Source organism: Thunnus thynnus, chromosome 11 (assembly GCF_963924715.1).
Source record: "Thunnus thynnus chromosome 11, fThuThy2.1, whole genome shotgun sequence".
Classification (NCBI taxonomy): domain Eukaryota; kingdom Metazoa; phylum Chordata; class Actinopteri; order Scombriformes; family Scombridae; genus Thunnus; species Thunnus thynnus.
In genome coordinates, this window is record NC_089527.1 from 6,623,349 (window position 1) to 7,762,720 (window position 1,139,372).

Consider the following 1,139,372-nt stretch of genomic DNA (forward strand, 5'->3'; position numbering starts at 1 on the left):
TTCTTCATATATGTTATGAATCCATCCTGTCTGTCCGTGTTGTATTTCTGTTATTTTGATATTTGGTATATTCTGTACACACAACATCTACTGCATGTCTGTCCACCCCCCTCTGTTGCTCTGTCTGAGGTTTCTTCCTGTTCATTTTTTTAGGGAGTTTTTCCTTATTTGAATGGAGGATCTGAGGATAGAGGATGTTGTATTGCTGGACAGATTGTAAAGCCACCTGAGACAAATTTGTGATTTATGATATTGGGATACATGAATAAAATTGACTTGAAAGATGGGCTGCTATCAGTGGTGGAAGAATAATTCAGATCTTTTACTTGAGAACACGATATTACAAAGCAAAAATACTCCGTTACACATAAAAGTCTTGGATTCAAAAGTTTACTGAAGAAAAATAGGTATTATCATTAAAGTATTATGCAGAATGGCCCCTTTCTGAGTGTTACTATTATAATTTAACAGCGTAAACAGCATTTTAATGTTGTGATTGGATGCTATTTTCTATCTATCTATATTTTTATCTATTTATCTTTTATCCTTTGTGTAATTTTGTGTAGTTAAATCTCTTATCAATACATCATATTGATCATAGGTTTTGTATATGAAATCTAAATTTGCAAAGCAGTAACTATAGCTCTCAGATGTATGTAGTACAATGTACACTATTTAACTCTGAAGTGTATGAAGTAGCATAAAATGAAAAAGAAAGTCAGTTGAAGGGCAAGTATGCTAGCAGCTACTGGTGTAAATGCACTAACTGTGCATTAATTGTTCTACAGGTTTATTGAATTCAGTAGAGCCTCTCTCTCTCTGTCTATGTGACAGGTCTTGAGTCACCACCCACTGTGGCATTTTGCCACATTAATATACTTATACATGCAGTGCTGGAAGAAGTATTCAAATCATTTACTGAAGTAAAAGTACCAATACAGCAATGTAAAAAAATGACAAGTAAAAGTCCTGCATGAAAAATCCTACTACAGTAAAAATACATGAGTATTATGAGCTTGATGTAGTTAAAGTATTGCAGTAAAAGTAGTGGTTTGGTTCCTCTGACTGATATATTATTATATATGACATCATTAGATTATTAATAGTGAAGCATCAGTGTTAGAGCAGCATGTTACTGTTGTAGCTGCTGGAGGTGGAGCTAGTTTCAACTACTTTATATACAGTTAGCTAGTTTAGTCCAGTGGTTCCCAACCTAGGGGTCGGGCCCCTCTGAAGGGTCATCAGACAAATCTGAGGGGTCGTGAGTTGATTAATGGGAGAGGAAAGAAGAAAAAACAAAGTTCTGATACACAAATCTGTTTTCAGTTTTTGGACTTTTTCTCTAATCTTTGATTTTTGCTGAAATATTGGATCTTTTGAACATTTATTGAAATGAAAGCATGTGAGAAGTTTAGAGGGAAAAATCACTATTTGGTGGAGCTGTTAACAACTCATAGACATGTGAAATGTGACCCCGACTACACACTGCTTTTTGTAAGACGTCAAAAGCCAAAAAGGTTGGAAACCACTGGTTTCATCTTTAACAATGTGTGTATTTTAAAAGCTTGTTATATTATCCATTGTGTCAAATCTTCATCTGAAAAGTAACTAAATCTGTCAAATAAATGTAGTGGAGTAGAAAGTACAATATTTCCCTCTGAAATGTAGAGGGGTGGAGGTATAAAGTCAAATGGAAATACTCAAAGTAGAAGTACCTCAAAATTGTACTTAAGTACAGTACTTGAGTAAATGTACTTAGTTACTTTCCACCACTGAGTATATGTTATCCAAAAAAAAAAAAAAAAAACTACATCTCAGGCACCACGGACATCTGAATAAATCCCTCCGCAGCCCCCAGCAAGGAGAGTCACTCTGCTGCCAATAACCAAACATTACGCCATCCTCCGCTGGGTTTTTTTTTTTCTGGACTGACAGCGGTTGCATGCTCTGCCCAGTCAGATTTTGAGCATCTGCCGGCACTGGTGGGAGGACGTCGGCACTGACTGCAGCGCATTGCGATGCAGAGAGGGAAGAATAACGATGCGATGCCTGCATGAGCTGCTCGCTTGAAGCCGACAGCAGCAGCCTCCTGTGCGGACAGAGTGCAGGAAGGTGGTGGTGCTGCTGGTGGTGGAGGACTTTATGCGCACACCTCTGGGCGCTGCTACCGAAGAGGGCCGAGGTGTCTCTGCAGCGCCGCAGCTTTGAGGAGGGATACCGTCTCGATACGTGATTCCGAGTCCAAAGCTGCCCTGGCTCGGGATCTGAGAGGGAGGGGGGGCCCTAGCGCGGCACCCCGCCCGTCTCGCCTCATTTGGACTGCAGGGATAACGACCTAAACCGTGATATCCCCGCGCAGAAAGCTCTGAGCAGGTGTTGGTGGCAGCGCTGTCATCATCCGTACACCGTTTTCCTCCATCCCGCACCTCTGCGCCAAAGGTAAGCTCTGCCACCCAGTGCGCCGTCAATGAAAGTAGGTGTTCATGGCTTCCAGCAGCGATGGTGATAATGATAATGATGATGATGCTCAAAGCAGCAGAATCTGTCATTAAAACAACCGCAGCATCGTTTCATGTTAATTCTGCGCTTGTTGTGGTTTTGCGCTGAAGGGGTTAATTGATTGATTTTGGTTTCAATGCATGCGTCTTGTGAAGGAGATGCATAAAAAGAAAATGACGTAGGGAATTCCCACAGTAATCCAATAGCGAGCGATGACACCTGCACATTCACACAGTGCGGTCCCTATATGGCCTGCTCAGTCATGTGCGCAAAGCGGCCGTGCGCGGCCTCGGCAGCGCACAGATTGATTTGAAATGATTAAAACTTGGAGACGAAGTGTTATGTAACGTGATTTTTTGCTGACGTGATTTTTGCCACAAGCGGGGGTTACCTTCACGTCTCTTTTGCTCTGAGATGCTGAGATGCCCACTAGTTCAGAAAGTGGCCTATGTGTTTACACATGAACACATCACTCAGTTCAGACTTGTAAGCCCACTGGCATTCAAGTAAAATGAAAGAATTTTTTTTGGCCATATTTGGGATTGGTTGCTAAAATCCAATCACATGGGCCTGCAGTGTCTTTTGAGATCTTGCAGTGCATAAATTGCTTTTCACTGCGATCTGCTTTCAAGGTAGGGTAGGTTGAAATCTGAAAAAAAAAAAAACTGCAAGCATGCACAGCTTTTCAAAAATATGATACATTAAGCAAATCTGTTATCTGAGATCAACTGGAACAAGCAAAAATACAGTTTTGCTCGATTTTTGTCCCTGCGGATCATCACAAAAAAAACAACTTTCCTCACTTGACAGAATTTGACAAGGGAACGATCTGAACCTGTTAATGTTTGGTTCTGACTGCTGTCCAGGCTGTACGCAAAACCTCATGTCAGCTGCTGATGAGTCTGATAACTGATGAGTAAATATATGTGTGAAGTTTTTGAGTCATGGATGGGTAGATTTAATGAAGCAAAGGAGATCGATGTAGAAATCCTCTTTGACCCTCATCTTTTAATATTTAAAGAGCTGGCTGTACATCTGAACAGACCTTCAATTACACACTACTTCCTATCTGCCTACAGTATGTGCTGCACACTCATGTTTCAAGGCAGGTTCAACACCTTATAACAGCAGCTATCCTCAGCCCTGTGCCACCAACATACTCCAGTACCCATACAAAAGCGGAAGATTAAAGCAGGTGAAAGGTCACTTTGAGAATCCATCATAAGCTCTGCTAACATGAAAACCAGCTGTTTTCTAAATGAGCTGAGGTTGAATTAGGTAGAAAAGATGTCTGTGTTTGATGTGTTTGACTGCTTGTAAAGACAAAGCACATACAATACCAAAAGCACAAATGTTAAGGAAATGCGCTCCGAATTGTAAAATAAATAAATGGATAAATTTATCCAAAGAGGAATTCAGGGTTTCATAACAGCACCATACAACCAAGAGATAGAAAGTAACATGTAATAATGTAAAGAGAAAACTAAGCCTAGTAGAAAATTTTTTAATACATAACGATTTAGCACTGTGGAGTTTCACTGCAAATGAAAAGCACAGTACAAATTAAATGCATTATTATAATTATTATTAAAAGTGATGATGCTATTAGTGCAAGACTGTCAATGCCGGTCAGATGACTGGATGTGACTTCTAGGTATATTATTTGAAATAAGTAAATTTGTTTTAAAGCATAAACATTAAGAAAAGTGTGCTTCAAATGTAAGAAATGCCACAAATACTAAATCACATTTAAATGTGAAAACACAAGCATTAAGAAAAGAGCGTTCCCGAACAAGAAACAGCTGCAAAAGGTAAAACACATACAAAAAAAAAAAAAAATGCTACAAAAAGACTTGATAAATCAGAAGTTCGCCTGACTGTCTGGAAAGCCAGGAGGATCAACATGTTTTATAGAAACTATCTCTTCAAGAGAGAGATTTTTATATTACCAGTTGGATTTTGCACTATCCAACTACTGAAATAAAAATCTCTCAAAATAAATTAAAAGTTTCTATAAAATATCATGTTGTTGATCCTCCTTCCTTTACAGGCGAGGTGAAATTAATCTTGAACTAGATAACGTTAACACAGACTACATAAAGTTAGTTCTACATTCAGTGAGAAATGAACTGAATGTCCCCAACGATCACTCAGGAGCACGAGTTAAAAACAGAAGCCTCCCCCACAAAAGCAGCATAAAAACGATAAAGGAACGTTAGCATAACAAGTAAAAAAAAGTAAAAGTGGTACAAAAAGTAAAAAAATAACATTGGCATAAAAAGTAATCTTAGTATAAAAACTAAAAAAAGTAATGTTAGCATAAAAAGTAAAAAAGTGACCCAGAAATTAAAAGTAAATTGACTCACTCTATAGATTTTAAAATCAGTTATCTCAACCATAGACTGTAAAAAATATGGACGTAGTCACCGTGATGTCACCCATTGGTTTGTGAACTGCTGTTTTGAAGCCTCGCATTAGGCGATGTGACCATCGCCATCTTGGATTTGACTGTTGCCATGTTTGATTTTTGGAGCCAGAAGTGACCTTATTTGGATCATGGATGTATAAAGAGAACTGGATACAGTGTCGGAGGCGGGGCCCCGTTCATTCCTATGAAAGTTGCTCAGTGGTGCATGAAGCAAAAAAAAATCAACTTCCGGGTATGGAAGTATCTGGATCTTCCGCGTTGTGCGGCCCATAGAGCATGTGCACTAGTGACTTTCGCTGGCCGAGCCGGCTACCTCCGGTTTAGCCCTCCGGCTAACTTGAATGGGGATAAAACAATTCAATCATGCGGCTCTTCTAGGCTTTTGAAATGTGATCGGACCGAATGGATTTAATTCTGATAGTGAGACAAGTTATTTCGCGGGGGTTGTGACGCTCAAAAAAATGTATCCGCTGATTTACAGACGTCTCTTTCACAATGTAAGTCTATGGGGAAAAGTCTTTTTGGGCCAGTATGCATCACGTGACGTTGTAATTACACGGTTTGGCTGCTATGTCAAATTTGATTCAAAGCCTGGTGCTCTTCCTGTATCCAGTTCTCTTTATACATCCATAATTTGGATGGGAGGGTGGAGCTGACCATAGCGCTAGCTGCTAGCTTGGTTAGCAAGGTGCATTTACAATCTAAAACCAGCTGAAATGAGCATAATAGGTCCTCTTTAAACAATGTACTCACCGGAAAAACTGACCATCTGACTCCTTAGAGGGTCTTTTGAAGTTTTTTGTCTTTTGAAGTCTTGTGAAGTCAAGTTTTTTGAACAAGACTTTTTTAGGTGAACAAAATGTTACAGTTAACTTTCATGAACTTAAAACACAGCAGCTACACCTATACTCTGTGAATCTGGGGTTATACCATAGTTACGTTACATAATCAACGTTGTGGCCGTGGTAGCAACTTGTCATTCACAACATAGCCATGCCATAAAGCATACGCTGCTTTATCATCTATTTTACTCTAAATTGGACTATAATTTACGAAATTAACATCATGCAGTATTGAAGAAAACTTGAGTAGCTTGAGTAGTAACTAACGATTGAGACCATAAACTCATTAGTTTACTGAGGTAATAAATCAAGTGAGAAGTAGGGTCATTTTTTCATAGACTTCCATACAATAGGACTTCTTTTTGCAGCCAGTGGAGTCACCCCCTGCTGGCCATTAGAAAGAATGCAGGTTTAAGGCACTTCTGCATTGGCTTCACTTCTCAGGCCAGGAGCTACCCGCTTGATCTTAACACTGCTATCTTTAGCTTATGCCCACCATTAGTGGCGCATGTGACCAAATTTGAATCTTGGCTGTTTCTTGCTGAAATGCACCTTGGGAGTAGTAGTTAACTTCAATCCCAAAATCTTTATGTCCACAGTCTTGTACCTTTGACTTATTACCAAAGAACCAGATATTTTTTAACACAGTTGTTCGTCTTTTGCACTGATGATTTAATCGGGAGAGTTTTATGCCGATCCAAGCCTTAGAAGAGCTCAAACTGTGAGTAATGTAACATGGTATATGGGAAAAATTAACAGGATTTGTACTTCCTTAACCGGGCGCTTCCGGGTGCTTGTCTAGCTCTTCCCACTTTGCAACTCTATGGGATAGGACTTTATTTCTAAAAATTTTGGGGATAGAATTTAACTATGACTCCCAAGGTGCATTTCAGCAAGAAAGAGCCAATCACCAAGCTTAAAATTTGGTCATGTGCACCGCTAATGACGGCCAGAAGATTACAGCATTGAGAAAACTGATTTTACAATCTACAGATTGAATCAGTTTACTTATAATTTCTGGGCCACTTTTGAGTGAATTCAGCAACTATGGCATTGCTTTTTGCTTATAACTTCAATAAAAAAGCATTTTGAATTTATCACACTCTGATTTGTGCCCATCTTCACCATAGCAACAGCGGCAGAGGCTCATGGGTATTGTAGTATTCCCAGCCATCTGCCAAAATCACAGACAAAACTTGATTTCTCAGAAACAAAGTTGAAATAACTGAAACTGGTGGTGTTAATATAATCCTATAGGATTGTTACGTTATCCGGGAGAGTACTGAGTTTCTATGTTCAGTAACACTGAGGAGATCATTTCAAGAAATATTTGAAATAGGAATACAGAATGACGGAAAACAATTCGGTAACCAGCAGTCCCTCCTACTTTACATCCCTATGTTAGCATAAAAAACATGCCAAACATAAGCATAAAATGTAATGTTAGCATAAAAAGTTAAAAACATTAGCATAAAATTTTAACAGTAACGCTGTCATAGAAAGTAAAAAGTAAGGTTAGCATAAAAAATGCTCTTTGCTGCACAGGACAGACTCAGTCATTCTGATAATTATATTTGTAACATTAACAAAAATCCTGCTATGTCAGTACAGGATTTAATCAGTCTTATTGTTCAGCTACACAGGGTCATGAAGAGATTCTAATCACTTGTTGGATTTTTTTTCTCTGAAGGATTATAAACATAACAACGTGATGCATTTTCCACCCAAAGCCATCACTTTTAAAAGCACACTAAAACTAAACTCTAACTGATCACTGTAACAGACTGAGCTTTAGAGTGACCTTTAAACAAGCGTTTCCTCTGCAATATCAGTGTAAAATCATCCACTACCTTCATAAAATCCTGCATTCTGACTAGATGTCTGAAGCTAACGGCTAATTCTGCACTCTAACTAACCAGTAGATTTCCTTCTTGGAATACGAACATTTTCCAGCCATTACTTCTGAGATTTGTACAGTTTAAGGCACAAAAACAACTTCACGTTGATTTTCTCATAAGCTCTTAGTGATTCTGGTTTGTTGGTGGTTTTGATGGACGATGTCGACCAGAAAAATGTCTATGAATATGTCTTAATTATGGGTTAAAGAAAATAAAAAGAAATGACCAGAACAATCAATGACTGGCGTGATAAAAGAACTGAAATAGTCTGTTTAGCAGCTGAAATATCTCTTGAAGATCTGTCAGAATCCATTTTTATAAAACGGATAGTTCTGGTCCTTGATTATGAGTGGCTGAGCTGCGTAGGAAGCCGTTGTACAATACTCTATAAACAAACAACTGTGACCACATTACAACAGTATTACTGCACCAATTAGTCCCCTGTACAAATTGTTTCAAAATGTCAGATTTTGTTGTGAATTTTGGTTTACTGGGTGGTTAAGCATGGATGAATGGTGGACAGACATGGACAGGATAGAGGAGGAAGATAAAAAAAGAAAGGAGACATGCTGAAATTAATGAGAGAAATTAAAGAGCTGGAATAGTCAAGGAAGACAGGTCCTGACCCACCATGCATCGTGGAAAGCAACAAAGGCATAGTGAAGGTCCAGTTTTTTGCCCAAAATCACTTAAATACCATCAGTACACAACGTAACCTACCTGACTCTCCCTGCCGGAGGTAGACGCTGTTTTCTGGGGGGCAGTGTGCTGAAGAGTCAGCAGATAGGACTGACCACATTGCGGCGACTTTTCCCTGTATAAAGTCAGTGCACCTGTCCAGAGTCAAACACCCCTGTACCAGCATAGCAGAGTGCTAACATTGAACACTACTTCAACAATTGCACAATTAATGGTGATGTCCAGATAAATGTTGATAATAGGGGTGCAACAGATCACAAAACTCACAGTTCAGATCATATCACGGGTCTGAGTCATGGATCGGATCAGCAAAAAAAAAAAAAAGACAAAAGGGGGAAGACAAATAAAACAATAAAAGGAACTTTTTCCCATGGTCTTAAATGAAAATGCATTCAAGATGTCCAATGTTAAATAAAATCTTAAAATGTATAAAATATTCAATGCTCAGTTGTTAAATTAAATTGCAATATGAGGCATGATACCTTTCTCCTTTAAACAGGGTAGTGAATGAAACAACAGCCTGTGTCCACATCATCAAAGCTTGATAACTTACTAACATGAGCACACGTCTCGTCCTGCAGCTTAGTTTGTTGAACCAAACAAACATTCACAGGAAAAGTGCACCGCTAACATCAGTTAGCAGCTATGTAGCTAATTAGCTGCTCAGCTGCAGCACATTGTAAAAATACCTGCCGATGTTACTTCAGACCTGTTAAATACTGGTTTGGTCGTTGCTATTCAAAATCCCCGTTAGCGACATGCTGTCTGTCCATGACTTGTAGCTACAGCAGTTTGTTTATTTTGTCTTAAATGAGACATTAAATTTTGCAATTAATCCGCGGTTCACATGCGTGCTGAACCGTGGGAGGCAATCCGTACGGATTACAGATCAACTACGATCCGTTGCACCACTAGTTGATAATCATCCCAATCTTTAAGCATGCTTGACTAGCCTGATTAGCATGCTTTCCACTGCGTCTATGTGTTGCTTGGCAACCATTCCGCTAAATTTAGCTGAAGAACTACATTGCTTGGTGGAAGAATGATTATTTGTTATCAATAAATAATTGCATTTTTTGTTGCTGTGTGTTTATTTTATTAAACCTTTCCAAGTATATGTAGTAACCACTTTATAAAAGCAATAAGCCCCAAGAGGCTATGGTTCACAGTGATGTTAATACAGCTAAAGGGGTTTTAGCCACTCCATGCCCCTTAGCTGTTCTAAAATCACTGTACACCACGGCCTCTTGGGGCTTATTGCTTTAGTATATGTCTGTATACAGTCTGTGTACACAAATGCCTGTCATAAATCCATATACAACCCACATTCCCATTATAGAAAGGTCAGTGTTCTAAACTTAGACAAGGTGATATCAATCAGTCTTCCAGCGTAAATGCCATTTTCGACTCGCCGAGGCCTGTCATGGAGGGATACCTCCCGAGGAGTGACTCATTCCAGACATATACTCCCAGGGCGATGTGTTTAGAGAAATGCCCTGAGTGGGACTGAGCTGCACTTTTCTAACAATTGGGAACACTCTGGCACCAACACTGTAGCCTGTGTTCTATCCGAATGACTCACAAAACTGCATCTCCAAAGTGTGAGGCCTCACTGCAGCAAGTTGTCGCCATGCAGGTGGGCTGCTCTGTCTTCATCCACCTTTAGGTTAATGTTAGAGCTCAGTGAGGAAGAAGAGTGTATTTTCATCTTCTGAGTGTCTGCTTGGTTTTATCGACGGGTGGTGGATTTGTTATAGCAACCCTGTCTCCTTGAAATAGGGTTAGGGTTAGAATTAAGGTTAGTTACGTTCATATACAACTGAATTGCATTTCCAATTACGTTGCGTTGACAAATGACACCACAGACCTGGGTTCATGTGGTTAGGCTTTGGCAATGAAAGCACTTTTGTTAAGGTTGGTGAAAGATTGTGGTGTGGCTTAAATGTTAAACCAACACCATGATCTTTCCCTAACCTTAACCAAGTGCTGCCAGTGCCTTAACATAACCGTAAAAAGTTTAATTTTGCTCTAGCGAATATTGTACTGTAAGATAACTTACTTTTGGTGGGGAGAAAAAAGAAGTTGGTACATTTTATGGACATTTATCTCATATGTTCAGTTTTGCAACTTGCCAAATGCATTAATCAACATCATTTTCTCCTTATGTAGAGAGAAAATGTAAATCAGCCAGCATTGCATTTCTGGCAAAAAAAAACGTATTTCCGGTTGCAATCTAGTTGTATATGAACGTAATTTCTAGGAGACAGGGTTGGTTTTAGTGTGTGAAGCTTCTTTCTGCTGGTGGTGTGTTTTTGTTCCTAACTTTATTTGTCAGTGAGGCACAATAAGACCTCAGTGCCACTCTGTGTGTGTGTGTGCCAGCTCCCCAAGGTGCCCGTTCTGTCAGGCTGTAAAGTGCTGCAGTCACCTCCACAGGGGCACAGAGGGGTCCCGCTGCTGACACCAACACCTATACACATACAGAATCAGAGAGGAAGTGAGTGAGAGAAGGAATCCCTTTACCGACATCACAGCACCCGCAGCTCACACAACTCTGTCTCCTAGAAATTAGGCTCAAATATTACTAAACTGTAACAGCAAATATGTTTTGAGGACAACATGATGCTGGCTGAATTATGTTTTCTTGTCAAAATGATGAGACAATGTTTTCATCCTATGTATGTATTTTTAAATTTATATATGTGTGTGTATGTGCAGTACCAGTCAAAAGTTTTGACATCTCATTCAAGTGAATGGGAAGGTGTGTTCAAACTTTTGACTGGTATTGTATGGGTGTATGTGTGGTTGGAGGTTTGGACACACTTTCTCATTCAAGTGGGGGTGGGGGGGGGGTTGAATATATATATATGTGTGTGTGTGTGTGTGTGTGTGTGTGTGTAGGTAACACTACTGCATCTTTAATGTGTGTTGTATAGATTTTGTATACCTCACCTCTGTAACATATACATATATAGCTACACCTACCAGAACTATTCCTATTGCACATGTTTTGCACAACTTTTCTATTTACAACCCACAAGTCAGGTCATGTATATAGCCCAAGTAATGTCTGTAATGTATATAGATTGAATTCCATTTACTTGACTTTTTATTTTGTTATTTTGTTTGTGTTATTACTCCTGGTCCTTATCGGTTTCCCTGTTTCCCTCACTGCTGTAACTGCGAATTTCCCCTCTGGGGATCAATGAAGTCTTGTCTTATCTCTTATCTTAATGTAAGTGATGAGTCGAAAAAATGTTGATGTTGATTTCCATTTGTCTCCAATTACTGAAAGCAGCCTCTCTAATCATTAAATTACTAAAGAAAAAACCTTTAATTGTACCATAAGTTACAGCAGTTGCATCCCGGTTGGCCTATTGTTACACATAGACATGAATTTCAGTGTTGTTTTTGTGTTTTGGGACATAATAATCTGTTCTTTCCTCAGATATACCCGGGCCTTTTTCTTTCCAACTGGGCCGTTTAAAGGGTCAAACTCCCTTCTTAGCATTCTGTGCTCCACTGTCTTTATGCACCGGGTCTTTTTTTGCCAGAAAGGCTTGCACATGACAGAAAAAAATGAAATCTTGCAACAACACAAATCACCCTATAGGATGCCCCAACCACCTGGAGGCGAGGGTGGGAGTGCTGCAGCAGTCCTACTTTCCACGTTTATGAATAAAATGCCTTAAATCATTTCTTCCGAACCTTTTTGGGGTTGTAAATGTCTATTTATTACCTCTAACAAAGAGTGATTGTTTTCTTTATTTTAATTTCAGAGGCCTGAGAATGTAAATTATCCAATAATTCACTTCAAAAATGAGAGGAAATTCTAAAAAATAAACATCATTTTATGTAGCAGAAATATGTTTTTTTCTAAATTGTGTTTATTTCGTGACTCCTCAGATTTATTTTGTGACCCCTTGTGGGCATCCGGACCCCCTAGTTAAGAACCACTGCCTTAAACAATAAGTCTTGCAATGTTTTATATTCTCTTTACTTTCAACAAATCCCACGAAAAGATCAAAACCAACAATACGTATTGTCTGTCAATCAATACTTTCTGACTTCCTTACCCTGTCAGTCCCACACTCATTCTTACTGAAGACATGAATCTTTAAAAACGTGTCACAAATATATGATTTCACTTTTTAAAAGGCTCGGTTATTTACTTAAACAGCTGGGCACTGTTGTGTTTAGCAAACATAACTCAAACAGAAGGGAAAAGTGCATTTGTTTGGGACTATTTTCAGCAGCAGATTAATCCAGATTTGATACTCTAGTGAGTATTTATAGAGCTTAGTGGCACAGAGGAATAAGATCTAACAGACAATACTTGTTGGTACTAATACTAGTTAAGAAACATATTGAGCCTTGGCCTATCATATCCTTAAAATAGTGGATTTACTTTTCGATCAAGTATAGATTATTTGTTAAAATGAAAAGTAAAAAAACACATTGAAACACAAACATGCACAGTCTGGAGATGTATATGATACTGTACAGTGTTCACAAAACAAGATTTTCAACACACATATATATCTGTGTGTGTGTGTGTGTGCGCGCACATTGAAATTCCCAATACCTAGAAATCATCTTTGCTATCTTGTTCCATGAACGTTCTCTGAAAAAAATGCTCTTTGACAAGACGTGAGAAAACAACAATCCAGCACATTCTGCCATACTCCATCAGATCCTCTGCTGCAGATGTATTTCTTTTTAGTATTCACTGCACAGTGGTGCAGAATATAAAGTATTTGGTGCCTAATAACAGAATAATACTCAAATGACAGCCTTTTCAAGATAGGTGTGAAATTTATCATCTCAGAAAATGTTGAGAATTAGAAGCACAATTTTGTTTTTGGGTTCTCATATAACACCTTGTTTATCCCTTGGCCCTTCCTGTCCATCTCCTGAGAATCAATCACTAATCCCCACATCAGGTCAAAACCGTGCAGAGCAGTTGAATTGGGATTATAATGGGAAATGGGAGTCTTTTCGGGGGGATAAAAAAAAGCACTGGCACGAGTCCAGATTGTTGAATGCCCTTTCTTGAGGTCATGTTTTGGTCTGTGCTGTTTGTAGCTGGTAGACAGACTCCTTATCCCCTCTGTTTGGAGTGGGACGGGTGGAGCCAAGACGTCGCCAACTCCACATCAGGGTTAGACAATGCTTGGCAAACATGGGGGGGTGGTGGAGAGGGACGCTTGGACCAAAGGAACACTTACATAACAACTCAGCAGTTACATATACTCTTTGTTTCTTCTTTAACTGAGCAAGCTTCTGCTTGTTTATGGAAAGCATCCGTCCCTACTGGTGCTATATGACTGTGTATGAGGCCATGTGCACACGTGAGCAGGATTTACGTATTCCTGCATATGTGACATCTGTGATGAAGGTTTTATTCTGTCATAAATCCCTGTATGCGGTGTGTGTGTGTGTGTGTGTGATGGAGCTGTGCTCTGGTAATCTTGTCGAGTCAGGGACGTTCAGGCTTTCCTCATGTCAAATGCAGCAGATCTTATTTCAATATCAAGCTTGGGTTATCTGGAAACACAGCCAATCCACATACATCAGCGCAGAGGCCTGTTCATCATTTCTGTTCAATCAGTTCAAAATGCAAAGTGAATCGATTCAGGGGCCATATATACATTATATTAGACAATTCTTCATGTAAGTTACGGCATATGAATCGCTTTTGAAATTATTTTCCATCTTTGCATGGTGAAGAATTTCCTCAGTCATATAATTTCACATACAATCTACCTATTATCTCGCTGCATGGAAAATCATTTCAAATCATAAATTGGACTCCGTACCAAAAAAGTTGAACAGATATTACTGACTAGAGCTGCAACAATTAATCGATTTATTGATCGACAGAATCGACTATTTTGATAATTGATTAATTGTTTAAGTAATATGTAAGAAAAAACTATATATATATATAGCTATATAGCTATATATATATATATATTTGATGGTTCCAGGTTCTCAAATGTAAGAACGTACTGCATTTCTGGGTCTTCCATTATAATAAATTGAATATTTTTGAGTTCTTGACTGTTGGTCAGACAAAACAAGAGATTTCAAGATGTCACATTGGGCTTTAGAAAATTGTGATGGGTTATTTTCACAGTTTTGTGATGATTTATAGACTGTTTAATCGATTAGTCAAGAAAAAATCGGCAGATTAATCGATAATGAAAATAGTTAGATGCAGCCCTATTTCTGACGGGAAGAGACATCTGCAACACTTGTACCCACTGTGAAGCATTTATTGAAGTTACGTTGATAGATGCTGCAGAGCGTGCTGTGGGTGGGTGTGGAGGGAAGTCAGAGTTTATTGACAAAGTAAAGAACAGAAATTACTTCCAAAGTACACATTCATATCAAAATATAAGAGGAAGCTGTGTCAGTGGCAATTATGTCATTTGAACTGGAGTGATGTCTTGCTTGTAGGTTTTCAGTTTTGCTTATTTTGAATGCTATTAACTTTACAATCCAAATGAATTTATTCAATGCAGTGACACATACAGTGCACATCGCATACTGAGGCCTGCAGAGGAGGCAACGGTTTCAAAGCATCACTGAACAGCTCAGCTTTTGAGACGTATATGCACTTAAAATGCCAAAGATATCAGGGCTTAGCTCAGACTGCAGCCCACATCATTTTCCAGTGACTGCACCAGCCACATATTAGCTGAATATTACCAAACATTTCTCCCTTCTCTGCTTCTTAGTCCATCTAAACAACAGCTCCCTTTGGCTAGATTCTGAAATCACACGCTATCCCTCCTTTTTAAAACAAAATGGCTCTAGTGGAGACTGTGACAGCACTCCCCAGACAGCTCCCAAACTGGCAATTCCTGATTGAAGAGCTTCCTGGGAGGCAGATACAGCTGTCTGTCTACCGATACTGACAGAGAGCATAGAAACCCACTCACAGAGATGTGTGTGTCTGTGTGTGTGAGGGTTACTACGATGAATCAAAGATGTCTTTTTCCAATGGTCGCATAGAGATAATGGATTTAAAATGAGATAATTTCAGTCTACTCTTCTCTACAGGGGGTAGGTCTGTTTGTACCACTGAGAAGAACATACAGTATAAACCCTAATTAAGTGTTTCATTAGTCATTCAAAGAAGTAAATAGTGTTTACTCCTTACCGTTCTGATCCTGGTAAGCAATAAACTATTAAAAAAAACAACTCAAAATGAATTATAAAGATAAAAGGAATTGTGCAAACCTGTCTCACATCAATTTCCTCTGTCATTAGAGGGGTTGTCACAGAAGAAAGGATGGAGTGAAATGGTTGTGCAGGGTTATTTATGTTGGTGACAGGTTCTTTGACGGGAAACAACCCCCTTGTGACTAATGCTTGTTCAGTCGTTTGTTGATTGCAACTTGCTGCATGCAATCATTGCTTTTGTTGTGTGGGAGTGATGTCGTAGCTTACTGATTTCTCTCTGTCTCTCTCCTCTTTCCCCATTTTCAGGCTCCCCTTGCCCTTGGATAACACGAGATAAGAGTGGCAAAGAATTGTTGGATATCTTCAACCTCTGCTATAGCCTTTATGGTATGATGGGAGGACCAAGGGGCCTAACAGTGGGAGCCTCTGTGGAGAAGGAATCAGCACATAATTTCTAAGACTCCCATATGTTTTGTCTCATGACAACCTTTTCTAACCTTTTCACTGTCATAACATGAGGATATAAGTTGAGTCAACATGGATAAATCATCAAAATGTGTCATCACTTAAACAACCAGCTCAATCAATAAAAAGCCTCTTATCTCTGCCTCTTCTTGGGCCTTCTCATCAACAGTTTTCGTAGCTGCCTCTTCATCAGCCGTACAACATGCGCCCTTCCCTCGCCACAGCAGTCCTACCACCCAGGACACGTTCCCACAATGCACCCAACCTGGCTGTGGGGAGCCGTGAACATGTATCAGCTCCACGAAGGCGCAGCCCTCACCTGCGGCACACCCTCAGCCCAGAGAACCTGCGAACCCTGGCGGAGAGGGGTGGGGCTTCTGTTGATAGCGTCTCTGTTGTCAGCAGTCCTATTGGTCTTCCACGGGCTAACAGCGACACAGATCTGGTGACCTCCCAGAGCCGGTCCTCACTAACGGCGTCCACACTGGAGTACACGCTGAACCGGGGACAGAACCTCGTCATATCCTGGGATATCAAGGAGGAAGTGGATGCTACCGACTGGATTGGGCTGTACCATATTGGTAAGATTTGCTTGCATGATACCTGATAATGATTGTATAAATGGAGTTGCTAGCAGAGCTGTTTTTTAAAGGGCTGGCATTGTTGAAAACACGAAAAATGAGCTTTGGGATGGATTAGGGTGATGGTGAGGCTCTCCTGTGCTGTTAAATTACTTTTAAGTTATTTGAAATTTTGAAATTCGCGGCTCAAGAGGTAGCGGTGTTGAGGAGGAACCTGTTAGTACGTCACATAAGAAAGTCAAATCAAATATGCTGTGAAGTTCAAGCAGGACGCTGGAAGTGTTGCTGGTTGTTCAGCAGCAGCAAAAGTCTTTACAGCCTTCCAGAGGATGGAAGTTTACATCAGGAATGGCTGGAATTCATTTTTGGAGACAATCTTCCCTCTGTTATGAATTGTTGTGTGTGTGTTTAGCACATTTTACAGCCGACTGCCTGATTAATGAGACTCACTATGCTGCAGGATTTTCAACTGCTTGATCTTCAATTTTTAGATGAAGTTTTAAAACAAGCACTCTCGTAAGCGTTGTTTCTTTCTGTTACTCAGCTAAAGCAATATAATATATCTGTGCTAAAGCTAAGCCAGCGACCTCCGGCTGTATTTAAAAAATACTTTTACATTGCGAGGAAACACAATCTCACCCTTCTGAAACATCTTTTTGAAGTCTCAACTGTGCAACAGCAGGTTCTTCCCCTTCACTCAGGATCAGACTCCAGTTCATAGACCGCTATATACTACTACTAGCTAGCTACTTACATCGCTAGCTGCAGCCATTACCCAGGTAAAGATGCAGCGTAAGGGAATTTGCATTATTCATTAGGTGGCCATTAATAATGCTGATTTTATATAAATAAAATTGGAAACAACCTGCTGGAGGACAGAGGGGAATCTGGGCTGTAAGGAAAGATTTAGAGAAATCTAAATAGATAGATAGATAGATAATGTTTGAAATAGACTCAGTATTTATACAAATGAGTCAAAAAAGGCCATTATACCAGATCTTGAAGTATTTTGGGGAAAGTCAGTTTTCATGACAGACAAGTCTGAGTGAAGTCACACATCTTCATAAGCCAATTGCAGGTCAAGATGTTAAAATGATGCAACATTTGAATAGTTTTCTTTCAACGCTAATAATGGTGTAATTACAATCGATGCTTTGTCCCAATAATAAATATTAAAAGTATTCTGCTATTCAAGGCCTGCCTATTAATTTATTAATGTTCTGGGATTTGTCTTGGTCAAAGAGTCTGTGGGGTGTCAAGTCTCACATAAAGGCCCATACACACTGTGCTAAAACAGTGATTTTTCAGGTTTAGGCATGTCACACTGCGCAAGATGGTCAAATAAAATCTTGGTACCAACCTTTATCAGACTGTGTGATATTAATGTTGAGGCATGTCAGATGCAATAAATGTCTGTTGAATCATAGCAATACAGAGGAAATAGAGAAAAAAACATCATTTCTATCTTTTATCCGAACTTTCTCATGTGCATGTTTGAAAATGCCGCAAAACAGAAGTAAAAAAAAAAAAAGCTTTGACAACACAATCCCCTGTCCCACTTAGGGTCCACTTACAAGCTTTTTCTAGAGCTTTTAACATATCTCATGGTCTTCAACGGTGGATGGCGTTCACTCACTTGTAGCATTTTTAGGACTTCTTGCACGTATTGGCTTAAAGTTGAAGAATAAAAATGTGTAAATTAACTTGGAAATAGTATTAAAAATATATTATTCATATGGTATATTATAATATATAAATATTATAATATATTATAATCCTTAAAGTGCTTTGGATGAAACCATATCCTTGCATGACAACAGCTGCATCTCCATGACAGCTGAGCAAACTCTGCTACTCTGTTGTTGTCATCCAATTGGATGGTTTGTAGATGTGGGTCATAGTAGCAGTTAAAATTGTGAAAATTGGCCCTAAATTTCAGACACTTTCAGATTTTTGATGCAGGCTTATGATCACCCTTTTGGATTTAAAAGTATTTTACCAAAAACCAAAAAGTACACAGCGTATAGGAACCTTAAGTCAACTTTCAGAGATGCCTGCAAGTTTCTGAGTTGACTTGACCCTACCTGTCCTCAAAGCTTTCCGGCTGACCCCAGTGTTTTATTTTTGGGAGTTGAGAATAGCCAAGTAGAGTCTTGTGCAGAAGCTTCCAACTCAGAGTCAATACTGAAACAGGAGCTGTTGAGACTTTACACAGGACTGGAGGCTGAGTCAACATGTAACAGCTCTGCCTCGGTATACGATAACACACACACCATCACAAACCATGCACATCTCTTAGGCGAGCCTGGGTGGTCTCCAATAATGTATGCTAATCCTGCTTAGAGACAGGAATTTGACAGGGGGGAAATACATTGACCTATGTGCTGAAGAAGGCTATCAGGCTCAAACTGTCAGGCAGATCTGTCCATCATGGTGAAAAGTAATACAGGAGCAATTGTGTACAACCAGCACATTTGTTATCAAGAATCTACAAATGAATTTTGTGCTGTTTTGCTCACATACTCACATAGAGCTGAAGTCCTGATGACACCTTGGAGCTAGCGTCTGTTTCATTAGCTTCTAGGGTTAACTTTCCATGAATTAATATTTACTACTTGCTATTAGAAGTTGAACCCTTCATGATTTTAACAAAGTTAAACAACCAATCATTGGCATACAAAAAAATACAGCTGCCATGAAAATTTACCAAATTTACCATCATCGTAACCTGGTTTCCTTCATATCCATAATATTCTGTGGCTGCAACTAACAATTATTTTCATTATTGGTTAATGTACCGATTATTTTCTTGATTAATTGATTAATCTTTTGGTCTATAAAATGTCATAAAGTTGTGGGAAAAGGGTGATCTTGATGAGGTGTTCAAATGTCTTGATGTTTTGTCTGATCAATAGTCCAAAATCCAAAGATATTCAGTTTACTGCCATAGAGAAGATATTCACATTTAAGAAGCTGGAACCACTGGAATTACTTATACAATAAAAAAATTATCAAAATGGTTGTAGATTAATTTTCTGCTGATCGATCTATAATTGCAGCTCTGTAATATTCACCAACTCTCACCAACCTTTTTTCAACTGTTTATCTGTAGTATCACTGTATATACAGCCATGTCTGAACTAGCTGTGGCCCTTTGAGTCTCCCCTGAACATGCCTCACAGCATATTGTTGTTGTGCTGGATTTTTGGTAATTTACATTACTATAAATGTCAGTGTGATTTTGAAATAGGTTTTTATACTTCTGCAGCAGAACCAGGAAGTTTCACTTTGGCTCTTTGAACTACCATTTTATTTAATCGAATATGAATGAAATATGATGAAAACCCGACCGGCTGAACATTAAAGCGCTCAGACAGCTCGTACAGACATGCAGTTGTACTAATAAATATGATTAATCTTTTTTTTAATCTCTATCATGTTTTTCCATAATAAGATTTTTTAACTGCAGAATCAATGTCGTTGTTCCACTGTCATCAATGAGTACAGTACATAATGCATTATGCAGCAAAGCAAACAATTTGAATTGTTTCTTTACACCAGATATTTACTGGTACAATACAGTGACGTTGAGGGAAAATTGTCATCTGTGATCTGTGCATCATGATGTATTATGTTAGAAAGGGATAATTTAATTTAGAAAACAATGGGTGCCTTTGACTTCTTGGAGGTCGGGCAAACCTGCAGTACAACAGACTTGATTCTGACTTCTACAACCCTCATGGGCATTTATGGTAATTGGGAAAAAGTAAACTTACACCTTAGGAAGAGCTTCAAAAGGACACCATGTAGTTATTTATAGCAGAATGTAGTTTTTTTAACTTGTTTACCAAATGATCATGACCTCCAGGTCTTCACCTGTCTTGATTAGTGGATTAAATTGTCCAGACATTGGTATTGGAGAAAGAGATAGTGTAAACAGCTGGTGCCGGGTGGGGCGCCGGGTCACTTCATATTGATCAAAAGGCCGCCAGGACTTCATTACCTTCTCCAGGGTCTTATACCCCAGAGGGGCTACCGCTTTCCTCGACTAAGCAGACATTCAATGATAAGCAACTTGCCCTCCTCTCATCCACACACATATACAGTACACACACCTCCCTCCACTCTTTCCACCAGTCAGCTGAGTTTGGTGCTTCATTAATCTGTGTGCGAAAGTGCTAGGTACAGCGGAATTCCCCTCCCTGTTTTTAACTCAGAGGAAGTTTTGTGTTTGTCCTTCTGGTTAGAGGTTGCAGGGAAGCTATTTTGGGAATGGTTTTCACTGATTAAAGGCAAACTTGTGTTTTGGAAAACAGAGTCCGCAGACTAAACAAACTGAAAGGCTGAACAAATGCAGCTTAGTTGCATTTTTGCATGGCGAGAGAAGAATCCAGAGCTTGAACACTCTCATGTGTTGTTTGCTTAAAATGCTGCTATTTGATTTGACGTTCTTTGGTTTGAAATCAAGGGGACTGTCAACCCACCAATAGCATGATTTGTCTCTGTCTTATCCCAGAATCAATACACACACACACACACCTAACAGTTGTACGCTCCTCCAGATGAAACCAGTCCATCCAACGTGTGGGATTGTAAGAACCGAGGGGTGAATGGCACCCAGAAGGGTCAGATCGTTTGGAGGCTGGAGCCCGGGCCCTACTTTATGGAGCGTAAGTTACACCAGGAAGTCAAAAACAGACAAAAACATCCATTCTTTAAGAAAAAAAAATGTTGTCATATTCTATCACTTAATAAAAATACTCTTCAATTATCAAAAGTGTAATGTTTCCCTTGCAAAAAAGTTAAAATGTATTACAATATCATGTTTCATAAAGCTTCTATAAACAATGATCTCATCAATGCAGTATGTTTACCTTAGAATTCAGAATTTGTCTTATTATATATATATATGAGACCTTTAAAAGTGATTGTATAGCAGTTTTGTAGCTAATGATAGGCAGATAACGTTTGCACTGCTTCCTCTGCAGCTGAGACCAAGATCTGTTTCAAGTACTACCACGGCGTGAGTGGAGCCTTGAGAGCCACGACGCCCTGCATCACCGTGAAGAATCCAGCAGTCCTGGTCTGTGTGTGTGTGTGAAACAGAGAGAATCAGTTTGAGATTCATTATAGTTTTAGCATTTAGCATTATGGTTGAAACTTGTCAGAGGTGCAGATCACACACAATTAAAATGAATTGACATTCATCTTGTAGAAAGTAAGTGATGTTGCTTGAAATTCAAACCTAGAAGACAACATGAAGTTGACTGATTCTTGCATTAAAGTCTGTTTTTTGCCTTCTACAGCTTAGATATCTTCTCTGTAAATCACTTACCCTTTGTTCTCCTTTGAGAAAAAAAATCAGAAACCAAAAAGGGAGAAATGTATGTTTTATGGTCTTTGATTTCATGATTGCACCTTCTACTTTTGCATTTATTTGTTTAAATATCTTTCTGTCATCCACTTACATAGCTGGAGACCTTATTTCAATACAGCAATCAAATTTGCATAAAGCGATAATGTGTTGTTCTATCAGAGGCAGAGCAGACGGTCACACTGAGCCTGATAGCATCCGGCTACACAACACAAGAGCTACAGACTCTGAACAACAACCCACATTAGCTTTCCTGCTAAAGTCTCCTTCTTATCTAACTTACAAACATGAACACACGTCTTGCCCTGCACCTTAACTTGTTGAATAAGCTACCAAATGAACATTCACCAGGGAAAAGCACACCGCTAACGTCAGCTCGCAGGGTAGGTAGCTAGTTAGCAGCTCACCTGCAGTACATTAAACAACATGTAAACATACATGCAAATGTCACATCAGACCTGTTAGATGCTGGTTTGGTCGTTGCTCTTCAGAATCCCTGTTAGCATTTGTTTACTTTGTCTCCTTTCTTTCAATCAAGCAATTCTTCGATATGCTCCTCCAGCTAGCTGAGACAAAAAGGAGCATTTCTGATATTTCCTTTTTTCTTCATTCTAATCAATTCTTCAATCATCAAAACTATTACTAATACATTTGTACGTCTTTGAGTGCAAACAGAGATAATTAAATGTGATTTCAGTTGGACTTTAACAGTTTGTTGTTCAGCAGCGGACTCAAGAAAAAAGTTTCTGCGAGTTAATTTTAACACCAAAATGAATATAAAACCAATGTAAAATGTAGCAGTCATATAAGTTATACACAATTTGTGCATAATTTAGCTTTGCAGTTGTTCAGCCAGGCATGAAAGTATAGTCACATGTCCATAAATCATACCTAGATGGTTCATATTGTATAAACAATTTGGTACATATTCTCTTTGCTCCACCAACACTGAGCAATGCATCCTTGCAGCTACACCACTGCCTGCTTTCAGCAAATGTAATTCTCCACCTTCCTAGTTGTCTCTCGTATTAGCATTTAGATTTATGTGAATTTAGTTGGACTAATATAGGTTAGTGTTAGATCCCTTGGAATACAAATGTGTCTGTGTGTTGTTTCTGAGTCTGATGTTGCCTCTTCTCTCTTAGGTTGAGGGGTTGGCAGAGCAGGTGGGTGTTGAGCACCCTCGGAAACTGATCAGCTTTACTTTGACAGGTGAGTTGAGAGATTTACGTGTTTTACATGTTTTTTATGTTAGAGGACATTTTGAATATGCATTGTTAATGCATTGTTATATAATGCATTTTTTAAGTAGCACACTGCAGTTCAGACTCTCTTCTTGTAATCATCTTCAATAATAATTTGGAGCAAGTAAAACACAAACCAGACATTTGATTTTTGGCTGAGTGATGCAATCATGTTTGTCTCACAGTCCTTTCGGGAAAAGCCAGAGTAAACTTTAACAGCTGTTTTTCAGGAAGCACAGTGATCTTGGAATTTAAAGAGGCGTTTCCTGTCAGAGAAATCCAGGGAATGTTTTCTATTTAAGTGGGGTGATATCAGAGGGGTTTTTTTTCAAATAGGTTTACAGAAAAGTGCCAGACTGCACTTTTACAGTTTGTTTGCAGCAGTCTTTTGCGACAGTATATTTGACTGCAAACTCAACTATAATGTAAAGAAAACCATTCGCCACTTTGTAACTTCTCTGAGTTGAAAACAACAAAACAAACCATCAGAAACAGATACTACAATAGTTTAAACGCTATGTTTTAACACAATGTTGAGTAGTGTTCACAGGCAACTAATCAAATAATGAAACATAAATAAATCAAATATATGATTTGATTGGCTCACACTCACAGTCTTTCTACTTGAGAAACAGAAGAACAGTTCATTTTAACAGGAAATAGAGTTTTAGTCTTTCTCTTGTCCAGGGTGGATACAGTATATGTGGTCCTCTTGTCACAAACAGGATGTCTTTAATATCTTAAATCTCATCTCAAGACCTACTTTTCCTCAAAGTAGGTCTTATTCGTAGCTCTCTTTGTTCTTACTATTCAGAGAAAAAAAATACTTGTCTCTTCCTAAAATATTTATTCATATTCTTTTTATTGTTGTTCTATTTGTAACTGTGACTTTGTAGCCCTGGTTTTGAAAAGTGCTGTAAAGTTTTACTTGATGTTTTGTTGCAGATCTGCGTGCAACTGGCCTGAAGAAGGGCATGTTTTTCAATCCGGACCCATACCTGAAGATGTCCATTCACCCAGGGAAGAGGAGCGTTTTCCCCATCTTCAGCCATCATGGACAGGAACGACGATCGGCCATCATTGCTAACACCACCAACCCCGTCTGGCATGGAGAGGTGACATTTAGGCGTTTACACACACACACACACACACACTCACTCAATTGTCATTATCAGTCAGAAGACATACAGTATCCAAACACGTTCACTTGGATGCTTTCTCTTCACTGACTGTATTTTTTTTTTTACCTCTCTGCAGAAATACACATTTGTAGCACTAATGACAGACATCCTGTACATCGAGGTGAAGGACAAGTTTGCGAAAAGCAGGCCGATCATCAAACGTTTCCTTGGTCAGCTCACTATCCCTGTGCAGCGGCTTATTGAGAAAATACCTGGGTATGTGACAAACATACACACACAAACAGAACATACTCAGTCAGCTCCAGCTTCAGCTCAGTCTGAAGGACTTTTTTTTATGACTAACTTCATTACTTCATTACATAGAGGGTCATAGAATGTATCATGGTGATGATGTGTCCGTTTTCCTCTTTGTTTGGCTGTCCAGAGTCCAGCCTGTGAGTTTCCCTTTGTGTCGGCGCTTGCCCACCGAACACGTAAGCGGCCAGTTGCAGTTCAAAGTGGAGCTCACCTCGACTGGGCCTGATGGTAAATCTGCCTCTAAATTGTATTTTCCACCACTACAGAATTTATTTTCTTTCATTTGTTTTCCTCAACATGCAACCTTCTCTGCCCAGGTGCCTCTCCTGATTCTATCATCGGCATTTCGTCCTTGAATGGAGCTCCGGGGACTCCATCTGATGACGAGGACCTGCCCCATCACCTTCCAGGGGTGGTCTCTTCAGGCCCCTCCCCCACCGGCTCCCAGGGCTCCCAAAGCATGTGGGAAGGTGGGGCCACGGCCTACCCAGAGAAGGACCTGCCTGTTGTTGGAGCTGAGGGTCAATACATGGCGGCTACGAGCATGTCAGGCCATCAAATGCTCCAGAGGTCACTCATTGAGGGCCTGGATGCTATCGAGGCCCCCAAAGGTCCCGGTGAAAGACCGCTAGGTGCCGCTTCACCTAAACTACGCTCCAGCTTCCCCACACACACGAGGCTCAGCGCCATGTTGCACATCGATTCAGACGAGGATGAGGAGAGATCCGGGGCCAATGACATCATTCCGGTGCCGCTGTCGCCGCTGTTGATGAATGGAGACCCTCCGGATGTCAGTGGCCCCGATGAGGATGACCCGTTTCCTGAGCTCCAGCAGGAGCCCGAGCAGCTGGAGCCGTCAGTGCTGGAGGAGGAGCCCGAGGGTGCAAGAGCTCTGACAGAAGACGTGCCCCCTGGGGCCGACGAAGTCCTGGATGCGGAGGCAGGCCTGGACTTGGAGGATATTTTGGAGCCAGACGTCTTCTCTGAAGTAGAGGACACTCCCTTCATCGAGGCTGTGTCCCATAATGCTTTGCCAGAGGGTGGAGAGGTGCATGAGGAAGGAAGGGGGCCTGGTGAGGACCCTTTGTCAGAGATTGACACCTGCTCCATGGCAACAGCCCCTCAGACGGTTGTCTCATCATCAGAGAGCTGTCCAATCACACTGACTACTGCTGTGGTGAGTTCACTGTCCTTTTATACTGTCGGTGCAACCCAAGATTCAGCCTTTTGTTCATATTTGTCTCTCCAAAACTACCAATGTTCTTATAAGGGCTGCAGCTAATGATTAATTTGATTAGTAATTAATTTTTAGGATTAAATGTATTGTATAATTTGTAAAATGTCTGAAAATCCTTAAAGAGTAACTTAACAACAAGCTGAAAAGCCTTGTTTCACTGGTTTTAAGTTTAAAGCCTCTTTGACAGCTGACCACACCCAGCATCACTGATTGGTGTGGTCAGAAATTGTGCTTTGTTGCACCTGTAACCACACCCACCACTGATGTCACAGGGTCCTGGAGTACACCTATACATCACTGCAGCACGGTGAGAATTAAACCACTGCAGATCAGCAAAAACAAGATTTTCATGGGTGTGAAGTTGCTCTTTAAGGTGACGTCTTGAAATTGTTTAGTTCAAAAACCCAAAGATATTCAATTTATAATGATAAAAAAACCCTCAAAACATTTGAGAAACTGGAAACAACAGATGTTTGATAAATGACTCAAATGATTAATTATCAAAATATGTTTGATTTTATGTGGATTAATCGATTAATAGTTTCAGCACTAGTCCATATTGTCTAGTTGTCTGTTGTTGTCCATTTCACACACAGATTTCTTTCCAAGCAAATTAAATCAGCGGATGTCTACAAGGAGGCCTCAAATTTCCTTTTGAAGAATATATTGTACATGTTTTATTTATTAATAACATAAACATGTCTGTTTTTATTAGCAAATTTAGATATTTGTCCTGTCAAGTTTTCTTGTAAACAAACAAAAGTTATGATTACATTCAGAGTTTCTCACCAAAATACATTATGTGAATCCTTGAGGTCCCTCCACAGAAAACATTTGCAAAGCCATTTTTTTATATTATAACACGCAAATATGTTTACATTCATGTTTGCTTACTATCAGTCTTCTTCCTCACTGCTTTATTGGTGCATTGCTTTGTTTGTTGACTCATTACCACCAACAGGCAGGATGTGAATCATCAGCTTGCACTTGTGTATATGTGTCCTTATACCTTTACTGTAGATACTACTGTGAATTCTTGCAAACTGATGATGATGATACTGCTGATGACAATAATAGTGCAATAATAGTTTCTGCTGTGCAGTGTGCAAATTGTAAATTTGTGTAACTGTGCAACTTACTGCTGTTTGGCTTTCATTTGTGTCTTCAATTTGGTTTTAATCTTCACTTCAGTTCAATGAAAATTTTACTGCTGCACCCTTTTTGGTAGCTATTTTCTTCTTTAGAAATATTTCCATGCTATATATTCGTATATACAGGTGATTGGGGGAAATACAACTTGTATAAAATCTGCCTGTAAATAGCACAGAACTGTAGGAGTGAAACTGATGATTATTTTCATTGTTGATTAATTGATTAGTTGTTTGGTCAATAAAATGTCAGAAAATACTGAAAAAGATATTAAATTTAATATAATAATATAATATAGTAACTGAAGAAACAGAGAAAAACAGAAGTTTGGATCTTTACTTTTAAAAAATGAGTCAAAACAATCAATTGATTATCAAAATAGTTGATTAATTTTCTGCCGATCGATTAATTGAGTAATCAACTAATCATTGCAGCTCTACAGAACAGTAAAAACATCAAGGCAGCTGTGAGTTGATCAGTTGTAACACCACCACGAGTTATTATGTCAATCTCTAAACGCGCAGCCTAATAAACATCACAGTCTGTTCAGCTGGTCGTAGATATGTCTACACTGTGGTGATGAGTTCTAATAATATTTTGCTTTTGTCACTTTTCATCCTACCGTTACTTTATCTTCTTTATCTTTGGCTGAATGTGCAGCCACAATTCACTCTGCTGTGGCTGAGTGTCATTAGTGTCTCCACAGTGCACACATTGTACTGAGCAGCAGTCTCCGCTGGGCCCTAGCCCCATGCTGTTTACACGTGTCTTGTGATTCTGGAGACTTATGGACTTTCATTAAAGGACGCTGCACCACAATACTACTGCAATCCATCATTCCACCTCCAATATACGATGCTAAATACATTTTCTCAAGATATCTGTCTGCTTTTTATGGGATTTTTCAACGAATATTTGATTGATTCCTTTCCTGTCGTACCTACACACCAATGCATATTTGCATGAAGTCATGTGTTTGTTTCCTTGGTGATGAAGCTAATGCCGCCTCATGTCATGAGCCACAACTGGGATTGACTCACTTCTTGTAATTCACAGTTTATTAGAAGCAGTTCATGTGAAATGCTCTGCATGTCTGTGAGTGATTTACCCAGTGAGCTCAACTTGAACTTCGGCTTCTCCAACAGCACTTGACAACATAAAACACCGTCAGGCTCAATTAATGTCTTGTGATGATTATAATTGCATCCATTGTTTTCACTCTTTCATTTTTTTTTATTTTTGGGGGGGATGTTTTATAGGAAGCAGAGGAGGGTGCAGAGACAGCCATTGATCCAGGGGGAGACATAACGTCTGGTACCCCACCGATTAATCAAGCTGTAGCTGATGAAGGTGGTGGGCAAGTCGTCACCGTCACCGAGGCTGAAGTAGAAGCTCCCTCAGCGGGCGAGCAAGAGGAGGTGGAGGAGATCAGCGTGAGGAGGCTGAGCCTGCAGGCTGCCGGGGGCGTGGCTGTAGAACAGGAAGGGGAGGAGACAAAGCCACCTGAGGAGGCGGTATCTGCGGATTCAGAGCAAGCTACCACGGAAACAGATGGAGAGGAAGGTACTCAGCTTTAAGCACCTTTATGTTCACTTTTTTTTTCGTTCCCAAGAAATGCATCTTTAGAAATAAACGATTTGGGTTTAAGTTGGATTGTACAGCTTAAAACCCAAGTGAACAACACTGCCGTTTAAACAATATTTTCATAATGATCACGATAAATTAAATCAAAATTCCCTTTTTCTTGCATGTGTTTTCTGTGCGAAGGTACCCACGTCAACGGCCATCCTGTGCGTTCGCTTCCTTCTGTGCGTCACGACATCCACCGTTACCAACGTGTGGACGAGCCACTGCCTCCCAGTGAGTGTGTGTGTCTGCATGAAACATACCATGAGTGTCTTGTAGCTGTGTACATCACTGTCTGTATAGCAGTATGTGTTTGTGTTTCTGTGTTTGTCTTTATATGTGCATTTTTGTCTACAGCATGTCCATGTCCTACTAATGTATCGAAAGAACAAGTCCATTGTGTAGGTTAGGCACTCAAACCTGCAGGGAGGTGTGCTTTACTACGCATGATGAACAAGTATAAAGAAAACTTGTAAAGAAGGTTTTCATGGAATAAAGGAATAAAGTCTTTTCTGCGTAATCGTCACCTCACTCTGTAGTGTCTTCTTATTAAAATATGTGTACTTTTATCTGAAGCTTTGCATTTCTTCTTAACAAGCTGACTCTAGAGATGGCAATGTTGATTGATCAGTTGTTCAATCCACTGACCTCAAATTTCCCAACAACTATTAGATGGATTGACATGTAATTTGGTTCAGACATTAGTCTTCCCCTCAGTTTTAATTATAATAACTTTAGTGGTGGTTCAACCTTTCATCTAGCAAAATTCCAGTTTGTCCAATAGTTTGGTTCAAGACCAAATACTTGAAAAGGTAATCACACTCAGCCTCAGCTGTACTTAGTGTTTAGTGCTAACTAGCAAATGTTAGCTGCAGCTAGCATGTCTGTTGACTCTTAGTTTGGTTAATGTTAATTTTACACTGATTGCACTTTTATAAAATTAGTGAAAAAAAATACAGTATATCATATATACCATATATATATATATATATCATATATATATCATATATATATATATATATATGTCTTGTCAGAGTGAGGTTGTATGCGCTTTAAGATGTAGTTGCTGATGTTATCATCCGTCATTAACTGTGAGCTAGCATCTATTTTTACAGTTTTGTTCCTCTGAGGCATTAAACACCTACTGTGTGTCAATTATTAACTGCGTCTCAGACTGGGAGGCTCGGATCGACAGCCACGGCAGGATCTTCTTCGTGGACCACGTGAACAGGACCACCACATGGCAGCGTCCCACCGGACCTCCTGCCCCGCAGGGCCTGACTCGCTCCAACTCCATTCAGCAGATGGAGCAACTCAACCGCAGGTGGGCTTTCTAAAGATAAATGTCCTGTCAATAACCATGTAATAGTGAATACTGCTACGTATAGGTAAATATTTAATATCTCACTAAACCGAGGGTTACCTTTATCAGTAGACTAGAGGAGCAAAACAGAACTAGCGTGCTTATAAAAGTGTTTTCTCAAAGAGCCATTTTGTCTGTTATGTATTCTGCTTTAATGGGACATGGCCTGCAGGTTTCTCATTGTTTCTCTGAACTAATGCACCTTTGAATAAATAAAGGTGCACAAAGACTTTCAGAAGGGACACGCAAGCAGCTTGTGTATTAATCTCTCTTCACTCAGGATGCTTCACTTTTAGTTTGTCTGCATTCTTCGCTGAAATGGTGTAAAACTGAACCTTCACTTGATCACAGATACCAGAGCATCAGGAGGACCATAACCAACAGTGATCGGGCAGAGGAAAGCACGGTTGACCTGCTTCCTGAACCAGAAGGCGAACTGATGCCTCACTCCATTTCTGGTCAGTTTCAATAGACCTTTATTCTTTATTCTTTATCTGGATCCCCAGCAGCTTCCACAACATGAGCAAACAAATAAAACAAACAGTGATTTAAAATCACAAGAAAACAAGATGAAGCTAAACACGCCAAATATAGAGGTCAGAAAATAAGTTACATAAATCTGAATTCTGAAAAAGCAGACAATACAAACTGACAAGAAACACAAAATTGTCACGATAGAAACAAAAAGAGAATAAAAATAATCAGAAATGTTCCAAAACGACAACAACTCAAAGTAACATCTTTGTAGGATTCTTCAGATTTTGATTAGTGAAAATCTACTTTTGATGTCTTATGTCTCTATTAATGTAATTAATTTATTTATTTCTAAGGAGACATTAATTAACATTTCTGTAAATGTGCCATTATTAGCCAGATGGCTAATTTTCAACTGTGGTCCTTTGATGAGATGCTCTGAAACCAATGAAGTGATGGAAACAGTGGTGGAAGTTTTCAGATGCTTTACTTAAGTAAAAGTACAGAAGTATTATCAGCAAAGTATCAAATACACAAAGGTCTCAGCAGAGCAGTATTCTGTGGAGATGTTTTCTCTAAAGGAAGGGTTCACAATTTCTCAAGTCTGTCTTAAAACAACATTCAGGAGCCCAAATGAACATTGACACATGTTTTTCTTGCTGTAATCATTCCTCCTGTTCATACTGACCATTAGAGGATCCTTCATAATACACTTACAATGTAAATGATGGAGGACAAAAACCACAGTCCTCCTTCTGTGCAAAAATGTATTTAAAAGTTTATCTGAAGCTAATATGAAGCTTCAGCATCCAAATGAGTCAAATCTAGTAGATATCTTTCAACGTTACAGTCTTTTTAGTGCCAAAGTTCCTCTTCTTGTTACTATACTTCCACCGCAGCTCAACAGGGAAACACTGTCCGAGGAAACACAAAGAGAGAATTTGATGCTAAAAAGACTGTAAATGTGTCAGATATCCACTTGATATGACTAACTCAGACTGATGAAGCCTCATATAAGCTTCACATCAACTTTTAAATGACTGTGTGGACACACTGTGGACTTTAGCCTCCATCATTTACATTGAAAACACTTTGAAGGATCTTTTAATATCCAGTATGAACAGGAGGAATGATTACAGCGAGGAAAACCTCTTTCACTGATCATACGGACACCTGACTGTTGTTTTAAAACACACTTGAAAAATTGTGAACCTGTCCTTTAAGCTCACTTATAGAAAATACTAGATACAGTATGTGATTTTGTTTGTGCCACAGTCTTGGCATATTGTACCAAAATAAATATTTCTCTGCTTTCTCAGTGTCTGACTCGTGTGTGTCGATTCTGTTGCAGAATACAGACGAGAAAGTGCAGTCAGTCACTCCAGTGGTCGTTCGCGGCTCTCTCTGCTGCTGCAGTCACCCAGCGCCAAGTTCCTGTGCAGCCCCGACTTCTTCACCGTGCTGCATTCTAACCCCGTCAGTCGAGTGTGCTTCACCCCCTCTGTCACCTTTGACCCTGAGCTCCATTAACATACAGTATATCTATCCGTCTACGTATAAACAGACGTAGCTCTAAACTCAAGAACCACTTCTATTTAATAATATTTTGGAGTACTCATCACAATAATCGGACTCAGATATAGTTATAGCTGTGTGAACGAACCCGCTGAACCTTTTGTCAGTTCATCAACGCTGCTTCAGTACAGTTCGGTACAAAAGTGTCGTCTCAGGGCGTTTATGACTCAGTGCTGTTGGAGCAGGGTGCTGAAATGGTTCATCAGTTAAGTGATGATTAATGATGACAATCATTATTAAGTCGTGAGTAATTTAAGTGTTATTACATGATAATAAAGTAATGTATCTAGTAAAAATACCAAACATTTTTAAACTTACAAATGTTTGGCATCTCAAAGACGTTCTTACATATTTCTGTTTCATATAAATTGAATATTATAAGCACAAAGGTTCAGTTCACCCAAATTACCAATAAAATAACCCAAAACAAACATATTCTCTTACTTATCTTTAGTATTATTTGGCCCTGCGGATAGTTTCTGTTTATGTGATGGATGGATTTTAATGTCTGAACACATAAAAACACAATGACTAGAGGTGAGAAGATGTTGTTTCTGGTTTGTTTATTTTGTAGTTTTGATGAACTTATCCTTTGCTTCATTGCTGCATTTCTCTATTTTTCTGAATTACTACATTATTTTAAAGTAAGAATTGAGAAATTATTAAATAATAGTCCTCACCATGAAGTTTTTGAGAATAAATAGAATAGCTGCACTCAAATAAAATGTCTCATATTATGCAGATATATTTTTTTCTAAATGTGTGAATATAAAATGATAGATTGAAAAGAAAAGACTTACAAAGTTTAATTACTTAAGAAAATGTACATTTTAACCGCTTGTCTAAGAGACAAAATCGACTGTATGCAACACTGATTCTGTACTAATCATGACAAAGATGCCGTTTCGTTTCGCTTCATTCATTCAGTTTGAATCGCTGAACCAATTAAACATCTAAAGGTCTCAAACCAGGCTATTAATAACCTCATTCACACACATATTACCAGCATGAAATTTAAATTACTTTTAATTCTGGAGATTTCTATTGTTGAAAAAATGTCAAACCATCCACACACATCCACTTCCATTTTTATTGAATGAACTAATGCTGAATGCTGTTTCTCTAGTCTGCCTATTGTCTCTTTCTGATGACATCACCTCTCTCTGTCCAGAGTGCCTACCGCATGTTTACGAGCAACACCTGCCTGAAGCACATGATCAGTAAGGTGCGTCGGGATGCTCATTACTTTGAGCGCTACCAGCACAACCGCGACCTCGTCACCTTCCTCAACATGTTCTCCAACAAGCAGCTGGAGCTTCCTCGGGGCTGGGAGATGAAGCACGACCATACTGGGAAGGTGTGTCTGTGTGTGTGTGTGTGTGTGTGTGTGTGAGACCCCTGACATGTGACTCTTGTCATTACATTAATCCTGAAGGTCGTGTGTGTGTCCAGTGATTGTTTCCTCTGCTCAGTGGCCCACAACAGCAAATCTTAGATTAAAACAAAGACTGAAGTGTGTGTTAGAGGTACTTGTACTCTTATTAGTACCATTCATGCTACTTGATACTTCCACTCCACTACACTTCAGATGGAAATAGGGAAATATTGTACTTTTACTGCACTACATTTATGTACCATCTTGAGTTACTTGTTCCTTTTGTGGTTAAAAAGGTTACATAAAAAATGATAACCCAATAAAATATAACACATGTTTAAAGATTAAACTAATAGATTACAACTTTTTTAGCTTATGATCCCTGAGAAAAACATCTCACATGGTTTCATTTAAATCAAAGACTAGAGAAAAGTCCAAAAATAATATTAATTTATGTATCAGGGGCCCTGTTTCACCTAAATTCACAACATGCAAGCTGCGACTTGCAACATGAGATCATTTCCCCTCGTGTTAATTCGGGACCCGTGCACAAGCATGTGAGAGGAAATACACAGGACATTCTTCAATTTGCCAGTGATAGTCATTTGTGACACAGGGCACTGGAACCAATTTCCTGGCAAATTGCTTCTGTGAAACATGACTCAGAACTTTGTTTTTTCTTTGTTAATCATCTCACATCCCCTCAGATTTATCTCGTGACCGTCTTGAAGGGTCCCGACCCCTAGGTTGGGAACCACCGGACTAAACTAGCTAACTGTATATAAAGTAGTTGAAACTAGCTCCACCTCCAGCAGCTACAACAGTAACATGCTGCTCTAACACTGATGCTTCACTATTAATAATGTAATTTATCATAATATATAGTATATTTTTCTATAAAATTAGTTCTTTGAATACTTTTAGTAAATTTAGCTGATAATACTGCTTTATTTTGACTTAAGTAGGATTTTAAATGCAACACTTTCACTTGTAATGTAGTATTTTTACATTGTCGTATTGGTGCTTTTACCTAAGTAAAGGATATGAGTACTTTTTCCAGCACTGGTGTTTGTTTCAGGGTGATGTTATCTTTATAATCCTTCCTGTCAGTGTACTGTATGTGATGATATGTTTCCTGTGTACACATAGTGGAGATCATGTGACCGACCGTGAGTGTTTCTTTCTCAATCCTCAGCCTTTCTTTGTGGATCACAACTGTCGCTCCACGACCTTCATTGACCCGCGGCTGCCCCTCCAGAGTTCTCGCTCCACCGGGCTGCTGGCCCACCGCCAGCACCTGAGCCGCCAGCGTAGCCACAGCGCCGGGGAGGTGAGAGACTAGCCGCCACTGCAGCACTCATCACTGGGAGTCAGCTTAAGACTTACAGAGAAACTGCAATGTTTATAGAGGCTAGTTTGAAGGATAAAAAGGCCTTTTTTTTTCTTACTGCTAAAACCCCCACAGAGAATGACATCAGTGCTTCTTAAAATGCGAGTCAGGAGTGCAGCAGTAGAAAATTAATTATTTAATTTTGTCAGTACTTAGAGTCTGCAGTTCTTCTTTTTCCAGTATTTGCTGCTGATTTAGGCCCTTAGTACAGTGAAACATCACCTAATTTCAAGGCTTTAACAACAAATCCAGTTTCCTTAATCCTTCTTTATTCCCTGCTTCATCTTCATATACATATTGCATGTCATATAATTGATCTTTTTTTATGTTGATATAATTGGGAAGATAGACAGATGGACATTTGCTCCCATCTTGTTTCCACTCATCTCATCCAAAGCTCTATGTAGGATTGATTTAATGTCATTAAATTACCACCGATACCTTCGTGTTAATTACCATAAACATCAGAAGCCGTAGTGAACATGATAGATCGCTACTGTTGCCCCTTTCATCCACACAACGCGCACCGGTATCGAGTTCAATTATCTGGTTAAGGTCATGGATTTTGGATAGGTGTCCTATTAGTAAAAAAAAAAAAAATGGAGGCATTGCATACTAATGCAGCAGGGAATGTTTTAAAAAATATCTTCCTTGCTTATTTATTCAAATGCTTTCAGGAATATCTGATTTCTGAGACTGCTGAAATATATGTATATATTTTTACACTTTTTAAAACATCCAGATTTACACATACAGTATTTATCTTCTAGGTTTGGTGCTTTTTTGCAGCCATCTTAAATCTTGAATACTGAGCTGACTAATTCAATGTGAGGGATTCCCAGTTTCAATGGCAGCCTGTCCGATAGTAAATCTATGATAAAGTATATGGTGTGTTTTTGGAAAATGTATGACAGAATCATACAGATTTATAAAAACTAGTGTTTTGGTTGCATCGGCTGATGACCGGCCGGTGGATCGGTCTCAGAACTAGGATGCGACCTGAACTGTAGTGCTTCTTTTTGTCACAGGTGGTGGACGACTCTCGCCAAACCAACCCGCCCATCATGCCCCGCCCATCCAGCACCTTCAGCGGCTCCAGTCGAAGTCAGTACCACGATGTGGTGCCTGTGGGTATGTCAGGCAGGATCAACAACACATTCCCGCACAGTATAAACACACATGATACAGACTCAAGCTGCCGTCTGAACGTTGATCATTCGAATTACCAGTCAAGAATTTTGTCATTTTGTCAGTAAAATCACCTTTTTTTTTCTAGCCGTGTCATTTATCCAGAGTAACGCAGGGTGACAGCATGACAGGCTGGTTAACTTTTACACACTCTTGCCTCAAAATGACCTAAATACATAACCGTGATGGAAACGGAAGGCAGTGTGACACAGAGCAGAGCGGCTCTATTTCCTGCTCCGACTATGACGCTCTCAGCTGCCGTGTTGAATGTTAGCGTTAGCGTTGAACGGTTAAACTACTTTTGAACCAGATGCTGATACAACCTCGTCTTCAGTCCGGTGTGATTGACTCTTTGGCTGACAGCAGCCCAGGCAGGAGAGACGCTCAGGAGGTGTGCTAGGATTTTATAACTGAATAACTATGACCAGGATGCAGACTTTTTATTTTTCTGACTGTGTAAAAATCGGTAAAACATGAGACTCATGTAGGCTGTTACAGAATCTGAATAAGCTTTATTGGCCAAGTATGTTTACGTATACAAAGAAATTGACTTGGATTTCTAGTGGCTCTCAATGTGCTTACACACAACAATCTTCAGAAAGATACACAAGGACAACAAGTGGAACACAGATAATTAAATATAAGACATCACTGTTATGTACAAGCAAGTGGGTTAAAACATACAAAGTCTATATACAGGTAAAATTGATTTTATGAACTGTAAACATGATACAAATAGTGCAAAGGTGTGAAGGAGTGCATGGTTAAGAGGTTAGTTTGGGGCGGCTGCTCTGCAGGTGTACTGGATTAACTGGGAAGAGGCTGTGAGTAGTATTAGTATAATAGTATTTCTCATAATCGTAGGTCAGGTTGAAGAATGAAACATCAGTAATAATATTGAGTATTTATAAGAATGAAAAATATGTGTTGATAAGAAGAAACATGCATGAGATACAAGCATGATGAATTAAAATATACCTATTTATAATTCTCTCATCGTCTCCCCTCCAGCCTACAATGACAAGATAGTGGCGTTTCTACGGCAACCCAACATCTTTGAGATACTGCAGGAAAGACAACCGGAGCTCGCCAGGAACCACCCGCTCAAGTACGTCTCTCTCGCTTCCTCTTACTGTTTCCTTTTTTACTCTCTCCGTCTCCCTCTCTAGCCTCGCTCACCTCCATTATCATCATCATCATCATCATCAGTCAACGTGAACACACAGTTAACCTTTAGTCCTAATGGATTGTATCAGTTTACCGCCTGATGTGTGTATGTGTGTGTGTTTGCAGGGAGAAGGTGCAGTTTATTCGCACTGAGGGAGCCAGTGGGCTGGCTCGTCTCTCTAGTGACGCTGACCTCGTCATTCTGCTGAGGTGAGTCCTGTTTATGTGTGTGTGTGTGTGTGTGTGTGTGTGTGTGTGTGTGTGTGTGTGTGTGTCATTATTGGTCACAGGTGAAAATTATAACTTAATGTTTAATCAAGTTACTCCAGATTGGTACCATCTGTCCCATTTTGAGTTTAGTATTCTTGTTCCTTGTATTACTTTGCTTTGGGGGATAATCATGCTCTCAGTTTTGGAACTACCATTCCCATAATGCCTTGGGGGATGTAAACAGGAAGTATAATGTTGCCATAGCTGTGGGCCACAACTTAAACTTATACTTGTTTACACTTTGGCAAATTAGCACCATTAAAAGTATGCTGAATTAGCTATTAGTAGTTGCTGTTTGAAACGTAGCCATGGATGCAGAGACAACTATCACTGGATGAGTTTGATCCCGAAGAAAACTTAAAAATTGAGTCTTTTTTTCTATGATTTCTAAGCAGATTTATCAACGTGCATCCGCAGTGTACACCAGGGATGATGATATCATTCCAGACATGTTTTAAGATGTATATGAAATACTCTGTTTTGAATAATGATTTGTTTCTGATATGGTTTTACCACAAAAAAAAGTTCAATTGTCTCATCTTGTCACATCTCTTCCTTCTCCCTCATTGAAATTCCCTGAATCTATGAATATGCAAATATTTTTCATTTCAAAAGTTCAACTGCTGGACACAAGATGTCTCCTACTTCACTGAAAAGCCTTAAACTCAGATTTAAGGTAAAGGCAGAGGAACTTTCTGCACAGTGAAGCTCAAACATCCAAATGAAGGAACTTGAGTGGGAAGTCTGAATCTAAAAAATATGTGTATCATATCTGTGTGTTCTTTGAGTTATGACTCAAAGAAGGAGTACGAGTTTTAAGTCAAATTGCTGCTCACGTCTCTCCCTCTGCGTCTCTTCCCTTCGACTCCCGACTCCCTCCCTCACTGTTTGGAAATCTTTATCTTTTACAGTCATGATTACCTGCTGAGTCATGCGATGCAATGTTCTTGGCGGCTTTAACATCTTCACCAGATGCCCTCTCTTAACAAACCTTTTCAGACAGAGTTGCTTTGTTTTTACAACCAGCAAAATCCATTTTTAATCCAGTGCAGTAACTGTAATTGTAGTAAAGATATTCTTTAATCAGTTACAGCTCTACAACTATCAGTAATACAGATCTAATCCTTACTTTTCTTCACCTATGCTAATGCTACGCTGCTCTAAGGCGTATAATTTCCTCAGTGTTAAATGTCTTTTCCTTTCTGATTGTATTCTGATTGTGTTTCTTCTCCTCAGCTTATTTGAGGAAGAGGTGATGTCATATGTGCCACCGTTACTCCACCCAAGTTATTGCCTCTCCTCTCCTCAGAGCTCCCCTGGTAAGTCTTTATCTGTCGCTCTGTCTCTCTCTCTGTGTACATCTCCTCCACTGCAACAGCTTTACTGGCGTGATACACCTTTTTCTCGCCTTTATTAAATTTTCACCCTTTAATTACATTGCACAGTATGTCTTCCATCAAGAGGTTTGGCTCGCTATATATCTAAAATAAGCAATTTCATAACACCTTCATTTATAACATCGGTTCATGTCAACACTTCCCCACCCCAACCCGAAACACAGACAGATAAATAGATGTGTTTCTGTCTATTTTTCTCACAAATTTATGAAACTGTCTGATGTAAAATAACAATCCAGGATTAACCTGCATACAACACTTCTGTTTCTCTGATTCTACACCCATTCAGGCTTTACCCGGTTTCCGCTTGAGATCATTAAAATTTCATTTTATCTCAATCTCCTCTGTCCCCCTTTTCTTTGTGTGTTTACCTCTCTGTTGTGCCTTCTGTTCATCGTCTGTTCATTTTTGCCCCCTTTCTCTCTCTCTCTATCTGTCTGTTTCCTTTTCTCTGTCATGTAAATCTCAGGCACCCAGCGAGCTAACGCCCGCGCTCCTGCTCCCTACAAGCGAGATTTTGAGGCCAAACTGAGGAACTTCTATAGAAAGCTTGAGACCAAGGGTTATGGCCAGGGACCCGGGAAAGTCAAGTAGGTTTAAATCCTACAATTTAAAGTAAGAATCTGCAATATTTGTGTATGTAAGAACTGTCTTATTTAGTGCTGATCTGTAGTAGCGATACAACTTATGGCCACTTCATCAAAGTCTGATATATCTTATTCCTCTGTGCCGTAAAGCTCCATTGTTGTCCAAAAACTATTCATTGTGATTCAGTCCCACACACAGAAATACTCTCTAGAGCACCAAATGTGTAGTAATCTAATGCACTATTTACTCCTGTTTGAGTAACATTTGCTAAAAACAACAGTGGCCGGCTGTACTAGGAGATTATTTAGACTTTTTTAAAAAGTGAAACAATGAACAGTACATATATATGTATTTGTGACCTCTTCAGGACTTGGGGCTGAGTGGCACAGACAGGGTAGTGAAGTTAGAAAGTATTGAAAGATGAACCAACACAGTGTTGATTTTGGTATTTTCATGGGATTTGTTTGGGATACGCACATTCAAAAAACCCCTACAGGTGCTAGTGTAACGGTAGCCAGAGGTTACAGTGCTGTGTGGCGAGTAAACGTCACTCCCCAACACCTCAAGAGACGTGCTGGCGACAGATGCTAGTGACCATGGGTTTTGGCCTCCTTGCTAGTGGGCCAGCCTCCCATGTCCGAGGTCGTGAGTTCAAGATTTTACAATACATGATAAAAGACCAACATGTTGCTCTTTGGGTTATTATAAATTCATTATAAATGCAAACAAATATTCTTCTAAAGCCGAGGTCACACATGACGAATGTTGAGCAGATTATGAATATGATGACTGATGGGACTGAGTCGGAGCGGGTCGGCGTCAGTCTGAGTGAGTCGCTGCTGACAGTCGGCAGATAAACTCATTTAATCTGTGATATGTAAAGATTGTAATCTTAAGTCTTCAGATCCAGTTGCTGCAAGTCGTTCTCATAAAGATTTTTAAAACATGTTTGACGTCACTTGTGCGTCGCTCCAGTGAGACGTAACATTAAATAGATGAAAGACGGGAAAAAAATGGCAAGCAGAAGGTTTGCTGTTTGATAATTAAAACGGAGGAAAAGTTGATTGAGCTGTAAAGAGAATGAACGTTTCTACAACATGAAATCAAAGAGCTACACAGCCGACAACAACCTGAAGTTTTCATTCTTCATTTTACAAACTTCACTCACTTTCTTTTTTTGCCTTTTCAGCTCTAATTGCACTGCATATAAACCTTTAAGCAGGTTGCCGTTCATGTTTTTTGTTACAAGAAAACACGATAATTCTGTTCTGGCGTTCTTTCCAGTGGTTACAGATCAGTGGTTCAGTGTGTTTATTCTTTCCTGATTGTGAAAGACTAAAGAATTGGTGCCAGTTGGTGGAAACAATCTTTACATGTGGTCTGTCCAGTCTTTGTAGAGTTCAGCTGGTCTTCAGGTTTGTCCTCAGCTCAAGTTGAGTATTAACACTGTGAAAGTAGATAATGAGTAAAATATGAACATTAATATCATTCTTCAGCAGGAAATATCAGGTCTAATACTAATACTGGACTGTGTGTGTGTGCTTCCAGGCTCATCATACGCAGGGACCACCTTCTGGAGGACGCCTTTAACCAGATCATGTGTTACTCTCGAAAAGACCTACAGCGGAGTAAACTCTACGTCAGCTTTGTAGGGGAGGACGGGTGAGAACGACACAATTCATTCCCAGTGCATTTCATTATCATTCTTTTAGACAGTGCGAGTGTGAAATGTGTGCATTTTCTAACTGTAATTGATCCGAGGGAACTTTGCCAAGTATTCATTCTTATCTTAAGCTTCAAAAATGTTCAATTACACACATATCTGATTACATCTTGGTAAATCCACAGTCTTCTGATGAATGAAAAGCTGGAGCAAGTGGGTGGGAAGAGAACCACACAGAATATTTTAACATCATTAGGTAGAGTTACTGTAAACAAACATTACACAGATGATTGACAGCTTCTATTAGCTTGTACATTGTTTCTGCAAATTTGGTTTTGTAGATGGTGGGAAATATATCCTTTGTTATCAGTTAATTTTATCATCTTCTGTCATCTTTTCTTGTTGCAAATGCACAAAGGATGATGATTGCGGTGGTGTATCTCTGCTCAAGTAACCACCAGTTCTCCAGATTATTCTTAGATTGTTGTCTACACCAGACATTGCTATTTTAAGAACAGGAGAATATTCACTGATTGAGGTAAAATACATATATGTGTATAATCTGTATTACAGGCTGGACTACAGTGGGCCCTCCAGAGAGTTTTTCTTCCTGGTGTCCAGAGAACTGTTCAACCCGTACTACGGCCTATTTGAATATTCAGCCAACGACACGTACACTGTCCAGATTAGCCCCATGTCTGCTTTTGTAGACAACCACCATGAATGGTGAGGTTTCTATTGATCTATCTATCAATCGATCTGTCTTATATCTGTCTGTTTATATGTGTGTTTGTTGAAGCTGAGACACCTGATGCTGTGCTGACTGTAAAGTGTTTATTTTGTTTGCTCTGACTGCTGAGTGTGACTGATCCCGAAATAGAAGTAATTTGCGGGATGCTGTGTGGAAATTTGGATCAGCAATCTGTGGCTCACCCGTCAAATCCGCCTCAGTGACAGTGATCGAGTAGATGGATGGATGGATGGATGGATGGGTGGATGGACGATAAGGCCAATGAGCGGATGGGGAGACAACTAGACAGAAAAATGATAATATCATGGGCTGAATGAGGAGAGCAACAGATTTAGCAGCATAAACTAAAGCTTTCATTAAGTTTGTTTGTTTTGTTGGACAAAACTAGAGGTAATTATCAAATTGAAGAACATCAGGCAGCACTTGTGTTCTTGTAGAGACGTGGCTGGATTAACCTACTATGGGCCCGCAGGGCAAACATTTGTTGTTGGGCCCCGATTGACTCCTTATACACATGGTATGGCTCTCTAGCTTCAATGATTAGATTATTAATACAGTAAACTGTCAATTATTAACTTAATTTATAATAAAGTGTAAAAAAGGGTTGTTCCCCTTGTGAAGGAACACAGACACTTGTGTGATATGTTTGGACCTCATGTAAACTTTGTTTGTACCAAAGGGAAAATTCTGAGTCCAAGAAAATAGTTTAATGCCACAAATTCTCTTAAATCACTCGTTCAGGCCACTTGAGAATGAATCTGTTGGTACAAATGGTGAGCTGCTTGCATGAGGTCCATTGTTTACAAGATATTCTCAAGAAAGCTACAGTAGGATGGAGAAGAATCGTTACAGTTTGAAGCTGGCGTGATGGCAATAGATCATTTATGAAGCTACACAGCTCCTCATCTTCCCGGCTGGTTCTGTTTGTCTCTGTACAACAACAGACTGAAGTTTAAACACTGTTCTGACTCAGTGCATTGCTCTCACAGTAAATCCTGGTAATTTGTATTTCTTTTCATCACCATCTGGTGCATCTTCAGTTTGGAAAGTGAACCTAAGCCCGTTAAATACCTCATGAAACAAGTACACACAAGCCGGTTGACTTACACAATGTTTATACATCTGCAGGGAAAAGTTTCAAAATCAATTTGCTATCTTATGCTGTTACTTTCAAGGGGACATACCAGGTTTTTTGTGAATTTCTGTTGTTTATACACTGCTCTAATGTCAGATGTCTATGTTAAACAGAGTCAAAAAAATGCCACCTTCAAGTCAAAAGCCAGGGCTTCAGCCTGCTCTGAACGCTCCATTTGGAAAATTACCTCTATTTCCCCATCAAACTGATGTCAAATTGTTGGCACATGCCCGCAAACGGCCGGCCATTCTGTAGTCTTTGTTCAACGGGATGTTCACATCATCCACTCGCATGTTTTGAATCAGATTCAAGCTCAAACATGTACAGATGTATTTGAGAAGTTGACATTTTGAGTAAAGAACAAGTAAAAGAAGTGAAATCCTACTACCGTTGTTTGTTTACGTAGTCAGGAAGCTTCTTGAAGCTGACCAATCAGAACAGAGTGGGCTCATCAGGAGGCGGGCCTTAAAGAGACAGGAGCTAAAACGGCCTGTTTTAGACAGAGGCTGAATTTAGGGGCTGCATATAGGCCAGTATAAGATAAATAAGGAGTTTTTCGAACTGATGACTCATGCAAAGATATTCCAGTAGAGCCCTAGAATATAAATATAGACCTGGGAATGTGCACGATATGTCCTCTTTAAACATCTGTAAGAGTGAACCTCCTCCATCTGGTCCTCAAAGCAGGTTACATCCGACACTGAGTAATTATTTGAAGGTACTGTACTATTCAATCCACTTCTGACTCAGATGACTGTATTCACCTGCATTTTTCTGTGTTGTGTCTAGGTTTCGCTTCAGTGGGCGTATCCTGGGGCTGGCTCTAGTTCATCAGTACCTGCTGGATGCCTTCTTTACCCGACCCTTCTATAAGGGACTTCTTCGCATGTGAGTCCCTCCACCTGCTGTTTCTCATCTCAAGTCAGCCTGCAGGGCACCAGCACTTAACATCAGATCCCCCTCACTAACTCTATGAGACCTTGCTGTGAATATGAGTGTTTCAGTTACATCCTCTCAGCCAGCAGCTGGCTTGGTTTCATATCAGGAGCAGCACCCTTATTAATAGCTTTGTCCAAACAACTTAAAACCCTGCCAAATGTCTGCACTGAGGACAGATGTTTATGCAGCTTAAAAGGTTCTGAACCTCTTTGACAAGGATTCTTTCTTGGCTCATTCAAACAACCATTTATCAAACACAGAGAACTTTATTTTAAAGACTAATAAAAAATCGTGTATATATCATGCTGAATATAAAATGATGATGCACAAGACATGCGGTGTAGAGCTGCAACCATTAGTCAATTAATCAATTAGTTGATTGACAGAAAATTAAACAGCAACTATTTTGATATTCAAATAATCATTTTAGTCATTTTTTTAAAGGAAAAATTCCAAACATTTGCTGGTTTCAGCCTCTCAAATGTGATGATTTGACACTTTTATGTGTCATACAGGATAGTAAACTGCATATCTTTGGGTTTTGGACTGTTGATCAGACAAAATAAGACATTTGAAGACGTCACATTGGGCTCTGAGACATTATAATGTGCATTTTTCACTGTTTTCTGACATTTTATGGATAAATGAATCATGGAGAAAATAATTGGCAGATTAATTGATGATGAAAATAATCCATCCATCCATATCTTTCATGATGCAAATTCACCAAAATGTAAAGAAATATAAGATTTTCAAAAACATCTACAAACAGCTAACTCACTGTCTCCAAGACAACATTAAACTTCCTGTTCACATCACTCAATGCATGACAGGTGGTGGGAAAATATCAAAATACATTCAAGCCACATAGAAAAGAAAAATACAAGGAGTGTCGACTTCCTGACAAATTATCTTTATCAGTACATTCATTGATATTATCAAAGCCCAGAATGCACTGACGCTCTCCTCTGTCTATTCATATACAGCTTTATGTACTGTGGCAAAAAAAATCTGAATAATTTCAAGTTGTGTAAGATTTTTTTTTCTCTACAGCACTTGTAAAGCTCCACCAACATACTAGAAATACTAATACATGCCATCCATGTAGTATCATAAGGTTAAATATAAAGGCAGTGAAAACTGGAAAAAAGCAGCCTGGAATTCAAAGGGTTAAAGAGACATTTAGGGGAATAATGGGGATATTATACTGTAGGTCAAAGTTAAGAACAAGATATTAAGATTATTACCTTTTAATAAAATGCATTTAGTATTAAAAATTGTATCCTGTAAGTGTGTTTTGTCTTCTACCTTTATTTATTTTTTATTGGTGCAAAACTACAGAACCTTAAAGACTTAAAGACAAACGTAGACAGTGATGCAATATACGAGGACTGAGAAAAGACAAGAATGACACAAACTATATACTCAAAATAAGCAAAATACTAAAAACAGAACAGACAGCATAAGGGAAATAAAAGCTAATATATAGTAATAATAAGTGTTATATTAATAATAGTAACAATAATGATGGTGGTAGTTCCAATAATAATAAGATAATGTTTTTATAAGCCAGACATGTTTATGTGTATGAGTGTAAATAAACATAAACATGAAAGAAAAGAAGTAATAAGACAACGGTACATCTCAGGGGGTTTGTCCTGCTATGTAATAAATTTAAGTAAACATATTTCCTCGCCTTGCATTGTGCTGTGTGTTATATTTTACTTGCACTTATGGCAGAGCTGTCTGATGCTGTTATACGTCAGTTAATTAACCTTTAACCTCCCTTCTTACAATCAGACATAGTTTATGAGAAGGGCAACCCATCAATACCTTGTTGACCCCTCTGTGACCTCTTTGTAACCTCTTCCTGCGATCACGCAGCCCGTGTGACCTGAGCGACCTGGAGTTCCTCGATGAGGAGTTCCACCAGAGCCTGCAGTGGATGAAGGACAACGACATCGAAGACATGCTGGACCTCACCTTCACTGTCAACGAGGAGGTCTTTGGACAGGTAAACGCAGGTCACAGAATTTAAAAAAAAGTCATTTTGTGAAAGATGAATCTGGTGGTTAAAATGTGAGTTTGCATGTCTGCGTGTGACTCTGCAGATCACAGAGAGAGAGCTGAAGCCAGGCGGGGCTGGTATCCCCGTGTCAGAGAAGAACAAGAAGGAGTACATCGAGCGTATGGTCAAGTGGCGTATAGAGAGAGGAGTGGCCCAGCAGACAGAGAGCCTGGTCCGAGGCTTTTATGAGGTACAGCACATGATATCAGTGTTTAAAAGATGTTGTTAGTGATGTTAATTATGAAAAAAGTCAGATTTTCTGTATGACGGGGTTGTTGATCAGCACCAGTGATGCCACCACATCACGTCAGTGCATCAGGTGCTGAGAAGTTTCTATTTTTGAGTGTTACTTTATTATATTTTATATTATATTGCATCAGTTTAACTTCACCTTTATATTTCTATGGTTATAAGCACAAAGATCAGACGTCTGGTGAAGAGTTAATACGGCTTTTGTCATTTGCTCTTTTAGCTTTGATCAAAGCTATTTTTAGTCTTTGTGTTTGAAATGTATTGTGACACTGAACGCATCGTCATCCACCACTGCAAACGTCAGACGCCAGATGTCAGTCGGAGGGTGTGTGTGTGTTATTATTCTAATGAAGGTACAGAACAAACTTACATAACTAACAGCATGTTTAGATTTTGTTGGATCAGATGTTTTAAAAACAAATTCCATTTCAACACAATCAAATCCAAAAGTTAAACATTGGAAATTACAAATGATCATCAAATCTTGTGAAAGATAAATAGAAAGGACAAGAACAAGGACAATAAGTAGAAGAAGAAATACAATAAAATAATACATTAAAATAAAGTAAAAGCAGATTAAGTTCTAAATGTGTTCAGAAATGTAGTTATAATAATTAATTGTCTTTTTGTTTGAAGAATTTTTAGAGTTAATAAAATATATGAGGAAAAAAAAAATGGTGATGTTTAAGAAAAAACCTGAAGTGTGAATAATAATCTGAATAATGACAATTAAACCTTTGTGACAACAAACTTCACACAAGAGACTGTGCGAATATTGTTGATCTCCGCTAACTTTTATTTATTTTTGTTTATTTAACGTTTATTTAACCAGGTGAGTCCCACATAAATAAAACAATACTGGAACCAGGTGACAACGTTAAACAAAATAAGCTACGAGCAGAGAAAATGACAAAAACAAATAATATGAAGACTAAAATAAACTAAAAGAGACAATAAAGGAGTCGTTCACCACAGAATTTAGAGGAGCCTTAAATTCACAGAGATCAGTTTAACTTTTTCTTTTTGTTCCCAAATTTTTATTGGTTGTTTTTTCTTCTGGCTGCAGGGTGGGCAGACATGAGATTATTTCATTTTCCCGTAGTTATATAAGATTAGAAAAATAAATAAATGGAACTCAATAAATAAATAATGACAAACAAGCAAACAAACAAGCAAACACATACAAGGACATATGAGGTATTCTGACACATATATTTAGAAAAAAAAGGTTCCTACTCTGAACAAGGTTGGGCCTGTGACAAGATTAGAAAAAGATAATAAAAATAAAGAAATAGAACTAAATAATAATAATAAATAATAATAATAAACAAACATGAGCATTCACATACAAGTATGGACATATACATGTACTACTATACATTACATTACTACTACTATAAATATATATATATATATATATATGCACATACTATTACAAATTCTGACAAATATATTTAGAAAGTTAGTAAAACGTCTTTCTTTCACATCTCTGTCTGTACATCAGGGACAGATTTAGGGCAGATTCATGTCTTGTGATCTGAGATAATGATTTGAAGGCGTGAAATAAGTTAATAAAGATATGATGGATGTTTGCCCAGAACGGCTTTATATATAAAACTATACCAATGTCATAATCTGCTTGTGTTGTCATAACAAGTACAAACAACACCTCCGCTAAAATCCCTAATCTGGCAGGTTACCAGGTTTTGTGGGCTACATTAGAACATAATATTCGTCCATATGAGTTTACTGACTTCAGTTTGCAAACTGTAAACAAACTGAGTGAAACTTCTCCCACCATGATGTTTATCCCGCCATCTGTGCCGCTGTTTATCTCCACAATAAGAATCTGCTGTAACTGTCTTCTCTCGATGCTCCTCAAACAATCTGATGTACGTGGGAGGACTGTGATAAATGAATAAGCCGTGCCATATGTTTATCCATGTGTTCATCCATGTGTGTGTGTGTGTGTGTGTGTTAGGTGGTGGATGTGCGCCTGGTGTCAGTGTTTGATGCCAGGGAGCTGGAGCTGGTGATTGCTGGCACCGCAGAGATCGACCTGGCAGACTGGAGGAACAACACGGAGTACAGAGGAGGTATGTAAAGCTGGAGGGAAGCGATGAGGCAACAGAGAAGAAACCTAGATTAAAGTGTTGGTGGCACACTGACAGCAACACCAGATACTTCAACCTGCATTAACTGATTTTTTTTTGCTACTTTGGAGCAGCGGAAAACAAGTTGTCAATACAACACTGACATGTCATCACCTTTTAAGTTGATAATGTTGAACTTCCACAGTTATTGAGCAACATCATCATGTATTTGGAGTCATGATTCTGTCCACCTGGTGAGGTCCAATAGTCACTTTCTTTTAGCTCTGTTTTTTCTCTTTTAGCTGCTAAATCCTCAACTAGCTGTGTCTGTTTGCCGTTTGGTAGTGTACAGCGGCTTTTTAGAGCTTTTTCTCTGAAAACAGCTGCCTGCTGCGGCTGAAAATGACGCTATGAGAGCGCTGAGAGTGAACCAGAACAGTAAAGTTGCAGCCGGACAGATAAACAATGAGCTGAAACTAACTATAAAGCTCCGTAAAGCCGAGAGGAGCTGCAGAGTCTCTGATAATCCTCTGTAGGTTCATCACTTGTTATTATAAATATATTGATTATAGCCACTTTAAACGTAATAAGTGTAACCCTTGATGTCCACTGGATGTGATTGTGTTGCTTTCCAGCTCCATGAAGACAGCCAGTCAATGTCCATTCAGTTGTGAATACAGTAAATTTCAGTATTTACTGACATGTGACACAAAATGAATCTTAAATGATTCATTTCATCCGTTACTGACTTTGTGTCTGTATAAATAGAACAAAACTAGTTTTTATGTTTTTTAAGATAGTTTTTCATTAAACAGCTGACAGTATAGAGACAGACACAGAGGCACTCCACTGATTTCATACACCGAGGAAACACCCTCCCTCTCTATCCCCCTTTTCTGATGTTCTGTAACTTCCCGAAACCGACAATCAGTGTGATCGGCCAGCTGTGAGGAGGTGAGGATGGAGGCAGGGTTTTCACTTCTCTCTCCAGCTCTCTTTTTTCACTCTTGAGAAAACTATTTCTGTCACTTTTCATGTGAACATCAGTGACGTTTTCCCAGCATTTAAACAATATTACGTCCCCACCTCCCTGATGATAAACAGCTTTTCACTCCGTCTTTGAGTGTAGCCGTTTGGAACAACTATAAACACTTTCAGACCTGGACACACAACACGACCATAAACAAACCCGTAACTACTGAACTACTAAATAATCTTAAAATCAGACAATGTATCACCGCCTTTAATTATTGCTGTTATTGTTTTAACTACATGTTTTACAGTAAATAGTGATTCTTAACTTTGAGAAATAATTCAGTTTAAACTTTTGGGAGTTAAAAGAATTTCTTCATAACGACCATTAAACAATAGAGACCGGAGCCGAAGTATCAACATTAAACAGAATATATTATCTTGTGTAAGAAGGAGCGTTTCACAGTGCAACACACAGGATGAGGTTAAGAAAGAAAAAGGCTCCTGGAGGAGTTTTTATACAGTATAGGTGGGCGTTTCACTTCTTCTCTCAATCTGTCAAGTACAGACTTCATCGATAACGTCAGGACCGTTTTCAGTTCTCCTGTTGAGGAGCCAACTTGCAAAACTGACCCCTGGATGACACGTCGCATCCTGTCTCCTACGAATTTTGATTTCTACATCTTCCTCTTTACAATATTAATGTTGAAATTCCTTTAACCTTCGCTGATGAGTCTGCTGATGTTGCAGAGTTGCATAACAAGACAGGAACAATTCATCATGATCTACAGAGTATACAGAGTAATCCTAGTTTTTATAACAATTGCTATTTAATTAGTGTAATGCATATTGTATCAGCAGTGACCCCTAAACTGACCCCCATCTAATAAGATTTTTGCTTTTAGATGTTTTATTACAGAAAGTGTATGAAACCTGTGTCATATATTCTGTCACTGTGTTACTTACGGATGGAGTTATAGTCAAAATAAATGATTCCCCTTTTTGCTCTTAGAACCGATGTTATACAGCAAAAGGATGCAAAGGCCAGTGTCCAAACCATTTATAAGAGATCACATTAAAAGGCTTTTTAAGGGTCTGGCCAATACAGTTGAAAAGCGGCCAGCAGCAGAGAGGCAAGAGAACTCAAACTGACAGTCGGCTATGACTCAGTGTGAGGCTCTTTTAATAGAATCGACTCAGACGAACATTAAACATTAACCAGCAGAACCCATTCAAAAATCACATGGAGGAATAGTGGGACGGGGAGGTGGAGGAGCGGCCCGAGGAACAGGGGACTGAGGCCTTATTTGTTATTCATCTGACTCATGCGCCATCATCATTATCATCTATCTCTTCCTCAGGTTACCATGACAACCACATAGTGATCCGCTGGTTCTGGGCAGCTGTGGAGAGGTTCAACAACGAGCAGAGGCTGAGACTGCTGCAGGTAAGGCAGGCACGTGGGTGACCGCATGATGCGCACAGGCCGCCTCCGTGTGGCGGCACGGTGCCCTGCAGGCACTGCAGAGTAGGAGCGTACTGCACATCTCAGATTGTGAGCTTCATTGTGAAAAAAAGTCGTATGATGATGGTTGAGTTTTTGGTTTAGCTTCAGATTGGAAGATGGTACTTTGATCTCTATTTAATCCACATTTATCTGATTTTCAGTTTTTTTGTGAAGTTGTAAAATGAGATTCTGAGTTTCAGCAGCACAACTTGTTGAAACTCAGATTAAACATACAAAACTAAAATTAATCATTTACATCCGTTTGCAACACTTTATTGTAAGTTAGCGTTTGTGAGCAGTATATAAACATTCAATGAATGGCTCATAACATACTATAATGTAGTATAATATAGTAATATAGCAGATATATGGATGTTTGGACATGTGATTATAACTTCTCCTATGAAGACATATTTTATATTATTAAAAATGTGTTTTACTATATTGCCATCATTATCTGTTTATACACCAGCATCCAGTTACATAACACATAAACACTTAATATCTGCATAAAACTACTTTATAGTGTGTTATAAACCATTTTTACATACTGCTTGTAAAATGCTAAATTAAGTGTTCCCATTCATATAAGTCAGACGGTTTTCAAGGCTCTGATCACAATATTTTAGGGTGCTGGTTATGTAATCTTCATTACTTTTGTGGCCTCCTCTCTCTCTCTCTCCAGTTTGTGACAGGCACCTCCAGTATTCCCTACGAGGGTTTTGCTTCTCTACGGGGCAGTAATGGACCCCGCAGATTCTGTGTGGAGAAGTGGGGAAAAATCACCTCCTTACCCAGGTAGGATCACTGTGTGTTTTTATATTATATCTTTTTGCTTGTTTGTTTTGGATTTTGCCTACATTTGCCTACAGTTTCCTGTTTATTATAGGCCAACAAAAAAACAACAAATATATGATATTAAATATTTTAAAATATGACAATCTTTTCTGGAATTATCTCCCAATTAAAAGATTTTTTTGTATTTTGTGTATTTGTTTCATTAGTAATATAAACACTGTAAAAGGTTTAATTGGCTTTAATTGTTTCCAAATGATAAATAGGGACTTTATTTTGCATATCAGCTAGTTTATGTTTATTGGACTTTAAAGACCTGAATGAGGCTTTTTTTTAATAGGCAGCATATTAGTCACATTTTGCAAATAATCTTTACAGTATAAATAAATAGATAATAATTTACCTTATTTATGACACTTGTTGAAAATATAATTTTGATGTTTCAGGAGATCCTACATATTAATTCAAAGGTCCCACCATGTTTCTTTGACATGTTTTCTTACTGTCGCCTGTATTTAATGGGACATTAACTATTATATCATGTATAACAAAAGCCATGCAAGTTTATATTGAGGGAAAACATAAAATCTCTCATGTGTTATTTTTATTATATTAACACTGAACTCTCACAGATGAGACATCGAGACAATTTGATAATCATGGTTTGTCTGTGTGTGTGTGTTTGTGTTTCTCCACAGGGCTCACACTTGCTTTAATCGTCTGGACCTCCCGCCCTACCCGTCCTTCTCCATGCTCTACGAGAAGCTGGTCACTGCTGTAGAGGAAACGAGCACGTTCGGTTTGGAGTAACCTCACCCAGATGACACCCAGATTTAACTCGGGGGAGAGAACAATCTGGAAATCCACTTTTCTCACTTAGGAAAGACATGGAATATAAAACTAAAATCCTCAAAAGGCAACTAACCCCTTCCCCCCTCCCACCCGTGGATAATTCTGCTGTTTATTCCCGACTGGTTTTTTGTCACTCAGCATGCCGGTTTCGTTCCGATTCTCTGCCTTTCTCTCACATTTCTGACAGAGCTCGATCAAGCGAACACCTGCTGGAAGAAAGGCGGAGAATCGGAAATGGTTTGAAAAGCTGTACAGTACAAGTTGTTTTCATGGTAACCTTTATTCATCGAACCACATGTGTGCTTTATCTCTTCAGTTAATGGCCTTGGTTACGGGATTTCTAGCACCTCCCCTCCTCCTCCTCCTCCTCCACCTCCTCCTCCTCCTCCTCCTCCTCCTCTTCCAACCTGCACCTCAGAGACAGCTGCTCAAAAACCACTACACTCCCTTCTCCCTCTCTGGACCTCTAAACTGTGTCCTTTCTGCACTGGGGCTGCAGCGTTATAAATTATAACACACACACACACTCATCACCTTTGCACAAAACACACACATAAACATACATGTAACATCTTGTTTTTTTTTTCGATGGTGCAAACCAGTGTTTCCCCCCTTGAGATTTTTTATCAGAATGGAAAAACGTGACATTTTAGACGATCCTGGCTAGTCCTCCATGCCTCTCTGATAGTGGGGGATACACTGGTGTGCACAAACACACACATAAACACAGATAAACCCACACAAATCAGTTGCTTTAAGACTGAAAATACACTTCTTTTCACCATTTTGATTCCTGAATAAGCCAGACAAAGAGTCACCAGTGACGTATTTATGGACAATGTCAATGACCCATCGTGATCATGTTAGCAGGATCTGGTCAGGACTGTTACCTTCAAAACTGCGACATCAGAGCTCCTAGATGGGCAGGAAAGATAAAGACACATCTGAGAAATGCAGTTTCTGCATACACTCAAAACATGGACAGCCAGTATCACATGCATACAGTGTGACAGCATTAGCCTTGATGCTAGAGGTGCACTTTCTTACAGTGTAACAGGTGCACTCACTCCGGTATACAGATACATTAACTGTACTGACATAGAAACGCAGGGTTCCTGTCTTTCAAACTGTTCCACACACATTTATCACGAGCAATAGATGCACTTTCCTCACACAGACAGATGACGCCCGCTCAGAAGTAACGACACACCAGGTCCTTCTCACTGATGTTATCGCCTCCCACCCAATGAAAGTGATGAATGTACCAAATCAGTGACTGAATGTATGAACCTCAAGCAACTCTGTTCGGCCCCTGAGGGAAATCTCAACACAGGCTGAAGAGGAGGAAGCCGAAAGCTCGAGGAAAGGAAATTAAATGCGATGCAGTTGCTTGAGGAACGAGCAGGCGTGGCGCCGGTTTAGGCCTCGTTAGCTGAAAGACACTAGTCTATAGTGTCAGGGTGCAGTGGTGGGATTGTTTTTAGTGCCTCTTGGGTTTTCCTGAACTTAAAGTGAAATTTCATAAGGGAAGCTGTTTTATTTCCTTGTAAAAATGTGACCATCTCCATGTGTCTCACAAATTAAAGAAACTTTAGCTGCTTAAAGGCAGAATGAGTAGGATTTCCCTAAAAAAACAACAACAATGTATAGACTCATACAAAAGTAATCCATCTCAATCATCATTTATGACCCACTAGAAGTGTGTGGTGGTGTCTGTATGTGCAGAGACCCTGCCCTCTGCCTGTATTTTCTTATTTTGCTGTGTTCGGGACGTTTCTTGGCGTCAGCCTTTGGGCAGTGGGTGTGTAGCCCCCAGCCAATAGCAGCGTGTAGGGTGTGAGGGCGGGACTCTATAAAAACATAGCGACATAGCACTGCAACGTAGCGCTTCTGGTGTCGTTGAGCCAGGACGAAGGGGCCAACTTTGAATATTGTGTTTACAAACCACAACCGACGAATCCTACTCATTCTGTTTTTAAAGGTGCCCTGTGGAGTTTTCTTGTAAGCAAAAGTTATGTTTACATCCAGTGTTACTCACAAAAACTCATTGTGTTTATCCTTCAGGTCTTACACATCAGTTTCCTTCCCAAATAAGACATTTGCAAAGCAGTTTAAATCCTGCATTGTTTACATATTTGCAGTCTTCTTCTTCCCTGCCTTTGTTGAGGCGTTGCTGCATTTACAGGTGCGTTACCGCCACCTGCAGATCACTGGAATAATGTGAAATCATTGGAAAGAATGTGTGTCAGGTCACCTGCTCATAAAAAAAACAAAAAACAAAACTGCATCATCGTGCTACTAGAGGACAAAGACTCCACAGGGTACCTTTTTATTTAAATTACCAAAACAAACATCAACACAAGGGGGCGGTAAGGTGTGCTATCATGGCCATGCAGAGCAAAGAGCCAGAGATTTGGTCTTTACTGAACGGCCTGACCAGGTGTGATGGTGTCGTCAGGAACAGGCAGCGGCCTTTAGGGCTGTATGAGTATTGTACTTTCGAACTGTTGGCATACAAGTCCATGCCAGACAATACTTTTGTCTTGAAAGCATGTGATAAAAACTGACTCTCTTAAGTGCACAGCCCAAAAACCCAAAGGACCCTTTCACTCTGTCTCACACACTTTCTAACATGCACACAAAAACACACACACAACAACACACACACATACTCATTTTCTATGGGGTGCATGCACGATTACACCTACTGTACAGAGTCCTGTTGGAGCTAGACCACAGGGGCTGGAATAATGCTAGAGAGCCCCACATGTAATGCAAAACTGCAAGATGTGGAGGCAGACTTTCATATCCCAGCCCCCGCCCCCCCCCTTCTCCCCCCCAAGCCCAAATAATGCATGCGGGATCTTCTCGGTCGGCTCTGTGAGCTGTGCTGGGGCAAAAACCCCTAGATGGCGTTGTGTTATAGCTCGATATTGCATGCTGAAATAGTGCAACACACTGTCCTTACTAGCTTTTTTTGCATGAGGATAATGTTATCCATTCAGAAAAGGGGTGAGGGAGCTGGTGAAGTTGTGTCACGTTGGTTGTGGTGCTCACTTGAGGCATGCGGCCTTATGCTTGCCTGGCACTGTCATACCTCGAGTGTTAAGCTCATGGGAACAAGGTGTATGAAATAGGTGCTTCAGTCACTTAGATTTAGCTCTGGGAATGGACAATGTGTGTGAATGCAATAGCTTGTTTTCTCTATGACAGTGTAATTATGGCGAGTATCTCGGCAGCATGTTTCAAAAGTGTTGTTACTTTCACATGTGCGTGTCTGCCTATCTTAGTAATAGGTCGGTGGTTATGGTTCATTGCTCGTGAGTCGGTGATGAATCAATAGGGCTGTTTTGATTTTGTGAAAAAGTGAGAGCACATGTAGGTGTACCTTGTGTGGTCCTGTTTGTCTCTTTGTATATAACTGTATATGTATGTCTGTCCTGTTGTGTGTATAAATATATATTTTGCACCGAATGTACCAAAGGTTTGGGGCTTGCAAAGTCAACCATTAGGCCTGCTCTTAGTTTCAGTCTAACAAACACATCCCACTTCTGGCTTTTGCCAAATCCTTACAGAACATCACTTCATGTTTGCTTGAGAGGCAGATTTGTGGCATGGGCAACAGCGCTTCACGTTTAGGATATACATCACTCTGTCAATTTTCCATAACGAGGCTTTTTCTGCTGCAGAAGACTGATAAGATTGATTACTTGCTTCACATCCAGATGAAGACAGTTGCACCTCTCATCTTTCCTAGTACATTTCTGACAGGACCCGGCTCCAGTTTTCAGAATTCCACTCTATGCAAAGCTCCTGTATGTGTGTCTCCATTTCACCCCAATGATTGTAATAAAAGAGAACAAATGGCAAATTTTGATCAGTGATACATGACTCTTATTTATCTTTTACAAGAGGTTTGGATCCATCGAATGTTTAAATAACAAACTGTATTGTCTTTATAGTGCATTATAGATCAAATTATAGATCAAATTAGGAAACACTTCATCATCAAGTTACCATTAACCCTCCTTGATTAAACAATCCTCTCCTAAATCCACAGTTCTAATCTTTTCCAGCCAAATATGTAAAAACAGGGATCTTGTAAATATCAAATCATAAAATGATCCCTTTGCATACTTTGTGCACTACAATTGCATGTTGCAATTAAAATTTGTTGTTTTTACGGGTTTGATGCTGAGGTCAGTGAGGAGCTTCCAGTGTCCTCCAGATGCTTTGACAGATGTTAATGAATTTACATGCACACAGATTTATGTGGATGCACATTTCTGCCATGAAAAGGCAAAAAACGATACAGTATTAGACGTGATAAAAACAAAAATACTCTTGTTTAGTCATGCCATAAGTATAACATGCACATAACATATAACATAAATAACATATCCCAAACTAAACAAGAATTTAGACTTTCTACATACGAAGTAGAGGAATTATGAGATAACAAGGGAAGTTTTGACCTTTTATCTCATTATTTTTGATTTGCTATCTCAAAATTAGGACTTCGTAACTCATAATTTTAATTTATGAATCAAAATCATTATAAGATATATATATATATATATTTTTTAGATATAATGTCATAATGAGAAATTAAGTCAAAAGTATCATATTAAGGTTTAGATAATAATTGTGACATTTAAAAATATAATCTAAAATTTTATTTTATTTAATATTTTATTGTATTTTATTTTATTGTATTGTAAATGAACTTGATGCTATAAAGACTGTGGCAGATATCCACTTGATGTGACTAACTCCGACTGCTGAAGCCTCATATAAGCTTCACATCTACGTTTAAATGCATGTTTGCACATAAAGAGAACTATAGATTTTGGACCCCATCACTTATATATTGTAAGTGCATTATGAAAAGGATCTTCTAATGGTCAATATGAACAGCAGGAATGATTACAGCAAGAAAAACATGTTTCACTGTTCATATTAACACCTGACTGCTGTTTTAAGACACGTTTGAAAAACTGTGAACCTGTCCTTTAAATATAGTTGGAGGGTAAATCCATATTCGCGTTTTCAAATTAACCTGACCTCGCTTTTTTCAAACTCAACAGCAATGCGCATGCGCTATGACGCACCGTGACGTGTCCGGTAAGTGTCAAACAGAAGGATGTAAAAAAAAAAAAAAAAAAATGATCGAAACGTCTCCGGATGGATAAACTCACTCAGTTATCTCACCGTCTCCCGCACCGACAACTTGGACTGTTTACTCGCCGGAACCACCTGTACGTGTAGATTTTATAGACTAGCTTCTCCTTCTCGCTTGAGTTCAGGAAAGTCGGTTTAACTCACTTTTGAACGTTGACCGTCGAGCTAACGACGGTTGAGCTAACCGGAGTCGGTTAAGTCGCCAAAGTAAACAGCAGCACGGTAACCGCCGCAGCCAGCAGTAACATGTTTAACTAATGTAAAAGCTGGCAGCGTTAAAGTTAGCTAGTGTCTTAGGTTAGTATTTACCGTCAGTCTCTTTACTTTCTTAGCGTTGGTTATCCAGCCGGTGTAGCTGCGGGCAGCACGGCTGATACCGGAGGGGAGACGACGATGTCTCGGAGGCGGTTGGACAGTCGCAGCGGGCTCTCCGCCGGGCTGCTCGCTGAAATTCAGACCCCGATCAGCACGGAGGCGATGGAAAATGTGTATGAAATCACCGGAGAGCTGGGGAGGTGAGTCAAACTGGTATGACTGCTGTGCTGGGAGGTTCAGTGGGATCCCAACCCAGCAGAAAACTGTCTGCTGGAAGTTTAAAAGTTGTTCAGCGATGCACAATTACACTAGAAATTCATAGGACTGAGATATATATACTATACTAGACTATATATAGTGTTAAACTTGTATTTGACACTTATGTGGATTGTTAATAAGGAAGTCCAGCTGGTATATACTAACAGTTAGTGGTGGAACAAGTATTCAGATCCTTTATTTAAGTAAAAGCACCAATACAATAGTGTAAAAATACTCCATTTCAAGTAAAAGTCCTGCATGAAAAATCCTACCACAGTAAAGGTACATAAGTATCATGAGCTTGATGTAGTTAAAGTATTGCAGTAAAAGTAGTGGTTTGGTCCCTCTGACTGATATATTATTATATATGACATCATTAGATTATTAATACTGAAGCATCAGTGTTAGAGCAGCATGTTACTGTTGTAGCTGCTGGAGGTGGAGCTAGTTTCAGTATAACTTATACAGTTAGCTAGTTTAGTCCAGTGGTTCCCAACCTAGGGGTCAGGACCCCTTCAAATGGTCAGCAGATAAATCTGAGGGGTCGTGAGATGATTAATGGGAGAGGAAAGAAGAAAAAACAAAGTTCTGATACACAAATCTGTTTTCAGTTTTTGGACTTTTTCTCTAATCTTTGATTCACGGTAAAATATTGGATCATTTGAACATTTATTGAAATGAAAGCATGTGAGAAGTTTAGAGGGAAAAATCACTATTTGGTGGAGCTGTTAACAACTCATAGACATGTTAAATGTGACCCCGACTACACACTGCTTTTTGTAAGACGTCAAAAGCCAAAAAGGTTGGAAACCACTGGTTTCATCTTTAACAATGTGTTGTATTTTAAAAGCTTGTTATATTATCCATTGTGTCAAATCTTCATCTGAAAAGTAACTAAAGCTGTCAAATAAATGTAGTGGAGTAGAAAGTACAATATTTCCCTCTGAAATGTAGTGGAGTGGAAGTATAAAGTAGCATCACGTGGAAATACTCAAGTATAAATACCTCAAAACTGTACTTGAGTAAATGTACTTAGTTACTTTCCACCATTGCTAACAGTACAACATAGACAGTATTGCATTATACAGAAGTCTGATGGCTGTATAATCACACTATAGACTGAAATTTACAATTACTGTATAAAGTTTGGCAACTATACAAACTGACAGTTCTTAGGAAAACCTTATCAATACATTGATCCGACACCCAGGAGAGCCTGAGAGTGTGTCGGGCATTTATTATGGCATTCAACTTCACAGAAGTATATATTTCCATGAAGTGTACTACTGTTCATATATTTGATACTAGTGCTAAAATGATCAGTAAGTTTGTTTGTTTGTTGATGATTGTTGAGTCATTTAACAAGATGTCAACAATCCCCAGTTCCGGTTTCACAATTGGTATGAGTTGCTGCTTTTCCCTTTTTTTACATCTTTGTGAAATCAACTTTTTGGACTGTTGTTCAATACAAGCAGTTTGAAGACATCACTTTTTTGTCATTTCATTGGTGTAAAAAAATGGATAGATAAATAACTAATAACAGAAATAATCTGTATTTTCAGCACTGTTTGAGACTCTGGAATTAAACATTTCCTAATTCACTGGAGGAGGTTTTCTTAGCAGCTTATAACACAAAACAATACAGTACTGTACAAAATAACAAAAGCAACCAGATGTAAGATTAACGACCAGATTGCTGTTGAAGAAAACGTGTGGTGAACACATGAAATTATTTCCTGGAGAACATTGTACTGAGCAAAACAGTTTCTGTATCCTGAAAAAGAAAGTTTGGAAACTAAACTGGACGACTGAATGAAGTAACATTATTATTACAGATTCAGACATGAGAGTAAAAACAGAATAATTGCCACATATGGATAACAGAAATACTTTAAAAAAAGACTACAACATTTCCTTTTTGGGCAAATGTCCCTCATCTAACCAGTTATAGTAATAAATACTTATTAAGTCTGTATTTTCTGTTATTTCTGTACTTGCTTTCATGAACAGCACAAGTGATTTAGTGCACTAACATTAACAGCATGTGGACTCTGGACTGTAAGCTTGAAACACTAAATACATGAGTGCCAGGTGACGTGAGCCCGCCTTGCTACCAGCAGACCTTTGTCATGTGTCTGCCGCCGTGCGTGAACCATGGCAACAGCTGATGGTGGTTGATGATCATATTGTAAGATCTCTGAGGTGTGTTTGAAGTAATGTATCATACTGCACGCACTATAATTCTGCTTTAAAAACAGGAGGAAGGAAACAAGTACATGTGTTCAGCAGACTTTAGAAAGAAGAAATGGCACAGACCACTTCTGTTTGGTTATTTGTGTGTGAGTTGCCAAAAACAGGAAGTTATGAGATGCAGTATTTTAAAGAACATGGGAAGGGCAGTAGTGTTAGGCTGAAAAAGTACTTTGCACCACCTACGATCAATCATAGTCTTAAATTAAGACGGTGACCTTTGAGAGTGGAAAAAGTCAGATATATTATTAATTCATAATAATATGCCTGATATGAATAGGTAATCTATAACGAGTCTGTTGATTAAGGAGTTGATTAATCAGTATTTTTAAATTGACACTGAGTGAAATGACGGTGTAATGTGAGAGTGGTCAGTTGTAGTGCTGAAATGACACCCAACTCTGCAGCTATTTTAGCTTATTGTTTTGGTTGCACAGTTGGCACATTTACCATATAGTCTCACCTACTCTGATAAAACCACTGTACATCACCTGCCCAGTGCTGGTCCCTGAAGGACAGACAAGTTAGTGAAAAGCTGGAAACGTAGCATTCAGCAAGCTAAAGACCCAGATATAACAACTTTTTAAGGTGATGTGTGGTCGCAGTGTAACTGTTAGCTTGTGTTGATGTTTTCTCAATATGATAAATCGATTATCAGAATAGTAGGTAATTAAATTAATAGTTTGCAACTAATTGATTAATGGACTTATCGTTGCAGCTGTAATTGTTCTACAATTTAAAGCCTTTATTAAGCACAACAAGCTGTAAACATACCATAAACATAATATTGCCTTATAAAGTTGATATGGCAAACAGTTACCTATTTACACACCCAGCAGACACACAGCAGCAATTCATGAGGGAAATGTTCCAGTGCTCCACTATGTTCATCAGCTAGTCGCTAACTTTGTCTGTCTGCTGTTTGCTGCTGGACGGGTCGTGTACAGTGAGTTTATTACTTGGACATTTTTCACTTAAAGCAAATGCCTGCTGCTGCTGGAAAAAGGTTGGTGAGAGCTGTGAGACTGAACCAAAACAGTAAATTTGCAGCTGTAAAACCAAAACAATTAGCTGAAAAACGCTAAAATGCTCCACAGAGCTGAGAGGAACTGCAGAGTTGGGTGATTTTTCTCTTCAAGTGACCCTTTTACTTTACATGTAATAGCTTTTATCAGTTTGAATAAAAAATTATTGATTAGTGCGGCTTTAGAGTCAAGAGCAATGACTCTCACATGTTCCTATAGCCTAAAGTGATGTCTTACTTAGCCTTCCCACGAGCTAAATAAAGCAAACTTCACATTTCTGAGCTTGTAACAACAAAATCTTCTCTTTTCACTGGATTCATGACTAAAATGCATTTTCAACTGTCAGATCACTGAGTCATTTTTAATCACTAACCCATCTAACATTTTCTACCCTGTTACTGAATTACTGCCAGATAGTACAGCAATATATGAACATTAAACACCATCATGCTCTGCTACCAGTCTTTAATTATAAACATATTTTGAGTATCATATGCTAAAACTCCATGAACATATAACTTTTTACAGTGGTAGGAGTACGATGATGTAGCTGCACCATTGTTCCATTGTTCCTGCTGGAGCTCTGACCTTAACAATCATTGCTCTTGGGTGCTTTAAAATCTGTTATTTATGGATTTCAAACTTTATTTCTGTTGCTGCTGACATTGCAAGGCCTTGTGGAAAAGTGTTTCCACTAAATTCATAAAATAGCTGAATGTCAAAAAGCTTTTCCAAGTGAAGGGAATGTTGTAAAATGTTGGTTTGGTTACCTGCCGGTTTCTAAGAGCTAAACTTCAACCATTTTGGAAAAACTGTAGACTCAAATGAATACACATGAATCATCAACACCATATAAGCACTGCATGCTTTTGATGATGTTAATCAGCCATGATGAAGTATGACACTCACGTCCAGTAGCAGGCAGCCACTTGTATCTTCAAATACTTGAATAACACCAACAATTACTGCAGTGATCAAGTCATGACAGCAACGTTAACACTTAGTTATTTAGGAATGTACTGGCAGTAGATAACACATGGATGTCTGTTATTATATAATGCCAGTCTTTGTATAGTGTCACTTACAAATAGCCATGTGTTAGAAAGGCAGGGAAATATATTAATTGATATAATTTATCGTGTTTTATTGGATAAATTAACATTATAAAGCAAATAAATTATCTTCACATTAGAGATAAATGTCTTATCTCTAATGTGAAGCTTGAACTATGATTTCTGATATCTGAACATTTATTGTCAGGCATATTGATATAATAGCTCTATATCACACAACTTTATGTGTCATTTATTAGAAATCAAAGCTCTGTAACTTGACTATCAGGGTGTTTCCACCACAGGAACTTTCCCAGGGGACCAAGAACCTTTTGAGGAACTCGGGGGACTTTCAACTAAAGGAACCAGGGACTTAATTTAGTTCATGTAGGCCTAAAAAAATTCCCTAGTCTGGGGGAGGTTTTATTTTGCAAAGACACAGGAATGTTAGGGGCGGGGCTCGCAAAGATGGCACAACAGCTCCTTTAAAAGAAGTACTCTGGTATCGCTATTAGGACGAGGGGAGTACTTTTCTCATCGTTTGTTATTGTTAAGAGTAAAGTTAGGCTTTGCTGTTGATGTCCCGACTCATTTTTTTTAAAAAATAATGAGAAAAAGAAGAGAGAGCGAGCGTGAACGAGCGAGCTAGAGATTGAATGAGGGAGAGGGAGCAGCGGTAGAGAGAGCAAAGCAACTGACTGAGAGAAATAAAACTTTATTTTCTGATAGTTTCATGTTGTTCTGTTCTAAACGTCCAGCAGATAATTTACTGTTTTGGAGAAGCTCTCTGAGTTTTCAGTCCTTTATTTCCTCCTCTGAATTTCGTCTTTTCTTTCATTCAAATAAAGTAAAGTAAAGTAAACACAAAGAACAACAGAACAAATCTTGTCTTGTTGTTTCTCTCAAACACCGCCTACGTTTTTTAAACTCGTCATGGGTCCAGTTTGTATTACCTACGTGGTTCTTCAGATGTGGTTCCTGAGACAAGTTCCTCTGGTTCCTGAAACCTTTTAGTCAAAACAGGGGTTTAATTGGATCATGGTGATAGAAGAGATAATAAAATAGTTGCATTTAAGGTTCCTACTTTTTTTTTTTTTTCATTTTTTGTTGAAGCCGACTTCTGATTTGCAGTTAAGGTTTCACTTTAACCGCGTGTCCACTTTCTTCTTCGCAGGGGGAAGTTTGCCGTGGTGAAGCGCTGCGTGGAGAAGGCCACAGGCAAAGTGTTTGCTGCCAAGTTCCTGCGCAAGAGGAGGCGAGGTCGCGACTGCCGGGCGGAAGTCATTCATGAGATGGCCGTCCTGGAGACGGCCTGTAACAACGCCCGAGTGGTCAACCTGCACGCTGCCTACGAGACAGATCACGACATCGTCTTAGTGCTGGAATAGTGAGTTCACCGCAGCACCAATAACGTCTCTTTACTGTCTGTCTTTTGTTTTTTTTGGATGCACAGAACACTGAACCCTCATTGGTTGAAAAGGTACAGTATGACATGTAGCTAAAACGTGTCAAACTAGCCGTCTTTCCTGTGAATGCCAGGTTTAAGGGCAAAGTCCTGTTAGTCTGATCTGAAGTAGCTGTCAAACAATCGTTTTTTTTATGTAATGCCAACAGCTCATTCTTCCTAACAGGTTTATCAGGATTTCTTTCAAGACTGAAAGATCCACGTTGGCTGAATTACAGCACACAGCTCGAGGCTGAAACTCCAGATCACTCGACTGAACATTTTCTACGTCATCATCACGTCTTGACCTGCGTTGACCTTTCATGTTAAAGTCATGATTTCATAGGAACCGTCCTTCTACGTCTGGCATATCGTTCATCTCGTTTCCTCGTGACATCAAAAAAGAAAGTAGATGTCAAAACAAGATCTGTAGTAAAGACTTGAACACACAGTGACTGTTTGAAGGTGAATTGCTGTGATTTTCCAACTACACACCCTGTACTTGTTGTCAAAGACATTTCAATGCTTTTATGAGCATTAAGACAGCTTGAACAATTTAATGTGCTCATCTAAGACAGCCTGGACAAGTTAAAACAAGGCTATTAGGGTAGCACCAAATTACACACTTAAATAACCTGAAATGTAATAAAATCTGATTCACTTTGTTCTCTGTGCACAATTTTAGGGCTTGGCCCAGCGTGTGTGTGTGTGTGTGTGTGTGTTTTAGTCAGTTTTGGCTAACGATCCTACCTAGAATGAATCACAGTACAATGAGTAAGCAGGAAGGACTTTGCTAGGACATGCAGCATCAATCTACTAATCCTCCTACTATGGGTTAGCCTCTGAAACCACCAGTCCACCATGCAGTCCATTTATATGATATATTTTTGTTTTCCAAAGTCTTCTTCAAAGTCCTTCACATACAAACTGGTCACATACTGGAAGCCAGCGCCTCGCCACTCATTCACTTCGCCTCACTCAGGAAGTCCGCTTTTGTTTTACAGCGAGTCGAGTCAAGTCAGTTTTATTTGTATATCACGAATCATGCCTCAGGGGGCTTTACAGTCTGTACAGCAACACAACATCCCCTGTTACCGAATCAAATAAGATAAAAACTCCCTTAAAAAAAACCCTTGAAGAAGCGCCACATCATTTCCTGTTATTTCTCTGCTCTTTATGACACTTTAGGAGATGAACGTTTCATAAACAGCCTGTGTGTGTTTATCTATACTGTACATATATATATATATATGTGTGTGTGTATATATAAACAGTGTGCTTGTGTGTCTTCACAGTGCTGCAGGTGGAGAGATATTTGACCACTGTGTGTCTGATGAACTGCTGCCGGAGGCCCAGATCACCCGTCTGATCAGGCAAACACTGGAGGGAGTCCACTACCTCCACCAGAGCAACCTGGTGCACTTAGACCTGAAGGTCTGCATGCACGCGCACACACACACACACACACACACACACACACACACACACACACACACACACACACACACACACACACACACACACACACACACACACACTGTAGGAGTCATGAATTGTAAATGGGTAATTTTCTGATGGTTTATATTTAGGTTATTTTGATTGCTGTATTTCTTATATTGTTACTGGTTATTGCACAGTGATTGATATAATGAGGTCACATGGTCATGGGCGGTGATGTTCGTATAGTTTATATAAGCACCTGTTCACCTGCATGGCGGTAAGAAAGAGAGAAAAGGTGTTTTTGTCTCTGATCACTATGATTATTTCAAGTTGATCTTCTTCGTTAATAATAGTTATTAAACATAATTTTTGATCTCAGCGAATCTTTTCGTTCGCGTGTCAGACGATCAGCAAACAAGGCGCTGCTTCAGCCTCTCAGAGACTTTTTGCTTTGTTTATTGTAGTCGCCACACACACACACACACACGCACAATCACATGCATGAGTGTCGCTGGAGCTGAGGGAATCTATTTTTACATGTTCACTCGCTTCACCACAGACTTCACCCTCCAGAACTTGCATGTGGTTTTGCTTTTTCAAAATAGTTTTGCACTCAAAAGCCCAATTTCCTATTTCTATGACACAATTAAAGGATGAGATCACAACAGTCAGGTGCCCATGTGAACACTGAAAGAGGATTGGCTCTTGGAAACAAGTTGCTGCATTGTAGGTTGAGTGGCAGAGAATAATACAGTTTATTAATAGTAATGTTTATACAGTGTCATATGGTCAATATGTTTTCAGCACCTAAACAAATAATCGTGTTCTTACAGAAAGGCAGACGCCTCCCTTTATTGAGTCAGTGTTCAAAGAGAACTTGAAGTTATGGTTTATATAATAAGTTTTCTACCTGATGTTCACACTGTGTTCCCTCTTTGTGTGTCTCAGCCGCAGAATATTCTCCTGACCAGTCTGTCTCCTCCGGGGGACATAAAGATCGTAGACTTCGGGCTGGCACGCAGGCTGGGTGCGGTTGGAGAGCTCAGAGAGATTCTTGGCACACCTGAATATGTGGGTAAGTCGATGTTCATGAAACACACTTTCATTACACAAACATATCAGACCGATGCAGTCATCACTTGAAAAAAAAAAAACATATGAAAGTTACAGTCTGAAAGAAAAAACTCTCTCTACAGTAAAGCCTGATTTATGTGATGCTGATAGAAATGACTCTGCAGGTCTCAGGAACATATTGTCACTTGTTTATAGCTATTGAGAAACCCTTCGCTTTAGAATGTCAACATTAGCATTTCGTAAACACTGAAAGGAAGAGGCATTTAAATGTACAATCCACTGTCACTAAAGAGATGTTGGAAAGGTTAGAAGTAATTAAACAGACCTAAAGAATCCTCAGCTGTAGCTAATCAGTTATGATAAATACACAACTGCAGTAAACTTAAAGGACAGTGGTGGAGAAACAAACAAAAAACATGAGGTATGAAATGATACAGGACATCACAAACAGTCTTTCAACATTGTATGACAGCTGACTTTTCTTTCACATTTTCATTCAGCTCCAGAGATCCTCAGTTACGAGCCAATCACAACAGCGACCGACCTGTGGTGAGTCTGTCCTTGAAACAGTGGAGTGACTTCATCCTGGAGTCTGTTCAGCATTTGTTCAAGGATTCATTATAGTGACTTTAATTTAAAATGAAGTTATGGGTATGTTTATATGTTTTCATGCTAGCCTTTGTTCTCACTGCTGTGGTGGAACAAGTAATAAAAATATGACAGATGTTTTCTTAATAATTTATTTAATCAGCAGCTCTGTACGCTCGATTGCTCGTATTTAGCCCGAAAGCTCTCAAGTCCTTATTTTAAGCTCATCCATGTGTGTCTCTCAGGAGCGTGGGCGTCATAGCCTACATGCTGGTGACGGGCGAGTCTCCGTTCATCGGGGACGACAAGCAGGAGACGTACCTGAACGTGTCCCAGGTCAACGTGGACTACAGCAGGGAGTCCTTCTCCAGGGTGTCTGAGCTGGCTGTTGACTTCATCCGCAAGCTGCTGGTCAAAGCGCCCGAGTGAGTAATGACAGCGTGCGAACTCATCGCAGAAACATCCTCAGAATAGAAACACAAGTCAAATGATTTATATGCGATTAGATCAGATTGTAATGTTTGCACTGAGCTGTAAATCCAACGACATGAACCGCACAAGACGTCATGTTTTATTTTAGACTGATCACACATCAGCCAGCAGGCCGATGCACACGGCACACACCGGAGTCAAGAGAGCTTTTTATCTTCTTTACACAACAGTGTTTTTGTCCATAAGAAAACACTGTTGTTACTATTTAGAAATGATAGGGCTGCAGCTGACAGTTATTTTCTCGATTTAATCTTTTAGTCTATAAAATTAATTATTTCTCAGAGCGTGCAGTAATGTCTTCATTTTCTTGTTTCTTCCGACCGTCAGTCCAGAACCCAGAAGAAAAGCAGCAAATTATCACGTTTGAGACGCTGAAACCAGAGAATATTTGGCTTTTGTTACGTCAGTTTTTTTTTTTTTTTTTTTTTTTTTGGACAGAAACGATTATTAGATTATCAAAATAATTGCAGATTGATTTTCTATCGATTGACATTGATTAATAGTTTAATCGTTGCAGCTCTGGTAATTATCCCACCTCCATTCATCATTTTGACTTTCCCTTCCCCTTTAATCAGGTTATAGATTGTAAACTACGTATAAATAAATCCACTTAAAAAAGAAAAACCCTTTTAAACAGGATTTACTGCTTCACGACATAAATATAAATCTTTGTTTCCCTGCTGGAAGACAATAGTTTTCTGAACGTTGTCCACTGAAAAAAAAAAAAAGAGTTTCACTTAAAGGAGTATTCCACCAATTTAGCATTTCACTCTTGTAACACTGTCGGATTCACGTCGGACAGTTAAAAAAAAAAAAAAAGGGATTAAAATCGACGCAGCAGAATCAGAAATATCATTTTTATATCATGCATTCTTCTTCCTTGTCAAAACATGGCACCTACATTACCCACAATGCACCACAGACAGTTGGTGATTTGGGTGTGTTGTGCTAGTCGATGAATCAGCAGTTTTGTTTATCACTTTCACAGTTTGAGTCATTTTTCAAGTGTAAACATTTGATGGTTCCAGTTTCTCAAAATGTGAGAACTTGATGCCACCCTGAGTTTGAGGAAACAGTGACGAGCATTTTTTACAACTTCCTGACATTTTATGAAAACAATCATAGCTGCAGCCTTTAGATGAGTCAGCTCTTGATATCTCCAGGCTGGTGTTTAAACCTTTAACGTCGTGTTTTTTTGTCCACAGGGATCGGCCCAGCGCTGCCGAGTGTATGAGCCACCCCTGGCTGTGGCAGCAGCAGTTCTGCGTGAGCCCCGAGCCCACCGCCACCCGCACCGTCCGCGAGAGGAGCTGCGGCACCAAGTGGGCGGCTCCACCCGAAGACCCCGAAGACAAGGAGAACTTCCTGGAGTCTCCTCACTCTCACGCGAAAAGGTTTCGCTTCGACGACGAGACGCTCGCCGCAGGAGACGGTGACATTTGAAAACATGAAACAGGAAAGAGGAGGAAGTGACGCGTCACGCAGGGGGTGCCCACTTCTTCCTCTTGAGCTTTTAAAAAAAAAAAACAACCAGCTGTTCACTGCCCTCTACCCCAAGAGTACTTATTTATATTCCATTTAATTTGTCAATTACAAGATCGACCACTCAAACCAAAGATAACCAGCTACATTTTGTAATCTGTCACTGATTCGTTACTGTTAAAAATGTTAAAAAATTGTGTGGAAAATTGTACAGTATGTCTCAATCATGTTTAACCTAAAGTATTTAATATTTCATGGTTATAATCTCTGGTATTTTCAAAGGGCTGCAAATACTGTAGTTATTCCTGTGCTGATGAAGGCTAGTTTGGAGTATTTCAAGGGAAATCTATGCAATACTTGTGCATTTTCACTATCTCTTCACAAGAAACCTTAGAAGTTAATGATGCTCTGCCTTAAAAGTCGGAAGTTAAGTTTTAGTCAGCAGTGCTGGTTATTATTGGTCACACTTGTGCTTCAGCAGAATTTTCTGATAACTAGATAAGCTAACTGCAATGAGGAAGTATGACAACATCCTTATTTGCATGTTCAGGAGAATTAGAGACGGCAGCATTAAGGAGAAGCAGGCTTTTGTCTTTTGTGCCGCTGCGTTTTTTTTTTTTTTTTTTTTGAGTTAAAAGTCGGTAAAAAAAAGAAGCTGCTGACCGTCTCATGGGTTACCTGCAACGTTGCTGTTCATTATACTTCACATCCAAGCTGCACTTCCACTTTAAAACAACCAGCAGAAACGGCACACAAGCATGTTACTGTACATTCCTTCTGTATTTGCCTTTTATTCAAATCTGCAATATCTTGAGGGTTTAAATTTAGCTCAGGGTTTTTAGATAAAGCTCATTTTAATAGCGTATTCCTCTTCACAAGAACCGCACGTTAAGCGTTTATCAGCTTAGATTAAAATGTTTCTATTTTTCTAGAAAGGAAAGCTGACGAGGAAGACTTAAAAATAAAATGTAACAACATCTACTCGCGGGTTTTTGAGAGTTCAGGGCATTCCTGTTTTTAGTAAGCCAGAAACTTGAAACAGTAACGGCTCGAAAAAACAGTGACTCATGCAGTTGTGCACATGCCACACCCGCACTTACTCAAATGATTTCCTCACCGAAGCTGCAAGTTCCTCCTTGTCAGCTGGCAGAAAAAAAAACACGACTTTAGCACTTAACTTCACAAGTATCGAACCGATAAGCAAAAAACTGGAGTTATTTATGAAAGTTTATACATTTTTTTTTGTGTGTGTGTGTGTGTGTGCGTCCTTGAGCGGTTCACCGGAGCTCATCGTTTGTTTTTTCAGTCCCTCACCAAAGCCATCCAGTCTGCTCTCTCACTCTCTGCATTACAATATACTCTCGTCCTCGTCTGGGTGCCTGAAGTGATATATTCCTGTTGTTTTCATCTCAGGGCATGCTGCTCGCTCTCTCTGCTCACTGTGTTTTGTATTCTTAATCTTATTCTTATAGGCATATTATTATTATTATTATTTATGTGCTGGACTTATACTTTATATTTTTTATGTAAATAATGAGCTCACGTGTCTTATAATAAAGTTTTGAGATTATGGTTGGAGAGAGACGGGTGACACAGGATGACTTTTGTTTTAAAGCAAAAAGATGCTGGCGAGGTTTCAGTGTGACGGATGATTATTGGAAGATGAAAGTAAGGGTTTGTTTTAAGGTGGAACTAGGAAGTGAGACTACACATGGAAAAGGAGAGATGAGTCAGATGGTCAGGAAGGAGATGATTCAATACTTTTATGGATTTGGAAATGTGATGAAAGAAGCATTTAAAGGAATAGCGGATAACAGTGGAGCTGTTTAAGTTGGGATGTCGAGTGTTGAAGATACGTGGACATGAAAGGCTTTTTCTGGGTGATGAGAAAGTGAGAAAGAGATGATTTCACTGTAAAGGTTAAGAAATAGCTGGATGTTTGTTTGAAGAAGGCCCAAAGCGTGACAGAACCTCTGAGCAATGTGAAATATGAGGTGCTGTTGACTCACAGGATTTGCCATCTTTTTGTTCAGGTGAGACCTGAATAAAAAAACAAAACACCTCACGTCTCCTGAAACGCAGCTCCGGAAACCCCGATCGCTCTTTAACCTCTAGTGAAACATTCCTCTGTTTGTTCCCGAGGTGCCAAACCGAATAAGACCACATTGTGTTTGTTTGTTTGTTGTCCTCACAGCTGGTACAATGGCCTTTGTGTAGGAGATGGGCGTCTGCAGCCACGACCGTGTTCTCATCTGTATGCTGTCATCCTTTTAAAAAACAAAAAAAAAACAACAAAAAAAACACAACTGGAACACCACACTGTAAAAGATTTTCATCTCAAGTAATTTAATCTCACTGAGCTAGCAGATTCCACTTCAGCTTTTTTCTCCAAACAGCTGACGAGTATGTCTCGTTATGATAGCGTCAGGTGATTATAGGAACCGACTGTATAAGGACATAAGCTTGAATCTTTATTTCATCTCAAGAGTCTTTTTCTACTTTGCTTTTTTTTTTTTTTTTTTTTTCCTAATACCTCATACAAACAGGTGGCTGTCTTGAAATCAATACGGCTGAAACGATGCAACTTCACAGAGGAAGTTTCACAAGTTTTAAATTTCTCAAGCTCAGCCGACGCTGCCCTCCCTGTTGTTGCAGCAAACAAGGTTTCAAGACTTGACAAATAGATCCGGAAGAGAGAGAGACTTGTTTTTGCAGTGCGGTGACGTCACGCGAGCCCAGCAGGGATCTCACTTTGCAGGATGACGAAACGTTCGAACCCGTCAGACAAAGTGGCTCGTGTGTGTGTATGTGTGTGTGTGCTGGCGTTTGTCTCCGTGTCACTTGAAACGTGACTTAATGCTGTGGTGTTGATATTGTTATGCAGCTATTGTACTGTGTTATTTTCAGTCACTGTGTGTGTGTGTGTGTGTGTGTGTGTGAGAGAGAGAGAGTGCTCATTGTGTGAGCAGGGAGGCGCTCAGCTGGCAGTCGAGCTGTTATCCTCACTAACTGGTGCTCCAGTTAACGTCAGGCCGACTGATGTCAGCCAACATTCCTGTTTGTTTCTCCTCGAACGCAGCGAGACTGAAGGAAACTGTATGTTAAAGAGTCAAACCAGCCACAAGCACAAGCAAACACATGTTTCAGAGATGTATGTTTATTATGCATTTTATATATATTTTTTAATGTATGAGCGTTCTGATTGCATTTGAAATGACTAAGAAAAAAAAAAAAACCATAATCCGTGTTGTATTCTGATCAGCTGCAGGCTAATATTTAGGCATCAAACAGCAAAGTGAAAAAGCTCATTAAAGATCGTAGAAAATATGTGAAGTCTTCTTTTTGTTTCTGATGTTCTGACTCAATAATACAACATGGTTTTCTCTTTTGACTTCTCTGTTTTTCTAATTTCTCCACACTGCTGCCACCTGCTGATTCAAAACAAAGCTTGAAACAAACCGCACGTCTGTCTGAACACAGTCAGGTGTCCAGGTGAACACTGAAACTAGTTTTTCTTGCTGTAATAATTCCTTCTGTTCATTCCAAACATTAGATCCCCTACAAATATTCTTACAATGTAATCACCTACATGTTATGAACAGATGAAATGATTACAGCAAGAAAAACTGGTTTCACTGGTCATTTGGGCTCCTGACTGATGTTTTAAGACAGACTTGAAAAACTGTGAACTCGTCCTTTAACTAGTGATGTTTTTCTATTGTTGGTTAAAAGAACAAATTTGCAAGCAGATGAAGTTTAAAACAACGTGCACATTATGTTAGCTATAAACTAGCTACAACTGTAAACAACATAACCTGAAGCGAGTAGTAAACATAGTGGAATGATTTGAAGTTACATTCAGCAGAAATGATTAACAGCCATCACCAAAAGTGCAAAGATTCTGTGTAAGCTTACATACAGTAGAGATCATAGACTGGAATTAAAACATCACAGATTAATACACATGCTGCCCACACTGACATATCTAATATAAACAAACCGCTTGATTTCACAGGACATTCAACAACAAACTATCATGTTTCTGATAACACACATTGCTGCTGTCAGACAGTAAAAGAGAAAAAGGTTCAGTATATCACACATTTCTGCCTCTATAGAAAAATAAAACAGACATGAATCTTTCTAAATGTTTTTCTCTTAAAAGGAAAAATATGATAAAATAATGATAAATTATTAGTAAAATTATTTGTAACAAATCTATTTTGGACATTGAAAGAAATGAAGGAATGGAAACTAAGCTTAATTAATTGGCCACACATTTGAATACAATCATGAATCATTACCAGCTGTTTTAAGTTCAAACATTCAGTCATTCATGTGTGTAAAAGTCGCTCGATCACCTACGTAACGAGAATGAAAGACGACGTAAGCTGCTCTCAAATGCAATGAAAACTCTCAACCGAAACAACATGAATCATTCATGTTTCTGCAGCGACTCGAAGCTTCAGCCTGAATCAAAATGTAAAAGTTACACTGAGCGTAAAGAGGAAAGAAGAAAAGACGACAGCGGATGTTAGAAGTATCCATCATCCATGTTTCATACCTGCGTGTTCCTCCTCGGATCCTCTCACAGGCAGCAGGGCCGAAGCCCCCGGATCATTCAACCTCGGATTAAGTGCATTTTGCAGCGGAAAGAAAGTACAAAGTCCAGCGCAGCAGCATCTGTCACATGCTCTACATTCTCAGCCCTTAAAAATCACAATAATGAGGTAAGACCAGCGAATAAGACACTCAAGATGTATTCTTAATAAATAATCTAAAGCGCTCGGTTCGGCTCAGGCGTGTGCGTGTTGTGTCTGAAGTGCTCGCTCGCTCTAAAGCAAAACTCAAAACTCCTGGATGACCCTGAAGTGGTTCTCGATTGACGGGGGCTCGTCCTCGAAGTGCAGCTGCTGCTGAGGAGAAGCCCCGAACTCCTCCAGGGTCTTGATGAAGTGTCCGTGCTCGCGGCCCACCCAGGCCCGCATGGGGTCACACACCTCGTAGGGGGTCACGTGGGCGTGAACAGACACTCCGCTGGCGGCCAGCTCCTTCAACACCTGCTTGTCCGTCACCCAGGTCTCGCTGCCTCCCGGGTGCCCGCCGTCCAGCCAGAACATATCCGAGATGGTTTTAACGAAGTGAGACATCTGCGGGTCGGCGCGCGCCCCGGCCAGCTCGTACACCATCTGGTTCAGCACCACGCAGCCTTTGCTGAAGCCCACCAGCGTGAGTGAAAACCCTGAGGGGATGCCGTCAGGGCCTCCGTGAGACCGGAGGGGATTCGGTAGGTTGGCTCGCTCCATACCGTGACTCAGCAGGGCCCTGCAATCAGAAGCGGTTCAGACTTCCTGTAAAACAACAGGCCTGCAGTACAAACTGATGCGGTAAATCATTATGTGTTGTCAGAGGTGATGATTCAACTCCAAAGCTTCTGATGTTTTAGCAAATCTCTTCAACCTCGATGATCTTTTAATGGCAGCTCTTTCAGTTTTTCTGTATGTGACAAAAGTATTTGGACAGTTACACGTTTTGTTCTTCAAAACATTCAATTTGAAATTAAGTAATGGATACTACATTGAAGTGCCAAGTCTCAGCTTTAATTTGAGTAGGTTTACATCCATATAGAAAGAACTGTGTGGGCGATTTGGCCCTTTTAACACATACTGCCCACAGTTAAGAGGTTCAAAAGTAATTGGACACTTGGCTACTAAATGTTTGTTGGGCAGCTGTGTTAGTTCGTGCAGAAAAGTGCTTAAACGTGGCTCAGAGTTGATTGAGGGTTGTCTGTCTGTCGATATGAGGAGTAAAGACCAAGAAGGTGGAGAAGATAATAAGATAGCTGCTTTATCCAAAAGCCTCAAAACAGAAAAAAGCTGCAGTTCACAAAAAGAAAGCAGTAAAGTTGTGGAACAAAAAAGTTCTTTGGACTGAAATCAACCGTTATTAAAATAATGGAAAGAGGAAAGTGTGGAGAGAAAAAAAGGTCTTTCAATATTGATGTAAACCTTCTCAAATTAAAGCGGAGACTTTTCCATTACTTTATTTCAAACTGAACGTGCTGGACCGTGTAACTGTCTGGACTTCATGCTGCCAAGATTTCTGAGACCTCGACACATTACATCATGTTTAGTTTATAACTGATGCACGAACAATTCAGAGCACTCGTACAGTCACTGTAGCAGCAACACAAGTCATATAAAGTTTAATATGTTAATGTCAGCTTTAGTAAAAGGTGAGACAATAATCATTTTAAATATATGAATTTATTGTAAGGTGTTTCTGTTATTTTGTACATCCCCTTCTACATATGATGGAGACTTCACAACTGTAACTTGTTGAGTTTAAACACTTAATAAATAGTATTTGGTATATAACTTACATCTCTGAATATGTTAGATATCTTTTTATAGTGCTGCTGATGCACTTTAGATACATTAGTGTGTAATAAAACTGTCTCTGTGTCTGTCTCACTACTTCTTGTATTGTTGGATTTGTTTGTTAATGAGCTGAGAGATAAACAACAACACACCTGATAAATCTGATCATGTTAAAAGTTTCCAGTCGACAAACCTGAGGTGATGAAACGCTCCGAAGTCCTGCGAGTACGTCGAGTGCTCCGGCGCCCCGAACATGTTGCTCTCCACAAAGTTGTGGTAGCAGCTGAACTTGTGGAGATACATGCGGGAGGCTCTGACCACCCACACGTGGTGGTCGGGGAAACGGCGGCCCAGCGTGAGGGCGACCTGCTCCAGACTCCAGCAGAGCCACTGGGCTCCTTCCGGCTGCAGAGCCATCTCCTCCTGGAAGTTCTGCACAAGCACACACAGTTTAAAGCTTCAAGATACAACGTTTACACACTGGAACAACATGAAAAGCTGGATATACACCCAGTATCAAATATTATTATTATATTTGTCTGTGTCCAAGCGTATGTAGTGTGTGTGTGTACATCCCTAAAACCCTGAAAGTAGGTTTTTAATCAGCAGGTTTTAGAGCTGCAATGATTAGTCTTTTGATAATCTGATAATCGTTTCAGTCATTTTTTAAAGCAAAAATATCAAATATTCACTGATCACTGTTTCTCAAATGAGAGGATTTGAAATTTTTGTGTCATACATGACAATAAACTAGAGCAACTAACGAATATATTCATTATCAATTAATCTTCTTGATAATAAATAGAAGATAAAAAAAATGGAAAAATGTAATTGACAATATCTCAGATGCCACAGTGACGTCTTTAATTTACTGGTTTTGTCTAAGAGTCCAAAATGTTAAGATATTTAATTTACTGTCATATGAGAAAGAGAAACAGCTGATCATCACATCTGAGAAGCTGACAAATGACTGAAACCATTTATCAATTATAAAACTAGATACTGATCACTGACTAATCGTTGCAGCTTTACAGTAAACTTATTATCTTTGGATTTGGACTGGTGACATTTGAAGACGTCACCTCGAACTCTAAAATATCTTCTGATGTTTTATAGACAAAACAATTAATTGATAATGAAAATAATCTGTAGTTGCAGCTCTGATTATTTCTGCATAGTTCTCATGTAAAAGATGTTGATGTTGTGGAAACATGCAGGTCAAACACACTGAACTCTGTTTCAAGTCTGTTTTCATGTCTCGATCTGAGTCCAAAAACACAAACTAGACTATAATTAATATAAACTTCATTACAGAGGAATGTGTGTAAAATGATGGTTAAAACATTTATAATCCTCCGATTAGTTGATTTGTTGATAATTTGTTGGTTTTAAATAATTTGAGAGGTTATAAAGTTAAGTCAGTTTTTATTTCTCCCTACATGTGATGCACCACATTTATGGGAAAAATGGTCATGTTACACTATATGCACATTTTATTTTATTGACAAAATGATTAGTCAGTTAATGAAAATTAGTTTAGGAATGAATTCTTTTCCCTTTTTGTGCAATTTTTTTGCAAAATTGTAGAAATTGCTAATTCGTGTGTTCTTTGATTCTTTGCAGATATTTCCTGTTTTTAATCAGGAAACAAATACACACAAAGCAGTAAAAACACTTGTGTGGTTACTGTGTTTATGTGACTGTATAATAAATCTTCTATCAGCATGAAGTGAGTTATCCTCCTTAAACTGAATACAATCAGAGCATAATAAATCTAAATCTAAAACAAAAACATGATGTTCGCAGCAGCAGTTATTTATGGGTTTTTCTGACACGTTGGCTTCGATCTGTGAGCCAAATAATAATAATAATAAAAAAAGAGTTCTTTATATCCGCTCCTGATAACATCCATGGTGAGAGTCTGTCTAAAAATCAGCATGTTTTGACTCACTCAATTAGTTCCATCAAGCAGCATCTTCTCAGACTGTCGCTGACACTGTGTGGTCCTGAACACAATGACCTCTTTCATTTTATTTACATGGAAACATCAGTGTGACAGCATCCTGCGCACACACACAAACGTCTCCTGGGAAATACCACCACACTGTGGGAATATTAACACTTGCCTGGAAAGTTGCCGGATGAATAGCAGAGACGAGGAGAATGAATAGACGGACAGGCCAATAGAAAAGTTATAATAAATGAGGGCAGGTCTGGAATCCTTGAAAGCAATTAGAAAAACTAATGAGTGAGATTTAATCTGCGTTTACTCCTCCGTATTTATTACACTTGATTAGTAAGAGCCTCTTCAATTTACTGAGAAAACAAACAAAAAGCCTCTGAGAGCTTTGCATAATCTGACAGCTGCTGCAATTACAGGTTTGGCACAAGCTGAAGAGACACTGCAAGAGCTGCACACATGTGAAGAAATACGCACACACACACACACACACACAGTCTCCAAAATGTGTCTGAACAAAGTGTCTGTTCTTCATGATACCTTAAAACAGCCGTTCTCAGACTTAAGAACGCTGCGGCCAACAAACCCTTTAATCTGAGATGAATTATTTGCTTTTATATAATTTTTTGAAGGTGAGCCTACAGCAGTGTAAATTAATAATCCATCCACATTCATGTAACAGTCTGCAACGCAACAAATGTCAGAGATTCAGTGCAAATATTGAATTGTTCAGCCTGGATAATAAAACACTTTCACATAATATTTCACAGTATTCAACCAAATATCAACATGAAGAAAAAACAGACAGAAAATATCTAAAGCCTGACTGATACTGGATCGTTGGGGTTGATGCTGATACCGTTATTAGGGAGTAAACTAATTCTGATGTCGATATATTGGCTGATAATCTTATATATACAGAATTTATACATACACTTTTTTTTGCAATGATCCCTCAAATGTGGTTATCAAACACTTGTGACAAAGATATTTGACTGTTTAACAATAAACTTTATTGTATAAAATGACACCGAAACAGTAAACTTCACTGAGAATTTAATAATTATAAATTACTATTAATAAAAAAAACACATAGAACAAAAAAACATATGTACATATATATTAAACTTGAATTAAGAAAAAGGATCAAATATACATAAAATGCTGCTATTATAACTTTAAAAAATAAAAACAAATATCAACACCGATACTGATACATCTGTGATAATATTATCAGCTGACCGATGTGTCAGTCGGGCTCTAAAAATATCATCTGAAGGTTGAATCAGGCCGACACTTGCATAACTTACTTGTAATTATTAAAATCCATCACAGATGGGCTCGTTAACAGCACGAAACAAAGTGTTCATAAACTGACATTAACAAACATCTTCTCCAGTCTCTGTGAGACCAGCTGCAGTTCATCTACATACACTGGATATCAATCATGTTGAGTAACGTTTCATTGTGTCACCTGCAACTCACTGTGATGTTGCTGCACAGCAGCTGTCAGAGTCTTGATGTCGGACTGGAAGGACGTCAGCTTTAAGCAGAGATCAGGATCAACATCCAGTTTATTCCTGTAACTTTGTGCTGAAAATCCAGTTTCACACAGATACAGTAAGAGGCAGCAGAAAGCATCAGAAACATCAGCGCCCTGTTAGACAGATCAATATATTCTGAGTAAACATGCTTCTATGTAAAGATCCGTTTCAAAGCAACATCTCAAGACGACTCCACAAGACCGTCCTGCTCCCTGGACCTAAGACCTGCGATGGCATCATCATCATCATCATCATCATGGGGGTCAATGGATTCTGTATCCAGCTGTGTTGCTCACTGAGCATGCGGAAGTTTCCCCTGAGCTGCTTCCTCAGGGTCTGCAGGTGATCTCTGATGGCACGGAGGTCAAGATCCTCTTTATTGAGAAATTCACAGATTGTCAAAGGACCCGTAGTCGTTCTGAGATGTAAATCCCAGCGATCGGTTCTCTCACTTTCCATGAATCCTTCTTTGTGTTTTCAAGGATTCATTTTGATCTTCTGATGATTAGCTTGTTGAGGTTGATTCTCCAGTAAAGGCTTGATAACCATCGCTCCATTTTAACTCTTTCTCCACCAGTGACGAGATAGAAGATACGTTCCGGATCAAAGACAGATCAGATAAATGAAGAATAACACAAAATTTAAATCTAATGGCTTTATTTTATTAGTGCTGATTACTTTTTTAAATGCAAATATTTAATAATAAATATTTTATGGTAATTTCAAACTTAATTACAAAACTGAAAATTAAGAACTTTTATTATTTATTGTAAACGACCCCTTGCGGCCAACCAGCAGTACCTCCACGGCCCATCAGAGGGCCACCGCCCACACTTTGGGAATCACTGCATTAAAGGATAAAAGCTGGTGATTTTCTATATTTTTCTTATTGTAAACAAATCTCAAATGGACTTATTATTATATTATTAAACTTATTTTCATTATTGATTTATTTGTCAGTTGTTTGATCTATAAAATCTCAGAAAGTGATGAAAAATTTGTCCACAACCCAAAAATATTCAGTTTACTGTCACAGAAGACTAAAGAAACCAGGAAATATTCACATTTAAAACATTATCTTCTTATAATAAATGACTCAAAACAATCGATTATCAAAATAGTTGGTGATTAATTTAATAGTTGGTAACTAATCGATACATCGTTGAGGCTCTAATATCGTTGTGTGTGTATCCAAAACCTGATATATCTTATTCCTCTGCTGTTGTCCAGAACTATTAAAAACTGGGTGACATGTTCCTTCATCATGAAGAGTTTGGTCACGTTAGTTTGTTTAGAAACGTCTCAACAGACTAATAACAGCGATCAGGTTTTCAGTCTCAGGAGAGTAGTTCTGTGTGAGGCAGACGCTACTGAGCATGTGCAGGAACTAGCTTGTTGTGCTACCTCTTGACTTTGTGCTACATTATATATTCCCAAATTAAATTTCCCCCCAAAAAACACAAAATTGATCCACATCAAAGGATTTGCTGCAGACAATTTTAATGTTGGAACAAATATAGAACCACATCTCTGCAGTGCTGTCGCTAATCATGATCCTAAAGTGGAAACAGGAGTCCGCTTGGCAAAACGTACCCTGATTCATACTATTCTGCTTGGAAAATGCTGCTCTCAGTTAAATTCTGTGACTTTTAATGAGCTCTGACGAAGGACCATATAAATAAACTGCAGCTGAGAGCAGCCAAGTGTGACGAGGTCAGATAGCTCCACTCATCTGAGGCTGATTTTAGTTTCCTGTATTAAAGTTTTGAGTTGCAGTTGATAAGAAGCATAGACTGTATAACATAATGGACGGAGCCACAGTGACGTTACCCATTAGTTTATGGACTTATGTTTTAAAGCCTAAAGTTTACATTATGATCGTTGCCATCTTGGATTTTTGGAGCCAGAAGTGACCATATTTGGACGAGAGGGTGGAGCGGACCCTAGTGCTAGCTGCTAGCTTGGTTAGCACGGCGCATTTACAGTCTATGGTTATCTGTGATAATGCTAATGCTAATTTTAGCGAAAAACGGGTTTAAAACCATTAAAACAAAATGTATTTACCGGAAATAACTGAACATCTGACTTCTTAGAGGGTCTTTTAGTAAAAACCAAAATGTTAAAATTAACTTTCATGAATTGAAAACACTGAAATAGCGACGGCTACCACTATGCCTATACTCGGTGAATCCGTTGTTACACCATGGTTACGTCACCTAACTAACATTGTTGCCCTGGTAGCAACTTGCTTGCAACCATGCCCTTAATTATGCATAACTTTAAGCCTTAATTAAATTTAAACAGAGACCAAAACTGTTTTTTGTACCAGGTTGTAAACATGTTTATTTCTGCTGTAAGGTTGGGCAGTTTAACATGGAGGTTTATGGGGATTGACTTGCTTTTGGAGCCTCAAGTGTCCGTTCAAGGAACTGCAGTTTTGGATACTTCTGCATTGACTTCATTTTTCAGCTGCTTGATAATAACTTGTAAGAGGAAGAAAACTTTGCCCACGTGACCAAAACAAAAGCACAAAGTTTGTCCTTTACTGTATATTATGTATGCAGATTTCTACATATTCTATTAAGAAAGTTGGAAAATGAATTCTAATGCATAAAGGAAGCAGAAGTGTGCGACTCCATGCAGGTGATTTCTTCAGTTTACTGAGTTGTTTTCATGACGCAGCAGTAAAACAAAAGTACTTACTCTGCTGATGACCTTCCTCACACCAACGTGAGGCGTCACATGCTGTACACAAGCTGTTAAAAGTTTTTACATCTGCAAAATACATGACCATTTTCCCATAAATGTGGCAAATCACATGACATCAAGAGTTCATGTTACTGTCGGGAGTCTCATGGCTGCAGATAAAAGACATGTGAACTGACATAAACTGTGTAGTTCCTTAAATTATTATAAAACAATCAACAACAAATCAACTAAATGGAGGATTCTGAATGTTTTAAACATCATTTTACACACATTTCTCTATAATGAAGTTTATATTAATTATAACCTAGTTTGTGTTTTTGGACTTTGGGACGTTGACTTAAATCAAGACTTGAAAACGACTTAAAACAAAGTTCAGTGGGTTTGATCTGCACGTTTCCACAACATCAACATTAAACAGGTTGTTCTTTTTCTTTTCTTTACAACAAGCAAATTGAAGACATCACTGTGGCCTCTAAGAAATTATAAATGTAATTTTTTCACAGATAACATTTCATTGACTAAACAATTACTTGATAATAAAAACAATCATTAGTTGCAAGAAGCAGATTTGAGGCTTTTTTTCTTTAAAAAAAAACAAAACTAAAACAATTATTTGATCATCAAAATAGTTGCTGATTAAATTTCTGTCTATCAATTAGTCGACCAATTGTTGGAGCTCTACATCATCTTTTTGTGGGCTACCTGGATATCCTAAGACCCCCTCCCAGATCAAAACCCCCCAGGACCCCCCCTGTGTCCCCACTCAACTGGATATCGCTGTGGAAAAACACAGCATGCCTGTTAATACTGCTGTTGTCTGGAGAAACACAGAGTGATAAAAGGTAAACATTAGGTATAGATTCACCATGTGATTACAATAACTTTTTCTTTTAGACATGTAAACCTTCAAAAATTGCTCTTTTTGTTCTGTACTGTAGATCCCCTTTCCCCTGTCTGTCCATTATTTATTTATTTATTTATTTATTTATTCTGGATCTGATGTGTACATGTTGTGTTCTACATTGTATTTGTCTATATTATAATGAATAAACTGTATTTTTTCTTTCTTCTGTCAATCAACTAATTGATTAATCGTTGCAGCTCTAAAAATACTCCTCATGTGATACTAGCTTTAGACTCAGACTATTGTAGATATCAGTGAATGAAGATGTTTTGGAAACCTGCCCTAAAATAATTGATTAATTGATTATAAGATATTCAACTTACAATCATGGAAACCAGAAAATATTCACATTAAATGAGCTGGAACCAGAGAATCTTGACTTCTTTTTCTTAAATAATAACTCTAAATGATAAGTTGCTTATCAAAATTGTAGGTGATGAATTTAATAGTTGGCAAGTAATCGATTAATCGACTAATGGTTCATCTTTCTGCGGGCTACCTGGATATCCAGATCAATAAACCCCCAGGACCTAGCGTGTCCCCACTCACCTGGATATCCCCGTGGAAAAACACAGCGTGCTTGTTATTTCTGCTCCGGTCGTGCGGGTTTGAGGTACCCTGATGACCCGATGCATCAGGCCGGAGGAGCAGCAGGTCGTTCACTCGGTTCGGGCTGAAACCAGGCACCGCCGGCAGCCTCTGGAGCCTCCGCAGCGGGCTTCCAGAGTGAGCATCCCGGCTGGTTGATGCATGCAGCCCCCTAGGTTCAGATGATGTCGTCGCTGCCACGGAGGTCATCGCTTTGGCCACAGCTGTCAGAGCAAAGCCCACTGCAACTACTCGGGCGGCTATCATAGACTCTAAAATAAGAAAATGATTTGGCGTTTTTCTTTTCTCCACGCACTCAGTCCATAATGCTGCTGCTGTCAGCTACGCAGCTAACTGACGATAGCCGCATCACATTAACGTCAGCGCTAGGCCCGGGCGAGCTTTATGTGCTAGTTTAACAGGTATACTTATCGTTTTACGTCGTCTTCTAACCGACTGTCTCACATTGCAGCAGTTTTAAATAGAAACTCTATATCACTCTTATTTTATTCAGGCATTTTTTGGTGTTTTTTTGTCCACAAAGAGGCGCTGTTTGTCAAAAACTCCTTCACCAACAGCACCAACCGTTCCTGTCAGCAAACGGCACTTCTGCGCATGACAGTTTCCTCTGACATCAAAGAGAGCGCGCATTGATGACGGCGAGATGATTCACTGCCGTTTACTTCCGTTTTCGGACAAACGTAAACAGTTGAGCGCTAAATGCAACAATAAACGTAAATGTAATACATTCTATGAAAGAGGGAAAATTACTCCAAGAGGAAAAGCTTTAAAACAACATTAAAGAAGTGCACATCAAAGTTTACACATTATATATCCAACAAATCTATAATTCTTCAAATGTTTAGATATTGAAAACAAATGTAATTTTTGCGATGATGAACCAGAATCTTTAACGCATTTATTTTACGATTGTTTTTGGACTCAAATGGAAGATTATATGTTGTGTAAAACTAATCGTGATATTAAAATTCAGTGTAAAAATGTCATTACACATTTTGAACATGATAAAAATAGCATTGAATTCATTGTAAACTTATTGATTCTATATGGTAAATTTCACATACATAAATGCAAAATAACAAAAGTTACCCCAAATTTCACTATTTTTTCATGTCAGTTTAAAGAATATATTAAGACTCAAACTTATGAACAATTTAAAAAAAGCAAGTCAATACAATACCAAAAAAACAAAACAAAATACGTCCTGTATCACATCTCAGATGATCACACCTTGCAGACATATTAAATTATAGGTTCACAATTTTTTGAGTCTTAACACAACAGTCAGGTGTCCATATGAACAGTGAAAGAGGTTTTTTTTCTCGCTGTAATCATTCCTCCTGTTCGTACTGGATATTAAAAGATCCCCTTCAAATGTGCTTTCAATGTAAGTGATGGAGGCCAAAATCCACAGTGTTTCCACACAGTCATTTAAAAGTTGATGTGAAGCTTATATGAGGCTTCAACAGTCTGAGTTAATCATATCAAGTGGATATCTGACACATTTACAGTCTTTTTAGCAAAAAATTCCCTCTTTGTGTTTCCTCAGACAGTGTTTCACTGTCGAGCTGTGATGGAAGAGGGTTAAAGAGGGACTTTGGCACTAAAAAGACTGTAAAGTTGAAAGATATCTACTTGATTTGACTCATTTGGACAACAGACGTTTCAAATCAGCTTCAGATAAACTTTTAAATACATTTTGCACAGAAGGAGGACTGTGGATTTTGTCTCCCATCACTAACATTGTAAGTGCATTATGAAGGGAGCTTCTAATGGTCAGTATGAACAGGAAGAATGATTACAGGAAGAAAAACATGTTTCATAGTTCATTTGGACACCTGACTGTTGTTTTAAGAACTCGTCCTTAAAGACAGTTTGGCCAAAAAGACGCAGATATTTAGTGGTTAAGCAAAAAGGGGGGTGAACCATCTTGACATGAAGTCTCAGCTCTTTAGCCACAAATGCTAAAGTCTACTTGTGTACGTTTTCGTGAATGTGGACGTGCACGTCTTAACATTAGTTAATGATAGTATCGGTAACGCTCTGTAATCACTGACTTGTGCATTATCCACGTGGTACGACATCAGATAATACACTGCACATGTCAACGCTGAAAGTTAATTCAATATAACGCAAGTATGTTGTGCTTTAAGGACTGATGTTTTAGGTACCACATTTGATTTGCATGCCACAGATAAATGCAGTTAGTTGACTCCAGGTTGGACTTTGACCATGTTCTGTAACTGTTCAGACCACCAGCACTGATATGGAGCAACACTCAACACTGCTTTAACATTTCACATACAGACTGCGCTGCTCCTCTCTATAAAATCTATAAACTGTCAGATTCAGGAGACACTTCTCAACTACTGAAAGGTAATCTAGACTCTCAAACACACCTCACAGATCACACCATGTGGAGATGTTGTCATGTCATTTGGATATTTTCTGGAGCTGCTCTTGGAGTACAATGCAAGTATTTTGTTACTTCGTTGTAGAGCAGCTCCACAAACTGTCTGTACATGACATCATCATGAAGACAATCATTATTCTAAATTAAATGTTGGCATTCATCAGTTTATTGTTAGTATGGAAGCAATCGGTGGTGGAAGAAGTATTCAGATCCTTTACTGAAGTAAAAACACCAATACAGTAATGTAAAAATACTCCATTACAAGTAAAAGTCCTGCATGAAAAATCCTACCACAGTAAAAGTACATAAGTATTATGAGCTTGATGTAGTTAAAGTATTGCAGTAAAAGTAGTGGTTTGGTCCCTCTGACTGATATATTATTATATATGACATCATTAGATTATTAATAGTGAAGCATCAGTGTTAGAGCAGCATGTTACTGTTGTAGCTGCTGGAGGTGGAGCTAGTTTACACTACTTTATATACAGTTAGCTAGTTTAGTCCAGTGGTTCCCAACCTAGGGGTCGGGCCCCTCCAAAGGGTCAGCAGATAAATCTGAGGGGTCGTGAGATGATTAATGGGAGAGGAAAGAAGAAAAAACAAAGTTCTGATACACAAATCTGTTTTCAGTTTTTGGACTTTTTCTCTAATCTTTGATTTTTGGTGAAATATTGGATCATTTGAACATTTATTGAATGAAAGCATGTGAGAAGTTTAGAGGGAAAAATCACTATTTGGTGGAGCTGTTAACAACTCATAGACATGTGAAATGTGACCCCGACTACACACTGCTTTATATAAGACGTCAAAAGCCAAAAAGGTTGGAAACCACTGGTTTCATCTTTAACAATGTGTTGTATTTTAAAAGCTTGTTATATTATCCATTGTGTCAAATCTTCATCTGAAAAGTAACTAAAGCTGTCAAATAAATGTAGTGGAGTAGAAAGTACAATATTTCCCTCTGAAATGTAGTGGAGTGGAAGTATAAAGTAGCATCAAAAGGAAATACTCAAGTACCTTAAAGTTGTACTGAAGAACAGTACTTGAGTAAATGTACTTAGTTACTTTTACTTACTTGCTTATGAATTCAACTTTTTACTTGTGAGAGGAAGAATGTCTTATATCTTCTGTCAGAAGTTGAATAGTCTTGTGTTAAAGGTACCATGTGGAGTTTCTGACCTGTAGGAGGATATGAAGCAGTTTTTTTAATGAATGTGACCCCGTTTAGCAGGTGACATGATACATAGTCCTGCTAATTGTTTCACACTATTCCAGCGATCTCACAGGTGGCTGTAATGTACCAAGAAACACAGCAACTTGCCAGCGAAGGCAGAGAAGAAGAAGACTGCAAGCTAGCAAACATGGATGTGAACAATACAGGGTTTAAAATAGAGCTGCAACGAATAGTCAATTAATCGATGGCCAGAAAATTAAACACTAACATTGTGATGATGGAATAATCATTTATGTTTTCTTTTAGCAAAAAATACCTAAAATTCCACAAGTTCCAGCTTCTCAAATGAGAGAATTTGATGCTTTTCTTTGTCATACATTATAATAAACTAAATATCTTATATATTCAGTTGGTCAGACGAAAAATTTAAAGATGTCAACCTGGGTTGTGGGAAATTATCACAGCCAAACGATTGATCTGTTAATTTTTTTATTGAAATACTGAAAATGTGGCTTTGCAAATGTGTTATGAGGAAGGAAATGCAGCCAACATGTTTGTTAGACCTCAAAGATGCATAAAAAGGTGTTTTAGTAATAATTTACTTAACCTTTGTGTGTGTACAGGAAAACTCCACATGGCTCCTTTAACACTGATATTCATGTACTTGGGTTTACTAATTAATTATCCTAGCAACAATTCTGAAGTCTTGTCAATTCACATTTCAATCATGTAAGACATATTACTGCTGTTGCAGAAACATGGCCTCCACCTCCCTGGGAAGACGACTGGTGGCTTGTCTCCTCAACGTGTCCGAGGCTCGCAGGAAAGACCTGGTGGAGACTGTGGCCAAATCCGCCTTATATGACCCTGCAGGCAAGTCTGATGTTAAACTGCAGTAAGAGACGTATGAGAAGCTTTACTGGACTGATGCAAACAAACCGTTTACATCTGTTTAAGTAGCTCTGAAGTGCACATGTACATGTTTGCTATAAATTTCTGATTCTTAAAATATTTAGGATGTCACAGCTTCAATTCCAGATGAGTCTGTGGATAATTAATGCCAAAAAAAGGCCATAATTATTAAACTTCTTTTGATTTAAAGATGTCAGAGATGCTGCAGAGGTTTGTTCAGTTGGTTCAGAGTAGATTACAGATGATGACTGCAGAACAGAAACAGACAAACACACCTCTGTTTTCTGTGTGATTGTACTAAATATCATTGGCCGTGATGAATAAAACATCACTGAAGCAGGATCATTAAGAATAGAGCGGTTTTAGACTTATTTACATTTAAACATTTAATTGGATGTTTTCTTATTTTTGGCATTTATCAGGGAAGCAAACCAAACAACAAGAATAAATCTGCATTGATTTTGTTTACACATCACTTTCTGAGCCTCTTCGTTTTCTGCTTTTGTCAGTGTGGCACCAAACTTTCCTTATTATTTAATTATATTATATTTCTTATTATTACTTCCTTATTATATGATTTCTCTGACGTACCTCGTCCACCAACAGCAGGATGTCTTTTCAGCCAGTTTCCTATCATTTCATCCCTGTTTTATATATTTATACATTATAAATATATTAGATTGTTGTTAATTTCACATGTTAATTATCCCTGGAGATTCAACTTTTAAAAAACATATGATTATGTGTGTTCTTGCAGAATAACACACCACTGAATAAGCTCTTAGGATTTAAAAAAAAAAAAGTACAATATGGCAGATGTAGGGTCAACCCTTCTCTCTGATTGGCTATTCCCTCATGTGATCACCTGCAAGATGCTTTTAAAAATTACTTTTATACTTTACTGTAAGTAGATGCGAGTCACTTGATAAATGTGTCTTTTTCTCTATTTATAGTATATTTAATTGTAATTCTTTGATAAATTTGGGGTCTGATCATGAGATAATAACTGATGAGCTGATTCTTGTGGAGCTTCACTGCTACTTGTTACACAGATGAACACTAAAGACGATATTAAAGACAGTTTACGGAGTCGCAGACGTGGTTCCTGTGAGTTTAATGACGTCACCGTAAAGCCTCTACAGCGGTGAACTGAGGAGACTACGCATCTAAAACATTTTAATTTTTCTCCTTTTTTATAATCATCCACATCAGGTGTCAGACGAGAGGCGACCACAGTGCTCAACATCTTCAATGATCACGACTACAACCGTTCTGTCATCACCATCGTGTCCAGTATCGACTCAATCGGTAAGTTTTTCACTGAAACCTCATCGTGATTTATGTTCGTTTTTGCCAGCTGCTTGCTCACAGGGGGAACGTCGGGTCTCTGTAGATTAAAGAGTAGAGTCTAGACCTGCTCTATATGAAAAATGCCCTGAGATAACTTCTGTTGTGATTTGGTGCTGTATAAATAAAACTGACTTGACTTTTCTTTCTTCTCCTGAGGGAAGAATAGAGTCAGATACTCTGCTGTAGCAGAGATTCAGCTTCAGTGTCCTCTGCTTTCTGATCTTCTGAGAGGAAAGAAATCCTTTAATAAGCTTTGTCAGGGATTTAAACACAAAAACTTCCAGGGAGAACATTTTTTTTTTTTTTTTTTTCATGTGCAAAGATCCCAGAAAAGTTTATCCCATTGAACGCTTATTTGAAACACGACCTTCTGAGAATACAGACTAGTTTACAGCAGGATGTCGTAAACCGACACCGAAAGACAAAGAAATCAGGTTTATTGCAAAGTAGGTTTGCACATACGTGGGATTTGCTTCGGTGTTGTGTTGCATAACAGTCAAAAAATACATAAAAATCAGGTAATCATGAATAATATAAAATAGAAATTAACATTAAAATATGTAAAATGTATTCTAAGCGAAAAGAGCAGTTTAAATTGAAGAGAATGTAATGAATCAGGAATGAGCAAATGTTCATAATATACAGTAAGATTATACATAATGTGCAAATAATAATAATACAAGATGTGCATTAATGTAACATGTTAGATGTGACGGGTTCAGAGATGTGCAAATATAAGATTATAAGAGTTTATGTTAATATAACATGTAGAAATCAGCTTAATATGCACAACATGACTGAAATTTTTATCTTTATTTTGTATTGAGCTCAGTTTTTCCAGAGTCGGATCAGGAATTCTTCTGATTAAACACAAAATTAAGAGTTTATTTTTCCAGTCTGTTTATACAAATTCATTTTTTCTACATACATAAACACATGAAAAAGGAGACGGATACTTAAATAAAGCAGCTCAACACAGCAAACAAACCAACTAAAGTCTTTTTTCTTGCAGTCTGTTATAAAGCTTATCATGCCGACCTTTAAACACAAAAGTAACTTCAGTCAACAACTTTGGATTTGTACTTTTTTGAGATAAAAAAAAAAAAAAAGTTTTTATTTCCCACTCAGCACACACTCAGGCTTTACTCTGACAGTATGTGTGATGTATTGTTTGATGTATCGCAGGGGAGGCGGTGCTGTCTGCATGTGAGAAAGCCTGCGGGCTGTTCGACATGCGCACTCACACCGGGGTCCATCCGTGTATGGGCGCTGTCGACCTCATACCCATCTACCCCCTGGGGGAGGAGGTGGGAGCGGAGGAGTGTGCTGAAGAGGCTCGGGGTGAGATGTGTGTGTGTGTGTGTGTGTGTGTGTAGGAATATTGTTTGTCTGAGTTGATTCAATATATCAGCTTTCAGGTCACAGTCGTCGCTTGTGTGTCTTGTTTTGTATTCAGAGCAGCACCTGACAGAGACGAACATGTTTTGACTCTTTATGGCTCAAACTAAATTAACGTTGGTTGTTTGCAGGCAGGATGGGGGTTGGGCTCCGAGACAGGAAAGTGCATCAGATGTGACTTGGAATTGTAATTCTTTGTTTTGCACCAGGCAGCTGCGATCATCAGGGCCTGTGTATGTTTTTTGGCTTTTATACAACAGATATCTAGAACGTATCAAAAACTAAACTAATACGTGAATGATTTGTTTGCAAAGCAGGCAACAAAAGCTCAGGTTTGCTCCAAATCATTTGAGTCTAAATAATTTAATTAATCACACCACTTAAATACCATCTAAACTATTACAGGTCCTCCGTCCTCCATCCTGTGTGATTCATTCATTGTTTTAGTTTATATTGAGCTCATTTGTTATAAAGTTGTGTTTAATGCACACAGAAAACCTGGGAGAAAGTAGTATTACTGCATCATCGGAGCACTAGAAGGCTGCAACCAAACATCAATATGTCTGACAATTATTTTGTTTAATAATCAAATAGAAAATAGTGAAAAAAAAGGCCAAAGACCAAATTAACATATTCAGAGGACCAGCAGTGAAAAACCCAAAGATGATGAAGATGATGTTGAGTTTACTATAACAGAGAACAAGCAAATATTCACCTTTAGAAGCTGGTATCAGTGAATGTATTTATTCATTTATTTATTTATTTATTAATTTATTTATTTGGATCCCTGTTAGCTGTTACCAGCACAACAGCTGCTCTTCCTGACATCCTTAGAAAATAAATAATCATAATAATAATAAATATAATTATTTCATGTGATAATGTGAATCAAAAGTAAGTAAAAAATAAATTTGCATGCACACATATATATATATATATATATATATATGCACAAACATAAATACATGTATTTACATATAAAACAGGTAATAAAATGTGTCTGTAATATGGTTAGCAGCACTTATTTTCATTATCATTATTTTCTTTAATAATCAATAGATTGTTTAGTGTATGAAATGTCAGAAAATTGTGAAAAATGCTAAAAATGATTCCCTGAAGCCCAAGTGAACATATTCAGATGATCAGCAGTCAAAAACCCCAAACATGTTGAGTTTACTGTGATGGACAACTTGCAGATATTCACTGTTGGAGACGTTTTTTGAGCATAATTTGGTCGTAGTTGATTGGCTGAGACCAGCCAATGACATAGTTAGTTTACATGCGGTGCAGCAAGAGGTTAATTAAACCTGGTGCGACAAACCGCAGGCTTCTAAGTTTGTCGATTATCTTTAAGTACCGTGTGTTGTTTTGATACTTTGAATTCATATAAATAATTTCCTTTAATCTACGTAAAGCTACTTTGATTTGAACTTGACATAAAGCCGCCATAGATGCACACATGTATATAACAAGGATCCCCAAGTACAACCAGTGCAACAGCTACTCATCCTGGGGTCCTTAGAATAAATAAATAAATAAATAAATAAATAAAACAATAGATTAATGTGATAATGTGAATCCAAAATAATATTACATGCACAAACATAAACACATGTATTTACATATAAAACAGGTAATAAAATGCAGTAAAGAAGGAACAGTACTAGTCTGTACTACAGTCAGCAGTAATGCAGCACAGAACATTTTTTTTAAAACAATCAACAGTTGTTGCCAATTAATTTCCTGTCAACTGACTAATCATCTAACCAACCAATGATTTCAGGTCTAGAGTACTAACATGTATAGTGGAGGTCATTGGGAGCCTATAGGAGGTTAATCCAGCCGCTGCCAGAGGAAATGAATGAAGATGCTCTCATGGTTTCACTGCGACCTTAACGTTGTACCTTCTATACTGAGCTCATCTATAGTGTCTATAGGAATGTGTCCAGAGGCTGATGATGACTCATTATCTCCTTCTTCTTCTTGTGCTGTTGATTATTTTCACACATTCACAGCTGGTTTAGCAGCCATGTGTCTTGCTAATAATGAGCAGTAATCCAGCATGCGGCTCTGTATGCCGGAAGTCTGCGCTCCAATCTGTGTGCTGTGTTTGGAGAATCATACTTGGGAAAACTCGTTAACAAGCACTTCTATTTATGCATGCGTGTAATAAGCCGTCCATGTGTTCATGTCTGATTTTCATCACCTCAGGTGTGTTTTGTCTGTCACGCTCTTACTGCTCTCGTGTTTCTGAAATTGTGCACATGTGATGACGTTTGCTCCATTTGCTGGTTAACCAAACATGCCTGCCTTGTTCAGCTGTGGCTCAGGGACTTACAGAGCGGGTCCAGGGCACCAGTGCCTTCCTGTTTGGCTGGGCGGACTCCCCCCTTCAGAGGGGGCTGGCGCAGAGGAGGAAGGAGATGGGCTGGTTCAAGAAGACTGCAGACTTACAGGCAATCAGGCCCGACGTGGGACCTCTGCCACAGAGACGATTCGGCCTCACAGGTGAGCCTCAGCTGGCAGAAAGAGTGGGCTGACATGTATATCAAAATCAGATTCAGATTTATTCACCAAGTAGCAAGTAGAAGGAATTTAATGTGGTCCAGATGTCGACAGAAAGTGCAATAAACATAAAGTAAGAAAGAGGCTTTGTGGGAGTTATACCATCTGTTGCATTGTTCTTCCTGTAGGTGAAGATAGTTCTCTATGACTCTGGCTGGATGTTTGGGGTCGTTGTCAGGCTGCAGAATAAATTTGGGACCAATCAGACGCCTCCATGATGGTGTTGCATTATGGATAAGAATATAAACAAGTGCCTAAAACCTTGCACAGTACTTTATGTACAGTTAACAATTACAAAAAGACTTGTGAAGACACAGTATACGTATGAATTTGAATGAGATGGGGTGAACTGGTCATGTTAAAGAAGCTGTGGAGGTGGCGGGTGGTCCTGGTTCTTGGGGCTGTTTTGCTCTGAGAGGGGAACTTTGAAGGGGTGAGAAGGGAACTTTTAGAAGAGGGATTTGAAGGGGTGAGGGGGGTCAGACGTTATCTTACCCACTCTCTCTCTGACCTGAGTTGTAAATGTCTGTGAAGGAGGGGAGTGTGAGTCTGATGACCTTATATGCGAGACATGATTCTGTAGGAGAGTAATGTTTGAGCCTGTAAGGAAGGTTAGAGTTTCCAGGTTGATACAATGCAGGTGACTTTGTCTCTGTATTTAAAAGCTATGTTTTTTACAGCTGAACACAGACTTTTCTCTTCTTTGACCTTTTAAAGGAAAAATCCACCCTGAATCATTTCAAAAAACTGTCTCACCTTAAAAGGATAGGTGCAGTCATCTCTCTTTGTACTCCCTGTAAACAGACTTCAATGTGTAATATCTTTGACCAAACCGTCAGCGGCCGAGTTGCATTGTGGGTAACGTAGGCGCCAGGTTTTGTCAAGGAAGAAGAATGTGTGGAATAAAAAGATCATATCTTTTAGGAGTGCAATGCTAAATCAGTGGAGTACTCTCTAAGGTGCACTGGGACTCACAAAGAAAACCAAAGAAAGGTCTAACAAGCTCTGATTGGCTCATTTCTTGCAGGTGTCGGGGCCAGTCCATACGTCATGAACTGCAATGTCACTATCGACACCCAGGATATCGCCATGGGACGCAGCATCGCCACAGCCATCAGGGAGTCGACCCCGGGGGGCCTGCCGGGGGTGCAGGTGCTGGCTTTGCCACACGAGGGCACTGTGGAAATCGCCTGTAATGTGGAAAGTGTGAAGGCGCCTCCGCCTAGTCACATGACTGCCGGCGAACCGTGGCCGTCTTTCAGCATCGGTGGTCAGATGTACTGTCACGCTCCGGCATCTCTCATCACGGCGAGGGTGTCGGAGCTGGCGGGGAGGCACGGAGTCGGCACGAAGGGCACCGCGCTGGTGGGGTTCACCCCCCACCAGTGCAGGGGTCTGGCAGAGTTCGCACTGTCTCAAGGGATCGCTGAGTTCTGGAAAGAGCAGCGCAGGATCCATATGTGAAAACTAATCCAAAAACCAGTGACGCCACAAACAAACAGCTATTTGTGATATTTTAATTACCATAAGAATTGACCGTGCCTAAGCTCCATCCCCTTAGTTACCGTTGCTAAGCCTGTCAAGTTTTTCATTCTAGCGCTGCATGTATGCAGTTTACAGTAACAGTGGCAGATTTACTCCTCAAAACATATAGTAATATCACATAGAAGTGTGAAAAGCAGGCTTCTCATTTCTAGCTGATAACCGTTAAAATGACGACTGTCGCTAGCAGACTTCATCAGCTGTAGCTAGCTAGAATTTGCTAATAAGCTAACGCTAACTCGGTGAGCTGACTGAAAACTGATTTTAAAATGAGAACACTAAACGTACACACAGTGGTTACATACATTATATCTTGCTAATCTAATGCTACTGAAGCTAAAGCTACATGTCCCAGGAAAAAAGTCAACATGGCCGCCGGTTGATGAGGCAGATAGAAAACATGGAAATAAGGAACAATTATAATTGTTAGTGTATCGCAGGGTTTGGCCTGTTAGCTCTAGTATTTTACTACAGTATTTTAAATGAAAACGTAGTTAAAATGTTACTCGTTCTAACAGAATCATGTTGGGATTTTCGTTTTATTGTTCATACATTCAAACAGTATTTCTTTAACAAACCAGGATGAGAATAAACTGATGTGTTTGGAAAACATAATGCTATCTCAGGTAACACGTCTTGGCTGGAGTCGCTGGAGAGTAAACTCTCCAAACCAAATAAAGAAGAGCAGGAACTGAGCTGTTTATTGTTAATCTAAAATCAGTTATAGCAGCATCTTGGCTCCCAGGCACTGGATGTTCCAGTCCTAAACAGGGACAAAGTAGTAGTCGGGCATGCTAATGTTTGCTCTTGTATTTTTAGTCTTGGGGAGGCCATGTCAGTATGTGGATGATCCAAACCTTGTTGGTCAACAGTGTAATGCTCCTTTGATTGTTTACAGCATTAGAGATGCACTTACAATTCAGTTTTTAATGGGTCCATAAGCTTTTTAATGATATTTTTCAGTTCATTTCCCTTATTTATTTGATTAACACATAGATTTCCTAATGTCTGCTCTTTGCTATCACTATTAATACTTAATCACAAACTGCATTCACATAGATGAATGTTTTATGAGCCAATGTGTATGGTGACCTTTTTAATAGAAATATTTCATTCAATAAATGATTTATCAGTTAAATTTCTTAATCCTGTTTTTTTTTTTTTTCATGAGGAGAATCGAGTGAAACTGAAGGAAAATTATCTGCACATCCTCTTTAATGTAAAACACCTGCTTTCCTAATGTGACACAAGCAGTAAAAGAGATCTGAGCTCTTATTCCCTGATTTATTCTGAGACTAGAACCATAAATCACAACATTATTGTCCTCTAGAGAAGTTTGCGGCAGCACTTTTTTAATGTGTGTGTGTGTGTGTGTGTCATTTCCTGTTTGGAGCAAATGGGACACTTGTGTTTACTGATGAGTCTCTGCTGATGAGTCTTTTCCCATCATTTTCCACCATCAACTTCACCATGCCTAACTCTGTGGGAGAGTCACCATCTGTGTGTGAAACGGCTATTTTTAATCAGTCTTCTAGAAACATTCAGCACTCCGGCAGCGTTTCAACCAATATTTTTGATTCGACTTTAAATACGACCCAGTTCAGCTGTTTACCATGTAGTTAAGTATATTTTCTGATGAATCCTATACACGGTGTACGCTCATGATGCACAGGATTAACCATTTGCTAACATGGAGGAGAGTTTGGCCAGAGGACAGGTCAGGAATGAACTGGGGCGAGATGATTCCACTCATTCCTTACATAAGGCCAGTATAATGCATTGAATAGCAGCACATTCATGCAGTGAGGAGGTATGGATTTGAGTCATTATTAATAACTGGGACTATATGGATGTGGCACAAAGACAAGTTTAAAAAAAAAAAAAAAAAAACCCACTGAAAAATGTATAAGAGCTGTTTAATTTTGCAAAAGAAGCGACTGATTCCAGAGCCAATAACCGCCTAATCTACATTCAGAGAGTGGGTGCTAATCTGTTAAGCTTTGCACACCAACTGAGTTAGCATGATTCACAAAATCTTCCAGTGAGATTGGTATGCTTTGGCGTCAGTGTCTGAATTTACTATCCTTTCATCATGTTGTGTAATTTTTTTTTTTTTTTCATTTTTCTGCATTTTCAGTTATGTAAGGTTTCCCTTTGAGGCAGAATCTGTGCAGTTTTCATCAATGTGTGCGCGCTTCTTTGGATAAGTCTTTTGTATGTGATCCAGCTGAGGCTCTTAGTCACACAAGCGACGCAGCTGTGCAGCTTCATCTCATGCGTACTGTACATACAACTCTCTCTTTCACACACACACACGTATCCTTTCTCTCTCCTCTCTGCTGTCTTCCTCTCTTTTCTGCATATAGACACACATGCCTTTACTCTATATGGATGACACACACACACACACACACACACTCAGCCTGCCAGGCTTGAGAGCATCAAGGCCTAATCTAGGTCACAGCATAAACCCAGAGGTATCCTGGTCTCCACACACACACCCACACACACACTCATATGCATGCACGTTTTTAAATTTGCAACCCCGATTGCATATCTCGCTCATAAAATCCATTTTGGCTTTGTTGGTTTTCCCTCAGCAAGCTGCATCAGATTTTCAATTTGACAACGTCACCTCCCAGGAAATAAACAAGACTATAAATAAAACAAGTGAATTTCATATTTCCCCAAAATCCCCTCCCTCCTATCTTCCTCTCCTTCCTCTCCCTCCCGAATAACCTCATTGGTTATATGACTCAGTCTTATGATTGTCACAAGGCCATCATTTCCTTGATTAATTAACTGCACTTTGCTAACATTCAACAGCAGATTCACTGAATGAATGAATGATGCCGATGACGGTGAATACATTTATGTGTTTGATGTTGGAATAAAGGAATAAAGATGTGTATCTTCTCCCTGCATGCTGCTGCGGTTAATGTGCATCCTCGCTGCAGAAGCACGATAGGATTGCTTTGATATGACTTCGCCTGACAGCGTATCATCCGAGATGCGACCAAGTGTCACAGCACAGAAATAGAGGAGCTTATTTCTTTACATCAGTCTCCAGCTTTCTATAAATATTCCAAGGCTCTCTGTTCTCTCTCTCTCTCTCTCTCTATCTCCCTCTTCCTCTTTCTTTCTGTCTTGCTGCTTTCCCTGTTCTCCCCCCCTCCCTCTCCCTTTCCCCCCCCCCCCCTTCTCTCTGTTTGTCCATTTTTTTCCTACACTCACTGCCTCCCATATCTTCTCTTTTCCCTCTGCTCCTGTCGTATAATGTAGAGATGTTTCTCTTGTCTGTCTAAAAAGAAGAAATAGTGTTAAGCTGGAACAAGAACACTCTTGTGCTGCAGAGGGTTTGTTTTTTTTTTTACCCTCTGCTGGTCCCGCAGAGGGCAGTTTAAGCTGATCTTATCATCACAACATATAGAAATCACCTCCCTCTTCCCTCTCCTACTTCACTGCCCCACAGATTCGAAGTCCAGTGTGACAATTAATCTCATCTAAGGCTGCTCAAGGATTCAAAAACAGGAACATTTACAAGAAAAGAGGCCAAGCAGATATTAACAAAAGCAGCTGCCAGTTAGACGCTGCCGCTGTGCCCAAAAAAAAAAAAAGCAAGTGCACAGTGCTATCCTCTCCTAACCTATCGGTGTGGGAAGTAAGCGTGCCACCTATGAAGTCAGCAGTCCCCAACCCCCACCCTGAACACATGTTCAACATCCTCTGGGCACGGGCTGAGCAGAACACTGAGACACAGCTGAGAATTAGAGGGGGAGAGAGAGAGGGAGAGAGCAGCGAAGTGGAAACATGGGTGAGCATCAGAGAAAAGACAGAAATAGAGCGATAAAGCCGTGAATTAGGCAGAGGCAGAGAGGAGGAGGAGGAGGAGGAGGAGGAGGAGGAGAAATAGTGACAGTGCAGGGATGCTTCGTGCAGACAAGGTTATATTCTCGTAGCAGAAAGCTCCTCTCGTCGTGTGTGGATGTGAGAATCTCATGGATTTTCCCCTCGTCTGAGTCTCAGTGGAATTGACTGCATCTGGATCCGAAGCAGCTGCGGACGGAGGATGCGACCGTGGATGCTGGATGCTAGGATCCATGTGGGCCTGTGACGTCTGCAGTCCCCTCCGCGGCTACCTTCTTCCCCATAAGGATGGCTCCAGCGGCAATGACCCAGATTGTGGAGTCCTGGCTCTTCGCTCTGCGCTGCTCCTCGGGTGGTCTGTGAATGTGATGCGGACAAGGCATGCTCTACCTCTCGGCGGAAACCTCTCAGCCTGACGCCTCTGCTGACATCTGTCTCCGTGGATACACACAGCAACTGCCAGGGTAAGGATGCACTGCACTCTCAAACATCAGGGCTTTGTATGTGTGTATATGTGTGTGTGTGTGTGTATGTTGTGGTCTCTGTATGAATACATTACAAATCACTACAACCATGTGGATGATATTTCTATTCCTCACACATGTGCATGCTCCTTCTTGTTGGACACATAAGCAGAGAAACAGTTTTGAAATGATGGTGAACTGATGCCATATTGTATGCATTCAATACGCAGAATAGCTCCATGAATAATGTATGATCTGGGAGATATCATGGTGAGCAACAGGTAACTGCGAAAGTAGGCTAGGATGGCACAGGAAGAAAAGACCTCAATACATTATTTATTAAAGTCCTGTTGGTTTCTGAAAGCATTTGGCTTTAGTCTGAATGATGGACATAATGGGGGGGTGGGGGGGGGGGAGGCTTTTTGTTCCTTCATAATGGGAAAGATAAATATTAATAATTTAATTCATCAGTCCAGTTCAGACAAATTTAACCTCAGTCTGGTCAATTCAGTTCTCATTCAATGTCCTCAAAGAAGTCGATTAGACACGTCAGCAGTCTTCCGCCACAGAAAACAGTAGTGGGTGACATTTGATAGGAGGTCGGGCACTTTGACTAAAGGTCAGACTGAGGTCAGTAAGCTTTCTCCTTTCATTTATTAATGACATGCATGTCTTATGACGGCAAGTGGAGAAAACTGACTTCATCCTCTCAGCTGCAAATCTATATTTCACTTCTTTTTCTGCTCGGATGCTGCTTAATTAGCCAGGAAACTTCAAAAAGACATTTTTAATTCCAGGGGGATTGTTTACCTGAGTAAAGATGAAATATATACTGTTATTATAGTAGATTGTAAATCTGCTGAAGGTAATCTTATCAGTATCTGCTGCCTATCAGGTTCATACTTGTACATTTACATATATGTACGTTGGTGAGTCGGCTCACGATTTTAGAAATTCAGGACCTGAATCGTGTCACTTTAAAGATGTCTCAGCCTTTTTACTCATTTTGTTCAATATATTTTATTAACATAGACATTTTTGGTAGGTTTTACTGATTTATCTCCACAGGTTTTCTGTGCCTCTAAAATGTATTTAATGCCTTTGTTAAATAATCACCTCACATCTAAAAAAAATGGTAAATCTGCAGGTAAAGACTGAGACTGAATACTGTGGTCCAAATCTTGTTTCTGGATCAAATATTATCATCAATAATCTGACAGCATCATGATTGACATCTTAAAGAAGGTGCCACCAGTGCTTCAAATGTTCAGCTCTTATGTCTTATTGCAGTTTAAGCCAGCAACAACATGAATCCAAATCTGCACCAGATTTGTCTGGTTTGTGGGTATAAATGTGTCACAGTCATGTCAAACATGGCTCCACCTCAGACTGATGCTACACAGCATCTCCAGAGCTGAGCTACAGACCGTCCACTGGTCACAAAAAAATCATTTTTCACCAACAAGTGTCTTGTGCTCTACTGCAAGCTGTTTGGCTTTATCTCATCTAGCTTGGCTACAGTATAGATGTGTAGATGTGTTATCATTTACATACATAGTAGCAGCAGAGGTCTAATCAATAAATCAATCAAACTTTACTTGTATAGCACCTTTCATACAGTTAATGTAATTCAAAGTGCTTTACAGATGACGGACAAGCTGATAATAAGATGAAAAGCTGAAAAAAAGATGAATAATAATAAAAATCTGTGATTTTTGGTCACTTTTTATCTTGTATTTGGAAAATGCACAATGAAAAAAAGTAGATGTTTTGTTATGAAAAATATTGTTTAATGGATTTTTGGTAAATACATCATTTTGGCTCACTGTATATAATTGAAGCGCTGTTGTTGTTCGTCTGTCTGTTTGTTTGTGGCCTGGGATGGGGGGAGTGATGAAATGTGTGGACTGCGTTGCTTATAGTATCTACAGTTTGATAAAATGGAAAATAGTAATAAAAGATATATTGTAACAAAAAAAATAGATCTAAAACTAAAAATACCTCCTCATGGTTTTATGCCTCCGCCAACCAGTCAAGTTGGAGTTTTCATCCATGTCTGTCCAGACTCATATAATATTTGTAGTGAAGACTTTGAAGGCGTTTAATAAAAGGTATTTTCCTTGTATGTGTTCACATGTTCGGCCATTAAATCAGATTCTGATAGAACACAAAGTTGTTGCCATGACAGTAAACGATGCTTCAGGTATGAATGTTGCTGCAAAGAAGCTACAAATTCTAAAACATGGAGGCTTCACACACATCTTCAACCCGCCAGCAGAAATATGGTCACAATCTCCCCTTCTGCTCCTGAGATATGGCGTTGACTGATGGTCAGAAAGTGTTTTTGCAGAATATTACAATGTCACAGTGAAGTTGACCTTTGACCCTTTGGATATAAAATGTCATCACTTCATCATTTTATCCCATTAGACATTTGTGTCAAACTTAATAATTAGCATAATTAATTAGCATATGACTTCTTGAGTTATGGCCAAAAACGTGTTTTGTGAGGTAACAGTGACCTTGACCTTTAACCTCTGACCACCAAACTGTAATCAGTTCATCCTTGAGTCCAAGTGGACATTTGTGCCAAATTTGAAGAAATTCCCTCAACATGTTCCTGAGATATCGCGTTCACGAGAACGGGACGGACGGCCTCGGCTGTCGCTGGCGCGGAGGCGTAATAAAGTAAAACCGATACAAGACAATGACAGTTAAAACATTTTACAACATAAACACAATAAAATAAATGATTAAATAAAATAAATAATGGTCATAAAATATTCTAACCAGAAGAGGTTTTAAGTTTACATTTAAAAATATACAACACGAATACTGGAAAGGTCTTCACAGAACATTAAGTACTGAATTTATATCTCTAAACTTGGAGACTCTTTTTATCTGGGTCTAGTTTTGTTTGTGAAACAGAGGAGGGATATAAAGCTGCTGCAGGCCCTTTTGGCAGCAAGTAAAAAAATCGATCACTGGCTAAATCCAGTTAACAGTCAGCTTACATTAGAAGAGTAGCGCAAAATTATTTTTGACATATTTAAAATGGAAAAGTTGACGTACTCTTTGAGAATCCAAAAAGACAAATTTCATCAAATTTGGGATAAATGTACTGAATTTATAACTCCAACGTGAGCAGACTTTATATGACTCTACTAATGTTTCATGCTCCTTTCCTCTTGTTGAATAGCAGAATATTAAGCTCCCTTGTTTCTAATGTATATAGTTTAGTACCTAACAGAGTGTGAAATGAGCATATGTAGGAAAGTTAAACAGGTAAATTGGTGACGGAGTGAAGTAGAAGTATGTGTTTGTTGAATATATGTGGTCATATGGGTGAATACAGATATGTATGTGTGTAGATATATAACACCTGTATATGCAGGACTGCATATAAATGTTTATATACAGTTTGTCTTTTCTGAATAAAAGTTAAAAAGAATAAAAGAATGATATCAACATTTTTAGCTGCTCTCAGCTCAAAACATCAAAACTAAAAGCTGCCTCAGCAAAATGCAATAATCCTACAACACTAAACTAAAAACACATTTTAAAAAGCATCCAGCAGTCTGGTTATCATGAGAGAACATGCGTGATGCTGTTGCTTATTAGCTGAACAGAAAGACTCCAGCTGAAAGAGTTAACATGAGAAGTGGTTCAGTAGAGAGCTGACGCAAATATGACAGCTGTGAATTACAAATGAACCAAGGCACTGTCCAAAAAAATTACCCCCTCAACATGCCATTACACTTAGGGGTCAATTGTCAAGAAAAGAAGACATCTGAAAAGTATTATTGTATGTAGCGACACGGCTGACTTGACCTCGACGTCTAAAAAGAGGCCTTTAAACAGGAATGGATGTACAGTAGCTCAAGGCAGGGGGATAACCATTGTCTGATGCGGCATCTATTCCATGTTTGGTGCATTGAAGCAGTTAGTCTAATGCATTCGATTGGGAGACTGGATGAGGGCATTGTGCAGCCACATAAAAGGGGTCAGCAGTAGCCTAAGGGTTAAAGAAATGTTTTGACAGGGAGGGCTATCGCTTGAGTCTCCATAGTGGTCAGGAAAACGTGAGTAAGAAGTGAGTAATGCCTCCCTTTCCCAAAAAAACAAGTATAGAGGGGCTCTTAAGCTTGAAATAATCTATATTTTTGATACTAACGTTGAATCAAATAACTGCAATGTGGAATGACACTCTGCAGCTGTGATGTTGTTTAGCTTATTAGCCTCTTTTAGCTTATTGTTAAAGTACACAAAAAAGACTGAACAGTCAGCAAATGGCAGATATTTTTCTCAGAAGTTGATTGAGAGCAAATTAGAGCTAAAACAGACTAAATATTGACTTAGGTGGACACAAACACGACTCCAAATGAATGATAATTGTTTCTCTGTAACTGCTGAATGAGTAAACAGGCGACTGTTTGCTGCTAGCACGTTAGCATAACTGTTAGCTTGTTTCTGTGTTTTTCCTTTTCTGTTTTAACTCTGTCTTTAATGTGTTTTTAAAAACTGAAACCTTGAAAACACAGTTCTCTTCATGAGAAGCCGTACAAATGCATATGATACACAAGAGAGATTTTAAGCCATACTAACATAGAAAAAGATGGATTTTTTAAAAAGTAAATAATAATAATACTAAGAAAAAACAAAAAAACTTTGTCATTAAGCAAATTGGTGTCTCCATAGAGGGTTTGTCTGTATTCTGTTGCTATAATCAAGAGGAATTAACAAGAGTAAATAGGTCATTAGAAGTAAAGGTGGTTGTAGTTGTTGTATTTATCAATATTTCAGTTTCTAGTCTGGTTGAAGTGATTTATAAAAAAGGTGACCATATACAGAATTTACCCTTGTGTCATTTTAATGAAAATATTATTAATTATTATTGATAATGAATGACAATATAGTAAAACACAGTTGTAATAATATAAAATATGTCTACACAGGAGCAGTTATAATCACTGACAGATACTGTACATTTATAAACACCTATATATGTTCTAATATATGCTTATAACTGCGTTATAGCGTGTTATAAACCATATATTAAACGTTTATGTTGTGCTTACTAATACTAAATAGGGGGACTCAAAGTAAAGTGTTACCCAGCGACTTTAAAGATGCAAATCATACACACATATTGCATTGTTATTGCTGACATGTTGGCAAACAGAAGCCAATTATTACATTCCAACTAACATGGAGAAAAAGTAGCAATAATTTGGGAGTTGTGGTCACCGAGTAAACGTATGTATTCACTCTCCAACAAACTCAAAAGGAAAATGTTTATCTTGCTATGTGTTCGACTTTCTTCACCAGCTAGTTGTAGTAGTGCACAATGAGTTTATCTGAGGTTTATTTTCACTGCTAACGGACCCGCTCGGGCTGATGAGAGCAGCTCATAGTGAATCATTGACCATAAAACCAGAACAACAAGCTACTGTAAAAGAGCCGAAAAAAGGTATGTAGGGCTGCTGCAGAGTTGGATGATTTCTCTGAGGGTTTGCCACTGTAAGTCACTGTCACACTAGACAAGTTATTTAATATATTAGTTTTTCTTTGCATATTTGCTTTATTCAATTGTACAAATTAATTGGTGATTGGGTGGTGATGGTGGTGATGCTTTAAATGCTGTTTAAGGGGCTTTCCAAAAACGACAAGAAGAAGAACTCTAGATAAAATATAAAATGCTGCAATTGTGCAATGTAATACTGATAAATTTACTCTTAAACTATTAATATAAGTATTGACCTGCAGTATCTTGTACGGTTTAAGTCGAATTTGAACGTTCAGCAGGGTGACGCTGAGAGAGAGACATGTGATTAGCTGAATCATTCCTTAAATAAATACATCTGTAATAAATAGCTCTTCATCAAAGACTGAGTTTGACTGTTTTGCTGCAGATCCAGATTAGAGACAGAAAACGACAGAATGGAAACAGCATTTCAGTGAGTTAGAACCTTTGCAACATCAAGGACGCATAAAAAAGAGCTGTGTGCTAAAAATATCTCGACCAGGGACTATTTATAGACTGAAAGCAGAGAGGGATGCATAAAATTTCCATGTTTACCAGATAAATTAAAACCTTCTCAAACACTGACCTGAATTAGCTGAGTGACTTAGTGAATTTGAGTATATTTGGTTTTTCTGGATATTTCTCCATCAGATACACTATAGTGGTGTTTTGTCAAAGAAGGCTCGGTGACTTTGACCATTTCATCAAATCACTGTATTTGTAATTTAGTTTTATTCATTGTTGTTTTAGCTTCTGTGCATATTCAGAATGAGCAAATCTGTCTTTTATGAATTATGAGTCTTCTTGGTGTTTAGACAGTGTGACAGATGTTATTGCAGATACGGTTGTATATGTGTTTTGTTTTACACATCCCCCTGCCACATTTACTGGCCATGTGTTTTCAGGTTTGTACATACAAAGAGCATAAAATACTCATTACCCCCCAAAACCACCTACTGTAACAGCACTTTGCAGGTTCCTCACCTCCAGGTGGTAGGCCACTACATCAGACTAAAGCTGAGTATTAAAATAGAGTCAGGGAAATGGACTAAATATGTAGAATATCTCTTTTTTGAAAGGGGACACAAGATGCTTTTTGTGATTTTTACTTATCTTAAACTGTTATGATGTCAGATGTCTGTGTTGAATGTGGTCAAAGATCCAAAACTTGAGGTGAATGTATGTAAAAATACTCCCTGCAGGTCAAAAGCCAGGGCTTCAGCCTGCTCTGAACACTTTACAAAGTTACCTCTACTTCCTCCTCGAACTGACATCAGATTGTTTGTGCATGCCTACAAACGGCCGTCCGTTCAGTAGCCTTTGTTGCTAAGGTTGTTGCTAAGGTTGTTGCTAAGGTTGCATATTCCGGATCAGATTTTGCTCAAACATGTACGGTTGTATTTGAGAAGTTTCTATTTTGAGTAAAAAACAAGAAAAAGAAGTGAAATCCTGATACTACTGTTTGTTTATGTAGCCTCCAGAGCCGCTGTAAGTTAGCTGAGAGGCAGCTTCCTGAAAGTTGACCAATCAGAACAGAGTGGGCTCATCGGGAGGCGGGCCTTAAAGAGACAGGAGCTAAAACGGCCTGTTTCAAACAGAGGCTGAACTCAAGGGCTGCATAAAGGGCCAGTATAAAATAAATAAGGAGTTTTTTGAATTGTAAATCATGCAAAGATATTCCAGTAGAGCTCCAGAATATAAATATAGACCTTGAAATGTGCATAAATATTCAAAATGTAATAGCATAATCTAAAGGAGTTGTAGCAGTAGTACATAAACTAAGACATTAAAGGTAGAAACTCAAGAAAGAAATAGGTTTCAGATTAACACAGACATACTCTGTCTGAAAGTGACAAAAATACGTAACAGAAGTCATTTGGGTTGTTTATTCTTCTGGTGTACCAGCTTGATGTATAAATACCTACAAATTTCCTGCACTACTCATCTCCCAGTGCGAGTTGTACAATGCAGTCACAAGACTGGCTCGCCAGTATATCAGCAGGATGTGATTTGGGGGGAGAAGTATGTATTCATTAAATACCCAGGGGGCAAAAATCTCAGTGAGGCCCTGTCCTAATTCATTCTAACATCAATGCCAGAGGCTGAACTGCTGCCTTGATTATACCAATTTACCCTCCCTCCCACCCAAAAGGAAGACATGTAATTACACTATTTACACTGGAGTGCTTTCCTCTCTGAAAGGACCCCAAGTAAGCACACGCCAGCTTCGTTTTTCTCGTGCGTTTGAGTCATTGTGATTGAAAAGTGCAATAAATGTCCGAGAGTTTGTCTTTGCGGCAGTCATGGAGGGAAACATTAACAGCTCTCATAGTACATTAAAGGCTGTAATAATAATGTCTCTTATGTGGACTGAATAATGTTATATAATGGGAGAGCAGTGGTCAGCGTAAGTTTGATTGTTACATCATAAAACATAGATGATTCAGGCCAATATCTTTAGCGTGTATAATAAAAATGTAATATTTATTGCATGTTCTCTCTCTTTCTGACTTCATGATATGATTCAGAGCATCTAAATATAGATGAAACTAATTGAGAGACTTTGTTAGAGTACATTTTGTGGAACTTACCCCCTATGTCATATCTTTAACAACTTTGTCTCTCTGATCAACTATTTCTAGAGTGTATAAAGCTCTTCTGTCATGTCCACCTCTGAGCCTGAACCAGATAAATCTAGGACGAGATAGGAGAGAGATTTGGGAATAAATCTGGACGTGAAGTTATGGAGCGACCTGCGCAGAGACGGGGTTACATCTACTCTGATTTCGCAAGGTTATTCAGTTAAACATTTTACATCACCTCTCTGCTTTAGATGTGGCTTAGATGAAGGTAAATTCCTATAGTTCCACCTGGTTTTGCCCCAGTATATAAATACATTTTGGCAGAGTGTATGCAGTATTTTATCACACATCCATGGGATTAATTTCCCAGTGGAACCTGACATTTTCCTGCTGGGTAACTTCACCAGCTTGCTCGTCATGGCAATGCTGTTAAAGGACGGGTTTATAATTTTTCAAGTTTCAGGTGTCCAAATGAACATTGAAATAGGTTTTTCTTGCTATAATCATTCCTCCTGTTCATACTGGCCATTTGAAGATATCGTCATAATGCACTTACAATGTTAGTAAACAGGGCCAAAATCCACAGTCCTCCCACTTGGTTAATGTGTGTCCAATATACACTCCATCGTGTTGTTTGCAGTTAAGTGCTGAGCAGGTGGGTTTTTAGAGCTTTTTCCTCTGAAAACAGCTTAAAACCGAAAACGTTGCTATGAGAGCGCTGAGAGTGAACCAAAACAGGGAAGTTGCAGCTAAACAATGAGCTGAAACTTGCTGTAAAGCTCCATAAAGCCGAGGGGAGCTGATCATTCTCTGTAGGTCCATCACTACGAGCCACGACCAACCCATTACTGATTGTCATTTCATACATGTTGTTATAAAAACATTGATTAGAGCCACTTTGAGAACACATATGTTCTTTGTATATGTAATATGTAATTTGACAACACATATGCAGCTCAAAGAAATGAGCTGCGAATACAGAAAACACAAGCAAACAGAGAAACGCTGTAAGTCGTACAGAACATAAGTTTTATCAGAGTCACAATAAGCAGAAGTTAACTACTTGTCAGTGATACTACATGGCTGCTTTTAAACCTCAAGACTCAGAATGTCTTGGATTTTTAAGTGCATGACGTATGGTTGGCTTTTTATTGATTCATTGATTGACGGTATTATCTTTCATTGTTTTTGTTTTTCTTAGTGGATAGGATCTGGACTAATGTCCTCTTAGAATGTGTTAGTGTTGTTGTGGGAATATGTTTTGTTGTGAGCTGTTTTGCACTTGTGTATCTTTTGTTATTGTGCATCCCATTTGGGGATTAATAAAGTTTCATCGTTTTGTCTATTTGCTCGTGTTGTCCAAAGCGTTGAGCTTTCTCAGCTATAGTTTTGTCATTTTGTCATCTAAATCATGAGGTGGAAAGTAAGATTTGCACTTGAGTTAATCAATCTTGAGTTACTATTCATATTATGCTACATCAGTACATTTCAGATGAAAATATTGTACTTTTTATTTCACTATATTTATTTTATTTTACAGCTAGCAATCATTGTTATGCAGTAATATAAACTGTATGAATGAATTTGTATTTTTGAGAAGAGATGCCCTGCCCACATGGGCTTACAAAACACTGCTTACATTACCTTCAGAGTCAAGAACAAAACAAAAGGAAAGCAAGTCAATACATGGTATTTTAGACACCTGTGTCAAACACACAAAATCAGATATAAACTTAACAAATTAAACATACTCATACGCTGATGGTAAGCATCCAACAAAAACTGAGCAATGCCAACGACCTTGTATGTAAACATGTACAAAATATATATAATCTGCATGAGTCCTGACTTTTAATACTCACTTGTTTTTTGTGGGTTTTTTTTTCGTGTAATAGAGTATTTTAGACTGTGGCTTTGTGTCACTATTTAGATCCTTTACATTTGAATGTCTATTATGAATGAAACACTTAATTTCACTGAATGACTGAATGACTGAATGAATGAAAACTACCACTGTGTTTAGTTTAGTAAGAACAAAACTGACCTCTGTTGGTAATTGTTACATTTGTACTCGGGCCAGTTGTTACCACTGTGTATATATATCAATAGAAAATGAGGTCTGAGAATAGAGACCTTTCAGTGTTGTGGGCTCATAATGTTGTGTAAATAAATGAGTCCTTTATTTGTCCCTGGGGACACATAGAAGAGGTTGACCTATAGAAACAGCATCACCATGGGTATATTTGAAGGCTTCTAGTGAGATATTCAATATTCAAGACATGACACAGTTACTCTTTACAAAATAATTAACAGCACAAAGAAGCCACTACAAGGATTTATTACAAAACGCGCCTAATTTTAAAAGTAAAATAACTAATTTAGGATTTCACACACAGATCAATGTATCTAAAAATAACACATCTTCTAAGCAACTCAAGACTACAGCAATTATTTTCATTATTGATTAATCTGATGATTATTTTCTTGATTAATCAATTTATTATTTTGCCAATAAAACCTCAGAAAACAGTGAAACTCTACTCAAGACATTTAAAGCAAGAACAAACCTTTTTCTATATCATTTCAATTTGTGTATTTTTCAAATAAGACCATTTCAGTTCTTTTTTTGACAAAATAGAAAACACCTTTACAGTCTGGATCTTTTCTCGTCAAGGTATATGTTCAATTCCTCTCAAAATAGACGTATTGTTAGAGAAAAGAAAGTCATATGTGGTGAGAAGTACCATGTGACTCTACCCTTTTCCTCTTTTCTACAGTATCTCTCCTTTCAGTTAGCGTGGCTCGATGGAGACACAGAAAAATAATTTTAAAAAATAACAATCTGGAGTCAGGTGATAAATTCAGATGATGCAAGACTGCAGGAGGAAAATGAATGAAGAACTCCATCTACTGGACAAATACTGAGAAACACATTCATGTTGCCACACAAGGCCATTAAATAAACAAAGTGTAAATAACTAGATTGAAATCTTTAACAGAAATCAGTTCAGGTTCAAACTTATGAACACACAAAATGTACAAAAATACGAAATAACAATGTGAATAGCCACATATGGGTAAAATATTTTAGCATTGCTTTCAGACTTTTTAATTTGGTGTCTATTCTGTGTTGTTGAAGTTGGACTAGATGGTTCTTCATGTCAATAGTATCAATTAAATCTAAAAACAAATCAGGTAACTTGATTGACAGTCTGGTGGCTACTTTTCTGGAAACCTAAAGGACAGTCCAAAAGATAGTGATGTAATCAAGGGGAAAAAAGAAACAAATGCTAGTTCAACTAAAGAAAAAATGTAAAAAAAAAAAAAAAAAAACATAAACAAGGTAGGACCAAAGATAAAAGGCTTTCATTGGTTACATGCTGTAACAAACTTGCTTGTGACACAGAGGGAGTCCATGCAAGAATATACTTAAAACAAATGACATTTATTAAAACTAAGATTAAGACAAAACAATCAATAATAAGGTGTTTAGAACAAACCAAAAGAAGATGATGCAGGGTGGATGTCAGCAAGAGAGAGACAGTGAGCACATGAGCCAGCTTTTATAGCCTGGCAGGCTCAGGTGAACCACATTACACCGATGACCCTCGACTGTCAGCCAGTTGCCAGAAGGCAGCCTCCGAGACAATGGGAGAGGCGTCACAATGTCTGCTTCACGAGACATAAAAACAAACAACCATTTCGACCTTGGTAAATTTGCATGATTTAAAGCAGGAGACATGGCCTTATTCTGACCTTTTTATACTTCAGATTAAATTTTTTAGATTAGATTCCACCTTGTCTTTGCACACAGTACGTACCAGTACAACAAAATGCATTTAGAATCTAACCAGTGCAAACAGTGGCAATTATATATAAATATATATAATATGTAATTAGATGAGTAAATGTACAGAATGAGCAGTATGTGCAGAATATTCAGGATGAACAGCACATCAGTGGTAGCAAATCAGAAGGGATGTGAATGTGATATGAATAGAAACCAATTAACAAGTACAGTGAAAGCATGTACAGCATTAATAGCAGCTGAACATACTAGATGAACAGAGTCAGTACAGTTAATTGACTTCTGTGAATGTCGGTAAGTTTACCATCAATACTAGTTTAGTTTTTCTTGATGTGTATGTGTGTTACTAGTAGTATGTACATGTATAATCATGTGCATCTAAGTATGCAAAAATGGATCCGTGAATGTACAGTGGTGTTTTTAATTTATTTATTCATGTAAGTTCTATTTATAGCCTGTTCTTATCTAGCACATTTCAGGAAGCTGCACATTCAATGTCTTTGTACTGCCGTACAATGACAAGAAAGGCATTCTGTTACTCTAGGAAGTAGCTATGCCATTTATAGTGTGCAATAAATAGACTGAACAGTATGTACAGTAGTTATATTGTGTAGTATAATCAGCAAGCAATTACATAGTGTACAGTGTAGAGCTTAGCATGATTTTGGCTGTTAGCTAGCTTGTTGTTGGCTAATGGTGTAAGACATAGGTGTATGCTTTGAATGTCAAAATGAAGTATCTTTTTTATCTTTTTTATTTATTTACAATAACTCAAACAAAACTACAACAAGAAAAATAAATAAATAAATAAATAAAATGAAGTATCTTAAAGGATTGTTTGATTATTTGGTGGCTCAGGCAGTATATCTAGTTAGTTTAGGATGCTAGTTATCTTAATGTGCCAGTTAGCTTAACAGGTTGTTTGTGCTTGGTTCATTTGGTGGCTCAGGCAGCATGTTAGCTAACATATTATTAGAATGCTAGTTAGCTTGATGTGATGTGGTAGACAGGATGCTTTGTTGCATGCTAAGGTGAGTTAGCTGAGGGTGATTGGCTGTTGCTTGGTGGTTGAGCAACATGCTGGTGGTGGTAGCAACATGCTTGTTAGCTTGACATGGTGTTAGCTGCTAGTAGTTGCTTAACATGCTGTAAGCTGATGATGTTAGCTGGTGATACTGTCGACAAAAGTTAATATAACCTGCTAGAGTTTGTGTTGAGGGTGCAGGTAAAGACTTCTGGGACGCCCGAACACTGTTGAGCTTTCTTGCTGTCATTGGCCCAATGCAACAAAACACCGAGGGTGCCCACCTGTTGACCTGACAAACACTTTCTTTTCTCTTGTAATTCAATTCAAGAGAGATTTCTCATACCAAAGGGGTTGCTAACTATGGCTAATGGTAAGACCAGTGGAACCAGTTATTCGATGATGGTGGTTGGATAACTGAGTGGACCATGGCATTCAGATAAGGTTGACTATCAGCCAGTGGGGCCAGCCACTGTAGTTTAACCTAAGCTGATACAATGTAGATATAAAGCTGGATCAAGCGACCGAGTATGTGATCTTTCCTTGGATAAGAGTAGGTTTAAAGGATGCTTTAGGTCAGAGAATGGTGTTAAAGATTTTGATAGTCTAGTGGAGCTATAAGCAGGGATGATGGCTGGAACACTGAGTGGGCCATGGCATTAAGATGATACTGCCTATCAAGCCACGACAGTTTACCCTAAGCAGATGCAGTGTAGATATAAGGCCAGGTCAAGAGATGAGTATCTGCTCTTTGCTTGGCTCAGAGTAGGATTAAAAGGCAGTTTAAAGCTTGTTTTGGTCAGGCCTAGAATAGTGTCACCTGCCAGAGGCCTCACCCTGGAATGCTCACCCAACTTCAGTCCTGTTGTACTGCGTACTGATAACTGACATCGTTCAATATAGATAAGACTGCAAGATTAGGCAATGAGTCCTATCTATCAGCAGCGGTCGTGTAAAAATGAGCAGTGCAAAAGCTAGATGTGATGCAAGTCCTCATTGTGTCATCACTGGATAACTGGGTCAACAGGTGGCTGGTACTGAGTATCATTCTAAAAGTATTTCCCCAAAACTCAAAAACCAAAGGACTGTTAACACACAAAGCAAGAGACTATGTGTTAGGGAACAAAAAATAGAAGTAAACAGAGGTAAGCAACTGAAATAAAAACATGTACGTGAGTCTATGATTGATATGATATGATTTATTTATGTATTACAGACAAAAACAAAGATCCAAGGGATAAGATGTTAAAGTGAGAACATGGTTCCATGATGCAAAGAAGACAGAGAAACATAAAGAAACACAAGATATTCACCATAAAAACTAAACAATACAATCATTAAATCCAAAAAACATCACCACAATTTAAGAAATGAAAAATAATAACTCCCACATCAAAATACAAGAACAATTTGACAGCTAAAGTAACGTCATTGCAGATTTCATTACAAATCTGTGACCCTGTTCCACAAATAAGTCCTAACATGACTTTTATAAGCCCCCCCCACCAAAAAAATCCTAACAGACATCCTAATCCTTAATAAAGAATAACTACTGTTATGTGTCACTGGATAACCCATGCTATGTTTTTTTATAGCATGTTTGTGTTCAGAATCTTTCTTTTTAACATGTATAAACATTAAGTGTTCCAAATAAGATTTCTCAGACTTTTTTTTCTTTTGGAGAAATATTTCCCCACAAAGATCCATTCAGAGGCTGTTCTTGAGATTTTGATCATATCACATGGCCTTCCTCGGCAGATGAATGTTTACCTGGTTCTCATGGAATTGCAGGAGTTCAAATCTTCATTTTTTTTGAGCACCTTAAGGACTTTAAAAGTTTAAATTAAAAGTTAATTCCTGATACCACCATGGATCTTGTAGTGAGACTATGTAATGAATGTGTAATGATATAATGGTTCCAAGGTCAGAAATGAACCTCCTTCCTCTCTTGTTTAAACTACACAGTGGTAGTGATCTGCAAACACCACTGGATGGCAGCGTTGATTCAGATTTTACATACTTGCCAAGTCCTTCAAATTTATTTATTATTTTTCTTTTTTAAAGTAAAAACACCCTGAAGGCCTGTAAAAGATTAGGTAACATTTTTAGAGATCATTCCAAGCATATCAGCTCATTTGGACTCCTGTGTCTCTGTATGATTTAATGGTCTTGTCCCTTAGTTTGTATCTAAAGAATGAAAGTACTCAATTTATTTTTATCAACTTAAGTGCAGACCTGCTTTTATTCATTGTTTTTATAGCACTTATGGGTTGAAGGACAAGCAAACAAGAAGCACAAACAGATTAATATATTCTTTAAAATAAAATATATATATATATATATATTACATAGAAAGTGGTGTTGGGTAATTTAAAAACCCATCAGTTTTGTCCCTTTTGTCCCTGGCATGAAGGGTGATTCATTGGTCATCAATCAATGGGAGAAATGTAATAGTGTCTTACTTTTGTAACAATCATTTTGCAACAGCAGTTACTTTCCTACAACAGCAATGTGTTCATCTTCAAATCAGCTCCCAGACTGATAATTAAAATACATTCAGTTAATTGAATGATCTTTTGTAATGACCCTGTAGTCTAAGATTGCCATGTGTGGGTGTCTTAGCTTCTGTGACTGAAAAATGATGAGCAGAAGAAGAAATCTTAACATTCCAGTATACTAATTGGATGAAGTCAATTGGAAATGCGAGTGGGTGCGACTCTCTGAACACACCTCTGTGTGATCTATTTTAGCTCAGCAATGGTGAAGCAAATCTGTTTTTTTTAACCATGTTTAATTGAGATAAATATCCACACAGTCACTATTTTCTGTTGTGACTCTACTGTGCTACTTAAGCTTTATAATGATAAAATATTTTACATGAAAAGTAAACATTCTGTTAAATGTATGTAGATAAATACAGTACATACAGTACACTATTCACCTCCTATGTGGCTCCTAGGACAAAAGTTTGTTTTTGGGCCCCTATTGACCCTCATTATAGTCGTTTAGAGCTGAAGTAATTGGTTGATTAATTGATTAGTAGATTGACAGAAAATTAATTTGCAACAATTTTGATAACTGATTAATCATTTTAGTCATTTTTAAACATGAATGCCAAAAATTCTCTGGTAGCAGAGAGAGACTTGTTTAAGTTACCTGTAAAGCAGTTTAGCTTTGTGGCTATTTTGTATTGATTAATACAGTCTAAACAAATCGATCTAAATAATCTATCATGTTTACAGTTAATCTGATTGTGATCACGGCTCTCCCATTGGATGACATTATTCAGTCCACATTAGAGCCATTATTACAGTCCTCACATATCCTAATGTAACATGAGAGCTGTTAATGTTTCCTACATGAGTGTCACAGAGACAAACTCTGACATTTATTGTGCTTTTCAATCACAAGAAAAACAAAGCTAGCGTGTGTTTAATGGGGGACCTTTTAGAGAGGAAAACACTCCAGTTGGGTGGCAGAGTGCAAACAAGCACATTTACACTGACAGTGAAAGCAGAGATGTTTGGGTTCATTGCGGACGGCAGTCCTCCAATAAGTTACAGTATTCAGTCTAAAAGTATTAGTCTGATTTTGGTTATGAGTTGACACAGGCTTTTCGGGAAAAAACATTAATGTACCTCTTCTGTCCAACCTCTTCAGTCTGGATGTGGATTTAGTGGAGATTTATGAGTAAAATAAAGTAAAATATATTTAATGGAGCAGAGGCTTATGGCTTTTTCTTTCTTCCAAACTTAAAGTTCACAGCTGGAGCAGCTGATAAGAGCACAGAACAGAAAAGACGTTTTGCCGTCTCACCAAAGGTTAGTATATAACCTTTATTTTAATGGCATTTGATGACTATATTTTCAACATATAACCACTTTTATGGGTTCTCCTGGACATATTTCTTGGAATAAAACCACTCAAAAAGTGAAATCTTTTACAGAAATTAGTGGCTTGTCTTCATTCGCCTATAACCAGGATTCGTCTATGGGGAGCAGTGAATGAGTGAACGAGGAATGATTTCAGACACAGTCTGATTCATTGTCAGTGTTATTAGTTGTGCTTTACCTGCTATGACATGTAAATAATGAAAGAGGTCTATAGTGGTGGTAACAGCACTAGTAATAGTGGCAGTAGTCTCACAGTAAAACATTTAAATCATGCAAAAATTAAACAATGCTCACTTACATTATTGACCAAAAAAAGCATTTGTGTGCTCCAATTATCTAATTATCCATTATTAAATTGATGTGAATATGATTCGAAATCCGCAGCAGTGAGTCCAGAATGACACATAAAAAGTACAGCACAGCAATTATAACAATGGTAATTAGTTACATGCCTCCATAAAACTCCACAGCTTTTGTTTCTGTACTGCAGCAATGTGTGGTGGAGAAGAAATGATGTAAAGCGATTGGTAAAGTGAGTCACAGGGAGCCAAACCTGTAGCAAAAGGCTACCAGAGCAGATTAAACTCACCCAGACTGATTACTTCTGAAATAGTCTGGGAACTATTATCATTTTGATTGGCACTTCAGCTGGCCTCTTCATATCACTCCAATTGACACTAAAGAAAGAATTAGCCTCTCCTCATAAAAATTCCTATTAAGTTGATGCAAAGAAAGTATTAAGAGGCACAGAGTAATTTATAGAGATACGGTGAAGACTCATATTAATGTCACAAATACAAACTTCAGAACAAGAACAAACTTAGTAGAGGAGCAGGAACATTTTGATTAAAAAAAAGACTTAGTTAGTCACACAATGTGCTCATGATGATTAAAAAACTGGTTTCAACCTTGGCAGCTCTTCATCGAGGTTCAAACGAAGAGACAATACCTGAGCCTGACCCTTTTATACATCCATTCAGGGGTGTTTCCTCACTGGGTAATTGGGACAACAGGTGTGAGATAATGAGTGTCATTAAGAGATTACTTCCAAGATTTCACAGCCCGCCCAAAAAACAAAAACAAAAAACTAACTCCAAAATAACTAATTAAATCATAAACAGAAAATAAGGGGTAAACAATGGTTGCACTTCAAAACCCGACTGGCACAGTGCTGATTTGTGCCAGATGGGTGTGATTTCTGCTCCATTTACATTTGGCACACACTTGCAATTTGTGCAAAGTATAAAGTTTGCTCTCCCTGATAGTTGCATACTGTGTAAGCCATGGTTTAACATGTTGTCCTGAGTGATGTCTGAATATTAATTAGAAATATTATGTTGAACTTCATTCCTTGACCTTGATTGTGTAAAATCATGATTGAATGAAATTAAATAACCAAATATCACATTTGATATTATGATAGTGTCTTGGTATCTGGGCTCTTTGGGATAATATTCAATAATATTTCAGTGATATTTAATGTATTCCCTTTTTGCAACTCAGAAGCAGAAACATATGTTGCTTAATGAGATAATGTTAGAGTTGCTAAAATGGCATTGTTCCGACTGATATCTGGCTCATCCTGTGATATCTCGTCTTCAACGAGAACCACTGCCATCGCTGTTTTCAATTTATCATCCATTGTTTATCAGTTGATGAAGATCAGCGTCATATCAGCCGCTTCATGTGCCACCTGCACTCCATTCAAGAGGGTTTCAAGTGGCACGTGGGCACGGCCAAATAGAGCGCAGCTATGGTTATTTACTCAAATGAAAAACATACAATCGAAATAAATGTTTCACAAAAAAAGGGTCTGAAATCAATTTCAAACTTCATTTAAGCCTAGATATATTGTTGCATCAAGTTTGAAAATCTAAAGTCCCTCTCTGGAGAAGTGTGTGCAAAAATTAAAACAACCTTAGACTCGACACAATCAAAAGAAAAATGATCAGTTTATAAATAACAGTTGGTGATAACTTTACTGAAAACATATGTAATTTGTTTTTAAAGAAAGAAAACAATTTTAAATAGGAAGTGGCTATTGGTTCCTTCATGTTAATAGTCAGTTTATTGTCGGTACAGAATTAATAGGCATGCACATTGGCACTGATTGTGCAAGATCACATGACCAAATTCAAATGGTTTCAAAATGGAGGAACTTTTTTGTTTGCAGGTGATACACCAATCCTTTCCATGGTTTGGGTTTAGGCACAAAAAGGGGTTAGGGTTAGGGGAAGATCAAGGGTTAAAACAGTAAAATGCGGGAAAAATGTCCTGTTTAACGGCACTAAAATGCCTGATGTGATGGTAAAACATGTCCAGTTAGTGGTCTATAAGAGGTCCGGTGTTGTGTCGAAGTCTGTTCCCCCCTTGAATAATGTCCTGCTCCTGTTAAAAATGTGTTTATGTACCAATAGAACAAACTACTGTCAGCACGGAAAACCAGTCTAGACAAACAGCCTGTGGACTATTGGCACCGAATCCACTTAGTCGGCAAATTACTTCACCGGTTTGGCGGCCGTAGCCGGTGCCTTTTAAATAAGCCAAATGCTGACAGAGAACAAATATTTACAGGTAACTTATTCCAATCAGAAGCCTGAAACATGAAAGCTTTTATACCAACTTCCTGAGACACAAAGGGGACCATAAATGGGGAGTATAAGGAACAAAAACATTTAAACAATAAGGAAAGTTAATAAAATGACAGAAGTTAAACTGACGTATGTATTAAGAGGGAGCTATTTGACTGTGTCAAGCATTGTGCAATGTGCATAAAAAAGACATTGTATGAATCTTCAGAATCTGACATGACATTGATAGGAAGAAGATTTTTTTAAAAGCAGTTTGATAAACAATGTCGGCATTGTAACAATTGGTAATTAATGGTTTTACCCATTCCAAACCCTCAGTTCTCAATAAACAATCCAACGCTTTGACATTGAATAGTCCACATTTTCCCTTTATATTGCATATATTTGTTGAGACAGTCTATCCTTCAGACATGTTTTTGTTCATCCTACTCTATGTACAAAATGTTTTCAGCCCTACACCAGCATTTTTTGTTTTCCTGAATGCATCTAAAGATTTGCCCGCATTGAACACACCACCTGTCATTTTCAGACAATGTTAAATCTCTTTTGAATGTGGCTCAGCTTTTTTCAGTTCAGAAATATCCAGACAGGTAAACACCTGAAGGACGAGCCATGAGGTCATACGGTTATTATAATCTTTACAACATAAGGGCATCTTTGAAGGTTTTTTTTGTTTGAAACACAGGTATTTGTTTCCAAAATGACAGTTTAACCAAGGGCTCTGTTTAAATGTCATGAGGAGGGAGTTTATCTAACTCACAACCTGTCAGCTGTGGGGAAAACATGGATTTCGATGCTAATTCGAAACTACATTGTGCGAGGTGGAGAGAGGAGGGGCTGCACACTGGTCCTGCTCTTTCCCAAACAAGTAAACTTACTGACAAACTGTCCTTTTAGGGGAAAAAGGGGGAAGTGAACAGATGTACTGTATTTTTAAAATCTTCAGTGGGATTATGATATGCAACATTAACAACAAACTAACTGTGTTCACTCCTCTCCCCTGCAGCTACGCCACCAAGACTGATCCATAATAATAATCCCCAGCTGGAGAACAAACAACATCTGGGCGTGGAGAGAAGGGAGAGGGTGAAGTCTCAGCAGGGTGGACGGCAGATGGTGACACTGCAGCAGCACTTCTCCAGGTAGCACTTTCACCACACTGACAACCAACCCACACACACTGAGATACTGTAAATTACTCCTCTAGAGCCTGACTGATATATTTATTTACATTTTGTCATTTGGCAGACGCTTTTATCCAAAGTGACTTACAAGCGAGGTAAGACAATAAAGTGTTAGAGGACAGTGAATCAGAGAGAGCCATGTACAAACTCTCAAGTAGCTGATGCAAGCGGGTAGCTCCGGGTCTGAAAAATGAAGCCAATGTGGAATTGAATTAAACCTGCTTTCTTTCTAATGGCCAGCAGGGGGCGACTCCACTCGCTCCAAAAAGAGGAACTGACCCTACTTCTCACTTGATTTATTTTCTCAGTAAACACTGTCCTAATGAGTTTATGGTCTCAATCGCTAGTTTCAAGTCTTCTTCAATACAGCATTATGTTCATTTAGTAAATTATGGTCCCATTGAGAGTAAAATAGACGATAAAGCAGTGTATGCTTTAGGGCGTCAACGTTGGTTAGGTAACGTAACCATGATGTAACCCCAGAGTCACAGAGTATAGGCGTAGCCGTCACTTTTTAAGTGTGTTTTCAGTTCATGAAAGTTAATTGTAATATTTTGGTCACCTAAAAAAAGTCTTGTTCAGTGTTTGCTTGTACTAAAAGACCCTTTAAGGAGTTGGATGTTAAGTTTTTCCAGTAAGTACATTTTGTTTTAATGGTTTTAAGCCTGTTTTTCACTAGAAAAAATTAGTATTAGCATTAGCATTATCACAGTTAACCACAGACTGTGCATCGTGCTAACCAAGCTAGAAGCTAGCACTAGGGTCAGCTTCACCCTCTCGTCCAAATATGATCACTTCTGGCTCCAAAAATCCAAGATGGCAACGGTCAAAATGCGAACTTGGGGCTTCAAAACGGGAGCCAACAAACTAATGGGTGACGTCATGGTGGCCACTTCCATTATTTCTTATAACAGTCTATGAGCTGATGCCAGACAAGAAGTTTAAAAAAAAAAAAAAAAATTAAAGGAAGAAACAACTGGAAGTAGACAAGAACACAAGAAATACCACAGTGCAGCAATCAACAAAGTGCTAAAAGGTTAAGGGGCTCAAGTGTTGAGACATTTCAGGCATTTGTTGAATGCACCAAGTGAGTCAGCAGATCGTGTGGAGCTGCGTAGCTCAGTCCACCATCACGGAACCACAAAAGAGAAGAGTGTGGATTGTGATTTCGTACCAGGCAGTGATGGTATTATCAGACGTCATTCATTTGCTGACCGGAGTGGAAGGGAGGGGAGGGGACATATGGTCTGATGAGTGACTCACTGTAGGAGGCTGCAGTTTCATTGGTGGCCTTGAAGGAAGGCAAGCATGATAGATTTGAACTTGATGCAAGCTGCCACCGGGAGCCAGTGGAGGGAGACCAATACTGATATCAATATTTTGGAATTTGATAAAATCAGATGATGATATGTCAGACAATTTATTACTGTCTTCTTTGGAATACAGGATTTTATTCCAAAAAAGGCAGTTGGCCAAAACATTGATCTTCATATATTGAAATAAATTCAACAGTTATGAGTGTGTGGCATTTCCACTTTTTGTAACCAACACCTCACTAGAATAGGTCTGTTTTTTATATGTGTGATAACATAATATCGGCCAATAATATTGTCCCCACTGTATTGGTGAGACGCTGGAGTTTCCCTTAAACAAAGAACTTATTTTAACCAAAACCATCATCTTCTCCTAAACCTAACCAAGTGATTTTTTTCTGCCTAAACCTAAGCAGACCTTAACCATAGCGTTGTCACATCATAAAACATTATTATTTATGTTTTATATTTTTTGTACACAGTCATTTCTCCAGCAGACCTCCATAGTATTGATGGGGTAAAAATGTCCCGTGATCAAGACGGGGACTCACAAAAATTCACATCATTTAGTGTGTTATTGTAGTCAGTTAGGGTGACATGAGGTTTTTTCTGTGAAGTACAATGTTTGAAAAAGTTTCCCCTCCATCACTGCACTTTATATGTTGATATATTCAAAGCCGGTGGCCACAGCTCAATGACAAACCGTCCAACTGAGTGACAAACATAACGCATAGCACACATCCATCAAAGGCCAAACATCAAATATGTTAAACTACTCAGCCTCTGTGGTGACATCCAACACTTTCATTAACTCGAGAGCCCATCACATGTAGAGATTGTCTTTGAAACAAAAAAATGTACTTGTTTTATTGGAGTGCCCGACACTAAAACTTGATAAGAAGTGTCAACTCTTATTGATCTCCCCTCCCAGCATGTGATAAAGGGAAATAATAACCAAGCATTACGTCTAGCCAACTGTTAGGCTGCTGACGGCCCCCCATGATCGAAGTTCGATCCCATCTGCATAAGCTCAGCGAGGTGTGAGATTAGACCCACAAGGATTTGTGACTGTGAGTTAATTCTCGTCCGCCATGCAGAAGATATTTGAACTGCTGCCCCATATTAAGGAAAATTAGATTTTTTCCCCTCCCCTTTGCTAGTTAGCACAGAGAGGGTGGGATGTGATGTGACAATCACCTGCAGAGTACTTTCAAACATCTAAAAACATAACTACGCTTTCAAAAATGTGGAAAATAGTGGTTAAAGTTTCCATTAAATAGCTTGTTTTGTGTAAATTACCTCATTTTACCAAGGTCAATTTAATCATACATGTAGCATCTCATCCAATGCAGCTTTTAGTGGTGCAGGTGAAGCTCTGGATATTTTAGAGAACAACTTTATTACTAAAAACTTAAAACTGACTACTCAGTTTTTTAATACTTTCCACATGAAAAGATCTGGATGGTTTCAATTTGATTCTCTGTTGGTTGATTACTGCTTTTTATACCGTTAACAAACACCGAATGATCTCAGAGTAATTTGTTGATGCACCATTTGAGATCTTCTTTTTTTTTATAAATCTTCAATTCTTTTCTTAATTTCTTTCTCATCATTCACCACATTTGTTTTTACAAGCATTAAAACAATGTTCATCTCAAACAGAAAGAAAATAATAATATTTTTTAAGCATTTTCTTTTAAGCATCTACACTAAGATTTAAACTGCTTCCTCTATTTGTGTATATTACATAAATGCATAGAGAGTATGTACATACATGTCTTTATGTGCATTATATCACTAAACAATGGATTAGTGTACTGATTTTTCTGTGGGGAATGTCAAATACACTTCCAAATACTGTTTTATGTGTTTCTAAATAAATTAAAAAAAACATAAACCTGCATTAACTGATTTTTTGGCCACTAGTTTTCAGCAGAAACAAATAGTGAACACAAAATGACATATAATCACCTTTTAAGATGTTGAACTTGTTGTGTTTCTGTCCACCTGGTGAATGTAAGTCCAATATTCACTCTGTTTTAGCTCTGTTTTTGTTCTCTACCACTTCCTAAGAGAAATATCTGGCTCTTTAGCTGCTAAATGCTCCACTATGTTCACCAGCAAACCAAAATGACACTATGAGAGCGCTGAGAGGGAACCAAAACGGTAAAGTTGCAGCCAGACAGATAAACAATGAGCTGAAAAAACATATACACATAAATAAGAGGTCCCAAATAATATAAAAAGAAGAATTTTACAATAGAAGAAAAATGTAAGATATAAAATAAAATATATTCTGATGAGAGGAGCAGCTACAGATTAAAATGTTCAATATTAAATATTAAATAGAGGAGAATGAGATGAATGTACAGGGTATTGGCCAGGAGTAAACAGTGCATGCACAGTAAGACTGTGTCATCCACATAAAAATGAATATTAGAAGTCTGTGTTGGAGTGATAATATTGTAGCACAATATTTAGTATATTTACAGATGGATTATATGTGGACAGCCAAAACTACCTTTGTTTTAGAAACACACTTTGTGTAACATTGTTATGAAGCGGCTGCTGTGGGATCCAGTACTTCAACTCTGATAGTGACTAGGGCTGCAACTAACGATTATTGTCATTATCGATTAATCTGTCGATTATTTTCTTGATATACTCGTTTGATAAGAGATCAGAAAACAGTGAAAAATGTCCACTACAATATCCTAGAGCACAAGGTGTCGTCATTAAATGTCTTGTTATGTTCAATAAACAGTCCAGAACCTGTACATGTTCAATTTACTATCATGTAAGACCACGTAGACCAGCAAATTCTCACATTAAAGAACCCAGAACCATCAAATTTTGGGCATTTTAATTTAATTTCAATGAATTTTCTTTTAATTGACTAATCGATTCATCAACTATTGCCAAGTGCCTCTCTTTTACTACTCAATATTTAAATAAACCTCAATGCATCAGTGTGTTGTAGATACACAGATGAATAGCAGCGAGGTGCTTCCCCACACAGCTCAGGCTCGCTTCAGTTTTCAGTGAAATGGGGAAAGAGGTCACGTTAGTGGTGGAGTGTGAAACTAGGCCATTCATTCATACATTGTTGGACATGATGAGCTGCTTTGAAAAGTGTAGCCTGTGGTTAAATGTCACAGAGCAGCAGAAACCCCTCTGGTAAGAAGGAAGGGTCATTTCCATTTAAGACAAATATCTATGCACGCTTACTGGAGCATCATATACATACTGTAAACACATGCATGGGTGCACAAATGTGTATACATATGATAGTAAAGTGTGTATGTAATGAAGAATATAGGGTTAAAATATATATATTATATTGGATTTGTCAGTTGGTGTTTGTAAACGCTTAGCATTCAAAGTTGGTCCCTCCTCCCTGGCTAACACAGAGAGAGCAGCAGTTGTCGAGTGAGCTAGAGTGTGAATGAAGAGAGCGAGTGGTGCTGGCAAGAACAAAGCCATAAATCTGATGAATAAAACATTATTTTACGATTGTTTCACAGTGGTTTTGTTCTAAAGCACAAATAAACACTCCCACACCTCCACACCTCAGCACAACCCTGCAGGAAGGTGCAGCACTGCTGGATTTCGTGTGAATTCAGAGCTTCGTTCTGTCCTCTGTGGCCTCTCTGCTCTCTGCGTGTGTGTATCTCAAGCAGACACACAGACCTGCAGCTCTTTATACATCCATGACACAGAGACAGAGAGCAGAGCGGAGCAGAGGAGAGACACGGAGACAGTGATGTAACCTGGTCACTACGCTACGAGTCCCGACCTCACATCCTGCACGCTCTTATTAGCTGGAGGCTACATACCCACTGCCCAGAGGTTAACGCCCAGAAACGTCCCGAACACAGCAAAATAATAACAAAATATGAAAATACAGGCAAAGGGCAGAGTCTCTTATTATTTTTTTTATTTAGGGATTATTTTTGTTTGAGTATATACATTGTTTTTAAGGAAAATCCTGCATATTATACCTTTATGAGTAACCTAAGCCAGTCTCATAATATCTCTCCCTTACTCACTCATTCACTACTGTTAATATAGTGTCTATCTGTCCTGCACTGTGTAGATGTATATAGATTTTATTTTTTAATTGTTAACTATATAACTATATACAGTTTTTATTATGCCAATATGCAAACACATAGTCCACCTCCACTACACAGAATCTTTGTAATTTACTGTCCCTTTCTTACTCTATTATGTTTGTGTTTCCTTTTACTGTTTAATGTTCAAACAATAGTGAGCAGCAATCAAGATTTTCGGACACTTAGTAACCATTCAACCAACAGTAACTTTCAGGATTGTTAGCAGAAAATAGTGTACATATCATGGACACTCCTGCCTCATAACTGTCTGCAAACCACGTCTCTGTTGTGGAACAGTTTTAACTCCGACAGAGGAGATTAAATAAAAATAGATGATGCAACACAGCTAATAAGCTATGGGGCCTAAGACCCCCACTTTTCTTACAGTTGTTTTGGAAAGAAAGACTTTTTGAAGATACAAACACTCATCCTGTTGTGAAGGTTTCCCTGAGATACTATAAATCCAAGAAAAAGAGTATCCTCATCTTTGAAGCTTTTTCTGGAGTAAATGTAAAATACTCTCATTAAAGCAGAACGTAAATTGCACATTTGAGTAGCTTTTCTATCGGTCACACACTCACTCTCCTGTCAGACTCTTGGAAGAGTTCAAAATTATTTTCTCTGGCAATTAACATTTTTCAGACTGTCTCTTTGAGCTCCTCATCATCTGGCTGCTTGACAGATGATTTAATCCTGACTGTTTCTGCAGTAAAGACATCGGAAGATGGTTTGGACTTATTTTCACTCGTCATGAATTTATTTCCTCTGTGGCAGAAAAAACATGTTACTCGAGCCTTGAGAAATTCCTCCGGGTTAAACTGAGCTAAGGAAACACTGTTAGTGCTGACTAACTCTAAAAGACTTATCACTAACCTAGCAACATTAAGGCTACAAACAGCCCATAATGCAACACTCTCTGTTGGAGCCGGTGTTACAGTTGTACTCGCTCCACTCAAAAAGGATCATTTTCAAGCGTAATTTTGGGATAAAAACATTGTTTTATATTCAGGCCAACATGATAATTTGTGGTGAATGTGAGTTATGCTACAATTAAAAAAAAAAAACCCAATACAATCAGAACAATTTTATCTTTATGCAAAGGTTTTACTGTAGCCAGCACCATAATGGAAAATTTTGCCAAATTCTGTTTCTAACCAGCTGAGAGCAGGGGCACAAATCCAGTGTTCATTGAATGGCACCTTTGAAATGAGGTTGAACACAGACGTCTCTCCTGCCAGATTGCAGTCTGGAGACCGGGATGGCATGGAGAGTCCAAGGCCTTGTTAGGGAACAGCCAGACAGGGTGGGAGCTTGTTTTTTTTTTCCTTTTCGGGGAGCACTCAGCTGTGCATTATTTCCCACATGGTCCACAGAGAGTCTAGGAGACCCACTTTCCCTTCAGTGCCCAATCAAAAACACAGAGCGATGACTAACTCTGAACCGCGGATGCCGAGAACCCATGTGGCTCGGCTAACGACCGGCGTCGGTGAGAGTCAGTAGGAAAGCAGCATGGGGTGAGTGATGACTGAGTGGAAAAAGTGCAGGCAATGAATGAATAACATGAATTTCGATAGGAATCAGGTGGACGTGTGAGACTTCATGAGGAGCGAGTGTGATGAGTTTAAACTTTTAAGGAGGACCAGGTCTAATCTAGTGTTGTTGAAAAAAAGCTCCATGATGCATTGTGACAGTTGCACTTAGTGATGCAGAGATGTTGAAGCTCAAGTGCTGTGAGATGTAACTGAAATATGCAGAAATCTCTGGTAAAAACTACCACATCTGACTTGTAAACTCTTTCAGTTTTGGAATGGCACATATGCAATTTACAGTGATAATGTTGGTAGATGTGCAACTCAAAATTCACTGTTTTTTTTTAACAAATGGATGTTATATACTTATGGTATTTACAGAAGTAAACAAAAGCAGGCCTCTCATTTCTAGCTGACACTAAAACACTATGAGCTGGCTGAAAACTGTGTCTCCAGCTGACTTTTGTATGTTTCTGATTTGTTTCAAAACTGGGGGCTACAAAATCAGTTATATAATGCTGAGAGACAGAGGCTAAAGCAACATATCCTGTGCTAAAAGTCAGCATCCTCACCAGTTAATAATCTATGTACAAGACATGGAAATAAGGAGCAGGATTGTTCATGGATGCACGGTCGTTAGCCCTAATATTATAGTACAGCATTATAAATACAAATGCTATTAGTCATGCTGTTAGTCAGTCTAAAATAACTAGATGGTTTGGATGCTTACTGCAGAAAAACATGCTTTAATGTTTGTATTTTTAAACAGTATTCTTCACTTTAACAAGAGAAAAGGATTTTAGGATGAGGAATGACTGATTAATTATGGCTGGAATTTTGGCTGGAGTTGCTGGAGTGTAAAATTTGCCAAACAAAATAACGAGCAGTACAAAGAGAGAGTCCATATCGTTGGTCTAAACTCTGATGTACTCGAACCAGCATCTGTGCTCATACAGGGTGGATGATCCAGTCCTAAACGAGGATTTGTAACTTTGAACAGGGCTGAACAGAGTTACTTAACCTGTAGCCTCAGAAAATAATGTAGTTAGCTGATGATATGCTGCATGGCATTGGAAGTAACCATAGACTGTATATAAAGATGGACGTAGTGAGCTGTGACCTATTGGTTTGCATCGGAGCCTGTTTGAAGCTCAGAGTTGCAGCTGATGGTCAGCGCCATCTTTTCCATTTGGAGCCAAGACTTTTTCCTTTTCCTGTTTCCTTTCGCTCTAGTGTCCGTCGGTGGCATTGCACTTTAATTTACTGTACTTTCACGTTGGCCTCAGCCTCAAGTCGTGGTAGTTGCTGCTTGAAAGTAACACTAGGTCACAGCGGTAGGTAAGCTAATTAGCCGGGCGCTGTTCAATCCATTTCTTACAGTTTTGCTTAAAAAAGAAACCACCCACTCTTCTAGATAACATGCACATCGCTTCAACATGTGGAGAAATGGTTGCTAAGCTATGATTGAACAACCGCTGTTGCAGAATGGCTTTTAGTGAACGGTCAGGTGGTGGACTAAGTGGCAGTTACTTGTAATTTTCTTAGTTTTTCTTTCCTTTCAGCCGCTGTAACTTAAGTGGTGAAATGAATAATTTTCAGATGAAAATTTAACTTGAGGTGATTGTTGCAGGGGAAAGTGAACGGCAACAAGTGTTTGATTCAGTCAGTTGGGTGATGCACAAGTTAAAAGACAGCATGCCAGACTCATTGCTGTATTTTAATAATGTAAAGAAAATATATTTTCACACAATAATCATATTTTCTAAGTAATAACTGGAGCTTGAAGTTTTGTGACCTGTTTTCTGTCGCCGCAGAATTATATTTCCTCCTCATTGCTTTAGATAAACATGTCATATTTAGTTGAATGAGTGATAATTCACAGATAGTTGAGCCCAATAGGAGAAATTCAGTGGAACAAATCTAAACATGAAGCCACGTTTCATTAAACTTTTTCAAGCATTATCATGTGCCATCATTTAAACTTGCACATTTACGGCATTTAGCTCCATGACAGAGTATCTACTGCAGTAGGTCTTCCACATCATGGCATATTCCATTTGGTGGACACGTTCAGATCCAAAGTGCGTCCGTCACCGTACGCGTAGGCTCTTTTAATGCGGGGTGGTCCTGATGGGATTCGAACCCGAACCCCCAACCTTGACACCAGATGAGGTGCATTACACATCTGGCCTTACAGACTGCACATATTCACATCTGATGAGTCAACTTGACTTTTTATGGACTTTGAAGTCAAAGAGTACTTGAGAAGTATCCCTCCTACCACTCCCACTCCCACCACCACCCGCTGGTTTCATTTTGGCTGGGTTTGTTTCAGGTCAGTGGCAGTGACTTGGGGCAGGAATACCAATGGTGTGCTCACAGTCAGCAATGGCTGCACCACACGCATCAAGTGGGAAAAAGCTGCTCTGATGGTGACAGGGCAAAATGTCACTGAACACGACATTATGTGAAGCATACACAGCTCAGACGGAAAACAATTACAAAATCAGAACGCAAGACTACACTAATACAACTAACGTCAGCTCCATTATCATGGCTGTTTTGAAATCTTCATAACAGTGAAGAAACTAAGTTTGGTAGTTGTGATGCACTTTATTGTGAAAAAACAGTAGATTATAGTCTATGTATGTTATGTCAGTAATGTTTATTGCCTACATGATTGTTAGGTATTTTTCTAAAAATGTGCAGATTTAATTCAGGTCAGATAAGTCAAAGTCAAACATTAAAGCTGCGTTCATCAATATTCGCCCGACTTTGCATGTTTTATTCTCTCTTATCTATTTTATTTGTCAGTCTTTTGTCTGTTGTATCTAGTTTTTATTTTATATATATTTTTTGAAATCTATTTTGTTGTTTTTGTTACTTTTTATTACATATTAATTAAGTCACTGTTTAGATGTATTTAAGGTCCACTGTTGATGTTTTATGTGATCTTTATGAAGGCAGAAACATGTTGGTTTCATAGAATGAATGTTGCTCTTCCTAAAGTTTATTGTTAAAGGTTTATTCATCATCTGAATCAAGGGTGTAATAATTCAAGGTGTGTTATGCTGAACAGAAGCTTCTTGTAATTAGTGATTTTGACCTATATAGATAAAAATTTACTTTTCTTGAATCGATTAAAATGTCATGCAGCTGAACTCTCCTCCTATATCTATATCTGCCTATAAATGTTACATGTGAAACACAGTATATACTGTGATTAAATATATATAACAGTAATTTACAATTCACCTTCAGCTTTATTCTCCACTCTGTGGGTTTTTTATTGAGTACATTCATCCTTAGAAACCACAGTAAACCACAATTCTTATTTAATGTGATTCTGTTGATCTTGTCTTGAGTTTTTAGGAAAGGTCTTTGTTTACGCATTAAGCTTCTTAACTGTCCTGCACAAGTGTTTGTTCACTTCGAATTCATGTATAGCTGAGTATTTATTACTGGGACATAGAGGTATAATCACATCACCCCCTGCTTGCCTCCCTCCATTGGCTCCCTGTTAAATTTCGCATCGATTTTAAAATCTTATTACTCACTTTTAAGGCCTTAAATGGCCTCGCACCTACATACATCTCTGACTTATTGACCTGGTATGTGTCCTCTCAGCCATTAAGATCTGCAGATGGAGCCCTGCTGGTTACTCCCAGGTCACGGTTGGTGAATAAGGATGATCGGGTTTTTGCTATTAGAGCTCCTCTACTCTCTGCTCGCTGAACTCAGACACACTAATTCAATAGCTTTTTAAATTTCTTCTTAAAACTTTTCTCTTTGTAAAAAAGTCTTTGGAAACGCTTGTTATATACTTTTATTATTTGATCCTATTCATGTCAGCACCTTCTTTTTATCGGCCTTGTCTGGTTTTATTTTCTTTTTGTAAAACACTTTGTAACACTGTTAAGAAAAGCGCTATATAAATAAAGTTTATTATTATCATTATTATTATAAGTAGTAGTAGTAGTATGTAGGTAAAAGTGTGTTTTTATAATATGTGGATGTCCGTGTGCACAAACAAAAGAATAATGTGGAACAAAACCTGTCGTCAGCTGTCGAACAGGATGTTAACGTTTCACCAGCAAGTTTGTTTTTTCATTCCGTAGATGAAGTGTTTGTCAACAACATTTGTCAAATAATTATCATCCTTAAATTGCTTACTGTTTCCAATCATTACATTTGCTTCACACACCGTAGGTTAGGTCATCTCAGGTCACGTCAGGGGCAGCTAATCCGATTATGATGTCAAATGTTCACGCAGTCACACAAACGGTGCAAAAGATGAAGTGTGAAGATGTTCTATCAAAGTGAAATGTCCCTTTAACACGAAAACTCCATCAACAGGTTTATCAGCTTCACATCCCCTCAGTTCTGAACCTTTGCATCCAATTAGCAAACTTCATTACTGAATCCACTGGGCTGGAAAAATTACGTCGCACTGAAGACATTGTTAGTTTCACCATTCAATGTCTGCCTTGTCATAAACTATTACATAATGGCTCAGTCAGTGATCCAAATGTAAACTGGTGTAGCCGCACCACCGTAATTAAAAAACAGAAGACTGGGACCTGCTATCGTTCCCAAATTGACTGGCATGTTGTTTAATATATGAACAAACAAGATAAAGAACTAAAGAGGCCAATAGTATAGAACGTTTCGACTGAATATACCTATAATATTTACTGTTTGGTGCTTCAAATGATATCAAATGTTTAACTCAAGATTCACTATTCTTCCATTCAGTGGGCTTTAGTCTGACCAGTTTTCCTGTTTTCTTTTTGAACACAGCATGGAGGAGACGGTGCGAACGCTATTACAGAACCAGGACTCACTGGAGGGCCCAAAGGTGGACCCACTGGACCTCATGAAAGCATACAAGGTACCAAAGCTGAAACAGCCTGGGGCAGTGTTGCCAAAAAGTAGCCCAATCTTCATAAAAGTCTTAAAAAGTAGATAGATAACATTAGATCAAATGTTAAAAGTGTTTGATATTTTCTTGCAGAACTTTGACTGAATAATAAGTGGAATAGGCGAAGAGATCTACTCAGTTGTAATGAGCTGAAAAGACATTCACTTTAACTCAGTTATCATCATTGCATCAAGCTGAGCTGACTGAACCGAGTCACTGTCATCTATCTACTCGGTTGGCCGATTTATTTGGCTATAGCGTAACATTTCGTAGGTGGAAACCAACCAAACATTACAAACAGGAGCCAAAAGTATCACAACCCACCTAAAACTATTTTAACCTCCCCAGTTAAATAGGCCCTCGGGTGGCAGGGACCCAGAATGCCCAGAAATTCTGTGTGGCACTTTGTTTGTAGTTAGCTGAAACTGGTTGCACCAGCTGTTTGAAAGTTCAAACTTAGCCTTGTTATAACATGAGTGTTTACTAAGTGGAGATTTACACATCACTAAATTAAAATGGTTGCACCACACAAACTAGTTCTTAGAGTTTTTACTAAATATTCACAGCTACTAACTGTCAGGTAGAACTGTTGCGTTAGCTAGCTGAATGAACCAACTGATAAAGCTAACGTTAGCTTGCTAATACAACCCATTTAGACTGAAGAGTGAAGGAGGTTACATGGAATATGGTCGACATATCTGACCTGACACTTTCACAAAAAAACACACTAAACCTCAAATTACAAAACCTTGAATTGAATTGGATTTGAATCGTCTGAAGTCTTGTCTGCAAACCTTGAATCAGAATTGTTCTGACCTGAAACTTAAAGTAATAATATAATCATGTGACACATTAGTCGGAGCCCTGCTTTTTTGCACCAATGTACAGTAATAAGAAACTATGTGAACAATAGGGTTTTTTTCCACTTGTCATCATCTAAATTGCAGATATGACATGTTAGAAAACCCCAGGGATGATTTACCTTCAAATATACTATTAATCTCACCTTGGAATTGATTTTAAAGTCCAAATGATGACTTGATGTTTCTAGTCAACTTTCACATTTATAATATTCCCTGTGAAGATTACAGTGTATGTGGCAGGAGTATATATGTTTTCTTGTGTGTCTGAAACATTTATGAAAGAGAGATTCTCTGGAGACTGTACAAACTGACTGCTGGATGCTGACTAGCTGTAATTAAATTGATATTTTGCCATGAAAGTGTATTGTAGGGAATGAAATGGATGCTTACCTCACCATAAGTTGGTATAGTCTTCATTTTTAAGCTTTCTTGAGAGCTTTTTCTTCTTTTTCTTAGCTATTTACATTAAGTTAATGATAAAACATTGCTCATATTACTAAATTCCAATATTATGTTTTACAGTGTAATCTTAGCCAAATATTGTTAAATGTAAAATTTAAAGATCTCCTCCAGAAATGTTTTAGAATATGTAATGATAATTTGTATCTGAGTACAATTACCTCATTACAATTTCTTAAAATTATATCTACTCCTTCTCCCTCCCTGATACAATATCTATCTATTTAGATATAATATCTATCTAAATACAGAATCTATGAAAATGCAAATATTTTTCATTTCAAAAGCTTAACTGTTGAACACAAGATGTCTCCTACTTCACTGTTAAGCTGCATACTGGACCACGACTGGCTCCAAACTTATCGTGATGTTGCAAATCATGCTTGATGGTACGCCCCTTAAACTTTTAAGATTTTTAAGGATGAATGTACTAAATAAAAACCCACTGAGTGGAGAAAAAAAGCTGAAATTGAACTATAAATTACTGTCATGATATATATATTTATTTTATGACAGTATATACTGTATTTCACATGATTTGACACAAGATTAATAGGCAGATGTAGATAAAGAAGGAAAAATAAAGCTCAGCTGCCTGAAAGTTTAATTGATTTGAGTGATTCAGATGATTTAAGGTGAGCAGAGAAACTTTCCCCCTTCAGCTGATGAATGTGAGAACAAACTCTGCAGATACATCATTCTGCACAGTGAAGCTAAAACATCCAACTCAAGTCACAAAAAGAGGAAATGTATTTTTTCGTTTCCGTTTACAGAGCTTTGTTAGCTTGTTGTGCTCCATAACACGACCTCTTGACTTTTTACTACATTATAAATTTCACTTCAGTAAATTGATCACTTTGTTAAAGACAAACTATGCAGGATTTTGTCAGTTGCACAGTGTTCAAGGTTGAGACAGAGAAAAAGACCGAGAGAGAGAGAGAGAGTGGTGGTTGAGTGAGCAAGAGAGTGAATGAAGAGAGGGAGCAGCACTGGCGAGAACAAAGCAGTAAATCAGATAACTAAAATAGTTTCACGGCGGTTATGTTCTAAAGCACAAATAAACATGCCCACACCCCCGCACAACCCTGCGTGAAGGTGCAGCACTGCTGGATTTTGTGTGAATGCAGAGCTTCATCCTGTCCTCTGTGGCCTCTCTGCTCTGCGTGTGTGTATCTCAGCTCCGCCCTCGGTCAAGCAGACACACAGACCTGCGGCTCTTTATACATCCATGACACAGAGACAGAGAGCAGAGCGGAGCAGAGGAGAGAAACAGTGATGTAACCTGGTCGCTACGCTACCAGTCCCGACCTCACATCCTGCGCGTTGTTATTGGCTGGAGGCTACTCGCCCACAGCCCAAAGGTTGATGCCCAGAAACGTCCCAAACACAGCAGAAAAGGGTCGAGCAGGGTCTCTGCAGATACCGCCACACACCTCTAGTGGCTCATAATTGATGATTGAGAAGGATTACTTTTGTATTAGTCTATACATTGTTTTGTTTTTTTTAGGAAAATCTTTTAAGGTTTAAGAAACATGTGGTGTGAGTTACAGTTACTTCTTTCTTTCGTTCCTTCCTTGTCACGGCTCCAATAATAACCACTGGATTAAGGTTAGAGGACGATCATAGTTACTGTTTGTAAGAAACTCTCCTCACTCATGGTTGGAAATGTGACACTTGCAGTCTGAAACAGGAAACAAACTGCAGCCCACTTCTCTTCCTTTGAATTAATCAACATTTATAGACATCATCTGAACTGCACCACTACTCCGGGTCATAATTACTACAACTGCTGGATGGCAACTGTCACTCAAACGTAACTATGTGTCATTTTGGGCAACTGACATCACAACCTATTGTGTAGTTTTTCTTGGGAGGACAGTCTTATAAAAACAAAAATAAATACATTTTTGGATATTTTCCACTTGACAAATGCAGTCTGCTGCAGCCTCATATTAGCTTTAGATAAACTTGGAATATATTTATTCATCACTTATATTAAAGGTGTATTAGGATGGGATCTCTTTGCTGCCAGTATAATTACAACTATTATTTTAAGCCAGACTTGAAAAACTGTGAACTTCTGCTTTCATATCAAAACTCTTGGTTATTGGAACTTTAGGTTTTATTTATTCCACCAGTGGACCACCATGCAGTCTTGGCAGCATCCTGTGTGTTGTATATCAGGATTTATTTCTGTTATACCTGGAGCACACTATAATATAGAGAATTTTTCTTTCATTTCTTTGTAACTTTGAGGCATGCATCTTTGATCCACTCTCTCTCTCTGTGTTCCAGGACAAACTCCTGGAGGAAATGTGGAAGCAGCAGGACAGTCTGGAGGGTCCCACAGCCACAGTGGCAGGGATGCCTCCCTCGCCTGAGGCCGGCGGCGGATCGGAGGAAAATACAAAGGACAGCAATCCCCTGCTAGAACGACTCAGAGCCCTGGAGGTAAATTAGATTGCAAGGTCCATTTTTTAACCTTCCCACAACTATTCCCCATTTCAACACCGCTGTTCCTGTTCCCCACGTCCCTTCCTTTCACCTCTGAAATGTCAGATTGATCGATACAGTGAGGGAGCCTGGTTTTATTGTGTATCACTTGCTTACAATAAGCGGTCAGCTGAAGGACAGCACAGGAGGTTGTTAGTTGTAGGACTGAACGATGAAGTACTGATATTTAACTGTAGTACTTTCTGTGTCTTTCTTATTAAGGATGGATTAAAGAAATGACATGGTACTTTGACTTTGAGTGGCTGTCACAGAGATCAATAAACTAATTATCACATTTTTATTACTCTCGCAGAGGTCAGCAAATTGTGTCCTGCGGGCAAAATTTGGCCCTTTACCAAAATTATTCTGCCCTCCGAGTGAAATCTTAATTTTTTCTTACACTGGCTGTCATTGAAACCTTTGGGCATGTTGCAAACCCTTGTGTTATAGCTTCAAAATTGCTATTTTTGTGTTGTCAGACTGGGTTATGTGGCGTTAAAATGTGAAATTGGTAGCTGAAGGCTAGGTTGTATGAAATCATTAGGGAAATCTACTGTAATATACATAAAACAATTCAAAAACTGCCTACGGTAAATACATAATGAATTCATCAGCTTCTTCACATTATGAAATAAAACGCATTCACGTTCGAATTCAATAGCTCTCAAATGTTGTGTGTCATTCACTGCACCTGAGCCTTTATGGCAGCTTCATTTGAAAATACCAGAGAGATGTGTAGATGACAAACAAGTACAATCAGAGTTTCATTATACCTCTATCCATCTCTGAATATTACAGAAAATGAGAGGCCATCATGTTGAAGAGTGGTCCTAGGGGCAAGCAAACAGCAGAAGACAAAGGAGTTATTCATATCCAGGAGGTGATAATTAAAATGCTGACAGGGTAGTTAACATTTGGAGTCAGTGTTCCAGTGAATTTAGTACGCCTCTCTGTCACACCTTCTTGCTAAAAAGGTAATAGGACTTCCATCTGTTGAGAGGTCTCAGACAGCCATTACTGATTGCAAAGTTACATCCACTGCAAAGTGCAACCTAAAGGAAAAATCCACCTTGTTGTGCCTGGAAAGAGGAAATTCACCCTTTAACAGTTGAGGATTATTCACAGTTAAATGTTACTTTACTGCTGTTATCATTCATTTTTATAAATATGGTCATTAATAGCAATTTTGCTTTACTTTAAAAAAGGAGTAGGGTCAGTTACATTTTCCATTTAAAAAAACTCAATAGAAAATTTTCTAAAATTGTATTTTCATTTGTCAGATCAATGTATAATTAAAGATTTTGGTGTTTTTTTTAAATCCAAAGGCATTGATTCAGGAGTAACTAGACTTGTGGTAAATTCTCTCACTCAAAAGGCTAAAAATATGGATGTAGTTACCGTGACGTCACCCGTTGGTTTCTGAAGAGCGGTTTTGAAGCTCAAAGCGAGACGCTCCGGCCGTTGCCATCTTGGCAGTACGTGACTCTGCCTAACTCCCAGCCGATCAAAAATGGGCAAAGAGGCGGGCCGAATGGCTGAAACAAGCCACCTAGCGACTGGTGGACCTGTCACTCAAAGCAGCCATGTCCTTCATTATGCATAACTTTACAGCTTAATAAAATTTAAACGGGTGAGTTATAAAAAAATGCACCCCCCGTACAGTTGTCATGAAAGGAGAAATTAGCTTTAGAGACCCAAACCATTTTTTGTACCAGGCTGTAAACATGTTTATTTCTGCTGTAAAGTTGGGAATTTTAACATGGGGGTCTATGGGGATTGACTCACTTTGGAGCCTCAAGTGGCCGTTCAAGGAACTGCAGTTTTTGGCACTTCTGCATTGGCGTCATTTTTCAGCCCCGGAGGTTGACGCCTGGTTTTGACTGATTGATTGACGGATCATTCACACCTGGACTCACAACTGTCACATGACAGACAAGAGGACTAACGAACCACATGTGACCTCAACAACCCTGAAGGTGTAAACGACCCTACAGAGGTTAAGGTCCCCACCAGTTGACCAGCCAATCAGAAACAAGCTAAATTTGGCACTTAGAGCTCGCCTTTCAGACAACCTGAAGCATGTATAAAACTAAAACTACTCAGAGTTTCTGACTGTAATTTTTCAGTTTTTATTTCCAACAGTCTACAGGTGGAAAATAAAAACAAAAAATGAGGGGAGAAATTGATTAAATACGTTCCATCATCCTCTTACGTAGCTGGAGCTTTCAATACAGCAACATGGCGGTCTCTGTGGATAAGGAACATCTCTTTATGTAGATATAAAGGTTTCATTCAAAGGTAACGAAACAACATTCATAGTTTCAGTTGATTATACACTAATTAAAACATACTTATGAATATTATATTCCATCTGGTTCTTTAAAAATACAAAAAAAAAATCATTGTTTCCTTATCAGGAGAGAACTCAGATTTATTTTTAATTATTGTTGGTACTGGTGTTCCTGCAGGTGGTGACAGTAAATGAGACAGATGTGAAGAGAGATGGTTATTAGATGTCACACCTACTAATCTCTGGAGATGTTGGGGGCGTCATTTAATCAAACACCTGCAGTGGCTGAAAGGCAAGCTGTCTGAGAAACACAAACACTGACAAAGATGCTAAATACTGAACTCCTGCAATGATTTATTACAGTTAGAGATTCACACTTCTCTTTCCTTGTATGTTAATGTGCCGTAAAATTTACCAGCTTTAAGTCATTTGACATCAATAAAACGAAATAAGAGAAAAGGTTTAACACAAATCAGTTTAATATTTCTACATTACATACTTGTTTATTGTTATTTCATTAATGTTCAGGAGCAGTTTTATTTACAGGTGTTACATCTCTTGGTGGGCAAACGGAGGCAGTAACACAACAACCACAACTGAAACAGAGTCAAAGTAGAGAAACGGAAGAATGACCAATTTATTTGAACTATTTACAATAGTGACAATTACACAAAAGACTCTTAAAACCCAAACAAAAAGACTTGCTTACTTGCTTCAGTGACTTTAACAAAAAAAACCATTAAAGTGGAGGCACCAACCAAGAAAGTGTCTCTAACAGAAGTTACCTATTGTGTGAGTGAAAGTGTACAGGATACCCCATCTTACCTAATGTCTTTTAAGGATAAGGCTGGTGATTTTCTATATTTTTCTTAATGTCAACAAATCTCATGTACAGAACCAAACCAACAATGAACTCATCCTGCTTACAAGTATTGTGTGTGTATCCAAAGTCTGAGAGTTACAATCTTATCGCTGTTATTAATCTTTGGAGCCGTTTCTAAACAAACTACAGTGTCAACCAGTGCAGATGTGTTACTCAGTGATGTGTTTTAATAGTTTCTGGACAACAATGGAGATCTACAGCACAGAGGATTAAGATATATCAGACTTTGGATACATGTACAATACTTGTAAGTTGATCAATTCATTGTTGGTTTGGCTCTGCGCATGAGATTTGTTGACAATAAGAAACCAATCCCACCAAATATCTTTTTTATTCTTTAACAAGTTTCACTTAACAAACAGCTCATACACAGAAACGTCACATAATGAGAGGCCTTCATGCCGTATTCACATCATATGGGATGGATGGGAAAGATTCCCATGTTTATGTCTTGCAAGCGTTCATATCATGTTGGCATAATGGGAAGAGTTGTTTCCATAGTAACAAGTCGGGAGCGTTACCATACAGTGAAAATTGTGTAATTAAAGATAGTCTGACAGTTGGGGGTTAAACGATAAATTAAAGCAGGTGTGAAAAATACTATCTAAATCATTTCAGTCTATTTTTAGTTTTTATTTGTGTATAATATCAGGTTTAATTACCTCCAACTGTCGAAACTTGTAGCCATCTTGGCATCTGTTTTGTTGTCACTTCATAGATGTTTCTTTCATAGCCATCAGAAATTCCTGATATCGCTGACTTGAAATCACAGGTCGGAGGTTGAGGTTTTTCCCACTTGGAGAGAGAGAGAGAGAGAGAAACAGAGAGGGAAGTAAATACAAGACAACATACTAGCTTTATGATAGAAGGTCAGTAATGACGACTTATTCCTGGACAAACACATTGTGACATTTTCAATATTTTTATTTAAATGATTACATGACACATACCGCATGTAATCTGTGTGCTTTAATGTTGCAAAATGTCACAGTAATTGAGTGCAAGCTCCAACTAATTACCTGCCGGCTGAGTTATTGGAAATGATTGGTCGTGATTTCAGTTGATATTTCAGTGATATTTGACTTAGCAGTACTTAAGAAAGCTGCAATAATCACTTTGTCATTAGAGATGGTCGTTTGGGGAGAAGTGTTGGCTTAAATTACATCAATTTTCTTGTCTACTTTGTTGACCCTAGTGGATAAATCCGAGTGTATTTAATGGTTTTCATGCAGTTACATCTTCATGGTGGCTGCATTTATTTTATTCACATTTGTAATTAAACTTTAACGCTGGACTGGAGGAGCATTACAGGCTTTTCCATTTAGTTTGAAACTACTTTCCAGTCATGGCAGCACACTTGGGTACTTTCCATATAATCTGCCATGAAAAATGAAAAAAAGAAAACTTCTCAGAGAACCACAAATAAGAGCAAGAAGATAAATAATAAAAACAGACTGAGCTCGCTGTGCTTTTTGACTCTCAGCACCTCAACCAGAAAGTAATTTTCAGTGGAATTTGACAGTTAAGCCTACTACACGGATTGATGTGATGCTCTCTGCAGATCAACTGTGCAAAAACAAGGATGAAGGAGCATGGCGGTAAGCACACTGCCAAACATTTCCATCTTAGCGAGTGATTTATTTCTACGTTGAGTGAGTCTCGAGTGGTGAAGAAAAGGGGGGGGGGGGGGGCAATCCTCAGTGATGTATTACATCCTCTCTATGGTGGACATGAGTTGTTTCCATCAGAACCGAGGTGCAGAGTTCTGCCTTCCCAGACGACCCGAGTTCAGAGATGCTTCATACCTTCCAGTACATCTCTGTTTGTAGGATCCAAAACTTGGTGAAGAGTAAACTTTAGTTAACACGTATTTCTTATTCTATATCCACACAGCTCCTTCTTTTAGATGGAAGCAAAAAGGGTTTATTGATCCACTTTCCTTTGTACAAAATAAACTTGATGGAAACAAAAAATATTATATTCAAAAAGTCCAAACAATATCTACAAGTCCAAAAAATACAAGTGGAAAAACTGTGATTCCCTCTTCTCGTACAACTAACTTCTGAATGAAATAAAACATAATTGTAAGAATTCAGAGTAGACTTGGATTAAACATAATATTTAAACCTGCATTAACTAATTTTTTGGCTGCTTGGAAGCAGCAAAAACAAGTTGTGAACACAGTATTGACGTATCATCACCTTTTAAGCTGATATGTTGAACTTGTTAGCAAACAGTTGCTTATTTCCACATCCAGCAGTTACAGAGCAACATTATCATTCATTTGGAGTCGTGTTAGTGTCCACCTGGTGAATGTAAGTCCAATATTCACTCTGTTTTTGTTCTCCACCAACTCCTGAGGGAAATATCTGGCTCTTTAGCTGCTAAATGCTCCACTATGTTTCACCAGCTAGTCTACAGCTAACTGTGTCTGTTTGCCATCTGGTGCTGAGCAGGTAGTGTACAGTGGCTTTTTAGAGTTTTTTTCTTTGAAAGCAGCTGCCTGCTGTGGCCGAAAACGACGTTATGAGAGCGCTGAGAGTGAACTAAAACATTGAAGTTGCAGCCGGACAGATAAACAATGAGCTGAAACTCACTATAAAGCTCCGTAAAGCAGAGAGGAGCTGCAGAGTCTCTGTAGATTCATCATTTTGATTGTCAGAGCACTATACTGTTTGATGCCTGTCTTTAACTGTAATGTCCTTTGTGGTTGTTTTTCTTGTCTGACATTTGCAACACACACTGACAGTCTGTCCTAACAAAAATCCTCCAAGAAAAATCTTTTGTGCAGCTGATGCAAAAATCCCCAAAACATCAGATTTTAATAGAATATTAGTTGACTCCTCATTCAGAGCAGATTCTGTGTAATGTGCTGTGTCACATGTTCATCGATAAAGCTAATTTGTAAAGGCGATGTCCTGTCACATCAATAATAAAAAGGTGATGTAGTGTTTGTAATCTCACGTACCGTATAAGACTCAAACACTTAAAGTTCAGACTCATAACTTGGACTTCCCTGACCTTTTACACACACACTGGCTGCGAACCTTCAGGCTGATCTGTGGCCTTTTAAACACAGTCCTAAGATTCAGAACAATCCGTGTGGTTTATACTGACATGTCTCAGGATATTAATCAGAATCCGTTATCGGAGCAGGTTGAAATACTGTGGTGACTTTCTTTAGTCAGTTTCAAGATGATATTGAGCTGTGTGAGGTGAGTTCTTTGTTCATCAGGCCTTTTCTGTGATTTTCTGTGAGCCTGTTGTTGAGAAGAGTCGCCCGCAGCACTTAACTGAAAACAAGACAGCTCAGGTAGCTCAGGTCCTTTTAAGATTTACTGGATTAATCATTTCAGTGGAAAGTCACCTCCTGAGTTCACAGAATGGTTTCTCTTCCCTGTTGGGCAAAACCTCTGTCACTAATTGAATTATAGCTGGAGCACCTAAAGTGAGCCTTGCAGACACAGGGAAGGTCTGCAGGGATTAGTTTGGATGCCTGAAATTTAAAGCATCATTCATTTAGAACCGTCTTTCTGCAGAGAACCTGCAAAATCCTGCAGCGCTGCGGGGAGAGAGCCTCATCTGTCTGACTGTCTGTCCGTCCGTCTGTCTGTTTGTTTTCCAGGCGAGACTGTCCCGGAGAGACAACAATAGGATCAAAGGCTCACGATTGTCATATTCCACATTTGGTTTTTCATTTAATCCCATGACCATGTTTGTGTATTTGACTGTCGGCTGAAACATGAGACCTTACCTCTACAGGTTTTGTTAAAGATTCCCTCTAGACATGTAATATATATAAAAAATACTCTGCTTGGAATAATAACATGTGTTTAATCTGTTTTTTCCTCTAAGAACATGAGAATATTTTTCATTTAAAAACTGTAAAGTCCATTTTCAGTGTTCGTGCACTGGAGGCTTCAAGTTTCCACAACAAACTTGTTCATGTTGCACACTGGACCAAGAGCACAAATCGTGCTCATAGATAGTCGAGTTGAACTCAGATTTAAGGTGAAACTTTCCTCTTTCTGCAGATAAATGTGAAAAAAACAAACTCTGCCAATACGTTATTCTGCACAGAGAAGAGAACAACATCCAAATGAAGGTACAAGAAGAAAAAGTTCATCTGTGTTTGCTTTCCTTCTACAGGCGGAGAACTCGGCTCTGTCCTTGGAAAACGACAACCAGAGGAAGCAGTACGAGCGCTGTCTGGATGAGGTGAGTGTTTCAACAACAAGCACGTCATGTAATCACGTGATATACGGAAAATATCATGTTTGCGTTTACTCTATATGTAATTCCACCACAGTCAAGTCAAAGGCAAATATTCACATGGAAATTAATATTTATTTTACTGGCTGTTCAAAATGATTCTTATTCTGTCCCTATACTTTATGTCATCCTTTATTTCCACTCGCAAACAGTCATTTTCATAGTTCCAGCTCTCTCTAAAATTACAAATTGTTGTTTTTACATTTCTGTTTGTTTACAGATTAAACAAACAAGGTGCAACTTGTTAATTATTCATGCTGCACTAAACTAAACGTATCCCAGCTCCACAATGCACAGACATGAGATTGATGTTGATATTCGTGTTCCCACAAAGAAAGTGAATGATCGAGACCGTCCTCCCAAGAAAAATCAGTTGTTTCAGTAAGTACCCCAAAATGTCAAACACTCTCTAGTTGCAGCTTCTCAAATGTGAGGATTTACTGTCAAACATGTCGGTAAAACGAAGTTCTTTGGTTTTTGGACTGTTGATCAGACCAAACAAAACATTTGAAGACAGAACCAGTGGCTCTAAGATATTATATATAAATCGATTTAATCAAGAAAATGTAGGTTCAATAATGAAAATAACGGTTAGTTGCAGCCCTAGAGTCAACTTTTTTTTTTTAAACCATGACCAACCATCCTCTGAGCTTAACCACGTGTTTATTATTGTAACTATGACAACGATATTTCTCTAACCATAAAGGGGACGTATCATGCACATTTCCAGCTCTATATTTATATTCTGGGGCTCTACTGGAATATCTTTGCATGAGTTACAGTTAAAATCTCCTTATTTATCTTATACTCGCCTTTTATGCAGTTCAGCCTCTGTCTGAAACAGGCTGTTTTAGCTCCTGTCTCTTTAAGGCCCTCACTCTGTTCTGATTGGCTAGCTTCAGGAAGCCTCTCCTGGCTCCAGAGACAGCCTAAAGAAAACAGTAGTAGGATTTCGCTTGTTTTTATCTCAAAATATAAACCTCTCAAATACAACCGTACATGTTTGAGCCTGAATCTGATCCGAAATATGCGACTGGACAACGTGAACAACGTGTGCAACAACGTTAGCAACATAGACTACAGAGCGGACGGCCGTTTGCGGACATGCACGAACAAACTGACGTCAGTTCGATAGTGAAGTAGAGGTGACTTTGCAAACAAATTGTCAGATAAGGCTGAAGCCCTGGATTTTGACTTGCAGGCATTTTTAAACACAAACTTCAACTATATTAACATCCAACATCATAACAGTATATAAATAACAAAAAAACCCTCAAAAAACATGATATACCCCCTTTAAGGAAGTACTTATTTTAAGCTAACCAGACCTTAACCATAGTACTGTCAGAAAATGCTTCCCTGTGTTCTGCAGTGAACAGACCAATGACGTATTTTGTTGTTTAATTTGGAGGACTTGTTGAAAATCTTGAACTTTAACTTTCAACTTCAGGTCAGAAAAAAAAAAAAGATCTGGACTCCAACAATTGGAGATGACGATCCACTTCTGTAGCTAACACACACACACACACACACACACACACACACACACACACACACACACAAACACACACTCAGACTATTATCTATAGTGTTAGTGAAGTCCACAGAGGACAGCCAGTGGAAAGGTACATCTCTAATTGAAGCGGACAGGTAACAGAGCCCTGGGCGATATGAGAATGAGAGCCTCACTGCTCAGGAGGTCCGCCTCCCACCTCCAGCATGTTGTCTGCCTGCACTCCTTCCCTCTTCTCTTCTCCCTGACAACACTTTGATTGTCTCTCCATCTCATTCTCTGTATTTCCTCCATCTCCTTCCAGCTGGCAAGACTGCTCCTCTTTATTTATTTTTTTTTAGCAATCCCCCTCTAATAGGCTTGTTTCTATGGAGATCGCTGCCCTTATGAGAATTTAACATATTCAGGCAGAGGACAGAAATTTCAGAGTGTGGGAATAATTCCTCCTCTTCTTCTTTTCAGTCTTATCATGCACATGAATCTCTTTTGTGGAAGCATTGAGAAGGCTTCTTGTCATGGTCTGAATGAGCTGAGGCGAGTCGTTCTCATAGATAGATGACAGAAGTGGAGGGAAATCATTTTGCGGCACATGAGTGCAAGTGAAAACATAGTTATTATTCCAGTTTCAGGGAATAATGTATGCTTCCACTTCAGAAATCAAAAATAATCAGTAAAGAAAGTGTTTCAGAACATGCTGTTTTATATCTACAATAAAACTTTTTACTCTCTCTGTAAAGATTTTTACAGAAAAGAAACAGTTATGGATCTTATTATTCCAGTTATTCCAGTTTCATCAAGGCGAGCTAATAAATTGTGTAGGGACCAAAACAGAAACATTCTCTTAAAAAACATTTGTTTAGATATTTATGACTGTATTTTAGATTATTTATGTGCTGAGAATAAAGTTAAATATACTAACTGCAGGCAACTGATGTGTGATTTCACTTAATTTGACTCAGTGATGCAACATGCTGTCAATTTGTCCTCACAGCATCTTACATGCCTTTAGATTCTCTCTGATGGTGTTTGCTGGTCATTTTCAATTCCAGTCTCGCCGCACCTCGAACAGAAAGTTTTGAAATCTGTTCCAAAATAATGACACACAGCGGCATCATGGAGTCTTTGAGGGAACACAGTTTCACAATGCAGTGAGTGTTCACACCAAACCAAGTTGTTACCAGTAAAGGTGGCTGTATACTCCTTCAGACATGCTTGTTGGATGGTGGAAATGCCCATTAAACCCCCACTTGCACCTTTCTGATGGCGGGTAAAGTGGGGTTGTGCACGGCTTTACGAAACGGACAAGCCGACATTCTCACCCACTTCATGCACTGATTGGCCGGCTGTGCGGTGGTGAGAAAGGAGTCTGGGTTTGAACTTTTCTCTCTAGCTCTCCTTTATCATTCATGACGCAACTATTTCTGTCACCTTTAATGTGAACAGCCGAGTGCAACACTATGACTGCCTTCCGCTTTTCACGCCGCCTTTGAGTGAAGCCACTATAAACACACTTGATTTCTGACGTAGTTGGACAGCGTATCATTAGAAACATTTCTTTATGACCATAAATCGACCTCAATCATCTGCTTTGATTTCTATGTTTATGATCAAACCACCCACCTATCAGTAACTATCTACGATTATAACTAAATGACACTTAACACTATATTACATTTAATAGCATATTGAACAAAAAATCTTATTAAAAAGGCTTTAATCTCAGCTCTTATCTCTTGACTGAGTAAAAAGTTTCCTCCTGTCCATCCCCTGTTTAGTTTCAGTGCTGCAAATTTGTTTTGACAAAAACAACAACTTAACTGCTAATAATAGCAAAGGACAACAAGCTAACGCTAATGCTAATGACTTGTGGATTATACTTAAAACCACTGATGCTAAAGTCAGTTTAAATAAGAGAATTATGAAGCTCTAAGTAATTTACAAATTAATGAAAGTCAAACTGTTTTATGTTGTTTATGTTGATTATTCATATCTCACACTGCAGTTATTCTACACGACTTGAGCTTTTTAACTGGAAGGGACCAAGTAGCCGAAACAGAGTTAAATGTGAATAACAACATACAGAAAAGTGTCTTTTGTTTATAGACTATTTTATCAAGGCTAATTAAAAACTGTTATTGTTAAAATAGAATTTAATAAATTCTAAAGCCATCCAATTTCAAATATTTGAGGGTACACGTGATATTCAGTAATTAGTTTGTAACACTAAGGATAAAATAAAAAGAATATTATTAGAGATATAAAATTATGCTTCCTATGTAAATTGAAAGAATGAAAACAAAATAGATCACAGAAAAATAATTGGGATGAATATGTTTTGAGTTCGCACTACATTTCCCATGAAGCTTAGGGGCAACTGAGATAGGGAAAGTTGTTGGTATGCTTTGTGTAAGTGAGATGAACAGGAGGAATTATTATGGCAAGAAAAACCTTTTTCAATGTTAATTTGGGCTCCTGACTGTTGTTTTAAGACAGACTTCACATCATCATTGCAGCTGGTTATAAACTTAAATAAACAATGTTTTATTATATTTAGATTCTCTCACCTTATTTTTCCATCTTATTATATAACACGCGTCTGGCTCTAGAAAAATGTGCAGGCTGGTCTGAAGTCTGCGTGAGGTGCAAAATGCCAAAAATTCACTGGTTTTAGACACTTAAATATGAGGATTTAATGCTTTTCTTTTTTATATGTGACAGTAAACTGAATATCTTTGAACAGCCGGTTGAATTAACCAACATTTTAATATGTTACTTTGGGCTGAAATTATAACAGGCATTTTTCCCAATCTTCTGACATTAAAATGATTCATCGAGAAAATAATTGGCAGATTAATCAATAATGACAATAATCAAATATTAATTACGTACAGCCCATTCCCGTTTGTACATCTGGCTCCTGACACCTATTTACATATTAACATATTCTCTCTTTCTCCATGTTTCTTCAAGGTGGCGAACCAGGTGGTCCAGGCGCTCCTCACTCAGAAGGTTTGTCTTTGTCTCTGCAGTACTGAAGCACCAATAATCCATTATTAGAATCAGTCAGAGAAAAGATGACTGTCAAGTTGATCAACAGCTGCATGTCACTAACATAGAGAAAGATTAACAGCATATGTCTAGAAAATAAAAGAAAAAAACTACAGTACTTTGAGGTTCTGTGGTTGTCAGACTGACTGTAAACGTTATCAGTTCCAGTTTTCATTGTGAACCAGCGGGACGCATTTCACAGAGAATGTGCTTTTTACAGTCTACACTTGTTCTGTCTTATTATCGGCTTGTCAGTCATCTACGAAGCGCTTTGAACTGCGCTAACCTGTATGAAAGCTGCTATACAAATAAAGTTTGATTGATTGAGCATGATGCCGTTTCTGTAGAGTTCAGGCTTTCAGATTTACTTCACACTTCACAGGAAAGTGTGAAGTAAAATAAATGCAGTGAAAATAATCAGCTTAGTAAAAATGCTCTAAACTGTAAATGTGAAAAAAGTTTCAAAAGGCTTTATTTGAAAGAGGTATTGACAGAAAAACACATTCAATATCAAAACAAAACGATTAATTCTGAAAGCTGGTTCCTTTTACTTGTTCTATGAATGTTTTTCTTCAATGCAGTGCTTGTGTAGAAGACAAATAATTAGTTGTCTTGTCACTTATTAATGCTTTTAAATATATTTAAACCAAGTTAAAACAGAAAATACTACTGTGCAGCACTATTAATGTTAGTTTTTCATGTAAACTAAAGATGCAGCTTTTAGAGCATTGTCATGTACGTCTTGCATAAATACATCATTGTGTCCTATAGCTGTTAAATTAGCATCTGATACATGTATAAACTTCTGAAATATCCCCGTCAGTCGCAGTCATCTGTCCGTTTTTCTCCTCTGTTGTGTGTTTCTAGGACTTGAAAGAGGAATGTGTAAAGCTGCGGACCCGTGTGTTTGACTTGGAGCAGCAAAACCGCATACTGAGTGTGCTGTTTCAACAACGTGTCAAAATGTCCACAATTCCTGTCTCCCAGGTAAGACCACATGGTGCAATGGACACAAACAGACACTGACAGATCTACCCTGCTTCAAGGCTGTTTGAATTTTACATGAGCAGTGCTCTACTTCTAAAGGTTACCAACTTTAAAAGGGACTGCAAAGAGAGAGAAATCTACCCAGGATGCAATTTAATTAAAATTGTTAGGATGTACAGTTTTGCAGTCGGATTTAGAAGTAGGAATGGATTAATTTGGGCCTTATATTCCTCCATACTTAATTAGTGCAGTCAGTGTCACAGTGGCTTGCTCGAGTGCACTGTAGGACATCAAACAAGCATTACCATGCCTTACTTTTATGCTAATCATGTCAGAATTTAGCCTAACAGTGAGCCAGACCTCTCATCCAGCTGCAGCTGCAAAGCGACGGTGTAGAAATCGGAGACATAGCTGAACATGCTCCTCTAATTGGAAAGCTCTCAACCGTGGAGCGTTAGGGATAATTGGTTAAAACCCGGGGACTTCTTGTAGTACTGTTAGCCATCATGACAAGCAATTGTTCAGCTGTTCAGTTTCTGTTCAGAGCTTTAAAGCTGCCCTAATCAATATTTTTATATCAACGATGGATAAAATGACTGCGTGTGCTTTGGCAGGTGTCATTGCAGTGACAAACCCACAGAAAATGATGATGCAGTTTCCCTCTGCTCTACATTGTGTTTTAGCATCTTTTGTCTCATTGTTTGAGTTTGCTGGCTTGCAAACCTCACTCATCACTTCTAACTTATGAAACTTGTCTCCAGCAGTAGTATCTATTTTCAAAGAAAAGCTCAGATGAACCCAATGTACACTACCTGCGACTAGCTGGTGAACATGTTGGTGCATTTAGCAGCTAAAGAGACAGATATTTTTATCAGGAGTTGGTTGAGACCAAAACAGAGCTAAAAGGAGAGTGAATATTCATCAAGTTGCCAGAAGCACAACTTTAAATAAATGCTAATATTGCTCAGTGTCTGCTGGATGTGTAAATTAGCAACTGTTTGCTAATGGTAGCCATAAAAACTTGTTTTCTCTTTAGCCTTCTCTGCTGCTCCCAAGTGGCCAATAAAAAGCAATGTGACCTGCCAACATCTAGTTTCTGATTATATTGTGCCTCAAAAAGCAGCATGTTTTTAAAGCAGTTATTTATCTTGATTCCAAAAGCCTTGGAAAAAAGGTTTTGGTTGGCAGATATATCATTGAGACAAGTGTTGGCAAAGTCATACACCCCAGCTGTTATTAGCTGACAGCCCGCTGATTGAATCAGCGTTTCTTATCAGTCACAAACTAATCAAAGCCATCAACAAGGCGGTCCATTTAAATATGACTCCCTCCTACACTGATCCCTGCTATACCAGTGCTGTCACACTCACGCTGCTGCTGCTGGCTAAGCTTTGCCTCCACCACTCCAGCCTTCTTGGTTCAGAGTCTTAATATGGCTCAAGGGTAGGCTTTGGGCCCACTCTTGTGTACCAATGGGGGTTTCTGTATTGTGCTTCCTGGTTTAGCTTAGCATGCCGCTTGGCTAATCCAGGGCGCATCTTAGAGCGGAGGCATCAGTGCCAAGCTAAACTGGATTTCCATTTATTGCAATAAATGGTTTAATCTATGACGAGAGTGTTCCTGACTGATATTCAGATTGACTTTGGGAGAAAGAGTCTGTTTAGGAAAGCAAAAGCCATAACAAGCGTTGTTACTGTTGTCAGACAAAATATATTCTTGTATTGTTTCAGTGATGCCTATGTGCCTTTTAAAATGCTCATGTTCCACTCTTAAAAGGAGGTAAACTGACAAACTGCAGTTATATGATGTGCAACAGTGATGTGCAGTATGACAGCACGCTGTAAAGTTTAAATTTTCTTTTAACCTTTTCCTCAAGCAATGCTTTGATCCACAGGTTGGCGTTTCATTTTTTTTTCATTACAAGAATTTTGAGGTTTGTTTACGTAACCTTGCTGACGGGCTCGATTTGACTGCTTTGATCACTGTCTAATTAATGAGGTAGCACTCCTCCCCTGCTGCACAGTGCTAGCTGGCTGGATAGACACATTTTATCTGATCAAATCCATTTAGATCTGAAGTGTGTTCAAAGTGTGAGTGGTGAGCTGGCTTGTACTTTCTATTCATTCATAATACTAGGTGAAGAGTTTTGGTGTACAGTGTATATACATTATTATCTGTGCATATTTCATTGCTCAGTCTCTCTAAAATATTGAGGATCTAGCTTTTCTCTCAAAAACTGAATGAAGTTGAGTTTAATTTGGCTGAGCATTTGGAATAAAACAGAGAAACCATACAGCAAAAAATGACAAAACTAATTTGCTAACAAGATTACTCTTATTCCACACAACAGAGATGTGTTGCAATGGAGAGAAACTTACTGCTCCAGTAGTCAAACTTACTGCATAAATCTTAAGTAAACTGGTCAACTTCACCATGAATAATTGACGATGGATGGTACTTTTGATGGACAGATTTTTTTTTTTCATTCTGAGCTGAATATTGAAATAAAACCCCTGAAATGGATGATTGAGCTCAGCTTGTTAGGACTTGATTTTAGTTCTGCATTCAAAAAAGTGTAAGCTCGAACTGACAGAAATGTTGGGTTATTAAACTGCAATGAGTATCAGTCACTGTCTTCATACCAGCAGGAATTATGCTTGTTGAACTGAAACACACAATACACTTTAAGTGTGTGTTGTGCTATTATAGACTGGTTCAACATTTCTGTCCTCATTCTTTCATAATTTGTGGTTGGTTGCAGGAATTTACAGGGTCTTTCCATGACTTTTGGGACAGTCGTGCTGTGCTATTGTAGAATGGCACCACTATTCAACCTCTACTAATCTGGTGATAAACACATTTCATTTCCTATATCTTCTTCACAATCAGTTTTAAGATGGAGCAGCAAAAGCAGGAAATGTTGGGTTTTCATCAGCAGTAACTTAACACGACTCTGAAACAGTAAAATAAGGCAGATATCTGAAAGTACAAACAGGAACACAGGAGAGAAAACTTCAAACCACAAAAAAATAATTTAGAAGCTACGAAGGTACTGAGAGCTGAACACAGGGAGACTTGTTAGAAACATAGCTTTCTCTTGCAGCACACCGGTTGTTTGAGGAGTTGTCAAATATCTCTAAAACCTTTGAATAGATTGCTATTAAATGTTGCACATCTATTTATGATCCCCAGATAATGAATCTGATGGACTTTAGTAAACCCCTGTCTTTTCCTCTAGCACCACCATGAGGTCGTTCAGAGTGAAATATCTCTACAACTATTAGATGAATTGCTATGAACTGTACAATAAATATTCAAGATCCCTCAAGGATACATTCTAACCACCTTGGTGATCCTCTGACGATTCCTTGAGTTGAATGGGCATGTCACCTCTGCTGGTAGCCATGTATTGAATGCCTCATGCATGCAAATTGAGAGCATTTATGAAAAACAACAATATATGGCATGTTTGGCTAAGTTTGTTTGATTGTAAATGATTCGTCTTAGCCACAGCTGAAACTCAGATCCATCATTGGTCTTGATATGAGCACCAGCAGAATTTCATCCAAAACTTTCCTTAACTACTCAAATTGTAATGAAATCACTCCTCTCTCATAATCATGATGCAGAAAGCGGGCGAGAAGCTTCAAGTTGCTTAGTTTCCAAAGGTCTCTTTGAATTGTCAGGGCTCTCAGCATGGTTTCTCTCCTGACAAATTCAAGCTATCTGTATTCAGCGGACTAGTTTGCTATAAAAAAAAAAAGACAGAATTGGTAATTAACAAAAATCTTGAATTATTCCCTTTTCCAGCTCCATGAAAGTTGTTTTATGGAAAATAGAAATTCTCATAACAAGTCATTAAGTATGCTGTGAGCCTAGCAGAGCAGGAAATGCTGTCCTTCATCTTTAACCTTTTCTATAAAGGTCAAACATGCAGACTCTGCTAAAAGATGGATTCTGTCTTTGTAGGAGATCTGTATGTATCACTATAGAGATGCTAAGCTGCTTCTGCTGAAAAGAAGTATTGTTCATGCTGACATTTTACTCTCAGAGCCTGATTAAACAACGTCAATTTGCTGTTAATCAGACATGTTTCTATTGTTTGTCTGGTTGTTTATTGGAAAGCTGAGTGTATATATATGTGGTGACAGAATATGAGTATGAGGTTTTTTTCAAGTCTGTCTTAATACAATCCTGATGTGCCATACGTGGAAATGAATCTTGGTTGGTCCCACTCTCCATACTGACCCTGAAGTGGGGTTACAATCAACATCCCTCCTTTATGCAAATATTGTTCAGGAACACAGAAGGGAGGTCCACACAGTAACAGCTTAAGTAACTGAATAATTTATTAAAGATGACTCAACATTAACAAACTATGAGGTGTAAAGTCAGTAGTGAAGAACGAGTATTGGATGCTATGAAGCTGTGGGTGCTAATCTAAACTATTTGTAACACAAACCAAGGGTACACAATCAAAACCCAAACAAAACCAAATTGAGTGCCTGAAAGGTATCAGCCTTCCAAGAAGGAGATAGAGGGAGCCATCTTGGAATCACCCAGTTTTTAAAGGTTCCCAAGCAGGTGACACCAATCCCATGATGAGGTGGGAAGGGCCAGACCATCAGGGAGAATCTGGAAAGAGGGAAGCAGAGGCAGGAAAGAGGGAAGGCCCAGGGTGGTCACAATGTGCTAAATTGAGTTGAAAAAATTCCCTGTTTTGTTTCTCCAGAACATTACTTGCCAAGCTGCAGTGGAGGGATACATTCTGGTAATCATGTGTACGTTTGTTGTCGGAACTGTGTCACATGTTACAGAGAGAACCACATACTATGTATTTATTTACACTTACCAACTTGTCAACTGTTGTCAGCTCAACTGGTGAAATTTTCTCACAGCCCCTCTTCTACTGAACCTTTCAAACGGTGTATTTATGTCAATTTCACCAGCTATTAGCCACAACCTGGTCCTGGTCCAGGATCTCTCAGAGGAAATCTCTGGAACACATTTTCCCCCAATGCTTGTTTCTTTCACAACACTTCAGACAAACACAGATGTGAACCATATTCCATGTCAGGATCAGAGGAAGGAGCAAGTCAAGGTGGTCTGGAGGACGACAAGAACAGCTGGGGCTGATGGCTGAAGCCTCACTTTGGGATGCATTTTTGCACAGAACAAGGGCTGTGGATTTTGTCCCCCATTTCTTACAGTTTAGTCTTGTTCAGAGAAAATTTCCCCAGTATGGAGAGTAGGAATGGTTACACAACCAAGACCCATTTCCACTTATATATTGACACATCAGTATTGTATTAAGACAGACTTTAAAAAACCCAAACATATCATTTAATTGGCTAAATCTCTTGAGTTTTAGACAGTCCTAATATGAGTCATATCACAGAACTTTTTATGTTTGCGTCATCAGGTGTTTCTAGTATTTGATTCAGTTCTGATATCAAATCTATTTCTTAATGGAGCTTTAACAACTTGCTGTGTCATTTTTCAGATACATCTGTACATAATTATTAAAGAAAAGGAGATTTGACCTGCTGATTCTCCACTCTGTCAAAACATTTCAGCTGAGTTTCCACTGATTAAACATTCTTTCTTCTAATTTAACACTCAGTAAAATAGTCATTAGATGATTCTTAGGCTAGAAATTAGACTTTATTGTCATCTATTTGTTATTGTGGAGGGTGAATTCCAAATTTTACCACCTAATTTCACTGTTTCACCAGGCAAAATTGATCTCAACAGCAGAAAAAAAACATTCAAACTGTTAATAACAAAATGTTGATTGCAACATATGAAAAAAAAGCATTTAATGTGCCAAATACCGAGCCTTTGATTCACTGATGCAACATTCCCAATTATCCAGGAGGCTACATTAGTAGTGTTAGATAATTATCTCATGCCTAAAGCTTGAATATTAACTGCAGTTTATAGTTGTCTCCAGTAAAGTCACCAACAAAAGTTTGAGAACAAGCTTTGCATTTAAATGATTGATTTAGAGATCTGGGGAATTTGATTGTTGTCTTCCTGAGAAAAGTTACAGATGTGATTCCCTGCTGTGACCACCTGCCATGCAGCTAAACAACATTTTGGTTGTGATTATGACTAATGGATGAATTCACTCTCAGCTGAAAGGTTAGGGGATATGTAGGTGAGAACAAGATGTACTGTAGAAGATGCTGGTGACTGACATCTAGACATCTCTCCACAACTGTTCACATAAATCATTATGAAACAAATCTCTCTCCATATAAAAGTATTTGTTAGTGCTTCCCCATTCAGAACCCAATTATGCTCCAAACAAAAAAATATTGTAATGATGGATTTCTACTCTAAATTCACTCATAAATCATTACTAATCAAAGAAAAAATGATTAAAATACTTTATTATGTGTTCTTTTTTTCTGTCCATTGGAATGGACAGAGAAACTGAATGTGTGAAACCACCTATAGTAAAAATGACAATAAAAAGTCTTAAGAGACCTTTTTTCAACAAAAAACATGAGTTTATATATTTTTCATTAATAGTTAAATCATATCAATGAATAAAGTGATGCTTTAAAACAAATTGCATATATTATTTTAACAAACATTCAGACCATTCCAATGGTACATTTATAGTAAAAGCTTTAAATCTTTCATATATTTTGACATGTATAAGTAATAAAATATATCATGTTTACTTTAAACACAGTTTAAACACAAGTTATGTACTTTAATACTATCATGAATAGATTAAAATCTGCCATACGTTTCCTCTTTGTCTCACAGTTGGCCATGCTTGCTGAAACGGGGTGTTGCTCTACTGCAGCCCACTTTAGATGATGTGGAACACTGTGATTAGCTTATAGACATCCAATTAAAAAAGTTTGTGCATTTGGGTGGCGTCAGATGACAGTAATCATAGATTTACACATCCTAGAAAAGTTATGTCCATTGGAATGGTTGGGGGATCTGAACGGGTTAAAGCAGCACTGTGTAAGACTTTTATATGATTATAGCATCAAATTATTCTGATGGTATAAGTTTGAATTTTGTTTTTTAAAAATCAATATTTTTAAAAATCCTGATGAAAATTGGTGCAGTGTTTGTGGTGCTTTCATCCCATTCATTCTCAGTGTCCTTGGGTCCTTGGAGCTGGATGATGGAAACCTGGCTACACAGTCTCTTTCATACCATCTATCACCTTATTGGCGCCATATATAGAACACATTGTGGATTTAATGTTCTTTTATTGCAGAATGCTTTTCATTCCCAAGTTTGTTCAATAAGATTGAAATCAGCATCGAACCTACTGCCACAACAACCTTTTTGAATTCATTTCACACTCAGGATGAGAAGCAGCTCAAACATTGATACAAAACTTTAACACTTTCATCAAAATAGACCTCAGCAGATACTGAAATGATTTCTACCAGCTTTGAAACATTAAAGTCCGCAAGTTCTCTCCATGCGGAACTCATTCATTCTGCCATACATGGTATGTGGTTAACATCATTGCTCCTCACAAGCCCCTTCTCTCTAAAAACCCTCCTATCTTAGTCATGAATCTGGCCTGAGAGAAGATGAGCAGCGTGACAAGAGATCATGGCTGTTGTACGTCACAAAGTGGGAGCATAGAGGCCAAAATCCATCAGGCTCTACACGCTGTTACAGCTGCGAAGAGCACTCAGAAAAAAATGAAACACGTCCCAATCACTGATGGGGAGACGATCCGTGTCAGGGAGGTGGAAATGATCAGTGAATGGTTTTGATACAGGAGACATAACGCTCTGGTTGTGTATCAGTTTACCAGATAACACAGAGGTAATTATATTTGGATTATTGAAATGGAAAATTTGTTTTTCTGAGTTATGCTTGTTAGGTTTCTTAATCACTGTAACAACACACCTGTTCCTCGTCAGGTTGATTGACTCCGAGTGAGGTTAGAGCAAGGCAGCTCACACAAAAGATAAAAAGAGAGAGAGTGGGAATCAGTCTCTAGTTGTTTCCAGTCAGTTTTTATTTGTATCTGTATTTTGCAGAGGGTATATGCAATAAACAAGACGTACATTGGAATAAGTAGAGGGTGTATGAATAACTTTAATATTTCCATGTTCTGTTTGGGAACCCAGCTTGATGTGTTTCTATGACCATTAAATGTTATAATCAAAGAGTCTTAGGCCAGTCCACTAGCTAGCCATGAATAAGCATAGTATCTAATTTTACTTTTATATAATGTTAGCTTTAACATCACAGTTTGTTATCAAATGCAAAAAAAGTACCTGCAGTTCTAAAGCCAGTTTTTCACCAAACCCCTCTCTCAGTCTGTTAAACTTGCTGTAGTGAGAGCGAAACTCTGCATTAAGAGAGTTTGGAGGGTAGTAGCTTCTCCAAAATTATCTGTTGTAACGTAAACTGCGAGTAGAACCTAATGCTAATTTTACTTAAGGCCAAGGAACACATCATTAAAGTCCAACTGAAATTAAATTGCATTTTTTGACTACTACAGAAACACATCTGCTCTATAAAACGTTGTCCTGTGTTCTCCTGAGAAAAAGTCAAAAAACAAAGGAGAGAAATGTCTATCTTAAATTCTTTGGTTTCATGATGGCGCCTCCTAGTTTTACATTAATTTGAATAAATATTGTTCCATCATCTGCTTATAGCTGGAGTCCTTATTTCAATACAGCAAATCAAATCTCACATAAAGCGATAACGTGTTATTCTATCACAGGCAGAGCAGACGGTCACACTGAGCCTGATTGCATCCTGCTACACAACACAAGAGCTACAGACTCTGAACAACAACCCACATTTGCTTTCCTGCTAAAATCTCCTTCTTATCTAACTTATAAACATGAGCACAAGTCTTGTTCTGCACCTTAGCTTCTTGCACAAGCCACAAAACAAACATTCACCGGGAAAAAATGCACCACTAATATCAGTTAGCTTGCTAAGTTAGCTAATTAGCTGCTCAGCTGCAGGACATTAAACAGCATGTAAACATACCTGCAAATGTCACTTTGGACCCATTAGACCGGTTTGGCTGTTGCTCTTCAAAATCTCTGTTAGCGTCACACTGTCTGTCCATGAAACAGTTAGTTTACTTTGTGATAATGTTACAATGAAATTATAATCTAATGTTACATTTATCCTTTTCATTCTTACAATATTCAGACTAACATAGTTCCACATTGAAATACAAGAGCAATGCTGCTTCTTAATTTACATGTCTTTTACATGGGTCATTAATTCTGACTTTTCCCATTGGACATGCAGCTTTAGCTTTAGTCTGTTAGCATGATATCATGTGTGTAGCCATCAAGTGCATATTTAAGACCTTTTTAGACTCTCGTTTTAAAACCAGTTGGCTGAGACAGCTTTTTAAACCAACTCACGAAGCTGATGTTTGCTCAGTTAGCCACAGCTGATGAAATCTGCCAGGGACAGTTTTCATTTCTGCCAGAAAAACTGTCAGTTGCTGGCTAGAAATGAGACGCAGCTTTTGTTTACATCTCAACATCTGAAATCAAGGACCTGTTGTTTCAGAAATTACCAAGACTTTCAAGAAGTAAATCTGTCACCATTGTCATTGTTAAACACATATGTGCTGTGCAAGAACAGAAAGCGTAAGGGGAATATTTAGGGGATATTTCCCTATGCTTAGCACATGAATTGGCTCATCATGACATTATACTGTATAAGGTACAGATCTTAAAATGATGTGTGATAATGTGTTTTGTTTGATCAAGAAAAGAGCTGTAAAGTCTATAGATTTTATTTATATGGTTTGATTGACTGTACTGAGTGTTTCAGTAAATGGTCGGACTGTTTACAACAGCAACATTGTCTTGCTGTGTCTCTGTGCCAGAGAGAGCCCAACTGTTAAATGTCTGCTGGCTTTGTGATGGGGTTGTCTGTCACAATGTTATTGGAATTCAGTGGCAGAGCGATAATCGAGAGACCAGGGACAGTGAGGTTTTTAAACAGCACCAAGTGCCTCTTTCCTCAGATAAACTTCCTGTGAGGGCTGCAGTGAAAGATAAAGGCAAATATATAATAATAATAAATATATAATAAAGTCATATTTATTTACCTTTTAAAGTGTTTTAAAATGCATTTGATTTTGCTGTTGTGTGAAAACACAAGTCAAATTCATTTTTGCTCTTTTTAAAGTGTTTGAAAATGCATTTGGTTTTGTCTAGCAGGGAGATTCACAGCATAGGTACAATATACAACAAAAACAACAGCAACAACCTCATCGGCCTTGTTTACATCAGGTTTGCAGTCATAGATTGCTTGAAACTCACATCTGATTTAAAACAATAGGTTGATCTTCAGGTTAAATTGTGATAACTAAATAGACTTTCCTTATATTGGCTATAATCAATATTTTTTACAATAACAAAGTCAATATGCATGCAGAGTGCAAGGTCTCGCTCATAGTGATGAATTTACAGAGAATTATCAGCAACTCTGCAGCTCCCCTCAGCTTTATGGAGCTTTATAGCGAGTTTCAGCTCATTGTTTAGCTGTCCGGCTACAACTTTACTGTTTTGGTTCACTCTCAGCGCTCTCATAGCATCGTTTTCGGCCGCAGCAGGCAGCTTTTTTCAGAGGAAAAGCTCTAAAAGCCACTGTACACTACCTGCCCAGCACCAAACGGCAAATTGACAGTTAGCTGTAGGCTAGCTGGTGAACACAGTGGAGAAATTAGCAGCTAAAGAGCCAGATATTTCCCTCAGGAGTTGGCAGAGACCCTTTGAGCATGTGGTCTCAGTCCGATCCCAAACAAATTCTGGAGTGGTTTGTTTGTGGTGGGAACGTGATCCAACCTCAATCCGACCCAATTAGGCGTTATTAGGTGTACTCTGCAGGTTTGAACTAAACAGCTCCCATAGCTAGGTGTGCTTTGCATACTGGTATGTGGATGAGTGAAATCAGTCATTGCTAGCTGCTAGCCAAAGACTGAACTGAGCTCTGACACGGACGAACAATGAAGTATGTTGCATTTGGCTTGAGAATCTTCTTCCCGCCCCAGACACATCTGACCAGTGAGCAGATGCATTTTGGTTTGCTTGATTTTTTTCTGTGTGAAAAGAAACTGAACCAAGGAGAAAACGCAAAAAGTTTACCAACTCATCGACTGATTTGAACCCGAGAAAACACACTATTGTTTTGAACACACCTTAACTTTCACGAGCCGGCCAGAAACACGACTCCAAATGAATGATAGTGCTGCTTTTGTGACTGCTAGATGTATGAATAAGCAACTGTTTGCTAACAAATTCAAAATATCAACTTAAAAGGTGATGATATGTCAATGTTGTGTCTCATAACTCCAATGCATTAATCAAATAAAGAGTTTACCTTCTTCAGGAACTTCACGAATCAACAAAATCAGTTATTTTCGGTTTAACTTCAACTTCAGATATAAATGTTACACATTTATATCAACATATTGTCACATATTTACATCAGTCAACCCTTTTAGACAATTTGTATTATAGTCGGTAACACATTCAGTTGTATTCCACCACTACAACCACAGACCTCACCGTGCAGAGGTGCTACCTAGTGCGGTCTGCTTGTTTTCCACCATTTCACTCCTGCTTCCCTCTTTTGTCAAAGTGCACAGCAGTGCATGTAGTTAGAGCTCACTCCAGCCCACCAGGCAGAGCACCGAGCAGCAGCGTGGAAGGAGGGCAGAGGAGGTGAAGGTGATATGTAGAAAAAAAAGCTGTAGATTGGTGAGAAGTATTTATGACCAGAGGACTGAAGACAAAGAGGTGGGTGAGGTGGTGGTAGTCGGTGCATGTGATAGTGAACGAAGTGAGAGAAGTAACTGTTTCAAAGACTTGAGAGGAGAAAACAGGCGTTTGAGCAGCGGTTGAATGAGTGTGACCTTGCTTTGGGCAGCTCAGGGGGATGCATGGACGAATTTTGATGAGATTGTGAAATTTTAAGTGAACTTAATAGTCCATGGAAGCTTAAGAACATTGTCCTTGCGTCTGAATGCTGAATGGTCTGTTGGTCAGCAGCCTGTTTCAGTAGCAGTGAATCTGAAATGGGCTCAATAGTTAATTACCACGTCAATATATTTTTTCCAGCGTTCGTATTTATCAAACTTATGAGAATTACACTAAGAAGTTTGTTCTTAAGTTCCAATTTAGGAGTAAAAAAGTTCTTAACTGAGTGATAAGACACATTTATCAAGCGACTTACTCGTACTTACAACAAAGTGTAAAATTAACTTTTAAGATCAACAATCACTCAGTAAACCAAGGTGTGTTTGTCTCTGTTTCTGTACTGCAGTCATCTACGATTTACTCTTAACCAGCTTAAGAAACCTCTGGAGCTCTCATGAATTCAAGAATATTTTTAAGTTGGAATAAATTTGATAAAATGTTTTTATTCTTACGTTTGTGAATAGAAGTAAAAGCGAAAGATTTTTACTTTTTATTGTTCACTTAAGTCCAACATTTCACTCATAGAATTTGATAAATATGGTTGTAAGTCAATGACTGACCAGAAAGAGAAGTAGAGCAAAAACCACCAAGCATGTCTGGTGTGAACATTGCTGAAATGCACACAATAATGTGACTATTGACACTTCTGCAAGTCATTCAAAATATAATATACTTACATGTCTGTGTAACCCTATTTAACATGAGTACATACGTAGTTTGATTAGACAGACAAAAATTTTAGAAACAATTGTTTTACTGCTAAAAAATCATCATGATGGAGGTCAGTGTGTGTGAAGGAGTGTGTAGTGTCAGTGCTTTTCCAAAAAACAACAAAAAAAAAAAACAAATGTCAAAATATGTGTATGTTGTTGTGAAAATGTGAAACAAATGTTGAATTTCATAACACAATCAGCTGGACACATGTATGTCTGAATACTCTACATACTTTATATACTATACAGTGATAATCTTTCAATCAGTTTATAATCTCAAATTGTGATGTTCATATACTGTGAAACTGAGACTTTTCCCATACTGTATACAACAACATGTGGCTACCGTGCACTGTTCACCATGTGAATGTTTACTCGGCACATCAGAAGTGCAGGTCAGTTGGTATAGAAATCACCAGCACTGCCAGGGTTTGTGGTTAAATTTCCATCGCCTGCTAAAAATGTATGAAGCCATGGTGCTGTGAGGTGCCTGGAATAAAAGCATCGGTGTAATAGCATATGCTCTGTGGAGAACCCTTTATAAGCTGTAGACCCACCAGCTGAACGTACTGTATTATTCTGACTGAGAAAGCTGGACGCTATCAAAGAAACTATCATTTATTTACACAAGTCTCTGGTCTTCATGAGAGTGTGTCTGAGACCCTGAAATACACACAGTGATGATTAGTGGACATGTTACAGGCTCAGAATGACCCTCAAGGTCCAAACTAGTGCACCATATTTAATTATAGGGGTTAACTCTGCAAAAACAGACTTATGATAAATAATCAGCAACACCGTCCATATCATCGGCTGCCATTCGCTCATCTTGCGTCAGCTCTGCTATCGCCCCTGACTGTAATAATTTTAACTGACAGTTCTACTCTAAACTTCTCATACGACTTCACTTTAAAAGCTATATGTAGCTTCACAATCCTGTTTTTTAAGATTCATATTTTCACACACACTCAACTGATATTTCTCCAGAACCAGTCAAAAGTTTGGATACACTTTGATTTATTGTACTATCAGCTCACTGTTACTTTGCTTCAAGCAGAAGTATTTCAGTATGAAAATCATCATTTTGATCAACAAAATATTCAGCATTACACAAATGTCTAGTTTATGAACCCAAACCATTGAAGACTTGATTGACAATTCGGTGAATTATGATAGCTGTAACATTCAATATACTTGTATGTATAAAATGACTATCAGCGGCTAGTGCAGGACCTTCATGTATACATCTACCGGTTAATACAGTCAGCCTACCTGATTAGTTCATTTTCCACAGGCGGACAGGTTTAGCTTAATTTTGATGGCTAACTGCCTGTCTAGCAATATTCTCAACTGTTACACACTCTAAATACACAAAACACTGCATGTCACAATAAAAAGCTGTAAAACTACACTGAACAAACTATTATGGTTGTTATACATTAGCGAAACATTTTACCAGGCTTTACTGACACTAAATGACCAAGAAAGAACAACAATCATAACAATAACAACAGCAACAGCAACAGCCAGGGAAGGATGCCAACAGGACTGCGAAGGCTCGGCCTGCATCCCAGGGTTTCCTGCGAGATGAGAAAGCACAAAAAACTCCGGGGAAGAAGCAAAGTTAGTGACATGCATTGATGTTACATGAATGCATACAGATGGAGAGGAGGAGGAGGAGAGAGGAGCTCAGTGCATCATGGGAAGTCCCCCAGCAGTCTAGGCCTATAGCAGCATAGCTAAGGGCTGATCCAAGGTGAGCCTGGTCGGCCCTAACTATAAGCTTTATCAAAAAGGAAAGTTTTAAGCCTACTCTTAAACATAGAGAGGGTGTCTGCACCCCGGACCGAATGTGGAAGATGGTTCCACAAGAGAGGAGCCTGATAGCTGAAGGCTCTGCCTCCCATTCTACTTTTAAAGACTGTAGGAACCACCATCCAGGTCTTTATGTCCTTAAGGCATGCTTGGAGTTTGTTTAACTAATTGGTTTCATCTGGCTTTATTGATAAATAAAATTAGGTATCATCTGCAAAACAATGAAAATTTATGTCTAATAATATTACCTAAAGGAAGCATATACAAGGTGAATAGAACTGGTCCAAGTACAGAACCTTGTGGAACTCCGTGTCTAACTTTTGCCTTCACGGAGGATTCATCATTAACATGTACAAACTGAAATCGGTCTGATAAATAGGACTTAAACCAGCTTAATGCAGTTCCTTTAATGCCAATTAAATGGTCAACTGTGTCGAATGCGGCACTAAGATCTAACAGGACAAGTATGGAGACAAATCCTTTGTCCGATGCAGTAAGGGGGTCATTTGTGACTTTCACTAGTGCTGTCTCTGTGCTATGATGCGCTCTAAATCCTGACTGAAAATCCTCAAATAAACTATTGTTATGTAGAAAGTCACATAACTGATTAGAGACTGCTTTCTCAAGGATCTTAGAGAGAAATGGAAGATATAGGTCTATAATTGGCTAAAATGCCTGAATCAAGAGTAGGCTTTTTAAGAAGAGGTTAATTACAGCTACTTTAAAGGACTGTGGTACATAGCCTGTTACTAAAGACAGACTGGTCATATCTAGTGAAGAAGCACTAACTAAGGGTAAGGCTTCCTTAAGCAACCTAGTTGGGATGGGATCTAAGAGACATATGTTATATTATTACAGCTGTGTTTCATTATACTGTCATCCATTATCTGTTTAAACGTCAGCATCCACTTCTGGGTGCCAACATATAGTTGATGACTAATACGTTAATAAACATTTATATGTGATAGTGTTTACAACTACATTAATAGAGAGACTTAAAGTAAAGTTTTAACAATAAGACGAATATACATTAAAAAGCCACAAAATTCGATATGTTTGCTCTAGAATTGTCTCAGATTTTCCACAACCAGGCAGAAAACTACTTCAAAACAAATGATTTAAGTGCTTTTATTTATAGATGTGTCATACATTTATTTATTGACTTTTAGTCACGACACAGATGTACTTTTGAAATAGAAAAGAGCACAGCACTGGGCTTTTAAATCTTTTGTGAATCATGTCTTGTGCACTCTTGGGATATATTCTGAGCATATAAATGGCTAAAACTGCAGAGCAAACAGCAAAGACATGTCAATATTGATGCATCATCATCACCACTACATTGATGATGGTTGTAGAAGACGGATGCATCCAGTGCGGCACCGTAACCTGCAGAATGTAAATATAACTCATTAAGGCATTACTGTATGTGTCCAGGGAACTGATGATTTCTACCATCCGTCAGATAGTGTTTATCCTCTATCTTAATAGGCTTTTTCACCAGTATTCGAATGTGGCTTTGGTGCCACTGCAATGAAAGGGATATTATCTTCTTTCGAAATAGTAATATGTGAATGTTACGGAGCAGAAATGAAATATGAACAAAAGTTATTTTACAAATTCGGAAGAAACTGAAGGTATGAACAGAAGAAAAGTCCACAGGCCTCAGTTTTGCCCTTGACTTTAAGCACAGCACCACTCTGATTGAGGGTTTTGTTAAACTGTATCACTTGGGTATCTCAGATACCCCTTGACATACTGACTGTAATTAGTTTTAAGATTAATCTGCACAAGCATGCTCAAATGTGGCCATCTCCCTCTGTGCTCGTGAAATAAAGGCTAGCACGGATAATCAAATAATAGGTGAATATCAATGAATGGTCCAAATCACTTTAGTCCCCAGCTCCCTTATGCAATTATTTCCTATTCACATTAATTATTGCTAACAGATGACACTAATGACTTTGAGGGGAGTCTGGCTATGGCAGCCCTGCAAACGATCAATGCTATTTTAAATGGGGTCACAACACTTGACACCTTCGGGTCCCTCGGATTGGAAATGGCACCGATGCAAACAGCATCAGCGGAATCCAGTGAACAGCTTTCAACACGGAGCTCAAATCCTTCACAGATACAGTAAATGGACATACAAACCACGAAGCCGAAAACATTAAACATTGGTCTTTTGTGAGAGAATTGTATCTAATGGCAAACTTTTCAGGACATTTTGATATCTTTGAGTTCGTTAAATCATTTTATTATTATAAAGTTTAAGGCTTTAAGGGAGCTAACTGTTTAATCTTAGAGTCCCGACAAATGTTTATTTTCGAACACTTCTTCTTGGGGCATTAAAATTTTTTCAAGAAGTGAAATGAAAAACTGATATGCTTAATATGCGATGGTTATTATGTAATAAGATCTGCATTTTGTATTGATTGGCTGTCTCTGATCTTTGAAAGACTTTGAAATTGAAATGAAAGACCATGTCACCGTTTTTATGAGCAGAACAAAACCATTAAAACTAAAATGATTAAAAAAGCATTGATAAACTATGATAATACAGTATTAACACGTTTATTAAAAAGTATCAGACTTACTATGAAAGCAGGGTTACTTTCTCACACTGTTACCATCAGTCATTTTAAATAGTTTAACCACAGTTAAACATTTGTCACTGTTTACTTTTACCCTTTAGCATTTTGTGCTGGGCTGATATTTAATACTCCGCTGCTTGTTTGCACTTGTTTGCTGGAAACAGTCTGTGGTTCCAATATGGAGGATTGATGAGAGCAGTGAGACTGCGTCATGTCAATCAGTCTACAGTATGTCGGCCAGAAAATCAAAACAATGAGCTAAAAGTGACTAAAACCTAAGTAGTGTCTGTATGTGCAGCAGAGCTGGGTGTTGATTTTCAGTTGGTCTGGCAGTATTAGTGACCCCTCTGCAGTCAGGGGGTAACTGATTCAGTGTCGATAATCACTGGAGAATTAAGTGCCAACATTTTGTTTAATGTACAGAAGTGTGTGAGACCATTTGTCCCATGTACACTTTATGTATTTCTTACTTGTCATTTGTTTGTTTAGCCAGTATAACACCTTTATTTGTAGCATTGCTAGCGCATACTATCCCGGGTTTGTTTATGTTTAGCATTATGTTTTGTTGCAGTTACCGTCATCATTTTCTGGTTAAATCAAGACTTGTATTGCACTTGAGTTAACTGTTTCTATTTAACTGTTTCTTTGCGCTAACTTACCATACTCACCATGCTTTCCCAAGAGTCACAGGGGCTGGCATCCAAACATTTCCTGCTTTAATACTTGAATATGTCATTGGTTAACCCAAATATGGGGAGACTGCATTGAGTTAAATGTTATTGTTAATTGGAATTTGTGTGATTTTAGGATTGTTATTTGGGGTGGTCATGTGATTTCTGGCACAGTAAAACAAGGCATCAAAACATGTTGCAGTGATACTTTTGCTTTGAAAGGCTGATACTTTGTTGAGTAGTCTGCTTTGAGCGTAATATCACTAGTTATTTGTCAGTTGGACAGAGAAGGATTTTTGTGTGTGTATGTGAGCATGCGGTACAGCTGGAGTGCAAGACTTTTATATATAAATGAACGTCCGTTACATTCAAGCCCTTGCCAAACAAGTTCAGACAAAGCTGATTAAACCTGTCACGGCCAAGTAAATGTCTCTGTACTTCGCAGTATAACAGAGTTTTCAAATCTTGTGTCTGTGGTGACTTTCCCATGCTGGCGCACCAGTAGTGATGTGTTTTACGCCAACAGCAATGATTGCTTTGCAACTGTCAATTGAGGCAGACTGTCCTCAGTGCACCCCAACTAAGTCACGTTGTGTCGCCAGGACGGAGGCTGACTCACGTAAAAAGTGACAGGGGTCTGAGACAAAAGTTCCACACTGCAGGTTTAAGTTTGATGTATTGATTTTTCCTCAGTTAAGCCAAGTTTCGTTTAGTTCAGTGGTTTTTCTTTTCATTTTTTGAGACATCCGTGTTACTTTGGTTGCATGACGTAAATCACCTTTTTCTTTGTCATTGACCAAGTCTCTTTAGTCTGCCTCTTACCCCCTTCCTTGACACTCTGGCTAGGCTTCCCCACAAAAATCTAAAAGACATTTAATGGGACTTTTAAGGATGTAAAACACTGCAGTATCGGAGAACCAATCAATCAATAAACCTTAGATGGCAGATGGCAGCTGGTCAACATCACAGGGAACTGCTGCTTCAGACATGAAACAAAGGAGTGCACTCCAAAATACAATGCATGTGATCAAATATGCAGTGAATATCCTCTGTCATCTCTCCTAACCTTTAACACAAGTATTTTGCATTAGCTGAGGACATCTTTGTAAAAAAAACATTGTGTTTTATTGATATCTAGTTTCTGCAAGAGTGTGAGTTATACTTTTGCTTGCTGTCAGACTAAACTTTTCAATTAAGAGGCCTACTGTGTCTTTCTTTCCTGTCACTTATCACGAACAAGCACAGTGTGGGCACATAGTAGCTCTCTGGCAGATCGTGCTTTGGACAATGTAACCAAAAAACTCCAGCCAGTGAAAGATGAGATTAAGAACTGACTGAGTCAGAGGAACAGAATGTGAATGCTGATTCAGTTTTGAGACTCTAACAAGCACAAGGGAATCATCACCTAACACTAGTTAGTCAGTAGGCAGTTATGTTTTAAATATGAATGAACAGCAGACATGCCAAGAGGCTCCATGCTCAGTGAATATCATGTGAAAACGGAGCCATCGTTCCTCATTCACCAGCTCCCAAAAAGGATTCATTACTGTATACCTGCAACACATCTCACTAGTGGAGAAGAAAATGTCGTTCCATTCCTTGACTGGCCTTTGGATGGAAAGAGACAGTTATGTATCTATCATATTAATTCTTTGATATCTGTGAAAGAAACAAAATGAGAGCCATAGGACATTCTCATAGACTCTAAGAGAATCTATTGAATGTAATGTCAGGAATTAGATGGAAGAACAAATGCTGCAATGATACTGTGTGAGTCATAGTTACAATATTTGTCAGTACTGATAAATTAAATCGTATATCATATAAATATCTCTTAAATGGTAGAGGATACAATAAATAAGAAGGTCTTTATGTGGAGTAAACCACACAGTTCTTAATGAGTAAACTCAGTTTCTGAGGAGGTGGGTATGCTGTAATATTTTGTGTTGTAAATGTTAAATTAAGGACATATGCGTACATCAAACAATCGTTTGGCCCTGAATCGGTTGTTATATCTTGTTTTTCTTGAAGCCAAAGATCTTTAGTTGCACTTTAGTTGTTTTTTTTTGTTTTTTTTCCTCTGACCATTGAGTTTGGTCGAGTCAAAAACTTTCAGGATGAAAACTGATTGTGTGAGGTGGAAAGTGAGTCCCATTTTCTTTTGTACTATACAAATCATGATGAATTAAGAGGGTTTATTTTCCACGAAATGGCTCAACTATTCTGGTGTACAGATGATCAATAACTGGGATGGCTGCTTAATTGAGATGTGTTAAGTTTGTCAAAAGCCTAGAAAAGAAGACAATGGTTTATTTGATTAGAGTTTATTATTATTACTGATGTCTTCCGTACAATATAGTGTATATTTTTTTCACTGATGTATTAATTTTGTTGTAGAAAATGATGACCTAAAGGTTTGATTGTGAAAGATGTTTAAGTTGTTGTCTATTTTTGGACTTTCTCTATTGTTTGGCCTTGGAAATGCGGCACTCTGGTCCTGACTTGTATGAGTTTGTGGTGTCTTATAGGTCCATGTGTGCTGGGCATAATTATGTAATAATAATAATAATAATAATAATAATAATAATAATAATAATAATAAACTTTATTTGTATAGCACCTTTCATACAAAATGCAGCTCAAAGTGCTTCACAAAAAAATAAACAAAAATAAGAAAAATAAATAAATAAATATACATATATATAAATATATATAAATGTATATATATATACATACATACACATACACATACATACATACACATAGATAGATAAACAAATAAATAATTGAGAACATTAACAGGAAGAATAAAAGGAGGCAAACAAGAAAAATGAGAGATAGTGCATTACATTAAAACAGAGGAGACAGCTAAAAATCTTAAGTAAAAGACATAATCATTCATGAATAAGAATACAAAAGCCTTAGAATAGATTAAAATGTCTGAGAATATGATATGGTGTAAAAGTCATATCATAGAAAGGCTCGGTTAAAAAGATATGTTTTTAAGCGTCGTTTAAAGCTTTCAAGAGAGACTGCTTCTCTAATGTCTTTCGGTAAGGTGTTCCAGAGTTTGGGAGCATAATTGAAAAAAGCTGCATCTCCAATTTTCTTTTGGGAAAGTATATGGATCTCAAGCAGTCCTGCAGAGGATGATCTAAGGGATCGTGAGGGAGCATAAGGAATCAGGGAGTCTTTGATGTAACTCAGCCCTGACCCATTGAGAGCTTTAAAAACGAGTAACAGGACTTTGAAGTCGATTCTGGAGGACACAGGGAGCCAGTCTTTTTTGTTTTTGTTAATAGTCTGGCTGTGGAGTTTTGAATGAGTTGTAATCTTTCAATTGACCCTTTAGGAAGACGTGTAAAAAGTGCATTGCAATAGTCTAATCTACTTGAAGTAAAATCATGAATTAGTTTTTCAGCATCTTGTTGAGTCAGGAATGGTCGAACCTTGGCAATATTTCTGAGTTAAAAGAATGCTGTTTTAGTCATTTTGTTTATATGGGATTTAAAGCTTAAGTCTAAAATGACTCCTAGGCTTGTTACCTCTGATTTGATTAAGGGAGTCAGGTTGCCAAGTCTTTTAAAGATCTCGTCCCTTTTTGCTTTGGGGCCAATTAATAAGATTTCTGTTTTTTCCTCATTTAATTTTAAAAAGTTATCTCTCATCCATTTATTGATTGCGGACAGACAGGCAGTCAGAGAGTTTAGAGCGAGTGGATTGCTTGGTTCTACAGATATGTATAATTGTGTATCGTCGGCATAGCGTGTGGAAGTTAACATCATGTTCTCTGATGACATCACCTAGCGGAAGCATATATAGTGAAAATAGCAGAGGCCCGAGGCAGCTCCCTTGTGCAATACCAGAAGTTATGTCATATTTTTCTGACACATGTTCCCCAAGACTAATGAAAGATTTCCTTCCTGTAATGTATGTCCGGAACCGGTTTAAAACGCAGTCTGAGAGGCCGACCCAGCTCTCAAGGAGATTTATGAGGATTTCGTGGTCGATAGTATCAAATGCTGCACTTAGATCAAGAAGAACTAGAACAGATACTTTATTAGCATCAGTGCAGGAGTCAATAATAAAAAATGTAATTCATTCATTCTTATTGTCACTGTGGTGTCAATGTTAGCTTTGTTTTAACAGTGGTTGTATAACTTGAAGTTTTTGCTACTATATGCATCTCTTTATCATATTTTATTAATATCTGTTTATTGATTACATAATTGATTATTTTCCAGGAGGTCCAAAGGAATGGAAAAGCGGGTGTTCCTGCAGGACGGTGGCCCAGCCTGCTGAGTCTAACATGCCCGCGCAGTAGTGGTAGCGGCAGTAGCAGTGAACTCTCACTATCAAGTGCTTGTAGTGAGTACTCTAGTGGCTCCCACACTTGGGCAGAGGGACGTGGCTTCTCCAAACAGGTGGGTTTCATTCATCTTCAATTTGTCTTCCATCAATTTGAAGTATGAGGAAGTTTGGTTAAAAACAAGTGGTCCATCTACAAATGCTGTGTCAGTAATTGTAAATATCTTTTGTAATGCACAGGCCACAAGCCGGGACAAAAGGATGAGCACAGGCTCAGTATCTAGCAATCATTCAGCACCCACTGAGCAGACAGACCTGGGATGGAAGGAGGGCCATATTATAAAAGGTCTAAAGCGTCTCCAGATGTGCAGCTCCAAAGAGGCATCCTCACTTCCATCTGTACCACACTGCAAAGACTGTATGACCTCCAATGAGGGCATATACTCACTTGGTGTCAAGTGTGGTCTACAAGGGACCACAGCCAAGCAAGTAGCCCCTGCAAGTAAACCTTTCAAGACTGGAGCAGGGATTGCTGCCCTAGACTCTGATGATGCAGAGGATGATTCATCTAAATTACAAAGCAGAGAGTCCAGTGACAACCCAACAAAAGAGCCTCTTTGCTCGGAGAAAATGGATGTCACCAGAGATGATGACAGCAATTTTCAAGAAGACTCTGTAAAACCTGCTGGGAATACTGGCCTTTTCCCCTCACCTGTCACAGACAACTTCTTATTTTTGGAGGGCCCCACAGTAAAACCTGGTGTAAGCCCAACAGATAGCCTTACACATCTGGAGGAAAAGAACAAAGACTCGCTAGAAAAACACAAGCCTTCAGGCATGAAGTTAAGTGACAGAAACAATAACCAGGAAAGGTCTACTGACCGTAAATCCAGACTTGATCATGTCAAAAGACAACAGGGAAGACTTGCAGGGACAATTGATGTGAACTCATCCATTCAACATACTGCAACAAGAGCTCTGAGCTGTGTGAGTGAAGCCAGACAGCGAAGCTCTTCAATGGAGGTTCCTCATTGCAGAGACCAGGCAAGTCAAGCTGGCAGCGAAAGCCGGAACCACACCATGTCAGACTCTCCTCAGAGAAAACCAAAACCTCAGCCTTGTGACTCAGCAAGGAAGGCTTTCATCCTGCGGAGCAAGAGTGCAGATGGAGGACCAGAGCAAACTAAGCATATACACTCTCCGTTACACCAAAAGCTTATTAAAGGTCACAGGTCCAAAGGACAATCCAACCCTCCAGGGCACAGTACTCCTAGCAAAAGGACACATCTCAGTAAAACACATGGTTCAAGCAAGGTAGCATTGTCTAAAGGGGACAAAGATGAGGATACTGCAGTGACAACAGGTTCCAAGTCTCTCGAGAGTGTACAACAGCGCTCTCCTCTTGCCTCCCCTGTGAAACATTCAAAGGCATTTAAGCCTCCAGCGGTCAGTGAATGCTCAAAGAGCCCGACAAAATCACCTCTGCAAATCACCAGACTTCAATCCAGCAAGGAGTCTGTGGAAGAGAGCATTTATGACAACTTACCCTGCTCTCCACGAAAACAACGACGCCAAGAACAGCACTGTGATGTTTCCTCTTCAGAACTTAGGTCCCCATCCCCCCCACCACCCCCAGGTCGAACAACTTCTCTTATCCTTAGCTCTTTACCCAAAGCTCAAAAATCCGCAGGTCAGCCTCAAAGCTCTACTACTGGAAAGATAACATCTAGCACCACCAAGCCACAATCAAATCAGCCTTCTTCTGTTTTGCAGCCTCAACAGTCCAACACAGCTAAAGACAATCAACACACAGCCCCACAAATTGATCCTGAAGGTATTAAGCCAATGAAAAATGTCCCTGCCAAAGTCTACCATACCCACTCATCCAAGATACCACCATTCCCAGTTCTAGAATCATATGATTCTGAGTCAGTCCAGTTATCCATGGACAGAACCGTCACATGCCATGATGGAAGTGGTGCTCCCTCTATTTTGCCAAGTCAGAGCATCTTACAAAGAACTCAGCAGAGCATTAGTGAGCCAAAACTTTCAGAAGTCTTGCCTCAGGCATATTCTAATGTTTACTACCACGGGATTGCTAATAATCCACAAAGTTCAACCTCAAGAGCTGCAAAAATGGCTCTCCCTGTAAATGCTAAATCTAATGAGGCAATTGCTGGACAGGAAACCAGTACCTTCCTAGTTTTTGGAAGACAAAGCAAAGATGATACAAACCCTGCCACAAAAGGGCTCCAGACCTTTCAGACTTTCACATGTGATCCCCAGATGAGACATGAATGTGCCCGCAGAAAGATTGAGACCCGCTGTAACTCGCTGGACTCTGAGCCGTCAGTTCAGCCTGTTGCATCAGACAGCGGTGTGATGTTAGATTGGGGATTTGATGAGGAAGGTTGGCTGTTTAAACGGTCTGTGTCTGTGTCAACCAGACCTCCCCTTAAGCCAGTAATGGGCATGAATGGGGCCAAGGCTCGAAGCCAGAGCTTTGGTGCACGCTACATGGACAGGCCAACCTTCAACAGATCTGGAAAGGTCCGCACACAGATCAAAACACACTCAGGGAGCTCCTTGAACTCTCTCGGTGATATCCTTCCAGGAAGTATGAGTTGCTCCAGTAGCTATCATTGTCCAATGAATCGATCACTTTTGAACAACTTCTTGATTGAAGAGGGCCTGACAGTTCCCCCACATCTGGGGTCCTCCAGTGAAAGACTTCAAAGTCTTAAACACCAACGAGAGCAGGCTAGGCGCCTTCAGATTGAACAACAATTTTCAAGCGCCTTTGGTGAGCCAGTTTCCGAAGAACCAGAAAGACAAAGTACTATAACCACAATTGAAGAGAAAGTGATGCTCGGCATTGAGGAGAACTTGCACAAGTCTCACGAACAGGAGAGAGGCATTGAAGTGAAGCAAAAATCTGGCTCAACTTTGGCAAATTGGTTTGGTTTTCGTAAGAGTAAGCTTCCTGCTCCAAGCGGCAAAAAGACTGATCCACCGAAAGCAAAAGAAGACAAAAGGGAGCAAAAGATTACATCACTTCTGGGAGGAAAGCAAACAAAGTCTGACAAAAAGAGAGACAGAAGAAAAAGTGATGGAAAAGACTGGTAAGAAATTAAAATAAGTTGACGACATGAGATCCTCACAGGGCAGATAAGAATTACAGCTCAGAAGTAATAAATATTAATTCACTGAGACCAGCACTTGCAAATTGATACACATTAGCTTTATATTTAATGCCATACAAATGTCACCCATGATTTTTCCTTTTTTGTGTTATGTTCATACTTTGTGTGTATTTTATGTTTGGAAAAATATTGGAAAAACATTTTCTAAACACAAAAAATAGTATATTACTTTATTTTATAGTTATTAATCATGATAACAGATAACCTACTTCAATTTCAACATTTTTCCTAAACCAACACCATCAGTAACAAATGTCATGTATTAGGTTTGATGCACATATCACAACCTGTGTTTTGAAGATTCTTCTCTTTCATTTCATCACTTCATAGTTTTTATGCCAATGAAGTAACTACCTCAGCTGACTTGGGTCATTTTTATTAAATGGTCTTAGACATGTGTATCCTCTTAGCCCTGAGACCAGTTGGGGCCCCCTTTTCTTGCAGAATATTCCAGCCAGGTTACAAGAGATATAGGGTAATTCATCAGTCGCAGCACTCTGGGCATGCTGAGTCAATATCAGAAGATCTCAGTATGTAGTGGTTTGTTGACAAACTGCTTTCTTTCAGCTCTGTGGGGAGAAGAGAGTCTCATGATGCAGTGCGGGCATGCATCTCAATGCCCTGCCCAGGAATGTCCCTGAATGAGATACAAAGACACACTGACATCACTGGGGACCCAAAGGTAAATTAAATCATTACCAAATCCAAAACGGTCAATTTCAGTTCTAATCACAAAAATGTCCCTTTACAACAACTCCAGTCCTGTTTTTATGTACAATAAGTTTGTTAACATGAAACAAGAATTGAGCCAGGAAGACACCTTCAAAATCAAAAAGGGAAAATAGAAAGAGATTAGGGATGCACTCAAGACAATCATAGAAATACATGCTGAGGGATTAAATAGCAGAGAATCGCATAACTGTTTTAACAAGTGAGATGTACTTTAGGTTAATTCCATCAACTGTCGCTCAAACCCTCTTACACATAGTTTCATCATTTCATCCTTTATTACCAACCCTTATTTTACTTTTAAATTTATCATAATCTTACATTCGCTGGAGGAGTAAATTGGCACCAGTGGTATCTATAGTTGTGCTGGTAAAAAAATGAACAAACAATTCTGCTGAGGTCCGACAATAACAAAAGCTCTCACCTTCTACTTTACATTTACAGTTACCAAACTAACTGCCAGCCGTATATTGTACAACCTCAAGTAGTGTTACAAATTCCTACCTACTTCTACTCACCTACAGCATAATATTTTGGGAGGATAATGAAGCATAAATTGATTTCCTACCATTTGATACCTGCATATCCTGGAAGTGTGTCCAGCACTCTAGTGGTCTGAAAGGTGCACAACATCAAATACTTGTAACACTTGAAAGACTTAGAGGTGTGGACCTTAGACTGTATATAAAGATGGACGTAGCAACGTGTGATGTCACCCAGCGGTTTACATTGGAGCCAGTTTGAAGCCCAGAGATGCAGCTTATGGTCGGCGCCATCTTTTCTGTTTGGAGCCAGGACCTTCCAAATAAGGAGTGCAGGGTGTCTTTAACGCCCTGGAAACACACCCCGCTACCTCAGACTGAAGCTAATGCTAGTTTATTGGGAACAATACCAATACCACCAGCGCACTTATTAGAGGGCCTGAATTTGAGCAATTAAGACCATAATGAAAAAAAATATTCGTATTTCTAGAGAGAATTTGAGGCTTTTTGAATGCGAGTCAGTAGGAACCAGCATCTAGTGGACATCAGTGGCATTGCACTTCTGCAGTGGCTCCAGCCTCAAGTGGTGGTAGTTGCCTCGTGGTGCAGACCCGGGTATACTGAGGCATCACAACACTTGAACTTACCGGCATTAATCAACAATCCAGCAAATTATCACTTCAAGTATTTGAATGTATCTGGTACCTAATTTAATTTATCTACTTTATTTTTTCACTAGCAGTCTAATACACTATGTTGTACTTTGATTATTATTTATTTATTATTATTATTATAAACACTTCAAAACATGTGCTAATGTGTGCATTAGCATCTCCATGGAATAATGCTTTTAGAAAACATGACATCCCTCCTCCTACCTCCCAAACTCTGAAGAGCGTGTCGAGCATGCCTCCGGTGCTGCGCATCAGTCAAAAGAAAAGGTGATGATATAATGATGTCAGTGGAGCGACCGAAAGATGAAAATGAGGTTATAAACAAAAGCACACAAGCAGAATATGGATTTAGTGGGCACATTATGACTCTAGGTATTGCCAAGGTGTTCATTGTCAGCTGGAGCCACACAGGGATTATTACCAGCAGTCTATTAATGCGTCATAGATAAAACCAAACAATGACACTGTACATGTATAAGTATGAAAGAACATGAAGGTCATTTCTTTTTTGTCCCTCTTCAAAAACACACAGATGCAGATGATGAACCGGAGAGCTGATGGTGAAAATGGATCTGCAGTGAAGAGCCCCAACCAGGATGCAGTAATAGGTCAGACTTGTCTATTCTCTTTATTCTGTGTTGGACAGTAAATAATTCCTAACAGTCACTGCAAATAGTAATGGATCCCTTTTGAACAACTTGATATCAGAAAAACAGAACTAAGCTCACTTACTAGAAATGTTAGCTGTGTCCTTTTAAGCAAATTACCCTTAAGGTTTTATCTGTGCTTACCATTTTACAGTTTGCAGAAAGAAGTGAAGACCAAATATGACAAATATGTGTAAGTCATAAACACAATGAATATGCTGTGAGCAGTCAAACAAACATGCAAAATGCTTAATTTTGCCAGTGTGTGCTTTTTTTCCTCCACATTTATGTTCATTTTATTTGTTCTACCTCTGAATTTATTTATTGCTTTGGGTGGCAATTTGAATCAGGGCAAACAGGAACCATTTCACGGTTGTATTTCATGCAATCTACCCTTTAATGGGGGTATTATATGTAGGCTTGACCGCTCATCTTCACAGATCCATGCACTGAAAATTTGCATGCACAGGCTCATCCAATCAGGATGAACCTATTCATCTGTAAGGGAGTCCGAGCTCCCTCCTGGTCAGGCTTAGCTGAAATAATGGACACACACTGATGAGATGGAGGCGAAAGATGAAAATTTTCACCCATGTACTCTGAACAGAATTGAAATTGAGATTAGGGCTGCAGCTAATGATTATTTACATGATCGATTAATCTACCAATTATTTTCTCAATTCATTAATTATTTGTGTGGTCTGTAAAACCAGCAAACTGTGAAAAGTGTCCATCATAATTTCCCACAGGCCATGGTTACATTTTAAAAGTGTCTTGTTTTGTCCGACCAACAGTCCAATACCCAAAGATAATTGATTTATTATCATAGAGGAGGGTTAAAACCAGAAAATATTCACATTTAGGAAGCTGGAACAACTGAATTTATACCATTTATGTTCTAAAAAATGCTTAAACGGTTATTTGATTATCAAAATCATTGCCAATTAATTTTCTGATGATTGATTAATTGACTAATCATTGCAGATCTAATTGAGATTGAAAGTTAATTCTTGACTTTTCAAACAACAGTTGACAAAAACAAAAATCAATTTGAACTATAAATTACAGAATAGCTTGTGCTGGAGGTCTTGCAAGTCACCCAGTTGGGTCAAAGAGGGTATTGTGTTGTATTGCTGGGAATTTCGGGTCAGTGTGTCAATAAGTCTAAATCCCAAATGGATCCCAACAAACTCGCTATCAGCTTTGATCATGTGGTGCACCATAACAACTCTGTCTCCTAGAAATTAACTTTATAAACTGCTTTATTGTTTTCACACTTACACTGTGTTGGCAAACATTATTGCTGCCTGGATTATGTTCACACATGAATGAAGTTAAGAGGAGGTCGGAGTGGATGGCAGATGGAGTTCAAGACACAAGACTCTGGCACCAGAGACCAGGATTCACATCTTAAGCCCCGATTGTGGTTAAATTTAGGCAACCTTAGTTAAGGGTAAAGATCATAAAAGATGGTGGTTTCACTAAGACTTTGTTCTGTATTAAACCAAAAACATGCTATTTCCCTAATCTTAACCAAGTGCTACCAGTGCCTGAACATAACCATAAAAAGTTTACTAATGCTGTAGTTTCTACTAGCAGATATTGCAAAATCAGATATTTTGGTAGCAAAAAAACAACGACTGTAGGTACTTTGTCTCTGAACATTTCACTCATACATTTTTGCAGCTTGGCAAATATGTTAATTAACAACATTATGTTCCTTTGTTGAGAGAAAATGTCATTCAATCAGCATTACGTTTCTAGCAGAACGTATTTCTGTAGCAATTTTGTCGCATATGAACGTCATTTCTAAGAGACAGGGTTGATCATAATCATCACAGGAGCAAAATGTTTTTGAGGCGGACAGAGAGTCAAACTGTGAAGTTCAGAGAAAAATAACATGTATTGCTACTTTCTTGACTGTGACTGGTCACTAATTGGCGTCGCATCATGCTGCTGCCAGTGTTCTCTACCGATTTGAGTCTAATTATTGGGTCTAGTCTGATCCAGGCTGGCTGTTTTTGGGTCCCTTGGGTCTCTTTTTTTTTTTTCTATAAATCAACTTATGCACATCAGGTTTGGGTAGGTTTTCAATCTGTCTGTTTCTTATTGAGTTCATCATTTTTGGACCAGAAAATATTCAGAATATGACAAAATTGGACCTGGGTTGAGTTAACTCTAAAAATGACACTTCGGTGAAGATGTGAGCTCTGTCACTCACTCATTTCTCCCTCTTAGTTGAAACTAGTGGTGGCAATCTAGTTAAAAAACAGAGAGTGGGCGAACAAGTGGGGGAAACCAGACTGGGAGTAAAACTTTATTTGATCCTTATTTCATTGCGGTCACTTACCAAATTAAAAGGAGCAGATAAAACTCTCCATGTTGCTCAGGTAGGGCACTGGTGACAGACCCCGCTGAAATTTCATTGGCCAGAGTGACACCATCGGTAAGGCGCTGGCTGCAAATATCAGGCATGTTTGACACGGACAGACGCCTGCCCTCAGGGGTTAATCACCTCATTAAAATTTCAGCTCTGCACCAGCTAAGCACGCTCACCCTAGCCACTACTGAGTGAATTGACTTTGCCTTCAACTGTGAGCGCACTAGATTTATCCAGACTTGGTGTAAACTTGTTACCATTATGTAGAGTTGATTTAAGATAAGGTGACACAAACAAAAGTATGTACAGTTCAGCCAATACTGAGATAGCATGTGTTGTTTTAGACTATATTTTGGAACCACATTTGTATTTGTGGCGTTGTCAATTGTCACTTCTATTATCTTTTATTAGAGACATACAACAATATGCAACATACTGCCGGCATTTGTTCTTATACACATGTTGCTGCTGTATTTAAAATATTAAAACGATTGAGTTTGATACGATAGAGAGGGGATGTGAGGAGGACAAAAACCTCATCGTCCATGTTAAAAGCTTGTTGAGATTAATCAATTCTCAGACTCTGTGATTCAGGCTTCCCAGGCAACCATGTCACAGCAGTTCTTGTTAAATTCCAACTAAAGACCAAACTAATCAATAACGTCTCTGTTCTGTCTTCTCAATTCAATTATATGTTCTTGTTTACAACAGGATAAAAATAACCATTTTCATCTGTTTCAAGTCGTGCTTCACTAACTGACATAGGTAATAAGGCTGTTTTTATAGAAATACGTGTAAGAGATGTTGCCACAATCATCCTCTAAATTAAGATATACTGAGCTTGTGATATTTGCACTGCTGGATAGATTGATATTTGCAGCAAATTTAAAATTTAATGCGGGTAATTAAGGCAAGGCGAGTTTATTTGTATAGCACATTTCACACACAAGGAGTGTTTCACATAATGCAAAGTAATATAAGAGCAAGAATAAGAATAATAATAATAAAAACAAGACTGAAAGAAGCAAGTAAACATAATATAACAGTAAAACGATTAGATAAAATAACAAAGCATTAAAAACACAGCAAAAAGGATCAAAATTAAAGTACAGCTCTAAAATTGTATTAAAGGATTTACTAAACTAAATTAAAGAATTTAGCTAGTATGTTGTTTATAACAGAAAAGCCAAAGACTGCATTTCCATGGCAACAAATAGTTTTATTTGTAATACATTTTAATGTATGGTAATTTAGCATAATACCAATTGTAACATGATAATTTTGAAAAACACAAGCAATTTGAGGTCTCTAGTTTTATAATGAAATGGAGAAAAAGAAGAGGAGAGGTGTGAAGTCTCATGTGTGTATGTCTTAATTAATAAAGGGGGAGCAGCTGTTGCTTTTGCTCCAGAGTGTGACTGCCTACAGGTTTCTGCCACAGGGTGCATATTAAAACATGAACATAGCTTCAGGATGTCTTTTCTTATTTTGATTTTGTGCCCAATGGACAGATGGCTGTCTTGATGCATCTTGTTTCTAGATTTCTGCAGCTTTACTGGAGAACAAGAGTTACAAAAAAATAAATGTAAAGATCGTTTGTGTTGATTCATCTGGAAGATTTCTTTTGAAAGACAGTTTATTCTCTGATCAAAATGTAGCTGAAAAGGATACAAACACTACGCATTGGAAATATACAGAGCTTCAACACAGGTTTATCAGTTTAACAACTATGTGATTTAAAGGCTAAAGCTGGCAATTTTCTATATTTTTCTCACTGACAACAAATCTCGTGCAGAGCCAAACCAACAATGAATTGATCTACTCACAAGTAGGGATGTGCAGAGAGCCCATTATTTGTATTTGTATCTATATTTGTTGAGGCAGCAAAATTATTTGTATTTGTATTTGAATAAAAGTGGAAAGTTTAAAAATCCTGTTTTTGTTTTTAGTACACATTTAATTTTAGAGAATTAAAGTGTTACAATAAGTGTTCATGAATAAACTACCTCATGAAGGAGGAGCACTTTGCATGTGTCAGTAGTTCAGCTTTATCTCTGGGGAACACCCCCAACTCCAGGAGTGATGTCCTAATTAGGAAATATGCGTCACGTAGCAGGTGGATGTGACTCCCCTCGTTGAGACCTGCTGATAGACGTAACAGCGGAGCTGAGGAGAGACACTGAGATAGCAATGTAACCGACCTGTGTGCTGGTATTAGACATGTTTTTTTTTTTTTTTTATTCCCAAAAATAAATCATTTTTTAGGCATGTAGCACAACAAGCTAGTAAAGCTGTTAACGGAATCGTGTTCTCGCACATGCTCAGTAGCATCTTCCTTACACAGAACTACTCTCCAGAGACCGAAAACATGATCGCTGTTATTAGTCTTTGAAACCAGTTACTGAACAAACTAATGTGACCATAATCTTTGGGGTGAAGGAACACGTTGCCTAGTGTAGCAGTGTGACTCACTGAAATGTTTTTTATGGTTTTTGGACAACAATGGAGGTCTACAGCACAGAAGAATAAGATATATCAGGCTTTGGATGCACACACAATAATTGTAAGTAAATCAATTCATTGTTGGTTTGCCTCTGTATGAGATTTGTTGACAATAAAAATATAGAAAATCGCCATATTCTCTAAAATTCTGGAGGCACAATGTCAGACTTTTGATTGAACAATGCAAATTCTGCATTTTTTTTAAGTTAAGAAATAATACATACAACATAACTAATAGTTATGATTGGTATATTGCTAAATTAAATACACACATCTGCGGTGTATTTGAGTTTCATTTCATGTGCCATTACATGCATTTCATGTTCACTATGTGATTGATGCATGCTACAGTAGTAGACGCACACCCATTAAACAACATCTGTAACATAAAGCAGTGGTTCAAGTGGGCTTGAATTGCATTGTCTGAGTCGTTCTCTGCGGCAGTGCTATGGTGTAATTAGCAACAACAACAACAACAACAACAACAAAAAAATCATTACCCTGCCTCACATTTATATGTACTTAGATTGTACTGAACCACGAGTTCTCGACTTGGCTCTTAAGAGGAGTGAAAGAATGAGTGGGAAAAAAAAAAAGAACAGCATGTCTTCTTCAACACTTGGATCAGTTGCTTAGAGCTCAAACTAACAGTAAGGATAATGTGGCAGGAATAACAAGTAGGCGTGAGGGAAATAATCAGATGAAGCAAAGAGAGGATGCATTATTATTTATTTGTGAAGCTGAATTCACATCCTCTGTTATAATTTCTACAGTAGCGCTTTATCAGAACGACTTTATTCTGTGAGTGAAACAGTTTTACACAGATTTTTCTTAGAGACACTGGTGCAATAGAGATAATAGACTACACAACATTATTATGTATATATATTTTAGTGTTTTCTTTGGCGCCACTTCAACCATGGTTACCCTGTTGTTTCATTCCTGATATGGTCCCTCTGTTTCCCGCTACCATGAGCCACTTCAACTGTTCTCCTTGTGCCGCAGGCTCCGGCTGCAAGATGCGAACGTTGGACAGTGGAATTGGGACCATCCCCCTTCCTGAATCCTGTTCCTTCTTCTCCTCCATCCTGCACCTCCTCCCCAAATCCTCATCAACCCCAGAACAGTCCCTCAGTCCTCCCAGTATCCCCGGGTCCTCCAGCGAGGAGGTGTCTCCTTCCCCATTACCCCGATGGAGAATACCCTCCGGCTTTAAGGACAGCAGCCATGCAGGGGTGCCGAACTCCCTGTCCGACTCATCCATGACCCATATCCAGTCAGTGCCTTTCCCCACTGTGGCCTTCCTCCAGCCCATCCAACCCCAGTCTGAACCCATTGTGACCTCTGCCAGTGTGTGTGATACCCAGAGCAGGCTACCCAGAGCAACACAAGGTACAGTAAATCCACAAAAGCTCCAGCAACAAGTATAATGTTCGGACCTCAGCAGTAACAATGATGCCAGTAGGGTTTTCTTCTCTCAGTGCTGTGGACTCATCGGATCTCATGCAAGAACATTTTTATGTGCAACTTCTCTCACTTGTGTGAAGTTTGCTCAGTCCAGTGTCAGACGGCATTACACTCTCTTAACTGCACAAACTTGCCATAAATTGCTTGTTTCAACTTAATGAATACCACCTGTACATGAGTACGTGTACATTCATGAGATTTGATCATTAGAGGCCCCTAAATTGCCATATAATGCTACCTGTTCTGCTCCATTTGTGGGTAAATTTCATAAAAATGTTAACCAAGAGTGAAAAGAACTTCACACTGCAGCGATTGAAGTCTCGCTGTTGGAAATCAGCAGACAAAAATGCAGTGTCACACACACTGTGTCTACGCAGGCTGCATAGTGAAAGCAGCACGTTTGAAGAAGCTATAGTGCTCCGTCTGTCTTCCATGATGCGTTCAAGCACAGTATTGGGTGTAGGTCACCTGCGTTTCAGCAGCACTCAGAGCTCAACACACAATCACTGTAGTTACCTGCATAAAATGGAAGAAAATAGACTTGAAGCGCAAAAAAAAAACGCTTTGGTTGACACGTGTAGTGTGAGTGAAACACGAGCCGTCACACATCGATTAAAACAGAAGTGTATTTGTTCTATCAGACGCGTGTTCAACAAACTGTAGACAAGCTGTCATCGTACAGCTGTACCGTGAAAGAAATACATAAGGAATGATTAGACATTAGGCAAGTTAGATACTAAAAAACATGTTGCTAAAGCAAAGCGGTTTATTACATAGATGTGAGGCGGTCATAGGGAATGTGTTAGTCACTTAAATAGACGACTGAAAGCACTCTATTATGGGTGATGAAGACCATGAGGTAGCAAATCTTAGAGGTGTTTTTTACCTGCTATCCTGCCCTGTAAGATAAATATTTGCATGGGGCAAAACTTTAGTATAAATCTACTTTTTCCACAGACTTGCACAGCCCGAGTAGCAGACTTACTGTACGTTAAATAAAGCAGACATCTATAAGTTTGCATATATACCTTTGAAAATTCAACCCACTGCTGGAAAACAGGTAAACATGCTGTATAATACTTTGAATTTCCTCCAAAGTTTTGCATAGGGAACACTATGTGACTGAGTCACAGAGTAATGAGTGCTGAGGTCACAAAAGCGGTTAAACCTGCAACTACTGTCAATCATATGAGTTATCATGCCAAAATTTGTCATTTTACATAAGGGTTTTGTTATTTACATACAGTATTTAAACTCATATTGTGGAGAAAGCCACAAAGTCTATATGTGACTGGAAAGAGAGGCCTGGACCACGTGTAACTTTCATTCATACCCCAAAAGAATACAAATAAACCAGATTAAATGTTTGAATGTTGTCTTTAACCAACAGTACGTGCCAGTTAAGAACATCTTCATCAGACTGGTTCTTGCATGAGGCCAGAGGACTTTCAGGGTTGTAGTCCGATGCTAATACATGTTACACATTTGGATTCATACATTTTGTGGCCATGTTAGAGTTTCCAGTCTACAAAAGTTGCAGTTATTTTGTCAAACTTGTTTTTTGTTTTGGCTGTAGTTGGGAAGGAATCTGCATCCTATTGAAGACAGACATCAGTGACAGAACATAACCTGATATGTAGTTACGAGCTTCAGTCAGTATATCTATGAATTAATACATTAAAACACTTGTCGTTATACATGCAGACAGTATGAATGGACTTCAAGATGTGCTGAATGTTTCTGTATAAGAACAAGCTGTAAATCTTCTTAACGTCTGTCACTCCCACTTCCTTTCAACAACCAAATATCTAATGGAAATCCTGCTCGGATGATTTATTATTAATTTAACCGTACTAAGAGCACTTCAAAGGAGATGGAGATGCTACATTTTCACATTAGGAAATACATTTCATGGAGACTCGGCTCATGTCGTGTTTTTTCTCCATGTTCTCTGCTTTAGTTAGTACGAGGGTGCCAGAGACATTGCATGAATATATTTCTGTATGTATAACTATATGTGATAGATTCCTGAAAGCATCCGTGATCATGGTGTAGTATTACAACGACCAGAGCCTTCATCACTGCACTGATAGCTTTCATGCAGCAGACTCCTTGCAGACATGACCTGCTCAGAATGCTAATCACACAGACTCTGCCCAACAAAAACACTCATTTACACTGTCGAGAGGAAAGATGTATTTTGTATGTTTGTATTTCATCTGCACACTTTCATAAAGACTATAGGAGGGAGATGAACATACATTGATTAAGCTGGTTGCCTCCTTAAAGCAGCTGTGTCGTACTTGATTTACCTTATTATTTGAAATTGATTGACAATCTGATTTCATTCCAATTTTACTTGCTACTTATGTCTACAGGATCCACCTGTGTCGCATTCTGGCTGCTTCACAGCTCTGTTGCAGCTCTGCTCAGTGTTGCCAGATGGGACTGACAAAAAGTAGCCCAACCAAAGCCTAAAAAATGCCCAATCGTCATAAAAAGAGACCAATTTTAAACCTGCAGTGCAGAACTTTCACATATAAGTCAAGTCAGTTTTATTTATACAAGTTATCTCAGGGAACTTTTCATATAGAGCAGGTCTAGACTGTACTCTTTAATTTACAGAGACCCAACATCCCTCCATGAGCAGCCCTTGGCAACAGTGGCAGGGAAAAACTCCCCTTTAGTAAGTAGAAACCTTGAACAGAACCAAACTCTAGGTGGGCGGCCATCTGCTTTGACTGGTTGGGTTGACTGAAAATCCTCAAATAAACTATTGTTATGTAGAAAGTCACACAATTGATTGGCAACTGTTTTCTCAAGGATCTTAGAGAGAAATGTAAGATTATATTTAGGTCTATAGTTGGCTAAAACGCCTGAATCAAGAGTAGGTTTAATTACAGCTACTTTAAAGGACTTTGGTACATAGCCTGTTACTAAAGACAGATTTATCATATTAAGTAAAGAGGTGCAAACTAAGGGTAAGACTTCCTTAAGCAGCCTAGTTGGGATGGGGTCTAAGAGACAGGTTGATGGTTTAGATGAGGAAATCGTTGAAGTTAGTTCAGGAAGGTCAGTTGGAGAAAAACAGTCCAAATATATATCAAGTTTTACAGCTTTTTCTAAGGTTACTGTGGATAAATCGGTGCCTGTTGAGGGCAGGACATGATGAATTTTGTCTCTAATAGTTAGAATTTTATCATTAAAGAAGCTCATGAAGTCGTTACTACCGAGAGCTATTGGAATACACGGATCAGTAGAGTTATGACTCTTTGTCAGCCTGGCCAAAGTGCTGAAAAGGAACCTAGGGCTGTTTTTATTCTCCTCTATTAATGATGAGTAATAGGCAGCTCTGGCATGACAGAGGGCCTCCCTATATGTTTTATCTTGCCAGACTAAGCGAGATTCTTCTAGTTTGGTGGAACGCCAAATCTTTTCCAGTCAAGTGTCATTCACAGTGAACCTGCAGCACTATCAACAAGATTATCAATTTGAGAGGAATTAAAGTTCATCATAAGTAAATTAAATTAAATTTAGCTACAGCACTATCAGATAGACATCTAGTGAAGACAATGGTGTGTAGTCCAGTAACAGGAATTCAAAAGTTTTTAAGTAATGATCTGATAAAATAGGATTTTGTGGCAAAACTATGAAATGTACAATTTTAATGCCGTATGTCAGAACAAGATCGAGGGTGTGATTAAAACAGTGAGTGGGTTTATTTACACCCTGAGAGAAGCCAATTGAGTCTAATAAAGAAATCAACGCAGTGCTAAAACTATCATTATCAACATGCACATGAATATGAAATCACCTACTATAATTACTTTATCTGGACTAAGTTTGATAAAAACTCTGAGGAGGACGGTACACTATAACAAATAGAATTGGCTGTAATGTTTTCCAGGTTGGGTGAGAAAGACTAAGAACAAGGCTTTTGAATGAGTTATAATTAAGTTTAGGTCTGAGTTTGATAATTAGGCTTGAAAATGGCTGCAAGGGAGTGGATTCATTTAGACTGACGTATTCTTCATGACACAGCCAGGTTTCAGTAAAACAAAATAAATCAATATGATGATCTGAGATTAGATCATTTACTAAAACAGCTTTAGATGATAGTGATCTAATGTTTAAGAGTCCACATTTAATTCTCTTATTTTGTTGTACTATTGCAGTAGTGGTGGTTAATTTTTATTAGATTTTTATGTATGACTCCTCTTCTGTTTACTTTAGATTTAATTGATTTAAGTGGTCTGGGGGCAGACACAGTCTCTATGTGGTTTTGGGTGGGTAACTGCTCTAATGGAAACGCAGAGAAGCGTGTAGGACTGCAGCTCTGCCTCCTGGTCTCAACTCTGGATTGTCATGCTTTTGGTCTACTAATAAACTCAGCTATATTTCTAGATATGAGAGCATCTCTCTGATTAAGAGAAGTGTCCATGTTTGTTTAGTTTTCAGGCAACTTCCTGTATTATTAAGTCTCAAGTCAGATATGAGGGAGCTTTCAGAAAATCAGATTTTCCCAGTTGTAGTTGTGACTTGGATGTTGATGTGAACGATATTTACAAGTCAGAAACTCGTAATTCTGATATGACATGAACGCAGCGTGAGCCGACTTAACTCTGTCAATCTCAATCTTCCTCGGATAAGAGGAGGGGCCGATTTATTGGAATATAGCCAACCCAAATGGTGCAAAAAGTACCAAAATGATTTTAACCTGCACAATTAGACAAAAAGTAACCAAACACTGCCTTGTTGCCATTGATGTCCACTGGTACCGTTTCAGAAGTGGAGCATCTGATCTTCAGCAGCCATATTTATAATAGTTTTGAGTTGTTTTGCTGACATTTGCCTTAATTTACAAGCATATTGAATATGCATTTGGTAACAGTTTGTTACCTCTAACTTTCTTTGTGATCACTCATTTATAGCTGATCTCACAGAACAGCGGCTGTTGTTAACCTGCATTTTGTCAGATGACGTAGTGATTATAAAATAATGATTTTAGTTGCAGCAGCAGCTTGGTAATGACTGCTGGTTAACAGGTCATATTTATGAGCAATGATCAAATTTCAAATTACTTATGACGTCTGACAGAAACAGAAACAGAGAAATATGTGAATTAGAGCAACTTTATGGGTGAATCTGGCTGCATTAAAACAATGTGTGTGTTCACAGGAGGAGGCTGAGTGTCAAAACAAATAAATTAATTCAAAACTAATTTTAGTCAACTGTCAATAAATACAGGCATTTATATACATTCAAAAAGTGAATTTCAGAGATGTGAGACATTCCGGGAAAAACAGACCTTGTGTGTAAAGATAGCAGAGTGGACAAAAGAGCCAGAACATGATGCAGCCGGATGATGTGGACACTGCAGGTTAGAAATGCCTCCGGCCACAATGTAGTCCATCAAATGGGCCATGTTGTGGTTGTAATGGGATTAGAGTTCTAATGGAAAAAATGTAATTTAAAATTTAATGATAATTTTACTGCCTGAAAAGAAAAAAAAACATTTGAAAAACAGTTCATCTTTGGGAAAATGTCCAGAATTAAGGCACCGATGCTCCGCTGGACACAGAGACAGTCCAGATTAATAACCTTGCATCAGATTGAGTGCATTTCTGGTTAAAAGTACAGTTCCAGTCAAATGTTTAGACACATCTTCCATTACATTGAATGAGAAAATGTATCCAAACATTTGACTGGTTCTGTATATTTCATTGTTTGTATCCAAAGAGAAAATATTTGGCTGTTTGATTTAAGAGCCCTAAACTGCAAACCTGGCAAACAGAACTCTGGCTTTATTTCAATTCAGTTGTCCCATTAAAGTCAGAATTATAAATTTGTCTTCTTTCAAGATGTCAGCGCCAGCCTCCTCGAGTGTCACTCAGATCTCCTGCCACTTTGAATTCAGAGTGATGGTCCTGCTCTCTTTGAAGATGTCAGATCTCAGTCTGTCAATGTCACTTTGTTCTCCAAACCCCTCTTCATGACAAGAGATAGGATTAAGTCTGACTGCTGAGAAAACCTCGTCTGTGCTTTTTCCAGGTGGAATGGAACCAAAGAAGTTGACCTACATCAAAACAAAAACAAGAGCCGCCCAGAGCCAACAGAAAGAGCAGACGAGACTTCAGCTCGCAAACTGTAAGACACGATGAAACCGACGGCTTTAGGAAAACTTTAGGTTCAAAACATTGTCATGTTCTGCGCCCACTCATCATCAATCACAGTGTTTTTTTCCAGTCTCCACATTTTCATCTTTAAACTTTATTATTCAGCGTTTGACACATAATTTCCTTCTTGCCAAGATATTGAAAAAAAAACTATTCAAATTATGTTCAGGTTATCACCTCTGAGTGACTCAACTCATCTACTGAATGGCAGCAATTTCTAAAAGTCCTGATTTGAAGTGTTAATATATCATTAAAACAGATGACTCTTCTCTCAAGAATTGCTTTGAAGCTCCAACCTTGAAAAATACAGAAGAACTACTGCATTCAATTCGGTTCATTCGCATTGCAACTTGAAAACTCTCTTACTGTTGGTGTCAGAGGGAAATTTTGGGAGCTAAAAACAGGGTCACAGTTTGTTCTGTGGGTTAAAAACGACACCTTTAGTGAATCATTTGTTGCACTCTGAAGGGTTATATTGGCAAGGTAGAACCATTGTAGACTTCTTTTCAAAACTGTCACTGTAGCTGGAGGCAATAATATGAAGAAAAGTGCATCAATTTCACTTTATCACATTACCAACACCGTGAGTTGCAGTTTGCCTCAGAACTACACTTTTTGCTGTAAAACTCATTTCCATCCCCACTGAGCAGAAAGCAAGTTTAATGGTGGTGACTAAACACATGAGTAGCAAACATCATTTACATCTTACTACAGTACATTAACACTGGCATTTACAATGTGTGTGTGTGTGTGAGAGAGAGAGATCATAAGATATGCCTGTAGGTTAAAAAAAATACCCACAGTACAGACACACAGTCGTGTTTCCTTAACTTCAGAGGAAATTACTTACATTTAGAGCTGCAATGAGTAATTGGTTGGTTAGATCAACAGGAAATTAATTGGCAACTATTTTAATAATTGAATAATCAATTTAGTCAATATTTGGTGGTTTCAACTTCTCAAATGTGAGGATTTGATGGTTTTCTGTGTGATAATAAACAGAATTTCTTTTCATTTTGGACTGTCGGTTGGACAAAACAAGAAGTGTGAAGACATCACCTCGAAATTAAAATGAGCATTTTTCTCTATTTTCTGATGTTTTATAGACAAAATGATTAATCAAGACAATAATTGCCCTACTTACATTAATTTCTGACTTATCCTCACTAACATTCACACCTGAAAACTGTGCTGCATTAAAACAATGCAAGGGGCTGCGTTGGCTGTTTAAGGTACTGGTGAGGCAATGAAATACGATCCGAGGAGTCCAGCTACAGATTAATGCGTTTGATGGCTCATCAGGCACCAAAACACTGCGCAGCAACTCTGGAAAGTTAACGCAGTGGCAACACTTTTATCTGTCGTCGCAAGGATCGCGAGGTACAACACAGCATTTTGCTGGATGACGTCGCAAAGCGGTGCAGCAGAAGTTGAACCTGGTTCAACTTTTTTGGCAGACGACGCTGCGTTGTTTTTGCTGGAGCTCTTTGCACCTGCACACCTGCTGTGTCATCACACTGCCCCCATTCAAATGAATGAGAGGACTGCATCTAAACCTTAACCTTAAACCAAGTCACTCAGTATTAATGATTTATGTTATGGGGACTTTGCTTTTTCCCAGAATGTTTCTGTCTAAACACATTTATTTTCCCACAACATGAGTAATACAAGTACATAGGACTGCAACTAACAATTATTTACAGTATTTATTAATCTGTTGATTATTGTTTTGGTCCATAAAATGTCAGAAAATGGTGAAAAAACGCATCAATCACTGTTTCCCAAAGCCCAAGATGATGTCCTAAAATGTTTTGTTTTGTCCAGAACCCAAAGATATTTAGTTTACTGTCATAGAAAACTAAAGAAACCAGAAAAGATTCACATTTAAGGGGCTGGAATCAGAGAATTGACTCCAAATGATTAATCGATTATCAAAATAGCTGGCGATTAATTTAATAGTTGGCAATCATTATCATTGCAGCTCTACACCTACACTCACACATGTAAAAATGTACATTGCTCTGTGTTGCCTTTGGGTCCGGTGGTTTTATTCAAACCTGCTTCTTAACAGAAATACACTCAAATACAAATGTATAACACTCTGTACAACCTTATAACATTTATAATATTCACAGTGACCATCTGTTGACTATGAATCAGATCTGGTGACGGTTTATGTGGGAAAGTGGTGTCAACATGCAGGGCAGCAGGTTTCTACTAACATCATCTCTGTCAAATCAAATCACAAATTGTTTATTTCTACTTGCAGTGAAACCACAAAGCTCATACAGCTGAAATGGTTACATGTTAAATGTACTTACAACACTACTTTAATACAACTGAAATCACTATAAACTGTAATTTCATGTGCTCAACAGTCAGTGGAAAGAGCTGATGACTCTCCTTTGAATAAAACTGTATGTACAGCTTGTTGGGACACATATTGAGGAATCATCTCGGGGGAAATACACACAAGCACATACAGTAAACATCACTTTCTAAATGTTGCACTGCTGTATGTAAATCCATTCATAACAGCTAGTGTTACTTGTCTTTAAGTGGGAGATTTTTCATTCTGGACACTGTTTGCATGGTATGCTGTTTTAGGATCTCACTCTGCTTTACATCTTCCATTTCAGAGTTTATAAGCTGAATGAGTCGACCTGAAGCGGGGAATCAAGCAATCAGCTGGCATTATCACTCAAACACCTGGAGGATCAAATCTACCCAAATCCTACAGTTTGGACACTGCGTCTGTTTATCAGGATGAAACGCTCAGAACTGGACAACAAGTGAGCTTGGCATTGTAGGCTTCCACCTGTGCTCGGTGTACTGTTGAGATACTGAGTATAGCTTTTCAGGTGTTGTAATGAACCTTCTGGCAGCCATTTTGGAGGTCTGCAGCTCTTTGGCGTCAGCGGTGAGCAGCTGGTTAAATTTCTAAATGTGAGTCAACAGAATTAACATTTTAACAAAATAATACATGATTTTGCCTTTGTCTGATATCACTCCCTTATTCACTCATTCACTACTCCCTGTATAATAGACACGAAATAGTTTACTCTATAGTGAGCAGCAAATAGAGACTGGAGCATTGCATTGTGGGATTGTTAGCAGAGAGTATCGTACATGTCATGGATGCTACTTTTTTTGTTCCATCGTGGAATTTTTTAGGGCGCTATATTGTGGATTATTGTGGATATTATTACACAGACCATGGATGTATGAAGAGAACTGGATACGACGCCGCCACTCAGCCTTGCTGCCAGTTTTGCCCAGTGGTCACTGGCGGTATTGCAGCAAAAAAAATCCCCTGCAGCCCAAAAAGCATTTTCCCCATAGACCACCATTATAAAAGAGATATCTATAAAACTGCTTACAGGACACCTCTAACTGCAAATAAGGTAAATTATGACTCTTTCTGTCATAAAATTTTGATCCATGAAGGTTTTATATTTGTAAAACTTTCCTCGAGCCTAGAAAAGTGATTTTAAAATCTGTGACATCATCCCAATGTAAAGCCAATGGGCCGAGCGGGAACTCGCGGGTGGGGCCAGCGGGAGAAACACTACTGCGCATATTCAACAGTCCGCACACCCCAAAGTAAACCTGGAAGCTAGAAATTTTTTTCTGGCTCATGCGCCAGGTGAGCAATTCTCATTGAACAGGCACCATCTTTGAGTCCGCTATCCGGTTCTTATAATACATTTATGATTCAGACACACAAATAAAATCGCGCATGGTAAATGTAGTGCATTATATAGTAAAGGGAGGGATTTCAGACTCACAGCCTTTGTGTTTTGGTAATGTCAGGTTAGCTACTGTAGCACTATAGCTACCTGGAATTATCAAGGTGTTCACACAGAAAGGGAAACTAATTTTTGCCAACATAATTGCTGGACCATTTTTTAAAATTCACCCCCAAACAGCCACTTTACTGACTGTATAAACGTTAGTTGTAATTTAGCTAGCAACACATGCACTAACTGTGTGTGTTTGTGTTCAGCTCAGCCTCTGACTGAACTAAGAACTCACCAGAAACTCTCTTATTTTCCTCCATTTTCCTCTTTTCTCTGTACATTCATGAAGATGATTCATAAAGCCTGGGACACCTGAAAGTTTTGAACATTTACACGAATTTGCATCTAACCACGTATTTCAATCGACGTGTTCTGTCTGAACACACACTGTCTTATAAACACATCTGAGTTGTTCACCTAAAATTTGCGGCCAGTAGCTACATTTTAAACATACTCGCTAACTAGCCAAGCTAACGGCTCTCAAGCTACGACTAGCAATGAATGTGGAGAACAGAACAGAGCTAAAGACGAGACAGTTTCCAGCAGGGCTGCCAAGTCTCACGCATTGACCGTGAGACTTTTCACATGCTCTCACACCGTGCATCTTTTTTCTCATGCAGTGAAAACAAAATAACTGATAACGCTGCAGCGTGAAAGGAGGACACTGACAGCGCACAGACAGACAAGACAGAGCAGCACAGCACAACAGCAGCACCGTGCAGCAGCAAGTTATTCAGACCAGAAATATACACAAATCTATTATATTGTAACGTTTTCCCATGCATGCTGCTCAGAGTAATCTCAGTCAGTGGCTCTTCTGGCAACATCTCAGTGCCTCTCCCTCTCTCTCACGCCGTGCACACGCAGGCAGGTGACAGCATGAGTTACTATGGTTACAGGCATGCTCTGTGTCTCTGTTGCTCTGAAACTTTCTTGTGATTCTAGATAATAGGTTTTTAGGGTAGTTGTGAGGCCATTACATTCATCCAAATTGTTTGTACTTTGTTGCAATTGTTGGACTTTGAAGATGGCCTTGTGAATATTGAGAATAGCAACCTTGAGGTTTAACAATCCAAATCATATTGTGATGTGTTGTAAGGCTATTTCATTTATGTAAATTGTTTGTCCTTGATTGACCTTGAAGATGGCCCAGTTGCCTGCAACCTACTACCATTGCTTGTCTTGGCAAGAATTTTTTAAGATAGTTTTTTCTTACAAATATGAAGTCTATGATTGGAAAAATATCTTATTATGACATTTTTTTCCTCCAAGTAGGATAAGTAAACACTATATGTGCATTGCTTTAAGAAACACTCTCCTTTTATCTCTGTTTTGGTCTCCACCGACTCCTACGAAAGTTTTAGGTCTTAAGCTTGCTAGATGTACAACTACATGAATCAGCCACTCGCTAACTTTGTCTGTCATTTGGTGTTTGCAGTTAGCGTACAGCTGGTTTATTTTAGTACTTTGGCCAAAGCAATGAGCTAAAAGATGCTAAAAATCTCCAAAGACACCTGAGTTGGGTGTTAAATCTCTGTGATATCTGCGTTACTGCTCCTTTCACATTACAGTCATTTGATTCCATTTTAATATCCAAAATATTTTAAAGGCTTAATTTTTTTTTAACCACAACCTGTTCTCCAGCAGACCTCCATGATGGCACCAGCTGTGATTACTATTAGACATTAATGAGGCAAATGTAAAACGTCCACCAAAACCCTGCAGAACAAAGGTTAAGTAGCTCATTCATTTACATTTTCCAGCCAATGTATGAACATTTATAACATGTTTATGTGAAGATCTACTGTAATTCTGCGCTGGTGTGGATGCAAATCTAAACTATGTCAGTAATATATATTTTTTGAGCAGATGGAACCTGATAATCTCAAGATTACAAACTATGACTTCCATCCTGAATATATATCTTGTATATGTACAGCACTAACTACTGATTGCCGTTCATGAGCTCTACACACCTGACTGAGTAATGTGATTCTTTAAACTTTTTTATTGTCACAATGTTAATATCAACTTGCATGCAAACACCCTTGGGCTTATTCTATCCAGAGAAATGAATATAAATCTGATATTCATCATATGAAGGGTTTCATTTACAAGAAGTGAAAAATACTGATGTGTGAAACTTGCCGTGACATATTTCACATAATCTGTCACCACTTTGCAAGCAAAGGTCTTGAAAAAAAAAGAATCCCTCGTGAGTCTGACTTTCACGCTTGCAATTATTTTAAAACAGGTGTCACATTTTAAAAGCAGTGTCATCTTGTAATGAAACTCTTCATATGTGAACTGCATTCTGTATTTTCTTTTTTTTTTTTTTTTTAATGTTTTTTCCACAGTTATGACATCAAGACAAACCAGTGAGTTTTGCATGTAACTTTAGTTATAAAGCACCTAGTAGACACATAGTTGACATTGTTGTGCTAGCTCAGGGAAAAAAAAAAAATGTCTCTGATAGATGCTGTGGATTTAAAGAGTAAACCTCAACGTTACTATGTGCAATCGTTTCATTGCAACCAGTGAACACACCAGATTTCACTGTAATGGTTTAAAGATATTACCTGAACTCAATATTTTCCTCTTGTCATTTTTTTTGTCTGTACATTTAACTGTAATATATCGCATCATGGTTGCTCAGTTTCTCTCTCTATTATGTATGCTGTGTCCTTTCTAGTAACGTTTTTTGGTGTTATGAACGCATCCCGACATATTTTCACACTTTTTAGCTGCGATGTTTCCCCCTCACGCCCTTGTCAACGCGCCCTGCCTTTCATGTGTAGATATTTGCCAAAATGCATATTGCCAAACACTGCTCTGAGCTAAACACATATACAGAAAATGAATGCAACCGAATCTACATATCAGACTTGTCATGGTGACTATAGCCATATTCTTTTCAAACACCAGAGACAGTTTACAGTTTCACGTGATGTAGCATTAGTCATGTCATCTTATTTACCTCTTCTTTAAATCTTTGCTCACTCGCTACTGTACATGTATATGTTGAAGGTAATACTTGTAAAAAATAAAATAAAATAAAAAATGCAGTGGTGTTCATGCCAATAGCAACACACAGGTCTAATAAATGAAATATGTAGCGTACAGGTGAGACAAGGGATCAGGGAACAGATTGGCTGTACTGATACGGGTAGATGGAGCATGGCGTCTGTGCTTTTAAAATGGCTCACATAATGAAGAGCATCACTCTCACAAGAGTATTGTATTTTTCTAACATTTACTCTAATGCCCTGTATTTGTACTCAGCACTGATGAGTGTAATTTACCATTTATTGCACATATTGTTACTCACTATTACAGTAATTCTCCTTCTAAATGTTTTTTTTTTTCATAACCCAATAATAACAGTGATGTTCTCGTGTGACAGTCACCTTAGCAGTATTAACTGAGAATTGTATATTACTGATATTCTTTGTTTTATGTAAAAGAAGAAAGAAAAAATAAACTATTTCAGTACTTATACAACATAAAGGATATTGCAGCGTGTTTTTTTTAATTTGACTGAATCGTTCTTGTGGTTAAAAGGTGTGATTGTTTTGCTAACAGGGGTGACAGGAGCTTGGTTTCCATTCGAATGTAGCACAAATTTTAACTAAATTTCCAGAAAATCTGCAAAAGAAAATTAAAATGAATGCATGTTTCCATCCGTTATGCAAATATTAGGAGTTGGGTCTTTGAGATAAAGAGCTGGTTGTGCTAAATTTCCAGTCGGGCCATTAAAACCATTGCAGAAGAAGAGGTTGCAACAACTTGATGTAATTAAAAGAAAGAAAGTCAAACCTCAAACAGCGAAAATCAAGTTTGAATGTGAGTCGTGGATGTATTAAGAGAGTTGATAAGGTACCACCATTAAGTCAATTTTTCCCAGTGGCCACTTGCTGTATTGCAGCAGAAAAATCCCCATAAAGTAAAGTTATTTAAGAAGTAAAAGTATTTTTCCCATAGACAGGACATCTTGAGCTTCCAACAAGGTCAATTGTTATTAATTATAAGGGCTGAGTTTCTCAAAATCAAAGAGTTGATGGGAAGCAAAAATTTGAGTGGGTTGCAATTCTGACAAAGCACTTTTTTTTAGAAGAAAGACTCTGTGAATAATTTTGGGAAATGCATTGTGACAACATAGAAAACATGATGGAAATATGTTCTATATATTCTGTTTGTTTCATGTATTAATTTGAGGGCCATGACGAGACGCTACACTCAAAAACTTACTTTGTACAAGGGACACAAAGACTACTACTGATGATGAGGGCTACTCATCGCTCCACACAGATCTGATGTTTTCAAATGCGTACGTCTCTTCAGCGGATGCCTCGGTGGACGTTTAAGTTGCATGCTTCATGTATGTCATTATTCACTAAATCTGTTTCCATTGTACTTTGCAATTTTTGCTTTTATCAACACACCGACTTCAATACATCTCAACCAACCATAAAAACGTTTCTTCAAATTTTCTGTGTCCACAGGTTTTTTAATGCACAAACTGAGTAAAAACAGGTGAATGGAAACATCTATTTTCCTCCCAGTTTGAGTATCCACTCCAGGCTCGGACCCAATCTCTTTGCTTGCCAGTATGAAAGATGGAAGCTCCTCAGAGACATTTCTGCAGGGACTCCAATTTGCTTCTCCAACTCTGTGACAACAACAAGGAAACAAAATAAACAATAGAGAGAATACAAACCACCATGTCTCTTGGAAGCAAACTCTTGCTCGGCTGCCAAACAGTGTTGTCTGATGAAAACCAGAGAGGGAAAATCATTAATAAACAACACTTATCATCGAAATGACAGCCATGTATTTCTGAAATCATACAGTGAGGCTTATGAAGCGCATGAATAGATTTCCTTCAGCGAGAGTACAGCAAGTGCTCAATTATCAAACTTCAAATAATCACATGTGAGAGTACTCCAAAGAACCAACTCGTTGAAAGTTATTGGCTAAAAGTGAACAATAAGACTCATTAATCAAGTGACTCACTCCTGCTTACAGTGAAGTGTAAGAAACCAAAGAGCAGCTCTCAAATAATTACATGATTAATTACGTGTATGATCAGAGCTGGAACAGCCACACAAGGGTTTACCCTACATCTGCCATATTAGTCATTCTTCAGAAGAAAAAACAACTGCAATTTTAATTATTTTAAGTAATTCCATTTTTCTTTAATATCTCCGATAGCAATTACGGTGCCAAATAAGCAACAATCTAATATATTTAAACTCAAAAATGTATTTTGCTTCTTGTTACTTCAGGTGGGTGTTTGAGTTTCACTTCCTATTCCTCTTGAATGAGAAAGTGTGTCCAAACTTTTAACTGGTTCTGTATGTGCATAAGTTTCATATTCATTTTCTGAAGGAGGAAAGTTTCTCTGTGATCACCTTAAATCTGAGTTTAATATGTGTACAAACGAGCATGATTTGTGACATCACAATTAGTTTGGAGCCAATCATGGTCCGGTGTGTAACTTACACAAGTGTGATGAGAATTGACTTCTCAGTGAAGTAGGAGACATCTTATGTCCAGTAGTTAAACTTCTGAAATGAACCATATTTGCATATTGATAGATTCTGGATTTTCAATGAGGGAGAAGGAGGAGGTGTAATTTTAAAGATTTTAATGAGGTAATTGGACTTTTTTTTGTGGGAAAAAAAAAATATCCAACACAATTTGCTATCCTAGACACAGTATTTTTATACTGTGAGTCAGTATGGAAGGGATTTTTATATATAAATATAAAAAACTGTGGAGAAAAATAGGGAATTGGCTAAAATGGAATCAAGAAAACCAAGCTGGAGCAGGGAGGAGATTCTGCTGCTGGGTACTTGGTGAGTACTGCTGCATAAGTGAAAAAAAAAAAAAAAAAAGTGTGAAATCTGAGAAATTGCCTCAAGTGATATCATTGAGTCAGCATTGTTTGGGGCTGAAGTTTGAAAATAACTTAAATTCTGGGTGTAGGGAGTTAGAAAGAAGTGAGGAGACCAGACCTCTGTGTAGCCTGCTCCTCGGTCCTGCTGGAGGCTAGCAGCTCCAGGCTACACTAGCTGCTACTAGCATACCTAATCTGTGCAGCCGAGTGAACGGAGTCGGGTTGCATTATGGGTAATGTAGGTGCCAGGTTTTCACAAGAAAGAAGAACATGTGGAATAAAAAAAAAGACGATATCTCTGGTGTTGCTGCATCGATTTTGTCCATCGTGAGTCTGACAATGTTATAGGAGTGCAATGCTGAATCAGTGGACTCTTTTATCTAAGTGGTTTCAGTAATCTAACTGTAATCACACCAAAACCATACTTTGGTTGCCATGTGCAAATCTTAAAACAATGCTAACATGCCCAAATGTGCAATAGAACAGTTTTTGGTCATTTTAATGGTTCCTCTTGTCCTTACTGGCCGTGGAGTGATTCCTCCTCAGAGCAATTCAATATAAGTAATGGAGGAGAAAATCCATGATCTCTGTTCTGTGAAAAATGCTTTCAAAAGTTTATGATGCTTCAGCAGACTGAGTTTGTCCAAGCAAGCATCTTCCAAAATCTTTTCACTTCAAAATTCTCTGTTTTTGTTACTAAACCCTTGCTGTGACTCAGCAGCGAAACACTGTCTGGAAACACAAAAAGAGAAGTGAAAGAGAAGCGAGAGTGAAAACACAATTTTAGTTTTGGTAGAAACTAAATTGATTTGACTGCAGGACCCTCAATCTTAGCTTTAGTTGAACTTAAGAATGTGGTTATGCAAAGAAGACTGGATTTTGTTTTCCGTCACTTACATTGACAGCGTTACATTACAGCCTCCAAGTGTGACTATTGTTTTAAGATGGACTTGAAATAAATTCCTCCTACATGTATTTTTCTAATGCATATACACATAATTCATAGGTGATCATGTTTGCAGGAAACAGGCTCAAATAAAACCTCAAAACTGCAGCATTGCAGGAGCATTTCTCTTGGTCTGGTTATGGAAAAACATTTGGACATTTGAGGTCTGCAGCCATCTGTTCAGACCATCTCTGTACTCAAAACTGCCTTGAACTCTGTCTTTGATAAAACCCAAATCCAGGACCTTCAGGGCACCAGCGCAGTTCAATTTGAATAAGGGTGTCACATATGGGAAACCAGACAGTGTTGGCTGTCTGTTTATACTTTTGCAAGGTTTCAACCTGTGAACTTTGAGCCACCAGACTGTCCCTTTGTTCATTTTGGACATTTAGATTTATGCGTCTCATGAAAAGGTCTCCTTGACGATTATGAGCTTCCAAGGTCTCATTTACTGCGCTGTGCTGTACATTATTCCAAGATGTACATTAGGTCTGACTAATAAATCATCTAGAATGTGGCATGTAGAATATTCATTAAGAGTGATTGAATTTATTATGAGAGAGATCAACTGAAATAATGTCTCAGAAGTATGTACATGCGCACATAAAATGGGTGCACATACATACTTTTCCCACCACAAAGAGACTGTGTGAAGTAGATTCAGCTGCTGCTAAGGGGCGTTGTTAGGCATGATGCTCTGCAGAGTGCCTAACAACCCATTAGCAGGATCTGTCAGACCCTCAAGGATCTGACAGACACAAACCTTCAGTGTGTTCTCTGACTGAAAGTGAAAACACTCACAGTTTCAAATGTGCTATCTGCTAAATCTGCTAAGGGGCGTTGTTAGGCATGACGGACGGACTCTGCGGAGTGCCTAACAACGCCCGTTAGCTGTTCTAAAATCACTGTAAACTACGGCCTCTTGTGCCTTATTGCTTTAATTAAGGTTAGTTAAAGATTGTGGTTTTGGTTCAATATAATAAATATGCCATCATCTTATGCTTCAAGTCACTGAAGTCTTAGGTTAATCAAAGACGATGATCTCAACAAAGTGCATAACCATGAAAAAGTTTAAAGATCCCCTCCGATCATGTTTTAAAACATAAAAATCCTCTGCTTGGAACAATAAGTTGTGTCTGACATGTCTTTTTTTCCATGAAAAAGGTCAATTACCTTGTTAAAAACCCTCAAATCAACATATACTCCTCATCCCTCATTAAACAATCCAGAATCTTTGAATAGTTTAACTGCTGGACACAAGATGTCTTCTACCTCACGGTAAAGCCGAGCGTCTAGGCGCGTGTACTGGACCACGATTGGCTTCAGACTAGTCGAGATGTCACGAATCACGCTTGTAGGTACACGTTTTAGAAATTTTCCTCCTTCAACAGATGAATGTGAAAACAAACTCTGCACAACCATCATTCTGCAATTACTACCGGTAGATATTGTACTGCAAGATCAGATATCTTGGCAGAAAAACAAAAACTTAAAAATATTCGTCACAGAACATTTTACTGATACGTTCGGTGTCAACATGTTTGTGACTTCCCAGATACGTTAATTACCAACATTTCCTCATTATGTCGACAGAAAATGTCATTCGGGTGGCACTATCTTGCTGTTGCTAATTAAAAACACATTTACTGTGTACAACCGAGTGAAACAACATGAACATTTTCGCTGTAAATGTTGGATATTGACTTGGTCATCTTTATATCCATCAGCATATACAGATATTGGTTCGTCTCACTCAGGGATCCTTTAAAAAGACTTTTTATAGAGGCATTTGAATCTGTGAGTGTTTTCACTTTCAGTCAGAGAACATACTGAAGGTTTGTCTCTGTCAGATCCTTGAGGGTCAGATCATTAGGTTCGGATTGAAGGAAATATATAGACATTATACACAACAAAACATCGTCCTTGATGACAACAGAGGAATTTCTCTTTATAACGGACTGAACTGTCTCTCTGGAAGTATCCAGGTTGCTGTAACCTTGTGCAGAGTGAGCTGTCAGAGCAAATGATTTAAATCTGGATAAGTCTTGACATGATGAATTCCTTTAGATTTAGAGGTGCTAATTGAATAATAAGGCATGCATTTGGATCAGTCTTTCAATTATAAATTAAGCGCATTTTGGATGTTTTGTTACTTCCTCTTACCGGGCAGATTGTGTATGCAGAAGGCTGATCTGATGGTCAGTCGTCCTTGATTAAGCTACATGCATAATGTCTCCCAGTATGCCGTCAGTCATGTTACGACACTCCATGAAGAGAAAATCTAGTGCACATTTAGACAAACTCTCTTAAATGCATTAGTCCACTCGATGCTGATGTCTGACTGAGAGAGTGTTTTATTTTAATGCAGAGAAAAACTAAAAGTGAAACAGTCAGTGTATGAATTCAGTTGAAACATTTTTCCTCCTTAAAGTTCAACAGTTTTTGTAATCAATTGACATTTTCGTTAGCTGCTCTTTATGTCTTTACTTTCATACCGGCGTGGTTTTAACTTAAACTCTCTTATTGGACTTCTAGATTAATAAGCTCCTCGCTTGTCGGTGTAAATCTTCTCAATGCCTACAATGTAATGTAAAATGACCGGGAGCTAATTTAAAGTTCGACCAAAGTAGGGATTCATAACATCTAAGTGTGTCCTAATGTGCAATTATCCAAGTTCCAATTAAGCTGATTAGCACACTAAATCACAAACAACTCCTCGACAGCCCCTTGATGCGGCGCTGACACACTGTTTCATCCGCTGATTAAAACAGGTTGATCATGACCGCTCTGAATGAAACTATCAGAGTTTAGACAGAGGATTGAAAAGGACTAAAGGGTAAACAATGACAAAGCATAATGTGCTGCAGATCAGCAGTTTGCCCTCATCTCAGTTTGTTTGGCTCTGAAATCCTCTTATTCTTTATGCAGCAGTGTGCTGGTAGGTGTAGTGAGGCATATACAGTATAAATTAGTTTGGGGTCTGGAAAGAGCAGGTTGATATGGTGTCGGGCGCAGCGCTGAGGAACACAGTTGTGAAGCAGAAATTGTTCAGCCAGGTTTCAGCTCTAAATGATATATTAGCCTACACTGCACAGCACTGAGGAGACTAATCCATCTTTTGAATTTGTGAAAGAGTATCCAACCGTTTTTTTTACCCCCCGAAGTGTCGCAGACAACGTTATTAGTTGTTTTTTTTTTGGAAAGTGCCTCAATTCACAGAGACTTATCGCAATGGCCTTTTGTGGCATATTTTTGTGCCGTTTTGCCACATGCTGAACCGGAGAGCAGAGAGTCTCTCTGTTTACCTCAAACTTATGATGCATTTCACTGCCTGCAATATTTTCCTCAGGCACTTGTTGTTTTAAGTCTTGGTTTATGAGTCCCATGATAAAAGTTTTGTTTCCATTAAAAGCTCAATGAAACTAATTACACGTAAAAGCAATTTGAGAGAGTTTAAAGGGGACATATATGTGATTTTCTGTTATTCTATACTGTCAAAGGTCCAGGGCTTCAGCCTGCTCTGAACGTTTTGTTTGCAAAGTTACCTCTACCTCCCCATCGAAATGTTTTGGTGGGAATCCAGGCTCAAACATGTACGGTTGTATTTGAGAAGCTTACATTTGGAGTAAAGAACGTCTACTTCTATAGTTTGTTTACGTAGCCGAGCTTCCTGAAGCTGACCAATCAGAACAGAGTGGACTCATCAGGAGGGGGGCCTTAAAGAGACAGGAGCTAAAACAGCCTGTTTCAGACAGAGTTTGCCCTGAGGGGCTGCATAAAGGACCAGTATAAGATAAATAAGGAGTTTGTTGAACTGTAAATCATGCAAAGATGTTCCAGTAGAGCCCCAGAATATAAACATAGACCTGGAAATGTGCATAATATGCCCCCTTCAATGGTACCCTGTGGAGTTTTTGACTAGTATGGAGTCTTTACAAGTGGGCGCACAAGAACCAACTTTGTCTCCTAAAAATTACTTTTGTATACTATTGTTTTCCCAATTATGTTGCATTGAAAAAAGCATAATAATTATGTTCACAGGCAACTTTTTTTTTGATGAATGAAACGATATTTTGATATGGATCTACCTCACTGGAGTCATAAAAAGGTGATCGGGGTGGATGTTGACACCAGAGAATGAATGAACTTTGCATTCAGAGGTTAGTTGAATCACTGCAGACTTTTTTCTATACTTTTTTCTGTATTAAATAAAGAACATGATCTTTCTGAAACCTCAACCAAGGGGGGGTTGTACAATTTGCAACGTTAATTAAGTTACATAATTTCAGGATAACCTTGTTTACAACCCCTCACTTCAAACGAAGGCTCAGGGCTGAGCAAACAGCCTGGAGTGGAAAACAGCCATCGGGGGTGCCGGTCAGAAAAACAAAAAAAGAAGAAGCATGCCAAACATAAATGTATTTTCTGAAGTTTTGCTATGTTGCTAGCTAGCTCCTAATGTAGTTAGCTGGCTAGCCAACATTAGCTGCTATCGCTAGCTAAACTACATTGGAAAGTGCAAGGTTAGCTAGCTAGCATGAGCTCAGTATCTAACCTTGATGTAAACTTAGTTAGCTACGTTAGCTAACCACAAAAAAATGCATTTATACTCCAAGCAGGGGAGTGCAGCTATTACAGTCCATCACTTTTGTGTTGATTTTGTTGGAAGCTTATGTAATAAGAGTCCTGCCGTCTGACGCTCAGCTCTTAGGCTGCATTAACCAAGCAGCTGCTTCTGTTAAAGATGCTAGTTTAGCATTAACATGAGCCTCAGATAGCTAAACCGCACTGCAACCAAACAGCAACTCCATGGAGTTTTCACAACATTTTACGTTTAAGAGTTCAGCAACACGACACAGTGAGCAGATCGAGGTTCACTTACACATCCCTCTTCTTCTGCATTATCAGTTAATATAGTTTTAATCAGTTTAATTATTAACGGTAATTAACCAATAATCGATGAATAATTGAGATCCATAATTTATATCTATTTTCCCTGCACTAGTAGGCCCAATCTGCGACATAGTCAAGCCTGAAGTTTCTTAATAACCTAAACGTGGGTGGATGTGTTTTAAGGTCAGATAGAGACAAAATAAATCCTGTTCTCTATCAAAATGAAACTTATTAATATAAACCCACATGCAATATATTTCTGTATTATAACCTTTTATTTTCTATCATGAAATTATGCAAATTAAGCAAACTCATAAAATAAGTCAGAACAAATATAGCAGCTGTGTTGTCTTCCCTTAATCTTATGTGTATAATAATAGTGAATTAATAAGACAAATAAAAACATGTGAACAGAAAGGTCATGTAGATGGTTGATTATTTGAAAGACTAAAAATTTATTTTTATAGACTGAAAAATGGCATTGAAATGGCAAAATAGAACGTGGTGCTGAAATCTCATCATTTTACATATTGTTATATATGTCATTTGTTTAGCAGGCGTCAAGTAACGTAACTTGTATTATATTTTACAAATTGCAGACATCTCTACCAAAATATAACATAAACTGTGTTTTCCATTTGATTTGTCAGTTGTTGTGCATATATAGTTGTTGTTTTATTTGATGAACTTTATTGTATAGTGGATGCAACATACTTAAATACAATTTTGGACCCAGCTCTCTTGACTGTTTTTTTTTTTTTTAAAGTGCCCTGAACTATGTCCCTCTTACATGACTTTTGTAGCAGAAGGATTACATTATTTCTAGGGTGAGTTTTTTCCCCTATATCCTCACGCTGAAATCGATTCTTCCAGTGGGGTCATGCCCCTGGACCCCCCCAGGGTGTTCGTATCTTTATCACCTTTTTCACCCCTGTTATATAATGACCTGTGTTCATGTGTGAAGCTCGTGCGGACGTGAGGTGAGAATAAGTGTAATAAGTGTATTATCTGCCCTGCAGGAGCACCAGATACAGCTTCCTCTGTGCAGCCAGTGGAGCTGCACACACCCAGAGACAGATGCTGATGCTGCTGACTGACCTTCACATCTGATAGACGTATACAGACGGGTGACAAATTAAAGGAAAAAAAAACAGTACAGGTCTGAACACTTGACCCCTGCAGTGAGGGGATCTGGTGGCTGTGTTATGCTTTGGGGGCTGTTTTGCTGGCATGGTTTGGGTCCACTTGTCCCCTTAGAAGGACAGGTCACTGCAAAGAGTCATCACCTGTATCCTATGATGAAACATTTCTATCCTGATGTTAGTGGTCTCTTCCAGGATGACAATGCCTCAATTCACAGGGCACGAGGGGTCACTGAATGGTTTGATGAGTATGTTATACCATGGCCTTCACAGTCACCAGATCTCAACCCAGTTGAACACCTATGGGAGATTTTGGACTGACGGGCACTCTAAACCACCATCATCAAAACACCAAATGAGGGAAAATCTTTTGGAGGAATGATGTTCATCCCTCCAGAAGAGTTCAAAGACTTGTAGAATCAATGCCAAGGCCAACGAAACACAACTCCAAATGAATGGTAATGATGTTGATATGATAGTGATACTAACAAGTTCAACATATCAACTTAAAAGGTGAGTGTTCAAAAAATTGTGGCCAAAGTAAAAAAAAACAAAAAAACAAGTAATGCAGGTTTAAGTTTAAGTAAATTGGTTCTGTGAAAATATTAATTTATTAACAGGAAAAGACAATAGATGCCAAATTTTATAGATTCATCTCTTGGGTCGCAGTGATGAAATGTGGATAAAAGTGAAGCATAGTAATAAAGACATAAATAAAACTCTGACTGGGGACTTTGGAGGTCACAGCAGTAAAACTGCTCAGTTTAATGAGGAGCTAAAGCAAATAAAAATTCTGGAGTCGTTTCTTTGGAGGGAAGGAAAGATTAAGGTAGTCAGAAGAGCAAAAATAATGCTTAAATGCCTTTTAGCTTATTTTGACAATTTAAAAAACTTTATTGAATCCAGCAGTGGGAAAAAATAAGCAGGACGTATTCACAAACACAATAAATACATCCACAGTGATAACAATGATAATAATAGAGAAGAAACCAGCGTCACGCACAAAACTGACTTTTTTGACTGCGCGGAATGTGCACGCAGTGTGTGTGTGTATGCATGTGTGTGCGCGTGTGCAGATGTGTGTGTGTGTGTGTGTGTGTGTGTGTGTGTGTGTGTGTGTGAGTCAGCGGCGGATAAAAGAGATGGAGCATCGCAGGAGGTGTGAGGCTCACCATGCCAGGCTGCCAGCTGCTGCGTCTCTGCGCCTCAGACCCGGCGAACATCCATCTCTCATGTTTCTGCTCAGCGCCACAATAAGCGGACGATGCGGCTGTTCACTGTCACAACTTTGCTCCTGTTCTCCTTCAGCTCAGGTATGGACACACCGCTTTTTTTTTTTTTTTACTCCCCGGGATTTAAAGCGTCTGTTAGGCTGCGGGTTGACGGCAAAAAAAAAACTTCCAAACCCGCTTATTTCTGGAGAAGAAGCGCAGTGAAGGTAAACTGGGAGGCGCAGCGCGCACTGCTTGGATCCCTCTTTTCTTTTACTTTCGAGCATATTTCTGATTTTGGCTCCTTATTATAATGATGGAAAGCTCAAATTTGGATTTACTTACAGTAGATTAGAGTGTCTGGCGCCACACTTTTACTGTTGATATGAGATTTTAGTCTCGCTGTGGCGCTGCGCTCCTGCGCGTCTCAAACGATCCAGGTAAGTTTTGCAGATCATTCTGAGTTAAAACTGGCAAATATCTCCCAGAATTTGACCTGCTGTAAGCCTCCTAATAATAATAATGATCCGCAGAGAGGCAGAGTGATGAGGAGCGTTTTTCTCTCTGTGACAAGTCTGCAGATGTTTTTTTTATTGTATGTCTCGGCCGTGGTGGATGAAGTATTCAGGTCCTTTAGAAAAACAAGAAGAAGAAATTAAAACACTCAAATGAAAGTCCTGCATTCAAAATTTAATTAAGTAAATGTGCAGGAGTTTAATCAGCAAAATATATGAAAGAACTAATGAATATCAGTACCTTTCAGAATGATATAATTTTATTATGATTAAGACATGAATGTGTTTGCAGCGTTTTAATCTTGTCGTTCATTGTAGCTGCTTTATACTCTGTTGGGTAGATTAATGATAACAATGCATCATATTTTAGAGGCTGATCATGTGTTTTGGATGAAAATTGTAAATAAAAAAGTAAATAGTTGTCAGATAAATGTAGTGAAGTAAAAAGTACAATATTTCCCTCTGAAAAGTAGTGAAGTTGAAGTATAAAGTGGCATAAAATGGAAAAACTCAAGTATTTCCATTTTATTTTAAGTACAGCTACATACAAATTGTACTTTTTTACCTTCCACCACTGAAAATATTTACCTTAAAGTCTGTAAACTGAAACTGAATTTCATATATTTTCTGGTTGCTGTTACATGTGAGATAACTGGAATAACAGTGAAAAGCTGAAGATACTCACCAAAGTGGTTAAAATCTCTTCCTGTAGTCCTTCTTTTCACTCCCAACAACATGATCGGTTTGCAACAGTCACCCTCATTTCCATTATGTGACCCTTAAAGGTGACTTTTTCTCTGTCATTCTGAAAATAATAAGAGCTGCTTATTGGACCTGATCATCCTGTACACTGTTATAATAATGAATATACTGTACATGCTGTAATTTAATCTTAATGGCATTGCAGAATATATTCTAGCCTGTTGGTGAAACATAAAGGATCATAAAAACGTAGCAGTGGTGAAACATCAACCGTCAAAGATGTGATGAAATGTTGCAACAACATGCTGCTGAAATAAATGTGCCACCAGATTCTCAAAAAGCAGCTGAATAACTGAACGTGTTTGTCACATCGATGTGAAATGATTAGAAACCAAAAGCATGAAGATTCACCAAAATCAAACTTTGAGGGGAAACTTTCTCAATAATTCCTCATAATACAAGAGAAGATAAATGGAATATGTAAATAGAGACAGTGGTGATTCCTTAAGTACCAATACAGCAATGTAACAATACTACCTACTACAGTAAAAGTACATAAGTATTATGAGCTTGATGTAGTTAAAGTATTACAGTAAAAGTAATGGTTTGGTCCCTCTGACTGATATATTATTATATATGACATCATTAGATTATTAATAGTGAAGCATCAGTGTTAGAGCAGCATGTTACTGTTGTAGCTGCTGGAGGTGGAGCTAGTTTACACTACTTTATATACAGTTAGCTAGTTTAGTCCAGTGGTTCCCAACCTAGGGGTCGGGCCCCTCCAAAGGGTCAGCAGATAAATCTGAGGGGTCGTGAGATGATTAATGAGAGAGGAAAGAAGAAAAAACAAAGTGCTGATACACAAATCTGTTTTCAGTTTTTGGACTTTTTCTCTAATCTTTGATTTTTGCTGAAATATTGGATCATTTGAACATTTATTGAAATGAAAGCATGTGAGAAGTTTAGAGGGAAAAATCAGTATTTGGTGGAGCTGTTAACAACTCATAGACATGTGAAATGTGACCCCGACTACACACTGCTTTTTGTAAGACGTCAAAAGCCAAAAAGGTTGGAAACCACTGATTTCATCTTTAACAATGTGTTGTATTTTAAAAGCTTGTTATATTATCCATTTTGTCAAATCTTCATCTGAAAAGTAACTAAAGCTGTCAAATAAATGTAGTGGAGGAGAAAGTACAATATTTCCCTCTGAAATGTAGTGGAGTTTGAAAGTACAAGTACTTGAGTACAGTACTTGAGTAAATGTACTTTGTTACGTTCCACCACTGGATAGAGAATTGGGAAATACAACAGAACAGAATACAAACACATTTTGCACAGATAATGTGCTCTAAATAGATAAACATCTGAATATTTGCAATAATATTTTTTTTTGAAGGTTGGGTTCAAATACATTTCATTATCAGATGAATTCAGGTACATGGTAAACATATTATATTATATTATTGGCTGCTAAACATGTAGATGTTAGTATAAGGGGTATAAATGACAATAGAAAGCAATTTAACGAAGGAAATGAAGCAGATTAGACCGTTTCTAACGACTTTCAATGCAAACTAAGCCAGGTATGATGAGAGGGACCTGGCTGCAGCAACATGGCGGATGTCAACCACAGTGGTCATCCATAAACAGGAAATTAAGTTACGACAACAGAAAGCGGAAGTGGTTCTTCTTCACAGCTTTTTGTTAGACATGTATGTGTAGGAGGAGCATGAAGAAGGAGACACCGCCAGTGTCTGCAGCAACTTTAACATGACGGCACCATGATAGTGAACACATGTTGGAGTGTCTGCTTTCTTCTTGGCTGCAATGAGTGATATCAGGAATTTGGTTTAACTTTTAGACTTTTATTAGGTTTGAAAACTGCCATTCTCTGTCACTTTTTTAAAAATTTCTGTTAATCAAACTACTAAATGCTGTTGTGTGAAAATGTTGCACAGCTTTAGCTTTAGCCGTAGCAGCTATTTGTTAGCTGCAGCTAATGTAGCTGCCTCCAAATGTAACGTTGTGAGTAGCATCCAAACATCAAACATCCCATCTGTCAAAAAATGTCTTTTAAATAAATCATGTTACTTCTGTTGTATCAATTAAGGAATTATATAAACCAGAGATGATTGGAAATGCAGAAAGAATCCTTCTGGCCTGAGCTGTTGATAGTAACTTACTGAAATTATGTTTGCAAACAAGCGGGAAGAAAAATGTTCTGATTCTGCCATTTAAAGTTTGTCTTAAAGAAGACAACTAAAAAAAAGGTGACTACTTCAGGCCGGCTGTTGATGTCACATGACTTCCTGTATACATCCATGGTTTGTCCACCATTCTCTTGGGTATAATCCGAATAGAGAGTTAGTTACATCCCTAATAGATAGACGTGTGTGTGTGTTGCAGGACTGGCTCTGCAGATTCAGTGCTACCAGTGTGAGGAGATGACACACGACTGCTCCATGCCAGAGTTCATCGTCAACTGCACCGTGAACGTGCAGGACATGTGCCAGAAGGAGGTTCTGGTGAAGGAGGACGGTGAGTCTCCATCGTCAACTATTTTCTTAAATAACAACACAGAGGATAGTTTAGTTTGTTTTCCTGTCAGTGTATCTCAGAACAGATTCCAGTGAAATTTGGACAGATTGGCCTTAATCCAAGAACTATGGATTATATTTTTGGCGTTGATGTGGATCTGGGATTTGATTCAGAATCTGAGGAGGGGTGTTTGTTTATTATTTGGCGTGAAATCAATATAAAACTGAAGTAATAGGAAGGCTGTCAGTGTGTTGCACACTCCGAGCGCCATCTACTTGTTCACGAGCGAGATTAATTTGTTTGTGTTGAGCATCAGTGTGGATTATTGCTCAAGATATTATATTCTCTGAATCATCGACATGTTTTTCTCAACAAAAGGATGTTCTGAAATGTCGGAGGAAGGAAACTGTTTGTATTGTTGGCATGTTTTTTTTTATTTTTTTATACAAAGACAAGTAAAAGGAGCTCTCAGCACACTCCTCGCTCTCTGCTGTGAGCAGAAATCAAACTGATCTGAGGTCAGAGAAGGGCCCTTGAAATCGTAGCTGTAGGTCAGTACTTTGAAATAGCAGTCATAGATATGAGATATTCCATTTCCATGTGAAGAGAAAATGTTTCAGCTCATGCAGCGCATACAGTAGCCTTTCACAAAACCTCAGATCCTGATAAATACAGCAAATGTTTTAGTCAATATCGGCGTGTATAAGATTAATTGGTAACACTGCACATGTTGGCCAGTAAGTAATGTCAATGAACGTCATGTCTTCTGTATTGTTTCAGGGGAATTTTAACAGGAGAACAAGTGGTACATATAACATCGCTGTAATCATTCCTCCTGTTCATACTGAGCATTAGAAGATCCCTTCATGATGCATTTACAATGGAAGTGATGGAGGACAAAATCCACAGTCCTCCTTCTGTGCAAAAATGTCTTTTAAAACTTTATCTGAAGCTAATATGAAGCTTCAGCGTCCAAATAAGTCAAATCAAGTAGATATCTTTCAATGTTACAGTCTTTTTATTGCCAAAGTTCCTCTTTTTGTTACTATTCTTCCACTGCAGCTCAACAGGGAAACACTGTCCGAGGAAACACAATTTGATGCTAAAAAGACTGTAAATGTGTCAGATATCCACTTGATGTGGCTAACTCAGACTGCTGCAGCCTCATATAAGCTTCACATCAACTTTTAAATGCATTTTTGCACTAAATGACTGTGTGGACACACTGTGGATTTTGGCCTCCATCTTTTATAGTGAAAGCACATTTGAAGGTGATCTTTTAATAACCAGTATGAACAGGACTGCATTTATCTAGAGAGCCTTCAGAGTCTTCCGACCACTCAAAGCACTTTACACTACATGCCAACACTCACCCGTTCACACACACACACTGATGGTACAACAGCCTTCAGGAGCAATTTGGGATTCAGTATCTTGCCCAAGGACACTTTGACATTCGGACTGGAGGAGCCGGGGATCAAACTTCCTCTGAGCCACAGCCGCCCCCAAACCTGACTGTTGTTTTAAGACAGACTTGAAAAATACTTTTTTTTTCTTTATTTTAAGTTTCACATTTTGTTTCCTTGCATGTACGCGTCTTTATGTGCTGTACTGGTACACTGTAAAACAATTACACTGTAAATAGGGAATCATTAGGCTGTACATTGCGGTCCCTGATGTAAACTGATGCTGTGTTCACATCAAATCAGAGTTATCGTAATTATGAGTTCCTGACTCGTTAATAGCGCTCACATCCAGGTTCCAATTACGACTGGGAATTTTCCTCTCAAAGCTCAGATATATCCAACTCTGCACTTAATAATACAACCAATGACAACCAAATATACATGAATGCCTCAATGTGATAAAACCCACATTTAATTGATATGGTGATATAGTGTCTTTAATCATATGCTAACAGTCTAACTATCTAAACCAAATATAATTCTAGTTAATTACAACTGAACTGACACGTGTTTCCTGTTATTCATACGAGTGAAAACTTTGAATGTTAAATGTAAAATTATCTAAAATCTACAAATGTTCTGATTTCTTTTAGTTTTTCACTTGTGTAACTATGGTGTTGAGTTTGTCTGATGATAAAACAGAAGACTGCAGGCGATCGGATGGTCGGATGTAAAACCTGGGCTACTTTTATGACGATTGGGCGTCTGTCCTATCTGACAACTCTGTTACCAAACCTTTAAGTTTGAAATATATTTGTGAAACTGGAGCCACATACAGCAGTTAATGGGCAACATCATGACAGATAAGAATCCACACCTGAAAAGACATTTTGAAACCAACCAATGGCGGAAATTTACACCTGGCTGCTTGTATTTCATGTTCTGCAGCTGTAAATCAGCCTCATTCTTTCTAGATTCTGTCACTCTGATTGCTTTTTTCTTATTTGGTAAAGCTTTATACTCTCTGTTCATGTAGGTTTGGAAAATTGCTCAAGAGAAATTCTGTGCACATCTGACACTCAGCTTCCATGATGTTCACCAGCTTTTAAGTATGGGTTATTCAGCCTTTGGCTTTGCAGGTTTTCATGGGGTTTTGCAGTGTATTGCTGCTTTCTTACTGATGAATAATGTGTCTCTGCTGTATTTACGGGGTTTACTTGCTGCAGGTGGTTAGAACTCAGACACGAAAGGTCACTCCTGTTGCCCGAGGCCGGCTTCGTTTTCACACCCAGTGAAAATTGGTGGTTTTTTTTCTTTTTTCTCTTTTTTTTCTTCCTTGCTGCTGATGAGCAAAAGCAATAAGCTCTTGTCTTTGGAAATGTGGTTCCTCATTCAAAGGGCAGACGCACCGCACTATAGAGTCGACAGTTCTTTAATAAGAAAATTTCCGCATGAATGCTCGTGTACTTCCGAGCCTTTATCTCCCGGTGTTATCATTATTGCTCCTCCGCATGAAAAGGAGGGCTTAGAAATCCAACTGGCCGCGCTTTATCGCTATTTCAAATGCAAAAGATACAGTCACAATTACGCTGCCACCTCAGTGCAATGTGCTTAAGTGATGAGAATAAAAAAAATCAGTGAGGCTGTTTGATTCTTCCTAAGTATACTTGCCCTCTGATTGCCTCTATAAGCCAGTGACTTTGCACGCAGCTCTGTAATGTAGATGTAAAAGATGTAGAAGCGTTGAAGTGCATCCTCAGCTGGGGTATTTTCTGTCCCCTGACTCTGAGATTAGTCCCTCTGATCCTGAAGGCGTTATACAATCTGTCTAGGTTTGCTCCTGCTTCTCTCCAGCTGAGAAAAAAAAAAAAAAGAAAACTGGCTGGCAGAAACCCTGAGATATCGCTCAAGAGCGAACATCATCTGTCAGACACACACATCCCATCAGATGATGGCTATTTTTCTGCTGGGCAGCCTGGCTTCCAAGCCTATTACTATCATCATCATCACCATCATCACCATCATCATCATCATCATCCCCCTCTGATTATGTCTTGAGAAATGATAAAAGAGTGTGCTTTTATCTCCTCCCACTGTCTTTAAAGGAGGGATGATTGCCACACTCCTTTCATTTTAACGTCCTCTGTCCTCTGGGGGAGGAAGATGCACAGTGACGGATGAAGGAATCGGCCTTCAGTAACCACGTTAGTGTATTAACACACAAACAAGCATGAAATTGGAGATAGCTGTAATAATTCCTGCAGCTTATAATGGAGAAATCATTTGCACCACAAAGATATTTTGGTGTTTTTCGGATTTTAAAGCTGCGCTCAGACCAAATAACTGCAATGTGAAAGGAGTCGTTCATAGTGACGAACCCAGAGAGAATCATCTCCTGATTCTGCAGCTTTTTTTTTTTCTTCCAGCTCATTGTTTGTGGTTTTACAGTGGCCCCCTGTTTACTGATTTTGTTCAGTCTCACTGCTCTCGTCAACCTTGTTTCCAGCAGCAGCAGGCAGCTGTGATAAACCTTCTGTACACTACCTGATCAGCACCAAACAGCAGATGGACACAGTTAGCAATTAACATCATTTAGCAGCTAAAGAGCCTCGATAGCTGGTCGAGTCCAAAGAGCTGAAAGAAGAGTGAATATTGCACATAATATTCGTCTGGTGGCCAGAAATACAACTCCAAATGAATGCTTGTGTTTTATACCCAGTATTACTATTTCAAATATGTTTCTGGCAACAGGATGAATTAAAGTGCAATATTCACACTACCTTTTGTCCTGATTTGGACCATTTCCAGGAAAAAGTATTCAGGTCTTTAGCTGCTAGACTTTCTTCAGCAGCTTGTCACATAAAATATATTTTATAGGCTGTAAAATTTGTTGATAAAAGCAGAGTTGTGGGCTGGAAAACCAGAACCATTAGGAGAGCAGCAGTGTTGAGTGATAATTCTCTGTGTGTTTGAGAGCGGGACTCTCCATAGTTCGTACTGTTCATATGAAAAACATCGACTAGTGTAGCTTTAAGCAATAGTTAGATGTTCTTGCTTCATTATGTAGCATCAGCAGTAATGAAGACGTTGTACCAGAAGGCGAAGCTCTCAGTTTAACAGTCGTCTCTGTGTTCCAACCTTCATCGATGGTCACGAGCTTTGAGTAGTGACCGAAAGAATAAGATCGTGAATACAAGCAGCTGAAATAAGTTTCCTCTGTTGGGTGTGTGGGCTCAGCCTTGGTAGAGATAGGGTGAGGAGCTTTGAGATCTGGACAGAGCTTGTAGTAGAGCCACTGCTCCTTCGCATCAAGAGGAGCCAGCTGAGGTGATCTGGGCGCCTGGTTGGGATGCCTGCTGGACGCCTCCCTCTGGAGGTGTTCCCTCTGGAGGTGTTCCCTCTGGAGGTGTTCCCTCTGGAGGTGTTCCCAGCACGTCCAACTGGTAGGAGATCCCAGTGTAGAGTCAGAACACGCTGGAGGGATTATATACATCTCTTCTGGCTTAGGAATGTGTCGGGATCCCCCATGAGGAGCTGGAGGACGTTAACGGGATGGAGGATGTCTGGGTTACTTTACTCAGTGTGATGCCAGCGGTCCTGGATAAGCAGCATGAAATGGATGGATAGATTTTCTTTGTCCTGTAATTTAGAATCAATAGAGAGGCGAAGTGAAACCACAACTCCTGGGTTCTGCTCCAGAAACAGGAAAACCTCATTCAAACTCCCATTAACATCTGTAGATATAAATCCAGCTTTAGAACAGAAAAAAGTATCTCATGTTGTTGAATCCATATGTTTAGATAAGATGTTAACGTTTTTTTTAAAAAACAGTCTTATGTCGTTGTTTATTCAGTTCGCTTGTTTTTAGAGCCTTTGAGGAACATCATTTCCCATAAACCTTAGACCATCACAGCTTGATAAAAAATGGTTCAGACATCAGACAGCAGGACAGAGAAGACTTAATGCTGTTGCATGAATGTTGTAGACAACAGAGATTAAAAGCCAGAGAGTTGGAAAACTGACTTTAGATGAGAAACCAAGTTACGACATTAGTTATGACATTAAGTACCTCCACCGGTAAGATTTTCATGGGAGCTTTAGTTTTTTTATGCTAAAATAAAAATTTTAAAATCTATTTCAACTTCTAAAATCAGTTGTAGTGATGCCAATTTGTCTTAGAATATGATAAGTAAAGACAAATATAAGTACCGAACACATGCTAGTAAAGCTACAAAGCTACAAAGCTCTGTTTAGAGATGGAAGATTTTCACCTGACAGCAGCAACATCATAACCAACAGTATCCCAGAATTTAGGAAGCAAATTAAAATGCACAGTTCGGTTATACGAGAGAGGACTCAGTAAAATGTGTGACAGCCTTAACAAGCAACGCTAACTTCATGATACCGTAGGCAGCTCTGTCACACAGAACCGGCTGCATTAAAATAAATGTTTAATGGCATACAAATGAATATGTCACAGTTGCCTTCTGTTGCTGCAGCGTCTCTCTCCCACAGTTTGTCTTCACACTGAAGATGTAATTTCATCACAGCATCCACAGAGAGGCAGCGATGACAAGACAAATAAGCGTGATGATTCCTCTCTGGTTTCCTCTGGAAGGGCTTTTTTTCTGAGAGTAGCGGTTGATGTGTCACAGCGCGACGTGCTGCAGGTGATGCTGATGAAAGCTGATGAATAGCATCTTACCGGCTGAGCAGTAAAATGATGTTGTGTTTTGTTGTGAAGTCTCAAGATATTTTACTACAGATATGAGACTAGAGAGTATAGTGAGTGAAGCTTGATTTCATCTCCTGAAACTGCTGCTGAAATATCAAGCAGCTTTTATGATCAGGACGTCTGAAGCCTAATTTTGGATTCATTCTGCAGGGGAGGTGACTTTAACATTGTCAGTGAGTAATTTTTCACCCCAACCTGAGTAATAATTACAGTACAGCTGTAATTAACTTCTGTTTTTCAGGCAACTTCCTTCTGTAATTTAAATCCCATCCTCGTTTTTTAAAGTGAATCATTGAGGTTTTTCTGCAGGAGAAGTTTCTCGTCTGACTCAGTGCGAAATCTGACTTTTGTTAATTTAATAGATGGAAACATGCTAACACCAACATGTGGGACCATTTGGGAACCAATATGACGACGAATCATCAGGAGAGCAAAACCCTATAAAAGCTCATCAGATGGGCTGTTGTATTGTCAGCTACAAGTAGGGACTGTTTTAATTAGTTTATTGATTATTTCTCTATATTTGTTTACATTTTGGCAAACCGGCTCCATTAAAAGTTGGCAGAATTAGCTGTTAGCAGCTCCTGTTTGCAGTGTAGCCATGAATGTACAGACAACCATCACTGGATGACTTTGATACTGAAGAAAACTTAAAAATGTGATGATTCGCAGGCAAGTTTTGAAGTGTCTTTATTTCAATGATTTCTAAGTAGATTTAGAACAGAACACAATACAATAGAATACAATATAATACAATATAATACAATACATTATTGTCCACCAGGCTGGAAAATTGTCTTTGGCTCACTAAAACATTAAGATGCACTACACATGATGGTTACAAGAGAGAGATAATGAAGCAGTATAACGAACCATTCATGTCATGTCTGTGGCTTCTTTAATACATATTTAGTTGTTGAGGGACTGTTTAGAGCCTCCCAGAGCTCACAGGCTCAAACTGGCTGAATAGAGGATGGCAGCTCTCTGCTACGATACTCCTCGCTTTCTTCTTCACCCTTTACATAAAATGTTGAATCAAGAACTTTCGGGGTTCGACAACTATCCTGCTGGCTTCATCAGGGTCATCATAAAACACCTTACAGACAACATTTAAATAAAGTAAGTTGGGTATGAAAAAAAAAATATAGAAGACAACCAATCATATACATCCAGACACATATCAGCCAATGGGGCGTCTACAAAGATGGGTTGGATATATGGTCATGTGGCTTCAGGCCAATCATTGTCCAAGATTTACCTTTTTTCATACCCAACCTACTTTATTTAAATGTTGTTTGTAGTGTGTTTTATGATGACCCTGATGAAGGCCACAAGCCGAAACGCGTCGGTCAACTAATAAAGTTGTTCTTCATACTACAAGTGTTGCTTTAGACTTCCTTATCTTCTCCGTGCACCTTGGAAGTAGGTGACGTTGTGCCAGAGACCCTCACTCTGCATCAGGACAATCCTGGAAAGTTTATTCTTAGATCTACAATTTGAGTGACCGTACCAGGCGGGAAGATCAAAAACTGAAACACTCTCAACAAGAGTTTTGTACACTGGTTCTAAAATTTGCTGACTAACACTGCGGCTGCTGAGTTTTCTGTGAACATAAAGTCGCTGTGAGTATTGAAAATATATTCTGTATTTTCAGAAAAGCTCATTTAGAAGTCAAGAGCTGCACCAAGATATTTATTTAAAGCTTTCCACAGTTTCAACACATCAGCCATCAAGTGAAACCGGCTGTATTTTTTAAATCTTGTTTTTTACAGATAATTAATTCTTTTGTTTTTTAGCCACATTGATTTCCAGCCGGCTGATGTGACACCATGTTTGAAGAGTGTAGGTCTGTTTTCTTCAGGAGGCCAACTAAGGCCATGTCAACTGCAAACGATCATGAATTCATTTGTAAAAAGAGAGAATAACACAATGAAAATAAGCAGTCATGGAGGTTTATTTGCATTGTACATCAGAGATAATGGTATCCTCCATCCTGAATGATATCAATATGTGTTTCGTGTGTCTGTGTCCGAGATGGAGAACGACTCAGATTCACCTCACGCAGTATCTTTGCCTCACCTTCAACTCTCCCGCGACCCCCCGGAGAGGCTTATGTCTCTGTCTTTATGGTTAAAATTCTCAAATAAATAAATAGTTAATCACTTTGAGTTAAATTACAGAGGAGCACGGTGAATATTTAATACCCCACCTCCCCCCCCTGTAGTGTCGATCGTGTCCAAAAGGGGCTTCAGATGAAGTCGGACTCGCAGCGAGAGGTGATGAAGTTTTATATATTGACCCTGTTGATGGCGAGATTCTCAAAATTCATCTTGAGCGTCCGGGACACGCCGCAGCTCTTCCTGTTTCGACAGGACGAGAGCAGGATGAAGACAAGATGAGACTGCAGAGGTGTCTCCTCGATTTCACGGCTTATCTAAATTAGCTTTTGCAATTCACAAAAGTTAATTTACTGTATCAGGGAAAAGGAAATGAGAATGTGATTAGTCACAGTAGTTTTCATTCATTTGGATAAATAGAGGGACTGTTCATGGCTGCTGACGTTTGTTTGAGCGTGTGATTTTGAATGTTTATGTAGAGGAACGTTTTATGGACTTTAGATTGGTTTGGCAGCTCAAAGCTTTTCAATCATAGTTACAGGTATGTTTTAAAAGTTCAGAATTGTTTCTGAGCTAAAAAGCTTTAATTCACTGACATCCTGACATTCATCAATTAAATTGTTTGGCACCTGTAACAAGAGGAGGGTAGAGTAGTAAAATAGTCATCAATAACTACTGACAACAACTACTGGAATAGTGAGTAACTATTTATTGATGTTTATTTTATTGATGTTTATATCGTTTTGCCCACAGATGGTTTTCTTCAGGTAACGTTAAAGACATGAACACACACCTTGTGTGGCTGCAGCTAACGATTATTTTTAATCTTGATTAATCTGATGGTTATTTTCTCGATTAATCAATTAATTGTTTGGTCTATAAAATAGCAGAAAATGGTAAAAAAAAATGTCGATCACTGTTTCCCAGAATCCAAACTGACGTCTCAAATGTCTTCTTTGGTCCCGACTAACAGTCGACGACCCAAAAATATTCAGTTTACATGAAAGACAGAAAGAAAATATTCACATTTGAGAAACTTTTCTCATTTTTTAAACTCAAAGTGATTAATCAATTATCAAAATAATAGGTTGCCGTTAAATTTTCTGTCAATCTACTAATTGATTAATCGACTAATCATTGCAGCTCTACACCTCTTAGTCTGTTTGTTATGAAATGTCACATCATTAGTTAAATATTGAACAGGACAATAGTCCCAGTCTCTGTCTCTTACTGTAACTGTAATAACAAAATTACCATGTCATAATACTTCCATATTACTTTGTTATTCTACTTTCTTCCGGGGCGCCACGCTGTCTGTGACCTGTGGCTTACAATCGGCTCCTGTGTGTTTGTGTATTTTGTGTTTTTAACGTCTCTTGGAGGACTCATGCCATCCCCTGAATCATCACTTTGAGCTCCAACTTCAGGGAGACTGTACAGAGTCCTTGTATAAAGAAAAAATATCTATAAAGAATCATTCATCCCACATCAGTTAAACCGGTAATTAATGGACATGCCAATATTGCTCTGACTATATATTACACTGAAGCTGGTGGTCAGATGTCGGGGTGGATGGTGAACATACAAAACCAGGATTCTGACGCCAGAGACCCGGATTCACATCCTGAGTCTGGTTTGATTTAGGCAACTAAAGCGTTTAAGTTAAGGTTAGTGAACAAACACATTGTGTCTCATGTTTCAAGTCACTGCTGACTTTTATTAAACAAAGACTGTGATATTTCTTTAACCTTAACAAAGTGCTGCCAGCACCTAAACATAACCATTAAAAGTTTAATAATGCTGTTTGAGCAGATATTGTAATACAAGATTGGATATTTTGGTGGATAAACAAACAACTAAGTATGTTGTCTCTAGACATTTCACTAATTTGTTCAGTATTAATGTTTTTGCAACTTTCCAAGTACATTAACTAACATTTTCTCATTTTGTTGACAGAAAACATCAACCAGCATTAAGTTTCTAGAAAAACGTATTGGTTGTTGCAATCTAGTCGTATATGGATGTAATTTCTAGGAGACAGAGTCGGAGCAGGTGGTTTCTTATAATATCACCTGGTTTCCTGTCGTACTGTATTCATCTGTTGTGTTAGGAAGCTTTGGACCGGACAGCTGATCCAGCACCGTCACAGAACTTTGAAATGAAATTCTGGCTTTTATTACCAGAAATTCCCGCTGTTCATTTTATCATCCCTGCTGAACATTCATCTGGATGACATCTTTATGTCGGCTCATATAACAGCCGCCATCTAATTTCACTGCTTAGTCAAGTTTGATTTAGACTGATAATAAACCAGATTGAGATGATTGATAAACGTCCACCAAACTGCAGGTGAAACACAACTGGATCCAAGAAACAGTTGACTTTTCTCCTTGTCTCAAGGACAATAGAGTCAATGTTATTATAATGCTTTATTATTCAAAGCAAGATACAAAAAGCTACTGTATTGTACTGTACTGTATATAACAGTACAGTACAGTAGTGATACTAAACTGTATATAAGTTTCGACATATATGTAGCATGAATTTTCAGTTTGACAGCAGACATCAAACTATTAAAGGACGGGTTCACAATTTTTCATGTCTTAAAACAACAGTCAGGAGCCCAAATGAACATTTGAAACATGTTTTTCTTGCTGTAATCACTCCTTCTGTGCAAAAAATGTACTTAAAAGTTTATCTGCAGCTAATATGAAGCATCACTAGTCCAAATGAGTCAAATCAAGTAGATATCTTTCAACGTTACAGTCTTTTTAGTGCCAAAGTTCCTCTTTTTGTTACTATACTTCCACCTGCAGCTCAACAGGGAAACACTGTCCGAGGAAACACAAAGAGGGAATTTGATGCTAAAAAGACTGTAAATGTGGCAGATATCCACTTGATATGACTAACTCAGACTGCTGAGGCCTCATATAAGCTTCAGATGAACCCATTGTGGATTTTGACCTCCATCACTTACATTTAAAGGGGATCTTTTAACAGCCAGTATGAACAGGAGAAAACCTCTTTCACTGTTCATATGTGCACCTGACTGTTGTTTTAAGACACACTTGAAAAACTGTGAACTCATCCTTTAAACCAAATGCTTGTGTTGACTCTATTTTTTGCTTCTTTTTTTTTTTTTTTCAAACCCACAGAAATACAACCAGTGTCAGTTATTGCTTGATTTATTTGGTAAAAAAAAATCTCATTTAGCGGAGCAATCAGCGGTTCTCCAGACACTCGGACGTATCGGACTCACTCTTCTTTCGTGCAGCTGACCATGTTGAGTCTCATTAGACTTTTTCTGTCAGTGCTTCAAAGTTGATGAGAGATTTCACTCTTGCCCCCATAAATCTACTCAACAGCATCATTTATAATTGAAGTGCTGAATTTTAGAATTCCCACGCACAAATTAAATGAACTCCGAGCTCTTTAAACAAGTGTCTCCCCTCTGAATCACATAACTGGTACAAATAAAATCACCATGTGTTAGACCGACTGTATGATATTTGAGTGTATTTTGTCGTGAGAGCAGTTCCTCTGGCGATGCATAATCTCAAAGTAATGAATCACATATTTAACAGTTAACGTCTTTTTTTTTTTTTTTGAGAGGGCACAGTTTCACAATGAATATGTAAATGTTCACACTCAACCAAGCTGTTACCAGTAATTATCCGCGTCCTTCAGTTTGATGTTTGAGCTTCACTGTGCTTGAGTTTGACAGTTAAAAAAAAAGCTGCTTTTCACAAACTTTCTTCATGTCTGGAAGGGATCTTTAATGATATCTAAACCCCAGAATTTGAGGGGGCAACGCTATGAACATCGTCATCTAATTAGGCGGTTTTACAGTTGAAAAATACCCCTCTGATTGTGTCTTTTCAACCTTTTAAAGTTTTATTATTTACTTGATCTGTACAACAACACAAAACCAGGAGATACTGTAGTTCGGTATCAGAGCGGCTCCACTGAAATCCTCTCCTGAGTCTCTGAGAGACGTTCAGCGTCAGCAGGGTTCAGGTGTTTGTGCCTGAGCTCAGTTTCATTGTATGTTAAGTGCTGCACTGTCTCCACACATTTATCTGCTGGGACAGCTCCAGTTTATTTGTGGATGTAATACTTCACTTCGGTGGTACATTGTCACTTCATTGTTACTATGACACTGAAAGTCACATTTTTTAACACATATAGAAGTATTTTAACAGCCAATAATCTTACATTTTAGCATTTATAAAGAGTTTATTAAAAAATACATGTAAACTATTAGTGATCAATTATTAGAGCAATCAAAAATGGACATGATGTAATTATTTTTAGATTAATTTCATGTTAATTAAATACATCTGCATGTAAAAATGAACTAGCACACACCATTTAAATAACAATAATAAAACATTTTTTTGCAGTTTAAATATATTTAAAGTAAATTAAGTTATTTTTTACTGGTTTTAACCGACAACATCACATCACCCCGATTCTGGCTTCTCTCCGTTGACTCTCTGTTCGTTTTAGAATTGATTTTAAGATTTTACTGATCTCTTTTAAAGCACATCTGGGTCTGAAGCTCCAAGCTACATAACAGATATGCTGACCCCCGTATGAGCCAGCCCGCAGCCTTCGATCCCCCAGGTGGGGCCCTTCTGGCTGCTCCAAAGTCGAGGCTTAAATCTAAAAGGTGCTTTCTCTATCAGGGCCCCTCGACTCTGGAACGACTTGCCTGAGGAGATAAGGCTCCGCAGAATCAATAACTTCTTTTAAATCACTTCTTAAAACTCATTTTTACAGACTTGCTTTTATGTAATGTTCTCTTTAGATCATCTTTCTTTTAAACTTCTTTTCTTTTTTAACTTGTCATCTTTCTTTTAAACTTTTTATCATCTCTTTATTGTCTTTCTTTGCCTTTGGCCGCCATCTTTTTTAAGGTCAGATCTGTTATTGTCTGTCAAAGCACTTTGTATACTTTGTTTTTAAAAGGTGCTATATAAGTAAAGTTATTATTATTATTTCTAAGTTAATATAATGCTATTAAAATTACTTAATTTGGTATTTATTTGTCTCCATTTCAACTGAACATTTTCTTCAGTTCTGTTGGAGTCAGATATTCTTCGCCTGTTATTGAAGCGTATTTGCTAACAGGATTTAACATTGCGTGCGTCGATATGAAAATTTAATGCTACACTTTTCTCGGCCAGAAGTATCTTGGTTGGAAATAAGTTTTAAAAATCATCTTCAACAAAAAAAATGTAAAGCTTTAAACAATATTCTAAGCAAAAAAAATCTGGAAAAGCCAGTAAAGGATTTCACACCTTTTCTCAAAGACACCTGCAGATTAAATAAACCTTTAAGAGAAACACAGGTGGAAAATGATCCAGTTAAAGTCTCCTCAGTCACCATGTCAGCCTGCTGAATGTGATTTTAAATCCTCACACAGCGACGGTAGAAGATGCAGTTCATACAGTAATTCTAATAAGTCAACCCGAGGCGAGCTGTGCAAACTGTTCCTGCCTTTGTTGGAGTGTTTTTCTTCTTTTTTTTTAAACTTTTAATAGAGCTGCAGTAGGAGGACTCCTCGTTCCGGAGGTAAAAATCTCATTAATTTTTCCCAAAGACAATGACTCACAGTTGGAACTCTTTGACTACTTGGATCAACATGAAACTCTCCTTTGTTAAATAATTAGTACAAAAGTGTTGGAAAATATCTGATTCTGATTGATTTTAAAAAACAAGACTGTGTAACTTCAAAGAAGAAGTTAACTACGACTCCCAAGCTGCATTTCAGCAAAAAACATTCAATCACCGAGCTTAAAATTCCTTGATGTGCGCAAATTAAGATAAATATTCAGCTTAAATCAATTCAATTTGTAACAACGAAGCATTTTGTATTCATTATCGCTCTAATTCGCACCTCTGACTGGCTTTGGCTGCACAGGCTTATGGGTATTGTAGTATTTAGAGCCGTCTGCCAAAACGGTGAACAAAACACGATTTCTCAGAAAGGAAATAAACTATGAAGCCATAACTTAAATCTATATGATCGTACGTTACCTCAAAGAGTCTCGAACACACCTGGAAGTGTTTCTACTCGTTGAGGATATCGTTGAAACAGGAATACAGAAAAACACCAGCAGCTCCTCACACTTCACAACTCTATTACAATACTGACAGTGTATCAAAGCTGTTAAAAGCCGCCGCGCAGTCATGAAGCACAAACAGGTGAATTCAATTATTTTCAGCTGATTAGACCTCTTCAGGACTGTTTGTTCATGTTCAAACTGTGCTTGAAAACAACTACAATAAGTGGGTCTGCGGGTCTTTATAGGGCCTGAACACAAGAAACAGCTTGTAGTAACACAATATTGTAAAACATGAGAAGGAAAGAAAAGACAGACTGAAGGGTAAATCTGTCTTCTTAGCGGGATGCTGTGATAAAGATGTGTTGATCCAAACCTCTTTTATCAGCTCAATTATTCGGTATTCCTTTAAGTTTCCTGACAGATGTTTCAAATAGAAAGTAATTGGCATCAGTCTGCAGCATGTCTCTGCACATTTCTTTCCTGTTCTGTTTGTTTTTAGACGTCTCAGCTGCTACTGCTGAACTCTAAAAGACATGAAACACTGTATTAAGTCTCAAGCTGCTGTAAGACTAAATACTGTTAGATTTTCATTGGATAAAAGCTGCACTGGGTAAATTATATGCTTCCAGTTAAGTTATGTGCCTGAGTTTATGTTACCTGCCTCACGTAGTGCGCAGTATTGGTGATGAAGATGAATAGTTTTATTTTCTTGTCTGGCCATTTACGTGACCCATTATCTCAAGAAATTATTCAGACACGTTAATCAACAGCAATTCTGGCATTTAAACCCACAAACATCCAACAGCACAATACATCAAAATCATCCAAACTCGATAATAAACAGCCCACAAACGACGCTCCAGAAGATATCCAACAATGGAAATACAACAAATATACAAACACAGCCCCATAAGCATAAAACACAGTAAACAAATACAAACAAAATCTACATGTATGCATCCATTAATGTTGAAAACCGTACATCTGATCCTGTTCATAGACACATAGTCTGCAATCCATAAAGAATAAAAGTATGAGGATTTTATCCATTAAGTTATTTATCTCCCCTGTCCCATCCCAGCACTTCTGAAACATTTCCAGCGGACATTGAAACAGCGACTGAGCCGGAGGATCCTGTAGGCGTGAGGAGTAAGAGTTGAAATCACAAAAATGATCAGTTTAACTGTAAGAATGGAAGCAATTAAATGTCCTATTGATGTTGAAGCATTAAAGCAGCAGAAGCATTTTGACTTGCAGGGAGCATTTTTTCATACGTTCCCCTGACATCTGACATCACGACAGGATAAAAATAACAGAAAATCATAAAAAGCATGATGTGACCACTGAAAATAGTTAAAATGTCAATAAATTCAAGAGCTGAAGGGAGATTGTGTGATGTCATTTCGACCAATAAACACTTAAAAAAACTTCTGACAACTGAAAAACTATGACAGGTATAAAAAAGCTGAACTAATATGAGTATGTATGAAGGTTGGTGAATGGTTTAAAGTTTCTGTGTGAAACTATGACTGAGAATAAAGAGTTTGAACAGGAGTTCGCTTCGCACACAGAGAAATGTGGTTGGTAAGTGATTGTTTGAGGTGATAGAAGCCATCAGATCTGTATTCTCTGTCAGCGGCACGTTTACCGCACCTCATTTTCCACTGACTACCCGTGTTATCACCTCATGCTATTTTCCAATTACTGTTTGAGATAAAAAACCAACAGATTACAGAGCCAATTATGAAAGTAGGGTTTTCTTACTTTCAGTTATTTCACATATTTGTTCCACAGTTTCCTTTTTTCTCCATAATGTTAATGATCATTTTAGGGTTTTGAACTGAAAACGTCAGAGATCCATTGAAACAGTTAAAATTAGAGATTTTATAAACACAATGTGAGTCAGCGTTTAATCTCCAGATTTTTGTAATATGATGGGACATTTCCTTCCAGAGCTTTGCAGCATTTCACACTTTGTTACTGCTGGATTACTCAACATCTTCTGGGAGCCCCGCTGATATTTCTTGGCTCAGGAGGTAGAGCAGGTCGTCCACTAACAGCAGGGTTGGTGGTTTGATCCCTGGCTCTTCCTGTCAATCTGTCGAAGTGTCCTTGAGCAAGACACTGAACCCCAGGTTGCACCCGATGGTCAGACCATCAGTGTGTGATTCTGTGTGTGAATGGGTAAATGAGAATTAGAGGTAAAAATTGTAAAGCGCTTTGTCCGTTAAGATAAAAAGGCGCTATATGCATAACTGCAGTCCATTTACCCTTTGCAGTGTCTGGGACACGGGAGGATGCACAATTTAAATGGACATGTAGTTCTGCTGGTGTTACTCTGCTTCTATCTGTTGCACTCGGGTGGAGATGAGAGGGAAACATTAAAAGGGTTATTGGAAGTTCATGAGCTCATATCTAAATTTCTTTGAAGTTAAATGTCAGCTTCCCTCCAGTAACCTCACAAACAACTTTGACATGTTCCAACAAGCTTTTCAAGTAAATCATTACTTTACAGAACAAATTAGGATTTTAAAAAAAGGAAGTGGCTGGTGGTACGGATAGCTCTGTGCCAGTAGTCCTTTTATTGTTGGTGTTTTTTGGAATTAATACACATGCACATTGGTATTGATTGTGCAAAATCATGTGATCAAATTCAAATTGTTTCAAAATGGAGGAACATTTTTACTTGCAGGTGATACACCAGTCCTTCCCATGGTTTGGGTTAAAATGGTTTGGGTTTAGACAGAAAAACCACTTGGTTAGCGTTAGAGGAAGATCATGGTTTGGGTTAAAACAGTAAAATGCTGAAAAATGTACCGTTTAACCGGAGTAAAAAGCCTGACGTGATGGTAAAAAATGTCCAGTTACTTGTCTACAAGAGGTCCGACAATAAATTCCAGAAACCCATTAAGTACCAGTAAAACAAACTACTATCAGCACAGAAAACCAGTCCAGACTAACAGCCTATGGACTACTGGAATCCAAAGAACCCCATTCAGTGTCAAAAGTTGATAAATTATTGCACCGGTTCTGTGACTGTTGTCTTTAAAAAATGACCCATCATTTGAAGAACTTCAAATATTTGTTATATTATATATTTGCTTCATTCCCACTTTTTTAAAATCTTCTCTTATTCACAGAATCACGATGCTCTAAATGTGGATCATCAGATTTCTAAAATACTAAAAAGAAATTGGAAGGCTGTTGTGAAAAAGAACAAATAATAGCAAAGCAATAATCTGATTGATGAATGTGATTAATACTGAGCAATGGGACTCATAAAACAACTGCTTCACACATGTAAATATAAATATGTTAAATAAGACTCGTGTTGGAGGGAATGTGGGGAAATATATGTAAACTTCACCCACATATTTGGCCCTGTGAAATATTAAAATCATACTGGATTGGTGTGAAATAAAATGTATTATGTTCATTTCTGTGAGTTCAGATGTAATTAGGTGTGACGCCTCCTGAAATAACAGATCAAAAGGACACATATTTACTTAGAATATTCACAATAAGTTCTTTGAAAGTAATAACAAGAACTTGGAGGCAGAAGTGAAGCCCAAGCAGAGATATTGTACATGGAAATAATGAGTTGATTAAAAACATGGAGAAAATCACATAAAAAATCTGAGGCAATATTGAATGTTTCAAAACAAGACGGGCTAAATGGCTGAGCAATCATGGTGAAATCATGGAGATAATAGATGAAATCAAAGAAGACATATTGTGCGTTTTTTTGGTTTTCTGTTCATTGTATACTGTTATGACGTCAGATATCTATGTTAAACATCGTCAAAGGTCCAAAACTTGAGTTTAACATACACAGAAATTCTCCCTGCAAGTCAAACACCAGGGCTTCAACCTGCTCAGAACGTTTCGCTTGCAACGTTTTTTTTCTACCTTGCTGACGAGCTGCGTCCGCTCTGTAGCCTTTGTTGCTAAGGTTGTTGCTAAGGTTTTTGTTGTTCAGGTTGTCCACTCTCATATTTTGAAATGGTGTCAGGCTCAAACATGTACAGGTGTATTTGAGAAGTTTCCATTTCAAGTAAAGAACGAGAAAAAGTAGTGAAATCTTACTATTACTGTTTGTTGCATGATTTGTTGACGTAGACTCTGGAGCCGCTGGAAGGCGGGGCCTTAAAGAGACAGAAGCTAAAACTGCCTGTTTCAGACAGAGGCTGAACCGAGGCGCTGCATAAAGAGCAAGTTTAAGATGAATAAGGAGTATTTTCAACTGTAAATCATGCAAAGATATTCCAGTAGAGCCCCAGAATATAAATATAGACCTGGAAATGTGCATGATACATCCTCCTTTAATGTATATGGGTACATGTTGATGGGTGGATATGTATTAATGTGATTATATGTTTGGCATGCCTACACAGACTTGTGTGTGTAGGTATGTATTGGACCCATTTTTCTCTCTCTCTTTTGAGTTATATACAGCTACTTATATTCTTGATGATCAGACTTATCACTATTGCATATAAAATACTTGAAACATGATTAACTGGGGGTAGTGAACCCAGCATGAACATTGTCGATGAATTTAAATAATGTTCAATAATGTATTTTTAAAACAGACCCCTGCTCTGGCAATTGAAATGGTCACAGCTGCTATTCAGAAGAGTTTTGAAAATGGAAATGGATTTTAATAAAATATAGTTCTGAGAATTTTTCTTTCACCAAAACTACACATAAAAGCCTCACATTCATTTTTGTACATATTATCTGTAAATAAATCAGAGTCCAGTCAGAGTCTGAGGAGAAAAATGTTCAATCATAAAATATTTATGCACAAAAACTCACAAAGCCTCAAGATCTTTGGAGCTTTTCATGGCCACAGATGGATCCACAATAAATCAAGAGGTAGCACTGTGCACAAATATGCACAAATGTAATAAAGAACAAGTTACAAACAAACTTCTAATTAATAAATAGCTAGGTAGTTGCTGAATCAAGGATAATGATATGTGATTGATAATAAAAGGTTACTTTGTTATCTATTTATCTATCTATATTCTTGTCATCCTGTTTTTCATGCTGTATTTCTGTAATTTTGCTTTCTTGGTCTCTTCTGTACAAACATCTATTTTATGTCTGTGCGTCCTGGAAGAAAGATCCTTCCTCTGTACGGAGCCAGAACAGAACAGGAAGGTTTTGGCATTGAAAACAAAACCTGAACTGAAAAAGGAAACATTGGCATTGAAACTTGTAAAAGTTATATTTGCACTGAAACAAGTTCCACTGAAAAATAAAACACGGATAGTAAAAAAATATAATTTTATAATCTTATGATCTTATTGTATTTTGATTTTTTTTTTTTTGCATTATGATGGTTTTCAGTGTCAATCTTCAGATTTTTTATTCATATCTGTCTTTTTGATCTGATTTTTTTTGTTTGTTTGTCTTTTCCACCATTTAAGGATTTTTTGTGGAGTTTTTCCTTATTTGAACTGAGGGTTTAAGGACAGAGGAGGTTGTATGTTATTGTATGTTATATGATACTAAAGATAAACAAGGAAATGTTAATGTATTTGGGAAGTCGTAAAATGTTTATACTGAACATATGAATGAAATGTTCAGTGACAACATATTTTATTGTTTGCTGCTGCGCTGATACACTGCCGTACTGATCACCCGACCAATCAGAATGCAGTCATCCCTCTTTGTCTCCCAGTAAGGCGACAGAATTACAGAATTATTAAACTTTTTATGGTTATGTTTAGGAACCGGAAGCATTTGGTTACAGTTACAGGAAAGTTTGTGGTTTTAGTTTAATACAGAAAAAAAAAGTCTGCAGTGACTTGAAGCAAAAATGTATTGACATTTAAATGAAACCATGATCTTTCACTAATCAAAGGGATTTTGTTGCTTAAAACTAACAACAAGCAGGATTCAGACTATAAATGTAGAGCTTCATTCATTTAAAAAAAAAAAAAAAACATAATCCAGGCAGTGATAAGCCAATGCAATGCAGTTAGGAAAATAATTTAGTATTCAAATGTAATTTCTACTATAGGAGACACAGTTGAGCCAAGTGGCAGTCTGACACATGAAGAGCAATTCTCAGTCCAGATTTCAAACACCAAACTTGTGTATCTCCAGTCATGAAACATGTCATGAACATATGCACAGTGTTCAGGATGGACGCTGCTGTGGGACATAACCAGTCCACACAGTAAATCACTACACTCTAGTGCTGGTTACCACTTTGGCTGCATTAAACCTGAAGTTAAGTTTTATCTATAAATTTCTTCAGGATATAAGAAGGGAGGTCCACTGAGACCAGCACTTATTTCCATTTTATTTACCATGTTTAAATCATATTAGCTGCTCATACCTTTAATCTTCTCAATCTATTTAATTTCCTTCTTGTGTCTATATGTTTATTTATATTTGACATAGTTCTTGAATAGTAATATTTGCATTCTCTCTCTTTCCATATTGTTTACTCGTATCAGCCAATTTTTCACAGTTTTCATAAATCTGGACATTTTTCTTACCTCTCAGGTTGATCTATTTATCTAAGTTTGTTCTTTTTATCTATTTATCTGATGGTTTTTCATTTAATTTATTTATTTATCCTCTGTTTTTTGTAAATACTGTACTTATTGTAAATAATATACCCAGAAGACACATCCAGTCATGTGACTGTCAGTAACAGTTTTGCACTAATAGCATCAAAGTATCTAAAACACAAGATGTAAGAGTTGTAGTTTCCCTCATTCATGGACTGATTATACAATAACAATTTTATGCAAATTCTTTAAGAGCTTCTTGAGTGTTTTACAGACAACAAAGACAGCTGAGTGTTAGGACTGTTAACGGAGCCCAATGATATGGAGATGTTGAAAATCATGTTTCCCTTTAAGCTTGGATCCCCTTGATGAAATAATATATCATATTTATCCTCAATTACAGGCACAAATCTCACAATTTCTCTTTGTTCTCGCTCTCTTTCACACACACACACACACACACACACACACATTTACAACCTCTAATCCTCTGATTATGAGCCTAACGCTCCCATTTGTGTCGTTTTTTTCTTTCAGGGATACACTACCGCAAATCCTGCGCCTCATCAGGAGCTTGTCTCATAGCTTCTTCTGGCTACCAGCAGTTCTGCACCGGCAAGCTCAACTCAGTGTGCATCACCTGCTGTAACACGCCGCTGTGTAATGGACCACGCCAGAAGAAACGACCCCAACCGTCCGCCGCCATTACCCTGACCAAACCGCAGCTCCCTGTGTTTTCCCTTTTCATTCTCCTCCTGCTGTCTTGCAGTCTGTGCTGACAGACCTTCACACACTGAGATGAAAATGTTGCACCTCTAACGGTAGAGAAGACCCGAACTGGAACTGTATTAACTGAGACAGATGAAGAATGCATACTTTGAAATGTGAGGACGCTTTGTATAGTATTTGTTCTCTTCAAGCTTGTTTTCCAAATGTCAAAAAAAGCAACAAAAACAACACTGCACTGGCAGGTTTGATCATCTCATGCTGGAGCTGTGTGAGGTGAGGCGAGGCGGAGGACGCTGCTGTGGATGAAACTTCTATATTTTGTTGAGAAGCAGTCGACTCGTTCTCGTTTGTCTTTATTTATTATACTGTAAGATGAAATAAGACATACTGCAGGGAAGAAGAATTCATCATTCATTCTCTGAGCCTTAGAAAAAATATCTCCAGAATAAACAACTCCGTGATTTATTCTGTATAAATACAATTATGTGGAACAATCAACAGTTGTATGAGTATTTATGAACTGAAAAAGATGTATGATAATGATAATGTGTTATATGTGAGACTGGTTAAAGAAAACTGCAGTCTGGATAAATACTACCAGATAAAGAAAAACATACCAGAGATTATATTAAAGCCACCTACAGCTATATTATATTATATTATATTATATTATATTATATTATATTATATTATATTATATTATATACCACCTAACAGGTATAATAACATCATGTTTGCAGCTTTTCTTCCACTAGTTCTGTAACAGCTTTTGCAGTCTGTTCAAAAATGCTGTAGATAAAGCTTGTTAATACACGCAACCTCTTTGAAACTACTTAGCACATCTTCTTTACACCCTCTAATAACTGAAATCAATACAGTTTGCATTGAGGTGGAGGGACAGTAGTGCAGTAAATGTGATAGTATGAGGAATTTTGGGAATTTTGCACTGTGGCCACTTTGGACTTTATGACTCTGAAAGAAGTTCTAACGTTATCCTTTTAGATATACGTGTTACCTGTGATTAGGGAACCAGGTGTGTTTTGTGCAGTGATTTGGATGTACAGAGATTATTTCAGGGCCAAACATATGAGGTGATGTGATGTGCTAAAAAGTTGTATGTAATCAAAAAAAAAAAAAAAACAGTCTGCTTTGCTGATTTGAGCAGTTAATGTAGATAAGTGATTTGATCTTAAAGGTACTCTGTGGAGTTTTCTTGTAAAGAAACACGGTTTTGTTTACATTTGGTGTTCACAAAATGATGCTTTTCTTTCCTCATAAAAGATTCACAAAGCCAGTTTTTTAAATATTTGCTTGGGTCCATGTTTACATTAGCTTACTTGCCCGTCTTTGCTGATGCATTGCTGCGTTTAATGCTTCACCGCCACGACTGTCAGTGCTATGATGTCACATAGTTTACATACAGACAACTGAATACTGTGATCAAAGACGGCCCTAGTTGATGATATGCTTATGGTTTTGTCACTCTTTGGGCGTTTTCAAACCTAAAGTTAACTTGCTCTGGTCCGAATCAGTTGGTTTTTGGTTCGGTTTCTTTTCACACAGCGAAAAATCCAAGCGAACCAAAATGCTACAGGAGCTGTTTAACTCAAACTTGCAGAGTTCGCCTAATAGTTGTGTCGGATTGATGTTGGATCACATTTCCACCACATACAAACCGCTCCAGAGTTCATTTGGGTCCAGACCGAGACCACCTCCTCTAAAGGTCCTCCTTGCGGTTGTTTTGGTCCGGACTGGAGTGCGATTACTGTGTTCAGATCTGCTCAAACAAATTGCACCACAGAGGAAGACAAACTAGAGTCCGATACAACTGAACTAAAGAGAACAGGTCTGAAAACGCCCTTAATGTCTTAATACCTTCTCTACATCAACAACATGCAGTTTACTACTCCTTTATTTTTTACATCCATCAATATATCAACTTCACATACATAACTGCATTACATCATTGGGACACTGATTGGTTATTCACTCAAAGCATAAAATACCAGTTGATTCCAGTGAAAGTTGCTCACCGAAAATGTTTTTCAGGCTTTTGCATTTTTACAGACGTCATCTGGCTCCCCGTACACATGAAACTGTTTTGAATGGCTCTTCAAGACTTTTTATTGGACCTTAAAGAAAGTTTTATTCATCATTTCACAGACGTTTTCTTTTGTAATGATTGTTTATAGAAAAAAAAAGGTTTCGGGCTGGTGTACATCAGCGATGTTCCTGAGGCGTCTTAATGTTTCTGTTACAAACAAAACCTGCACATGAAAACATTGTTCTGTAGTCCCTCTAGTGGTCACAAACTCCACCGAGTATCTTTAACTTTCACCTTTAAGCTTCATTCCTAACTGAATATTTGAGCTTTTGTACAATCATGTTCTGACAAATGTCTCTCTGAGAAGTCCCATTGAGCTTTCTGTTGTGCCAAATTGTCAGCTGAGTGTGATCTGTTATGGAAATTTCTAACTTAACTCTTTGTAATGTGTTTACTGTGTCTAAGGAATATCTGTATATTTGTTGCAGATGGCACAGCACAAGAGTCCTTGGAAAAAGCTATTTCTGCCATCTTTGTTTTACTGTTTACTGTGTTGCATTAAATTGTACAGCACATTATACTTCAGTCTCTGATGATAGATCTGTCCTTCCTGTGACAGCTGAATCCACGTCTTCCGTCAGGCTGAGAGATTGAGTATTTGAATCCATTCCTGAGTCCCTTTGCGTCTGAAACGTTGTGAAGGTGGGAGGAGCTTTCTCTTGTGAAATCGTGGATTGGTTCCCCCGGCCGCGATGCAGCGACTTGAACAGCAGGGGCCGGAAGGAGCGTGCAGAGGCAGCGCTGGAGCTCTTCACAGTGCGCTTGTTGATGTGTTCGATAGTGAGGTGGCACCGCAGCACCTGCATAAAGACCTCCCTGAACTGCCTGGAGGACAGGTTGTAAAGGAAAGGGTTGAGGACCGAGCTGATGTAGAAGAAACTGTCGGCCACAGGATGGAGGGTGATGTAGCTCAAGAAGAAGGAATCACTCCACTCGGACTTGGGCATGGTGGCCATCATAAGACGACGGATCTGATTGGGAAGCCAGCACACCATCAAGGACAGTACGATGAGACCTGAGTCAGAAACACAAAAGATGAAAAGCAAGTCAACAAAAAACGTGACTTTAAAAGAATTGTTTGATATAACACTTAGTTGTTTTGTTGCCAAGAGTTACATAAGATGATCAATATTCAGGTTTCCATGTTCAATATGAAGCTCGACCTAACAGCTGGTTAGCTTAGCACAAAGATGGGAACCATAGATGTATTGTAGGAACTGGATACCCGGCACAAAGATGGCACCCATTTACTCAAAGTCCAAAGTTTGAAGCATCCTGTCAAAAGTTTTTCTTTTTCATATTGGTCGTCTATTGAGCTGGCAGGCATTGATACATCATACATAACTGCTGTAGATACACGTCATGGACAGACAGTGTGTCGCTAACAGAAAAGTGACATTTTCAGGTATGTTTACATGCTGCAGCTGAGCAGCTAATTAGCTACTGCTAACTGACGTCAGCGGTGCATTTTTACCCGGTGAATGTGTGTTTGCTCACTCATTCAACAAGCTAAGGTGCAGGACAAGACGTGTTTTCATGTTTGTAAGTTAGATAAGAAGGAGACTTTAGCAGGAAAGCTAATGTGGGTTGTTGTTCAGAGTCTGTGGCTCTTGTGTTGTGTAGCAGGATGCAATCAGGCTCAGTGTGACCGTCTGCTCTGCCAATGATAGAACGCCACGTAATCGCATTATTTCAGATTTGATCTGCTGCATCGAAACAACGGTTCTTTGGGCAAAATCATCAAATCACAGAATTGAAAATATAAATTTCTATTTTTGGTTTCATATTTTATTTTATTTTTTATTATAGGAGAACACAGGACAGGTGATTTACAGAACAGATGCTATCGTACACAGAAGATTATATTTCATTTGTTTAATCTGTACAAGAAGTTGTTTCATGGAGGGTTTTGCGATGGACTCTTTCTTAGTCTGCTCTGGAAAATTACCCGGAGTGCCTGTACCACACACCTGTGAGTACACTGTGTACACACTGTGCACCAAGTACATTTTGTTTACAATTGATTTAGAAAAGTGAAACACAGCTCATCGACCTCCAGGACACAGGATGGCGTCTCTGGCTGCTGAGCCCTCCCACTGATTTATCTGCCGCGTTTGTTAGTCTTTGAAAGGACTAACAACATCCTCCTTCTATAATGTGGTGTTTATCTCTTTCCCTGCAGTGTTTTTAAAGGGAATAATGCTGTGACTAAACATCCTTTCAACATTCACAAAATTATCTGGCTTGAGGCATCATTTCTGCTGAGGAACACAGATATATCAACACATTTATTTATAATTATTTATCCCAATGTCATTTAAGGAAAAAAGAATAAGAGTGAAATGTGGGTGATAAAAATCTCTCTTAGTGTTTGTTTTCACTGGTGTTTATTGGGAGTTATAAGCACCTGTGTGAAGATTTTAGAGGAGTTGCTATTCAGTTGGAAGCAGTGATTCTCTCTTCATGCTAATCTCAAGCGTCAGCAAGCTGTGATAACTGCAGGCCATGTCTGAGTTTGTGCTTTTTCAAAGATGCAAAGTATTCAGTGGCTGTAGTTAACACTGAGTTCTCTAAAGACATGTCCTCAGTATTTTTATGGAAATTTGAGAATTTTAGCAACCTGAAGGGCACTTAAATTTGGGTTTTTGAAAGGACCAAAACAACACTTTTTAGACTGATCTACTGTAATGTCTCAAAAGTGCAACTAATAGAGAGGTGTGAACACTGACTATGTTGTCAATGAAAAGCTTTCCTTGCAGCAAGGGAGTTTTAATCAGCCTTAGTGGGAGTAGTATTAAAAAAACAAGGTTGCAGGCCAGTATTGATGGTATATTCAGGTTTTTTCTCTCCTTCTGGGCAGAGCTTCCAAGACTGTCCTCCCAAGGAAAAAAGGACAGGATCAGTCGTTTATGCGAGTGCCCCAAAACAACATATGTTTGTGTTCACGTTACAGAAGCCCTCTTGCGGCCGGAGTGATTATGAAAAAAGAGGAAATCAGATGACGTTATTATAAAGCAACAAAGTCCATGTAGGGAGGAGGTCGGGGCGGATGGATGGGTCAACAAAACGTCTGACTTTAACACAAGAGAACGCTGCTCTTTTATCTTTTTGACCATGACGACTAAGGTGTCCAAAGTTTAAACTGCTATATTTTTATTCTGGGGCTCCACTGGACTATCTTTGCATGATTTACATTTAAATGCAACAAAGCGTTAATAGAGGGCTGCAGCCCTGGTTTTTGTCTTACAGGGAGTATTTTTACATATGTTCACCTCTAGTTTTGGAACTCTGACCATGTTATTTCATAAAAGTACATAAATGACCGAAAATCACAAACAGCATAAGGAAGTAGTCATTTTAACCCAAACCACAATGTTTTCCTAAACCTAACCAAACATGAACCGTAACATTGTTTCAGGTAAAAACCAAACTTCAAGTCCCCTATTTAGTGTTTTTAATCAGTATACAAACATTTAATAAATGGTTTATAACACACTATAATGTCATTATAAGCATATTTAAGGACATTTTAAGTGTTAATTAATGTGTAGTATTTGTCAACAATAACTTCCACTATGAAGACTAATTAAATTGTATATTATTCCAACTGTGTTTTACTATATTGTCATTTTATCTGTTTATACAGCAGCCGGTGCCCACAGGAGGATTTATAGTTGTTGACAAGTACCAAACACTTATATCTAACAACAACAACTACATTATAGTGTGTTTTAAAGCATTGCATTTTTATGGATGTTACAGTTTCCACCATTTGGTGCAACACTCATCTTTCACAAAGCACTGCAGCCACATGACAGGTCTCAACATGTACAAACACAGCCTCACTGTGGGACTGTGGGGCCAGAGGCCGGTTCCATCAGCACGCTGCCCTCTACCAGTTAGAAAACATCAACCATCAACCGTTACCACAGCGATGCATGTTGTTGCTTAGCAGGGTCACTCGCAGTTGCCTCATCATCACAGATTTAGTTTTGGACCAGTGGCCTTTAAACAATGCAAACAGGAGGTAATGTCCATCTTTGCCAACACATCTGCTCTGCTCCAACATGTGATTTTGTGACAAAAATAATCTTTGACCTCTCTGCACTGTGACATGAAAACAGTCGACTAAGTATGTATTTATTTTTAATTTTGCGAGATTGCTTCTTTCCATTTCATTCAAAAAAATACGATTCTATATACTGTTTATGCAATCAGTACATCTGGCGTTGGCAAGGCAGGTTTATTTATTCAAAGTGCAAAAGAATGAGAGCAGGAATAACAACAATAAAAATAACAAAAGGACTAAAAAAAAGCAAATAAAAGTAATAGAAAAGTAAAATAGATAAAATTCGATAAAAGTAAAAAAGCTTTTAAAAGGCAGCGATAAGGATAAAATTATGAAGTGCAGCTTTAGAATTTAATAAAAAAGCAAATAGATGCATTTTCAATAATGATTTAAAAGCAGTTTGCATTGTTTCTAGTCTGCAAACTTCGGGTAGTTTGTTCCAGATGTGAGCTGCAGCACAGAAGCTAAAAGCAGCTTCACCATGTTTAACTTTAGAAACCACAAGTAGACCAGAAGCAGCTGACCTGAAAGCTCTGGAAGCTTCATACTGTATGAGAAGATCTGATGAACCATTTATGGACAAGCAGTAATACTTGACAGTCAATTCTTTAACACACTAACAACCAGTTTAGTGACTTGAGTACTAGTGTAGTGTAGTGTGTAGCTCTAATTTTTTTAGTCTTTTAGGAGTCAAGCAGCAGCGTTCTGGATCAACTGGACCTGTCCAGAAGTCCAGCAGTCCGTTACAGTAGTCCGGCTTGCTAGAGACAAAAGCACGCATCAGTTTCTCCAAATCTTCACTGATTAAAAATGTCACCCGTTGAAAGCGAAGAAGCAAGATGTCGCCTCAGATGGCAGCCTGGGTGTTGTGCTCTCTAGTATTTCTTCTGTTTTTGTTTATTTGTGTGGTCTTCAGTTCTCGCTTTCATTTTATTCACCAGGGAAAAAACCGCTGAATATTCAACAGTTCAGTCTACAAACTTTTTCAAAGGTCTTCACACCCAGAAACTTTTTCTGAGATTTTAGTAGGAGGAGCAGCAGCACTCACAATCAGAATCAGAAATACTTTATTGATCCTGAGGGGAAACTGGGTCATGTTACTGTTGCTCCTAGAAGAGAAATATATATAAGCATAGAGAAATTATAAGAAAAATAGAAATAAAAAATAAGAAATGTGTAAAAAAAAAATATGTGCATCATATTACAGTGTATGTATATGTATATGTAACAACAGTGTAAATAATAAGGCTCAGAAATGGGATCTGTAAATGAGTTCAAGAGCAAGAATAATATAAATAAATAAATAAGAAATATTAGATGAAATATACAGTGTTAATGCAGTATACATATAGAACACTAGAGTATTGCACAGTTGAATTATTGCACAACATTATTGTACTATTAAATCAGCAGTTGGAAAGTATAAATTATTAATAAATTATGGGGTTATGAAGCTGCTGACATGGGTGAAGTAAGTCTAAGGGTCAGTCTATTGACTCAGAGCGTCTGACACTCTGAGGGAGGAGTTGAAAAGTTTGATGGCCACAGGCAGGGATGACTTCCTGTGGCGCTCTGCGGTGAAATAAGTCTTGCACTGAATGTACTCCTGTGCTTGCCCAGTACGTCATGGAGTGGATGGGAGACATCGTCCAAGATGATACGTGACATGGACAGCATCCTCCTCTCTGACACTGCCGCCAGAGAGTCCAGCTCCACCCCCACAACATCACTGGATCAGTTTGTTGAGTTTTTTGGTGTTTGCTACCCTCAACACTGGCCGCCACTGACTCATAAAACATCCTCAGCATTGTCTGACAGATGTTGAAGGACCTCAGCCTCCTCAGAAAGTAGACACAGCTCTGTCCCATAAAGGGCTTCAGTGTTCTTAGCCAAGTCTAGTGTGTTATTGATGTACACTCTCAAGCACTTGTAGTCCTCCACAATGTCTACATTGACCCCCTGGATCAGTGGGGAACTTTGTGGGGGTTTGGAGGAGATGCAGAAGATGGAAGCGTGCTGGAGCGCTGGTTAAGCTGCAACAGCGATGGTTCCGAACACCGCTCCCGCTCCTTTCCAACAAAACGGATGAACTGCTGCTCATCAACAGAACAAACAGGGATTTTTCTGGATCTGCTGCCCCCAAAACCTGGCTTGGTGAGTTCAACCCTGACAGTATTGTACATCTGTCAGGCGTCCAACTCCACCAAGAGGACCTGGAGTTGATGCGGAAAACGAGGGGAGGCGGAATCTGTTTCTACGTAAATGAACGTTGGCATACAGATGTCAAAATGTTAAGGAAAATATGGGCCCCTCACCTAGAGAATATTTTCATCAACTGCAAACTGTTTTATTCACCGCAGGAGTTTATACTTTTATTCTGGTCAGTGTTTACATCCCACCTCAGGCCTGTGTTAGTGAGGTCTTATAAACACCTGGCTGACCAGATAACCAGTATGGAGCATAATCATCCCTAGTCCCTTCTCATTGTCCTTGGGGATTTTAACAAAGTAAACCTCAGCCATGAACAGCCAAAATACAGATCCACCAGAGAATAAATGTCCCACCAGGGATAAAAACACACTGGACCACTGATACACAGTATCAAAGGACGCATATTGCTCTGTTCCTGCTGCAGCTGGAGCTGCAGGCCTGCTTTGACTGTGGGGATTGGAGTGTTTCTGAGGCTGCAGCTACACACCTGGACCAACTTACTGACATTGTGACATCTTACATCGGCTTTTGTGAGGACATGTGTGTTCCCACCAAAACTTTCTGCACCTTCAATAACAATAAGCCCTGGTTCACAGCAAGGCAGCTGGCCCTGTGGTGTGGTCACACCAATCAGCTGAACACACTCAAAACTGTGGAGATGACACTTCAGGAGGTGCCCACGAACCCCCCCTGTCTCAGCTGGGATTTCACAGCTGAGACAGTGCTGTGCTTTCTACAATCTCCTAGGACCTGAAGTGGGAGTCCAACATCAACACAGTGATCAAAAAGGCCCAGAAGAGAAGGTACTTCCTGCGCCAGCTCTGGAAGTGCCTCAGGAGCTGCTGACATCCACATCACTGTCTGGTTTGGATCGGCCACCAAACTGAAAGGGAGCAGACTACAGCGAACAATCAGGTCTACAGAAAAGATTATTGGTGCCAATCTTCCCCACGATCCAGGACTTGTACACCTCCAGAATCAGGAAACGTGCAGGGAAAATCACTGCAGACCCCTCACACCTTGGACATAACCTGGTCCAACTTCCCCCCTCTGGTAGGGAATACAGAACACTGTACACCAAAACCACCAGACACAGGAACAGTTTCTTCCTCCTCGCCGTCACACTTATGAACAGTTAACTCGCTGTGGCTCTGAAATAACCCTGGAACACTATAAGACCCACTGCACCTTCAAATTATACATATTTATTTAGTTTAAAATACAAAATGTGCAATAAATTTCACTCATTACTGTATATTTGAACAGGCTGCATACCATATGCATATAAAGTACATTTTTTACCATTTAATATTTATCTCAGCACTCTTCACTTCTTTGCACCATTTGTATCCTGTTTATAGTTCACAGAAACAGTTTCACCTGTATATAGTCATACCTTCAATATATCCCCTGTATGTATAAACTACTTGGCCAATAAAGATAAATCCGATTCTGATATAGACGAATACGGCGGCTGATTTATGTGCTGTGCTGCGGTGGCAGAGTGCAACTGAACACATTGACATTGGCAGTGAAAGCAGAGATGTTTGTGTTAATCGCGGCTGGCAGTATATTATTATTATTCAGTCCCTAAACACTAGTCTAAAATTAATTAGGTCTCGACCCGACCTCCACAGTCTGGATATGAAAGTGCTGTGTGCTAATTTTACCCAGCAGGAATAACTTGCTGTCTTATGATTTAATTCATCAAATACCATGATTTCTTGCATTTTAATCAGAATAACCTCCGCCTTCTACCTCCGCCTGGAACCCGGATTCGTCTGTAGAGGATTGTTTTATTGATTGTGTTGAGAGGCTTCATTATGAAGTGAGATGTGTGAAAATCAGCCAAATGTGGGACAAATACAATGACTGCAAGCCCAGGCAGGGACCTCAACAGCTGCCTCTCAAATGAACATCACACTGACATCTCTCTCTATTCACACACACACACACCATAAAACCACAGTAACATAAATCACACACTGACAATATACCACAGTGTGCTACAGAAAACTGTTCTAAAGCTCTAAAATAAAAGTTTCAAGTGCTCTCAGTGCTGTAAGATAAAAGGAGCAAATGAAAATTCACACAATAAAGAGAAGACTGTTTATGTCACCCGCTGAGCACAGAAGAAACAGAAAAGTCAAACAGAATAAAATAAAATACGTGCATATGTTGTATTGTACCAGTTGTACCATACTGTCTTGAAATCAATGAAATAAAATGTTGTGGATGATTACTGCAGCGCAGAGTGAGCAGACCTTGATCGCTGTTATAACGACAGATTCGGCTCAAAGTTTGTCGGAACAATAAAAAAGGAGAGAGAGATATTTAGAGTGAAGGCACAAAGACGGGGGGGGGGGGGGGAAGTGTGTGAAAATTGAGATGAAAACAAGGCAAGAGAGGGAGAGGAGAACAAAATGGGAAAATGAACAAGTCTGGAATACAAATGCGCTTCGCAGGAGAGAAAACTAAAGAGGAATGAATAAGCAAAGACAAAGTGTTCAAGATAAAAACTACTTTAATCAATGTTGCCATGCTTCAGTTTTCCTGACGGATGGATAAATAATTAAAGCAACTCTGATAATTGGACGAGTCTTTGTTTGTCGGAGTGTCTAAATGTATTCTCCTCATGACCTTTTTGAAAAACCCAAACACTTACTGGTAAGCCTGGCCAATCCCAAGTTTACAGCTTAATAAGCAATTTCTGTATTAAATGGGAAATGCCATTATTTTTATATATATGGGTCTAACGGGAGGTAATATTCAGGTTCTAGTTTAGCATCCTAACTGTAACTACCCTTCAAATCCAACAAAACACATCCTGCCAAGCACCAGAGTGTTCTGCTGAGTATTTAATGGAGTATGACAGGCTGCATGATGCTTTCATTAAATGCTTTCTGAGCTTTCATGGTCTTTAAGGGACATTTACAGCTGGAGCAGAAGCCTTTGGCAGAGAGGTGTCAACATTAAAATGTCATTGAGCATTTTATAAAAAAAAAAAAAAAAAATTCAAATTAGACAGACAAGCATAAATTAGATTCTTACCAAACTTAACTTTTTATTACTCATATTCTCAAAAGTCTTTGGGATTTTGATGAATGAAGCTGCTTTCACACGTTACCATCTAATCAATCTTCAGATAGTACTGACGACAGCTGGATCAATGACACAATCGTCATACTGAGTTCCAGCATTAAAAGGGGAACAACACGCTAAGTTATTATTAATTTTGCAATGTACACATAATCACGTAGCTTCATGTTGGCGTTAGAGATGTGACGTATTTACCGTTTTTACTATATACTGTGATGAAACATTCTGTTGGTAACAATACCGCCAACCGTTTCCATTACCGTCATTATCGTCGTTTTTCCGAGGACGCCTTGAACACAGCACGGCTCTCCTGTCTTTACTCGCCGTTTTGAAAACACATTTTTACCGGTGAAACACAGACACAGTTGCAACAGGCTCCTTGTTTGTCTAGATCTAACTACTGGGGCCATGACTTGCTAAGCTAACACTAGCTAATCCACCTAATGACATGCGGCAAGTTTATGGTTAAGTGAGCTATTAACACCCAAAACAAATCAGAACACGTGTACGATCTAAGAGAAAGAGACAGTGAGCTGCATTTAAAGTAATTTCCAATCAACTGTCTTAAACTTTAAACAACTAACCTGCTTTTGTTTGTGGTGTTTTTGGTGGGTTTTTTTGTGTGCGTCCATTTGCAGGATTCAGCAAAATACAGTTCATTGTTCAGTTTGTTTGATACGATTAAATCCAAGCCAATCATGGTGTTAAGTGTTATGGTTTGGTCTGTCCCAGTCTGGCTCTGTGTCCCTCCACCAGTTCCACCAGATGCCCTCAGACTTTTTTTCCCTGTTTGTTGAACCACTTGAGATACTTGAGATACTGTTGCTCTTTGCAGTGAACCTTTGTCCGGCCATTTAACTGCCTAGTTTGTAATATATATGCTTTTGGAAGAGCAAACAGAAGTGAAAGCTGAAATACTTTTGAGAGAATGTTTGTTTAATGACGAGATTGTTTTGTGAATGTGTTTCACTGAGCTGCAGGTTTAGTGGTTACGTATCAGTTTCTGGATAATGCAACAGATCTGTGTTTTAGACTTTGAGTTTATATGTCTCTCTGATTATTTTGCAGCCCACTTAGCTCTGTGGCACAGAGTTGTTTTTTTTGTTCGGCCTGCTGGCATTTAAGGCTTTTTTGAAACTACTTATCATGTTTTTCGGGTTTTTGGTTTTCTGTTTGTTCTGCGTTTCCCTCCTGTGTTCCTGTGCTTGCTTTTCCCTTCACACCTGCCCTGCATCAGTCTCGTTAGCCCCGCCCTGCTCCCCTGTGTCTTCCCCAGCCAATCAGCTCCCAGCCTGCACTTGTGTCTTGCCACCTGTTCCTTGTTGTTTCATTAGTTAAGTTTGTATTTAAGTCCTGGTTTTCAGATCCTCTCTTCTGTTTGTTCAGTATTCTGTTTTGCTCTGATCTGCCAGCTTTGTTTTTGCCTGCATGGACCCGAATTAAAGACATTATTCTTCAGCTTTGCTCTGCCTGCAAGCTCCTGCGTTTGGGTTCACCTGCTCTGCTCAACCCTAAGACTTAAGTAATTTCACTATATAGTTGTGCTTCAGAAACATTTGATGATTGATTGATGACTGTAATATTTTTGGCCACAATAATCGTAATATGAAAATTTGACAGCTACATACTGACACACACACACCGACCGGAGAGCCTCTTGTAGCTCTGCTACAACACAGGAACCCTACAGAAACTTTTACAAAGGGCCATCAATGTGTTTCTAGTGACTGTCAAAGCTCCAGTGGACTCTGTGTTTCCAGCACGGAAGCACAGAGAGTCTTACAGCAGCTGTTCATGGCCGATTAGCTCTGACTACCAGCTCTACATCGCTACTCACACTACACTGAGTGGTGGTCAGTCGATGTCCCCTCACCCTCTGCATCACACACTACACAGCCACAAGGCCACAACCCCTACAGTCGTTGCCCTCCACTCTGTTGCATTTTTAAATATGCTGGGCGGGAGGGACATGGGTATAATAAACACTGGATATGGTGCCACCGCTCAGCCTTGCTGCCAATTTTATGCAGTGGTCATTTGCAGTATTGCCGCCATTTTCACCATAGACCACCATTATAAAAGAGAAATCTATATAAAACTGTTGACAGGGAACCTCGAACTGCAAATAAGGTCAATTATGACTATTTCCATTATGAATTTTTGACCCATGAAGGTTTTATATTTGTAAAAGTTTCCTCAAGCCTAGAAAAGCGATTTTTAAAATCCAGAATGTCAACCCAATGTAAAGTCTGCAGGCTGAGCGGGAACTTGTGGGCGGGGCCAGCGGGAGAAACACTACTGCACATATTCAATGGGCCACAAACTTTTTTTGGCTCATGTGCCAGGCAAACAATTCTAATTCGATTTGAATAGGCACCATCTTTGAGTCGGGTATCAAGTTCTTATAATACATCCATGGGGAGGGAGCCAGCAGAGTTTGAGTGCGTAGTTACCCTTTAAAAATGTCACTGATTGGACAAATGGGGATGCTATAATTGAAGGCATGATGCCCCATGCTACTGTTATGACACGCTGTGGGAGGATGATGCATTTTGGTACTGTGCTTTGGCATTTTAAAAACTTGCATGAGTTGACGCGAGAGGAGGAACCATCATTAAAGGTCAAGTTTTCAATCATACATCTGTATTATATTTTATTTTTAAACCTGTGATATTTTTTTATATTAACATTGAATGAAATGACTCCCTGATGTGAAACCAGTTGCTCCTACTGCTGAAACCACATTACTCTGCCGCTCCACGTTGCTTTCAGCTTCTTTTTAGCCTCTTTTAGCTCATTATTTTGGTTCTACATCCCAGATGCAGACTTGCTTATTGAGTCTCACCCTTCTCATCAAACCACACAGAAAGAAGCTTGAGTTGAGCTAAAAAGATCAAACCAGAATGAAGCTAAGAAGGTAAATATTTGAGTTGCATTTGTCATGTGGCCAGAAACACAACTTCAAGGAGAACATTGTTTGTCGCTGTGTTTGCTGGGTGTAAGTAGACAATGTTTGCTAAGAAGCTACTGTTAATACTTGAATAACCTGGATGTCACATGTGTTTTTGTTTTGGAGACTTTCTGCCTTCTAGCAAGGCTGGATTACCAACTGCCCAAAGGCCAGAAACCTTCAGGGGCTCTGAATGCCGCAGGTTTACTGTCTGGCAATTAGTTTGTGGTCATTTTAATTTGACCACCTCTAACAGCGGGATGGCTTCTTCCAGTTACCTTTCTCCACACAACAGTGTTAAACCAAAAGAGAAGCAGCCAATACTTGGATGAAACAGCTGGAATCAGCTAATGTTTTTTTTCTTGTCTCGGTTTGCTGGTCTACAGCAGGAGGCATTATGTTTTCAGGTTGTCCAACCGTCCCGTTCTCGTGAATGTGATATCTCAGGAACGGGAATTTCTTCAAATTTGGCACAAAAGTCCACTTGGACTCAAGGATAAACTGATAAGGATTTGGCACACTAATTATGACAAAGTTTCACACAAATGCCTGATAATGATGATAATGATGACATTTTATATCCAAAAGATCAACTTCACTGTGACATCATAATGTCAATCATAATAACAAAAACACTTTTCTGACCATTATTCAACACCATAACTCAGGAACTGAAGGGAAGATTGTGACTATATTTCACATTTGGTCAGATACTGACACTAATCTTGGGTGTCCACCTTGAAACTATGATTTTTACTAAATTCCTTCAAAGTCTCAAATATTGTGAGTCTGGACGGACATGGATGTAAACTGCAACTTGACTGATTGGCAGAGGCAAACAACCATGAGTGTTTCTAGTTTCTAGTTTTAGTCTATATTTGTTCACATTTTTGGCAAATTGGCACCATTTAAAAGTATGCCGAATTAGCAGTACACTAGTTCCTGTTTGCAATGTACCCGCGGATGTACAGACAACTATCAGCTGATAACTTGAACTAAGGATTTTTAAGGATTTCTAAGCAGATTCACAGATGTTTATTTGTGATGGACATTGGAGATTGTCACCCAAAGCACCCAAAAACGACATAGTTATGTTTGAGTGACAGATGCCATCCAGTAATTATGACAACAGTTTTCCACATTCAGAGGAGGACAGGTGGGCGGAGGTATTAACCTGACAGTGGACTTTGGCCATGATTGTCCCCTTATCTCAACCCCCGTGGTTATTATTGTACCCACGACAACGAAGGTCACCTAACCTTAAAGGACGTAGTAACTTTAACCTACACCACATGTTTCTGTAACCTTGACAAACTGATCATTTTAACCCAAATCATGATCTTTCCCTAAACTTAACTAAGTGGATTTTGTGCCTAAACTTAATTAAACCTTAACCACACCATTCTCACACCATAAAACATCATTATTAAGTTATTTGTTGTCCTGCTGATTACTGCTGATAGAGGCGCAAGGTTAGAAAACACTCCTGTCATTCTTGAGTCACATGGTCAAATGACATATTTGGTCATGGAGGACTTATTGGTTTATCATTTCCATGTGTTCTGATTTTAGTTATGACCCTGAGAGGGAGTATGAAATTTACTGCAATTAGGCACTGAGGGTTTTAAAGTACTTTAATTGCCTTAATTGAGTTGTGTCACAGCCACTGCTGCAGCTCCAACTGCTGACTATTGTTAAGTGGCCGAATCAGCAGCTAAACTGCAATAACTTAACTTATAGTTCATTTAACTGATTATTATAAATTTGTTTGATAATATTCAAGACAAAGGGTGCATGTTTGCCTCAGACCCTGCTAGCGGGTCAATCCAGCTCTGCTCCCTGATGGTGAAACATCACAGCTTTTTAAAAAGTTCAGTTTTCTACTCTTTAAGCCCAAGTGATAATAACTTGCCATCCTTATCCTGCCATCCTAATAAATGACACTGTCCAAGCGAATGTGTTATCAATATCACACACTCCACTGGTCCAGCTTAAATGAAACTCGGAGGGATGATGCATTTTGGCAGTTTGTTCTAGCGTTTTTTAAAAATGTAAAAATCTATAAAGTTTAACATTTTTAATAAGCAACTGAAAATGAGGGATGATACAGCTTGTTACTGATCAGTCAAGCAGGCTGACTTTTATTATCAGTGGTCTCGTTCTGATCAAGGCAACACATCATGTATGAAATGGCAGTATCTCTCCTTCAGATGGATTTTTTTTTTCCAGTTAGGTTCTACCTGTCACGTCAGCTCATTGCACAGTCTATGCATTCGTCTGGAAAATTGCCACTGAGTCAGCACAGATCAGTAAACGTCCCCAGAAAAGATTAGTGTTATGCAGATGAAATTGTGAAAGTGTGTTCATTTCACCTTTTGGGGTACGTTTGAAGCACTTACATACTGTTGATAAATTTCTTCAACTTCTAACTTTATTATCATTATCATCATTAATATTATTATTATTATTATTATTATTATTCCATTCTCGTGCTGAATGTATCTGCCTCAAAACTGCAAGCCAAGCTTGACGGTCTCATCAGTGATGCTCCAAGCTTACTGACACACACACACACACACACACCCACGCTCCCTGCCATGGGCAAAATATAACTGTCTGCTAATTAGAAAGCTATTAAACCAGATTATTGGAACAATTAATTCCCTGTCTTTGCTGTAATTGGAGTGTGTTTGATTGAGCTTCTCGGTTTCCTGGTGCAGCACACAGTAGAGAACAGGGTAAGTTGAGCCATTGTTTCACGCTGACATAATTTACATTGATAGCATTAACACAGAAAACAAACCAAAGAAGGCTTTAAAGCGGCTTTGACTATAATTTTATAATAACGTATCAAATGACAGCGTGTAATGTGAGAGGCGTCTGTCGTAGTGATGAACTTGCAGAGAATTATCAGCGACTCTGCAGCTCCTCTCGGCTTTACGGACCATTTTACTGCTTGATAAATGTTGTTTCTGCTGCCAAAAGTTGCAAGATGCAGCTTCAAGTCTTAAATATATTTGTGACAAACTAAAAAAACTGCCATTACATTTATTATCAGCAGAGGCTGTAACACAAATCAATAAATAAATATAAAAGTGCTTTTAGGATGGATTTTTTCAATAAAGACATTTACTTAAAAACTGGTCGGATTCCAAGAACATATCAATACTAACTGATGAACAGCAACATTTTTTCTTAAGAGAAAGACATTTCCCTCAGGAGTTGGTAGAGAGCAAAAACAGGATTTACATTCATCAGGTGAATGAATGATAATGTTGCTCCGTAACTGCTGAAAGTGTAAATAAGCAACTGTTTGCTAACAAGTTCAACGTATCCACTTAAAAGGTAAAGATATGTCAGTGTTGTGTTGAAAACGTGTTTCTGCTGCCCCCAAGTGGCCAAAAAGTCAGTTATTGCAGGTTTAAGATATTTAAGTGCTCAACATAACCTTCTTCATATTTCCTCTTCCTCATCTGTGAAAAGCATCAAAAGTTACACAAGTTAAAGGATAAGCTTTGCCAAATGGCTAAGTGCATTTTCAAACTTGCGTTGTTTAGTCAAGTTGAATCGGAGTCTTGGTCGGATTTGTTTTAGCAGATCTGAACACAGAACACATCATACTCAGGTACAGACAAGTGGCCTCATTTATAAAAAAGTACATAGGATACATATCAAAAGTGTACGTGTGCATAAAAGCTGCAAATGGTGTAAGCCAAAAAAATAATCAAGATTTATAAAACTGTGCAAGCACAAATGCACGTATTTTTCCCTTTATAAATCACAATCGACTTCAAAATGTGCACACATGGACAAACCTCATATCCCACCCCTTTCACTCGCTCAATTAACTATAAATGGTCAATGAAAAGACTTCATGAATACTGATATACATGTTCCTGTGGAGAGCAGCAGCAGTATTAAAAACAGAAGAAGGTTTGAGATGCTGACGGCTGCAGCAGCTGGAAATGCAGCCGGTGCAACAAACGAAACAGTTTACGAAATTAAACAAAGTGGTCAGACATAAAGATGCCAAAAATACACTGACAGTGCACATTTCTACACAGTGTATGGACTAGTATAGGCATGGAGACACCGAAGCTCACTGCTTGGTTTTTGTTCAGCATTTACTGTATATAGACACATGCATGACTGGTGAGACCACACACTCAACATCTAAAATAAACACTGTATTCATTTATATTTACTCCAAAATCCAGCATACAGGTGTTTCTCTAATGTACGCAATCCACATATGAGTGCAGGTGGTGAAGATGTGCTGGTGAGGTGAATGGAGAAGGCTGTGTGTGTGTGTGTGTGTGTGTGTGTGTGTGTGTGTGTGTGTGTGTGTCGGCATAGTTGTGTTCAATGCAGCAATTTTACACACAAAAACTGCATGAAAACTTATTAAAAAGCTATCAGTGCTCTGTTCTGCAATTCTTTAAAGTTATTTTAGTTTAGTTAATCTGGATTTATACAACCGATGATGATGATGATGACGATAATTTCATCAGTTAGTTGATGTGGTTTTGGTGAAAAGGAATCAGTAAACTTTCAGGCGGCACCGTGGTGCAGCGGTTGGCATTGTCGCCTCAGACAACCGACCGGCTGGCTGGGGCCCTTCTGTGTGGAGCATATTCTCCCCGTACCTCTACAGGTTCTCCAGCTTCCTCCCACAGACTAAAAACATGCAGATTAAGTTCATTGGTGACTCTTCATTTCCCATGAACGTGAGTGTGAATGGTTGGTGCACTATAATACTACTGACTGGCGACCTGTCCAGGATGTACCAGGATGTACCTCACTCAGTGTCAGCTGTGATGTCGCTTTGCATGCTGGGATGCGGATGAGGAAAATCAACAGTTGCTAGCAGCTAGCCGGAGAGTGAACTGAGATCCGATGACAGACTTTCTTGATATTTGGCAGATAGGACCTTCTTCAGGGTTTTTTTTCCTGTGTTTACGTGTTTTCTCCCACTAACCAATGAGCTGAGTGAATGTTCTCTTGTGTGTTTTTAGTGATGCATTTTGGTTCACTTTACTTTAACGACTTCACTTTACCAAATCATGCTCTAATTCCGACCAGAGCAAACAGATTATAGGTTTGAAAACACCCTAAAGTTGTTGGAGATTTGGTAAACTAATATATTAATATTTGACTGTTAAATCTTTGATGAAATATAAATTGTTTTCCCTTTGGAGCTCCCTTGAGATCAAGTTCTCCCACTGACGAGTCGAGGTCGACACCTGATTAGGATGTAACGGGATGAATATTCAGCAGAACACGCAGCAGCTCTAAAATTATCACTTTAAATATTTTGCAGCTGATTTGCAGCATTCATTTGACTCTTTTGGAAGCAGACTGTCTGCTCTGCTCTGCTATATGCTGCATAAACCTGCACATAAATGTTCAGCAGGCCTTTGGTAAATGCTAAATCTCTTTTAAAACTCAGGGAGGAACTTTTTAAATAGAGGGCATCACCACATAATTGATGTCCTTGATTTCCATGATTAGAAACGGCTGCGTAGATTCAAACTGAATAATCAAGGGAAGTGAAATATTTCCTCCAGTATCTATAAATACCGCCTGACTAAAGACTGGATCACGTCAGCCATAACGGTCTTGATTGCATATTGATTTAAAGCATATGTCATATTTGCATGATGAGTGGAGAGCCAAGAAATGAGCTTCTTCACTTGTTTGCTGCATGATTATAAAACTGATTTCGCCCACAGACGCTGTTTATTTCAGTCTGCTTCAGTGTGCAATTTAATGTAATGCGGACCGATAAAATATATTTATCACTTCTCTAAACACAAAACAAAACTTTCTCTTTCACTAAATGGAAGCTGCTACCTAAATTATCACTTTAATCTTACATTTACATTGCTGTGGGCAGCAGAAAGTTGTGAACACAACACTGACATATCATCACCTTTTAGGTTGATTTGTTGAACTTGTTGGCAAACACTTGTTTGTTTCCACATCCAGCAGTTATGGAGCAACATTTTCTTTCATTTGGAGTTGTGTTTCTGTCCACCTCGTGAATGTAAGTCCAACATTAACTCTCTTTTAGCTCAGTTTTTAAGATAAAATATACTTTATAGAGAAATGTTTCTTGGGCTCATCACAAAGCCTTCTATCTCCAGACATAATTAGCAGCATCGTTACACTCATTCATACATTAAAAAGTTCATACATTCAACAGAAGAAAAACAGGAAAAAAACACACACCCAATAAGACCAATATAACCTGATAAAACCAGTAAATAATATGGCACTAGTATCGCACATTGTACCAGAACATTCCTCATTCGGCATAAAAACAACCATAGTAAAACCTTACTAAAACACACCATGTAATGTTCCACCAATACAGCATTTAACCTCTGTTATTTAAAATCTTAATGGAAGATGGAACAAATGAGTTTTTATAGTGGTTCAGCATTTTGGATGGATATTATTTTCAGCCGAACAGCTAAACACTGATCTGAAATCAAAGACTGTATATAAAGATGGACGTAGCGAGGCGTGACGTTGCCCGTTTGTTTGCATCGGAGCCCGTTTGAAGCCCAGAGTTGCAGAGTTGCAAATAAAGAGCGCGTTGCCTTTCACGCCTCGCCGCCTCGGTGCACACTTGGGCTAACATTAGCTACTTTAGCTAAATTGTGCTCACAGGGAAAGCATTGTAATCATGTAATATTAAACTTAATGAAATATTGCGTGGTAGCGTCCTGTGAGGGTCTTGTTAGTGTAACTCCTGAATCATAAACACAGTAGAACTGAGTGTCTGCAGAAAAATCTGTTTAATCTTTAAACAGGAAGTCCAACTCAACTGTGAGTCAACTGTCAATCACAGCTGTCAATCAACATCCACATGGCAGACATCAAAGCGACTGTAAGTCCTCAAATCTTATTAATAGAGTGATCATTTCCAAACCGACCACCAGCACACTTATTAGAGGGCCTGAATTTAGCGATTGAGACCATAAAGACATAATTGACATAGTATTTGTAGAGAGAAGTTGACACTTTTTGAATGGGAGTTAATGGGAGCCAGGGATTTTTTTTGGAGCCAGCATCCAGCAGCAGTTGGTGGTATTGCATTTTAAGGTATTTCTGCACTGACCTCACATCAATCGGTGGTAGTTGCTGCTTGAATGAAAGCTCTGTGAAGCCGAGGGAAGCTGCTAATTCTCTATAGATTCATCACTACAGACGGCACCTCTCATATTACACACTGACATTTGTAAGATTCTTTTAATAAAAATATAGATTATGGCTGCTTTCACATCAGAGAGACTGCATAAATGCACATTAATACAAACCATCTCCGTACTGGTGAAGGAAATGAAAATATCAGATACACATCCTAGCGCTCGTACAGAGCATGAGGATGAAAAAATAATCTATGAGCAGCCATCCCATTGATCTGTTAGGTTTTCTCTTCAGACTTTGGATAAAGTTGTACAGAAATCTGTCCTGTGGATAATAAGCAGCCTGTGATCAAGGCAAACATTGTCAAAGCTTATGACAGTGAGTACAAATATCCACTGAACCCACACACACCATCAGAAGAGCGTAGTCTAAAGCACCATGGATGATTTACACCCATAGAGAGAATAAAGGAGCTTTTTGTAGATTGGGATTTTGGCATATCAATTGCATAATAATGAGCATTTGGGGTGCCAGATGGATGGGTTTAAATAGCAGGCTGATTCAGATAGTGCCAGGTAGGCATCAATCACAGAAAAAAAAACATCCTTACTTTAAAATAGTCAAACACTGTCTGGTAACTCTTAAAATACCCTGGCATAAATTGTGTTGTCCTTCATGGCAAACACTCATCTGATACCAAGAAGTTTAAATGACACCATGAAGAGTAATTGCGAATTGTTTTTCGACAGAGGATCAATTAAGATTTCTGTGTTATGCAAGAAAGGCTCTCACACTGGGAAAATCTAAAGTATGAGTCTGTCAGGCAAATAGATTGATTTCCTCTCCCACTGCAAATGGAGAAAGAAGTGACTGTTGGTAATGGGCTGAAATCCAGGAAGAGTGTGAACGAATTAATTTGAAGGCAAACAGAAGATCCTCCCTCATTAAACCACTTGAATAACTCGAGTAAATCACAGGGGGGATATTATTCATGATGGAACTAATCTAATAATCTTGGAGATTTTCTCATGGAGACTTGGATGCCTGCTGATAGATAATCCAGCTCTTGAGATTCATGTTTGTTATCTTGGAAACTGGAAAAAGGATCCTGTTGAATATGCACAGATGTTCTTGGGAAGAGCTGTGGTCTAATCGTAATGCGGATGATTTTCTTCACATATTTACAATCAACATTTAATGTTAGCATTCATTAGCAGTCATCGGCAGTGTTGAAGTTGAAGTTCAACATGTTGCCAAATCTAATTTTCGTTTTCTTTTAACCCTCAGATACTGCGTTCAAATATGGCACTCAATTAATTCATGAAAGTTGCTCACTTTCACTGAAAGTTTTTTTTCAGGCCTATAGAGCATCCTCAGAGTCCTTATGTAGTCAAGACGGTTATGAGCACTTAAGACTCCTCTGGCCAAGCCGTTGACTTCCTGTTGGCTCCCTGCACACATCTAAGGGATAAAATAATCTGATAGTAAAAAGAGTCATTTCACAGGGTTTGTACTCACTGTTTCAAAGACACGCCTTTTCTAATGATTATGTTTGGAGAAAATGCTTTTTGTGCCGATGTGTGTCTTGTGATGCTGCTACCAGACCCAGCCTCCATTGCAATGGACATCAGGGGCCCCCTGGTGGTCTAAAAACTGGAGACGTAGTGTGAGTAGCACATCAGCAGAGCAGCAGCAGCTAATGCTCCGTTTATGTGCTCAGGCACACTCGTAGGTCACCAGCGTTTTGGAAGAGCTCAGAGCCCAATACACAATCACTGTGCTTAGTACGTAAAATAGATTTGAAGCTTAAAAATACCATTTGGGTTGTGCATGAGATGGACGACTAAAAAAACGCGCCTGAAGCTGCTTTCCAAATCCAAAGGGCGAGGTAGAAAGACAGGAAGACACGGTGGCAAGAGCGAAATAACTGAGAGAAACTTTGACAATCTGGCTAAATGCTGGAGTAACTGAGCAGGTATATTTACTGTGGGCTAATGGAGTGATGAGAAGCAGGTGTGCAGGTGGGTGGAAACAGGGAGCAGAAAGTTCCATAACTAAAGCACAGGTCAGTTGGTTTGGTTAAGTTAGCACGAAGACTGGAAACAGCTTGCCAACTTTGTCTAAAGGTAACAAAATCCACCTACTAGCACCCTTTATAGCTTACTAATTAGCATGTTAAAACTTGGTTGTTTAATCTATGCAACGACACAGTGACAATACTCCATTACTGTAAAGATAAAACCAGTCAAATTGACAATGGAGATATCTGTTCTCCTACTATAGCGCCCTTTCAAGAGTGATTGATGTGCGTCTTTGCTGTAAAAAAGTTTTCCTTTGCTTTTAAGGTTTTTGATCCAATCAATCATGAAGTTTTTCATAAAAGTTGGCAGGAGGAAACAGGGCTACTCATATTTTAGTTGTTGGGGCAGTTAAATACTTGTAAGAACAGCTGTTGGCAGTGTTTTTTGTAATCCCATTAATCACTCTATATATGTAAAATATGTATCTATATTCTGCCCGCAGAGCTGGTCGACAACAGCTGTTGAGTATAATTTCACAATATGGTGCTGGCTCTGACACAAGATTTAATGCTGGAAAGAGAACTGCGATGATAATTAGATGTAAAGAGGATAGAAAATCTGTATTTCAAGGGTTCGACTTGAGTGGAGAAGCTTTTGAAGTGAGCGGTGAGGTCAGATATCTTGATCTTGGATGATAGCGTACTCGCAGACAATGTCATAAAATGATATGCGAATGGTAACACACTTGTACTTTCATTTGTGCTAAATTGGTATGAAGGTCTGTCTATTCAGAGCTCACTGCCATTCTCTGTATACTGCTCAACTATGGTGTGTAGGTGTCAGTTCTGTTGGTTGTAAATTCTTCAGCATTATGCACTCTAAAAGAGCTTAAAGGGATGTTTCCTTCTCATGATTTTGAACATTTTCTACTCATTACATTTGCAATTTGCACAAAAGAAACTCCTAATGTTTATCTCTCCATAACTTCTCAGTCGTTCTGATATATTTTGTCCCGTGTGCATGTGGACACGTCTCACAATGACGTTGCACAAAAACACAGATATACTTTGTCATTTGTCTTTTATCACTTAGATGTATTTGTAATCTTTGTTGTCAGTAGATAAAAAGCCTGAAAGATCCTGGAAGTTTGGGTTTCTCTTCTTCTCCTCTTCTCTGTGCCATTTCAATTGAAAAACATCAATTACAGACTTCAGAGCCAAAATAATGAGACCGAGACAAATCCAAGATGCCAGGAAAATGTTCTGAGGCCAGTCTCAAAACCAGCAGGAAGTACTTCAGCTCTGAATAACACTCTGCTGAATTTGATTATTTTCTATGAATTCACTTAAAAGCGTACAAGCACCAAGCGTGCTTACACACATCCCCAATCACCGAATCTCACATGGGTCTGCATCAATCACACTAATGCCGGAGCAGATTCCAGACTGAAGCAGATGGTAGTTTTACTCTTGATTAAATGGAGGTGTCATAACAATACTTCATTTATTGGGTGAGTGGAGAAACAAAGAGCAGGCTGAACACAATGTCTCAGTTTCCTCTCTCTGTTCATCATGTCAGTGTGAAAAATAACTTGGCAACACTAGCTGACTTAAAGTCCCAACTGAAACTTAAATTGTTTGGTTTTTTTTGTCTACTACAGCTACATACCTGCCCTGTAAATCACGTGTCGTGTGTTCTCCTTTGAGAAAAAATCAGCAACCAAAAGGGAGAAATTTATATTTTAAATAGTTTATCTTCTTGATGGCTCCCTTTTTAGTTTTGCATTAATTGTAATGATGATAAAATAAATGGAGACCTTATTCTGATACAGCAAATCAAATCTTTGCATAAAGCGATAACATGGCGTTCTATCACAGGCAGAGCAGACGGTCACACTAAGCCTGATTGCATCCTGCTCCACAACACAAGAGCCACATTAGCTTTCCTGATAACGTCTCCTTATCTAACTTACAAACACACGTCTTGTCCTGCATCTTATTAGCTGTTCAGCTACAGCACATTGTAAACATACTTGAAAATGTCATTTCAGACTGAAGCTAAGGAATGGTCTAATGAAAAGATGCTACCAAGATGCATTATGTAGGATCATGGTTATTGGAGCTTGACCCATACCGGGCACTTAAAGTCTATATCTTAGCCTCTGCTGCTTCAGTTTTGACATTATTATTATCATTATTATTTTTATTAATAAAAGTACCACAACTTTATTGAAGTAAAACACTAAATCATTGAAGTACCGCTTAAACAATAACCAAGCGCCCAGTTTGGCAATACACTGATATTTGTGTTCAAACTGACATGGATCTCTGGCCCACAGATAAAAAGGGGTGACTATGAGAAATTATAGTATTTTCATGATATTTCTGACACCACACACAGTCTGTGCTTTCATTTAGTTTGTTCGACCCTTAAATACTGCACTGCATTTCTTGAATTACCCAGTTTTATTCTGAATGCGTGCATATTAGCCATATTGCATGCATATTCGGAAAGTCTTGCTTTAAAAATTTCCCTAACATTTCACATTTTACTAAAGTAATTGCAGAGTTTATTTGTGAAGACAGATTTCCACACCAGCATTTATTTCTAAATGTGATTCCCAGCAGGCTGCAAAATACACAAAAGGGGAGAGAAAAGATGAAAGAAAGTGTTTGAGCTTATTTAGTTTGTATAGAGACCAATTAACTGGATGAATCTACATGAGCCTTTTTTACTGTTACAAATTAACATGCTAACAGTATAAGGACAACCACAAGTATTGACTATAGTGTGATCCATTTAATGATGGATCACATTAAAGGTTGACCCAGGTTGGGTTTGTTCTTCCATGAGTTAAATCACTTTAGTCAGAGAGGCTGAAGACCATAAGTTTGAAAGTGAAACATATCTGAGGGTGTGGAGTTAGAAAGAGGTGAGGTAGCACGCTCCTCATCTCTGCTCAAAGCTAGAGGCTCCAGGCTACATTAGCCGCTACTAGCATAACACACCTGAACCATAGATGTATAAAGAACTGGATACCGGACTCAAAGATGGAGGCGTGTTCATTTCTATGAAAGTTGCTCAGAGGTGCATAGAGCCAAAAAATCACCTTCTGGTTGGCTCTGAGCTAACTTGAATAGGGATAAAATAATTTAATCGTGCAGCTCTTCTAGACTTTCCACATATTATTGGACGGAATGGAAACTCTGATCATAAAATGAGTCATTTGCAGGGTTGTGGCGCTCAAAAAAATGTATTCATGGTTTCACAGCCGCTTCTTTTCCGATGATTGTGTCAAAGAAAAATGTTTTTTAGGTAATCACACCATTTGGCCACTATGTTAAATTGGTTTCACAGCCCAACGCTGTTCCTGGGGGTTCGAACTGAACCTGTATAGCTGAATAAATCGAGTGAAGTTGCATTGTGGGAAATGCAGGCGACAGGTTTTGACAAGGGAGAAGAATGTGTGGAATAAAAAAGATATGTTCTGCTGTGTCAATTTTGACTGTTTTTGTTGTCACTGTCCATCGTGAATGTGGCAATGAAGTTAAAAAATTCAACCAATAATCGCGAGTGTATGAGTATTACTGTGGGACAGTTCCCCTTTTTTAATTCACAGCTACAGCATATCTGTTCTCAATTGCAATTTGTTACATTGTCTTAAAAATGATTTTTTTTAAATCCATAAAAAATCTAAATGGACCTTATAGGTTTAGTCAATGAAGAAGCTTCAACTGTAAATTAAAATACAGGCCGAATGAATGATTAATATCAAATCCAACATAAAAAGTTGTATCTGTGTCTGTATGCATAATGGTGAGCTAGCAGCAACCCTAATTCATCTTGTAGATGTTGCTGCAACAGAAGAAATATTACAACAAATGGGGGAAAAAATAGTCCTTTAGCAACAATCTCGTGTTCATGTGATTCATCAGTCATCCTGCAGGGCACATCCTCTGCTCTCATCTCCTGCTTTTTAATTGCTTTTTAAGAGTGAGCGTGATAAAACATGCCACTTTGTTTTGATTAAGGCAAAGCTCCTTGAAGCACTGAGTCCCACAGGACATTAAAGAGCTTCTCCATACCCACCTGCTCACTCTTGTGCCTGCAGCCTCACCCTCAGCTACATCCAACATGACAAAGGCTTCTCGTTAGAGAAGAAAGCAGTTTTCAAACTTCAGGTGTGCTGTGAGATTCCTGAAGAGAGGAGGCACAGCTGTGTTCAGGGGTTGTATTAATCCAGTGTCTCAGAGTAGAGATCATTCCAGTGACGCATTTTTGGCCCTACATTTCAGACTAGAAATAAAAGCATTTTATCAACTTTCTTAAAGGATAAATGTGTCTTAAAACAGCAGTCAGGTGTCCATATGAACAGTGAAGGAGGTTTTCCTCGCTGTAATCATTCCTCCTGTTCATACTGGCTATTAAAAGATCCCCTTCAAATGTGCTTTCAATGTAAGTGATGGGGGACAAAATCCACAGTGTGTCCACACAGTCATTTAACACTTTATCTGAAGCTTATATGAGGCCTCAGCAGTCTGAGTTAGTCATATCAAGTGGATATCTGACACATTTACAATCTTTTTAGTGTCAAATTCCCTCTTTGTGTTTCCTCGGACAGTGTTTCCCTGTTGAGCTGCGGTGGAAGTATAGTAACAAAAAGAGGGACTTTGGCACTAAAAAGACTGTAGAGAGTAGAGTGCACAGAAGGACTGTGGATTTTGTCCCCCATCACTTACATTATTAATGCATTATGAAGGGATCTTATAATGGCCAGTGTGAACAGGAGGAATATTACAGCACAGACTTCAAAAATTTAACTTAGGGAATGTTTTCTGTTAATGCAGGGAAAACCCCACACCAAACACCCCCCTGCTAACCATCAACGGTACCACTGTGGAACAGGAAGCAGCACCAAATTTCTGGGTGTGTATATCACCGAGGACATCTCCTGGACAAATAACACTGCATCACTGAGCAAGAAAGCCCGGCAGCGTCTTCACTTCTTCCAGAAGCTAAAGAGAGCACCCATCATGTGCTCCCTCTACCGAGGCATCATTGAGAGCACTCGACCAGCTGCATCACTGTGTGGTTTGGGAGCTGCACTGCATCCAACCACAAGACCTTGCAGTGCATAGTGAACGCTGCTGGGAATATCGTTGATGCCTCACTCCCCTCCCTCCTGGACATTTATAACACCCTCCCAGCCTGCTCAGCCACCAGCATTGAGAGCGACCCCACCCATCCCTCACTCAGCCTCTTCAGTCTGCTGCCATCTGGTAGAAGCCTCCGAGCCCGCTCCACCAGACTGTTTAACAGCTTTATCCATCAGGCTGTCAGGATGCTGAACTTACCCATCCCTGCCCCCCCTACACATCCAACAGCACCAGCCATAAGGCTTTTTTTTATATACAGACATATACAGACACACACACCTACACTCAGCGGTAGCCACTTTGTACAGAATACTACAGAACCTGCTGCTAATTACTCATCCTGTGGATGGCATATTACTTGCACATCTTTCAGCTCTATTTACACTATATTTATCCTATTTACACTATACTGTCCCCCCTCGACTCCCAGTCTAGCTTAGCTTGTAAATATTTAAATTCTTGGTCCTTTTTTTTAGTATTTTGTTTCATCCAAGTATTTTTAAACCCTTGTTGTTGTGTTTACTTGTACATATGTCAGAATTGACAATAAAGTTGACTTTGACTTTGATGACCGTAATCTTCATAATGAAGTTGTTTTCAGTAATTTTTGGACAATAACTGAGGTCTATGACACGATAAGATTTATCCGGCTTTGGATACAGACATAGTACTTGTAAGTAGATCAGTTTGTGTTGGCCTGGCTCTGCACATGAGACAACTTTATACGGTGATACTGGTTTATCAGCTTGTTCTGCAAGAGTGGGTTTTTGTTAAATTTGAAGTAAAACCTTCCTTCCTTGTTACAGCAATTCTGATTTGTGTCACTTTTGTCATTTTGCAAAAGCAACTGAATAACAATTAGTAGAATAAGACTTGAAACTGATCACCTCGCACCATCAAAACATCACTCGATCCCAGCAGGCAGGCACTGCAATACTGCGGTCATGTGATGCCAACCGCAGAGTTGAACTCATTGTCGTCATCGCCACATTTTTTTTTTTACAGTAGTCTAATGGGCTTGCACATATATTGTGTGATATACAGTAATACAGTATAGATGAGACGTAGGAGGCTATGTGACATGTTGGAGAATCTGCGTTGCCTCCGCTTGCTCCAGGCTGCAAGACCTCAGCATCACCCCACAAGAACAACCACCCAGGGGGATGCCAAAATCACTGCGCGAGGAAGCGGAAGTGCAGGCGAGCGAGCCGGCATCCAAGCTAGACTAAAGGCTAACCCCAGTCGACCAGCTGTCCCATCAGTCTTCTTTACCAACGTCTGGTCCACTGACAATAAACTAGACTACTCAAGACTGCTTCTGACCTTCTGAGAGATGACAAACTGTGGTGGCCTCATCTTCACTGAGATGTGGCTACACAACAGTCTCCCTAGCTAGCCGGGCTAACAACCTCTCTCTTGTCAGACAGGACTGCTTCATTGTCTGGTAAGAACCGAGGCGTTGGCCTGTGTGGTAAACCTGTAAACCACCAAACTGCGGGGATACGTTGCTTTTTCACCACAGAAAGAAAAAATCCATACTGTTACAGCCCTACTACAGTATATCAGTGTATGTCCTGCTGTACAGTATGGTGTTGTAAAGCAGGTAAGTAAACACATCTGTGATTTCCCCTCCGAGCACTGAAACACTCTCCCAGGTGGCTCGATGAGAGCAGGTTGTCACTCGCAGGAAGGCTCGCCTTTAGCTATGTTGGCTGCCGAGGAGCCACGGGGCTCTGGGGCTTATTACTGAACTATGCAGCTGTCACTCAGTGCGAAATAGATGCCGACAGACAAGAGAGGTTAGAGAGGAGAAATTGTGAGACACATTCATCAACCTACCCAAAGAGCCCAAACAAATCCACCCAATGGGAGCCGATGGGAGTCAGGATCAGCAGTCAAACACATAAATAAACTCCATCGATCCGAAGAAGAGAGGGTTCATGGGGGGAAATTGGGCTGTCGCTGCAGTTCATGAGCTACGGCCACGCTCTGCCGGGCTGATGGGGACAGGTAGGACGATGCAAGGCCACAGAAGTTATGAATCCTCTTAAAGGAAAAAAAAAAACAACCTGAGATTCTCCTCCGCTGTTAGAAGATGGTTAATTATGTTTAAGTTCAACTATTTGTTTGATTATTATTGTCATTTCCATTTTCGCTGTTCCTGTTTTCAACCAGCCCGTCTGCACTTGACTGGCATCACAATGGCGCCTTATAGTTCAAGGAATCCCCCCCCCCCCCCCCCCCCCCCATGAGTCTGTGTTCTGTGTGATACACTCACACACAATAATTAAAGTCAAATAGACTGAACGTTATCTCTGGAAAAAGTATCCAGTATTTTAAAACCTTCTGAATTTTCTTCCATTTAATTTCCACTGCAGGCTCCATAATTATCACTCAGTACGGGAAGAAAAAAGGAATCTTACAGACTCCAGACTTAAAAGTCTTAAAGCTGCAGTGATCAATAGTTTTATATTTATTTAAATGGATCAAACGACTACATGCCAACTCTGCAGTTCCTCTCAGCTCCAGGAAATGTTTTAGCATCTTCCACTCATTGTGTTTTTGTTTTGTTTTGTTTTTGACTGCAATTTTACTGTTTTCTACTTTCATCGACCTTGTTTCCAAATGGTTAATGAGAGCTTATTTTAGTATTGAGGGAAAAGATGCAGTGATAGTCAAGTCAAGTCAAAATGTATTTGTACAGCACATTTAAAACAACCACAGTTGTTCAAAGTGCTGAACAGGCTTAAAATACCAAATACGTAAATATTAAAGTAAATAGCAAATAAGAATAAAAGAAGAACAATAAACATAATAATCACAAAATAATTGTCGTGGTGTCAAGCTCAACTTGAATTGAATGTTAATGAGAAGAGGGCGGGTCTTCAGCAGCGACTTAACAGTTCCCAGGGTCTGAACAGTTCTTATATACATCGTTTATGGGAGTGAATAAATCTACAGCTGTTCTGGAAGATGTTGAATGTAAAAGACATTACTCTGCAGAAATCGCTGCTGATGGTCTCGAGGATAATTGCTCTCCTATGGAAGAACATGGACAGAAAAACTGGCAGAGAGACAAGAACTTTGCTCGTTTATGGAGCCTTAACATCGAATGTTTGGAAATCATCATTTAGAATTGACTTGAAACTACACACTGCTGTGATTTTTATGTTTTATTTTCTTTTACTGGGGTGAGGTAAGTATACACAGTTTTGTTAATATTTGTGTTTAATGTGTTTAAAATTAAACTTAAAAAAATAATACAAACATTTAAAAACACATTGTTTCCGGTCCTGTTTTCAGTAAAAACCCACTGTACACTACCTACTCAACACCAAACAGCAAACAGACACAGTGAGCTGTAGACTAGCTGGTGAACATAGTGGAGCATTTAGCCGCTAAAGAGCCAGATATTTCCCTCAGGAGGTGGTGGAGACCAAAAACAGAGCTAAAAGAGAGTGAATATTGGACTTTACGTTCACCAGGTGGACAGAAACACGCCTCCAAATGAATAATAATGTTAATGTAACTGCTGGATGTTGAAACAAACAACCTTCACAGCAACACATTCACCAAATTTTACTGCTTGATCATTTCTGCTGCCAAAAACAAAGTTGACGAAGCTTCAAGTCTTGAACATTTTTCTGACATCAAACTAAAAAACTGCCATTACATTTATTTTCAGCAGAGGCTGTAACACAATAAATAAATGTAAAAGTGCTTTTAGAGTGGATTTTTCCATTAAGACATTTATTTAAGACAGGTCTGATTCCCAGAACGTATAAATATTAACTGATGCAGCAACATTTATTCTTAAAGAGAAGTTAAACTTTCTATTGTCAGTGAATTGCTCTGTTAGTCTCACACCGTAGTTGTTTGTGAGTCCACTTTTAAAGCACTTTGACATATTAAATCATTTTAATAAGTCATGTTGTGTTTGTTTGTGTGGGTGTTGTTCCAAAAAGTTCAGACAAACACAGAAAATTATTAAATGTGCTTGTTTAACAGATTTCTTTACTAACAGTCCACTGTTGGGTGATAATGTTTTTATTTATTTATTTCCAGTGGACGCCTGATAATTAAATTTTGAATGATACAAAATGTCTGATACTAATTAGCTGCTGTTTAAAGATCCCCTCCAGATATGTTTTAAGATTTATACAAAATGCTCTACTTTGAATAATAATTTGTATCTAATATGGTTTCTCCACCAGAAAAAAAAAGGTAAATTATCTCCTTAAAATCACATCTCCTCTTTCTACCTCATTAAATCTATAAATATACAAATATTTTTGATTTCATAAGTTTAACTGCTGGACACAAGATGTCTCCTGCTTCACTATAAAGTCCGTTCTTTATGCACTGGAGGCTTCAAGTTTCCTCATCACACTTGTAGAAGTTGAATACTGGACTATGATTGGCTCCAAACTAGTTGTGATGTCACAAATCATGGTTGTAGGTAAACGCCATAAACTCAGATTTCCTCTTTCAGCAGATGAATGTGAAAACAAACTCTGCACAGTGAAACTGTGGAGACTTTAAATTTCCTTTTGAAATGTGTCTAATTTGTAATCAAACCGTAGTCGGTGTTTTTGAATGAGAGTAAATTCATGATTTACACTCTGAAGAAACCTCATCCATGTATTTCATGTTGGCTGCCTCAGTATTTCTTTCCTTTTAATGCCCTTTTTGTTTGGTTGAGTTCATGCAGGATTAAAGAGCTGCATTTCACTCTAGCTCGAAGGTAAATGTCACATTCACACACACACACACACACACACACACACACACACACACACACACACACACACATTTTTACTTTAGTCACTTTTGGGGTATTTACATAGACTTACATTCATTTCCTGCAGATTTATCCTAACTCTAACCATAACCACTGACCCAAAAATCAGTGTTTTACCAATTAGGGACACAGCTTTTGTCCTTAATTGCACAAGCCATCCCCAATCAACTGGTCTTAAGTCTGGTGTCCCTGAACGTGACTTAAGTCATTCTACACACACATAAACACATACACACAGACTACAAAGGTTCAGGTGATATTGTGGTATCTGTGTAACAAAGCGTAAATAGCATTTTCTGTCTGGATCATTTTGCGTATTGCTTGATTCTCAGGCGTGATAACACAGGTGAAGACTACAGGATTATCACAGCACACCTCCTGAATGAAGAATAACATCATATTACTCCCGTCCTTTTCGCATCTCTTCAGCCTCACTGATCGTTCCCATCACGAAAATGGCCTGCAAAAGTCAAAGGTCATAAGCCAAAAGCTGAAGGCGGCAAAAAAGAATTAATATTCATTTCACAAACGCCCGGCTCCCGGTGACTGACAAAAACTAAATCTAAAGCAATTAACCTTCTGTCCTGGAAGTGATGTGTGGGAAACTTAACAGGGATCTTCTCTGCTTTTAATTACTCCTCAAAGTTGCAGAGGATCCCGATCAGGATTTAAAGTTATTTCAAGGGAAAGCGTAGCAGCGACAGGGACTTGAGCCACTTGAGAGATAACTGACATTAGTGATATGCAGCAGGGACGACTGTTTTCGAGCGAGCGTCACACTCGGTGCGATGTGCAGCTGGTCTTTTTGTCTGCCACCTGCAATAATTCAATTCATATTCAAATTCAAACTCATGATTCCTCCGGCAGTCAATAAAAAGAGTGAGCGGATACTGTTGATGCCAGCAGACTGTGTCATGAGTCCCTCCACCCCAGTAATATCCAGTAAAATGTAATATTCCATTATGGAGATGATGAAGTCCAGTGCATTGCTGATTGAGTTGTTGTTTATGAATTTTCAAGTAGTTATGATGGATGTGATCATGTAAGGAGAGGATGCAGGTGAGGTGATTAGACATTTCCTATAACTTCAATTATTTTGCATTTGGACTTATATCAACCATACAAAACAAACACAATCCGCTCTGTGTCTGTGCTCATCAATATTTATAGATACATCAATATTCAAGTCTGTCGGTTATCAGTAGAGTTATAAACCTTGAGCGAAGGGGTGTGGAGAGAGGAGCAAGCATCCCACGCACATCCTGCTGAGAGAAATCACAAGCAAACTGTTTGCATAAAAGACGTTCGCACACTGCGGAGCGTCGTTACAACCAGTAGAGGCTTTCGGGTTTTAATCTGAGACTTCAATTTTCTGTGTTTGACAAAAAAGATCAATTTCTAGACACATCAGTACAAACAGTCTTGGTTTTCTGCTGTGAAATTACCCTTTAATATACTACAAAGTTCCCAAAGACTTCTGCTGAAAACTCAATTATAACAAACCAAAACTCCAGATGTATTATTACTGAAGGGTGGGACTATATATACAGAGCTAAAAACAGCAGTAACAGCAGCTTTAATACGCATTGATATTGTACGTATCATTGTGGCAACAGTTATTTCTGTCGGTCAGTTTCACTGTACTCTGTGCCAGAAAGAAGAATTATTGCTCATAACTTTATTCTGATGCTGCAATATCAGCATCAGAACAGTATTTCTGAATATATGATTCGGAAATGCAGGGTCGGCTTATTTTTCAGATAATATACATGCCAGCAAAGATGAACCTGATGAATGTGTGACTTATCACAGTGAGTCAAGAAAAACATTGATTGATTTCATAAGTTATCAGCTTTTTGTAGCCTACAGAGTCATATTTTGGGAGATACTGTAAAACTAGCAATACTCAATACCTTTAGAAGTCCATACCTGGGTAATACTGAGACAACACAAACACTCACTATGATCTCTAGTTAGCTGCTAACTTTTGTTTTTCTGCCATTTGGTGCTTGGAAGGTGGTGGACAGTGGATTTATCAAAGCTTTTCCACTGCTGCATCTGGAGAAGAAGTTAATGGGAGCTGAAAGACACTAAAAGTCCCCATTCACCTTACAAATTGTCAGGTGATCCATTATTAATATAAAAATTATGATTAGTGCAGCTTTAAGTAATTGCATTTACCTACTGAACAAGGAAGGTCAGCATGTACTTAGGAATTTACTGCCACTGATTTCTGACCCCTCTTCATACCTCACTAAAACTGGGATTATGCTTCTCCAAAGATACACGTCAACATCTCTGCAAACGCACACAGAGAAGGGGGTTATGGGTAACCACAGGTCACAGAGGGGCCAACGTGCACACCTTCCAAACACTTTGTAGTGCGGACGTCAAAAAAGTTGATCGCTGAATTAAATTCTGAGACAAACACGACTGTAAACACGCTACACGCATGAAAATATAAAGAACGGCTGCAGGAACGTCTCCTGTGCATGAAACATAATTCTACCTTTAAACTCTTCATCATCATATTATCATATTCTTCCTCACCTGGATCATCTTCACCATAAATCACCATCATCATCAACTTTCCTCTTCTGCCTTCTGCCTCTGTTCCCTGTCACTCTCCTCCTCCTCCTCCTCTTCCTCCTCCTCCTCATCTTCATCATCATCACCATCATCATCATCATCATTATCAATACAGTTTTATTTTTTATTTTTATTTATATAAAACAAAACAAAAATCCCAGATTGACTCTTTACAGAAATAAACTTACAAATCTACAGATTATCTGTATATTTGTCATCCCTGCCCTTCTTGTTTCCATCATGACCATAATAGTCATCATCGTCATCATATTCATCATCATTTCGCCATCCTCGTCGGTTAAAAACAACACCTGAATATGTGTAAGCAGGCTCAGAAATTGTCTCCATACAGCAGGACAGAAACAATTACTTTCTATCAAGCAATTAAGCTGCACAGTGATTGCGACTAATGGATGAAACCCAATTTTATGCATTAGTTGTAATGCAGCTGACCCCTCCTTCCTCATCCATTTAAGGTCATCAGAGCGCCGAAACTCAATTTAATTCACATGCCGTTAATACTGAAGTCATAATTAGAACGGTGAAGATGTACGATTGACCGGTAATTGAATCAGAGCACGACTGGAGTGCAACTGTCCTGGGAAAAGATACACAGGAGTGTATAAGTGTGTCCATTTGTTCACATGAGAGTAAATGGAATATAATAATCAGTCATTGATTATTTTGCATAAGAAGAAGCAACATTTAGTGTTAAGTAAAAGTTGTTTCTTATTAAAAGATAAACGGCAAAGGAGTTAGCAGAAAGTCTCCATCATTAGTGTTTCTTCTACAGGAAGCTGTGAGGATGATTAAACGTCTCAGTGTGGCTAATACATGGCCGCCCTGGGGACTTCAGCTTAGTTAGTCGCAGTGCCAAACCTCTCAGCAGTATAAAAGATGTATGCTATAGTTTTTGTCATGGTGAAAAACATCTTTTTAGAAATGAACCTTCCAAAATTAAAAGGAAAGCTCATGGATATTATCGGGATACAAAGGGCTGATGTGTCTTTCAGGCACAGATGTGACGCATTCAACCCAAAACACATGTGCTATAATCAAGACTTTCTATAATAATGATGTATCAAATGTTTTTTTAGCTGTCTGACTGCAATTTTTCTCTTTTGTGTCACTCTCAGAGCTCTAATAGCCTTGTTTTCTTCCACCACAGGCAGCTATTTTCAGAGAAAAAGCTCTAAAAACCCCACTGTACATGACCTGCTCAGTACCAAATAGCAAACAGACACAGTTAGCTGTAGACTAGCTGGTGAATACAGTGGAGCAGTAAGCAGCTAAAGAGCCTGATATTTCCCTCAAGAGTTGGTAGAGAGCAAAAACAAAGTGAATATTGGACTTACGTTCACCAGGTGGACACAAACATGACCTCAGATGAATGATAATGTTGCTCTGTAACTGCTGGATCTGGAAATAAGCAACTGTTTGCAGGTTGTAGTGGGGGAAATACATGTGCATTAAAGTATTTGTTTCATTGACCTTACAACCGCAGCAGCAAACAGTCTGGTTACGAAATCAATACCCTGAAAATGTGAGACAGAGCTGTAAATGTAAATACATAATGAATTCCAATGCTGTGATTCAGACCAATGTAGTTGTTTGGTGTTTGCTCAACGCCAGACTGATCCAACATGACATCATGGGTGACTGTTCAAACAAAGAGTGATCTGTGTGTGAGTTAACAAACAGGATGTCCAAGTAACTTCCTCCCCCTCTAACTGTGATATTGGGGTTCCTCAGGGTAGCATTCTTGGTCCTTTACTCTTTGTCTTGTATATTAATGACTTACGTACTGTCTGTGGTTATTCTACTTATCTCTGATATGCAGATGATACTGGAAATTACTTCTCTGACTCAGTATTGATGTAATAAACACTAACCAGCAAACACTGACAACTGGATGTTTGTATTTCCATTCTCATAGGAAACATCTGTCACCACACACTTCTGGCCAACAAAAGACCCGCTGTAATCAGGAAAACACAAATATTTTAGTGTTTATCTTGATCTTTAAGAGCATATTCAGAGACTTATGAAAGAGCTGAATAATAAACCGTATCTTTACATGACAAAACTAAATAAAACGTAATGTTTGAAAATGAGATCCATGACGAAATGTATTACATTTGTCATCAACAAAGGAAAACTAAACGATAATGTTAAAGACGGACAAATGGAGAAATTCCTAATATAATCACATTTAGATTTAGATAATTATTACATTAACATTCATTAGTTGTGTTTCTAGTTACCTGATGAATATACAGTCAGTCCAATATTCACTCAATGTTTAATCAGATTAGATTTAATTAGATTTAATTTACATATGTGTTTATGTGTGTAAATGTATGATTATGTATATTTGTATTTTAGGTTATAGTTGTCTCATTTTTTGCTTTGGCCTTTGTTTTGAGTGTCTCTAACAAAGTCAGCACTAATCAGTGTCATCAGCACCACTTGCACAGGTCACATTGAGTAGGTAGAAATACCTGAGGTGTCATATACGATTTGTCTGCAATGAAAAAGGCGTCTATGCCGAAGCGTCTGTCTTTGTGCTCAACCATGTAAGTTAATAAAAAGAGAGATTTTTGAGACATTTTTTGACTTTTGAACTTTAGTTTTGGTCTTCATCAACTCCTCAGAAAACAAATTTTGGCTCTTTAGTTGCTAAATGCTGCACTATGTTCACAAGCTAGTCGCTAACTTTGTCTGTCTGACGTCACTAACACACACAACTTCTTGCATGTGACACTTATGTTAATATAAAAATATTGATTATTGCAGCTTTAAAGTTTCTAAATTTCATTGTGCAATCATGAAAGTGAATTAAATCTGTTTATTCATTGGTAAAGAGTTGTCAACTCAACCAGTTTAAAAACAGTGAGTTGACATTTAACAGTAGCTCAGCTTCCTTTTCCAGTTCCTGGAATTTAGTTTGTGTGTGGCTTCCTGTCCGTGTGTTGGTTATTCATGTGGTCGCTCTCTGTGAACCGGTCTGCTGTCGCCTATGACTCAGGGACTTTGGGAGTTTGTCTGCTGTATGTATCGCTGTGTCTTCTATCTCTTTCCATTTCTGGCTGCCTGCAGCGGGGCGTACCAGCATCTGTTATCATCTCCTGAGTCCCTCCCTTCTCATGTCCAATGCTAAATGATGTCCATTAGACCACGACGGTGCTGATGTCTGCGGGATGTCCATCGTCAGGCTCACGTACTGTTTATTCTGCAAATTCCACCATTAAAATTTTATCTGAGCTTGCTGACTATTGGCAGTCGTTGCACGCCTGACTGCTTGGAAGGGGAGTCCCTCTGGGTGCGGACCTTAGAGAGGTTTCTCTCCCCTATTTTCCTGATGAGGATTTAACTACAGCTTTTCTTTGTTCTCGTTGAGACTGACTTTTAGAGGAGATGTTTTTCTCTCAATGTTTTTGAATTTAAGATCTGGACCTTTTTGACTAATTTTAAAAATACTGAGTCTATTTTAAACATATCTGTGATTTTATTCATCAAAAGTTGTTTAGATTTCCATACAGCCCAGATTCCCGTCTGTCCTCCAGCACGCTATTAGATTAGATTAGATTAGATTAGATTAGATTAGATTAGATTAGATGTATTTATTGGGAAATTCTTGTGTTACAGCAGCAGGTTATCCATTGCATGGGAACAGTAAATACATATCATATTCCTACATATTTGATTTGACTTTCTGGTGTGATGTACTAGTGGGTACCACCTCAACACCGCTAGCTCTTGAGCCATGAATTTCAAAATTTCAAATAACTTAAAAAGACAGAGGAGATAAAATTGTGTAATTTTACAGTACATGAGGGTCCCCACCATCACCCTAATCCATCCCAAAGCTCATTGGTTTCCACAATATCAGCCCTTTAAACATAAGCATGATGCCCTTCGACGCTCGAAATAGGAGCGACCAAAGAAAACGTGTCAACTTTACCCCTGTATCACTAGAAAAACACACATGTGGAAGGTCCTAAAATAGATCTTTGTGGTACACCCTAAATCTGATGAGAAAAAACACACTGACGATGGTTATGAAGATAAGAGTTAAACTAAAATAATGTTTGTTGAGAAACAGCTATAGTGTAGCTAGTTGAATTTTTTGAATGAAAGTCAGATTGAGACGGTGATAAAATATTAAAGACATTATGTGCTGTGATAAACGATTGAAATTTAGCTTCTCAAATGTTTTAGCTGTTGTACAAATAATAGAAATTGGTCTTTCAGGTCACCACCTTTAAAGCAACTGTGACTAACTTTGGTTGCTAGAGGTGAATGACTAAGTGAGACTCCAAAACAAACTCAGCATAAGCCGCTCCTCGCCCCTCCTGTCCTGTTTCTTGAGCCTACGCCCTCTGAACTACAGATACCTGGGTGCAATAAACAGTGTGAAGCCCAAAGTGAACTGGAAACAGATTATCACTACAGTATTCCTCAGTCATATGTCAAGTAACAAGGTTTATCGTACTATCCTATCGTACTGCTCAGTGATACAATCAGATATTTATTTGATCATTAGTCTAAAATCTTAATTAATGCACCTTTTTAAGAAGTGGAGTGACTTTAGTACATTTACAAATAGATGGAAGTTTAAAGGTGGATAAGGACGAATTAATCAGGTCAGCAAGTGGGAAAATAAGAAGTTAAGAAGCTAATTTTATAAACTTCTAGCTTCTCATCCAAATGTAAGGACACAGTGATCTTCAAGGTTGAAACATCAAACAACTTAAACAAGCAATAATTAAACAAGACAGTTTATCTGCTCAACTCTATTAGCTCAAGAACACACCCTAAACAGATCAGGGTGCATATCAGGGTGGGTGTGTGTGTGAGTGTGTGTGTGTGTGTGTGAGAGAGAGAGAGAGAGAGGGAGAGAGAGAGAGAAATCAATCACTTAAAGGGTCATAACATTACGACACATCGCCTGGACTTGTCTTTTCCACTTCCACTTGTGGCACAGGTGGTGTTTCCACTGCTGGTGTAAAGAAATAAAGAGTCTGTCTGACAGCCAGCGGTGGTGATATAACGACATCACACAGACACACACACTGCACAATATAAAGCGCGCCAAAGATAACACTCACTAACACTTCTGTTGACTCTTTTCAGAGACTTCCAGTCTTACTTACATAAATCCCTTAAAGCAGCGGTCGGTAAATAGCAGCCTGTCGGCCAAATTCAGCCAAATCCAGCAAAAATATTTGGCCCCTGATGAAAGCTGAAGTTTTGTTTTTCATAGTTTACATAACTTACTGTAGCATAATTCATCACAAATCTACTGTAGACTCAAAAATAAACACAAAGCTCATGTAAATCCCAACAAATATAAACCTTATTGCATCTAATACTGTCCACACACCAGGAGAAGCACTAAAAGAGCTGAAATAAAGTCTAATAAACAAACCAGAAATTAAATTTTAACATGTGAATTCTGACATTTTTAGTTTCTAGTAGGACTGCACCTAACGATTATTTTCATTATCGATTAATCCAACAATTATTTTCTTGACTAGTCGATAAATTCTATGAAATGTTAAAAATTTGCAGAAAAAAAAAAGTTAAGATATTCAATTTACTGTCATATATGTAAAGGGCAAACAGCAAATCTTCACATTTGAGAAGCTGGACCCACCAAACGTTTGGTGTTTTTGCTTGAAAAATGACTGAAATGATTAATCGATTATTAATAGTTGCCCATTTATTTTCAACTAATTGACGAGCTGTTGCAGCTCTGGTCTCGAAGTGCAAACACAGATCGTATATTCAGACATTTTTAGCCAAACGAGTATTAAAATAATACTGTTAGCATTAATTTACTAATGTCAAAAATGACCTCAGATAGTGTTAAACTGAACAGTGTTATAAATTTAATTTAAATAAAGAAAGAAAACATTTAGGCCATCCCAAATAAAAACCTAACAGCTGACCCCTGCCTTAAAGGACACGTTCACAATTTTTCAAGTCTGTCTTAAAACAACAGTCAGGTACTTAAATAAACACTGGAAGAGGTTTTTCCTGCCGTAATCATTGTTTTAAGACACACTTCAGTGTTTCCCCCGAGGATGAGTGGTTTGGCCTGGCGGTGGGGTTCTTGAGAAGCTGCAGCATTTATTGACTGTTGTCTGTTCTGTACATTTACTGCCTGATTGATGACTTATTGCTAACCTTTTCCTCTGCTCCGCTCGTTCTCTTGCTTAACCACTCACTGGCTTACGCTCCGCCCTATTCCTTAAAAGGAGTTACGCTACCTGGAGTTTCCCAGGCAACGACACACACGTTGACTCAAGTTTCAAAACAGCGCTGCTCAGAGGCTCCCAAATTATATTGATTTCCGTATGAATGGATATTTGGTGTTATTTTCAGCACTTAAAAAAAATATATTTTTGTACTATTATAGAGGAAACACTGCACTTGAAGCATTGTGAACCTTTCAAGTATAAAAACCGGGACACACAAGGAGCTCTAAGATAATTTGTTTATCCTTTAAGATATTGAACCAACAACCTACCAAGAAAAATGATGGTCTGCTTCCTGGCCGTCTTGACCTTTAAACTCTCGTGCTTGGGTGCTCCTTGGTCCCTGTTGATCCCGCTTTTCTGCAGGACCCGGATCATCGCCCGGCACATGAAGCCCACGCAGATCAACACAAGCACGTAGACGAGGAAAGCCACAAAGATGCTGACCCTGTACATCACCCAGTGCTCCTTCATGTTGGTGCAGAAAGTCAGATTGTAGACGGTTTCGTTTGGTAGTTGGAGAGTGTGGCTCTGCGTTCCCGTGGCGGTCAGCAGCGGCAGCGCCACGACCACGGACACCAGCCAGGCAAAGGTGATGAGGGCGGAGGTGCGTTTTTCTCTCAAGGCTTTGAAGCGGAACGGGTGGCAGATAGCAATGTAGCGCTCAAAGCTAAGCGTGGCCACATTGAGGATGGTGGCGTAGCTACAAGCCTCGAACAAGAAGTTGTAGATCTTACAGGAAGCGTCGCCTGATGCGGAGGTGAACGGGTTCCAGATGGCGCTGTAGAGCTCTACTGGCATGCCGATGATGAGCACCAACAAGTCCGAGCAGGCCAGGCTGACCATGTGGTCGGTCACGTTCTTCTGCAGGTAGCCGTTTCGCTTCAGCACTTGAGTCACTTTGATTGTGATCGAATTACCCATGATACCCGTCACCAAGATGAGGGTGTAAAAGACCGTCAGGAAGATTTTGACAGGATAGTTGGGTTCAATCAGCCTCCAGTCTTTAGTCTGTGCTTCCTCCATTTCCTCACTCATGATAGCCGACTTGTGAGCTCAGATTTTCCAGGTATTGATTTTATCCTGTAGCTCGTCAGTTCTGCTGGGTGCAGTCGCTGTGATTAGAGCCGAGACCCAGAGGTGAGCACTTCTCCCAGATAACAGCACACACTCAAGACTTTTCTTTGTCTAAAATGATTCCTGAGTCTTCAAGAAGATGATTCCGGTGGCTGAGAAACTCCAAATCACAGTGATTTCATGATATTCCACAGCAGAAAAATATAAAGACTCTACTGAACTTTCTGTGAGGCTCTAAATATTCAGTGTCTTAAGCCCAAAAGTCCAGTATGTGACCCCGAGTCTGGTCCTTCTTATCTCTGACGACCATCTGGGATTCCTGAGAGTCCTCACAGGTCCTGGTCTGAAGTTGGTTGGTTTCACCTCAGTCTGGTAGAGCAAAGTGTTAGCCAACACTCCCCTCGCTCAAATATCCTCCTCCCTCCCACGAGGGCAGGGCAGTTAAACATTAAACACACGACAGCATGAGTGCTCAGGTCTGGTTTCATTTCTTATCATCGGCACTAACGTGCTTCCCTTTCACGCACATGCTTGTTTTGTTTTACACTGATTTACAGTTGAGATTAGAAATACGGTTAAAAGGTTTGTTAAGACAAGAAAAAGAGAGAGCAACAACATGTCTGACTTTGACTACAATAAATCTAATATGTGTGAGATTTACAACCTTGTAGTTTTGTTTGGAGATAATGTTAAAGATAAAGCAGCAGATATGAGCCTCAAAGAACCTGAACGTGACATTGACATGGCTGAGAATGTGAACTTAAGAAATAAAGACAAAGAAGAAAGATTTGGGAAAACAGAGAAGTCAAATGTGGACAAAAAAAATGCAGGTTTTTGATTTTTTTTTTTTTAAAAAGAGACTATGAGTGCAGAGAGGTTGAAAAGTTCAAACAGGGAAAAGGTTGAAATAAACCAGGCTTGAGATGAATATACTTTCCACTGAGTTCATGCCTGTGAGAGATACAACAGGCCTCATGCAAGAACATTTTAGATTCTTATCTTAAAACACAGATTTTTTTTTTTCTATGAGTTTTGCAAGTTGGATGCAACAAACTGTCTTTGGCTACATTCACATCACATGCTGAAAATGGCCCAAATCAGATTTTTTTTTACCTCTAAGTGATTTTTTCTTTCATATCAGATCTGGGCTACTTGTGTGCATATGTGGTCCTGGATCTGCTTCATATCTGATCTCTGGCTGTGCGACCGCTGTCAGAACAATCAGATCGGACCTCATGTGTTGTTTTTTTTTCATCATCATTCAGTGTCAGCAGCTCACAGCCTGATAGAAAATAAACATGGAAGAGAACAACAACAACAGCAACGACACGGATCGATGGAGAGACGAGGAAGTTTCACATTTGTTGGACATTTATGGAGAAGTTTCTATTCAAGCCAAACTGGAAGGAAGTTATTGTAACCGAATGCTTGAACAGCAGCCATGTCGTCCATGTTTATAATTTGACTGTTGCACAAATGATGTTATTGTTGTTATCCATGCGGCTCACGTTTCAGTTAAATCTGCACGTGTGCACGGATACACGTCACTTGGATCTGAATAAAAAATCAGAATTGAACATTGAGGCTTGTAACGTGAACGTAGCCTTAACTGCCCGAACTTGTCGTAGATCGCTCGTTTCACCCTGATGAACCTGATGAACTGATGTCACCTGTTAATGAGCAAATATCTGTTAGATTTGAACAGGAGGAATGATTACAGCGTCCTTAAAACTCCAAATTCATTTAGATTAAAACAAACACGTTCCTCCACTTGTGAAGAAAGTCAGACTATCTGTTCCTGACTCGTATGAATTTGTACATTTCATTCATACTTCAGATAAAATTCTTAAATACAAGAAAATTGATGAATGCCACAATTTTTCTTAAATCCCTCGTATTTCTTATCTGTTCATATTAGTGGTTCTTGCATGAGGTCCACTGTTGATATGAAGAAACTTCCCAGCAGCCCTCTCACTCTATCAGCACATGTTACTCTGTTAACGTTACATAAACAAGTGTCCCCCTTAAACAACGGCAGGTAGGAACTAAAGTGACTTCCTATTTAGAAAAGGGGACATGAATAATCAACTTAAATGTTACACATATATAACAAATGAATAAAATAATAGTTAAAGTGCTTTAAATGACGATGAAACAATATTATATAATAAATAATAACATTTTGGAATTATTCCTATGTAAAATATATAACTTACCCAATACTGTAAAGCTTGTGTGGCAGATTTTTAACTGAAATAACCCAAAAATGTAACGTGTGCTACAGTTATTATGCTTACAAGGCCTTTTTTTCTGCTCTTGTAATACGTATCTTTTAGAAGCAAAAACCCTTTAAACACTCAGAGGCCATTATTAATCTTAAAAGCATCTGTTTTTCATCCCCTAGACAAAGCTGAAATGATGTCAACATGTTGAACCTGATTAGATAAAAGCTCTGAGTGCCCTCTCACTGTGATTGAACGCATTTCCAGCCAGATGTTAACTTACTGTCCCCAAAGTGAAGAAAGTAAAAATCGAGGCTGATGTTAATCATGATACCGAAGATCTGAATTATCCGTATCGTGTTCAGACGGCTGCTTGTAATTAAGTTGCATGAGACAATACATTTGTTAGACGTCGATAACGAGGTGCTCGTGCGTAAGATTGCATGAAATTGTCTTTGTGACTTTGAAATAAACACATTACGGAGTGTATTGTGCTGCGTATGCTGAGCTATAAACCATCTGTTAGATGTTAAAAAAAGACATAAAACGGATGATGACAAACATGAGAAGAGCTCATGTAGCTTCACTAATGTCTGATTATTTATGTGACAGAACCAGTCATGCATTTGATAAATAAGGATAACAACTTGTGTGTTGTCAGAGCTGGTTGTTTTATTTCTAAAGAATAAAAAGAGGAAATGAAAGGATGTCAATGGAAAAGCCTTAAGTCAAGTCAAGTCAGTTTTATCTGTATAGCCCAATATCACAAATTTGCCTCAGGGGGCTATACAGTCTGTACAGTTTTACAACATCTTCTGTCTTCAGACTATCGATTCAAATAAGGAAAAACTCCCTAAAAAACCTTTAACAGAGGAAAATAAAAGGAAGAAACATCAGGAAGAGCAGCAGAGGAGGATCCCTCTCCTATGACGGACAGATGACTAGAACACGGCATTGAACAGGATAATAAAATGATTTATAATATGTATGAAGAATGTGATGAAGAGGACGCGGAGCAGCTTCCAGGGTGCCACCAGAACAAAACAAAACAGGAGCTACTGAGCCACGAGACCTTCATCACCATGGAGACCTGGCAGGAGACACTCACACATCTCACCGTCCACACGCACACACAAAGGAGGAGAAGAGACAAGAAAAGACATGATTCACACAGGAGAGAGAGAGAGAGAGAGAGAGAGAGACGTGAGGCAAGGGTGGAAAACCAGATCCAGAACTTCAGGATGTGAGCAGCTCCAGGATGGATGCTGATCCAGCAAAAAAGAGAGACAATAGGCTGAGAAGAAAGAGAGGAACAAACAAACAGAAGGTTATTTACTTTAGTCTCCACTTGAAAAGATTAAAAGGTCTACTTGAAACGTCTCGGGGGGAAATATATTCTATACAAGGTCTAAACTATCTGTTGCGTTATATAACGACGGGTTCTAGTCAACATTCAGGCCACTAGACTGATGGTGTTTGGTTGTTTGCAGGCACTCAGCAGCACAATCAGCGTTCTACACTTTATAGAGTTTGTTTGGCCTCTATTATCTGAATATACACTGACAGGAATGTAAAAGCAGACCTGCAATGTTTACATTCAACATTATAGAGAATGTTTTGTGTCTTTGTTTTGTCTTTTCTGACGAGATGAGCGACCCTGAAGAGGTGAATGTGTGTGAATATAAAGCTCTGCTGCTTCCAGGAGACGCTCCTTTAAGCAGTTTATAACATTACAAGCTTCTCTTTGTGTGCAGATGTTCTTTTTTCTTTGTCTTTTTTTTTTCATTAGTTTAATAGACAACCACAATAAAATATAGTTTTTCAGCTTTTAACAGTGATAACACAGCCGGCGTAAAGTTGTTATATACCTGATGAATGCAACCTGTTCATGAGCAGGTGAACATCTGTCAGATTTGATTATTAGCATAATCAATACTCCTAAAATCTCCATATAAGGCAACATGTTCTGCTCAGTCTGTCAGCTTTCATTCACAAAAATGTTCCCAAAGAGTAAAAAAAAAACAAGAATTTCACACTGCAGAGCTTCGAGTCCTGCAGTTCTGCAAATATCGATCGAAATGTTTTAGTCTTTCTTCACACAATTATTTTAATAAAATATAACTGTATGCAGCGATTCCTGGGTTCAAGCAACACAGACTGTTAGAAGTTGAAAGTTTCAACAGCTTAATTAAAAATATCCACCAAGTTTGGTGATATTTGGCCTAATTTGCAGGTGTTTGGAGCTGTTGGCACCCCCTATTGAAAGATTTCAGAATAGTTTTACACACATGGTTCAACGTTGTTATGAAACACATCCTGTGAGTTTTATAATGATCAGACAAACAGTTTCTGACTTGAATGAAACTTTCAGGGTTTGTTTCAGGGACTTCTGTGGACGTATTCTGTTAGTTTTGTGATGATCAGCCCGACAGTTGTTGACTTTGGTCTATTAATGTGCTGAGTCATGTCCTTTTGAAGTTCATAGGTCAATATCTTGAAAACTAGATGAGATATCAATAAGCTTTATGCAGCTTTTGATAAGATTGGTCCAATAACGATCCACAGAAAATTTGGTAGCAATCAGACCAACAGTTTAGGAGGAGAGGAAAAAAAATTAAAAATGGTGGAAAATCTACGTGGACGCAAATGGGCGTGGCTTATATGGGTAGATTCATCTGGACCCATAGAATCCAGGAGAAACCCTAACCCTGATTTTGTTTTTGAGACTTAGGGTTCAGAAGTTATAATCCAAAACATACAGTTTGTTGTTGTAGCGCCCCCGTGTGGCCCAGTGGAGTCGTATTTCTTGGGCAGCATTTGCACAAAACTTCTGATCAATGAGCAAATTCTCATTTCTCTCTCGTTTAGCATCTCACAGGAATCTGTTCCAATATTTCTGAATATTAGTCATAATAAAACAGCACAAAAACAACAAGGATTCATCCCTTCAGGCTCGAACACCTCATTAGACGACATAGTCCGGAGATAACACAGCAAATACATGCAAATATAATCTCAGAGAAATAAACACAGTTTCAACACATCTTAACATTTAAAATGTGTTTTCAAAAGTATGATTCTGTAATGTAACATGAAATTTGACACACAGATTTAAAAAGATATGTTTTAATAGTGCAGTGTAACTATGAAAACAGGCTCGCAAAATAAAAAGGATAATTACAAGAGCTTAAGTTGATAAAAGAGACGTTTCTATTACAGCTTTTCTCATGAGTTTCTTTAAGATCGTATAACAAATTAATTCATGAAACTTAAAAGACAAAGAAACCATTCAGATTTTTTAAAAAAACAAACAAACAAACAAACAAACAAACAGAACAAAGTACCTGAGAAAGAAAAAAATCATATCAATGATTCCACAAGCACCAGTGATAAAGTCAACGTGGGGAAATATCACCACTTGTAATGTGATGATCCTTGAAAAGCTTTCATACTCGCAATCATGACAGAAGGTGGGATGGAAACAAAATAAACAAACAAAACAAACAAAAAATGTAATAATGAACATGAAGTAGACGAGTTTATGTGTCTCACTTAAAGTGCTCAACCTGTTAATTTACCCTCACAGGCGGATTATTACTTCCTCCACTTCATGCGTCCAGTCAGTGACGAGTGCAGTAAAAAAACACTCCGTAGATGATGAAGATGTACAAACAAACACACACACACACACACACACACACAAGTCTGACATTTAACAGGATGAGAGGAACAACATGGACGATTCACCTTCAAACTGTAGTGTTTACATCCTGGATTACGTGACAGACACTGAGGCTACTAAAAGAAATGCTTTTTATCTCATCACAGGAAATCACAAACAGGGTAAATAATTTTTTTTTTTTTTTTTGCTTTTGAAAAATGGAAAAAAAAAAAAAGGATCATATAATCTCAGTTGCAAGTTAAATTTGGCTGATACATAAAACATAAAATAACACATAATCTGAGAAGAGGAATCTTTAGTGGTCATCTGAATTTCACAAACAAAAACATCAATACTTGTGTTAAATGTTCACTGTGTACAGTATTTACACCCATTTATGAAAACCGCTCGTTTTTTTCCGAGCAGACGACCGTTATTGCAGCAAGGCGGTTTGTAGCTTATAGCGGAAGGCTTACTATCAGTTCATATTCATTAAAAAAAACAACAAAGACTATGTCTCTATCACAGTTTGTCTTCATGATCCAGCACTGTCGAGAGGAAGAGGAGGAAGATATGAAAGATGCTTTCTCGTTAACGGTGGGTTGATGTCGTCGTTCTTCACATCCAAAAACATCAGACTAACAAAGGTTTCTCTGACGGAAGAAAATCAAGACGAGTCTCAGACTTGAAGGATATTTTCTGTTAGAGCTGCAACGATTTGGTCGATTAATCGATTTGTTCATCGACAGAAAATTAACCAGCAACTATTTTGATAACCGTTCAATCGTTATTTTTAAAGCAAAAATGCCAAAAATCACTTGTTCCAGATTCTTAAATGTGAGGATTTGATGCTTTTTTTGTCAGATATGATAATAATCTGAATATTTTTGGATTTTGAACAGTTCAGTTAAATAAAATAAGCAATTTGAATATGTTACCTTGAACTGTTTTCTCTATTTTCTGACATTTTGAAGACGAAACTCTTCTGCAGATTAACCGATAATGAGAATTATCATCAGATGCAGCCCTAAATTAAAATATTCAACCCTGTCAGGAAAGTGTTGGCGTCACCTGGAGGCCTTAAAGAGATGAAAAATATCTCACAACACACACACACACACACACCTGGAGGTCACTCTGAGCAGCAGCTCCTGTAGCTGGTTGATTCTAGTCGTACAGATGTGTCACATGGACAATTTGTAAAGAAAGAATCACGGATGAAACGGAAGGAAAATTAGTGCGATGACACTCCAGATGGCGCTAATTTCAACAGATGCAGGTGTTGAAATTAGTGACAGTGCTGCTGTATGTAATTCAAGGAGGCGCTTCACTGATATCCTGCCTCAGTGTGTGTGTGTGTGTGTGTGTGTGTGTGTGCGTGGGTGTAAGCAGGGTTTTGGACAGATTGTCCAGAGCTTCATTGATGAGAACAATCTCCTTTCCATCGATTCAGACCTTTTTTTAAAAAAAAAAAACAAACGCTCCACCTCTATTAGTGTTCTGATCAAGTTCAACATGTACCAGTTCATTTGGTCACATGACACTATTAGTAATCACTGATAATGTCCAGCACCTTGAGTACCATAAGAGTTTCTTTTTTCTTTTTTTCTTTTTTTTTTAAACAGACGCGTCAAAAAAAAAAAAAGAAAAAAAAAAGTAAAAACAGCTCCTCGGTCGAGCGTGTATGTAGAAATGGATGGGCGGTCTGAACACTGTAGAAAATAAATAGCTTTAATCGTAGGCACTGCGGTAGTTCATCGTCTCTGAAAGCTTCCAGATTGTCAGCTCAGCGAGATCCACGTCTGCCACCTTGAGACACAAAAAACAAAAAAAAACAGGATGAGAAAAGTAGAGCCAGACAAGAATTATGTGCAGATTTTATACACGGAAATATCTACAGATCAATTCTTTTAATACTGTTTTTACGTGTATTGAGACACGCTGGTGTTATTTTGCACTTTAAATAAATAAACTTTGACTTTTCTCAACAACATTCAACTGATAATAAGTCATAATGAACATTAACAAGTAATCTATATCACTCTAACAGCTTGATGAAGCCAATAATGTTACTATTAGTAGTTATAAATGATGTACCAGAGTTAGCTCAAAGCTAACTTACATCCGCGGTCATCCCACGATCAAAACATACAACAGCACATCACACACCCACAACGTCAACTAGAAATTAATAATGTAAACTTGTCAAATTAAAAGCAAGACTACCTGCGCTAATAAGTAGAACACAGATGAAATTTACAGAGCTGAGTGGTTTTTAGTAGATTTTATACATATTTTTATACATATTACACGTCTGAAAAGGGCTCAAGTGACAGGGGCTCCAGTATTTTAACATGAAATATATTTAAATTTGAAGTCTTTAAAGGCGTCCTGCTGGTGAACCGACCCATCAGCGGTTAACGTCCAGCCTTACGTTCCCCCGTCTATCTCTCCTCCCTTCATTCCCTCAACTCTACCTCTTTAATCAATAAAAGCCATTAAACAGACGCATTAAATAATTTGGCTACTTTAAGGATTCATTATTCCTCTGCTAGAATTTTATTTCTGTCATTGTAGATAATAAAAATAAATAAATAAATAAATTTTCCTTTTGGTGTTTGAGCATAATATTCAGAGTTGATGGTACTAATGGTTCCAGTATTAATAACATCCTGTTCATTCATCATTTATAAATTCAAAAAAGGGTCTAACTTCTCTAAAATAAGGATTTCTCTTTTTATATTCTTATGAATTGAATATTTTGGGGGTTTTGGACAAAACAAGCAAAGTGAAGATGATAAATTCGGCTCTGATTGGTGTTTTTTTGACACTGTATAGATGAAACAATTAATAAGTTAACTGAAACAAATAATCAAAGAGTGGATCCATAGTGAAATAATCCTCAGTTGCAGCTTCACTTCTATGCATGCGGATCCACAGATGTGACAGACACAAACTCATCTCCTCTGTTAGACGCAACACACCCAGCAGACAAGCTTAAGTCTATCCTAAATTGTACTGTTTTCATTCCCTCCCTCTAACTCCTTTATTAGAAGCCACATGCCGAGTTCAGAAATCTCTCTCTGCCCTGCCGGCAATTACTTTTGCGGCTTTGGGAGGCAGATGAGCAAAGCCTGACTAAACCTATGAATAGTGAAGAGACGCAGACTTTGTGGAGTGGGTGGCCAATCTAAGATTTTAAAATATTTACGTGACGATCATCCTGTCCTGCTCGTCTTCTGTCTCTCTTGATCATCACCATGTCCAAACACTGAGGGCGTCTGACAAATGCATGACAGATGTTCAAAGAGAAACAGCGGCCAGAGAGTCTGAGTTCTCGTTAACTCGTCTGGTCCGGTTTGGAAAACAAGTCTATTCAAAGTTTATCATTAAAGATGCTTTTTAGGGGGGCGTTCTGGGAAGCAGAACAAGCTAAAAATAAAACTTATTATTTACATGAATTACCTTAAATCACCTATTTAGACATCCAGAAAGCATGAATCAACATCATCTTTAGTTTTTGGTTTAACTCCTGAGTGATATATTTGGCTCTTTAAGCTGTTAAATGCTCCTCTGTGTTCAGCAGCTAGTTGTTAACTTTGTGTGTTTGTTGTTTGGTGCTGAGCAGGACGTGGACGGCTGGTTTATTGAAGCTTTTTCCCTGAAAACGGCTGCCTGCTGCGGTTGGAAACGAGGTTGATAAAAAGCGACTATTGTAGGCTGGAAAAGGCTTTAAAGCTGAGAGGAGTTGAGAAGAACAGGAGAGTGATGACTGTCAGAGACTCATTTCATATTAAACATTTGATCCATTATTAACATTAAAAACATAGAGGCTGCAGTTAGTTCAACTGTCACCAAATGAGTCAACAAAGGGCTTTTCATTGGTCTTAATTATATAATGAAGTTGCAGATTACTTAAATCTAGAGCTGCAATGATTAGTTGATTAATTGTTCTTCAAGTTAATCAAGTTTTTCCTCATTCTAATCAAGGATGTAAGAATAGAGGACGTTGTGTTGCTGTACAGATTGTAAAGCCCCTCTGAGGCAAAGTTGTGATATTGAGCTACATAAATAAAAATGGACTTGGCCTGATTAGTCATTGGACAGAAAATTAATTGATTAACTATTTAGATAATTGATTAACCATTTTGAGTCATTTTTTTAAGAAAAAATGTCCAAAATTCTCTGGTCCCAGCTTCTTAAATGTGAATATTTTCTGTTTTCTTTCATCTTCTATGACAGTAAACTGAACATCTTCAGGTTGAGACTGTTGTTCAGGACAAAACAAGACATTTGAGGACGTCATCTCAACATTTTTCACTGTTTTCAGACATTTTATAGACCAAACAATTAATCAATTAATGCAAAAAGAGGCAAAAATGATAAAAATGTCTTGTTTAGTCCACAATCCCAAATATATTCAGTTTACTGTCATAGAGGACTAAAGAAACCAGAAAATATTCACATTTAAGAGTTTTATTATTTTTTTCTCTTAAAAAATTGCTCAGAACTACAGAGCCCTGGAGTGGTCATAGAGAGAGAAAAAAAAAAAAGTATATATCAAGGCCACGTTTTACTACATCGAGCACTTAAAATGCTATGGCGTGCACACAAGATACAAATTCATTCCCATGTTTTTGGTTGATTCGTATGAAATAGCGTTTTGAATCCTCAATATAGTAAAATGTGGCCTCGATAAATATATTTCTTCTCTCTATGAGCAACAAACGATTTATCGATTATCAAAATAGCTGCCGATTCATTTTCTGTCCATCGATTAACCGTTGCAACTCTTCTTCACATTTACACACTAACACACCAGTCACACCAGTCACACCAGTCAAAAGCAGGAAGTAGGAACAGAGTGCTTTACTTTGTGTTTGACCGTTGGATCACGAACAGAAGCTTCCTTCGTTTGGGGAGACGGTGTGTAGAGGAATAAGGCTTTCACACTGCTCGCTGTCTTCCGGCAGTCTGGGGGGGGGGGGGGGGGGGGGGGAAGGAGGGAGGGGGGGGGAAACGAGGTGTCAATCATCATCACAGTCATCATTTTGACAACCATCATTATTATAATCATCCCTCAGCAAATGGGAACAAGCGTTCACAGAAGAATGGAGAGCGTAACTGCCGCAGAGGGGATATTCAGTCAAGCATGTACATCTGATTACAGACTTAATGCGGCGAGGCTGTGAGCTACAAATGGGAGTCTATTGTCCTTGTAAAAATGTCACAGAAGAAAAGACTTTAAGTGTCTGTCAGCGTTAAGGTCAAATCATCTTTTAATGGGTCACATACTGTAACACAATGAAACAACAACAACTCGCTCTCCATTTAAAACTTTGGAAGCTCTCAATTGAAAAACGTTTTCATCACAAAATCACTTCCTGTACAGATTCGAGTGCAATCTCACTTAGGTCCCAGATGTGTTTGTGTATAGAAATAACTTCCATTTGCTTTTAACAAATTCCTAAGAGCAGCACTTCCATCCATTAGGCTTGCACGCCTGTTTACACTCTTTTCTCAATTGCGTCACCAATGCCATAGTAACCGCATTCGATGCTACAAAGACAGATGACTAATAACCTATTGAGAAAAAGAAAGACACCTGGAAGTGACAGTTTTTGGTGTTGATATATTAATGTGATTATTCTGCAGTAGTCAAAGTAATACAGGAAACCCTTTTTTTGTCTCCATTTACTTAAAACAGCAGAAAGTGGCTTTATTTTTTTAGCACCAGTGGTTATGTATTCCTTAAGCAAGTCAAGTTTATCCTTTTAGCCTTATATTATATTATATTATATTAGGCTGTTCATAATCAGGTATTTTATGAACATTAAGTTGCAGAGATTTGAGACTTTCTTGTGATTGATAATCCCTCAGAAAGAACGCTTCATCGCCTTTATGTTTGTTAAAAGTGACACAGTCATGACCTTGTGGTAAAGTTGTATACAGGGACTGAAACCAAGAGTTCAGCATCCCGACATCTGCTCATGTGTCTGGTCGGGTTCGGGATATTTTTTTGTCGGTTGGAGTATTTCCAAATGCACCGTATTGGCCCGAATATGAGACGATATTTCTGAGAAGTGTGGGTTGTCTTTTATTTGACGTGCTCACAAGATCCTTTTCAAATGAAAGTATACTGCTGTAACACCTACAGAGAGCACTGCATTATGGGTAGTTTGTAGCCTCAGTGTTGCTAGGCTAGCGAGTTTCTTCCAGTCTGTTTATGGTGGGTCTGTTATGGTGTTCGGGGTTGGTCGTGCCGAGCCATGCTGGGAGCACTTGAGTCAAGCTGGCACAAGCTGTGATTGTTTTTCCACAGCACAGCACGGCAAAGTAAAACAAGTTGTTTACCTGTTGGAGGTGAGCTGTTAGCAGAAATGCAGAGCCTGTTGTCTTGCAGCTCTTCATCGAACATCTCACTGTGTCCTCTCTACGACTGATTTACTGATCCAATAGCTCCAAATATCTCCAGATCTTGTGTCAAATGGTTTTTTGCATTAAAACAGCACTGTTAACGAAGCTCTTCATATAAATTCTTCACGATTAAAGTCTCCCATTATTTTATCATTTACAAGCTTTTAATTTGAAACAGCAAAACAAGGAAATGTTGGGTTTTCATCAGCGGTGACTTAACACGACTGTGATATGACTGAAAGCGATCAGGAAACAGGACGTTTTCACACCTATAGTTCTTTCGGTCTGGTCAAAATCAGTTGATGAGTTGGTGAACTTGGTTCTGTTTCTTTTCACACAGAGAAAAATCCAAGCGAGTCAAAATGCAGCACCAGAAGCCACGTGAGAACGTTGACTTCACTCATTGATTAGATGTGTCTGGGGTGGGAGCAAGAACATTAACACAGGAGGAAGGTCCTGAAGGAGGTCCACTAACCAAATACAACATACTACAATCCACTAGTCCAGGTTCGACTTCGATTTCCTATAAATTCTTCACGATAAAAGTCTCCCATTAATCACTTTATCATTTAAAAGCTTTTAATTTGAAACAGCAAAACAAGGAAATGTTGGGTTTTCATCAGCAGTGACTTAACACGACTCCAATATGACTGAAAACGATCAGGAAACAGGACATTTTCACACCTATAGTTCTTTCGCTCTGGTCCAAATCAGTTGATGAGTTGGTGAACTTGGTTCTGTTTCTTTTCACAGAGAAAAATCAGAGCGAGCCAAAATTCGACACCAGAAGCCACGTGAGAACGTTGACTTCATTCATTGGTCAGATGAGTCTGGGGCGGGAGCAAGAAAATTAACACAAGAAGAAGGTCCACTGACGAAATACAACATACTACAATTCACTAGTCCAGGTTCGACTTTGATTCAGTTTCTGGTTGATCAAGGTTGGGTCACGTTCCCACCACAAACTAACTGCTCCAGAGTTCATTTGGGACCGGACTGAGACCACCTCCTCTGAGGCGTCTAGGTGCGGTTGTTTTGGTCTACGCCCGAGTGCGATTACTGTGTTCACACCTGCCCAAACGAATCGCACCAAGAGGGAAAATGATCCAGAGGTCGAGTTAACCAGACTAAAAAGTTAAGGTACAGATATCTGAAAGTACAAACAGGGACGCAGGAGACAAACTAAACATCAAACCACAAAAATTCAGTTAGAAGCTACAAAAGTACTGAGAGCTGAACACAGAGACTAAAATAAAACAGCTTTCTCTCTGATCTCCAGCAACGACGTGAGTTGAGTCAGCTTGTCTGAGGGGAGGAGAGGTGTCACATCACAGGTCGGTCGGCCGCTGTCAGCCCTGCCAGCGAGCACGACTGCAGCAGCGCGGCTTGGTTATCCCCTGCTGTGAGGCTGTAGTGGCGACATATTTTATCATGGGTTGGCCTAGCATGGCACAGCTTAACTCAGCACTAAAAGTGTTTTCTTAGCTCGGTTTAACCTGCAAGAGTTTCTGGAGGTTGTCTGAAAAGTGGTGTCAGCTGGAGAAAATAATTTCAACACTTGTAACAGTCTGACTGGACGGAGTGTCAAAGCTACATAAATGAGGGTCTTACATTCTGCTTTAATGATATTATTTCCTTCAAGGAGGAAAACTCTTCAACTTGGATAAATAGTAACTCTGGGAAACTTTCCCAACAGGACAAGTGTGAAGTGACAACTGTTTGAAAAGCGGAGTCGTCTTATATTCAGGCCAATACGGTAATTCATCAAGAAAATCATGAGAAAGCCTTTCCATAGCAATTATATAACTTTGTCTTTTAAAAAGAAATAACATTAATAATCACAAAATTACAGCCTTGTGTCCCAGGTTGGGTCGGGTCCAGCAGGTGCTTTAACTTTTGAGAATTAGATGCCAAATGCAAATTTTTTTTTAACTAACAAAATTACTGTTTGTACCTCTGAATGCGATGTTTCCTCCAGATGAAGGCGTATACTCTCCTCAGCCCCACCAAGACAGGGTCCCAGTTGTTATAGTGACATAAGAGCGCAGCGATGAAGAAGGAGAGGAAGACAGGAACCGCCCCGGCAAAAAATAACCACGAGAAACGCACCTGTCAACACAAAAAGCAAACGGTAATTTTTTTTTTACACTTTCATTGCTGGACTTCAGATTATTAGAATAAGTTATAAAAGTATGTTTAAATACGACAAATTATATGATCCTCTCCTTGGAAAATATTTACTATAACATTAAATTGATTAAATGATGTGTAATGTGTATTTAATGATTTTCGTGTAAAATAACATGACTTCCAGTAATCCCAAAATGACTCGTAACCAACATATTAACCAACACTGGGAAGACTGGATGAAACACTGGGGAGTTTGGTTAAAACTAACATGACAAACATTCATAAACATTTCAAGATAAATGTTTAAACAAACTGAAATTATCAGGACTTTTCTTCATTTTGCAATCTGCTCTGGTCTTCTCTCCGCAAAACTGGAGTCTTGCCAGTACCAAACAAACAACATGGTGAAACTTATTTCAAACTATGATTGCTAAGTAGCTCAAGTGGGGAAACAAACCTTCTGCATACAAATATCTGCTATAATAGAGAGCGGGATGGTGAGGCTGAGAGCCAGAGTCCCGATTAGAGATGATGTGAGGAAACAGCCCCTGTGGAGAGAAAGAAACATTACTGGTCACATTGTTGAAATTGTGTATATAAGTCCAACAAATACAACAGTTTAGACTTTCAGTATAGAAAACTGCTCCAGTAAAAGCACCAAACGTCCTTATGAAGATGTAATTCGGTGTCAGGAGTTGTGACGTGAACACATTATGGGTCAGGTGCTCACCAGAGCCAGAGGAACTCCGAGAGAACGGTTCCGATGAGCCCGTTAATGAGGATGTACGTCCACACCAGCTGGCTGGGAAGCTCGAAGGCCTCGAAGCCCGTGTAGTGCAGCAGGAGGAAGCCGGGCCACAGCAGCAGCAGGTTGAACAGACCCACAAACCCTGGAACGGAAACACAGGAGTATCACATTTAGACCGCTCTGAACACGACCTCCGTCAGCCACAGCGGTGGCGACAACAGAGTATCTGCTTACCGAAGAACATAGGAATGTCGAGCTTATCCTCCCGATCCACTCGTCTCTTTATCATGACGATGTAGACGGCGTACAGTATCGCCCCGGCCAGTGACCACAGAGAACCTTCAGGAAAAAAACGTTTAGAAAGAAGGTTTAAAACTCTATTCATTCAACAGTATTTAAGAAACCGGTGGTGACGTGACGTGAGCAGATACCTGAGACGCCTTTCTCATCGGGGTTGTCCATGCTGGAGAGGCTGACGAGGGCAACGCCTCCCATGCTAAACAAGAGAGATACAAACATGAACAGGCAGGTAAACAAGACTGTTTGTTCAGGGCTGCTTCTGCCAAAAACCAGCTCTTCTCCGTTTTAAAGTCCTTAGCTTAGCATAAAGACTAGAAATGGGGGGGGGGGGGGGGGGGGAATCAAAATCAGCCAACCAGAACCTGTACCAGCAGAGTTCTGTAAAAAGGAATTGTGGTTTTTACACTGGATTTAACAAATGAGATATAACGTGTTAATTAGTGAGCTTTAAAAGGTGTTGGTGGGCTTTTTGAACTTTAGAGAGAGCCACGCTAGCTGTTTCCCCGTTTCCAGTCTTTATGCTAAGCTAAGCTAAGTCTCCTGGTTGTAGATTCATATTTACAGACATGAAAGTGGTAACGATCAAGAAAACAAATAAGCATATTTCCCAATTTCCCCCCATTTTAAAAACAGACCTTACAGCCTTATACAAAAATTATGCCATGCTGCAATAGGACAAGATGATAGGGTCAATAAAGGGTCAATACATTAAATCCTGTGTTCAAAGTTTATATTTTAGTTCTGAATGTGGCGTTAGAAGAAAGATCAGGACATCACAAAGACAAGTATCCTCTGGCGACCATGAATACTGTATCTACAACATATTTTAAGGAAATCTGTCCAGTAGTTGTCAAGATGCTGCACTCCAACTTGATCTGAACCTTATGCGTCTTTAATGGGGTTAGAAAAAAAGAGATTTCCACCTCCTCCAGTAGAGACGTCATTAAATCATGTTGATTTATTCTGTCACAAATCATAGTGCATAACCAGAGATGCTGTTCTGTGTTTACACTGCTTAAACTACTTATCACAGCTAAAGTCTTGTGACAAAACAAGATTAGAATAAACTGATTCATGCTTTTATCTCCAGCAAAGTTGATCACCGCAATCGACTTGTGACAAGACTTCCTAAAAAAGACCATCAGACACCTGCAACTTACTCAAAATTCAGTTCTGACCAAAACCAACAGGACAGACCACATCAACCCAGTCTTAAAGTCTCTACACTGGTTTCCAGTAACCCACAGATATTTATTACTCATTTATAAATCTCTACATGGAATTTGGCCCCTGAATATATGACTGATATGCTTGAGCAATATAACCCCGGATCACCAGGGAGTGAACTGATAGTAAAATCTAAACAAAGGGGGGAAACATTTTTCAGTCATTATGCAGCACTGAGCCGGAACCAACCGCCTGATGGTCTCAGGAAGCCTCGAAATCAAGACTATAACCTCATTGTCCTCAGGAGCTTTTAACTCAATGCCCTTAAAATTCAAGGTCTTAATATTGTTGTAATATTTTTAATCTTATTTTATTTCTATATCGATTTTATATCTTTTACTTTGCTTCTGTTTTAACTTTGTGTTGCTTTAAATGTAGATTCAGTGATTCTGGAGAAAGACTGTTCAACACACGTTTTGTTAAAGTCAGTGAATATCTCCTCACAGTCCGCTAGCTGTCCCTTCTGTGTGTTCATACACAGCAGCAGTGGCAGTGGCTCTGTGAATGGGGAAACAAACACATGCTATTCCAGCCAATCAACAGCAGGGGGCGTTCATGCTCGTGCTCGTGCACAGGACAGGACAGGACAGGACGGGGAGAAGTCATCAGAGCAGCTGTCTGTGTGAGGACGTGACGAGTCTCCCGTCTCCAGCAGCCATTGATCGGTGGGAGAGAGAGAGAGAGAGGCTGTGGCCAATTCACATAAGAGTGTTTACTCACAGAACAGATACGCTTCCGTTTTATTAAATGTATTAATCCACACTGCATCCAAAACAGTCTCACAGAGAACCCCTGTGTTTTTTTTTTACGCTCCGAGTCTGTTTCTGACACGTTTAGCGAAGCGTGATCAGAGCAGGCAGCTGTTTAAATCACACAAATATCCTGCTGTATATGTGGGTTTTTTTTAACTTATTAACTGTATCAGTGAATCAATAAATACAAACACTGTTGATTTCTTCCCACGGAGCCAACGTGCAAACTGTTTTGGTTCAGTAAGTGTCTGCTGTCAGTCGGCACGGTGCAGGCAGTTTGTCCGGCCGCTGCAGCTGACAGACGGCTGCTTCTGTGGACGGAGACGAGAAGTTGGGGGAGGCTGCAGAGAGGCGGAGAGTCTGGATGGACTGTTCCTCTCACACGAACATGTGTGAGAGGAACAGCTGACGCATCACTCTGGATTACAACATATTTCTTGTTTGGTCATCGCCATGGCAATGCACGTCCGTGAATTTGGGTGGCGGAGCTTCTGATGGGGTGTATTTGTTTGGGTGTTTAGTTCAAATATCAACAGTCTTTCTCCAGAACTACTGACTCTACCTTTAACTTCTCTGTGCGACACCTTGAATCTACCTCTGTGTAATAAATAAATAAAACCGCCTGATCTCTGACTACTCGGTGAGAAAATGACTTTGAGAAAACGACCATGTCGGGTCAGACACTGATCACCGTGATGAGTTTGAACAGTCTGCTAACAATACTCAACAAGAGAGATTGGATTTTGTGGACCCACATGGCGTCAAATGTACTCAGATGTAATTACCACAAGCTGAGAGGAACGAACCGCGCCGACTGTGTTCATCATAATGAAAGGATAATTCACCCTGTGAAACAGTGCAACTGGATCCACAGACGATACTTGTTAGCACAGTAAATCCATTGTTAGTTTGAGTCTTTTCATGAGATTTGATAATAAAAAAAGATAAAATACCACCAGCTGTATCTTTTAAGCTCTTGGTTGATACAATAACACTGAATTTCAACAGCTAAAAAAACTTTTAGAAAATAGAAAGCATGGGAGATACATTACAGAAGCACAAACAACATAAAACAATACATCAACTCATGCAAATACACTGAACAAAGTACTGAAACTTCCCAGCATGCCCTCCTCCCCTCAAACACCAGCACTTTCATTCAGCAATTTCATTAAGCACTTACCTCAGAGCCACGGCTAACAGTTTGGACAAGGTGAAACGGTCACTGCTGTTACTGGGAAATATGGCTGCCAAGATGAGCGTAAACAGACCTGAAGAGGGAAAGAACAAGAGTTCAATCAGACAGCTGATAGTACTTTCCTTCAGGTTAAAATAACGTATGATGGCCAACAAGACGTAACCTTTTTCAATCCATTTTCACTTCAGTCTTCAAGTCAAGTTTATCTATAGGGCTCATTTAAAGAGGACATATCATACTTTTTGTAATTTCCTGTTATTTTTACACTGTTATGATGTTGAATGTCAATTTTAAACATCGTCAAAGTTACAGAACGTGTGGTGGACGTATGTTTAAGTAGCCTTTGTTAATAAGGTTTTTACATAGGTTGTTCAACGGGTTGTTTGTGTCGTCCACTCGCATATTTCGGATCTGATTCGGGCTCAAACAGGTACGGATGTATTTGGGAAGTTTATATTTTGAGTAAAGAAAGCTGGCAGAAGTCATGGATGTATAAAGAGAACTGGATACAGCGTCGGAGGCGGGGCCCCGTTCATTCCTATGAAAGTTGCTCATTGGTGCATGAAGCCAAAAAAGTTCGACTTCCGCGTATAAAATTACCCAGATCTTCCGGGTTCATTGGGCCCATAGAGCCCAATGTGGCTCTTTTAGGCTTTTGGACCAAACGGATCAAATTCTGGTAGTGAGACGAGTCATTTTGTGGGGGTTGTTATACTTAAAAAAAATTGTCCGCTGATTTATGGACGTCTCTTTCACAATGTCAGTCTATGGGAAAAAGTCTTTTAGGGCCCAATAGCGTCACGTGACGTTGTAATTACACCATTTGGCTTCACAGCCCGGTGCTGTTCCTGGGGGCTTGGCAGAAGTCTGCTGAGGGGCAGCTTCCAAGAATTGGCCAATCAGAATAGAGCGGGTTCATCAGGAGGTGATCATCTGTTTCAGACAGAGGCTGAACTGAGGGGCTGCATAAAGGACCAGTATAAGATAAATAAGGAGTTTTTACCTGTAAATCATGCAAAGATATTCCAAAGAGCCCCAGAATATAAACATAGACCTGGAGGTGCAGCAGGTGTTGACTAAAGTGCTTTACAGAGAAATTTTAAAATAGAGGCAAATAATTATATAAAAAAATAGTGACTGTAGCAGACAAAATTTAAACTATTTTATCATTATATTAAAACTAAAGGGGACTCAAAGACAACAGATCTTTAGCTGGAATTTAAAAGTGGAGATAGATGGGGGAAGATCTGACTAAGAACATTAAACATGGAGGAGTAACTGGATGCAGAATATGGGCTGAGGAGATCAGAGACGTAGGCTGCATAGCTTTAAAAATAAATAACAGAATCCTAAAATCAATTCTGTATTTCACTGGTATCAAGGAGACGTGGTCTTTCTTCTTGGAACCAGTGAGGAGTCTCGCTGCTGCATTTTGCATTTTGAGCTTGTAAAACTGTCTCCAGATCTCCAGATGACAGAAAAGGTTTTATTTTTTGCTGTCAAAGAGGTACAATAGTCACCTGAGGTGGATGACAGAATGTTGACGATGGCGACCTGCGTGTCAGACAGAGCTTCCTGATACGACAGGTTAGCCAGGAACCACTGGAGGAGGAACAGAGGATAGAAAATGTGACATACGGTATATCAGAAACATCTTATAACTTCTGACACAGGAACAAAAAAAAAAATGTATGTAACCTTTCTTTGTGGTTGTTTTGTCTTGTATTATATACTCACCAAGCACTTTATTAGGAACACTTGTGCAATCTAACGTAATCCAACACAACAGCTCTGCCAGAAATCGTACTTTTACGAGGCAGAAAGTTGATAATTCTACTTTACATTGGTTTCAATCCTCAATCCTCACCGCTAGATGCCACTAAATCCTACAAACTGTACCTTTTAATTCAAAAGCGAACTTGTACTCACCACGAAGCAGAAGAAGAAGCTGATTTTGGCTACATCGGTGACGGTTAGCTTGCCCACCGTGCGCAACATGGCCTCATGGTCCTTGGCGGCTGGGTAGGACATACGGGACAGTTTGGCCTCCAGGGCTTGAGTAGAGGGCAGCTGACGCACCTCCATTATGTTACTAAAACGCACTCGCTGCTTTTTGGAAGCTGCTGGAAGGTAGAAAAGGAGAGAGAGGAGTGAACGATGGAGGCAGAGAGAAACACGTCTTATTGTACTGATGCACTAATGTTGCACTAATGCATCAGTTAAGTGTGATAAACTGATATCCAAAAACAGTTTTTTCCACTGCTCTGCGAAGGGAAAACAGTGTAATCCTCATGTTTGGTTTGAAAGTATGACGGTATGTGAAAGAGAACAAAGTTTGATAGTCAGAAAGCTGTTTCTAATAGTAAATACTGTATTTTCATAGCTCAGCAGCGCCTTCTGTTGGTCAAATGTCATATTTCAACAATGAAATGAAATGAATGAATGAATGAAAATACTCATGAAGTCTTTAAAACAATCAGAAGTGCTTCATGTTCTCTTTTAAAACAGAGACGACGTCAGCCGTGTACTCACAAGATTCACAGTCTCCAATTAAACAATTTGAGTGATCTGCAGGGACGTCCTGGAACTTCACCGGCACATACAGCGGTTCACTCTGCACCACAGGGAAAGAAAGTCGGTTATTTATAGCTGTTAAAAGAGTTGGAAGCTGCTGCTGCTACACCAACCCTTAAAAAAGTGACTCCTCCACTGCCGACAGATTAGCCGTCAACACACGTTACACCTTCAACTAGTAGAGTCTTTATTTAAACTACGTACCAAACAGTTGTTCACAGTGGTGTCAGTGGTGCAGGAGGCAAAGTAGGCCTCAGCATCAGCAAACTGTAGAAAGATGCAATTAAAAAAAAAAAAAAAAATCAACTTACAGATGATAAACAAAAATCTGACTTCATAGGACGGGTTCACAACAGTCAGGAGCCCAAATGAACATTAAAACCTGTTTTTCTTGCTGTAATCATTAGAAGATCCCTTCATAATGCACTTACAATATATAAGTGATGGGGAACAAAATCCACAGTCCTCCTTCTGTGCAAAAATGTATTTAAAAGTTTAACATCCACATGGGTCAAATCAAGTCAACATCTTTCAAAGTTACAGTCTTTTTACAGCTAAATTCCCTTTTCTTGTTACGATCCTTCAACTGCAGCTGAATAACACTGTCCTTGGACGCACAAAAAAACCCTGTAAGATATCCACGTTATTGGACTGACTCAGACTGTCAAAGCTTTATATTATCTGCAGATAAACTTTTAAATACATTTTTGCAGAGAAGGACTATGGATGTACATTGTAAGTGCATTATGAAGGGATCTTCTAATGGTCCGTATGAACAGGAGGAACCTGTTTCAGTGCTCATTCGGTCATCTGACTGCTGTTTTAAAGAAGACTTGAAAAACTCGTCCTTTTAACTATTTACATTTTGTCTTAAAGGACAGATTCACTGTTTTACAACCCAAGCTCTGTTAAAATGTTGTTTGCAATCATTTCTGAATGTGAATAGCACAAAAAAATCATTTTATTTGCAAGAAAAGAACCTTTTAACTGGACTAAAACACGGTCCAACGTGACAGTCTTTTAGGATTTGAAAAAACAGGATCATCTGCTTATTGAAGTGTAGCCAGACTGACTCACCGATCACAAAAACAGTCACTTCTTATAATGTTTTCTACAGCTTTCAAGCAGATGTCACAAGAAAGAAAGAAAGGATGGTTTCTTGCAGCAGGACTTCTCAAAATTACACCTATCAGATGTTGTGAAATGCAAAGTCTTAAATAAAAAAAAACACATTTAGTAAGGAGTGGGTTGAAAAACAGTGAAGTTATCCTTTAAGAGAGTAGCGCCCTCATGTGGTGAGAGTGTAGTTTGACTACTTACAAACGCAGAGTGCCGGCGTTTCAAAGTGCCGGTACACTGCTGCCTCCAGGGCCGCCACAACAGGAAACCCAGCAAATACAGCACAAACATGGAGGTTTTGGTGAAGGTGCTGAAGAAGGGTTTGTTGTACTCCTGTCGCTTGAAAATGTACTGCGGGAAGAATAAACAGGAGAAAGCAGTTTGTTTATTAGTCGACCGACGTGCGTTGCAGGCTGGAAAGACTTCATTTTTATGCCTTCGAGCAGCAGGTTCGGCTCCACAGGTCTGCACTCTCAATTTAAATATGTTTAACCTCATTTTCCCCTCACAGGGCTCTCCTGCTGTTTACTGTACTGTGTGTTCTTTTGCATTTCTAGTTTGTCCAGTTATATTTATAGTATAGAGCACAGGAGGAAAGTAATATAACCTAACACTTGATACTTTCATTCCACAACATTGCAGAGGGAATCGCTGCGTTTTTAATCTAGTAAATCTCTCTGATTGCTTTGAGATGGTCTCTAACTTTAACTGTCCAGCAGGTAATTAGAGCACCTATAATGTTCAACACATCAATAATTTAACATTATAAAAAAGGGAACACTTAGCATTTTATTACTAATATGAGTAAACTTACATATTCCTCAAATCTCAAACTGTTTATAGTTCAAAATAATTCTTATCGTTATAAATCCTCAGCTCCACTTTTTCCACAATCTTTAACTTTTAACTGTCTTTAATAAGAATTAACTTGTATGTTCATTTATGAAATGTTATTTCAGCGCTAAAATGGAATGAAAAAGACTAATTCAAGCATTTATTCATATTCTAGACAGTCTGAACATCTTCATTTATGTTTCAGTAATGTGGATAAATCTTCATTTAGATAAAAAGGCTGTTTTGTGGAATTCATTCTCTTTCTTCTTTACTTTGAAATAGACTTTAAACTCCTCATTAGTCTCACTTAATGTAATTCTGTTTATCTTGTCTTGAGTTTTTAGGAGAGATCACTTTGAATTCATGTATAGCTGAGTATATGCAGTTTTTTTTTTTACTAAAATTAAAAAATATCTTTTTAATGTACAAATAAATAAAAAACAATTAATTAAACATAAGTAAAAATTTAGATTTTGGACTTTCACGTCTAACGGCGCTGCAGTAGTGATATTCACTAGTTAAGGCTTTGAGTACTTTATCAACCACATGTTCGAGGGCAGAAGGGCAAAGTTATGTCATCCAAACGGTTCAAACACATAATCAAGTTCCTGATCCCAGAACATCTCAACACACTCTGGTAATTGAGTACATCTGCACCTCCTCTCTCATTTCATTACTGTAACCCATTTTGCACCAGCAGGTTTGGGAAAACTGAGCGACTGTGACTTACCGATGTTAGCTCTGAAGAAGCTACCCAGATGACATCCACCAGCAGGAGTATCACCACCCCGAGCGCCATTCGTCTCCGCTGGGCTGCCGAGCTGCCCTGAGAGCTCATCCGGTTCATAATGAACACCCACTCCATCGGGACGCTGGTGATAAGAGATGCATGGATGAACACATGAATGACTTCATAGGTTCTAACAGTGTCACAGTTAGTCAGCTCTGTGTCTCATAACGTACTCAAAATACAGAAATCATGCAAATATGATGTATAACATGTTGCAGATATTCTGTTATGGCAGCACATGTCAACAACTTAAAATTTGGGCTGAAACATTGTCAACTATTAATTAGATTAGCCAATTGACAGAAAATTGATCACAAACTATTTGGACAAATTGTTTTAAGCCATTTATCAAACTCAGAAACCAAACATTTACTGGAACCAGCTTCGAAAATGTGAGGATTTCCTGCATCTCTCTATTTTATATCTTTGCAAATTTAATATCTTTGTGTTTTGGACTGTTGGTCTGACAAAAAAAATGCAACTCGAAGACATCGGCTTGGCTTCAGAGAAATTGTGATGGGCTGTTTAGCTCTGTTTCATTACATTAAGTAGTCTAAAGTGACGATTAACAACAGCCTCTCAAAGCCTCTCTGATCGTGCGGGACTGTGACAGTGAACACAACAGCCAGTGTCAACACAAACCTGTCATACTGGTCAATAATCCAGCAAGCCAGAGTTGTAGTAAAACAGCATAAAAGTAAAAGATACAATACTCTAAGAGCAAAAGCATTTTCACATTGCAATACGCACCTGTTTAACGAGTAAATTTACACTGAAATGTTCTTTCCAGATGTCAGCTCAGTCAGTGTGAGTCAAGACCAACCAGGCGGCTCACAGTGGACATAAACCTGCCACAAAAAGAAAACAGAACTGATGTCACTCTGTACTGCACTGTTTCTGCAACGTCTGAGCAAACAGCAGTGGAAATGCTACGTGACTGTAAAGCCACCAAAGACTTATTAAAGAAAAATATGTTTGCATGTCGACTTTCCTGGGTGATAAATGCAAGTATTGCAATAAGTGCAAAGTGGCTAAATATCAGCTGTGGATGGCTGCAGGTTTAGCAGAGTGTGTAGAGCTGTACTGTAAGAAACACATCATAATAGTCAGTAAATATGCAGTTTTCCATCTGGTACCGTGTAGCTATGAGTAAATCCAGATTAAACTTCTCGTGGTGAGTTGAGCTGCCTCCTCAACGACTGAAAGCTAACGAAATAGCTTGCAAGCTAGCTGTTTTAGTAGCAATTTAACTGTTACAGACTAGAGGTCAGCAACTACTGTTTAGTGTTTAAATGTAACGTTAATAGTTCATAGAAAGGCGTCATGCAAGTCCAGCTAATCTGTCTAGTTAACATGAGTCAGTCACGTTAACATTGTTGTGCAACGTTTAGTTGTTTATCAATGTCAGAAAACTAACGTTGACGGGCTAGCTAAGCGCTAACCAGCTTGTATTGATTAAGAAATAAAAAAATGCTCAATTAAGGTGCTTTTCTTACCTGCATGCGAGAAGAAGTCATTTAGTTTGCGTCATTGTTTACTTTTCTTTTCATCTATTGCTCAAATATCGACAAAATCACAGTTACTGCGATAAACTTATTGACAGCCCAGTGGTTGTAAACATTAGCACACCCTCTTCTTGATCAGGTGACATCACTTATGTGGTGCAGAGATTTCTGGGAAATGGTGTCTTAAAGTGGCGAATATTAGATAGATAGATAGATAGATAGATAGATAGATAGATAGATAGATAGATAGATAGATAGATAGATAGATAGATAGATTTAACTGTGTACTCTTCTAATACAGGACAAGGTAATTTAGCAGAGAGTGAAGGCTCAGTGAACATAGCTTGTGTTCATTTTTTAAGTTTATGTCTTAAATAACAATCTTGACTTTAAAAATAAGAATTACATTTAGTCATTCTCTTCACAGAAATTGATGAGATATGATATACTGTATTTATTTAGTTTTCTTAGACCCCTTCAAATCAAGAAGGCCTTGTGGCCCACTGTGAAGCCTCTAGTGGGGGGCGGGACCCCGAGGTTGGGAATCAGTGTGTTTGAAGACAGACTTGAAAAAATTGTGAACCTGTCCTTTCATGCTGCATGTTAAATTCAGTTTTAATTTCAGTTCAAAGGGGCTTTATTGACATAGTAAACAGACGTTGTGAAATAAAAACGACAACAAAAAATGCACATAAATAGAAGAATTTTTGCTATTAGAAATGTATATACAGTGGGCTCCAAAAGTTGGACACCACTAGTCAAGATACTTCTATTTTGCATTTGTTTTGAATGTAATACTTTTTTTTCATTACAAATGATAATATCAGCTTAACAATTTGAGTTGAACAAGTTGAATCTTGTAGTCTTGTGTTCTTTATTTAGCAAACTCTGTATCTATGAGGATGTTGCTTTTTTATTTTAAGATAACTTAAAATAAAATAGAAAAATGTAGACTTGCATTTAAAAACTGGAAATACAAATAAGTGAGAACTATATAAACACTGCAACAATTGTTTGTTTTTGTTGTTGTTGTTCATGCCTCCAGCAGGTGGCGGTGTAGTGTGGCTGCGCTGTGAGTTCAGAAACAGTAGTAGAAGAAGAAGGAGGAGGAGGCGTAGAAGAAGAAAGAGGAGGACGTCGCTCTTTGAATTAAAAATGGCGCAGAGTGGCTATACTTATTGAATAAATTAAAGCTTCTACATTAACAGGTTTGTCACACAAGCCGCATCTTTTGGTGTCGTTACGACGAAAAGAAATCTCCGTGTTTAGCGGTGAGTAGCTTTCACACAGCTGTCATTAAAACGTGTAAACAGCTTGCAGGTTAGCATGAGTGTTAGCATGTTGTTAGCACGCTATCTGAGGGCGAAGTGTTTCTGATTATCACAGTTAAAGCGAGTTATTAATGGGTTATAGCTAACTTAATTTATATTTTAATAGGGTAGGAACATCTAGCATTTAAGTCATGTACATGTAGCAGGCTAACTTAAAGCTAACCTCTGTTTTTGCTAGAAGTCTGATAACATTGGGATTCATTACAGCGGGTTTTAATGAAATATAACTAAATTGTAACATTTGTCGCACAGGTCTCAGTGTTTAATAGGATTTTGAAGACCATGTCATCCACACAGTGAGGGAAACAAAGCAGCATCATGGAGGAGGAAAGTCCAACTCCCCGGGTCATCGATATGACCACCAGTGAAAAGGTTTGTTTACATCCTTAAATTCTTTTAACTTACAGTGATACAACAACTAACGTTACGTACATTTTTTTAAGGACTGTACTTTTTTCGTACTTTACTTGAGTATTTCCATGTGATGCTACTTTATACTTCCACTCCACTACAGTTCAGAGGGAAATATTGTACTTTCTACTCCACTACATTTATTTGACAGCTTTAGTTACTTGTCAGATGAAGATTTGACACAATGGATAATATAACAAGCTTTTAAAATACAACACATTGTTAAAGATGAAACCAGTGGTTTCCAACCTTTTTGGCTTTTGACGTCTTACAAAAAGCAGTGTGTAGTCAGGGTCACATTTCACATGTCTATGAGTTGTTAACAGCTCCACCAAATAGTGATTTTTTCCCTCTAAACTTCTCACATGCTTTCATTTCAATAAATGTTCAAATGATCCAATATTTCACCAAAAATCAAAGATTAGAGAAAAAGTCCAAAAACTGAAAACAGATTTTTTAGTTTTTTCTTCTTTCCTCTCCCATTAATCATCTCACGACCCCTCAGATTTATCTGCTGACCCTTTGGAGGGGCCCGACCACTGTATCTGGTTTTGGGTTGTACTCTGGTGTAGTAGGCTCTCTCTAACTACTTTCTTCAGTTCACCATAAGGGGTTCAAAGAATAACGCATCATTTAATCTCTCTACTGAGCTCTGGGGACTCTTTTAAGTTGGATGTACCTGCTAAACCTCCACAGGGACGCTGTTGTGCTTGTTTCTTTTTCCTCAGAGACAGTTTCACCCACTGTGGGCTTTTTATTAAAAACACATACCCAAAATATTCATATGATAGTATCAAGGCTGCTAATGAATTAAGCTGCAGTCTCTGTCAAGGTGATGTGTGGAGCTGCTAGGTTGAACTGACCAATAACCAGTAACATCTCAGTTTAAAAAAAAAAAAACCTCACATGGCTCAGTTAATAAAGGTTCATTTCTCCTTATATTTGGTTCTGTTGCACAAAAGCTGTGTCCACTATGAAATAGTGTAGAAAGGGTTTGTTTTTAAGATGATAAGTTAAGTGGAGACTCAGTCTACAGTACAATTAATCTGAATCATTAGAGTTGAGCAGAAATGTATGAAAGCAGCTGTTATACTTTCCATGTGAACAATAAGAGAATCAATACGATTCTTTTTGTTAGATGGCAGCCAGACTTCTGTTTTCATTTAAAGACAATAAAAATAATAAATACATAAATAAGGAAAAGTTCATTCAGTTTGGTTTTCCATTGCAGGTTGTGGATCTTCTGAATCAGGCCGCTCTGATAACCACAGATGAAAAGCTCACGGTGCTCAAACAGGTTTGTAGTCTGATCTCTTTATAATTTACTGTCAGGAATAAAATGCAGTTTCATAATAATTTATAGACTTATTTAACTCAAAATCGGTTCTACATTCTTGTGAATTAATGTATTTTCCTTTAATAGACACTAAAGTTTTCCAACTATTATTCAACTACTTTGCATTGTAATGTGCTGCGACTTAGCCCGGGCGTCTCCCTGCTTTCTGCCCCGGTGCATGCTGGGATGTGATCCGCCTGGTCACACTGAATAAATGCACTCATGTAATCCTCAGGTCCAGGAGCTGATCATCAACAAGGATCCCTCTCTTCTCGACAACTTCTTGGATGTAAGTAAGCACGTCGGCAGCTTTCTGTTGTTTGAACTGAAATATTAAAACTATTTAAATTCAGAAGCTGTTTTCAGCATGAAAGGACACATTGTGTAATTGACTTATATCAAAATATCAGACTAGAATCAATAATTATTCTCCCACTGGCCTTTTCACCCTGCAGGAGATGATCGCCTTTCAGACCGACAAGTCTATCGAAGTGAGAAAGTTTGTCATCGGCTTCATAGAGGAGGCATGGTGGGTTATCACACACACACACACACACACACACACACACGGTCTACTCATATCATGGTTGTAAATCTGTGAAAGAAAACGTTTTGCCATTTTCTCAAACTTTTATGTATTCTCCAGTAAACGGGACAACGAGCTCCTCCTCAGACTGATCGCCAACATGAACATGTTGCTGAAGGACGACAGCGTGAACGTGGTGAAGAAAGCCATCCTCACACTCACACAGCTGTACAAAGTTACTCTACAGGTACTGAATATTCTCATGTTATAACCTTTTAAAGAAATCTACAACAAAATCGAGCTGCTACTTGTATGAACGTGGCCCAGTATGTGTAGTTTATCCACTTCCTGTCTCTCTTTCCTCCCAGTGGTTGGTGCGAAACAAAGTGGTGTCAGAGATGCAGGAGGCATGCTGGGATATGGTCACGCAGATGAAAGGAGATGTTTTGGCATTGCTGGACTCTGAAAACGACGGCGTTCGCACTCACGCCATCAAGTTCACAGAATCATTAATCGTCACTCTGTCACCACGGACGTCAGACTCTGACGTCCCCAAAAGACAGGAGGGCGACATCAGCCTGGACAAAGTACCCAAAGATCACTCGTACATTCGCTACGGTACAGAAATTATAATCTATCTGTTTAAACTGAAGTTTAATGTTTTTTTTTAAATCATAACGTGACGCTCATGTCCTGATATTTTCTACATTTAGATGTTCTGTGTGAAGAAGGGAAGACTGCACTGGACAAGCTGCTGAAGTTCATGGTCCACCCGGCCATTTCCAGCATTAACCTCACCACAGCACTGGGATCACTGGCCACCATCGCCCGTCAGAGACCCATGTTCATGTCAAAGGTGGTGCAGGCGTATGAGACGTTGCATGGTGAGTGTCATTTAAAACAAGCATGATGTCAGCCTGATGTTGACACCAAACTATTTAGGGCTGCAGGTATATAAAATAAGAAACAAACAGAAATAACAAAAATTCATACAGTTTCAAGCTAATTTGTAATTTGTTTCTGTAACTTTGCTCAGCAGTAAATGTTCTGAGGTTTTGTTGCTTTCAATGTTGCACAGGAGAGCTGCAGATGGACGATCGCCATTCTTTTATTGATAAAGATGTTTTTTTTTCTACTTGAACCTTTTCAGCGAACCTGCCGCCCACTCTGGCCAAGTCTCAGGTCAGCAGCGTGCGAAAGAACCTGAAGCTGCACCTGGTGGCGGTCCTCAAGCATCCCTGCAGCCTGGAGTTCCAGGGTCAGATCAGCACTCTGCTGCTGGACCTGGGAATGCCCCAGAGTGAAATAACCCGCTCCACACCCACACTGCGCGAGCAGCGCAAGAGACCTCGCCATGAACAATACACAGAGGGCAAAAAGGTCAAGATAGGTGAGTAGAGATCTCAAATATTCAAGAATACTGGTAACTTTTAGACATGAATGTTATCCTGGTGGAAAATATCTTGAAAGAGGAAACTGCTGCTGTTGTAAGCAGCCATTATTCATGACCTTCATCCCTCTGCGTTCAGAGCCGGCCCTGATTGAAGATGATGAGGACAAAGAGGAGCCAGCCCCTCTCTCCGTCCCTAAACCACCCGCCGTTCCAGTAGCTCAGTCCGCCATTGACGTCACAGCCGAGTTCCTGCGTCCGCTGCTCAACCCCGAGAACGTAGCAAACCTGGTGAGCAGCAGCAGCAGCAGCAGTAGCAAAGGACTGTTTCTGTGTTTCTCTCACTTCAAGTCCGACTGTGTGACGGTTCAGCTCTTACTAATCTCCGTCTCAATCGTTCAGGTGCTCATCAGCATGGTGTATCTGCCCGACGTCATGCCAGCGTCCTTCCAGGCCACATACACACCTGTCGAGTCAGCAGGCACCGATGCTCAGATTAAACATCTGGCCAGACTGATGGCCACGCAGATGACTGCAGCAGGGATCGGTCCAGGTTAGCAACTCTTTTATAGGCAAGAATTGTATGTACATATGACCCTTCTTTTTCATTTCATCAATTTAAGTTTAAAATAAGTTTGCTGTGTTTGACAGATTTTACTTCATCTTTTAGAGCTGCAGCAATAAATCAAATTAATTGGCATTATTTTGATTATAGAATAATTGTTTTAGTCATTTTCTAAAGGAAAAATACCAAAAATGTGCTGATTCCACCTTCCCAAGTGTGAGGATTTAAAGGTTTTAAGTGTCATACATGACGGTGAAATAAAGTATCTTTAGACTGTTGATCCGACAAAACAAGATATTTGAAGACATTTTATAGATGAAACCATTAATCAAGAAAATAACGGGCAGATTGATCAATAATGATTATTAGGTGCAGCTCTACATCCTTTGTTTGCTGTTATTGTAAAATATTCTGTCAAGTACATATATTAGTCACAACTCATCATCATTTTTAGTTACTCTCAATATTCATATCACTATCAATCTTAGAAATGTTTTATTTGTTGGTCTTTAATTAAAAACACATAAATATTTCAGGACTGGAGCAGAGCAAAGCGAAAGAGGACGATGCAGGCAAAGAGGAAGGCAGCGAGGAAGACTCCAGTGCGAAGGACCTGCTCATCAAGCGCAAAGTTCCAGCAGTGATGATGGGACAAGCGATCTCTGTGGTGGGAGGTTACGCTAAGAAGACTCCGACCGCAGAGGCTCCCACAGCAGTCAAGAGGCTTCCTGAACCCATCCTCCCCTCCGCACAAACCAAGTGAGTTCAGGCGTTAAAGGGCAAGTTCAACAAGTCTGAAGTAGCTTTTTATTGCTGTAAGCGACCATTAGAAGATCTGTCTTTAACACAAAGATGGCAGAAGTATTGTAAGCTGCATCTTTTGTGTACATCACTTAATGTATTTTTCTTTTACAGGCTGGCAGGAGCGAGCGGGAGAAAAAAAGTGTTTCGATTGTCAGACGTCGTCCAGCCTTTATCAGACACACAGATTGAAAAGATGACCTCCAGAACAGTCAAACGCATCCTGCATTCAGAGAAGGCGATCGCTCAAAGCGGCATGTCCCACGTAAGTGATCTAAACCTTTGTATGTTGTCTCGTTTTGATCGAGTGAGAAACACTCACACGTTAAATCTGTGCGGCAGGTCAGAGTGAAGCTCCTCTCCAGGCTGGTGACGCAGTTCGAAGGGATGATGAAAGACGACGTGCTGGAATTCATTCTGGATGACATCAGGACGAGGAGCGACCTGGCGTTTTCTCTCCTGTACCAAGAGTACAACACCTACCTCGGCCAGCTGCCCACCGGACTGCTGGACAGCTACGACCACTGTCTCTACACTCTGCTGTCAGGTCTGCAGGAGAAACCTGAGCAGAGGGACGGGTGAGGAAACATATTAATAGTTGCATTAGTGAAAAGTAACTAAGTACATTTACTCAAGTGAGGGAAATATTGTACTTTCTACTTCTACTCCACTACATTTATTTGACAGCTTTAGTTACTTTTCAGATGAAGATTTGACACAATGGATAATATAACAAGCTTTTAAAATGCAACACATTGTTAAAGATGAAACCAGTGGTTTCCAACCTTTTTGTCTTTTGACGTCTTACAAAAAGCAGTGTGTAGTCGGGGTCACATTTCACATGTCTATGAGTTGTTAACAGCTCCACCAAATAGTGATTTTTCCCTCTAAACTTCTCACATGCTTTCATTTCAATAAATGGTCAAATGATCCAATATTTCACCAAAAATCAAAGATTAGAGAAAAAGTCCAAAAACTGAAAACAGATTTGTGTATCAGAACTTTGTTTTTTCTTCTTTCCTCTCCCATTAATCATCTCACGACCCCTCAGATTTGTCTGATGACCCTTCGGAGGGGCCCGACCCCTAGGTTGGGAACCAGTGGACTAAACTAGCTAACTGTATATAAAGTAGTGTAAACTAGCTCCACCTCCAGCAGCTACAACAGTAACATGCTGCTCTAACACTGATGCTTCACTATTAATAATCTAATGGTGTCATATATAATAATATATCAGTCAGAGGGACCAAACCACTACTTTTACTGCAGTACTTTAACTACATCAAGCTCATAATACTTATGTACTTTTACTGCAATACTTTAACTACATCAAGCTCATAATACTTATGTACTTTTACTGCAATACTTTAACTACATCAAGCTCATAATACTTATGTACTTTTACTGTAGTAGGATTTTTCACGCAGGACTTTTACTTGTAATGTAGTATTTTTACATTACTGTATTAGTACTTTTACATCAGTAAAGGATCTGAATACTTCTTCCACCACTGAATAGTTGCCTTATTTTTGTTTTTCTAGCTCTTATTTTCACATTGTGAACCTGTTATTTGTTCTTTAATGTAAACAAGTTGTTCTTACCTGATTCTGTGTTTATTAGCTGGTACTATGGAGCAAAAAAGTGAACCTATTATTAGCCTGAAATTTAAAAACTGATGATTTGAGGGTTTATACATTAGACTGAATACATTGGATGTGAATAGAATATATATTCTGTACTGTCCAACAAACCTCTCGGCCTTTGTTCAGCCTTAAGTTATCATATTTGACAGTATAGATTAATTATAAACTGAGTCATGTTTTCACTCTCTGTCTCTTCCAGACTTTTCACCAAACTGGTTCTGGAGGCTCCCATTATAACAGAATCAGCGTTGGAGGTGATCCGGCGTTACTGTGAAGACGAGGTAACTCACAGGATGAAGACGCAGCTTATTTAAAATATCCTATCACTTCCTGACATGTGGACTCAACTGTTCGTTGTAACGTTTTTGTTTCAGTCGCGGGTTTATTTGGGAATGACGACTCTGAAGGAGCTCATCATCAAACGACCCTCGAGGCAGTTTCAGTATCTACACGTGCTGCTGGACCTCAGCTCACATGAAAAGGAAAAGGTGATGTCATTTCCTGTCCGTAGTCTTTGTCTGTCCTCGATGAATCCTGCAGAAACCTTCATCTATGAGTGTGTAGCTGACAGTTTGCTGAGCTGATGTTCTGTCGTTGTCATATTTTGCAACAATTCTGTTTTTATTTCCAGGTGCGCACCACCGCGTTGGGTTTCCTCAAGCGCATGTATGAGAAAGACCACCTCAGGGACTACATCGAGAAGTTTGCCCTGAACTACATGCAGCTTCTGGTCCACCCGAACCCTCCATCTCTGCTCTTTGGAGCTGATAAAGACACAGGTGTGGAATATATGTGGATGATTTCAATATGATGTTATTTGTTTAAACTTCCCTGAAATCCCTGAAGCGCACAGTAACATGTTGTTAGTAGCTGATACTTTTGTTCCTTATATTATGATTTTACAACTAGAAATCAGAGTTTATGTATGTTGGCTAGTTGTTGTTATGACTGATGTCCTTCCAGTATTGTTGGGGTGAAGACAACCACTCCTGCAGGTCTTTAAAAAGCACTGACTTAGATTTCCTCAAAAAAAAAGGCCTCAGAGGGTATTTAAAGGACCAGTATGTAGAATTTAGCAGAACAGACTTGGCAGAAATTGAATATAATATTCATAAGTATGTTTTAATTAGTGTATAATCACCTGAAAATAAGAATAGTTGTGTTTTCATTACTGTAGAAAAGAGCCCTTTTATATCTACATAGGGAGCAGGTCTTCTTCCACCATGTTGGACTGCCATGTTTCTACAGTAGCCCAGAATGGACAAACTAAACATTGGCGTGTGGACTCTAGAGAGGGTCTTTTGCCTTTTTTTTTTTTTTTTGCAAGTTTTGAAGCCACCGTAGCTTCTCCTAAAGGCCTGGAGGGGGAGAGATTGAGAGGAGTATTCAGTTGGTTGCAATCTGCATTCTCACCACTAGATGCCACTAAATCCTACAAACTGGTCCTTTACAAGTCTTCAAGTTCATTCTCAAGGGTCTTAATATCTTGCATATTTTTTCTAGCTTGCTACAGGCAATAATATTAGTTATAAAATGTATTTTTTTATGTGGTTTTTAGCAAAACCTGTCTGGAAAACCCCCAGTTCAGTTGTTCCAGACCTCTGACCTTAAATTAATATTTATTTTTTAATTGGTTAATATATCCATCCGTTCTTTTTCTGCTGCTTATCCACATCCAGGTCATGATTAATGAGTAATTAGTTTTGAAATAAATTAAAATAAATATTTATTTCACATTGAACTATGTAAATAATTCAAAGCCTTATTGACTTGAATGGTTTTTAATAATATCTGTGATACTTTATATTAAATTTCATTCAGTGTGGTGTTGAAAATATCTTTAAAAGTCTTAAATGTATGTTGGTGAAGGCTGCAGAGAGCCTGTCCTGTAAGCTCACAGTGTTTGTGTGTGTGTTGGGACAGAGGTGGCTGCTCCGTGGACCGAGGAGACGGTGAGACAGTGTCTGTTCCTCTACTTGTCTCTGCTGCCTCTCAACCACCGGCTGGTCCACGAGCTGGCTTCCGTCTACACCGAGGCCATCGCTGACATCAAACGCAGCGTGCTCCGAGCGATAGAGCAGCCCGTAAGTCACTCCTCACTGCGATTTAAAAAAATCTTGATACTGAAGCACAGCGTACCAGCAGAAAACACAGATGCATTCTGGGTCTCATGTCCTCATTCTGTCGTCGGTAGTTCGCTTCGTTTTGTCTCTGAGACGGTCCGGTCAGTTCATCAGTATTTGTGAAGATCAACAACTGCGTCTAGAAAAATAAACCAAGGTTTGAGTTTTTACCAGTTGTGATGGAAGCTGTCCAGAGGAAAAACCAGTGACGATGACGGTGCCAAGAACCTGAAACAGATTTCAAAACATACGGTTCTGTGGATGTTATGCACGTCTGGAAAACCTGCCGTGACAAAATCAACAATCTGGACTATTGGACTATATGTTTATTTATTTCCTCATGTGTGTTTTCACTGGTTTGTTAATTAGAGCAAACAGTAAACACACCTGCATGTCGTCACAACGTAAAAACAGCAGAGAACAAAATACTGAATGAAGTAAGAAGAAAGTTCCACAAAACTGACACACGTTGAGCAATGTTCTAACTGAGCTTTGTTGTTTTTCCACCACTATCACAGATCCGTGGGATGGGGATGAACTCTCCTGAGCTGCTGCTGCTGGTTGAAAACTGCCCCAAAGGAGCAGAAACGCTAGTGACTCGCTGCCTGCACATACTGACAGATAAAGGTATAAAACATTTAAAAAAGGTGGCATTTAGGAGTTAAACATGCAGATCTGATCATAATAGAAAACAGACACATGACAAACATTTATGGTTAATATAACAGTCTCTCTCTCTCTGTCTGTGTGTTCAGTGCCTCCGTCTCCAGAGCTGGTGGAGAGAGTACGAGACCTTTACCACAAACGAGTGCCGGATGTTCGTTTCCTAATCCCCGTCATAAACGGCCTGGAAAAGGTAATTTCTGAATCTTAAATCAGTTGGTTAAAGTTAAACAACATAACTGTATAAGAACAGTATCTACTCGTCCATTAAAAACACACGTTTCTTACTGTTAATGTTTTATTTTTGTGTTTCTCATGTAGAATGAAGTCATCCAGGCTCTCCCCAAGCTGATCAAACTCAACCCCATCGTAGTGAAGGAGGTGTTCAACCGTCTGTTGGGCACTCAGCACAGTAAGACTCATTTATGTCTCCAGCTGGTTATATCATGTTTACATCTCACATTATTTCTAAATTTAGGAGCCTTACTTCCAAATTAATAAAGACTTAACGTCAATTTTGTTGTTATTAACGAGATGTATCGTCAGCTTTGGATCAAGGACTCTGATGTGTTCGCTGTGTTGTTGTTGTTGTTGTTGTTTTTCAGGTGAAGGAAGTTCGTCCGTGTCACCTCTCACCCCAGGAGACCTGCTGATAGCCTTACACAACATAGACTCAACCAAATGTGATATGAAGTCTATCATAAAAGGTCAGTGTTCAATGATAAAGCCTTCAAGCCCAAAATGAGCTCTAAAACACAATGTGTGTTCAGCAGGGATGTGATGTCCCAGTCAAGCTTTTCTTGCCCCAATTCAATACTTGTATAACAGCTACTTCATCCAAATACTGAAGGTCTAATTAACAAAAAGTTTAACTGGAAATTGAGACTCCTGAGATTGATGTGACTCGATCGACTAGAGAGAAGACGTCTCACTCTGTCGGAGTAGTTGGAACCGCAGAAACACTCACAATTGTCCGGCGGTGTTACAGACAGAAGGTTCATCACTGTCAAATGATCGCTGGCTGAGAATCAAGTCAGATTATTTATAAAGCACATTTTAAAAGCAGCAAACAGAGAGATGAGAATTACAATCACATAAAAACACAGACATAAGTATGAAGATCAAAAGAAAATGAATACAAATGTAGAATAGAATAAATAAGTAATAAAAACAGAGTGTGACCAGTACATGATGACTGTTAAATGAGTCTTAAAACACAAATTTTCTACAGTTTGGATTCATTAAAGGAAAACATTCGACCGTCCAGGGTTTTAAGTGGGAGCGTGGAATGAAGAGCAGTGATTGGTCAGCAGATTTCAGGGGTCGTGGGACGGTAGAACAGAGGATGAAGAGTTCAGAGATATAAACTGGTGCCAGTCTAAGCAGTGCTTTAAAAACAAAAGAATCATAAAATCACTGGTTTGTGTTTCACCGGTCTCAGGGAGAGGAGGCTCTTAGTGTTTCCTGCGGTGGAAGTATAATAACAAAAAGACTAACTTTGAAAGATTTCTACTTGATTTGACTCATTTGGACTGAAGGATTTTGTCCTCCAACACTGACATTATAAGTGTGTTATGAAGGGATCTTCTAGTGGTCAGTATGAACAGGAGGAATGATAACAGCAAGAAATAACATGTTTCAATGTTCATTTGGGCTTAAACAGACAGAAATTATTTTATTATTTTTGTTTTTATTGTCATTCAGCTAAAAAAGCAGAAGGAAATTACGAGAATAGGTCTAGTTAAAAACACAGATAAATACAAAGATCTATATAAAAACAAAACTGAATATTAAATAACACAATTAAAAATAAATAATTTCTGGACATTGCACAGGTGTGAGGTGTGAGGAATGTAAACATAAAAAGGGAACTGGGAGAGTTTTTGCACATACATAAATAAATAATATTGCACTTCTGTATAGCAGCTGCCTGGCTGCAGATGAGAGAAGAACACAGTCAGCGGTGTGTTATTTCGTTGAGCAGTCTGATAGCAGCCGAGTAGAAGCTGCTCGCTTTAGCCAGTAGGCGTTTTTGGGCCAGATCCTCTATAGGTGGCAGTGTGACCCCCAATAGTCCTTTCTGCTGTCCTCACCACTCTCATCAGGGCCTTACTGTCTGAGGTGTTAAGAGCTCTCATACCAGAGAGACATGCTGCAGGTCAGAACACTCTCAATGGTGTAGAAGGTGGTGAGGATGGATGGATTGAGATGAGCCCTCTTCAAGCCTCCACAGGAAATGTAGACGCTGGTTTTCACCAGAGAGGAGGTGTGCAGGGACCAGGACAGGTTGTTGACCACATGAACCGCCAGGAACTTAGTGTTCTGTACAGTCTGTTGATGAGGATCAGGGTATGAATGGGCCGTTTCCTCCTGAAAGTCATCTAAGATGAAAGAAGCTAGTGCAGACAGAGTGTGAGAGAACACACCAACCCAACAGGAAAGTCTAATTTTTGATCAAGTTACTCACAGAATTAATTAGATATGATCCGCCATCGTCGCCGTTTATAATTTTAACTGTTGAGAGTGACGGTCAGCGCCGGCTACAATGAGAAGCTGCTGGCTGAATGTTTTGAATTATACTTGTTTGCCAAAGAAAGAGTCAACATCTCATCATCTCCACAGTTCAGTTCCTCACAGACGACCTTTGTCAATCATCAATCAGTCTGTTACATATGTACCACTGCTGGCAATAATAGTATTTTAATGAAAAATGATAAATAACGAGCGTGTCTGCGCTGCAGCGACCAACCTGTGCTTCGGGGAGAAGAACGTGTACACATCGGAGGTGTTAGCAGTGGTGATGCAGCAGCTGATGGAGCAGAGTCCCCTCCCCATGCTGCTCATGCGAACCGTCATCCAGTCCCTCACCATGTACCCACGACTGGGCGGCTTCGTCATGAACATCCTGTCCCGCCTCATCGCCAAGCAGGTCTGAACCAAACTCTCCGACCCAAACCCCGGAAACCTTTTTATTTTTTCCATCATCTCTTTTAGAAACGCTGTGTAACGCTGCTTGTCATCTTCTCCTGTAGGTGTGGAAGTATCCCAAAGTGTGGGAAGGATTTGTGAAGTGCTGCCAGAGGACGAAGCCTCAGTCGTACAGCGTCCTGCTCCAGCTGCCGCCCGCACAGCTGAGCAGCGTGTTCGAACGCTGCCCGGAGATGAGAGAGCCTCTTCTTCAGCACGTCCACTCCTTCACACTTCACCAGGTAAGAGCTGCTTCCAGCTGCACTGACCTAAAATCGAACACAAGATTCTCCGTCGTCACAGTGAAACTCTTATTTATACTGATAAATATACAGAAACGCCTATTTACAATATTCAGTAGTTTATTTCTTCTTATTAAGAGCTGGTCCTCATTTACAATTATGTCGAGTACAATAAAATAATAACAAAAGATACAAGATAAAAGAAAACAATCAATTAAAACAAGTATAAGTACAGTTGATAAAGGATACAAGATATAAAACAAATCAATTAAAACAAGTGCAAACAGAAGATAAGAGGTTGGTGATCATAGATTTAAAAGGTCCAAAGGTTACTAAAGATCGGAGCATAAAAACAAAACGCAGATCTTTCAAGCTCAGTACGAACTGGAAGGGACTCGAGTGTGATGTGATCCAGAGGACCAGTCAAACATAGATGTGATATAAAGGCCTCGTAGATAAATAAACACATGTGCTCGTCACTTCTCTCAGACGGAGACCACCCAGCGTCTTCGTACAGAACACGACGATGAGTGTTGTAAACATCAGCAGTAATAAACCTGAGTCAGGCTTATAAATCACATCAATAACAGCTTCAACAATCTGTCTCCTGCAAAACATGAGAGAGTTAGTTCTGTTTCTATATAAAAAGCAGTTTTTTATGTTATAATTTGTTGACAAAATTGTCTTAATGAAATGTGAATTTGTATTTATATGGTATTTATATTCTGTAACTCTCTCAATAATGGATCCTTGTACAGTGGAAATATATCATAAAATATAATAAAAAACAGGAAATTCAAAGTAAAATATACCTCACTTTGCTGTATCTTGTGATTGTAAATGGATTTGAATAACAATCGTATTCAACATTTTATAGTTTTCTGTTATCATCCATCGTTCTGTCTGCACACTGAACGCTCTCTCTGTGCTGCGTCATGGTTCTCTGACCTGATTTCCATCCAGCTTCGTTTGGTCCTGTATTGTGTTGTGAATGAAGCTTAAATGTTCCCATACGACCATCCAAACATCTTCCAAACATCCAACACTTGAGTTCATTTTGTCTTAACATTTGATTAATTACACGGCTTTGAACTGCAGAAATGAATGAAGAAAATAAATGATTGAATATGTCGCTGTGACTGAAATGAGGTCAGTTAGAGAGTCATAAAGTCGCTCTTGGTTCTTGTTTACAGACTGTTTATCTTTTTTCTTTATATAACAGCAAGCTCATATACCTGCCTCCATCATGTCGGTCCTGGAAGTCAATAAGAAACCGGAGCCAAAGCCTGTGGAGCCTGTCGAGGAGAAAGAGGTAACAGATAAAGATGTTTCACACTTTGCCCTCCATAAATCATTTGTGTCCTTCAGCGACATTTTTTTAAAAGTCTTTCCAGAACTGCTGCGTCATTCCTACTCAGCCAACTCTTACTTAATGACTCATATAAAGTCATTTATCACGGTCCACTTGTGTGACACAAAAACAAAGCCTTCACCTATTCACTCTATTGATTATTTGTTTCTGTCCTGCTTTTTATAACACAGATTGAACCAGTTCCTGATCCAGCTGGCCCAGTTGAAGCAGAGGTTTCCGCTGCTGCAGCAGCAGAAGAAGAAGAAGAGTCAGAACCAGCAGAGCAGCAACATCCAGTCGCAGCGAGAGACGAAGAGGAGCCGATGGAGCAGGAGGAAGCTGATCCAGTGACACAGGAGGAGACTGGTGACGCTGTTTCTCAGGTAAAATGACTTTGGATTGTGAGACGTGAGACCAGTTGGACTTCCTGTATTTACATGTTAAATACAGTTAAACTCAGTGCACACTATCTCATGAGTTCAGCTGGACCACTTATCCCCCATTCATAGAAATCTGGAAAAGTAGGTCAGAAAAATAAAGGCCTTTAAGACGTCTAAAGGTCTGTTTTTTAAAGATATTTAATGATTCTGTTCAAAAATAAAGTTGTCAGGCGCCCCGAAGCACATACCACATGATTGCAACATCCATGATTCAACTCCTGGCTGCAAGACTCTTGATGCATTTCATATCCCTATCTCTCTCCTCTGACTGTCAAATAAAGACAAAAATGCCAAAAAAAACACAGGCATTAATTCAGAATGAGCCTGTGGCAGATCACAACTATATAAAGTATGAAAAATAACTAGTTTTTTGTATTTATGTGCACCATAATCAACATAAAACTACTATATGCCTCCCAATTCCATTTTATCAAGGATGCAGTTTTCTTAAACACAACTGGATTTAAATTTTGCTGAAACTGGCACGGATATCTGTAAGCTCCACTTTGATTCTCCTCAGGTGGAGTCGGCGGCAGCAGGAGGAGGAGGAGGAGAGACACTGTCACCTCAACCAGAACCAGCCGAGGAGCCGATGGAGGCGTCTGAACCTGAGCCGTCAGACCCGCAGGAGCCGCCGAAAGACGCCGAAGCTGACGTCACGGGGCCGGACGCTGGAAGCAGCAGCGAGGACGTAGAATGACTGATCAAGACAAAAGCACTCGAAACAAAAGGACATTTCTATCCCGTGCAGACATCCGACAGGTTTCTCTGAACCCGCTCTTTTCTTTTTGTACTTGTAGAAAACATATTTTGCGGATAATTGTATATGAAAACGTTCCGTATGCCTTCATGTCATGACGAGTTGGCAAATAAATCGACAAAAACACAGATGTTGTGTCTGTTTCTGGTTCTGTTTATTTCACAGTCGCCCTGTTGTTCAGCATGAAATCTGTTAATTACAGCTCAAAGATGGATGACAGTGTTTGGAGACGCTGTTTGGTTTCAGGAAGCTGAGTCATGTTTAAGAGAAAATGTCCAGATTTGAACGAAAATAGAGCAGAACAACTTCCACACTCCTTAAGATGGATTATGTATGTTGACTTTACAGCAAAAGAAGACAAATGTAGAAGAAGTGGTTACAGAATACTCATAAGACCATATCACTGCTTTACTGGTTACTCAACCTGAGGTTTTGTGCACTAGCTTTGTATATTTGTTCCTTTTCTTGCGGTACGAACCAGTTTTGTGAAACTCAGACTGTTTTTGTTTAGATTGTCAGAGTTGTGTATTCACTTCTGAACTTTTAAAGCCTTCATTGTTGTCTATAGTGATATGTGTCCATGTGTCACTGTCGCTGTACATATGCATCACTTTTAGGGCTGCAATTAACTTAATTTATTTTTATTATTAATTAATCAGCTGCTTATTTTCATTATTAAGAACATTGAGAGTGTCCTGACCCAAGAGGAGATTGTGGAGTCTGAGGTGACGTCTTCAAATGTGTTATTTTGTACAAGCAGCAGCTCAAAACTATGCCGACACTTTTACCCAAAGCAATTTACAAGCAATGAAAAACAGTCAAGCGTTAAAGGACAGTGACTCACAAACAGCTGAGTCAAATTCTCAGGTCACTGACTGGGTACAAATGCAATGAGAAACAGTGCTGGACAGGTTGGTTTTGGGTTTTTTTGTTTTGTTTTATAATTAACATAAGAAATGACTGGAAGTACATAAGAAATCCCATAAACAACAAGAAAGTAGTGCAAATAAATTTATACCAACAAATTCTCACATTTGAAAGCCTTGAACCAGCGAAAAACTTAAACAATAATACGATTATCAAAATAGTCGATTAATCAGTCAATCAACAAAATGAATCAGCAACTAATTGTGGCTCTAATCACCTCATGATCTATGCCCTATTTGGATATTAAGTAAATATTAACATGATAAGTTTGCACATGTAAGGAATGTCACTGGGAAATACAAAGTTAACTGATCTTTAGTAATCAATACCAAGATAATACAGTCATTGCCGTTTTTATTTTGAGTCGGAGCACCCAGCAGGTCTTTCTCACAGCAGACATTCAGAGCTGTCAAAGCAGAAAAAGCACAGGTGTAACTGATGATATTAACGATGGCTGTTTATTTCAGGTCTCCCAATAGTTATATTTTTCAAATATGTTTGTAATAATGAAAAAAGACATCAGCTTTATCCTTGGAAAAAAAAAAAACTAAACACCTCTTTATAGGTCTTTTCATAAATCATTCTCACCACTTCTTAATTTGTTGTTTTGTTGTTCTTTTTCTAAACACTACACTTGTATGTATGGAGCATGAAAAATGACATAAGCATAAATAAATAAATGTAGGAATACATAAATAAATGTAGAAATACCGAGATGTAGAAGTAAATAAAGGTAGAAATACAGAAATAGCCTAAATAAAATATTATTTAAAGAAATATAGAAAATAAATCCAAGACATTAATTTAATTCATTCATTTTTCATAACCAAAATGTATTTATTTCCTAATTATTTATGAATTTAATTATTTATTTCTCTATTTATTTATGCTTGTGTCATTTTTTGGTCCATACACTTCAGTTTTCTTGGGAAATCACGAAAGTGCACCCGGAAGCGCTATTAGTCCGAAGCTAGATCTCGCGTTATCAGACTTTTGATTACTGGCCGTATGTCACTCCTCGCGAGAAGACACCAAACTGCTACGGAATGTTTCCCAACTGCCCGTTTTGGGTCTCTGTTACGTGTCACCTGTAATTAATAACCGTTATTGACCTTCCTGGTAGAAAGTAAGTCTCTGAGCGGAGTTTAAAATGAAAGCTGTGATTCTCGCCGCCGGGTACGGAACCAGGCTCCAGAGGGATGTGGCGGCCGACAGCAGCGGGAGGTTCGCTCACCTGGCCGGTACCGCCAAGCCGCTGCTGCCGGTGGGACGCTGCGCCTTGATCTCCCACTGGGTCCAAGCCCTGACCGCCTCCGGCTGCGTGGACCAGATCTATGTGGTAGTAAGTTACAGTGTAGAGAGGGGCTGAGAGTAACTAAGAGCTTTATTTTTTCTTCTTTCCTCTCCCATTAATCATCTCACGACCCCTCAGATTTATCTGCTGACCCTTTGGAGGGGCCCTGACCCCTAGGTTGGGAACCACTGGACTAAACTAGCTAACTGTATATAAAGTAGTTGAAACTAGCTCCACCTCCAGCAGCTACAACAGTAACATGCTGCTCTAACACTGATGCTTCACTATTAACAATCTAATGATGTCATATATAATAATATATCAGTCAGAGGGACCAAACCACTACTTTTACTGCAATACTTTAACTACATCAAGCTCATAATACTTATGTACTTTTACTGTAGTAGGATCTGAGTACTTCTTCCATCACTGCACTATAGTCATTGGTGGAAGTACTGCTCTTATGTACAACTTTGAAGTACTTTACATGAGTATTTTCATTTTGTGCTACTTCATACTTCTATTCCTCCACATTAATTCCTGAGTTGGACATAAAGGAGACAGTTTGATATGATCAGATTAATATATTTTTAAGGCGGATGGTGATATTTTTGCAGCTAATGTCAGAAACTTTCCAAATCTTGATGTTTGAACTGTGAACTGAGAATAAATGACCCATTATGTTCCTCTGTTCTCCTCTCCGCAGACCAACGCTCTTTACCGAACGGCATTTGAAGAGTGGGCGGCACATTTCTCAAATGTCAAGATTCTCAGCGATGGGACGAGAAGCAATGATGTAAATAAAGTTTTACAGTTCCTGTTTTCACTGACATCACCACTAACTCACCAGCTAATCCTGGACCTTGTCTCTAGTGATCACAACCTTTTTCAAAACTTTGATCAGATTGTTTGGATTGATCAAACCTCTAAATCCAGCCAATATGAATCATCTGGTCCCACTAGGAGCGTCTGGGCGCTGTGGCCTGTCTGCAGCTGGCGGTAAAGCACTTCAAGATAGAGGATGACGTCATAGTTATCGGAGGGTAAGTTTACTGATCTGATAGTATCGATACTCTGCTCAGAGAAAGTTCCTGAAGGTGTGAAATCAATGCCTGTTTCTGACATATTGATGCAGCTTCTGTGACAGGAGACACGTGAAGTAGAGCTGCAACTAATTATTTTCATTATATATTAATCTGCTGATTATTTTCTCTATTTATCATTTGGTCAATTAATCAGCAGAAAATGGTGAAAAACACTCATCACACAATATTTTGTAGCACAAGATCATCAAATGTCTTCCTTTGTCCAACCAACTCATCCAAATCTGACATTTTAAAGCCTTGAACCAGCAAATTTTGGCATTTTTGCTTGAAAAAGAGTGTTAACTTCTTAACATCCACCGGGTCACCAGCGACCCTCTTAAGCCAGTTGTAATCGGTAGCATCACGCAGTAATGAGTCAAAGCACAGTTTGGCCAGTTGGAGATAACTGGAGAGGTTCGGGGACACCAGTGCTCCCATAAGGTTAGTCCTAGAGGTCTGGGATTTTATACAGGTTGACAAGATGTAGAAGGTTTATGGTGTTCTGCATAGTTGTGGCATAAAGCATGTCCTAATGATTGTTATTCAAATGTGACTCTTTATAGACGAGGACCAAAAACACTTTGTGAGCCTTATATTTGAACTGATGTAGTTTTCTTTGTGTTTTAGCCACATGCTAAACAAACACATCACCAGAAACTAGAAGACGTCACTTGTCAAATGAAGCCTGATACATTCATCACAGCCTTACAGTTCTTCTGTTAGAAGCTTTTCATTTTGGTGTGCCAAATAGGCAAAAATTCTATAAAAAGGGTGGATGTTAAGGGGTTAAAGACCTTTAAATGACTCCAGTGTGAAGTGTGTTGGACTGTTTGTATGAGCAGACTGTAAGAAAACCCTCATGTGGGACACATGTGATCCTCAGGAGAGTGTATGCAGCACACTATATTCAAGAAGTAGGATGTGAGGAAGTAAACACTGGAAAAAAAGTTGATATTGGTTTGATGGAAGAACAAACGCTGTCATCAAATCTGAGATTAGTACTGAAAATGATGTGAAATATAATCCGCGTGTGGTATCTTCTTCTTATTCTATTTGTAAACAGGATGTTATGTTGGTAATGAAGCATCAGCTGAGTTTAATATATAAAATTAAAAACATTCTGTTTTATAATAGTGTCATTTGTTTTATAATTACAAAAAAGAGAACTAAAAACAATGACTTTCTTATGAAAGATGATGAAATAGTGAAATGTGTGTATTTGGATGCCTGGTTATTAAGAAAAAATGTTTTGTATAATTAACTTTTATGTGTTTTTTTCTTGTGTGTAAAACATGTTTTTGTTTGCAGCAATGATTTCAGTCGCCAGAAGTTATTTATTTATGTCGTATTATTGTGTCATTTAACACCATGTTGGATTGATCATTTTAATGGGACAACATGAAAGAAAAACAAAATAATAATTCATTGATTCAATCCTCAACAGTGACACTCTCTTCAAAGAAGATTTCAGCCTCAGTAAAGTTTCAGAGAGATTCTCTGAGCTGCAGTCTCAGTGTGAAGACAACAGTCTGCTGCTGTCGTACCAGTGCAGAGACGATGGTGAGTTTCTCCAGCATCGTGGTTCTGACATGATGCTCAGAACTGGAGCTGCAGCGATCAGTTAATTCATCAATTACAGAAAAATAATCAGCAAATATTTTGATGTTTTCAGTCATTTTTTGAGCTAAAACACCAAACATTCACTGCTTCCAGCTTCTCTTTCTGTTAGTAAACTGAACATCTTTGTGTTTTGGGGTGTTTGTTGGACAAAACAAGACACATGTTGATATCGTCTTGGGTTTTAGGAAATTCTGTTTTCATTTTCCACAATTTTTCTGACATTTTATAGACCCAACAATTGATTAGTTGCAGCCTTACTCAGACGTACCTTGATGTGGAACCTGATGGGAACTTTTTACTGAAGGGATAAAATGTCAAACATGGCTTTACCTCAAGCTCACAGTTTACTATTTGTGTTTTTTTATTTGTACAGAAACTCAGAAATACGGGATCCTGGAAGTAGACGGTGATCTTCGTGTTCTCCGTATGAAGGAGAAACCTCGTCCCTCTGAGACGACGTCTAGAAGAGCAGTAAGTGCTTAATAAAGTCACAAGGACACACGAGATTTAAGATTCTTGTTTTAAGTCTTTGCAGAAGAAGGGGAAAGAAATAAGGAACCACCAGAAATAATGTAAACAGGATTGTGTCTCTACAGTGCAGAAATCATTAAGCACATGACATATTTATTGTCATGTTAGCCGTGTATGCAAGATTTTAAAATGAAACAGCGACTTTGGGGATGAATGGCTCTAATTTGCTATAATTAAATCATATTTAAATCAATCTCTTTATAGTCAATGACTGAAGTCTATGATGCATAAACATCAGCAGACACTTTGATGAAGAACATTCAGCTCTTTGTCAGTAAAACCAATAGTTGCCTTCACTCAAAGAGTCATTTTGTTGCTGCGTTGTCCTGAAACAGGAACTATTTATACATCAGAGTGTAATGATTAGTTTCATTATCTATTAATCTGACAACTGTCATATATGATATAACTGATCTATTGATCTTTGCAGCTCTTCTGTGTTTAAAAAGGGCAACAAGTCCTTCACTGTTCACCAATCACTGATCTGAAAAACCCTCAAACATCCTGAAAGATAACAGTCAGTTTAACCTGAAAGTTAAAGTCTAAATGTCTTTTCAGCATGTTGACGGTAGCACGCAGCATCCACCAACCTGTGATTCTTCTTGTTTGTCTGAAACACACATGAAGTGAAGTTTCACGGTTCAGATCACGTCTTGATTAACAACGAACCCTGACAGTGTGACAATCAACAGACCTGAGATTAAAGTCCAGAGTGAAACTTTTAGCAAACCATCACTTTACTAATTGCAGCAATAAAGCAATTAAGACCATAATATTTTATCATATAACACAAACGCAGTGTATTTAAAGTATAAATCACTTATTCTGATGTTTTATATTTAATATTACATCATTTCACCCAGCAAAAAACATGAAACTTCTCAGAATAATTTTTGAAATTGTGATACTTCAAGTAATAACAGACATGTTGTTTTCCAAACTCACACATTGTGATACATAAACTTATGCAACTGATGATTATTTTCATTATTGAATCTGCAGATTTTTTTCTCAATTAGTTGTTTTGTCTATTAAAATATCAGAAAATAGCATTAAGTTATAATTTCTCGGAGTCTAAGTCTTCAAATGTCTTGTTTTGTAAAAACAGTCCAAAACCCAGATATTCACTTTACTGTCATGTAGACACAGAATCATCAGGTTTAAAAAGCTTCAACCAGCAAATTTTTGGCATTTTGCTTTAAAAAAAAATGACTAAGACAATTATTTGATTATCAGAACTATTGCAGATTAATTTTCTGTTGACCAGCTGATCGTCGCAGCTCTTTATATCTTTGATCTAATAATCATTTCTGTTGTTTTTCAGTGTCCTTGTTTCTATGTGTTGTCAAAGAACATCCTTCCTCTTCTGGATACTTTCCTCGAGGAAAAGCAGGTAAATGTAATAATCAGAGCCTCCACATGTTAATGAATTAAAAACACTTCATAGTTTCACTGATAAACTGAATGTTTTCATCTCACAGGAAGCTCCTATTGAAGAGAAAGACGCTCCAGGAAACTTTGTGTCTTGGCTCATTCCAAGGTAACGTCTGCTGGATTTGGATTCATTAAAGTATCTGTCCATAAATTTAGTTCATACATGTAAAATTATGAAGATATTCAGCTAAAACTGGCACACTTTTTATACATAATGTCTGCATTTCTCCATGAATGTTTGTTTTTCCTTACAGGAAACCAGTACATGTTCATCAGATCTCCGGGCGTTTTGATGTTGGGAACCTGCCGTCATATACTGAATGTGACCTTTATTTCAAAGAAAAACTTCAAGATATCGAGTCTTACATGGTGTAGAAAAACATTATTATTATCTTTATTATGCAATGTTTCAAAATCATCACAGAAAGTAATCTAAACCTGAACTGAATGTACTTTTATAATGAATGTTTTCTATTAAAATGATTTTTATGTTTTTTTAAATTAAAACCAATGATCCGTCTACCCAGTGAGGAGTCTGGTGCATTTGTCAGACGCTTTTTCGTGGCCGTCCTCCATCTTTGCGATGCGGGAGCCGAACTGCATGGCTCTCTTGGGCAGGACGGCTGACGGGCCGAGGCCCAGCTGCTTAGCCGTCAGTCTGAGGAGGAGTTTCTCCCCGACTCCTCGAGGGAGGGACAGGTCCGCCTTCTCCCACACAGGCAGAGAGTTCAAGTAGCTCACCACGTCCTCGTCCAAGTAGGGAAACCTGCACATACGAGAGAGATATGTGTTAAGAATTGACTTGATCTTTTAACGTACACAAACGTCCCGATTACTCTGGATATTCTACAGAACTCAGACGACAATTTGAATAGAGACTATTTGTCCCAGCTTATATTGCATAGATGTGTAATTTGTCTCACTGTACCAGGTTCAACAAAGTTACCAGGAAAGTGGAGGAGATGTCAATCAAGCAGAGTCTAAACAAGCCTCCACAGTCCTGATCACAAGTCTCATATTCCATAAATAAGTGAGTGGAGTGTGAAGGGTTTTTAAATAAATACTGCTTAATGAGACTTAAAGTCCCCCTCCAGTCAAAAATGTGGTTTTCTTCTTGTTGGATGTTTGAGCTTCAGAATGATGTATGTGAAGTGTTCGGGGGGAAAGTTTCTCTCTGATCACCTTCAATCTGAGTTTAAAACGTTTACCTACAAGCAGGATTTGTGACATCACAACTAGTTTGGAAGCTAATCCTGGTTCAAAACGCAACTTACACAGCAGTGTCCAGTGCACAGACACTGAGAATAGACTTTACAGTGAAGCAGGAGACATCTTGTGTCCTGCAGTTAAACTTTTAAACTTTGCATAATCATAGATTTTTTTTTTAACAAGGTAAGACATTTTTATGTCTTGAAGCATGTCTGGAGGGGAACATTTAAGCTACATGAAGCCTATCTCGTACCTATTTAAGATTTTATCTGTAAGAGCTTTTTCCTTTCTACTCTGACATAATAGGATTTTTCTCATAATAAATTTTGACACATCAGTAGGAAAAGCACAAGTGTGAAATTAAAACTCAGTGTCAGGGTCCTCGTCTTTACTGGGACATTCAAGTTATTCTTAACACCTTTGCTTTTCCTACTATGACCAGTCAAAATGTCTGCTGTGAAACAGGATTATTACAAGCCTGAACTGGAGGCTGCTGGAGTCGTTTCATACAAACAACAGTTGCTCAGATCAGATATTTAACTGGAGGAAACTCTAGTGAATACAGGAAGAAAGTGCAAACGCCACACAGAGAGATGTAATACGGCTGACCAGAACGATGCCAACACAAAGTTATAATAACCAACGTGTCCGATTGAGCAGAGCCGGTCTGAGGCCCAGTTTTTAGATTCTGCTTTCACTTTTTATTGGCCTATGAATCATTTATACAGTGAATCCTTCCAGGCATCAAGGTACTGAATATTAACACTGAAACAACTGACTGATAGAAAATGATTCTGTCAAGTAAATAATGTAAAAGATTGATTTTCTATGTTTCATATTAAAAAAACCTAATACCGTTTATGTTTTATTACAAAATAAGCAGTTTCAAGACTTCGCTATGGGCTCTGTTAACTTGTGATGGATATTCGTTATTATTTTTGACATTCAATACAGTAACTGACAATTTAAATATGCATTTGTTGCACCCTGATCACATGTGACACGAGCACCACACCTACCTGGCTTCCTTCCCGTGGTCTCCTATCACTCTGTCGTCTCTGCCCATGTTCCTGGAGGAGATCCTGCCCAGCTCCATGGCCAGTTCCTGGATCAGTCCTTCATGTCCGGACGTCTTAAACCGGACTCTGTGTCTGGAGTAACCTGCCAGCTGCTCGTCTGCTCCGATTCCTGTCAAAATGACCTGCAGGCATGAAATAGCGACAGTGAAAGCACATTATGAGGAGATGTAATGGTCAGTATGAACAGGAGGAATGATGTCAATGTTCATCTGGGCTCCTGACTGTTATTTAAGGACACGTTTAAAGAACTGTGAACTATAATAGCAGCAACTGTCAGCGCCTCAGGTGTCACCCCGGTCAAACAGCCCAGAGTACAGGTACATCAGGTCCTCTGCACGGGTAAAAAGTTAAATAAAGCTCTTTGTTCCTGGAACTGTACAAAGTCTGATGTAGGTACTTCACCTTTGCTGTGGATGTGAAGATCTTCTGGTCGTTGTCCTCGGTGATGAACCCCGTCCCTCTCGCCGCAAACCACACAGAACATCCGATGCTGTCGTCCAGCACCGTGTCCAGCGGGTGCACCAAATGACAAACACGCTCACGCCGCTTTTTCTGCAGCTCCTCGTGAGTTACGTTGACTTCAACAAAATTCCACCTTCTGTCAGGATTCAAGTCTTGTAATTCTTTAAGCCCAGCTTTACCGCTAATTCTGTCTGGAACATCAAAGGGTCTGAATGTTTGAGAGTCAGTCTGTGAATCTGAGGGCTTATTTTTATGCTTTTTGGGTTTCTTTGTAGACTCTTTCTGCGTCTTTGGCTCCTGCAGTTTAAACGCTACATTAAGAAGGTCTATTGGTTGATGAGCAGGTATGTGACGGTCAGCCAAGGCAGCTAGAATCATTGAATCGATTCCTCCTGAGAAAAGTATGGCGACAGCCGCCTGGTCGTTAGCGGGAGGGGAGTCGTTATGCGTCCTGAAAGGCAGAGACTGAACACGTCGCCTCACGGCCTCGCTGAGAACATCAATGAGATCGTTCACTTCATAGTCTTTCTCTTTGCTCGCTAGCAGCTGCTCCAGGTCTTTGACAGATAAATGTGAGTTTGAATACATTTCTGTCTTGTCTACTGATTTTGGGATTGACGTGTTAAGACGGCACACAGGTGAGGTGAGGACAAGACCTGATTGGTTCATCACAGCAGTGCAGCCGCTGGGGACAGATATAGTTTCACTGCAGTTAGAGGGGAGATCTTCTCCTGCGTGGGCCCAAGGATAAACCTCAAATGTCACAGAGCCGGTTTCTGTAACCGCCTGCAGGTCGATCCTGAACACGCCAACTGCTGGGACTTCTTGCCAAGCAGACGTAACAGATCCAGAGGTGTGAGCTGCCACAGAAGTCAAGGTCAAGGCCTCTTCATCATATTTCCACAACAAACTCCGCCTGCCAAAGTAGTCTCTGCCAAACCAGAGGTAGTCTCCGTCCTTCTGGTAGTAAATGAACCCCCACGGTCCCCGTAAAGCAGACAAGACAGACAAAATCTGTGAAGGGCTGTTGCAAGAGGACAGCCGCTCAGAGACAACAGCGGTGTCGTTCTCTTCCGGCATCAGCGGCAGACCTCCGAAAACCTCCCCGTTCCACGCCAGGACATTTCCATTTCCGTCCTGAACAGGCTGAGGGGTGAGAAGACCTCTCATGTGGAGAACGTGGGCGGATAATAAACACCGACATGAGAGGTTTGAACCTGTGACTGTGAAATCTTTGCTGGAGTTGGGCCCTCTTCTTTTCAAATGTTCATGAACTGTTTTGTCCGACTCTAACTGAGCCGGCGACAGACTCAGCAGACAGAAGATGCCACACATAGCTGAGGTCACTGAAGGTCAACTTTACAGATCCTGCAGCTCCTTCTTCATGTTATCCAGTTCCTCTGCAGACAGACAGTTATATCAGTTAAGTTCATCGACAACATCATGTCATGTCAAGTCAAGTGTTATAATTTTATTGTTATTTTTACTCTTTGGAGCTGTTTCTAAATAATCTACTGTAACCGCTTTCTTCAGGGAAGAAAGGAACATGTCGCCCAGGGCAACAGTGTGGCTTATTGACGTGTTTTTATACCATGATCTGGATGAATACTTGATTCTGATTGGCTGCAGGGTGTCCATTAATTCCTTAAACTGGGCACCTACTAAGTGGTTCCAGTGAAACTGTCTGTTCACCGTTCTAAATTAATGTGCTGGCTTAAATGAGTAACCATAGCAACAGGGACACAGTAAAAGCCTCCATTTACAATTTATTACAACACGTTAAAAGGCTAACAAATTAAAACAATCAGTGACTTCAACATTTGATGACTGTGATGCACAAAAACAGAGTTAACACCAGGATAGCTAGCTAGTCTTGTTGTTGAACATACTTTCAATTATATTTACTGTTTGTCAACTGTACGCAATGTTATTGACTTTGAATGCTAGCATAACGTTAGCTTTCTGGCTTGTAGCCGAGCCAAAAGGTTCTATGAGCTGAGTAGAAATATCTCCCGTTGCCAAGTCATAGCTAAGGTTCGTCCTATTTACTGGAGTAGTGAACAGCGTTTCCATTGCATAAGAACCTTACAGGATAGTAATGATAGTTCCAGGTGTTAGTCAAACCCTCAGGTGTTACCAGAGAAACAGTTATGGCTTCTGAAAAACGTTAGATTTTAATTGCAGAACACATGAAAATTACTTTCAGCTCTCAACTTACTTTTGCATGAACCCAAAGTCTGACCTCTGTCTGCCAGGAAGAATATGTTGCTGTTCCTCTGCTGGATGTAAACTTTCTGTCAAAAAATACATAAAAAATATACATAAATACGCACAAAAATACACAAGTTCCTGTAAAAAAAAGTGAAGGGAGGAAGAAAAAAAACTGCTGGCTTCTTTGAAAACAGAAGATTTGTCAGACTCACTACTCAAACGTTCTCTCCATTTATAATATTAATATACACTCACTGAGTACTTCATGAGGAACAGCTGTGGATCTAATGTAATCCAATATATCAGCTCTGCCATAAATTATACTTTTACAAAGCTTATACATTTTCATTTCATTCATTTTCCTGATATTTAGTCCATCCGTTACTCTTTCATCTAGGGTTGCAACTTTATTTCCATTGATTATTTTCCTGATTAATTGATTAGTTGTTGAGTCTATAAAATGTCAGAAAATTGTGAAAAATGTTAAAATGTGTTTTCCAGACACCGAGGAGACTTCCCTAAATGTCTTGTTTGCCCACAACCCAAAAAAATTCAGTTTACTGTCATAAAGGACAAAAGAAACCAGAAAATATTCACATTTAAGAGGCTGGAATCAGAGAATAATTTTCTTTTATCTGCTGGTTTTACAGCCAGACAGTAAAAGACAGAAACAGCTTCAACAGCACTGAATTATTTTTGCAACCAAAAAATCTTCCAGAAAGCCACAAATATTTTAACCTCATCTGGACATCTGAACATGTTCCTACATGTGACTTTAATCTGTTGCCATCAGGGTGTCGTTATGTTTTACCTGCTTATAAAACTAACCGCTAAGTCATTCATTTCCTCTGCAATCGACTACTAAATGCTCCGTAGTTCTACATACAGCTGCCTGGTGTTTTTTATTCCTTTTGCCTGTTGTATATTGTATTATTTATGTTTGTTTGATATGTTATTGTGTTGTATGAACAACAAGCTGCTCCAAACAAATTGCCCCTAATGGGATTAATAAAGTTGTTTGTATTGTATCAATTATCAAAATAGCTGGCGATTAATTTAAAAATTGGCAACTGTCCTGGGGTTACGTTAAAGGCACTCAAAATCAATTAGCATTATTATTAATAATAATTAAATATGTTCATTTCAGGCAGATTGCGTTTCTTCAAACACAAGTGTACTCATCCTGTCCTTTATTATTTATTTATTTATTTATTTATTTATTTAATTTAGACCTTATGGTACAATATCTAGTAGGAATGTTGATATTCCTCAAGAAATAGAAACAAACTGAAACAACAACTATACAAAATATACATATATATATTTAAATGGCTTAAAAAATAATCTTTACATTCCAGGAAACTCACCCTGTTCTTCTTCAGGTTGGAGAGCTCGTCCACAACGACTTTCTGCTCCTTTATCTGAAAGTAAACAACACAAACGATTTCACTGATCTGACAAAATTAAACATCTTCAGTCCTCAGTGTGAAGATGCTACGTGAGACAAGCTGCTAATGTTGTCTTTTCATCTCGTAACTTGAATCATCAACTGATAAATTTCACCACAGGTTTCATTTAACACCAGTGGAAGCACATCATGTGAAAAAGGTAAAAACTACACCAAATTGTAGCTTACATGTGTTAAATATGTCAGGAACTTATTTCAATACGATGTGGGATTATCATCCAATTAAAACATTTTGGCTCGATGTGACTACTTCTCTATCTAGTGTGACTGACTGTTAACTTAAAATCCTGAACTGATGCTCCTAATCAATGACTCCTCCAGTAATATGATTCTCAATCAGAAACGTCTCTGGCTCACCGGTTGTACAGCAGCAAAGAAACTGCTGGCATTAAGATAACAGCTCCCTCATTCTCTACTGATACATCTGTGGGTTTATAATCTAACAGACATTTTAATCTTGGAATATTAATCAGATAAATTAAATGGGGCTAATACAGATACCATTGAGGCTTGGAAAAGATATACAGGCATGGTGCTCTAAAATTATTATTATTATTGTTTATCTTTTTAATTTAAATGTATTTGTATTTATATAGCCTAATATGCATGTGTATTGTCAGTGGTGCAAAGATGATCTGATTGCATTGAAATGTGAGAAATAAAGTAGCAGCCTATAAACTGCTATACAACTGGGGGACAGAAGATGTTTCTGTGTGTGTGTGTGTGTGTGTGTGTGTGTGTGTGTGTGTGTGGTCTGTGTTTCTGTGTGAGTGTTTGTGTGGTGTGTGTTTGTGTCTGTGTGTGTGTGTGTGTGTGTGTAAATGTATACAACAGCAAATTCATGTAACGTGTGTGACTAGGTACACATGTTCACATGTATGTATTTTCTTTCCTCTCCTTATTAAAATACAAAAAAGTAAGACAAAAAGAATAGCTGCTAATAGAGTCCGTATATGTAAAGTTATACATTACCATAACTGTAGATATATTAAAACATCTAACTGAATACTGAAGTCAGGTCCTCTACAACTACAAGCTAATGTTAGTAGCTCGAACATTAGCAGTAGCAGCTGTTGCTAGGTTACCTTTCTGTTCATTTCCTCCTTCAGCACAGACTGTCCTTCGTAGTTATCGTCGTTGTCTCGGCTTTTTGAAGACATTTTGGCCAAAAGAAACGCAGACAGAAACAGGTGAGAGTTTTCATTAAAGTAGCTGGAGCTGGCTAACGGCTAACTGCTGAACTTCACGCGACAGTAAAACTCTTCCGGGTCGGGAGGTGCATCCGGTTTTTACTCTACTGCCCCCTGAAGGTGAGGAGGACTCTAAATGAAACACACTTTTTTTTAGGGCCCGAGCCCAAAGGGCGAAGGCCCTATTGTATTTCGTGTGTTTGTTTCTTTCTTCTTACTCTTTCTTTATTATTACGCCACATAAACCTTAAATTTGACCCCTTAAACATGCTCAAAAACTCACTAAATTTGGCACGCACATCAGGTCTGGTGAAAAATTTGATAAAAATGTAAAAATTAACCCCTAAAGTGCCAAAATGTGCTCGATAGCGCCACCTATGTAACTAAAATGGCCACCACAGCTTGTAGGAATGTCGTAGAGAGGTCGAAATAAAACTCAATTATTAGTATCATCAAGACTATAGATCAAGACCTACAAATCATACGCTGACACCCCTGACCTAAATCCAACAGGAAGTCCGCAATACACACATGAAAGTACGAGTTTTCCCCAATTTTGGACCCCGAACAACCTCCTAGGGCGTTAATGGTATCGATTTCAAACTTGAGTACATGAATTATGACACTGTGCTGAACAAAAGTTGTTAAAATCTTTGTAATAACTCGAATGGTTTAGGTATTATAAGCCCTGAAAGGTGTAGTGCCACATCACACCTTACAATGTAAACCAATGGGGAGGTAATCTCAGGGCATGGACTTTGTGTCAAACAAATAGTTCTGACGTCAAAATTACAAGCCTGACCACTTTCAAACCTGTATCAATGGATTCAGGACGAAATTTCCTACTAAAAAATGTGATTTTTAATGTAAGATGTGGCCAAAGTCATGTGATTTATGTGGAGATTTCACCAGAAGTGTACTCCTCTCCGACTGCCCCTCGTTATGTGACTCCCTCAGTGCTGTGAAACACTCTGCAACACACACTCATTATAAAATCACAGGAGGAGCAAGAAAAGACTTTAAAACTCAGACTCTAATATCTCAAAAACAGTAAAAGATTAAAAAAAAAACATTTAAATTCAAGATTTTTAGGTCAAAGTCTCGTGACTCATTTAAAGTTCAAATGAAGTCTGTATCTAAAACTATGTGGAAGCAGTAAATGTTCAACAAGGTGTTGGTTCGCTCACACTCTCCATTCAAATATATGAGTATTTTTATGTTTCCAGCTGTAGTTACTTATTGTCTCTACACACCTGACAGTACACATTTCAATCAAACTTTGACCAGGTCATGTGGGTTAAAAGTCTGTACTTTTCTAAAAAATAGACTTGATGAAAATTAGGAAATTAATTTTTTTTTAGACACAATCTCACTATGCTTCCATATTGTCTGTTTCTCATATTGTTACCTACTGTGCACAGGAAGTCTACCTTACAACACACATCATCAGGTTTGCATGATATCACATAGTATGTTCTCAACAACATAAACTACAACATGCCTTTATTTCGCAGGTGTGTTTGTTACTTTGTGGATGTTTTCTAGCTCCAAATAGCTTCACCACTTCATGCACTGTCCAAAAAAACGCCTGCGTATGAAGAAGTCCACGTGCAGACCCACCGACCACGTCACAGCCCAACGTGCATGGGGCACGATTTTTTTAGAGATTTTTGATATGAAACTAATCTCCACTGGTGGAGGAAGTATTCAGATCCTTTACTTAAATAAAAGTACCAAAAAAGCAGTGTAAAAATACTCCATTACAAGTAAAAGCCCTGCATGAAATATCCTACTACAGTAAAAGTACATAAGTATTATGAGCTTGATGTGGTTAAAGTATTGCAGTAAAAGTAGTGGTTTGGTCCCTCTGACTGATATATTATTATATATGACATCATTAGATTATTAATAGTGAAGCATCAGTGTTAGAGCAGCATGTTACTGTTGTAGCTGCTGGAGGTGGAGCTAGTTTCAACTACTTTATATACAGTTAGCTAGTTTAGTCCAGTGGTTCCCAACCTAGGGGTCAGGACCCCTCCAAAGGGTCACCAGATATGTGAAACTGTGAAACTGACTCGAAGCTTCTCCCTTGTGATTCTCCTGTCACTACACGAGGTTTAAATCATACTGTAAGAATAATTTCCTTATTTATCTCATCATCTGATTCAATTTTCTACCTTGATGGAAACAACAGCAACATGGCGAAATAAACTCATGTGACTTGAACTAACTGACAAAAGTCAAGTTTTATTTACTGGAGACTTGACACTGTTTCCTCACAGCAGGAAGGTTCCTGGGAGTTTATGTGTTCTCACCATGACTGTGTGCTTTTAGACATGCAGGTCTGGTGGATTAGTCACTTTCAGGTATGTAAATGAAGGGAAGGTGTTGACTCGGATGTGTGAATCTCTACACATCAGCCCGACACAATCGAGTTGCTGCAACTTATTAAAAAGGTTGAAGCCTCATCTCTCCAGAAGTTGAACTGGACTCTGATAATTGGTGCATATTTAATGAACATTAATTTATACTTTGTGCTGTAAATTTGGGATTAATCTATTGTATTTGGAACTGGTAATTATAAACAATAAACTTTGTTCTTTATTTCAGCTGGAGACTTGACTGACTTGGCATTTAATCAAGTTTGATCTGGCCTCCTCTGAGGAAAGTTTATTTATATTCTCTATGAAGTCTATTTTTATTTGACTGGGTTTGAAAGCAGAAACTCAGAGGATGCCGCTGTAAAAAGTAAAGTGTAAGCAAACGTGGATGATTACAATTTTCTGACAATTTATAGACAAAATGATTAATCGATTAATCGATTAATCAGTAATGAAAATAAGTGTTAGTGTTCAGATCTTACTTTCTGGTTCTCTTACCAAGTACCATTAAACTCTTTCATCTTAGGCTGCAACTTAAGTTTATTTTCATTATCCATTAATTATCCGTTGATTATTTTCTCGATTAATTGATTAGTTGTTTGGTCTTTAAAATATCAGAAAATGGTGAAAAATGTTGATCAATATTTCCCAAAGCCCAGGATGACGTCCTCAAATGTTTTGTTTTGTCCACAACCCAAAAATATTCAGTTTACTGTCACAAAACGCTAAAGAAACCAGAAAATATTCACATTTAAGAAGCTGGAACCAGAGAATTTGAACTTTTTTTTTTCTTAAAAAATTACTTAAAACGATCAATCGATTATCAACTTAGTTGGCGATTAATTTAATAGTTGATTAATCAACTAATCATTGCAGCTCTACTTTCATCTTTTCAGCCGTCTCACTAAACTCTGAGAGAAAACAGTGTCTACTCAGGACCAAAAACCTAGACATCATTACGTTATTCATATACTTATATTGAAACTATTTTGTTTCACATCGTTTTAATTTGTGTTTTCTGCTTTCTTTTTTACTGTTATGTTGTTTTAATCCTGTGTTACACTGCTACACAACAAACTGCCCGTCGGAGACAAATAAAGTAACTGATTGATTGTTAGTTGCAGTTTTTGATATTTTCACCGGATATGTGGAAACTCTGAACTGCTGGTTGTACCAGATGTAAAGTCAAACGTTCTCCAAAGTCACTGGGATTCATCCTCTGGGCACCAAATGTACAGCAAGAAAACAGAAAATGTCGACCTCATGGTGGCGCCGGAGGAAAAGTCAGGGGATCACCAAACCCAGTAGGATTCAGCCAATTTTTGTACACAGTTGTTGAGATATTTCTGTCTGGACCAAAGTGGTGGCCCGAATGACCCCCCTAGAGCCTCGCCGTTAGTCATTACTCAATCACTTCCCCAGTTCAGATTAGTTGGAACATGAAGGTATTCAAACCAGCAACCTTCCAGTCAAAAAAATGCTCATTAGCCTGCTGCTGGTCCTCAATATATTCTCTCTGAGCTCACACGTGATACAGTTACATTACAGAGATCATTATGAGCATCGGACATCCTCTGACATGGCCTTTGGTCAATATCGGGTAAAGAGAAACGACCCAGGATGACACAAGTGTTGATCTTTCTCCAGCAGAACGCACCTTTTGGACCTGCAGTGTGACAGAAAAACACACCTGCCTGCGGGCTCACGTTGGTTTGCTGCCCACTGTGCTGCGATGTCGTATTGATCCGAAACAGCTGTCAAATGTTTACCGTTTCATTCCCTGGAATCAAGGGCTGTAATTTTGGGAAAGGCAACCAGGTTATCGCAGCCAGACAGTGACCTTTGATGTTTATCATTCTCTGGTTGACAAAGACGAGCTGGAATCAAAGTCTCAGTGGTAGATATCCACAGAAACAATAAGACCGCAACACTGTTATGTTCCTAAAATGGGTAAAGACAGTAATTATAATCATTGTTTCTTGTGTGTGGTCATTCAGATAGCTGATAGTCTCATTGTGTCCAGTGCCATGACACTCTGGGAGACCTCAAGAGCCTGGCTTCAGTTATTCCAGCTAAATATCAATGAGATGACTGTAGCTGTAATTCCTTTTAGCTCTATTGCAACAGCACACAAAAAAAGAACAGAATGCCTGCATGAAAAATAGAACAATAATCTGATCCAGCCTCACATACACCATCCTTCAGGTAAGATTTTACACCCTCCCTCCACCCACTATCCCTTCTTTAGCTGCGGCCTGTGACTGTCACACAATTTAAGGCCACGGGAGGCAAGTCATTCCCATATTTTTATCCCGAGAAGTACAAATTTAGCCGACGTAAACACAGCTTGTTGTTGCTGAAAAGGGATCCCGCCAAGGGGCAGACATACCTGCATGGTCACATGGCCACAAAATGACACAGCAGCCTGTCTGACCGCTGATGACAGGTACCTGAGCCTGGCTGACACACCGGCCCACTAATAGTGCGGCTGGTAATCTGTTTGTACCAGCTCAATGTGTGCAGACTGTCAAACGGCTGACAGCTCTGTGTGATCTTTGAATAGATCACAAAGGGACAGAAGTGCCTATTGTCATCACCTCGCTCAAAATATGTGCTTATGTTTCCTCTTGGGGTCAGTTCTGCTCCCTCATGCGATGAGACGGCACAGAATAGGCCTACGTGTTTCTCAGAGACTAAAAGAAACCAGTGCTTTGTATGTTTATTTACCATCTATATGAGTATAAATAATACGAATCATATTATTTATCAGTCCAGGCCTTCACATTGACTATCCTCAACAACCTTTTTGTGCACCCACAGTACTACATGCTAAAATATAGCGATTATTTGTAGATAATGACTGAAGTGACACATGTTAAAAGCTAAATTCAGGGCTGGATTGACCCACTATGGGGCCCCTGCATGAATATGAGCAGTGGGTCCTCATTAAAACCCACATTTCCCCCACTCTCTGTGCATTGTGAATGTATTAGTTAGTCATTAGTAAGAAGTTTATGCTAACTTAATGAGGCTTATTTAGCTCTCCTATTGTGTTCGGGTCAAATTTGACCCATTTTTCAAGTTAAGCTGTGTGAAACATACTTTTAAATCTTTCTGATCAAAACAAGGTTTCATTACATCCTCTGCAAAGGCCGACTGAATATTATGAAATACATTTTGATCATTTTTGAAATGCCTATAAAAAAAAAGAAAGTTGTGTTGTGGGACAAATTTGACCCGGTGGTAATTATGGGTTGTTTATGCAGTGAAATACATATTAAATGTTACCAAACCATCATGTAAAACAGAAATTACAACAAAACAACAATAATAGTAATGAAATCCTGTAATAACATTGCGTAATAATATTAAAATTGTGTTTCATGCCAAGAAAGTGTTTTGACTTGAATTCAATTGTAGAGAAGCATGCAGCAAATATGATCCCTCGCACACACACCCCACTCTCTCTTTCACACACACACACACACACACAGACACACACACACACCACACACACACACACACACACACACCACACACACATAAACATCTCCTGTCCCCCAGCTGTATAGCAGTTTATAGGCTGTGGCTTTCTCATACTTTATTTCTCACATTTCAATGCACACCTGGCACAACACACACACACACACACACACAGACAAACACACACACACACACACACACACACACACACACACACATCCTTGTCTTAGGTCACTTTTGGGGACATTACATTCATTTCCTGTAGACTTACCCTAACCTTAACCATAACCACTGACCCAAAAATGTGTCCCTGTACACTATGAATACAGACAGACACACACACAACTAGGCCTTTATTATTTCAGTAAATTGTGCGTTAAATGGTGCATTTTACTAACCCTTAGTGTTCAACAAGCACTGAAAAAAACACTAATTATCATCCGGTAAAATGTTTTATCTGCTAAGTGACATATTATTCAACCATAAGCATAATAAATATATGCTTACTTTGATATTTTATGTACCTTAGACTGCATTTAACCAGTGCTGATAATGACTTCATTCCAGTTCAGTCAGGGAAGAAGAACACAAGTAGACATAAATTGAAAAGTCATTATCAGCACTGGTTAAATGCTGTCTAAGGTACATAAAATATCAAAGTAAGCATATATTTATTATGCTTATGGTCACTTAACAGATAAAACATTTTACCGGATGATAATTAGTGTTTTTTTCAGTGCTTGTTGAACACTAAGAGTTAGTAAAATGCACCATTAAACGCGCAATTTACTGAAATAATAAAGGCTTTAAAGGAACAGTTAAACATTTCGGAAAATATGCTCATTTGCTTTCTTGCTGAGAGTTAGATGAGAAGATTGATATCACACTCAATCTTCTTATCTAACTCTCAGCAAGAAAATAAATACATGTATTTCCAGAATTTCTCTAAAATGTGAACGTGAAGCTTTCATGTCCTCTGAAGGCCTGAAGCCACAGAGCAGCTGCTCGCCTACTTTTCATCCAGTCCAGCCTTTGCTAAATATTGACCCACTCACCTTGTTCTTTATAAGTAAGTTGGAGATGATTAATCTTAGAATATAGACTTGCAATAATATGTATGAAAGGAAGAAGAAGGAGAAACTGATTAACTTATGTTCTAGTTCATTGCCTCATGCATCAACTTAAATACATTTTTAGGTTAAATATTGTATGTATTTAAATCTAAAAGCATGAAAAGCTGCATAAGCCTGCTTTCAACACCACACCCTTTAGAACTGGCTGCCTACTTTGGTGGACTAGATTCTGAGCTGATCTCATATTTCACAGTGTGTTGCAACAGCGCTGGATATAATAATGAATGTTTATTGGATCAACATGACTGCAACAGAAATCTCTCACAAAAAAAAAAAAAAAAAAAAGAATCAAGAGACTCTTGCTTCAGCCACACGTCGTTTCGGTGGATTCGGCCGAAATTTTTGGCGTGTTTGTGAGAGTCTCTGCGTGCTTTTGTGCCTTGCGCTTGAGGGAGTTTAGACAACAGATGGAGCACATTCTTGTTGACATACTTAAGCTTTCACAGCACTGTAGGGATGAGTTGAAAGAGAAGACCATGAAAAGCTACAGAAACAATCATAACTTTGACTGCTGAGCTCATGAACGAATGTGCAGTGCTTGTATAGGCTCAGACTAACAACAGAGCTCCACCTCTCATATATTATCCAATTATTTCACTTTCTATCATCCAATGATCATCTTAGCTGAAGAACATTTAACCCACCTCACCTGTTTTGTCTGTCTCTGCTGTCACTCTGCCATATCGCTGCTTCCCAGTGCCAAGGTCCTTTGGGGGGGAGAATCTGCAATTGGATGCTATGTATGGGGCGCCGTCCCTTTATATCCATTTAATCGACGGGTTCAAAGCCAAAGACTATAAATAAAGCTTTTGAATTTAGGCCAACTTGTGTCTTCGCTGACTGAACTGGAGTGAAGTTATTATCAGCGCTGGAACTTTGAAATGAGCTGAACAAAATGATTCAAATCAGCAAAATGATTTGTTGTTTCCATTTCTACACCCCAACTCAGACTGTTTATTTCTGTTATTTTACCTTAATTTAAGATTCACAGCTCACATCAGAGCTTTAACTCTTAAATTCTCTCATCTGACCTATTTATTGTGTGAACTTTTAGCCTTTATTTACAGCGGCATTAATATGTCGACAATATAATCGCTAACAATGATCCATGCTACGTCTCAGGTGCAGGAAGTGTCTGAAGTGTTTCCGTCATGGTATGCATTGTTTGGATTTTAATCAGCGAGACCATCTGACTCCTCTGAGACACACATATATAAAAAGACACGTCGGCCTCCCTCAGGGTAACTTTGTACATATCAGAAAAAAAGAAGGATTTCTGGAGGATTTTAACCTGAACGCAATGCATGCTGGGGAGCGTATGCCAATCAGCTGACAGTATTTCTAAATAACTTAATTTGATGAGTTCAGTAAACGATCTATTGGATATTTAGTCAACTGAAAGTGACTTGAGACTGTCAAACTCATCTAATCACACTGAGTTAATAGTAAAAGATTATATAATATATGTTTTTATGAGATTTTACAGTGCAAAAGATAAAGTAAACACTGATTTTTCCTGCAAGTTGACAGAGTTTTCTCACTTTGTAATGAATCACAGATCAAAGTTATCAGTTACAATTTCAATTTTTACTTTAAATGCTCATAATTTAGGTTTCAAACAACTAGTAATTTTATTTATATCAAAGAATATAAGTTTTTTTTACAGTGTATTGTTGTGCATGTGTTGGCATTATTCATCACACAGTCACAGTCCAATGAAAAGTCCAACACACATCATCACAGACATGAGGTTTCAGTTTAGAGTTCATTGTGAATCGAGACACGTCGTAAAATTAAAAAGCAACGTATTCTCCGTGTGCTCACCGAGCCACTGTTGTTATTACTTTTTATGGATGCGGGCCAAGCAGCTCTGATCTGTGCAGCCTGTAATTATAGCTGCGATCCTGTTCTGTTGACATAGGTGAACAAATGCAAGTCATCCAACTGTGTGCTTTGTACACAATTTGTCTTTGTTCGCTGCCAAGTTCGATTGCAACAGGCTCATTCTTGGTAAACAGGTCACAGGCATTTCTGCAGTTATTCCTGCAGAAATGCCCAAAATGTTCGAGTTTAACTTGTGTAGTGTAGCATCACATGCACATGCAGATCCGGTTAATCTTTAAACTTTGCAATCAATTTGCTCACTTCTGTTTTCTTCTTTTTTATCACTTCAGTATTTCTAAAACTCAGTGTATGTATCTTTAAAAAGAAAGTTCAGAATATAATCTGCAAAAAACTCATTAAAGTGCGTGAAAACATCTAAAATGTTTCCCAATTTAAGCTGTTTTATTGCAGTAAATCAGTTATTGAATCTCCACTGATAACAATTGAACACTGTTTTAGTGTAAATCTGAATTAATGTAACCTGAATTAATCTGCCTGTAAAAGATTATATGGTTGTATTTATGTTAAATCTATAATCTACTCTTACAATCAGTCAGTGGTGGAAAGTACGATACATTTACTCAAGTACTGTACTTATTCTGTAGTATTTTGAAGTACTTGTACATGAGAACAACTACTCACAACTACAACATTTCAGAGAGAAATATTTTACTTTTTACTCCTCTACACTTATCTGACAACTATAGTTATTGTACAGTTTTCCATATGAAACATATAATTATTTAATAAATGTCCAACAATATAATATATTATAATATAAGACTCATGAAAGGGGCCATTCTGCATAATAAGTACTTTTACTTCTAATATTTTAAGTACATTTTACTGATAATACTTTTGTACTTGAGTAAACATTTGAACATTTACTTGCAACTGAGTATTTTTACATTGTGGTACTTTTACTTAAATAAAACATTGAAGTATTCCTCCACCACTGATTTTATGTTACTTTATACTTCTGCTTCAAAACACTTCAGAGGAAAGAGGAAGAGAATATGATATATCATTATAATAACACGCTAACAATACATAATGTGGATAAAATCAGCTCCACCTCGACCAGCTACAACATTAAAATGCTGCACACACGTTAATGCATCAGTAATTATAATCAAATAATATAATATATAACAATATCACATGCAATAATAAATGCTTTTGATACTTTAAGCACATGTTTATACTAATATATCTTCTACCTGAGAAACATATTGAATATCAGACTCGTAATTGAGCATTTAAACACTATATTCTTTAACCTACGTTAATAATAATTCCTCCACCACAACAGTTACTAAACAATTAAACCTTAAAGTCTCCCTCCGCTCAGAACGATCTATGTGCAGAGTTTGTTTTCACATTCATTTGCTGAAAGTGGAAAATTTCTCTGAGCTCATTGATAATCAGATTTTAAGGGGCGGACCTACGAACATGTTAGAAAATAAATAGTTTGGAAACCAATGCTGGTGCAATATTCAACTTAGTTGATGTGTGATGTTGAAACTTAAAGCCTCCAGCGCATAAACACTGAGAACGGACTCAGCAGTGAAGCAGGAGACATCTTGTGTCCAGCAGGAAAACTTCTGAGGTTAAATATATTTGCATATTTATAGATTATGGAATTTTTAATGAGGGAGAAGGTGTCATTTCAAGAATGTTAACAAGATAACAGAATTTTTTTGTGTGGAATAAACATGTCAGAAACATTCAAAGTGTTTTGTTTGCATCCAAAACATGTCTGGACAGGATCTTTAAGCCTTCAGAAAACTCAAGTAACCCAAAAAAAAAAAAGGACTTTTCATTGAAGACCAGATTTAGATTGGAATTTAAAGATAAACAGATAGATGAGAGAGCTAATCCAAAAAAAAAAAATGAGGCATTTATAAGTAATGCTGCATGATTTATGCACAAGCAAACATTCTCTCACGCAGGTTCAGTATGTATACGTCTCTGTTCAGAGCAGGTTGTACATCACTCTATACTGCACACTTGTGGTCAAACTACAAAAAAACAGCAAGCTTACAGAGACTTCAAGTAGCTTATAATGATGCCATGAGAATATTACGCAAGACATGTCAATGACTCCTAAACTGACACAAGATTTTTGCTTTTAGATGTTTTATTACAGAAAGTGTATGAAACTTATAACCACATATTCAGCTGTTACACATTGATGGAATTATAGTGAAAATAAATGATTCCTCTTTTTGCGGGGGTCCTTGAGGGGGTCCCCGGACCCCACTTTGACTTACAATAAGAGACCTAGATGGTGTAGTGCAAGTAGAAATATCATGTATGACCCTGTTAATGAAATGGCTACCAACCCCAGCTGTGGAGACACTGGCACAGTTGTCTCTTTGTAAGACATTAATATGTGTATTAAAACAAACAAACAAACAAACATATTAATAAAATCACTTTGATAATATATTGAAACATCCAGACAGCAGAAATCACTCATGTAGGGACTTTAAAACATGGTTACTGGTCATATCTATACAATATCCTGACAAGTGAATCTTCTACAGATATGACAGCTGTCCATCTCTGACTAGATATTTCTCAGAATATGAAATACTTCTCATATCGTATCTGTGAAGACATGAACTCCAGATTTTAGCAGGTCTCATTCAGGAGTTGGCTGAGAGTATCCACTGTGTATATATCATCATATGTGGATCATATCTTAAAATATTCAGGCAATAATACATCTGTATTCTTGGGTTCTTTTGCGCAGTGTGTATTTCTATTACATGTCATTAATTCTGTGTAATGTTCTGTCTTTTATCTGGACTGAAATAAAGTTTGAATTGAATTGTAAAGCTGTGTTGAAAAAAAGAAAAAAAAAGATGGCCTGATTAGAGTATTTATTGCTAATAATCACACCTTTTTACACAGGTGTGGTCCAACCCCCTCCTTTTTTTTTTTTTTTTTTTTTTTTGGAGCGCGCGTGCAGTGGGAGGACCTCCATTTGTTTTTTGACATAATGTAAATAACGGCCGGTCACGTGACAGCGGGGGTATATTCGAGGCGGGACGTAAACACCGAGCAGCAGAGCAGCAGCAGCAGCAGAGCAACCGTCCTCCGGAGCAGCTTCAGCAGCTCATACAGCTCCTGGCATCGCGGGGGTTTCTTTTTTTTTCTTCTCTTTTGGAGACTAACCGTTCCCCCGTTTTTTAACAATATTTCTTTCCAACTTCAGCTACAGTGATAGCTAAGTTTGGAAGGGAGAAACGGGGAGAAACGTCGCTGTTTTTGTTGTTTTTGTGTCGGTCTTTTGCAGCGGTAGCCGAGGTCGACCACCCCCCTCCACCCCCCCTTTTTATTTTTTACATTACAAAAGACTAGACAGCGTAAAGCTAAAAAAAAAAAAAAAAAAAATCATAATAAGCTAAATTCATCTGGTTCTTTTTGCATTTCGGATAGCTTTAAAATGGAAAACTCTGGACGTCAGAGGACATGCTGTGGTAGGTCGTTTTTTTTTAAATTATTTATTTATTTATTTTTATTTATTTACCGCATATTTTCCAAACGGACCCATCACATCAGGGAATAAACATGCTGATAAATCAATGTTTTCTTCACAGAATCTATCCGAGACTTCTTCACTTCAGCTAAATTCCTTATTTATATGGGACATGCACTGTCAACATGGGTAAGTGACACATTTCAACTGTTACAGGTTACCACGTTACTGTATCTGCTGCCCCCCATTCAGATAGACAGATCGATAGATAGACAGATAGATAGATAGATAGATAGATAGATAGTCTCTGTCCCCATTTAAATAGACAGATCGATAGATATATAGATGGATAGATAGACTGATTGATCCCAAAGGGTGTTACAGCAGCCACTTTGCATAAATCAGAATTAAAAAAACAAAAAAACAAAATAAAACTGTGAGGTAGGTAAAAGAAATAAATACAGTAGAATAGAGACTAGAGATATAACCCTAATTATAATATACTATTTGCTTAGTATTTTTTGTTAATTAATTAATTAATTAATTATTTTTTTATTTATTTGCACGGTAAAACAAAGCAGCAGAAACGCAACAACCAAAAGAGAAGTAGCAAATTGTGCAGGTGAAATTTAGAGGAAAAAAATCCCCCCTAGAGGCTTTTAGAAGGAATCTCACCTCAATATAAGTAAAAGTCATTTAATCCACAAAAATAAGCAAACAAACAGCTGTAGGATCAAAAAAAGCAAACATAAAGTAGGCAGCATAAATCAAGCAAAGACATAAAATCAATAAAATAATGTAATGAGGGTGTATCTGCTCAATGCTGTAGTATCATACACTGTACATTAGTGCAGTCACGTGAATATCGCTCTGGTAGTGAGGTGCATGAGAATTGAGTGCACATTGAAACATGATTCGTTTATAATAAATGAGAGACAATCATATATTTGGAAATGTTCATCATGATGACAGTGTGTTCGGTGTTAAACTGGATGTTATACACATTATTAATGTGTTATTGTTGCATAACGTGTTGTTATTACCATCATGACAAGACAAAAAAATGACATGTTTTCAATGTCGCAACAGCTCACCACGCAATACCGGTGTTTACACATAGTTACCATGTCTACAAGGGTGTCAGTTTTTTTTTTATTTATGCAGCATCCACACAGCATTTCCTTGCGGCCCCCAACGTGGATACCATGAATCAACCAGGCCTTTAAATAATGAGAGTTTGTCATTGACAGGGTGACCGAATGTGGAACTTCGCCGTGGCAGTTTTCCTGGTAGAGCTGTATGGAAACAGCCTGCTGCTCACCGCCGTGTACGGGCTGGTGGTGGCGGGCTCCGTGCTGCTTCTGGGGGCCATCATCGGGGACTGGGTGGACAGAAACCCCAGACTCAAAGGTAAAACAACACAAAATCAAGTATAAGCTGCCAAAACGTTTGTAGTTATCTGGAGCACTTTTATAGTGAGGGATATTACTGTGCCATGTACAGCGTTCTCCTGCCTCATTTACACAGTTAAATGCACCTCTTGTGGAATGTTTATCCACAGGATATTTGGCAAAGATGGTGTAATAGTAGATCAGAGTGCAGGAAATCTTGTGGAGCCGCTCTAATGAACTAATTCATCAGACAGAAATCTGTTGTCTTTGGTCAGACTTGTGTCCCTAATGCTCGATCGTGGTCTTTTCACAGTGGCTCAGACATCGCTGCTGGTCCAGAACAGTTGCGTCATCGTGTGCGGGATCCTCCTGATGGTTGTTTTCCAGTTTAAAGAAGAGCTTGTGAAGCTTTACGATGGATGGGTTCTGGTAAGATCTCCCCCCCTCCCAGTCTTACACATCAACGTTCATTGAAAGTGTTTTTAACCTTTTTCCTCAAGTGCTAAACTCTGACCCCAGGATACTTGCATACATTTACTGATATGAAGCTCCACGTCAATCCGGTTTATGACCACTTGAACTGCTTTTACAGAAGAAGAAATGAGTGTAGTTAACTCCCAGAAGACCTTTGACTGCTCCACTAACTTAGATAGATTTTTCTCCATGTATCAAACTTTATTTTCTTGAGATCATGATGTAATTAATTCACAAGAAAGTTGTCTTCTTATTTCATGATCTCAGCATACATTGCTATGCAACTGGCTGGTAGATTTGCTTCACTTATAAGCCAAAAAAAACAATGATAATCTATTGAGTAGCTGGTAAAATGTGAACATTTACAAGCCGTTTGGCCGACGGACAAAAAAAAGGTTAATTTTGCATCCTGCTTCTAGTTACGATAATCAATTTCTGAACTTGCAATTGTTGATTTTGAAAACAAATCTCAATTATGTTCTCTTATCACGAGGAAACAAAGTATGAGAAGTAATTGCACAGACGCCCTCGACACCCCGATGCAGAAAAACAAGAGTTAGTGTGCCGGAGGCTTGTTTACACTTGTCGAGCTATGTGGCTTCATGACAGCTCGGACTTGATCCCGCAGCTGACCCCGAGCCTGACATTGCAGAGTTGCAGGTTTCCCTCCGTCATCGGAGCGATGTTTGAGGGGTGTCGGGTTAAAACACAAAAGCGTTTCTGTTGAGGGGGTGGGGGGGTGGGGTGGGGGGGAGGTCTCCTCCTCTGGGACGCCTTTGGATTTCCAGAGAGAAAGAAAGAGAGAGAGAGAGAGAGAGGGCAGTGGGACAGGGGGGGGGGGGGGGATTTTCACCATGTGAGAGAGTTTAGAGGGACGGCTGGTGTCGGAGTGCTTGTGGAGGTGGAGAGAGGTTGGTGGTGAAACAGGAGATTGAGTGTCTGGTTGAAGGCTGTGCAGTCAGCAGGTTCTTCGAGGTCTGTCACATGACGAGAGAGAGAGAGAGAAATGTGGCTCGGCCTGTTGAGGCATTTCTGCTGCTATTCTGATGAGAGCAGCTGTGTTTCAATATGCATATAAATCATCAAACAATGTACCAGGCCAGTGTGCTTCATAACTGAGACATTTACAGACAAAATATGCGATTTGTTCACTTTTTTTTGTTGTTGTTGTTGTTGTTATGCTGGATTTCTATACCGCCGCTGTTATTGAGGTCACATGTCGAGTATTACATTAGCTGTCATGCTCTTTCTTTTAAGCACTTACTTTGTTACTGTTTGAGATTATTTTTTCAGCAGAAAGTTGCTGATTTTTTTCCGTTTAGACGTTTGGCTTCACTTTTAGTTTATTAAGTATTTTGTCATCAACATCAGGTGAAATCTGTACTGTAAAAATAACCAAAAACAGTATATCTTATATATCTTTATCTTTAAAGAATATGGCTGGTGTTATTTCATATTCTCCTCACAGTCAACAAACCCCATGAAAAAGACTTTCCAGCCTCTAGAGCTGCAACGATAAGTCGCGTAATCGATTTAGCCTGGATAGAAAATGAACCTTTAACGAGGTAACGCCAGGCTGCTGGTGAAGATGTGGGAGTTAGAAGCCAACCACACCCAAATGTTCTTATCCTTTCCTGTCCGGTTTCACAGTAATATTAGATGGAAATAAGTGAACCTATGGACCCCATATTTCAGTACACATGCTCTACTTTTATTGGTTGAACACCACATCTGCTCACTTAGCAAACAGATAAGTTTCTTCGTAGAACTTATAGCGCAGCTGCACTTAAGCAGATAACAAAAAAAAAACTGTTGAGACCAGAGACAGTTTAACGGTAAATAACTGAACTAAATGTATAGAATAGAGATAATCAATCACTGGATCAGGAGTCGAGCCAAACTGTCTAAAAAACTGTACACGCTAAGATCCCCCCTGAGCCAAACTTATTATCTACTCTATATTATTATTATTATTATTATTATTATTCTTTTTTCATTATTATTTCATTACTTACATTTCTAAATCAAATGTATTACCATCACTGTTGTTGCCACTATATTTTTTTTCCTCTTAGTTCCGTCTTTTAGTATTTTATTAAAAAAGAAAATGAACTGGCAACTATTATGATAATCAATTAATTAATGAAGTCATTTATCAAGCAAGAAATGCACAAACATTTGAAAGCTGCAGCTTCTAAAATTGTAGAATTTTCTGCTTTTTTTTCAATCTTCTGATGTTTTATGGACCAAATGATTGAACAATGAATCGTTAGTTGCAGCCCCCCCTACTGTCTGTATCTCACATCCTCAAGCCCATTCATTCCTACTAAAGATGTGCATTTTATTAACAGCAGGTTACAAATATATAGTTTTTCTTTTTTTTAGAAAATAATACTCAAACAGGAGTGAAAAGTGGATTAGTTGGGGACTATTTTCAGCTGCAGATTAATAAATCTAAGGGGGTCACAAGATGATTAAAGGGATGAGAAAACTATATTTCTGTTAAGAAAAATTTATATATTTTGTCAGACTTCTCTCAAATGTAGCTTTTTTTCCCTGGTGAAATACGGGACACTGATGTCAGCCTTTTCTTATTGATTTGATTAATAAAAACATACAAATCTAAAATCTCCTCTCTTTTTTTTGCAGACTACCTGCTACATTCTGGTGATCACCATCGCCAACATCGCCAACCTGGCCAGCACGGCTACATCCATCACCATCCAGAGGGACTGGGTGGTGGTTGTGGCCGGTCAGGACAGCAGCAAGTTGGCAGGTCAGTGTTTTCCTACCAGCTGCTTGCTTATCACTCAATGTAGGCCTCACGTGTTCCCTGCTATCAGATCAGTCCAATGTGTCGGCCTTTGGACCCCGGATGCTGAATCACTCTTGTCTTGTTTTTACTTTTTTATGTCCCTGTGGTTTTCTGCTGATTGTTATAAGCTATTTAAAAGATTTGCTCACATGGTGCGAGTCATTCTCAGCACTTATGAACTTGATGACCGTTATCATTCTGCTGTGTAGTACCATCGTTCTAGTAAAACCTGCTGCCATATGAATGTAAAACCTACAAAAAATATAAGAGCCAGCTGACTTTTCCTTTGACATCAATCAATACTAAATCAGTTATGAAGAAACTGTCGATACTGACAACACTTCCCTCCACTCTCCAACAGACATGAACGCCACGGTGCGGATTATCGACCAGCTGACCAACATCCTGGCTCCCATGCTGGTGGGCCAGATCATGGCCTTTGGCTCCCATTTCATTGGCTGCGGCTTCATCTCCGGCTGGAACCTGTGCTCCATGTGTGTGGAGTACGCGCTGCTGTGGAAGGTCTACCAGAAGACGCCGGCGTTGGCCGCGAAAGCCGGACAAAAGGAGGAGCAGCAGGAGCTCAAACAACTCAGCCCAACGAAAGGTGTGTGTTTGATTTGTACCATCTGAGAGCTCAGAATACAACTACAACTCATTTTCATCATCAATATTTATTGTTTAGTCTATGAAATGGTAATAAATAGTGAAAAAATTGCCTTCACAGTTTCTTAGAGGCCATGGTTGGTGTTTCTGTCTGACTAACAGTCCAAAACATTCAGATATTCAATTAAGAAAAACTGCAAATTGTCACATATGAGAAGCTGGAACCAGGAAATGTTTGTCATTTTTTGCTTGACAACTGAATCAGCATAGTTGTAGATTAATTAACTGTTGCAGCTCTAGTTCAGAGTGAAAAAACCCTGGTAGACGGTTATATTTGCTTTTTTATTTTTGGTAACAAGCAGCCGATTCATTGGTTGAGTTTGGAAAACTAAACAAACCTCTTCATCATTCTGTCATTTTTCAGACCCGGAGAACGGCCAGAGTCCTGAGGAGTCGTCCCAGCCGCTGATGAATGAAACCTCAGTGGTGACCAAGGCCGACTCTCCCAAACAGCAAGGCTGTTGCTATCAGGTGTCTGAACCTCTTCGCACCTTGAAGGCCGGCTGGGTCGCCTACTACAACCAGAACATCTTCTTCGCTGGCATGTCCCTGGCTTTCCTCTACATGACTGTTCTGGGCTTCGACTGCATCACCACGGGCTACGCCTACACTCAGGGCCTCAACGGCTCGGTGCTCAGCCTGCTGATGGGGGCCTCGGCCGTCTCGGGCATCTGCGGCACCGTCGCCTTCACTTGGATTCGCAAGAAATGCGGCCTGATCCGTACGGGCTTCATCTCAGGCATCGCCCAGCTCACCTGCCTTATAATGTGCGTCGTCTCCGTCTTCGCTCCCGGGAGCCCCTTCGACCTCACTGTCTCGCCCTTCAAGGACCTTTACACCCACCTGATCGGAGAGAAGACGCTGCCCGAGGCTGACCACAGCCTCACCAGCTTTCTTACCGGCGGCAACGCTACAACTACTCCTGCACCGGCTGAAGAGCAGCCACCTCTGCAGTCCTACCTGTCTGTTAGTCTGCTGTTCGCTGGCGTCATTGCTGCTAGAATTGGTGAGTAACAGTTAGAAAGATGGTGCTAAAGGATTGAATTTTACATTTTTTCCAGCTATTTATGGTATCTAAATAGAGTGATGTTGCACTGAATTACAGTTATTTTGTTTTGGAACAAAGCAGACGCTCATTATTGAAAGAGGATGTAGGTGTTACAGTGCTTTGTTGCTGTGCTTCACTTCCTTTCATAAGATTATGAAACGCTGTTTTCTAAATCATGACTCATGACTTATACAGGTGACCTAAGCAGGTCCACAGGTTCATCTTTTTCATAAGCGACTGGAATGTCACTGCAGACCTCTACGTCAGCACAATTATTTCAACCTTTGATGCCAATAATTTTGCCTGATAATTCCAGCTATAGCTACTGTTGAGGTCTAAAGTCATTTTTAATGCTGCTGTAAAAATACCACCAGTAAATGACCGTTGATCTCTGTCCTGCAGGTCTGTGGTCTTTTGACCTGACAGTGACGCAGCTCATCCAGGAGAATGTGATTGAGTCGGAGCGAGGTGTGATCAACGGCGTCCAGAACTCCATGAATTACCTCTTAGACCTGCTGCACTTCATCATGGTGATTCTGGCTCCTAACCCAGAGGCCTTCGGGCTGCTGGTCATCATCTCTGTCTCCTTCGTGGCCATGGGTCACATCATGTACTTTCGGTTTGCCTTCAAGAGCCTGGGCAGCCGCCTCTTCCTTTGCTTCTCGCCGGAGCAGAAGGTGGAGACGGACAGCCCCTCACTTCCTACCACCGTCTAACCCCATTAAAGAGACTCTGTCCTGGGTACATATTTCTCAAGCCTTACCCTCCCCTGCATCTTATTTATCTAACTGCTTGTAGCCGGTAGACTGCTAATGCTAACATAAACCAGAAAAAGGTAACGTAACAAGCTATGCAGTGCCATTAATAAAGCATTAATCATTAGCAGATGGAGGTGAGTAGAAACTTACAGTCATAGGTAACTAATCCAAAGTAAAACCTTAGATAAGGCAGGGTTTCTCTAACTTTTTTCAGTCTAGGAGTCAGATGAGAGCCTCTCATCCATGGGTTCAGGATCCTCAATACATAACACATGTATACTGTCAAACAATGATCCATCACTTCTAGGCTTGTGACCCCAATTATGGGTCCTGTTAAAGAAATCAAGGGATAAGTTACTGTAAAATATTCTCCTCCTAACAGCCTGGATGCAGCTGAGAAGATTTGTAAAAAGGTGCTTCAGCTAACAGAAAGGGCAAAACGAGGGAGAACAATTTGCAGGGAGGCAGGCGCTGAGATCCTCAAAGACAGAACGTCACCCATTTTTTTTGACACTTGCCTCTTGGTGACTTCATTGGTGCTTTAGCTGCGTCTGCTAGCTGTTCTCTTGTGTCAGCTTACATCTTCATGCCTGACGGGCGGGTCGTGGATGGATCTTCCTCCAGACGCGGGAGGAAGATACTTTTTATTTAACCAAACACAAAACTGGGATCTAGTCTCTTTAATACGTGGTTATAAGGGTTTTTGCAGTTTGCTGTATTCATTCAGGAAATGCAGACGGTGGTTTTTATAACAATTGTTTCATCAGTATTGTGTTGCGCATTTGAGGTTGCGCCACACTAAACAAATGAGAAATCCTATGCACCCTTGTCAACAGCTCTCTCATTTACCAAAGTCAAGCTCCATATGTGGCATAAAAGGAAGTGAGGGAAACCAGTTATCTGTCTGAAGCATTCCAAATATATATTTTTTACATCAGGTGACAGTAGTTGTATACTATAGGTTCACTAATGCTTTCATGCACCCCTAATATACCTGAATATTTCTAACCAACTCTGAGATTGTACTTAAATTTTTTTTGTTTTACTGGTAGTTTACATCAATACCGTCATTTTGTCACCTTTTTTTTTGATTTTTATGTTTGAGGTTGATTTTTCAATCGTGATTGTTGTTACACAGGCACTTTAAGTGATTGACATCTGTCATTACACCTAATGCGTGATCAGGCATTTGATCAATATTTTTGCACAAGGCTAAAAGTCCTGACTCCTCTCTAAACTCCCCCCCCCACCCCTCCTCTGCACAATCTTTTTTCAATCATTTTGTAGTCTCTGTCAGGGTGGTCAGCCACTGTCAAAGGGGGGAGGGAGGGAAGGGGGTTGTGGTTCAAAAAAAAAGGCACATATTGCAATGCTCAACACCACATGTTCATGAGTAAACACTGCACCAGCTCCTGAGAAAGTCTGAATAAAGCCCAAGTTTACCTTAGATACCACCATTCCCCCGAGAAGTCAGCCAGGGAGCTTAGTCAGCAACTCTTATCTGATCTCCGTTTACGCTGCAGGCTGCCAACAGACTCTGGACTGAGTCAAGCTTTTTGTTCTTATTGCTGTAAGCTTCAGCAGAGGTGGAAACATTTGACTCAAGTTAGATTTGACTTCTTTGGCTTTAGAGTACAAGTCTTGAAAATGTGTTTTTAAAAGCACTACATGAAAGTTCGTGGCTCTTTTGCATGCTGCTGTTCCAAGGGATTCAAACAGATTAAACATCATCTTTGCAAGTAAAAAGAGAATCCTCCAAAAAACAGTTTCAAATCAAAGACATTTGGAAAGTAGCTTTGCTTTTAAGGATAAGGCTGGCGATTTTCTATGTTTTTATTGTCAACAAATCTTGTGTAACCAGGCGCGCCAGATGGTTTGTTACACAGAACCATCTGAGAAGTCGTCCTTGGAAACTGTTTGGAAAAGGGCAGGCGCTTTTCAAAAAAATACGTAGCGAATGATTGGATGACCCATCACCGTCTACCACTGTCTTAACCTTGAGAGGCGGCTGGATTTGCAAGATCATGCGAGAATCCTCGTAGGACGCTGATCGGTCTGAACCGCCGGTGGTTCGGACACAAGCACAAACTTGAACCCTGACGAGATGGATTCTTGTCGTGATCTTGCAAATCGAGCTGCCTCACAAGGTGAAATCTTTGGTGCAGATCAAACCAACAATGGATTGATTCTACTTACTGTAATTGTGTGTGTATCCAAAGCCTGATATGTCTTACTCCTCTGTGCAGTAGACCTCCGTTGTTGTCCAAAAACTATTAGAAACACATCAATAAGCCACACAGCTGCACTGGGTGACACAATCCTTCATTACAAAGATTTCAGACATGTTAGTTTGTTTAGAAACGGCTCCAAAGACTAATAACAGCGACCACGTTTTCAGTCTCCAGAGAGTTGTTCCGTGGATGCCACTGAGCTCCAGAGACTGAAAACGTGGAGCTTTTTCTAAACAAACTAACATGTCCGTAATCTTCGTGGCAAAGGAAAATGTCACCCAGTGCAGCGATGTGGCTTTTTGACGTGTTTTTAATAGTTTTTGGACAACGACGGAGCTCTACGGCATAGAGGAAGAAGATGTATCAGACTTTGGATACACACACAATAACAGTAAGATGATCGATTCTGCACATGAGATTTGTTGACGATAAAATCTCCTCTCAAGACCCACCCAAAAAAAAGTAACAAATCCTCCTTTCAAGCTGCCTGACCTACAGTGATTTCTAACGCCTTACTGAAAATGAGCCTAGTCAGCTGTTAAACGCACACATGTGGCTACATCACGACGGTCACTAGCCGCACCCTTGAATATGATTTTGGCAACGGCGGGGGGGGGAGAAATATTTGGGTTGGAAACCGAGGAAACCGCAGCAGATGTAGGAGAACAGTAGTCCACTTTTTAGCTGAAACCTTGACGAGGGCGTGTCGCTGAGTCAGGGTGTCTGCAGGTGTGTGCCATGAGGCGCAGACTTTTCATGTTCCACCCGAGTTCAATGTAAACCTCAAACTTGAGACAAGAGAACAAAAACCAGCTTTTACAACGGTTGGTGTGCTGATTCAGGAATATTTCACATGGCCATAAACTATATTTTTACATTTTTAATGTAAATAACATTAGCTGTCAGTCAACATAAGCCTACTTAAAAAATACAATTGGAAAAATGTAAAAAAAATATATTGTGTATACTGTTGTCATGCTTTTTGTCTGGAAATGTTGGCCTTTTTTATGTGTTTTTATATACCTAGTGTTAACATTTTGTGTCAAATTGAGGTTTCTTGAAGATTTTTTTTTTTTTAATTTGTGTTTAAAGCGATTACTGCATTTCATTTGAATACATCTGTATCATACTGCTTTAATCAATATATATCTCTCTGTATATATATATGTATATATATATCAGTGTTATCGTAGTTCAATAGACAAAAGCATCAAATCATAGAGAAATCAAATTCATTTCTATGTTAATAATCGCACTCCATTGAATAGAAGGACATTGGTACTGGTTGTGTTGCATGAGGTCTCTTAAATAAAGAAAACCTTCAGGATCTCCTGCGTACAGTCTTTTCTGTATGTGTGTGTGTGTTCATACTGTATTATGTTTCTTAAGTTTCTTGGCCTCAGTCTCAGGCTTGGCTGCTGCTGTGTGAGGTCACATACCACAGCAGAGTTAGCTGCTAATTTCCTCCCCAGAATCCCCTTTTTTTTTTTCAGGCTGCCAGTGTTAAACTGACTGACTTTAAGCTGAGCTGGATGATCTGGACTCGCATGCCTGCTGAAAAGACAAAGAGTGACCTGGTTTTGCACGACACGAGCGACAGAAAGGCTCAGCCTGAAGTTCTGTAGTCTGAGGCCAGTTTTTTTTTTTTTTTTTTTTTTGTACTTTAACACTTTATGCATCTGTGTTTCTTTATTTTCTTCAGAAACATGTGCTTCATTTTTACAATTATCAAGATAGAAGCTAGTACCACTTTAAGAGATTTACATAACACCAAATACCAATGAACTGCTAATCAGTAAGAAAGCTTTCTTTCTTTCTTTCTTTTTTCTTTCTTTCTCTCTTTCTTTCTTGTTTTTTTATATTGTTTAGGCTTTTCTGTTAGGATTGCAAGTCTGTGTGAAAATAACTTTGACAAAACATTTTTGACTCACATTGAGCAGTTATTGCTTATTAAATTGTATAATTATTTCAAGCTGTCTAATTTAATTTTGTACCCTAAAAAAAGGTTTATTCCATTTTGAACAACAGTCAACAGTCATAAAAAATAGGCTGAAACACACATAAAACGATAGATTTGGCCTGAAGATGAGGTTGGGTGCATTTTTGTAAAGGATAGGTTCACATTTACTATAGCACTAATGATAAAAAGAAGATTAAATTACTTTTTAAGTGCCTTTCACGTAACCCAAGGACATTTTACATACAGAGAAAAAGTTGTTGGTGTCTACAATTGTTCCTGATCTGTGCAGATTCCTTCCTAACAAAACTTCAATGTAATTAATGGGCGACTGAGAAAACCTACAGTCCTTTTCTGTGCAAAAATGTTGGTATATTCCAAAATTGCTGAGGACAAAATTCCCGCTTTCTCCTTATTCTACAGGCAGTGTTTCCTTGCTAACAAAAGATAACAACACAAATAGGGAAATTCATAGTAAAAACATGGTAGCTTTGGAAGATAACCATTTAATTTGCCTAACTGAGAGCGCTGAAGCCTCATTTTTACTAAGGACTGTGAATCACTTACAGCAAAATTACTTGGTTTTCGAATAGATCTCTTAACCAGTATAGTTAAGCTAGACTTGAGAAAATGTGAACATATCCTTTAAACAAAACAGAGATCTTTCCAGCTTCCCATTTTATGTATTTGGATGTTCTTTTTTTTTGCATATTGTCTTGTTTTTAATTATTTAGACTTTACATTGACACATGCCGACGCACTCTTCTTACACAGAGACACAAAGATTATTAAATGAACTCACTGTTTTTGCTCTACACTTTGGGTGTGTTTTTTTCTTTCTGACAGCAGGATTTGACATAAAACACTTCGAACATGAGGAACAACATGTTTTCAGGCCCCTCCTCATACTTGAGAAGGAAAAGGCCTCCGATGACAGCGAAAGTCCATCATCTACAAACAGGAACTGGGACTCGAGACAAGTGTGTGCAGTGGAGATACATTCCTCATAATGTGGAAGATTTCTAGTATCTTAACTAAAAGATAATTTAAAAAATTCAGCATGTTTAGTCATGCAGCATCTCACTTCAAGTCCTTCTTCTCTTGTTTTGTTGAAACTGAAGTTTCTGAGAAAAGCCCTTAACTGTAAACTCAAAGGTGCCATCAGGAATAATAATATAAGTGATACCACAACTGATAGAGAAAGTCAGTAAGAAGCCCAGACATTGCTCAATTTTACAAGACAGTTAAGACACACCAACTGTTTGTAAATCCATCAGTTTTTGCGTCAAGTCCTTCCTAAGTTCTTTAGTAACACCCAGCTGGTGTCAAACTAGTGATTTACTAAATAAGGTTGCACCATTAAAACTTAAGAGATGTCTGAGCTAGGTAACACTTTAGTAATGTGCAGGAAACATAAGTAACACTGTCCAATAAGAAGCAACCAACTATATAAACAGAAAGTCACTGTTGCTGAGCTGTAATATAACCTCCAAAAATAACAGTTTTAGGGAAGAAAAGATAAAATAAACCTAACACCCAAACATTTGTGAACATAGGCATGTACTTTTGTTTTATTTATATCTGCATACCTGAAGAAATGTGTGAAATATGTTTTAGAATTTGTAGTATTCATATAGTTTACAAAAGAGAGGGAAATTGCGCAATTATGCTAAGCTAACACACGTTATTTGGTCATTTAGTCTTAAGTTGTTGGCAAGTTTTGTAATTTTAAGTTTAGTGTGTTTAGTGTCAGGTCAGATATGTTGACTGTATTACATGTTACCTCTTTTACTGTTCAATCTCAGTGCGTCAGATATTAGCAAGCTAATGTTAGTTTTGTCAGTTGGTTTATTCTGCTAGCTAACGCAACAGGCCCACTTGGCAGTTAGTAGCTGTGAATATTTAGTAACAACTCATCTTTACACAAGAACTAGTTTAGTGATGTTTAAATGTCCACTTAGTAAACACTTATGTTATAAATTCGCTAAGTTTGATGTTATGAACAGCTGGAGCAACTGGCTAGAGCTATACATTGGGCACCTTCATTACAGACAATTTACTAAGTTGGTTTGTCCCATGCGGGGTAACCTTGTTTAGTCTGAGAGATCACATTAGAGGAATAGTTCGTCTTTTCACTTATTTGTTTTCTTATTTTCTGGAAGAGAATTAGAGGAGAAGATCAATACTACACTCTTGTTAAATATGAAGCTGCAGCCAGTAGCTGTTAGCTTAGCTTAGCATAAAGACTGGAAACGGGGGGAAACTGTTAGCCTGGCTCTCTCAAATGGTCACAAATTTGGCTTCCCAGCACCTATTAAGCTTGGTTGTTTAATCCATTCAAATACTTATGTATGACAATAACATATTGTGGTTTTACGGTGGTTTATGTGTTTGACTATTTCTTGGTCGGGTGCAGTCACTTATTTGAGTTTCTGCTGGTTACCTGGAAACCTCACAAAGACAACAAGACTACACCCAGCCAAGAAATAGTCGCATAACCTGGCGTGAATACCACATATGTGTTGTTTTTGTACTGAATTATAATGTGTCAATGAGTGAGCGTCCGAGGTGTTGGCAGGTGGATTTTGTTACCTTTGGACAGAGCCAGGCTAGCTGTTTCCAGTCTTTATGCTAAGCTAAGCTACTTTGGTGCTGACTCTAACTTTATATTGATTTTCAGCCTTAAAAATTCTGTTGCATTGGCTTTGATTAAATGGAGAAAAGAGAGTTTGTTGAGTTGAGGTTTTTTTTTCTATAAAGGATAGTTTGTTGCTGCTGCTCAAGGATAAATGTAAAGAAACAGGTGAATTTTTCTTTTTCTTTTTCTGGCACATTTCAGCTGAAAGTTGAGTTTACAAGATTTAAACAGGGCTTGTTTGATTTGATTGGATCTACTTTACAATCTCAGCTGGTAATAACTCAATAAAAGTGGAAGATAAACAGCTCCGGATTTGATAAGGATATGTGGGGTGACCCGGTTTAATCACCCGGCAGTGGAAGCACGCAGGAGCTTTGATAAAAACCCTCGACATTTGTCACAGAGATCATGACATGCCAATGATAACAAGAATTTTCTGGCAACTGAAAAACGCTGAAAGATGAAAGTGCATTGTGTTATCCAACCATGGAAGCAAAAAGTGACCTTCTACTTCTGGGTCCGGTCACTCATGACTCGGGGATTTGTTACTCAAGAGCCAGCTGAATCCTGCTTCACATTACAGCACCAGTGTGACCTTTCAAAGTCCTGGTTGCCATAAATATCGAGGGCAGGGTTTTCAGGCAAAAATGTGTTTGCTGTTAACATTAATCTTGCATCATTTGTTTATTATCTTTCTTTTGAAAGCAACAGGCTGGCTAGATGTGGGTCATAATTGGCCTGCTTATACAACAGCGTGAGAATAAGCGTCCTCTTCATATCTCTATTCATAACCTTCAGTCTTACTTACATCATTATACTGAATTACAACATCAAACAGCGACAACAGACAAAGGCAGCAAGTTTGGACTCTGGAAGAGACGACGTTGTGTAAAAAGGTGAGGAATGAATGAACATGGCGGACAGCTTAAAGAAAGGCTGACATGTTTTTATTAAATTGTAGAAAAGTGTGTGATTACACATTTATGTGCTTGAATACAATGTCTGTAAAACTTTGAATCCACTCTTTGACTTTTTAAACATTGAATCAAAGTGGGTGTAATTGGATTTTTGACACTGAACAGAAAACTAACAGTAAAAATCTCTATGAATTTATCACAATTAGTATTTATTCCCTCTGCTATGACATATGTAAATCATGAATGGTGCACGTTCAAGTTGTGGTCACATGCATGTAATCAAGGCGTGACGATTGATTTAGGATTAATTTAACTTTTCCAGATCCTGCTTTTACTTTCATCCCACCACTGTAACTCAAGAGAACATGAAAAGTACTATTTTTTTACTCAATTATATAATAATTGGAAGTAAAAAATATATCCACTGTTGCATTTTATTAAAAAAAAAACAACCACACGCTGTAAATTAAAAATGCAATAATTCGGTCAGATAGACTTTATCAATCTCGTTGACTTCAGTCTAACTGCTCTTAAGTGTATCACATTCTTGTGATTATATCGTATCAGGCTGCAGCTGATGATTATTTTCATTATCAATTAATCTGCTGATTATTTTACAGATTAATCGATGAGTTGTTTCGTCTGTAAAATGTCCAAACAGTCTCCAAATAGTAAAGCTTATGTCTTCATACATCTTACTTTGTCTGACCAACAGCCCCAAACCCAAAGATAATTAAATCTACTATCCTGTATGACGGAGAAAAGCATTAAATCATCACATTTGAGAAGCTGAAAGAAGCAAATGTCTGAACACTTGAAAAATGACTTAAACAATTATAAAAATAGTTGGTGATTAAACTCTAAAAAAGTATTGTGTGTGTATCCAAAGCCTGATATATCTTCCTCCTCTGTGTCGTTGTTGTCCAAAAACTATTAAAGGTTCCTTCATCATCAAGATTACAGTCATGTTAGTTTGTTTAGAAACGGCTCTAAACATGATTGGTTTGAAATTAAGAACTTGCGTCAACATGTTTGCACCTGGATAAGAGTTAACTGAGCTGCTTAGTAACCAGCTTCCTGATACAGGTTATTCAGGTTATTGACTGAGCCGAACTGATGTCAGCCAGGTAAACTGAAGACATCCACACTAGTTGAACTTGCTTCGAGAGACTTGAAAACAGACGGTAACAGAGCTGAAAATGCAGGAAGAAAACCTGCTAAAAGTCTCCAAGACGACTTGACTGTGACTCAAGAGAAGATTTATAACAATGACCCCCAAAACATGAAACAAGAGTCCAGACCTCAAGCCAGTCCTGTTTGTGGCAAGACTTTAAAACTGCTGCTCACACACTTTCCTCATGAAACATAACAGTTTTACAGAGAAAAATGTTATTTTCATCCACACTGATAAAGATTTGTCAGATGAACAAAACAATACTGTTGTGAAAAGGACGAATACTTTACTATCAAGTATTTTCTGTTAACATATTTGCACAGATTTGACACTTTTTTTTGCTTCTGTATTTTTTTATCCAAATGAGATCCACTGTTGTAAAACAATAAAACATAAAAAAAAATCCATGGTGGATGGTCACACTTCCTATAAGCACTGTATCTCTGCAAGTGTCTTTTTACACGATCATGTTTAGCAGTCCAGGACGCTGCTGAGCCAGCTGTGGTCGAGTTTCTTCACCCTCCTCAGCTCTCTGACCTGAGCTTTTGTCAGAGGGGGGGCTGCAGACTCCGCTGCTTGGCCTCCAACTGACGCCTGCTTCGGTCTCGAGGTACTGGACTCCATTTCCTCCTCTGAATCCTCTTCCTCTTTCTCGCTCTCCATTTCCTCCTCCTCCGCATGTTGTTTTTCCTCCCTGAGGCCACAAAGGCACACATCGGGAAAAGAACAAAAAAAAAAAAAAGTTTAGCGTGACTTGACATCTTTTCAGAGACCAGAAAATAGAAACTCCACATTTTCCGATGTTGACTATTTTAGTTTTCAAGTTGCTGAGTCATGTGAGACCCTGTGTGAACCAGCAGCGTTTTGTCAACTCACACTAACACTATCTCGACCCTCGATGATGAAGTTAGTCAAACAAAAACACATGAAAAAGGGAACAAACGGTAAACGGACTGCATTTATATAGCACATAGTCTTCTGACCACTCAAAGCGCCTCACACTACATGCCATACTACAAACATTCAGACATTTATTCAGATAACGTGTTGAATTTCAGGAAGTTTTCGAGGATAACTGACCTGGTGTCTGTGACGGAGATGAGCAGAGACTGTACGAACATGGAGCAGAGGAAAGAGGTGGAGGGCAGGACGTGTGCCGGCGTCTGCAGGAGCTGTCAGCAACAACAACAAAGTTTAAAGAGCTACAAACTAACAGGGACAAACTACTAATACATGTGTGTGTTTTCATCTTTCACTTAATGATCAATGAAACAATTTATAAAACATAATCCATGAAGGGTCAAACTACTGACCTCCTTGACAGCGACGGAGCCCTGAGGGAGCTGCGCTCGCTCAGCGGACAGGACGCTCAGCGAGTCTTGATTCTCCTCTTGTTGCTGCCGGTGTTTCCCCAGCAACAGGTAGAACGGCGTCATGGCGACGCTGTCATCAACCACGAGCTTGAATGGAGGAAAAAAAAAAAAATCACAATCAATGTCAGGAAAAATAGGAAATGTATGTAAGTAAAGATTTATTCTTACAGCGCTTGTAAAGAGCTTGACGTTAAAAGCATTTAATTTATATTTACAGAATAAAAAATAAAATAAAATTTTAAAAAGTGAGGGAATGTAAAGGCTGATTTACGGTGGGTTGCTCGACACTTTTGATAAATGTCACTCAACAGAAATTAAAGAGTCACATGACGTTTTCAATTTATGCTTCGGCGAAAGGTATCAGTCGTCTCCATGGTAACCAGACGCTATCCTCCAGACGGCTTGTTTAGTTGCATTATATCATCCCGACCAGGACTAATTAAACAAGGTTACAGACCAAAATATCAATAAGGAATGGTCACAATGGTCTCCATGGCGACGTTAGTAACACTACCCAAACACTCTGTGTGACAAATATGACGGTGTCCAAAACATAACTTAATTTTCCAGGTGCGCGACATGAAAGGAAAGTGTCAAGTATCTCTTTTTTCTGTTGAAAATACATCATTTCTGTCAACCTTCCTTAAATCAGCCTTTAGTGAGTTTTGAGGGGTTTTTTTGAGCTAGATAACCGGTTATTCAAGCCTCCTGCACTTCTTCTAGGTTCAAAATGCTGCTAATTGTCTTTTAACAGTCTGCAGACGAGCTACAGCTCCTTGACTGAGGTAAAAACTAAAACTAAATTCTCGTTTACTCTGCTGTTCTCAGGGCAGATCATCATCATCATCTCTGTTTTATCCTTTTTTAAATTTTTTTTATGGTCACATTTGACAGACATGTACAGCTGTGTGTCATCTACATAAAAACGACAAATTAAAAAGGCCCATGGTAGCATATAAATAGAGAATAAAACAGGCTCATGTCTCACAAAATAAAAACAGTGTTCAGCGATATGATGGAGGAAAAGCTTCAGCAGTGATTTTTATTTAATAGGAGGAACAAGACGGGACATCCGGATACTTTGTGAGAGAACAAGGAACTTCTGCAACTTTAGCCAAGCACAACAGACTGCATCTTCTCCATCAGCCTTTTTTCATTTTAGAAGAAAACATTTGAAGCAACAACTGAATACAGGCATCAGTCCAGCCTGCAGTTTTCAAACTATTAAATTTTATGTGCGGCTTTGCAAGCATGAGGAACGGCCAGATATCAGATATCAACTTCAATGTTTCTCAGAGTTCAGAAAATCTGCTCTAAACATGTTCAGTATGGAACAACAACAACGTGTTTGTTAGTGTACATGTGTGTGTTTTACCTGTTTGCTGGACGCCATCAGTCGCTCCTCTTCCGCCTTGGTGGTGAAGGTCATGAGGTCCTGAACAGGAGAGTCCACATCAGTCAGAAGAACACAACAGCACACACACAATGTGCAAAATGTAACAATGGAGCAAAGTCCTTTTTTATCAAATCAATGAATTAATCAATTACTTTATTTGTCCCTAAGTTGTGCAGCAGTGTAACAACACAGAGTAAAAACACAAATCACATGAACACAACAAATACACATACTATCTTCACGTGAACAGAAACATTTAAAAACAAGAAGTTACGACATAAAAAGAAGAAGAAATTTTTAAAATTCTGCAAATTGAAGCAAATTTGTAGCATTGACCAATTCCTCGGTACAAAAGGTCAGATTTCCTCGAGTTGTATCTCTAACCACTGAATCATGTGTTTAGATGACACTCGGGTGGATTTGATCTAGTAATCAGAGGCTCGTTCTAGTAACTCAACATGCAGACGGTGTTTTTATCTGCTATAAATATGGCTGTGCATCAAGTTTCCAGTAGATCATTGCTCACTAGGTAGTGTTGTGATGGTGGCAAACATCAGAACTAAGCAGCATAAAGTCACGACTAGACTAAAAGTTTCTAAAAAGGGGGCGTCGCACGGAGCTCTAAAACGCTCTGCAAAAACCGGATCAGTTGTATCCAAAGCTCAGGTCAATACATCAAGCTTAGTTCCCTGAGAGATAGAAAAGCGACTTCCACACAGATACAGAGTTTGCTAAATAAAGAACACAAGACTCCAATCAGCAGAAGCCATGAGGAGGCTCACAAGAAGCTCTTTGGAACAATGTCAAAATCATGCTGAGGGAACATGGGTCATCAGGTTTCGCACACACTAGCGGAGTCTGTGCCAGCTCCACTGCATGCTGTCATTAAGGCAAAAAAAGGGGGACGAATCATGGCTAGACTGAAATTCACGTCCATTTTTCAAAGATTTAACTGAATCGTTAGGCTGATATCATCATTTGTAATGAAAGAAATAGTCATCAAGTAGACTTTTAGACCCCATACCCCAATACAAATACATTACATAAGTACAAAAGAAAGGAAAGTATACTAGTTAAAAGAATTTAAAACAAACTGCATCAATACAATTATAGAAATATGTTTAAGGTGTCTAGGTTTTCAGTTGAGAGACGGTTGAGGAGGTGAAAGAGTTTTAGCTAGCAGGACTCTAAGAGGAGGGTGAGATCTGATAACTCTGGATGTAAATGATGTGTGCGTCACCCTGCATGGACTCTGCTTTTATGGCAGCATTATGGATTTTATACAGCACACTGTAACTACGATTATGGCATAACATTACACCGTTACATCATCATGTGATGTGGATGTCACGGCTGAGACATAAAACAGACTGAAAACTGGAACGAACTGTCTGAGTCCGTTTGGTTTTGCTGAATTCAGCCGTTTTCTAAACGCTGCAATCTTTGGTGTCATCATTTTTTGTTTTTATTAAAAGGATACGTTCACAGTTTTATCAAGTCTGTCTTGTTTTGATAAACTTTTCAATAAATGTTTCCACAGATGGAGGGCTGTGGATGTTTAGTTTTAGCTTTAGATGTATATAAAATATTCTGAGGTGGTTTTTCCACAAAAAAAGCTCAATTATCTTGTTTAAACCCTTAAAATTACATCTACTCCTTCTTCTTTAATTAAAATCCAGAATCTATAAATATGCAAATATATTTAATTTCAGAAGTTGAGCTGCTGGACACGAGATGGACAATTTACTCCACTGTAAAGTTTATTCTCAGTGTTTGTGCGCTGGAGGCTTCAAGTTTCCACATCACACTTGTCAAAGTTGAATATTGGACCAGGATTAGCTTCCAAACTAGTTGTGATGTCACAAATCTTGCTCGTAAGCCCGCCCCTTAAAATGTTATTTTCAATGAGCTCAGAGAAACTTTCCACTTTCTGCAGATGTTTATACAAAAAACGGCCTTTTAGTGTCAAACTCTGCACAGTGAATCTAAAACATCCGACTGCAGCAACAACAAGTTAAACGTGTTTTTGAGTGGAAGGAGACTTTAAATATCAGGGCCGGGGTTATGTGCAACAAGGGGCAAAAATCAAAAGACATCTGATGTTTTTATAAATAACACAGTGATCCTGACTTGGCTAATCAGTAACAAACATAACAGCATGTAAAAACCTGTAAGTGTAGCGCCCCCTTTGGACCAATCACTGTAACTCTACAAAAGGAAGATGACCAAATAAATCATAATCCAAAAGACAAAATATCACTGTCTGTGTTTGAGGTAGAAAATAAACATGAATTTGAATGATGGTGTATGAAAGAGCAGTGACCAACCTATCAGTATAACCAGTTCTGCCAGTTTGAAACTGCCTCTGCCAGCCAATAAAAACTGTCCTACTTGTATGTGTAGCTTCTCTGGATGAACACAGCAGTAAAGTAGACATCTACTCTTTGCTTTTAAATAAAAATCAGACATATCATGCACATTTCCAGGTCTATGTTTATGGGGCTCAACTGGAATATCTTTGCCTTATTTATCTTATACTGTCTCTTTATGCAGCCCCTCAGTTCAGCCTCTGTCTGAAACAGGCTGTTTTAGCTCCTGTCTCTTTAAGCCCCGCCTCCCGATGAGCCCACTCTGTTCTGATTGGTTAGCTTCAGGAAGCTAACAGCAGACTTCCAGCGGCTCTGGAGGCTACGTAAACAAATAATAGTCGTCGTATTTCACCTCTTTTCCTGTTCTTTACTCGATATATAAACTTCTCAAATACATCCGTACATGTTCGAGCCTGAATTTGATTCGAAATATGCGAGAGGACAACAAACAACAACCCGTAGAACAACCTTAGCAACAACTTTAGCAACAAAGACTACCAACAGACAGCATGTGTGAACAATCTGACATCACCACAAGGAGGAAGTAGTGGTAACGCTGCAAACAAAGCCCTGACTTTTGACTTGCAGCGAGCATTTTCACATACGTTCACCTCAAGTTTTGGAGCTTTGACCACTTCTAACATAAATATGTGACATCATAACAGTATAAAAATAACAGAATAAAGCACAAAAAGCGAGATATGTCCCCTTTAAACATCAAATGTGTTTACCATGTACTGAGTGAGGAAGTAGAGCTGGGAGCAGTTCAGCCATTGGCTGCTCTCCTCGCAGCTCTCCAGCATCTCGTCCCTCGGGGCAAAGACGGCGCGCGTCACTTTCCCCGAACACACGGCCTTCTGGGAAAACAGCGGCCGAGGCTCGCTTGGCTTAAAGACAAACACTGAAAATAAAAAGAGAGAGAAACATGAGAAGATTGATTCCTATAGATTAAGCATCTTAGCTGCTGGATCAGAACAAACATAAGCGTCAAAGCAGATTAATCATTCTGACAACGACACTAATGATATGTATTCTATAAGCTGCGGCACGTTGTTCACTGTCAAACCAGCGTTTCAACGTAAACTTCCTCTTTCACAACGCCAATAACTTTCAATTCTTGCACACAGGCAGCAGCCGCATCTCAGATCGAAAGACAAACCTCTGAACAGTTATTCATGGCTTTATATGGAGTGAAATATTTTGGAAAAATCATAAAAATAAAATAAATCACTTGTCATTTTTAATAGTTATTTGATGTTTTCTGTAAACTCTAATGCTTTACACAGTATTCCTACATATAGATACGGAAGAAATGTGATTTCCTGCAACTTTAAAGAGGTCTGATTCCAACTTGCAAATGTTAAAACTCATATTTGGGCTGCACGTGTGTTTAAATCTTACAGTCGGTGCATCCTTCCTGGAAGCAGAAGGCAGTGATGTTCTCAGAGACGGGGTCAGCCAGCAGCAGGCTGACGTCCATGGAGGTGCTCCACTCCACTGCCAGAGCAGGAAAGCAGACAGAAGAAGAAGAAGAAGAGGGAGAAAAGAGAAAAGGGGAAGGATACGTATAGTTATATACTTGATGAAACCAAAAATATACACTTAAACAAAACGCATGCAGCTGCAAATATGAACTTTTAGCTTACAGGAGCAGGTGAGCAGATTCCAGCAGCAGAGCAGGTTCTTCGTTGTAGTTCCCAGCAGATATTTAGAGCAGCTCAGTCGCCCAAAACAAAGATCCCTAGCGGAGGAAAAAAAAAAAGTCTAATTTATTTTCCTGTCGCTGTAAAGAATCCCCCTAAAGAACCACCAGCTCCTTACACAACACATATTTCACAGGATTAGCTTTTTTTCTGCTTTGGGGGCTTCGATTGGGAACATGTAAGCACCCACCAAGAATAAATCAGTACCGCTCAGCCTTTCTGACTTTAAACTGCTGCTGCATGAACAAACATATCATTCATAAATGACTTATATTGACAAAAAATGTAAATGTGAAGTAGTTTCACAGCACTCGGTGGGTGAACCAACGTCTGAGGCTGCATGTAAAGAGTCTGAAGTTGGTTGAAGTTCGAGGTCAAGCAAATCACCCACCAGGCTCTACGCATCCATAGGTGGGAGTTATGTAAGGGGCACCGGGCAGCTGTCAAAACAGCAGACCATTAACGTCTCCCAAGTTTTCCCTCCTTTCAACTCTGAAGTCTTATTATTATTATTATTACGAATAGATTCCCACCGTCAGCTCCCCCAAACTACACAGGAAATGTCTGCTCATTTGAAGAGGTTTTCTGAGTATGATTGAGTTTTTTGAGAGGGGAAAAGGCAGCGTGCCAGATACGGAAATTAGTTCAGACTAGCAGAAGGAACACAAATAAGTGTCTGACCAGCACCTTTTCTAATGTTATTGAATGACTCTTTAAAAAAAAAAGAAGAAGTTTCTTGATTGTTAAAATCTTTATGTTCCTTCTGCTGGTTCCTTTATTTTAACCCTTATATAGCATTAATACTCTGAGGTTTCACTGTGTCCCCTCATAATTAGTCTCTCTACCAAGTGTCTGAACAACACATCTTTTTTTTTCATTCATAAATACTCATCAGACAATAAATGGCTGATTATACTTTAATCTTTCAGAGAACAGAGATTGTGTATTCTTTAGGTTGTGCACTATTTGTTTATGGAGAGAAAACATTCACAATCGCACTTTATTATAGTTCTATGTTACATTAAATAGTAGAATTTAACATCCATCATGATTTCAATTAATAATTTGAGTGGTGATTTTTGAAATTTTTGAATAAATATGAGTCAAAGTTAACTCCTAACACTTTTGTATGAACAAAAATGCACAAAAAACTGAGATATTTCCATTTTTTTAATATTTTGGTCACTTTAGCAGTTTTCACTGCTCTCAAATATATATATAAAAAAAATGGCCAAAGGGTGAATTTTATGTCATCTTTCTATATTTTGCTTGCTGAATGCTGAGTTTGTGTTGTGGTGCTTATTTCCAAAAAAAAAAAAAAAAAAGTGGTACAGAAACTAGCAACTGAAGTTTCGCGTCCTCAGTGACCTGTGGGGCCCCTTCTTGAGCAGAGGGGACATTTGCCAACATTTCTGAGACTCGAGCAACGTTGCGAAACTGCAGCCTGTTCCTGCCGTCAACCGGCCGACAGGCAGCACTTCTTCTCGGTTACATCCTCTGAGAAACAACACTCCTGGACCTCTGCCAGAACGGCGACAAGGTCGTTTAACTGTTCATGGTCGTCCACTGCTGCGGAGACTTGACAGCGAATAAACGGTCCTCTGTTACTGGTCTTTGTACAGTTTCTACTTACCAGTGTTGGACAGACTAATGAGCATTTTACAGATATTAATGTTGTGAAGATACAGATGGTGATGGTTTTCTTTCTCTCACTTTTAACAAGTCACAAGTTATTAAAGTGTTTGCACAGACTGTCTTTCTCTCTCTGCTAATAAGCACTTGATGATCTTTTGCTGGATGATGTTGCTATACAGCGTATGAATCAGTGTTTGGTGAATGCCTGCTGTAGATCATTGTCTGTTAACATCAACGTGTGCCAAAACAGATTCGGAAAGTTAAAAATAGAAGATTGGAATGTGATGAGCGTGCAGCTTTCTCCTCGATCGTTTATCAGCCTGCACAGAGAGATTGCAAATGAAAAACTATCTATTTATCTAAATCTACTCCTCTGCCTCTGCTTTAAGAAACAGCTTCACACTTTGGGAATAACATTTATTCTCTTGCTGAAAGGTAGATGAACAGATTGATATCACTATCACGTCTGTACGGTAGATATGAAGCCAGCAGGTGGTTAGCTTAGCTTAGCACAAAAGGCAACAAAATCCACCTATCAACACCTCTAAAGCTCACAAATTAACACGTTAGATCTCGTCTGTTAAACCCATACAAAAGGGACTATTTCTTGGCCGGGACTAGCAACTTCCTGCAGTCCCCTCTGGTTGCCTGGCAACGGCTCAGGGCCAGGAAATAGTCTGGCACATACCCCCCCCCCCACCCCGCTCATTTTTGCACTTTGGTTTAACATATTATTTAGTGAGCTTTAGAGGTGCTGGTAGGCAAACAGTCTAACCTTCAGACAGAGACAGGTTAGCTGTTTCCAGTCTTTATGCTAAGCTAAGCTACTTAGCTGATGGCTCCAACTTCATATTTAGTGTGCAGACATGAGTGTTATTGATCTTCTCATCTAAATCTCAGCAAGAAAGCCAATAAACAGCTGTTCAAGAAGGTGGCTAACTAAAAAAACAAAATAAAAGATTGTGAGCAAGCATTCAATGATCATTTTCACTACTTAAAACTGCTGCAAACATAATAAACTCAGTCCTACAAGTATTAAATGTTCGACACACACACCCCTACTGAATGTGTGGGTATTTGTGTGCTCTGACCTGATAGCTCCCGGCGGCTGGGACAGAGTTGTCAGGAGCTCCCAGGAGGCCGGGCTCCACACAGTCACCACCTCCTGAAAGCTGACGGCCAACAGAGAGCCATCGGCTGAGAAACAGCAGCATTCAGGCGCCAGGCTGTGATAGGCTCCGACGAAATCACACGACCAGGATGGACCTTCATCTGCAAGCCAGGTCGAGAGGAAAAAGAGAGAGAGAGAGGGAGACAGACACCAAGAGTTCTGGATTACATAATAAATAATAATACATTTAATTTGTGCCGCACTTGTCATTCATGGCGTAACTCAGCGTGCTACAGTATTAACACAGAACATAAAGAAAATAGCAATATAAGTTAAGATGAAAAAGCCTTCTTGAATAGAAAGGGTTTTTTTTAAAAGAGTCTAGGGTCTGAGCTGCCCTCAGTTGGTTAGTGAGGTGCAGCAGAGCAGAAGACTTGATCCCCCATGGTGCATAGCTTAATACCGGGGGCCCAGACGAGCGAGCTGCCGGCAGATCTGAGAGTGCTGGTGGAGGTTTGTAGTATGATCAGTTTCTGTAGGTAGGGAGGTGCATATCTGGTGATGGATTTGCATGTGAGTAGCAGGACTTTGTGGTCAATCCTGAAGGAGACAGGGAGCCAGTGCATTGAAAACAGAATTGGTGTTATATGTTGGTGTTTTTGCACACTCATCAGGATCCTGGCAGCGTTGTTGTGAATTGTGTGAATTCATCTGACAGGGTTTACAGATGTTTTTGAGAGGTTTTGCATAGTCAAGTCAGCTGAGGGTCAAACCAAACCCCCAGATTAGTGGCTGAGGAGGAAAGGGGGATGGATGTCCTGGCCGTCAAAGGTGTGAAGTGCCAATAAGAAGAGGATGTAACAGGAGGACGTTTGTTGCTCATCCAGGCCTTTATCTCCTTCAGACAGGTGCTGAAGCGTGACATGGCATCATAAGGGCTCGGGGCAGTTTTGATGTACAGCTGGATATCATCAGCATAGCAATGAAAAGACATCCCGTGTCTGCTGGGAGCGTGTAGAGGGTTAACAGGATGGGGCCGAGAACCGATCCTTGCGGAACACCACAGGTGACAGGGAGCGATCTAGACCTGCACCCCCCCCCCCGCCACTGAGACATACTTCATCCTACCAGAAAGGCAGGACTGACTATCATCGATTAATCGTTCCATCTGTACAAAAATGAAATGCAGAACTTTAAATCACATGCCAACTGGCAGAAACGCTTGCTCATGTCTATGTGCCAAACCAGTGTGTGATGTCTGACATGACAGAGTGCACTATCAGCTCACAGAGAGCTTCCCGTTTGCTTTTTAGGAGTTATTTTGAGGAAGTGAGGGAGTTGTTGTTTTTTTTTTATTGAATGACAACGTGAAAATCCTGTTAAAGCTGACACTGCATGTTCATATAGCATCTTAATCATCTTTATTTATTATAGTTCCCTGTTAAAACTATTCCTCATGATGGGGGCAGTAATGTAATTGGTGTATGCCCCTATATCACCAGCACCAAGTTGTGGCCTGTTCTGTGAAAAAAAAACAACCTCTTAATCTATAAAATCAGTGTCAGGTTTACCTGAAACTCCACTAGGGCGTTGTGGTAGTGCACAGTATTAAAAGTATAAGAGAAGTCCATGAATAAAATCCTAGTGTAGGGGTGTGCTGAGTCCACGTGTCTGGCCTCGGTATCAGTGTCAAATGTTATAAAGAGAGCAGACAGATTCACAAAGCAGGTGCAGTCACAGCTGATCTACTCAAATCTCAGGATTACACACACAGTGATGCATGTCTAAAGTGAGAATTAAAATCGGTACATATAATGTCCGAACAACAACAACAAAAAAAAAACAATGAGGTAAAGACGACACTGAGCCAAAAACCTACTAAACAACAAGGTCACAACAAATTAAATAAGGTCAGTAAATGTTGTTGCATTGCTTAACTAAACTCCACCTGTTGGTCGACCGGACTGGCAGAAACCGAGCTAGACTGCTTACCCTCTGTGTGGGCTGGGGCGGCCAGCTGCCAGGCTTTGAAGTGCCCGTCTTTGCTGGCGGAGACCAGCATGGTGGTCTGGCTGTCGGCAGCGTGGCAAAAGCACATGGCTGTAATCCGGGCCTCGTGGGGGGCCGAGATGGTCGTGTTCAGCACAAAACTGCAGGTGATAGGAAAAGCATGTTACAGGGTTGTGGTTGGAGATCAAGGAAAAAAGAAAAAAAAATCACTATTTAGCATTCGTTCCTATTACATAATGGAACAAAAAACACTACTAGACTACATTATTTTCATTTCATGTAATCCTGTTTATCTTTAAGCTTCCCACCTCTCCTGCACAGGCTTCTCTTTACTTTAAATTCATATATATCACAGTATATGTAGGTGTAAGTGCATCAGAATATATGCAAATATATCTTTTATATAATAATTGTATTTTTGTGCTTCCTCCAGTGAGCTGACTTCTTGTAAACGAGAAAGCTGCTTAAACATAATTAGGGAAGAAACCTGGTTGTCTCAGGTAGATCTCTCTTGGCGAACGCTGATTTCTCCGACATGTAAACATGTAGCTCGGTGTCCAAACAGTTTTTTTTGTTTTTTTTTAACAAGTACACACGTGCAGAATAACAGACTGCAGACTGAGGAAATAACAGTGTGGAGCAGCTGGATGAAATAAATCATTACACGCAGCAATGCGCCCTCATATTCACAATTATTCCGTCCAGATTTCAACTAAAAAGTAAAACAAAGAAGCCTGTAGACGTATAAATAAGTCGGTTTTCACTGCTGTGAATATTTGAACATTGATTTGTTAAATTCAGGCACTTTCTCGCTCTGAAAGGAATTTAAAAAAAGCAGCTTTTTCTATCACTAATAAAGTTTCAAATCAGTTAGACGTGATGCCAAAATAACATCAGGGGTAGAGGAGAAATCTGGTTGCTGATGAGCTGCATGTATACTTAGATTTACAGTAACCTGGTTACTACAGTGCATGTAAACTTCATTCATTCAAACCTTTATTTAGACAGGTTGGGCCATGTTGAGCAACCTCTCTTTCACAAGGACACCTTGATTACAACACAAATATAAAATACACAAAACAATAAACATAAATCGGCAAATATGAACCTTCGTAACCTACTTTCTCTGAGTAAACTGGTCACTTCGGTGCATGTAAACACACTGATTTAAACTAAATAAAAAGTATAAACAGATACCTCTGTGTTTGTTCATCGAATGCCCACAGTTTTAAATTCAGCTCCAGCTCAGCTGCTTTCTGTTTTCTTTCTTCGACCGTTGCCAGCCAGTTGCCAGAGGCATCGAAAGCCGCCTTCACCACCTCGAACTGCTGCAGGCCCGACTCATGAATGTACTCCTGCTGTACAATGTCCAGCTGTGGGAAACACACAAGTTGGCCCAAGAATTTGGCTATTAAGGCAAATTTACACCGAGTTGTTGTGGTTGTTGGCAGTATTTTTAAAGTTTGTGTTGGAACTTTCTGTTCTTAAAACTACTCGCATCGGTTTTTAATTCAAATAAGTTGTTTCCAAGTGCTCATAATCGTATTTATGCACTCTGGTAAGACAATAAAAGCCTCCACAAACATAGTTTTTTTTCTTTGGTTTATGTGTGATATCTTACGTTGAACAGCAGTTTGTCTCTTTGGAGCGAGTAAAACTGCAGGTGGCCCGGTTTCCCGTTCAGCACCAGGGCTTTGCTACGCGGATCCACCATCAGGTCTGATCTGACACTTTCTCCTGAACAAGGACAGAGAGAGAGAGAGAGAGAAAAAAAAAAAAAAAGAAGAGAGAGAATCAATTGCTACATTCAGGTCTGATTAAGAGGAAGTCGTCCAAAGTCAACAACGTTTTCCTTCCCACAGGTGGAGACGGCTGCCAGCTACCTTAACTGACCGGGAGCGGTTTGTTAGGACGTGTTTTGACACATTTTAAAAGCATAAATCTGTGTCAAACAAGGCCAAATATTTTTCTTTTGATATACCATATGTAGACAGTTTGATGCAAAGGGACAGAGAGGCGCAAATGTTCAGAAATCTGCATCATCAATGTACACTGGAGTGATTGTGTAACTGTAGACCATACATTTTTTTTTTTTTCCCAGGAAGTGAATCTGCTGAGACGTATAAAAATACGAAAAAACATAAAGATAATCTGCATGTCACAGCATTCAGGCTGTAATGCAGCAGGGGCGCGACCGTCAGTTTCTTTTCCTGATTTGGAGCCATGACCGATGTTATTTTAACTTTTAGTGGTTTTTATCCTGCGTCATGCTTATATTTCATGCATAACACATTGTTTCCTGTGCTGTTCACTTTTTTTTTTTGTGTGTTTGTGCATGTGTAAAAATGTCATGTGTCAGCTGTTTTATGGCAGTTTCTTGTTAAATATAAGATTTCCCTGCGACTGATATGATGATTCAAACAGTGTTAAGACCTTTATTATTTGATTTAACACTGCTTAAATTAAATTATGGATACAATTCTCTGCAAACTTTTAACCTGGAGTCTATTTTGTGACGTCTCTGATTGTTTCTGATGCTGTATGTGCGTTTGTTCGTCCGGCTGTGTGCGTTGTAGGTCGTTTCCCTTTTTGTTATATATCAGTCTATGCTTGTTTTCCTTTTGTCTGCTGGACTCAGATAAAAGATCTTGATCTTAATTAAATAAAAAGGTTATAGTTGTAGCTTTCTTGGCATAAATGAAGATTGCACATAAAAGTGGTAACAGCTGATTCTCATGCAAGTTTTTATTCCAGACTAGAAAAAAAGAGTTTTTCTCCCTTTGATTTGTTTTCTAAATGTCGGTGAACACATTTCATTAGTTACAACAGAGATATTTCTAATCACAGTGAACACAACCTAAGTGACTGAACAGTTAATAAATCTAAGTGTTATTGACGAGCCCGTACAGCATGTTTGTAATCCAGCTACAGTCTGTACTCACCTTTGACCAGACCCTGAATGACCGCCGACACTTTCACACAACTCTGGATGATCGTGATTTCTAGAGCAAAAGAAGAGAACAGAGATTAGTTACTGCAGCTTTTAATTAATCCTGAAATCAAGTCTGTATAAACATTCCACAGCTGCAGATATTACTGCAAGTAGCTTTCTCATCTGTCAGAGGAAAGATCTGATGTACGAAATGTGCGAGTTTAAAGTTTGAGGAGTTTAAACTAAGCGGAGAACAAAGTGTATTAAAAATACTAAAAACCAGAAATAACTAGTTTCCACCAGTGGAAACTAGATGTCGGCTCCAAAAAAGATTAAGTACACACAACTACAGTGGTGCTTCAATGTTTAGATTTTTTCTACTTTTGCATAAATATATGACCTAAAACATGATCAGAAGTCCTAAAACTAGATAAATGGAACCCAGTTAAACAAATGAGACAAAAACATTTAACTTATTCATTTATTTATTGAGGAAATTTATCCAATCTTACATATTTGTGGGAGGTGAAAGTATGTGAATCCTTGCTTTCAGTAAGTGGTGTGGCCCCCCTTTTGCAGCGAGCAATCACTTCCAACTAAACGTTTCCGGTAGCTGTTTATCAACCCTGCACATTGGCTCGGAGTCCGTTCCTCCTTACAGAACAGTCTCAACTCAGGGATGTTGCTTGGCGACCACTGAGCTGCTCACTTCAGGTCCTTTCACAGCATTTCTATACGTCAGGACTTTGACTCGGCCGATCAAAAACATTATCTTTCTTCTGCTCCGACCATTCTTTGGTAGAACGACTTGTGTGTTTCGCGTCGTTGTCTTGCTGCATGACCCACTTTCTGTTGAGCTTCAGTTGACGTTTTCCTGTAGAATTTGCTGCTACAGCTCTGAACTCATAGCTCCTTCAATGATTGCGAGCCGTTCTGGTCCAGAGGCAACAAAACAGGCCCAAACCATGATACCGCCACCATTGTTGTGCTGGAAGGCAGCGTTTGCTCGTCGCCAAACATAACGCGTCATATTCAAGCCAAAAAAGTTCAATTTTGGTCTCATCCATCCACAGAACATTTTTCCCAAACAGCATTCTGGCTTATCAACGTGGTCTTTAGACGAGCAGCAATGTTCTTTTTGGAGAGAACTGGCTTTTTTCCTCGTAACTCTGCCATGAAAACCATTTACGTCCAACGTTCTCCTGATGATGGACTCATGAACATCGACTGTAGCCGCTGCAAGAGAGGTTTTTAATTTCCCTTTGGACTATTACACGCCTGCTCCTGGTGTGATTTTTGGTGTTCAACCACTCATGAGGAGGCAACAATTGTGTTGAATGTCTTCTATTTGTACATGATCTGCCTGACAGTCGACTGGTGGAGTCCAAACTCTTTAGAAATGGTTTTATAACCTTTTCCAGCTTGGTGAGCATCAACCAATCTTCCTCTAAGGTCCTCAGACATCTCCTTTGTTTGAGCCATGACACACTTACACAAACCTGTGTTGTGAAGCTCAGAGTTTGATAGTAAAGACCCAGATTTCTCTTCTTTAAATAAGGCAGAACCTCCCAGAATCACACTTGATTATCATCCCATTGATTGAAACATCCGACTCTAATTTCCCCTTGAAATGAATTGATAATCCTTGAGGTTCACATACTTCTGCCTCACACAAATATGTAACACTGGATCATTTTCCTCAATAAATAAATTAACAAGTGTGAGTTTTTTGTCTCACTTGTTTAACTGATGTATCTTTATCTAGTTTTAGGGCTTGAATGAAAATCTGATCATGTTTTAGGTCATATTTATGCAGAAATTTTCAAGCAGCTCTGTATTTCCACTATTACTGTTATTTTCCAGCAGCTTGTAATTGTTCATTGTGTTTAATCTGAGGGTACGGTACAGGTTTACAGCTTCTTACTGTTGTCTGCGTGTGAGGTACAGAACAGAGCTCCGTCAGGTGAGACAGCGATGTGTGTGATGGTGGCGCCCAGGCGGGGCAGGAAGTCCCGCTGGCTCTCTTGATTGTATCTCCACTGGACGAGCACCGACTCCACGCCTCCGCTCAGCAGGTTGGTTCCTGGTAAAGCAAAGCAGAGAGAGAGAGATGGAGAGGCGGGACAGTGATGTCGGGCACAGAAACCCTTCTGAAGGACTGGTAGACATTTAATACACTGTGGGAGACCCGAGTTCTACTGCAATGTATGACAAACACATTTCAATTCACACTAACACTGCAACTAACGACTATTTACATCCTTGATTAATCTGCAGATTATTTTCTTATAAATTGATTCATCTATAAAATGTCAAAATATTGTGAAAAGTGCCTGTTACAGTTTCCCAGAATTACATGAGACAAATTTAAACGACCATCAGTCCAAAAACGTATAAATAAAAATATAATCAGTTTATTATCATGTTTAACAAATAAAGTATAAAATCACATCACATTGGCTTATAAAACCAGCCAATGTTTGGTATTAAAACCTTATTAACTCAGACGTCAGCAGTAAACAGGTGATGACGTGTTTGTACCTTCTGGGGTGAAGCGCAGCGAGCTGACGGCGCTGTGGTGCCAGTGAAGAGTCGAGTACGTGTACTCCTTCTTGTGGTTAAAGTTTCTCCTGGAAGGACAAACAGAAATATAAAGTTTCACCTCAACACCTGATATTTATACAAACATGTGAAGGATTCTCCGTCTGCAAAATACCTGAAGATTTGTTAAACTCAGACGATAACGAATCTCTATCCTCACTGTTTTATTAGCAAAGATCAGCGGTAAATAAATAGGTAGCAGCTTTTTAGCCGACAGTCTCTGCTTAAAATAATAAACTGTGACGGCAGATTACAACAAATACTGTTAATTAACAAAATATGTCGCTGTTCTCTGATTAATATGCTCTCTGCTGCTGGCGTCTGTATCCAGATGAGGATTATTTGTGACGTCACTGTACGACCGCCAGAGGATCGTGTGTTTTTGTAGTTCAACAGGGACCAGTTCAAACTTAATGATTCATATCACATCAACATTTAATCTGATCAGTTTAATCGATCTGAATCAGGACCTCAGATACAAGACAGACATAGAATATGCTGCTCATCTCATTATCAGGTTGTGAGCCTTAATTAGATGTAAACTCTACTGTTTCTTCCTATAACATGTGATTAGACATCTTTGAGTTGTACTCATTGTTTGTACAACTACACTGGTTTCTGTTGAAAGGTAAAAATATTGAGTCAAATTTAATAAAACTCTGTCGAACCCCATCCTCGCTTTATGAAGAAAAGGAACAGAATAAATAAGCTGAAATAGTGAAATAAGAAGGTTACAGAACAATAATAAACGTTTCTGTCACATCATCTGCAGGGAGGGATGTTCAATGGTGCAGCTATCAGCAGAATAAACGCAGGACACGTGAGCCGCACATGTTTAGACTAAACGGGAGCGAGCGTGCACGCTTCAAGGCCGTGTGGTTACGACACTCACCACAAGCGAATCTTTCCGTCCGCGTGGCCCGTGGCGATGCAGTCGTCTTGCGGGTGACAGGCGACGCATGTGAACGTGTTCTTGCCTCCCTTCTTGTTGTCTTCTTTGAGGGAAAACCTTTAAAAAAAAAAAAAAACGATCAGACATATGGTGTTAACGGCCGTCCTGCTGACTCATGACCTCGGTCACGTATATGTTGCAACTTCTTGTGTCTAATAAAGCAGAAATGTTTTGTGGTTTTGCGTGTAATTTAAAGCTGTCGGAGGTTTGTGGTTTTACTTAAAAGTTGGTGACAAAAATGGGTGAAATGATGAACTGATGTTTAATAAAGTATCATCTAAACACTGTGGCTCACCTGTATGACTTCTGCTTCTTGAAGAAATAGCTCTCCAGCTGCAAACCTTTAGCTGAGGCGATAAATTCCCCCTGTGAGGATGAGAACGTTTTATCACACGGGTCAGGAAGGCTACAATCAAAGTGTAATTCAAACCTGTTCTTGAGACATTTACACAAGAATCAAACCTACAATAACTGGTTTTATGGCCATTTGCAGGCAGCAGAAACAATATATAACCCTTTAAGTTGATATGTTGAACCTGTTAGCAAACATATTTCCTCATCCAGCAGTTACAGAGAAACATTATTACACATTTGGAGTCGTGTTTCTGTCCAATATTCTCTCTCTTTAAGCTCTGGTTTTGGTCTCTACCAACTCCTGAGGGAGATATCTGGCTCTTTAGATGCTAAATGCTCTACTTTGTTCACCAGCTAGTTTGCTGTTGCTCTACATTAACTGTGTCTGTTTGTTGTTTGCTGCTGAGCAGGTAGTGTACAGCGGCTTTTTAGAGCTTCTTCCTCTGTAAAACATGCTATGAGGGCGCTGAGACTGAACCGAAACAGTGAAGTTGCAGCCTGACAGCTGAACAATGAGCTGAAACTCACTGTAAAGCTCCGTAAAGCCGAGAGGAACTGCAGAGTCTCTTATGATTCTCATCACTACGAGCGACTCGCAAATTACACGCTGTCATTTCATAACTTGTTATTAAAAAAATATGGATTATAGCCGCTTTAAGAATGAATTTTGAGTGGGGTTCATCCATCATCTAACACCCAGGAGGGAAGTTTACTCATTCAGAAGGCTTTAATTTCAGAGCTTTGATGCTCAAACTGCGGTTCATTAGAGGTTTTCTGAAGACAGACAGATAGTTTGAATTGACACCCAACAATTACTGTTTCCTCACATCAGTTTATGTTTTCATGGCAGCAAACAAACTAAGTGGATGATTCACGTTTAGGAAAGTGAGAGTTCCAGATGTGCGTTGGTGACAGTGGTGGCGGCGGAGGCGGAGGCGTACGTACCCCTCTGCCGAAGGCGATGGCCTCCGGGTTGGAGCTAACGTCGCTGAGCACGGCAGAAAACTCTCGGGCCTCCACCAGCTGATCTCCACTCTGAGGCAGATGTACCGCCACCAGCTGGAACAGCTCTACACACACACACACACACACACACACAAAGGCAAACATCAGCCTGTTTGACATTCTTACCCAGTGACCTTTTACACAGTTTCTAACTACACACATGTTTAAGCACCTATGAGTGTGATTTGATTTTTTTGTCTCTGGCGGCTCCTAGTGGTCGTTTTAAAAAGCACCTCTCTGATCCGCCTGAGAGATATTAGAATAAACACATTTTTACCTGCTTCATCATTATTTAACAAACAAAAACCTCAAACTTCAGATTAACTTCAACAGATGTGAAATGAACAAAAACATTCTGCACATAAAAACTATACATACACGAGTCTGTTTCTACCATCTGCAGGTGATATTTAATTATGAAGTATTCGAGCTGTGAGTTTACAAGAAAGAACAAACAGGCTCATGAATGTGTTTAAACATTCAGTGACATTAAATTACTGCAGAGAAACACTGAGACCCAGGAGAATCCAGACAACACATACAATGATTGATTATCACTAGACTGCAGCTAAAACTTTCCTTTAAAGTAGGACTGAAGCTAACAGTTACTTTTGATTAATCTGAAGATTATTTTCTCAGTTAATCGTTTAGTCTCTAAAACATCTGAAAAACTGTGGAAAATGTCCGTTATATTTTCCTTAAGTCCAAGATGACGTCTTCAAATTGTCTGTTTTGTTCAACCAACAGTCCAAAATCCAAAAATATTCAATTTAGCAAATCATCATTAACGACTGGCTGGAAGTGTCATAAAATGACATGAAATGATTAATCGATTATCAAAACAGCTGCTGATTATTTTTTATGTTTTTAATGTGTACAGCTAGCATGCTAACTAGCATCGCTCTGCAGGTTGATACTTTTTCAGCATTATTATTGATGACTTCTGGTTTGGCTCCATGTAACTCAATAAGGAAGTTTGTGGTCTACTTGCTTTAGATTTTAGTTCAGACCTCAATGAAATCATTAAACAAACATTAAAATCAATACATTTACAGCAGCTGAAGAAACACTTTAGATCAGAAGATGAATTTATCCTGTCAAAGCACATCCTGACTGTCTTTTCTTTTCCTTTATTTATACAGAAAGATCTCTTATTCATAGACACCCTGATTACAATACAAGTATCAAATATTAGAAACATTATGAACAGATAAGAAATAAGCAATATCATATCAAAACTATATGTAAAAGCACATAACATGAAACATATTAAGGAAATAAAAGCAATATATATAATATAATTATATATATATATAACATATGCAAAGTTAAAGCTCAATTAAAACACACATTCACACTGTTAAACCTAAACAGTCACTACAATCAGACAATATGTCAAACCTACCGGATCGTTTGTCAGTTAGCACGGGGATAACGATGAAGATGACTCCCTCATGGTTTGCTGAGGCGTAGATGGAGTAAATCGGGCATCCAATGACATAAGTCTGGAAGAGATCAAACAGCTGTCAGACATCAGAGAAACAACACAAACTAACTAACTAGTCCTTCAGTACATTCAGTTACACTCACAGCTCACAGGAGGCTGTAAATATCTAATCAATCTCCTCATCTCATGACATCTGTCACCATCAGGGCTGAAACTATTATTATCAGTTAATCTGTGTGTTGTTGTGGATATTTTGGTCAGCACCTCAGTGGAGAAAAGAAGACACCCGCCTTTGATGTCTTAAAGCTGAAAAAGTTTATTGAAGTACTTGATCAAGGAGAAACTGAAATAGAGAACAACTAGGATGCTGTCTTTTTCTGTTCTGAGTCTTCATCAGCCTACAATATGAACAATTAGTCTAATTGGTTCACTAGTTTCTAAACAAGGACCTGTGTTTTACTCGTGTCAGTTCAGGTCACGTTGCATTAAACTTCAGGTCACTTTCAGCACATTCTGGTTTCACATTCCACCTATCTGTGTTATCTAGGAAAGCCTCCTCTGACCTCGGTAACCATGGTGATGCTGATTACTCTCTATCAGAGGGGTTTCTGCTTTCCCCAAAACATCACAGACAGCTGGAGTCTAAAGGAGAGGAGAGGAGAGGATGCCTCCTTCCTGCCTCCTCCTCCTTCCTGCTTAACAATTACAGTGTGACCTCGAGGCCCAGACCCAATGTAACCCAATCTGTAACCCCTAAAGATGGAAAATTCCACAACACTGTGGATTTTCTCCATTAAAATTCCAAATTCCTTTTTTCTTCCGACCAACAGTCCAGAAACCCAATAATAATAATAATAATAATAATAATAATAATAATATCTGTGTTATTATTCTATATGACAACAACAAGCATCAAATCCTCACATTTATTGAGCTAAAAATCAAAGAATGTTTGACTTTTTTGCTTGAAAAGTGACTGAAACTATTAATTAAATTAATTAAAGCTGATTAATTTTCTTCCAATACACTAATTGATTAAGGATTACAGCTATAGTCACCATGGATACTAATTAATACATTAAATCATTCAGCTGTTCAGAATGTTCATCCTTTTTTAATTCATTGGTGTGCATGTTGGTTTAATACAAATTTAAAAAAGTGACGTTTTCTTTTACTTTACTTCGTGTTCTGTGATTTTAAACTCAGCATTAAAAGGTTGTTTTATGAAAGTGTAGCTATAGATTTATATTTATGATCAGAATAATATTTTAAACAGTAGCAAGCAGGAACATTTACGACGCTTCCTTCTTTGTGCAGAATGACAACAGTCAGCAACCATTTCACCGTCCAGTCAACACTTACTGGTTTGGGACAGAACTTAAAATGGAAAAACCGCCCTCACACACTAACGTGTAAACAGAGGTGGAGCAGATACAGAGAGAGTCTGTTGGGGGGCAGCAGGTTCAGCTGAACTAGAATGACTGTAAACAGTTGAACCCGTCTGTACCTTAATGAGAATCCCGTCTGTGAAGTCCCAAAGGCGGACAGTGCCATCTGCTGAGCAAGAGTAGACCTGCAACAACACAGGAGAGGAAATAAGAAATGTGACAATAAAATACAAATATAAACAACGAGCTGAAACAACTGAAGCACCTGAACACACACTGATCATATGAAGAGTAAAACAGTTATAAAACAGACACCTACAACACAAAGATACTGTATATTTAATATGTTGCAGACCTGCAACTAACAGTTACTTTCAAATCAAATTTTATTTATAAGGCCACGTATCACATATTTGCCTCAAAGGGTTTTACTACATACGAAACTCAAGACAACAAACTCCCAAAAGATTCTGTAACAGGGTGAAAAACAGAAGAAAGAGAAACAGAGGAGTGATTCCTCTTCCAGGACAAACAGACATGTAAAAGATGTCCATCGATGTCTTTTACAACCAACAGTCCAGAAACCCAAAATATTACAGTTACAGTCACATAAAGCAAAGAAAAGCATCGTCTTGAACCGGCATATATTTGGCATTTTTGTGATTAATCAGTTACTTAATTTTCTGTTTATCAACTAATCGTTGCAGCTGTAATGTGTTGTAAATGAAACAAAAACAGATTTAGAGCTGCAAGTAACAATTATTTTCATTAGCAATTAATCTACAGATTTTTTTTGATTAATCGATTAATTAAGTCTATAAAATAAAGAAAAGTAATGAAAACTAGTCGCAAGTTTCCCAGAGACAAAGATGATTCTTCAAATATCTTGTTTTGTTCGACCAACAATCAAAAATGATTTTTGGTGTTTTTTGCTTGAAAAATCACAGACAACTGATGATTATTTTCACTATCAATTAATCTGTTGATTATTTTCTCTATTAATCGATTAGTTGTTTGGTCCATAAAATGCCAGAAAACTGTGAAAAATGTGGATCACAGAGCTTCAAATGTCTTCTTTTGTCTCAACCGACAGTTTTCAGTTTACTGTCACAAAGGACTAATAATCACATTTAAGAAGCTGGAATCAGAGACTAAAAACTGACTCCAAACAAACTAACTTATCAAAATAGTTGGAGCTCAATTTAATAGTTGGCAGCTAATCAATTAATCGACTAATCTTTGCAGCTCTAGACAGGATATCAAGCTGAAAGATACTTATCTGATATGATATTTAACAATCTAATTTAGCAGAGACACCAAGCAAACAGAAACATCATGAAATTTGACAGAAAACACACATATATACATTTTCAAGCAATTTTGTGAGTAAATTACAGCTGTACACTTTAACCAACTGTGAGGTGAGATGACTGTACCTGCAGGTGGTTGGAGGGTTTGAGCAGCACACCTGTGACCAGGTCTGTGTGACCCCGCAGGTCGTGGATACACTCCTCTGTGGAGGTGCTGAACACCTTCACACATTCTCCTGAGGCGCATAGCAGGAACCTGCAGCACCACAAAACACATGTTTTCAGTGGTGGAAGAAGTGCTCAGATACTACTACAGTAAAAGTACATAAGTATTATGAGCTTGATGTAGTTAAAGTTTTGCAGTAAAAGTAGTGGTTTGGTCCCTCTGACTGATATATTATTATATATGACATCATTAGATTATTAATAGTGAAGCATCAGTGTTAGAGCAGCATGTTACTGTTGTAGCTGCTGGAGGTGGAGCTAGTTTACACTACTTTATATACAGTTAGCTAGTTTAGTCCAGTGCTTCCCAACCTAGGGGTCGGGCCCCTCCAAAGGGTCAGCAGATAAATCTGAGGGGTCGTGAGATGATTAATGGGAGAGGAAAGAAGGAAAAACAAAGTTCTGATACACAAATCTGTTTTCAGTTTTTGGACTTTTTCTCTAATCTTTGATTTTTGCTGAAATATTGGATCATTTGAACAATTATTGAAATGAAACCATGTGAGAAGTTTAGAGGGAAAAATCACTATTTGGTGGAGCTGTTAACAACTCATAGACATGTGAAATGTGACCCCGACTACACACTTCTTTTTGTAAGACGTCAAAAGACAAAAAGGTTGGAAACCACTGGTTTCATCTTTAACAATGTGTTGTATTTTAAAAGCTTGTTATATTATCCATTGTGTCAAATTTTCATCTGAAAAGTAACTAAAGCTGTCAAATAAATGTAGTGGAGTAGAAAGTACAATATTTCCCTCTGAAATGTAGTGAACTGGAAGTATAAAGTAGCATCATATGGAAAAACTCAAAGCACAAGTACTTCGAGATTGTACTTAAGTAGAGTAACGTTACATGTGTAAATGTACTTGGTTACTTTGCACCACTGCATCTTTTAGGCTACAAATCGCAGTTGAAGCACTCAAACGTGGTTATGTTTAGTCGGTATGAATGTTATTAAATTATCTTAACAGATAATTGTCGCAGAGGTGAAACAAACTGGAGACATTTTATGTAAACAGCAGCAGTAAGTTTCCTAGCAGCTAAATGCTAACGGCTAACAGCTAGCGCCGGCTTTAGCTCTCCGGCTAATAACGTCTTCCAAACAATATTAAACATTATCGGACTGAAAACACACACTCACTTCGAGTCGGTGGTGATGACAGGCTCCCTGAAGTTTATTTTACTGCCACCTCGGTGAACCACGCGGATGTCCCCGTGTTCAACCATGTTTTCACTTGGTTCAACTTTCACCTCTGACCTCTGCCTCCGCTTCCTCTTCTTCTTCTTCGCTCCTTTATTAGCGGCTGTTGCTGAGGCAGCTTATATCGCCCCCTACTGGACTGGAGTGTTGACTAGTAAATTACCATTTACTGTGTAAAAAATAAAGAAATTAAATTATGTCTGGTAAATATGTGTCTTTGAAGCAGTTAATTAAACGGCTATACACTCATTCATTCACTAATTATAAATCATTATACATTACGGACTACATTCCACTTATGGACATTAATTAATTAGTGAATACACTATATTAATGTCAAATCTCATAATCTTTTATTTGCACATCAATGATTTTTGATCTAACATGGCACGTTACATTAAAACAATTTGTATTACTATAACTATTATAATTGTTGTTGTTATTATTATTAGCACACCACATATACTGTTATACATTTTTTTAAATTGTAAATTTCTTTCTTTCTTTTTTATATTATTTAAAATTACTTCATCTTGTGTATATTTTGACTGTTATGCACAACAACACGTGCAAACCTACTTGGCAATAAACCTGTTTCTGATTAAAATAGCACGTGATCAAGTGATTCTTGTTGTTTACAGTGTGTTTGTTCCTCTTTTTAGTGTCTCTGTGAATCGAGTCATGTATGTCCCGACATTAAACAGGCCATGTGACAGACCTCCATTTTGTCAGCATCAGGAATAAAATGTGGACAGAATTACATAAATATTCACAATTTAATGTTTGACAAATGTTTAAACAAGTGGGAGTTCTGAATAAGGCTCATTTTCACTAAATTTCACGCTCAAACATGAAAAAAAACATTTAATCTTTGCAGCAAAACATAAATGACGCTTCTTTATCAGTTGCTTTGGTACAATCTGTAATTGTTTGGAAAACTTTCTCTTTATTATTCTTATTATTATTGGTGGGACTGCTGTGCAATGACTAAACCTCCCGTCTGCACCCATGTTATCGAGGGTAAAACATCTCAAGCCAGAGCTCCTTTATTTTAAGGAATACATAAACATAAAACACATCAGAGTCTTCAGTGAAGCCTCGTGCTTCTAACAGAACAAAACATATTTCGATAGGACTTATAGTTTTGGAGATACAAGCATATATTTGACAACTGGTTTTTGGGTTAGAAGCAGTGTGTGTGGAGTCCAAAAAACAGTTCCTTCTCTTTTTATTTTATGTTTTATTTATATTTAAAACATATGTATGTTATTGTTTTGTTATTAAAAACAAACTGCCCTGCTATAGCATGTTTAATCTAATTATTGATAGATTTGGGGATTGCTGATCATTGCTGGTAGTTGCATTAGATATTGGTATAAAGCTTTAATAATCAGCTGATAATGTGATAAAGTCAATAATGTGCACGTGCAATGTTGTTAAATCCATTTAAATGGACACACACACCGACCTGTTGACTTCCCTATGAAATGTCCTGATCACATAAGAGAAAAGATCAATACGATGCATGAGTCTATAATGTTGATGTTTATTAAATTAACATCTTTATTTTCACTTCACTAATAAGCTCCAATAAACCTCATAAAACAACTTTAGTCATGTTTGCTGTGACGTATTATTTTTCCGAAACTATTACCGACATAAGCTTAATCTCTTCCTCTCTCACACACAAAGTAAACTCAGTGTGTGTGTGTGTGTGTGTGTGTGTTTGTGTTGAATGTCTGTGGCTTTTTTTAATGCGCGCGCGCGTGTGTGTGTGTGTAGGTGTGTGTGTGTGTGTGTGTGTGTGTTCAGTGACAATGATTGAATGGGTAGATTTCCAAATACCTTAGAACAGCCCAATGAGAACAATGAGAGTAAATGAGATCACTTCCTGAACTGACAAGGGCAATAAAAAACGAAAGTCAAAGAGAGAAACAAGTGCACATGGTGAATGAGACTGACGGGAGAGCAGCGCACACACACCAATCAGGTAAACTAATTAATGAATAAAACAAACTCATTATTAAAAAGATGGGGGGGGAAATCAGATAAATAAGTTACTTTTTTTTGTCACTTTAAGAATAACCATTTGGGATAAAAGGAGAAAATATGAGATTATATTATGGAGAAATCAGTTGTGGGGACTCAGATCCCTTATGGAGACAAAAACAAGTCCCCTTAACGTAAATCATTAATTTTAGGGTGAAGACTTGGTTTAAAATTAAGGTAAATTTAGGGGTTAGGATAAGTCTGCAGGAAATGAATGTAGGTCAGTGTCCTCTAAAGAGTGTGTGTGTGTGTGTGTGTGTGTGTGTGTGTGTGTGTGTGTGTGTGTGTGTGTGTGTGGACTACAGCATGAGTCAGTGGAAGCAGATTCAGCAGCTGGAGATCAGACTCCTGGAACATGTGGATTATCTGTATGATGACAATTTCCCCATGGACATCAGGCAGGGTCTGGCCAGCTGGATCGAGTCTCAGGATTGGTGAGTCGTGCAGTGTGAAAAAAAAAAAAAACGTTTAAAGAAGAAGAAGAAAAAAAGTTCTGTGGAGTAACAGGGACAATATTCCTGAGAAAAAAGAGTTTTTAAACCTCTTTTAACCTCCATTTTTGTGCACAAGCATGAAAATAATGTACCAAAAATAAGAAGGTTACTGTTCTTCAACCCTGGTCTCATTTAAAAAGATAAATCTTTAACTTTTACAACCAAAAAGTCAGAATCAGTGTAACACTAACTAAATTTTATTCAACTCAATTGTACTGGGATGGAGACAGGATAATCAAAAATAGATCTTTCAAAATGGGTAAGTGAGAAATTTGCCTTTTTCTGGTAAGTTCTGAGCGTCCCGACCCTTTAAATTCCAACGTGGGGCTCCTGTACAGAAGCATGTCTGATGTCTGTGAAGTTACTGTGTATGTAAAGGTTTTTGCAAGAGGACAACAAGCAGGCGAGTCTGTACAGGTGTAGCTTGCAGAGGAGAAAAAGAAGCCAATGACTATCTCCAAGATATCAGCGACACATATTTTGCATATCAGTGAGATCATGTTTGTCAAATAATTTGCTGGGAAGGAAAGAACATTTGTAAGAATTCACCAAACCGAGAGTCGGCAGACTTTACTGTTCACTTTTAGATTTTATTGAGATATAACCTACGGGGTTGGTGTGGGTGTTTCATTGAAACGTCAACCTTTTTTTATTTTATCAATGGATAAAATTACACTGTGAAATGTGAAAGAGGTCACTTGCGGTGACGAACCCACAAACAATTATCATCCAATTCCGCACTTCCTCTCAGCTCCATGCAGTACTTTAGTCTCTTTCAGTTCTTTGTTTTGGTTTTTCTCGCTGCTATCAACCTCAGTGAAAAAGCTCTTATAAACCCACTGTGCACTAGAATTTAGCCTCTTAAGAGCCAGACATTTTAATTTAGGAGTTGGAGAGTGAATATTGGACTTACATTCACCAGGTGGATAGAAACACGACTCCAAATGAATGATAATGTTGCTCTGAAACTCCTGGATTGTTATAATTTCAGCTTGTTCTGCTGCCCCCATGTGGCCAAAAAAAATCTACTAATGCAGCTTCAAGTATTTATTTTCTTTCTTTGTACTTTCCGATTTGGTAAATGTGTAAGTATGTCAGCAGACTTACAGACATCTGTAGGCTACATGTTTACAGGCTTGTAGGTGCAGGAATGTGTCAGGCCTCATTTTAAATTGACTAGTGAGCTCATTGGTGTTATATGTGGCTTTTTTTGGTATAATGTACCGCAGAGTGCTTTTTTTTTGTGATTTCTGGGTAATAACCATTAGTGGTCACCAGTATGGAAACTTATTCTGTGTGGCTTTAAACCTGCATTAACTGATTTTTAGGCCACCTGAGGGAAGTGGAAACAAGTTGCAAGTACAACATTGACATATCATCAATTTTTAAGTTGATATAATTAACCTGTTAACAAACAGTTGCTTATTTACACATCCAACTGTTTCAGAGCAACATTACCTTTAATTTGGACTCGTGTTTCTGTCCACCTGGTGAATGTAAGTCCAATATTCACTCTCTTTTAGCTCTGTTTTTGGTCTCCACCAACTCCTGAGGGAAATATCTGGCTCTTTAGCTGTTAAATGCTCCACTTTGTTCACCAGCTAGTCTACAGCTAACTGTGTCAGTTTGCTGTTTGGTGCTGAGTAGGTAGTGTACAGTAGGTTTTTAGAGCTCTTTCTCTGAAAACAGCTGCCTGCTGCGGCCCAAAGTGACGTTAGGAGAGCTCTGAGAGTGAACCAAAACAGTAAAGTTGAAGTTGGGGGGTAGTGCAACAAGCTGTAAACACAACACTGACATAATATCATCTTATGAAGCTGATATGACGAACAAGTTGGCAAACAGACACAGAGCTCACTGTGAATTTGAAAGATAACACAACCACAAATTTACTATATCAGTCTTTTTTGTTTACAACAGTCATCTTCTTCTTCATTGCCTTTGTTGGTGATCCCCTAAACATCACACAGTGTTTTGTTGTTTTCAGGGACACAGCAGCTAACGATGAGTCAATGGCGGCGGTGCAGTTCAACAATCTGTTGTCCCAGTTGGAGAGGGTGCGCTCGCAGGAGCAGAACTTCCTACAAAGACACAACATGAAAATCATACAGCAACAGCTACAGGTGCGTCACTCTCCTCTCGTCTTTCAGTCTCAGAGGCACTCAGTCCATTTTCAACCATAAATCTGCAGCATATCTTTTCTTTCACTTCACTGATTGTTTTATTGTTTCATGCTGATACAGCACTTCATACATGGATAAATGATAGACAACTTTCACTATACATGCACTAAATGAGAAAGCAGCGTGTCTGGCTGCATCACAAAGAGTAAACAAAGGAAGTGCCTTCGCAACAGTCGAGGTACAGCATCTACACCTCTACTGTATGAGAAAGTGACAACACTTTAAAAGGTGTTTCACAAAGTTTCAAAACCAGAAGAAGGTAAAGTTTATACAGCAGAGAATAAGAAGCAGTATTTGCTAATGAAAAGAGGTTTTAAATTGTGTTTAGCATGTTTCAGCAGATTCCTGGGATTTGGAATAATTTACAATACAGTACAACAATAGATTCCTCTTTATCTCTGATTGTCTATTTGCATGTGTGTATATTATCTGTATAGAAATGAGTCATCATTCAGGTGACACGTTCACTAATCAGAAATAACCTGAAATGACTCACTTTTACATAAATTTCTCTACACTTTTCCACTTACACTTTTAAAGGTGTCATGGATCTTTCTAGTACAAAAGACAGTTGTGTGCTTCAACAGTATGTATTGAAAACATTTGTAATAAGAGGAAGTCGTGTGGTCTATGGTGTGAGTGTGTGTTTACAGGAGGTGAAGGGGAAGTGAGGTATAGTAGCTGTACTCAGCTGTAGCTGTACTTCATTTTGGGAGCCGCTTGATTGAGTTCTACTTTCATGATATTTTTAGTTGGTGTTCAATGTTTTTTTTTTGCTTTGTTACCTGAGAAAAGCCTGTCTCAAATGTCAAATGAAGAAGGTGAAGGCCATGCAAGAAGTTTTAAGACAGAAGTTCCTTCTTTACGCGCTAAAGGGAGAAAAAGTATTCCACTTTCGTGTAATGACGATCTGGGGGTAATTCTTGAAAGTAGATGAGCGAGTTTGGTCCAGGAGTGGTACAGGATGTTAGGTTGAGGTCAGAGCTCGCCGATGTCATGAGCTTAATTCTGAAAAAGACACATACCTTTGCAGAACAAACCGAGAAGGTTCATACCGCCGTTTCCTGTGCATGTATGTGTGTATCAAAGTCAACACTTCACAGAGGAAGCAGCTACTCCTTTGTGGTAGTTAAGGGTGTTTGCGGCTTGTCGTTGTTATGTTTGAGTTTGAAGTTTGTATCGTCGATGAGAGAAAGTCACAGCCATGTTAAAGAAAGCTTTTCCATTTGTTTGTCTTATCACACAGTTTGAAGTACAATCTTTCTTGGGAAAACCCCTCACATCAAAGAAAGAGATGCATTTTAAATTATTCATTTGGATCTTTCAAAGCTTTTCATCAGAAATTCAAGCAAATGTCAGCACAGTGTTGGTTTGACTGACAGAATTGAACTCTGACATGTGTAGTGTGTAAAAACCAAAGTAGTAAGAGATAAGAAGTCAAACACAAAGAGTTGACAGCTTGTGATTCAAGGCTTTCAAACCCTAGAAACACTAAACTAAACTAAACTAAACCAAACCAAACCAAACCAAACCAAACCAAACCAAACCAAACTAAAACTAAACTAAACTAAACTAAACTAAAACTAAACTAAAACTAAAACTAAACCAAACCAAACCAAACCAAACCAAACTAAAACTAAAACTAAACTAAACTGAAAACTAAACAAGCTAAGCTAAACTAAACTAAACTAAACTAAATTAAACTACACTACACTACACTACACTACACTACACTACACTAAACTACACTACACTACACTACACTACACTACACTACACTACACTAAACTAAACTAAACTAAGAATTAAACTAAACTAAACTAAACTAAACTAAACTAAACTAAAAATTAAACTAAACCAAACCAAACTAAAACTAAAACTAAACTAAACTGAAAACTAAACAAGCTAAACTAAACTAAACCAAACTAAACTAAACTAAACTACACTACACTACACTAAACTAAACTAAGAATTAAACTAAACTAAACTAAAGTAAACTAAACTAAAAATTAAACTAAACTAAACTAAACTAAACTAAAAGTTAACTAAAACTTAAACTAAACTAAACTAAACTAAACTAAACTAAACTAAACTAAACTAAACTAAACTAAAAGTTAACTAAAAATTAAACTAAACTAAACTAAACTAAACTAAAAATTAAACTAAACTAAACTAAACTAAACTAAACTAAACTAAACTAAACTAAAAATTAAACTAAACTAAACTAAACTAAACTAAAAATTAAACTAAACTGAACTAAACTAAACTAAACTAAACTAAAAGTTAACTAGAAATTAAACTAAACTAAACTGAAAACTAAACTAAATAAAGCTAAGCTAAGCTAAACTAAGCTAAGCTAAACTAAACTAAAAGTTAACTAGAAATTAAACTAAACTAAACTGAAAACTAAACTAAACAAAGCTAAACTAAACTAAACTAAACTAAACTAAACTAAGCCACGCTAAGCTAAGCTAAGCTAAACTAAACTAAACTAAACTAAACTAAAATAATCTAAAAGTTAACTAAAAATTAAACTAAACTAAACTAAACTAAGCCACGCTAAGCTAAGTTAAGCTAAGCTAAACTAAACTAAACTAAACTAAACTAAACTAAACTAAACTAAACTAAACTAAACTACACTAAAAATTAAACTGAACTAAGCTACATTACAACTTATATTGAGCTAGGCTAAGCCAAACTAAGCTAAGCTAAGCTAAGCTAAGCTAAGCTAAGCTAAGCTAAGCTAAGCTAAGCTAAGCTAAGCAAACCAAACCAAATCAAACCAAACCAGAGATTCAGCAGTGACAGCTGTCTTTAAATGCTAAATGTCATGCTTGTCACAGTCATGAAAGTGAGCATGTAGGTGTTGTTGCATCCTCAGTCATCATTCTGTTGATGCTGATGCATGAAAGTTTAGTCACACATGGAGGCGAGAGAAAAAGTTTCCTCTTCCCACAGCAGAATTTTTTTGTACTTTTCTAAGTGGGATTTTGAATTGTCTGAAGAGCAAAGAACCACACGGTTCATGTAAATTTCATGCAGTGTATTCAGCGGTGATGTAGAGGCTGTTGTGGTGGCTGGAGGGGAAGTTTGTGTATGTCGGCACAATAAATAGCTGAACAGAAATGCCCGACTAGGGGGTTTGAGGTAATTTAGCAACTGTGTCATCAAATTAAATTAAATTACATATTCATTTTTTTTATATTTTTAATTGAGTTTATTAAGAAATTCCACCCAAAATTAACCTTCCAAACACACAAAATATTGACTGCAATGCACAGAGTCTAACAAAGGGAATCCAAAACTCTACACATACATACATAAGGTCTATAGATCAAGATCTACTTTTTAAAAACAGTTTGTATCCAAAAAAAAAATCAAAATTCACATGAAAACATAAAATAAAACAAATGTAAGAAATCCATATCAAGATTTCTTGTTGATGTTATGTGTTTATGTGGGTTTTTTTTTTACAGTTCTCAGTATGTATGAGTAGCATCTTACTGTTGTAGCTGGTCGAGGTGGAGCTAATTTGAAGTATTTAATGTATCGGCGGGTAGTTAAACTTATAACAGCGCATCATATATTTTAAGATTATCAAATGTTTTGTATGTAAATCTTAATCTGTCAAGTAACTCAAGCTACCTAATAAATGCAGTGGAGTGAAAAGTGGATAAGAAGTATAAAGTAGTATACAGTGGAAATACTTAAATAAAGTACTTTAAATCTGTAAATAAGGACAGTACAAATATACTCACACTGTCCAGAGCTACAACAGTATCAGTCTTTAAAATATATATATATTTAAAATTCAAGAAGCTGCAAAACACTTGTGAGGTTCACACCCTTACTTCCTGTCTTTCTTACTTTTTTTCTTTCTTTGGCTATTCTTCCTGTAGTCCACCAAACACACACTTATACACACTATCGCCACATAAACACAACAAACATCTCATTCAATTAACAATCAAGTACATACATTCAATTATGGTTCCTGAAATGTTTGGAGATACTGTTTTAACTAAATTTTGAACCGATCTTTATTATTCTCTTGAACGATATGCACTTGCAGTGAAAACCACCCGACCGTAGTTCTGTACGCGACTGTTTTCTGTTTCATACGTAGCTTATTGTGTTTGATAATTGTGTTGAGCAAACTGAGAGAATAACCTTTCATATAATATCTTTGGTGATCGTGTCACCAGCACATTTCTCACACTAGATTTAACAAAGCATAAGTGGATCTCTGACTGACAGTTAGCCAACTCAGACTGTCGTGTCTATCGAATTAGTTATGTAAGAGCACAACATGCTGCTTTATTTTGAGCTATTTGTAATTTCTTTTATCATCACCATCATCATCATGAAACAGTAATCAATCTGTGACAAAACTCAATCATTTATAACTTGTCTAATGACATCTGGTGGCATAACTTTTAAAACTCTTCTCACGACTGACACAACTTCCCATTTTACTTACAATGTTATCAACTTTTTTAGATCAGGATCGTTTAAACTCCGAGGTTATACCCAGAGATTTTATCTCTTGTGCTTGTTCAATAGGTATATTGTTCTCCAAGTTTCAAATGAACGTTATGGTTACAGGCTGTAACGTCTTTGGGAAAAACTGGTTTTTCTCCAAGTACCAGTGCACACCTTTGACAACAGGTGTCCTTATCACACTGTTATGTAATCACATCTGTTATGACTGGAGTTTGGTCCTTTTATTTCTTGGAAGAATCAAGGTGAACTGCATTCCTTTGCAGATAAAAACACATCAAAGCATTTCCAGTAACTGCTAGCACATCTCAGAGAAGATCCATGATAATGATCTTTGTTAAAGCTACTTCCTATTCAGCCGGGGCTTGTTCTCCTGGTTGGCAAGATAAACACTGTTTCATTATCTCTTTAATTCCTTTGTTTTTCATGTGTTTTTGTAACCTGTGATATTCTCTTTGTATGTCACGTGTGTCTGTGTGGGCGTGACCTCCAGGTGAAATACACGACCAATCCCGCTGTCATGGCCAGAGTTATCTCCACCTGCCTCAGGGAAGAGCGGCGTATCCTCTCCAGCGCCTGCATGCAGGAGCAGGTTTGTCACATCGTCTCCCTCAGTGGGAAAGTCCCTCTGATTCCTCAATAACAGCTGCTGCTGGTAAATCAGAGCTGCTACCAGGAAGACAGCACAGTGTTAACGCACACCCCCACATTCCCAAACGCTTCACTTCATTCCCAAGAAACAACTTGGCTTGATAATCATTTAAGTACTCCAATAACCATAAACAAGGTAGCAGTGTATATGCAGATACATGCTGTAAAACAAAATGATAACAAGGAGTAGTTTACGTAAGGTTTTACAGCTACAAAAGATTTATTTGGTTATTATCAGTGTTTTTATATCAATAATGGATCTTGTTGACTGTAAAAGGTGTTACTCACTGTGATGAACCCACTCATAATTATCACCAACGCTGCAGTTCCCCTCATCTCTACCGAGCTGTATCGTGTCCTTCAGCTCATTGTTTTGGTTTTCTGTATCACAACTCTCACCGCTATAATTTCCACCCACAGCAGGCAGCGGTTTTCAGTGAAAAAGCTCTAAAAGCCTCAGCAGACAGAGTTATAGAGACTAGCTGGTGAACATAGTGGAGGATTTAGCAGCTAAAGAGCCAGATATTTCCCTCAGGAGTTGATAGAGAGCAAAAAGAGAGCTAAAAGAGAGTGAATACTGGACTCACAATTCACATTCATTAAAAAAAAAACTTATATATTAAAAATATAAATTAACTTTGATGTCCACGAACTACCCATGTTTTGTATTTGCAGCTTTTAATTCACATCAGTGTTCGTTCCAGTGTTGTTCGGAAAATAACCATCCAACGAACTATTTGAAGTATTTTGGAAGAACACTTTAATTGACTCTGCCCACTTATGAGAAATGTTTGTATATAAATCACCTCATATAAAGAGTAGTTATTTAATTTATAACTTATGGGTTGCCAGTAGGGCTGGGTATCGTTTAAAAAAATTATGATACCAGTACCGATACCAGTACCCTTAAAGTGACACCGATACCAATAGAGTACTTCATTCAATACCTTTTCTTTTCTACTTCATTCGATACCCATCATGTAAACGGAAACAACCAGTTGCTTAAAATTCCACCAATCCTCCCCATCAACATGACTTTTACACAAATACATTTTGATATTAAATCGAACGCTGCGGTGATCGGCTGCGACCAAAACCATACCAATGGTCTTTTTTACTAGATCTGGGTACAAAAAGGATTGAACGCAGGTATCGTTTGACTGGAGAAGTTTTGACACTACTTGGTACTGGGTTATTTCGTTCGATACCTTAAAGGTTTTGAGTACCGATACCAAGCCCTGGTTGCCAGGTTGTTGAAAGTCATCCTGCATTTAGATCTTTAGTTCATCAGGACGACTCCTTTAATGGACTGCTTGACCCTTTACCTTCTAGAAAAGGGAGGCATTTACAGTTACAACTACAAAAGAACCCTTTATTTATTAATTTAGATTAGATTTATGGCTTATTAGAAATTGATAAAGACCTTTATTAATGTCATCAATTAATTAGCCACTCTGGCAGCTCTAGTGACTCTATAGAGTTGGCAGTGCCAGTAGATGCGTCCAACACTTTGGATTATAATATTTTGAGTATTGGACGTAATTCTATGAAATTTAGTACAGACGTTTATGGTTCCCAGAGGATGAAGCCTACAGACTTTGGTGACTTTTCCTCTAGCGCCACCAGCAGTAGCTTGTCCAACACCTTCATTTATGACCAAGCACAGTCAGAACTAATGACATTCCCATCAGCCTCAGCTCATAATAATAACAGTAATAATAATAATAATAAATTAGATTCATATAGCACCTTTCAAAATACCCAAGGACGCTTTACAGAAAAAGGAAGAGAAAAAAAAGAGAAAACTAAGCCGATCTTAAATAATAAACAACTGAGAGGTTAACTGGGAGTCGAAAGAAGGTGGGTTTTGAGGGCTGATTTGAAAGCGCCCAGGGTAGGAGCGTATTTCGGAAGAGAGAGAGGTCCAGAGGGTGGGGGCTGCCACGCTGAAATTCTCTAAAAGTGCGTCGGCAGGTGCGGGGGATGGAGAAAGTGTGGGTCGGTGGAGGAGGTCTGAAAGGTACTGGGGGGACCAGGGAGTGCTGGGATTTGTAGGTGAGGAGGAGTTTATAGGAGATGCGGTATCTCACAGGGAGCCAGTGTAGGTGACTGAAAGTGGGGGGTGATGTGCTGATGTCATACAAACATCAAGGAGTTAACATTGTCTTTGTGAGCATGATAGCATGCTGATGTTGTTTGAAAAGTTTTTTAAAAGAAACCTTTTCAACAGGGTCCTCTGGAGAAATCTCTGCAGAACTCAGTGGCCTTCGAGAGGCAGAAGAACATGGACAACAGAGTCGGGATCATCAGAGGCAGCGTGCAGGTAACTAAACAGAACTAAGACATTGCTTTGACTCCAGTTACTGAATTATATCTTGTAAAAAGAAAAAAAAAAAACTAAACAAAACTGTGTCTAGTTGATGGACCAGGCTGTGAAATACATCGAAGACATGCAGGACGACTTTGATTTTCGCTACAAGACCCTACAGTCTCGAGGTGAGGAGTATTTAAAATGAGCACACAGGTTGTTATGAAATGAATTCACTCATGTTATTTTCCACTACTGTGCAAAAATCTGCACAGACAAAACTATATATATATATATATATATATATGTGTGTGTGTGTGTGTTTATGACAGATCCGGCAGAGAGGAACTCTGAACTGATGAAACAGGAAGTAACAAGACTACAGGAAATACTCAACAGGCTCGACTTTAAAAGGAAGGTATGCTTTTGTACCAATGTGAGAATGTGAGCGATTCTCATGTGAGAGATGAAGGAGTCGTACAAACATTTTCAAACATAAAAGTGACAAAGACTCCAACACATCATGGGTGTGCAGATGCAGACTCGTACCTCACAGACCATCGTATCTGCTCTTCAAACCTTTGTTAGGAGATCCTGTCAAAGATGGACGTTGTGATCAAGGAGATTGACGACCTGATGACCTCTCAGCTCAACCCCGAGCTGCAGGACTGGAAGCGCAGGCAGCAGATCGCCGCCATCGGTGGTCCGCTGCTCACCGGCCTGGAACAGCTGCAGAGTTGGTAATAAACTGAAACCGCTTCTTTGAATTTGAATTTATGAATAGGATAGTCCCTTGAGATGTAGCATCTCGTTTTCAAAGGGGTCCTAAAAAACACAAACTACAGAATATAACACATACTTACAAAGACATCGTTACATAACAAACATAGACTACAAATACACAGATACAGACAGCTCTCTCACCATCTCCCACACTCAGCAGTTGCACAAGAAACCGGATACAAGAAATGAGAAATGATCCGTGAAATCAGATCAGTTTCATCAGTACCGAAAGCACCTGAAACAATTTATCTTCTAATTGCAAATACACACAAATTAAAAGCATGAACAGGTTGTTTTAATATGACAGAATAAAGAAGTCGTGAAGCAGAGAAAAGAGTTCATAGATCATAGATAGTCGACTAGAGCTTTATATTGAAAAGACCTGCGTCCGACCTCTTTAAAAATTCTGGGGACAGTTAAAGCTACAGTATGCAAGATCTGGCATGAGCCTCAAACACAAACCCCTCCCTCACTTCCCTTCTCCTCCTTGCTCCGTTATGTTCCACCCAACGTTTCATCTGCATCCTCATGACTGAACGCACCCTATGCGTAAGCCACAGCGACGTCTTCCAGCAGCTAATGCTAGCTTGGAGCGTCAGTATGAGTTGTGGGGTAGAAATGTCTTGATTGACAGCCGTGAGCTCCCGCCTCTGACTTCGGCCTTCACCTATCGGTTAAAAGGGTGAGGCTCGCTTATAAACTTGAGCCTCTGACAACAAATCTCCACATTAAGATACGCTTTGAAACATATTTCAACTAATAGAAATATGAGAAAAAACTTGCATACTGTAGCTTTAACTATAAGGACTGCGTTACACTAGCAAGCATTCACACACAAACATGCAAATGATCAATTTCTAGATTAGATTAAACATTTAACAGTGATCCCTGCAGGGAAACTGGGACATTTTCACAGATGAGAACAGGACAGATGACACCAAGAGACAAATGACAATAACAGAAATTAAATTTATATTGCTGTACGTTCATAAATTAATCCAGATAATGAGGATTGTCAAATATAGTTACATAGTTACATAGACATATGTAGCTGACGAGCTGTACAGCATGTGCAGAACATGTTGATATGCATTGTTATGCATTGTGGGACATTAAAGGGGCACTTTGGTAATTTAATGTCGCACTTCTGTATATTTGGGGGACGAGAAATGGACAGATTTAAGAAGTAGTGGTCAACATGGATGCAGCAGCGGTTTCCTCAGTTTTAACCCCTCGTATCGATCTTAAAGAACTTCCTCATCATGCAAACAACAATATATATATATTTTTTTTTTCCGTAGACCATCACATGTCCTTCAAACTCAACGCTCCCAGTTTGTAACTCAAGATTTCTGCACTAAATTTCCTTCATCAAGCCCTGAAATCATCACAGTTATTTTAGCAGACTCGATAAAGATCCTCTAAACCCACAGAAGACATTAAAAATGTGTTTTCACAGGATGAGTAATATTTGAATAAACCTTTACATGCAGAATCAATGGAGTTCCCTGTAATTGTTACTAACAACATCAGTTACATATTTCCATAACTTGTGGGTTGACCTTCAGCTGCTGCATTTACCGAACAATTATTCCACTAATAATCATAACAAGGGCTCAGTCTGAATGATAAATGTCTGATTTAAATACTTTGATCAGAATAAACTGTCTCATTTGGAGAGACATGTTATTTTGACTGAAAGAGCCGGGATTCATAATTTGTCATGGAAACATAATGTTGAGTCAAAGATGTTCCCCGTAGAAGATGAACCACTCTCTCCTCTTTTTGTTGTCATTTACAACTTTCCTTCCTTTAACCTTTTTTACAGTAAATCCAGCTGTTATTGTGCTTATTGTGCTATTATTACCAGTATTAACAGTAAAACTCTGGATTTAACTGGTTAGTGACTGGATTTTAATTGAATATCGTTTAAGGTCTAAAAAAAATGTTCAAGGAATTATTCTGATGAAGTTGATTAAACAATTATACAATAGTAGAACATTAAATTGATCATAATGACAGCTGTTTATCATGTATTCCACAGCAGTATTGAGTTTAGGTATAAACTGTTGTTATTATTACTATTAATAGACTTTTTAACTGATCGTTGTATTTTAACTGTATTCAGAAAACATTTTAGTAAAATCAGTGTGTTTAGTAACACCACTGAAACTAAACTACATCAACATTATGATGTTTTTACTCTTTTTTTGGCCCAAACAGACTTAAAATGTTCAGTCAGTTTGAGTCGAATACAGGTATTTTATTTATTTATTTATTTTTGTAGTGTTTTACAATTCAAATACAAACAAAAACACAGTGGACATAACATAATACAGAGCAAAACATACACCCAACTCAACAACAATTAAAATATATAATAATAATAATAATAATAATAATAATAATAATAATAATAATAATAAAAGTGTTGTTTGTTTTGCTTTCTTTTTAATAATTCATTCATATACTAATCTATTTTGTATAGATTTTTTGTTAGAATGTGTGTATATACATATATTTTTAAGAATAATTTGCCTTTACATGTTTCCTTTTATAGTAACTGTTTGTTTATCTAAAGTACTGAGACCAATAAGGAAAGGAAAAGAAAGGGATAAATAATAAATAAATAAATAAATAAATAGATAAATAAATAAATCAGAGTTTCCGTTCAAAATCTTTACAAAGATTTTGCCAACGACATTTCAGCCCACAAACTGCGGTCGACCACATGACGGAGCAGAACATGAGGTTTTCCTCCAGTGTGGGAAGCTGCAGTCAACTTTACCGCGTAGTAGATCTGCAACCATTAGCTGATTAATTGTTTATTAGCCAACGGTTAAATTAATCACCACTGACACATTTTGATTCTCTATTAATAGTCATTTCTAAAGAAAAAAGATGTGAATATTTCCTGGTTTCTTTACTCCTCAGTGACAGTAAACTGAATTTCTTTGGGACATTTGAAGACGTCATCTTTAGGAAACACTGATCAACATTTTTCACCATTATCTGACATTTTATAGACCGAACAACTAATCGATTAATTTAGAAAATAATCAACAGATTAATTGATAATGAAAATAATCATTAGTTGCAGCCCTACTGTAAAAACAGTCAGTGTTTCCCAGGAACATGAATCTCACAAATAATCCTGATACACATGTGGAAATGTCAAACTCTGCTCTGACCAGCATGAATTTTAACCAGTATGATGAAAAACCAATTTAATTGTAGGTTATGTAAATTAAATAAATATAAAATCTCTCAATCAATCCCCTCATCTTCCTCTCATCTGTCTCCTCTCAGGTTCACTCTGACGGCTCAGAGTCTCTTCCAGATCAAACGCCAGCTGGACAAACTGGGGGAACTTGTTTTGAAGGTCACCTACGAGAGCGACCCGATCCCCCTGCAAAAACCTCAGATGGAGGACCGAGTTAAATATCTCATCTATCACCTCATCAAGAGGTACTCTCCCAACGCCTCGCAGCATCTTCATGTACTTAAAAATACAACATAACGCAGATTGTTCTCTTCTCAGTGTTCCTGTTATAAGTTGGTTTAATTATCAGAAGCTACACATTTATGTTTCTAGTTGAAAATGTTTCCATTTCCAGGAAAAAGACAGAAGTCATGAGTACAAATGTAACTGTCAGCAGCTGAAGGAAGTAAACAACTTGTTACAGTTGAACAGTGACAGGAGGTGTGATCTGGAAAATGTTTAAAAACAGTATGAATCTAAGTCATTTAATCCATTAATGCTTATTATTATAAATAACTAATTTATGACAGCTTATCATCGTAGTATTTTGTACTGTAAAGTGGAACCAAAATATATTCTGATTGTGTTGTTACTAAATGCAGTTAATGACACAAGTAACTGAAGTCTTTGAAACCAGTGTTCAAATTTTGCTTTGTAGTTTCAAATTTGTGCAGCATAATCTGTTTTTTTTGTTTTTTTCATGTCAGACATGCAAAACTGTACATAGAAGACTAAAAATGCTGACATAAACAGACGTAAACAGATGGCAGGATTTCCTCCTGCAGGTGCAGCACCGACTCAGCTCAGCTGCTGCTCTGAGAGTCATATTAAAGGCAATAAGTTTAAAGTGAAAACTGTGCAAATCATATAAGTTTTGGTGTGTTTTCAGCTCATTTGTGGTGGAGAAGCAGCCATGTATGCCCACACATCCACAGAAACCCCTCATCATCAAGACCGGAGTACAGTTCACCACCAAAGTCAGGTATCATTCCTGTTTAAATCCTTACTTTCATTAACTAATGTCAAGTGTTTTCATTCTTATCTGCAGGTTTAGTTTATTGTTGGACGGTGAAAAAGTAGTAAAAGTAGTCGTGATGCATTTTTTTTATCTTCCTCCCAGACTCCTGGTTAAACTTCCTGAAGTGGATTATCAGCTGAAAGTGAAAACAACATTTGACAAGTGAGTTAAAAATGTTGTTACTGGATTTCATCTCCAGGCTAAAAATAATAATAATTTCAATATAAACACATTTATACATTTACATGACTTGAAAGTATTTTATTTATCTGCAATGTAGAAGTTTGATCCTGCAGTGTTAATCATTTTATGTGTGTGTGTGTGTGTGTGTGTGTGTGTGTGTCTGTGTGTGTGTGTGTGTGCGTATCTAGGGACCTCCCCCCCGGCAGAGTGTGAGTACAAACAACCTCCATACAGCACGTACTGCTGCTGCTGTTTAATTACAGATAAAAGAAGTGTAGCATGAAGTTAGCGTGGGTCGGAAAAAAGAGGCAAACGTCACTTCGCTGCTTCAATAAATTAACTGTTTCCTTCCAAAAAAAAAAAAAAAAAAAAAAAATGGCTTCCTTCTTTCCTTTAAAAGCAGGAAACATGTAAAACATCTTAACCTGTAGCTTAAACATTACAATAAATCTTAAAGTCTCCTCCTCCCACTCAAAAATATGTTTTTTTCTTCTCGTTCCTTCGGCTGGATGTTTGAGCTTCACTGTGCAGAAAGACTTTCATCTGCTGAAAGTGGAAAGTTTCTCTGTGATCACCTTGAATCTGCGTTTAAGGCGTTTACCTACGAGCATGACTTGTGACATCACAACTAGTTTGGAGCCAATCGTGGTCCAGTATTCAGCTTATACGAGTGTGATGTGGAAACTTGAAGCCTCCGGTGCACAAACACTGAGAATGAAGTCGTGTCCTGCAGGAAAATATTTGTTGATTCATAGATTCATAGAGTCTTCTTACATGTCTTAAACCCACCAGTCCACCAGACGTTTCCCCTGTTTGTTGAACTGGACTGAGTTGTCGTCGGCCCTTGACGTTGACATTGAAGTTTATTTTCACACTAGTAGTTTTTCTTGAGGAAATGTCACATGTGTCGACCGTTGCTCGCTGCATATACTGACCCTCCTGGAAACTATGTGAGAAAGTGAAGTGAAACGTGCAGCCGTGAACTTACTGTTTCACGTTTATGTCAGCAGCAACGTATGTTTGAGTTCTGCTCAGTGTGACTTTAAGTTATATTCATGTATATGCTGGGTTTGTGTCTCCAGCCTGTGTCTTCTCCAGCCAATCAGCTGCCAGCCTGTCTTTGTGTCTTGCCACTTGTTCCTTGTTGTTTCATTAGTCCAGTTTGTATTTAAGTCCTGGTTTTCTGCTCACTCTTTTTGGATCCTTTGTTCTGTTTCTTCTGCTCTATGTTGTTGTTCAGTTTTTTCTTTGCCTGCACTCAAGCTAAATTAAGAAGCTACTCTTTAGTTCATACCGCCTGCGTCTCCTGCTACTCTTCATGATACAAACATCATGCCTTTGGTGTCTTAAATTATTTCTCACTGAGCTTGAAAATGTGCAGAGCTGGAGATGACCGAACTAGTTGTGATGTCACACATCAGTCTCGTGGGTACAGGATCACAGAGAAACTTTCCTCCTTCGGCAGACTGATGTGAAAACAGCTGTTTAGTGTCAAACAGCGAAGGTCAAACGTTCAGACGAAGCAGGCGAAACACGTTTTTGAGTGGAGCGGGACTTTAAAGAAGTTTTTTTTGAGATTGGAGTTTGAAACCACTGTCGCATCATCTAAAAACAGTCAGCAGCGACTTCCTCCGATGAATTCATATCATCTAATACACGGATATTAATAGAGGTTTACAAAGCTGTGAGGATTTGTGTGTTTTAACCTTCTTTTTCTCCTCAGAAGTCGGCAGTTTTTCATCCTGACAAACAACACTAAAGTTATGGACATTGAGGATTATTCCAACGGCTGCCTCTCAGTGGAGTTCAGACACTTGGTACGACAACCCAACCGCCGTCTGATTTTATTTACTCTTACTGATACTAAACGTTAATTTTACCCAGTTTAACCAGTTAGTCTTTCTGATTTTGACACTCAGTTTATCTCTTACAGCAGCTGAAAGAGAAGAAATACATCAACGGCACGAAGGGCAATGAGGTAAGAAATGCAGATGAGTTGATCATTAATACCATATGTACCTTTGACTCTCATGTTTTTCTTGCTGTAATCATTCCTCCTGTTCATACTGACCATTAGAAGATCCCTTCATAATAAACTTACAATATATAAGTGATGGGAGACAAAATCCACAGTCCTCCTTCTGTGCAAAAATGTATTTAAAAGTTTATCTGAAGCTAATATGAAGCTTCAGTCGTCCAAATGAGTCAAATAAAGTAGATATCTTTCAATGTTACAGTCTTTTTATTGTCAAAGTTCCTGTTTTTGTTCCCTGACTCATTGGGTGTGAATGACCCCATTGCATAGTGTGTTTCCTGTGTGAAAAGTTTGCAACACAAAGAGGGATTTTGATGCTAAAAAGACTGTAAATGTGGCAGATATCTACTTGATATGACTAACTCAGACTGCTGAAGCCTCATATAAGCTTCACATCAACTTTTAAACGCATTTTTGCTCAAAATGAGGAGTTTGAATCAATTATATTGTAAACACATTAAAGAGGAGGAGATCTTCTCATTGTCAGTATGAACAGGAGGAATAATTATGGCAAGAAAAACATGTTTCTATGTTAATTTGGGCTCCTGATTGTTGTTTTAAGACAGTGTTGAGAAATTGTGACATTTAAATCAGGCATCCTTCTTTGGAAAGCTGAAAGTTTAGGTGTTTAGTAACTGTATTGGTGGAAGAAGAACTATTAATGTAGGTAAAATAATAGTTCATATGTGCACCTGACTGTTTTGAGGTGATTATTGTTATTGTTCGACCCATTAGTCTTAATTTCTTCTATGCATTTTTTAAAGTTGTGCTAAGAAGGATAAACTCTGACATGAACGAGTGTTTTGTGTGTTTTTCAGGGTCTTCTCTCCGTGACAGAAGAACTCCACTCTCTCAGTTTCGAGGCCTGTTTCACGGTGCAGGGCCTCGCCATCGATCTGGAGGTCAGCAGCAGCGTTTACATTTGATCCGCTCTTTTAAGCGCCCGCTGTTGCTGCTACATGCTAACTGTGTACTTTATTACCTCTAGACGTGTTCTCTTCCGCTGGTGGTTATTTCCAATGTGAGCCAGCTGCCTGGAGGCTGGGCCTCCGTCATGTGGTACAACCTCCTGACTGATGAGCCCAGGGTGAGCGAATGAATTTTAAAATGTCTTTGAAAGCTCTACACAGAATCAGTCGCCAGTTTAACAGGTTCATCAGCTAATAATAATGTGTATAAGTTGTCTGTAAACTGTAATTTAACTGTAGTCAGTTGAGAAGACTTTGCTTAATATTTTTCATGTCACACAAACTTTATTCCCACTTTCCCCCCAGTGTGGAAGAAATACTTAAATACTTAAGTAAAAGCAGCAATGCCACAATATAAATATAAATACTGTATTACAAGTAAAAGTACTTTTACTTGAGTGAAAGTACAGTAGAGTACAGTTCAGGTATTGCAACCCTGTCTGCTAGAAATTATCCATATACAACTAAATTTTAATTGATTATGTTCAGAGGTAATGTTTTTTTTAAATGAATGAAGCACTTTATTCATATATAAGTCAGGGTGGGTGGGCGGGGGGGTGTACAAGATTCAAGACTCTTGACACCACAGACTCGGGTCCACATCCTGAGTCCTGTGTTAGTGGTTTGGTTTAGACAACACAAGCATTTTGGTTGAGGTTAGTGAAAGATCATAGGTTCACTTAAATGTTAATAAACCTCGAATCATTCAGGACCTTTTTCTGTATTAAACCAAGCTGATCTTTCTCTACTTTAACAAAGTGCTGCTGATGCTTAAACACAACCATGAAAAGTTCAATAACGCTGTTATCAGCGGAGATTTACTGCAACTAGTTAACATCGTCTCTGAACATGTCACTCATATGTTCATTATCAACATTTTTGCAACTTGCCAAATATGATAATGAACATTTTCACATGTTGTTGACAGAATTTCAGCAGCATTACGTTTAACGCAAAACATATTTCTGTTGCAATTTAGTTGTATGTAAACATAATTTCTATAAGATAAGTATAAGTAAGGGTATTATCAGCTAAATTTACCTAAAGAATTACTAGTAAAAGTGCTCGTTTTGCAGAAAATCTTCCCCTGTGACTGATACATTAAATATGTTTAATAAAGTCCATCCTATCCTAAGATTATCCTAAGATATATCTGAGATGCTGGAGAGTTTTCTTGAACTATTTGTTTATTTGAAACCATGTGAGAAGTTTTGAGGGAGAAACAACATCTGACAGACAGAAACTGAGGTTTGAAACTACTGGTTTAATCTTTAACAAGGCAAAGTACAATATTTGCCTCTGAATTGTAGTGAGGTGGAAGCATCAAGCAGCTTTAAAAGACCCTCTTCCTTGTACTTAAATACAGTACTCGAGTAAATGTGCTCATGTTACTATCCGTCCACAGAACTTGGCATTCTTCGGGAACCCTCCTCGGGCCAGCTGGAGCCAGCTCTCCGAGGTCCTCAGCTGGCAATTCTCCACCTTCGCTGGTCGAGGCCTCAACAAGGAGCAGCTCACCATGCTGGGAGAAAAGCTTCTCGGTGTGTTTGGCCTCAGTGTTGCCGTAAATTAAACAAGGAAACATGTTTGAGGTTGCTGCTTTTTCCTGAAGAGCGACACAGGCAGATGTTGACAGCTGGTTTTATCTTCAGGTTGCTGGGTTACAGTCATTTATGATATTTACTTTATGTGTCTGCAGGTCAACACGCCTCCTGTAGTGACTGTCATGTGTCCTGGTCTAAGTTCTCTAAAGTAAGTGTATGTGCTGTTATGCCATCTAGTGGCCACAAGTGTGTTCTGTCTGTCAAAGTTGTATTATTTTGTTGTTTTTTATTTATAGACATGATTGGTTTAGTTTTGTGTGTATATTTCTAAATGCAGTAACTGACACAGTAAAACCTGATTCAAAGTATTATTATTCCAGGATCAGAGTACTGCAGGGCTGCAACCAACGATTATTTTTATCATCTGTTTATCAGTCTGACGGTTATTTATTTACCTATTTAAAGTCTAAAATGTTAGAAAATAGTAAAAAAAAAAAAAAAGCCTATTCTCTGTGAAATGTCTTGTTTTGTCCAAACAACAGTCTAAACTCTTAAAGACCTTCAGTTTACTGTCACAGATGAAGGAAAATGAGCAAATATTCACATTTAAGAAGCTGGAACCAGTGATTTTTTTCTGCATTTGCTTAAAAAACTGTTTAAAAAGTGATAGCTTATTAAAATTATTGCTAGTTAAGTTTCTGTCAACCAACAAATCAGTGAATGAACTTATTGTTTCGGCTCCAGAGCGCTGGACATCACATTATTAAAGCGCTAATTGTTTCCCTTTTTATATTTTGTCCATTTTTAAAGGAGAATATTGCAGGAAAGCCCTTCAGTTTCTGGATGTGGTTGGACTCCATCCTGGAGCTCATCAAGAAGCACCTGCTGCCCGTCTGGAACGAGAAGTAAGTAACCGGCTCATTTTACTGCGTCTGACCCTCCGTCCCACTCAACCCAGTAAAGCTGCTCCTCTTAACACTTTGCCACGACATTACTGGATAAGATGAGTCTGTATCGAGGCGCCGGATTCACACTTGTTTACCTCAACATGGATGTTTACGCCCCAGTGACCTTTTGAATATCTTTGTTTTCACTTTGCTGAAAAGGACAAACATGGGAAGTGTTTGAAAGAAATGAAAGAAACAGTATTAATATGCTTCAGTTGACATTTTAAACCTGTAAAATGTAAACTGGAGCTCAAAACACACACAGAAAAAGCAGCTATAATCCACAGAAGAGTTTGAGTAAAGATTCATAGCAAAGCATGAAGAAATGATTGTTTTTCTTCTCTTTTTACCGCCTCTCGTCTCCACCGTCCGTGCAGCTACATCATGGGTTTTGTGAGTAAAGAGATGGAGCGCACTCTGCTGAAGGACAGAGAGCCGGGAACCTTCCTCTTACGCTTCAGTGAGAGTCACCTCGGAGGAATCACCTTCACCTGGGTGGAGCACAAAGACAACGGTGAAGCATCTTTTATACCGTTTCCACTGTGGAAACCTCACTCTGATCATGAGTATATCTGTTGTGTTTATCCTCATTATACCTAAACCATGACAGGTCATAGGTTAACATACAAACAGTGCAATTCTGTTCAACTTTATACTGTATAAGTTCTTGATTAAGGCCATTTTAATGTAAAAAAAATATGAAATTCACTGTTTTATCGCTATAATCTAGTGTTAAGAGAACAGACACCTGACATGCACCATGTGCTGTTTGAATAGTTAAGAAGAAAATGACATGTTTGTGGGAATAAAGTATGTTACAGATGAATACTACACTGAAAACCTCATAAATGTGGCTCATAAGTAAGACACAGAAAGTATTTATTCATGGTCGGTTCCAGTTAAACAGTCCAGTCGTCCTTGTTTGTTTGCTAACGGTGACTTTTTCCAACAGGAGATGTGAAGTTCAACTCTGTGGAGCCTTACACTAAAAGCCGGCTGAGCGCTCTGCCGTTTGCCGACATCATACGAGACTACAAAGTGATCTCGGACGGGGTCGTCCCCGAGAACCCGCTCAAGTTCCTCTATCCAGACATCCCCAAAGACGAGGCCTTCGGACGGCTCTACAACAGTCAGCCCAGCAAAGGCAAGACAGCGCAACCTTCTCTTCTTTGTGTTTTTTTTTAAATGCACATTTTGATTATTTGTCTGCTGACTAGATTGTAAACATCAACACTAATCTCTCTTATATCTTTGTTGAATTTCCAGTCCATCCATACATCCCGTCTACCCTGATCCCCATCTCCGAACTGCGGTGAGTTCTTGATGCTGGACATTTGTAAGCTACAAAGACTTCTATTTAACTTACTTTGTACTAAACTATCAATCAATCATTTTGCTTTTTCATTTAATTAATGGGCCACATTTAGAGAAGTATATGAGAGAAAAATGAAACAAGTAACATTTGAGTTAATTCCCTTTGCTGATCAGAAGCAGTTCCCTAATCTATATTATCAATCTGTCATTGCTGTTGCAGCTCTAACACAAGCACCACACCGCCTCCTTGTCAGTCTCCTGAGCCTCCAATGACCCCCGGAGAGTTCGACATGCTCAACGAGCAGCTGTGCTTCGACATTGAAACCGTAGGTTTTTATGCACTGGCATTTAAAAGACTTCTGCAATGTTTTGTATTTTTCTTACTGTAAATAAATTCTATGAAAAGACTCAAACCAACAAGGAATTGATTCTAATAACTAGAAATGTTTGTGCATCCAAAGCCTGATACCTGTACATCTTATCCTTCTGTCCAAAAACTATTAAAAACACATCAATGAGCCACATCGCTCGTTCCCTCATTACCAAGAACACACACACACACTGTAGTTTGGGTCAGTCCCACACACACCCTTTATATCTACATAGGAAGAGGGTCCCCTTCAGTACAGCTACGGTAGCCCAGAACAGACAAACTAAACTCTTGAGAGGGCGTTTTGCGTTTTTGGCAAGTTTCACCGTAGGTTCTCCTACATGCTTGGAAGGGGAGGGTGAGGTGTTTATTATAGGTCCCGCTGCTTTTCGCAAGCATGAATCCTAGTGCTTGAATGCTACACACTGGCGAGTCTTGCCAAGAAAAGCAGTGGGATCCATAATAAAGCGAGGACGAGGGTTGTTTGCCATCTGCAATCTCACCACTAGATGCCACTAAATCTTACACATTGCTCCTTTAAATAATTTACTGCTAAACACAAGGTGAAGATTATTAACCTCTACTAAACCAGGACAAATGTTTCCAGAAAAGTCTGCTGCTAATGTCGTTCTTCTCTTTGTCTTCCAGATGAGTTCTCCATATTCAGAATAAAGCGAGATGAAACGTGCCACATTTTTGATCAAAGGTTTCTTGAATCCTTCCATGTTTTCGCACTGACGCGACGCCAAACCTAAAAACATCCGTCCATCCATCAGCTGTACCGGGGCTGCAGCCAATCACAGGAGACGCTGGACAAGAGGCGGGCGACAACCTTAAATCGATGTTTTCATTTTTCCGATTATGAAACTGTGTGAAAAGAGGTTTTTGTTAAGTTCATTGCTTCTGCTGTTGTTCCTTATTTTTCATATATTCATAATGGGGTAATACTTTATTTTACAGCTGTCTAAATGTTATAGTAATTTCCTGAGTAATTTGCAGGTAATTTAACATTTTTAGGACATTTTACAGAGACGATGGTGGAATTTAGTGCAAATTATAAGAAAAAAACAGAAAAAAAGTGTTCAGTTGGTTTAGTTGGTGAGTGATAAGTTGTCAATTTGCAAACAAATATTTTCAGTGTGTAGTTTTGTGTATCAAAAGATATATTTGGTTTATAATATTAGGTTTTTCAATAAAAGTGGCTGCTGTGTAACTGTTCATTCTTAAGACATTTCTTTATAAGGTTTATGTAATTTGGTTACACAGGAAATATGCTCATTGTAGAGTTTTTAAGAAACAACTTAATAATGTATAATAGATATTGTTTGACACACAAAACTGCACGCTGAAAAAAGTATCTTATGTCACCTAAAGAATTGTAAAGAATCTGATTTATTAAGAATTCTTGCAAATTAACATGAAATATAATGAGCTGGCACTTTTCTTATAATTTGCACCTAATTGCACCACCCTGTCTGCAAATGTCCTAAAAATGAACCATTAAATACCTGCAAATTTCCAGAAAATGTGTATAAATTAACAGACCTGTAAAATAAAGTGTTACCCATAATTGTTGTTTTTAAAAGAAATTCTGTTGTAGTTTGTTTTCACTGTAAGTGTATGATTACTTGTTTTTGAGTTGATTTTCTACGAGGTTCTACTGTATATAAAGTCATTTGAATATAATTATTTTTGTCTCTTATTTTACTTATTGTCTTTTATTTTATTTCTGCATCAGTAGCTTCTACGTCTCTTTCACTAAATCATTCAGTTGCACAACGTTTGGATCCAACATGTTTTGTTATATTCACTCATTTCCATCTTCACTGATCCAGTCAGTGTGAGCTTGTCTGCCACCTGTCAGCCATGATGAGGCATAACAAGTAGTTTACTCTGAAAGAAGGTCTCTAAGCAGGAAGTAAAGACGGCTTCGCCACGACTGCTACCAGCTTGATACACAGGCGTGGGCGGTGAACCATGTGATTCCCGGTGAGTCAAGAGAGGGCTGATGTGTAATTGACCTGGAAAAACCATCTGAACCATGCAGGTCTAGTCCAGTCTGCTGTTAGTTCGTTAGATACATGTTGATATTAGTCTAATAGGATTATCCATTATGCTTTTTGTGTTTACATGCACACTAGTATCCTGGTTATGTTTTGCACATGTTAACAGCTTATCTCGGTTTCAGAAATCTTGATATACTACCTGGAGTACTCTGATAGAAACCTGATACTGTGGCATGTAAACACCACCTCGTCCAGGAATCTGAACCATCTCGTAGTGGCTGAGATGGTGAGAAATCGAGACACGCCTGCAGGCAGACGATCAGAAACCTGGATACTGTTATGATCATTTATACGGTTTCATGTAAACGCCATATCCTGAATATAATTAAAAAAAGGACATGATGCACCGTGTAAACACATTCATTGATTACACCTTTGTGCCATTTAGTGCCTGTATTTGTGCACGTATTGAGCATATTCTCTCACTTTTTTATGTTTTCAGTGGGAACTATTGACTACATCCAGAATACTACACAAAGCCCCCCTTTCCATGCATTTGACAGCATATAATATGATGCATTTCAGTACAACAGCCTTGCAAACAGAGCCACCCAAAGGAGGTCCAGTAGGTCCTGACCTGCACCTTCAGCCCCACGTGTCAAACAAACGTAACAACACACATTTAAAGGACAGAAAAATGGGTTCAAAACAATAAAAAAAACAACAGTCAGGAGCCCAAATGGACATTGAAACAGTTTTTTCTTGCTGTAATCATTCCTCCTGTTCATACTGACCATTAGAAGATCCCTTCATAATGCTCTTACAATGGAAGTGATGGGGGACAAAATCCACAGTCCTCCTTCTGTGCAAAAACATATTTAAAAGTTTATCTGAAGCTTCAGCATCCAAATGAGTCAAATCAAGTAGTTTAGTGTCAAAGTTCCTCTTTTTGTTAGCTCAGCTCAACAGGGAAACACTGTCCGAGGAAACACAAAGGGGGAATTTGATGCTAAAAAGACTGTAAATGTGTCAGATATCCACTTGATATGACTAACTCAGACTGCTGAAGCCTCATATAAACTTCACATCTACTTCTAAATGCATTTTTGCACTAAATGACTGTGTGGATTTTGTCCCCCATCACTTACATTTGGAGCACATTTGATGATAAGATGAGCACATATGAGAGGGGATTACGATAAAAAGGCCACATACTGATAAAACAAACAATAAAAGTGAATTACAGTGATTCAGTCTTTGTGACGCAATCACACGAATCAGCTTTTCAGAGTCTGATTCACGGGAAACACCTCCATATATATTTCTGAGATGATTTTAATGAACTGCTTGTGCGACTGACGCAACATAAGAGTGTACCAAAAGCTGTTGCCTCATTGTTCTAGCGGGAACTGGAGCAATCTTTATCACTCTATTGTATTCTTTAATCGAGCAGTTATGATTAAATTCAGCACAAAAATCTCCATAGTTTAAAAAGTTACTAAACTAATCGGCTCGAAGGTGAGATTTATGCTTTATTATTAAGTGTTTTCTAACTGTAGTTTTTGGGTTATCAAGAAAAAAAAACACTTTAAGGATGAGAACTAACTTGTTTTGGCAAAGGTACACGTGGTTAACCATATAACTATATATATATATATATAGTGTGCATATATATATGTATATACATGTATCTACGTCAATGCACACTGACACTTCCCCAAGTTATTCTACTGGAAAGTCCCTCACTCACAATGACCCCAATGCGTAGTGTGTTTCCTGTGTGAAAAGTTTGCAAAACAAAGAGGGATTTTGATGCTAAAAAGACTGTAAATGTGGCAGATATCTACTTGATATGACAAACTCAGACTGATGAAGCCTCATATAAGCTTCACATCTACTTCTAAATGACTGTGTGGACACACTGTGGATTTTGGCCTCCATCAATTACATTGAAAGCACATTTGAAGGATCTTTTAATAGCCAGTATGAACAGGAGGAATGATTACAGCGAGGAAAACCTCTTTCACTGTTCATATGGACACCTATGAGACTTGAAAAATGGTGAATCTGCCCTTTAACACGGAGCACAGAGAGAGAAACAATAAGTCCAAACTGGTTTTACTGTAATGGGAGTTTTGCTCCAAGCGAAAGTGTCAACAAGGAAGTTTAATAAATAATTTTGAGCTTATTTTATATGTTGTTTGCTAACTTTCTGGTGCTAACGAGTTACTAATTACTGTAATGCTAATGGAGTTTTAAATTATTATTTTACCTTCTGTCTGTTTAGTGCAAGAAAACAAATTAAACATCCTCCATTTTTCTTCTGGACGCTACAACGCAGCTAGACTTTAGTATTTTAGACTTTAGTTTATTTAGACTTTAATACCTTTAGTATTTTTCCCCAATTAGTTAGTTATATAATAAACGATAATAATTATAACAATTGTCATAACTCACACGGTTCCATTCATATTTTTCTGCGCACACAGACGCTTTTCCACAAGTGCTCACTAGTAATCAAACATGGTCACTCACAGACTGATAACAGACTGATAAGAGTGTGTGAGTGTGCTGTGCTGTGATCTTATGATCAGTACTTAGGCCCTGTTTACACCTGCTATTAACATCCGCACAAGTGCACAGCTCTGAACAGAGGTGTAAACGCACCCAAGACACATTGAGATGGATTGAGATCCGATCAATCAGACCGCATTCGGAAGCGGTCTGGGACGCAGGTGACCACATTTATTTTAGTAATGTAAACGCGACGCGTCCTGGACCACACTGAAGGACGCCTACTCAACTGACGTCCTCTATCTTCCAGCAGACTTGGCAGGGAATTGCTTTCCCGTCTCCGGATCCAAAGCTGTTTAATAACAGGATAAACAAATTAATTTGTTCTTCATGTGAATTAAAAGACGTAATCCACCTCCTGTTTGTTTTTCCTGTTTTTCCTGTTTTCATATAACCGCTTTCCCTTTTCAAATCTACAAATAGAATAATAATTGAACCAAAACCAGAAGCTAACTTGTTTTTCGCTTGTCTGTCAGAAGCTAAACGTTGCTGGATAGTTTCTTCTTTCCTATCAAGTTGATAATTTTTAGTTTTGCTGCGCTGCTCGACATGATAAGCTCAGGATTTATCGGGAGGATGACTGCTTCACTCCAAACAGTATGAACCCGGACTGTGTGTGTGTGTGTGTGTGTGTGTGTGTGTGTGTGTGTGTGTAACAGCTGATCTATTGGATGTGTAGAAGAAAACAAGAACATTATTAACATTAGATCTTGACCGCTGCTGTCAATGAAGTTATGCTGCTGTGTGTCTCGCGCGTAAATGCGCACAGCTCCTCTCAATGGAGAGACGCAGCTCTCTCTCTCTCTCTCTCTCTCTCTCTCTCTCTCTCTCTCTCTCTCTCTCTCTCTCTCTCTCTCTCTCTCTCTCATACAGAGCGGCAAAGTGAGATGTCCTGACCACTTGTGATCGGATCAACCAGAGACGGATGTCAATACCAGGTGTAAACAGGGCCCACGCCCGACTTTCTGAATCATTTCCTTGTCTCACCGGTACTTTAAACGACATGTCCACACCATCACAGCCCCCTTGTATGACTGTAAATTTCCCGCGGAAGCCACATATTTAGGAATTATTTCTCTTCTTAAGCATTTAATGCGTCATCTTGCCTTGCGGGAACTCCTCAACCCATTTTGAGAACTGAACTATAAAAACCAGAGGATACTTATATCCCTAGCATATGTACAAAAGGTCCTGACAGTGGTGATAGATGTTTTTGTTTATGCCATCACTCCACGCGGTATGTGGGCCGGATCTGGGAACCGAGTGGGAATGAGGTTTTAGGCTTTAGGGTTGCTTTCTCTTCAAACAATCCCGCCGTATAAACCTGAAATCTGTGTGTAGCGGCTGACATCTTTATATCCAGTCAATGCTGCATTAATTACCGTCAGATCCTGACCGATCAGCTGTTAATGAAGTTACCTCTGTTGTGCCACGTGCGTAAAAGCGCACATCACTTTCTCTCAATTTAAAGACAGTTTCAGCTGCTGTGTGATGCTGCAGTTGTTTAATAAAGTCAAAGGAAAAAAGAATTTGACACAAGCAGCTGTGGGCAAAAAGCAGAACATCAGTGCTGATGTTTCTGCAACATCCCGGATCACATTCAGTGACTCCTGAACGACATTAATGTAAAATTCAGACGTTAATTTAACATGTTTCAGACCCGCCTGAGTCACATTAATAGCTGTAACCTATTCTGACGGACGTTTCAGCTGATTATGTTATAGATGCGAAATACTAGAGAAGTAAAAAGTGCATGCAAGTTGGAGCTCTGCTGATTAAAAGACGCAATTTGAGGCTTTTGTGCTCTCTGCAGTTTTCATTATGGATCAATCTGTGTGTTGAAACGCGGAGAAAAGCCTGAAAAACTGTAAAATAAACTTTACTACATGTAATACATTCATAGTCTGTATGTGTCTTGTTATGAGCAGCACTATATTCTCACTCTTAACTGTTATTTGTAATTATTTGTGCTGTTGTTGATGTTGTTTTCTGGGTTGAGGTGTTATAATCAATATATTTTTTGTTATGATTTATATGTATGGTGTTTCAGTGTGGAAATAATAACACCCAGTAACAGCACAGCTCTTTTATTTTGAAGGCGGAAGTTAAGAGTGTGTAACCCTGCAGCTGTAACCGGCTGCTTGACGCAGCTGGATTTCTGATTTTTCGAGAATCACGTGATCTGTGGGAGGGTCAGTTAACTATAAAGCCCAACCTTTTCTTCTTCTTCCCTGTCAGACACAGTGAAAGTCACTGCAGACTATTTTACTTTCTGTCCGGAGTTACCAGCCTGCTGCTATAATCGGACCGGGAAACAACAACCACACAGTAAGTCTGAAGGAAATAAACATTTTATTCATGTTTTGTTGTTGTTTAAAAGTGAATATTCAGGCAGCAACTTCAGGATAAATCATCCTACAACTGGGAATAGTCTACATTTCATATCCATTGATGGTAATTATATTCTTACTAACGCTTGTCTTCACAAACATCATATTGTATTTATTAAGGGAAGGCAAATAATAAGTCTGTGCACATTGCGTTTCATGTATTTATTTATTTATTTATAACTTTTCGAAATGTGAGGCAGCAAACAGCCCTATTCCACTGCTGTAGTAATCCATATTATTACATACTTATTAGTATTAAATAACTATATTAGGTGCATTGTTATAATCTAATTCAAATATATTTTCAAATTTGATGCTATTTGATGCTAAGACCTACCATTGAAATTATGGATCAAAACTGGTAAACTGTCAAACTGCCAACTAAGTAACCCGGTAGTAATAGTATTACTCAGCATAACCGCCTTATTTACAGTGATGGTTTTCAGACTTGTCACTGTTTTTTTGGGGCTTTAATCGCGCAGATGGCCCAGTGGCAGGAACTGTTGAGGCTTGACTCAGCACTGCAGGGCCAGGTGAGCCGACTGTATGAGAGGAAATTCCCCCGAGAGATCCGTCACTGTCTGAGCGTCTGGATCGAGAGCCAGGACTGGTGAGTCTGGGAATAATACACGGTTGCTTTTAAGATTATTGCACTTGACTTATTACCTGGAATAGCATACGATACGCTTATAAATGACGCTGTATTGTTAAAGATTAAACCAGTGCTTCCAGTTTTGGCTTGTGACACTTTATAGTATCTAGTTGTGGCTCCTTGTCATGTTCTTCTTCTTCTGTTTTGAACATATACTGTATGTCAAATATATAAAACATGATCAGAAAAGATGACAAACAAAACTAAAACCCCCACAAAAGCAGAATGTATTCACACACACACACACACACACACACACACACACACACACACACACACACACACACACATATATATATATATATATATATATATATATATATATATATATATATATATATATATATATACACACACATATATATATGTACAGTTGCATTTACGGTAAACGGTAAAAAAAAATGTCGATCAATGTTTCAAAAAGCCTAAAGATATTCAGTTTACTAATATAGAGAACTGAAGAAACCAGGAAATATTCACATTTGAAGCTGGAATCAGAGAATTTAGACATTTTTTTCCTTAAAAGAACGACTCGCAGAGGTTAGAGAGGAATAAGATATATCAGGCTTTGGATAAACACACAGTACTTGTAAGTAAGATGAGTTATTTGTTGGTTTGGTTCTGCACATGACGTTAATTGATGATGAGAAAAATAAAGAAAATCATCAGCCAAATCTTCTAATTGGGCAAACAAGAAAAGAAAAACTACAACAATTATCTGCACAGAAACACATAAATCTATATATAACTACAGTATATAATGTTTATTATTACTATATAATAAAAGGAAGGAGAGGAATATCCCCAAAAAACATGAAGAATAAGGTAAATATGTGTGTTATTGTTCGGTAGGCAAGGCAACCAGATTAATATCCGGTGAGTCAGAGGAGGAACTTCTCCCAGAAATGTGTTAAATTGCTGATTGATCGTCTATCATGTTTTTGGTTTTTTGCTTTTCAAACTCGTCCCCTCCTGAGATCAATCACTCTGTTACTCTGATCAGTTACGACAGTCAACAGTCACAATCCTTAAATTAATTATATATATATATATATTTATCTGTTGATTTGCTTTTTTTTTTTTTTTTTTAGGGATTCGGCAGCTGGGAATGAAAATACAGCGAGAACTTGTTTTGATGCACTACTGAAACATTTGGAAGAACAGTGGAACATTTCTATCCAGGAGCACAAGATTTTACAGGGACCTGATTTTCCAGGATTAAAGAACTACTTACTGGTAGGCTGTTATAGTATACCGGTATACCAGTATACCAGTCAAACGTTTGGATACACTTAACTTTTTGACTGGTTCTGTATGTGAACTGAATATTGTTTTGTTGCTGCTTTTGAGATGATGTTCAGTTTAACTTCATCTTATCTTTTCTCAAAGTAAAATAATTACGACCTCTCCTCTCTTTATGTGTCTTTATGTCCCGTGTAGGAGAACTTTGGACATGATCCGCTGAACTTTGCCGTTATCGTCTCTGAATGTCTGAAGGAGGAAAAGAGAATCCTTGTTTCCACCTCTGTGTCACAGGTGAGATCACAACGATATCAGTAAAGATGATCAGCACAGTCGATTTTTAAACCGGTTTTGTCGGTAGAAGAGATGAAAAGTCTGTGACGGCGTTATGTCAAGACTGCAGATCAAACGCCTGAATAAAGATTTTTCAAATTTGGCTTTTATTCAGTTTTACTATTTTATTTCTACATCTAAACTTTCAGATGTGTTTCTGGTTGTTGTAGTGTTTCAGATCTGTTTCATTCTGTTAAAAAAAGGAACAAATACACATTATGTGGAGCTTTTTCTTCTTCTGTTGTGTTTAATGCCGTGTTTCTGTGGTGAAACTTGCACTGTTAGCGTGAGAGTCTCTTTTGTTAGAATCTAGTTTGAATGACACCATGCGGCAATTAAAGCAAAAGCATGAAATGAATCTCTTTGTCAGGGTTGCAGTCGTCCGACCATGGAACAAACATGGAGAGAGTTGTACAAAAACGTTGAAGAACTGAGACGGCAGACTTCGGTAAACTCGCTCGGACTGTCTCTCTCTCTTTTCTTTTCTTCTTTTTTTTGACATCACACGGTTTATTGGTTTGTATTTCACTGACTTTACCATTTATTTAACTCTGATGCAGGATGTAAAGAAGGAAATTAAGTCACTGGAGGCCCTGAATGAAAACCTCGACCATATACAGAAGACCTGGCAAAGCGAAGGTTAGTAGGAGAGAGAGAGAGAGACAGAAACAGACGACTGGTTTGGTTTGACTTCCTGCTTCATCTGTGTCTCATTTGTCGTCACCAGTGGAGCAGCGTGTTGGATTGGCTGAGTCTCGTGCTTTTGTGGAAGATGAATGTTTGAAACGGGCCAAATTTATCGTACGAACAAAGCAGGTACTGTAGACGCATGTTTGACTCTCAAACTCTTAAAGCATCTTCATCTTCAAAGTATGTCTGTATTTTGTGATACATTTTGAACACTTCAGCAGATTTATTACATATTTATATATTAGAGAGAGATGCAACAAAGGTTCCCAGACTTGAACCAGGCATTTTAGAGCTCCAACTATTAGTCGATTAATCAATTAGTTGTCAGCTATTAATTAATCACCAATCAATTAATCGTTTTCTAATAAAAACTGTTCGTCCTGTCGGTCGGGACAAAACAAGACATTTGAGGATGTTGTCTTGGTCTTTGAGAAACAGTAATGAACATGTTTCACCAAACAACTAATCAATTAATCAAAAAAAATAATGAATATATTAATTGATGATGATGATTTTCTCTTTTAACGTTCAGTAACTTCAGCTTCCTTGACCTGCAGTATGTCAAAGACTCATAACAACAGTCTGTTCAAAGCTCTAACAGTATTGTTTTTACATATTGATTTTTATTCCAGGCAGTTTTTTCCTCCCGTTAAATTCAATCAATGCAAAAACTCATTGTGTTTTACAAAAAGATGCTCAAATGCTTGATATAATGTAATGATTCGAAGCCACAATAATTTCTACATTGATTAATTAAGTATCGTAATTAGATGATGCAACAGAACCAGAGATATCATCTTTTTTTTTATTCCATGAGTTCTTCTTCCTTGTTAAAACCTGGTGCCTACATTACCCACAATGCAACTCAGAGATGAGGAGCAGCTGCAGAGACTTCATACACCTGGAAACACACTTTAATGTGTGAAATTTAAAGCTTGTTGTATTTGTTGTTTTGTCTTACAGATGGTGCTGCAGCAGATATTGAACATTTTAAACTTGGCAAAGCAGGTTGTGGAGACTCTCACAGCTGTGGAGCTGCCTGAGTGGAAGCACAGACAGCAGATGTCCTGCATAGGAAGTCCAGCTGACACCAGTCTGGACCATCTCCAGAAATGGTAAGAAAGCACTTTAGCTTTTCATCTTCCATGTAGAAGATGTTTTGTGTTTTCTGTCCCACCTGTCGCGTTTAATGACAGATGTAGTGTTGTGCGTGCCTGTGTGTGATTATTCTGTATGTGCAGGTTCACAACTGTGGCAGAAGTGCTCCAACAAATACATCAAGAGCTGCAGAAATTGCAAGACCAGAGCAAGAAATACAACATCACTGATGACTCCAACCTCCCTGGACTCCCAGATATTGAGAAATTCACACTGTCCTTGTACAAAGAACTTCTCACCAAGTGAGTCATGGCATCGGGACTCTTCTGTGTTTTATACACACACACACACACACACACACACACACACATACCTCTTTATTGTTGACGTGTTTTGTTTGTGTTCTTGCATTGCAGGGCTCTAGTGGTTGAGAAACAACCTATCATGTCGAGCTTGCCAAATCGCCCCCTGATACTGAAGACCAGGGTGCGATTTGCAGTGACAGTGAGGTAAGGCGCCATAAAATACATTAAATAGAAGTTAAATAATTAAATAAAAAAACAGATTCGGTTGGTCTAACCTAGTGTGTTAGTTAGTGGATTATTCAAGCTTTCCAACCAAGTAGGGTCAATTTGATTTGGTAGTTAATAGCAAAACGTTTAAGCTATGCTAACTGTTTCATGTATGTGAATGGAGAATGCTAATACCATTAGCGCCATACTCCGGGAGGTATAGTTAAATAAAAACACAGATTCGGGTGGTCTAACCTATCTTGCTAGTCAAGCTTTCTAACCAAGTAGGGTCCGTTTGATAGATTTAGTTTATTCCATGTCAGCAAAACGTTTTAGTGATTGAAAATAAAATGGTATTTGAGCTGAAAGTGAGCTGTCAATCAAACGTGATCCAAACACACCCTCACAGTCCTCAGAAACTGTTTGAGCAGCAAAATGAGCTGTTTTTGAGCTACGTTTTCTAATAGTTATGAATGTTTATTTTCATTCAGAATTTTGTGGATGTTTAATGAGACACTCAACTTTGATATCACATATGCATTTTTCATGATTTCAAGCCACATTTCCAGAGGCTTTAACACCGTCTCTCTGCAGGCATTTTCTCCAAATCACCTGTAGAGTGATTTCAGGTCATTCACCTTACAAGAAATGAGCTTTTGTTTCATGTACAGTACTTCAAATACAGCACTGTACTGTAAGAAGTTACTGTTGCTGTAACTTTATAACTGCTTTTTGTGTTGAATTATTACTGTAATGTTATCGTTTTCTAACTGTAAGAAATACAAGATGTTCCACATGTTAAAAATAAAGCAGATATGAAGCTTGAAGTGATGCTGAATGCAATTTCACAAAATCCACTCCCATTTTATTTCACTTTTACTGTATTTATGTATTTTAAATCATGTTTTTTGTTGATAGTGTGTCCCTTTCCTCATCGTTGTCCCATTTGTTTTGTATTGTTATGTGGTGAAGCCCAAGATAATTTTCCACAATATGGACATTAAAGTTCCTAACTAACTAACTTCTCACCACCAACAGACTTTAAAAGTGTTAAAAGAGGACAAAATCTGTATTCAGTTTGGATTCACAGCAGTAATAATGAACCTGTTGGTATAAACAAACCACAACAGCAAAAAACTGTCTGCAGAAACCTTTTAAAACCACTTCCTGCAGGTGACATCACTTCTCACCATCTTATCACCTCATTATGTTTCAATAAACTGCTAAATATGAGCTAATAGGAGTCGACAGGAAGACGTGAGAGTAGCATATTTAAAATAAAATGAATGTTTATTTGTGGATTACGCCATTAGTTTCTGTTTTTTTTTTTCTCTTCTCAGGTTCTTAGCAAACCTCCCAGAATTCAAGTGCCGACTCCAAGTCAAACCTGTGTTTGACAAGTAAGTCAAATAAACTATTATTATTTTACATAAACAGAAACTTTTGTTTTCCTCTAAACTTTTTGTATCCTTTTTCCCTTCTGATAAATAAGGGATGTTGAAGAAGTCAAGACAGTTAAAGGGTAGGTAAACCGGCCGATTGTTTATATTATATTGCATAAATCGTTATAGACTGCTGATTAACTTTGACACATTTGTCTGATGTTGTCGTAGGTTCCGCTGCTTCGATTTCACCGTGGATAACAGTAAAGTGTTGGACGTGGACGCGCCGGAAGGAGGCTTGGTGGCAGAATTTGGGCACATGGTATGTAACGCCACAAACTCTTGAACTCTTGAAGCTTAAGACATATTAAACCTTTGAAATCTGATTTTTTTTTTGGGTATCTATGTGTTATTAATTAAACATATTGCTTTGTATTATATGAACAGTACATGTAATATAATTCATGCATCACTTGAGCTAAACAAACGTAGAACGGTATATAACGGACACATTTTCTCTCTCTTTTTTTTTTAGTCACTCAAGGAAAGCAAAGTGAAAACTAAAGGAGCAGCTGAGGTACGAGGAGATGTTCTCATTCAATTAAACAGGCCTTATTATGCTTTTTGTGATTTTCTGTTATTTATATACTGTTATAATGTTGTATATCGATGCTAAACATGGTCCAAGTTCCAAAACAAACAAAAGGGGAGCCACTGGTGGGTTTTTTTGCCTCACTACTTCTAAGTGCTGGTGTATAGTCATTATTAGGGCTGCAACAAATGATTACTTACTAGGGGTGTGCCCGAATACAAATACATTATTCGGCAAAGCACAAATAATGTTTTTTTTTTTTTACAAATATTTGTTTCATACAAATATTTTAAAAAATATTTGTTAGTTAGAAGTCTGTCTGCATGAGGCGATGAGTAAACGTTTCTCCTTCGTAAGGTAGTTTATTTATGAACACTTATTGTAACACTTGAATTTTCTAAAATTAAAAGCGTAATAAAAACAAAAACACTTTTATTCAAATACAAATACAAATAATTTTGCTGCCTCGACAAATACAGATACAAATACTGCACATCCCTATTACTTACAATATTGATTTATCTGCTGATTATTTTCTCGTTTAACCAATTAATCTTTTAGTCTATAAAATGTCAGAAAAAAATGAAACAATGTCATCACAATTTCCCTAAACTGAAGTTAACATATTCAAGAGTGTTGTTTTATTAAACCAGAAGTCCGAAAATATTGAGCTTTATACATATATATATATATATATGTTTAACAAAAGTATCAAATAGTCACATTTGACAATGAAATTTTGGCATTTTTGCTGAAAAAATGACAGAAGATTATCCAGTCATCAAAATTGTTGCAGATTAATTTTCTGATGATTAATTGTTTCAGCTCCAGTAATTATACAAGTAATGTCTCTCTCCTCTTCATCAGAGTCGTCTGGGAGTCACTGAAGAACTCCACATAATTAAATTTGTGACGGAGTTTCAGCACGCCGGATTGGAGTTTAACATTGAGGTGAGTTTCAACTGTTTCTGAACTTGTAAATATTGGATTAGGAGAAGAGAGTGTTGGAAGTTTATTAAACGGTCTCCTCCTGTGTGGGTCCAGGCCAGCTCGCTGCCTGTGGTTGTCATCTCCAGTACCAGTCAGATCCCCAGTGCCTGGGCCACAGTGATGTGGTACAGCATGCTGTCCACCAGTGAACCGAAGGTAAATCCACCATCACACTGCAGCGCTCTCTTTAGCTGCATGCTGAGACACATCCAGTGTTGGAGAGTAACTAAGTACATTTACTCGAGTACTGTACTTCAGTACAATTTTAAGGTACTTGAGTATTTCCTTTTGATGCTACTTTATACTTCTACTCCACTACATTTCAGAGGGAAATATTGTACTTTCTACTCCACTACATTTATTTGACAGCTTTAGTTACTTTTCAGGTGAAGATTTGACACAATGGATAATATAACAAGCTTTTAAAATACAACACATTGTTAAAGATGAAACCAGTGGTTTCCAACCTTTTTGTCTTTTGACGTCTTACAAAAAGCAGTGTGTAGTCGGGGTCACATTTCACATGTCTATGAGTTGTTAACAGCTCCACCAAATAGTGATTTTTTCCCTTTAAACTTCTCACATGCTTTCATTTCAATAAATGTTCAAATGATCCAATATTTCAGCAAAAATCAAAGATTAGAGAAAAAGTCCAAAAACTGAAAACAGATTTGTGTATCAGAACTTTGTTTTTTCTTCTTTCCTCTCCCATTAATCATCTCACAACCCTTCAGATTTATCTGGTGACCCTTTGGAGGGGCCCGACCCCTAGGTTGGGAACCACTGGACTAAACTAGCTAACTGTATATGAAGTAGTTGAAACTAGCTCCACCTCCAGCAGCTACAACAGTAACATGCTGCTCTAACACTGATGCTTCACTATTAATAATCTAATGATGTCATATATAATAATGTATCAGTCAGAGGGACCAAACCACTACTTTTACTGCAATACTTTAACTACATCAAACTCATAATACTTATGTACTTTTACTTTATTCATGCAGGACTTTTACTTGTAATGGAGTATTCTTACATCGCTGTATTGGTACTTTTACTTAAGTAAAGGAGCTGAAAACTATCTGAAAACAGTCAATTGAATTGAGTTTTTCCTGTTTGTACTGTACATGTTTTACACTATAATAAAGACCTTCGTTCATCTTTCATTCTCGTGTTCAGACGGTACCATTTTCTTTCTTTTTATTGTAGTAGATGAGTGAATATTTGCAAATTTAAACTTCTAGTTAAATCACATTTTCACGACCAGCCAGAGAGGGGGCACATCCCTGTGACAGACAGTGAATTAGGATCATTTTTTCACTGCAGCACAAACAAACTGTAGTGAAACTCTTAACTTTGTTCTGCAGAACTTTTCGTTGTTTGTCGACCCTCCTCCACTCGCCTGGCAGCAGCTGTCACAGGCTCTGAGCTGGCAGTTTCTGTCTGTTGGCAAACGAGAGCTCAATGAAGACCAGCTCTCCACGCTTAGACACAAAATTGTGGGTAAGTGTTTGACCGTCTCGTCCGAGGAATTGCAGCATGGAACTTTCTAGTGGTTGCTTGCTAAAACTCTTGTTACAGAGGTCTTGTTACTTTAATGTGACACTAATATATACAGTATTTCTGCAGAGAACCAGTATTGTTATATTGTAATTGCTTGCAAGTATTTGTGAGCAGCTCAGAATAATTTCTTTATTATTCAACAACAAAAGTCACTGTTGAAGACAGTTCAAGTTGTAAATCTGTCATCTGTGAACTTCTTTGTCAAAAAAACAGTTTGACATTTTGGGAAATACGCTTATTCTTTTTCCTGCCGAAAGTTAGATCAGAAGATTGATACCATGCTAATGTTTGTGTGATAAACATGAAGCTACAGCCAGCAGCCTGTAGAAGAAGCTACAGCCAGCAGCCTGTTGTAGAACAAAGAATGGAAACGAGGGGAAACAGCTAGCCTGTCCGTACAAAAACCAATGAGTAAGAACAACATGTTGTTGTTTTACCAGGAGTTAAGTGAGTATTTCTTGGCCGGGTGCGGTGACTTCCTTGAAATCTCTATGAAGCTACTTTGTTTTTTTTCATTGATTGAACAAAAGAGATATAATGTGATTGTTGGTGAGCTTTTGAGGTGCTTGTATACAGAGTTTGTTCCTCCTTAGACAGAGCCAGGCTAGCCGTTTCCCCCCCTGTTTCTAGTATTTATGCTAAGCTAAGCTAACTGGCTGCTGGCTGTAGCTTCATATTTCTCGCACAGACATGAGAGTAATATTAAAGGTGCAATATGTAAGATTTATGTAAGAATTTTAGTTTGAAACATTCAAAAATTAACTATTAATTAAATTATCAACAGAATGTCAAGAAATAACAGTTCTGACAGTATGTCAAAGACGTCTATGTCTTAACATGCTAACCAACTAGCCCCAGCCCGTCCTATCTCATAATACAACTTTGTACCTCAAGAGGCGATAATGAGTCACTGTCCAGTCTGCCCTCAGTCCAACATGAGAGGGTGAAGAAGTAGCACTTTGTCTTCTAGGTTAAATTTATTCAAGCAAATGTTAGCTCAACGTTAGCACTGAATTGATATTGCTATCATACTTAATCAAAGTCCTAGTTACCTAGTCTGCTAGCTTACAGAGCACTGATAATGCACTATTGATTCAGCACTAATGTAGCATAATGTAACGGTGATATGCTGCCCCCTGTTGGTTTGGAGTGTGGAGTATGAAATAACCAATTCTTACATATTGCACCTTTAAGCTTCTCATCTAACTCTCTGCAAAAAAGCGTATTTCCCAAAATGTTAAGCGACTCCTTTAAAAAATTTATAGAAATTAAAACAAATACATGAGTGTTCATCAATAGGATTTCAGATTAAGGATTAGACAATCAGTTGTGTTTTTAATGTACTAAAATAATATATTTTACTTTACATTTATGTTAATTTTTTTCATATTTCTCTGTAACTGTTGCGTCTTCACAGATGATCCTGATGATCTTGTTCCCTGGCAGAAGTTCTCCAAGGTGTGTGTGTTAGTTAGTGTAGTTACTAATAATATAATACCAATAAATAAATAAATGTGACAAAACAAATCAAATCAAATGTGATGTTTTCCAGAAGAGCAGCAGTTTTTTTGTGCTTTTTTGTGCGAGTCAAAAATTGGGCAAACTGTTAGTTGTTCTCGATTCAAAAAAGTGACATTTCCCTCGCAGAAAAATAAGTTTTATACAGTCATCAATCATACTGTTATTGGTTTTAACAGATGAAAACAAAACTACGTGTTCTGATGAATACTAAAGCAACTAAATATTTACAAAGATACATCTAACCAATCTGTAATATTGATTCTGTTTCAGATTTACAAAATGAGCATCTTTCATATTTACTGATGAGTTTGTTAGATGGATAAAAGTTATGCAATATTTTTAAATGAAACTCCTTTACTTTACTGGTTAGAGAAGAATCTGAGGAGCTTAATCTCTCTCTCTTTGCTTTCCTGTGTGGACAGAACGAAGGCGTTTGGATCTGGATTGATGGAATCCTGGATTTGATCAAAAGACACTTGGTGGACTTTTGGAAGGATGGGTAAGACTAAATAATCTTGTCTCCTGAGTATGTGGATGACGATTAAGTCACTGTTTTAACTTAAGTCTTGTCATATCCTTCATGTGGGCTTCAGGTCCATCATGGGGTTCGTGAGCAGGGAGAAAACAAAATCCCTGTTGAAGGAAAAACAGGCCGGGACCTTTCTGCTCCGCTTCAGTGAAAGCATCATAGACGGAGCTATCACCTTCAGCTGGGTCGATCACTCCAACGGCGGTACGTTTCTGTCCGAGTCAAGTCAGATTTAGCACATTTCAAATTCAAATTCAAATTAGAGTTTCAAAGCAAGTCTGCCTAATACAATACTGATGTGCCATTATGTATAAGGAAATGAGTCTTAGTGGCTGCAATAATTCCTACTCTCCCTACTGACCCTGAAGATATTCTCTTGGAACGAGACTACACTGTAAGAAAATCCACAGCCCTCGTTCCAAAGTTGCCTCAGTTAGTTAAATTGAGTCGATATATATCAAATTTACAGTCACTTATGAACGATATTCCCTCTTTTTCTTCGCCCGGGACCGTTACTCGCCAAGCTGCAGCAGAGGGATACATTCACGGACAAGAAGAAAAACACGTTTTTGAGTCGTCTATACTGTCTTAACCAGATATTTTGTCTTCTTGTGTTTGCTTGTAGAGGCTTATGTGCATTCAGTAGAGCCCTACACCAAGAAGGAAATGTTGGTGGACACTCTGCCGTACATCATTTACAACTACAGCCTGAAAGTCAAAGGGAACAAGACCAGGAACCCTCTGCTTTATCTTTACCCAGACATCAAAAAAGAGACAGCCTTCGGACGCTACTACAGCAGTTCTAGTATTGTCTCTTGCTTAACCTTCAAATCCTTGTAATGATTCATGGATTTATAATGTGAGATTTACATAGTAGTTGAATATGAGCCCTCTAATGACCTGTATCTCTGCAGGTATGCCGACATTCGAAGAGATAAACGGTTATGTGAGGAAAATACGGGGCCATCAGTCAGAGTAAGTAAGATAATGATAAATAAACAAAAAATACCTCAGAAATAAACACTTTGTATCTACAGCTACAGCCCCATCACTGAGAAATGGTGGATGCTTTCTTTCAAAATGCGCCAAACACTAACATGAGTTCCCCCTTTAAATCATGTAGCTAGTAAGTGCCGTGCTAATTGATATTTTTGATAATAATTATGTATCAAATGACAGTGTGTAATGTGTTTACGGAGCTTTATAGCAAGTTTCAGCTCATTGTTTAGCTGTCCGGCTGCAACCGTAGCATTCATCACCCATTTGCTCAGGTCAAATTAACATTTGATTGTTGCTCAACCCATCCACAACTCACAAACTTATTGACTTTTGGGTGCAAACCACACTTTAAACCCCTTATAATCATCAGCCATAACCTCATATCCATCACTGCCTCATTCAAAATAAACTGTAGTAAACTGGAATGTCACCTCAACACAGACCGCAGCATCAAAAAAGACTTTTCTTTCTACGTCAGCGCAAGACATAATTGAAAGTATCCTCACATCATCTCCAGCAGATGGTCAATAAGTCATCTAAAATCACTGGCACTTAAAAACCAAAAACAAACTGTAATAAGAGCACATAAAATCATCTTAGACCCCACTTATCTGGCTCACCTTCTTTTCCAGTCGCCACTCTTTGGGAGGCGCTATAATTAGTCCAGCTTTTTCCTCACATCACTACGAACTCCATGCCACCATAGCCGTCTTTTGCCCCCCTGTCAATCTGTATTGTTGTGTGCTATAACTGACAGGAAGCAGAGGAAGGATTTGCCTTTATTATTTACAGTGTGTTGTTTTTTTTCTACAGCGATCCTACGCCACCTCCCTCTCCACCTCAAGAGCCGCTCTCCATGGACACGGACACAGACGTGGACATGGACACGGAAACAGACGCCCGTGTCAAAACCGCCATCGCACATGTGGGTTTGAAACATTTCTCATAGGTACACTGTGTCGAATTTAGAGTCGTCTAGCTGAACAGACATGGCAGAAATGGAATATAATATTAGTAAGTATTTCGTGATTCAGAATTGTACAAGACAAGAATCACGATTTTTTTCGCCCTTTCACCCACCCCCTAACCAAAAAATGTAAAAGTTGCAAAACCAAAACGAGCTAAAAGAGGTTAAAATTGAAGTAGAGCTGAGGGAGGACGGCCGATTATTATTATTATCCATTTTTAATATAAAAACATTGATTAGCACAGCTTTGACAATCTCTTCAGTTGAGTAATTCCACTTTTTTTCAAATATACAGCTGGTTTGATGTTTCTCGTCTCTTCAGTTCATTTAAACGTGACCTTTTTGTTTCCCTGTAGATGGAGCATCACCAACTGATCAAGGAACTCTTCCCTGAATTACTTGACACATCTCGATCCCCTTTCTACCGCATATCTGAAGAGGAGACGCTCATCAAGTCAGGACAATTTTGTTTCCCCCCAGGAAATGTGCCAGCACCTTTTTGTCAGGATGAAACATTTTATTAATCAAGAACAAGCAATGTGTTTTGTTGCATAGATGTTTTAAATATGTTGTACAAAGATATCGTGAATGTTAAGATGTTTGGGCGATGCAATAGATGTTTAAACTGACTGCCTCTCTATGTTCTTATGATGATTATTTGTTAATAATTGATTTGTTTTTCTTTTTGGAGATTCACTTGAATGTTTATACAAGCTGACTTTGTGTCTCTCTATTGCTGTGTGTGTGTAAAAGACATCGCTGTACTGTATTTCATTTTGTTCATTAAAATAAACATATTTTTAACCCATTCCAGTGCCGAGGGAAATCACATCTTCATTATACAGCACCAAATCTACAATAATAACTTTATTTATGGAGAGAAAACAAAGAAAACATTAAGTGGTCAAATTTCTTGACTGCTTGTCTTCAGTTTTCCAGGAGTATCAGTACTGACTAGGGCTGTAGTCAACCAAAGAAAATCTTGGTCGACTGAAATTGTACATAATCTTCAACTAATCGATTAGTTGCAGGTGTAACGGGACAGAGTGCACAGTGAACTCACATTTCTCCGTTTTGCCTCTTCAGGTTATGCTAACCTATTGTTGCTAACTTTGGAGGTAACCCCCTTCACTTTTCCAGTACTTGGGGAAACAACAGACCTGACTTTTTTTTTTTTAAGCATTTATTAACTGTTACACTTTAGTCTGCATTGTATATTTAATGCCAGACTGAGAACTTACCGATAACCTTTTCCTCTGCTCCGCTGGCATCCACCGTCACTTTCCCGCCGCTCTTTCCCCACTCGCTACGCAAACATACTAACCACTGCCCTATTCCTAAACGTAGTTACGCTACCGATATTTAGCGTTATTTTTGGTATTAAAAAATATCTTTTGGCCTGGCGGTAATTCGTTGATATTATTACAGGAGAAACGCTGATTCAGTAAACATTCAGTACGTTCAGTAGACGTTGAGTATAGTTACACCCAGCAGTCCCCGTTAGGTTGGGCCGTTGAGTACAGTTAGACCCACTAGTGTCCGTTAGGTTGGGCGAGTTCAAAGTTGTGAAAACAACGGGGGTGTTTTGAATATATGATATTTAGCGTTATTTTTGGCATTAAAAAAATATCTTTTGGCCTGGCGGTGATTCGTTCACATTAATACAAGAGAAACGCTGACTCATTAGACATTCAGTACCTTCAGTAAACGTTCATTAGCCGTTGAGTACAGTTAGACCCAGCAGTCTCCGTTAGGTTGGGCGAGTTCAAAGTTGTGAAAACAACGGGGGTGTTTTGAATACACCCCCGTTGTTTTCACAGGTAATTTGTTAGTTTGTCCCTCCCGCCGCAGGAAATAATGGATTAATCCCGGAAGGCTACTGATGTAGCACTTTTCTTCTTATGAAAGTAACACGGAGATTATTCGACCAATGAGAATTTAGTCGGACGAGAGCATATCGACCAACTAATCGACCAGTCGACCAGCAGACTACAGCCCTAATCCTGACAATACGTCATGAACAATAAATAATGAACTTTTTCTGACTCGAATAAACCGTAAATGTATCAAAACAATGGTGAACACAAACAAAACTCAGGATAGTAAGTGGCAGCAATGTGACTGGCTAAAATAAAAATAAATGACGAGTCTGGTAAGAAATACAAGTCATTCTCACTCACTTTTTCACAGCCTCTAAAAACTATTCAAATAAAACAATCCTAGAACTTCTTTCCTCCTCTGATCTTAAGATTTGATATATTTGATACTGAAATAGTCAAAACTTTAACCATGAAGATTAAAGCTAAAGCTAAAGCTTGACCGAACCGGTAAATACTGACCTGTGTGACACTTTCCTCATGGGAGATGACGAGGAGGCAAACATTTAAACAGAATATGATGTGGAATGAGAACGATGTGTAGGTTATTCATAGTAAACTGTGTCTCGAAAAACATGAGTCTAGTGGGTATTATCTGTACGTTCAGTTGTCGTTTTAAGGCAACTGTCTTCAAATGTGTGTTCCCGCGACGGGGGATGTTTAATACAGCACAACACCGTCCATGTACCGGTTTGTAGTTTGTCTTATTTACTGTTCATGTGGAAAAACTTAAAGTCCCCCTTCATACAAAAATCTTCTTGTTCCTTCAGTTGGATGTTTGAGCTTCACTGTGCAGAGTTTGTTTTCACATTCATCTGCTGAAAGTGAGCCAGTTAAAAGTCTGATTTCAAGCCTACGAGCAGGATTTATGACATCACAACCAGTTTGGAGCCAATCGTGGTCCAATATTCAACTCACACACAAGTGTGATGTGGAAACTTGAAGCCTCCAGAAGCACAAACACTGAAAATGGACTTTACAGTGAAGCAGGAGACATCTGGAATATTTGCATATTCACAGATTCTGGATTTTTAATGAGGGAGAGGGAGTAGATGCCATTTTCAGGGATTTTAAAGTGGTGTTTATACTTTATTTTGTGGAAAAAAAACCATATCAGACACACATTATTATTCCGAGCAGAGTATTTCCGTATGTCTCAATACATGTTTGGATCTTTAAAATGAAGAAGAAATGTACTTGCTGGCATTCACGGTGGGAAGAGAAAGAGGACGTGGAGGGAAGAAAGCAGGAAACACATCTGCTTTATGAACATTAGGTGACGAACACACCCACAGAAAAATGTAACTATGCCGACAAAGAAAAAAAATACAACAAATGAAACAATCTGACGTCTTTTAGATGAATTTTTTTTACACTTTTAAAAGTCTCTGTGAAATAAATACAAACTGCTTCTATTGCGAGTGTTACCACTGGAAAAATACATTCAGAATACAATCTGTCAGTGACTTCAGATGGAGATCTGAAGCTTCAAATATCCTGCCTCCAGCAGTCAGGAGGACGTTCTGACAATAGACGCGGGTATTTATACATATTTATACATTCAGAGACACATATAAGAATATACGTAATAATCTCTACACACCTTACAAAGCTCACAGAACTACTACGGTGAGATTATAACACAAATACTAGCAGGTAGTGAACAGTACAAACAAAACTAAACTAATACAAGTTGATACAATCTGATCGAACAGTACAGACGGATTACATGAGTCACATACTGCGTTACGGATATTCAGATATTGTATCATTAATTTAACAGTATTGATAAGGCGCTCACACACACACACACACACACACACACACTCACATACACACACACACATTACATTATGATAGAGGCCTGAAAGCATAGCACACTAATAAGATTACTGCTGCGACAGAGAAACACAAGTTCAGCTCACAATTCAGAAGTTTGGCAGCTAATGTACAAAAAGCGCGACGGTTCACCGCTGAGGAGAAGCTTAAAGCTCCGACGCGTCTACAGCAGGCTGTCCAGGCTCTTCTCCACTCTCTCCTTGTCGTCAGAACCGGCAGGCGGGCTGTATTTGTCCTGGTACTGCTGGAGGATGGTGACGACATCGTGGTGGCCGAAGTGCACCGCCTCCTCCATCGGCGTGTTCCCCCATCTGTACAGAGCGCACGTTGTTGTATTATTTGTCACGTGAAGAAAGGAACCATAGAGAAGGATTATTATACATACAAACAGCATTTAGCACAAACTATATACATATCACCGCTGCATTGCAAAGAAAAAAAGGGTAAAAAGAAAGATGGCTGCTTTATGGATCACAGCTGATGATCTTTCTATGAGAGAAACATCCTCTAAAATGATCGGACGCTCAGAGGAGAACCATGAGTGTATTATGTGTCTTCTTGGCAACAGTTAAACCTGCAAATATGGTTTTCGGAGTCATAAAAATAAGAATAAATTATATAAGGTGAGCTGTTTTTCAAGACACGTAGCCGCCTCGGACCAGAGGTTAGATATAGAAGGGTTAAACCAGTAAACATGAAGATATGTACCAGTTAGATTATCTTTTCTGCAAATGTTCTCACAAAAACTGAAACCAAATCCAAACGTATGGAAGCGTATTGAATTAACGCAAAAACTGGAGGCGTTAATCTCATGATTATAACTTCCTAATTATGAATTACTATCTCATAGTTATGAGAAAAGCATCTTGCAATTGTGAACTTGTTTTCATGTAATTATGAGATCTTTTCTTATAATTACGAGACAGTGAGTCATAATTATAAGATTTGAGTGCTGGAGTGCTTATAAAACCTCGACAGGTCATGTGATCAAACTTAAACAGACTTATAAGCTTCTTTCTGCTCAATGTACCAACAACATACATATATACTGTACATTCATATCCCTTAGTTGCTTTTTGGTATATGTTTATTTCTTTAGTATATGTCTTCAGTTATTTTTAAAGGGACAATGTACATTAATTATCACTGTAAACCTGCCAGTTTAATCCCAGTTTGTGTCTCTCATGTATCAGTGTACATTCAGGTCAAAAGGTAATTAAGCTAACCGACGATGTTTGAAAAACCCAGAAAGACTCTTCTAACCATCTGCATGGAAAACATTCTGTCTACTGAATGATAAAAAAGATTTTTTTTTAGCCCTTTTCACAAGTTGCACCTCAGTTTGATGATGTGTGGTGAATTGGAAACAGAGTCAAACGGGTTCAAATGTTCTTCTTCTCTTCTATCTTCATCCAGATGGTTAGAAGAGTCTTTCAGTATCAATAACATGTTAAACAACGATTGCACCAACAATCAAAGCTGCTGTTTTTTCATATTTCTGTCCATTAACTAAAACATTACAGCTGACTGTTTTCCAAGTTCTGCTTTTCCACAACAGGAACCTGATGACCTGAACCTGAACCGCGCTGCTTTTTCGTTGTATTTTACAAACCAGGAAGGATCAGATGTGTGAGTCAGACATTTTAAACTGAAATGACAATCAGTTCTTGTGAAAAGCAAAGAGAAAAGATGATGACAGTAAAAGGAAGACAAAAAAAACCCCACAGGACATGAAGGAAAATATTCATCTTTTAGCAGGAGCACTAATCCATCAACACACCTGCTGCGTTAAAGGGAAAACATGCAGGCTGCGGTTTAGAGCCTTAAGATGGAGAATCTGACATCATGTAAAAAAACTATGCTACATGGAATAAAAATAAATGATCGATGAGATGAGGATGTGACGAGAGACCACAGAGATGAAGGAGGGTCTGGTCTCACCTATCTCTGGGTACTGGGTTCACCTTGCAGGCCTCCAGCAGGAAGCGGACCACCTCGGTGTGTCCTGAAAACAGAGCAGAAGCTGGAAATACATGGTGGTGGTGGTGGTAATTAAGATTAACTGGTTGACTGTAAGCAAAACGTTACCTTCAGCTGCTGCCACATGCAGGGCTGTTCTGGAGTCGTAATCCCTCTGCTCCATGTCCATGGACGACAGCGCAAACCTACACACACACACACACACACACACACGCACGCGCACACACACACACACACACACGCACACACACACACACACACACAAAGTTTGTGTAACTACCTTTGTAAGGACCAAAATCCTCACCTATCTCACAGTTTGTGGTTGAAGAGTATCTTAATCCCCCAAAGTGAATTTCTGGATTTACTGTTTCCCCCAAAATAAAATAATGTTTTATAAAATTAGAATATTGAAAAAGCTGAATTCCTCCAATCGATGTTAGTTGATATGATTTCTTTCTACTTAAACCTGTGATAATTAATTTTGTGACCACTTGGTGGCAGCAGAAACAAGTAGTGAACACACACTGACACACAGTATCATCACTGTTTAAGATGATCTGTTTAACTTGTTAGTAAACAGTTGTTTATTTCCACATCCAGCAGTTACGGAGCAACATTATCATTCATCTGGAGTCATGCATAAACATGTGTATGTAGAGGAATTGTGAATGTAGGAGAGTGAAGGAGTATATATGAATCCTGTATATTCAAGAGTGTTTTTAAAACGTATTTATTCTTGTAAATTTTATTTATATCCTGTTCTTATCCAGCACCTTTCAGGAAGTTGCACCTTTAATCTTGTTGTACTGCTTTACAATAGCAATAAAGGCATTTTATTCTATTCTATTCTGCTGCAGCTGAAAACTACACTATTAGAGCGCTGAGAGTGAACCAACACAGTGAAGCTGAAACGTTCCTCTTGCTGCCACTTGAGGTCACCAAAGTGCAAAACTGCCCCAGGAAGCAAAGAGCAAAGAGGTCAAATGTCCTTATTTTAGAGGATTTTCATCATCTTTCTGTTTGTGTTGGTATAATAAAAAATACACACAGTTTACATGTTTAAGATTAAGTTAAAAAAGGTGAAATAAGTCATCTGTGGCCAATATTAAAAGTTATTAAATGTAAAAAAAAAGGACTGAATGAGTTTAAGCTGTTTACCTCCTCAGGGCGGAGACGTCTCCTGTGAAGGCAGCAAACAGCAGGTTGATGACAGTCTTGACCTGTTGACAACAGAAGACACACAAAGAGAAAAGATGCAGAACAATTGAATCACTCTGATTCACTTCTTCTTCTCTGACAACAACAGCAGCAGCTGTAGAAACATTATAGATACACAACGCAGTGAGAGCTGCAACGATGAGTCAATCAATCCACAACTATTTTAATAATCAAATAATTGTCATTTTTTCAGCAAAAAATGCCAAATATCTCTTTGTTCCAGCTTCTCAAATGTGAAGATTTGATGTTTTTCTTTATCATACATGATAATAAACTTAATATCTTTCGGTTTTGGAGTGTTAGTTGGATAAAACTAGAAATCTGGAGCATTTCTCACTATTTTCTGACATTTTATATATAAAATAATAAGTTAGATAAGTTAGTTGCAGCCCTAAATTTAATCACTATTTTCATGAGGGACTAGTTGGTATAAAACATGAATTACTTCATACTTAAATAACGTTATGTATTTTATTTCTAAGCAGCACTGAGGAGAATTCAGTTTCATTCTTATATTAATCTTAAAAGGACAGAATACAGAACATCTTCAGCTTTTATGAGAAAGTGTATTTATTTAGATATGAAAGAGAATTCACCTCAGCTAACTGTCATCACCAACACAGCTACGTCTACTTCATTATGAACATAAATGAAGTGATATGATGGACGGAGACGTCGCTGCATCGATCAACACTTACCGTGAAACAGGAACATTTCCTACAAGCAACACTCGAGGAGTCGAATTCTCACAAAGAAACATTGAAAATATAAAATAAAAATGACGAATAAATAAAAGATTTGTTGAAATACAAACTGCAAGCAAAGAAATCTGAATGAATGAATCAGTTAACTTGAGATTTTTTATTATTAACTGTTTTATTTACGTAAATGACCAGATGAAGCCTGCAAAGGATGAGAGGGAATTACCAAACCTCTGAAAAAGGTTTGTGTGATGAAGGCGACAAAACTCTGGATTTTAACTTGCAAAACACACGAGAGCATCATCTGCAGCAGCAGGGACAGACTGTACATGTATATCTGTGCTGTATGCAAATGTGCACTAACAGGTAGGAGCGTTTTATCACACAGGCTCATGCAGCAATAAAAAAAAAAACAACTTTCACGAGCCAACATGAAACAAAGCGCTAAATTAGTTGAGAAAAATAAATTTTGCAAAAGTTTACGAGCAGAAACTGAGACAGAAGTTAAAAGACCGAAGACAAACAGAACATTCACAAAGCTTCATCTCACTCAGATTAAAACCTCACGACTGTAAAAAGACGTCACTGCTGCAGACGGACCAGATTCAGTCTGTGAGACATGTTAAACAAACTAAAAAGTCTCCTCAAGTCACTGAGCAGAGTCTGTTTTCACCTTCATCTGCTGACAGTGAGAAGTGAAATGGACTCGACAGTGAAGTAGGAGACATCAACTTCAAATTATTTGCATTTTCATAGATTCTGGTTTTTCAATGAGAGAGAAGGAGTAGATGCCATTTTTTTTTTAGAATTTTTAACGAGGTAACTGAACTTTTTTATGTGGAAAAATCCAAATGAGACACAAAATATTCTTCAGAGCAGATTATTTTTATACATCTTCAAACATGTCTGGAGAGGATCTTTAACGTCACACTGTGATGCAGTTTGGGGGAAATGAGAGGAAGTTTTAGTTCAATTTTACTGTCAAAAGATGGTACACCAGCATTAAACTATGAGGATCAAATCAAGTCTAGAAAACATTTTTTGTTCTTCACTCAGAGTAAAGTTGTCAGATTACAGTTTAGATTTTTTATCTGATTATGTAAAAAGAATTTAAAGGTCACTCAGAGTGTCGAGTCTTAACATATCAGGCTTCAGATGCTGTTTCATTAAACTCTCAAACTGTACTGACGGTTTACAGCCAAGAATAAATATAAAAGCCGTTATTTATATTAAAGCTCTGTGTGTAAATGCTTCGTTAGTGCACAGTATCGCCCTCTGCTGAGACAACAACGATGGGTTTGTTACCCAGTTTCTGTTCAGGGAATCAATAAATGTAATTTGAAATAAAATATATATATAATGTGCAACTACTGTTCACCAAAGTCAGGTATTTTCCTTTTCGTTATGTTTTTTTTTAGATGAAAATCCATTGAGGGATGAGTATTGTATAAACTCAGTATGTTATAAATTCCAAATTACAATTATGTTTATGATATGAATCTGTCCATATAAACTAAAATCCTGCAGATACAGCAAAATACACAAATAATCAATTTAAACACCTTCCAAATGTTGACTTGCCTGCAAGAAAACATGTTTGTTGAAACTAAAATGCTGTAAAACTGGAATCTAATGTTTGATCATGTGACACAACATGACCTGAAAGCTGCGTTTTTGTCAGCAGGATATTTGGTGCATAAACAACCGAACACATCCTGCAGACTTTCACTTTTTCCTATTGTGTATTCAGAGATTAAACCTAATTTTTCTATTATTTCATATGCATGTTGATTTAAAAAGTTTCTCTAATAGCAGAAACAAAACTCACAAAAATCAAACCAACGCTAACGTTAAGGAACGTAGCATCATGAGACAAACATGTAACGGTTCTTTAAAGGCTGTGAAATTATATTTTAAAGGTTTTATGAGGATCCTACATGAACACACGATGTTCTGACAACATGAGACAGATTTCTGTTTTATTTCCTCTGAGGTGAGCTGCACTAAATTTGGAAAAAAAGATGATGTCATGTACTTCAATCAGGATTTGACAACATGTGAACCAGAATCTGATGACAGTTGGTGGTTTGTTTAGTAGTTGTCAATCAAATCTGATCAAAACACACCCACACAGTCCTGATAAAGCAGATTATCTGAGTTAATAAATTAAAATCTAAAGTTAAATAATATCTAAAGATCTTTTAAGAGAAATACTTACAGTAAAGGGGACATATCATGCTTTTTGTGATTTTCTGTTATTTTTATACTGTTATGATGTCAGATATGTATGTTAAATGTGGTCAAAGATCCAAAAGTTGAGGTAAACATACATAAAAATGCCGCCTTTCAGTCAAAATCCAGGGCTTCAACTTGCTCTGTTTGCAAAGTCATTTGCTTTTTGAGTAAAGAACAAGTAAAACAAGTGAAATCCTATTACTGCTGTTTGTTTAAGTGGCCTCCAGAGCCGAGGGGCAGCTTCCAGGAGCTGACCAATCAGAACAGGAGGAGGGTCTTAAAGAGACAGGAGCTAAAAAAGCCTGTTAGAGGCTGAACTGAGGGCCTGCATAAAGGGCCAGTATAAGATAAATAAGGAGTTTCTTAAAATTATAAATCATGCAAATATATTCCAGTAGAGCCCCAGAATATAAATACAGACCTGGAAATGTTCATGATACGTCCCCTTTAAGATTTAAATCCAAGTTTTCAGGGGCTTTAAATATGCAGAATGAACTTTTAAAATGCTGCTTAATGCTGGAAACTATTTCAATCTAACTGTTAAAGTGATGAAGGGACTTTAATGCAGGTAACCAGTGAGTCTGTGTAAAAAAACAACAGGGTGGGTGTTAAAGAACATCTACGGTCGCAGAGAAACAGATGATGGATAACAGTGCTTTATTAGATTTTTTATACAACGGACACCAAAGCAAAAAAATAAAATAAAATAAAATAAAAATCTTAACACCACTTTTCGCTGTCATGTCTGCATTTCCATCACAGCCAAAAAGAAACTGAAGTATTTTTTTTCTCAGAATTGTGAAGCTGTTTTCTCCTCTAAGCAGACAGGACAGTTCAGGGAGTTTATGGAGACATTACATACAGAATTACAACCATGTGGACCGAGAAAAGAAACCAAAACATATAAAAAAAAGTTTGACAGTCATGAGCTTGGAACTGTGTGGTTTCATCTGCTGTATGTTTTATTTTTTATATTAAGCTTTAAGATTTGATTTTCCTAACTTTGCATTTTTTTTCCTTTTGCCAGATCTGCTTGTAAAACTGCATATAAATAAATAAATATATAATATCTTAACCAAAACATCAGAGATCCTTACAATTCCAAGGTCACTACATTGTAATGGTGGTGATAGTTTTTTTTTTAAATTTATATGCAATTTCCATGTCACAAGTTGGGATAAAATTTATGTCCAAGACACGAATCAACATAAATAAAGACATGTGAAAGGTAATAAAAATTACCTTAAAAACATACTGATTACATGGGATTGAAACACATTCATTAAAATCATACAAAAATATGCATGCAAGAGGGAGAATGAGAGTTTCACAGAGAAAATAATGAAAACACCAGGAAACATTACATACATGGTATGAGCCATAAAAATCAAATGATTTCTGTGGAAATGCTGGTAACTGCATTCAAAAGCCCCTCTGTCTTCAGTTTGATTGTACAGAATATTAAAAGTAATACAGTTATTTACCCTCATGCAAAGTAACATCAGGCTTGTTCGTCATTCTGATTTACAAAGTGGGAACAGATCAGATAATCAATCCTGATTGGTTGCAATAAGGTTAAATCAGTCTCCTGTCAGTGCTGGTCTGGTCCAGTCTAGGTTTGTTTTTTTTTTAGATTTTGTGCCCATAAAGGAGGAAACTGTAGCAGCAAAGAAATAAAAAGACTCGCAGCACTGTTATAAAATGAGAGACTGATTCCCTCCTGACGTCCACACGTGACTGCCGACAATCACGGACGGTTCAGGAAAGAGACGAGAAGCCTGAGATGAGACACTGAGATGAGAGCTACTCTGGGAAACGGATCACATCTGAGGGAAAGCTCGTAGTTTTTTTCTATTAAATGAGTCATGGCAGCAAATACCGGCTACACTATATCTGTAAAAAAAAAAAAAAAAACAAACCTCAAACTATGATGAAGCAGGCTTTATCATCACGAGGAAGATGATAAAGATTATATATCAACGATTCCGTCGATAAAGTTATAATCCTTAAAATTCCAGCTGTGGTTACTGGTGATATTATTATACCAGTTATATACCAGTTATAATAAATGTTCCAGATGTTTGTTTGCTAATGATGAATGTTTTTAGTGTAACTTTATATTTATATATCATTGTAGCTACACTTGTAGTGACGCGAATGTTTCCTCTGACGCCAGCTGTTCATTTCTTCTGAATGACGTCATTACAGATGTTCACTTATTACACACAACCGGTGCACGCGGCAGCTCTCGTCTTACCACTTTTGTCCAGTACGTGCACATATTTCCAGCACAGGACTTATAATGCGAGTGACTGTACAGTAGAGCTGCAACAATTAATCGATTCATTGCCAACTATTAAAATAGATAGATTGTAGAAATAGATTAATTGTTTGGAGTCATTTTTTAAGAAAAGAAATTGCCAAATTCTCTTATTAAAGCTTCTTGAATGTGAATATTTTAGTTTTCTTTAGTCCTCTATGATAGTAGTACATAGTGGACGTCACTGTTGGCTTTGATCGACATTTTTCACCATTTTCTGACATTTTATGGACCAAACAACTAGGGCTGTAGTCAACCAAAGACAATCTTGGGAGGGAGTGCACAGGAAACTCACATTTCTCCGTTTTGCCTCCTCAGGTTAAGCTAACCTATTGTTGCTAACTTTGGAGCTAACCCCCTTCACTTTTCCAGCACTTGGGGAAACAACAGACGTGACTTCTTTTTTTTTTTTTAGCATTTATTAACTGTTACACTGTAGTCTGTATTGTACATTTAATGCCAGACTGAGAACTTACCGATAACCTTTTCCTCTGCTCCGCTCGCATCCACCGTCACTTTCCCGCCGCTCTTTCCCCACTCGCTACGCAAACATACTAAGCACTGCCCTATTCCTAAACGTAGTTACGCTACCGATATTTAGCGTTATTTTTGGCATTAAAAAATATCTTTTGGCCTGGCGGTGATTCGTTGATATTATTACAGGAGAAACGCCGATTCAGTAAACATTCAGTACGTTCAGTAGACGTTGAGTATAGTTACACCCAGCAGTCCCCGTTAGGTTGGGCCGTTGAGTACAGTTAGACCCACTAGTGTCCGTTAGGTTGGGCGAGTTCAAAGTTGTGAAAACAACGGGGGTGTTTTGAATACACCCCCGTTGTTAGGTAATTTGTTAGTCTGCCCCCCCCCACCCACCCCCGCCGCAGTAAATAATGGATTAATCCTGGAAAGCTATTGATGTAGCACTTCTCTTCCTATGAAAGTAACACGGAGATTATTCCTGTAATCAGAAGATTTATCGATAATGAGAATAATGGTTAGTTGCAGCCCTGCTACACAGAGAGTTAACTAATGCTTGTAAATACATGTAATGACTATAGTAGAATAAATGAACAGCCATAAACTGTATTAAAGATTGAGATTGATATGATGAAGATTTTAAGGATTATAACCTTAACAAACAAAAGTAGAGTCCAACTAATACTAATATCAGTACTTAATAAGATAGTCCACTGCTAAACCTTTAGCAGAAAGCAACATGATCCACGGATTAAATCATTTAAAAAGTAGCAAACAGATCCAACTCAAGTTATTGCAAACTGTAGAAAACACTATAGGAAGGAAATGAGTTTCATACAGTCCAACATTTCCAAGGACCATTAATGATAACAGAGGCTTTTGAATACTTTTTACCTCCACAAAATAATGACCAGAAACAGACACAAAAAACTCCATGACTTCAAGAAAAAAAAAAAAAAACTTCTCACAGCATGACAAAGTAATAACAGGGTATTATCGGCTCCGGCAAGCAGTCGCTTTGAGCTCAAGTCAAACCCTCAGACAGACACCGAAAACACCAGCGTGGTACAAGTTTCAACAATGGATTGAACAACACAGAGATGAAACTTCACTCCAGTCACAGTAGAGCGACATCTAAGGCATCTGCTGACTTGACATTCATGTGCAAGTATTTTCTATTTCCAGGAGGAGGAGGAGGAGAAAAAAAAAAAAATCGGAACGTCTGAAGTGTATATTCAACACACACACACACACACACACACACACACACACACACACACACACACACACATTCTGGTCTGCTGTTCAAAGGATCAGCGCTCACGTACAGACACACACACACACACACACACACACACCTAAAAGCTATATACACCTGTCGCTATGTACATTCAGAAGTACAGTAAATCATGTGTATGGAAAGAAGTCTTTGATAATATACAACTTACTAGAGGAGTAACACTGAGAGCAATTAGAGACAATACTGAACACGTGTTGTGTATGTTTGCATACCGACACTGAAATCACACTTTTTTGAGTATACGGATAAATATTTCTGGATCGGTGGACTTGAGGCATCTAACTCACTTTGATAACATCTATTTGATATAGTTTTTTTTCCACTCTATGAATGCGTACTATCCAGAAACACTGCTGCAAGATCAACCGATCAATAATCAATCATTTCTCTGCTGCTAGAGCTGAGTATCGTTTCAATTTTTTGATATATATATGAAAACAAAAGAAGTTTTCAAATGTTAAATGTTGTCTAAACACAAGCAGCCGTACGAGAACTTTGCCTCAATAAAATAATCTGAAACCGACATCTTAATCTCATCCTAAGGTTCACTTACTCGCTTGTTCCGGAGCTTTCGACCACATGAAACTGTCAACCTCAAAGCCAACAAGGATGAGAGAAGACCTGGAGGTGCTCAAGAAAAAAAAAAGAAAAAGAGTTTGAACATCTACATTTCCTCCACGGCAACAAAGTGAACTCCATCTGCCGATGAAGACCGTGTGATGCGGTCAAAAGCTCCAGAGCAAGCGGACCTTGAGTTCAGTCAACGAGGTCAAGAATGAAGGGTCAAACTCTTCAAACTGGCAAAAATTTTGATTTAAATCACAAATAATCAGATCAAAGAATACAAAATTTGATGCTTCATTTTTATATTTGACATTTTTCGATAATCTGAGCTGCGGATTAATTTCGGAAGTTTGATACTCAGCGTATTTCAGATCAGATGCTTTAACTTTTTTTTTTCCCTTGAAGCTTTAAACCCTTCTTTATATCCTTTACTTTACTTTAAATTTACAAAGTTCCTGTAGAAAGCAGCTTTAATCCTGTTGCAACACACTGGTGGTGGTTTTGGATCTCAGCCTAGATAAACCCTGCAGTCACCCTACGAGCTACGAGGGGCTTGAACCGGAGGTCACGGCGGTGAACGCACACGGCCCGTCGCCTCAGCCGACGTCACGCGGCGTACAACTTATTAACCTGGACAAACACGGCACAACCAGCAACACGCGCATTCAGACTCTACAGCAGCTCGATACGCTGCAGCCGCTCCAACCAGCTCCTGACATCAGACCGTCGAGTCCAGAGAGCTCGTCGTCGACGTTTACGTCTCTCCTGAACCTTCAGGTTGAGCCAAACTTTTATCAGCAGCCACATTATACATATAGATCATATTTAGATACGCTTATAAAATCTCATCATGATATTTTGGCTGATATTCATTTTGGTTTATATAAACATACTGAGTGGAACATTTTACAGTTTAAAAACAGACTTGTCAGTGCTCTCTGGTGCTGTTCTCTAAACTGCCTCAAACGTTTTTTGGCTTTTTTTTTTTTTAACTTATTGGCCGACATGTACGCCATCATGTACGCCATCATGCACGCCATCATGTCTTCCCTCCAGGATTTCAGTTATTTTTGGTGATTATTGCAGCTAAGCTTCCTCAAAAACAGTTTTTTGTGCCTTTTTTGTGATAAAATTGCAAGAATGGGGAAATGAAAATAATGCGATTCTTTAAAAACTAGTCATATGTTATCACTTCCTGTGCGCTGCCATGATGTAAATCACAACACAAAATGTGACAGTTGGTCCAAATCACAAGCGCTGTGTTGATTTGGTCATTTCATGCGGAAAAGTTGCAGTACTTTATTACTGCGATCGCAATATTTGCAGTTTCCTGGAGGGACTGTTTAATGTGGATCCCCCTGCAAATACTGATCCTGATTTCCTGGAGGGATTAATTATAATATATCTGCAATGAGTTTAATATCGTCTGATATCCTGGTCCAGCTCTGATCACATTATCAGAAAATTCAGCCTAAACTGTGGTCCAGACGCAAGTACTGACAGACTGAAGTCCAGTTTATCTTCTCTACGTCACAACAGTCGTTCTCTCGACCGCAGCAGGAGTCAATATGGGTATTTTATATTTTTATATATCTGATAAGGCATTGAGGGAAGTACAAATGATGCTTCAACGTTATTCAACGTAATGTTTACAATTTAAAGTAATCAGGGTGCATACCAGTGTGCAGTATGAGGGCGTTTTCAAACCTGTGTTGTTCAGTCTGGTTGAATCTGACTCTGGTTCGATTAACTGATTAATCGATTAGTCAGAAAATTAACTGGCAACTATTTTGATATTCAAATAATCTTTTTTTTTTTTTTAGTCAGATGTGACTATTTGATTGTCATTTATGAAAATAAACTCAATATTTTGGGGGTTTTGGTCCAAATAAAACAACACTTTTGAATGTTTTTCACTTTTTTCCTGATATTTTATAGACTAAAAGGTGAATCAATAATGAAAATAAAACAATGAAAATAACTGTTAGTTTTATTTCTTAGGTTTCTGGTTCGTTGGATCTTCTTGCTGCGTTTACATTTGTTTCGTTTCTGCGTGTAAAGAAACCGAACCAAAGTGAAAACACATCAAGATCACCAGCTCACCCGCTAACTGGGACCAGAACAAACGAACTGCAGGTTTGAAAACGAGCTCATTCTTTAAAAAAACAATCATCTGCGACCCTGTTTGTGTATAAAGTGACTCCGACATGGGCTCCCGACTAATCTCAATTCACACACATCTGCATTTACAGACATCTTTAGGCAAGTGTCTTTCAGAAAGACAGTCCAGTGCTGGTATACTGTGCAGAGAAATATTCAGAACTGGATCAGAACTGTTTGCAACAAGCTCCTATTCGGTTCTGAAACTGCATCCCAACTTCGTACTACAGTATCGTCATAGTGACTAATATAAGTGTTTGGGCTTTTGGGGTAAATTTTTCCTTTCGACATCCAGCGTGTAGATTGTAAAAAGCACAATACCTGAAGAATGATTAAATCCCTTCAGAATCCAGCGCTCATTTTTATAAAATGAGAAACCGAGAGCGAACACAACATTCTCCTTGGACCCAAAATATTCCATCCATAATCCAAAAAAAAACACATCCCGTCATACCGCCATCATGACACCCAGCATGTGTGTTTATGTGCTAATATAACTAGAGTCTCAGGCCTCAGTGTGAGCTACAGTTAAGCAATCATTCCTATAAAAGTAGTCTGAGTGTTTAAAGTCTGGCTGTACCGAAGCGCCACACATGCAAACACACTCATACACGGGGTTGTTTTTTGTTTTTTTTTTTGTTTTGGTTAAAATAAAACTGAATTTCAAATCAACCCTTAGCCTGTGTTGTTTTTTTTTTTTGTTTTGTTTTTAAAAGAGGAATATGTGTTAGAGTTAAAATAAAAAACATATTGCATTAAAGAGAGTAAATTGAATACAAGAGCACAACCTGTACACTGTACATCAGATCCTAAACACACACTAAGGCAACAAGCGGGGCCGAGGCTACGAGTTCATTTGGAATTCAGAGGGAAAATTAATAATAATAATAATAATAATAATAATAATAATAATAATAAAAAAAAAGAAGAAGCAGTAACTCATTTCCATCACAAATAAAAACAAAAGCTTCCCAGTCCGTCCACACAGTAACCGCTTCACAAGCAATAAATAATTCCTCTACATAATTTATATAAATATTCGAGGGTGCGGCACAGAGGGAGGGGGGGGCGGGGCCTGGCGAGAGGAGGAGGAGACGTGGTGGTGGTGTTGTTGTTGTTGTTGCGAGAGACCAGGTGAGGTGAGGGTGTGTGAGGAGGAGGGGGGGACAGGCGGGTCTTTTTTTTTGTTTTTTTGTTTTGTTTTTTAAAGTTTCACTCGGCGACATTGTCCATCCTATAGACTACAGTGGTGGAGCAGTCCTGGTGCGACTCAGTGGGAGACACCTTTTTCCAAAGAGGGGCTTTCAGAGCTAGCTCTTGTTGGAGGCTCTCGTAATCCATCGGTCCGAAGGAGTTTTGCTGTTTCAATTGACACGAATAACAAATTAGTCTCGCTCACTTCCTTGTGTTAGTGTGTGTGTGTGTGTGAATGTGTGTGTTATGCTTTTTGTCTAACATGTTAAAAAAAATAAAATAAAAACAGAGCCAAAATCTGCTCGTTTTAGAGCTGCGACGATTAGCTGATCATCAGGAAATTAATCAGCAGCAACTGTTTAGATGATCGAATGATCGTTTTAGTCGTTTTTTAAAGAAAAATGCTAAAAACTTGCAGCTTCTTGAATGTGTTGTGCACTTTGTGTTACATTGTATTTGTATGAAAAGTGCTTTATAAATAAAGTCTGATGGATTGAATGTGGGGAGTTTATAGATTTCTCTTTGGGTTTTGGACTGTTGATCACATAGAATAAGACATTTAACACATTTAATTAGTAATGAAAATAATTGTTAGCTGCAGCTCTTCTTCATTTAATTATTAACTTTATGAGGAAAACTTTCAACACTTTACTGTGAGAGCAGCAGCTGCTGAAACGTGAATTAAACGAGGAGGTTTTGGCTCTAGTTTTTCACCTCTATGGGCCTCGATGTATTTTGGTTTGATAAAAGATTAACAGAAGAAAACACCTGCGACGACCTCCACAAGAAGAGGCAGCACAAAGACAGATGAAGGCGACATGATGATGATGATTATCTGACATGTTGAAGAATAAATCATGTTGGGTTTTTTTTCACATTAGATGGACTGTATGTACAGTTATGGAGCTCAACAGCTACAAATCAGCCAATGCTGTTTAATGTAACTGTAACAGTGACTTCAGAGTCGGCTGAAGTCACTAGCAGCAGTTTTCTGAGAGGAGATGTGTTCGTTAGTGTGTTTGAGGTGCAGTTTTTTGTTTTTTTCTCCTCACAACAAGATGTTGTGCGTCCTTACCCGCTGGTCCCCTCCCTCTCTGCGAGGATCGTGCTTCTTGGCGAAGTGCCTCAAGTTGTCGTAGTTGTGGAAGTTGAAAAGTTCCACAAGGTCCTGTGAATGAAAAAAGAAACACGTAGAGCAGATTCATCAGAATATATAATGTGTTATTTCTGGAGGGAAGGTACAAAGTGTTAAAGTTGACCTTTCATTCTGATGATTAAAGGCTGAAAGAAATAATTATTTCAGTGGTAAATAAGAAAATAAATGAGCTAATTCCATTAATTAAAAACACTCGCAGTCTTAAGGTGGATTCTTGCAGCGTGTGTTTACTGGTCTGTATCCAGGTCTCGTCTCCAGGCGATCATTAATCAAGCATTAATTAATTATCAAACACATTCAGTCACTCTAAAAAGTAAATCAAGTCGAGCTGAATTAATAACTTCAGGACACTGTTGCACATTAATTTCATGAGGCGTTATTCTTGTTTGTGTAAAAGAACTTATTTCCTTGAGGCCACAGAAATGTAAAAATGAAAAATAAACAAATGTATAGATGAAGAAAATAAAAGTAGATAATCGAGCTGAGACATCAGAAAATTAATCTGCAAGTTTTTTGATAACTAGATAATGGTTTCTGTCATTTTTTCAGCAAAAATGTTCAAATTTCACTGTCAAATGTGACTATTTGATGTGTTTGTTTGTCAGGTGTCACTGCTACAGCTGGTTGATATCTGAGCTTCTGTATTGAGACATTTGAATGTATTTAACATCATTTGAAATGCAAAATGCCCAAACAGCTTTATTACAGCATATCATATCATATTATTGGATGTAAATTTGACAAAACACCATCCTGCTGCTGAAATGTTAAAAGACTAAATATACTTTGCTGCAGGGCATCTACAGTCTTATACGTGCACATATCTGAGTATTTATTATGTGCAAGTACACACTGCATGCTCTTCTATTTCTGGACGTTACATACCAAGCAGAACTGTATTCCTCTGACCGAGTTGCCCAGCTTGTCCAGTGGAGGCGACCAGCACATAATACCCATCACGTTGGGAACAACCAGCAGGATCCCTCCTGCCACTCCAGACTTGGCCGGCAGGCCGACCTGCAACAGAGAAAACAGACGAGTGACAGAAGATCAGCTGTGTGTATCTGCAGAGTCGACACGGCTGCAGTAACAAGTCAGCAAAGAACACAACAACAATCATCTATCAGTTATCAGCCATCTGGTTATTATCAGTTTCCTCAAACATTATACCGAAGGATCTGAAATATTTAGATTTTAAAATAATAATTTCTCAAAAAAGGCCTTTATTTATTTAATTGACACCACTCTTTTATTGTCAACATGTCTTATCTGTTTTATTTCACCTGTTGATTTATTGTTACTATTATTATTAATAATAAACTTATATTTTATTGTTTTACCATTTTTAATTGTCTGATTTTACTGCCTTATTGTATTATTTAAATGTTTTAACCATGTTTTAACCTTGAAAAGTGATGTATAGATGAAGTTTATTATTATTTTTATTTCCAGAATCAGATTTTTATTTTATTATTTTGCATCACAATAATGCACATTATCTTATTATCTTATTATTGGTTGCGTTCCTTCGTATGATATCCAGTTAAAAATAAGGCAAAATGAGAGTTTTCTGCACTAAAGTATTTCAGACGAGCAGGATGAAAGCAGAGGATTGTTTTAACTGTCAATATTTCCATCACACTGTTGTTTTATGTCAATAAAAAGAGTGGAAATAATTCAAATCATCAACTCAAACAAAAGTAACAGACAAAACAAAAGTAAACTCTCACTGTGCTGCCTCTGAACTGACAGCTCCGAATGTGGTTTATCATTAGAAATTAAACACTCAAATGTGCATTTTCACACTTTTCTCGCTGCCATCAGGAAGCGTCTCGTTAAAACACCTCGGACGATGTGTCATACCAAGGTTTAATCGTTTTAATCAAAGTCACAAGTACATGTACAGAAGTGTCACAGAGTTCACTGGGCTTGTGCTTATTACTTTTGAATGGAGAACGAGAGCTGACAACGTTACGTACAACTGGATAAAGCTCCGGTTTAACTGAAGCTTGAACTATCAGGCTGCTGTGTGAAGCTAAAATGTAAAGATGGAGATGCAAAAAGCCTTTAAAGCCTGATTCATGATTCTCCTGCAGTTATATTCTCCCCGTTGTGAGAGAAGAGAGTTTATTTGACTTACATGGAAGGCGAACTGTCCCGAGAAGTCGTACATGCCGCAGGAGTGCATGAGACTCAAGGTGTTCCTCACCGCCTCGGGGCTCAGCACACGCTCGCCCGTGATTGGGCAGATACCGCCGTTAGCCAGGGTGGCTGCCATGACGCTGGCGCTCTCGCAGGTCACCTCGATGGAGCAGAGCTGCAGGTTCGTTCACACAGAGAGAAAAAAACAGTTTGTATCAATCCTCTGTTACAACTTTATTACACACGGCGATGCAAGTGTGTCTCATGAGGAGGGTGAAGATGATCACAGTCACAGTGGTGGTAGAAGAGAAAAAGTATATCCATAAAGATGACAAATTAAAATAAATCCTCCAATAAATGAGGAGAAACATGAGGCTCAGTGGACGTTTACACAGTCAACAGATCTCAACCAGGCTGAACATCTAGATCTTTTTAATACCACGGCGCCTCTTCATAAGATTTTTTTTTGTCATGGAAACCCTCCTGAACACAAGCCAGAAAGCGTTACTATGACAACTGGCAACCGTGAGTTGTCATTAGCTGCAGTATTGCTGCATATTAAACATTATAACATTTTAACATGGTAATTTTGATATTTTTTTGCTTATTTCTTCTGTGTTTTACTATGTTTGGAAAACATACTAAATGTAAATGTCACCTCAGTTTAATGACGATGATATGAAACAACAAAGAACGACATGAAAATAAACTCTGCCGCACCCTTGGCTCGTCATCAAGACATTCCAGATAGACACATAGATAGACTTCATCGTCTCTAAAGGGGAAATTTGTTTCCATGGAGATACGTTTGAACAATAAATAAACTCACACATGTGGGAAAAGAAAAACTGTGTTCTTGTGATATCAGATCAGCGACGGCAGAGCAGACACATATTCTACTGTAACGAGCCTTATTTCCATTTTAGTGTCCTGTATCTGCGACTATAATTGAAAGCAGAGTGATAAACAGGTTGAGTGAGTATCCAGGGCAGCGACGGGGTTCGACAGCATTTTATCGAATTCAAATGCAGTATCATTTGCAACTAACAAAAGTCTCAAATAACTGCAGCCCAAACATGTCTGATCGCCTTTTATAGACTAAGAAGGCAGAAACAGATTTTAGTTGCAGCCTAATTAATGCTCACAACCTTAAAATTAGATGAACTACTTATTCCAAAATACTGAAGATTCATCTATTAACTGGATTAAAATGTTGATCTGATACGAATCAAAGAAACAAACAGTCCACTGACGGTCCTACAGTGGTGTTACAGAGTGATACGTCTTTTCAACCACAAACAGTCTTTGTCTGAATACAGACAGCAGCTGCAGAGAGCACGATAACCAGAGAGAGAACAGAGAAACTTTTCAGTTTAGCTGTTAGGGAATTAACATTAATTAGCTACAGACGTCTGACTTTAACCAGCAACAGAGAAGCTGCTACATACAGATTTGTTAGCATCGGACCGAAACACATCAGTATATTTCGGGAACGGCGATGGAAGTGATGGCGAGTGTGTGATAAGAGACGACAACAGACAGCATGATGAGAAAGCAGAGGGAGCAGTAGAGTAGTGTTGGTTGAATTCTTCTTTTGTAGAGCAGTAACAGAACGTGGGGGGCAACAGAGAGGGCTTTGAGTTTGTGAATGACGATGAATGAGTCTTTGCTGCCAGTGTTTGTGGATGTCGGGTCAAAACTGAGTTTAGTGTCTGCTGTGTGTCTCCACTACCATCATCAAAATACCAGATGAGGGAAAAGGTTTTGGAAGAATGGTGTTCCACGCCTGACAAAGACAGAAGCTGTTTACAGAAAAACCGGGAAGAAAACAGGATGGAAATCAGAGAGTGTGACAGAATAAAAGGGATATGTTGATAGTTTGAGTAGAGCAGCAGAAACAGGACTGAACCAGGATCTCTGACACTCAAGGGTGTGACCAATAGCAGGAAGAGAACAGCAAAAATAAAAAAAGCAGCAGGAATATCATGTATTGTCATTTAAAATGAGTAAGAAAGACAAGAAGTAAAAAGACAACTACACTCACTTGAAAGTAGAAGTCCAGTACAGACGTCATATCTGTCCCTTCTGGGAAACACTGCGGAGGAAAATGAGAGTTTCAGCCAAACGAGTGAATACAATAGAGAAACATTTATCAACTATGATGCTGCAGCATTTCCAGATAAAAAGCAGGTGACTGTGTTTTACTGTTAAAGAGGACGAGTCATGCTCATCCTGGAAACAGACTCCCAGCAGCTCCGGAGGCCACATAAACAAACCATTCCCGTTATTTACTCAAAATATAAACTTCTCAAATACACCCGTACATGTTCGACCCCGAAATATACGAGTGGACAAAGCGAACAACCCACGTAACAACCTTAGCAAAACATGAGGTGAAGTTATGTAAAAACGCTCCCTGAAAGTCAAAAGTCACCTCTACTTCCTCCTCGTGATGACGTCCGATTGTTTGCACATGCCCACAAACGGTCGTCTGTCGGTAGCTTTTGTTGCTAAGGTTGTTCACGTCGTCCACTCGCATATTTCAGATCGGATTCAGGTTCCAACGTATACGGATGTATTTAAAAAGTTTCCATTTTAGGTAAGGAACGAGACAAAGAAGTGAAATCTACTATTGTTTGTTTACGTCTAACCAATCAGAACAGAGTGGGCTCATCAGGAGGCGGGGCCTTAAAGAGACAGGAGCTATAACGGCCTGTTGCAGACAGAGGCTGAACTGAGGGGCTGCATAAAGAGCCAGTAGAAGATAAATAAGGAGTTTTTTAGACTGTAAATCAAGCAAAGATATTCCAGTAGAGCTCCAGAATATAAATATAGACCTGGAAATGTTTATAATACGTCCCCTTTAAGATCCGTCTGCATCGGTGAAATATAAGCAGGTCTAATAAATGTTTATTCAGCTTATTCCATTAAATCAGAGCATTATAATCAGTTCTGTTTCTTCTAAATTATAGATGTGAATATGCCTGATTCATATATGATTAATAAAGCAACTGATCAGCCTCTAGCAAGAACTTATTCTTCTTTGTATGTGCTTTTAAAGTTAGTGGTGAAAAAAGCAGCAAAGAGACACAGAAAAAATGTTGCCCTTTAAAAAGTCTGACAACAGTTTGTGTTTTCTAAATGTCAAACATGAGGAGCTAAAATGTATTTATTCATTAATTGACAAATATAGATTATGGACTTTACCTCACAAGCTTAATGACTAAATACAACAAAGCTGCTTTTCTCAGTTAAGTTTTTTTAGTTCTTAGTTACTTTTGTGAAGCTTTTTAGGGTTGAATACAGACAGGAAAACAAAGAAAACAAAGTCAGCGGTGCCTCATGACACATTCAAGGTCAAACCTTTTTTTCTTTCAGGTAGTAGCCGATGGCAAAGTTCCTGTCTCCTGACTCACGCTCCGACTGGAATCTGTCACACAAAGAACAGAGCACACCCCATTACACAGAGGAAGGAAATGTTTGCACTGTGTGTGTGTGTGTGTGTGTGTGTGTGTGTGTGTGTGTGTGTTGTGTGTGTGTGTTGGAATGTCACTACCCCACCCCTCATGTGTACAGTACAACCAGAGCTCTCATACCGTCATGTGATGATACTGCAACACGAGCCGCGGCGCTCGCTCTTTTTTTTCCGTAAACATAGTTTACATACAGCGTCATCTTAGATCATATACATGACATACACGTATACAAGTGACCTTTACAACACAGACGCCGGTCCCGGTCCCAGTCCTGAATACAGTCCATCCAAATCAATCAAACTAATAACTAACTGGGGAATAAATACAAACTTTACTCAAAATTTACCAACCAAAATGATCCTTTAAGCAGAAAATGTTGCTGCTCTTTATGACTTATTATTATTGTATATTTTCCTTTTTGGTGACCAGCAATGTGTCACCATATATATCTACACACATTATTCTAATGGAGTTAATCATCTGAGTGAATTGATATAAAGATTTTTTAACTGCTTCATTGTTTATTTCATTCATTCACGTCGCAAACTGTGTGTAACAGCAGGAAACACTTTGCCTACATACAGACGCTTGAACGTAGCTCAGATACAGTTTTAAAACCTGACTTTATTTAATGCAGCGCTGCAACGTATGATTTTTCTTTTATTAATCGATTAATCTATCCATTATTTTCTCAATTAATCAATTAGTTGTTTGGTCTATAAAATGTGGATCACATTTTCCTAAAGTCCAAGACATGACCTGAGATGTTTTGTCTCGACCAACAGTCCACAACCCAAAAATATTCAGTTTACGATCACAGACGACTAAAGAAAACCAGTAAATGTTCACATTTAAGAGGCTGAAACCAGAGAATTATAAAAATAAATAAATTAATTAATTAATCAATGAACAAAATAGTTGGCATTTAATTCTTGGTGATGAATTTTCTGGCGTTTGACTAATCGACTGACTGTTACAGCTCTAACTGAATGACTAGGAAACATATTTTTTAAAAAGGGAGTACAGATGGTACCTATGATCTTTAGCATCATGTGCGTCATTTATATATTTGTAAATGCAAATGTGCAAACCCAGCAGGAAGAACATCTCCCGTAAACTAGAAACAAGTAAACATCACGTAACGACAACGTCACATGTTTAAGCTGCTGTCCGTTAGGCAACTGTCATCTATGTAAATAATGCCAAATATAGAGCTAACACCAACCCACACAGGTGTTTTCATCTAGCTGATTAAAGCTCTTTTTATGGCGCAGTCAGACTGGATTTCACCTCCCATTTAATGTCTTTGTGGAACAATCGAGACACGTTATCTTCAGTTCAATCTGATTTAACTTTAACTTTGAAGAGGGGATTGATCTCTCAATCAGGAAGTTTGTTTTATATTGTTTTATAATTGCACGGCACAGTAATACAAGCAGCAGAGAGAGAGAGATGTTGTTTGACTGCAAGGATAGACACACCTGAGATCTGCCAGATATTCATAAATAATTGTAATTTAGAGATAATTATTATTTTACAACACTCATGAGGAGCAGCTCCTGCACCGATCTGTATTATTATGAGTCAAAATAGCAGCAACGATGAAGTCAGCAGCGTTTGGATCGACAGCTCGGTGGATCTGCTGACCGCCAGACACCCTTTTCACTCTAATTGGTGCATGTAGTTTTGGTGTCATCGTGTAATTTCCACAAGCGCACCATCAACCTGAGCAAAGATCACTGAAGAGTCACCTGCAGGTTACGTTTGGACATCTCACAAGTGTTGGCAGTGAAAATACAACACCATGGACTGGATTCAACCGTGACGAACCGTGTGACAGACATGTTTACCAGTTTACCAGTCTGCTGTCGTCTACAGGATAAGTGTTGGTACATCCAGTTTGTTTTTTTCTGTTTGTTTTGATCCACAAACAACAGACTTGTGTTTCGATCTGACACAAATCAGCGCATTAAGAGCTGATTAAAGCCTCCTGCTGTGAGATGACTGACTGGATTTTGGCCAAAGACGCAACATGCTTCAAAGTTTCAACCCACATAGAGCTGTGCAGCATGTTTTCTGCTCTGTGTAGTCCTCTGTAGAGCTGCTACAATTATTAGATTAATTGATCAGCAGAAAATTAAGCATTTAATTAATTAATCAGCAACTATTTTGATAAGCAATAAATCGTTTAGCCATTTTTTTAAGCAAAAATGCCAAAAGTTTGCTGTCTTCAGCTTCTCAAATGTGACGATTGAATGATTTTCTTTGTCAAACATTAAATTAAATTGATCATCTTTTGGGTTTTGGACTTTTGGTCGGACCAAAACAAGACATCTGAAGACGTCACCTTTGACTGGGAAATTGTAATGTTCATTTTTTCACTATTTTCTGACTTTTTACAGACCAAACAATTAATTAAGAAAATCCTTTGCAGAGTAATCGATAATGAAAATGTATTCTTAGTGCTGAATAACAGAAGAGATATAGAAACTTTAACAGCCTGAAAACTGAACTCATCATTTGAGAGGGACTTACGTGGCATTGCTGAAACCAACGTACTCGTTTCCCGCCATCTTTTTCAGGAAGTTCATGACCTGTAGGGAAAGCAGCGGGGAGTTAAATGATAAACAAGGGTTCATACATACAAGATTAAATTCTGTGGTTGGTTGGTTGCTGAAAATGAGGAAATACTAACATTTCAGTATTTTACGATAGTCCTGAGTCCAGTTTTTCTGGTTAGTTTGGCTTTAATTTGATTAAGAATATGGACTTTTCATTTATTTTATCATTTACACCTGTGCTTTTCCTAATGTGACGACATTCTGTGAACTTGTACTAAGGAACTAGGACACAACTAATGAACCTTATTATGCTCTCAAAGTGAAAAAAAATAGTTCAAAGAAGAATCTAATGTATGAAAACTAACTCTGAATACTTGTCTGACCCAGATCTGGCTTCAAATACTCACATAGTCAAATTTTTCTGCGTTGCCTGCACCTTGCTGAGGAAGGAGAAGAAGAACACGCAATTAGTACAGTTCATTAACCAAAGTCTGATGCAGGTAGAGGTAAAGAACAGCATCATATAAAGATAATACTAACATATGATAATGCTATTGCTGTCATATTAAAAACTACACAATTAGCAGATAGATGTGAATACATTTTGTAATAATAAATCACATGAGCTTTGCCAAGAATTATATAAAGAGTAGATACAAAATATTAATAAAGATTGGCTTTGCAAATAGGTTACAAAGAGGGAAATGTTTTGGAGTTAAAGGGGAGATTTAGTAGACATGTACATTACCAGAGCTTAGCCACTTAAATAAAAACATGTCTCACTATTATGTCTCGCTTATTCAAAGGGATTCGTTTTTATTTAAAGTGCAAAAAAAGGTAAAAACACCAGTTTTGAAAATTTGCGGCAGCCCCGACTGTGTGTATGTGTTTGTATGTAAAGTATGACTGCACAGAGATGTGGGGGGGTGTATACAGGGGAGTTTGTATTATGGGTTACCATAATGCAGGTGTGTGTATATGTTTTTTTTTTTTAAGATGTAGGTCAACATGTGTCATCTGTGCAGAGAGCCACCGGGCAGCCAAAACAGAGGGAGGGACGTAAATGAGGGAGTAATGAATCTTCCTCTGAGAGCTTCTAGTTTATTGTACTTTTGTTTATTTATTAAGTCACAAAAAAGCTCATTGATGCTGCCTATTCCCACAAAGAAAACACAGACACACATGCACATTTATAGTGCTATAGCATTTGTTATAAACTCATAAATATTGAACTATATGTATGTTTTGTATGGTGTGATTTTACATGTAAATAAAAAAAAAAAATAAAAAAGAAAAGAGGCTTCATATGTGACTGACAGTACATTTTAAATTCTACACTTAACTGTGCAGAAAAAAAAAACTGATGGAGGTGTTAAAGAGTCACTAAATGGGGGTTTTTCTACAGGGCTGATTGGAGGAGAAAAAGAGAAGAGAGGGGGGGAGAAGGGGGGAGGAGGAGGAGGAGGGGGGATCATGGGATTGGGAGAGTGGAGGAGATAGATATGGAAAAGGAAGAAAAAATTACCAACGTCATTTGACCTGCAGCAGCAGTCATTATTTCCCACAGTTCCTAAGTCTGGAAAATATGCAACAACATACAAAAACAGCAACAACATGTAGCCTTCAAGCACCATGTAACAACAGTTTGGGGCATACTGCCACGGCAACCATCCCATAGTTTTTACCCCCCCCCCACGGAGGTTAAAAAGCTGACTGGGCGACCTGACCGACGGCTTGACATTTGTGCTTTTCAATTATGGAAAATAAAAACACACACATTGAGACACTGATGATAATGGTGAGCAGAGGTGGAAACAGACACACGTTACTGTCTCTGCAAACGATGGAGAGTTGATGTCTTTCATATTATTTCTGGAGTTTATGTAGGAGAAGTAACCAACATATATAACTCTCCATATGCTATAATTTCTGTATTTAAGAAAACAGAACCAGTAGATTTTGCTGGGATACACAGTGTTTGTATTTCTGCTTCGTCTTAGAGGGATCTGCTCACAATGTTAAAGAAATACCTCAACATTTTGGGACTTAATTAGGCTTTTTTTTTTCCCCGAAAGTTTGAAGAGAAGATTGATATCAATCACGTCACGTGCGTCAAAGTACAGAGCTGGAGTCAGGAAGTCATTAAGCCGCCAGTATAAATCATCGGAAATGAAGCTTTTGGTGAAAGTTCAAAAATTTTTACGTTTATTCCCTGTGGGTGAAAGTTTGTTTCCTCTTGTTTTGTTTCTCTTTCCTTTCATTTACCAGACCAATGATCTTTCTGCTCGTCTTCCTCCAGCCAATCAATCTCCAGTTCATTAAATATCGCTGCAAGTCTGTCCACCTCCCATCACCACCATTACTTCCATTATATCCAAAGAGACTCTTCTAAAGGTTTCCACCTGCTGGCTCCGCTCCACCACCACCAGCATCTAGACTCTACATCTCTTTACATCAATGGAGTCTAACCGCCAAGACTTCCTGTCGCTAACATCAATGGATATTGTTCTACACTTCCAGTTGATGTCTCCTTATTGAACTGCTTGTTGGATGGTAGAATAGTTTTCCAATATCAGAATTGAAGGAGCTGTGTTTTAGCTTCTCTCTTGAGGTCTCATGTGTTCAACTGAATACATTATAAAAGCTTTCCAGTCTGAAAATGTGCTGTTATCCCTTTATTTCAATGACCAGCTTTAGCGCCTTTATAAACACTTATAAACAAGCCTTCTGACTACTTTGGACAACACACAGAGATAATTAGTTATTTTCTGGCATAAAACCAGCCCTCAGCCAAGATTAGCATAAAGACAGGAAGTAGATAGTCAGGCTTTGTCCGAACTGAAAAGACACAGCTTCCAACATCTATGAATAGTTCACTAAAGTTCACTCGTGAGACTTCTGTAAAGCCAAAACCGAAGTGCTGAAAGACGCTAAAATGCAGAAGTGACTCCTTTCACATTACACAGAGTAATTTGGTTTATTATTGATATAATATATAGATTATTGCAGCATTAACGCACTGGTAGAAGACTGATACCGATCTTCTCATCTCGCTTTCATAGAGTTTTTCCCAAATTGTTGAATTATTCCTTTAAGAAGCAAACTTATTGTCAGTTCTGACTGTAGTAAAGCATTTAACACAATTTACTCTACAGCTTTCTATTTCCTTGATCAAAGGTCACAGATTACTGACTGTAGCAGTTGTGAGACAACAGAAACAGAAAGTCTCAATGAACTGTTTTGTTTTGTACATAATGAAATAAAAGAATAATCACAAGGAGCAATAGTTGGCTTCTTAACATCGCTGGTGACAAAACAGATCAAAACACTGCTAAGACGAACCAGATCATTTACAAATGTGGACAGATTTTAATACTGGTAACTAAAAAAAAGACCAACGTGTCCTCTCAAGCTGACTTAGTAGTAATGTTTTTCTCTATTATAGTGCAGTATTTAAACTACAGGACTTATTGTACAAAAGGCTTTTTGACATTTGACGGTTAGTTTCCTGTCGAGGCCCTGAGTGCTTAGTGACCAAAACACTTTAATGAAAATTGTTGGAATAAAAAGAAATATATGTCAGCACACTGTTTCAATGGTGCTTCAATTGATTATTAATTAATCACTTGCCCAACAAGTGTTGCTGAGCAGCACTGGGGAAAAGGTAACTTGTAGTACTTTGCTTAAAGATTAACTTTTATGGAAACATGTTCAAAAACATGCTGTTGTTTAATGGTTTACTGTTATGTTATGACCTCTGTTGTGACTTCTGCTGGGACGTCTCCAGAATAAATGTTTTCTGTCATGGTAACGGCATCAATCTTTCATCCAATCTTTTTTAAATGATTTCTCTTTCACTAGAAACTATTTGGTCAAGAAAATAAGTGTATATTGTTTATATTTGCATGGTGATAATGCACAATAAACACAGGTGGAAAAACTGAATTTTTCAAAACAATGAAATGGGATTTTGACAACATGCATACACATGGGTCCCAGACCCTTAAGAGTGGTGACGGAGCTACTCTGTTGGTGGGTGTTGCCTGCAAGAGGTCCAAAAATAAAAAATCAACATCAAACAGGCCACGTGCTTCAGCATGCCTCTTCAAAAACATACAGTTTCATTACTATGTGAAGACTTTCATTCCCTCTCTGGATATTGCTTCCTCTCGAGTCAAATGAAAACTAATAATCACACCCTCCGAGCTTTTATAGCACATTTGTTTCTTACAACATCAGGGAGAATGCCACAAAGATCAGGCACATAATTAAGTCAAAAGCTTGGCATAACAAAGGTCAAATACCAGTCCTTGAAGTTGAAAAAAAAGTGGAGCAATTAACAAAAATCCATAATTCAATAAAATAAAAAAAAGCTCATTTCAAGACATCAGAAACAAAAATCTGAAGGAAGCTGACACACACAGTAAAGGTTTCTATGATGCAGCTCATGTGTAGATGTGTGAGTGTTAATAATTCACTTCTCCATCCTGGTAGGGTTAAATAATTACAAATTAAACCTGAGAATGATTATTAAACAGCTGTAAAGCTTACGGCAGAGTTTAAAAATGGAACACTGCCAATGTGAAAGCCTACTGGCAAAGCTGGTATTTAAGCTATGTTAACATTTCCTTTGTTACGGCTGAACCTGTGAGCAGCAGCGGGATGATGTCGGTGATTCATTTCTGTGACTGTGCGGGCGAACTTACTGTGTTAACCCAGAGAGAAATACAAATAGGGCGACACCAAACTCTGGTGACGAGATGGAGGTGTCGTTATCTGACTTCCTATCTGTCCTCGTGTGCAGACTGCTGTATAAGTGCACCTGCGTTCCACTAGCTCTTCTTCCAGGTTATTTTCAGCGGAGGACAATAACAGCGTGTGAGCCGGGCCAGCTAAATGCCCCTCAGGAAGGATTAGCACAAATCTTAATCACCACAACAAGACACATGGCGGTGGACTAAAGTAGTGACCTAGAAATTCTTCAAGAGTCAAGAGTCATAAATATCTGAGCGCACTGGGAAGTCTACAGTCTATTGAATGTGTAACAACACCACAAAAGAAAAGAGTTTTGTGTGGACGAGGGTGTAAATTCAGCTAAATATTGCATTATTGTGAGTCTTGAGTGGGTTTCATTGTGTTCAAACACAAAAAGTAGGTTAATTAGTCTTTTGTTAAACAGTCAAATCTTATCTGGTACCAATATTTACCTTCACCTTTGTTTTTTATCTACTTGATAAAGCAGCTCAGTGATACCCACCATACAAGGAATTTCTCTAGTCAACGTTTTGAGTGGAAATGACACACACATGAAGAAAGAAAGAAAAAGTGTTACTGTTTTTTACCTTTATCAGTGAAGTACAAACGATAGCGCCGGCATTCACCATCGGGTTGTGGGGCTTATCTGCAGATGAACAACGAGAGCTCAGTTAACATGCGGTAGAGGATCTGAGAGTTCTGTATATAGACTGATCAAACAATGAATTAATCATATCAAATATATGTAGAACACACACCGACTCCAGATACTGCAGATAAAAGGATAGTTACGTAAATATACATAGAAAATAGAGGCAGGATGTATATGTTTCACTTTCAAACCTGATGTTTAGGTGCACATGGTTGCAGATTTTGGTAATACAAGTCTGTGTGGAGACTCCTGCCATGTTTTATGAACTAAACTGATTTTTATACCATTCAAACAAGAGTTTCACAGCCACGTGGTAGCATGTGGGGGTGGATGGTGTCCGACAAAATAACCCAAAGCCAGTTATTTTCAGTGAAAGTTTGTCTTCATTTGTCAGCTGTTGACGTCATGTGACTCCTGACATATTGTGCTGTATCTCCTCTACAGCACAGTTCAACCAAAAACTTCTATATTCATAACTTAATCCCCTGAGATGAGCTCTCTTCCTCTTCCCTTTTAGTTGTAGCAACGCTGGGCGAGGAGGAGGAGGAGGAGGAGGAGGAGGTGAGAGGAAGCCTTCCTCCCCCAGATCTCTAAAAAGAGTTAGCTCTTACATCACCTACATTACCTCACTAGTGCATGATCTCCTTACACAACAGGAATGCCACAAAGCTACGCTGGCAGGAGGAGATACAAAATTCCGACTAAAGATATGACGACAGGATGGCTCCGCTCTTAGTACCAGCCTGGGATTAGTGGCATTTCCTCTGAAAAACTCAAAACAACTTTGACTTTGATAACTATGAGATTTCATTTCATATCAAAAATGTCACTTAAATAAATATCTGCATGCTTCCACAGCATAATCCATGTGTTCAGTAGACAACCGAACAAGTATTTTCACACAAAAAAACAAAAAAAACTTTCCACAAAATCCTCTAATGGGAGCATCTGACTCATTCACTTGGCAGCTCAGTCGCAGCTTTCACTGCTTAATCTGACACTTAAAGCCTCCCTACTGTGTATTTTGGCATTTCCTGACAATGTTGACACCAAATATTGTTTTGACAAATAGCTTAATTTTGCTCTCAAAGTTCAAAAACTTCATTGTGACATATGACTACAGTAGAACGCTGCAGTTATACGTCATTCTCATAAAACTCCTTTTGTTTTTGTGAGCGTCACATAAGCTACTGAAGCAGTATCTGGCACCTAAAGTTTCAAACTAAACACTCGGTGCAGACGTGCTGCAACAATGGATTAATGCTTAAAATATGAATAATCTATTTCAATTAAATTGGTACAGAAAATAACGTTTAATGTGGTCAGTAAATCAGTCTGCATTGATCTATAAATGAATGTAGGAGATTCTTACAGTATTTGTTGTTCACAGCTGTTTATAATGTATAAAAAGCTTCTCCTGCAGCACCTGAAGGCAGCAGGACAGATATATTGATAAATCCGCAGCCTCTGAGAAGTGCAGCGTCAGAGCTCAGTGCCGTTACGCACGACCGTTCACTGTGTTTCCTTTCATTAAATCATCTGATGTCACCAGGCTGCTACACCGGATGGTCATAACTCAATATTCTGCTTTTTATGAAGGAGACGTCGTGTCAATGAGGCTCACCAGCCTCCTTTCCAACTTCCTGTTTAGCAAAAGTAAGGTCTCATGTTTTATCCTTGAAACACATTGTGATGCAAACGCTGTTGTGTGACATTAATTTCTAAATGTGACGAGGTGAGATACATTATAATTATTGCTGAAATAGCGTTGGTCCAATATAATCATATAAACGGCTTCCCCAAATCAATTTCTTTATTTTTTATTTCTACCGTTATAGTAACTAACTGATGAAAAGAAACTACTCCATCTGTCTTTGGCTGCAGATTTGTGGTGATGTGTGTTCATGTCGTGAAGAAAAGCTTTTTGTTTGTCATCACGTTTAACTGTGATTGACACTTCAGCTATGAGAGCCGTGATGTGACTGGCTGAGAGATTATTTAACAATCACCACACCCGCTGATCTATATTTACCTTCACTCAGCCTCTTTCCGCACGTCGCGCTGCTGCACATACACGAACCTAAAATAGCAGGCGCGCACGGACGGAAACGTCCTTACAATCCTTCCACGCTGCACTTGACATTTATTATTCAAATTTCAACTGAGGGTGCAACATATTAAACCGAGGATGCAATGCGTGCTTTTCCATCCTCCTAGAACCGAGGAGGAAAATTTACAGACGTGTACTAAAAGCGAGACGTCATTGCTCAGTATAGACGAGCCGCCAATAAAGAAGCCGTCATCTGACTTCACGTATCCGTTACTGACATGTAACCTACTCTATATGGCTACAGCTGTAAACGGAAAGGTTAAAGGCTATAATATCGCTACCGTCCCCATACATCACCAGTGTGCTGGAGCAGCAATCTGGTTGCCATGGTAACGACTATTAGCCACACGTTCCATTCTCTGTTTGAGAAAGAAGCGTTAACCGTTAAACAGGAAGTTGTAAACACTGGCTGAAGCTAAACAGTAGGTGAGTGTCAATGACTAACTATCAGGGTCGGTGCTGACAGACTGCCCCACTTATCATTATGAGGGTCATGAGGGAGCAGATTGATGGGAAAAATGCCAAAAAATGTTGCAGCAGGCAAAGTATTTCTCTTTTATAAACTCTATCTGTGTTGTCATGTGATTTAGACTGAACTTAAACATAAATGCTTCCTTGTTTACAAAGAAAAAAACAGCAGTGAAGCGTTAAATCAGTTGCAGATAATGTAGGTTGTCACTAATATGTTGCACACTATGATTCAGTGCCACTTTCTGCTCAATGATATACAAACAATGTAAAAGTCGGAAACCTCCTAAACCCCTCTGTTGGCAACACATTCTTCTTATCACCGTTGCATCAGGTCTCAACTAGGTTGCAACATTTTAAGGAGGAAAAGCAGCGTGTACGGGCTGATAAGCTCTCCACAGACAGAAGAATAATCTAGAAACACAAAAAAGGGAGATAAAAGAAAACTCACCGTCTTCATTCAGGAAGAGCTTATTGAAACGTAGGCCACTGGGCTCCTTCCCGATGAAACTGTGCACATACTCTGTGCCGTGGTCATGAACGGCGACGGCGTATTTCAGCGGTTTGACACAGGACTGCAGACAGAAGGGGACCTTGGTGTCTCCTACGGTGTGTCTACATGAGACAGAAGATAACGGTTATCTGAGCGGTTAAAGCGGCCGCGGTTTCAGTGATTAGAAACACAAAATATTCAGAATGACAGAGAGACATGAAAACAGTGAATGTTATTAGGATTATTCATTGTCAGTTCATAGAATAATGTCAGTATTCCGGGAAAAACCATAAACTTCGGTGACACAGCGGGCAGGAGAGTTTTGCAGCATGATAACAGAAACACATGACCTGTTTAGTACCATGTTATCTTTACGACTTCCACTCTTACACAAACATAAATATACACACCTATGGAACTTTACAACTGCTTATCAGAGGACAAGTTGACCGAAACAGCTGCCGACATCATTACCCTACACTTGTTGCACTACTTTTGTCTTTTCTGGGAAATATATGAACGTTTACACAGTGAAACCACCAGCAGCTGTACATGATAACATAAAGCCCTGCAATAAATAAACATGATAAATGAACATTGTAAGCTTCACAAAAGGAGTGTTTATTACACCGCATTTCATTTTACAGGTGTTCCTATTATTCTGTCCATCCCCAGGACCTGGAGGAGTAAATTGCAACACCGTGTCAGAATCATTAATCATCATGTGACTCGTCATATTAACAGATATGGCTGATGATTTTCTATAGTTTTATTATTTTATTATTGTCAATAAATCTCATGTTTGGCTCCAAACCAACAATGAATTGACCTACTTACAAGTACTGTGTGTGTATTCAAAACACGTCAATGACTCACACTGTTGCACTGGGTGACATGTTCCTTTATTATGAAGATGTTAGTTTGTTTAGAAACGGCTCCAAAGACTAATAACAGCGATCATGTTTTCAGTCTCTGGAGAGTAGTTCCTTGTAATGCAGATACCACTGTGAATGTGTGGGAATGTTGTTCTGTTTACAGAGTTTCACTAGCTGGTTGTCCTAAACATCACAACCTTATGACTTTGGTACAAGAGTCTGAAAACTGATCTCTGTTATTAGTCTTTGGAGCCGTTTCTAAACAAACTAACATGACCGTAATCTTTTTTAATGAAGGAACATGTCAGCCAGTGCAACAGTGCGGCTCATTGATGCGTTTTTAATTTTGTTTTTAATAGTTTTTGGACAAAAACGGAGGTCTACAACACAGACAAATAAGATTTATCAGGCGGTAAATGACCGCTCTCGTGGTCAGTCACTTGTATCGTTTTGAACCTGTTTAGCAAAACGTAGAACTCCACTGTGAATTTTCACTCGCCCCATGAAACGTCTGAGTAACATGTAAGTTAACATCATATGATGTAGAAATGTCATGTTAGTTACTCATTAACGCTGTATGTGTGCATGTTTACATTCATAGTAACTTTTTGAAACTTACACAGTGCCATATTTGTCGCTCCTGTGTGCTATTTTTAGCTTAGACAAGGTGTATCAATCAAGCTAGCAGCACTAGATGGGACCATATTGATCATTGGCAATAAATGTGTTTTATTACATGATTGTGTGGTAATGATAATTGCACTGTTAAAATGTATGTAATTGTGTACAATCTATTGTACTTGTCTTAAACCAAATTTGAGGGTTAATATTTTACACTTCACTGTAACTTTTATTCTCCTGTTTTATCTGTCTTATTCTATTTTAGCTTCTTTTTATTTCCAAATTTAACACTTTTTAAATTGTCTTTTTACTTGTGTTGTTTTTATATTCTGTCTTGATGCCTTTTATGCTCTATGTAAAGCACTTTGAATTGCCTTGTTGTTGAAATGTGCTATACAAATAAACTTGCCTTGCCTTGAGGAGAGGTTTTAAGCAAATTGCGTTTATTTTTAGTTTTCACAGTGCAAATGTGATTCTCATCATGATGCCAGCAAAATAAAAAGATTAGAGACTCTCTGCTGTGATAGTTAATGCTAAGGGCAGCTACACAGTCTGTGGAAACACACAGTACTTGTAAATAGGATGAGTTCATTACCTGCCAACACTCCCAATTATTGCAGGAGTCTCTCTGTTTTTAAATCTTTCTCCAGCTGTGCTCCCAATTGGTAATTTTTCCTGTTAATCCCCTGATTTCATAGTGATACAAATCAAACGGGTGTTTCTCAGTTTCTGTGTGTGATATGCGTCAAGCTACCTGGCAACCGAGCCAAGAGGCAGAGGTCAGCGTGAACAAACGACTGCCAACATTTTTCTCTGGTGTCTCCTGTATTTTCACCCCCCTCTCCCGCTGTGCTCCTGTTTTGTTGTTTCTTCATAATTTGCATGTTGCCTCTCTCTTTATTATGAATAATCGTCATACACACGGATCCACAGGTTTTACATGTTTTTCTGACGTTACCCGAGTTGCAGGATAGTCTTTGAAACCCAAACTATATGCAAAATCCATACATGACAAACAATTTCAACCCATCTATCACCACAACAAGACTCAAAGGGGCGTATGCACAGCTGCTCTCTGCACAGGAAGTCTTTCCTCTTGACCTCTGTCCTCCTTCCTCTGCTGCTGATGTGATTCACTGCCTGCAGGTATCGCTTGATAGAGAGACAAGGGGCTGGTTTGTCTCAGCCAGCAGCAAAGTTTACAAGAATTTGCCAAAATTTAAGATACGTGGCAAACTCACAGCTTTTGTGTTATTAGCTGTGGTTGTGTAAAACCATACTGGTGGTGGTTTGGACACTGCGGGCAAAGCAGTTGAAAACATTACTTTTCTACATGTTCATGCTTGTTATCTTATCTTTCACTTCATCAAGTGTCCCCCCCCCCCAGCCCCACCCCACCTGAAAATACCTTCCACACTTTCATCTGATTTCTGACACTGAGGTTAAATAAGTAAAAACTGGCTTGTTAGCATTCCACACTGAAACCACTGGATGCCGTTTTGTAATGATTTAACTAACTGAGAAACATCAAAAATAATGTGCTAAAATTTAAAAACATCCCAGTATCCCTTTAATACTTCTCACCTCTGTCCGTCAACCGTGCACAGAGAGACGGCCCACAGGTCAGGGTTGAATTTGGCAAGCTGAGGAATGTAGTCTGCAACCTGAAAGAGAAGTATACAGCTGAAAGAGGGTCACAGTACACCGCTGACGTCTGCTGAGGCTCATGTTTCAATGGGAAGATAAAACCACTGACAGAACAACAAGACTGACAGAGGTCAAATCCTCGTCTGACGATCGCAAAGGAAAAATCCACCCTCAGATACTCATATCAAAAGGAGCTATTTTAAGACAAAGTGTTTTGTCTACTTTGTCTTTTATCTGTTTCCACTACTACTATTATCCCCTCAGTATGTCTACACCGAGCTCTTCTTCTGTTTGGTTTGGCTTTTAGTCCGCACATAGCTGACGTCTCACATAGCTCTGCAGAATGGATGGATCTAACAACGCGGGCTTCCTGTTTTAAGGGCTGATATACTCAAGGACAGCTTTTAGACTGGGTGTTCCTATATACTGTATATGTTGGTGTGCACGGTCATAAATTCTGGGTTAAACTGTGGACAGTCTGTGCAGATCCTCGCAGACATGGGAAGATGAAGAAGAAAGATATAGAAAGTAAACTGAACTTTTGGAAAACAATGACATGACCCTGCTGAGACACCGTCAACTTTCTGCCTCTAACCCAAGCGGTAACTGTCACGGCTTGAGGCTGAATTGTAGACTGTATATAAAGATGGACGTAGCGAGGTGTGACAGTTTGCATTGGAGCCGGTTTGAAGCTCGTAGCTGCTGCTTATGGTTGGCACCATCTTTTCCGTTTGAAGCCAGGAGCTTCCAAATAAAAAGTGTCGGGTGTTGCCTTTCACGCTCTGGAAACACGCTGTGCTACCTCGGACAGAAGCTAACGTGTGCTAACATTAGCTACGCAACAATAGTCCGACTCAGTGCGAGTCTCGGAACAAACTGTCAATCACGGCTGTCAATCAACGCCCACATGGCAGACATCACAGCTACTATAAGTCTTCAAATCTTTTTAACGCAGCAATAATTTCCAAAATAACCACCAGCACACTTATTAGAAGGCCTGACTTTAACGATTGAGACCAAAATGACTCGTTGAAATAAATGATTGACTTAATATTTCTAGAGAGAAGTTGACGCTTTTTGAATGGGAGTCAATGGGAGTCAATGGGAGCTGTTTGGGTTTTTGCGCTTTCTATTTAAGATTATGCTGCTTTCTCCTTGAAACTGTTTTTTGTACAAATATTTGAAAGTAGTACTTAACTTACAGCTGCCGGGAACACCGCTATGATCCTTTTAACATGTTTAAGGGTGGAGTTTTTCCTTTGAATCGGAGCACTGCTAGCAAACCAGCTGACTGCAGACTGAAGCCAGACTGTTACAACAGACTGATGGTAATGAATCTGTATGAGCTAATAAATAATAAAAATGATGGTCTGGAAGAAAAAACAAAAAAAAACAAAACAACCAAGAGTCATGCATCTAAGGTCACACCTGTCCTCCAGAGAGATTTTTGGCACTCTCATACAGTTCATCAATATGGGAGGAGAAGGACTGGAAGTCTGGGATGACGAACTTCTTGCGGAAGGCCTGAGTGAGCAGGACAATGTTGCTCTGGACACACCTGATGAATAAACAACAAATAGCATGCTCAAATACAGTGACTGCATGCAACTGAAGGAAAAAAAAGTTTGTCAACCAAGTTTTTAAAACCCTGATGTCTGACAAACTTCTGTGAATGTTAATAGAGGTGGTTGATGAAGAAGCTTCATCATAACATATTGGTTCATTGGTTCATCCGTGTAGCATGACCCAACATGAATCCATATAGTGATGAATGATCATTTTCAAACCACACGACTGTAGAAAACCATGGACATAGAGCCTGTGAGGGTTTCAGGGACGTGGCAACACTCGAGCTTTCTTGAGCCTTAAAAGAATTTAAATTTGAGCAAAAAGTCTTTCATGGATCCATTTTTTTTTTTTCAAAGCGGCACTAAAACACAAGATGAAATACTGAACTGAGCTTAACTTCTGCTAGACAAAAAAAACAAAAAAAAGTGATTTGATGACTCGACACTTGTGTTGTGAAGGAAGGAAGGAAGTTGTGGGTTTCAGATTGAATACAGTCCAGAGTTACTATGACTTTAAAAGCATATCAGGGCATCCAGTCATGGAGTTTACCCCAGTGTGACGTAAATCAGTGTCTTTAATGTTTAGAAGGTTAAATGAATCTGGTGTTTTTTGTTAATGTACAATATAAATCAAGAGTAAATGCTACAAAGTGCCAAAAGCATGTTAGCGAACTACAGCAAATATCATTCTTTGCTCTTATGTCAGAAAGCTCTTAATGTTGTGTTTGTGCAAACACATAATTCTTAATGTAGTGTTGGAATAATGAGAATACTGCAATGCCATTACAGTATTAGTAACGTGGCGTCTGACACGTAGTTGAATCTTGATGAAATATTTATAGCAAGCTAATTATGTCCTTACATCACATCCATTGATTACTAATTACTGCATTAGAAGGATCTAGAAGGAGAGGAGTTTCTCACATAAACAGAGCTGCTACCCAAATGCTTGTTTGTTGATATTTTTTATGTGTTTACGAAATAGTTTGAATTTTCTCATTAAAAAATATGGTTTTCAAAATGCAGAAAATGTTTTCTGACACTAAAAAGAGTTCAGGTTCTTTGGAGAATGTGATAAAAAAAAGAAGTGTCGCTGTGGTGTCGGTGTGTATGATGGAGAGAGAAAACAATTAAGTCAGACAAGACGAGACAAGACGAGACTCACTTCTTGAATAGGTGCCTGTCCAGCGTAACGCCATCTGATGTGTTCTTTAAAGTTTCTTTGAGGGTTTCCATGCATTCCTTCAGTCGTGGATCTCCACTGCGAAGCCCAGTGGCTTTAAGAGCCTAAAATAATACAAGAAGAAAGTACAGGACAGTAAAAAGGAATAAGGAAAAATGTCATCTTGTAATGCTAGTGTGGTTCTGATCAGTGGTATGTGACTACTGTAATGAGCTTATTAACGCGGTGAAATGAGCACAAACCATCAAGCTGAACTCAATTTAAAAGGACTTACTGTGAGAAATTTATGAGCAGGAATCTTCTCTTGACCTTCAGCGACTGTATAGAAGAGCAAATCCTCCAGACTGGGGAGAATACCTACGTTTCTTCTCCTAGGTTAGAAAGACAGACAAAACAGTTTTAATAATGTGAAGGCATTTCAATGAGGTGAGAAATACATACAATAAATAAGCTATTATTCTTTTGTTATTTATGTATGTAATTGTTTTTTCTTCAGAGTCCGTTCTTGAGTATGCAGCATGAGATAAAAAGCACAATAAGCACCAAATGAAGGTAGATTTTCTATTTGGAGAGTAAATCTCGGAGGGTTATCCGCCACACTGGCAGGTAAATATCTGTACCAAAATAGTCATGTAATAAAATATCTGAGATAAACGTAACCTTTACATGCTTGACCCATGGATGTATAAAGAGGACTGGATACAGCGTCGGAGGCGGGGCCCCGTTCATTTTTATTAAAGTTGCTCAGTGGCGCATGAAGCCAAAAAAATTCGACTTCCCGGTATGAAAGTACCCAGATCTTCCGCGTTGTGCGGCCCATAGAGCATGCGCACTAGTGACTTTTGCTGGCCGAGTCGGCTACTTCCGGTTTAGCCCTCCGGCTAACTTGAATGGGGATAAAACAATTCAATCATGCGGCTCTTCTAGGGTTTTGAAATGTGATCGGACCAAACGGATTTAATGCTGATAGTGAGACAAGTTATTTCGCGGGGTTTGTGACGCTCAGAAAAATGTATCCGCTGATTTCACAATGTAAGTCTATGGGAAAAAGTCTTTTTGGGCCAGTGTGCATCACGTGACGTTGTAATTACACGGTTTGGCCGCTATGTCAAATTGGCTTCAAAGCCTGGCGCTCTTCCTGTATCCAGTTCTCTTTATACATCCATGGTTTGACCCTGTAATGTTACTGCTTTCATCCACAACACAGCTGTACCAGCATTTTCTCTGAAATGTTACTGGATCTTGAGGTGGGAAATTGGTTTTTACAGCTTTCCCTGAATATCGATCCCTGCTCCCATTCGCACATGACCCCATGCTGGAAAATGTTCCTGAACATTTCAGGGATGAACTGCATGTGTGGAAGGGGCCTTCCAGTCCCCCTGGGCACGTGAGTCCAAAAGTTCATTTCGGACTGTGTCACTCAAAGTAAATATAGTGCAACAGCGTAGGCATGACTGATATGCAGCCAGATTGCCCTTTAGCCCGAGCTACAATACAGCCTATTCCCACCTGTCTTCACAGAGTAAACACGGAGCTTATCTGTAGCTGCTGATAGTCTTATCATGTTAACGAGGGATTCCAGTGACACATAATATGCAATACAAGTGGAAGCATTAACCACAGAGATGTGTGTCTGTTTGTACAACCAAGTAATCACAGGGCTCGTCATAAATTAATTATAATATTCAGTGTTTCCTGTTGGCAGTTCTCCCTGATGGGGACCATTAAGTTTAATAGCTGGAAATCAGGAGATAATAATGTCTGAACTGGCACAAAAATGGGATAAATTAGCTTTAATTACTATTTTAATGAATTGATTATATTTTTTATTCTAAAAATTCACTACGACCTTGACCTTGACCTTGATCAGTAAGCTAAGTTACGCAAGGTAAAATGGAGGACACTAGTGAGAAAAGCCTTCCCTGAGTAGACAATCACGACACCAAAGCATCTGAGAAGCAGTGTGTGTGTGTGTTAGTATTTTGAGTTCTACACCGTAGATTGACTTTGTAAAAAGCAGGTGAAAGCCACTGATACTGATTCGGCTGTTTCCAGACTAAAGCAAACTGCAGCTCATCTTGGAAGGTCTCCATCAGACAGCAGCCTGATGGAAGAAATGCAGGAGCTTCTCAGATTTAAAAAAGACAGACTAATAAATGTCACCAGATGGAAAAACACTCATGACATGATTCGTCGTGCATCTGTGCAACAAGCAGCTGCGGCAGTCGTCATTTTTAAGAGGAAGATGTCCTATTTGGAATTTAGCACTTCTCAGTAGTCTATGGTTGAAGAACTAAAAGAGACACTGAAACCTTTCAAAGATGCAACTCAGGCCGATATTTACTCCACAGCATCAGCAGCATGTCATGATATCTCAGCCGAGCGCTCCTGATGCGTCGCATAAATCAGCCATAAAAGTAGTAAGAGGTATTTAGGTATAGCTTATATGTTACACCATACGTATTTTCCAAGACGACTAAAATAGCGTGTGATATAGGGCCACAGACTTCCTGGTCTGCTGGTTCTCCCATTTAGTCCATCTTTCATCTGAACAGAGAACTTTAGTCGGCGATAGCTTATCACAAGAGATGAAGACACAAGCTGCCCTGGGTGCAATGGAAAGCCTGTTTGGGGACTTGTACAAATCAATTGAGTTTGGCAAATGTAACGGGGACGCCATGCAGGAAGCTCACATGAAGGAGACTCCTCTCTCCTCTATGCAGACAGAAACCCACTGATATGGTGGAGAGATACAATAGGTTCAACAGATCCCACAACTGTCAAAGCTGGCTCATAAATATGTGTTAATCATCAAATAATCATAATCAAATAAGTGTTCTCATCAGCAGGTAATATTATAAATACAAAACAGAGTCATACCTGATCCTGCCTGATTAAGTTGATAGACTTGTGTTTCTGCTATGTTTGTTGATACATTTTTAGTTTAAAGCTCCTGTTGTCTGTTATTTGACATTTTCTATTCAGGAACGCTTCTTCATCTGAACTCTTATTATTATTTTCTTTATGTTGTGTCTTCTATGTTATTAATACAGTAGCACTTTGAGTTTCACTCGGAACGAAAAATGCATTACAAATTAAATGTATTGTCATTATTATTATTATTATTATTGTTCTGATGCCTTAATACAGCAGTTAAAAAAAAATAACATCCAATTGTTGGATGAATGTGATGTCAGACTGGTGTAATGTAAATTTAATAAATTAATAGTATTGTTGTTGGGGGGGACAACTAATTGCGTGTCATTTCAAATTCGTTTGAATTTTTTGGAAGTCAAGTTCTGAGTGAACTGTTGGCAGTCGAGTTGCATTGTGGGTAATGTAGGCACCAGAATGCATGTTTTCTCGCTCCTGTTGTTTAATATTAATATTTTTTATTTTATAAGTGATTTTATAAGTAATCTACAGAGCAGATATGTTTCTGTATGAAACAAAAAAAAAAGGCAATTTAATTTCAGTTGGACTTTAAATGCAGTTTTCAACCAACAGCCACACTTTAGAGGTGTCGTCCACCTGAGAAATGTCACACAAACGGAGGCTTGATAACCTTTCCTTTCATCCAAATCACCTCCACTCGCTTTGCTCACTGGACACACACCATCAGTGAGGGTATAATAATTAATAAAATCTATTGGCATCAGTTAATTTGTTCATATCACCGCATGGTCCATTCATTCACTACACTGCATATCTCTTATTTTGATTGTGCAAACACAATGGCGCCCTACTACGTGTCGACTCACACACAGGTTTGGCGGGAGTGCCAGTGTTAGACAAGGCCTGAATTCCAGGGATTCTCTTGTCCTTAGCCCTGCCCCAGCGCTCTGCGGCTCTCGGATTAATAAAGCCAACATCGTGGCCCGTTCACACGCTGGTCATGACACAGCAACGTGGTCCGCGACATGGCAAACCGGGCTTAGACACAGATGAGGCACCCTCGTGCAAAAAAACAATAAAAGTATGACCGGACGAAGTGTTCGGAATGACATGATCAAGACAGATTTTCACACCGCTGTGGTTGAATGTGATAAAGATCTCATGATATAAGCGCCTGGACCTTCGTGGGTGTAAATAAAAAGTCCAGCCGATAAAGCTGACGTCATTTTTTGAACAATCCAATCAAATCAAAGTGTTTCTCTCTCTAAAACTAGTAGCAGCCATTTCATTTACACCTCCCTTATGTCTAATGCTCACCTGGCTACGGGAGCCTTTAAGCTCAAAATTGCAGAGTACACCGAGTAGTCGGGTCGGATCGAGGTCAGATCACATTCCCACCACGAGTTTGAATTAACTGGATTAAAAAGTGCAGGTGTGAAAACACCTTTAGAGGCGGTGGTCTCGATCCGGTCCCAGATTAACTCCGGAGTGGTTTGTTTGTGGTGGGAACGTGATTTGTCATTTGCACAGAAGGTCAAACAAGGCAATGACATCCCGAGGACATGATTTATGCTTCTGATCCAACTCTGCTGCACATTAACCACATAAGCTCATTTGAAATTTCAGTCTGCACGTCCTCCGTGTCTTCATCTCCTCTTTTTTTGGGCACATTTTCTGCTCTCCACAGAGTAAACACTCCACATATAGCCGAGGTAACCGCGCCAGAACATGTGCAAACAAACCAAGATCGACTGAAATGCTGTCCGTCAGGCATGCCTAATTCAAAGGCAGCGTTACTGGCCTGACATCTGTCACTAAAACAGCCCCTTTCATACAGCAGAGTCAACACATGCACTGCAGAGTCACTAACTGGTTTGCGTACGTGTGTTGTGCAAGGATGATACACTTCCCATAGAGCGGAGGTTGGATTAAGTTCAGGTGAAGTGAGGATAGGAAATTAAAAAAAAAAAAAAAGAAAGCATCTGTAAGAATTGAGGCTAAATCTTCATTAATCTATCTTTACAAGCACACTTAAAAGTGTTTGCTTTCACAAGTGGACTGAAAAGTTATTCATGTTTGTGAAAAGCTCATTAACCACCAACAGGTTCTACTTATTGGACAAAGTGTGTTTGTATTTCTGCTCACATGGGCCACACGGCAGCACTTTGAGCAGCGACTGACGAAAACATGAGGGCAAAGTATTCATGCCGTTAAATCTCATGATATTCTTTCTATTTATTCTAGTAATAGAGAGCGCTACTTTACAAAACATGCATCTTCTGTTGATACAAATACCAAAATACCAATGAACTGTTAACCCATAAACGGCTCTTTTTTTCTCTTCTGCAAAGCTTTTTCCATGTAACCGGCTCATTTATGTTTCATACAGTATGTGAACAACCAACCAACAAGTCTTTGTGCATCATCCACACTTAAAAAAATAAATAAATATCAATTTTTATCTTTCCAAAGAAAGTGTTGCGCAGTTCCCAGTAAAAAGGACATGGGGGAAAACCAAAATGGAGCTCAATTTCAACATCATTCAGACAGCACATTGAACAAATCTGCTTCTCTTCTTCTAGACTAACATACCGTCCAGTTCCAACAGTAAGTAGAGAAATGAAAGATGACAGCTTTTACTTCATTTTTTTTACAAACATTTATGTGTAGACAAGCTGCAGAGATGCAAGCTGCATTGTTCAAATACGTCCCAGAGTACCTTGCATCTACCTGGACAGTAAAAAAGTGAATCAACTTGCTTACTGAACTTCCTATTTTGCACGCTGTAAACATAATGGTGACACTGGATAACATACTGCCCTCCCAGCATTCATGTATCTTCAGGATGCATAGTGGTCATTTCTGCAGACCAGCATGTATTGTTGAGCACTATCGATGCTATATGGCTGCATTCATATGTGAGGTTAAGTTCCTTTCCTGGGCAAACAAAGATATTTAGCCACTGTTAACTCTGGTAACTCATTACCTGGACAGTGACCTATAGTGCATCGTCAGTGCTATATAGACTACAGAAGGTTTGCTCAGGGTCGGCACGTTACGCTGCACTCAATGTCATGAAGATTTTACTCAGAAACACTTGGTTATGAGCGTTAGTGACTGTCATTCCACAAAAATGGAAAAGAAAACTTGGCATGCGGTATCGTTAGATGATACGGCAGATGGTCGAGATAATTTATGCCACATATCCACATCATAATCCTGTGGTTTGTCTCAGTTTTCACCAGTCTGTCACATGAAAAGAACTAAACGAGCGAATGCGCCAGAGTCTGTTTGAACCGTGCAAACAGATCAGGTGTGAATCCAGCCTGAGACACCTCAGTCGACTACATTTGCACGTTTGAAGATCCTCGTCTTCATCGCGGGCAGATGGCTCAGTCCATTTGCCTCTGGATGACTGCTCATTGGTGCGAGCACAACACTTACTCACTGAGAATTTCCTGGATACGAACTAAAGACGGGGCTGTGATTTTAAAAATCTCCTTCTGGGTGTTCTCTGACGTTTCAGTGCCATATTAATAATCAGTATTTTATTATTCATACAGATAGGGCTGCAACTATTTTGATTATCAATTAATCTGCTGATTATTTCCTCTATTAATTGCTTCCCCAGGTGACGTCTTCAGATATCTTGTTTTGTCTTGTTTATTATCATGTCTAAAAAATAAAAGTACACATTTGACAAGATGAAAACACCAAAGAAGTATGTGTGAATTGCCAGTTTTTGTTGTAACAATCTGGTAATTAAGCTTCTATAATCAGTTTTAGTGCAACGTACAACTGAACTACATCCACCAGGGCTGCAACTAACTATTATTTTCATTATCCATTGTTTTCCCAGTTAATCAATTGGCTGTTCGGTCTCTAAAAGGTCAGAAAATGGTGAGAAATGTTAATATGCAACCTAAAATGTCTTGTTTTGTCCCGCTCAATAACTCACAACCCTTAAACACAACCGCAACCTTTTCATTTCTGCCAGGTCTGTTCCTCTAGATGACACTAAATCTTCTATGCTGGTCCTTTAAGGTTCAAGAAGCAGATTGGAGGCTGCAAAGATCTGGCTGTAATATTTAATTATCTCAAAGAGAGAGAGAGAGAGAGAGGATATCCTTAGTAGGAGTAGGATATCCATACCAGTGACTTAGCAGCAGGTTTTATTTCACTATGCACTGTGTGTTAGAGCTTAACACCACCAGTGGCTATCACTTTCTGTTCCTGTCATGTAACACAACAGTAATTTGTCTGTTTTTGATCTCTTAAACTTTCCAACCTCTGATCCAACAAATTGCTCAGGCTAAATGGCTTTTCGCCAAGGAAGCTCTTACCCTTACTCTTACTGAAGAACATAACTTAATAACACATTCTGCTAACGGTTGAAACCACATAACAGCTCCGATCGTTTGTACTTTCCACCTTAACTCATTTAGAGCCGCAACGATTAATTAATTAGTTGCCAAATATTAAATGAATCGATTTGTTTTGAGGCATTTTGAAGAAGAAAACTGCCAAATTCTCTGATTCCAGCTTCTCAGATGAGAATATTTTCTGGATTCTTTAGTCTTCTATGACAGTAAACTGGATATTTTTGGGTTGCGGACTGTTGGTCGGGACAAAACAAGACATTTGAGGGCGTCACCTTCGCCTTTGGGAAACAGTGATGGACATTTTTCAACATTTTCTGGGATTTTATGGACCAAACAACTAATCGAATTAAGCACTTTCTCACTTACAGCCCAGTCTACAGCTTGATAATTAAACCCTGATGTGTCAAAACATGTAAACACTGCTAAATTTCAGAGAGCGTTTGTTGTCATGAACCACGTTTCCCTCTGTGGTTTATGCTGTCAATCATCATCAGTGATCTGACAGGTCACAACATTCCCATCACATGTGTCAACACCTCTTCTTGTGCTGACTACGTAGAAATCAATGGACTGATCCCAACTCTTGGGAACAATGTGTTTCCGAGGACGGCGACATATATGTGCACATATATTCAGATGCTCCACATCAGACTCAGGTGACGAGTCAAGTCAATATAAAGTCATCTCAGGGCACTTTTCACACAGAGCAGGTCTAGATCGTACTTTAATGTGCAGAGACCCAACATTCCCCCATGAGCGAACAGTTGGCGACAGCAGTAAAGGAAAAACTCGGGAAGAAACCTCGAGCAGAAGCGCGCTCTAGGTGGGCGACCATCTGCCGAAAGACGCCTGCTTTGTTTATCCCTTCAGCTAAAAACTAACAGTTGCTGTTTGCAACATACCACAAGCTCAGTGCCAAGATGTTAGTAGCTAGTCGTAGCTAGTTTGTTTTTTAACATCTTGGGACCATGTTGGAAATAAATGTTTTCACTTTAACATGTTATCATTTGGATTTTGTTTTTGTGTCTGTAATCCATAAATAAATCATATTCTATCATATCATATCATGTTTGCTAGACTTATCACGACTACTGCGGGCAAGCCCATGAAAGTACCTCACATTTGTTGGTATCTCTTCCTGAAAAGTGAGGAAATCTAAAGCTACTCTTCATGTCATGTTTCATTAAGTTCTTTCAGCGGAAAAGATTTGATTAGAGCGTGAGCTACTGACCCAGAGAGGACTCGGGTTATGTGAGTGCAGACTCCGGAGAACAGCATAATCCCACCCCCAAAGTCCATATTTTAGTGATGTAGCTTCATTTCTAGGTCAGGAAATATCCCAGTGAATTAAGCTGCACAGAGCTGACTCATAAAAACTGTATCCCTTCAAAAAAGGGAAACACATGGACTGCAGTCACTGTACAGGCAGCCAGCTGGCTAAGACCATACTACTTTAAATGCAAAATGGCAGATTTAAATCCAACAAGGGTGAACGGGTTTGGTTTTTAATTACGGGCGTTACAAGGTAATATTAAACAATTGGACAATTTTGCAAACGCCAACAAAACAGAACTGGATTTACAGTTTCAGTGTGAATCTGAATAAAGAGCTACGACATTCCATAATGACATAGATTTCACTAATTTATCAAAACCACAAGTGGAGTTTTGTGCACTTACAACATGCTTCACAGTAATTGACTAAAATGGAAGACCGCACCTCTCTTTTTAACCATACCTCTCCGAAAATACCCTCACCAACCAGTGGAAAATATATATAAACACATCACAACAATTTGGTTCAAACCACTGCTCAATGAGACTATTGTTTCAAATCAGTTATTTTGGTAAAAGTTTTTATATTTTGGGAAAATATGTTCTGAGACGTGCAGAAACGTGTGTATCTGTAAACTTGTAGATGTGTGTTATTCTGTAATTATAAATGGTAAATGATAGAAATTATTGATAAATAGTCAGACACAAGTGCCGAGACTAAAACGAATGGTTTAATCTGGAAACTGTCACTTATATAGCAAGATGTTTCAGGTTTTAGTGGCGCAGCTTCACTATTTCTAAGACATTATTAAAAAAAGACACATTTGGCAGGGAAATATAAAATGGGCAAATATGCACAAATGGTTTGCATGCAATTTAACAGTAAAACTGCAGGGCTGGAGTGGATTATTTTACATATTATCCTGTTATTACTATATTTATTAGTCTTATGAAGCGGTTAAACCACACACAGACAAAAGTGGACTTTTAGAGAGCAGATACTGTCAGTGGTCTGGAAGCAGCCCTCCAGCTGGGACCTGCAGCCACCTCAGTGAAATGAGTGGGAGGTCACAGTAGAAACCACTAGAAGCCATTCAAACCAGTTCACACACACCAGCCAGGCACTGATCATTATTGTAAGCCACAAATCAATTATCCTAAGAGGTTTTATTCCACCTCTATGACAGCAGTTGACATAGTTTGTGGTTGGATTTCTTTATATTTTAAGGTCTTTTCTGTATTTTGTCTGTATACAGTTTCCCAGCCTATTAAATGTGGATAAACTGCTCGCTATTTAAACTTGAATATGGATGTTTTTAGCCTCCACTTCATCACTGATAACAGGCCCCACTTTCACTTTTATTAACAGCCCACTACCACGTTGCGTGTTATCTCCACAGGAACAGATAGCTAACCCAGCGTTACATACAAGCTGGTGAAAGCCAACTAAAATCCTAATTAAGTTCGGGTTAAGTTGCCGTGTGGGTATTCCAAGGTGCTGTATTTATTCAGCGACTTGGCACAAAGCCGGTAAATGGAGGTCACACATGGTATGATAGCTGTTGCTATAGGGGCGGTGCGGTTAGCTAGCCATATTCATATACATTACGTATGTGTTTAAAGGGGAGGTTATTTTGTCTATAGGTAAGATACTGGCTTCTTGTGAGAAGATGGTGTTAAGTTAAGTAGTAATTGTGAGCTATTTAATGCTGTTTTAATACAGGTTTTGTGACGGTTGGCGCATACATCCGCTAGCGGCAAGTGTATGCGTCATGACTCGCCATAAACGCTAGCTGTAACATCACATCATGGAGCCGGGCAGCTTATTGCGCGATGACAGCACTTGGGGAAAAAAACCTACTTGTCACTGGCTGCTTCACCGCTGACTCCATCCTTCTTCAGCTGTTCAGCGTCCAGCTCCACGGCGCCTTCGGTTTTCGCGCAGTATGAGCGGAATGGCGCGGCGCAGAGCGCGGTGCGTTGCGCGGCGGCATGGAGAACCTTCAGTTGAGTGGACGCGGCTCTGAAATCAACGGAGGCGGTGCCGAAGCAGCAGCGGTGGGTCGGTAACCAGGTCTTCTGTATAGAGCCGGGCAAGGGACGCTTGAGGGTGGCTTCAAACAACTCCTTCAGCACTGTCGAGAACCTAAAATGTAACATCTCAATCCTGTCAGGCAGTTAGAGAGAAAGTCTTGGGTCCAGATATTTCCAGTAGCGACTACAGGCTCCCTAAGAAAATTGTCCAACCACTGCGACTGTCTGAGAGGCGATGACTCACAAACCGGCGCGCGGCCAAAAATAAATAGAGGCGCAAGTTCACGCCCCCTCCGCTCCTATTGGTGGAAACGAGGTTATATCCGCATTCAAAGATAATATATGACGCTCTCCTATTGGCTATTGGACACATGCCTGTCAATTCCTGTTTAGAGGACGAACGAACCGCTTCACACATACCTGTCTAGTCTGTTTATAATTGTGGCTTATTAATGACAGTAACGTCAACCTTTGACTATAATCAGATCCTGTATTAAGCTAATTATTCTCATTTTTACTCTATTTTCCACTCATTTTTTATTTATCATAAAAAATGATATATTATTTATATTGTTTTATTGTTTTATTTAACCTTTATTTAAGCAGGAAAAGTCTGATTGAGGCTAAAAATCTCTTTTACAAGAGCGTCCTCTCTCTCTCTCTCTCTCTCTCTCTCTCTCTCTCTCTCTCTCTCTCTCTCTCTCTCTCTCTCTCTCTCTCTCATATATATAATTTACAGTGAAAAGAATAAGTCATCAACATCAGGGGTCAAACATGGGTAATCTGCGGCACGATGTGTCTTTCCTCCATGTCATCATCTATTTGTTTATATAATTTCATCATTCTTCTTCTTCTTCTTCTTTGTCTTCTTCTTATTATTATGATTATTATTGCTGTCACACCCTTTGCAGACTGATAAACAGGCTTTTTGTTTAAATCTTTTTTTCCCTCAAATTTGCACCTAACATTCATTATTTTATAGTTTGCTGTTTAAATCGGTAGTCTGCACACAATTTAGTGATAATTTAATCTCCTCACACCATAGTGTAATTAAAAGTGCCATCAATTATTATTATTATTATTATTATTATTATTATTATTATTATTATTATTATTATTATATAGCACATGAATAAAAGAGTAAGACATATACAGCTTGACATTTTATTCATTATCATATCTTTATTAAACATATATGTACTTTTATATGTTATTTTATACTGTTGTGACTTTATAATATTATAAATAACTTTCTGTGGGACTTCTGACCCACAAGTGTTGACAGTTTTCATTTTACAGCATTCACATGTGTAGTGTACATTAATCTTCATTAGAGCTGCAACGATTGGCCGGTGAATAGACAATTAATCTCCAAGTATTTTGATCGATTAATCATTTTGAGTCATTTTTTTTAAAAGAAAAAATGATAAATACTCTGCTTCCAGCTTCTTAAATTTGAATATTTTCCGGTTTCTTTAGTCCTCTATGACAGTAAACTGAATATCTTTATGTTGTGGACAAAACTATACATCTTAGGTTGCACCTCGGGAACATTGATCAATACGTTTCACCATTTTCGGACATTTTACAGACCAAAAAAATAATCAATTAATCGAGAAAATAATAAACAGATTAATCAATAATGAAAATTATCATTTGTTGCATTCCTTATCTTCATTTTTACGTCAGTCACTAATTATTATAAATATTCTTAGTTTAATGCCCTGAGTTTAGTCTGTCAGGCAGAGTTTATACTCTGGGTGAGCGGTACCTCCCCCAGCAAGCTTCTCCAGTCCAATGAGCAATCGTTAAAAGAGGGCCATGTTCATTGAGCGGACCAGATATACTAGAGGAGGTGGGATTTGTAGGCACCAGGAAGCAGAAAACCCTGACAGTCTGCACTCAGGGCCACAAACTCAACTATAGCTACAGTTCTCCACGTCCTCCAGTGCTCCAGTGTGTTGAAACGTCATTTTCAGAAGTTGCCACGCATACACAGCGGCATGATGTCGAAGTTGGTGATCTGCACACTGTGGCTCTTTGTATGTTCACAGCTCAGTTTGTGGTCCGTTTGGGCGACAGCAGACGAGCAGGACGGCGAGGTCAAGATCGAGGTTTTATTCAAGCCTGAGCAATGCGACAAGCAGAGCAAAAGAGGAGATCTGATGAATGTTCATTATGATGGGTTCCTTGCCAAAGATGGTTCCCAGTTCTACTGCAGGTTGGTTGTATGAGAAAAGAAAAAAAAACTCTTAAAAACTTAACAGAAAATCTTTGCAAGCCACTTTGATATATTAAAAGTCTACATGCAAATATAACACGTAGTTTTTTTTGTACTTTCTTCTGTAAATGCAGTGATTGATTGATTGATTGATTGCAGCTTATATGCATGGGCATTCTGTGTGAGTCATAAAATTGTGAAGCCCTTTTGTATGTTCAAAATCTATAATCTTAAAAGCCTATTTCAACTATTTTAGCTGAATCCATGGAGCCAAATCATATCTGCCCTGCAAATCCCAATGATGTGAAGGCTGATTGATTGATTGATAGCATGTTGTGTCTATTTGTGCTTTTTTTCTGTTTCAGTCGATCTGACAAAGCCGGGCACCCTCAGTGGTTTGTTCTGGGTGTTGGACAAGTCATCAAGGGCCTTGACGTTGGGATGATGGATATGTGTCCAGGAGAGAAGAGAAAGATAACTGTTCCACCTGTACTGGCTTTTGGAGAAAAAGGCAAAGGTAATCATATGTAACAGACTGATTTTTGCCCACAGGAATCACAAAAGAACATTTTTTTTAAAGGATAGGCCTAATGTGGTTTTAAGGTTTTCATTAAGTGCAACTCATCTGCACTTCATTTTAAGAATGATGAAACAACTTCATGGATTTCATTTTTCAATCAGTGCTTGACTCATTCATGCAACTATTCTGTGACTGTAGTCTGTAACCGTGGTTTACACATGGTGGATAAACCACTGAATTACACAAAATTACATTATATCAGAAGGGTCCTCAAACAATTTCGTACTGTACTTCTATAAAGTTGAAGGACAGATTTAAAAAAATAAGTTTAAAATTGATGCAGCAGAAGCTGAAATACCCTGATGTTCAGTCCCTAGTTTGGGTCAAACTCTAAAAATACTGGATCCTTCATTTCCCGTAATGCAAATAGATATCATCTATTGCTGTGCCACATTCATATCATATTTTAATTATGAGATTCTGACATGTAAATAGCGGCTACATCAACATTTAAGTCGTAATTATTAGTAAACTCAGATTTTTCTGAAAACTCTGATATATCCGACTCGCCGCTTCTTAAGCAAAGAAGGCTGCTTTACATCATCCAAAATGGAGATTAAACCCACATTTACTGAACATGTTGTTATATTTTCAGTGCACAGTATTTTTAAGCCTCACTCGACCTCACTCTGTCATCATACAACATCTTGCATTGACCTGTGACGTGAACCTTCATAAGCTGTAAACATGCCTTTTGCATCTCATGAATTAGACCATAGACTGTAAAAAATAATGGAAGTAGCCACCGTGACGCCTTGAGTTTGGCATTTTGGCTGTCGCCATCTTGGATTTTTGGAGCCAGAAGTTACCATATTTGGACGAGAGGGTGACCCCTAACACTAGCAGCTAGCTGCTAGCTTGGTTAGCGAGTGCATTTACAGTCTATGGTTAACTGTGATAATGCTAATGCTAATTTTCGCTAGATAACAACAGGCTTAAAGCTATAAAAACAAAATCACCATCACATCACCAGGGTTGTTATTATATCTTAGACCTGACACAGTTTCTCCAGAACCACAGAAGATGTTAAACTGCAAACTGTTTTCACTGGCTGAGTAGTAAACATACCTTTATGTGTAAAATGGACAGAAGTAACACAAGTTTCACCTGCATTACACTGCAATCATAACATGTAGTTGTTGTTCTCTCTGGTGGATATCCTGTTTCAAGCAAGTTGATTTTCATGTTTTAGTAAAATAAATGTAGTCAGTGACCAGTATAGCTCAGCAGTAGTAGTATGCATGTTGTGATTAATGAGTTATAAACAAAAAATCCTTTTATATACTCTTTCAAACTGACCAACTGTATTGTATGATATTGTTTCTGTACTGAAAGAGCTGCCTTTACGCTGTCTTGTCTTCTTTTCACAGCTCTTTAGCTGAAAGGGCATCACATCCCTGGCAGTGTTTGCTACCCATCCCCCCCCCATGGCATGTACTGTAAGCATGTACGGAGGTTTTAAGGTGTCTACTTCCTGTCACTCTTTTCTCGCATGCACAGGAGCACTTTTAAGGTACTAACAGCCGAGCGGTGTTTCACCTTCAACTACTATCGTCTGTAAACCTCTTCACGTTGGTGTGTGATGGTCTGACAGTGTTATAATCTAGAGATTCTTCATTTCAGTGTACTCTGATTTCTCTCTTTGTCTGTGGAGGAAATGGGGTTTGCTGAGTGTGCATGTTGCCCCCTGCACCAGTTTATATCCAGTCAAAACCCTCCCAGGCTGAAAGCTGCTGAATGTAAACTCACTGTTGACCAGCTGCAATGAAGCCACCCTGTTCTTTCTTACTCAGTCAATAAATATTAACAGCTTTAATTGCATGTTGCTCTAGTTAGAATAGTCCCTCTTCTTGCTGGATAAACATGTTGTATCTCTTACAGGCTTTTACATTTTGTAGATTTGTGTTCTTGAAGACAAATCACTGCTCAGAAAAGGCTATGTGTAGTTAATAGTGAAGTCACCACTTCTTTTACTCATATGTTTATGTAGTTAGTAGCTATTTTCACGGTGGTCCTGATGTGCAAAACACAACAACAAAACTGAAAATACAACATTTTCAAAAACACACAACAAACCAAGACAACAACAGTTCAGGAAATGCATCAACAAGCATGACAACAAAACAGAAAACACAACATTTTACATATGTAAAAATGTGAAATTTGTTCTGTTTTCATAAACGTTGTTTCTTGAATGTTATGTTCTTCTTTCTGTTGTTGTGTTTTCTGATTTATTTATTTATTTATTTTAATTTTCTAAAATGTTATGTGTTGTGTTTTGCATCTCACAGCCTCTGTATATTTTGTTCAGTTCATCACAAAGTCTGAAAATGTCATTGAACCACCAACCAATGAAAGTAAATAATGTTTCTGTTGAAATGCAACAACTGCTTTCCTTCCTGAAATATTGTCCAACCAACTTCACTATTCCAGCCTATAAGGTGGAGCAATTTAAACATGATCGGTAATTATAAGTAATGATTATCCTATTATTAAAGTTACTACAAGGAACTTTTAACTGGTTATGAAACAGTCTTATGATATGACCTACATAAGCAAACAAGACCATCAGTGAGAAGATTTGCTATTTCTATATAGTTATTCTAAATGTGCGATGAAAAAATTTACGGTACGCAGACCAGAAGAGCCTTTGTTTACATTACATATAGCATTGTAGCATGAGAGAGTACAAAGACGTTACTAGGACCTCCGCACAGCCCCGCAGGAAGGTGCCACATTGCCGGATTAGGTGTGAATGCATCCTTACATGTAACCTCCACCAAAGTTTACTTTAGTTCATCATCGTCATATTAGAATTATTAATCTTATATAGCCACAAATAGATGCGTTACTTCATTGCTATGCATCCTGCAAACAGCTGTGTTTAAAAAAGAAAAAAGTATTTAAAAATAAGTAGCGTCTTTCTTTCACTCATGCGCTAGCCAAGATCTTTACGACACGAGGCGGTGGTGCTCATGGGAAATGCAGTCTTCATTCCGGGAAAACACAATCAACACAAAATGAAAGTTCCTTGTAGACACTTTAATGCATGTGGTCTATTTAAATCTTGATATTCTGTTGTTTTCCCGGTACTGAAACAGGTCCAGTACCACCCAATGCCACGGTGGTGTTTGAGGTGGAGCTCTACTCCGTGTCCAGGGGACCACGCACCATGGAGGCTTTCGGAGAGATAGACATCGATAAGGACAGAAGTCTCACAAAGGCCGAGGTAAGTTTCAAGTATGAAAAAAGGCTGAAAGGGTTTGTTTTATGGTAATAATTATAGTTGGATTAATATGCCAGGGGGTTATTTACAGGGCAAAAATGAGCTGTAAGCCCCCAATTAATCCTTTTACCTTTGGTTGTCTGTGCAATGTGGACAGTTTTTCTATTTGAGGATAATCTCTTGCCACTGATGTGCTGTGTGGTAATTAAACACATTCATTTACATTAACATTCATTTTCATATAAAGGTCAAGCACAAAACTGTAATAATGAAAGTCTTAAAAGTAGAGTTTGACCTTAAAGAAACAGTTTGACATTATGGGAAACTTTTTTTTGCTTTCTTTCCACTAGATAGATGAGAAGATCAATACCACGCTTTTATGTGAGAGTGGTATCAATCGTCTCATCTAACTCTTACTATTTCTTTATGTCCCTTATCTTGTCAGTAAGTGCTTTAGTTGTGGATATTTTCAACAAATGTTCAGTTAAATTAGCACAAACCAGCTGATACACAGTAAGTCTGGATCCCAGCTGGTAATCTAAAAGCTTTTCCCTAAAAATATGTTTCTCCATCACAGTATGTCTCCATCTGAATTTTATGTCAGAGAAGAAACTAACAACCCTCTCTGATTTTTTTTTTTTTTTTTTTTTTTTTTTTTTGGGGACATATTTTCTAATTGCAGGCTGACTAAGAATGAAAGAATTCAACTCAAAGTATCTTATCTGGTTGCCTCATAAACAGTGAAGGTCATCCTTGTTTCTAATCTCATTATCTCACATCATAAACACTGAATGAAGGTTACAAGAAAGGCTATAAATCACTTTACCTCTAATTTATTAACGGCATTTAGGTCTTTACAGCAGCTTAAAAACAAAACAAAGAATCATATCGATACTACAAACCAGTATTTTAACATAACCCCAGAATTCATGAGTTGAGTCTAATAACGTTGTAATAACCTAAAAATAAAGAATGTTGACAGTGTTGCTTTATTTTCAGGTAAAAGAATACTTGAAGAAGGAGTATGAAAAAGGAGGGAAGCCCCGCGACGAGGCTTTCTATCAGAAGATTATGGATGATATATTCCGCAGGAACGACGACGACAAAGACGGACTGATCAGCGCAAACGAGTATAATATTTATAAGCATGATGAGCTCTAGTCTAGTTCACGGTGGTCATTTTGTAGTTTTAAGTACTTTATTCAGTCAGTGAGAAAAAGGGAACAGGTGAAGAATCGAAAGGAAAAATCCACCCTCAGATGTTTTTTTCCACTGTTAGATGTCAACTTTACTCTTTCAGTCTACCTACTTTACATCAACATGCCTCATCACTTCCTCTTTAGTTGGGGTTTCCCTCTTTTCCCAGAATGCCTTTTGACAACCGCTGCACACACTCTGGTCTGTTGAAGCTACTGTGGGAGTAGAAATGGAAACATCTGCCTCTTCTTTAATGTTTTTCCCCCTGTATGATTTTTCAACTTCAGTTCAATGTGGCCTATCTGGAGAGAAATCTTTAGATGATTTATAGTTTAAACAACTTCTTATTTATCTTATACCAGCCCTTTATGCAGCTCCTCAGTTCAGCCTCTGTCTCTAACAGGCTGTTTTAGCTCCTGTCTCTTTAAGGCCCGCCTCCTGATGAGCTCACTCTGTTCTGATTGGTTAGCTTCACGAAGCTTCCATCCGCTCCGGATGCTATGTAAACAAACTATAGTAGCAGGATTTCACTTCTTTTTCTTGTTTTTTACTCAACAAATCAACTTCTCAAATACATGCGTACATGTTCAGGCCAAGATATGAGAGTGGAACAACCTTAGCAACAACCTTAGCAACAAGCTTAGACATTTGGGTATGCGTGACCAATTTGACATCATCATGAGGAGGAAGTAGAGGTAACTTTGCTAACTGATCATTCAGAGCAGACTGAAGCCCTGGCTTTTGACTTGCGGGGAGCATTTTTACATATGTTCACCTCAAGTTTTGGAACTTTGACCATGTTTAACATCCGACATCATGACAGTATAAAAATAACAAAATCACAAAAAGCACCCCTTTAAAGGGGTCAATGCCTAAACCTTAACATTTGTACTGCTGATGATTGTAACTGAAAAAACACTTAAATGCGACCAGAAATGTTGGGGAAATGGCTGTTTTTTAAGAAAGTGTTGAAGAGTTTGTGGGTGGATATTTTCCTTTAAAGATCTGACAGGAAACAACCACATTGAGGTTCTTTGAGTCCCAAAGACGACTTTCCAAAAAAGCACAATGGACTCTCATTTTTTAATACAAATACAATTAAACTTTGCAAGGAAGAACATCCGTAACACCCGAGCAAACATTTACTTTTATGCAAATACCACTAAATTTTAGCGTTTTTAAATGTTTTATTCCTATTTGTTATTAGTTTTGTCTATCGGTGTGTCTCAGATACCCGAGTTGCAGCCCGTAGAACAAACAACATGATTGCACAATGTTGTTGAATCAGTGGTTTTGAAAACTGTACCATGACTGTCATGTGAGAACTGAGAGAAAACAGCTGCAACTTTTTCACCGTCCTGTGAAATTTCTGCCCTCTGTTCTGCAAAATCACACCAGTGATTCAGCTCCTTCACACAGAGGTGACTGCAAAGTGTTTGTAAGACTATACAGATACGATTTTTCCAATTGAAAAGTGTAAAAGAAATGAAACGTGGCTGAAATGGGTGAAGTTTGAATATAATTGATAAAAAAGAAAATGCACATGTATTGTTGTGGTTGACATGTTTACAAGTTTTGTGTACATCTTAATGTGGTCACGATCATGATTGTCATTGTATTTTTGTATTTAGTAACAGAATAAATAAGCCATAATGTCATTCAGCTTTCTCTCCTCGGTTGCAACCGTTGATTCATGGACTTTTTACCACGATGAGAAAAAAGAGAGAGAAGCTATAAGTAGGCTAAAGATAAGAGTGTGTTTTTGAAGTTAACCTCCAGTTTAGGTGGATGTAACTGACACGAGAGGACAGAGCTGATAAGACAAATGCTTTTAGTGTTTTTCAGAGTACAGTGATTGATTTCTTGACCTGAACTCATGTTCTTATGTCAATGTTTACTCTGTATGTTCCTTAATAAATGCATTTTGTTTTGTCATCATGCAGAAATAGTTGCCCGTTCATACACCAACCATTAGAGGATACTGTTCAGCAGTAACAGAGGAAAGATGCGTCTGCTGTACAGAGATTGGACACAAAGGTTATAGGATGGTTTAAGCGTATAACGTTAATTTCTCAGATAGTAGCGGAGAGGTCTAAGAAAGTCTTTGTCTGTCCTTTAAAGGGGAAACTTAAAAAGGTGAAATACTTTTGTCACCATGACAAAAAATAAATATTTGATTGGTTTCTTGTTAACGAGGGAATATAAACCAGTCATTTTTACTTTTTCTAGCCACAGTATTGTCTGAGTATCTTTCTAGTTTTAACGATATATGGATATTATATTATAATATCATGTAAAGAGAAAATTTGGTTTTAATGAGATTCATTTTGTGAAATAATGAGAAATCTTTGGGATATAACAAAATAAAAGTGATAAAACAAGAAACATTTCTTGATAAAACAATAATTAGTATTTGGTAGTAATGAGAGACTATCATTATAATGTGAATATGTAACACAACATCATGGTGGCAGCAACACACAGCCGAACTTTCAACACTGGTTTTATTGTTAAGATTTTAGTCCTTTTTCCATCTGAGACTCGTTGACCAACAAGGGGTCACAAACCGCAGTGAACTGTAGCGTTAGTGGTGTCTTGTTGGGTTCTCAGGCTTTTCTTTCATTCACAGAAGGAAGAACTTTAAATGTAATTCTCTTGTAGTAGACGGGACAGTAAAACTTTGGTTTTATTTCCAGACTGGATGTGCGTTATGTTTTCATGTTGTCAAAATGAGCAGTAAATACAAATTTCCCTCTTCAGCCTACCACTTACATTTACAACGGGACGGGTTACTGTGTAAAATCAGACGTGCGTTCAGGGTGTAAAGGAGCAACAATACAACAGAAAAATCGCCATAAATAACATTTATCACCCTCAGATGTTCAATTCAGATATGTATAAACCCAAATAAATGTCCTATTTAGGAAAAGAAAGGAAATGATCAAATGATGAATACAACAACATGTCTTTTTGTGACATTTTGACATTTCTAAGGAATTTGCACACCTTGTGCAACTTGTACTAAACTAGAACTGAACCTTCAAGAATAACTATACAAATACAAACAAACATCACAAAACTTAGGCAACCACCTGAGGCAATACAGGAGCTGTGTTCATGCATGTTGCAGAAATCCTTTGATTACAATCTCAAAATGTGAATAGTTATTTTGTGTAAAGTCATGTAACATCGGTATGAAATAGTCAGATGTCTTGTAGAAAGACAATATGTGAGATGTGCAGGAGAAGAGGGGATCCTTGATTCCTTGGGAGAAGAGGACGAGGCTTTTTCCTTGTGAGAGATCTCTTTGAGACTCTCTTTAATTTTAGTTTTTTGTATTTGACTATTTTTGTAGTTTTAGATCACTTGCTTTGTAAAACCAAATAAAACTGGTTTGTAGTTTTTATACACTTCAACCAAAGTTCCTGACTCGTGCTCATCTCTGCGGTTCTCTGGTGCGCCTTTAAAGTAAGAAAAGACGCCTCCCTCGGGATAAGCTGACAGTAGTTTTTGAAATTGATGAGATTAAAAATTTACAGACTCTTATTAAGATAAAAAATTAGTGCCGTTTACTAAATAATAGAGTAGTAATGGTTCAGGTTCAGTGACTAAAGTTAATATATAGTCACATATGTGTCAGAGGTAGGGTTTCAATACAATATTAAGTTGAGGGTTTATAATTAGGAGTCTAATTGGCTAGACTGTTAGGGCTAGGGCCTAAAGAGTGGGCCTCGTCCAGTGATGTCCTGTTAGTAGGCCATCCTGGACTACTTTCAAACCTCCAACACCTATTGCACCTACACATTTCGTTGGCGGGACATACTTGACTATATAGGCCCTTTGGTAGTGGTTCAACAACAGCTGGTGATTATAGAAGCTGAATTCTGGTTCCCTAAGCAAGGCCAGGTTGGTCGTGCGTCTGTAGATTTTGGGAACTACGTTCGACACCTCGGTCAAAGGTAGAGGACAGCCGTCTGTGTCGGGTATCGGTTATCTGTAGGACAGAAACCACTTCAGTAGGAAAAGCACAAATAATACAACTAATAAAAGGTCAGAATGTCTGCTGTGAAAAAGGTCAGTTTACAGCCTCAAACACCTTCGTACAATTGTCACAGTGGAAAAGCTTCCTATATGTGGACATTCACCTGCCTCTTACCTGTCACTCTTAATAACTTCCTATCAGTGAAAGCCAATTAGACTGGATCATTTCCAGGCCTCTTAGTTCACTGAGGTCAGCTCTGTGAGACTGTTAGTAGACAAGTCAAACACCAATAGTTTGTGATAAAAAAAACACATTACAAGCCTTACTGACATAAAACATTGTGGCTTAATTGTTCCAAAACCTAAATGTAGCAAAGAAAAATGGATTTTCAGTTGGTATAAAAACACATTTATTAATAAATATCTGTGTAATGTTCTTTTATACATAGTTTATCAAATATATACACAGTATATACTATTATTTGGGAAAAATCCATAGTGACAAAACATTATTTTTAGTCTGTCAGTTGAGGATCTTCATCTTCACAGACGGTAACTTGATCGCTGCTGCTTTCACCTCCTCTGTCATGTCGACACCCAGCGGCGCCCTGCGACACAACGTTTATACGTTGATAGAAGTTCAGTTTGGTATCTCACTCGACTCGATCATTGAAAATTCAAATGAAATCCTTCCTTCAGGTGTTTGACTTACTTCGGCTCGTAGCTTACGTCCACATCCGGAGGCAGTATCCCCTTCCCTTCTCTCAGACGCTCCACGCCGTTCCTGATTAAACAAAAAACAAAAAAATCTTAACCAGACTCAACGGTAGGACAAATCTGATTCAAAGCTTTTTACTGATCATCACATCAACATACACACCACGCAATCATCACGCCGTTGTCTGTGCAGAATTTGGCCGGAGGACAGAGCAGACGCAGGCCTGTCGTCTCGGTGATGATGGTCAAGGCCTTACGGATGTACTGATTGCTTGCAACTCCTCCAGACAGCACCTGGAAAAAACCTAAATTTATATCCACAGTGTTCTCAAGCTGGTCACAAATATATAGTTGCATATTTAAAAAAGGCTTAAACAGCAAGCAGCTTTATTTTTTTTTTGCAAATGTTACTCAAACAGAATGAAATAGTGTATTTTTGGGGACTATTTTCAGTGGCGGATGAATCCACATTTGTTGCTCTCATGAGTATTTCTGGCAGCAGGACGGTTTGTGTGGGATTGACTCAAAATAATCTACAATGTGTGTGTTCATAGTGATGAAAGAACATGTCACCCGGTGCAGCCGTGGGGCTCAATGAAGTGTTTTTAATAGTTTTGGGACAAAGATGGAGCTCCACAGCACAGAGGAATAAGATATATCAGGCTGTGGATGCACAGAGAATACTTTCATTGTTGGTTTCAGTCTTTTATAGAATAGAATAAAACCAACTTCATCCTTAAATAGCTCTACATTTAAGTTATTTATGAGACGCTGCCATCTACAGCCTTTAATGCAACAGCACGATAAATTTAAATCACAAGCAGTCCAAGAGTCAGTTGTCAGGCTCTTGCAGTATTTTTATATACGCAGGATGATAATGTAAGAACAGTGTGCTGAGAGCAAAAGTAAAATAGCTATCCCAATATAGCACATTTTAATTGAATGAATAAATAGTTGGTCACATGATATATATCGTCATATCGCACAGCCCTATGCCAAATATATTCTTGATTAATTGATTAGTCTATGAAATGACAAAAAGTAGTAAAAAAATGCTCATCCCAGTTTATCCATTCCCAGTTAACTTCTTCAAATGTCTCGTTTTGTCCGACCAACAGTTTAAAATCCAAAGATATTCAGTTTACAAAGATATAAAACAGAGAAAATCTGCAAATTCTCACATTTGAAAAGGTGGAACCAACAGAATTTTGGGCATTTTTGCTTGAAAAATGGCTGAAATGATCATTCAGTCATCAAAATAGCTCCGCAGTGGTCAATGAAGAAAACATATTTTGTCATCAGTTCAACAGAACAGAAAGAGAAACGCACTCACCAAAGTGGGACTGTGTGACGGCAGCAGGCCGTTCGCCTTGCAGAACAAGATGGCTCGATGTGTTCGCTTTGCAAGATGAGAAGCGACCGTGTGCTGTGTGGCAGCCGCGATGTCGTTCACACACGACAACAGCGTCCCCTGTTCTATACCTGCAGAGGGAAGGAAAACATGTTTTGCATGTTTTTACAGGAAATATCACATTTATCTGGACCACTGGTTCCCAATCTGGTAAGAATACTGGGAAAACAAGTAACACATGCAGCAATTAAAGCTCATCTCCACTCAGAAATGTGTTTTTCTTCTTGTTACTTGTCATTTTAAGGATTTTTAAGGAAGTAATTGATATTTATATGTCTTCAAACATGTCTGGAGGGGATCTTTAATGTTGTTACACCTGTGTAGTTAGTTAGTTTCTCTCCCCTGGTCATGTATCTCATAACAGGAAGTAAACTTGTACATGTAGCTGTTCATTTAAATACAGGTTCAGGGAGAAAATATGACCAAATGAAGATATTCACCACATTGAATTCACAATATTATGTTGTGAATCACTGGTACATGTGTTTTGGTTGTTATCGTACCTTCCTCTGCCTCTTTTTTCTTTATTGTCATTGTAATTTGATTCCGTAGTCCAGCGAAAGAAAAGCAGCAGTCATAAGTTTGTCCCATAGGAGTCCTGAAAGGAAACCTCGCCCTGTCACCGTCCTTTGCCAGAAGCTCTATAGCTCGTCCTCCACTCAGCGTGGAGCACTGCGGGTGTTTTATGAGGGACAAACGTCTCGCCACCTGTGAATCCACACAAAAACAGTATTAGTTTAGTTCACGATCACAAACCCAGCATCACAAACAGCAACGACAGCCCAACTCACTTTATCCAGCGTATCCCCCGGAGCTTCGTCCAGATTGTGACCCAGAAGCAGAAAGTCGTCGACTCCTCGAGCCACGGCGAGAAGTGAGTGACCGCCAGAAACCAGCAGCACCAGGAAGGGGAAGGCGACGGGCTGAAGCATCCTGACGGTCAGGGCGTGGGCTTCCATGTGGTGGATTGGGATGAAGGGCTTGTTGTGCGTCCTCACAAACCTCTGACTGAACTGGAGACCGATGCCCAGGCTCAGGCCCAAACCCGGCTTCACTGTGGTGGCCACGGCTGACAGCTGGCTCGGGACCACGCCGCTCCTCTCCAAAGCCTCCTGGACTACACGCTCGATGTTTTCCCGGTGGAGCTGCTGTGCCACTGTGGGAATGATGCCACCGGTCCTGTAGGATAAAGGACAAGTTCACAATTTTTTTAAGTGTGTCTTAAAACAACAATGAGGTCTTCAGTGCTATCACTTAGCTAAGGTTAGACTGTTGAGAATGTATGTTGATCCTGTCTGTTCTGTTTTGGACGTGACCCTTTTTACATTTTGGTTGGAAATATTCAATCCAATATCACAAATTATCTCATCACTGCCTTATTTATAGTCATCCTGACACCTGAAATATCAAATCATATGAAAAACTTGCTGTTGTAACTCTTTGGCCTGATTCTTGTCAAGTGGAAATCCCCTCCTCCACCTACCCATCACTCTAAGATTAGAGATATTTTCTACTTTGTTAACATGGAAAAAATAAATGTACACTAAGAGGGTCATCTACCAGTTTTAAGAAGACACAGGGACCATTTTTCACATAAGCTGACAAACTAACTTTCACTGCCATCCTAGACTGACAAACACCCAGACCAGATTCAATATTCTTACCTAATTTATTGAAATTATTCATTTTGTTTTATTGTTGTGTACTCTACATATGTGTAAGTGTATGTGTACACACATATAGATGTTGGTGTTTACATTTGCCATGTAATTACACAGCTGCTTATTTTTTATTTCCTTTTGTAATTACTTAAAGTCTCAATTGAAGCACTTCTTGTCTGTTATCTGTTTGGAAACCCAATAAATAAACAGTCGGGTGTCCATATGAACAGTGAAAGAGGTTTTCATCGCTGTAATCATGCTGAACGTTGAACCTTCATATTAAATTCAGATAAACTTTTAAATACATTTTTGCACAGAAGGAGGACTGTGGATTTTGTCCCCTATCACTTACATTGTAAGTGCATTATGAAGGGATCTTCTAATGGTCAGTATGAACAGGAGGAATGAGTACAGCACTCCTGACTGTTGTTTTAAGACCACTTGAAAACTTGGTGAACCTGTCATTTAATGAATTAATACAAACTACACTCACCTCAGATGTACTTGTGTCTGTGAGTGCAGAGACTCTCCCAGTATTGCACCTGTCTCATCCAACACAGCAGCTCCAGTGTCATCACAGCTTGTCTCGATGCCCAAAACCAGTCTGGAGCAGGAGGCTTTTCCAAATGAAGGACTGCACCAAAGTGTGTGTCTAAACTGTAGCAGCCTCTGTAGATGTTTTACTTTTGAAGGGAACATAGCAATGCACCTTAAGTTAACCAGCTGTGAGTTGAAATAGTCTAATAAATCAGGGTGACCTCCCCTTAGTTTCAACTGAATTTAAAACTTACAGAATATATAAAAAACGGAGACAGATATGTTAGTAGCATCACATTAAATTTCACGGCAACAACCCGATAACGGAAAACATAGTGAGGAACTTAAGAGCTGCTTGCAGGAAGCACACGTTTACTCTGTTTTGTTTCTTGACTGATATTTCCTCCAGGGAAAGACGTCTGGCTGTGTCACATGAAAATAATTCCGTGCGTCGGCAAATTCGTGACAATAGATTAAGTGACAACAACCAGCTAAAAGACACTCAAATAAAATAAAATAACGACCCAGTAATGTACATTATACAAACTTATTCGTTTAGAAAGCTATTTTTTTAAAGAATCGTTGAAAATGAAGCTTGAGCCCTCTTTGGGGACACTTTAGTCTGCTGCACAAGGAAGTAAAAACGGAGTCCAGCCGTTAACCGGCCTTTTTAACCATGCGGCATTTTTCATCAAAGTTTTAATGTCTACAGAGGTAAAGTAGAATTTTTGTCACTTCATAGTCAGAGTGTATTAGTTTTTAGGTTTCTGTGTATAACGGTGCTGTTTTTAAAAACGTTACAAACGTTGAAATTAGCTGTGCTGCCTTCACGGGTCTCAGAAATGTAGTACTTCTGATGAACACTCAAACTAACGAAGGGATAAATGAGAAAATAATTGGATATTTGTTGACAGTCAGTGTCGTACGAATGCTTCATTTTAACAATATAAAATTTGATGTAATTAAAATAACAATACTGACATTTATATTGTATAGCAACAAAAAGATTGAGTTTGGCACTAAAAAGACTAACATTGAAAGATATCTCTTTGATTTGACTCATTTGGACGGCTGAAGCTGGACGGAGGAATGATTACAGCAAGAAAAACGTGTTTCAGTGTTCATTTGGGCAACTGACTTATTTTAAGTCAAACTTGGAAAAACTTTGAACCTGTCCTTTAATGTCTCTGACGGAAACCATTTTATTTGAATGAAAGTAAAAATCATTTACACGGCTCGAGTTCTCCTACGTACATCAAATGCACCATGACGTTCATGTGTGCAAGATTTTTACCATTTCTGATTTTTCTGGCTCACTAACTGCAGAAAAGCAAACCAGTTCCCATTTAATATGTATCAGTGAACTTGTAATGGATTATACAATCGGTCTGTCGCTTTGTCTGTACTGTATTTCATGTGTTGTAGGCATAAAAGTGTGTGGAAATGGTTCGCGGGAGCTAAAGGTTGCTAATGCTATCAACATACACGGAAATACCTCGGATCACGTGACATGTTAGGAGCTGACTGCTGCTAACAGACACGTGATATTTTAGTGTTTGCTCGTTAATTAGGCAACCTGCGCGTTTACGCTAAAATATTAGACGTTTTGGTAAGATTTCCAGTCAAATATTCTAATTGTAGTTAGCTTTAGCATTTTTTTCACTTTTAACAAGCATTTCATGTTTCTGAAGGAGGCATGGATCACCCAGCTTGTATTTTGGAGGAGTTGAAGCAGTTTGTCGTAGGTGACGCCCCACCGACAGTGTATTACATCCCAGATTTCATATCAGAGGATGAGGAGTCATATCTTCTGCAGCAGGTCTACAGGTCTCCAAAAACTAAATGGACTCAGCTGTCAGGCAGGAGGCTTCAGAACTGGGGAGGGTTACCGCATCCCAAAGGCATGCTAGCAGAGAAGATCCCTGACTGGCTCCAGAAGTACTGTGAGAAAATTTCCTCTTTAGGTGCATTCAGTGGGAAATCAGCCAATCATGTGTTGGTGAATGAGTATAAAGAAGGAGAGGGGATTATGCCACATGAGGACGGCCCTCTGTACCACCCTACGGTCACCACTATCAGCCTGGGCTCTCACACCCTCTTGGACTTCTACACACCTGTCAGCAGCCTGGATGATGATGATGATGACGATGCTCCGCTGACAGAGGACAACCGCTACCTGCTTTCCCTGCTGGTGAGGCCGCGCAGCCTTCTGATACTGCAGGATGAAATGTACCAACGTCTCCTTCATGGCATCAAGGCCTGCACCCAGGACACTCTGACGGACAAGGTGCTGAACCTGGCTGCCGCCGGCGGCGCCCTACCGGGGGAGACACTGACCCGAGGAACCAGAGTGTCACTGACCATTAGGCATGTGCCTAAAGTGATGAAGACAAAGCTTATCCTGGGACGGAGATGAAGAGAGACTGCAGGAAACAACTGTCACCAATATCATGAAGCATAAAATGGGCTGCTTTATGAATTATATTTCATGTCTTTATTAATTGGATCCAGAGCTGCAACAGTTAGTCGATTAATCGATTAGTTGCCAACTATTAAATTAATTGCCAACTATTTTGATAATCGATTAATCATTTTGAGTCTTTTTTTTTTTTTAAGTAAAAAAAGTTCAAATTCTCTGATTCCAGCTTCTTAACTGTGAATATTTTCTGGTTTCTGCAGTAATCGATGACAGTAAACTGAATATCTTCGGGTTATGGACAAAATAAGACATTTGAAGACTCTGGGAAACAGTGATAGACATTTTACACCCTTTTCTGACATTTTATGGACCAAATGACTTAAAAAATAATGGAGAAAATAATGGACAGATATTAGTTGCAGGATCAATTTAAGCCTCTTTGATCTCTCTGCAGCTCTGGATCTGTTGTGACAACACATACTTAAAGGACTGCTACTAACGATTGTGTAAATCTCATGAATATTTTAAGGGATTAATAAATAACTCACTATTATTTAATATTAACAGGAGAACGGTTCTTGATCTGCAGCCAAAAAAAGATTCAAGTATAAAATTTCCGATCAGACGATCAAGCAGCCGTTTGCTGTTTTGTGAATCTGTAACCATCAAATGTTTGACTGACTGTAATCATTAATGAATAGTCAGAACTGCAATCAGGGTTTTGTTGATTTCTCTGCTTCTTGTTTCAGCACTACAACATATAAAAAAATATGAAAGTTGTGTCTGGTGTGTGTGTTGTTTACATCATGGATGTTGTCTGGTATCTGTTATATGTTGTCTGATAAGAGCAAGAATCTGCAAAATGTGTTTGAGGTCGTTTAGAAAGTGTCACAATTACATCGATCGTCCACCAGAGAGCGCTGACGGGTTTATTTTTGAACTGTTAAATTACAGTACATATGTTGGTCACAACTCCTTTAGTAACTATATTTAAGGCGTCTTTATCTAAATGATTGTATAAAAAGTTAGTAGCAGCTGATGTATTGTTATCAGTTTTGTCAGTATGCTGTTGATTTCTAACAGAAATCACAGTAAATCTTATTCGAGTCACAAATGTAATAATCTAGTGTCTAGTAGCCTCTCAGAGAAGCTCAGCACTGAACGTTATGGCTTCATAATCTACCATCAGAAACATGAGAGCTGCAAAAATGATTCAATTAATTAGTCAATCCACAAAACAATTGCTATTTTGGTAATTGATTCATTGGTTTTAGTCTTTTTTTTTTAAAGGAAAAAAACCCTCAAAATTCTCTGGTCTCAGCTTCTCCAATGAATATAACAAAATACAAATTAACATTTTCTTGTTTCTTTAGTTTTCACTGATAACAAACTGAATATCTTTAGATTATTAACTGTTGGTTGGAACAAAACAGGATGTTTGGACTTTAGGAAACAGTGAAAACACTTTTTATCGTTTTCTGACATTTTAAAGACAAAACAACTAATCAAGAAAATAACTGACAGATTAATCAATAATGAAGATAACTGTTACTCACAGCCCTACTGAAACCCATCACTATGTCTAACCAGAGTGTAGAAATGATTACAAGATATCTTTGAAGTTACAACTGGCTTGTTTTTGACTGTTAAAGATCACAGTCACACCTGCAGGCTGATCTCTGTTAAGGAAATACAAAAAAAATATGCAAATATCATCACAGTAGGGCTGCAACAGATGATTATTTTCATTATTGATTAAGCGTCGATCACTTTCCCAAAGCCCGAAATGCAAACTTAAGATGTCTTGTTTTTGTCCTGACCAACAGTCCACAAGCCAAATATATTATGTTTACTGTAACAGAGGATTAAAGAAACCAGAAAATATTCAAATATAAGAAGCTGGAAGCACAGTATTTATATTTTCTCTTTTAAAAATGACAAAAATAGTCCGTGACCGACTAATCAACTAATCGACTAATCGCGGGTCTTTAACTGTTGTATTGGACAGACAACACAACTGCAGGGCTTTGTCATCATGTGCTCTATCCTGCAAACGCACTAACTATGTTTCACTTTGGTGTGAAATGATATATTCACAGGAGGACACCGAAACAATGGAGCCACAGACGAAGCGCTGGAAAGGGCCGGTGTGTGACACCGACTCCTGGGTGGCTTATCCTGTACTGTCAGATGAGCAGTCACAAGACGTCGAGCTGATAGAGGCGTTCGCTGCACCCATTGTCAACAAGAAAGAGACGTCTCGACTTGTCAGGGAGCTGAACAGCCTTTACCCCTTAAACGGCCTCCAGCACGTCAAGAGGGTGCGAGCGTGCAAGGAGAAGGGCGGCCCTCACCCCCTGGAGGTCCTGCTGTGCCTCGTCAGCGAGGCGCCACGTGTGAAGGAGGTCAGCGTGGAGTCTCTGCTGCCCTCGGGTGAAGTTAGACATGATGGATTAGGTGAGCCTTTTGTGGTGAAGGTCCCCGCTCGCCCCCCCTTGACACGACCCCAGTTTGAGCTGGCGAGCAAACACTGGCCCACTTCCTTTCACGAAGACAAACAGGTGACCGTCGCCCTGAGGGGAGAGCTCTTCAGCTCGCCTCAGAAAGCCAGGATGCACATGTACATGACGTCTGCTCTGACCGCTGCCAAACAGGGCAAGGAGTTAGGGATGGAGGCGGTGGGGGCCACGGTGGTCGACCCGGCGACCGAGAGGATCGTCGCAGTGGGCCACGACTGCCGGGTCGACCACCCTCTTCATCACGCGGTCATGGTCTGCATCGACCTTGTGGCTCGGAGTCAGGGTGGTGGGGGTTACTGCTTTGACAGATACCCTGCTTGCCACTATTCATCGCCCAGATCCATCTCTACCTCAGATACCTCTCAAAACACGCCCGACGCTCAGCCGTACATATGCACCGGATATGACCTTTATGTGACCCGAGAACCTTGCGTCATGTGCGCCATGGCGCTGGTCCACTCCCGGATCGGTCGTGTGTTCTACGGGAGCGCCTTCGCTGACGGGGCTTTAGGGACCAAATATAAAATCCACTCACAGAAAGATTTGAACCATCGTTTCGAGGTTTATAAAGGAGTCTTGGGGAAGCAGTGTGAAGATCTCAACACGCTGGATGAAAGTTTAGAGGGAAGCAGGAAATAAATGTGTCTGATCAGCAGGACGAGATCTGATTATCATGATGTTTCACATAAGTGTTTATTTTAAATAAAGTTTTTAATCTTGTGGTGTTTGTTGCTTAAAGAGCATGTGTGTAGATGAAAAGTTCCCATCATGGTTGAAGTGTTTCCATGAGATAAAAAACACTGAGTTGCTTTTTTTTTTAAATATAAAATGGTTGTGACACAGAAACTTGTACAAAATCTCCTCAATAATATTAGCATGAGTTAATGGAGGATAATAAAAGCTGCTGCGAGGGCTCTCTAGGCCGTCATGAATCTGATGCAAATCAGCTGATTAAAGTGAAAACACTCATTCACATTGAGCTGCAGACTGATTTGTATGTCAGACTAGCTGTACATGTGCCAACCTGTGCTGCAGATTCCTTTAACTTTAGGAACAAACATGTAGTTGTTTCCGTCATGTTCACTGAAGTGTAACATTTGTAGATGTTGATAAAACAGTAGCTGCAATTTTAACACGTGTCACCTGCAGCCAGCAGCTATTACAGCTAGGATCAACATTTACAACCGTTAGCATCTACTGCACAAGCTAAAATAATAAAAAACATCAGCTGTTTGTAGGTTTTTGTAAAGTCTGATGTATCGAGATCGAAGAAGCTGTTACTTTTGTTTAAAGGGCTGGAAATGCAGGAGATGCATCTCTGCAACTGACTTTTGCAATTTTATTATCTGACTGCATCCATCAACTCGTACAACATGTTTAAGTTTGTACTTTATGTTCTACTGGAGACATTTTTCAGAAATCATTTGATCAGAGATCATTCTGATGATAATTTAAGAGCTGCTTCATGTTATTCTTCTGCAGTTTGTTTATCGTATACGAGTCAGACTCTTCTGATAAGTCCATGTTATTTGTCAGATCAATCTACAATCCATCAAGTTTACGGAAACATCAAATAAGTTGTCAATGCTTCTAGAGATGTAACCATCTGTAAGACTGGAAAGCACCTAAAAAGTCTCCCATTATCATTTGGTACCATTTAATACACAACCACGAGACATTAAACACTTTGAGGGCACAAACAATTTAATAAGATTAAGAACAAGAAATATCAAGAGTACTATGAGCTATGGCCAAACAAAGCAGGACTAGCTGCCTTGATGATAGCAAAAAGTCATAATCTAAAGACAGCAACTACATGAATCTACGTTCATCACAGAGACGTGGCAGACCTCCCTCAGTAAACACTTAACCTGACGACAAGAGTTTGTCTCGTTTCTACATACATTTACATTTTCTTGAACACAGAAGACATTCACAACAAAAAAAAAAACAAACAAACTGTACAATGAAAAAAAAAAAGCCTGCCCTGTTGTTGATTGAGTTGAGAAATGATTCACATACGAAGGAAATAATGCAAATAAAAAGACTATGATTCCTCACTCAAGCATGAATACGTTTTGACACCCGTTACAAAATGAGAGTGTACCAATAAACGACGAGCCACAGGCTCCTACCCTTACGAAGTAAACATCTTTTGAAAAATACATTTGGGACATCTTTGTGGCTAGAAACATATTCACAATTTGTGTCACCGTGTGAAGTGAGGGCAACTGAAGGAAAAAAAAAACAAACTCAACTCAAAAGCCTCACTGATACCTGGGCCAGCCCGGGTCTATGCAGGCCAAAAAATACATCATTAAATATTCACATAAGTTAGTAATGCGTATGGCATCCTGTCATCTACATACCTACTCCTTTTTTTTTTGTTGTTTTTTGTTTTTTAAACTTTTCGTCTTAAACCAGATATATCTAAACGACGACAGTGACATTTACACAAATTGTTCGACTTTAGTTTACACATCGGCGGAACGGACTACACAGGGATTAACTTGTGTCGCTACGAGGCACCGCGTTTACAATAACTTAATACTTGTTGATACCGAAAATCCTCACTCCGTGTAGCTGCGGTAGCTTGGGGATCAGCACGCTCAGGAGCGAGGCGGTGTTTATGAAGAAGTGCGCCGTGTCGTATTTTGTATAGAAACTCGCCAGGAAGTATCTGTGGAGCGAAAACAGACGACACACAGAAAAAAAAGGTTTGTATAAGTTTCAGCGTTTCATTTTCCATGACTGTCCTGCAACCGTTCAACACCACTGTTATGATCTGTTAGCATTGATGAAGTTCTGTTTTCATGTTACTTTTTGCATCAGTGCTTAAAGGATAAGTGCAGAGCCAAACCAACAATGAACTGATCTACTTACAAGTATTGTGTGTGTATCCAAAGCCTGATATATCTTGTTCCTTGGAGCTGTAGACTTCTGTCATTGTCTAAAAACTATTAACAACATGTCAGTGAGTCACACAGCTGCACCGGGTGACACGTTCCTTCACCCTGAAGATTATGATCATGGTAGTTTGTTTAGAAACGGCTCTAAAGACGAACAACAGCGATCATGTTTTCAGTCTCCAAAGAGTAGTTCTGTGTAATGTTGCTGCACATGGGTGAGAACATGCTTCTGTTTACAGCTTTCTGTGCTACATATCACAACTTCCTGACTTTCTACTGAAGTTCTAAGACATATCAGGCCTTGGATACAAACACAATACTTATAAGTAGATCAGTTCATTGTTGGTTTGACTCTGCACATGACGCCATCAGTTTTATTTTGTACTGATATTATCAGATCAGTATAAAAATATAGGACAGAATCAAAGGGTATCTAATACATACAGAATGATCGGTGAGATGGTGAAGAACTTTCTCGATGAAGTGAACTGGACGCCGTAGTCCAGCTGTTCCCAGTGTGTGAGGAGTCTGGCTTTTCCTTGGTCGGGGGTCTCGAAAGGCGTTCCTTTCACCGCGTGCATAAAGACATACATTCCCTGTAGAGACAAAGAGTCAGTCAGTAGTGCAGTGAATATAGTGAGACTGATGACTTGTTTCCCTCTTGTTCTCTCTGTTATAACTGCATGAGTTTTGATTATAATCGTGGCTGTTTAAATATACAGCAGGTTTTGAATATTGTTCACCATGTGGAGGAAAAAAGTAGCAAAAGGTTTGTTTGTTTTTTTTTTAAATATGTAAAGTTTGAGGCTGTGGTGGAAAGTCCATGTTTACGTCTGATAAACTTGTGGGAATAAAAACTTTTATTTCCTGCAGGAGTTTTTGGTGTTCGGCCTGCGGAGCGTTTAAAGCAGAAAGGAAAAAAAAAAAGAATTAAAACACATCTCCCGCCTGAGGCTTCTTCTGCGCGCCACCATGATAACATTCAAGAGCCACAAAGAAAAAAAAAGGACGAGATGATGCAGATTTATTGCCATCTCGGGAATGACGCTCGTTTCGAACATGCCTCTGTGTCGAAAACACAGGAATCCAGCTTTAAATGGAAAACGTGCGTTACAGAAGGAAAAGTAATCAAACTAAAACGGTGGCGAACAGCCAAGACATAATCAACACACTGCTGCTGTATTGTGTAGAAAACAATAGGCTATAGTTGACCTTAGCCATTACTGTTAATAGCCCTCCGTATTGGCTGTGAAACACAATCCTCGCAAACTGCTTCGAGCTCGCACTACTTGATGATGTCACACAAATCGACTTTGTTTCTTCATTTGAGGCTGGCCGTGTAACAATGAGAGGTCAGTTTTGGTCTACGGACCTTATGTGGAGTGGGGATATCATCATCATCATCATCATAATAGGTCACGCGCCAGGCTCTGCAACAAGGACGGCCTCCCCCAAAAATAGAGCATATCTTAACAAGCACACACACAAACATAAGCGCAGGCCTCGGCAGCAGAAGCTTAACAGACACTCGGGCTCTTTTAGGCTACAGCTAACTTAAATGTCTTTATTCAACATGGTCCAGCGTGGTTTGGTTTTGTCTCAGGGGGGGGCGGGGGGGGAGAGCGACGAAGAGGATGTGCGAGAGACTTACAAAGTTGTGTATGACATTCGTGAGAGTCCACACCACCGGCACGCTGAAGAAGGGTATGCTCAGGAGCACGATGTGAAGTATCCCGACACCGAGCGCATAGGTCAGCCAGATCCCTCGACTGTTCATGACCCGAGTATTTGGGTTCACCTCACTGTGTGCCACACCCACATTCATTCTGGTCTGTGGATGAAAACGTTACAGGAATAATGTTATTAAAATAGTCGACTTTCAGCAGCTTTCCGATGTCTGTTTTACTTCACTGTGGTTATGACCATTTGTGGCCTTTTGAAAGTATTGCAATGATTTCTAATGTCAGATCAATGGTTGTAAATAAAGCTGCAATGATTACTTTCCATCTGCTGATTCTTAAATGTGAGAAAATAGTGAAAATGCCCTTTATAATTTCCCATAGCTGCTTGTATTCATTGGGACAAAGTACAGTTTTAAACATAAATGTTAGCATTTGCACCAGAGTTAGCTTAAACTAATTTTCATTAAAAAAAAGTTGTATCCTTAAATTTCCTATTTTGTATGAACAACAGTTCAAAACTCACACATATTCAGTTTATCATTCAAGAAAAGCATTAAATCATCACATTTAAGAAGCTTAAAGCAGACCATTTTTGGCATATTTGCTTAAAAAAAAAGACTAAAATTAGTATTCAGTTATCAAAATAGTTGCTGACTAATCAAATAGCTGACTAACTGTTGCAGCTCTAGTTGTAAATATGTATTTTAGTAGGTACGTGATGTTGGACTGTGAGGATTATTATTTTTGTATCATGTAAGCAAATACAAGGTGTTGAAGTATAAAATATGTAGTTGAAGTATGAAATATCACCTTTAACTCAATCAAAACTAGATTTATTTACTACAATCCTGAAACAGTTAAACACGCTCTGTAAATATCTCCAATCATAACTAAAAAAAAGTGCAATCATACATTTATACAATAACATAAGACACACATGATATTACCAAAAAGTACCATTGTAGCACTTTGACCTGCCTGCAAGACTGAACGTGATAACTATGAAACACCTTATGCAATCTGGTTGAACTTTGCCCTCTGGCACACTTTAAGCTGCCAGGCTGGATTAAAGAAAAGGAACAGAGCTCAGGACGCAAGTCATTAAAAGCAATGATGACTTCAATCCCACATTCCCAAACAACAGGAACCCGATGCGTGCCAACATTCAGCAAATCTGTTCCACTATTTCACCAGCTAAAATGATATTTTGACCACAGAAAAAAAAGCTGCTTTCAGCTTCTCAAATCTGATGATGTAATGCTTTTCTTTGTCACGCATGATGGAAATTAAAAACAGGCATTCTCACTGTTAAGTTAATCTAGAAAACAGGCCTTAACTGCAGATTAATCAATAATGAAAGTAATAGTTAGTTGCAGCCCTTTTGACAACCATTAATCTGACAGTGGAAATCCTTGCAATACTTTGAGAAGGTCACAAATGGTTAAATATACCACTGTGATAGAAGAAACAACACCTTTTAATTGCTAATATTACATCTGTATTAACATTTAGCCAAATAAATATCAACAATTATTCATGCAGTGCAACAAACAGATATATTCTGATCTGATAACAAGACTATTTACTTGTGGATAGTGAGTATATACAACGACAGGAATGACTGAAACAACTGAAAGACTTGTTAAACTAGATTTTACTACAGTTGCATAGAAATTAAATGTGTTTTGCTGCTCAGCCCACTTTCACTGGCTTGGACTATTTGCTGATTAATTTTTTAATGTAGCTACAGCAAACTGCACGATTTAAGATATACAATTATATGGAGTCAAACTGATTATATTTCTGAATGACTTAATAGAAACCGGATTATCTAGCTAATCTTTAATGTCTGGCTCGTCCTACTAACTATGTGTAAACATGAGACGTGTTTTCGTTTCCAGTGCATAGCCCGAACCGAGCCAACCGCTTAAACCAAAGTTGGCCAGCGTCACTGCGTAAATAAGAGACGTTAAGTAACGTTTTGTGGTTAAGAAAAGTGTAAAGATCAAAACAACCACAAACCAAGCGGTGGAAACTTACAGGTGGCGGCGAGCAGTGGAGGTATTTGTGGAACCAAACTGCTACGGAGAGAAATGGTTTATCTCCGCCGTGTTCGTGTGTTCAGTTCACGGGCACAGACCCGAGCGGAAGGAGACTGTTATAGAGGTTTTTATGCCCCATTTTTTGACTTGTCAGGCTGAGTCTCACTGACAACAACTTCTACAAAAGAGCAGTGGTGGAAAGTAAGTAAGTATATTCACTCAAGTACTGTACTTAAGTAGGATTTTGAGGTACTGGTACTTTACTTGAGTATTTCCATGTGATTCTACTTTATCCTTCCACTCCACTACATTTCAGAGGGAAACATTGTACTTTCTACTCCACTACATTTATTTGACAGCTTTAGTTACTTTTCAGATAAAGATTTGACACAATGGATAATATAACAAGCTTTTATATATAATTTGTTAAAAATGAAACCGGTGGTTTCCCACCTTTTTGGCTTTTGACGTCTTATAAAAAGCAGTGTGTAGTCGGGGTCACATTTCACATGTCTATTAGTTGTTAACAGCTCCACCAAATAGTGATTTTTCCCTCTAAACTTCTCACATGGTTTCATTTCAGTAAATGTTCAAATGATCCAATATTTCACCAAAAATCAAAGATTAGAGAAAAACTGAAAACAGATTTGTGTATCAGAACTTTGTTTTTTCTTCTTTCCTCTCCCATTAATCATCTCACGACCCCTCAGATTTATCTGCTGACCCGTTGGAGGGGCCCGACCCCTCGCTTGGGAACAACTGGACTAAACTAGCTAACTGTATATAAAGTAGTGTAAACTAGCTCCACCTCCAGCAGCTACATCAGTAACATGCTGCTCTAACACTGATGCTTCACTATTAATAATCTAATGAGTACTTGTGTGCATTTGTATAATTAATTTAACTTTGTTTAAATAGTTTATTCTACGAGTGCACTGTTTTTGGTTTGGGAGAAATGGAATTTAATTTCAATGTATACAAATACTGAGAAATGACAATAAAGTTATCTTGAATCTTGAATATATTCTGCAATGCCATTAAGGTTAAATTACAGCATGTACAGTATATCATTATTATAACAGTGTACAGAATGAGCAGGTCCAATAAACAAGTCTTATTATTTTCTCTTGGACTATTAAGTCTTCCAATGTCTGATTACTTCTTCCACCACTGTGTATTTCTAATTAGCCTGACAACGAGTTGCACCTGCAAGCTCAAACTCAGGGTAAACTTCAGTGTGTCTACCTCTGAACCCGCCCACGTGTCACTTCTGACCAATCAGCGTTTAGTAGAGGGGGCGGGAATCGAGTCATTTCCGCCGTGTGGCTCGTGTCTGTTGTTTATGGAAGATCCAACAGTGAGTGGTCCTTGTGCAAGTCAGTATTCAACTATTTATCTTGTTATTGACGTTAATATTCAGTTTAATATGAGGTTGTAACCATTAACGTAAATGTGCAAGAAATGATGTTTTCAACAGTAAGTTAGCGAGTCTAAACAGCTTAAAACGAGCCGCAGAGCAGCTAGCTAACGTTAGTTTGAGCTCTAACGTTTAATCGCCTTCTAACTGTAATTATTTATTAAGATGTTTAGAGCTGTAACGATTAATCGACTAGTTGCCAACTATGAAATTATTTGCCAATTATTTTGATAATCGATCAATCATTTAGAGTCATTAAAAAAATCCGATTCCAGCTTCTTAAATGTGAATATTTTCTGGTGTTTTTAGTCCTCAATGACAGTGGAGCTGCAACAATTAATCAACTAGTTGCCAACTATTAAATTAATCGCAGACTATTTTGATAATTGAATAATCATTTCGAGTCATTTTTAAAGAAAACAAAAAAGTCCAAATTCTCAGACTCCAGCTTCTTAAATGTCTGACAGATGCTGGATTTTTGGGGCTGATATCGATATTAGGGAGTGAAAAAATTTTGATATCGATGCATTGACGATAATCTTAAATATATAGACACACATTATGAGACGAGTATTTTGCAATGATCCCTCAAATGTGGTTATCAAACACTTGTGACAAAGATATGTAACAGAAGCATGATAATTTACAGTTTAACAATAAACTTTATTGTATAAAATGACATCAGTGCACTGAAACAGTAAACTTCACTGGGAATTTAATAATTATAAATAACTGTAATTAAGAATAACACACAGAACAAAAAACATATGTATATATTAAACTTGAATTAAGAAAAAGGACCAAATATACATAAAACGCTGCCTATATAACTTTTAAAAATAAAAAAATATTGGTGCATATCAGACAACATATACACAGATACCGATATATCTGTTATAGGCCAATATCAGCTGATAATATTGGTCAGCTGATATATATTGGTTGTGTTCTAGTTTCTTGTGTCTTCTATGATAGTAAACTGAATATCTTTGGGTTTCGGAGTAAACAAGACATTTGACGACATCATCTTGGACTTTGGGAAACAGCGATCAATATGTTTCACCATTTTCTGATATTTCATAGACTAAAGAACTAATCAATGAATCGAGTAAATAACTGCTTGGAAGCTCTTTTATTTGTTAAGTTCACGTATTTATTAGCGTAATCGTTTTCATCCTCAACTCTTGACTTAAGATGTTTAGAACTGCAACTATTAATCGATTAGTTCTTTGATAATCAATCAATCAATTTGGGATTTTTTGATCTTGTATGACAGGAAACTGAATATCTTTGGGTTGTGGACTGTTGGTCGGGACAAAACAAGACATTTTAAGTTGCAGCTTTGACCTTTGAAAACAGTGATTGAGATTTTTCACCGTTCATCAAACAACTAATTGATTAATCAAGAAACTGTTGCACAGATTAATCGATGATGAAAAGAATCCTTAGTGGCAGCTCTAATATTTCTATGATTAACAGTAATAAATCCTTACTTGTGGCAAGAAGACTGTGAATCTGTGTCTTTGTCATAATAATAATAATAATTATTATTATTGCAGATGGACAATTAAACTGATTTGTTTGCCTCACATAATGTTTACAGGCTGTGTTGTTCTTGTTCATGTACAGTCTCAGTTATCTCACTCAGTTGTCCCTCCTGGCTCCCTGACAGTCAAGATGGCAGCAAACCAAACAAAAACAGTGCTTTATTCATCTCATATCATGCTTAACTTTAGTGGATCATAACATATCGGTTATGGAATGAATCTGGTTCAAGATGAGATCAAACTTTTCTGTGGATGTCAGTTTTTGAGCCACGACAAAGGCCAGAATGAGAGCTGCAACAGACTTGTTTTTAGCCTAGCTGATTGCTGGAAATGTCTTTTGCTGCAGTTGTTGATCACATGTGGCCCCTACTGGCTGGTTAAGAGGAGTAAGGAGTCAGCAGGCGATGGCGGTATAAATCATGTTTATAAAACTGGCTTTTCAACAACCGTGAATCACTGTAACCACGAGAGATCCTTGAGCACACAGTCATAAATGTGCACAAAGATTATTAGGCTGATGGGTCCAGTGATATGCAAGATAAACTGCGGACAGATACACACACGACCAAACACATGATCTCCTGCTGGCTTACACCTGCCAGACCATTTCTTAACAATATATTCCTGCGCAGTAGGAGTCCCGAATGTGTTCATCTTAAACATTTCTCAAGCTTCGCTCCACCCTCACGTCATGATGTTGTCCCGACTCAACAACATTCATAAGTATAAAACTAATATGAGGCCGTTTTCTTCAGCAGGTGTCTTGAATCATGAAGCAGCTGTCTGCTGACACCGTGCGGCTGCTGTCCAGCTCGCAGGTCATCACTTCTGTAGTGAACGTTGTGAAAGAACTGCTGGAAAACTCCCTGGACGCTGGAGCTTCAAGCATTGACGTTAAACTGGTACAGAGTTAAAATTACTGGACAAAAAAAATATTTATTTATAGAACTATAATGATTTATGAGTGATAAGTTTTTGTTGTATTTCATAATACAATCTGTAAATCTTAAGTACGGAGGGTGTGACAGCTGTTGTTGTATTGTTCTCACAGCTCAGACAATGTACAGGACATGGCTGACTTTTAATATCCCATTGTAGGAGAACTACGGCTTGGACCGGATAGAAGTACGTGACAACGGCCAAGGAATCAAAGCTGCTGATACGGCTGTGATGGCCGTGAGACATTTCACCTCAAAGATCTGCAGCCACGAGGATCTGGAGCAGCTGGAGACGTACGGCTTCCGAGGAGAGGCGCTGGGCTCCGTCTGCGCCGTTGCCGAGGTAATTGTTGTGTTATGAAATTCATAATGTTGCTTTTTCAGTACTTAAGTTTGGTATTTATCTGTTTGGAAGTTGAAAACTGAACCTGATTGATGACATGGATCCATATTTAGAGGACTGCATATGTCTCTATCAACAAAAATACTTTATTATTACAACATAAAACATTAGAGAGTATGCAAAACTAGAAAATGTTGTATTTTTTTGTCAACATTTTGCAATCTAATTGGAGGTTATTTCATTTATTAGTCTTCAACAGGTTCAATGTCCACTTATCAATAGAAAAAAAAGCATATTAGCTCTTACATATATTCATAATTTAGTATTTTACATATAGCAACACCCTTTTCTTTAACAGTATGTATGTAATGCAGTAAAATAAATAAACTGGGATGGTGTAGTTTGACCTGATGTGGTGTTGTGCTGTTTCTCTTCAGGTTGCCGTCACTACGAAGACCGAGGACGATGACATCAGCACCCAGTACACACTGAACTGCACAGGAGGCATCGTCTCTCAGAAGCCGTCTCACTTAGGTCAAGGCAAGGCATCGTTAACCGACTCAGAACGAGATGCTGAAGTTCAACTTATGAATGTTTTGATGGTTTTTCATTCTGCTGAATTGGAAATATGTTGCTGTGTCGCTGACAGGTTTAATATTTTTGTATTTTGAGGGAGGTTTTATTATCTTCTGTACCATAATTATGAAGTTACTGATTTCTTCCATGATTTGATTATTCTATTTATTAATATCTTTACCCCAAAAGCCGCCAGTCATTAAACTGACAAATGTATTTGCTGATGGACAAGTCTTAAAGGGATTACGTGTTATTGTGAAACATTTCAGAATAACACACATCTAGCCATCTATGTTTGGGCCTCATGGTGTTCATGTACATCTAGTCTTCCTGCATCCTTCAGTCTCGTCACAGGAAGCTGTTGCACAACTCTGTTCTTTGTGTTTTTTCCAGGAACAACAGTGAGCGTACTGAAGCTTTTCAAGAATCTTCCAGTGAGGAGGCAGTACTATTCCTCCACAAAGAAGTGCAAGGAGGAAGTGAAGAAAGTGCAGGACCTGCTGATAGCCTACGCCATTATAAAACCTGACCTGAGGCTCACGCTCGCTCACAATAAGGTCAGTCGCTCCTCCAACCACGTGAATATTCTCACTGGTGAACAATCTGAAGTTAATGTACAGAAACTTCCTTGAAGTTGAAGAGAACGCAGAGTTTGCAAAGTGATGTGACTGTCAGGTAGCATCATTGAAACCAGCAAATTTAATACACGTAATTTACACTTAACAACTGTCCAATATTTTATTTTTCCACCATCTCATCACTCAGCGCAATTACTAGTGATAAAGTGATTTGTTACCCATATAAGCATCAAACTTTTCACCACTGTGGGTTTTAATGGTGGTTGTAAAAAGTTTATAGTTTGTTGCATCACAAAGAACAGCAGTTTAGTTTCATGCACCTTAATGTGGAGTTTTTAGTTATCAAAATATGTCTCGATATACATCTTTGTCACACTATTGTCCTCCTAAATCGTGTCTAGACAGCAGGTGTCACAGCAGATACTCTCATTTTAATCTGTGCAGCTGGTGTGAGAAGCTTCTGTGGACATTTTAATATTTAAAATATATTAAGGCTGCAACTAATGATTATTTTCATTATCTGTTGATTATTTTCTCAATTAATCAGTTCTTTAAAATGGTGAAAAATGTCGATCACTGTTTCCCCAAAGCCCAATGAGATGTCTTGTTTTGTCCCGACCAACAGTCAACAATCCAAAAATATTCAGTTTACTATCAGAGGAAACTAAAGAAACAAGAAAATATTCATTCATATTGTGTCATATTGATTTGAGAAGCTGGGACCAGAGAAGTTTGAGATTTTCTTCTTTAAAAACAACTAAAAATAATTATTCGATTTACCAAAATAGTTGGCAATTAACTCTGTCGATCGACTAATCGATTAATTGACTAATTGTTGCAGCTCTGTAATATATAATTTAAGATATTCCAACCATAAATTAAGCTATTGGTCTTTACATAAGGATGAAATAATCACTTTTCAAGCCATTATCATGTGTTTGATACTCAAAAGGAAGATTTTTAATCATCTCTACCATTAAATTTATTAGATTACAAAACATGGATCAATGTAACGACCCCTCCTCCAGAGTCTATGAAGTTAAATAGTTATAAACTTTATATAAGGGACTTTAAACATGCTCATACAGTTTTTTCAGTATATATTTCACTACAAACAGCAGCCACTAGGTGTCCTCATTAGTCTTCAGATGAGAGTCTGAACGTCATTAAGCTCTGTGGATCACACATGATATTTATACAGCACTAGTTTAAAAAGTATGTCCTCCAGATAGAATAACAAATAAAAACAACAACAACCATTATGAAGCACAAGCAGCAAATACAAACACTTAGCAGTTTATTAGTTGTTAATATTAATGCAGTACGATGCCACAGCTGCAATAAACCTCTACCTTCATGAAGGTTATCATGTTTAATTTATAATCAATCTGTTTCTGAGAGGTTGTATTGGGTTACACTGAGAGATGTTTCTAATATTTATATATTGATATTGATTGATATTGTTCATTCCATTTATATGAATTATAGTAGATACAATATTAGAACACATTACAGTTCAACAGCACCACAAACTACAACCTCCAAAAAGTCTCTTAAACACATTAATTACAAACTAATCATGATAACTTTGATTGGATTTATTGTAGAGCTGCATTATGTTTAATGTTGATATAAAGTGAGTGTTTGTTCTGTACATGATAATAAAAATGGTCTGAATGTGGGATTGTAAATGTGTTCATCGACATTCAGGCATGACGAGAAAAAAACATGTCAGAGGAGTAAAATACCAACAAATAAGAGCACAGATCACTTTTCACACTCGTCTATATTTCTCTCACATTTTTATGATATTGTGAAATATTACAAATGTGTCTGCGGACGTTTTTAATCTTATGAAATGTAACTTCTGCGTCTGGAAATCCAATGTCTTCGCCGCTTCTCTTTTTCTGCGTCTCCGTCAGACGTGTGAAGAAGCTTTGTCAGATAAATTATGATTCAAACACCCTTTCTGAAGACACTAATTGTCTCCAGCCTCCCTGTTGTTTCGTTGTCGGTGTGAATGCGAGTCAGTGAGCTATGAAATTGTTACGTGTAATGGAAAAATAATCATTTTGGCTTCGTGGAAACATTTTTATAAACACATCGACTATAAAGCTTTTATTGAGCCGAGGACGGACGGACTAACCTGACGGACGGTGAGACTGTCATTTATTTAAAGAAACCAGATTTCTTACAAGGATGCATTAAAATGTACAATACATGTAATTATTTATAAGTAATTATGAGTTGTAGGACTCTTTTATTTATTGTGCATGTGGCCCTCAGTCACATCAGTGCATTTTGGATGCAAAGAAAATATACAACACTTCTAAATATTATTAAAATGAGTTACTACTTGAATAACTTTTGTTAAAACTAATTATAAAAGCATTTGATTCAGCTTTTAATCTGTTGAATAACATCGATGCTCTCAGAACATTCAAACTTCTCTGGTTTTCTGCTTTGTGTTTCTATTCTTCATCTTCTTCATAATAAAACTCTGAATAGATAATTATCACACATATAGTTGTTAACTTTGAGGATAATGACTGCTATTAAAGGGTGTTGATTGATATTTAACAGATGTATTGACATTTAGGTGAGTTAGAGGCTTCCTGCTCTTTTTTAAAAAGGTTGGTTGTATTTATTTATTGGGACAGTTTTTAACATAAAAGATGCACCGTACTGGAGTTTAGCTCAAAGCTAATTTACATCCACAGACCATAAAAAACACAAAATACAAAGCTAAGCAGTGATCCAACAGTGATTGAAATTCTTTGCTTGCATCAAAACATGAATAAATTCTATCTTAAGTTATAATATAATAAATTGTTGATGTCCATAAAGGATGCAAAGATCTACAAACCTTTTTCCAAAGACGTGAGCCTTCGACATTCAGTAGCCTGTCAGTTAAAACTTAAACAGAAGACATAAAGTAATGATGCTGCTCCGTCTGCAACATCACTGCAAGACAGAGGTGCTGCACAGCTGCACAGCTTCAGATCATCATTTAGCAAATGAATAGCTGAAAATAGTAAAGGTCAGTGCTGTTAATGGAGGAGACTGTTTACACTGTGCACAATGCTACTGGAATAATATGATGTGAGCTACTGGTAAACAGACACTGTTCTGTATTTGCATCGTGGTTTCAGCTCGTAGTCGTCGAGGAAGCAATGAAACCCAAAATCTATCAGGAAATTGTAGAGAAGAAAATCTGCATATAAACAGCAGATAAAGATGATTCAACACCAGAGTAAATTCACTTTATATATTGTCTTAAATGAATGAAATGCTTGACTTGTGTCCAAGTTGGCTGCACAGAGTTATTTGTATCATTTCATTACGTCATTAAGACGTTAAGGTTTAGACTCTTGCATCATTGACACTTTGTATTTATAGTGTCTGAAAAAAAGTTCATAAAATAATAGTTCAGATAAAAAAGAAATCATAAAAATGGCCATTAGAGAATGGAAAACAGTCAGATAACTACTTGATTGTTGCATGAGGTAGTTGACAACACACATACCGAAGCTATGTTTCATATTCCACAACGTCCAATTTTATTTGTCTACATTTGGAACAATTAATCATCAGCTTAACAACCGGTCGTTAATTATCAGTTGTATCGGGGTTAAATGCTCTCGGTATGAATAGCCTATTTAAAAAAAGTCAGTTATTTTGGTTGTAAATACGTTTTGAAACTGTTTTTATTTGGTTTCTTTTCTCCCTCTGGGTTACACAGGAGTTGCATGCTTTCGGGGGCACATAATAAAAAATCCAGTTATGTCAGTTTGTTCCATTACATAAGATTAGATTAATCAACAGCGGAATTATTTAGCAATTAGACATTTCCATCCCCCTTTTTTTTTTTGCTCTTTCCCAACCACAGCTAAGCATAACTGTCAGGTGCCCCAAACACAAATATGGCTGACTGTGAACTCGGATTTGGCTGATTATGACGCCTGAGTAAGTTGCTGAACACAGCTGTGGGACTTAGCCCCAGATTCAGTTTCAGGCTGCAGCCAGTTTGTACACAGAGGCGTGTAGGTGGCGTGGGTCAGGGAGGGGGCACACGACCACCATATAGCTTTCATAGAAATCAGTTTCCTCACCCCCCCCCCCCGCCGTTTTGTACAATCAGCACTCAGTTGCCCCTATCCTTTATCTCGAACTCTGCTATTCGGCCTGTGTCGTGTTTCACAGCTTCTTCGAGAACTGTTTACAGGAGTGATCCGTTTACATGTGCCAAATTGCGTATTTAATAGCTGAGACATGCCCCGCAACGGAGCGCATGCTTTGGGAAATCAACACCCAGGGGATCTAATCACAGGGAGACACAAACTACAAGCCCGACCCGTGGGTGTCAACATATTTTGTATCAAAAAATATTTCCTGATCTTGACATGATCTTTTCTGGTAATAAAGCAGGTTTTTTTTTTTCACAGGCGTCACCGGTAAGTTTGAAGAGGATGTTTTTGACTTTAATTGTAATGATTTCCAAAATGCTATAAAGTCTTTATAAGGGAAATAATCATGATGAAGTAGCTGAATGTCCTGTTGTAGTTTTAGGTTTTCAATTAATCTTTTCTCAATTGATCGATGAGTTGTTTTTTTTTACCATAAAACGTCAGAAAATGGTGAAAAATGTCAATCACTGTTTCCCACAGTCCAAGATGACGTCATCAAATGTCTTGTTTTGTCCACAACACAAAGATATTCAGTTTACTGTCATAAAAGACTAAAAAAACAAGAAAATATTCACATTTGAGTAGCTGGAATCAGAGAATTTGGACTAAAAACAATGACCCAAAACAATTAATTGATTATAATAATAGCTGGTGATTAATCTATTAATCCACTAATCATTGCAGCTCTACATGGTGTCATATAGTCTTGAAACTCTGTCACACATCACTGATTTAAATCATAAGATATATATAAAGAAGTTGTTGTAATTTAAATCCCCATTAAAGATCCTCGATGGCGCCCTCAGAATGAATTTCATAAACCATAAACTTTTAAACCGGACATTGCTGGTATCACTACAGTTTCATCTTCCTCTGGCTGAATATCTTTACAAAGAATATGTACGAGCTCCGGATATGTTGGCGGCTCCGGTGGCCCAGTTTCTATCTTGACAGGTGTTTATGCAGTGTGATTCGCCTGATGTGGACTCATGGAAGTCGACCGGTGTCATATTGTTCCAGGTGGTGGTTTGGCAGAAGGCCAAGGTGGTCGATCACAGAAGCGCCCTCCTCGCTACACTGGGGCCCGGTACTGTTGCCAACCTGCTCCCTTGCCACCATCGCCAGGAGCAACCAGAGGTTAGTTAAGGGGAAAAACGCAGAGACGAGAAAATTCAGCAAATCTGTGGAACGAATATCAGAATATACATGAGTTTTCTTTGTTTTCTTGCATGCAAACATTGCTAGAGATGCATGAGTGTGTATCATTTAAAAAAAATCATATCACATTTTAGATAAGCCAGTTTGAAATAGTTCCCCCCGTCTTGACTAAAGGCGATGTAAAGCTGTGTTATATCACAGTATAAAGGCTCGGCGTTTACAGGTTTCTGGTTTCATGGTCAACTGTTATTTTTATTGTTTCACATGGACCGTTGCTCAGCTGGACAAAGTCACCTTTGAACGTCGTAACAAATGATGCAGTGAATGTGAAGAGACTGCATGGAGCGCGTTGCTCTCTGATGGATGAGCGTCACAGGCACATAGCAGGGCCGAGCTGGCACGCCGCCACATGCTGCCCGTTCCACCTCGTGCACACACCTTCCACTCTTTGCTCTCATACTGTGGCTCCCATGCCCCTTTGCCCTTCATTATGGGGCCAATATAGCAGTTTATCTTCAAAAGAAACACACTCGCCCCCTTTAAAGAAAGCTCACTGTCAACAAGTCCGACTTCAAATCACACGTCTTTTAGTCCCGTTTTCGGTTAAAAATCGAATCTTTTGATTTGTGGTTGAAAAAGATTTTTTTGACTCGTTTCAGGAAAGTTTTAGAGGTCAGCTTCTCTGACGTTTAGTGACACTAAAAAGCACTTAAAAACATATTTGTAATAATGTAATTTGCACTGGAAATAACTGACACGGTCTCGCCGGATAGCTTATTTGTTTTACTTGTCTCCGAAAGGTCTAATTTAACTGTCAGTACCGCATTAAAAGCCTCGTTAAGATGGATACTTTTTGCCGAGCAAATGAAAGCACGCACGTTATACTTGACCGTGAGCTAATAACCTCATCATGAACGCCTGGTCTCAAGCCAGCAAATGTGGTCAGTTGGTGGCTGGCCAACTATTCCCTTGCCCTTTTCTCTTGAGTTCTTTCCTGATGAAGAGTGAGTGATTTTGGTTAGCTAAGCTTTGCTGCGCTGATTGTAATTGAATTACTGTTGAGCGGTAACTTTCTGCTTGGTCACGGTAGGTGTCATGTGGCTCGTACCTGCTGCCAGGCTCCCAACTAATCTAGTCTGACAGATATGGAGCAGCCCTTTTCACCCTGTTTCTCTCTCATTTTCCTCTTTGTTGTTGTTATTTTGCTGCTGCACTTTGGTGCCCGGTTATGAGAACAACCTTTCACCTTTCCCTCTTACTCCCTGTAGCAATGAAAGAGAACTTTTCTCCTCCTTGTCCCCAAAGACCAAAGCTTAGTGATCAAGGGAGCCAGGTTGACAATTTCACCGGGGCCTCGCTCGGGGAGAGTTGCAAGAGCTATTCCTCTGCAGAACAAAATGTGACACTCATTTTTGGCAGCATGACTACACATAGCCGCGGCCCTTCAGGGCCAGAGGTGCCATTCGTGCTCTCATAAAGTGACCCTAATGAGCAGAAATAGAGAGAAGCATATGTGCCCCGACCTGAAACAGCAGTTCATTTATTAACTTCATTGGCGTGCGTTGCTGCTAATAGTGGGCTCGAGGCCATGTGGAGAGAAAAAAAAAAAAAAAAAAAGCATGGCTACTCACCGCCTGCAATCTGTAGAACATTAATAGCTTTCTATAATTTCTTACAAGCTCACATTCATAATGGAGTTTTGAGTACAATTGTTGGGTTTTATGTCGAGTCATCAATTTCAGCTCATGAGATCTGCCTCAGGCGGTGATTCTAGGTGAAAGGTCATAATATATGACGCAAATTTTAATAGAAAAACACCAGCCTGGGTCGACCGTGTTCATAGTGAAGCCTGCTAGTAGATTCTCTCGTTTCACTGACTGTCTGAAAAAAGTTGCAAAGACATCCAGGCCATTGAAAAATATGAAGGGAGTCGATGAAACGAGTGGAAATGTAGCTACTACTCGTCCTCATTACGCCGCGGCAGTGTATGCGCGGTATGCTGCGACCGCTGCCAAGTGCCTGTTTGCTTGTGCACAATCAGAATTAATGGCTTCATTCCCAGCTGTGCAGGCAGTGGACTGGATCAACCGTGTCATCCTAATTGAAAATGTAATGGTGGCAAAGTTTATGTAATGTCCAGGTTTTTAAAACGTGTAGTTACGCCTCCCCCCACCACCCCCTCACACCCCCCCCACCCCCTCTACCCCATCCGTGCCAGCCGGCTGCTGAGCATGTCGGTATGAAAATGTTTGCATAGGCATCTCAGAAACTTCCCAGCCAAATTCATTCCCTTATTACAGCTGTTGTTTGTTATGCAGTGTGATATTTTCCTCACTGTATTTTTTGTATGACATCTACTGTCTGCTTGTCTTGTGTCGGATTGTTAATATTGACATTTATTTTATGTTTTTATTCAGATTTTTTTAGATGGTTTTTTTCCGAAGCCTGGAGCAGATTACTCCTCTACAAGCACGTCGACACCTGACAAAACATTCATATTCGTCAACAACAGGCCTGTCCACCAAAAAGATATAATGAAGGTAAAGTCATTCTGGATAAAAATGTTTATATAATGAATATTTTATATTGTATCTCATGCCGTTCTTTTCTTTTATGTTTCCTCGTTATCTTGGTTGGACGGATCATCAGCTGTTGCGTCAACACTACAACGCTCAGTATCCCGACGACCGAAATCGATATCCCACCCTCATGCTTAAAATCGTTGTTTCGCCTTCCTCGGTGGACGTCAACCTGACACCAGACAAGACCCAGGTTCTCCTTCATAACAAGGTAGTTGTGAAACTCAAGCTTGATCAGTTGAACATGTGGTCACAATCTATTGTTCAGACGTGTTATTGAGCTCTTCGACAGCGGTGTTTTCAAGCACCGTCCAACTTTTTCTTTTCATCGGGGATCTAATTAAAAACACTAGACTACAAGATGTTAAAGGATAGATTTACAGTTTTTCAAGTACAGTAGTCAAGTTTTTCTTGCTGTAAGAGCTATTGGCTATTAAGAGATCCCTTCCTAATGTCTATTCAATATGAGTGATTCACAGTCGTTCTTCCGTGCAAAATGTATTTTTTTTGCAGAAGTTCATCAGAATTTTATCAGAAGATTTTATGAGTTTATGAGTCAAAGCAAGACTATCTGACAAAGTGTTTTTAGCAGAAAATTCCTTCTTTTTGCTTCTATCCCTCCACTGCAACTCAACAAGGAACCAAAAAAGGGAATTTTTGTAATAACAAGCTTCACTTTATTTGATTAACACAGGCAGCTGAAGTCGTATAAATGATTCAGATAAACTTTTGAGAACATTTTTGCACAAAACGAGGACTGTGGATTTTGTCCCCCAAAGCTCGTTTGGAGGGAATCTCTTGATGGTCAGTATGAAGAGGAGGGATGATTACAGCGAGGAAAACCTGATTTCAGTGTTCATATGGACACCTGATTGTTATTTTAAGATGGATTTGGAAAAATGTGAACCTATCCTTTTTTTATTAATAAAAATATTTTCCATCTGTCATGTGTGTGACATTTAGGAGGCTGTGCTGACTGCAGTAGAGGCTTTACTGGTTTCTCTATATGGCTGTCAGCCCAGTAGCGACCCCCCACCGGGGAAGCAGCTCAGCCATGAAACATCTTCACCATCTAGTCCTCTGCAGACCGATGCTTCACAACCGGGCGGCGAGACGAGCGTGGAGAGGGATGTCACGCCCGACGACCGCGGCGGCGACGTCCTCGAAGATGCACCCGAACGCTGCGACGCGGCTCCGTCGACAGCCGGGAGCACCGATGTTCCACTGAACAGTCAGACCTCCAACGGCAGCTCTTCATCCTCTATAGCGGAGGACTGGATCGTCAACCAGATCCCAGATGGGCTCGAGTCTAACTTTTCTCTTTATGACGATGAAACGGCTAATACAGGAAGCAAATCCCCCGAGAGTTGCGAGGACAATGGCGTGTTAGACGCAGACACGAGTAAAGACGGTCTATCAGCTGAGGACTGGAGCAGGGGGACGGCTCTGACGGACCCCGTGTCAGGAGAACCCCTTCAACCCGTCGAAATCCATCAACCCTCAAAGCACAATCACTCAGACTCGGATGAGATCAAGAGCAGCTCAAACAAAAAGGTGTTCAACGTGATAACGGAAAAGCGGGCGGCTCTGACGGCCTACGACCTGATCAGCAACCGCGTCATGAGGGCACCGCTGTCTCCCGCCGCCCTCTATGAGAAGGAGGTCAGAGCAGAGGTCCTCAGGGAGAAACCCACAGCCAGCCTGCAGGATATCAGCGTCGCCGTTCACGAGAGATGGAAAAATCTGAGGGAGGAAGACCGTAAGAAGTGAGTTTCCAGACCTTCACCTTTCCAAGCAGTTGTTTCCATTTCTTGTTATTTGCAAGGCAGAGAGAGAAGGAGGAGGTTTGACCTGTCATTTGCATGTGAAAAGCCCCAGCCTGGAAATTTTGTTGATACGAGCTGTGTTTCTAATTTCCAGACAACTGTTCCTAATAGCGGGATAGGTAGACAACATTTTCCACAGTGAAAAAGGTATCACTAATGATGAAGTGTCGTCTATTTCCTGAGGATGCCATCTCATCCAGAGAATTCACATGTCTCACGTTTGTGGTTCACTGTCTGTTAAACTTCCCACAATTTCAATAATCCCTGAACACAGATGTGATATAATGATTTTAATTAGAGATCTCACCATTTACTTTTAATATCAACTGAAAGGTAAATGTCTTGTTTCCAGGTTCTCACAAGTCTCTTTGTTCATTTTTAAAAAATCTCACCTACACTTACTTCATAACTGGTTGGAGGAGTGACACATAGTTGGCTAGTCAAGAACAGATTTGAGTTCTGTGCCAAACAGATTTGGCACAGAACAGATGGAGGTAATGAGCATTTGTGTTTGACCCCTTGCTCCCCTCAGAGTCAAAGGATTTACATTAATGAAGGTAAGACAGAGATGGAGTCATTTAAAAAAAAAACAAAAAAAAACAACAAAACAGAAAAACGAGGTGATCAGATAAATGCAGACATCTGCTAGAATATCTGGTCGTTGGTTGTGTCTGTCACTGCTTATCAGTGGTGGAAGAAATACTCAAATGCTTTACTAAAGTACAAGTACAACAGTATTATAATACTTTATTACAAGTCAGGTACTTGTTCTGCAGAATATCTGCCCCTGCCCCTCAATATACAGTACAATATATTATGATATTTTACATGATTAATACTGATGCATCAATGTGTAAGCAGCATTTTAATGTTGTGGTTGCTCAAAGTGGAGCTGGTTTTATCTGCTTTATATACAGTTTAGTCCAGTGGTTCCCAAACTAGGGCACCGGCCCCTCCAAAGAGTCACAAGTTAAATCTGAGGGGTCGTGAGATACGATAATGTATGACATAAAAACACCACAATCGTTTTCATGTTATTACAAGATTATTTCATGTTATAATGACTTTTCTTGTTATTACTAGATATGTTTCTTGTAAAAACTGAATAATCTGGTATCTAGTAATAACAATAAAATATCTCAGAATAAGACATGAAATAGCTTATAAGACAACATGAAAAAGTCTCTCATCATAACAAGAAACTGAGCACATTTTTTTTTGTCATAGTAGCAGCAACACACTGCTGTAGAAAAACTAAGTTCTTTTCTCTCATCTTTGATTTTTTTTGTAAATATTAGATAATTTGCAAAGTTAAGTTGTAATGAAACCGTGTGAGATGTTTAGAGGGGAAACACAACAAGGAGACACAACTACACACAAGAGCTCACAAGACAAAAAGTTCATTAAAACACCTCTTTCATCTTAAACTATTTTTTTTTAATAATAATATTACCAAATGCTTTTTATGTCAAATGTTAATCTGAGAACTATTAACTAAAGCTGTCAAATAAATGTAAAGGAGTAAAAAGTACAATATTTAAATGCAATATTTGCCTCTCGGTTGTAGTCGAGTATCAGTAAAGTACCTCAAAATTGTACTTGAGTAAATGTACTTCACCACTGCTCTCTGTTTACTACATATTAACTATTTTATCTGAGTGTCATCTACAGTATTTACTGCCCTCAAAAATTCCCCAATGAAATTAAAAAAGGAGTGTCCACGGCATGTACGCAATGCAGTGGGCTGTGTTTTATAGATTCAAAAATGGCCGTTGCACAACTCCACCGCTGACAGTGATGACACAAAATGATGATGAGTAGCGAGTGTCTAAAATCTCCGTTCACTATTGATTAAACTATTTAGTGTCTATGATAAAGGGAGTAGTGATTGTGTCGTGTCTCCAGGCTCAGCAGACAAACTGTGAGCAACTCTTTACCTTTTTATTCAGTCTGTTGGATCAAAACCAACTCTGAAAAAGGCAAATCTTGTCTCGTAGTCATTAATAACTTATAAAAAGCTCCGGGTGCACGAAAACGCATCAATAACAGAAAGTACAAACTTTTCTGTTTGTACAGAAATCTTCTGTTCTCCAGCCGTGGAATAACACCATTATACTGCACTGAAAGCGCTTCAACCTAATTATGTTAGATTACTGCAAACCAATTTAAAGTAATTGCAAGGTTGGAAAATGTGTATCAGCAGTACTTGGGGCCTTATATAAGGTATGGAAGAGTGTATGGAAAAAGCCATCTGTTTAGAATCCCGCCTTGCCGTACTGCTGTCTTTAACATGAAATAAGACGTGGTAAGTACAGTACTTGGCTTCTTTCACCGCCACCGTTCAGTGGTGTACCACTTCTAGGAATTACACAGTTCACGAAACAGGTTATTTGAATAATGGGGTGCTATGTTAAGCCTTAATGCTTAACATATGAAGATGCATGGAAACATGACTTGGCAAATACCTGTATTGCTCAGGAAAGCACCCTATATATTTATATATATATATATATATATATACATAAAATTCAATATCATGTTCTCAGTATGTACAGTGGGAAGGTGATACTCGGTATCTAAATTCTTAGAACATACTACTCCTGTAGTATGTGTACTGTAGTAGACAACAACAGATGGCAGCTCAGCAGCTGTTACACAGAGCAGAGCAGCTGTATATAAAACAAGTTAAAGCTTGAATCACTTATCAGGCAATTAAAGCATTTGGGCTGGTTATTAATATTAATAATGATAAACATCCCAGTAAGAATTGATTTGGTGATTTGCAGGTCAAAAGATGTTTGGACGTTCAGGTTAAAACTGGACATATTTGGTTGCATATTAGTGTTTCATTGACTATTTGAATGTGAAGCAGGTTCTAACTGTATGTTCACATGTAGTCATTTAAATGCTGTTTAAACAATGGTTATAAGTAACTTTTATAGACGTTTATAAAACTTACAACGACATTTCAGATATCCTTGATGTCTAGAAGTGTTTTGCCTGCTTGTTGGGATGTCAGCTTGGAATAGGTTTAATAATAAAGAAAGAAGTTTGTCACTGCTGGTTAAAGACTTGATTGAACTCTCGCAGGTATGAGGAGAAAGCAAAAAAACACCTGGAACACCACAACCACAAGACCAAGTTGGCCTCCGCCGAAGGTCCCAGAGAGACGAGCGCGAGCACCCCGAGAGGCCACGCGCAGGGCCAGAAACGCAAGGCCCCGCTCTCCAACCAGCAGCTGCTGGACGAGCTCTTCTCCGCTCAGCCCCAGAAGAAGATGAGGAACCCTGCGCCTAAACCCTCACAGCCCCTCCCCTGCAGCGTGGCTGCCCTTCGGCTGCAGCTTCAGCGCCTCTCATCCCAGAGCAGCGCAGCACCGCGGGGCCTCCGTCTTGTAAACCGGCTGGCCTCTCAGAGCGCCTGGGTCATTTTATGTGGTCAGAGGCTCATGTTGTTAAACCCATTTCGAGTGGAGGAAGCCTTGTTGTTTAAGAGACTTCTAGAGAATAATATACTTCCAGCAGTGAGTCTGCAGAACCCTATACAGTTAACAGATGGGTAAAGTATCACTCACTTCTCTCCAGCTAAATTCCAATGCTGTCAGTTGTTTTCCTTGTGGGAAACTGCACACTCATCCAATTTCTTTAGATACTTAAGAGTATCTAATAGACACTATTACCAAGAAAAACAAATCCTAACCCTTGGAAACCCTTATCCAATGGTTAAAGAAGTACTCAGATCCTTTACTTAAGTAAAGCAATACAACAGGGTTAAATACTTCATTACAAGTAAAAGTACTTCATTTAAAATTTTACTAGCGTAAAGAAGTATTATCAGCTAAATTTACTTAAAGTATTAAAGGTAAAAGTTTTGCTGTGACTGATATAAACCATATATTATAATAAATTATTAATACTGATGCATTAATGCATAAGCAGCATTTTACTGTTGTAGCTGCTCGAGGTGGAGCTACTTTTATATACAGGTTAGTCCAGTGGTTGCCAATCTAGGGTTCGGGCCCCTCCAAAGGGTCACAAGATAAATCTGATGGGACAGAAAAGAAGAAAAAGTTATTTTCTCTCATCTTTGTTTTTCTTGGTGAAATAATGGATCATTTGTACAGTTACTGAAATGAAACCATGTGAGATGTTTAGAGGGTAAATGTGTCTTTGGTGGAATCGCTAACAACACGACAAGGAGACACAACTACACAATGATTTTATACAAGAGCTCACAAGACAATTTGTTGTTTTATTATAATCTCATCAAATGCTTTTTATGTCAAATGTTAATCTGAAAACTGGAGTCAAAAGTACAATATTTACCTCTTAATTGTATTGAAGTAGAAGTATAAAGTAGCAGAAAATGGAAATACTCAAGTTAATTACCTGAGTAAATGTACTTTGTTACCACTGCTCATATCTAAAGTCTGTTGTTGTAGGTTTTACATCTTGTCTCTCTCTTGTAGGAGTCTCAGGGGAGCTGAGTATGTCGAGGCTTTGTGCAACATGAAGAAACAAAACCCTGATCTGAACGGAACGATGTTCATCTCTGATCCCAGAATCGTGGCTAACGGGTTTAAAATCAGACTCACTCCAGGTATTTGTACATAAAGTGTTATTTTTAATTTAATTCTGTACGAGACAGTCCAACATGTGCGCGATTAATCGAACATTCACCAGCTAATTATGCAGCTCGCCCTTTTAAAACCCGACAACAAAACCACTAAACATACGAACCTTTAAACTGGTACTGTGGGTACTGGAGTATAACGGACCAGTAAGAAAACAAACCTTTCTCATGTTTCTGAGTCACGCTGTTTAAAGGTCTCACGGATCGTTCAGTTTTATTTCACAAACGTTGGAGCCGTTTGCCATCATTAATGTCATAGTTCACAAGTCACTGAGAAATGTCAAACATACAGTCCCGGATAAATGGATTATAGTCAATTATTTCTGACAGTTTTCTGTGTGTAGGATTAGTTGTGGATAAGACAAAATATACTCATTCTTTCAAAAAAACAATGAATGATGACACAGAAACTACAGATTTTGTAGAATCCTGTGATATAAAACCAAACAAATGTAATTAAAAAAAAAAAAAATCATAAAAGATTAAGAAAAGTTTAACAATATTTCAATATGACAAGAAAATGTTGGCAAATACATCCAAATTGACCACAACACTTTTATTTTGACACATGTTCAAGGATTAAAGTTATCAGTGAACCAAACACACATTTAAATAATTTACACATATATCATATTAAACAATAAACTGGTTGCTGTAAATAACCAGTTAGACTTAGTAGAGTGAATATAATTGATAAAAAAAAAAAGAAAAAAACATCAGTTGTTTATATAAAATGTGTTATTTATATCCAATAAGCTTCGTATTTTAGGAAGATCCTATTTGCAGTTTAAATATTTAACAGATAAATGACATTAGTGTAATTTAACCATATATTTACTATAAGAAACAAAGTCAAAAACAAAGGTAAATGTAATTATAAGCATCATGTGAAAAAATAAAGCAGTTAAACTTGTTTTTGCCAGATTTCTTCCATCATTATTATGACATTATTCCTCCGTTCGCTAGTAAAGGGTATACAGTGTCCTGTGAATGTTGGTTGTTTTTGTTACTGGAATGGTTCACCTCAGTTGACATTGGCTCTCTGCCCGACAGCGTGGTCTCACAGTAGGTTTGTACCCCAGTGTGCAGGTGATGAGAATGGTTGCCCTTTAAGAAATTCAAGGAATTTTCATTTGGCACTGCCAGCCTCGGTGGGTGTGCATGAGACTGGAGGTAGAGGCGTATATAAGATGGTTTCATTGCACAGTCTGCTGAATATCTACAGCTTCGTGACGGTTATTGTGACTATTCATATTTAAAATTGATAGATTTCTCACAAGCGAGGCAGCAAATTTCTGTATGCAGTTAAATATGCTGTAAAATAATGACATTTCTTACTGACAGTTGTTGCTCTCTACATAAATATTTAATAGCACATGCACTAGACTTTGCAGTCTCGCACAGACAACAGAGCCAGCACAGAAATATTATAACTGTCTCTGACTCTCCAGGGCTTTTTGGTTCATTTTTCATCCAAAGTCATGTATCAGAAATATAAATTGTGCATGATTTCCAGTATTTCCTCATGAAATGAGAAGCTATCATTCTTCCACCCTACAAGACAACTTCCTTTCAGTCTGCTGGGGCTTCTATTAGTCATTTAACACTCCATTTGGCCCTTCGCTTGTTTGACTTGGTCATCAGTCCGGCCGTAAACCACAATATTTATTTATTATTCTTTCCTGGAGATAGTAGTAGCGTCTGGAGTATATGAATCCTTGTTTTCTGCTTGTTTTGGCCAGGTCTCACGTCAGCCGAGAGACATCTGGAAGTGACAGCTATGGCAGACTGCGTGCCTTTCCTCGGCGTGGAGGACCTCAGGGAGATCCTGACTGCAGTTCTTCACAGGAAGGCCAGCACCGTGCATGAGTGCCGGCCACTTAAAGTCACAAACTACCTACAAGTGAGACACGCTATGAATTGAGGGATGAGAAGGAAAAAAAAAACAAACTGCATCTGATAAAGTATGTTAGGTTATTTTCTTTGTTTAATTTAATGTGTGCTATGTGACTTTTTCTTGACAGGGTGAAGCGGTTCGACTGGCCCGGCAGCTGCCCTCACATTTATCCAGAGAGGATGTGCAGGAGACGCTTCAGCGGATGGAACAGCAGCTTGATGAGAACAACCGGACCTGTTTCCATGGACGACCGTTTCTACAACACCTAACTGACATCCCTCGTACAGACGAGGAAGCCGAGGCTCTGCTCAAGCCTTTAGAGCTGTAAAAACACAGACACCTTTTTTATTTTTATGAAAAAATAAAGGATAAGACTGGCATTTTTCTGTATCAGAACCAAAAAAACAATGAATTGATCTACTTATAAGTATTGTGTATGTATCCAAAGCCTGATATATCTTATTCCTCTGTGCTGTAGACCTTCATTGTTGTCCAAAAACTAAAAAAAAAACACGTCAGTTAGTCACACCTTGTCCCCTGAAGGCAATTGCTACTGTAGTTTGTTTAGACATGGCTCCAAAGACTTTTAACAGCGTTTTCAGTCTCAGGAGAGAAGTTCCTTGTACGGCAGATGCTTGGCTAGCTTGTTTGTGCTACATATCACAACCTCATGCTACACTGTAAATTCGACCGTAATCTTAGTGATGAAGGAAAATGTCACCCAGTGCAGCGATGTGGCTAATTGATGTGTTTTTAATAGTTTTTAGTCACAAACGGAGGTCTTACGGCACAGAGGAGTAAGATATATCAGGCTTTGGATACACACACACACACACACAACACTTATAAGTAGATTAATTAATTGTTTGTTTTGGCTCCGCTCATGAGATTTGATGACAACAAGAGAAATACAGAAAATCACCACTATCCTTTCAACAGCAGTGCAATATCAACGAACATCTGTGTCTTTTTTATGCAGCAGATTATTGTAAACTACCTGAATTATTTCGATTCTCTAATTCTGTACAACTGTGTTTCAAACAGAGTATAATAAATTTATATTTGTACATTTGTACTTTGGTTAAGCTTGTAACTCATTTTGTAAACATTGAGTAGTTTTGTTGGTTTTTTTTAATACATTTGATGGCACAGTTTATCTGTAATAAGAAAGGCCTCTAACAAATATGGATTTGAGGATGCAGCTCATTTAGGGCTTATTAGGTTATCTTATCACAGAACGCCGGAGTGTTTATTGTTGAATAATTAACGAGAGTGCTGATAAATAAAGGAAACATTTATACATAAATGTAAATTAGGTGAAAGGCTATTTTATTGGTTAAAAACTGTATTAAATGTTCCCACATCACACACTAGTAAATATAATGTTTATTATGGTTTAGTGTGATTATATTAAATTTTTTATGTTTATAGGCCACATTTTTATATGTATGACTCATTTTTTTAATATTAGCTTAAATTTGTTTATGTGTGTGTGTTTGTGTTGGGTTATTTTTCTGTAAATTTGCTGTTATAATTTGCTTTTCGTGTTCAGTAAAATCTTAGTCACCACTCAGTTATAACCAAATTTAAGGAATCCTTATCAAACATACTTGTTTTTAGTTATGTGTTGTTTGAAAAAAATTAATGTCAGATATATTTTTATCAGGTTTTTTAACTGCTGAATATCGATACCCATCTTAGAAATCCAGTATCAGTCATGCTGTAGCTCTATCCACTTTGAGATATTATGGATTAGAAACATAATCTTCCCATTATCCAAGTCCTAATAGGGTGATTTGTTTGCAAAATTATGTCTGAACCTCAGGTCTACATAGCCCCATTTGAAAAAAATGAAGAAAAGGTTATAGACAAGGAAACCTTTCAGTCGTCAGCTTGCTTGAAAGTGAAGTATAAAAGCTAAGCTAATGCTAAACCATCTTTCACCATATATATGTATATATATATATATATATATATATATATATATATATATATATATATATATATATATATATATATATATATATATATATATATATATATATATATATAGCGGATAACAAATATAGTAATAGCCTGGTCATACTGTAGTTTCATAGTGCAACTTAATCCAATTTGTCAGCAGAATTTTTATGGACATAAGTCAAACCGCAGTGAAGTTGAGACATAAAGTCAGATATGTTTGTATCTTACCAGGTATTGCAGGCAAAGAGTAATGATATTTAATTAAAATTAGATATATTAAATAATAGATTCACAACACCAGTGTATTTATATGCATATTTACTCTTTCCTGTTACACCTACATGTTTTTTTCTTCTCTTTCTTTTTTTAATAGATTGATTTCTGACCTAGTTTGCATTTCTCAGATTAACAACAGCAGTCTTTGAACTGCTGAGTGACACCTGAAAACCAGAGTATTTTACTACCCCTGAGCCTCATTGTGGCACTGTTGGAATGAGTATTGGCAAGCAACAAGCCAGAGATGTACACTGTGCCAGCTACTACCCATAATTCTTTTCCCTCAATTAGTGCCAGCTGCTCGGCCTTTAGTATTGACAGATAGTTGTATATAATCCCTGGCTGCATTAAATGCTTCAGAGATTTGCGCTGTAATTTCAACCACAAAGTTTAGCAAATCCTTGACACTGCGCTAACTTGTAGCGGTGCCACTTCCTAAAGACCTTAGACTATTACAGCATCATTCTGGTGTACATGTTGCCTGGGGTTTCCTGTGGGAAGCCAGTTTAATTAGGCTGTGCTGTAACCCTAAAAAAAGGAGGGACTGGTAGCTTAAAAAGTCTATAGGTATATGATTTTTTTTCTCAATCATGTCATTTCATAATACTTTTCAATAGACGTGGTGTGATGAGAAGTGGAAATAACCTCAACAAAGGCTTCAGTTCTTTCAGTACAGAAATAGTCTTGACTATGGTTTGACCACACTTGGATAACAGGGATACATATAGCCACAAGAGGTTTTCACTCATCGCCTTGTCATATGGACACTGAATCTCACCGCAGGGAAAAGTGCAATCTGAACACTCATCTAATGATAATATTATAGTTAGGGCAGTGAAAGGTCAAACCACAGCACACGTCTTGTTTTACGTGGCCTCTGCTGAGAGAACCCTCCCACAGATGGCTTCGGCATTGCTGCAGGGCCAACGCTATGCAAAGTGCCTCAGGGAAGGGGATAAATGCCGGCGAGGACCCCTAACCCCCACCCCCTTCCAATCCCACCCCCACCCCTACCCCATACCCCCATCTCCCCTCAGCTTTTTGCCCCTCACTCCTTTGTGGACTCTTGTGTGAAACTTCTCACTGTTGGACACGTGCTCCTCAGTTTCTTGAGTCCAGAAATGTGTACAGCAGCAGAATTTACTCTGTACATGCTGCCTTCGGCACCCAGGGGGCATATCAGAGTAATTGGGGACGATTAACTGATGACCATCTTTTGACCATGCGACCACACTGTTTAAAAGGTCAGCAACGGTTCAGTTTGCCAGCTGCCTTTTAAACCACCTGTTGCACTCTTTTTGACATTTTCTGCAACCAAATTGAAGTATTTGCTAGTGAATAACGCGACCCGGAGAATGTAGAAAGAAAGTATCTTGTAATGCATGCAAAATGTTGAATATCCAAACCTCAATACAAGAATACTCGTTTCACATACAGCGTCATCAAGATAGTTTTCTATTCTCCTATTACTGCCTTAATGTGCAGAGCTACTGCTTCTCAGGTCGTATTCAGCAGCCGGGGCAACTGTACACCACTCTCACAACCCAGAAGTAACCGTGCACTTTAACAGAGTCGTCAAATCCAAAATAAAATGACTTGAACTATATTTAACCCCTTTCCCACTCTATTTTTGGAACTGTTATGAGAAGTAGTCACATAGAGTACCTTGCCCGGTGCTGGGTACAAGCACCACCTGTTTCTGTTTAGAAATGTGAAACTAGATGTGGAGAAAGACAACATTTATACATCCCCTTGGGAATGCATGGATTCAGCATGTCATACTTTCAAAAGTAGTGATTAGATAACAGGTTACATCTTAATGGGAAAGAACAAAATTCATATCAATCACTAATCAAGCCACTTCTTCAAATATTGCCGAAAATGGCAGTGAAGAGACTAACGGTGTTCAATCATAGCTCTAGTTGGATGATCACATACCGGCTGTCCCCACATGTTCCCATGTTTCCTCCGAATTTAGGCGGACTGAGTCCCACAGTTTGTGTTACTTTCCGAAACATCAATCGGGACAAATTTTTTGCTGTTATCCCCATTGGTATGATTGATCATGTCTTGCCCCTCTCAATAATGGCGGATTTGCAGCTATGAACACCTTTGCCTTTGGTAAATGCTAGGTTGGATCAGCTGGAGGGACGAATTCTCACGAGTACAGTTAGGTTAGGGTTACACGCACAATGAAGAAACACGTGTATTTTTCGTGAGAGCTGGTTAGCAGCAACCTTTGCCTTTAGCCATGGTCGGACGAACTAGTTTGTTTCAAGTATACTCTGGTCTTAAACTCACCAATGAATCTCTGCACCATCAAAAAAATATAAAACAAAATCTGCTTGCATTCTGCTGCTAGCTTTGATCGTGTAAGGGGAAATTTTTGGAAGACGTAACATATCGTGGTATAGTCTAAAGCAAGTTTAGTGGTAGTATTTTGAGTTCCAGGTGGGGAGAGCTGCACCTGTAGGCAGGGTTATATATTATAAGAGTGTTACAACTTCTGTTTTTTAAGTTGTTCCTCGTGTGCTTCACTGTTACAAGCCATCGACTGGACAAGTCAAGTTGAAAGCTAGAGAGGAGGGCAATTTACCTGTTTGTTGTTTTAGGTTTATGCTCCAGTCCGTGTTAAATTAAAATGTAGTAGTAGCAGAGAATTACTCTCCAGTCATTACTTCCAAAAGCCAGTGGGAAGATGATTTAACTGCTAGGACTTACAGAAGTACTTGCAGTCAACAGCAAACGAGACAAAAAGAGTGTACAGTCCTTTTAGGGATCTTCGATAAAAGGCTGTTTGCCGACTTTGTAATGCAACTGCTTTATAGTAACGTTAGCTTGTTACTCGAATGAGGCAGCAGAGGCACTGCGAATGAACCGAACAATGTCGATTCCATCATTTCTAATTAGTTCACACAAATTATGTATTTGTTCAAACTTGACAGCCCCAGTAGAAACAGTATGCTTTAGATAGCTGATGACGGACTGATTACCTCCCATACTGATGACCTAAGTTTGAAATCTGTATCCTGCTGCTCAGGGACCTGATTTGTGGCATTTTGAGAGACAGCAGATCAGTTTTCTAAAACAGAACACCCCAACATCCACCATATTGTCCCCATTCCTCCTCCCGATGTTGGCACACTATATAATATTGTATACCCAAACACACAAACAGAATAACTAGAAATTACTACAAACATATACTTTAATGGAGATAAAATATATAAAACTGGATATTTCAGTTATGACTCACCTGTTGACTGTCTACTGCTTTGAAGCCCAGTTTCCAAACAACTACTTCCCTTTGCTACCTCTTCGCCTGCTGTAAGTCGCCTCTTTGAAGAAGGCATTGTCACTGTAATGTGCAACGCTTAATATAAATACCATAGAATTTACAAAACTGCCAACTTTCTTCCAGATAAATAGGTTGTGATATGTTGCACAACGAGCTAGTGAAGCACTGTAAACCATGTTACCGCACATGCTCAGTGGCATCTGCCTTACAAGGAACTACTCTCCGGAGACTGAAAACGTGATCGCTGTTATTACTCGTTGGAGCCGTTTCTCAACAAATTAACCTGCCCAAACTCTTTGGGGTGAAAGAACTTGTCACCCAGTGCAGCAGCGTGGCTCCCCAACATGTTTTTAATAGTTTTTGGACAACAACGGAGGTCTACGGCACAGAGGAATAAGATACATCAGGTTTTGGATACATGCATAATACTTGTAAGTAGATCAATTCATTGTTGGTTTGGCTCTGCACATAAGATTTCTTGACAAGAAGAACAATATAGAAAGTCATCAGCCTTATTCTTTAAAATACACATTAATAGAACTATACAATATGCTTTTTTCCTTAAATAAATCAACCATTTAAAAATCTGTTAATCAGATGCAAACGATGGTCTTTAAATCTGTCACCAAGCCCCAACGCTCACCATCAACACCAAACTTCACAGAAGGTCTTAATTAAGCGTCTTAAAACCATACCATAGTCCATATAGGACCAACTATAAAATGCATCTAAGTTTTTGTTTTTCAGCTGGTAATTGGTGGTGGTGCCTTGCTGTGACTGTGCACTTTTCTGCCAACCACCGAAGAGGCACTTAGTTCTTTTTATGGGCTTCAGGCACACACTAATGTGATGGGTGTTAAAAAACCACAGGTTCTCAACAGTTGGAAAATTTAAAGCCACACCACATTCAATTTCATGGGTCAAGGGCATCCACAATGGGGCCATCAAGTCTACTCTTTTTAATTTTTAATCACTTGTCAACAATTCCTCCAGCAAGTTTATTGAAGTTATATACTATATGCTACTTGGAGGGATGCATTTAGGTAATTAAAGAAAAGAGGAACTTTGGGTTAACAGGACGAAAACAACACACAGTTAAAAACTGTGAAATTCACTCAGGATGCCTAGCTAAAGGAATATCTGCTTTCAAGGAATATCTGCCAGTAGGTCGTGATGTTTTCACTCTTCAAGAGAACCAAATAGAAATAAACACAAATGATTTTTCACATAAATATGCCATGTTGAAGCATTTTTGAAAGTGGGATTTCCTTCCAATTCAATAAATGTCAAACCTGTGCTCAGACAGTCTCCTGGATTTATCCACGAGACCTAATTCCGGAAAGTCCTGCTTGCTGCATGAATGTCACTCAACTGAGCTTCTTGTTAAATTAATTGCATGCAGTAATCTGTAAAAATGTACCATAAATGTTATTTCTGAGATGTCAAAATCTATCCAGCCCTCTGACACATACCTGATACTACTCTACATCCGTCTGTGTTAAGAGCATAGGCATATCATCTGGAGACAGGAGGTTTCCATAATCTGCCCTCCCTTAGCCTCCTTAGAGGAACATCTATTCTTCATCACTGTCAACTCTTCATCCCCAGAGAGACGATGCTCCGCTGCCTTGGACCTTGGATGGCTTACGGCCACATTTTTTGCTCGTCACTTAACCCCTCCTCGCAAACAAACACTGACAGTGAAGAATTTTGTAAACATATCTGGAGTGAACACCAAATTTGTCCCGTCTCCAAACGTCCAGTAGCTTTACAAAGTCATCAATCATATTATAGCTTCCCAGAGGTGACTGTCAGTTTTGGGGTAGGAATAGTGATTCCTCATCCCTAAGTGAAAAAGCAAGCGGAGTGCAGACGGAAAGGATAAATCACTCGAGAAGTGAAGACAGGTAGCATTCAGCAGCTGGCCATTTGGCCCTTATCGTGTCCCAGACTGGCTGATTTTATTGCTTTTCATTGCTTTCTGTAGACCCAAGAGGGATTTTCACAAATAGGCTGTCAATCTGGCCTGTGGTGATCATCCTCTGCTGGTTGTTTAAGTGATTACAATGTGCATCTTGAACATCATGCCCCTATAAGATACAGTGGCTTCACATTATATTGAGTCAATGCTCAGTTGGACAAGGGACGCTGTGCACTCTGCATTGACCCTGATCAATGTCTTGGGCATTTACAGGGAATTAGACATGCAGTTATCTTAACACAATTTCAGTCACTAGTAATTGTGTTGCTTGATCTGACATTAGTGGCAACACATACTAAAAATTATAATATTTAGCTATGGTGGCAGCATAGCTCTGGGGATTTGGTCTGTTGGTCAATCCACCACTTTGGTGCGGACAGAAACATCTCAACAGATATGAGGTGGATTGCTATGAAATTTTGTGTAGACATTCATGGTCCCCAAATGATGAATCCCACTGACTTTGATGAACCTCTGATGTTTCCTCTAGTGCCACCATGAGGTTGACATTTGTGCTTCAGAGTTAAAAAGTATGTAATGGATTGCCATGAAATTTACAACTGATATTCAAGGTCCCTAGAGGATAAATTTGAACAACTGGTGATTGTCTTACTTTTTATCAAGCGCCACCAGCAGGTCAAAGCCGTTTTCACTGATGCTGTGCTATATCTCAGCATCTACTTGATGGAGTAGCGCAAAATTCAGACATTCAGACATTCATGATTCCCAGATGATGTATCATAATGACTTTGGTGATTCTCTGGCTTTTCCTCCAATGCCACCGTGAGGTTGAGATTTTAGTTCTTTATTAAAATATCTCGACAACTATAGGATGAATTGGTGTGAAATTTGGTTCACACATTCATAGTCCCCTCAGGATGAATTTTAATAACTTTGATCTGCTGACTTAACATCTGGCGCCATCATCTGGCCAAAATTTCTGTAATTTTTCTGGTCAGTTTTGTCCAATACCTGCAAAGCCATGACATTCCCAACAGTTTCTACTCAGTGTTTAATGCTAATACAAAATGTTTGTATGCTAGCACTTTAAACCAACACGGTGAACATGGTAAACATTACACCTGTTAAACATCAACATAGTTTCTCTTTGCTTCTACATAAAACTGTCTTCTATACACAACTTGCCCCATTTACACACAGAGAGAATCTGGTGTTGGTCTAAATGGTTGTTTCTGAAACTATAATTCTGAATTGGTCTCTGAACAGTCTGTACTGTAATGACCTAATGGGCCAGGTCGAGGCAAAAGGTATCAATTTGGACTGAAAGGAGTCTTGTTGAAATCAATACCATAAAGTGTCACACTGTGAAAACACAGCAAATTACCATTTCAGCAACTTCTGACCTTGTATCCTGACAACACCACTAAATTGCCATTTTGTTTCACTCTCATTTCTGTAATTTTATTCATTCAGTTTGACATATTTTTATGTTCACATTCCAGCCAATTTGTTGTTGTTCCAGCTGTATGAATCTCAACCACCGTTGGCGCCATTTTGTGGTTATTGTTTATGAATGTAGCTATGTAGGAAGATAGCAATCTCATTCTTAATCTCGCCTAGAAATCTCCAATTGGGTCAGTTGTTTTTCCAACCAGGAAAACAGACGTCAGTGGGAACAACACTGGACAGGAAAAACACCAGACGCATTGACTCACTGAACAAATCTGAGATATGGAACAACGCCATTGTAGAAATCATCTGTAATTTTTCAATAGAGGATATAATTTTAAGTTTCAGACTAGATAGTAGTGGTCCACATAACAGCAGGAAAATGGTTTGTCTCCGGAGGGTTCAATAAAAGAATTTCATTACATTATTTCATTGCTATCACTATTTCATTGCACTTTGCTGACACGTTTGCTTCAATCTCTCCGTGGTTTGACAGCTTTCATCTGTCATCACTCTTCAACCCTGCTGTTGTCGAGGAAGACCTTTGCCACAGAGGGTTCTGTATCTGTTGACAGCAGCACTTGTCCAGATGTAATGGTTTGCTCATCTGTTAAGGGCTCCAGATGTTTTTGGATGCACCTGGCAAGCCCCTTTGCACTCACCACCCGTTGTCCATGGCTATTGCCCTACTTCCAGGACAGGGCATCCCCCTCCTTTGTCCAGATGTGGGGGAAATCTTGAGGCCTTGCGGTAGAATTAGGAGTAATATAAATATTGCTCTTTAAAGCCAAATGAAAAACCTACAATAGCAGCAATAGAATATTGGAAACAGTGAGGAAGTTGTTGTCTTGTCTGGACACTTACAAAACTTGTAAAGTACACATGGAATGTTAATCAAATATTTTCCTAAGGTAACACATTAGCAGTGTAGTTTTAATTGAAGTAAGTGTTTTGTAATTATGACACTGACTATCTTCAGACCTTCATGAATTTTAGTAAACTGGTAAACCTTTAGGTGGAAATATGATGCCTCCAAATAAGTTAAGAGAGGATGTAATCATTGTATGCACACTACATGTGTACTTAAAATCAAAAAGGCCACAATTACATCAACAGAGGAATGTAATGGCCCAATGTGTCACAATGGACCCAACAACTCAGTTGATAACTCTTATAAAACAAATACACTTCACCAACTTTGACCTGTTTTCTGTTTTGGCAGTTGTTCTTTGACCACAGCATTTAGGTTCAAGTTCAACTTGTGTCAATCCATACATCCCAGATTCCTTGAAATGCCTCTGGAGGTGACACCTCTCTTGAATAGCTGCTATCATCTGTCAGGTGTCTTCACCTGACCTTCTCTAGAGACATAGTCGACCTTCCTAAAATAAACCTGGGCCACTTATCTCTTAGATTCTGCTTACTTGCAGAAATGTGTAGATTAATATGCAGAAAGATGTCGAGGTCGGTCAGTCGGCCACTGTGGTCCAGACTGAATTATCTTTATGACTTTTTCCATGAAATTTTCTAGACATTGTTGTTTCCCTGTTGAATACTGAGGACTTGCACTACCAAGAGACTGACATTTTAATTTAACATTTAAGAAATGAAATTTCTAGTCAACAGTTGGATGAATTCAAAGTTTGGCACAGATGTCCATGTTTCCCAGAAGAGGAATTCAACTCTCAAATCTCATAAATTGCATCCATTATCTATTTTATACCCCCTTTATTACTACTAAATTTATTTGTATGCCCTTTTCAAAGCACATTGTAAACTCTGCCTTTAGGTATAGATATAGATATTGGTATTGCATTATTATATTCATTTTAGCCATAGTGGTGGCAAGGCAGTTGATCAGCCGTTTTGTTGCGCTTTTTTGGCCCAGAGTAAAATATCAAAACATCTATTGGTTGGATGACATTTGGTACAGATACCTGCAGTTCCCAGAGGATGAATCCTCATGACTTTGTTGATCCTCTGACTTTTTATCTAATGTTGCCAGCAGGTTGGAGTTTTTATTTATCCAGTTACCAGTCTCACACAATTGGATGGATTGCCATTAAATTTGGTCCAGACACGTTGCCCACATGATGAATTTGAATGTAATATAATTTCAGTTTGTTGAATACTTTAGTTTATGACCAAATACCTGCAAAACTAATGGCATTCCCATTATCCTCAGTTGTACTTTGTATTTAGCTAATTAACAAATATTAGCATGCTAACATGCTACTCTGAGATTGTAAACATTAACGTTATACCTGCTAAACATCATCAACATGTTAGCACCGTCATTGTAAGCATTTTAACATGCTGATGCTGAATCCCAGACAACTCTTAACTTGAAAATTTCTGACATACTACTTGGAAAAAGTATAACGGAGACACAGTTGCAACTCCACCTGGGAAACTCAGGCCAATTTCATGCACCCTGACTTCACCAAGAAGCAGATGCTCTGACGTTAGGGGTGGACAATATGGCAAAAATATCATATCATGATTTTCTACAGGCAGCATCACGATCCCCGATCTTATCACGATTCTTTTTATGTTGGTTTTTAAGACTATTTTGCAAGTTACTGAACAGTAATCAAGATTAAAAAACAGTTCATCACATAGGGGCTCACAAATAACATAAAAACATACACCCATGAAAAACATAAAGACATAATATTACATTAAAACACAAACCATTCCATAAATAAGTAAGAGCAGGTGTGCAAAGCTGTATTGAAAAGTAGTGATAGTCTATTTGGCCTTGTTTAAAATGGATACTGCAGTAGGAAACCAAACTAACAGTACAACCAAACTAATTTCACAGCTGAAAAGCAAACAGTTGATGTGTAGAAGCGTTAGTGTGTCGTTTCAGATAACTAGCGGGATATGTGCCGTTAAAAAAAGGTACCAAGACAGTACACCAGAGCTGACATCATGCTAGCTTGCGTCATGACAGCAGTTAGTGCTACCGGTTAGCAGGCAAGCTAACCACTAAACGGTGGCGTTTACCTGCAGCCCAGCTGTCAGTTTAACATGATGTGCAGCAGGTGAGCTTCCTAGTAGGACATTAAAACTGCATATTGAAGAAGTGGTATGAGGCGCTCACCGTGTTGGGGCTGTTACCCATTAGCCTCCTGCTAGCAGACTGCGCTCCATCATGCATATCACATACCCCTATCTGACGTCACCCAATGTGGCAGTGTTACAGAAGTAAACACGGAGGTCAACACCATGAATAATAAGTAATTGATTTAAGGCCAGTTTCCCCTGCCTATAAACACTGTAAATAAAGTAAGACCGATGATCTATGCAGAGTGATAACCATACCATAAATGCTGCAAGCTAGTCAATGAGCCATGTTGATTGTTTGCATTTGGCGTTGAGAGTCGTGGAGCGCTTCAAGCCCAGAATTCTGAATTATCAACTTGGAAATTTCCAACTTCCGACAAAGTACAGTCTCACAAAGATAAACTTGCATCAAAAGATCACATTTCAAAAACTCAACAACAGTGTGTCTTTGCAATGTTTACAATGTCTTGGTCACTCACTGTTGCAATCTTTACCTTTGGTGGATAATAGATCCCAATGGAAAATGTTTACAGGAATGTTTGTGTATTACGTTTTTCCAGGAAAGAGATGCTGCTGTTGAGTTCTTTAAATGTAGTCCACTAAAGGTAAGTGGGAAATATGATTTTGGTAAATCAACCCTTTGCTATAAAAGTGCACAAATCTGATTTCATCTCTTCAATAACCATAATCCATTTTCATATCACTATCAAACATTCTTAAGCAGCCATATCAGGCATTGTTTAACGAGGACTTGAAGAGGAATACAGCTTCTATCCATTCAAATTCTGTTAACCTTAGACAACAAGAATCCTGTCCAATAACGTGGTCTCCAGCTGTCTTGGACTACTTCTTTACCCCCTAACATCCTTCTTCCCGTTCTCTCACTCTCACTTCCTCACCTGTCAGAGGTGGAATGTCGCTGGCGGATACAGTCCTCCAGGGTCTGACTCTCTGACAGATGTAGCGATGCTCAAGTCAAAATGTTTCCCAGCTCTCGTACACAAAGTAGCTCGAAACAAGCAGACAGCAGCAATTACTGCCGGACAGCATTTAGTGAAATGATGCACTCGGGTATGATAAACATACAGTTGTTTCCAGCCGTGCCCTTAGCTGGAGTGAAAAGAACAATGTTGATAGCTTTATCATGTTCAACTTATCTTCTCTTTACCAGCTTCCTTTATCTAAAATCAAATCTGTGCTGGAGATTTACTCTGTAACCAAACTGTAAAGTGGCAAAGCTGTAGGGCTGCATCTCACAGTTATTTTTATTATCAATTAATCCATCTTGATTAATCGATTAGTCATTAGAATATCAGAAGAAGTTGAAAAATTGCTGATTTCCAAAGCCTGAGATTCAACCTCAAATGTCTTCTTTTGTCCCGACCAGCAGTCCACGACCCAAAGATATTCAGTTTACTGTAATGGAGGACTAAATAAACAAAAAATATTAAAAGTTAAGAGGCTGGAACCAGATAATTTTGTATAAAAAAAGACTCAGAATGAGTCAAAATGATTAATCAGCTATAAAAATAGTTATTTTACTGTCGATCGACTAATCAGTTAATTAACTAATTGTTGCAGCTCTACAAAGTTGGGTACAATTTAAACCTAAGCTCTGGAAAACAAGTTTAAAGATCCCCTGCAGATGTTTTAAGAGATATAAAAATACTCCGTTTTGAGTTATAATTTGTATCTGAGTTGTTTTTTTTCCACAAAAAAGTTTGATTAACTCGTTAAAAGGTCTTAAAATGACATTTACTTATTCTCTTTCATCGAATTGATACAGAATCAATGAGTGTTTGTGCACCGGAGGCTTCGAGTTTCCATATTACACTCGTCTAACTGGACCATGATTGGCTCCAAACTAGTTGTGATGTCACAAAATCTTACAATCATACATTTTATATTCAAATTTAAGGCGAGCACAGAGAAACTTTCCTTCTTTAGCGGCTAAATGTGAAAACAAACTCTACACATACATGGTTGTGCACAGAGAAGCTCAGACATCCAGGTGAAGGAACAATAATCAAAACACATTTTTGACTGGAGGGGGACTTTAACTGACATTTATACATGGGACCTGGGAGCAATTATATTTTTATACTCCTCAGTTGCTAATTTTTAAGACATGCGTCATTAGTAATAATGTGAAAGTAAACTGCTGGAGAGTATTAGACTCGTAAAAAGTTCATGCCCATGTCAAATTGCAGATGGAAACAGCAACAGTTTTTTAGCAGATATGAGCATAGAGATTACAGATTGTAAATTGGTTCTGTCCTCTGCTGTTAAACCTGAATGTTTTCACTTATAAGAATTACTTCTCCTCTCTAGTTTACAGATCTTTTTATCCACTTTTTGCCCCTTCACTAGAAAACAGAGAAGGGTAGAATGTAAAACTCTTCCTCGGGGGGAAAAAGAAGTTCTGCGGATCCACTCTACCCGGGGTCTGCTCTCTGCTGTGGCCGATCGTCGTGGCAGCTTTCCAGCTCTCAGCAGGAAAGGAAGTGGCTCTCAGGGGCAGTGCTCAATTCGCCCTCTACTGGGCGGAAGTCAGGCCTCAATGAGGCCGTCAGTCGAATAGGTCATGCTGTCAGAGCGCACCAGAGTTCACATCCTCTCATTAGACTGCAATACTTTCAACATCCCTTCACTGGAAAAAAGCAAAGTCAGGGAAATTGGGCTGAATTACGCTTGTGATAAAACAGGCTTATGGTGATGGGATTGTGCAGGTGTAGTCAGGTAGACGGAGCGTATGTGTGAGTGTTGTTACTTTTCTGCTCACACACACACACTCACACACACTCACACACACACACACACACACACACACTCACACGTTGCCTGTGTAACTTATCAGTTTACACCATGTGTTGAAGACATAAAGATTCTCAGCTGCTGAATTGTGAAACAGGGCTGCAGTGTTGAGCTTCAGGTTGTGGTGTGACACCGAAACATCGAATGATCTTTTAACCAACAGAATGACACGAAGCTACCTCTAGAAACAAAGACATATCCAACATTATTCTTTTGATAAACTACAGTAAAATTATGTGTCATATCTCTGAAATATTGTGTATAATTTTGGCATTGAATGCAACGCGTATTCCTGGAACGTACATGACTAAATGTACCTTAAATGCTGCAGTTCATCCATAATGGAAGTGCAGCTAAAAGGACAAACTGCGTGATGAATGCGACCTGAGAAACAAACTACTCAAAGAAACAGAACTCAACAAACAAGCTAGAAACTTTATTTGTTAAAACAAGTATATAGAGTTGCCGTATTACATCTTTTATCTTGCTAGATTGTGGTTTTTTATACATTTACCAAAAGTGGTTTAGAAAAGCAACTCCTAATGGAAACAATGGCATATGTATACAATACAAATTAGCAAACATATCAAAATCAGTTTTTACAACTTTTGTAGCAACCAATTCTCTCTATTGGTGTGCCATAGTGCAAACTGTGTTGTTTATAAGACAGAGTATAAGCATGATCTCAACATTCATACATCTAAACAATCCATGTTCTCTGTCTTAAACACATTTTCATTTGTAGGCTGCATTCATTGTGCCTTCAGTTCAAGTCCTTCCGTCCTGTAATGTGAATTTACAATCAGAATAATTCAAGTGTATCGGGCAGGTCAGGCTGTTCTGTTGGATAGTGGAGATTATGACTGAGCGAGGGCGTCTCTTCGGGTATGTGGATGCATGTTTGTGTGTATATGGCAGAGTGCATGAAGACCTGTCAAGACCGAATAAAGTGGTACTTCACCCTGGTGGAACATTTTGGGTCCATATGATCAACCGCCACGTCACCGCCTGCACTTTTTTTTTTTTTTTTTTTTTTAAATCCCAAAGTATCGTTAGCCAAAAAAAAATTAGAACTTCAAGTTTGATCCAATACAGTCTTATTCTCTAAATAAATGTCTGGGTTTTTATAAAATGGCAGTTATAACGTAGGGGTGACTCAGGCTTTTACCGTGCAGCCACTTTTCATCTTTTCAACAACTTCTTACGAATCTACGTGTACTAAAACATGTTCTACCAGTGTGAAATATCACTCTAAAAAAAAAAGTCTCCAGCTGTGTTTTTTTTTTTTTCCAAGCCCTTTCAAAAAGTCCATGAGGATTCCTGGTTTCACTCTGAAAACATAACTCGTAAAAATGATTATCACAAACGTATAGCTTAGCAAAAAGTGTAATAGCTTGTATGTCGTCTAGGAGTGGAGTGTGAAAGTGAGGAGTGGACGGCGCATGTTTTTGAGTATAATCTGTCGGCTTGTTTTGAATAAATGGACAGAGCACAGAACGCTGACACAAAGAGGAAAAAGTTTTTTGGTTAACTTGATAATTTCTGTCTACATTCACGTCCAGCATGTGTGTGTATGTGTGTGTGTTTATGTGTGTGTGTGTGTGTGTTCCTGTATCCTTCAAGCCTCTATGAGTAAGATTTCACTGGAGGAAAGAAAAAGAAGCTATGCCGGTTGTGAAAGCGCAGCCCTGTGGGAGGGTCGGGCTGTTTGTGGCCTCTACTCTGGTTCTATTGCACTGTGTTCTGCAGGAAAGCACTGGAACTGGTGGATTGGTTGTGTCAAAAAGTCTGAAGTTGGAGGCCAGACCCGTCCTCCCCTCCCTCTTGCCAGGGGGTCTCAGTCCCAACTCAAGAGCATCCACAACGGTCCACCACCATGGAAGGGATCTTGCCATAGATTATCTGCTCTTTGCGATTAAAGTAGAGCATGTTGATGGGCGACATCTTGGTGGGGGTACAGCAGGGGCCTGCGGTCCCTCTGGGGTTGGCTTTGTTCACCAGGTGGGTGTGGGGGTACTTCTGCAAGTGCATGTACTCACACTCCCCGGAGCAATAGTTGGCCTTGTAGCGCTTTGGGGCAATAATCCAGTCCCAGCCAAAGTCTTCAAAGTCCACTGTGAGCGGATAGCGGCAGCATCTGGACTCTGGCGAGTTCTCGTCACAGTCCAGGCCCGAGTCTCTCCTGGCACGCTTGGGGGCTTCTGAAATCTTCACCTCCATGAATGGTAGCTGGAATGACAGAGTGTGTGTGAATACTTTGAAAATAGCGGCTTTGCAAAAGGAGGCCGGTGACAGCATTCGGCTTACATCTTTCAATCTGGCGCCCGCGACCTTTGGCAGCTGGTTTTGAAACATGGCACGATAATATTATGAAACTTTGAGTTTTAAAGAAATTAAATCATCTGACGGTTGGTTAACCACAGCCGTCTAGGTATTCTAATTGCCTCAGAGCCCGGTGCCAGTATTTGAGCCGTATGATGTGTGTTTGTCATTGATAGTAGCAGTGTGTGTGTGCAGGCAATTACTCTGATTTGCACAGTCACACAGAATACTTTAAGGAATGTGGGGCAGGTGAACTTTTATGTAATCAAGCAATAAGATTTGAGGTTATTGTGGACCAGGCATTAGTCCAAATGCAGGTGTGCGCCTACATGGAGTCTGTGTTGATTAACAACTTTCAAAGGTCTTTTAAATCTTGATTCCTGCTTCCAGCAGCGAAATGCATGAATGTTTAACCACCTGCTGACTGTGCAAAGCCTCTCTGCACACTAAAACCTCTGCAGGGTACAATACAGCACCCCAAAAGCAATTTTTGAGACTCCAGCTGGAATATAGACTTTTAGAGATTATTTGTCAAAGAGGATGGTCCAATTATACACATTGATAAGCACTGGAGTCCCAAAGTCTGCAGCAAATCAACTGCAGCAGCAATAAACAGCTCTGCATTAATGCCACCTGTACACTTATGGTTTAATTAACCTTTTAGTTTATCACTTATGCTTTAAAAGCTGAGCACAAGGTTTCTATCAAATGTGAAATAAAGATTTAGCTCACCAGTCCCTCCTCTCCTGGCTCCGCAGAGGTCACGGCCAAGTCATTTCCCCTCGAATCGAAGGCGTTAATTTCGATGCCCCAGTTGGTCTCCGGCTGCCGCAGCCACACAGTCACCACTTGTTTGACGTCTATACTTTGCCAAGAGCTGACCCCGGCACTCACGTCGATTTTCAGGGACCGGATCCGTATGTGCCTGCTCCCCTCTGCGACCGGCATCAGGCGGGAGATTTGCAGGAACACAGTCGTCGCCTCGTCCGATTGGCGCAGATGCACCCATAGCTGAGCTCGTAATACGCGACTGGCTTGAAACTTTTGAGTAAAAGAGAAAAAGCAGCACCCCGGTTCCCCATCCACTTGCACGATGGACTCGGCTGGAGGGAGACAAGGAGAGAAAGTGTGCTTGAAGAGTCACAGACAGAAATAAACAGGCTCAAATAAAAAAAATAAAAAAAAACACCCTGACACATTTAAACTGAGGAAGAGGACTAATAAAGTTTATTAAAAAACTCTGTGCGTAATGACCACGCGCTCTGTGTCAAAATGCACCTCCTCACACACTGTTTTAAATATTAGTAGATTGTATATCCACATTTTAAAACTTGATGAAATCTATCCTCATGTTTTCAAAATATTATTTCCTATTGATTGCGTCGCTGCGCGCTCTTCCGTGCGTAAAGATCTATTTTGAGGCCAATGAGCTCCCGGTGCGCGTCCTTTTTCATTATGCAACAAAATGAAGAGAAATAAAAACTTACGTTCAGTGGCCATCATCATTATTGTCTCCGTGATGGCATGCTCGTCATCTTCCTCCATAACCACATCCTTATTATCATCTCCCAGCACGTCGTACTGGTCGAGAAGCTGCTGCAGCGGCGGCGCTTTGGGCAGGAGCTGCTTCACTATATCTCGGCTGATATTAGGAGCTTCTTTCATTCGCAGTTTGCTCAGAATTTGGGATTTTATCGCGTTTAATCGCATAGTTTTAATCTGCTGCCGGACGTCGCAGGTTGAGCACTGCTCCGTGTCTTCTGGGCTGGTGGCGGAGGGCTGCTGGTGCGTCTCTTGGTCACTCAAAACTACTGGACCCAAAGCAATCAGCAAGCTAAGATACAGCACAATCTGAGACAGATGCATTGTCTCTAAGGTGTGAAGTCTGGTTTAAAAAAAAGATCCCGTGGTGTGTGTTGGACCTGATTCGCGACTGAACTGGGTTTGGATTAATGTCCCACACTGATAGGCATCATACTTTATTAGCGCACACCTTTTTATACTCCAACTTTAGCCTCTTTTGTGTCGTCAAAAACTATGATTGGCTGGACAGGCAACAATGAATTTTAACCGACTGACATGAAAACTTTTTTTTCACTGTCAAACCATACAGGGATTGAGACTGTGAGCATGTGCTGAACGTGTCCACAGATGGATAAATTCACTTTTCTTGCGGTGATTGCGCAACAAGCGCAAGGGGTACAAACCTGACCATCTGTGAAATATGTAATGTTCTGATTAGCCTCAAGTTATAAAACCCACACAAAAAAACAACATATCTAATGCATCTCTGAAGAAAAAGTAGATAATATGATAAGTTTCAGTCATATAGTTTGAGTTAGGAGTGCGCTTTTTGAAAATAATACATAATAAAATAAGATATTTTGTTAAATATGATTGTTCTATCAAACATGAAACGTCTTGTTTGCTTTCACTTTGTGCTTTTGAGGAATAACATTGTTGTACAGTACATGAATATGGAAATAAAAATGACCCTCGAGGAAAAATAAGAGTTATAATCGTTTCCACTGTCAGTCAAATCCTCTCTGTCCCCGATGAGAAGCTGTTTATTGGCTCGTGTAAAATCAAATTTAGTAACACATTGTTCTCTACGCTGGGATTTAAAACATTCAATGAAGATAAATAAAATTCTTGGTCCAGGACTTGTCCAAATCCTTGGTAGTGAAACCTGCACGCAGTCTGTCATGGTTGGAGTATTTGAGAGGATAGTGCCACCGTGTGGCGAGGAAACAACCAAAAGACACTTAGGAAAAGACATGAGCCTGTGAGGCTGGATTAACAGGCAAAAACAAGGTGCTGTTTCCATATTTGTGGCCGTTTAGTTAAACTAAACTACACTCAGAAACGTGTACTTACTTTTTTTGTGCAGAGTTTGTTTCACATTTATCTGCTGAAAGATGAAAGTTTCTCTGTTTCTCACCTTCAATCTGAGTTTAGGATGTGTATTTAGGAGCAGGATGTTTGACATCACAATTAGTTTGGAGCCAATCATGGGTCCAGTATGCAATTTACATACTGTGTGTGTGTGTGTGTGTGTGTGTGTGTGTGTGTGTGTGTGTGTGTGTGTGTGTGTGTGTGTGTGTGTGTTTGTGAGGGAGCTTGAAGCCTCCAGTGCACAAACACTGAAAATTGACTTTACAGTGAATCAGAAATAAATTATTATTTAAAGCAGAGTGTTTTATATGTTTTAGAACTACTGTGTTAAAACTACAGGAAGATGCATCATATAATTCCTCCTCTATGACGGGTAAAAGTGCAGGTTATCATTTTCAGTTGATATTGTGCTTTAATGTTACACAGAACCAAACAAATGTGCAAATAATCAAATCACCACAAACTATTTGAACAATAAATATGTGGCCTTTTAAAAAAAAGAATTAATTAATACATTAATATGTGTCCTCATAAAAGTGATCTAACTTTTTACATACAAATAAAAGCAGCTTAGTGAATCAAAATTATGACTTAAACAAGTTCTGAGATACAAAGTCAAAGACAAAACAATGAGTTTGACTCACTAACATCTGATTCACAAAGTCAAGAGACTCTTTGTTCTGATTGGTTGTTTCACTGATTGACATTTCATTCTGCCAACCAAAACCAAGCTGTGGTGACATCAGACAGCATAAAGTCTGTTAATTAAGAGAGTTTAAATAAATGATAAAGTAATGTTATAATAAGTAATAAGTAATGTTAATAAGTGATGTAAGTGAAATGTTCGCTAACACTTAAAGATCAATAAAAAATAAGGATACAAAACATACTTAATCAATATATCACCAAATTAGCTGCATTCCAGTTAACAGCATCACAGACTCATGCACATGATCCAGAGAAGTCCAGGTTTACTTCACTTCGTTTGGGTCTATATAATTTGATTTATCCAAAATTTCTTAGAAATTAGCAGCACTGACATAAAATATCAACTCTGACAAGTCCTCCATGTTGTAGTCCTGGTCTTAAAGAGGGACTCTGTGTCAAAATCTAGTTCTAAGACATTCATTGTTTTAATTTATATTGGGTGTAATAGTTCTGTAAAGCTGGAACCACACGTTATTTTCCTCATCAATAGGTCTGAGAGTTATTTTCTTTAATAATCGATTGATTGTTGAGTGTATAAAATGTCAGAAAATAGTAAAAAATGTCGATGAAGCCCAAGATAACATATTCAGATGACTTGTTTAGTCTGACCAGCAGTCAAAAAAACAAAGATGTTGATTGATTATAAAGATATGATATAAAGATATGATTACTATCATAGAAAACTGTATAAACTAGTGGATACTCACATTTGAAAAAGTTGATATGAGTGAAATTTTGGCATTTTTACTTAAAAAATTACTTCAGATTATTAATCAATTATCTAAATTGTTGCAAGTTAATTTTCTGTCAATCAGCTAATCAGCTTATCATTTCTGGAGTCCCACCCTGCATAGTGGGATCAATGGGGGCTTAACAACCAACCTTTGCCCCGGAGCTCCGTACGAGGTTAATCTGGTCATGAAGCTACAAGAACTTGTTCACATAGAACATAGAAGCTGTTTTTTCTAGCTGGTTAGAAAAGTCTTTATCCTCAGAACAGCACTAAGTGATTAAAAGGCCTTCTGGGTTTTTCTTAAATGTATCTTTTACAGAAATTGACGGTGAGCTCTGTGAAAACATTATCACTGTTATTAAAGTTTGCAGCCGTTTCTGAACAAACTAAAGTAACAAGTCTCTTCATAATGAAGGAAGATGTCACCCAGTGCAACGGTGTTACTCACTGATGTGTTTTTAAATGTTTATGGACAACAACTGAGATCTACAACACAGAGGAATAAGATATATCAGACTTTGGATACACACACAGTACTTATTAGTAGATCAATTCATTGTTGGTTTCTACACATGAGATTTGTTGACAAGAAGAAAAATATATTAAATTTCCAGCTATATCCTTTAAAATGTCCTTTTATCTGCTTACAACTACATTATAATGTGTTATAAACCAATAATAATCTGTATATGAACAGTTACTAAATGGTTAAAAGTTAATAAAAGCTGAACAGGGGGATATTAAAGTGTTACCACCTTTAATCGGCCTCATGAGGTGAACAACACTCCACTGTTGACTCAAAGTAAAACTCTAACAACAGCTCTTAAAATACTCAAAACAGAAGATTTATTAACATGAAGACATACAAAACAACCAAGACACTAAATAAAGACTTTAAACAACAGTCATAAGACAACAGCAACAATAAAGAGGCAGCAAAACTAGCAAGTCCACAAACCAGAAGCCTGAACCACTTCCTCTCCTGGACCAGGTGCACCTGACTGAGGACTGATCAGGTGTAGAAGACCTGGACGGAGCAGGAGACAGGAGAGGAGAAAGGGACTTCTCATGGACAGAGCTCAGGAAGTCTGAGACAAACTGCACTTTAATTTATGTTACAAAACTGTCATGTGTTGTATTATTGATGAAAAACTGCCGTCTAAACACACAGAACTGATACAATTATAATTATATGTGTTGTATGTTCAAAATGATGGAACTCAAGATGTCCTGTGATGATACAACAGACAGTGATTGACAGCAACACCGTAGTTAAACAGATACTGTGGATAAATCTCAGCATCTCCCCTGGAACATACTGGACTGATGAACTGACACTTTATACCAGATCACTGGACTTTATGCACTTTATTTTTAATGTAAATTACTGTTTTTTGTCATTTTTAATTATGTGAAATTCAATAAAGATCTTGAAGATGAAGGACAAACAGCCATGACAAAGTGTTACACATCACTCTGGCCACATCATACTGTAGATTATAATATATTTATCTGAAGCAGTTTATTAAGCACAAGGAAAATATACAGAACAAAACAGGGAACATATATCTACACAAAATGAAGGATAGAATTCAATCAACACTATAATTACACTGAAAATCAAGAGAGAAACAAGTTTTTTTAAACAAAACAAACAACAAAAAAAGGATAAACAAACAGGTCAACAAAAGAGCATCATAAGAGGCGTTAATATTTGCATCAGTACCTCTCGGTGCCGCCGGCAGATGTCAGTGTTGGAGCAGCCGCTGGTCCGCGGTCACTGCGCACAGAGCGCACAGTGCGCAGCGGCTGCTGGACGCTGCAGCTCCGTCTGTTTGCCGTCGGAGCGTCGTTTCACTGAAGTCAGTCCAGATAATAATAATACTCCCTCTGCTGAGGAGCTGCACTCAGTGTGGACCGACGTGAAGGCAACAGGGAAACAGTCTGTCGTCTGCTGCACCAGTCTGGGGATTTTTTTATTTTTTTTATTTTTTAACATCCTCAAACATTATATTTTGGAGTCTGGTGCGGAGCGCGTCATCCTTACAGTTATTAACCAAACCTGCAGTAACTTGGGAGATATTTTTGTTTCTTTACACATTGAATACAATCAATCAATAATGTGTGATGTTTGAGGAGGCGACGAGAGGACAGAAGAACCGGCGCGACACCAGATGATGTCCGGATTTACTTGAACGACCTTGGGTTTTATTTCTTCTCACGCCGGATTATTATTATTGTTATTTTGGTGGGATGGATAAAAACCTGACGCGTTTTCCACACTCCTTTAAAAGTATGTACAGCTCTTCTGGATCACAACACATAATTCATTTTAATCTTTGCAGATATATTTCCATTCAGTCTCATTGAAACAGGTTTTAGACAAAATCTCCACAGTGTTTAACTAAAATAAATCAGATTTAATCTAAATCCGTGTGTCTGACAGCTAATGGCTGCTCTTACAGTTTGATGCATATTAACATTAAGACACGTTTACAACCATTTAAGCTCATTAACATTAAATGTCAGATGTTTGCAGAGGGGTTTTTGTGACAGAGTTGAGATTCCTGTGTTGATGTCTTAGACCTCCAGACGTTTGTTTTACACACAGGGAGACTCCCCAGCTCTGCATAAATCATTCATGGCCTGCGTGTTTGCTTTCTGAATGAAGCACATGTTTTCCTGTGCACCAATAAGGCCTGCAGACCTAGACGAGGAGCTGTCACTGCAAATCAGGCTGCGAGGCTCGGTTAGTAGAACAGATGGGAGTCACAGGCTTACAGCAAAAACAGCATCAGTGCACTCAAGCTAGAGACAGACGTCCCCGTGTCATGCTACACAATACAGGCAAGGGGATTGAGTCATAAAACACTCTTGAGGTAGAGGGAGGGGGGAGGTAGTGAGTAACACACTTGATGTGTAGAGGAGCGTGTTTAAAAATGACTCTACTGAGGTGAGCCACGCTGAGGCCTTGACCCCCCTCCCTAGTCAGCCAGCCAGCCAGCCAGCCTCTGGAGCCCGGGTCACATAGTGGCTACAGCCGCTGTGAAAATCGTTCTCAATCCTTTCCTCGTTCCCCCCGCCATCTGGTATTTTTAGGCTGCCTCTCTGATGGAAAAATAAGTCACTGAAATCCTCCCTCTCCCACTCTCTTTTCTCTCTGCAGTTGAGGAAGGGATGAGTTCAAGTCAGCGAAGGAGCGGGACTGACGCCGGACCCACACAGGGATGGGCCTCCTAGCCGGTCGCCCCCCCAGCTCCCTCCTAATCGCCGCCCTTTCTGCTGTGTAAACACCCCTCCCCAACCCCCCCTCTCCCTCCCTCCCTCCTGATCATCACACATGTTGGCACTCAGACATGGATGAGCGACTGAGTGGATGACAGGAGCACAAAGGCGACTGCACCGAGTTGTGGGACTCCTTACTTCAGGAAATCGAGATGAAAAACGTGGATGTGTGAGTTATAAATCGAACCAAAGACTCTTGCACTTTACCGCCAAACGCACATCTCCCACCGCCCCACCCCACCCCACCCCCCTAAAGTAAATCAATGCTATATCCTCTAGAGTATGGGGTGCGTCAAATCCAAGAGGAGCGACTCTGCAGCAAAAAATGCAAACGCCACGGAGAAGTTGGACGGCAAAGGCAAGGGGACGACGAAGGGCGAGAAAGCCTACTTGGTGCACTCAGAGATGGACTCGACGGAGAACTCTCCTCAGATCAACCCGGTGCTGCTGGAGTACGCGCAGAAGCTCTCCGAGGAGATCGTGGCCCGGGCCGTGCAGCAGTGGGTGGAGGTAGACCGCCGCTATGGTGACATCCCTTACATTGAGTGTGACGTGCCGTGAGTTGGGGACGGTGCGTCGCAGAGGAAACATCAGGCCAAGCTCGACCTTGACACTGGAGGTTCTTACGTGTGACGAAACAAGGCCATTTAGTCTCAAACACCTTCATTCAGAGTGAATCTACTTGCTGTGAGCGGGAGTGTGAATGAGCTGTCAGTACATCAGTTTTGACCTACTTTTGGATTGGATTATACTTGGATTGAGCCTGAAAAAAAAACCCTTCCCTCCAAAAGCGCTCTGATCCCGTTCACGTTTCTGTGATTATCTGTATCAAAGCTTGAGCCTCGCTGAAGCAGAGCGCCTTTCAGTTGGGATATCAACTCTCTCAGACCTTATTTGTCACCCTCTCTCCCAGTAGATGTTGGCTCTCCGTGGTTGGACTCATACCGCAAAGCAAGAAATCCTATCAGATATTGCCTGGAATCGTAATGTTCCTCCTCGCCAGTGAAAGTCTATCCCGCCCATTGATGCTGCCCCGTGGCCAAGAGTCTCTCTTCTTACTAAGGAAGTTATTAATAGATCCCCTTCATTTGGAGAAGGCTCTAACTTGAAATCTCTTGCTGGTTATCGCCAGGTCAGAAACACACCCAGCTGTTCAGCTCCTCCTGGTCTGACAAAAGGCGGCGTGGGGCTGAAGGTCTCCCTTAATGGCCTCCCTGGAGATCCTGTGGCAGAGACGCCATTAGGCAGCCTCGACCACAGCCCATCCATCTATCCAACGGGCCAGGTCCTCAAAGTGAAAGTCCAGGAAATGATGTTTCCTGCACTCTCCAGGATATTCTGTAAACACAACTTTGACATCAGGCCTGCTGGTCTGTCAGCCACAAAGAAACCAGGGCATGAGAAAGGATTGACATACTTTTTCGGAAAGGATTTGGCTCGTCAACAGAACTGGAGTTTAAACAAAAAAAACAAACAAAACAAAAAAACCCCACGTGGTTTTGGCTAAAATGTTGTAGGCCTAGTTTTTTGTCAACATTGTGTCATTGTATTACGCTTAAAAGAGAAATACTGCCATCTGCCATACAGAGGACAAAAGCACTAATATGCAAACCTCAAAACACATCTCAACTCAATCCAGTATAATGTATAGTTATATACATTATTATATACATTATATTAAATATAGCCAGTCTATCCAGTCTATATATATATATGTATATATATATATATGACTTGTTAAAATAGTGTGGTGCTGCTCTATAACAGTGGGCCACGATACATCCCAGGAAACAGAGTAGATATATTTGGAATATGGATTCACAACCGCCCAAGTCCTTAATGAATGTTACTATGAGCCCAATACAATTTATTGTTTTATACTGTCTGATTTCTATTAGAGTGGACATTATAAAGGTCTGTCCTTTGTTCATTAGACGGACGGATAGTTTAGCTACGAGCCGAGGCCTCAGAAGTTAAATCAAGGTCAGATTTGTGCACAAGTACTGTAACTGATGTCATTGGGATCTACCCAAAAAAAATTTCAAGTGGCGTTGCACGCTAAGCTCCGCTGAGGAGCATCGATGAGGACACTTAAACTGCCACACAGCTGTCTGCAGCGATTACAGCTGTGAATAGTTTTGTAGTAATTACAAAATAACTGTAAAGATCAACCATAAAAGTCAGAAAACTTCAACCCAAGGTAACGATAAGCCATAAAAAAAACAAACAGTGGCAGGGTAATTCTCACCACTTGCCTTCTCCCCAGGTCTTCTTTAATAACAGTGACATAAAAATGGCCAGTAGATGATAACATAATATATATTATATATTATATTTGTACTGGGGAGTCGAAGCAGTACAGAAAGTCCCTGTTAAAGACGTTTCAAAGTCTCAGTTTACAAGCGAACATTGAGAGTTTTCTCATAAGAAACACGATGTTGCCATTAAAAACGTAATTTCTGCACTAATCTGTGCGGACAGAATAATCCCAAAACATGCTGCCAACACATTAAAGATTAGAGATGACACTATTCTCCACCACCACCACCACGTATTCCTAATTCTTAATCCGATGCCATTTGTTTTTGCTTCAAGATAAAACGATAAACTGGTCTCACAGTGTGTTGGGATTTGACTGGTTTCAGTTGGACGGAGAAGTGAGAGCATTTCTTTTCTTTATGGTTCACATGCTGGAAGATGACGTGTCATTTTGTTTTACTTTTTTTTTTTTTTAAAAGTAATTTAGAATATAGACTCTAAACCGGGTGATGGCAATCTGTTTCCAAGGCGATAAATCAAAAGGATGCTGCCATAATGCTGATGTCAGGCTTTACTGTTGCATTTCCAGTGTGATGTCACCACCGAGACAAGTTTAAAGGGCTGGTACGCAGTTTTTCGAGTCTGTCCTAAAACAACAGTCAGGTATCCAGTTGAACATTGACACATGTGTTTCTTACTGTAATCATTCCTCCTGTTCATACTGACCGTTAGACCTTTATAATGCATTTACAGTGTAAGTGATGGGGGACAAAATCCAGTCTTCCTTCTGTGCAAAAGTATGTTTGAAAGTATTTTTGAGCTAATATGAGGCTTCAGTCGTCCAAATGAGTCATATAAAGGCATCTTTCAAATTTCCAGTCTTTTTAGTGCCAAATTCCCTCTTTTTGTTGTGTGCAGCTGAACAGGAAAACACTCTCTGTCGAGACATTAAGGGGGAATTTCTTACTAAAAACGCTCTAACTGTGGAAGATATCCACTGTATTTGACTAACTCAAGCTGCTGAAGCCTCATATAAGCTTCAGATAAACTTTTAAATACATGCGAGGGGATCTAGCCAGTATGTACAGAATGAATGATTCAGTGTTCTTATGATGTACATTATGTTCACCTGACTAAAAGTTGCGAACCAGTCCTTTAAGTACACAAACTGTGGTATCATCTGTGTTTACAAATTCACAAGAGACCTTTGTTTTCTTTCTTTTTATTATTTTTTAACAACGATCAGGTTTTGTGGTTGTCTAAAAGAAAAGCAGTGAATTTGGATTTTGCTTCCTCAGACAGCCATGAAGCTGCACCTGCAGCACAACAAGTTAAGAATCTGATCCTGTGTTAACGCCTGTCTTCATTCAGACATCTTCGTCTTCCAGTTGACGCTTTTAACACTGACTGAAAGGCTGCCAATGCTTCCTTTTGGAAACTGTGATTTGTAGCTTGTAAAGGTCACACATTTTAGATTATTTTATAGCGGGAGCTGTTTGGACAGAGATGGGAGATGCTGCCAGACGCATCCCTTTGTGGGATTTATTCATCACAATAACAAAACATTCCCTTTGCAGAGTCTGGAAGGTTGTTGTGCTGCTGTGTTAAAGTCCCCTCCAGTTAAAAATGTGTTTTTCTTCTTGTTACTTCATTTGGATGTTTGTGCTTCACTGTGCAGAATGATGTATGTGCAGAGTTTGTTTTCACATTCATTTGCTGAAAGTGGAAAGTTTCTCTGTGCTCACCTTGAATCTGAGCAGGATTTGTGACATCACAACTAATTTGGAGCCAACTGTGGTCTAATATTCAACTTACTTGAAGCCTCCAGTGCACAAACACTGAGAATAGACTTCACAGTGAAGCAGGAGACATCTTGTGTCCAGCAGTTCAACTTTTCAAATGAAAAATATTTGCATATTCATAGATTCTGGGTTTTTTCAAAGAGGGAGAAGGAGGAGATGTGATCTAAAACATGGCTGGAGGGGATCTTTAAGGTTTAAACAGGTTTAAGAGTCTCTTGGCAGCCAGAAGAATAGTGAGAATTGAACTTTTTCTTTCTTTTTCCTGCACATCAAATCCTATTCTGCTTGGTAAAAGACGTCTGTTTAATCCTTTATTCAAAAAATGTTTACAATCAGACTTTATCCCATGATTCAAAGCTGCGCCACTTGCCTGAAACCAAGTCAGCTGATCCAGTAATGCACTCCCTATGGCAGGTAAATGTGAGCGTGCTGTTGATACAGGTGGTCACATGGTTCTGAGCTGCAGCAATTAGTCGATTAGTCGAGTAAAAATGCCAAAAATTTGCCGTTTTGAACCGTTAGTCGGACAAAAACAGACATCTCAGGACGTCACCTTTGACTCCGGGAAATTGTAACGTTTTATAGACTAAACGATTAATCGATAATATAAATAATGGTTATTAGCAGCCCTACAGCAAAGTGACCCATCAGCCAGAGCGGGGCAGCAGAAGATGATCAGCTGAATTGACTATTTTCGTGATTTCTCTGCTGCCAAATGAGTGAAAAATATCCTGCAGGAAGCAGCTCTGTAACATGATACAAGTCTGTGAATAGATCATCATAAAATAATGTAAAATGAGTGACTTTTTTTTTTTTTGCATTTTCCAATAGTACATTATTCATGTAGCCTAACCTGCCGAGTGTACTTACAAGTGTGTGTAAAAAACTGATGATGCCAATAAATCAGATTTACGCCTTCTCTCATTAAAATCATCATTAATTTCTAAATCAGGATATTAAAAACAACGTGTGTGTGGTGTTTTCTGATATTGTTAGGTCGATGACACTCAACAATATTTATTTTAAAAAAAAAAGACTGTCAAACAAGACAGACGGATACGCTGCATCCTGTGTCAGTGAACGCACCGCAGGTTAAAAGTTCAGCGACACGAAGGACAAACAAGAGGATTTAAAACTGACCGCCAGCCAGCGTTTGTTTGAAGAGCAAATGGTCGCCATAAACCATGAGGGTTTTATCTTTGACGCGGGGTGAAATACTCAGACTCTGCTCTCAGTGTTTATATTAGTTTATTGTCGACAGTTTGTGGAGGTCAATGTCTGCTCAATGAGCCGCTGTGAAAAGCCCGAAGAAGTCAGACGGTGTACGTGTTGTTTGATGAATAGACTATAAAAAGTTTTTTTTTTTTTAAAAAAAAAAGTTTGGAAATGTTTGTGCAAGTGAAGAAGGCAAATACATACTTTAGATAAAAAGTATCCCATATTTTACATAGATTAGGATTCAAAAATCTGATTTTGTTGCGATTGGTGATTGGTAACCGGGTCAATGCTGCACAGAGCAGTTTATAACCCAACATGCAATTAAAATAAACATTTCTACTCTCTAGATTTCATATCTGAGCAGCAGTTGAGACACTTTACGACCAACCCCCGTCATTCTTTTACAAGCAGGTCATAAAAAAATCCTGCCGTCCACAACTGCGGCTCTTTTATGCCTGAACACGAGACGTACGAGCGGCTTCTTCACTCAACAAGAACACACAAGATTTTATGTTACATTACCAACCGTCTTTATTGCCAGCTGTTCCAGCATCGACTCCGGCTGCCTCATAAATAATGCAGCCATTGAGAACTAATGTTTGCGCAGGAGATTTCACAAGGTTCCCTACTGTCAAAGCGGTGAAAATGTAAAAAAAAAAAAACACACAATATATCACACACATTTCAAACTGCTTACACCATATTTAATTCATAAAAGGTCATGTTAATGCATAGTGGATATAAAATACTGATATTCTTCTAAATCTAATGTGAGTGGGAGTGTTGCTTTGGAACAATTTGACATGGAAAAAGAAACTACAAATGCCATTAAAAAGAAAAATTCTGGAAAACATTAGAGATTTATGATCGATATTAGAGCAACGCTGCAGATAATTCAGATGATATTGATCAGTGTCAGATCAACAAACCAACAGGAAATGTAATAAAGCACTCAGTGGTGAGATCATTTTCTCCTCTTATGTCTTCATGTTAATGCGAAGCCGCAGTTCGACTGATTCTTCGAGTTCACGGCAGAACAGTTACAGTACGACTCGTGTAGAAAAGGCTCCTCTTGCACTACAGAACAAGTTTACACTAGCTGTGTTTTATCTGCTGCTACCATGTTGGATTTCTGGCTGCGAACATTAATCAGACCGTCCTTTCCTCGGCTGCAGAGGAACAATTCTGGATTTTACACAAGTGTTTAAAACGAATCCGGCGGCTGATTTATGTCACTGCACAGGCAGAGAGAAACTGAACACGTGTCCGCTAGAGCTGCAACAATCAATCAATCGACAGAAGCAACTATTTTGATAATCAAATAAAAACGTCCAACTTCTTCTGGTTCCAGCTTCTCATATGTGACAGGTTTTTAGTTGCAGCTCTAGTGAAAGCAGAGATGTTTAATCGAGGTTTGACAGATGATAAAATGATAAAGGTGGTCTGTGTGAATGTGGAAGTTCCACAAAAACAACCAGTATGATACTGGTGGTTATAACACAAGCTAAATTGCACCTTCTCTCCGAGTCTGCATGTTAAGGTGTTGTGTGAAGTAGCTCATTAAACCCATCAGGGAATCGCTTGCTAGCGTATTATTGGATTGTAATTAGAAGAAACGAACCGTTCAATAAAACTCGGGAGACAGACGATAGAGTAATAGTGAACTGTGGACAGATCGCTCGGTCTTCAGCGGTCACCGCTCGACACGCGGCTCGGATTGAAACATGAGGATTTAATGGAGATGTATGGAAGTAGAATGAATGTAATGGAGGCGTCTCGCCGTCTGTTAAAACGGGACTAAATGTGGTTGAAAAGTATTTTTAGCTTATAACTTTTATTTTAACGGCACACGATGACAATATTTTTCAACACACAACCGTTTCTATGAGATTTCTTAGCATCAAACACCCGAAACGTGAAATCCTTTACATAATGTTAAAGAAACATTTTTTCTGCAATGACGGCAGCTTCTACCTCCACCTACAACCCTCATTCGTCTATAGAATCAACTCATTCCAGTATTTGACCTGTGTATTGATGTATAATAGCAAACTGTCTCCCTCATATTCCTTCATCCTCAGCCTTACAGTCCTCATGAATGACTGACAATAATGGAGATGTGGGGACAGGAAGCAGCTGTTTAGAGAAAGGCTCAGTGGTGTGTGTTTGAAAGTGGGAAGCAGCTGCTGGCTGGCAGGACATCAGAAAGTCAGGTCCTTCCCTCCCAGCGAGGAGAAGCACTGCTCCACGCTCTGGTCCGACACCCCTTCCAGTGTTGATGGATTCCACTTGGGGCTCTGGTCCTTGTCAACCAGCACTGGCAACACACAGACATTCAAATACATAAAAGGGGAATCAGATGATGTGACAGGCGGGTAATACGAGGTGGTTTCAAGCTTCAGCTCTAAAAGGGGCAAGAACTAATCTATGACCTTTGTTAACCTTTAAAACAATGCTAGTTGGACTACAAGCTCCCTGCAGATGTGTATATACTGTATAGAGGGATAAAAATTCCAGTCTCGTTGCCCTCGTACTGCAGTGACTTACCAGCTCGAACTCCCTCGTAGAAATCGCAGCCTCTCTGTGAAACAACACAAAAAAATCTCATGAGATGACATCATACCGATCAACAATATAGATTAGTTAACTTTAACAAGTCGTCACAGCTAAACTAACACAGTTGTGGCTAATTAAGATAAATAATACTTACATTACTTATTGAGGAATACAAGTTAATATGTTAAAGAATGCAACAACTTGAAGAATTATTTATTAATCCTCCAATTATGAGTGAAAACTAACAAACTAAAGATGTTGGGTCTGTGCATTTTTTGGTATTTTAAAGAGGACGTATGCATATTTACAGGTCTATATTTATATTCTGGGGCCCTACAGTTACAGTTATTTATCTTATATTGGCCCTTTATGCAGCCCCTCAGTTCAGCCTCTGTCTCTAACAGGCTGTTTTAGCTCCTGTCTCTTTAAGGCCCGCCTCCTGATGAGCCCACTCTGTTCTGATTGGTTATCTTCTTATCTTATCTTATCTTATCTATGGAACCTCCCTGCGGCTCCGGAGGCTCAAATATAAACTTCTCAAATACATCCGTACATGTTCAAGCCAAAATCTGATCTGAAATATGTGAATGAACAACGCAAACAACACATCAAACAACCTTAGCGAGAAGGACTACAGAATAGACGGTAGTTTGTGGGCGTGCACCAACAATTTGACGTCAGTTTGATGAGGAAGTAGAGCAGCCTGAAGTCCTGGATTTTGACTTTCAGGGAGCATTTTTACATACGTTCACCTCAAGTTTTGGACCTTTTACCATCACAAAAGTCATGATATTCCCCCTTTAAATATCCTTTTATAAAAAGAAACAAAACATTAAAAAGAAAGAGCCTTTTTTAAAAAAAAAGTTAAAGAAACAGCACAAATAAACTTAAACGTTATTTGTGAATGAAATAATGAAACTATAATACCTTAGAAAAAAAAAAAACAGCTGCTTTTTCGCTCTCCAGCATACCAGAAATACTGTCTTCTTCTTCTTCCATTCGTGGCAACACGCGTACGCAGTATCAACGTTACCAAACTCAACTGGCAGCAAAACATGGACCGATGTGTAGTTCTCAGAAATAATCAAGTCAGAATATTGATACGAAGACATTATTATACAAGCCGTTAGCTTCCATGTTAGCTTATTTGTTGGTGTCACTTGGCTCTGAACAGATTGTTCAAATTAAATAACGACTGTTTTCCTGTTTTATTTTCTTGCAGTTTTTTCTTATTTGATGTACAAATGACAAAAAAATCATTCTGGGGTTTTTCATTGAAAATCAAAACACTCTTTCTTTTTCATCCTTTTTTTATATGAGGAGAAAGAAACTTAAAATACCAGAATGAACACAGACCCTGATGCATGCTGATCATTTGTTTGGTTTTTACCATGCAGGCTTGACTCAGTCGATACTCCATCACCAACACGTCTGGCAGGCTCAGAGAGGCGCCTGCCTGCAGCTGCTTGTAGGTGATTTTCAGGGACGTGGGAGACATCTTAGACAGCGTCTGCAAGAGATGAGACACAAGGAACTTTTACTGTTTAATTGACTCAACCTTCAAACAGAGAGATGGTTTTAAATGCTCAGTTTTTTCTTCTGTTTTTTCTGCTGCTGATTTTTGCTTACGGATACATTTTGTTGCTAAATATCCAACAGAAGAACATAAGCAGTGCAATGTGTAAGATGGTTATGCATTTTTAATGTGCAGGACAGCGAGTCTGTGGCGGAGTAGTAACTGAGGAAGTGGGTTTATTATAAATATTTGATCCCTGAGCCGACCCTCGCTGGCTGTAATTCAGATTTTTATGGTTGGAAAGAAAATTGGAATTGCTTAAACGTTTGTTGAACTGAGCAGGATGAAAACAGCCAAGTCATGTTAAAACGGTTTAAATGTGGACTACTGTATACTTCACATGTTAAATAATCAGGTGATTATCAGTCACTTTAAGAGCGGACAACTGATTCTGGAAATGAACAATGAAGACAATGAAGCGATGAGGAGACGGGTGGCATACGTGAGGGAGGGTCTGATCTCATTGGACCATCCAGGTCGACATTAGGTTAAAACACAATTATGAGAATTATGAAAAGAGTCTAAGAGACTAAAATTTAGTTTTATTAAAGCCGCTGTGGTCTGCTGAGCTCTTAAGTCTCACAGAAGGGACTTTGGTCAAGCCAACGAGGCACAAGACTAACCTCATTAAGTGCTTAAACTGAGCTAACTACTAATTACTAACATATACTGTTAAAGCCACATAATACACTGGGTCTACTCTAACACTGTCAGTGGGATTCATCAGACTGCAAACAGGAAATGACAGCATTCATAAAGTTAAATTTAAGACATTTCAAGACCTTTTTAATACCACATAGAACGCTATTTAATACTTGTTTCACCATCATACTGGCTGAAACATGAAAGTATGATGGAAACCAGAAGGGACGATATGACCTGGAATTATTTATCATTACATCCCAGTACTTCCCAACAGTATATAACAATAATTACTAATGACATAATTAATTAAGTTAATGCCTGGACCTGGATAAGCGGCAGATAACCGTTTAACTGATTAAAAAAATCAACACTCGCTCATCATAAGTGGATGAGCTTCCTAGTTACGGTATCTATGAGCACTGACAGTGTTTGTGGTTTGATGATGCTGACTGAAATCTCCACAAAAAAGGATTTAACAGCTTCCTGCAGCACAATCTTCTGTCTAAACAACCGCGCTTTTAGTTTAGAGACGTCTGCTGACAGCCCGCAACAGCAAACAAAAACATTTTATAAATAATGTTACTGTCGACGACAAGGAAGAGAAAAGATTTTTGTAAATATTGAAGTCTTTTTAATATCTTCTAAGACTTTTTTTTTAGGAAACTGAATTTAAAAAATACTAAAAAGTTGGTCACAAAAAGGAAACTGTCTTCAATGCTTTAAAGTATTTTCCAGACCTGCAGATACTCTGGAACGTACAAGAACTCTATGAGGACAATAAAAGTGAAATAAAAGTTTTGTCATCGGTTTCCGACTGAGCCGCAGGTCAAGATCGTACCTCAGCTTGTTTCTTAGCGAACTCGGAGCCGTCGGCCTTCAGGTTCTGCATGATGCCCTCCACACTGCCGGAGCTGAACAGCCTAAAGGGAGAGAAAGGACGACACGGGTTCAAGTTTTCAGCAAGTTACCTCCGTTCACTTTAATGTAGTTAGTTTATTCAAAAATCTAATTCTCATTACTTTCACTGTCTGCTGTGATGCTGGACTTTTTAAGTTGGGTCCAGTTTAAAAGGCGCTCGGTGGAGTTTTCTTGTAAACAAATGGATGCACTGTGTGTATCCTTGAGGTCTAACAAAAGTGTTAAATGCATTTCATTCCTCAACAAACATTCGCAAAGCAGATATTTTGTTTACTAGCTTCTTCTTCTATGTCTTTGCTGACATATTGCCGAGTCTGTTGGTGCATTATTACCTCCTTTAGATCACTGGAACAGCAGGCACATATGTGTGTATGTGTGCAAAATAAGAAAACTGCTCCATAGTGCTACTAGAGGTCTGAACCTCCACAGGGTACCTTTACATAACTAGCTGTTTACCGGCTTTCCTGATGCACCAATCAGATGGATGTTTATGGTCGGAGATGCAGAGATTCAAAACCTACCTGTCGATATCAGATACGTGCTTGTCCAAGATAAAAGGCTTGTCAGAATCCAGACTGCTCTGTGGACAGAAAACATAATCGACACTGAAAAAAACAAAGATTCAGACATTCACAGGAAAACAGATCTCTGAATAGCAACTCGTTGCATGTTGAGTCATGTTTAACGGCAGCCTCGGTTTCTAACCTTGTTCTGGAAGGAGTCTAAAACTCTGGAGACGTCGTCAGCGGAGGGAGACTTCAAGTCCACCAGCTCCTTCTCCAGGTCTGGGATCTATTGGAGGAGAAGTTTTGATTCTCTGTGGTCGACTATTGATTCTTCAAGACTCTAACCCAGATTCAGTTTTATTATTATAAAAAGGCTGCATCTTTCCCTTTTGATCCTCACTAGAAAAAGAAATGTCTGAAGAGGAGGTTACTGGATTGAGAATTTCTTTTTTTTTAACCAGTTAGAGGGAAATCATGACAGCAGATCTCTAACCCTAGATCTCCTAACCCTAACCCAAGCCCTAACCCTAACCCTGACGCCCTAACCCTAACCCTAACCCAAGCCCTAACCCTGACGCCCTGATGCCCTAACCCTTACCCTAGCCCTAACCTTAACCCTGGCTCTGGCCCTAACCCTAACCTTCCAAAACTGTTTTTAATTGGTCTTACAGGCTTGATTCAGTGAGAGAATAACACATGAATGCACTGCTGTAGCCAACCTTAAGTCCCTGCAGTCGGGTTGTTCCTACAAGCGTATAAAAAAGGTGACATTTCATTTTATCTTTAACAAACAGACAGATAATAATTCTAATTTATGACCAAAGCGGAGATTCTTTCATTATAAACATTACTCTCCCTTTATTTCGATGGAGCCAACGGGTAGATTGAGAGCTCAGTGATTTGAAAACAATCTGACTTTTCTTTCATTTCCATTGAGGTAAGATGTTTTTCCAGCCTTGTCTTTGGTCAAAAAAAAATTGTAAAAATAACCTAAATCCACCCCACTGGTCATCTGTCCTGAAAGTCAAGGTTATAGTCTAAACACCCTGTGCCGCCCACTGCTGTGTCGACCTCACGCCAACACAAAGACAAACACCACCTGCCTCTGGACCAGCCAGTGTACGTCGGCATCTATGAACAACACCCAGTGACTCAGCATCCAGCTTTCCAGTGGAGCTTTAACACCCCCTCCCCACCATGCTCCTGTCCTGCACTCGTCCTTGCAGCATCACTATCACCATGCATGGACTGAAGAGTGGTTTAGATAACAATAAATTGGTAAAAATCCTCTTTGTGTGGTTTGCTCAGCAGTGCAGTGCGAGTTTATCTATTACCTTAAGGTATCGTACCTTCTTAGACTCTACAAAGTGAGTAGCGACTCCAGCTCTCTGCACGTCACGCCCTTTGAGACGGAAGCCTGTCAAGGCCAGAAACAGTCCCAACTTTCCCCGGAGCCTCGGCAGAAAATAGCCGCCTCCTACATCAGGGAACAGACCTGTCAAAATGAAACAGGAAGAGTTCAAACACATTCTTGTACAGCTTTAATACAGGTGCACTTCAGGGTCACAGTTCACTACACAATTAACCATGTGACATCGACTAAAAAGAGAGGTTTCCTTAAAATGAAAAGGGAATTTATTGTTAACTACCCCACAAATAACAAGTGCCACATGTTGGGCCTCATGCAAGAACATTTTCGTAAACTTATCCTACATCTCTCTTTCTTTTTTCAGAGAGGTTTACTGGTACGAGTGTCGGATTCAACAAACTCTCTTAACTGCGCAAACTTGTCACAAATCGCTCGTTTCACTCTGATGAATGTTACCTGTTCATGAGGAAGTGAACGTTTGTGAGATTTGATCATTAGCATAATCAACGCCCCTAAAATTGCCACAGAAGGCGACCTGTTCCGCTCAGTTTGTTGGTTAGTTAATTAGTTGGTTAGGGATTAGTTTCATTGACATTTTTGAACACCACAGACCGTCTGACATGAAGTTAGCTACTGAAAAACGTTTTTCTAAAGGAAATCGCTCTATGACTAATATGAGAGATGGTCATGTGACAGTCATAGAGATATGAGAGGAAAGAATATTGTATCCTACAGTAGGTGATGTTACACTGTCAGCACAAGATGTTGGACAGAGAGCTGCAGAAAGACCCTGAGACACCTGCAAATACTACTGAAATCTAGAGGTCGCTGCACCAAAATATAATAAACATCAAAAAATATAAGTAAATTGGCAGCCATGATGAACAGAAATTAATATTCATTTTGCTTTAAGTTTGTCTTAGTTATATATTTACTTTAATCTAACTCTTTAAACTCCAAATTAATTTTAATGAAGACGTACACACAACACTAATTCAAGTCAAGTTAGTGTGTGGAGGAAGACAGACTTGTCTTTCATACGTAAGAGAAAAATCTAAGTACGAGAAAACTGGTGAACATCACAAATTCACTTAAACCTCATACGTGACATTTAAGAGCAAATCTATTGAGTGTTTTTTACACGAGGCCAATAATAGTAAATTAACCAGCTATAGGTGCAACTAGTGATTCATTAATGAACACTTTTATCTATAAAACATTAGAAAACAGTGAAATGTTTGTTCTTTTTACCTGGAAAATACTTCAAAGATTAATCGATTGTCAAAATCGTTGTAGATTAATTCTCTTTTGATTGACTAATTGATTAATCAGCTAATTGCTGCATAGTGTAGCATTGTTTTGCTGAGTGTAAAATTAGTGAATTGCATTTTCCCTTCCTAAAATATATGTAAAATATATAAAATATCCGTCCACTTCCACCCAGAAATGATTTAAGTACAGATTAAGCAAAACCATTAACAAAAAAATACAAAAAAACCCCCAAACATGTGGATTATAAGTATTTATGTTTATGAAATCTTTCATCACAATCCACAGCCTTAATCTGTATGGAATTTATTCTGTATTTTCAATCATGTTTCCATTTGATTCGGAACAGGAAATGAGGCTTTATTGGTCACAGTTGGTTTTCTGATCGCTTTTGTAGCGTGGCGTGAGGCTACAGGGGGGCGGAGCAGTGTACGGGAGAGAGAGAGAGAGAGAGAGAGAGAGAGAGAGAGAGAGGGATTAGATGAGTTGACCTGATTCACAGTTGAAAATGTAATATCATAAATGTGGCAGATTATGGCTGCTAGCAGGGCTGGGTTAAATCTGTTAATCCTGCCACAGAAGGGGTTAATGTTAAGACGTGAGGGAGGGTACGAGTGTGTTTGTGTGTGTGTGAGAGAGAGATGAGTGTGATAGAAATGTTTGTTGGTAAGTATGAAGGAAGTTATTAGTCTAAACTTTAAAACACACTGTGCATTTGTAGCCCTGATGGTATCCTGCTTTAGTAAAATCATAGATGCAGATATTTTTTTTATCCTGAGGGAATAATCAATAATTAGATAACTTTTAAAATGAATAATCACCACACCCAATAATAAGGCTGACGTTCTATATTCTTCTTATAATCGTATAATCCATAAATCCCATGAAAGGACCAAAACCATCAATGTGTTAGTCCGTCTCTGAGTGCCTTCCACCTTCCCTACTCTGTACTCAAGTCCATATGTTCCTGAAGATGTTAATACTTAAAAAAATGGTTTATAATTGTATAGTTTAACTTTTGGAAAAGGGTCAGTAACTTCCTCAGACACCACCAGTGGTTCAGACCAATCAGTGTCCTACGAGGATTCTTGCGTGATCCAACAAATCTAGCTGTCTCGCAAGGTAAGACGTTGTTAGACAGGTGGTTCATCCAATCACCTGCTAAGTATTTTTTGAAAGTGCCTGGTTGGTTGATGGTTCTGTGTAACAAACCATCGGCGCGTCAGGTTAGTGGACTGAGAGTCAGGGTAGGGAATTTAAATACGGCCATCCTTGGTCAGAGTGGAGAGACAGAAAATTAAGTAAATATAAGACAACATAGAGAAGATCCACAACCTTTACAGTCAATCCAATACAAGAGTTTTGAGTTTTTTAAATACACGATGGTTGGCCAGCAGCTTCTGTGCTGTAAAGGCTGTGTGGAGGTCGTACGAAGCACTCAGACATTTTGAAAATGCTGCAGGAGACCAAACAAGGAAGAGAGGCAAACTTACAGAGGCCTAGCTCATCATATGCAAAGCAAAGAATTTCTGTGTCTGAACTTGTAAATCTGTCTCAGCAACTCAGACAAATTCAATCAAACTGTTGAGAGCAGAACAGCTTCTGAAGCGTATCATCCGAGTGTTGGCGTCATTCAAAGACTCTCCAGGGGGAGAAATCGGAGGGACCTTTGGGACATTTCAGATCACTTTCCCCTGGAGTCCAATGCAAAGCTCAATCAATGCAAAGCACTTCCTACAAAGTCTGATTAACAACATGAAGAAGCGCCTCTCATTGGAAGGAGAAATGCTTCATGATCTCAGCATTCTGGACACAAGCAACCGCCCATCAACACCTGGCATACTGCACGATGAGTCACGAGTGAAACGACTGTGCAGGCGGTTCAATCTTTGTGAAGACCTTGACCTTCAGCACCCACACAGTGAGCCTGGAAGCCTAAAAACCACTCATACGATGCATGCAGATCATCTCCTGCAGCACGGCTGACTGTGAAAGGTTTCTGTCTTATGAACAACATTTGCAGGGATGAGAGATCTACAATGTTGTTGTCCAATGTAAATAATCTGATGATGACCAACGTGTTTTGGCTTGTGGCCTTCATCAGGGTCATCCAAGGCCATAAGCCGAAACGCGTTGGTCTAACAATAAAGTTGTTCTATATACAATTTTATGCTGGAGTTTTGACCTCTTGAGACTTTTTTCCCTTCTCCATGAACCTTGGAAGTAGGTGAAGTTGTGCCAGAAACCCTTACTCACTGGGTCTTCAATGGGTAAGTCTTTTCAAGCCAAGGAAGTACATCACAACATCAGTTAAAGTGTGATGGTTCTGCTCACATCATGACGTGCCATACATGCCAGCTCACTGGGAAAGAGTCAAGTTGTCGAACCTGCTCTGCTTTGTCCCAGTCCAGTCATCAGCCAGCCGTTTGATTGAAGTGGCACGAAAAAATATGGAAGGTGCACAGGCTCGTTAGAAAAAACTGTGCGACCATTAAAACTGAGCGTCACCAGTTTAGTCCTAGTGACTCTGTAGCTCAGGAGGTGAATGTTACTCCTGCACTTGTGATTTCTTTTGTGCTTTCAGATCCTGAGGTTCTTGCTGAGAGTTTGGACGGTGAGAGGGACCTTCAAGCTCCTGATCCTGATCCCGTATGCTAAATAGCAGAGTCTTGATACCACCACTGACGCTACTGATATCCACAACCCACGCTTTACATATTCAGTTACCTCTTTAATTTGGCTTAATTTGGTTTAAGTTGGTTAATAAACTCATCTTTTGTTAAAACTTTATCATGGTGTGTCTCCCATTTGTTGTGGCCAAAGTGCAAGGTCTAACAAACTGCATCCACCACTTCCAGGTCCTTTTCTAGACAGTTAAGAACATGGTTTACAAGCACTAGTTTGGATGCCTTCATCATTTGGCAAATGTCTATCAATACACAACTTGTGTGTTGCTAAACTGCTCTGCTGCTTGACTTACCTTAGTGCTACTGTTGTCCTGTTGCTCATATTTGTTTTAACTCATATCTGTTTTTGCTCATGTCTGTTTTTGTGTAGCTGTAATGTAATTTCAGCAGTTCTATAATTGTTTAAGCTGTTCTGTTGAATCATAACTCGTTCTGCTTTTATTGCTGCCCATGCCTGTGTTCTGCTTTTACTGTAACTGACATGCCTTACATAATGATCATTGTTTTAAACGTGTTTCTTGATTTTACACTGACTTTAGGCTTCCAACTTCACACACCTGGCCAGCAACTATGGATGAAAACTAGTCTTCTGGCTAATTCTGGCATATTTACAGTTATGTCTATTAATATGCACTGTGCCTGAGAAGTAAACTGAATAAATAAAGAATAAATAAAAACGTTGAGAAGACATCACTCTGCCACACAAGCAAGGAGATGCTCAGACGTCAGATGCCTGAGTGCAAACGTATTTCAAAAGCTTTGTTGACTACCAGGCTAGTTACTCCACCCACCACCCACGAACGTTATGCTGCTGCTCTGTAGTGACCCCACCCCTTCCTTTCTTACCCCGAACCAAGGACACTGCCAGCAAACAGAAGAAACTGGACCAGGTGGACCGGGAGCTGGGACATCTGTAAGTGTTCCATCTTTTTTTCCAGGGTTTGTGGGCTAACACACGGTGAACCCAGTATGCATAATTTGATTGTGATGTTGATAAGAGTTCTGTCTCTGAAGGTTATTAGTCTTGCAGCAGTTCTTGGATGCTTTCCCCTGCATTTAATCAGATACGTAACCTAAGTTTGACAACGGTTTGGAAGATAAGTGAACATACTGTTTTAATTCCTCTCTTTCCTCTTTGTATTTTTTTCCCACTCTCTCATCAAGGCCACGAGTAAGAAGCCCAAAGATCTATCATTGTGAGGCGCACTATTGACTGTCAAAGCAGTGAATCACTGTCTCCTGCAGCCATGCGAAATCACCAGGTATGGTGATTAACACTAAAACAGCAGCAAATCTGTTAAAGTCTTGTTTTGCTTATAATAAATAGTTGATAACACATACCCAGTCTTTCAGAATGCTCTTAGTTATGTGTGGATTCATGTATTAGTATGTGTTAGTGAGTGTTGTGGTGCTTAAGGGGCGTGTACGAGGCTGGGAGGGAATAATCACAGCACACCCACTACAATAAACTGGACTACACCACTGGTGAACAGCACAATCTTAGTCCTAAAGTGGTGGTGAAACCTAATACAGCTGGTGCAGCATCTTTAGCTCTATCTCTCTTTACAAGGCAATGTCTTTGGTTGATCTTTAAAGGGTGATTACTGAATTATAAAATGTTGTTGGTAGTGGTGAGAGAGCTGTGGAGGGGGGGGGGGGGGGGGGGCAATTAATAAATTATAGTCAGGGCCCCCTAAAGGGCAGGGGCAGTACTGGTGCTGCATGCTAAAATCCAGACTGGGGCAATCAGGATCAGCCCTTTTCTCCATCTGTTCATTTGCTCCTCATGTTGTAAGAAACAGGGAAACAGTTCAGTCAGTAACGGAGGCACAAGAAACAGCATTTTCTCTTTTTACATTACTAGTTTAACATATCAACAAGTTAGCTTTGAGTATATTTAATTTGTTTTAATTAACTATGCGTCATTTAGGCTCTTGACTGGCTGTGTGTATTCATTTCTACAATTTCATATGGATGTTAATTTGAATGGGTGTTGGGTTGTTTATTGTTGTGGCGTTTATTAAACCAAATTTGAGGGTAACTATTATACACTGCACTGTAACTTTTATTCTCCTGTTTTATTTCTTATTCCTTTTTATCTTCCTTTTATTTCCAAATGTAACACTTTTTAATTGTATTTAAATGTCTTTTTACTTGTGTTGCTTTTATATTCTGTCTTGATACCATTTATGCTCTATGTAAAATGTGCAATTGTTGAAATGTGCTGTATAAATAAAGGCAGGTTTAACCTTGCAACAAGCTTTTTTTAACCTTCTTTTGAAAACCTACATTGACTAGTGAAATGCTGGGCTTGGAAAGGGGTTATGAGTTCAAAAAGAATAATCAGTAAAACTTAGGATTATTATTGATATCTTCATGACAGTGTTTAAACTATAGGCCCTTTCTACAGCAGACATTTTGACTTGGAATAAATATGCCAAGTGTAGAAGCCCTGCACACCCACTTCAGGGTGATTAGACCTCCGCTCAGGCTGATGTCGGGAGATGTGCTGGGAATCACTTGAGCTCACAGAATCAATGTGAGAGACGATTAGAATAATAATGTTTAATTGTCCGAACAGGTGCAACAAAACTGACAGGAGAGTGAGGAAGATGTCAATGAAACAAACTCTGTTTAAGCCCAAACAGTCTTGAGAAATAGTCAAATAAGTGAAATTTTATATTCAAGAACATTTCAAGACGTGAATTTGCGTAACTGAATTTCAGGCACTTGAAGCTTCATGTATAATATTGGCATACTTGAGTGGAAAAATCCAGATTCGACAGCGCGATAATAGCAGCAATAAAAACCCTGCACATAAAAGAGACTCTTGAGAGACTTCGACCCCAAGATCAAGGCTAAAATAAGCACGTTGGGGTTTGGAGGCAGCTGAAAAATGCTGTTTTCTCATGGAAAACTGTGCATTGTGAATTAGAAGTGGCTGATTGCAGAAAGGATGACGTGCTGGAAGTCAAATGAACAATAGTGACAATGTGTTACGACCACAGAGGCTCCAAAGAGGATTAGCAAAGATTTCACGCCATCTCGCCAAAAATGACTGGAGAGATTATTACCTTTTTAGGACCATAAATAATAAAATTAGACAGGATATAGTGGTTTTTTTATTGTTTGTACTACAACACCGACAAAAACGCATGGGTGTATGTGTGTGGATTAAAGGAAAACGAGCGCAATAATTAACACTTGCAGACACACATACAGTCCACTCAGAGAGCCAATTCTCAGCCTGCGCAATTCAATTATCGTCCCATTTCCTCCAACTCCTTTTTGTGGCCTCGCCTTTGAGAAATTTTCACACAACGCTCGGACCGCATCGACAAGGACCTTTTTTTTTTTCCTTCCTGCTGCACTCATTTCCTGTCCGCTGACAACACGCTCTTCATCTTTACTGCCCCAGACATGTGAGTCAGATTCCACCGCACGCAGCTAGACAGCGTTAAAAAAAAAAAGGCATCAGCTGAAGATCTACGAGCCCAGACTGCACTGGAATAAGCTTGATGTGTGTGTGTGTGTGTGTGTCAGTATCTGTGTGTTCAACAGAGGATGAGTGTCCTTGGAAGTTTGCGAGCGTGAGGAAGTTAATCATCAGAACATACACATATTATAACCGCAGAAAAAAAGATCAACCCTGAGCTCATACATCTACGGATGATACAGATTTCCAGACATATTGTAGTTTCTGCACAAAATACTGACACCATTTCCCACTTGTCACCTGATTATAACCCAAATATAATAAAATATGGACAGAAAGCTTTTAAACTGACCATCAAAACTGCTCAAGGACCATCTCAGAATCAGTTATCCAGCTTTATGAAGTGAATACTCTGACGACATTAGCTGTCTGGTTTGTTTACAGGCTCGTTCTCACCACAAAACCATTGTGATTAATGCTTTGGTATAACAAGCCTTCTGTAAATAATTCATACACACATAAAAAAAACTGTGATAAACCATCTGGATTTAAGTGACAACGAGCTAGTTTATACCATAACGTAAGCTGTAATTAGTCAGTTGTTAGAGATTTGTTTCTAATCTCCTCAGAGCCTCAGGAGGAGGCCATCTGTCTGCAAGAGTCATTTAGCTAAAGAGCAAACTATAGCTGTTTACACTGGAGGAACTGACAGCGAGATAAGTTCTTGATGATCTCTGCAGACACTAAGTGGTATCAGTTATGCAAATGAGGTTTAAAAGTTCAAGAACTGTATAGTTGTTTTGTTCTACTTTTAACAGCTCTTTAATTTAGGATTTTAACTTCACCGTTAGTGTGAAAACATGCCATTAAATACAATTAATAAAGACACTGTTGATGGAGTGGAATATTTTTAAAGGCAGGTCATTTCAGTTCAGCTTCAGAAAAACTCGTCAGTGGCTCTTTTTACGTAAAGGGGACGTATTATAAACATTTCCAGGTCTATATTTATATTCTGGGGTCCTACTGGAATATCTTTTAATGATTTAAAGTTTCTGAAAACTCCTTATTTGGTCCTTTATGCAGCCCCTCGGTTCAGCCTCTGTCTGAAACAGGTCTCTTCACTCTCAGACGCTGCCTCTCAGCAGACGTCTGCCAGCTCCGGAGGCAACGTGAATGAATAATAGTAGTCAGATTTCACTTATTTTTCTTGTTCTTTACTCAAAATATTAACTTCTTAAATATATTAGTACATGTTTGAGCCTGAATCTGATCTGAAATATGCGAATGGACAACGTGAACAACTTTAGCATCAAACACTAGGCATAACAATAGGCATGTGTGAACGATCTGATGTTGGCATGAGGAGGAAGTAGAGGTAACTTCGCAAATGGAGCGTTCAGAGACGGTTGACTTTCAGGGAGCATTTTAAATACGTTCACCTCCACCACCTTCACCTTTTCTAACTTTGAACAACATCATAACAGTATATAAAAGAAAGAAAAATCACAAAAAGCATGTTATGTCCCCTTTAAAAGCTGCTTCAGTCAGAACAGCAGATGAAATGAGATCTTCCAAAGCGTAACGTTTGATTAATTCAACTGGAAGAAACTATTTACAGTTGGAAACCACACAAAGCATGTCTGTGTTTGATCCATGGCATATTTATAAATTAAAGAATTTTTGGAGTTGTAAGTCCCTTCTCTCCCTCTCTGCATGATGTAATATTTCTTTTTTATTTCTCATCCTCCTGGAGTGTATCTGTGAGAAACTGAAGCTCAGCTGGAAACATATACAGGCCTTCATCATATATCGCACCGAAGACAACTCATTCAACCCTCCTCGGCTTTCCGTGCAGACAGATCTCGTGTCGATGAGCGCGTGTGAATTGAGTCCAGCTGGGTCTGCGGCTAAAATCACTGCTGCTTCATAATTAATGGACTAGATACCCTCTCACACTGATGTAGGCCAACCAGCGCATCTGCCCCCCTCCACCCCCTCCCCTCAAGGAAAAACAGGAAGCCGGTGCAGCTGGACTTACCGATGGCGGTCTCCGGCATGGCAAACAGCGTCTTCTCAGTGGCCACTCGGAACCGGCCATGAACTGATAGACCTACACCCTGCAGGTGGAGGAGAACAAAAAAAACAAAACAAAAAACAATGCTATAATGAAAAGAGGTGGAAATAGAGTCCCATGCTGGGAAAACAGAATACACAGAGGGGGGAAAAGAGGGCACGGAGAGAACATTAATCACTGTCACCCTCTACAGGGAGGAACTGAGGTGAAGTTTGAGATAGAAAGTGCTGACTGGGGAAAAAAAAAAAGTAAACCAGGGCGAGCGTGTGTGTGTGTGTGTGTGTGTGTGTGTGTGATTAAAGTGTGTGAGGCCCGGCAGGGAGAGAGGTGAAGGCTAATGAGCAGCGTTGGCCAGAGGACACTTCCAGCACAGATAGGACTCTGTGCGTGTTTGTGTGTGAGTCGGATTAGGTTACCATGGAAATAACATCCCTTTGCATACATCCTCAGAAACAAATATGCATAAAACAATGTAGATATACAGACAGGTAAGCTTTTTTTTAATTTATATAGCACTTCTTAATTGACAAAATTGAAACAAATAGATTAATAAAATAAATAAACACAACACAGAGAGAAATCAACCAAACTGAATTAAAACAGGACATGGGAACAAGAAGGGAGGTCTAGCTGATATAAATGGATTTTTAGGCGTCGTTTAAAACAGTTCAAGGATTCGGCGGATCTAACAGATTGTGGAAGGTGACTCCACAGAGTTGGGGCTGAGAATGCGGAGGCGGTCACCTTTTGATTTGCGGTTTGTGCGGGGGATAGACAGATAGAAGGCCGAGATTTGAGGATCTAAGAGGTCGTGAAGTGAAATGGGGGACAAGGAGCTCAGAAATGTAGCTAGCTCTTGTAGTTTATTCTGAATTTAACCGGAAGCCAATGGAGGGACGCAAGAACAGGGGTAACGTGGGACCAACGGCTAGTTCTGGTTAGAAGTCTGGCTGCTGTATTTTGGATTAACTGTAAATGTTTTAGAGAAGACTGACTGAGGCAGGTGTAGAGGGAGTTACATTGTATTGCCTGACAGGTGAAGCACCATGTAGACCAGATATATTAAATACACAATTAGAAGAATTATTAAAGTCCCAGTCCACTCAAAAATGTGTTTTTCTTCTTCACTGTGCAGAATGATGTCTGCATGATGTGTAAAATGTCTAAATTGTAAAATCAAGTTATTACAATATGCAAAAAAATGTTATTTTTTGTCAAAAAGTAACGTAGATGCTAGCTGCTACATTAGCTGTTTTGACTCATGACAGTCCCGTAAACTGTGACGTGATTAGTTTCACTATGTGTGACTCCAGGTGGCTAGCTGTCTCTGCTCATCTCATAGTAAATTTAACGGTCATATCTACAAGAAGGACAGAACGAAAATGAATCTGCACACTGATCTGAGCTCTCAGTTTGCGCTAATTGAAGTATCATCTGTGGTTACGAGAGTTGAATTGCTGGGAGTCGACTGAACAGTTTCCAGATTCTACATGCTGTGTCTCAAATCGCTTCACTTCTGTACTTACACTTAACATTTTGAGTGCATAAGTGCGTTCACACTGAGAAGTATGGAAAAATGCAGTGCACTGTGAGTACCCGGATGGTGCACTCAAAATGGTCAAAAAGTTGAGTGTGGAACTATGGACACTTCTCGTCCTCAGTGGTCGCCATCTTGGCTACTTAGCGGAAGGGGAGGGACCACTTTTCAAACTGGAAATGGCGGCCGAGTGCGTTGTAACTACGGTGAACATCGCCACATTATACAAATGTAAGTTAAACGTGTTTTTTTAGCACTAAGCATCACTATACTGTTGTCAGATATAAGCCATCAGTATGTTTTTTGGGTTAATTTAGCAGTCTGTAATGATTTGGTAGCGCGAACGATAAAACGAATGCTAACGCTAGCTAATGCTAATTTGCAATTGTTTTTTCGGGTAAGTGCACAACGGCTGTGTTTGATTTGAGACGACACTACCCTGTAGAAATTCGCACACTACGTCAGTAAGTACATACTGTACACAGTGTACTACATGAAAGTGTACTAACAGCAGTATGTGATTTGAAACACAGCTTTTGTCTCTACCTGCCGGGCAGCTAACGCTAGCTAGCAACAGTCTGCAGATATCAGACTGAAGAAATACAAACAAAAGCAGATCCATTAGTGAGCTGATCTATCTGTGCTTGCAGGTCTTTTATTATTCTTGCTCAGCTGTCTTAAAAAAAATATGATGTTTCAATTCTGCATTTTTGCAGGCAAACATAAAATTGATTAAAATCATGAATTGACACTAGACAACATAGATCAGTCTGGAGCGGAGGGAACATAAATGAACTTGAAACAAATATAGACAAATGTACCCTACGCATCATTCTGTAATCTTAATGTAATGTAAATGTCAAACGATGAGCTAAACTCAGTCAAAATGTTGTCATGCACTGTTTCTTAATGACAACAACACAGAAATAATAATACATGAATGTATTCATTCAACTGAAATGTCCTTCATACAAACAGGAGAGAAGACGAATAAGCTCTTATTTACAGTGATTTGAAACCCTGCTAACAATGGCAAAATACAATAAAAATAATCAAGTACATTAAAAAATAAAATGACAAAGCAGTCATAAAGCTAAACACTAGAAGACGAGGTAGACACTAGTCGTTACAGCTTGTGTAGTTAGATGAGAAAGGCGACTGAATACCAGAGACACAGTATTTCTCCTGCAGTCCAACTGCCTTTAATAAATCACTAAAGCGTATGCAGAGGAGTACCTTGAACAGCTCACACAAAGACTTTATACTTTAAGCCTCTGCCTAACACAACTGTCAACACCTGTTTCCTGCAAGATTATCAATAATAATTCCATATATGGTGTCACGACTGTCCAGTTCTCGCATTAAGTTCCCCTTTTCCAATGATCACTTCTTAGAATCGGGGTCACCATGTATCACGCACTTCAGATAACCTTTCCTAGTTCTTCTTTCCTAACAGACTAGACATTCATTTGCCTAAACAAACAAAGTGTGAGGCATCTCACTTAAAAACAGAGCAGGGTCAAGAGTGCATCGTGTTCTTTAAAGGCAAAAACTGATCAGTTGATCACACTTCTACACCGGAATAAAGATTAAAAAAAAGGAGATGGAATTATTTAGTTTCTGGAGGAGATGTGATCCAACAGTAATGGAAAGTAATCACATTACTTCGTTGACCTTCAACGTTCTGGAAGATTGTTATTAATTGACTAATCATTCATCTACAAGGGGATATGTTGTGGGAGGACTCCTGGGAGCAGGGTCATTAACTGGTCAAGCCTGAGAAAAATGCAGTATGTCAGTGACTGGTGATGACTGATGACTGTGGAAGGTCACCGGGTAAATCCCCCCCTGAGGGATCGCCGTACACATGAACTAGAGGCTAGGATACGTATAGGTGATTCATTTCCTCTAGCTAATACATATATCTGCTTCGTGTCACGGTCACGTCACGTAAATCTGTTTGTATGGCCTGATATCACACACAGTTTTTCTTTAAGCTTTATAGGCGCACATGAGCAATGGCTACAAATCATGCGGCGAGTGGATACTAGAGTATAAGATGGCGTCCATTTAATTCCAATGAAATTTGCTCATCCGACACATAGGCCAAGACATCTCTTTGGTCTGTGATGTGCAGCCCAAACTATACATTTAAGTGTCTCCCTCTCGTTTTTCTCCAACGTCTTGGCCCACTGACTTAATTTTGAGATGATTTCATGCACATAAAAAAAAATTCCTTTCCAGGGTCAAGTAAAGTTTTACATATTTAGTCATTATTTATAATTGTTGTCTTTGAGAAAAAAATGCTTTTAGGGCTGCAGGGGATTTGTTTGTTGCAGTATTGCGGTTAAGAATTGGCAGCAACGTTGATTCAGTCTGTAAACATCACTTAGCTTAGTCTAAGCCAGCGCATTTTAAAATGGTGACTGGACACTCAAACTGTGCTCGTTGTAAAGTTGGGACATACAAAGAATGAAACCGAGAGCAAAGACAATCATGAAAAGCCTTGGATTTTAATAATGTGGATGTTTTTGCACAAAGGAAGGTACAAATCACCTGGTTTAAAGAGGACATATCATGCCTTTTGGGATTTTCTGGTATTCATATACTGTTATGATGTCAGATATCTTTGCTAAACATGTTCAAAGTTCAAAAACTTGAGTATAATGTACATAGAAAAGCTCCCGGCTAGTCAAAGTCAGGGCTTCAACCGGCTTTGAACACTTTGTTTGTGGTGTTTTTTTCTACTTTGCCTACGAGCTGACGTCACCTCATATGCCCATAAACAGCCGTCTGTTCTGTAGCCTTGGTTACTAAGGTGGTTGCTAAGGTTTTTCCATATGTGTTTGTGTTGTTTACACTCATATTTCAGATCAGATTTTGGCTCAAACATATACAGATGTATTTGAGAAGTTGACATTTTGAGTAAAGAATGAGAAAAGTGATGAAATCCTGTTACTATAGTTTGTTTCATGGTTTGTTGATGGATCCTCTGGAGCAGGTGGAAGTCGGCCGAAGCTGACCAATCAGAACAGATTGGGCTCATCAGGAGGCGGGCCTTACAGAGACAGGAGCTAAAACTGCCTGTTGCAGACAGAGGCTGAACTGAGGGGCTGCATAAAGGGCCAGTATGAGATAAAAAAAACATTCTTTTTAACTGTAAATCATGCAAAAATATTCCAGTAGAGCCCCAGAATGAAAATATAAACCTGGAAATGTGTATGATACGTCCCCTTTTAGCTACGACAGCTCAGTGTGACCATGTGCTCCGTTTATGGTTGGTTTGTTCTTTGAATAACGTTTGCTGGGCTATATGGTCAATGCATGACAAATATCAGGTTATATAACGTTACGATACATGGAGCAGCCCAGTAGGCCTTTGGCTTTGGATGGATGACGCAGCGTTTAATTTTATTCTCTGATAAGCGAGTCACTGATGTTTACATGTTGTTGAGTCTGATTTGCTGATTTGTTTCCCTGCAAGTGATAAATTGGCTAATTTTACAGTCATTTAGTGCTATAAATTTTTAAAAAAAATCCTTATTGCCTCTTATGAGCCAGGCTGAACCTTCAGTGATTTTAACTGATCTTGCTGTAGCAGCAGAAAAAGTAAAGTTTTTATCAGGGGAAACCAGAAAGTAGCATACAAGAAATTATATAATAAATAAATAACAACACAATAAAACAACTGAAATGAATCAAAACAAAGCAACAACACCAGAAAAACAACCGTGTGTTTCGACACGTCGCATAGAAGTTTATGACAGAATGTTTTTAAGGCAGTCTGAGGAGTCGGCGAGCCACACGAGGGGGAGAAACTGAACCCTGCAGACCAGTTGACCCACATATTAAAAGGAAAAATGCAACCAGTCACAACATAGTTGAGCAATTGCAGACGACTGGGGAGCAACGAACAAGGCAGAGTGAAAAATCCAGCAAGGTTGGTATGTAATAGGACTGCATCTAATCACAATTTCCTAGCGCTAAAGGTGACATCTTCAAATTGTTTGTTTCGTCAATTGTCAATTGTCCAAAACCCAAAAATATTCAGTTAACAATGGCATGAAACAGAAAAAAATGACACATCCTCACATTTTTTTTAATCAACTAATCAGATAAATTGTTAGTTAAATTCAATATCAGTCAATCAAGAGAAGAGACAAGAGTAGATTTCAGGAAAGACTCGGTAATTATAAATACTCTGGGTTACTTATAGACGGGTTTAGTTGCAGTCAAATGAACATATAGATTTCTATTTATGAAATAATGACTTCAAGCAGCTGCATTTAGGCTCATAAACGCTCAATCAAACTATCTATAAAACAGTAGACTGTGCAGATATAAAGAGGATCCCACCTGCCGAGGGCTGAATCACTGTCAAGCAACAATTAGTGACTGTGATTGAAATCGACAAGCTGTCTTCACCTTGCTCTTAGCGAACAGCCAAAGAGAAACAAGCGGGGAAGCCAGAGAGCAGCGCCGCTGGATTCGCCATAAGGCTGTGTGACAAATGACCACAGAGGATTAAAAATATCTGATCGCCGGAGACTAAACAGACCTTTGCCAAGAGTAGCTGCTCGTCTCGAAGAGCCAAAAAACCAGAAAGAGAAGGACTGTGACTTCTGTCAGCTTCTGCCATGAAATACACGACCTGTCTGTGTTTCATCAGCACGTCTGCACATGAGGGCGAAGACGGGCACTCGGTTCATTTTCTTACAAAACAAGGAAACTTTGTAAAGTGGAAATCAAAAGATATTTATTTTTAATCCCAGTATACCATGAAATTTGGTGAAACTGTGTGTGTTTGTAGGGAACTCCTAAATGTACAACTGATTAAATTAACCACAACCTCTTTAAATAATCATCAACTATAATAAATAAAGGTTGTCTAATAAGTTTGGATTCTTACCAAGTGTCAAATTGAATATCATCTGGTTAATGAGCCTTTTCCATGGAAGACATTTTGACTTGTCAAAGCAGGAAAAGTACAGATGTAAATAATATAATTATTGATGGCTGATTTCCATTTAGCTGCTTCTGTTTCAGGGCCGTGGTGCTGGTAGTGTGCACGCTGGCTCACTGTCACGCTGTCATCATGACTTACTGGGACACTAGAATAGAAAGGAGCCATCATAATGTTATTACCTGTGCTTTTATTTCTATGACGAGCCAAAATGTCTGTTGTCTCAGAATAACCTCTGTTGAGATTTTAAGGTATTTTTTACAGTAATATTGTGTATTTTTAACTAAAAATAGCTATAATGAAAGCATGTTACTATGAAAATAAGGATAAATTCACATAATGAACACAGTTTTAATAGGGAATGTAATTATTTCACAATTTGCTAATTTTGTATATTTTACTGCATTTTTTTCGTATCATTATTTGTTATATAATATTGAATTAATCCGTTCAGAGCTTCATATGTGTAAGCTCATGTTCTAGCAAAAACATCCAGTGTTCCTCCTGTCTTCATCTATTATTAGACACCGAATGAGTCACGTAAAAACGGAGTGCACTTCAAAATGTTAGCTAAATGAACCTTGATCTGGAAAGAGATGTGAGAGAGTTTTAGATATGAAAGAAAGAAGAAATGAAAGACAAAAAAAAAGAAAAAGAAAAGAAGATTGTTTTTGCAATGATCACAGGATGCAGCCGATGGAATGAGAGATCCTTCAATCTCATATTTCACCATAAAAGTAGTGGAAGACTGTTGCGTTCTGGTGCCGTATCACCAAGCACCATATAAGAACATGTCTGCAGAACCTGCTGTAAACAATGGAAATGTGCAAAAGTCTGCAGAGCGGCGTGTTTATAGCTCATGCATACAAACAGGATTGGCTTCAAAATTTACCACCCAGCAGGGAGAGTTTACACTTCCTAAGAATATGCAAAGCTTCATTAAGCCCTCGTTAGGATATCTGGTTGACTGGATATTATTGTTATTAGATCAGGTGGGGTAAAGCGGTAGTGCAGCAGGGTACCTCTCCCCGATTAATATTATCTCCCTGAAGACTTTGCAGAGGATTTAAGCTTCTTCCTGCACTCATTATGAGACTGGAAATGCCCGTGTGGGTTATGCAGAAGCCTCCCAGTCGGTGTGAAGGGACAAACGTGACAGACAGTAGTTATAAACACAGAGACCGTGCAGTCTGTTTGAAGATGTACAACAGTTGCGTTACTTTCCACATCACTCTTGCACAAAATATTCACTTTCAAAACAAGCTCAGGCTGCAACAAAGCTCTGGAGGGATGAGAACCTCAGCGCAGGGATCAAAACCTGCCCCGAGGACCTTCTTGGGTCTCATTCTTGTCTCGGATATTAGCGATCAAGAGCTCTGTTCTCTGCAGGGGGAAGAGAGATCATACAGCTCCAGACAAATATCCATCAATTTGGGAAGCAACCGCCCCTGTTAAAGAGTCGTACAAACAGTTTCTGAACGTGAGGAGACGACCGTCCCGCTGTGTAAATGTTTGAGATCTCGACAGCAAACGCAAAACACTCACAAAGTCTCGAATGTAAAGTGCAGCAGACAGGGATTAATAACAATTCAGCATTCGTGGGCCTTTAATTCGAGGGATTTGAAACTTGAGAGAGTAATGAACGATGTGCGTGAGATGAGATCCTACTGATGTAAGAGGGAGGCAAACAGATGTGTGTGTGTGTCTCTGTGTGTGTGTGTGTGTGTGTGTGTGTGGTTTGTTATCACTAATGCAAGAATACTCGTTGTTCGACGTGGGAGTTCTGCCCTGAGCTCAGAGCAGATCTGGGAGCAGGGACTCTGGTGCCTCTCGGACTTTTTCCTTATATAGAACTCTGCTGTTTTCAACTACTGCGCACATTAAAACAGCGATCACCCCCGAGGATGGTTTGTGTCAACATCACTGTCCGCTCTGTGCTGACACGACAGATCAGAGACTATTTTATTCCCAAAGCCATAAATCCATAAAGAAAAAAGAAAAAAAGATAAAAATGTGTGATAAGCAGCAGCAAATGATTCAAACAAACACAGCTTTTATCAGCTTTACTGTTGGGATGATGAACCGTAGTGAACATATGGTGCGACGTAGATCCGGACCAGGCGTTCAGCCGTCCCTCGGATCCGTTAAACGACCCCCTGTTTTTTGTTTTCTTTCGGTTTTGTTCTGACAAATAAATTACAGCCTCTGTCTCTTCTGGAAAGCAAAATGGTAAGTAGGGATGTTATCATCACTATCATCATCATCATCATCATCATGGCTGTGTAAACATAAGAAAAACAAGCAAACTAGATGAGTTTTTGGAGCTTATTTACTACACTGATAAACTGACAAACAAAAGCTGCAAAGATTTATGTGTTTTTGTTTATTTTTCTGCAACAGGAGTCAAATGTTATGAAAATTGACTTATTCGCTGAATGAAGGTCAGACCCAAAAAAAACAACAGCACACATTTTGATTTAATTACAACACAGCCTCCAGGCTGTCAAAGTCCACAGTTTAACCCCTTCATGTCCCCTTCCTTTTGGCAGGCGGTTGGTCTAAATTAAAACAAATGTAATACTTCTGATCATTACACATCTGCGATGGATTAGGACGTTAAGTTTTCAAGGATTTATTAAATTGCGGGACTTCCAGACTGCTTTGAAGGTAGCGAGACGACATTCTTTCAAAGAGCCAAACATTGAACTGAACCTTTTTTTGTTCATTCTTGTGTATCGGCCATCAGACTAAGAAGCTATTGTTAAATTATATGTTTGCTATAAGATGGAAAGGCTTTATATTTAATTGTAAGCATTTAAGTTTAATGATAAATCAGTAATTTGCAGATGTGTTAAGTAATAACTGATTAGTTTATAATAATTTAATTCACCATGGCGACCAGGTGTTGCCACTTTAAGGGAAAGAGAAGCCTCGGAGCAACACCTGTAGATAATTAATGTTAATTACTTCATGTGTGGTGTAGCTGTGGAGGACTACGGTGTCCTGTGGAGAACATTTTGTTATCCTGCTCACCTGTGGATCACTGGACCTTGTAAAAAAACAAAAGTGTGTATTTTTTAATTAAATAACTGACTTGGTGTGAATCGTTTGGAGACTACTGTTGGTCATGAATGAGCCACTTTGCTTCTACACTGCATTTATCAACAGCAATGGATGAAATGACTACGTGCAATGTGAAAGGGTTCACTCCCAGTGATGAACTCACAGAGAATTATTACCCGACTCTGCATCTATTAACTCACTGTTTTCCGGCCCACGACTTCATGTTTTTTTTTGTTGGCTCTCATCTCTCACCTTATTTCCATTAGCAGACAGCTGTTTTCACTGAAAAAGTTCAGATAAACCGACTGTAACTGCCCAGCACCAAATAAAAGACAGAAGAAGTTAGTGACCGACTGGTAAACAGAGTGGAGCATTGAGCTGGAGGAGACCAAAACGGAGCTAAAAGGAGAGTGAACACTGGACTTAAGACTCCAAATGTTTGCATGCAAGTATAAAAGATGTGTCCTCCCCTTCCAATGTCTCCATAAACACACCAGAGTTTCATGATTAAGTGCTTTGCTTCACTGATAAAACATCTCTTTTTCTGTCTTCTCTATATCCGTCCTTTCATCACCAGATTAAAGGTTATTGCAGTGTGAGTCGGTGTTTTCTTTAACTCGCTGTGCATCATTAAAACCTGACACTCTCTGATATGTTTTGTTTTTGTTACGGCCTTCACCTTCGTCCACCCTTTGCTGCTAACCAATTTTCAGTGTGCTGCATTTATGTAAATCAGGACGTGTTGTCTCCTGTGTGAGATTGGTCCCGCTGCCGAAATGACCCTCACGTTAATATATTCTCGGCCGTGTTATCGGTCAGGACAGCTGTGATTTGAGCTCGCCACCATCTCTCCTGATCTGTCTGTGCTAGACAGTGTTGTATAGTCTGTATAGACCTGAATTCAATGTTTAAGAGCAGAGCAGGTTAGTTGAGGTTTTATCTCTCATTTCTTTTGTTTGTAGACAGGTTTTAGTCTTTAGTTAGGCGTCCTCTTTTGGTTGTATCTATTTGATTTAAGCAGCACACCTCAGGCCCTTTCTCCTTTGTAGTTTGCCTCTTTTATATCAGTTATTTGTACACTGAAGTCATTTACGACCAATCATAGTAATACATAACTTTATTTCACCAACTGGTTTATGTTGCTTCCCTTTCCCTCAGACAGCTGGGTCGTAATAGTTCTTTTTTGTCCTGTACTGTATGCGAACGGCAGACGCAGCCAAACGCAAATACAAGCAAGTGCCAAACGCTGCCATTAATATCTTCAGCCTGTCTAGTGCAATGTTATTTCTGATTCTCTCCACTTTAGCATTAACACATTAACTTCCTTCTTGTTCCTATCCAACGGAGACGGATGATTTATAAGAAGTACATCAGTACCAAAGACCTGATACCTCATCTAAAATAACACACTAGAATAAAGAGCAGCAGACGAACAAAAATGTAAAACAACAACTCAGAAACCGACAAGATATTTGGTGTTTTTCTCATGTTCCTCAACCTCTCCTAACAACATAATAGAAAAATGACAGAGCCAGCTAATTAACATAGTGATTTGTACAGCATACTGCTTTCAAAATACTCTTTGAGGAGTACCAGAGTGTGTAACGGCGGAGTGACGGTCATTTTTGTGCCTGATGGGGTTTCACACATCTCTGCACCACAGGGACGCTGACACTGACACACACACAGACATGATGAGTAATGACCCAGCGGATACTGTCGGCTGTCAGTGACCTCAGTGACACCTCGGAGTAAAAATCACACGGTCAAGGTCACAGCAGAGAGAGAGAGAACAGAGTCATCCGAAAAGTCAGAAATCTCCTCTGAGCAGCTGAGTTATTAATAATATTAACGAGGCTTCGTGCAGCTCTCTGTCTGTGTGACGAGTCGTTCTGCTTATTGTGGGGCAAAGGTACCAATTCAAATTCCAAAAACCATATCTGACACGTGGAGGGAAGAAACGAGTGGCAGCAACAATGCTTTGTCACTTTATGTTTCATCCAATCAGACGCCACCTTGCCACTGGCCGATAGCTCTCTACTGACACCTACAGGTAGAGTCTGATATCACCTCTCACAGCAGGAGCAACACTTGTAACACTAACTACATGACACGAACCCCACAAGTGTTTGATGTCAATGTCGACTTTACTTTTTGTATAAAAGTGAATGAATCACTGTCATCTGAAACATGTACTAAAGACCAATCAGCTGTGTGACCATTGAGTTTAGTTTACACTATTTCTAATTGACATTGTGGGTGTATGTGATGTGCTGTGTGTAGCTTTTTAGTTTGTTGTTTGTTTGTTTGTTTTTTTGTTTTTGTTAGTGTTTGTTGTTGTGCTGTTGTATGTTTTTTGTCTGGGACTACAGATGCAAATGAGCTTCAAGCTAACTCTGCTACGGTGCATCTTTAATGTTTCAAACTGCACACTGTCCCGTTCAATAAATCAATCAATCAATCAATCAATCAATCAATCTCTTTCTCAGTTGTAACCTTACAGCCAAACGTGGGTCAGATTTCAGTCGTCATTTCCAACATGAACATAATTTTAAACAACTTAAAGATGCTATAAAACAATTTGAATGCAGAGACACTTAGACTGATGTTATTGTAAATGCAATTATTATAATGGGAAAATCTTTTATTCACAAATTTTTGTAAACGATTACCAATTTATCTCTATTTCTTCAGGATTTTACATATTTTATAAACTCCTTCAAAATGTCCTCAAACTAAAACAGTATATGCACAATTTTCTTCTTATTGTCTTTGTGTTTGTTTCTATTTGTCTTTCAAGACTAGGTTGTAATTTCAGTTTAAAATGTCTGACTTTTGGATGTGATTGTGTTGAAATGGAATTTGTTGTGATCAATAAAGTCTTTAAAAACAAAAAAAGACATACAATACATCTGATCCTTTACGGTTTGTAAAATACAGTGAAAAACATGTTTAGGGTAAAGAAAGTCCAAGTTTAAAGGAGCCAAAACTGACCAAACATAATAAATCTATGAAGACAGATACCTCATAGTGTGTAAATATCTATTTAGAAAAAAAAACAGCTATAAGGTTTACCCAACCGTATAATTTATAATGAAATATGATACCTTAAAAATAATCGTACTCACCCCTCCCATTGTTATTCCATCAATGAGGGCGATATATGGTTTACTGCACCCTCCTTAAAAGATCAAATAAAATGTGTGAAAATTCATTTAAAATATGCAAAGTGATCAATTAGAAGCCTGAACATTGATTGTCATGACGTCCATATTTACATACAGTCAATGGGTGAGACTGTAGGTGAATGAATATCAATACATGACAAATTTAATTGATAATCCAGGTGTGATTGTGATTGTAATCATAAAGCTCACCTATAAGATTGTTCAGAATATATTCCTCACGGAAAAAGTCCTGTGCGAGAGAGTCTCCGACCTTCCCCGCGTCTGTAACGGCTGAAAGGAAAACCAGACAAAACATTAATGAAGCAGCAGCAGGTTTTAACTACAGTCAACCTGTTGCACATCAAAAGCTCCACAGATACCAAACTAAATGGTTAAAACTCACCTCTGATGTCTCCACCAGCACAAAAGGCTTTCCCACCCGCTCCTTTGATAATCACAATGTCAGTCTCGTTGTCTTTATCCCATTTCTAGAATCACACACACACACAAAACATCTAAGCTGCAACTAGATTCAACACATTTTTTTGACATCTTAGACGTTCAGAACAGAAGAAACAACAACTGAGATATTTTAATCGTGACACAAACTGTGTCCTTCTCATTTGAAGATCTGGATAAATGTGACCTTAAAAAAGGCCTGAATACAAAACAACAAGTGGCTCAAAATACAGTTTGAGGAAACTGAAAACCACAAATGATGCATCAGTCGTGTCCTTTCCACTTCCAGCAAACACACACATTTTTTATTTGACAGGAGGGATGGTGTTTATTAGAACCGTTTTTATGTGTGTCTTCTGTTATCTGGTTACATTAAACTGTTATTCAGAGTTAAATGAATTAGATTCCCCAGACTGCTACATAATCGTAGGCACGGCAACGTATTGCTGCCACCATGATTAAAAAAAAGCTCAGTTTCTTTTCTTGTTTTTTAAGATGCTTTTCATGTCTTTAACTAGATATTTTTTGTCATTTTCTCTTTTTCTAGCTGATTTAGGCCACAATATCGTCTCTTTAGGCTCTGACTGGATTTTTTTTCTTGATTTAACAACATATTGTTATAACAACTTATCATGTTATGACAGGAAAAGTTTGTTTTAATGAGATGAGGTTCATTTTGTGAAATAAAGAGGTGGTTTTGTGATATAACTTGATAAAGTAACATGTTGTTAATACAAGAAATGTTTCTTGTTAAAACTGAATAATTTAGTTTCTTGTACTAACAAGAAAAGTACATTATTGTGACATAAAACTAGTTAAAACAAGAAAAACGTCTTGTTATAACAAGCAAATGTATGTACAAGCAAAATGAGCAACTGTATCGACTCTCAATCACATCATGACCTTGAGTGTCAAACTAAGTGAGATACTGACAGACGTTTACGATCAGTAAAACGCTGCTGTAATACATAAAACATACATAACCAGTCCTTGACTCTTGTCCCAGTAGACGTGAGCTGTCGTTATACCTTGAGCTGAGGGTAGATCTGTCGGATCATGGACAGGTTGAGCGCGTTCAGGACTTTAGGTCTGTTCAGGGTGATCACGCCGGCTTTGCCCACTTTCTCCATGACAACTTCCTGTTCCACATGACTCGACATCTGATCCAAAATAGAGACAAAAGGCTGTAATACTTCAATTCAGAAAGAGTAGATTTAAATAGTGAATAAAGTATAATCACTTTAAAAGACAGATAGAAAAGGCTTTGATTTTAACTAACTCCATAACATCACTTCAACTGACTCATATAACAGTGATACACAGAATAGAAATTGTATCAAATATAGTAAAGTGAGTTTTTTTTAGACTGGACAGAAGCATAATAACTAGAACAGAACTTCACTGAACACACAGGTGAAAACTTGCTTGGTCTTATCTCAGATGTAAAACCAACATCAGCACAAAATCATTAAAATGCATCAAATCATAAAACACATGAAGAGCAAAACACAACAGTCTCCATAATGTCACAGTCAGGAGAAAAACACATATGCTCAACAAGGTGAAGTTCTCAGGAACAAAAGTTGTTTTCTTATATATGTATACATATATACATACCATGTGGCCCTGGATTCGCCTCAGTCTGCAGAGGGACCTCAGTCTGAGGGAAGCAACAAGGAAAGTGTGGTTGAGAACGTTATATAGCATTATATAACATCAATCAACTTATCAATAATCTGTTGCATTTTGTCAAGTACTGCACTTAAATATAATTTTTAGGCACTCAATAAATGTTCAAATGATCCAATATTTCATGTCCAAAAACTGAAAACAGATTTGTGTATCAGAACTTTGTTTTTTCTTCTTTCCTCTCCCATTAATCATCTCACGACCCTTTGGAGGGCCCCGACCCCTAAGTTGGGAACCACTGGACTAAACTAGCTAACTGTATATAAAGTAGTTGAAACTAGCTCCACCTGCAGCAGCTAAAACACTAACATGCTGCTCTAACACTGATGCTTCACTATTAATAATCTAATGATGTCATATATGATAATATATCAGTCAGAGGGACCAAACCACTACTTTTACTGCAATAATTTAACTATATGCTAATACTTATGTAAGTTTACTTTTACTAAGTGGGATTTTTCATGCATGACTTTTACTTGTAATGCAATATTTTTGCATTGCTGTATTGGTACTTTTACTTCAGTAAAGTATCTGAATACTTCTTCCACCACTGCTAACTATGTGACATTTAAAACAAGCTACATGATTTTAGCAAACTCGGAGTATTACGATAAAAAAAACCTGATTGCACCGAATAAAATCGCTACAGACGTCGTCACTTGACACGTACCTGTAAGTAGAAGTCAACACCGTTAAGGACATATTTATTATTATTACTATTATTTGTGATTTATGCCGTGAGGCCAGTGGCTGTACTTGAGGCACAGCTTGCTTTGCTCTCCTCTCTGGAGTTTACTTCCTGACAGAGGTACACAGCTACCTCTGATTGGTCACTTACTTCTGACGCAAGCATACAGCTGCTCCTGATTGGTCAGTGTAGAGGTGGGCATACACACCATCGATGGAGCTTCGGTCCGCGCTGCGTCTCTGCCACACTGCCACCTGCTGTAGAGAGGAGCCACTCACTCCTGTCCTCTCTAAACATCAACTATGAAACTACTGTTTTTCTTTTTAATATTTTTAGTCGCTCATCTTTACACATGTCTGTAAGGATGGTTCACCACTTGGTCAAGATTGTATTGAGGGATCACCACGAAATGTTGCACAGACCAAGTTCATATCTTGGATAAGATTAGATAAGATGAGATAATAATGATAATAATAATAATAATAATAATAATAATAATAATAATAATAATAATAATAATAATAATAATAATAATAATAATAATAATTCTGTGTACTTCTTTCCAATTCATTAATTAATTAATGAATTCCAAATACCTTCAAAGTTAATGACATTCCCTTCAGCCTTAAATGTCAACATGTTAATGTGCTAAACTGAAATACTGAATGTAATGATAAATAATATATTTTACAGGTTGAAAACAGTTGTAAGACTTTGCCTGTTCATGAGTATGAGCTCCTGACCTGAATCATTTCTATTTGCATCAAAACATTTGATTTTTCTTTTCATATGATATGATACGATATCTAAAATACTATTTCTGCCTGCTGCGCAGTGAATGATCACTTAACATGACTCATGATGATGCCACTGATAGAAGCTGAAATAAAACAGACATGAGACCACAATGACATTGCAAATAAAGCATAAAGCGAAGTAGGTGAACTTACAATGATACGATAGCAAGGCGAGGTGAGTTTGTAGTACATTTCATACACAAGGTGCTTTACATAGTGCATTAAAACATTAAAATGCAGAAACAAAGGAAACAGAACGAGTTAAGAACAGAGGCATATATACTGTATAGGTATATATTTAATTTACTTAAGGTTCAGTCAAAGGCAGTGCAGAACATAAATGTTTTTTGGTCAAAGTCTGAGATCCTCTGGAAGTTTGCTGCACAGCAACTAAATGCTGCTTCTCCATGTTTAGTTACACTCTGGGAAACGTTAGCAGTCCTCTACCTGATGACCTGAGAGGAGGGTTCATCTGGTACAAGAAAGAAAGTCAAGCCAAGAAACAAACAAAGCCAAGAAAAGATTTATAGACAAGCAGCAGTACTTCAAACTCTACTTTCACACACTGGAAACTGGTGCAGAGACCCGAGAACTGGTGTGATGTGTTCAGTTTTCTATGTTAGGACTCTAGCAGCAGCTTTCTGAATGAACTGAAGGGTTTTATTTTGATGAAACCTGAGAACAGACCGTTACAGTAATCTAACCTGCTGGAAATGAAAGCATGGATTAGTCTCTCTAAATCCTGGACATCAATGTTTTTTTAAGATGGTAGATTTGACTTCACATGGTTGTTATGGTTTAACTCTGAGTCCAGGATTGCACCAAGATTTCTGACCTGGTTTTCAGAGACAGAGAGTCAAAATGAGCACTAACAAGGACTGGAGAGCGAGTACACATGAAGAGAATCAGCCTGTGTCCCCTGAGGAAGAGGTTTGATGTGAAATGTATTGATATTAGACATTGTGGTATTGTGGTGAGCCCATCTTCAGTCAGCAGTTAAACCACATAACAATCCTGCAGAATTCACAGCATGTAAGCCTCATTTTTTAATACAAGAACAAAGAGCAGCAGCCATCAGAGACCAGCGAACATGTTCTGTAAAAGGCTGAAAATCGACGTCAACATGTGTTTGATTACACAGGTTATCAAAATGAGATTAGGGAGACCGCACTGGCAGGTCCAGAGTGAGATTTACTGCTGCGTGAATGTGAACAAGGTTTGGCTGAACAATTGTGGTCAGTCATCCTTCCCTGGGCAAATAAAATAAAGAGTCCGCCTTGGTCACAAGTGTATTCAGAAATATTGTAGAAAGACAAAACAAAATTTAAAAAAAGCAAGATGCTGCATCGTTAATTTACTCGCATTTATGATTTTTATTTTTATTTTCTCACAAACACAAACATGGATGCATTAATGCTTGTAATTACACCCAAATTATGGAAAGTTAAGAAGCACCTATATGACATTATTCCCTGTTAACATGTCATGATGTGGCAGATCTCTGTAAAAGCTCAAGCCATGTTTTTATATACAGTATGTTCTGACAAAAGCTTGATTGTAAAAATGCAAGTGTTGGATACAAATCTATTTTTAAGCTTTAACTTCAGGCGGTAAAATAGTGATTATAATATAAAGAAGAAGGAGGATAAAGGCAACTTGTCTTGTCTCTTCATCTTCATCTAGTCAGAATCGCTGCTGCAGGAGCTGCTGGAGGACTATAACAAGGAAGAACAGAAAAATAAATAGTTCCATTATTTCAGTCAGTGATGAGAAACTAATGCAAACCTCAGATTACACCTGGATGAGAACATCAATTCTTGCCTTAGATAAGTCAATTTAAATGCCAATTTTACTCTAATAAATCCAATCAACATTCACTGCACTCTACTAGAGAAAACCTCTGCATCTTACCCCGTGGCTGTCCTTTCCTTTCTTGTGACAACCTCTGTGCTTGTGACCATGCTTGTGCTTGTGTCTGTGCCCGTGCTTGTGCTTGTGCTCGTGTCCATGGCATTGTCCGTGACCTTGCCCGTGTCCGTAGCCCTGTCCGTGTCCGTGGCCCTGCTCATGTCCGTGGCATTGTCCGTGGCCCTGGCCCTGACCATAACCAGGCCCGGGTGGGTAGCCGTGGTTGCCTCCTGGTGGACCGTGGGGCTGAGGAGGGTAGTGCGGTGGCGGGGCGGCGCCTGGAGGATACTGGGGAGGATATCCTCCTGGCATCTGCTGAGGATGGTTCGGGTACCCAGGAGGGTACTGGTTTCCTAAATATACAGAGAAGAGAGAAGTCAGCTATAAGTCAGAATTTAGAAGAAGTAATGCACATTCAATACATTTAAAAGTGTTGTTGTCTACCTTGGTTGTGTCCGAACATGTTAAAACTTCAGATGAAACTACGGATCCTGTAAGAGAAAAAAAGCACTTTAAATAAATCAACAGTTCGTCTTTCAGCACTCGTTCATGAAACTGACAGAGCTGCAACTTACTGTGTGCAAGAGCTCAGATCCACAGATGCAGCTGTCTCCTGTTGATGCTTTTATTTGCAGCCACACCTCAACCTTTAGCGGTCCTCCTCACATCATTAAGGGCAGTGCCTCAACTCTCATCAGCAAGTTTTTGCTCAGTGACCTAAATGGGTGTGTGCATGTAATCATTAACATATGTCAACATAGACCGTATACAGTCTTAGATATGGATACACACACCCACAAACAAAAATGTGAGACTTTTACATGCTTGTTTTGATCATTTGAGTCTCTTTTTATCATTGCTTGATAAATTGACTACCTGCTGCACACTTTTCACACCCAACAACTCAGTAATTATTAATATCTGGATGACTTGAAACAGATAGAACATGACATTTCCAAGTTTAAACATGATATCAATTAAATTTATCAAATGCAGTGCGTCTTAAAAACTCAGTGCAACATGTTTGAAAGTTTCAGTCTGTAGAAATGAGAACAACAGCAGCAGCTATGTTTTTTTTTTTTTTTAAATATTCCATAAGCTGTTTATTTGGCTCGTTCTCCAGTTTATATTCACACAAAAAGGCGCCAGGCTACTCCTTATTTATGCATGAAGTCATTATAGACAATAACACTACTGATTTCCACATATTGCCACTTACAATACAGTACAGATCTGTCTGAGATTAAAAGGTTACCAGTAATTACAAGACCAAGAACAATATTTGATTTATAATCGATTCATGTGAATGTACTGGGGAGCTGCAGGGTGTGTAACTATTAGTGACACAATATCACTGAACAAAGGTCTTGATTCATCCTTCCCTGGGTAAATAAAGATAATATAAATGCACATGGACAGATAACACACACACAGTGTAATAAGAAACTCTGAGGTCATATGAAATAGAGAATAAACAGGCAAAACATAGAGAGATTAACTGCTTTTATTATAAACACAAGTGTTATGTTGTTGTTTTATTCATGAACAATTATGATCATCATCCCACAGCATTAACTATTAAAAGCAAACACGATGTCTGATGATTATAATAAAAGGTAGAAGGATGAAGGTTTGCAGGTGGCAACTTGTCTCGTTTCTCTTCTCATCTAGTCAGAGCCACTGCTGCAGGAGCTGCTGGAGGACTACAACAATTATTTTATTCTTCTTTATATACAAGTAATTAATTAAGGAGGATAAAGGCAACTTGTTTTGTTTCTTCTCACATCCAGGAATCTTCATCTAGTCAGAGTCACTGCTGCTGGAACTGCTGGAGCTGCTGGAGGACTACAACAAGGAAGAACAGACAAAAAAATAGTGCTGTTATTTCAGTCAGCGATAAGAAACTAATGCAAACCTCAGATTATACCTGGATGAGAACATCAATTCTTGCCTTAGATAAGTCAATTTAAATGCTAATTTTACTCTAATAAATCCAATCAACATCCACTGCACTCTACTGGAGAAAACTTCTGCATCTTACCCCGTGGCCGTCCTTTCCTTTCTTGTGACCATGCTTGTGCTTGTGTTTGTGCTCGTGCCCGTGCTTGTTCTTGTGCTTGTGCTCGTGTCCGTGGCCCTGTCCGTGGCATTGTCCGTGACCTTGCCCATGTCCGTGGCCCTGCTCATGTCCGTGGCCCTGGCCGTGACCATAACCAGGCCCGGGTGGGTAGCCTCCTTGTGGACCGTGGGGCTGAGGAGGGTAGTGTGCTGGTGGGGCGGTGCCTGGGGGATACTGGGGAGGATATCCTCCTGGCATCTGCTGAGGATGGTTCGGGTACCCAGGAGGGTACTGGTTTCCTAAACATACAGAGAAGAGAGAAGTCAGCTATGAGTCAGAATTTAGGAGAAGTGATGCACATTCAATACATTTAAAAGTGTCTGTGTTGTTTACCTTGGTTGTGTCCGTACATATTAAAACTTCAGATGAACCTACGGATCCTGTAAGAGAAAAAAAAGCACTTTAGATAAACAAAAGTTTCTTTCAGCACTCGTTCATGAAACTCACAGAGCTGCAACTTACTGTGTGCAGGAGCGCAGATCCACAGACGCAGCCGTCTCCTGTCTGTCCTTTTATGTGCAGTTGCACCTCAACCTGAAGCAGTCCACCTCATATAGGGCAGTAAATCAACTGTCATCAGCAAGTCTCACATGAGTGTGTGCATGTAATCATTAACATAGACAATATACAGTCTAAGATATGGATACACACACCCACACTCAAACATGTGAGATTTTTACTAGTTTTGATCATTTGAGTCTCTTTTTGTCATTGCTTGATAAGTTGATAGATATCTGCACACTTTTCACACCCAACACCTCAGAAATGATTCATATCTGGATGACTTGAAACAGACAGAACATGATATTTCCAAGTTTAAACATCATATCAATTAAATTTATCAGTGTGACTCCAAAATTCCCCTGATTGGGGTTGGGCCTGTTAAGTGACACAATATCACTGAACAAAGGTCCTGATTCAACCTTCCCTGGGTAAATAAAGATAAAAATAAATGCACATGGACAGATAACACACACAGTGTAATAAGAAACTCTGAGGTCAAATGAAATAGAGAATAAACAGGCAAAACATAGAGAAAGATTAGCTGCTTTTATTATAAACACAAGTGTTATGTGGTTTTTAAAAGCAAACACCATATCACACTTCACAAGTCATTTTCAGACAGAAGAGAGTCAGAGACGTTAGCTGTTTAGCTGATATGCGTTTAGTTCTTTTGACTTTACTGTAAAACATACTGGCTAAACAGCTCAGTCAAGGCAACACAGTATGTGACAGTTAAACACGACTTCAACAGGTTTCAAAAAAGTTTATTAGACCAATATTTGGAAAAAAAATATATTATTTTTGCTGCTTTTCGGTTTGTGTTTTCTGTTTGGGACACACTCACAACTAACAGCTAATGCTTTTGATGTGCACTGGATTTGTTTGTGGATGTGAGCCTCGGTGGATTATCTTGCTATTAAATTTTATTTACAAATGCAATTACAACTTTGGTATGCTCAGGCGATAAGGACAAAACAAATGTTTAGCCTGAGGGTGGTGCCAGAGGAACAATCTTGTTAATCGAAAGGGTTTTTTTTTTCCTCTGGTGAGCTGCAAGAACTGTAGATGATATAAATACACACTGATGGAGACAATAGAGACTCCGTAGTTTTCATTTTACAACTAGATCTTACCCCATTACACTTTCTTCCTTTCTTGTGACCATGATCATGCCCGTGTCTATGCCCATGTCCGTGGTGTCCATGTTTGTGTCCATGTCCAGGACCATAGCCTGCATGTCCTCCACAGGGTGGTGTTACAGGACGGTATCCAGGTGGTTCTCAGGGCTGAGGAGGGCAGGGTGGGGATGGGGCAGTGCCTGGGAAGTCCTCCTGGTGTCAGCTGAGGACAGCCAGGGGGAAACTGAGCTCCTTTTTTTATTTACATCTGATGTCATTTTTTTGCTCCTTAAAATCCACACACAACGTTTGAGAAAAATTATGGGATGGGGTTTTATTACAGGTAAAAAAGACTGTGAGAATGAACAGAAGACATGTGACAACAAGTGACTTATTTATCTTGATTATGCCCGTATTTGTCACAAAATGACATTTTGATCTAACAGAGATCTTCGTCAGGCATTGTCAAATCCAAAAATGTCAGATCCAAATCCTGAAACACAAAGAACACACTTTTGCACACAAACTCCCTCCAAACATTTTAATGAAAGTGTGGAAAAAGCAGTTTTAAAACCTTAATTGCTATGTGGTGTAGAAAGAAAACAGTAGCAGTCCAAAAGTTATAAAATAGACATCGTCATCATCATAAAATAATGCAATAAAATTGACAAGATAGCAAAATGATAAATCTGTCAACACACACACACACACACACACACACACACACACACACACACACACACACACATTTTATGGTATTTAGCTCAGATAACTACTAGTGAACTTACTACCTACTTTTAAAAAACATTTTTATAAGGGTTTGTGCGTGCTGGTGTGCAAAAATACATTTGAGATTTCTTTTCTATTTTATTCTATTCTACATTTTACATGTTTTTTTATCAATATGTGGCACCTGATAAGCAACAGTGAAAAGAATACCAGGCTAACTGACAGCATCATGGCTTATTAGGTCATTTTAATTTAGTTACATGGATCATGCATAGTAATACATCATTTTTTATTTTTTCCTACTGTTAGCCCTTTGATCTGTGTCTATTATAGGATACGGCTGGCAATTTTCTCACACAATACTTGTAAGTAGATCAGTTTATTATTGGTTTGGTTCTGCACATGAGATTTGTTGACAATAAGAAAAATATAGAAAAACGCCAGCCATTAACTTTAAAGCTACTATATAAAAGATTTGAAAATATCGTCCTTTATTGCCACCTGGTGGTAGTATTGATAATTACACTGTGGCAGACAGCGATGCACATCCCCAGTACCTCGTTAATCCAACTTTGATTTTCATCTGAATTGTTTCATTTTTCTTCAAAGAAAAACTGCATCACAATACTTGAAAGATGTAATAATCACAGAAAAATTCTACATGCAGTGGCGTTTCCTTCAAGTTGACGTGAACACAAGGCTGCTGAGAAACGTGAAACTGAAGCTGTGTAGAGAGCATCCGTCTCTGTTTTCAGTTTGAAAATTATTTTATTACTCAAGTATTTGATACAAAACCATGCAAAACACCAGACACTCCATGTGTACTTTACATATGTCCTGACAAAAGCTTGTTTACATTTGTTAGGGGAGTTACAAAGTAATTCCTAAGGTTATATTGTGCAAGGAAGGAGGACAAAAGGCTTCCAGGTGGTTCCTGGTCTCGTCTGTCTTCCCATCCAGGAATCTTCATTTAATCAGAGTCACTGCTGCTGCTGCTGCAGGAGCTGCTGGAGGACTACAGCAGAACAGAAAAGCATACAATCAGTGAGTGATGACGACTACCAAACTGATGCAAACTTCATTTCATAACTCTTGCAGTTGTGTCCAAAAGGTCGCTGGTTCAATCCCAGACAAACAGGAAAGATCTGTGCAGGTGAGGGAAAGAGTAGCACTTCCTTCTCCCTCATGATGCACTTCAGCAAGGCATTAAAACCCCAAACTACTCCAATCATCAACTGTAATTAGACTCATATTGTATCAAGAATCATCCAGGTGTGAATTTGTGTAACGTTTCACTGAATTCTGAACAAAATTCACTTTCTTTTGTGAATAAACAAATAATAAATGACCACTGCAACACTGGATCTTACCCCATGAGAGTCCTTCCCTTTCTTGTGGCACTTGCGGTGCTTGTGGCCACGCTTATGCCTGCGTCTGCGTTTTGGCCCTTGTCCATGTCCGTGTCCGTGTCCATGTCCGTGCCCATGTCCGTGTCCATGTCCGTGTCCGTGTTCATGTCCGTGTCCATGTCCATGTCCATGTCCATGACCATGACCATGACCATGACCATGACCATGTCCATGACCATGTCCAGGTCCATGTCCATGTCCATGACCATGTCCACCACAACAACTGCCACCACCATGTCCATGTCCATGGCCTTGGTCACAACAACCACCACCGTGGTCGTAGCATCCCTGAGGACAATGTCCTCCTGCAAATAGTCATAAATTGATATTTAGCAAATGTGAAGATACATTTTGAGGAAAGAGGTGAGGATGAACTAAGAGCAACTGTGTTATTTACCTTGGTTTGGTCTAAACATTTCAAAACTTCAGACCCTGAAATTGAAGAAAAATGAATATTAAAATGTTTTGAATCAATCAATCAATCAATCAATCAATATTTTAATGACCACACGACTTTTCACACAAGTAATTAAAAAAAAACGTGAGATGGCAATGCACGATAACAAAACATTCAAAATTAGCTGACTGTAACTGTAAGTAAGGTGTGATAAACCACATCAAAATTACACCAGGAATAACGCCATCACTCCTGCACATACCCCATACGCTCACTCCGTTTTTTTTCAACAGATCATCAGCAGAGTTTTAGATGTAACTTACTGTGTTCTGATGTGCAGATCTACAGACGCAGCTGTCTCCTGCTGCTCCTTTTATGTGAAACCACACCTAAACCTGAAGCAGCTTGTCGGGGGCAGAGGCTGACCTCCCATCAGAAACCCTTTGTTTTGTCAGGGTACGGTATGTGAGTGTCAGTGTGTAGTACGTCCACATGGAGCCACAATAAGAATGCAACATTCAGATTTATAACAGTAGCTTTTACATTGTGTTTGTGACACTCACATATGTGCTGTGAACATTGTGATTAAATGAATATGTATTTCTTTGTTGTGGTCACATAAATACTCATGCATCTCTAGTTTCAATCTGGTAATTTGTAGTTCTTTTGTCCCCTGTGCAGCATATTTCACAAGCCGGTTTGTTTCAAACATTGTCCTCATAGCAAACCAGTGTGATGTTATCAGGAACCCAAACCTGTATGTTTTCCTCTGAGGAACAAAGAAACACTTGTAGATTGAGTCTTCTGTTTTCTTTGCATGTCAACACATAAAACTCTCTAGGTGTGAAGGTGTATCTTTTAATAGGCTTTGTTATGTTTATAAATGTTTACAAATCAATTATTATTAATATTTTGTAGTACACACATACACACACACTGAACAACATAATAGCGGGCAATGAAACTGTCAATCAGCAATGATTAACTGTAGGCTAAATACTGAAGGCTATTTTTTTAATGTTAGCGTTATGTACGTAGCCACAAGTCTTCATAAGTCAGTTTCAAGTCATGTTGACTATTAAGAACGCAGAGTAGTTTAACTATTTCTTTTTAAATGTGTTATATATATGATTTTTTCTTACATAACCAAGATCAAGTTATTTCAGGCTATTGCTCGTTTATCACTTAAGACTTGATTTCTGCTTTCACGTCTGTCAAGTATTACACTAGGTAGTCAAGTCTGAAGTCAAGTCTTTAGGGAGTCACGTCTCAGGTCTCAAGTCAGGGCCCGTATTTATCAAACTACTAAAAGTAAAATTTTGGACTTGAGTGAAAACAGAAGAATAAAAGCTCTTTATCAAATTTCTTATAACTTAAAAAGGCTCTTCAATTTAAGAGAACTCCAGAGGCCTCTGACGATCTATGAGGTTCCCATCACCGAAGTTAAGAAGCTGGAGAGAACAGTCAGTACATACATCTAGAAATGGCTCAAACTCCCACAATGCCTCAGCAATATTGGCTGTACGGGAACTCTCTGAAAGCTCTGAAACTGCTTATCAGCTTTACTGAAGAAGACAAATGCTCCAAGGTAAGGCTGGACATGAGCCTGACAGAAACTCAGAACGCCACAATACGACAGCGCCCAGAGTGGCAGCAGGCAGAGAGTGGAACCCATCAAGAGGAGGTGCAGCAGCCAAAATCTGCTCTCAGGCATGGAGATATTGTGGGCCAAGTGCAGCATGGAAGAGGTGAGTTTGGGTTAGGCACAAATAGACCCAGACGGCACAGAGCAACACCTGCCCAGAAGAGAGGGCTGGTGGTAAAAGAGATATGGCAGCAGGAGGAGGCAGAACGATGTGCAAAGGCGGTCTCACAGCCAAAACAAGGCCAATGGACAAGATGGGAAAACCTTGAATACCGGAAGCTTGTCTGGAAGGATCTTTGGGAAAAGGAAAGAGGCAGACTGAGCTTCATCATCAGAGCCATCTATATTCTTCCCAGCCCCAAGAACCTGAACCAGTGGCTTGGGGAAGACCCATCATGTCCCCTTTGCCAAACACCAGCAACTCTACGGAACATACTCACGGGCTGCGAGACCAGCCAGACCAACCAGGTCCTTCAGCAACTGGCACTACTACTGGAAGAAAGGAGAACTAACAACAATGCCCTCTCTCTCTCTCTCTCTCTCAGGTGCTTCCTGTGGAGGTTGGCTGAAGGGGTTTTGTGGCCATTTCAACCACCAGGCTGCTGAAAGGGATGAGAGTCCACGGACAGACCCTCCGACAGGCTATTAAGTCACTGGCAGAGGCTGCCAAGCACAGCAGCAACTTTCTTTGGCTGAAAAGAAACAAAAAGAGCCAGCAGGAGGGAGGTGCACCTGGGACACTAGGCGCCACCGTTGAGCCCCCTGGAGGTGTTGTGGGCCTATCAACGAAACACCGAGGAAGGAGGGTGCCCACTTGGTGACCCCCGGGGAGGTTCTACCCCCACTGCTGGTTATGATTTAGAGTCTGCATAAACAGGACTGAATCATTAACAGAAGAAACCCAGACTCAACTGATCCTCTTGAAGTTCTGTTGTTGTGTGGGTATGAGTGTTACTATTTTATCTAGATCATAATGAATTGTTCCTGTCTTGTTATGCAACTCTGCAACATCAGCAGACTCATCAGCTAAGGTTAAAGGAAGTTCAGCATTATATTTGTTAAGAGGAAGATGTAGGAATTAAAATTTGTTGACTGGATTAGACATGTCATCTGAGGGTCAGTTGGGCAAGATGGCTCCTGGACAGGAGAACTGAAAACAGACATGACATTATCTATAAGTCTGCATTTTGATAGATAAAGAAAAGAACTGTAACGCCCACTCAAGGTGTATAAAACCCTGTTGTAAACGCTCCACTAGGAGCCTTTTCCTTGTAACCTCATCCTGTGTATTGCATTGTGAAACGCTCCTTCTTGTACAAGAAAATAAATTCTGTTAAATTTTGATACTTGCCCACTTGATGACCCCAGTGAAGCGTTTACCCTTTACTCCCACTCAAGGAATGATTGCTGATTACATAAAGGGATTGTAAAACCAAGTCCTATGAACTCAACAGTACTGTTCAAAAGTTTTATGCACTAAAAGTAAAGTGAGGATACCTTCAAAGGTAATGCCATGAATGGTTCTTATTTATCAATTAACTTCATGCAAAGTTCAGTAAACAGAAGAAATGAGATCAATATTTGGTGTGAGCAGCTTTGCCTTTAAAACTGCACCAGTTCTCCTCGGTACACCTGCACACAGTTTTTCATGTACTTGGCAGGAGTTTGGGGTTGTCATGCTGTCATGCTGCAGAATAAATTTGGGTCCCATGATGGTATTGCATTATGGATAAGATGTCATGGTGACGTTTGTTTTCCCTGGCAGTGTGTGTGCAGCTGAAGGTGTGCCTGGCTGAGCAGGGTCTTCACTACTGGTGCTCATCCAGTAATCACTCCTGCCATAAAAGCCTGGTCAAGACACTACTACTGTGTCAGATTAGGCCGTCGCAATCGGTAACTATGAGTCCCTGATGTTCTCTTGTTCTCCTGAGCTGGGATTTACTTGAGCTTATTTGAGTTTCCACTGCTGGTCTTGCAGTGTTTTCCCCTTTCTTGTTATTCAGACTATAGACGGACCTGAGACGTGAGTTTTTCCTGTGTGTAGTTTTCTGGTGTGCCTCGCCTGCAGTCTCCAGTGCCACTGTTTTTTCTGGTGCTCAGCCTCGGTGGATCTCCCAGTCAGTTTGCCACCTCACCTCACCTCACCTCACCCTAACCCTAACCTTAACCCTGCAACACCAGCCAACCGTCAGCCACCACCTCCAGCCTCTTGCCTTTTTTCACTGAGACATTATTCTTTCAATTAACACCTCAAGAACTGTCCTTGCCTCTGTCTCTGCATTTTCCAAACACGAAAACTTAAACATAAGAATCTAAACATCTTAAGTGTCTAAAACTTTTGCTGTATATATTTAGTTACTCCTCCTCCAACAGGTCAATCAGGTAACTAACATTGGAAAATCACTCGATTGGCGCTTTGCCATCAGATTTGGCATCCAGAGGAGATGTGGAAAAGTTTGGGGAGGTGACCAGATGTCTTATCAGTATCTAGTCATGCATAAGACTCTGAACAGTAGGCAGCACAGGCTTAACCAGTTACATACTCTTGTGTGCTTCTTTTCAAAAACAAGGTCTCATTCCTGCTGCGACTGAAAAGATCCACTGAACGCTTCTGCAGCCAAGTACGCCTACACCTCAGCTTCACAAATAAACACTCTTTTATATTAACCTCAGACACTCCCATGGTATTTGAACCCTGTCATTTTCACAATATAGGACACCTTGAGAACATTCACACACTTCCATACACACCTTTTAATCAATAAAATATCTCAAAACATTCCTCACAACCGCATCTATAACGGTTAAAAAATTCAGTTGTGTCAGTGATAGCGTTAGTGGGCGAAAAAACTGAAGCTTTGGTAACTTGTTACTTTCCACACAATAAATCAGAGTGTAATAGACGGCAGAGAGCCCAGCCTCATATACAAACTGACTGTGTGAGATGGGATATGTGACTCCAGAGTGATAAATGCTGACAACCTACAGATGGTGTATAAATCTTACAGAGGTTACAGAGGTAGATTTTGCAGGTTGCATGTTTGAACCCCTCTTTGCTTCTTTCTCTTGTTCTAATCTCCAACATGCTCTGTGTTTGATATTTAGCTGAGCACAAAGCAATGTGAAGCAAGCCAGAAAGTATATTAATTAAAGACACATCCATTTTAAATTATGCCATAGAAAAATTCTTTATTCTAAATTCAAATAATTTGCAATTAACAGGAAGGGATGGCAGGGATATAAGGCGATGTGGACATACAGTAAATACATTTTGTAAACCAGAGCACGTGAACTACGTGTGTTGGAAAGAAGCAGATCTTATCACAACAGATTTTGAAGGAGTCGCTCTGACAGATGAGCTACGCTGGAATGTCAACATAGAAAAAAAATTCAGAGAATGAAATGTGTCTCAGCTCTGAAATCACATCAGAAACACTAATATGTCCATGATGTAAATTCACACTTGAAAAAGGGTAACATGTAGAAATTATGCATAATTTGTGGGCTGACTACAACTTATTAGCACTCGTTACTTCATTAGGACAGTTCAGGTAGTGTCACCCACAACAACATATACACTTTCCACTGACTGTCTGAGCTTTGTGACTGTTGTTTGACATTTACATGTAGTTTTCTTATCCTAGATATCTTCATAGTCTTCACAGCTTGACCTTCCCTGTGAGGGAACTGAGGGGGTAAAGTGTTGAGAAGCGGCCGAGGGTCCAGATGGGGAAAACGTTCCTGTAGGAGGTGTAGCTGATAGCACAGCTCTTGTTGAACACACCTGCAATATTTTCCTGAGGAGAGGGAGGCACAAAACATTAGATTAACTTCATATCAGTAGTATTATTGCTGGAGTAAGCCTAGTATAATTAATTATAAAGAATATATGATATGTAAGTAATTAAATATATGCGAGACAGAGACTCACCTGTGGCCAGTCTCCGTTGGGCAGCTGCTTGGCAATCAGCAGCTGTACTCCTCTCTCAATGGCTCGCTGGTCAGGATGCCTGTTTATGAACACAAGAGTTTTGATTGAATTTGAATGAATGAATTTTGTTTTGGATTCAGTTGGTTTGCCTCTACTTCCTCCTCGAATTGACGTCAGACTGTTGGCACATATTCAGAAACAGCCTGTAGCCTCTGTTGCTCTCATATTTCAGATCAGATTCAGGCTCAAACATGTACAGATGTACAAAATCTGACAACTACTGTTTGTTTTTGTAGCCTTCAGAGCTGGCAGTACTCTGCCAAGGGGCAGGAGGGGGGTCCTAATGGTCTGTTTCAGATCGAGGCTGAACTGAGGGGCTGCACAAAGGGCCAGTTTTTAATATAAGATAAATTTGAAAATCATGCCAAGATATCATGCCCCAGAATATAAATATAGACCTGGAAATGTGCATATGTCCTCTTTAAAACACAGCATGAGCAAATAAATTAATTATATATAAAAGAAATACATGGCACACAACTTAAATCAACAGGTGAGATTCACCCAGACCTGAACCCACCGACAGCCCATACAAACATACAACAGTAAAACCCAAACCTATCCAATCCATTCAGCTTGTGATCCTGCTTTACCTGACAGTCATGAGGCCTAACAAAGCCCAGCAGGTGTTGTGGATCTGAGCAGAGCTGCTCTGGATGTAGCAACGCTGCTCACACGACTCAAAGTCCTCCCCCCAGCCTCCGTCTGGCATCTGCTGATCCAGCAGGAACTGACAAGCTTTCTGCACCTCCTCACACACATCCCTGGTAACAGACGCACAACAGGATAATGTAGTAAGGTGGTGTTTGTACAGTGTATCTGTAATGTTGTGAGTCAAGAAGAATCTTTGTTCAGCCATCTGTAAAACGTCAATGTTCACTGTTTGGAGCCCTTACTCGGCTTTGTAGATGTGACCCATACAAGCAAAAGCTTCAAGGCCGAACCATATTCCATATGTGAAGCACACTCCCCAGGACCTGAGAATGAGCCAAAATGATTATTTTTTATAGAGCGTGATCTGTTGTTTGGATTTGATATCGAGCATTAAGCAAAAAGCTCACCCCTCCCAGGATCCATCAGGCCTCTGCACCTTCCTGCAGTACTCTAGTCCTTCTCTAAGAGTGGACCTGAAGAAGAAATGAACAAACACTAAGTTTTATCCCAAACTTCAACAAGAAATGAAAAATTAAGGTAAAAACATCTTTGTGTGTCTTTTTGTATGGAATCCTCTGCAATTATGTGTCTTTAAAACATTTCAGACAAAACTCATTAAACAAAAACAAGATGGAAATGTTTCATAAACCAAGAAATGTTTCATAAACCATACAGTGAAACCAACTTCAGTCTGAAATTAGTTTTTTCTCAAGCTATGTGTTTTATTCACTCATTCAAATTACTCAAATGTTTCTGTGTCATTTAGTGATTAAAAAAGTATACAGAAACATACAGCACTGTGCAAAAGTTTAAGGCACTTTAGATGTTTAGATTCTTAACCATAATGCAGCACCATCATGGAGGTGTCTGATCGGTTCCGCCTTTTTTGGGGGGAAAAAATCAACTCTCCATGACGTAAATCATTCATTTAAAAGTGAAGACTTGGTTTAAAGTTAAGGCAACGTTACGGTCAGGGACTTTTGTATATATATATTTACTTTTATAGAATTCAAACCAAGCAAATTTATTTTTCAAAAATATCCTTCGAAAACACACATATGTCATCTTTTTTTAATATAAATACATATGTTTACATGTACAAAGTGCATTTCAGAGCACATTATTAAGAAACTGAGGAGGACCATGACAATTGCATGTACACTAAAAAAAATATCAAAACTGCACAAAATAAATATCATTTAATCATATCACACACTGGGGTTTCTGTCCCTTTTTATTCTCAATATACGAAAATCCACATTTTAAATACTCTGGGTCATATTTGTGCTTTGCCATCTTGCCTCCGAACATCGACACAAACTTAATGATGGTTACCATGGCTACGGCGCAAGATTGTTGCACGTTTCTCATGCATGCCTGTCAAAATATTTTTTTTTTCAAGATAAAATACAAGTCCAACATCAGATGCCCATTAAATATTATTTATTTATTTATTTTTGACTGGCTGTCCGCAACCCACCCAGAACGGGTCCGTGACCGACTTTTGGGTCGCGACCCACCAGTTGAGAATCACTGTTTTAGAGGATAGTGTTGTTTGTTCTTAATTTTAATATGGTAGCAATGTTATTTGTGATGCTACTTGGTGCTTGTGGGTGCTATAAGGTCATGAAGAACTCGTTGAACTCTTGACTTTTGTTTACTAACCTGTAAGGCGAGTAAAGATATTTCAAAGTCTGTACGTTAGTATTTAAAGGACTGGCTGAGAGCCAACTTTTCAGACAAAGAAAAGATAGCTAGATGGTGTGTATCTTTGTCTCTAGAATTATGATGCATTGTACTTCTGATTGTATTATTTGATTACATTATTTCATGACCGGACTATGCTCTCTTTGTGTGTGTGTGTGTGTGTGTGTGTGTATGTGTGTGTGTGTGTATGTGTGTATGTGTGTGTGTGTGTGTGTGTGTGTGTGTGTGTGTGTGTGTGTGTGTGTGTGTGTGTTATGTAGCATTATGTAGCGTACCTTATCTCCTCAGTGCGGTGTTCAGGATAGACCTTCTGGAAGTGACTCAGAGCCTGCATTACAGCTGACGTACACTCAACATAGGTATAATCTATCATGATGTCACCTGTTTGTGTGTGTGTAAGAGAGTGAAAGAGAGAGCACAGTTATACTAGTAAACATTACATTCCACAACACACACTGCATCCTCTTTTTAAAGGGAACAATATTGGGCTCTTTGCCCTTTGATACAGAAAAGGGCAAAACACGTCAACATATTCAGAGTGCAATGCAGCCAATTAAATGTTGAGGGGAGACAGAAATGTCACGATTATATTTGGCTCCTTGTTTTTAATTAGTTAGTTATTAGAGAAGTTAACTGAGCTCCTCCTGAAAGGACTCGAGGCTACAATTTAAACCAGGCATGATGAATCCATGATGCTCTTATTAAAAATGTTAAATGACTCATTTCTGTAACATCAAAAAATTATTGCAGTGACTTTTTATGTCGTGCCTTTGGTTAATTGTTGACCCTGGACCACAAACATCAGGCAACAGACTCACCAAACACCTCAGAGGGGTTGAGCAGCTCCAGGAGTTTCCCTCCTCTCTTAGTTTCATATGTAGCAAATCCACCGTCTGAGTTTCTCATGCTCAGCAGCTACGAGGAGAAGAAAGACGAGTGGTGAAAGAGCTGTGCTGCTGAAAGACTACAGCAACTATTATTTCAGTGGCACAAGTGTACATGAAGGACTACGGTTTGGCAATGCTGAAAAAAAACGTGCAGCAAGTTGCCGATAAACCTGCAAATTATTAGATATTTCACATTTTTCTTAACAGCACAAGAGCACAGCTTTTATAACAGCTTTGTATAACACAGTACTGGGTGTAGTTCATGTTTTCAAGGCCAGCTGACTAAATATTTGTGAACACCGACAGCTCTTTCTCAAACATAGCTGCCAATGAACACAAGGTTAAATTGGAGGCATATTGACATAATGTATTTCTGAGCTTACACAACCAACAGAGAAAACAAAAAACATGGGAGTATGAGACTTAAAAATAGGTGAGTAAATAAATCTTCCACTTGTTCATTGTCTGCACACTCACCACATTGACAGCATCGTACAGACGCTCTGAGGAGATCGGCTGGCTGATGGAGGGGCAGCGCTCCTGCAGCAGCATCACTGACTTCAGGCCCTCCGCTGTGCAGTCAGCCACGATCCAACCGCAGTCACGGGTACTGAAGGGGAAACCTCCCTGACGAAAATCAACACAGGGATATAGTGTTATATCCGTTATAGTCTTGTTTAACAATAATGTGAAAAGTGTTGTTGTGTGATTTTACCTTGTTCATCTGTCTGTAGTATTTTTGGTATTCAGGAGGATTATCGGGAATCTGGTGGAGTGGAAAAACTGGTCAGGCATAAGTAATCACTTGGATCAAAGCATTGGAAGTTCATATTACACTCGTGTGACCTTTGGCACACCTGAAAGTCAGGAAAAAACTAAAGCATAAATAAGCACTACCAAAAACGTAACAGCAGCAGAATTTGACAATATGTATTGTTTTCCTCTAAGAAGTCCTGTTTGAATATGAAAGCTCATTTGCTGCATTTTGTTCATAAATGAACATGTGTAAATGTCAGTCTAGTGGAGGACGAGGTTTTGGAGGTAGAATAAGGGACGCATGATATTATCGGCACGTCATCGGTATCGGCCGATATAAGCTCTAAAATAAAATATCGGCATCCGCTGAAATGAACATTTTCTGAGGCGGATTTGTTGCCTTCTCCTCCGCTGCATAACTGTGCTTCCCTCTACAGACTGTTTCACCCTGACGGTCCCGGTGCTTCCTCCGCAGGCTCCACTTCACTCAGCTGCCCGTCAGACCTGCTGCTTCTTCTAGCGGAGGCTAGCTGGCTGTGCTTCCCTCCGGCCATGCTGCTGCTAACGCTCCGCTAGCCTCTCAGCTAACGTTAGCCTCCGCTCTCCGTGTGAATCCAACCAGAGCATCGAGCCCCCATTTGTTATACAGGTTAAAGTGGGAAGAAGCAGCGGGTCTGATGGGCAGCTGAGTGAAGTGGAGCCTGCGGAGGAAGCACTGGGACCGTGAGAGTAAAATAGTCCGTGGAGCAGCTGCTATGTTCGGCTGCACAGGTAGGAAACACTTCGGCTGACAGGATGTACCACTCTGTTTGGTTGGGAAAAAATATGTGCATATATCGGTATTGGCATTGGCAATCGGCCACAATGAGTTGGAAATATCGGCATATCGGATATCGGCAAAAAATCCAGTATCGTGCATCCCTAGGTAGAATGATTTACAACAGTGGGTCGTACCTGTGTGATTGTGAGGAACTGATGGGCATCTCGGAGGCACTCAGCTAGTCTGGGATTATCCTGAGCTCCTGCCTGAAAGAAACCACAATTTATTATAATCAGCTACATGATACGTTTCAATCAGGATACAGTGCAAACCACAGTACTGAAACAGCTCTTCTCAAGGTGATGAATAATCTACAAGTAAATAGTGACAATGGTGAAAATTCTACTTGAATATAATTATATTTGAGTCCAGTGTTTTGACACATTTGATTACAGCATTGAAACTGGAAGGCTTGATAAGAGGGTTTTTCTGGCTTCAAAGAGACAACTGTTGTCTGTGTCTTCTGGTAATTTTATATTTAGGAAAGTTGACATAGTACGTGTTGCCTCAAGGCCACATAATCCGCAAACACAACTTTGGTTATCATAATTACGCTGATGACACCCAGTTATACCTATAAATGTCCTCTGGGGACCTAAACCCTTTTAAATCACTGAATGTCTGATAACTCTTTACAGCTCAACAAATACAAAATTGAAATTCTTGTCAGTGGTAGTAAAACTCTGCAGTGAGAAATATGTTCTTAGGAAATAAGCAAACAGGTCAGAAATCTGAGTGTTATCCTTGATTCTCACATTTCTCACACATCCTTTTCCTGTGTGTTTTATATAGATAAAGTTGGACTGCATGCATTAAAACTCTTAGTTTTGAGTTGCCAGGTTTGGGTTACCTCAAGGAAGGCCTGCACAGCAAAGCAAGTATCCCAGAGTTGAGATCCATTGGTCCCCTGTGAACAACAAAAAGAAGAAAGTGGTCAAGTTTCTTCAATAAATCACTGAGATTAAGTTCAACTCACTGAGCGCTCTCATACTTTGCAAAACAAAATACAAAGTATAGAACCAGTTAGTAGACTAAAAGAATGTGACTGAAGCAACTTTTAAAGTCCATCCATCCATTTTCTGCTTATCTGCACCTTAATTGGCTACTCAGCCGTCCTTAAAGTTGAACCTTCAGGGTTCATGAATGACCTCTGTAAAGCTTAGATTGTGTGAACTGTCACTCAATATGCAAACGGAGCAGAGAACAATTTCTCACCTGCATTTTCAAGCCATCCAATCCCAACCTGGAACACAGAGAACTTCCTGTTAGTTTGTCATCTGTAAACTTTCTTGAATTTATTACTGCTGAATTAACATTTTTTTCACTTTATGCATTATATATCAGAATATCCATCACAAGTGCTTCACAAGAGCTTTTCTTTAATACCAATTTCTGATCAGTGATGGAACAGAAGTTTGGTTATGTTGTGGTAATACGTTGTTAGACACCGGCTGACTGACCAGAGGTAGTCTGGGATCCTGGACACGTGCTCCTGAAAGGCCGGAGAGGAGGGACCATCCACATACCAGCGAACCAGCATATTGATCGTCTTGGAGATCTGTAGAATAAGGCCAATACTTCATATGTATTTGTCTTTGCATATACATATCTCATACTCTATTCAATATGCATTCAGTGTGTCCAAACTTTTGACTGGTACTGTACGTTTTTTTTGTACTGTGTTATATTACCGGTCCAATGCTGATACATTTAGTGAAGCGGTCGTCAGCCTGGATGTGATCATACAGCTCTTTGACAGCCATCCCTCTCAGTGTGGTGCTGCGGTGGGCTTCGTACACGTTTAACACCACTGCAGGGCAACAGGAACAGGACTCACAAGGTTAGGTTACTTTCAGGGATATTCCAATGAAAAACTCTTCACTTCTTTTTATTTTTGCACAAAATCATCCTGTTGCCAGTGTTAGGCCTAAATGTTTGATATCTTGTATGACTCAGCTGAGTGCAAATCATTTGTCATCACTTTTAAGTTCACTTACATTAAACATTTTACATACTGGTTCACTTACAGCTACATGCTACTGTAGACGGAGGGTTTATCATCATGGTGTACAATGTTTTGTGGATACTTACTGTAGGCGACGGTGAGCAGTGTGCTGTGAGGTGTGTATATGTCACATGCTGCCACATTGTTCCTCTGAGCTGGCCAGTTAATGGTGGCATAGTCCTGGACATAAAGCTCCTAGAGAACAAAAAGATACAGTATATATTCATATTTTATATGGTTATACATATGCATATACATTGTTTAAACATACATCATTGTCAGTGGCATTTTCATTGGCCCTGTTTTGTGGTCTATGTGTCATTTCGAGTTCAGAGACTGGCTGCTTCCTCGGCATAGTTTTTAGGTGCATCACAGAAAGGGAAAATTCCACGCCTTGATTCTCCTACACTGATATACACACAGATATGCAGATTCTTCTATACGGGCCAAAGAGGAAAGTGATGTGAATGACCTGCTGTGGCATTCACAGACAAACCCAACTGAACACCTATGTGAGATTTTCGAGAGACCAGAACTGAACTGCGCCCAGTAGAGTTCAGAGACTTGGAGCACCGGAGCTGTTCCTGAAGCTTGTGGTGTCTGAGCACCTTAAAGAGACACTTTTATTGGTTTTTCCTTTTAATGTGTCACCCATCTTTACATTATGAGTCTGTTATGTTTGTTGCATTGTTATTTAGTGATTTGCGCTGTAAGTTTTGACTTTTTTTTGTCAAGGATGCCGTTTCACAACCTCAAATTACCCAAACTTGCAACATTCAGAGCAAGTTTTTCCAGTAGAAACAAGTTTAGATTGAAGAAAGACGTTCTTGCATTTGTAGTGTCTGACAGCTAAAGCCACAGTTTACCGTTTGCTGCCCTGAAACAATTAGTTGATTAATAATCAATCAATAGAAAATTAAATATCAACAATTTTGCAAATCAATTAATCCTTTATGTCATTTTATGTCATTGATGAAATACATTTGCTGGTTCCAGCTTCTCGAGTGTGACAGTTTGCTGCTCTTGTCTGTTTTAAATCACTGTGAACTGAACATTTTTGGGTTTTCAGCTCCAAACATCACCTTGGACTGTGAAACTGTGATGGGCATTCTCACTTTTTCAGACGTTTCATTGCTTAAACAGCTAATCGATTAATAACACAAAAATGAGATGAATCTATAAGGAATAATCGTTAGTCAAAGCCATAACTACTAATATGCATCGTGAGGTATCATAATGCCACAACATATCATCTACATTTAACCTTAGGAATTAAACACACTGAAAACAGATAAATGCACCCAGGAATGAAAAGCACACTACTAAAGACTCTTCAGAGCTTCATCATTGACTTCTGGCTGTAAGTATGGCGCCCCCTTGTGGGATGAGGCGGCTTCAGCACCTGTCTGAGGCTGAGGACCAGAGAGTCCTCCTCGGCTGCCAGTCTGACAGCATAGCAGTAGCTCATGGGGAGGTAGACCTGGCGACAGTGACACCACAGGGTGGAGGGGTGGGCTGGCATCCAAGTGGGGAACAGCCTAAAACGGACACAAATACAACCATCAACCCCTGAATTGATACAAGAGAAAAAAAATGCTGATAAAAATATTTCCCTTCTTTGTGACCATGTGGCAAAGATGTAAACAACAATGATTCAGTCTGTGTACTGGTGCAACATAATTGTGTTTTCTCTAACCTCAGCTGAGATCCTGAGGCTTTTTCAGTATATTTGAAGTAGTGATGAAGCCTTATGAAGCTTTGGGGCTTTCTTTCTGTTTGTGCAAAATAAAATATTAAAAGCTTCTGGGGTTTAAACTCAGCAAACACGGCGACATCTGGTGGTTTGTAGAAGCAGCACGTCAAGACTGAGGCCACAACAATACTGATGTCATAGTTTTAATCTCATACATGTGCAGTAAAAGTCCAAGAATCCTATGTGTTGTTTATAAAATCTATAATACTGTGTGCAGTATAGTTGCAGTAAATACACATATCATTGTGAAATATACTGTTGGTATCAAGTGAAGATGTTCCTTACATACATATATACTTATGATTATGTGTTTCTAGTGTATGTCGCCATATTTCTCCACTATTCTCCTCTCATTCCTGTGCCACTAAAGTGTCACTGGAGTATATCGTTTATCTGAATGAAGCGCTTTCTGAAGCACATGTGACGTCTGAAGCTGCAGACGTCATCGGTCACGTGATGTTCTTTTATTTGACACGAACTCACAGGAGTGAAATACGCTTCGGTGCTTCTGTATTGTCCACCAAACACTAATTTAAGGCATGACTGATGGGTTAAAGAGAACATAACGGGATGTTTGAACGTCCGACTTACCACATCTCTGGTAGCAGTGTGTTCATTCCCTCCCAGCTGTAGACATTTAAAATGGCCAACCAGAATTTACCCCATGAAGGAATCCCCACTGCTCCGCCTGTACAAAATGAAAAACACAGACAGCTTTGGTATTCAGCTACTACTGAAAGACGACCAGTAATCAGAACTGAGCGTAGCTTTAATAATAACTGACTTTGTGCTTCATGCTTTTCAACATATTCCTTCTAACCTTTGCTGTGCAGGTTGTTCCTGGCTCGAACCAGATCTGGATCATCAGGCTCTACTCCCAGGATCCTCAGTGAGGTGTAGCTCAGAGCTGTGCCAAACACGGTAGACTTGTCTTCAATATGTCTGCAGAAAAATAAAACACACACACACCACAATGCTGCTATAATCCATATTCCAGCTAGTCTGACACTGTATGATTACAGACATTAATCCTTTAATTATTATAAGTGGAATGGACATTTTTAGCAATTACAACACCAGTTTCTCTGTGGCAGTTCAATAACAGTTGCATAGTAGAGGCTTGTATGATAAATTTAATACCTTTCACTGATCATACTGATCAAAGAATGAAGGTGTGATGGAAAACCAGTAGGGGCAATATGACCTACAATTATTTATATTATATCACATTCTGCCAGTTCTTCCCAGCAGTATAATAATTCCTAAAGATATAATTCATTAAATGAATGCCTGGACCCGAATAAGTGGCAGAAAATGGATTCACCAATTAAAATGTATTAATTCATTCAAGTTAATGAAGTCTTTGCTATAAAAACTAGCATATCTCTGATTATCAAAAGTTCAAGACAAGTGTGTTTTCACTTACAGACCCCAGCCTCCATCTGGCAGCTGAACGGAGCGCAGGTATCTCACCATTTCCTTCTTCCAGGCCGCTGCTAGAGGGATCTTAGCTACATGACATGTAATCAGGAGACCTGGGAAGCACAAACATGGACAGATGTACAGACACAGAAGCACATATATTGATTTTGTGAGTTTGAAGAATTTAGTTTTTCTATAATCAGCTTATTGCTAACTGTTGAATGCTGTCTGCTGTCTTCAAGATTTACTGGAAGTGCGTTTAGCTCGCTGCATAGCTGTGAACCTACACGCACACGTTGATTGGTTTTAAATGAGAAAATGCAGCTACTGCAAAGCCCAGGTGGGCACATGGCGAGGATGACTCGTCTTACCTGGGAGCAGGAAGAGAGGACCGCCGTAGTCCCCTGCCCAGTGGCCGTCCTCGGCTTGGAGGTGTCTGTAGAAGTTCATACCTTTCAGTGCTGCATCCACAGCCGTGTGGGCGGGCGGCGAGCCAGACACAAACTTAGTCTGTGAGGAGAATTCATGATTAGAAATGAAACACCTGGCAAGACAAGTGTTATAGATTTCACATTGGTTAAGCGAATGTATCCAGACTATCACCGTCCTGCTAAAGGACACCTCAAACTATCCCAGAGTGCAGCACAGAATCTAATTTCACTGTTATTAAGAATGATGATGATGATGATGATGATGATTATGAAGCCCACCGTGTCCAGGCCCAGCGAATGGGCTTCTAGCATGGTCTGTTCTCTGTCTGGGGTGTCTTGATCCTCCACATAGCGCCAGGTCTGCCTGCCCTCCACATTAGTCAGCCTCCAGCGGCTCAGGTCTGTGGCGGGCTCCGTCCTGTACGGCCCTCCTCGCCTCCGCAGCTGCCTGGAAGAGACAGCAGGTAGTTTAATACTGTAGTTCATCTAACTTATTCCATATACTATTGGGCACTATGTAGTAAATGTAGGATACTATTAAGTGTTGCACAATGGAAGTATTTCCTCAGCTGGTCAACAGTGAAACCAATAATTCAGCAGGTGATGCTGCTGATGGTTTTTTGGCCTGTGTGCAAAGGTCTGACACAGTCAAAAGCTGTGTTTCGTGTGGGGAAAGAAGCGATTCAGTTCGATGGAATTGGTTGTCATATTTGTAAGCATATGTATGCATATATTAATTTGTGTTGTGGTGGACAAAGTAGTCAGATTATTTAATTACATAAAAGTAACAATACCACAATGTAAAAACAGAAACTTTCCCTTTAGTAAAAACAAAAGTATCTTTTAGCAAAATGTATTTACAGTATCAGAAGTACTGATTATTCAGAAGAATGGCCCCAGTCATTATTATATTTTTATACAACATACCATAATATTTGGTTATTATTAACTGATTTAATCATGTGTAGGCAGCTATTCAATTTTGGGACTGGTTAAGGTGAAGCTAATTTTAGCTTCTTAATATACTTTGGGTTGATGATTGACTTATAACAAACTATCACTATGATAATAGTTCATATGTTATAAATTGATCATGATTTTGTGTGAAAAATCTGAAAAATGATAAATGTAGTGAAGTAAAAAGTGCAATATTCCCCTCTTAAATGTAGTGGGGTAAAGGTACTGGTGTAGCATGACAATCTGGGATGTGTCAATATGCAATTTCAATGGGCCTCCTGCCATCTTAATACACCCCTACTCTGCATGTAAGAAGGACTTAATCAACATCTATACACATGCACCTGTAGTGGTGTGTGGAGATAAAAACAAACTTTTAACTGAATAGGTGATCAACTTGGTGCACAAATTTGAAGTATATCAAGTAAACCACAACTGTTCTCGTTCATTTCAGCCTCTATTTAGCATTTGTAAGCAGTATACAAACATTTAATAAATGGTTTATAACACACTATAATATAACTAGTTGTGAGCAGATATAAGTACATTTTAAGTGAAGTACAGTATGTGTCAGCAATTATAACCTCTGTGAAGACACATTTTATATTATTACAGCTGTGTTTAACTATGTTGTAGTTCATTAATCATGTTTACACACCAACCTCCACTTATGGCTGTCCACAGGAGGAGTTATAGTGGTTATACATACACACTTATATCTACTTACAAGTACATTATAGTTAATTTATTAAATGCTAAATAGGGGAACATTAAGTGTTGTCGGCATTTCCTACATGACAATACGCCCTGCCTTTAATTAGTCAGTTTACCCCCTTCATTTACATTGTGAGTGTATTATGAAGGGATCTTCTACAGCAAGAAAAACATGTTTAATGTTAATTTGGGCTCCTGACTGCTGTTTTAAGACAGACTTGGAAAAAAAATGTCCTTTAAACTAGCACAACTAGCACTTTAAACAGTAAGTTACTGTTGTTCAGTCATAGATACACGCTGACTCAAACTTTTCACAGAAACTGACTGTTTTACATTTTTATGACGGTTTCATCCCATGAATTCGAATTAAAAACACGGTAAAAAAGTAAATTTGGTGACGTTTTCCGTTAAATAACCAGATAAAAATACTCACGTCCCCTCAGTCATCACTGCGGCTGTCAGATAGAGTTGAATCCTCCGCTGGACCAAATGAATTAATTTCTTTCCAGTTGCTCTGACGGCTCGGCCCCTTTCTGCGCTTCTCATGGGAATTGTAGTGCCTTGAGGAGAGTATAATTCATCCTTCAACCAAGCTAAGACTACATTTCCCAGCGGACCTAGCGGTGCCGTCCGAGGCGCTCTCTACATGGAGAGACATGAGCAGAGACTCGGTTGTCCAATCACAAACCGACTAGGCGGAGAAATGGGCGGGCCTGCCGGGAGGTCCTCCAATCAGAGCGCTCCTAGCATCAATACTACACATGTGCTCACCCATAGATTATTATGATGAAATGACAGCCTGTTAAGCTATTGAATGACAGCTGGACTAGATTTATTTAAAAAATAACACTTTTATTCAATATTTGGCTATTTGACAATGTCATAAACAGTACAAAGATTAGGTCAAACATAACTGAAGGTAGATTGTGACTGGTTTTACAAATAGAATCCAAGTAATTCAACAGGTGTTTAAAGACAGACACAAAAAGTAGTTTATCTTGGGATATTATGTGTTAGACGTTGTATTTTTACTTGCACACATTTTTAAGTTATACATGCTAAATCAATGGTACAAAATTTTCGTCCTCCTGTACAAACCCAGACTTTAATAAAAACAAAGAAACACACACACACACACACACACACACAGTTGCATTAAGTGAATCTGACTTCAACAGTCGAAGATGAAAAACTGACAACAAAGAAAGCTCAATATGTCACAGACGCCATAATTTCAGCAATTGGATCAAAGTAGTCTCTAGCTGTAGGGTTTGTTTGTTCGTAGTTTTCAAACATTTGTGTAGCTTCAGAGTCATTTATAAAAAAAAAAAAAAATGACATCAACAGTTCATCAGTCATCAACAATGCTCAGCAGACCACTCAGCTTCAGTCTGCAGGCTAATTCTTCCTCTTGGCTTGCCAAAATCTGTTGCTCGAGTTCCTTCAGTCGCCATGCCATTGATACAGGAATGGTCTTAGGCCAGTCTGCTTTCTCCAACAACTCATCAGGCTCTGCTTCCTGGAAAATAAAGACAATGCAAATGCAATGATTTAGCAAAAATCACTTCATTTTTTTTCTTTAGGATGAGGTTTACTGCAACTGTTAATGCCTCATCTTTAATGCAGAATATCCAAATTAGCTTCAAGTGTGAAGCTCGGTACGTTTAGCCAAATCTGCCACCTTCTGTATTTCTATTACGTAGATTGACTGTTTGGATAAGAACATAACACGTCCCTGGATTGCTGAGAGAGGGGAGCGGAGATGTCATATACCTCTGTGGGAGCGCTATCTCCAGTCTTGGCTGTGGGCGCGTGCGTTAGGATTGTGGGCATGGACAACAGGGTGGAGGATGGAATGAAAAGCGGAGTGGACAAGTGGTCAAAGGCAGCACCATCCAGCCAACGTTGAAGCTGCTCCATGCTCCTGCAGAGAAGTACAGTGGTGTGTTAGTGACGGGATACACATTCTACATTTTTTTTGGCAAATTAAAACTGCAGTATAAATGTGCTAAAAACTTTTTTCTTTGTGTGGTTTAATCCTATGCTTATTTCAAGATTGTTGATGAGCAAAATGTCTCATTCTATAAAAGTTTAACTTACATACGATGCAAATATCTAACAGCAGTGCTGTAAATGTACCTTTTGCTTTCAGCTTTCTCCTCCTCTAAGCTCTGGAGGACTTTGTGGGCCAGCAGCTCCTCTGCTGTGGGAGTGTGTGAGATGTCCAGCAGGGCTGTCGGGGCTTGAAAAGGCTCCACCAGACTGTTGAACAACCTCTTTCTGAGGGACAGACTGGTAGGTGTGGCACAAGCAGCTGCACTTGCCCTGAGGAGGACAGAGGGAGGGTAGAGGGAGGGCAAGGATGGAGGCAGGGAGAGAGCAAAGGAGGACATGATGATGTTACTTGGTTGTACATTCTACTACTACCGCTTTCAGTGATCTTTCCAAGACAAGGACAAAAAGGCAACGTTGCTCTCAAACTTGCGAGATACAACTTATAAACAAGCCTAATTCCTCTTAATTACCTGCAATGTTTAGAGACTCAAGGGCAAAAGACATGTGGACATCTACAGCACACATCAGATGCATACAGACTGGTTTCTGGCCTTTTATATAATCTACTCTGTGTTGGTGAAATAACTGCCTAACCAGCAGTGACCCTGAACATTAAGGTGAGGTTAGTGACCACAGAAAGTGGAATTAGGAGCAGTAAGTGCTGCGAAACTACATTTTGGAGAGCCGTTGCCATCTCAAAACCACAGATCAACACTTTAGTAGCAAAGTTCTTTTTTTATTACAGATTACCTTTGTTTGCTACTTTATGATATGTGATATTACAGATGCAATTTATCTGACAACTACTACATCTTAACAAAATAATAAATGCTGCAGCAGTTTAAGAGGGAAGTGCTACGTTGATTCAAGGCGACAAGTTTCAATCAGCAGTTTAAAGGTTAAAGTCTAGATGACCAGTGACACTTTTAACAGGCATGTTGGACTTTCTTACTCTTTGTTCTCTTCTTGCTTCTCTCTGTGGGTTTGTCTGACGGCCTCGGTCCATTCTTCAGGAGGCTGGAAGCCCTTCAACGACTCTGTGGGGAAGTAAACCAGGATCTCCCCGTCCTCCGTCACAGCATCTTCAAAAAGGATAAACAATCATTTCCATCATATTATGATGCAAGCCATAAATTATCAGAAGGTACAGGTGGGAAATAGAGATTATACAGTGAAATAATTCTCAAGTGTGGCCTCACCTTCACAGACAGGTGGTCCAGGGATCTGCCAGTCTTTCAGCTTGTGGTCTATGCATATCACCAGCACGTCATCCCAAGGGATCTGATTGAAAGCCGGACACACGCTCTCGTCTCCGTCACCAAGGTTGCCCATGGTTACCTTGGATCCAGGGGTTCTGGTACGGTGACCCTTCAGTCTGACTCTTTCCAGTAGGTTTTCCAGACGTGACATTATGAGGGGCTGACTGTTGGGTGAGACTGGGATCTGAGCAGCGTAACGAAAGATGGAGGAGCAAAGCTCAGACCACGAGTCTAGAGAGAGAAAAGGAAAGAGAGGAGGGAAAGTGAAGATTATTTTTCTCTTGCTCACATCTTTGTGTCTATTTTTTTACTAGTTTCAGTAATAAAAAGCCTTCCTGTGCACAAACCCCCCCCCCTAAAACTATCTCAGTCACTGACCCGTGTTAGGTAGTTGATTCCACTGTGGCAGCTGCAGGCTGAGGATGGCTTCACGTAGCCAGGCCAGGTGCGGGGCAGAGTTCCAACCCAGATGAGGGACAAAGTCACGAGTATCAGGCAGGCAGAACTCGCCTGGTGGCCATGAGAGTCTGGAGAGATCCTGGGACGACACTCTGTCAGCAACGTGAGCCAGGACAGCATTGTACAGCTGGATGACAGGTGCGGGGTCCTGGGGAGGAAGACACGCTGCAGCCCTGTCCTGGCGGTGGGCGTAAATCCTTTGACTGAACTCATGACTCAGGCTGGCCTCCACCAGCTGCACCAGGGTCTGACAGGAGAGCGGGAAGGGTGGCGGTGCACGGGCCAGCAGCCAACGCATAGCATGACTTAGCTGGAGACAAACAACATGACAGGAGGAGGAGGATAAGTTGAATTAAGTGAACAGGCCATACACTTACATAAAACATCAAACAACAATTTTACAGATTAGGCTCCCTACAATTTAATCCTATGAAGTGTGAGCAGAGTGTGTTTTTTCTTTCCTCTACCATTAAACATCTTGGGAACCCACAGATTAATCTCTTGGAGGGGTTTCCAGGTTCAGAACCACTGATCTATATCATACTGGATATGACACTGTAGTCCTGTGTAGCTCAGTGGAGGGAACATGACACAACAAGAATAAACAGTCTACAGACATGCTAGTGTGTTAGGATGCAAACATTTGCTTATTAGCACTAAACACAAAGGGCAGCTGAGGTGAAGGAGAAGGTCATTAGTTTTGCAGGTATTTGGTCATAAACCTAATTAATATTTTGACCTGATGGTGGTGCATAACTAAAGTTTATCCTGAGGGTCACATGTAACAAAAATGTCAACCTCATGGTGGCAGTAGAGGACAGGTCAGAGGATTTCCATTGCTTCAGTGGTGTACGTTTCTGTGCATGTGTGTATTACCTGTTTGGATCCCTGCAGGTCGCTGGTGGTCTCTGGTATGAAGAGGAACGTGTATTCTGATATCAAGCCTTCTTTAACCAGTTCATCCAGCATCAGGTCTGAGGGAGAAGGGACCACACCACGAGTCAAAACATTGCTTGCTGGGTCGTCAAGCTGCTTTGATTTTTGAGTAAATCATCTAGAAACTTATAGATATCATCGTTTACCTTCTTCGAGTTTCTGTGTGTCGCCGTCAGGCCCCGGCACCAGGATGACCAGAGGCAGCGGGCTGTGCCAGGTGTTGGCTTGTTGTAGCTGTTTGAGCTGAAGCAGCGCTGAAAGCAGAGGGACGTCCTGTTCGTCGTGCCCCGACTCGACGGTGCGAAGCGCGGGGAGCAACATGATCAGGGCTCCTGTCCCCTGGAGCTCACAGCACTCCTCCATTTTAGACAGGCTGTCTTCAGTGAGCGGGCCTCTGGACGCCTGGGAGACACCGACAAGGAAGACAAATACATGGATGGATACAAATATTATCATCAATACCGACGTGGTTTTCCATCTCTGCTCAACACATGTGACCACAGCTGTAGTGTGATCTCACCTTGATGCTGACGTGGACTTTGTGAGTGCGCTGTCCGTTCTCCTGCAGTGAGTTGATGACACAGAGGGTCTGCAGTGTGCCTTCTGGCTGCTCCTCCCTGACCTCTGACCCCTTACCACCACCACCGCCACCAAGCTTCACCTCCAGCCAGTCTGACAGGATCCTGAAAGCACAACAGACAGGAGAGGAGACGCTGAATGAAAGGTTCAGTGCACAATGTATGCTGGGTGTCTTCATAAAGAACACATTCAATTTAATTGTTATGGTAGAATATTAGCTTTTCGTAACTCATTTATCTGACAAGTTCATGTAGGAATGATGTAGTGACGCTCGCTCTAAATCCAGGAAATAGCTCCTAAACTTTGACCTTTGACTTTGACTATTTCTGATCTATGAAGGTATGCATTCTCACCAAAGGAGAGAATTCCTCAAAGCTGCATTAATTAGTATTTTTTACATGAAAGGTGTTTGCTCTCATTCACAAACATACAGATATCTCTGCAGCTCTATGACTGTTTGTCATCTTGAAGTGCAGCTGTTTACCTGTCTGCCAGACTGGCTACGCTCTCATCGTCGCTGGGTAAGAGGACAACAGATTTCCAGAAGATTCTGTCAGTTGGATTACAGATGTTTTCTGTCACCAGTGCTGGCAGGTCGAGTGGCGCCCACACCGACTCACTGAGAGCAACATGACAAAAAAATGATCAAAATGCTGCTTTGTGAGATGAACCACCGACATACTGATCAAGTCGTCACTTACTCGAGCAGCTGCTGATAGTAGTAGTGGACTCTCATCTGGTGGATCGCTTCTTGTCTCATTTTCAACAACCTTAACAAGATACAAAACGTGTTACTGATACTAGGTCCTGGTTTTTCACATTTGATGGACCTGTGCAGTCCAAAGACATGGAGAACAAAAGTACCTGGTGCTGGACAGAGCTAACGTTCCTGCGTTTCCCAGGTTGACCAGACCGCGGGCCAGATCTGCCATGGAGGGTCGTGCGGGGGCGCTGGGAGCCAGAGCCTTCAGTTTGAAGCGAGGGTCCACGCAGCAGGGAGCTGCAGGGAAACCTCTCATCTGTCTCTTCAGCTGCCGACGCACCGCTACCACATCACGCCACCTGGTTGTAGAGATGAGAGAGGAGAAAACAATGAAACGTTCAGTGTCATTTAGAAGATGCTCTGAATATTTCACCGGCTTTCCGTATCCTCCATGTCTTACCTCTTGATGTACTTGTGGATACGCTGCAGCTCGACATCAAGGATCTCTTCAACCAACAGAGCGATGTCTGCATTCAAAGTCTCCTCAACTAGACTGGTGCAGACCTGCTCTGTGCATTTCGCCACACGTTGTGTTTTCTCATTCACTGCTTGCCTGAAAAAAAAAAAAAAAAGGTCAGAGATGTCGTGAGAGCAGCCTGTAAGAAAACATTAACATCAGACCAGATATTGTGAATTTGGTTGTGTTTTCAGTCCTTACTGGATCTCAGAGGAGGCGGTCTCCTTGATGGTCTCGTCTAATACTTCGTAGATGAGCTCCGTGCAGAGAGAGAAGCTGAACTGGACAAGGAAGGCCTCGTGCTCCTGCTTCCTCCTGGTGCAGACCGAACGGAAAAGGAAACGTGTGCTTTTAATATGCAAGATCATGTTGTTTGTGATGACGCGTCACATTTATCAATCATGAAGAAAACTGGAGAGAAATTCACTGCTTTGCTGCAGTTTTTGCATCTTAGATTTTTGTTTTATTTTACTTTATTATAAGTGACTTTTAAAACAACATGACATGATGCTAGATGAGAAGGTTTGATATGAGTGAATTTCAGTCTGAGTGAACAGTTGACAAGTACATGTAATAAATCAAAGAATAAAACTTAAATACTTAAAATATACATTAAAAAACGGAGCTAATGTGAGGTTATTCTGTGTGTCGTGCCAGTGAGTGTTGTGATAAAACACAGCGCGCTCTAAGCAACAAGCTGAGTAGACCGACCTGGCTTCTTCAAGCTTGCGTTTCTCTTCAGCGACACGTTCTTGTTCCAGCTTGATCTCAGATGACGACACCTCTTGTAGCATCTGTCCCAACACGTCACTCACTAGTGACTCCACCTGCACGCTGCTCTCCCTGCAGAACGACGGAACCGCAAGGAAATAAAATATAACAAAATCTCGACAGCCTCGAAATATTAAAACACACCACGTGATTTTACACAGAGATGGAAGGACGTATAAAAGATAGTTTGAACTCACGCAAGAGCTGTTGTGGCGTAGCTGGCGCCAGCGTCGGCCACCTCCCTCACTGTCGCTTCCACCACCTCTTCAATAACACAGTCTAGTTCGGCCATTATGTCCTGCAGGAACAACAAAATTACTGTCACACAGATAATGAAAACAAAGACAGTTAAGATAGTTCATTAGTAAATCAACAGAAAATGAATTGGCAGCTACCTATTTTTACAAATGTTTGATGATTCCAGCTGCTCAAATGTAAGAATGTGCTGCTTTTTCTTGACTTACATCATAATTAATTGGAAATCTTTAGATTTTGGGCTGTTGTTCACTGTTTTTCTGATGTTTTATAGACCAAACAATTAATCCATCACTTGACGTTTGGTGGCTTTAAATGTTAAGGAAAGAAATAAACTCAGTGAGGATGAAACGATTCTAACCGAGACGATCTTCCTCACCTCGTCGCTGTACACCGGCTGAGGTTTGGGTGGGGGTGACGGTGGTTTGACAGGTTGAGGTTGGGATATAGGCTGGAACAGCTGCTGGGCGTCTGCTGGATGTGCCGCGCTGTGAAGCGAATCACTGGGCTCTCCGGTCTCATCTGTAACAGCTGCAGGCAGCCGAAACACGAGGGGAACCTCTGGAGACCTGGCCCGCACGACCGGCGTCTGCAACTCAACGCTGGCTGGTGCTTTAACCTCCGCCTTGGCAGCAATGGCTGAGACAATGACAGAAAAATGAGATTTTATTATTGAGATTAATTCTCTGGATTCGTATAGATGTGGTAAGATTACATACTTAATACTTAGAATGAAATTTAAGCATATTACTATGAAAGTAAAGTGTTTGATTCCACATAAAACATTAAGCAAGAGGTCAGATAAGACCTGGAAATAACAAAAATCATTTAAATATGTCAGTGTGTGTAGCCTCAGCAGATTCAAGTCCTGTAAAGGTCCATGTCCAGGATCAGGATCAGTGAAATGGTGCAAATACCTCTAAATGTGCTTGTAGAGGACTCAGCCAGGGGGCATTCACCGCGGAACTTGTTCTGGGAGTCGAAGCTGCAGACTGGGGTGTGCTGGGGAGGGTTGGGGAGGGAGCCTCCGTTCACCACTTCTCCAATCAACACCATTTTTTTCGTGAGGATGACCTCCGACTTCTTCTGGGACACAGGCAGCTCCGGCTCCTGAAAGGCTATCCGACTGAGCTCCACCATACTGTCAACAAAATGTTGTGAAATTTAAGTGAGTCATGTGTAACCTATAATATTCCTGGATCAAGTGGATAAGGTTTCATTTGATCAACAGTGAGCCAATGATTGTAAACACTGCTATTCTCAAAACTCTCTATTAATTAAGATCACTATTAGACACGTACCCGTCGTTGACATTAAGGCCGTACTGCTGGATGAAGTCAGTTGCTTCTGCGACGCTGCGGAACATCAACATCCGAACTACGTCATCGACTGGAAACGCAGTTGAGCGCGGACCCACTGTGTGAGCCACGTTCAGGGTCTTCAAGGCCTTCGCTCTGACCTGCAGGCACACGCAAACACATTTAGATCACAATATAATATTGTGCAAACTGTTGTGTATTATAATATACATAGACCAGAATAAAAATCAATGAACACAAAACAAAGTTAAATACCTCAAAACTGGAAAAATGTACAGATTTAAAATAGGAAATCAATAAGGGACGATGTTTATTCCCTTAATTCACCAAAACAATGTACTTGGTGAAAAGAATTAGTACATATTATTACTATACAAGCATATGTTTTGTCATTTGTAATATTTCCAATAGCAGAGTTCAGGAACATATTCAAATTAGGCAAAATGCTTGAGTCAAGTTCAACATTTTCTGGTTCGGTCGTGGTTTTATTTATTGATGAAGGACTACGGTTTCTGACCTGATTGAAGTATCTGTGCAGGAGGCAGCTGGCGAGGTACGACGCTCCTTTCACCAGCTTGAAAAAGCGCACAAAGTTGTTGCTGTTGACTGCAGCGAACGCATGCACGGCAAACTTCACCTCGGGGGAGTTGCGCACTTCGTCACGGAACTGTTGGACCTCACTGTGTGGACAACAAGTTTAATGTACAGATTTAGGTACAAAATGCAGACAAACATGCAAGTGTGCAAACTTCAGGACAAAAAAAAGATGCTTTTGTATATATTTCAAGTTTCTAATCAATTGTACATTGTGTGTGATTTCGTGGACTGACCGTAGGATGTCACCGTCGTTGAGTTTCACCAGCACGCTGTACTGGCGGAACTCTGCCTCGCGGGCGCAGTAGACCTGACGTGTCGCCAGGTCCTCGTACATTTCTTTCAGACTCTGCAGGCACTTCGTCATGTTCTCGTTGTTGATCTTGGCGTCGAAAGAGGAAATGTGCTCCTCGCAGAGGTGGTGGGCGCAGTGCACGTGGAAGCGTGTGCACTTCTCGATCAGCGACACGGTGTGCGGGCAGCACAGGCGCTGCTGGGTGATGTCCTGCGGGGGTCGTAGAGGGATAGCTGGGATTTGAAAATCAATCTTCGACATGTGTGTCATAATTTATAAAGTCCCAACATTATTACAGACTGAGCACAACATTTAAAAGATACAGTTTATAGACGTCTTTTCTTTGCCTGGTGATCGTCACATTGACACAAGAATTCAGCTTAATTACATATTTGAAGAGAACAGCTGATCTGCTGCAGGGCCTTTACCTTGCGGATGCCTCGGGTCCTGTTCCAGACAAAGTCATACCAGTCCCGGTAGTTGTCATGGCCCTGGTCCATGATCTGAGTCACCAGGTAGTCCATGGTCATGCTGAGTATTGGCAGGGGGCGTAACTCGTGGGGCAGCGGCTCCTCCTGGTCGGCTGACGAGCGGCTGTACTCTTTGATGGCTGCTGTGTGATCCACCTAGTCGTAGACATGTGTCTAAATGGTGAACTTGAAGATACATTATCAGCCATTTTTATTCATTAAGCTACATGTGTTAATATATTCAATTAAAAGTTTGAGTACAAATTATTACAAACATTACCATCTCGGTGTCTGGGACGACCTCGAATATGCTGAGCTGGTTCCGTGTTTCCCTCATGTACCTCTCCTTCTCTGGACACATGTCGGGACACGTTCCCACAAACACCTTAGACAGGTCCAGGTCTGTCCGCTTGGGTCGACCTGTGTGTGTGGACACAATGCAGACTGTTAGAATGTCTCTGATGTTTTTAGAAGTGAATCACTTGTTAACGATACATTGGCGTAAGCAGTGGCTTCACCTTGACGCAGAATCTTGTCTCTCTGCTCCAGGAGGCGGTACTTCTCCTCGGCGGTCTCAGCCAGCTGGCCGATGAGGGGGAGGAGGGAGGAAGGGACCGGGCGCTCTGAGCTCTGGGTCTCTGTGCTGCTCTCTTTCTGGGGTTCGGAGTCAAACTGGAGAGACTTAACCATGGATGACTTCTTCACCGGAGAGCTGACAGACATAAGAAAGAAAGAAAACAGACAAATCTTATGTTGTGTTGACATGAAGTCACACATAGATAACAATTAAGAGACAGAAAATAATATTTAATAATCTTTCCTCAGTAGTAAACAACAAAAGCTGAGACAATAACAACCAACACTATAACTGAATTGAACCTCTTTCACCTTGAACCTCACTTTCATACAGGTGCAGCTGTTACCTGCGGCTGAAGGTCACTGCGCTGCTGACAGCGGGAGCTCTGAACGGAGGCCTTCTGAGCGGCGAGGAAGCAGCTTTAGACTCTACGTCCTCCTGACTTTCTCCCTCTGCCTCCTCCTTTTCTGCTGCAGGTCTGTTCCCTTTGTCTCCTGGACCTGATGCACCAAAAAAACACCACAGAATCAAGTCAGGAAGGAACTTTTGAAAAGTAAAGGAAATATGAACAGTACTATTAATCCAGCAAACTGTGCCTGTTGAGTAGTGACATTTATTTCTATGATAATTGAGCTTTCATAAAAATATGTTGTATTTACTTTGCTTCTTGCTTCTCTGCCACAAGATGAGAAGTTCTTGTCTATGCATGATTTTGCCTTTCTTCTTTGCCTTTGCAGCTGATGCCTGTAAGAGAGAAAAATTGAATAGTTACAAAAAGCAAAATCAAAATGCAAAATGTGTTTTCATGTCTAACAAAGAGTTAAGTTTAAACTGAGGTCTGTTGACAAAGTAAGTGATGCAAAAAACCCAAACCTGCAAAGAGTTTGTTGTTGTTTAACATATGAAAAGACCATCATCTCACTGATCAACTAGTAGTAAAACCAACGCTCCAATCTGTCTAGAAGACAGTTCTTCTACTGTACAGCTGGCACTATGAGTAATAAATAAAATTTAGATCCTGAATTTGTTTAAGCAGGTATTTAACTCACGTGGTCATCAAAGTGCACTATGGCCAGGTTCTTGGCAGGCCGGCAGTAGACCTTGCGGACTTTGCCGAATCGACCAAAGTGCCTCTCGATTACGTCCTTTTTGTTGAGGGCTGGAGGAATGTTCTTGCACTGGAGGGCGGTGCTGTCGGACATGCCGAGGCTCTCCGAGCTCTCCCGGCGTACGGCATGCTTCACAGGGGTTGTTGTGGTTTCCAGCTGCGGTTCTGGAGCTTTTGTTGAATCTAGAGAGGGATGGTTGGTAAGCATAAGAAAACGAGATGATGGATGCTCTTCGAATGAATGCAAGATTTTGACTTAAATTTAAGTGGGATGAAAGCTTTGGCCTGGTTTCTGAACTCCATCAAAACCAAAAAATATTGTGTTTTTCAGAGCAGAAGTAAAACGAATCCATGCATGTTTGCAACTACTGTAGCTTCATCACTTTAAAAGTTTAGAGTCCTTCCACACATCAAAAGATTTAGTCATTAAAACTTGCCAGCACCAAAAAAAAAATCACTGATAAACTGGTCAATCAAAAATAAATTTGACACTTTATTCAGACAAACGTCTGGTAAACTTGACATTTATCATGCAGCAGTTGCTTTCAGAGTCCAAATAGGTTTTAGAAATTTAAATGTAATCATTTTGCATTAAAACTAACTTTAATGCAAAAGGCAGATAATAAACAGTGTGTATGATTTGTACATCTCACCTGACTCTTCAGCTTTTTCCAGCACATCCCTCGTCAGTGCTTGTGTCTCAGGTGGTGTGGCGGTCAGGTTTTCATCCTGAGCTTGGACGTCTTCCCTCTCTGTCTCCTCCAACACCGATGCGGGCTGCTGACTCTCCTTTGCAGCCTCTCGTCTCACCGGGTTAGTCACATCTCTTCGCAGTCCACTTAGTGCCCTGCCAAATAAGCCTGCTGGTGGGCCACGGGACCTCATTAGGGGCCTCTTTGGGGGGTGTCTTGGTGAATCTGTTTCTGCTGGAATATCCTCCTCTGTGGCAGGCTTCTCTGGACCAGAGCTGGGGACCACTGTGTCCTCTTTACGCTTGGTGCCTTTGCTAAATCGTGCAAATATATTTGTGTCCCCTAAACTCTCGAGGCTGCTCCCTTTATCATCTGTACTCGTGTCTGCGTTAGCTTTGGCATCACCGAAAGCTGAGGGCTGAACGAAATTGGTTCCTGCGAAAATGGGCGCCGTCTGAGGCTGGATGGCTTTGGCTGAAAAGCTAAAAGACGATGGGGTGGTGGGCTGGGTGGTGGATGCTTTGGTATTGGAGCTGGAGGGGGCGGCTGGCTGGGAAAAAGTGAACTGCAGAGTGCTGGTGGGACCGCTGTTACTCCCGGTTGTTAGCAGGTTATTTTGGGCAGAAATTGAAGGGGCTGCAGCAGGCTGTGAGAAGCTGAAGCCCAGCGGTCCAGACTTAGCCCCAGTCAAAAGGGGGAAGCCAGTGGTGGTGCTGCCGCTACTCATGGTGCTGGAGCTTGTCTGGGGTGCATTACTGCCAAAAGGTGAGCTGGACAATGACGTGGTTTGAGGGTTAGTAGGCTCAGGGCTGGCACTGAAGATGGGTTTGAAAAGAGCCTCATTGGCTGGTTTGAAACTGAATTCGGATGTACCGAAGCCTCTGCTCTGGGTCGGAGTTGCGCCAAACACACTGGTGGTGACACTGGTAGATGACGGCTGCCCAAACACAGACTGTCCAAAACCCAGTGGCTGAGGTTGCCCTAAGGTAGTGGTGGAGCTGGAAGACATCTGGGAGTTTCCATATCCAGATGGTTGTTGTTGTTGTTGTTGTTGGCCATACGGTGGTGGCGGTTTACCAAATCCTGGAGCCTGCTGGGTAAATCCTGCAGCCTGACCAAATGCTGAGGGCTGCCCAAAAGCAGGTGTCTGCCCAAAGACTGAACTCTGGCTGGGTCCACTGGTCTGTCCAAAAGCTGGTGCAGTGCTACCACCAAAGCCAGAGCTGCTCATTCCAACCGACGGCTGCCCGAAAGCTGGAGCCTGGCTCACTGTAGGAAGCGAGGGGGGCTGCGTGGACGGCTGGCCGAAGGCAGAGCCCTGTCCGAAGATGGTGTTTCCATGGGGTGCGGGCTGATTCAAGACAGACGGCTGTCCAAACGCTGATGGTTGAAAAAAGCCCACATTTTGGGACTGATTGCTGGGAATTTGCTGCCCAAATGACTGGAACAGACCGGTCTTCATGGCGGTGTTTGGCGCTTGGAAAGCTCCACCTTGTGGACTTCCAAACGGATTGGGTGGATTCATGGCGGTGGGTATTTAGTATCCTTGGATGTTTAAGGAAATGTTTTTCATCCAGACATTCAACAACACTTCCGCCGTTTCTGCCGCGCTATCCCATTAAACGTCAACAGACCAGGATGAAGACAAGAGCGAATGAAAACGAAAGTCTCGGCCGCTAGCTGAGGCTAACACCACAAACATTGTAAAAGTTAGCTCCGGAAAGTTTGTTTCACTGACTTTAAGTTGTCACAGTGACACAACAACAATATCAATTCTCTTGAAATACCTCAAAACTATAACTTACAACTCCGGTGCGGGAATACCCCCAGCTTTAGTAGTTTGCGCTTGCTATGTTCCCTTATCCTTTTGCTTAAAACACAATTTTCATATCCGGTTCCGGTCCCACGAAAGTTTTGGTCCCCACTCGACGCTAAAGTCGGTTCCGCTATCGTCAACGTTGCGACCATTCATAGCTCGAAGAGGCTTTTTTAACAGTAAAGCGATCACCCACCTTGAACGACATAGCATGTTTAGCTTCCTAAAAGGATAGTGTTCAATCTAAACTAACCCAGAGAAAGCCTTTATTGTCGGTTTCGTGGGAACTATATTTTGATACAACCGGAGCGTGTCACCTTGAATTCTGCCTGCCTGGAATGGCTAAACGCAAAGCTAGCCAACCGCTCTTCTAAGCTTTAACGTATTATAACTGTCCGTCGCCGGAAGTGGGGCAGTTTTATCGTTCACCCACATATCAAGATTTTTTTTTAAATTTATGTTTTCTCTTTTTACGTGGAGTTTTGAAAATGGGTGTAGTGGTGCGTAATCTCCAAAAGGTGGTGCCTCTCCGCCGCGCCAGACTGCGCAAAGATGTGGACACACTGAGACACATACTGGGCGTCCAGAAATTTGACTTGGGCATCATCTGCGTGGACAACCAGAGGATTCAACAGATCAATAACATCTACAGGAAGAAAAATGTACCTACGGATGTCCTCTCATTTCCATTCTACGAGGTATATTAAAAAAAAAAAAATACAATAAAGCCGTTAGTTCAGAAAGCCACCTGCTTCCATTAGCCTGCTATCGCTTTGAAATTAAATATTAAACACACACGACATTCAGTTCAAAAGACATGAAAACATTAAGTTAGGGACCGTCTGTAAATTACTGTCTGACTGACATATTACATCAGTTATTTTTACCAACAAGCTGATTTGCATGATATCATTTTAATTTTGTATTTTTTCACCATGTTAATCTACATAAATTATTAATATTTACATAAATATTAAACAGGACAAGTTACAGTTTTTTGTGAATACATGATTAATAATATATTGCTACTTTGTCTATTATTTTAATAGGAATCTTATTTTTTTCAATAGCTTTCATGTCAGATGAGCAAATTGTTCCATGTTATGTGATCCAGTGGTTCATCTGGTGGACTGGGGTCATCATATTTATGCTTTTTCTTCAGGACCTGAGACCTGGTAAGATGCCTTGTCCCCTTCATAGAGACGAGCTGAACCTCGGGGACATTTTCCTGGGGGTTGAGTTTGTGATGAAGCAGTGTAAAGAGGAATCTATAGATCTGCACGGAGCTCTGACTGTGAGTAGCTGCAGCATCGAACGTTGATGATGATGATATTAACATTAAACAGCACATTTAACAATAATTCAGGTCTTTAAATGTGACTATCATCAGTAACCTGTCACTGCGTACCTGTGATTACACTAATGACACTAACACCTGGCCTCGCATTGATTAATTACACTTTTTCCTCATGTTTTAGGTCGTCACAGCACACGGTATCTGTCACCTGCTGGGTTACAGGCATGAGACAGAGGAGGAATGGGCTGAGGTATGTGAGGAGATACCATGAAAGAAACTAAATGTATAAAACAAACAAAGAGTTCATCATCCAATGTTTGTTTTTTATGTTTCTTTGTCTTTTAACATCATGGGACCATGTTGGAAATTTTCACTTAAACATGTTGTCCCTTTGATTTTTGTTTTTGTGTCTGTAATTCATAAATAAATCATATCATCATAGGGCTGCAACTAACAATTAGTTTCATTATCTATTAAACTGTCGATTATATTCAGTTTACTGAATATACTAATAATTTAATAGTTGACATCTAATTGGTTAATCGACTGAATGTTGCAGCTCTAATTACAATCCTTCCAGTGAAAACTGTTCCCAGCAAAGTCTGTGTGTCATCCGCACTGATTGAGTAAGTTATGGGAAAGAGATGCTGCTGTTGAATCATTCAAATGTAAATTTTCAATGCTGAGACCTAAAACCAGGCTTCAGGTCACCATCATTGTACTGGAGGCAGAAAATTCAAACCAAAAAAAACAAGCATGACTAGATTCTTGCAGGTGATTAAGAAAATATGTGTAGAAATTTGGGTTTGTAATCAGGTTTCATCTCAAGCTTTGAAATTGCTGATGATTTAATGAATGAATATTTGCACCTTATGGGTTTATAAAGCAACTAATTGAACTCTGAATGTGCCGTTTCGTCACACATTTAATATGATGTTGGTTTGCTTCCAGATGCTGCAGAGAGAAAGTTACATTCTGAGTGAGTACAACAGACTCACAGGTCGACATCTGGAGCCACTGATGAAGAGATGTGACCAGGATAGGTGACAGTGACCATTTCCTGTTAACCTCACTGTTTGAAAAGTGAACACTGCACTATGGATATTGCTCGTACACTCTCCTGTAACCAGACGGACTATTGTTGTATTCACCGCCTTTCTCTGATCCTGAAACGTACGAGGACACCCGGCGGTAGACTCACAACCCGCCGATGTGTGTCGGACGCTCGTCTGAAACACTGGAAGTGAAGGGTTGAAGAGTTTGTTTTTTTTTAACATCAAATCAAAAAAAAGTCTGTGCACTTTCACTGTAATATTTTATTAAAATCTGCTTTAAGAAGAAGAAGTCAGTTGTATATGAAGGATAGAAAAAGCTGCTCTTTCTTACTTCACAAATACTTTGTACCCTCTTTACACTGCATCTGGGACAAGATGTTCAGGAAGGCGCCATGTTTCAGAACTGTAACTCCAAGGCGGACATATATATATTTATATATATATATATTTAAAAAAAAAAGAAAGAATAACTTGTCTGATGTCATAACTGGGCATATGTTCATGGTGCAGCAGAGTATTGTACTCACAGGAAGTCAGCTAATAATGCTGCACGCTTCCTTAAAAACCCAACTACAAAGGGCTGAGTCTGTGTGTTTTTTAAATGCTATATTAAACAAAAGTCATCTGATTTTACAGGGAACTGAGGAAATAATTTGCTGTGATCTGAATACGTCCAGCAGACATCATGTTTGAATGTTAGTTATCTCATTTTACAGTGGTAACACAGAAGAACCGTACAAAACTTGAGAAAAAAAACCTCATTTGCTCCTTTTCTACAAGCGAGCAGGTCTGACAGGAACAATGTGAAGAGGGTTAGCAGAAGGTGTTTCGTACTGTATACTGGCCTTAAAGATGTGAAATAAGACATTACACTATATCTAGCTTCCCTGGTGGTCTAGTATTAATGACTTCTAATTGTCGTGGCTTATCTTGATGCTTCGACCAAGATAAATCAACCCTATAATAAATAGAAAAATCTGTTGGCTTTTTTTTTATAGAGGAAAAAAATCTGACTTAAACATTGCTGAGGTTTGACAAACATTTTCAAAAACAACAAAGGTTGTGCAACTTTTAAAGTAAAGCTTGAACACACATTTATAAAAGTTTTCTCGGGAGGCACAAGTCTTCAAAACCCAAAAAGAATCAAATGGGTTTTACTGCTTTACTGAGAAAAGCTCAGTAAAAACAAAACATGGAACTTACTGATTTCTTTTTTTTTTGTTTGTTTGTTTTTTTGAGATTTATAAAGTATGGAGACAGCCACACATACAAATAGGTTAATATGTCAAGCACAAAAAGCAACTGGGAAAAACAATCCACACACTCTTGACAGGAAAGCTGATCTGAATCGGCCAGTTTGTGCCAGAACAAAAATATTGCACCAAATGTACCCGCTAAATACAACAACCCTCTAAACTCTATAATAGCTTATAATCCAACATAGAATATAGCTTTATTTAGTTTATATGGGGGGAAATAAAGGGTTTGCAAAACATACAATCCATGAAGCTCCAGTAGCATCTGGTGTTCGATAGTTGCTTTTTAAGTGAGTTTGTATGAATGGCGTTGCAGTTCAAAGAAGTGTACAAAGAAACAAAGAAGAAAAAAAAAACAAAACTTTACAGTTGTTTGATAAAATCATAGCAAAGAAAAAAAAAAAAACTCCAGCCCCCAAAAACATGAAGGCAAAATTTGATCCACTGAACATTTTAACTGCATTTCTGGCATCTTAAAGAGTCTCGACAGTTGTGCACCTGTGTGTCGGTGTTTTTTTTACAGGTTTGCTGATTTCTCCTGTCGTTTAGTGATTTGCAGAAGAAAAAGAAGTGCCTGAAGACGACCGAAAAAGGACGGCAATCAGTAGTACTCGAGGTTGTTCAGAGGAGAGCTCCCATCTACCGAGGTTCAGCTGTTAAACGTGTGCGCGAGTGTCTGTAGATGTAGGAGCTCAGAGGGGCTGCAGGACGTTCCTTCCCACCTCTGAAGTGCTGCTGGCTCCGGCTCTCTCCATCTCAGACAGCTGCTCAAACACATCCCTGAGGACACACAAAGATAAGAGCATTGTACGGATGTCTCGTGTAATCTCTTTCACCCCCCCCCCCCCCCCCCAATCATCATGTTATTCCGCCGACTAACTTGTGCATGTAGAAGAAGATGTATCCGCTGCGGTCGCGGTCTCGCTGGACGGCGGCTTCCTGCGTGCGTGACACGTCCAGGTCGTTGTAGGTCAGCCACGACTGCTTCTTCATGTCGTACACGTCGCTGATGTAATGGCCTGGAGTAGGAGGGGGGGAAAATAAGGTTAGTCAGCGGACGGTCAAGTCAGGACAGACGGCAGTGTGCCATGGTATTAGGTGATTTCACTGGCTGTGATCTATTTCGCCCTACTTGTGTGCCAAATGTGTAGCGGCAAGCCTGAGGAGACCAGCTTAAACAGTGCAGGTGGCAGGGATTGTTCACAATCTATCAGCTGAGTTGTGTACCTTAAGATGTGCTCCTTATTGAGGAAACGTTGTGCAAAGGTTCACAAGGAACAAGTAAATATCAGGTCAGGCAATATGCAACATAACATGCTGAGTATGATGCTATAAATAACCATTGAAATCAATTCTATATAATAATTTGGATTCTGACATGCAAAATGATGTGAAAGATGATGTTTACAAAAGATCTGGTTGAGTCAGCATGAAGTCTTTAGTTATTGAGGCCTGATTTACACCCAATATTAACATGTGATCTGCATCCAGATACGTTATTTATATAAGGACATCTGATCCACGAGCCTTTGCATTTACATCTGGTATCAGTGAGTGCTTGTTATCATGATACTACCCTCATTGTGATCTGATCTCATTATGCAAATCAGCCAGACGGAGCTGGTGAGTCTCAGGTGGAGGGAAGCGATGTTGTGAATGGGTCGTTCATGTTCTGTGAGGGAGGACTTGTACGTGTAGCTGTTGTTAGCTTATTTAAACCAGCAGGAGTTCAGTGACCTTTCAACTTTCTGGGTGGGGTTTTTCTTTCTTTGAAATGTGGTCATGCTGCACAGACTGAGATCCAATCACAATGCGTTTCTCCTCATCCGGATCACTAAGCTCACATGTTAATATCAGGTGTAATTTAGGGTCAAAAGGTCACGCCCTCTCAGTCCTCAATGTGACATGATTGGAGAAGCTTGTACTGGACATTTAAGGTGTTTTTGATTTACTTCTGTTCAATAATGAACATAAATCTTGGCAGAGAATTAATCTACACAACAGACAGAGGCACAAACACAAACACACACACAGAAGTGCTCACCAGAGGAGGAGCTGCTCCCGATGTGACTGACGACACTGATGAGTCTGAAAGAGTTGGCCAAGTCTCCGCTCTGTGGATTAGAGGGTTCATTAGCAGGTTACTACGACTGAGAGCAGCGTATCCATGATAGTAGTTGACTACCAACGAACGGCTGCGACTGCAAGTATCCTGGAGACGTTCAACCAGTTTACTGTGGCTGCTGCTTGCTTTGAACGGACGGAGCACGAGCAGCAATTTCAGTTTGTTTTAATGTATAATTAAAAGAACTTAAAGTGTTTATTTAATGTATGATTCTAATACCTAAATGACTTGGGTTGTGCTGCAAAAATAGTCTGATTTACTTCTTTTAATTAAGCTTTTATCCACCAAAAGTGTGCACGATCTCATAAGCTGTAAAATATGCTCAAATATAAGGAAGATACTGTAAGTTATTAGTACAGTAAGAAAAGTTAATTTCATGTGAAGGTAAAAGAAGGATTTTTACTCCAGTATGTTGGTTGTATATTAAGTGTTGCATTTTAATTGATTGTGGGAACAGAATTTGACACTTACTTCTCAAATACACCGGTCTGCTTATTGAAATAACAAGACAGAAGTGTTGTGTGACAGCGGGATGTTAAGTACCTCGGCGTTCCTCTTCAGATTCTCGGCTTCTGCTTCAGTGTACTCCATGTCCAGAACGTCTTCGTTGCCAGAATCGTCATCTGAGCACAACAGCTCAGGCAGGGAATTATTAAACTCTGTTGGGTGAGAAGGAGATTTTGTTATTGATCTGGTGTTTTCACAGCACTGAGTCTGATTTAACAGAGCATCCAACTGAGAGAACATGTCTTATATAAGGTTTGGTTTTACTGCAGCCAGTTTAACAGCCAGTAGAAAAGTCTTTTTCACTGACTGCAGCCACCATCACCATCACTTTAACGCACTCAAATAGCCACCAGCTCAACGACAGCCAAACAAGTGTCTGCGAGTTTCAACAGCCAGTGATCCAACATGTAAACAGTCTTGGTTCATACCTTGCAAGCTGAGCTCCGTGGCTCTCTTCAGGTCATCATCCTCTCTCATCTCTTGGGCTTCCTATATAAAGGTGGAGCAGGAACACGGTATTATATCATATACTGATATATTATATCAGTTAAATATAGTGTGGGAAATTTCAACTTCGCATTTTCACCTTTTCAGGTCATGTCTCTTGGTTACTTAATGTCTGCTTGATCACTAAGTACATGCTGCAGTGTGGTCTATGATAACTTATTAAGTTAATAGTTCACTACTAAACTGTAACATCTGCTCGGACTGGAAGGTCAACATGACTGTTAACTAAACTATGTGTATAGTTTCATACAGGTCAGTGCTTCACATAACAGTACAGTAAACAATCTGAGACACAAGAAATTAAAATAGTGAAGTACACTGTTACACGACATGAATAGTATTTTATATTTGATGCAGGTTTCATGGTTTTATAGTGTTACAGTATAACAGGGAAGCTCTGCAGACGCCATCTGGTCTTGGACCTTACATGCTCCTGGAGGCTCTGGGCCAGAGCTTGCTGCAACTCCTGCTCCTCCCTCTCTTGATCCAGACTGTACTGCTGGACCCAGTCCAGCTCCCCCTGCTGCTGCACGCCCTCCGGAGTCTGGTTCTCCTTGTTCTCATCCATGGTCAAGTCCAGAGAATCCAGCACATCTACACCACACCAACACACACACAATATGTAGTGATTCACTACACACTAGTGAGGTTATCTCCACTTAAACACTTGATTTACGGTAGAGAACGACACGGTGCGTGAGGGATATTTATATTTCACCAATTTCAATTTCGTGTGAATGCAGAAAGCTCGACGAGTCAGCGCATCTTTCTGTGCTACTTTTACACAATTAATCTCCTGTTCTGTCTTTAAAACTCAAAGCCTGAAATAAAAATAGACTCTTCTCTGTAGAAACCCTGTCTGCTGGATTCAGGGTTTCTGCAGTGTTCACTACATTAAATTCAAGACTTTTGAAGACTGCTGAGGTCGGAAAAGAATGATGGGAAACCAGTAGGAACAATTACAACTTTACAATAATCTATTAAGTGCATGAATTCATTGATAATTCACAGTTTTGTTAGTATTTCCCAGCTATATATAACATTTCCTAGTAATATAATAAGTCAATTGAAGTGACCTGGACCCAGCTAAGAGTCAGAAAGTTGATAATTGGCTTAAACAATGACACAATAATTCATTTAAGTTTTTACTAAAATTGACATTTGCCCATTTTGAGTCAATGAGCTACTGTAGCCGGCAGCAGTGACAATGTTTGCTGCAGGTCTGATGCTGCTCAGTGAAACTCAACAATAAAGGGTTAAACATCTTCCTGCAGCACAATCCATGAAATTTAAGACTTTTAAATACCTTCTAAGGAATTTTTGAGGTAACTGAATTCAGTTCTTATTCAGAGTTTAAGACCTGCAGATATGAATGTTTCTTAACTGCATACCTGCAGGCTGTTTGCTGTCTGTGTCCAGCAGCTCTGTGTGATAGGCCAGGTCATGGGCATCAGTGTCCCCAAAGCCTGTGTCTGGGCTGCTGGTTGGCTCGTCCTCCATGGGAGGCGCAGCAGAGAGCCCGGCCTCTTGACGGCTCATCTCCAGCACGGCCGCCAGCATTTCATCGTCGTTTATACCGCTGAAGTCTGCTGAATCCATCGCTGCTCCCCGCTGAAATCACAAAAAATGGTGTGAAGCAACGTAGATGGAAAAAAAGGGGCGTTGAATCACAGGCTGGTCAGTAAACACACACCTCTTCCGGTCGGTCGTCGTCGTCAGGCAGACAGCTGCTGAATCGTCGCTTGCGGCTCACGTTCACCTTTCTGTTAGGCTCCTCTTCACAGTCAGAGTCCACGAGGATGGAGGTGCAGCTGGAGTTGGCCACCTTCCCTCCAACCCTCCTGCACACGTGTAAGAGTTCAACGATTGAATTTACAATCCAGAAATGGAAATCAAAGTCTAAGAATACTGTATTTAAAGGACCAGTCTGTAGGATTTAGTGGCCTCTAGTGGCGAGTAGGGCTGGCCGATATGATATATAGGTTATTTCATATCCTGATAATGATACCTATCCCGATATAGCACATTTTAATTCAGTGAATAAGTAGCTGGTGTGTGCCATCATTTCGTAGTCTTGCTATGTGTGTGTATTATACGTATATTTCATTAAAGAGGTTGAGTGCAGAACAGGTTGTAGCACATCTGGAGCAGCTGGGAGTTCAGAGCTTTGCCTTAAGAAAACCTTAGTTGTGCTTGATGTGAATACGATTATTAATTTATTTTTCTGTTTAACAGCATAATGTGAAAGTCTCTCAGAATCAGCAGGACTTACCGGAGAGGTCCTGAGGAGGAGTTGACCGACTGCGACGTTTTGAGTGTTCTGGACCTTTGAGAGCAACAAAGCAAAGCATCTCATTAAAATCCTTTAATATAAAGATTAAAAAAAACTATAAGATGATTACACACTTTTTGTTTTAAAGTGTTTAGGATGTCTTACATGGAGGCTTGGGAACTCCAGCCGAGACTGATGGGGGGCCGTGTGGATTCAGTGCAGTGGGACAGCAGGGTCAGGTAGCGGGGGATCACCACCTGCTGGCCCAGCTTACTGTTCAGAGACAGCTGGGCATTAAAGCTGTACCGTTTCAGATGTAGGATGAGCACTCTGAAGGGAGGAAAAGATGCATCATTGTTTACTGTCTGTGTTGTGATTCTAGCAGCTACGGTACTTAACCTCTGTCTGAAATGAAGTGCAGCTCTGCTCAACTGTAAAATATGTGTCATTTCTAGTGTTTTACTACAAGTGTGACAACTTCTCAATGAATAGCCTGTGTGTAGATACCTGGGTAGTTTGCTGAATTTATGTGTAACGGTCGCTGTTTTCCCATTGCACTTTTCACACGAGTACTCAATTTCCTCCATCTGCAAGAGAGAAAGAAAAGTCTTCTGTCATTAAATGTTCAAACATTGAATATCCGGCTGTTTGTTTCATGTAGGAATAGAAGTATAAAGTGTCGATAGATTATCTTTCCATTGAAACTGATCAGAAGGTAAAACAAGAAACTCACCCTGAAAAAGAGATCCAGAGAATCCTGGATAGAGCGAAGTGGGAGGGTTTTCTTTCTGCGCGGTAGGTCGATGGACAAGTCGTTGAACTGCTCTCGCTTCGTCACCAACTCGCCACAGCTGCAACACAACATGAAGGTGATCACAATTTTTCCATCTTCTCCGTGGCGTCTTAACAGTTTACATTACAGGAGAGGACAAATTCATGATGATCAAGCGGGGAAACAGGCCTCACCCTTTGCAGGTGATGGTGTGCTGCACTTCGAATTCCATGTTGACCGCCACGGGGCAGGTGTAGATGCGGGAGGTGTCCGCCTCGTCGCCGGGCTCCGCCTTGGCTGCCGAGGACTGCGTCGTCGTCGTCGTCGTCGTCTCGTGGCCGTTCTCACACACTGTGGAGGAAGAAGATGAGGAGGAGGAGGAGGCTGCGGCTTCGTTCGTGCAGCTTTTGTTCATTTTCTCCACGTCGTCCTTCAGCTGGTCCAGACACTGACTCAGGAACTCATGAGCATCCTGATAAACACGGAAACATGCAGGGATTTAATTAAACACAATGAATATATGAAGACATCTCATTTTAAGGTGACTCTGATTTTATTTTATTTGTACATGCCTTCAATCAATTTGTAGAGAAACAAATGTATTCTCCAGGTTAAGTATGTGGAATAATCTCTACATAAAAAAGATCTACTGAGGTACTTTATTCTAGTTCCTGTAGACCAGAACTGCTCTGAACTGTTGATAGTAGAGAGAAATCTTACATTCTGCATGTTTCCAGAGAAACGCTCAGCTGTGGAGGAGATGGCACTCTTCACTTTCCTCAAGAGGTCCTTTTTCGTCTCTGGACAGCCCACGTCCTTCTTAGCCATGAGGTGAGCGAAACGCCTGGAAGGAGTGATGATACCATGCAGAAAAAAAATGAAAGCAGGTTTTGAAAAAAAAAAAAAGGGGTCAGCTAGCAAAGCACATGAACAAATAATTCTCACTACATTACGTTCATTTGGGTTATTTTTAGAGCATGTTTCTTGCATGACATCCTGTTGACTGTTTCACTCTATGTGGGCATTTCACACTTTAACAATCTGACATCAACATCCACGGCTGCTGATTGAGCTGAACGCAGTACCTGAGCAACGCATTGATGGGCACCTTCTTCCATGAGATGCCCTGCTTCAGCATGTCATTGGAGAAGGAGGGGAGGCTGAAGAGGGACTGCAGAATGGCGTTCATGTAGCAAGTGTTGCCCAGGTTGGAAAATCTGTGATATACAAGTTGGAAGAATTACACATTAGATGGCATCAAAAAAATCTAATAAAAACAGAAGAACGTCTGCGTGACGGGTTAAATTTCTCACAAGAGTGCACCAAAAACATCTTTTCTTCTAAATAAATAGTTGGTTTTCATATTGTTAAAATTGTTTATTGTCATTTTCCAACCAAGTAAATGTAAATTCAATAAACCACAACTGCAAAGCTGACTTTTGGAGACAGATTTTGTCAGGAGAGGACAACAATCCACTCTCTCTACACATATAACAAATCCCGTCTGGCATGTTCTTACCCTTGCAGTGGAGGCTGAGCCTGGGCCAGAGTGGAGGGCCTCTGTTTGTTCCAACCACCGTAGTCCAGAGAGGGGCGAACCTTCTTGAAAGGAGTGGAGTGATTGGGCAGCATGAGGCTTCTCTTGGCTGTACTGGTCTGTGATGTGCTGGATGGCCTGAGGGGATTTCAGTAAAGATACTATAACTGTCAATCTGTGGTGTAACAGCCATTAAATCCTTCAACTTTGACATTCAATTCAAGGCCAATTACAATTTCTCAGTCTGATTTTGGAAACTGTATAGTCATCAAATAAACATGGACAATAAAGTGACACTGTTCTCCTACTTTTCTAAAAAAAATTGCTACCAGATGTTTCCCTGCTCATGTATCCTCAAATGGAAAAGTAGCCCCGGCATGTTAGTATTTCAAGCTGACCACTAAAGAAACTCTACCTGTCCAGAAAAGAGTGGCTCTGGCTGTAGTCTTTAGTCACAGATCGGCTGCCGTAGAACGACGTCGGCTGAAGGGGAGTTGAACCCAGTGGAGCTGAGGGAAAGGGTTAAAAAAGTGTGATGAGACAGAACATGAAATATGAAGGTTCATTTTTCTATATAAACTCATCTCTTAAAACTAGCTTAAGGCACACAAAAAGCTCGGTAAATCTCCGGAGATTATGCAGGTAAAGTCAACAGGCAAGATGAATTTTACTGCTTAAACTGGTAAAAGAATTTGTTAAGATGCCGGTATGACAGCTGAGGACATAAGCAGTGTTACTGTATACAGATGGTGTTGCCGCTGAGCTGTGAATGTAGAGGTTTACCTGAGCTCCTGTTCTCCTCTGTTTGCTTCAGCTTATCTTTGCAGCTCAGTAGAAACTTCCTGGATGGGTCTGAAGTGGCCTTGTTGTTGCTAAGAAAATGTACATATTTTTAAATGTTATCTCACTACGAAAAAAGCACCTAAAATGAATTTAATAGGATAAAAAACCTCATCTGCACATTGATCTATGATCTAAATGTTCTTCTTTGCCACTGACAGCAATTACACATGTATATATGGATGTACAGTTCAACTTACACTACGAGATATTAGCATTCTGGCAGAAGAAAAAACCCATGATTGTGATAAAAGGCAGCATAAGTCAGGTCATTCTATGTGTATCCAGCATCTCTACAGTTCAGTCTGAGCAGCGGGGCGTGTTGCTTTTACCTCGAGGAGTCATTTTCCTTGGGGTAGTCCTCAGTCAGGTCACTTTCAGAGTTCAGGAGTCTCTTTCTCTTCTCGCTCCTGAAAAACAGTAACGTGGAACAGTTCATGCCACGAGCCTGAAGTGACAATTCCAGTGTGAACTGTTTCATTTAGGAAAAAAATTATCAACAAGAGGTCCGTTGTTCTTGTCAGTGAAAACAAAAACAACAACACTTGTTCTACTTAACCTGAAAAGCACACTAACACAGTACTTTTAATAGAAAGAGAAAGAACGCTTCAGGTGTCTCATCAAACTCTGCATTCTAGTTATATACAAAATTTATGGATACACGGTGAAATTAACCGTTATTACCAAGCGTTATAACCTCAAGATATAGTTAAAATGATCTGTTCACATGACATTAAGTCTCATAGCAACAGCAAAATGAATTTCCTTCATACCTGTTCTCAGAGAGTCCAGTGCGAGTGGGAGTGGACGCCGCTCTGCTCGGGCTGCCCAGAGGCTTCCGCGGTATCGTGTCCTCCCGGCCTTCAACGCTCTGCCGCCTCGGTGTTGTCTGGAAGACGTTAGGAGTCCGGACGTTTAAGTCAAATGTAACCTTCAACGCTTCTCTCTAGATTTAAATGTTTAAAAACGTGGTTTTTGAGTCGTTGCTCACCTGTCTCTCTCCTGAAGGATTGCTCTCGTTTTTCACCGAGCGGTTGCCAAGAACACTGAAGTTTGCGCTTCCGTGGGATGATTTTAAAACTGACAAATTAAGAAGGAATAAAAAAAATCAGGACAAAGTGTGTGAATGAAAAGATTCTTTGGACGATTCAGTCTGTAGTTATGACAAAATAATTAAGTATTTTGCTTTTAACACAGGTACTTATGCTCATTTCACTACAAAAACTAGTTTATTCTTTTGTGTTTTATATTCAGTTGGACATCTTTATTGAAGAGTAGACAGGAACTATAAATAGCTGCATCTTTGAGCAACATCTTAATATTTTTTGACACAGTTGAGCAATGGTTTGATTGAATCATCAACCAACAATGTGTCACGAATTATGTGCAGGATATTATGTTTTTTAAACCAAATAATTACTGTCAGTTATTTGTGCCTTGAAGCAGAGACGTGCTGTCTCCAAAACACAAAACGGGTCCTGTGGGATACTGTTGGGACACGAGTATTACATAATTATGGGAAAACTCAGCCTCAGGAATAGACAGAGTCAGGAGGAAACGGCCTGAGAGACGTTTTTCAAGGCTGTAGCTGTTGCAGCTTGATGTCAGGATTTATGATTAGCTTAAATTCAGAAGATCAGAGGCTTGTTATCACAAATTGGTGCCATATCCGGCCAAGAAAGGTTCAGTGCATTGATGACTATCATGTTGACTATTAGTCACTTTAGTGTTCTTTAAATAGAAATTCTGCTTCAGAGTATCAAGAGGACAAGGAGCAGGACATAGCAGTAACATCAGAAAACAAAAGGTCAGGGAGGAAGAGGAGGAAATAAATCTGAACAAAATGAAATAATAAATAAATGAAAATAAAAGAATATTGTGTGTTACCTTCTAATCTGGACATTCTTTATCTATGGCTCGGTTAAAATCCACTAAATTAAATAAATAGTCAACAGTGCTCCACATCAAAATATGTGGTGGTAGCTGTTGTCATTTGTTATGATTTTATGAAAAGGTACGACTGGATTCTATCAATGTTCATCCCACACAGGTACGTTACTGCCCCACAACTGTCAAAATCTGTATCAACTCAACATTAACTTGAGAAATAAAACCAAAGCAAAGTAACTAAAAATAATGACTTCACGTTGGACAAACTTATCAACATCACAAATAACAATTTTGTTCCTTTCGTTCGTGCTGTGAAGCATCAACAAAGCTCTTAAAACAAGTAAAGGTGTAATTACTTGTTTTTGGCTGCTTGAGTTTTTCCAGGTATTCTTTAGTCTTCTGAACTAAAGTCGGGGTCATCTTATCCAGCGTGATGAGACTGTTGTCCTTCAGAGTCAGCATGATTCGGTTCGGGTTCTGATTGATGGTCTTCACGTTCTGGTTGAGCTGAGGGCCAGAAAACAATTCAACGTAGTTTCATTAATTTCGTTTTTATGTTTTTCTTATAAATAATAACAACTGGATTTATTAACCTGCTGCTGCTATGCTGAAACTAATTTGCTTGGATTTAAACTGTGAATTATTTTACCAATTTTTTTTAACTGAATTTTTGGAATTTGAACTGAACGGTTTGTTGACGTAGCCTCCAGAGCTGGCGGATGTCTGTCGAGGGGCAGCTTCCTGAAGCTGTCCAATCAGAACAGAGTGGCTCCTCAGGAGGCGGGCCTTAAAGAAATAAAAGCTAAAGCCGCCTGTTTCAGACAGAGGCTGAACTGAGGGGATGTAAATCCTGCAAAGTTATTCCATTAAAGCCCCAGATTAAAAATATAAACCTGGAAATGTGCATAATATGTCCCCTTTAAAAAAAAAAAAAAAAGTTTACAGCTTGCCCCTTGAAGAGACTTGCAGCTGTCAAAATGCCCATCATCATGTCAAACCACTCCTGGACCTCCACTGTCCATGCATTTGCCCAGTATGACCTATCTACACCCTCATATTCATGCCAACACATGGTTAAATAAACATGTTTCAATCCTTATACACGACCCCATACGTTCACTCAATAGCGAAAATGAGCCTACAACTCATTCAGATGGTCTAAATTTCTACTGTAGTTTAATGACTTGCCTTGAATTGAGCCTTTTTCCACAGCAGACAGTTTGACTTGTCATATCAGGAAAAGCACAGGTGTTACTAATAACATTAACGAGTCAACATGAACAATACCAGGACCCTGAAACCGAAGCGGCTAAATGGAATTAAACCAACATTGATTTTATTATGTACACATGTGCTTTTCCTGGTGTGTCAAGCAATGACTTTGGGTTATGAGAGGAAGACATTTGCATATTAGTGGAGTTTTTTGCTACTACCATTTACACTGAGGAAGCTGTCTTTTAAAAAAATGTGCCCTGTTGAGTTTTTTTAACCCCTTGTGGCACTGTGGAACAATATTTTGATGAGCAGGTCTCTCTTTTGTTTGTATGTCATGCTCTACATACACGCACATGTGGAAGTGGGGAAACGTTTAATATTTCTAGATGTATAAGGCCATTGCAGGTAATATGGATGACGCATGACTGATTTATACAATACTGGAGTTTTCAAAATTTTACGTTAATGTTTTAATAGCCACCTCTCAAGTCTATTGCACCTTACGACTGCTGAGCAAGCTATAGTTACGATTTGGGCACCACAACTGATGTAAACAAGATGGTCTGAGTCGGTCGCTGCCAGTTGCCGTTAACAGTCGAGAGATAAAATCATACAGTTTGTGGTGTTTAACGCTTCTTATCGTTTATCTTCAGATCCAGTCAACTACCAGTCATTCTCATTCATTTCGTTTCGAACGCGGTTTGTTTTTAGGGCTGAAATAAGGAACATGTGTGAGAATAACAAACAACAAGGCGACAGGAAAACAGAGATATTTAGTTTAAAATCCTGTTTTTCTGGTTTCACTGCAGTACTGCAGCATACATTAGCAAAGCAAATCAAATTTTGATCAATGTCATAGATTTTGTTTTCTGTTTTGGTACAATGACTGGCTTTTCTCGTGGGATTTTGAGGGTTGCCTAACAATGCCTTTCTACTCGTGAATTACCTGACGTTGAGTGTGTTGTCCTCTGTTTTTACTCAGTTATTCAATATATACTTCTTTCTGGCTGTCAAAAAAATCCATTTATCCTATGTATATCACTATCACTAAGTTTATTTACGCCATGTCAGTCTCAGACCTTCATCTGGTAAAATTCACAACTTATTATTCATGTCTGTTGAGACAAAAAAACAATTAAAAAGATATAAATCGATGTATGTTGGAGGAAATAGTTCTAATGTCAAGTGTCTGGTCTCCGTTGTGTGTTCCTGACTTAGATTTTGTCGTACATTCCTGTACATTTCATGGTACTGGTGCAGCAAATTCCATGGAAACCCCCTGAAATGAAGTTTTTACTGAGTAATGGCAGAGTTAAGGGACAGGCACAGAATACGGTGGTCAGTTATTGCTTATTTACAAGCTAGACATTGCTTTGTTGGGCGAACAGCATACATCGTCAATCAGCCACCGTATCGCTTGCTTTCCCTGAGGCTTCTCATATTTAGATAATGAAGGAAGAAACACCAAAGACTGCTCTGATCAAGTTTCCACAGATGAAACAGATGTTGTTGTGACAGGTGTTTCTCGAAATATTACAATGGAAATTGCACAGAGATACTCTTTGAGAATGCAAAGCAATTGGTAGGTGCACACATTATTAAATAAGTCCAAACCAAACAAACTGAACAATACCTGGAAAGTTTTAGGAGCTCCACCACTGTTGAATCTTAGACAGAGGTTGACTTTGTTGTCCTTCTCCAGAATCTCAAACGTTCCTTCTTTCCATCTGGTGTTACCTAAGTCCATGCTGGTAAAGCGGATCTTAACAGTGCCACCGCTGGAGACTTTGGGCACTACGGTTGCCATGGCTTAATATCCAGTTGGTCACTTTGGAGGCTCGGACTTGTGACCAAACAAATCCTAAACAAGAGGGAAATTAAATCAACTGTCAGACAGCAACGTCTAGTGTAAAAAGAGTGAATGATTAATTGTTTGCTTTGACTAAATCAATGCCTCCGAATATCACTGCACAGCTTTGCTCCATTATAATTAATATATTCAATGTACTTGTCATTACTGTCATTGCTCTGTAGACAGCTGACATTAGAGTAGGCTCATAAGCTCAATGATAAACCTTGTTGATTTTAAAGAAATCTGTAGACAGGACAGAAAAATATTTCTTCAGTGTAAAGATGAAGTGGAAGCAAACTGTTTTTGATTTCTATGTGAGAGATATGCTTTTGTATATTATCTTTTTTCAGAGCCTCTTTTTGTCAATAGCTTTATACTCAAGCCACTATATATGCAGTTTGACTCCTCTTGTTTCCGTGTTGGGTTGGGGGTGGGAATGCAGAGTTTGAGTTGGTTTCACATAAAATGTATCATTATAAGTCATCTATTGTATGACTGATGCTGTATTGTGAAATAAAAACTGCAAGTCTTTAAAAAAAAAGAGAGAAAGAAATCCATAGCACTAACAGCTGATGTTACACAGCTTATTGAGCTAAAATCTTTAACGGTAACCCGGCTACTCCAAACCATTTCAAAGTCGCATTTAATTTTTGCACTAGTCACCATTTCTTGGTCTATGACAAAGTCCATATTTCCTTTTTTACGGTCAATATTTCATTTCAAGTTTTATATCCCATGTCAAAGCTATCGTTATTCCATTCTGTAAATAAATGTAAAATGTTTCATTCAATTTTAGCACTACTTTATTTAATTATTATTATTACCTTACTGTTATTATATTATTGGCCAATAAACAGACTGATTCTGGTTAACGTTACTCAGCTATTGCCCACTATTATAATAATTCTACTTCTTTTTAATCATAAATCATTATATACTATGTTTATACTCACTGCACAATGGATAATAACTATTTTTAAATCTATCTCACTGCTCATTTTGTCATATACTATGTATATAAATACTGCACAATGTATAACATTATAGCCTTTTCTATTTTACTATTGTCGTGTGTGATGTGTGCTGGACAGTGATGTTATGACACTTGAATTTCCATCGGGATTAACAACGTATTTCTTATTCTTAATAAAAACGAATTACAGGGATTAAAGCAAGAAAAGATTTGTGAGCCTGTAAAGTTGTCCGGGAGGAAATGTGTACAATATAATGAATTAAGTATTATATGAATTTAAAACTGCTTTACACCTGAAATCAGACATGGTGCCTAAGAACTCTAACCCCTGCAATTAACCTGAGCAACTCAATTAAGGTAGCCCACGTTGTGCATCGCTTTACAACTGAGCTCCTTGTTGAAAGTCACAACAAACTCCCAAAGTCGACCAAAAGCAACGTAGCTCAGCAGCTAAACAGCACAGACACGTTATAAACGTTACAACATCTGGATGATACACACTGGATGTTATACAAAGTGGGGAAACTCAAGCCGCTCATGTTAGCAGGCTAGCGATGCCATTAAAGAGCCAATATAGCCTGAGTTTGCATTAGCCATCATCAAACGGCAGCAAAGACGTGCGAAGGTGCGACTGGGCGCTACGTTACCGTTATTCTGGCAAGACAAACAGTCACATAGTTAAATGAGCAAAAGCGGCAGCAAAGTTACGAAGAGCTATCCAGGGTGACACTACAGCTGGGATGCAGGTAAATGTCGCTGAATGGATGGAGGAGGCCGACATTAGCAAAACGTCCGGCTAGCAGGCTAACGGGCTAATTTGCCTGATTGTAATTTGGTGATGAAAACAGTGCCACAGTTTGATTACACCGTCGCAGTTCTTTACCTGTCGATGACGTACGCTCGTCCCGACACTTTTAAATCACAGTATTGTCTTTGTAGGTCCTCCGAGGGCAGGAAAGTTTGTTTTGCCGGCATTCACCTGCTCCCAGTCCGTCTCTTGTTGACAGTGGACCCGCACACGACGCCTCGCAACACTGCGCGATGATGGCGGGAATGTGAAAATTTACAACGGAAATGAGAACCGAGATCTCGTAGAGTCTCATCTCGCGATATTTTACGTATTTGTTTCTAGGTTAGCTTGTTGCCCCCGAACAAAAACTCGCTACTGGATTATGTTATTGGATTAATACCTTTCAGTTTTGAGCTCTTTACAAATGAGAATAATAACGTCTTTGTTATCCTTTTATCTTAGTGAAATGCTGTTGCTTGTAAAGGTGATGTAGGATACGTGCGTACTAGATTGTATTCGTCAAGACACTTAGCGTTAGCAGCCAGCTAACGCGGGCTAGCTGTCCGTATCGTGTTAGTTACACCAACTTTTGTTTCATTGCAGTCGCATTTAGTTTTTTTTTACTAAACCACACTTCAGTTGATACAGTTATTCTTTTAAACAACCACTAAGAGCTTCAGAGAATGCTGGCTACGGGTGCAGTAAGTATCTAATATCCGCGTACTGTACCAACCGTATTAAGTCCTTAAAGGAAAGGTTCGCAATTTTTGAAGTCTGTCTTAAGACTGGAGCACAAATGAACATTGAAACATATTTTTCTTGCCATAATCATTCCTCCTGTACTGACCATTATGCGCTTATAATGTAAGTGATATGGATCAAAATCCACAAGCCTCCTTGTGTTCAAAAATGTATTTAAAAATTTATATGAAGCTAATATGAAGTCTTTTTTAGTGCCAAAGTCCCTCTATTTGTTACTATACTTCCACCGCAGCTCAACAGGGAAACACTGTCTGAGGAAACAGAAAGAGGGAATATGATGCTAAATAGACTGTAAATATGGCAAATATCCACTTGATATGGTTAACTCAGACTGCTGAAGCCTCATATAAGATTCAGATCAACTTTTAAATGCATTTTTTGCACAAAATGACTGTGTGGACACACTGTGGATTTTGGCCCCCATCACTTCTATTGAAAGCACATTTGAAGAGGATCCTATAATAGCCAGTATGAACAGGAGGAATGATTACAGCGAGGAAAACCTCTTTCAGTGTTCATTTGGACACCTGACTGTTGTTTTAAGACAGTCAATCAACAGGAAATATTCTGGATATATTCTATAGTCTTCAGCATCCATTTATTCATATTTACCGCTATTATATTTGATATATTTGGAAACTTTGGGATCTCCACTGAAACTTCAAGTTTTGTGGCTTTGAACAACATTCGGCTGGGCTGCGCTGGGCCACAGATTACTTAGATAATTTATATTTTGACTGTGACATAAGTAGGTGAACACATTATAATAATTATAGTGAGATCTCAGCAAGACTGCCAATTCATTCACAGTGATGCCCAGTTAAAGCTGTTCGCTGGTGTAAAATCAGTCATTTTGAATACCTTGATGTAATTTATCTGATGTCATATTGTGATTATGACTGTTTATGTTTCATAAAATATGCATTTTATGTTATTATGATAAGCAAAACAATGCAAATAATGTCTTTCCTCATACTATAATGTTCTCTCTCTCTCTCTTGATGAGTCATATGTTGATTGTTTTCCTTCATTTCACAGGCTGTAACTAATGTCACAGCCCTGGCCCAGGTAGACAGGGAGAAGATCTACCAATGGATCAATGAGTTGTCCAGCCCTGAGACCAGAGAAAACGCCTTGCTTGAGCTAAGCAAGAAACGTGAGTCTGTGCCAGACCTGGCACCCATGCTCTGGCACTCCTGCGGCACCATCGCTGCCCTGTTGCAGGTACGACCCATGTCCCATCATCCCTAGCTGTAGCATATAGTATCTCATCAGTCTGTTGTCTGACCTTGGCAAGAAGTTAAACTGATTTCTCTCCTCATATGATTCTTTTTTTTTCTTGCTTTTTAGGAAATAGTGAACATCTATCCTTCTATAAACCCACCTACACTTACAGCTCACCAGTCTAACAGAGTCTGCAATGCGCTGGCACTTCTGCAGTGTGTCGCCTCACACCCAGAGACACGGTAATGATGAGTTCATTTTAACGGAGAACTACAGTGGTTTCTGTAACTGACTTGTTTTGCACCGTCTTTAGAAGCTTCATCTATGTAACGCTCCTTCACGACGTTGCCTCTTAATCATAGTTTTTTCCATTACATCTGACATCATGTGCTCTGAACTTGTTGACATTTCAGCAAATATATTCAATAATCATTCAAAACACAGTCAAATATTCACTGGCAGTAAATGTCCGTGAGATGTGTTTGAAGGAGTTTAGTATTATGAAGCTATTTTGCATCTCCAGCTATATTTTAACTGGAGTTGTTTTCTTTAGCTTGGATGTTATTTAAAATCAGACATTTCACCTTATCAACACCTTTTTAAAGATATGTGTCTTTTTATTGACACAGTAACATATTTTCTGGTCTTTATACTCGGCTTGTTTTGCTTTTTCTTGTTTTATCTCGTTTTATTATTACAGGATTTTAAATTGCAGTTTGTCTTGTTGTTGTTGTTGTTGTTGTTGTTGTTATGTGGACCCCAGGAAGACTAGCAACCACTTTGTGGAAGCTAATGGGGATGTGAATGAGGGGAAAAAAGTAAATATGTCTCACGTCTCAGCATTGAGACTGTCATGAACTTAGTTGCTCATAATGTTAACGTTGGCATTTAAACATTTTCTTTTGTCTACCTGATCAGTAAATTCCATGAAGATATAAAAGTAACATCAGAGCTTACATTTGATATTTTCTGTATTATGAAGGTCTGGTTACATTGATTATAACCCTTTTATTTCTTTGCTCTTCACCAGGTCGGCCTTTCTCGCCGCTCACATCCCTCTTTTTCTTTACCCTTTTCTGCACACTGTGAGCAAAACGCGGCCGTTTGAATACCTGAGACTTACCAGCCTCGGAGTCATAGGTAACCTCTTCTACTTCTGTTTCTTGATTCGGGGTTATTTTTGACAAATTGTGTGTGTTCAGCATTCATTGTTTACACACTAAGCTGTCTTTTTGTATTTACTGCAGGTGCGTTGGTCAAAACAGACGAGCAAGAAGTGATTAACTTCCTCCTCACCACTGAAATCATCCCGCTGTGTCTGCGTATTATGGAATCAGGGAGTGAACTCTCCAAGACGGTACTTAACTATGAGCAGCTGCTTTTCCAACTGTTGGTTTAATAGATAAAAACCTGTGATTACACCTGCTAGTGAGGAATCAAGTCCTGCCAGAACCTTTTGTCCTTCATCTGTTAGCTTTACTGCTTCCCTGCTCAGTTTGTTTCCTGTATTTTTTTAATACCAGATCTTATACCAATAATTTCTTCCAACCTTCAAGGAGATTTATGACCACAATCAGTGCCGTAGTGCTACTCAAACTATCTCCTTTTCATTACTCTGTTGTTATAGGATAAGAAATAATAGGTTTGTGACCTGAGGTAACATCTCATCATTCTTCATTTCATTTTATACGGCAGGTTGCTACCTTCATACTGCAGAAGATCCTGTTGGATGATACGGGGCTGGCTTATATTTGTCAGACATATGAACGTTTCTCTCACGTGGCCATGATCCTTGTAAGTGTCCCTTAAATATCTGATTGATTGAATTCACCTACCCCGGTCTCTCTGCACTGTGTGACACTTGATTATAGAAGAAGATCTCCTGTCAGGATGTAACTGTCATCTTTTTATTTTGCAGGGGAAGATGGTGCTCCAGCTCTCTAAAGAACCATCAGCTCGTCTGCTGAAGCATGTTGTTCGCTGCTACCTTCGCCTCTCAGATAATCTCAGGTAGATCACCGTCGCACACATACAGTATACGGTCGTTTATTTAAAGTTTGGCTTTTTATAGAGTGGTGATCAGTGTGAGATGGGTTCCAGTCCCTAATGACCCTGACGCTTCAGCACAAAAGCCCAGTCTAATAATAGCCCACACAAACAGCACGGGATTCTTATCAAAATAATGATATAATAATAATTTGTCCTGCTACTAAGTGTCTACTTCCCAGAACCTTCCCTGCTGCACACGTACCCTTCACCTTACTGGTCTGATTACAAGGCACAAAGCTTCTAATGCAACTGTTGTTGTGGTTGCTGGAAATGATTTAGGATCCAAGTATTGCTGCCAAGGGAATGTTAATTTGAGGCCTGTCGATCAACTGAACAGAACTGAGGAACTTCATCATTACTTGCCACTAGGTGGTGCCATGACATCAAACATAGTGTGTGATGACTGTAAGTAAATGACTTGTCAGTCTGTGGGTTGTAGGAGCTTAATGACTGGCCACAAATTAAAACAATCAGAAAACTAATGAATTGTCTTTCTGATTATGAATAAGTAAAAAGTCCAAATATTGGTTATTACATACGTACAAATGTTCTTCCTTGTGTCCTATCTAGCACATTATAGAATGAATTCTTTATGCTTTTTGTGGCTGCTGGTGGGAGTAAGAATAATAACAGCCCATCACAATTACTTAATTATTACTTAATCGTCATAACTGATAACTGCAGATCACATGATGTGACAGGGTTTTCTGCAGTGGAGGCTGCTAAACCTTCTGCTAACATCAGTATCAGAAATTATGACATATTTATGAAATGTAAATGAATCTTCAGGGTAAACAGGAGAGACTCCATATCGCACATCAAAGGCAACATATTTAATGAGCGAGGCGATTGTTTAAACCAACACACGAATCATGATATTGAGATGTGTCAGAATCCAGCTGAGCAGAGGATTGGTTGATTCATTAATCACATAGTACATTCGTGAGGAGGGAAATGGTGACATGCATTGTAGCAAATAGAAGTTAGTTATGTGTCTGATTTGTGTTTTAATGTCAGCAGGTTCATGTTTGTTTCTATTTCTATCAGTGAGTCGGATCAGAGGTATTTTAAAGGAGACCACAGCTCTGCTCCTCTGTTTGTGCCTCCAAAAGCTGTTTCAGAAACAAACAGAATACAGTGACTGGCTGAATAGATCCAAACACAAAACCACACCTTGTATGCTTTATTGAAGTTTACCAGTATAGTGTTTTAACCTCATAGTTAAGATATAGTCCATTACTGCCAGTATCCCTTTAAGCAATATCAATAATGCATGCCAGGAAATCACATTGCAGAAGAGAAGTTATGTTAGAAGTATAGATTGATCTTTGTTGTACTTTATCTAAAGAATAACCCCGTTCCCCAGTTTGTATGTAACATTAATGTGGGATTAAGTTTACCTCTCGCTGCTATTGAGACAACCAACATGAAAAGTCAGGGACAAAAATAGTACATTAGTTTGTGACATGTGGTTTCTCTTTCAGAGCCAGAGAAGCCCTGCGTCAGTGTCTGCCAGACCAGCTGAAGGACAGCACCTTCGCTCAGGTGCTGAAGGACGACACCACCACCAAGCGCTGGCTGGCTCAGCTGGTCAAGAACCTGCAGGAGGGCCAGGTCACCGACGCTAGAGGCATCCCCCTGGCTCCGCAGTGACGGGGACGAAACGCGCGTTCGCAGCAGACACGAATGGACTCCCATCACTGTTTAGATTTTGTATTTTGCCAAATGTGGTGCTAAGACTGTCTGCACAGTGAAGGACTTGATAAATAGAAGAAAATATTTTTGCTTTTGGCTAAAAGGATTCATTTCCACCATTTTTTTTTTTTTTTCCACGCTGGTTACATCACCTTTTGAACAACACTATCGACTGAAAACCTTTTTGTTTTTTAGAGCCTGACAGATAAGCTTTTTAAAGCCAGTACTGATATGTGAGAGTAATTTAAATCCAATAATTCTATATTGGCTGATATTACTTAAAAATGTATTTTGTCAAGATCCCTCCAATTGAAAGAGTCGTCTATTTTACAGTTGAACAATAAACTTCACTATCAAAGATGAGAGAAAAAAAAGGTAGTTTTGAACAGTAAACATTGCTGAAAATAATATGTCATAACTGTAAGTGAAATATTTTAAACTTGAATGAAGAAAAATGGCCAAATGTATAATTTACTACACTGTATATTCTCTCTGGATATGTGTCAACAGTATAGGTCAGTACTGATGTATCAATGATAAACCAGCCTTTCAAATCTTGGTCATCTCTGCTCTTCTTCCCGTTCTCGGGGTTATCACTGTAACTTTCTGTAACATTCCACTTCAAAAAGTAACTGTTTAATTTTTTTTTTTTTTTTTTTTTTTTTTGCTTCTTGCGTTTCAAATAAGACTTTTTAATCTTGGATATGACTGGCTTGTGTCTCTTTTTGGACTGATCTATGCAACAGTTTAGTTTTTTTTATGTTTCCCAGAGCCGGGTGGGGCTTGTTCAAGACTTTCCATAAATAAACTGGTTTCCACCTAACTGAGGATATTAATTGCTCCCTTGACACGTAGTAAGAGGAACTGCCTTCAGTCTTCTTCAGTGGAAAATCACATTGATTTTGAAGGACATATTTTTCTCCATGTCTTGCGGAGCCAGTAGCATAAAAAGTTATCTATTGTAGCTTTTTCAAAGTTTCCTGCAAGTGTTTTTTTTTTCTGGTAATAAAAAATATATTTCAAAATATTTTTCAGACACAATACATATACCAATATTATACTTTAATAAAACTTTGTATTTGGAGTTTCTGCTCCATGATGATAGATGATGGAGCCCTATGAGTAAAAAAGATAAGATCGCATCTATCTGTTTACCTGCTTATCCTGTCTAAGCTTGCTGGATGTTATCCCAACATGCATTGGAAAAGAGGATGGGTACATCCTGAACTAGTCACCAGTCTGGGGCTGGGGACAAATATATAGACAGACAACAGCCACTTACATTCACACCAGTGGGGGAATTTAAAGTCGCCAGTTAACCATAAACTGCATATTTTTGCTGGAGAAAACCTGCACAGGTGAGGAGAGAAACATGCAAACTCTGCACAGAAAGATCACAGCTGGCTGGTGGATTTGAACCCAGGACCTCGCTAGATGAAGAACTATTATGCTGCAGAAGACTGCATGTATCTGAAATTTATTGTGACACATAACAAATGAAATATGAGGATAGTAAGGTAACAAATACTTCAACTGTATAATAAATACTTATTATATACTGACTGCATCTAACAGATACTTTCCATATTGATTCATCTGTCAATTATTTGCTTGATTACTCATTAAATCATCTAGTCTTTATAAAGTTAGAAAAATATCAATTCAAAATGATAAAACACAGAAAAGCAGCTCATGAGCAGTATTTTGATGATCTTCCCATCATCAGTGATGCTTTGTAAATAAGTAAAATATCCAATATTTCATTTCTTTAACTCATGGAAAACTTCAAACTAAACTTTTATTTTGCTAAATATTCAAACTGCATACATTTAGAGCTTTATTTAATCTCAGACGTGTCCACTCAGTGCTCCGTCTAACAGCCCCACAAACTTCACAGATGAGTGTACTTTTCCTCTTACCGGTACATTAACGGATTGTTGCCCTTATAGCTTCCATTATCCTCAAAACGACTTAGATAAACGTCAGGCGTCGCGGAAATATCTCCACTCAAGCCCTCCATTTGTGAGCAAATCTGCTCCCCGGTGGGAGATGTTCCTGAGTGTGCATTGTGTGTGTTTTTTTTTCTGTTTACCTTTAAGTAGCTAAAGTCATTACAGGTCTGGTCCATGGAGCCTTTCAAATGGAAGAGTACATTAGATAGATTGGGTTGAGAATCTTATACTGACGGTGAGGAAAGTGATGTTTTCCATTTTATGGTGCTTTTGATATTCACCCATTTCTTTGCATGTAAAAAGAGGTTCAAGCCAAACTGTAATCACTTCTTTCTGAGTGAAATTAGAGTAGTGAGTGCAATAAAAACATTCCTGTCTACCAATCAAGGCTCTGCTCTGCAATATGTGACATACTGCAAGTTCTACAGTAGAGTACAGTCCTGTCTCATTCTTTACTCAGTCGATTGCAATCATCACATATTAGATTTAGCCAGAGGGGAGCAGTAGGGGCACTCTTTTGACACAATATGTATTTCTCATTGCTTTATGATTTGGCTTCGTTCCCCAACACAACAGACTTTTTTTTCCCACAGTTGTGATAAACGTTATCAGAGCAGATAGAGAGTCACTTTGACTTCTGCGGAGCATCCCCGATCACGTTTAGGAGACAGAGGGAATGAGGCGAGGCAGGCTGTTGTGTGCGGATAGCGGAGTGAGGGAGTGGCAGGAAAGGAAGGAAGGCTGGTGGGGAGGGGAAGAGGATGAGGAGGAGAAGGAGGAGGGATGGGAGCGGAGCGTGCAAGCATGCAGCAGCATAGGGAATCAGGTTTCTGAGAAGAGTGGAGAGTGGAGGCTGAGCCAGATTTCCCTCCGGACACTCCCAGGCTTTTAAGGCCCAATGCTCAGCAAACAGTCCCTGGACGCTCCCTGAGTCTGGATCTCAGCATATAGGGTTGGCGTTGACATACACACACCTCCTTGGACTTTCTCTGCAGCCAGCCAGCCATCCGGGGTCCTACCCCTCAGTACCTGAGGCCCTCAAAGGGAGAGCTGTTTCTTAAAGTGTACCCACCTGACTCATAATATCCCTGGTGAGATCTGCACTTTTGGGTAAATATAACTTTTTATTCTTCCTATCTAAGACAAATTGCAGTTCGTTGGAGTCATTCTTTTCTCTCTTTTAGCTGCAGCTGCATACAGGCTTTGCTGAGGTGATGCTTTTACGTCTCGTATTTCTGCTTCTGGTTCTAATTTACTGTGCAAAAACCTCCCTCCCCCCCTCCGTCGTTTGGAGTTATATATGGATTTTATCGGGCAGGCAATAGTTTGTAGAATTCTTCACATAATTGCGTGCGGGATGAAAGCTGTCATGGTTAGATGTTGGGACTGCACTGAGGAAAGGGAGGAAAAGGAAAGAAAGATTCCTATGATTAAATGGATTGAATCTAAAACTTATAGAAGAACACAACATAGACAACTGCTCATGACTGAGTTGTTTATTCCTAATTTCCATCCTGTCAGATATCCCCATGAGTCATGTCTTTGTGTGTTTATGTGTGTGTATGGTCAGTGAACTCCCTGAAGCAGTTGCATTGTGTGTGTGCTGATCCAGAACACTTAGCCTAAAAATAACACATAACTTAACATAATGTGACCTAATTGTAGCTTGAATGTCTGGCCCTGAAATATGAAGGAGGGTGTGTTAAACTTTGAACCGTAGAATCTGGAAAAAAAAAAAAACGTGTGTGGAAAATAAAAAATGTCTTTGACGTGGCTCTGCAGTGGAAGGACAGAACATAAAAGTGCTCATGAGTTTATGGAGCAAATAGTTGTGGAAAATAAGACCCGCTTTCATGGTCAGTCTGACTTCTCAGTAGGAATGTGATAATAAATTGTGAAGCAATTGTGGATGCATCACGTGAGTCATACTGTGGTGAGAACTGTCTAATTGTTTGCCAGAGGAGGGGGGGGGGGTGAGGGGGGGGAGGCTGGCTGAAACATAGAGGACCCCAGATAAGATCATGTTGTTTCAGGACACAATGAAAGGAAAGGATAGATGTCAGATGGGAAAACTGTGATAAAAACTGTAGAAAACCCTCCTTTTCCGGAAACGTTTGAGCCACATTTATCAGCGAACAACAGAGATAACTGGAATTTATTAGCTTTCACTGATAGGCAGCAAGTCTGCGTTGCATTCGTCTTCTTCTGCGTCAGTTTATCTGCTTTTAACGAGACACTTTATGAGGTGTGTGTTGTAGTGATTGTAAAACACTCTGAGACCAATATGTGATGTTTCCTAAAGCTGTCCTGTATAAGGTTTTAGGGTTGATTCAGATGTTAACAAGCCGTAATCAAGTCCAGTCAGGTCAAGACAAGTTTTATTTGTACAGCCAAACATCACAAATCACAAACTAGCCTCTGTACAAAACTTCATGGCAATAAATCCGATACTTGTTGAGACGTGTCACCAAAAACCAAACATGTTAACTTCATGGTGGCGCTACCAGAGTCAGCAGGAGTCATCCTCTGGTGTCTGTACAAACATTTAATGGCAATCCATCCTATAGTTGTTGAGATATTTCAGTCTTTATCATCATTATCTTAACGTGTGCAGCTTATTTTTGCTCTTACGTATTTTTAAATTCTCCTGTATTGTGTAGCTTGTTGACTGTGCTACTATTGGCGCTTCTGGAAACCGGCCCCTCAGGGACAAATAAAGTGTTTCGAATTGAATTGGGCCAAAGCAGTAGACTGATAGACTGACGTTAGCATCCATAGAGGCACGCTGTCAGCATAGTGAATAAAAATATATGTTGTTAAGTTGTGCATATGTAAGCTCCATTTTCTTAAGAGCATGTTTTAGTAGAGTTTTCATAAATAACATCAGGAGTCTGGAAATTCTAATCTCCTTGAGTGACTGCAGCACAGACTGCTGAGTGTGTGTGATTTTTATTAGTCAGTACACAGACTGCAGTAGTTGCCAGACACTTGACTCTCAGTGTCCTTGCAGCTAATGAAAGAGTATGAGAGTGATGGTGTGACTGGATCGAGATTTAAACGCTGACTCGTTTCGAGAACACCTCGGGCAGATTGCAGACAGTCCGCGATCTACTACACCCCTGCAGATTTTGTCAGTATACTCCTCGTTTTTCACCTCATTGATCTTTGTTTGCTCTGGTTTCACTTCACAGACGTCAGGTTCAATAACAGACTAAGTACCCTTGGAGCTGAAAGGGACACTCGCTGAGCAGAGACTTCCCCACACAGTTCTTCCACTAAAACATAACAGTTATGACTCCCTACACCGTCTTACTGCTCGAGTCAGTTCTGTAAACTGCAGCTATAATGGCCTCTTATTCAAGGTGATGAAAGGACATATTTCATATCCCAGGAGCAGCTGGGAAATCCTGTTTGGGCAAAGTGCAGTCATATCTCTTCCTCCTTCTCAACAGCTACGATCAAGATTCCTGTCACTGAAATATTTCAGTGTAGATCGTGTGTGATTCGAGGAATCTGATCCAGTGTCCTTAGCAAACCTTCTGTGGATAAGTGTAGATTAGTACTATCTTGTGATAATCTGTATTCAGGTAGTTTACGAGTGTTCATAAACTACCTGAATACAAATGAACTTAAAGCTTTTGCAAAAATGTGTTTTGTTTGGATAACAGAGAAAGAAGCATCTGGGTCAGTCCACTAACATCTGCTTCTTTTCAGCAGCAAATTTCCATTGGCATGATTCAAGGATAGAAATGGATTCTGAAGGTTCACGTGAGTAAATGTTATTCACTCTGACTTAAGATAGAGAAATCTTAATGCATTTGTAAGTTTGTTTTAAGATTTATGGTCTAATAGAAGTTGATCTGATTATGTTTGAATCCATAGGTGTAGAGTCCTTTCCCAGGCGTGCCAGTTCTGATGGTTTAGTATCTAATCTAATCTTGATTATAACCTTTGATTTTTTTTTATGTGACTCTGCGCAGGCATTCAAGACGACCCAGATGTCAAGGTGATGTTGGCGGGGTCGACTCTGAGGAAGGTCAGGTCACGTTCGTGGAAGAAGCAACGGAATTTCCGACTTCTGGAGGATGGCCTGACTATCCGGCACAAGTCCAGATGGGCGGGGAGAAGCCACTCCACTTGTAAGTACAGATGTGTGTGTGCATATGTCTCCGCACGCACACGACTGTAGTGACACATTAACTGTTGTTGTACTTAAATGACCTTCCTTGAAACTGTGGCGTCAAGTCAGAAGTTAAAATGTGTAGTATTTCCTCTGAGGCTGCATACGAACTCTGTTTTCATTACTAGGATTGGGCCCCAACTTTAACCATATCTAACCTAAAACTAAACATAATCAGTTAATTAATGTAAAGTACTCTTTAAAGGAATAACTTGACATTTTAGGAAATATGTTTATTCACTTTCTTGCAGAGAGTTAGATGAGGAGATTGATACCGCTGTCTATTCTGTGCAGTAAATATGAAGCTAGCGCCAGCGGCTCAGTTAGCTTAGCTTAGCATAAAGTCTGCAAACAGAGGAAACAGCCAGCATGGTTCTGTCCAAAGGAAACAAAATCTACTTACTAGTACCTTATATCTTGTTTCTTTAATCTGTATAAAAACTGAAGTGTGAAGTGTAGTGGCTTCTCTCTCTTTTAAAGTTTTTTTTCTTTAAAATACTTGTAATGCACTTTGAAACTGCCCTAACTGTATGAATTATACTACATAAATAAACGTGCCTTGGCCAAGCAGATCTTGTTACCTTTGGACTGAGCCATGCTAGCTGTTTCCAGTTTTTATGTTTAGCTAAGCTAACAGGCTGCTGGCGCTGACTACCATATAGACATGAGAGTAGTATTAATCTTCTCATCTGACTTTTAGGAAGAAAGCAAATAACTTAAACCAAAGAGTCAAGTTACCCTCTTAGGAAGCTCACCTTAGCACAAGACTACCAAACAGGAAAAGCTGACAACTGCCCCGGGGCCCCAGGCACCCAAAGGCCCCAAAAGCCCAAGGTTCACCTGATATCAACTGGTTATACTTGATCAATTAAAAATGTGTTTTTCTTGTGGCTTTTGTTACGTAGAGGAAATCCTGCTAGTCTCAGGACCTTAATTATTGTAGTCTATATTGTGCTCACATGGTGCATATTCCTTAATAAAGTTGTGTTTTATCAAAGTGTTTGATCTTTGAGGCAATTTTATAAAATTTCTTCAAAATACTTGCAACATAGAAAACCCGGGGCAGGTAGAATTAGTCCAGCATAGGAGTCTTGGAAAATAATGATGCTGCTATGTACAGTGGGGGTCAACAGGGCCCAACATATTTGTGCCCCAGGCCCCCGTAGTGGTTTGATCCAGCCATGGTGTAGCCACAAATCATTCATCACAGCAGTAATAGTTCCTAGAAATAAAAAATGGTTAGTAGAAATACAAAATACAAAAATGGGACTACAATCCAATAATAATTAAGTCTAAATCAAGATTTGTTACAAACTGACATGTACTTGTGAGAGTAACTGTTTAACAAATGATCACCAGACAAACAAGTACAAAGTAATAAAAACACTCATGAGTTGAGCTAGAAGCATATGAAATGCATTAGTAGTTTAATTCTCCAAACACTGAACTGTTTCTCTAACCACACTCTGATCACGTCCCAGTCTCAGTGACTGAGGTGGAGGCGGTGCGTGAAGGCCACCAGTCGGAGGTCCTGCTGAGCATTGCTGAGGAGTTCCCCGCCGACCTCTGCTTCACTTTGGTGTTTCACGGTCGCCAAGGCAACTTGGACCTCGTTGCCGAGTCCCCGGAGGAGGCGCAGGCCTGGATCCAGGGAGTGCGCAAGCTGATTCACAAGGCTCAAACGATGGATGAGAAAGAGAGGCTGGACCAGTATCTTTTTACTGTTGTAGATCATCGTTAAGCCCGGTATTTTATGTTGGCTGATATCAAATACTGGCTCATCCCTTGTCTTTTATGAACTAAACTCCAAATAGTCTGGTTACAAGTATAAACAATTCTGTCCTTAAAGGATTAGAGGTTGCAAACATAGTATTTCAAGAGCAGAATTGTTTTATTGGCGGAATTAAACTAATTGACTGAGTTCAAATTCAAGATTAAGATGCATAATCCACAAATGAAACAATATGGAGATTATGGAACATAAATACAAATGACTACCTCTTTCTATTTATAAAAGACAGTCAGAACAGTCAGACTAACTATTGTATTTAAGTATGGTGTCAATAGATTAGTATGGTGAGGAAGCTAGGTAAAGGACAAAAAACAAACAAACAAAAAAATACAATCTTGAAATCTGAGCTGGAGTTTCCCTCAGCATCCTATCAGGTGGGTCTGTGACTGGTTTCAGAAGGCCGACAAAAACAAAGATGGGAAGATGAATTTCAAGGAAGCGCGGAAACTGTTGAAGATGATGAACGTAGAGATGAATGAGGAACACGCTCTGCATCTCTTCACGGTAAGATTTTGCTACAACAGGTGGCAATTGGAGTGTCAATTTTGCACATTTTCATCATGTGAATGAGCTTTCATTGAGTTTTAGCTGCTGCAGGGACTGAACCTGTGACTGTATGCTCATGGCACAGTCTCACTGACCATTAGACCTCCTACTGTCCTTACTGGAGTTTTCTTTGGCTGGTTAGGTTGTTGGACAGAGGAAGGTTTAGCTTAATTTTGTACGTTTCTCAGACAATGTGTATAAGACCAAACATATGTAAAACACTGACATATTTCTTTTTAAAACAATGCAACAAATACAAAACTCTTCCTTTTTGTCCGCAGATGGCTGACAAGTCAGAGAGTGACTCTCTGGAAATCGAGGAGTTTGTCCACTTCTATAAGATGCTGACTCAGAGGGATGAAGTGTGGAAGGTGTTCCAGGATTACTCTGGAGATGGAGAGAAGTTAATGTTGGAGGAGCTGGAGAACTTCCTGAAGATAGAGCAACACGAGGAAGAGAGCAGCGCAGAGCATGCCCAGGAGCTGATCGACCGCTATGAACCATCTGAAACAGGTAAAGACTTCTGTGACCGATGTAAGTACATTTACATTTAGATAAGAAAGTTTGACAAAAAAACCATCACATGGTCCACATACCTGGTTTTTATTTTAGCCATATCTCATGGCCTTCATTAGTTAAGTAAATAAAACCAAGTAAACGGACCTTGTGATAATTTTTATTGTGAAAATTGCTATTTCCAAGGTCAAAGATGAACCTTCAAACTAGATCAGAAGTATTTGCTTGAAAAAGCTTTGCACTGAATGACTGAGGGTGTGTAGGTCGACCTTCTATCTCATGTCTGATATCTTTTGCATCTAACTGAACTAAATATTCCAGCACAAATATCTGCAGCAGTGCACGTGAGCTTTTCTCACTTTCCTTCGATGCACCTGTTGCAAAATCAGGTGTGCATTTTTACAATTTTGAGGACTTTCGATTAACAGAGCATTTGATTCTAAATTAAAAATTATCATAGGATATCAGTGCATATAGTGACAAGAAAAAGACTTGTGTGCTGATGTTTGTTTCTTCGTACTTTCAGACAAACAAGAATAAGAATCTACAGCCACACTAGCTGCTCTATGAGGCTGCACTTAAGCGTGCAAGTGTGCTAACATGCTAACAGTGACAATGCTGATGTTTAGCAGGAGATATTTACCAGGTTCATATCTTAGTTTAGCATATTAACATGCTAACATTTCAACACAAAGTACAGTTGAAGTTGATGAAAAAATGAAAATTCAAATGATCAACAACATTATTAGAATTTATCCTCTCAGGATCTTGAATAACTGCAGCAAATTGCATAGCAATCCACCCAATAGTTGTCGAAATATTTCATTCAAAGCCTCCCTGCGGCGCCGTCGGGGAGAAAGTCAGGGGATCACCAAAGTCATTAAGATTCATCCTTTGGGGTCCATGAATGTCCAAAATTAAATAGTAAAAAATCCAATAGTTGTTGAGTTATTATATTTAGTCTATATTTAGACCAAAGTGGTGGACCAACAGACAGACGGACCTCACCATCCCCAGAGGCACATAATTTGAGTGTGTAGACACCTCTGCGAAGACTTATTCCATGTGAGCTATACTCCCTGTTGATCCGCAAATGCTGACGTAAAATAGAGTTTTATCCAGAGTTTTTGCAAATTTATTATTTGAATGACTTTCAAACTTTTTTACGACTAAATAAAGCTGGATTGTGCTCCTGTGCCAACTTTATCTGTATCATCCCCTCTGTGCAGCCAAGACACAAGGCGCCATGTCTCTAGATGGCTTCCAGATGTACCTGTGCTCCCAGGAGGGCTCCATATTTAAACCCGAGCATGTGCATCTTCACCAGGACATGAGCCAGCCGCTCAGCCACTACTTCATCTCCTCCTCGCACAACACCTACCTCATGGAGGACCAGCTCCGAGGGCAGAGCAGCCTGGAGGCATACATCAAGTGAGAGCTGCTGGACACACTACACACAAGATGATTTATTCGTAGTCAGTGTTTTTATATGCCTGGAATACAAAAAATGATTTTTATATATAGGGCAATAAAATGTGAGCTGAGTTTAAGCTGAAAAAATCTGGGAAAGACTTCAAAACAGATAAAAAATAAATAAAATATATAAACATAATAGTACAATCAGTATATTATAATATATTAAATATGTTAAATTATAATTACACATAAGGTTAAAGTGTATATAGGCTTGATGTGTTGGCGGGCTGTGCAATTTTTCCAGTGTATAAAAATGAAAAATGTCCATTATGTCATAGCTGTAAAGAAAACTACACAATAAAAAACAACAACAACAAAAAATAATAAAACATGACATATATAATACGTTCAATAAAGCAATTTTAATTCATATAATATTTAGGTTTAGGTAAACTGACATTTGTTCATGTTGCGTATGTGTGTGTGTGTGTGTGTGTGTGTGTGTATAGGGCTCTGAAGAGAGGTTGCCGTTGTGTAGAGGTGGACTGCTGGGACGGCAGCGATGGGGAACCTGTTGTGTATCACGGTCACACTTGGACCTCAAAGATCCTCTTCAAAGATGTCATTTCAACAGTCAAAGAATATGCCTTCAAGGTGGGACTTCAAACTGCTCTTTAAAGGGTCAATTTGCCCAAATAACACAAAGTATACTCTTGAATTACAACGTGTCTTTCAAGAATACTCTGGATAATCTTCAAACCCCACTGTGAACGTTTTACAGTGGAACAGAAGAAATAATACTTATAAAAACTGTTGACAGCGTGCTCTGTGGTTGATCCAGGATAACAGGGACACAGTTACTGAAAATAGATGTTGCTGTCGACACTCTGAAATGCTGTGAGCACCACAAATGAAAGCCAAACCTATCTGCATGGCTAGTTAGACCAGAGCTGATTGAGACAATGTGTTTTGGGTATTCAGTGAACAAAGCCTTTGAACATCAAGCCCCCAAACTCTGCTATGAATCACTTGCACGAGGCTGACTGTCTTTGCATGTGTGTGCTTAGAAAAGTGTAAAGCCCAGATGGAGCAGTTGGTAACCTGCCCTGCCCCTGGAATCAAATGTACCCCTGCTGACTGACCTACATGGAAAACCACCAGGAACTTCTTATGTGTCTCCAGTTCTCTGTGCTATCCTGCTCAAACTTTCCTACTCAATTTTCGGAAGATATGATGGAGGAACTTGAGGACTGTGGAAACTCGTGCTCATGCCAAACTTACAACATTTGTAATGACGTTGGCTACTGTGTTTGCTAGGGCTGATGACAGGATTTCAATATAAATCAGGTCAGTCAGATAAGCTTTAATATCCACTTGTTCTTTTTAAGAGTATTGTGTTTTTCCTTCCTGTTTGATAGGCTTCTGACTTCCCAGTCATCCTGTCTCTCGAGAATCACTGTGGCATGGAGCAGCAGACTATAATGGCTCAGCACCTTAGCCAAATCCTTGGTGACACGTTATTAACCACCCTGCTGGATGGGCAGGTCCCTCAACAGCTCCCCTCTCCAGAGGTTAGACCCCGACTTAGTTACTTTTGGTTTTGTTTTATTGTTTTCATTCTATCCTATTATGAGATTCTTACAAAGCAGCACAAATGCTTCAAATTCAGTAACCTTTAGTGGAATCACATTCGATAATTTGTTATATATTTGACATTTTTTCTTTAAAATGGGCCTTGAAATCGAGTTATTTGTAATTTCCAGTGTTTTGTCAGAAAACAGAACTAAGAGTCTACAGTCACTCTTAACTAATCTATGAGGCTGTAATGCTCATTGCAAATAAAACCAAATTGTTATATAGATAAACCAAAATATTGGACAAATTGCAGTTTTGACCTGATGATGACGCCAGATCAAAAGTTTCAAAGACCATGAATGTCTGCACCAAATTGCATCCGGTTGGTGTGACTGTCACTCTGAACCACAAATATCGACCTGCTGGTGGCAATAGATGAAAAGTCAGAGGATCGTCAAAGTCATTAGGATTAATCCTCTCGGGACCATGAATGTCTGGACAATCTTTCATGGCGGTCCTGTAGTTGTTGATATACTTTACTCTGAACCAAAATGGTAGACTGACTGACAGACCAACCAGCATTGTCATCCCTAGAGCTGCACAGCTAGCATGGCCAAAAAAGGATTAACAATGGACATCAAAAGGCCTAAGTGAATTATCGGACCTCAGCGCATTATTTGCCATTTGTGTAAGAAAGCATAATGTTACATTTGATGGCTATACAGTAGTTAAAACCTCATCCAGTCATTTTTTTTTCTACCATGCTAGCAGCATGGCTTTATAGACGGCTCAGTGTCAGTCTGTTGGTTGGTTGGTCCACCAATTTGGTCCAGACTGAAGTATCTCTTATTGGATGGATTGACATGAAATGTACTCATGGTCCTGAGAGAATGATCTCTACTTACTTTGGTGATTCTCTGATCTCTCATTTAGTGCCACCATGAGGCTCATATTTGTGTCTGGAATTATCTTGAGCGCCATTGAATGGATTGTCATGAAATCTGGTACAGACATTCATGGCTCCCAGAGGATGAAATGTAATAACTTTGGTGATCCTTTAATGTTCCTTCCAGCGCCATCATCTGATCAGTATTTCAGTTTGTTCAATAATACCTGCAAAACTTATTAAAAAAATAAATTAAAATCTCAGCTGGACTTTGTACATGTATTATTATCAGGACCTGGGTTGACTAATAATAAAATCTAATATGAAGCTTCTGTACACATTCAGTCTATTGAACATTTTCTGACTGCTGAATATCCTTCTTTTATGGAAACTTGGGTATCATTAACAATTCAAAGGCATTTTTAAGGATTAATGGTCTGTCTGTGCCTCTTCATCCATCTTTCACTGATCCTAAAAGCAACAGCAACAACTTTAAAACTCTTTTCCATTAGAGCACAAGAAACAATCAATGCTAACTTCAATTAAAGGCAGATAAATGCTATGTGGTATTCCACTGGGGATTCTGCCAATTAAATAGCAGTGTATTGTTGCATTTAGTTAAGAGACAGCAAAGTGCAGGAAGATGAACTATCTTCATGAGTAGTCTGAATTTCTCTTCTGACATTTGGATCAACATGGATTTTGTTATGTAACTTAAATTTCAATGCTATCATTTGGACTTCCTTATTTACAGGAACTGAAGGGAAAAATTTTGCTTAAAGCCAAGAAGATTGGCGGTCTAGAGGACTGTCTCGACGAAACCCTGACAGATGACGTCAGCGATGAGGACGAGATGGCCAACGGTGACGCTGAAAGCCCGTCTGCAGAAGACCTACCTGCTGAATGTTTAAACCAAAATGAGAAGGTAGAAAGTACCTGATTACTAGTGATCCGTCTATAACATCTAAGATCACTTGCTGTCTCCTGAGATTTTATTCCTTTTAGCGTCATTTGACTTCGTAGTGGAAGTGAAGAAAGACAGAAGACAGTGTCGGGAAATGAAGCGAGACAGGACTGAATGGAGACTGATAAAAAAAAGAGAGACAGGAAACTGGGTTGGGACATGAGAGACAGCGAGGCGAGACAAAAGAAAAAGAAAGGAGATAATACAAACAAACAGGAAACAAGGATATTTAAAAGAAGACAGATATGGGACAAAGGAGATAGTGAGGTGAGAGAGAAAATAGCAGCCAATGTGCTTCTTCTTAGCTGTGGGAACAGGTTTGTTTCTCGATCTGATTCTATGTTCCTTATTTAACTGGTTGCAGTGTTTTATTCACAATAAAAGTATCAAGTTCTTAAATTAATAAATGACCTGCCTAATGCAGCACAAACACAGCATTTCCCTGCTGGACAGTGGACAGATTATCTAAAGCATATGTGGCTTTAGTGTTTTACTTAGTGTTGATGAGGCAGAGAGAGGGATTTCTTATCATTTCACACGGATGTTTTTTCTTACCACAAGGCCTCTAGTGACAGGGCCGTGGTTTGTTCTTTGACCGACTTTTTCCTCATTGTGTGCATTTTCAGTTGGCATTTAATTCTCTCATTCTTCAGAAATCCAAGTCCAAACTCTCCAGGGAGCTATCAGACTTAGTGGTTTACTGCAAGAGCGTACATTTCCATGGCTTTGAGCATGCTCGCTCGCACGCCAAGTGCTATGAAATGTCTTCATTCTCTGAGTCCAAGGCCAAGAGGCTTGTCAAGGAAACAGGTATCATGAATACTTACTTTGATCTTTATACGCAGATATACTTTTGTCCAATATTCTCTCACGCTCACTAGTTCTCATCCACGGATGTCATATTCCTTAGGTAAAATAATTTACTTGTTTTATGTTTAAACCGTGAAGCAGCCGTGTCAGTATTATCTATAGAGGAACCGGTAGATTTCTCTGCTCTTCTTCAGGGACAGACTTTGTGCAGTACAACACAAAGCAGCTGAGCAGGATTTACCCCGGTGGCCTGAGGACCGACTCCTCGAACTATAACCCCCAGGACATGTGGAACGTCGGCTGCCAGATAGGTGAGGAGATGACCGCCCTCTGCTGGTCAAACAACATATCTCCACTGTCACTCCAACCTTCAAACTTAGTGTTATCAAGATCAGATTCTTTATTAATGCTGCTGCTGCTGATGATAATACATGATGATGAAGCCAAGCGACTCGATCCTAAGAAATCTGAGCATGATAACGGACTGTCAGTTCAGTCAATTGGCACAGTTTAAATATGAGTAGCGACTGTTACAAATAACTAAAACATAAAACAGTGCTGTTGCCGCTACCGCAAACAAACTCCGAGCATATGTCGCGCTGCAATTTTTAAATTGGCTAAAGGGTTTTGAGAAGGTTTCATAAGCCCAGCTGGCTGTGGAATTTCTCAACCCATAGAGAAGCACATAATCCTGCAAACGCGGTTTAAACATCAAAATAACACAAATTAGGTTCTCACATGCTAACAGCTAATTTGTGACACTATACTAGATGCTCTCACTGCCACCACAACCTCCTCTTACAGGGAGGTCAGAGGTCAGGGTCTGCAACAGAACATTCCTCCTGAAGCTGGATTTTGAGTTTGACAGGACAGATGCTTCCTGTCACAAGAGCACAAAGTGGTGCTGTCTGTTTTGGATTAAAGACAGTCTTCTCACATGATCCTAGAAAGCTAAATAGATGTCTTAGTGTCTGGCAAGATCACGTGATACAGCCAAAATAAGATATAAAAAAAGTTAATTGCATTATTTCTCCTCTAACTCTTTCCCCGAAGTGGCTCTGAACTTCCAGACAGCTGGTCTGGAAATGGATCTGAACGATGGGCTCTTCAAGCAGAACGGCTGCTGCGGCTACGTCCTCAAACCTGACTTCATGAGAGACGGCAACACACAGTTCAGTCCGGAGAAACCTGAGGAACGCCAAGACTACAAACCACTCCGCTTATCCATAAAGGTTTAAAACTAAATTAAAAGTCTAAATTGACTGTGGTTTACTAATGTTAATGTTTAAAACACAGAATAAATACGTACAATATAGGCAAGTTAAGCCATCTGGTTTGAGTATCTAATATCCGTATATTGTATGTGTGTTTATCAGGTGATAAGTGGGCAGCAGCTACCGAAGGTAAATCAGAAAGAGGGCTCTATTGTAGACCCGCTGGTCAGAGTGGAGATCTATGGAGCTCCACAGGACCAGGCCAAAGAAGAGACCAGTCACATTAACAACAATGGTGAGAGATGGTTTAGCTCTGTTATTTGAAGATAAGTTTAGTTCATTTGCACATATATGGTTTTGATATTAGAGCCAGAAAACAATAACTGTGTAAAGTATTTAAAAAGAAATGAATAAAATCACATCCCAGTCGGCCATAATCACTCCTCTGCTGCCCTCTACCTGCAGGTTTTAACCCAGAGTGGAATGAAATTCTCAATTTCGTCATCCACACGCCTGAGCTGGCCCTGGTTCGCTTTGTGGTGGAGGACTACGACAAGGCGTCCAGAAATGACTTCATTGGACAGTTCACTCTCCCGTTTACATGCATCCAAACAGGTGAGGAAAGTCTACATACAGCCAGTAAATCACTTAACCACTTAGTATGAATGTTTTTTTTAATCCAAATCTTCTTCTTTCCAGGATACCGTCACATACATCTGCTTTCTAAAGATGGAACAGCTATCCCTCCCTCTTCACTCTTCATCAATATCACCATCTCAGAGCTCACATGAAGAAGTTAAATCTGAGTATATGAAGCCGGAGGTTGTCGTCGGTCCAACGTTTCCATAAACCCGAAACCTGAGAGACGAGAACAGCATGTTCCAGTACTTTTATCTAATATTCAGCAAGTGCCAGGCCAAGTTATGGTGTCATATTTAATATTTTCCCTCCTTTCTTACGTTGGTCTAATAGCAATGGGCAGGAAAAATGTCAGAAAGACACTCAGTCATTTGATTTCCAGCAGTTTTCACCCTAACAAAGAGGACTCTGTGTCTGATTTTTTTTTTCCAGGGGAGCTGAAAACTTACAACTCAGTGATAGATTAGGTTTGATGCATCTCTTTTATGACCAAATCTATTAATTTAACAAAGAACTAGAGACAAGAGCGCATGCAGTACTATGAAAAATTCAAGCTCGGTATGATGCCTGCTCACATTTATCAGTATTATTATGTTTAATATGTGCAATACTACAACTCAACCTTTTATGGATTAAAAAAATCCTGAAAGCTTTGCAACTTTCTTTGGCTTGAAATGAAGGAATTTAATGCTGCATGTCTAGAATGTCTAAATATACCCCAGTTTGCCTTCAAATGTACTGTAAATGGTAAGTAACAGTATTGAAAGTGTATGGTCACGATGGAACGTGAAAAAAAAGCCAAACATCTCTATTATAAACCATTGAAATACTCAAAGCTTTGCATCATGTCGGTTTAATCCACAATTAAAGCTGAGAAGTGCCTGCTTGAAAGAGTTATTTCTATTTACTAACGGACAAATGCCACAAAGTATGTGTGTACAATGTACAGTATGTGTATATGAGCTTGTAAATACATGCAATACTTTTTTCTAAATGGTTGAACGCCATTGAATAAAAAGAATTCACATATATTTCTCACTTATTCATTGTTCATTTATGTATTCATTTATGTATGAAATTAAAATATGACAGAAAACCAGGCGATAAGGCCTAGAACAACACATTACATCACACTTCCCAGCAGTGTATAACAATAACTCTCAGTGATATAATTAATTAAATTAAAGTGACCTGGACCCTGACAAGCTGCAGAAAATGGACGGATGGATTAACCAATGAGAAATGATTCATTCATTTCAGTTTTTGCAAAAATATTTTAACTTTCCTGCAGTAATTAAGACTTTTTAATACCTTCTCGGACCTGTTTCGAGGAAAATGAATCCAAAACTTTTCAATATTATAATATCAAGTGGGAGAAATATAAACGTTGACAGGCTTCAAAATCACTGCATTTCTATTGTGCTTACTCTTCACTGTTTTATCTAACCATCTTCTCCTCTTTGTGCAACCTCTTGACCTACTTTCTGTGCCTCTTCAGCTGTTCCTTCCTCCTCCTCCTCCTCCTCCACCTCAGCTGCTCTCTCATCCAGCGTTCCCTGCAAGGCCTCCTTCAGGGTCAGGCTGACAGCTTCAGAGTCCCTCACTACCCCCTGCTCTACCGACATCTCCGGGTGGTGCCTCTGCAAATGCTTGACCACCTGGAACTTCTGTTTGGCTCTGTAGGAGCAGTGACGACAGCAGAAAGGCTGCTGCTTAGTGTGAGAGAGATAGTGATGTCTGAGGCCCGCCGGCCACCGGAAGGCCTTGTGACACAAGCCGCACGTGTACGGCCGATCGTCGCTGTGTTGCCGCTGGTGGGTTTTCAGTATAAAACTAGTCTTGAAGGCTTTGCCGCATTTCTCACAGATGTAAGGGCGCATGTCGCAGTGCTGTGTGTCCCGGTGGGCACGGAGGGCATCTGCTCTGTTGGTGCGGTAGTCACACTCTTCACAGGCGTATGGCTTCTCCCCTGTGACGGCAAATACATCTTTAATCTTCAGCAGTGTACATTTCTTAACATCCAATCTGTAAACTATACTTACAAAACCAAAATCAGATAATTGCTTCAAAAAATTGTAAAATATGCCATAAAAATAAATGATGTTACTTATCTAGGAAGGTTTAGCTATGCATTTAAATCAAGTACAGAGATACCCTGCCTCACATTAACACCATGACAGCAGTTTCTACAGAAAAATGTCACTGAGCGAGGCAGATCCAGGTATTCAAACCCAAAAAATAATTTATCAGGTTGTTCCTAATCTTAAAAAGTACACAAGTATAATCATGAACTTTTATATCCTGTTGATACCTGTGTGCTTGGTCATGTGATACTTCAGCTGAGTCGCCCACTTGCATTTGTAGCCGCACTCCGGACAAAGGTACTTCTTCTCTTCTTGGTGAACCCTCATATGAAGCTGTGATAGAAATGATAATAGAACACAGAGTAAGTCCATGAGTCTGAGGCTTGATGTTCCTCTTCACCTCAAGCAGTTGTTACAGGGATAAAACACTAAATTAAGATGATTCTTGGATTGTGTTTGAACAAAATGTAAGTTTTACAGGTTTTTCATCTAAAACAGCACTTTTAAAAAAAAGCTTGATTGAGGTTTTTTCTAACAAATATTAAACTTGTCCTATAAACTTTGAGCTTACCTTCAACCTAGAGGGATCAGTGCAGGTGTAACTACACTGCTCACAGCTGTACGGCTTCTCCCCGGTGTGTATTCGGATGTGCCATGTGATCTTCTGCTTGTTCCGGGTTGAATATTTGCAGTCTGTGCATTTGTACAGACGTTTGCCTCCATGTGAACGGAGGTGCTGCTCCAACACCAGCTGATGCTGACAAGAAAACTGGCAGCTGCTGCACTTGAGAGGCTTGTCCTGTGGAGATCCTTCCTCATGTTCATTCAGAAGGTGTTGCGCTAATAGCTGCCTTGTTTTGGTAGCAAACGGGCACAGCTGACACTGATGTGCCAGGTGGATTCTCTGGTGAATCTCAAGGTTTTCCACTGTCTCAAAAGACTCCTGGCAGGTGGTACACTTTACTTGTGGGTGCTTAGTCTGTTGGTGGGTCTTCAGTGTGGCCTCGCTGCTGCACGTATAGTCACACTGCTTGCATGAGAAACAGACCTGCAGCTGGTGCACACGTTTGCAGTGGTTTCTTAGAGCAACTTCTGAACTAAAGCGAGCCTCGCAATGAGTGCAGGCGTGATGCAGCTCTCCGGTGTGGCATCTGAGATTGTGTCGTCTTATGTCGTCAAGCGTGTAGCCGCTGAAGTCGCAGAGCGAGCAGAGGTGAGTAGGCTGTTTGTCGTGGATGCGCGTCTTGTGTTGACGCAGTTTGGTCACAGCCCCAAACGTCTTGTTGCACATATTGCAGCTGTGACGACCGACTCCTGTGTGAAGAGACTCGTGCTCCTCCAAGCGATAGCGCCTGGTGGTGCTGAAAGGACAGTAACGGCAACGGTGAGGCCTCGCACCTTTGTGTTTGAGCGCGACATGTTGCGTCATGCATCGTTCTTGCTTACAGGTGAAAGTGCATTGCTGGCAATTTAAACGCTTAGCTTTAGCGACGCCAAACTTTTTTTTGTCATGGACATACAGAACGTGACGTGACAAAGACGTTTTAGATTTGGCAACAAATGAACACATGGTGCATTGGACCTCATCTGGTTTCAAGCAGCCTCTCTTTTCATGGCGGTCTAATGCTCTTCTCTGATTGCACTTAAATGCACAGCTTGGACAAGAGAAAATCTGACATTTCTTAGAAACTTTCTCAGGCTCCTCCACCACATCTTCTTTTTCTTTGACTGACTCATCACCACACTCGTCATCCACTTCTGAAAGGATTAGATTTTTTTTCCGGCAGGTCGAAGTGTGTCGATCAACTGTTGTGAGCTTAACTGATGAAAAATTGCAGAGCTTGCATTTAAATTTCCCATCTTCTTTAGTGTAAAAGGAGTTTTTCAGTAGTGGAACATCTGTTTGTTCGTTATCGGAAAGCTTTTTTGTCTGAATGTTGCATTGCTGATGTCCTGATTCACTAGATGTAGAGGCACTATTAACAAGCTGATGAAAATCCTGATCATTTGAATCTGTGGAAATCCTATTTTGAGGAGAGAGATGTTTTGTCTGATCTGAATTAATTCCCTCGTCCAGTTGTTTGGAAGCTTCTTGACCCACAGTAGAGTTTTCATCTGTAGCCAGACGTGTAGCTGAAAGACCGACAAAAGTCCTTGTTTTTCGTGGAAGTGCTGGGCACTTTTTTGCAAGGTGGCTATCAAGGCCTCGCCTCTGTTTGAACTGTGCACCACAGGCCTGGCACTTGTGTCCCTGTATTCTACCGTGGCACAAAGACCGGCAGTGGTACTTCAAAGCCGTTTCCTTTTTGGTTACATAAGAGCACTTGTCACAGCGGTAAACGTCTTTAGTTGGCACCACGAGCATCTGCACCCGTCCCTCCAAAACCATGGCTTCGGCTTGGTCCTTGTCGTGCTTCTTCATAGCTTTCAGATGGACTTCGGATTCTAACGGCTGATTTTGCTCAGGTGGGAAAGTTGAAATGACTGTTCCACAATCATTCTCCACCTCTGGTGTCTCAGTCTGACTCTTCTCAGGCTCGGTTGGTTGGCTTGTATTATTTAGAGACTCGTAGTTGTCATCCAAGTCACTTTGTTCACTCTCTTCGTCGGCTATGGCTACATTGTCTTCCTCTGATGACCTTGTAGATATAGAGAAGTCTGCCTTTTCTTGTGGCGTATCAGACTCATTGCAATTTAAAGTGGATGCACTCGGAGAATTTTCCTCCTCGTTTTGAAAAGATGGGGTTTCATAGTCAGTGGTTGATAGTGCAGTTAAAACAAGAGTGCAGTACTCCTCGGGACTGCTCCCAGGTGGACTGTCTGAAATACCTTCATTACCAACCTCTTGACACACAACATCAAAAACATTCACTGAATCAACAGCTTGTGAGCCAGTTACGGTTTCCTTGCTGCCACTGTGATCTGCTGAGCCAGGGAGATCACATTGAGATGGTGGAGGTCCTTCGGTAAGTTGTTCAGACGGCTCATTACCTATCGAGGACTTATTGTAGAAACCCTGCAAGAACTCAGTGGAGTTCCTCTCCTTCTCTTTTGCAGCGTAGTTCTCTAGCCACGCTTTGTCCCCAGGTACGTACCCATGAGCTTTCCTCTTGTGCAGGAAGAGGCTGATGCTACTGAATGAGGAATAGAAGCAAAGTGCACAACGAAACTCTTTCAGCTTGGTATGTTTGCAGTTCTCATGGTTTTGAAGGGCTTGTCGGTAGCAGGTAGTGTACGTACAGTATTTGCACTTATACACAGACGGCTGTTTCCCTTCTCCGGAGTGTTTGGACAACATGTGATTGCGAAGCTCATATTTGCGCTTGCAGGCATAAGCACAGATCTCACACATGAGTGATTTAGCCTGATGTCGTAGTTTGTGGCTGTTGAGCTGGTCCATGCGGTGACAGCGATACGGGCACTGATCACACTGGTACCTAGGACAGGAGACAGGAAGTTTAGTCATAAGAACATTAGTGTATATAGGATACTGGATCACCATCTCTAAGTTAAAACAGAAGATTTACTTCAGATCTTTCATTCTAAGTGATTATCACATGCTATTTCCAGCAACAAGGGACATACTGTAACTTGAAACTAAAAAGTAGATGAACCCACTCTGGCAGATGCTAAAACCGCTAAATTCACTTAGCATCTAGCAAAAAGGAATTCAAATCTGGCTATATTTATCTGTAGCCACCTCTCATTTGTATACAAAAACACCACTTAAAATCCCGCTCACGTCCACAGGTGTTTTCAATGGTTCCGGCTGACAGGCCTCTGTTCACATTGAGGTTGGGTGGAGATATGCATTACATGATGTCACTAAGGCTCCTGATATACTTGAGTTTTTAACCTGACGATTATCCGACTTGGATCAAAACGTTGTCCATTTGAACAAAAAATAAAATTGTTGGAGTAAGTGTGCTCTTTTTTAATTGACGCTGTCTTTTAATAGCCCTGCACCTATGTCATGTGCATATAACTGCACCCCTTCTATACTTGCATTTTACCAATGTTTATGCGTAAACAAGCAGCATCGTTTAAATACTTGAGGATTAATTACAGGCATTTGACGGCAGACCAGGACGGAATCACCCCTGGCAGACACTGGAATATCTTACTTGGGAACTGGGAACATGGTGACACTCCAGTAAGCAATCATACGTTAAGATTATGGCAGTAAAAGTGACAGCAGCTCCATAGTAGATTTGTTTCCTTTCAAAAAAACTCTGTAATTGTTACTGTCTTTTGTTCAGGGTCTGCTGTTGGCATTACTTAACATTGTGATAAACTGCCCTTAACCAAGATAGCATAGTGTTAGCATAGTGTGGACAACTAACACTACAAAGGGTAGCAGTCATGCACGTGCAAATGCATGATTACAAACAAACATGTTAGAGACTTCTCAGGTAGAACAAAAGTAACAGGGGAGTCAAGGAGAACTGTAATCAGGCTAAATAAGTGAAATAACCTCTATGGGTGAACCAAGGGTGAAGGTGGGCTTTAGGTCAAATTCTACTAGATTACAGCATGCAGTACATCGCAGAAAAAACATCATTATTTTTTTTATAGCTCTGTTTGTACCCAGTGGTGCCCCAACAATACCGTGAATCTACGACTCTACCTGAGGTCTCCAGCATGTTTCCTCATATGGACGTTGAGATAGTGTTTCCATTTAGTGACGTATCCACATTCAGCACACATGAAGTTCTTGTCATCAGAGTGAGTGAGCATATGTTTAGAGAGGTAGGACTCATCTCGGCACCTGAAGTCACAGATGCTGCACTTGTGGGGCTTCTCACCTTTAAAAAAAAAAAAAAATGACCCAAACAACAAACATAAAGATTGAAGATGCTGGAAAACAATTAGAACATTTTAAAAATACTATTTCATCCTCACCGCTGTGCATCAGCATGTGTCTCTTCAAGCCACGTTTATGTGAGGTCACATAGCTGCACTGAGAACAGCGATGGATCTTCTCGTTGGCGTGTAAGTGTCCGATGTGCTGTTCGAACTCCACGGGGTTAAATGTAACAAAAGCACAAAAGTCGCAGGAGAGCTTCTCATTTCCTGGGTGGCCGTGCCGCTGGTGCTGGAGGAAGACGGTCTTATTGGAGCAAGAGAAATCACACAGCGAGCAGTGGTAGGCGAGGTGCGTCCGATAATGAGCCTCCATGTCCTTCTCGTTTGGAAAGACGGCACCGCAGGCGTGATGTCTGCATTCTACGGCCTTGACCCCGTGCGCTTCGGCGGCGTGTCTAAGAAGCTCCTTGCGCAAAGAACTCTGGAAAGAACAACCCTCGTGGAAGCAGGCCACCGGCTCGCTATCTGGCGCAATGTTGTGCGTCTTCATGTGAGCTTTAAGCAACCTGCTCTGACGAAAGCTTTCACCACAGGTGGGGCAAGGATAGTTGATGTCATCTTCTGCCTCATCGGCGTGCACGGTGACAAGGTGGCGGCGGATTGCGTTCCGCTCCACGGCAGAATATTCACACAAGTGGCAGCGATGAACCTTTTCACCCGCCTCACGGAGTCTGTGTATGCGTAGCTTACTCTTACTGGTGAAGTAACGCTTACAGGTGGGACACTGGAGACTGGGATCAGGGAAATGTAAATGGAGGTGCTCCTGCAGGTGGGAGCGCATCTTGAAGCAGCGCCGACACTTGGGACAGGTGTTGGTACGATAGATGTGCTCTGCACCCTCTGCAAGGTACTCTAACAGACAAGAATATATGAAACAAAGCTTGTGGTTAGTTTAAGTATTCCTTCCATAACAAGAATAAAACATATTTTGTCTGTGTTGCACTGTAATGTTACTTATTAACATATTTCACATCTTTTATCAATGATTCATGAATCTTTAGTTAAAAGTGTGTGTTGTTTCTTCCTCTTTGCTTTACATTTGAGCCGGGCTGTGACATTTTTACTTTATTTTATGGTAACTAATTCAAGATCTTATTGTCCCTTAAATCATTTATGGAGGATGTTTACTGTTGCCTTGATTATTTTTTGTTTCTTGCACTGATTCTTCTGATTAAAATGTTCTTATAAACCAGTTGTATGTTTTGATATAACTTGATATCATTTTATATATATATAAACTTGGTGTACATACCTTTGGATGGCAGTGGCACAGCTGCTTTTCTTGCTCTTTTCACGTTATGTCCTTGCCTCTCATGTTCTTCCTTGTTCTCATCTTCAACTGATGACGACAAATAACCTGGGTTGGTTTTCTGTTTTCTTTTCGGCCTACTGGAGACTTGAGGCTGGTGGATTTCCTCAGTACATACAGTCGTGGGCGAAGTCTTGTTCCCTATGAACAGATGAGCCAAAATTGTTGACATAAAACTACTTTGTCAGACAGAAAAAATTAATTGGCAACTATTTTTTGTATCAAAATACTGTTTGCTCACACATTCATTTTAATAATAAACATTTTCTGGTTCGAGCCTCTTATATCAATATGACAGTGATTTGAATATATTTAGGTTTTGAACTGTTAGACAGACAAAACAAGCAGATTGTAGATTCTGCCATGCTTGTAAATGTATTTTTTTCACTATTTGTAACATTTTATAGACCAAACCATTTATTTAGAAATGAATTGATAATGATAATAATCATCAGCTGCAGCCCTGAATGTGTACATAAAACAACAGGCCTGGTCCCTGAATTCCCATCTGTTACTGCTCCTGTAAGACTGAACTCCATCTAACTTCATACTTCTGCAGGTTTATGGTTTTTGTGGTACAGAGCACGTTCTACTTGCAGAGGTAGGTCAGTTTACCTTGAGTGTAAGTTGGCAGATGGTTGTGCTCTGAGAGGTGGTCACTCAGTTCTTTTGCATTTTGGGTGATAAACTGGCAATGAAAGCAGCCAAAAGGCATGTGGCCTTTCCAGTGGTTCTCCATCTCACCCCGTGTGAGGAACGACACTTTGCAGGACCGGAAGGTGCAAGGAATAAGAGTGAGGCCGTGCATGGACGTCAAGTGGACTTGATATTCCTGATGATCTGTGTTGCTGAACTGGCAGCCTTGCTCAGAGCAGTGGAATGGGCCTTCAGGGTCACGTCCGCCATGGAGGATTTTGAAGTGGTGTTTCAGAGCAGCTGTTTTGGAGAAGATCTCGCTGCACTGAGAGCATTTGTAGCTCTCCAGATGTCCTTTACTGGATGGAGCTCTCTGTCTCTTTGAACACACGTGAGAAGCAAACAAGCCACTGTCTGAAAAACTCTGTCCACATTTTTCACAACTGTTAGGTTTCATTGTCTCCATTGTGTCTGAAAAAATAGAGAAGAGATTTTATAAGGACATGACAAACATTTATTATGCTCATGTTTTTTTGTAACCAGTGCACACAGGAACATAACAAATCCTACTTAAATAAAAGTACATAAGTATTAGCAGCAAAATGTACTTAAAGTAAAAGTAGTGGTTTGTTCTCTCTGACTGATATATTATTATATATGACATCATTAGATTATTAATAGTGAAGCATCAGTGTTAGAGCAGCATGTTACTGTTGTAGCTGCTGGAGGTGGAGCTAGTTTCAACTACTTTATATACAGTTAGCTAGTTTAGTCTAATGGTTCCCAACCTAGGGGTCGGGCCCATTCAAAGGGTCACCAGATAAATTTAATAGGTCGTGAGATGATTAATGGGAGAGGAAAGAAGAAAAAACAAAGTTCTGATACACAAATGTTTTCAGTTTTTTGACTTTTTCTCTAATCTTGAAGGTGCAAGGAAAGTGAAATGAAACCATGTGAGAAGTTTAGAGGGAAAAATCACTATTTGGTGGAGCTGTTAACAACTCATAGACATGTGAAATGTGACCCCGACTACACACTGCTTTTTATAAGACGTCAAAAGCCAAAAAGGTTGGAAACCGCTGGTTTCATCTTTACCAATGTGTTATTGTGTTGTGTGTTATTTTAAAAGCTTGTTATATTATCCATTGTGTCAAATCGTCATCGAGTAGAAAGTACAATATTTACCTCTGGAATGTAGTGGAATGCAAGTATAAAGTAAATGGAAATACTCAAGTAAAGTAAAAGTACCTCAAAATTGTATTTAAGTAGTAGTTACTTTCCATCACTGGTGTGAGGTTTATAACTATATAGTATTACTAGTAATTAAACACATATACACACATAACACATGCACACTCCTTCACACGAAGTGAGTTACATGTTGTAGCCACAGAATAAAAACATTAACGTTACTTACCATACAAACTGAATTTCGACCTACTGCCCGGGTTTCAGCAGTCCTCTCTATCTGAAAAACGGAACATCAAAACCAGTCAGTTTGTCTTAGCTAGCTCTTAACATCCATCTTCTTTACTCCTTATTATTTGCCAGCGTTTCTTCATTGATATGAGCTGGCAGAAGCCGAAATTTCTCTTAATTTTTTATTATAATATAAACTGGCATCAGTTAGTTCGCTAACAACGTCGCCATTGACTAACGCTAGCTGAGCTAACGTTAGCTTCTTGTGATTGTACTCGCCAAAAACTTGTCGTTCCTGCTGGCAGTGAATTTCGCCGAAGCACCCTGTACAGTCTACAACAAAATGCATTAATTATATTTTCCACAAACATATTTATCTCGGTCAGTTGTTATGTTAGAATGCGAGCAAAATAACAAAACAGGAAAGCGGAACGGATGTTCTGTGCCCAGATGTCCAGTCGGAATGTTTATCAAGCACAGGAAGTGTAGTAGAGGTCGCTGCCACTGCTGCACTTCACTACATCCACCACATATTAAACACATGAGGCTCTATCTGGCCGGAAATGACTATTTTCTAAGAAACTATAGGCAGTACAAACGACGACAGCCTCTACATAGCGGTATAAGACGAAGACAAACAAGGCAAGTTAGCAGGATATGAGATATTTAATATGTAACATGAGTGTGTCATTAAAAAAGTAGCAACAACTGTCACTAGATTCCCAGGAAGGCAGCAGGTCTGCAGATATATCTTGAGTAACAAAACAATTTCCGGAAAGTCAGTGCTGTCAGACAGATGTACAGATGAGTTTGCACTTTATTTATACGTCTGTGCTCCTTCAAAGTGTTACAACAACCATATAGAGTCTGAATCCACTGGAGGTGTGCGGATATCAGCAACATGCCGCTGTCAGACTTTCTGGACGGCCTGAAGGACAACCCTTACTTTGGGGCCGGATTTGGACTAGTTGGGGTCGGAACAGCGTTGGCAGTGGCCAGAAAAGGGGCTCAGGTGGGGATGATATTCCTCCGCAGGAATTACATGATCACCCTGGAGGTCCCCAGCAAGGATAAGAGCTACCACTGGCTGCTGAGCTGGATCACCAAGCACGCCAGGCACACCCAGCACCTGAGCGTGGAGACCTCCTACCTGGCACATGAGAGTGGACGGGTCCACACGCAGTTTGACTTTCACCCAAGCCCTGGAAACCACATCATCTGGTCAGAGGGATTCATTAACTATAGTTATTTAAGCTTACTTCAGTGTGGTGCTAGTGCACAGTCTTTTACGTTATATGCTTGACTCTGTTTTTCCAGAGAATATCCACATACATGAATTTGCTTGACAAATAAATACTCTGTCATCAGCTCAACTTGTGACACTGTCATCCATCTGCAGGTATGGGAGGAAGTGGATCAGGGTGGAAAGGACCAGAGAGAAACAAATGATCGATCTGCACACTGGAACCCCGTGGGAATCTGTTACCTTCACTGCTTTAGGCAGAGACAGACAAATCTTCTTTAATATCTTACAAGAAGGTACAGATTTACACATGTCTATAGTGTATAACAAGCAGTGGTGGAAACTAACTAAGTATATTTACTCAAATACTGTACTTAAGTACAAATTTGAAGAGTCTTACATATGCAATATACTCCACCTGTTTTCCACTGAGTAGTTACAAGCTGTCCGTTATGTTTTGTAGCCAGAGAATTGGCCCTGAAGCAGGAGGAGGGACGGACGGTGATGTACACGGCTATGGGTGGTGAGTGGAGGCCCTTTGGGTTTCCACGGCGGCGCAGACCCCTCAGCTCTGTGGTCCTGGAGCAGGGCGTGGGTGAGAGGATTGCAGACGATGTGAAGGACTTCATCGGAAATCCGAAGTGGTATACGGACAGAGGTAGAATATCCTGTTGTTAGTCTAGAGTTAAACAGCGTCCGTTCAGTGTATACGCAAGTTGTCTGCAAGTGTTTCATTTAGGGCTGCAACTCAAATGATTATTTTCTCAATTGATGGATTAGTTGTTTGGTTTATAAATTGTCAGAACATAGTGAGAGGCTAAGATGACATCCTCTAATGTCTTGTTTTGTCCTGACCAACAGTCCACGACATAAAAATATTCAGTTTACTGTAATAGAGGACATAAGAAACCAGAAAATATTCACATTTGAGAAGCTGGACTCAGAGAATTTAGACATTTTTTCTTTACAAAAATGACTCAAAACGATTAATCGATTATCGAAATAGTTGACAATTAATTTTATAGTTGACAACTAATCGATTAATCGACTAATCATTGCAGCTCTAGTTTCATTCTTATTCGCCCTGTTGTGTAATTTATGGTTTTTTATCATGACAGTTATTGTTCTGTCTCAAACATCTAAGAATTGGGATTGGACAGAGCCAGTTGCCCAAAAGATTTTGGTCTTGGAGAGTCTGTTTTAGAATTTCCCAAATGCACGTAAACGCATCACCTCACAAGAATTTTGAAATCAGTCTCTGCTCACAACTGAGGGGTGTACTATGAAGCAAGATTAGTGGGTTAGAGAATTGTGTTGAGCATAAAGTCAGGGTTTTCAATGTCACCAAGGTGGCTCTCTTTTAACCTGGCTACATCACCATGGTAACTTATACTGCAAACTTAACCTGGTCTGGAGCTGGTTATATTCCGGGTTTTGGCTTAAATCAGCAATGAAAAGCGCTGCTCTCTCACTAACTACCTGATCTGTTGCCAAGTCCGTTTAACACTGCTGGTACTGCAGCTATTAGAACACCAATTAGAAAACTGATTAGTCTTTTATCATAATTACCATTGATTTGATATGACATGTTGTAAATCTGTAATGGTGCAAGAGGTTAGGGTTACTTGCGGGATGGGATTTTGTTACAATATATCAAACTGTATTTAAAAAAAAAATGATTAAAAAAATATGAAGAAATACTTTGAACAAAAAAAAGTAATAAAATAAAATAAAATAAATAAATAATAAATAAAATAAAAATAAAATTGACTAGTCTATTGGTATTTATCACAGATAATATTCAATCTATAATAATTAATTTCACTTTGATTTGACCAGAATCTAAAGTGATTTCCACTTATCCTTCATTATGGGACAGAGTCAGATCTGAATGCACTTCTTGAGTATAATGTTTAAATCTGCTGCATCAAGTTAAAAGTTTCAAAGCTCTGGACGTGGGAGGCATTGAGCGGTAAAATAAATATGTTAACTAATTATGAATTAGGTTTTTAATTAACAAATTTACACCATCAGCAATTTTCTGCCAGCATTCCGCTCTCGCCTTATTTGCAGCAACAGCGTTGCTTTTTGCTGTGGTAATGTGTTTATATTGTTCATAACTCTCCATTATAATGACCTGCTCCTCCTGATTGAAGCAGGCGGCATGCGATCGGTCAAAAGAGTCAAATGACACGCCAAACGCCCCCTTTCATGGGAACGCGCACAGAGCCTGAAGCAGAGAGTTAACAAAGAAATTTCATACCCACCGCCATGATACCACTTATCTCTCATCACGAGTTTAGGGTTTGTCTAGCCAGCTCACACAAAGAAAGCCTGAGTATGTTGAACTTGTTTCATAGTACACCCCTCAGCAGTAACTAGGGGTCAATAAAATACCTCTAAAATAAACAAAAACATCAAAACCTGAAAATTAAGTTCAAATCTGGAATCCTGTTCTCAGACTGTACCGTTGTGCCTGTTTTGAAAAGTACAATGTGGTAGCATCTAGTTTACAGTAATGATGTTTTTCTTTGTATATGCAGGCATCCCCTACAGAAGAGGATATCTGCTGTACGGTCCCCCAGGATGTGGAAAAAGCAGCTTTATGTGAGTGATTCTGTGTGACTGGAAGATGGACTGTATGTCAAGTAAACATATCACTCTCTGTATGCAGCGTACGTCCTCATGTGCCGTTTTTTCCACTCTGTGTGTTTCAGCACGGCGCTGGCGGGTGAACTGGGCTACAGCATCTGTCTGATGAGTCTGAGCGACCGAACCCTCTCAGATGACCGTCTGAACCACCTGCTGAGCGTGGCGCCGCAGCAAAGCATCATACTGTTGGAGGACGTAGACGCCGCCTTCGTCAGCCGAGACCTGCTTCCCACAGAGAGTGAGTCGTAGGGAAGGAGCTGTCGTTTTGAATTTCACCACTGAGGTAATTTGTGAAGCTGTGGTTGTTAAGACAGACTGTGTTTGTGCTTTGTCTCCTTAGACCCTCTGGCCTACCAGGGAATGGGAAGACTGACCTTCAGTGGCCTGCTGAACTCTCTGGATGGAGTGGCTTCATCTGAGGCCAGAATAGTGTTTATGACGACCAACTTCATTGAAAGGTACTGCTGGAAGAGAATTTTGTAAACTCATGGTTAGGGTATGTCACTAAAAACCTCTGGTGTATGTTTGCAAATAAAAAATAAACTACAATATCTTTTCCAGATAAAAACTACCTTGACTTTTTAAATGGACATTACAGCTTATTTGAAATCTACATGTCTTCAGAACCCTTTTCAGTGAGTTTTACATACATTAATTAGTATTTTCAGTGCTATTAACTGCCAGTTTTGCTTGTAATCTCTGCACTCAGGTTGGACGCTGCGCTGATCCGGCCAGGCCGTGTCGATCTGAAGCAGTACATTGGGCACTGCAACCACTGGCAGCTCATCCAGATGTTCCAGAGGTTCTACCCAGATGAGCCTTCCTCTGAGGGAGAGCGGTTTGCAGAGCGTGCGTTAGCCACACACTCTGAGATCAGCGCCGCTCAGGTGCAAGGACACTTTCTGCTGCACAAAACGGACCCTGCAGGATCTATAGACAATGTTGCCCAAATAAAGGAATAACAGGACTGGAAGGTGTTTAAAGACTGATTACTGAATAAAGACAAAGAGTAAATAAGACTGATGTGCCTGGATACCAACTGAATGATACTAAATAAATGCATTGTTGTCCAACATGGGATGCCCTTCAGCAAGGCACTAAACCTCGGAGCTGATTCAGTTGAGCTGTTTAACGGCAAATCAAAAAGATATGAGAGTTTTATTCATCCTGAAAAAAATGTTTTGAAAAACATGTTGATGGAAAAACATTTCACATCTGCAACCTGCAACCAGCAGGCGGTAAAGACGCACACATGATTCACATGTAAACACAAGTGTCACCCAACACAGGACTAATAAAATGCTTATTTTCCACCATTAAGTCAAATGTTTAAATTACAATCTAATATACCTGTAACATATATGGTGAAAAATGACAAATAGAGCATTTATATTTTATTTAATCTTTATTTGTAAAGGGTTGGTTGGCTGAGAATACACTTTTAAGAATATGCTTGAAAAGTTCTGTAGTAGAATAAAATAAACAAAACAAGTCGATAAACAAAGTTGACAATGAACAAGGTTCAGGCTCAGTGAAAGCATTCAGGCAGACAGAGAAGAGTTATTAAGAATGATCTTAAAGATACAGAGAGGTATAAGAGTTTTTATTTTTTAGGCAACATTGCAGATTATTCCAAGAAAACGCTGCAGAGGTTCAGTACGGACCGCAGTGCCAGACCAGCAGGGATGAGATGTAACATTTTCCAACAAGGGTTTTATAGGAAAATGAGTGGTTATTATTATTATTATTATTGGTTATTACATCTCTCAAGGAAGGCTCACCAACTGTACTATACAGAACACAGCGGTGAAGTTGAGGCAGCAGCATGTCGATAAACGACGTTCCCATAATCCAGCTTCGACGATACCACTTCTACATGTCAGAGGGAAGCTGCTTCTGTTTCTGCACAACAGGCTAAGCTTCAGTCACAGTTTATCAAATTTATTTCACCATCATCAAGCCAGATTTTAACATATTTGTATTCTATGAATCTGAAATATGTATATTACTGTGAAGAGCAGCATGTATTTTGGACAGACTCAGGAGCACAATATATAATATTACAGTCTGTTTAAAGATGAATTTTACACTCAAACACAGAAGAGACAATGAGCCTCATGTGGCAACATTCTCTTAAATTTATATTTTCTTTTAATTCAAGTCACCGACAGATGCACCAAACGTTCTTAACCAACCGAAGCTGCTCTTACCCAGGTGTGTTGAAGGATGAGTCCCATTCGATCATGAATTGGAGGCGCGTGGCTGATTGTTATTAGCATATGTAACGCCCCTTAACACTACATAAGGGCAGGTGTTGTGCTTTGTCCAAAAACCCTGCCACATGCCCAAGAATTGGAGAGATGCCACCAAAAAAAAAAGTTGTAAGAAGAAGAACTTCAGCAGTAGTGAAACAGACGAAATGTTAAATAGACTTAAAGTAAAACGTGATTTTCCAGAGCGTCAGTACTGGTGTTACAGGAAAATGAACACAACAACAGCAAAACATTTGTGATGCTGTAAATGCCGAGTCAGCAGAGAGACACAGAAGCTGAATGCATGCAGTATCATCCAATGGTTTTTATTGTCTTAACTGGGATTAATGGACCAATAGTATTTCTTTTTCCCACAAATTTAATAGTCCAATCATAACAATAATAATAAATAATAAAACCTATCATAATCTAAATTTGATTATATGATATTCCTGCATTTTTTTATGTTCCTCAAATTTAAAACATTTATTTCCCTGCGTTGGACAAACAATTTGTGGAGTTTGTGGACAAAAATATGAAAACATTGGTGAGTCCTAGAAATCAATGGATACAAATAAAATAAGAACAAATCGTGGATACGAACAAAAATAAGAGGAAATTTGTTTGTATATCATTTCTCGCTTCTGAGTTCTGCTGTTCTGATTCTTGGTGGTTTTCAAAATGAGACAAAAATGCTTCTTTTGAATCTTCAAATCTCCCAAATAGAGGAATAAGATATATCAGGCTTTGGATACACACATGATACTTGCAAGTAGATCAATTCATTGTTGGTTTGGCTTTGCATATGATTTGTTGACAATGAGAAAAATATTGAACACATGCGGGTCAGGTAGTCAATGTTTCCAGGTCTTGTTTCCACCCTCCCTCCTCTATTCTTTCTACTGGATCTTTTGTTGTAGAATTGGCCTGTTGTGGCTCCCTTCTTCCTCTCGCCACTCTTTTCCTTCCTTTGAATGGCCCCTGGCCACCCTCTTGACTGAACAAGGCTATTGTTTGGCCTTCTCCTCTCGGGAGGCCCATAAAGCCTCCTGAATTTAGCATCGATATCTGGCTTCTTTGGCATGTGCAATGTATCAGTAGCTAAAATGTTACATCTGCAAACCTCCTTGGTATTTTTAAAATGAAATTAAAGACCTATCTTTATAATCAAATCTTTTGATTTGGGCTAATTGTACTTTATCAGCCCTTAAAACCTTTTGTGTTGGTTTTATTGTTATTGTTTCATGGTACTCTATTATTGCTTATTGCTCTCTGGTTTACATCTACATACAAATAAAGTATGTTGTTTCTGTTTCAAAAGAGGCAGAAATGTCAGAGATACTGTTGTCAGTTCTATGTATAAGGAACCCACACAAACTAATTGGCTTTCTCAACAAGTGTATGTAAATTATAGATGTGGAAAATGTGCACACTGTTCAAACACATTTGATAACAAGACATTTAATCATCCTCATACAGGAAAGAAATATAGACATAAAATAATTCATTAACCGTCTCTCTACGCATGTCATATACATCTTGAAACACCCATGTGGCTTAATGTATGGAGGCCAAACAAAGCACCATCTCAAACTAAGAGTTGCTGAACATAAGGCTGCCATTAGAAATGGTAATATGGATTATGCCATTGCCAGTCACTACAAGGAGAAAAACCATGGGTCAGCTACTTCCCTTAAATTTATGAATTGAATACTATTGAACCTTATGGACTTAATGAAACACAGGATTTGAGTTTTCGTCTGAGATATGTAAATATTAACTTGTATTTCTCTCCACAGGCTATTTGGACTCTTAGGGAGAGATGAGCCACTAGGTCCCCTGGCACTCACCCTTCCCATTCTTTAGTGATGTAGAGGGACGGCTGTAGGACCTGTAGTCCATTCTGCTTAGGGAGTCTTACTCATCCTATTCAGTCAGTTGTTTACGGGAGGTTTAATTATATAAAATGGTGTCATTCTTGTAACTTTGTGTAACATTAATCACGTTGTGTTTTTTGTCATATGTATATGTTCACTGTGAGAAAATGAAGACTGTGATAATTAGTCATGTGACTCAGATGTATTTATCACACCTGTGAGTACTCAGCAGTTGTACTGAGTGAACCTGAAGAAGCTACAGGCGAAACGCGTTGTTCGCTCTTAATAAAGTCACAGTCAAGTCATTATAGTGTGTGGTGGTTAATTTTGATTTTCACATAAAAATAACGTTGTTACAAATAAGTAGTGGTCGACAAGATGACATGACAGTAAACCAGTCCTTTTCTAGATCTACCACTAATTTTTACATTTGAAGCAGACAAACTTTATTTGCATGAATGGATGGTAAATGGACTGCACCTATTTATTGCCTTTGTAGTCTTCCGACCACTCAAAGCGCTTTACACTGCACGCCACATTCACCCGTTCACACACTGTCATACACTGATGGCAGAGGCTGCCATGCAAGGTGCCAACCTGCTCATCAGGAGGAGTATCTAATACATTCACACACACACGCACTGATGGCACAACCTTCGGGAACACTTTAGGGGTCCAGTATCTTGCCCAAGGACACTCTGACATGCAGACTGGATGAACTGGGAATCGATTGGTGGACGGTGAATAGAAGTTACGAAGTTCTTTCTGAGAAGAATTACATGCACAGCCCACAAAAGTTAAGTTAATAAATCCAGTTACAGAAAACATAGAAAACAAATCTATTTGGTTTTCAGCTGCTTTCTTTCTGAGACTTGGGGAGACGCTGTGCCAGAGTCAAGAAGCAACAAAAAGCTTAACCCTTTCATGAATAGTGGTCACTACAGCGGACAGCTATTCAAAAGCCGTTTTCTTATATATGCATGGGTTTTAATGGTATTGTTGCACATCAGCCAACACAGTGGACTCTAGTGTGTCATCCCATACACTGCCATTCATTGGCCAGCTTTTGTAAGTGCAACACAAATTTCTCAAAGCCAAGATGGCCGCCTGCCGGCCGGAAATGCTCACCAGCTCAGGAATAATAGACCCTTGCAGGTAAATACAATTTTGTAACATCATGTAACAACTAAGGAGTAATACAATTGTTAAAATTTCCAAGTATTGACTTTATGTTGGGAGAAAATGACAATTAATCATCTGTCCACTAAGTTGGACAAACTCCTTGAAAAATGCTGTTTAAAAAAAATGAAGTTCAAATTTTTTTTTCATGCCCAAAGAGGAATAAAAACACCTGACTGAGGTTATCATAATTCATGCATGATAGGGTTAAATGATTTAACACAATTTTAGATTGAGCAATATAATGTGTAATTGAATATTGTCTTGTTTTAGTTTATCTTTAAGGTTATAATAATTGTTATGCCTTGGCTCAAGTGGCCACAACAAAAGGGAGACACACCATGGAGATGTTTAACAAAAAGAAACTTTGTCCAACCAAATTAAGCCACATTAAATTGTAACTAAGTATAATTAAAGCATGTAACCAGAGGGGAGAACAGAGAGTTGCACACAGCAGCAGCCACAAGCAGTCAGAGGAGAGTGACACAGCCAGGCTTGATCCCCTTGGAGGTAACAACCCACCTGTAGAGCAGGACAGACAAGTGAATAAGGCAAGACAAGTTTATTTGTATAGCACATTTCAACAACAAGGCAATTCAAAGTGCTTTACACAGAGCATAAAAGGCACCAAGACAGAATATGAAAGCAACACAAGGCAATGCAAAAAGACATTTAAATACAATTAAAAAGTGTTAAATTTGGACATCAAAGAAGCTAAAATAGAATAACACATAAAACAGGAGAATAAAACTTACAGTGCGGTGCAAGATATTAATCCTCAAATTTGGTTTAATAAAAGGCAGCGGCAAACAGAAAGTCTTCAGCTGTGATTTAAAAGAACTGAGAGTTGCAGCAGACCTGCAGTTTTCTGGGAGTTTGTTTGTATGTGGAGCATAAAAACTGAACATTGTTTCTCCATGTTTAGTTTTGACTCTGGGGACAGAAGGCAGACCTGATCCAGATGATCTGACAGGTCTGGATGGTTCATAACGTAGCAGCAGATCAGAAACGTATTTTGGACCTAAACCATTCAGTGCTTTATAAACCAACAGCAGTATTTTAAAATCAATTATTTGACAGACAGGAAGCCAGTGCACATGCACAAGTCATAGAGTATCCCACCATCATAGTTCTGATATTGCCAGATTCCAGACAATCTCACTACACAATTATGAAAAGAGGTTAATATAAAATCTGCAAGTATTATCAAATGATGGAAGATCTGGATAGCCAGACTTCTGAAAAACAAGACTGTAAAATAATTGTAAAAAAGCCTTGCTATGTGACCTACTTCACGTATTGTAGCAGGATCAAGGTTTTACAGCTTAGAACAATCTCTAGTTGGTGTGACTGAACAAACCCATGAGTAGCACTGTACCAAAATCAACTGAATGGAATAATGTCAGCTGCAACAACTCGGCTACAAAATGTTTTTAAGGGTGACTTATATTCCTAATGGTCAGCCTACAAAAAGGATACATTTATTTCTGTTATAATGGCCAGTTTACTTCTCTAAGGGCATCTTATGGGGCAAAATACCATACTGTGGGGGCACTTTAGAGGGCATTTTTATCATACTGTAAGGGCACCTTAGAGGGCATTTTATCATACTGTAAGGGCACCTTAGAGGGCATTTCATCATACTGTGGGGGCACCTTAGAGGGCATTTTATCAGACTGTAAGGGCACCTTAGAGGGCATTTCATCATACTGTGGGGGCACTTTAGAGGGCATTTTATCATACTGTAAGGGCACCTTAGAGGGCATTTCATCATACTGTGGGGGCACCTTAGAGGGCATTTTATCATACTGTAAGGGCACCTTAGAGGGCATTTCATCATACTGTGGGGGCACTTTAGAGGGCATTTTATCATACTGTAAGGGCACCTTAGAGGGCATTTCATCATACTGTGGGGGCACCTTAGAGGGCATTTTATCATACTGTGGGGGCACTTTAGAGGGCGCTTTATCATACTGTGGGGGCACTTTAGAGGGCATTTTATCATACTGTGGGGGCACCTTAGAGGGCATTTTTATCATACTGTAAGGGCACCTTAGAGGGCATTTTATCATACTGTGGGGGCACTTTAGAGGGCATTTTATCATACTGTGGGGGCACTTTAGGGGGCATTTTATCATACTGTGGGGGCACTTTAGAGGGCATTTTATCATACTGTGGGGGCACCTTAGAGGGCATTTTTATCATACTGTAAGGGCACCTTAGAGGGCATTTTATCATACTGTGGGGGCACCTTAGAGGGCATTGTATCATACTATGGGGGCACATCAGGACCTGAAGACAGGACTGTTTCATGGAGCTCCTGGTCTCCACTGGGGATCGGTCAACCACTGTGGTTGACACTCCTGCTTTTTGGTGACTTGGTGGGGGGCTGTTGACAAACCGGACCAGTCTGTTCCTCTGACCCAACTGTGGACATTGACTGTTCTGCAGAGCTGGCTAACTCTTGACCTTGGCAGAATGGATCCTTTTTAGTGACAGGACACTGGGACCAGAAAGTTCTTACTTGTTGCTAATGTTTATATTGTGTATTTGGCTTTGTGTATAAATGAATGTATTTGAGCTCCTTATGTTTTGTGGGAGACTTTTTTATTTATTTATTTATCTTTATTCTCAGAATATGGACACATGTATGTGACTAATGGTGATGTACATGTTCAGGTGGTGCATGATTGAATGATTTGAGTAGCTTAACATATAGGTGGGCATGTTCTCCTCTAATTCTTCAGGAATAATCTTTATGACTGGTATACTTGGTATCAGTGATCTGAGCAGTACTCTACATTTTGGCACATTTATTTTCTCTCCTGTTTGTATGTTGTTGTACCCTATACACTCAAAAAAAAAAAAGAGAGATTCAAACCCGTCTTAGAGGTGACACATTACTATATTGTTTGCCTAATGAAAATATATTAAATCCAACAAAACCCAAATATGTTTAACACATGTCGGAGTTGGCCGGTGGTGACTATGGAAGCCTCATTTGAGTTTTCAGCCAACGTTACTAACTATAGTGGTGGGACGCACGTAAACACGTAAACAGTACCGGTCAGCTCAGTGTCCGGTTTGCCGGTGTTGCAACACCACTTATACAAACTCTAGTTAACAGCCGTTATCTCATTTGTTGAGCTTCGAAAAGGTAAGCGGTAAAGAAAGTCGGATTTTTAAATTAGAACCAGACTATGTTGCCCCGGTGAGCTCAAAGTCATTTCATTGCACTTTGAAAAGGTGTACTTGCATTATTATGCTATTATATTATGATTATATCAGTGGCATAATATAATCTTAAACATGAAAATAATGTTATTCATTGCAATTATTTCTGGGACAATATATCGTCCAACAGGCCTACGTCCCGTGTCTGCTGTGTCCAGTCTCCATGGTAAGTTGATCTGTGATCAGCTCTGCTAATATCTTATATCTGTTTTGATTCAGTGTATATTTTCTGGAGCTGTTACTATGAAATCTGGATGTTTGAGAGCTAATGCTGCTTTGTTTATTACCAGGTACATGTAATATAATATTACCAGGTACATGTAGTAAGAATCTAAACATATAAAGTGCCTAAAACATTTGTGCAGCACTGTCCATGTTATATAAATGTGAGAATACCATTTCCATGCATATTTGTGATGTTATTACTCAGAATTTGCTTTAGTTACCCATCACACTGAATATGGTTTTTCAGATGTACTGGTGCAATGACCCTTTAGTGTGCCTGGTCCTGGTTGATCCTTGACTGGTATAGCTGAGCTGGAAGGGTTAAATATTATGTGAGTTGAGCCCCTCCCTGCTCAGCTAGTCTCTGTAACAGGAGCTCTGTGTATTTGCTTTTCTACCCTCACCATGGTTGCATGGCTGTCCCAGAGTGTGATGCAAAGGAATGGCAGCCGACTGCTGTCATGCCCCATGGCCGTGGCTCAGGTCTGCTCCAGGGGGATGGGGAGCACCTCACCTGCCCCGGGGACCCTCTCTGCCTTCCACAACAAGCCTCGGACTGTGGAGGATCTCCCACATACCAGCTTCTCGGAGCTGATTTACAGAATGGTGTTTCAGGGTTTCTACAACCGTTTGCATGAGCTACAGGTACACCAGGCTACAGTGCACTGTATGGTTTCTGGATGACACAAATATACATGTTCTGTAGGTTCCTGACACAGCAGTGTATGTTTATTTTGAACTGCATATAAAATGTTGAATGTTTTCTATATTATGCATTTCAAAAATCCCTGATATAACTTGTCTGCTCTGCATGCTGAGTTAACTTGATGACAAATTCGATAATTTATTGGAGGAATAACAGGATGTTTTGATTGATTGCATTTCCCCAGAGTGGTAATACATAATGGAGAAGAAAATGTCAGGCTGGTTGGATTACCTTTGTTCCCATAGTAACCCCCAGATAATGACAGAGAGTCTCAGCTAACTCTCACAGAGGAGGAGATTTAACCTCTCTGCAGGACCTACTTTCTGTGAGGTGAACAGCATTCAGGCATGTTCACCTGCGTTATCAGAACATTGGCTTTAAAAATGTGCACTTTTTGTTTTAATCACACAACACATGACATTTGTTTGATTCGGCAGATTTTTAAACTTTGTTGAATGAATCTTAACATGTTACAGGCCATAATGGAGCAGCTGTTCAAAATATTACATTTCCTCTTCACACCTCATGCATCATGAGATTGCTTGCACATAGGTTTCTCTGTTAACTCATCTCTCTTGAATTCACTCTGGCTGCCATCAGATCTATCAAAAGCAGCTATACGGGCCCATATACAGAGACGGAATGAAGACAGTGTGCCTGAACACTGCAAAGCTGCTGGAGGAACTCATGAGGAATGATGAGAAGTTCCCTTGCCGAGGAGACATGTCTTTTTGGAAAGAGTATCGCGATATGAAAGGATTCGGCTATGGACCTTTCACTGAGTAAGACTGTCAAATGTAATGTGCACAGCAATGCCACACTTCCATTTTTCTGCAATCATTGTCCCATATTCAAACAAAACCTTGTAAAACCTTGTGATACTTACATAGAAGCTTTCTAGGGCAAAGTCCGGTCATGTGAGTAGGATGGATTGATTGTAACCGGCTGGTTATTAAAGACATTGCTAAGAGACTGGAAGGCTGAAATCGCAATCTCCAACATGGTTGGATTAATGGGTTGGTTTAAGTAAAGTAAAACGGTCTTAATGAAGTCTGTGTGATGTGGTTAAAAGTCTCAAAAAGGATAGTATGTGAGATTATTTTGGCACATATATTTGGCGAATGTTTTCGTCCAGCAGAGAGCACTGATTGGAATTTATTTTTCAACTGTAATATCAGATTCTTTAATAATCAAATTTAAGGGATACCTATCAAAAATGTTTGTTTTGGCTGACATGTTGTTATTAGATTATTTTGGTCAAGTTACACAATGACCATTAATTTACTTGGATTTCTAATTCACATTATTTGTCTTTCCAGCCCAAATCCAACCACTTACTAAAAAAAGTGGTTCAAAACTTGTTTCTAGATGAACAAATGCCAAAGAACACACCTCCCCTTCCCTCCCAAAATGTAGTGTCGAGTTACTTTTTAAGAATAATGACAAAGATAGAGAACAAACAAAGATTGTAAAAACAATTGAAGGGAAATACTGTGGATGTGTACAGCAGGAAATGTGCTTTAACTCCAACTGAAACAATATTCTTCTTTCACATTATTAATCACAATGTGGGGTCTTTGTTAATCTTACAATGGATGCAACTAATCTTTTTTTATTGTCACAAAATTGTTTTCTCTCGCAAACTCACAGGGGAATACGAATCTCACTTCACTTTTTCGGAAACCTAAAATGTAAAATTTAAGGTTAAAAATTCAAAAGTGAATTTCTTTTCCCAGGGAGGGAGAGAGGTGGTACAATCTAAGGGTGGTGCTGAACAAGCGCATGCTGCATCCGAAGGATTCGGCCCAGTATGGCAGTACTATCAATGATGTGGTTACAGACTTCACCAAGAGGATCTACTATGTGCGTCAGTGCAGCACGACAGGAGATTTGGTGACCAACTTGGCCAATGAGCTCTATCAGTTCTCACTAGAGGGTAAAATGATGATTGATGATTGACTGATGAGCTGAGTGCTGAAACAAGTGCACTACATGGGTTTATTTCAATCTTCACTGATTAAAATGAATGGTAAACCTGAAAATCATTCTGTTAATTTGCATTTTAGTTTGTTGTTTTGTTGGTTCCAAACTCTAACCTTCGTCACTCAGGTATTGCTTCCATACTGTTTGAGACGAGGATTGGCTGTCTGGAAAAGGAAATCCCTGCAGGTACGCAGGACTTTATCAACGCCATAGCCCAGATGTTCTCCAACAGCATGGCTGTGATAATGGCGCCCAAGTGGAGCCGCAATCTACTTCCTTACTGGGGACGCTACATCGCCGGGTGGGAGGGTATCTTCAGCTTCGGTGAGTTATAAAGAGAGAGTGAGACATGAAGCTTAGTGACATCTGAGGTGTTAGATAGTTTCAAATTCACAGTGATTTGACTCTTTTCGCTGTGGATCTGCCACTACCACTACGACCACATTTATGAGTGATTAGGATTTGATTACAATGAAGAGAAAAAATGTGACGAAACTGTGGACATGATACACAAATAAGTTATTGAAACTGTACTGTAAGACAACCCTCAGTCCCCCCAAAAAATTACCAATAACCCTCTTTGTGTGTTGGGAAAACATTAACTGAAGATCATTGTACAATATCAGGATCAATGTCAGTATCAGTATAGATAATCCAGTTTAGGGATGTGCCGGAATACAAATACATTATTCGGCAAAGCACAAATAGTGGGTTTTATACGAATATTTGTTTCATACAAATGTTTCAAAAATTTGTTTTTGGGAAGAAAAAAAAAAAAGTCAAATACCAGTTTGCAGGTCAGTTACATCATTATCTCAGTCTCTCTCCTCTGCTCCACTGTGACGTCTATCAGGGGTAAGTCCCAAGGGACTCTCCATAACCTATTGTTCCCCTTCTCCTTTCCACAAAGTTAGGTTGTAAAAAATAGGCAATAAATACAAAGTACAAAGCAAGAATCACCTTTGGAGTTCTTCCACATGTTACATGATGTGCTGTCTCTGTGTTATGGGTGAATGAATAGTCAGACGTCTGCCAGCAATGAGTCGATGAGTAAAGTTTTAGCTCAGTAGTCAGCGCAATCGTCTATGATCTGGGAGACTCCAGTTAAGTAGGTAAGGTAGTTTATTCATGAACACTTATTGTAACACTTTAATTGTCTAAAATTGCCTCTTTTCACTTTTATTCAGATACAAATACAAATAATTTTGCTGTCTCAACAAATACAGATACAAATACAAATACTGGGCTCTCTGCACATCCCTAATCCAGTTTTAGGAACTAGTCCATCAACTGTCCTTTAAAGGGATAGTTCGACGTTCTGGGAGAAGTTGGGAGAGTTAGGTGAGAAGATTGATACCACTCTCATATTTGTAAGGCAAATATGAAGCTACTGCCAGCAGTCGATTAGTTTATCTGTATATAACAGCTAATAAAAAAATACTGTGTGTCATTTTTACAATTTGGTTTTTGTACCAATTAAACAAATGAGATTTGAGGTGTTAATTAGTGGGCTACAGTGGTGCTGGTAGGCGGTTTTTGCTACCTTTGGAAAGAGCTAGGCTAGCTGTTTTCCCAGGTGTCCAGTCTTTATGCTAAGCTAAGCTAACTGGCTGCTGGCTGTAGCTTAATAGCCTATTTTGTGTACACATGAGAATCTAATACATCGATTTTCCCTTCCAACTCTCTGTAACAAATCAAATTAGTGTATTTCCCCAAATTTCTGTAGAAATTGTTTTAATTTGTTGTAAGACTATGAGTTATCTTCTGTCCACATGGTTAATACTAAAATGAAACTTCTCTTCACTTATTCTAGCTAAAGAGTTGATTGACAAGAAGATGGAAGTCATTCAGCAGCGCATTGACAACAGCCAGGATGTGGAGGGCGAATATCTGACATACCTCCTTTCAAACACTCAGATGAGCACTAAAGATATATATGGAAGCATCGCTGAGCTTCTGTTAGCTGGAGTGGACACAGTAAGTGTGTACCAATGTCTGCCAATTCCTACAGAAAAAAGATTTCTGCTTTTGATGCTCACCTTCAGAGCCAAACCAGGGTTTTATGCCACAGTGCTCTTACAAAAAATAATGTTGGGGTGTTGCGATGGATCTGTGTTGCATTGTGTTTAATCAGTTATTCTGTCTCTCCCTGTGTTTCATGTCACTCTCCACTGTGAGCTGTAGAATAAGAAATGCTTCAAGAAATCTTCCCCCAAAACATAAAGGATATGGCTGGCAGTTTTTTATATTTACAAATCTCATGTGCAGAGCCAAACCAACATTGAATTGATCTTACAAGTGTTGTGTTTGTATCCAAAGCCTGATATATCTTATTCCTCTGTGCCGTAGACCTCTGTTGTTGTAAAAAACTATTAAAAATCTGTCAGTGAGCCACACCGCTGCCCTGGGTGACATGAGTGAAGAGTTTGGTCACTTTAGTTAGTGTAGAAATGGCTCTAAAGAGTAATTACATCAATCACATTTGCAGTCTCCGGAGAGTAGTTCTGTGTAAGGCAGACATCACTGAGCATGTGTGGGAACACTCTTCTGTTTACAGTGCTGTTGGGGTGTTGCGAACTCAAGTACAAAGTCTTATTCCTTGTTGCCATAGAGCTCCATTGTTGTCCAAAAACTTCTACAAAATTCTACATGGTACATTTCAAATTTCTCAAAGAACTTTAGTACAAAGTCGAGAGGTTGTGATATGTAGCGCCAAAAGCTAGCAAAGCTGTGTAAACAGAACCGCATTCCAAAGTACGCATTGGCGCCTGCCTTACACAGAACTACTCTCCAGAGACTGAAAACGTTATCGCTGTTATCAGTGTTTGGAGACATTTCTAAACAAACTAACATGACTGTAATCTTTGTAATGACGGAATATGTCACCCTGTGCAACAGTGTGGCTCATGTTTAGCCACAGTGTTGTGTTTAAATAATTTAATATTTGTGTTTTTAATATTTTTTGGAGGTCAACGGCACAGAGGAGATCATATATCAGGCTTTGGATACACATAATATGTGAGATTTGTTGACAATAAGAAAAATACAGAAAATCACCAGCCTTATCCTTTAACCACCTTAGATGTGTTATGAAGAGTCAGAATCAGATCTGAAAATGTCTCATGCTATTCTTGGTTTATTAAAAACAGCATTCTGTAAATTTCATCATCAATATATATATATATGCATGTGTGCATCTTTCTGTCTGTTTACTTATTGACATTTCTTTGTTGTCAAGACATCCAATACCCTCACATGGACTTTGCACCTGCTGTCCAAGAACTCTCAAGTCCAGGACAGACTTTATAAAGAAGTGTCCACATCAGTACCAGCAGACAGGATCCCCTCTGCTGAAGAGGTTACTCGCATGCCGTATTTAAGGGCTGTAATCAAGGAAGCTCTGAGGTTAGGACGTTATCTTCTCAGCAACAAGAACAACCAGCCAAACTAAAGTAAACTGAATGAAATGAAAAACTTTTCTTTTCCAGGATGTACCCTGTGGTTCCTATGAATGCAAGGATCATTGCAGGGAAGAATGTTGTTATTGGTGGAATTCAATTCTCAAAGAATGTGGGTCTGCTTTTTTAATTACACTTTTTGTTCGTGTTTTGTGTGTAGTTCATTATACTGCAAAAAGAAAACTGGTAGAAGTTTATAGGTCCAGTATTACTTCTCAGATTATACTTGTATTACTACAATTAATTATAATAATGATATAATATAATGATATTAAATTTAAGAGTTTTTTCTTCACTACATAAAGAATGTGCTGTAAAAATCACTGCAACATAACAAATATATTAGATTAGGTTTTCCTATTAACTTCAGTATATAATCTCTTGACTGTTGTTTCTTCAGACCCCTTTCACCATTTGTCACTATGCCATTAGTCATGATGAGGAAACATTCCCGGAGCCGTTCACATTTAAACCTGAGAGATGGCTCCGTGATGGCCAGAAGAGGCCAGAACCCTTTGGCTCCATCCCGTTTGGCTTTGGAGTGAGAAGCTGTGTCGGCCGCCGGATTGCTGAGCTTGAGATGTATATGGTTCTGTTTCGGGTAAGTGACAAGTGGGACAAACTTTTGCAACATCTATTGAATACAGACGATCTGATGTAAACTTGAGGGGGGTCGATGAAGTCAAGATTCAAGAAGTCTATCATCATAACGCAGGTGGTTACATTACAATGAAATTCTTACTTTGCTCGTCCACTCTTTCACGCAAAGAACATTTTTACATTTTAAAATTAAAATCACAAAGTATATAAATGATATATAAGTTACATGTACAGTAGAGTATTGCACAGTACAGCATTGTGCAAAAAAGCAGCGATCCTGACGTGACCGAGCAGCAGGTCGTAAAATGCACTATGCGTTATTGTAAATATGGTTACATAACAGTGAAGTGACAGCAGCAGGCAAAATGTATCTGTGTGCGTAGGGTTCAAAGTTCAACCAGTCAGAGTGATATGAGGGGGGGGGCAGCGTGTGAGGGAGTTATTCATAAGCCTGATGGCCTGTGAATAGAAGCTGTTTACCAGTCTTGTTTTTGAGTCTTGGTTTTCACACTCTTGTAGCATCTGCCTGATGGCAGAAGTGTGAAGAGGCTGTGTTGGTTGTGTGTATTGTCCCCGATGATGTTATGTGCCCTCTTGATGACCCCGGTGTTGTAAATGTCCTGAAGTGAAGGGAGGGCTGCTCCTGAGATGGACTGTGCACACGCTGGAGAGCCTTCCTGTCCTGGGCAGTGCAGTTTCCATACTAGACTGTGATGGAACTGGTAAGGACGCTCTTGACTGTACACCTGTAGAAGTTGCTGAGAATTTTGGTCGGCATGCCAAACTTCTTCAGCCTTCTTAGAAAGTACATTTGCTGCGTGGATTTCTTGATCATTCATCGTGTGTTGTGAGACCAAGTGAAATCCTCGCTGGTGTGGGTGCCAAGGAATGTAGAGGTTTTCACCCTCTCTACCTCTGTCTCACCGATGTATAGTGGTGTGTGAACCTTTTCCTCCATGGATCAATAGTCATCTCTTTGGTCTTGTTTGCGTTTAGGGAGAGATTATTGTCATGCCACCTCTCTTCTGTACACCATCTTGACCCCACCAGTAATCAGTCCAATGACTGTAACGTCATCCGCAAATTTGATGATGCTGGGGGTGTTCTGGGAGGCCACACAGTCGTACATGAAGAGTGTGTACAGCAGTTTTTATGCCTGATGTGAGATTGCCTACTCTGACTGACTGGGGTCTGTCTGTTAGAAAGTTCAGTACCCAGTTACAAAGAGAGGGCGTCAGTCCGAGGGTGAGGAGCTTTTCAGAGAGTTTGTGTGGCATGACCATGTTTAATGCTGAGTTGTAGTCGATTAATAGCATTCATATGTGTCCTTGCCCTCTAAGTGTGTGAGGGCTGCGTGGATGGCGGTGTTTACTGCGTCATCATGGACCGGTTCTGACGATATGCAAACCGCAGAGGGTCCAAGGTGTCTGGGATGGTCTTCTTGATGTGGGTCATGACTATCCTCTCAAAACACTTCATCACGATTGGGGTGACTGCAATGGGACAATAGTCATTTAAGCAGATCACAATGCTTTTCTTTTGGACACATCAGCCAGCTCTGATGAGCAAACCCTGAGTGCATGCCCGGGGATGTTGCCTTGGCCAGCTGCCCTCTGTGGGTTTGTTCTCTTCAGAGCCTTACACACATCTGCTGATGACACAGTGAGCGATGTGCTCTGTGTGCACTCTGTGGCCAGAATCCATCTCTCTCGGTCAGTATTATGGACCTCGAAGCGAGCGTAGAACTCATTCAGCTCATCTGGCAGTGTGGCTTGGCTGGTTGTAGCTCCTCTGCCGGTAATCTGTGATGAGTTGCAGGCCTTGCCTCATGTTGCCGGGAATCTGCAGTGGAGTAGTATCCCTCCAGCTTCAATCTGTACTGTCTCTTGGTCTCTTCAATAGATCTACACAGGTCGTATCTGGCCTTTTTGTGGTCCTCAGCGTTGCCTGAGACAAATACAGTGGAGCGAGCGCATAGCATAGACTGAACTTCAGAATGGTCCATGAAAGATAAATAAAGGATTTTGATTTGGTCATTAATTTGCAGCAAATAGGAGGCAGCTGTGTGGGCACTGACTCATTCAACTCTGTATTTTTCTTTTTTTTTTTCAGATAATCAGGCTGTTTGAAATCAAACCAGATCCCACAATCGGAGAGGTGAAATGCCTCAACCGCACTGTTCTGATACCAGACCGACCACTAAACATACACTTTGTGGACAGAGGATGTGGAAATGCAGCTTGACGATGCCTGATACATTAAGTGAGACAGACAGTAGCAGGGGGTTGGACATGTTTACTCTTAAGAAATCTAAGTGTAAATATAAAATGCACGTGTTCGAGTTTATGCATATTTTCTTTTAAAAATGTTATATATATATATATTAAAGTAACTTCCCATTCAATATTTTGAAGCAACTATGAAACCACTGAGAGACACAGACAAGACCCTGCAAGACTTTTGATGCACATCATGCTTCTGTAACTATGAGATAAGACTTGAGAAAACAGAGTAATAATAATGTGGTTACATCAATTTCCTGGAAACACATTTTTTATCAAATGGTCTTTGTAGTTCAGCGTAGTAGGTGAAGTGTCATCATGTCAGATTTATTATTTGTAATAAAGAGTAAATATATATTTGTAATCAGTATCTTGCTTGCTTTCCACTTGCCTTACACATACAGTAACTAACTTTATTTTAAATCAAACTGGAACTGCATTTCATGTAATAATAATAATAATTATTCACAACTCAGGCAAGAATCTATTGAAAGATTTAAAGCTTTTGAATTGTGTATTCATGTGTGTGTGAACTGAACGTGAAGCAGCCTATTCAAAGTGTCAAATGTGTAACCATATGGTTTCACTTTCTATAGTACAATAAATATATAAAGTATTTTTTGTATTAATTGCTAAAATGTACCTTGTTGTACTTAAATAAAGATGTTGAATGCATTAAATCCGTATCTTGAGAGCGATCCCTTCTATTTCTGTATTGTATTTTTACTCCAAATTTGTGAAAGTGAAATTCTGCAACAAGTCCAGTGACATGAATTAGACACAGATTAAATGAGAAAGGCGAGCATTGTTCAGCTGCAGCAAGACCTTGTGGGGAATGTTGTTCACTAGAAACTGAATCCTTCCACTGCTCACTTTGTTTTCTTGTTGTTCCTCAAAACACTTACTCTGTACATTGTAAGTCAGATGGAGGTCAACGTTTTAAAGACGATGGTGACATGTCTGTAGGCAAAAGTGAATGAGTAAATTATAATATTTAAAAAGCAACATATGACATAGGAGCTGCATGTCACTGCTCACCACTAAAACAATAAATAAACAATTTACTAAGAGAAATAAGTGCAGCTTAACATGTTAAATGCTCGGCCATAACGCTCATATCTGGAAGGACTGGATGTTTGGTATATGGACACTTTGACTTGGCAAAGAATGAAAAGCACAGGTGCACCTATTAACTTTAACAATGACTCAGCGTCATTCTGGTGCACCAGGGCCCTGCCACTGGAATGTTATTAATTGCACCTTTGTTTGGCAAGTTCAAATGTCTACTGTGAGAAAAGTTTATGGACTAAAAACATATCTGATAAGTACTGATAAATGCCAAAATCAAAGCCAAAAGAATAACTGAGACCTTAAATAAATATAACCTGTTAATGGTGTAATACCACTAAAAATAAAAACCTTGTTGCTGTGGTGATTTTATTTGAGTTGCTTGTCCTTCCTATTGATGTGTATGTGGTTTGTTAAGGCACACTTGAATTGGAATTCAATATGTTCAAAAGAAATAAAAGAAAGGTCTGTGGCCACTGGATGACAACTGTAAGCTTCTCACCTCGTCCAGTCTGCTGTCAACCTGCAGGCCAGAATCCAACATTCATATTTTACTTTTCTGCAAACCCTGGAGTAAGACTGATGACTTTTTTTTTTTTTTTTAAAGAGGTTTATTTTGGGCATTTTGAGTAAGTAAATACAAAATCAAAAACATGGGGCACCTCTCACCCCTAAACACCCACATACATACAGTCAAGGCAAAAGTAAAAAACAAAAAGAAAACACCTACACACAAAAAAGTGTAACATATAATATCCATTCATGTTGGAAAGCACTGTATCTGTAGCTGCTGCTGCAAGATGTCCATATAAGCTGAAGTTGTTCATAGAAGAGCAGTCGTGACAGACAAAAATCTAACTCACAGGAGCATCCATTTGCTTTCTGATGTGGTCTGTGAAGGTACCCCACATTTTTTTACAAATGAGGAGAATGTAACCTCCACATAAAGACGGGAAAGCCATTTCTCAAAATAACCCTTTTAACTACAACTATACCAAACATTAAAGCTGCTAAGGACCTTTCAGAACAATCCATTAAGGTAAGAACACAGTCTGGGATGATTTGTTTTTGCATATGTTATACAAAATCAATGAAATATTTCCTTCCAGAATTTCTACAGTTCAGGGCAAGACCAAAAAAAAGATGAATATAATGTATAAATTTAAACTGTATTAGCTGCAGTCCCTTGATCCCAAAGCTCATCAGATATCACGACTGATTTCCTCACTCCAGGTGTCTTAAAGATGACTGGACAAAGTGGACTGCACAACAAGATCCACAAAGTGTGATATTAAATGTTTGGAGGTAGTGTAGCCAATGGCATTAATAATATGCACATGTAGTGTTTAATATGCACAGCCCTGTTGAACATGCTGGCCCAGAACCATCGTTAACATTATTAATTACACCTGTGCTTTACTATGAGTCACAACACCCACTGTGAAAAAGGCCTGTGATGGTCTCTACCCACATGTTGTATGGTTATTTACAAATATATTCATAAACATTAAAGAGTGTTATAAACCAACTAATGTTTGCTGTTTTGTAAAATTGATTTTGTTGTTTTTGTTTGTTTGATGCTTTTAATGTGAAGCGCTTTGTAACTTTACTTACTCACATAATCAGGGGACTTTAAATATGTGTTGAATGATAAAACACAGAGTAAAGACTCATTGAGCTATGAGGCAACAGTATTTCATGCTTCAATTAACAACAACAACAACAACAGCTTATAATATCCCCATAGAAATGTCACAATATTGCTTCTGACTTATGACTGCTTGTTCACAAATTAACCAGCAGGGGGAAGCACCATTGCATGATTAAAACAAAGCAATTGAGCTTCATCAGTGCTAAAAGACTCCACAGTGTCATCCTGCAGTGTGCATCAACTGACCTCAGTCCAGCAGCAGAGACTGGAGGTTATCAATGAGCCCAAGACAGACAGATCTCTGCAGACTTTACAGGCCTGATGGACACACTGATGTTAAAAAAAAAACAAACATGAGAAAGATTTGCCTTTATTTGATGTGTGTGGGACCAAATAATCAAAGTCAGGGATAGTAATACTTTATGTTCTAGTTGTGTGGTTAAAACTGTCGCACAAGTGTAGATTGATAGTCTACAATCAAACCCTTCTGGCTGTAAGTGGCAAATCTCCAAACAAATTGAAAACGCAAATGTAAACGTGTGTGTGTGTGTGTGTGTGTGTGTGTGTGTGTGTGTGTGTGTGTGTGTGTGTGTGTGTGTGTGGTCCACGTATTCCTCATGTTGTGGGGACGTAAATCTGATTACACAGTCATGTTGTAGCAACTCGCCTCCCTCATGGAAACAAAAAGCAAGTTCCTTAAGATAAAATCATTAATTTTAGGTTGAAGATTTGGTTTAAAGTTAAGGTTAGTTTAAGGTTGTGTTAAGGTTAGGATAAGGGTTAGAATTAGGCATGTGGTGGTCATAGTTAGGGTTAGGGTAAGTCTCCGGGAAATGAATGTAAGTTTATGTAATGTCCCTGAAAGTGTCCATGATCTGATGTGTGTGTGTGTGTGTGTGTGTGTGTGTGTGTGTGTGTGTGAGAGAGAGAGAGAGAGAGAGAGCGAGAGAGAGCGAGAGCCTCTATGTGCTGTTTAAGTATTGGCGGCTACCTGTTTGCTCTCCTCAGTCTGCAGTGGGAAGTCACTTCACCTCAGTGTGGCAGCCAGTCGGCGCACGGTTGCGTGAAAAACAAAGTGCGTAAAAATTGCGTAAAACTTAATTCAATGCTGGTAACGCAGTGATGCAAGACCGACTGCGCAGATATGTGGTCTGTCTGGGCGGAATAAAATCATAATAACTCTACCTGCTGCTGCGACGTGAGGGACAGGAACCGGGAGGTGAAGTCTTGAATGGGTTAGGACGTGTGTGTGTGCGCTCTGGCTTTGCTCGGATGGGATGCACAGTGAGCTTCATCTGCTGTGAAGAGGACTTTCTGCAAATGCCTGTTTACCAACATGAGGAGGAGAAGAAGAAAAAGGCAAGTGGGCGATCGCGTGCAGACACGAGTGGGCGTCAAAACACGACCTGACAAAAAGGTTTTTGGTGCAGAAAAGGCTGCGTGATTGTTCAGGTTGTTTTCACTGCAGATTGGACAGTTACATGCATGATTTATGACCCGATTTAATATATTTATGCCTTCTAAAGTCCTCTAAAACCACATATTAAGAGCAATAACAAGCAAAGTTTAAGTCAGAGTTAGAGCCAGTGGTGAAATAAGTAAGAAACAGCTTGTGCACAACCATCAATCCAGATATATCTTTAGTTATTACCTGCTTTTACATTATCAAACGCTTATTCGTGTCAGTGAGGTAAACCATTCACTATGACTGCCAAGGGCAACTCTGAGAAGTCCCAAGTTCAGTCATGCTGACACTCAACAACAAAAAAGCACAGGGCTCATCCGTAGTAGTGATCTTACCTGTAGTGATGTAATGGAAATCATGAAGTGTTTCTGTCTCTTTAGAGTCTGCTGCCGGGTCTCTATTGAGTTATTAAGATTTGTTTAAGCTGTTAAATATAATAGTGCTTTGCAGCCTGAGGCTCTAATTTCTGCCCTGTGGAATGTGGTCAGTGACCTGAACTGATTTACTTCCTCAAATCCAAAGCGGACCAGTCAGGGTTGATTATAATTAATATGAGTTTATATAAATCTACACACAGCATTGATTTCACACTTCACTTTAGATATAGTTGATATAAAGGCTTTACATCTATGTGTGTGTGTGTGTGTGTGGGGATAAACAACACTCTCATCAGCACCGGAGCTCCTGCTTACTATCCTCGAAAAATCAACACTAGAATATTTATGCCATGTGATGAGAGTCCAGTCTACTCCTGAATATCATTCATGATGCCAGTTTGTGTCTTTAACGAGCGTCTGGTAGGAGGGTTAGTTTGGCGACAAATATTGGGAGTCGATTATGAAGGATTCAGGAGTTGTTTGTTCACTCTCAGAGCTGACTTGGCACTGAGGCGGCTGTTTTTAAAATAAAACTAAAAGCTGTGTTGTAATATTTAAACTCTGGCACGCTGGTGGTTAACAGTGAGAGTTATTCTGCACCATCCTACTGTGGTAAGTGTGGTTTGAAAACACTGATGATGCACTTTATTTACCTCTAGAGCTGCAACTAACAATTATCTCCCATTACTCATGAATCTGTCGATTACTTTCTCGATTAATCAATTAGTCGTTAGGTCTATAAAATGTCTGAAAATGGTGAAAAATTGCGAAAAAAATCACTGTTTTGCTAAGTTTAAGATGCAACCTAACACTTTTGAAGACAAAAAAAAAAAAAAAATTACATCTAAGAAGCTTGAATCAGAGAATTTTGGCTTTTTTTTGTAAAAAACTTTCTCAAAACAATTAATAGATTTTGAAAATAACTTTATCAATTTTCTGTCAATGGACTGATAAACTAATTGTTGCAGCTCTAATTACCTCAAAGTTGAAATCTTTATTTGTTAAGTGTTCAGAGCTGCTCACTACATTTATGTGTTTCTTTCTGCAAGATTTAACGTGCATTTCCAGTCCTGATTGCTGTGGTCATTCAGAGTCATAGCGTGGATCACTGAAACAGTACAAACATATTGTCCACAACAGCAACAGCTCAGCACAGAAACATATTTTATAGCAAACAGTCTAACTCTCGTGCTGCTGGGAAGTAACACTATAGAGACACTTTCTAGACACCTCGGATATGCTCAGCCCGTCTGGTGGCACAGACAAACAGCTCGCACCGAGGCGTGTAGGGCTGTGGGCACATGGGGAGCTGTGGGAAATGAATGCCCCGACTCTGCCAGCGGAGTTGTGGTTGGAAGTAATGAAGTGGTGCTAAAGTGTTGAAAATAGTCACTCAAGTGAAGTAGCCAAGTGTCAGTCATGCTGTGTGGAAACAATCAGCATTCACTCACGATTTAAAGGAACATTTTGCAAGAAGCTTTTAAAAATGTGGAGCTGTTTATTGCTGACCTCCAAAGACTGAAGAAAGTAAGTTTATGTTCTCAGAATTTGAATTGGTCAATTGCCAAGTACAATAATGACTTATCTTGAAGACATTGTGGTGTGTAAGAATGCCTCTTAACTTTTGAACTTTTGTGCTTAGTATCTTTGCTTGTCTTTTATGTATTTACTTTTCCAAATGGTGCGCAAACCTTAGCGTTTTTTTTTTTTTCTTTTTTTCTTTTTGCATACCGTTTGTTCTTGTTTTCATGCTGATGTTTGTGGTGGCAGGTGTGCTCAGGTGCAGAGAGATTGCTTCCTGTGGTAAACGCTCCCTGTGTACGTCTGATGCTTGTGGTTTCGCGTCCCAGATGAAGAAGAGAGTTTAGCCGCTCCTGTCAGCAGGGAGACCCACGGCGCAGATCTTTTGAAGATCGATAACAATCGGCCAGAAAGTAAAAACCCTCATGTAAAACCAAAGTACACAGCCTAGACTTTGAACCAGATGAGGGGGGTCTTGAATAGGCTTCGGGAAGAATGCGAGCTGTGTTTTTTTGTCTAGGGTTTGTTTTATTATAGCAGTACATGGGCTGACAGACAGATGACAGAACACAATCCGTGTTTGACTGCAAACATGCATCTGCAATTATGGAGATGATGCGTTATACTGTTGTATGGACGCGGCTTGCACGTTCGAGAATCCTTTTGTTTACAGAAACAAAATCAACGGATTCTACTTGCTTACTTTAAAGTCCTCCTCCACCCAAAAATGTGTTTTTCTTATTGTTATCTGATTGATGTTTTTTTTTTTTTTTTGCAGAGAATGACTGTGTGGTCCCCATCACTTACATTGAACGTGCATTTGAAAGGGATCTTTTACATTTACATGTCTGGAGCCTGCATTTGGTTTTCGGTGTGATTTGTCTCTGTTTTCTGTTTCTGACAATCTTTTAAGGCCAGATAACACTAGAATCAACTTAGAGTTTTACTTGTTTGTGCCAGTGTTACTTTTCTTTGGAGTGTCTTATAATTAGGGACCAGTGTTGATCTGAGTCTGGTCAAGAAGGGTTTGAGAGGCAGAGGTTAGTCTCAGTAATTGATACAGCAGAGTCTTTTCTCGGATCTGACCGGCATTGGGGGGGGGGGGGGGGGGGCTACTGGAGAACTAGACTCGAACGGTGGTTCAAAACTCTTATCGCTTTCTTCTAAATTTTTTAGTGGGTATCAGCCTAGTTCTGCTGTTTTTGAGTGTTTTTCTGTGTACATATCGGGTGTATCAACAAAATTCTGCTCATTCTGTTGGGCCAAATACAAAAAATCAAACCAGGTTTGATTGTAATTTGGACATCATGTAATTATAATGTAATTGCATTTAGAATTTGGTGCAAATTAGCACAAATTTACATAAAGCTCAGCTGTCTTTGTGCCTCGATATAAACTACAATGTAAAAAATAAATGCTTTTTAAAATGAGATGACAAGGGTCTTTTAGTGATTTTCACATTTATATAAAAGCTGAATAATTCTTTACACTAGAAGTACAGTACGTATCATTTATGTAACGTGTGATGGGAACAATACAGTAGCATTTTAAAGCTATATTGACAGGTATCTGTTCGCCAGTCATCACTAGGTTTCAAGTATCTTGACATAAGTAATACCGCTGACTATCCCTCCTTAAAGAAATTAATCCTCATTTCATTTTGATGCCTGTCAAGTCCGGGTCTCTATCTCTCCCCTGTTTCTGAATTCCCACCGAAGTGTCAGACGGCAGGCGGGGGCTTTCCTGGGATTTGAAGATTTTTGATAAAGGTATGCGGTGAACTGAGAGTTACCTGCCGCCCCATATTGCATTCCAGTGGATGCTTTAGCTGTGGGGGAAACAGTGTGTCCTCTGTGCTGCGTCTCTGGGGAGGCCTATCATTTCACTCCTACCTGCCGGCGCTGACCTACACATGGGCCCCAGAACAAGACCCTCTCTGTGTGTTCCTGTGTGGAAAGGTGCCCAGTGTGTGCTTGACCCGGGAGAAGCTTGTGATGCCTCAGCAAAGTTAACCCCTGTCATGTTACCTTTTAATGCCCGTGCACACAGGAATTTAACCTCTTGCGGACATTTCTGCATTTTATTTCAGAGAAGGAAGTTTTTTTTTCAATTGACCTATACTTCACATGCCAGTCTAGGTAGAATGTATTAGATCTTGTTTGTCTTTAAGATGATATTTAGAGGATTAGAGGATAGCAAGACTGTTTGTGAGTTAAGTGAACGTAACCTGAATTCATATTGTGTGCAACTGTCTAGAAGTCTCCCACGTTCTGCTCCCAGCAGGTTAAACTAACTCTCACCACCAAATATTTTAACGTTTTAGTTAAACACAGTCTCTCAGCTACTCTGCATCCTTCCCAACCACCCTGTAACTCAATAATAAGATCCAGTTACTGAATGAGAAACTTGCACACAGCAATCATGACATTTAAAAATAACACGGAGAGAACGAGAAGAAACGAGTCGATCAGAGCAGCCTCTTTATCTTCTCGTCGACTTCAGATGTGTGTCTAAATTTGCATGTGTGAATATATTTCAACAACTCTACTAACAGGAGCAGTTAGGACCAGTACATTTACAGTGATAAAGACATAATTGTGCAATGGAAAAAGCTCTTTGTGTACTTTAGTCGTATAAATAGCGCTAAAATTTAATGCAAGCGACACAATCTGAGAAGCTAATAGTCTGAGAAAATAAACTGTACTCGTGGGCTCTTACTTATGATGAAAAGTCTGTATTTGAGGAGGGATAACTGAACTTATGCAGATAAATTCAGAGAAAATTCATTTAAAGTCAGAAAGAGATACTTCAAATTACTTTTAGTCTCATTTAAGAGCCCGTCAGACAGTCGTATTTGGTCGTAATTGGTAATATATGCAGCTACAGATTTAAAATTCCCTCCATGAATGTAGATGTGTTTGTTAAATTGTATGACTCGAGCCAGCTGCTAGCATGGAACCGTCTAATGATCTGAGCCTCTTTTTTTAAATTTTTTTTTATCCATTTTGGGAGGCTTTACTTTTAACGCCTCATGGTCAAAGGATGTGTGAATCCGATGAGCGGATATTTCTTTTCCAAATAGCCTTTCAAGACATTACCGATTCAGTGATGCGTGACGTTGGCCACAAAGCCTCTGGAACAAGAAGATAATGGGATACAAAAGGCGTTCATTGAGCTTCTTAAAGTGTCTTTAATTCACTTGGCAATGCACAGTGGATAGAATGACAGTCAGAATGATAGATTAAGGCACAGGGCAACTGTATTTTCCCCAAGAGTCACGGTTGTGTGCCCCTTTTCTTGGAATGTAAAGCAGAGGCCTTACTTCCACTTCTGCCTTCAGACCTTGTGGTATCAGTGCAACATAATACGCACAGTTTAGCCCTATACCATCCAGCTTCTATGGCTTTGTGTGCCGTGAATGTGGTCTTTATGCTGCAGTTTTGTTGATATTTCTCTATGTGTGGGGAGGGGGGGGGGGGGATTTTCTTGTTTTCTCCCTAATACTTGGCAAAGCGATGTGGCATTCGCTCTTGGCAACGTCGAAATCCCACAAAGTCTCACTCTGGGGGCCTTTGTAGCCATTCACAACACTTCCGAGTGATGGACAGGGAGCTCGCCTCTCCCAGGTCGCATCCCTTTCGCCTCAAAATGTGTCTTTTGTTGATATTTGTGGCTTGTCTCTTTTCCCGGGGTCTTTTTCACCAAGGTCGGATGCCGCAGGGCTCCAAGGGTAATTACTGTGACAGTGGAGCAGAAGTTAGGCTGGGCTACCCAGGTCGCCCAATCATGTTTTCATCATCGGGAGAATGTTTTTCTTTGGGGACGTAATAAATCCCCCCTTTGACATGCTGCATTTACTCTGAATACACACAGGAAGAAAGACCCCAGATTTTTTTTTTTTCTCTCTCTCTATTTTGCACCAATGCTTGTAACAAGCTGAGGCAGATCATTGTTGCCAGTTCGCCCTGACTGGTTTTTAAAAGGATAGGTTTGCACACTTAGACATTCCACTGTGGAGGAATTTCATAGGTATTTGCACTGGAATGTAGTTTCTCAGTGGACTGTGAGGGAAACGTAATAGGCATTATTTAACCATAAAGTGTGTAATGCACATTATAGACTACTCACTGTCACAGGCAAAGTTGTGTAGGAAATAAAGAGTTCACTGGATTGTATACGACTTATCTTTTGCCAGTAACCAAGACAATGCAGAGTAAATAAGATATTACATAGGCTTAGATTGACAGACTTCCTTTATCAGTGTTTTCAGGAAAACTTAACTCTTATCTTTATATGTGTCTCCAATAACCAAAAGAAAACACAGGTGGAAACAACAGTTGATTGTTCTGCAGAGAAAGTTTGTCATGCCTTTATTATTACTACAGCAGGAGTAGAAACTTAATAGCCCGCCATAAAAAAAAAAAAACCCAGCACATGTTCCACGTTCCCGTCCTGATCCCTGTTAATGAGAGCGGGTGTGTCCCACCCTTTTCGCCAGGCAAAGGAATCTTTAATTAAATCACACTCTCGGACCTGATGTTACATGTGTTGCACGCGCCTGAAATCCAACACAAGCGTCATTGGCGTGCCATGCATTTATATCATATATACACATACTGGGAGTTTATTTATGGTATCCCCAAGGCTGTGTTCACACCAAAGCTGAAAATATACCCATACTATTTTTTCTCACATAAAGGGTTGGGCAATAAAATGATATATAACATGAGATGATAAGAATTTGTCCACAGTTGGAGATTTGCTATATTAATATACACTGGTGGTAATCCCAGTAACATCTCTGGTTGCATTAGGGCAGTTCTGTAAATCATTGAGCAGTGCTGTTGTATAGAGAGCCAAAATCATGACATGACTTCCTGTTTAGCTTCTGTAACTCAATGCAATCTCTCATTCATCAGTCTTTCTGGAAAAATGAAGCATGTTCCTGGGGTTTAGTTTCCATATTCTAAAACCACTACAGCAGTTGAAACTTTCATGATTTTAACTAAATGATTATTTCTTCGTGAGCACAGAAAAAAACTACAGTAACCATGAGAAAACTACAAGTGCAGCAGTGCAGGGACTTACGTCATCGTAACTTGGTTTCATCCATATCCATAAAATTCGTCAATGCTTTCTTCTAAAGTCCTTTTTTAAAAAAAAACTTTCTAGTTGTAATCTCTGTTTTCTAGAAACTTCTACACCGTTTGCTCCTCTCTGTCCAGCTGTTATTACAGACATGTCTGATCCAACCCCGACCCCGAGCCCTGGACGGTGATGTTTAGCCTGTGAACATGTAGGGGCTTATGGGAAATGGTGTTCGTTGAAGGCCACTAAAAAACATAAATATTGATTAAACAACAATATTACATTACATTACATTACACATGTCAATGAGATTTTGAAGCCAAAAACAGACCTTACTATTTGTTATTGTATCCATGAACACTTTCTTTACTGACTTTCCCAAAATTTTACCATATATTACTGATATTACGGTATAAAATTACATGAACTGTGAAAGCAGATTTGATCCATGTCGCCCAGAATTGTGATTCTGATGAGCAAACTATATTATCTGCTGACATACACCAATATAGCAGTAACAAGCTAATATTGGCTGGTTTATAACTATCTCGTGTGTAATGTTTTTTACTCTATAACACATGAAATTTGATGTATCTCTTTTTAAATGTGCATGGGACATAGGCAACTGTATGTAACATCCTCGTTATAAACAGTAATTTTAGATAAGCCACAATTAGGGTTAAATAACAACAGCCTTTATTGTTAATACAGTTTCTTTGTATGGACTTTCCCAGACAACAAGAATAACATATTGGATTACCTAAATTGAGGGGTTTTACCCTTTTAATCCTATTTCTTTTTACATTACAGTAGTCACATAAGTTTTGAGAACATAATATGCTGCTTCTTTGCCTTCTGCGTGCCTATCTGCCTTGGCAAGTCTTCATGGCATAACTCTGAAAATAGCCTTAATACCTCCACAACATTGTATTGTGTTGTGCAAACTTAGACTGGAGGCGAATGTTTCTCTGTGTATGTAAGTGATACACCACTTTACAGAATTTGATAACTAGATTAACTCATAGTTACATAACAAGTTACTGTAGTTACCGAAATCATATCTTGCTGTTGTTTGTCTGAACCAAAGTGGCAGCTGTGACACAACATCACCTCTGTTTTATGGCAGGAAACAATATTGAAGGACAGAGTTTGGTGATGAATGTCAAGCATACCTCATCACATTGAGATGTACAGTTATAGATAAATGATTAAAACACATCCTCATACACATTGTTGGGTCTTGAGTCAAGAGTTCAGTCTTGACCTGCTCTATGAGAAAAGTATCCTGAGATAACTTTTGTTATGATTTGGTGCTTTATAAATAAAATTGAATTGAATTCATAATTAAACGACAGTATAGGTCTAAAATTCAGCCGGCAAAAAAGGACCTATAGTCATGTTTACGCCATCTAGCTGCTGTAGTAAGAAAGACCAGAGGACCTCCAGAAAGACCCATAGGACCGTAATATGCTGCTTTCCAAAACTGTTACAAATCACTAATAATAATGACGCTTTATGGTGCGACAACACTGTGGTTAAGGTCTGATTAGGTTTAGGCACAAAAGCCATTTGATTAGGGTTAGGAAAAGGTCATAGTTTGGGTTAAAATGATCACTTGAAAAATGGTTTATACTTCCTTAAAGGTACGCAACCTTCATTGTCATGGCAACAGTAAACACCACAAAGTTATGGTTTTTAAAAAAAATGTCCCGAGCGGTCTCCTGCAGCAAAGTCCACTTTTTGCCATCTAACAATCTATTAATTAACCCAACCCACCTCCTTCTATCAAGTCACCTTATGTTGACGTCGTCTGAACTGCATCACTTCCTCAGGTCATCATAACTACGGCTGCTAGATAGTATAAACGCAACAATAGGTCTTTTTTGCCTGCCTGAATTTTAGACCTATACTGTTGTTTTTGGGCTGATTATTAACATTTTAATCTCAGGAGTAAAACAGTACATCAGAGTTCATGGGAAAAAAACAGGCTCAAAACGTTTCACTGCCAGTGACGTGGCGTGACTTTTCCACTAGATGGGGCTACAGCTTTAGGTAGTTCTGTGTATTTTGGGCATTTTATTTTGAGCATGCACCGTACAATGTAGCAGGGAGTCAGCGGGTGGCTAGCGGCTAGGCTAGCACTTCCTAAAAGTTTTAAAAAGTATCTTTTGGTAGCCGCTTAGCAGCTACTTTCACTTTAAAATTATCACCACGGTACCATAACAATCTGCTGTATCTTTTACCTGCCTTTAGGGAGTAAATGTTATCTAATAGGAAATTGCCCAATCTGGCAACATTTCTTGGGCGTAAAATTTTCCTCCCCAAATCCAGTTATTTTCAGCATACCGTGTCGACCAATCAGAAGCCACAAAGAAAAGCCGAACATATTACACACATACCGCCATCGGGTGGAGTAAAGTACGCCCTTCGGCACATGTAGGCAGCGCATCATTAGTCATCGCTCGTTTCTGTAATTATGTATGATTTATTTGAAAGTAACAAGTGAAAAATACACACACACACACACACAACAATAAAAAAAATGATTTTTCATTGAAATATGTATTTCACAACTGGAACGGCGGGAGGGGCGGTGCCGCGGCGCCCTTAATGGACCACTGGTTCACTGCTACACTTAATCTGTCCTGGAAGGTTGGGCTGCACTTGTGAGAGATAACAGTAATGGTTGAGTTAGATAAAGTGCCTTTAAACAGTATTAGATGAAAACGAGCGAGCTGCTTTAATGGCTGCATTATCAGTTAGCAGCTCCACTGGAACATTGTTACTTATCACCTCACTGGATAACATTCCAGTCTGGGAACCTTAACTTTCCTGGCACATTCCTGGGATCTCTGGTCATTTTGTGCAATTGTCTTATATTACCGCTAAGCTCTACTTTATGCCAAGCCTTTAACACCTGCCATGAGCATTCTTAAATTTAGAGTCTGAGATTAGGATGCCATGTTAGGGTCTTTCATGGAACAAAAGAGGTGAGTTGGCCCAACTGAGGCCCAAAGCTCTAATTCACACCACCCACTAAGACTAAGCTTTGATGGATTATATTTGTATATTATTTTGATTGACTGGAATATTTTTCATGTCATGCATTAATGCTGCATAAGCAATCATCCATATACAGTATTCTACATCTGCCTAAAGGTGCAAGTAGTAAAAAAAAAAGTTCAAAACAGATTTCTGTCAAGCTCCAGTCATATTTTTAACTGATCAAAGCTGAAGCATGGTGTGACAAATGAGTGAGTGGTGTTGCAATGTATTAAATTTTCAACTGTAATAGAATAATATATATAACATTGTTTCACATGATGATAGATTTCACTGTATCATGATGTGCTGTTATGTGCTACAGTGATACATTATCACTGATAAGTTCAATAAGTCATTAATGGCTTTAAAATCTTTATTCCATTTTTTGGGTGGTTGTTGAAGCTCTCTCAGGTGCCAGACACTAGAGGATTACATGGGTCCAAATCCGAAAGGGACCCGACCACAGTCAGACCTGGTCCGAGTTAGTGCTGTCACTGTAAGTTCAATCAAATCAAATCGGCTTATCCCATGCAGACAGACAGATTCTAAATTATGTCGTAGTTTACGTTGTTTGTTAGTTTGCGGTGCCTTCACTGCCTCACTCAAGTGACAAGCTAACGTTTTTGTATGGAAGTTGCATTTTACAAACAGCCTTACCTTTATCCACAATTTTTATATGGTGTTGAATTCAAAACGCTTACATGCGTTACTTCTCAGATGGTTTGTTGTCATAATTATCCCTTTAGCACAGTTGGCTAATTTTCTCCGTTCTGTGTTGTGAGAAAATAACACAAGACAACAATTTTAGTTTGGTTTATTTATGGGGACAGACCCCAATTTAAATATGAACATATGATTTCGGATTGAATGCTTATTCCCCTTCGCCCCACGTTCAAATCTGCAACGATACAACGGACTACTATAGTTTGGATCAGGCCTGCCACAGGTCCTGGGTTTCGGTTACTAGGAACCAAATGGATCTGTGTGGACCCCTCTACCAGACACACGACAATACAATAAAAAAGCGGCAACAAGACTGAAATGTTTCAAAGTGAACTTCCTTTTCTGTGAGGGAACATTTGGTTGATAATGTCTCAAAAACAGTAAATGATGATACACATCTAGCTAAAACACAAGCCATACTCTGAGCGACATGCAAGTCTGTAACTGCAGAAATCAGACACATCAAGATGAAGGGAACTTGTTTGCATCGTATTATCTCAGTGACTGGCCAAACATTTGTACTTCCACAACTCTTTTATCTTGCAGGGAACAACCACGTGACGCTGTTTGCTCGGTGTCTGGGTGGGTCTCATCCATTTTGAAAAGGGAAGGACGAGCAGACATGAAAGAAAAAGGAAGACAACCAATAAACAGTGAATACATTCCTTCCTTCAAACTGCTGCTCGTAGCCAAAACAACAGCGTAGTGCTGCATTTGATCCATTTTTATCAATGTTCCGGGTACTTTAAAACAGAGGTCATGACTACTCAGTGTGATTTTAATGATGCTGTGGTTTTTATCCAGCAGATGGGGACATTGCCATTAATTTCTCTGACCCTAAACTGTGATTGATCAACATTAACTGTGGTCCAGGAGTCCTTAGTTTGAGTAGAGAGGAGAAAATATATCTCTGCACTACAATGGTAACACATGTGAAGGCTAATTTCTCCTTAACAACCCCTTTTCTTTGGACTGGAGTTATTTAAGTCATGAAAAGGGATGAACACAAGGAGGTTAGACAGCAAGTATTAAGATGTATCTGCGCAAATGAGACCTTTGTTTTTCCCATAACATAAAATGACATGAATCACTCCTCCAATGATGATCTTTTATTTGCGTATCTATTATGTGCAGAGGTTGTGACAAATGTGTCACGTGCCTCTTAAAAAGAAAACGTTAGCAAGTTATAAAATTTAGTAAAGGAGAAGCCCTTTTTTTTCTTCTAAAGCACTGAATGATTCCAATGTAAACACTATTAAAAGCTCCCATGCGGAGGTGACGGCTGTGTAATGTCCCATCTCTCTCTCTCCTGCAACAAGGTCTGTTTCTGAGAAGTTAATTCAATTAAAGCAGACAAAAGACCACTGGCACCAATAAAGTTTGGGTGAAATGTGAAGCCATGCGATGGACACACACACAGTCTTGTGGCAAGTTGAGCGTGATTTACATTTGCATAATGCCCCGGCCACTGGGCAGGCTCACTATCGCCATGGGTAACAGCTGGTGTTGTGAAGAAATGCAGCTCTGTGTTTAGTGGGTGTGTCATGTCTGAAGCTGACAGGCGGGGAGTCCTCACACCACACACACGCACACACACACACACACATTACTATACTTGTGAAGACTCTGTTCCTAACACTTTAACTTTAACCCCTCTCCTCTACATAACTAATCTAAACTTTAGCCCTAGCATAAATCTAATTTCAGTCTTAACCATAAGCTCCAAAAAATAAATACAGCAGTTAAAAGGACTTTAAGTAATCCTTAAGATGTCAGGACTGGTTGATTTGATGATACCTGTGGTTATCATGGTACCAGCAAGTGTGGTTTAATACTAATGCAAACACTCTTTGAGCCGCTACTTTGTGAGAATCACAACAGAGGAGCAACTAGCGGATCTGTTGACAGTGCAGCCAAACAAACTCACGTTGTTCTTAATAGAGAAATCAGTCAAAAATAATCGTAACCGCAATCTGATTTCACGCTGCACACTGCAAAAGTAAGTTTTCCAAACAACAGCAGGACACTTTAAAATGAGTTGTTTACCTACAATAGCTTTCTGTGCAGCCTGTCGCCTGCAACTATTCATCTAACAGCTCCTTCTTGTTCTCTTACTCTCTTGCAAAAGTTGAAAATGATCTGCTGAAAATGACAGTTGTCTTGTTTCATAGACACATTTTTGATGAATGATTGCAATTAGCACTAAGTGCCGTGACATTTACATTGTATTTCCTGTTGCAGCCTCACAGCAGCAAGACATTTTCTGTTTCCATTAGTTGTATCTTAATACAACTTTGATATGTTGTAAAGAGAGTCAACAGTAAACAGTGAGGCTGATATAAATGAGATAAAATTCTGCATTATCTCCTGGGAACCCTTCACACTTACATTGGCAATCTGAATCATGCACGGCATTGATGGACTCTGCCACTGCCAATAAAAACTACTAGATGGAGAGATAATTACTGAATGTATTAACATTGAATGGCACGATTGCAAACACAGCAATACGTGAGAGATTTTTAAAAAGAATATCTTTACCCACAGTATACGGCAAGTGTGTTGGGAGGGAAAAACATTATAATTATGTAAAATATGACATTTTATATAATGTGTCTCAACAAAGAAATCTAAAAAGCCTTTTTTTCTTCACCTTCTCATTTCATTAAACCAGATTGTACAATAGCAGTAAAGAGAGAGTTGAACCTTAAGGTTGAAGTGGCTTATAAATCTGAACAGAAAAAGCCTCCATATCGAGTTATTTGTCCAAATGGGAGTAGACCCCGATGCAGGAGGGATTTCATATGTCATCTGGTGTGATAGCTCAGGATTCTTTAGGAGGATCATTAAAAACATACCAGAACATACTGTATAGCTTGTTTTGTTTAACTGGCTGCCAGTGAAATCTGGATGTATGATGTAAAGATGTGTGGAGCTCTCTATACAGAAAGTTGATTAACATATCTTGCAGCCACACATTTCATATAATTGCATATCATATTATAACTCCCCCAAAATCCGTTTGCACTAATTTACCTATCTCAGTCTGTCTTTGACATCATTGCAAGACTCTATCCACATAAGCCATGAATCATCAGGGATTACAATTTTTCATCATTAATAACCTGTCAGCATCATCCCCGCGTATTACATCAGTTTCTTGCACATGTGAGACATATAGACGTAATGCATCCCCAAGGAACGTTCTAATCCGCTAGAACAGCTCTGTGTTTCTTGGAAATCCTCTAATAGATGATAGAACTCACCCTGTGTGAGGCTTAATATGTGTTGAGTGTGTTGAAGGGATTTTGTGAGTACATGTGCGACTTGACTGCTGTGTGAAGAAAAGTCCCCGAGGGCTCATCTGAGGCGGCGGTGTCACGTTTACAGCCTGGCCAGTGGCTTTAACCTCTAAACAACTGGCTCACTGACATCTGCATAGATTGTTGGATTTTCACCACTAAGAGGAAACGTTTGATCTTTCTTTAAACATCCCCCAGACATGTATGGAGACATATACAAAGACTAATAAGAAACGATTAAAATGACATCTACTCCTTAAATCTTGAATCTATGAATATGGAAATATGTTTCAATTCAGATGTTTAACTGCTGGACACAAGATGCCTCCTACTTCACTGAAAAGGTCATTCACAGTGTACAGGAGGGGAACCCCAAATTTCCTGGAATTGTAAAAAAAAACAAAAACCCCTTCAAAGTACTTGAGAGTACTTGAGATGCGATCCCAAAGCTTCTTCCATTCCTGGAAACATTTCCTGTTGTCATCTTGTGTTATTGTGTTCAGAGCCTCCTGCAGTTCTTCCTGGATTTCTTCCAGAGTGGCGTATATCTTTCTCCCTTTCAGTCCCATTTGTGTAGACTTTGGTTACCTAGCAGTAAATCCCATAACTATAACTACACCCTACTTCTCTGTTATTGATGGCTTCTGGAAATTTTAGGGAATTTTTGGCCTCCTATTATATGGACTAGAGGTTTCAAGTTTCCACATTACATTTGTGTGAGTTGCATACCGGACTATGATTGGCTCAAAATTGGTTGTGATGTCACAAATCATGCTGGTAGGGTTCACACCTTAAACTCAGATTTCAGGTGAGCGCAGAGAGAATGTGAAAACAGCCTTCTAGTGTCAAACTCTGCACACACGCTCAGACTGTCTTGAGTGATTGTGATATTCGGTGAGGTGTGGTGAGGAGAAGCCAGCAGGGGGCAGCCAGTGTTGTGATTTGTCGGTGCAGTAAGCTTGCAAGAGTTTTTCAGTGCTTTAATGCTGTGTTCATGTGGTTTAATCAGAAATGACAAGTGTGAGCTCATGCAACATGCGCTTCCAATTTAAACCCATGCCTCTGCCTTTTGCTCAGCACACATGGCAGGGAGGACCACTTACACAATACACAGACGTTTCAGACACTCCTCTCGGCAGCGGCATTCACGGAGGCCTCACTCATGGCTTAGCACTTTGAGGAGCGATAACAATCGACCAGAAAGTAAAACCCCCCATGTTAAAACCTAAACACACAACGCACACTTTGATCCAGCTGAGGTGGGGGGGGGGGGGGGGGGGGGGGGGGGGGGTTAGGAAGGGCTTTAGGAAGAATGAACCCTATATGGTTTTGGCTAGGGGCTTCACAATGTTTACAATACAGACACAGTTAGGACCCTCTCTCTACACACACATACACAGACAAATTCTCAGCTTGCTTTTATCATTCAGCAATGGGATTCTTTTATTTGTTCCTACTTGTTTCTTGTGTTATGATCTGACTCAAGTGACTCAAACAACTGATACTAACCATGTTGCCACAGCACTACAAAAAAAACAAACAGATGCAACCCAAAGGGAAACGCTACTACAGCCTAACAGGGAAAACACTGTATACAGCGTATCAGGACAGGAACACTTATCTTCTGAATGGCACACGACAATTTGACACCAGGTGAGAAACCAATGCTTCCTGAGAGAAAAAAAAAACACACTGTATCTCAAAAAAACAGAAACCAGAGCTACACCAGAGCTGCTCTGGCAAACAGATCACACAGCCAAAACCAGTATGCAGCTGGACCAAATCACCTAATCAGCGTGCACAATCAACACCGCTGCTACTTGAGGCGGAAACAAACTTTTTTAACAAAATAACCTTAATGGACGAGCCCCCGTTTGTTATGATCTGGTTCAACTGGCCACGACAAAAGGGATACACATTAGTGTTAACAAAAGGAATTCATTTTAAGCAACTTAAAGAAAATTGAAGTGTTAACTAAATATTTACAGTATGGAGTGTGGAAATCAGTGGTATCAGTAGTGTACGTGATGCATGAGTGGAGAATGTGTGTGCATGAGTGTTTTAAGGTGCATGAAAGCAAACGCAAAGGACTAAAGCAACATAACCAAAACAAACAGGTGCCTGTAGGGTGAGGTGGGAAAAGAGCTGCAGCAGCAATGCAGCCGAGTGTCAGAGAGACTTAAATAACCTGGAAACACCGCAGGCCCTTAGGTGTTCCAGGTTACTCTTAAGATCACTTGCAGAACAAAGAGAGATGCAGGTTAATACTAGGAGTGTGCCCGAATACATATACATTATTCGGCAAAGCACAAATAATGGGTTTTATATGAATATTTGTTTCATACTAAATATTTAAAAAACTATTTGTTGGGAGTGTTCCCCAGAGATAAAGCTGAGCTACTGACACAAGCAAAGTGCTCCCAAGAGACTCTCCAAACCTGTTGTTCCCCTTCTCCTTTCTTCAAAGTTAGGTTATAAAAAATAAGTGCAAAGCAATAATCGCCTTTGAAGTTCCTCCCTACACATCACATTGTGTGCTGTCTCTGTGTTATGGGTGTATAAATAGTCAGAGGTCTGTCTGTAATGAGGCGATGAGTAAAGTTTTGGCTCAGTAATCAGCGCAGTCGTCTATGATCTGGGAGACTCCAGTTCAAGACCCGATGTGGGGATCTCCTTCGTAAGGTAGTTTATTCATGAACACTTATTGTAACACTTTAATTTTCTAAAAATTAAAAGTGTCATAAAAACAAAAACAGGATTTTTAAGCCTCTTTCCACTTTTATTCGAATACAAACACAGATACAAATACAAATACTGGGATCTCTGCACATCCCTAGTTAATACCAGATCAAACCACAAGATGACATCAGGAGTCATCACCCTTGTTTACTGTCATTACACAGTTATTAAGTTTGTGTAAAGCATTTTGTATCTTATCATTATTACAAATGTAAATACATACTGTACATATGCTTACATCTGTAGAAAAATCTCAGTAATTGGTTGAATTACACATCTTGTAATATATTCGTATGCAATCTGTATGAATGCAAATGGTTTCACTGTGACAAGACATGACACACAGATTTTTAATGACTAGTTAACGATGAACGTAGGTGGTGGGATTGAATTACGCCTCTTGGATCAGCGTAGCTTCTGTGTGTGACGAGGAGGCTGCCACTGTGTTTCATCACCAGCAAAGTAAATATCACTTCTTTCTTCTAAAACCTTGTAAAGGTCATGTCAAGAAGAGAAGAGTAAACTAGAGGAATGTTAATGCTCCATGTCACTCCTGTTGCGCTGCATGCCCCTTCCTCACTCTCTGATGAGGGGCAATGAATCTGTCAGGTCTGAGGTGGCTTCCATCAAGGGTCTGTTAAAAAAAAAAAACAATAGAGAAGCCTGTTCAGTTGGGAGTTACTCAGTTAGGGGACCCTTTATAGGAGGGACGACCTCTTCACCTCAGCTGCCGGCGCCTCTGATGTGACTGATAGTGAATTGATTCATTTGTGCACCTCTTGTTGTAGAGAGAAAGCAAAAAGTAAACACTGTGTAGTCAAGCCGGAGCTAGTCCATCTGATTTCCACAAATCAATACACTTACATCATCATTGACTGATATGACTATATGTTATATGAAAGGAGTCGATTATAATGATGAACACTACACAAAGAATTACCACCCGACCTTGCAGCACCCTTCAGCCCTTTTTAGCCTTTTTTTTTTAGCTCATAGCGACTAAAAAAGTTAAATTACAATAAGACAGATATTTTTCTCAGGAGTCGTTGGAGACTAAAGTGGTGTCCCAAAATCCACATTACACTATTTTTAAGTTTGTCAATGGACACTGTTCTCCTAAAATGCATCTACAGAATTGCAAAATAATTATTTAGAAAGCAACAACACTTCATATAAAATAAAGAAGGAGAGAAAAAAAAAAGATTTACATTCTTCAGTTGACCAGAAACACAACTCAACATTTTGTGTCTGCAGGATGTGCAGGGAATTCTTAACCCATAAAAACTCATGACGACACAGGTGTCACCAACCCTTTCAATGTTCTGGAAAACTCCTTATACAGCTTTATCCTTGATTTTAACTCATGAAGTCCCTAAAGTGACGTCTACTGAACATCCTGGTGCAGTCATGTGACAATGTGTGAATCTGTGTAGCCATGACATCACTTCCAAAATGGCAGTGTGCCTGGTCAGCAAATATGACAGAACTAGCTAATTTTAAAAAGATTGTTTTTTGTTACTAAAGGCAGGTTTCAACCCATTTAACAATTCTGATGCTTTAATAAGACGTCCTGGATTACATTTAACCCCTTCTGACCACATTTCTTGAACAAGTTAGGGAAATATCGTTATGACGTATATGTTACATTACAGATCTTTGACACTGAAGGTAGAATTTAAAAAAAAAAAAATCAGAAATGTGTTCCTTGTGGTCCATTTGGTCTGTTTTATATTCCCCATAATTTTCCTTTAAGGTGAACTGGGCTCTTATGGGTTAACTAACATGTTGGACATAACAAAGTTATATGTAAGGTATGTCATGTTGTGTATCCATCAGCTTGTTGTGGAGTTCTTCTGGTCCCAAAATGATCAATGAATGCAACCTTAATTGATTAGTTATTTGGTTTATGAAATGTCAGAAAATGGTAAAAGAGCCCCAGGTAACGTCCTCAAACGTCTTGTTTTGTCTCAATTAAAAGTCAGTAAGACAAAGATAATCAGTTTAATGTCATAGAAGTCTAAAGAAAACAGAAAATATTCACCTTGAAGGAGCTGGAATGAGAGAATTTTCATATTTTATCTTAAAAAATTACTTCAAATTTTTAATTGATTATCAAAATAGTTGGTGATTAATGTTCTGTCATTTGACTAATTAATAAATTGCTGCAGCTCTAGTTTGGAAATACAGTATGCAAGAACCTTTTCAGTGCTTATAGATTTACACTTTCTGTAAATTGCTTGATTCTATACCTGGACACATCTGGAGACACATCACGTCTTTGTTCTGATAACAGCCAGAAAGCCAGAATTTAATTTTCATAGAGTTCAGTGTGTTCTCGGCCTACACACTGACCTTGGTGAAAAAGTACAAGAGACACACAAAAAAAAATCTCAGAGAGGGAACAACAGCTCCTGGTATTCTCACTTTCCATGTTATGATCTCCTGACACAGGCGTTCCATAATGTGTGTGTGTGTGTGTGTGTGTGTGTGTGTGTGTGTGTTTCCTCTCCTCCTGCTAACAATGCAGTTCAGGAAGTATGTCAGGATAAGGGCCAGACTGCAAGGCTCTCTTTGGTCAGTGCATTCAACTTTGAGGGGACAATAACAGTCTTGTTAAATCCAGAAAAGCTAGCGCAGTGTTCGAGAAAGCTCTGGATCTGTGAAAGGGAATAACTGTCCCAGGTGTCTTCAAAGACAACTCTGCGATGTCCCTCTCGCTGGTGAGTGCTGTTGCAACACGTCATTTTCGACTGTGGGTGGTCAGAGTTTTGCTTCTATCTCAAGGTCAGTCGTAGGAGGCCGAGTCAAAAGACTACGCAGGTGGTTTTGCCTGTCGTAGGTTATTAAAGTACACGTTTTCTATACTTATCATCACCTCTAAGATTTTGTACCTCATTGTCAGCAGTCATCTCAGTGAGCTAATGAAACCAATGTGCAGAGGTTTAAAACTTCATCCATCAGAATTAATACTTTGTCACTATTTTTTTTCACATTATCATTGTTTGTTGTTTCAGCATTGAAGGAAATTTCATCTCAGGCTTAAGATCCAACTGCTGAAAAGTGTTTAGAGCCACAGTTGCCAGATCGACCAGTTTATAAAAATCCCTCTCCTAAATGGAAATTTTTATGATGAATGGGCGGGTTTGGAGCACTGTTTGGGCTGTTTGGTGTCAGTCACATCTGTTTAGTGCTGAAACTATGAGAAGCTGATCAACAGCACATTAATCAGCAACAATTTCAACAACTAACTAGTGATTTTTCAAGCAAAAATGCCAAATATTTGATGGTTTCAGCTTCTCAAATGTGAGAATTTGCTGCTTCTCATTGTCTTACAATAGAGTACACTGAATTATCTTTGGGGTTTTATACTGATGGTTTATGTTTCACTTTCATATATTGATTTGTCCTTTCCTTTGCGTCCAGTTAGTGGAGATGATATGCTCTTTATGCCATCTTTTATTAAGGCCCTTGTTTGTGTGTTCGCCTGAGAAAATACGCATTTTATGACATAAGCACATCTCCTCGTCCAGTTGACTGTCTGTGTTTCGACCTCAGACAGAGACAGTCTGTGCTGTGTCCATTTGCCCGTGAGTCTCTCTTTCTATCTCTTTTTTTGTTCTGTCCTCTAATGTGGAAGCGTCACTCTTAGAGGTGTCCGGACAGCTAATTACTTTATGGCTGTGCAGTAACTTTCACACTGATGACTGTTTTACAAGCAACTCATCACTCGAGGCGGGACCACGTCTGTCATTGACTCTTGTGCAACGGCCGGCCTCAGCTTGTTGTCTGTTATGTGACAACAGATGAGAGAACACCAGACTTCTTTAATTAACCTTCATTTAATCCATAGAGACTCCTCTATTGACTGAATGTCTGCAGTCATTAGGAGGGGGATATTTACATGAGAAAATGATTTTAATCTTAGAAATATTGGATATACAGTTCAGATACACGTTTACTTGTGTTGGGTGTTCCTGCAGTTTTTTTGTTTTTTTTGCTAAGTGAAGAAAGACAAAGTCACACTGCACCTTCATAGCTTTTCATCACCTTGGCCTGCATCCTGTTCATTTCTGCCCTGTCTCAACTTTTTATGAGGCAGCTGATGATTGCTTAGAGGCCTTCGGTGTTTGAGGCCAGTTGATAATTGCTGCTCCGAAGGTGAAATGGTCACTGTGGGTACCGGGTGCCTCTGTAGATGATAATTAAAGGTTAAAAAGCTCACCCCTGCCCATTGGAATTTGTAATTTACTTCCCCCCCTTCCCCTTCCCACCAACAAGGGTTAAAACTTCTTATCCACCTCTGATCTATTCGTTCCATAGAAGCCATGTCCATCACCCTCGTCCATTTCAGGATAATATTGATTGTAAAAATGTGAATTATTGTACTGAATATAATGCTTTTAGTGAATTACTTTTTAAATTTTACATTATGACACATTTTGATGCTTAAAACTGATATCTGCATGAATAATAACACAATATGAGGGCAAAAAAGTGTTTTTTGTTTTAGATTTTTACATTGTTCTGTCTTTAGGTGCTTTACAGATGAACACTATGCACTATTTCAAAGTGATGCAGAGCTTATCTGCAACTATGGGATAACAGTCAGAATCCTTTAGACACATTTTCTGCTTCTGGAAAAACAGTATAGATTTCCAAATTTTACCACCGCATGGCATCAGATTCTCAACCTTCTTTATCATTTCTCACCAGAAGACTTTATTTTAGGTTAAGGCTGCAGTATCACTGTCATGCAGTCACAGAGATTTAAGCCTGAACCCAGAGAGCTTTGTAGTTCTTTGTGCCTCCTTCTGTCCAAAACTGGGATTATAGCTCATCTTAAAACAGGATATTTAAATGTGCTCTTCATCGTGTCGCCAATCTGACTAAAGTTGCCTAAAATGTGCCAAAACTGTTTTCTATCTGCCGACTTAAGACAGAACGGTGTCTCTTTCCAATGTTAAAGATGAAATGAGCTTTTATTTAATTCCCCATGGCTTTTTGCCAAGTGCTTACATTCGCCAAGCTCTCAATCCCAAAAATGGAGGCCTTGGATCAATAGTGGGAGGGGAAGAAGATAATTGCCGCATTAATCACAGCCACTTTGTTGGGGGCAGCAACCCAAAATGTAATATTAAAACAAATGGGTCTCCACTGCAGATGTTTTTATTGGCTATGACTTAACTTCATTTTTAATTCGTTCTGCCTTTGCAGCAGCGACGTCTAGCAGACTCTCAACTGGAAATACTCTCTGGATGTCAATTTGTATTATGGGCTCTTACAGCGGCCGTGTGCATAGAGGGCGAGTATGATGTACTGTATGATGTCATTTCAGCTCAACTAAACCTTGGCACTTTGCTACTGACGGATGAAATACAGCTGAAATAAGGGATAAGATGAGAGCTCAGCACAGTGAGCTGCAGTGTAGCACTAAATAAGTCTTACGTGGACCTGCAGCTAACTGGCACCGCTTGTCGAGATCTAACTTTGGTCAGCTCTTCATTTTTAATATTGACTTGATATTCCAGAGATCTGTATTTGCATTATTTTATTGCTCCAAAGAAATGTCAAAGGTGATGTTAAAATGAGATAATATAACTCCTGGATAGAGATAAGAGTAGCCTAGACAGTATTAACATTTTTTTTAATTGGCTCTTTCAGAATTACTCTGCAAGTGATTGATGGATAATATTAAATTAAAGTGATGAATGGATACCACCAGCTGTGACCAAAACATCTCTGTCAGCCCCCTTTAAAACCATGACCGGCCACTTCCCCTTTTTATTCTCCCAGGAACAATATGGCCCTTAACTCCCTAACCTCTTGTCTGGTTTCCTAGAACGGACAACAGACCTGATGTTGCCAGACTGAGACTCGAAACCGGCCCATTGTTTGTCCTGCAGAGAGGCAGGAAGTGCGCATGATATTGTCCCTACACCTCTGGAACGTCTCTGTCTCTTTGCCAGTATTGTGTAATCTGTTTTAACAGAGATGCAGCTGATGTTTTGTAGTGGTTAAGTGTCTTTGAGCAGAATGTCTGCAAAATGATCCGTGGTTGACCGTAACATCTGACCACACCCAGCATGTGTGAATCGATAAAGTATATAGTGTTCGTTATATTCTTGCTCTTATTGTTGCAGAAGCACATGGTTGGATTTTTGCAAATGTCCCACAGATGATATTGTTACTTCTCTTTTAGCATTCACAACAGGAAATTTCCTTTTTAAAACATTTAATTTCGGTGGAATCACTAAAATCTGTAGATTGCTTGCAGAGGGGAAGTAAATTTGTGCAGAGCTTTTGTATAAAGTTCAGCTGTGGCGAATGACTGTATATAAATATGGACGTCATGACAGCTCCCCAAAAGTGGAGCCAAAACATCTTGATCGCCCCCTGGTGGCTGGCTGCAGTATAGGTCATAAGTCCCGCCCCCTCCATGTTAGCGGATGGGACATGAGTCGAACTAAAAAATCAAAGTAGATGTCAAATCATTTTTTCCCAAAGATGGTTTCTGTCATTTTAGGTAGTTCTTATTATGCTGATGTTTGTCCAAGTGCTCATTTTTCCTGATAAGTTTGTTTTTAATTAGTTATTTGACGATATAAAAAGGGGATGTGACATAATTGACAGCTGTGACGGCCGCTGTCAATGTAAGGCAACACTGGTATAGCTACAGTATGTGCACATAATGCACATGTGTATATTTTTCATCCTCTATTACACCTGTCAGACTTTGTATTTTCAGTATACAGCTGTGCAACTCTGCATTAGAGTAGACTTAGCTGTAAAGAGTTGGATGAGTAGTCTCGCCATTACAGCATAACTGTTGCACTTTCCAACACCTTTCTGGGATTTTTTAGATTTGGAGCAGGTTGTGGAAAAGGTTGATCACAAAAAAAAACAAAAAAAAAAACAGGAAGCAGCTCAGAATACACTCAAATAGGACATCAGGCTTAATTTGCATTGTTGTCACCAAAAATTCAGAGGCTTCCTTCTTTCATTTCCCTGCAAAGGAAACAAAAAAAGAGATCTTCCTGTGAAGCTACATGGCAGATCTGGAGCAAGGTTACTCTCTTTTTGTTCTATAAGGATATTCAGCCAATTTGACATTCACCAGATCATAGAGCCAAATGTTCTGGCTCAATCCTCCTTTTGCATTGTAAACCCCCTTTAATAATTTTGCAGTTTCAGTTTTGTCTTTGTTATTTTAATCCAGGCTCTTCTTGACCTTTCTTGCTTTTAAAAATATCAGTTTTTTGTTCTCTTCTTTAATGCTGAGGTAGTTTTCAATGTTAGAACAATTTACTTAATTAGGCTTCCAATTTGATCCAATAAGGTAAAATAAACATGCAGTTCAATAGCTGTCTCCAGTCACTGATGCGTTCCTGAGGCTCAATACTAGTTAATTACTCAGAATGCATACAGGGTCAGAGGTCATTTATGATTGGTCTGGGACTGCCAATCTTCATTAGGGCCTCGCTGACAGCTACACATGTGACAGCATGCTCCACTGAGTAACACGTTCACTTTTTTTACTCTTATCTGCTTTGTTTTCATACAGTCTTTGTTCATTCACTCACCTTGTCTCCCTTTTGCAAATCTTTTTGTCTGATCCTTTGGCATAAAATTGGCAGTAATCATATCATCCGCTGGAAAGAACCTGCATCATAATTAGTATTTACAGTTTTCATTTTAATCACTGGGAATTTACTGTTTCTCCACACAACACATCTTATATATATTGTTCTTTTTCTGCTCCCTTCAAGCCATCCCCCCTTTTCTACATTAAATTGCGCACCCTCCTCCTTTTCCCATCACTATAAGTGCCTCCGTCTTTACCAGACGGCTCTGCCCGACCCACCCCGCCTCCACCCACTTCTGTCTTCCCTTCTCCTAATCTTTTTCCCTTTTGAATGGAAGAACCTGCAGCATCCAGAGACAGAGATGGAGAATTAGAGGGATGCTGTGAGGATGCGAGGCAAGAGAGGGAAGGATGCATTTAGGATTTAGGAACTCCACTTTAAGGGAACTTGAAGGTACTGAAACCAAAGAAAAATGAACCATTTTTTGGATTAGATCAATAACCATAACGGGATTCTCTCCAGGACTAACTACTAGGGTCTTTGCAAGTCTGGGCATTTCTTTTGAACAACAAGATACAGAGGGAGGGGACACGAGGAGTAAGGAACAGCAGTGGTGATACAGTAGAGGACGTGAGGAGGTTTACAGAAGAGGATGGGTGGACTTGGCTGGTGTCTCGCCACAGTCTTCAGTTGGGCAAAATTTTTCTTCTTTTGCATCTTCCCATTTTGGAAACAGAGGAGAAGCAAAGACAAGGTACAGTTTTCTTTGTAGATGTAACTTGATTAATTGGAGGTTTTTAGGTTTTGAAGTTGCTGTCAGTGACTTTGCCAGATTTTCCTGTTTGTAATTGAAAAAAAAAAAAATCAAATGCTGCTTTTTGCGAGGAACATGTCGCATATAGCTGCATTACAGTAACTGGGAGTTAGTTGTGACAAATTAGAATATTTTTAACCATGCTAGCAGCGTGAGGGTCAATGTCAATCTGTCAGTTGCTCCACCAGATTTGGTCCAGACTGAAATATCTCAACAACTGTTTGATGGATTGCCATGAAATTTGGTACAGTTATTAATAGCGCCCAGAGGAAGATTCATACTGACTTTGGCAATCCCCTGACTCTTCTTCTTGCACCATAATGAGGTTGACATTTGTGGATTTTATTTTGGATAGAGTCTTGTGAAATTTGTTACAGACATTCATGTCCCCCTTCTGATGAATCAAAATAACTTTCATGGTCTCTTAACTTTTGGTCTAGCTCCATCATCAGGTCAAAATGATCATTTGTTCAATATTTTTAAGTGACCAAATACCTGCAAAACTAATGTTCTTTCCATCAGCCTCTGGTTTACTTTGTGTTTAGTGCTAATCAAGAAATGCTAGCATGCTAAACTAAGATGGTGAACATGGTATACCTGCTAAACAACCAAATGTCATTGTGAGCATGTTAGCATGCCAATGTTAGTATTTATCACCACTTTACCTGACAGAGCAGTTTCAAAAAATGTGTTTGTTTTCTCACATTATTGATCATAAACTAATTTCTGCAACAATTCCAGTGTAGTTTCAAGTACTCTTTGTAGCATACGCATGACACTATTCAATTTGATCAACAAAAGCATGGTAACCTAATGATTTATAGCAGCTGAGGCCGGATGTGTGAAGCATTGTGATAATGATCTTTTGCGTGACCCCATCTCCAAATATCCCACATCTGTTCCATCTGCAGTTGCCAAAAGCATTGTGGATGTAAATGACAATGGAAATAAATTTAATACTTGTATGATGGCCCGTGCCAGTGGCGGACCTGACATGAGCACAGAGGACGGAGACAAGCTGGAGAGATAAGCACAATAGGACGCACACACATGGACACGCAACCGCAGACTTACCAGGATATTGCCAGTTTGACTTAGGCCCTGAGTCTGATGGCTGGTCTGTGCTGATGAACAGAGCCATTAATCTTGTAAATGCAGCCACTGCACAGCCTCTTGCACACATCCACTCACATACACACACCCCAATATGCACACAGTATTCCACTTAACATGTGCACGCACGAAACTCACCTTTAATTAAAGCAGAAACTGTTTTTAGTCAATGGTTGGTGGGCTGACCACAGACACATTGGAGCTCTTAAGCATGTCCCTTCGTCTTCTGGTGTTGTGCATTTTCCTCCACTGGCATTTTGATGGTTGCCATGAGATGAGGTGAATAAGCACTTTACCTTCAGCTGCCCTCAGTGCTGGTCACTTTGAGTGGTTGTTTAGTGAGCGGCGGGGGCTTATCAGGGCTGTGTGGTGGTGCAGTGAGAAGGATAAGCACCTGTTTTGCTGAAGCAAATGTCCTTGAGACAGATTCTGAATCCCTGCCAGCTCCTGGGATGCAGTTTCATCGTTGACCCTGTGCTCTGACCTTTCAGTTTAAGTTGACCAAAAAATAATGCTTTCCCAATGAAGTTTTATATTGTGTATTGTATTCTTAAACCTGCAATAACTGATTATATAACACCTCTAGAATTCACTCTCCTTTTAGCTCTAGCTTTGGTCTCCACCAGCTCCTGAGGGAAGTATCTGTCTCTTTAGCTGTTAAATGCTTCACTGTGTTCACCAGCTAATCACTACCTTTGTCAATTTGCTGTTTGGTTCTGAGCCTGTAACATACAGTGGGTTTTACAGCCTTTTCATTAAAAACAGCTGCCTGCTGCGGCTGAAGACAACACAAAGTTGCGAGCTGTAAAACCAAAACAATGAGCTGAAAGAAGCTAAAATGAGGGAGAGTGATAGTTCTTTGTGGGATCATGAGGGACACCTGTCACATACACTCAAAATATTTTTCAATATAAAAATACTGATTAGAGCGGCTTTGTAGTTGATGAATGCATTGTCCAGGTTCTTAGAATTTACCAGAAGCCTTTTGTTGTGGTCAAAAAAACAAGTTTTCAACCTTAGTTACTGATTGCAGTCACAATATATATTTTGGCCACTTCATACATTGATGTAGTTTAAGTTTTTACAATCATGATACATTATACACTTGTTTTTAAACAATGTCACATTTCTTTTTTACTTTTCAGGCCATTTACCTCCCGCTTTGTTGGGTATTGTGTTGTATAGCACATTTGTGTATCACGCACCATTTAGAAAGCTGCTGAGAGATTGTGTTAAAATGTCAAAGCCACAGGATGTGAACGCCCTGCACACTGCAGCGAGAGTAATTCAACAAAGTACTGTGCTACACTGTACTGTATTTATGTGACGTTCTGTTTATTTTGGTGTATTTATAATTTTTCTGTGTGTGTGAGGATTTTTATATGGGCTTTTTTTTTATGCACTTTCTCAAAGAACAATCCTCATACATTTGACTTTCTTGGCATAAAAAGCATGACGTAAATAAACAGAGGAAGGAGTTGGCATAAATAGTCACAGCCAACATGTTTTTTACAGACACAGAAACCAGTTGGGTCGACAGAATATCAAAGTTCTTAACGGGGAACTCCGAGGAAATATATATCATGTAGTGCCACACATGCTAGTTTGATTGCAAGTTGATCTGTGGAACGTACTGTGCAGAAACACTCCTGGCACATGTGTGAATGATACAGATCCCACAAATCATCACTTTCATGTTTCCTAATGACAATTCTTCAAAGCCCCCCCCCCCCCCCCCCCCCCCTTCCAAAAAAAACCCCCAAAAGGCTTCACACCATGTGAGAATTATCGTTGTTGTTTCCACGGGTCAGTGTGTTCTGGTACTGAGCGGATGATCCCTCCTCTCCTCTCGGTGTTGCGCAGCAGAGAGAACAGGGGGAAAACGTGCTCTCACATGTGAGTGTTCTGCAAAAGGGAGGGCAAGGGAGGGTCTGTATTGTTTTCAACAGATGGGAGACACGGGGGTGGGAAAGGGTGTGTGCATGTCTGTGTGTGTTGGGGGGCCTGCTGGAGTGTGTTCTTCCTCTGTCTGTCAACAAGTGAACTCCCCCCTTCATGGCGGCTTCTAGGATGTCAGCCAAGATGACAGAACACACCCCTTTGCTGTTTACACATTCACTTTCTCCTTATCTATCTGTCTTTATCTGCTATCTATCTATCGGCTTAGCTATTTGTGACACATTTTATCTGTTTATCTGTATATATATTACATTTCTCTCCTCCTCTTTTGATTTTTGACAAACTGCCTCACTTGCTTTGTTTTTCTTTTGCATGCAATTAGTATTATTTTTGCCTTTAATACTGAATCAATTGTAACTGGCTGCCCAGCTTTGATCTCTCCCAGCTTTTGTTGACCCATCTTTGCTCAGTTCAAGGACAGTGACCTGATACTGGTTAATCTTCTTAATTGTGTGAGTGCCTCGCTGTCCCCTCTTGGCTCTGGTTTACAAAAGAAGGCAGAAATGGTCAAGGTTAAAGAGGTAATAAAACAAATCCTGTGAGTGAGCTGATTAGCCTTGGAAATATGCCCACAATGCCTTTGCTACATTACAAGCTCCCTCACACACACACACACACACACATGCACTCCCTCATCCTCTGCAGTCCCTCTTATTAACATATTTAATAACTCTGAGCAAAAGTCTGTATGATTGTAAATGCGGAGGCAGTGTGACCGCTGGCCACCAGTGGGTGCTGCGGCTGTACTTGGTTGATTTATGAACTCTGTGGTGTGTAGGGAGAAAATGTCAGTGGGGTAATACAGTCTGTCGCCTTTATTGTGCCAAAAATGACTTTTATGACAGGATTATTGTATCTGTGGAGTCATGATATCAAATCATGATCCAGTTTTTAATGATCTCTCACTGCTCTGTGCTATTGTTTTCATGACATTCTCTATTTTAACACTTGTTTCTCATCCAGGAGTCCCCCCCAAAAAACTGTAGCTGCTCTCACTGTGTCTCTCAAAGACTCACAACACTATAAAACACTCCTTCAAATATATTCTTCTTTATTACATATTAGAATCATAAGAGCACAACGTTTCAAGCCCAGATTGGCTCTTTGTCAGGAAAAAGAGCAAAAATAAAACTGCAACAATTTTGTAAGACTGAGCATAAGATATTTTGTCTTCTTTTCCCTTTTCCAGGGTGATTTAGATAACATGTTCCCAAGAAGTGACTCATTCTGATTAGCTTCAGTTTCATTTTGATCATTTCCCAGTTGTTTTTTTAATTTTTTTTTTGCGATTGCGTTTATGCATTCGTGCATGACTTTATATCTTGATATTTTGTTCAGTGACTTTGTGTATCTCTACAACTTTATAATATTTTCAATATATTGCTTTAGTGTTTTGTATAAAATGTTGGGTTTATTATATCTGGCTTGAAGATGTGCTGTAACTGAGGTTGTAGCCACAACTTTAGGAGGGACACACGTGAGACGATATGATGCCTCTCTACCTAACTGAGAGCCAGTCTGGGCTTGAAACATTGTACTCTTTTAGATATCTAGTAAAGAAGAACATTTTAAGGGAGCATTTTATTATGTTGCATGTAAATCCATTACATTCTTTTTACAAATTTAGCCAAAACTTGATATCATTCCTCTCATTCTTTCTTTGTCGGCCGTGCAGCAAATCCTGATGTTATATATAGAAGATATTCTAATATCAGAAATAAATAATGCATCATACACAGTCTGTCACACTAGAGTGTGCTGGAAGGAACTGGGAGATGCCTTTTATGCAACAGAAGAACATAGTGTGCAAAGTTTTTATTTGAGTACCACTAAGCTCTGCTGGACAACACTCAAATGCACAGTCATTCGGTGACTTAGTGCACCGAAATAGCACCGAGCAGTTGTATACACTTCCCTGTGTGAAGTGAAATATCAATTATTCAAATAAAGTTACATTTTAAGACATTGTAAAGCTGCTATACTCAATTGTTTGCTTCGCTTGACAAACCCACAGAGAATTATCAGCCTGTTTTAGCGTCTTTAGTGTCGATTGAGCAATTAATGCTGCAACAGTTAATCAATATGCTAAGATTTTCTTCTTTTTCTTAATTTCATAGCATTGCAAAATTCTTTTTTTTTGCTGGGGGGGGTTGCCTGCTGGTCCCACTGTGGATTTCACTCAGCAGTTTCTCAATTTCTCAGACAAACATCTCGCTTGATGTGTGTGTGTCTGTTGTGTCTGTGTCTGTCTGTTGGTTTGAGGGGGATTAGGTTTAAATGTTTTCTCTCTATCATTGTCTCCTTTAGTGAATTTGCTTCTGTAAGGGTGGCCTGCAGGAAATACCAGGGGATTAATCCTCTGTGCCACAGGGTGAGTGTGTTTGTATGTTTCTCTGTGTGTGTGGGTGGGTTTGTGTATTTGTATAGTGTGTGAGAAAGATGTGCATGTGTGTGTGTGTGTGTGTCAGAGAGAGAGAGAGAGAGAGAGAGAATGAGGGAGAAATAGGTGGTTATTGGTGGATGTTTATGAATGTGGCGAGTTTGATAGTTTAAATTAGGTGTGTTTATGTTTTAGGGAAGCAGTGGGCCTGGACACTTATGTGAGAGAATCTTTGTGTGTATTTTACAAAATTACGGGTCCATGAGTGTTTACAGGTGCGTGTGGCCCACCACTGGGTAACATTTGTGTGGCAGTTTCCAGTACTTGCTTATAAGGAATACCCGCACAAGGGGATAAAGAGTCACGCATGGGGCTAACACGGTCATTGATGAGCAGTGAGGACTTACTGAAGCAGCTTTTGCTTCCTGGCCCCTCTGTGTGTTTTCTAAGATGTAAAGGGTGAAGATGGGGGGTGGGCTACTTTTATTTTTCTCTTTGAGGAATAAAGAATGTGTGAATGAAAATGGTAAAGGTCTGCAGAGATAAGTCTAGTGATATTCTATATTTTTCATCTTGGCAACAAATCTCATAACAAGACCAAAATGAACATTTAATTGATCTTATCAACAAGTATTGTTTGTATCCAAAGCTCCATATATCTCATATGTACCATAGAGCTCCGTTGTTGTCTAAAAACTATTAAAAACACATCCCTGGGTGACATGTTCCTTCATTACCATGAACACACACACACTCTACTTTATTTATACTCATTTCCACGTACACCATCCTGCTTCCAGAAATACTCACCAGCGAGCACCAAACATGCAGCTGAAAATAAATCTTGCTCTATTTTCTCCTGTATGAGTAATGTTTGCTAAAAAAACTACAACACCCAGCTGTTTAAGAAAATTACTGAATCTATACATTTGTGACCAGTGTTCAATAATGTGTGTGTCTTTAGCAGGAATAAATGGGCTTGAGACTGAGAGACATTGTAGGGAAGTGGAAAAAGCGAAAAACTGACTAGTTCATTGTTGGCTTTGGTGTTGTCATGGGATTGTTGACAATAATAAAAATATTGACTAACGCCAGCGTTATCTCTTACGTATAAGACCGAGTACAGATTAAGACATTATTATCACAAAACTTTGACTTATTCCCTATTTTGGAATCTGATGTTCTCACCATTAATTTCACAGATTACACACACATATGGTATGTTCTTTGATTTATCACCTACAGATTTTAGAGGCACACTGTGGACACCTTTGCTGCCAACTCATGAAAGCTCATCATCATCTACTGCAGATTTTACAGACGCTACGGCTGTGGGTTCAGGTAGTTATAATGCTGAGTAAAGAACTTTACAAAAAATATCAGACAGCTGGTGTCATAAGTAGGAATCAAGTATACAGATTTGAGTCAGGACTGACAAACTAAATAGCACGTGTCTTTTCAATTTTCCAAATTGATTGGCCGAAGCATTTTCCAGCGTCAGGAGAAATGCCAGACATTCATCATGAGAGTGAATATGGAGGGAGACAGAGTTTATGAAATATTACACAGGAAAACCTTGCAAAGAGGGAGATGGAAGGAGGGGGAGGTGAAGTGCGATGGATGCTGAGGAGGGGGGGGGGGGGGTTGGGGGTGGAGGGTGCGCACAGGGAGGGGGGAGGGATCAAGGAATGAATGAAATTAAAAGGGGTGAGACTTAGAGGGGTAAAGACGAGGGGGGGAGGGAGGGAGGAGGAGGAGGAGGAGGGGAGGGTGGGATGGGATGAGAGAGAGAGGAGGGGCAGGAGAGATGGATAATAAGTGGAGTACCCCCACCCCCTTTGCTCCCGTGGAGAGATGGGGGCTGCCTGACCCCCCCCACCCACCCCTCCATCCCGCCACCCCTCAAAAAAAAAAAAAAAAAAAAGCTTTGTGAAACTTTCCCCCGGCAGAGGGTAAGAGAGGCAGAGTGAGCCGAGAGGAGAGGCAGTCAGGATCCAATTAGAGGAGAGAGACAGAGGAGGAGAAAGCAAGTCAGACAGTGAGAAAAGAGGGAGAACGCAGGATCCCCGACGTGAAAGAGAGAGTGTGTGCTCTGGTGCATCCAGGATAGTCATGGCTTTGCAGCGTTGGCCAACTCTTCTCCTGGCTGGATTAGACTTAAGGAAGCCCTCTGGTCTGTAGCAGTTGCAGCATCACTCCTGTCCGTCACCATGCCGTCTGTCTCCCTCAGCCTGCCAACAGCTCTGGCTGGCCCCGCACGCACCTGGGTCTGTCTGTCCTGCATGTTCTGGGTGAGATAACTTTTCAACTGGAATTTTTCTAATCAGGATCATGAGTTATTTGTAACTGTCAGCACGGGATATCAGAACTCTACGCGTAACTAGAAGATGTGAAGATGTGATTGGCGGTTTGCAAATTTAATAACTTTGCGGACCTCAATTGCACAATATATGCCATAGTGGGAAACATGAGTGTGTAAGTAGTTCATAAGTGAATTGAGGGATGAGGTAACAATCAGCTTGATGATGCAATAAGCCAAAATGCCTTTGTTGTTGTGATTTTGCACCAGATTAATCGAGAGGTGATACTTCAGACCGGTGCCATTGAGAAACCCCGATCAGATCAAGCTGGTCAGGAAATCTATTGGGTGGTCTGCTTGTCGGGGGTTGGGTGGAGGGTTGGGACCTCGGCCGCGGGGGGCCTTGGCACGGTGACACATGTGAATGAGGGAGATATTATGAAAGAGAACGGGAGGGTGTTTGAACATGAGACAAACTGAGCGTTGTTTCCCCCCTTGAGAAACACATTTTTCTCCACGGCTCCACGTCCACACTAAAAACTTGTCTGCTCTGACACCGAGTTGGATTTAATGGGACTTCTGCTCTTTTCCCCCTTAGTCTTTCTTTCTCACTCTTTCCCCACTCCCTTTGCTCCCTGTGTCCCGCTCTGTCTCGCTCTAGGTGGTTGGGACACACAGCTATTTTTGCTTTCTCTTGTATAATTCAATCTGCTGCGCATTCCCGCTCACAGTAAGGGGTTGTTTGTGCACTTGTGTGCCCTCTAAGCTGTGATGTGGTCAGCGAAGAACTGTGTTTGTGCGTGTGTGTGTGAGTGTGTGTGTGTGCGTGTCCATGCTAAAAGCATTGTGACCGCGGTCTCGACATTTGTCTTAAAACACTGTGAGTGCTTTTCCTAATTTGTGATGATATGAAAGAACATTCCTGGCTCAAATATACAACATTGCATGCTGCTCTCCTCTTTTTTCAGCTGAATAGAGGATGAAAGAGGAGAGCGGTTGAATAGACTATTGAGATCCATCCTTCCCCATTCTGCAGTGGTCCTTTGGGACATGACTGCACACCACTGGCAGAGCTGGAGTTCTTGGCGAGGAGACTGGATAATCTTACAGAGCTCTTCATCAGTTAATTACCATTCTTTCTTTTGAGGAGCGGGAGGCGAGGTGAAAGGGGGGTCGTAAAAGAATCTCAAAGCCCCCCAGCTAAGCTCTGGGTCACTGATTGACTGCATCAGAGCACTGTATGACAAAGTGAGCTCACTTAAGGGGGCGGGGTTCAATCTGAGCCCCTGCGTTAATAGCAGGTCTTTGTTTGGCCCTAAAACATCCTTAATTTGGGCACACCTTATTCTAACATATTGGGGTTAGGAGATAGGGTTAACCTTCTCTGAGAGTGTCCTTTCCAATACGTATTGATCAGAAAACCAAAAGACCTGCCAAGAGCACTAAAGATCAGAAAGTCTTAAAATGATGAAATGCCAAGATTGTGGAGGGTTTTAGGCATAGATTACTGGCAATTCTCCTTCCCGTTGTCATTTTTTCTGTACGTCCCTCTCAAGTTTGCATAGTATGGACATAAACATACTCCTTGGGCAGCTGGGAAAGTGAGTACAGCTGCAAAAGCTGTTATGAAGTGATGAAGAGGTAGGAAAGACAGATAGAGAGAGGGAGAATGAGCATGTGAGAGTGAGTGAGTAAGTACAGATGCAGGAAACAGACTATCTTCACGATCTAGACAAGGTCTATTCCTTCGCCTGGCCTCTGAAGGGGAAGGTTGGCTCTTTTTAGAGCAGGATGGTCCCGGATAAAGGAGAGACTTTTCCAGTATAGAAACGGAAACAAAAATGCTCAGGAAAATATAGGAAGAGACAGGAACAACTTGAAGGACAAAGGAAATGAACAGAAGATGCTCCGGGCAAAAACCGAGGGCAAAGTAAGCATGTCAAGGCGCAACAGGCCTTGAAAGAAGACCTTCGCAAGAGCGCCGCTCCTCCACCAAACGTGGTGAATAATTAATGAATGCCAAAAAGGGTTTTAGGAAGAGTTTTATCAGGTTTCTTTAAAAAGGAACACGAAACCAATCAAAATGTCCTCTAACTGCCAATTGCTGAAAGAATGTTTAAAGGCCATGTAAATACTGTTGATGCTCAAAAACACTTTGGCTTTTGCACGAGACAGGTGTTACTATTAGCACACAGTACATACCGGGCAACTGCAAGCTATGGCAAAGGTGTCTGCAGCAGTAGCTAGGTGCATCTGATCTGACAAGGTGAAAACATGGCCTCAGAACGCCGCCTCACGGTTGCGTTGATGCAAATATTGACCCTTGGCTAAACCTTCTGAGTTGTCAGGGTTCAAAGAGCTCCTCGGGATGATCGATATCCATTAACGTACACACAGTCCATCTAGTTTCAACGTCAGGTCTCCAAAGGATTGCTCTGGGAAATGGTGTCATCTTAGGAATGTTAGGTCACTGGTCTTTAGTTGTCTTGACTTGAAAATAGACAACCCTGAGACCTGTTGTTTCAAAATGACTCGGACCTCTAATTTCTGCCTCTGAAAGCAGAGATTTAGATGTATGACACCCAAAAAAGTAACTTTCAGTCAATTCGTCAGATTCAAAAGGTCTAATTTTCACTGTTTCTACCTGTCTTCTTTTATTTTTTTTTAGCTCTTTTCTCCCTGCACTCATCTCCTTTCCCACCCTCCTTTTTCTCTCTTGGTCTGTTACTAGTTTCAGTTTCCCCCCAATCCGAGTTCCTGAGATTACCACTGATTTGAGTCAAAAAAAGTTCCACATGTGGGGCCCCTTTGAAATACGGCAACATTTCTGTAATTGTAACATCTGGGTTTACATTGCCCCAATGTTTTTCACTATAATGGATTTACCATGAAGTTGGTTTCCAGCATGATGCTCACTCAGTTGTTACCATCCGGGGGAATTTTGGGCTATTTTGTCTTGGTGTTTCTCTTTGCATGTGTTTTTTTTTTTCAATGGTGACTTGGTTGAAAAATCTCGAACAACAAAAAGGGGAAGTTTAACCCTTGCTCAGTTGATTTATGAGAGGTGTTGAGCTTTGTGTCATCCCCCACCCACCCCTTTTCGTTCTTGAAGAGACCCCCAGCTTTCTGCATGCTTCACTGGTCACATTGGCCTTAAACCTCCCAAGACCCTCTGGCTTTCCCTGCAGGGAGTTTTGCAGGATTCAGAAATCTGACTGGGTTTCAGTTTTTGCTCTCAATGGTTCATGGATGTTGACTTGTAGACCACAGTAAAGTCATGTTTGTTCACATTTCTTTTTTTAGTGGTCTAAGTTTCTCCCGAACTCTCTACTTTACCACAGATGAAATACTGTAAATCTAAATAGTATGGATTTGAAGTCAGGATGAATTTAGGATCGTACCCCCCAAACCTTTGTGTCTAATTCAGTGCAATAATACTTCATGTCTCTGATGAGCTTTAACCAGCTTTGCCCCCCCCCAGAAAGTGTAGTACTTGTGTCCTTTTATGTCTGGTTGTCATGTCCATCACATTATTTCTGTCAGAGGTGGAACAGGAGATCAGCACACATAAGTAATGGACAGGCTTTTATTTTAGATTTGGTTGGTCTGGAGTCATGTAGGACAGGCTCACACAGTTGTAAATGGCAGACATATTGACAATGTTTTTGCAATGACAAGCAATTTCAAGTGTAGCTGTTTGTATTAAAGTATGATAATGGACTACAAATGTCCCTTTTGGTTTTGCTTGTTTACCTTTTGTTTTTTTTTGTTGCATTCTCTTCTTAGTCCTCGTCTGTTCTGCTGGGCAGATTGCATGAAATACAGAGATCACTTTCATGCATCATGTGCTGTAGGATCAATTCTTTCCATTTCAACAGTCCATTTATCTCTCATTAACTTTACTCCTGTGTCACGTCAGGTCAAAATGTCAGCTGTGGAAAACAAGAAATCTCATCATTTGGGCAGATTTCACATTAATGGCAGTCTTTTCTTTTTAATAAATTCAAAAGTTAAGTTCAAATTAGTTTGTATTTTTTGTACCTAGCAATTAACTCTTTAAAATTGCAAAAAAAACAACATAATTGTCAATTGTGGCAAAGTATCACATGGGTGGCTGCCTAATTATGTCTTACACTTCATCTACATCTTTGTTAAAAATATATTCTACAACATATTTTGTACTTTTGTCTGCCTCTCTGGTTCACTGCTGTGCTTAAATTTGTTCTTGATTCATACAGGTGACCTTACTCAAACAAATGTCTGCTAGACTGTTGACAGCAATGAAGGTCAAAGGTCACTGTTAGAGAGGTGAAAAACCTGTGGGGACTGACTGCAGACTTTACTCTGAAGTATGGGAGGTGTTTGGACCTGGTAGTAATTAAGATAGAGCTAACAGGAAGCTCATTGTGGGGCCTGGGCCCCCGCAATACCGGAACCACAAAATTGCAAAACAAATCTCCTGCAATTTTGTCGGTCAGTTGACGATGACGCAGTACAAAAATAATCTCAGACTGTTAAGAAAGAAAGAAAACACACATTGTTTTAATCCAACACCCGTGAGAGAAATGGAGCTTATATCATAGATTTAGGCAGGAACATGAAGTAATTTGTGGCACCTAGAGCAGCTGATTATCAGGGTGACCCAGTGGCCAGGGGGATTAAGGTGCAGACTTCAGTTGCTGCTAACTGCAATTAATTAGTTAATAACTGTCATTTAATGTCTTAATATGTTATTCAGTTCAACTATTGCTTCTGCTAACTGTTCTGGCTGCTGATTGCTGAAGTATTTAGTGGCGTTGCTATTAATAAATATTCAATTTAAGATGATTCAAATTACCTATATGATGACATAAAAGGTATGTAATCCTATAGTGATCTGTGTCAATAGTGGCCAATGGCTTGGCTTCTTGTTTGAACATAGACATAACACTAAAGTCAATTGGATTTCTTTATTTGCTTGACATCAAAAGTGAGATGTCAGCAGCGTGTAAGCTCTACTGAAGCAACCAATCCATTCAATCCACACCGTCTCCGACCTCCGTTAGACCGTCACTGCAGAACCATCTGTCCTGTCAGCAGCAGCTCATGAGGTGCTGAAAGAACAGCAGCCAGCCAAGCTGTTGTCACCGGGCTGACTGACAGCAGCAATTTACCGGATGATATACCGTGAGGAGTGTACAGGAAGTTGTTTTATTCATTGATTTGTTGATTTTATTTCTCTGCTACAGTGAAAGCTCATAGTGAAACTAAAGGGGCCTTGATTAATTATACAGAAACAGTTAATAAGTTCACAACATATAATCCGGCAGCAGATTTGAATGGCTGCTTGTGGAGAGTGGCATCGATAAAATGGAAGCATATTGTTCGACGGCCGGTGACAGACATATAAAACTCTTTAAAAAAAAGTGTGTTCTGTGTATATTTTGCCCTTTAAACTATCATTTTTTTCTGTTTAATTAAAGTAAATTCAATTTTTTGTCTATTACAGCATACATATCTGCTCAGTCAATCACTTGTCCTGTGTTCTCCTTTGAGAGGAAAAAAACAATCAGAAACCACAAAGGATAAATTCATATTTTAAATTCTTTGATTTCATGATGTTGCCTCCGAGTTGATAAAATAACGTTCCATCATCCGATTACATTTTTGGAGATCTTTTTTCCATACAGCAAATCAAATCAGAGCAAGCGGTCACACTGAGCCTGATAGCATCTTGCTACACAACACAAGAGCCACAGACTCTGAACAATAAACCAAATTAGCTTCCCTGCTAAAGTCTCCTTCTTATCTGACTTGCAAAGATGAACACATGTCTGGCACCTTAGCGTGTCGAGCGAGCCACTGAACAAACAGTCACTGGGGAAAACAACAACACTTACGTCAGTTAGCAAGCTAGGCGGCTAATTAGCTGCTCAGCTGCAGAACATTAAACATGTAAAATATACATGCAAATGTCACTTCAGAACCGTTAGATGCTGGTTTGGTCGTTTCTCTTCAAAATCCCTGTTAGCGACACATTGTCTGTCCATAATTTGTTGCAGTTTGTTTACACTGACACACTCCTCCAGCTGGCTGACTAACACAAAACTGTTAATACATTTATGAAACTTTTTTTTCTCACGGCAAAGATGGATTTGATTTCAGCAGGACTTTAATAATTCATATTTTGTTTATCGAAACCTATTTTAGTACTCAAAGCCACCTTATATGGATATGCTTCACATCTCATGTGTGCAGCACATTATCATAAGCCAAAACATTCCTTACATGTGCGTGTAGACTCAAACTTTGCTGCTTCTTCACTGCCAGAACTGAACAGAGAAGCCAAGTTAAACTTATGTAAAAATCTTATTATTTTAACAAGACTCTGTTTTTACATGGCAACAAAGCACAAACACTGATTAAACCCAGGATACATGTCACTTTATTAAATCCGATGCCAGAAACCTGAGCGTGTGCGTCTTTGCGTGAGTGAATACGAGAGCTCTGAGATCATGATAAAGCACACTGCAGAGATTAAGAATAAGAGAGCGAGGATTTATTTATTTTTACTTTGCCAGCTGTACGGTCTGGATTGTATGAGGAGGTCGAGATCGTTCCTTGGCACAGTTTCTCCAACCTGCCATTCAAAGGCTCCCATCAAAGAGGCCCACCGAACTTGTTAATGCCATGATAACCTCTAACTCTGGATGTGATCTGAGACCTCCTGTGGATACCTATGCATTCAAGTGTGAGGCCAGACAATGCTCATTGGAACTGGTGCTGACAGCGTCCTGCTGTGCCGCCTGTGCATTTATCCAAAAGCGACAGGGATTTGCATTTGAGGGTTTCAGTTGTATAATTCTTCTAATTTATACCCAATAAGTTAACTCGCATTACTGTTAGTGCCACGAGTAATCTGTTGGATTTATTTGAATTTTCCTGATTTGATGTATTTTAGGCAACAATCCAGAAGTGATTGTGATCTAGTTTGGAAGACCAGAAGAGGCACCCTTCAGGAAATGATGAGATCTAATCATAAGAACAAAATCCCCCCAAAACATGTCATCCCCATCCGTCCAAGAGAACATTTTGGGGTTATGGTTTTAGTTTCATCGCGCTCTTCCAAGTGCCTGAGCCTCTGCCAGCCGAGCTCGATATAGAACACGTGCTGTTTTCCCCTGGCAGTCGGTTCTGATGATGAACTTTGGCTGTCTTTCATTAAACCTTCTTTATCACCCTGAATCAATGCTATTGGCGAAGGTCATCTGTCTTGCTTTTATTTGGGGCTCGTAGCCATCTTTGTTCCCCATGTATAATTTATTTTGATAGGCTGCTATATCACAATACTGTGAGAGAAAGTTCAGAGCTTTATTTTCTTAAAACGGAAAGCTTATCTTGGGCAATTCCGAGATTTTCACTCAAAACAAATGAAACAGAACTTTTATGAGTTGCTTAATATGGATTTGTTAAGATTTTAAAAACACATACCTGAATCCAGGTCAGGAAATGAAAAAGTAATTGTGTAACAATAATGATAAAGAATTTACATTATACTCAATACCAGGAGACATAAAAAACACAGTACAACAGTAAAGAAGAAGTATTGGATATATGAAGAAAGGATTAACATATCAGCAATGATCAAAACAGGACGTATCAAAAGATTAAAGCCATATATAACAATGTTTTCCGCTATACATGAATGCAAGGATGTTATTTCCTTATTCCTTTGTTCTGTTAATTCAGTACTTTGTCTTTATCTTTGAGGAATGTGACCACATATTTGTGTTGTAATTTTCTGAAGATTAGGAGATACTGGGACTGTTTTCCCAGATGCATTCTTGCACAAAACAAATCACAAAACCACTGCGAACTTTTTTACAAGTAGAGTGTAATTTGTTTTTTGCGCAATAACATTTATTTCATTCATTTTTTTTTTTTTTTTAGATTTCCTGATGTGCCTCCACTGATAAAAATCATCTTGTAAAACCACATTGACATTCTTTGTTTTTTCAGGGGGTTCATTTAAGTATTTTCAGAATTGAAAATGGAAACACAGCCTTTCTAAATTATATGAACATGAATAAATAAATGTATGGAAAGGATTTCTGGTAGCCTACTGTTTAACACATAACCACAACATCTGCGGTTGGATTCCAGCAGCAGACTTTTGTTGCATGTCAACTCTCTCCACTGTTGCTATTGTATGATAAAAGCATAAAAATGCCCTGAAAAACATAATTAAAGGAAGGAAATTATTTTCCATATTCCCATGTTTCATTCAATTTACAACACAGTCATAGGACAGACTGCACAGGACTCCAAAAGCTTGTCAGACTCCTTGTTTGCAGGCTTTTTGATAGCTCGCTAGCTAACTTGAGAAGTTAGTGGTTGAGCATTTGTCGGACAAACACATACAGTAACATACTTGAATGCGATTGAACATCTGGGTCATATTAAACCAATCTAACAGAACTTTTGGGCAGCTACTTTCAAAATTCATGTCAGTAGAAAGAAAAAGCTATACTGCTGGATTGTTGCTCAATCTCTTTAACTCGTTACTGTACAGGTGCCATTTCAAAATCTAAACTTTTTGCTTCTATCGTTTATTTGTAAGAATTGGTCGGAATGACGTAAACGGCCCTTACCAGCTTTAGTGATGAAAAGAAAGTTAAACAAGACGAGAGTCTGCAGCCATGCTAGCGGCTCTATGAGGCTGTACATGCTGTTGTTTAGTAGACATAGAAAAGTTTGCATTCACATGTAAAGCTAAAAACGTGAATTTATGTTTCTCACATTAAGGTTTATATTCACTGAGGATTTACTTGTCATTTCAAAATGTGAAACTTGTGAAATCACAACATCATATGTGAAATGTGCAATGAGCTTTTTTCGTGAAGGATGTTTACGGTGGTCACCATCTTATTTTACCATGTTAGCATGCTAATAGTCGCTAATTAGCACCAAACACATAGTACATTAGAGGCTGATGGGAATGTCAAACCAAAGTTTTGGACAAATTAAAAATCCGATCTTGATCACCAAAGTTATTACAATTCATCAGGTGAATGTTTGCACCAAATTTCATTTTAATATGCAAATACAACCATTTGCATTTAATATGCAAATATCATCCTGTGTTACTCTCTCAGTGCTGCTGATGGTTTGTGAAAACGAAGGGATTTTTTCCCCTCTTCACTTCTGGATGACTGAGTAATTTCCTCCTCCCTGGGATCCACCTCACTGAGATGAAATGCATGTAGAGAGTGGAGTTAGGAAGGTGGGGGGGGGGGGCACGGGGGGCGAGGGGGGGGGGGGGATAGAGACTGGAATGCCTGGGGTGCATTTTCCCCCAAATGAAAAGCAGGTGACTGTTCATTGTAAGGCCATTTGGATAGTGGGAACCGGAGAGCGGAAGAAAAGGGAGGAAGGAAAGGTCGGAAAAAAAAAGAAAATCCAAAAAAACCCCCCTCTCTTCTTTCTAGTGTTTAGCAGTGAATTGTTGCCTGTTGCACTTGTTCTATATAGGCTGCTTACAATTACAGGATCTACAGAAACTTCCCTCTTCAACTGCTGAATGCATTGTAACATGTCATTCAGGATAAGTCGGTTAAATACCTTAATTGGAAGCAGGTCTATTCCTGGTTGAGGCATTTTTATTTGCTATCCGTTTGTTCTTAAGAATCGATCCAGAAGTCACTGAACATTTGTCTGCATGAGTTGTATCTGGGAATATATTGCTCCAAGGGTGATATGCTTTGTAATGTAATGAAACCCAGACCACAGTAAATGAGTCAAACTATAATGAATTAAACATTTCATGACTTTCTTGGGGTTGTAACAAACTTCTGTCAAACATTCAGCTCGGGGCTGGGAATATTTTTCAGTCCGATTGAAGCTGAATAACAGTCATAAAAACTAGTTTCGTTTGAGGTTGCAAACAAGATACCTAAAACAGGGAATAATACTGATGCTAACAAATGTTCAGGCATGCACAGGTAATAGCTAATTAGAATGACTGAGTCAAAAGGCTGAACAAATAATATGAGGCTCAGCAGAGAATAGCAGTGTAGCCTCTGTTGAACCCTTCTTTTGTTGTTTAAGCTGATGTTTTCACTCCGAACTTTACCGTGCCTTTTCTTGTCGTGGGTGGGATGAATAATTTAGTCATTGTATAGTAGATGACTCATACTGTAGGCTGTAAAAATGTTTTACTTCACATGCATTTCGCCCACAGATGGTGAAGTGAAATGTTATTCAAGACTTTGGAAACATATCTTTATCTCTGGCTCCGTCCCAACTGAGGGATGTAGGACTTGAATGCTGGTTACGCTTTAGCTACTCGCCAGACACGAGACATTGTTTTCACTGACAACTTTAATCTTTTCTGGCGGCTTATGACCTTTTACGGAAAAGATGGTATTGTACTCACTGGCTCAGCCCAAACACACCTGTTTGGATGCCCCACACGCCACATGATCTCTCTCTCTCTCTAGCTCCCCCTACAGGTATGGATGTGTCACTTACATTACCTGCGTTCTGAGCAGCATCTACTTGAGTCATATCCCACTTGAATTGCTACAAAAACCTCTCTTGAACCCTGTTTCTGCTTTCTGTTAAATCAAGGGTCCAGGAAAATGTCAATAGCCTGATTTATTAATCCTGTTACAAAGCGGTCCTGTGTTAAAACAATGCAAAAGGTTGCGTTGGTGGAGGCTTGCCGTTTGAGGTATTGGTTAGGCATGAAATGCTATCTTGAAAGTCCAGTTGGAGCTACAGATCAATGTGTTTAAAGGTTTATCAGACACTAAAACATCACACAGCTGCTCACAGATAGGATTTTACAATTCTGGAAAGTTGAAAAGTTCAACTTTTTTCCGGACAATCCTACGCTTTTCTACTAGAGCAATATACTATACCTTCTCTGTGAGTGTTCTTGTCTCCACTCAGCTGTGTGTGTGTGTGTGTTTGTAAGTAGGGTGTGTTGACAAAGCAGCTCCTGTAACAAGATCATGCATCGTCAATCGAAGCACTGTGAATGCACATCGATCACGACAAGGATTTCATAGATTTCCTTTTAGTTCGAAGTGACTACTTCTCTGCTTCTTTTTCGTGGCCCTCCAGTGCAAACTTGCAGAGAAACAGTTTGGGTTCTTTAAAGTCACATGAAAACACGAGGGGAGAGAGAGAGAGAGAGAGAGAGAGAGGAAGGATGGAGGAGGAGAGCGGGTGAAGGTGGACAGGAAGGGATGAGAATGAGAGGGGTTCACAGCCAGAGTTAAGGAACGTCTTGTCTCGACGAGGGCAGGGTGTGGAGGAAGAGAAGGGAAGAGAAGTGGAGATAGGTGAAAGGTCAGTTGAGAGAGATGAAGAATCGCTGCCTCGCAAAAAGAGAACATGCACAGTGGGAAAGAGGGGGGGGGGGGGGGGGATGTGTTAAGAGGATCTTGGGAAGTCTTCTGTAAAAATGGGAAACAAAAATAACCTTTCCAGTCATCAAAAACTAGTCTTGCTTGCACAATCATTGAGTCACACAGACACACACACACACACACACACACACACACACACACACACAGAGTCACAGATGGAGACATGCAGTGGTCACCCCGGTGCGTCTTGTTAAAATGTCCATCCATGCATATGGTGTCCCATATGAGAGACGGCGGCGTGCTAACTGGCTGATTAACCCAGCTGACTGGAGAGGTCTCGTGTAGTCTTCTGGCTCCCGCAGGAAGAACAATAGTGTCTGATAGGTGGGGGCGATCATGTAGTGCCGTCTCATGTACAGAGCCAAACCAACAATGAATTGATCCACTTATATATTGTGTGTGTGTAACCAAAGTCTGATATATCTTATTCCTCTTTGCTGTAGACTTCTGTTGTTGTTCAAAAACACATTAAAAACACATCATTGAGCAACTCTGCCTCACTGGGTGACATGTTGCTTCACCCTTCAAGAGTTTGGTAACCTTATTTTGTTTAGAAATGGCTCCAAAGAGCAATAAAATTGTAACTCTCAGGAGAGAAGTTGTCTGTTTGCAGAGCTTTGCTAGCTTGTTGTGCTACATATCACAACCTCTTAAATTGGAACTGAAGTTCTTGTATGTATAATGTAGTACAAAGTCAAGAGGTTGTGATATGGATGCAATCTTATTACTCTTTGAAACCATTTCTAAACAAACAAAAAAATCTAAAACCCTTGCAACAGATTCAACATTTTTAAAATGTATTCCATTTGCAGCAAATACACTTAATGCACACATACCATAAACTTCCTCTAGATTCCATGCACAGCTGCACACTTCTTATCTTATTATTTTTTCGCAGTTATTGTTTAATCACATTTACTTTTTATTGTATTGTGTGTAAGATATTCACACTTTTAATGCCTTCTATTGTCCATTGTTTTTGTTTTATTGTTTTTAAACTGACCTGCTGCAAAAAGAATTTCCTCTTGCGGGAAACTGAAAATCTGAACTGAACTGAACTGACCAAAACCTCATTAAACCATAAATAGGTTATCCTAAATAACCAAGATTGGATTATTTTGAGTAAAAAGAATATATGATGAAAATTTGACAATGAAATAGATACTGTACTTCTTAAAACAGACATGCAATGTGTCTAAAAGCATCAGATACAGGCTGCAAATAGAGATTATTCCAGTATCACCTGGACTATCCATGTTTTCCAGTGTCTTAAATACGCAGGGCTTCATAGCAACTGTATGCATGCGTGTGTAGTGCACAAGCACGCCCCCCCCCCCCACAAACATGGCTCTATGTGTAAATGATGTAATGCATGACTTGATTAAAAGTGAATGCCAATGTAATCAGAGGTGAAATCAGTGTGTGTGTCTACACAAGTATGAGTCACACTTTCGGAAACTACAGTTAAGGAGAAAAACATCCTCTTGGTTACGTTATTCAGCTGGAATGTCTGTCGCAAAGCAGAGTCTGGAAGGTTTTATCTGCATACTATAACATTACCTAACAAATACTGAAGCTGCTCAGTGTGAAGAGTGTGACTTTTAAAACATTATTCAATATGAGATTAGTGACATTTGACAGCAAACAGATTACCAGATGTCTTTAAAAAGTTGATATGTCTAGGAATGTTACCATATAATAATGATGTTTTATTTGTTCAGTGACTGAAATGGCGCCTTTAGATCATGTGTTAGGTAATGTTTCATGTATGTTTTTGACCATACCAGCAAAAAAACAAAAATTCAATCATTTGTTGCAAGACTGAACATCAGTCAGTGAGATATTACAGTAGGTCTTCTTTTCTGTCTGTGTGCCAGTCACACATCTGCCTTTTTCCTGTCTGCTTGTCTGGTTGTTTTCCTGCCTGTCTTTTCTTTGGCAGATCATCCTGACATCCAGGTCTGGTGATCCTGCAAACTGTAAAGAAACTGGAGTAAATGTCATCCCTGACTTGTTGCTCTGCTCAATGTTTTAATCTATTTGACATCAGATTCACATCCAGCTGGCCTGCATGTTAAGCTATTACCGGCAATACATAAATGTGATCTCATGGTGATTTTTTTTTGAATATGGCCACGTGAAAAGTATGCGTGTCTTATCAGAAACATGGACAGGACAAAGCAGGCTTCTTCTCACCTCTGTGGATGCTGCTCAGTGTTGCGACCTTTAGACGTTGGCATTTTTACAGGGGCTGTTTTTATATTTTTACAAATTTTATATTAGCTTCTTTTATAGTTTTTGCAGCTGTAGCAGGTAATAAAACTCTAAAAACCCACTTTATGCTACCTGCTCAGCACTTAACAGCAGATAAAACAAAGTGAGTGACTAGCATGTGAGTATAGTTGAGCATTTAGTAGCTAAAGGGTCAAATATTTCTCTGAGTAGTTGGTGGAGACCAAAGATTGGAGTCACATTTGTTAGGTGGCCTGAAATGCAACTCCAAATCAATGCTAACGTTGCTGCGTGTCTGCTGGATTTTCTAATTAGCAAGTGTTGCTAACACATTCACCATGATTCTAGTTCTAATCACTTTAGGGAATAATATGTTTGAGTTTTGCTGTCTCCAAGTGGCCAAAACCTTCAAGTGAAGTAGTTTTAAATTATGTGAGGCTAACTGGACTAAGCTCAAAAACATATAAAGCGTTGTCAAATGTGTAGTAGACTATGAGTTTGGGGCTAAAGCTAAGGTAGGCTAATTCAGCACCTCCCTTGAAGGTTCCTGAGATTCCTGTGAAATTTAAAATGACAGGGAAAAAAGGTCCCTGATAATTAGAGAAGAGAAGAGAAACTCCGCAGCCAACAATAGGAGGGACCAACCCAAACACGCACCACTGTGTCAGTAACAATCTTACACAACCATCATTGTTAAGAAATGCTAAGACTTATTGTAAAAATAAAGTCTTAGCATTTGGAGGGATAAGATGCTGTTTGGAGACCTTTCTCGTCTTTAAGGACTTTGAGCAGTGGGAAAAAGTGTAAAAGTAGGTTGGGATGTGTGAGAGATGCTTAGGCATGTGTCTATGCATGTGTGTGTGTGTATGTACAAGTGTGTTCATCTGTGTATGTGTGTGTGTGTGTTTTTTTTATGCACAAGAGTGCCTGTTTTGCCCGTGTGTGCTAATGAGTGTGAGGCAGGAGATTATGCGTGCGTCTCTAAGGGAACGGGAGTCTGTTCCCAGGAGCTGCAGTGCCTGAGCTGGGGGTGGGGGGGGTATGTGTGCACAGTGCACCCTGACCCCAGCTTTCGGGGGTCCCGGTTGCCTGTCTGAAACCATTTCCTTCCTTTGTGGCCCATTTGAGAGCCCGGAGTGTGAAGCGAATGTGAAGGACCGAGGCCATTTGCATGGTCCTGCAACATGTTGAAACAGAAAATAATCAAGAGCCACGTCTCCACGTGAACGCAGGGTTGCCTTTAATTCTGTGCTCCCCACCCCCATACCTCTCCCGTCACCCATATCTCCCCAAGCGACTCCCTGCATACGCCGGGCAGGCACCCCTCAAACAATAAACAAACTGCGAGAGCGCTGGGTGCATTGCTAATGATCGGAAACAATTAAGGGCTCACAAAAGGGAGCGTCCTGCTATATTGCTCAGTGCCGTATTTACATTTTGAGGTTAAATGACTGGATTTCTGGTGAGGGCAAGAGGACTAACATAGACAGGCTTGCTGAAGAGTTCTTTCTTTTGTTTGGCTTTGTAAAGAAGGATATGTTGGACTACTGGCCACTCTAATGATATTGGGAATTAAACCCTTAAAGTTGAAATGGAATTCCAGTTTGAGTGTCCCTATGGGCATCATACCTCTCGAACCTTGCCACTCTACCCCCACGAATAAGAGAATGAGAAATGTGTAAACAAGACAAGTGGCATACCAATGGATGACTGCACCCCCCACCCTCTCACCCCCCCTCACCCAGTGTCCATCCGAGGCTACTGGATAAGCCCTAGTTTGTGAATAGGTGGAGGCTGGGAGAGTGTGAGAAGGCTCAGGAGTGGTCAAAGAGGCCGCTGAATAGACTCCTAGATTGAGACATTCTGCCTGTTTAACACACAAGTGTATAGGTGTGTGTGTGTGTGTGTGTGTGTGTGAGAGAGAGAGAGAGAGAGAGAGAGAGAGAGAAAGGCAGAGAGTGAAAGAGAAAGCTTAAGTTTGAAGTCCTCTACAAACCTGGAATATGTAACATTCTGTAAGTAATGGCTTAATTTTTCTGTGTCTATACATCGGACAAAACATTTTTTGTGTCTTCTCTAAACAACAACAACAGCAAGTTACTTAAAATGATAATTTCAAAACCTTTTAAGTCCTTTGGAGACATTAAATTGACAGTGATTAGGTTGCCTTGGACAGGGCGTCTACAGTGGAAAAAACATTGCTTATTGCTATGGCAACATGCTAATTAATGTGCTGCAGAAGTCATTTGACTTGGAATCTGGATTGGATTTAAAAACATGTTTAATGCATAAATCATTAGACAGAAAAGACAAGTTCATGCATGCAGCATTGTCCACATTCATTTCTACTCTATAAGATATATCATTACACCACATTAAAAACTAACTAGTACAGTGACCAACAACGGACAGATTTCTATTTGATTGTCAGTCATTGCTTTAGTTTTTACTCACAACAGAAGCATACTGTTAGGTCATGGTCTTTCCTAAATATCTCTGTGGTAATTGCATCCAAAACCGATTACTTCATTGCAGTCCAAGAGTTCAATTCCTGTGGGCTTAATGACTGTTTTGGTTGATGTGGTTAGAGAGTAGACACTTTGACAAAAGCGATTAAAGAGGGTGTTCCTCGAACACCTGCCTGCGGCTGGGTCATGTTCATTCTGCTGACAGTATGTCGACAGCTGATTCCTAAACGGTCTGTAGAAGCGAAACCAGAGGATTGTTTTTATGTCACAACAGAGCTTGTGCGCTGCCTCATTCTAGAGGTATCAGTTTCCACAAAGCCTGGCGTCATTTTGACGGAACAGAGAAAAATATGTATTGCTATATAACAGTATCTGTTAAAACACTGAAATACAGACTGACTGACAAACGCACAGTCATCCATAAATTCAAGACACACTCAGAGTATCATTAAACCCACTTATCACCCCTTCCAAATCCCCCAAAATCCATATCCAGATTCCCAACCCAGCAGGTGCCAGCCGGAGCCTTGGCATGGTGGCGCCTTGGGTAACTCCATGTATGGATGCCAGGCAGAGATCTCTACCCCCCCTCCCCAGAAAAGCCCCCTTGCCAACGTGGCGCGTCCTGCACAGCCATGGCCATTATTTCAACCTAACTAGATTAAGCTAATCATGTTATGTAGTGGTAAGACGTCGCTGGGAGATGGAATGAAGGGTCGGCTGTCCTGCTGTTGCCATGTGGCCCTGGAATACAAACACCGAACTGTCACAGAGCTTGATAAACACCAATGGTAATACCAGTCCATTTGAGTACCTAAACCTCCATATAAGCTCATGGATTGGAAAAAAACACCAATTCAGGCTATCTGTAATGTATAATTATATACTGCATATTCAGCGCACCATCCTACTGCATCATCTTAATCTTAAAGCTTTTGGAAAAGTCTCCATCTTCTTGCTAAATGCCAATTTATTGTAGCTGACAAGGGTCTGTTAGCTATAAAAACTGGGATTTTTCAAAGAAATGTTATACTGGAGATTTAAGTTTATTTATACAGTATTCTTTGTTCTGGGTCACACCTTTCTTTGAGTCAGTTCGTCTTGAAATTCATCGAGTATGATTGCTGCCAGTCAGAGTGGATCTCTAATAATTAAGTTGTAGTAATAGATCCTGGGGTTTAAAGGCTTATCAGATACCAAAACACTGCACTGTGGTTTAGAATACTTGGAGACAGGATTTTAAAACTCTGGAAAGTTATCATGGTGACAGTCATTTTTACCTTTTTCCTTGCAGTGATCATTAGGAAATTGGTAGAAATACAAAGTTCACATTACAAAGTTATATACCAGAAATGTGTACTTGCACATATTCGATTGGCCGAGGCAGTGCTGTGCTGGATGATGTCGCATTGTGTTGCAGCAAAAGGTTTTTTTTCCTGGAGCCTTCAGTGTTGGCACTCCTACCTTTTCATGCAGTATTGATGTCTTTCTGAACACTGCCCTTGTCCTTAATATGGGTCAAGCTCAAAAAATGCTGAATCCTTCTCTTCCCGTTATGCAACTCAATAATGTCTTTTGTTAGACACTACCTGCTTGGTAATTGGGCATGTGTTTATGTAATACAGTCTTTAACACCCCATGTCCCCCCCTGTGATGCAGGGATTCTGTTAAAAAAATTGTAGTTTCCGAGCCAAACACCCAGATAATGCTGCTAACGTTAAGGTTTTCCTCACAGACTTGATAAAGCTCCTTCAGAAAAGACATTATACAACTGCCTTCATAGGCCGAGCAGTGCAGTAAACTTTACAGTTGATCTGTAAAACCGACAAGTGCCCCTTAAACGATACAGGTTACTTGCTCACGTAAGCTTTCAGTATGAAGACAATGTGTTAACTGGATCCTGCTCATGGGAAACAGACATGGGGCTATCCTTTCCCTCTGCAAAGAACCTGAGAGAGGACAGTCAGTGAATTGAGGAGTGAGAAGTATCCAACAGATACTCGGTCTGGTTTATCATTCAAGTGTCTGTGCTGTGATTGCACACCCTAAGCCGCTTTTCCAACACGTTGCCTTTTAGGATTGATGAGAAGAGAAAAAAAGGGGTCATTAGTGGTTATAAGGTTGCTGTGGTTGGTAGTCTGGAATTTTTTGTCAGAAAGGGAGCTGCTATATTTTCCTTGCCAGGCTTAGAGATTGTATGGTTTTCCATACAAATTCCTGTGTGACGTCCCCCCAATATGCCAACCACATGGCCACTTTTAGCCCTGTCCAGCGTGCACACACACTTAATAGAAGCCTCATGGCTGGACGCCCTGCTAAACTGGCACTTCCTGTATTGAAAACACATTCCTTTTCTCTCTTTTATCTGTGCATGGAACATATGTACATTTACGGCATTTAGGTACATTAAAGACACGTAGTCTTGCGCACACAGTCTGTTTCCCCTCGCAGCTGGAGCTTACTCATCTAAACTCCCTTTGTGGGGGGATGTTAAACAGGAAATATTACGATAAATGTTCAGAAAGCGGAAAAAGATGGTGACATTTCTATTCTACTCTCATGTCTCACCAATGACTGTCAATTGGTTCATTTTCATATATGTCAAATACCATTCAATGCAATATAAAACTGTTGTGGCTAAGTACTTTCTACAACATAACAGCTATAATATAAAAATTTGGTAGGGTGGTCTGGCTTACATGGGATTCCCAATGAGATGAACCTCAAAGTAAAAATTGGGTAAAAATGGGGTCCAGCTGAACAAATACAGCACAGAAATGATGTCACATTTCCCCCGTCGATCGGTCATTAGAGGGCAAATGGAAACACGATGGAGGTTTCTGGTAAAGACACCACAGGAAACCTCCCAAGCTTCACTTTTGTGTTTGCTCTCCAGCATCGCTGAATGTCAAGTTTACAAAGCAGACAGGAAAAGGCTTTTGGGGAGGAGGGCAGATGGTATACAGTAGAGGAAGAACAGCAGCAGGCTGCAGACAGATACACAGGGGTGTTTAACAGGGGTGGGGAATACTGTCAGTGAGTTTCTCCAAAGGCTTGCATAACGCACCTGCGAGGAGGGAAATGAAACGACTTGACAAAAGTCTAGTGGGAGGGAGGAAGAGGGTGAAAGAAGGAGGGAAAACAAGGGACTTTTGGTTAGACTGTGGTCTCTTTTTTCTAGTTTTTGTTCTGCCAATCTAAACCCCTACAACTTTACATCCTGGGTTCACTTTAAAAGACATTTTGAACATTTTATTTGGTGTTTTTTAGCACAGACAGTTATATGACATTGTTTATTTATACAGCGTTTTTAAAGGCACTCAAAGACGCCTTAAATAGATGAACAAATTAGCGAAAAAAATACACAAAAACAACAACAGAGCAGCAGGAAAGACAGTGTAAAAGTAGAAAACAATGCAGTAAAAGAGAATAAAAGTTCTCATTTAAAAGTATCATACAAAGGGCTGAGCATGAGTTAAAAGCAGCTTTAAAAAGGTGAGTTTTTAGAGCTTATGATGTGCCTTTAATGCTCTGGACAAGGACTTCATTTGCATATTACACATGGCCAGGTGTTTGGTGAAACACCTGCACTTTAAAGCATCTGTCCGAAATCAGTCACACCACCTGGACTCACTGAAGTCCCGATCGGTCACAACATTTTGACACTAACAGTCCACCTCTTTTTGTCTTTTTGTTGTTGTTTTTCTTAACTGCAGCCAGAGGAGTTGGAGGCTCTTCATTCCCACACGTTCCGGGTGAAGACTTTCAAGAAGGCCAAGCACTGCAGCGTCTGTAAACAGACCGTCATCCAGGACGGACTCATCTGCAGAGGTAAGTCGCCAGTCCTGAAACTCCAAGCCAAGACTTGATGCTGCAAATTTCTGCTGTTTTTACACTGTTATAATGTCAGACTTCTATGTTAAACTTAGATATCTGAGATGTATGTAGCCAGGGCCTCAACCTGTTCTGAATGCTTTGTTTGCAAAGTTATCTCTACTTCCTCTTTGTGATGACATCAGATTGTTTGCACGTGCCCACAAACGGCCGTCTGTTCCGTAGCATTTGTTACCACGGGTTATTTGTGTTGTCTGCTTTCATATTTTGGATCGGATTCGGGCTCCAACATGTAAGGATGTATTTTAGAAGTTTCCATTTCGAGTAAAGAATGAGAAAAAGAAATGAAATCCTGCTCCTGTTTGTTAACGGAAGTCTGCCCAGACGCAGCTTCCAGAAGCTAATCAATCAGAACAGACAAAGTGATAGTAGCACGAGAGCCAGTATAAGATAAATAAGGAGTTTTTTTGAACTGCTAATCATGCAAAGATATTTCAGTAGACGCCCAGACCAGGAAACGTGCACGATTCTGCACTTCCCCTTTAAAGGAAATCTGCAGCTTACTGCATTTCAGCTTTCATGCCTGTCACTCCAGCCATCAGTTCTATTGGTAATGGTAACACTGTACTCACCAAAGAATAAGAATTTGTAATAAACTAGTTTTCCTTTAACTTTTTGCAATGGAAATAAAAATATTGCCAGTGGAAGCAAAAAACCCACTTAATTATTATTTTTCAACACTGTAATGATGCTCTAACAACTGAGTGGGGTCTTGTGTTGCCTCTGTGAACTGGTGAGTGAAATGTGTCCGTAGGGAAGCTGTAACACCTTCACGGTAACCTTTTAAGTGTGCACAAGAAGTTGCTCATTGATTTTTAGTTTGAGGACAAAGGAAGGATCTTATCACATCCTTCCTGTTTTGTTGAGGGGGCTATTTTCAGAGCCATATAAGGTCCTCAACTCTCAACACTGTGATAGTTGACTCTCAGCCCTTGTTTTGTTTGGGTTATTTGGAAAATGTAATCAGTTATGGATCATTGCTTAAATAAAAATGAGCAACATGACTCAGGAGACTCATGATTAATACTCAGTTGTTAAATTTCCTCAATCTAGAGCTCAGGCTCACTGAGTACTGGTTGTAACCCTCTGGGAAAATGAAGGCAGCATCTGTCACAACATCCATCAGCGGCGTAAATGAGGGGTCATCTGAGGTTACCTGGGGTCATCTCTGTGTCAGAGCAGTGATAGAGAAAGGCAAAAGAAGCCTCAGGAAGGTCAAAGGTTAACAGCTTCTCAATTTCGTTAATGGTGTTTACAGAAGAGGCAAAGTGGTTGACTGATCACTTATCAATTTACATATTTTGAGTGATGCTTCAGTTTTGATAGAGCGCTGAGATGGAAACATCATTTTAAAGTACTGTAAGAATGTTGTCATGACTGGTTCCTTAATAAATCTGTTGTTTTAAAGCTATTGTAACTTCATTAGGCTCCTGGTGTCAAGCAGTATTTCTTGCATCTATAGTTTTTTTTTTTGCCTACACAGATGCCAGACGAGTGAGACTGAAGTATAACGTGAAACATCAAACAATTACAGGAAAATAACCGAGATTCAGTAATAAATGTTAATGATCAGAACAGTCTCGATGTAGTAAACCACTCCTATGTGGTTCTCTAATCATCTTAAAACAAAATTGGAGAATATATGACCCTGATCTGCTCAGCACATCATGTTGTAGTGGAAATGTCTGTTTTCAGACAGATAACTTCAACTGAAACCATGCGGAAATGGCTGAATGTTTGGTTTGGCTCACAGAAGGGGAACATTCAGCTGCAGCTTCCCAAACCTGACACAGGACGGGTACAGTAGATGTTTGAAGGGCACGGCTCAGAAAAACAAAAGCTTACTCTGCATGTTTCTGTCTTTTGACCCCTAAAAGCCATTTGACAAAATCACTTTTTTTTTCTTCAAGGAAATGGTGCAATTATTAGTCATTAGTTAAGTCTGGTTCCAACATTTTTACTTTTATTTTTATTTAAACTGTGGTTGCACATTCACACCTGAAAGCTCCTCCGTGCATCCTGTGCTTTGGCCACTAAGGATCTGATTAGTTAGGGTTTATGTGTCTTGCTCAAGGGCACCTCAGTAGTGCTTATGAGGAAAAATTATATTTCCTCGCCCAGATTTATCCTGTTAGTCCTGTACAAGTATCATGCATCTCCTATACTGTGTGTAGCTGAATGGTTTACACAGATGGTGCTGCTTCTTAACCCAGAGTTTTCCTTCACATGGCTGCATGGGTACAAAAAGTCACAAGTTCTCAAGACAATCCGATGGACAGATGGTGAATTTTTATTCTTTGCAGGAACATATGCTAAAAATCCTTTTGATCTTTTTTTTTAAAATATATTTTAAGTATACAGATGGATATATTTTGGCTTGACATTGGGTAAAAGGCTGGTTTAGTTGTGTCGGGTGACTGACCACTCCTTGAACCGACTGTACTGGTCTACCAGGTGTCACCGTGTTTACCGTAATTGTGAGTGTAAAGCGAGGCATTCATGAAGAAGATCATGTTGGCACAATATGCTTTGCCTTATAAAATCTGTGCGACTCACCACCTGTATTTACTCTGCAGTTCACTCTGTGATCTAACTGTTGCGTCCAGATGTTGTTGTTGTTGTACGGCGGGATGTGTGTGTGTGTCATTAAATCTGCACATTTGCCTCTTTGTTTCACATGCTCGGTGTGATAAAGGCGGTATTTTACAGAAGCGGTGTTTGGGTGTGAACTCTGAGTTGACTATCGGTATAAAGAGGGTGTCTGTTCTTCAGCCTCTCAGGAAAAGGAACACACATTAAGTAGTGTGAAGCAGCAGTATTCATACCAGCTGACGTAATGAAGGCTGTCTAAAATCAATGGAAAATAAGTCTAACTTTCCCATTCTTACTAAATAAGAACATTTAAAAGAAAACAATCACTGCAGTAATAAAATAATGAGCAACTGATGGGTTGAAAGTTACCATTTCTTCTTCCAAAATGGATTTTTTTTTCATGAAATTGTTTGTTTATATGCCTCCTGTTGTCACTCTATTCTGGATAAATAATGTTCGGTTGTGTGTGCAGACAAGCACTCGCATGTGATCATAAAATGACACAGAACAGCACCTGGGACCCTCATCTGTAAAAGCTTAGTCATAGGGGAAATAAACCATCATGACAAGGCTGCATACAGCATTTTCCCTGCACATATCCAGGTTTGGTCGTGTGTGTGCGTGTGTGTGTGTGTGTGTAGTTGTGAGAGATTTACGAGGACAACACAAAGTGAACTGTAGACTCCTGCTCAGACAGCAGACGTCAAACACTCTGCTTTTCTTTCCCTGGTTTTGTCTCTGTTTTATGATTTCATTAAATTTCCATTTTGCCAAAAAAACTAGAAGCGACTAGTAGAGTGAAGTTCCAGTGTCAGAGGGGTGAAGAGAAGCAGAGATGGGAAGTAGCAGCACTGCAGTTGAGTACAATACTTAAGTACATCTGTGTTTTAGAGGAGATAAAGATCAGTTCGCTGGTCATAGTGAGGACAACGCAGCCTTCGGAAGCTATAAGGTCTCCTCTAGCTCTGGAGGAGCTTTGTCAAGTCTGAGAGTTCAGCTGGAGATTGGAGATACGCATTTATTAGAGAAAGCCTGTGTTACGAGCCGGGAGAGTGAAACAAGGCTGTTTACCAGACAGGGATGGTCTCATAAAAGAACTGCATTATGGGACATTTCTGGAGATTCTCATAACCCTCAAGAGATCTCAGCCTCTGCTACATTGGTTTTTTGAAATTTGTCTTTCATAAGTTTCCAAATTTTATGAAAATGCAATACTAAATTAGTGGAGTACGCCTTTAAAGGAATAGTCTGACATTTTTGACACCATACTCATTCACTTTTTTTGATGAGAGATTGATGAGATGAATCTACAGCCTGCAGTCGGTTAAAGCTTGGCTCTGTTCACTAATTAACACGTTATATCTTGATATCTGCAAGTATATATCAGCAGATTCCCTCTTTGTCTTCAAAAATCACTTGAAGACCTTCCTCTTCTGGGACAACTATTCCTTAACTTACTTACTTATGTTCTTCCTCCATAAAACATTTCCTGCAAGGCCCTCATATACCTCAAACACCTGCAAGTCTTGTGTAAAGTGGAACTGAGTGTTATTCTCAAAGGCTTCTGCCGAATGAATAAATGTGAATGTAGGCTAGTTGTTTCCAGTCTTTAAGCTAAGCTAGCCGGCTGCTAACTCTTAGCAAGAAAACAAAATAACCACATTTCCCCTAAAATGTCAAACTGTGCCTTTAAGCATGAGACTACTGTAAGCAGCTAGGAGAGGTTTCACATCCAAAACACTCCATAAGATCATATATGAACCACTGAAGTATGAACATTCAACATTAAAATACATTTCAGAGATTAATACATCAATAATTTATCAGTGTGAAATGAACTGTTCCTCAGAATGAAGCTCCACAGGATCCTGCCGCTCCCTCATTCACACAGCTCCTCCCCTCCGCTGCTCTTGTTTACTAACATTCTCCAGTCACATGGTCCCATAATGACACAAGCACTTGGACTTCCTTTCCCCTCAGCGGTTGCCAGGATACAAGGTGTTAGTTACTTTGACAATAGCGTGTTGACGCAGGTCGGGCCTGCAGTTTTCCAGTTAAAAAAAATAAAAAAGCTCTGTGTGATAGGGTATTTTGGGAGAATTGGCCCTGAGGGCAGGAAGTGGCTTTTATACTCATTCACTGCAGTGCAGTTCAGGTTAAATGGATGTTTGTGTGCTGGGGCAAGCCAGTAGAGCAGAGTTGGGCTTATTAAAAATAAAATACAAGTGAGAATGTGATCAGAGATGCTTTAGTGCTTGATATAGTTTATATAAAACCCTCTTTTTTTTGGTTATATCCAATTTGACCTACGTTTGTCTCCGAAAACTGAGTGGAATCAGTTTTCTTCTGCTGCGTTCGGGTTTTGTAAAGGCAGCATGCAAAACCGTTCTAGCTTGAAGAAAACAGTAGAACTGCACCTTCAAACAAATCTACAAAGATTGTTTTAGAACTGCTTTTCCACAAAGGCTGTAGATCTTCTTCTGTGTGTGTGTGTGTGGGGGGGGTGGGTGGGGGGGGACCGGTTGGCCCTTGTTCTGTAGTCGACCACGCCGCCGTCCCCGAGGGAGCCGCTGTAAACACAGAACTTCAAAGACTGACTGGAAACACACCACGATAGCAGGTGTGTGTTTATGTGCGTGTGTGTGTGTGTGAGTAAGGGAGAGTGAAGGTTATCACAGCTCTGTTCTCGACTGCTGAGCTCACACAGCTGGTATGCAGCAAATCCCAATGACAAACACACACACACACACACACACACACACATATAGATATATATATACACACACACATGTAGAATTGGCTACATATAGCACATTATACGCTGATGTTTGAGAGCGACAAACACTGTGTTACTACAGTATATAAATATAGTTTGATTACTGGTCAGGCAGCGGGTAACACTTGTCTCAGTCTGTCTAGTTAGCAGCCAAGTTCATGTCACACACACACACATACATACACACACACACACACATATATATATAAGGTACATAGAGCTAGAGCAGTTAACTTTATTTTTACTCCCTTGATGCTTTGACAGAAGTCATTAGACTAATAAGTAGAGCAGATGGATGAAGATGAGCATTGGTTTTCTGTAAATGATGGATAGCGACTGTCTCCCATTCTCCTAATATCATTATCCTAATCTACTAAACTGACCAGACAATGACTTTTCATGTGTACTGACGGGGGACAGAAGCTCACTGTGCTGTGTCAGAGTGAAAGAGGGTGTGATGGAGATTTTGGGCGGATTTCAGCTCTTTCTTCTTCCCGGATGCTTGTGAACTTTGACTCCCTTATCTGCTCTCACAGTGTGATACACCAACGGTACATGCACACATCTGTGTCGCACATGTTTTCACAGGACTGCTCAGGCTTCTTATTATCCATGCAAATGAAACCATGATGTGAGCGGGTCGTGATTTATAGTGAAACTTCAGTTAGTTAAGATTTCACACAGTGCCTACAGTGGCAGCTCCGGGGCAGTTAATGCAGTTAGGGAGCCATCTGTTGGATGAGTTGTAACATTACTCACTGAACTGTAGTTGAACCTTTTTAAGACTTGCACCAGGTCTGTTGAGTTGAGCATATTGTTCAGCCTGACATACGTGTTTTCAAAGCAAACATAGGTCTCCACCCTGCTTAAATCTTTTACTTGTTTTTATTTCTTGGTATCATGGTTTGTTGTTATTTCTTTGCTGATATAATGGCATATATAGTAGCAAACACTCTATTATAAATCTTTTTTTTTTGTTTTATTTTTTATTTTGGCAAAATGAAACATATTGATTCAACAGTTCATCATACAATTATTATCTCAGATCACATATATCTTCTGTCTGCTCCTGAGTTAAAGGTGCAATGTGTAGAATTTAGTGGCATCCAATGGAACAGACCTGGAAGAAATGGAAGATTCATAAGTTTTAATTAGCGTATAATCACCTGAAAATAAGAATTGTTGTTTTTTCGTTACCTTAGAAAGAACCCTTTATATCTACATAGGGAGCAGGTCCTCTTCCATGGAGCCCACCATGTTTCTACAGTAGCCCAGAGTGGACAAACCAAACACTAGGCTCTAGAGAAGGCCTTTCATGTATGTTTTTGTGGCCACCGTAGGTTCTCCTACATGCTTTGAAGGGGAGGAGAGGTATTCATATGGTTGCAATCTGCAACTTCACAGCTAGATGTCGCTAAATCCTTCACACTGGTCCTTTAAGGAACACCTTCATGTTTTCTTCTCCAGCCACATGAAATAGTCTGCAAAAGTTTGAGGAATTGAGGAATGATTGATTGAAGTTATCAAGGATAAAACATAATAAAGCTAGAAAGCTTTTAAGGATAATTGAGGAGGGTGCACTGAGCAGCATACCTTTAAAACACCAACAACATCACAATATTAGAAAACAACGAAACATCAGAAAAACAAACAAACAAACACACAAAAAACCCATCAACAACAGCAACAAACGTCATCACCATTGAAGATATAAAATACAAAACATTGACACAATCATTAAGGCACGGACTGGGCTTCAATCTATTTGCATTTCTTATTATTTTCAAATCTCTTGGCAAACTGTTCCAAAGAACAGGAATGAATATATAATCTGACATCTCAGCTGAATGAAAGACTAAATGACTTTGCCAGTTGCTTCAGTTCTCAGTATAGGTATGTGTTTATGTGTTTATGTGTTGTCTCATTTTGTGTTGTTTTGTCTGTAACTTTTTTGCTGCCATGTTGGCCAGGTCTCCCATGTTAAAGAGGTTTCCCACATTTAATAGACTTTCCTGGTTAAATGAAGGTTTAAAAAAGTAAAAATAAGAACATTATTATGCTTTACATGACTGATGAGGATCCAAGAAAAGAGATATTCAGGGGAGCCCTTTTAATCCGACCTGAGGGGGAAAAATACTAATATTCTATTTGTAATTATTCCATTTCAAATTTATTCATAATTATAGGAATATTTAGAAAATTTACACTGTGGTCTATGCTGTGATTTGTTTCCTGACTCAGAATTTTATTTTTATTATATTAAGTTCATCACTGAAAACATTCTCATATGCAGACTTTTTTTTTTTTTAAAGGATTTTATTGTCACTTCCATATGAGACAAAGCGATTAATAAGTAAGTTCTGCAGCTGATTTTCTGTAATGCACATTGTTTATAGTTATTTTTGAAAAAGGATTGTGAGCATATAGCATTTATGTTCAAAGATGATGCATAAAAGTATCAGTGTTATACTGAATTTCAATGGATGGATCAAAGTACTACCCATCTCATATGTCCCACCTGTAGCCACCAGGAGGCAGTAGAGTCCTTTTTTTTTTCTAACAGAATACCTGCATCCATCTGTTCAACTACATCTGCCGCTCACTTCTAGTGTAAATTTCCAGAATTTGCAGCCCAAATCTCAAGCCTGAGCTTGTGCATATTGTTATCCACATGTGTCAACCTTTTTTTGTTATATTTACATATTAATTTACTATGTTTTTAGTAGCTGCAGCTCGTATCAAGGGAAACAGCTGTTCCTACCAAACAAAGTCAGACTAATACTCACAGTAACACAAAAAAAAAAAAAACAGACAGAAAAGTAAATAAACAGAAATTATGTTTTGTCAGGAGGAAGCAAACAAATGACACAGAGTGATTCCATGGGAACTCTCACTCTGGATTTATTCTACACTCCTGCACTGTTTTCAAGAATCTCCCATGACAAGCGAGCCTCAGCAGCTGGATGAAGGTGGGGCTTTACCCACAGAAATCCAACACTGCCAGGGATTTTAGCTGTGTGGGCCGGGTGCCTGAATGATGACACCCATGTGGAGAGTGATGAGAGTGTCAATAGTTACTAATCCTACACAATAAGACAGTAGTTCATACGGGACGATATCCGTTTATTTTTTATGTTTTTTTTTTCATGCTAATCCCAAACTGGCTGCTGGCTGGTGTGTGATACTGTTTTGAATGCGGGACGTGATGAGGGTCAGCAGCCGGCGCACATACCAGTTTTAGATCCAGATTTTAACCTTTTCTCCCTCCGTATTGTTGCCTCTGCCCCCATATTTTAACGCTTAAGTCACTGATCCTGATTGGTACAATATGCTCACATACAGGCCTCGTATATACTATTAGAATTACCTCAACTTTCTCCAGTGTTATCAGTATCTACGATGTCTATATCAGATAAACACCGCGCTTTATTCACCAAACTTTTTCAGATATCTCGCCTTCAGCAGGGTGCTGTCTGAAGCCACTTCTGTATCATGTGACAGACAAATTATAAATACTATACATGCAGTACAAAACATCCAAATCAATCCCTTCTTCAAAATTACTATACACAAAATATCATTACTCTGAATTGACTGAAAATTTGTATTGAGAAATATCGATTACCATAAATCCAGAACATATAATCTTACAATATAATCTTTTTTTTATTTTTATTTAGCAAATATAAAATAAAATATAAAAAAATGTGTATCCATTTCTCTTTATGTGTTCTTTCAGCCACATTATTCAGACTAACCTTTCAAAACACATTATATTTAAAACCTTTCCAATATAATATTAGCAATAAATTCAATTCAAAGCTGTCTGAAAACAATAGTTAGGTGCCCATATGAACAATGAAACAGGTTTTGCTTGTTGTAATCGCTTCCTAATGCACTCAAATGATTGGGGACAAAATCCACAAGCTTTGTGCAAAAAATTATGTAAAAGTTTGTCTGGGGATAATGACACTTCAGCTATCTGAGTTGATTAAATAAAGTGGATATTTTCCAAAGTTTCTGTCTTTCTTTCCCCCCTTTGGATTTCATAGTTGAGTTGTGATGGGAGACAAAAGGAGGGAATTTGGCACTAAAAAGACTTTACCATTGAAAGATCTTCTTGATTTGACTCATTTGGACACTGAAACTTCAGATAAACTTTTAAATACATTTTTGCACAGAAGGAGGACTGTGGATTTTGTCCTCCATCACTTGTAAGTGCATTAGGAGGAGATCTCTTTATGGTCAGTATGAACAGAAGGAATGATTACAGCAGGAAAAACAAAACTATTTAAATGTTCATTTGATCAGCTGGATATTGTTTTAAGACAGCCTTGGAAAATTGTGAACCTATCCTTTAATGTCCCTGAGGTGCAATTTGGCTTAAAGGCACCAGTCATCATTAGTCAGTGAGTTAGTATGTACCCAGGAGTGATGTATTGTGTATGTAAGTACACTGTATGTACACGTGTTGGTGCTCACGTGTTCTCGCTTGTGTATTAGAGGCCCGAGAAAAAAGGACCAAAGAGGGGATGGAGAGAGTGAGAGTGAAGGGGAGAGGAAGAGGAAATTCTCCAGCCCTGCCCTCTGATTGTGTTCAATGTTGTAAGGAGGTTCAGCCCAGCCCTGTGGGAGTATACGCTCATTCCAAGGGACCAGGGGAAGGAAATCACCCAGCCTCAGTCACACTCCCCCACCTCTTTGTCATTTTTACCCTCCTCTCACCCTCCGAACCTCTCTCTCTCCTATGCTGTAAAGCATTCCACAGACCCGAGTCAGATAGGAACTACACTCATCATCTCCCCGCTGTCCCTTTCATTTTGCCAATGATTGATGTGAGCAGTTGCTGTACACCCACTTACTGTTCATCTTTTCCAGTAATGTCTCCTCTGCTCTCTTCTCTTCTCTTCTCTTCTCTTCTCTTCTCTTCTCTTCTCTTCTCTTCTCTTCTCTTCTCTTCTCTCGCTGTGATTGTCCCCCCCCCCCCTCTTCCTTCCCCTATCTTCCTTTCCTTCACCAGGAACATTTCTGCTCTGTTTATCCTCCAAAGCTCTAACTTCCTAACAAGGTAAAGCCTAACCCGAGCTGTCCGAGCTCAGTGCTTTCACACCCAATATGGAAGTCCTGCTTCTCTCCCATGTGGCCCAGGAGTGTTGTTTACTGGGGACTCACGTGCTGGGAAGGGCACTGGACATCGTCCTGGATAGACAAGCACATGGCTTTTATGCTTATCAAGCAAACAGCCAAGTATGTTTGAATTTCACATCCAGGAGAGCATTCCATGAGACTTAAGTCACAACCAGTATGTCAAAAATAGTTTGTGCAGGCTGCAGTATATGTACATTCTCACGTATTACTCACGTATTATCATAAATGTTGTGGGAAATACCACGCATGGCACAAGCACTTCAAGACATTAACACAGTACAAATACAATTTTCTTAAATCTTTTTACTCCAGTTTTTGCATTTTCAAAGCTACCAAAATGATGAGTAAATTAGTTGATTAGTGGATGGACAATTTTTGATAATTGATTATTGGTTTTAAGTTATTTCTCAAGTAGAAAAGCCAAATATTTACTGGTTCCAGTTTCTCAAAGTTTATTCTTGACATGGAAACAGAGGCTGACACAACAGTCTCACCACACTGTCCGATGAATCTTCGATTGTATCACATGATCTTCCTCAGCAGCAGGAGTTTACACAGTTTATCATGGAATTGTAGATATACAAATTTTCATTTTTCTGATCACAAAGGACCTCTCATCCATGTTGGCTTAAAAGTTGATATTAAAAGTTTCTCCTCCCTGCTGAGGCAGATATGATATGATTTGAGTGAAAGCTCTGACGCAGCTACTAAATGGACCTTGTGGTGAGACGGTTTTTGTCAACTGCTTGTATTCGAGGTCAGGAAATAACTTTCAATCTCAACTTTTAAGCCAACATGGATGAGAAGTTCTTAAAAGTGCTCAGAAAAATGTAAATATGGATATCTACAATACCATGATAAACTACATCTGCTGAGGAAGATCATGTGTTTTGACTGAAAGTTTCAGAACAGCTACTAAATGGACCCGTCTGATAAGATAGTTTTGCCTAACTAAGATTTGTGTGTGTGTGATTTTTTAAATACTTAGAATTATATAGAAAAATATAACAAAAAATGGACAGAATGTTTGATAATGAAAATAATAATTGAAAGGTTAGATGCTCCTCTGTGGGATAATAAAGAGTCGATCAAATAATAAACGCTAACCTCATCCAGTGTATGTTGTTCCAGACTGAGCGTAACTTCGTCTCAAGTCTCGGTGTCCTGTGATAAACGATGTGGGTCATGTTGTAGAAGAACTCCGTTCACTTTGACCCTGGGAACTCGAGTCTTTTTGGAACTGTGTATCCCGGTAGGATTTCATGCTGCCACCCACATTTGAAGGCCTCTAATTAAGAAGTCAAACTGACTTTAAAATTTTACCCCCCAAGTGCAAATATAGTCCCAGCGAGTGCCTAAATAGAAACTAAATGCACCATGATATAATTACACATTTGACTCCTAAAAGGAAGCTTCTCACTTTCTCCAGTTTCAGCATGTGTACACTCTGTATAGTCTGTGAAGTAGAGTTTCTCATCTAATTTAAATGTTAATTCCTAACTTTGTTGTATGCCTGGTGTAAGACATAACAGTATTAATTAACGAGGTTTAACGAGTGAATGACTGAAAAAATACGACATGTCGGTCAGGTAAAACATGGCTGACTTCTCATGAATTAATGCTGGTGTCCTTGTGAAAAGAGAAAACTCTCTCCTGGGGAGGATTTAAGGCCTTGTAGCTGTTAGGTGGACCCCCCCCTAGCTGCTATGAACACTTAACCTCTGACCCTCAACCAGACTGATGGGTATTTAAGGTTTTTTATGGTGCTGCAAAGGAACAAATTAGAAAGATTAATTAGCAATATTAAAGTGGGAATATGTTAAAGAAGAAGATGATGATTTAGTAACCCAATAAAGTCGTCAGACTGGTTGCTCTGAGGTCAAAGAGCCTTGCAAGGATCTGATCTCATTTGCTGTTTTCGGTCTATGATGATGTTAACATTTTAAACATCTTGAACAGTTTTTAACATTGTTGGTTGTGGCGATCGCTGCTGGTGCACCTCAAAGCTAGTTTGTTTCTGAGTTCTGGTCCTGGTTGTGCACAAAAAGATGCTGAATTCCCTGATGAAAAAATAGGGAACAAAAGTGAAATGTCATACTTTAAAGGTGCAGTGTGTAGAATTTAGTGGCATCTAACAGAACGGACTTGGCAGAAATGAAATATAATATTAATAAATATGTTTTAATTAGTGTATAATTCCATAAAAATAAGAATGGTTGTGGTTTTGTTACCTTAGAGTCCTTTATATCTACATAGAGAGATGGTGTACCGCCATGTTTCTACAGTAGCCCAGGACGGACAAACCAAACACTGGATCTAGAGAGGGCCTGTCATGTTTAACGCGAGGGAGTTTCACGGCCACTGTAGGTTCTCCTACATGCTTGGAAGGTGAGGGGGAGGAGTATTCAGTGTGTTTCAATCTGCAACCTCGAAGCTAGATGCCACTAAATCCTTCACACACTGGTTCTTTAAGAATGTGGAGGTAAACGATAGAGCACATATGGTTTCATAAACAAAAGGTTTAAGGATTTAGAAATGGTTGAGGAATATACTGTGAGATTAAGGGACATAAATCAGAGAGAGTTAAGCGTTTAAGGAGCTGTACATCTGAGGCAAGAGAGATTATATATAAGCACTATAGGGTTAAAAAAAAAACATAGGAATGATGACGTAACACGGTATAACATAGACATGATCGCACTCCCACACAATTTGAGGATGGGCTGCTTTCCAACTTCATATCAATGACTTAACCGCTAATCACAATAGATATTACACCCGCTTTGAAGCATGTGGCTTGAGACAGGAAGAATAACTCATTACATAAGGTGTAGCGTGTTCCAGTAAAAGCATACAGTCTTCTCCTTTATTTGGAAAGCCTACGCCTCGGCACGCTGAGCTGTGTTTTGACTCTCTGTCCTTCGTGGGGATCTGACAATTTATGAGCCGCTGGTCCAGGTGCTCCCCTCTTGACCCTTATTTGTAGACCCTGTGGGAGTCCAGAGAGAGGGCTCGAGGGTGGAAGGGAAACTGCAAAAACTTTGTTGAAATTCAGTAGAAGAGCAATGTCTTTTATCTTGTTTGGTTGCTTGCTAGATTTTTATGAATTTGTCTCAGCTTTGTCACCCACATAACATTGTTTAAATTGCTTTAAATACACAATTTCAGCTTGTTTGAAGGGGCCATAATCAATGTTTTTTGATATTAACAATGGATCACATAGCTACTTGTATGTGAAAGAGGTTAGTCATAGGCCCCTTTTACACCTGGTATTAACGCAATCTGTATCTGGATATATTATGGACGGAGCTTGCGGACTTATCAGCAAACATATCGCAACCCAAAGTCAAGGAAACTGCTGCCACAAAACGAAGTCATTCACTATTTTGTGAGGGAAGACTTCTAGTTACTGCTACTATATCTCGTTTTCTGTTATTTCAGAATTCAAATTCCATTTTTTTGGTCTACTACGACATATATATATCTGCTCTGTAAGTCACCTGTGTTCTACTTTGAGAAAAAAAGGGAGAAATTTACATTTTAAATTCTTTGGTTACATAATGTTGCCTCTTAGTTTTACACTATTTGGATTAAACAATGTTCTGTTATCTATCTACATAGCTGGAGTCCTTATTTCAATACAGCATATCAAATCTTGCATAAAGCGATAACACATGTCAGCCTATCACAAACGGCGCAGACGGTCACACTGAGCCTGATTGCATCCGGCTACACGACACAAGAGCCACAGACTCTGTACAGCAACCCGCGTTAGCTTTCCTGCTGAAGTCTCCTTCTTATCTAACGTACAAACATGTACTGCACCTCTGATTGTTGAGCGAGTGAGCAAACAAACATTCACCAGGGGAAAAGTACATCTAACATCAGTTAGCAGGCTAGATAGCTAATTAGCTGCTGATCTGCAGCACATTAATCAGCATGTATACATACCTGCAAATGTCACTTTGGATCTGTTAGATGCTGGTTTGGTTTGGTTAGTGACACACTGTCTGTCCATGACTTGTAGCTACAGCAGCTTGTGTATTTTGTCTCCGTTCCATATCGAGTAACACCAACAGTCAGAAGTCAGAGGATGACTGGAGATATACAAAATATATTGGATTATTCACTGCACTAAATGTTTTGTCTGGACAACAATGTGCTGTGTTATAATTGAAAGGGACGTAGCCTATAGGTTTCTTTATCATGTGCAGTTAAGTTATGTCTATATTGTCTTGATAATCATCTCTCTGGAACCTCTGTAAAGCTCTGTTATGGTGTGGTGAACATAGTTTTACGTTGTAAATTGTAAATCATTCATGAGAGAAGTGTAATGGAAAGACGAATACGTGTTGTAATCGATTTTACTGTTATATGTTGGCTGACACGAAGATACTCTAATCCCTGTAATCCCAAAGATAATTAAACTAGACTACACAGATGCCAGACCTGCTAAGATGATATTTAACTTTGACCTCAGAACAAATATTCTGTGGAATTCGAAGGAACCTCTTTCCTTTTCATACCGCCTGGATAACCACTTAAAGTCGTGATTCATACCTGACCGCAGTGTTTCAACATTTGGGTTGATTTTTATGACATGAAGAAGTTAATTTCATATTCTCTTTTTTCTGTTTTCTCTAGTGTGCCGAATAGCCTGCCACAAGAAATGCGAAGTAAAGGTAAGAATCAAAACACCAACTAAAAACGAAAAAATGTCATGTTTGAAAGGTGTCAGCACTTTTATGATGTTGCTTTCCACATGGATAAGTACAGGAGAGACGCACCTAAACCGTCTGAACTTGCACTTTAAAATGCATGCAAGCTTATAGGGAGGAAATATTATTTTTAGGTGGAGTCAGCTACTCTTCATGGTGTGTGTGTGTATATATGGTACATGCAGATGCTGGGGTAGGTGGAGTTTATGTTCTGCAAAAAATCTTAAGAATGTCTAAACAAGTGCTCTATGTACCAGAATGTGTTTAGATTGGATGAACTCTTGTGTCTTGAAGATCGCCCCTCGTCTAAAAATAAAAGACCTCTGGATGGAGCCGTCGCTTGATTCATGTTGTTTTGGAAAGGCACCGAGCACGTCGAAGAAAACGGGAGGGAGAACAGTGTGAAGCTGAAGCTCCCGCGGGGTTGTTAAAGAGGGAAAGTTGTGTGTTTAAAGGTACAACTGTGGGTTTAACTGGATGTTTCTCAGCACACATGCACACACTCACACACACATATGTACACCTATGTATATAACACACCCTTCATCTGGTATCCATTATTAAAATAGGTGCTAGTTGCCAGCTTTGCCCACTCCCCTCTTTTACTCACAGGAAATGCCAGGGGTGCAGGGCAGACAGGCCACACTAAATACAAGGTGGGGGCTTTGGTCATGCAGAGCATTTTAAAGCAAAATGGCTGAAATGATATGCCCAATCCACTTTTCTTTACCACCTTTCTCATTTGTCCCATCATAGCGATATTGTAACTTTTTGCACTGAAAAGGCCAATAACAGGTTGTTCACTCAAATAACAAACAAGCATATTTCCTCACTTATGGTACCTCTTGTCTGGTTGTGCAAATTATTTTTCTTTTCTTTTCTTTTTTTTTTTTAAGGCATTCAAGGTTTTGCCACTAGGTTGTAAAAGTGATGGAAGTAGGATGATGAAGTAGTTGTGCTTGTCAGATTGTTGGTTTTGGAAAGTTGGAAGAATTGTCAGACGCAGAGCACTTCTAATGTCGGAAAGGAGTGGGAGGAGGTAGTTTCAGATGCCAACTAAAGATAGAGGTTCATAGATGATTTCAGTCGGATCTTTTGCCACATCAGCCGTTTTGGTTACTTCCATCTGAATATGTTTCACCGATGTGTAGTGTGTACCGATACATACAGGCACAAGCAGACGTGTGGAAATCTCTCGATTCTAAGATGCATCGCAATGCAGTTGTGGGCGATTCTACATCAATGCATTGACAGAACATAATTGGGAGTTTGTAAATATAATTAGGCCTACTTGAAAAAAAACTACGCCAAACCTGCCATTAATTTCTTATTAACAGATTTTATTGTGATTAAAATAACAGCCTACACAAAGTTATAGCCTACTAACGTTGATTGTTGATCTTCCGGCCTTGGCTGGACAATAAAGTTGTAAAGTTACAGTTACCTTTCAGAGGCAACGTTGCTCTCTTGCATTGAATTGTGGGCGAAAGAGGGAGGGAGGCAGCAAGTTATAAAAACATGCACCCAGTATTTTGAAAGCAGATATCTGGGCACATTTCGAATTTTATGAACTTACTGGGAAGCATGAATTGGACAAGACACTGTCAACTACTGAGGTGGGTCACACAGATACTGGTATTGAAAAGATGCAGCTTTTTATATCATAGACTGTTATAGTCTGATTTTTGAAAGCACTTCCTAAATAAAAAAGGGAGTCCAGATTTATCTGACTGCTTGTATCAATTGATGAAACAGTAGCTGTATGCAGTAATATAGAAAACTGAGGATGCGATACCGTGAGATGCATCAAGATGCATCGAGAATCGCTTTGCATTTGAATCATTGACAGGTGAATCATAGGTAATTGAAGATTCACACCTCTAGGTACAAGGGAACAAGATGTGAAGTTAGGCAGTAAAGGGGGTAAGTGTTTTTAACAAACAGGTACCTATTCTAATATTGTATTACATGTATGTTTCAGTACCTACTTACTCGTCCATCATTGGTACAAAAATTATACTGTAAATTGGTTGTACAATGGGGGCCTTAATCAAAGAGCTGCCATTTTTCCTCTGTTTTCACAAAAACCTACTCAACTAGTTATGTTTCTGTATCGAAGAACAAAGTGTGATGAATGAAATTGTACACAACATACTTGTTGATAACATTTCAATTTCAGGAAGCCAGGGGTCACATTTGTGGGAGGAGACGTTAAACCTCTAGAGCTCAGTGCCCAGAACATACTTCCAGTGTCTATATATACAAAACTGAAACCTTCCATCTCTAAAAATCACAGCAGCATTTCCTTTTCTAAACATTTCAACTGAAAATGTCATAGCTTTGGCAGGAAGCAATTTGCTAACTAGCCTGAGATGAAAAACAAGGGAGTGACCATGACAGGGTCAGTTGTGATCTCTATCAGCACTCAGTCAGGCCTAAAAGACTGTTGGGTTCATTTTTATGAATTATTTCTTTAAAAAAAAGAGATTAAGCTCTTTTCTATGTACTGTCAGTCATATATTGTATGATTTTACATGTTAGGAATCTAAACTCATGATAATAACTCTTATTCGGGACAGCAGTTATCCCAAGTGCACTCTACAGTTATAAATCTCTGTCTCAAGATAAGGGAACATAATATGTGGCTCATATTTAACCTTGCAACTGCAAACAAATGGTCAGACTTGTGTACAGGATGTGTGCGTGAACATGTGCATGTCCTCCACTGTTATGTGTGTTTGCTCGTAACTGGCTGTGAAAAATGCTTTAAATCTTGTCAGTAAAATTTCTCTACCAGGTGATGACAAGAAAGAGCCACAAAGAGTGTATTACATCACCCTGGATGTAGAGACAAGAGTGAATTCAGAGTAAATGTATTTTAATTCTTGTTAGTTTGCAGTGAATACAGTATATTATAGAGTACCTGCCCATAACTATTTCCCTGACTCTTCCACTTGTCCTCTTCCTTTGCTAAAACTTAACGCCCTTATTAAAAAATGGAGAGGCAGGATGTCTGGGGCTTTCCCAATATACCACTGTGAAAACATTAAGGAAAGGTAAAACCTCATACTGCTTAAGAGTTCTTGGTCTGCTCACGCTAATTTCAGCCTCAGACATACAATAAACCACAGTAGCAGCCATGATAGACGCTCCCACCCTGCACCTACCACTCAAGAATGCAACATAGATTTGATAGAAGTTCCCTGTCATGTATTTGTCTATTAACAGTGCAGTCACAGCTATAGAAGAATGATTTAATTTTGCATTTTATCCCTTCCTCAGTGGCCCGTACAGTCTGTTCTTTCATAAATTGATAGCACCCTCTTCCTGTTTTGCGCAGTAAAACATATTTTCTCCGTGCTTGAAAGCATTTCTGTAATGGCTCAGTAAAATAAGGTTTGAACCCAAAAGCATGACTCAGAAGTACTGTAAGACAAAAAAGGTAAAAAGCTCAGCTTTACTCAAGATAAAAAACAGGCAAAGTTTAAGACCAGACAGGCAGAGGCAAAAAGACAAACTAGTCTAACAGGAGAGCAGGAAAGAGAACTGAAACAACTCAAACAGGCAGGTTAAGAGGTCAAAACAGGCAAAACTACAGCTGAGAAAATAGCAATCTGGATGAATGAAGGAATGAATGAGTGAATGGAAGTAAACCAGTATATGTGCTACTGGGCTGATGGTGGGTGGAGAAGGTCAGGTGACAGGGAATGGCGGGAACACAGAGGTAACCTCAGGGCAGGTGAGATCTGAAACGACAGCAGAGTTAGTTTATGGCAGAGGGACAAAAGCAGACAAACAAAAATGTGAGACTAGAAACTGACTGACATGGTGACAAAGCCAAACGATTTCCCTTTTCTGCCTGACATATGATATAAACATACTGCTTTTTATAGCCGTGACACAAACATCTTTGACTTGAAGGATAAGGCTTGTGTTATTCTGTATTTTTCTTACTGTCAGATCCCATAAAAGACCCATGAAAGTCCAACATGTTACATCTCTCAATACTTTACGGCTGCCCTGCACCCTGTCCGTTGCACTCTACATCAAGCCCGTTCATTCCTACTGAAGAGGAAAATCTTTAAAAACAGATCACAAATAATAGTTTCATTTTTTGTTAAAAAGCCAAGTAATTTCCTTAAACAGCTGGATGCTGCAGTTTTTAGCAAAGGCTGCTCAAACAGAAGGAAATGGTGCATTTTTTGGGAACTATTTTAGGCTTCGGCATTGTCTAGTGAGTGTTTATGTTACCAAGAAGATGTATATTCAGTTCAGTTCAGATCTTTATTGTTCCACAAGAGGCAAGGCAGCATAAAAACACAAAACCATGAAAGCGTAAACACAATAAAAATACACCAAGACAATAAAAGACTATACATGCAATTCCGATTATATGGATGTATCTTAAAAGAAAGACATACACATAAATAGAAATAAGAAAACAGAAATAAGAAAAATAAAATGCTAAGCTTAGAATTAAAAGCACTTATTGTGAATGGGGAAAAACAAAAACTTGAAACTTTTGCACCAAATTTTTGGACACCTGTATCTCTGACCAGAGGGCGGGATGTCAAATATAAGGGATTCTCTCACAATAAAGTACACAGTAATGCTCATAGTAATGAAGGATCTTACCACCCAGTCCGACAGTGTGATGGTATCTATCAGCAGCCTCTTAAATTTGTTATTTTTTTTAATGTTTCATACAATTTCACATATTATACACCTGTACTTTTGATCATGCTTGCTCTCCTGATCATTTTTTGTAAATGTACTGGGTAATGTGGTCTCAATAAACTTCAGTTCTCCTACTCTACTGTGGTATACTGTGGGCTCGTAACACGTAAGGTCAGGAATAAGCTGAGGTGCTGAGGGGAGGCCGTTGGATTTCACTGATCCTCTGCTGCCTCTTAAGTGTGTTTTGAGAAGGAAACTACCATGTTCCACCGTTAATGAGGAAGGAGGTCTGTGAAAGCAACGTGGAAGAACATGTATTCACTATTTTTTCAGTCCCCCTTCAAACATGATTAAGCAGTTGTTTTCCTTTTTTTTTTCTCCCTGTTCCTGAAATTCACAGAATGCATGTTTTGAAAGTCTGGAGAAAAATCATGTGTTTTTTTGTGGTAGCTGGCTTCCACCGTGTGTTTTTGTTATTTCAGATTTGTTATTTGTGACCCCCATAGTTCCTTTCACTGAGTACAACATGTTTCAGTTAGAAATATGTTGCTTGCAGCTTACTAATGGATATGTCCCCATGTTGCTCAAAAGCTGCAAATATCTTGTGTTGTATTGCTAAACGTAGTAGCAGCCTTACTAACACTTTTCTTTGAATCTTTTCATGCAAATGAGAAGTTATTGAAACATTTTTGGAAGACAAGAATGAAATGAAAAGAGGAATCAGGAATTTAAAAAATGCATATCTGTGTATATACCTGTGCATTTGTGATCAATTACATAAATGTACTCCCCTCCAAGAAGTTTCTGGTTAAAACTACATACCAGTGGGTTTAAACAAGCAGTCATTCTTGCACTGTTTGCATGACAGTGGCTGCCGGTTCCTGATGTTTTTTAAAATTTCTGAGCGATCATCTGGAGATATAAAGTACTTGGTGCGGCTGAGAATAAGACAGACCGTATATTTCGTATTATTTATTGCCTCCACGTCTTTGACACATCCAAACACCTGTATGCACACATGTGAGGTGTGTTTTTGACAGAGTGAGTGCATTGGGTTTGCAGCTGGCTGTCCCCTCACCTGGTGGAAACCGCTTTGATTTATCACTGTGGGAGATTACAGTAACTGTCTGGTGACCACTAGTAGCTTCATGTACAAAGTCATGTAGTCTGTCTTTAGAAAAACATCCTTCAACTGCAAGAACAGGGTTACATCCCATGTGACTGCAAGCGTACAGTCAGTTGACTCTCTTGAGAAAAACAAAAAAAAACCAAAACAAAATTCCTCCGACGGTGGTATTTTGTCGTTGACCCTGAACCTTGACCTCCCTGTTGGGTTGCATCAAATGATTACTATTATTTTTGGGGATGGCAGTTGATTGGTCAGTGGGTGGGTCAGTCCACCACTTTCACGGATTGCTATAAAATTTTGGACAGACATTCATGGTTCCCAGATGATGAATCCTAATGACTGAACCTTTTCTCTTGCATCAGCATTGGGTTGATGTTTATGGTTTAATAGGCATTCATGTTCTCTTCAGGATTAATTGCAATAACTTTGGTGATCCATCACTTTCCATATAAGTCTATCAACAGGTTAAGATTTAAATTTGGCCAATACTTTGGTTTATGACCAATATGGCTGCAACTAATGATTATTTTCAGTATCGATTAGTCTGTCGATTATGTTGATCAACTTAAAATCACATTCCTTACTATGTGTTTAGTGCTAATTAGCAGATTTTAGCATGTTAACATGCTAAACTAAGATGTGAACATGGTAAACATTATATCAGCATGTCAGCATGGTCATTGTGACCATGTTAGAATGCTAACATTAGCATTTAGCTCAAAACATCACATCGCAAGTACAGCTGGAGCCTCTAGCATGGCTGTAGACTGTTAGTCTTGTTGTTTAATAAGTGACTTAAACAATCAATTGATTATCTAGATTGTTTTTGATATTTTTTCACTCAATCAACAAATGGATTACTCAACTTATCATTTCAGCGCTAATACCAATACTTCAAGCTTTGTGTATGTGACTGTATTTATACAGGAATTGGACAGAAATGACCCAGGAAGTCTTCTTCTGTCCTCAAACTTCATCTTGTCTCATAAATCCTTTTCCTTCAGCAGCAGCAGCAGCAGCAGCAGCTGTCATGATCATTTGGCATGATTAACCTCATCCTCTGTTCCGGCAATTTCCTTTAGATACCACACATTGCTCTTGGGCTGATTCATCACACAGGCATTAATTGGAAGCTGTGTCACTGCTGCACAACAGCAGCAAAGCTTTTTCACAGTAGACTTTATAGTACTGTAGCTTTGGCACTTGTGAGACCGGACACAAGAGATTTCTAGTTCTTTGCTAACAGCGGAAGAACTAACTATCAGGTGGTTTTGACTTTCATTCCTGTTGATTATTCATACATCTTTGCTCAGGCTAGACTTAAACTCTTAACTTACTTCTAGTCTATTTATGTTATATGGTATTTCTTGCTTTCTTAGAAAGTGCTGCCATTTAAATTGTGTGCAAAATACAATCCCAGTTAATGAACAGTATGTCAGTAATCAAACCTCTTTAAGGATGCTGAAAATTCACTACAAAGTCACACATTTGTCTCCACAGACTGATACTGCTTTCATGCAAATGCTAGCTTGAAGGCTTTGTCACTGTTAATGTGACCTTTTTACATACAGGTTTTAGCCACTCTGGGACTGAGCAAACTTCATAGAGAGTGAGATAAACTAGCCATTAATCGAGAGGTGCAACAGATTGTTCTTTTACTGTCAAGTACCGGAGGCATTACATAACCTCGAGTTAAGTTTAGTTTAAAAGATGTCGGCGTGGTTTTGAATCCCAGTAACAACATTAACAACTTCCTTCCTTTTCCACGTGGTGGCGGCCCTGCAGAGAATGAGAAATGGGAGTTACAGTAGGAGGGGGAGCAGTACAGTTTGGGGGGAAAATCCTGTTAAGGAAACATGCAAGAAGCCATGTGAAAGTCATATCACTTGGACTGACTGAGGGCGGGGTAGTAGTGGTTAGTAGGTAGTAGTTGTAGTAGGAAATAGATGGGCTGGGATAGTAATCAGAATATTCCCTTGGGTACTTGCCATGGCATCTGTATGTGCTGTGTTTTCAAGTGAGCAACTCCTTGTCTGATCAAATACAGAGTCAGCCGGCAGCTCTGAAGCTAATTGAATTAGCAGTCACAGGACAGAACACATGCTTGCCTCTCTGCCTTCCTCAGTATGACAGTAAGTGATTGCAGTAACACAACAACAACACAAACATGAGATGAATCATATGGTCTCTAATTTGAGAGCTCTGAATGAGTCAGATATTATTTGAGTTATGTTACCTGTTTAGTGTTTATGTTTTTAGTTTCATTTCAATCAGTTTCATACCCTGAGAATTGGAATGCTTCATTGAGTCTAAATATTTGGAGTCAAATATGTCATATGTAGACATATATTGCTTTAATTTAAATGAAAGCATTGGCTTTGTCTAGACAACCAACCCAAAGAGCTGTTCCAGTCCTGGGGGAAAACTAAGAAAACTTGAAAGCTGCATTCATTAATTTTATTTTGGCCACTTGGGGGCAGTGCAACAGCTGTAAACAGGACAATGGCATATTATCACCTTATAAAGTTGTTATGACTAACATGTTAGCAAACAGTTGTCTATTTACACATCCAGCAGACACAAAACAAAGATAGTATTCGTTTGGAGTCATGTTTCTGCCCACCTGGGGTCGACAAGAGCGGCGAGAGTGAACTAAAACTGTAAAGTTGCCGGATGTAAAAGTGAAACAATGAGCTGAAAGATGCTAAAAAAGGGCAACTGCAGAGTTGGGCGATAATTTTCTGTGGGTTTGTTGACAGCAACACCTTTCATGTGAAACATATAGAGGGGTGACAAATTGAAAAAAAAAACTGAATAAATAAGTGGAGTAACATAAGGAATGCAGATGCTTGCACACAGGTGCACTGCATTGTACAATTAGGCAATTAACATCCAATCATGCTCTGTGACATGTATAAAAATGCTGAGCAGGTCCAGTTGATTTTGATTTTGTATCAAGATGGCAAGAGGAAAAGACCCAAGTGACTTTGTAACAGGGTTCATTGTTTGGGCATGGATGGCAGGAGCATGAGTCACAAATACTGGCCAGTGTTTCAATAGGAACACTGACTAAAGGGACAGCTGCGTTTAAATCCATGGGAAAGACAACAGTAAATAGGCTCGGAAATTGTGGTTGACAGCGCACATTTAATGACCGTAATGCTCGTGCATTAGTGCAATATGTAAGGAAAAACAGAGGAGCAACTCGTCCTCAGGTGACTGAGAATGTCAATGCAGGACGTGATCACACTGCGTCAGCAAGAACAGTCGGTCGACAATTACATAGAGAGGGATATTATAGTAGGGTTGCACTGCATAAACCCCTCATTACAAAGATGAATGCACATTTAAGAGTTCAGTGGTGCAAAAACCATAGGCACTGGTCTACAGAGATGTGGAAAAAAGTGATATGGTCAGAAGAGTCATCCTCCACCATATTCTCAAAAAATGGGCGAGTGCATGTGTGGCGTACACCAAGAGAACGGTACGGGCCTGAATGCTTGACCCCTACAGTCAGGGGATCTCTGTTATGCTGTGGGGGGGCATTTTGCTGGCATGGTTTTGGTCCACTTGTCCCCTTAGAGGGAAGGGTCACTGCAAAGAGTCATCACCTTTATCCTATGATGAAATATTTCTATCCTGATGGGAGTGGTCTCTTCCAGGATGACAATGCCCCCATCCATAGGGCACGTTGAATCATATGCTATGGCCTTCGCAGTCACAAGATCTCAACCCAATTGAACACCTATGGGAGATTTTGGATTGACGTGTTAGACAGCGCTCTCAGCCATCATCATCAAAACACCAAATGAGGGAATATCTTTTGGAAGAACGGTGTTCATCCCTCCAGAAGACTTCCAGAGGCTTGTAGAATCAATGCTGAGGTGTATTGAAGCTGTTCTGGCGGCCGAGGTGGCCCAACACCTTACTAAGACACTTTATGTTGGTTTTTCCTTTAATTTGTCACCCATTTCATCCATTGTTAGCATAAGTATATTGATTAGTGCAGCTTCAACTTTGACTTTATAAACAAAGATCCTCTTGTTATTATCTGGTCGAGCTCAAATAGAATGATTGGATATATTTGAACGATTTCGTGCTGCAAAAACAAAAACAGAGGTTCCCTGATTTGTGAGCTTCATGAAAACCAAAAACAATCATCTGTCATTTCTGTCTCTCTGTCCCAGTGCATGAGTAAATGGCTTACACAAGGAGCTGTGGCTTATAGCCATGTATTTAGTAACATGTGCATAGATACAGTAGAGAAAACAAACAGGAACACCCAGCTTTTAACATGATGGAGTAATCAGGAGTTGCTGGAAAGAATGTCAGCAATCGGCCAAGTGCATGTAAAAGACGATGATGGCAGAAACAAGTGAGGGGTAGGATCAAGTAGAACATACCATCTAATAAATAATATGAGATTTGAATTAATTGTCCAACAAAACATGTTTTTAAACCTTTATTCATCCCAAAGAGCTTTTGCTGAGCATGCATCCTCTTTTTCTGGCATCACTGAGTGTTCCTGACTGCTGGAACAGCTGTGTAAAATGCCTTTGCTGTTGGACACCTCCTCATTACAAGCGGAAGGAGTTCAAGCTCCCCACCCATATAACTCCAGTTAGTACTTTGATTCAGAGTGACAACTTTTCCGTCCTGTGTTTGCTTCACTGTGTCTAAGCTGCTGCTGCTTAATCATGACCATCCAGGAAAAAAATCTATGTTAAATCTGGTCTGTACGCTGAGTGGGCGTTGGTGAAACGTTCCACTGGACTCTGGGGGACAGTGATCTGCTCGGCTAGGCTGTTACTTGGGAAAGCCTGAGTCAGACTTGTGAAAGCTCCTCTCTCTCTATGTTCCTCCCTTTCTTTCTGTCTTATTGTCTCTTCATCTTTCATTTTAACTGTTCCCATCCCTGTCTCGTTTTCTCGCTGTCGTCATCGTGAAATCATAACAAAACAATTGATCTTTGTGTGTTTGCTTCTTCCTTAAACAGCCACTGTGTTTTTCCAGTTACAAAAGTCAAATTGAACATGGATGACAGCGCCGAGAGAGGTGTGCTGTCGTCAGCAGGAAGGATTCATGATGATATTAAAGAGAGGCCTGTCAACAGTCCAGTGATTTAACTTACTAGGAATGACATCTCTCCTCAAGTTATTGCATACATGGCTCTGCTAGAACAAAATGAGCAAAAAAAAAAAAAAAATTGCAGCATGGCGTCGTTTAGCTAATCTGATGTCAAAAGGATTATAGACAGCAGTCACGGGATCAGGAAGGTAATAAAAGCTAAGACACAGGAAAAAGACCAGACTGAGAACATATTAGTTTCAAAAACAGACAGATAACTTTCCCATGCTTTACAATCCCTAACATATAGATGCATAATTGCACTGCGGTGATTGTGGAAGCACAAAGCTCTAACTCATTCCAACATGGACAAACACAGACACCAAGAAGCAAGGGGAATTCCTAATTCCCACAGTTCAACCTGGTCCCTCCATAAAAAGGTGTGTATCTCACATAAACAAGCATGTTGTTTTGTTACCATAAACCATATGTCGCCTCTCTGGCAGCCCTTCCTTCCTGACTTCCTGGCCCTTGTCATTAATAGTGAATTAAATAACGTTTACTGAGATGACATCTGGTGAACATGACTTCAGCAAAAGGTGTTACCTTTAGAGCTACGTTCCATGTAATTACTTTCGAGCCGAGATCAAAGACGGCGGCCATTCTTTCCATGTTGAGGCATAATAGTTGCTACAAATTTTTGTGACACGTATTTCAGTAATGTCCCTTTATCTGCTACTGGATAATAGCTTGTGAGGAAACGAGTTGAAATGCCACAACGCTTACTATACATCTGTGAGAACTATCATACTTTAAAACTACCTTGCTATCATCGTAATTTCAGGTGTGGTTTGTTTGTTCCAGGAATTCCTGCCTTGTTATATTCTGACATGTTTGTTAGGTCAGATTGTCTATTGTCAGTATTGTCACTTTCAGGAAAAGTTGAGCAAACTTCAGTCTTAAGACATGTTGTTCACAAAAGTTGGTGATGCCACTGTTGCATCTAGGCTAACATGTCATCAATGTGAGTGTTAATTGACAATCCTACTGTAAGCACGGCCTCTTTCCCTGAGTGCAGCAACTAAACAAGAACATAGAAGATCTCTGTAGTTTCTGTTCTTATGTCTCAGCTTACAAAACTACAAACACAGTCGGTCAAAATGGTCAAAAGATGTTTCTGTGGAAAGATTTTTAACCACAACACTCAGTACTCTGATCACGGTGACGGTGTTGTTTTTATTCCATCTCCAAAGCTAAACAGCTACATGGTACACATGTTGCTATATTGTTGACTAAACAATCCAACATACAGTAACTGGGGGTAAGGTGGGGTTTTGGGGGTTATATACAAATCCATAGAGCAGAATACACTCCATGTCATAACACAGGACACAGTCAATTTATTCATATAATCACAAATCACAAATGTTCGTTAGGGGGCTTTACAATTTGTGCAGCAATACAGCATCCTCTATCCTTACACCTTTGATTCAGATAACTCCCCCAAAAACCCCATTTAACAGGGAGAAAATGGAAGAAATCTCAAGAAGAGCAACAGAGGAGAGATCCCTCTTCCAGGGTGGACAGATGTGGAATAGATGTTTTGCGTACCGAATAGACCAGATAGCAAGAAATTACAGAAAGACAGCATGGAAAAACAGGATCACAAAATTATAGCTGGATTGATAATATGGTTATGGTTGTCACAATGTGCAGACACTGAAAAAAGATGCTGGCTTGAGTGATTATGAGTTTTAAAGACATTTATGCGAAGAGAACGACATCTCACGTGTGTCGTTTGAGCTGACTTTCGCTCGATTTCTTGAGATGTTATTGATCTCTGACTTTTCTCACCCTCGAAAGCTGCAGTGACTGTTTTAAGTCAGCTGATGGCAGAGTGTTTTAGTTCAAGTTATAAGCCTCGTCAGGCGAATGAAGAAGCTGCTTATGTAAACCCCACAAAAAGCCTGTCATCAATGGTTATTATTGAATATGTATATATATATTTATATTCAGGTATGGAGTGGGAGAAGTTCAGCAATGTAAGAATGTGGAGCGTGTTTACAAATGACAGTTTTTACAAATGTGATCAATACACATTTGAAATAAAAAGGTGGTTGCATGCATTGTTGAATTAAAGGGGCCGGTAATTGATCAGTAAAGTCAATCATTTTCAACTGACCTCTTGCACAGTGCAATACTCTACTGTACAATGTTGTTGCATGGTTGCAGTTTTTAATCTTTAGTTCATGTTCATATCTGATTATATCAACATTAAGACAGAGTTTTATTGTTGGAGTCAACATGATTAAGTGGCACCGGGAGTTGAAAGACATAGTGTGCTGTGTTAGTGACTGATAAGTATGTATCTCCTCACTGCTGCTGACACTGTTTGACTTTGGAGTTGTTATCAAGTCAATGCATTCATTCATGGTACTTTCTCTCTCGTTGCAGCTGTAGACTGAGTGTGTGAGTGAGTGAGTGAGTGTGTGTGTGTGTGTGAAAGAGGGAAAGTCAAAGAGAGAAAGAGAGAGAGGGAACGAGACAGAAAAGGCGAGTGTAAGGGGGGGGTGGGTGGGTGGAGGGGGGGGGCGACTCATATTTAACCTGTAACTTGAGAAGCTGATAACAAGGACAGAATGAAGAATGAGCTTGTGAGGAAGGAGAAGGAGTGTGTGTTTGTGTGTGTGTGTACGTGTGAAAAAAGTGAGAAAGAATAGGGCTGTGCTTTTGTTTCCTGTGCTCAAGTCCCATTCGCCCTGATCTCCCTGGGAAATTCTGTTCAATATTTTTTTTTTCTCTTTTTTTTTCATTACTCATGTGGCTCCCTGTTTGGGAGGAGGGTGAAAATGGACTGAACAAGAGGGAGGAGAAAACCCAGGCAGCAAAAGAGAGGGAAATAGCTATAGCCAGTAGCCAGACTTTGCCTGCTTATTCAGCGCTGAGTGCTGCACTGCGCCGTTTCCAGTTGTGGGATGTTAAGATTTTCCTTTGGCTGCACTTCTCCCCACTCTCGCGCTCTCACATTAAGACTCTTTAGACATTTTTATGCTCATTTTCAAGGAGGAGGAGGAGGAGTGAGAGAGGGAGAGACTAGCCAGACCTATTAGCCTGGAGCCTGAAACACAGACACCAACTCTCTCTCTCTCTCTCGCTCTCTCTCTCTCTCTCTCTCTCTCTGACACATTCATACACACAGTCGTACACTCCTCCGGCTCCGCGCTGCACCAAGGTAACAGTGAGAGTGGATTTAGCTTTAGCCATCTGGACGGAGCGCAGGGAAAACCTCTGCAACAGGGGGGGGGGGAGAGAGAGAGGAAAAGGACAATGCAGCACTAAAACACCAGCCGCACCAAAAAGGAAACCAAAAAAGTGAAAGAGAGGCACACACAGACAGGATGGCCACCGCAGTGTTTCAGGTAAGGAGTATGGTTTGCCAGAGAGAGAGAGGGGGGGAAAAGAGCTGCTGTCTGGTCTGGTATTCGAGCTCCTGGCTGTCCCAAGTGTTGGCTGTGCTGTGCTCTGTTTCACAGCAAGCTACTCCGCATTGTGGATTTGCTTGATTGGATGGGAGACAGAGAAAGCTTTAAGCGCTCTCACATGTATGTATGTGTTTTTTAAAGGGATGTATTTGACCTGCCATAGGTGATGTACCGGTGTGAGTTGGCAGGCTTTACATATGCATTCATGTAGTAGATGTACAATGTGTATGTGCATGTGTATCGATATGTGTGTGTGAAGGAGTGATTACAGTCGTGTTAGTGTCTGCATGTTTGCACAGTACATCGGGCTGCCTCTACTGTATGTTCACTGGATGACAGGAATGTGAAAAAGTGAGCATGCTAGGAAGAGATGGATCATATTTTTTGTTTGTTGTATTAGTGTAGTCTTGTATGTGTTTATTTAATGTAAGGCACTGCTTGTTTCTGTAGGGCTCGTGTCTGTGTGTGGTCTCCTTGGCTTACCATATTTTGTGGTTGGTGGCCCATGGTCATAGCTGGAATGACAGTGGTGGTGTATGTCTCCTCTTGTTTTCAGTTTTTCTCTCTTCTCTTCTCTTCTCTTCTCTTCTCTTCTCTTCTCTTCTCTTCTCTTCTCTTCTCTTCTCTTCTCTTCTCTTCTCTTCTCTTCTCTTCTCTTCTCAGAATCTGACAACAATCATTTGCCATTGAAAGTAATATTTCATCTATTAAAAGCTCATATATGTGTGTTTTGCAGGTAAGAGAAAAAGTGTGTGTGTGTGTGTGTGTGTGTGTGTGTTAGTCTGCTTGTGTGCTTTGTGTTCATGAGATTTCAGTGTGTGATTTCAGCCATGAACTCAGCCGCAGTGTTTCACAATAGAACCTTGCAAAAGTTGTTGCACAGAAAAAAAAAATCGCCCCTAGGCGTGAGAAAACCCAACAGCACTTTGGGAATTTTTAGCACACAGAGTAGATGTAATCGCAAAAGTTGCAAAATTGCAAAAAGAATAAGGGCATAGTTCGAATAAATAGAGCATATTCTTGAACACATCAGCAAGGTAGAGCTGTATGTGGATAACTGTGATTTTGCTTGGTTGGCCTGGAACCAGCACCACATTATACTCTGTGAAATAAGGGTTAATGTACTGCAGTTCAACAGAGCTGTTAGATAGCTATGGCACCACTTGCTGGGCAAAGTTTTGCTGTTGCGCCCCTATTGACCCTCCAAACACCTTCTGCCCACTTTGCATTGAGTACTTCATGTTCCCTGTCACTTCCAAGGTCCCATCAAGTACAGTGCACAGGGCCAAATAATGCCCAACCCACCTTTGTTGATATTGTATCTCAGTCTTGCAAATTAAGTGCAACTAATTGACATGCAGTGAACTTTGGGGCCCCTGGGGGTTTGGGGTAAGGATAATTTTTGATTGTACTGCAAGTGAACAGAATCCCCTGTTGTTCTTCTTCTGTTTAGATCATAATGCAACAAATTTTCTGTATATTTCTACCAAAAAAAATGTGATTTTTGACATCAAATTTGTCATAACTTCTATAATGAGTAACCCAGAGCCGCACTGTTCATGCCTGCTCCTGTATGCACTGTGAAAAAATACGTCACTGTATCCTCAAATTCCTTGGAAGCAGTGGCCAACGTAAATGTAACACAGAACTGTCCTGCCTGGACAACGGCATTACCCATGGCTCCTGGTTGTGTGGGAATGGCGTACATCCACTGGCGGGGAGCCCATGCCGGACTGGGTTTCAGAGGAGACATTTTTCATCATTACTAGCTGCCAGGGAAGCAGTGCTCCAGTCAACCCCCTGTCTCTCCTTCAGGCAACTCATGATAGATGCATAACCACAACCACACATCCAGCCAGGAGAGGGACGTAGAAAGGTTTAGGCAGTTTGGGAAGGTGTGTGTTGAGTGGCTGTGTATGTGTGTATGTGTGTGTGTGTGTGTGTGTGTGTGTGTGTCTTTCTGGGAGAAGGGATAAGGCAGTGGTCCACGGACCATAAAAACCACCAGCATGAATTCTCATGCTCCTCTGCTGATGTAATCCTTCCTGGGTGTGTGTGTCTGCATACCCCTGTAGTTTGTGTATGTGTGTGTCATTCCTTACAGACAAAGCAAACCTCTATTATTACCATATATTGTAAAACAAAAAGAGGCTTTTGCTTAGCTCAGGTTTTAATCATTTTTTCTCATTACTGCAGAACAGACTGACAGTGCAAAGTACTTGTTTTTGATGAATGTCTGTCTTAAAATCTCCTGTTATAGGACTGGAAGCTTTGTTTCAATTCACATCACCACATAAACCACGAAAGGCATAGCTGGTCGAGTCTTGGCCAACCTTTATTTCACTCCTCTTCACTCATCTTGAGCCATCTAGTAGCATGGCTCTAGGGAAGGCAATATCGACCCACCGCTTTGGTCCAAACTGAAATATCTCAACAACTGTTAAACAGATTGCCATGAAATTTTGTACAGACGTGTAGATGGTGCTCAGAGGATGAATCCCAATGACTATGGTGATCTCGTTCCTTTACCACCACAGGCAGGTCAAAGTTTGAATTAGCACAACATCTAGTACATACATTTATGGTTCCTAGACGGTGTATTTTAAAGACTTTGGTGATCCTCTGACTTTTCGTCTTCATGAGGTTGAAATTTGCGGTTTTCGAGTGAAATGTATCAACAATTGAATGGATTACCATGAAATTTGGTAAACACATTTATGATCCCCCCGAAATAAATCATAATAACTTTAGTGATGTCTAACTTTTGATCTAGATTGGACAAAAATTCAATTTGTCCAGTAGTTTATGGCCAAATACCATCAAAACTAATTACATTCATGTCAGCATCAGCTGTATTTAGTTTAGAGCTAATTAGCAAATGTTAGCATGCTAATACGCTGAAAACTGAGATGAACATGGTATACATTATACTTGCTAATAGCAGCATGTTAGCATTGTCATTGTGAGCACTTGAGCAATGTGAGCTGCTAGCATGGCTGTAGGCTTCTTCTTCTTCTTTCTATCTCCCATCCACATTAATTTGTAGATAGATAGATAGATAGATAGATAGATAGATAGATAGATAGATAGATAGAAATCTTGGCATTGGCAAGGTGATTCAAAGGCATGAACATACTTTATGATATAAGCCAGGTAGAAAACATTAACTCAGTGTTATGCTCAAATACAAAGTTTGCATAATATAGAATTCACAAAGCTAAATCAATACATGGCATAATGCATATACCCTCTAATGTTATACAAATGATGTATTGTTGGGCTTTGCTATAAATGCACTACAGCAATGTGTACACAGAAACGTTTTTTTTTATACGCTTTGTCCTCTGTACTCAGTGCTGACACATACTGTGAACCTGCCATACATTAGCAAAATAAATAATCTACGGTTGTGCCAAAGCATCATGCCTCACAGTTGAGCTTTTAGTGTAATTAATAGTTTCCAATGAGGGCACAGTAAAAGCTTAATAATTCATATCAAGGGTATCATAATGTTTCGCTTATAGTAGTTACTTAGCAGGTCGCCTGGCTCGTATGAAAAACTGCTGTCACAGACTCAGAGGAAGGCGTTTAAGGAGTGTATGAAAGAACATATCCGGAGACTAATGTTGCAGTTAAAATGAACAGTGGACCCCTTTAGGATTTATTGCTTAGACGCTGTAACAACTCAGTACTGTAAAGACATGAGAAAGCCCACCCACTCTGACTAAATAATGCCTATTCATCGTCTCAGAACTGATGTAATGTTTTCAGTTTTATTGTTTGGTATTATTTTGTGCTACAACTCAAACTGGTGTTTCGCTCAGACCAAAATTGTACCTCAAATACAGTCTGTCATAGGCATTTTTTTTCTTTGGCTAGAAAGCTGTTTGAATCGAACGTTTTATTTTGTTGGTTTCCATTTTACATCTTGGTTACAATCCTTGTTTTCTTCCCATTTGGCTTTCAGTGGTTCCAGCAGATGAATGCTTTCTGCAGACCCTCATACACTAATACCCCTTAAATAGAGGAACTTCTTATAATACCTCTAAGAAGAGGGACATTATAGTGAGACATTTAATGATGGCTAATCTTCTAAATGACTTCATGCAATCAAGCTGCCTGTTATATTGACCCTTTCTTTGTTTTTTCATAGTTAAGGAAGAAGTTCTTTCCATGGCTGAGGAAAGAGAAGGGGGGGGTGTGGGGTTGGGAGTGCTCTACCACTCTTCTTGTTCACTTTCCCAGTCTTTGACATGGCCTTTTAGTTTAAGAAGTGGCTTTACATTTATTATTATCAAATGTCATTGGTTCTCATTTGGCGTGACAACATCAAGATGGCTGTCTTATCAGTTGCCAAACTGTCATGTCTGAAGTAGGCTATAGGAACGAAGTAGCAGGCTTTATTTGACCTTCACAAACAAAGACCTATTTTGCCTTCAAAGCAAAATGATGCTTATTGAATGTGGCTCCTCCAATAAAACTCAGCTGAAATTTAGGCCATGCGTAGAGTTTTATAGATTAGTTATAGACTTTTTTCAGTTTATGATGCCCTGATGTCCCCAAATGCATAGGCTAGGATATTGCACTTTGGTGTAAAGGCAATATTAGGTGCCTTAAATTTACTTAAAAGTCAGTCTCTGTTTGGGATCGGAACTCCTCCAACTGGTAAAGCTCAAAGTCATAAATCTTCACTTTGGAAGTAGAAGTTCTTGTGCATAATTTTTTCCTGTGTACAGAGTGGTTCCCAACAGCAGAGAAGGTAAAGAAGAGCTTGATGGTTGATCTTCAAACTGTTTTTTGAAGCAGGTTTTCTCATAAGTGGTTTGGAGGATGGTGAGCTGTTCTTGCCCTCTGAATAGTCTGGGGGAAGAGCTAGTTCCTGTTCTCCTATACAATCAGTAAACCTCCCTTTTCATGCAGTAGTGATTTGTTGAAGCATTTTAAGCTTATTACATGTTGATACTCTGCTCCTGCAACAAGAAACCGAAAGCACACAACACAGACAGTACTAAACAAACACATTCTTTCAAGTCTGCAGAATGTTTGTTGGTGTCACCGTTTGTAAGCACTTTGATTAACATTTATCATAGCTAACCCTGAGAAGTACCCCGTGGACTGAGACTGTTTTAATAAAAATTATTTCAGCAGGTGCTCCAAAAACAACATACATCTATTTTCAAGTGACAAAGCCCTCTAGTGGACGTAGTAAATATGACAGAAGAAGAGGAGGAAATTAGGTGACGTTATTATAGAGCAACAAAGTCCATGTGGGCAGGATGTTGTGGTGGATGAAGGGATCTAGAATAAGACCCCTTAAACCATTATATTTCCATAACCTTAACAAAGTTCTTGTCAGTTAATTTGAAGGACGTCTTCGAGTAGATGCACATGTACGGCCATGAGCAAGTGTGTGAGGCTGTGAAGCATCAAGACACGCAGCAATGTGATGACACAGGCAAGGAAGAAGACGACTGCAAGCATGTAAACACGGATGCCAACGATACAGGTTTAAACTGTTAAGAAAAATGAAGGAAATGCATTCATCACATTTGTTAGACCCTCAAGGATATGCACACAGTGCATTTTTGTGAATCTAAACAGAACTCTATTTGTTTAAAAGAAAACTCCACAGGGCACTTTAACATAGATAAAGTAGAGAGAAACAGAAAAAAACATGATAATTGTAATTTCATGGTTTTTTGAGTACACTCTCAGTCTCAGTTGTGACGTCTTCCAGTCTGTTTGTTCAATAGACACGAGGAAAGCAGGAGTTCATGATGTCACCTCCACCGCTGCACTAATTGGTTTATATCTTATCTTAAGTCATGCTTTGGATTTAGTTGTTGACTTTAATTCTTTGACGTGATGTAGAGTTTGACAAAATGCCATTTCTTTAGAGGACACTTTAGAGGTTGTTGGAAAGTAATCTCTTGTAATCGCCCTGCTTTTCACCCCGGTTATCTTATCTTATCTATCTTGTTTGACTTTTTTCATAATTTGATGAATGTTTGTATGAGTTGGATGTTTAACCTTGTAACAAAAATGTCCATATTTTTTTAGTTTTCTCTTCTCATTTCATCTGTTTCATCCTGTGAAAACTGAAAGCATTTCTAAGCATCAATCAAATGCGGAAAGGTAAAAAATATCAAACTTATCAAATCTTGTCTCCATCATTACTAATCTACCCAATATAATGACTGCTTTCAGATTACGCAGGAATTAAAATTTCATAGTAAAGTTATATAAAATGTGAAAAATAAAATTGGGACACTGTGAAAAAGGCTAAACTTTGATTCACATTCAGTGAAATCAGTTAAAAACACACACTCAAATTGCAATTTGTTTCCATATGACCGAGCATTTATGCGAACACTATGTGAAGTATGTGCCCTATGTGTGTGTGCCAGCAGACGAACGGGAGGGTGGAGAGGTTGTTTTCTTTTTTTTTTTTTTTTTTTTTCCTTATCAAGCCTTCATGTCTCTCTCTGAGGAATGTTTATAGAAAGCAGACCTGTTTCCTCAGTTTTGCCAGAAAGCCCTGATATTGTTGTTTGCTTTTCATAACTGATTGATGTGGAAGGGGGCTTGGTCTCGAAACATAAAGACAGGAAACATCGGTGCCAGGTCCCTGAATCTCTCCAAGTAGCAACGATGTTTGTCTGGCCCTGAACAGTTGGTGTATAGAGCGTTAATATGCCTTTTTATCATTCTTTAAAATGTAAAACATAGTATTTCAAGTGTTTATGCACTAGACATACTTTCACTAATGTTCTGTTAGAATAAACAACATGTTTACTCTTTCTATAAATTGTTGTGTCCTCTGCTGTCCTCGTGGATGTTTCTACATCAAATGAGGACTTTGAAGACTGATTTAAAATGCTGTATAAATACTGAAAATTCAAATTTAATGGTAGCTTTGCTCAGCTTGTTCATGGCCTGCTATTGACAGTGTTCATTTATCCTTCTTAGATATATTAGTAATATTTATCACAGTGATATTTGTGCTGGAAACCACAGTGCAGCAGTGATTAATACTTGCAGGAGTCAGGTTATGCAATTCTCATGCAGATCTGTGAAAGGATCAATATTTTCTCCATCAATTCAAACACACATCTGATGTGAAAAACCTGGAACGACAGCGTACAAAACAATACGCAGCAAACAGAGAATGCCAGTCGTATTCGAACATAATCTCTACTCTTACGTTTCTCAGTATTCAGCGTGGAAAAACAATTATGAGCCAAAAACAGCAGTTGAAAGAGAACTAGATGAAGGAGGGAGAAGGAGATGACGGGAAATACACGGAGGGACTTTGGCGAGATTAAATATGAAACCCGAACCCGCCCATCCATCTGTCATTCGATACAGCAAAGTCTGTAGGCGTGAAGGTGAGTTAGTGTGGCAGTTGCCTGTAAGCTCCTTGCATGTTAACATACTGTAAGTCTGTAACATCCTGTGGAGGGGCTGTTTTTTTTATCTGGGTTATGAGTTAACAGCTCATCTTGTCGTGGTGTGCTAAATGCCAGCATGACTGACTTTTAGCACAGACTTGCATCAGCTTGTCCAACCCCCCCCCCCCTCACCCCCCCCTCCAACCTCACCACCCACTCAAGTACTTTTTAAGATTGAAACTACTTGATTTTGGAAACAACAGTTGCCAAATCAGTCTCACCACAAGGTCCATTTAGTAGCTGTTTCTGGAGCTTTCCATCATATCATCATGTCACGGAAATTGTAGATGATCAAATTCTTCATGGCAGGGACACAAAGGACAACTCCCGTACCGCTGATGAAGATCATGTGATATGATTGAAAGCTCCAGAAACAGCTTCTAAATGGACCTTGTGGTGAGATTGTTTTGTCAGCTATATCCCGTTTCTTTTATCTGTTCTCAAGAGCTTCAAAAATATAACAGTTGATATTATGGTTAGGACTGTGGCAAGTGCTGCGCTCTACCATGTTAAATATTAGTGTGCACAGAAACCACAATAACTGTAATAACCACACTATCATATTATGTGGTTATAATGCTGTGTATTTAATGGCATAGTGAAAGGCATATATCAGATTTATCAATCAATTTCTCTCCGCTAAAAGGTTCTAATTTCCGCTTTTTTAATATGAGATTAGTTTGTAACCCGGCAGTCGAATGTACTTGCCCTGATTTACCCCACATTTACAATAACGTGTATAACCTTTTATTCATAAAGGGCTTTTCTGTCTGTATCTTCTTCACTCCTCATCTCTCTCTCTGTCTCCTTCTGTTTGTTGCTTCCCTTTCTTTACACTGGTTCCTAACATCCCCCGCGAGTGAGCAGATGTCCAATGACATCATGTGGAAAAATGTTTTCATGTGTCACTAAGATACAAAACGGGAGTTGCCGAAAGACTACTTTTCACTTCTGACAGAGGCTAAAGTTTCTCCTTGCTTCCAGTCTTTGAGCTAGGCTTGTAGATCTTTTGTCTGTACTGTACGCAGACAGATGACATTGGTATCCTCTCGTCTGACTTGCCAAAAATGTTGAGGTGTTGCTTCAGTAGAATGACTTGGATTTGGATGAGCAGCAAGAAAAACTTTAATTTGGCGTGTCCCATCAAAAACAGCATTGTCTTTTGAAGATGACAAACTAAGTAGATAACCAGCTCCAAGCGAGGGACTTTGACTATGGATGCCAAAGGATGTACACCCCCGCGCAACCCTGATTCTCCACGGCTGCCCTCTCCCCTCTCTCCAGACCCCCCCACCCCCCTCCCTCCTCATCCCCTCCACCTCTTGGCCCGGTGCCAGACAGTGAGAGCCATGCTAAATGTGTAAATCAGCGTGCTGGTAAATACCGGCTCTTAGCTGAAAGAGTCTGGGAAGAGAACGTGACCCCTGCTGTAACTTTGGAACAAAAGAAACAAGCTGTAGCTTCTCCCCTCTCCACGCCATTACTCCCGTCGAACAAAGACAGGGTGAGAATGAACAGGCGCTCCGCTCGGCAGAAGGCCACTTGAGTCCCGGCCGTGGAGAAAAAACATGGCAGGGACATGCAGAGGCTGTTGGATCCCTCTGGGGCTCAAGTTGTTCATACACAGACAGAATAACATTAAGTGTGTGCTCTTCATTATGGTTTTAAATCTTAATTCTTACATATCTACCGCAGTTTTTGTTTAGTTTTTTGGTGCCATTTCTCCATTTACAGTACAAACGTAAACACACATGAATGATGCATATACATATCGTACAGTATACAACACAGTACGCACACACTGCTTATAGTATATAGTACTCATGCACAAGGGTACATGCAAAAAAGAAACAGACACACACATGCCCCTCCATTCCTGAAGTGTTTCTTGTGCTGTGAAACATAAATCAGCGACACCGAGACAGGGAACAGTGTTTGAAACAGCAGTTGAGACTGCTGTTCAGTCGTGTACATGTCCTGCAGTCCAATCTGCTCAATAAATCTGAGATTTTCCACAACTTCCCCTGGAAAAAAACAAGAGACCGTAACTTTCACAGAGACAGATAGGAGAAAAGAACAAAAAAGAGAGGTAGAAATAGACAAATTTGATAAAACAACGTTAGGGATCCTACTGAATTATCATTCTGTGTACATATTATGCACATATTGTAATAAATAAATGATTATGGATAGAAAAGTAGACAAACACAAAGTTATAGGGCATGGGCACTTGGACTGCTTTCCCATCATTCCTTTGTGCTTTGATAATATCCCAATATGTCCATACGGACCCACACTCTGGCACACTCCAGCATCACGGCTGCAGAAAGCCTTCTGTTACTGGTTACGCCTCACAAATTGAATTTGCACACTGAATAGTTCTGCTGGGATGTGCCAGATGCAAGGATCTGGATAAACATAAAAGCACTCAGGGCAGCCGTGTGTTTATATGCCAGTGCGGAGGGCCGGGGGAAGTTTCAGCGGCAGCGAATGCACGGCCCCACGCTCTTTTCCACAGTGGAAACAAGCTAACCTGCATGGCAACCATTTCGCTGCTTGTGATGGTATGGAGTAAAGCTGGAATGTGCTTTTCTCTGTCACGATCAATCACTCTGCTGTTTGATTTTTCCTACTTGAACTCTGTGATTTATAGACATAGGCAAAGCAGAGGTTTTACTGCAGGTTATTTATCCAAACTATGAATCAATTTATCATTTATTAACTGTATGGCTCCTCACTGGTCACATCATTCAATGACAGTCATTGATATATTCAGAGCTCGGAGACTGACAGCAGTTACATAACGCCACCGTGTCTGGAGTGTGTCAGTTGCTAGCAGAAAGCTGACTGCAAATGAGCGCTGTCCTACGAGCCAGAGACGTCTGACATGGACTTTTGTCTGCAGGAAATGGGCCCTTGTTTAATGCTGTTAACACAAGCATGTACGGAATGCAACAACACAATTATCCTTTATTATATTACACTCATTTGAATACTCCTGATAGCATCAACACACACTCTTGCCAGGCCTCCTCCCCACGCACCGCAGAGCACGGACAAAGGCTTTGTGTAGGTTTTCATCTAAATTCAAACGGCGATTCAGAAGCCACCGGTTGAATCACATCTATTGCGTTCAGTTGTATGGATTGATTCAGATATGAGCGCTTTTCTTGTGATCGCTTGAAAATACTTCTTACATGCAGTATGACATGTGAGCGCTGGATTAAGATAGACTTGAAAAAAAATCTAAATTTATCCTTTTAAATGATTTATGGACGGAGAGGATGCAATGAGCAACATGCTGTAACTCACATGCTCCAATTCAAACGTCTATTAGCTCTTTATAACCTCTCTCCGTGCCGACTTTTCAGATTAGCTGTTCTTTGCCAGGAGTATTTTTCACATAGTGGTTTCCCACTGTTTGACCTGTGGCTAGCCCACTGCTAAGTGCTCACCTGCCCCCGTCCTTTGGATAAATATTCCCTGTGGTTTCTGGGAGATCCTGGCCGTGACCGCTTTACCAGACTGCAACAGTGCAAAGCTCCTCTTCAGCCTCAACTGTTAGGAAGTAGCTACTTTGCATGTGGGAGAATGTGAGCTATTCTGATGTGGGTTGACTACCTACCCACTCAATATGACCTTTACGTCAGAGGTTCTATTGAAGTGGCGACACTGGCTCACTGATGTTGTCTCAAACAGAATTGACTCCATTTAGCACAAATAAAAAGTATACATGTTATTAGACATGACATTCAACTAAATGTCAGTTGCCACAGACTTTTTGATTTTTGGAGGCTTCTTTATAAAGTCTCTCTTTGTGTTTTACGTTTTGTCATTGTGTCTGATGGCACAGTGTCCCCCGAAATGTCACTTTTCATGATTACATTTCCATTTATTCATCACAATGCGTCAGATCATCAGTTTGTCTGACGGCTGAGTCTTTCAATGAAAGGTTGTCTGATCAAAGTAGTATTCACTGCTCTGTGGTCTGTGAAGCTACAGGATACAACTGGGAGATGAATGATGAACCATTAAGTCCACTTTGGAGGCTTTTAAACACCAAGACCCTCCTCCATCTTGATACCTGTAAAGCAGAAACTAGCTTAGCTCAATGCTACACAGTTTTTTTCTTGATACGTTTGCTTGAACACACATTTAACCAGCCAGTGCACTGCATTGTCAGATAATGGTGGTATAACCAACTTTTTTGCCAGACTACCTTTCACCCCTACTGCTTAACACTTCTTAAAAATGAATGAGGAAGCATACTCTGTATACGCTTATATCCCCAACACATTTTTACACCTTCTAGAAGAAGTTGACTAAACGCGTATGCATGTTCTTTTTTAGCTCACACAAATTCATGATTAGCAGCTGATAAGTTACAGCATGTTGACCAGTGAGCATGAGAAAAACAGAAGTTTAAACACTGTACTTTGATCAGCTGCACGTCTACGGCAGGCTTTGAGTAGCAAAAAGGATCGAGGAATTGTTCACACTTCAGTTGGAGTGTGTTAAGAAATTGTTGAAAGACCTTTTGTTAGGATTTTTTATCAACAGTTGAAGCAGATAAATGGAAATCAGCCATCATTAATGTCAAAATGTCTCCTGTGAGTAAGGGTAAGAGCATGTTCAGGTTTTGTTAAACTGGATGTGTTTACATGTGCAAAAATGGAGCAGGATACTCCAAAACCTGGCGTGTGTGTATGTAAATGTTTCTTAATGATTACTGACTGCAGATGGACTAGCTTTTAACAACATGCAGGGCAGAGGCAGCGTCAGGTGAAAACACTGACCAGGCCTGAGGAGTCACAGGCAGTAGATGGAGGCCCTGAGAGAAGAACAGCATGTCGTTGTGAGTGATAAGGATGGTGGAGTCAGAAGAGGGGTTGGGGGAATGGTTGTACTACAGCGGGGTTAGAATAACTTGTATTGGAGGTGATTTGAGCCAGACGGAGATACTGTATCTTGTCAACTCCAGACACACTTCACCATGCCAGATGAAATTATCTGAAAACAGAGACACATTCCACCGAGATGCCATCATTCAAGTACGCTGTTGATACTCGGGACGATGTGTTGGGCAACTGTGACAGACAGCAGTCTATGAGGAACATTTTGTTCCCTTTAAAATTTAAAAAAATATTCTTCGATTAACGTCACTTTTACCACTAATGTGACAGATTACGTCCAAACAACAATACATCACAGCCACTGTGCTGGAGCATGTCTTAAATTTAGGCGCTGCCTGTTTTCAAATCAGTGTATCAGCTGCTTCTACTTCTAAAACCGACTGAAACATGTAATCTGATAAAGGTCATTTCCTGTTTAGATTTAAAATTCCTGTATCCCAGATGGGATTCGTGTAAGAGCCATAAAAAGAGTTTTAAGAGACTAACGATGCAAGGTGACTCACGCATCCTCAACTTTGTGACTCCAATCAGCTAATCCTCACATCACAATGGCAGTCATCCAGTCATGCTTTTAGTTTAGCAAGCATCCGTTACAGGTGGTTAGACCAGTGTACAGTATAACACCTCCAAAATATAGTCGCTTGTTTATCTAATTAAATTACGCCTTAGCTTTACATCACCATGCTAGCTGTTTGCGGCTTTGTTAGTTTCAAAGGACTTGGTTAGGATTGTTCTGACCAATAAAAAACTTTTTTATTGGTTTATTGCATATGCAGTACCAGTACACACTTCCCCATTCACTTGAATGAGAAAGTGTGTCCACACTTTTGACTTGTACTGTATAATATGTCCTGCTTAGACGCCTATATACCACATACCATCAAATATTGACATTGGTATCGACCTCAAAGATCCAATCTCTGTATGGTCCTAGTTGGTATAATGTAGGCAAGACATAGAGACACTCAAATAATATTGAAAATTGAGTTCAGACATTGAAACTGACTTAGAGAAGAATTTCATGGCATTGTTTTAAACATTATCCAAATGATCTACTTTCTGAACTAATCTATGATACATGCCGTATGTGTGAAAGCTTATTGAAAGCGTACAACGTTTTCAAAAGGCCACCGTTAAGACATCCGAGTGGGCCAGAATTTTACTCTGTTTTTGCGGTCAGATGAGGAATGCGGTTCCTTCAACAGTAACACAAAACATATCCCAACAGAGCAGAGACCTTGTGTTCATGAAATGACACAATTAGTCTTGGGTAACGACAGTGATAGAGCGGTAGCAAAGATGAAAGGTGCTTTTAGAGGTGAACAGCTGTGATAGCCCGTCTGCCTAATTTCAAATTTAGAGAGACAAGTCAAAAGCCTACTGAAATCATAAAGCTGTCCTGTGCAAATGCTTGTTGTTTGTCAGTTATGTAATGATAACATGTTGTTGCACATGGCTAAGTGGTGACAATTAAGTTTTTTTCTGTTAGTAGCCTTAGGGAAATGATGGTGAAACAGAAACAAATTGACAGAATACAGACGTGCACAGGAAGGAAACATCAGTGGTGACATCCTGTTTGTCTTCATCCTCATCAAACGGTCATCTTTTTCTGGAAGCACTTCATTTGAATCTTCTGTTAGAGGCCATTATCATTATACTCCTTCCTGTTTATCGGCCCCGGTCCTCATGCTGTGACTCCAAGCTCACAGAATGATTATGGAAACTGTCGGATGGTAATCGGATTAGCCCGGGCCCTCGGCAGATCATGAGTTCTGTTGGAGAAATCCCACCCGCTGAATAGGGACGCTTGATACATTGGTCGAGTTAAACAAGATCTTACTTATGTAGGACCTGAGAGGTGAGATTCAGCTTTTCAGTCCGATTATGGTGGTGCTCATTAGCTTGTCCTTTAAATTTCCTCATTGCAGTGGAAATAAACATTGTCCTTTCTGATGGAAATGCTTCATACATGTTCACTAAAAACACAATAAACAGTTTTATTTAAACTGCATTAAATTACTTTTTGCAGCACATCAAGCTTTTAACACAACAATGATCACCACTGATATGGCAAAACATGATGCCTTTTTTATTTACATCCAGTAGACTCAGAGAAATTTGCACTTATTTGGAGATTCTGGACACCTGAAGTGTTCACTCTCCTTTTAGCTCTGGTTTAGTCTCCACCAGCTCCAGAGGGAAATATCTGGCTCTTTAGCTGCTAATTGCTCCGCTATTTTCACCAGCTAGTTGCTAACTTTGTCTGTCTGCTGTCTGGTGTTGGGCAGGTAGTGTACGGTGGGTTTATCTGAGCTTTTTTGGTTGATGAGTGTGTGACGGTGGGTTTGACTGTTCGAGGGAGAATCGTCACATAGTTTACACGTAAATGCAGCTGTTGGAAGAACGTTACATTGATCTGTTGTTGTTCTTTATGTCCTGTGCATTAGAATAACTGCAATAAATCAACAATACGTCTGACCGGTTTTCTTTTTGTTTTTAGGTGTCTTCATCTTGTGTTCCCGCAACAAACTATGAGCTGGTGAGTAACACTTTTTTTTCTTTTTGTTTTAGTAATTGCTTCCATGCTGTACATGCTCAGCAGGCATTATTGGGTCCTTCCTGGTGTAGAGTTATTGCAAACAGGGTCGGGGTAACAGCCTCTATCAGCTACACTAACAAGGCAGTTACTATTGCAGATAATGATCCATTATCTGGAGGCCCCCTCAGACAAAGTTGTGATTTAGGGCTATATAAATAAACCCGAGTTCAGTTGACTTAACCATTGTTTGGCAGTTGTTCTTCTAAAATTGAAATGGATTTTAGAGTCATAAATCCACTAATTGATGTGGCATGAAAACAAAAAAAATAATCTAGACGAGAAAGGTAAATAAAATGCGGTGTCCTTAAATCTACTATATCACGATGACGTCTTTTGGTCTTTAAAATAATAGTGAAGTGGGACGTAGTCTGAGTATGAAGTGATTTTGCAAGGGCAATAAAAACTACGCTTGCTTCGTTACCTTATTTGGTATTGGCATTAGAAGCTGTGTTAGACTTGGATGTGATTTGCTCACTCTCTTTCTCACATGTTGTGCGTTTAAATGGTTTTGGAGTCTTGACAAACCAAAGCAAATATCCCCTGCGCTTTTCTCTGCTCACACAGAAAATATTTCTCAAAATTTCTTGTTTTTCTTTCATATAAGCTGCAGTAATCAGGCAAGAAAATATTATTATCCTCTACAGATGCTTTATATACTAGATTGTTTCTACATGAAGACATCTGTTAGACGTCCAGCAGCTTGGGCCAAACTTTCTGGGCATTGTTAAAGGCTTGCTCTTGACTCAGAGTCTTTTGGTTTCTGAAATGAATGCCTTTGGACCAAAGTGCAAGAGAACTTACCTCAAACTTAGTCTATTTGTTGGCCTCCGTATGACATAAACATTCCCTTCACTAACTGATCCTGCAGTCTGTTAATGCTGCCACTTGTCTGCTGACAGCTCCTACAATTTGTTCTGGTGTCAATCAACTTCAAGTTGCTTCTAGAAAATATTACAACACCTGAGTATGATTGCAGTGTGTGCAACACTACATAGGGTTTTCATAGGCAGGTCTAAAATATTCATTTTTATGACCAAATTTGCAGTCAGACAGTGTACAAGAAAAAAAATAAATCGTTAGTGAAATAGTTTGGCTCAGCTGACTTAGTTTTCAGCAGGTTTCAGTTAGGATATATTTCTGTCTGTCCTCGTCCATTATCTGTTTTAATAGAGTGAATAAAGGCTGAATGAAATGGAAGAAAATAGAAGCCTCGGGGCATCTCTCTCCGTTTCACCTTCTTTCTCCGCTGCTTGCCAATAGGAGTGTCCCTGGAGGCTTTTGTGCCTGCATTAAAGGTGCTGATTGCTCTCTCATAAACACTGACAAGCTGAGGTATAAAACAAAAAGGAAGAAAAACTGATGAAACTATGTGTGTCATAGCTGACAAGTCCAACAATGGTTATGTTTTCTGGTAGCCTGAAAATACAGCCAGATGGACAGTGAAGCTATTTAAAGAGTATGAAGCACGGGAAGTAGATATGTACTGAACACCTGCTGAGATCCAGGTTGCTTTTATGCACCTGAAATGTTATATTAAGATTAGATGAGTAAATCATTCCACTTGTGAGTACAGTGTGTGTCATCCCCCTGGTGTATTTGCTGCTGTATGACAGGAATCGCTGTTTGTGTGTGTTTTTTTTTTTTTTTTTTTTTTTTTGTGGACGTGCGACCCTGCATGTCTTAGACTACTCCAGCCTGAGGTGTGTGTGTCAGCTCTCCTCAGACCCTTGTTTGGTGAATTCCTTCACTCACAGCCGGAGACCAACGTGATTTACCACCTTACTCAGGTGCAGACTGATTGCAGCATCGACGATATATTAACCTAGCAGGAGAAAAAAAAATGCTGTGAGAAAAATGCGAACTTTTCCTTTTTGTGAATCCAGACATTCCAGTGAGATTGGAGAAGCGACAACGAATACAACTTTATTACCAGATAATAATGCTCCACCCTGAATGAAGTGAAAATCAAATATTTTCATACAAATGTTCCTCAGCTACAGAGGAGTAACAAGTGCTACTTTATGAGTTCACTGTTTCGGTTGGCCTGAGATGTGTTTTGAATTTGAGACATTTTTAAAGCTGTACAAAAAGTAGATAAAGAACATGAATAATCATTGTAATCGCAAAGGTAAATAAGTACTTTTTTGTAAATAAAATTGCCTTTTTGGAGTTGGCCAAAAATATTAACCCCACATGTTTGAGATTAACATTAGAGGTATATTAATTCTACATGTTTTAACTATTATAATTGATATTTAAATTTCAGTGGTTTATATTTGGGAGAGTCTTTGCAAAAAGCTGGAGCAAACTTCAAGGCTTTCAGTCTGATATGAGGTTGCACAACCTACATCACTGATATCAGAAGTGTACTGGTTAAAAGATTATTCCAGTTGCAGAAATGTGACTGGAGCTTCCTCCTTTCCTGCTCTCATTGGATATTACTCATCTCCCATCTTCAAGGTGTTCCAACTACAGGTGCATCTTGTTTTTGGCTTCATTAATATCATGTTTGAGAACTGTTATAGTGTCCAAGACTGCTCACAACAAAGTCTAACTGCTCGAACTGAACCGTCTCTCATGTCAAGCACGAGTGCAAACTTTGTGCTGACTTGAAAACTTTTTTCTCAGATTTCAAAAATTTGTCTGAGACAGGAAACTTGGCAAAAATCATGCAGTCTGCACACGCCTTTGTAGAACAGCAGAGTCATTGCAATAGTCACAGATCTGGATAGATGCAACTGTTATTGTAGTGATTATTTTGACTTGTGTTGTCAAACTGGATTTAAGTTTGATTTATTTGTGGAGCCACAGTGTTGGTAACTGACAGAAATAGGACACTATGATTGTGTAAGACATAACTGCACCAGTATGTTGACGTTAAATCAGTATAATTATGAAATTAGTAGCCTCTTGGTCCTGATTTAAATATAGAAACCCACCAGTCACTTAACTACTGAGCCTATAGGGTGAATATAGGATGGAACAACCCGCTGTGGGAAGGTGTTGCTAACGGGCAGTCTGGTTGTACTGATTGATGATGTGTATTTGGAAGATCCTATCCAGCAGTGTGGATGACAGAAGTGACAACCCCCCAACCAGACCCCCCACACTTGGACGTGCATGGTGTGCTGTAAAGCATGCAGGGAAATATTCCTCAGATGTGCCCTCATGTCGAGCCAATGCTGCCAGGAATACGTTTCATTCTGCAAAAACACAAAGCCTGGATGAGCGATATTAGGGATTCTGGTGAGGTAGACTGCACATCTAAACGCATCACCCCCCCGCCCCCCCGAAACACACATAAAGAAGGCATGCACTCAGATATGCAGAGACACACACTGAAAACCATAAACCACAAACACCTACGTCACTCAGCTTCTTTTTTTATAGGTCTTGTGTAGTGGGGGAACAGGGCCAGGACATTGCTGAATAATGAGTAACTGCAGGGCAAAGATGGTCTAGATATGGTCCAATTAGCGCTGTGTTTAGAACCACACATATTTCCCTGATGTGCCCTGTATTATGTTCTGTATACAAGCACCAACCAGGCATCCTGTGACAATATCACGATCCTAGTCCCCCTGGGAATGTACGAACTAGCCAGTACATAAAAATGGACATATTTCACATTCAAGTTAGAGTCTTGCCTCTGTGTTTCTTAAGTGTACCACATGAGAATCCAGCGTTATCTAGTGTGTGTATATTACATAAGACCTGAGGGTGCTGTGTGAAAGACTGGATGTCATGGTCAAGTTTTTTTTTCTTCTTTACAGGGTTTTCTTTTAAATCACATACTTATTTTGTACGACAAGTTGTTTTAACTACGTCGGAAATCAAAAGTGTTTATAGCTGCTCTAACGGCCGCGCTTGGAGGCGAAGTGAAAAGTTGGCCATCATAAATTTGATGTCAGAAAGGTGTTGGGGGGGGGGGAGAGGTTTCTCAAGCTGTTTGACAATCTGACAAGCAGTTCTGACTTGAGTATACCGGCGCCTTAATATTCAGCAATATTCAGGTTTGTTTACATGGCAAAGCTAGTGCACCTTTTTGAAAAAGCATCTTAAAAATCACTTGTTTCTTTGACTTTTTCTTGCTCATATAACTCGTATTATAAATCTCTGGTTTGTGCAGTTTGTGTCATTGTTTTTCTGCAATGTTTGTTTTGAAAAGTGCTACTATGTTTGAAGTGGCAGTGAAATTTACATATTTCAATCCTGAGAACCACTCAAAAAGTTCCTCTTTCATTCATAACTTAAAGTGTTTACATATTTGTAATTCATATGGTTAAAAACAACAGTTCAGGGCTTTTCAGTTTACAGAGATTAATTACGAGTAAGCAGTGGCTTGTACAGTGTACAGTTTTATGAAGTCATCCCACCAAATTAGATTTTGCAGTTAATGGAGTCAAAGCTGTTCCAGTCCCATTCACTGTGACCTATTACGATAATGGACTTTGTCTGCACGTTAACCTGTAATTGAAGCCGGGCTCAGACTGCAGGGTTTTTGGGCGGATTTATCACTGATTCACCCCTCCTGACAATCAGAGGAGGAATCTGGTTTGGGACCTTGGTTGGTACCAATGTTTTGTCCAGATTATCTGATGATGTGAAGGGTTTACAGATCCGCTCACAGGGCCACCCTGATCATTTCAAATATGTTTGATATTTAGGAGTTAAAATCTGGATGATCATGTCACTACTTTCCAAACAGGACCGACATAGCCAATGAGAGAGAGCTGACAGTGTTGCCAAGCAACGGTAAACATTCTAGCCCTTGAGGCTAACATTAGCTATTTATACTACTGTTGCCAGATATTAAAACTGATCTCACCTCCAGTTCTCGCAGTGTTTCCCCAACCAGTTTTTCATCCAGACTCGCCTTCTGCTTTTGTTTTTTTTCTCACCACAAAGCATTTTGTTTACATCTGCTTCCCGATGAGATCATATGAGATCATGTGAGGTGGTGCATTGCTCTCTCTGGCACGATAATCTTAGTAATATCCTGTAATGTGTGATGTGCCATTATTTTCAGATCTTGTAGCGTGTGCATGTTTGGAATTAGAGAGAAGGAACATCTGTGAAGTTTCTCCCTATGTGTGTGTGATGCAACACGATTTCAGAGTCAGGATTATAACACTGCTGTAGTCTGAGCCTGGTTTTACTGTCTCTAGTGTTCTTACCGATGTTAGAAAGTACAGTATGAAGAAACAGTTCAGACTGTGGTCACCCTCAGCCTGTTTAGTAATGTCGGCCTTTCCAAACTACTCCTATATATACCATCCACCCTTGCGTTTCGGCGTGGTTTCCGATTGTCGGTTCTCCTAATAAACAGCACTTCAGTTTGTTTGAAAGAGGACTGAGATTTCTCACACTTTCACATTGGCTCTGTAAGAATATTCGCTGCCAGCTAAGTTTTAGTAACAACTTTCTTATCTTTCCAAATGAACACAATCATGTTTTCCTGACAAGGCTTTTCTTGTGACTGTAATCATGACTCTCGTGTCTCAGAGGCAATGAATAAGTGAGACATTACAGAAAACAAAGAGCTTTTAAGTAGAACGTCCTGTTTGGGTGGTTGGGCATAAAGCTTTAAACTTTGACACAGGAGACCGCGGTTCGCATCCTGTTTCCTACCAACAGTCAACGTCGGTTTCTTTTTGACTATCACCATGTTCTTTCTCTGACCATAAACAAGTAGTTTTTGTGCCTAAACCTAACCGAACTTTAACCATAGCGGTGGTAGAAAACAGTCATGAATCACTTTTACAATGGCATTTTGGAAGGCACTGAAAAACCACGTTGTCCAACGGGTTGTTTGTGAAGGCACTGACATACGACCTATTCTGTCCTTTAGGTTATTAACTATACATACTTCTCTTATCATAGCTTGAATTATTGCATGATGTACAGACCATATTTCCCATGCATGGGGAGTGCAGTCTTAGATGCCAAAGAGGTGGAAAAAAACCATTCATAATATTCATGATGAAAATTATTCTCATGATGTTTTCTGTTATTACCATATTTGGGGTTAAAATAAAATATTAGTGGGTGGGTAAAATGTGTGTGTACATACGCATGAGACTGAGTAGACCCTCTCCACACACACCCACACACTCACACACACACACATATACAAACACAGACACACACACACATGCGCTCAAGGAGTAAAAATACTTGGCAGATGCCTTTAGAGACTCCCTCCCCGCTCACATGTTGGAGGAGGCTTTTGGTTACATAACAGAGCGAGAGGACGGGTCCATATCAGTAGGAGCAGGAACGAAGGCGGGGTGAGAAACACAGAGAAGTCAGAGGTGGTATAGGGTCACAGACAGCTCAGGGGTTTTTCCCACAGCATGGACCGTCCACTCTCCTCTCCTCTGGTCCTAAGGGATCTCTGGCATTTCAGAAACCCCCCCCCCCCCACCCCCCTACCCCAAAGGGAATGGGAATAGGAATAAGCGTACACACTCCAAACCTAACCCTAACCCTGGATACTCACACACAGAGGCCTGCACAGCCCCTCCTTCATCAGCGCTGTGTTTACATTTCTGGGACATGGCTGTGTGAAAGCTGCAGATGAAAGACCATGGAGCATGAGAGAGGAACAGCTGTGGGTGTGTGTTTTTGCTCATGTGTTAGGGAGACTGTTGAAGTGATAGGGTGGGGCAATAAATAATATTATTTTTTATCAAACTTTGGTGGTATTGTATTGTGGAGACTGTATTGTGTTATCATTTTTTACAAAATCAAATATCCGCATTAATGAATCCAAGGAAATTGGGTAGTGGGTTGTGGTGGTGTACTGGAATGCATTAAACTGATGTGTTATGAAGTTTTCTTAATATATTGTCCACCCTGTTACCATTGCACGAGGGGGGCAAAATATTAGTACACTATACAGTTCCAGTCAAAAGTTTGGAGACACCCTCCCATGTCCTTGAATGGTACTATATAGGCAGGTGTTAGGATGGGGGTATCATGTATATATATATATATATATATATATATATATATGACATTTTTGACATTTTTACTTAGCTGTAAATTAATCAACAGTTCATATTCGTGTGTTTGGTGCACATCTTGGACTAAAGAGACCTAAATCACCTGGCTCACCAGAAATCAGCTGTTGTATTGGTATGTCAGATAAATAGTTACATTTTGTGTTTAAAAAGTCACTTAAGCATTTTATTGTGAAGTTCTTGTTAAGTGGAATAATTAGGAATTAGGACTGTAACATGAACTAGAAAATGTACATAACCCTGTGAATTGGGGCATTGTCATCCTGGAAGAGAACACTCCCATCAATATAGAGATGTTTCATTATAGGATAAAGGAGATCACTCAGAACAACTTTGTATTGATTTACAGTGACCCTTCCCTTTAAGGGGACAAGTGGACCCAAACCATGCCAGTAAAACACCCCCCAAATCATAACAGAGCCACCAGATTGAAAGTATAAAAGTTATAAAAATAAAAAGCATAAATGTCCTTAAATAGCTGAATGTATTGATATATGAATGGATTCTGTAAATGAAAGTGTGCAGAAGTAGTTGGCCAGCAAAAACATACAGAAGAAAAAGAATAACAAAGCTTTGGATCACAATAGTGTGACTGCTGAAAGCAATTGCACATTTTCAATCTTTCATTTGGCACCTGTTATTAAATCCAACAGTAATTGGCTCTGAGGAGGCTTCAGCTCTGGTGAAACAGCATTGCCTTTTTAGGCTGCCACTGGAGAGTTTTGTCACTTCAGGAATGAGCATCATTTAGACTTTAAAGTTGTTTTTTTTAACTTTGCAGAATGACAACAGAGCTGTTGTTGTTTTCAGTGGCTGAGAGTTCAAATGTGTGGATTATTTACACTATGAAGCAAGTGTAAAGGCCAATCATCATTATTACAACTAGTGTTTTGAACCAGGCCTGCAGTTTGTTATTACTCCCACTAGAAGGCACTATTGGACATGTCCGTGTTAAGCCTTTACAGGTGTTGTGTGTCACATCTGTCAGTGACACCCGCAGTAATGGGTAGTGTTTGACACAAACACAACACAACTCACAGTGCAAGAGCGTTTATACAAACAGAGGGAAGTATTTCAAAATGGATTTGCAAATATAATTCGATTTAAAACTGCTTCCACAGTCTGCCGCAACGGTAACTGTCATTTCAGACAATAACTGTCTGACAATACATTTATTTTTTTTCCCCTCAGCCTGAATGGTTTTCATCATTTTAATTTGGGTATGAATCACTCGCCTGCATGAGAAAACATTGTCAAAATCTTAACATTTTTCATTGTTTTTGGGATGTGTTTCATTTTCTGCAAATCAGACCCCGAGGGTAGTCATTTAGTGTAACGTGGCTCACCATCACACGTTCAAGCAATTTGATTACTGCTGGAATCGCAAGGAATGCTGCATAATTTCTCATCTCATCAAAGCAAGATGAAAGTTTCTGCATTGTTCCAGCAGCTTAGTTGAAACATAAGCACATCGAAGCATGCCTAAGCTGTCAGTGTGGGATATTGTCCAAAATGCAGTGTAAACATAGGAGTAGAGCTGGTGCATAGCCACACTGCTGCCAGTGCAGATGGTGTGTGTGTGTGTGTGTGTTTTTTTTTTTCAAGCCTCCAAAGAAAGCAATTGTTTTAAAAATGTACGAGGCCATCCGAGGAGAAAGAGGCCGAGGGAGGAGGAGGAGGAGGGAGGAGGAGGAGGGAGGAAATGATGAGTGGCACTCGCACACACCCTTGGTCTGACTCATAGGCACACGCATATAGACACAGGGATATACTCTAAAAACAACAGCAGAGCTTCCCATATGTGGTTAGTGACATTACACTCACTCTGCCGGGGAGGGCAGCGCCAGTACACACACACCACACGCAACACACACACCACACGCAACACACACAACACGCACAATCAGCATTTATAATAATTTACAAGACCAAAAAAATGAAGGTTTTCTTTCAGTTTCTTTATTTCAGTTTCACACATGCACACAGAATCAGATATCGCTTGCTTAGCTGACTAACTGAACATAAACACTGAATCATTCCAATACTCACAACCAACGCTGTCTGTTTCCTTTCAGGGAGTAATATTCTCCCTCTCTCTCCCTATCTCACACCCACATGCACACACCAAAGCGGTGATTTTTAACCACCCTGCAGTCCACGCTGAGCGGGCTGGGCCGAGCTAAATGGGTTGTGTCTGGAGCTCTAAAGATGAACATTTGTATATTTAGCCCTGGGTCATTTCCCCAGAGGCTCTGCTTTGGGTTACGTTTATTCCCACCGCTCAAGGGGGGAAACTCCCAGTGCTACCTCTGCTTTCCTCAAGACGTGGGCTATAATTTGGTAAACTGGTCAAAGAAGCCACTGTGCTCATGTGAAAGAAAGCACATGGTACGGTGGTGGCAGAGATAAAGCGATGCGGGTGAAAGGCACACTCTGATGTGCTGTACTTGTAGGAGACAGACACGTGGGCCCTGTCCGTGGTCTCTCATCATCTTCGGCTTCGCGTGACAGTTTTCACTCAAACATGAATAACAAAGCTCCTAAACTCAGTCCTATTGCAGGTAATTAGTGCTGGTCTGTGAATAATCTTTGTATTTTACTCTGGTGGGGATCAAAAAGAGTACTGGAGGGAAATTCAAGCTACAACTTGGTCTTATTTTTGTAGATTTAGCCATCATGCCCATAGGTAATATTAACATTGTACTTACTAAGTTAATTGCTTAAGTCTAGGAACACTGGTGACATTTCTAAAAAGAAGTCAGGGCAAGAAACACAAGCAAATTTGCCTAATTTTCTATAGAACTGACCAATTTGCACATATTATTTGAGATATTACATTGACTATATAATTCACATTACTCAAATATAATAATAACATCCAAAAAGTGTCATTATATTTATTGATTGATTGATTTAACAGCTGCATAGTTGGGTTGACAGTGTTTTGATGTGTGACTGACAGTACATGTTTACAGCTCTGTGCTGTAGCAGCAGCTAACGTTAGCTTCAGTGACTGACAGGACAGCGTGTTTCACAGCTCTGACTTTGGTCTGTGATGTTCTTGAAAGTTTAACTGGGAGATTCCAACATCTGTTTGCCAGCTGTTGCATGGTCATTTACACTTGAATGCTAAGCTATCACCTTGGCCATCTTTTATGAGCAGAATAAAGATATTAACTTCTAACATAAAAAAATGATACAAAAAAATACAAAACCATCTTTGACAAAAATGTACAGGCAACAGCTTTTTCTTTCTTTTTTGTTGTTTTTGTTTTGTTTCATTTGCTACTAAGTGTGAATGTACTATGTACATTTTAATTAGTATTGTGGCTCTTGGAATTCAAAAATGGCACCGTTTCAAATGGATTTTGATACCTACTGCACTTACTGTAGCCGTTAGGGAACACAGTTTTCCTGTCTAATGAGGGATCATTACCAATTTTTCATGTGAGGACAGTTTCTAACACCCAGGTTGTGGACTGTGACTTGGAAATAATATGATTCAGCAAAAAATAATGAATAATAATCATAATTTTACAAACCATTGTGCAGTTTTTATTTTTTCCCAAATTTTGCACATTGCATCTTTCTTCTTCTTCTTTTGAACTAAACTAGATCGTCAGCTAAATCGTCAGTCACGCTATTAGTTATCTATTTGATCTAATCGTGTCAAAACAAACAAACAAAAAAGGACATTGAAAGTTTAAGAGTTTCCTTAGAGGAGGCTGCAGAATGGCCTAATTTTGTCAAATGTAAGGACAGCTGAACCTTTGTTCCAGTTGTGATACGCCTGATAACGCCCCTCTGGGCTGCAAGAATGGTGTCAATATGCACTTGTTGAAATAATTTTTATCATTGTTATTGATCAATAATAACCCAGATCTTCCAGATGTATTCATAATATATTGTAGAGATGAACTTGTTCTTTTAAGCAAAAATGTTGTTACAGTGTTTCTCTATCATTATGTCTGTTGCTGTTTTGCTATTGGAGAGATAAACAGTCTGTATTTAGCTCCTCTTATGAGAACAAAATGTAATATGATGCTCAGCTGACTTGGCTCAAGGTGATGGCATTGCTCTGAGCAAGGGATGTGCCAAGGAGTCAGAAAGGCATGATCGAAAAGTACATACTTAAAATATTTAGGGCGTAGTAGGAACAGATTTGTCTTTTCACCCTCTCCACAGGTGCTGCACAGCTCTTCTTTACACTCGCATCTTTTGTAATTATGTTTAAAGACGATACTGGTGTTTTCTTACTTTAAGAGTCGGCTACAATCGGTTCTGTGGTTGTGCGGCTGACATTCGCTGTTCCACCACATGTTCAGCTGTTGAACAAAAACCTCTGAGATGGAAGAAACCATCAGATTTACAGTATCAGTCTGACAGAGGGCTGCATGATTCTGGACAAAAATGAGAATCATAATTGTCTCTCTCAAGAAATAAGATTTTTATTTACAGCTGTGCATTGATACCATCAATAGGGAATGCTTCAGTCTGAAAATGTCAAATTATACACATTGTTGCTTTAGATAAACATTTCTATTGATTTTTTTGTGTTTAATTTAATGCAACAATATGGTCGTAACTGGAATGGGACTGTAAATCAATTTTGCATTAGGAGCAGATCTCCCTGTTAATGCCAATGTGCAGACAATGTGCAACTAAGATTGCATTGCATGACACAATTAATCCTGCGGCTTTAAGGCCATAAAGTGGCAAAATGAAATTCATACTTAGGTCTTTGCCAAATATGTTGCTAGAAGCTAGGTCATGTAAGGACTGCTAGCAGGGCTAGTTTATGAATGACTGCAGCTGGCAAGCTAATGGTCAACAGCCTAACGAGTGCTACTTAGTGACAATAGCTCACTTAACTTATTTCTGGAACTGTACTCTCAGGATTGTACATATTTTATTCAATATATTGGAAGAAAGCTTCCGATAAACTGTCACTAATGGGGTAATAAGTTCACACAGTTTGTTTAAGAGATGTATTTGTACCATCGACTCCTGTGTTATAAGTGTCTATAAACAATGCCTGTTTTGTGAAGTGGTTTATACTCCGGAAGAGGACAGTTAGATAAAATGGGATGGTGCAACACTGCTAATACGCTTCAATAGCTTCCTCTGTTTTAGACTCTCTGGCGCAAATTTGTGTTTCGAAATTCACAGCAGTTGAACTCAGTGTGAAAGATTTGCACAGATTTACTTTGTGCCTGTGATTGAATCCATCGATTGTGGAGATTCCACCCGAAGTCATTTAGTCTATGTTTGCTTATTGTGTGTTTTCAGGGGCATATTTTAATTTCTGTGCGCTGGGACTTGAACTTTTGACCTTGTATCTGAATCTCACTATGACACAGCAAATTCATGGCTAGAGTGGTCTGTTTACTATTGGATTTTTATCATTTGAGTCAATGACATACACAGTCTGAGTGGTTTAGACAAGAAGTGTGTGTCATCACAACATTTTTGAAGGTTACACATCAGTTTGTTCGTTTCCCAGCATTACATTTGTTTTTAAATATGTTTGTCGGGTAAGTCCAGTTCAACTCTTTAGCCCTGCTCCATGAGAACGTCTTAAAAGCCAAGATCCATTCGAATCTGTGATTAGACAGAGACTTAATTTGAGGGGACGGCATGACAATATACAAATAGGTCTATTTTGTGTTTGATGTCATCAGCCTCGGTGCTCCATTTCCCCTTCAAATGGTTCCTTTGAAGAGCGTTAAGAGAAACTGCTAAAAACTTCCTCTGTGGAATATTTTTGCTGATACACAACTTCCCAGGCTTTCTCATGCTTTCTGAATTAGTTGCAAGTCCCAACTACAATATACTCACACACATACACACACACACAAACACACACACACCGGCCATCTGGCTGCAATTGTACAAAACGGAAACGCACATGTTAGAATAGATCATTGTGAGAATTGTTTGTGTCTATGTGTGTTTTTCTGGGTATACACACAATGGCTCTATTTGTGTGAAAATGCCTGCGGCTGCAAACATTGGCCTCGGAGCAAATCCGTGCTCTGCTTTTAGAGCCTCAAACATCAGTCTGGTGTTTCCTTTTCTTTATTCCTTGAAACAGTTCTGTCTTCCACGTGTCGGATGTACAATGCCAAACACACACACACACACTGACTTTACGTCTGGTAGTTTTTAAATGCTGTAAGTTGGTGAAGTTGGAGTTTTGAGGTAGAGTTTGAATGATGCTATGTTAGTGGTTCAGTCTGGGCGTTCAGAGTCTGTATTCTGGGGCCTCCACAGCCAGACTATAATTTCCCTTCTGCGTTTACTGTTTATATTCTACTGAAGCATTCGACAGAAGCACAGAAGCAGAGCATCCTTGATGTCGCTGCGCATCTCCCTGTGTGGGATTGCCCAATGATCACTACCGAGAACCAGGCTTCCACTATGAAGTCACAATTTCCAATATTTTAACAGCACAACAGCAGCGAATGTGCTGTAGTTTACCCAGCATGGTCACACATGTTTTTTGAAATACTACGAGCTTGAGGCTATAATCAGTATTTTCATAATAACAATTGTTCAAATGACTATGTGTAATGCGAAAGGAGTTTCACATTAGAGAGAATTATCACCCGACTCTGCAGTTCCCCTCAGCTCTACTGAGCTTTATAGCGTCTTTCAGCTCATTGTGGTTTTCCGGCCCACAACTTTACTGTTTGGGTTCAGTCTCACCACTCTCATAGCGTTTTTCGGCCACAGCAGTCAGCTGTTTTGTTTGTGAAATAGCTCTAAAAATAAACTTTATGACAGACAAAGTAACAGATTGGATGGTGATCGTAGTGGAGCATTTAGCAGCTAAAGAAGCAGATTTTTTTTTTTCTCAGGAGTCGGTGGAGACCAAAACAGAGATAAAAGAAGAAGGAATATTGGATTTACATTCACCAGGTGGACACAAACACGTCTCCTAATGATTGCAAATGTTGCTTCATGTCTGCTGGATGTGTAAATAGCAACATGCTCATATTACTAACTGTAACTGTAACTTTCCCATCCAATTACTCAATGCATCAGTTTTAAATAATTGGTTAAAAAGGTTTCCTGATTTAGATCAAGAAATACTTTGAATGCACATTTTGGTTGGCATTCAAAAAGTATTGAGGTTTGATATTTATCTCTACTAATTATGACAACATTTTCCTTGTTGCAGTGCAGATAATTACTAAAATTCCTATGACATCATAGTTGTCAGGAGTCCATTATAATCTACACCAGAAAGATCTACAGAGATAAGGATCTTCCAATAAAAATCACAAAAGATCAACTCCACCATTCTCTCTCTTGCTGTTCAGTTTGGATGAAATCATCATTTCTTATATACTATGTAAATTATGTGAAGTTTTCTCTGCAATGAAAAGTTGAATTGACTTTCCTCTCCGCTACATATAGATTTGACTGACGTTTTAGAGACCGCTCAGAAGGATTTTTTAATGCTTCATTTAGTAGGTAACATCTGTGTGTGTTAGTCTGAGGTTAGCCAAGCCCACACAGGCTCATGACATCATGGGTCGCTCTGATGTTTTCTTCTTCTACTCTCTGCCACGAACCTCCCAGCTTTACCTTCATCGCCACTCCCTCTTTGCCCCTTTGCCTGCCTGCCTGCCTGTGTGTCTTAGCTTCTCCTGGTTTCTCTCAGTCTATCAGCCTATCACATCTGTCCCTCCACACACTCCTTATTTCCCTCATTTTCTCTGTTTCTCTCTGTCCCTTCTTTTCCTTTTCCCCCTCTGCTTGATCCTCTCTCTCTCTCTCTCTATCTCACTGTCCACAGCTGTATATGGTGTTGAAAAAGAGAGTTCCACGGATGGACTCTCTGGTCTTGGCTAATGGAAGCAGACTTGTCTTTTTGTGTAAATATTTGCACAGAAGGATTATAGATGGTCCCACGCATTCAAGGTGGAGCCCCATTCTGCTTCAGGCCACATTAGGGCAAAGAATGCCGCTGAGTGTAGCTTTAACATAAGCTTACGATGTCATGAGATGATGTGACATGACATTAACATAACAGGGTGTTGAGTTTTTGAGGTATGAAGTGTTGCAGGTATTGATGTCACTTTCCATCTCTCTCGTCTTTTCTGAACAGGCGCCGAGCAGTGACCTCCCTCTCAAACATGTAGACACCATGGTGAGTTTCAACTCGTGTGTGCATGACTCCCCCCCCACCCCCCTCCATAAATCTCTGTAACACTGGTAGACCCATCACATGCATTTGATGCAGGAAAGGAATTAATTATGAGTGGATAAAGGCTTCCCTGGTGGCATGAATGGCAAATATACCTTCAAACAGCTGAGACTTTAATGCTTTATAGAACAACTTCAGCCACATATTTGATACATTATAGAGTCTACAAATCATTATTTCTTTTGCTCTCTGAAGTATGGGAGTCCAATAGAAGTACTGCTTGGTTTGCTGTTGGCAGTTTGGACTGGACTTGGCATGTTACAAATCTAATTTACTGCCCTATTCATGCAGTTTTCAAAAATACCACACATCTAATGTTCAGATCAAACAAAAAAGTACCAGCTTTTTTTTTTTATAAGATGACTTCAGACCTCTTACAAGCCAAACAGGGAATTTCTTTGCTATGAATCAAGCCAGACTGCTGTACCAAACAGCTGAATCTGGTCCCATTAGATCTATTTGCATGACTGTTTTCAAAAGCACATCAGACACTGATTAGCTGCTGATTTGTGAGGAGGGAAATTAGTTAGTGCAATGTAACATAATGCAAAGATTTCAATTTACGCCTCTCGCCATGAATGCAGGCGTGCAGGCAGGTTAAAGGTCAGGGTCAGCTGAGTTCACAAGTTCATTATCACAGTTTTTGGAACAATCTTTCCCTTAACCAAGTGCTGCCAGTGCCTAAACACAACCATAAAGAGTTTAATGAAGCTGCACTTTCTACTAGCAGAGATTGTGCTGCAAGTTGTCTCTGAACATTTCACTCATATGTTCAGTATCAACATTTTTGCAACTTGCCAAATATGTTAATTAACATTTTCAGCCAGCATTACCTTTCTAGCAAAAATATATTTGCCATAGCACTTAAATTGTGAGTGTTGCAACCGTGTGCAAATACACTTTTCTATATGTCTGCGTCACATTAAGCCTGCTGCAAAGCAAATACATGTACTCTTGTGCCTTGATCAAGTGATGCTCAAAGTGAGAGTTTCAAAAGATGTTTAATGATGCAAAAGTTGCAACACTGATCTTCGGTTCCTCCGTGACATCTTTGTACACAAAATGAGAGTATACATGTTTGCCTTGGACTCACTGGGCACTACTTGACTATGACATAACTTCCTGTGAGTTGTATTTTGTCTGGGAAAGGAAGGATCAAGTAACTGATTTAGAGTTACCACCCAAAGCTAAGTGCCCACTTTCTCCACAAGGACAAAAATAAACACATATACCAGTGTGCCTGTGTGTGTGTGTGTGCGGCTACTTTTATTGGCATTTCCTTTATTATTCCTCTGTTTTCTTCTGCAGTGCAATTCCTTGATGTGCAGAGGAGCACAGACACTTCCATGCAAGAGCTTTCATATCAGACAGTCTTTTGCACGGCTCATGAGTTTCACCTCTTAGGTCATAATTTGGTCTGCACCTTAACTGAGGGACAGAGCCCGAAACACACCCTCGTTATAAGTATGTGATTAAATGAGTTTGGATTTCATGCATACTGCGTGATTACATGTCTGCACAATAAGCTTGTGTTAGAGTTTGTATGCATGAGTGTATCTATGCGTACGTGCCTGTGTGTGTGTGTGTATGTGTGTGTGCAGCTGCTACTGTCTGGTCATGGGCATTTGCTGCGTGGTAACTCTGTGACGTCTGGGAGACGTTTGGCCACGGCTCATTGCCTCCGAGCATCGAAAAGATTTGTCTTATGACTACATGAGTCTCTCTCGCTTCACTGGATCAGTTTATACTTTGCTTGGATCGTCTTCGCTTTGTTGACTTCTATCGAGTTTTATTTTAGTTTTTTACTTGGATATACAATGTAGGCACTGTTAGTGAAGGAGCGGCGTGCAGCACTTTAAAAAAGTTAAAAAGTTTGAAGTGCAGCGTTTCTGGAATTATTTTGATGATTCTTTCTGTTATTGTGTTTGAAAGCTGAGAAAATTACAGGAAACAGAGGGGAAGTTCTGAATACTTAAAATACTTAGCAGTGCTGACATTATTAAGTATTGTTAAGAAGTCTTCAAGAGGGAAGGTTATTTGTGAAATTGCCTGTGCAAGAGACACAACTGTCTTAATGTAAAAATGGGATTTCACAGATAGATACACACACACAAACACACACACACACAAATGCATTTGATTGGACATGAGTTAAGATAGAAAAGTGGTAAAGAGCTACAGTCAGCTGACTCGTGTGTGTGTGTGTGTGTGTACAAACAAGCATCAAACCCCACATGTTTGCCTAGAGTGACAGAAAGGGTTTGGGCAGTTGAAATTTAGACCCGTACACAGATGAGAAAGGGGGAGGGAGGGAGTGAGGGAAAAGTTGAATATGGGGGGAGAGATAACGTGATGGGAGGCAGAGTAGGAGGGGGAGGGTGGCCCGGTACACAGACACAGAGAGGGAGAGACAGAAAGGGAGTGAGGGAAAGGAGAACACAGAGCGGACAGAAGGACGAGACAAGAAGTGCTGTGGAGGAGTCTGGTCTGAGCCAGAGCATGCAGTGGTCCACTGCAGGCAACTGCCCAAAATAGCGCCCTTGGTTTTTTTTTTTTTTCCCTTCTTCTTCTTCTTCCCCGTTTCCTCCCTCGCTGTCAGAGAAAAGGGAGAGGTTTCGCAGAGGAAACTGCGCTGCCGGACAGAAAGCAGTGAGAGACAGATAGAGCTCTCCAGAGATGGACCGAGGAGGGTCTTTGAGAAGGCGGCTCTCCTCTCTGAGGGGGGCATGGCGATGGAGTACGGGCTACCTTTTCAGGAAGGTAGGGTGTGATGGAGAGACGAATGGTTGGATTTCTTTGGATGGATTTAGTGTTTACATCTGGAGGCTCAACTGGAAAGTAGTCAACACGGATCTGCTACTTTTCTCGTGTCGGATTCTTCAGTGCTTGTTTTTTTTTTCCCCCCCTACTTCTTCTTTGTGATAGTTTCTCTCGTATCTTTCGCAGACTTTTACCAGCCCCCAACGTCTTTTTGCCCTCCCCCCCCCCCCTCCTCCTCCTCCCCCCTTCGCTCCCTTGCTCTTTCTCAGATGGTTAATTTGTATGGCCTGCTTGTAAAGTCAACCTCCGCAGATGGTTTTCATCTGGAAACAGGCCTGCAGGACCCCCCACTCCAGTTCCCACCTCCTCCTCCTCCTCCTCCTCCTCCTCCTCCTCACCCGTTACCTCGCCGCATCTCCTCCTTCCCAATCCAAGTTCTCAAAGGAGAGAAACAGGTTTTAGGGTTTGAATTGTGTGCTGTTCACAAGCTTATGGCTTTATTATTGATCTGCTTTGGAACCTTTGCAATTGGGAAACTAATATTTGAACACAAGTGATCTCTGCATTCATGATCTCTGCTCCTGCTTAATTACTTGTTGCTTAAGATAATTGAAATTCAGTAAATTTCATTCATATAATTCTGGTATTTCATGAGAATAAACGTCTTCCAGTTTTTCAGTTGTATCAAAAACATCAATGTGACCACAGTGAAAGTCATTATCTTATTACTGGCCGTAGCTTCGTTGCAGTGCTTTTATTTACCCAGATGGTTGCACTTTAACTTAAATATTGTGGCTCATAAAATTCTCTACACACCAATTCAGACTAATTTGAAGGAAAAACTATGAATTAACTGCCATCGCCGCAGCACAATACAAACGGCATCTCCTCAGAACTCTCTCCCGGTCTCTAATTAAGATGTTTTTGTTTCTTTGTTTGCAAGCTGGTTCAATGATGGCACCGTGTCATGTGTGTTGGCTCCAGGCACGTTTACCTTGCCACTCCAAAAATCTGAGGACGTTTTGATCATCTCACGGTGGTCCGTTTAAGAGGACTTTGGGCTTTTCTCACTCTGATGCACATTAAGTCTCAGAGCCCCACTCAACACAAGCACTCTTAACCCTCTTCATGGTCTGTGCCTGTGTTTGAACCTTCTCTTTTAGCTCGTTTCTTGGTCATTAATCTCTGTCCTCTTCTGGCGACACTCTGCACTTTACAGCCCTTCGCAACATACTGAAACGTTTAGGCCAAAGCACAGACAGAAAAGGGGGGGGGGATTTACTTTGTGTCACCTCAGGTGGGCCAGGGAATCATGTGAACAATGAGGATGTAAGATGGAGCATAGAATTTGTCAGATAAACTGGTTGTATAGGAAAGAACAGTCGACAGGTTGTATTATCTGACCTGTTCATGTCTGTGTTCACAGTCCCTCCACGAATTTGCAACTTAACACAGATGAAACCACTCTCTGCGATATTTGCAATCTTTACTGTCACTGGAACTGATTACTTATCATTAAGTTCTTTAAACAATCACAGTTGTTTATTGTTTTTTTTATTACCTGCAATGTGCTGCAAAATAACAAAATGCTTGCGCAATTTCAGCACATTTTATTTTGGAAAACCTGCTGCAAATTTAGTCATTTCGGGCAGCAATAACCCTCCAAAACAGACATTATAAACCGGTCCATGAACATTAAGTACACACAAATACACTGGATGTTGTCTCTGTGTTAAATGTGCATGTTGACAGTCAGCTGTTAGGAGAGTTGAGCGGGCTGAAACTCATCCGTGGGTTGGCAAATGTTACTCTTCACACCGGTGGTTAAGCCAGCCAGTCTGATCTAATGGATGATGATGGATCACAGCCCCTCATGTGTACATGTGACCCGAACACAGCAGGGGGAGTGAATAAGTCCACATGGCCTTTGACCCCCTCCTCGGGCTGGTTTGAGGGGGAGGCGAGGCATGCCAGGCATAGTGGAGCCAAACACAGTCAATCACCTTCAGCTGCACTTCCTCTGCAAGGGCCTCTCTCCTTCGTGATGTGAGGATGCCATGTGAAACTCTTATCCTCACACGGTGCTGCACAGGATCATAAAGGATATTCCATCACAGGGTTCATATACACACTCGGCGTGTAGTGTGTTAAGGGCCTAACAATGTAAAGTGGAGCAATAATAAGAATATGATCATGTGTGGGTTTATTTTTAGGTACAATTTCAAATGACATGCAACTGCCTGTTGTATTGTGTTACATAACAGTGCTGGAGCAGATTGGTTCATATACATGGATTGAATGTAACCTCGTTCAGGCTTATTTAAGCTATATTGGATATTTCTGTGTTGAAGATTTAGTTGCTCACTGAGGAAGAACTGTTGTGAGTTTTCCATTGTAATCATTATCCTAAATGAAACTATAAAACCTTTTAATAATAGGCCGACTCCTTCTGCAATCTGCTGCGTTTCCAACTGTTCAGATTTAACAACATTAACAAGATTGAACTTGCAATATCAGTATAGAGCAGCTTGGTTCTTGGACTGTTTTACTTTACAAACATAGCAGCTGAACCCACAGTCAGAAAGAGGTTTTTTTACATACTGTATAACCACTGATGTCATTATGCATTATATTGAAGCCTCAATGAAGCATAAAACCCAATGAAAACCAAACACCATTGTTGACACATAGTATTATTTCATGCCCTTTTCACTGTATTTACATTTTTAAAGCAGTATTATTGTTATGAAAAGTTGGCATATGCACAGAATAATGAGAAAGTTGTTCTTTGTGTTTTGCAGGGCTCGACAAAATCCTCAAAGAGCATGGAGTCACGGCGCAGACCATCAAGGTAGGAGGTCTTCTCTTCTCTCCTCTCCTCTCCTCTCCTCTCCTCTCCTCTCCTCTCCTCTCCTCTCCTCTCCTCTCCTTGCAGCAACTTTCCCTTAAAAGGCTTAATTCGGCTTATTGGACTGTATTTATTGACTTATTTTAAGAACTAATCTCCACTGTTTTTTCCCAAAAGGACAGAGAGAGATTAAACACAACTCTAGAAATTCTCTATCACTTTTGGCTCGAGATATGAAGCATTTGAAACGAATAGTTTCGATGTGATATGATATTTTCTGATATTACCCAGGGAATTAGTGTAGCAACATGTCCTGCAGTTGAACTGGACCTCACACTGTTTTGTTGGACAAAAAGATATCTGGTGTCAACCTCTCTCACCTCCGTCCTCAGGGAGTCACAGATGTTGTCGGTTGTGTAATTAATGTGTAAAACGTGACACCACAACAGTTCAGTGTTGAACCTCTTCGCTAAGCTTGAGTGACATTTTCATTCCTGCACAGTTAATCAGAGAGTTGATACAGGGTTATAAAAACAGTGAAACACCTGACACATTATCACTATCAGCGGCACATGCGGAGTATGTGTGAGTCCCTTTACTAAATAGATTCATCCATATAAAGAGAAAAACTTAAGGCTTTTCAGGAGCGCATAACTTTCTGTCATATGGCAGTTATCTCTTATGTAATACACTAACTGAGGAAAGATATACAATCAAACGAGCGGGTCCAAACAAGCTTATTTACATTCCTACACAGGCAGATAATCTAAGATGATTTACAGCATTGTTTTTTATTTGATAAATGTACTGTAAGCAACCTTACTTTACTATTTTTTTTTTTTTTGCAGTTTTCATCCAAGTTATGTGACTTCTAGTTGTAAATCGGTACATTGCAAATACTGAATTTAGATTCTCTGCTTCTAAAGCAAAAGTGGAGCTAAGATGCTGCTTACAGGTTGATTTCTACATTATATATTTGACCAAATGGACACTATTGGATGGAAGGTTACATTAGGATACTTTAGGTATCTTAGTCATGGGAATCATTATCACAGGACATAACATCATATACAGACTTCAATCTGCAGCACTTTATATATTATCAGATTTGTCTGTGTCTGGTCACCCAACGCTCTCCTTTTTAGCTCTGTTTTGGTGTCCTTCAGCTCCTGAGGGATATATCTGGCTCTTAAGCTGCTAAAGGCTCCACTATGTTCACCAGCTGGTCACTAAACTTTTCTACCTGTTGTTTAGTGCTCAGCAGGTAGCTGTTTTTCTGAAAACAGCTGCCTGCTGTGGCTGGAAGTGGGGTTGAGAGCTATGTTGTAAATCCAAAACAATGAGCTAAAAGAGGCTAAAAGCTTAACTCTGAGTGTTCTTAGAGTCGGGTGATAATTCTCTCTCTTTCTGATCAATCCCTTTTACATTACATATAGTCATTTGCTCCATTCTTAACAGAAATAATGGTTAGTGCAGCCTCCAGTAAAAACTTTGGGTTAACCTTTTCCACCAAGTCTAAATTGACAAATAACATTAAGGTAATTGCAAAAAAATAAGTAAGCACTAACTCAATCAATTCAAGTATCACTGACTGGGATCAAGGAGGATTCTTAGAATTTTAAACTAGAGAGACAGAAGTCTTCGTTGTTCACTTTTATTACTAAGAAATATCTGGCGAGATTTTTTACAGCCTAATGTCTCTGGTTTCCTGATAAAACATTCATGGTTCACAGTTGGTATTTGTCCAAATGCACAAATGAGATCACTGCAGCAATGAAATTGAGCGTGTGGAGATAATGCGTCATTCGTCAAACGCGATATGCAGAAAAAAAAGAGCAATCGCTTCATCTTTTCAGCTGATGAGAAGCAGGTTGGCGCTCGGCAGGGTAGTGCATGCTGGTGGATCTGGAATAGTACCAAACCACAGGTCTGTATTGGCCCCTGACTGCACCCAGAGGCGAAAGATGTATATATGTTGAGACAGAGACGGAGACAGAAAGAGTCAAGCAGACAGAGAATCAGACAAAATAAAGAGATACTAAGAAACATGGGGAAAGGACAGAAGAATTGACAGAGAGAAGCAAATAAAACAAATAATAATAAAAATATTCGACAAATCACAAAGATATAATCTCAGATAAAGAGGCACATGTGAGAAAACACGTGTGACATATCTATTTCTCGTCTATCGCTAGTGATGAATAAGTTCCAGTAAGCAAGTTTTGAGTGGGTCCAGATGTACTGTACAGTGGGAGGATACAATATTTGTATAGTAAAGCTGGGACTTTCTTCTCACCCAGACGTATGAGCAATTTCCTCAGGGGCTACTCAGAGCTGACAAATGTGGGAAATATGCTTCAGTCTGGGTGCTAAGGGTCTAGACACCCCTTCATCTCACCCTCCAAGTTCAGATATTTCACTCACTCCGCCTCTTTATGGTTTCTGTAGACGTTTTGAAACGCGCAAGTGCTGAAAAAGACGAGAATAACTCATTCACATAAAGGAATAGTTCGTTTCAAAATGTCAAATCAGTCATTCGTCTTTTGAAGTTTGTTGGAAAAACATAAGTCAGACAAAAAGATTAATCAACAGTAAGTGAGTGACTTTTTGAGGTGGACCTTACATCTCATTTCATCCTCCAGTCTCCTTTCTCTTCTTCAACACTTTCTGACCCTATTTGACTTCAGACAAACCAGACTTGGTGGAATGACATGTCAGATAACGTCTACCCAGATGCTACTCTGTTTTCCCCCTCAGACGCCCAAAATGAAACAACACAACATGTGTTAAATGCAGTGGGGAGGGCTTAAATTTTTGGAGGCAAACTTGAACCCCTCTGGGATTTAATGATGTCATGGTGGATATGGTATTTATGTGGTGTGTTACCATCTCCATATTAGGATATTTGTTCCTTGCAGACTCGAAGAAGAGCGTTGTGTGTTCAGCTGAAACTGAAATTTATTGCTGCATTCAGGACATTCAGGACATTCAGTGTAGCGAAGTTTGCAGATGAAATAAGCAGTCACTGCTTTGGCAAAAAAAAACATTTTATTATATTTTTGTGGCACTTTTGATGTGGAACAACAGAAGGGGTTAAAGTACACACGAACCTGAGAGAAAATCAGAAAAATACCAATAGCAGTTTAGCTGTTTGGTAAATTCTGTCCTAATATGACATGCCATGTGACATCTCTGTGAAAAAAAAAAAAATGCTTTTCCATATTAAATCACTAGTATGAATCACATGGCAGCCACATCATCATTTTTAAAAATTTCCAGTAGAAGATTTTTAGACAATAATATTATTGGAGATTTATCTATTCGTCAACTGTTGACCTTTAAAAACTACACCAGAGAAAATCCGTCACCTTTAACCAAGTCGTGGTTGATTATCCCTGTTTGTTGATATCATGGGGTTAGGTGTGGTAATTCACAGTAAAATCATCTCCCTTTAGAGGTAGTAATGGATAAAAAACATGAAGTGATCACACACAACTTGGCATGAAAAACACAAGCACGTGCGTATAAATCACATGTGCTGCATTACTTATAGGAATTAAATTCCTTCTAACAGCTATTGCAGCTCAGTCGTCCGCATCGGTTTTTGTTTTTGCACAGCGGGGCCTCTGACATGCTTGATCTGTCACACTGAAGTGTAAATGCATCTTCGCTTTCTCTGACAGGAGTGCTAGTCTGCTGCAGGCCCTGGATGAGAGCTACGAGTTGGACCTGATCTACATCACAGAGAGAATCATCTCCGTCTCCTTCCCCAGCAGCGTGGAGGAGCAGAGCTACGCCGCCAACCTACGGGAGGTCGCCTCCATGCTGCGCTCCAAACATGGCCACAACTACCTGGTACAGTTTCCTGTGTACATGTGGATGATTCTAGAAGGATTATAGCAATTAACTTTGCAAAAAAAAAAAAATAGTGTACGTTCAGGCGGGAACAGGAAGTCATTAGAGCTGCCAAGATCAGCGGATCATCAGCTGATCTCCCTCAGCTCCAACAACACGTTGACACACACACGTTCACACAACAGACGGATTATGTAACATCTGTATCTCTATACATCAGATACAGTTTTCTACTGTTACTGAACTTTAAGAGTTGGAGAACTTTGCTGCAGTTTTAGGAGATTCTTTGAGTCTCAGCTCCTATTGCACTGCGAATGTCTGAGAAACAACATTCTGTATATAAATAGTGAATAGTACATCGTCCAAAATAGATCCCTGTGGAGCCCTTAGCAAATGACAGGAGCTGACCTTCACTAAACCCCTTCCCCAACGGGCAATTGTCCAATCATAGCTTAGCAACTGTAACTACGCATGAAAGTCCTGTGGAGTTTTGGGTTTCTCCTCGTTTCTCCACAGAGAAATCCGAAGCTCTGGTTAAAAAAAATACTAAAAAAATACTCAGCAATTAAAATATTGGTGGGATGCGTATGTTTGATCTCCTTTCCAAAACAAAAAGCACAAGAGCAAAAAACTGAAAGGAATGGATTAAACTGTGCGCTTGTCTGCTGTGTAAATTGCTAATGTTAGCACACTAAGCTAACTTGTGTTATTACAGTAGTAATCCAGTGTTACTTACTTACTTATTCAGTTAGCATATGAATAGTTAACTATATTATTATGTGGTTAAAACGCCCCCTTCAGAACTGACACATCCACAGTGTGGAAGCTGGTGTGACATGACCCCAGATGCTAATAACCGACATATCAGAGTTTTGGGTTACCGTTAGCGGCACTCTCCTGCTCGATTTTCTCATTTCTAGCTTACTGTTAAAGAATTAACAATAAAGAATAAAGCTAACCTTTTTGTTGTTTGTCAAAGTAACTTATATTGCACGATAATATTAATTTTACTAGCTTCTGACTTTGTTGAAACATTACACAGCACTGAATTAAAATGATATCATGTATGTAGCTATGAAATGCATCTTTAAGACCATTTTTGGAATTTCTCATTTCGTTGGAAAGAGTAAAAAAAATCTGTGTTCAATCAACTCACAGAGTCACAGCTAGTTAACCAGCTAGCTATTAACATCTGTCTGCAACAGTTGTCATTTCAGCTGTCAAAATCAATAGTCGCCAGTTGGAATTGTGAAGTCTGCTTCTGTCTGTTGGCGTCTGAAGTCTAGCTCCCATTGTTTTAACAATTAGCATGAATTTCAAGTGGGAAATCTGCCACCATTATCATTGTAAACTGTATATGTGGTTGTGTGAGAACAGAATGCTTAAAGGAATAACAACAGTGACTAAGGGGGGCAGGAATAGCAAGGATATCTAACACTGAAGACTGAATAACAATGTCAATATGTGAATATTTAATGCCAAAAATTTGTAATACTGGTCTCTGTTTTTCCTTAGCTCTTCAATCTCAGTGAGAAGCGATACGACATCAGCCAACTTAATCCAAAGGTAAACCCTGATTTCTCCCCTCCCCTCCTCTCCTACCAATGACCACCAGTCTCTGACGAATCAATCTCCCCTCCTCTCCCAGGTGTTGGACTTTGGCTGGCCTGACCATCATGCTCCAGCCCTGGACAAAATCTGCAGCATCTGCAAAGCCATGGACACCTGGCTGAGTGCTGACAGCCACAACGTGGTGGTTATACACAACAAGGTGAGGCTGACAGACAAGAGGATGCTGTGAGAATGGGACAAGTATCACCAGACAGTAGAGGGTGCTCTCAGGCTCTTCTTGGGACCGCTACTCCCCCTTAGGCTGCAGCTGTTTCTTTGTGTTATTGTCAGTAATGACGCTCTCCCTGAGTGAAAAACTGACATTCAGGGTGGAGTGTTTTGTGTGCGATAGTGTGTCTATGTCTGCTTATTTGGATTGGGTTGGGTAGATGAGAGTTAGGAAAACACAATTAGGGTGAAAAGAAACTCCACTCATCATGGCTACTTAAGTTTATCTACTCTTTACCCTTAACAATACCATAAAAACTGAATTGACAAGTATTTTCCTGTTATTGCCCGAACTTACTTGCATCACATACTCTTGTGGCAAGCCACACTCAGTCTGGCTCAGGCTAAGTATGCCGACACAAACCATAAAAAGTATATCTAAATACAACTACTAGGCCAGTGTCCCATATGTAATACCTAATTATTTTCACATTAACCCCAGTGTGTTACTGATTGTGTTTTGCAACACAAGGATTAACTATGGGATCTTAAAGCTCTCATTCCAAGGTGTTCCCCACAGGGAGGTTACAAACAAGTCGGCTGCTATAACAACAGTTGTTATTTTTCTGTGAGTTGAGTAACGCTGGTGATGTGAGCGTGGGCTTGGAAGTTGTGGTGGTCACTAAGGAAGCAGGCTGTGTTGGGTTTCCACATATCAACAAATCATTTCCACTGAGCTCCACGCTGTTTAAACGGCAGCAATATTTATAATGTGGAACACACTCATCCTCCGCAGCGATCCTTGTTTTAAAAATGCATAGATGGTTAAAATGAATGCATCCATATTAACCATTAGACTTGCCCAGGTCACATATATATATTTTTTATGATTTGAATTGATATTACTAATGTAAAAACAAAACTTTATCAAAACTTTATAGGACCCCTCCACCAATTTTACATGTAATGGTCAGTTTACTAGTGATGATTCTACTCTGTGAAACCAGTTGTAATAACGTCCTCTGTGGCTTTGGCGGAGCTGTCTATAGTCTGAGAAAATTTCCCTGATGATGTCACTTTAAATGTATAACAGACGGTCAGTCTTACAAACTGGGGTCATGGAGTTTAAAAGAAAAAAAAGTGGACATTTACCAGGCAGGGAGGATCTGATGCTGCATTCATTTTCTCATCCATTGCACTTTACTCAATACTACTTGCACTGTTTATACTGTATCTGTTCTTATTGTGCACATTGTAGCACTGAAGTTCCCCTGTATGCCATCATGTATGGAGAGAATGACAACAAATTCTATCTTGGACCTTGAACCTTGAATATCTGCGTTATTGTAATTACTTGTTTCCAACTTGAAAATAGCGTTCACGTCAACATCAGTGTCGTTAAGTACAACGAGCTTCAAAATATCCTACTTGGCACTAAATAATACATAAATTCCTGAAATCTTGGATAACTTGCTTCAGTCAAAGTTGAGTTTAATTACCTTGAACGATGGCTTCATGATAATTAAAGCCTAATGTGATGGACAAAAGTTTTAACCTTCACATGACAGAACTCTACAATCATACCGTACAACCATCTTGGGTTTTCTGATGACACGAACGCAAACAAGTTGTGAACTTTGGAATCTTTCCCATCTCTACCATCCATCCATTAGATTAAGTTGCATTGTGTGGAATGTAGGATCCAGTGTTTCTGGAGCTTGACCCATTTCTAGGGACTAAAAGTCAACATATCTCAGTCTCTGTTTTGATCATTCTTGATTTAATCTGTCTCTTATGAGTCTACCAGCTATATGGAAGTGCAATAACAAATCACCACAGTCCTCTTTTACAGCACCAAACCGTTCAGCAACATCAAAGTCTAGAAAGAAATCAGCACCAGAATAAAATTACTACCTCAATAACCCCATTAAAGAAAATTCAGTGTTATAAAGATGTGGAAAATGTGTTCCCGGGAAACCATCATGACTTGGAAGATAATATCTGTTGTTGACTCTTGCTTGCTTGATGTCTTTTCAGGGCAATCGGGGCAGAACTGGAGTGGTGGTGGCAGCCTACATGCATTACAGCAACATATCTGCCAGGTAGGCGTATAACAGCACCTACAGCTGCAAAAGACTTAAGTGGCAGCACACTTTGGGAGAGGAAGTCAGAAAGAAAGGGAGAAAGAGGGAGCATGAAGATGAATCTGTAATTTTCTGGAAACAGGAAAATAGAAGTGCAGAAAAATAAATGGGTCTAAATGAGGAAGAGACATGAGCGGAAAAAGTAGATAGACCAGCATTGTTCATCACAAGACTGTAGCCCACATCTGAAGAACAGACAGAGATGTGATGAACAGAAGGAGGAGGAGGAGGAGGGGTGTAACATGAGACTGAAGAACAACACTTTTATTTGCAGAAATCCAAGAAAAAAAGTGTTTGATATAATAATTATGGGCAGCAAGCATTGAGTTAGCTTCAACAGTCACTGGATCATAAGGCCCAAATTATAAGTACACGCTTTTTATTCATTTTTTATTGGATTTATTCTTAGATAGGCCGAAATAGAATGACATTCAGCTGCGAAACCGAAGGAGATTTAAACTGTTAAACAATCAGAGGAGCGCCTGACTCCCTGTTGTTTCTGAAAGAGCACTGATTGGTCAATTTAAAGCTGGCATGAAGTAGTATTGAAAACTTAACTAGCAGCAAAATACCAGAAAATTAACCACCTGTGATTCTTATTAACATTATAGATAAAGATGTGCATGGAGATTATGCAGAATTAGACCACTATTGTCTTATGAAACATTATAAATATCTACATTGTGATTCAGAATGCATTATATAACATCTATTTCTTATGATACAGTGAGAAATATTTTTCTTCCTGATTGTTATTGATTATGTCAGATGCAGCTTATTGTCTAATTAATTCTATGCCACCTTTGTGTGTTGTAATGTCTGATATTAAGCATGCTGAAGGAGGGTTTTTCACGAAACGTACACGTGCGTTACAATAATTTTCTACTCAAGCGATGGTGTGCAGACTTCTTAGATGTTTCACGTGGCATGATTACCATGGTTGTTTTTGCTGTTTCCTCTGATTATCATCAGGCTCCATAATTGCATAAACACTAAAGTTGCACACAGATTATACACTTGAAATAATATAAAGTATACTGTATATGCATTGCAAACACTAGAAACGAAATAAAAGTGAATTAAATATGTAATAACCAAACTTTTCTGTTGGAATGCAGTGCTGACCAGGCTCTGGACAGGTTTGCCATGAAGCGTTTCTATGAAGACAAAGTGCTTCCTGTTGGTCAGCCTTCTCAGAAAAGGTCAGTCTTCCCTCACTTGTTGTTTAAAGTATGAGTTTGACCCCAGAGTGAACTGTCTCACAAAGAAATCTCTTGTCTTCCTATGTACTAAAAAAGCTGCATTCATTTATTTTTAGCCACTTGGAGCAGTGAATACACTTTAAGCTAATGAAACAACTCAGACATCCAATGAGGGTTGAATCGAGGACAACTGGACTTCCTGGTTATAGATACTTGAAGATGTTTCACCTCTCATCCAAGGGGCTTCCCCAGTTCTGGCTGATTGGCAGGGAGTCTCGGGTATTTAACCTCTCAAGGGTCATTATCAAGGTCATTGATACCATTTGGTTTGTTAGTGCTCCTGGCTGTTGTAACAATAATCGCTAGAGCCGTCGGTCGTCACCGGAGGCCAAGTGTAAACGACAGTCGGAGTTGTCACATGAGGCCAAATGTGAATGGTTGTTAAGTTTCCAGGGAAGGGATGAAAGGACAGCATTGTAAGTGGGGGGGATAAGTGGTGTCGTAGCCCTCTTCCTCTGTTCAGGGATGGTTTCTATAATGTGATGTAAATAGCCTCCTTCACTCCTCTTTCCAACCATCTGTCCTCTCTATCCAAATTATGCATGTTGTTGTCTTCAGAAGAGGTGTAAATAAACTGCTGAGTCTTGACCCGAGGAGTTGACCCCTCCTGCGTTAAGCCATGCGTTTGTTTATACAAGTGTGTGCATTCCTCACTGCGCTGGACTGCATACACTAGATTGCTTTTCTTGTGTTTAGGTGTGCGGTCTTTTGGGTGGACCAGTTTCAGTCTTAGTATGTTGCTGAGTTTGAAAAACACAGGGTTGTGGTGTTTGGAAAAAGATCCTTCTGAGTTTCTTAGATACTCCACACACGTAAGGAGTGATGATGTTGTTGAGTTTATTCTTCTTTTCCTCACGACCTGCAGTGTTGGTTTTCTTCCTGTATCTTGTGGCTGTTTTGACAAAGGACCAGTTAGGATAACCACAAACTTTAAGTGCATCTTTCAAGTGTTTGTGCTCCTTCTTTTGGGCCTGAGCACTTGTTGGTGCATTATCAGCTAGGTGGTGCAGGGTTCTGAGAGTCAAAGAGGAAGTGCTGGTCTGTATGTGGTGGTTTCCTTGTATACTCCAATGTGGAGGCTGTGTCACAGTCCAAAAAGGCCAAGCTGTTGTTTTTGATGTCCTCTCGTGTGAACTTGATGTTATTGTGCACTGAGTTAATGTGTTCTTTGAAGGATTGCACTTCCTGGATCTTCACAGAATACATTAACTCAGTGGACAGTAACATCAAGTCACGTTGTTCACACTTGGACTCAGGTGACTCACAACAACTCTAACAACTGTTGTTACAACAGCAGGAGCACTAACAAACCAAGTGGTATGATAACGACCCCACAGAGGTTAAATACCTGGGACTCCTCACCTGTCAGTTAGAACTAAAGAAACTCCTTGGATGAGAGGTGAAATGTCTTCCAGTATCTACAATCAACAAGTCCAGTTGCCCTCGATTCCTCCCTCTGTGGTCTTCACAGACAACTCCAGAGTGAATTACACGGCTGTTTAGCAGCTAAGTGCTTCACTATGTTCACCATCTAGTCACTGACTTTGTAATTCTGCAGTTTGATGCTGGGCAGGTGGTGCACAGTGGCGTTATCAGAGATTTCTGCTTGAGAATAAATATACATACCTTGCAAGCCACATTTTATATTTAACTTTGCACTGAGGCGTTATCTGATGCCTTGGTTAAGCAGATTAAGCTCAGCAATAAAATGTAGTCATGTTAAAGTACTGTATTAAAAAAATAATACAGTCCTGACACCAGTTACCACAAAGTAATCAGTATGACTATACTGGTATCAACAGCACTGTAAGAAATCAGACACTCAGGACACAGATGTTACCAGTTATGTACTCTACTGTCAACTAAGAAATTGACTTTATAATAAAAAAGAGCGTTTGGCTCCTTTAACATGGCTGATACGTTGAGAACAGTCATTGTTGTTACTAGAGGTCATAGCCAAAGACTGTGTCTCTTTGTTGTGATGAACACAGGATTATACCTTCATCCCTTTGTTGTAAAACATTAAGGATCGTGATAGAATTTCACTGAAAGAGACATAGTAGTACTATCATCTCCTCCTCCTTCCCTTTGTCCCGCTCAGGTATGTGGAGTACTTCAGTGGCTTGTTATCCGGACACATCAAGATCAACAACAAACCCCTGTTCCTTCACCATGTCATCATGCACGGCATCCCCAACTTTGAGTCTAAAGGGGGTGAGTGTCATGCGCAGACTGTATACACGAGCATATGTTCACATGTGTGAGCATTTACACACACATTATTTATTTTTCTAACCTTCTCTTTTTGAATTGTTTTCCAGGTTGTCGTCCTTTTCTGAAAATCTACCAGGCCATGCAGCCCGTCTACACATCTGGGATCTAGTAAGTCTTAAAACATACTCACACTCAAATGCTTTTACAAGATTCCAGGGATAGTGAGCTCGTAATGGCTCAATAATAAAAACCCTGATTTTCCTTTATAGCCTCTCCTCTAACTCCCCTGCCCCCCCAGTATGCACACACATCACTGCTCTTGCCAGTTTACGCTCTGTGCTTGCCTCACATTATTGTATGCTGCAGGCTCTTGTTTCCCTACTTTAGATCCTGCAGTCACTTCAAGCGTTATTTGTGACCGGAGAGCCAATGAAACAGGCAAACAGGCATCTGTGTGGACGCCTGCAGAGTTTTCCTGCCAGAGGCCCCCTGCTGGTTCCCAGGGCCAGACAGGAAACTATGGGTTCCTTGGCTTTCTGTTGTTGTTTTGAGAGGAGAGGATGTTAGAAGAGAGAGCTGGAGAACATTTACACTGTATTTACTTGTTATACAGACACTGATTACAATATCTTAGCATAAAGAGCAGGAAACCTCTAAGAAACATATACTGTATGTGCACATCAGATCATTGAGTTCCATACATAAAAGTACAACTTGTACACATAACACATACTTTAAACATTAATATGGTAACAAATAAACCAATTAGCAGATTTGAATTTTGTCAGCCATTGCAGGAAAACAGCTGACTGGATTGGTAGTTGAAGAAAAGCTTCAATTTAGTAAAAAGTTAGAGGCAAAATGTAAATATATCAGTTCATGAACAGTTGTGGAAGTCTCTGGTGTAAATGCAAGCACTGAGTGTTGCTTAAAGCTGCATTCATTTATTGATTTATTCATTTTTTTGCCTTTAAGGAGAACAACATTGTCCTATTATCACCTTATGAAGTCGTTTGGTGTCGTGTTTCTGTCCACCTGAGGGATGTGTGTCCAATATTCACTCTCCTTCTTGCTGTGTTTTGGTCTCCACCAGCACCTGGGGGAAATGTCTGACCCTTTAGCTGCTAAATGTCCCGTTATTATGTTCATCAGCTAGCTGCTAACATTGTGTTGTTGTTTGGTGCTGGACAGGTAGTGTAGGGCACCGTGGGTGTTTAATCGCTAAAAACAGCTGCCTGCTGTGACTAGAGACGAGGTTGATGAGAGCAGAGTTTCTGGGCTGTAAAACCTAAACAATGAGCTGAAAGATGCTAAAACACTTGATAGATCCGAGGAATACTGCAGAATTGGGTGATAATTCTCTGTGGGTTTGTGACTACAAGTGAAACTTTTACATTACACAAAGTAATTTCATCCATTGTTACTTTAAAAATACTGAAAACTGTCTGATCCTGGTTTTCTTATTCTTTGGGAATTCTTAGGAAGCATTTTGAAGTTTTTACTGTAAATAGCAAAGCCTGTTTCTTGTCTGAAATGTAATACTAATGTCCATTCTTACAAACGTGTTAACACTATAAACACATTTACAGTTTACACAATAACTAAGTGTGAAATAATCAGTGCACATATACTTCCAGACTGTCAACCCCTTAAAGCCTTAAGTCACATTCCTTCCCACTTTCTCTCACATGCTCCCTATTAGCACTCTCCACCCTTTGATCCCATGCTTCCAGGAAGACAATCATGTAGACACTAATGCCCGAAATTAGTCCAGCTCTGCGCTGTGGTTACGCTCTGTGATGGCCATTGTTAAAGCAAATAAGGGATTGTTAGTAGGATGTAAATAAAGTGCTCACGGTTATACCAGACGAGCAACACCATGATATTCAGAGGAGTAACAGGGATGGCAGCCTTTTTAGCTAACATGTTTTTTTTTCTTTTGCAGTAATGTTCAGGGGGACAGCCAGACGAGCATCTGTATCACCATTGAACCTGGTCTTCTTCTGAAAGGGGACATCCTGGTAAGAATAGATATACTACAGTAGCTTGTGCGTATTGATGAAAAACTGCAAAGAGTGAAATCTCAGTTTAGCATCTTAGCTGTTTGTATCACATTCTGAGAACTTTAAAGGATAGATTCAGTTTTTTTTTCAAGTCTGCATTAATATAATACTGATGTGTCATTATGTAGGTGGAAACGGGTCTTTCTCGCCGTAACAGTTCCTACTCTCCGTACTGACCCCCGAAGCTATTCTCTCGGAACTTGACTACACTGTAAGAAACGAGGGCCAAAATCCACAGCCCTCGTTCTGTGCAAATATGCGTTCCAAAGTTCAGCTGACACTAATATGATGCTTCAGCAGTCTCGGATAGCTAAATTGAGCAGATTTATTCCAAAGTTACAGCCTGTTTAGAAGAAAATTCCCTTTTCTTGTTTCCCAAGAATGTTCGGCGGAGGGATACGTTCTAGCAGTGGCGTGTAGATTTTACAAAACAAGAAACTGGAAGCGTTTTCTCTCATGTCACAGGGTGTGAAAACGATAACAGAGGAAAGTTTAATGTCTTACTTTTTCCAACATTTAACCTCTGCCAGAAAAATAAAGGGATGTTAATTGATAAATAACATGGAACGCCAATGAGAACAGCTGTAGAAATGTACAGAGGATACACTGATTTGTGTTGTTTATTAGTAATGAGGGAATCCTGTTAGTTTTTCCAATCTGACGCTGCGTGTGTATGTGCTGAATGCATATGCTGTGGGCAGTTTATAGTATCCATTCACGGAAGAAATAGGGCTATAAAAACCTGGGGGAATACAGTTGGCCTGGGTCTCATACCTCAGTTTATAGACCCTCATTAGCACACAATATGTTTGCTGGAAACTATGACGTCAAAATGGTAATCTACTTTTTTCCACAACAGTGTTTTGGAAACATAAGGAACTATTTCTATGTGATATAATCATTTAAAGGAAATTTGCATGTAAAATGGATATTTTTAGTACTTTGTGAGAGATCTTTCTATTTATAGAGAGATATTTTGGGGATATTTTTACAAAATCTTAAGTGCTCCATTTGCTCTTTTAAAATGAAGAAAAAAGATCCTCAATAAAGTAGAGTACCTCAGCTGTATTTTTTGCATGTAGTTCAAGCAGAGGAACTGCATACATCAGCAAAGTTTCTGCTTCTGCTGTCATTCAGGCCATAATATTATCCATGAGATGTCCTCAGGGTCATAATTTCAGCGTGGGGAATTTCAAAGAGGCACTTACTGTACGCTCGAGGCCGTTCCGTTTTGGCCGTCAGAGCTGAGCTCATATCTCATCCTTTATTTAGGACAGACTAATGGATTCTGCTGAACGCATCGTCTGACCGAGCCGTTGCCTGCTGATGCTCGTTATTATTCAGATAACACAGAGAATGTGAACTGTGGCCTTATGGCCAAATGGAGGAGACATTAGTCAGCATGGAGTGTGCTCTTGCATTTTAATTTATACTGGTATGTGTTTGTGCAGCTGAATCGAGTTGCGGATGAAACGAGTGCCAAAAACATTACTAATTACTCAATCGTTAGATGAAAAATGATAATCACAGAGGAAAATCTTTATTAAGATGATTGATATTATTCAGGTTGTTTTCCTCTATTATTGGCCAAAGTCGGTCGTTTTAATTCCAAGTTTGGTTTAAAATTTGCTTCAAGGATCAAAGTGGTTTCAAGGATGTCACAAACTTTACAGAGAACAGAAACAACACAGCTGAACAAGTCCAGCGGACAAACGAGGAACTTAAAAGGAATACTTTGACGTTGTCGGAAATACGTTTCTCCTCTCATCTAACTCTCTTGCCAAGAATTAGATGAGAAGATTGATACCACACTTATGTCTGTCAGTTAATGAGGCCATAGCGAGGAGGCAGTTAGCTTACCTTAGCATAAAGACTGGAAACAGATGGAAACAGGTAGTCTGGTGTTGACTATAGCTCGTCTGTTTCATCTGCACAAAAGTGCAAAAACACAGCAATAGTTTTACGAGGGGTTAGACTTGTCTTGTCCGAGTGCAGCGTCTTCCCATCTCGTCTTTGTGGGGTTGGTTTACTTGGGTTTTTGTATGGATTAATCAAACTATGCAACGTGTTAATTAATGAGCTTTAGAGGCTTACAGGCAGATTTTGTTACCTTTGGACAGAGCCAGGCTAGCTGTGTGCACTACTGTTTCCAATCTTTCTGCTAAGCTAAACTAACCGGCTGCTGGCTGCAGTCTTATATCTAACTGACAAATATCTAACTATTGGCAAGAAAACAAATGAATGTTTCCCAAAAATGTTGAACTATTCCTTCAACATTAAGGATGATTTATCCACAAACGTGGAGGAAAAAAAAAAGCTTTGGTTAGTTTTAAGCCTGTGTGTAAAAAATGAAACCGTGTAAATTCTCTAAAGACAACATGTAAGCTTAAAATTAATGTTTTCCTTCTTCTATTTTTTGTTCTCAAACTTCGCTCACCAGCGCTGTTTTCCTCATGAAAAGGATCCCTCAGTGGGAGGTATACAATATCCCTGAAAGCTGCACTAAGCCATGGGATATTTTACTTTGCCGCCCACTTGTCCTCAATCATTTATGTGCTTGTGTGGATTTGAGAACCTTACATATTTAGATGTTATTTGGCCCCACATGCAGAAAATGGCTACACAATATATTTTTTAAACTGTTTATAAGTTTAGTTTCTACCTGCACCGAGTAGCATATACCATAAGTATCTGAAAAATACTCACTGTCACACTGTAACAGTGGGATGTTTTTCAGTTTGGCAGTTTCTTCTTCTCTGCAGCTGCACTTTGTGGCTGCATGTTGTTTGGCTTTAGGTAAATAGTCCTCTGGTACCTTTAAATGTGAGGTCCTTGTAAAACACTAACAGATCCAGGCTGCCCATCAGGGAACAGCAGGAGGGAGAGAGATGATTTTCCTGTGTGTGGTTTTAGTGTTGCTTTTAAAGCTGTTGTGTTGGGAGAAACATTTTGGATAATAATGCAAGTGGAGAGACCATACACTATACACTATACACACATAAAAAAAGAAAAGCCTTAAATTCTTTTTTCTAGCTCTGAGCCAGTGTAGAGAAACAGGACTAACAATGAATCAAGCTGGAATGTCTCTGGCTCGTGTTTCATAAAGATGATTTCATATTGTGCTCGCTTGATTTTAACCCGCAGTTCAGCAGTAGAGGTGATTTGATTTTTTGTGGTTTTTACTTTTAACATCCTGAATTTTATTTAAGTTGACATGTTGAGTTTTGTTGGTCCTGTTAGATGTGATGCCGATACTACAATACTTTAAAATCTCATCTTCATCCTTCAGCTCAAGTGCTATCACAAGCGCTACCGCGGCCCGTGCAGAGATGTGATTTTCCGGGTGCAGTTTCACACGTGTGCCGTTCACGACCTGGGGATCGTGTTTGGAAAAGATGAGCTTGATGAGACGTTCAAAGGTAGGAGAGAGAGTACTCAGAATATACGCAATGAATGGCTGATTTATCGTGTATTTAAATAGTCGATCCATTTTTTTTTGCTATCTATTTGCTTCTGTAATGACGACTAATGATTAACAATTAATAATCATTGTTTTTCCTGTTCTCTTTTTATTATTTCCTGGCTCCAGATGACAGATTCCCAGAATATGGAAAAGTAGAGTTTATTTTCTCCTTTGGGCCAGAAAAAATCCATGGTAAGAATCAATGTGTCGGGTTTTGTTGGTATGGCGGAGCATTTTTCACAAATTACAATATTTCGCCTTTACATTTCTCATATTTGTTTTGTTTTGTGAGTTTGTTGTTTGAGACTTGCTGTGCACATACACAGATCTATTATAAATCACAAAAAAGAGAACGTTCTATAAAATTAAGTGAAAATTAAGTCTGAATTAAAAGACAAAGTTGTAACATGTGTTGTATTTGTTGTGATTGAAAGACATTCACATTTCTGCTCTGCCTCTTTGTACTTCTGGTCAAGGTATGGACCACCTGGAAAACGGGCCGAGCGTCTCCGTGGACTACAACACTCAAGATCCTCTGATCCGCTGGGACTCCTACGAAAACTTCAACCAGAACTGTGAGGACACCGCAGACGGTGAGTACAGTCGGATTATAGATAGTATTTTGAATTAAACTGTATAAAGATCCAGTCCTGGGTAGAGATAGGCAAACACACTATGCTATGCTAGGTGCTGACATTTTAATCTTGTTGTACACACACACAACAAAATTCAACACAATAAATATCACACATATGTTGTACGAGCATGCTCAGAGACACAAATCCACACAGAGAAGGTGGAACTCCTCCTGCCCCCCCCTCTTGAGTGTTGTAAACTTAACAAGGTGTTAATTACACTGGCTCTTAACAGCCATAAGCCCTAATGAAAGGTCTCATTTAGACTTCACTCTCACTTAGGCTAAAACGCGATAATTTGCGCACAACTTGTATTTCTGACTTATTTTAAGTAATTGAATTTGCAGGTTAACGTTACAAGACACGCCACACTTTTCAGTTTCCAACAATAGATGACTGCACGGGGGGGGGTTCCTCGTTATTGTATCAGTTGTGAAAGATTTCTGTCGTGACCCTCTAGGTGAAAGGTCACCTTACGTAAATAAGGAAACTATACATGTGACTGTGGAAATGCATTTTAATGTGGTTAGAAGAAGTTGGGATGCTATTTTATTCTCTCTCTCTCTTTCTTTCTCACTCCGCCCTCCCACACATACACACAAACAGCACGTATCCATGATGACCTCTAGCAACAAGGCTGTTTTTGTCTGTCTGCGTGACACAGAGAGAAAAAGATTCAGCCTCTTTCCTCATGGAGCTTTTTCACACTTTCATCCCTTTAAAACTCCCACGACAGGGTCGAACCGAGGTCACGTTTAAGTTCAAACAGGTGTTGGAATGCTTTATGAGACAAACTAGCAGATGTTTTTATGCTGGTAAATACTGAATTATTAGTAGCAGGAGTATACAGTGTTGTTTATTTACTTTCATGCATCACAAAGTTGCTCAAAAACTCAAATCACTGACGGACTATGTGAGGCTTCGTGACTGTGCGTCTGATGTGGTGGTTTGCAGCACAGGGGGCCTGCAGGGGACGGTGCGTTCTCCTTTTCACCTCCAGAAGTTCTCTGATGAGATGGCCATCATTGGATGCCTATCAGAAGGGCCATTAAGGACTTTTGTCGACTGGTGTGAGCTAAATCACCTTCACATAAATGCCAGCAAGACAAAGCAGATAGTGATAGATGCCCCAGTCTACACCGGTGAACATCCAGGGATTGAAGTGTACAAATACCTGAGTGTTCACTGGTTGGACAAAAACAATGTCTTGTACAAAAAGGCCAAAGTCGTCTCCATATGCTGAGGAGGCTGAGGTCCCTCGGAGCGTGCGGGACACTGTTTAGAATATTTTATGACACTGTGGTGGCGTCAGCGATCTTCTACGCAGTGGTTTGCTGGGGAGGTGGAAGCACGGAGAGGGACAGAAAAAGACTCAGTTAACGTGTTAAGAGGGCTAGCGCTGTCCTGGAGTGTCCTCTGGATTCCACAGAGGAGGTGGGTGAGAGGAGGATGTTAGACAAGCTGTCGTCAATCCTAGACAACACTCATCTCCTGCATGAGACAGCAGCAGACTGCTACACCCACAGTGTAGCAGCCTGCAAGAGCCTGTGCACATCTGTATATGTGATAGATGTATATAGTGTATATAGTATTTATAGTATTTATAGCTTTTAGTTTTTATTTATCACTCTTTTTCTTCTAATTTTGATCTGCTATAACAAGTTAATTTCCCCTGTGGGGATCAATAAAGTTTCCATCCATTCATCAAATGATCATATTGTTATAAGAGAAAAGCTGTATGTAAATCAAAGTAAAAATAAGTGTTTTACCCACAGCAAGTATCAAAAATCACCCCAAATCTATTGTAAATGGTAAATGGTAGATCATGTTTTGAAAGGGAGGAGAGTCACTGGCACCACTGAGTTCATTTGTGGTGAAATTATGACCGCAGAGAGCCCAAAGGCCTCGTGGGACCTGACTCTACTGCTTTCCAGAACGCAGCGCGAGGCATTCCTGGGTTTAGCCACAGGCGTGGACAGAGTCTGTCTGCTCAGGGGGCAGTGGTCACTCTGTGACCAAAGTGCTACTTTCTCCGCCACCCAAAAAAGGAAGCAATGCTACACCCTTAGCAATAGCAGCAAGCCTGTTGTTTTGCCTTCCAAAAGGGCCACGCTTATAGGGATGGTCAACTTGTTTTTGTAACCACTGGAATGATTTTCCTCATGTTTGTGGAAGATAAAAGCTGACATCTATTGAGAATCAGGGTTGTGTTATGTCTTATCACATAATCATTAAAGGGAAAGTATTATGATCTGGCACATTCCTGTGGATATCCTATATATGTTCAGGTTTCAGGAGGTATTTACTGATACAGGAATTTCACAGTCGTTATTACATTTACCACATGTTCCAACACTGATTTTACAAGCTGTCATAACAGCTCATGCAAATGTTCAATTCTTGCTCATGCAGGAGAAAAACATGCAAAAGCAGGGACTAATACATGTAAAGTTTAATCATGATGAGTGCTAAACTTATTATAGTCTGCATCATAGAAACATACAGATTATTTTCCAACAAGTGAGTGTGACAGGGCATTTTGGGTGGATTTAAAAGACAATTCACAACACGACGCAGTAGCTTTTTTAAGAGGGATGCTCTGTCCTTGATTCCCCCGGAGTTTTTTTTATGTGTTTCCCAGATAGTCAGAAAGGTCAGAGGTTACTTGGCTACCTTCTATCGCTGCTCATAAAGTGTCTACGCCACAGTCGGCGGCAGCTTGAAATAGTCCTTGCTAAAATAGAATAGGTCTCCACTCATTCTGTTCCAGTGGAGGTTATAGCTGATGTGTGTGTGTGTGTGTGTGTGTGTGTGTTATCTCAGTCCAGCTTCGTTCAAGCGACGGTGATACTGCGTTCAAGTCTTGAATTTGACAAACACATGTAAATACAAACAACTACTATTGCTTCATAGGGTACATACTGTACACAGAAAAATATAAAACGCACAATCACATGTCCTTATGTGGCTACTTGAGCCATGAAGTAGTCGATAAAACTTCAAACATGTCCCATAATAGCCTTTCTGTGCCGTGACTTTATTCAGCCGGCGCAGTCAGACTGATACACACTGCATTTTAAATGAGCTCAGCTTGCAAAATGGTATTTAAGGGAACAGTTAAAAATGGTTCTGTCTCATAGAAATGCACTTTGCAGCAATGGCAGAGAGAGAGAGAAAGGGTTTCCAGGAAACTGATGGTGTTTCCACAGTCATTTGGCGTCACACTTGTTAGCGCTGAAAAGGTAATTAGTTCCTCTGACAGAGTGGCTTTTAGAGCCGAGAGAGAAAACAAGAGAGGGTGTATATCTTCACGAGTGTTAGTTAGAAACAGAAAGTATTGTTGTTTGTTGTTCGCAGTTTGTCAAGACTGTTGTTGCTCTTCTGAGGAAAGCGTCAGGCTACTGTACTTACAAGATTTCTGCCCTCTTAGCTTATCAAGGCATTGCATAAAGCTTAAAATTATAGGGCCAATGTTTTGTTGGGATCAACATTGGGTAAGTGCTGTTTACGTGGATGTTGGTTTTCAAAAGATTGATGTTGACATTCATTGTGTTTATTCGATAAAAACAGCTACAGCTGCTGTGGGACAGTTTCAGCATAGGGGTTTTTTTTTGTGCCTTTTTTCATATCTTTACTGAGCTTATGTGGATACGGTATGATAATCTACTCTTTTACGTACAAATCAAATCCTTGCACTTTTTTCATCGCGATCATGTGTTCAAAGAAGTCATTGTGTCTAAAGGATGCACTTGCTGCAGCTCAGCGGGCAAAATCAAAGCACTGTATGTTTCTATTATCCTTCACATGTATCTTCTATTGATGTTTTTTTCCCATCTTGTAGAGTTAAAGTTACTCTTGGAACCTTCTGTTGCAGTTTCCGGATCCCAGAGATCTGTTTAAGTCTGTATTCGGTGCTGGATTGGTGTGGGTGTGTTACAGATACTTGTGAGAAGATGAAGAACAATCCAGTTTTTTAAAGTCTAGTTTTAATAATATATCTTGAGTTTGAAGGCTAATCAGATACAAAGACTCTACACAGTTTCTCACATTCTACCAGGAATGTACATTTGCACGTCATTTATCGATCAGTGCGATGTATTGCTGCATGACGTTGCAGAAAAAGTCAGTGTTTTTGCTTGACAACCCTGCGTTCTTGCATCAAGGCCCTCCTTTATGGGACCCCTGATGTGGCAACGCAGTAGTCTCATTAAAATGAAGAACAGGGTAACAGTTTTTTGATGTAGTGCTATTGTTAGGTCATGGCAATCAGAACAGAAATGCAAACTAAATTGTTGCTGCTAAGATTCAAGATGAAAAAAGAGACATTTCCGCTAAATCAGACTGTGTAACAGCTTGATATAAATCACTACTTCCTTGATTCAAGTGGCCCTGAAATGGAATTTGTTACAAGCCGATCCTTTCAGTCACCTGATACATGCACGAGTCTAATCAAACAACGCCGCTACATGCCAAGCTATAGCTTGATGCGAGCAACCATGCAGACAAAACTGCAGGGAAACACCATGTGAGTAGCAGATGTGAAAGTTCAAGTTGTGTACGGTCTGTGAAGGTAGATCATGTTTTGGTTACTAAATACTGATAGACTTTCGGGGAGTGACAGACCCTTGTGTTGTTGTTTACCATTCTGTTCCAGTGATTGGTTCAGCTTGCCAACACAACACATTTGTGGAATAACTGGGATGGGAGGAGGGGGGGGGGGATGACAGTGAGAAAATAAGAATAGTGAGATATATAAACAGAGAAAAGATGGATGAGAGTAAAGAGCAACAGATTTCACAAGAGCGAGAGATAGAAATATGAGAAAGAGATGTTTTTGCAATTCTTTTCCCAACTTTTCAAAACAAGAGTCGTTCAGTTCCATCTAATATCAAATTAATTCTTTTGTGTTATATTAGCACTATATCTATCGTACAGAACCTCTTCATCAAGACAAGGATTTCTCATACACAGTCAATATTACAGCATTCTGACTGTAAATCACATTTCCCTCTGGTTTGAACAAACTTTGCCCCATTAATTCGTAAGGACTTATTTCTACTTCACCACCTTTCTCTTCAAGTTCTAAGAGATCTTCTTCTCTCTGCCTCAGTGAAGAGTCGGAGGAGTTAAAGGCAGACTCCTCCGCTCGACTGTGAAACCCTTTTGTGCACAGATTCACAGGAGGAGGAGTGACAGAGAATGTCAGAGTGGGTTCGTGCATGCTGCTGCTCAGCACAGACAGAAAGTGACATGGTGAATTTGTGTCCAGCATTTCTTCGATTTCCCCTCGGCGCGAGGCTGCCTTTTATCAAGATTTGATAGTTGTTGAAGAGTTCCGCCGTGAACCTGTTTCGAGTTTGTCCTTCTGCACTTTATAACGCCGGAGAGAAAAGTTATAACGAATTCAGCAGCTGACGTCTTTGACAACATGTGAGTAGCATGCTCGGAGCTGTAGATATAGAGATTTGCAGAAACAGGATCTTTAATTTTATCTGGAAATATGCTCAATTACTCATTGCGGGTTGTCTATTATCCAAACACTTGGCCACATTGTGCTTTTCATGTTAATGTTTTTTTTTTACTGCTTCAACCAAGTTCACAAGGCAAGTGATCCTTTGAAGTTTAATCTTTTACAAATGTTTTTATCCAGTACTGATAAAAAGTTGAGTCGCATATAGAAAGTCTGTGTTTTTGTGGTCTAAAGGATAATTCGGGTTGGCTCTTATTTTTGTGATTTTGGCTATAATTCCTATTGGGAATACTGTACGAGCCAAGTTATTGCTGAGATCTGGAAATGTGGCGACAATGCTCAAGAGAAGTCTCAAGGAGGAAGAAGGACGAGCAAGCAGATGATCATACAGGTGATAGACATATTTGGAAAAACTAAAAACAAACTGAAAATGTTACTGTTGTAAACATCTATCAGAATTAAGACTCCCTGGTTCATCTTTGGTCACCTTCTTTATACCAATATAGCAGTTCTCAATAGGAATAATGGTGCAAATTACAAAAAATAAGACACAAGCCTTAAATTGTACACGAAAAATCTCTATAGGTGTTGTAAAATAAGGTTCTGAGGCACTGTAGCAACTTCCAGAAACAAAATAAGTCAAGTGTCCTTGACTTTTCTATGTAAGCTTATTTTCTGATGCCACTTAGTTACTGTTTATCCAAAGTCCAATAAGTATTTTCCTGTGTTGAGAAGCGGCAGTCCAAGTGTGTGTGTGTGTGTTTGTGTTATTTTCTCACTCTCTCTCCAGAGGTTAATGCTTCCTCTCTGATCTCATACATTACAATAGTCAGAGGGAGATGTCTGTGTTCCCGTCCCCATGTCCTTAATTATCCAAACAGAAAGGATTGTTGACCATGCGTGCCCTGTTTGGCACAGACTATTTCTCGCTACATTCTTGTAGCAAGAGAGCAAGGCTTAAATAAGTCGAATTTAAGTTTGTATTTGTGTTGCATGCTGAGCTGCAGAAGGGGATCGGGTGGAGGGAGTTACATAATCCTGGTGGAGGTAGAAGTTGACGCAACAGAATGATATCACCGCTGTGACTATGTTTAGGCCCAGCGGTTGACTGAGATTCAAATGGTCAGTCGGCCAAATAGTAGTTCAAGAACCAGGTGGGATGTGAATTACCACAGACGTCAATATAGTTACACTTCTCCTAAATTAATTCACTTTTTCAGAAACTTGGATTTTCCTAAATTTGACATTTTTCAGTTTGCCAGTACTGAATGACTCCTGTTCAAGCATTTGATGATGGATAAATCTGCTCAGCTAGTCTCAGCTAAGAATAATAATCTGAATATTCATTTAATGTTCCCTAACTCTAATGTTGCCATCACCCTCATTTCTTTCTTTGTCCTTTGTAGAATTGAATAACGCTCAAACCTTAATAATAATCTGATACTTACAATTGATCTGGTAGGGAAACTCTCTTTAATTGAGCCCCACACCAATGAGGTCAGCAGTTTGGATCAACTTTAGTGCAGCACCCTTGAAGATGACTGGAAGTCTTGCTCATGGGTCTTTCAGTAGGAGACATGCTGACATTATGGCAGGTTGGCGTCTGTTGATTCATTCTGAAGATATTGTCATGGTAGCCACACTGTTTCAGATGAGTCGTTTCATGACTAAATGAAAATTAGATTTACTTGTACATGTTTGTGTGAATTGATTTGAGTGTGTACATCCGACTGCGGATACCAGTCGTCCGCCTCGCATGATATCCACTGACCTCGACATTCTTGCACTTCTCTGATGCTAAAAGTCAAGCCACCACCTCATTGACACATTTTCAGGCCATGGCGTTTCTTCACAAAATGCAGAGGTGAAACGTCTGGCCCTTTGTGTTGGCAACAGGCTTCCATGCTATCAGTCCCCCAGTCTGGTCCCAGGCTTTGGGTGGATTAGGCTGCTTTGACTCCAAACTTTGCACAGCTCCGATTGCATAACAGCCAAGACAGAAAAATAAAGGCCTTCTAGGAAAGACTGGACACAAAGAGAGAACAAGTGCCTTGTGTTGTGGAGTGTCCCCAATTGGACCCTGACTGTGGGGGCACAGGGACAGGGGTTTCTGCTAGGCGACAGCTACATACTGTAGGGCAAGTTCAAAGTTGTGTGCTACACCTAATATAGCATTCACCTTCCAAGCTATGTGTCAGACAGAGGCTGATCACTGAATTTCATTCAGGAAAATAGATAGTATACTTGGATTTTTTTAATATAGCGTGAGCATTATAGAAGTTTCAGCAGGACATGGCTAATCCAGGGAGAGAGCTCTAGTTATAGGCAGTCCACAGTGCGTGGGAATGAATGAGTGGTCTGTTAACTCCTCATGGATACAGCTTTACTCCAGCTGTTGGCCAGACACTCTCTCTCTTTCTTTCTCCCTCTCTTTTTCGTTTTCTCCAGCCATCTTTACACAGCTGATCTGGCTAAAAATGCCATCGCAGAGCCAGGACATAATTAATCATCATCACTTTCCACAAGCTCCTCTCACAAGTTCCGCTCTTTATTTGCCTTTTATCCAGTATTGATGTCTCTGCACTGTAGGAGGAGGAACCACAATGACCACTTCATCTCTGTCAACAGTAAACTCTTTCTTGAAGATAATGACAGGACATTTCTATGCCTAGTAAATTAAGTATAATTCAGTTAGAGAGCCTGACTTTGGGAGCTTAACTGTTGGCTTCCCTCACCTGCAATCTTGCTTAATGCAAAATGGCTTTGCACAAGCACTTGTCCAGCTTTCCTTCAGTGCTTCTAACCATTTCCCTTTATCTGCATTTTTCAGTGTTTGGTGATTTTGCTCAGCAGCCTCTAGGACTTTATTGAAATCTAAATGGAGAAACCCAGTATGAACAAAGACTAAGAGTTACACCTTCTTTATTAGGCACCACTGTCTTGTTTCGGGGTGTGTTATTGGCCTCGAGCATCCTTCTGCACGGGTAATTTAGCTTAATGAATAGACCCCTTCTAAGGAAAGGGGCGGATGGACACAGGAGATGAACTTTACAAGGGGAAAGGGACTACGTTTTTGCATGAACTCAAACACTTTCATTTTGAGTCTATTGGGAACACTGGTCTCAAATCCCCGGCTTTTGTCTTTCCTCTGAAGGGAATTCTATTCATGCACCAACCTTTCCTGCTCTTTGTTACAGTCCTACCTTCTTCAGTTCATAAGAAACACAGTTTGAAAAAGCATCATTATATTATTCATCATACTGCCAGTAACATCAAGGAACACGTACAGGTCAAGTCTGTTTTTCTCAATTGTGCCACCCTCAGCAGTTGGTTTATGATTCCTCCGGGACACTTGGTGGCACAGGGTCAAACCACTGCCCAGATTTGAACTCTGATACTTCACACTTGGTCATGTGTTCTTACCAACACAAAGCCAGAAAGGGAGGTAGCCAGCGAGGGGTCATGCCCTCGCCTCTGCACCATTGACTCCCACTTGTTGCACCTGGCACCTGCATTGATAGGGGTGGGAAGGGAATAGTGAGGCTGGCAAGTGAAAATAAGTGTCCGGTGACAGCATGTAAGGGCCGACAGAGGGACTAAGATGGCAATGAAGGGAATTGGTTAACCCAAATTGGGGAGAAAATGGTAGAAAAATACTCTCCATACAAAAACTTGAACAAGTTGGGAAAGCTTGGACCACTACCATCTCTTCCATCTTATACTTGTATAGGAAAACACCACAGAAACACCACCTATAAGGCCAGAGAAATATGGGACAATGAAGTGTTTTTTTACCCTAGTACTCTGCTCTCTCTCTCTCTTTCTGTCTATTTGTGTGTCTGCCCCACATTTTAAAAAGGGGAGTGTAAAAGCAGTCATTTGGGACACTGGAAAATTCTAAATCCCAATAATCATATTGCTGCCTGAAGGCACTAAAAATATTTTCGACAATTTAACCCATTGTAAAATATCATGTTGATTCAGCTTTAATATCAGGAAGTATCTGGTCAGGAACTGAAGATGAGTTTGTGTCTGAAGCATTTACCAGGATGTTGATTAGAACAAGAGCTGACGAGAGTTGCTTTGAAGAGGATCTGTGTAAACTATCAAGGCCTCAGAGGCAAAACGATGTGGTCGTGTCTTTGCAGTCTCTCCAGACCAGAGCTACCGAGAATTAGCCCATCAAAGCTTCTCCTCACCTCTAGAACGAGATAGCCACGGCCAGCTCATCAGACGCTCTCCTCATTTGGCCCTCAGGATTTTCCCTACACAATCCTGCTGCTAACGACCGTTGATGGCTTTTCCTGAGACACAACCTCATCCAGAGTGAAACATAATGCTCTGCATGGATGAACTGTCTGCCTGAGAGGTAGCGCATAGTGTGTGTAGGTTATGTCTGCGCTTTTGTTTGTTTTTAAGCATTATTTGTGCTGAAATCTGTTTTTATATTATCAGTCCAACATAGTCCTTCATTTTATCCAATACTAGCTGCAAGTTACTGGTGGCAGGTTACAGTTATGTTGCACTCTCAGTCAGCACTCTCAAATACTGAGGCATAGATATGAAGGATTTTATTCAGAAATGTTACTTTGCATTCACCCTTGATGCCTTTTTTTGGAAAAAAACATACAAATAATACTCCCTCTAATGATGTCATTAGGGCGTTGTTGCAGGGCATGTTGAAGGTGAACGTAAATGTCAATATCAATCAATATTCTTCTCCTGCGTGTTCCAAAATCAACCTCCATTACGTTGTCCTTTGTTTCTCCAATCCTAGCAAGTTTGCACTCACACACATTGATTCACAGTAATCTTTGATGTATATTTAATGAGCTGCTGGGCAAGTGTTCATTAAGCCACAACAAGTTCCTGTACTTACTGTATATTTGACTGAACGTTTTGGGCCAATAGCTAAACTGTACTTAAATGTACTGTATATCCTGCTGATCCTCCCATTAATGCACCAAGGATACCCATTTCAAATAAACATTTGAAGTTCTTGCATTGGCATCATTAGCATATAGCATAATTTGACTGCTTATTAATTTTCTGTCATACCTATTGCACCAAGCCTTCTCATAATCAGTAAGCCACTTACGCAACAACTATTACGTTCCTTTAAATATCAGGTACACTTCATGAGGTTGGCTTTTTAATTCATCTGTCTTCTGTGATCTTCACAAGTCAAATTAATCCAGCCCAGACCATGAAATAGCTTTTTGTGTAGATCATTTACAAGACCACAGGATTACTTTAATAGCTGTCCTTGAGCCCTCACAAACAGTACAGTAAAGGCATGCTTTGTTGCCAAATCAATAGTTCAGCCATTAACTTTTACCAAACATGGCACCATACGGGCTATACTTACATACTGTTACACTAGTGTGTGCAACCACTGAAGCTCTCTATTCTCTTGGGCTTCTTGAATGTAAATGCACTTAGAACTTTATTCCTGTCCGGCTATTAGTGGTTGTAACATTTGAGGCCTGAGGGCACATTCTCAGAAAATGTTTCATCATTGCTTTTTTATTAATGTCACACTTGTGGCCAGTAGACAAGGACCCCCAGGTGTTTTGGAATGCCCGCACACTCCCTCACACACACATACACAAGCACAGAGTGGCGTACGGTGTGTTTGTCCATGTAAGCTATAGGGGAAACATGCTATTTCCGCTGTAAGGGGGATCTATTGCCATAGGGTCAGAGCTCAAAGTTCAAAGGCTAAGAGGTCACACAGTTGCACCATCTGGCCCACAGAACCTTAAAATATCTGGCAGCACCCTCCATCTGCAACACTTAGTGTTTTATAGAATTCAGTTTTGATCCATGTGTTGTATTTATGTAGGATCTTGTGAAAACCTGTGACTGCCTAGACTACTGCATCTTACACTGACTTGCTTGTCTTGTGTTAACTTTATTATTGTCTGTGTGCTGCTGCTCTCTTAAGCATTTTGTAATAAGCCTGTTTTGTAATATATGTTTATTTTTACACCCTCTTTGATGAAGACTATGTAGCAACACAACACAACCAATTGGTCAGTCCAGGCAGGACAGACACGGTTGACTCTCCTGCTGTTATATAATTGATAAGGAGTATGGGGTCAGGATCGCAGACATTCTCCTCTAACTAATGTGCTTGGGATCACAGAGCAAGTATTTACCTCCTGGGGAGTATGTGAAAACACAGCAACACAGACACACACATTGTGAGATATCACACATACACATGTCCTTTCTTATCACTTGAAGAAACACTGTCAGAAGGTATTTGCAGAGGCTTACGTGGGTTCATTGCAACCAAATGAACAGCATCAGACATAGCACCGCACACAGAAACAGCCACAACATAAATAGCATCCCTGCAGTAAAAAGTCTCACAAGTGTAAAATGACAGATTAGATTTCCTGTTGTACAAATGGGGATTCTGTGGATCACTCATCAGTCACATCGTCCCTAAACAGAGATATGAGCTAGTTAAAGAGGGCTGACTAAACTGGGCTTTCATTTAGTGTGAGGATGGGACCATAATACAGCTGGCCTCATTACCATTACCATCATCATCATCATCACTGAAAGAATAAGTGAGAGGTCAAGGGAAGGATGTGGGGGTAGAAAGAGAGGAAGAACAAAGAGAAGAAAGAGCTTAAAGAAAGGAAACAAGAGAGTTGGTGTGATCTGTGAGTCAAATGAGGGGAAAAACAATATCACGGCGCAATCTATAGCCATGTAACTTCCAATGAATTTGCTTGAAATTAGGATGTAAATAGAAAAAGCTTTGTGGAGGCCAAAGTCACATGTTTACTGTTATCAGACAGAATGACGAAAGTGGTTGTTGTCAGTAGTTCTGGATTGTGGTGTCCAATAGTGAAGTGACTGTCCTGCATGCAAATGTGTACAGATGGCTAGGTGATATGAACTGCACCATAGACTGAAGAGTTTTCAAACTGTGGGAAAAAGGTTGTTTTGTTCATGTTTGTGTGTGTGTGCACGTTACTGTATGTCGCATTTACAGCGAACTACTAAATCATCTACAGCTCCCTTTGTTCTATTAGTACTTCTGTCAAGTAAGACTATAAGCCCTTCTTATATTCTTTCCAAACCAGATCAGCAGCCATTCAATGTATTCATCTTTCTATTTTTCACTCGCTACGCTTTTCTGTTTTCTCCATCTGTCTGCAGCAGGGTGGAGTTTTCTCCCCGCTTCCATGCTTGGAGAGAGCTTGTTAAATGGCTGTTGTTGGACAAAGTAGCTCTTTCCATTACATGAGTGTTTTCAACACCAGTGCGCTAAAGGAGGGGCATCTGTGTGTATGTGAGCATGCAGGGCTTATTTCTGTGAATGTTAGTGTATGCATTAATATGTGCTTTTCTGTCAATGTACAGTACCAGCCAAAAAGTTTGGACACGCTTTCTCATTCATTCTCGTTCTCGTTGAATGGGATGATGTGTCCTTCCCATCCACTATTATTGGAAAAAAAGAGTCTCTTAAGTAAAGCAAAGAGTTTTATTTTATGAAATAGTGGCTTGTCCAAACTGTACATAAGGGAAGTAGATGTGTGAGAGAGCCTTACCTTATGGGACTGATGTCACTCTCTCAATCTCTATACTCTGAAATTCAATGGCCAGTTACCCCCCACCTCCCACATACACCGTCAAACAGGCTGTTGTGATAGACCTCCCACATACGCACACACAACAGGGGCAGAGTTAGACTAGTGTGAGCCACTGAGCAGCAAGCAACAGCAGTAGCTCTCCTGATTCGGCCAGACAGCAAGCTATTCAGTAGAGGGAGGAGGAGAGGGAACAGTAGCCAGAACCAACTCCCCCAACTCTTGCTGTAATCCCTCATGTCCCACCCCGGGGACTCCTCGTCAGGCCTTTTCCCAGCTTAGTTTGGGATCATACCGTCGTCCACTGCTCACACAGGTAGGGGAACTTCCACCTGTGGAGGTATTTCTGTCATTTCCTTTGAAAAAACTTTGACTTTCTCTGAAGTGACTTGATGAGATGTTTTAGTTGAGGCGTGCAGGATGTAAAATCAGCTGAGCTGTGTGACTAATCATCCTAATTGCGTGAGTCACATTAGGCTACAGGGCAAGTGATTATAAAGGTGCTGAAATAGAGACAGTTAGGGGAGCTCTTCTTTCACGACTTATGTCTATGTTTATCGGCATGAGTGATGCATTAAAAGTGTGTGTGCTCATGTGGGTGGGAATGCATGCAGAGCCCCTAACTCGATACTTAAACAGTTTCATGAGCTGTATAAATTTGTCACGGTGACTTGATTTGGAACCTCCTGTCTTAACAGCTAACTTGTCAGGGGAGACAACACTGACATTAGTGGAGAGTTCATATCATCAGCTTCCAAAAATCTGAACTGGCATCATAATTGGTCTCTTTTGGATATTGTCTGTGTTGACTGTGGTAATTATAAGAACTACCTTGTGTGTATAAATTGAGCTGGCCAGACCACAACTGGGGATACACTGTCCAAATGGCATGCAGTACAGCAAGAGGACATTATCAGTCTAGACATGCTGGAAGCTACCATAGCCTCTTTTTCCCGCTAGTGGTCCACCAATATACCAATCAAGTAAAATCACTAATAGGTTAGTAGTAGACAACACAAACTGGAATTTTCTGTGACCAAGAACCACCAGATTTGTTTCCATCAGTAGCCTGACAGTGCAACCACTACGGTGCGCTGTTCCCTTGGCAAATTGCCTCGGTCCAGCCAAGGAGACTTTGCAGTACCCAGCTTGTGTAAGCCCAACAAGCTCCATTACAGAGCCCTGTATTCACTGAAACTGAGATGGAGATATCTATAAGTTACAGAGACACAGACAGCTTCTTTGTGCAACTCCTTTCCCAGTTATCTGATTTGTTTATCAGGACATGCCCAATCATGGGTTATGAGGTTTTGGTTTTCTTTCTGCCCTTCTAAGGTATGCATAACCACACAAACTGATACTAAATGATATGGGTGATGTGAGATGGTTGTGATGAATTAAAGAAATATAACATTACACCTTAAAAGAAAGAACTGATATTTTGACAGCCTTTGATTGCGTAAAAAATGTTGGCAAATTGGTGCAATGTGTTGGCTGTATGAGGGAATTAGGGAGGGTTTGTGTTTCAGTCTTTTCGGTTAAACTCTCAGTATGTTGAGCTTTTGTTTTGCTTTGGGTTTCGGAGGCCAGGAAAAGCCTCCAGGTCTCCCTTACACAGTGAGGCTGATTTTCCAGTGATGACTAAATTCTTCTGATTGGGGCACCCTACTTCCTCTTCACTGGACTTGGGTGTGGCCATGTGTGAATGTGTATGTGCATGTGTGTGTGTAAGTACAATATGTGTGCACGTGCATTTGGCTTCAGTGAACACAACCTACATTGCAGCATTCTATCGGAGCTTACGAGTTAAGAAATCAGTGGATTAAAAGTCTGTTATGTCCATCTGTCATCGTTTTCTGCATCAGCTTATCCTGTTCACAGTTGCAGGGCTTATGAGCAAATCAAATCAGAAAGTGGTTCATCTTCTATTATGCCAGTATTTCTCAGGTGGCACAGATTAGTCCAGTTGGCTTGAGAAAGCGTAAGGCAGGCTCCTGTGATTTCATCGTTTTTTCCAAAGTGCATGCCACAGACCCTGCTCATTTCCTGAAGCTGGTAGAATAGATGGATATGAGCCAGTGTTTAATTTAACTGCAGCTGTTTTGGCAATGGCCACAAAATGTCCCCATATCCCTGCTTCTCTCTCTGATAGTTCCTCACTCTTTGCTCTTTATTCCTTGATGAAAAGAATGTGCTCATATTTAGAAGATTTCCAGACTTATTTCCTTAATGGCCAAAGTGGCTCTAAGATTATTTGGGTGGTTGAAAATTAAATGGTCAGGGAAAGTTAAATGGCTGTTGAGTGTTGCATTTGGTTTAATCTGATTGTAACAAGTGTCTTTTGAACTTCTTGTTCTAGAAGTCATCCATACCGAAGGACCCCTGGACGGCAGCCTCTACGCTAAAGTGCGCAAAAAGGAGTCTGTTGAAGGAACGATCACAGCGAATGGCCTCCCACCCACTGCTGTTGAGCACGCACTGCCTGCAGTTGACCATGCCTTGTCAGTGAGCAGCGACTCAGGAAACTCTACTGCCTCCATCAAAACTGACCGAACTGATGAAGCAGCAGCAGCCTCTCATGCTTCTACAGTGAGCCAGCCACATGTTCCTGTAGGTGAGGAGCTACCGTCAGTCCATCACCACGCCCCAGCTCCACAACAACCCATCAGTCCCCAAGAGAAACAGGAGCTGGAGCAACTCCTGAGTGGCTTGGAGGGGCCCATGCACCGACAGGGCTACCTGTCCTCCCCGACCTCTGCTGTTGGAGGGATGCTTCACCTGGTGCCTGCTCAGGTCCATGTCAATGGGCACGGTAGTATTGACCGTGAAACAGACATTTTAGATGACGAGCTGCCTACCAGTCAAGAGGGCAACAGTGTGGACAGTCTAGGGACATTCTCCTCCACAGATGGTCGGGCCACACCAGCTGATCTCTATTACCAGTCTGAGTCAGTTATTAATGGCCAGGATCATGTGCCATATCTGGAGCGCAGTGCTCCAGAAAAGCCCCTGGAAACCATCCAGCCACAGGTTTGCATATCCAACAAACCTGTCACTTTGACCCAAAGTGATTCAGCCCCATACTCTGGTAATTACATGGCTACTCAGAATGGCAATCTGCACCGCTCTCAGTCGTATGGTGCAGAACCAAAGTCTATGCCACAAGCTCCCGCCCGCACCACCAGTAGCAGGGATGCCGTCCAGCGTGGTCTCAATGTTTGGCAGCAGTTTGGTGTACCTGAGGAGCCAGTAACTGAAGGGCTCACCTTTAGTCCACCTACATCTGTGGCAGTGATGCCAAGTCACCACAGCCTCCCACAGTTCCCTCATCGCCAAAGCGCCTCCCAGCAAGAGATTGAGCAATCTATTGAAACCCTTAATCTCCTCATGTTGGACCTGGAGCCAGGCCGTTCGCTGGTGCCTAAGTCTCAAAGTGCTCCATTGAGGGAAAACAACGATGTAGTGACCACACAGCCGTCCTTCTCCCAGAGCCAAACCAGACCTTCCTATCAGGCCGATGCCGCTATTCATACCCACTTGTCTGGCCCCATGTCCAGCCTGGCCAGCCACTCGTTACCTGCTCAGATATCACCTGGGAAGCCTAATACACCAGACCCTGCACCTGCCCAGGGATCTCTGAGTTACACATCTGAAATAGCTGGAACCAGTCCTTCCTCACAAGTCTCCCCTTCTGTACCTGGCCACCTCCAGCTCAAGCCCACCAACACCTACCCACCAAACACATTGTCCCAATCTGCAGAGGTCTCTGAGCCCCAGAGAAGCCCTAGTGCTGCCTCAACATCACCCCAGCCAAGAGACAGTGAGCCTGATGAAGTCTTCAACGTTGAAGGTCTGGTCGCCCAAAGAGTAGCTGGTAAGATCTAACATTAACTTATTTCCTCTTGACTGTCTAATTCATTCTCCATTCTATTTGTGACCTCAGCACTCTGTGCATATCTTAGGGGAAAACCTTTAATTTCAAAAAAATTCCCATTACCAGCACCTGGTTGCATCTTTAAAAGTATTTATATGATCTCATACATTTCTATAGCGTGCATGTTATGATACAAATTTTGTCCAGGGCAAAACCAACCTTAAAATCCAATATTTCCACAGACAGTGTGGGGCTTGACCTACAGTGCATCCAACAGAGAACAAATATAAGAGTGGAGTGGAGTGGAGTGGAAATATTGGATTTAAACTTTGGTTTTGCCTCTGGCAACCCTTTTTATCATTCTCAGCAAACAGAGACAGACATCTTTGAGATCACAAAAATACATTTGAAGATGCAACCTTTCGCTGGAAAACAGATTAAAAATGTTTTGATTTCATTCTAAGGTTGGTCTGCACAGCTCCAAATATCTCTGAGGCCTTGCGCAAAACTGAATCTTGATTGTAGCCTTCCACTATAGCTTCTCCTAAGAAGCACCCAAACAGTACTACATGTCTTTAAATCAGCAGTGGTAAAGTTAACATTACCCTGCTGTTTAACGGTCATTGCAGATGCTAAATTAAATACTGTTCATTTTGTGAATTGTTATTCACTGCATCAGTTGTTTTTGTGGCAGCAAATGCAGAACAGAACATGTACTGAAGAGTAATATTGATGCCATCGGCCCTGCACTGAACACATATCTCTCATGGAAAATACTGCTCTGTCCTTATCTCATTTCCTGAATGTCACCTCATCAGTCCCTATCACTCAGGCTCAAACAGGAAGTGATCCCTCCAGCCCAGCAGGTTGACTGTCCCTAGATAAGCACATCAGACATCCTGCAGAGCAGCAAGAAATGGAACAGAGTCAACATAAAGGAGTGTGATAGCTGAACCTTCAGATAACAAACAGAAAGAAGCAGAAAGAGGTTTTCTAGAATCAACAGTATGGTTCACTTAACTTTACTGCGATTTCAATGTAGAGCAATAGTTCATATTACACAAAACAAAATGCTAGTTTAACACCGCCAGGAGTTAGAAATGTAGAATACTGTTTCTGTCAGTTTAATGAGACCCAAATCTGACTGCTTTCTACTTCGTGTATCATAGAAATCCTCCTTTTCTCATGACAAGACAAAACTGTTTCACTTAAGGTTTTTAATGTGGGATTTAGATGTTAGCGTGCACATCAACACTCATAGGTTGATGTCCAAACTGTAACAGAAATGAGCATCTTTTATATAAATAGAAAATATCTGTCAGTTACCTTCTTCTCTTGTTCTTGTCATAGGCGGGACCTCATTTTCTCTCTACTTGTTTACCTTTTCCTATTAGTTTTGTTATGATCGTTCTTCTTCTTCTTCTCATCATTCATCTGTTTTCCCAGAGTACTCGGCTCGTGTCCAAAGTGTCATCCCCAGCATGACCTCTTCTCAGTCTGAGCACCGCCGTTCTCACTCCCTCTCGGGTTGGTTCTCCCGGCCTGTTGAGAGGAACACTTAAAAAAAAAACAAAATCTTTTTCAAGTGTTCCTTCAATCAGTCTGTACCTACTTTGCCTCTGAGTGCGGTGGTTTGCATTTAATCATTTCGCATATCTAATCTTTGAGTACCCCATCTGTAGCTGCTCATGTGTCTTTTTGTCTATGTTTCTCTCTCTCCCTTTCACACATTACACATTTTTCTCTGTCATCATCAGGTTTTCAGAGCATCAGCATCTTCAAACTAACCATCTAATGATCTCTTTGCATACTTTACAGCACCCCTGTTTGCTGTTTGTTCTGCATTGCCTATCTCAAGGTTAGGGAATTACCCCAGCACAGAAAAAAACCCAATTGGATAATGTTAAAGTTTCACAAGAACGAGACAGGGGAAGCACAAAGGAGGCTCTGTCCCTTGCCAGGAGAGTGCATGTCACAAGATCCGTTTTGCCAAACTTGGGGAACAATACCAAGGCCAGGATACACTGGCCTCATTCAAAGCTGCTTTTTTCACTTGCACTATTTTGAAGATTTACAAAGCCAGACAAAGGACACTAAATCTAGGAGAGAGACCACAGTCCTAGTTGGAAACATCACTAAAGCCGTATGCGTCCACTGGGAGACAGCGACCACAATGCAGACAGGATTGTCCTGTGTAGGGCCCGAGGGTGTCAGGGGCCAGTCTGGTTTCTTTACCGCAGACAGCAATATCCTTTTTAGAGATGCAACAGTACGTCAGAGTAGAGTGCCACAGAGAAGATCTCGGATTAGTTGGAATTAAGCTCCAATGACATCTGAAATTATCATGACATTTCTACACTACTGAGTCATTTGTAGTGTTTGAAATAATTTAATTATTCCAGTTTTCAAAACACAAGATTTAAAATAAATGATGATTTGAACTGACTGCCAGAATTTAAATCTTCCTAGTCTTACCTTAGATAACCTCTCTCAGTTGCAGGTTTGCAAATATGGAGACTGTGGTTTCCCCTCCTCTAAAAAGTAAAAAAAAAAGAAACCCACAGGATCACCTATATCAAGTTTATGTTTTTGGAATGAACCTCATGCTTATTCCACATGATAACTGGATTTTAAATAGCCGAGAAATGGGAGAAGAGAAAAAAAAAGTCAGTCCTAGAGATCTCCAGCCATCTCAGCTGGAAGCCATTAGCTGTCGCTAGGGCAACAGGGCAGTGTTTGACAGTGCTCTGCTGTAGAGCAGTGCATCGTGGGTACATCTGGTTCTCAGTTTCCAGGCTTGGTGTGATGGTGGGTGTGTTTCTGTTGGGGGGGGTAGACTACATGCTTTTCAAATCTGTCAGTTCCAAGATTTTTTAACCAACAACCTGCCAACATAAAACTAGATAAATCAAGCATCCTAACTTGTTTAGCACTGATTCTTTTATATTATGTATAAATAACACATTAAATCCTTTTGACACAGTTGGAAGTTTTTGATGGCGAAAACATATAGAAAATCTATTTTAAGACCTCTGAGTTTTTCCTTACACAGGAATGGCAGCTAACTTTATTCCCAACTATTTAACTCTGAAATTTTCCCAGCTACTATCTCTAAATGAGCCCCACAGACACTTGGCCAGGATTTTCTCCCTCACTTTAAAGTGAAGCTAAGTGAAGGGAATATTAATACTTTCACTGTTTCCATAACAGTCAGGTTCATAGGGTCTTGTGTGTTTTTCCATGTATGTAAATGTCTGTTAGCATCGACTGACAAACGCATACATTTTTAAAGTTGCCTATCAGGGGTTTGTTTTCAGTTTGTCTGTGAGATTATTACTAAGTAGAAGAACTGCTGTTATTGTTGTTGTTGTAGTAGTAGTAGTACAACAGGAAGATTTTTAAACCTAATAAGACGGGAGATCTCCACGTCCATCAACCAAACTCTATTTCACTGATAAAATCAATGAGATACAGTTGAAAGCTCCGAAAAAGATACTGTAGATCTTGAGTTATGATTGTTTGATCACAAAAACTCCATATTATCCATGCATGTGTTACAGTGACAGTTGACAAACATCAAGGAAACTAATACTTTGGGTAAACACACATAATTCATAATCCCCAATGTTTCGCGCTTGTTACTTAAACCTATTGTATTTTCCCCTTTTTTCTCCCATTAACATTCATCTTGTGCCAAAGCGCGGGGTAGCCAGTGATAATGTTTCACACTGGCAGAGCTGCTCTTAGAAACACCAGTCAATGGCATTGCATATTAGCTTAAAACTCTTAACTCAAATCCTGTTTGTTTAACGCTGGTAGCTTTCTCTCCCTCTCTCTGACTCTCCCAGTTCAAACCAGATTAACTAAAATGAGCTTACTGGTTGCTTTGAGGTTTAGCCAGAATCAGCCACACTGACGCATTAGATAACTAAAATACGGTTTCCACCAGTGTCTGTATCAGCAAGTCTTGATAATGCGTGCGAGAGAACATATTTCTCCCCGTATTCCAAAAAATAGTTGCATATTATAGTTTACAACTTCACTTTATGTTTCCAAGGTCAGTTTTTATTTTCTCCAAAATTTGAACCTCTTGCAAGAGTTTGTGTGGCGTGTTTGGATGAGGATATCATTCACGGAGAAGCTGCATTAAAAATTTGAGGATTTGTTTTTGGGCTGCAGTTTGATCAGCAGTTAACCCTGCATTAACCTCATGTGTGTGTGCATGTTAAATTTGAAAGTTTGAACAACCACAGCCTCCTGCAAATGCTTTGCAGTGTTTGATTGTCTGTCAAATGCACACGATGACCTGTGCAGTGAGCATTCACAATGGCTGACAACCATTAATCTCTGGTGACAGTGATGGAATTTGCTGGAGCATCTTTGACCAGCCCTTACTGAATTTTAACGCTCGCTTGCACGTCATCTCAGGTGTCCAGGCCCGTGCGATGTCCTCGGATGAGCCTGCAACTCTGCCTCGTCGTCGCATCACCAGTGATGGCCAATACCAGAACGGTCCTGATGATGGTTCCTCTCCTGATGCCCCGGTTCGCTCCCCCATTCGCTGTGTTTCTCCAGAGTTTGTCAACACCATAGCGTTGAACCCTGGAGGACGACCCAAGGAGGTAGAAAGCGTACATTTGGGAACATGAATATGGTGTATATATGTGTGTATGTGTGTTTTTTATGCTTGTGCTCTGTTTTTGCTCTTTCTGCTGCATCAGTGTGTGTTTTTTCATCTCATTGTTCCCCTCTCCAGAAACACATGCACAGCTACCGGGAGGCTTTCGAGGAGATGGATAGTGGGCCCACTGGTCCTACACCCACAGTTGGTGGTGAGGTGTTTCCCCAAACCCCTGCATTCCCCATCTCGCCGCAAACCCCTTACTTCAACCTGTGTAAGTTTCCCCTCTGGCTGACAGAAGGCACTGTGGAGCTCAGGCATAGTTAGATACTCAAGATGATGAAGAGATCCTAACTGAGGGTTGTATTTGACAACAGAGAATTATTCTTATTTTTGAGATTCGTCTAAGACTTGTGTCCTCATGCAGTATGGCAGGTTATCCTTGGAAACAAAAAGTTACTCCAAACATTACAACCACATATTGATATAAATTTTAAAGGGCTAGCTCGCTTCTTGAAATGCCGTCCAGATGTTTCTGGTGGTGAGAGTATTTTTTTTAATGAGATAGGAAACGTGATTGATTTATGTATGTACATAAATGGTTGCAACTGTCTAAAGAACTAAACAACAGTCCACAGAAGATCATAATATATTTAAGTAGTTTCACTTAACATTTCATTCTTGAATGCTAATATTTATCCCAGCAGTGGTTACTTTCTGGTTTCTTACTTTAAGTGGAACAAAAGAAATGTAGATAAACTTGTGATACTGATGAAAACCCACTGTAGCAAAAGTCTTTCAAACCCATGAGGTGAAAAAGAGTTTTCATCATGTTTTTAGTCACTCAAAGTACTTTATTTTGACTGAATTTCTCTCTTTATGCACTCCATTTGGTACCACATATTCCAAGGAGTGAAAAAAATATTCCCACTATTACCTCATCCCATTTTCATTCAGATTGTAAATGGGCTGCCTATCCAATGTCCAGTGTACGAGTGGGAAGTTGCAGCCTTCTGGCCTTGTATTGGCTCATTAAAATGCCTGAGTGGCCACGTCTCGTGAAGACTGAATCTATCTTTTCTCTCAAGAATGTCTGTAGTCATCATTCACAAGACGCAAAATGCAAAAAAAAAAAAAAAAGAAGGGAAAGAAAGACAGCTAAAGGCCAAGTCAGTCTGGTGTAAAAGTGATGTCCAGAATTCAAATCTGGCCTGCTGCTTGGTCACATGTCATGTTCTTCTGTCTTTCCCATTCAGACATGAGTTGACAAGAAAAAACTATTATTCTACAAGGCCAGAAAACAGAAAAGATATACTGTAGATAAATAGATCAACCGACATACATACAATTGAGGATAAATATACACATCCTCATCTCCCAATTTTTTCCCACCCCCACCCCTCTCAGTCTCATATACACCCCACACTGAGTTACACAAGAGTTATGTATTAGGTAACACGTCATTTGCCAAGTCTACCAATTACCTCATCTAGTCCTCTTGCCTATCTCCCCCAGGGCATATCCATAAAAGTTAGTCATAAAAACATACGCTCTGTAGTATAACGTCCCTCCTTATCCTCAAAGTGGGAACATTGAATACACACTGACACGGAGCAGAAGCATTTTCTGAGATATAAGTATGTTGAACAAATTGTCAAGATAAAACTGTTGCAGGTTAGTTTGTTTCCTTCATTGTTTGTGTTTTTAAGGTCTTAACGGACCACAAATCTTGATGTTCTGTCTCTCACATGAGCACAAAACGTAGTAAAACAGGTGTCATCAGTTAACTGAAAAACAGTTTTGCAGTTTCTGGCAAAACTCGTTCAAGGTGCATGGTTAGTTAATTGATCAGTGCACGTGACACCGGATTTATTTCCCATTATACTGTCATTTGAGGAGTGTCTACAAATCACATTCCCCAAGTGTCCACTTAGGCTGCCCTACACACCCCATCCATGATTAACTGTGGGGCATCTAGGCTGCAAGTACAAAGAATTGATTTGGATTCTTTGGTAAGTGGGCGATGCATGTCTCTCTTCCGGAGTTCCACTGTCCCACGAAGTCAGCCATATTGATCCCCCTTCCCCTCCCTACCCTGTCCTTGTCCCTTCTCTCTGCTCGAGTGACCCTTTAGCTGTTACTTATCACAGTCCTGCACCGCTTTGGCATGAGAGCAACACGAGAGCAGCACTAGCAACAAAATGGACATGATAAAGGATAAAACACACACACCTCATACCCAGTAGTTCACTTTTTATAGTTAACGATCAATGCAAGTTTTTTGCTAATATAATAGGAATGACATATAATGCAAAATGGGGAATATGAAGTTAAAAATGAAGTCTCAACACATGCACACATCCATTCAACCATATACGTGAAGCACAAAGACATGCAGTTATTTCAAACTTCCATGTTTTCAGCTGCTGCTGCTCTCTGTGTTGCTGTTGTCATTTGTATTTGGATTTTTGTTCCTGCCTTATTTCACCACAGCCAGCACTCTGCCTGCCACCCTGACAGCCTTGATTACCCTGCCATTTATGTCTTGTCCTTTTGTGCTAGCAGTATGCGTTTGTTATCACAAGAGTTTTTTTTTTTCCTTCCACATAATTATTTGTGTTTATGCTGGAGAGGAAAGAAAGGAGTGGTTGGCACTGTAAAGGAAGACAACAGGTGGAACAGAGATTTATGTAGTGGAAAGCGTTACCTGGAATAAAACACATTCACAGTTACAATGATTATAGTAATATACGTCTAAATATGAATCACTAAGGCTCTTGTGGTAAAACCCTCTACTCCTCATCTTTCCCTCCGGTGTTATCGTAGCAGAGACTGTGTCAAAGTTCCTGCTTTTTTCATAGGCAGTAGTGGCAACACATCATTAAAATGAATACAGTGGCGTTAGCATTGCTAAAAATATAAAGAATGTAAAACTAATAAAAGCTATAGAGTCTATAAAACAACTGAGGGATCAAAATGTCATTTTCCTGTAACATGACAAGCTCCCAGGGAGCTAAGTACCCTTTGATGAGTTCAGTTTGACCCAGCTCTGCTTTGATGACACACGCCTTATTCTGCTGATGGTAGAGTGAGGTGGTGTCACAGCCAGAAGTTCACGCGCATGTTTTGCTCCTCCATCAGAGCATGAGGAATGGACACGCCTTCTGAAAATGTTGCTCCTGTGTCACTGTTTCTTGCCTTGACAGCTTTTTACCTGTTAGTATTAGCAGTCAACTTCATATCGACTACAGTAGATCACTATTGAAAAACACAGAAAAACAGACCATGTGGAAATTAAATTGATATGAAATTGAAGGTTTTATACACTGTGGCACAAGTCTCTCCTTTACTTCTTACTTTTTTTTGTCAAAATGATGATAAATAACTGTCAGAATGTGTCACTGATTTTATAGAAACATTTGTATTCTGCGAGTACGGAGAATATGTTTGTGCCTAGGGAGCAAAGAACAGGTAGCAGCTGTCAAGATTGCTGTGATGTATGATGTTGTCAGCTGGTAACTGTCTATTTTTCTTCAGGTCGGTCCCCTCCTGGTCTCGCCAAGACTCCACTGTCAGCCCTGGGTTTGAAACCCCACAATCCGGCAGAAATCCTCCTCAATCAAACCGGCTCAGGTTGGTTGTAACATTCCTTTTATTAGAATTACAACCTTTGGTAGTCTCTGTGGAAACTCAAATATGGAAATGATGATGAGGCAAGAACTAAATCCAAGTTGTTATTATTTTCAGATGCTGTTGAAGGTTTTGTTTGTAAAACAGATGTAAAACAAGCTTATACTTTGAAGTAAGAAAAGCTGAAAAACACAAAAATGCAATGACATTTTTATGCTTAAAATAACAGATCAGGCATTTGAGTTGGCTTAATCTTTAAACCCTTATTCCTAGCAGCTAGTGTACCAAAACAACATGTTAAGCATCTCGACCTTTACCCTTTCCCAAAATACACACTCTCTGTGTTTGCTGTTGAAGGCTACATGGGAACGCCTAACTTCTAGTACTATGAGTTCTTTTTGACGTCCCCTTTCATAAACACACACTATGAACACCAAATTAAAAAAAATATATAGCACAGAAAAAAAAAACTTTCCAACTCCCTTGCTGTACCTCTGTTCTTTTACAATCCTCTGTTTCTCTGGATTATCTCACATGATGCCTCACAGATGATGAGAGCAGTGAGGGAGAGGAAGGTAAGAGTGATGCTGTAACGCCACAGATCATCATCAACATTCATGTTTTTTAACTTCATTCGACTGTTATTTAGTCTTAGTCCACCTACATATCGTTTGTGGTGAAACCATTTCCACTTGTTGAAAAGTCACAACCACTCCCACAGCAGCATTTGTGCCACTCTTGTTTGAAGACACCTATTTTCACGGTTTTCATTCCTTTTTTTTGTGTTGTATCACCCGTATTGACTATGATGAGACACCCCATCATGTAATACGCATTGGAAACCACTGGATTATCACACACACAACATACAGCTGTTGTAAATGTGTGGCTCATAGAAAAAACCCCCTCTCTCATACGCAGCACCAAGAAGCTATGTGGAGTCTATTGCAAGGTCGGCAGCGGCAGTCGGAGAGCCGTCCTCGTCACCTCGGAGTCTTAGCCCACCGGGAGAGACTACAGGTCAGCAGAGAAGTCCAAGTCCCTCCTCCCATGCCCTGAACCCACCTTTGTCCAGCAGCAGTCCCATCCTGAGCTCACAGGGGTGAGTAAGAAACAGAATGTGTTTTTACTTTTCAGTCCAAAGCCACATCCGAAGAATTAACCATAAAGAAATTAGAGAATATGTTTAAAGTAGAAAGAGTTGTCTTTTGGAGCCATAGATGGCTTTTTAAATTGCTTTTTAGTCTGCAAAATCATGCATCCAATCAAACTGTTTGATCTGTGTACTCTTCAATTTCTTCAAAAGGAAAACTTTGCACAAAACCTTCAGATGGTTAACACATGTTTCTCGATTCTCTTCCAGTGATCGCCCCTTAGCAGAGAGCAGCGTTAGCACTCCGTCCCAACCCACTACTGATTCGGGCTTCCGCTCCCAGGCTACAGAAAGTGCCTACCCCACTCCTACCCCCTCATATCAAACCCTGAATACCCCCCCTTCTTCCTACCTGGATTCCAGCTCTCCAGCTTCTTCCTCACTTGGCACTACTACACCTACACTGTCCTATCTTGGTCCCAACGCCGTACTGGGGGGCTATGTGGCCTCAGATTCTAGCCTGCCCACCTCAGAACTGTCCCAGACTACGCTCAGCCATGGAGGTCCCCATGCACAGTACCGGACGAACATCCTCGGTCCCACACACAACCCCGTCCTCCAGCAGCGCCCTACTGTTTGTCAGGATGGTCCCCCCATGGGCCAGCAAATACCACCAGCTAATGGCTTTGAGGTGGGTATGCCAGGTATCAGCGGCAGTCCCATCCTCGGTCACCGTCTGTCTCAGGGAGCTCAGAGCAGCCCGGTCCTTAGCAGACAGACCGCTTTGGGACAGGGGTCTCAGCGAAGCCCAGTCCTCAGCAGACAGCCGTCCCTGGGCCAGCCCTTGCAGAGCAGCCCTGTGCTCAACCGACAACCACCTATCACACATCCCCAAGGAAGTCCAGTGTTGGGTCGCCACCCATCTGTTTCACAGATGTCCCAGAGAAGTCCCAGTTTGGACCGTCACCCCATGCACAGCGGTTACACCACCCCAGATGAGAGGCATGGGAACCTGTCCAGACAGAGCAGCTCTTCGGGCTACCAGGGACCACCAACACCTTCTTTTCCCATCTCGCCTGCAGGCTACCAGGATGGGGGGACGATGGGGATGGGCGTAGGGTTCCGGCAGGGTAGTCCAGCCCCCAGTTTTCAGCCCCAGCTTCCCGAGAAAAGGCGCATGTCAAGTGGTGATAGACCAAATGGAGCGCTGTCATATGGTTCATTGAACGGGAAGATAATGTCCCCAGCAAGTGGAGGACCCACTCCTGGCTACTTCCACACCCTCTCCGACTTCTCCAGGTTCAACATGCCTGGTAAGTACATACATTCTCTGGAGTTACATGATAACAGATTTCCTTCTCTGTTTGTTTCTCTACCTTTCTGAAACACCCCAATCCAGATGCTGAGGGGGCTCTATAGCTGTAGAGTGGCTTACAGCCCAGTGTGTTGGCAGCCATCTCTCTGCTTGTACTATCTATTCTATGTACATAGGACGCCGTCTAATATGGTGGCAGAGACCGACAAGCCTTTTCTTGTTCAGGGATTTACTTTATTGTAACTTTATTATGGCATTTTGGATTCTTGCTGGATTCTTATTGCCAGAATTTGATGGTCCCTCACAATTTTCCAACTCAGTTTACCAGTTTTCTCTCGATTTTCTCTCTTTCCATTGCCATTTCTAAACAAAATATTTTTCCAAAGGATGTTGATGCCATTTGATATGTACATTCAGAAATTTTATGCTTCGCCTTAACCAAAACCATGCTATGCTCACAATCACAATACTGGAGGGTACCAGTACAAGCAAAACAGGCAAGAATAGTTTATGAAATTAGAGTTTTCTGGTTTCCTGCAGGGTTTTGGAGTGCTGGCTTTTTCCATGTTTTACATGATTTGACCAAATGTAAATACCAATACACAATACGCCTCCCTCCAATCAGCAGTAAAAGAACATAATGAGTCTATATTCAAGCTTTTGGGTGTTATCTTAAATGACGTGTATGGTCTATTAATGTTCTGTACTGCTGATCGTTGGTTGGTAGGTTTTTCGACAAGACACATACATTGCTTGTCATTCACACTGATGTAATTTTATGTGATGTTAAAATGAATTTTGTTTCATCGCAGATGGAAGTCCTGAGAGCAGGCTGAATGTCAAGTTTGTCCAAGACACGTCTAAATACTGGTACAAGCCAGATATTTCCAGGGAGCAAGGTAGGATCCTACAAACATGAGGATTGTTTTTTTCACTGTGTGGCATAATGTTTACACAATTCTATTAAAGGAATAGTCCACCAGAGATGTATATTTTGAAAATCAAAGTCTCAACCCAAAGTCAATCTCAAAGTTTGTAGCTTGCAACTTTATGCTTGATTACCTTGGTTGCGAGCAACAGAAATAAACAAATAACCTTGCTAGGGACAAGCAGAAGCTCTGTGTTAAGCAATATTTAGGCAAAACTAACTAACTACTTACTTCTTAATTGAAAGTTGTGATTTGAAAAGTTTGAAACTGGGTCACTGTTGTTTTTGACTGAGTATTCCTATGAAGCATTGAACATTTGGCTGGAATGATTAAACTCTTGTGATTCAACTTTAATGCTTTTGTTGAATTTGAAGTCATGGTTTTGAATTTCCCACACTGACGCCAAGGGACCTTCATCACGTTTGATAAATGCATGTACACACATACACAATAATGAATATGCTTATAGGAACCTGCACAATATACATGTACACACAAAAATATTTCTGTACTTGTGTGTTTGGTTATGTGTTTTGGTTATGAGGTCAGTGGCTATTGGCTGCCCCATCTGCATTGGCTCACAGTCCATATTGGATTATATCATGTTAAACACAAGCACATGCTCTACTGCAATGACATCACACATGCACACATGCATGCACACACACACACACATGCACTCAGTGTTTGTACTTAGTGCCATCCACTCCCAAAAGGAAAGCCACACCATATGTAACGAATTAGGAAACATCTGCATGTATTGCTCATCTCATCCATCGTCCTTCCTTAAACTGTCTCATGTGGACAGACTGAGGCATTGAACTAAATAGTGAAGTAATGGATCTGAAGCTCTTCTCTTTGAACAATGAAGTGTCTGAAGCAAAGTCGTGTTAAAAGTTGTAGATTTAATGAAATACAGAATGACAGCAATTTTTTAAACAAAGGGTCAGGACCTGTTTCACCTTAATCTCAGTTAATCTTTACTTTTTCACTTTTTGCTCCAATTTTTCTTTAGTTCACCTTGATCTTTTAATATGCTTACCATCTCTGACATCTAACTCTTGTTATCCAAATTCAGTCCGTGCAGTGAAATAAGTCACATTTCACATGCCTTCTCCTCTTTTTGATTTCCCTAACATACACATCTTGTCACATCTACTCACAAGTAATGTACTGCTGTGCATAATTTAGTATCATGTGTCTCTTCCTGTTTGTTTATATTGGATGTTACTGAGTGTATGTTTAAATTGTGACCTGCTAAAGGCCTGGAGATGTAAATTAGCTCTAAGCTAACTCTAATACAATACATCAAATAGTAATATTTATGTAGAATATTGGACATGATCCCTTACAAATACCTAAATAAAAAGACATGAACTAATTGCGAACATCAGCCAACATGCTCACAATGACAATGCTAACATGATGTTTTGTTTAGCAAGTATAATGTTTGCCATGTTTGCCATCTTAGTTTAGCATGTTATCATGCCAACATTTGTTAACCAGTTTATAACACAAATTACAGCTGAGGCTGATGGGAAAGGCTTTAGCTTTGCAGGTATTTGGTCACAAACTAAGTATTGGACTCAATTAAATGGCCTGATGATGGCACTAGATGAAAAGTCTGTTGAGTTTTTACAATTCATCCTGAGGGGGGACATGAATGCATGCATTACATTTCAATGGCAATAGTACATACAATAGTTGTAGAGATATTTCAGTCTGGACCAAAGTGGTTTCACTTTGGTTTGGTGTCTGACATCGCTAGAGCCTCGCTGATAGCAAGGCTAAAAATGGAAAGGAGCAGACCATCTACATTATCCATCAGTCGCGTAGTTTATCAGTTCCCAGAATACTAATGTTGTGATAACAGGAAATAACTGAATGTCCACTGTGTTACAGCGATCGGCCTGCTGAGAGACAGGGAGCCCGGAGCCTTCGTTATTCGGGACAGTCATTCGTTCAGGGGGGCTTACGGCTTGGCTATGAAGGTAGCCTCTCCTCCGCCATCAGTGCATCAGAGCAAGAAAGGTAAGGGACAGGATGGTGGGTGATATGATTATTTCATGGCAGTTACAAATGCAACAGGTATTTATTCCGGCTACTCAGTTGTTTTGTGTATTTGTCAAGGTGGAGACTGATTTACTGCTAATACCAAAGATATGAGGTGATGTCTACGTGCTAATCAGCTGAGTATGACCTAGAATTACTCACCCCTCTCCCTCTCTTGTGTTGCAGGTGACATCACCAATGAGCTGGTGAGGCACTTCCTGATTGAGAGCAGCCCTAAAGGAGTGAAACTGAAGGGTTGTCCCAACGAGCCTTACTTTGGTTAGTGAAGACACCTGCTGCCCTCTCTCCTCCCTGAAACACATTCTCACACGCGAACTGACAGTTTAGTAAAACCATTAAGAGTTTGGAGGAAAAGTCAAACATGAGTGTGTTTCGTAGACCTTTATTTACAAATCAGTACGCTGCTCCTCTCCTGCCTTTGTTTCTTCCAATTCCTGTAACATTTAATCCGACTGTAATTATAGTATTGACTGAAATGATCTAACTCATGTTCTCCCTACTAATTACAAAGCTGTATGACGTGTGTGTGTGTGTCTGTGCGAGTGTGTGTTTGTGTGTATGTACTGAGAGAGACGGAGCTCTTCTGCCAAATACAAAATGGGGCAAGCTGACTTTTGTAAACTTTTTGTCTAGCCTCTTCTTTCTTCTTCTTCCATCTTCAACTCATCTCTCTTTTTACTGTGTGTAGTTGCTGATTATAAGAAGGATGATGAGTTTTCTCTATATTACTAATAGTTTTTTTTTATCATCCACAAAACACGTTTAACCAAATCCATTAATCTCAGAGGATGAATAATAGGTGATGGGCGTCATAATTAAACAATTAATGATATGACTTTGTATAGGAAAGAGTACAATAAAATAGAAGATATAAATAATAGTATATGTTATAGTATTTTTTACAAAAATGCATGTAGAATATTGTATTTACTTGTTCTGTAGGTTTACTCAGTTGTTACTCATCACAACAAATACAACCAATAACTGATAAAAATGTCCAGTATTTGGTTATTTTTCCTATGCATTTTGGCTTTATTTTGAAAACCTTGAATTATTTTATTTTGAAAGTGTTTGGTGTTGATTCAACCAGACGTTTGCCAAATTATTGCCACAACACACCACTTAAACATTATTTCCTTAAATACACTATTATCACAAAAAAAGTAGCAGATCTCTAAAGCCATACTGACCGTTTTAATAATAACACTGAGATTCATGTGAAATATTTCTGACACTGGTGAAAAGAGGTAAAAACTACAACTGAGGACACTGAGGAGCTCACTCTCTACAAAATGTGGATTCCAAAGAATGAAATTCAAGAAATGTTCAAGATGAATAAATGTCTGTTTGTGATTGTTTCTTGTGTTTGTTTGGCAGGCTGTCTTTCTGCGTTGGTCTACCAACATGCCATCACACCACTGGCCCTGCCCTGCAAACTACTCATCCCTACCACAGGTCTGTGCAGCGTGTGTCCTCACTGAAGATTTTTTTTGCATTTTAACTGTTTCCTTGTTGTTTCTCAGAAATCACATTATGTTAATGGAATTTCTACAGATGAAAGCTCTATTTAAACTGAAAGCCTTTTACACAAGTTCAGCATTTGCTTACTGTGATCAATGTCAACATGTCAGACCGTGAGAACTTGTGTGAGTGGTGTCAGGTGTATCTACAGTGTGTTTGTGTGTCTGACCAACATTAATATGTTCAGTCCTCAATCAGTGATTTCTCCAGCAGCACTCAGTTGCCTTAACATTCATAAGGAGTGCATCAGGTTTAGAGCTGAAATGATTAATCAACAGAAAATTAATTTGCAACTATTTTGATAAACAATTAATTGTTGAAGTAACTTTTTAAAGCAAAACATTTTCTAGTTACAGCGTCTCCATTATAATTTGCCGCTTTCTTCAAGTTATGGGAGAGTAAATGGACTAGTCTTTGCTTTTAAACTGTTTGTCTGACAAAACAAGTGATTTTGAAGACGTCACATCGGGCTTCAGGAGATTCTGATTGAGAAATAAACACAACCGATTGATCAAGAGAATAATTGGCAGATTAATCGATAATGAAAATAATACTTAGTTGCATTTTTAAACATTTTATGTTCAGAATATTACTTAGTTGCCCCACATTTTAACTTAATTTTGCTCCAGGCATTTTCATCTGTTTTAGTGCTAGTTATGATTTATAACATATTACCATTGTTTTCTTTATTACAGGTAAATATAATAATAAGAGTGTGATAATAATCAGTGGAGAGATTGGAACCTATGCAACCCTTAACATAGACATAGGCGTGTGCTGACTTTTAGTGATGGAGATTGTGAACATACACCAGTGCAACTAAATGAAAACTGAAATTAAAGCATTATGTTGTTTGTTTTATGTAGATCTCATTGAGGAGGTGCCAGAGGTGGCGACAACAAATCCACTGGCTGAGCGACTGAAACAAGGAGCAGGTAAAAACATAGACTCACTCACACTTTTAAAAGCAGCCCTCTAAACTTATACCAGTCTCACATTTAGAGATTCAAATACAGCCGATACAGCTTTGAGATTCTAGGACATAAGTACTATTGATGTCCTGAATCATCCAATTCACTTGACTGACAACATGACGTCCTTGTTATCCCAGTGCAGAGGGCCCCTGCTGATTCCCATGGTAAACCCTGTGAACTTTTATTCGGAAACCTACATCTGGAATGTGCATCCTATGCGTTTTTCTTGTCTGTCTGTATGTGTTGGTACTTGCACAAATGAAGATAAAAACAAACGGACCTATGGACATGAATTCCTTTAGAGATGTCTTTAGATTTTGTCTCTTAACATCAGTGTCCCGCTTCTCGTCAATAACAACAGGCAAGAATGTTGTATGTGGAATGATTTGGATGGATTTAAACCCCGGCTTTGTTCCAGAAAGCATGCTCTCTAATGAGAAGACATTGAAATGTATGCATGAACAGGCAGTAATGTTTACTTTAACAGTCATTAATAACATGCTACAGGATTCATTTTGGAAACAATACAACATGTACAGTTCTTTGTGCTCACAGAAGGAGTGAAATTTATGTTTCTTTAGTTATCTGACCGGGACGTCTGCTCTCTTCCCAGCATGCAACGTGCTCTACATCAACTCAGTGGAGATGGAGTCCCTGACGGGCCCTCAGGCTATCGCCAAGGCCATATCTGAGACACTGGCTGCCGCTTCTTCACTTACTGCCACCGTTGTGCACTTCAAGGTGTCTTCGCAAGGCATCACACTGACTGACAACCAGAGGAAGTAAGTACGGATGCTGCCTGCTCAGTGCTTAACGACGTCTGGAGATTGTTTTATTGATGTCTCACAAGACAAACATTGCACGACATCTGGAGATGTTGATGCAGACGTGTTTGTAGAGAGCTTTGAACATGTCTTGAGAAATATATTTGGTTTTGAGGAGCAAGTATCAACATGTGTCACCGCACACAGTCAAAAGCAATAAATAACTGCTAACACAGGATTAAGGGATTAGGGTCTTTTTATTTACTCAAGTATTTCAATCAAGAGCCCAGTTTTGTTTGGGTATTGTGCAAAAGTTTTAGGCACTAAAAGTAAAGTGGAAATGCTTTAAAAAATAACGCCATAGCAAGTTTTTCTTCATCAATTGACTCTTTACAAAGTGCAATAAACAGAAGAAAACGAAATCAGATCAATATTTGGTATGAGGACGCTTTGCCTTTAAAACAGCAGCAGATCTCCTCGATACACAGTTTTTCAAGGTACTTGGCAGGTCGGTTGTTCCTGCATCTTGGAGAAGTTGCCACACTTCTTCTGTGGATTTTGGCGTCTCAGCTGCTTTCTGTCTCTTCATGTTAATCCCAGACTGACTCCATGATGTTGAGAACAGAGCTCTGTGGGGGCCAGACCATCTGTTGCAGGACTCCTTGTTCTCCTTGTAGCTGAAGATAGATCTTTATGACTCTGGCTCTACGTTTGGGGTCGTTGTCATGCTGCAGAATAAATTTGGGACTGATCTCTTATGGATGCATTATGGATAAGATACTAAACATCTAAAGTACCTAAAACTTTTGCACAGTACTGTATATATAAAAATATCATATATATATTTAACCCATACTTCAAAACCTGCATCACAAGTAGAGTGGCATTAGTAACACCTCTCACTGTTACCAGTTAAGTTACCCTAAGTTGCTTTCTGCACCATTTCTGCCTCGCTGGTTCCTGTGCTAACACCACCCAGCTCCACACAGTATCATCTGCCTCTACATACATAGATGAACGTCAAAATGTCTTTTTATTGATGTATTTTGATGTTTCTATAATCTTATCTTGGTTTGCGTCTTTTACAGGCTTTTCTTCCGACGCCACTACCCTTGCAACACCGTCACGTTCTGCGATATTGACCCTCAGGACAGAAAGTGAGTACAGAGACGTTATAATCATCATTTAAAATAGCACCAGTTGTTTGTTTTAACCTACTCAGGTGCAAGATAATTGATGTTTAACAGTCAAAGGAAGGTCCAAACATCTGTTATACATACTATTATCATACTTGTTGTTGCTTATTATGCATATATATAGGTTAAGAAATGATAGTAAATGACTATCTTCACTCACACCTGAAAATATTGAAGCAAGTCCACAGTTTGCTTGTATTTTTCAGTGTTAAAATGTTAAAATTGACATAAAAATTTCATGAAATCTTCACAGATGGAGCAAACCTGAGGGAGGCACAGCTAAGTAAGTAAAACTTCTATGGATGAAATTTCTTCATTTGATTTTGTCAAATGTGAAAGTCTTTTAATAGAATTTGTTGACAATAATAAGAATATAGAATAACTCCAACTTTATCTTACAACCATCTCTACCTTTATCTTTCCAGGTTGTTTGGGTTTGTGGCACGAAAGCAGGGAAGCACAACCGACAACATCAGCCACCTCTTCGCTGAGCTGGACGCTGACCAGCCCGCCAGCGCCATCGTCAACTTCGTCTTGAAGATGATTGGCTCGCAGAAACGATGAGAGCTGTCAGCAAACCCTGGCGCTTTTTTAAATGCCTTTGGTTATTTTCTTTCCTTTTAAACCACAGACACTTCCTTTCTGCTTTGGACAATTTAGCATTTTGGTTTTACACCTCACCTTATTTTTTCCTGCTCTTTTACATTTAAGCAAGCGTGTGTGCGTGTGTGTGTGTGTGTGTGTGTGTGTGTGTGTTTGTGTATGTAAGCAAATGAAAGAGAACAAGACAGAAAGAAAAAGTGTTGTGTGTGTGTGTGTGGCTTGCATGCATGTGCTTTTCTTCTTGGACGGACAGAATGGACCAGAGGAAGTGCAGGATGGGGCGTGGCTCTGTGTGACAATAGGACGGGAGGCGGTTTCGATCTCCACGGAGGGGTAACACATGAACAGCAAAAAGGGGGGAATGACATTGTGTGTGCAAATGTTATTTTTAAGCAATTGTTTATTTTTTATTTTTTTAAAAGAAGAAGTCAAGTTGTGTGATGTAAAGGTGGATTGTAAATCTATCAGGCTTTTGACTGGTCAACCAAAGATTTTAAAAAAGTAGTCAGGGCGTGAATAGTGTGCCACTGTCAGAGGGTCGGAAGTATTCTTTTGTAAAACAAATATGGCTGCTTAATCAAAAAATACCGAACTGTTTCTTTTCTGTATGTACTGATACTGTAGGTCAATTTTTGCACCGTAGCCATCTTGCAAACAATGTTTTTGGACATTTTTTGCAGCCGGCGAGGTCTGTGTAAATACTCTAGATTGCTTTATGAGTAGGACTGTTCTAGATGACATTTGGTGCCTGACTTTCTTTTGTAATGCAGAGCTTTTTAAGAAAAAGAAGAACATAAAATTCATCCAGGCCGTCTTAAATATGCAAATAGCCGAACTTGGAAATAAGGATGTTCTGCAAAATTCCACAGGTCCTTCCCTGTTTGATGTAGTAGTGTCGATAAACATGCGACGGATGTTAAAGTGCAGCTACAGTCCGACAATATCAGCTAAACCAGATTTGCTGTCTCCGTGTGAACACAGAAAAGCATTACCGAGAAGGTAATCGAGTCATTACATCCACACTAAGGTCTGTCAGACAAGCAAAGTAGAGGATTAGCTTCCTATCTGCCACCAGTCTCTGTTCACAGCACATAGCCGCACTATTTCCCTCATTACTGAAGGGCCGGACGTTGTTTTGTGAGGACGATCTTTATAGAAAAGTCTTGGTCCGATTCTACCGCTCTTCAGTTTTTCTGCATCGAAAGTTTCTGTCAATAGAAAGCAGCTCTTTGCGTCAGCCGGCCAAAACTGTTATAACACTCACACCCTACCCAAAAGTAAGCTATACATATAAATATACATATATAGATATATATAAAACTTCCAAACAGTGACTTAAGATATTTATTTTTTTGCTTTGTTGCTCTATGTTATCTTGTATACATGTATTATAAAGTATACATCATGATTACTGAAAAACGAGAAGAAAAGAATGCTTTTTATTTTGGCTAAAGTCAAGTGCGTTGACATATATAAGGTGTAAAGTGTGTGCATTTAAAAGTGTATCACTGTTGTTTTTTGAATGTTTTTTTTTTTCACAGCATTACTTCCTTTTGTTAACATTCTTGTTTTCAGCATCAAAGAAGCTTCTTGGGGAGGCTATTTGTGTTTTTTTTTTTTTTTTTTTTTAAAAGAGGGGAAATATTTTGTATGAAAGATTGTTGTTATAAAAGTCCAAATTGGAGTTATTCTAAAGTGACGCCAACACAATTGTTTTATTAACTTAAACCTGCCTAGAAAATACATTGTCCAAGTTTAGCACTTAAAATGTCAAAGTATTATCAGTGTGTTTGTACAAATGAAAAGCTGACAGACCCCATTTCATGTCATTTTTGCGTGTGTGCGGTGGCAGCAGAGGGGGTCTGAAACTTGTCAAGAGCAAAACCAGTTCAGTCAGTAGCTGCTGCCCTCATGTGGTGTAGAAAGATCATTACAACAAGAGCCACTTTTTATTCTAATACAGTGTTTTAGCTGTGATCATGGCACGTCAAAGGGTAAATGTTTGAGTTAAAATAATTTGATCACAGAGAAAAATAACTTAAAGATCTTTAATTTTAATGTTTAGTCTTGCTTTTGCATTTTTTTAAAAAAAAGTCCCATTCAAGGATCGAGTAATACAGATTACAACTGGTTCCTTTTTTTTTTCCTGATACCTTACAGTAGGATCAGTTGGCAGAATGATGTAAACTGATTAAATAAGGGTTAGTTTGAGGGCCTACATTGACTCAAATGTACTTCTTCAAAAATTAAAAAAAAAAAAAAAAGAAAAAATACAGCACTTACAGGGCTTTTTATATCTGACTAGAGTGTTCCATTATTTATTAACAGAAGCCTGCATGCTCAAGTCGTTACCTTAACGCTGCTGACTGTAATCTTTACACAGTATCTGCAAATCTTACTCAGTCCACTCTTTTCAAGAACGACGCCCATAGGTAGTAATCCAGTTTTGTTTTTCCTATGATGACTGTCACGTTTCAGTGTCTTGACTTGGCTTATGAGACATAAGAATCTATATTTTTTTTGCCTACACGATGCTTGTCGAGAAAAAGGGGACTTCATCACCTTCAAACCTAATGTTAGCCATTTGTTTGCCGAAAGATGGAAACCCCGGTGGCGTCTGCCCACTTTGACAGATCAGTCTGGACTGTAGAATGTGTGTGAATGAGCTACTATGCCTGTATAGAGCTTTGTCATTTTTGGTTTGCTACATTGTATGGCTTTTACTATTTCTGATGGAAAAAAAAAACACATTAAAAAGCAGTACAAATCAAAATGTTTGAGGAAAAGTTTGTTCTTTTTTTTTTTTTAAACATGCAGTTTGTTGTTACACTGACTATTAACAAAATAAGGGTTTAGGTTAGTTTGTCATGAAGATATTTGCTTTCATTAATAAAATCCTCATTTCTGGAAGAGTTTTACAAAAAAATAAAAAGCATTTTTGATGGTCCATTTAACATAACAACCACTTAAAGAGAATCGGACTACTGCAATAAAACCTTTTTTATGTTCCTGGCTAACTTATGGCACAGAGGCAGGGCAAATTAATGACACCATGAAACAGCTTTTACTTTTACATTAAGATCTGTCTAATAAATAGGACATTAAGACATAAACTACATAATATCTTCCTAACTGCGATGTTTGGAAGATAAAAGCCTGTCATGTGGGAGTCATTACTGCTTTTTTAGAGTCTGATCAGTGGCATAAACATGTTATTTATGTGTGCAATGCATCTTAGGTTTATCAGATGTTATGTCTTATTTATTTACTGGGACCATGTACAGTTAAACATAAATGCTACCATTGATGGACTGAACCAGAGTTAGCTTATAGCTCATTTTCATCTGCCGTCCCTTCAGCAGGTTACAATTAAAAGCAAAATAACAAACAGTACAAAGTACACAGGACACATTATACAAAATACAAAGCTACACACAATAGCACATCACATACACCCACAATGTCAACTAGAAATGACTAATGTTTGCTTGTCAAATTAAAAGCAAGATTATTTGAGATTTTATTATTATTAGATGAGATAAAATGTAGAGTCAGTGCTTTACAAAGCTGAGTAAGGATCTTATTTTACCACTTAATGTAAACCATATTTTTTTCCCCAGGATGGCAAAGTCATGACCTGCCCTATTCTGCCTCTGATTGGTTTACCCTGATATTCTTACCTTAACCCTAACCAATCTCACTCCTCATGCCTAAACCTAACCAGAGACAGTTCAGAAAGTTAGTCAAAGAGCAGCTTTGACCTAACCAACCCAACCAATGAAGGCAATGAGTACTAGCCAATCAGAGGTGGAGTAGGGCAGGTCATGACTTCACCATCCTGGGAAAAAAAAACACAATTGGCTTACTGTAATGGGTATTGTTACTACATGTGTAAGGATGCGTCTCTTATTGAAAATGTTAAGAGAGGCAGATAATCTGTTACTGGTGACTTCAGCACTCACTCACAGCAGTTTTCTCTTAAAGTTTCACTTCACTCGTGACTCTACCTGAAGCCAAACTATGGTGAGTCACAGGTATTTTGCTTCGGGAGGATGAGACGTGACTCCGTTGCAGCAATAATTTGTGATTTACAGTACAAGAGCGACAAATGGCTTTTCTATTAAAAAACAGAGTCCAATGTCTAATGTAGCTTCAACTGCCGGGATCACTGGTAGTGCAATCTCATGACATCACTGCATTACTCTATAAAAGTGAGAAATTGTTATAATAAAATTTTATGTACAGCAATTTTCTGTACCCTTACCAGCTTAATAAAATAAGGAAAAAATGCAGACACTTCGAATGTGCAGCCAGTTAACAGGAATGTGACGATATAAAATGCCTTTGGACAATGTCATTCATGTTTTTTCACTGATGTCATGAGGTTGCATTTTCTCCAGTCTTGAGACCCTTAAAACAAAACGATATAAAAAGCATGGTAATGTTTAGGAATGGAGAAAACCCTCTAATATTTCACTGGATTGAAGAAAGTTAAAGTTAAAGGATGTTAAGGTTGTAATATTCAACCGGCATGGTCTTGACCAAATTTAGTCTAAGGCAATCTCAGCAATATTCAAAACTTTGTTTCGCATTAGTCACATTAGATACAATATTAGTCTCAGTAGACATGCACTATGAAAGCCTGGGTTTACATGACACCTGCACTACAATAATTTGTTTCTATCTTTGCAAATTTCAGCTTCATTTTAAGCATGACTCCCACTGAAAATGTAATGAATAACAGTATACTTTGACCAAATCTAATAAGCAGCATTTACAACTCTGGCCAGTACTCCGGTGATGCTTAGTAGGCAGTAGTTTTACTGGAGGCAACAACAAACATGGGTGTTGAGTTCATTCTCATATACTATTGTTTTGTGCATAAACATTCCTTACAAGCCAAGTTCAAATCCATAAATAATGTGGCATATATTATCAAAGTTGTACCAACAAGGCCAAAGCAAGAAACCATCAGAATTTTAAGACATTACTACAGAATTAGTGAAAGAGTTTGACAGACTGAAGTTTGGGATTTTGTATTACACAATAATAATCATAATCATAATAAAGTTGTATAGTTGTACAGCACTCAAAACAAACAAAGGTACAAGAACAAAAGTCAAGCCAGAATCAATCAAAAACAATCAAAAATGAATAAAATTAATATAAGAAATAATAAAATATCAAGAAAATATTTGGGTGGCAAATTGATAAAAAGGAGTTTTAGGAAATAATTTAAAAGAAGATAACTCTGATAACACTATAAAGTAGAGCCTGCTGAAGAGCTTTAAAGAAAAAAAATACATAAAAAATGAAATATTAAACTCAATCCTTCAACAAATGGGTAGTGATGCTAAGAATGTAATGACATGATCTCTTTTCCTGGTAGAGGAACTGGACATTTCATAGCCATGCTGAAAGGATTTAGAGTTTAAGACTTTAAGAGTTTCCCTTTTTGAATTACAGACAGCAGCTGTCAACTGAGTTTACAGAGTGATTGTAACACACTCAGATGCGGCGTCCTCTCGTCAGCAACGATGCTGTGATCTACAAACCGAACTAATCAAAACTCTACAGTTAGACTCAGTGATGAATAGGCAGAGCGATGGCAGAAACACATTCCTAATTAAGCTTGTTCACATCAAGCAAATAAAAAGCAGGCTTGTGCTTGTGGAGCTTCAAACAGAATCTGTGAACTATAAGACTTGAAATGAACATCAGTGCCATCAGTGGTAGAGTTTTGGAAATCAGAGCATCTACCAAACATCTACAGACTTGTACAAAGCTTCTTTTTGCATGTTTCTGTCTTCAATCGTTCTCTGCACACTGAGGAAACAAATGCTGCAGCTAAAACTGATCTGATTATAAGTGCAGAAAAAGGAAAATGTCACAAGTTGTGCAAAGTAGAGTCGCCACATTTCTGACAACCTCTCCCGTCTAATATGTTTTGAACTGTATGAACTCGGCTCATGTATCTGTTAGTTCTGTGAATTTTTGCCCTCATCAGCATTGGCTGCTTGTATGTGTTGTTATTCATTGGCCCGTCACTGCACCTTGATCCTGTAAGTGATCGACACTTGAAAACAATGGAGTTGCAAACCGAGACATATTCAGTAATGATTAATTGTATTACTTATAATAAATTAGTGGCTTCAGTGGTAAAAAAATAATCAATTCTAGTTATTGCACACCCTAGAAAATCTATTTTAGAACATAAAATGGCTTCATGAAGAAAGAAACACAATTAATGTTTATAAAAATGGTCTAATACCAACATTCAATTGTTTTTTGTGGCTTTACTTTGGTTATTCAAATAGTGTTCTACTAAACAGCCTGTTGCAGTAAAACTTTCTGTATGAACCCAGTTTATTGTAGATGCCTGCATGTATCTGTAATAATATATTTGGCCACTTGATGTCAGTGTTTCTCTTTCAGACCAGGACAACACAGAGCGGCAGTCTGCCATGAATCCACTGACATTTATCCAACTTACAGTAGTTTACATTTTGCACTGTACTTAAGATCTTTACTGTTTCTATCATGTCTATGATATTATTTAAATTGTATATTGTGTTTCTTTAGTAATTAACTCTTCTAAATCTTTTAAAGGTGTTATGAAGCTTTCATTGAGAGATGTACTGGTGTTATATATATCAAATGTGAAGAAGTAATCATTATATTTTGTACTTGAGATTTTAAAGAGACCAACTATTTCAAAAGGCCGCAAACATCTGTATCATCACCCCACATCTATGTTTGAATTTGTCTTTCACCACGTCTGCCTCAAATGGTCAAATAGTGCGACTTCTCGTTCTTCAGCGTTCGCTAAATGTACTTTTACAAGCAAAGAAAGTACAACCTTTAGTTTATGGGAAAATGTAACAGCACCACTGGAAGTCCTGCGTAATGCTTCCTGAGAGGAGGATTACAATCTTTTCTTCTCCCTTACGCCATGGAATAGAGTTGTGACTCTGGAAAATGGTAATTTGTTCTCCACAGGGGGTCCAGATGACAAGATGGGGGGAATTAGATGGTCTATTTTGGAGCAGAGAGGGTGGATGACAGGGGGATAATCCGTTTAATCTGTGTTTGCTTCTGTGAACTGTTTTGCCTGCTAGTTTCTCCTCTACTTTGTGGCTCTGATTTTGGCCTTGTGGACGAGCAACTACTGTACGCTTGTGGACTAATTAGCTCCGAACCCATCTTGCCAAACCTATCTTGTCTAATCCTGCTTTTGATCATCTGATTTTGGGCCTATTACTGCCTGGCTTTTGCTGCTAGCTTAGCCGCTTTTTTTTTTTTTTTTTTGGTAGACAGGAGGCCAACCTCAGACATCACTTATCCCAATTATGAGCATGAGCTTTTCATAACCTTAACCAAGTAATTTCAAGTTTTCAAATGCCTCATTTGAGTCATTTTGGAAGGCAACGACATGACCAATTTTGTCGTAAAGTATTTGGGCTTTTTTGGCACAGATTCTACTTTCTTTATGGATTCTGGACAGGTACAGAGGCTTACTGTAAAAGCTATAAGTCAACAATTGTAAGAGAGAGCGTCATCTGAGTTAGATATTCCCAACAGATGAAATGGTTGCCTAAGGTAGTTAGAGACAAAGAGAACTGATCACAACTGAATGTGAGATACACAAAAGTTTTATTTTAGATCCTCACCCTCTCATAAACGCCAAATGATACTCATTATATAAAACACACTTGTTTTCACAGGCATTTTCCTGATGTTTTTACTCGGTCTTTTTCTTCTTTTTCATCCCTGTTTGTCTTTTATTTCTGCAGAGTATAATATTTGTTTTGCAAGGTGCGATAGGAATTAAGTTTACTGACTTTGGAGGGAAAATCTTAAAATCAATATTAGTCTGGTCTAATATTGGTTGGCAAAATGTTTGGTTGGCAAAGTGTGGTAACTGGATTGGAGCAACAGGTGTCTCGTTTCCTGCTAAAGCCTGTTGCTCATTGTCACACAAGGAAACTTGTCACCATTTGGAGCGAGAGCGAGTGTCAAGCCTCCTGCTTGCATATGAATATACAGAAAAGTCAGTTTACACTTCATCAGATAGAGTGCAAAACCTCAAAGCAGAAAGCAAAATGTATATACTTGCATTGTATTCATTCTACTCAGATATAATGCATTGTATTAAAAATAAATTGACTGAAAATGTGTGGGTGTGCACGTGTGTGTGTGTGCGGTATTTACAAATACAACTTTGTGTACTGAATGTCTGTGGCCATTATTTAAGTCTGTGGCCATTATGTAAGCAAATCTGTGATACGGTTACAATACGTATCCTCTGTGTGTGTATGTGTGTGAACCAGTGTGTGTTCATGTGCACACACAAATTGTATATATATGTGTGTGTGTGTGTGTTTTCTGGCGTCATGAGTGCCTGTCCATCCTGTGACCGGTACGTGTGACTCATTCCTATTCCAAATGTTTCCATCTTGGCGCCTCAAAGGCAAAACCATCAGAGTGCTGTCACCATCTGGACAGTAAGGGCCCTCCTGGGCTGCCTGCCTCATGTCCCTGACTCAAAGACTTAAACTAATAATACAACCTTCAGGATGTTATTGCAAAAGCATCAATACGTGACTGGCCTGGATTTTTCTGCTTTCGGCATTTGATGTTTCTGTCTCCTTGCCATAAATAACGAAGGTGAAATTGCTCACACAGACATCATACAGTAGTAATAATGTAGTCACACTGTCTAATAGGCATGAAATGGCTTTGATGAATGCCATTTCCTTGAGAATTAAGTTAATTTTGGAAGTTCATAAGGTTGACTTTCAAAGCTGCACTAATCAGCGTTCTTATATTAACTAAGCGCATAGTGACAAACCCGCAGAGACTTATGATCAACTCTGCAGTCCCCCCACAGCTCTACTGAGCCGGTTCTCTTATTTTAGCTCTGTTTTGATTTTCAGGCCAGCAATTCTGCTTTCATCAACCTTGTTTCCAGTTACAGGAGGCAGCTGTTTTAAGTGAAAAAGCTTTGAAAAAACCCCACTGTACACTTCCAGCCCAACAACAAACAGCTGACAGACAAAGTTAGCGAGTAGCTGGTGAAGGAAATACAACATCTAATAGCTAAAATACCAGATATTTCCTTCATGAAGCCAAAGACTCAACTCCAAATGAATCCTAATGTTGCCTTGTGCCTGCTGGATGTGACTGTCTGCTAACATGTTAGCCATAATAAGGTGGTAATATGTTAATGTTGTGTTAATAACTTGTTTGACTGCCCCCAATTGGCCTAAATGGCTATATAGGGATGAACATGACTGAAGGAGAATCTGCTACATCATGAACCTTTTCAAAATGTAACAGAAGCCGTAAACGTTCCCTCTTTTAGTTGTTTAGCTATTCTTGGCATGACTGTATGTAAACAATACAGAATATGATAATCAGCTGTCATTTTCATTAAAATTTAGAAATGTGCGTCTGTGCCAGAATAACCATTACCAGTATTACTGTGTATTTTTGTAAGTGGATCACTGTTGGGGAAAGTTACTTTACAGACAATCATATTATATTAAATTGTTATTAACCAGTGACTAGATAAAGACCCACTTAATAATTTACTACTTTATGCTGTAAATTACAGGTATAGTGCAGTCAGAAAGCATCAGGACAGTTATATGTTTTTCATGGTTTTGGATCTGAAATGAAACACTGACTATCAGGTTTAAAGTTAATTTTAAATTTGAAGTTATTTAAGGCTGTTCATACCCATATTTAGTGTTAACTGGTGTAGGACTAGTAGTGTTTTTATACATAACCCCACAATTTTAGGACTACGCAGCAGGATGTTCCTAAACAGATGGAGTTCATTTGACCTCAGTCCAACTCATAATGTGCTTCAGTTGCTAATAATGTTGAGCAGGTTAGTTATAAATGTGACCAACTACTCTTTACGTATTAAAAAAAGTAATTACATTGCTTTTTACGATTTACTTATTGGTAAAAAGTAATTTATTACATTACTTTTTATTTTTCTTTGGTTACTCACACCTACACGTCTCATCTTCTGTATTTGACGTGTAGAAATAAACAAGAAACTGACTTAACAAACAGCCAGCCTACAGTTTTGGAGGTATTTACCGACCATCAGCTAGCTTAACGTTAGCCACAGTGACTGCCTGCAGCTGTCCAGAGCTCCCGTCCTCACAGTGAAGCTGGAGGGTTCGCACACACTTAAGCCCTTGCACCAAGCTAAAACATCTGGGACCAGTCTGCTCACTGAATGCACAGAGATGAAACTGTTAACAACCTCCCATTTGACTCCTTCTAGGACAGCACATATACTAAACAAAACCGACCCCCCCCTCAAAAAAAATGTCAAAATAACAAAGTATTACTGGGATTAGTGAATGCAATGTGATTACTGGAATTCAATTTGTAACCCCTGACACTTACATGTTATTGAAAAAAGTAATCACATGACTGTGGCATGAAGTGTTGCTGTTCAACACTGTTTGCTAAAGACCAGACTGGAGGGAAAAAGGCCACGAAACCAACAAGAAGTGAAAATGGCTGCAGTACAGGCCTGGCAGAGAACTGAGTATAGCTGGGCGAATGATGCCCCTCCTCTCTCTGGTCACTGGGTACATGTCAAGCACATGCCAGTAAAAATAGCCCAGGGAGGACAGGGCAAAGGTCAGCTGTAGTAGTAGTTCATAGTATTGGGTTGGGAGAGACAGAGTGGCCCTCTTCTGACCAAATGAGGACAGAAATGGAGAGGGGGAAGAAAACCACCTGATGTCTCCAGTGGTAAGAGAGGAACACACCTGTTCCACGGCTGTTTCATTGCCACATGCTCATCCTCTAAACTTCAACTGGTGGAATAAAAAAAGGAAAACATTGTAGGAAAAAGGAGTTTCGGGAAAGACAAAGTTGGCTGGTTGAATGCTCGGTTGTGCATTTTGATGGAGAACAGGTTCATAGCTGGACAAGAAAACCCAAACTTAACTCATATATTCTGTTTGGTGTCCAAAAAAACTTCATCATTTTATCAACTTGATGATTCATGACTTTTACTAATTTTTTTGAATTGGATTTAAATCTGATGACATGTTTCAGAGGGCCGCTACATTTATTTTGTTTTGGGTCTAGGAGACCTCGGCTGTAAAACATGATTAAAATGATGGATGTTCATAAGATCTATAGCTATACCAAATAGGTCTATTAAGATTTCTGTGATTAAGTTCATAACAGTTTGTACATATGAGGTTTGAGGGATAACAGGAAACATACAATACAGTAAATAAAATGTGCAGGCCCAGTGTTTTTGGCAAAGGGAAGAGTAATCACTTTAATACTTTCCTATGTATTGGGTTTTTAATTTTTTTAAGCTCAGAAGAAAAGAGAAAATGAATTGATCTTGCAATTATTGTTATTATTTTTAAACATACATTAGTTGACTGTCCCTCTCTGATACATGACCCTGGAGCGCAAATGTACATAAGTATAAAATATCACACTTTATACAGCTTGTTTTATCCTATTCAGAACGGAGTACTGTATGTCCAACTGTATGGAAAAACTGTTCAGCTGCAATGAGTGAAACCCTACCCATATGGCAAGATGGGATCCCCCTTGAAAACAAGCTGGTACAGCTCAAATTTTTATTTATTTTTTCATATTTGAACGACAAAACAAATGCAAATGTTTGTTGAAAAAGATAATTTCATATAAGTTGGGAAACTGGTTGTTTGTTTGTATTTAAGGGGGACTGAGGCGTCCTCCTCCTCCTGATGGGTTTAATTGCAGCACCGATGGCTCCAGTGAAGACAGACAGCGGGCAGAGATGGATGCAACACTGTAACATGAGCCAAAACTCCCTTCTCAAGCTGTTGTGAATGTATGGTGTGCTCCTTAACAGAATGACCCACCATAATGCATCCAGATTAATGGCCATCCCATAACCTTTGTGCATGTATTTAAGTAGACATGTGTTGAAAAATGTAATTTTATGGATAATCAGTGCAATGTGTCACTTTGAACCTGGTCATGCTTCGTGTACAAATTCCCTCAAAGCTCCTCAGTCCCCATCACCAGTCCAGGAGCTCCAATCCCAACCCCAGCCCCACCTCTCACCCCACTTCCCCCGAGCCTATCAACACATCCCAGAGCCCTGTAACAGATGGCTGCAAGGGTCACCAGGGGTTAGCTGTGGTGGGGAGGGGGTTGGCTAAGGTTAGGCCAGGGCACAGGGGTGTTTGGGATTGTTGTGACATGGCCTGTCTGCCTGTCAGTATGCAGGTGGATGAGTAGCATGTGGCCATGTGGCCTCCAATCCCCTCCTCCCACTCTGCCCTCTCAAAGTCAGGCTTTTGATTGCAGGTCAAGAAGCCGGGATGGAGGGATTCGGTGGTTATCTCAGACCAACCCCCAAAACTAGACGTGTTCGGATTACTCAGCACCCCCTCGCACCTGCTCTGGAAAAGTGCAGTGTTAAGCTGTGGAAGGGGGAATGTCCAAAGTAAACACAGGACACAGGGAAGGACTGATGAACCTGGTCAGTGCGGTACCATGATTAATCTGTGCTCTTTAACCCCCAAGACCTTTGATCCTTCTGGTTTATTGAGGGTGTTTCTTTATGTGCATTTTTCTAATATTTTTGCTGTATTTATTGTATAGAATCTGCTGACTATGACAAAGTTCTCTGGTATGTATGTAACCTTACAATTTTGCAGCATTAAATAAGAAATCTGTCTCTGAAATATACGTAAATCTAAAGCTCAACCAAAACATAACATTTACAGTTTGCAAGAGCTAATCAACAATATTAGCTACCGTACGTGAGATTCTTCTTTAAAGAGAGAATGCAGGCAAAAAGTAAAAGCATTTTTAGTGTGAGAATACAGTGACACAGAATACAGTCTGTGTGTCTCATATGTCTCCTCTGGACAGAGCAACAGGTCAGGTGTCTGCATAACAGACGTCTGAGACAGGTAGGCAAAGGCCTGCAGTGGATCACAGAAAAGGAAGACACAAAGCTGCTGGGGGGTGGTACGACAACACATATTAACACAACTATCATCCCTCAGTGGCTAAAATACCACTGAGAAGAGGATTGGTGTTCATCATATTCTAGTGGAGCTGCTACAGTTGGTGGTTGCAACTGTACTGCATTTATGTGAACACGTGTAATATTTTCTCAGTTTTTCTGGAAAAATGATGATTAAAATGAAAGCAGCCATCTCATTTATGTTCATCTTGTCTCCCTGAACATTTGAAAAAAATGAAACTGTGCACTGTTTTTCTAATTTGTGGTACATCTGTAAGATGAGGTACATAATGAATAGACTTTTGTTTCTGTAACAGCAAGTAGTGGTCACGACTTCAGTTGAACCATACGGTCTAATTAATCTCCAATTTACTGCTCTTTTCTTAAACTTTTCATACGCTCGGATCTGACAGCATTGTGCTGGGTTTTCCCAAAGAACATGGTCATTGCTGCCAAATAATTTACTTTACAAATGAGAGCATATTTTCTTGCACTCTTCCATAAGATATGTTCTAGCTGTACACATTAGTCAGAATTAATACTCTCTCATAAAACAAGATCAGAAGTCTGTAGTGTCAATGCCAAAACACACTACCCTCGCAAGTTATGTTCCAAATTCCTTGATTACAGTCAGAGGTGAGGAAAGGAAAAGACAAAAAGAGTTGAAAAAGTGAGGGAACAAGACGCAGGCAGATCAGTTTCATGGAAAGCAAACACTGTCCTTCTCATATTGCCTACAAAGCGTCTAGACTCTGATCACCATCCTGTGCAAAACCTGCGTATGAACCTGTGTCAAAGGCTGCATTCACACCAAATCTGTCAATGGGGCACCTACCTGCAGGGTTGTACGGAGGTGTGTGGAGGGGTGACGATGTTTATTTGTGCTTTAGAATATAACTGCTGTGAAACAATCACAAAATAACATTTTATTTCTCTGAGTCTCTGCTGTGTTGTTTGATATAGCTCATATGGCTCCAGGTATCCAGTAACAGCCACTAGTTTGTCTCAGACTGGTCTGGTTATCTCCACTTGTTGTTGTCACCACCACAGAAAGCCACTCAAGGCTGCTAAAAAGTGCTCTGTCTGATCAGGGCCCTAATGCTACAGTACCTGCCCTGGTATCCCCTCCCTCCAGTCTGTCTGTCATGCCTTTAAATTTACCAACCCTCCATCGCTAAAACCCCCCATCCTTTTTTTTTTTTTTTTTTTTTACCAGTTTTCATTGCTACATTCTTTCCAGTGTCAGCCATACCATGAACAGGACAGGCTGCTGATACTGTTTAAGTCCAGACCTGGAGAACTTCCTGACTCAACAGAAGTATGAAATGAAGGTGATGTCTGGGTCTGTCTAACTCACACTCAAAAGCACACACAAAAACACTAAATACATACAACATTCCAGTATTTAGGCATACAGTACATATCATAGATACCATACATACTCAGTAAGTGGACTCCCAGCCAGATCTGGACTGAATAACAATTTAATCCAGACTGGGAACAAAATTTAACTGCAACCTGACCCGCACCTCTTTTGAGTGACACATCACTATCACGTCACTTCAGCTGTCATCATTCAGCTGCCCATTAGTCGCCACAGTTAGCAGGGTTGTTGTCAGATGTTGAAGGTCTGGTTGAAAAAGTTCAAAACTAGCCGATACTAAAAAAGAAAGGTTGACAGTGAAAATCACACATTTGAGGATGACTGGACCGAGGGAAGTATGACACCATCGTCCTTGATTTGCAATGAAACAGTGGTCATAATGAAGGGTGGGAATGCACAAAATTATCCCAAACACACAGAGGTAAGAACCACAAAACAGAACCAGTTGAAGCTGTGTCTTACACCAGTGTCGCCGCCTGGACATCGCACCTTTTTATGCCCAAGTTTAAGGACCTGGTTACACAACGAAGGTGTCACATCTCCCATTAATAAAGAAATGCTGTTCATGTACAGAGTTCTGGAGTTTTGTACTGAAATATCATCATGTAATGCACCCTTACTGGACTTTTGATGCAGTGGAAATGTATTAAATTAAACTCTAAGACACATTCACATAATGGTGTACAGTTGGTATACAGTTATTTACGACCAGGACGTCCTGAAACCTTGATGCTATAGAGGAAGGGCAGCACTACAAGCTCTCTGGGATCCCATGGCTCACTGGGCCACCGTCGGCTCCCTGAGGATAGACTGCTAAAATAAACAGGCAATCCAGCAAGAAATGAAAACAATGAAAACCAACGGTGACTGACACAACATCAGCTTGTGTGTGTGTGTGTGTGTGTGCGTGCGTACTTGTGAGTATGTTTGCTCACATATGTACGTCACTGATATCTCTGGGAAAGTGTTCACTCACTCAGGCCGGATCTTCGCTGGCAGATGCATTTGCCTGGTGGGACTGTGGGGATGTGTGTGTCTGTGTGGAAGGGGCGGGCTAAAACTGTGGCAACTGTAAACAGTCACTGGTATTGAGTTCTTCCTTCTTCCCTCTTTCTCTGTCTACTTCCCGCGTATGTTGCGTGCCAACGCATGTGTCTGTCTATGTCTGTCACCGCCTGTGAGTAATGTGCAGATCTCTCTTCTAGTCACATCTCACGCTTATGACGTGAGATGTGACTGCAGTCCGGTTGTATTAGTTTAGATAACATCTGGATGAGGGTCAGTATAAAAAATAACCAGTCTCTAAACATTCAAGTGAAAGAAAAGGTTATGCAATGTGTATTGTGAAAGTGACCTTTCAGATTCAATCAGGTCTCGTAAATTCGACACCCATCACTCAAAGGGAAGTTTAAATGAGAAGTGGTCCAACATCTGGGCTCAAAGTTTTGAGCATAATAAATATTTGAGTCCTGGCAAAAGCATATTTCTCAATGCATGCAATGACCTCACATAAAAAAGGAACACATTGATTGTGAGAAGAAATTTCACTCAGAAAGATTTATTCTGTTACATAACTCGAAGCACTCCATCGTATGTTGTAATATAAGGTCCACAGAGCTGCTCGTGGCACCTGTTCTTATGACAGTTCCGATCATAAGCCAGATGAGGAAGGAGTCTGCCACTCACAGTGGAAGCTGGCGTCATTGTCACGTTTGCACTTATGCTGTGAGAGAGGAGACCCTGACATGAACCCAAACCACTTGTTGGCTCTGCTTCTGGCTCCCACCACAGTAAAAAAAAAACAAAAAAAAAAAACAACAACTGATCCTCTGCGTGTTTCATTAAGTTAACAAGCCCCATGTCTGTCTTCCCTCTCCATTTTCTCTTAACATCAAAATCTAGAGATTTTTTTCCTAAAAATCCTCAGACAAAACCTCAGCATGGAGTATTGAATGACCCTTCTGGACTGTCAAGTTTAAAGTTAACATTGCGGCCAACAGTAGGCTGATGTTTTTTCCAAATGACATTCCTTAAAACTAAGAGTCAGGCCCAAAACAAAAACACATAATAAAGCCTGTGAATTAAGGGTATCTGTACAGTGTCTTCTACTGTAGCTGGTTAAAGAAAAAAAATGTAAAGAGAAGGATCCACATAATCTTCAGGTAAGAGGAAACTGTGACTCAGATGAGAAAGTGAAACCAGTGAGAGATTATATCATTATAGCAACTTGCACACGGACAGTAAATGTGATAAAATGTGAATGTGCACTGCAGAAATTTATATTGCTTTTTAGATCACACAAAAATCAATTCTTCGCCAAGGTCTGACGTGTCCAGTCATCCTTTCCTAATCACTATTACAGAATTAATTTAAGTGTTATCTACCTTTCAAACAATGCATGCAACATCAAAGGACCCTGGAGTCAAGTTTTACATTGAGTTTGAAGTGTGAATTAAGTTTCATGCATAAGACATTTTTAAAAATGTTTGTGTCATGAGATGTAGGATTTGAAAAATTTTGATTTTGACAACTTCCAATAGTAGTTTCAAAAAATACACTGAGGCAGACAATAATGCATCCTGCCTCAACCGCACCAATCTACAGATCTGACCCAGAGACATCGAGACTAAATTGTAGACTGCCTCAATTTTTACCTGGTTTGTATAATATTGTGCAAACAGAAACGCGTTTTTGAAAATGTGAAGGACGCTATAATCAAATTCTACATATACTGGCTTTAAGCTAGAATGCTTTAAATTCTATGAGATTATAGCATCCTTAAAGGTGCAATTTGTAAGAATTGGCCTCTTGATCCAAACAAATAGGGGGCAGCATATCACCAGAAAGCCCTTGTGGTACAAAGTGGTATTATGAGACAGGATGGGCCGGGGCTAGCTGGTTAGCATGCTAACTTCAGTCGATATCTCTGCAACACAGTACATAAAGGTTTCTGACATAACGTCAAAACTGTTATTTCTTCACATTCTGATGATAATTTCAGTTATTTTTTGAATGTTTTAAACTAAAATTCTGGCCAAATCTTAGACATTGCACCTTTAATAGTATATGTTTTAATGGGGAGGAGCACAAAATTTAAGCAGAGAAAAACAACTTCTGGGATATGTTTTCACAGGACCCCATGGAGTTTTTGACCACTAGTAGTGCTGTGGAGCAATGTTTGTGTAAAGTGTGAAGAAATGTAGCAACGTGCCAAATAAGGCAAAAAAAGAGAAGCAGCTACTAGCAAGAAAACACGGATGTAAACAATGTTGGTTTCAAATTTGTCCAAAAATCAGCTCTGCAAATGTTTTATGAGGAAGGAAATGCCTTCAACGTGTAATTTATTTCAAGGTACCTTGAAATAAGATTTCAGTGGCATGAGAACACTTTCACTTTAACAAGAGTCTCAGTGATAATAAAGAGCAGGGGCAATATCTTTGTTGACTTCATTTCTCTTGAGTGTTTGGTTTTTTAGAATATTTTCTTCTGTTTTGTGTTGTTTTGTTTACCTGTTTGTGGGTGGGGGTGGGGCTGGGGGGGGATTTCTGCGTACTATTGTCATGTACTACTAAGCACCTATTACGTCTCTCCAGATCTGTTTGATTTAGTTTTACGTTTGTATCTCTTTATTTATATAATAAATAATTGATCACACACACACAAAGAACATGTTTAATTAAGCCTCAAGGACACACACAATGCATTTTGGTGAGAAACAGTGAATGTAAACATATCTTTGTTTGTTTACAAAAAAAAAAAAAATCCACATGGTACCTTTAAAGTCCTCAGCAAACAAGCAAATTGTTTTTGTGGATAACATTTTGTCTGCATGGAAAATCACAGAGCTTGTTGGATGGACTTATATTAACTAGGAGGGAGTTGTAACTGGTTTGACTCCAGTCAGAAGTATGAGCCAGCAGAGAGCTAATCAAGCCCCTGTTGTCCACACAAAAGTGAGAAAGCCCCATCTGCTCCCTGACCTTGACCCCTGCGTCAAATCACCCTCAGCTGTGTGTATGTGAGTGTGTTGATTTGTACATGTGTGACACTGGTGCTGCTACACTACCCCGAGGGTTTAAGGGTAAGGAGGGGGTGGGGGGTGGGGGGGTGAAGGGGTGCTGCTGGCGAGATGGAGAGGTGACAACCTTTGACCTTTCTCCATTTCTCTGGACTTTCTGTGTCACAACCACAGCTGCAACATCCAGCAGGTGTGGCGACTCATTTTCAGCTCAGAGCTGCAACTCTGAAGACTGCGGAGGCGTTGAGTGTCGAGCCACGTGGAATTTGAAGCTCCGTTTGCTCCAAAACACGGGAGGATGATAATAACAATGTTAGAAAATAAAATAAACTGGGTAACGGTTGTTTGGATGCCTTTTCTATATTCAGAGGCAACTGAAAACTGCTGGCTTGCAGGATTTCATATTAACGACAGCTTCAAGCAGTTATTTATTAAGCAGGCAATAACAGATTAAGGCAGTATGTAAACATTCAAAAGTAGCTCTTCCTGCCTACATAAACTGTATTATACAGTAGATACAGTTTACTATAAAGGACAAATATGCATAGAAGACATGTTTTCCACACTATGGACTTTATGCTGACATTTATACTCCACGGCATTTGAGCACAACATGTGGCTCCAATAGTGGATAGGCCCAATTTGTACAATAAGTATGCCTATCGACCACTAAATAACATTGGAAAACAAACCAAAGTAACACACACATACTGTACACCACATACATAGCAAAAAAAAAGGAAAATAGATTTTCACTCCTGCAGGAATTTAAATCGTGAACAGATTTGGTTTCAGTCTGTGAGAATGACCCAATAACTGGAGTCGTGTCCAGGAAATACAGCGGCATCAGCCGCACAACACCCATAATTAAAAGAATTGCTCATATTGATGCATTCACTAAAGCATCCATTCTGAGTGCTCTACTGGCAGCTGGTGGGGGCAGTCCACCCTCATGGCGGCCTTGTGGGGGCTTGAAGGAAACCTCTCCAAACAGTGAACAGTGTGTGTGTGTGTGTGTGTGCATACAGTATGTGCCAATATACATACTTTTTACATGGACAAGTGGCCCACACATACATGAGTGTAAATCTGCCTTTGTGTGGCAGATGGGCGCAGTGTGAGCCAGGCATTGCCAGAGGGCTGTGCCGTGACCAGAGTTGCAGTCGGGCTGTGGGTTACAGCCTCACAGCACAGCAGCCTGGCAGGCATAGCTGGCTCTTGGCTGACCTCTGCTTCCACCAGGCCGCCCTCACTCACTCACCTCATTAGCTTGACAGGAGCGACCAAACAAATTGAGGGCATCATAGAGCTCACAGCACTTCCATGGGAACGTTTTTTATAAAAAAAAATCCTCCCTTTTTCCTTTAGTCACGTTAGTGTATGTGCGGTAGACAAACACACCCATGTGTAAACATTGTCATCTACTGAAGACGGTGTCAGAGCTCGTGTTTGAACAAACACATGGACAACAAGATGCGTGTACACACCGGCATGCACATGTCTCTCCATACGAATGTACATGCAGGGACACATAAATGCATACATTTAACTGCATCCAGGTTTGTAAATTAAGGCCAGGTACAGTATGAGATCATGCTAAGTTTGAACTCCACCTTGAAAGTCTCCCCTAAACAAAAAATCAACCTTTCACGCAAAGCCTCCTTTTATTTATGTTAAGTGCAAACTATTGTAGCTGCACGCATGGCTGCCACTCCTGACAGATTTATAAACACGTGAAATCACCCTTAAAGGAATGATGGTGCTGTGCAAAGATGACTTATCATTTCTCCTTGTTTAGTTTCACTTTTTTTACCTCATCAGAAATGTCAAATAAAGAAAAAAAAAGGACTTTCTCGAAGAAGAAATATACCCAGGAGGCGATGTTGAAGATGTAAGTCACTGCACACGTGAAATAATAGCTTTAAGGGCACTGACCACTTGTAAGAAATCTAATGTGTTGGTTCTCATGTAACTGGGGGATACCAAACAATGGTGTGATTTATGACATGTAACACTCTATTGAACCTTCTCTTTGAATTGTGATCCCATTGTGCAATTCTAGGGATTGCACACATTCAGCTTTGAGATCATAGTGTAAGTCAACATGCCCTCATGCACATGGTATGCTGTGTGCTGCTGTCAAACATAAATGTAGATTCTTTATCATGTTATGGTGACTGAGGATAAATATTGGCTGATTTGATTTGATAAGAGGCACACCTTCTGTTAAGCAGTGTCTTGTCAACATAAGACACATTCACACAAGCGGATGTAATGGCGAAATTCTTTAGCCATCTTACATTAAAGGGGACATATTATGCTTTTTCTGGTTTTCTGTTATTTATATACTGTTATGATGTCGGCTATCTATGTTAAACATGGTCAAAGTTCCAAAACTTGAGGTTAACGTATGTAGAAATGCTCCCTGAAAGTCAAAAGCTCAGGCTCCAGCTTGCTCTGAACGCTTCATTTGCGACGTTTTTTAAAAAAAACTGTTGGCTTGTCGCACATGCCCATAAACAGCCGTCCGTTCCTTGTTGCTAAGGTTTTTCCAAGTGTTGTTGCGTTGATACTTTCTTCCCCAGTGACTGAAAATCATCTGATTAAAATCTATTGTAGCTGCTGTAAATCCGAACTGATCACAGCTGATATTACGTAAACCTACAGGGGGCAAGTGTTTCCTACTCAAAAGATAGATTTAGGGTCTGTTATCACTTTAATATAACGATGATACAAACCAGTGCAGGATGAAGTCCACCCTGCATGTCATAGATGCAAACATGGAGGAAGTTTTGACCCAAACTAACGAGCCATCAACAACAGGCCAGGCAGTGGGTGGTGTTCAAAAACTGGGCTAGAGCTGGAGGTGAAATAAGTCACAAGCAGTGTTAAAGAGGTGTTAAAGAGATGGCAGCCAGGAGAGAGACAGAAAGATGGATGTGCTCTGGTACTTCACAGCCAAGAGAGAGAAGAAATAGAGGTGATGGACAAGGATAGTTGGGCAAGAGGGAGTTTCTGTGTGCCAGCACTAGCGTTGTTTAAATTTCTGCTTTTGGATGTAACACACAGAGTTCTTCCACTCCAGAAAATCTTGTGGGCAGGTGCGTGGGATTATAAACTGTGACTGTCCCACACACTGTCAATCACTTGTACTTTACTGGCGACTTTTCGGTCCTCAGACCTTCATCAGGAAATGTTCATAGTGTTTGAAATGGTAAGAAAGTATTTTTCCAAGGTTACCGTAGTGAACCCTTTTGGTGTGTACAGTGACATACAGTACAAACCTGTGGTATGATGCAGTTTAGACTTTGGTGGGCTGCAGATTGAGCTTTTTGTAGAGTTTCTCTGCCTTTGTTGTGTGTTCTGAGTGCAGGTGAGCTGCTAGAATGTGTGGGAGGTTGTTTTGAGAGTCAGTGGGTCAATGTCAAGGGTTGATGCTACAAACATACATCATAAAACAGTTTTGAACGGAAATGGAAAAGGAAATGGATGGATGGAAAGGGACGGGTTTTTAAATGCCTATCTTTTGAAATGAGGCCAAAGCATGAAAAAGTAAAGAAAAGCAAGGAGGATACAGAGAAACTAAGAGAGATAAATGAATGGATCTGGGTAATACAACTGATTAGCATGTAGACATCACCTCATATGTTTAGTATTCATGAAGGAAACATGAAGAGAGGGCGAAGCCCACCTACACATGTACAGACCCGCTCGCAAATAGGACAGCTGCATGCAATATTGCAGGAAAGACAGCGCCACATCCACGGAAAATCACCGCAAAATGTGACCACTAAAGACTGTATAAAGTCTTTTATAAAGTTATATATTAATAAACAGCACGACAACACGCATGTCTGTGTCTGTGCAACCTCTTTGTCTGTGTCTTGCAGTTGAAGTGACTGTCACATGCTTCCTTATTGCTGATCTACTACTTGCAGCCAGTGTTGAAAGTAACACATCAGACTTATATAATACATGACCATGTAAATACAGACTGTGTGTTTTTAGGCCTGCTGATACTGCCGATGTTGATCCACACTAAATCATTTCAATGCATGCAATGGGCGTACTACGCTTGAATCGTGGCACATTAATGTATTTTTAGCTTGCGGTCTCACTAGCTCCACACAGATTGTACTCCTGACCATCCTCTTGATAAAAAGACATGAAATATGATGTGTTCCTAATGCGAAACATACTCACTGGGCGTGCAGAGAGTATGGTTCTCTCCCAGCCCCCAAGCCTCCTGCACGCTCTATTCTTGAAGAGTAAAAACATCTTCCATTTCACAATGAGTGGGCTCATCTGTTGGTGCCTTGAAACATGTATCTCTCTGAGTAAAGCTAGGGTTCAATCATCAGGCCACAGAGTATTTATTAAGCCACATCTGGGATTGTCATTACAGAGCTGAAGCACTGGTGAAAGGCAATGGGAAGGGAATGTGATTGAGTGGTGTAGAGAGTGCACGAGGGAATAGCGAGGAGCAAGGAGACAAAATGGAGGGAAAGATAAATTCAGAAGATCCTGTTTTTGTGTCAGAATGCCATGTTAGTGTAAGGAGCAAGACTAACTTATTATGACTTATTCTTTATTTTCATTCCTGCGATAATCCTCTCATGTGTTCAAACTGCATCTCATTTGGCAAAGTATTTGTCAATGGTTCTTGTCTTTCAACAAAACTGAAACCTTAGGGTGGCTTTAGCTACCGTATGAACACATGGCATCGACAAAAATATTCTAGTTTCTAGACATCTGGCAATAACATACAACATTGAGGACAGTGTTTAAGTCATAGCCGTGACCAACACAGCAGCAAACCAGTAGAGAAGCAAAAGTGTTCACAGCAGCAGAGGTCGGAAATTCAAGCCACCAAACAGACACAATGAAATCTATCCTTGGAATCTGTTTTCACTCTATGACTATCTTTCTCTTTTTTTCCTCTCTTTCTCCCTCTATCTCTGTCCTTTTGTTTGTGTGTGTTTTGTGTGTGTGTCCTGTTCTTTCCCTGTTGGCTGGAAACACTTGAAAGGTGGACACAAGAAGTTCAGCTTCCTGTACTGGGTGAGGTCCAAGGACCCACTGAGCATATGAAAGGAACTGCAGAGGAAAAGACCAAATGAACTACAGAGGTTTAAATGCATTAATTCCTAGACAAGGCCAGAGGTTTGGGATGAGGCTTGAAACCGGAAGATCAGTACAAAGGACTGCATTCTGTTTGAAAATTACCCTGAAAAGCACAGCCATCAGATAATACAGTGAAATAAACTGGGCAACATAGTGAAAAATGCTACTCTGAAGCTGAGATTCAGATCTACTATGTAGTGGTTTTGTGTTTCTGGCTTTTTTAAAACATGCAAGACTGATGATTGAAAAAAGTACTTTTTCCAGTGGCTGGTGTTTGCACCACAGGGATCTAGCTGGCTCTTTCATCTTTGCATGTGTCCGGCAGCAATGTTTTTGGTTGCCCCCCAATTGTGTTGATGTGGTTGGGAGCAGTGGAGTGTTGATGCCAGCCCCTTATGTAAGGTCAACCAGGTTATGTTAGAACAGTGTTGGAAGTCTGTGATGGTGGCCCGCTCCCATGTGACCAGCAAACTTTCTTTATGTTGTGTTAGTGTCATGGCAGGGGGTAACTGACTGGCTTTGCCTCACTAAGCCTATAGAAAGTGTAAGACGGTGAAGCTTGTATGAAATGGAATGAAAACTAAGCATTATAACCCTCTAGGCTATGAGCACAGGCAGAGCCCTCTATTCTGCTGCTCCTCAAATCGTTGTCTTTGATTAAGGCCGTGGTGCCCATACAGTGGAAAAAGTCTAGGCTCATTCTGATTGGCTAGGCAGCTCCAAGAAAATATCAAAGTGCTTCTCTGTAGTAGAGACTTTTTAGGCCTTTAAAGTCAGAACTTTGTGTGAAATTAAACAGTTTAACTTTTTCAAATTAGCACCAACTTTTCCTTTCATTCAAGAGCTGTGCCCAAGTAATCCAATTTTTCCACTTTCCTGTCATTTTTTAATCGTTTTTGGTTCGTTTGTTTAATCCGTACAAAAACCTAAGTAGAAGACAAGTTGTGGTTTTCCAGGGTGGTATTTGGAGGAGGATTTCTTAGCTGGGTACAGTAACTTCCTATAGTCTTGTCGTCACCATGAGGTTGCCAGAAGACTTCACCTGGCCAAGAAATAGCCTGGCACATAACCGCCAGAAAACCACAACATGTCTGTTTTAGTACACTTTAAACAAACAAGTTATAACGTGTTAATTGGTAAGGTTCAGAGGAGCTGGTAGAAGAATTATGTCACTTTGGACAGAGCCAGGCTTTGTCTGTTTTCCCTGTGTTTCCAGTTTATGCTAAGCTAACAGGCTGCCGGCTCTGGGGAGGATGTGGCTCAGGATGTAGAGCGGGTCGTCCACTAATTGGAAGATTGGTGGTTCCATCCCTCCAGTCCGCATGTCCAAGAGTCTTTGGGCAAGATACTGAATGACAAATTGCTCCCGAAGGCTGTGCCATCGGTGTGTGCGTGTATGTGTGTGAATGATTAAAAACTCCTCTTGATGAGCAGGTTGGCACCTTGCATGAAAGCCTCTGCCATCAGTGTATGAATGTGTGTGTGAATGGGTGAATGTTGCATGTAGTGTAAAGTGCTTTGAGTGGTTGGAAGACTAGAAAGGAGCTATATAAATATATAAATGCAGTCCATTTACCATTTGCAATCTACATTCATATTTATCATACATATTATATAAGAGTGGTGTCACTCTACCCTCCTGACTCATGGCAAGAAAGCAAATAAGTGTATTTCCCAAAATGTTGAAAGAGGAATTCTGTCTTTTGTACAACTTGCGTCATACTGCCATAGTTTATTCATGGAGTTATCACTTCATGTTGAATAATTCATATTTCACTTTGCATCGGAGGAGGCTACAATTTCTTGGTTGACCCTGCAGCTTGACCTGAAAGCATGCTGCCATTTCATGTACTGTGAAATGTGATCTACTTGTAGCGCAAAGTCAAACTGAAAAGCCATCTAGACAGTTTAAATGAGCCTCGTAAAGAGTTGAAGAAGAGTTTTAAGAACCAGTTGAAGGCAATGGTAAATGCAGTACTTATAGGTATACTGTATTAGCCAAAACTATAACAATAAGACCTGAGTTTCCTTTTAGCACCTGACTGATATTGTCAGACCGTAAAATCTTGTGTGTGTGTGAAAGAAGCTGCTTCATATCTAATAGTTGAATGAAAATGTGTTTCAGTAGTTTCTACACAGCCACTGATTATTATCACTGTATAAAACACATTCAAAAGAAAATCATGGAAACAGACATAGAGGAAGTATAGCATGAAAGATTCTTGTGTATTATCCTACTTGTGCCTTGGAATGAACAATGGAAAATGGTAAATGGACTGCACTTATATAGCGCCTTTCTGGTCTTCCGACCACTCAAATTGCTTTAACACTATAAGCCCCATTCACCCATTCATACACTCACTGGCACACCAATGGTGGGAAGCTACCACGCAGCAATTTGGGACTCAGTACACTTCAACATGTGGACTGGAAGAGCCGGGAATCGAACCACCAACCCTCCGATTAGTGGATGACCCGCTCAACCTCCTGAGCAACAGCCGCCCCAATGTTAGGTTGTTAGGTTGTAACAATGTTAGGTTGTTTCATGGCAGCAAGCTCATTAAGTATTGTTCAGAGGTTTGGTAACCACAACATTAACGTTTCATAAGTGACTGATAAAATGCCATATGCTTGAATATCTAAGTTATGTAAGAATGCATGGCTTTTTGAGACACTGAATAGTCATATTACAAAAGATTTTAGACACTATTTCCAAAACCTCATTCTTTGAAAGATCTCATAAAGCCACATTTCCTTTATTCAACAATGATCTAGTTGCTGTGTTCAATGTGTACCTTTTTCTTATTATATTCAAAAATTAACTTATGCCAACAAAACAAAACACTGTGAAAACTGAGTGAGGTCATGCGATGAGATCCGATCAAAATGCAAATGACCATAATTACATTTGTGTATGGCAGTTATGGTCAGAGGGGATATTGTTGCAGTGTGGTCATGCAGTGGTCAGATAAACACAACAATGAAGCCAGTAGATATAAACATAGTAGACTGCTAAGAAAACAAAGCGTCGACTGTTCTAAAGGAAAATACCACTTAATCTTGAAAACATATTTTCGTATGCTCAAGGACACAGAATTATGCTATCAATATTTCTAACTGTTAACAACTGTACTTCAAAGCAACAACAGAGAAAACCTGGGATATTATCGGTATGTAAAATCTGGAAGGACCGATGGAAAGACAGGAAACAGAAAGAGCAATTCTTTGGAAATTAAGGCACATTTTCCATTCCAGGAATCATAATAATAGATAATAAAGCCTATTTGGGTAAAAAATCCCAAAAAACAAAACAAAACAAAACAAAACAAAAAAAAAAAAAACACCTCGGCAGACAGTCAGCAGGTTCACCAAATCAGTCTCCTAATAATTGTTTCACTGTTTATCTTCATGGAAGTTTTGACTCAAAGATTTGAGTAATAACTATTGTCTCAAGAACTGATTGGATTTGAACAGACAATAATTACCATATAGATGCTGGCTAGAAAACGTAACCTGATGTCACCTCTGAAAGTCAAGAATTTGACATTTCTTTACTTTGGAAAAAGTGAAGCTTCTATTGTAAACTGGCCATGGAGGACTGGTCACCAGCACCTCCCAAGCACACACCCATTTCAACATCATCCAACCACAGAGCCAGAGCCAAAATTTGACTGGGGATAACTGATAATGGTTGCTCTTTTGCACTATTGGAAACCCAAACATATTACATTCATATGATGTGATGAGGAAAATCATTTATTTCCATATTTTCATAGCAGGTCATCATTGTCTTATGAGATAATACGTTTACGTTTGAGTGGGGAAGAACCTCCTCCCACAGCCATAACACTGACAAGAATAAAAAATTACTTTAATAGAAAAGATACAACAATTTCGCCCGATGACAACGTTGCAAAGACCCAAGGATGTCATAAAGCATTCTAACTTAAAAAATATAAGTTTACTCATCAGCAGCTTTAAAGCTAATGCTTTTAAGGTAATTAAATCTCAAAGGACCCTGTAAATTATTACTTCTTCTTCTTTTACCTTCCAATTATACTTTATATTTTACACTGAATTAGAGCCTTGCACAGGCCTAAAACCAAGACCTGGCCCTACAGAATATGGCACAGAGGCCCATTAATACAGAACATATAGCATTATCTTCTAACAGTTGATAAGCCATGGGTTTAGTGACATTACACATACTGCAGTCAACCTCCAATAGAATCTCAAAATAATGAATTATCTGCCTTACCGGTTGCCATTTCTGAGTATCGGCCAGATTAATGTGGCTGGTGAACTCCAAACGTCTTTTCCAGCTGAACTTGTCAACAGTCGTAAAAAAAAAATAAGACTCTTTTGGAGCCAGATCATTTTTCTGTTTTTTAAATCAGCTATTCTGAGTGTCATGCTGCAGGGCAATAAGGCCTAGTTACAGCCTATCTGTGACACTTAAAGCTAAACTATATAATCAAATCCAAATTTGTTCGAATTATTGACCAACTTTTGGCATACTCCAAAATCATGTAACTCACAACAAGAGCATGCTCAGGCTTGCAAACAGCATCTCCTCTGAGTCCTTGCATGTTTTAAATGGAGAATACCAACCTCTGCCCTCTAACAGTTTATTTAGAGTCCCTCAGTTTAAACACACAGGCTGAAGAATTCTTAAATACATCAGTCTATCCTGTTACTTTACCAAAATCAGCTGCTAATTGAGATCTGAATCCAGTGGACATGATGTATGATTGTTGTTTGATATGTTATGTACAGCTGTGAAAAGTGTCATATGTGTATCTGTATGTTTAATCTGTGTGTCAGCCTCTTAAAGTCAACTGCATTTCAGTTTAAGCTGACAATAAAGTTGCATTGCATCGTATTGTATAGTATCAGTCTACAGTATAGTATCTGATATGGATAACTTAGTTGTGCATGTATGATGAACAGGGCCCAGGGGAAGGTTGGAAGTTTTTATTTGTTGTCACAACAAGGTCATGTTTCCACAGTGCAACAAATCATTGGTGATTTTAAGAAGGTTTAAGGTCTTGCGCATGCTGTTTATCCTCCCCACTTCCCTCTGGACTTTGCATTATCTACTTACAACATCAGTGAGAGTCATGAGGAAGATATATTGAATAGAATAAAATGCATAAAATAATTCAAGAAACATAATATAAGACATTTCACTCCCACTGTCACATGTTGTATGTAGCATCTGGACATGGACTGAATGACACTGCACTACACAGACTTGTACAGACAGTTGTGATGCTTTCATGAGCTCTCCTAAAAGTAGGTCAGGTGTTTTACTTCATCATGTACATGCAAGAAAGAGCATGTGTAACATTTTTAGGGAAGAAAGACGTTTCATGTGTCCATTTCAACAAGTGTGATACATGTTTTGGCAAGCAGAGAGACTTTGAACAATCATGTCATTGACACAAAACAAAGTCTTTAAACCATAATGGCTGTGTATAGGGCTTTCATGCTTGCTTTCCATCAGCCTTACACTAACATTGAAGCTTGCTGTATGCTGGTACCTTCATTCAACATTACAATCTAAATATACTCAGACAATATTTACACAAGCCTTATCTACTAGACTGTCTTCTCACTGTTATCACACTCATGTTTTTTTCAGAGAGTCCACAGAAATGTCTCCATAGAAATGTGGCAGACACTGAATATTCTTCAGCTGCAGCAGAAGTCTCCTATAGTTGTGTTGACTTCAGATATATGGACAGACACGTAGCCCCTAGTCCATAGAAAAGTACCTTTATATAAAAACCTAGGAATGAAAAACATATGAGAACATGCACAGTATTGTCCTCCAGAATCACGAGGCAGGGAGGTCTACACAAGCTCCACTCCTTCCCAACAGGTTTTAAGGAGAAGCCAAGGAAGGGCCAACGACAGGCAGTGTAACTTTAGAGCTGCTGACAGAAAGTTGGCCCGGCAGGATGGTCCTCTGCAGGAGCCATACAGTCCAAATCTGAGGACAGTCCAAAGCTCTGCTTAACAAGCTGTGGCCTGCCAGTAGACCATGTCTGGGTTTGAAGAAGAGATGGTCTCAGAGAGCCCATCTCAAGGTCGAGATCAAGGGGATAATCTCTCAGCCTGTATCCTGAATGACTGCAATAATGTCAGTGCTGATGTCCAATAAATTTGTCATTTTTGCACATAAGAGAAGTAAACACTTCACCAAAGCCATGAGGTAAAGATGTTGTTTTGTCTTCATCAGGCTAAGGAGAAACGTGGAAGAACCATCAGTAAAACTACAGATATTCTTAACTATAAACACACTCTATATGGAAAGTTATTATGAGCCATTTTTATATAGTATGTGTGCATTGCACCTCAATTTATTAACATAGTTGTGAAGAGTACAGGCGTAGACCATAAATCTGTAGCTTAAAATTAAGGAGAAAGTCCTCAGTTTTCAATAACTTTGGGGGAAAAAAATAACATTAATGGAAGGCAACTGAAATTGGGTCTGCTTCAGCCCCCTTTGGTGGTATTTGGCAGAAAAGGAGAAATTAATTTAGTTCTTGGCGGAAGCTGTGACAGGGGTGTTAACCTTTTGGCACAGAAATCAAAAATAGAACCACATCATAATGAGAATTTGATTAGATTATAATATTGTTGGTCTGTGTAAAATGCTGAGGCACACAAAGAGCTCTTTGGTAAGCTTCTAATAAGTTTTATTATCTAAAGTATCGCAGTTTTCATACAGATGTTTTGCATGGTTACAGAAACATAGCAAGTGTTGCTTTTATGCTAATGCTTAAAATATTTAACTGAATCATCCATTCCCCTATTTTACATGTGGGATAGGTAGAATAAATAAATAAATAAAAAAACTAGAGTATACACAGATACACAGAGAGTTTTAAGATTTATTGATCTTGCTGTGTGCTTCACAAAGAAGTGATCTCAGCATTGTCATTTTAAAAAACACTGCAGGCGTGTTTTTAACCTGGCTTACCCGATTTTCCTGCCAGGAAATGTTCCCAGTCTACATTCCTCAAAAACCTACAAAGTAAACCATCACACACTTCTGTGATGAATATCACATTACACCTGGCATTAACATGTGATTTGCATCCCTGGATAAGGAAAATCATGTTGATGCAAGTTGTAAATGCAGCAGAACGCATTGCGATCAAAAATGCGATTGGATCGGCCAGACCACATCTGAAGGTGTTTCCCATGACCTAGGAATATGCCATATTTTTTGAAAAGTCAGCCATGCCTAGTAAATTTGCATATTGAAATCTGATCACAATAACTAGAATTTTTTGTTTATAGATATAAGAGCAAAGGCTGTGCACAGATGTGCATAGTGCCAATAAGCTGATTATTTTTATATTCCTTATCTTGTATTATCTTGTGCTAACTGGTAGATGTTTGGATTCCCACGCACTGTCTTCAGATCAGTTCTACTATAATCAGTTTTAAAAACAGACCATTTTCTTCATTGTCCTTTTGTCTTTTCTTCATTGTTCAACCAATTACACATCTCCCTTTATACACACTCTGACCTTATTTCTAACCAACAGGGACTAAGCAGACAATAGTGAATCTGAATTTTCACATAACTGAACTCGCCATATCACGATGCATTGTGGTAGACCCCGCTGATGTCATCCAGTTGTCTTTGGCTTCTTGCATCAGAGACATATGACGCTCCCATGTGACATCCCACTGCTGTGTGTGGGTCTGGTTGTGGCCTGTGTATATACACCAGTGATTTGTGGTCACAAGGATACATTTGTAAGCATTCCAACTTTAGTGCAAGTGCTGCTTTCCATTTTAAGGCATCTGTGTGTTTGGGTATGCCTACTGGAAATACAGTGGTTGACTTTGCAGCTTCTTCTAAAGCCAATTTCCAAAGTTTTGGTGGAGAGGATGGTGAATTCGAGCTCACAGGAAACGATAAAATGAAACTTGTTGCCACCTAAAGCCATCGTCCAGTTTTAGCCGGATTAGATGGAACTGAGTATAACATCCACCTGCATTTTATTTGTTATTGTTTTTTCTCTAGATTTACATCTGCCAGTCTTTTAGTTCAGAGTAATCATCTATTTATTTTTTTTTTGGCAAGGATGGAAAATTGAAGTGTAAGAATTTATATTCAGCAAACAGCTGCACTGAACTGCACAGTCCAGCTCTCACTTTTTTTTCGAAATTCAAAATACTGTTAAATGTGTTCAATCTGCTTGAACTGAAAATTCACACTGTGACAAAAAAATCTCCCCTCAAAGTACCCTTACTGGTGAGCTGTGGTAAAACAGAGAAGTAATGCATCCACACCAGTGATGGAAAAGTCTTGTCTGAAGGGAACGCTGTTTCCTGACTCTGAAAAATGCAGCTGTCTTACACTACAGCTATCACGTGTTTGTTTTAACTTGACTTTTTGCCTGCACAACCTGTAAACACTTATGCGAGGGCCGACTGACTGCCACGGTGCACTTGACACCCAACACCAAAATGTATCTTTCGAAACCTAAAAAGAAAAGTTAACCTGGAGCACTGCCAGTCTCAAGAGATGTTGCTGTGAAGTTTAATGTGACAGATTCCTGTTTCAGTAGCAAAGAGCAATATGCTTTTATCCAAGAATACAATCTTACAGTAATATGAGGAGAGGAGAAGACAAGTTGTTCACCTTTGGAGTGTATATACCATAGTAATTAACCTTTTTTCTTTGTAGGAGAGGTCAACCTGCACTAAATCTGTCAGTGAGTCACCATTGAAAATTGTAAACCTGTAAAAATGCTGAGTTTATCGTTTGTAAAACTATTGGTCAAAGTGCAGATATGCTTGGGTGGCATTTGTGAGCTCTTGTATGTGCACTAGCACGTTTATTGTCTCTGGCGCACATCCTTATCACTCTGCTTCTGTGTGTTTATACTGTAGGCTACATCCAACATGTAGCTACTCGTTATCTTCTCTGAATCCACAATGGACCTTTTAAAAAGTTAAGAGTGAAAGAAGATCACTTTAATTAAAGTTGGTAGCAATATCAGCCACTGGGGAAACCTATACTACTATCTATACTATACTACTAACTATACTACTGCATGTGTATGTCAAACATACTGTACATTATGGGAGAATAAGAAGGCATTGTATGATGTTCTGGGGCTGACATTGGTGCTATATTAGTCACACAAAAAGATGTTTTCATTTCTATGCAGACAAACATATTGACACATTTAAGAGCATAAACATATGTAACCACAAATGCACTCTTACTGTTAAATTAAAACAAATGGCTCATTTACAAAGTACTAAAAGGTATGCTTTCACCGTCTCTCATGCAAAGTAGCCATGTGAATTAAAATGGAGTTGGCATGGCCGTTGCCGTCTTACGAGAAAGTCAACAAACTCAAGAGCTCTGGTTTAAATCTTGGGGCTGGCAGGGCACTCAGTCGCCTCCTCTCCTCCTCCTCCTCCTCCTCCTCCCAGACTGCATGTTCACTGCTCGCCTCATGAAGTTTGGTCATGGCGCTTGTTTTCTTAGTCCTCCAAACCACCAATGGTACTGGCACAGTGCACTCGCTGTGCCCTTGTGCTGCTGCTACCCCTTCCTCTCTATGTCCTCCTCTTACTTGATCTGTTTTGCCAGAGTTGTCTTTCTTCGTTAAGAGCGAATGCCCTCAGAAGCAGTAACACACATAGCTGGCCTCTCCCACCTCCTGTGAACCCCTCACTGCACATTAGGATAGCGGGCTTGTGTCTGCTGACTGTCCCTCTGCCAATCTACAATGTGGCTGGCTGTGCAGTGGTGAGCTGTGCGGCGGACCACGCCTGTGTAGCCTGATTTACACTCCTTTCTTCCTGGGCAGCCACTAGACAGCAGCCAGCTCCTGGAGGCACCAACGGCGGCTTCAGCTAAGGGGCCAAGCCCGGGGCCCATTTGGTTTTGGTTTCCTTTCGCCTGCCACTGTGCCACACCTAGCATGAGTTGGGCTAAATGAGACCAGTGTGTAGATTCAGAGATTGTGCTTAAACTGAAACCAATAAAAGGCGAGGCTGTACAAACGGCTCCACCACCCCTCGCAGGTCATATGTCTGTCTGTCAATTTATTCATGTTCTACCCGACCCACCCTGTCTCTAACTCGTTTATGCCTAAATTCTTTGTGCACGCTATCGCACTGAAGCATTGAGAGTAAGGGGCCATGGTTCATGGGCTGATGTTAGCGTTCATTCCTTTCTCCCATTTTGCCTCTCCACTATAGGCAGAAACATGTGCACGGAGAACATTCCTTCCACTGCACCTCCATTCTTCCATCCCTGAGTTCCCAGAGAGTTGAACAGTGTTTTCTGTAGACTCTGCCCAAATATTGTCTGAGTTCTGTCCTGAGTGCAAATGACCCTTAAAGCCTGCATTTGAAAAAGATTAAAATGTAACAAAACAATGTCACAGTGATCTCCTGGGTAGATCTGAGACGGAACTTACAAGAACTAGTATTTAAGGCAGGCTATGTGTTGAATGTAAAGGCAATAGTCTGGTTCACCTTGACTGTGTATATGCAATTTGCACATGTTGTTTAAGTGTAGCTTACTCCCAAACAGAAAACAGTCAATCTAAGGTGTAAGTGTATGTCATAAAGTAAAAAAAAGCACAACAGGTCACATATTTTCGTACAGTATACTCTACTCTACTCTGTATACTCTAATTTGCACAGAGTCCAAGGTGATGAATCAAATTGCCTGTTTTGTCAGACAACAGTCCAAAACCCAAAGATATAACATTTTATATGATATATTGAAGGAAAAGCAGCAAATCCTCACAGTCCACCTTTTTGCTTGATTAAACGACTTATTGTAAATGATCAGTTTTTCAAAATTGTTGCAGATTTATTTTCTGTCACTCATCTATTCAGTGAATGAACTGCTTGTTTTATCTCTAGGTACATGTATCAACATGGCGTATGCATAAAAAAGAGCTGTACATGGTGCACTGGATTTGGACGTAAATGCACAATTAAAGCTGAATTTCAGCACTATTACCTTTTAATCATTGGAGTATTTTTTTAGCCTAATTTAGCGGAAGCAAAAGGTTTAAAATGTTGTGTACGTCTAAAGAAACGTCTGTTGCATCCACTTTAAATAATATATGTTAATCATTGAAATGAAAGCCATTCTCTGTAAAAGCTATAGAGATACATTCTCTCATTCTAACTGCAACAGCTGGAGATAGTAAAAGTCATATTATATGTAGGTCTGCCCTCTGGCATTGTAGGAAGTAGAGTTTCAAGAGAGGTGAGTTTCATTATGTATTCCTAGAAGTGCTTGATCATCTGTTAACCCTAAGGCTGAAAATCCCACACCCAATGATAATATCTCCCATCTCTCTCATTGTGTATGTTTTTACTTTTAGCTGACCCTTCTTATCAACCAGCACATCACTGCTGAGGTGAATGGTTTGATACTTTTACTGGGAAATGTGTGATAACTTGTCACACAGGTGGTTCCCCAAACTTGAAGATCACTTTCATCACAGTAATAGTCTGACCTTAAACCTGCATTAACTGAATTTTTGACCACTTGGGGGCAGCGGAAACAAGTTGAGAACAGAACACAGACATATGATTACCTTTTAAGTTGATATGTTGAACTTCTCTGTGCAGAATAATGTATTTGCAGAGTTTGACATTAGAAGCAGAATGTTTTTCTGCTTTCATCATAAATCTGAGTTTAAGACGTGTACCTACGAATATGCAAATGTGATGTGGAAACTTAAAGCCTCCATCACATGCACTGAGAATGGACTTTTCAATGAAGTATTGTAGACATCTTGTGTCCAGCAGTTAAACTTAAAAATAAAAAAAGATTTGTATATTTACACATTCTGACTTTTTGATGAGGGAGAGGATGTAGATGTAATTTTAATGTTTTTTATTTAGTAATTGTACTTTTTTGTGGAAAAACATATTTCTGCAACTAGGTCAATGTCCCATTTCTTCCAACCATATGTACACAGACACAGTACACATGTAAAAAGGTGGCGGACATTGTACATTGAGGCTCAGCTGCTCCTGTTTTTAGACAGTCTTGAATAAAATCTGAGATCTACAAGACTGGAGATGGCAAAGTTGGCTGTGAACACTTTCAACTCCGAGTGGATAGAGTCCTCGAAGAGAGTGTGGTTTGAACTTTGCCCTACTACACAGCGGTGTGTTCCCCATAAAGGGCCACAGAAAGATGTCAACAACATAAAGAGCCACCTTGAAGTAATGAATGAGTGCCAGTGACATTTACCAACAGGATGTCTTGAGCCTACTTGGGAAAATGGATCAGTTATATGCTGAGGTCTGCTCTATGAAGCACGCAATGCCGCTACAGGTTGATATAAGCAAAGATTTTCATGCTATCCCTGTGGAGATCAGTTGCAAAGTGTGTGCACTGGAGCGTGACGCTGACCTGACTCGGGGCGATGGTCCGGATGCGTCAGCGGCGATGGTCAGAGCCACTGGCGTGGGCGCGATGGCTGGGGCCACTGGCTTGGACGGCACAGCATTGGGTTTGGGCGCTGGAGAGAAGACTGTGGTGGGGCCCTCTACTCTGGACATGGAGTGGGCTGTGACAGCAGCGAGTTCCAGTAGATTTGCCAGGTCCTCCAAAGTGGAGTCATGGTGTGAAAAGGGGCCAACGTCTACCGCATGTTCCAGAGAAGGCTGCTGCTCAGTCAAGATCGCATACTATTAACCTCAGGCAGAAAAAGAAATCCGGTCATATTAGGCCTATTGTTGGCACCAGAGCTGTGGGTAACATCACAATGGTCAAGACCTAAACGCTGAAACTCCGTCCATGTATCCTCAAGAAAAACTTGGCCATGAGGTTAAGAAAAACTTGGCTGTGAGGTTATCTGTCAAAAGATTGACACTGTACACAGTGGATTCGGCTCATTTAAGGTATCTGCTGAATGAAATGAGGCTGGGGAAATGTACAATCTGTACATGTACAATCTCAATGACAACTTTCATGGAGTCTAAAACTGACCTTGGCATGGTCAGAGGAAGGAAAGTGGGGGATGTGGTTAGACTCATTGAGAAATGTGGTTAACAGCTTGACTCATTGATAAATGTGGTTGGGCTTGGTGTTGACTGGTGTATTGTAATTCAGTTTCCTCACAATGACAAGGACTTCATTGTTCCAAATGTGTATACACCCTATGAATGCCATCAGAATGAGGATGAAGATCTAAATAGGCTTGCCTTTGTCAATTCCTTAATTCAAGATATTTCTTCTAGTGCATATGTCATCGGGGATATTAACTTGACTATCTCAGAAAGGAACTCATTATTTGCCAATGACATGGCTCTGTTCTGTCAAGATAATAATTTTATATTGTCAAGCAGTGCTTTAGCTTACAGATAGTTATACTTACATTAGTGAGGCCTGGCACCCAATGTCATGGCTGGACCATCATATTAGTACAGCTGATGGACATGGTTCATCGGAGTGTATGAGCATTCTGTATGGGACAGCAACGACTGATCATATACCTTTTGCTATGTCAATAAATGTTGAACATCTACCTGTGCTATCTAGAAATAGAAATGTGTCAACACAGACAAACTGGACTGGTAAACCCTCACAACGGAAGACATCTTAGCCTATTATGCTCATACAGACAAATCCATAGGTAATATTGATCTACTTAGAGATGCAATTATGTGTAACTGTAAGGATGTAAAGCATAGGAGAGATTTCTGCTCTATGTATAATGATATAATAATTGCTTTGCATGAAGGCAGTAAGCCCTACTACAAGCATAAAAACAAGACACATAACATCAGGCCTGGTTGGTACAACAAATAATTCTTAAAATATTTGTATGAAAGAAATATTCATATGAAACCCACTATTTGTGCTTTGCCGAATAATGTATTTGTATTTGGGCACACCCCTACTCACTAATGCAAGATATAAGTATGCATTTGGAAAAATTGAGCGAGTCATGACAGCTGATTCCAGGGATAATAAGCTGCTAAGTAACAATGCTATAGATTTCTAGAAAGAAGTGAGAGTTCTTAACAACTGTAAAACATTTCTATCATGCACCGTAGATGGAATCTCCGGAACAGACAATACTGCTGATTTATGGCAACAGCACTATAGTACTTTATTAAACTGTGTCCAAAGTGATATGTATATATGCATATGGCGGACAATATTGAGAGTAATGATCCAATGATGATTATGTCACATGAAGTGTACCAAGATACTGTATAAACAAGCTGTCTGATAACAAAGCAAGTCTTTTAGACCATATTATTGCTGAACGCCTTGAACATGCCAGTCTGAGGATAGCTCCTCTCCTTGCTGTTTGTTTTACTGGCTTTATGACTCATGGCTTGTTACCAGACTCAGTGTTGTCTGCTCTGTTAGTGCCAGTCATTATGAAGAAAGTATACAGCCTAGATAACTACAGGCCCATAGCTTTAGCTAGCATACTGTCAAAAGTCCTAGAAAGAACCCTGTTGGATAGATTATCAAGAGTTTATTAACTCCACAGATAACCAGTTTGGTTTTAATGCTAAACATGGCACTGACCCATGTATATGTACCTTAAAAGAAGTCATAAACAAATATAAAGGCCAAAGAGGGGTGCATCATTAGTAATATTTAATGAACCATATTATGGATGCAGATGATCTTGTTGTCCTTAGCCCATATAGTGCTGGTCTCCAGCAGCTCCTTACTATATGTGTTGTGTATGGTGTGAAACATGATGTCAAAAACAATGCCAGTAAGAGTGTCATGATCTGTAGAACCAAAGAGGACAAAATGTCTAAAATTTCCTGACTTTAAATTGTCAGGTAACAACCTTGGCGTCTGTAACAAGTGTAACCGGCAGGTTAAGTCAGACTCTGTCAAGCCCACTTCACCCAGTTGACCCCCACTATATAATCAATTCAGTGAGTTTCCACATCAGTCCCCCGGAAATAAATACATGTAGTAGTAAGCCTCGATCTTTCTCTTCTGCTGCTGCATGGTGTCCCTGCTCTCCCTGGTCGAAGTATGTGGCGTGCGCTAAGTTTTAACAGTGTCAGTTTGTTTAAACATTTCATTAAGTCTCTAAATATATTCCAGACCGACGTCCCTGAGAGCTGCGTTGCTCCCGTGTGTGTTTTTTAGAAATGGCTCACTGAAATACCTGGCTTGAGTGTCCGCACTTGAGCCCATACATACCAAGATTATAGGAGTTTTGCGTACAGCCAAGATACTTTTTTTTGTCAATACTGGTTGATTTAATGCATATGTGAATAACTGTGACCAACATTAATGCATTTCTTTGAGCCCCTGCAGAGCCGAGACTAGTTTAAGATACTGATATTATATATATTTTACTTGTGGACTTGCCTGTGTTGGTGGAGATCCCACAGTTTTGAGTTAAAACTGAGCAATAGAGTTTCATCTAAAAATGGTGGGGGGTGTGCTTTTTAGGTGAAAGTCCCAAGGTGATTTTCTGGCCCAGTTACATAAGGTAAAATATCTGGGACATTTTATTACAAAACAAGTGATGGATGATGATGATATTTACAGGCAATGCCGCATGATGTACGCACAAGCAAACATTCTCTCAAGCAAGTTTAGTATGTGTGCAGATGGAGTGAAGATGTCTCTGTTCAGAGCATATTGTATATCACTCTGTACTGCACACTTGTGGTCAAACTACAAAAAAAGCAAACTTTTACAGAGATTTCGAGTAGCTTATAATGATGTCTCGAGAATATTACTTTAGAGACCAAAATGGTTGAGTCAAGTCAAGTTAATTTTATTTATATAGTGCCAAATCACAACAGAGGTTATCTCAGGGCACTTTTCATAGAACAGGTCTAAACCGTACTCTTTAAATGAAATGTTTGTGGCTGCAGGAGTCAATACTTTCTGAACTGTTTTACGAAATCTCATGCATAAATTTATTTGCCGGCTTAATGACTTTGAAAATGATATCAACTTGGTTTTATCACACATAAGGTTTAGTACTACACACCACCAATCCCAGCTGTGGAGACACTGGCACAATTGTCTCTTTGTACATTAATATATATATATATCTCCTTTTTTTAAAATCATGTTCTTTTATCGTGCTCTTGTATGTAATTTATCATGTGTAATGTTATGTCTTTTATCTGGCCCCTGAGTCTGAAATAAAGTTGGAATTGAATTCAACATACATGTTCAAACACACATGTAAGTACTTGCACACAGTAAGTCGTGCACAGAGATCTGTTAGAGCATGCTTCCATGGAGTCACCTGACAGATGGTCGAAGCTGCCTCAAATTTTTCCAACAAATGTACATTTTGGCTGTAAATGGTCCCGCAGGTGGAGGACGCACATTAATCACTGTATGAATGGTGGGCCAAAGCGATCATCCTCAGACAAGGGTCCACGTATTGACATTGGACATGCGTTGCTATCACCATGGCTACTTTTGGTGTCTATAAAGCTCTGTCGGTCAAATAGAGAATTAAGAAAAATAAAGTCTTAGATTAAAGACTATGGCTTTAAGCCATATAAAGTCATATTTAATACAACCCACACTAGCCAACATTCATTTGTAAGCTTTTTCTTTTTTTTCTTTCATGCTGGCTCTCTTTAGGAGTCAAGGCTTTGCCAATCTTTCAGAAGTATTCAACAGGATTATTGTCAAACTGTGTGATGTTGTGTGCATTTTACATTCTTTGTGAAAAAGTGACAGAGGATGTTATTGTATGCATAGCAGCCATGTTATTAACACAGCTAGCTTGCTCTTCAGCCCAAAACAAGGAAGTACATTTCTATATACTTACAGTCTTATCTGTGAACTCTACATGGATATTTGTATCTGACAAGAACTTCAACTACTTGGCATATGATATGTCATTTATCTGTGAGGAAACAGAATGTAAGAAAGGGAGTGTAGGAGGAGGAAGAGAGGGAATCATCGGCAACACACACACACACAGTAAAACTGACTTGTCTCGTGTGTTTTAATGTGGGCAGGATTGTAAGTGAGGGTGTGTTTTATGTATGAGTGGGTGAGTGAGCGTAGGTGTATGTCATGCCATTCGTGTCTGCCCAATGTCTTCTTCATACTGACGTACAAATTATGTGTTTGATCTCGGGTTTGTGTTTGTGTGTGCACATAATGGATCATCTCAAGCGTATGTAACAAAACAGATATGAGTAAATGTGTCCACTGCTGCTATGTGTGTGTGTGTGTGTGTGTACACATCAAGTAAGAGTAAGTAGTGTAGTGACATAACAGATTTCAGTGGGATTTTGAGGTAATCTGTAGTCTGACAACTCCTGTCATCTCCTCATTGTCATGACAACAGGCGCATCTAACACATACAGCTCTGCTGCTCTGGACTGAATGTATTTATGGATGTGTATATGTTTCATTATTTGTAAGTTTTACCTTTAACACCTGAACTTTAAGTTTGGTGGTAGCCTTCAGAAAAGTCACCGGTTTGAACACATTCAATTCAGGGAATTCTTGTTGAGGAGATTTAACAAGTAATGTTCTCCTTGACCTTATCACCTTGCGTGTCAACAGGGTAGACAGTTTTTGTCCCCCTATCAAATATAAGATGTTTCAGTAGATGGCCTATATAAACTGCAGGTGGTTAATAGGGTTTGTTTTTGCTTCAAGAGATAGGAATAGCCTTCAAATACAGTAAACTGAGGTCATAGACATTGGTTATGTGGCAGGCAAAGATGTTATCAGGACAGATAGTAAACACATGTGAGATCACAAAAAGACCTTTAAAGATGCAAACTGCTGCCAGAAAACAGGTAAAAAAACCCCAAAACAAAACCTTTTTTCTGCCCTAAGGTTTGTGCCGAGAAATCGACGTCATTTAATGGCAGAGTAACGTATGGACACCTGTGACAGTGCCGATAAAGTCTCATTATACACATTTTCAAGGTTTTTTCAAGTGAGGATTTCTTTCAAAAAAAGACAAACACCTAATAAAAGTTAATAAATCAATATGTAGATAGTCAGTTATTGATTGTGACAAGTTAATTTTGTTGTTTGTTATGTAAATCTTTGCTTTTTTGAACTGAAGGGATTAAAGTTCCATCAGATACCATACACAGTAGCTTTGATGCTCTGCTTTTTTGAGTCAGCAAAAGGCAGTTCTATTAAAAGCTCCTGCTCAGTGACCCTTTGTGAAGCCAAAGCCTTGGCAGCCTGCCCAAGACACAAAACATAGAAGGGAAAGTACTTGTCTTAAGGAGGAAAGCACAACACAGAAGGTATGTTGTGCTTGAGTGCCATGCCACTGGAACAGAGGAGTTTGATTCTAAAAATACCTGCCTCCCACCACATTCGCACTCCCAACATGCAAGAGCCTTTGCACTGGAAGACCTAACAGCTCGATGGCAATTACTGCAAAATTGCTCTTATTTTCTCTAAGTCTTCATAATTTCCAGTCAACTTGCAATTCATCAGTTCATGTGTGTTTGCATCAAGTGTGCTGGCAGAGGAAACGGGTAACGCCCTGCCGCTATTTAAAGTCTGAACTATTCCAGGTAGGCCTGAAACTTTGCTTACTCGACCATGCCAAACATTTACCAAAAGTCTCTGCCTGACACCTGTGACCAAGTCATGCAAAAGCAATTACAGAAAATCAAACACAGACATTTCATGTGTAAGTGAGGCCACCCAAACCCATCAGTTATACAGGACTAAGCAGTAAAACCATTACAAGACGATTAAAATTCGCTCAAAGTACATGCAGTTATTTTTTTTTACTTAACTTACATTAGTGAGAGGTGTAGGAGTGCAGATCAAAAAGCCTGCATGTGTGTGCCCAGTGTTCATGTACCATATGGCTCTAACAGTCATTAAGTGTGGCTGAGGCTCTAGTGGATACATGGCAACGAGGTAATGCGCTACATACCATAATTGTCATATTGCACATTGTCTTTACTAGCAAGCACTAAAATGGATGCATGTGACAGTGGTTTGACCCCATCCAGGTGGCCAGCATTTGAAAGAAAATCTATTTATAGGCCAGTTAAATACAAACCAGGTGTTGTCAAAAAGCTGGGTAAAGCTGGCCGGCTCTCTGGTGTCATAAGCAGCATGCTTAGAGTACACAACCAAGACATAGACAGCCTTACCAGTTGGGACAACAGCATGCACACAGTGTTTGGGAAGTCATTCTGAACTGTATTTAGGCTAACTAAGCTACAGTAAGCTACCAACCAAGTCATGACAATCAGAACTAAAAGAAAAATGTGTCAAAAGGTAAAGAAAAAGAACATTTTACTGCACAAAAATATTGAAATGACAAAAATCATGGAGAACATACAGTATTCTAGTTGCCTAACTGTGAATGAATGACTAGATTTCAGCATTTTTAAAGCCAGTTATTAGAAATAACAAATAAAGCATTAGCTCAGATAAGATTATGTTTTGTTTTTCTGTTTTTCAAGTGTTTTATATTCGAGGACTCGACATCCACATGTTCACAGCAGCAGCAGGCGTTCTCTGTAAATGGAACACGTATTGAAAATTGTCATCGACATACTATTTCCACTACTTTAACCCCAACATTCCCCCAAAACAACATACATAACATATTGGAGAAATTGGTGTTTTGGTAAATGTAAGATAGACTGTATTTATTTATTCCACAGTTATGTGAATATGCATTTAGCAAATGTGGTGAAATTTTGCCATATATTACATTTCTTTATGAGTAGGAAATGAATGAGTATCTTTGCAAATCAAAGTTAAAATAAAGGCTAACTATTACAGGTTAAGAGATACCAGTATCCTATCTAGGTTGGCCACATGTAGTAGTAGTAATAGTAGATGATGGACACTGATGATAGACTACATATTGAGGAACAAATAAGTCTTTTGCAATAAAATAGAAGCCAAAATAGATATTTTTGCAAACATTTCACTAGCGGATTAAATTCAAAAGCAATTTAATTGGTCTTGTCTTCACCTATTCAGAATTACATACTTGTGACCCGAGGGGGTACACAGAGCAAAAACTGAATGTTAAGTGTTATTTTCTGTGGTTCAGAAATGTCCACATACTGAGAACTGGGCATAAAAACTGCATTTTTGTACGAAAGGTGCATTACAAATCGAAATTCCAGATTAAATTTGGCAGGTTCAAGCTTTAGCAGACTTACTCTATAGAGACTTAGAGAACTGGCAACCTTTGATCCTAGGAAATAAAGGCAATGTCTTGTTGACCACAGATGCCATCCAATTGGCTGTCCTCTGGCAACAATCTTTCACAACTTCTTCTGTCTGCCAACCCGCAGGGCTCTGCCTACTTCCATTCTCCACTCCATCACTTTAAATCTGATCCTTTGAGTCTTGATTCAAAACACGTATTGGTCAGTAGTCTGGGTTTTGGTCCACCACAATCAAACACAATCCCTCTCCTGCTGGTGTTTTGCCCCAGTGGTAGACAGGAAGAGGAAAAAGAGAGACAAAATGTCAAAAAATTAAATGTGAAAAAGATGCATGTGTTCACTCCAAGCCACTTTTGAAGATTTGCTGTTCAGTTCCTTAAGAACAGGTCTTGGAGCTGGAAGTTACTGCACATGCAACATACTCTTTGTTGTTTTCTTTCACAAACCGCATGTCTGATCCCCATCCATGATGGCTGAAAATCCCTTCCATGTTTTCACAGGGCTGCTATTCTTGTTTTTTTAGGTTAGATATCTATTTAAAATTCTTGGGAATGTCCCGCACTGACAAACTTTGTTAAGATGAGGGATTGAGATTTGGAAAACTGAAGGATTTTGGAATTGTGTCAGTACTTCTTGATGGTTCACAGTGTCATAGCTTTCTTTTAAACTCGAAGAGAGGCTGAAACACCATAAACTGTAGTCATGAATTACCATTCAAACTTACCACTGAATCAGCCTACTACACTTCTACAACTACACTGTGTTTGCTTATATAAATCTAAACAGCTTAAAATATGATACAATTATGGAAGAACAACATTGCTGAATTACTAAACAAAATTTAAAGCCTACACGCTCAAATTAAGTTCTTGTTGACTAAGAATAACAAACATCTGGAAAACTTTAAACACTAGCTGTGCACACAAATTCATCCAATGTCCCAACTGCATGCGAAGCACACACAAAACAAATTTAACACAGCGTTTGGGACCAAAGGTTACTCAGAGTTAGCGCAGAGAGAAATATGCACATGACTGAAACCATGAAGATTTAATTTCCAAAAATGCTATTCTCCTCAGAAATTATATGACAGTATTCATGGTTTATATTAAAACCATTCAGTTAAGTAAAGCACATGCTGTGAGAGAATGTCAAAAAAAAGGCAATTACTTTTGTAATATTCAACAGTGAGTCTTATTCAAGTAAGGGGTTTGTCACGTAGTTCTACAAATGATTTATGCTGTATATCTCATTCTGGAGTGAAACCCCTTATACTGTAATACCAACCTGGAGCTTATACAGACTAGGAAACTTTAATGTGAGTAACATTCCATACTGCCATGTGCAGTTTAATTTGCTGCTGAAATGTGTGCTAATGCATCTATCAACACGGATATTCATCAGCTCTGTTTATACATTTGGGGTGGTGCGAGCTGCAGACGAGGCAATGGTAAAAATTCTGTTCATTTAACAGTATTTTTCACCTCAAAGCATTCTCTGTCAGTGCCCCAGTCAGCTCTGATTTCCTTGGTTTGGCTGCACCAGGTTCAGCTCTACTGCATTTAAGGCGTGCTGGTCTTACGTCTGTGGCATCTGTTGAGGAATGTGATGAATGCTGTCTGTACCATTCTGACAGCACTCTGCTTGCATGATTTGCACGCAGACAATCTGCTCCACCCTGATGCTTGGGATTGAGGCTGATGTTTATACTTAGATGTTTTAAATGTTTGAGGTACTGGTGCCATTTCACACATATCACAGGTTCAGATTTTACATTTCAGCCACCAAAATACAGAATAACAAAAACTGTCATTCTCTTGCAATAATAAAATAAGTCGAAACTTATCAGTCTGTCAGTTCAATTCTCTTAAGCTATGTAATAAGTCGATGTGTATTTAGCTAGAAATAACTGTACTGGATCTCCCACCTCTAGGCATATCTGTAGATGAGTGATGTGCACCTCTTTCCACATGAGAAGTCAACCATGCAACTGCTATTACAGGTGCACCACATACACAGGTTTCCGAGCCAAGCTATGTATACAGTTGACAAGAGCAACAGACATACATCATAATATGAATTCATGTTATCTGATAGATAAATCTAGCTGTAATATTAATCTGAATAAATTTGCAACAAGACTGAATGTGCTGCATCAGCGCCTCGAAGTTGCCCTGTGTTGCCCAACACAGAGCAAAAAAAAAAAAGCGATCCAAATTGAAAACCCATCTGGAGCATTTAGAAAAGTTCTGCCAGTACAGAAAGAACAAGCAAAATGAGAAACACATTTGTCTGTCTACACAATTTGTTTTTGTTTTTTGTCAAAGTCTGATTAATCACAAGTGAACTCAGGTAGAGTTCTGTACAGGCCTAAAACCGAGACCCGAACCGTGCCTTTCGTGCCATTCGACCCAAATGAACTTGCGTGGTCCTGCACTATTTGAGACCTGAACCCGACCCAAAGCTTTATTTATATTTATTGTTATTATTATTGATATTATTTCTACTTCAAAGACAAAGTTATATTATTTCTTTGGCAAGGCTTTTTCACACATAAAAAATAACTAATGTGACAACAGCAATAAACCAACACAGAATGTGAAACAACGGCCCACCAGCACGAAACACAACGTTGTATCTTCTGCCAGCTGTTTAGTCGTGATACGCACTACTGCACTCAGCTAGCAGCATGTAACACTAAAGCATCTCAGAAAAAGAAATGATCTCTCTTACCAGTTAGGCCATCAACTTTGCATCATCTGAACCAGATGAACTTGGCTGATAAACCCAAAACTTCTTTCCCAGCTGATCACGATGTTCTTTAAGAGTTGTGGAGGAAGGATGGAGTTTCTTATCTGTTGTCACAACAAGGTCAGCGTGACGACCTTTCCCAAATCACCGGAGGGATTTTAAGAGGCTCCCCTTCTGCAAGTTCCTGCTTTATTTCATCCATTACTGACCGCTAGTTCACCAGGCTAATGCTAACGCTTTACTATGTTTATCTTCCTGCTTGTCAGAGAGTGAGAGAGTCAGTGAGAGAAAGAGATAATTTTCTTGATAAATAACAAAAAAACAGAGCCTGAAACTTTACTCCAAAAAATGCACCAAATCTCATCCATTCACCCACACAGAATACAAACTTGGAAAAGAGTGTTTTGTTAACAATACCAGGACTGTTAATTAGATTTGATGCTGCTTTAATTGCCATAACTTCAGAGAGAAACAAGGTATCATCCACCTGAAGTTAAATTTCCACTTTAGCTTCAGCAACTTCCAGCATATGACCCTGTCTCGAAAAGGTCACAGTTTTAGGAAACTTAATCTCAGTGAATAAGCTGTACCCTCACGGTATGTCTGGTTGAGAATTCCAGTCCAATAAATGAGCCCACAAAAAAGCTATTGTAAGGAAATGAGTAGTAGAGGAAAACTGATGATTGTGAGAAAAAAAAACAACAACAGTTCAGTTAATAATGAAAAGTGTACTCTTGTTTCAGGACTCTGGTGTATATAATGCATGAGTTAGATTTGTAATTAAAATAGGCAGGAAGAAAATAGTGTCAAAAACAATATAAAGCCATAGAGAAATGTTATGGGTTTTTGACATGCAAGTATAGCACAAAAACTGCTTGACTGACATGACATCTTTCCAGACTATTCAATCATGAGACTGTGTCACCACTGGTTGTGACAGAATCCTTATTGAGTTTGAGGAATGCACTTCAGGGTTCAACCACACTGAACATGGCTAGGTTGAAATGGTCAGTGGTTTACCCTTTTGTTTTTCTTAATGTTATGATTTAATCATGTGCAAACTGGTCCCCTTTATTAAACGTCTTGTGATATGAAGCCAGAAAGTGGCACAATGCACATATGGTAGATACATAACTCACGCACATCTGTTATATGAAAGTTTGGCAAAAGTTCAAGAAGGAAGATCTCTCTCCTCGAACTCTGCCTCTATTTCACCACAGGTGACGTCTGCTATTTCCTCCTATTCTATTTCTCTCCGTCACTTCCGCTTTCCCACACTGTCAAAAACCACGTCACTCGCAATTCTGACGTCGCCACACCTGACCAATGATATTTCTGCCAGCGTTCCTCAAGACAGTCAGTTTCTCTTTTTAAATATTGCTGCAATTCTGCCATTCTGTCATTCAGATCTCCTATTGCAGGTCCTCCTCCCATCACCACCATTACCTCCATGATATCCAAGGAGACTCATCCAAAAATTTCCATCAACCACCTGCTGGCTCCACTCCACCACCACCAGCGTCTACACTCTGGGGGACCCTGTACTATCTCCTATCTTCATATGGGCCTACGCTTTATGAAGATGCTTCACATAAATGGAGTCTAATCGCCAAAAGTCTTTCTGTTGCCGACATCAATAAATATTGCTATACACTTCCAGTTGATCTCTCCTTACTGAACTAACAGGAGACTAACAAATTGGGGAAATTCTTAATGTATTGTGAAGTCCCAGTGGGCCTTGTCCCTGTTATGCCTGTGTAGATAGCACACAACGGTCCCTGTGCATGTAAAGACATACTACATCAAGGGAATATAGCCTCCATAATATCAGTAAGTTGACAGAAATATTCACAGCTAGCAGTCATACCCATCAGTCACGTGCAAGCAGAGCAAGGCCACAAACAGACAGACACAGAGGGACAGACAAACAGAAAGAGTATGTATCTGACTCACACTAATTTTATTTGTCTTTATTTAAACTCGAAAATCATTGAGGGCGAAGCCCTCATTTACAATGACGTTAAGCAAGAAAGAAGACAATCAATAATTGAAGACAGTTTGTCTTCTTTTCCTTCATGGAGGCGAAGTGGTCAATATCCATGTCATAACATTTTCCATTGGACTTGCTGTGATGGTAAACAGGCAGTTGTTTTTCACCAAAACAAAAGATCTCCACCTTCCATTGCTTCTGGCTAAAAGGTTTGACAAAACTATGGTAACTGTTTAGCAACATTGGGAAACTAGCTTACTCGTCTAGCTTGGAATTTAAATGACGTTCAAATAAATATTGCTCAGTCTGACTTACTGTAATTTGTTGGTGTGTGGCCAGTCTGCCACTGGTTTCTCTTTATTTCCAGAATTCTGACAATTCACAATGTTTCAGGGGCATGGCAGTGAACAGACCTGATGTTAATCAAAGGGTGCCTGCTTCACCTGGCTTCCCTTTGGTACCTTCATATGTTTGCTTCTGTAGCAGCGGAGCAATATCCTCTTTCACCACACATATTACTGATGTTTACCACACCAGTGCTGTTTCACCTGCTGGTAACTGGAAGACAGAAAACTTGAACAAGGACAAGTGACCGCTGTTAAACGACAAAGAAAATTTGTTAATTGCTTTATCAAAATGACAACAGTAGCTAGTTTGAATAATAGGGGAGTCGTGGCTTCCCTTGGTTGTTTGGACTTGCCTTTTAGAGGAGGCCACAAAGGATTCAGGCTCTTGTCAGAAAGGGCCTCTGCCCTTGGACCCAAAGCAGCATCGGCATTCTGAGGGTGTGTGCTCAGTTTAAAAGACAAGAATGGAAAAGGAACCATTTACAGCCACAAAGCTGAAGAGAGTTTATGGAAATATGTCAAGTATAAGGTCAACTGTGCTCCATAAGATGACATAACTCAGACAATATAAGGATCCATTTGACATTTAGTAAAAAAATATTACTAAAAACTTACTTTATCCAGTTGGAGTTAATATACATGTATAAAATAGCTTTAAACACTTTGTTATGCAAGCTACAGACACTACATCTTTTACATGTTGCATACCAGACTGTGAATGTCAGATACATCACACACCAATCAATGCACAACCATGAAAGTGTGTCTGGACTTTGCTGTGTGTCTTGTGATTACAGTGCTTTTTTCTTTATTGGAGCTCCATTATGATGTGTTACTGCTCCCTTCCTTCACTCACACACAGATTCTGACCACAGAGGTGACCAATATATTTACCATTGTACGGTGTAATATCTAGCTCCCGGTGGAATGTTTACAAAAGGCAGGAAATTACATGATTTTGGAGCTTGTGTGGGTTCCCACGCTGAGTGGGTGGCAGTGACAACAGGAAAGATGGCCAATGGGAGCACAAAAGCACAGGGCTTAGATGTCTGTATATTAATGTGTTCATCTTTATCCAAAGTTATTGCAGGTGAAGTCCCGCTTTGGTTACACTTTCTAATCCTTAGTTTCATGTTCAGTGAAAATTGTTGGCTCTTTTTCCAGCTATTGTAACACACAAGGTCTGGTTATGATTGGGCTAAAAAGGTTTTGTCAGACTTATATGAGTCACATTGCTCTATGTGTTTACTGAGAATCACCAGTGAATTTCATCATTATTATTGTTTTTAAGAGAATTGGAGCTGCACTGACCTCAGTAATTTGTCTTTATTGGGAAAATCCATCACAATTTCATTTTGAGATTTCTGAAGGAAAACCCATGATTTAGAATAAAAAAGGTTTCCTCTGGACAACATGACAAATTAATGATGTGTCTGCAGTTGCTTTCATCTCCACTGGCAGTGCTGTGAATATTTCATCCACTTGTGTAAGCCTTTGGAATATACTGGCAGGGCTATCTTATAGGACACTCAGCCTCTTTTTCAGTCAGTTCTGGTTGGCATCCACTACAGACAGCTTGGCCAGAGGCTGGAGAAGCCGGTCCAAAAGGCCCCTGCCATGTTTACTGTACTGCACAAGCCTCGGCACGGCACAACATGGGTGGCCCTGCTATGCAGTCGCCTTCAGGCTCAGTGAAAATGCGGCAGTATTATGGAAACACCGCACCCGTCTGGCTCAGGTTTTACCCAGCACATGACAAGTAAGTCCTTCTATCCTGCACATGAACTATATGGTTACCGTTCAGTGGAGGTTTGCTCCTATACATGGCTGTTAATGTCTATATGCCAAGTGTTTCAGATAAATAATTACATGGTTTTGTCTTCCAAGTATTGTGTCCTTACATACTATATAATTTAAATATATATATCAAAATTCAATTAAAGCAACCGTGGTATGAATGAGGATGAAAGCCTGTAGCATCTTTGCAGTTTAAGACTCTTATTAGGATGGGTGACATCATGAATGGCATCTGTGTGTTGGTGATTTCAGAGTATTGTTATTTGAGACCACAGCTCATCAACCTCTTACGCAAAGGTCAGACACCCAAGAAATGCCAATTATTGTGTAACTGTTCCTCAGTTAAAGATGCTTTCCCTTTAGTGGCCTTAATAGCACCCTATAGTCTTTGCTCTGTGTTCCAATCACCATGCATTTTGCATGTGTGCCCAGGGAAATGTTTGCATTATAAATGTGACATGCTAGCCTACAATGACGCACAGCATAGCATATGGTTCGCCTCCAGTCTTAATAGCGCTGCCGCATTCCACGTGGACGTCAGACCTCAGTCTAAGCATTTCCACAAATAACCGGTAGAACTCGTTGACCTTAGTGCACCAGGTTTGACCAGGTCATTTTCAAAAGACAGCGAATTGGCAATTGAAAATCTCTCTGCATATTATCACTCTGCACCATATGAGTGGTTTCCAAACCAGGATCCAGAGCCTAAGTGGGAAATCTCAGAAGGGTCTGAGGCAAAATTACTTATTGAATTTTACTCGTATTAAGTTTCAGTGTTTTTTCAGCATTTGGCTTAAAGTAGCCCTCCACTCAAAACTGTGTTTTACTTATTGTCACTTCACTTGGATGTTTGAGCTTCACTGTACAAAATGATGTATGTGCAGAGTTGGACACTAAAATGCTGTTTTCACATTCATCTGCTGAAGAGGGAAAGTTTTTATCTGAGTTTAAGACGTCTACCTACAAGCATGATTTGTGACATCATAACTAGTTTGGAAACCAATCATGGTCCAGTATGCAATACATATACTGAGAATGGACTTAACAGTGAATCAGGAGACATCTTATGTCCAGCAGTTAAACTTTTGAAATGAACACAATTCAAGAAAGACTAGACATCATTTATGATCATTTAGAGAAGATTTTTTTTGTGTGTGTAAAAACCAGAAATATCAGACACATATTTAAATTCAAAGCAGTGTATTTTCATGTGTCTTAAAACATGTCTGTAGGGGATCTTTAAAATCACATACAAAGACAAACACACTCAAAGACACACATGCACACGCACTCACTTACAGGGACAGTTTTGGATGGCCAGTGTTCCTTGCACCATTAAGTATCCAAGAGCCAGGATGACTCACAGGCATTTCATTTGTTTTAAGTGTCCACTACAGATCCAAAGTCTTGCAAAATCTGACCAACTGCTGAGCTGCTCCCTCATCCGCTCTGCCCTGTTTTTACAAGGGCTCAAAACTTTCACTGACTTTGCACCCATCCTGTGACGGGTCATGGGTCGGTGTAATTCAGCATGTGCGCTCAGATGGTAGTTGTTCAATTTTCCTCTCCCTTTCATGTGATTTTCTGTATGTGTGGCACTTGCCGTTACTGCCATTTTCCAAGATAACAACTGTCAAACAAGACTAATTATATTGGGAGGGGAGGCAGCGGGGGTGTCCACATGCTGGTAGGGAGAAAGAATGACTGATGTGATTAATGGTACAGTAATGGAAAAGTAAGTTCTTACGGCGCCAAAAATGTTTAATGAATTGGAACTGAACAAGAAAGGGAAAGTGAGGTGGGAGCGCTGAGAGAAAAATTGGGAAAACAAATGGAGGATGAAAGATGGGTTTTCAAAGGGCGAAACAAAATGAAAGGATCATAGTAAAATGGAACAGTGGAAGTAGATAAGAAAGTTGTATCTATGAAAAGATTTCTTAAAGGAATAGTTCAACATTTTAGGAAATTTGCTCATTTGTTTTCTTGGCAAGACTTCATGTCTATATGTAGCTATGGCCAACAGCCAGACAGCTTAGTTTAGGAGGTCATCTAACTCTCAGCAAAAAAGGCAAATAAACGTACTTCCAAAAATTATCCCTGTAAGTACTGATGCAAAGGAAAAACTTCAATATGAAAGTGGCAAGCTATGAAGTACAGCTGTTGTGATGTCTCCCCTCCTCTGACTGCTGCTTGTATGGTTGGTTTGGTTTAGTAACAGCAAGTTATTCATTATTTCTTATTATTTCTTCTTTTATCTATTTGATTTGTCACTGTCTTCTGTTTTATCTAGTTTTTTTGTAATTTAAATATACTGTATTTTATTGGTTTTATTACTTTTTCCATCATTTTATTTCTTGTGTGCATTAAACTCAAATTGTTTTAGTATTTAAATTAGTTCTGTCTTATTATCTGCTTGTCAGTCATCTGTAAAACACATTGAATTGCATTTGTTGTTGTAGTTGGTGCTATACAAATAATTTGATTAATTGATTAAGTGGCTTGATCGGTCTCTTTTCCAGCCAGTTCTGGTTAAAGTTTTGTACACATCGCACACTGCACTCTTCCAAGAAGTCTTCTAAATTACAACTAAACTTGACTACGTGCACTCTTGAACGACACCAAGGACCCAAGTGGCAACAATAACGGCTTGAAACTGAAGCCAATGTAGAAGTCCCTCAAAGTGCAATACGACTAATGGTCGGTATGTGCTGGCTCCAAAAAATCCCTGGCTCCAACAGACTCCCATTCAAGCGCCAACTTCTCTCATGAAATACTAAGTCAATAATTTTTGTCAAGGAGCCATTATAGTCTCAATCATTAAATTCAGGCCCTATAATAAGTGTGCTGGTGGTCATTTTGAAACTTATTGCTCTGTTAATAAGATCTGAAAACGAATAGTGGCTTTGATGTCTGCTGTGTGGGTGTTGATTAACAGCTGTGATTGACAGTTAAGTCACCTGCTGCTCTCCCAGACTCAGAGACTCGCACTGAGTCAGACTAATGTTGCAATATTTCGGTAAGTTTCATGTTACTTGATGATGTTAACTGCTGGTTTAGTTAGATAATGTTAGTTCAAGTGTGCAGTGCTCTGTGTTACCAGTAAGTTAGCATTAGCTTCAGTCCAAAGTAGCGGGACGTGTCTCCAGAGTGTGAAAGGCACACCTGCATTCCTTATTTGGGAGGTCCTGGCTCCAAATGGAAAAGATGATGCCGACGGAAGCAACTCTGGGCTTCAAACCGGTTCCAGTGCAAACCAATGGGTGAGGTCATGCCTTGCTATGTCCATTTTGTGCAGTCTAAGATAGGAGCATATTCTAATCTGGTGGTCTTATATGCTGGTCTCGTGGTTGGAAATGTGACGCTCTCGGTCAGAGAAATCCACCTCTCCTCCTCCGACAGTGGAAACATGTCCACATATATAGACGTCATCTGCTCCGGTTCATAATAACTATGGCTGCTATCTGTCATCTGTCTCAAACTTAACTTAAAAGTTATTTTTGGGCAACTGACATTATGACCTTGTGTCGTTTCTCTTGGCAGGACATCTCACTCATCCACACACTGCATTCATTATTGACTTGACTATCCTTTTTTAGCTCTTAACTTTAACTTCACAATAAATATATATTAAGCAACTTTATTGATGTAAAAAATCTCTTTTTTGCCAATGAATCTGGGCTAGATTGTGACAAATTGGAGGCTTGTCTGAGCTCAAACCCTTTTGGTTAACTTAAAATTACGTCTTAATGGGAAAACTGGGGGCTCAACCTTTGGTAAATTTAATCCTGTGTTTATTGAGTCAAATTGGCTTGTTGTAGGATTATTTGTTGGCCTACCTTTGTGTCCAAGTAGAGAAGGTTTGCTCATACTCTGTATGTTTTGGTGTCCACATAGCTTTTGTGTCTGTGCACCTTAGTAAAATATCATCTTCCTCACAAACACAAAATTGTGCATACGTACAGTATGTACAGGGAAAGGGCAAGGGTGCTCCGCCTTTTACAGCCAGCACATCCTCTATTCCTCAGACTTTTTCCAAACATCGCCCTGCCCTTGTTGCCCTTGTCCTCCTGTTCCACCACCCATAACATTTCCTGCTCCCCTGCTGTCTTCACCAACTCCCTAAATTCTCCAAATCCATACACTCTGTGTGCTCCTCCACATTCTGCATACATATAACAGTGCCATATCTTAAACCTTTAAACCAGCACTCTCCTACACATTCCATAAATCTTTAATATTTGCATCAGACGATACACCCTCCACACATATGCACACATGCTCGCAGACACAGTGCACACCCATACACCCCTGAGAAATAGTTGTGATAAGTAAAATCTTGCCTTCTCATTTAATGTGTTGACTGGCTGCATCTGTGAAGGTGTCGTGCTTAGATTTTAAATCCATCATTACATCTATCCATAAACGGGTGTGTACAAACATTTTGGTTGAGCAAGGAATGAATAATGAATGGCTAAACTCTCTTGAAAAGGAAGCTTTTACATACTTAAAAAACCAATCTCTCAACGGAGAACACAGCTAAATAAATGGGAAAGACAAATCAGCTGATTGTAGATCATTTATGAATATGGTGGGACAAGGTCATTGATTCCCACATGATTTAAAGCTTCAAGGACAAGGAAAAATCCCAACGAAGAATCAAGACTGTTGCAGACTGCATATCATCATTACCCTGAAATTACAGTCATTACAAAGAATATTGAATAATATTGACTCTCTGTCATGTGGTCTCGTTGAAGGCTAAACAGATGCGAGCAGGGAGCCTGGAAAATTTGGAAAATAGCTCTGCTTACATCAGCAGCACTGGGGAGTGATGTTGGCTAACAAGCTACTCCCATGCACAGTTTGTTTACACAGACGACACCCAGATCAGAGTCTCTTCTTCTCATTACATGAAATATGCAGTGGGGGAAAATGTCATGAGTTGTATTCAATCTGCTGAGTGTGACAAGGCAGCGAAGATCAGCGTGACAGCGAGTAACGATGATGAACTTCACTGTGTGGAGATATTACTGACATTAATGAATTATACAGCAAGTCATTAGATCACATGACATTTGAAAATACTTTTTTTAGCGTGTGATAAAACTATCATTGAGAACAAGTGTTGAACACAAGTAGATACATCAGTTGAGGTAGTTACAAAAAAGTATATTTTCTCTTATAACTTATTATGCCTTGGATCAGGAACAAAGGTAGGGAAAAAGAAATAAATTAATGGATAGATAAAAGAAAAAATAAAGTTAAATAAACTGAAGGAGAAAAGGGTCTTTATATAAATGCAGCTATTTAAACATACTGAATAAAATACTGTACGTACAGTTTTGTCAGTAAAATATGCCAGTTGGAATGGTTTCTACAAATCCTATTTCCAGGCTAGAAATTTGTTTTTGCTTCCTCTCACTGTAGCCCGAGTCAATAATAAAAGCATCATTGAGAGCAAGTGTTCTAACACAAGTGGTTAGGTCAGTTTAGGTAGTTGCAAAAAAAGTATATTTTCTCTGATCATTGACTGTATATAAATATGGTCTCCACTTCCTACCACTATGCAAAAGCTAAGCCAAAATATCTTGCAGTAGTAGTATCTGTGCAGTAGAGTCGGGTGGCGGGATGACGGCCAGCGAGACACTCCCCCCTCAACCGTCCCACCGCCTGACGGAGGTTTGAGAGTGGCTGTCACTGCTGTCAGTCATGACATCACACCCCCTTTTTTTTATATCGTCAAATTACAACTTAAAAACAAACCTATCAGAAGAATGAGCACTTAGACAAACATCAGCATGATAAAAACTACCTAAAATGACAGAAACCATCTTTGGGAAAAATTTATTTCTACTTTGATTTTTTTAGTTTGGCTTTTGTTCCATCCGCTAACATGATCCAGATGTTTTGGCTTCACTTATGGGGAGCTGTCATGACGTCCATATTTATATACAGTCAATGTCTCTGATTGATAACTGATTGAGTTTTTTCTTCCCCTCAGTATGGTCCAAGTCTTTAAGAAAAGTTATGTTCATCAGAGCTGAAGCCTAAAACAGTATAATTTTTGTTGCAGTTGGCAGCCATTATTCAAAGAAGGTGCTTTATCTGTAATATAATACATTTTCGGGCGCAGTGCAATAGAATATTCAGTAAGTGTGTCCTCAATTCAGGACACATTGGCTATGGAAATGTGATCTCAATGGCCAGACCGTGTCATTGTGATTTCAGGTGCAGCCAGGTGTAAATGTAGTCTGTGCAGTTAAGAAAACATCTGCCAAACATGTTGAAAGTTCATCTAACTTATCCTCTTCCAGTGGCTGTGGCTCAGGAGGTAGAGCGGGTCGTTCACCGATCAGAAGATTGGTGATTCGATTCCCGGCTCCTCCAGTCCACATGTCGAAGTGTCCTTTGGCAAGATACTGAACCCAAAATTGCTCCCGATGGCTGTGCCAGCACCCTGCGTGGTAGCTTGCTGCCATCGGTGTGTGAGTGTGAATGTGAATGGGTGAATGCAGCTTGTAGTGTAGAAGTGCTTTCAGTGGTTGAAAGACTAGTGTCCCATGAAAAAGTTCCAAACAACCCCTTCCTCAACAATGGAAAAACAAGTAGAGCCCATACAGCAGCATGGCTTCAGGAGAGTCTTGAGGGACCGAAACGACGTACAAGAAAAATGTCACAGGACCAACCAGGGTGAGCTACTAGCACTAGAGCTAGCAAGCTTCTCCACTGGCACTAATTACCTTCTTACAGTACGAGTAATGTTAAGCTAGTTAGCAAGCCTACCAAAAGATAGTATCCAGATTACTTTGCTGTCTTGCCACTTGTCTTGCCTTGCATGTCATAGCGGTCCTTCTAAAGGCCCAAACGCACTGAAAGCATCTGACGCGTGCATTTTGAAGTACACCTATTGTTTTTAATGGCTGAACATGCACTAAAAGCGTTATGAGGTGCGTCAAACTGTCTTGACGCCCCAACTCCGACCTTGTTTCGATTTTGGAGCGTCAAATGAGGACCCAGCGACCAAAGCTGTTTTTTCTGCAGCCGAAAAAGAGAGAAAGAGCGCGCCAGCCAGCTGAGCACCGGCCAGAGACAACGCGGCGGTGGTCGAGCAAGCAGAGTGAGCGGTAACGAGAATAAAACCTCTGAATGAGAGAAATAAAACTTTCTATTTTGATTATTTCACGGCGGTCACATTTTAAAGCACAAATAAATAACCATGAAACAGTCAACGGATGATTTACTGTGGACACAGACGCTCTTAGTTTCGGTTTCATTTTCCTCCTCTGCATTTCTCCTTTTCATTCATTCATTACATCCAACTAATGCAGCAGTTAATACAAAGAACAAAATGACAAACCTGTGTTGGTTATGTGGTGTTGGCATTTCAAATCTGATGCTTGCAGTGCACCATAGGAGCATCAACTATCGCTTTTAATGTGTTCAGGCCTTAAAGAACTCCAAAACACTTCAGAATCAGCTTTATTGCCATTCAAGTCAATGAAATTCCACTGTCTATCTACTTTAAATACTGAGATCCAATCACAACAGAACTGAGACAAGGAGAACGCTCATTAATACCAGCCAGGTGTAAATGCAAAGGCCTTTAATCAGATGCCATTGTCCAGATATGTGTCCAGAGACAGATCACATGTTAACTGTGTAAATGGTTTATAAGATTCTGATGAATTTCCCTCAACACTAGAGAAGGCATCAACATATTGTAGGACAAGCAAATCCTGGCTTAAAGGCTCGAAAATTTGTGATGACACTGATTTATACACACCATACACTCTCTCTCTATTTGAATACTCTTCTCTCTTTACCCTGTTATTTACTCCCAGAGATCACAGAAAACGACAGCAGCCATATATCAAGCTATAAAGACACTAAAGTCACTACACTAAAGCCGAGCTCAGCAGCACAGACTACTGTGCTGTATATCCACCTGCAATTAAAAGACATCCAGACCTTAAAACCAGATAAACTTTTGGCAGTGTGTTGATCCAAAGCCAGCTGTACTCTCATACATCACTCATTTCTCAAAGCTGGTTGATGATACAGATATTGCAGGAAATACAGATGGAATAAACTGCTAAAAAAAAAAAATCCAGCCCTAACAGGATGGGGGTTGACTGAGTAGGAATGTGACATTTTTATAAGAAGAAAATCTATCATTTTTATAGTATCATTAATAAAGTGTCTGGAAAGGGCTTTTAAGAGAGAGCATCTAGACATGGATTTCACCCTGAGGTTGTTGAATATAAAGGTTGTGTGGAGGGATTCCAATTCATTCTGTCAAAGACGGGCAGTCCCTGCAGACAGACATTAGTTCATAATATCTATCATAATATCCAACCCATTGCCAAACTGGTCAGAGTACATTAGATAAATCTCTAGAGGTTACATTTGACCATTTGATTTCAGAATGTCAGCAACAAATTTATTTAAGTCATAAATCACTAGTATTACAGTCAGTTTACAAGCATGCTCCTCATCTTGTCTGCGTGCTTAGTTGTGTGGTCTCATGTTGGACAACAAATGCAGCTCATTATTTTTAACTAGCTCCAACTTCTTTGTCAGTTAGTGCAGACTTAAAAGAAAAGTTCAACGCTTTGGAGAATATTTGATTTCTTTCCAAGAATGAGATGAGAAGATAGATGCAATTTTATTAGATGTACATTAATTACGGAGCTGTATACGGGTGACAATTAGCTTATTTTAGCATAAAGACTGGCGACAGGCGGAAACAGCTAGCCTGGCTCCTTCTAAGTTTAAAAATACACCTGCCAACACCTCTGAAGCTCACAATGTATCAATGCATCCAACGAAAACAGCTGTTTAAAGCCACAATGGAAAAGTTCAATTTCCTAATAGAATTATCCTGGATATCAAGCATGTTTTAAAAAGTTGTTACATCCGCTCTGCTTCCTAGGTTATGTTTTCTTTGTTTTACGTCATTTATTCATCGTTTCCTGTTTTATTTTGAAATACTTACCTCTCCTCTTGTTTCAGATATTTCACTCTCTGCCCTTGTGTGTTTCCCGCCTGTGCAGTTGTCATTATTCCCTTCCTAGTGTACAGTGTTTATTGTGTGTGTTTCCCTCTCTCACTGCCAGTTCATCTTAGTACCTCTGTGTGTAGTGTTCCAGTTTTGTTCTAGTGTGTTACTCTCCTGGTATTTTTGATCTCTGCTGTGTTTTTCTCCTGGACCTAGCCTTTGCCTTCTCTCTGCTGGATTTCTTTGCCTTATCTCCTGACTGACTACCTGTGTACCAAACTTTGCAAGTAAAGACTGTTTTCTGATCAAGATTCCTGTTTGTCAGTTGTACTATGGAGTCCTCTTGCCTGTTACGACACCAGTAGTCAGTTGTTTTACAAAAACAATCAAAAAAAAAAATTTTTTTGCATGAGATTTTTTTTACAGAGGTTGATTCCTTATCTCCTCTAGAATTTGACTAAGGCCCGACCTGTCCATTGTTGTCCAGTTTAAGGATTTGAACCAGGCTGAACCAAAACTTATGAGACACTTGTTGAAGACAAATAAAATCTCCCTTCAACACCATTTTGGTCTCAGCAGCCCTTCTCCTTTTAAATGGCTGGTATGGTGGGATGGATTGATTAGGATGGATTAGGGTGATGGTGGGGGCCCTCCTGTGCTGTAAAGTTATTCAATTCTATCTCTTCGGACTTTTTAAGTTATTTGAAATTTTGAAATTTGTGGCTCAAGAGCTAGCAGCGTTGTGGCAATACCAGGCAGTCAAATCAAATATACTAGGAATCTTTAGCATGAGCCCACCCCTGCTGTAACTTCTGCACATGCTGTTTGCATTTCTGTTGGAAAGTAGGACAGTCAGTATCTAAAAAGTCTTTACAGCCTTCCAGCGGATGGAAATTTATGTCAGGAATGGCTCAAATTCAGTTTTTGGAGACAATCTTCCCTCTGTTATCAGTAAGTGGTTGTGTGTGTTTCATACAATTTACAGCCAACTGTTTGCTTAACAAGACTTATTTCAACTTTTTGATGTTCAATCTTTGGATGAAGTTTTAAAGCCGAGTTAGCGACCTCCAGCTATGTTTGAAAAAAAAAAAAAGTTTCTTAGGAAACTTAGACATGATTTTACCCTTCTGGGCTGTAAGGAAAGACGGATTTAGAGACATCTAAACAACTTTTGGTGAATAAAATGTCACAGATACATTTAAAATAGACTCAGTATTTATACAAATAAGTCAAAAAGGCCATAATACCATATCTTTAAAGTAAAGTAAGAGCCCTTCAGTGTTTAGAATCTGTGTCTGGGAGAGCATTCCTATCACAAGCTGATTTACAGTCCATGTTTGTATTTTTCCATTGATGAGGCAAGGTTCATAGTTGGCTGAGCAAATTGACATAATTTATCTGGCTTTGCAACAGAACACCAAAAGCTAAAACTATGCTAAGGATTGACATCTTGAAGTCTTGGCAATCCTGAATAAATCCCCACGTTACTATTTTTCTTACCCCCATAGTTAAGCATTTTCTCACAACTACTTGGAAGCTTGTGAGGAAAAGTGATGGATGTTTCATGTTGGCAGTCTGACCTCAAACCAGACAAGCTTTTCCATGTTTGACAGCAATCGAAACTCACTGGGAGAAACACACATGCATGCTTTTGACATTATGTTCTGTCCTTTTGACATTCTCAGTATACTGTATGTACACTGGAGGCTTCAGGTTTCCACATAACACTTGTGTAGGTTGAATATTGGACCAAGATTGGCTCTAAACTATTTGTGATGTCACATATCATGCTTGTAAACCCAACCCTTAAAATCAGATTTTCAGTGCAAGCACAGAGAAACTTTCCACTTTCAATAGATGAATGTGAAAACAGCCTTCCAGTGTCAAACTCTGCACATACATCATTCTGCACAGTGAAGCTCAAACTTTCAACTGTAGAAACAAGAAGAAAACCATATTTTTGACTGGAGAGGGACTTTAACTTCCAGTTGCTATTACTGGCCATAGTAAATATAAGAAAAAAGTTGGACACACATGTCCACATGTTTGAGGAGGTCATGTGACCTTACAAGACCACATCCACCACAGATGTCACATTAAAATGACAATCTTTGGCACACATTTACGTTCATCCTTAACTAGCTTACAGCTAGCTCAGCAAGCTTACTTTGTGTTGCTGTAGCTATTTCTATGGTGAAAAACTTCAAGAGCTCTGATGCTGATCAGAACGTTTATGCAGGTTATTACTTAATATAATATAACATTAAAATATTATATTAACTTATTACTATTATTTGCATTCTTCCCAAATGATCAGTAAACCAGGTGGTGTTGTTACTTTGTCCTTCTGTTATTTGATTTATCAACACACATTAATCTTTTCATCCAACTGTGTAATATAACATAATTAGCTTGTTACAAAGTAAAAAGCCATGCCACGGAAAACTGGACTGTGCCGTGCAATGGTGTAACTGACCTAATGAGTCCCTACTTTGCACTCTGTGTTTTAGAGCACATTTTGAGTGGCCACATTCAGACAGCTTTTTTTTACAATATCATATTGTTATAAATACATAATAAAACACAAATACCAACATATTCTGACTAGTCACCATGACTATTATAACAGCATCATGAGCAACTGATCCTAGTGCTGTGTGGGAGAAATGGTCTAATTATCTAATTATGAAGTTTTTCATGCTGTACGCAATGTTAAAAAACTGGTCAGGTAGATGTCAATGTACACAACGCGACATATCCTAACTTCCAGTGTAGACAGGAAGCTGACAGAAGGAGTCAGAGTACTTCTTTGTTGCTGAACGCAAAAGGTTAATAGAGCTGTAGAGAGGTACAGCGCTGCAGAAGACTCTTGGCCTCCACACACAACTCTTTCACCAACATTGTTAAATCAGGAGGAGGAGGAGGAGGAGGATAAGAGTGAAATGAATAAATTAGCCCTTAACCACATTCTTTGGAAATGTAAACTATGTTTTTGCCAGATATTGCTCTGCTAGCTACGCACGAGCTAACGGTCAAGTGTGTTTTATATGACGGATGGGGTTAGTCACCCCAATCACATTTGATTGGACACATTTACGTAACCGCCCTAGAGTTCATCAATAATATTTTGATGTTTAACAGAACAAGAATATAGAGAGATTTTGATATAAAAAATACTAGATTTTCGTGACACATCACAACATGTAACAAGAGATAAATCAATAATGAACACAGGGACACAATATTTAAACATTGGGAAATGTATTTTTCATTTCACTGTGTCTTTAAGTCTTTTATTTTCCTTCTTTAAGTATAAATATACCTCAGTCAGCACTGAGTCAGTCATTAACCTGCTTTTTTGCAGTATCCTCTGGCATGGATGGCTACCATTGCTTTAAATAATAAGAGAAAGCAGAGACCTTGGATGGGTTTCAAGTCTCAAAGGACATCACTTTTGTGTTTAAGTGGGGCTTTCTGTCTAGGGTAAGCCATCTATTACTCATGCTATACTGCACAATATATATCCTCCCTCATTTTCTCCTCTCTCTTTCCCCTTTCTCTATAATCACCGAGAGATGTTTTGACTGGCCAAATCCCTAGCATTTCTCCCGAGGTTAGTGCACAGTCAATCATAAGGGCTTGGGCCGATCTTTTAAAAGAACCTCCAGATTATGTTACCTCCACCCAACAGGCAGCTCCATTGATCCCATCGCGCTCTTTGTGGACTCCACCAAGTGAGCACTGTTCATGTAGACTTCACTTACCATGCCCTGCTTCTCTTATGCCACACTCTCTTTTTCAGTGACATATTTAGGTTGGTAATGAAGCTAAGATCAAAGCGCTTTACTTTTAGGGGGTGTGAAATGTTGAGGAGTGAACCACTATTGCATGGGAGTCTTAAAAGAAGGACCTGGCAGCCAAGGTATAACACAGAAAGAAAGGCAAACGGAGGTTTCATTCCTGAAGGCAAGATAGTCGATTGAGGGAAGAAGGTAGGTGCACTAGCTCTTTATTCTATGCTGGAAACATGTAATCATTTGAAAGAGGATAAGGTTGAAGCAAGGACATTACTGGAGCCACACCTTATCAAAACATAGTACCTAATTGAGACACTGGTGCCTAAACAAACTTTCTCCAGATGAAAAGAAAATGGTCTGTAAAAACAATTCCTCAATGTAGTTGACTTTTGCACTGAACGTCTTTAAAGTAGAACTGGATATTTGCCTGTCAGGTTGGTGAACACCCATGGATGTACAGTACAACAACATTACTCTGTATTTCCAACAATGTTATTTATTTGGCTGACATTTTCCCCTGAACTTCAGACAGATCTGCATATTGACACTACTTACACTGATGTTGCTCATTGAAATGTGAAACACAGATATCATTGTGATTATATGATTACATGCATTTTCTCCTCATGTTCAACCTGGCAAAGCTATCTGATAATTACTTTCTACTGGACAGAGTTTACATGTGGTCTATACAATTGCAGACCACTCTGGTTTTGGTACTTGTCTCCATGTGAAGGAAATGTGTCAGGAGTATCTAGAATCCCTTCCTTGTTGAAAGGTGTGTGGGAGCCTCACTCCTGGGTGACCAGTTCATCACCGGTGTCATGCCTAACCCAAACACAATATTTACAAGCAGGACTGAGGAAAAAGACCCACACGCCTGAGCGTGACTGATGTAAATATTATTAGGAAAATGTTTGCCACAGGCAAGGAATAGATAAGCAATAAAACCACAATGTATCAGAATGGAAATCGGCATGGAGCCACTTCAACATTGCATGGACGGTAATTTATGACTTTCCTCTCGGCGAGATTTGAATTTGGCATCCGTTACTGGTCTCACAGTCTGCCTCTGAGAAACCCACAGAGTATCCAGCACGCAAGGGTACAAACAATCACTCCCTAATAGTCATGGTAAGATAAACGTGTATTGGCTTTCTATTGAGCCAGGAGATTCTTGGAGATAAGAGAGCAAAAAGACGTTGGAAAAAGGGGTTGAAAAAATATTAATGGAGACTATATTTCTTCTGAATGACAATCATTACATTACATTACAGATTAATTATAACTTTTGAAAGATCATATCCTGCAGGTATGCCGTCATCAACGAAGAGTGTCATTAACTGTTTTATTATGTCTGTTTTAAGTGCTGGCATCCACAATTGTTGGGCCTAACTGTAAAAAGCAACTGTAGTAAATGAAGGAACCTATTTTAACATGTTTGGAAAGACTCCCTGAGTTACAGTGTGTGTCAGATATCAGAGCAAGTCAGCACTATTCTTTCCAGGTGTGATCAAATAACTTGAAATTCACCCTTGCGGCAGAGGTTACAGCAAGTGATTGAAAAAGCTGGACGAACTTTGGATGCATTGCCGTGAAATTTGATACAGATATCCATGGTGCCTTATCCTTTTCATCTAGTGCCACCAACAGGTCAAAAATGTTCACTTTATCTCAACATTGATAATAGATTTGGCGCAAATCTTCATACAGATATGATTTTTCCTTTAGCGCCACCATGCACTTAGAGTGACTGTATGTGAAATGTAAACTGTTGGATGGATTATTTTGTAATTAAGTGTAGACAGTCACGGTCCAATTACCAGTACTGGTTTATCTGTCTCTTAGTTTTGTTTTCTTTACAATAAGCATTACAACCTCACCTCACCAGTGAGGCTGTTGACTTTTCGTCTTGTTTATTAAGAGGAAAGCGTGGTTAGCAGGTGGAGCTGCGGTGGAATTGAATGATGGGAAATCCAATCAGGTCCTCCCATGACCTTTTAGAGCAGTTTACTTCCAACCAGTTTCCTAATAGGCCAGAGGTCAGCTCAGGTTGGCTTTCTTCTGAGGGAAAATTGTTCTGCAAGGCAGAGTGCCAATTTGTGACCATATAGCTAAACCCTACACTCAAAATATGCTGTCAAGGGTGACGATGCCCTTTTTTTGTCCCATATTTCTTCTGGAAAGTGGAAAACTTCTTGAATTTCCCCATGAACATACTCTGTGTGTACAACACATTCTGTTATTTGGCTTTACTGCAAGGCCTTCATTGATGTCTGTGATCCTTCCACTTTGGCAGCTTTGTCAGCCCTGAATGTGCGGTTTGTGTGTTTTTCTAAATGCCATCTCACTGAGCAAAATGGCACTTTATTATCCAGACAGGGGAACTTTAGCCTCTTTCTGTGCTGACCATGGAATAAAAAAGTCCATTTTCAGTTCAATCACTTCTTATAAAAGTCCCTTTCAGTTTAATCACTTCGCAGCTGGTTGAAGTTTCTGGTTGTGCCAGTTTTTCTTCCTGTAGTTACAAAGACAGGATGTCCTTTCTCATTATGAAACGTGTTAAGTCTAAAGCAGCGGATGAATCTCGGTCTTTCAAAGTAGCGTTAGAAAACAAACAAGGAGGAAAAGTGAGAAAACATTTTTTCAGTGTGGTGAGTCATAGACAGAATGAGAAAGAAATGTGACACAAAACAGAGTAATCCAATCACACATCAAGACTGCAACAAAAGATTTACATACGTTGCCATACTACCATTGAACCATCAAAGTCTGTAGCATAATATCAGTCTGTCTTTCACTGTGTGTGTCTTGTATCAGGCGCACATAATTTTATTTTCCAGCATGGCCAGTAAAGTATTCTGTTCTCTGCCCTTGATCATCCGTATTTTATCTGCTTTGATCATTTTGCCAATGAAGGATGATAGCATGCAATAAAACTGGAAAACATGACAAGACACAGAGTGGAAAAGAGTCATGCTGTTTTGGATTGATGACCTTTTGTTGAGAGTTTGATATATGAAGTTTCATGTTAAAGTCTTTAAAAGAAGATGAATGTTAGACCTTTACTCTTGTGGTATCTAATACCCTAAAATGTTTCCTAAAAATATTTATATTAATTGAAAACCTAATTAGGTTAGCAGCCTCAGTATTCAGCCTCTCTCTACTATTAATCTTTATAGTTTTACCGGCAGTCATAATATTCCAATACTCCCTCTAAGCTTTGACATACGTAGATCTGAAGCTCAAAAAGATAAATTTCCTGATGTTTAATTTGCCTACAGCTTTGAAGTCTCGGGGTTATCACCTATGAATAATCCAAATATGGCCGATTAAACTGTGCTAAGGCCGTAAAGCTATCATAAGAAAGCAGAGAGTTATCTCTGATGGGCTCTGTGAGGAAAGACCAGGAGAGGCCAGCATCTCCACATCCAAAAGAGGGGGGAAAAGACTGAGATGAATGACGCATTGATGAGCTTGAACTCACAACTGGTAATCAGTGTTGTGGAGCCCAGAACAGTGGGCCACAGTAGGAGGTGGATGTCTGTTTTTCTAAGCCTGCTCGGCTCAGACAATGCCACTGCAAACCAATGCTGTCTCACTGTTTGTCACATCATAGCAACCCCAGCTACTTCTGCCTGGATGGCCACACACTGCCAGAAGTAGCTGCCAGGCTTGGTCAGAGGCTGCAGAAGAGGAAAGATTGAATGAAGTCATGTATTGTAAAACAGACGTTTTGATCCTGTTCGGCAATGTGAGTAAGTGATGAGTAAGTAATAGAGTCAGTCTCTCCCTTAATATAGACACATTTGAACCACGATGTCACCCCTCAACTTCAGTGACCATTCACCCACATAAGACTGTAAGGCTACACCCCCACCACCACCACCCTGACTGAGATCCCACCATCCTTGTTATTATGATGATGAAGATGATGGATGGCATTGGTGGTGGTGATAATGTTAATAAGAATAATATTGTTGTTGTTGCTATTGTGTTTCAGTCGCCATTACATAGACACATTTGTAATTCTTGCTGATAATCAAACTTTCCCCCAGGATCCTTGCTTTCATCACTACACCCCTTTTTTCCCCTTTTTTCCCATCTTCTCACCAACCCCACCCCCCCCACACACAAATTCTCTGTAATTGTTGACTCTGTCAAATAAAATGTACTGTATGTTTCCTTTCATCTATATTGTTTCTGTATTCTGCATCAATGTCACTTGTCTTTTTAACCTTGTTATATGTGTATATATGTATTTTTTGTTGAATATCATTAAATTCAATAAAAAAGTAACAAAGTCTGTCAAAGTCTCACAATGTTACATAGAAGAAAAGATCAAAAGTAGGCATTAAAAAGGTCTCAACCTTACGTATGGAACTAATGAAGTTACAATTAATTGTTGAGTCATCAATCACAAAATTTAGACTTGACTATGATATAACTGAACAAAATGATAGCTGACATAGGCTTGCTGGGTAATGAGACATTTGTATTAACTCCAGAAATATGTCCTGTATACACATCCAAAGGTTTGTGAACAGAGGAGGCAGATGGTGCAGCTGCTTCCAATTTTTCTATGAATGAGTCTGGGAAAACACAACTGATCAATAGGCTGTAATAGGACAGACACACCCTTACTGTAGACAGTCCATATACTGTGTCAACATCTGCCAAGGGTGTGGTGGCCAGTCTTTACATCCCCTTCTCCCTCTATTCACTTGCTCTATGTCAACTGCATTCATAAGATGTTTAATGATATTTTATTAAAGACATTAAACATGTCAGATGGCATTACAGTGAATTTGCAATAATCATTGCCTCTTTGCTTTAAGTTCAAAGTTTACCTTGAGGATTAAATATTTGGAATTTTGTACAGCAGTGCCCATGACAGACCTGCCAACCAGGTCCACCCACACTTCAAGAAATTATGTTTGACTAAGGTATTTCAAGACCTTAATAGGCTTACTGTGTAAACATTAAGTTGAATAACGAGAGCTGAAAACTCATAAGGATAGGGTCACTGCATTCATGCATTTTTCAAATGGCAAATGTCTAATTTTCAAATCAAAATTATGTCTGCTCACTTCCCCATCTCAAACTGCTGCAGCCCTGGGAGACTAAACTACTGTACAGAGCTCAGGTCATGGGACAGCTATGGTAATGGCAAAGAAAGGTCTGGCAGCTAAGAGGATGTTAGAAAGTTGTTAAAAACACATTTGTTAAGTACTTCATAGCCAAAACACAAACTCTCCCTACATGACTTATCTAATTCCCCCTTGGTTCATGACTTATGTGTTGGAAAGTTAACATCTGCAAACACACTGGATTTATGACTGGAGGAAATAGTTTTGAACAATTCGCAATCAGATTTTGGCTTGTGGTGATGGACATGGTTATACTTCATTGAGAGTGTGAATCCAGAATAGCATAATGACACCATTATGACTTCATGCAGTTGATAATAATGGTTGTAGAACTGTTGTACATTGCATGTTTAGATTAAGCAATGTTGCAATGGTTTTTGGTAAATAATGATGGATTATTGCGTGATCAGATTTAGCATTGTAGAAGCAATATTTTTTATTTTAGCGATGAATCAAAGAACTAATAAAATGTAAAATGGTTGCTATTGCTGTTGATCCAACTGAGAATGAGCAGCTTAATCTGGACATAAAAACCACAGGCAGCAGCTCCCAAAGTCCTGGACAGATTTTGCAGACCAAGCCAGAGCTAAATGACAAGTGAATATTGGACTTTAACAGACCATAAGCAGGAGGATACTTGTTTTGCTCTGTTTCTGCTTGATGTATTAAGTAACATTACACATTACATTATTACATTACATTGTAAGAGTAATAACAAACACTGCAAAACAACATTGCGGAGTCACTCTTAGTGAAGAAACCATTATCAACTGATGCCACAGATCCCCCTCAGCTCTATAGGACATTTTAATATCTTTCAGCTTATTTTTTGGGGTTTCAACTTCTTCTTTTGGTTTAGTCTCAATGCTCCTTAGGGTGTAGTTTCAAGCTGGAGCATACAGCTGTTTTCAGCCAAAAAGCTTTGATAAACCCTCTACCTGTCTAGCACCAAATAGCAGACAGACAACATAAGTGACTAGCTGGGCTGCTAGATGTTCAAGAGGTCAAATGCTAACTGTCTGCCATTTGGTGTTTGACAGTTTATTTGTGGATTAAACACAGCACGTTTGCTGAAAACAGATGCATGCTGATGCTGAAATGGTGTTTCCAAAGTAACAAGCTAACAAATGTTAAAATGTTATGAAGAGTTTCTGAGTTCATATCACTGCGAGTGACCCCTTTCACAATAACACGGTCATTTAACATAGAAAAAATTGATAAGTGCCCAACTCATCCTGTTGTTAAATAGTCCATTTTATTCTACTGTCATGTGGTTAATCATGGTGGTGGAATAAACCACATTATTCGTGTCCACAACATTTAATCTGCAATTTTTATGAGCCTGTTTTGAAGCTATATTAAGGAACAATGTGAGTTCCTTGAAATGGAATTTACTGGGTAAGAAAGCCACAGGGGGCCCTCCCACATGCCTGACTATTTGTTCTAGGGCTGTAGAGAGATATGAAGCAGTGATGCTGGAAGAATTGTTGAGCCCACCTATGGACTGACAGTAGGACACCAGCCAGGCCTTGTAAGGGCTGCTTGAGATCTTTTGGCTCTGTTCGGAACATGCACGCATGGTCAGGCGCACATGCCCATGTGCAACGGATGCAGAGAAAGACATATACACAATCACTACACACATTAGTCATCACCAAAGCAATGCTGTGCCTAGAACATGAGGTCACATGTTTAATGGTAGCTGAGCCAAGCCCCATCTCCTCCCTACTCCAGTCTTTGACAAGCCTGCTCTGTCCCGCAAGATTTTAGCAAAATAATATTGATGATGATGATACTGATGATGATTAACAGGAGGTAGGGTGGAGGGTGGGAGGGGGAAGTTGGTCATTTTAATCCCTTCCTTCCAAGTGGAGTCTTGGCTGTATATGTGTTAGGGGTGCGTGGGAGGGGGTGTGATTGTCACCTTTTCCTTTTGACTGGAGTCCATCTTCCTTTCCACAGCTGAACATGCATAGGCCTTCCCATCAGCCAGCAGCTGGGCTTGTCAGCCAATCAGGCACCTGCATGATTACCAACAGCTGGAAAAGTAAAACGCACTGGGCGGAGGAAGTCGGGGGAGGGGCTGCACAGGCTCGGGGTGGTGGTGAGGGAATGGGGCTGGAGGCATTTGAAGTAGGAAGGAAGAGAAGGAGGGATGCAGCATGGACGGAGAGCTCACAATGACATGACAGGGAGAGAACATGAGTCAAAAGACAAAAACAGTGCAGTGTTCTTTGAAAATCTTTTTCTTTTTTCAATCAGTCATTTCTCTTAAATAAAATAAAAAACTTCTGGACTTGTGACAGGCTCCTTAGTGGACATAGTGTCCTGCTACAGTATGTTGTGCTTTACAAAAATCACATTGTATCACTGCAGATGTATTTTATTGCCTTGTTGTGGGATAATTATGTGAGGTCACACATTTGAAGGGTGAGGACCCCTCAATATAAAACACATGTATTGGCCTTTTGGGTGTAATAAGTATTTGCTGGAGTTAATAAATTGGTGACAACGACTTGGGCTCTTTTCATGGACGTTCAGACATTCTGTCCCTCTTTAAAACCACCATATCTTTTCTAATTGAATATGAGTCATGCATGCCTTTTATGAGTGTCAATGGCACTAGGGGTGAGCTTTATTTGAAAGGGAGTAACAGTGTTCCTCATTCATTGCCTGGGTGACTTGGAAATACAAAACGCCTGAACTCTGAGTAGCCTGAGGAGGCTAATTGTTTCTGCCATCCTCAAACATTTTTCCTCTCCAGTTCCCTCTTGTTTGAGACTGATTTGGGGCTCAGTGTTTTCCCTGTGACCTCTCACAAACTGTTTCCCTGCAGTGCATAATAAACATAACATGCTGTCCTTTCAAGTTCTTAACCATAACATAGTGAATGTTTTTAATGACACTTTTTTCGGCTGTCAAACTAAGGGCAGCACTCTCACCTCTCAGTGGCTTTCTTAGCCACCTTGGTTTGATTGCGCTTCCTCTGCTCAGCTCTGAAATCCAGTGCAGTTATGAGGACATTCATCACTCTTGCCACAGCCATTGAAGCTTTAAAGTTTTCTTATGGGAAAGGACTCTACAACATGTAAAGTGAAATCAAATAACATTACCTAACAACTAGAATGACTGCATGTCTGTCCGCCCAGGACGAGGGATCCCTCCTCTGTTAGTCTTCCTGAGGTTTCCTCCATCTTTTTCCCTGGTAAATTTTTTGGGGTTAGGTTATCCAAATTTATGGTCTAAGGATAAAGGATATGCTGTACAGATCTTTTAAATCAGCTCAATCATTCTGAGAATAGCCAACAACAATCCATTTAATGAAGAAACGATACTTATATGCAGATGTATACCTACCTACCTCTAACCTAATCTCTAATTGTGCAACATTCTTGTCAAACCTTATTTTCTGTATTAATTTGAACCCTTCTTGTCCTACAAACCATCAGTTAGTGAGGTCTGTGTCAGTGGTTGTTGTAGTTAGCTAGCATTAGTTGTGTTGCATTGCCGTTTGTGTTGCAATCGACGGATACTGTGTCGGATTTATTAGTCACGCTATTATCTCGGAGACCATTTGAGGAGAGGGTTAGGATTGTGCAAAATGGCAGGCCAACACCACAACCACTGAGTCTGACCCAAGCAGGGCCATGACATATGCAACAGTCTCAGAACAACAAGTATGAGCGGCATAAATAGCTCACTGGGAGGAAAAGGCCAAATTGTATTGCTGGGATGGCGTGCTTTTCTCCACAGAGAAGGGAACATGGAGCTCAACAATTTTGCAAACCTGGCATGTCTCAGCAAGGTACAACACACAAACATACCACTGTAACATTTGATGGCTACGGTAAAACTAAAAACATCTGGGGACTGCAGGGCAGACTTGCAACTAAACGAAAAGAGATGAAGGGACATTTAAATGCGCAACAAACAGGTGAGGAGAAACAGGGAAATATTCAAGAGGCTTATCAACTGTATTTTCTTGGGAAAACAAGAACTCCCGATCAGGGGCCGTGATGAGGGAAAGGAGTTCAATTGTACAAAGATTTGTATTAAAACTTTCCACTAACCACGCAGATGTTTAGTAACATTCAGAAAGGGCTAATTACAGCTATTGCCGATGTCTTCTTTGAAGAAATGAAAGATGAAGCCAGAAAAAACAAAATTTGCTGCGGTTATGGTCGATGAATCTACCGATATCTTTTGTGCTCCGTTACAGTAAATGTAACGGGAGGCAGGTGAGTTCTGGAGGATTATGATTGTCTGGAGAGACAATGGAGCTCAGTGTTTTGACAGAAGAGCGGTACTGGCCTCTGATCTGAACCATAGACTGTAAAAAAATAATGGATGTAGCCACTGTGAAGTCATCCACTGGTTTGTGAACTACCATTTAAAAGCCTCGAGTTCAGAATTTTCTTCAGTCATCAGTCATCTTCTTGGATTTTTGGAGCCAGATGGGACCATATTTGGACGAGAGGGTGGAGCTAACGCTAGCACTAACTGCTAGCTTGGTTAGCACGGTACATCCGTAGTTTACATTAACTGTGATAATGTTAATGCTAATGCTAATGCTAATTTTGGCTTGTGAAAACAAACAAAATGTACTTACCAGAAAAACTGAACCGCCGACTGCTTAGAGGGTGTTTTAGTACAATCAAACACTGAACAAGACTTTTAGGACCAAAATATTACAATGAACTTTCATGAACTGAAAACACATTGTGAAATAACGACAGCTATGCCTATACTTCTATTCTAATCCGGGGTTACAATAAATAATGTACGTAACCATTGATGTCGCCGTAGCGACTTGTTAATCCAAAGGTGGCCACGCCCTAAAGCATACCCTGCTTTATCACCTATTTTACTCTAAATGGGACCATAGCTTACAAAATGAACATCATGCTGTATTGAAGAAGACTTGAAACTAGTGATTGAGACCATAAACACATCAGGAAAATGTTTACTGAGGTAATAAATCAAGTGACTCATAGACTTCTATATAATCGGACCTCTATTTGGAGCCAATGAAGTCGCTCCCCACTGGCCATTAGAAAGAATGCAGGTCTAAGACACGTCTGCATTGGCTTCACTTTTCAGACCTGGAGCTTACTGCTTGGTCTGAACGGAGTTCAGGTGAAAGTCAAGAAGAAGATCCCCATGGCTCTCTTCACACACTGCTATGCCCACACACTGAACTTGGTGCTCACCCAAGGAACAATAAAGATGAGAGAATGTAAAATATTCTTCTCACACCTCACTGGTCTGGCTGTGTTCTTTTCCAGATCTCCAAAGCGAATGCAGCTGCTTGATGAAATATGCCAAAGGCAACTCCCACGCGTAGCACCAACAAGATGGAATTTTACTTCCAGACTTCTATACACAGTGGTGGAGAAGAAAGATGAAGTGAGGGAACTTTTTGACCATATTGTTGAACAAGACAAATATGATGACCATACTGCACGCATGATTAGGTTGCTCACATGGCCAACTTTGAGTTAAATTTTTTACTTTCCACTTTTTCTGGCATTTTTTCTTATACAGATGTGCTTCATGGAATTCGGCAGACAGCGCCTTGGATGTACACTTGTGTCTGGCTACAGTGAAAGTGAATTTTGTCAACATTTTGAGAGGGACAATGTACGGCTTGATGCCATCTATGACACCACAGAGGGGGAAACAGGTGCACCAGATAGAAGAAGGGCCCAGGTGCATGAGGACATTCATTCCATCTACCAAAAACAGCACATTCCTGACAATATTCTCTCACAAATAAGAGACAGATCAGATTCAAAGACCATGAAACGCTGGCGTTCCTCCCCCTCCTGGATCCACAGCAGTTTGGCGCCTACGGCTTCACCTTCTCTGATCGTGTCTTCACCAGAGCCACAGGACTCTTTTTGATTTACCACGGCTAAAAAGTGCGGATTCTGATAGAATATTTGTCAGATTTCAAAAGGGAAAAGCCCCTCTGACCTTGTAGTCCTCCTGAAACATATAGAGCTCAACCAATGCACGCAACAACTCCAGACTTGCCTGTCTAAGTGTGACCATTCCAGTGTATACTGTTTCAGCAGAGTGCACATTTTCTGCTCTGAAACCTATCAAGACTTACTCAAGAAACACCACTGGACAGGCGTGACTTTCAGCCCTGGCACTGATAGAAAAAGACATGCCTTTGGATTTAAAAACCAAGGATCCGATGGTGTCATTACCCGCTTCATTCAGAAGGAGAGAATGATGTATTTTGTTTTCAAGTAAACAACACTGGTGAGTTTGTTCTACTTAATTTGAAGTTTTTGTGGTTAGTTGCTTGGAAAAATGATAATAGTGGTTTTTAGTTTGCTTTGAGGGAAGTGCTCACTGAAGGCCCTCTCCTGCTACCCTACCTACCAACCTGTTAATCATTAGGCCACTTCCAACCTGCACAATCAAAAGAACTGTAGCATCACTGAGTTGTATACATACATACTGCAGGTGTCTTGAACAATGGCTGCAAAGGAGCCAGAGAACATACATAGAGAACAGAAGAGAGACACTTCCTGTCATCATTTCAGTGAAGTCAAGGTGCTTGAAGGGTTAAACCTTTCAAGCCAAGGTGTTGTTCTGAAACATGCAGCATAGGGGTGAGATGAAAGCCAGAGAGGGGAAGAAGACACAGTGGCAAGACTACGGCCTGCTTTCCTGTATCAGTATAATCTGGATGTAAACACAGCTGCTGTTAAGGAACTCATGCATGGCCCATGTACAAGCTAGCTGTGTGAAATGAACTTTGACCCAGCAATGAGCCTACTCCTGGAGAGAAATCCACCGCTAGCCTGAGAAAATGAATTCCCATGCTTGCGTATAGCATGACATTCCAATGGGACAGGCTTTGTCTACGAGGCAATCACTTACGTCTGCTGCTCCTCTTTCTCAACCCACACATAGACTCACATGTATTCTGTAACACAAACATGCCTGCGTATGTGCAAAGTCTCTCTCTTGCTCGCCCATACAGTATACGCCATGAGGTGAAATATTCATATTCCGTCAGTCCCCTCAGCATGCCACCTAAATCAGACCATCTGGCCTTGGAGCATATAGCATGCTGCTGAGTGAACAAAGCAAGCCCATTACTGTAGAAAAGAGAGAGAGCAAGAGATGGCAGCAAAGATGGGAATGGGGCAAAAAGTAGGGCCATGCAATTTTAAAGACAGCCCTAACACTGCTCAGCGTTTTTATCATGGAGTCTGTCACGGGTGAATGCCTCGAATCAGGTAAGTTTTCGACAGCATTTGGGGATGACATCATCCCTTAGTGAAAAGGATGACTCACCGGCTAAGAACTCAATACCATGCCCCCAGCAGAAGTGTGGCATAACGTGCATTTTTCCACTTATTGCAGGCGGTGTGTGTGCGCTAGAGATGCCAGTGATGAAGATAAAGAAATTACTCAGAAAAAAGGCACAAAAATGGAGAAGCAAACAACAATGCAGATAAGGTAAATATGGATAAGGTATATAAGGGATGAAGGAGTAAAGGGTAGATAAATGTTTCTAAAAGGTGTAATAATAAAAAATATAAGGGAGCAAATAAAAAAAAGATGAAAGGATAGTCATTTGATTTTCCCACGATGCTTCAATTCTTAAAACCTGAGAAAGACAACTGTGTGAAGTTCAAGAAACATGAGGGCAGCTCACAGCGAGATCCGTTTTATCAAAACACAGAAAGGACAGCATAACATCCAAAATAAATCCAACACAACCCTACTGCAACATTTGAAGAGAAAGAGAGCAGGAGTGAGAGAATGGACGCTTGCCATGATTGATAATTCCTCAGAAGTTTCATAAATGTTTTCTTTTTTGGAATATTGTGTCGCTTTTGGCTACTGCTCTATTTGCTCTGTTGTTTCTTATTGTTTGTGAGGAACGATGCTGAGCAAACACCAAGTCTAATCTAAAAACACAGATGTTTGACAGGAAATTAAATAGTGTGGCCACTCTATGCCTACCTTCCCAGAAATTTGGGTTTATCTTGTGTTGTATTCACAAGAACATAACGGTGCTGGTAGACAGTCTGTGCTCGATGTGAATAAATAAATAGTTAATTAGTTTAACTCAGCCAGGAATGGAAAATCCCCAATCCCCAAAAGGCTGGAGCACACAACTGGAGTCTAACTTTGCCTTTGATTGATTATGGGAAATAATAATATGCACGATTTCTATGATTACTGATGGAAAAGCAAAAGCATTTTGCAAGTAATGAAAGAGAGACTAATGCCTGCACGCCCACATTAGTGCATCTCAGATGCATGCGAACATGGTGCTGCAGAATGAGAGGCCTGGATGGAAGGGTGGATTAGGGTGGATTTGTTGCTTCTTTCAGATTATGGTTGGTTTTGTGTGAGAGCAGAACCCATCCAATTAGCAACTCCTCACATTAATACTTTTATTTGCTATCACTCACAACCCCTCAGAATTTCCAGTCCTAGGCAAGTGGATGAGTAAAGTGCATTGACTTATCCAAGAAGACTTTAAAAGCATTCATACCGTAGGTGCTGGACTGGTATTAAAGGGAAACAGCTGAAAAGAAGAAATTAGTGGTGTGGATGTGGTGCACTGAGGTGGAAGCTCTGAATCTTTCAACTCAAAATCAGAGTTGTCACATCAATGAAAACAAACTAGTTCTGGGTTCAGAGGTTCAGAGATTTTACAGGAAATCCCCTGATTGATCACAAACCAACAATCCTTTATAAAATAGAATGTATCTGTTTTTGAATATGGTATAATTCGCATTGTTAGCCAAGATAATCAATCTCAGTGGAGAACCAAACCATTTGTTCAACCTGCGAGCCAAAAACTGCAGCACCTGAAAGGAAAACACAGTGCTGGAAAAACAGAAAATCCCCCAAAACACTTTACTTTCTGTTCCAGTCACAAGGTCATCAATTTAAGGGCTGGCCTAAAACTCTTGGAAAACAGTCCAATCGCCACATTTCATGGATAAAAGCAATCAGAAAAATGTCCATGTCCTTATTTACCCACCGTGTCCACAAAATGTCTCATATTTACAGACATCCAGAGAGAGAGAGAGCTGAAAGAGAAACTGTACAAGCTCAAACATGCCATAGGCTGAGGAACTGAACCTGATAAGAGCTCTACAATTTTATGATTTACACAGTTTGAATTTGGCTGTTCTCAAGAAACACACCACGAGAAGATAGTATCACTTTACCGAGATGGGTGACAAGGAGGGCAAGGCCCCAAGTAAAATTAACAAGGGAGAAATTCATATGAGGCCACATAGTTTGACCCAAGGGTGACCTCTCAATTTCTAAAACCTCCCACCAGATGAACAACGCTAATTCAGAGCTAAGATTACTCGTGGTCAAGAAAGATACCAATCCCAACACACAAAAGACTGTGGTGAAACACAATATGAATAGATCATTTTATTTTAGCAGCTGACAGAAAATAAGGGCAATGAGGGCTTGAATGACTAAGCCCCTCTCAAGATGAGATTAGACCTCCATCTCCTCACCCATGTCATGCTTGTAAATTACTCTGCTCCCACATTAAGGGGTTTTGTGTAATTGCTCATCTTGTTCAGCAGCAGAGATGGGAATAAACGTTCTATTAGCTAAAAGTTAAGGAAGGGAGCATGTGAACCTGAGAGCAGACAGCATGTGGTTTGCGGTAACTGTGAGGAGGGAGATTATCTGTTTGTGCCAGCTCCACATTTCTCAACGTAAAGTTTGGGTTTCAGGTTACCAGACAAGGTGAGAAGAGGTTTTGTAATTCAATTCCTTTGGACACACTGCACTTATTTAAAGTAACCTACACCACTCACTTTTAATCCTTCTCAGTTAAGATTGTAATAAACGAGCTCTGCTTGCACCACTTTAGTCAATCAAGTTTATTGCTGTGAAGGCTCACGATGAGGCTAATGAAAAAGGAATCATGTGGTTTGTAGTAAACAGCTTAGAAACTACATTTTGGTACTTTCATTACAGCAAAGTGAAAGGAAACATTTTAGCTCACTCCACATTTTTACAGTGGTCACAAACTGTTTTTAGAACACAATAAATATTAGTCGGGTAAAACATAAAATATGAGAAAACAATTAAAAAAAAAAAAAAATCACAGCCCTGAATGAATACACAAGGTAAGCTAGAGATGAATACAAATAATCAGGCAAATTGTTTTCCTGTCCTTACCTTCTATTCTTGACCTCAAGGTAAAATATTAGGAGGTGAATTAGGATGACAACAGTGCCAAGATAATGCAACTGAACATACTGTATAAGGCAATGCAAACATGCAATGTTGCTCAGAAAAACTAAAAAAGATTAAATTCATAAAAGCAGCCAAATTTCACATTTTAAAGGGGACATAACATGCTTTATGTGTTTTTTATACTGTTATGATGTTGGATGTTGGATATCTATGTCAAACATGCTCAAAAGTCCAAAACTTGAGGTGAACTGTAAAAATGCTCCCTGAAAGCCAGGGCTTGCTCTGAATGCTTTGTTTCCAGCGTTACCTCTACTTCCTCCTCGTGATGACATCATATTGTTCACACATGCCCACAAGTGGCCATCTGTTGGTAGCTTTTGTTGCTAAAGTTGTTCCATGGGTTGTTTGTGTCGGCAACTTGCATATTTCGGATTGGATTCGGGCTCAAACATGTACAGATGTATTTGAAAAGTGAAATCCTACTACTACTGTTTGTATGGTAGCCCCCCCGAGCCACCAGAAGTCTGCCGGGGGGCAGCTTACAGGAGCTGGCCAATCAGGAGAGGGGCCTTAAAGAGACAAAACGCCCTGTTTCAGACAGAGGCTGAACTGAGGGGCTGCATAAAGGGCCCGTATAAGATAAATAAGGAGTTTTGAACTGTAATCATACGCAGATATTCAAGTAAAGCCCCAGACTAAAAACATTAAAAATCTTCTTTAAGCATGTTGTTTAAGATATATAGAGTATGTTGAACTTCAGGGCTGCAAACTTTTGACTTTAGCTTGGAGTGAGATTTGTTCCTGTGGTGGGTGGGGGGTGCTACTATCCTACTTGCCTATTATGTCCTAATCAATCAGTGTGTTTACATTCACTGTAGTAATCTGTTTACTATAAATCCTTGACTTTATTCTGGAAGTGTGGCTCACTGATTTGAACTGAATTTGTGAAAGAAGACGCTGCTCTTTGACTTTTTGCTTTGTGTTTTTGGTGTGAGGGTTTATATCGGAGCTGACTGACAGCACAGTGAGAGAAGAACAAACAGAGCAGAGCTTTTCCTCACAACGTGAAAGTATCTTAATTTTACAAATATTTAAATAATCAGCACTTGAAACCAACTTATTTAGACTTCTACAGGCTGCTTTGTGTTCATTTCAGTTGGACTTTAGATGGACTTATTTTAAATACGAGAACGCATCGCTCCGTGTAATGATCTCTACTTTCATCCAGCTGCTCCACTCTTACTTTTTCTGTCTGCAGTCTTTTATCCTGCACATTCTCACATGTAAAAAGCTGATACACGACAGAGAAACAAAGAAATCAGAGTTCTCCAGGAGGAGAGTGCTATCTTAAACTTGTTACGCTCTGTGCCTCAGCCCGTTTGAACTTCAGAAAAAAAGTATTGTTCCTTCAGGAAGCAAAAACGAAAAGTTAGCGTGAGAAAATGCAATGCAAAAAAAGCACGGGTGGTGTGAGATCGTGAGATCTGTGTCAATTGGGTGAGTCTCACGCTCAATGCGTGAGAATTGGCAGCCCTGGAACTTTGCATATTATTGCACTATACACACTATACAAAATTATTACACAACAGTTTAGTTTTCTACAGCAAAGGGAAAACAAGAATAAATATGATATGTGAGATAAAGTTTAAACAAATAGTTTGACTGTTAGATTATGATTGATATGCCTCTCATGTTTGTGTTTTAAGTGTAGAGTTGGAGTCAAGAGACGATTATCTTAGCTTAGCACAAAGAATGGAAGCAGGGGGAAACAGCTAGCCTGGCTCCCTCCAAGGTTCATAAATACATCAAAAATAATAAGATACAACATATGCATTAGTGAACTGTAGAAGTGCTGGTAGGGATATTTGTTTTATTTTAGGCAGAACCAACCTAGCTGTTTTTTAAGAGCTCTGTACAATCTCATGTGTTAGGCTGGTTCTCCCTCAAACTGTTTCATGCTCTGACAATTTTTGTTGGTTCCATGGCAATGTCTGTTTTAATTATTGTATTTTGTTTTTGTCCGAGTGTGTAAAACTCCTATACTATTCATATTAACAGTAGTTTATGTATGTTTCAGTCTGTAGTTGCTCACAGTACCCAGAAAATCTTCCACTTGGTATTGTCTGTTCATCTAAATAGCACTGAAGTTTTTGTAGTCATCAAATAGCAACCATGCAAGTATTCAAGTAAATATAGTTTAATAACATATGTAAATAGGCCTTTATAGAGATGTTTATGACTCATGCAGCTCACGTCAGAGTTCCTACAATGTGCCCAATGCACACACAGCACAGTTTTGACCACCAACAGTAACGTTCCACAAAGTTCAAGACTGCAGACCTGCCATTTTTAAAAAATCTGCCAGTTCAACTGGTTCTGGATAAAATATATAACAGTGCTAATGCCCCAAACCACAATCCAATTCCCAAGTGAAAGCCTGCACTGCAGTGTGGGTTATTCAGTGAAAATACTTAATTTCTGATTTATTCGTCTTGGGAACATTTTTCTATTCTGTACACTACGCAAGCATAAAGCATAATGAGGATTTTGCTTGCTGGCTAGAAATTATGCTTTCTGTGTCTTGCAGCTGAAAAAACAGCCTAAATTTAGTGTTGTTGAATGATAATGGTGCCAAGCTATGGCTGAATGGTAAAACATGGCTCTGGTCTTGCTCTCTTGTGTCATTTTCCTCTTATGATGTGTGGTACCGAAAAACAGTACTGACAGCCAGCGGTTGATACAGTAATAAAATTTTGAATCTTTAAATGCACCCTCTGAGGAACTGTGGGTTAGCACATGGTTTAAAATAGGTCAGGAACAGTGTTGATGGACTTTGTGTGAAGAAAAAAGAAACAGCCTAACTTCTTGAGTTTGTTTCAAACGTCCAAATGGGAGAATGACTCTATTGTCAGCCGCTGGATGTGTAATATCGACCTCCTCTCTGATGACTCTGCAGGGTCATATGAACTCACAAGTCACACAAGTTACTCATTCACTGGACAGTTTTGGTGACTGTGAATGGTGACTAGTGGTATAAAGATTAACTGATAAGTACCACCGTGTTCACCACATTACATTGCATTTGCAGACTTTAAATCATAAAATATAAGAGGGGAACCGCATGGCTTATGAAGGCGATGTGTACACTGACAGAAAAGTTACCAAAAGGACCTTCAACGCAAAGCAAGTAATGCTAGCATTGGCAGCTATTGCTACTTCCAACTGATCCCTAGCTCTCCCCAGTTGAAGACAAAACTGTTACTGAAGCCTCAAGCTGGTTTAAGTACAGGGAGTCCATGCAGTGTTATTGAAAATATCAAATTCAAAGGGATGACACTAACCCAGACACTGAGGGAAACTATGCACAGTCAGCAGCATTTTAGTGGCTAAAAAGTTATCCGGTGTACCTCTGCCCTGTTTACTGCTGTTGGTGTGGCCATTTCCTGGAGTGTTTATGATTTAGTATTTGAAATAAGCTACTCAGACAGCTTTCTTTCACCGACTGCATCTGACATCAATTCTACATGTCAAAATGACCCAATAGCCAATGATAAGAGCTAACAATAGCCACCAATGCTGGTCACATCACAAAAACTACAGATGATGGTCGGCCACACACTGCTCAGTGTTGGCTTGTTTTGTCTGTAACTACAATGTCCATCCCATAAAGATACATAAAGATACCTTGGAAAGTGTTATGATCTTATTGTAAAATGCTTAATAACTGTTGTAATTATGCACTTTGTAGGCTTTTAGCATTTTTTTATTATGCATTATGCATGTGTTATAATGTGTAATTTAGTTTTATAAAAAGATTTGTAGATGAGGACTTTATAGAAAGTGTTATGTTATATTGTTCATACTGTAGGTACATAATTTACTAGCAAGTCACTTCTCAAAGCTGCTTACTAACTTCATGTACAGTTATGCACTGACTTGGATAAGCTGTTTTCAATTAATATTGCCAGCTGACCTCTGCAGCAAATTACACAGCCGTGGCTTGCTGACTTGCTTCTGACCTCACGGTGGGAGAGGATGTAGATGAGCAAAGGAAGAAGAGGAAACAGAGCCACCACCCACTCTCAGGCTTCAACAGAATTTCTAGGGCTATTGTCAAATGTCCAGCTCTGCCATTGAACCTTAGAACAACTCTGCCGTTTTGTTTTCTGGGTTAGAGGTCAAGCTAAGTACTTTCTGTGCTTCTATTGAAAACATGACGTGAGCATGAGTGAGCATGTAGGCAGGATGATTAAAACAAGATCCTATGAAAAAGATCAAAACCGAAACTGTATTAAAATCCGTGCCATTCCCACCAATTATTATTGCATTTTAGTCACCAGGCAATGCAGCAATACTACCACACACAGATTTAAAACAGATGACAGTTGTCTAAACCACATATTTAGAAATGAAAACAAAAGCTAAACTCATGAAACTGAAACTGTCATGTAAATTACCATCACGAATCAAAGAGAAGATGGACAAAACTATGATAATAAGGTTGAGTGTATTCCTAATCAATAATACATACAGGTACAGGTAAATGCATTTGTGGTTGTACATTTTCTGCAAAAGAGCAGTCAATCTTGGGCCAAAGAAAAAAGTATACAATGCCAAAATAGTAGTCAAAGTGCACATATACGGTATGTGATGCCAGAATAGTAGTCATAGTATTGTAATGTTACCAAATTAAGACCTTTAATTGTATGCTTTGGATCTTGAAACAAAGGCACCTTCATTTTGCTTTGCACCCAGGGTGAAAAGACCTTGAGAACCTTTCTGTAAACTTGACACAGGGGCTGTGTGATGTCTACTGTTGTGCATAAAACATTTGCAGCCTAGTGGTTTTCCCTCCAAAATACACTTGACTCATCTCCAGGAGATGGTGGGATACTATTCCCTGTGGACCTTTGATGGAAATTGATCTTGGCACATGTTTGAAAGACTTGTTACAGAGGTACGTCATACACACATGCTCACTTTCTGTCTGTGAGAACATGGTCTCTACTGTCCACATGAACACTGTAATAGGCCTGGGAACGGATGAGGCGTCTGCCTTAACTGTAGTTGTTCCTAAGCAACCATATCGAAGGAAACTGAAAAGCACTGGCACATAGGGCGTTTTCAAACCTGCGTTATTTAGGACGATTGAATCGGACTCTGGTTAGTTTCCCCCCTCTGTATGATTCGTTTGGGCAGAAATGAACACAGCAATTGTACTCTGGAACAGACCAAGTTTGAGCTAAACGGCTCCAGTAGCCAGGTGTGCTTTGCATACTGGGGTGTGGATGGCAAAATCAACAGTTGCTAGTGGATCTTTGGGCATTTAAAACATTTTTCAAGACCTTCATCTTGTGTTTACGTTCTCACTCCTGCCCAAGACACAACCAACCAATGAGTGGAGTGAACATTCTCACGTAACTTTTAGTGGTACATTTTGGTTTGCTTGAACATTTTTCTGTGCAAAAAAGAAACAGAACCAAGAGGAAATTCAGCCACTGATTCAGGCCAGAACAAACAAACTATATGTTTGAAAATATTCTGAATAGTAACTATTTATTGTAGCCTTTGGAGAAAGTTTGCCCTGTCCTTCCTCAAACTCATGTTGGTATGAACATTTACACAACGGCTAACAACTGCCTACTGTTGTCCAAAATCATGCAGTTGAGGGTAAATTTGCCATAATAATATAAGTTTTTGAATGAAGGGAGAACCATTAAAGTAACCAGTAAAGATGATCATATTTGAGTCTGTTTCAATTGCAGTTCCAAATCAAAATCAAGACCATGGTAAAGAAACAGTTTGACATCTTAGACAATATGCTTATTTACTTTCTTGTTGAGAATTAGATGAGAAGATCGATACCACTCTTTGATCTGTCCCATAAATATGAAGCTAGAACCCCAAAAGGTCTCTAATTAACATGCTATATGTTGTTTGTTTAATCTGTATGAAAACTGGTAGTTTTACAGGGATTACAAGCTAGAGATATTTCTCTCCAGGCCCAGCAACTTCCAGCAGTCTCGTCATTGCCATGAGGTTTCCAGGCAACTAGCAGAGACTACAGGAAGTCACTGGCCAGGCCAAGAAATAGTCCAACATTTAAATCCCCAATAAAAGCACACATTGCTGTTTCTACACTTCCATTTTTGTATAGAATAATCGTGTTATAAAGTGTTGATAAATGAGCTTTACTGATGCTGGTAGATTTTATAACCACTGGACAGAACCAGGCTAGCTGTTTCATCCTGATCCAGTCTTTGTGGTACTGTAAGCTGAGTTCTCTCTGAGGGGGAGAACATTACTCATTCTCTTTTCCCACCCAAGTTTTCCAAGCTGATTTGGAGCAACACTGGTTTTGGGAAAGAATTTGATCTCAATGGGAGTTCCTCTGTTTTGCTAAGGGCTTAATGGTTTCACAGTTTTAGATTGGGCCTATTTGTGGTGTCAGCTTTGACAAATTACACTCAGGATTTTTCCAATGTCAAATATCACCCCACTGCTAACAGGCATGTCCGGAATCCCTGACTGGGTGCACCCCTCACTTTGTTCCCCACCCTGTCACCATATCACACTAAATAATTCGGCACTCACTCAAAGAGATGTATGGATTAAGTTTAGGGAAAGAGGTAATATATACTGTAGCTGGTTCTTACCATTACCTCCTCAGCTCAGAGGGGAAGTTGCAGCTTCACAGAATCCAGCCAGAAGGTTTAAAGTTGAAGTACAAACAGTTCTCCTCTTCCCTGCAAGAACTGTGGTCTCCTCCAGCTGTGCTGCTTAGGACTGGGTGCACTGCAAGTGCATCCAACAGTGTTAAAGACAAAAGAGCACTCCCTTCAAACTTCTCTGGAGGGAACGGCGGATGACTTGGCTAGGTGTGTAACCCATCACACACCCTGCTGACTGGCCAGTCGGTTCCAGCTCCACGGCTGCACATCAGACAGATGCTGTATGTGTGTGTCTGTGAGACTTTGTTGCTTCTGCTAATCAACAAAGCACAACTTTGTGATTCATATCCAGGTGTAGTTTTAAACACAGAGTTTGGAGGTTTCACTTATCCTCCACTGTGGCTGGCTGTGAGGTGCATAGATATGCTTTTATTTGACTTTGACCTGACATAAACCTTATCAATGTCTAAGAAATTATACACATGTTGCTAAAACAAGTGCAAGATTGGCAAAATGTGTGCAGAAATGTTGCTGTCTACCACACTGTGTCTTTAGATACACAGGGGGCTCCAGTGTTGGAAATGTTCAAATCCCACATATAGTGGTTTTGAACCACAGAGCTTATTTTTGCCAGAGGAACATGTTGTAATTCACTAGTGTTCCTTGTTGGCAACATCCAGCATGAGCTGAGCTCCAGAAGGGGAATATGTGTGTGTGTGTGTGTGTGTTTACAGGGTTTTTTCTACCAAAAGTATCAAATTGATTAAAAAAAACAAAAGCAGCAGGGGTCAACAAAAATCTTGTTTTTGCTGACCTCCAGTGGTAAAAGTTGACACCTTGCTGCAGTTTTATAGAAGTGTACTTCAAGGTGTGTCAGTACACCATGCCATCACTGTCACAGGTGCAAAAGAGCACACTCCATCAGTGATTCAAGGTGTGTTCAGAGGTGCAACACATTTGAAACTTTCAATCAGAGAGGGCAGCGAAGCTCTTTGCAATGCAAAGCAATTTTAGCGTATAGACAACAAATGTACAAATGCAGTTATTACAATGTGGCATACAATGTGCATACACAGAGTTCTCTGTGCCTTTAAGTGCTGGCCCTCTGAAGCTATGTACCAAAGTGATATTCACTGCAACATATAGCATTGACTCAGCATCTATTGGCTATCAATGTTGGCTCTAAAAAGCAAATCAGTAATTGTAGGTATTGCAGCAAACTGACTATATTTTTGCAAAGTAATAATATGTCATTTGTTGTGGTTATGGCTGGTGAAAGTGGATCGTTTAGCTAGACCACCAATATAATGGTGATATTCATTGTTTCAACTTCCCCACTACATACAAAGTAACCATTGTTTGGCTTTGTGTATTGTTATGCATGCAATATTGTTTTTGCACATTCGTCAGGCAAACAAAGTCTTCTCCAACAAAAACACTCTGACACAAATTGTGTAGTAACTGTTGAGTTACTTTTCTTTGTTTACAAGCAGATGTAAGAGAACACACATGCACTCTACAATCACTTGTTGAAGTTGTTTTTATAATGCCAATCATGTTCATTTAACAAGTGTATGTCTGTGGATGTGGGTGTGGGGTCATATGATTCACTGACATGTACCTTTTCATTCTCTATTTAATAATTTCCATTGTACAAACAGAGCCTGCAAGGTTGCTGGTCTGACTGGTCCGCAGCTAATGAAATAGCTGACTCAGCTCAGTAGTTGTGTGGGAGAATTCCCACAGATGAAAGAAGAGATAACTATTTCACTTGGTTGAACATATTCCATCTTGTTGGTTTGATAAATTCCCCTAAACCAAGTACAGTATGTCTTTCCAAACCACTGCAGCCACAGATGATATTCCAATCAAAACTACATCACAACTTCTCCCACCAAATGCACTCTGACCCAATGACAAAGCCATAGTCACATATACTTACAAAAAAAGAGATTGATTCCTTTTTGGTGCATCTCACAGTAGAAATAAGGGCTGTCTTCTGAACAGAAGTTGGTGTTTACAGCATAGACAAGGATGCCCATGATCTTTTTTATGTATCTTTTAGATAAATGAGGAAGATGACATAGCTAAGAGGTATGAACAGTAGTTCTTGTTGAAAGACTGAAGCTCTACCATAGAGCTACAGACAGGTGACAAATTAAAGGAAAAAGTGGTACTGGCCTGAATGCTTGACCCCTACAGTGAGGGGATCCAGTGGCTCTATTATGCTTTGGGGGGCATTTTGCTGGCGTGGTTTGGGTCCACTTGTCCCCTTAGAGGGAAGGGTCACTGCAAAGAGTCATCACCTTTATCCTATGATGAAATATTTCTATCCTGATGGGAGTGGTCCAGGATGACAAAGCCCCAATTCACAGGGCACGAGGGGTCACTGAATGGTTTGATGATTATGAAAGTGATGTGAATCATTTGCTATGGCCTTTGCAGTTACCAGATCTCAACCCAGTTGAACACCTATGGGAGATTTTGGACTGATGTGTTAGACAGCGCTCTCCACCACCACCATCATCAAAACACCTAATGAGGGAATATCTTTTTGAAGAATGGTGTTGACCCCTCCAGAAGACATCAGAGACTTGTAGAATCAATGCCAAAGCTGAGGAACACCATTTATGTACCAGACCTGTACTGGTTTTTCCTTTAATTTGTCACCCTTCTGTACATAAAGTTGGTTGTTACATTGGAGCAAGTGATCTAAATGGTAGTCCATTTTACTGTAAGGTATATGACTATATGACTATATGACTTATTGACTGATTCACTGCTGACAGGCATCTTAAAGGATGAGTGGATTCCCCATTGCTAGACCAGAATGTAGATATTTTACTATTCTGCAAATCCCAGATTACACTCAATGTACAGTGCCAAAATTCTCACTATCCACAATATGTGTTCATGGCAACTATGCATTGGTTGAGTTTAGGGAAAGATTGTGGTTATGGCAAATAAACCATGGGTAAGGTATCAGGCAATTAAAAAAACTTTGCTAACCTGCTTAAGATTAGAGAAATGATTAAAATTTATTAAAAAGTATCTTTTGGACAACCTACGCCATCATAGAGAGATAATACGAGGACTGAGAAAGAGATGGGGAACAACATGTGACAAAGGTCCCAACCACATTCTAACTGGGGATGGTGTGGTTCACAGTTGGTGCCTGAAAGCCCTAGGCCACCAGGCGCCCCAACATCAGGGAGAGATTGTGGTTACGGCTAATAAAAAGTATAATTGCAGGTCTGTTACAGGATGTGAACTTGGGCTTCCTGCAAGGACACACTACTGTACTTCCTGCGTTGGCACTGAAGATTGGCATTGGACATATATTGTGAGGTGATTTATTGCCAACACAGTGCAACAATAATGGCTACAGCAATGATGACAACCTTACATAAATTTACAATTGTGTAACAATAACAGCTGCGTTGTGGGACCAGTAGTTGAGCCAAAAAATCTTTATAAGGATGGTCAGGCTGAGACCAGTATTCAACTTGGGGTGGCACAGAAATCCACAGGATTCTCCAATTTTTTTTCTGAACAGTCACTATTTCAGATCACACATGCTTAATTCATACCCACAACAACAGGGACTGCTAAGTGAACACCAACCTATTCTGTAAAATAGTAAAAAGTGCTCTTCAATCATAAATTTACCCAGAACGGTAACTCTGACTAAAATATCAACATGAAATAATATTAGACAATGGACAATTATTTCTTGAATTATTTACTAAATTGTACCCAAAAGTAACGCTTATGTCCAGGGTTTGAATTACACAATGATGTGCATTAAAAAAAGAAACAACAACAACAAAAAAAAAAAAGGATCCCAACCCATGAATTTGCTGCTACACCCATCCCCTCAATGTTTCCACAGTTATGAAACTGAAAACAAGACAGGACTTTGTAACACTCAGCACCATCCGACTGTGCACGCTCTGTTATCATGGCATGTTCAAATACTCCAAATGGAAACCTGCGCTTGCCTTATTAATTACCAGGAATGCACTCTCCGAATACCCCTCCAAAACCTGAGTGCTGAAAAGTATGCCATCAAGAAGCCACAAGGCATGTGAGCTGTTTGTTCTCCTTGTCCAACCAGTGTGCCTACGCTCCAGTTTCAGGGGAAGAGCCAAACTATCTGTGCAGACTTGTTTGAGTTGGAGAGCCGGCGTGGAGGCAGAGTGATTTCAAAAGGAAAGGGAAGTGTAAAAATGGGGAGAAAGGGTGGAGGAAAAACTGTCTTTTTGGTGAAACAGTCTTTGAACTTCAGAGCAGTGGTACACTGTTATACTCACACTGCCATAGTTTATGGCTTAAGTGGAATTTGGACGTGTGCATTAATGAACCTGAGCATACACAAGCACATACACGCATTACTGTAAAAGACTATTGAGGGATGACTGTGTTTCAATTTGCTATTTGATTCTAAGAGTGGAAAGTTACTAATGGCATGGCAGTGCTGAGGAGAAATACCATTGCTTATATTCCCACCATCCATCCACCAGAGAAAGAAAAACAAAAACAGGAGGTGTTGTAGGACATCTATCTCCACTGGTGTCAATAAATCAACCCGTAACACTGAGCAGCTGAATAACCTGTGTAACTGAGCTGATCATAAATAAAGAGGCATTTCAGAATTAGAGGGTTTCAAATGAAGGTCACTTGAGTGTTATTTGTTTCACTTGATGACATATTTATGAAGGGGAAAACAATTATATGCCACAAGACAGACTTAAGACAACCCTTCTGCATGAACAAATAAAATATCAGAAACCTGGAAGGTCACTTTAATTATTTAGCCACAACCTTTTGACTGTATTCTATTATTTTAACATTACTTAACTCAAATGTCAGTTAGCTTGTAACAGTTCAAAGGTTTACTGATTTTCTCTGAAAGTTTGTTTTTTGCTTAATGTTTAACACTAAGAAAGAAAATGAATTCTGGTAAGGTAAGAATGTTAACCTAATATTTATCTAACAGTACTCTGGATGCCACTGTGTAAATATGTGCTCAATCTGAAATTTATAGACACAGTGGACACAAATTTGCAAGGATGCTTCCATGTGAGTTAAAAATGTTTCAACTGGAGAGAGAAAAATGCACTTATCTCCAAGTTTTGTGACTTTATTTCATAAATGTACAAAGACAAGAGACAAAGGCATAGAGAAAAAATAACAGAGAGAACTGGAGTTTCAGGTGAGTTCTGAGATCAGAGCTGAACACAAAAACACACATGGTAGGTGTGTGCGTTGCTTGCAGCTAACGTCTGTACACTACATTACATTAGCAGTTTGGGGCAAAGAAACACAGTCTGCACAAATAGTCCAATTAAATTTATGCAAAAAATGATGGTGTTCTGTCTGAACACACCTTAAAGGCTGACAGCAGTCTGCAGAACAGATCAAATAGATGGACACAGGTTAGCTGAGATGAAAGTTGTTGGAATCCAGAGGGCAGTACCTTTGAGTTTCATATTTCTCATTGCACATTCAAAGATTAAAGTATTAACTGCTACACCGTGTTCCTGGAATTGGAGAATGTAGATGTTTAGTGAGGCTTTTCACTGCCTGTTCATCCTTGAGTGCATGATAAAAAAAAACAAATGAACAACAGAGACAAGCAAGCACAATGCTGAACCTTAGAAATTATGTTAGTTGGTCTAAGATTTAGGGTAGTCTAGTTAATTGTGTGTTGGCAGATTTTTTTTGTACCACAGCAGGGATGGGACAGGTCTCAGTGGATGTTTAGCTGAGTCAGGCTTTGGGGAGTTTTGTTTGGGGTCTGGGCCAAGGCCCAGGTGTGGGCTATTATTCTCCATCTGGACAACATAACCCTGGTCCCCTGAGCCCAACAGGGGGTGGGGCAAATGAAACCAGAACATGCAGTGCCCAAATTAGCTTTACGACGTAATATGTTGCCCCCCTTGGGTTGCCATGAAACCACTCAAGCATCAAAGAATTTCTCCCATCTCCTCTTTTTTTTTCTTTTTTTTCACTCTTATTCCCATGAACTTTTGGTGATGTTAAGCAACATTTCAGCTGCATTTATGTAATTATGAAGTCATCATTTACATTTTCTATGGCAAATATTATGCTATATGCTAAGAGAGAAAAAAAATCAACTCAAGATTTATGACTTTTAGCTGTCTTGTTTCTGTCCAACAGAAACAGACTTTTCATATTAAGGTGCATTTATGTAGTCTAAACTGTTGAATTATGAAGCTTAGCAGCAGTTAATCTTGACAACCTGGCCATGCTCTCCTTAGATGAAATTATTCATCAAGAGTGCAAAGCATGCAGTTCAGTTACACCTCCAGATCACAAAGATATCATTTCATGAAAACATATCCTAAATATAGAACCAGACAAATTCAAGGAACAAACAGAACTGTGTAAACATACTGCGATGACAATCCACCCTTTTGTTCACGGGGTTTTTACAAAGTATGTGCGCACTTTCACACCCCTGCCATTCAAAGTGTCACTGACACAAATACTCACATACACACCTTTTCTAGATGATTATCCTTGGGTTATTACAGCAGTCTAGACAGAGAATAGACAGGGACTCTTGGGAATGCTCATTGTAGCGCAAACTCAGGTGTCAACAGCAGCTAAGCCAGAAGCTTGGAGGGTAAATAGGAGCTATGTTTTTAAATTACATAATTGCTCAATGTCATTTGGACATGTACATATCTACAAACACAATGACATCATGTGATTGTTATTTCCAAATGGAGAAAAAAAGGGGTGAAAGGAAAATTCCAGCAGAGACTTGTGGCATGTCAGCAGAATGGAGCTAATGTGTTTGGTAGTGAGATAATAAACATGTGTTTGTATGATCCATAAATTATTTATCTGAATAAATCCAACAGAGGTCTTACTAATTGGCTATTCCAGTGCTATAATGAGTAACTATCTGCTTTACTGGAAACTATGCCTTCTGGACCGTAGCCTGAAACTAATGAGCTATTTGTTTGTGAAGCTGTAGCAGCAGTTACAGCACTGATGTACACTACTGAAATATAATTGCAGCCAATGACATAACTGATGAGTAATCTCAGGGCTGCATCTTTTCACTAAAAGTGTCAGAGTTGCCAAAATAATTTTCTGCTTGTCTTGCTCTAAAATATCTTTGCTTGATGCCTATAAATCACACATTTTCCAGACCTTTGTTTCTTACTCCATGCGCTCAATAAACCCCTGATGTTTCATGAAAAACATATACAGTGAATGTACAGGCTGTGTACATTGCTACAAATGTACATTTCAATGTATTGCTATTTGCTGACCAATAACTAATGCACAACTGTTGTACTTACTCATACTACTTGCTATTTTGAAAAGTTAAAGGGGGCATATCATGCACATTTCCAGATTTATATTATATTTTTGGGCTCTACTGGAATATTTTTGAATGATATATTGTTTAAACTCATCATTTATCTTATACTTTCTCCTTTATGCAGCCCTTTAGTTCAGCCTCTCTCTGAAATGGACTGTTTTAGCTCCTGTCTCTTTAAGGCCCGCCTCCTGATGAGCCCACTCTATTCTGATTGGTTAGCTTCTGGAAGCTTCATCTTGGCTGACCTCTGGCGGCAGTTGAGGCTACGTAAACAAACAGTAGCGGTAGGATTTCATTTCTTTTTCTCATTCTTTACTTGAAATGCAAACTTCTCAAATATGCCCCTACATGTTTGAGTCTGAGTCTTATCTGAAACATGTGAGTGGACAACGTGAACAATCCATGGAACAACCTTAGCAACAAAGACTACGGAATGGACGGCAATTTGTCGGGATGCGCGAACAATGTGACGTCATCACGAGGAGGAAGTAGAAGTAACATTGCAAACAAAGCATTCAGAGGAGGCTGAAACACTGGCCTTTCACTTTCAGGGATCATTTTTACATACGTTCACCTCAAGTTTTGGAACTTTGACCGTGTTTAACATAGACATCTGACATCATAACAGTATAAAAATAACAGAAAATCATAAAACAGATGATATGTCCCCTTTAAGGTATTTTGGGATACTGAATAGTGTTATGTAGTTGTCAGCTTGTAAAAACTTTTACAGTTAAAAACAAACCCCTGCAAATTTTCAAGCAGACCTCCAGCTGCTGTAAGCTGATCCACACATTTTTTCTTTTCAAGACATGTATTTTTCTAATTAACTCTGTCACTGTGCTGACTTTTAATTAAAGTACAGAGGCTTAAGAAGTATCTGTTATGCAACATAATGACACTGCCATTGCTTATAAAAACTCTCTGACTGACGCTTATGAAAAACAATGCTTGTTTAAAAGGCATTTCTCATTAAAAACATGCCACTTCCATGCAGAGCTGTCTGGAAGCACTGTTTCTTTTCTTAAGCTCTTCTTGAAATTATACAAAAAAATGCTTTTATGTTTGCAACACCTTGTTAAATCCAAGCAGAATCCGAGTCCCTTGAAAAGAGACATTGCATTACTCAGCTTCTCATTTATCGGAGCAGAACAGTTTGAAGTACAAGCTCAATTAGGATGTGGGCATGTGTTTAATTGACGAGCTCTGAGCCAGAAAACTGACTGACTAATTGAAGCAGTGGAGCCTAAATTTATAAGCCATAACCTAGTAAACCCCAGAAGGAGGATACTCAGTTAACCACACACAAACACACATTGCCACAACATAACAAGCAAACCAACACTGGTATCTACAGAATATTACATGTTGGGCTTGTGGACTTGGCATCGCGGGTGTGTAGTGTATACAATCAGTTCCTGCTGATCAGAAAAATAAAATAAAATAATGCATATACACTTTGACAAAGCTATGCTTGCTTGTGAAGCAGTGACCACTTAAGTGGGCTGTGTAACGTTTAAGGTTAAGTAGTGGAAGGAAACATACCCACTGCCAAAACATCCAGACATTTCCCCTGCAAGATGTTTGCCCATGTTATTCCTACAGCATTTTTTAAAAGAATTAAGGAAAGAAAATGTATTTGACTGGATATGAACTAAGAAGACATTTATAATTACAGCTCCAATAGGAAGGAGTCATTGCAAAGTAAGTGAGCATTACATACACTGACACATACAAATCTGGGAAGTATGCAGTGTGACCACAGTGCTGCACTTTGAGTGCTAGAGTTTCCGTGCCTTGCTCAAGGGCTCTGCACAAGCAGCAGCTTACAGTTGCAATGCCATAGCTGATATTTGTCAATGAGATAATAAGAGAAAGCTAAAACTTATTTTTTACATGGCATTTTCTTTTCTCCATTCTAAACAGCCTAAACACTATCCTAACCTATCTTATCTTAATCATTTCACTTGACAATGTTTTTCTTTGAGTGTTAACTTTTTAATTTCCATTGCAGACATGTCAATGATTGCTGTCAGTCTCAACATAATTTGTATTTCATAGTCTGCAGTGCCTCCACAGGAAGAAATGAAAAGCAGAATACTCAGGCCCTGATTTGCCAGGGACCAGTGGTGTGATAGAGAAGAAGAAACATGTGACTTGGATGTTTTTAAGTAAGCAGTGATCCCCAATTAACAATTAATGTAGTTTGTTTTTGTTTTTATTCTAACCACTACTTTTTAACCATTCAGTTATATTTGCCTAACCAGCCATTCTGTAGTTGCCATGCACAGATATATTAGGAGTAACCAAAGACAGTAAATCAGAGCCAATCACTCATTCTTAACATTCTCAGATGATATTTTCCATCAGGGGAGCACAGACATAAATTCATGTTATATTGTTAATGATGGTAATTAAAGCTTGTCACTTTGCTGCAGACGGCTTATTTGCCTGGAGCTGATGTAAAAAATGTTGACAAGGTAACCAGAGTGTAAATCAAAACATCACAAGAACATTATGTTTCACGCTGTATTATGAGAAAAATTGGTGTCTTAGAATAGAATACTTTTAATGCAATGACATATGCCTTGGCTTTTCTTAGAAACTATCACACTACTCAAGGAAACCACACACTATGCCATACAAGTTTTCTCTGGCAGGTTTTGACCACAGAAAGTTATCTTTAGCCCTTGTTGTTGAAATAAAACACAACATGTACTTGAGCAAGTTCCACTCAAATCATTTAAACTCCATATTCTGGTTTCTCTTGTTGATTTTATCGGAACATTTTTGAGCGCTTGGTGTGAAGTATGGTACAATATTCCAGTACGGAAGAAGGCAAAGTGTAAACATAAATGTGGGTGCCATGGAATGATTCAGGGGCTATTTTCAGTCTATGAATGGAGGAGATAGGAAGTGAGAAATAGTGTGAGGAATGTGATTGGTTTCACTGGCACTTCAAAGGCAACATGGAACATTGGAGCAAGATGGAATATGTTCTTTGGGTAGAAACAAATTATTATTGCAATTTACTATAAATACACAGCTCTGGGTGTTTTTGGCAGTCTGTAAGGAAACAAACCATTAAGAAATACTACCCCATCTGACCACTCTTACATGAGACACATTAAGAGTGTTTGTATTAACATTTCCTCTAACGGAAAAACTGAAAGATTTGCATTCAGTTTTTTATTTGTTTAAAACCGTGAATGATGAGTAAATTCAAAAGAAATTTTGTAAATAATCACAGAATCTTTAGGAGGAACTTTGCACTTTTAGGCCCAGTTTTTGACACCAAGTGGTAAGAAAAGCAAGTAAGTTATTTGCATGTCTATTCACATAAGACACACAACACACGAGCCCATTATTGCTCGTACATCTTAGTGTCAGTTTTCAGTATAACCTCAAAATAGCAAAGGAAATTCACCAAACCATCTGAGGCCATTAAGTGTGTGAGGTTACATGTTCTCCTTGTGCCTACAAGGTTTCCTCCATGTGTTTCCTCCCAAAGTCCAAAGAGGGGTCTTGAGATGATCAAAAAGGAAATGAGTTATCATGACAAGCATCCTCAGTACCTCCCTTGCTGGATGAAAAGACTAATATACTGTATAAAAGAAGTGCTGCCTCTTTGATATGTGTGTTCTGATTTTTATAGAAATAGTATATCCTTGTATTTGTGCATACTTGAAATCTGAGGTTTTACCAGCAGGTCCTTCTGCTCCTGTGAACTCTGTGTATCTCCTCCATCTTTCTCATATGGCACAGTTTTACTGCTCTCTCTCTCTCTCTCTCGCTCTCTCTCTATTCCCCTCTCTCTCTCTCTCTCTCCACTGAGTTAACCAATCAGTATGCCTTCAAGGAAAGAGAAACTTGGTGGAGATATGCCTTCAGTGATGTCCATGCATCATTACACACATCAATTTTGTTGGAAACAATCACTTAACCACTGCCACATGTGGGTTAGAAGACATAAAAATATCTTTTCCAGCTTTCAGGATTCATAAACAGACTTGCATACTGTAAAACATTTTATGCTGGTTCAAGTTTCCCTGCTGCCTTAAAAATGTGAGTTGACTGAACTTGAGTTGTATAATTAGTTCAAAGTTGTCTCATGAGTTGTGAAAATTTAAAACCAATGACTTCAGTAAACTGAACTTAAGATGAGTTCATGAAACTTAAGGGATAAAGTTGAATCAATACATGTTCAGTCATACCAGCAAACAACACAGTCAGATTTGCTTTACATTTAAATATTCTCAGTTTGATAATTTCTTCGTTTGTCACAGAGAACTTGAAACTGTGTCTGTTCCTGTTGGAGCCACCTTGTACCAGAGTCTGTACAGAGACAACATGCACGGCTGCTCTCAGAGACTGAATTTGATACTAACCTTCATCTTGGTTTGCATTGTTTTCATTATTCATTAAAAAGAAACAACCATGACTTATCTTAACATGTATTAAAGACATACAGCATGTTTATATTGTGTTTTTTTGTGTTTTTCTTCAAACTACAAAAAAGGTCTCTGGTGAGTTTTAAATACAGCTGCAATGATTCATTTAATAATTGATTGAAATACATTCTGATAATTAATCTCAAGTAAAAATTGATTCCAACAAATTCCTGTATAATTTTTACAGTATATATAAATAATCGTCTTGTATGGTTTTACAAAGGTCTCGTCCTTGCAGGCGCCTCCAACCAATATTATGAACATAACATAAAACAGGAATGCTTAAATTTATCTTGGGACCCCAGCGACCCAAACTCACAAGTGTATATTCATTTTGAATATACACACAGTATAATCAGACCATGATTGAATGTTTTAAAAGAAAAGGAAACTGAAGCTAAAATTTAAAACATAAAAATAAAATAGTCAGTCATATTTACATTACTTTGGTTTGGGTTTAAAGATGATACTTGGTTGCGGATGGCTCAAACCTGACTCACACAGGCAGCGCACCAACACCAACAAAAAAAGGAATAATTCATGCAGGATATCATGTTGCGACCCACCCATAAATGGTCCCTGACCCACTTTGGGTTGGCACCAACATTTTATGAAACAATGACATAAAACATGGGCGTACCTGGTGCGTTCTATCACTGCGCCTCAGGGAAATATAACCTTACCAGGATTGAACTGAGCCTCGTGCCATGTACCTGTCTATCAGCGGAGTCCCACTATAGATGTCTAGAGAAGTTCTAACGGCAAATAGAGAAACTAGATAGAGGAGGGAATAGAGAGGGGATTCGTTGTAAAACTATGGACAGACTTAAGTCAGAAAAAGCTTTGTGGTCCACAAATGATTGACAGAGTTTTGAAAGTAAAAATAATCCACATAAAACTGACAGCAGTCAAACTCTGTTTCCTAATGTGAGTGATCCAGCGGATTATATTACTGAGTACGATTTTCCAAGAGAATCGATTAACTTGTAATAGTTTGAGCAGGGTCCTTGAGGCCCTGCCAAATGCTTTAATGGTTTCACCCTTTGCTCTTTCACTTAGTTTTGAACTTGTGGCGATGAAATGTCAAATAATTCACATCACTACCACATCTCTCTTGTTTTTCTTGTTTTTTTTTTTTAAAAGGCTGCCATAAGTGATTAATTTGTTCAGAAATCTGCGAGGAATAAACTTTGAAGCACACACACACACACACACACACACACACACACACACGTAAAACTGCACACACGTGTACAGTATGCACTCTAGTAGGTCAATGCAGCTATCGTCATTTGATAATGGAAGTTCCAGCCCCAAGTAAGGGCTTCCATCTGTTGTGACCAGAGAAAATATTATGATTAATTAATAACAAGATTGATTGTGCCAAATGTTCCCCACAAGGTCAGTTCTTACATCCAGAAAAGAGATCCCATTGTACCTCTTCCAAGAAAGCACTGTAAAAGATTGGATGACAGATGCAAGTTGAAGAAAATGGCCATGACTCAGACAGCTGTCATGAGGCATCGGTGAATATTATTTTTAATGTTTTCTAAACAACTGTCACAGACATGCTAAGTAAGTGCATGAGTCCACATGGTGAAGCTCCGCAGAACCATGTGAGCCTTGGCTGCGGAGTGGAGTAGAGGTAAAAAGCTCACTTACTGTATGTGGAAGGTCTTGCAAATGCTGCTTCGGGGATGCATTATTATAAATTTTAATGTATTTTCTTCTCAAGCGAATGCAACAATATTTTACACAAAATCTTTTGGGAGCTCATTCTATTGTGGAAACATTTTACTGTATTTTTTTATTTTTTATTCTTATACCTTTAGGGTTTGAAATTTAATGGTTGAACTTTTACTCACCTGTGTGTAAGAGGAACTGCCGCATATGGTTTTCTATAAGAGCAATTAAATTTGTTTTATTCAGAGTTTGGGCACTCATCAGTTTATTTTACAAATTAATGGAGAGACCATTTTGGAAATGTTTGTTCAATCCGGTGATGCAATCTGATCATGGTACCATATATAATCCAATGATATGCATGTAATCCAGTTTAACAGCCACAGTTTAGTCTCTTTACACCGTGTCAGAGCTGTATTAAGTCGCTGCAAATGCAAACAGAACATCCTACTGTTGCTGCTTCACATTAAATGTGTTCAACTGGTGAAACACAGGGGGGCTTTTATTGTGAAGAAGATGGAAAACACAGTGTATTTGTCACCTAACCGAGACTGTTTATTAAAAATCAACAGGTGCTGTTTCAGTGGTATTCATGGGTGTCCCCAAATGAACCCTGACTGAAATCTTAAGGTTCACAATTTAAATACGCTGGAAACCGACATGACATATTACTCTGTTTGATGAATTAGGACACCTTTTAAAGAGTGTCCTAATATAAAACTCACATGCCATAAGTTGAAAGTCTGTCCTCTTAGTCTTCCACTATGAAGTTGAAGATATTTCACTGTTCATCCACGTGGTTTCCTCAAAAATCCTCATGCTGCAGATTTTTCTCATTGGTTATAATTGCTATGGCTGAACCTGCACCAAAATCAGCATTTTAAGCATTATTTAACCATTTAACCATTACCCATTGTTACCATATTTAACTCAAAGTTTTGATAGTCAAAACAAGCTAAAGCTAATGCAAGCTAAATATCTTATTATAATCTTATTTGAGGATATAATACAGAATATAACACTGGGGGGCCTTCATCAATGGATATGTTGTGGCAAAGAGGCCAAAATAAATGTCTTCAGAAATTGGCAATACCCAAGACGCAGAAGTTCAAACTGCCTACGTAATTGTTTCTTTTATTTGTTTTTCACTCAATTTTGATTTCAGGCTATCTGTCCAAAGCAAGCTCCCCAAAGTAGCCACCAAACATCTGAGAACCCCCTCTGACTGTCCACATGGGTTAGGTACAGCTACACTTCATTGGTTTGTAAAATAGCCTGATTATGGTACATACTGTACACTGAGAGTAAAACAGCAAATAAAATTGCTAGTACAGATTACACTATTTGAGGCTTTTTGTAATTTTTTGGTTGTTTGTGAAGTTAAAACATATTATTTCAGATATCATTAAGGGCAACTACAGTAAATGCAGGGTTAGTTTTCATAGAACACCACATATTTAGAAAGTCAGTTTTACTTGGATACAGTAAAGTGACTCTTGGGATCTGAAGGTTTTGTGCCTGTATATGTTTTCATGGGTTTTCTTAAGCCAATGGCTAATGTAATCTTTTGATTTTGCATGATCATGGTTTGTGGCTATCTGGCAACAAGAGCACTTGAATAAGCAGTATTGTATTTATATAGCAAGGACTTTTAAAGCAAACACTTGATACTCAAATTCCTTCTAGGGCTTCTTTCAAATATGCATGGCTTATAAAGGAATTGGCCCAGAATATTGAAAACAAGCGTTTTTTGAGTAAAGAGAAGTAGAGGCATTACTGACAGCACTGGTGATTAAACACAGAAGGTTTCCTGGAGAGCAGAAATGACTCATAATGTTGTCTGATATAGAAATGACCAGTCATACAAGACCCTGCTTCACACGCCTTAAATCAGTTTTACCCACACTGACTACAACTATTTTATGAGATGTTTTCCTTCCTTGCAACATAACACTGAAGGTTCTAAGCACATAAATTACTGATCTAAGGTGGCTTTAACCCATAAGCTTGCACAAGCGCCAATGACATCATAGACCAGACATGTAATGTACTTCAAAGACTAGTCAGCACACTCAAATACCATATATGTGCACCCTCTTGTACTGTGAATTTCAAAGAGCTTACTTTTTTGTGTATTTTTGAGCCCCATGCTTTGAGTTTGTAAAACCCAAACAACGTTACCAACTGGTGGTCTTCTGCGTTTTCTGGACACACATTTAAGTGTGTCCTTATACCTAATTTAAGATATACCATATGCACACCAACCACTGGGCCAGTTATCAGTCAGCTTCTCTTGAGCTACAATTCACCACTAATTCATGTTGATGGTGAGGTACATTTTATTCTCACTGCATTCAAGCACATGCTCTGCTGTGGCCCAAGTCTAGGGGGAAGTCATCTATCCGTTCCCGGCCTGCGTCAGTCTGTCCTTTCCACAGCTTTCCATCCTAGATTTATTAAGCCGTAAACACAGGTCAAGTCGACTTTCAGCACATCAAAGTCTTGTCCTTCTCCTGCCAAGTTGGACTGAGACGGGTCTTCCAAGGCTACAAAAGCACCAACTCCTATCCTGAGAGAGGAAGTGAAGCTGAATTTGACTCTATAAATGTAATCACGTCCATTGGCTCTCTCTGTGGGATACTTTGGCATTGCAGGTGGGTTGTATTGCTGTGGAATGAGATTTCCATTCGTCAATTTCACCAACAGATCTTTTGGGACCTTCCAGACTCCTGTTTCTCATTCAAGAGTGCATTTGGTAGAAAGAGGTTCAAAACCTCTGTGTGTGTTCATACTATTTCTGGAGAGGCTTGTTGCCAATACATGTACTATACTGTATGTTGTTTAGCTTATAGCAGCACAGGCACCATACTGTTAACTTTTCTTGAGCTGAAACTCTTATTATATGGTCCCCCTACTCTGTTTAATCAATCCTAACATATAATTCTTTAAACCACCCCCGTGTGACCTAATCATGCTTATGGTAAATGGCTTTAATAAATAAGAAAGCATATTAAGATTAATGTGTTTTAACAGCACCACTTATAAGCAACACGCCTTGTTGATATACACATATGTCATAGATTTGTTTGTCATAGTTCTTGTTTGCATTTTGCAATGTACAGATATATCAAATGCCCCTTGTATAAAAGAAACAACAACTGAGGCAACCAACAGGTAAGGTTTTTTGGGGGTCATCCAAAGGTTTCAGATTTGGGTGAAATTCAAAGGAGAAGTGGAAAACAGGAGGGGTTGCAAAACAGGTAGAACTGGACAATAAAGATAAAAAAAAAGATTTTTCAAAATAATTTTGCTTCTACACCTTACAGTATGGAGTTATATGCAAAAATGGCCTAACTTTTGGTATGGATTGTTCCCCAGGATAAATCCTGGGTGTTTCCCAGATTTTTTACCCAGTGCCACCAGCAGGTCAAAGTTTTCCATTCAGTGAAATATTTCTGGATATACTAAGCGAAATAACACCAAATTTCATACTAAAACATGCATGATTCTTAGACAAAGTATCCTGATGACTGTGGTAATCCTCTGACTTTTCCTTTAACATCACCTGCAGATTGAAATTTCTGGGTTTTAAGTGAAATCTCAACAACTATTAAATGAATCTTCTATGAAATTTTGTGGACATTCAAGTATCTAACAATATGACAGCTGTAAAACTAGGCCTCAGCTATATTTTATATGTAGCTCTAGCTAGCAAATATTAGCATGCTAACACACTAAACTAAGATGCTGACCATGGTTAATATTCTGCTTTCTAATCATCAGCATGTTAGCATTGTCATTTAGAGCATGCTGATGTTAGCATTTGCTCAAAGAACTATGTCTAAGTGCTGCCTCACAGAGCTGCTAGCTGTATACACTGTAATATCCTGCTGATTAATAGACAAACAAACGGCCAAAGAGCCAAAAATACAACCTTTTAAGGAGAGCTAACAATACAGAATCTGCTATCATGTTCTGGATTTGCCCTTTGATGAAACCAAACACGGCTGCTTGTGAGTTTCCTCCTCAGTCATTGTCATATTGACCAGGAAACTGTTGAGACACTTCAAAGCCATGCTGAATTCACAAAGGATCAGTTTGGCTTTATTTTCAGCATGAGCCAAGTAAGAAAGTGTCAAACAATGAACGAAAGAACCACACTCAAGCTTTTTTGTGTTTCCACCATGTTTTGCCATCACTTTGACTTGGTGGAATACCAAACCCCAGTTAAACAACTACTCTGCGTGGCCTTCATAGCTACGTCTCTGCGGCTTTCTGTGGCCTTAAAAGTATGTCTCTGTGAACTGAGATCTAGCAAATGAAACAAAGGATGAAAATGATTTTAAATGAAAAGACAGGGAACGATCAGTCCAAGCACTTTGTATGTTTGAAACACAAATCCTTTTTATTTAAACTGAAGAATATAATGTGGTTTCTTTTGCATTTTGGCCTCTTTGATCGTGATATCTTCATAAAATTGAGAACTTTAATATCTCAAGATCCACCTTACTGTGTGTGCCATCTGGAAAATAATCCTGTCTTTACTGTATGGGAGTTGGATTTACTGATCTAATATAACATATTATAAATCACTAAAAACAAAAGTTAAAGACATGAATTTATTGTGGGTTGATGCTTTTTTTTTTTTGTGGAGTCGATACTACAAGTACTGTATGTGTGCATATATGTGCACAAACATCACACTGTCGTGCAAAGGTGGAGGCAGGTGGAACCTGGATGAAAGCTTGTCCTAAGTTGAATAATGAGTGTTTTCTGTGAAGCTGTAAAGTTCTATCAGCAAGTAAAACACAGAAAGGAAAAAAAGAGATGCTAATCTAGAAATAAAGCACTTCAGAAATCCTCTTTTCATCTTCACGATGGAACATCAGACCCGGAGCGTGGCCTGCAGTTCTCATCCTTAATGGATTGAGATAATGGCTGGACAAATTGTTCCCAGGCACTGTCTTCACTCTGCCCCACTGAGTTCAGGGATCCGGGGAGTAAAATAATCCGATTTTTCCTTCCTTTATCTCCCAGACTCCAGAGAAGAAGCGAGGAGGCTTTGAAATGCCATGTCTACTTGTCACGACCCCTTTTGTGTGCCCTCCACCCATCTGTGGACCCGGCTTTAGACGCCATCCCTTTTCCAAGGGCTCACTGTCACGGCCTCAAATAAACCTGCTGGAAGTGCCAGCCCTGTTTTCCATTTTCCTGTCTTTCTTTTTTTCCTCTTTCTTTCTTCCCCAGTGTTTATCAGACTCTGGCCTCTCCCAAAATGAGGAGTCTCTCATGGTTAAGTGGTAGAGTTCATGCCGAGGTTCGTGGAAATTCACCAGGTCTCTTACAAACTGTTGTGGTGAGAAAAAGCTTGAGTCTGATCACCGGGATGTGAGCCACGCCAGGCTCCCCTGTGTCAGCAATGAGTATACAATGCGTAATAAGCACTTCTGCTGCGTGCTAAGTTGGTCCGGTCATGACATCCTTAAGCCGAGGGCCGTGCCAGCTCTCCTGTTACAAAGACAAATTGTGCATGCGGAATTTCCTGGAGAGGCTCCGAGACTCCAGAAACGCTCCCCTAGTCTTACCGCCAGGCTCTCTGCGGGGACTTGCACTTGGGAGATTTAGTGCCATAATTTAGTCCTTGCCCTTATCTCATCCAGAGGGAAATCCTATCAAACACTTCCTAAGCCACCTGATTAGCTCAGTGACATGTTTTCATGAAGAATATTCAAGGCTGACGCTGGGACAGCTTCAGGGAACAATGGTCGTTGCAAGAATCTCTAACGATAAGATGGAGCCCCACCCTGGCAACCAGGAGTCAAAACAGAGTGAGACAACTTTAAAAGAATTCAGGTCTCGGTTGCATTCTCTGTTTTAACTAGCAACAGGTGAATCCTGAGTAATTGGTTCATGGTGTGTGCACTGCAGCGCTGTTTGTCGGGTGATCTTCCATCACAGCAGCAAAATGAAAATATATATGAGAAGTACCTCACATGCAGTATTATTAAGATATAAACCTCTGCTAATTTTCAGGTTTACATTATTTTATGCATTTATCCTAATCTGTGCTAAATGACATGCAGGTGGAGGCTCACAGATGTAAAATGACAGAACGTGGGAAGAAAAGCACTGAAAATGAACCAGAGAAGTTGGATTGCCTACATTTCCCTCTGACAGTCAATGTTAGAGACATATGAACTCTTCCACAGTTATTCATTCTTGTTTGTTGGGTTTGTTGAGGCCTAAAATAGCTCATGATATTTTATTATTCTAATAAAACAGTGAACCCCAGAGGGGTGACAGGAAGTTATATGAAAAATGCTGAAGTTGTTTTTACCCTGAATTATGCAGTATTGGGAAAAAAAACTCCCCTGTCGCCCATCAGTTTCAGAGCATGTTTATTTCATGTGTTTTTTGAAATTGTACAAATATCTAATATTTAGTGTTAGTAGCCGGTAAGTTTTTCTGTCATAGGCAGCTGCCAGGTGTGTCTATGCTACCATCTGAATATGAAATTTGACAGCTAAACACATGCTCAGACAAACACTGTCCTGAAGCAACCACAGATAATGTGCCTCCCTCACAGGCACTTCATGGTAATTCACTTTCCCTGCACAGGTTTCTCTCATTAAAAAAGAATAAATCTAACAAGCCCTGAAAAGCTTACCTAATAAACTACTTTTGGTTTCAATTATTTGGGTTTCAAACATGATATACAGTGCTTCTCAGGTGGAGAGGAGAAAAATACCTTGAAATTTGACAGTCCACACACAAGGGTTTTGTGTCTGGCAAGGGTTTTCCAAAAGAAATTCAATGACATGCAACATGACGCATCATGCATAATACCTCACTGCTTGAACTGTGATGTATCCCTCTGGTCCCCAAAATGAGCTTACTCATATTATGGACTCGGTGAGTCAGGGGGGAATCAAAGTAAATGACCCGTGGATAAAGTACATCACGTCATTCCTCAGGCCTCAGCCCATCAATCTTATAGTCCAGTGACAGAATCCCGTTTCTTCTTTTTTTCAGAACTCACCAGATCTGCTTCAAACGGTAATTGGAAAGGATATCTCCTGTTTTGTTTCAGTGTGTGCCTGTTACCACTTTTGGCACCATGGATAAAGTCCTGTCCAATAACAAGCACATGTGTAATCTGACAAACATATATTGCCTGTAGTAAAGCCTTTACGGAAAATAAATCCTTTAAACAAGGTGTGCACTGTTCACAAAGATGAATGTACATCTTTATTCTTCATCCAGTTCTGCATCATTCATCTCGATTGGCTATGGTCCCCTGATCACAGTGTAGCTCATATGTTTCAGGGCGTGATGGGCTGGCTGCCTCTCACACATGGTGGTATGAGCTATTCATCCCACATCTGATGCTGTGGGTGGTCCTTATCTCACTGATACGTGATCAAGACCCTTTGTAATTTCGAACTCATTGAGAGATGCCTTATGTGTTGGCCCGCCACTGTCTTTACCTCCTCTTAAACTTGGTCCCAACCTTCCTTTGCCTTATAAATCATGGGGTAAATGCAAAAACTGACACTGCTAAAGCTTTAGTTGTCACAGAGGCTCTCCAAGCTACATGTAATTACTCTGTGTCAAGCTGTCAGGCAATTACACACATGTAAACACTCACCAAATTAGTTACATTTTGGCTTCCCAAAATGTTTCTCTCCAAAAGACATCTGGTTGGACCCGGACCCTAATTTCATAAAGGGAAAAATCAAACTTAAACACTTAAAACTAAATAGAAATGCATATGTTATTGTGTTTATTCCTAAGTGAACTGATTTCATGTTTCCAGTGCAGCCACAATGGAGTGTAATAGGATAAATATTTCAACCCAAAGTACAAAATGTCAATTTTAATGTCTATATATCCACTTTCATTGGCTTCTTCCTGTTCTCACTCTTTCTTACGGACATCTGACACCCATACTGGGATAAATCCTCTGCAGAACAGGAGGATATGCTTATTTCGTCACTGACAGTACACTTTGTACTGCATCAACACATCATTCTCATTCCTCAGCTGGCGGGGACAACTAGCACTGATGCTACTGCTGTCTCCACCAGCACATTACAAGCACAGTGAAGACTGCTTTACTACGGATATTTCGTACTCAGTATATATTTGCTACTGAGTAGATATTTTCTTATTCTACAGTAACTGTGAACAAGGAAAAACAAAATGATGATTTTCTTTGTGATTTATTGAAAAGAAACAAATATATAGCCATGCTTTCAATACTCAGGGAACATCAATTCTGATCATATACAAATACTACATGATGTTCTTTAAAAGGTTTTTATTCTTTCAGTAAAAACTGGTGGACTATGGGAAACCACTCACTTACAAAGAGGTAGTCAAGGCATGTTGATGTAAAGTCGGAATGAACTGAAAGTCAGTGATTGATAATGCGTGAGTTCATCTACCTAAATTGTTCATTTAACAAGATCCCCGCTTTTCACATAGGTTATTCACTTCTACAGTAAAAGTCCAACTCAAATCTTTCTGTCACTTATTGGCCATCATACCTTAGAGGAATGAGAATGGATGAAATTGGAGGTGGAGCTGCATCAGAGACCTGTGGATATTGCAGTTCCTAGAATATTTTTGTTAAAGCAGTAAGTAGATAAAGACTTCTATCATGTTTAAAACATGTTGTGTCGTAAATAGAAAGGCAACAGTAGAAAAAGAAATGTTCTTGGTCCACATCATTGTAATGAAGCAACTAGTGTGTTAGAGCATCAGAGGAGCTGAAAACCCCTGTGGAGTCGGGAGTACTGGGTGTCAAAGGATGCCTTTGTATTGTTTTATTTTTGTTCTGAAACCAAAAGCCAGAATAAAAACAAATTATAAACCACTAATGCTGAAGCTGAGGTGGTGAGGCAGATATTCATCTGTATTGTTGTGTCTGTTGGTTCCCACTCCTCCATCTAGTCCAGCCAAACACATCCACACTGCTTTCTTGACCTTTGAACCATCTTTGTAGGTCGAGTCTGGGCACAAAACTGGATTATCCTCCTAATGGGTGTCCTGGTGGCACAGCTCACTATATGTAAGTGTGAAAAGATGTATTAAAATCTGATCTGGTATCTTTTGGTATCTTGTTGTCATAGACTCCTAGAGGCCAGTTGTAGAACCACTCTCACACTGTATGTGGCAGCACCTCAGTGTTACCTGTAAAATACCTGTTGGCACTTTCAACCCACATTTAACATCCTTCATTTTTCTGCATCCAAACTTAGTATGCTCTTCTGCCTCATCCTCTCTCCTTCTCCCTGATGTTGGCCTCTTGCAGTCTTCAGTTTTAATCCATCCTAATTTTCTTTTCCGTTTCAGTTTACCTTTAACTCTCTTCAGCTTCAGTTTTCCTGTTTTTCCTAAACAAACCTCTCCTCTCTGGTTGCTTTCACATATAGGGCATGTATAGGGCACTGTCACTGGTTTTGCTCACTCTGTTCCTTTCTATCTTTCCTTTTTGCCCTTCTTCTTCTATTCCCTCCCTCTCCTACTTCTTTTTTTTCTTCATTTTTGGCAATATCATGCAGCAAACCCGTCATCACGGGCTGCTCTCGCCAATCATGACCTGCGATTGGAAATGGATATCCAAATAAAACACAACCTATCATCTTTACATTGTGGCTAATAGGAGTTTTGGTGGGGTGTTTCCAATAACACAAGCACAGCTCTGAGTAGCCGCACAAGTTCACTGGGAGGTCGGAGAGACCGCATAGGGAAGGGAGGGGACGAGCAGCACAGAGAAGCAGAGAGCGAAAAAGAGAAAGAGAGAGAAAGTTAGAGGGGGGTAGACAGAAGGACATATATTGACTAGAGCTGCATCTTCAAAACCGGGAGATAATTCTATAAGTGGCGGTGAGAGCGGCAGGCGGGAACCTCATAACCGCAATTTAACACCAAGGAAACACAGTTCATGGACCTCTGTGTCAATGACCACTCTGCTGTAACTGAGAACCTCCAGAGCAGCTTTGTAATACTTACTGAGAAGAAAACAGCCAAGGAGCCCTGCAGAAACATGCCATGTTTATCATTAATAACCCAAATTGTTTTGTGGGAATTAAGCATAATCAGCCCAGAGTGTAAGCAAAGGTTTTCTCTGCTATCCAATAAAGTTGAAAGGTTGTGTACTTGTTCAACTGCTTAACCCCTAAGATGGTGGCAATAGGGCCTAAGGGACAGGTTCAGACTTTTTCAAGCTCATCTTCAGACAACACTCACATGCTGAACCTGAGATGAAAATGTCACTGTACTAATTCTTCCTGTCCATGCCAGCCATGAAGTTAAATCATCTACAATGTAAGAAATAGTGGATACAATCGATATTTGTTGGATTGGTCCTGGCAATTAACCTTCATATGTCTACCAAGATGTATCCTTCTGCTGCAGCTCAGCAAGGCAACACTGTCCTTGGAAACAAAAAGAGAGTTGTATACTAAAAAGACCATAAATTTGGAAGATAGCCTACCTGCTTGATTTACTCCCATAGCTGAAGTCTCATAGTAGCTTCAGCTGAACTTTAAAATGTGTTTTCACACAGAATAAGAGCTGGATTTTGTCTTCCACTTTCTGAAGGCGTGCCACACTAGAAAGTGGCACAGCTAAGTTCTTCCATGGTAACACTAGTCAGTCAAAATAGCTCTCAGTTTGCTCTATACTGTGCAGTTTACCCCACACTGGTATTTTGTTGTCAGGATTGTATATTTTGCTTTGTTTTTTTTTAAATAGTTATCACAAGCAAAAAAAAGCTCTAAGGATAACTGTCAGTTAGTAAGCCTGTTTGCTCGACTTCTAGTGGTACAATGAGTTCACACAGCTCATTCAAAAGATCTTTTTGTACTATTCACACATGTCTTGTAACTGCAAACCATGCCTCTTCAGTGAAGCAGTTTATACTCTTACAGAGGGGGTTAAATAAAAAGTGGATGGTGCAGCATGCCAATAAATTACAATAGCTTCATCCATTTTAGATGTATGTTTGTATGTATGCATGCATGTATGTTTGTCCTTCGCATATCTCGAGAACTGTTCATCCAATGTACTTCATACCTGGCGGATGTATTGCTGGGGACTCAAGGAAGTGCAGAGTCAAGTGTGATGTTGTTTGGATGAGCAGTTCTAGAGAAATATATAAAAATACCTCATAAACAACATTGATTTGCTGCTTCTTCTTCCTGCGGAGTCAACGAGTGAAAGTACAGACAGCGCCACTCCGGTATTGCAACCCACATTGTGGTCAGACATGGGATTACATCTGTAGTGATAAAGACTTGAAAAAGTTTAAAAGACTTGAACTCTATTAGTGAACAAAACTTGGCATGTACGTTCAAGACTTACTGCAGGATGTTTCAGACACATTTTGAATAGGCACTGCAGTTTATCTAACTAAAAATCAAAGAATTTCTGTCTGTCTGTATGTCTGTCTGTCTGTATGTGTGTCCTTTGCATATCTGGAGAACCATTCATCCGATCTACTTCACACTTGGTGGGTGTGCTGGGGACCAAAGGACGTGCAGTGTTGAATTTGGTGCAATTTGGATACGTGACTAGTTCAATATTAATAAACTTTGAATAAACAAGCGAACAGTGAGCCGCTCAGCTCCGTGTCTGAGTGCAGCGGGGGCTGTTTGATATAAACACTGTCACATCACAGCGAGGCGGGGCTTCTGGGCTCTGACTCGACTTCACACTTGGCGAGTGTACTGCTGAGGACCCGAGGAAGTGCAGTGTTAAGTGTTTGGACACGCGACATGTTTAATTAAGTTTGAATAAACAAGCGAAGAGCGAGCCACTCAGCTCCATGTCTGAGTGCAGTGGGGGGGCTGTTTGGTATAAACACCGTCACATCACAGCGGGGCTTCTGGGTTCTGACTTGCTGAGTGGGACAAAGGCAAGCACCCCCGCTCAGTTAAACTGCCCAAGAGAGAAGACACACAGGAGACAAAAAAAACAGAGGCGAAGGCAGTAAAATTAGCCAATAGGAGTGCAGACATGTTTGATTGGCAGCAGAATCAACCAATGGAAGGCCCTAAACTGCTTCTACAGGTCAAACCTCAGTTTAGTGTTACTGGTGAAGTTGCTGTCTGGATTTAAACCATTTAATTTAATAAGTCCTTATCATTTTAATTGATAGATTTTCAATTGATACATACATATGCAGCTCTCAAGAAATAACAAGCAATTGGCCCATTCCGAACAGGCACGTTTTGAACTAGGCACTGTACTAGTGCTTTCATGATTTCAAGCGGGTTTAGCTACTCATGGTTTGGGATTTAAAGGTTCAAATGTGACTATGTACACTCAGGCTATACTGTATGTGTGTGTGTGTGAGTCTGTGTGTGTGTGTGTGTGTGTGTGTGTGTGTGTGAGAGAGAGAGAGAGAGAGAGAGAGAGAGAGAGAGTAAGAAAGAAAGACAAAGAAAGAGAAATGGTGACATTGTGACATGTTTTAACCAAGTGCTGATCAGAGACTATTAAGTTACCTATGTCTTTTCACTGAAAGACAGATTCTCTCTGTCTGTCGCTGTGATGGAGGGTGCCTGTTTGTTTTTGAGAGTGCGTCGCCCGTATGGCTGTCTTCCCACTCATGCAGGTAGCCCCGAGGGAGAGAGAATGGAGCTCTTTGACAGGAGTAGAGGGGGAAGCAGGGGGTTACATTGCAACCACCATCTACTCCCTCTGCCCTGGCTCATTCTGTAATGAAATGGCCTGTGTCATGGAGGCCTTGTCCAAACAATGGGCCTATTCAACCTGGAGAGGAGTCTCTGTCAGGACTAGGCTGAATACGATACCTCTGATTCAGGGCTGCAGTCCCTGTTTCTTTCGATCTTAGTATTTTTTACTCTTTCTACTCTAGCTATTACCAATCCTCCCCATCTTTCTCTCTCTTTTACTTTTTCCCTCTACTTCTTTGCTTTCTATCTATCTTCTTTTCTCTTTTTCTGCTTGCTGGGATATCAGCCTACAGAAACAAATATATAAAAAAGACACACAGAGAACTCAAAACACACTGTATTCTCACATTCATGAGATACCACAAATCAGTGTGCACATATCCAGGGGAACATCACCCCAGTTCCCACTAAAGCCATTTTGATTTATGTATCTGTATTATAATTCATGTTATTAAAAGGTTTTTGGTTTCTCATCTCTCAACTCTTTGGGTGTTGACTTGTTTTCAATTTCCTTACATTGACCGCTTAGAATTATAGCTCTTATCCACTCACCTTCTTTGTCATCATTTTCTTTTACCACAAGTGAAGTTTGATTTCCACTTTTAATTTTCGACTCACTCACCACTATCTCTATATGGAAGCCCATTGCTGCCAAAAAAAAAAAAAAAAAAAAGAAAAAAAGTAAATGCACCACATAATCAAAAGCAAATGATGGTAGAGTTTTTTGACCAAGGTATGTTTACATTCACTGTTTCTCACCAAAATGAAGCATGTGTATCCTTGAGGGCTAACAAACATATTGAATGCATTTCCTTGCACATTTGCAGAGCCTCTTCAATTTGATTGGTACATTTCTACATTTCTTGGCTTGTTACTGCCACCAACTGTTGTTCAATGGAATAGTGTGAAAACATCTATATGTGTTGACTCATATATATATATATATATATGTATAGGGTAGCTTCTCTGATCTCTGTCTTTCTTCCCATGTGTATGTGAGTATGTGTGAGCAAGAGAGAGAGAGAGAGTTTTCAGATATGGGTGCCCTTGCCAAGCGGGGTTGCATTCAAAAAACCCTCAATTACACAGTCAGGCTCCTGGAGACACTCTGGCTATTTGTTTGGAGAGTTTTATCAGCATGTCAGATGGCCATGAAATGGACTCCTAATTAAATGGCAGTGCTTGGCTTGCTGTGTACCACTTTTGTAAACAGTTAAGAATAAGCAGCCATAAAGTCCTAGAAAGACGGGGATTGAAAACTGTTAATACGTGGCTGTAGGATAACCTTAGTCAGCTTATATTGGCCTACTTAAGTTTGTGATTTTTACTTCTAATCTTAGGAAATGCTGTGTTTGTAAGTAGATTGTTATAGTGAAGAAGGGGAAATGTCCAATTAGAATGAGAAAAAAAGACTGTAAGTTAACACTTTGTCTATAGTATAAAGATCAAGTCACCTAATCATGGTGAACCGACTGTCTTTTTTGCTGCATTGCATATAAAGGAATGCCTTGTGTTGTATGAATGAAATGAATTTGAAACCTACATTTTTTTGCAACCATGTTTGCTAGCCAGCAGTCTTCTTCTTCCTTGCCTCTGTTGGCTCATTTCTAAATTTCTTGGCTTGTTACTGCCACCAGCTGTTGTTAAAAGGAACAGTGTGAAAACATCGGTAAGACTGTATTTATCACATCACCCGTGTGCACACACCTTGCCAGTATAGTCTTGTGTGTGTGCAAGAGATACTAATACTGCCTGAGGAAGAGCACCAAGCTTGAAATGCATTGCAATCCAGAATAACTGCTGATCCAGTAGCATTTTCTGTTTTCTTCATGCCATTTAGTGCCTGTATTCATGCACATATTGAGCATATTAAATTCTCTCACGTTTTTGCATGCAACGGCTCCCTACCATTTTATCTGAGCAAGAGATACTTACAAAATAAGGGCCCACTCTTAAAAAACATTGGTTTATAGTGCTAGTTGTGGTGGAAAAGTCCAGAGGGCAACTTTGATTGTTTTTTCCCCATTATTATGACATATCATGCATAATTCGATTAACAGTCCTCCTAAGCAAATATGTGGCAGATCAGCTTTTGACAATCACAGTATCCAACCCATGTCTAAGATCATGGCAGAAGACCCTGAGAGGTTTTCCAGACCTCACAATGGTTAAATTCATGACTTTAACAGTTAAAAGAAAACTTTGGCTAACACATATCCCACGTCAGAGGACATTTGGAGATTGAGTTTCTTCCACAAACATGGTGCAAGAACCTCCAATGAGAAAAACAGAAGCAGAAACAAAAGTTCTCTAATGGATGCTCTGTATGCTCCATTCGATACTCTAGATGCTAGCAAAATATATAAATATATATGTGTTGACTAAAATATATATAGGGTAGTTTCTCCGATCTCTGTCTTTCTTCCCATGTGTATGTATGTGTGTGTGTGTGAGCGAGAGAGAGAGAGAGAGAGAGTTTTCAGATATGGGTGCCCTTGCCAAGTGGGGTTGCATTCAAAAAACCCTCAATTACACAGTCAGGCTCCTGGAGACACTCTGGCTATTTGTTTGGAGAGTTTTATCAGCATGTCAGACGGCCATGAAATGGACTCCTAATTAAATGGCAGTGCTTGGCTTGCTGTGTACCACTTTTGTAAACAGTTAAAAATAAGCAGCCATAAAGTCCTAGAAAGACGGGGATTGAAAGCTGTTAATACGTGGCTGTAGGATAACCTTAGTCAGCTTCTATTAGCCTACTTAAGTTTGTGATTTTTACTTCTAATTTTAGGAAATACTATGTTTGTAAGTAGATTGTTATAGTGAAGAAGGGGGAAACGTCCAATTAGAATGAGAAATACAGAGTCTTTACTGTAAGTTAACATTTTGTCTACAGTATAAAGATCAAGTCACCTAATCATGGTGAACCACACCGTCTTTTTTGCTGCATTGCACAGAAAGGAATGCCTTGTGTTGCATGAATAAAATGAGCTTGAGGTAAATCGTTAAAACCACTTCCTAATCTCCAAGTCAAGGATACCATTGTATATCTGCTGCAGTTGGTGTAATGCAAAACCTGGATTGCCATGAACATGATAGAGCTGTTTAACAGGGTTAAACACATAGCGCAAAGATACGGCGAGCTGCAACAGCGCAATCTGATCCCAAATTGTACAGAGAAAGGTCAACTGTGCACCTGTCATTATGGAGAAGGGTGGTGGTAGGGTGACCAATGCAACTCCATCCCCTCTGTGCCTCAAAACCCATCTATCAGCAGATATTATCTCAGATGACAAACTGAGGTAAATGGGCTTCACAAAAAATAATGGATTATCGGACTAGTACACGGCGCTGTTTGTCTTCTCAAGAGGGTAGTGATAGCTTTAAAATACATTTACAGTATGGCTGGTCCTATGGGAGAGCTACGAGGAACATATTACTGTCTTCACTGTCACATACAATCATTCTCTGCTTCCTATAACTGCAAGTGCAATATTCACATTTTCTCATGAAGCCCACTTTGGCTGAAGTAATTCATTACATTTTCCAACATGATTTTTTAACAACCGCGAAAGAAATCAAAACTGATCAGCTGAGGACGATTCTGCGAAACCCTACATTATCCTAAATCAACAACGCCTTACAAATCTTTCTGCAAAATGGTTATGCATGTCAAGGAAAGATTGTGGTCATGGTAAATAAATTATGGTTAATGTAGGGTTAGGGTAAGGGAGAGATCAGGTTCCTGTTAATAAAAAGGAAAATGTTATTTGCAGGTCCGTGACAGCATGCAAAATGCTACACGCTCATCCACCACCCTGACATCCACACCCTACTTTTTGCCTTTCTACATACAGGGCAAAGTACTTCCTGTTTTGGCACTAGATGTGAATTGTGAAGTGCAGAATCATCCAATATGAATGCAATTCAACTTTTTAAAAATGCTACTTTGAGAGTATTTTGTTATTCTTTAAGCTTATTAACAATTTGTTTAGCAGTACAAATGACAACAACTGAACATCTCTAAACATTTTATTTCAACCACTAAACTCTTGAATTTATTGGGATTAGTCGACTGCATGATCATCAAGGATGTACCCACTAACAGTTCTGGACTGAAACACGTGGGATATACAGTGAACCCTGTGCTGACATGAATGTATTTCTGTACCCTCACCACTGTTATTTCCCCGAATTCTTCAAGATTTTTGCACATCATGTTTCCGTATATCTACAAAACCCCTTTTTTTTTTTTAGCACAAATACTTTTGGTTTCGTCTGTAGACAGTTTTGTTTTTGGTAACAACATTCCCTACATTGAGCAACAATACCTTATGCCAGCAGTTATGGCTCCGGGGAGGAAGACAAATTGACACCAGCGCAACAGCTCATTAGGCTTGTCACTTCAATTACAGACATAAAATAAAAGATGATGAGAGATCATGTTCATACAAGCCATACATGTGCACATTATATTACACAACTTTTTTCTTTAAAAAAAATCCAATTTAGGCCTTAAGTGATATTTCTCTCTCTTTTAAAATGAATGGACTAATCTGTGTTATCTCCCCTATATGGTGGCCTGCCCTTTTATTATGAAAAATTTCCTGAAAAACATTATTAAAAGTAAATATGAGATCAATGCACAATGCTGTATGAGCCTTACATCACCGTGTCTGTGTATCCCACGAGTGCCTGGTCTCCTAAAGGACTAAATAGTTGCACTCTGGGGATCCTCGCCCTGGTGAAGGATTCCAGGTGCATTGAGGTTAAGTTACACTGCAGCTGTCCAGCTGAAAAAACACAAGCTAATACAAATGGCCAGAGAGGAGCTCTTAGTTGACTATTGTCTCCTGGCTTACCTTCTGTCAAGTCAGTGTATGTAGTGTAGTGTATTGATGCATATACCACAACTACAAGTCTGTATTCCATAGGCACACTAGAGCATTAGTAACATTCATGGCTAATCTAGAACAGCTCATCGCTAAATTACACTCCATAAATGACACAAAAGGTCAGTTACTGCTTGTAATGCATTTTCATGTTTCACATTCATCTTAATCTCTTTCTATCATTCATGCATTTCACTGAAAATGAGCTTCTATGCCAGGAAATACAAAATAACAACGCAAGAGTGTACTCATGCAATAACTGAGGAGATAACTGTACAGCGAGTTCACTATATGCCACTAGAAATGTGCTACATCATGTGTGAATCCCTCGTAAACACCACCCAACCAAGCATAGTATGCAGACTCCGAGCCATGTTGACATCCCTGCAGGTGTGGATTCAGGTGCGCTCAACGTTTAAATCACTGTCTAAACAAACACAAGTGCAATAAAAGAACAACTTTTACAGCAAGTGTGTAAAAAGATTATGATGTTTTACTCATGTGAACCCTCTGACCTCTGGATTAGAGAAAATAGCTGATTCGCTGATCAAACGGAATACTGGTTTCATTTGAGCAGTCCTCACTGAGTCACGCATGCATGTGAGCGCACACACGTACACCCATGGATGCACACTGACTTAAACAGACACACACGCAAATTGAGTCACGCATACATGTGGGCGCACACACACACACACACACACACACACACACGTACACCCATGGATGCACACTGACTTAAACAGACACACACACAAATTCAAACAAGAGAGCTTAAGGGAGATTTGTGATCTTGTAAAAACACATCGAGAGACGAATAGCTCAGACTAGTTGCACTTGTCAAACATCACCTGCAGCATGGGCCTTTCAAGTTTCGCAGAGAGAAACAGAGAGAAAGACAAAGAGAGAGGGAGAGGGAGAGAGAGAGAGAGAGAGAGAGAGAGAGAGAGAGACTGTCAATATTAGGCAGGCATTAACAAGTTGTGATGTAGTGCTTTCATAGCAGAGTGGGGGTGAATATTGTATGGAGCTCTTGGGTAGAGATTATGCATGTCAAAACATTTGTAAGTGAGGTTTTTAATAATTAGGAGCTTTCTGTTGAGGGTCACTTCAAAATATATGACCTTTGTTTGTTTTTAATGCAAATTATCATCCTCCAAAACATGAGCGCTTGTTATAAGTGTTACGATACAGTAGGAATCCAGTCTCAAAATCTGTCCAATGCTTAGGGCAATGCTATCAGTATTTAACATTTAAAGTGGGTTGAGGTTTTTGTCCAAAAATTTTTTACACACACAAACAATGGGACACTTTGACGAACAGACATAATTTGCTTATCTTTTATCTTATCTTTATCAGATTTCATCATTGCAAAACAGAAGATATCCATCTCGCTGTACAAAAACACCTCTGACAGATTGGTACTTTTATTGGAGTATATTCCAAACACATCACATAAAGCTGGTTCGGCACTGACATAATCTGGTCTGTCCCCAGGTGAGAGAGAATACACCAGTTTAAAGCCGCTGTTGGGACAGACGCCAAGAAAACATCCATCTTTATTTCGGAGGGCTGGCTTCTGCCTCTTGGCATGCACATTCACTTTGTGACTGACAATATGAATTCAGCCAAGTAACAGCCTGAGGCACACTGTAACTATAGCCGTGTAGTGATTTGCGCCATACCCAACATATTAATCTTCCCCCTGCACTTTTCCTAAATGTCTCTCTCTTACAGACTCACACCCACGCATCTACCACAAACACAAGCACTGCATTCCCTCCTTTCCTCTTTCTTTCTGTGTATCTGCAAAGGCTGGTGGTTAAAGTCCAGATTTATGAGGTATACCATCAGCAGCTGTTATGGCTGAAATCATCACACCTCATTGAATGCGACTTAAACACTACGGTGTGTTTTGTAAAATTTTGTAAAGTATAAATAAATCTGGCTTTATTGCTCACAGCTCTTGTACAGTATGAAGATGAAGGTCAGTTTAGTCTGCGAGCGGTGCTGTTGTGCTATTTTCGCAGTATCTGCCATGGAATTCAGTAAGAAGGGCACAGGAAGGTAATTTCTTTAGCTTTTTGAGAGTTAAGCAACCCATTTATATGTTTTTGCTTAGTTGGAAAAAGTGTAGCATGGGCTTGCTTTTAAATAATTAATATAATTATAACTGCCTTGACAGTTGGTCTAGTCATGCCACAAAGATATACTGCTATCCTAATTATCTTAGTGATGCAATGTTAAGTGTTGTCATACAAGGAATTTTAACCTTCTCACTACGGCCAATGCTGCAGCTAGTCAACGAAGAGTTGTACACCAGAGGGTTACCAGATTATCTGGTCAGGTATCACTCTTTCATTCTTCATATCAAAATAATCTACTTTTTTTTATAGAAAAACAAACAAACCTGGCAACTTTAAGGTGTTAACACTAACTAACTAACTAAAGTATTGGTAGAAACAATTCTGAAACACCTTGACATTGGTAAGGACATTTCCCTACTGTCCATACCCAAATTTATGCCTACGATCCGCAGAACTACTAATAATATAACTTCGGCTGCTGTGGTCAGATTTATACAGTCTGTTCCTGTATTCAGTCTGTGTGATAGATGGTGGATTCACAGAATGTTTTAGAAGGAGACTGAAGCAGAGCTACATAGTCAACTCAATCCAGCTGATCTATACAGAACTTGTTGCAGTATCGGGTAAAAAGTGTCCAACTGGTGACTATCAAGCAAAGTTAACACTGATGCCTGACCTGCTGCACTCTCTGCTTGTGCGGTGACCTTTTCCCCACGTGTCTCCATCTGATTGTGACTGACTGCACTGTTGGCTACTCCCAACTTGTAAAAAGTCAGAATGTTGTCTCTGTGACGGGCTGCTGTCATGATTAATTACCGCAATGGGAACGTACAATGTCACAATCAATTAGTCAGCCACCTGAACCGAATCTGATCCTCACGTAACTGGCTTTCCAGTCAATGTAGTTATTAGATGATGAAAAAGTTGTGTAGCGCCTCTGCTTTTTCCTCTGAAGGTTCTTGATATTAAACCATTTCCACACAACTGAAGAAGTTCATTTTTGAAACTAAGGAGGTCTTAACCAATCTATGACAAAACTGACCACTCAAAATCATTGCTGAATCTAATACATCACTTTTTAGCACTTTTTAGTTTTTACAAGAGCATACCATATTTTTTTCTGGCCATTTAATGTGTAAAATGTATGTACACAAGTAACTTTTTAAACAGTAAGTTAACACATTACTTTTAAAGGGTTACTTTTATGTAATTTGTCACCTTTTATGAGTATAAAACTAATGGTTTACTTTTAAAAAAAACTTTCATCACAGGTTAAAGTCCAGTTTATGAGGTTGTATGCTATCCTTCTCTTTTATTTGAGAGTACAAGGCAGACTCAGCTGATGAAGAGCTTCCCTGAAGTTGATTTAATGTATTGACAGATGGCAGAGCTTTGGGCCAGTGTCATTTTTTTGTCATTGTTCTTGGTACACACTGTGTTTTTCCTTGCACAGTGCTGCTCTAGCCTAATTAGGGGTGATAATAATAATCAGTACAGTGCAATTTGGCACAAAATTAGCGCCTGTCTCACATGGTTATAACATGTAAAAGACATATGATGCACATGAAATGTGTGTTATTTGTGTTACTTCACCAATTGATGTACAGATTTTACTTAAAATGTGCTGCTCTTCCTCTCTCTCAGTATCTCTCAATCCTTCTCTAGTGCTTTCTCAAAAAAATAAATAAATTCTAGGCACTTTCAGTTTACGTCATACATCTGCAGGCCTTGTGGGACTTGTGTCAAGTGAAATGTGGAACTGAGTGTTAAGACATTTATCCTCAAAGGCTTCTCCTGTGGCTTGGATTATACCTCATTTGCACGTTACTTTGGACAAAACCATCTGCCAAATGAATAAATGTAAATGTGTCACAGAGCATACATGGTGATGGGCTGGAACAACCAAATTATTAATTCATGAGAACCCTGCACAAAGTTTAATTGCTGTTGTCAACATTTGTTTTCATTCAAACAAAACATGTGTTGAAAATGATTTTAATTGAGTGGAACTAATATTGCGTGCCAGCTGTTTGGTAGAGTGGTACTGATTATGGAGAGAGATGTAACATCAGTTTTTAAACAGTAACTTCCTCTTTACAGCTGTGTTTTGTTCGTCTCTCTTGGGCTGGTCTTTACTGACACTGTCAGAGCCACAAATACTGCATGCGCTAACTGCAAATAAAACAAAAAAACTAAAATAAAACCATGTCCATTCTTGAATTTGTGTGTGCGTCTTGTATATGTGTGTGTGCGAGTGTGTGTGTGTTTGTCTTGTATATCTCATAGATAACTGTAGTTGAAATAGCTTATCATGGTTTTGAAAGAAATCATAATCAAAGTAAATCTGGAAGTCAGTTTTTCCAAATACCATATGTGTTTTTTGGGTGAATTAACAGTTGTTATCTTTTATATCTTTTACTTACTGTATTTCTCAACACTACTTTACGGGATCTTATTTGAACTACAGTGCTCCCAACCTTTTGTCTACCTATGACTTGTCTTGACAAAAAAATTGAACAGCAACATCACTGCTGTCTGAACAGAGTGGAAGTAATCTTGATCCCTTTGTGATGTTTCCCGAAACATCTCTCACCTCCAGGATTACTTTTACTTTTTTTTAAAAGTTTCATTAAGCTTAATTGGGTTTGTACATTTGCAACAACACTGAACTCTCTGTAACAGCCAAAGAATGCAAATTAGCAAAGGTTGTTGATACTTAGCTCACGACACGTCTATCATCCATCCAACCTTTTCAGTGATCAGGCCTCTGAAATTCACAGCACCCGAGGCAGTATCTGTCATACCAGTGTACAGTCTGTCATTTACTAACATCAATTTGGCATGAAATAGCAATTTTAAAATCAAATGTCTACACAACTCTATGCTGGCTTAGAGGACAGGTTCACATTTTTTTCAAATCAAGTGCCCAAATGAACACTGACACAGGTTTTGCTCACTGCAATCCTTCCTCCTGTTCTTACTGACCATTAGAAGGTCCATTCCTAATTTGCTTTCAATGTGAATGATGGGGAAAAAATCCATTGTCCTCATTTTGTGCAAAACTGCATATTCAAAGGTTTATCCATATTAGTCAGAAAAAGTGGATATCTTCCAAAGTTACAGATATTTTAGTTCAAAATTTCCTCTTATTGTTTCCCTGGATAGTGTTTCCATGTTGAGCTGCAGTGGAGGGACAGTAACAAAATAAAAGGAATTTTGCACTAAAAACACAGTTACTTCGGGAGCTCTCTGCTTGATTTAACTAATTTAGACTGCTGAAACCTCACATTAGCTTCAGATAACCTTTTGAATACAGATTTATACAAAACAAGGACTGCATATTCTTTCCCCCATCACTTATATTGAAAGTGCATTAGGAAGGAATCTTAAAAAGGCCAGTATGAACAGGAGGAATGATTACAGCAAGAAAAACCTCTTTCAATGATTATACTGACACCTGAAAACTGTAAACTTGTCCTTTAATGTCTGGGTCAGAACCTGGTTTACAATCCAATTAAATGGAGACTGTCCATGTATCCCATCCCAGTCTGTCTCTCAGCATAACAGTAACCTTCCAGATGAACCAAATCTTTGACTGTCTGTCATCAATGGTGGTTTCTTTCTGTTTTTTTAAAAATACTAATAACAAGAATAATTGCACAACATGGATACATAAAAGTTAATTATGTGCTCTCAATCCTAATCCTCACTACATCAACCTCTCAGGGTCATGTGTGGTTGAGATTGGTTTGGTTGGTTGAAGTTACGGTAAAGTATTCATTGAGAGCTGTGTAGCTGAGCCAGAACACACACAGTTCAGCTTGGATAATTTTACTTAAGCTAAACAGTGTCAGACAAATCCATGTCTTGCCTCCAGGTGCACCTTGTGCACTGCATTCCCCGAAACCCACTGGAAGACAGACCAAACAATGACTGACATGTCTCCACTGTTCAACTGCTTTCGGCTGAGTGCGACACCATTGGAGGATATTAATAGAAATACCTGTGGTTGATGAGTGATGTCCAATCCACCCTTGCTTATTCTTCTCTGTCATGCACTACCTCCTCTGTCTGCCATAGGCGCATAGCTGCTGAGGAGATAGCTAGGACACAGTTGTAAACATTGAGCTTGCCCTCTTCTTCTCTCACTGTCTTAATTGTCGATACTGGTAGAGAAAAGAATGAGGGATGGTTTTTCAGGTGTGTCAACAAAGCAGCCTTAAAACAACACATACACTAAAGTAAGTCAAGCGGTGGCTGTTGTGAAAGATGTAACCATGAAACAGCTTTTTCATTTCCTAAAAACATCTTTGGAGGTAATTTACTGACCAGAAAATTGTATTCAGCATGTGACACGGGAATATCTTTAACTAATCAACGAAAGAAATAACATGAAACAAAATAAAACATTCAAATATTTAATTTCTTTCTTTCAAATTAGACTTCCTAGGGAAAATTCCACAGAGGGACGGACTGGGAAGTCAGGATAGCAGGGTGTATCACCTTTATGTATACGATACTATCCCTGGGTGGAGCGCCAATATCTTTTCCAATTTTCCAATTCTACACATATTGTCTTTCACGGATAAGACTGGCATTATTCTGTACTTTTCTTACTGTCAACAAATCACATGAAAAAACCAAGAATGTGTTTATTTGTCTCTCAATGCTTTCTCAGTTCCCTATCTCAAGCCTATTCATTTCTATTCAAGATGTAAAACGTTTTTAAAAAACTGGTCACGAATATAAAACTTCATTTAAGTGCTTCTCGAAATCAGCTGGGCACTATATTTTTTTTAACAAATACTAGTCAAACAGGAATAAATAGTACTTTTGTTAAGGACTATTCTCAGCCAAGGATTATTACTCATTTGTTTGGCTTGTACACCAGTAGGACAGTCAATGTGGGATTATCCAAAGTAAACTACAGTGCCCATGTTCATGGAACAGCAGGTTTCAGTTGGTTTCATTTGAACAGTCTGTTGCTAGTAGCAACCCCTACTACTGGCACAGTTTTACAGTAGTTTCACTTTAGCTGACATTAGCTGCGGTTACATGCACACTTTTTTTTCATTCTGATTGAAACAATTCCAACTGTAGATTTCGGGTCAACTGTTTTTCATGGGATGTGATCTAATATGTTCTGGTGTCTACATGCGCCAACGCATTTAATTGGAACAGCTGTGTGACATGTGCAAAAGTGATGAATACATCAGGGTGATATGTCAAAATGTTCCTCCCGGCCACCGTCAGCCCAACAATGGGGGAGGGGAGGTGGTTGAGCAAAACTGGGGAGAGACTCGGCAGTCATACATTTCTCCACTCTCTGTTTAGGAAAAAGCTTTGCCTCCATCGATCAAATTTCGTAAACACTATTTTTAAAGGACCAGTGTGCAGGACTTAGTGGCATCTAGTGGTGAGGTTGCAGATTGCAACCAACTGAATTCCCCTCAACTTCCCCTTCTAAGCGTGTAGGAGAACCTATGGTGACCGTGAAACTCGCAAAAAATGTGAGAGGCCCTCTCTAGAACCAGTGTTTGGTTTGTCCATTCTGGGCTACTGTAGAAACATGGCGGTGCAACATGGCAGGCTCCATAGAAGAAGATCCGCTTCCTATGTAGATATAAAGGGCTCATTTTAAGCTAACAAAAAACAACAATTCTTATTTTCAGATGCCACTAAAATTCTACACACTGTACCTTTAATACAACACACATGTCCACATAAACTCGATCAGAAATACTCATGTTTCACCATAAAGTCAAATAAATTGCAAACATGTTTTTTAAGCAAGTTCGTTATGGCTTTGCTCATAGTGTGTTTGCAATGGTTTTCATTTGTAAGTGTTTATGATAATATTTTTCTGTGTCTGGTTATAATACATGGCCTCGTTATGATATTGCACTTTTTTTTGTATCCAGCCCCCGTCCCACTGAGGTTTTGCGGATGTGCATGACTACTCTTATCCACTTATCTAGGTGCAGAGGGATAAAGAATTCTGTGACAGTATGAAGTTTAAAGAATACTGTTCTTATCCATAACTACTGATTGAACCTTATCTTATATTTATATTAATCCTTTAAATCTTTCTTAAAATAGGATAAAAAATATTTCTTCTGGAACCACGGAGCCATAAGAGGGCAAGATATAGTATTTATAAATTCTTCATATGATTTGTTTTATTTTAAACATAAAACGATTGGCATTTGTAAACATAAGACAATGAACATGTCAAGTATCCGAATGGTTGAACAATTTCAGGTCAACACCTGTGTTCCATATAAATGCCTGCTTCTGGCTATTTGAACATGTAGTAACAAATCATAAGCCGGCTGATCTTTAGCCTTTCCAAAACCAAAAACACACATTACAAACGTTTGCATGTCCGACTACACTAGCGCATTACTTACAGTAGTTACCTTGTGTTATTTTCAAAGGTAAGGGGCATTTCATTAGCTAACTACATTATTTAGTAAGGATACAGGTTACTTTGGAAAAATAACTGTTTATGACTGAAGAAAGTGTGAAAAAATGGTCTTTGGGGAAATATTGGCCAGAGGGGCGTGTCGATGTGTGTGTTTGATTGACAGTAGCTGACTGCCAGAGTGCCCTTGTTACACTGTACTGAATGGAGACAAAGTAAACAAACTGCTGTAGCTACAAGGCTTGGGTAGACAGTGTGTTGTTCCAGTGGTATTGAAGAGCAATGACCACACCAGCATCCAATGGGACCAAGGTGATATTTGCAAGTACACTAACATGATGTTTAATGTACTGCAGGTGAGCAGCTAACTCTCTACCTAGCCTGCTAACTGATGTTAGTGGTGCCCTTTTTGCCACGTTATTGCTTTATGCAAGATTTGCTTTGCTGTATTGAAATAAGGTCTCTATCTATGTAGATGGATACCCAAAGGTATTTAATTGAATTAATGCAAAACTAGGATGCACCATCATGAAACCAAAGTATTAAAAAATACATTTCTCCCTTTTGGTTTCAGATTTTTTCCTCAAAAGAGAACACAGGACAAGTGATTTACAGAGCAGGCATGCAAGCTGTATTAAAAAAAACAAAACAAGAAACGATCTAATTTCAGTTGGACTTTAAGAACAGTGCAAGACTATATAAAGTCAGTCTGGGAGTCAATATAGTATAATTTTATGGGACTGATAACTAGCAGGCACTATATGAGCTTGCTTCATGCTGTAACTTTCCTTTTCAAACTAAACCAAATTCCAAGAATTATTTGCAGCAGCTACTTGATCCAGGCCTAAAAATAACTTGCCAGTGTAAGGAAAGAATATGTCATCACCTACAGTAACTGAATTAATTTTTGAATGACGTCAGGAATGATGTTAGGGATGGTGATTTGTGGCTCTGTTCAGCATTAAACCATTACAGTATCAGCCACTGTTAAGTGCAGTCCCCCTTGTTCTGTTATTGTACATACAACACAATTTGAATGACTTTATCCGCAACAATGTGATGAATTACTTCTCAAAGTTATTTGATTGCACTTTGTTGTGTGTCTTTTTCCAAATACCATTGGCATGTCTCTCTTAGTTAGCATACACTGGCTGCAGATACACTGTGGAGACTGGTTTGGGCTATTAATTATTCATCCAAAGATGACAGCACTTAATACAGAGGTAAAAATATTCCTCTTCCTTTTTTTTTTAATCTGATGAAGTCTGGAGGCAAAACATAAATGAGACGGCCTGCAAAGACTCTAATATGAATAACAGTGTAACAAATGAAACTTACTGAACACAAATAAGCTTGGTCCAACAAATAACAGATAGATAAATATACAGCTAACTATTACGAAAGAGAAATAATTACCCTTCTGTCCACAACAGGTCTTTAACAACAGCAACACCAACACCAACTCTAGTAATGGCTTTTGCCATTCAAAATGTTTCTGGTCCCACTTTACAGCATTCCACAGGGAACATTCCACACCATCCACATACCTAATGATAATAGCTTATTATTACAGACATATAAAGACACTAATGATCTGTCAAGAAGTAGACAGACATGCAATTAAATATGTTACTGCAGGCACAGCAGACAGTGTGGTCATGGCCTGGGGGTTATCCAGTCTCCACAGGGGTGCTGCTGTGTTTCCTCCCACTGACCCGTCTCAGTGGTTGGCCTCTAAATACCACCATGGCAGCAAGAGTGGCACAAACATGATACTGGTATTGTACTTGGTTAATGGGGAACATAATAAGTGCTGGTTTGAGGAGGAAGTCAACAACTTATTGATAACAGAGAGAAAGAACAAAGAAGAACTAGAAAAAGCAGTTTCTGAAGAAATTGTGTGTGAATGTTGGCTGTTGAAAGGCTGACACTAAACTGGATTGCTGGCTTTAATTTGGATGAAGAAGCAGCTGAGGGAATATGAATCAGTTGGAAAAGTGGGGAATGGGTGGGTCAAATTAGGAAATCTCAATCAGCTGTGTTGAATATTTTTCAAGAAGTATGAATTGGATTTAAAAGTTGAATAAAACCCCTAATGTATGAAAGATGTGGAACATTTTAAGAAACATTTTGAATGGAGTATGAATCAGTAGCTAAGAGTTGAAAATGCATGAAAAAGCAGTATGAATAGCTGGAAATGTGGGAAAGGGATGAAGGATGCAAACTATAGAGTAAGCAATGGAAGAAGTTCAGATGGGAGTTTTAGAGCAAGGACTTAAATGAGCTTAAGTGTACTGAGAAGGAGCTGATGTTTCCTTTAATTGTCTTGGTTGGAATAAGGATAAAACATCAGCTGAGGTCTAAGCCCTGACAAGGGTTGAACTATAAGTCCTTTTAGTTTGAAAAACTAGGTCCATCCCTACTTTCCTGTTAATTTACATTGACCATTGGGGGGTTCTACTTTGCCTCATCCTGAGCTTCCTGTTGATACAGTTACTCTATGGGGGTTTTATTTAAAAAAACAAACAGCATCATCTGTTAAGATACAGTTACCTTCTGGGACTTTTAGTTTGAAAAACTAGGTCCTGTTAACATACAGTGACCGTTTGGGGCTTTTATTTTGAAAATCCTGGTTCATCCTGGCTTTCCTATCATGATAAGGGTTACCATCTTGGACTTTTATTTTGAAAACCGGAAATGACACTGCGTGTGTGCGTGTTTGTGTGTGTGTATTTCTGTGTAGAATTTAATTGTTTTAATTAGCCAATCACATACATGTATGTCAGTTTCAGCCCAAAGACAGAGTCACAGGTTGCTCTGGTGACAGCGCCCCCCTGTGGCAGGGGTGAGACAAGCTTAGGCCTCTAAGCTAAAATTGGTCACCGAACAACTTCTTATAACTCAACAAATACAAGTCATACTGAAAAATATCAATTTTATTCACCAAAAACTTACTGACTTCACAAGTGTTGTGACCCATTTAAAGCTTGAATGAATATACGTGAATGTATGAATGATTTGGAAAAGGAAGAGGTTCAAGAGATGAATGGGTCTGATTGTTTTTCTAATTGACTTCAATTATAAGTAAGGTTCAAACAAGGTTGAATATTTTGAAAAGTGTTAATGGGCTTTGAATGAATGTATTTGTGAAATTTGTAGCTGAAAATATGAATGAATAGATAAGATCTGAACATTCATGATAAAAAAGTGTGAAAATGTGTCAATTTTGAATGTTCCCCCCATTCATTTGAATGGAGCAAAATTGCCAGAAAACATTGAATATTTATAAATATAAGTATAAAGGGTATGAATAAGAAAACTAATTGCACACATGTCCTAAATAAATGTTTTGGTGTTTGAATGAAGTTTCTACGTTGAATAATGTGGAAGTAGTTGAGTGCCAAAAAAGTGGGTGGAATAATAATAAAGAATGTAGAATAATATTGGTTGTGAATGGTTTCCAGCATTCACACCAATGACACAGAAGTGAATGAACAAAGGAGGGAGGTGGAAAGAAAGATAGCTGAGATGAAGGGAGGAGGAAATTAAAGAAATAAGAGTGGCATGTAGAGAGAGGTTGCGCAGATGTATATTTTTATTACAGAGGGTGTGTCTGATGGCTCTGGATGATGCCTATAGTAACAAAGGCACCTTGTTCATTTATCATATCACAAAAGCAAATTGCGTAACTGATAACTTGGGAGTTTAAGGCAACTAAGGCAACTTTGTGTTAAAATAGTAGTAGCAGGAGGCTGAGCATTAACTCTTTGATTTAAAGCTGCGCTAATCAATATTTTTATTCAGAACAATGGATCAAATGGCCATGTGCAAATGTAAATGTTGTTACTCATAGTGATGATCCCACAAAGAGTTATCATCTGTGTCTTCTCCTGAGCTCTACAGAACGTTTTAGTGTATGCTTGAAAATTGTTTTGGTTTTCCAGTGTGCAAACTCTGCTCTCATCAACCTTGTTTCCAGCAGCAGGCAGCAAAAAAAGTGCTCTGATAAACCCATTGGACACTATGCACCAAACCCAAAAATGCAGGCAGTTAGTGACTAGCTGGTGAACACACAGGAGCATCTAAGAGCCACATATTTTCTCAAGAGCTGGTGGAGACCAAAAAAGAGCTAAAAGGAGAGTGAATATATGACTTACATTTGACAGGTGGGCTGAAAAATGCCTCCCAATGAATGCTGATGTTGCTCTGCTGACTCTGTAAAAAGGCAACTTTTTGCTGACAGTAATTGATAATATATCAATTGTTGTGTTTACAGCTTGTTTTCACTTCCCTCAAGTGGCCAAAGATGTGTTAGCAAACAGCTGCTTATTTATGCAGATACAGATACAGACATTACACACAACATAAGCATTCATTTGGATTTCTGGCCACCCAGCAAATGTAAGTGCAGTATTCAATTTCATTTTAGTTGCTCCCCACCAGCTGTTGAGGGAAATATCTGGATATTTAGCAGCTAAATGCTCTATTATGTTCACCAGCTAGTTGCTCAGTTTGTCTGTCTGCTGTTTGATGCTGGGCAGGTAGACAGTGGGGTGTTAGAGCTTGTTTACTGAGAACAGCTGCTTGTTCTGGGCCATCAAAGCAAAACAGTGAGTTATAGACGCTCAGTAGAGCTGAGGGGAACTGCAGAATCTGGTGCTAATTCTCTGTGGGTTCTTTATATACACCGTCTGGTGCTACTTGGACACGGGTTCTTTGATAAAGACAGATAGACAGTTATCTGATCCATTGTTCATATAAAAATATTGATTATAGCAGCTTTACAGTGGTGTGTCAAAATTGCACATGACATGTATAAAAGCCCATGTCTGATCAATTTTAAGTTTGATTTGCAGTTTGGATGAAAAATATGACTCTATTGGTCCTAAATATGGGAACTGGACCCTTTTATATATCCTGACCAATGATTTAGTCTAACCAGTTGGACTGAATGCTTATAAATATTACTGAGGGACTGTGATGGAAGCTGTTGAACAAGAAGCATTTCCAACAAAGTTGCCAATTTTCATATCTAGCTATGATAACATTTTTCCCATAATCTTAAGCAAGTGATTTTGGTTGCCTAATATTAAACATGGCAATAATCCAAAACCACCAAGCTGCACTTTTTAGGGAGCCTCATTGGTCACACGCTTCAAAATGTCAGTCAGAGTATTCACTGCTGTTAATAAGAAGTCTTTTTTCACTTAAAAAACTTGCAGCTTTAAGGATCCCTTCAAAATATACATTACATTAACTACAATAAAGGTTAGATCCGTTTTTCTAGCTCTTGGCTTGACCTATTACCCTGGGCTTCATAACCAGACAAGCTGTGATGTGGCCATTGTTAAGTGTCATCCTTCATAACAGTACCCTATAAAAGCCTTGTCCACATAGAAACTGAATAGCCACTGTACTTTTTGACAGCACCAGCCCTTGTTATGGTGAGAAAAGTTTAAGATCCCTGAGGATGGAGCCTCTTGGCCACATAGTCTGTCCCTCGGTACGTGACAGACACACCAGGCCAAAAGGCCAGTGGAGACAGAGACTGCTGAGAAAGAGGCGAGAGCTGGAATGAGATAGAGCGATGACAGATTGGGAAATGAGGACATAGGAGAGACAGAATGGAACTGGATTCTCGAAGTCTGAGTGATTGCTCTCTGTAGCATTACAAAAAAACCTCACTCACACATGGATGTTTGCAAGATGCACTCGCACCCTTGGCACCACTTAACAGTTGCCTTTTTTTTTCTTCTCATATTAGACTCCCTTGCCAAGAGACCCTGTCATGCCCCCAACCTACCCACATATATAATTAGCTTAACGACACACCTACTTACCACCCACGTAACAAGAACAAATGATCCAGCATAATTGCACATTGGACAAGTTCAAACAAAGAACCCCAAGTTGAAAATTCTTCTATTCTCATGAGGTAGAACAGGTCTGCATCCACGGGGAAGCAAAAGTTAAAAAAAAAGGAAACCTGCAGACCAACTGGACATACCCTGCCTTGCAGATTCAGATAGTAGCAGTGAGGAGACAGAGGACAGGAACGAAACAAATGTGGCATGGGAGAAAGAGACATAGGGTGGAATTCTGTAAAAACATGTCAAAACCAGAGACCAAGGCAGGTAAAGGATAGTTGAGTAACTTAGTGAAGAGAGGAAGGAATAAGTGAAACTGAAAGCTGAGTGGGAACAGTGTTGCACCACAGATTTACTGATAATGACATAAAAACAAACATCCATTTCTCCTATTAGAGACAATAAGCTACACGAGAATTACCCATTAAAAATCACAGACCAGTCAATCTCCAATCCAATACACATGGATAGTTGTAGAGGCACATCCACCTTTCAATTGTTTGCAGTGACCTTCTTTTTATTAATTTAAAGGGTGACACACACACACACTTAAAAAAACATATAACAAAAAATAAAAAAATACTTTTATGAAACATTACTCCACCCACCATAAAAACAAAACATAAACCACAAAAAAGAGACTTAACACAATCTGTTTTTGCTGGCAGCACAGTGTTCACAGTGCTGGAATTTATTTATTTATTTGTTTGCTCATATTAAATACTTTAAGAGGCCCACACCAAAAATTCATGTAACAAAAATGAGAACAAAAAATAGTAAATAATCAGTGCCTTGCCAACCATTGTTTCATCCCCTGTAAAAGCAACACAAAAGCCACCATATGAATGTATTTCATAGTAGATTTAGTTAGCAATACAGTAGCTTTATTAGGTACAATAACACCAATAAAAAGGTTGTGGTGATGCTTCACAGATCATGTACAGGACCTGAATTTGATATGCTAACTTTTTCACACACTAGACACCTTTTTAAATACTTCGTCTCATGCACATCTGATGGAACAGATGCACTTCACTTTCCATCAGTAGAGTTGCCTACACCAGCTGCATAATGGCTCACATTTCACTCACACTTTGCTTGTGTAACCGTGACCCAAAAGTTATTGTGTATGATATGTACTCTTTTTTTCTGTTGCCTTATGCACTTTGTCAAAAAAAAAAAAAAAGGACTGAGACCAACAATTAATTTATCCTACCAACTGACAAATATTGCCTGCGAAGGCAAAGCCGGATATTTCTTATTCCTTCCTTCCTCCATCATTGTCCAAAAACGATTAAAAACACATCAGTGAGCCACACAGTTGCACTCAGTGACATGTTCCTTCATTATGATGAACATGGCCACCGCAGTTTATTTTGACTAAACTGCACGCACAGTACACCATCAGGCTTTGATAAATACTCATTAGTGCACCAAATGCGTATTAATCCACAGCTGAAAATACGCCCCCTCCCGAAAAAAAAGAGAGCTATTTGCTTCTGTTTGAGTAACATTTGCTAAAAACTATACTGTCCTGATTTTTTAGGATATTACTGACAATTATAAAAGTAAAATAAAAGTGTATACAGCAAGTGTGACTTTAAAGTTTACTGCAGACAGCTTAGGGAAGTTGCTATGTATTGACATATGGACTAACTTTTAGGGTATTTTCATTGAATTGGTTGATAAAAAAAAATAAAGAATACAACCAGTTTTATGCTTTGAGTTGACAGCTGTGTATTTGCATTTTGCAATGGCAAATTAGTCTCTTTTTCATTTCTAACAGTAAATGTCTCACACCACCACTTAAAAAAAAAGCACAGTATGACTCAGTTTCACAGAACAGTGATGAAATCTTCTCACCCTTCTACAGTTAAAGGCCAATGTAAGGTAAAGAGATTGAGAGTAAAGTGCCACAGCAAGTTAAGATAATGACATTTAAGCTGGGGTCATTATATTCAGGAAGTTGTAACATACTACATCAGCCTCTGGTCACATCATCAGCCTCTCTGTGCTCTCTGCTAGTGACATCTGGTACTAATGCTGAGCAAGCATATGGGAAACTTTGATGAAACTGAAAGATTTGGATTCATTCAAAATAAAACCGCCAACATCTCTAATTGGCTTTTAAGATGTTTAAATCCCCTGACAGAAAAAACGCTGACGTATCGGAAAAATCTCCGCTGTGCCACAGTTGACTGTAAGCAGATTCCAAGTTTGCATGCTTAACTTGGATGCAGTTTATATTCATCCTACTACAATCTGATTGTGCAACCATATTTGTCATCGGGGGTTCTTGTGCTGGGAGCCAATGATAACACAGCTAATGTATTACATACAAAGCTATTGGATGGAAATTCTGTGAGTGTAAATGGCAAATGTAAAAGCTGCTTCTGGCAGTCAAACTCTACTTTTCAGATACCGGCCCTGTTAAATGTAGTTGCTAATTGACAATTTCTCATCTTGATCAGCATTTGTCAAAAAGAAGCAAAGAGAAGATCTCTACATGAATGTGACCTGAGTGCAAGGGTTGACTAAGTACAGTGCTCAAGAGATAAACAACACAGAAACAGACTCCAGACAATGAGAGGGGTCAAATATGGCCCCGCAGTTCCTGGCCTGTTGAAATAAAAGCCTCAAATGCAGTAAATATTGACTTTGCTTCGCCAGTGTTTACCTCTGAGGCTTCTTGGAGAAAGGCAATTCATTTTTCATTTGGTCCAGTTTCACTGTTTTTCAGAAATGGAGTGTAACATTGTAAAACTCACGGTATATTTTAGGCTGTTTGTATGTCTTTGTCCTCTCAACAAGGCTTTTATTGCACTGTTCAGGGATCATTTTGTATATGCGAAGACTACAATCTGCATACTAAAAATGTTGAATGCAGCGAGAGACGGGTTCCTTCGTGCCTCTCTCAGTGTAAACTCAGACTTACACAGTGGCTGACGCCTGACCCCCCCCTCCCTCTATATAAACTCAATCCAGAACAGATAGCGGATGGCCTGCCAAAACGCTAGCTCAGCACAATTATCCTAATGTCTGCTTGCTGTTTCGATGCTGTGACACTGCACATTCACTAAAATGACAACATTAGATAAGATCTTCATTTGTTTTATTTATAAAACATTTTAGGTGGAGCAACTTTTTCATTTGGATTTGAAGGATAAGAGATTCAAAGAAGTCACTCAGTGAATATCCTCGTGTTTCACTGTCTCCATTTTCAAAGAGCAAATACCTCTGGTTTAATAAAAACATGGACTAATGCCTTTGCACTCAGTTGACATGGTCCTGTTGACAGGAATACTTTGACTTAAAGAAACAGAAAATGTTCTCGATTGTCAATAGTGTGCATTTAACTTCAATGACTATAAAATGTTTTGCTTTGAATTATAAAATGAGAGGTAATGTGGTGAGAAAAAAGAAAAAAACTGAGTGAACCATTTGTTGTTATTCACTTGTCAAGCTGAAAAAACACGTACCTGGAAATATGATATGGAGTTTCGACACAAAAATAACAATTCTGGGAAATGACCCCCAACGTTGTTTGATGGCTTAATTCCATTAGCACATTAGAAGTGGTTCCCTCACCACTACTTCACCTTTGTACTGATACGGTGCTGATTTGGTTCATGGGTTACACTACATTAACTGTGATTTATTGAGATATTACTCAAACTGGAACAAGTCATCAGAAGAACTTTTTATTATGTGTCTAAACTCAGCCTTAAGCGTATTTAATCAACATGTGGGTAGTGAAATTGCAAAACCCAAGTGTATTAAAACACAAAGTGAAAGTTCCACCAACGTTTTCAGACATGCTATACAACAGTGAATGAAATATAGTAGATGTGTGTTGTTCCACCCTCCCAAGAACGAAGCACTGTGAACTATGATAAAATCAGTTACAGGGTTTTTATAATTTTATGACCGTTTATTCATTTGACAGATGCTTTTTTCTAAAGCAACATAGAAATTAGGTACAGTCACTCAGTTTCATATTCTGCCTGAGGCAAGTGCCACAAAGTTGCAGGTTCATGTAGTAAAACAGTAAGTGCATGGCAAAAGGAAAGGTGCACGTTGGGCGCTAGGTATTCTTAAAAGAGGTAGGTCTTCAAGCAATTTTTAAAGACAGAAAACAATTCTACTTGAGTTAAGTAACTCCCCATCATCAAGGAACCATGGAGAAGAAGAGTTTGGATCACAGGCTGCATATTAAGTATAAAGAAAAAGTATAAAGTATATCGTATGATGAAGCCCAGAGTTGTTGCTAATGTTCTTTTCCGTTTGGAGCCTTTCACGCTCTGGAAACATGCCCCGCTACCTCCGACCAAAACTAATGCTAGCTTACCAGGAACACTGAGCACTGGACACTTGGGCTAATGTTAGCTACTTTAGCTAAAATTTGCTAACACAGTAGGTATCGTAATCAAGTAACATTAAATTTACTGAAAAACTGCAACAATAACTTTAGTTATGGAGCAATAATACCCAAAATGACCACCGGCACACTTTTTAGAGGGCCTGAAATCTGAATGTCAGATTATGAACTTCGTATTTCTAATAAGAATTTGGCGTTTTCTGAATGGGAGTCAATTGGAACAAGGGATTTTTTGGAACAAGCATCTAGCGACCATCTGTGTTGCACTTTAAGGTACTTCCACATTGACAACCAAGCCAGGGCAGCTGCCACTTTAGTCGGATTGGAATTTGGAATAGCTATCGTCCATTGCCTGATCATAGTGGTGCATTAACCTGAATGAAGGAGTTTTTCTACACTGTCTCCCTGTTAAAATTCGCATTGATGATAAAATCTTACTGTTCACTTTTAAGGCTTTAAACGGCCTAGCATGTATACACATCTCTGACTTATTGACCTGGTATGTGTCCTCTAAGCCATTAAGATCCGCAGATGGAGCCCTGCTGGTTACTCCCAGGTCACAGTTGGTGACTAAGGGTGATCGGGCATTTGCTATTAGAGCTGCCTACACGCTTCTTTTAAATCTCTCTCTCTTTTAAACTTTTCTCTTTGTAAAAGCTTTTGGAAATGTTTGATATATGCTTTTATTTATTTGATTCTTGTCTGGTTTTATTTTCTTTTTGTAAAGCACTTTGTAAAATTGTTATTAAAGGTGCTATATAAATAAAGTTTATTATTATTATTATTACCCTGAAGAAGATGAAGAATTCCCCTCATGATGCAGAGCAAAAGAAGAAGGAAAAAAAAACAAAAACAATAAAATTGTCAACCCATTAATCTCCCTTTAAACAGGCTTTATACTGCACATCAAACATGTCAGATCAATCTCACACACGTCTCACAAAACACATACACCTGATTCTGATGAATACAGCTTACACACACGTGAGGAAAAAAAAAAGGATTTGAATAAAAGTCACAACCTAACTAGCTTTGTGCCTCCTCTTGTGCACCAGGTGCTTAATGTTGTACAAGCATTTCAGCACAATCTGTAATGGTCCTGTCATTTTTTAAAAAGAACCATTACAGAACATTTATGTAACAGCAACCTACAGTATGTTTGAATGCCAAATATCCACCACTTCAACAGATGGATTAAGCTAGCAATGATACAGATGTCTGAAAAGGCCTTATGAGAGGTGCTTATACATAAATTCTTTCTTTCTCCCAGCGGAGGTCATATGTTTAGAGATAGACATGGATGGCTGCATTGTACCATATTGAAATTCCATTAATATGAAGAACTGATTTGCTTTGTCAAGGAGGACATGTCATGGTGTGATAAATGTAGTACAAAGACTTCATAAATACCCAGGGGGAAAGGCACTGGGGCTGGGACAAACGCCCAGGATCTACTTAGAGAGCCAGAAAGATGTATTGTCCTGAGAGTAAAAGGACAGGGGGGAAAAAAAGCCACAGAGTGTTAGAGACACAAGAGGGAAAGAAAGTGACAGTTTGTCTTTAAGAAGAATAAATGATCTCATTGACTGACACACCACAGGTGGAGTTTGGGTTGAAATATGCGTCAGAGCTATTGTTAGATTTCTGTAGCTAGTCAGAGCTCTATGTTGTTGTAGGAAAAGATGTGATATCTTGCTTAAGGGTGTTACATTTCTTTTTTCAGAAATTGCATAATGCACCTTGTCTTCCCTGTTGTACCAACCACGATTTACTTTAAACCTTCGGTGTCTCTGCACATTGAGGTGCTTCAGTAGCATTTAAATACCGCTGAAGTCTCGTGTGAATTCCCAGTAACTGTATCGTATTTTTAATTTATGCTGTTGAAAGTGCAGCTTATGCAAAATAGGTTATATTTTCCGTAGGTGCTGCGTAGACCACTGGGTGCTTGTATTTAATCGAATAAAGTGAGATAAATGGAAATCCTGAGAAAAAATGTGCATAGTATTATACGATCTCAACCCTACAACCCGCGATACGCTTCATATAGCTTATGTGTGTGCCACACTTTCTACGCCATGTTGGCCATCCTAAATCAAATGAAACCCCACAGCTCTTGTACACAATAAAAGGCACGTAGGAGTAAATCATCCACTGGGCCATGCTCGGGGAGAGCGGCCTCTTAATGAAGCATATAACTTTCTCATGACTCGGTCCTCATCTTTTCCCACTCCTATACAAATCAGCACATTATGAGGAGAAGGGTAAAGAGAGAATAGGGGAAAGAGTAACAGCAATAAAAGACTTTCACATTTAGATGTGAGTCATAGCTCATTAGACAAACGATATCAAGTGTTCTTTTTTCTTGGAGGTGAAACGGAGAGTGGTAAATTAACACTAAGGTATCTCATGGCCAAAGGGATGTGTGGGTTGGAAGACTTTTCCGGGAATCAGATCCTGTGATTCAGTGTGGGAATGTTGAATACCTTTTATTGCTCTTCTAGAAAAATAATTTATCTGCTTAATAGCTTTTGATACTTTTGGTGTTCTTTTCGCTGTTTTTCTCTCGCTTTCCCTCCTCTCTTTAAAAACTCTGACTTCACCTTTTCTGGAATGTCACTGCCCCCACCCTGCCTTCTATCACTGTTCTCTTTCCGTGCTTCATACTGGGATTCCCACACCTGACCTCACATGACTTCATTGTAGACACTTTACTGCACTCTATCATTAGCCACTCCATGGCCTTAGTTCCCCTCGGCTCTTGGCACATCGTTCTCTTTGCTTGTCCAGAAATTGTATTTCACCATTGAAATAGTAACTGGAGGAGCGTCACCAGCAGGTTAGAAAACATTACAAAATACTAATGAATAACCAGCCTGATATGGAGCTCAGCTATGGGTAATTTTAGAAGAAAAACATTCACTTAAACCTAATTTAATAATCAAACCACCATCCACTCATGTCACCAGCCGTGCACTGAGCATGGTGTTGATTTCAGTTCATTCAGGTAAACAAAAAGACACAAACCGAGCCAAAATACTTGTGGGGGGGGGGGGGGGGGGGGGGTTGAGGGTTATCATTCATTGACCATCAATTTCTCAACAAAAAAGTTGCTCTTCACAGCAGCACAGCACTCTCTTGTGCCCGTATCTCTACTGTCATCTGGTATCTGCCCTCTTACACACATCATGTTAGATAAGACTTGCTTTCTTAAAGCTTGGCAATCAATCAAAAATGTCAAATGGCAACCTGTGACCATAACAATTGAGAAAAGAAAACAAACGTGCACATGTATGAGGTGATGAATGATTAAAAAATCAAGGGTAACAGAGAGAGGGCTGTGAGAGTGTTTTTAAACTTTCATGGACAAGGAGTTCAATGAGTTGGCAATTTCTGTGTTTTTCCTCAGGCAGAACACAATAATTTTGAGGAAAATCGCTGATGCCTTCCAATTTCTTTTTTTTTGTGTGTGTGTGCTGGAATCACTCCACAAACAGCTTGCCACCACAGATATCATGAAAAAATATTTTGATTGGGCCATCAAAACATCCCACATGTGGCCATATGTAATCAAACAAACGTGGCATTTTTGCATTGAGCCTGAGTTTAATTTACGAGCATGGGATAAAATCCACTAATTTCCCTCAGGCCTGTGGGACATGTTCAGTGTACTCCTCTGAACTAGGCTCGATGAGTGTTTAAGCAACTCCAGCTCTGCTTGAGTGATAATCCTCACCATGCAATGTGCTGTAAGTTGTTACAAACCACAAATTTTGATTGCATTTCAATGTTTTGTCAGTAGAAGCTGAACCTGACCCGCTTTGTGGCCAGTAAAGCTAACAAACACAACTGCAGGAGCAGCTACATCACTGAAAAGGTCAGTTTGGAGTCTGTGGTGAACATATGGAAGTATGAGAAATGCAAATTGCTAGCTTTGCCCTGGATGGTTCAGTGTGTGGACAGTTGCTTCAGCAGCATAAGTCTGTAAGACCTGTGACAGAGGATCACCAGACAGTCAGGAATCAAGGGTCTTTACCCCCAGCCACTCTTTATGATTCTGGGTTCCATTTTAAAGGTACCCTGTTGTGCTATAGAGCAAGGTTTTTAAAAGCAGCCACTGTGTTGTTTTACCAGGGCACACACACACACACACACACAGGGATACATGTACAGTGATACACACTCCTGCCAAGAGTTTTCACCTAATTCCACTGATTCATAGTTGTCACCAGTCACGTGCCAAGAAATGTTGCAATATGCTGACAAAGGCAGGAAAGGAGAAGACTGCTAGCTGATGTAAACACTGATAAAAACGATGCAGGATTTCAAATATTACAAATCAGCTTTGAAATTGTCTTTGAGGAAGGAAATGCCATTAACACTTTTGATAGGCCTCAAGGATAAATACGATATGTTCTCATGATTAACTCTGAATGTTAATATTACTTTCTTTACAAGAAAACTCCACACGGTACTTTTGATGTTGAATCACTTGTCTCATTGCCACTAATCTCTTCCTCTTGTGAATATTCAAACTGCCAAGATCAAAAATGTAAAGGGCTGGCACTCCAGGAAAGAAATAGACACTGAATGAACTTGAATGGAAGACTGTCCAGACTCTGTTCTGTTTTTCTTCCTCAAGGCCATCCTGTGACCTCTTCAGTTATATGCAAGTTATAATCATAGCTAAAGTAGCTGTGATCCTTCCCAAAATTATTTTCATAGCCAAATGGCAAAGAATCAAACTCAACATCCAAAATCTAGATGACTCGGAATTTAGAAATAAGCATTCTGCTTAGCTAACACCTTACATCACACCTCTCTCCATGAGCAGACCTCATTTATTTGTGTGGGGAAAGCCCCATCAAGATCGAGCAGAGAGGCCCGCAGCCATCTGCCTATGATTACAGCTTGGGAACAACACTACAACAATGGCCACTTGGGCATGGCAAAAAGCAGGGGAGAGCCCAGCAATGATCGCACACAACAATTACTGGGGAACCAAATCCCCCAAGTTGGTTGTTTGTAGGAGTGAAACCCAGAGATTTGGCAAGCCAAAAGTTGTGAAGTGTCCAACATGTAACTGAAGCCAACCAGCACACTCCCGATCAGATCAGCGCCATGTGTGGTTTCAAGCAAGGGCCTTATATTTTAATATATATTAGTAGATATATATATAACATGAAAGCATTCAGTACAAAGCACAACTTAGGCTAAGTACAGCTGTGGCTGATTACTGCTGAGGTTGGTTACACCTGAGGCTGTTGTCATCATTAAAGAAGCTTAACATGCAGAAGAGAATAACACTGAAGGCAATAAAATGTGACTTAAATAATGATGGTGATCAATCATAACTGACGGCCTGCCTTAATTGTGAATATACTCTGAATATGTTGCTTTTCCTGTCTCATGCTAGGTGTGCACTCATAGGTGCAGTACACAACAGAAAGCAGTAAAATGCAGATTTTCAGGCTGGTATGACAGGGTTTTAAGGTAAATGCTAATTAGTTTAAAAGCGAGACTATGTTACTTTGCTAAACAGCTGCAACAGTGGCCTCTGCTGCCACAATGCAGCACACTGTCACATTTAAGTCTGTTGATATCTGAGCGACAAGGATGCCACACTGTTCTAATGAGAGGGGAAAAACTGTTTGAAGTGGAACAGACTTCGACACATAAACAGGACGGAGAGGATGGCTCAAAACCAATGTTAAAAAACCCCAGAAAAACACAAAATTTAGGCTTATCTGGGCTACTAGAAATTGTCCAATCTTACAAATATCTTGGTTTCTACCTGGACAGTGAATTTAAAAAAAGAACTCTGAGGTTGTATTCAAGAAGACTCAATCAAGACTATTTTTCTTGAGGAAGCTTAGATCCTTTGATATCAACAAGAAGCTTCTCCATGTTTTTTATCAGGGAATCTAAGCTAGTGTCCTCTTTTATGCTGGCTCTGTGATTGGCTTTACCCCAGACTCACTTGAGGTCACTGTAGAAAAGAGAACAAGGGCCAAAATAAAAACGGCTCTGTACTTTGAAGGCCATGCATTACACAGTGTTTGTGACATACTCAGAGGCTCATTCAGTGAGCGACTAGTGATGCCTCATTGTTCAACTGAACGACTCAGAGGGTCTTTTGTTCCAGCAGCAGTCAGATTTTTTAATGAACTCTTTTAGATGTGGTTTAGATCCATAGCACATTTCAGCTGTCAGTCATGTCTAAATGGCTTTATGAGGTTATTTATTTGTTGTGTACTGTGAACGCAATGTCTATATTGTTTGCTTCAGCTAGTAATCATGTCTCAAATGGCTTTTTATGGTGTTATATATTTGTTGTGACTGTGAATGCATTGTCTATATTGTTTGCTGTCTGCATGAGTTGATTTGGTGGCAAATGAGTTTCCCCTTTAGGGATTAATAGAGCTGTCTAATCTAATAAAGCATAACATGTAAATAGGTGTGATAAAAAGAACAGGGTAATAATGTTGAAAATGGTAAAATGGTAGAGAGGAAAAGTTTTTTCAAGATTGGTTTCAAACCAGGCCTCTACTTAACTACATAATATGTTTGTTTTTTTTATTTTTTCATGTTTATCAAACCAAGTTTAATATATTCTGTGTTATACATGTGTTCACCTGTTGTGCAGTTAGTTTCTCCCATGTCTGAGCTACGAGAAGCAAATAGTCTGGAAAAAGGTCAACAGTCAACGGACAGGCAAGGTGGGTCATATCATTGACAGAGCTGGCAACAGAAGGCTACTTGGATGTTGTTTTGGCACTGTATCGAACAAGGAAGTGGGAAATTTTGCTTCAATTAAACGTGAATAAATGTGCTGTTTGAAAGTTTTGTTTACTTTTTCTTCTGTTTTTTTTAATGAAGTCATGCCAAATACTTATGACCCATTCAGAATTGACCAGTGGTTCACTTTTGGACCACGACCCAACAGTTAAGAACAAGAGTTGCTGATTTACAGATTCTCTTGCCATGTAGAAAATTGAACTGAAGTAAAAACAGCATTATAACAGTTCAAAACAAAGGTCCCGCATTCAAAATCTTACAGAATTACAAAAGTAAAAGTACATATTGCAGAAAAATGCTCCCTGTGAGTGTGTATTACTGATGCATTAATGTGTGAGAAGCACTTTATTGTTGTCTTTGGCCAACGTGGAGCTGTTTTGAACTACTTTATATTTCTGGGTAGTTTAATCTATAACAGTTAAATGTATTATATAAGCCTGCCATGTGTTTTGTATGTAAAATCTTCAATTAGCAAAAAAACTAGTAACTACAGCAAAAACTTGAATATTTTTAAAAAGGAAATATTCTGAGATATAGTGGAATAAAGGTATTAATTAGCATAAAACGGAAATTCTCAAGTAAAGCACAAGTACCTCAAAATTGTATGCAAGTACAAAATTGTGCGGAAATACAGTACTTGAGTAAATGAACACCACTGCCAAGAAGTGTATGAATTAAAATAAAATGGATGTTGACTGTTGTTTTATGTTAATAAATGATTACATGTCTGTATTTAATATATTCATCGTCCATTTGGAAGAGCTTCGCAGTATTTGAGGCAGAGACAGAAGCAAATGATTAGGACATACTGTATATACAGGATTCTGTGTCTCCTTATGTTTGATTGGGCACTACAGAGAAGACGGATGTGATTTATCTTGAAATTTAGCTTGTTCTCACAAGAAAAATGACAGTACAGGTCAAAAATTTTGGCCAGCAAAACAACTTATGGTCACGTTTATGCCATCTAGTGGCCATTATTATTATGACCCGGGGAAGTGATGCTGTTCAGGTGACCTCTGCAGGAGATCACAGGTGTACTTTTCCCTATGAGAGGCAATGTATTACACCAGTGTTTTACACTGTGATTCGTCACAACTCGGCTGTCCAAACGATGATCTTTGCCTAGCCCCAACCAAGTGGTTTTCGTGCTTAAACCTAACCAGACCTAACCATAACCAAGTGGTTTTGGTGCCTAAGTCTAACCAGACCTTAACCACAGCACTGTCACGCCATAAAACATAATTATATTATCAAAAGGCCCTGTGGGTTGCTCTTCTGGCCCCCATCCGTCCTCTAGAAGGTGCTGAAAACACTCATATAGGTCGTTTTGAAAGTCATTGGAAATAGACAGTTCTGTCGTTTCGGTATGAGGATGTGTTGTGAAATCTAAAATGACGTTTTTCCTTTGTTCTTTTACTCCCACTGATGGTTGTCTATAGGGATAGGTTTACGTTGTTTGACATTTTCCTAATCCTTGTGAAATGCCCGACGTCAGAGAAGCTGTGGGTACCTACCTGTGCTGGACTCTATCTGACACACACCTTCGTAGTGCAGAACAAGAGTCCATTCTCTTTCACTGCAGACCGTGAAGTAAATACATGAGAGGTGTAACAGAAACGCTTCAGATGATGAATTGCTGCTGGTCCATTGGTTAGACTCTGACTTCATGTCTGAGTGACATTTCGTAAGAGCTAAGCTTTTTAACTTGTCCAGGGGTTTGCAATAGCCACCCACAAATGCCACTTGAAACCCAAGCCAACAGTTTCTATCATGAGCCAGGAATACAAAGAACTTACAATCCTGACTTTACTCATGTATCCACAAACTGAAACATTTTGCTGTTGATGTTTCCAACTGTTGATATATTTTAGTTGTCAGCCATCATTCTCAAGTACCTTGTAAGTATGAGGTTAAACCGAAAAGCTTAATGGAAGGTTTGTGAGTAACTTGTGTTCTTTTACCCAGTCAAGTCTTTGAACACAATGACAGACAGAGCCAGGCAAGCAATTTCCATCCTGTTTCCAGTCTTTGTGCTAAGCTAACAGTCTCCTCTTCATATTTAATGGACATAAATAAGAGTGGTATCGATCTTCTGGTCTGTCGACAAGAAAGCAAATAACCATATTTCCCAAAATGTCTAACTATGGATCTTCACTCTCCTCACCTATGGCCATACACATAAAAATCACTGTACATGATTTTTTTTTCTTTAACTTACATTGTGGTAATTTCTATGATATTACTCAAACCACTGACAAAATAAATAAATTCAAAATCTTATTAAAGGTGTACCTCATCACATAGAGATAAGGACAGACATCATTATATACAGATCTACAGCTGCCACTTAATTCAGGATGCTTGGTTATATAAAACAGTTGGCTCCTCCAAATAATGTCAACTAAATGTTGAGATTCTTGTTAGTGGAAGATATGTTTGGTCTGCACATCTCAGATAAACTTTAAGTGTCCTGCTGGGTTATGTGGCTGAACACATTTTTCCATTGAGAGAGATCTGAGTGGAAACAGCCAGACTCCATCAAGCTATCATGAGGGCTCACAAATGTGTAAAAGTGTGTAAAACAGCTAACTGACAGCATCTCTACAGTCACAGCTTGTCAAACCTTGAAGTGGATAGCCTACAAAAGCAGAAAACCACTCAATGTTTCACTCCAAGTGGGGGCACATGATCGTCATATTTGGACAAATACCTGGTCTGTTGCATATTTATGCTGCATATTCTGTTTAAACATGCTAATTGTAAATTTTGTGCTAAAAGCACGTAGCCATCCTGACTTTTACACACAGAACAAAAAGTACCAGAACTGATACACACAGAAACTGAGCATACTTTGAATGCCACAGTGTACCTTAGCATTGTTGCCCACCAGGTGCAACTCTTCATGGCCACACTCTACACTTTCAGGGTCATGTGCCGTGACACAAAACACTCAAGATGTTTCCAGAAACTTAGGTTTACTCCTGTGACCTACCGTTAAAGAACTATTTCAGAGTGAATGTGTGTGTGTGTGTGTGTGTGTGTGTGTGTGTGTGAAACTGCGTCATGTTATCGAGTCAGCATGGAACAAATTTCAGCATTTTATTCAATTCATGCATATTTCAGGTTGTTTTGATGGGAAAATGGGGTTGAATGCAAAGAAAGTGACTACCGAGTCGCCCCAGAATTTGGAATAATCCTTATTTTTGCAGGGTTTGTGCCTGTTCTTTTTTTGTGTGTTCATTTTTAGAAATTAGCTGCTTTTCCCCAAGACAGGTTAAGGAGAAGAAGCCTTGGAAACTGGCGGATGGATGGTACTAGGCTGTTTGGCTCTAATAGCTGAGAGTTAAAAAGGAGAAGGTAAGGCAATTAAACTGTGGAGCTGCACTCGTGTCCTTGGCTCCAAATCTCTGCAGGATCTCACATAGAACTATACTGAAACTCAATCCCGACTGTAACGCAGCCCAGTCTGTGTTTGTGCGTACATGTACTGTGTTCGTGTGCATGCGTACATGTTCAGACAGCTCAAATCCAAAGTGCCATAGTTCATGTCAGCAAAGCAGCTAGGTGTTTATGGCTGTAATGGAACACAGTGGCTCATGTTTTCAGTGAAGAGAAAGGCTGGAGCATGCATGTCTCATATAAAAACATTTATTAGCCCTGCTGACTACTTTAATTGTAACCTCTTTTTGGTATCTTAACATTTTCTTCTGGTTCAAGTGTCTACATGGCAATTAATACATTTATTATTCAGAGAAATACCGACATATAACCCAGCAGACATACACATATTTAACAAGTGCTGTGTGTGTAGTCTAACTCAGTCTGACGGGTATTCCACCTTTTATAGACTGTGACTTCACAGCATAATAAATAATAAATAGGTAAGTTGGAGACGGACACAGATGTGAAAAAATATGGCAGTGGTGTAGAGTGGGTCAAGTTAACATTTGTTCCCACTTATATGGTACATATTTTGAATTACTTTGTCAAATATTATTGTATTTATCCGCTTTATCTTTTACTGGTAATCACACACATTAATTCTATTTTCTGAGAAACCATCTGTATGACAGTATTATATCCGTACTGCTCAATAAAAACAGAACAGAACAAAGCCAAGACCATAATCAAATACAGCAGTGCTTAATTAGAGGATGTTTTTGCATGCGAACAAAACAGGTGCATTCATTACTGTTGACGTGAACTAAATCAACAGAATGGGTTTATTTTACTCGAATGATTGTATCTTGTTTTTTAATGTCTCTGAATCAGTTTTTGACACGAATTACTTTACTATAGTAGTAAACAAGGACAAATGTATAAGTCTGTCATGATGTAACTAAATATAGTGCAGTCAATGTGTAGTTTTAACAGTTTTTCCAAGTGCTGCAAACTTCAAAAACAATTAGCAGTACAAAAATAATTCTAATTAAACAGCCAGTTTGTACGTTTGTGCTGTGACTGGTATTTAAAGCAGCACTATTCATTTTTTTTTCTTTACGGTTTATCAAATGACTGATGAACGTGTGTAATGTGAAAAGGGGTTTGCGTGTAGTGACGAACCCACAGAGATTTTGCAGTTCCTCTTCCTCAGTTCTGTGGCTCAGTCTTGTCATCAGTCTTATTTCTAGACGGAAGCCGTAGGAAGCTGTTGTCTGTGGTAAACCCTGATAAATTGACTGTGTGCAACAAACAGCGGACAGACAAGGGCAAACAAAGTGGAGAGTTTAGCAGCGAAACAGCCGGATATTTTTTTATTGTATGTTTTCTGAGAAATTGGTGAAGACCAGCGTCTTACATTTGAAATGTTAGTTGCTTAACCTTTAATAAGATTCAATAATAAAGCCTTTAACCCTAAAATCACATATAATTTCCTTAATAAAGACCTCATACTTTGTGATAAATAATATTATTATGTCCTCTAAAAAATGTTTGGCAAGAAATCCAAACCACTAACTACAAAGACCACTGCCCTTTACTGCATTATCTGTGATGATCAGTTCCAGAGTCGTTTTAGGAGAATTATCTGTAAATAAAAATGGATGAAATTTTTATTTTTCAGCACAAGAGATGGTGGGACTTTATGTCTTCAGCCTTCCTCTCAGGCTGCATACAGCCCCCATAAACTCCACCAAGAAGACAGGACAGAGTGTACAGTATGTTGCCTGGGAGGCGAAACCCAGCTGAGCAAGTTAATACTGAAGGTGATTCAGATGAGCATATTAATATTTTGATCAGAGCTTCTGTTCTCTTGTGAGTGATTATATATTTATATACAGTATTTATTTTATATTTTTAAAGCAACAAAATAAAAAAAAAACTAAGTTGCATTTTGGATAGTGTCATTTTCATGGTAATCTAAAGAAGGATTTCCCCCTTATAAAGTAAAAAAGTGTTATTACACGCAAATGTCACGATCATTTTTTCCTCGGCACGTTCCTGGGTTCAAATCACACAAGCCTGGTTTTGTGCTACACAACAAGGAGGTTCTGGAAAGGAGATCCAAAGAAGGTATGTGGAAAGAGAAGAATGGCACTATTGTCTGTGTCTGGTTGCAGAGTGCAGAATCTTGTTAACCTTTGGAATCTGGCATAGTATCAGGCTGGCAGGAACACAAGGGTTGGCACCTGCCTTTGATATGCCTGGACAAGGAGGAACGTGGACAACCTTGTGTCTCTTGCACTTGTGTACACATACACACACACACAGGTTGACAAAAAAAAAAAAAAAATCTGTTTTTAATGTGTAAGCTTACACAAATATCATTCTAATGTAACACTGGTGTAACAACAAACGTTTCATCTCACTGATTTTTCTACTCTCTAAAAGAGTGTGTGTAACATGTACAGTAAGGTAGCAGCATTTTTGAAATTTCCAGGATAAGAAATGTTATTTTAAATATTTAGTGTGTGCGGAACTATTTTTAGTGGCTCTCCAATATGACCGAAGTTGTGTCTGTCTGTATTGCGTGCTATATATTTTTGTAGTCTGGAGTAGGATTTCATGGTCTACTGAGTTAAAAGCAGTTCAAGAGCCCCAGGGTGACTGTTTTGTGTCTGTCAGCCACAAGTGTTAAGGCTTGTTCATTTTATCATTGACTGACCTGAGACAACCCTCCACTGTTATAATTGGTTACCAACCCAAAAAGGGGACCAATTCTCTACACCATGGTTGCTCCCTTGTACTCTTACTTTTGTTACTTTTGCCTTGATATTGTGCCAGTTCCCTTTATAAAACTTCCTTTGGCTTCATGCCAAACTCTCTCAAACTGCCCTCAAATGGCCCCTGGCAGAGTGCAGTACTGGCTCATCCCAGAACTGCAGGTGTTCCCACTGGTTGTGGCCATGTCCTCACCCCTTCTGCCCCTAAATGGGCACTTGCCAGAGGATTCACACGCCCAGGGGGTCTGCACCAGAATGGTTGCACTTGGGCCAGGAATTGGACTCTAGGAGGGGGTGCTTTATTTCGAGGCCAAAGGCACAGCACTGTAGCATTGTGGCCATCATCTGGTAACAATGACACGGCAGAACCAATCGACATCAGTAGGAACTTCAACACAGCTGCAGCTTCCAGCCCACAATGACACAGCATGGCTCTCCTGAGGGGACATGATGTTGCTGTCTCAGAAGTTTTTCCTGAAAAATTGAATACTGCAAGCAATCTGGACTTGAATATTTTGTAGAACTTGCATTTTCCAAAGTTAAGTTTGTATAGGTAAATATTTAAATTTGAGGTTAATTCCCCATAAATCATGTCTGCTATTTATTAATTAAAGAATGGAAAATATTTTTGTAATTAATTGAAAACGTACTGAGTATGAGTTTACTCTGTGTCTGTCTATAAATGCTGTATTGTTTTACAAGATTAAATCAACATAAATTTATTTAATGACGCTTTTAAGAAACTGATCAACAGAAAAAGACACCAGTGTCAAAGTGAAAACAGATCTCTAAATTAATTACAAATATAAAGCACAAAATACTTGTTTGCATAAGTATTTTCCCCTTCCAAGTCATTATTTAGTAGATGTGTTTTTGGCAGCAATTACAGCCTTGAGTCTGTTTGGATAGGCCTCTATCAGCTTTGCACATCTGGACACTGCAATTTTCCCCCCATTCTTCTTTGCAAAACTGCTTAAGCTCTGTCAGGCTGCATGGAGATTGTAAGTGAACAGCCTTTTTTAAGTCCAGCCACAAATCCTCGATTAGATTGAGTTCTGGACTCTAACTGGCTCGACCATTACAGGACATAAACATTTTTTTTTTTTAAGCCATTCCTGTTGCTTCGGCTTTATACTTAAGCTCAGTGTCTTGCTGGAGAACAAATCTTCTAACAACTTGCAGACTGCATCAAGTTTCTCTCCATGATTTCCCTGTAATTTGCTGCATTCATTTTACCTTCTTCCCTTCCAGGACCTGCAGCAGAGAAGCATCCCTACAGCATGATGCTGCCACCACCAGGCTTCACGGTGGGGATGGTACTGTATGTTCAATAGGATGTGCAGTATTTGGCTTACACAAAACATGGTGTTTAGTCTGATGGCCAATAAGCTCAATTTCAGTCTCATCAGACCATTGAACCTTCTTCCAGCTGACTTCAGAGTCGCCCACGTGCCTTCTGGCAAACTGTAGCCGAGATGTCATGCGAGAGAAAGAGCGGCTTTCTCTTTGTCACTCGCCCATAAAGCTGCGACTGGTGAAGCATCCGACCAACTGTTATACTGTATGCACAGTCTCTCCAATCTCAGCCTTTAAAGCGTGTAACTCATTCTGAATTGTCATAGATCTTTTGGTGGCCTCACTAGTCTCCTTGTTGCACGCTCACTCAGTTATTGAGGATGGCCTGTTCTCGGCAGATTTACAGTTGTGCCATACTCTTTTCATTTGTTCCAATGGTTATGAAATTTTCTTCTATTCATCCCCTAATTTATGCTTTTCAATGAGCTTTTCACTGAGTTCACTGAGTACTTCATGGTGTAGATTTTACAATGATATGCGCGTTTCCAACCAGCTGTTCTTATTCACATTTTCAAGTTGTGCGTAACAAATCTTGAGTGTAAATGCAGAAAATCTGAAAACATTGCAAAAAGGAAAAGTTGGTGTATTGGTAAGAGCAAAATGTGACAAAGTGCAATAAAATCTGACATTGTGAATAAATGTCTTGTGAGTCCCCCAACTTTATGGAAGGGCAAATTGTTCCATAGTCCATGCATCTAGGAAGACCGTGAGCTGAGGTTGAAAACAAATAGTAAGAAGACATTCAGTCAAGATATATATGTAAACCAAAGGAAATTATGTGTCCACATAATAATAGAGACATAATTGCAGTTACACAATTTGATGGTAAGGTGAACAGAATACATATCACACTTTAGATAGACGAAAAATAAAAAATCACTGATCAGCTGTCATGGACTGGCTATTGGACTTGTACTTGTCAACACTATCATAGAGAAATGTTTGACATTCTGTGAAATCCTGCTCATGTCAGATGTGCTAAGCAATGACTTCTAAAACTGACACTTTAAGGGAAGTTTATACCAAATAGAGAGAAGGAGACTCACTGTATATTTCACAGTCATTCTTAGATTTTATTTATCATTTTGAAAGCTTAAGTACGTATTGTTTTAAGAAGTACAGTAAGATCATTCAGGGAACAAATAGAGCTGTTTCAGATTGAACTGAATTAAATGGCCTCTTCTTAGCTGTGATGACAAATTGGACATTTCAGTGTATGTCTATTCATGTGTCAAAACACGTGTACAGTGCATGTGTGCTTATTACGACTTGAATGCAACATATCTAAGTTTCCAAGACTTGTTCGGCACGCCAAGTGACGAGTTGGCAAAGACAGCACTCTGCAAAGGTTGATGTGCCATCTTGACATAAAAAAGAAGCGCCCACCTCGACCAAAAACAACCTCAATGTTGGACCCTAGAGTGCCATTTATCATCTGTTTTCTCTGTTTTTCATCCAGTTTCTGTTTTTTTTTACTGTTTCTCTTGGTCTCCCACACAGAGCCACACAAAACTCACCAAAGGGAACTCAGTGGATCTGTGTTTTTGTTCAGTTAACAGTTAACAGAATTATAGCCACAAATTAATCCATGCATAACATCAATTTTAAAGAGGAAAATCCAGCTGTTATGGAAAAAAACTTTATTGGACACATTCAATAGATACATGATTAATAGCATCGTCTGCATTTCCCCTTCACATTATATAAAATAATCATGGAGATGAGTTAGGATAGAGTTCCCATGACTCAGTGCTTCCCAACAAAACTGTCTGTATCCTTCAGAAATCAAATTATTCAAGCTAATGAATTTAAATAAGTAAAATTAATAGAATTTAGTATTGCACTTCTGTACAGTTGGGGGACAGATTTTTAAAAGAATCGTGGTCAAGGATCAAAGCAGAGCAGAAGCTGAGAAGCCCTGACCTTTAGTCCCTATTACGAGTCAACCTCCAAAAACACTGAATCCTACATTTCCCATAATGCAACTGCTCTTTTATCAAACCTTCCCTGCCTTATAAATACCTATTTCTCTCAAGATTCACATCCTCAGATAATGTTATATTAAAATATTAAAAAATAACAATATGTGTATGATATAAATGATACATATTGACATAATAGAATGTCAATTTTATATCCTGAAGTAGAATTGCTAAATAAAATTGTTGACGTAATTTCTGCCATATTAATAAAATAATATGATTTAGTTTTACTGGTAAATATTGAAAATAATCTTCATGCAAACTTGGAGAATTTGCCACGTGAAGCTGACAAATTAGAAACACTTTCAGCTTTGGCTTTGACAGTATAAAAGAGGAGAACCATATGTGCAAAAGCCCTCTTTTCTGGTAAACTATGTCATGTACTCATGCTGTAAGTTCAAGTGGAGATCTGGACTACATCGATAGTGCACAGAATGACCCCAGCTGCTCGCAAGACAGTGATACAAACCAGAGCTTTCTTGCGGTCACATCACTGAGGGTTACAGCATAAAACTGACCTCCCAAGAACACAAATTTTGAGCTTCTCTGATGGAGGCGTAAACATAAATAAGAGGGAATTATGTGGTGGTTGAATTTATTCATTGAAACCTGTAATTACTCGATTACATTTTTATGGTTACATATAGAGTGGGTGTGAAGGATCTTAATCCCAGATATGAATAAATTAAATATTCCACCTCCATTTGTGGTTACATGGGTTTCTTAGTGTTGGTGTAGTGCATCACAATTAGCTGCCTCAGGGGCTGAGAAAATATCATATGAAATGGCATATTATCCTGTCTGTGGGAGCAAAAGGGCTCTCACTTTACCTACACCAGATTCCCACAAGCAGACGATAGCGCAGGTACAGTATATCCTCTCCAAACATATGCATGGATTGTCTCCTCATACAGCTGTTGACAGAGCAACTGCAGATGAGACTAGAGACTACAACTATCGCTGTTGAAAGAAGTTACAATGAACTGATAACATATCACTTGCTTAACTGCAAGTGATATGTGGACAATGAGACAACTGAGTGAAGTTATCATTCAAAGAAAAGACCATGATGCCATAAATCATAATAGAGTATGCAGATGTCGACTTGCAACACTGTAGAAAGCTCTGTTTTAAAATTATTTTTCTTGATTGCATTTTTAAAAACTATACCGTGTACAGAGTTACCATGGTCACCCCATTTTGAGTGATGAATATGCAACATTCAGCATCTGCTGCTGTGAATTTATATGGGAAAGGACTGAAAACACTGCCAACATGGGAAAAAGGTGTTGTCCAAGTGCTGTGCAGAATGAAATCAGGCACATCATGTGAAGGAAATGCAAGGAAGTGCAAGCACAGTGTTTTCTGAATGAGGCTAATAGTTCTGATATTTTATACAAACTTGACCACAGATAAGAACAAAATCTATTTGAAGTTCTTGTGATTTTGACAAGGCAAAAAAAAAGTGCTGTTTTAAAATGAAACCTGATATGTGAATATGCCTCCAGGCTTTGTGCCTGTGTCACATCAGCAGTAACATCTTTCTTCTTACTGTTGGCCTGTACTGTACTTAATCATCACACTAACTGGTAATCTGTCTCCCTGTTCCTGAAGTCATCGTTCCATAAGGGTTTTTGGAATGACCCGTGTTGTTGCGGGAAATAAATTTGCCGCTTTTATTCTGCAGGCCAGAAGCACATACCTGAGGTCGTATTGCTGCTGGGCTCTGGTAGTATTCGGTCAACTGTAGCTACTGATACTTCACTGAAACAAATTTGGGTTCACTGCCATCTACTTGATGCATCATCGGCTGTTCTTACTTGCAGTTCTTTATTTTTATTCTATGAATAACTTTTATAGGTCACAAATGAGGAGACTAAAACAACATTCAGGTTCTGCTTCGCAGGTGATGACACTTGTGGCTTACAGTATGCCTCAAATTAGAATTCACAAGGGAAAACTTTGCAGGTTTTGAAAAAAAGTTAATTTATTTTAAAATTCTAAGCTTGACCACTACCGGCCTGTCAGTGGATGAAAGAGTATCTGAATGGTAGTTTCAGGGTGTTTAAAGAAAAACTCAAACAAATTCTACTTCAGTGGTGTCATCAGTGCCCAATAGAGTGGTGAACATTGGATGAAAAGATTTCTGTGGTTTCTCTGTTCATCAAAAACTGCTGATCATGTCACATGCTCTCATGTTGATCTGGAAAAATGGTTGACTCACTCACTGTATTGTTAATGTACCTTACTGTGCAGTTGCCTAATATAGAATGACGAGCGTGAGGAATTCTGCATTTCAGCTATGTTTTCCATTGCATGAACACATCCACACTTTTCCTATTACACAGGGAGGACTAGTTTTATTCTCTCTATTTCTCACTAATTCAAAATCACATTTATTCCAAATGAACCGAGAGGGCCGAGCAACATAATGATTCACTGAACATCTTTGGGAGAAAACAGTAGATAGAAGCAGACCCCAACTACAACATGTACAAATTACACAGATAAAATCACAAAGGTCAAAGGAAGGCACTCACAATATTAACTGAACCAAACAAAATGTACATTTCTTCATTTGGAAAACAAAATGTTTGGTCTACAAGCTAGCACACACAGGGTGTGCTGAAAACCTGACTTAGCAAGCCAAAGACACAGCATGTAAACAGTATGACAAGGTCCTGCACTCCCAAAGAAAGACTGTTGTTCCAGTGTGGACAGGTTCTTGGCTCACTCGCTTTGAATGACTGATTGGATTGTAGTCAAAACTCCGCTTCTGGCATGGCTCTGCAGGAAAATAGAACAATATTGGGCGCTGTCAATTTGTCAGGGTATTCCATTACATTACAACGGTGTGGATCAGATGCAAATATGAGCTGAGTCATCAGCATTTGCCAAACAAATATTGCAGTGTCTTACACAATGTCAAATTTGATGCATAGATGTTGGAGTCAGGGTCATACATTACATAAAACACTAAAAGAAGTAGCTTGTGAGATGTCCATTTACAATATACGGGAATCAGAATTCAGATCCTAACAGTCACCATGGACAATAAGAGTATTATGGTTGCAGCTTTCGGTCATGTCACACAGGAAGAGAAGCACCAGCACAGGATGTGAGAGAGACACTAATGAGCTGGGGAATGCAGACCAAAGGTAAGTAATATAACTATTAACTTTTTTTTGTTTGTTTGATTTCTCTCATACACATATAATCATACACATGTGTCAATTTTAACAACTGAAACATTTTGATGCCACACTACCTTAAAACCATGGTAACCGATTTCCATATTACCATATTATTGTTATGACTGTTATGACTACTGTGATATTTTCATCTTTGTTTGGTTTGCCTTGTTTTTTGTACATATTATATTATGTTTTGTGAATCAACCTTTGTCTGTCCTTATGTAGTTTATCTGTTCCTATCATTGTTGTATCTGTAAAATCACTATTTTCTGTTTTGATTTCTCACCAATAAAAGATAAAAAAAGTGTAAAAAATGTAACTATCTATTTTAGTTTTCCTTTTTATTGACATAAAATTAAAACTTAAAACTGATGATGGCAAATATGACCAATGACTCTAATTAGAATGTGTTTTCATATTTTATAAATAACAGGCTCACAGTTTATGCAAAGCTTTAAAAAAATATTTTTGCAAATAAAAAAAAGTTTTTTCTACAACAGGCCTCTTTCTTCTTCTCTTTAATTCCATCCTCTTTACCTTTTCTCTTCTGTTCATTCTTGCCTCTTCTCTCTTTTATGTCCTCTATTTGCAAAGGCAAAGCTGGTGAAAGCCCTACATGGTAAAAACATAGTTTCTATAGTTATAGGTCCTTGAATGCCTCAGTTTTGCCCCTGAAATCTATTCTCCTAGTGCTAAAGTAAGAGCCGAACTGAGTGGTCATCATTAAGCCATGTCTATTTGTGTCTTCTTACGTTTATCTCTACCTCGGTATAGTGCCATGTGGATATGGAGAGAGCTTGTGTTGAACATGGTGCAAAAAGAGACAAGTGCTCAGTGACTCCTAGACAAAATAAGGTCAGTGGTGAAGCTGTTTCGGAAGTCTTCTGTAGCAAAGAGAATGTAGCAGAAGTGCGGCCTCATTGTTGTGACTGACTGCACCACTTATTGGTTAAGTACATTTACCGTGATCAAACGCCTTCCTCAAGTGAACAACACTCTCTGCCAGATTGCAGATGACTTGACACGGGATGCTTCCCAGTGCAGGGCAAAAGCTGAGAGCTTTGCATGACTTGCTGATGCTTTTCACAGGACACACCAGTAGTGAATAACACTAATAAAACTGTAAAAGCTTTCTAAAATTTGACTAAATATTGTAAAAATTAATTGACTAAAATTAGAATAAAATGTTTTTTGCTTTCTTTAACTAAAACTAACAAAAATTAAAAGATTAAAATGCGACTAATATACATTTTAGTCAAAATATTAAGACTAAATTGAAATCATCTGCCAAAATGAAAACTTTCTCTCTGAATTCCAAACTTCTTGGCTACCTGCACTGCTACTAAACTCCGTTGTTATTGTGAATCAGGACACTAACATAGAAAACCATATGTGGCTGGGCTGTGGTAGGGCCCGGATTTGGTTTTAAAATGTCAAGTTACACTGACCCTTTAATATGCAACTCAAACCAGCTAAAAGCCCACAGATCCTGTATAATGATACATGTGACAGTAAATGATAGACGGAGACAAAGAATTCCCCCAAGATTACAGAACTGATTACTTAATTAAACAATTAAACAACAACTAGCAATTAAACAATATATAAAAACAGGAAATTTATTAAATTTAATTGGTTTAAAAAAAAAAAAACAACAACTTTACAATACAACGTTGCTGTGGATCGTGAGGGGAGGATTTATACTGAGACAGAGTACTCACCACACTCCTATGCCCTACACACACACAAAACATACACACAGCAAAGCAAAAAAAAGAAGGGAAAAAAAGAGAAAAGAATGCAAATTGTGAAGGAAGTGCAAAAATTACCACCAAACACACAATTATGAGGGTGTGAAGCACAGGTGAGAAACTCTATCACCAAATCCCCAATGTCTGGGTAGCAGAGAAAACAAGTTAAATTGACAACATTAGCGCCATGTGGCAGCTACAATGATCCATGTTATTAACTGCTTGGAGAAAAGCAATGAGCACCACAAAGGTGCGGGCCTTGAATATCTAGAACAAAAGAAACTATGACTAACTGGCCTAACAGAAACCACCTAATGGAACTGAAGGCTAAATAATGTAGATGAGAATAGAACAGAAATAAAGCAAAAACAAAGCAACTGTATTAACAAATATACAAAACAGCAGTCAGAGTCTACAAGAAAACAGATTAAATTAATTAATGAGCTGCCAAACAAATGCATAATATAAACAAATATAACATCGGCATTTACATCTCCTGCCTGATTATTGCGCAATACTCATACAGATGGTTCAACAAGTTGAAGCGGGGGTTGCTTTGGAGAGGGACCTAGAGTATAGCTGTATCCCAATTCAGGGGCCGCATCCTCGAAGGACGCGGTCTACAAAAGGCGTTTCCTTCGTAGACTGCGGAGGCCGAACCGAGTGTTATTGAATGAGATGGTCTGGTCTACGGAGGATTTCTTATTTGCGTCACCAGCTGTTCCTGCCCTTACCCTTGCATCACGAAACACCGCTCCTGTCGCCTAGCAACCTTGACAGCTGCAGTTGACAATCAGGACACATCTAGTGGACATGGAGACAAAAATTTACTTTTTGTTTTACCATTTATTAGAGGAAATGGAGATGCTTCACCACCAGTATCTCAGGCTGAGAGAGGACCATGGCCAGGTAAATTAAGACTGGTTAAGCTGTGTACTTTTAGCCAACAGTGATTCTGACCTTAGCTAGTTAACTACAGTTAGTTAACATAGTTTATATGGCTAATGTCATTTAACTTTGACAATATAATTTAAATATTAAATATTTTTAAATAGCCCCAACCTTACTATAATATTAAAAAGGGTCTTGTCATTAATCAGCTAAAACAAGTTGAGATAGATAGATAGATAGATAGATATTTCTCTATCTTCTTCTTTCCCTAAACCAGCCCAGACTCCTATACTGAAGGGTAAACCTGAGTGTTCCTGTGCTGGACAGGTTTTTTAACCAGCAGGACACACGGCCTGATTTTCAGCTGAGCAGGGAGGCCCTGACGGTGCTGCTGGACCTTCTCAACCAGGAACGGAGACACGGATGGGGTGCCACAATTGAGACCCTGTTGTTTCTCTTCTGGCTGGCAAGTGGGGCATTATACAGGGTGGTCTCCAGAATGTTTGGAATGCCTCGTTCCACTGTCTACCGCATGGTCCACAGAATCACTGAGGAGGTGGTGGCCATTCGCCACAAGGTCATCCACCTCCCAAAGACCGTGGAAGCCCTGGAGGCAGTATCCCGTGGGTTTGCAGGGCTGGCAAGACACAGAGCCTTCATGAAAGCTGCCATGTCCACATCAAGCCACTGAGCGGCCCTGATGATCAGTAATACAGGAACAGGAAACTGTTCCCTTCAATCATCCTGCAGGCTGTCTGTGACCATCAGGGCTGCTTCATTGACACCTATGTGGGCTGGCCTGGGTCAGTCCATGACTCAAGAGTGCTCTGCCACAGCCCACTGTACAGGAGTTCACTCAACCTTCCTCCAGGGCACTTCATCCTTGCAGAGGATACCTGTGCCTCCAACACCCACTCCCCCTCATCACTTCCTACATGAGGCCAGTACAGGGTGTGAGAGCCCAGCATTTAAATGGCCATCATTCCAGGGCACACTCCATTATAGAGCATGCTTTTGGGATGATGAAAACCAGGTTCCGGGCCATCTTCCTGCAGCGCTGGAGGTGCACCACACCTTTGTACCTCACGTAAGTAATCACTCAATAGGACTTTTTTTAGAATACTGAAGTAAATAAAACAGGATGAATTATTTTTCAGGAGGTATAATTTCTTTTCTTTTTTAACCTTTTTTTTTTTTTTTTTTTACCATTTTACCATTTCAGGTCATAACAGCATGTGCTGTCCTCCATAACATCTGTTTTGGGGCTGGTGACATCGTGGCCCTGGAGGATGAGTGTGAGGAGGATGTGGAAGAGGATGAGAATGGGGAAGAATGGGGAGAATGGTTTAGAGACAGTCAGTGGTGCTCCCTGGCATGACCAGCTGTCCACAGAGGTGTTTGTCCTGGAGGAGGTACCCCCACGGCTATTTTATTTTGCCTGTTGAAATATTTGATGTTGAGATTTCTTTTGTCATAATAAGGTTGTGAAGTAGTATTTTGTATGCACTGTCTTTTATTCTTGCCTCTTTCTGAAAACATCTTAGTGACACAGCAGCCGTCGATTGACTCAGCCCTGCAAACCCAGTTGATGGACGATGCGGTGGACAGTGGAGAGATGCATCCCCAGACACGCTCTGGAGACCACTTCAGATGATGACAGAAGACATCAGGGTCTTTATTGTGGCAGCCCATCATGGTTGAGCAGCACCACCAGGGACTCCCTGCTCAGCTGAACCAAAATATACATGAACACATTTTCTAAGGCCTAATATTTATAAAATTTAACTTAAGACTTTTTGAGGACCTGCAGACATCCTGTTATTCCACATCTTATGTACTTTATTCATGTTGTAAATAGTTGTAAAGGCCGCTGTAATAAATGAATGAAATAAACAATGTATTTAACAATTACTTTATTTATTTACTAACAATTTTAATTCATTCATTCAACATTTTTTTTTATTTTTCATCTAATCTCTTGAGTAGAGGGAAGTGTCTATCCATTCTCTCATGTCTTCCTTCCTGAGCTGAAGAAGCTCATCCTCTTTCTCTCTTTCTCTTAAGTGGCTTTGGCTGGCTTTCTTCCTCCTCCTGGTCATCCACTGTTGTACTTGGCCCTGGTGTGTCCTCAGGGATGGAGGCAATTAGGACAGGGGGTGTGGTGGAATGCCTCTGTCCCAACACCTCATCCATGAGGACAAACCATGGCCAAGTTGCAGTAGTGGGTTTCCCACTCACACCCTCTCCTGACCCTAGACAGTTGCAATCCTAAGGAGAGGAAATCAATCATGGCAGTTGACAACAACAACAACAACAGCAGAAGCAGCAGCAGCAGCAAAGCTAATTTCAGCAAAAGTGTGTGTATTAACTTGCATGATTAAAATAAATATGATTTCAATTTAAAATCATATGTACATACATTTTTTTAAATTGTCCCTTTGTTTTTTTGTTTTTTGTTTGTTTGTTTGTTTGTTTGTTTGTTTTTTGCTTGCAGGGGAGTCATCTTGTCTAGCAGGCCAGTTTTCTCCAGAATTGTCCTAATCACAGAGAGAAAATAAGAGAAAAGGGAAACACTTATCATGTTAAAACGGAGATGCAAACTTAGGAAGATCTGAAAAGGTGACACAGCAGAACAGAAAAAAAATCCCCCAGAAATCATTTACTTGGACGTCTGGTCATGTTAGGAGCAGAACTTTTTGGCCTGGAAATGGAGAGTTTGCTGGGTTTTGTTGCGTGATTCTGCTTCTTAGCGGGGACATTCATCTAAATCCTGGCCCTGTCCATGCTCAGCAAATGCCAAGTGACGGTTTTCAGGATACATCCATGCTCTGTGAAGGAGTGGTGGGTTGGAAGCCGTTTAATCTTTGCTCAGTGTCCATGGCGTTAACCGAGGTGGCGTCTTGCCATTGTGGAGCTGTGATTTTCGATCAGTTGCACCCAAGCCTCACATGGCTGTGCTGTGGCTGGACAAACCACGGTTCTGACCTGCAGACCCACACAGATCATTATAATGCTACAAGGTAACTCTGTCATCCATCCTGAACTCAAATTAGAAGAAGCTAATGATGAACAATTATTAAACTTTCAGTGCACTATTTGCAATGTCGTCGAGACAAAACAACAGAAAATGAAAATGTTTCAAACTGTAAATCCTGCAAAGGTGTTATGGGATTCAAATGTTAAACCTAAGGGTATTTTTGTGGACACTTAAATGTCAGAAGCATCGTATCAAAAATGGAACAACTTGAACAGTTATTAACAGATTCAAACCTTGATTATTTATGTCTTTCTGAAACCTGGTTAAACCATGCAATTCCATCTGATGTTAATATCCCGGGATATAATATCTATAGATGAGATTGTTCTCATGGTAAACAAGGGGGTGTTATGGTTTATGTTAAGGAAAGCCTTCAAAGTAAACTAATGGAATTTTCTTGTGACACTCTTGAATGTGTTGGAGTGACCATAATCCTCCCCCCAGAAATGTCTTTTAATGTAATTGTATTGTATCGACTGTCAACTGCAAAGGAAGTTTTCTTTGATCATTTTACTGGTGTTCTTCAACAGTGTGATGGTAAAGAAGTATTCTTAATGGGTAATTTTAACTTTAACTGGTTAGATAAAAAATGTAGTTAAAAATTAAAGTTAAAGGATATTAGTAAAGGATTTCAGATGACTCAAATGATTAAAAGTTCAGCAAGAATTATAAAATCCTTGCAAACCTTGTTGGATTTAATTTTTACAAATAAAGTGGTTTGCGTCTCAAAAACATACAATCTCATTACAGGTATTTCCAGTCACATACTCACTTTAGTTGCTAGGAAACTATCCGAGATGCGCTACAAAAATTGAAATATAACAGAAGGGGGAAAAAAAAATCATATATTCCAAAGCAAGACCTGGGAATATTGGATAATGAATTAAGGCAAACTGACTGGACTGATTGAACATATGGTAAAAAATTGTGAGTGGGCTTGTGATAATTTAAGGTCTACATTAAAACAAACCATAGCTAAATATACAAAGGCAAATGAGTAGACAACTGTTACCATGGTTTAATGATGCCCTATGGCAATCAATGAAAAAGCGGAATGCAGCCCTTAAAAATCTTTAAAATCAAGTTTGTAAACAGATCACTTTACAAAAGTCTCAGAAATAAAGTTACAACACAATGAAGGAAGGCTAAAGCAATTTTTTTTTCTTGGAAGTAATTAAGTCTAAATTAGATAAGGAGGGGTGGTAGGAGCACTGTTTCATGACCTGCATAAAGCATTTGATACAGTGAGTTATCCAATACTTCCATCAAAATTGTCCAAATTCAAACTTTCAGCTAGTACACTGAATTGGATAAGGTCTTATTTATCTGGTTGTTCACAATGTGTTCGTATGAATAATGAATTGTCATCAATAAAATTTTGCACAATGGGAGTGCCACAAGGCTCTATTCTCGAGCCATTGTTGTTCAGTTTATACATCAGTCGTCTCCCATCTGTTTGTGAGGATGTGGATATTCAGATGTATGTTGATGACACAGTCGTCTACATTCATGGGCGAGATGCTGAACAAGTAGCCACTAAGCTCTCATTAATGCTTCATAAAGTTGCTAAATGGCTGAGTGACTCTTGTCTTACATTAAATACAACCCCTACCCCCCCAAAAAAAACAGTGACGATTTATTTTGCTAATAAACAAAAACAAACCATGTATCCACAGCTTAGTGTTAATGGACAAATAATCAAAAACATTAATGAGGTTAAATATTTAGGATTCCTACTTGACTTAGTATGAAAAAGATGAGTAAAAATTGGAATATAACAATTAAATTTAGACATACTAGGAACTCATTAACAATAGAAGCATCAAAAACATTTTTGCATGCTATGCTTTTTTCACATCTTCATTATTATATGTCCTGCTGGTCACAGGCCAGTGAGACTGTGCTGAAACCAACTGAAATTCTTTTTAAACAAGCCTTTAAAGTTTTTGACAGGAAATCATTAAACCACTATCATTGAAACATATACAGGCTCTTAAGTTTTGAAAATCTCATTCTGTTTTCAGAAGTTCGATTGGTAATCAAGATAACTCACAATGCTGCCTTTCCACCATTGAAGAGCTCTAAGCAAATGAGCAAAACCTCTCGATCTGCTCTAAACTCAGACGTAAACATCCCTCTGCGGTCGACTGCCTTTGCACAATCTGCTTTTTCAATTACAGTCATCAAACATTGGAATATGCTTCCAGCTGAGCTAAAAACTTGCACAGACTTTCGTTTTTCCCAGGGTGCAAAAAAATGGATATTGAGCAATCTATCATGTCAACATTAATTTTACAGTGATTCAGATTTTAAATTGTAATGAATTGTGATTCTGTAGTTGTACTGGATGAATGTGCTGGTATTTATATGTTGATGTGTGTTTTTAGATTTGTCTGTAGAATTGTTAGTGTAATAGAGACTATGTAATGGTGTAACATATAATGAATGTTTTTATTATCTGGTAACTGTTCTGTGTGTACCTGCCCAGGGACTGCAGATGGAAATTAGCTAATAGCTAAATCTGGCATCAATCATTTCTTCTCATTTTGAGGTTATTTTTTGTGCATGGTCCTTGTTTAGTGAAGACTAATAATGACAAAGTATAATCGTTGGCTGCAGTTAGAGTTGGAGACACGATTCCTTTTTTTGAAAAAATCGAATCATCACTGGTGTGCAATGAATCTTGGGATAGGTTGGGCCGCAAAGAATCTAGCCGTTGGATCCTCCAAATTCAGGAAAAGAAGGCTGCGTTTCTCAAAATTTGAAAGAGCCTTCGAAATGGGATGGCCCTGTCGTGCTGCTGTGATGTATTTGGTCTTCAAATGTAGCCTTTGAAGGATGCAGCCCCTAAATTGGGACACAGCTAACATAAAACAGAGCTAAAAGCACAAAGCAGCTATGCCTCAACTTAATAGCTAAAATTAACACCTACCAGGGCATTACACATAACAGTCACAATCTGTCGCCCCAGGGACCAGAGAGGAAAAGCAGCATACCGAGGGCTCATCGGTACGGCTCATATATTAAATCAAACAAATTGGAAACACAGAAGTAAGGAGGTGCAAAGGCCATTCAATATATGACAACAGTAAAACTGATTGCATTTTTCTTTATCCAAATTAAACAGGCGAGGACAGCCGTAGAAGAGTGGTGGCAGTTTTTGCAGTATTGTACACATAATGGTTATACATCCTTGATTTAATGGCCCTTTATGGCCACAGTATGAATGGCACACAGACCCAGCTAGACCATAATACTGTAAAACAAACAGGTGCACTGGCTACATAGCCAATGATGCAGCACTAGACTGAAGTCATGTGTGCAATTTTCAGTTCATGTAAAATATTTCAGCTGTTACTTTTGTGCAATCAGCTTGTCATACATGAGACACTGTTTTCTGGATTTGATTTTGTTTTTCTTTCACATTGTAACAAAGAAAAAATGCGTAGTACTTCAAAGTAGTTCATAAATTACCCCTAAATAACTACTCTGAGTCAGAAATATTCATTGTCTAACTCTGACCAGGGTTTCCCAGGAGATTCTGAGATATTTGATAAATACAAGGCCAAGCCTTCCTTCTTATACTGACATCTTTTCTTCTTAGAATGAAATGGTTTCTTGTTAAAAAGTTCTTTCATCTCAGTTCATATTCATATTTTCTCATATGTCATATTTTCTTTTTGTTGCTATGTGTTATGACCTTTATTTAATTTCTAGGGGAACACAGGGAGTAACAAAACAAGTTTATCCAAAACCTTTGCAAAAATGGAATCAAAATGGCAAGAAAAGGCTGCTAAAACACTTAAAGTGTAACAATGAATGACGTTTATTTACAGAAAATGATTAACAGAGATAAACCAACTAAAATTGCAGAAATAGAAGCAAATATGGTGTCAGGGTCTAAATAATAAAATAATAAACAGAAAATCCCCACACTAACTAGAAAATTAAAAGCCCAGTTGGTTGACAGAATCAAATAGAAAAACAATACTAGCTCCCTAACTAACTGCCAAACAGAAAAGAAGGGGAAACAAAATAAATGGCAAAGAACCCCTACGAGACTTCTTTAAAGTTACTAGTTCAACAAGGCACTTCTACCAACTATTTAGCAAAGATAAAGGATAAGATAAACAGAGCCGTATCAAGGTGCTATCAAAAACACAGAGTTTCAATAGCAACAAGCGTGACAACAGCAGCACCAGCCCAACAAACAGCTCAGTGCCCAAATAACAAGGAGCATTGGGGGTTGATATACAGCTCCACTGACAAGCAAATGAATTTCAGGTGTGGGTGATCCAAGCACCCAGAGAGAGGTGTGGCAGACCTGAAACACAGCGAGACAGCTCTCTTCCAAAATTAGGCCAGTGGAAAGTCAGTGGACTAACACTGAGGTATTTTTGTTATGTTAAAAGGATGAGTAATAACGACATAACAAACTGTCACTGCTGTTAGATTTAACCAGTTCTGTCAGGCATTATGGTCACAGAGACAGGTTTAGCATGCTACCTGGGAAACAAGCTCTGGGGAATTTATGATGATCATCAGCTCACCAGCGTTTATTGTAGCTACAACATCACCGGCTGACAAGTGGTAACATTCAAAACAAAAAGATGAACGACACTGTTGGTGTTACATAATATATTTCAGGGGTTATGACTTTCGCTCACCCAGTCTCATAAACGGTAACACTGATTAAAATTTGCAAATTTGTTGCAGGTAAATCCTGATTTTAACATAAGAAATTTAACAAAAACAAAGAACTAATATTTGTGTCAAACTTTCCCACTTATTTCACTTTATCTGATATTCTCAATGCCTATAATTTCTCAGCTGTAAAACAGAGCTGCATGATGATCTCTCCAAGAACATCAGAAGCCATAAAATTCAATGGATTTAATATATTCTACGTATTCTATTGTGAACTTTAGCTGTTGATGACCCCCTCCGCATCCCACCCAAACATTTCATAAACTATTCATCATCTTTTCATATATTTTTAATATGACCTTAGACAAAGATGAATATTTATGGAAAATAATGACCTGTTCCTCCAGCCAACAACTTCTGAACCAGAAACTGGAAACTTATCTTTAAAATACATGTATGTAAAACAAAACTACTGTTAAAATTACTGTTATTCTCATCTCTCTATGATACTGGGGATATTCAAATGTCAACATAAAATATTTCATGGTCAGATAAGACAGGAAAATAGCTAAAAATAGGAAGCTACCTCCTTTTTCTTCTTTTTACATCTTTTTTTCTCATTTTGCCTGAAGAAAGGGATCATCATACCTCCATGAACTTCACCTGCCACCTATTATCTGTCTTCTCAACTTGACGTTTATTGGTCCATCCTGACGTTTATGGCCCATTCTCATTCACTTTGAAAGTATAGACAGTCACTGAAAGCACCCATCTGGCTTTGATTTCCTTGCTGCTTGGAGCCCTTTGTCTAACCACTAGACTCCGATCCCTCATGAAAAGTGCACATGCACAAATACTGTACATAAACAAATCATTTATAACCCTCATGAAGATGGAGATCTTCAGCAGCAAAATGTCCACAGCAACTTAGGCAATACCTTAGTTAAAACAAAATTTGCAAAGATTTTTACATACAAAAGAAAAAGAAATAAGTCACTTCAGTTCCATCACTTAAACATAAAGACTGAGTGAGAGATGGAGAGGAGGAAACTGAAGCAACATCCCACTGTGGGTAAACAGAGCAGCCAAGCTATTTTTATTAGTCAGCTCAATCTCTATGGAGACTTGGGGTGGGGATGGAACCTCCTTTATCGAAACCTGGCAAGTCCTGATCAGAAACCTGTGGGGATTTCTCTGTCTAAAAGAGAGAGCTCCCATAATGACGTCAGACATCTCTGAAGCATGAGGTCATCAGTTAGGGAAAAATGTCCCACTGATTTCATTTTTTGTAACAATGTTGTTGGGTGGGAATCGAAGGTCAAAATGTCTTTCTTATGTTGTTAAGACATTTAAAATTGACCCCATCTGTAGTCGCAAAATGTATAGTATATCACATGCTTCACATGTGTATGGTTGAGTTCATTCCAATCGCTGTAAGGTACCTGAAACTAAAGGCAGGGCCCTCCCACTTAAACCTTCAGTCTTAGACGAACAATACAGCTGAGTAAAGCCAGGATCATCTTCCACCAGGTCTGTAACTCCAGAACCAGGCATAACAGTGTACCTAAAATGAAAAAAAAACAAAAACAAACATGTTTCAGCACAAAGAGATTTTACTTAAGAATATGCGGGAATGATTGATGAGTTAGCTGTCACGTGTGGGGCCCAGGATCACGGCCCCTGTGCAACAAGCTCAAAAGCTGTCTGACATTCGGCGCAAGCTGTCTCTCAAACTTCACCACACAGGAATTTTGGAGAGCATCACTTTTTATGCTATTAAAAGTATTCCGCTGTGGTCCAAATGTTGAAGAAAAATGTGATGCATTTAGAGTGCACTTAAGGTTAAGCCTATACTGTTGGGCTGAGCTGTGAACTGGGAAAACCTTGGTGACCTTTTCAGTACTGTGTGTTCAAGTTCTTGTGTGTGTTAATATATATGCCTGTCTTTTCCATGCCAGAGCACATTTTTTTATGACACAACTGAAGCGCACAAATATGGATTTGCCAAAATACACATGTAAATCTAGCTATCTGAACATATTGTTATACAGTGTGAGAGACTGATGAGGGTGCCTTCAATAGACACCAAGAGAAAACCCTCAGGGGAGCAGAAATGACTCCAATGTCTCAAAACAATTATACCTGTAAAAACTTTTCCATGGATATATAGATATATAACCCTCTTAAAATCCATAAATATATTTACTGTATCTTTTTAAATGCATAGCATGACAGTTGCCCTGTTTGTGTATATTGATGACATAATCAGAAACACACAGTCTTAGCTTATATTGAACACTAACAAAAAACTGCCAAAAGCAAAGCCATTAAGCTGTACTCACAAGCTTTTTATTCTCTAAAGCAGTTATAATCAATTTTTTTTAATAATAATAATGTATCAAATGACAATGTGCAATGTCAGAGGTGTCGCACATAATGATGAACTTACAGAGAATTATCAGCGACTCTGCAGCTCCCCCCTGCTTTACAGAGATTTGTAGCGATTCTCAGCTAATGGTTTAACTGTATGGCTGCAACTTTACTGTTTTGGTTCACTCTCAGTGCTCTCATAGTGTTGTTTTTGGTCGCAGCAGGCAGCTGCTTTCAGAGAAAAAGCTCTAAAAACCCATTGTAGACTCTCTTCTCAGCACCAAATGGCAGACAGACAAAGTTAGTGATTAGCTGATGAACATAATGGAGCATTTAGCAGCTAAAGAGATATTCTCCTCTAGTGACCTAAAAGAGAGGGAATACTGGACTTACATTCACCAAGTGGACAGAAACGCGACTCTAAATGAATGATAATGTTGCTCCATAACCATGTGATGTTTAAATGAGAAACTGTTGCTAACAAGTTCAACATATAAACTTAAAAGGTGATGATATGTCAGTGTTGTCTTCACAACCTGTTTCTGCTGCACCCAAGTGGCCAAAAAAAACTGTTAAGCAGATTATTATTTGACATTTCAGGAAATACACTTGCTGCTCTCCTGACAAAAGTTAGATGAGAAAATTGATATCACTTTCGTATCTGTCCATATAAAAAAACAGCTGGCTCTGTCCAGAAGGTAACCAAATTCCCCTACCAGCACCCTAAAGCTCACTAATCAACACATCTTGTTTGTTAAATCCATACACAAACCTAAGGACAAAAACGACAAGTTGTGGATTTACAGTAGGTTATGTGTTGAACTATTTCTTGGCCGGGTGCAGTGAATTCCTCGAGTCTTGTCATCACCATGAGGTTCCCAGGCAACAAGCAGAGACTCTTAAGGCACCACATTTAATGGACAGATATGACAGTGGTATGGATCTCCTCATGTAACTCTTCATAAGAAAGCGAATAAGCGTGTTTCCCAAAATGCCAAACTATTCCTTTAACAAAATTTCAAATATAAAAGGTATTTCTCTTCTGTACGCTGTTCATAATAATCTGCCCATGTTTTGTGGCTTTTCTTTGCCACACTGCCACAGTGAGGCTCCATAGAAATATATATTGGCTCATCTCTGGCAGCAGCATGCCTGTAAATAAATGCTTACCATCTCTCGTTGCAGCTCTAGAGGCATTCCCTCGTGTCCAGTTACCTTCCCATGTCAGTAGAATGCTAATATGCTCGTACGGCTTCATCGGATATGCAGGGTATGCCTAGGACGCCAGCCTGAGCATGAGCAGGGTCCCCTTGTGGAATGTTTTCCTAGGTATCATTTTCTCATTCCTTCCGACGTCTTTGAGTGCATGAGTTTAGGGGAGTTCAAGTACACTGAAATAGTATTGGGACCAGTGTTACGCAGTGTACACTATGGTGCCATTGGCCTAAATCCAGTTGATCTACAGTAGTAAAGTGTTTACTGAGCTTTATAGATAAAAACAAGTAAACTGAGGATCAGGATTGTTTCAGACTTGCCAGAGGGTATTTGTTTTACTATGAAGTGCAAGAAGGAAAAGGACTTCATCTGCTTTTGGCCTTGTTTATTTCACTCTCAGAGATCTATAACAAAACGAAGATGAGTTCTTGATTTAAATGAATCCGAGAAAACTCATTACCGCCTTTACCACACCGTTGTTCAACCTTGACAAGTACACACTGAATTTCTTTAGAACAACAGAACCAAGAATTGCCATACTCTTTGTGAAATGTGGTTGCAAGAATCCTGAGGCCTGTCATCTCTAATTTGTAATGCTGGATGGAAGGTTGGGACCATCAGCATTTTCATTGTGCATTTAAAATGTTCTGGAGCATGCCTGTGAACCAATGACCATTATGGATCATGTCAGTTTCTGTGGTTATGTCATGTCAAAATATGTATTCAAAATGTTTACCAGTGCTGTGAAAACAGTCACAGTGTCCAACAAGCGCCTAGATTCATACTATTGCCTCGCAGGACAAACACAGTGCACACAGTACCAGTCAAAAGTTTGGACACACCTTTAGTGTTTTGACTGGTACTGTGTGCAAGTTCATTCTTGAAACTCTGAAACAACAAAACAATCTCACCACAATGTCCATTTAGTTGCTAGTCTAGAGCTTTTCAGCTCCCTCAGCAGATTGAGTTTTCATGTAATTGTAGATGTTCACATTTCCAGATTTCTGAGCACTTTAAGGACTTTTCACATACATTGGCTTAAAGATTGAGATTTAAAGTCCATTGTTGACCTTAAAACAACAGCTGCCAAAAAAAAAAAAAAAAAATCAATGCAATGTCCATTCAGTAGCTTGATTATTTATACATGAAGTTTTTTGGACCAAAATCTGTAGTCCCATTTTGACTTACAAAATGGATCAATGACATAGCAGACAGCAACTGTCCCACTGTCAAAGCTGTGTGGGTGAAAATCACACTTTAGGATTTATGTATTTTATATTGAGTAGATTGGATTCTGCTTATTCAAGAAATTACTTGGTGCACAAGGTGTACCAAACCAAAGAAAGATGCTTGAATACATTACACGTAATACTCCAAATTTTATGGCTCTAAATAAGTATGTATTATAAAACAAATATATAAACATACACATTTTATATGTGATACTTTAATGGGTTATTTCACACAATAAGATAGTACTTTCAGTTTACTTTTGATGTGCACTACAAATACACTAGTGAATACGCATTCCCAAATTTCTCATGGATGGGAATTTTTAAAGTAAAAAAGTAGTGCATGTACAAGTTCATCTTAAGTATATTTAGATGAATTCCCCTATAAACTAAATATTGTGCCAATTTAGTCTCTGTATAGCTATTATAAACTACTATTTTATGTAATATTACTAGTACATAAAATAGGATCAAGATGAATTATTCAACTATTGGCAGTTTAAGTTTATAGTTGTAATGATTGATTGCAGCTAGATGGTTTCTGTGAAGAAAGCCACACACAACTCTTTGTCTTTCTATTTGGCAAAAACACACAGCAGTTTTTGTATCTGAATACCAAAAACAGAGTGTGTGTCTTTCTGGATTCTGTTGTAGCTAGTGCTAAATACATTTACTAGAATTACGTTATCAACGACAGCTGATAAAATCTTTCAGGGATGGTTTCGATGTCAGTCAGATAAACTGAAGATTGCTTGATGTTTATTATACCCTGCATTTTCAATCCTTGTACAGTTTTATTGCCATGAACAAGGCCTTTTCAGCCCTGTATCTAATGAAACCTTCGATGATTTAAAGTATCCTGATGGCAACCTAGAAGACAAGAAGACCTAGTTAGTACAAGAACTAACATAATAACCCTTACACAAGTTCAATCAAATGTTGAAAATACAACCCAGGGATTCAAAATAGAAGACTTAGGAATGATAATGATAAGATCTTTCTTCAAATTTATGTTCATTTGGTGGTAAACATGTCACCAGAACATTATCTTTAGAGCAGAAGTTACTGTATGTAAATCATATTCCTTGTAAATAATTAAAAACAATAAAACATCACTGCTACGCCGATGATGTTCAATTCTACATATCCACTTAATCCATCATCACTGTGACTCACTTCACCCTGACCAACTGCCTCACAGAAATTAAATCATGGATACAAGCAAATTTAATCAAAGTAAAATCCAAAGCCCTCACTAAAACCACGCCCAACTTCTGTATCACCATTCATGCCATTTTATTTGAACAGCATACGGATCTCATTACCAAAACAATCTTTTTTTCCATCTGTGCTGTTCTGCCAATCTCTCTCCTTTTCTACTGCTGAAATTCTGATACATGCTGTCATTACATACCGACTTGACTACTGCAATAGCATTTTTCATGGTACATCATGGTGTATAGTACTCTTGTGCATCCAGCAGTCTGCCTCCTGACTCACTCCTGCAACCACATCTTTTATTTGACATGTCAGGTCAATGTATCCTACCATCCTACAAAGAGATTTAATATACTTTAGGTCAAAGAACTTGATAGAACAAAACAAAATCACATAAGACCCTATTGACTTTATATGCCATCACTGATAATCCATATCATAAACAAGCAACAAGCCTTACAGGTAACTCAGGTCAGTAAAGAATCATGCACATGAATGATTTACAGGATAGATGGAGTTAAAAGCCAGTGTGAGGTTTTTCTGACGTTATTGTGCGTGCACAGTATCAGTGTGTTTTTGTACACGGTTTAATCTCTTTTTAAAGGATTTTTAGAGGGTTTTCTTAATGTAATAAAGTATTTCTCTTCCCTCTGACTCATTTAGCTACCCATTGCCAGACACAGCTTAAATTCTGGAACTCACTGATCTCCACTGTTGTCTAAAAACTGTTTAAAGTAGTGGTCGGCATTACTCAACATGACAGTGAACAAAGGTTGTTCTTTGTCCTAAAACAACATAATTGAGGACAGCAAGTGCTTTTTCCACCTTTTGAAAGTAGGTCCATTTTAGGCATATGAAACTTCAGTGTAAGCAAGGCAAAGTGCATGCTTAGGGATTTCCAAATCATTCTGTTTCCTTCATCTTCATGCATTGATGAAGGATATATACTCATACTTGTGTAAATATGTGAGTTGCAGTGATTGATAGTACTAAAAGTGCTGCCATATTAGCCAGTGCTTTTCAAAAAGGGTATATAGCTAAGACAATTTTTCTGAGTTTTTGCCAACAGAACTGATGGCATTTTCTATTTTTATCATATGCACATGTCTTCTTTTCATGTCATCTACTTGAAAAAAGCCTTTTCAAAGTGACAAAATTTTGTCTTGTCAATCTTGCACAATACCTTTGCGAAAAAAAAAAAACATTTCTGTTTAGTTCATATTGACAAGTTTTGAATAGCAAAAAACAGCCTATTTATTTGGCTGTTGATGGAAAAGAGAAGATGTAGGTACACTTTCAGACTCCAAGATAGTCCATGAATAAATGTAAGAAATACAATGTACTTCTATGTTGTATCATTGCCGTATGTATGTCCACAATATTGTCAAAATTTTTTAAATTTAACTCCTAATTGTAGTATGAAAAAAGTGTGAAAGTGCAATAGATTATATAGATTATAAAATGTAAAATATTTGGATACTGTCAGGTAAAATAGCAAGAAAGTATCTTTCTCCTCTAAACACTAGATCTTTGAAAATGCGTCACTGTATCCAAAAACAATCTGGGAAACAGGGCAAACCATTTGTTTTCTGGCCTGTGAAAGAGAACCTTAAATTTTAATATCCTTAAATCTTAATATCAACAACTCAGCTATCTAGTGCAGTGCACGGACAGAAACCACAACATCTGGAAACTATAATCCAAACAAACACATGAACCATGACAGTGAATGCTTACATGCTGACTGCCAAGATACATTTTTTTTATCCATTTTATATGTCAATTACCACAAATAATTACCAAAGTGTATCATGCTATTTAGTACGTAAAACATCAAATGCATCAAGAGGGAGATGCAAAAATAGATGAACTTGGATTAACTCCTTTTCAGTGGCCCCAGCATCAACGATAAAGCACTCAGCTGTATTTTAAGCAAAACCATATCCTAAAGGCAGCAAGCAGCCTGGATTAAATATAAGGACATTTAGAAAGGAACGTCTCGTGGACTTTGGAGAGTTAGAAGGACAGCATTAGATTCCTTACACAAACAGTTTATGCAACCCTGTCTCCTAGATATTACATGCATATACAACTAAAATGCAGCAAAAAAAAAAAAAAAAACAAGAAACATAATGCTGGCTGAAATACATTTTCTCTGAATATAATGACAAAATATTGTTGATTAACATGTTTGGCATGTTGCAAAAATTTTGATACTGAATGCATGAGTGAAATGTTCAGACACACAGTTCACAGCCTAGTTATTTTTTCCCCACCAAATTATCTGATCTTGCAGCACAAAATCTGCTGGAAGAAACTACAGCAATATTAAACCTTTTATGATTATTTTTGCGCACTGGGAGCACTTGGTTCCCAGTCCATAGTCTGGGGTTGCTTTCTCTGTGTCTGTCATTGCAGACTGCTAGGGCACACAAATGGTGTGAAAATAGTAACATTATATGGCTCTTGAAGTCTTTAAAAATATATTGTACTCAAGACTTGAGATGTTGTTAAAAGTTAACCAAGGTGGGTGATGTCAAGTTACTGGCCAATATGGTGGGTAATTAATCCATTTTTAGGACCGATATTCTAATAGAACAATAATGGCATGTAATGACAGCGAGGGAGTATCCAACCCCACCTGCTGTTTTCATTCATACAAGCAAAAATGCTCCAATATGTAAAAGGGATAAACTAAAACATGTTGTGGTGATTAATTATTTACTTTTCAACCAGGCATATCAATCATTTTGTAACTTTCAACAGCTGTGCCAAACAGTTATGCATGAGGAAGAGGAGAGACCAAACCAGCCTTGACAAAGGGCAGACATCCACCACAAATGTGCTTCTGAAGGTTTATGATGTTGCTTTGGTAAACTGAACTTAAATATCACATTATAGTAAATTGTCCAAATTAGGATATAAAAGTCATATATATTTGGGGGAACAGCAGACAGACCAACTGAGAGAAAGTAAGCATTGAGAAACTTAATGAGAGCCAGCTAATCCTCTTTTGAAGCTTAGTTTGACCAGCTTAAATTTTACCATCTCCTTATATAGCTATTGCTACCTTCCTTCCACTGTGAATTTCCCTCCCACCCACTCACCTCCCTTCCTTCCTTCCTTCCTCCCTTCCACTCCCAATTAGACGTATTTACTTCCCAAATCCTAATCTCTAAAACATCGGCAGAGGCTTTAGCCCTGGCTCCCTTGAGGCAGCTCTGCTCCTCCCAGCGCCTCTCTCTTCTCTGCTTCACGCTGTCTTTTGTTCTGGCTGATGAGGTCATGTTCGAACCATTTCTCTTTGGGACTTTGTGTGATACAAGCCCAAACAGAGGGGAGCCAAACCTCTGTTCACACATGAGATCAAGATAGTCGGGGGCATGTTTCCACAGATTGCCCCTGGGTATATGTCTGTGTAGGTGTGTCTGCGTGTGTGAGAGTCAGAGATACACTCACGAGACCTGATCATTAGCTTGTTATTATAATGACGATAATGATAATGGAAATGTAATAACTCTTTCATTAAATACTCTTTTGAAAACTCAATTGTGTCATGAGAAAGGAATCCTAAACATACCGTAAGGGCCTTAATTAAAGAAGTACAGTACATGGTTGTGAGGAATTCCTTTTGGGGGATGTAGGACACCACGTACTACATCTCTGTAATTGCTGCTTGTTAATTTGTTTCTGTTGATTGTTTTATTTTATTTTATTACTCATTGCTGTAAAGTTGCAAAGAGTGAGAACTTATTTCAGGCGCCCCTGGTTCTGGAATTACAGTAAAAGTCCTGTTCATTTTCTCATAGACAATAGTAGGTGACTGACAGTTGGATGTGACTGTAGTTGGATGTGACTGTTCAAGGCTTGGACAGATTGCCATGAAACTCTCGCAGCTGAATCATCAGTACAAAAGATTAACAATTGCGTTAGAGAACATCTGGTTCTTTAACAAAAAGTCAAAGGTGGAAGCCTGTGTGCATAAAATCTTAAGGGAAGAGGTTAACTGCAATTCCTAAGGTGCATTTTGGTAAATTGTTACATGCGCCGCTAACGACAGACTGAGGTCAAAGATTATGCTGAATCAGAAAACTGATTATACAGTCTGACCCAGAATTCAAAAGCTTACATATTTCCTCTTTATATTGCATGTCCTGTGTTGTCCTTTGAGAAAAAAGCAGAAGCCAAAAGGATGAAATTTATCATGTTCTGGCCCCCATTCTTATTTATTTAATGTTTATTTGTGGGACAGGTATATAGCATGAATTAATTTGCATTAATTTGACAGAATAATGTTAGTTCCCTGTCTAGAGCCATCCAGCAGACAGTCATTTAGGACACTAAATACTCAACACTTCATAGATTTATGAATCAGTTCTGAAGGACCAGCAGTAATATAAATGCTGAATTCAGCCAAAGTTCACCTGCTTTAATCAAACAACTACAGTATGCTGACATTTCATGGTTTTTTTAAGGTTTTTGCAAACCTCTGTTCAGCAGAAGTATCTTTGTTTGATGCCTTTTTCATACAGTAATCACTGGCCTGGCCTGTTACTGCTGCCAGTTCACTTCTCAGCACGACAAACTGGCCACTCTTAGACTTGTAACTTGTCCGTCTATCCCAGAACACACCTATTAAAGCAGACTGCTTCATTTTGTTGTGCCCTTGCCCTCCACTCCCACGTCCCACAAGGCCACTCACTGGGACTCATAAACACTTGGTAACACATGTAGTTCTTGAATGAAGTGCAAAGTCACTGCCTCTGAGTAATAGGTGTTTTTTTGTTTTTTTCGCTGTGGCTGCCTATAACATTTCGTCAAGTCTTTGCTGTGGTTTATATGCTGTGACTTTTTCCCCAATAGAGGGAATTAGAATGAGGGGTTTGTTTCTGAGATGGCATGTATGAAATTAATTGGAAAATATAGTTGGATTTGTTGACATATCTAGAAAATTGTAGCATTTATTAAAACAGATTAATGTGTAGGCGAAGTAATTTTTTTATCCATTCAACCATCCATTTTTGAGCTGCTTAGGCCAGTTAGGGTTGCTGTGGCAACAGGGCGACATGAGTGGTGGAGTAATTTCAGCAGCACCACAACAGTTTTGCGTATCAGCCTCTACATGTGTTGCCAGTGTTGTCGGTTTTGTTTTGGTTTCCACTTTGTGCAAATGAAACTCATCTCAACAGTCGAGAGCCACCGCTGCAGAAAGAATGAAGAGGTGAGGCTGAAAGAGTAAAGTGCTTAACTCTACTCACCTTGAGCTGAAGATTTTGATGGATAAAAAGAAAAAAAAAAGTTAAGCAGGCTCTATACTGTCTGCATGCTGACACCATCTTCTATTAAGCTCGAGACTTTGTCATGTGGCCCCTGCTTGTTCTGGTTTATTTTTTTTGGAACTGACATCGGAGTCTTGGAAGCTGCAAAGATTAAAAATGCATGCCTCTGCCTGTCTCGTGTAAGAGCAAATGCATGTTAGCAGTGCAACTTCATTTTACTTTAGGCGATCACCATTTTCATATCACTGACACTTAACACATTAATGAGATGTTGGAAGCAATTTGGAGATGTGGATGACTGCATGGGTGTTACACCTCCCCTCAAATCCCCAATGTGGTACTTGGCGGAGGGTTGAGACAGCGCCTGTCACGTCATTTTGAAAGTCTGTGTTGGCAGGTGGTCCACCAGTGTGTATGGGTCAATGGAGATCTGGACTGTCATCTCTTTGCTCACACTGACATTGACTCTCCAAGACTCAATTGGGACTTCACTGAGTTTTATGGCCTTAATGCCTAAACCTGAAATGAGGTAATTGTAAAATGATGTCTCTGCCATCTAAATCTTAGAAAGTTAGTGATTGTGCAGGGGAGTTAAATATTCAGGAGATAGACGTTTGCTCATTCAGCTCATTTTTTATTTACCCTCTTAATCAAGAGCGATGGCAAAGACCACGAGAGCACATTATTTACAAGAGGAGAAGGGAGGGAGGGGGAGAAACATTGACAGACACAAACAGAGAGAAAGAAAGACAGCTAAAAAAGGCTGGATGAAAGATTGTTTTATAATTTTACATTAAAGAGTGCAATAAAAACAGATGTGGACACGAGCACGAAGCTATGTATTAAAAGAGCTAAAGAAGAAGCTTGGTATTCTAAAACAGGGGAGGGTTGGGCCATTTGTCAGGTTGGTACTTCAGTGCAGACAGCACATATCTTGATGTCAGCAGTGGCAGTGTTTGTTTTGGATACTGAATAGACATGTCCAGCAGATAGCGTTTCTTGACAATTAGTGACATGTAAGAATTTTCTTTGGCACTATGTCAGCTGCTTTTTGTTTTTGTAGCCTCGAATGAAAAAGCAAAGACAGATTTTTTTTTTTTTCGATCCCACACACCAAATAAAGATAGTCAGTGTGATAGCAGTGTGCACAGCAGTACATCCTTTGTGTGAGCTAATCCCTCGCACCAGCACAGTTTCTCCATCTCACTGCTACATCTCTTGTAACTCAACACACCCAATAAAAAAAGGCCCTGCTAATGTTTAAAGGCGCTGTCTGGAGACAATGGTAATATAATACCAGCAGTAACATGGACGCTGGCATGGCTGGCAGCAGTGCCAACGCGGATAAACTGCCTCATAACCACTGGGAACAGTCGTTCAACTCAAGGACTGGCAAAAGGATGTTGCTTTTGACCATAGGGCGGAGGGTGGAAACCATGCAGGAATTTAAGTCAGTAAACTGGCAAGATGGACAGCGGTATACTGTTTAAGGGCAGTGCCCCTGTGGAATCCAATGGTGATGGTCAAGAAAAGAATGCAGAGGTTGTGCCAAGTAGCCTCCGTGGCGGCGAGGTTTCCACACCGCAAAGCTCGCGAGGCATGTATACAGATATGTCTCTTGGGGGTGAGCGTGACCTCTTATCCCTTTGCTTGATCATATATTAAATGGCCATGCGTAGCCAAAGACTGACATGTCCATCATGAGGGGCTGTAAACATTAATGACTCTGTCAGTTTCTGGGATTATAATTACACCGGTGGTGTATACTAGTATCACAATGAGCATCTAAGGCATTCAAAAGATCTTGCATGCACAGACACACAAACACACACACACACACACACACATCCACACTCACTTACACAGGCCCCTGTGTGTTTTCATGTTTTTTGTTTTTATCGTTTTTATTAGTTTGAAATGGGTCCCAGACAGTTAAATGTCATCACCCGAGGTATTCTCCCAGTGATTTTAAAGCTGTTACTTCCTGGGAATATATCACTCTCTTCCTAAAAAATCAGAATTCCTTTTCAGTGAAACAACAGTTCCTTTTCAAATACACTGCCTTTGAGGTCGAAACATCATGATGCCAAAACTTACGGATAGATTGATGATCTGTGTTTCAGTTTCCCCCCTTTATCAGTTTTTATGTGTCTGACTGGCTGTTGTGGAGCATATGAGCGTCTTTACATATGGCATGTGAGCAAAAAGGAAAATAAAAGTGTAGCATCTTAACATCCAGCATCCCTCATGCTCATGATAGTCATTATTTAAGGCTTCAACTGTAAAAATACATTTTCAAATACATCAGTGATGCAGCCTGCAGTATTTTTCTGTGCTATCATGGCATTTTCAACTCACCTCTTTCTCTCTCTCTCACTCACAAGGTGTCAAATATTGCGCAAGGATTCATTGTCTCTTTAAATGTCTTGTCATATCTGAATAAAACCGCAAGGAACATTAAGAGGAATATGTCTGAGCCATCACTTTAACAACTTGATGAAGCCAGAAATGTGTGTGACGTAGTCCATGTCTGAAAAGGGCTTATGTTACATCCTGGTTGAATACTGACAGAAAGTCTTTAAAACTCTGAAAACTCTGTAAGTGGCTTCTTTGCTATTAACCTTAGGAACAGTGCTTCCATATGAGTGTTACTGAACTACTGAACTAAAGACAGAATCAGGTCTGTGTGAGTGTCACACTGTTATGAACACCCTCATCCATTGACTGACTGATGTACATACTGGTGTGCTTTTGAATGATTACGCAATCCCTTCTGGAGGGATGGAGGCCTGCATCTCTGATCAAGCCACTTGTTGAAAAATATTTTGCTATCTGTTTTATGCACTGGACTGTCACCATTGCCATTTTACCATGAAAAGTAACTTGAGGAAACCACTACGAACTTGATCCAGTTACTTAAGTGACAGTAAGCATTAAAGAGGTTTGTAGATGGCAGCTTTGTTGCAGTAGGATTGTATTTAGCAAACACGCAGGCACATACAAACATACAAGGAAATGCATTCCAAAAGTCCTCAGTTTCCGCTGGAATTTTCTCAGAAAAAGGGACTAAATTTTGGTTAGAACTTGCAGGAAAAAATGGGATCCGATTTCCCTGTATTCAACTCTGATAGTCACCCAGAAAATTATTGCAACTATAGCCAAACCCAAACCCAAACCCAAACCATATAAGCAGAACATCCCTGACTTCAACAGACAGAGCACAAGGTCTGGTATCGTACTGTTTTTTTAATCTCATGCCGTCATTGTGACTTTATGTGCAGTGGGTCAGCGGATCTGATCCTGATATCAGCTGGATTTGAGTCATAAGGAACAGGAATAGTACAGTTTTTCTGTCATCCTGTCTCCACAGAGACTCATTCAGAAAATACGTCACAGGATGGGCTGAGTGAGTGTATCCAAACACACCTCTGTTAACACAGGACATCCCTGGGTGACCTTTGAGTCTTATCAAAATAATACAAACCATCAGTTGTTCTGTCACATGGACTCAGTGTAATTGCTAGATGATATCATTGCTTATAAAAGCTGCAGTATGGATTTGACATTCTGACCATTTGAGGATCCTGCTTGGTTTTTAACCCTATGATGGCCACATGATAATATAAATTAATACAAAATATAAAGAATAACTTAAAGTCTAACTGAAATTTTAATTATCCTCACCATTGTTGTGTAAGGAAATGCAAATTATAATGATACTGCAGCTATTATGCATGTTTTTTTTTTCCATTTTTCACTGTTTTATGACATATTTGTGAAAACAGTGTCTAAACCTCAAGCTTCTGGGTGGCAGTTATGGTCGCGGTTGACTTATATCTGCTAATCCAACTTCCATTACGCATTGTGCTACTGAAATAATCCACACATCATTAACTGTCAAATCCAGAGATTTTTCCATTTATAACATTTCAACATTTGGAGGACCCATCATGCTGTGAAGTTTGTATTCCACTCAGGCTTACCAGTGGAAAGTAGAAGGTAATTAGCTTAGCTTGCTAACCTTAGCACTGATTGCCACTAGATGTTACTAAAGTTTTTTTCTTTTTCAACACAATCTGAGTCATCATCACTTCTTCCACACTCTAGGGGGGTCTAGCTAGCATTAACTGTCTTTCTTTAATGCATCCAGATGTGGTGATAAATAACCAGACTGTCAGAACTCACAGCAACAAGTAGTCTTGTAATCTCAGCACTATGTGCGTTGCCCTATGATTTGAATGACAACATGGAGTAATGCAGTCATGGAGAAATGAAGTGAGAGCTCAAATCACAGATGGGATAACGGCTAACACCAACAGCCCTCCTACTGGTTAAGTGCTTGTGCAGCCATTGGAAACTTTCAGTAACCACCCACACAGATACATCACCAGTCAAATTACCATTACCAACATTGTCAGCTGGAAACAAAAAATTCACACCTCTGAGAACACTAATGTAGTGAGAGCTATCGCGGCAGATAAATCTAACTATAAATGAAGGAGTCTGTCTGTCCATCACTTTTCTCAACAACCGTTCATCTGATCTACTTCACACTTGGCAGGTGTATTGCTGAGGACCCAAGGAAGTGCAGTGTGGAGTGTGAAGTTGTTTAGATGATAAATATTCAAGATATCTTTAAAAGAAAACATTTAGCAGATCTTGACCTCTCCGATAAGGCAGCCGCACAGATGCATAGCTGCAACATACAGCAGCCAATCAGGTGTTGTTTCTGTATTTATACCATAAACCCAAGGAAGTGCAGTGTCGAATGTGAATTCATTATAACAGAGAAATTATTGAGAATTATTAAATTATGACAAAACATTTCTATTTTAACCAGAGCAGTTTTTCTAGCTTTTACGGCACTTGGTTTAGCAGGCCCACAAACTCACAGAACAATTGCACGCGTTGTAAATCTTCTCACATGATGCTACTCAGCCAATCAAATCTATGAAAACAAAGCTTTTAATTAAGAATAGAAAGACTCTTACACGTTCATTCTTAAAGGATGGGTCCGAATCCAAATACATTATTTGGTAGAGCACGAATAGTGGGTTTTTTATTAACATTTATTTTGTACAAATATTTTAACCTCTACCTAATACACCCATAACACAGAGACAGCACACCGTTTAACGTGTATGTGAGAACTTCAAAGGTGATTTGCCTATTTTTTACAACCTAACTTTGTGGAAAGGAGAAGGGGAACAACAGGTTATGGAGAGTCCCTTGGGAGCACTTTGCATGTGTCAGTAGCTCAGCTCTATCTCTGGGAAACACCCCCAACTCCGGGAGAGACGTCCATATTAGGAAATGTGCGTCATGTAGGAGGTGGCTGTGATTCACCTCGTTGAGACCTGCTGACAGACCTAACAGCGGAGCAGAGGAGAGAGACTGAGATAACAATGTAACCAACCTGCATGCTCGTATTTGACATGTTTTTTTTTCTTCCCAAAATCAAATAATTTTTAAAATATTTGTATGAAACAAATATCCATAAAAAACCCACTATTTGTGCTTTGTCGAATAATGTATTTGTTTTCAGGCATACCCCTGGTGGGGACCTCCCTCATAAGATAGTTTATTCATGAACACTTATTGTAAAACTTTAATATCCTAAAATTAAAAGCATAATAAAAACAAAAACAGGATTTTTACACCTATTTCCACTTTTATTCGAATATAAACACAAATACTGGGCTCTCTGCACATCCCTACATTCTTACCAGGTGCAATTCAAAACCAATATGTGTCATATGAGACTGTGGTGATTGTGAAGCTCCACTATGAGACAAAGCACAAATCTTCTAAGCAAACATACCCACTCAAATCTGAACTGAAGGCACAGAAAATAAACGATCTAAGAGCCCAGTATGATTGATCCACCTTATTTTATGATGCACATTTTTTCAAATGCTCAGTTATGTATTTTATTTTTATATGCAGCTCTTATTTTACTTGAAATAAGAAAATAACATTTATTTACTATTAGAGTACTTATTATTTATAACATCTGTGTATATTCAAATTGGCATTTATTCTTTTTGGTGATTACAATTCAGTCAAAACAAACACCAAAGAATAAAGTTTAATTTCAACTTGACTTTAATCCAATTACTAGTTGCATGCCTCAGTCTGTTATCGGGGCCCCCAAATTTAGTGATTTGTGGGCCGCAGGCAAACTCAGGCATGGGGCCTCCATTGCTCGTTGGTATTGGCAGCGGTAGAAGAAGTACACAAAGCCTTTAGTTAAGTAAAACTAGCAATAACACACTGCAAAACGCAGCCGTTAAATATAACAGAGTCCTGCATTAACATTTTTCCTTACACAAAGTGTGATAACATTTCATTGGAATGTTTCTAAGTTAAGGATCTAAAATACTTACTGGGACCAGCATGTTGCTGCACACTCACTCTTCCTCTTTCCTGTAATTCTCATATCATCCTTATCTTTGTTTATCAACTATCTTTTTTTTCCCTTTTTCACAGACATAAATTATTTCACATTTTTGATGTTGTGATGAATTGCACATTATTTCATCGCTTTAACATCTGAGATTTAGCGTCTTTGGCAACAAATAAGTTGTGTGCAGTGTAGCTGCATTAGCTCATCTAGTTATGGAATGGTCCATTGATCTGTCATGAATTACATGCCAATTTTTTGTCATTTTGCATGTTATCACTACGCATTTTAAGCTTTTCAGGTGTCATTTCATGCCATTATGTTTGAGTGATTGTTTATGTTTATTTTATAAGGTGATTTTGGCTTATTAGGAGGAGGTTGGGTGGGTGAATGGCTTGATAGTTTGTTGGCAAAAGGTTGCACAAGCAGCAGAAGAGCACCATTTGAGACCACCAACCCTCTACTGTGATGTTGGGACATGTTTACTGGACATTTTGACTGTCATGTCAGGTATTCTAATGCCATTAAACGGGACATTTTTAGACATTGGGACATTTCTACTGCATTTTACTGTTTTAACCCAAACCATGATTTTTCCCTAACCTAACCAAGTGGTTTTTGTGCCTCAACCTAACCATTTTAATCCATACCATGATCTTTCAAATCATAGTGCCTCAGAAGTTAATAGGAAGAATTAGCATATCACCTGTATGCAAAGCTGCACCAGGAGTGGCACAATGATAAAAGACCCACTTTGAGGGAGTTTTGTAAGTATTGCAGGGTATATACAGTATCTCTCAGTTAAAATAGTAACATCATTTCATGTTTTTCATTCTAAACAATAAACCTATACTCTTTGGGGCCTCTCTTAGTTGGGGGCAGGCAGTTGCGTCCCTTGCCTAATAGTAAAGTCCGCCCCTGTCCGTTTTCTATTGGTTGTAATATAAGCAGCAGAATTGCTGGTAGAAGAGCTGCAGATTACATCTTGAAGTTACCATTTTGTGTTGGCACTCATCTGCCTCCCTCTAACACTGTGGCCTTAACTTGCAGTTGCAAAATGGCATATTGCATTACTAAACATCCTCTAAAGGTATAATTACAAGATAATTATATGCATTACATCAAGACCAACCCAGTGTGTAATTGAAGTAGAACGAGAATACGAACAGCTAAACAAGCTTTCCAATCCTTATCACAACAGTAATCCTCTAATTAGATTTACTGTAACCCAATACTCTGAGGTATTTTCTTTTCATCTGACAGTGGTGCACAACCTTTGCATGCCCTCACCCCTCCACCCGTGAACACACACACACACACATACACACCTATTTTGCTCATCTGGGACTCCTGCACCTCAATTCACAAGGTTAGAGTAACAAACTTTTGGTAATATAAACATCCCGTCCACACGATCACTTCCTGCTCCTGTCCTATGACTAAATTAACTGGAGATTTGCCTCTGTGATTTCAGCAGTTTCCCAGTGTGGGCGGCAAAAGGACAGCATTGAACACCCCTATCAACATTATGCACAGTTTCCTTCAGAAAGCTCTTGATACTTCCATGATCCAGATGTACTGTATCTGGTTTTGCTTTTTAAATCTAAAAAAATGTCAAATAGACCACGAAAATAATTGAATCACAGTTCAACTAGATCTCCTACTGTGTAGAACCACATGGGCAGGTCAGCTTATGCAATAAATTGGGAAACTGAGCATCTGAATTGTTCATGAAAATACGCAATGAAACTCTATCCTCTTTAGATACAGATGGTGCGACTAACCACGAGAATCAGAGCAGTGGGGTGCACACTTATTCCCTCTTAGATTCTCATCCAAACAAGATGTTTTTGATTATAAGTGGGAGGCAAAATCCTAGATATATTGTGTTGAACTCTTGTTACCCAAGGTTACCTCTATGTTGACTGTGAAATGAAGCCTTTTCAAACTACGAAATTACACTCTATTTTGAATATTTCAGAAATGAACCGCCATAAATCCTGTAAGATTTCAAGTCAATTTTATTTATGTGGCCAAAAATCGCAAAATTGCCTCGAAATGACTTTAAATTTTACAGCATGGGATGCCCTCTATCCTTCCATCTGTGATCTGGATAATGAAAAAACTTTAAATAGGGAAAAAAAAGGAAGAAACTTGAGGATGAGAAACAAAGTAGGGATTCTGAGGACGGACAGACATTCAATAGATGTTGTATATATAAAAAAGACAGAAATAACAATAGTAAATTGACAAGCAAAACAGAATGATTGATAGTTAAATGCAGAGTGAACATATAAAAAGAATAAAAATATGGATATGGGACATCGAGCTGCTTCTAGTTGCCACCAAACATTGTTAGGACCTGAGTCACACAACCTCCTCTCTACCGCAAGGACCTGGAAAGAGGACATAGTACACATACACACAAGAGAAAAAAACATGAGAACGCAATTCACACAAGGGGTGAAGAGACTAGATTTCAGTACTGTTTGCTTATACAATAGCTTAAACTATAAGCTATAAGCTACAAGTGTGAATTGCAGCTTTTATGGTCAACACATCACAGCAGCAGTACAAGAAACTGATCACATAAAGCAACAAAAAGTAAACAATGTTTACTTGAGGAATACATCTAAACATTCAATGCTGACTGAATTATAGTATTTATGATTGATAATGAGATAGAAGTGTGAAGATTAACTTTATTATTATCCCAGAGAGAAATTGGTTCGCAGTTTGGGCACAAATTTAACATACACAATAAAACTGTATACACTAACTATATACACTAAAGAGAAACAATCAGCGGGCGGTCCAAGACATGGTCCACACATGGCATACATCCTTCTAACTGCAGTGTTCATGATGTACAAAGATTCAATGTGAGAAAACAACAAAAAAAAGAGGTGCAAAAGAAGGTGGCCTTCCCGCCTATGCATTTCAGACATGAGACATAACTGTGTATTCTAAGCATTTTCTTTAAGGGTAGTGCTGCTGTCTCAATATAAATCATTTTTTATGAAAACTAGCTGCAGATCAAGTGTGTTGAAGAGAAATCACACATTTTATCTGAGCAGTATGTGCAGTGTAAAACTGTTACTCAGGGTTTTTTAGTAAAATCAGTCAATCAACTCAATCAGTCAATCAACTGTTTGAACATTTTTCTGTCCTCTGTTGTATGGTAGAAGAGACAGTTACAATTAGTGTATACAAGATATGTTACAATAAAGTCATCTGTACAGTAAAGGATACCTCTATGACCCCCCCCCCCCCAAAAAAAAAAAAAAAGATTCTGATTAGTGTTCAGGACTGTTTTGGGTGGTTCTTCTCTGTATCAGACAGTAATTAAATCTTTACTTCTAAGTAACGTTGGCATTCTAAAACGCTCTAAAGCAAAGTAAAATACCTTACTGTCCTGTGATAGGACCCCTCTGTCTCTTACATGGATCCTGAGCGAAAGTCCTGCACAAGTGATGAATGTGTAAAATATCGGGAAGCGCATGACTAAGCATCATAACGCCTTCTGGAAGAAGCATAGTGACATCACTTCTTGGCGTTTACACCTTCACACCTCTGACATTACATCAAGCAAGGACCAAACGATATGGGTGTAGATGTGATATATCACATCTACATCAGACAGCTTCTGAGACTGAATAATGATGAAATTTAAAACGATTTGCTCTTGTGGTGGCAAGAGATCTTATGTTTTTATTTTACCCTGGAGAGGTGACCGTGAGAGCTGGAAAAAAAATTGTCAGAGAATAGGAGCAGGGTGGGAAAGTGACAAAAAGTCAAGAGTGGAAGAGTTTGACCTGCAGGAGGAGGAACAGCAACTCAAACAGAGGAAGAAAGAGTTGGAGAGACTAAGACAGTATGAAAATGATGAGTGAATGGGGATGGTAGAAGAAGAAAGGTTTTGGCCTGGGAACACCAGCTTCCCTGCGGACCCCGAGTTTGGCCGCTTCGCTCGAGATGACTTCACATAACGCACCTGAATACACAGATTTACACACAACCCTGGCCGGAGCTTCTGAGCCGGAATATTCGACACACTGCCTACTGACATCACTACAGCTGGTGTGAATTTAGCAGAACTCAGCCTAGGGCCGCCTCTCAGCAACTCAACCCCCTACATATACACACACCAACTCCCAGTATGTGTTCAACCTCTCTCTCACACTCTTTTTGCCTTTTTTGACCCTTGAAAGTTGAGCCGATTATAACAGCTCCCAACAGCTTAGTGTAGAGGCCTATCTACTGTGATCTATTTGATGTGACAAAAAACGTGGATTCAACAGGAGATCATTCATGCCCATCATGTCAACAATGTACTGAAGACAAAAGGTTGCGTATTACATTCTTAACTTTTTGTAGCTCTCATGCAATTTGAGTAAAACTTGCTTTAATTTGTAAACTAATGATGTAGATGGATGCCAGCTTTTCTTTGCTACTGATAATAAAGAAAAACTGTTTATTTTAAGTTCTTACATTAATAAAATACATATTTATTGTACTTCAATTGTCTATATTTGTGCAAATCACCAAAAAGGAAAGTCACCACTCCACTATCAACCCTAAAAATTGAAATCCTTTCTAATATTCCTGTTGGATTATATGGCATCCCGCACCTATCACTTGGACATGAGAAAAGCTGAAATCATTCAGTGAAAAAGTTGGCAGGGCACAAGTGCCTCGTTTATAAACAAACTTTATTTTCCTTCCTTCTGTCAGACGTTTTCCACTGCAGGGATGGATGGTTATAATGAGAGTTCCAGCGTCTAGCTATTTTTAAGGTTGGAGACAGGCTGTTATTGCGCTGGAGGTAGCGAGGCCTTTGGGGTGGTGGATTATTCCACAGACCTGCACTCCAGACTTTATGGGCCTGAAAATAACTGTCCTACCTAGCCCTCCCAGTGCTCCCCCCGGTAATCACAAAGTGCAGTCATCCATAAATGAATGTGGTATCTGCTTAAACTGTCATCTCACCAATATTAGGTGAACCCAAGTTCAACTATCTACGTCAAGAACTGGGAAAACAGATCCGATGTCTAAAAGCGTCCCCCCTTTCTAAGAATCTCTGAATTGGATTTGTTCATTCATGCCGCAATGACATGTGCTTACAACAGAAAGAAGGTGTTGAGCGTCAGTTTTCAAGTGTGCACCCTTAGTGCTTTACCAGACAACCATTTTACCAGGAAGCTTCTCCCCATTCTTCTACCAGGAAGTTCTATTATCCTGACTGTTGACAGCAGCGTAGGAGTACAGGTACCTGCGCATCTACCAGCAAATATTGGTTGGTATTATATCAGCTGGAAGAAGACGACAGATGGCTCTATTTAAGTATCTGCCATCATGTATGCTGCACACATACTGTATGCATGTATGCTGCATAGTGTTATGCTGTTCTCGATCTAGTAGTTACTGCATCAGTATATCTTTTTATATTTTAATACAATAGTGTTGCATTTCAGTACTGACTATAGGTTTCTGTGAGGATGATTGCATGTCTTGTATTAATCTTAATGGGTGTGTATGTATCATTTGTTGATTATAAGTATTAGCTGGAATAGCCTATGATATGTTGTTAAAACAGACATCTGTTGGAATGTTTTGGAACATAAAGTATATTAAACTATTACTCTAGGGTATATAAAGTTGCAGAATTCATACTGTATATACAAACCTTTGAAGAATAGCCAAAGATACCTGTTAATGGTGGCAACAAAATATCTCAAGTTACGTGGAATATCCAGGGTGGACGACCATGTAACGTCAGTACAACTTTCATTTTGCAACCTTGGAATATCTGAATCATTCGGGACGTCTTGGGGGAATGTTTAGACAACAGTCATTCGATGTCTCAATATTTGCTGGAAAAGAATTTATGGCACAGATTTTCTCCAGGTCACTATCAGAGGTTGTTCATTTTTTAAAAGACATATTAGTTACAGCTACGCACAGTTTATATTATAAACGACTGGCTCAAGTTTGACTCTTCATCATATATTTTAATCTATCCCATCTTTTTCAGTTTATTTGTCATGTGGAGTACTACCTAACCTGTGAAAACAGTTGTATAATGTCCTCTCTTAAGTCTGTTTGAAAGGTCTGTTTGGGTTTGAAAACTACAGTTTTTTTTATGGAAATCCATCCTAACTGGGAGCATGGAGTTTTAAAGACATGGACATAATGACACAGGCAGGGTCAGACAAAAAGACACCATAGTTGTTGTGAAGTTTGACCCAAACTAGGAACTAAAAGTCAGGTTACCTCAGCCTCTGGTACTTCAATTTTGACTACTCTTTTTGTAATCTGTCTCTAAAGTTCCACAATTTTACTGAAGAGGAATACTGACTACCATTCAATGAAAACAACAATTACAACAAGAATCAGACAAAAGATCTGCACACTGTAATAGCTCCCAGCAATTTTAATTGAGCCACGTTTCAATCTAACAGATCTTCGTCAGTCATTATCGGATCACCATTACAAAGCAGAATAAGCAATATGTAGACAAAATCGCATTCAACATTCAGGCGATTGTGATCTGCATGATTGAGAGTCTACTTTCAAGCTGAACCAATCAGAGCAGAGCTGGACAACGCTGTCTGATACTCCTACATGGGGGACAGAGCATGCCTCTATGAAAAGGGCAAAAACAAGTAGAAGCATCAAGTTCAAGATGATATAAGCACATACTAAATTCAACACATCACACAACAACTACAACAACAAAAAGAAACAGAAGCTACCTACCTAACTCTAATTGCACCTTCAGTGTGAAAATAGATGAAATGTCCTCAGTGATTTACTTTGACTTTCTAGGTGCACATGAATTTTAAAAATCATTAAATGTATCTGTGACACATTAGGCTATGAAGAGCGTGACTTGCTGTGTATTGTTCTCGAATGAGATGTCGACTAAATACTAAAGGTTCGATATAAATCACATAGATGTAAAGCAGCAGTTTAGGAAGGAAGTTATAGTATAGCCTCAACGTTCTCTCCAGCAGGTGTGGTCAGAACATTTACAAAGGACGACAGGAGAACATGAAACCAGCCCTGCTCTGATATAGTCCCTTTGAAATCTTTCCAGCCGCCTTGTTGTGCCTATGGCCATCAGACAGGGTGCAACAAAAGCCTTGCTTCTGCGTTTCCTTGCGGGAAATAGCACCTGCTGTTTCTCATTTCAGATGTCATTCACTCGCTGGATTGAAAACCAAACACACCTCATTACTTTAGTTTATTTTGGGAATGCCTTTGGGAGCTTGACCCCAAGTTCCTTGAGTTAGGTTCTGATTGTTTGGCCCTCTTTGTTCCACTGGACGACACGGTTGTCTGGATGCTACCGCGATCTATATATCACCTCGTTTAAACAATTAACAACACCAGTCAAATCAACCCGTTATCTGTGATGGTATGTCAGGGAAGGTCAAAGGTCATGACCTCTACTAAGAATAATTCAAGAGGCCTTAGAGCACATTAGTGTTAGCTCTTAAAAGTGCTGCATCCTCTCTTACATACCAAATTTCCCTCACCGTCATTGTAACATTTCAAAAAACCTCAACAGCCCTACAAACAATGTGTTACACAAGCTGTGTTACAAACAAACAATGCTGTTAAGTGTGACTGTGAATGTGTAATCAATAAAGGCTTAATGTTAAAAGTGAACGGGATGGCAGACTGGATTAGAAAACAATTCAGTCTGTGGTTAATCACATTATGTCCACAGAGCTTCTTTAAGTTGGTTTGAATCTTCATATAAACAACACAATTACAAGTACAGCTTATTACCACCTAATCAACATGCTGCATTTTTTTTTTTTTTGCCATCTACGATGGGAAACACATTCTTCTCGTTTGTATATGGAAATGGTCATTTAAACAAACAGTGATTGGACAAAGACCCTCCGCCAGTGGCATCTGTTTAGCATTTAAAGTTACTGGTAGTGATATCTTCCACCTGCAGACCCAGCATAGTGTAACAGCAGCTTAAGACTGGACTACATGTGTACTCCCCAGTGACTGGGTTAGGAGTGCAGTACAGTATTTCTTTTAGAGAAGTTGTTTTTTTTAAATGTTTTTTTGCATAACATGATTTTTAAGATAATTAATTATATGTTACAAAGAATTAGTGTCAGAATTAACATTTCTACATGACAGTAATAACAGTTACATAATACAATTGCAAGCACTGACCATGCTGAATTGTCATTTTTGACATGTACAAATTTTATTTGAATGTATGAAGACATTTCAGAATGTGTTATAACTTCTAATTTCAAAAAAAATACTGGCTGTACTTAGGATAAGCGGTTCTTTGAGTTGAATGATAATGTTACCATGCTAACATCATCACAATGATAACGTTAACAAGCTGTTTAGCAGATATGATGTTTACCATGGTCACTATCTTAGTTTCCAGGGATCCACAAGAAAACAGTGGAAAATGGCTTCCCAAGCAGGTCAGTGAAAATACCCAGAAAAAAAAGGAAGGGAGCTGTCAGATGCAAAAAAAAGTGAGAGAATTTAATATGCTCAATATGTGCATGAATACTGACACTAAATGGCATGAAGAACACAGAAAAAGGCTTAGATCATCAGCTACTCTGGATTGCAATGTGTTTCAAGCTTGGCGCTCTTCCTCAAGCAGCACCAAGAGGTTTATGCTGACGTGTCTCCAGAAATAGAAAAAAGCCAGGAAATACATCACACTGGGAAACAGTGATGGGATGGTCGCATTATTGATAAAGAGCTTAATGACATATTTAACACAGGAACAATGTACAATATACTGTATGTAAGTATATTGTATATTCATACATGCCAAAAAACAGTCTGGATGTAGCCCACTCAATAAGCCAAAATATGTCAAAATAAGGTGATTAGACAAAATATACAGAATTATATATTACAGGCGAGGTTTAGATGAAATGAGATAGTTCTAAATGCTCATTAAGTCCATGAGGAGATACTGTTCCCAGGCTGAATATCCATGTTGCATCCATTTGTAAGCGGCGGCAATGGTAAATGAACTGCACTTATAAAGCGCCTTTTTAGTCTCTTCCGACCACTCAAAGCGCTTTACACTGCATGCCAACATTCACCTATTCACATTCATACGCTGATGGCAGGGGCTACCATCCCAGGTGCCAACCTACTCATCAGGAGGAGAATCTAATGCATTCACACACACTCTCACACACACCACAGCCATCGAGAGCTATTTGGGGTTCAGTATCTTGCTTGAGGACACTTCAACATGCAGACTGGAGGAGCCGGGAATCGAACCGCCGAACTTCCGATTAGTAGACAACCCTCTCTACCTCCTGAGCCACAGCTGCCCCAGTCAAGTTCACCGCCTCTGCTTGTGAGTGTTATGAGTTCAGTAGCCCAGCTCTTCAGATCAATGGAGGAATGTCCATGATGGATAATGGCTCTCTTCATTTTTTCTGAGTGCTATCTTAATTTAGCATGTTAGCATGTTAACATTTGCTAATTGCTAAAACACTAGGACTAAACACAAAGGACTGCTGAAGCTAATTGTTGTAAAGTTTTGCAGATTTTTGGACAAATACAATTTAGACCTGAAGATGACACTAAAATAAAAGACAGGGCATCACCAGCATCTCATAATTTATACCATGGGCAACATGAATGTCTCAAATGGCAGCCACCCAATATTCATTAGTTCATTAGGATACATGCTTTGGAAACCATGAATGTCTACAAAATTTTATGCCAATCCATCTGGTGGGGGGTGTCCTGGTACCTAGTAGTTAAGGTGCATGCCACATAACTACAACATTCTCAGTTTGAGTCTGGTTTTCTAGTGTGTCATACCCATCTCTCTCTCTCCTAGTAATTTCTGTATCTATCTCCAAACTTTATAATAAAGACAAAAATGCCCCTTGCCCCCAATATTCATCTGGTAGATGTGAGGATATTTCACTGAAGAAGTGAAACATTTTGACCGGCTAACGATGCTGGAGCAAAAGTTCAAAGGATCACTGAAGTCAGCAGGATTTGATGAATGTCTGTACAACATTTCATGGCAAAATGAAGCTCAGTTGCAGCTCATTCAAATTTCCAGCAGGAAGACTACGAGAGAGACTCCACAGTAATCTCATTTTTCCCCTGTCCTGGCTTCACTTCACTGGCCTCCAATCAAACTTAGGAGTGAACTTAAAATCATCCTCCTTTATAAGTCCATTAGGCCCCTTGAGGTCTCAGTTAGTTGCACTACACTCAAAGCTTTGAAATGTAGGTGACCACTGTTCCAGTTGATCTGGACAAATACTTAATTGTATGATAAATCTCAAACAAAAGACTGACATTTTCCTATCAGGCTTTTTATTGATGGCCATGCTTGTCTGTATTTAATTTATTTTCTAATTTTACACAACTTTTTTCCCTTCTGGGTGCTTTTATCTCCCCTTGTGCATCGTTTTCACATCCCACATACCGGTATGCATCTTTTTTTTTCCAACTTACAATAAACTTACAAACATTGCAGTCTATTCACGGTCCATTTATGCGTGTAATGATATACTGTTCAAATAATGTGGTCCCCAAAACCCTTGTAGGCTGTCTATGATGTTTTTCCAACTTAAAATAAACAATCAGTCATTTACTTAAAAGACTTTCCATGCTAAGTGTCAAAGTAGACATGAATTAGTTGTTCAGAGCGTACATGTGTGCAACAGATCTGCTCTTGTCCTACTTGGGCAGGAAGCTAGAAGAAATTTGATGAGGAGTGAAGAGGGAGGTGCTTACATCACTGGAAAATGAGTGGTGTGAAGCTGTTTAACAATTTCATAATTTCATAAACAGACAAGATAATCCTTCACAGCACAAGGTAATCAGGTCACAAACCAACCGCACAGTGCACCGTTGAGCAAAAGGAATGTCACACAAACACAGGTGGTTTCCATTCCAATTTTCCAGCTGAGGAGAGGAAGCAAATTATTTCTACTTCTTCAGCAGCTAAAGACACAAATGTATCAAAGATGATGAAATATAATTCAATCAAGGAGGGGGAATAGTTCCATGCATAGTTATGAAATTAATATATTATATATGATGGTGTTTACTCTTGTAGCTTGCAGTTTTAACTCCTCTTATGAAAGTGTCTCTTCACAAGTGTCATTAAGTTCAATGTCATTAACAATACATAAGGGCAGTAAAAAAAAACAAAGCACTGCTTCACAGTATGCCTGGTATTGAAAGTATTATTTTGAAATATATTGAGCAGGGCACACAAGGTCCCTTGTTTAAAATGTGAAACAAAACAATGGGGCTCTGAAACGAGAGATAGCTTTGCTTACTCGTTGCCATAGAAGCAGAGGAAGCAGCCTCCACTGAGCAGGAGACCCCGGTGGCACGAACACACGTAGAGGCCTCACTGAATGTTTGTGTTGATAATTGCTTAGCTAATCATAACAAGCGATTAATCTGGTCTTACAATATGTATTTCCTTTTCCACAATGTATTTTTAAGGGTTGCTGGGGATATCTGCCGTCTGTAGCCTGTGAATGACTTTTGCAGAGGCTGAAATATCCTGACAACAACCTGGTTCCCTCCCGTTAAAACATAAAATGAACAAGTCTCCAAAGAGTCACATAGCAATTGGTTTGACTTTTCTCTGGCACGTGAATGTATCGGAATAAGGAGTGGAACACTGGTTGATTAAAGCCATATCCAGTGCTTTTGTGTGGTGATGAAGCAAGCAGCTGGGTGTTAATACCATTGAAATTAATCATTTTGATGGACTGGACTTTACTGTATACAGTATATCACAGGTATTCCCTTAGATATGCATCTATTGGGAATTTAAGTGACACTAAACCTGGACTCTAAGTGTATGGATGTCACTACATTTTCCTTGATGTATTGTTGAGCACTCTTCTTGAAAAGAAATCTGTGTTTCACTGTAGATATTTGTGCTTCACTGTAACTTTATTTTGACTCCTATACTTCAAAGTTACATTATCCAGTTAAACATAAATGCAAGGATAAACAATTTATACTTTTGCTGTATAGCATCTACTGAAAGTCTGACATTTGTTTGAATCACTCAGTAGGTATTGTACCAGCAGACCTGACAACATAAGGAATTCAAGGTGGTGACAAACTGCCCACTTCAGTCTGACATTTTCACTTGAACCAGACTTGTGATGGGAATCTCTAATGGAAGATTTGCCTATGCAGGCGGACTTTAAATGGGATATATGATGCTTTTTGTGATTTTCTGTTATTTATATACTGTTATAATGTCGGATGTTAAATATGGTCAAAGTTCCAAAACTTGAGGTGAACATATATGAAATGTTCCCTGCAAGTTAAAGGCCAGACTTGAGCCTGCTCTGAACGCTTCGTTTGCAGTGTTATCTCTGTGATGATGTCCGATGTCTTGCCCACAAACGACTATCTGTTCCATAGCCTTTGTTGTTAAGGTTGTTGCTCGGGTTGTTGGCGTTGTCCACATACATATTACTGATCAGACTTCAGTTCAGACATGTACAGATGTATTTGGGAAGTTTATATTTTGAGTAAAGAATGAGAATAAGAGGTGAAATTCTACTGCTACTGTTTGTTTATGTAGCCTCCAGAACCGCAGAGGGGCAGCTTCCTGAAGCTAACTTATCAGAACAGAGTGGGCTCATCAGGAAGGGGGGGCTTAAAGAGACAGGAGCTAAAATGGCCTGTTTCAGACAGAGGGTGAACTGAAGGGCTGCATAAAGGGCCAGTATTAGATAAATAAGGAGTTTTTTTAAACTGTAGAGCATGAAAAGATTTTCCAGTAAAGCCCCAGAATAAAAAATATAGATCTGGAGATGTGCATGATCCATTAAGGATTTTGGTCACCTCTGCCTGCACTGCAAAGATGACACAGATTTAGTACAGTATAAATATAGTATATTACAGATGATGTAATATTGAATTATGTACTATCTAACCCCATAACAGTCTCTTTGCTGGAAAAGAACTTTCATGCACAAATGTACTTTGAAAAAATACAGGTTGAAAAAATAGAGACTTCAAATGAGTTAAAACAGAAACATGGACAGCTCTCAACACTCCAAACTGACTTTCAATAGACTATAGCTCCATGATAAAGTGCTTTAAACTAGACTTGATTTACTGACTTGTTCTCCATTTTAAAGTATAATTTTGGATTTTGACATGTAGGTTTTAGTACAATACTCACATGCCAATATTAACATTTAATAAACTGTTGGTTGCTGTAATCATTCCTCTTCTGGCCCTGAAGAGATGCAACTACACAGTAAAAAAAATAATAATAAAGGACAAAATCCATAGCCATCATTCAGTGCAAAAATGCAATCTGAAACTCAGATGGAGAAAATATGAGTCTTCAGCAGCCTGAGTTAGACAAATTCTGGTCCTGAAAGTCATGTGTTGGTTTATTGCTGGTCTTGTGTCAAGGTCTGTTTCCCCTTCAAATAATGTTTCCCCATGTGTTTCCTGTAGCACTGGGGTTAGGTCTTAGTTTATGTTAAGGTTAGGCATCACAGAGATAACTGATTGGGATTAGGGCTAAGATTCAGGTTAAGGTAAGGGGACTACTAGGAAGTATTGATCTGGCATGGCTCAGCAGGAACCCATGGACCCTAACCCTCTTCAAAAGATGGTGACTTTCACCACTTCACTGATTCATATAAGCTTGCATGCATTTCTGCCTGAAACAAAGATTAAGAGAGAATTTGTCCCCTACTTCTTAAGGAGTGGAAGAGTGTTCACACATGCTTGTCAGCACATACGTACTGCACATACAGACCATGCAGTCATAAATGTTGGCCTGCATGAAAACAGTGCATATGGACTCTTGCAGACAGGATGAAATTTATGTCATGGACCTTCGAGACCACTCATGTGGAATGTGCAAATAAGCTTTTGTAGTGAATAGTCATTCACATTAGAAGGGAATCACTTCACAGGCAGAGTGAAGAGCAGAAATTATTACCCTGACCAATAGCTCTTTCAGTGTTCATATGTGAGTATTGTAACGAGACAGATATGAACACACTGGAATATGTCCTTGAATAACACAGGCCATTAAGAATTAATCAAAATATTTTTAGTCTCTCATATAAGAAAGCTAAAGTTGGAACTTAGTTAGTTGGAACCTCAATTTGAACTAACTCTGAAAGTTTCACAAATAGACCTAATTAGGAGCTTCTCTTACCAAAACAATAAAAACTCTTATAATACTCCTCAGCTAGATTAATTGAAAGGCTATTGACAGGATCACAACTCTGCAACTGGCAGTGTTTCATGACAATTTAGTTACACAAACCTCTGTTCCTGCTCCAGCCTAATTAGAGGGAGTCAGAATTTTCTGATTAAAACAAAGCCTGTGCCAGGATTGCTGGTCTTACATCATGAGAGTATTATGCAGCAGAGAAACCTTTGGAGGGATTCAGATGGATTTAGTATGGAATATAAGATCAGTTTCACACCATTGGAAAGACATGGATAATTAGTATATTTATTTATCTCACGTTATGGTCTACTGTGAACACAGTCATCTGCTTCCATTCCAATCAAGTGGCATAAACAACTAAACATATAATGGAAATGTCACTTATACTAAGCTGTTAATGTCATTTCATGTTAGATTAGCAATATTAAATGTGTTAAGAAGATTTAATTGTGTTGACCTAAATGATGAGTGGAAAGGTGAACTTTTCTTGTTAAAGGGGACCTATTATGCTTTCCCTTATTTTCAGTCATATATATAATGTTACAATGTCAGATGTTCATATTAAAAGTGGCCAAAGTGTCAAATAATGAGGTAAATGAATGTAGAAATACAGACTGCTCTGAACGCTCAAATTAAAACAGTTTTTTCTACTTTCAGCCCGAGCCGATGTCGGCTTGTGACGTATTTCTTTATATGGTCATCTGCTCCACACACAGTGCGCAAGTTCACTGCTCTGCTCTGCTAACATTATGGTGTTTTTCCATTGTTTAGGGGGTAGTCACGCCGAGCCATGACTCGAGTTGGGCTAGCACGCTGTGAATGTTTTTCCATTACACACAGTGCGGCAAAGTAAAATAAGTAGTTTACCTGATGGAAGTGTACCGGTTGTCTGCAGCTCTTCATCAAACATCATCATCACTGTGGTTATATCTGCCCATACAATTCCTCCCTGCATTACTTCTAACTGATCCGCTAAATAAATAGCTCCAAATATGTTGTTTTTAGCGCCACAAACGAAGCTCTGCTAATTCAGCGAGGAACACGTTCCGTTTCCTGCAAATTCTTCACAATAAAATCTCCCGTTATTTAGTCATTTAAAAGCTTTTAATATGAAGCAGTAAAGCAGGAAATGTTGGGTCTTCATCAGCAGTAACTTAACACAACTCTGAACTGTAAATTATGCAAAGCTACTCTAGTGGAGTCCCAGAATAACAAGACTAGGTAGACTGGTATATGGCTGGACTGGGTATGGTCATTGTGCGAAACTTTGGCCAATTTGTTACAGAGCTAGTCAATGGTAGTGTTTATAATGTGTTAATCTGCAATGTTCTTATTATTTGCAGATGACTTATTTTATTTCTAATAATAACTATTCTAATTATCTGTTTCTATCAGCGGATGTCTCCTGTTTTTCTAAGACTCTCTTTGTATTGAGTGTTTTGTCAGAGCGATTGCAATTTGGGGTGCTGTAACTGTGCACTTTCCCTCATGCCTCCCGGCGCATGGAGAGCTGTTTTGTCTCCTACTCTGCAAGCTTGCGTTGTTTGTTCTGGCTTGGATGCAGCCGAGGCTGCGCAAACCAACATTGGATGTTTTTCATGTGCAGCAGCCCCAGGAACACCACAACTGGGTGAGCTGCCGACATCATCCCGGAGCAACATGATGCTCCCTGCCGCCCAGGTGCCAGGTCAGCCACAGCAACGCCTCCACATACTCCTCCGACAGTCATGCAGCCATGTTGTGGGAGTCCAGGTGAAGACCGAGGTAGGGCATCAGCTTGCTTGGCCGCAGGGTGCTCTTAGGGTGTGATAAATTTGGAATGGGCCACATTTAGTGGAACCGCTGTAAATGCACCATGAGGACATAGAAAAACAATAGAAAACTGTTTGCACTAATTCATTTTGAAAGAGCAACGGCCAATGGGGAAACTCCAGTACTCAGCTGGCTGACCAATGATGTAACTTCATCACTCAGTGAGTCAATCAGTCAGTCAGTCAGCGACGGACAGACATTCCCATGTGTAGGGCTGGCTCTGCTGTTGTAGTCCAGCCAAGAATATAGAACTGGAAACGATCATAACAGGTCCCCTTTAAACTGCTTATAGTCCAGAATTAGAGTTGTATTTTTTTTTTGTTTGTTTGTTTGTTTTTTGGGGGAGGGGGGCTTTTGGGTTTTTTTGTTTTTTTTTTTACCAGTTTTTTAAAATGGTCTGCTTACATTCAAAGAAAAAAATATGACTACCTACAGAAAATTATCCAGCTTTGGGTTCATGCACAAAAGCAATTTCACTGTATTTTGGTAGAAAATGTGAGCTGTGAGCATATTAGATCTTTATTTCTCACTGTCTGTCTCACTCATAAACTACATTTAATTTGCATACCATATTGCATTTGTGAGTTTCATACTCGATACCACATAACCAGTACCACATTAACATTTCCCATCATGCTCACACAAGCATCCTTTCAGTAACAATGATAACAAGTAATACCTCAAACTGAATGCAGCCAAGTGAGACTAATACAGGAACACAATAGCACATCATCAGCAGTAACAACTTTATAAAAGGAAGTCCTGTGATTGGCTGCACTAAAAAGTAAATTGTGTTCTCCTGTTTTATCATCGGAAATCCCCCGCTGAGCATGATAACAGCATGTTCCACTGAGAAAAAAAAAAAAAAAACAAATCAAAATAAAAGAAGACAAAACACAAAGCCACAAAAAAACTGTCACAATTACAGTCATTTTTTGGATGTGTTCCCAAAAACTGTTATCAGGCTCCCAGTTTTCACACACTTAAGCTCCAGCCAGCCAGGCCCTGTCACTCGCCATCTAGTCCTGAGTGCTGAGAGGCCCGTGCTTCTGGTTTCCAAAATAAGTCATCAACAGGAGCCTCTCTGTGGGACGAGACAAAGGGAGGCTGATAGAAGCCCAGAGCTCTCACATTATGGCCTCCAAACAGCTGAAGACAACCGCAACAGGCTGAAGCTCTGCTGGACTATAGCATTGGAATAGGGATATTGGACTCTTAAAGCGCTTCTAACCATAAAAAAGCCTTTAAGTGCTTAGCATCAGGCCAGAACAAGTACAGTACATTTTGTTCCCCAAAATTCCCCCATCCCCCCCCCGACACACACGCACGTACCTCCTCCTGCCCATGTCATTAGACGTGAAGTAAACTGGTTTTACTGGTGTACCTCATCTGAGGTCACTCATTTAAAATATTTAAATCTGCTTGGTATGGGATTTATTTTCCCAATCACATAAAATTTTAAGTGAAGCTGGGTAAAATTGTAGCTGCAAATTAAGTGCTTGTGTTTTTTGACCGCCATAAATGTCTGGCTTATGCTGTTGGGACAGTTCAGACAGAAAGACCATACAAAGTTACTACATGACTCATCTGAGATCTCTTATTCACTAAAGCTTACCTGTCTATATAGCTTTCCTGTTATGACAGGGGTATAGGAACACATTAATTCTAAGAATGTCCTCCTTCTTATCACTGTGAGATATCAAAATACATGAAATGGATCAATGTGAGCATCACTGAAATCTAATTCAATCAGCTGCACCTACGGTAAATCCAAGTCCCAGAGTTGACTGTAATTCAACCCATGTGGTTCCATATCAAAACAGTCACATTTGCTTCTCCATCAGATATCACATCACACACCAAACCACAGCTGTAACACATTTTCAGAGGATCATAGACTCTAGTAATTGGAAATTAGTCCGTAATCACACCAAACCTGGAGAGTATTCTCACTGACAAGTACAGTTGGGTATTGTTTGATATTTTATAAATTATGAATCCATTTCCAATTCTGATTACTGGGTCAGATTCTTTTGTATCCTGGTTGGTTGAAATTCCTACCATATAAAAAAATAAGTAAGAATTTCTTGAAGGCAAAAAACACCCTTATTTTCAGTAGATTCAGGCGGCTAATTCTGACACATTATGACTACTAGGAATTTCAAAGACACTGCATTATTATACCACACTGCAGTACGTACTCTGTCATGTTATAGTGACCTCCTCCCTGAATTATATTGTTTTTGTACATTACTGTTATTTTACATCAAAATGTCAACAGTATAATCCTGTTATCTTTAAATGCAGTACACTACTGTTACTTTGGTTTGATGACATGGCTCAGACGAAAGATAAAGATATTTTACAGTATTGATTGCTTGGAGGAAAGTAAAGAGTACTTAACAGTATTTTGCATTGCATTTTGGGGACACAAACAACAGTAGAGAGTTGGCACATGTCCTCCTGAACATTAGAGCAGGATTTTTCACCCATCTTCATCCAGCAAATCAACAGGTGAGTTCCTTTTTGCTTTGCTTGGTAGCATAAACAAAATACATTACATTCCCAATCAAACTGAATTGTGCTATATGCCCTTACTTCTGTCATGATAATGATTTGGTACTTTGCCATCTGATTACAACATAAAACAAAATAAGCTATTGTACTAGTATATAAGTTTTCACTAAGCCCGAGATCTATTCTTTCAAATTCTGTCTGACTTACTAACCAATCTTGATATTTTGGAGTTTTTCCTCAAATTGTTTTCTTGAATTGAATTTTATTCAGATCAAATGCGAGAAGCATTGGACTTGAATTAAGTTTTGAAATCAGAGTCTTGCTAACTAGCTACATCTGTACTGTTGCTAAAATAATCTCTCATTACAGTGGCAAGTCAACATTTCTGAAAGTGGAGCTGGACTTGTGATTCTAATGCTCCAAATTACACGGTGAGTTTCATTTCACTTTGTTTTATATTCCAACGTCTCCAAACAACTTAATTTTATTTAGATGATGTCCCATTACTATTATTTTTATTCTTATTATCTTAATAAATAAAACATTTTTACACCCTCTCTGAGCACACTTTTTTTTTTCAGGCAGTTCATAGGGATAAACTCAGAGAGGCACCCCGGCAGGAGTCTGGTCACTGAAGACAAAGAAAGTCATACAGAAAACGATGACATCAGTCAGCCCTTGTGTGCTGAGTCTACTAAAGATACTAATGGACACCGGGGTGGGACTTTGTATAAGTCAGTGAACCCTCTCACCCACCCACACAATCAGTCTCTAAGCCACACTTTTCAGTTACTCACTCACTCACTCACTCACTGATATGCACTGACCAACTGATTCACTCAGTCACGTTTTTAGTCATTCACTCACTACAAACCCTTATAAATACACACTTAACTTGGACAGTGACAGCATGTGTTTAAAGTCTTTATTTGTGTACAATGTCCAGACAGTCTGCACTACTTGTTTAAGTATTTACTTTTTAAATGACTGAAATGCAAGTTTAATTACCTTTGTTTTTTCTATTACTTTCCCATTTTGTACAAACGTTTAGCATCATCATTTAAAATGTTGATAAAGTGAGACATGGTTTGAAAATAACATCTTGAAGTTGTATAATTTGTCTTAACATTTTAAGTCACAATTCAAATGGCTGTTTATTCGCTGTTGTAAATACTGTCAATGAGTAATTATATCAAGTCACAAGGTTTGGAAAAAAATACTTAAAAAATTTAACAAAACTTACTGTACTCCTCACTGCTAGTAGTCATTACAAAATAGTGTGTTGAGTAGTATGTCATACATATTGCATAATGTTTACAGTATAAATCTGTAATTTTACCTCTTGTGAAAAAGTGCAAATTAACAGTAATAAACTGCAATCCTTTTGGTAGTATTTTACTGTAAAAGTAGAAAAAAACAGTTGAATGCTGTATTTATAAAAACAGCAACAAACTGTTAATTTCAGCAACTGCAAGACACCATTAATTTTACAGTAAATTAATGGTAACCCTGCTGCCAGTTCTTTACCGTTTGTTGATGGAAAAATCTTTAACAGTGCAGTCATAACATTTTACCGTTCATTACTGTCATTTGTGAAGCCATGCTTTGAGGGCTTCAGACCCCCATTTTGGAAATACTGTACAAGAGCATTGAGGCATGCACACCTGGAGAGTTCGATGGAAGTGCAGTATGTCCAAACTTCACTTTCAGGAATCGATAAGTGAAATTGAAAAGCATGTTACTATGACCTTTGAGCTGCAATTCAGAACTCAAGACAAAAAAAAAAAAAAGATTAGCATTTTTGAGAGAAGAATTAGATTTCTTTCACTGTCTGTGCATCTAGTTTGGCAGCCGAAAGGAAAGACTCTTGGAGACAAACAAAGAGGAAGGAGCAGTCAAAGACAGCAGAGTAAAGGCACCTCAGAGAGGAAGCCAGATGCAGCCAGATAGACAGGGAAGAAGGGGATAGATGGAGTGGAGTGAATAAAGAGATGAGGAGGAATGGCAAACGGTGAAGGAATCTCAGGACGGCTGCTTGGAGAGAAAGAGCAGCTCCTCTCACCAAGCGCCTTTTCGCTGTGGTACAAATCACTGCTAGGCCCAGCAGGCCCAGAGGGGAAAGCACTTTTCTTCACCTCATCATCAGGCCTTGGAATCCCGTTCCACTTTTCCAGATGGCCTCAACAGCAGCATACTGAGCTGGTCCTGCTTCCGCTGACCCGCCCAGTTATCCCATCTGTCCAACCCAAGCAACACAGTCACTACTGGCTGCAACTGTTTGGGACTGGGAACTCAATCCTAGTCCCTCACTGGAGACCAATTTGTGAGGTGGTTTGATGGAAATCCCTAACCCCATTTATGGCCCTAGTTTGCCTGTACTCAGCAAATAGCCTAATTGGTTTATGGTTAACCAAGGGATGGAGGAGGAGGAGGGGTGTAATTTTCTCACCTCTCTGTTGGCCTGGATGTCAACATGCAGTGTACAATGTAACATAACCGCTCTCCTCTAGGAAAACTAAACTACTGTAGACTTCATAGTATAACTTACTAACTGAAAATCATTTATATTTGCTGTACAATATATTTATGTACATGTAGGGTGCTCCTCTGACACATTTACTCCTGGCAGACACAGATAGTACTCAAGACTGAACACGAAGCAAATTTTTGAGGCAGAACAATTGCATACAAAGCCAACTGAAAGAAGCAAGTGGACGCCAGCAGTGAGCAAATTTATTCTAGGGAGCAGAATAAAGTTTCACTTATACAACGGTTTGTATGACTCCTCTTCATGAATGATCAGACGAGAAGAAAAAGAAAGCTGCAGTTTCTTTGTGAATTTTGAAACCAGTCAGTTTCCAAACTCTCACACAGATTCACCTCATGTACCCCTGCACTGCTCTGCTCTTCTTCTTTGCTGGAACGTACATTTAGTCCTCTATCTCAGTAGCTGTTGTGGAAATATTTTATTTAAATGTTGTTGTACTTGTTGGATCACAAAAAAAACTTTCAACAGCAATCTCTTGCTGTATGACGGGTAAAAAAATGAATCATACATAGTGCTGAGGTGGCAAATGGAAACAGCTGATTCCCAGCATTACTTATGGGCCAACATACTGGAACCAGTTTACTCCAAGGACGCTGTTTCTGTGAATTAAGGGGGTAAGTACAAAAGGACAAATTCTGAATAAATGGTCAAATGTATTCTCTTTTCTTTGTGACACTGGGTGTGGGTTGACCAAATTAATAACTATCTGAGTGGCAGACCAACTAGTGTATCACAGATACTTAATAAAGCTATCCCTATGCAGAGCGCTGCATGCGTGGACATCCAAGACTATTAATTGAGGCTTGTGGGGCTCTAGGACCCCTCTTAGTTTCCACTTGCTGAATAGGACTTTCCAGTGAGTTTGGAGCAAGCTGGAAAGCACAGTCAAGTAAGAGCCACGTTTTAGACTCTAGGTCAAAATTTCCCCCAGTTGCTTCCACCATACAATATGCAGACCCAGGTGTTCAGACAAGATTTGAAACACAAGCCCAGAAGTGTTAACTGTTCCACAACCCCCCAATCCCATGTCTTCCCCTCTGTTCACCCCTCCACAATGCTGCTCACCCCATATCTCCTGTGGCTGACAAAAAGTAGTCTTTCAACTGCGTGTAACTGTAACTTCTGAAACCCAGATATAACACAATCTTGCTCTTAAGATTTGTATGAGGAAAACTCCTTGATATACTGTATATAAAAGAAATGGATACGATGCTCTACAATGGCACGATAGTTATTCCAGTAAAATTTGCTCAACCCGGTGCATACACCAAAAGAGTTTTTCAGGTTTTTGCATCTATAGTCATTTTTTGAAATTGTCTTCATTGAGCAGTACATCAGAACACCACACTGGCATTAAGATAATAGGGACCACTAATATCTGTTTATTTAGGCTGCACTTATATCCACAAGTCTGACACATTTATACAACATTTTAACCCCACATCTTTCTTGTGGGAAATTTAAGTTATTGCACAGAAACTGTTAAGGTCATGCAGTGCATTTGAAGGAAATAAAAGAGAAACATATGACAAAGAGAGTGTCAAAGGGACAAGAAGATGAATGTCATAACTTGAATTATATTCATCAAGGAATAAATTCATTTCATTTGTAAGCCAACTGCCAGTCAACTGCTAACACTCTGGGTGCTCTTCCCTGACTGATGAATGTGAAGGAATGGATTCATTCATTCATTCATTGAAATTACCTATTCACATATATAATACATCCCATTTTGGATATGTCATATGTTAGATAAGGGAGGTAGTAAAATGTATGTGTGTGCACGTGCGCATTTATTAGGGGGGGAATTAGGTTAATGAGAAAAGTTCACACAAAGTCCAACCTCCCTGAGTCCATCTTCAGCTTGTAACACAAAGGCAAGCAAAGTTCTCATGCAGTTGTAGGGAAGAAAGGCGAGGTGACAGGTTCAAAAGTTCAGGCACTGCTTTAGACTCACTTCGCATGCCACTACCATTCGGCACACCCTGATACTTTGGAAATGTCAGGGGGAACCTCATTTACTGCTCTGTATCAAGCTCTGGGTGGCAGTGAGCTCCACAGGGGAATACCAAAATGAGAATGAGAGAAGAGGGGGGCTTTGCAAAAAAAAAGAGCTCTGTCCCTTCCACATCCTCCTTGATGAATTTATAAAACAGATCCATGATGTCTCACTGAGGACAAGTTGTGGCATGGCCCCCTTTTCAGATGCGCTAATCTCTGAATGGTTGTTACCATCACATGAGATACCGTGAAATCAATTCCTTCACCTGTGACCTCTAAATACTGTTGGATATTTAAGTGTCACAGCAGGAAAATAAAATAAAATTCTCAAAACAGTGCTCATTCCCACTGCACAATGCTATACTAATTGTTGTGTATTGACAGCATAACCCTTTTGAGATATGGTCCCTCCTTGTGTTACATGCATATATTATTGTAATCCTCAGTCCTGAGTTTGTCACTCAATACTGTTTAGTATTTGGTGATTTAGTAATGTATGCAAAAACACTGGATCATACATTCCCTATAATGCTACTCCAATAGAATATTTTTTCTCTGACTGGTCAATGCTCATATCTTTCAACCTCTGTACTGCTGAATCCCGAATCAAGATAATTTAGGTGATGTTTTCTCAGACTTTAGAAATCTTCTCAAGAACCACAGAAGAAACCTTTTTTCACAGCCTATCTACGGTAGTACTCTCTGTGACTAGTAAAGAGAAACACCTAAATAGTGTTGTGTTGAATGTATCAATGTGTGTGTGTATACATGTGCATTTGTAGTGTTTACAACATGATGTCCATCTCAAGTAAAAACTAAAGTGTACATTAAACTTGTACATAGCAAGACTAGAGAATATAGAATAGAATACAACTTTATTGTTTACAGAGGTAGAAAACACACCAACACCACATAACAACAACAACGAATGAATATGAATACCCCAAGTAATTGAATCGGATTGAATTTGAATTGAATAAACATATTTCAAACATGTTAAAAAATAAAATATATAAGTAGAAATTCAACAAAAATGACCAATAAAATTAACAATGAACATATACAACAGACTATTAATAAGCAACATAAATAAACATTTCATGTCAAGCAATATGCTTGTCTGGTCTTACACCTATTCTGTACTAATCAATCAACTTAAAGATTCACATAGTCCAACTATCCGCCCCAGTGTCATTATACACAACTAAACCTCTATGTTCATCCTCTTCATACATAATCAAACACTACCAGATCAAGAATGTTAAAAAAAATTCCCCTTCCTCATTTCTGTACCTTTCTGTTTTTTGTACATCTCTTTAAACTGTGATATTTTTTTCTCTTTTTGATTTCTTCATCCAGACCACCCCACAAATTGAAATACACACAGGCCTATTTTTAAGATTGGTGTAAACACGACGTTGTTTCATAAGTTATAAATCCCCTCTCTGACTAAGAACATTTTTTATATGTTGCCAGGAAGTAAATTATTTCTTCCTTTGTACATTGTTTGTGCAGTCTTGAAATTCCACCGGATCAATGAACTTCAAAGCATGTGACTTTGAAAACAGCTTGTTAGTGTGTTCATGATGTCCTACAATGTTTACTATCCTAATGGCTCTCTTTTGTAGTATGCATTGATTGATTGTAAGGTGCTTTTGTAGCTGTTGCCCCATACCTTCACACAGTAATTCAGATATGATAATACAAGTGAACAATACAGAGTGTACAATGCTTCATGAGGAGGAAGGGGGGTTGGGGGGTTGGGACAGGACTGTATGGGAGGGGTGTGGGCTGAGGAGTTTTGTTTAGCAGCCTGACTGCTTGGGGGGGAAAAAAAAAAAACTGTTCATCATTCTGTTAGTCCTTGCTCGGATAAACCTGTATCTTCTTCCTGAGGGCAGGAGGTCAAACAAGTGATGGGCTGGATGATTAGTCTCTGATGATGCTGTGAGATCAGCGTAGGCCCCGATGATTTTCCCAGCAGTCTTTATTACTCCCTGAAGAGCTTGCTGGTCCGCCTTCATGCTTCTGGTGAACCACACTGACACGCAGTATGTCAGCACACTTCCGATGGCACAGTGGTAGAAATTCATTGGAAGCTTCAGCGTTAGGTTTGCTTTCCTCAGTTTTCTCCAGTAAAAAAGGCACTGTTGAGCTTTTCCCAGTCACTGAGGAGGTATTGGTGGGACAGTTCCTCAGTCACTGTCAGGCCCAGGAACTTGAAGTTGGCGACCTTCTCCACTGCCTCGCTATTTATGTGTTGCCCTGACCTGCAAAAGTCCATGATAACTTCTTTGATCTTCTTGATGTTCAGAGCCAGGTTGTGACTGTTACATCATACTGCCAGCCTTTGTGCTTCAGATGATTTGAGATGAGGCCGAGCACTGTGTTATCATCTGCAAATTTAATGATGGAGTTAAAAGGTTAGGAGGGGGAGCAGTCATGTGGAAAAAGGATATAAAGTAGTGGGCTAAGCACACGTCCCTGTGGAACACCAGTGCTCGGGGATAAAGTGGATGATACATGCTTGCCAAGTCTTATAGACTGTGTACAGTTTGTCCAATAACCTGTTGCGTAATGAGGTATTAAGTCCCAGATCCTGTAATTTGGTACTGAGTTTGTTGGGCAGGATTGAGTTTGTTGAAATCAGAGCTATGATAGAAGAAGAGCATTCTTACATATGTGTACTTATGCTCCAGGTATTCTAATGCAGTATGAAGCACAATAGCTATTGCATCTTTTGTCAATCTGTTCTCCCTGTAGGCAAACTGGTGCTGGTTGAAAGACACTGGTATGACACTTCTGATATGCCTCATAACCTCATAACCAGTCTCTCCAGACATTTAGCGAGTAAGGGGGTAAGCGCCACAGGCCTGTAGTCGTTCAGGCATGTGACAGCTGACTGTTTAGGCACTGGGATTATTGTTGATGTTTTGAAACATGCAGGGACACATGATGAGGATAGAGAGAGGTTAAAGATGTTTCTGAAAACCTCTGTAAGCTGATCCGTGTAGTCTTTAAGGACGTGGCCCACCACTAGTCCAGCCACTTTCCTGGGGTTGATATTTCATAGGCAGTGTCTGACTTTGTGAGTCATTGATATCATTCATTAGTAGCCTGCTCACTATATTGTTTTCCATATTAATTGTAAGTATATTGTCTATTAGAGCAGCACATTGTGATGTTATTCTGCTTGGCTTAATGATCACTGGATATAGACTCTTTCTATACAACTCATCAGTCATTTTGTGTTTGTCAGGATATAACAGGTCTATACTGAAATCCCCATAAACGAAGGTAATCTTCTGATCTGTCTTGGCAAACGTTCCTTCCATACTATCCTTAAATGTTTCAGTGTTGGATGGAGGTGCATGCAGCTACACAGCTAACAATTACATTTTTCATTTTTTCCATGCAGATTTCTATGGTAATGCATTCCATCACATCATCAATAGTAGTTGTCGTGCTTTCCTCTACCTTATAATTGAGGCTTTTATCCACATACACAGCCACACCCCTTCCTTTTTTTGTTCTCCCTATTCATGTAATTCAATTCATATCCATTCAACTCGAAATCCACACCCTTCTCAGAGTCGAGCATGTCTCAGATATAGCTATGACATTGAATGGTTTTCTAGGTATTATTTGATGTTTTGAAAGTTTGTGTATAAACATCTGCTGTTAAAGTGAATAATTGACATTCCATTCAGTAATAAGATACAATACATGATACAATTTAAAAGACATTAAAAAAAATACCTTAAGGAATGTGTTTTTTTTTCCCCTTTGTTTTATCTTTTTTTAAAACTCAACAATTTTTATGTATAAAAATCTTTATCAGGATCACTATGAACCAGAATTGATAGGTAGTATCAGTATTGATCAAATACAAACGATACTCAGCCCCACTTAAATGTAGGCTTACTTCATTCAAAAATTTTCTATTTCTAAAAGCCTTTCTGTTTTATACCTATTTGGCTTTTCAACACCTAATCCTTCCTCAGTATCCAGACTGCATGCCTCAAGTCAGGGAGAAGATGTATGATTTAATCCAGGTGTGGGCGTGTGTGAACATCTACACTTGTCTTAGTGTGACTTTGTGTAAGTCTATACGGGGGAGAGAATTAGATGGAGAGATAGGGTGAGGATGGAAAGGGATGAGACTAGCCCGAGGTTTCCATTGCTGTGCACCTCTTAGCACGGAGGAGCCTTGCCACGTCACGGAGCTGTTGCCGTGTGGCGGGTCGGGATCCTTGGCAGGTCTCCAGCCTCCTGACAGTCTGTCTCCATGCCTGCAATGGCTCCCTGCCTGCCGGTTCACTTTTAATTATATCTTAAGTTGAATGCACTCTGAGGAAGTCCAGGAGTGCAGTATCAAAACCTTATGGAGCTTTTATCCCTTAAGGCTCTACGGTGGTCACCTTGAAAGAGTCACACAAAGCTATATTTGTGACATCCTGCTCTGCATAAAATTCAGGATTATGAGACATTTTAAAAGGTGCTTCTTCCTGAAGTTTCCATTTTTCAGATTGCAATTTGAGATTGTCTCAGCTCCCTCTGGATGGATGGACATTACGTGGCTCTTAAGGAAGAATGTTGGAGTAAAAGTTGTATTTTGATTTAGGATGTGATATGTAACTTGACATTTTTACCGCAGCGCTACTGTCAGGGCGCCATGGTCATTAGGCAACAAATTCAGTTCAGTCAGTCAGGCTTGCGACACTCCTCTATATCTGTCTACTATCAAACTACGTCAAACAGACAACTCCATCTGTTGTGTTTTATGTACCTCCACAAGTTCCAACTTTGTAGAATCTGCAGGTGATTAAAAACATCTTGTATCAGGGCAAACAAGTCTGTCTTGGGGCAAAGTTATGCGGATGCAGCAACATAGAAATAAATCTAAGTGATCTTTATGTGTTTATATGACTTCAATCTAGGTGACAAATTAAATTCTTGGGCACAGCACTCATCGCCTCAAGAGAGATGCATCATATGTAGCTTGACGTAGGAGGAGAGATGCAGTGTTTTGGCTTTTCTGCTGAAATACTGACGGATGAAAACAAGAGAAATGAATGAGAGTAAATCCACACGACCTTGTGTTGACTCAGGATTATGGTTACTTACTGAGTCACCGATACTTTGCTGTGCCATTAGTAAATATTTCTTTCTACTCACTCACACCCACTCAAACACATACACACACACTTTAGCCCATGTTTAAAATTAGAAAAAAAGCAAGTCTTAACAAGCAACAACGAGACACAACTTTAAAATGTAAGACACAAAAGGAGACGGAAAGGAAAACATCAACAACCTCCGGGGCAGAGAGTTCTTTTTTATTGTTAGTACATTCTTCCAATTGAGATAACACATTATTAATAACTCCCCATATTGTTTTGTTGACAGCAAAGAGCTCAGAGAAACGCACACTATTTTAAGTGCTTTGGTATGCGGTCGGAAGGCCAATTGGACTGCATATATCATATGCTGAAATCAAGCAGCTGCAAAATTAAAGTAGCGTGTCCTTACCACAAGCTGAGATGTGCAATTAATCAGAGGTTAACCCCATAACCCCACAAAACTCGTGCATAATCTCTCATATACATACCATCTCTGTTTACATGCACAAATATAAAAACACACACACACACGCACACACAAACAAATTGAGACACTAAGCCTCAAATGTAGACACAGACGTGGAATTCTCTAAGTAGATGAAAGCATCCCGTAAAAATGCTTTGGGGTATGTCATGCAGAAAACAATAACTTGTGAATTAAAAAAGGCAAATATACAAACTTCACATTTACTTGAGAGTTGTAAAAAAAAAAAAAAAAAAAGAGCTAACCTGCAGCAGACTCACAAACGAGGTGCAAAATTATGATGCATGTCCTCCAAGTTTTGAGCTTGTGCATGAGTTTGCTCCACAGATTCCTCAAACACGCATCCCACCATTAATCATTCCTACTGTGGACTAATAGCTTTGTTATCTTAGTCTGACCTTCCTGTATTCATAGCCCTCACACTCTAAGGCAGGAAACCGATGGACAATACCCCATTACTGCATACAAAGCATCTGAAATTAACATTACATGTGTCAAGTGTGCCGTGAGGAGGAAGTCAAGCGAGGGGAACGGATTCCGGTTCAGGTCAGGGTCAGTAACTTTACAAGCTGTTAATAAGATTAGGTGATTTAATGATATCATGAAATAACAATAATATAATAATAATAAACTTCATTTATGTAACACAATTCATGCATAAAATGTAACACAAAGTGCTTAAAATAAAAGCAAAGAGTCAGCATTTTTGATAAAACGATAAAAACAAGGATGAATTAAAATAGGGTAAAATTAAATTAAAATGACAGGATGAGACAAGATGAAACAAACATTAAGTAAAAACACTTCATTTAAAAGTGTCAACAGATTTAGACCCTTGGGAAACCGTTTCACAGTTTTGGGGCATAATTAACAAAGGCTGTCTTTCCACGCCTTTTGGTTCTGACCTCAAAACAAAACATGTTTTTTATCAATTACAGTGGATTAGAATTCAAAATTGAAATATGTAACCTACCATATACTGTTGCTTTCAAACAAAGCAAAGATGACAGAACCTTTAATGCTGCAATAGTTACAATGTCTCACCTCAATGAAATGTCAACAGTCCTCCAGGTAACCTAAAAAAATATTTTATTTATTTTCATGGCAGCGTTATAAACAAAGAAAGGCACGAACTGACATGTCGATTAACATTTCTCAATAGCATGGTAAGAGCTGTAAATACAAACAACGTAAATGTGCCAACTTCAGGTTTTATAAGTACCACACTCCATCATAAAGCTGTGATATAAGACCAATATGTAAGTTATAAAATATATGGACTCTATAAATTACATCCACAGTGGACCATTCTGCACCTCACAATGTATTTCCATTGTCAATGATCATTGTCAATGCAGGAAATAGCAACAGACAAAGGCCAGAGGGTGATTTTCAGGCTTCATTAATAATTTTTATGAACTATGACCACATTTCTTTTTACCTAAGATGAACCAAGTGTTTTAGTTGTCAAACCGCAACCATACTTAACCATCATTTATTTTCCATAACCATAATGTTTCCCTAACCTTTAATATACCACATTGGCCATATGCAGATATTGTAGAAAGCGAGAATTTTAACCTGTACTATCACACTGTGGTGCTTTGAGCCAACATTTGCTAATTGTCACTAAACGCAAATAATTGATGGGAATGTCATTACTTCTGCAGGTATTTGATTATTAACCAATATATTGGCCGACTGGAATTTTGACCTGATGATGGTGCTGGATGAAAAGTCAGGGGATCACCAAAGTTTTTATAATTCATCCAGAGGGGAACATGAATTTCCCTACTAAACTCTCTCTAGCAATCTGTCCAATAGTTATCAGCTGTCAAGAATGTCAGCCTAATGGTGGAACTAGAGGAAAAGTCAGGTCATTAGGATTCATCCTCTGAGGACCTTGAATATATGTTTTTTTTTGTTTGGTTTTTTTTATGAGATCCATCCAATCCATCCAAAATCCATCCAATAACTGTTGAGATATTTCAGTCAGGACCAAAGTAGTGAATAGACTTGCATTGCCATCCCTAGAGCAACACCATTAGCATGACAAAAAACGCTGGACATTCTTGTCTGGTGATAGGATTGGAAAATATTCTCAATTGACCTATCAGATTAAAACAAACTCTGCCCTGTACCCTGATCTTTTGACAGTGTTGTACCTTGCAGCTGTGTAGTAATGTTTTTAATACCTCTTCATTTGTGTACAAAATCCCTTTTCTTCCATAACAAGCCAATCTCTTGTGCCAGATTGCACAAGGCTTCTCCATAACACTGAGTTTACACTACAATATCACATTTTTATCCTCAATAATCACATTAGTTGACTTTGCCTCTTGGAGGTACTCACAGCACCCCATCAGCACATAAAATATTGCTGCTGAGTATTTCTTATGGCAGTTAAGAGACTGCTTTGTGAGCAATAAGCTTGTATTATTTGAACAAACTTTGAGTGAGGTGGCTCCATAGTATTGCTCTGTGTGCATGAGCAAATGGAATGCAGTCCTTACTTGTCCTCGGAAGTAGCCTCGTTTGAGTCAGGTATTCTCAAAGCGATTGTTTTTAAGTTCATCCTGTTTGGAAGAAAATCTCAATCCCTTTTTTTCTTCTAGTTGGTTTTTGTGACGGCCCTTGTTCATTTTATTCTATCGCAAAGGAAGGAGGAGGGGAAGATCCTTCAGCATCCTCGTCATGGATTAGTTTCTTAGTGGATGACATCATTTTCTGGGGCTTTGCCCTGCTATGTAGCATTGTGCTGCCCTTGGACAACGGAGAGCTCTGGCAAGGATACACGCAGTCCACAAACAATATCAGTTTGGAACAGAGAATGCCACCTCTCAAATTTTCCTTTGGGCGCACAAAATAGGGGGACTGGCCAGAAGGTCGTTAAAGCATAATAATTTATGACTTTTATTCTGAAAGCAAGTTCCCTGATGTTATTTTAACCTATCTTTACTTTCTCTTCACTATATCATTATTCATGGTAGTAGCACTTTGGATATCCTGGGTTTCCTGTTTACCATAACATTAGTTCCAACATTAGTTTTTCCAACAACACAACGGTGAACTTTAAGGTGTTGGTTACAGACTTGAAAATCAGTCACAAACACCAACATTTGCTTTGATGAAGACCTAAAAATTACAGGTTCAAATGTCAAGTTACTTGTTAGACAGCCTCTTATTTCAATATACAAGCACTAAAAAGATTAACCACATACTGCGATATAATTTGATGTTCTACTTTACATTCGTACCTGTGAGCTGGCCTCAACTACAGATTCACTGTTGGCCACTAAATAGCTAACAGATACAGAGATCTGCTGAGTTCTGGTTTCCCACCTCTGGGAGCTCATGGATATCGCCAGAGGAAGAGCAAAATCAGGCTTTCTCAATTGCAGGATTAGTTTTAAGCCGTTTGTGATTCCAGTTGTGCAGGGGATTTATGTGTTACACTGTTGGTGTAGCAAGAAGTAGCTAATGAGATAACGTTCCCTTGTGAAATGAACTTCCAACCTGCAGATGGTACTGAGTAAACAGTTTGACTTAAGTTGGAGCTATTGGCAGATGACATCATTATAGCATTTCTTTAAAACATTGTGTACACAGTACAAACTGTTTTTTTTGCTGTGATTGAGAAACTGGGTTGGTCTTAGATAGAGTATATATTTGTTCACTGGTTTATCCCCTGCTTTTCCAATAGTACGTATTTATTCATGACAGCCACCTCATCGCTATCTTTGTTGCATGTTGTCACCCACTGGATTGAGTTTTGGGATCTAACTTCAGCTCTTTGCTCAGTGCAGCTTGGAATCTCTCAACAGCTTAGTCAACTCATTCACCATGAATGTCTACGCACTGCACAAAGGCAGCAGACATAATTTATGACACTCGTTTGACCTTTGACAACATGTTAACAGAACAGTGCTGTTCTTTATTGTCACTTTCAATTGAGCAGCCAAAAAAATCAGCAGTACCCATTCTCTAATCATCATTCCAGTTGATTTAAACTTACAGATATAGTTGTAAAGGACACAGTTGTAAATCAAAACTCTCACATCTCCATTTGTACAAGCCTGTGATAAGTTATAGATGACATCACTATCAGTATTTGGGGGTAGTAGTGGTAATGATTATATTTTTCTTATTAATTTACTAAATTAAGATTATCAGCAGTGCACTGTAAACATTCAATAAAATGTGTGTATTGAATGTTTCAAAACAAACATTCAATAAACCAATTTAATAGATTAATGTATACATGAACATGTAGATGGGTGGATATGTATTAATGTGATTATATGTTTGGATACGAACACATAGTATATCCCTCCTGTCTTTGATTCATATATGCTTGCTGGGCTTCACTCTATACATGTAACATTATTATTATTATCTTTATTGTCTTGTTTTTTTATATGTTTCTTTGTTTGTGTTTTTGTTTATTTATTATTCTCCACCATCATTATTTTTCATTTTTGATGATTAGAGCTATTACTATAGCACCTAAAACAATTGAAGTGTGATTAATTGGGGGTTGTGAAACCAGTATGAACATTGTCAATATATTCAAATGATGTTCAATAAAGTATAACAACAATAAAATAAAATAAAATACTGCAGTGCATAAAACCACAACCATAGCCAGAATTTTAAAAGTTTATATCTCCACAAAGTACCAGATACCCTCCAGAAAATGTTTACCAGTCGTAAAAATAAAGTAAGAAAAAGGAATTTATGGTTTATTCTGGGTTTGACTTTTATATAAAGCTGAATGCATTTCAGGTTGATGTTTTTGATGAACTTTATATGTTGGAACAGTATCGTTTGGATCCCAACAAGAGTCCACATTTTCCAGCAATGGTTGTATTTTTAAACACCGCATATGTTAAAAGAATGAAGATACAATGCAATCAAATTGTCAAGTAGCTTCAGGAAATTAAGCTTAAGTGTTGGATATCTTACCGGTCCCTAATTAAAGTGAATCTTTTGCACGCTGTAGAGCAGAACTGCAATAGCATTTAAATGAGCCAAGTCAAACAGCAATGCTTGTGGTTGAAACATCTGCATTTGTTTGCACATGGGTGCTATTTATAACCATTTATTTGATATGCTGCAGTATATTTAAGGATTTATATTTGGTCAATTCTGGATTAATCTCTGTTGTGGAAAACACATTGTGGCTATGAACCTCTTCCAAACAAGGGAGGGGAGTTCTGGAATTGTAATTGCATGTATGCTGTGCCTGACCAAACACATAAGAACTCACATAAATTCAAGACTGAAGCTTAACACATGGCAGATGATGAACCTCACTTCCAAATCTAACTTCATTAACAAATGATCATCATGTTTAATTCCAGGCAGGAACAGGACAACTTGACTTCCAGGCTGTTACCGCTGCATTTGGAAAATGGCTCTTGAGCTGGAATGCAGCCCTTGAGACTCATCTGTAACAGGTTCAAGTTGAAACCGCAGAGTGGTAGAATGGGGGAAGGGAAGACCGAGTTTTGAGGTTGAGGAGAAAAGTGTGTGCATCTGTGTTCTGGTGTGCGAGACACAGATTGGAGAAAGCGAAATGTAGGAAGAAGTGTGTGTCTGCATGCTTGTGCCTGTCTGACTGCGTGTGTGTATGAGTGTGTGTTTGAGATCTAGATAGAAGGAGCAGACAGCATTTACTGAGGCACAAGGGGTCACAGATGTGAGGAGAGAAAGTGCACATTCAGCATTTCCCAGGGAGGGGGATGAGTGGTTAGACAGTTGGAGAGTTAGAAGATGCAGGTGGTGCTGCTGAACGTGCTGGTAAGCAGCAAACCTGACAAGTCTAATCAGGTCTTATCTGGCTCTGCTACAATGTCATGGCTGTTTGAACCAAGTGGGCCATGTTCCTCAGATCTTTGGTCGAGGATTTTATCTAGAAAAAATGTTTCCATAAACCTTGTGAAGCTATGTAGAAAGAAATGGGTTCTTTCAGATGATAGTAGTGTGTGCTTGTAGAGATGTCATTTCAACAATTATGAGTCAAGGTCTTTTGAGCACAGGAGGGTATTTTGAAGAAAAGCCTCAAATTAGGGACAAGGTAACGGCCCAGTAACACTGGGTGGTACAGTGGGCTTTTGAAGATATAACACATAGAGCATATGATGTAATATGACATCGCTAGGGCACATTTACTGTATTATAAAATAAAATAATTAATAAATCAAAACAGGAGTGACAATTGGACTAAAAACAGTATTTGCAAAATAAACTGCTGTTTAACTAGTTAGACATACTCTAGCAGATAATCAGAAGCTTGTTTTTATTTTCCCTACATTTTTATCGTAACTTTCTATTACATGGATTATTTCATGAGCTGCTCCCACCACCAGAGGACTTTTCTTTTACTGTAAAGTGCAATGAAGCAGGAAGCAGGAATCATGCCAACTTTTGGATGTGGGTAAAAATCAGTGTTAAATGATTGGTCTCTTTTCAAAAAAGAGTCATAGACGTCAGTGTGGCCAGCAGGGCTATACCCAGGATTTTAGAGATATTATGGACTTCTGAGACCTCAACATTTCATTCTGGCTTTTTAGAGGTTGAGGTTAAATAAATGGTATTGGTAGAAAGTCATTATAGGTGACACTTTTCATATAAATTTTGACATATAGTTACTATAGAATATAGATTCATTGCAGAAACCTTATTCAAAGGAGAAAGTTCATAAAATGTTCATATCTGTGTATAACTGCTACCTAACACAGCACAAGATAATTCAGTAACAAGTGTGTGCTTAAGTTAATGTTGAACAAGGCCAAATATGTTACATGATCATAGTGCATTTTTTTGTCACCTTGGGAGCCATGGAGCACCTGTAAGCACAAAAAGTTATTAATATGTTAGCAAATAGTTGCCTATTTACAGAGGACACGGAACAAGATAAGCATTCGTTTGGAGTCGTGTTTTTGGCCACTCCACAAATCTTTTTTTTATTTTTTTATTTGCACAGTAAAAACAAAAGAACATAAAACAACACAACAAAAGAGAAGAAACAAATTGTGCAGGTGAGATTTAGAAAACCCCTAGAGGCTTATTTCATTATTCACTCTTTTAGCTCTGTTTTGGTGTCCACTGACCCTGCATGGAAATATGCTGATGATGAGAGCGATGAGACTGAACCACACCAATAAAAGTCTGTGCCGTAAAACCAAAACAATGAGCTAAAAGATGCTAAAACATTATGTAATGCTAAGGGAAACTGTGCAGTAGGGTGATTCTCTGTCATTATAGGTGACACTTTCACATACATGTAGTCATTTGACCTATAGCTCCTATAAAAGTAATAATTATTGCAAAAACATTATTGGGGAAGGTTCATAAAATGTTCATATGTGTCTATAACTACTGCCTACCAGGCTGGTTAATTCTGTAACAATTGTGTGCTTGTTTGTGGTAACATTGAACAAGGTCAACCACTTGCACATTGCGTTTTCACTCAGATTAACATAAACCAAAGCAGATTAGAAGATAAAAATCGATATTTACAGTAAAAGCAGAGGCTCATTCATACTTTGTACCACCTCACAATGACCCAACACAAAATAGTGATCGCTTAAATGCTCCCTCCCTGCAGCAAGGATCAGAGCTCATGAACCACAAACCACACTACTGATCGACCTAAATAAAAAAAACAGGGTCCAGAAGCCATTATTTCTAACTCTGTAACACCAATAGAAACCCCCTTAAAGACCACTGATGAAATAACAATGTGATTTGTTTCAACTTACTCCACGTCTTACTGCAACAAGAAAAGCTGCACGTAGCACAATGTGTAATTTCCGTTGTATTTGTTTTCTTAAAACCAAATTGAACCTCCAAATGACGATTTCTTGGAACAATTGATGTCTGTCTACTCACATGCAAAGTCTGATTCCTGGTATAATACAGTCACTGAAGGGTCATATCAAAACACAAGCAACCATCTGCAATGCGTGTTTAACTGTGTACTAAAGAGACGTGAATGATGAGTGTTCTGCATGTTTGCTTTTTTTTAACTTGAGTTGACCACTTTGGATTATTGTTGCGGTTTGCCTGGTCATTTCTCAAGTAGAGCATGCACATAAACTTACACTGACAACATGAACTGGTTGACTTCAACTGTTCAAGGGGATTTTGTTTTATCTGACAAACCACATTCATATCTGGAGGTCAGCATAAAGGGTAATTCTGGTATTTTTCAACCTGGAATCTATTTTCCCATCATTTGGGATCTAAGTGAATAATGGGGACAAAAATTTTTGGAATTGGTCCAGTATTAAGCAAGATCGCTTCAGCCAGCAGCTGTGAAATGGGCTGCAATGTAATCCTTGGGGGCAATTGCGCCCGTCAAAGTACGTCCACTAAAAGTGTTTGTTTTTGCCACTGACAGGCTCTGACTGTTATTATAAACTAACCCGAAACAGAAGTCACACTCAAGGAGAAGTCTTGCACTGAAATCTCACGAGGGGTGAGTTGTTGCAGGAAGACACGGATGGAAACATGAGTAAGAGTTGGAGAGAGGAGTGCTGGGAAGAGTTTGTTGTGTTGGGATACAGTAAGTGTTGCTTAGTGTTATCTAAATGATTTAAAATCTAAAAAAGACAAAAAAACAATGGTTCGTGTTTGCGCATTTCCGAATTGTGCCAACAGAGTGTTGCACCACACTTGCAGCTCTCGTTGCGTTGGTTCTGCAGTAACCATTTTGACCGGGATGACTACTGCCAGTCAAAGACGAGTAGCAATCCTACATCTAAACACTTTTTCTCATTGAATAATTCTCTCCAGCATTGCCAAGCCGTATCTCTATGACTGTGTAATATTTACACCACACATCCATACTATATGACTAGTTTGACTTGGAAGACAGGGATATAATACTTAACTGTTTTCCTACCTTCTTAGGACCTGTATGAAAATGAATCTTAATTGGAGCAGTAAAATAGAAATGTTATTCATACTCGGCTGTGGGAAAATTCTACTTCTTCTTTATTTTTTAGGGAAGTGATGGTGGTGATGTTTCTCCAAAAGCAACATAATTTGCCGCAGTCCCACAATCCACTCCTACCAAGACAACACAGAGAAGATCAAGATGGTTCTTGATCTGGGCCTTGTGACTCCTCTAGCTTGACACTTCTTTCAAGTCCACTTTAGACCACACCACACACCAAGTCATTATTATCTGGGGTATACCTCACACTGCCCCCTACTTGGACAAAATCAAGCGCAAGCTAAGCAGTGCTGACACTTTTTCTGAACAATTGACTGTCCCACATACAGCCAGTGAAGATGTATCACAAGTGAGTTGACTGGTTTGTCTTGTCGTCTTTGTAAAAGGAAAAAGAGCATGGCTCCATCATTACAGCTATCAGCTCTGCATAGTACTATTGCTAATGTTAGATTCAAAATCCATTATCCATCATCATTGCTGTTAATTATAAATTCCACAACTATCCTGTCTGTTCAGACTCAACGGGAAGATGCAGCAGAACCTGCAGTGAGTGACATGAGCATGAGCTTAGGGGAGATGGATTGTCTGGATCCCTTAGATGTTAGTTTAGCATCACCTAGCACCAACTGACCTTCCAGCCCAGGATCTGGTTCTGGCTGAAAATGAACAGGTGGTGAACAAATCAAAGCTCATGGAACTTTTTAAAACATGCAGCAAATGTGGCTTTTGCATAGATTACAAAATTGTAACAACAAATTCCAGACAAATTAAAATTCAGTGGACCTGCCCAAGTAGACACAGAAAAGAGGGCGTTGTGTCCTGATCGAAAAGGGATGGCTGAAAACAATCTTCTGATATACGCAGCTACATTTTTTACTGGAGCAACACACATGGACATAATGGACTGGGCTGAACTAGGAAAAATCCAAGGATAAATGTGTCACGTAGGGTTTGTTCTCATTTTTGTTGGATTGTGTGCGTCGGTGCAAGTTGCTGCTGCATCATATTTGTGGTGTGCTTAAATGGGAGGAGAATGGTGTTGAGTACACCTGTCATCACCCAGCCATGAATGAGGAGCAGCAGAGAAGAAAGAAGTGTCTCCAAACACATTCAACTGCTTTCTGGGCTCTCAAAGCAGTTATGATGGACAAGAATCTCCTTCGAGACTTGAAGAAGATGGCACGCTTCAAGCACACTGGTATGCAAGGCCAGCTAGAGACATAGACCATATAGGTGGTTGCCTAGAGCGCCACCTTCTGGTGGGTGCTGGTTGGCCTCAGAGGAAAAATAAATAAATACATAAATAGGTGGCTGCTCTTCCTCATTTTCTGCTTCAAGGTAACAAATGAACACAGAAAGAAAGAAAAAATGAAAGAAAGAAATACACTTCACACCTGCGTTCCCCACAATTCTTCATCTGCCCTGGCCTGGACTTGTACTGTGCACACTGAAAGTGGGTGATGGGTCACCATTTGATGCACATCACAGACAGTCCAAGTCCGGGACATAAGAAGTGCCAGAGATTGCTAGACTGACTGACTGATGGACAAATGTCAAGAGGCAGATATCTATTTTCACATTTTATTTCATAATGAAAAAGTCCAAGCCTTCAGGTGCGCAAGGAAGAAAACCGAGAAAAGAGGAGGAAATAGCCCAATATAGAGGTATGTCGTCTTGTGTTAACATTAAAAACCTGTTTTGAGTGAAGATCTTTCATTTGAAGTAGCAAGCTAGCTAAGTAGCAATAAAGCTAACGCTAGATAATGATGCTATGATAGCTGCTAGATGCAGCTACAGATTGAAGGATATGAATCTGAATGGCAAGCCAGTCGCTAGCTATCTGGCTAACAGCTCCTTCCTAGAAGGAAGAAGGCATTGGCTGAAATTTCACTAACCAATATCAGTTATAATGGCTAATGCTATGTCCATAAAAACATAGGTTTCTGCACAGGGTTACACCAGCTATGTGTAAATTCTCTCCTAATTTAGGGTGTAAAGTCGATGCTAGAGGCTTAGTAAATACTAGTTAGATTGTAACCAAATCAGCTATTAAAATTTGTTACACCATGATTACTTGGGGTATAACCTAACTATTTTGGACTTAGGCAAATGGAGATAGAGCTCTATCATCATGGTTACCGTGTGCATTAGCTCTCTGGCTGGCATGAACCACTTGGCATTGTAGGACATCATAATAAGCTAGATCGATATTGAAATATCATATCAATAAATTAGGTCTATACTGGATTACTGTGTTGCAAAATGGCATGTAATTAATGAAAGAATGATGCTGTGTGGCAGGAAACCTCTATTTTACCATTAGTGAGTATAATTCTGTGACATTTTATGATTCACACCTACCCTAGACACATGTGTGACTATTTAGTTGCTACTTAGTTATGTTGTAACTTATGTCCATGGTGATACTGCTTTTATTTTAGCAATGCATAAATCACAACTTAGTAATCATTTAAGTTATAACTAGGCTAAGTTTGAACTTACACACAGCTGGTGCAACAGGCTGCAGAAACTGTTTGTCCTGCTCTGCTGCTCCATGTTTTTGCTTATAATAGACTAATATCTACTCTACAACTGTCCAGATGGACTCAGGAAATATTTGCAGAAGCCCCCAGCTGCTGGAGAAGGGACATCTGATCTCCCATCTTGAAACCATTGTGGTGTCTAATGTTTGTTGCCCACATTTTTACTGTAGAATGAGTGAGTGAGGCAGTACTGGGATAAAGTGGTGGTGGTGGTCCAGTGAGGACTAGTACCACTGTCTACTGTCTACACCACAGTAAGGTCCAAATCCACAAATAATGGATTGCGCCGGCTAATAGCACTGTGAATTGCGCAGTATTTGCACCCGCAATCTGCTCCGTTTTAAAGTCCTATCCACAAAAGATTTTGTGCTAATGCCGGCGCAAACACGCCCATAAAGTTTTGCAGCTGAGTGCAATATGCCCTTGTTTTGCATCTGTTTGAGTGAGTTTCCAGTGTTTCATGCTTTTCTCCACATTTCAGCACACAGATTGGTTCATAATGAAAACTGCAGAAAGCACAAAAGCCTCAAATTGCGTGTGTTTAATTAGCAGAGGTGCGCGCACACAGAGCTCTCCACAATTACAAACCAGCTTTCATGTATTTTGCCTCTTTTACTCCTCTAGTATTTTGCATCTTTAACACAATCTACTGAAATGTCCATCAAAATAGGCTACAGCTATGAATGTGACTCAGGCAGGTCTGAAACATGTTAGATTAATGTCTGAATCTTACAGTAATGTTGTTCAGGTGTCACTAAATGTATCCAGGATTTCGCAGAAACATCAGTACTGATGTTCTATTTGTTGCCCGCAGCTGGCTGTGTGTCACAGCTGGCTGCAGCATCACACAGCAGCTGAAACGATCAGTGTGTCTCCAAACTGAGAAACAGGCTGTGCACATTTATGCGTGCGGCACAGCAGCAGTAACTTCATTAACACCGGATCAGTCAGGATCTGACAGTAATTAATTTTCTGTGCTCTGCTACACATCTACACAGATCAGCTGTTACACACAGATTCCAGGTTTATACAGTGAAATTGTGTGTAATAAAGCAGCCCTAATGGATACATCCTGAGTTCCAACAGAGCTGTCATGACATTTTTATTTTTAAGTAGCTGAAAGTCCGAGATAAGCCTACAACCCCATACATTTCTACCAACTTGGTTATGAGGTAATTTGTCATCTGTGGATGTAGCGCCAACTGTGGTTTTCAAACTTGCACCAACACAGGATCTCTGGAGGTGTACCATTCCTCCATACTGAAGTATGCTCAGAAGAGGCTGCACTTCAGATATGACTCCATGAGCGTGAACCAGGTGGTGATCATGAATCATAACGCCAACGTTGGCAGACCACAGGCAACAACAAAGGAAGGTAAAGATGTGATAAATTACTGGGCATGTCTAGTGATAGATACAGCACAATCTATATTGATTTGTTATGCTGTTATTGTTCACTAGAAATCCATGAAACATCTAATAACCAACCACAATGTCTGAAAAAAAAAAACGGACTCATACTTGCCAAAGATGGGCCTGTTGGTATTGTTTATACTTTACTGTGAAAAAAATCTATGTTCTTGACTGTTTATGGTTTTCATTGCAAGGCATTAGTGCAAGCTATGAACTATGATGCTTTGTTATATAAAAACAGAAAAGCAGTCATTCTGAATCTGTGAGTGATCATGATAACATAGAAAAATCTTTTTACACACCAGTATTGTGCTCAACTCTATTTCCTGGCATAACAACCGCATTCACCGGAAACTACCTAATGAATTCATGTCCTTCGATCAGATGGTTAACTAGCACTAGACACTGATATTGTTGTTTTTTCACTTAGGAGAATCCCAGTACAGATGTTCATATTTTTCTTACTATTCACATATTTGCTTTTACAGTGATTGCATTCAAAAATTTGAAATGGAAGACAAACAGATGTCCTGCTATTATTATAATCGATGGAACAGGTTCAACAGGCTGCTCAGCAGTACAGTCAAAAGTGCAGTTATTGAAGAGTCACTCGTGGGATAGGTGTGATACTTCCGAATATGTCTACTGCCTCCTTGAACCCAATGTAAGTGCCGGTGGGGGAGATTAACTTGCTTCTGATGGCAGTGACGATGCAGGTAGGCAACACTCCTCTATTGCCACGACCAAGGCACATTCTTTTGAGCGCCCACTCCAGCACCACACGGTAGGCCACAAGTCTGCACTGACTGGAGGAGAGGAAAGGGTTGTTTTGTTGATTTGTGAAAAGTATAAAGCTAAACTAAATCATGCAACAGTAATTACTCATCAATCAGAGATATTTCTAGGTAATTATATGCATGTAAACATGTTAGGTATACTTACTCAATGGATAGTTGCCCATCTGGGCCCTGTGGTCTTGGCTGCCTCTTCCAGTTTATTTTTGGCACTTGAAAGAATGTCTCCAGCACAGCCCTGTTGGTCAGAGGGGGGAAATCCTCGTGAAGACACAGTGTAGCTTGGTGTCTAAGGTATCATCCCTGGACACATCAAGATTACAAATATCGGGCAGCAACAGGTCTCACTCTGTACAACATAAGCATTCACCCTCTGTGGGTGTAGGGTCACAGCACCCACAGGAACACCATCAGTTTCCTGAGCTTGAGCATGCAGCAGCTGGTTCTCAGGTTATGCTACCTCAAATGAATAGTTAGCTCTGATAAGATTCGGCGTGACTTCTTCTTTTGTAAACATTCAAAAACACACCTCCGCATGCAAATAGTAGAAGAAGTGAAAGGGATGTTAGAACAGAGACCAGAAGGAGCGAAATGTAAACAAAAAGGTCTATCTCTGAAGGGATCCTTCACTACACTTATAATAACAATCTGAGCCTGTCACTGGTAAAAATAAGCACTTTTAGTGGACGTACTTTGATGGGCACAATTGCCCCCAAGGGTTACATTGCATCCCATTTCATGGCTGCTGGCTGAAGCTATCTCGCTCAATATTGGACCGATTCCAAAAAAAATTTTGTCCCTGTTTTTCAAAATTTTTGTCCCCATTAGTCATTTAGGCCCCAAATGTTGGGAAATTAGGGTCCAGGTTGCAAAATACCAAAATGACCCTTTAATAAATACTACACATATTCAGATACACTCTGAACTTCAACAAACCAAAATTGTCTCCTTGTGCAACATCAGCCTTGCAATAAAGTATCCTGTGTCTCTGTTGAGTACATAAGTTCTCTCTTCATGTGTTTGCACTAAAATTTGATGATCTTTCCTCCCCCGTGTAACTGTCTGAAAATCTTCTGACATCCTCGATAAGAGTTCATTTGGGAATGGATGTATGTGAACTCCAAGGCCTATTTTCATTGCTGCCTGCACCAAATGGGAATGATAACCACACCCAACTCTATAACACAGTAAATACTACATTCCCGGAGACCAAGTGGAATAGAGGTGCAAGTAACAGGTGCTTCTCAAGTACAGCATTGGGCTTCTTCTTGGGAAAATATTTGAGAAATCGAGCAATATTTCATAATATGTCAAATAACGATGTGCATACAATGTAGCTGAGAGCTCACAAGAGGACCATGTTCTTGGCAAAATTCTGATTTCAAAAACAAATACTTTTCTCTTTGTGCATTTTCTGCCAAAGAAAGGTTGACTATATCACAAATCAAGATTTGAAAACTCGAAATCACAAAGGCATTCTCCTTGTTCAGTTGTCAGCGAAACTATCACAAAGACAGGAATTTTGTTGGTGTAGATGAGTTTCCATCCCTTTTATTTGAATGAGGAAAATGCACCATAAATAAATCTTGTTGTGGCCAAAACAAGACAACAAAGCCTGTAGTACTTTTGCGTTTTGAGTTTGAATCTGAGAAATGGCTGTTTCTACAGCTTGGAGATCATTTACCCTCACCTGTTGGTGTTGAGCAATACATCATGGCTTCCTTGTGAGTGTCATGGTTATTGATACCAAAACCGTAGGAACAGTGCTTGGCTGCCAGGCGATTTTGACATAGTCGAAATAGCAGGTCACATAACACCCACTGTCCCAAAAGTACTTCACATTCTTAGCCTCACAAACACTCCAGATTGTCTCCTTCTATTGTCAGAATGTGAGTCATTAGGTCCACTAAAAGTTATGAAGTCTTGAAGAGCCATATCAGTAAATAATTTTTGTGTGTTCATGTGCATGGGCAGCCGTCTGCAGGTATGCTCTATGTGCCCAAAAACATGAATGCGTGACTCTATGACCTGATGGCAACTTCCATTCTAATGAATAAGGTGATATCTTGGAACACTGTATATACTTCTTTTAATATGCCCATGGTAGATGCAAGCTAGCCTGGTTTCAGAACTCTGAATCAATACCTACATCGTTGTTAGGCAATAAGGTTTGGTCTTGCGTTCATTGGCGGCCATTTTCCCAGGTAGGAGAAACAACTGACCAATCAGAGAGTAAGAATATTGATGTCATCTTCCTTCACTATCCACCTACATCCATGAAGACCAGTGGCACAGAAAATACCACAAAAATGGTTGCAAGCGTGGATGAGATCGACATGGCTGTATTGTTGTAAGTTGACTTGACTAACTTAACTCTTAAATTGTCATATTTCTTCATCTACATGAAAAATGTTAACACTAGAACCATCACAGGGTCAAATTTATCAGTGGCGGTTTTTCAATTGTATGTTACTATGTTTCAATAAAATATTCAAGCCCCTGAGTCTTTGACTTTTCCTAAAATAATGTTGTGTAGCACCCTGTATAGATAAAAATAGTTAAGATAAATCCAGGCAACAACACAGGCATTTATACCTTTAACTGCTACCGGGTAAAATTTACACATGAAATGCATTTATTTTCGGTTTAGGTTTAAACACTCTAAGTTGCTAGGCAACGGCAGGATGTGTGATCTGACGGTCATAATTAAATTATAAAAAGAGCAGAGGAGACCTGCATGGTGAAGGCACAATGCAAACAAAATTAAAACCTTCGCCAAGTGTCTGAAGTGCAGGAAAATTGTGTGTGGAAAATTCACTGTCAAGGTGCGGAGTGTATGTGTGTCTGTGTGTCAAGTGTGTTTGAGGGACGCATAGTCTTCAGATGAAGATGATTTAGCCTACTCACCAGCATTCACTGTGTAAAACCCATTTAGTTAGATAATTGATTATCCCCCCGCCCCTAAAATCATCTAATTCTGTACAATTTGATGCTATATTTAAAGAGGGAGCTGTGTTTTCCTCAATCTTGAGTTAATGACACAACCAACTTATTAACAACAGAAAAATATCTGTTATGGGAATATATAATACACAGTGTTGGAGGTCCCCTTTAAATAAAAGTTTGTGTGATCCCTACTTTCTCAAAACTCCAACAATCACAACTGTTTATGAAGGTGACATCATTATATAACAAGCTAAAGGAAGTAACTCATTAATGCCAGCAAAACCACATGATATTCCAAAAAGGATAGGACATGGTTTACAAGGCAGAAAAGGGAGGGCCGAGAAGCCTGTTAAAATGTGACTCGTCCAGATAAGTAATTGCTGCTGATTTTGCCAAAGACATAACATCATAAAAGCAGCATTCATTTAAAACTGACTTGGCACACACACATATAGCCTCCCTAATGTGAACAATATGAGAGAGTATGGGTTTGCAACACTTTAATACATGCACCAGGTGGTCTATTTAAAGTCAAAGTGAGAAAAAGAAATCTTGGTGTGCATGTGTGTTTAACGCTGAAAAAGAATGGACAGTAACATTTGTATCTTTATAGCCAAGGTTCTGCAGCTTTGGATAAAATGGTCATCATGCAGTATAACTGAAACTGCCGCAGTATCTGAAGTCCAAATGGTGCCTTGTCTAATTCTATGACAAACAAATATGCTACCGATACTGGTGATGATGATGAAGTTGACTGTTAATGTCATGCAACATGCATTAGATAGGAAGACATCATAAATTAATACAAACCAGAATGCAGTCATACATTTGCATACACTGGAGTCCAAAAAACAAGCAAATACATGAATGAACAATTTACAAACTTAGACCTTCATGTCAACCTTCATGTCTTTGTTACCATATGTATATACTGTACATTGTGTATATTATTCATGAATCAATGTAAACTTAATTCTATATAACATCCATGGAGAATCCTGCACTTTACATCCTTAGCAATATCCACCTGACTTGCACTAATGTACATTGTATTATAATCTATCTATCTATCTATCTATCTATCTATCTATCTATCTATACAAGATATTTAGATTACTATTAAAGCATATATAATTGTAACCTATTGGACAAATCAAATGAAGATAAATTGAGTTTTTCAGTTTCTGCTGGTTGTTCCTGACATTTTGAACGCATTCTTTATCGCAAGCAGATTACAACAACTTCAGTGAGAGAAAGGTGGTGGATAGCTATGTTGAAGTCTAAACAAGCCATCAAAGTAGACAACAAAGAGAACAACACTCGCAAGAAGCCGTCTGCCGTTGTTGTTAATGTCATGTTTCTTCCTCCTCTTCCGATGAAATGCCAATGAAAAACTATGAAATTCCACTCTACTGTCACCATATGTTTTGTCACCAATATGACAGCACTTCTACAAATCTCTGATTTCCCCATACACACTACCACGCCAAGCCACGCCATGTTTTTAGATTTACACACTCTGGAGGCAGTTTTGGAAAAGCTCAGTTTTCAGAGGGGAAAAAAAACACTGCTGTAGTCTGAATAGAGGGCCAAAACCGAGAGAAAGAGATGCATATACAAATTTAGTGTGGACATGGTCTCAGTTTAAGTGTGTAGCAATTAGTTTTTATAATTTGATTGGAAATATGTACTACTAAAACATATATCAGTTAACATGATAATGGATCTTGTGGCCCTTTGCCAAAATTCTGTTGGATCTTGGTTATTTCAGCTGATACTGTGCTTTCACTGTACATATTCCCATATTAACTTGTGTTTAATGAAATTACCAAACAGAATGTAATATTCCAGAACAGGAATACTGTGTTAATTGTGCAGAGAAGGAAAGGAATGGGTACTTAATGGGAGCCTGGCAGCTCAGTTTTGCCCCGGGGCCAATTAGCAGGTTAATTCGGCCATGATTTGTCATTGTAGTATGTAGAGTACAAAGATAAATGGGACTCCCTTTCAAGTTCTGCCAAATCACACCACTCACACACTTCTTCCTGAATATTTTTGAATCAGCCGACCTCAATATCTAGAGAATGGATACAAGTTTTTAATTGTGCAACTAACAATCTTTGGCTGTTAGATAAACTAGATGTAATATTTGAGAGAAAACAACTACATGAATAAAATAACTTGGATCATTAAGGACCTCAAACTGTGAGGCTGAGAAGCGCCATATACTTGGCCTGAATAGCACATTACATAATTTGTATCTATCCGTATCTTTGGCACCCACGCGTCTTACTGCACTTAATGAGATGGATGGAATTTAGTTTTAGGAGTTTAAATTCATACTGTGACTCCTAACAAACGTCTCCTCATAATTAATCTAGTTTGCAGCTGGCCAAAAAGGGCTCCGTACTCATGTCACTGCTCAGATGTTTCTACTGTATGTCAAAAAGTCATGTTAGTTCCATCTTCTGTGGAAACACAAATACACTGATGCCTCCAGCAGATACTGAATATGCTTAATGTTGCATTTCTGCTGCAGTTGTTTTTTTTATTGTTGCTGTTTTTTTTTTTATACGTGGAGGTTTTTTGTTGTCCTATAGAGATTAGCAGAGATTGATTTACTGTCTCATTTACTTGGATTTATTCTCATCTACTTAAGACATAGTGTTTACAGACCAAAAATCGTTTGTTATTATGTGCTGCCAATGATCTGTCATTTGGCTTCTTCGTGTCCTGTCAAATTCAGCAGGCTTTTCTGAAGGATCTGATGATGGATGGGAGCGAGCAGCAGAAATGGACAAAATGTCTCATGCCGCAGTCTGTTTCTAGTAAAAGTTTTATGAGCGTGTCCTCTCCCTCATTGATCTTATGTCAAGTGGCTCAACACACAAAAACCAGCAATCAATCATGTCACACCTATGGAAGGAAGTGGTGTGGCCTCTAAAGCCGACAGTTTGACACGTATGCAAAAATGGAAAAAAATCACAGCGGAGATTGATGCTACACAGATTATATTTTACGACTAGCCTGGGAAATATCATTTAAGTTCTTCATACCCGCCGCCCCCCCCCCCCCCCCCCCCCCCCAAAAAAAAAACCCAAAAAAAACCCCACAATAAGCTGAGCCACATCTGTATTTTTTGTTATGACAGCGCTGTGTAACATGAACAGCTGGGGGAAAAAGCAAAACAAACCAGCAACTCTAAGATGAAAATAAATTGTCTTTTTAAAAGATAAACATTTCAGTTTCTGGAAAATTTCACCACAGTGTAAATGTGTGGACAACAAGAAAAAAAATCACATTTTGAATATTATCAATATTATCTATTTATTTACAGTAAAACAGTGTTATTTAATAAAGCGTAAGGTTCGATTCAGATTTAGCTTTTGTCATTGAGGATTATAAACTAGTGGTGTCATCGACTGTTTCCTGGTTGGTTTGTGCCAGACAGGGATGCCTCATTGGAGGAATGTGAGGAACTTTTCCTGCTTGAGCTGGCAATGTTCGAAAGCTTCCCATGTGTGTGTAAGACTTATACCAAATGAGTTGGAAGGTCTATATTAACACAGAAGGGTGGATCAGAAGGCCTTGCATAGCCATGATCTCACCACAAAGCAATTCAGACTTTAAGTGCAATAACACATCAGTGTTTCACTTAAGTCTAATGGTGGAAAAGCCTTAAGAGCCTTAAGAGTCCAGTGAGTTTGAGAGTAACATGGTTCCCAGTTCACAGTAGTCAAAGACATGCAGAATATTTCATTTTGTCGCTCCCCTGCTGTCCCAAAGCTTTTTGCCCTTAAACTCCCCCCTCTGTGAAAGCTTGTTAATTCGTGCAGGCTGGTTCCACATTGCCACACCATCAGTCCAACACAAAAACCTCAAGGCATTGTTCAATCTTTGGGGACATTTAGAAATCTGTGTGTGGGCTGGTTAGCTACCTCAGCCTGTTGACAACATTTACAAATTATCAGAAACTTTATAAGTCCAGGGCTCATTGTGTTCATTAGTCTTTTGTATTGTAGTTTCTAAAGAAAAGAAACGCTATGACGTTGCCTTAATGACCAAACTGTAGCCATGGCGTTTGCCAATTGCTTTGTTAGACTCCATTGCCACGTCTTGGTGGGCATAAATGTCAAACAATAGCCCTTTTTTAGTCACATGCACAGAACTGTAACCCTATGAATCACTGTGGCTTTTTCTTGTCCTTCAAGGCGTTGTTTGGGTACAAGGAATTCAGGCCTTGGCAGCTCATTTTTGAACAAAAGCTGACGCTCCACATTATGTCTGCATTACCACTTGTGCTCATCACAATGCTACCCTCCCGACGCACACCCAAACCTTCGTCATTGCTTGATAATAGCGATCTTGTCTCCACCTGTTTATCTTCGCTCCATCACTTGCTTCGCTTTCACTCTGGTATGCACAATGCGTCGTTGTGCGCACAGCGAGTCAAGCAATTAGGATACAGCCTCTATCCAGCAGATGCCAAGGCTCATTCACACTCAAAGATGTCAGCTCTAAATCTTATTTACTGCTTGTTATTCTAATGACACATGGTCATGCCTTTTTGGCTTCTTTTCAAGGACTTGCAGTATGTACAAAGCAGAGTCGGATCACTCTGAAATGAAGGAATGAAGTGGTCATACATAAACTAATTACAATGCTAATTACTACAATGCAGCCTACCATATATGCATTCTTCAAACTGATACTGTGGTCATGTGTTTAGCTCAACTGAGGTTGCCTCCTACAAAAATACACTGACACCATTACAGATAACTGCACAGAAGCTCTCCTTCAGACTGAATGCAATAGCGGTAAACCTAAATATCTAGAAAATAGGCTTGTGACCATATGTTTGCCGCAGAGAATACACAGAACCAATGATCAAAGTCAGCTACAGCAAGACACTACACCCTCAGCCACAGCAGGTGATTATGGCAGAAACGTTGGCGCTTGTAGCCCATGTTGTGGCCTGGAATCATAATAAGCAAAATGTGGGAAGCTTCTTTTATGTGCAACTCCCTTGTTTAACATCTTTTAGTCATGCAAATATTTCTTAAGTATCAATTCAAATGAGCACACTGTGATTCTCATCAAATCCGCTTACACATTTTCATATTTATGCTTGCTCACAGCCTCCTCTGCATGAGTTCAAACACAGACATACACAGACAATATAACTATTTCAAGTGCCTGCCAGCATTTGAGAAGTAATGGCTAAAACGACGTGGTATGACAGGTCCTCTCTGCTTTATTGCCAGAATGTATTAGTCTTACAGTTATATACCCCTGTTCTTTGTGTGAACTATGATTGCTGCAGGATGAACTAAAACACGTTTTATAAATTCTAAAAGGGATATGATGGGCCTTGGCCATATTTCTTTGAGGCTGTTTCCCCAAGGGAGGAGATGTGAGAACGCCCAACTTGACTTCAAGGAAAGACAACATGGTCTCTCGCCCCGCTTCGGCGGGATGCAGACGCGTGCTCTCCTAAAACAATACTGAGGAGCAGTCAGCTTCATTTACCATGATAAAGAAAAACACCGCTTTTTCTCTTAAGATCTAGTGGGTGAGTACTTTTCAGAGAATGTTGTAGTAGATATTTCCACCCAATGTTTCCATTACTAGTTTTGATGACTAACAGTGGTTCAAGGGTGACGGTGTTTTCATCTGCTTGGCATTGACAAAGACTGGGCCTTATCGCCACGCTACATCATGTTAATGTCCAAGTATCCATCCCTCTTTTCCTACATCTTTGTTTTTCCCTCTATCATGATGTTTTCATGTCTGGCCCCCTCTCCCTTCCTCACCTCTTATACAGTGTCTGGGCTCGTCATTGTACCCACAGGGAGTATCAAGCTTCTAACCTCATTGAGGTGTAACTTCTCCCTGGTACCAAAAGAATCCTGCTTTTGTGAGTAGGAAACAAAAGTGTTAAAGTCATATACAAAAGAGTCATTAGGAGAACTGTTGTTGGAAAGTGAGTAAGCCCTTAGATCATGGTAAAATTAGTTGACGGCACTGTTTTCTCTGCATTCCTACGACATAGAGCTCAGAACTTGTAACCATCCTCAGAGTTTTCTTTATTTGATTTAGATACCATTCATCTGTCATGTACAAGTTGTAGTTACATCATTCATTGTCTGCCTTATTAACTCACTAATTTTATTTCAAAAGTTGACATTATGAACATAATGCGTGAAAACTCTATCCAGAAAATGTTTGTTTGCTGAACTACTGTTTTTATTCAAAACATAAGTGAGATCTTCAGATAGTTGCAAGCTTGCAGCAATTAGAATAATTGAACAAGTCTATCGTGTTGAATTAAAAATGTTTTTCTTTTGCTGTTGCAGCTGCTAATATAGCATTCTTATAAACAACAAATCCCACGAGAAGACCAAAATCTTGTCTGTGCAGCCAAAGCCTGATATATATTATTCCTTTATGTAATGAAACGTCATTGCTATTTCAAAACTACTAAAACAACTCTTTCTTGTTCCCTCACTATCATTAATATGGCAACTGTAGTTTAATGTAGTCAAACCCACATACACCTTCCTAATGTAAATACTCACTAAAGCGCTAAATTTGTATACATCCTCAACTGAAAATAGTCCCTAACAAATGCATGATTCCCTCCTGTTTGAGTAACATTTGCCAAAAATTACAGTGCCCGGCAGTTTTAGGAAATTGCTGAGCCTTTTTTTTTTTTTTTTAAATCAAACAATATAATTGTGACCTGTTTTTTACAAATTTACATTTCTGGACAAACCGATGTGCTCGGGGCTGAGTACCACATACAGAGTCGGGAAGTTGGAAATTATTGAGAGAAAGAAACCGTCTGATGCATTTTGGTTTGAGTTGTCTAAACATGGTTTTGGTCTTTCCATGGGATTTGTTGACAAAAACAAAAATCTAGAATAGTGCCAGACTTATCCTTTAAAGTTAGTAGGACAGCAGGCCTATCTTCCATGATGCTGTGCATGTGGTCTGACAGCATAATCTGTCCTTGAACAGTCCTGAGCTGGAAGTTAACATAAAAACAGTCTAGGTTACTAAGGCTGCTTTCTACTTGAACATGATTTGACCATGTTACAGTATGCATTCAAGGGTTAATTGTTTAAAAGAAAACAGAACTCTTTTTTATGGGTTCACAGTTTTTTGTGCTGGTTCGTGCTATTTTTTTGTTCCTCTGAAATGTTTCCACAGACTATTGTAGGATCGTTAATACTGTATGTGTGAGATTAACTACAATTTTCTTGCAAATTCTCCCCAATAAAGGGTTTAATGTGGGCACAAAAATGTTTGAACGACATTTCAAGCTATTAGTTGGTCTTTTGTTTTCAGAACTTAGGCAATTTGATAGAACTCAGAACTCAGACAATTTGAAAGTTATAGATTTTGTTCAACCTCAAGTTCCCTGTGTTGGCCTCAAAAAAGACATAATTTCACATTAGAGCAGGTGTCTTCTAAACATTTTCATTTAATGTTTTCTTAGGGGGCATCCTGCTCAGGGGCCTTATGGGACCAGACGTGCATCTTTGGTTCTACCATAACTGCCAGTTTCTGATAGATTAGTGCACAAAAATAGCAATTTTCCAGCATGTGACTGATGACTGTTACATTTTGATAATCAGAGGCAATGGGATTAAAGGGGTTCAAAGCATCATTGGATCATTTTTGGTGTCTATCAGAGAAAAACCCTGCTTTCATCAATTTTGCTCAAGATGCACTACATCAAACACAGTTGTCAGTATTCATGAGTGGGAACCCAGTGAAGGATTAGGATCTTGTCACTGCATTAGGACTTGTATTGGTTGCGTGTGGGAAGGGTTGTGTGCACATGCCTTATGTGGTCTTGGTGAAGCCACTCATTGGTTCATCACCATGACAGTTAAAATGGCTGCTGTGGAAACCAATTTTCTTTGCCATTTCTTTTTTTTTGCAGGAAAAAAAAAGAGAAATCATTGTTTAAGCACATGATTGTCACTATGATTTTTCATATAATACATTTATTATATATATATTAAATAGATTTTTGGGGCATTTTTATGCCTTTATTAGAGATGACCATAGGGAGATGACAGGAAATGGAGAGGAAAGAGCAAGAAAGGTTGTCTGACCCGAAACTGGGGACGATTATAATGCATGGCTACTCTGATGGCATGCAAGAGTAGAAATATTAAACAAAGGCCAGGAATAAAATACTGAAATATATCTATACAAATAATCTTTGAATTATCCATAACTTTTGGTAAATTTAAAATCACATATTGCGGAAGTAATCATTTTGCAGTACAAACTGTATTGCACTGAATCAGTCTTCATAAATCTGTCAATGTGTCTGAAGGTCACCACACCTACAACAAAATTGTAATGTGGGGAAAACACAAAAAAAGAAAAACCTTTGTCATATCCTTTGCAACATTGTGTTACCACTATCTAACTACAATGTGTATTGCGTTCTCTATTTTTGTGGCATGATTGTGACATTTAGGTCCACACAATGAAAGATTGGTTTCTGCAGGCACATTTGCTGTCAGACACAGAAACACAACCCTGGAATGTCTTACTTGGTGAAAGGAGAGAGACAAAAAACTTACTGAGGTATTGTATTCAACTTAAAGTTTTGCTGCAAAATAGTAAGTAAATTTCTCAAAGTTTGCAAAGTTAATCCATTTTTTCCTCAAAGCTGCAGCACAAGATCTTCGCAGGCATGTCTGTACTATCACATAAATGTTCTGTTAACATTATATTCTGTGTACAACTCTGCATTTCAGTGAAGCGTACAATGTGAGAGAAGGCAATGAAACTCAGATACGGAAAAAAGGGAGTGGGGTCTGTGGCATCATGTTTTACCTTTCCATGCTCAGTTGCACGGTACATGAGCATTATCAGATTGAGATTATCATCCATCCCCAGCTGTTCCCTTTCACACTGGCCCCCGCATCCCCCCTACTATCAACTTCACTGCCACCAACCATCCCATTCCTTTCTGTTCTTCCCCTTAACTGAAAAGCAGAGAAGCAGAAAGGGCCAATGTTTTCAGCAGCGTGTTGGCTTATCGTCATCGCTCGATCACTCAATCCTAAAACCAGGCAAAAAGATTGTATCCAGGGCATGCTTTAGCATGTTCTTTACATTTTGATAGAACTGAGAAAAGAATCCATTTTAACTGTACATCCAGTCATATAGCATATGTTTCAGATCATGACTCCTCATGGTGATTTATTTGATTTTCCAGTCTCCTTGTGATCAGATAGCGCTGTCAACACAAAAAAATCAATTTTTTCTCCTTAATAACCCTTAACTATAGTACATCTTACATTGGTAAATGTCCAATTTGGTGAGATTGCAGTTCTACTTTTTGCCGATGATACAGTTCTTGTAGCATCATTGGTCTGTAATCTTCAACACACACTGAGGCAGTTTGCAGCTGAGTGTGAAGTGGCTGGAATGAGCGTCAGCACCTCCAAGTGAAGTGAAGGAGTTAAAGTATCTGGGGGTCTTTGCAGGCCTTGTACCAGACCATTGTGGTGAAAAGATTTATCGGTCAATATACAGTGCGTTCCGACCCTCACCTTCATGCTTTGTTTGGTAGTCAGCAAAAGAATGATACGAGGAGCTAAAAATACTTTCTTTTATAGGGTGTGTAGTCTTACCCTCAGGGACAGGAGGAGGTGGAGCTCGGACAGACAGAACGACCTCAGAGTTGAACTGCTGCTCCTTCGCACTGAAAGGAGGCAGTTGAAGTGGATCGGACACCTCCAAGGATGAAAGTCAGGAGAACACTGAGTCAACAAGGAACCACATGACACATGACCACTTGATCCACAGTCTTGGACGATCTGCTGATGAGGACATTAATGATACTGTTCTATCCATACTATAAATGTCTACTGTACATTCACTTTTGTGAGGATGTTGCCTTGATGTTGACCTTGAGAAAACCCTCATTAATAATTTCACTGCATGGGTTTCCATTAGATGATAGTCATTGGTTTAACATACTTTGAGATGAATGCAGCTAACTGGATAAATATATTCATAAAGATATAGATACATCAGGTATGTTGACTGTCGTATGGGCGCTCCAGCCACATGGAAAGAAATAAGCGACCAGTATAGGAATGTTAAATAAGGAGAGCACCACATGAGTACAGTTACAGCGAGGTAAATGTATAATACCCACCCCGTTTTAATAACCTCTGGTGAGGTTTCATTGAAAGTTCTTTGACCTCCAGATGCAGCATTACAACTGCTCAGCGTTCATGCACAGTAGTTTTACTGCGTGACTCCCAGGTGTGAATGCATATAATTGTATCATTGTGAATGATGCAGGATGTTGTTGAAAAGCAGCATGCATGCTCAGAAAGTCCTCTGTGAATACATTTAATTTTTTTTTTTTTTTTTTTTTTTTTTTTTTTACAAATTAAATTAGGAGAATTTGGATCAGCCTCGTAAAACTTTTACTGCGTGCATCACATCATCCAAAAACGACTCACTAAGAATGTTGAGTAGATCCAGAAAACCATGAAGGTTTTGGTTACTGTGAAAAGGGAAAGAGAAATAAGCCACACACCCCTCCCTTCATATGTATTTTCGAATTATTGTTTATCAAAACTCGATCTCAGCCAGAGGGAAAACCAATCAGATTATTCATGAGGCAATCATTAGCACGTCATCGCAATGTGACTCCCTCTTGGTGCTATCATTATGGCTAATCAGATTAGCATCATTGTGTCATTACCTCAGAGTACCTGTGCATCATTTCACTTGATGAAATGTTCTATGAAACTCCCAACACATGGAACATCTTACTATACAAACGCCCATAGCAAAAGACATTGGAATATGCTTATACTTAACAGGCATGTGATACTGGTATTACCTCATGCTGGCTTTTACACACGCATGCTTGTGCACAAACAAAATACACACTACAAATGCACAGTCTCTCACACAGACACATGTATTGTACATACACAAATCTTTTATTGTCCCCTTTCTTCATTTCTTAATATATGCAAAAGTATATTAAAGACTTTCAAGCCACTGAAATATGCAGGAGCCATCTATGTCTCATTGGTGTCAGTTTTATCATTTATTGTTTTATTTTGTGACGCTTTTTCATTGGATTGATGAAAAAGACTCATTGGAACTGATGAAAACACACAAATATAGGAAGGGTATGAAGTTTGACAAGAAACTTCATGCTTAAAATCATTTGTGACATTTGATTAGTGTCCATGTGGCTTGATTTGCCATGGTCCTGAGCGCACGCAAAGAGACAGAAAAGTAAAACTGGTTGAAGCTTTTCTTCTTGTTTCTCCTTTAATTGCTGAGGAGAAATACATACAGTATAGTCCTATTTTTCATGCACTTTAAATCAGTGAAGCAGCCAACTCCTCAACCACTACTGAATCAATTTAAAAAGAAAAACATACCCCCCCACCCCCCCACCAAAAAAAAAAAAAAAAAAAAGCCTAACCCACAATACGACTGTTCGAGGAATACTAACACAACAGAGTAACTTGTAGGGAAAGACTGAAGAAGGGAGAGAGAAGCGAGCGAGTCAGCAGTTTTTTTGTTAGAGTGGCTCATCACATCTTGTTGTGGCTTGCCAACATCGCAGCGCCTGAGGTGCTATGAGGCTGTCACGAGAGAAGTAGATAGTGGCTCACATGTGTAACTGGATCTGCATGGCACAGAATCTGCATAGTGCTGCTGCTGCTGGGTAAAAACATGCATCTGCAACAGCATGTTTGTTAAGAAAGAGAAACGAAAGCACTTTTTTTTCCGTCACTGATAGAAATCTATTTTTGAAATCAAAGTTTAAACAGGTTCAACAGGGCAACTCAAATCATAAAATACAATAAAACTACTGAATGATAAAATGTGGTATTTATTTGTCCTCATAGCACAAATTTAAGGTTGTTATTTTCCATGAAAATCTTGTCAAACCCCTTTTACTTCAGCTTCAGTAAGTGGCTGTTAACTGAAAGCAAACTGTGAATGCATATGTGAATAATGTATACAGTATGGGAGCATGTCTGTTGGGAATAATGTGATGAGTTTTTTTTTCTTACTGTGCACTACTGAATGTGAATAGAAAGTTTCTGTGTGCGTGTGTTTTATGTATATGAGACTTATACCAGTAAAACCAAAAAGACTTGTGGCGTGTGTGTGTGAGGCACACAGGAGTGTGACTCCTTTAATACATACCAGTGTGTTTCTTTAGATCACTCACCAAATATATGTCAATACCTGGTAAAATATTAAGACAAGGCTTAGGATTTATAGACTAGATTTTCTGGATCTACTTAAGCATAGCACATAGAAACATCTGGATCATATGCTGCTTCATTTGTTCATTTTCAGGACTGGTTTAAAAACTGCATTGAGTACAAATTCAAAAATGTTGTCGAGCGAATGCACAGCGAAGAAAAAACTTACTAAAACTTAAAATGCAGCTGAAAAATCAAACAGTTGTTTGTGACGTTGTGACACAGCTGCCGTATTCCTTCAGCCCTCAGTATCCCAAAAGACAATTGTTCAATGGTGCGTTCAGGCAGTCCTCATCGGCTCATAAAGTTGGGTAAACATTATATGACAACGTTTAGCAGGTGTTCGCATTTAGGTGGTCATCGGTCACTGGCAAAAACATCACAGGAACTGACCTGATGAAAATGCCACTGCAAGAGATAAATAATGGCAGACAGGCCTGCGCTGGCAGCCTGTTTATGTTGTCAATCATTACATAGAATAAAAGTTACATGGATACCAAACTTTGACAGTTATCTATCATATGTTTAAGTAAAATGTCACAATTCTAGTAGCCTATAAACCTGAATATCACATGCCCTGGTGACTTAGTGGTTAAGGTTCTGACCAAAATACTGCCAGCGAGGACAGCTGAGTTTTTGTAAGTAAATTTATCTCCATATAGCAGAGGGAAATACTCATTTCAAGTCAGTGAAGTCAAAATAATATTTCACTGAGAAAGAAGCAGCAAAGAAAAAAAAAAGGTCGTTTTGTGAACAGTTCAAAATCACTGAGGAGTGTGCAAAACATTTACCAGTAACCTTGACCCAACATTCGAAGCAATTCAAGCAAATGCAATTGTTTAATTTGAGTAGCAGAGGCACTAATGCTGATCCAAACTACATCTGCTGGATCTGTATCTATGTTTTTTTTTCTTATTTTCTTCTTATTCTCCCCTGCTTTCTATTACAATATGCACCATTAGGCCAAGATTTCAAGATTTATGCTCCTCACTTTAATTTATACAGCAGTGTATTTCTGCCACTATGAGAAAGAAACATTTTTTTTGTCATAAAACCTTTTCCTCATTATCACAAAATACTTGCATGTGAGCAAGTCATATTTTCTTGTTATTATTACACAGCAACTTATCTTGTTGTAAAAACAAATGTTTCTCCTTATGAGATAAGTGTGTATGTCCTTATAAAAAAACATTTATGTGTTGCTATAATTAAATACATTGAAGACATTAACAATGACTTGATTACATTTTCCATGCTTTGGATGAGACAAGGTGTTACATATTAGGTGTGTTTATACTTTGAAAGGACTTCTTAGAGGTCATATGTCTTTATTCATCTGGAGAGACATGGAAGGCTACAAGTTTACAAGTGATAGACCTGGAAAACGACTTTTTTGTTGCTGTCGACAAATCCCATGAAGGGACCAAAACCAACAATGTGTTTGTTCATTTCTCAATAATTTCTGACCTCCCTATCTGAAGAAGGTCAAAACAGGTTCTAAATTTTCAATAAATGACAACACTCATCACATTTCATTGTAGTGTACCTCCAACCAAGCCTCTATTAAACCATTTACTGCTCAGTAAAAATTATTAACAGATGGAAAAGTACAGAAAAACATCAATAGTTGGAAAAATAAACACACATCAGCGGGCACCTCCCAACCACACACACACAAACACACACACACTGTATTGCTTAAGTCTCTATTGTAGTCCTCAAAAGATAAAAGGTCTAGAGGACATGGTTGTTTTTAATAAATTTAATTGAAAATAGATAAAAACAGTGCTGGAGAATTCTTGAATTGTGAACAGTACGTGGACCTCCCATGCCCATGTACACATAAACAAGTTCTATGCGGTACAACTTTTACTTTCTTTTTTTATTTCTACTGGGTCTTTTTCTCATAATAAGTGCGTATAAAATGTTCTAACATTTTTATAACAGTACATGTTGGTATGTGAAAAATAATGAGAAAAATCTGCAATTATAAAATGAAAGATTCTTGTTGTAACTAGAACAAGTATGTTAGCACCACTGCAAACATTTCGTCGTTTTAATACCAGAAACAGGCTTTACTGTGTTGAGGGTACATTTTTATGCTTGTAATTGTGTCAGTATGGGCTATTTCACATGTAAACTGGTGGAGGAAGAACAGGAGTTTGAATAATTTATATATAAACAGATAAAATGTCGTCTTTTGGTCATTTTTTTCCTATCAGCCCTCTGAGGAACCTCTCCTGATAAAGCAGCACCTACAGCCAACTCCTTCCCTGATCAATGGTCTGTTCCAGGCCACAGAAACAGATGTTCTACAGGTTGTCCAGCTCTGAATGGGCCCTATTGTTGGGGAATTAAGACGGAGCAAGTGTCCACACCAGGTCAGATGTCACATTAGGCAAAAGGCACCAGTTTCCACAAGTCTTGACCTTTTAAATGAGTGCAATGTGATACAATGCATGGGTCAGCAGTCACATGTTAAAAGTAGGCCCACATGTTGACAAAGACCCTCTGACCCCTACTGCCTCAAACCAAGCCCCTGCCCCGGCCAGGACGTGTGGCAACGGAGACTCTCCTGGGATAACAACCCCCTGAGGCTCCTGGGTAATTAGGGGACTCCATCAAGCAAGCCTGGGTCCTGGCCTGGATGAGGATTGTAAGAAGACTAATCTTTGATTTTGATTTACAATGGAAGTAGACATGATTTAGATCTACTTTTAAGTTAATGATGATAAATGCTTTGCGAGCTCCAGGCACCAACCTATATCTCATTCCAATGCTGTAATTTGACAACCACTGAGTCTAAAGAGCATTTGAGCTCTACAACCACTGTTTTGCAAACAAAGGAACATGTAGATTGGTGCATCATTTCATAATGGACCTCGTCTAATTTTTGACCATGGCTAATCATTTTTCTTTAGAGACATCTCTTTGGTTTCCACTCTATTAAAACTGCTGTAACGTTTGAATGGGAGCAGTCGCCAAATTGCAATTTCAATGGTTATTTAGTTGACAGTAGAAAAACTTCCAAATCTCATATACATTCATGAAAGTGGAATGATATTAATCACTAATTAGGGTCTCTGAGGTGATTTATGATAAAGGTTTGCTGCCTCGTGACAAATCTATGGCGTTGGTTTAGAGCTGAGGTAGAGCAGATGCGTTATGGAGAGTCCAAAATAGCCCCAACACACTGGAGGTTTTTCTGACTTATTAATGTCAACACCAGAGTCCTCACAAAACCAGATGGAGCCACTTTATTTGTTGGACTGATTGCACCTACTCAAGTTTATCTCCAGCCGTTCATATGGTGCGGAGAGTAAGACGGGAGAGATGTCTGGTCCAGTCAATGTTGTAATTTATGAAGTGCTTTTAAAACCAGGGTTGCCGCAAGGTTCTGTGTAACAAAGCACATAAATGCATGATAACAACACTGGAGAACACTGCGTAAATTTTAACATATGAGGCCAGATCTCATTCTCTTTCCCTCTCTTTCGCTCTATCTTTTTCTTTCCATCTGAGTGGAAACATGTGACAGAATAACTAGTAAGGTGCACAAAAATCAGGGAGAACCTCATGTTTCATCGAGAATGAATGCTGGGACCATTTGAACCTACACCCTCTCATTCACTTTAAGGAAGAAGTGTGTTCAAACTTTTGACTGGTACTGTGTATATTTTTATTTTCTTACCTGAAACTTCACCTTGTTTCTCAAAAACAGGTGTAGGTCTGTATCTCCTCAACACAATCATGACAGAATAGAAACTGCCATTTAAAACATGAGCTGTTATAGTACGTCACACAGCCTCCACAACTCTACTACTTTTCAAGGATGCCTGTAATATCCACTCTCACTTATTTGATACAGTGCGATGGCTAAACAGCCAACATGAAAATTGGAGAAAGGTCTTAATTTAAAGCATGACATAATCTAGACTGTGAAATTTGTATTTTTCTGCTGATTTACTGTTGCTTTACAATGCATAGTTTCCACTTACACTTATAACATGCACAGAAGCCTTGCTGAGGTGGTTAGCAGCACTTTTTCCACAATTTTCCCTTTCAGACAATGGGTGTAACACTGCTGAAGTTGACCAGGGCACCAACTGTCTATAGGTCAAGGAAAGATTGTACCCCTTTAGGAGGGGTGGCTCATTTATTGCTCAACTGCAGACTTGTTTTTCACATTAAGAAATGTGTGTGTGTGTGTGTGTGTGTGTGTGTGTGTGTGTGTGTGTGTGTGTAGTTATTTGTATCAGGAGACCGTGAACACTAAGTTCCACCAGCTCAGTCTACAGAGGGGTGAACCCACAATAATCAGCCCAGAACGGTACCGACCCACCGGGATTTCTCCCAAACCGCCCGATCCACATCCAAACCGAAGAAATACTGCTCTTGGATATGATAAGCGTGAACTAGATGTGTCCTCTTCCCCTCAACATCACCATTTATAACAATGAAAATGTATTTTCAGTCAAAACCAACAGGCCTTCCCATATATCTGAGCAAGTACTGAGTGTAACCTCCTCAAACAGTGATGCCTTTGTTATCTGTGGCATTTATTTTATGGCAGAAAAACTGATTTGGGCAGTAGAGGTCATCTAAAAGGTGAGGAATTAGCAGCATAAACACAAACCTTGAAATCTCAAATGCGATAAGGAGAGCTTTAAACGGTACTTATTTCGGCGACTTAGGCAATATGTGTTGAAATACAGTCACTCCATCACACATTAATTATTGTGTGTGAAAGAGAACGTTCCACTTTCCACAAGAGGAATGCTGAACTCACTGCAGAAGTCAATTGTGCTTCTTATTAGGTTTTTAAGATATAGGGACCATTGGATACTTCCTGCCTATATAAACACACTCGTTGGATCTGCTTACACAATATCAAAATCATGGCCAAACACATCACACTTACATAACTACCTCTTCTTCTCTCCCTCTTGTCGTCATCGCTAAATTTCTGCATGTTTAAAACAAAAATGAGACTCACTGTTACCTCCTGCGGATATGAATGTGTAGTTCATATTTCTTGACAGTATTTCAGAGGGAATGTGAAAATAGAAATGCAAAACATCCTGTTTTACAAAAACAATAAACCACTTCCAGGTATATCGTTCCAGCATGCGTCGAAGGTCTCTCTCTCTTTTTTTTTTTTTTTTTTTTAAATAGCGTGGCTCTATGCTGCCAGAAGCTTCCTTGTAAGCTGGTTTTGAAAATGAATGCCTTTATGTTTTGGTTTGGACCAACTGAATAATTTACTATGTAATTACATACTCTGCAAAAGCCTCTGTGTCCACTCAGGCCCGTTTGGGATTCTCTGTAGCATTGCAGTCACAACCAGAGCCTTGACCAAATCAAAATTCAAACCCACTCTCTAATCAAAAAACTGGAAAACACACATCCAGAGGCAAAGTTTTATGTCTGCATTTTGCTAAATACCCTTACACCAACAATTGGGGTGTAATTTCTGATTTGCAGCTTAGCCAAACTTTTTTTTTTTTTTTTTTTTCATTTGAGCCACTGCGAACCAGCACTCAGCTGAAACGTAGCAGTCTGCACAAGCGCTTTTGCAAAACATGTCCCGTCATTACAGTTGGCATGAGATTCGCTGAGAAAAATCTCAATATATTGAAGCAAAGTCACCACTGCGGCTGATGGGAAGTACCCATAAAAAAAACACGGAAAAAACTGCTCTCAAGAATGTGGTCATTGTCACACAGGTTTATGCATGATTGTTTAGACCGTAGACTCAAAAATAGACAGCAAAAAGAATGGGGGGGTAAGGTTGCCTTGATGGTAGATCATGTGTATCATAGCTCTCAGCACAGCCTTTAGCCTTTTCGTACTCAAAAAGGCATGAGAGGTAGGATTATAACTCGGGTTGGGTATCGTTTGAATCGATTCCGATTCTCATTGATTCCCAGTTTCAATTCCAATATGATAAAAAAAGAGGTCAAATGTTTAGATAACAAAAATATTTTTATTCTTTTAAGCGTTTACTTTGACTTTTATTGTTTCATTAAAATAACTAACATTCACAAAGTACAATACATACTATAAAAACACATGATCCACAGTCAGTACATACATTTTTTTTGTGATTGCTGTGGTATTTGATACTCCTCAGTTTTCTCTTTGGTCACCTTTCCCTTCATTGACAAAGAGGCTTGATGTCATGGCTTGCTGGCTGATGACACATCTTGGCTAGGAGACTGCAAGACATCAAACACTGAACTCTTTCAGATTGACTCCATACTGCCATACTGTTTGGTCATATTTGATGTGCAACCTGACTTATAACTAATTAGCTTCCCACATGCATTGCACTTTGCCTTGTCTTTTTCTTTAATGAAGTGAAGCCACACCTTTGAGCATTTTCCGTGGTCCACCTTCCGCTACCGGTGTGACGTTAGCCATTCATGATCATATCTAAACAAATGGACACGCTGTTGCGTTGATGCCTGACGTAGACAGTTCCTGGCAGGTAGCCAGGTCTTTCCGGATATGTGGAATTTGATTGCAATAGTAAAAGGTTATCGCGTTTAGGAACCGATAAGCATAACCGGAATTCAAATTTTTTTTATGGGTACCCTGTCTGTGGCATTTTGGATTCAGTCCTTATTTGGAACTGCCTTCCGGTTCCCAACCCTACTGATAACTACTAGATTTGATCTGTTTGAATCCCAAGGACAGCAGGGAAAACACACTGGCTATGTAGCGCTTAGTTAACACGTCCTGCCTCGGGTTGACACTGTGGCTAGCAACAATGTTCATCCATTCTGTATCCTTCGTGTGCCATGTAGAGATATTTGATCTGTAAAACACAGCCTGTTTGACTTACACCATCACTGATGCACATGTATTTTAAATTATAAACATATCAACCTGTTACTGCTGTTGATTTACACATGTGGACTGTTTTTTAAATATAAAAAGGCTGTTGGATAAGGAGGGTTTCACTCACTAAATCACTTGCCTTCTGAGGTCTGTGGTTGATTTGTTTCTAAAGTGTGTGAACCTGTGTGACCTGATCAAGTTATCCACTGTAAAGTACTTTTATACACTAGGTATAGGTAGATTGATACATACCTAAAGTATTGATGCAATACTACGCCTTTTTTGATGATCATTACTATCATCAGTAGGATCGATGCAAAACAAAATGGATCTGTCTCACATTAGATCGCGTCCTGGGCACATGAATCCTCTTTCTAGTGCATAGACTCTCCACTTCTCTGCTGTTGTGTGAATGTGTGCAGTGATCACCTTGTTAGTTCAAATAATTCACACAATTTATTAACCATTAAACACCGTCTTGTGTTTTAGCATGCATGTGATCAAGTCATTAACAGAGAGTAGAATAGGAAAAAGAAATGACTAATGTTTGGCAGATCACTCAGTGATAATGAATGTGTACTCACAAGCTTGTTTATGATGCATTAAACTCATAAAACATGAAAGTACATTAGCTGCCTTTAGTAATAAAAAGTGGTGGTACTGACATTAGTAATCCTGGCCCTGGTGTTAATTAGTATCAGATCGGAATCAGATTTCATAATATCGCCCACCCATGGTGTACACTTGTGTGCATGTTGTCTCTGCACACATCTGTATTTCGCTGCTTGCTGTGAATCTGATGGTAGAGCCACAAACAACATAACAACTGGTAAATCTGCACAAGTGATGCTAAAGAGGTAAGACAGAAAATAGAGAAAAGAAGAAAAAAACACTTGCGTGCACGTTGTCTCTGCACACATCTGTATTTCACTGCTTTCTGTGAATTTGACAGTACATCCAAAAACAACATAACAGCTGGTAAATCTGCACAGGTGATGCTAAAGAGGTAAGACAGAAAATTGTACCTTTTACAAAACCTGAGCTCATATTAGTTTATATAACTTCTAATATTGTGGGGAAATAGATGCTAAGGGATACTAACATGAAATAAAAATAAGATTTTACGTGTTGTTACTTCCTGGTTCTACTTTGACCCACGGTATGTGCTCTGTTTGTGAGCACAAGCAGTTACAAGGGATACAGGACATAAGATATTCACCTTAACTTTCATCTGCAGATAAATATTAGTGCTCAGCTAAACAAGGAGGACGAGGGTGTTTTCTCCCTAAATTTCATTGGTTGGCATGGCTCTTAGCAGCAGTCACATTGCAAAAAATTCTGACACCTTCAGAGTATTGCCTCAAACTGTCTTTGGTCACCAAAGCTCCAAATTTGTCTCCAGTGGGCGAGTCTCACAGTGAGATCTACAAGCACCATTTTGGCTTGATGACCAAAGATTTCACCACATTTCTCTCACGACTGTCAGATTTCATCTCAAAAACTGTCAGATTTCATCTCAAAAACTGTCAGATTTCATCTCAAAACAGCCCAAAATCACAAAGTGTAAAGGAGCCTTAAGGGGTCAATAAAAGGGCAAACCTGGATGTTAAGGGGTCAAAGGTTACTCATGTGGTTGCTCCATTGACTCTCTAGTGATGCTATTGTATTCACTTTAACCTCACTGTAACTTTACCTTAACATTAAACCAAGACTTCACCTTAAAATGTTATGATTTATGTAACGGGGACTTTCTTTTTGTCTCCAAAAGGAAGACGAGTCCCCACAATGTGACTGTGTTAGCAGATTTATGTCCCCACATCATTAGTAATACAAGTACACACACGCACACACACGCACTGAGCCTGGCATATCATGTTTGATCTTCTCTCCTGATACCAAGGTTCAGCCACTGCTGTCCAAAATGCCATTCATGCTCAGAGATTGGCCCATACGTGAGATGCCCGCTATCAGAGTCTTCTGCACCATGCAGCATCTGGCACGGAAAGGGGGTATGTTGGATAAAAGTAGTGCACACTAGCTTTAGCCCAAAAAGAGATGACAGGAACTTAGTTTGCTTGGGACTGTTCTCCATTTCCCTAGAATGCTTGTTTTATTACTTAAATGCAATTGACTGCTTGTACTCAGTTTCCACCCTGACATTTGAAGTTAGCTATTTTAATAAAACATAGCTTTGTTACATAAAATGGACTACAAGTTATGTCCTGTCAGTTTTGATACTTTCTTGTTTAGCTCTTCATTTCTGCTTTTGCGCTTCTTTAATACTGCTGATTAATGAATAATTGTAGGCTACTTTTTTTTTTTCTTCTACTGTGTATATAGTTGTTTTGCACTCGATGCTTTCTTCAAATGTTGCCAGTGGAGGAATTTAGTTTAATTTATAGCGGAGGAATTCTAATGTTGATCTTAGTGTAAGACATTCTGGATAAAAGTGTTGGCTAAATGCCTAAACTGAAAAATTGAAGACATTGTTTGGAAGTGTTTAAAGAATACTTGAGGAGTACTTGATGTAAAAATTCAAATATTTGTAAGTATGATTAGTCACTTTTGACCTGGCGTGCTGCCTCCAGGAACACACATACCCACACCTACACACACACACACACACACACACACACATATATATATACACAGAACAAAAAGAAATTTCTTTTGTCAGGTTGATTGTCGAAGGTGGACTGTCAATTACAAGCATAAGGAATAAGAAAGGAAAATATGCAGGAGGCAAAGAGAAATGTAGCCTTAAGTAAATCATCCTTGAGGTTGAAGGAGTGAAACAGCAGGGAAGACAAACCACAAATACATCACCTTTTAACAAAACCCAGGGTTAGCCATTTCAAGCTAAAGGTTTGGCCAGGGACCAGGCCACAAAGCAAAACCATCCGATGGTGCTCACACACTCCTCCTCCTCCTCCTCCTCCTCCTCCGTCTCTATATGGCTTCGTGTTTGAATGGGCTTTGTTTTGGAAATGCTTTAGGCCAACCATACATTAATAGACTATAAAAAGACTACCACTTGTGTAAGATTTTACACTTAACAGCCAGCTTATCTCAGTCTGCAGAGTTTCCATCACAACGCTCAGATAAGCATTTGCACCGGCTCACATTACAAGATCATGCAGGTCTTCTCATGGTCACGTCGAGGCGGTTCGATGTCAATGGAAACCCGCAGGACGCTCATCACCAGAAAGTTCACCGCGCTGTTGACAATGCCACTATAGCAACACTGTCAACTAGGGAGATGCAATCCATGTGGGAGCGAGCTGAGTAATTCTCACTATTTAACGAATTAAAAGCTTCGCGCATGCTCCTCGAATGATCAGGAGTGATCTGATGTTTTAGAGAAATAAACCACATTTGTGAGATTTATTTTTTTCTTTCAGAAGTGAGTTTGGAATTGCTTTCATTGAGCCAATGCACATATACAGCTGAAACCACCGAGTTCTCTTCCCAGTCATTTAGAAAACGAGTTTTAAAAGGCCTCAAGTGGTGAACTTCAAATGTTTCAAGGCTGATATTGATATCATTGTTTTTCTATTGAAGCTGTCCATAGCTCATAATTTTCAATGATATTCAATACAGTTCATTAAGATTTAACCATAGTCATGCTCCAAAAAGTCAATATTTTTTATTCTTGACAGCAAAGAAAAGACTCAAACAGCATTTATACCATAATAAGATGTTAAGGCTCTCCAGTGACCCCCACACAAATGAAACAATTTTAGTTTAGTAGCTCCTTGTAACAGAGATCCATTGCTTTCACAAAGAATGAAACCACTTTCAACCACTATTGTTGCATCTTAGGAAACCTTATCCTGAATCATTTCTTACATATATCCAGTCGAAGCTCTTTATCTGTAGTGTACTGGTCGAATCTCTTTCTTTGTTTCCATCGTGCACGCTTACATTAACACTTCCTCGTGTCTTTTTCACACTTTTTAAACATATTTTTGACTCCACAGAGCTTTATTCCACAGTTTAAATGAAAGAATGCAGACTGCTAACGATGTAATTCCTGGAGCCATGCTGTCTGGTCTCAACAGATATACACAACAACACCTTTCCGTATGTCCTTGGAAATGAGAATGTTTGCGTGCCCTAGAGTGTTTGTGTATCACACACTCCTCTTGTGTATATGTAAAGTGACGACTTGACAAAGTGGAAGAAGAAAAATCACAAGCTGCATTTTCTGGTGTTCTTTATTTTCCATCTATGGGGAATGCAAGGACATAAAACACAAATACACCTGCCCCCCCACCCCACCACCCCCTCACCCACACACACACACACTGACAATTAAACAGCTCATTACAACACATAAACATAAATGTGCCGTCTCTCTCACACATACATAAACATGCAATTAAGCGCACACACACACATATGCGTACAGTAAGCATTGCACATCACACGTACATATGTTTGTTCTCATAGCACATACTGTAGAGCTTAGCAAGTTTGGCACATGTTGCTGCGATTGTCATAATCAAATCAGTAGTTTATACCTGTTGGTGCTTAGTTAAATAAAAAGCAGACATTCTCAACAGCACTGTATGCCTTGAAACTGTCAACCTGTCAACAAAGAAAAACAAAGCCAACCAACTGAACAAACTTATCAGCCACAGCTGAAAGAAAAATTTGTTCTCTTTTACCAGCATTGTTTGAAATTCTTCAAAAACACTCACATGTGTGTTGAAGAATCATCGGTGAACTTACAGTATATTTCAGGAGAGGAGAAGAAGTAAAGGATGAGTTTGGTTACACATCCTATACGTTGTCCTGCATATTACACAGCTACTTACCATGTACACAACTCAACTTATATAAAACATTGATCTTGAAAATGTTCCACCCATCTATTAAGCTTTATTATAGATAATCAGTTTCTGCAAAAAAAAAAACCAACCAAAAAAAACAGTTATTCTAAGTTGTGACATCTAAACCATATGTACTTAGAGAAACTGCATCCACAGCCTTAAAAAACAAATCAGTAATCAAAAGCTTTTGGAAAAGATTAAGGATTCTTAACCAGTTTGTTGCATTAACCAATGAAAGCATTTTGGGAGAAGGCGGCGCCATTTCATTTAATTAACATAAAAAGACATGGCTGAACCCTCAGAATACATGAATCAACCAATCTGAAAAACAACAAAGCGATTAAGTGAATTACAAATGAAAAGCCCAGTATCCAAAGGAATTAAATTCATACTGACTATTTCGCAGCTCACAATTTACAGTCTGTCCCAATGCAGGAAATAGTGTGCCCTTCATGTAGAGAGTTGTAAAGTAAAATTGTGTGGTGGATGGGGGTGTAGCGCATCTGACTTTCTGTCTGCCGTTTTAGTTGCATAACTTTAACCATAAAAGAACAAAAAGTACCCACACACTGCTAAATTGTTCCCAAATCTTCTGTAATTCCACATGGACACGACAACGTTTACACTACTGATGTTTGCTAACCTTAACCGTACCTTTACCATAGCTTATTTACCACAATCTTTCCTTAACTTTAAACATACTGTAGTTGATATACATGGATGTTGTGGAAAGATTACTGTTTTAAAAATATCACTGAATGTAATCTGAGGTTTTGCAGAATTGTCCGATATTGTTCTGCGTTGCACTAGGGTTGAATCTAATGATAGGATGAGATATTCTTGTGTAGCGAGTCTGATAATTAAAGGTATCACAGATTTAAAATAACAGACAATCAATGGCCAAGGATTCAAAATGCGTCACTTTAGACATGTTTTAACTTTAAATCTTTGATGTACTGACCCCATCAGCGATGTCCCACTGCACTATAGCGCACTACTACCTTGCATCATATTGTATATCAGCAGTGCATCAGTTATGTAATTTGGACAATGCGACCACTAGATGGCAACAAAAGCAAGATTTTCAGACTTTTGTTGCTTTAATGAATCTATGACTTCATTAAAAACAAAACAAACAAACAATAAAATTCTGGCGTGACTTTTACTAATCTTCTTGCCCCTTGATCATAGCTAAGATCCAACAGAAACGTCTACCAATAAATTACTTTAACTAGCGCTGCCTAGCACTTTCTTGTTTTGGCGTGAGAGGCGAGCTTTTTAATCTCTGTTGTCGACTTGCGTCACGATGCTGGCAGCTCACTTGAACTACGGTGCCACTGTTGAACAGTTGAAAAAGCCAGAATTTAGAGTACAATCAGGGAATTAGGGACATTGCAGTGCCAGGTGATGAGTCCTCAGGTTTCAGATCATGCTTTCTGTGTTTGTACCACCAGAGAAAGAAACCATTCTATCATAGGTGTTAAGAATTTAAACTAAGGTGCAGCATGAAACTTTAAAGTTATTGCTCCTTTAAGTCAGAATGAAGGACGGATAGAAGGACGGGGCAGAGGGAAGAACAGATGGATTGATGCATGAACAGATCTCTGTGGAATCTGAACTTTTATGGAACAAAGCAAAACATTATGTCTCTTTAGTGATGGTAACATGTACAATATTGTACATCCTTAACTGGAATTTGTATTGTGAACATATTTTCTTTGAAATTTGTCATCCTCACTCTTCATCCATCGTCTCATGCCTAGCTAAGATTTGGTGGAGGCATCATTAATCCATTCTACTTTACTGTCTTAATCCTGTTGATTATCGCTGCTCGGGTTTGGCCAAAGAAGCTCAGATTTATGTCTTAGTTTGCTCTTGAAGGGTTTTGCCGCTCCCATTGGTTTTGGAGGGAACACTGACTCACCACAATCCTTCGCTCAGGAGCTGTCTGATGAGAAGTTTAACCATCACAAGTCACTCTGTGCAGTTCTTGTGGCAGCTGGATTAATTTGCGACCTCTTTTTTTTTTTTCAGAATCTGTCCCTTTGTGCCAAACTCTAAAAAAAAAAAAAAAAAAAAAATATCGGTCCGCTCCAGATGTTTACGGTTGAATGCAAAAGATGGGAAGTGATAGCATGGATGGAGGCATGTAAGCAAAACCAGAGGAAAAGCCATGAGGAAAAGAAACTGTCCAGGTATGTAAACGGTGGTTATGGAACCCTTACACATCGTCTGTAAACCAAGTTTTAAACAATCACGGCTGAATTGAAGTAAAGGAAACACTAAGCATGAGCCATACCAATGTTGTGGTGAAAACAAATGACATTTATGACAACTATTCCAAAGAAAATTAGAAATGCCCATGTGAATTCAACTTCATACAAGTGAGATTCTGTGATTATTATCCATGGAGAACATTCATGGTTTAATATAAACACTTGGTTATCAATTTTACATTCATACTGACCAATCCAACAGCAACATTTACTCTACTGTACAGTATCCAGCCTACTGATTTCTGAAGTATAGAGGACATGTGAGTAAGCACCACTACAGAGTTTATCATTGTTAACAGTGCCTTCTAGTGGTCAACTACTAAACTAATGTGAGTAAATCACTTCTCTATGGATCCTCATGCTGCAAATTCAGGGTTAGATAAAATGATAGCCACGTTTAGGAAATGACTGTTGCCGTTTATCAAGCAGTGAGTGGCTATGAACAACCGTACAGCTTCCTGACACTCTCTTACTGAAGGAAGAAGAAAATCTTCCCTAAAAGCTGCAGAGATGGAAATAACAGCCCTGGTTGGGGCTGATTTAGAGTGCATATGTGGTGCAAGCAAGAGCACACGCTGAAGCAATCAAGCATTATTCTGCATACAGGCTATAAAATAATAGAGACCAGTTGCACTTAAGTTGTCAGGCTGTTGCTTCAAATCTCAGAGTTCGTGACATCCTTCCCCCCATTTTCACTCTTTCTCTTTTTCTCCTCTGCACATGACTCTCTCTCTCTCTCTCTATCTCTCTCTCATTCGTGTGCGTGCGTGCGTGCGTGCTTGTGTGTGTGTGTGTGTGTGTGTGTGTGTGTGAGAGAGAGAGAGAGAGAGAGAGAGAGAGAGAGAGAGAGAGAGAGAGAGAGAGAGAGAGAGAGAGAGAAGGGGCGGCATGGTGGATTTCCCTTCTGGCTACATTTGTAACACAAATGGTGTCCAATGGAAGCAACAGGTGCAGGCTTTAAAGGTGACTTATAGACCAGAGCAGGTATCCCTGTTATCTAAACAAACAAACAAACAAAAACAGTTTACTGTGGATAAATTATAAATTGGACGCAACTGAAATAATTGCAAATCCATGCACCTTTTCCAAACCATTATGTAAGTGAGTGATTAAATAATGAACACGTAAGTCAAGTGTGAGGCGTGAAACTTTTTTATCTGTTCCGACAACGAATGCAAAGCAGCACTTTAGATTAACTCTGCCTCGTACTTTCCCCGTAGTGAGGATATTCCATTAAAGCCGTGACAATGAGGCAGTTATGACTCAACTAGGGGGTTACCGATGATTTCTTTCTTTTTTACTTCAACGGAAGAATCACTGTGTAAGGAAATGATTTTTCCTTGAATACAGGAATCGCCTACAGTTTTGAAATCCCCAAAATCTGTAGTTCGCACGATTGTATTTTTGAAGAGTGATCCAGTGAACTGTCAAAGTTAGACAAAAGTAGTTTCCTTTACGTGCAATTTATCAAGACAGACTTTAAATGTACAAGCATTTGTTTCTGGGAATGTCTTTGGGATTTATCTCACACGCTGAGGGGGAGAAAAAAAAACTTTTTTGACACAAAAATAAGATTTTATTGCTGAATTTTGTTAAGATTGAGAATCTTTTTTGTTTGTTTTATTGTTTGGGG

General features: G+C 39.3%; 38 protein-coding genes across 73 annotated transcripts; 20 read left to right on the plus strand and 18 right to left on the minus strand.

Annotated features, from left to right (window-relative positions):
* Positions 1–1,271: 1,271 nt before the first annotated feature.
* Positions 1,272–56,370, plus strand: hecw2a (HECT, C2 and WW domain containing E3 ubiquitin protein ligase 2a). Of its 2 annotated transcripts, XM_067602941.1 has the most exons (31): positions 1,272–2,439; positions 15,864–15,944; positions 16,192–16,603; positions 21,166–21,273; positions 21,592–21,686; positions 23,123–23,189; positions 24,167–24,336; positions 24,479–24,618; positions 24,788–24,888; positions 24,978–25,837; positions 28,306–28,609; positions 28,814–28,906; positions 29,846–29,996; positions 30,387–30,493; positions 31,861–31,985; positions 33,256–33,441; positions 34,655–34,789; positions 35,860–35,980; positions 37,049–37,145; positions 37,331–37,414; positions 38,711–38,793; positions 39,341–39,461; positions 41,008–41,121; positions 41,696–41,848; positions 43,798–43,896; positions 45,832–45,961; positions 46,059–46,205; positions 48,249–48,363; positions 50,694–50,779; positions 51,525–51,637; positions 52,333–56,370. In XM_067602941.1, the coding sequence occupies exons 3-31, from the start codon at positions 16,225–16,227 to the stop codon at positions 52,442–52,444; spliced, it is 4,596 nt and encodes a 1,531-aa protein (XP_067459042.1). In that variant the 5' UTR covers positions 1,272–2,439; positions 15,864–15,944; positions 16,192–16,224; the 3' UTR covers positions 52,445–56,370. The 2 variants fall into 2 exon arrangements, with proteins under 2 accessions (XP_067459042.1, XP_067459043.1); XM_067602942.1 differs by having other exon boundaries at positions 1,273–2,439; positions 15,864–16,603; positions 35,878–35,980.
* A 1,184-nt stretch (positions 56,371–57,554) lies between these two features.
* Positions 57,555–71,145, plus strand: stk17b (serine/threonine kinase 17b (apoptosis-inducing)). 2 transcript variants are annotated; one of them, XM_067602943.1, is made up of 8 exons: positions 57,555–57,744; positions 58,000–58,182; positions 63,742–63,954; positions 65,307–65,445; positions 66,400–66,526; positions 67,026–67,074; positions 67,359–67,538; positions 68,811–71,145. In XM_067602943.1, the coding sequence occupies exons 1-8, from the start codon at positions 57,671–57,673 to the stop codon at positions 69,046–69,048; spliced, it is 1,203 nt and encodes a 400-aa protein (XP_067459044.1). In that variant the 5' UTR covers positions 57,555–57,670; the 3' UTR covers positions 69,049–71,145. The 2 variants fall into 2 exon arrangements, with proteins under 2 accessions (XP_067459044.1, XP_067459045.1); XM_067602944.1 differs by having other exon boundaries at positions 57,600–57,889.
* Positions 71,146–72,226: 1,081 nt separating this feature from the next.
* c11h2orf69 (chromosome 11 C2orf69 homolog) lies at positions 72,227–83,876 on the minus strand. The gene is made up of 3 exons (XM_067602946.1): positions 83,134–83,876; positions 75,661–75,899; positions 72,227–74,412 (listed from the first exon to the last, which is right to left on the minus strand). Exons 1-3 carry the CDS (start codon positions 83,437–83,439, stop codon positions 73,935–73,937), a joined length of 1,023 nt encoding a protein of 340 aa, XP_067459047.1. The 5' UTR covers positions 83,440–83,876; the 3' UTR covers positions 72,227–73,934.
* Positions 83,877–84,971: 1,095 nt separating this feature from the next.
* On the plus strand, positions 84,972–96,022 carry ftcdnl1 (formiminotransferase cyclodeaminase N-terminal like 1). 3 transcript variants are annotated; one of them, XM_067602947.1, is made up of 7 exons: positions 84,973–85,329; positions 85,445–85,569; positions 87,535–87,653; positions 88,905–89,000; positions 90,228–90,383; positions 92,760–92,948; positions 94,033–96,022. In XM_067602947.1, exons 3-7 carry the CDS (start codon positions 87,539–87,541, stop codon positions 94,467–94,469), a joined length of 993 nt encoding a protein of 330 aa, XP_067459048.1. In that variant the 5' UTR covers positions 84,973–85,329; positions 85,445–85,569; positions 87,535–87,538; the 3' UTR covers positions 94,470–96,022. The 3 variants fall into 3 exon arrangements, with proteins under 3 accessions (XP_067459050.1, XP_067459048.1, XP_067459049.1); XM_067602948.1 differs by having other exon boundaries at positions 85,501–85,569; XM_067602949.1 differs by lacking the exon at positions 85,445–85,569 and having other exon boundaries at positions 84,972–85,329.
* A 1,613-nt stretch (positions 96,023–97,635) lies between these two features.
* Positions 97,636–195,798, plus strand: LOC137192352 (nck-associated protein 5-like). Of its 2 annotated transcripts, XM_067602950.1 has the most exons (14): positions 97,637–98,878; positions 119,307–119,442; positions 131,242–131,332; positions 134,980–135,135; positions 142,500–142,568; positions 147,106–147,144; positions 148,051–148,170; positions 170,168–170,347; positions 170,472–173,353; positions 174,002–174,116; positions 175,852–175,927; positions 181,854–182,240; positions 188,367–188,462; positions 191,131–195,798. In XM_067602950.1, coding segments are annotated over exons 2-14 (4,242 nt in total). In that variant the 5' UTR covers positions 97,637–98,878; positions 119,307–119,413; the 3' UTR covers positions 191,133–195,798. The 2 variants fall into 2 exon arrangements, with proteins under 2 accessions (XP_067459052.1, XP_067459051.1); XM_067602951.1 differs by lacking the exon at positions 188,367–188,462 and having other exon boundaries at positions 97,636–98,878.
* A 7,116-nt stretch (positions 195,799–202,914) lies between these two features.
* Positions 202,915–232,410, plus strand: LOC137192354 (ly6/PLAUR domain-containing protein 1-like). Of its 2 annotated transcripts, none has more exons than XM_067602954.1 (4): positions 202,915–203,296; positions 205,049–206,484; positions 210,012–210,143; positions 231,540–232,410. In XM_067602954.1, exons 2-4 carry the CDS (start codon positions 206,436–206,438, stop codon positions 231,779–231,781), a joined length of 423 nt encoding a protein of 140 aa, XP_067459055.1. In that variant the 5' UTR covers positions 202,915–203,296; positions 205,049–206,435; the 3' UTR covers positions 231,782–232,410. The 2 variants fall into 2 exon arrangements, with proteins under 2 accessions (XP_067459055.1, XP_067459054.1); XM_067602953.1 differs by lacking the exon at positions 202,915–203,296 and adding an exon at positions 204,638–204,856.
* A 1,431-nt stretch (positions 232,411–233,841) lies between these two features.
* gpr39 (G protein-coupled receptor 39) lies at positions 233,842–276,243 on the minus strand. The gene is made up of 2 exons (XM_067602952.1): positions 274,422–276,243; positions 233,842–234,850 (listed from the first exon to the last, which is right to left on the minus strand). Exons 1-2 carry the CDS (start codon positions 275,185–275,187, stop codon positions 234,351–234,353), a joined length of 1,266 nt encoding a protein of 421 aa, XP_067459053.1. The 5' UTR covers positions 275,188–276,243; the 3' UTR covers positions 233,842–234,350.
* Positions 276,244–280,753: 4,510 nt separating this feature from the next.
* LOC137192356 (solute carrier family 35 member F5-like) lies at positions 280,754–300,853 on the minus strand. Of its 2 annotated transcripts, none has more exons than XM_067602956.1 (16): positions 300,695–300,853; positions 299,949–300,046; positions 299,139–299,280; positions 297,776–297,925; positions 296,660–296,722; positions 296,414–296,495; positions 295,811–296,001; positions 295,402–295,483; positions 293,867–293,954; positions 290,836–290,900; positions 290,639–290,743; positions 290,387–290,546; positions 290,114–290,204; positions 289,481–289,635; positions 285,983–286,083; positions 280,754–282,918 (listed from the first exon to the last, which is right to left on the minus strand). In XM_067602956.1, the coding sequence occupies exons 3-15, from the start codon at positions 299,271–299,273 to the stop codon at positions 286,002–286,004; spliced, it is 1,449 nt and encodes a 482-aa protein (XP_067459057.1). In that variant the 5' UTR covers positions 299,274–299,280; positions 299,949–300,046; positions 300,695–300,853; the 3' UTR covers positions 280,754–282,918; positions 285,983–286,001. The 2 variants fall into 2 exon arrangements, with proteins under 2 accessions (XP_067459057.1, XP_067459056.1); XM_067602955.1 differs by having other exon boundaries at positions 295,811–296,004.
* A 949-nt stretch (positions 300,854–301,802) lies between these two features.
* sympk (symplekin) lies at positions 301,803–317,380 on the plus strand. 2 transcript variants are annotated; one of them, XM_067602959.1, is made up of 27 exons: positions 301,803–301,911; positions 302,287–302,406; positions 303,677–303,742; positions 304,017–304,070; positions 304,237–304,310; positions 304,428–304,554; positions 304,676–304,925; positions 305,021–305,191; positions 305,458–305,697; positions 305,837–305,988; positions 306,100–306,250; positions 306,799–307,021; positions 307,178–307,328; positions 307,406–307,641; positions 308,906–308,987; positions 309,081–309,194; positions 309,338–309,485; positions 310,630–310,790; positions 311,348–311,456; positions 311,585–311,685; positions 311,814–311,904; positions 312,098–312,199; positions 314,234–314,421; positions 314,525–314,701; positions 315,924–316,013; positions 316,244–316,435; positions 317,013–317,380. In XM_067602959.1, the coding sequence occupies exons 2-27, from the start codon at positions 302,353–302,355 to the stop codon at positions 317,190–317,192; spliced, it is 3,684 nt and encodes a 1,227-aa protein (XP_067459060.1). In that variant the 5' UTR covers positions 301,803–301,911; positions 302,287–302,352; the 3' UTR covers positions 317,193–317,380. The 2 variants fall into 2 exon arrangements, with proteins under 2 accessions (XP_067459060.1, XP_067459058.1); XM_067602957.1 differs by having other exon boundaries at positions 301,810–301,974.
* Positions 317,381–319,176: 1,796 nt separating this feature from the next.
* Positions 319,177–324,665, plus strand: zgc:136439 (uncharacterized protein LOC678627 homolog). Its single transcript, XM_067602961.1, has 8 exons — positions 319,177–319,521; positions 320,180–320,269; positions 320,437–320,516; positions 322,003–322,118; positions 322,552–322,649; positions 324,034–324,102; positions 324,191–324,249; positions 324,398–324,665. Exons 1-8 carry the CDS (start codon positions 319,330–319,332, stop codon positions 324,516–324,518), a joined length of 825 nt encoding a protein of 274 aa, XP_067459062.1. The 5' UTR covers positions 319,177–319,329; the 3' UTR covers positions 324,519–324,665.
* asnsd1 (asparagine synthetase domain containing 1) lies at positions 324,516–328,228 on the minus strand. The gene is made up of 3 exons (XM_067602960.1): positions 326,834–328,228; positions 326,372–326,553; positions 324,516–324,909 (listed from the first exon to the last, which is right to left on the minus strand). Exons 1-3 carry the CDS (start codon positions 328,226–328,228, stop codon positions 324,663–324,665), a joined length of 1,824 nt encoding a protein of 607 aa, XP_067459061.1. The 3' UTR covers positions 324,516–324,662.
* Positions 328,150–331,863, minus strand: LOC137192360 (ASNSD1 upstream open reading frame protein-like). Its single transcript, XM_067602962.1, has 4 exons — positions 331,658–331,863; positions 330,472–330,525; positions 329,112–329,187; positions 328,150–328,293 (listed from the first exon to the last, which is right to left on the minus strand). The coding sequence occupies exons 1-4, from the start codon at positions 331,730–331,732 to the stop codon at positions 328,253–328,255; spliced, it is 246 nt and encodes an 81-aa protein (XP_067459063.1). The 5' UTR covers positions 331,733–331,863; the 3' UTR covers positions 328,150–328,252.
* An 11,757-nt stretch (positions 331,864–343,620) lies between these two features.
* Positions 343,621–354,840, plus strand: slc40a1 (solute carrier family 40 member 1). The gene is made up of 8 exons (XM_067602963.1): positions 343,621–344,131; positions 344,252–344,319; positions 345,381–345,540; positions 345,835–345,950; positions 348,645–348,771; positions 349,172–349,417; positions 349,841–350,482; positions 350,927–354,840. The coding sequence occupies exons 1-8, from the start codon at positions 344,098–344,100 to the stop codon at positions 351,238–351,240; spliced, it is 1,707 nt and encodes a 568-aa protein (XP_067459064.1). The 5' UTR covers positions 343,621–344,097; the 3' UTR covers positions 351,241–354,840.
* A 4,193-nt stretch (positions 354,841–359,033) lies between these two features.
* wdr75 (WD repeat domain 75) lies at positions 359,034–385,306 on the minus strand. Its single transcript, XM_067602964.1, has 21 exons — positions 385,152–385,306; positions 383,912–384,041; positions 382,595–382,660; positions 381,046–381,145; positions 379,581–379,705; positions 378,577–378,647; positions 378,222–378,338; positions 377,270–377,358; positions 376,653–376,811; positions 374,739–374,798; positions 373,418–373,533; positions 372,994–373,169; positions 371,779–371,936; positions 369,767–369,947; positions 366,984–367,078; positions 366,739–366,834; positions 366,069–366,238; positions 362,948–363,007; positions 361,513–361,659; positions 361,280–361,371; positions 359,034–360,893 (listed from the first exon to the last, which is right to left on the minus strand). Exons 1-21 carry the CDS (start codon positions 385,235–385,237, stop codon positions 360,671–360,673), a joined length of 2,517 nt encoding a protein of 838 aa, XP_067459065.1. The 5' UTR covers positions 385,238–385,306; the 3' UTR covers positions 359,034–360,670.
* Positions 385,307–387,026: 1,720 nt separating this feature from the next.
* Positions 387,027–430,665, plus strand: stat4 (signal transducer and activator of transcription 4). 4 transcript variants are annotated; one of them, XM_067602969.1, is made up of 48 exons: positions 387,027–387,201; positions 387,566–387,694; positions 389,739–389,874; positions 394,928–395,026; positions 397,316–397,408; positions 397,503–397,581; positions 397,726–397,811; positions 397,982–398,133; positions 401,486–401,644; positions 402,328–402,420; positions 402,559–402,618; positions 402,828–402,848; positions 404,363–404,456; positions 404,573–404,617; positions 405,493–405,576; positions 405,663–405,761; positions 407,048–407,183; positions 407,342–407,394; positions 407,997–408,091; positions 408,511–408,647; positions 409,086–409,277; positions 409,400–409,445; positions 409,668–409,807; positions 412,398–412,452; positions 414,821–414,845; positions 417,270–417,397; positions 418,531–418,675; positions 418,880–418,975; positions 419,385–419,462; positions 419,575–419,653; positions 419,742–419,830; positions 420,668–420,819; positions 420,946–421,104; positions 421,219–421,311; positions 422,655–422,714; positions 422,807–422,836; positions 422,928–423,018; positions 423,232–423,273; positions 424,156–424,239; positions 424,333–424,434; positions 425,646–425,781; positions 427,259–427,299; positions 427,785–427,861; positions 427,956–428,095; positions 428,517–428,696; positions 428,806–428,866; positions 429,704–429,815; positions 430,214–430,665. In XM_067602969.1, the coding sequence occupies exons 2-48, from the start codon at positions 387,567–387,569 to the stop codon at positions 430,379–430,381; spliced, it is 4,650 nt and encodes a 1,549-aa protein (XP_067459070.1). In that variant the 5' UTR covers positions 387,027–387,201; position 387,566; the 3' UTR covers positions 430,382–430,665. The 4 variants fall into 4 exon arrangements, with proteins under 4 accessions (XP_067459070.1, XP_067459069.1, XP_067459066.1 ...); XM_067602965.1 differs by lacking the exons at positions 412,398–412,452; positions 414,821–414,845; positions 417,270–417,397; ... (20 more) ...; positions 429,704–429,815; positions 430,214–430,665 and adding an exon at positions 410,466–410,685 and having other exon boundaries at positions 387,039–387,201; positions 409,668–409,773; XM_067602967.1 differs by lacking the exons at positions 412,398–412,452; positions 414,821–414,845; positions 417,270–417,397; ... (20 more) ...; positions 429,704–429,815; positions 430,214–430,665 and adding an exon at positions 410,466–410,685 and having other exon boundaries at positions 387,041–387,201; positions 404,366–404,456; positions 409,668–409,773.
* Positions 430,666–432,792: 2,127 nt separating this feature from the next.
* On the minus strand, positions 432,793–482,265 carry glsb (glutaminase b). Of its 3 annotated transcripts, XM_067602970.1 has the most exons (18): positions 481,842–482,265; positions 471,704–471,800; positions 471,412–471,533; positions 470,107–470,236; positions 468,616–468,695; positions 465,494–465,657; positions 462,400–462,458; positions 457,465–457,497; positions 457,032–457,090; positions 454,384–454,450; positions 453,065–453,115; positions 451,019–451,195; positions 449,764–449,895; positions 448,798–448,890; positions 436,712–436,773; positions 435,662–435,738; positions 435,515–435,578; positions 432,793–433,884 (listed from the first exon to the last, which is right to left on the minus strand). In XM_067602970.1, exons 1-18 carry the CDS (start codon positions 482,138–482,140, stop codon positions 433,737–433,739), a joined length of 1,914 nt encoding a protein of 637 aa, XP_067459071.1. In that variant the 5' UTR covers positions 482,141–482,265; the 3' UTR covers positions 432,793–433,736. The 3 variants fall into 3 exon arrangements, with proteins under 3 accessions (XP_067459071.1, XP_067459074.1, XP_067459073.1); XM_067602972.1 differs by lacking the exons at positions 432,793–433,884; positions 435,515–435,578; positions 435,662–435,738; positions 436,712–436,773 and adding an exon at positions 440,348–447,887; XM_067602973.1 differs by lacking the exons at positions 462,400–462,458; positions 465,494–465,657; positions 468,616–468,695; ... (2 more) ...; positions 471,704–471,800; positions 481,842–482,265 and adding an exon at positions 458,583–462,393.
* Positions 482,266–483,887: 1,622 nt separating this feature from the next.
* fkbp7 (FKBP prolyl isomerase 7) lies at positions 483,888–491,176 on the plus strand. Its single transcript, XM_067602982.1, has 4 exons — positions 483,888–484,235; positions 484,601–484,752; positions 487,917–488,044; positions 489,041–491,176. The coding sequence occupies exons 1-4, from the start codon at positions 484,018–484,020 to the stop codon at positions 489,200–489,202; spliced, it is 660 nt and encodes a 219-aa protein (XP_067459083.1). The 5' UTR covers positions 483,888–484,017; the 3' UTR covers positions 489,203–491,176.
* A 2,429-nt stretch (positions 491,177–493,605) lies between these two features.
* Positions 493,606–497,946, minus strand: osgepl1 (O-sialoglycoprotein endopeptidase-like 1). Of its 2 annotated transcripts, XM_067602978.1 has the most exons (7): positions 497,502–497,943; positions 496,139–496,526; positions 495,851–496,055; positions 495,270–495,418; positions 494,100–494,230; positions 493,932–494,003; positions 493,606–493,827 (listed from the first exon to the last, which is right to left on the minus strand). In XM_067602978.1, the coding sequence occupies exons 1-7, from the start codon at positions 497,705–497,707 to the stop codon at positions 493,743–493,745; spliced, it is 1,236 nt and encodes a 411-aa protein (XP_067459079.1). In that variant the 5' UTR covers positions 497,708–497,943; the 3' UTR covers positions 493,606–493,742. The 2 variants fall into 2 exon arrangements, 1 of the variants encoding a protein (XP_067459079.1); XR_010930565.1 differs by lacking the exon at positions 493,606–493,827 and having other exon boundaries at positions 494,100–494,241; positions 497,502–497,946.
* Positions 497,947–498,170: 224 nt separating this feature from the next.
* On the plus strand, positions 498,171–500,744 carry alkbh6 (alkB homolog 6). 2 transcript variants are annotated; one of them, XM_067602980.1, is made up of 2 exons: positions 498,171–498,259; positions 499,237–500,744. In XM_067602980.1, exon 2 carries the CDS (start codon positions 499,242–499,244, stop codon positions 499,959–499,961), a length of 720 nt encoding a protein of 239 aa, XP_067459081.1. In that variant the 5' UTR covers positions 498,171–498,259; positions 499,237–499,241; the 3' UTR covers positions 499,962–500,744. The 2 variants fall into 2 exon arrangements, with proteins under 2 accessions (XP_067459081.1, XP_067459082.1); XM_067602981.1 differs by lacking the exon at positions 498,171–498,259 and adding an exon at positions 498,534–499,154.
* Positions 498,177–503,203, plus strand: adat3 (adenosine deaminase tRNA specific 3). Its single transcript, XM_067602979.1, has 2 exons — positions 498,177–498,259; positions 502,064–503,203. The coding sequence occupies exons 1-2, from the start codon at positions 498,248–498,250 to the stop codon at positions 503,120–503,122; spliced, it is 1,071 nt and encodes a 356-aa protein (XP_067459080.1). The 5' UTR covers positions 498,177–498,247; the 3' UTR covers positions 503,123–503,203.
* Positions 503,204–504,166: 963 nt separating this feature from the next.
* Positions 504,167–509,236, minus strand: ormdl1 (ORMDL sphingolipid biosynthesis regulator 1). Its single transcript, XM_067602983.1, has 4 exons — positions 509,115–509,236; positions 507,044–507,223; positions 505,837–505,988; positions 504,167–505,163 (listed from the first exon to the last, which is right to left on the minus strand). The coding sequence occupies exons 2-4, from the start codon at positions 507,215–507,217 to the stop codon at positions 505,028–505,030; spliced, it is 462 nt and encodes a 153-aa protein (XP_067459084.1). The 5' UTR covers positions 507,218–507,223; positions 509,115–509,236; the 3' UTR covers positions 504,167–505,027.
* Positions 509,235–531,869, plus strand: pms1 (PMS1 homolog 1, mismatch repair system component). Of its 3 annotated transcripts, none has more exons than XM_067602976.1 (13): positions 509,235–509,321; positions 512,836–512,982; positions 513,179–513,361; positions 513,799–513,901; positions 514,331–514,494; positions 519,723–519,839; positions 522,278–522,400; positions 522,510–522,650; positions 523,403–524,205; positions 527,356–527,823; positions 528,734–528,864; positions 530,640–530,800; positions 530,922–531,869. In XM_067602976.1, the coding sequence occupies exons 2-13, from the start codon at positions 512,851–512,853 to the stop codon at positions 531,120–531,122; spliced, it is 2,727 nt and encodes a 908-aa protein (XP_067459077.1). In that variant the 5' UTR covers positions 509,235–509,321; positions 512,836–512,850; the 3' UTR covers positions 531,123–531,869. The 3 variants fall into 3 exon arrangements, with proteins under 3 accessions (XP_067459077.1, XP_067459075.1, XP_067459076.1); XM_067602974.1 differs by lacking the exon at positions 509,235–509,321 and adding an exon at positions 510,415–510,492; XM_067602975.1 differs by lacking the exon at positions 509,235–509,321 and adding an exon at positions 510,415–510,492 and having other exon boundaries at positions 512,839–512,982.
* A 14,159-nt stretch (positions 531,870–546,028) lies between these two features.
* Positions 546,029–549,907, minus strand: mstnb (myostatin b). Its single transcript, XM_067602985.1, has 3 exons — positions 549,417–549,907; positions 548,662–549,032; positions 546,029–547,836 (listed from the first exon to the last, which is right to left on the minus strand). Exons 1-3 carry the CDS (start codon positions 549,793–549,795, stop codon positions 547,456–547,458), a joined length of 1,131 nt encoding a protein of 376 aa, XP_067459086.1. The 5' UTR covers positions 549,796–549,907; the 3' UTR covers positions 546,029–547,455.
* A 4,043-nt stretch (positions 549,908–553,950) lies between these two features.
* Positions 553,951–560,530, plus strand: LOC137192373 (small membrane A-kinase anchor protein-like). The gene is made up of 2 exons (XM_067602987.1): positions 553,951–554,558; positions 555,432–560,530. The coding sequence occupies exon 2, from the start codon at positions 555,833–555,835 to the stop codon at positions 556,109–556,111; it is 279 nt and encodes a 92-aa protein (XP_067459088.1). The 5' UTR covers positions 553,951–554,558; positions 555,432–555,832; the 3' UTR covers positions 556,112–560,530.
* Positions 560,531–560,639: 109 nt separating this feature from the next.
* On the minus strand, positions 560,640–593,545 carry hibch (3-hydroxyisobutyryl-CoA hydrolase). The gene is made up of 14 exons (XM_067602986.1): positions 593,417–593,545; positions 592,672–592,714; positions 592,083–592,214; positions 590,999–591,083; positions 590,806–590,886; positions 590,557–590,609; positions 577,830–577,908; positions 568,380–568,525; positions 567,230–567,316; positions 567,046–567,104; positions 566,445–566,526; positions 564,776–564,895; positions 563,377–563,410; positions 560,640–563,146 (listed from the first exon to the last, which is right to left on the minus strand). Exons 1-14 carry the CDS (start codon positions 593,446–593,448, stop codon positions 563,031–563,033), a joined length of 1,149 nt encoding a protein of 382 aa, XP_067459087.1. The 5' UTR covers positions 593,449–593,545; the 3' UTR covers positions 560,640–563,030.
* A 2,049-nt stretch (positions 593,546–595,594) lies between these two features.
* LOC137192084 (annexin B11-like) lies at positions 595,595–596,776 on the minus strand. Its single transcript, XM_067602610.1, has 4 exons — positions 596,715–596,776; positions 596,584–596,630; positions 596,143–596,492; positions 595,595–595,946 (listed from the first exon to the last, which is right to left on the minus strand). Exons 2-4 carry the CDS (start codon positions 596,600–596,602, stop codon positions 595,911–595,913), a joined length of 405 nt encoding a protein of 134 aa, XP_067458711.1. The 5' UTR covers positions 596,603–596,630; positions 596,715–596,776; the 3' UTR covers positions 595,595–595,910.
* Positions 596,777–597,625: 849 nt separating this feature from the next.
* Positions 597,626–598,829, minus strand: LOC137192085 (annexin B11-like). Its single transcript, XM_067602611.1, has 4 exons — positions 598,721–598,829; positions 598,592–598,638; positions 598,181–598,497; positions 597,626–597,984 (listed from the first exon to the last, which is right to left on the minus strand). Exons 2-4 carry the CDS (start codon positions 598,608–598,610, stop codon positions 597,940–597,942), a joined length of 381 nt encoding a protein of 126 aa, XP_067458712.1. The 5' UTR covers positions 598,611–598,638; positions 598,721–598,829; the 3' UTR covers positions 597,626–597,939.
* Positions 598,830–601,272: 2,443 nt separating this feature from the next.
* On the minus strand, positions 601,273–603,324 carry LOC137192086 (serine-aspartate repeat-containing protein C-like). The gene is made up of 4 exons (XM_067602612.1): positions 602,739–603,324; positions 602,416–602,450; positions 601,980–602,323; positions 601,273–601,624 (listed from the first exon to the last, which is right to left on the minus strand). The coding sequence occupies exons 3-4, from the start codon at positions 602,264–602,266 to the stop codon at positions 601,576–601,578; spliced, it is 336 nt and encodes a 111-aa protein (XP_067458713.1). The 5' UTR covers positions 602,267–602,323; positions 602,416–602,450; positions 602,739–603,324; the 3' UTR covers positions 601,273–601,575.
* Positions 603,325–607,205: 3,881 nt separating this feature from the next.
* Positions 607,206–620,696, minus strand: lss (lanosterol synthase (2,3-oxidosqualene-lanosterol cyclase)). Its single transcript, XM_067602990.1, has 22 exons — positions 620,591–620,696; positions 618,766–618,934; positions 618,427–618,565; positions 618,060–618,168; positions 617,454–617,575; positions 617,225–617,321; positions 616,283–616,418; positions 614,967–615,075; positions 614,567–614,685; positions 614,336–614,433; positions 614,091–614,118; positions 613,726–613,782; positions 613,010–613,081; positions 612,015–612,065; positions 611,777–611,926; positions 611,231–611,327; positions 610,688–610,793; positions 609,113–609,178; positions 608,948–609,028; positions 608,645–608,815; positions 607,992–608,070; positions 607,206–607,857 (listed from the first exon to the last, which is right to left on the minus strand). Exons 1-22 carry the CDS (start codon positions 620,602–620,604, stop codon positions 607,720–607,722), a joined length of 2,208 nt encoding a protein of 735 aa, XP_067459091.1. The 5' UTR covers positions 620,605–620,696; the 3' UTR covers positions 607,206–607,719.
* Positions 620,697–620,988: 292 nt separating this feature from the next.
* Positions 620,989–634,618, minus strand: mcm3ap (minichromosome maintenance complex component 3 associated protein). The gene is made up of 28 exons (XM_067602988.1): positions 632,708–634,618; positions 631,996–632,237; positions 631,606–631,690; positions 631,293–631,446; positions 630,888–631,081; positions 630,650–630,789; positions 630,328–630,525; positions 629,841–630,109; positions 629,528–629,690; positions 628,993–629,150; positions 628,609–628,832; positions 628,071–628,330; positions 627,634–627,734; positions 627,377–627,508; positions 626,867–626,980; positions 626,609–626,761; positions 626,310–626,507; positions 626,147–626,215; positions 625,930–626,064; positions 625,387–625,549; positions 625,013–625,268; positions 624,807–624,904; positions 623,850–624,240; positions 623,412–623,702; positions 623,165–623,294; positions 622,297–622,482; positions 621,931–622,081; positions 620,989–621,676 (listed from the first exon to the last, which is right to left on the minus strand). The coding sequence occupies exons 1-28, from the start codon at positions 634,269–634,271 to the stop codon at positions 621,509–621,511; spliced, it is 6,387 nt and encodes a 2,128-aa protein (XP_067459089.1). The 5' UTR covers positions 634,272–634,618; the 3' UTR covers positions 620,989–621,508.
* Positions 634,619–634,688: 70 nt separating this feature from the next.
* Positions 634,689–637,203, plus strand: LOC137192380 (endoribonuclease YbeY-like). Its single transcript, XM_067602998.1, has 4 exons — positions 634,689–635,260; positions 635,725–635,856; positions 636,041–636,109; positions 636,811–637,203. The coding sequence occupies exons 1-4, from the start codon at positions 635,051–635,053 to the stop codon at positions 636,904–636,906; spliced, it is 507 nt and encodes a 168-aa protein (XP_067459099.1). The 5' UTR covers positions 634,689–635,050; the 3' UTR covers positions 636,907–637,203.
* Positions 637,204–638,338: 1,135 nt separating this feature from the next.
* usp37 (ubiquitin specific peptidase 37) lies at positions 638,339–653,696 on the minus strand. The gene is made up of 24 exons (XM_067602989.1): positions 653,544–653,696; positions 651,469–651,696; positions 648,977–649,127; positions 647,722–647,810; positions 647,504–647,619; positions 647,063–647,140; positions 646,674–646,762; positions 646,306–646,399; positions 645,873–646,028; positions 645,439–645,570; positions 645,074–645,197; positions 644,548–644,825; positions 644,315–644,432; positions 644,089–644,168; positions 643,747–643,911; positions 643,582–643,635; positions 643,003–643,150; positions 642,701–642,920; positions 641,737–641,903; positions 641,231–641,291; positions 640,839–640,954; positions 640,215–640,284; positions 639,051–639,189; positions 638,339–638,950 (listed from the first exon to the last, which is right to left on the minus strand). The coding sequence occupies exons 2-24, from the start codon at positions 651,640–651,642 to the stop codon at positions 638,863–638,865; spliced, it is 2,907 nt and encodes a 968-aa protein (XP_067459090.1). The 5' UTR covers positions 651,643–651,696; positions 653,544–653,696; the 3' UTR covers positions 638,339–638,862.
* LOC137192379 (CCR4-NOT transcription complex subunit 9-like) lies at positions 653,278–659,881 on the plus strand. Of its 2 annotated transcripts, none has more exons than XM_067602996.1 (8): positions 653,278–653,406; positions 655,251–655,436; positions 655,563–655,678; positions 656,467–656,576; positions 656,684–656,793; positions 657,132–657,230; positions 657,355–657,446; positions 658,970–659,881. In XM_067602996.1, the coding sequence occupies exons 1-8, from the start codon at positions 653,401–653,403 to the stop codon at positions 659,136–659,138; spliced, it is 888 nt and encodes a 295-aa protein (XP_067459097.1). In that variant the 5' UTR covers positions 653,278–653,400; the 3' UTR covers positions 659,139–659,881. The 2 variants fall into 2 exon arrangements, with proteins under 2 accessions (XP_067459097.1, XP_067459096.1); XM_067602995.1 differs by lacking the exon at positions 653,278–653,406 and adding an exon at positions 653,794–654,151.
* Positions 659,882–661,905: 2,024 nt separating this feature from the next.
* On the plus strand, positions 661,906–676,699 carry plcd4b (phospholipase C, delta 4b). 4 transcript variants are annotated; one of them, XM_067602991.1, is made up of 16 exons: positions 661,906–662,242; positions 664,847–664,900; positions 665,113–665,271; positions 666,794–667,022; positions 667,479–667,608; positions 667,932–668,163; positions 669,396–669,597; positions 670,092–670,236; positions 671,001–671,153; positions 672,798–672,968; positions 673,661–673,817; positions 674,012–674,128; positions 674,871–675,049; positions 675,194–675,326; positions 675,497–675,646; positions 675,731–676,699. In XM_067602991.1, exons 2-16 carry the CDS (start codon positions 664,882–664,884, stop codon positions 675,820–675,822), a joined length of 2,268 nt encoding a protein of 755 aa, XP_067459092.1. In that variant the 5' UTR covers positions 661,906–662,242; positions 664,847–664,881; the 3' UTR covers positions 675,823–676,699. The 4 variants fall into 4 exon arrangements, with proteins under 4 accessions (XP_067459092.1, XP_067459093.1, XP_067459094.1 ...); XM_067602992.1 differs by having other exon boundaries at positions 664,850–664,900; XM_067602993.1 differs by having other exon boundaries at positions 661,906–662,223.
* Positions 676,700–676,944: 245 nt separating this feature from the next.
* On the minus strand, positions 676,945–686,270 carry znf142 (zinc finger protein 142). The gene is made up of 8 exons (XM_067602999.1): positions 685,983–686,270; positions 684,545–685,036; positions 683,873–684,070; positions 682,657–683,472; positions 682,382–682,559; positions 678,326–681,191; positions 677,982–678,087; positions 676,945–677,639 (listed from the first exon to the last, which is right to left on the minus strand). The coding sequence occupies exons 2-8, from the start codon at positions 685,029–685,031 to the stop codon at positions 677,113–677,115; spliced, it is 5,178 nt and encodes a 1,725-aa protein (XP_067459100.1). The 5' UTR covers positions 685,032–685,036; positions 685,983–686,270; the 3' UTR covers positions 676,945–677,112.
* Positions 686,271–686,485: 215 nt separating this feature from the next.
* Positions 686,486–691,195, plus strand: bcs1l (BC1 (ubiquinol-cytochrome c reductase) synthesis-like). Its single transcript, XM_067603000.1, has 7 exons — positions 686,486–687,205; positions 687,384–687,523; positions 687,691–687,885; positions 689,771–689,834; positions 689,945–690,117; positions 690,220–690,337; positions 690,589–691,195. Exons 1-7 carry the CDS (start codon positions 686,886–686,888, stop codon positions 690,839–690,841), a joined length of 1,263 nt encoding a protein of 420 aa, XP_067459101.1. The 5' UTR covers positions 686,486–686,885; the 3' UTR covers positions 690,842–691,195.
* A 6,994-nt stretch (positions 691,196–698,189) lies between these two features.
* cyp27a1.1 (cytochrome P450, family 27, subfamily A, polypeptide 1.1) lies at positions 698,190–708,373 on the plus strand. Of its 2 annotated transcripts, XM_067603002.1 has the most exons (11): positions 698,190–698,344; positions 698,552–698,587; positions 699,073–699,291; positions 699,953–700,134; positions 701,089–701,288; positions 701,462–701,659; positions 703,149–703,312; positions 704,574–704,740; positions 704,824–704,905; positions 705,194–705,394; positions 707,506–708,373. In XM_067603002.1, the coding sequence occupies exons 2-11, from the start codon at positions 698,585–698,587 to the stop codon at positions 707,635–707,637; spliced, it is 1,548 nt and encodes a 515-aa protein (XP_067459103.1). In that variant the 5' UTR covers positions 698,190–698,344; positions 698,552–698,584; the 3' UTR covers positions 707,638–708,373. The 2 variants fall into 2 exon arrangements, with proteins under 2 accessions (XP_067459103.1, XP_067459102.1); XM_067603001.1 differs by lacking the exons at positions 698,190–698,344; positions 698,552–698,587 and having other exon boundaries at positions 698,652–699,291.
* A 3,133-nt stretch (positions 708,374–711,506) lies between these two features.
* On the plus strand, positions 711,507–886,071 carry tns1b (tensin 1b). 14 transcript variants are annotated; one of them, XM_067603009.1, is made up of 34 exons: positions 711,507–711,757; positions 764,637–764,747; positions 779,971–780,008; positions 809,264–809,302; positions 824,504–824,545; positions 830,164–830,213; positions 833,894–834,065; positions 835,581–835,631; positions 835,714–835,836; positions 837,882–837,946; positions 839,107–839,190; positions 841,352–841,464; positions 841,572–841,632; positions 843,410–843,485; positions 846,817–846,946; positions 847,117–847,180; positions 847,459–847,583; positions 863,065–864,579; positions 866,026–866,106; positions 869,008–869,201; positions 869,336–869,474; positions 872,738–872,833; positions 873,752–873,932; positions 874,194–875,236; positions 876,051–876,137; positions 878,070–878,198; positions 878,406–878,498; positions 879,618–879,695; positions 880,628–880,696; positions 880,873–880,899; positions 881,349–881,517; positions 882,588–882,656; positions 882,949–882,978; positions 883,121–886,071. In XM_067603009.1, exons 1-34 carry the CDS (start codon positions 711,667–711,669, stop codon positions 883,257–883,259), a joined length of 5,574 nt encoding a protein of 1,857 aa, XP_067459110.1. In that variant the 5' UTR covers positions 711,507–711,666; the 3' UTR covers positions 883,260–886,071. The 14 variants fall into 14 exon arrangements, with proteins under 14 accessions (XP_067459110.1, XP_067459114.1, XP_067459106.1 ...); XM_067603013.1 differs by lacking the exon at positions 711,507–711,757 and adding an exon at positions 731,219–731,374 and having other exon boundaries at positions 764,633–764,747; XM_067603005.1 differs by lacking the exon at positions 711,507–711,757 and adding an exon at positions 742,327–742,494 and having other exon boundaries at positions 764,633–764,747; positions 847,117–847,182; positions 847,467–847,583.
* Positions 886,072–1,139,372: the final 253,301 nt, after the last annotated feature.

Bases quoted from the DNA above. Each gene is read 5' to 3' on its own strand.
- hecw2a (XM_067602941.1), top strand. From the start codon at position 16,225: ATGCGCCCTTCCCTCGCCACAGCAGTCCTACCACCCAGGACACGTTCC. The intron at 35,981-37,048 runs GTATGTCAGGCA...TCTCCCCTCCAG, and splicing joins CCACGATGTGGTGCCTGTGG to CCTACAATGACAAGATAGTG. The intron at 51,638-52,332 runs GTAGGATCACTG...GTTTCTCCACAG, and splicing joins AAAATCACCTCCTTACCCAG to GGCTCACACTTGCTTTAATC.
- stk17b (XM_067602943.1), top strand. From the start codon at position 57,671: ATGGATAAACTCACTCAGTTATCTCACCGTCTCCCGCACCGACAACTT. The intron at 63,955-65,306 runs GTGAGTTCACCG...GTGTCTTCACAG, and splicing joins ATCGTCTTAGTGCTGGAATA to TGCTGCAGGTGGAGAGATAT. The intron at 67,075-67,358 runs GTGAGTCTGTCC...TGTGTCTCTCAG, and splicing joins ACAACAGCGACCGACCTGTG to GAGCGTGGGCGTCATAGCCT.
- c11h2orf69 (XM_067602946.1), bottom strand. From the start codon at position 83,439: ATGATAGCCGCCCGAGTAGTTGCAGTGGGCTTTGCTCTGACAGCTGTG. The intron at 75,900-83,133 runs GTGAGTGGGGAC...GTGCTTGTGCAG, and splicing joins TTTTCCACGGGGATATCCAG to AACTTCCAGGAGGAGATGGC. The intron at 74,413-75,660 runs GTTTGTCGACTG...TTCTGATTGCAG, and splicing joins GGAGCGTTTCATCACCTCAG to GGCCCTGCTGAGTCACGGTA.
- ftcdnl1 (XM_067602949.1), top strand. From the start codon at position 87,539: ATGGCCTCCACCTCCCTGGGAAGACGACTGGTGGCTTGTCTCCTCAAC. The intron at 90,384-92,759 runs GTGAGATGTGTG...TGCCTTGTTCAG, and splicing joins GTGTGCTGAAGAGGCTCGGG to CTGTGGCTCAGGGACTTACA. The intron at 92,949-94,032 runs GTGAGCCTCAGC...CATTTCTTGCAG, and splicing joins GAGACGATTCGGCCTCACAG to GTGTCGGGGCCAGTCCATAC.
- LOC137192352 (XM_067602950.1), top strand. From the start codon at position 119,414: ATGGTGACACTGCAGCAGCACTTCTCCAG. The intron at 135,136-142,499 runs GTAAATTAGATT...TTCCTTCTACAG, and splicing joins AACGACTCAGAGCCCTGGAG to GCGGAGAACTCGGCTCTGTC. The intron at 147,145-148,050 runs GTTTGTCTTTGT...GTGTGTTTCTAG, and splicing joins AGGCGCTCCTCACTCAGAAG to GACTTGAAAGAGGAATGTGT.
- LOC137192354 (XM_067602954.1), top strand. From the start codon at position 206,436: ATGCGGCTGTTCACTGTCACAACTTTGCTCCTGTTCTCCTTCAGCTCA. The intron at 206,485-210,011 runs GTATGGACACAC...TGTGTGTTGCAG, and splicing joins CCTGTTCTCCTTCAGCTCAG to GACTGGCTCTGCAGATTCAG. The intron at 210,144-231,539 runs GTGAGTCTCCAT...TTTTTCTTTCAG, and splicing joins GGTTCTGGTGAAGGAGGACG to GGATACACTACCGCAAATCC.
- gpr39 (XM_067602952.1), bottom strand. From the start codon at position 275,187: ATGAGTGAGGAAATGGAGGAAGCACAGACTAAAGACTGGAGGCTGATT. The intron at 234,851-274,421 runs GTAGGTTGTTGG...TTTCTGACTCAG, and splicing joins GCAGACCATCATTTTTCTTG to GTCTCATCGTACTGTCCTTG.
- LOC137192356 (XM_067602955.1), bottom strand. From the start codon at position 299,273: ATGGAGTGGGTGTTCATTATGAACCGGATGAGCTCTCAGGGCAGCTCG. The intron at 295,484-295,810 runs GTGAGTACAAGT...TTCCTCCTCCAG, and splicing joins GCTTCTTCTTCTGCTTCGTG to TGGTTCCTGGCTAACCTGTC. The intron at 290,901-293,866 runs GTAAGTGCTTAA...TCTCTTGTTTAG, and splicing joins CTGTTAGCCGTGGCTCTGAG to CATGGGAGGCGTTGCCCTCG.
- sympk (XM_067602959.1), top strand. From the start codon at position 302,353: ATGGAGGAGGAAAGTCCAACTCCCCGGGTCATCGATATGACCACCAGT. The intron at 305,698-305,836 runs GTGAGTAGAGAT...CTCTGCGTTCAG, and splicing joins GGGCAAAAAGGTCAAGATAG to AGCCGGCCCTGATTGAAGAT. The intron at 308,988-309,080 runs GTAACTCACAGG...TTTTTGTTTCAG, and splicing joins GGCGTTACTGTGAAGACGAG to TCGCGGGTTTATTTGGGAAT.
- zgc:136439 (XM_067602961.1), top strand. From the start codon at position 319,330: ATGAAAGCTGTGATTCTCGCCGCCGGGTACGGAACCAGGCTCCAGAGG. The intron at 319,522-320,179 runs GTAAGTTACAGT...TCCTCTCCGCAG, and splicing joins TGGACCAGATCTATGTGGTA to ACCAACGCTCTTTACCGAAC. The intron at 322,119-322,551 runs GTGAGTTTCTCC...TTATTTGTACAG, and splicing joins GTACCAGTGCAGAGACGATG to AAACTCAGAAATACGGGATC.
- asnsd1 (XM_067602960.1), bottom strand. From the start codon at position 328,228: ATGTGTGGCATCTTCTGTCTGCTGAGTCTGTCGCCGGCTCAGTTAGAG. The intron at 326,554-326,833 runs GTGAAGTACCTA...TCATGCCTGCAG, and splicing joins TCTTCACATCCACAGCAAAG to GTCATTTTGACAGGAATCGG. The intron at 324,910-326,371 runs GTAGGTGTGGTG...TCGTATGTGCAG, and splicing joins GACCACGGGAAGGAAGCCAG to GTTTCCCTACTTGGACGAGG.
- LOC137192360 (XM_067602962.1), bottom strand. From the start codon at position 331,732: ATGTCTTCAAAAAGCCGAGACAACGACGATAACTACGAAGGACAGTCT. The intron at 330,526-331,657 runs GTAACCTAGCAA...GTTTACTTTCAG, and splicing joins AGGAGGAAATGAACAGAAAG to ATAAAGGAGCAGAAAGTCGT. The intron at 328,294-329,111 runs GTAAGTTGAGAG...GTCTGTCTGCAG, and splicing joins GACTTTGGGTTCATGCAAAA to AGGAACTGGATAACATGAAG.
- slc40a1 (XM_067602963.1), top strand. From the start codon at position 344,098: ATGGAAAACTCTGGACGTCAGAGGACATGCTGTG. The intron at 345,951-348,644 runs GTAAGATCTCCC...TTTTTTTTGCAG, and splicing joins TTTACGATGGATGGGTTCTG to ACTACCTGCTACATTCTGGT. The intron at 349,418-349,840 runs GTGTGTGTTTGA...GTCATTTTTCAG, and splicing joins ACAACTCAGCCCAACGAAAG to ACCCGGAGAACGGCCAGAGT.
- wdr75 (XM_067602964.1), bottom strand. From the start codon at position 385,237: ATGGTTGAACACGGGGACATCCGCGTGGTTCACCGAGGTGGCAGTAAA. The intron at 374,799-376,652 runs GTAAGAAGCTGT...CTTTTGCTCTAG, and splicing joins TACCTCACACGCAGACAACA to AAATCACGATCATCCAGAGT. The intron at 371,937-372,993 runs GTATCTGTTTAT...TATCACCTGCAG, and splicing joins TTCGATGAACAAACACAGAG to TTTTGTGCTGAACACGACCA.
- stat4 (XM_067602969.1), top strand. From the start codon at position 387,567: ATGAGTCAGTGGAAGCAGATTCAGCAGCTGGAGATCAGACTCCTGGAA. The intron at 387,695-389,738 runs GTGAGTCGTGCA...TGTTGTTTTCAG, and splicing joins TGGATCGAGTCTCAGGATTG to GGACACAGCAGCTAACGATG. The intron at 407,184-407,341 runs GTGTGTTTGGCC...ATGTGTCTGCAG, and splicing joins GCTGGGAGAAAAGCTTCTCG to GTCAACACGCCTCCTGTAGT.
- glsb (XM_067602970.1), bottom strand. From the start codon at position 482,140: ATGTTACATTTTAGGTTCTCGACAGTGCTGAAGGAGTTGTTTGAAGCC. The intron at 435,579-435,661 runs GTAACGTTTTGC...CTCTGTTTTCAG, and splicing joins GCATGTGGCAGCAGCTGAAG to GACACACCGAGGTGGTCCGC. The intron at 433,885-435,514 runs GTGAGACCAGAC...CGCTCTGTACAG, and splicing joins AACCCAGTACCCAGAGATAG to ATGGGGGAACACGCCGATGG.
- fkbp7 (XM_067602982.1), top strand. From the start codon at position 484,018: ATGATGTCGAAGTTGGTGATCTGCACACTGTGGCTCTTTGTATGTTCA. The intron at 484,236-484,600 runs GTTGGTTGTATG...TTTCTGTTTCAG, and splicing joins GGTTCCCAGTTCTACTGCAG to TCGATCTGACAAAGCCGGGC. The intron at 484,753-487,916 runs GTAATCATATGT...GTACTGAAACAG, and splicing joins TTTTGGAGAAAAAGGCAAAG to GTCCAGTACCACCCAATGCC.
- osgepl1 (XM_067602978.1), bottom strand. From the start codon at position 497,707: ATGTTCCCTTCAAAAGTAAAACATCTACAGAGGCTGCTACAGTTTAGA. The intron at 496,056-496,138 runs GTGAGTTGGGCT...GTGGATTCACAG, and splicing joins CGGGGGATACGCTGGATAAA to GTGGCGAGACGTTTGTCCCT. The intron at 495,419-495,850 runs GTACGATAACAA...TTCCCTCTGCAG, and splicing joins GAAAAAAGAGGCAGAGGAAG to GTATAGAACAGGGGACGCTG.
- alkbh6 (XM_067602980.1), top strand. From the start codon at position 499,242: ATGGATCACCCAGCTTGTATTTTGGAGGAGTTGAAGCAGTTTGTCGTA.
- ormdl1 (XM_067602983.1), bottom strand. From the start codon at position 507,217: ATGAATGTGGGTGTGGCACACAGTGAGGTGAACCCAAATACTCGGGTC. The intron at 505,989-507,043 runs GTAAGTCTCTCG...TTGTCTCTACAG, and splicing joins CGAATGTCATACACAACTTT to GGAATGTATGTCTTTATGCA. The intron at 505,164-505,836 runs GTATGTATTAGA...TTCGCTCCACAG, and splicing joins ACCATCTCACCGATCATTCT to ATACTTCCTGGCGAGTTTCT.
- pms1 (XM_067602976.1), top strand. From the start codon at position 512,851: ATGAAGCAGCTGTCTGCTGACACCGTGCGGCTGCTGTCCAGCTCGCAG. The intron at 522,401-522,509 runs GTAAAGTCATTC...ACGGATCATCAG, and splicing joins ACCAAAAAGATATAATGAAG to CTGTTGCGTCAACACTACAA. The intron at 528,865-530,639 runs GTATTTGTACAT...TGTTTTGGCCAG, and splicing joins TAAAATCAGACTCACTCCAG to GTCTCACGTCAGCCGAGAGA.
- mstnb (XM_067602985.1), bottom strand. From the start codon at position 549,795: ATGCATCTGTCTCAGATTGTGCTGTATCTTAGCTTGCTGATTGCTTTG. The intron at 549,033-549,416 runs GTAAGTTTTTAT...GTCTCCCTCCAG, and splicing joins AATGATGATGGCCACTGAAC to CCGAGTCCATCGTGCAAGTG. The intron at 547,837-548,661 runs GTGAGCTAAATC...CTGTCATTCCAG, and splicing joins AGCCAGGAGAGGAGGGACTG to CTACCATTCATGGAGGTGAA.
- LOC137192373 (XM_067602987.1), top strand. From the start codon at position 555,833: ATGGGGTGCGTCAAATCCAAGAGGAGCGACTCTGCAGCAAAAAATGCA.
- hibch (XM_067602986.1), bottom strand. From the start codon at position 593,448: ATGTCCTTAACGGTGTTGACTTCTACTTACAG. The intron at 567,105-567,229 runs GTTAGAAACCGA...TTCTGTCCACAG, and splicing joins TAGACTCCTTCCAGAACAAG to AGCAGTCTGGATTCTGACAA. The intron at 566,527-567,045 runs GTAGGTTTTGAA...CTCTCCCTTTAG, and splicing joins CACGTATCTGATATCGACAG to GCTGTTCAGCTCCGGCAGTG.
- LOC137192084 (XM_067602610.1), bottom strand. The intron at 595,947-596,142 runs GTAAGATGCAGA...TCCTTGTTATAG, and splicing joins AAGGAAAGGACAGCCACGGG to TCCTCCAGCAGCTCCTGCAG.
- LOC137192085 (XM_067602611.1), bottom strand. The intron at 597,985-598,180 runs GTAAGATGCAGA...TCCTTGTTGTAG, and splicing joins AAGGAAAGGACGGCCACGGG to TCCTCCAGCAGCTCCAGCAG.
- LOC137192086 (XM_067602612.1), bottom strand. From the start codon at position 602,266: ATGGACATGGACATGGTGGTGGCAGTTGTTGTGGTGGACATGGTCATG. The intron at 601,625-601,979 runs GTAAGATCCAGT...GTTCTGCTGTAG, and splicing joins AAGGGAAGGACTCTCATGGG to TCCTCCAGCAGCTCCTGCAG.
- lss (XM_067602990.1), bottom strand. The intron at 618,169-618,426 runs GTAAGACGAGTC...TGTGCTTCCCAG, and splicing joins TCCTCTCTTCCTGCTCCCAG to GTCTCCTGATTACATGTCAT. The intron at 614,434-614,566 runs GTAATATAACAC...CTTATTCTACAG, and splicing joins AATGTATCAGCATTGGACCG to ATCTCCAAGACGATCAATAT.
- mcm3ap (XM_067602988.1), bottom strand. From the start codon at position 634,271: ATGAATCCACCCAATCCGTTTGGAAGTCCACAAGGTGGAGCTTTCCAA. The intron at 629,151-629,527 runs GTCAGAAACCGT...GTGTGCCTGCAG, and splicing joins TGCACAGATACTTCAATCAG to GTCAGAGCGAAGGCCTTGAA. The intron at 623,703-623,849 runs GTCAGTGACTGA...TTCTCTCTCTAG, and splicing joins GAATCAACTACCTAACACGG to ACTCGTGGTCTGAGCTTTGC.
- LOC137192380 (XM_067602998.1), top strand. From the start codon at position 635,051: ATGGGTGTAGTGGTGCGTAATCTCCAAAAGGTGGTGCCTCTCCGCCGC. The intron at 635,857-636,040 runs GTGAGTAGCTGC...CTCATGTTTTAG, and splicing joins ATCTGCACGGAGCTCTGACT to GTCGTCACAGCACACGGTAT. The intron at 636,110-636,810 runs GTATGTGAGGAG...GTTTGCTTCCAG, and splicing joins CAGAGGAGGAATGGGCTGAG to ATGCTGCAGAGAGAAAGTTA.
- usp37 (XM_067602989.1), bottom strand. From the start codon at position 651,642: ATGGCAACCGTAGTGCCCAAAGTCTCCAGCGGTGGCACTGTTAAGATC. The intron at 649,128-651,468 runs GTATTGTTCAGT...TCTGGCCCTCAG, and splicing joins GAGCTCCTAAAACTTTCCAG to CTCAACCAGAACGTGAAGAC. The intron at 646,763-647,062 runs GTAAAAGCAACA...ACATTTTCTTAG, and splicing joins AAGGAAAATGACTCCTCGAG to CAACAACAAGGCCACTTCAG.
- LOC137192379 (XM_067602995.1), top strand. The intron at 655,437-655,562 runs GTACGACCCATG...CTTGCTTTTTAG, and splicing joins CCATCGCTGCCCTGTTGCAG to GAAATAGTGAACATCTATCC. The intron at 657,447-658,969 runs GTAGATCACCGT...TTTCTCTTTCAG, and splicing joins CGCCTCTCAGATAATCTCAG to AGCCAGAGAAGCCCTGCGTC.
- plcd4b (XM_067602991.1), top strand. The intron at 667,023-667,478 runs GTATCTTTTTAC...GCATCCTATCAG, and splicing joins GAGAAAGAGAGGCTGGACCA to GTGGGTCTGTGACTGGTTTC. The intron at 668,164-669,395 runs GTAAAGACTTCT...CCCTCTGTGCAG, and splicing joins CTATGAACCATCTGAAACAG to CCAAGACACAAGGCGCCATG.
- znf142 (XM_067602999.1), bottom strand. From the start codon at position 685,031: ATGGAGACAATGAAACCTAACAGTTGTGAAAAATGTGGACAGAGTTTT. The intron at 682,560-682,656 runs GTGAGGATGAAA...TTTTTTTTAAAG, and splicing joins ACACATGCTGATGCACAGCG to GTGAGAAGCCCCACAAGTGC. The intron at 677,640-677,981 runs GTATCAACAGGA...TTGCCGTCACAG, and splicing joins TCACATGACCAAGCACACAG to GGGAGAAGCCATACGCCTGT.
- bcs1l (XM_067603000.1), top strand. From the start codon at position 686,886: ATGCCGCTGTCAGACTTTCTGGACGGCCTGAAGGACAACCCTTACTTT. The intron at 687,524-687,690 runs GTACAGATTTAC...TATGTTTTGTAG, and splicing joins CTTTAATATCTTACAAGAAG to CCAGAGAATTGGCCCTGAAG. The intron at 687,886-689,770 runs GTAGAATATCCT...TTGTATATGCAG, and splicing joins GAAGTGGTATACGGACAGAG to GCATCCCCTACAGAAGAGGA.
- cyp27a1.1 (XM_067603001.1), top strand. From the start codon at position 699,052: ATGGTTGCATGGCTGTCCCAGAGTGTGATGCAAAGGAATGGCAGCCGA. The intron at 699,292-699,952 runs GTACACCAGGCT...GGCTGCCATCAG, and splicing joins ACCGTTTGCATGAGCTACAG to ATCTATCAAAAGCAGCTATA. The intron at 701,660-703,148 runs GTGAGTTATAAA...CACTTATTCTAG, and splicing joins GGAGGGTATCTTCAGCTTCG to CTAAAGAGTTGATTGACAAG.
- tns1b (XM_067603003.1), top strand. From the start codon at position 742,342: ATGTGTGTGTGTCTGTTGTGTCTGTGTCTGTCTGTTGGTTTGAGGGGG. The intron at 866,107-869,007 runs GTTGGTTCTCCC...ACGTCATCTCAG, and splicing joins CCGTTCTCACTCCCTCTCGG to GTGTCCAGGCCCGTGCGATG. The intron at 881,518-882,587 runs GTAAGTACGGAT...CGTCTTTTACAG, and splicing joins CTGACTGACAACCAGAGGAA to GCTTTTCTTCCGACGCCACT.